At 41.6% G+C, this 1,128,870-nt stretch overlaps 13 protein-coding genes, 3 long non-coding RNA genes, 3 other non-coding genes and 5 pseudogenes across 143 annotated transcripts; 8 read left to right on the plus strand and 16 right to left on the minus strand.

Moving 5' to 3' along the window:
- Window positions 1–174,770: 174,770 nt before the first annotated feature.
- LOC108590272 (cytosolic phospholipase A2 zeta) lies at window positions 174,771–175,766 on the minus strand. Its single transcript, XM_017969269.5, has 2 exons — window positions 175,450–175,766; window positions 174,771–175,135 (listed from the first exon to the last, which is right to left on the minus strand). Exons 1-2 carry the CDS (start codon window positions 175,625–175,627, stop codon window positions 174,915–174,917), a joined length of 399 nt encoding a protein of 132 aa, XP_017824758.4. The 5' UTR covers window positions 175,628–175,766; the 3' UTR covers window positions 174,771–174,914.
- A 171-nt stretch (window positions 175,767–175,937) lies between these two features.
- On the minus strand, window positions 175,938–187,982 carry PLA2G4F (phospholipase A2 group IVF). The gene is given in 16 exon segments (XM_017969270.5): window positions 175,938–176,246; window positions 176,330–176,467; window positions 176,690–176,804; window positions 178,284–178,506; window positions 178,779–178,915; window positions 180,907–181,042; window positions 181,267–181,304; window positions 181,531–181,641; window positions 181,747–181,916; window positions 184,017–184,082; window positions 184,560–184,602; window positions 184,875–184,920; window positions 185,341–185,468; window positions 185,568–185,704; window positions 186,812–186,884; window positions 187,825–187,982. Coding segments are annotated over 16 exon segments (1,854 nt in total). The 5' UTR covers window positions 187,936–187,982; the 3' UTR covers window positions 175,938–176,064.
- A 2,433-nt stretch (window positions 187,983–190,415) lies between these two features.
- VPS39 (VPS39 subunit of HOPS complex) lies at window positions 190,416–257,768 on the minus strand. Of its 4 annotated transcripts, none has more exons than XM_002763946.6 (26): window positions 257,546–257,768; window positions 240,994–241,059; window positions 234,834–234,866; window positions 234,252–234,316; window positions 233,861–233,903; window positions 231,929–232,023; window positions 230,582–230,680; window positions 230,068–230,160; window positions 227,250–227,433; window positions 221,823–221,943; window positions 221,591–221,711; window positions 217,460–217,589; window positions 201,287–201,429; window positions 198,690–198,833; window positions 198,059–198,200; window positions 197,849–197,935; window positions 197,446–197,519; window positions 197,008–197,106; window positions 196,274–196,391; window positions 195,637–195,765; window positions 194,904–195,006; window positions 194,654–194,699; window positions 193,661–193,810; window positions 193,360–193,494; window positions 193,016–193,107; window positions 190,416–192,164 (listed from the first exon to the last, which is right to left on the minus strand). In XM_002763946.6, exons 1-26 carry the CDS (start codon window positions 257,616–257,618, stop codon window positions 192,089–192,091), a joined length of 2,661 nt encoding a protein of 886 aa, XP_002763992.1. In that variant the 5' UTR covers window positions 257,619–257,768; the 3' UTR covers window positions 190,416–192,088. The 4 variants fall into 4 exon arrangements, with proteins under 4 accessions (XP_002763992.1, XP_078190187.1, XP_002763993.1 ...); XM_078334061.1 differs by lacking the exon at window positions 234,834–234,866 and adding an exon at window positions 234,899–234,924; XM_002763947.6 differs by lacking the exon at window positions 234,834–234,866.
- On the minus strand, window positions 246,478–248,302 carry LOC144577328 (selenoprotein N pseudogene; annotated as a pseudogene).
- A 2,232-nt stretch (window positions 257,769–260,000) lies between the features above and the next one.
- TMEM87A (transmembrane protein 87A) lies at window positions 260,001–316,658 on the minus strand. 6 transcript variants are annotated; one of them, XR_013520893.1, is made up of 21 exons: window positions 316,480–316,658; window positions 315,287–315,347; window positions 310,697–310,782; window positions 305,820–305,933; window positions 303,311–303,364; window positions 303,078–303,122; window positions 292,525–292,642; window positions 289,197–289,258; window positions 286,390–286,573; window positions 285,293–285,392; window positions 281,911–282,004; window positions 280,827–280,902; window positions 277,399–277,503; window positions 276,409–276,467; window positions 275,518–275,621; window positions 269,763–269,836; window positions 269,278–269,339; window positions 268,064–268,237; window positions 267,692–267,744; window positions 267,171–267,201; window positions 260,001–261,206 (listed from the first exon to the last, which is right to left on the minus strand). XR_013520893.1 is itself a non-coding variant. In XM_054240567.2 (20 exons), the coding sequence occupies exons 1-20, from the start codon at window positions 316,621–316,623 to the stop codon at window positions 261,165–261,167; spliced, it is 1,668 nt and encodes a 555-aa protein (XP_054096542.1). In that variant the 5' UTR covers window positions 316,624–316,658; the 3' UTR covers window positions 260,001–261,164. The 6 variants fall into 6 exon arrangements, 4 of the variants coding, with proteins under 4 accessions (XP_054096542.1, XP_054096543.1, XP_054096541.1 ...); XR_013520892.1 differs by having other exon boundaries at window positions 267,692–267,747; XM_054240567.2 differs by lacking the exons at window positions 268,064–268,237; window positions 280,827–280,902 and adding an exon at window positions 280,160–280,232 and having other exon boundaries at window positions 267,692–267,747.
- On the plus strand, window positions 316,434–454,692 carry GANC (glucosidase alpha, neutral C). 23 transcript variants are annotated; one of them, XM_054240555.2, is made up of 27 exons: window positions 316,434–316,669; window positions 319,740–319,802; window positions 321,815–321,923; window positions 334,518–334,645; window positions 339,540–339,722; window positions 344,061–344,106; window positions 380,455–380,521; window positions 382,480–382,576; window positions 384,258–384,438; window positions 384,658–384,811; window positions 404,573–404,653; window positions 406,358–406,593; window positions 411,259–411,385; window positions 412,298–412,377; window positions 414,243–414,386; window positions 415,508–415,604; window positions 433,575–433,616; window positions 439,915–440,016; window positions 441,197–441,440; window positions 442,281–442,345; window positions 444,482–444,558; window positions 447,422–447,496; window positions 449,744–449,857; window positions 451,093–451,205; window positions 452,379–452,482; window positions 453,086–453,180; window positions 454,125–454,692. In XM_054240555.2, the coding sequence occupies exons 5-27, from the start codon at window positions 339,661–339,663 to the stop codon at window positions 454,299–454,301; spliced, it is 2,580 nt and encodes an 859-aa protein (XP_054096530.1). In that variant the 5' UTR covers window positions 316,434–316,669; window positions 319,740–319,802; window positions 321,815–321,923; window positions 334,518–334,645; window positions 339,540–339,660; the 3' UTR covers window positions 454,302–454,692. The 23 variants fall into 23 exon arrangements, 22 of the variants coding, with proteins under 22 accessions (XP_054096530.1, XP_054096520.1, XP_054096522.1 ...); XM_054240545.2 differs by lacking the exon at window positions 316,434–316,669 and adding an exon at window positions 316,826–317,818; XM_054240547.2 differs by lacking the exon at window positions 316,434–316,669 and adding an exon at window positions 316,826–317,818 and having other exon boundaries at window positions 412,298–412,332.
- A 5,477-nt stretch (window positions 454,693–460,169) lies between these two features.
- Window positions 460,170–481,027, plus strand: LOC100389797 (coatomer subunit zeta-1 pseudogene; annotated as a pseudogene). Its single transcript, XR_617162.5, has 2 exons — window positions 460,170–460,783; window positions 479,155–481,027. The product of XR_617162.5 is annotated as a coatomer subunit zeta-1 pseudogene (transcript).
- On the plus strand, window positions 460,170–529,028 carry CAPN3 (calpain 3). Of its 7 annotated transcripts, XM_035261973.3 has the most exons (24): window positions 460,170–460,783; window positions 502,508–502,577; window positions 504,148–504,266; window positions 505,804–505,937; window positions 506,997–507,165; window positions 508,017–508,160; window positions 509,991–510,074; window positions 511,227–511,312; window positions 513,663–513,740; window positions 516,929–517,089; window positions 518,996–519,165; window positions 519,476–519,487; window positions 520,145–520,353; window positions 521,151–521,187; window positions 522,976–522,993; window positions 524,937–525,047; window positions 525,969–526,046; window positions 526,458–526,515; window positions 526,600–526,664; window positions 527,102–527,170; window positions 527,262–527,340; window positions 527,557–527,673; window positions 527,980–528,038; window positions 528,438–529,028. In XM_035261973.3, the coding sequence occupies exons 1-24, from the start codon at window positions 460,475–460,477 to the stop codon at window positions 528,462–528,464; spliced, it is 2,463 nt and encodes an 820-aa protein (XP_035117864.1). In that variant the 5' UTR covers window positions 460,170–460,474; the 3' UTR covers window positions 528,465–529,028. The 7 variants fall into 7 exon arrangements, with proteins under 7 accessions (XP_035117864.1, XP_035117865.1, XP_054096538.1 ...); XM_035261974.3 differs by lacking the exon at window positions 522,976–522,993; XM_054240563.2 differs by lacking the exon at window positions 519,476–519,487.
- On the minus strand, window positions 460,678–461,441 carry LOC144577330 (uncharacterized). Its single transcript, XR_013520895.1, has 2 exons — window positions 461,357–461,441; window positions 460,678–461,029 (listed from the first exon to the last, which is right to left on the minus strand). It is a non-coding gene; the product is annotated as an uncharacterized LOC144577330 (long non-coding RNA).
- Window positions 510,628–518,138, minus strand: LOC144577329 (uncharacterized). Its single transcript, XR_013520894.1, has 3 exons — window positions 516,889–518,138; window positions 513,459–514,156; window positions 510,628–512,842 (listed from the first exon to the last, which is right to left on the minus strand). It is a non-coding gene; the product is annotated as an uncharacterized LOC144577329 (long non-coding RNA).
- Window positions 529,029–529,532: 504 nt separating the features above from the next.
- On the minus strand, window positions 529,533–612,526 carry ZNF106 (zinc finger protein 106). Of its 25 annotated transcripts, none has more exons than XM_078334040.1 (24): window positions 612,382–612,526; window positions 593,880–593,965; window positions 587,818–587,879; window positions 585,650–585,717; window positions 579,885–580,085; window positions 572,165–574,351; window positions 570,468–571,101; window positions 568,756–568,825; window positions 566,702–566,856; window positions 566,066–566,126; window positions 563,728–564,069; window positions 562,718–562,810; window positions 561,283–562,063; window positions 560,867–560,922; window positions 559,834–559,979; window positions 558,309–558,443; window positions 545,410–545,526; window positions 542,163–542,354; window positions 541,320–541,382; window positions 539,857–539,976; window positions 538,953–539,024; window positions 538,102–538,173; window positions 534,871–535,017; window positions 529,533–534,421 (listed from the first exon to the last, which is right to left on the minus strand). In XM_078334040.1, the coding sequence occupies exons 6-24, from the start codon at window positions 574,201–574,203 to the stop codon at window positions 534,365–534,367; spliced, it is 5,352 nt and encodes a 1,783-aa protein (XP_078190166.1). In that variant the 5' UTR covers window positions 574,204–574,351; window positions 579,885–580,085; window positions 585,650–585,717; window positions 587,818–587,879; window positions 593,880–593,965; window positions 612,382–612,526; the 3' UTR covers window positions 529,533–534,364. The 25 variants fall into 25 exon arrangements, with proteins under 25 accessions (XP_078190166.1, XP_078190165.1, XP_078190164.1 ...); XM_078334039.1 differs by having other exon boundaries at window positions 585,650–585,737; XM_078334038.1 differs by having other exon boundaries at window positions 585,650–585,741.
- LOC118145249 (U6 spliceosomal RNA) lies at window positions 544,982–545,088 on the minus strand. Its single transcript, XR_004730377.1, has one exon. It is a non-coding gene; the product is annotated as a U6 spliceosomal RNA (small nuclear RNA).
- Window positions 612,527–612,596: 70 nt separating the features above from the next.
- On the plus strand, window positions 612,597–662,386 carry SNAP23 (synaptosome associated protein 23). Of its 10 annotated transcripts, none has more exons than XM_078334071.1 (10): window positions 612,597–612,680; window positions 614,109–614,313; window positions 614,836–615,002; window positions 635,269–635,339; window positions 636,740–636,781; window positions 637,193–637,241; window positions 638,115–638,232; window positions 651,195–651,353; window positions 652,743–652,887; window positions 661,017–662,386. In XM_078334071.1, the coding sequence occupies exons 4-10, from the start codon at window positions 635,283–635,285 to the stop codon at window positions 661,080–661,082; spliced, it is 636 nt and encodes a 211-aa protein (XP_078190197.1). In that variant the 5' UTR covers window positions 612,597–612,680; window positions 614,109–614,313; window positions 614,836–615,002; window positions 635,269–635,282; the 3' UTR covers window positions 661,083–662,386. The 10 variants fall into 10 exon arrangements, with proteins under 10 accessions (XP_078190197.1, XP_035117879.1, XP_078190198.1 ...); XM_035261988.3 differs by having other exon boundaries at window positions 614,217–614,313; XM_078334072.1 differs by having other exon boundaries at window positions 614,217–614,313; window positions 614,962–615,002.
- On the minus strand, window positions 623,946–648,728 carry LOC144577331 (uncharacterized). Its single transcript, XR_013520896.1, has 3 exons — window positions 648,659–648,728; window positions 637,980–638,071; window positions 623,946–624,050 (listed from the first exon to the last, which is right to left on the minus strand). It is a non-coding gene; the product is annotated as an uncharacterized LOC144577331 (long non-coding RNA).
- Window positions 662,387–675,413: 13,027 nt separating the features above from the next.
- On the minus strand, window positions 675,414–681,971 carry LRRC57 (leucine rich repeat containing 57). The gene is made up of 6 exons (XM_002763950.7): window positions 681,871–681,971; window positions 681,536–681,641; window positions 681,291–681,429; window positions 680,455–680,723; window positions 677,972–678,157; window positions 675,414–677,019 (listed from the first exon to the last, which is right to left on the minus strand). The coding sequence occupies exons 2-6, from the start codon at window positions 681,617–681,619 to the stop codon at window positions 676,978–676,980; spliced, it is 720 nt and encodes a 239-aa protein (XP_002763996.4). The 5' UTR covers window positions 681,620–681,641; window positions 681,871–681,971; the 3' UTR covers window positions 675,414–676,977.
- Window positions 681,972–681,997: 26 nt separating this feature from the next.
- On the plus strand, window positions 681,998–705,542 carry HAUS2 (HAUS augmin like complex subunit 2). Of its 9 annotated transcripts, none has more exons than XM_035262005.3 (6): window positions 681,998–682,148; window positions 691,647–691,814; window positions 692,786–692,855; window positions 694,851–694,983; window positions 697,398–697,506; window positions 700,266–705,542. In XM_035262005.3, exons 2-6 carry the CDS (start codon window positions 691,725–691,727, stop codon window positions 700,473–700,475), a joined length of 612 nt encoding a protein of 203 aa, XP_035117896.1. In that variant the 5' UTR covers window positions 681,998–682,148; window positions 691,647–691,724; the 3' UTR covers window positions 700,476–705,542. The 9 variants fall into 9 exon arrangements, with proteins under 9 accessions (XP_035117896.1, XP_002763999.1, XP_078190192.1 ...); XM_002763953.6 differs by having other exon boundaries at window positions 691,722–691,814; XM_078334066.1 differs by lacking the exon at window positions 691,647–691,814 and adding an exon at window positions 694,362–694,449 and having other exon boundaries at window positions 700,266–703,665.
- Window positions 699,621–699,762, plus strand: LOC118145209 (U4 spliceosomal RNA). Its single transcript, XR_004730340.1, has one exon. It is a non-coding gene; the product is annotated as a U4 spliceosomal RNA (small nuclear RNA).
- Window positions 705,543–706,812: 1,270 nt separating the features above from the next.
- LOC100392799 (gem-associated protein 8 pseudogene) lies at window positions 706,813–707,641 on the plus strand (annotated as a pseudogene).
- A 1,179-nt stretch (window positions 707,642–708,820) lies between these two features.
- Window positions 708,821–915,648, plus strand: STARD9 (StAR related lipid transfer domain containing 9). Of its 28 annotated transcripts, none has more exons than XR_013520871.1 (34): window positions 709,168–709,335; window positions 717,217–717,286; window positions 719,421–719,537; window positions 802,818–802,934; window positions 811,606–811,638; window positions 811,725–811,786; window positions 812,403–812,515; window positions 826,662–826,731; window positions 828,385–828,457; window positions 835,519–835,586; window positions 837,427–837,524; window positions 837,909–838,118; window positions 838,307–838,404; window positions 839,939–840,016; window positions 840,466–840,537; window positions 843,838–844,017; window positions 849,656–849,707; window positions 850,037–850,174; window positions 851,389–851,471; window positions 851,592–851,695; window positions 857,347–857,537; window positions 858,029–858,500; window positions 868,558–878,859; window positions 879,042–879,239; window positions 879,690–879,873; window positions 880,278–880,415; window positions 911,488–911,605; window positions 911,768–911,889; window positions 912,573–912,637; window positions 912,815–913,017; window positions 913,276–913,370; window positions 913,563–913,750; window positions 914,299–914,849; window positions 914,991–915,648. XR_013520871.1 is itself a non-coding variant. In XM_078334028.1 (33 exons), exons 4-33 carry the CDS (start codon window positions 802,836–802,838, stop codon window positions 914,398–914,400), a joined length of 13,980 nt encoding a protein of 4,659 aa, XP_078190154.1. In that variant the 5' UTR covers window positions 708,821–708,988; window positions 717,217–717,286; window positions 719,421–719,537; window positions 802,818–802,835; the 3' UTR covers window positions 914,401–915,648. The 28 variants fall into 28 exon arrangements, 14 of the variants coding, with proteins under 14 accessions (XP_078190154.1, XP_078190150.1, XP_078190149.1 ...); XR_013520869.1 differs by having other exon boundaries at window positions 913,592–913,750; XR_013520872.1 differs by having other exon boundaries at window positions 913,276–913,355.
- On the minus strand, window positions 714,745–715,517 carry LOC100393170 (eukaryotic translation initiation factor 4E-binding protein 2 pseudogene; annotated as a pseudogene).
- Window positions 903,530–903,637, minus strand: LOC118145428 (small nucleolar RNA U13). Its single transcript, XR_004730543.1, has one exon. It is a non-coding gene; the product is annotated as a small nucleolar RNA U13 (small nucleolar RNA).
- Window positions 915,649–918,861: 3,213 nt separating the features above from the next.
- CDAN1 (codanin 1) lies at window positions 918,862–932,305 on the minus strand. 15 transcript variants are annotated; one of them, XR_013520887.1, is made up of 28 exons: window positions 932,194–932,305; window positions 931,485–931,963; window positions 931,049–931,255; window positions 930,684–930,853; window positions 930,434–930,547; window positions 930,279–930,357; window positions 929,429–929,549; window positions 929,140–929,249; window positions 928,308–928,397; window positions 927,578–927,653; window positions 926,886–927,091; window positions 926,488–926,608; window positions 926,220–926,366; window positions 925,893–926,059; window positions 925,435–925,522; window positions 925,131–925,220; window positions 924,901–924,950; window positions 924,557–924,696; window positions 924,365–924,468; window positions 923,995–924,153; window positions 923,569–923,632; window positions 923,309–923,387; window positions 923,022–923,123; window positions 921,679–921,786; window positions 921,474–921,537; window positions 920,857–921,038; window positions 920,503–920,610; window positions 918,862–919,915 (listed from the first exon to the last, which is right to left on the minus strand). XR_013520887.1 is itself a non-coding variant. In XM_002753367.6 (28 exons), the coding sequence occupies exons 1-28, from the start codon at window positions 932,281–932,283 to the stop codon at window positions 919,790–919,792; spliced, it is 3,690 nt and encodes a 1,229-aa protein (XP_002753413.1). In that variant the 5' UTR covers window positions 932,284–932,305; the 3' UTR covers window positions 918,862–919,789. The 15 variants fall into 15 exon arrangements, 7 of the variants coding, with proteins under 7 accessions (XP_002753413.1, XP_009003551.1, XP_017832274.2 ...); XR_013520886.1 differs by having other exon boundaries at window positions 922,975–923,123; XR_008474685.2 differs by having other exon boundaries at window positions 924,901–924,955.
- A 6,640-nt stretch (window positions 932,306–938,945) lies between these two features.
- TTBK2 (tau tubulin kinase 2) lies at window positions 938,946–1,107,977 on the minus strand. Of its 6 annotated transcripts, XM_017976786.4 has the most exons (15): window positions 1,107,656–1,107,977; window positions 1,074,988–1,075,123; window positions 1,068,718–1,068,865; window positions 1,024,197–1,024,270; window positions 1,007,909–1,008,049; window positions 1,005,978–1,006,082; window positions 994,709–994,774; window positions 989,910–990,002; window positions 988,834–988,959; window positions 974,729–974,886; window positions 971,034–971,250; window positions 966,078–966,289; window positions 964,198–964,786; window positions 948,458–949,728; window positions 939,309–941,210 (listed from the first exon to the last, which is right to left on the minus strand). In XM_017976786.4, exons 2-15 carry the CDS (start codon window positions 1,075,054–1,075,056, stop codon window positions 940,748–940,750), a joined length of 3,732 nt encoding a protein of 1,243 aa, XP_017832275.3. In that variant the 5' UTR covers window positions 1,075,057–1,075,123; window positions 1,107,656–1,107,977; the 3' UTR covers window positions 939,309–940,747. The 6 variants fall into 6 exon arrangements, with proteins under 6 accessions (XP_054096517.2, XP_078190177.1, XP_017832276.4 ...); XM_054240542.2 differs by lacking the exon at window positions 1,068,718–1,068,865 and having other exon boundaries at window positions 938,946–941,210; XM_078334051.1 differs by lacking the exon at window positions 994,709–994,774 and having other exon boundaries at window positions 938,946–941,210.
- A 15,620-nt stretch (window positions 1,107,978–1,123,597) lies between these two features.
- LOC100415139 (farnesyl pyrophosphate synthase pseudogene) lies at window positions 1,123,598–1,124,680 on the minus strand (annotated as a pseudogene).
- Window positions 1,124,681–1,128,870: the final 4,190 nt, after the last annotated feature.

Raw genomic sequence — 1,128,870 nt, forward strand, 5'->3', positions numbered from 1 at the left:
AGGATGTGGAGAAAAAGGAACACTTTTACACTGTTGGTGGGAGTGTAAATTAGTTCAACCACTGTAGAATACGGTGTGGCGATTTCTCAAGACCTTAGAAATAGAAATTCCATTTGACCCAGCAATCCCATTACTGGGTATATACCCAAAAGACTATAAGTCGTTCTACTATAAGGACACATGTACACGAATGTTCATTGCAGCACTGTTTACAATAGCAAAGACCTGGAATCAACCCAAATGCCCATTGATGGTAGACTGGATTGGAAATATGTGGCACATATACACCATGGAATATTATGCAGCAATCAGAAATGATGAGTTTGTGTCATTTGTAGGGACATGGATGAATCTGGAGAACATCATCCTCAGCAAACTGACACAAGAACAGAAAACAAAACACCGTATATTCTCACTCATACGTGGGTGATGAAAAATGAGAACGCATGGACACAGAGAGAAGAGTACTAAACACTGGGGTCTATAGGAAGGAAAAAGGGAGGGCCAGTGGGAGGGGGAAGTGGGGAGGGATAGCCTTGGGAGAAATGCCAAATGTGGGTGAAGGGGAGAAAGAAAGCAAAACACACTGCCATGTGTGTACCTATGCAACTGTCTTGCATGTTCTGCACATGTACCCCCAAACTTAAATGCAATAAAAAATTTAAAAAAAAAAAAAGAGACAAAGAAAGCCATTACACAATGGTAAAAGGATCGATAAAACAAGAAGAGCTAACGATTCTAAACATATATGGACCCAATGCAGGAGCACCCAGATACATAAGGCAAGTTCTTAATGACTTACAAAGAGACTTAGACTCCCACGCAATAATAGTGGGAGACTTTAACACTCCACTGTCAATATTAGACAGATCAACCAGACAGAAAATCAGCAAGGATATCCAGGGCTTGAACTCAGACCTGGAGCAAGCAAACCTGATAGCCATCTACAGAACTCTCCACCACAAATCCACAGATATACACTCTTCTCAGCACCACATCACACCTACTCTAAAATTGAACACATAATTGGAAGTAAAGCACTGCTCAGCAAATGCAAAACAACTGAAAATATAACAAACAGCCTCTCAGACCATAGTGCAATCAAGTTAGAACTCAGAATTCAGAAACCAACCCAGAAACGCACAGCTTCATGGAAACTGAACAACTGGCTCTTGAATGTTGACTGGGTAAACAATGAAATGAAGGCAGAAATAAAGAAGTTCTTCGAAACCAATGAGAACGAAGACACAACATGCCAGAATCTCTGGGACACATTTAAAGCAGTCTCTAGAAGAAATTATATAGCAATGAGTGCCCATATGAGGAGAATAGAGACATCCAAAATTGACACTTTATCGTCAATATTGAAAGAGCTAAAAGAGCAAAATCAAAAAAGCTCAAAACCCAGCAGAAGACAAGAAATGACTAAGATCAGAGCTGAACTGAAGGAGATTGAGACACGAAAAACCCTTCAAAAAATCAATAAATGCAAGAGCTAGCTTTTTGAAAAGATCAACAAAATAGACAGACCACTAGCCAGATTGATTAAAAAGAAAACAGAGAACAACCAAATAGATGTAATTAAAAATGATAAAGGAAAAATCACCACCGAATCCACAGAAATTCAAACCATCATCAGAGAATATTACAGACAACTCTATCCACATAAACTAGTAAACCTGGAGGAAATGGATAAATTCCTGGACTCCTATGTCCTTCCAAGCCTAAACCAGGAGAAAGCTGAAACTATGAATAGACCAATAACAAGGTCAGAAATCGAGGCAGCAATTAAGAGCCTACCACACAAAAAAAGCCCAGGTCCAGACGGGTTCACAGCCGAATTCTACCAGACACACAAAGAGGAGCTGGTACCATTCCTTCTGAAACTATTCCAAATGATCCAAAAAGAGGGAATCCTTCCCAAATCATTTTATGAGACCAACATCATCGTGATACCAAAACCCGGCAGAGACCCAACAAGAAAAGAAAACTTAAGGCCAATATCCATGATGAACATAGATGCAAAAATCTTCAATAAAGTATTGGTAAGCCGATTGCAACAGCAAATCAAAAAACTTATTCATCATGATCAAGTAGGATTCATCCCGGGGATGCAAGGCTGGTTCAACATACGCAAGTCTATCAACGTAATTCACCACATAAACAGAACCAAAAACAAAAACCACATGATCATCTCAATTGACGCAGAGAAGGTATTTGACAAAATTCAACAGCCCTTTATGCTAAAAACCCTCAATAAACTCGGTATCGATGGAACATATCTCAAAGTAATAAAAGCTATTTATGACAAACCAACAGCCAATATCATACTGAATGGGCAAAAACTGGAAGCATTCCCTTTGAAATCCGGCACTAGACAAGGATTCCCTCTTTCACCACTCCTATGCAATATAGTACTAGAAGTTCTAGCCACAGCAATCAGGCAAGAAAAAGAAATAAAGGGTATTCAAATAGGAAAGCAGGAAGCCAAATTGTCTCTATTTGCAGACGACATGATAGTATACCTAGAAGACCCCATCGCCTCAGCCCAAAAACTCCTGAAACTGATAAGCAACTTCAGCAAAGTCTCAGGATATAAAATCAATGTGCAAAAATCACAAGCATTCGTCTACACCAATAACAGACTTAAAGAAAGCCAAATCAAGAACGAACTGCCATTCACAATTGCTACAAAAAGAATAAAATACCTTGGAATACAACTCACAAGGAACATAAGGAACCTCTTTAAGGAGAACTACAAACCACTGCTCAACGAAATCAGAGAGGACACAAACAGATGGAGAAACATTCCATGTTCATGGTTAGGAAGAATTAATATCGTGAAAATGGCTATACTGCCCAAAGTAATTTACAGAATCAACGCTATCGCCATCAAGCTACCATTGACTTTCTTCACAGAACTGGAAAAAACCACCATGAACTTCATATGGAACCAAAAGAGAGCCCGCGTAGCCATGTCAATTCTAAGCAAAAAGAACACAGCGGGGGGCATCACACTATCGAATTTCAAACTATACTACAAGGCTACAGTAATCAAAACAGCATGGTACTGGTACCAAAACAGAGATATAGACCAATGGAACAGAACAGAGGCACCGGAGGCAACACAACGTACATACAACTATACAATCTTTGATAAACCTGACAAAAACAACCAATGGGGAAAGGATTCCCTGTTTCACAAATGGTGTTGGGAAAACTGGCTAGCCATGTGCAGAAAGCAGAAACTGGACCCCTTCCTGACACCTTACACTAAAATTAACTCCAGATGGATTAAAGACTTAAACATAAGACCTGGCACTATAAAAACCCTAGAAGGAAATCTAGGCAAAACTATCCAGGACATAGGAGTAGGCAAGAACTTCATAAACAGAACACCAAAAGCATTGGCAACAAAAGCCAAAATAGACAAATGGGACCTAATGAAACTCCACAGCTTCTGCACGGCAAAAGAAACAGTCAATAGAGTGAATTGGCAACCAACAGAATGGGAAAAAATTTTTGCAGTCTACCCATCTGACAAAGGGCTGATATCCAGAATTTACAAAGAACTCAAACAGATTTCCAGTAAAAAAACAAACAAGCCCATTCGAAAGTGCGCAAAGGATATGAACAGGTACTTTACAAAAGAAGACATATATGAGGCCAACAATCATATGAAAAAATGCTCATCGTCACTGGTCATCAGAGAGATGCAAATCAAAGCCACATTGAGATACCATCTCACGCCAGGTAGAATGGCGATCATTAAAAAATCTGGAGGCAACAGATGCTGGAGAGGCTGTGGAGAAAAAGGAACACTTTTACACTGTTGGTGGGAGTGTAAATTAGTTCAACCATTGTGGAAGACAGTGTGGCGATTCCTCAAGGACCTAGAAATAGAAAATCCATTTGACCCAGCAATCCCATTACTGGGTATATATCCAAAGGACTATAAATCGTTCTACTATAAGGACACATGCACACGAATGTTCATTGCAGCACTGTTTACAATAGCAAAGACCTGGAAACAACCCAAATGCCCATCGATGAGGGACTGGATGAGGAAAATGTGGCACATATACACCATGGAATATTATGCAGCAATCAGAAAAGATAAGTTCTTGTCATTTGTAGGAGCAGGATGAACCTGGAGACCATCATTCTCAGCCAACTGGCGCAAGAACAGAAAATAAAATTCTGCATGTTCTCACTCATAGGTGGTTGTTGAACAATGAGAACACATTGACACAGGGAGGGGAGCACTACACACTGGGGTCTGTTGGGGGGAATAGGGTAGGGACAGTGGGGGGTGGAGAGTTGGAAAGAGATAGCAGCAGGAGAAATGCCAGATATAGGTGAAGGGGAGGAAGGCAGCAAATCACACTGCCACATGTGTACCTATGCAACTATGTTCTTCACATGTACCCCAAAACCTAAAATGCAATTTAAAAAACCAGCATTATTAATTGAGGGTAGCACAGAGCCCTTCCTGTTTTAGGGAGAAAAATTTGTTACATTGTAACTTAGTTGAAGAGCCCTTATTACAGAAGGGTTTGTAAGTGTAATTGGTGAGGGTGTAATCAGGGGAGTGGTAACATTTACCCTTTCTCTCAAGATCTCCCAAAGTTAAGTGGAGTATTTTTCCAGAGTGTGGAGTGTTAGACAGGGTTAAAATAAGTTGTGCCACTAGATCGGTGTAAAATGGAGGTTGAGGATTTAAACATAACCAACAGTCTATACCCAAACCCGGGTTGGTTAGGTTAAGTAGGTGGTGGGTAGAAGACAATAAATCTAGGAGTTAAGGCTTTCCACAGTTAAACTTAGGGTCATTGGGGCTGAGTGGAGGAAGTAATAGTGTAGAAAAGGGGGCTTCCTCAGTTAAGGGGGTGATGGCAGCAAGGGAAGGAGATATCTGGGGAAGTACAATTCTTACATTTGGCCCTATAGGGTGGTTAGGTTGGGGCGGGATTTTAAGAGGGGTCGTCTATCTGGTTTGACAGTACAGATTAGAGAGGCAAAAGTGGTGACTGTGAAGAGCACATAAGTCTTAGCTTTAGCGAATCGAGGTAGGAGTAGTCGATGCTCCATTGTTTTTCCTGGAGCGTGGTCTTGGAGTGGGAGTGGTGAATCCAGGCTGTCTGTCCATTTTAAGTGCAGTGTAGGTGGTCAGGATGACTGTGTAGGGTCCCTTCCAATGAAGGGTGAGGCTGGGAATTGTGAATCTTTTAACAAAGACTGAGTCTCCAGGCTGGAAGGGGTGCAACAGCTGGGCAGTGAGGTCCACTGGAGTGGGATGGGTGTCTCTGATGAGCTTGTGCACCTCGGATTGAACAGACTGGAATCCTATAAGGACTTAAGGAGTGCATTGTTATGGACCTCAGCATGTATGGTATCTGCGAGTCTAGGGAGTAAGGGAGGGGGCCTTCCAAACAGAATTTAAAGAAAGAGAAGCCTTTTTGGTAGGGGTGGTGCATTGGACACGGAGGACAAAAGGGAGCAGGCTGACCCAGTTTTCACCAGTCTCTAGGATGAACTTTGTTAGGGTTTCTTTTATGGTCTCGTTCATCCTTTCAACTTGCCCTGAACCCTGGGGGTGATAGGCACAGTGTAGTTTCCAGGATATGCCCAGGGCCTTGGCCAGGCTCTGAGAAACTTGTGCTGTAAATGCAGAGCCTTTATCCAATTCCAGAGCCAGGGGCAAGCCGAATCGAGGAACCAGGTCCTGTAACAACTTTTTTGCTACTACCAGTGCAGTTTCAGATCTAATAGGGAATGCCTTGACCCATCCAAAGAAGGGGTCTACAAACACGAGGAGGTAACTATAGCTGCATGCTGGGGGCTTTATTTCAGTAAAGTCTATCTCCCACTGTTCTCCCAGGCTAGTACCCCTAAGCCTTATTCCTGCCTGACTAGACCTACTGCCTCCAGGATTTACCCTGGCACATACATCACATTGAGCTGTAGTTTCCCTGACAAATTTGTCTAGATATGGAATGTGGTATCAGGGTCTCAGCAGCTCAGTTAGTTTTGTCTGTCCTAAGTGTATGGCCTGGTGTGTGTTCTTAACTAAAGCCAGTCCTAGAGACTCGGGGACCACAATCCTTGTGTCTGGCAGAATCCACCATTCTGGGGAACATAATTGAGGCTGGCAGAGTTACAAGCCAGGGGGCCACCATATTATGTCACCCAGGTAGAAAGGTGGGCCGTGCGCAGTAGGGGGCTGGAGATTTCAACGGATTTTTAATAGAAGGATATTGTAAGTTTAATGTAATGGGAGCTGAAAGACTTGTGCTTTTTTCTTAAGATATTTATGGGAGGATTCTTTGAGATAGCACAGAAGCAAGATAAGACTGTGTACAGTCCCTATGACTGGTCACACCAAAGGGGTTCTTCTCCCTCGGTTACTTCCAGGATCTCAGGCCTGCCATACAGCGTATGTTCTTTCAGGCAGCGACGCCACCGACTGGGTCTTTGGTTCTTGTCATGGTCTGACTGTTTTCCCATGTACAGCTTCTGCTCTGTGACTGCTCTAGACATTCCTCCTATTACAAACTACTATATTGTTATATAGTAGGACTTTATAAATTAGCACTAAATGTGTCAGTATAGCTCTGACTGCATGCAGGATTATATAAAGGAAATAGCTGAGTAATATCACTATAAACTATTTTTCAGGCACTGATTGTGCCTGGGGTCTGGACAGTTCTTCCTTGGTGCCCATGGGGGTGTTACCCACATATCAGGATGGGCCCGGGTGTGGACCTCCTAGCTGCCCCCTTAACCTCTGCTAAAAGATACCAGTAAAAAGTGTCCAGAGCCTGGTGACCCCGAGGTGTTGGGGTCCCATTGGGGTCAGATAGAGGAAAAAAAGGTCTTTAATCCAATCCCAGTTCTTTTCTATTGTACCTTTCACCAGATCTATAATGGCCTTAAGGGTCTCCTGTCTAATTCTGCTTTTCTCTTCGGTGGTAAACAGAATGAGAAGTAACTGCTGACAGTCATCCCAAGTTGGGCAGTGAGTCTGCAGAATGCACTCCAGGAGTCCTGTGAGTGCCTGAAGCTTTTTAGAGAACAGAGGGTGCTTAGCCTTCCAGTTGTACAAGTCACTTGAGGAAAAGGGGATGTGGACAAAGAATGGGTGGCCCTGGCTACTGTCTTCCATGGGGTGCACGACTCAGAGGGGAAGAACCCCTGGTGGGTGTGGGGCTCCACTGCGGGTATGCAATGGGGACAAGGGCTGGCTACTAGTGTTGTCTGGAGAAGGGAGCTGGGACCCCTGTCCAGAGGGTCTAAAGTAAGGTGGAGGTAACTCTTGATCCTCTGCTGAGGCGGGGAGAATGGCTAGCAATGTAGGGACCTTTTTTGGGCCAGCTAACATAACCTAAAGTCTGGCCTGTTTTATGCAGCATTTCAGCCATGAAGAGGGTTGTTGGACTAAATCCAACCATTGGTCAATGTATGGAAACTGGTCAGGGTGTCCAGGAGTTTCTGCAACCATTTTCCATACAGCCTGGGTGATTTTTTGGTCGTAGGTCACAGTGTCAGGCTACCCCATTCCAAACGACAGCCACTCTAGTCCACACAATGTGAACACAATGTGCGAAGTTTTCCCAGTGTTAATTTTTCCCCATATTGTCCTGAAAACCCGGCTTTGAAATTGGCCATCATGCATTGGAGGAGGGTGCAGGGCCAGGAGCCAGATGACCCCATTTGGTTTCTCTTGGGACCCTAGAACCGGTTTTAACTATGTTTTGGTTGTTTGTGTTTGTTTGTTTTTAAGCCAATTAATATGGAAAAGTTCTGCTGTAGAGACAGCCAATTCTAAGTAAGAAAAAGTATACTAAACAAAGTCCTGTAGTCTTCAGCTTCTGAATTTTTCCAAGAGGCTTTTCTTTTTGTTAAACTGTCTCCACTGAGTATTTGAACCAGTAACCCTGCAGTTGCAGACTTTATACCTTAACTACTGTACTAACAGGCCACTTACAATAGAGACAGGCAGAACACTTTCTTAACTCATATTTTGGATACAAACATTGCACCCTGAGGTGATGTGGCCTGCCTGAAAGCTGGGTGTGGCTAGTGGCTGGCAAAGAAAGGAAAAAATGCCTTTTTGTGTTAGTTTTAAACTTAGCTCGCAGCCGTCTGGCCGGCTACAAGTTCCCCACCCCTGCTGTGGCTTTTGGTCACCTTAACAGAGGGACACTAAAAAGCATTAAAATCCTCTCTCTCTCTCCTCTCTGTCTCTCTCTTCTCTGTCTCCTCTCTTTCTCCTGTGTCCCCTGTCCTCTCTCTCTCCTGTCTCCTTTCTGTCTCCTCTCTCCTCTCTGTCTGCTCTCTCCTGTCTCCTTTCTCGCTCTCCTCTCTGTCTCCTATTTCCTCTCTGTTTTCTCTCTCATGTCTCCTGTCTCGCTCTCCTCTCTGTCTCCTCTCTCCTCTCTGTCTCCTCTCTGCTCTCTCCTCTCTGTCTCCTTTCTCCTCTCTTCTATACTTTTTCTCAATGGTTACTCAGGTCTTGTGGCTTTTGTGGTATTTTCAATTTTGGCAGGTGTTATACTTAAGTTCTGCTTTCTCCAGCACTGATTTTAAGAGTGCCTCTACAGCTAAATCTTGTTGGGAGAGTATAATCAAATTAATAGGTCTGTCTCTGGTACAGGCCAAGGGAACAGGTAGAAGGGGCCAAGGGTAAGGACCCTATCTCTACTAAAATAATAATAATAATAAATTTCCTGGACGTGGTGGTGTGTGCCTGTAATCTCAGCTACTTGGGAGTCTAGGCAGGAGAATTGCTTGAACCTGGTAGGCAGAGGTGGCAGTGAACCGAGATCATGCCACTGCACTCCAGCCTGGGCCACAGAGCAAGACTCTGTCTCAAAAAATAAAAAATAAAAATAAAGTTAGCCAGGCATAGTGGTGAATGCCTATAGTTACAGGTAATTGAGAGTCTGAGGCAGGAAGACTGCTCAAGCCCAAGAGTTTAAGATTAAGGTGAGCTATAATTATGCCATTGTACTTCAGGCTAAGTAAAAGAGTGAGACTTTGTCTTACAAAGTTAATAATAAAAGTTTCTAAATAATATTGTTTAAGAAAAGGGAAAAGAAAAATCTTTTCTTATTTTCAGGTAGGAGACTAGAGCCTCTCATTTGTAATTTGTATTTGCTTCTGCAAAAACTAGGTCTAGACTCATGGTCTTGAACTGGAACATCTAAATTCTAGCAGGTGCTGGATTCAGGCAATTGAAGGGTGGCCTTGGGCACACTGTGTGTGAAAAAAGGGTTTGTGGGGAACTGAAAGGCAAAAGAGGGGAAAGTGCCATTAAGAACCCACAAGTGGGAGACAGTACAGGGTTGGTGGAAAGAGTGATTCATGCTACAGATACTGACCCAGATGTGGCTTTGCTCTGACTTATTTCTGTGTCCATGCAGGAAAATGAGATAATCAGGTGACACAGAAGCCTGGGTTGATTAAAAAAAACATGTTGCCACTATAGATTCGGTGTCTGAGGTAGAGCGTATGCCAGGAGTCTTGTAGGCACATGTGTGGGTTTTTGATGGGAAAGTCTAGGGGGGAAGATAACTGTGGGCAAAAATCTTGATGGTGAAGCCTTGTCCTGGGAGGGGCTTGACCACCTCAACATTCAGTGGGTACATTCAGAGGGAGTGAAAACCATGTGGGGGCTGCAGGTTGGCAGGAGGGCAGAGGGCATCTGTTTTCAGAACTTCTTTCCTCAAAGTCTTCAGTCCTTCTCACCCTGGGAGGACACCTGGGTCACAGGTCAATGCATAACGTAGCAGCCTGTGTGCAGAGCAGAGCCCACCTTCCCTGAGACACTTGGAGTCTCTCTCCAGCCCAGGCCCCAGCAATGTCTTTCTTCTTACAACATTTTTGACACCAAATGTGTAAAGTTTTCTTAAAATCAACTGATTTTCCAACACCCACCTGTTGCCCCAAAATTCAATTCTGACACAACTTAGAGTTGGCACGGACCTCACAAATTCAGAGCTCAGTCCCATATTACCCCTCTCCATACAGAGGCGAGTCACATGTCCCAGAAGCCCATCGATACTTTTGAGCTATTACCTATAAATCTGAGGCTCCTACAAACCTCTCTTCAGGTTAAATAATTTGATAGGACTATTAAAAAACCCTCAACAAATAACTCTAATTGTATTTACCAGTTTATTATAAAAATACAACTTAGACAAATAGAAGAGATGTCTAGGGCAAAAAACAGTTGTGGGGGGAGGTAGTCCTGGAAATAGCTGCGATTAAAGAAATTCCCACATCCCTTTTGTTCTCCAAGAACAGCTTAATGAAGAGAAACATACTTCTCATTATGACTTAGAGGATGATCCCACTCCTTTCTCTTTTTTTTTTACCTATCACAAACATGGACACAAATTGTAAATTTTCACTTTTAACAATAAACAACCAGTTCAGTAATTTAGTCTCCAGTGGTCAAAACAGAGTACTTGTTAACCATACTTTGCTTGTTTCTCTTCTTCCCACCAGCCCCTGAGTTTTGACCCACCCACAGCCTGAGCCAGCTTACAACCCCTATTTGTACATACCTCTCCTGAGAACAGGCTGACTTCAAGGTGAAATATTCTCTTGTCTGGGATCTGATTTTGCTACGCTCCATCCTAAGCTTCCTTTTAAGCTTTTTTTGGAAACTCGTTTCCTCCTCCCTATGAAATGAAGCTCTTTCCCACCTAACATTTGAGCTCCTCAAAGATCTTATCATTTGTGCTTTTTTTGTTGTTGTTGTTGTAATACTTCTTAAGTAACTTCTTCTGTAAGTTCTAATTAGTTTTATTTGACAAAGTCTAGAAACAGTTTCAGAACAATAACAATTTTATTCTAGAAAGAACCTCACAGCATTTATTCTATCTCAACCCCAACTGCATCTGCCTATGAACTTCCAGATTACCAAGGCTCTGTATCTTCTGGCAGTAATAAAGGCTCCTTCCTTTGGTGAGGCAACACTGGCAGGCACTTCAGAGAGTATCGCAAACTATCAGGGCTTTGGGCAACCTATTACTCTCCCTGTAAGTAGGACTTAGCAGAAGTGCTACTGAGCCTCCATAGAAACTCCTCAACAACCTGGGCAACTGAGAACCTTAAAATAAATGGCAAACTTATTACTGCTGTTAGAAGGCAGGATTGGTTATACTTGTGGGGGGAAGGATGAGGAAGGCTTCAAGGAGGCTGGCAATTTTCAGTTTTTTTGATCTGTTGGTTGACAGTGTGCTCACTTTTGAGAAAATTAGTCAATCTAGACTAATGATTTGTGCATCATACTTCAATAAAAGCTCTCCACCCACAAGCCAAGCAAACAAAAAACAATGACCCACTGTTTTTCAGAAGGTGCAATAGGATACCCCACTATGCTAAAAATACTCAGTGGGAAGGTCCCATAATCTAGATCTCTTCATTACACCTAGAGGATGCTGAGCAAATTAACTAAATGAAAAAAGTAAAACCCACAGTTTGAGAGAGATAGCTCCTACCTAGAGTTAAATCAAGGGCTGGCCAATCTTCTACTTTCTCATACTGGTCTGCATTCACCTGTCACTTAGTGTTTAAAACGCATGTCCCTTTAGGGCATATCAACATTCACAAATGAGGGGGGAAAATTCCCAAACTGTATATAAGATGAATTGAACTAAATATAAAGCAGAGCAAAAATGTATCAACTAATTTCCGTTCATTTGCTATTAATATATGAGTTAATAATAAAAAATATAATCATTTCCACATTCTGAATATAATAACCATGTTAAATTGAGCCAGAAAAAAGTAGATACTTAAATATTCAAAGAGCTAAGCACTTCTAAACCATTGTAAGTCAGTATTCTCAAAGAGAGGGCTCTTCAGGATTTTGCAGGTGGTCTGAATCTTAGTCTGTTATAGTATTCATGCTTATTATATTGAAATGCCCACATGTCTGTTTTCTGGTATTATTAGTTCATTAGTTTCTTTTCTTTTTAAAGTGTCAGACACAAGTAGAATACCTTTCTTCCTTTACTCAGGGCTAATGGACTCTCAAGCTGGGGAATCATTGAGTTATCCCATAAATAGCTGTTACTCACTAGTTCTCTTGACTTAAGCCTATGTTACTTCCAGTATATACTTCAGCATATATGCCAAACCCTTGCCCAGTTTCTAGTCTCCTAGGGCAAGAGTGGACAAACTTCTTCTGCAAAAGGATAAGTAGTACTTTGGGCTTTATGGTCCAGGCTCTGTAGCAACTACTCAACTGTGCTGTTGTAGCTTGAAAGCAGGCATAGATAATATGTGAAAACAACAACAACAACAACAGGTGTGGTTGTACTTTAATAAAACATTAATTATGAACACTAAAATTTGAATTTCATATAATTTCCACATGGTCATAAAACATTCTTCTTGGGATTTTTTTCCCCTAAGGATTTAAAAATGTAAAAACCCTTCTTAGTTTATTTGGCACATAGGCCATAGTGTGCCAACCCCTGAGCCTAAGGTATTTAAGCTAAGCTTGATAAGTAAGCTACCCTTACTAAGCTCCAGTGTGAAAACATTGTTAAAAAGATAAAATGAGTGACACAATAAGTGTGCTGCCATCCCCTTTCCTCTTTATGTTCATTTGGAGAGCATACTTGGGGAAGAAATCTGTTTTGTAAAAGTCTCTCCCATCATAATCCCAACAGCCCAGTTATCCAAGAAATATAAAGGGTTGAGGAAAACATGAAAGAATAAAGACAAGGCCATCTGTCTTTTCTTCCATGTTAAAGAAATCTCTCTCTATTCATCGACTTGCATGGGGAGATGATATCAACTATCTTCCCTGCAGAATTTCAATATAATCAAACAATACTGACTGAGGAATTTTGATTTAGTAAAATATATGCAGTAATATACCCAAATATTGTCTCTTTCAACTTCAAAGATCATGCAACCTAACAAAGACAGTTGTTAGCACTGCTATTTTTTCTTTGGATGTTGTCAAAGGGAAAGATTTTATATACATCATAGGAAGTAATTGATGCTGCTATTTATATCCTTTCTTCCAAATGTACAACTGACAATGTTCTTCCTTTTTTGATTATTCAAAAATTTTAATAACAGTAAAAGGAAATGAAAAAATCATATTTCTGACAAAATCGGTGAGTAGAAGCTTACACTGTGAACCCAAACATCTGGTTCCAATCCAGACTGTTCACTTACTAGAAGATAAACTGATTTACCTCTGAGATGAAACCCCCATTACTCTATCTCAATTTTCTCATCAATGAAAAATAATAATCGTAACTCCTTTAAGGGGTTGTTGATACAGAAAAGTATTTTAAAAACTCTGCTGATTTATATCATTGTAAAATGCTATTTTAGCTTTTTTCCAAAGTTTCCAATTGGCAACATTTTATTTAATTATAAACATCTCTGCTTCAGAAAATCTTAGTAAATGTTTAGTCCTAAATTGTAACTTATTTAATCACAACTTTCTATCATTAAGTTAAGAATTTCTGGAAGACAATTAAAAGTTTAAATGTATGCTGCATTGTTCACTACCAAATATGCTTTTTATTATAAATCCAGACTTCCATAATGAAGGTGTGATTCAAAAGAAATTTAGCATTTAATATTAAGTCAAAACTCTGCCCTCAAACCTTATTAATCAGACTATGAAAGGAGTAAAACACAAAAATGGTGTTTGACATTCCTGTGAATGATTCTTTTTGTTTTCTCATCCAAGATTGATGAGAAAAGCCTTACTCAAGGTATCAGAAGTTTAATATTGATTCTGTTCTCTCTTCTAAAAATTGTTGTTGGAAAGTTATTTATATCCCTGTGAGACTAGGAAAAAGAGTTAGACCTTAGACCTTATCATTGTTCAGAAGGTAGAGTTCTGGAGAAAACAAAGAACTAAAATAAATTAACCTAGACAGAAGAGAAAGACTTGGGTGATTTAGTAGAAGCACTGCCTTCAATGATTCAATGTTTGCAATAAGGAATGCACAGTATCAGCTTTCCTGACATGTAAAATATCACTTGCATTATTTCCTTTTCAATGAAATATAAATTATTTTATATTTCACGAAGAAAAATAAATTATCCACATAAGTAACTTTCTGATAAACTCTTGGCTGTCCAGTCCTGCAGAAGGCCCAGATGGGAAGAAAGTACTGTGGGTTACAGCTTGGCTCCATCTCACACCAGCCCTCTCAACTTGGGGCTGGATCCTCTCTGGATGAGGGAGTTGTTCAGGTGATCGCTAAGGGCCTGCTCACCTTAAAGAATTTTCATATATAAGATGTTTTAATTCGGTCTTTAAACCTACTTGACACTTCCTGGGAAGCAACAGCTCCATTTCAGTGGTGACGAATATTATCTGTATATAGAGTCATAGGAACGATACTAGTCCAGTCTTACAACAAGCATAAATAAGAGCAGATAACCGGGTCGGCCCCAAAAGACCTTCGGTTTTGGCTCTTGCTCTTCTCTCTAAACCAATGTGACTCAACTTTGCTCCACAGGGGACATTCAGCAATAGCTAGAGACATTTTTGGCTGTCACAATTTGGGAAGCAGAAGGTAGTACACATTGTTATTACATGTTAATAGGTACCGTATTTTTTTGTAGTACATATTGTAATTACATGTTAATAGGTACCATATTCTTATGTAGTACATGCCATAGTTTGACACAGTACACATTATTACATATTAATACATGCCGTAGTTTGACACAGTACATGTTTGTATTACACATTAACACATGCTGTATTTTTACACAGTACACATTCTTATTACATATTAATATATGCTGCAGTTTTACATAGTACATATTGATACATACTGTAGTTTTACACAGTACAAATTATTACATCTTAATACATGCTGTAGTTTTACACAGTACACATTATCACACCTTGATACATGCCATAGTTTCACACAGTACACATTATTACACATTGAGACATGCTGTAGCTTTACACAGTACACATTGTTATTACACATTAATACATGCCATAGTTTTACACAGTACACATTGTTATTACATTTTAATATATGCCACAGTTTTACATAGTACACATTGATACATACTGTAGTTTTACACAGGACTCATTGTTATTACATCTTAATACATGCTGTAGTTTGATGCAGTACACACTGTTACTACACCTTAATATGTGCCATAGTTTGATGCAGTACACATTATTACACCTTAATACGTACTGTAGCTTGACGCAGTACACATTGTTATTACACCTTCATACGTGCTGTAATTTGATGCAGTACACATTGTTATTACACATTAATATGTGCCGTATTTTTACATCATACACATTGTTATTACGTTAGTATATGCCACAGTTTGACAGAGTACACATTAATACATGCTGTAGTTTGACACAGTACACATTGTTATTACACCTTAATATGTGCCATAGTTTGACGTGATACATATTGTTATTACACCTTCGTACATGATATAGTTTAACGCAGTACACATTACACATTAATATGTGCCATATTTTGATGCAGTATACATAGTTATTACATATTAATACGTGCCGTATTTTTACATCATATACATTGTTATTACATGTTAGTATATGCCGCAGTTTAACAGAGTACACATTGATACATGCCATAGTTTTATGCAGTATACATTGTTTTTACACCTTAGTACATGCCATAGTTTGACGCAGAACACATTATTACACATTAATACATGCCGCATTTTGATGCAGTACACATTGTTATTACACATTAATACACACCATATTTTTACATCATACACATTGTTATTACATACTAGTATATGCTGCAGTTTTACATAGTACACATTGATACATGCCATAGCTTTACGCAGTACACATTGTTTTTACACCTTAGTACGTGCCGTAGTTTGATGCAGGACACATTGTTATTACACATTAATATGTGCCATATTTTTACATTGTACACATTGTTATTATGTTAGTTTATGCTGCAGTTTAACAGAGTACACATTGATACATGCCATAGCTTTATGCAGTACACACTGTTTTTACACCTTAGTACGTGCCGTAGTTTGACGCAGGACACATTGTTATTACACCTTACTACGTGCCGTAGTTTGATGCAGTACACATTTTTATTACACATTAATACAAGCCGCATTTTGATGCAGTACACATTGTTTTTTGTTTTTTGGTTTTTTTTTTTTTTTTTTTTTTTTGCAGAGGAAACCCAACCCCAACTGTAGAAGAGCCTGCCCGGTTGCCATCTGCACCTAGGGGTGATGGATGGCTGCCAGTCCCTTCATCTACCAAGGACCAGGGGAGTGAGGATGGCAGAGCTGGAACACATTGACCTATACGTGCGCACACACCAGGGCAGGTGGAGGGGGAAGCCAGTGTCCTGCAGATTCAGTACATTTCTTGGGGAAGGGCATGGAGCATTTGAACTCGAGCCAGAGCACAGAAGCGATTTCATAATACAGCCCAACATTGCAGTCTGATGGTAAGTATGGAACTCCACGTTCAAAGGAGAAAAATTCTCCTCACAGGTATGGAATATCCATACACTAACCCTGAACTCGGCCACAAAGAAACCTCACACTCCAAAGGATCGTGCTGTTCAGAACTCACTCCCCAACTATGATGAAGTTAGAAAAACAACCAACAATCGCAAGCTAAATAATGCCACCTCTGCGCCACGGGGCTCAAGTGATCCTCCCACCTCAGCTTGCTGAGTAGCTGGAACCACAGGTGCATGCCGCCAAGCCCAGCTAAGTTTTTATATTTTAAAAATAGAGACAGGGTTTTGCCACATTGCCTAGGCTGGTCTTGAACTCCTGACCTCAAGCCATCCGCCCTCCTTGGACTCCCAAAGTGCTGGGATTACAGGTGTGAGCCACCATACCCACCTTAAACACAGGTTTTAAGAAAGATTCCAACTCAAAGAATTTTTTTTTTCTCAAGTGGTCTGCCCACCTTGGCCTCCCAAAGTGCTGGGATTATAGGCATAAGCCACTGTGCCCGGCCTGACCCATTTTTTTTTTTTTAATGGGAGAAAGAGAAAGAAAAAGAGGGAAAAAGAGGGGAAAAAAAGAGGAAAAAAGAAATATTACTTCATTCCTAAAATGGGTATCAATAATGGCCGATCAATATTTTGTGTGTTTAAAGTGGATAATGTATATTTTGTGTGTTTAAAATGGAGAGCTTTATTGAGTTTATTTGTTCTGGTTCTGAGTTCAAGTCCTGGATATCATTATCAATTTTCTGTCTTGTTGAATCTAAATCTCATTATGAGTCTTATGTATCTGGGTGTTAAAATTTCTTATTATTACATTAATCCTTTTACCCTTATATCCTTGTAGCTTTGAAATCTATTTTATTAATTGTGAGAATTGCAACTCCTGCTTTTTATTTATTTTTTTTCTCTCTATTTGGTTGGTAAGTTTTTTTCCAACCCTTTATTTTGAGTCTTTGTATATCTTTAGATATACCATTAGATTTTGTCTGTATCTTTTGATTGGGGGATTTAGTCGATTTAAATTTAGGGTTACTGCCATTTGATATTAACTGGCTATTTTATCCTTTCGTTGATGTAAATTCTTCTTTATGTTAATGCTCTTTACTTTTTGGTGTATTTTTAGAAAGGCTCATACTGATTGTTCCTTTCTATGTATAATACTTCTTTTAGAAGTTCTTGTAAAGCAGGCCTGGTGGTAGTAAAATCTCTAAGTACTTGCTTGTTCCTAAAATATTTTATTTTTCCTTCAATTGTAAAGCTTAAATTGGCAGGATATGAAATTCTGGGCTAAAAGTTCTGTTCTTTAAGTATATTGAATATTGGCCCCCACTCTCTTCTAGCTTGTAGGGTTTCCACTGAGAGATCTGCTATAAGCCTAATAGGCTTCCCTTTATGGGTAACCTGATCTTTCCCTCTGGCTGCTCTTAATATTTTCTCCTTTGTTTCGATCCTGGTGAATCTAACGATTATGTGCCTTGGGGTTGGTCTTCTTGAGGAATATCTTTGTGATGTTCTCTGTATTGCCTGGGGTTGAATAGTGTCCTGCTTTGCTAAATTGGGAAAATTTTCCTGGATAATGTCCTGAAAAGTATTTTCCAGCTTGAATTCGTTCTCTCCATCACATTCAGGTACACCGATCAAATGCATATTAGGTCTTTTCACATAGTCCCATATTTCTTGGAGACTTTGCTCATTCCTTTTTATCCTTTTTTCTCTATTCTTGTCTTGTCGTTTTATTTCATTAAGTTGGTCTTCGACCTCTGATATCCTTTCTTCTGCTTGATCCATTTGGCTATTTAAGCTTGTACATATTTCACTAAGTTCTCGTGTTGTATTTTTCAACTCCATAAGTTCATTTGTATTCCTCTCTATATTGTCTATTCTTTTCATCATTTCATCGAACCTTTTTTCAAAGTTCTTAGTTTCTTTACATTGGGTTAGAACAAGTTCCTTTAACTCCCAGAAGTTTCTTATCATCCACCTTTTAAAGCCTACTTCAGATAATGGAACACAGTCCTTTTCCATCAGGACTTGTTCTGTTGCTGATGAGTCCTTTTCCATCAGGGCTTGTTCCATTGCTGATGAGTCCTTTTCCATAAGGGCTTGTTCCGTTGCTGATGGGTTCTGATTTTGGGTATACTTGGCCTTCTTAGGCTGTTTTTTCCCCTTCATTGTAGATGAACCGTCTTTCTAATTAGGTTTCTGAGTCGACGTCCGATTTATTGATTCCCAGTGCTGGGATCTGAGCAACCCAATGTGGCGGCCTAAATAGCAGCGATAAGACTGATGGTGCTCTTCTGCCCGGGAATCTCTGGTCTGGCTTCACTCTTGAGTCCACAACAAGCGGCTCTGACTTCCCGGAGCTCCAAACTCTGGTCAGTAGGGGAAGCAGTCCCGTTTGCTCTTCATGAAGAGCTGCCACACCGAGACACCAGCAAAACCGCTGTGGCGGCCACAAGAGTCACGCTGGCGACCCGTGGGGCTCCTCCACTGGGAATCAGCTGATCCATGAGTGACAAAAATTTGTCTAAAAGTGTGGCGTCGTCTCGTTCTCCGAGCTTTCACTAGGAGCTACAATCCCGAGCTGTTAGTGATTGGCCATCTTGGATCAGTCTCCCACATTGTTATTACACATTAATACACGCTGTATGTTTACATAGTACACATTGTTATTACATACTAGTATATGCCGTTTTACATAGTACACATTGATACACACTGTAGCTTTATGCAGTACACATTGTTTTTACATTTTAGTATGTGCTGTAGTTTGATGAAGGACACATTGTTATTACACCTTACTACGTGCCATGGTTTGACACAGGACACATTGTTATTACACCTTATTATGTGCCATAGTTTGACACAATACACATTATTACACATTAATACACACCATATTTTTAGAGTACACATTGTTATTACATACTAGTATATGCTGCAGTTTTACATAGTACACATTGATACATGCCATAGCTTTACACAGTACACATTGTTTTTACACCTCAATAGGTGCCATAGTTTTACGCAGTACACATTGTTATTACACATTTATGCATATGTAGTACATGTTATTACATGTTAAGAGATAGCGTATTTTTATGTAGTACACATTGTTATTGCATGTTAATAGATACCATATTCTTATGTAGTACACATTGTTCTTACATGTTAATAGGTACTGTATTTTTATGTAGTATATATTCCACATTTTTATGTAGTACACATTGTTATTACGTTAATAGGTACAGTATTGTTATGCAGTACACATTTATATTACATGTTAATAGGTACCGTATTCTTATGTAGTACAGAATGTTATTACATGTTAATAGGTACTGTATTTAGTACACATTAATGTATATTTCACATTTTTATGTAGTACACATTATTACATCTTAATAGTACCATATTGTTATGTAGTACACATTATTTTTGCATGTTCATAGGTACCATATTCTTATGTAGTACACATTGTTATTGCATGTTAATAGTTATATTCTTATGTAGTACACATTGTTATGGCATGTTAATAGGTACCGTATTCTTATGTAGTACACATTGTTATTACATGTTAATAGGTACCATATTCTTATGTAGTACACATTGTTATTGCATTTTACTAGGTACTGTATTCTTATGTAGTACAAACTGTTATTACATGTTAATAGGTACCATATTTAGTACACATCATTACATGTCAATAGGTACCATATTCTTCTGTAGTACACATTGTTATTACGTGTTAATGGGTACCATATTCTTTTTTTTTTTTTAATTTTTTATTGGATTATAGGTTTTGGGGTACATGAGCAGAGCATGCAAGACAGTTGCGTAGGTACACACATGGCAGTGTGCTTTGCTTTCTTTTCGTCTCCACTTCACCCACATTTGGCATTTCTCCCCAGGCTATCCCTCCCTACCTCCCCCTCCCACTGGCCCTCCCCTTTTCCCCCCAATAGACCCCAGTGTTTAGTACTCCCCTTTCTGTGTCCATGTGTTCTCATTTTTCATCACCCGCCTGTGAGTGAGAATATGCGGTGTTTCATTTTCTGTTCTTGTGTCAGTTTGCTGAGGATGACGTTCTCCAGATTCATCCATGTCCCTACAAACGACACGAGCTCATCATTTCTGATTGCTGCATAATATTCCATGGTGTATATGTGCCACATTTTTCCAATCCAGTCTATTATCAATGGGCATTTGGGTTGATTCCAGGTCTTTGCTATTGTAAACAGTGCTGCAATGAACATTCGTGTACATGTGTCCTTATAGTAGAACGATTTATAGTCTTTTGGATATATACCCAGTAATGGGATTGCTGGGTCAAATGGAATTTCTATTTATAAGGCCTTGAGGTATAGCCACACTGTCTTCAACAATGGTTGAACTAATTTACACTCCCACAAACAGTGTAAAAGTGTTCCTTTTTCTCCACATCCTCTCCAGCATCTGTTGTCTCCAGATTTTTTAATGATCGCCATTCTAACTGGCGTTAGATGGTATCTCAATGTGGCTTTGATTTGCATCTCTCTGATGACCAGTGACGATGAGCATTTTTTCATATGATTGTTGGCCTCATATATGTCTTCTTTTGTAAAGTACCTGTTCATATCCTTTGCGCACTTTTGAATGGGCTTGTTTGTTTTTTTCCTGTAAATCTGTTTGAGTTCTTTGTAAATTCTGGATATCAGCCCTTTGTCAGATGGGTAAACTGCAAAAGTTTTTTCCCATTCTGTTGGTTGCCGATCCACTCTAGTGACTGTTTCTTTTGCCGTGCAGAAGCTGTGGAGTTTCATTAGGTCCCATTTGTCTATTTTGGCTTTTGTTGCCAATGATCTTGGTGTTTTGTTCATGAAGTCCTTGCCTACTCCTACGTCCTGGATAGTTTTGCCTAGATTTCCTTCTAGGGTTTTTATGGTGCCAGGTCTTATGTTTAAGTCTTTAATCCATCTGGAGTTAATTTTAGTGTAAGGTGTCAGGAAAGGGTCCAGTTTCTGCTTTCTGCACATGGCTAGCCAGTTTTCCCAACACCATTTGTTAAACATGGAATCCTTTCCCCATTCCTTGTTTTTGTCAGGTTTATCAAAGATTGTATAGTTGTATGTATGTTGTGTTGCCTCCGGTGCCTCTGTTCTGTTCCATTGGTCTATATCTCTGTTTTGGTACCAGTACCATGCTGTTTTGATTACTGTAGCCTTGTAGTATAGTTTGAAATCCGGTAGTGTGATGCCCCCCGCTGTGTTCTTTTTGCTTAGAATTGACTTGGCTATGCGGGCTCTCTTTTGGTTCCATATGAAGTTCATGGTGGTTTTTTCCAGTTCTGTGAAGAAAGTCAATGGTAGCTTGATGGGGATAGCGTTGATTCTGTAAATTACTTTGGGCAGTATAGCCATTTTCACGATATTAATTCTTCCTAACCATGAACATGGAATGTTTCTCCATCTGTTTGTGTCCTCTCTGATTTCGTTGAGCAGTGGTTTGTAGTTCTCCTTGAAGAGGTCTCTTACATTCCTTGTGAGTTGTATTCCAAGGTATTTTATTCTTTTTGTAGCAATTGCAAATGGCAGTTCGCTCTTGATTTGGCTTTCTTTAAGTCTGTTATTGGTGTAGACGAATGCTTGTGATTTTTGCACATTGATTTTATATCCTGAGACTTTGCTGAAGCTGCTTATCAGTTTCAGGAGTTTTTGGGCTGAGGCGATGGGGTCTTCTAGGTATACTATCATGTCGCCTGCAAATAGAGACAATTTGGCTTCCACCTTTCCTATTTGAATACCCTTTATTTCTTTTTCTTGCCTGATTGCTCTGGCTAGAACTTCCAGAACTATATTGAATAGGAGTGGTGAAAGAGGGCATCCTTGTCTAGTGCCAGATTTCAAAGGGAATGCTTCCAGTTTTTGCCCATTCAGTATGATATTGGCTGTTGGTTTGTCATAAATAGCTTTTATTACTTTGAGATACGTTCCATCGATACCAAGTTTATTGAGGGTTTTTAGCATAAAGGGCTGTTGAATTTTGTCAAATGCCTTCTCTGCATCAATTGAGATAATCATGTGGTTTTTGTTTTTGGTTCTGTTTATGTGGTGAATTTTGTTGATAGACTTGCGTATGTTGAACCAGCCTTGCATCCCCGGGATGAATCCTACTTGATCATGATGAATAAGTTTTTTGATTTGCTGTTGCAATCGGCTTGCCAATATTTTATTGAAGATTTTCGCATCTATGTTCATCATGGATATTGGCCTGAAGTTTTCTTTTCTTGTTGGGTCTCTGCCGGGTTTTGGTATCAGAATGATGTTGGTCTCATAAAATGATTTGGGAAGGATTCCTTCTTTTTGGATTGTTTGAAATAGTTTTAGAAGGAATGGTACCAGCTCTTCCTTGTGTGTCTGGTAGAATTTGGCTGTGAACCCGTCTGGACCTGGGCTTTTTTTGTGAGGTAGGCTCTTAATTGCTGCCTCGACTTCAGACCTTGTTATTGGTCTATTCATAGTTTCAGCTTCCTCCTGGTTTAGGCTTGGGAGGACACAGGAATCCAGGAATTTATCCATTTCTTCCAGGTTTACTAGTTTATGCGCATATAGTTGTTTGTAATATTCTCTGATGATGGTTTGAATTTCTGTGGAATCTGTGGTGATTTCCCCTTTATCATTTTTTATTGCATCTATTTGGTTGTTCTCTCTTTTATTTTTAATCAATCTGGCTAGTGGTCTGTCTATTTTGTTGATCTTTTCAAAAAACCAGCTCTTGGATTTATTGATTTTTTGAAGGGTTTTTCGTGTCTCAATCTCCTTCAGCTCAGCTCTGATCTTAGTAATTTCTTGTCTTCTGCTGGGTTTTGAGTTTTTTTTGATCTTGCTCCTCTAGCTCTTTCAATTTTGATGATAGGGTGTCAATTTTGGATCTCTCCATTCTCCTCATATGGGCACTTATTGCTATATACTTTCCTCTAGAGACTGCTTTAAATGTTTCCGAGAGGTTCTGGCACGTTGTGTCTTCGTTCTCATTGGTTTCAAAGAACTTCTTTATTTCTGCCTTCATTTCATTGTTTATCCAGTCAACATTCAAGAGCCAGTTGTTCAGTTTCCATGAAGCTGTGCGGTTCTGGGTCTGTTTCTGAATTCTGAGTTCTAACTTGATTGCACTATGGTCTGAGAGGCTGTTTGTTATGATTTCAGTTGTTTTGCATTTGTTGAGCAGTGCTTTACTTCCAATTATGTGTTCAATTTTAGAGTAGGTGTGATGTGGTGCTGAGAAGAATGTGTATTCTGTGGATTTGGGGTGGAGAGTTCTGTAAATGTCTATCAGGTTTGCTTGCTCCAGGTCTGAGTTCAAGCCCTGGATATCCTTGTTGATTTTTTGTCTGGTTGATCTGTCTAGTATTGACAGTGGAGTGTTAAAGTCTCCCACTATTATTGTGTGGGAGTCTAAGTCCTTTTGTAAGTCATTAAGAACTTGCCTTATGTATCTGGGTGCTCCTGCATTGGGTCCATATATGTTTAGGATCGTTAGCTCTTCTTGTTGTATCGATCCTTTTACCATTATGTAATGGCCTTCTTTGTCTCTTTTGATCTTTGTTGCTTTAAAGTCTATTTTATCAGAGATGAGAATTGCAACTCCTGCTTTTTTTTTGCTCTCCATTTGATTGGTAAATCTTCCTCCATCCCTTTATTTTGAGCCTTTGTGTATCCTTGCATGTGAGATGGGTTTCCTGGATACAGCACACTGAAGGGTTTTGGAATTTTATCCAATTTGCCAGTCTGTGTCTTTTGATTGGTGCATTTAGTCCATTTACATTTAGGGTTAATATTGTTATGTGTGAATTTGATACTGCCATTTTGATGCTAAGTGGCTGTTTTGCCTGTTAGTTGTTGTAGATTCTTCATTATGTTGATGCTCTTTAGCATTCAGTGTGATTTTGGAATGGCTGGTACTGGTTGATCCTTTCTATGTGTAGTGCCTCTTTGAGGAGCTCTTGTAAAGCAAGCCTGGTGGTTACAAAATCTCTGAGTACTTGCTTGTTCGCAAAGGATTTTATTTTTCCTTCACTTCTGAAGCTCAGTTTGACTGGATATGAAATTCTGTGTTGAAAGTTCTTTTCTTTAAGAATGTTGAATATTGGCCCCCACTCTCTTCTGGCTTGTAGTGTTTCTGCCGAGAGATCTGCTGTGAGTCTGATGGGCTTCCCTTTGTGGGTGACCCGACCTTTCTCTCTGGCTGCCCTTAGTATTCTCTCCTTTATTTCAACCCTATTGAATCTGACGATTATGTGCCTTGGGGTTGCTCTTCTTTCGGAATATCTTTGCGGTGTTCTCTGTATTTCCTGCAATTGAGTGTTGGCCTGCCTTGCTAGGTGGGGGAAATTTTCCTGGATGATGTCCTGAAGAGTATTTTCCAGCTTGGATTCATTCTCTTTGTCCCCTTCTGGTACACCTATCAAACGTAGGTTAGGTCTTTTCACATAGTCCCACATTTCTTGGAGACTTTGTTCATTCCTTTTTGCGTTTTTTTCTCTAATCTTGGTTTCTCGTTTTATTTCATTGAGTTGGTCTTCGACTTCAGATATTCTTTCTTCTGCTTGGTCAATTCGGCTATTGAAACTTGTGCATGCTTCGCGAAGTTCTCATATTGTGTTTTTCAGCTCCTTTAATTCATTCATATTCCTCTCTAAGTTATCCATTCTTGTTATCATTTCTTCGAATCTTTTTTCAAATCTTTTTTCAAGGTTCTTAGTTTCTTTGCATTGATTTAATACATGATATTTTAGCTCACAAAAGTTTCTCATTATCCATCTTCTGAAGTCGAATTCTGTCATTTCGTCGCAGTCATTCTCCGTCCAGCTTTGTTCCCTTGCTGGTGAGGAGTTTTGGTCCTTTCTAGGAGGCGAGGTGTTCTGGTTTTGGGTGTTTTCCTCCTTTTTGCGCTGGTTTCTTCCCATCTTTGTGGATTTGTCTGCTGGTCGTCTGCGTAGTTGCTGACTTTTCGATTGGGTCTCTGAGTGGACACCCTCTCCGCAGACACAAAGAGAACTCCAATCCTGGGTTGCTCTCACAGTGCCATCTTGAGTCCTCCTCCCTGGGTACCATATTCTTATGTAGTACACATTGTTATTGCATGTTAGTGGGTACTGTATTGTTATGTAGCACACATTGCTATTGCATGTTAGTGGGTACCATATTCTTATGTAGCACACATTGTTATTGCATGTTACTGGGTACCATATTGTTTGTTATGTAGAACACATTGTTATTCCATGTTAATAGGTACCATATTGTTATGTAGCACACATTGTTATTGCATGTTAATAGGTACTGTATTTTTATGTAGCACACAGTTATTGCATGTTAATAGGTACCTCATTCTTATGTAGCACACTTCATTATTGCATGATAATACGTACCATATTCATATGCATCACACATTGTTATTGCATGTTAATAGAAACCATGTTCTTATGCAGCACACATTGTTATTACATGTTAATAGGTACCATATTTTTATGTAGTACACATTATTATTACATGTTAATAGGTACCGTATTGTTATGTAATACACATGGTTATTACATGTTAATAGGTACTGTATTCTTATGTTGTACACTTTATTTCATGTTAATATGTACCATATTCTTTATGTCATACACATTGATGTATCTTCCCCATTTTTATGTAGTACACATTTTTATTACATGTTCAGAGGTACCATATTGTTATGTAGTCCACATTGTTATTACATGTTAATAGGTACCATATTGTTATTTGGTACACATTGTAATTACATGTTAATAGGTATGTATTGTTATGTAGTACACATTGTTATTACATGTTAATAGGTACTGTATTTTTTAATGTACACATTGATATATATTCTGCATTTTTATGTAGTACACATTGTTATTACATGTTAATATGTACCATATTGTTAGGTAGTACACATTGTTATTACATGTTAATAGGTACCATATTTTTATGTAGTATATGTTGTTATTACATGTTAATAGGTACCATATTCTTATGTAGTACAAATTGTTACTACTTGTTAATAGGTACTGTATTGTTATGTAGTACACATTGGCAGAAGGTACACAGATTCTAACAAAAGTCTGGGTCCCTCCCATTACAATTTTAAAACCATTTCATGTACAGAATTATCCAACTTGGGCTTCTTATGGCAGTATATTCATCCTTGATATACCACACAGCAATGGAAAAGATCAAATTACAGCTACGCAGAACAACATGGATGAATTTCACAGACAAAATGATGAGCTGAAGAAGCCAGATACAAAAAAAAAAGCACTGTATGACTCCATTTATATGGATCTTAAGAGCAGGAAAAAATAATCTATAGCATTAGAAACCAGAATACTGGTTATGCTTGGGAGTGTGAGGAAAGTGCTGATTGGGAGAAAGCATAGCGGAACTTTTAGGGTACTATGGACTGAATTCTATTCTCCAAGAATTCCTATGTTGAAGACCTAGCACACAGTGTGATGATATTTGGAGATGGGGTCTTTGGGAAGTAATTAGACTTAGATGAGGTGAAGTGGGTGGGGTCTTCAGGATGGGATAAGTGTCCTTATCCTAAACATATATGGACCCAATGCAGGAGCACCCAGATACATAAGGCAAGTCCTTAACGACTTACAAAAGGACTTAGACTCCCACACAATAATAGTGGGAGACTTTAACACTCCACTGTCAATACTAGACAGATCAACCAGACAGAAAATCAACAAGGATATCCAGGGCTTGAACTCAGACCTGGAGCAAGCAAACCTGATAGACATTTACAGAACTCTCCACCCCAAATCCACAGAATACACATTCTTCTCAGCACCACATCACACCTACTCTAAAATTGAACACATAATTGGAAGTAAAGCACTGCTCAACAAATGCAAAACAACTGAAATCATAACAAACAGCCTCTCAGACCATAGTGCAATCAAGTTAGAACTCAGAATTCAGAAACAGACCCAGAACCGCACAGCTTCATGGAAACTGAACAACTGGCTCTTGAATGTTGACTGGATAAACAATGAAATGAAGGCAGAAATAAAGAAGTTCTTTGAAACCAATGAGAACGAAGACACAACGTGCCAGAACCTCTCGGAAACATTTAAAGCAGTCTCTAGAGGAAAGTATATAGCAATAAGTGCCCATATGAGGAGAATGGAGAGATCCAAAATTGACACCCTATCATCAAAATTGAAAGAGCTAGAGGAGCAAGATCAAAAAAAACTCAAAACCCAGCAGAAGACAAGAAATTACTAAGATCAGAGCTGAGCTGAAGGAGATTGAGACACGAAAAACCCTTCAAAAAATCAATAAATCCAAGAGCTGGTTTTTTGAAAAGATCAACAAAATAGACAGACCACTAGCCAGATTGATTAAAAATAAAAGAGAGAACAACCAAATAGATGCAATAAAAAATGATAAAGGGGAAATCACCACAGATTCCACAGAAATTCAAACCATCATCAGAGAATATTACAAACAACTATATGCGCATAAACTAGTAAACCTGGAAGAAATGGATAAATTCCTGGATTCCTGTGTCCTCCCAAGCCTAAACCAGGAGGAAGCTGAAACTATGAATAGACCAATAACAAGGTCTGAAGTCGAGGCAGCAATTAAGAGCCTACCTCACAAAAAAAGCCCAGGTCCAGACGGGTTCACAGCCGAATTCTACCAGACACACAAAGAGGAGCTGGTACCATTCCTTCTAAAACTATTTCAAACAATCCAAAAAGAGGGAATCCTTCCGAAATCATTTTATGAGACCAACATCATCCTGATACCAAAACCCGGCAGAGACCCAACGAGAAAAGAAAACTTCAGGCCAATATCCATGATGAACATAGATGCAAAAATCTTCAATAAAATATTGGCAAGCCGATTGCAACAGCAAATCAAAAAACTTATTCATCATGATCAAGTAGGATTCATCCCGGGGATGCAAGGCTGGTTCAACATACGCAAGTCTATCAACGTAATTCACCACATAAACAGAACCAAAAACAAAAACCACATGATTATCTCAATTGACGCAGAGAAGGCATTTGACAAAATTCAACAGCCCTTTATGCTAAAAACCCTCTATAAACTCGGTATCGATGGAACATATCTCAAAGTAATAAAAGCTATTTATGACAAACCAACAGCCAATATCATACTGAATGGGCAAAAACTGGAAGCATTCCCTTTGAAATCTGGCACTAGACAAGGATGCCCTCTTTCACCACTCCTATTCAATATAGTTCTGGAAGTTCTAGCCAGAGCAATCAGGCAAGAAAAAGAAATAAAGTGTATTCAAATAGGAAAGGTGGAAGCCAAATTGTCTCTATTTGCAGACGACATGATAGTATGCCTAGAAGACCCCATGCCTCAGCCCAAAAACTCCTGAAACTGATAAACAACTTCAGCAAAGTCTCAGGATATAAAATCAATGTGCAAAAATCACAAGCATTCGTCTACACCAATAACAGACTTAAAGAAAGCCAAATCAAGAGCGAACTGCCATTCGCAATTGCTACAAAAAGAATAAAATACCTTGGAATACAACTCACAAGGAACGTAAGGGACCTCTTCAAGGAGAACTACAAACCACTGCTCAACGAAATCAGAGAGGACACAAACAGATGGAGAAACATTCCATGTTCATGGTTAGGGAGAATTAATATCGTGAAAATGGCTATACTGCCCAAAGTAATTTACAGAATCAACGCTATCCCCATCAAGCTACCATTGACTTTCTTCACAGAACTGGAAAAAAACACCATGAACTTCATATGGAACCAAAAGAGAGCCCGCATAGCCAAGTCAATTCTAAGCAAAAAGAACACAGCGGGGGGCATCACACTACCGGATTTCAAACTATACTACAAGGCTACAGTAATCAAAACAGCATGGTACTGGTACCAAAACAGAGATATAGACCAATGGAACAGAACAGAGGCACCGGAGGCAACACAACATACATACAACTATACAATCTTTGATAAACCTGACAAAAACAAGGAATGGGGAAAGGATTCCATGTTTAACAAATGGTGTTGGGAAAACTGGCTAGCCATGTGCAGAAAGCAGAAACTGGACCCCTTCCTGACACCTTACACTAAAATTAACTCCAGATGGATTAAAGACTTAAACATAAGACCTGGCACCATAAAAACCCTAGAAGGAAATCTAGACAAAACTATCCAGGACGTAGGAGTAGGCAAGGACTTCATGAACAAAACACCAAGAGCATTGGCAACAAAAGCCAAAATAGACAAATGGGACCTAATGAAACTCCACAGCTTCTGCACGGCAAAAGAAACAGTCACTAGAGTGGATCGGCAACCAACAGAATGGGAAAAAACTTTTGCAGTCTACCCATCTGACAAAGGGCTGATATCCAGAATTTACAAACAACTCAAGCAGATTTACAGGAAAAAAACAAACAAGCCCATTCAAAAGTGGGCAAAGGATATGAACAGATACTTTACGAAAGAAGACATATATGAGGCCAACAATCATATGAAAAAATGCTCATCGTCACTGGTCATCAGAGAGATGCAAATCAAAACCACATTGAGATACCATCTCACGCCAGTTAGAATGGCGATCATTAAAAAATCTGGAGACAACAGATGCTGGAGAGGATGTGGAGAAAAAGGAACACTTTTACACTGTTGGTGGGAGTGTAAATTAGTTCAACCATTGTGGAAGACAGTGTGGCGATTCCTCAAGGCCTTAGAAATAGAAATTCCATTTGACCCAGCAATCCCATTACTGGGTATATATCCAAAAGACTATAAATCGTTCTACTATAAGGACACATGTACACGAATGTTCATTGCAGCACTGTTTACAATAGCAAAGACCTGGAATCAACCCAAATGCCCATTGATAATAGACTGGATTGGAAAAATGTGGCACATATACACCATGGAATATTATGCAGCAATCAGAAATGATGAGTTCGTGTCGTTTGTAGGGACATGGATGAATCTGGAAAACATCATCCTCAGCAAACTGACACAAGAACAGAAAATGAAACACCGCATATTCTCACTCATAGGTGGGTGACGAAAAATGAGAACACATGGACACAGGGAGGGGAGTACTAAACACTGGGGTCTATTGGGGGGAAAAGGGGAGGGCCAGTGGGAGGGGGAGGTGGGGAGGGATAGCCTGGGGAGAAATGCCAAATGTGGGTGAAGGGGAGAAGAAAAGCAAAGCACACTGCCATGTGTGTACCTACGCAACTGTCTTGCATGCTCTGCTCATGTACCCCAAAACCTATAATCCAATAAAAAATTAAAAAAAAAATTTCTATCTCGTTGATCCGTCAAATATTAAGAATGTGGTGTCAAAATCTCCCTCTATTATTGTGTGGGAGTCCATGTCTCTTTAAAAGTCATTAAGAACTTGTCTTATGTATGTGGGTGCTCCTATATTGTGTGCATATGTATTTATGATCATTGACTCCTGTTGTTGCATTGATCCTTTTACCATTATGTAATGTCCTTCTTTATTTATTTTAGTCTTTGTTAATATTAAAGTCTCTTTTGTCGGAGACAAAACTTACAAGTCCTGGTTTTTTTTCCTCTCTATTTGATTGGTGAAACTTCCTCCATCCATTTGTTTTGAGTCTGTGTGTATCGTTGCTTGTGAGTTATATCTGGATACAGCATGCCGCTGGGTTTTGACTTTTTATTCAATTTGCCTGTCTGTGTCTTTAATTGGGGCATTTAATCCATTTAAATTTAGGATTAATATTAATATTAGTGAATTCAATATTGTGATTTAATGTTAGCTGGCTATTTTGCCCTTTAGTTGATGTATATTCTTCATTATGGAGATACTCTTTATGTTTTGGTAAGTTTTTGGGATGACTGGTACTGGTTGTTCCTTTCTGTTTATAGTGCTTCTTTCAGAAGCTCTTGCACAGCAGGACTGGTGGTGATGAAATCTCTGAGTGCTTGCTTGTTCATGAAAATTTTTACTTTTTCTTCACTTATGAAACTTAGTTTGGCTGGATATGAGATTCTGGGTTGAAAATCCTTTTCTTTGAGGATATTGAATATTGACCCCCACTCTCTTCTAATTTGTAGAGTTTCTGCTGAGAGGTCTGCTGTGGGTCTGATAGGCTTCCCTTTACGGGTAATCTGACCTTTTTCTCTAGCTACCCTTAGAATTTTCTCCTTTATTTCAACCCTAGTGAATCTAATAATTATGTGTCTTGGAGTTGTTCTACTTGAGGAATATCTTTGTGGTGTTCTCTGGATTACCTTGAATTGAGTATTGTCCTGACTTATTAAGTTAGAAAAGTTTTCCTGAATAGTATCCTGAAGAATATTTTCCAACTTGGATTCATTCTCTTCATGACATTCAGGTACACCTATCAGTCATAAATTAGGACTTTTCACATAGTCCCATATTTCTTGGAGACTTTGCTCATTCCTTTTTACTCTCTTCTCGAATCTTGTCTTCTCATTTCGTTTCATTAAGTTGGTCTTCAACCTCTGATAGCCTTTCTTCTGCTTGATCAATTCGACTGTTAAAACCTGTGCAAACTTCGTGAAGTTCTTGTATTGTGTTCTTCAGTTCCATTAATTCACTTATATTTCTCCCTAAATTGTCCATTCTCATTAGCATTTTGTCAAAGTTTTTTTCAAGGTACTTAGTTTCTCTACATTGGGCTAAAACATGTTCTTTTAGCTTGGAAAAGTTTCCTATTATCCACCATCTGAAACCTAATTCTGTTAGTGGAATGCACTCGTTCTCCATCAGGCCTTGTTCCCTTGTTGAAGAGGAACTGTGATCCTCTGTAGAAGGAGAGGCATTCTGATTTTGGGTATTCTCAGTTTTTTTACACTGGTTTCTCCCATCATTGTGAGTTTATCCACCTGTAGTCTTTGTGGTTGCCAACTTTCAAATTAGGTCTCTGAGTGGACGTCCAACTTGTTGATTCCTAGAGTCAAAATTCCCAGCAACCCACTACACCAGCTAAAACAGCAATGTTAAGATTCGTGGTGCTTTTCTGCCCTGGAACCTCTGGACTGACTTTCCTCTTGAATCCCCTTTTCCATCAGGTAAATGGACGACTCTGCCTTCCTGGAGCTCCAAACCTCGACCAAAAGAAGACCCGGTCCCATTTACTCTGCACCAAGAACCTCCACGCCGAGGTGCCGGCAAAACCACCATGCCAGCCAAAAGAGTCGTGATCCACTGGGACTCTTCTGGTTTGTGGGCAACAAAAATTTGTCAGAAAATGTGGTGTCCTCTCATTCCGTGTGATTTCTCTGGGAGCTACAATCCTGAGCTGCTAGTTATCAGCCATCTTGGATCTCTCTCTCCAAGATCTCTCAGGTTAGACCCAATGTTAAAATTTTAACTGAGCAAATTCTCATTAGAGACAAGGAGCCAAAGACTGTGCCGATGGAATCTAATGTTTTTAATGTTGACTTCAATCCAGTAAAGTCCTTGTTAAGCCATTTAACTGTAAAATTGGGACTTGGTTAGGCAGTGCACCTTCTGAAATTAGAGGTAAAGAGATTTGGATTTGATTTTGCACCCTCTGCTAGTCAGTCAGCCACTCACTTTCAAGTGACAAGCCTTAGGTAAGTCACTTTCTTTCTCTGTTTCTCCATTTTTGCACAGGGATTTATGTGGGTATTAAGGCCCAATGGGAAACAATCCTGTTTTCAGCTCAGTGCCTGGTTTGTTGAGTATACTTGTCAATCTGGACTTTAATACACCTATAATTTTGAATTGATTCTATTACCTCTGCTAGAAATTAACACAGAGAATTCACAGTTGATTGACAAGAATGAGAATCAGTTCTAAAGAATTAAAATATAACCGAATTCTTTATTATTAAAAGAATGCTCAACTCAAGTGGACACAGATAACACATTCTAACTTCATCAGCTCTAGCACTTAGAGACAACTTTTTCAAAATACACAGCTAAAACTGTCCCTGCTTTAAGTGCTATAGCACTTAAGCAAAATACACAGTGAAACTGTCCCTGATTTCGCTGTAACACTTAAAGCAGGGACAGCTTTCGCTGTGTATTTTGAAAAAGTTGTGTGTTCTACAAAGAAAAAGCTACTTTTGTTGTTACTTTTGGGCCCCAGGAGAAATGGGACTCATTTTGAGAGCATGGGAGACACATGAGTCCTTTGCAGCCTTCTTGTCTGCCTCTGAGATTGGAATGAGAGTGTGAAGCACTTTGGGAGGTGGCCAGGCACACAGCTAGGCTCGGTGCAGAGCAGAGCTGCTGTCCTCTTGCTGTAGCCCCAGTCATCTTGAGCCATGTCTGAAAAAATTAATGACATTTCATATGCAAGTGTGCTCTCTGTTTGACTGTGCTGTAATTTTTAATGACAGCATCCTTGACAATGCTTTAACCTGATAGCTCTGCCTAATTGTGTTCTATGTGATAATTCATGGGCTTGAGGAGGAGGCAGGGTTGGGGGGAGAAGGAGGGAGAATAGATGTGTGAATTAGGGAAAGATGTCTCTTCCTTTGGAGCATGAATGGGTTCAAAGCCCTTCTCATACTACTAAGTATTTTCCTGGACACTACCAGTTGTGTGTCTAGACTGGGAGTGTGTGGTGTGTGTTTGTGTGTGTGCCTGTCTGTCTCCAGGGTTGAGCAGCACCTCCTTCTTCCTGTGGTAGCATGTTACTCAGAACGTTGGATGACCCACAGCCCTCCTAAAAACACAGTACATGTATGTTATAAGAAATTTATCTTGATGATTGGTGAGACGATGGTGATTTAAATCATCTCATTTCCAATTTACCACTGAGGCAAGCTTATGTTTGATGAAGAGGGTTCTTGACTCCTACTTTGTAGAGGGAATTCCTAAGTTAATCAAGCCTTTTCAAGAGTTATAGGCTGAAAGTCGAGCTCTCTCAAGTTAGACCCAATGTTAAAATAGTAACTGGGCAAATTCTCATTAGAGACAAGGGGCCAAAGACTGTGCCGATGAAATCTAATGTCTTTTAATGTTGACTTCAATCCAGTAAAGCCCTTGTTAAGTTATTAAACTGTAAAATTGGGCCTTGGGGAGGCAGTGAAGCCTCCGAAATTAGAGGTCAGGAGATTTGGATTTGATTTCCTGCCCTTTGCCAGTCAGTCAGCCACTCACTTTCAAGTGACAAGCCTCAGGCAAGTCACTTTCTGTCTCTGTTTCTCGATTTTTGCACAGGGATTTATGCAGGCATTAAGGTCCACTGGGAAACGATCCCTTTTTCAGCTCAGTGCCTGGTTTGTTGAGTATAGTTGTCAATCTGGGCTTTAATACACTTATGATTTTTGATTAACCCTATTGCCTCTGCTAAAAATTAACACAGAAAATTCACAGTTGATTGACAAGAATGAGAATCAGTTCTAAAGAATTAAAGTATAACTGAATCCTTTATTGCTAAAAGAATGCTCAACTCAAGTGGACACAGATGACTCATTCTAACTTCATCAGCTCTAGCACTTAGAGACAACTTTTTCAAAATGCACAGCTAAAACTGTCCCTGCTTTAAGTGCTGTAGCTTAGAACAGTTATGTAACCTCTCTTTTTATTACAGCCATTAAATATTTTTTGAGCCCATTTATTATATTACCTAGTGTTACTATAACTAATACATAAGATTTAACAAAAAACTAAAAAGCCAGTATTTGTGTAACCACCCTGGGCAAAAGTAGAATAATTCCAGCCCACAAAAGTTCTCTGTCTGTCACTATTGTAACCTGTTCTCTGCTTTCATAGGCAATATTCTAGTGACTTCAATGGTAATCACTTTCATGTTCTTTATAATTGTATCAATGTTGTAGGTATTCCTAGACAAATTGTTCATTACTTGCTTCATGAAACTTCTGTGAATTAGATTTATATATTATAATGTATTCTTCTGAATTGATTCAATAGATGTATGGTTTCTTCTGCACAACATTATGTGTTGAATTTAGTTTATATTTTTCTAAGAAGTTATAGTTCTTTCACTTTCATTTTTCTGTGTAGTTTCTCATTGTGTGGATATACCACTATATATTTAGCCATTTTGCTGTTAATTTGTTTTCTTATTTGGCTATGATAAACAACATTGCGTTGAATATTCTTGTACATGTATCTCATACCCCATGTTAGACATGTGGTATTGGAGTGGTTGGTTATAGATAGGACTATTTTCAATCCTGTAAGAAAATACTGAGGTTTTCTCTAAAGTAGTGTTTGGTCATGTGTGAGGAATCTCATTGCTCTACATCATAGTCTGTCTTGGTATTGTGAGACTTAAAAATTTTGGCAATCTGGTGAGTGCATAATAATTTCTTATTTCTGTTTAATTTGTATTTTAAAGATTTCAAAAGTGGTTTTTTCCTTTGCCTTTGGGCCCTTCCATCTTTAGTCAAATTTGAGGTTGGTTTGTGGCCAAGAGCTTTGTTGAAGAGGACACTTGTTTCTAAACATAGCTACAGAGAGTTTTGCCTGGGAAATTTACAAAGAATCCAACTCCCATTTCAAACTTGGAGAATAAAAAGTTTTGGAGCTAGTATCCAATAATCTATTTCTAACTAGCTGTCTGAGTGATTATTACACAGCTAGACTTAGATAGACCTGAGCACAAGGTCCTTGAAACAGAAGGTTGTTCTGTCTGTCTATACTATTGTTTGTGTATTTAGCACTTAAAACACACCTATATTTGTAATAGTCACATACAAGTGCTCATGGCCTCGTATGGCTAGCAGATATTATATTGAACAATGCAGATCTGTTTAGATAGTTGCTCAATAATCAGAATATATAATATGGTATACATTTTGAAGTTTGATATGCAATTTGATCTTTGGCATCAGGTTCATGCCTCTTCACTCTCTTCCCATCAAAGCAGAGCCTCACAAAGACTGACCATTCACCATTCATCTTAGGAGGGGGTAGTTAAAAGTGTAAGTATGTTATCAAAAATCTATTTATATTATTAAAAAATAACATTAGAACATATTTTATATTATATCAGTAGAGATGTGAATACAACAATGAATATTTTTCTTGGCTGCTTTTATTGATTTGTTGAAGATTATTACTTTGAGCTATCTTGAAAGTTAAAGGTTTTTAGCTTAAATTACATTAATTTTTGGCTTCTTGTAGAATGCTTAATTCTGATGTAGAGATAATTTACAAGTTTTGTTGGGCATATGTGACAGTGGTTGGGCATGTGGCTACAGGTTATCATATTGAACAGTGATATGCTTTCAATGTGGTCAGAAAATTGCTCAATTATGTATAAGTGTATGGTTTGATAGGGATTTTGAACGTGCCAGAAACTCCCTTCTCATGTTCCTGTAAGAGAGATTAAACATAAAAAGGCAGAGAAAATATACAATTTGTTGTAGAGATAGCATGTGAATTTGTAACACTTTTACATTTTCTCAGCCACACTTTAAAGTGTAAGCATTCTTAGTAAAAATAAGAAAATGGTAAGATCAGGTTCAACTTTGGAGCTAAAAGGAAAACTCTGTAAGATGGAGAGTCCAGAGGTTGATCTCACATGAGCATTGAGGATAACTTAGATTTTGTGAAATGTTGTTTATTATAAATTTATACAGACATACACACACACACACACACACACACACACTCACACACACACATAAGCCATACTTTTGTGTTAGTCTTCAGGGCAAAAAACTTCCCTTTCAATTTTTTGAGGTACACTCCTGTGTTCTCTCTTACCGTTTCTCTCTCTCTTGCATGTATTTGCCTCCTCAAGCCTTCCCCACCCATAAAACGATGATTAAGATACTTTTGTTTGGGAAAGTTTCACGTTGAAGACCTTTCAGAACAGTTATTTGAATGTCTGGGTGTATATATCTTTCCATCTTTTCTGGTGATGTAACAGTTTTGACTTTCCCATCTGAATTACTTATAAAATTTTTTCCTGATATGATTGATGCTGCTTGCTCTTCCTAGAGCCTCTGCCGTGGTCTGACTTTTTTTATCCTTCATAGCTCAGTTATAAGGCCCACTGCCAGGTATGCCTTTGGAAGGACCCCTTCCTCCCTCCCCACCACCAACCACTTCCTGTCATGGAATTGGCTGCTTTTCCTCTGGGTTACTCCTAGGTCTTTGCCTTAGCTAGCATTTAATAAGATGTACTCCAGCTTTGTGTCTGTGACTTCCCCCCTTTGTTCTTTCAGAACGACATCTTCATATCTCCTGTACAGTTACCTGGCAGTTACTGGATAAATGTATGACTTAAGCTTCATGACTTTAGATAGGTCACCTAAGCAGTGAGACCTAGTCTCCTAATCTATAAAATGTGGCTTTATGCCTCTTGACTGTCACTAAAGTCATCAATAAAGTTGCAACTGCAAAATCAGATGACTGGCTTTGGACTTTCTGTTCTATGACATGAGACAGTGACCTCTGCTTCTTGACCTCCCACTTCCCAGTTCTGCTCATTGTTACACTTCTTAGAAGATTTATCCTCTGTTGCTCTTGGTACTTGGCCTTGGATGTGTCCTTTGCAGGTCTTTAGGATTCTGCCCTACATCTTGTCTTTCCATAGCTTTCCTTCAGCTGTGTTCATTACTTTCAGATTCACATCTGTCTTGATGACTCCAGGCCACTCTTCCCAAAATGCATGTGGAGTGTGCACATGTGTCCCTGGGTGCACTCAAACTAAGCATAACCAAGGTGGAATTCATTCCTCCCCTGAAACTACTCTCTCCCTGCATTTCCCAATCGTGATTAGTGTTGTCATTATCCATGAATATTGCCATTTCTTAATCCCCCTCATCTGGTGACCAGTCCTGACAGATCCAGTCCCAAGAGCTCTTTGAATTGGTCCTCTCTTCCATCCTCTAGCAGCTCCAGGCCTCCTCCTTTTTTAAAATATTTAATTGCACTTTACGTTCTGGGGTACATGTGCAAAGCATGCAGAATTTTTGCATAGGCATACACATGGTGATGTGGTTTGCTGCCTTCTTTTCTTAAGGGGACTGGAATGGCAGCCTCATGACCTGCTGCTTCTACACATTCAGTGTTCTGTTCCTTTGTGGAAGCAGAGGTCCAGTCACATCACTTTCTTATTTTAAAAATCTTCAATGGTTTTGTCATCATTACGGACTCATATGCCTTAGGGTGGCATACAAAGCACCTCACTTCTGAACCATCCACCCTCCAGCCTCATCTTTGAAGATCCCTTCCCACTGTGCTCATTTGCACTATCATGGCCAAGTGCTTCCTTCATTAGAATGCCCTTTCCGTTATTGTCCAACACAGTGGTTTTCACACGTTGAGGATTATGCGAATCTGTGTTTTATTTTTATTTTTTATTTTTTTCTGAATTCCATTCATTTGTTTCTCTTTTTTTAATTGCATTTTAGGTTTGGGGTACATGTGAAGAACATGCAAGATTGTTGCATAGGTACACATGGGGCACTGTGATTTGCTGCCTTCCTCCCCTTCACCTATATCTGGAATTTCTCCCCATGCTATCTCTCCCCAACTCCCCACATCCTGCTGTCCCTCCCCTATTTCCCCCCTACAGACCCCAGTGTGTAATGCTCTTCTCCCTGTGTCCATGTGTTCTCATTGTTCAACACCTGCCTATGAGTGAAAACATGCAGTGTTTGATTTTCTGTTCCTGTGTCAGTTTGCTGAGAATGATGGCTTCCAGGTTCATCCATGTCCCCACAAAGGACACGAACTCATGGTTTTTTTATGGCTGCATAATATCCCATGGTGTATATGTGCCACATTTTCCCTGTCCAGTCTATCATCATTGGGCATTTGGGTGGGTTCCAGGTCTTTGCTATTGTAAACAGTGCTGTAATGAACATTCAGGTGCATGTGTCCTTATAGTAGAAAGATTTATAATCCTTTGGATATACACCCAGTAATGGGATTGCTGGGTCAAATGGAATTTCTGTTTCTAGGTTTTTAAGGAATCGCCACACTGTCTTCCACAATGGTTGAACTAATTTACACTCCCACCAGCAGTGTAAAATATTCCTATTTCCCCACATTCTCTCCAGCATCTGTTGTCTCCTGATTTTTTAATGATTGCCATTCTAACTGGCATGAGATGGAATCTCAATGTAGTTATGATTTGCATTTCTCTAATGACCAGTGAAGATGAGCATTTTTTTGTTTTTTGGCCTCATGTATGTATGTTTTTTGTAAAGTGTCTGTTCATATCTTTTATCGACTTTTGAATAGGCTTATTTTTTCTTCTAAATCTGTTTTAGTTCTTTGTAGATTGTGGCTATCAGCCCTTTGTCAGATGGGTAGATTGCAAAAATATTTTCCCATTCTGTTGGTTGCCAGTTCACTCTAATGACTGTTTCTTTTGCTGTGCAGAAGACTGTATAGTTCCATCAGGTCCCATTTGTCTATTTTGGTTTTTGTTGCCAATGCTTTCAATGTTTTGGTCATGAAGTCCTTGCCTATGCCTATTTACTGGATGGTTTTTCCTAGATTTTCTTCTAGGGTTTTTATGGTGTTAGGTCTCATGTTTAAGACTTTAAAACCAATCTGGAGTTAATTTTAGTGTAAGGTGTCAGAAAGGGGTCTAGTTTCTGATTTCTGCACAGGGATAGCCAGTTTTCTTAACATCGTTCTTTAAACAGGGAATTCTTTTCCCACTTGCTTGTTTTTGTGACGTTTGTCAAAGATTATATGGTTGTAGATGTGTGGCATTGTCTCTGAGGCCTCTGTTCTGTTCCATTGGACTATATTTCTGGTTTGGTACCAGTACCATGCTGTTTTTATTACTGTATCCTTTCAGTATAAAGTCAGGTAATGTGATGCCTCCAGCTTTGTTATTTTTGCCTAGATTTGACTGCTATGGGGGCTCCCTTTTGGTTCCATATGAAGTTTAAGGCGGTTTTTTCCAGTTCCGTGGAGAAGACCATTAGTAGTTTGATGGGGATATTGTTTAATCTATAGATTACTTTGGACAGTATGGCCATTTTCACGATATTGATTCTTTCTAACAAAGAGCATGAAATGTTTCTCCATTTTTTTGTGTCCTCTCTTACTTCCTTGAGCAGTGGTTCATAGTTCCCCTGAAGAGGTCCTTTGCATTTTTTGTTAGTTCTATTTATAGTTATTTTATTCTCTTGGTAGCAATTGTGAATGGCAGTTCGTTCTTAATGTGGCTCTCTTTAAGTCTCTTATTGGTGTATAGGAATGCTTGTCATTTTTGCACATTAATTTTGTATTCTGAGACTTTGCTGAAGTTGCTTATGAGTTTCAGGAGATTTGGGGCTGAGATGATGGGGTGTTCTAAATATACAACATATCATCTGCAAATAGAGACAATTTGACTTCCTCCTTTTCTAATTGAATACCCTTTATTTCTTTTTATTGCCTGATTGCTCTGGCTAGAACTTCCAATAATATATTGAATAGGAGTGGTGAGAGAAGCCATCCTTGTCTAGTGCCAGATTTCAAAGAAATGCTTCCAGTTTTTGCCCATTTGGTATGATACTGGCTGTTGGTTTGTCATAAATAGCTTTTATTATTTTGAGATACATTCCATCAATACCTAGTTTATTGAGGGTTTTGTGTCCTCTGCATCTATTGAGATAATCATGTGGGTTTTGTGTTTGGTTCTGTTTATGTGGTGAATTACATTTATAGACTTGCATATGTTGAACCAGCCTTGCATCCCCGGGATGAATTTTTTTATTTGAGAGAGAGTCTCATTCCCTCTCCAAGACTCTAGCGATTCTTCTACTCAGTCTCACAAATAACTGGGATTACAAGCACCCAAAAATAGGCCTTGTTAATTTTTGTATTTTTAATAAAGAAGGGTTTCACCATGTTGGCCAGGCTGGTTTCAAACTCCTGACCTCAGGTGATCCACCCACTTCACCCTCCAAAAGTGCTTGGATTACAGGTGTGTGCCACTGCCCCCAGCCCATAACCCCAGTTTCTTTTTACTGGTTACAGAACTTAGCATGACACCGAGATTCCCATAATATAAATTGTCATCCCCAATTATAACTGCCAGTTTGTTTTCATCTAATAAAAACAAAAGAAGACAGAGAAAAATTGAAATGCTGGTCATTTCTGTGGACAAAAAGGTAAGTACGGCCAGGTGCGGTGGCTCATGCCTGCAATTTTAGCACTTTGAGAAGCTGAGGTGGGTAGATCGCATGAAGCCAGGAGTTCAAGACCAGCCTGACCAACATAGTGAATCCCTCTGTCTACTAAAAATACAAAAATGAGTGAGGCCAGGTGGCATGCATCTATAGTCCCATCTACTCAGGAGGCTGATGCTGGAGAATCGCCCAACCCAGCAGTCAGGGGTTGCAGTTTTCCATCTTAAAAAAAAATGTAATGTGACTGCCATTTTCTGGTCATAATCACAGAGTTCATGTGGAAAAGCTAAGCAATATGAAAAAGAAAAGTTAAAGTTTTTAAAAACTACCCCACATTGGACCAGCAAACCTTTTTTTTTTTTTTTCTCTTTGGACAGACTAGGTCTTGCTGTTGCCCAGCTGGTGTGCAGTGGCATGATCACAGATGATGGCAGCCTCAACCTTCTGGGCTCACTCTGTGCTCCTGCCTCCCAGGAAGCTGAAACTACAGGTGCACACACTTACACCCAGCTAATTTTTTCTTAATTGTTTTTGTATTGGTGAAGTCTCACTATGTTGCCCAGGCTTGTCTTGAACTCCTGGCCTCATGTGATCCTCCCACCTCAGCCTTCCACAGGGCTGGGGTGAAAGGCATGACCTTATTTGAAGACTGGGTCATTACAGAGCTCATCAAGTTAAAATGGGTCATGAAGATGGGGCCCTTATCCATATAACTGGTGTCCTTACTAAAAGGGAAAATTGTTGCCAGTAAAAGAAAAAGAAAGAATAAAATATTTTTTTCTTGAGACAGTCTTGTTCTGTTACCCAGGCTGGAGTGTAGTGGTGTGATCATATCTCAATGAAGCATCTATCTCCTGGGTTCAAGTGATCTTCCCACCTCAGCTTCCTGAGTAGCTGGGACTACAGGTGTGTTCCACCATGCCCAGCTAATTTTCTGTATTTTATGTAGAGACGGTATCTCACTATGTTTCCCAGGCTGGTCTTCAATTTCTGGCCTCAAGCAATCCTGCCTCAGCCTTTCAAAGTGCTGAGATTCTAGTCATGAGCCACTGTGCCTGACCAAAGGTAAATTTGCACACAAAGACAGACATATGTAGAAGGACAATGGCCACTATAAGTCAAGGGATGCCTGAGTCAGGAGAGAGGCTGGGACAGATTTTTCCCCAGAGCCTCCAGAGGGAGAGCGGCCTGCAGACACCTGACTTTACACTTCTGGCCTCCCAACTGGGAGACAATTTTTTATCTTATTTATTTATTTATCAAGGTAGGGTCTCACTCTGTCACCTAGGCTGGAGTGCAGTGGTGTGATCTCAGCTCACTGCAGCCTCATATTCCCTGGCTTAAGCAGTCCTCCCACATCATCCTCCTGAGTACTTTGGGAACACAGGCACATGTAACCATGCCTGGCTAATTTTCTCTTTTTCTGAGATGGATTCTTGCTCTGTCCTCCAATCTGGAGTAAAGTGGTGTGATCTCAGCTCACTGCAACCTCCACCTTCTGAGTTCAAGCAGTTCTCCTGCTTCAGCCCACTGAGTAGCTAAAATTACAGGCATGTGCCACCACACCCAGCTAATTTTTGTATTTTTAGTAGAGACAGGGTTTCACCATGTTGACCACTCTGGACTTGAATTCTTGACCTCATGATTTGCCTATCTCAGCCTCCCAAAGTGCTAGGATTACAGGTGTCAGCCACCGCTCCCAGCCTTTTTTTTTTTTTTCATTAGAGAAGGTGTTTCATCCTGTTGGCCTGGCTGGTCTCAAACTCCTGACCTCAAGAGATCCTCTCATGCTCCCAAAGTACAGGGATTACAGACATGAGCCACGGCATCTGTCCTGAGACAACAGATGTGTCTTGTTCTAAGCCACTTAGTTTGTGGCACTTTTTACAGCATCCCCAGCAAAGTTATACCCAAGGAATAATCCATTTCATTGTTAAAGAACACAGAAGCTCATGCCTTCGGTCATTCATGAATATGTAATTAGGTTTTGGCCAGGAACAGAGGCTCACGCCTATAATTCCAGCACTTTGGAAGGCTGAGATGGGAGGATCACTTGAAGCCCAGAGTTTGAGGCCAGCCTGGCCAACATGGTAAGACCCTATGTCCACACACACAGAAATATGTTGGGCATGGCAGCATGCATCTCTAATCCCAGCTACTCAGGAGGCTGAGGTGGGAGGATTGCTTGAGCCTGGAAGTAAGAGTCTGCAGTGAGCTGTGATTGTACCACTGCACTGTAGCCTGGACAACACAGGAAGTCCCTATCTATCTCTTAAAAAAATAAAAAAGGGCGAGAGTTTGATTTTGTGTTTTTGTTGTTGTTACTGTTGTTTTTTGAGATGGAGTCTTACACTCTGCCCAGGCTGGAGTGGAGTGGTTCAATCTCGGCTCACTGCAACCTCCACCTCCTGTGTTCAAGTGATTCTGCCAACTCAGCCTCAGAAGTAGCTGGGATTACAAGTGTGCACCACCACACCCGGCTCATTTTTATATATTTAGTAGAAATGGGGTTTCACCATGTTGGTCAGGCTGGTCTCAAACTCCTGATCTACACACCTTGGCCTCCCAAAGTCCTGGGGTTACAGATGTAGGTCACTGCACCCGGTCAATTTCATGTTTTGGCTGGGTTGGGTCTGGCAGGTGTATGGTTAATAAGCCAGGTCTAAATATTTCTAGGCTACCGGTGGGTCAGGCACACACTAACAGCAATATTGTGGATGGTGATATTGGTTTCGAACATGGATGAAAACAAGATCTCATCCCCTTTTTCCACCCAGATGCTGTCAACAAGCTGACCGAGGAGATAACAGGACAGGTACATGAGGCCCCATGTTCATCCTGGGAAAGGGGATGCCAACTGCTGGGACCCCAGCCCCGCCTACCACCACTCAGCCCACACAGTCCCTGGCTCTTTAATGTTCATTACAGCTTTTGAGAGGTTCACTATTCAACGGAGAATCAATCAAGGAAAGTACAGGACTGGGGCACAATTCTGTTAAGCTTCACAAAGACTATGCTTTTGTTCAAGAAAACCCATAGCCAGGCACCGTGGCTCATTCCTGTAATCCCAGCACTTTAGGAGGCTGAGGTGGGAGGATCACTGGAGATCAGGAGTTCGAGGCAATCATGGCCAACACAGTGAAACCCCATCTCTATTAAAAATACAAAAATTAGCCAGATGTGGTGGCACGTAACTGTAGTCCCAGCTACTTGAGAGGCTGAGGCTGGAGAATCCTGGGGAGGTGGAGGTTGCAGTGAGCCAAGACCACACCATTGTACTCCAGCCTGGGTGACAGAGTGAGACTCCGTCTAAAAAATAAAATGAGAAAACCTTATTCTTCTGCCAGGCATGGGGGTGCATGCCTGTAATCCCAGCACTTTGGGAGGCTGAGGTGGGCAGATCACTTGAGGTCAGGAGTTCAAGATCAGCCTGGCTAACATGGTGAAACCTTGTTCTCTACTGAAAATACAAAAATGAACCAATCATAGTTGTACGTGCCTGTAATCCCAGCTACTTGGGAGACAGAGGCAGGAGAATCTCTTGAACCCTGAAGGTGGAGGTAGCAGTGAGCTTAGATCACGCCACTGCACTTCAGCCTGGGGAATGGAGCCAGACTCCATCTTAAAAGAAAAAGGAAAAGACAACTCGTCCCCCACTAGTCTTCTTTATAAGCAGGCTCAGAGGGATGGCCAGCCATTGAGTTTTTGGTCAGCCAGGGGCTTGAACACAATGGAATGTCTTCTAATGGAATGACTACCATAAGCAATAAAACAGGTTGGGTTTGGTATCTCTCATCTGTAATCCCAGCACTTTGGGAGGCTGAGGCTGGAGGATCACTTGAGTCCAGCTGTTTGAGACCAGCCCGAGCAAGAGGGTGAAAGCCCATCTCTACAAAAAATAAGTTAGTCTTGCATGGTGGTGCACATGTGGTCCCAGCTACTGAGAGGCTGAAGCAGGAGGACTGCTTGAGCCTGAGAGGTGGAGGCTGCAGTAAGCCACAATCGCACCTGGATGCAGTGAGCCTGGATGACAGAGTGAGATCCTGTCTTCAAAAAAAATTCCATTGTAAGGATGAAACAGGCTGAGTACAGTAGCTCATAGCTGTAATATCCAGATTTGGGGAGGCTAAGGCAGGATGACTGCTTGAAGCCAGGAGTTTGATACCAGCATGCGTAACATAGGGGGACCCAGTCTCTACAAAAAACACCAAAAAAGCTAGACATGGTGGCACATTCCTGTAGCCAGCTACTCGGGAGGCTGAGGGGGGAGGATTGTTTGAATCCAAGGAAGGTGAAGGCTGCAGTGAGCCATGATGTCACCTCTTCGCTCCAGCTAGGGTGCAGTAATACAGTCAGAACTCAGCGCAGCCAGCACCTCCACAGAGTGAGATGCTGTCTCAAAAAAAAAAAGGCTTGGGGCTCATGCTTGTAATCTCAGCACTTTGGGAGGCTGAGGTGGGTAGATCATGAGGTCGGGAGATCGAGACTATCCTTGCCAACATGGTGAAACTCCATCTCTACCAAATATACAAAAAAATTAGGTGGGCATGGTGGTGCACACCTGTATTCTCAGCTACTCAGGAGTCTGAGGCAGATAATTGCTTGAACACAGGAGGCAGAGATTGCAGTGAGCCAAGATCATGCCACTACGCTGCCCGGGATTACAGGTGTGTGCCACCAGGCCTGGCTAATTTTTGTATTTTAGTAGAGGGTTTCACCATGTTAGCCAGGCTAGTCTCCAACTCCTGACCTCAGGTGATCTGCCCACCTTGGCCTCTCAAAGTGCTGGATTGCAGGTGTGAGCCACCGTGCCCAGCCTGATTTTTTTTCAAATATTTAAAAATATAAAACCAATAAACATTATTGTGCAGCTCATGGGCTGCACATTAAAAGAATGAGTGGGATCTCATTCTCCTGTGTAGATACTATATGCCATTGTTTCCAGAGCCCTGGCTAGATGCTTGTTTGTTTGTTTGAGACAGAGTCTCGGTTGGCCAAGCTGGTGGGGTGGGATGATCTCAGATCACTGCAACCTCCGCCTCCCAGGTTCAAGCAATTCTTGTACCTCAGATTCCCTAGTAGCTGGGATTACAGGCACTACAACACCCAGCTAATTTTTTGTAGTATTAGTAGCGATGAGGTTTCACTACATTGGCCAGGTGCTCTCAAGCTCCTGGCTTCAAGTGATCCACCTATCTAGGCTTCCCAAAGTGCTAGGATCACAGGCATGGGCCCTGGCTAGGTACATTTAAGGTATAATGGCATATGGAGGCTGGGGTGAGAGGATCACTTGAGGCCAGGAGACCAAGGCTAGCCTGGGCAACATACCAACCAGAGAAATCCTATCTATACCAAAAAAATTGTTTTAATTAACTGGGCATATTGGTAGTGCACACCTATAGTACTACCTACTTGGGAGGCTGAGGGAGGAGGATTGCTTGAGGCCAGGAGTTCAAGGTTACAATGAGCTGTGATCATGCCACTGAATTCTGGCTGTGAGAAAGAGCAAGACCCTTTTTGTAAAAATTGTAAAAAATGTTTTGTTTTATTGAGACAGAGTCTTGCTACATCACCCAGGCTGGAGTGCAGTGGTGCAATCTCAGTTCACTGCAACCTCTGCCTTCTGGGTTCAAACAGTTCTCCAGCCTCAACCTTCTGAGGAACTTAGATTACAGGCATGTGCCACCGGGTCTGGCCCATTTTTTAATTTTAATAGACACCATATTTCACCATGTTGGCCAGGCTGGTCTCCAAATCCTGACCTCAAACGATCCATCCATCTAGGCCTCCCAAAGTGCTGAGATTACAGGTGTGAGCCACTGTGTCTGGCCTTGTGAAAAATGTTAGTAGCATTTTGATTATAATCAAATACTTGAAAAAAATGAAATGTGCATGCATATGATTGTTTTTGTCAGGACTAGGGGCTAGGACATTTTCTAATGCCTTTACCTTGTACTGCAGGGCCTTGCAAAAAATAAGTGCCTAGCAAGTACAATAGAAGGCACTCAGACAGTACTTGATGTACAGCGCATACATATTATCATTAGGCAGAAAGAGACAAGAGAGGAAGAACATGGGAAAATTTGGGGCAATTGATCAGGTTGACACCGTGGTTGATAAAAATCAGAGACTAGGCCAAGTGCCGTGGCTCATGCCTGTAATTTCGGCACTTTAGGAGGCTAAGGCAGTTGGATCACATGAGGTCAGGAGTTTGAGACCAGCCAAGCCAACATGGAAAAACCTCATCTCTGCTGAAAATACAAAAATTAGCCAGGCATGGTGTGGCAGATGCCTGTAATGCTAGCTACTAAGGAGGCTGAGGCAGGAGAATCGCTTGAACCCGGGACGCGTAAGTTGCAGCCACACAGGATCACACCATTGCACTCCAGCCTGAGGGACAGAGAAAGACTTTCCCTCAAAAAAAAAATTCAGAGAAGATCAAGATACCCACAGATAATGCACCATGTCACTTTCCCTCTGCACTTTTCCTGCCTCTTGGTAGACAGCACCTAACATCGCCATGAGATCCTGGTGAAGGAGGGGTAGATACTGGGGTTGCTACAGTTTAATGAACCATCTTTCCCCCAGAGAGAGATGCTCATCTTCTGTCAGATTCCCTTGAGGGTTTTTCCAACCCCTGCTGTGGGCAGTTTACCCTCAGGGCACTTCTCCATGCAGCCACCAGGTGGCGCATAAATGAAACAAACTGACAGAAGATTAGAAAATAGTGTTCCCTTTTCTTTGAGCTTGGTGGGATGGGTCAAACCTGTAATCCCAGCACTTAGGGAGGCTGAGATGGGTAGACCACTTGAAGCCAGAAGTTCAAGACCAGCCTGGCAACATGGTGAAACCCTGTCTGTAATTCCAGCTACTTGAGAGGCTGAGACAGGAGAATTGGCTGGGAAGCAGAGTTTGCAGTGAGCCAAGATCGTGACACTGCACTACACCCTGGGTGTAGCGAGAATCCATCTCAAAAAAATAGTATTCCTGAGGACTGAGAGGGGAAACTAAGGCATGCAGACTGGAGTTGGGGTGGGGCTTGGTGAGAGAATGGGTTCAAGTAATCTGTGAAGGACCCTCAGAAAGTCACAGCAACTTAAAAATCATTTATTCTACCCCCCACTTCCACATTTTCAAGAAATAGAAATCAAAGCTGAGAGAGGGAATATAACTATCCCCAAAGCACCATGCTGGTGGGGAGTAGAGTTCCCAGAGAAAACACAAGACATCCAGTGAAGTGTGAATTTCAGACTCTCAGTGTATGTCCCAAATAATACATAAGACTTAAACTACAACCTTATTCACTCTTTGTCCTCAAAAGAACTGTGCATCTCTATGATGATTTGCTAAGTCTGACAACCCTCATGAGGGTAAAATGAATATTAGGAAAATACTTAAATGTAATAAGCAAACATGCAAAATGAGGACAACTCTGTTCGCATTTTGCAGACAGGGGAATTGCACATTAGGGAGGTGACCTGCCCCAAGGCCACCCTCACAATCATCAGAGTCAGCATTTGAACCCAGTCCTGATTCCAGCAGTCTCAACTTCACTGTTGTGGCCAGGAACACCCTGCAGTCCTACCCGTGTGTGTGCATATTCTGTCTTGAATATGACTCTCTCCCCATTGTGTAAGTGGGCCATTCCCCTCCCTGACACTGAAAGACCCCATCTTCAGCAGGCGCCTCCTGACACAGCAGACCCCCATGAGCCCAGATCCCTGGGACATGGCAGCTGCCCTTATCATCTTCCCCAACTCCCCATTTTAGGACCCAAGTCTGACCCCCTTCTGGATCTGCAGCTGTGTTACAGGAAAGGGGACCAATCCAGACCCCAAAAGAGGATTCTTGAATCTCGTGCAAGAAACAACTCCAGGTAAGTCCATAAAGTGAAAGCACATTTTTGTTGTTTGGTTGGGTGGGTTTTTTTTTTAATTGTTCGTTAGTTTTTTGTTTTTTTGAGATGGAATCTCACTCTGTTGCCCAGGCTAGATAGAGAGTAGTGGTGTAATATTGGCTCACTACAACCTATGCCTCCCAGGTTCAAGTGAATTTCCTGCTTCAGCCTTCTGAGTAGCTGGGATCACAGGTGCTTGTCACCACACCTGGCTAACTTTTATATTTCTAGTAGAGACTGGGTTTCACCATGTTGGCCAGGCTGATCTCAAACTCTTGACCTCAGGCGATTCTCCTAAAAGCAAGTTTTTTAGGAAAGTAAAGAGAGAATGGCTACTCCATACGGCAGCCCAGAGGGTGCTGGTGCCCATCTTTAGGGTTAGTTCTCCATAACATGCTAAACAAGGGGTAGATTATTCATGACTCCCCTTTTATAGATTATATAGGGAAACTTTCTGATGTTGCCATGGCATTTCCAAACTGTCATGGCACTGGTGGCAATGTAGCAGTGAGGATGACCAGTGGTCACTATGGTCTCCATCTTGGTTTTGGTGGGTTTTATACTGGCTTCTTTACTGCAGCCTGTTTTACTGGCAAGGTCTCTGTGACTTGTGTCCTATGCTGCCCTCCTGTATCATCCTGTGACTTAGAATGCCTTCACTGCCTGAAAATGCAGCTCAGTAGGTCTCAGCCTCCTTTTACCCACCTCCTATTCAAGATGAAGTTGCTCAGCAACTTAAAAAGCATTTATTCTACCCCCCACTTCCACATTTCCAAGAAATAGCTTCACATGCCTCTGGCAGCTGGGCTTCTCGGGATCTCCTGACATTCTCTCCTCTCTGTCCCCAGCTCCTGGGCTTCTCCATCATCGCTGTCTTCCTGAGCCTTCTCCCTCTAAATTTCTTGATCACCAAGAAGAGGAATCATGGTCAGGTTCAGCTTTTGGGAAAGGGATGGACCAGGCAGGAAGTAGGGAGGAAGACACAGGCTTTGGCGTGGGCGATGGGGAGGGGAGAGCTGAGTGGGAGCCTGCAGGTCTGGCTTTGTTCTTGTCTCTGTGAGTTGCCCATTGTGCAGACCTGCCCCGCTTCTTCCCCATTGCAGTGGATGGCGGCTCCTCCCTCCAGTATTCAGGCCCCAGACCCTTGGTCAGATCAATGCCTTTTTCTTCTGTACCCCATCAGTCAGCAGATTTGCTTGGCATCATCTTGAAAATGCATTCAGCAGCAAGGCCCTGGCTCACTCCTTACTTCTGCCCTAGCCTCTCTCCACTCCCAGCCACAGGAGACCTGTGTGGGCTGAATCCATTGCACGCTCCTCTGCTCACACCCACAGTGGCCCCATTTTCCTCAGTCTGAGCCAGAGGTCCCACAGTGGCCCACCAGGCCTGCCCTGAGCAGCCCCATTGCCTCCAGCCTCACCTTGCACCCATCTCCCTCCCTTTCTCACCTATCCCCCTTCCCCATTCTCACAACTGCCTGATGTTCACACATCTCTCCAGGCATCTGCTTTAGCTGTTCCCTCTGCCTGGACCACCCTCACTCCAGAAAACCCTTGTCCCCTCCAGCACCCCCTGCAGTCAGGGCCGCCTCCCTCACCACCATCCAGCAAAGACACAGCCCACCCATCCCTCTCCTCCCAGAAGCTCCCTTCCTTGGCCTGTCCTGGGTTCGTTTTTGCTTTTCCCCAGCACTTTCCACTTTCTAAAGGGCTCTGCAGGAAGAGCCTGGCAGGGGCCTATGGCCTTGCTCTCCTTAGACTGGAAGCTCCGCAGCAGCATGAGCTGCATGCAAAAGGTGCTGGATCAGTGTTTGAGAACTACAGAAGAAAGGAGGAGGGGAGAAGGGTAGGAGAGAGGAAGGAAGAATGGAGGGAGGGTAGAAAGGGGGAAGGGGAGCAGAAAAAAGGATGAAGGGAAGGAAAGACAGAAAAGGGGAGGACAGATGGGGAAAGGAAAGAGTTGAAAGAGAGAGAAGGAATTAGTGAGGGAAGGAAGAAAGGGAGGAGGAAGGGAAAAAGGAGAGAGGGAAGAATGAAAGGGCAGAAGAGCAGAAGAAAAGAGTAGTAAAGAAAGGAAAGAAAGGCGGGAGAGAGGGAGGGGATGGGGGATGGAGGAAAGAAACCTATTTCCTCTCTATGCCCACCTGTCCCAATGTCCATCTGTCACTTGGACTGTTTCTCCAGCTTCCTGCGTGGCCTCTTCCAGGCTCTGTGACTCACGCCTGTAATCCCAGCACTTTGAGAGGTCGAGGCAGGTGGATCACCTGAGTTCAGGAATTCCAAACCAGCCTGGCCAAAATGGCAAAATGCAATCTCTATTAAGAAATATAAAGATTACCTGAGCATCGTGGCAGGCACCTATAATCCCAGCTAGAATCTCAGGCAGGAGAACCACTTGAACACGGGAGATAGAGGTTACAGTGAGCCGAGATCATGCCACTGCACTCCAGCCTGGTAACAGAGCAAGACTCCATTTCAAAAAATAACAAAAAACCTTCTCCAAGCAGCTGCCTTCTGATGATGCCCCCCTCCCCGGTGAAGCCCGGGAGACCCCAAACTCCTGCCTGACCCTAAAGTTCCAAGTGACCCTGCCCACGCACTCCTCTGGCCACACTGAGTGTCCTCCAAGTCATGCTGCTCCCTGTGCCTGGGTTTTTGCTGCCCCCTGTCTCAAAGCCTCCCCTCCCTCTTCCCGGCTCTATACCCCTATCTTCTGCCTGCCCAGCACCTACCTCCTGGTCATTTAATGTGTAGCTCAGGCTGTAATCCCAGCACTTTAGGAGGCCAGGGGCAGAGGATCACTTGAGCCCAAAAGCTTGAGGCCAGCCTGGGCAACATAATGATACCCCCACAAATCCGCCAAAAAAGCAAAAGAAAGAAAAAATATGTAGCTCAAGCATTACCCACGTTTAGGTAGCCTTCCTGATGGTGCCATCCCCAGGTGGGCTCAGGGGCAGCCTCTGCTCTCCAGGCATCAGAAGCTGCCACCCCAGGGCAGTTGTCCCGGGTCAGCTCCTGCAGGAATCCAGGAACAGGATGACGGTGGATGGATCAGGACTGAGGGTCAGAGATGTGGAAAGGCAGTCAGCTTTAAGACGCACTTGGTGAGATCAGTGGGATTTCCTGCAGGGTGGCTGTAAGGGTGCAGGAAAGAATTCTGGACAAGCCGTGTCTTTATCTCTCTCTTCCCTAATCCCAGGAGAGCAAATGAGGCAGAAGGACTTGTAGGCCCAGCTCACCAGCTCCATCCTCAAAAACTCAAGGACCATCAACTTCCATGGCTGGGAGGGAGCTTTCTGGAAAGAGTCCTGGGCATCTAGGGCCAGGAGCTGGGCACCTCATGGACCTCTGGCATCTTATTCTCCATGTTGCTCGTGACCTTCCAAGCATCTACATTTCTGGTGATGTCACTCTAGTCTCTATGCCGAGCAGGACTGGGGAAGGAGTGTGAGGGTCAGGAAGTGAGGTAGGTGGAGCCTCCCAGATTCTACAACCCTGTCCATCAAAACCTACACATTTTGGATCCTGTTCTCTCAGTGTTCCTGCTGTCTTCTGCATGAACTAATTAATCACATCATTCTGGTGAAGGTGGCAGCAGCTGGTGAGGTCTGCTGTTCTGAGAGTTCCAGGCTTCTACTGACATGGGGAGGAGGGTTCAGGTGCAGGTGGGCTGCAGAGGTAGAATCCAGTGTCTGAGTGGCTTTCCTGCTGCTGGCCAGCAGATGTTCACAGCCACCCTGTCACTGACGTGATTCTTGTACTGCCATTCTGTCATTTATTTCTGATGGCTGTCAGAACACTCTTCCTAAAGCACAGCTTTCAGAAGAATTTAAAAATGTTGATGCATAGGCCAGGCACAGTGACTCACGCCTGCCATCCCAGCTCTTTGGGAGGCTGAGATGGCTCGAACCTGGGTGGTGGAGATTGCAGTGAGCCGAGATTGTGCCACTTCACTCCAGCCTGGGCATCAGAGCAATACTTTGTCTCAAAAACAAAGCAAAACTAAAAAGGACCACAAATGGGAAAAGCACTAAGAGCCCTCCCATGCTGCTCTCCCCAGGAGCCCCCAGGCTCAGCCCTCATGTCTATCACCTTCAGAGAGGCCTTTCCTGACCACCTTCACCACCACCACAGCACCCCTGCTCGTGCTAATGCACTGTACACCTGCACCTGATTTCTCTTTACTTTTTATTTTTGAAAACAGTCTTGCTTTGTTCCCCAGGCTGGAGTGCAGTGGTGCAACGTCAGCTCACTGCAATCTCCATCTTCCAAGTTCAAGCAATCCTCCCACCTCACCCTCCTGAGTAGCTAGGATTACAGGCAGGTGCCACCACACCTGGCTCTTTTTTTTTTTGTACTTTTAGTAGAGATGGCATTTTACCATGTTGGCCAGGCTGGTCTTGAACTCCTAAGCTCAGGGATCCATCCACCTCAGCCTCCCAAAGTGCTGGGATTACAGGTTTGAGCCACCACACCCAGTCATATCTGCTTTAGTATTTATTCTTCATAGTGCTCTCCACCTGATGTGCTGCCTGTGTTAATGGTTTGTTTATGGATAGCCTTGCTCTTTCCCCCTCATTAGAATGATGGATCCATTAAGAGAGCAGCAACTTTGTTTTGCTCATTGCTGTTTCCCCAGAGCCTGGAACCCTGCAGGGTATATGATAACCAAGCAGTAGTTATTTATAGAATGAATGAATGTAAGAATGAATAAATGGCCGGGTGCTCTGGCTAATGCCTGTAATCCCAGCACTTTGGGAGGCTGAGGTGGGCGGATTCCTTGAGGTCAGGAGTTCAAGACCTGCCTAAACAACATGGTGAAACCCCATCTCTACTGAAAATACAAAAGTTAGCTAAAAACGGTGATGCATGCCTGTAATTTCAGCTACTCAGAAGGCCAAGAGAGGAGAATTGCCTGCACCCAGGAGGTGGAGGTTGCAGTGAGTCGAGATCATGTCACTGCACTGTAACCTGACAGAAAGAGAGAGAGACTGTCTCAGAAATAAATAAAAATAATTTTAAAAAGGAATGGATGAAAGACAAGAAGGCCTAGAGAGAAGGAATAAGTTACAGTAACCAATAGTGCACAAGGGAAATTGCAGTGATCTGGCCACAAATCAGTACCAGTCTGTAGCCTGTTTTTGTTTTGCATTTTGTTTTCATTGAGACAGAGTACCACTTCTTGCAGTGGTGCAATCTCGGGTAAATGTAACCTCCACCTCCGAGGTTCAAGCAATTCTCCTGCCTCAGCCTCCTGAGTAGCTGGGATTACATTCATGTACCACCACACCTGGCTAATTTTTGTATTTTTAGTAGAGATAGCATTCCACCATGCTGGCCGTGCTGGTCCCAGAATCTTTGCTGCAGGTGATTCGCCCTCCTCATTCCCAACACTATTTATTAAAGAGGGAATCCTTTCCCCATTGCTTGTTATTGTCAGGTTTATCCAAGATTGTATGGTTGTAAATGTGTTGTGTTGCCTCCGATGCCTCTGTTCTGTTCCATTGGTCTATATCTCTGTTTTGGTACCAGTACCATGCTGTTTTAATTACTGTAGCCTTGTAGGACATTTTGAAGCCCGGTAGTGTGATGTCTCCCGCTGTGTTCTTTTTGCTTAGAATCGACTTGACTATGCGGGCTCCCTTTTGGTTCCATATGAAGTTCATGGTGGTTTTTTCCAGTTCTGTGAAGAAAGTCAATGGTAGCTTGATGGGGATAGCATTGAATCTGTAAATCACTTTGGGCAGTATTGCCATTTTGACGATATTGATTCTTCCTAACCATGAACATGGAATGTTCTCCATCTGTTTGTGTCCTCTCTTATTTCACTGAGCAGTGGTTTTTCTTGAAGAGGTCTCTTACATTCCATGTAAGTTCTATGCCTAGGTATTTTATTGTTTTTGTAGCAATTGTAAATGGCAGTTCGTTCTTGATTTGGCTCCCTTTAAGTCTGTCATTGGTGTATAAAAATTCTTGTGATTTTCACACATTGATTTCATATCCTGAGACTTTGCTGAAGTTGCTTATCAGTTTCAGGAGTTTTTGGGCTGAGGCGTTGGTGTCTTCTAGGTATACTATCATGTCGTCTGCAAATAGAGACAATTTGGCTTCCACCTTTCCTACTTGAATACCCTTTATTTTTTTCATGCCTGATTGCCCTGGCTAGAACTTCCAGTACTATATTGAATAGAAGTGGTAAGAGAGGGCATCCTTGTCTAGTGCCAGATTTCAAAGGGAATGCTTCCAGTTTTTGCCCATTCAATATGATATTGGCTATTGGTTTGTCGTAAATAGCTTTTATTGCAGCACAGTTTACAATAGTAAAGACCTGGAACCAACCCAAATGACCATCAATGATAGACTGGATTGGGAAAATGTGGCACATATACACCATGGAATATTATGCAGCAATAAAAAATGATAAGTTTGTGTCATTTGTAGGGAGATGGATGAATGTGAGGAACATCATTCTCAGCAAACTGACACAAGAACAGAAAATGAAATACCACATATTCTCACTCATAGCGGGTGATGAAAAATGAGAACACATGGACACAGGGAAGGGAGTACTACAAATTGGAGTCTATTGGGGGGAATAGAGGAGGGACAGTGGGGGGAAGAGCTGGGGAGGGATAGCCTGGGGAGAAATGCCAAATGTGGGTGAAGGGGAGGAAGGCAGCAAAACACACTGCCATGTGTGTACGTATGCAACTATCTTGCATGTTCTGCACATGTACCCCAAAACATAAAATGCAATAATAAAAAAAATTGCTTTTATTACTATGAGATATGTTCCATCAATACCGAGTTTATTGAGGGCTTTTAGCATAAAGGGCTGTTGAATTTTGTCAAATGCCTTCTCTGCATCAATAGATTTTTGTTTTGGGTTCTGTTTATGTGGTGAATTACGTTTATAGACTTGCATATGTGGAACCACCCCGGGATGAATCCTACTTGATCATGATGGATAAGTTTTTTGATGTGCTGTTGCAATCGGTTTGCCAGTATTTTATTGAAGATTTTTGCATCTATGTTCATCATGGATATTGGCCTGAAGTTTTCTTTTCTTGTTAAGTCTCTGCCGGGTTTTGGTATCAGGATGACGTTGGTCTCATAAAATGATTTGGGAAGGATTCCCTCTTTTTGGATTATTTGGAATAGTTTCAGAAGGAATGGTACCAGCTCCTCTTTGTGTGTCTGGCAGAAATCAGCTGTGAACCCGTCTGGACCTGGGCTTTTTTTGTGTGGTAGGCTCTTAATTGCTGCCTCGACTTCAGACCTTGTTATTGGTCTATTCATAGTTTCGGCTTCCTCCTGGTTTAGGCTTGGGAGGACACAGGTGTCCCGGAATTTTTCCATTTCTTCCAGGTTTACTAGTTTATGTGCATAGAGTTGTTTGTAATATTCTCTGATGATGGTTTGAATTTCTGTGGAGTCTGTGGTGATTTCCCCTTTATTGTTTTTAATTGCATCTATTTGGTAGATCTCTCTTTTCCATTTTATCAGTCTGGCTAGTGGTCTATTTTGTTGATCTTTTCAAAAAACCAGCTCTTGGATTTATTAATTTTTTGAAGAATTTTTCGTGTCTCTATCTCCTTCAGTTCTGTTCTGATATTAGTTATTCCTTGTCTTCTGCTAGGTTTTGAGTTTCTTTTATCTTGCTTCTCTAGCTCTTTCAATTTTGATGACAGGGTGTCAATTTTGGATCTCTCCACTCTTCTCATATGGGCACTTATTGCTATATATTTTTTTCTAGAGACTGCTTTAAATGTGTCCCAGAGATTCTGGTATGTTGTGTCTTCATTCTTGTTGGTTTCAAAGAACTTCTTTATTTCTGACTTCATTTCATTGTTTATCCAATCAACATTCAAGAGCCACTTGTTCAGTTTTCATGAAGCCATGTGGTTCGGTGTTAGTTTCTGAATTCTGAGTTCTAACTTGATTGCACTATGGTCTGAGAGACAGTTTCTTATGATTTCAGTTGTTTTCCATTTGCTGAGGTGTGCTTTACTTCCAATTATGTGGTCAATTTTCGAGTAGGTGTGATGTGGTGCTGAGAAGAATGTATACTCTGTGGATTTGGAGTGGAGAGTTCTGTAAATGTCTACCAGGTTTGCTTGTTCCAGGTCTGAGTTCAAGCCCTGGATATCCTTGTTAATTTTGTCTGGTTGATTTGTCTAATATTGACAGTGGAGCCTTAAAGTCTCCCACTATTATTGTGTGGGAGTCTAAGTCTCTTTGTAAGTCATTAAGAACTTGCCTTATATATCTGGGTGCTCCTGTATTGGGTCCGTATATATTTAGGATCGTTAGTTCTTCTTGTTGTATTAATCCTTTTACCATTATGTAATGTCCTTCTTGGTCTCTTTTGATCTTTGTTGCTTTAAAGTTTATTTTATCAAAGATGAGAATTGCAACTCCTGTTTGTTTGTTTGTTTGTTTTTGCTCTCCATTTGCTTGGTAGATCTTCCTCCATCCCTTTATTTTGAGCCTTTATGTATCCTCGCATGTGAGATGTGTTTTCTGGATACAGCACACCGATGGGTTTTGGCTTTTTATCCAATTTGGCAGTCTGTTTTTTTTTTATTGGTGCATTTAGTCCATTTACATTTAGGGTTAATATTGTTACGTGTGAATTTGATACTGCCATTTTGATGCTAGCTGGCTGTTTTGCCCATTAGTTGATGCAGATTCTTCATTTTGTTGATACTCTTTAGCATTTGGTATGTTTTTGGAATGGCTGGTACTGGTTGTTTCTTTGTATGTGTAGTGCCTCTTTCAGGAGCTCTTGCATAGCAGACCTGGTGGTGACAAAATATCTGAGTACTTGCTTGTTTGCAAAGGATTTACTTTTTCTTCACTTATGAAGCTCAGTTTTGCTGGATATGAAATTCTGGGTTGAAAGTTCTTTTCTTTAAAGGATGTTGAATATTGGCCCCCACTCTCTTCTGGCTTATAGAGTTTCTGCCAAAAGATCTGCTGTCAGTCTGACGGGCTTCCCTTTGTGGGTGACCTGACCTTTCTTTCTGGCTGCCCTTAGTATTTTCTCCTTCATTTCAACCCTGGTGAATATGACGATTATGTGCCTTGGGATTGCTCTTTTTGAGGAGTATCTTTGCGGTGTTCTCTGTATTTCCTGGACTTTAATATTGGCCTATCTTGCTAGGTTGGGGAAATTTTCCTGGATAATATCCTGAAGAGTATTTTCCAGCTTGGATTGATTCTCTTCGTCACATTCAGGTACACTTATCAAACGTAGGTTAGGTCTCTTCACATAGTCCCACATTTCTTGAAGACTTTGTTCATTTCTTTTGCGCTTTGTTTCTCTAATCTTGGTTTCTCATTTTATTTCATTGAGTTGATCTTCGACTGCTGATATGCTTTCTTCTGCTTGGTCAATTCGGCTGTTGAAACTTGTGCATACTTCACGAAGTTTTCTTGTTGTGTTTTTCAGCTCCTTCAATTCATCCATATTCCTCTCTAAGTTATCCATTTTTGTTATCATTTCCTCAAAATTTTTTTCAAATCTTTTTTCAAGGTTCTTAGTTTCTTTGCATTCATTTAGAACGTGTTCTTTTATCTCACGGAAGTTTCTCATCATCCACCTTCTGAAGTCTGATTCCATCATTTCATCACACTCATTCTCCATCCAGCTTTGTACCCTTGCTGGTGAGGAGTTTTGGTCCATTGTAAAAGGCAAGGTGTTCTGGTCTCAGGTGTTTTCCTTTTTTTTGCGCTGGTTTCTTTCCATCTTTGTGGATTTATCCTCCTTCATCTGAGTAGTTGCTGACTTTTCAATTGGGTCTCTGAGTGAATGCCCAGATGTTGATGATGAAGTATTTCTGTTACTTAGTTTTTTTTCTAACAGTTTAGCCCCTCTGCTGTACGGCTGCTGAGGTCCACTCCAGCCTGCTTTTCTGGGGTACACCTGTAGCAGCTGTGGAACAATGGGGGATGCTACCAATTTCTTCTTCTGCTATCTTTGTCCCAGAATGATGCCCTCCGAAGGTCAATCTGATCAGTCCTTTTTGAGGTGACTCTTTGGATATACAGGGGTCAGGGAGCTGCTTGAGGTGATGGTCTGTACTTTATAGGAGTTCAAGTGCTGAGCTGTGAGCTCCGTTGTTCATTCAGGGCTGTTAGGCTGGTGCGTTTAAGTCTGCTGCAGCAGAACTTATAAAATTCCTTTTTTTCCTCAGATGCTCTGTCTTAGGGAGTTACAGCTTTCTTTATGAGTATCTGCTTCACTGTCCTGCCCAACTAGGAGGCAGTCTAGTCACTATTTGTCTGCCGAGGATCTGCCCCGCTGGTGTGGGGTTTGCCCTTCTGCCATGGCGTCCACCCTGCTTCCATGGGCTCCGCCCTGCTGCCATGGGCTCCGCCCTTCTTCTGTGGGTTCTGCCCTGTTGCTGTGGGATCCGCCCTGTTGCCATGGGCTCTGCCCTCCTGTCATGGGCTCCGCCCTGTTGGCGGAGTCTCTCTGTTATGGCGGGTTTCCTCAGCAATGGCAGGCTGCATCAGCAATGCGAGTGTACCTCAGTATGGCCGGAATGCCTCGGTAATGGCGGATGCCCCTTCCCCACCGAGCTTCACCATTCTTGATTCAACTGTGCCCACAGTGAAACTCTAAACCCTGAGCCTTTCAAATCGCCATTTTGTTTGTCCCTGTGGGGGTGGGACCCTCCGAGCCTGATCACCTGGCTCCCTGCTTCAGAGCCCTTTTTTTTCTTTTTTTTTTCTTAAGTTGAACAGTTGACTCTCTCCCAGGTGTTTCAGTCGACAGCTGATAAAGCACCGGGATCTGTGTGATTTCCTGTGCAGTGACCCACTGCACCAGCTCAAATGTCACTTCCCAGGAATCTCCTTGTCTGGCTCACTGTCCAAGTCTCGTTAAATCAGATGGATATGCTAATCTGCCCTCCCAAATCTCAGATTGCTGGTTTAACAGGGCACCCAGACCAGTGTGTTTTTGTGCGGAGTGCCGCTGCACTACGGTGCTGGCCGAAACTGCCACGCCAGCCAAACGGGCTGTGCTGGTGTTCCGTGTCTCTTCTACACCTGGGAATTTCCCCATTCTGTGGGCAACAATGATCCGTCTGGAAATGTGGCTTGAACTCACCCTCTGCGCCTTCTGTCCTTTGTTCTTTTTACCCAAAAATACACCTTTGCAGCTGGGCTTGCTTGCTCATGCCTGTAATCCTCAGCACTCTGGGAGGCCAAGGCAGGTGGATCACTTGAGCTCAGGAGTTCAAGACCAGCCTAGCCAACATGGTTTAATGCCTTCTTTACTAAAAATGCAAAAATGAACTGGGTGTGATGGTGTGTGCCTGTAATCCCAGTGACTCGGGAAGCTGAGGCAGGAGAACCACTTGAGCCCTGGAGGTGGAGGTTGCAGTGAGTCAAGTTCATACTACTGCACTCCAGACTGGGTGGCAGAGCAAGACTCTGACTCAAAAAAAATGGAAATACACATACATATATATATACACACACACATAATACACACACACACACACACCCCTTGACAATCTTTTTATATATCAGCATTTTCTGGCACAATTCAAATTCTATGGTAGATTTCATTTAGATTAATACAATCTAAATACTATTCTCTTGGGTTCTACAACTAAAAAATAGGCAATGCATTTAAATGATTCAAAGTTCAAAAACTACAAAAAAGTATAGAAATGAGTCTCCTATATGGTAGTCAGTGGCATATATGTTTATTGAAATCTAAGTGAGGACGGATATGGTGGCTCATACCTATAATCCCAGCACTCTGGGAGGCAAGTCAGGTGGCTCACCTGAGGTCAGGAGTTTGAGAGCAACCTGACCAACATGGTGAAACCCCATCTGTACTAAAAACACAAAAAGTAGCCAGATGTTGTGGTGAGTCCCTGTAACCCCATCTATTTGGGAAGCTGAGGCAGGAAAATTGCTTGAACCTGGGAGACAGAGGTTGTGGTGAGCCAAGATCACACGACTCCAGCATGGGCAACAGAGTGAGATTCCATCTCAAAAAAGAAAAAAAAATCTAAATAAATTAACGTTAAAGAAAATGAAGGATTTGGTTCTTTGCCTGCGTGGGCCACATTTCAGGTGCTCCACAGCTGCAGATGGCCCAGAAACATGGTCCTCATTGCAAAAAGTTCTATTTGTTGGTGCTGGTGCAGCCTTAAAGCTGCTCTCCCACCCCTCCTGAAAGCCAGCCACTGTTAGGGTTTCTTTGGTGATTCCTTTCCGAGATGATCTATGCACACAATCAGCACGTGGAGTTAATATATCCACCTAAAATATCGGTGTCTCCTATGTAGTGCGAATGACCATGTAATAGTCCATGGAATGGAATGTATTGAACTAGGTTAATAATGAAGTGCTCTTAAGTTTTTTCCAGGTTTCCTCTCTTTTAATTATTCTGTGGTTAACAGATAATCTGCTTCTCTCCCTCCCTCTATTCCCTTCTTTTTCTTCTTCCTACCTCTTTCCTTCCCTTTTTCCCTCTCTTCCCCCACATTTTCTCTCTCCCCTGACCTTTTCTCTCTCCCCCACTTTTCTTTGTCTTTTACAAGGTCTTCTATGCAATGGCATGATTCTAAATCACTGCAGCCTTGAACCCCTGAGCCCAAGCGATCCTCTTGCTTTAGCCTCTCAGGTAGCTGGGACTAAGGCTTGTGCCACCATGCCCTTCCACTTTTTCTCTTTTTATTTTTTTTTTGTTTTTTGTAGAGATGGGTCTTACTATGTTGTTTAGGATCATTTTTATTTTAGTAGGTGCTTTTCAAGGGTTCTTACCCAAGCGTACCTGGATGGAACTTAGTCACTTGAAGCCCTTGTCATTGTGTTGAAGTTTTGTGTCTGTCTCCTCCATTCTGGGGAGAAGATTTATAACTTCTATCCCCTTTTCAAGCAGATTGGTGACTTCAAAAAGTGTATGAATGTTGGGAGGCGAGACAGGAGGGTCACACAAAGTCAGGAATTTGAGACCAGGCTGGCAAAGAAGGTGAAACCCTGTCTCTACTAAAAATACAAAACTTACCTGGGTGTGGTGGTATATGCCTGTAGGCCCAGCTTCTCAGGTGGCTAAAGCAAGCGAATTGCTTGAATCTGGAAGGTGGAGTTTTCAGTGAGTCAAGATCACATCACTGCACTCCAGCCAGGTACAAATAGCAGCTTTAGACTTGATCCCTCCAGGCATGACCACTGGGCACGTTCAGCAGTGGATCACCTGATTCTGCCTCCGTTTTTTGTGTCTTCTCAAAGGGCTGGAGTGGAGCATCTGAAGCCAGGGCTGGATGTCTTGCTGCATAAATACCCTCTCCACTTCCACCTGTGCCGTCAGCCTGGGTGGGAAGAAGACCCACGTCAGGGGAGAGCTGTCTTCTTCCTAACGCCCCACCTATTTGATGGCTGAGACTTCTGCCTCATTTCCGGAACTCCCAGGGGCCCTTGTACGTCTTGTTATTTGCTAAATGTGCAAGCACAGACTGCCTGTACCTCCCCTCGGACCTTCCTGCCACTCCCTATAGAGCTGTCTGAAGCCTGAAAATGTTTATTTGCCTTTGGAGAAATTCTAGTTCCATCCTCCCCAGACTCATCACAATTACAGTAACAGCCAGTGCTCTGTAACTTTCTGGAGCCTGTTCCAGCAGACAGGAGGTCCCTTCTTCAAGTCCTTGTTGTAACCCCATACAAGATGAGAAAACTGAGGCAGATGAGCTCATGAATACAAAGTGCCAGAACTTGGGTTCAATTTGTCTCATGAAATACAAAGTGCCAGAGTTTGGGTTAAACCTCAAATCTCTGAGCCCAGGGGTTTGAGGCTTGGGTTCAACCTTAATGTTTGTGGGATTTAAGGTTGGTGTGGGAAGTGTTCTGTTTGGCACTCCCTCCCTGTATGGGTGGAGTTTGGGTCCTGGGTTGCCTGGAGAGCACCAGTTTACGCCTGCTGACCTGATGCATTTGTGACTAGTGTTCTCTTTAACTGCAAAGTGTTGTGGTTTGGGAGAGAAATTCTGTGCTCATCCTGTTCACGTGCACCCTGAGAAAACTCTGACACCACTTCACAGCATCTGATACACACTGGAGAAAGCCGGCACTAGAATATGGCTGTCAGCAGGAAGAGCTGCGAGCATCTACATCCAGATGTAGACATATCTGTACACATATATTCACATACACACATCCACATATATACACATCTTTACACACATCCACACACATGTCTGTATACCCACACATTCATACACGTCTACATATAGACACATCAATGTACACATCACTGTACACACATATCCATATCCACACATTTATACACACATATCTGTGTATTTCCACATATGTGTATAGATAAACATCTACACACGTCCATGTACAGATACATCTATACACAGATGCATACATATTTGTACACACACATCTGTACACAAGTCGGTGAGGATCAGGGAAACACAGCATTAAATAGCCACGTTCTGGTAATAGCAAGTATTGTTTTGACATCTTTTGGGTGAACTGACTAGCTAGTGGCTATCAGAGGGGTGTGTGAGGTGTGTCTGCAGGTTGGTGGGGCCATCGAAGATGATATTTGTAGTTGCTCATGGCTCTTCTAGAGGATTTCCCATGTGGGGCCTTGGAGTGTAGTGAGCTGTCCATGTGGCCCGCCTGCCAGTGTCTGTACCAGTGACCAACAGAGTTCTGGCTTCACGAGCCTCAAGGACTTTGGATTGTACTGTAAGAAACGCTAGTGTGCCATCATTGGACATGTCTGGTCACCACGTGGAGATCAGTTGCCAGTGGCAGGATGGGAGCTGGGAGAGCCAGGAGGATGTTACAGTCAGACAGGCTTGATAACCAGAACTGGAGCTGGTGTCCAGCAGAGATGACAGATGGGATTGACTCTAGTCACATTCCATAGCGACAGTCGACTGAGTTCCTGTTGGATCCAACGAGGGGGTTGTCAAGGAGAAAAGACGAGTCCTTTGTGTTTATGTGTGAGTTTATAACACAGGTTTCTAATTTTGAGAAATCCGGAGTTAAAAAAATTGCGGAATGGCTGGGCATAGTGGTTCACACCTGTAATCTCAACACTTTCGGAGGCCAAGGCAGGTGGATCACTTGGGCGCAGGAGTTTGAGACCAGCCTCGCCAACATGGTAAAAACCTGTTTACTAAAGATACAAAACTTAGATGGGCACTGTGGTGTCCGTCTGTCATCCCAGCTACCTGGGAGGCTGAGGCAGGAGAATCATTTGAACCCTGGAGGCAAAGGTTGCAGTTAACCTGGATCCTGCCACTGCACTCCAGCCTGGGTGAGAGAGTGAGACTCTGTCTCAAGAAAAATAAAAAATTGGGGAAGGATCGGCATAGAAAGACATTAGCTGGGCTATCTCCTGCCCTCTCTCCAGTCCCAGCTTGTGTGATTATGGCTGGGCTTGCTGGCCAAGCCTGTCATTTTAGGTGACACCACGGTCTTTTCAAGGCTAGAGAGACCTGCAGCCACCCATGGTCGGCAAGGCTGAGTGGTTCCAGGCGCAGCTGGAGATGAAACTGGTGATGGGGCAGCACTGTCTTCTTTGCAGGAAACCTCACGTGGCAGGTGGACAGCAAGCTGGCCTCTCTGCATCGCTGAGCCATCTGCTGAGTGACCAGGCCCACGTGACAGGTAGGAGATGAAACCCCTTGTGCCCTGTCTTCTCTGTGGCCAGGCTACGGTGTGGGCCAAATGCCTCCTGATGGTCCTCATCACTCCAGCCTCTCAATATTAACGTCCCATTTAAGAACAGATGCAGACTCAGTGATGCAGGCCACCAGAACCTCCCCAAATCTCCAACTGCCCCCACAAACCTTAAAATAGCAGATTTGGGGCTGTTTTTATTCTCATCCATGCTAAGAAACACATGTAACATTTTGACCTAAAATACACAGGGCATTTAAAGCACACACAGGCTGAGCAGGTGCTGGCTCTTTGTCAGAGCCAGGGTGGTGAGGCCTGGGTGTTCCACCTATGTGTTCTGAAAGATTCCAAGGTACGGACAGGAGCTGGGGCTGGGGGCACTTGGAGCGGTGGCTGTTCCCACCTCGTGGGTATTTGGGAGTCATAACAGCTGGCCCATTTCCACCTGTGTGTTCTGGATGCCCTTCAGTGTTGAATAAGCAGAAGCTTCAGAAGGTGAAATTTACCCAACAACCCATTATGTGTGGTTAATTCTTCTGTCATCTGTCCTATTTGATTTTGTTTCATTCTACTTTTTTTTTCTTTTGAGACAGAGTCTCACAGTGTTGTTGGGACTGAATACAATGGTGCAATCTTGGCTCACCACAGCCTCTGCCTCCTGGGTTCAAGTGATTCCCCTGCCTCAGCCTCCCAAGTAGCTGGGATTACAGGTGCCCACCACTGCACCTGGTTATTTATTTATTTATTTATTTGTATTTTTGTACAGTCAGGGTTTCACTATGTTGGCCAGGCTGGTCTCAAACTCCTGACCTCAGAAAATCTGCCTGCTTTGGCCTCCCAAACTGCTGGGATAACAGGCATGAGCCACTTTGCCCAGCCTCATTCTACTTTATTCTTGGGCCAAGCACAGTGTCCCACGCCTATAATCCCAGAATTTTGGGAAGCCAAGGCGAGAGAATTGGTTGAGCCCAGGAGTTCAAGACCAGCCTGGACAACATAGTGACACCATTGTTTATACAAAGAAAAAAATATATACATATATATACACACACACATACTCACACACACACACACACACACACACACACAAATTAGCCAAGGTGGTGGCACATGTCTGTAGTACCAGCTACTTGGGAGGCTGAGATGAAAGAATCGATTTAGCCTGGGAGGTCAAGGCTGCAGTGAGCTGTGATCAGGCCTGTCTGTGGGCTGCTGTGCAGGGCACAGGTGTTGACTCTTCAAGGAGCCCCCCAACCCCAAGGCCACTGGGGTATCCCAAGTCCCCTCTTTGCCTGGGGCTGAGGGTGTTGGTCCCTGGGGGCTGACCCTTTCACCTGCCTGCTCTGTCCCTGCAGCACTGCTGGAAAGAAAGGAGGAGGATGGATGATGGGTGGCCACCCTGGATGCTGAGGTGTTCGTGCCAGGGCTAGTGGGGCTGCATGCCCTTGGCCTGCTGCAGCAATGAAACTAGCCCTGTACCAACTCCCTGAGGATCCAGTTCAGCCTCATGAGTAAGGCACTGCATGCCTTGCTGCAGGGCAAGTGGAAGTGGCAGGGCCTGCCCTGTTTCCTGCAGCTGTGGCTCTGTGAGCTAAGATATGCTGTCACCACAGGATTTTCCATTACTCATTCTGTGGGCTCTGAGTAGGACTTGGTACCTGCTCATTAAAAAGAAAAGATGTGTCTGTTGAGGGAACATTTATCCATCTCTTAAGACCTCCCCATGGACAGGTTCCAATGGAGTGACAGGTGAAACAGAGCACAGGGTCGGGGTACACAGCTGAGGCCAGGCTGGGCTGGGCCCTCCTCCTCTTGGAGTGCTGGTGGAGGGCTGCCTGGCAAAGGAGGGCAGAGGTTGCTTGATCAATTCTCACAGCTCAGGCAAAGCAGCCAGCGCACCAGTGCAGCACCGGCCAGAGGCTGCAGACAGAGAGTGGCTCAGACGGTGCCTACAGGCTGGAGCTTAGACACGAGCTCCACTGCACACAGATCCCAGCCTTCAGCCATAAGGTGAGTGCCCAGGCCAGATGGGGTGTCCAGAGAGAGCACCAGAGTCTGGCAAGTGGTGATCTGAGTACCCTGGGCTTATCCCCAAAGAGATGAACTGGCTCCCAATAGCATAGCCATGTAGGAATGGATACAGGGCTAGCACTTCAGCCTCAGTCTTATGTCTATTCATTCAGGGTTGTTTCAACCCAGGAGGCAGAGGTTGCAATGAGCCAAGATGGTGCCACTGTAATCCAGCCTGGGCAACAGAGTGAGATCTTATCCCTAAAATTAACAAATAATAAGTTTTTTTTTTTAAAAAAAAAAAAAAGGCCAGTCACAGTGGCTCACGCTTGTAATTCCAGAACTTTGGGAGGCTGAGGTGGGCCGATCATGAGGTCAGGGGTTCAAGACCATCCTGTCCAACCTGGTGAAACCCTATCTCTACTAAAAATACAAAAATTAGCCAGGGGTAGTGGCAGGTGTCTGTAATTCCAGCTTCTCCAGAGGCTGAGGCAGGAGAATCGCTTGAACTGGAGGCGATTGCACTGGGAAGCACTGGGATGAGAGCAGCAACAAGAGGCATCTCCGTGTCAGCCAGACCTTCAAGAATGACTCGGGTCCCACCCTGAGCAATCACTTCATGGAGGTAAGCCCAGCCACTGCAGCAGAACCGTGCCTTGTGAGTCCAGCATGAACAGCGGGAGCTAGGGAACCCCTCGTGGCCCTCTGGCCCTAGCTGCAAGGATGCAGGCAGCTGAAACTCAGCCTTGGTAACTTTCCCTTTTGCATCTCCAGTCCCACGTCCCCAGGGGTAAGAAACACTTGTCACAGTGCCAATAACTGGAAGGAGGGCTTGAGAAACACAGATTTTCAGTCGTAAAAAATGCATTTTGGAAACAGCAGTTTGCTTTTCATTTTCCCCAGAGTGGGGTTTCTTTTGCTGAGTTAGGAATGACGGTGTGCTCAGCAGCTGAACAGTTGGCAGTTCTTCTACAGCAGGCATTTAACCTTGTACATTTTTTTTTCCTTTTCACATCCACTCCTGCAAATGGTGGTGGTTTATTTTTTTTTTAGATGGAGTCTCGCCGTGTCACGAGGCTGGAGTGCAGTGGCATGATCTTGGCTCACTGCAACCTCTGCATCTCATATTCAAGGGATTCTCCTGCTTCAGCCTCCCAAGTGGCTGGGACTATAGGCATGCACCACAATGCCTGTCTCATTTTTGCGCTTTTAGTAGAGATAGGGTTTCACCATTTTGGCCAGGATGGTTTTGATCTCTTGACCTCGTGATCCACTGGCCTCAGCCTCCCAAAGTGCTGAGATTATAAGTGTGAGCCACCGTGCCTGACCCAACCTTTTTTTCATGGGCTTCTGTCTTATTCTTACAGGGGCTCCAAGCTAACATCCCTATGCCTGCTGCCTCAGTTTCTTCAGTCTTCTGCTTGCTTTCTTTTGAGTGTACAGCCTTGTTTCTGTGAAGCTCACTGCCACAGAGTCTCTTTCTGGTTCCACGATGAGCTCTTTGTGGCGGTGTGGTCATTAAATGCTCACAGCGGCTGCCCCGACTGCCCTCCTGGCAGGACTAGGAACTTCTGGCCTCTCCAACATCCAGGGCTAAGACCTTTCCCAATGCCAGGGTGGGTGTCCCTCTGACTGGCTCTTGAATGTCACCTCCATATCTCTCTGCTCTGCCAGAATTCCACGGCCACCCACAGGGCAGTGAATTTGGAAGAGTGCTCCAGGACTCAGCACACTGTGCTGTTCATGGCTGTCATTGACTACAGTGAAAGGAGGCAGAAATGTTGGCACAGGGTAGCGGGTGGGGCGGAGTACAGGGGGAACCAGGGCCAGCACCCAGTGTCCTCTCCCAGTCCTGCCTTCATGTGGAATGCACTTGGCTGTCCCAGCACTATGTCACCCAGGGTGTTTAGCAGGGCTGCCTAATTGGCAGGTGCTGCTTGGCTCAGAGCACACTGTCAGACTCCTAGGCAAGCAGGGGTCTGGCATAAACCACGTTTGTACAAACAGTTCAGGTGCAGAGACCCTTGTATCACTTCTAGGATTGGGGGGAACCCTCACCCAATCCAAGTTCCCAGACAACTTATGAGTGGGCCATGCAGAGGCGGCTCTGGTCTGCTGTAACAACTCACCTGCAATCTTCAGTGCCTTCTGCTCTATTCCTTTTCCCCCACTCCCCCCACCATCTTAACCCTAGGAACAGGCCCTATCTTCTCCAGGCCTGGGCTAAGACTCTGAGCTGCCCAGAGGCCCCATGGAGGGTGGTGGCTGCCCATTGCAGGGCCCCTGGCCACACTGAAGAATGCCTTCCTGGAAGTGATGCTGTGGCCTCTGAAAGAGGTGTGGCGGGAACAGGCAGAAAAGGCCACGTGGTGGCTACAGGCCTGAGTGCCCGGGATGCCAGGCAACTGGGGTCCCAGGCCCATCAGGATGGCCCTGGGGGCCGTGAAAGACACCCTGGAGAGCGAGAGAAAGGATGGGGTGTGGCTGGCAGTTGAGGATGACCGAGACAGCTTTCACTGTCCCCTCCCTCTCCAGATGGCCCACCAGATGCTGTCCTGGGTTGAGGCCACGTTCTCACGGGCACTGAAGAGGCTCTGCAAACCCCTGCTGGACTTGTATGATCTTGTAACCAGGTAACGCAGGGTTGGGAGTGGCACATCCGGCATTCCTGCCACATATCAAGTGCAAGGCTGAATGCTTCAACACTCTCTGACTCACTGACTACTCTGACAGCCCTACACAAAGGCTTCTTCATGCCCCATTTCACAGAAGAGGAAGCTGGCGTTTCTTCCTCACTCCACAGAGACCTCATGAGCATGGTCCCAGTGCAAGCAGAATTTTAGGAGCTGCTGCAGAGGACCACAGTGGGCGAGGCTGACTCCTGTCTTCAGGAAGCTCAGTTTTACTCAGAGACAGACATAAAGCACAAGAAATGTACAGCAGGGTGTGCACTGCTCCCTGCAGAGAGCCTCAGAGTCACCTCTTAAGCAGGCCATTCCTCTCGGTCACATTTCCTTGCTTTTGTTTTGTAATCATCTTTGTTTTTGAGATGAAGTCTCGCTCTGTCTCAGTGGTATGATCTCAGCTCATTGCAACATCTGCCTCCTATGTTCAAGTGATTCTCCTGCCACAGCCCTCCGAGTTGCTGGGACTACAGGGTTGTGCACTACTGCACCTGGCTAATTTTTTGCATTTTTATTAGACAGGGTTTTGCCACTCCAGGCTGGTCTCAAACTCCTGACCTTCAGTGATGCAACCCCTTTGGCCTTCCAAAGTGTTGGGATTACAGGCATGAGCCACCACTCCCGGCCTGTTTTGTAATCTTTTAAACACATAAAAGCCCTTCTTTCTTGCAGGCCATGTAGAAGCTGACCACAAGCTTGGTGTGGCCCACTGCCCATCATTTACCACCACTGATCCATACATTAGGTGGCAAATGCTAGAGAAGGAACATTGTTGAGATGGTGGCCTAGGGATCCTATGGTGTGGCCATGGCCAGCTTTGAGGAAAAGATACAGTTTCAGCAAGAGCCATGGGGCCAGTATCAGAACAGAGCTCCTGGTGTGGGCACCACTGCACAGAGGCATGGAAGAGGAATGTGCCTGGCCTGTTTTTGAGATGGAGTCTCGTGCTCTGTCACCCAGGCTGGAGTGCTGTGGTGTGATCTCAGCTCACTGCAACCTCTGCCTGTCAAATTCAAGTGATTCTCCTGCCTCAGCCTCCCAAGTAGCTGGGATTACAAGCATTCGCCACCATACCTGGCTAATTATTGTATGTTAGTAGAGATGGGGTTTCACTATATTAGCCAGGCTGGTCTCAGAATCCTGGGCTCCAGAGACCCGGTGCTGAAATTACGGGCATGAGCCACCTTGCCTGGCCTGTTTAAATAGCAAGGTGGTGGGGCTGATGCAACTGGGAGGTTCCAAGGCTGGGGGTGGTGAGGCAAGGACTCTGGCTTCTGCTCTGACCTAGGAAGGACGTGATCACCTTTCACTTCAAAAGGCCCCTTTGGTTCCTGTGTTGAGAACATGGGGGTGCTGGATAGAAGTGGGGAACCCAGTCTAGGGCAGAGGCCTGGAGACCCAATATTCTTTTTCCTCACAGCCATGAGGCCCAGGCAAGGAAACTCCAGGCAAGGGGGCTACCCCTTCTTCCATGCTGGTGGCCTTGCAGAGCATCTGTACTCTGGCTCTGCCTCTTACTGGGATTCCTCTGCATTGGCTCTGTGTGCCTCAGTTTCCCCAGCTGTAGAATAGGGACTAAACCCACATCATGGAAAAACAGCTCCATGTAACACAAGTTCCTGCTCCTGCCACCTTGTGGTCAGAATGTAGGCTGAGGAAGGGAAGAGCTCCCAGGGCGGTGCTTTGGCTCACCTGTCTGGTTATTCACCTACCTGGTGAGTGAGATCCGGTGGGGGTGCCAAAAAATGGATTCAACTGGCAGCGAGGGTGTTTAAGCTGCTTCCTGCCCCCAGCTGCCTGCAGGGCCTCTGGGTTCCCGAGAAGGTAAGTGAGGCTTCCTGCCCCTCCCCCTCACCAGCCTATCAACAACAGAGTGTGCAATGTTCCTCTTCCCACTCCACCCCCACGTTAGCCAAGATCTCCCTGATCATTTGGATCTCACAGGCTTGACCTTACTCTACGTATTAAGAAAGTTCCAGTCCTCACCTCAACTGTAGAAATTTCCTAGACCTATTGGTCAGGCATACTAGCTCATTCCTGTAATCTCGGCACTTTAGGCAAATCACTTGAGGTCAGGAGTTCGAGACCAGCCTGGCCAACATGGTGAAACCCTGACTCTACTGAAAATTCAAAAATGAGGCAGGCATGGCAGTGAGTGCTTGTAGTTCCAGCTACTTTAGAGGCTGAGACAGGAGAATCACTTAAAACCAGGAGGCAGAGGTCGCAGGGAGTCGAGATCATACCACCATACTCGAGCTTGGGAAACAGAATGAGATTCCGTCTGAAAAAACAAAATTTTCTACGCCTTCCAGCTTCTATCCTTAGCATCTGCACACACAAGCCCATGCTGCCCAAGACCCAGGGTGCAGATCAGACATGACATCAGACATCTGCTTCCTCAAAATAGGGCAGCTTGTTTCTGTCCCGGCCTCACCCCCCACCTCCGCTGTCATACCAGCCTCTGTCCTCCTCCACCTCATTATGGCATTTTTTAGAACCCCAATGCTCTCCATGGCAGAGCTCTTCCTGCAGACCTGTGAACTCCCTCTCTGCAGCCAAAAGCAGCAAGGCTTGGCTAGGCATAGTGACTTGTCCTTTGTGTTCCCTCTAGGAACTACTCAGTGGTGGTGATGTTGCCACTGCTGCCTAGGGGGATGAGGCCCTGGACATGGCTGGGTGACCAGCTACTGGGTGGAGTAGAAGCTGCCATGGCCACTCTGAGAGCTGTCCAGGGCCAGCTTAGATGTCACCTGCTGCAGGATCTCTGGGAGTGTGAGTCCTGCCCTGGGCTATGCCACCCTCCTCCCTTGGACCCCCCTGTGCCATAGGCACAGCAGCAGGGCCATACAGGGGCAGGTACTGTGGGGACACAGGGAAGCCTGCAGAGGCTCATGGCATAACAATGCCAGGCCCAGAGCTTATTGGACTTCCCAAGGTTTTATGGGACTAGGGCTGAGGCTGCACATTCTGTTTTTCTCCAGATTATAAGGCCTGGTCCAGCAGAGCAGCCAAGGGCGGTGCTGGGATGACTGGCTCTGGGCTCCTGGGGAGCTTGTGTGTGGCTCAGGTGAGTCTGCTAACCTCTGTGGACTCAGCTTCCTCCACTGTAAAATGCAGGTAACCACGTGTCTCACTCACATGGGTAAGGGGCATGTACGGTTCTTAATGCACGAGGGAGCCCCTCATGTCCATGGTAGAGCCACAGTACCCAGGCTTAGCAAGGTGCAGTTTATCTGTGTGGGACTCACATGGAGACCTATGGCTCCCTAGAAGCGTGGGTGTTAAAATTAACTCCAGATGGATTAAAGACTTAAACATAAGACCTGGCACCATAAAAACCCTAGAAGGAAATCTAGGCAAAACTATCCAGGACATAGGAGTAGGCAAGGACTTCATGAACAAAACACCAAAAGCATTGGCAACAAAAGCCAAAATAGACAAATGGGACCTAATGAAACTCCACAGCTTCTGCACAGCAAAAGAAACAGTCACTAGAGTGGATCGGCAACCAACAGAATGGGAAAAAATTTTTGCAGTTTACCCATCTGACAAAGGGCTGATATCCAGAATTTACAAAGAACGCAAACGGATTTACAGGAAAAAAACAAACAAGCCCATTCAAAAGTGGGCAAAGGATATGGACAGACACTTTACGAAAGAAGACATATATGAGGCCAACAATCATATGAAAAAATGCTCATCATCACTGGTCATCAGAGAGATGCAAATCAAAACCACATTGAGATACCATCTCACGCCAGTTAGAATGGCGATCATTAAAAAATCTGGAGACAACAGATGCTGGAGAGGATGTGGAGAAAAAGGAACACTTTTACACTGTTGGTGGGAGTGTAAATTAGTTCAACCATTGTGGAAGACAGTGTGGCGATTCCTCAAGGCCTTAGAAATAGAAATTCCATTTGACCCAGCAATCCCATTACTGGGTATATATCCAAAAGACTATAAATCGTTCTACTATAAGGACACATGTACACGAATGTTCATTGCAGCACTGTTTACAATAGCAAAGACCTGGAATCAACCCAAATGCCCATTGATAATAGACTGGATTGGGAAAATGTGGCACATATACACCATGGAATATTATGCAGCAATCAGAAATGATGAGTTTGTGTCGTTTGTAGGGACATGGATGAATCTGGAGAACGTCATCCTCAGCAAACTGACACAAGAACAGAAAATGAAACACCGCATATTCTCACTCACAGGCGGGTGATGAAAAATGAGAACACATGGACACAGAAAGGGGAGTACTAAACACTGGGGTCTATTGGGGGGAAAAGGGGAGGGCCAGTGGGAGGGGGAGGTGGGGAGGGATAGCCTGGAGAGAAATGCCAAATGTGGGTGAATGGGAGAAGGAAAGAAAAGGACACTGCCATGTTTGCTCCTACGCAACTGTCTTGCATGCTCTGCTCATGTACCCCAAAACCTAAAATCCAATAAAAAATTAAAAAAAAAAAAAAGAAGCGTGGGTGTAGTCAGATCTAAGCAGCATGCTGATCTTGTAGAAAAGAGCCTGGTCTTCAAGTTGTGTGTGTGTAACCATGGGCTTCTCTGTGCCACTCAGTTCTGACAGCTGACCACAGGGCTTGTAGTGCCTCCCTCAGGATGCTGGCCCTGGCCATCAGGTGTCTGGCTGTGCATGATTGATGGTGCTTTCTCACCACGGGCATGAGCACCCCCAAGGCACAGCTCAGGGGCAGCACTGGCTGGACTGGTCAGACCTGCTCCTTCACAGGCCATCTCTTCCCTACCTTGAACAGGGCAGGTCTGCAGGACACTGCTGTCATGTTTGAGGGAGCTGTTGGCCATCCGCTTAAACAGTCAGTGTTCCTCCCCATGAAGTAGCTTCCTTGAGATTAAATGGATGACTTGCATGATTTTTTTTGAGACTAGGTCTCACTCTGTTGTCATGGTTGGAGTGCAGTGGTGCCATCTCGGCTCCCTGCACCCTTGACCTCCTGGGTTCAAGTGATCCTCCTGCCTCAGCCCTGCAAGGTGCTGGGATGGCTTAGTGCCACTGTGCCTGGCCGATGTGTGAATTTTAAGTACACAATTCAGTGGCTTCTAGTTTATTCAGATTGTGCAGGCCTCTCCACAATCGATTTTAAAATATTTTTATCCTAAAATGAAACCCTGCAGCTACCAGTCTGCCTACTGTGTCCATGGCTGTGTCTGCTCTGGACATCTAATATAAACAGAAGTATGCCTATGTGGCCTCTGAGCCAGGCTTTGTTACTTAGCACAGCAATTTTGTAACGGGTCTGGGCACTCCACTTTTTGTTAGGGCTGAATTCGGCCATAGCCCTTCAGCTCATGTCAACCTGAAGCAGGTGAGAGATCGCTTGGCCTCTGGCTGCTGCACCAGGGGAGGGGGACTCCTGGCCTCAGGGCATGCTGAGCCTGGGCTCTAGGCATTAGGGGGGAGCCCAGCAGGCATTGGATTATCACTGCGGTGGGTAAAGCTGGCTCCAGTCACCCTGCCTTTGGGGCTGCTTCTCCCCAGACCATGTCCTGGTGGCTCAGGCCCAGCATGTGGTGACTTTTGACAGCTGGGTGTGGGACCTCAGCACCCAGTGTGGCAGCATCCTGCTGGCCCAAGACTGCTCACAACACATTCTCCCTGATGTTGAGTCAGACAGGCTCAGGGCTCACGGCCCTGATTGTGGAGTTGAACCACCTGACTTCATCTTCTACCCCAGCCTGCAGGTAAGGAGAAGAGGCCCAAGCTTCCCCCAGAGACCTGTGCCTGTGGCAGGTTGCCTGGGGCGATGGCCCTTTCAAGCTTGTCCACTGGCTGTGGGTCAGCGCTCCTGCCCACCCACTCTGGTCCACAGGCCTACAGGCTGTACAACTCCTCCCTACCAGGGGAGAGCCATCCAGACCTCCAGCTGGCCAGTGAGGATGGGGTCTCCATCTGCTGTGACATGCCCACAAGCCTCTGCAGCCTGACTCTGGGCCTCTTGCACCACGGTGAGTCTGGACCCAGCAGGATTGGCCCCACCACCAAGAGCGTCTTTGGGATGCACCATTCTCAGCTTCCAGTGCGACAGGTCCTGGGATTGTAGGTGGCCACTGTGGTTGAGATGATGGCAGCGAGGCCCAGGGCTTTCCGCCCACATTCCTGGGATCTGCGGCTCCAAGGTGGAATTGACTTTTCTGTGGTCTCTCTGCCAAGGAACACAAAGGGCAGGCCTGGATTCCTGCAACTCAAGCTGAGGATGTGGAGAGGGGATGGGGGAACACAGGCTCTCCGCAGTCCCTGTGCTTTCTCTCCCTCTTGTAATGAGGGTTTGGAGCCAGAGCCCTGGGCTCTGGGGGTCCGGGGTGGAGGGATTCTACCAATTCTCCATGTGCCTCATGCTCGTCTCGCATACAGGTACCCTGGGGGAGGATCACAGGCTCTCAGGACCTCCTCAGCTTCCCTCCTCCCCACAGGTATATCTGCTGGCCTTCTGGGCACCAATGAAAACCAAGCAGGAAATGATCTGATGTTGCTGGATGGCTCTGTGGCCCACAGCCTAGAGGAGCTCAGCCTGGCCTGGCAGGTGAGCAGGTGCACCTGCCCTTCCTCCCTCTGGCTGAGGCTCTTTGGGGCTACTCGATGTAGAGTCCCAGAAGAGGCAGGTGGCCTGCCAGCTCTGCAGAGGTCTTTGCAGGCCCAGGGTGGGGGAGTCTCCTGCTGAGATTGATGTATGTCAAAAGACATATGGTCCAGCGGGAGGCCTGAGTCTTGTGTCTGTCCTGCCAGGTGGATGGTGACTGTAGGGCCACTGAGAAGACTCAGCAGACCTTCCCAGGACAGAGGTTCATCTGCCCGGCCTTCTTCCAGGACCCGCACTCCAGCTTGGGAAACTGCTTCTGGGTGGTGAGTGTGAGCCTGGGCCCTGGGGCACAGAAAGCCCTTTCCCCAATCTACCCTGGGGAGTGGCATGGAGGAGAGGCCTAGGCTAGAGACAGTGACTGGGTGGCCCTGATTTCAGGTGAACCCTGCACCATTCCTCAGCCTGTGTGTGCAGGACCCTGGTGGCACCCGGGAGCTCCAGCCTGCCTGCACTCTGGTGGCTGCCTACATCCACCTGTGTGCCCACAGCTTCATGTCCCCAGCCCTTCCTTTACAGCGTGGTAAGCTGCCCCCGCCAGCTGGCACTCTGCCCCCTGTCTGACATCTGCCTTCCAGCCAGAGGGAAAACCCATCTCTCTCTTTCTTGCCAGGGAGGACAAATAATTGTCATTCAAGGAGCTAAGAGTCAAAACAAAATATTTACAGCCTGACACAGCTTGGATGTGTGTCTCCTCCAAAACTCACATTTGTTAGAGGGGGTACAACCCTCGGATGGCTTAGCATCTACCGTTTGGTGAAGCATGAGTTCTTGCTCTATTAGTTCACATGAGAGCAGTTTGTTTATAAAGAGCCTTGCACTTCCTCTCTCTCTTTGCACCCCCTCCTGTTTCTTCCCTGATTGTAAGCTTCCCAGGGCCTCACCAGAAGCCAAGCAGATGCTGAAGCTGTGCTTGTACAGCCTGTAGAACTGTGAGTCAATCATATCTCTTATTTATGAACTGTCCAGGCTGGAGTGTAGTGGAACAATTTTGCCTCATTTCAACTTCCACCTTGCAGGTTTAAGCAATACTCCTGCCTCAGCCTCCCAAATATACAGTCAGGTATTTTTGTAGACATGGTGTTTTGCTGTGTTGGCCAGGCTGGTTATGAATTCCTGACCTATGGTGATCCACCTGCCTCGGCCTCCCAAAGTGCTGGGATGACAGGCTTGAGCCACCATGTCCAGCCTCACTAGGGATTTGAATGTCCAGTTTCGTTTAGAGAAAATGCTCAGCCCCTGTTTTCCCTATGCTCTCATACCGCAAAAATCATTATCAACACAGAAGATGACTTCTGTGAGCAAATGTGTGGGGGGGTTGTCCCCACTACCAGGATGGACCTCTAATTCAGTTCTAACACTATCTACCTTGGGATTCTTTAGCCAGTGCTGCATATGATTGCTACAACCAAAGCCCCACTAAAAGAGTATCAACAAGAGGAGTGGACTTCCAAGAGCTACAGATGCCAGAATTAGTGGCTGCCATTCATAGAAATTTAAAACTTAATCAATTGGAAAATACGACAAAGGGAGGATGAAACTAGAGGATCCAACATGTCTCAAAGAAATTCCAGGCTGGGTATGGTGGCATATACCTGTAATTTCAGCACTTGAGAGGCCAAGATGAGTGAATCACCTAAGGTCAGGAGTTTGAGACAAACCTGGCCAACATGGTGAAAAACGCTCTCTACTAAAAATACAAAAATTAGCCAGGAGTGGTGGTGTGTGCCTTTAATCCCAGCTACTTGGGAGGCTGAGGCAGAAGAAATGCTTGAACCCAGAAGGTGGAGGTGGCAGTGAGCCACTGAACTTCAGCCTGGTGACAGAATGAGAGTGTGTCTCAAGAAAAATTCCAGAATGAAAACAGAGACAGGACCCAGGACCCTTTAGAGTCAGGAGGCACAATCCCCAATACAATAAATCCATCCATACCTAGACCCATCAAAAAAAAATTGCAGAAAAGACAAAGAACAGGTCCTAAAAGCTATTGAGGAGGGTGGAAAGAAGGAAGAACATATTGATAATTGCTTTCCCACCAGCAGCAACAGAAGACAGTGGAGTAAGAGAAAGTAAGCATAAGGCTAGAATTTATGTTCAGCTCAACTATTACTTAATGAAATAATCTCTCAGCACTGATCTGTCTAGAGATCTCTTTACCACAAATAAACACTCAAGGGACATATCCATATGTTCATTTACATACTGTCTGTGTCTGCTTTCCTGCTACAGGGGCAGAGTATCTGCAAGGGAGACCACATTTTTGCTTTCTGAAAGACTCAATTAGGAGGATGGAAAGATAAGCTACAGATTGGGAAAAACATTTACAAACCACTGATCAGACCAAGGACTCATCTCCAGAGACTCGTCTCTAGAATACATAAAGAACTCAAAGCTCAAAAGTAGGCCAGGTGCAGTGGCTCACACTTGTATTCCCAGCACTTTGGGAGGCTGAGGTGAAATGGCTTGAACCCGGGAGGTCAAGGTTGCAGTGAGCCATGATTACTCTCCTGGCTGCATGACAGAGTGAGACCTTGTCTCACAAAACAAAACTTTCAAAGTAAAAAATGGGAAATAAACGCATGAACAATGTTTTCACTCCCAGCCATAGGAAACAAGGTAGTGCTACACACCTGAGCTCCAGTGAGTTACAGCATGGGTTGGTGAGTTGCAGGGACTCCGCAGCATAAAGCATTAGTTGAACATCCAAATGGCCAGCTTGTGATTTCAGTATCTAATATAAAAAGCACTGTTCTAGTGCCAAAAACGTGGTGGATGATGAGAAAAAAGTGAGGCTTAGACGCAGGAATCAAGGTCACAGACTACCAACGAGATCCTCTCAGGAAGCAGCATTGGTCCCATGAAGTGCCAAGACAAGAGGTGATGTGGTTCCACGGGAAGCTTGGAGAATCTGGAATCAAGCAGAAGCACTCATTCTTCTGACCATGTAAATACAAAACTGTCAGCTACTACAGCGATTAACAGAACATCTGGGAGGACAAGCAACTCAGGAAATTTATTGCCACAGGGAAACAATGGAGTATTATGTGCAGTTAAGGTCCTCTGTCTTCCTCTTAGGATTTGTTTGTTTGTCTCTGAGATGGAGTGTTGCTCTGTCACCCAGGCTAAAGTGCAGTGGAGCAATCTCAGCTCACTGCAACCTTCTCCTCCTGGGTTCCAGCAATTCTCCTGCTTCAGCCTCCTTAGGAGCTGGGATTACAGGCATGTGCCACCCCGCCCCGCTAATTTTTTTGTGTTTTTAGTGGAGATGGGGTTGCACCATGTTGGCCAGAATGGTCCCAAATGTCAGACCTCATGATTCATCTACCTTAGCCTCCCAAAGTGCTGGGATTACAGGTGTGAGCCACTGTGTCTGGCCGGGTTTATTTATTTTAAATCAAGGGCTAAATTCTTCCCTTCTCTTGGACACCAGTGAAGTATTTAAGAAAAGCAGTCACCAATTACACTTAAATTTTGAAGGACAAATTTAAAGGTGGTTGTAAATTACAAAATAAAGGCACCTTATGAACTCTCATAAGAAAAAAAGAATATTAAGACACTTTTTATTATCTTTTTGAGATAGGGTCTTTCTCTGTCATCCAGGCTGGAGTACAGGGGTGCAGCCTCCCAAGTAGTTGGGATTACAGGCATCCACCATTATGTTTTTGTATTTTTAGTAGAGACGGGGTTTTACCATGTTGGTCAGGCTGGTCTCAAACTCCTGACCTCATGTGATTCTTCCACCTAGCCCCTGACCAGAGAAATTAAGACATTCTTGGACAAACAAAAGTTGAGATAGTTCATTACATTGGGACCTTTACTGCAAGAAATTCTAAAGGGAGTCTTTCAAGTCAAAACAAAAAGGTGCTAGGTGGACATTTGAAGCAACATATAAAGACCTGTATTATTGAAATTTTGATTCACATCTCTGATTTTAATTATTTTATTGGATTTAAAAGAGATGTGCAACCATAAGCCTATGTTAAATATGTAATTTATTTTAAAAATCTAGCCATGGTGGCATGCACCTGTAGTCTCAGCTATGGAGGATTGCTTCAGTCCAGGGGCTTAAGGCTACAATGAGCTATGAAAGTGACACTGAACTCCAGCCTGAGTGACAGAGTGAGACTCTATCTCTAAAATATATATATATACTTTGTAACATCAACAAAAAGCCTCAACGGGGCAGAGCTGTCAAAAAGTAGAGTATTTGTATGTGATTGAACTTACTAGTTTAAAATCAATTGCTATAACTTCAGGATATTTTATATAATCCTTAGGGCAATTACAAAGAAAATATCTACAGAATGTACACAAAAGGAAGTGAGAAGGCATTCTAAGTGTGTCACACAAAAATATCAAACACAAAGGAAGGCATAAGGAAGGAAATAAGAGAGAAAACAAACCATAAGCCAAGCAGAAAACAATCCAGAGTGGCATGGGGAGGCCCCATAAATGGTGTGCTGGAGCCCTCCCAGAACAACTGCTCACCTTAGTCCCTGGCTGTGGGCCTCATGGCACAGTCACCCACCAGGCTATCAAGTTTCATCAGATGATAATCTTTAAAAATGCAAATTATTTCCACAATCTAAAGACAGTAAGATACTTACATATAGAATGAAAAAAGATACTCCATGGAAACGGTGACTGGAAAAAGGAAGAGGAGCTGGATTAGTCTCAGACTAAATAGACTTAAGGTCAAAAGCTGTTGTAAGAGATAACAACAGTCCATTCACCAAAAAGATGCAACAGTTATAAAGGTACATGCAAAGTACCTCAGAGCTCCCAAATGTATGATGCAAAAACTGACGGAATGGAAGAAGAAACAGACAGTTCTATGAAAATTGTAAAAAAATTTCAGGGGAGGACTCAAAATGGCACTGTGAGAACAACCCAGGATTGAGGCTCTCACTGGATGCGCGGAGAAAGTGAGTCAGGGACGCATTTCCAGACGGACGTTTGTTGCCCACAGAACGGGGAAACTCCCAGATATAAAACAAATGCAGGACGCCAGCCAGAGATCTTGACTGGTGTAGCCAGCAGCCAGTGTGGCTGCAGCCCGCGCCGGAGTGCAGAGCACTCCACAGAGTTCCGCACAAAAGCGCACTGTTCCGGGTGCCCTGTTGAACTGGCAACCTGAGACGTGAGAGGACTGAACTTGAGACTGAACGGGACTTGAACAGTGAGCCAGACCAGGACAAAGCGTTAGGGGTAGCGCAGTGCGACAAACAAAACAGCGATTCCAAACGCTCGCTGTTAGGAGGTTCCCTTAAAGCTCAGCTACGTGCGGGAGGGGCGTCTGCCATCACCGAGGCAATCAGCCCCTAATGAGGTACACGCCCATTGCTGACGCAGCCTGCCATTGCCGAGGCAACCCGGTACAACAGAGAGACTCCGCCGCAGGGCAGAGCCCGCGGCTGCAGGGCGAAGACCTCAGCAGAAGGGCAGAGCCTGCAGAAACAGGGCGAACCTCACACCAGCAGGGCGGAGCCTCGGCAGGACAAGACTGCTTCCTAGCTGGGCAGGACAACCCGACGGACACTCAAAAATAAAGCCCCAACCCTTTCAGAAAGAGCAGCTGAGAAAAAAAGGGCTTTTTTATGAGTTCTGTTGCAGCAGAATTAAACATAGCAGCCTAACAGCCCTGAATAAACATCAGAGCTCACAGCTCAGTACTTGAGCTCCTATAAAGTACAGACTGTCTCCTCAAGCAGCTCCCTGACCCCTCTATATCCAAAAGACTGACATTTGGCAGGCATCATTCTGGGACAAAGATAGCAGAAAAACAAACTGGTAGCATCCCTACTGTTCCGCAGCTGCTACAGGTGCACCCCAGACAAGCAGGGCCTGGAGTGGACCTCTGCAGTCGTACAGTGAAGGGGCTAGACTGGAAGAAGGAAAACCAAGTAACAGGAATACTTCATCATCAACAAACTGGGTGTCCATCCAGAGACCCAATCGAAAAGTAGCAACTACACAGATGAAAGGTGGATAAATCCACAAAGATGGGAAGAAACCAGCGAAAAAAGGAGAAAAACACCCAAAACCAGAACACCTTGCCTCCTAGAAAGGACCAAAACTCCTCACCAGATAGGGAACAAATCTGGATGGAGAATGACAGTGACGAAATGACAAAATTAGACTTCAGAAGGTGGATAATGAGAAACTTTTGTGAGCTAAAAGAACATGTTTCAAATCAATGCAAAGAAACTAAGAACCTTGAAAAAAGATTTGAGGAAATGATAACAAGAATGGATAACTTAGAGAGGAATATGAATGAATTAAAGGAGATGAAAAACACAATACAAGAACTTCACAAAGCATGCACAAGTTTCAATAGCCGAATTCACCAAGCAGAAGAAAGAATTTCAGAAGTCGAAGATCAACTCAATGAAATAAAACGAGAAACCAAGATCAGACAAAAAAGTGCAAAATGGAATGAACAAAGTCTCCAAGAAATGTGGGACTATGTTAAGAGACCTAACCTATCTTTGATAGGCATACCAGAATGTGACGAAGAGACTAAATCCAAGCTGGAAAATACTCTTCAGGACATTATCCAGGAAAATTTCCCTCACCTAGCAAGACAGGCCAACACTCAATTGCAGGAAATACAGAGAACACCATAAAGATATTCCACAAGAAGAGCAACCCCAAGGCACATAAACGTCAGATTCAACAAGGTTGAAATACAGAAAAAAATACTAAGGGCAGCCAGAGAAAAAGGTCGGGTCACCCACAAAGGGAAGCCCATCAGACTCACAGCAGATCTCTCGGCAGAAACACTACAAGCCAGAAGAGAGTGGGGGCCAATATTCAACATTCTTAAAGAAAAGAACTTTCAACCCAGAATTTCATATCCAGCCAAACTGAGCTTCAGACGTGAAGGAAAAATAAAATCCTTTGCAAACAAGCAAGTACTCAGAGATTTTGTCACCACCAGGCCTGCTTTACAAGAGCTCCTAAAAGAGGCACTTCACAAAGAAAGGAACAACCAGTACCAGCCATTCCAAAATCACACTAAATGCTAAAGAGCATCAACATAATGAAGAATCTACAACAACTAACGGGCAAAACAGCCAGCTAGCATCAAAATGGCAGTATCAAATTCACACATAACAATATTAACCCTAAATGTAAATGGACTAAATGCACCAATCAAAAGACACAGACTGGCAAATTGGATAAAAATCCAAAACCCATCAGTGTGCTGTATCCAGGAAACCCATCTCATATGCAACAGTACACAAAGCTCAAAATAAAGGGATGGAGGAAGATTTACCAAGCAAATGGAGAGCAAAAAAAAGCAGGAGTTGCATTTCTCATCTCTGATATAATAGGCTTTAAAGCAACAAAGATCAAAAGAGACAAAGAAGGCCATTACATAATGCTAAAAGGATCGATACAACAAAAAGAGCTAACGATCCTAAACATATATGGACCCAACACAGGAGCACCCAGATACATAAGGCAAGTTCTTTTTTTTTTCTTCTATGTATTTTCAGCCAAATGATTTTTCTTTTTTTTGTTAATTTTTTATTGGATTTTAGGTTTTGGGGTACATGAGCAGAGCATGCAAGACATATGCGTAGGTACGCACACGGCAGTATGCTTTGCTTTGCTTCTTCCCTTCACCCACATTTGGCATTTCTACCCAGGCTATCCTTCCCCACCTCCCCCTCCCACTGGCCCTCCCCTTTTTCCCCCTATAGACCCCAGTGTTTACTACTCCCCTTTCTGTGTCCATGTGTTCTCATTTTATATCACCCGCCTATGAGTGAGAATATGCGGTGTTTCATTTTCTGTTCTTGTGTCAGTTTGCTGAGGATGATGTTCTCCAGATTCATCCATGTCCCTACAAACAACACAAATTCATCATTTCTGATTGCTGCATAATATTCCATGGTGTATATGTGCCACATTTTTCCAATCCAGTCTATTATCAATGGGCATTTGGGTTGATTCCAGGTCTTTGCTATTGTAAACAGTGCTGCAATGAACATTCGTGTACATGTGTCCTTATAGTACAACGATTTATAGTCCTTTGGATATATACCCAGTAATGGGATTGCTGGGACAAATGGAATTTCTATTTCTAAGGCCTTGAGGAATCGCCACACTGTCTTCCACAATGGTGGAACTAATTTAGACTCCCACCAACAGTGTAAAAGTGTTCCTTTTACTCCACATCCTATCCAGCATCTGTTGTCTCCAGATTTTTTAATGATCGCCATTTAAACTGGCATGAGATGGTATCGCAATGTGGTTTTGATTTGCAACTCTCTGATGACCAGTGACGATGAGCATTTTTTCATATGATTGTTGGCCTCATATATGTCTTCTTTCGTAAAGTGTCTGTTCACATCCTTTGCCCACTTTTGAATGGGCTTGTTTGTTTTTTTCCTGTAAATCTGTTTGATTTCTTTGTAAATTCTAGATATCAGCCCTTTGTCAGATGGGTAAACTGCAAAAATTTTTTCCCATTCTGTTGGTTGCCAATTCACTCTAGTAAGTGTTTCTTTTGCTGTGCAGAAGCTGTGGAGTTTCATTAGGTCCCATTTGTCTATTTTAGCTTTTGTTGCCAATGCTTTTGGTGTTTTGTTCATGAAGTCCTTGCCTACTCCTATGTCCTGGATAGTTTTGCCTAGATTTCCTTCTAGGGTTTTTATGGTGCCAGGTCTTATGTTTAAGTCTTTAATCCATCTGGAGTTAATTTTAGTGTAAGGTGTCAGGAAGGGGTCCAGTTTCTGCTTTCTGCACATGGCTAGCCAGTTATCCCAACACCATTTGTTAAACATGGAATCCTTGCCCCATTGCTTGTTTTTGTCAGGTTTATCAAAGATTGTACGGTTGTAAATAAGTTGTGTTGCCTCCGGTGTCTCTGTTCTGTTCCATTGATCTATATCTCTGTTTTGGTACCAGTACCATGCTGTTTTGATTACTGTAGCCTTGTAGTATAGTTTGAAATCCGGTAGTGTGGTGCCCCCCGCTGTGTTCTCTTTGCTTTGAATTGACTTGGCTATGCGGGCTCTCTTTTGGTTCCATATGAAGGTTATAGTGGTTTTTTCCAGTTCTGTGAAGAAAGTCAATGGTAGCTTGATGGGGATAGCATTGATTCTGTAAATTACTTTGGGCAGTATAGCCATTTTCACGATATTAATTCTTCCTAACCATGAACATGGAATGTTTCTCCATCTGTTTGTGTCCTCTCTGATTTCGTTCAGCACTGGCTTGTAGTTTTCCTTGAAGAGGTCCTTTACGTTCCTTGTGAGTTGTATTCCTAGGTATTTTATTCTTTTAGTAGCAATTGTGAATGGCAGTTTGTTCTTGATTTGGCTTTCTTTAAGTCTGTTATTGGTGTAGAAGAATGCTTGTAATTTTTGCACATTGATTTTATATCCTGAGACTTTGTTGAAGTTGCTTATCAGTTTCAGGAGTTTTTGGGCTGAGGCGATGGGGTCTCCTACGTATACTATCATGTCGTCTGCAAATAGAGACAATTTGGCTTCCACCTTTCCTATTTGAATACCCTTTATTTCTTTTTCTTGCCTGATTGCTCTGGCTAGAACTTCCAGTACTATATTGAATAGGAGTGGTGAAAGAGGGCATCCTTGTCTAGTGCCGGATTTCAAAGGGAATGCTTCCAATTTTTGCCCATTCGGTATTATATTGGTTGTTGGTTTGTCATAAATAGTTTTAATTACTTTGAGATACGTTCCATCTTTACCGAGTTTATAGAGGGTTTTTAGCATAAAGGGCTGTTGTATTTTGTCAAATGCCTTCTCTGCGTCAATTCAGATAATCATGTGGTTTTTGTTTTTGGTTCTGTTTATGTGGTGAATTACGTGGATAGTCTTGCGTATGTTGAACCAGCCTTGCATCCCCAGGATGAATCCTACTTGATCATGATGAATACGTTTTTTGATTTGCTGTTGCAATCGGCTTGCCAATATTTTATTGAAGATTTTTGCATCTATGTTCATCATGGATATTGGCCGGAAGTTTTCTTTTCTTGTTAAGTCTCTGCCGGGTTTTGGTATCAGAATGATGTTGGACTTGTAAAATGATTTGGGAAGGCTTCCCTCTTTTTGGATTCTTTGAAATAGGTTTAGAAGGAATGGTACAAGCTCCTCTTTGTGTGTCTGGTAGAATTAGGCTGTGAATCCGTCTGCACCTGGGCTTTTTTTTAGCACCTCAACTTCTGCCCTTGTTCTTGGTCTATTCATAGATTCAGCTTCCTCCTGGTTTAGGCTTGGGAGGACACAGGAGTCCAGAAATTTATCCATTTCTTCCAGGTTTAATAGTTTATGTGCATAGAGTTGTTTGTAATATTCTCTGATGATGGTTTGAATTTCTGTGGAGTCTGTGGTGATTTCCCCTTTATCATTTTTTATTGCATCTATTTGGTTGTTCTCTCTTTTCTTTTTAATCAATCTGGCTAGTGGTCTGTCTATTTTGTTAATCTTTCAAAAAAACCAGTGCTTGGTTTTATTGATTTTTTGAAGGGCTTCTCGTGTCTCAATCTCCTTTAGTTCAGCTCTGATCTTAGTTATTTCTTGTCTTCTGCTGGGTTTTGAGTTTTTTTGATCTTGCTCCTCTAGCTCTTTCAATTTTGACGATAGGGTGTCAATTTTGGATCTCTCCATTCTCCTCATATGGGCACTTATTGCTATATACTTTCCTCTAGAGACTGCTTTAAATGTGTCCCAAAGGTTCTGGCACGTTGTGTCTTTGTTCTCATTGGTTTCGAAGAACTTCTTTATTTCTGCCTTATGTATCTGGGTGCTCCTGCATTGGGTCCATATATGTTCAGGATCGTTAGCTCTTCTTGTTGTATTGATCCTTTTACCATTATGTAATGGCCTTCTTTGTCTCTTTTGATCTTTGTGGCTTTAAAGTCTATTTTATCAGAGATGAGAATTGCAACTCCTGCTTTCTTTTGCTCTCCATTTGCTTGGTAAAGCTTCCTCCATCCTTTTATTTTGAGCCTTTGGTGTTTGGCTGCCGAGGCTCCGCCCTGCTGTTGTGTGATTCGCCCTGTTCCTGTAGGCTCTGCTGTGGTCTCCACCACGCCCTGCGGCGGAGTCTCTTTGTTGTAGCGTGTTGCCTCAGCAACAGCAGGCTGTGTCAGCAGTGGGCGTGTATCTCAGTAGGGACGGGTTGCCTCGGCAATGGCTGGCTGCGTCAGCAGTGGGCGTGTATCTCAGTTGGGACGGGTTCCCTCAGCAACGGCTGGCTGCGTCAGCAGTGGGCGTGTATCTCAGTGGGGGCGGGTTGCCTGGGTAGTGGTGGACGCCCCTCCCCCACAGAGTGTCTCGGACCGTCTGCTCGGGATAGTTTGAAATCGCGGGTTTTTTCGTCCCACTGGGTATCCCAAACGATCTGTCCCTGAAATCCCCTGGGCTGGGCTACTGTCCAAGTCTCGTTCAGTCTCAAGTCCAGCCCTCTCATGTCTCAGGTTGCCGGTTCAACAGGGCACCCAAACAAGCACGCCCTGTGGGGATTGCTGGGTAGGGCTGTCCACCGCCGCCCCAGCTGCCGGCTTCGCCAGGTAGACCTACTGCCTGGCGTCCCGTGTCTTTTTATACTTGGGAGTTTCCCCGTTCTGTGGGCAACAAAGATCATTCTGTAAATGCAGCTCTGACTCACCGTTTGTGGATTCAATGCGAGCTCCAATCCTGGGTAGTTCTCACAGTGCCATCTTGAGTCTGAGTCCTCTGCCTTCATTTCGTTGTTTATCCAGTCAATATTCAAGAGCCAGTTGCTCAGTTTCCAGGAAGCTGTGCGGTTCTGGGTTTGTTTCTGAATTCTGAGTTCTAACTTGATTCCACTATGGTCTGAGAGGCTGTTTGTTATGATTTCAGTTGTTTTGCATTTGCTGAGCAGTGCTTTACTTCCAATTATGTGGTCAGTTTTCGAGTAGGTGTGATGTGGTGCTGAGAAGAATGCATATTCTGTGGATTTGGGGTGGAGAGTTCTGTAGATGGCTATCAGGTTTGCTTGCTGCAGGTCTGAGTTCAAGCCCTGGATATCCTTGTTGATTTTCTGTCTGTTTGATCTGTCTAATACTGACAGTGGGGTGTTAAAGTCTCCCACTATAATTGTGTGGGAGTCTAAGTCTCTTTGTAAGTCATTAAGAACTTGCCTTATGAAGATGGCACTGTGAGAACAACCCAGGATTGAAGCTCTCCCTGAATCCGTGGAGAGGTGAGTTGGAGCTGCATTTCCAGACTGATTCTTTTTTCCCACAGAACAAGAAAATTCCCAAGTATAAAGGAGATGTGGGATGCCTGGCAGTGCCTCTGCCTGAAAAAGCCAGCAGACAGGGTACAGACTGTCTCTTCAAGCAGCTCCCTGACCCCTTTATATCCAAAAGACTGACATTTGGCAGGCATCATCCTGGGACAAAGGTAGCAGAAAAAGAAACTGGTAGCATCCCTACTGTTCCACAGCTGCTACAGGTGCACCCCAGACAAGCAGGGCCTGGAGCGGACCTCAGCAGTCATACAGCGAAGGGGCTAGACTGGTTGAAGGAAAATCAAGTAACAGAAATACTTCATCATCAACTATCTGGGTGTCCACTCAGAGACCCAATCGAAAAGTCAGCACCTACGCCGACGACAAGTGGATAAATCCACAAAGATGGGAAGAAACCAGCGAAAAAGAAGGAAAACACCCGAAACCAGAACACCTCGCCTCCTAGAAAGGACCAAAACTTCTCAACAGCAAGGGAACAAAGCTGGACGGAGAATGACTGTGACGAAATGCCGAAATTAGACTTCAGAAGGTGGATCATGAGAAACTTTTGTGAGCTAAAAGATCATGTATTAAATCAATGCGAAGAAACTAAGGAACTTGAAAAAAGATATGAGGAAATGATAACAAGAATAAATAACATACAGAGGAACATGAATGAATTAAAGGAGCTGAAAAACACAATATGAGAACTTCACGAAGCAAGCACAAGTTCCAATAGCCAAATTGACCAAGCAGAAGAAAGAATATCTGAAGTCAAAGACCAACACAATGAAATAAAATGAGAAACCAAGATTAAAGAAAAAAGCGCAAAAAGGAATGAACAAAGTCTCCAAGAAATGTGGGACTATGTGAAAAGACCTAACCAACGTTTGATAGGTGTACCAGAAGGAGATGAAGAGAATGAATCCAAGCTGGAAAATACTCTTCAGGACATCATCCAGGAAAATTTCCCCCACCTAGCAAGACAGGCCAACCCTCAAATACAGGAAATACAGAGAACACCACAAAGATATTCTGCAAGAAGAGCAACTCCAAGGCACATAATCGTCAGATTCAACAGGGTTGAAATAAAGGAGAGATTACTAAGGGCAGCCAGAGAGAAAGGTTGGGTCACCCACAAAGGGAAGCCCATCAGACTCACAGCAGATCTCTCAGCAGAAACACTACAAGCCAGAAAAGAGTGGGGGCCAATATTCAACATTCCTAAAGAAAAGAACTTTCAACCCAGAATTTCATATCCAGCCAAACTGAGCTTCAGAAGTGAAGGAAAAATAAAATCCTTTGCAAACAAGCAAGTATTCAGAGATTTTGTCACCACCAGGCCTGCTTTACAAGCACTCTTAAAACAGGCACTACACATAGAAAGGATCAACAAGTACCAGCCATTCCAAAATCACACTGAATGCTAAAGAGCTTCAACATAATGAGGAATCTACAACAACTAACAGGCAAAACAGCCACATAGCATCAAAATGGCAGTATCAAATTCACACATAACAATATTAACCCTAAATGTAAATGGACTAAATGCACCAATCAAAAGACACAGACTGGAAAATTGGATAAAAATCCAAAACCCATCAGTGTGCTGTATCCAGGAAACCCATCTCACATGCAAGCATACACAAAGGCTCAAAATAAAGGGATGGAGGAAGATTTACCAAGCTAAAGGAAAGCAAAAAAAAGCAGGAGTTGCAATTCTCATCTCTGATAAAATAGACTTTAAAACAACAAAGATCAAAAGAGACAAATAAAGCCATTACATAATGGTAAAAGGATCAATACAACAAGAAGAGCTAACGATCCTGAACATATATGGACCCAAAGCAGGAGCACCCAGATACACAAGGCAAGTTCTTAATGACTTACAGAAGGACTTAGACTCCCACACAATAATAGTGGGAGACTTTAACACTCCACTGTCAATACTAGACAGATCAACCAGACAGCAAATCAACAAGGATATCCAGGGCTTGAACTCAGACCTGGAGCAAGCAAACCTGATAGACATTTACAGAACTCTCCACCCCAAATCCACAGAATACACATTCTTCTCAGCACCACATCACACCTACTCTAAAATTGACCACATAATTGGAAGTAAAGCACTGCTCAACAAATGCAAAACAACTGAAATCATAACAAACAGCCTCTCAGACCATAGTGCAATCAAGTTAGAACTCAGAATTCAGAAACCGACCCAGAACCACACAGCTTCATGGAAACTGAACAACTGGCTCTTGAATGTTGACTGGGTAAACAATGAAATGAAGGCAGAAATAAAGAAGTTCTTCGAAACCAATGAGAACAAAGACACAACGTGCCAGAACCTCTGGGACACATTTAAAGCAGTCTCTAGAGGAAAGTATATAGCAATAAGTGCCCATAAGAGGAGAATGGAGAGATCCAAAATTGACACCCTATCGTCAAAATTGAAAGAGCTAGAGGAGCAAGATCAAAAAAACTCAAAACCCAGCAGAAGACGAGAAATAACTAAGATCAGAGCTGAACTGAAGGAGATTGAGACACGAAAAACCCTTCAAAAAATCAATAAATCCAAGAGCTGGTTTTTTGAAAAGATCAACAAAATAGACAGACCACTAGCCAGATTGATTAAAAAGAAAAGAGAGAACAACCAAATAGATGCAATAAAAAATGATAAAGGGGAAATCACCACAGATTCCACAGAAATTCAAACCATCATCAGAGAATATTACAAACAACTCTATGCGCATAAACTAGTAAACCTGGAAGAAATGGATAAATTCCTGGACTCCTGTATTCTCCCAAGCCTCAACCAGGAGGAAGCTGAAACTATGAATAGACCAATAACGTCTGAAGTTGAGGCATCAATTAAGAGCCTACCACACAAAAAAAGCCCAGGTCCAGACGGGTTCACAGCCGACTTCTACCAGACACACAAGGAGGAGCTGGTACCATTCCTTCTAAAACTATTTCAAACAATCCAAAAAGAGGGAATCCTTCCCAAATCATTTTATGAGACCAACATCATCCTGATACCAAAACCTGGCAGAGACCCAACGAGAAAAGAAAACTTCAGGCCAATATCCATGATGAACATAGATGCAAAAATCTTCAATAAAATATTGGCAAGCCGATTGCAACAGCAAATCAAAAAACTTATTCATCATGATCAAGTAAGATTCATCCCGGGGATGCAAGTCTGGTTCAACATACACAAGTCTCTAAACGTAATTCACCACATAAACAGAACCAAAAACAAAAACCACATGATTATCTCAATTGACGCAGAGAAGGCATTTGACAAAATTCAACAGCCCTTTATGCTAAAAACCCTCAATAAACTCGGTATCGATGGAACGTATTTCAAAGCAATAAAAGTTATTCATGACAAACCAACAGCCAATATCATCCTGAATGGGCAAAAACTGGAAGCATTCCCTTTGAAATCTGGCACTAGACAAGGATTCCCTCTTTTACCACTCCTATTCAATATAGTACTGGAAGTTCTAGCCAGAGCAATCAGGCAAGAAAAAGAAATAAAGGGTATTCAAATAGGAAAGGTGGAAGCCAAATTGTCTCTATTTGCAGACGACATGATAGTATACCTAGAAGACCCCATCGCCTCAGCCCAAAAACTCCTGAAACTGATAAACAACTTCAGCAAAGTCTCAGGATATAAAATCAATGTGCAAAAATCACAAGCCTTCCTCTACACCAATAACAGACTTAAAGAAAGCCAAATCAAGAACGAACTGCCATTCACAATTGCTACAAAAAGAATAAAATACCTTGGAATACAACTCACAAGGAACATAAAGGACCTCTTCAAGGAAAACTACAAACCACTGCTCAACGAAATCAGAGAGGACACAAACAGATGGAGAAACATTCCATGTTCATGGTTAGGAAGAATTAATATCGTGAAAATAGCTATACTGCCCAAAGTAATTTACAGAATCAACGCTATCCCCATCAAGCTACCATTGACTTTCTTCACAGAACTGGAAAAAACCACCATGAACTTCATATGGAACCAAAAGAGAGCCCGCATAGCCAAGTCAATTCTAAGCAAAAAGAACACAGTGGGCGGCATCACAATACCGGATTTCAAACTATACTACAAGGCTACAGTAATCAAAACAGCATGGTACTGGTACCAAAACAGAGATATAGACCAATGGAACAGAACAGAGGCATCAGAGGCAACACAACATATCTACAACCATACAATCTTTGATAAACCCGACAAAAACAAGCAATGGGGAAAGGATTCCGCGTTCAACAAATGGTGCTGGGAAAACTGGCTAGTTATGTACAGAAAGCAGAAACCGGACCCATTCCTGACACCTTACACCAAAATTAACTCCAGATGAATTAAAGACTTAAAATAAGACCTGGCACAATAAGAACCCTAGTAGGAAATCTAGGCAAAACCATCCAGGACATAAGAGTAGGCAAGGACTTCATAAACGAAACACCCAAAGCATGGGCAACAAAAGCCAAAATAGACAAATGGGACCTAATGAAACTCCACAGCTTCTGCATGGCAAAAGAAACCATCAATAGAGTGAATCGGCAACCAACAGAATGGGAAAAAACTTTTGCAGTTTACCCATCTGACAAAGGGCTGATATCCAGAATTTACAAAGAACTCAAACAGATTTACAGGAAAAAAACAAACAAGCCCATTCAAAAGTGGGCAAAGGATATGGACAGACACTTTACGAAAGAAGACATATATGAGGCCAACAATCATATGAAAAAATGCTCATCGTCACTGGTCATCAGAGAGATGCAAATCAAAACCACATTGAGATACCATCTCACGCCAGTTAGAATGGCGATCATTAAAAAATCTGGAGACAACAGATGCTGGAGAGGATGTGGAGAAAAAGGAACACTTTTACACTGTTGGTGGGAGTGTAAATTATTTCAACCATTGTGGAAGACACTGTGGCGATTCCTCAAGGCCTTAGAAATAGAAATTCCATTTGACCCAGCAATCCCATTACTGGGTATATATCCAAAGTGTGTACCTATGCAACTGTATTGCATGCTCTGCACATGTACCCCAAAACCTAAAATGCAATAAAAAATAAAAATAAAAAAAGAAAAAGAGAAACTCCATCTCAAAAAAAAAAGAAAGGAAGAAAAAGAAAAAGCTTGTAGCAACTCTTACAGTTTGCAGCTGCTGCAGGTGATTCCCAGGCAAGCAGAGCCTGGAGTGGACCTCAGCAGTTCAGAGTAAATAGGCCAGACTGTTAGAAGAAAAACTAAGAAATAGAAATTACTTGATCATCAACAATCTGGACGTCCACTCAGAGACCCAATCTAAGAGTCTACAACTACAAAGATGACAGGTGAATAAATCCACAAAGTTGGAAAGAAACCAGCAAAAAAAAAATAAAATAAAAACACCTAAAATTAGAACACCTCTCCTTTTACAAGGAATCACAACTCCTCACCAGCAAGGGAAAAATACTGGATGGAGAATGAGTGTGATGAAATGACAGAATCAGACTTCAGAATGTGGGTAATGAGAAACTTCCATGAGCTAAAAGAACATGTTCGAACTTAATGCAAAGAAACTAAGAACCTTAAAAAGAGATTTGATGAAATGATAACAGGAATGAACAACTTAGAGAGAAATATAAGTCAATTGATGGAGCTGAAAAACAGTGCAAGAACTTCGTGAAGCATGCACAAGTTCAACAGCCAAATTGACCAAGCAGAAGAAAGGATATCAGAGGTCGAAGATCAACTCAATGAAATAAAATGAGAAACCAAGATTAGAAGAAAAAGCGAAAAAGGAATGAACAAAGTCTCCGAGAAATATAGGACTGTGTGAAAAGACCTAATCTATGTTTGATAGGTGTACTGAATGTCCTGAAGAGAATGAATCCAAGCAGGAAAACACTTCTCAGGATATTATCCAGGAAAACTTCCCCAACATAGCAAGGCAGGCCAATATTCAAGTCCAGGAAATACAGAAAACACCACAAAGGTATTCCTCAAGAAGAGCAACCCCAAGGCACATAATCATCAGATTCACCAGGGTTGAAAGAAAGGAGAAAATGCTAAGGGCAGCCAGAGAGAAATGTCGGATTACCCACAAAGGAAAGCCCATCAGACTCACAGAAGATCTCTCAGCAAAATCCCTACAAGCCAGAAGAGAGTGGGGGTCAATATTCAACATCCTTAAAGAAAAGAACTTTCAACTCAGAATTTCATATCCAGCCGAACTAAGCTTCATAAGTGAAGATAGAATAAAATCCTTTGCAAACAAGCAAGTTCTCAGAGATTTCATCACCACCAGGCCTGCTTTACAGAAGCTCCTAAAAGAGGCACTACACATACAAAGGAACAACCAGTACTAGTCACTCCAAAAACATACCAAATGGTAGACAGCATCAACAAAATGAAGAATCTGCATCAATTAATAAACAAAACAGCCAGGTAGAATCAAAATGGCAGTATCAAATTCGCACATAACAATATTAACCATAAATATAAATGGACTAAATGCACCAATCAAAAGACACAGACTGGCAAATTGGATAAAAAGCCAAAACCCATTGATGTGCTGTATCCAGAAAACCCATCTCACATGTAATGATACATTGAGGCTCAAAATAAAGAGATGGAGGAAGATTTATCAAGCAAATGGAAAGCAAAAAGAAGCTGAAGTTGCAATTCTCATCTCTGATAAAATAGACATTAAATCAACAAAGATCAAAAGAGACAAGAAGGACATTACATAATGGTAAAAGAATTGATGCAACAAAAAAAGCTAATGATCCTAAATATATACGCACCCAATACAGGAACACCCAGATACATAAGGCAAGTTCTAATTGACTTACCAAGAGACTTAGACTTCCACACAATAGTAGTGGAAAGCTTTAAGACCCCGTTGTCAATATTAGACAGATCAACTAGACAGAAATTTAAAAAAGAAATCCAGGACTTGAACTCAGACCTGGAAGAGGCAAACCTAATAGACATTTACAGAACTCTCCACCCCAATTCCACAGAATATACATTCTTCTCAGCACCACATCACACCTACTCGAAAATTGACCACATAATTGGAAGAAAATTACTCCTCAGCAAATGCAAAAGAACAGAAATCATTATAAACAGTCTCTCAGACCACAGTGCAATCAAGTTAGAACTCAGAGTTCAGAAACTAACTCAGAACTGCACAGCTTCAAGGAAACTGAACAACTGTCTCTTGAATGTTGATTGGATAAACAATAAAATGAAGGCAGAAATAAAGATGTTCTTTGAAACCAATGAGAATGAAGACACAACATACCAGAATCTCTGGGACAAATTTAAAACAGTGTCTAGAGAAAAATATATAGAAATAAGTGCTCACATGGGAAGCAAGGAGATCTAAAATTGACACCCTATTATCAAAATTGAAAGAGCTAGAAGAGCAAGATCAAAAAAACTCAAAACCTAGCAGAAGACAAGAAATAGCTAAGATCAAAGCAGAACTGAAGGAGATAAAGACAAGAAAAACCCTTCAAAAAATCAATAAATCCAGGAGCTGGTTTTTTGAAAAGATCAACAAAATAGACCACTAGCCAAATTAATAAAAAAGAAAAGAGAGCACAACCAAATAGATGTAATAAAAAACAATAAAAAGGAAATCACCACAGATTCCACAGAAATTCAAACCATCATTGGAGATTATTACAAACAACTCCATGCACATAAACTAGTAAACCTGGAAGAAATGGATAAATTTCTGAACACTTGCCTCCTCCCAAGCCTAAATGAGGAAGAAGTCAAAACCCTAAATAGACCAATAACAAGATCTGAAGTTGAGGCAGCAATTAAGAGCCTACCATCCAAAAAGCCCAGGTCCAGATGTGTTCACAGCCGAATTTTACCACATACAAAGAGAAGCTGGTACCATTCCTTCTGAAGCTATTCCAAATAATCCAAAAAGAGGGAATCCTTCCAAAGACATATTATGAGACCAACATCATCCTGATGTTAAAACTCGACAGAGACTCAACAAGAAAAGAAAACTTCGGGCCAACATTCATGATAAACATAGATGCAAAAATCTTCAATAAAATACTGGCAAGCTAATTGCAACAACACATTAAAAAGCTTATCCACCATGATCAAGTAGGATTCATCCCGCGGATGTAAGGCTGGTTTAACATACACAAGTCTAGAAACGTAATTCACCACATAGACAGAACCAAAGACAAAAACCACATGATTATCTCAATTGACACAGAGAAGACCTTTGAAAGAAATTCAACAGCCCTTTATGCTAAAAAAAAAAACCCTCAAAAACTCAGTATTGACAAAACGTATCTCAAAATAATAAACGCTATTTATGACAAACCAACAGCCAATATCATACTGAATGGGCAAAAACTGGAAACACTCCCTTTGAAATCTGGCACTAGACAAGGTTGCCCTCTCTCACCACTCCTATTCATTATAGTACTGGAAATTTTAGCCAAAGCAATCAAACAAGAAAAAGAAATAAAGAATATTCAAATAAAATAGGAGGAAGTCAAACAATCTCTATTTGCAGATGACATGATTGTATGTCTAGAAGACCCCATTGTCTCAGCCCAAAATCTCCTGAAACTGATAAGCAACTTCAGCAAAGTCTCAGCATACAAAATCAATGTGCACAAATCAGAACCATTCCTATCACCAAGAAAAGACCTAAAGAGAGCCAAATCAAGAATGAACTGCCATTCACAATTGCTACAAAGAGAATAAAATACCTAGGAATATGACTAACAAGGAACATAAAGGACCTCTTCAAGAAGAACTACAAACCACTGCTCAAAGAAATAAAAGCGGGCACAAACAGGTGGAGAAACATTCCATGTTCATGGTTAGGAAGACTCAATATTGTGAAAATGGCCATACTGCTGAAAGTAATTTACAGATTCAACGCTATCCCCATCAACCTACCAATGACCTTCTTCACAGAACTGGTAAAAAAACAACTTAAACTTCATATAGAACCAAAAGAGAGCCCGCACAGCCATGTCAATTCTAATTAAAAGAAACACAGTGAAAGGCATCACACTAGCATACTTCAAACTATACTACAAGGCTACAGTAATCAAAACAGCATGGTACTGGTACCAAAACAGAGATATAGTCCAATGGAACAGAACAGAGGCATCAGAGGCAACACAACATATCTACAACCATCAGATCTTTGACAAACCTGACTAAAACAAGCAATGGGAAATGGATTCCCTGTTTAATAAATAATGTTAGAAAAACTGGCTAGTCATGTGCAAAAAGCAGAAATTGGATCCTTTCCTGACACCTTACACTAAAATTAACTCCAGATGGATTAAAGACTTAAACATAAGACCTAACACTGTAAAAACCCTAGAAGAGAATCTAGGCAAAACCATTCGGAACATAGGCATAGGCAAGAACTTCATGACCAAAACACCAAAAGCATTGGCAACAAAAGACAAAATAGACAAATGGGACCTAATCAAACTCCACAGCTTCTGCATGGCAAAAGAAACAGTCATTAGAGTGAATCGGCAACCAACAGAATGGGAAAACATTTTACAGTTTACCCATCTGACAAAGGGCTGATATCCAGAATTTACAAAGAACTAAAACAGATTTACAAGAAAAAAACAAACAAACCCATTCAAAAATGGGGAAAGGGTATAAACAGACACTTTACAAAAGAAGACATACATGAGGCCAACAAACATGAAAAAATGCTCATGATCACTGGTCATTAGAGAAAGGCAAATTAAAACTACATTGAGATACCATCTCACACCAGTTATAATGGCAATCATTAAAAAGCTGGAGACAACAGATGCTGGAGAGGATGTAGAGAAATACGAACACTTTTACACTGCTGGTGGGAGTGTAAATTAGTTCAACCATTTACAACCACTGTGGAAGACAGTGTGGTGATTCTTCAAGGACCTAGAAATAGAAATTTTCTATTAAATCCAAAGGATTATAAATTTTTCTACTATAAGGACCCATGCACATGAATGTTCATTGCAGCACACTTTGCTATTGAAAAAGATAGCAAAGACCTGGAACCAACTGAAAGGCCCATCGATGATAGACTGGATAGGGAAACTGAGGCACACATACACCATGGAGTGTTATGCAACCATAAAAAACGATGAGTTTGTGTCCTTTATAGGGACATGGATGAACTTGGAAACCATCATTCTCAGCAAACTGACACAAGAACAGAAAATTAAACACCGCATGTTCTCACTCATAGGCGGATGTTAAACATTGAGAACACAAGGACACAGAAAGGTGAGCACTACACACTGGGGTCTGTGTGGGAAAATAGGGGTGGGACAGCGGGGGGTGAAGAGTTGGGGAGAGATAGCATAAGGAGAAATGCCAGATATAGGTGAAGGGGAGGAAGGCAGCAAATCACACTGCCACATGTGTACCTATGCACCTATGTTGCATACTCTTCACATGTACCTTAAAACCTAAAATGCAATAATAAAAATAGCAGGGTGCGCTGGCTCACACCTGTAATCCCAGCACATTGGGAGGCCAAGGCAGGTGGTTGGCTTGAGGTCAAGTGTTGGAGACCACCCAGGCCATACCCTGTCTCTAATGATAATAGAAAAATTAGCTAGATGTGGTGGCAGGCATCTGTAATCTCAGCTTCTCAGGAGACTGAGGCAGAATTGCTTGATCCTGGGAAGCAGAGGTTGCAGTGAGCCACTGTACTCCAACCTGCATTACAGAGCTAGACTCCATCTCAAAGAAGTTAAATAAAGCCCATCTTTTAAACAGTTCTCCTACCAGATGAGGGTTAGAAGAGCCCTTCCTTACCCTGGTAGCCCTGAGTATACAGTCTGTACCCCTGCCCACTGCACTTGATTGGGAAACAGTAGAGCAGTCTCCACTGCAAGCTGTACTGAAGATCCCACACACGCAATGAGAGTTCCCTTTAGCCTGCACTTTGGGTTGAATGCATCCCAAGCTCTCAATGCATCATGTGCCAAGGTTCCACCCACCCCTTGGCTGGGAAGTATGTCTTGATCTTCTGTCTAGAGGGTGCTGGTGGCAGAGCCTGATGTGGAGTGAGTGCTCCATAGATGCTTGTTCAGTTTCCTAGGAACTCAGCAGGCTGGGCCTACTACCACTGCCTGCAAAGGCCTGGCAGGTGGAGGGACTCATCGACCCGTGCCTGCTGCTCTTACAGAAAGAGGAGAGGAAGATGAGTGGGAGTGGATGGAGAGTTGTCCTTTTAATAAGGAGGGCCAGGAGCTGTAATAGGGGCCCCAACATAATTTATCTCAGGAAACAGCAAAAGCCCCTCTCCTATGGGCCCATAGCCTTGCCTTACTTCTCTTCTCTCTTCTTTTCATTTTGAGATTTCATCTAAGCCAGCAGTAGGCTGCCAAAGATTTCAAACTCCTTCACCTTCTACTCTAATTCCAGTTCCTTGACAGGGGCAAGATTCTTGGCTGGGACAAAATAACCAGCATGAAATGCCGGGAAACTCAGAACCACACATGCTTCAAATGCAGGGAATAAGAGCTGTTTGCCATTGCGTTCAAAATACTTCTGAGGACATAAAACTCTCCCACTGGTCTGGATAATTCTCCCCCTTTCTTCACACCTCCACTGTAAACCAAGATACAGCGTGGCCAGTGAGTCCAAGCCCTGCAGAAAGAGCTCTACTGGCTTCTGTTCATGCCCAAGTTGTTTATTAACTTATTCAACAGCCATGTGGGAAGCCACCGCTTCAGAATGCTGACTGTAGGCAGGAGAACACAAAGTCAGGTCCTCAGTTTCCTGGTCCTGGCTTTCCCTGCCTGAACCAGGAGTCTCCTGAGGCAGGAGCTTCTTTGAGAGGAACTGATAGCTCTTCAGGAGCCCAATAGAAAGCTGCTCTATGGGATAGACACACTGGGACTGAAGGCTTTCGAGGCCTCTGTTTTGGTAGGGTCACCTGTGAACTCAGGCTCCCAGGCTAGAGCATTCAAAGTTTTTTTACTTTCTTTTGGGACATAACCTTTTCCTTTGAGTTGTCAACTGAAGAATAAACCTGGCAGAATCCAAAAATGTGTCTCTGGATTGCTGGGGCTGACCATTAACTCAGCAGATGGGGAGACCTGGGAAGTTATGCAATCTTCTCACCGACAGGGGGAGCCCTCTTTGGGCTGAGCATTTGGTAGTAGATTGTAGGGTCCAGATTCGAGAGCAAAAGGCCAGGTTTCAACCACGGGGACTGAGGCAAGCTGAGGGCCAGATGCCAGACTTGGTTGTCCCTGGCCTCCCCACTTATAAAGCCCTGGTACACAGCAGGTGCTAGATGAGGTTCAGAAAAAAGAACTCCAGGGTAAATGGGAATGAGAAAGTTGGTCCTCCACATTTCCACACTGGAGGGAAGAGAAGGGAGGGTGGCTGGGGTCTGAGTATTTGCTATGGTTACAGCCTAAAGACCCCAGAGTCCAGGCACTGCTCCAAGTACCTTGAAAGATGTTTGATCTTAAGCCTTACAATCGTCCAATGAGGAATAGATTATCTCCTCAATGAGGGAAGAAAAAAAAGCTGAGAGAGTTGAGGGGATTCCCCCAAGGTCATACAAACTACAAATGCCCAGGATGGTACTGATGTGGGCCTGTCTGCCTCCCAATGCTGCCCAAGTTCAATCACCCCCCACCACTTCTGCTTTTGCAATAACAGCCTTATGCCACATATTCTACCAGTCACTTTATGAAAGAAAGTCAAGTAAACGTTAACCATATCCCAAGCTATAATAGGTAGCTCCTGTTCAAAATGCCCTGCAAATCAGGTCATGCAAGATCAGAAATGCACCCACAACAGTTACAGGTGCTGCGCTAGCCACTGTTTGGGGAACTCAGCCTAGGAATATGAGTGAAGAGACAACTCACAAAGCAAAGCAAACCACTGGCACACAGGGGGCCCTGAGCAATTCAGAGTCAGATGCAACTAGAGTGTGCAGCCCCCTGATTTGCTGGTTTTCCAATATGCTTAATGAATCCATGATGTTGTGTCCACAAAGGAAATGCAGAAGCCTTCCCTTCCTGCCTCCCACACTCTGTGGGTCAACTATTTACCAAAAACACAGCAGTGGACTGGATACCAGCAGAGATACTAGCAGGGAAAAACAGTTCTCCCTTTTCAAGGCAGGTTGGACAACATCAATATTTTGCAGTTAGGATGCACAGGTGGAGTGTGTTTGCATGCCCAGAATTTAAAGACAAACAGATGGGAGAGGGAATGATTCCAGCAGAAAGACCAGTAAATGTTCACATCTACAGTGTACACTGAACTGCCACCTAGACAATATAGCAAGGCTCTGCCTCTACAAAAGTTTAAAAATTAAGCCAGGTGTGGTGGCACATGCCTGTAATGTCAGCTACCCAGGAGGCTTAGGCAGGAGGATCACTTTAGCCCGGGAGTTTAAAATTACAGTAAACTGTGATCACATCACTGCACTCCAGCCTGGGCATCACAGCAAGGTCCTATCTCTAAAACAAAACAAGATAAGACATTTACATAAAAATCAATGTATGAAAATTCAAGAAAAATATTAGCAAATAAACCCCACTGGGGCTTAAAAAAACTCTTACCTAAACCAAGTGAGGCTTGTACAGTGTGAAAAGGATGGCTCAAAATTAGAACATCTTTTCATTTCATTTATATTAATATGTTAAAAATCATAATCATCATAGATGTTGAAAAGGCATTTGAGAAAACTTACTACAAAATTTATGAAAAAACTTACCAAAATAGAAAGAGGGATACTTCCTTAAATTACACACAATAAAGGAAATTACACCCAGACACACACCCATCAAGCCAAAGCCCAGCATCATTTGTAAGGGATGGAAGCAATAGAAGCTTCCATCAACCTTTGAAACAAAAGAATGCCCTCTGTTACCACTATTATTTTGGAGGCCCTAGCTGATGAAACTAGGCAAGGAGGAAAGTAAGACATTATAGAAAAAAGCAGAAGGTGAAATAGTTATATTGACTCTGAAAAATGAAGCAGACAGACTTTGCTAAGGAGTTAGGTACAAAAGTAACATACTAAACAGCCTTCCTTTTTCTTAATTTCTAAACTATAGAGATGGGGCTGGGCACAGCTCATGCCTGTAATCCAAGCACTTTGGGAGACCAAGGCAGGCAGATTGCTGGAGGCCAGGAATTTGATACCAGCCTTGTCAACATGGCAAAACCGTGACTCTACTAATACAAAAATTAGCCAGGATGTGGTGAAATACATCTCTCATACCAGGTACTTGGGAGGCTAAGGCATGAGAATTGCTTGACCCTGAGAGGTGGAGTTTGCAGTGAGCCGGAACTGCACTACTGCACTCCAGCCTGGGTGACAAAGCAAGACCCTGTCTCAAAAAAAGAAAAAAAATAGAGGCGGGTTATTACTATGCTGTCCAGGCTGGTCTCAAAATCCTGGACTTGAGCAATCATTCTGCCTCAGTCTCCCAAAGTGCTGGGGGTACAGGCCTGAGCCACCAAGCCTGGCCTCAGACAGTCTTCCTATGTACAAACAAGCAGTTAGAAAAGAGAAGAAAGCATCCCATTTGCAACAGCACACCCCAAAAACACAAAACTCTCAGAAATAAACATGTGAAAATATGCACACACAATTCATATGAAGAAATCTTTCAATGAAACACCTTGAATGCAAAGAAAGCCATTGTGCATATGCTATTGAGAAAGGTTCAACATTAAAAAGATGTGACGGCCAGATGTGGTGGCTTACGTCTGTAATCCCAGCAGTTTGGAAGGCCAAGGTGGGAGGATCACAAGCTCAGGAGTTCAAGACCAGCCTGAGCAGCATAGTGAAACCCTGCATCTACTAAAAATATGAAAAAAAAAATAGCTAGGAATGATGACCTGCAACTGTAGTTCCAGGTTAGTCAAGAGGCTGAGACAGGAGAATTGCTTAATCTGGCAGGCAGAGATTGCACTGAGCCGAGACTGCACCACTGCACTCCAGCCTGGGTGACAGAGTGAGACTCCATCCTCAAAAACAAACAAAAAGATGTCACTATCAATATCAAGTGGGGGGGTGTGAAAGTGGAGCCTTCACACATGCTGGGGGAACATAAGACAGCATGGCTACTCCAAAAGACAGTTTGGCAGTTTCTTAAAAGGTAAATATAAATTTACTTCATAGAGTCAGATGCAGTGGCTCAGGCCTGTAATTCCAGCATTTTGGGAGGCCAAGGCGGGTAGATCACCTGAAGTCAGGAGTTCAAGACCAACCTTGGCCAACATGGTGATACCCCATTTCTTCTAAAAATACAAAAAAGTAGCCCAATGTGGTGTCCAGCACCTGTAATCCCAGCTACACAAGAGGCTGAGGCAGGAGAATCACTTGAAACTGAAAGGCGAAGGTTGCAGTGAGCTGAGATCATGCCACTGCAGTCCAACCTCACTGACAGAGCCAGTCTCTGTCTCAAAAAAACAAAAAAAAATTGGTGTGGTGGCACATGCCTATAATCCCAGCTACTGAGGTGGCTGAGGCAGAAGAATTACTTGAACCCAGCAGGTGTAGGTTGCAGTGAGTCAAGATCATGCCACTGCACTCCAGCTTGGGCAACTGAGTGAGAATGTCTCCAAACAAATAAATAAATAAAAATAAAATATCAACATCAATGGTTCTTGTATACTCACAGAATGGTGCATCCATCACCACCAACGAGTTTAGAACATTTTTATTTCCCCAACAAGGAACCCTGTTATCCTTAGTCATCACTGCTCCCAATTCTTTCTTCTACCCCCAGCACTAGGTAACCAATAATCTGCTCCCTGTCTCTCTGTATTTTCCCATCTAGGCATTTTATATGAATTGGATCATACAATATGTGGCCCTTGGTGACTGGCTGCTTGGACTTAGCATACAGTGTCAGGCTCACCCACATGTGGCCCATGTCTGTTTCATTCCTTTTCACTGCCTTATTACCCAAGTGGTGTCATAAGCACTGCAGGTGAACTGTGAAAAGTAATAATGTGTGTTGTAATCCCTAGAACAATTGCTAAAGAAAGCACCTATAGCTAAAAACATAGAGCAAAAAGATACAGCCAAAAAGTCACTAGAGATGAAAGGATATGTGAAGAATCACTCCATTCATCCAAAAGGAGACAGGAAAGGAAGAGAAAAAAAAAAAAAAAAAAAAAAAAAACAAGAGAAATAGGCCAGGCACGCTGGCCCACTACTGAAAATACAAAAAAAAAATTAGCCAGGCACAGTGGCACACACCTGTAATCGCAGCTACTCAGGAGACCGAGGCAGGAGAATCACTTAAATCTGACAGGCGGAGACTGCAGTGAGCCAAGATCACATCATTTTGCTCCAGCCTGGGCGACAGAGCAAGACTGTTTCAAAAAGAAAAAAAAAACACAAATTGCATAAGTTAGAAATTTCATTAAACTGTAAGTAAACTTAACACTCCAAGTGAAAGTGAGATAGTGAGATTGAATTTTAAAAAACACACACAAAAAAACATGACCCACCTATATAATATGTAGAAAAGGCACTCTTTAAACACAAAAACACAGGTAAGATGAAAACAACAGGGTGAAAAAAGATATCTATGTAAACATAAGTTATAAGAAAGCTGTATTAACATTAGATAAATAGATAAGTAATACGTGAGCTTCTTACTTCTTTGATAGAACTATTAAAAACTGAGAATATGAGGTTTGTGCAGTGGCTCAAACCTGTAATCCCAGCACTTTGGGAGGCTAAGTTGGGCAGATCACCTGAGGTCAGGAGTTCAAGACCAGCCTGGCCAACATGGTGAAACCCTATCTGTACTAAAATTACAAAAATTAGCAAGGCATGTTGGCAGGTGCCTTTAACCCCAGCTACTCAAGGGCCTGACCTGGGAGAATGGCTTGAATCTGGGAGGCGCAGGTTGCAGTGAACTGAGATAACACCATATACTCCAGCTTGGGTGACAGAGTGAGATGCCATCTCAAAAACAAACAAACCAACAAATACCAGAGAATGGTACAGTTTAGATAGCTGCATTTTGTGGTATGTGAATTACATGTCAATTTCTTAAACTACTGGTAGGAGAAAAAAGGCACTACAAATGATATTTTGGTTTTGTAATTAAAGAAGAGATTTCTTCTTCTCTCCCCAAAAAAAGTCCTCTTTCAGTTTCTACAAACTTCCTCCTTCCCTCCCCTATCCATCCACCAAGAGGAACTTTTATCTGTTCCCACCCAACCAGATTAGAAGCCTTTGTCTTTTAATTTGAGGCCTGGTAGGTAAATTAGAGGTCCCAAGTCAAGAAAGAGAGGAGTCCCAGAGCCCTGTTCCATCTGAGCCTCCCACACTCCATGATTCACTTTACCCTGTAACATGCTTCCATTCTGGTTTACCGTCTGAAATAAAGAATAAATTTATTTTTCTTATTCGCCAATACTTTATATAAACAAAAAATTTCAAACAAGGGTGTCCTTAGAAATCTGATCTCATTCTCTTCAAATACCAGTTGCTCTCCAGTAAAGGGATTGTCTTTCAAGACAACATAAATTCACTTGGAAATCTCACTTAGGAAAGTTAAGGTCTTCAAAGGTTTGCTGTGGGCAAAGCATATGCAGGAATGCATGGGGCTGAAGGTCAAAGGCAAAGAAAACAAGGCATACATTCTTTTGCCCTCATTTCATTTGTCCTAGTATACCCATGGTTAGTGATTAGTAAGGTCACCTGGCAGTGACAAAAATCTGCTTTTGAAGGTTTTTTTTTTTTCTTTTTTTTTTTTTTGAGACAGAGTCTTGTTCTGTGGCCCAGGCAGGAGTGCTGTGGCACAATCTTAGCTCACTGCAATCTCCATTTCATGGGTTCAAGAGATTCTCCTGCTTCAGCCTCCTGAGTAGCTGGGATTACAGGCACCCATCACCATGCCTGACTAATTTTTGTGTTTTTAGTACAGGTGGGGTTTCACCTTCTTCTCCAAACTGGTCTCAAACCCTCACAGGGGAAACACCATGTGATCTGCCCACCTCAGTCTCCCAAAGTGCTGGGATTACAGGCATGAGCCACCTCGCCTGGCCAGGTCAATTTTCTCTAATGGAAGTAAAAAAAACAGGTATGATCCAAAATTCACAGATATATCAAAAGTTTCAAAACAGTGTTGAAGGCCAGGGGCAGTGGCTCCTGAGTCTAATGCCAACACCTTGGGAGGCCAAGGCAGGAGGATCACTTGAGACCAAGAGTTCCAGACCATCCTGGCCAACATAGAGAGACCTCATATCTATAAAACATTTTTTAATGATATTGGAAAATGCTAACTTGGGTAATGACAGTTTCAATGACTCATTGCTTGACCTTCTGGGTTTTGCTCTGAACCTTGTGACAGATGATTAAGTCATGTGTCCAAGCTCAGGAACTTGCTGTTGTACAGAGATGATGCTTCCTGGAGCACCCCACTCCAATCCCGCTCCCTTTAACTTGTCTCAGTGTATTATACTCAGCCCAGATCAGGACAAGCCCTGCTCATGTCATCAGCCCTGCCCAGGCCAACAGCCTAGAAGAGATCCCTGTCAAACCCCACAAAGGGCAGAGTGACTCAGTTGACCCACAGGCAGGCCAGCTGCCTGTCTTGCACTCTTTCCAGACCTGGGCCAATGTACAAACTATGCAGCCAGGGCCCAGTGCTCAGAAGTGTCCCTAATGCTTGCTGCAATGCTCTGCTGCTTGAATCATTTTTTTTTCTTTTCTTTTTTTTTTTTTGAGACATAGTCTTGCACTGTCACCCAGGCTGGAGTGCAATGGCGTGATCTTGGCTCACACCAACCTCCACCTCCTGGGTTCAAGTGATCCTCCTTCTCAGTAGCTGGAATTACAGGCACCCACCACCCTGCCCAGCTAAGTTTTGTATTTTTAGTACAGACCGGGTTTTACCATGTTGGCCAGGCTGCTGTTGAACTCCTGACCTCGTGATCCACCTGCCTCGGCCTCCCAAAATGCTGGAATTACAGGCGTGAGCCACTGCACCCAGCCCACTTGAATCTTGATTTCTGAAAATTATCGATTTTCATTTTGATTTGATCCCTGCAAATTAAGTAGCAGTTCCTACTTCAGAGGCACTTAATGAAGATTCTTGAGTGGCTGCTGTAGGCCGAGATTTAAAGTAAGGGGCTGGCCAAATACAGAGCCCCTCCAACAGGGACACATTTCCCTTGCTCTAAAGTAACCCTCTCGGCCATTTTCTAATGGAGCCTGAAATAGCCTGGTGACCTGCCCTCAACTATTTTAATCACTGGCTGTCCCCCTCTTCAAGAGTGGGTGCATTTCACATAGGTGCATAATTAATGCTAAAAAGAGGGGCTGTGCCCATGGGCTGGGGTCCTGTCAGGGGCATTCTGTGTTCAGGGTCCCTGAGAGGCACAGGATCCAGATCTGCCCTTAGAGTATGACAATAGATCACTCTACAGTGGCCTGTCCTGAGCAGGACAAAACCCAGCAACCCTTTCGGTCAATGTTGGAACGTCTCCCAGGCATGAGCAATGGTGGCATTTGCAGGATGGTTGGTAGCAATTGGCAGCAGGCCAGCTGTGCCTCAGTGGCTCTGGCTGTTCCAACCCACAACCCAGCCAACTCACCCTTGGCTCCAACTAGCCTGGCTAACTGGGAACAGCTATTCCCAGCTGCACTCAGGCATCCAAAAGAGCCTTCCTTTCCCATAAAGCCCTTTTTTTGTTTTTGATTCTTTTACTTTTTACTGAAATATTTTTTTAATTGCATTTTAGGTTTTGGGGTACATGTGCAGAACATGCAAGATAGTTGCATAGGTACACACGTGGCAGTGTGATTTTACTGCCTTCCTCCCCTTCACCCACATCTGGCATTTCTCCCCATGCTATCCCTCCCCAGCTCCCCACCACTGCTGTCCCTCCCCTATTCCCCCAATAGACCCCAGTGTGTAGTGCTCCCCTCCCTGTGTCCATGTGTTCTTATTGTTCATCACCCACCTATGAGTGAGAACATGCGGTATTTCATTTTCTGTTTTTGTGTCAGTTTGCTGAGAATGCTGTTCTCTGGATACATCCATGACCCTACAAAGGACACAAACTCATCATTTTTGATTGCTGCATACTATTCCATGGTGTATATCTGCCACATTTTCCCTGTTCAGTCTATCATCGATGGGAAACTGGGTTGGTTACTGGTCTTTGCTATTATAAACAGTGCTGCAATGAACATTTGTGTGCATGTGTTCTTGTAGTAGAACGATTTATAGTCCTTTGGATATATACCCAGTAATGGGATTGCTAGGTCAAATAGAATTTCTATTTCTAAGACCTTGAGGAATCGCCACACTATCTTCCACAATGGTTGATCTAATTTACACTCCCACCAGCAGTGTAAAAGTGTTCATATTTCTCCACATCCTCTCCAGCATCTGTTGTCTCCAGATTTTTTAATGATCGCCATTCTAACTGGTGTGAGATGGTATCTCAAAGTAGTTTTGATTTGCATTTCTCTAATGACCAGTGATGATGAGCATTTGTTCATGTTTGTTGGCCACATGTATATCTTCTTTTGTAAAGTGTCTGTTCATACCCTTTCCCCATTTTTGAATGGACTTGTTTGTTTTTCTCTTGTAAATCTGTTTTAGTTCTTTGTAAATTCTGGATATCAGCCCTTTGTCAGATGGGTAAACTGAAAAAACTTTTTCCCATTCTGTTGGTTGCCGATTCCCTCTAATGACTGTTTCTTTTGCCGTGCAGAAGCTGTGGAGTTTGATTAGGTCCCATTTGTCTATTTTGGCTTTTGTTGCCAATGCTTTTGGTGTTTTGGTCATGAAGTCCTTTCCTACTCCTATGTCCTGAATGGTTTTGCCTAGATTTTCTTCTAGGGTTTTTATGGTGCCAGGTCTTATGCTTAAGTCTTTAATCCATCTAGAGTTAATTTTGGTGTAAGGTGTCAGGAAGGGGTCCAGTTTCTGCTTTCTGCACATGACTAGCCAGTTTTCCCAACACCATTTATTAAACAGGGAATCCTTTCCCCATTGCTTGTTTTTGTGAGGTTTATCAAAGATTGTATGGTAGTACATATGTTGTGTTGCCTCTGATGCCTCTGTTCTGTTCCACTGGTCTATATCTCTGTTTTGGTTCCAGTACCATGCTTTTTTGATTACTGTAGCCTTGTAGTATACTTTGAAATTTGGTAGTGTAATGCCTCACGCTGTGTTCTTTTTACTTAGAATTGACTTGGCTATGTGGGCTCTCTTTTGGTTCCATATGAAGTTTAAGGTGGTTTTTTCCAGTTCTGAGAAGAAGGTCATTGGTAGCTTCATGGGGATAGCATTAAGTCTATGAATTACTTTCGGCAGTATGGCCATTTTCACGATATTGATTCTTCCTAACCATGAACATGGCACGTTTCTCCATCTGTTTGTGTCCTCTCTTATTTCGTTGAGCAGTGGTTTGTTGTTGTCCTTGAAGAGGTCCCTTACATTCTTTGTAAGTTGTATTCCTAGGTATTTTATTCTCTTTGTAGTAATTGTGAATGGCAGTTCGTTCTTGATTTGGCTCTCTTTAATTCTGTTATTGGTGTATAGGAATGCTTGTGGTTTTTGCACATTGATTTCATATCCTGAGACTTCGCTGAAGTTGTGTATCAGTTTCAGGAGTTTTTGGCTGAGACAGTGGGCTCTTTTATATAAACTACCATGTTGTCTGAAAATAGAGACAATTTGGCTTCCTCCTTTCCTATTTGAATACACTTTATTTCTTTTTCTTGCCTGATTGCTCTGGCTAGAACTTCTAGTACTATACTGAATAGGAGTGGTGAGAGAGGGCATTCTTGTCTAGTGCCAGATTTCAAAGGGAATGCTTCCAGTTTTTGTCCATTCAGTATATCGGCTGTTGGTTTGTCATAAATAGCTCTTATTATTTTGAGGTACATTCCATCAATACCGAGTTTATTGAGGGTTTTTAGCATAAAGGGCTGTTGAATTGTGTTAAAGGCCTTCTCTGCATCAATTGAGATAATCATATGGTTTTTGTCTTTGGTTCTGTTTATGTGGTGAATTACGTTTATAGACTTGTGTATATTGAACCAGCCTTGTATCCCCAGGATGAATCCTACTTGATCATGGTGGATAAGCTTTATGATGTGCTGTTGCAATTGGCTTGCCAATATTTTATTGAAGATTTTTGCATCTATGTTCATCATGAATATTGGCCTGAAGTTTTCTTTTCTCATTGAGTCTCTGCCGGGTTTTGGTATCAGGATGATATTGGTCTCATAAAATGATTTGGGAAGGATTCTTTTTGAATTATTTAAAATAGTTTCCAAAGGAATGGTAATAGTTCCTCTTTGTGTGTCTGGTAGAATTTGACTGTGAACCCATCTGGACCTGGACTTTTTTTGTGTAGTAGGCTCTTAATTGCTGCCTCAACTTCAGACCTTGTTATTGATCTATTCATAGCTTTGGCTTTTTCCTGGTTTAGGCTTGGGAGGACACAAGTGTCCAAAAATTTATCCATTTCTTCCAGGTTTACTAGTTTATGTGCATAGAGTTTTTGTAATATTCTCTGGTGATGGTTTAAATTTCTGTGGAATCTGTGGTGGTTTCCCCTTTATCGTTTTTTATTGCATTTATTTGGATGTTCTCTGTTTTCTTATTTATTAGTTTGGCTAGTGGTCTGTCTGTTTTGTTGTTCTTTTCAAAAAACCACCTCTTGGATATATTGATCTTTTGAAGGGTTTTTCATGTCTCTATCTCCTTCAGTTTTGCTCTGATCTTAGTTATTTCTTGTCTTCTGCTATGTTTTGAGTTTTTTTATCTTGCTCCTCTAGCTCTTTCAATTTTGACAATAGGGTGTCAAATTTGGATCTCTACACTCTTCTCATGTGGGCACTTGCTGCTATATATTTTTTCTAGAGACTGCTTTAAATGTGTCCCAGAGATTCTGATATGTCGTGTCTTCGTTCTTGTTGTTTTCAAAGAACTCCTTTATTCCTGCCTTCATTTTATTGTTTATCCAGTCAACATTCAAGAGCCAGTTGTTCAGTTTCCATGAAGCTGTGCAGTTCTGAGTTAGTTTCTGAATTCTGAGTTCTAACTTGATTGCACTGTGGCCTGAGAGACTGTTTGTTTCTATTTCCGTTTTTTTGCTTTTGCTGAGGAGTGATTTACTACCAATTATGTGGTCAATTTTCGAGTAGGTGTGATGTGGTGCTGAGAAGAATGTATATTCTGTGGATTTGGGGTGGAGAGCTCTGTAAATGTCTATCAGGTTTGCTTGTTCCAGGTCTGAGTTCAAGCCCTGGATATCCTTGTTGATTTTCTGTCTGGTTGATCTGTCTATTATTGACAGTGGAGTGTTAAAGTCTCCCATTAGTATTGTGTGGGAGTCTAACTTTCTTTTTAAGTCATTAATAACTTGCCTTATATATCTGGGTGCTACTGTATTGGGTCCATATATATTTAAGATCGTTAGCTCTTCTTGTTGTATCGATTTTTTTACCATTATGTAATGTCCTTGTTTGTCTCTTTTGATCTCTGTTCCTTTAAAGTCTATTTCATCAGAGACCAGAATTGCAACTCCTTCTTTTCTTTGCTCTTCATTTGCTTGGCAAATCTTCCTCCATCCATTTATTTTGAGTCTTTGTGTATCCTTGCATGTGAGATGGGTTTTCTGGATACAGCACAATGATGGGTTTTGGTATTTTATCTAATTTGCCAGTCTGTGTCTTTTGACTGGTGCATTTAGCCTATTTACATTTAGGGTTAATATTGTTATGTGTGAATTTGATACTGCCATTTTGATGCTAGCTGGCTGTCTTGTTTGTTAGTTGATGCAGATTCTTCATTTTGTTGATGCTCTTTAGCATTTGGTATGTTTTTGGAATGGCTGGTACTGGTTCTTCTTTTCTATGTGTAGTGCCTCTTTCAGGAGCTTTTGTAGAGTAGGTTGGTGGTGACAAAATCTCTGAATACTTGCTTGTTTGCAAAGGATTTTATTTTTCCTTCACTTCTGAAGCTCAGTTTGACTGGATATGAAATTCTGGGTTGAAAGTTCTTTTCTTTAGGGTTGTTGAATATTGGCCCCGACTCTCTTCTGGCTAGTAGGGTTTCTGCTGAGAGATCTGCTGTGAGTCTGATGGGCTTCTCTTTGTGGGTGACTCGACCTTTTTTTCTGGCTGCCCTTAGTATTTTATCCTTCATTTTAACCCTGGTGAATCTGACGATTATGTGCCTTGGGTTGCTCTTCTTGTGGAATATCTTTGTGGTGCCCTTTGTATTTTCTGGACTTGAATATTGGCCTGCCTTGCCAGGTTGGGGAAATTTTCCTGGATAATATCCTGAAGGGTATTTTCCAGCTTGGATTCATTCTCTTTGTGACATTCAGGTACACCTATAAAACTTAAATTAAGTCTCTTTACATAGTCCCACATTTCTTGGAGATTTTGTTCATTTTTTTGTGCTTTTTTTTTCTAATCTTGCCTTCTCATTTTATTTCATTGAGTTGATCTTTGACCTCTGATATCCTTTCTTCTGCTTGGTCAATTCAGCTGTTGAGACTAGTGCATGCTTTGCAAAGTTCTTGTCTTGTGTTTTTCAGCTCCATCAATTCACTCATATTCCTCTCTGAGTTGTCCATTCTTGTTATCATCTCATCAAATCTTTTTTCAAGGCTCTTAGTTTCTTTGCGTTGTGTTAGTACATGTTCTTTTAGCTCACGGAAGTTTCTCATTACCCACCTTCTGATATCTGATTCTGTCATATCATCACACTCATTCTCCATTCAGCTTTGTTCCCTTGCTGGTGAGGGGTTGTTGTCTCTTGTAGGAGGTGAGGTTTTCCGGTTTCGGGTGTTTTCCTGCGTTTTGTGCTGGTTTCTTCCCATCTTTGTGGATTTAGCAAACTGTCGTCTCAGTAGTTGCTGACTTTCCTATTGGGTCTCTGAGTGGATGTCCAGATTGTTGATTAGCAAGTATTTCTGTTTCTTAGTTTTCCTTCTGATAGTCTAGCCCCTCTGCTGTAGGACTGCTGAGGTCCTCTTCAGGCCCTGCTTGCCTGGAGAACATCTATAGCAACTGTGGAACAGTGAGGGTTGCTACCAGTTTCTTCTTCTGCTATCTCTGTCCCAGAATGATGCCCACCAAATATTCGTCTGATCAGTCCCTTGTGAGGTGAGTCTTTGGATATACGGGAGTCAGGGAGCTGCTTGAGGAGACAGTCTGTACTTTATATGAGCTCAAGTGCTGAGCTGTGAGCTCCATTGTTCATTCAGGGCTGCTAGGCATGTACCTTTAAGTCTGCTGCAGCAGAACTCATAAAACCTATTTTTTCTCTCAGGTGATCTGTCCCAGGGAGTTAGGGCTTTATTTATGAGTATCTGTTGCACTGTGCTGCCCAGCAAGGAGGCAGTCTAGTCACTGCCTGCTGCAGAGGCTATGCTGAGCTGCTCTGAGCTCCACCCTGCTTCCATGGGCTTTGCCCTGTTGCCATGGGGTTTGCCTTGCTGTTGTGGGCTCTTCCCTGCTGCCATGGGCTCCACCCTTCTGCCGTGGGCTCCACCCTGCTGCTGTGTGTAATTTCCTGTAGTCCTGTTTATATGGGTGTCGTTAGAACTGCCATGGCTCGCCTCTGTAATGGCGGACTTTCTCTGTTATGGCGAGTTGCCTCTGCAATGGCAGGTTGCCTCAGCAATGGCAGGCTGCATCAGCAATGGCAGAGTACCTCCACAGGGGTGGAGTGCCTCGGTAAAAGTGGACGCCTCTTTCCCACTGAGCTGCACCATCCTGGGTTCAGCTGTGCTTGGCATGAAACTCTCAACCCCAAGTATTTTCAATTGCTGTTTTGTTTGTTTTTGTGGGGGTGGGACCTACCAAGCCTGATCACCTGGCTCCCTGCCTCAGAGCCCTTTTTTTTAAGTTGAACAGTTGACTCTCTCCCAGGTGTTCCAGTCGCCTGCTGATAGGGTGCTTGGTTTGAGTGATTTCCCATGCAGCGACCCACTTCGCCAGCTGAAACAATGCTGCTGCTTGGGAATCTCCTGGCCTGTCTTACTGTTTAAGTTCCATTTAGTCAGATGAACGTGCTAATCTGCCTTCCCAAATCTCAAATTGCCAGTTTAACAGGGCAACCAGACCAGTGTATTTTGTATGTAGTGCCACTGCATTGCAGCGCCAGCTGAAACAGCCACACTGGCCAAAACAGCCACACTGGTGGCCCGTTGGGGCTCCTACACCTGGGAATCTCCTGGTCTGTGAGCAATAAAGATCCATCTGGAAATGCAGCATCCACTCATGCTTTGTGCTTTCACTGAAAGCTGCAATCCTGAGTTGCTCCTATAGCGCCATCTTCTCCTCCTTCCCCAGGAAGCCTCTTACAGGGTTTCAGGAAGGAAGTGGAAACAGTAAGGGGAAACCACAAACCCATATAACTCTGATAGCATCACCACTTGGGGGAGGGCACTTTCCATGTTGAATTTCATCCTTACACCACCCTAGTGAGGGTAGGAGCAATGCCATTTGCTCCATTTCATAAACACCATCACATCAGCCCTCCAAGAGATGAAGCCAGGGACTAACCCTGGCTAGCAAAGCCAGGACCGAAACTGACTGGGCCTCTCTGGCTTAGGAGCCTTAGGGCAGACTGTTGGTGTGTTCAGATCCTGGCCTAGTGTAGCCTGTCTGATCAGCCAGGGCTGAGCTTTTCTCTGATGACAGGGCTTTCCCTCTTAAGGACACTGTTGGGGCCATAGCCTCATCAGATCAACTGTCCCTAGGAACAGTCTTTTCCAGAGAACTCCAACGAGGAAGAGAAAGTGGGTTCACTGACTTCCGTGTCTCTGAAAATAACTTTGTAAAAGTACATAAGGACCAAACACTGTGCTTTTAATCAGACAGTTTGGGACCCTCTGCTCTGAGAGCATCAATATTGGCCATCTCCTCCTCCTGTTTGGGTCTCGAACTCTGCCTCTGGAACCTTGTTCCCAAGGCTATGTTTCCAGCCAGAACAAGTGCCCACACCCTGCTCTCCCAACCCCATGCCCCTACCATAGCCAGGAAGGCTGAGGACAGACAGCATCTTTACTCCCCTAGACAGAGGTGGCCATGACCAAAGGACCCTCAGATGCAGGCAGAGCCCTTTTTCCCTTTTTGTCACTGTGCTGATCACCTTGGGAGCTGACTATGCTCCTTAAACCTTCTGGGAACACTTAAGCCCCCCAGCACTGCAAAAAGGATTAAGTCAACTGAGATGAGATATGTTTTCCCAGTTAGTTATAAGCTGGTTGCTTTTTTATTACTGAAGATTCCTCTTTCTTTCTTTCTTCATAAATAATTTCACAAGGTTTTCAAGAAAATTTGGCTCTAAAGGCCCATGACCATGGAACAAAGAGGAAGCTCACAGTGAAATGCTAAAGCCAAAATATTCTCTTCCATGCACCATGCTATGAGAAAGGAGATGGAGAGTAACTTCCACCTACCAAACTTCCCTACCTCAGGCTTCTTAAGACACACACACATCAACAGGTGCAATATTCGTGTTGGGATGTGTATTTTACTATATATGTGCATCTTTAAAAAGACTTTTCCTGGCCGGGCACAGAGGCTAATGCCTATAATCCCAGCACTTTAAGAGGCTGAGGCAGGCAGATCACAAGTTCAAGAGATCAATACCATTCTGGCCAACATGATGAAACCCCACTTCTACTAAAAAATACAAAAATTAGCTGGGCATGGTGGTGCGTGCCTGTATTCCCATCTACTCGGGAAGCTGAAACAGGATAATCACTTGAACCTGTAAGGCAGAAGTTGCAGTGAGTAGAGATTGTGTCATTGCACTCCAGCCTGGCAACAGAGCAAAATATAGACAGACAGACAGACAGACAGACAGACAGACAGATAGATAGATAGATAGATAGATAGATAGATAGAGATATAGTTATATATAGATATATTATTTTTCCTTCACTGACATTTATTTCTCATGCTAAGTCCGGGCCTGCTGACAAACTGGGAATACCAAGATCTCAGAGCCAATGTGCTCATTCTCCTTAAAGGGCCGTGACACCAGCCAGAGAGGCAGAAAATGAGGTAAGGGCAGGGAAAACACTATCTCACACTTAGGAAGACAGAAGAGGTCTCACAATGGGCAGGGCAGCCCTGGGAGCGGGTGACTCATAATAGCAGGAATAAATATTACAGCAAATGCATCCACCCATGGGAGGAATTTAACAATGCTGTTCTTTTTTGTGTGTGATGGAATCTTGCTTCGTCACCCAGGCTGAAGGGCAGTGGTACGATATTGGCTCACTGCAACCTCTGCCTCCTAGGTTCAAGCGATTCTCCTTTCTCAGCCTTGTAAGTTGCTGGGATTACAGGCATGCACCACCATGCCCAGCTAATTTTTTGTATTTTTAGTAGAGACAGGATTTATCCATGTTGGTCAGGCTAGTGGAAATCCCGACCTTAGGTGATCTGCCTGCCTTGGTCTCCCAAAGTGCTGGGATTACAGGTGTGAGCCACTGCAGCCGGCCAATACATTTTTTTAAGCTCCTAAATTTGTGGTAATTCATTATGCAACATTATCAGCTCTGACCAGAGGTCTCAAGCACCAGCCCCAGCTGTCATACCTATGCAAAACTCCCAGTCCTCACGTGCTTCTCCAGGCTTCCAAGAGACCTCCTGTGGTCCCATCAGGCTCCTAAAAGCCCCTTAGGGCACTGTCACTACTCTCAACAGGAGCCAAGTGAGGGCAGTGAGAAGAAAAGTGTCTGTGGAATTTGAAGCTTCTAAGTCCTGGCCCCCCAAGGCTTCAGGTGTCTTACCCAGGTGTGCTATTAACGTGATATATCACTTGAAGTTAATTTTGGCTGGCTGGCTGGGGTAGTCTGTCAGGTTTTGCCACTGTAAAGTTACTCTTTTATCCCCCTTCCATTCTGGAAGGAAGTCACTGTGCACAGCCCACACTGATGGAGGAGGCATTCTAAAGTTTTATTTACTAAGTTTGGCTACTCTGCCTGTCACACCAGCACATTCCAAGTACTCCATAGATCTATGAGGCTGCTAATAATCACATCAGACAGGGAAGCTCTACTCTAGAACATCAAGGAAAAACAAGTACCCACACATCAGTCACTCAGGTACCACTGTACTATTATTTACTTAATACTTTTCTGTAAAAGGGCTCACTTTTTTTGTGTGAGAGGGAATCTTGCTCTGACACCCAGGATGGAGTTCAAAGGAGTGATCTCAGCTCACTGCAACCTATGCCTTCTGGGTCTAAGTGACTCTCTTGCCTTAGCCTTTTGAGTAACTGGGATTATAGGCACACACCACATCTGGCTAATTTTTATATTTTTAGTAGAGACAGAGTTTCACCATGTTGGCCAGACTAGTCTCGAACACCTGACCTCAGATTATCTTCCTGCTTTGGCCTCCCAAAGTGCTGACAGCCCAGTCAAAGGGATTTTTAAAAAGGGAACTGGATATCACTACCTTGCAATGGCCCAGTATCAAGGATGGCCCTGGAGGTAGAGCAGCTCTATTCCTCCACATGGGCTTTTCCAGCCTCCCTTTTTTTCCTCCTCAGAAGCCTGGGGCAGGCGGCGACCCCTTGTTCCTGGTCCCCTGGGCTCCAGGGTCTCCACTTGAGAGAGCTTTCACCAGTTCACAACCAGCGTCATGGGAATCTCTGACCCCTCCCGTGCCCCAGGTGCCTCTGGGCCAGGAAGCTGTAGATCCATACCTGCCAAACCTGATTGATGATGAGACTCACTGGAGAGCTTTCTAAAATCTTAGACTTTCTTGAGCCCCCAGCAAGTGGATCCTAATTGAAGATGTGGGTAGGGAACCAGGTAAAAACAGCCCAGGTGGAGCTGATAATTAGCTATCTACTGGAGTCCTACATGCAGGACAACCAGGTTTAGCTATGCTCTGGGAAAATTTTCACCTGCAAGTAATGCACGGCCGTCTGATGGAAGACCCCAGGGCAGACTCTGACTCTGACACTCTTTTTTTTTTTTTTCTTGAAACAGAATCTCACTCTGTGGCCTAAGCTGGAGTGCAGGGTCATGATCTTGGCTCACTGCAACCTCCACCTCCTGGGTTCAAGTGATTCTCCTGTTTCAGCCTCCTGAGTAGCTGGGACCACAGGCGTGTACCCCCATGCCTAGCTAATTTTTGTATTTTTAGTAGAGACACAGTTTTGCCATGTTGGGTAGGCTAGTCATGAACTCCTGACTTCAAAAGATCTGCCCACCTTGGCAACCCAAAGGGCTAGGAAGACAGGTGGGAGCCCCCATGCCCAGCCTAACTCATTTTCTGAAATGAGCAGTACCCGCTGAAGGAAAGTGTCTAGCTCAGCCTTCTCCCAAGCTCACAGGACATGGAATTAGGTGCTGGCAGACCCTTTGGAGAAACTACTTTCTCTGTCCTGTGTGACCAAGAGGAAAGGAGGCTTAGTGGTCTGGTATTTCTGGGTGTGAAGCCTCTTTTTTTATTCCTTATCTTTCTTGCCCATATTACACATCAGGTCCCTTGGATCAGGGACAGAACTAGATTGTACCCCTCTGGGTGGCCGCTCACTACACTTTAGGGCCAGGTAACTGGTTTAGTGAGTTCCAGATTCACAGAGGGAGAGGGACTGCTCAGGATGGGTCATCCCCAGAGTCTACCCCATGCCAGATTGAGGTTTTAGGTGATGAGATTTAGAGTAGATTTTGGACTCCAGAGTTGATGTTATAATGGGATGAGGCCTTGGGGCAGGGTGGATATATTTTGTATTTAGGATGAACACACATCTTCAGGGTCTAGAGGGCTGACTAGGTAAGCAGACTATCTATTCCCACACAATGATATCCATGCCCTAATCCCAAGAAACTCTGAATACATCACCTTATGTAGCAAAAGGGACTTTGCAGGTGGGATTAGCAAGGGGTTTGAGATGGGGAGATTGGCCTGGATACCGAGGTGAGCCCAATCTAACCACACACATTCTTAAAAGCACAGGACTTTCTCAGGCTTAAACAGGAACGATGTGAAGGAATGGAAAGTCCGAGAAGTCACACTGCACAGGGAGCAACCATGTGTCTCATTCACCTCATGTATCCCCAGAGTCTGGAACCCAGCTTGTATTTGGCCACAGTAAGGCCAATAAAGTGAACTTTTGTGGTTTCTTTTTGTTTTTGAGACAGAGTTTTGCTCTTGTTGCCCAAGCTGTAGTGCAATGGTGCAGTCTTGGCTCACTGCAACTTCTGCCTTCCAGGTTCAAGTGGTTCTCCTGTCAGCCTCTCGAGTAACACGTGCCACCCCACCTGGATTTTTCTGTATTTTTAGTAGAAACGGGGTTTCACCATGTTAGCCAGGCTGGTCTGGAACTGCTGACCTCAGCTGATCCACCTGCCTCAGCCTCCCAAAGTGCTGGGATTACAGACATGAGCCACTAAAGTGAACTTTTAAGCACTGAATTCCAGCTAGCAGCCATGTGGGTGAATTATTTAACCTCTCTGACCCCATGTCATCCCATTTCTATGGATATCAGAAGTAAGGGCAGTGAAATAAACCACCCAAGGTCATTCAATGAATGAACAGTGGGGCTGACCCCACTGCAAGCCCTTCAGAACCCATCTGGTTCCCAAATCCAACAGCCCCCCACCCCCACCTTGGCCTGGCCATAATGGGCAGAACTCCTGGGTAAACAGGAGTAAAGCTTCTCATGGCCCCATTTTGTTTCTTTGCTTTATTCTGTGCCTTTGTTATCTGGTGAGTGGTTGTCATCCCATTTCCGGAGTAGAGACCAGCAGAGAGTGCCCCTGCCCATGTGGAGACATTCAGCTCCCAGAGCTGCCCTGGGGAAGAGCTGCCATGGGGAAGGAATGGGTTCTAGCCACTCACAACAACAGAGTGTCGTTAATCATGAGGGGCACCCACTGGTTCATAACCTGGCTCTGTGGCTGAATAGAACTCCTGGACAAAGGACTTCATTTCCATGGCTGCAGTTTTCACAGCTGTGAAAGGGGACAGGGAAACGCACCTCCCAGGGGTACTGGGACAGTAAAATGAAGCAACTCATGAGATGGCTTCTAGCACAGTCCCTGGCACTTAATTATTTGTTGAACTTCCATTCTTTTTTTTTTTTTTTTTTTTTGCTTTGTTTTTTCGAGACAGAGCCTTGCTCTGTCGCACAGGCTGGAGTGCAGTGGCACAGTCTCAGCTCATTGCAAACTCTGTCTCTTGGGTTAAAGTGATTCTTCTGCATCAGCCTCCTGAGTAGCTGGGATTACAGGTGCCCCTCTGCCCATCACATCTGGCTAATTTTTGCATTTTTAGTAGAGAAGCAGTTTTGCGATGTTATTGGCCATGCTGGTCTTGAACTTCTGACCCCAGGTGATCTGCCCACCTCGGCCTTTCAAAGTGCTGGGGTTACAGGTGTAAGCCACTGAGCCCAGATGAATTTATATTCTTTATTGAAAGTCAATCTCGAAGGCCTTTCATTTCAGATTCTACCCAAACCACATAAATCATTTTTTGGACTCAACCGTCTAGCTCCTTTTCCTCCATGCTTTTATGTCTTTACCAAGTCTTCCCTCTGAACTTAAAGAGCACTCCCCAACAGTCTAGCCATCACCCTCAGATTCACTATAAACTATACAGGGGACCCAATTCAAAAGGCCCTCCTAAGCAAAGGGCTCCTTTCATTTGAAACCTGCTGCAGGCCAAGTGTAAATTTAAGACACTGTGCCTTTGCTTGTATATTTCCACAGTCTTCCAGCCTAAAACCCAACCAGTCCTAATATTGACTGACTGCCCATGTATGTTATGTAAGACCCCATGCTGAGCAGGGATATTCAGATAAGTAAGACACAAGCACACATCACTGGAAGCACCTCCAACAAAGACAGAGATAGCAACAGATGATTTCAGAACAGCTTATATGCCTATCTTACAGACACCCACTCTCAGGAAGGGAAATCCAATTTAGTTCCCAAGAACCTACCAGGTACTACCCTTTGAAGGAAGAATGGTTTCCACTTCACAGACTGACTTTCAAGGCCAAAGTCAGACAGGAACCAGCAAGACCAGGACCAAACCCCAGATTTGGCTGACATCACTATCTCACTCATCACAAGCATAAGCTTCAAAGAAGCTACTAAATGTAGGTCATTATGGCTGAAAATGCATTTTTACCCTTGTCCTTGCAGCTGCTCTGTAAGTTTGAGCTGTAGCTTAATGTTCATCTACCCCAGCCCTAGCCAACTGCTGACCAACAGACCACAAGGTTGTGACCCTTGGAATTGGAAGGCATTCTACACAGTGTCTCTTCTAGTGTGCTTTTTCTCATCAACCATTAAACCACAAACAGGCCAAGTGACAAAGCTCTCAGTTCCTTCGCCTGGTCATTCCTTCTCCCTCCTGCTTCACCTGATGCAGAAGAATTTGTCAGTCAAGCTTGAGCATTACAAGAATATGCAACAGAATTAGAAAACTCAGCAATCCAAAAGCTGCTAAATGAGGGTTTTCTGCATTTTTGGGGTTAAGGGAAAGCAGTTCCAAGAAAAGTGAAATCAGCCTCTGCAACTTATTTCCAGTTCTTAGAAAGAGCCAGTGTCAAAGGGGAAGCAGCTCTGCCCCAGCACACAGACCCCATTATTTTGTGGGGGACATTTGCTGATAAACCAGCTTGGATTTGGCACCAGAAACCAAAAACCTGTGACATATGTTTTCATTTGGTGATATCAAGGAGGAAACACAAGCCAAAACACTGAAAGTTATTAACATTCAGAGAAAACATACAGCTCAGCTAACACGCTGGGGTAACATCTTTCCAGCACCAAGCCACCAGCAGCTTTGAGGTGACTGTCAGAAGAAACACAGTGCCCCCTTTTCCTACCCCACCCCGCCCCCACATTACTGAGATGTGTTATCACTCAGACCACCATGTCAGCCCAACCAGCATTTTTCAATTGACATTATTTACCAGAATCTAGGGGAGGACAAACGTGGCAGGATATGGTACAGGTGGTTATCAGCAGCTTGGGTCTGCTTTCTGGCATACAAGCAGGTTTCACCACAGTAGGGAAGACTTCAGGTTAAGATCTAGAGAATCTACTACACATCCAGCTCAGGGGCTACTACCGGGAGCCCTATAATAATTTTGTGAATAAGTTTTGTCTTTTTTTTTTTTGGAGACAGAATCTGGCTTTATTGTCCAGGCTTGGGTACAGTCACGTGATCTCAGCTCACTGAAACCTCCGCTTCCTGGGTTCAATAAATTCTCATGCCTAAGCCTCCAGAGTAACTGAAATTACAGGTGTGTGACACCATTCCTGGCAAATTTTTTCTATTTTTAGTAGAGAAAGGGGTCTCACTATGTTGCCCAGGCTGGTCTCAAACTCCTGGCCTCCAGTGATCAGTCCGCCTTGACCTCCCAAAGTGTTGGTATTAGACATGAGCTACAGCACCCAGCCACTGTGACTAAATTTTAACCTGAGAATTCTGTAACAGAGATCTCATTGTCTGCACCAAAATTTAATTTCAATGTAATCAAAAGAAACTCATCAAGTGACCCAGCCAGGGAGAGCGCCTAAGGAGAAATGATGATAAAATGGAATGGGGTGTCCTGGATAGGACACTGGAACAGGAAAGGACATTAGGAATAACTCCAAGAAATCTGAATGAAGTACAGACTTGGGTTAATAAAAGCATCTCAATATTTGTTCATTCATTTTAACAAATGTACTGTACTAATAATATAAGATGTTAATAATAGGGGAATCTGCATACAGATACATGGGGACTCTTTGTACTATCTCTGCAATTTACCTCTGTCTCTCTGTCTCTGTGAGTGTGTGTGTCTGTGTGGGGGGGCTGTGGATGTGTGGGTGTGTGTGTGTGCATGTATAGACAAGAAAGAATGTACTGATCCTCCCAGCAATAATAATTTGGTGCCTACCAAATGTCACATACGATGTAAAAGTGATCTACACTTATCTTCATTTATTGCTCTCAGTAGTACTAAGAGCTGGGCATAATCTGCACTTTACAGATAAAGAAAATGAAGAAGAGAGAGGCTAAGTACCTTGCCCATAGTCACATGGCAAAGTTGGTGGCAGATAAAGGGCTCAAATTGAGGTTGACAGGACCGCTCAGCAATATTGCCTCAAAAAATCCCAAACTGTGAACATAAAACAGTTCAAAACAAGCTTCATGTAGGCCATGAAAACAAGGTACACTTTCCAATCTGCTCCACTTTAAAAAGAAAAGAGTTTAAAAGCAGAGCACAGGCTGGGCATAGTGGCTCATGCCTGTAATTTCAGCACTTTGGGAGGCCGAGGCAGTCGGATCACGAGGTCGAGAGATTGACACCATCCTGGCTAATGTGGTGAAACCCCATCTCTACCAAAAATATTCTTTTAAAAAATTAGCTGGTCATGGTGGCATAAGCCTGTAGTCCCAGCTACTTGGGAGGTTGAGGCAGGAGAATTGTTTGAACCCAGGAGGTGAGGTTGCAGTGAGCCAAAATCATGCCACTGCACTCCAGCCCGGCAACAGAGTGAGACTCTGTCTCAAAAAAACAAAAAAACAAAAAGCATAGCACACCCAAGACACAACACTCAGTGCTGGAGAAGATGTCCATAAGTCCACCAATATCACCAGACACTCTGTGCAATCAGGAAATTTACTTGGATGGGGGTGGGGTGGACTCCCATGTGTAATTCCAGCACTTTGGGAGGCCAATGCCAGTGGATTACCTTAGATCAAAAATCAGACCAGCCTGGTCAACATGGCAAAACCCTATTTCTATCAAAAATACAAAACTTCGCCTGGCATGGTGGCACACTCCTGTAATTCCAGCTACTTGAGAGGCTGAGCCAGAGAATCACTTGAACCTGGGAGGGGGAGGTTGAACTGAACTGAGAATTTGCAACTGCACGCCAGCCTGGGAGACACAGTGAGACTCCCTCTCGGGGAAAAAAAAGGGGGGGTCAGGTGCAGTGACTCACTTGTAATCTGCGTACTTTGGGAGGCCTAAGTGAGTGGATCACCTGAGGTCAGGAGTTCCAGACCAGCCTAGCCAACATGAAGAAACCTAATTTCTACTAAATATACAAATATATGCATATCTATATGTATTTTAGCCAGGCAGTGCCACTGGCATTTATCACGGTTTTTTGTGGATGTCCCTTCTTTTTTTTTTTCTTTTGAGATGGAGTCTTTCTCAGTGGAGACTCCCAGGCTGGATTGCAGTGGTGTGATCTTGGCTCACTGCAAGCTCCACCTCCTGGGTTTGAGCGATTCTTCTGCCTCAACCTCCCAAGTAGCTTGGACTATGAACATGCACCACCACGTCTGGCTAATTTCTGTGTTTTTAGTAGAAATGGGGTGTCACCATGTTGGCCAGGATGGTCTCGAACTCCTGACCTCCAGTGATTCACCTGCGTTGGGCTCCCAAAGTGCTAGGATTACAGGCATGAGCCACCATGCCCAGCTTTTTTTTTTTTTTTTTTGAGATGGGGTCTACCTATGTTTCCTAGGTAGGCCCTCAAGTGATCCTCCCACCTCAGCCTCCTGAGTTGCTGAGATTACAGGTGAGTGTTACCTTGCCTGGCGCTAAAAGCATGATTTTGTCACAGCAGACCCCTCTCACTCCCTTTCATAGAAAGTAACTGAGCATGAGATAAGCTTGAGTCAAGAACTGGGGAAACTGATATTTGAACACATTTCTGTTGGGTTTCATACTTCTCCATACCTCCTTATGTGAAAATTGGAGGTGGCAAGATGCAATGGCTCACACCTATAATCCCAGCACTTTGAGAGGCCTAGGTGGGTGAATCATCTGAGGCCATTGCACTCCAGCCTGGACAACAAGAGTGAAACTCTGTCTCTAACAACAAAAGAAAAGAAAAGAGAGAGAAAGAGAAAAGAAGGAAGGAAGGAAGGAAAGAGAAGGAAGGAAGGAAGGAAGGAAGGAAAAGAAAAAGAAAGAGAGAGAAAGAAAGAAAGGAAAAGAAAGAAGAAAGAAAAAGAAACAGAGAGAGAAAGAAATAGAAAGAGAAAATCAGAGTCTTGGGTTTTTTTGTCTGCCACACTCTGGAGTAATTCTGTCACTGCTTTAATGTGATCTCCTAGAGGCAAAGTCTGGGTCTCCTTCCTCTTGCGTGCCTGCCCTAGACTGTCTGTCCCACATTAGCTGCTCAATGAAGGCTCACTCATGTAGAGTATGGGTCTGAGGCATCCCAAGACTTGGAGTTGTAGAAGACAGGAGTGAGAAGCCTTGTATGCTCTGCCCATCTGGAAATGGGTTTATCCCAGAATTCAGCAGAGAAGCTGTGCTCCCTCTGACACCAGTGCTCAGAGCTTCCCTACCCAGAATGGAACCTTGGATGGCCAAGTACATTGAATAGTATTAAGCACTCATATTTGCCTTGAGTAGCTGGGTGTAGTGGCTCCAGCCACTGTTGGATCTGTAATCCCAGCACTTTGAGAGGCTGAGGCGGGAGAACAGTTTGAGGCCAGGAGTCCAAGACCAGCTGGGGCAAACATAGTGAGACCTCATCTCTCCAAAGTATTTAAAAAGTAGACAAGAAGCTGAGGTGGGAGGATGGCTTGAGTTCAGGAGTTTGAGGCTACAGTTAGCTGGTATCATGCCACTGCACTCCAGCCTGGGTGGCAGAGCAAGACCCTATCTCAAAAAAAAAAAAAAACCAACTTCAAAAATATTTGCCTAGAAACTGAAGCCTAAGGAGGAGAATGGTGTGCCCATTTTGACAAATGAGAAAACTGAACCCAGGGTAGAAACAGACCAAGAAATTGACTCGTGTGAAAAAGGCAAACCTATTCATGTAGCGTTTATTCACTCCTTCATTCATAACTTCGTCCCCAGCATGAACTGACTATGCCCTCAGGCCCAGCCCTGTGCTTGGGGAGCAGAAGGGAATCAGGCCCAGCTCCTGCCTCAGAGAACTCATGGCAAGCTGGAGGGACAGGTGTGAAAGCACCTAGGGACATGAGGATGTGCCTGGGGCAGTGGCACTGCGGTGTGGGCACCCAGAGTGGGTCCTCATGGCCTGAGCCTGGGTAACCTCTACCACCCTTAAAAGCAGGAGCTGGGGTCAGGACTTTTGAGCAGGGGGGTTCATTGAGGAAATGGATCCAGGGAGCTGACTGAGGGACTTGGAGTGTGAAGGAGGAGAGAGAAAAGCAAGAACAAGATGTGTCACAGAGATGACCACAGTAAGGGCAACCAACAGTTAACCAAAGGGATTGTAACTGCACAACGGGTTCACTTTGCCTGCTGCATAGACAGAGCCAACTTACCAAACATGGGACTTGCAATGGAGGAGTAATTCATGCAGAGCCGGTTATGAGGGAGACTGAAGTTTGTGTGTTTGTTTGTCTGTTTTGAGTTTAAGTTTTACTTTGTCCCCCAGGCTGGAGTGCAGGGTCATGATCTCTGCTCAGTGCAACCTCTGCCTCCTAGGTTCAAGAGACTCTCCTGCCTCAGCCTCCCAAGTAGCTGGGGTTGAATGTGGGCACCACCATGCCCAGCTAATTTTTGTATTTTTTTTTTCGAGATGGAGTTTCACTCTTGTTGCCCAGGCTGGAGTGCAATGATGCTATCTCCACTTACTGCAACATCTGCCTCCCGAGTTCAAGCGATTCTCCTGCTTCAGTCTCCTGAGTAGTTGGATTACAGGCATGTGCCTCCATCCCCAGCTAATTTTATATTTTTAGTAGAGGCAGGGTTTTTCCATGTTGGTCAGGATAGTCTTGAACTCCTAATAGCAGGTAATCCACCCTCCTCAGCCTCCCTAAGTTCTGGGATTATAGGTGTGAGCCACCGTGCCAGCCTGGAGTTTGATTATTACTCAAGTCAGTCTCCCAGAACAGAAGATTCAGGAATAAGAGTTGTTTTTTTTTTTAATTTTTGATTGCATTTTAGGTTTTGGGGTACATGAGCAGAAGATGCAAGGCAGTTGCGTAGGTACACACATGGCCGTGTGTTTTGCTTCCTTTCTCCCCTTCACCCACATTGGGCATTTCTCCCCAGGCCCTCCCCCTCCCACTGACCCTCCCCCTTTCCCCCAATAGACCCCAGTGTTTAGTACTCCCCTCCCTGTGTCCATGTGTTCTCACTTTTCATCACCCTCCTATGAGTGAGAATATGCGGTGTTTCATTTTCTGTTCTTGTGTCAGTTTGCTGAGAATGATGTTCTCCAGATTCATCCATGTCCCTACAAACGACACAAACTCATCATTTCTGATTGCTGCATAATATTCCATGGTGTATATGTGCCACATTTTTCCAATCCAGTCTATTATCAATGGGCATTTGGGTTGATTCCAGGTCTTTGCTATTGTAAACAGTGCTGCAATGAACATTCATGTGCATGTGTCCTTATAGTAGAACAATTTATAGTCCTTTGGATATATACCCAGTAATGGGATTGCTGGGTCAAATGGAATTTCTATTTCTAAGGCCTTGAGGAATCGCCACAGTGTCTTCCACAGTGGTTGAACTAATTTACACTCCCACCAACAGTGTAAAAGTGTTCCTTTTTCTCCACATCCTCTCCAGCATCTGTTGTCTCCAGACTTTTTAATGATCGCCATTCTAACTGGCGTGAGATGGTATCTCAATGTGGTTTTGATTTGCATCTCTCCGATGACCAGTGACGATGAGCATTTTTTCATATGACTGCTGGCCTCATATATGTCTTCTTTCATAAAGTGTCTATGCATATCCTTTGCCCACTTTTGAATGGGCTTGTTTGTTTTTTTCCTGTAAATCTGTTTGAGTTCCTTGTACATTCTGGATATCAGCCCTTTGTCAGATGGATAAACTGCAAAAATTTTTTCCCGTTCTGTTGGATGCCGATCCACTCAAGTGACTGTCTCTTTTGCCGTGCAGAAGCTGTGGAGTTTCATTAGGTCCCATTTGTCTATTTTGGCTTTTGTTGCCAATGCTTTTGGTGTTTTGTTCATGAAGTCCTTGCCTACTTCTATGTCCTGGATAGTTTTGCCTAGATTTCCTTCTAGGGTTTTTATGGTGCCAGGTCTTATGTTTAAGGCTTTAATCCATCTGGAGTTAATTTTAGTGTAAGGTGTCAGGAAGGGGTCCAGTTTCTGCTTTCTGCACATGGCTAGCCAGTTTTCCCAACACCATTTGTTAAACAGGGAATCCTTTCCCCATTGCTTGTTTTTGTCAGGTTTATCAAAGATTGTATAGTTGTAGATATGTTGTGTCACCTCCGGTGCCTCTGATTTGTTCCATTCGTCTATATCTCTGTTTTGGTACCAGTACCATGCTGTTTTGATTACTGTAGCCTTGTAGTATAGTTTGAAATCCGGTAGTGTGATGCCCCCCGCTGTGTTCTTTTTGCTTAGAATTGACTTGGCTATGCGGGCTCTCTTTTGGTTCCATATGAAGTTCATGGTGGTTTATTCCAGTTCTGTGAAGAAAGTCAATGGTAGCTTGTTGGGGATAGCGTTGATTCTGTAAATTACTTTGGGCAGTATAGCCATTTTCACGATATTAATTCTTCCTAACCATGATCATGGAATGTTTCTCCATCTGTTTGTGTCCTCTCTGATTTCGTTGAGCAGTGGTTTGTAGTTCTCCTTGAAGAGGTTCCTTACGTTCCTTGTGTGTTGTATTCCAAGGTATTTTATTCTTTTTGTAGCAATTGCGAATGGCAGTTCGCTCTTGATTTGGCTTTCTTTAAGTCTGTTATTGGTGTAGACGAATGTTTGTGATTTTTGCACATTGATTTTATATCCTGAGACTTTGCTGAAGTTGTTTATCAGTTTCAGGAGTTTTGGGGCTGAGGCAATGGGGTCTTCTAGGTATACTATCATGTCGTCTGCAAATAGAGACAATTTGGCTTCCACCTTTCCTATTTGAATACCCTTTATTTCTTTTTCTTGCCTGATTGCTCTGGCTAGAACTTCCAGTACTATATTGAATAGGAGTGGTGAGAGAGGGCATCCTTGTCTAGTGCCAGATTTCAAAGGGAATGCTTCCAGTTTTTGCCCATTCAGTATGATATTGGCTGTTGGTTGGTCATAAATAGCTTTTATTACTTTGAGATACATTCCATCGATACCGAGTTTATTGAGGGTTTTTAGCATAAAGGGCTGTTGAATTTTGTCAAATGCCTTCTCTGCGTCAGTTGAGATAATCATGTGGTTTTTGTTTTTGGTTCTGTTTATGTGGTGAATTACGTTGATAGACTTGCCTATGTTGAACCAGCCTTGCATCCCCGGGATGAATCCTACTTGATCATGATGAATAAGTTTTTTGATTTGCTGTTGCAATCGGCTTGCCAATATTTTATTGAAGATTTTTGCATCTATGTTCATCATGGATATTGGCCTGAAGTTTTCTTTTCTCGTTGGGTCTCTGTTGGGTTTTGCTATCAGGATGATGTTAGTCTCATAAAATGATTTGGGAAGGATTCCCTCTTTTTGGATTGTTTGAAATAGTTTTAGAAGGAATGGTACCAGCTCCTCCTTGTGTGTCTGGTAGAATTCGGCTGTGAACCCGTCTGGACCTGGGCTTTTTTTGTGAGGTAGGCTCTTAATTGCTGCCTCGACTTCAGACCTTGTTATTGGTCTATTCATAGTTTCAGCTTCCTCCTGGTTTAGGCTTGGGAGGACACAGGAGTCCAGGAATTTATCCATTTCTTCCAGGTTTACTAGTTTATGCGCATATAGATGCTTGTAATATTCTCTGATGATGGTTGGAATTTCTGTGGAATCTATGGTGATTTCCCCTTTATCATTTTTTATTTCATCTATTGGTCGTTCTCTCTTTTCTTTTTAATCAGTCTGGCTAGTGGTCTCTCTATTTTGTTGATCTTTTCAAAAAACCAGCTCTTGGATTTATTGATTTTTTGAAGGGTTTTTCGTGTCTCTATCTCCTTCAGTTCAGCTCTGATCTTAGTTATTTCTTGTCTTCTGCTGGGTTTTGAGTTTTTTTGATCTTGCTCCTCTAGCTCTTTCAATTTTGATGATAGGGTGTCGATTTTGGATCTCTTCATTCTCCTCATATGGGCACTTATTGCTATATACTTTCCTCTAGAGACTGCTTTAAATGTGTCCCAGAGATTTTGGCATGTTGTGTCTTCGTTCTCGTTGGTTTCGAAAAACTTTTTTATTTCTGCCTTCATTTCATCATTTATCCAGTCAACATTCAAGAGTCAGTTGTTCAGTTTCCATGAAGCTGTGCGGTTCTGGGTCAGTTTCTGAGTTCTGAGTTCTAACTTGATTGCACTATGGTCTGAGAGGCTGTTTGTTATGATTTCAGTTGTTTTGCATTTGTTGAGCAGTGCTTTACTTCCAATTATGTGGTCAATTTTAGAGTAGGTGTGATGTGGTGCTGAGAAGAATGTGTATTCTTTGGATTTGGGGTGGAGAGTTCTGTAAATGTCCACCAGGTTTGCTTGCTCCACGTCTGAGTTCAAGCCCTGGATATCCTTGTTGATTTTCTGTCTGGTTGATCTGTCTAGTATTGACAGTGGAGTGTTAAAGTCTCCCACTATTATTGTGTGGGATTCTAAGTCCTTTTGTAAGTCATTAAGAACTTGCCTTATGTATCTGGGTGCTCCTGTGTTGGGTCCATATATGTTTAGGATCGTTAGCTCTTCTTGTTGTATTGATCCTTTTACCATTATGTAATGGCCTTCTTTGTCTCTTTTGATCTTTGTTGCTTTAAAGTCTATTTTATCAGAGATGAGAATTGCAACTCCTGCTTTTTTTTGCTTTCCATTAGCTTGGTAAATCTTCCTCCATCCCTTTATTTTGAGCCTTTGTGTATCCTTGCATGTGAGATGGGTTTCCTGGATACAGCACACTGATGGGTTTTGGATTTTTATCCAATTTGCCAGTCTGTGTCTTTTGATTGCTGCATTTAGTCCATTTACATTTAGGGTTAATATTGTTATGTGTGAATTTGATACTGCCATTTTGATTCTAAGTGGCTGTTTTGCCTGTTAGTTGTTGTAGATTCTTCATTATGTTGAAGCTCTTTAGCATTCAGTGTGATTTTGGAATGGCTGGTACTGATTGATCCTTTCTATGTGTAGTGCCTCTTTTAGGAGCTCTTGTAAAGCAGGCCTGGTGGTGACAAAATCTCTGAGTACTTGCTTGTTCGCAAAGGATTTTATTCTTCCTTCACTTCTGAATCTCAGTTTGGCTGGATATGAAATTCTGGGTTGAAAGTTCTTTTCTTTAAGAATGTTGAATATTGGCCCCCACTCTCTTCTGGCTTGTAGTGTTTCTGCAGAGAGATCTGCTGTGAGTCTGATGGGCTTCCCTTTGTGGGTGACCCGACCTTTCTCTCTGGCTGCCCTTAGTATTCTCTCCTTTATTTCAACCCTGTTGAATCTGACGATTATGTGCCTTGGGGTTGCTCTTCTTGCGGAATATCTTTGTGGTGTTCTTTGTATTTCCTGCAATTGAGTGTTGGCTTGTCTTGCTAGGTGGGGGAAATTTTCCTGGATGATGTCCTGAAGAGTATTTTCCAGCTTGGATTCATTCTCTTCTTCCCCTTCTGGTACACCTATAAAACGTAGGTTAGGTCTTTTCACATAGTCCCACATTTCTTGGAGACTTTGTTCATTCTTTTTTGTGCTTTTTTCTCTGATCTTGGTTTCTCATTTAATTTCATTGAGTTGGTCTTCGACTTCAGATATTCTTTCTTCTGCTTGGTCAATTCGGCTATTGAAACTTGTGTTTGCTTCGCGAAGTTCTCGTATTGTGTTTTTCAGCTCCTTTAATTCATTCATATTCCTCTCTAAGGTATCCATTCTTGTTATCATTTCCTCGAATCTTTTTTCAAATCTTTTTTCAAGGTTCTTAGTTTCTTTGCATTGATTTAATACATGATCTTTTAGCTCACAAAAGTTTCTCATTATCCATCTTCTGAAGTCTAATTCCGTCATTTCGTCACAGTCATTCTCCGTCCAGCTTTGCTCCCTTGCTGGTGAGGAGTTTTGGTCCTTTCTAGGAGGCGAGGTGTTCTGGTTTCGGGTGTTTTCCTCCTTTTTGCGCTGGTTTCTTCCCATCTTTGTGGATTTGTCCACTGTTCGTCTGCGTAGTTGCTGACTTTTCGTTTGGGTCTCTGAATGGACACCCAGAATGTTGATGATGAAGTATTTCTGTTGCTTGGTTTTCCTTCTACCAGTCTAGCCCCTTCGCTGTACGACTGCTGAGGTCCGCTCCAGACCCTGCTTGTCTGGGGTGCACCTCTAGTAGCTGTGGCACAGCGAGGGATGCTACCAGTTTCTTTTTCTGCTCCCTTTGTCCCAGGATGATGCCTGCCTAATGTCAGTCTTTTGGATATAGAGGGGTCAGGGAGCTGCTTGAGGAGACAGTTTGTACTTTATAGGGGTTTAATTGCTGAGCTGTGCACTCTGTTGTTCATTCAGGGCTGTTAGACTGCTATGTTTTATTCTGCTGCAACAGAGCTCATTAAAAAACCCTTTTTTTTCCCCTCAAATGCTCTGTGTTGAGGGGTTTGGGCTTTATTTTTGGATGTTCGATGAGGTGTCCTGCCCAGCTAGAAGGCAGACTAGCCACTGTTTGGCTGCCAAGGCTCCGCCCTGCTATTGTGTGATTCGCGCTGTTCCTGCCAGCTCTGCTGTGGTCTCCGCCACGCCCTGCGGCGGAGTCTCTTCATTGTAGCGTGTTGCCTCAGCAACGGCAGGCTGCGTCAGCAGTGGGCGTGTATCTCAGTAGGGACGGGTTGCCTCGGCAATGGCTGGCTGCGTCAGCAATGGGCGTGTATCTCAGTTGGGGCGGGTTGCCTCGGTAGTGGTGGACGCCCCTCCCCCACAGAGCGTCTCAGACCGTCTGCTCGGGATAGTTTGAAATCGCGGTTTTGTTCATCCCACTGGGCATCCCAATCCCTGCAATCCCCTGGGCTGGCCTACTGTCCAAGTCTCGTTCAGTCTCAAGTCCAGCCCTCTCAAGTCTCAGGTTGCTGGTTCAACAGGGCACCCGGACAAGCACGCCCTGTGGGGATTGCTGGGTAGGGCCGGCTGCCGCCACCCCAGCTGCCGGCTTCGCCAGGCAGACCTACTGCCTGGCATCCCGTGTCTTTTTTATACTTGGGAGTTTCCCCGTTCTGTGAGCAACAAAGATCAGTCTGGAAATGCCGCTCTGACTCACCGTTTTTGGATTCAACGAGAAGAGCTCCAATCCTGGGTTGTTCTCACAGCGCCATCTTGAGTCCTCCCCCCAAGAACACTTTTTCTAAATGAATTTCATGTGGATCTATAACATAACAAATTAAAACAGTATTTTATTCTATCAGTGTATTTTAAAGCTCAAATGTGGCCGAGTACAGTGGCTCATGCCTGTAATCACAACACTTTGGGAGCCTGAGGTGAGCAGATCATTTGAGGTCAGGAGTTTGAGACCAGCCTGAACAACATGGTGAAACCATGTCTCTACTAAAACACACACACACACACATTAGCCGGTCATGGTGGCACATGCCTGTAGTCCCACCTACTCAGGAGGCTGAGGCAGGAGAATCGCTTTAAACTGAAAGGAGGTTGCAATGAGCTGACACTGCACCACTGCATTCCAGTCTGGGTGACAGAGTGAGACTCCATCTTAAAAAAACACTCTAACATAGAACATGTATAATGAGAACAATAAAATTCTTTTGATGAACAGAAACTTTAAATTATGGATGATTAAGCAGTCTTGCATTATATTTGTTTTGTTTTAATTGCATGGTATCAAGAAAAACCTGATTCACAAAGTTGAGTAGTTGATAAAGCACTTTGCAAACGATAAAGAATGTTTTCTGTTGTTTAAGTAGTACATTAATGCTATCTAAGGATTTAATAACACCTGTCCATAAGTTTTAAAAGTCTAATATTTCTAAATTAATTGTGTAATAATGTTAAGGAATGTGAATACTTGGTAGCTGTAAACTTTTTGGTAAATTAAAACTTTACAATATATACTAATGCTGATATATGCATACAGCAGTCATGTTGTTGCATAATGCAATTAGTTTTGATAGTACTGAATGTGCTTATATAATGTTACAGGAGCAAACAAGCACCACGTAAAATTTCAAAATATCAACCTAAAACTACAGTCTTACTAATCACCAAAATTTTTATCCTTTCTGAGGAGAAAAAGAAAAAAAACACTTTTAATTAAAAAAAAAAATGGCTTCCATCTCCCCACACCCACCCAGACAGAGTCTTGCTCTGTCACCCAGGCTGGAGTGCTGTGGCATGATCTTGGCTCACTGCAATTTTCATCTCTCAGGTTCAAGCATTTCTCCTGCCTCAGCCTCCCTAGTAGTAGCTGGTACTATATGTATGTGCCACCACACCCAGCTAATTTTTCGATTTTTAATAGAGAAGGGATTTCACCACATTGGTCAGGATAGTCTCAATCTCTTGACCTCGTGATCCACCCACCTTGCCTTCCAAACTGCTGGATTACAGGCATAAACCACTGCACCCAGCCTAAAAAATAAAATGACATTTAAAAAGTTTCAAGTCTATACACAAAGTGAGAAACTCTATCCCAAGGATTGTTGTCCTGGCTATGAACATTATAGATAAATTACATTGTCTTCCTTTTGCTTATTTTCCTTCAAATACTCTAAATGTATTGGTTTTTCTGTTTGTTTGTTTTTGGCTTTGCTTTTTTGCTTTTAATTTTGAGACAGAGTTTTGCTCTGTTGCCCAGGCTGGAATGCTGTGGTGCAATCTCAGCTCACTGCAACCTCTGCATCTTAGGTTCAAAGCAATTTTTATGCCTCAGCCTCCCAGGTGGCTTAGACTACAGGTGCACAGCCCACCATTCCCGCCTAATTTTTGCATTTTGTAGAGATGGGGTTTCACCAAGTTGGCCAGGCTGGTCTTGAACTCCTGACCTCATGTCATCCACCTGCCTCAGTTTCCCAAAGTGCTGGGATTGCACACGTGAGCCACCATGCCTGGCCAACTTTATATGTTAAAAGGGCTATAATTACAAAGGACAGGAATTTGCAAAAAAGTACACAGGGAGGTCCCAAGTACGCTTGCCCAAAGTCCTCTAATGTCACAACTTATGTGACCCAAGTACACTGTCACCATCAGTAAAGTGACCTTGGTACGATCCCAAATTTATTCAGGTTTCAACAGTTTTGTATGCAAAACGGGACTTGAGACTGCTAGGATTTGTATGCAGTATGTGTATGTGTGGTTGTATGAAATTTTATCACATTTGCAGCTTTGTATAATCACACCTGAGACAGAAAACTGTTCCATTCCTATACAGCTCCCTCATGCTACCATTTTACAACCAAACCACCTCTCACCTCCCATTCTGAACTCCTAGTAACAACTAAATCTGTTCTCCATCTCTGAAGCCTTATTTCAATAATGTTATATAAATGCAATCATACCGTATGTAACCTTTAACTCTTAATTTTTGTTCTGTTTTGTTTTGTTTTGTTTTGTTTTGAGACAAAGTCTCACTCTGTCACCCAGGCTGGGGTGCAGTGGAACACTCTAGGTTCACTTCAATCTCTACCTCCCAGGTTCAAGTGATTCTCCTGCCTCAGCCTCTCCAGTATCTGGGATTACAGGTGTGCACCACCACGCATGGCTAATTTTTGTATTTTTTGTAAAGACACGATTTTGCCATGTTGGTCAGGTTTGTCTTGAACTCCTACCCTCAGGTGATCAACCCACCTTGGCCTCACAAAGTGCTGAAATTACAGGTGTGAGCCACCATGCCCAGCCTTCACACAGTATAACTCTCTTGAAATAACCTGGCAATACAAATCAGTTGTCCTCATATATTAAAATTTAGCATGATATGCACTTGAGTGTATATAAACATTTATAACATTTTAAAGTTTAAAACATTAAAATGTGAATCAAACGTGTATGAAATCCCTGTTTCACTGACACAGAATAAAAATTCTGAAACACAAATTTTGAAAACTGGTAATCTAATACATATCTAGTACAATCCATTACAGGTTGAGTATTCCTTACCTGAATGCTTTGGAGCAGAAATACTTTGAATTTGAAATTTTTTCAGATTTAAGAATATGTGCATTATATACCAGTTGAGCATCCCAAATCTGAAAGTGCAAAATCCAAAATGTTCCAAAATCCCAAAACTGTGAGTGCCAATATGACACTCAGAGGAAATGCTCACCAGGAAATTTCAGAGTTTGAATTTTCCAATTAGGGATCCTCAGACTGTACAAGCACTTTATAGAAGAAAGGCCCAGGGCTCAGTGCTATGTCTTATCAGTGTTTACAAAAGTACATGGTTTACAAGGATGCCTGGTTTTTCACTTTTTGTGATCAACGTCTAGATTACAGTTCTTTTCCAACCCAGTTGAGTATGTTACATTCAACTATGCCCACTTGCTCTTTTTCTCAAATGACCATAGTTTACTACCCTTTCAAGTTCTTTGTAATGATCGAGAAAATGAACTCCTCTTAAATTTCCAGATCTGGGTGGTGCTTTAGATAGCACCACACCTCAGGTCCAATTCTCCCATCTCTATGTGCAGCAGGTTCACATGACAAGGCCTCACTCAGAAAGAGCTACCCCAACCTAGGACAGATTCAAACAAACTCTTCTCCCTCTCCCTTCTTCCAGGTACCTAGATTCCCTATCTCATTCCTCCATAGGCTAACTGGCCAAGTCTTTGGGTAGCTCACCCCACTGCCTATCTGTTAGCTAACTGGGTGTGACAAACCAAGTCCTCACACCTTCAGGTTTACAAGGCAAACACTCAAAAAACTTATTCCTTTTTCTTTTTTCTTTTTTTTTTTTGAGACGGAGTTTTGCTTTTCTTACCCAGGCTGTAGTGCAATGGCATGATCTCGGCTCACCGCAACCTCCGCCTCCTGGGTTCAGGCAATTCTGCTGCCTCAGCCTCCTGAGTAGCTGGGATTACAGGCGCGAGCCACCATGCCCAGCTAATTTTTTTTTGTATTTTTAGTAGAGACAGGGTTTCCTCATGTTGACCAGGATGGTCTCGATCTCTTGACCTCATGATCCACCCGCCTCAGCCTCCCAAAGTGCTGGGATTACAGGCTTGAGCCACCGCGCCCGGCGAAACTTATTTCTTGAATAAGAAGTGACTGTGAAGGTATTGACTTCACAGGGTAGTTACTGTGAAGGTATTGTAACTACCCTGCCTTTCCAAAAAGTGCTCTAAACAGGTAAAAGTTGTAATACAAAGTATAAATATTTTTGTCATAAAGATACCAAAAATGGTGGCTTATTTTCTTGCAATTAAAAAAACTGGATTGATATAGTTATTGCTCTAACAATATTAGATGTAAATGGAATTTGAAATAGTGGTAAAAGGCTGGTTGTAGTGGCTCACAACTGTATTCCCAGCACTTTGAAAGGCCAAAGTGGGAGGATCACTTGAGACCAGGAGTTTGAGACCAGCCCAGGCAACAAAGTGAGACCTTGTCACTACAAAAAATAGAAAAAATGAGCCAGGCATGGTGGGGTGTGCACCTGTAGACCCAGCTACTTGGGAAGGTGAAGCAGGGGGATTACTTGATGTAAGAAGTTTGAGGCTACAGTGAGCCATAAATGCACCACTGCACTCAGCCTAGGAAAACAGAGTGAGAAAATGTCTCAAAAAAATAAAGAAAGAAAAAAAGAAAAAAGGAAAGAAAGAGAAAGGAGTGAAGGAAGGGAAAGCAGGAAAAAGGAGAGGAGAGGAGGGGAGGAAAGAGAGGAAAAAGAAAGGGAAAAAGAGGGAAGCACAGAGAGAGGGAGGGAAAGGAAGAAAAGAAAAGAAGGGAAGACAGGAAGACAGGAAGACAGAAAGAAAGAGTAGTGGTAAACCGCTTGGATTCTTGAGCCAGACTCCCTGGGTTAGAATCAGGCCTCTGCCACTGTACTACCTGGATCAAGTTTTAGGTTGTGTGGCTCAGTTTGCTCATCTGTAAAATGGAAATAAAAGCTACCTGCCTCATGGGACTGTTGTGAGACTTTAATAATATATGTAAAGAATCAAGACCACTGCCTAGCACATAGTACTATCTGAAAGTATTAACATTTATCTCTACTACAGTCCAGATTCACTTCTTTGTGATATTTCTCTATTCCGCTTGGACTCTTTGTGTGTGTGTGTGTGTGTGTGTGTGTGTGTGTGTGTGTGTGTTTGTACAAAGTGATTTATTTAGAGAGAGAAACGAGAAGGAGAGAGAAAGAAACAGCTAACTCTCACACTGAGTGAGAGAATCCAGAAAGATGGAATCCAGGAGAGGAAAGCAGCTTCCACCCTGAGTGAAAGGGAACAGAGAAAGATGGATTTTAGGAGGGGAAGACAGGCTTCCACGAGAGAGCATGGAAGGGGATCCCAGAGGTGAAATCCAGGAGAGAGAAGGATGGCTTCCACAAAGGGAGTGTTCGTGGAAGGGGACCCCTCCGCTTGGACTCTTTTCAGTTCAATCTGCTTCTAAAATTTCCATAACAAGAAGCAATGACAATGTTAGAAATTTTATTTCTTAAATTCATCTTCGCTAGTCAAAACAAATTTTCTTTTATGTCCTAGCAGTTATTAACATTTCACTAAATATAAATGCAAACATTTAAAGTACAGGAGTAATGGATCAAATGCAAGCCAAAGCAAGCTACCTATCATAACATATACATGACACACTCCTGTTAAAAAAAAAGTGGGGGGGAGGGAAAAATATGGTAATGTGGATGTTTGTCTACGTGTCAAATGGCTCTAAAGAGTTTCAGGGCGGCCTACCGACAGGGAGAACTCTCTGTTTGGGGGAAGGGATGTGAAGTTTTCACTGTACATATCTTGTTATCTTTCTTTTTTTATCTCATTTTATTTTTTTATTGCATTTTAGGTTTTGGGGTACATGTGAAGAACATGCAAGATAGTTGCATAGGTACCAGATATAGATAAAGGAAACGAAGGCAGCAATTCACATAGGTACAGTGTGAATTGCTGCCTTCCTCCCCTTCACCTATATCTGGCATTTCTCCACATGCTATCTCTCCCCAACTCCCCCCCCATTGTCCCTCCCCTATTCCCCACAACAGACCCCAGTGTGTAGTACTCCCCTCCCTCTGTCCATGTGTTCTCATTGTTCAACACCCACCTATGAGTGAGAACATGCAGTATTTCATTTTCTGTTCTTGTGTCAGTTTGCTGAGAATTGTGTTCTCCAGGTTCATCCATGTCCCTACAAAATACAATAACCCATCGTTTTTGATTGATGCATAATATTCCATGGTGTATATGTGCTATATTTTCCCCATCCAGTCTATCATCGATGGGCAGTTGGGTTGATTCCCAGTCTTTGCTATTGTAAACAGTGCAGCAATGAACATTCATGTGCATGTGTCTTTAGAGTAGAATGATTTATAGTCCTTTGGATACATACCTAGTAATGGGCTTGCTGGATCAAATGGAATTTCTATTTCTAGGTCCTTGAGAAATCGCCACACTGACTTCCACAAAGTTTGAACTAATTTACACTCCCACCAGCAGTGTAAAAGTGTTCCTATTTCTCCACATCCCCTCCCACCAGCAGTATAAAAGTGTTCCTATTTCTCCACATCCCCTTCAGCATCTGTTGTCTCCAGAACTTTCAATGATCGCCATTCTAACTGGCATGAGATGGTATCTCAATGTAGTTTTGATTTGCATTTCTCTAATGACCAGTGATGATGAGCATTTTTTCAAATGTTTGTTGGCCTCATGTATATGTTCTTTTTTAAAGTGTCTGTTCATATCCTTTGCCCACTTTTGCATGGGCTTGTTTTTTATTTTTCTTGTAAATCTGTTTTAGTTATTTGTAGATTCTGGATATCAGCCCTTGGTCAGATGGGTAAACTGCAAAAAAAATTTTTCATTTTGTTGGATGCTGATTTACTCTAGTGACTGTTTCTTTTGCCATGCAGAAGCTGTAAAGTTTGATTAGGTCCCATTTGTCTTTTTTGGCTTTTGTTGCCAATGCTTTTAGTATTTTGGTCATGAAGTCCTTGCCTAGTCCTATGTCCTGGATGGTTTTGCCTAGATTTTCTTCTAAGGTTTTTAATGGTGCTAGTTCTTATGTTTAAGTCTTTAATCCATCTGGAGTTAACTTTAGTGTAACATGTCAGGAAAGGGTCCAGTTTCTGCTTTCTGCACATAGCTAGCCGGTTTTCTCAACACCCTTTATTAAACAGGAATCCTTTCCCCATTGCTTGTTTTTGTCAGGTATATCAAAGATTGTATGGTTGTAGATATGTTGTGTTGCCTCTGATGCCTCTGCTCTGTTCCATTGGTCTATATCTCTGTTTTGGTACCAGTACCATGCTGTTTCGATTACTGTAGCCTTGTGGTATAGTTTGAAGTCTGGTAGTGTGATGCCTCTCGCTGTGTTCTTTTTACTTAGAATTGACTTGGCTATGCAGGCTCTCTTTTGGTTTCATATGAAGTTTAAATTGGTTTTTTTCAGTTCTGTGAAGAAGGTCATTGGTAGGTTGATGGGGATAGCATTGAATTTGTAAATTACTTTGGGCAGTATGGCCATTTTCACGATACTGTTTCTTCCTAACCATGAACATGGAATGTTTCTCCATCTGTTTGTGTTCTCTCTTATTTTGTTCAACAGTGGTTTGTAGTTCTCCTTGAAGAGGTCCTTTATGTTCCTTGTTAGTTGTATTCATAGGTATTTTATTCTCTTTGTAGCAACTGTGAATGGCAGTTCGTTCTTGATTTGGCTCTCTCTTGGTCTGTTCTTGGTATATAGGAATGCTTCTGATTTGTAAACATTGATTTTGTATCTTGAGACTTTGCTGAAGTTGCTTATCAGTTTCAGGAGATTTTGGGCTGAGACGATGGGGTCTTGTAGATATGCTATTATGTCGTCTGCAAATAGAGACAATTTGGCTTCCTCCTTTCCTATTTGAATGCCCTTTATTTCTTTTTCTTGCCTCATTACTCAGGCTAGAACTTCCAGTACTATACTGAATAGGAGTGGTGAGAGAGGGCATCCTTGTCTAGTGCCAGATTTTAAAGGACATGCTTCCAGTTTGTGCCCATTCAGAATGATATTTGCTGTTGGTTTGTCGTAAATAGATTTTATTATTTTGAGAGATGTTCCATCAATACCGAGTTTATTGAGGACTTTTAGCATAAAGGGCTGTTGAATTTTGTCAAAGGCCTTCTCTGCATCAATTGAAATAATCATGTGGCTTTTGTTTTTGGTTCTGTTTATGTGGTGAATTACGTTTATAGACTTGCATATGTTGAACCATCCTGGGATGAATTCTACTTGAGCATGGTGGATAAGCTTTTTGATGCATTGTTGCAATCAGCTTGCCAGTATTTTATTGAAGATTTTTGCGTCTATGTTCATCATGGATATTTGTCTGAAGTTTTCTTTTCTTGTTGAGTTTTCTGCCAGCCTTTGGTATCAGGATGATGTTGGTCTCAGAAAATGATTTGGGAAGGATTCCCTCTTTTTGGATTATTTGGAATAGTTTCAGAAGGGATGGTAACAGTTCTTTTTTGCGTGTCTGGGAAAATTGGGCTGTGAACCCATATAAACCTGGGCTTTTTGTGTGTGCTAGGCTCTTAATTGCCACCTCAACTTCAGATCTTGTTATTGGTCTATTCATGGTTTTGACTTCTTTCTGGATTAGGATTGGGAGGATGCAAGTGTCCAGGAATTTATCCATTTCTTCCAGGTTAACTAGTTTATGTGCCTAGAGTTGTTTGTAATATTCTCTGATGATGGTTTGAATTTCTGTGGGATCTGTGGTGATTTCTCATTTATCGTTTTTTATTGCATCTATTTGGTTATTCTCTCTTTTCTTTTTTATTAATTTGGCTAGTGGTCTATTTTGTTGATCTTTTCAAAAAACCAGCTCCTGGATTTATTGATTTTTGAAGGGTTTTATTTGGTGTTTCAATCTCCTTCAGTTCTGCTCTTATCTTAGTTATTTTTAGTCTTCTGCTAGGTTTTGAGCTTTTTTGATCTTGCTCCTCAACTTTTTCGATTTTGATGATTCGGTGTCAATTTTAGATGTCCTTGCTTCTCATGTGGGCACTTATTCCTATATATTTTCCTCTAGACACTTTTTAAATTTTTCCCAGAGATTCTGGTATGTTGTTTCTTTATTCTCATTGGTTTTGAAGAACATCTTTATTTCTGCCTTCATTTTATTGTATATCCAGTCAACATTCAAGAGCCAGTTGTTCAGTTTTTGTGAAGCTGTGTGGTTCTGAGTTAGTTTCTGAATTCTGAGTTCTAACTTGATTACACAGTGGCCTGAGAGACTGTTTGTTATGATTTCCGTCTTCTTGCATTTGCTGAGGAGTGATTTACTTCCAAATATGTAGTCAATTTTAGAGTAGGTGTGATGTGGTGCTGAGAAAAATGTGTATTCTGTGGATTTGGGGTGGAGAGTCCTGTAAATGTCTATCGGGATTGCTTGTTCCAGGTCTGAGTGCAAGTCCTGGATATCCTTGTTAATTTTCTATCTGGTTGATTTGTCTAATATTGACAATGGGGTGTTAAAGTCTCCCACTATTATTGTGTGAGAGTCTAAGTCTCTTTGTAAGTCATTAAGAACTTGCCTTATGTATCTGGGTGCTCCTGTATTGGGTCCATATATATTTAGCATCATTAGCTCTTCTTGTTGCATCAATCCTATTACCATTATGTAATGTCTTTCTTGGCTCTTTTGATCTTTGTTGGTTTAAAGTCTATTTTATCAGAGGTGAGGATTGCATCTACTGCAATTTTTTTTTCTGCTTTCCATTTTCTTGGTAAATCTTCCTGCATCTCTTTATTTTGAACCTCTGTGAATCCTTGCATGTGAGATGGGTTTTCTGGATACAGCACACCAATGGGTTTTGGCTTTTTATTCAATTTGCCAGTCTGTGTCTTTTGATTGATGCATTTAGTCAATTTACATTTAGGGTTAATATTGTTATGTGTGAATTTGATACTGCCATTTTGATGCTAGCTGGCCATTTTGTCCATTAGTTCATGCAGATTCTTCATTGTGTTAATGCTCTTTACCATATGGTATGTTTTTGGAGTGGCTGGTACTGGTTGTTCCTTTCTATGTGTACTGCCTCTTTCAGAACCTCCTGTAAAGCAGGTCTGGTGGTCATGAAATCTATGAGTACTTGCTTGTTCACAAAGGATTTTGTTCTTCCTTCACTTCTGAAGCTTAGTTTGGCTGGATATGAATATTGGCCCCCACTCTCTTCTGGCTTGTAGGGTTTCTGCTGAGAGATCTGCTGTGAGTCTGATGGGCTTCCCTTTGTGGGTAACCCGACCTTTCTGTCTGGCTTCCCTTAGCATTTTCTCCTTTATTTCAACCCTGGTGAATCTGACCATTATGTGCCTTGGGGTTGCTCTTTTTGAGGAATATCTTGGTTGTGTTCTCTGTATTTCCTGGACTTGAATATTGGCCTGCCTTGCTATGTTGGCGAAGTTTTCCTGGATAATATCCTGAAGAGTATTTTCCAGCTTGGATTCATTCTCTTCATGACATTCAGGTACACCTATCAAACGTAGACTAGGTCTCTTCACACAGTCCCATATTTCTTGGAGACCTTGTTCATTCCTTTTTACCCTTTTGTCTCTAATCTTGCCTTCTCATTTTATTTCATTGAGTTGATCTTCGACCTCTGATATCCTTTCTTCTGCTTGGTCAATTTGGCTGTTGAACTTGTGCATGCTTCACGAAGTTCTCGTGTTTTTTTCAGCTACATCAATTCACTTATATTCCTCTCTAAGTTGTTCATTTTTGTTATCATTTTGTCAAATCTTTTTTCAAGGTTCTTAGTTTCTCTGCATTGAGTTAGAACATGTGTTTTTAGTTCATGGAAGTTTCTCATTACCCACCTTCTGAAGTCTGATTCTGTCATTTAATCACACTCATTCTCCATCCAGCTTTGTTTCCTTGCTGGTGAGGAGTTGTGATTTTTTGTAGGAGGAGAGGTGTTCTGGTTTTGGGTGTTTTCCTCCTTTTTGCACTGGTTTCTTCCCATCTTTGTGGATTTATCCACCTGTCGTCTTTGGAGTTGCTGATTTTTGGATTGGGTCTCTGAGTGGACGTCCAGATTGTTGATGATGAAGTTATTTCTGTTTCTTAGTTTTTCCTCTAACAGTCTGGCCCCTCTGCTGTAGAACTGCTGAGGTCCACTCCAGGCCCTGCTTGCCTGGGGATCACCTGCAGCAGCTGCAGAACAGTAAGAGTTGCTACAAGTTTTTTCTTATGCTATCTTTGTCCCAGCATGATGCCCGCCAAATGTCAGTCTGATCTCTCCTTTATGAGTGACTCTTTGTATATACGGGGTTCAGGTAGCTGCTTGAGGAGAGAGTCTGTTCTTCATAGGAGCTCAAGTGCTGAGCTGTGAACTCCATTGTTCATTCAGAGCTGCTGGGCAAGTACGTTTGAGTCTGCTGTGGCAGAACTCATAAACACCTTTTATTCCCCAGGTGTTCTGTCCCAGGGGGTTAGGGCTTTATTTATGAGTTTCGATTGTGCTGCTTTTTTTCAGGGCAGCCTTGCCCAGCAAGGAGGTAGCCTAGTCACTGTCTGCCTGCAGAGGCTTTGCTGAGCTGCTGTGGGCTCTGCCCAGCTGCCGTGTGAACTTCCCTGCAGTCTTGTTTATATGGGTGTGGTTAGAACTGCCTTGGCAATGGCAGACTCTCTTTGCAATGGCAGGTTGCCTCAGCAACGGCAGGCTACCTCAGCAACAGCAGGCTCCCTCTGCAATGGCATACTACATCTGTAGTGGTGTAGTGCCTCGGTAATGACAGACGCCCTTCCCTTACAGAGCTGGACTGTCCCAGGTTCAGCTGTGCTTGCTGTGAAACTCTCAACCCAGAGCATTTCCAATCTCTGTTCTTTTTGTGGGGCTGGGACCTGCCGAGCCTGATCACCTGGCTCCCTGCCTCAGAGCCTTTTTTAGTTGAGCAGTCGACTCTCTTCAAGGTGTTCCAGTCACCTGATGAAAAGGCACTGGGGTCTGTGTGAGTTTTCATGTGGTGACTCACTGCACCGACTGAAACAGCGGTGCTGAGATTCGTGGCGCTTTTTTGCCCAGGAATCTCCTGGTCTTGCTCCCTGTTTCAGTCCCGTTTTTAATCAGATAAATGGGCGACACTGCCTTCCCAGAGCTCCAATCGCCAGCTAAAAGGGGGCCCCGACCAGTGTATTTTTTACGGAGAACTGTTGCACCAGTGCACTGGCAAAGCAGGCACACTGGCCAAAGCAGCCGCGCTGGCAACCCGTGGGGCTCCTCTTCCTGGGAATCTCCTGGTCTGTGGGCAATAAATATCTATCTGGAAATGTGGCATCCACTCACCATCTGCGCTTTCACTGGGAGCTGCAATACTGAGCTTCTCCTAATTGGCCATCTTGGATCTTCCCCCCTGCTATGTGTTTTTTTGAGATAGAGTCTTGCTCTCTTGCCCAGGCTGGAGTGCAATGGCACAGTATCAGCTCACTGCACTCTCTGCCCACTGGGCTCAAATGAATCTGCTGCCTCAGCCTCCTGAGGAGCTGGGACTACAGACATGAGCCACCATGCCTGGCCAGAAAGTGTTCTTCTGTCCCTCATCTGCTAAGAGCAATGTGTACAAGATGGGCTTTAGGTGGCCTTTCTGCCATCTCTTCTACTACATTCTGGTTCTTTTTCAGTATGTAGTGTTCAGTAATTAGTAAATTAGCTGACTGGCTAAATTACTATTAGTGATTGGTACTTTTAATAATTTCTGGTTCTTTGCTGAAATCTATGATCTGTCTAATAAGCCTACTATCTGAGTCGTGTGTGTCTGTGCCTATTATTGTCTGTCTGTGCTAGTTTTTAGTTAGAATTTTACCTCCCTAAGAGTGTTTTGTATAACTACGGTGTTCATAATTGTATCATCATGCCCAGCACAGAGGTGCTGAATAAATACACATTTCCAATGTCGAAAATTTTAAATGTGATGAAGCACAAAAGATTTGCCACAACCATTTCAAGTACACACTTCAGTGTAAGTACATTCATATTTTTGTGCATTCAAATTCTGGAACACACTAAATCCTGCCAAACTGAAACTCTGTCCCTATTAAATAAGCCATTACTGCTCTCTCCCAGCTCCTGGCCGCCACCACTCTACTTTCTGTCTCTGTGAATCTTATTACTCTAGGTCCTTCCCATAAGTGGGCTCATATGGTATTTCTCTTTTTGTGACTGCCTTATTTCACATTGCATAACATCCTCAACGTTCATCCGTGTGATAGCATGTGTCGGAATTTCCTTCCTTTTTAAGGCTGAATAATGTTTGACTGTATGGAAAGACCACATTTGTTTATCTGTCTGTGGGCACTTGGGTTGCTGCTATCTTTTTGCTCCTATGAATAACGCTGTGCCGAGACCAGCTCAGCCTTGGAGACCCCAACTCGTGTGGCACTGAAGGAATTAATAAACAGACACAGAGATAGCAAAAGGTGGGTTCAGAGTGGAGCACCAGGGGTCTCACAGCATTTCCAGCTGAGAGTCCAGAGCAGACTCTGACCTATGTATTTATTTTTGACTTTCCAGTGACAAGTTTTACAAGTGGATGCTCTGTGTTCTTTCATTGGTTAAAGGTAAACTAACCAGGCAGCTAGTGTGTGTTTACTACAGGCTAAAGATAAACTAGAATGCGCTCTTTATGAGGGAACAAAGGAAAGGGTCACACATCCTGTGTTCAAAGGACTAATTCATCTGGTGTGAGACATAATTATATTGGATAGTGTTTTATAACGCTTTGAGCAGTTTGCTGCTTTGGTGGCAGTTTTCTGCTCTGGGGGGCCGACTAGGTTTCCCTTGCCGCTGCTCTCAATAGGATTTCTCAGCAAGCAATATTTCTCACACATGTCAGAATTTGCTCTCAACAACACTGCTATGAACATCAGTGTACAAATGTGTGAGGCTCTTTGAATTGTAGGGGGTGCATACACAGAAGGGAAAATGCTGGATTATATGGTAATCCTTTGTTTTGAGACAGAGTATCTCTCTGTCACCAGGGTGGAATGCAGTGGTGCAATCTTGGCTCCCTGCAACCTCTGCCTCCTGGGTTCAAGTGATTCTTAACACTCAGTCTCCCGAGTAGCTGGGATTACAGGCCTGCACCGCCATGCCTGGCTAGTTTTTGTGTTTTTAGCAGAGATGGATTTCACCACGTTGGCCAGACTGGTCTTGAACTCCTAGCCTCAAGTGATTCACCTGCCCCGGCCTCACAAAGTGCTGGGATTACAAGTGTGTGCCACCACTCCTGGCCTGTTTTTAACTTGTTGATGAAAAGCTTAAACACTGTTTTCCATAGCTACAGCTCCATTTTAAACTCCCAGTAAGAGTACACAAGGCTTCCAACCACTCAGCATCCTCGTTTACACTTTATTTTCTGTATGGATTACAGCCATCTTAATGAATCTGAGGAGGCCTCACCATGTAAGTATTCTTTTTTTTTCTTTTTTTGAGATGGAGTCTCACTCTATCACCCAGGCTACAGTGCAGTGGTGCAATCTTGACTCACTGCAACCTCCACCTCCCAGGTTCAAGCAATTCTCCTGCCTCGGCTTTCTGAGCATCTGGGACTTCGAGCACATGGCACCACACCCAGCTAATTTTTCTATTTTTAGTAGAGATGTGGTTTTACTACGTCTGCTAGGCTGGTCTCAAACTTCTGACCTCAAGTGATCTGCCCACCTTGGCCTTTAGGAGTGCTGGGATTACAGGTGTGAGCCACCATGCCCAGCCTCTCCACGTGGTTTTGGTTTGCCTCTCTAATAGTGATGGTGAGCATCGTTTTATGTGCTGATTGGCCATTTGCATCTCTTATTTGGAGGACTGTCTATTCACATCTTTTTGCACATTTTTGAACTGCCTTAGTTGGGTTTTGTTGTTGTATCGTGAGAGTGCTTTATCTATACTACATGGGAACTCTTTGACATGTCATTGGCACATCTGACATTCCGTAGGTTGCCTTTTTAGTCTGTTAATCGTATCCTTCGATGCAATCCAATCTTTCTACTTTTCCTTTTGTTGTTTGGACCTTTGTTGTCATATCCAAGAAATCATTTCCAAAGGAAGCTCTCCTTCTATGTTTTAAGAGTTGTCAGCTGGAAACAGTGGCTCCCGCCTGTAATCCCAGCACACAGGGAGGCGGAAGGGAATGAATCACGAGGTCAGGAGTTCAAGACCAGCCTGACCAAGATGCCCTGTCTCTACTAAAAATACAAAAATTAGCTAGACATGGTGATGGGCATCTGTAATCCCAGCTACTAGGCACACTGAGGCAGAGAATTGCTTGAACCCGGGAGCCAGAGGTTGTAGTGAGCCAAGATCACGCCACTGCACTCCAGCCTTTGTGTCAGAGTGAGACTCTGTCTCAAAAAAACAAGAGTTGCATAGCTTCAGATCTTATACTTGGGTCTTTGATTCATTATTAAAGTTTTCTTTTCTTTCTTTTTTTTTTTAAACATGATATAAGGTAAGGCTTTAACTTCATTCTTTTGCCTGTGGATATCTAGTTTTCCCACACCATTTGTTGAAAGACTGTCCCTTCACTAATTGAAAAATCTTGACATCCTTATTGAACTCATTTGACCATATGTGGAAGAGTTTCCTTCTGCACCCTGTATTCCACTCCACTGGTCTCTTTGTATGTCTTTACTGCCATACCACACCTTTGACCACTGTAGCTTTTTTTTTTTAAGACAGTCTTGCTCTGTCACCCAGGCTGCAGTGCAGTGGCAGAATTTTGGCTCATTGCAACCTCTGCATCCTGGGTTCTAGGGATTCTTCTGCCTCAGCCTCCCGAGTAGCTGGGACCACAGGTGTGTGCGCCCACAGCTGGCTAATTTTTGTATTTTTACTAGAGATGAGGTTTCATCATGTTGGCCAGGATGGTCTTGATCTCTTGACCTCGTGATCCGCCCACCTCAGCCTCCCAAAATGCTAGGATTACAGTCTTGGGCCACCATGCCCAGCCCACTGTAGCTTTGAAGAATATATTTTGAAACTGAGAGGTAAAAAACTTCCAACTTTATTACTTTTTCAAGATTGCTTTGGCCATTTGAGATCTCTTGAAATTGCGTGTAAACTTTACACAATTTATAAGGATAAATTTTTCTATAATTGAAGAAAAAATGTCACTGAGGTTTTGAGAGCAATTACGCTTAACCTGTAGATCACTTTGAGTAGTACTGACATCTTAAAGAAACTAAGCCTTTTAATACCTAAGTATGAGATGCCTTTACATTTGTTATACAAGCGGTCTCTGAAACTCAAAATCCTGCCAAAGTCTTTGCCTCCTGGTTGAGTTTATTCCTGTTTTATTCTTTTTGATGCTATTGTAAACTGACTTTTCTCTCTTTTTTTAAGATAGTGAATCACTATGATGCCCAGGCTAGGGTACAGTGGCTATTCACAGGCATAATCATTATAAAAACTGATAGCATTGACCTCCCAGGTTCAGGCGATTCTCCTACCTCAGCCTCCCAAGTAGCTGGAACTATAGGCATCCACAACCAAGCCAGCAGGAAATGTTTTCTGTCTTCTTCTTTTTTAATTTATCTATTGCATTTTAGGTTTTGGGGTACAGGTAAAGAATATGCAAGATAGTTGCATAGGTAAACATGTGGCAGTGTGATTTGCTGCCTTCCACCCCTTCACCTATATCTGGTATTTCTCCCCCTGCTATCTCTCCTCAACTCCCCACCCCCCGCTGTCCCTCCCCCATTCCCCCCAACACCCCAGTGTCAATGTGTTCTCATCGTTCAACACCCGCCTAAAAGTGAGAACATGTGGTATTTCATTTTCTGTTCTGTCAGTTTGCTGAGAATGATGTTCTCCAGCTTCATCCATGTCCCTACAAAGGACACGAACTCATCGTTTTTGATGGAAGCATAATATTCCATGGTGTATATGTGCCACATTTTCCCTGTCCAGTCTATCATCGAGGGCCATTTGCGTTGATCCCAGGTCTTTGCTATTGTAAACAGTGCTGCAGTAAACATTCATGTGCCTTTAGAGTAGAACAATTTATAGTCTTTTGGATATATACCCAGTAATGGGATTGCTGGGTCAAATGGAATTTCTATTTCTAGGTCCTTGAGGAATTGCCACACTGTCCTCCATGATGGGTGAAATAATTTACACTCCCACCAGCAGTGTAAAAGTGTTCCTATTTCTCCACATTCTCTCCAGCATCTGTTGTCTCCAGATTTTTTAATGATCACCATTCTAACTGGCATGAGATGGTATCTCAGTGCAGTTTTGATTTGCATTTCTCTAATGACCAGTGATGATGAGCATTTTTTCATGTTTGTTGGCCTCATGTATGTCTTCTTTTCTAAAGTGTCTGTTCACGTCTGTTGCCCACTTTTGAATGGGCTTGTTTTTTTCTTGTAAATCTGTTTTAGTTCTTTGTAGATTCTGAATATCAGGCCTTTGCCAGATGGGTAAACTGCAAAAAAATTTTTCCCATTCTGCTGGTTGCCGATTCACTCTAATGACTGTTTCTTTTGCCATGCAGAAGCTGTGGAGTTTGAAATAGTTTCAGAAGCGATGGTAACAATTCCTCTTTGTGTGTCTGGTAGAATTCGGTTGTGAATCCATCTAAACCTGGGCTTTTTGTGTGTGGTAGGCTCTTTGTCTATTTTGGCTTTTGTTGCCAATGCTTCTAGTGTTTTGGTCATGAAGTCTTTGCCCAGTCCTATGTCCTGAATGGTTTTGCCTAGATTTTCTTCTAGGGATTTTATGATGCTAGTTCTTATGTTTTAGTCTTTAATCCATCTGGAGTTAACTTTAGTGTAACGTGTCAGGAAAAGGTCCAATTTCTGCTTTCTGCACATAGCTAGCCAGTTTTTCCAAAACCATTTACTAAACAGTGAATTCTTTCCCCATTGCTTGTTTTTGCCAGATTTATCAAAGATTGTATGGTTGTAGATATGTTATGTTGCCTCTGATGCCTCTGCTCTGTTCCATTGGTCTATATCTCTGTTTTGATGACAGTACCATGCTGTTTTGATTACTGTAGCCTTGTGGTATAGTTTGAAGTTCAGTAGTGTGGGCGGGCGCGGTGGCTCAAGCCTGTAATCCCAGCACTTTGGGAGGCTGAGGCGGGTGGATCATCTTGGTCAACATGGTGAAACCCCATCTCTACTAAAATTACAAAAAAAATTAGCTGGGCACGGTGGTGCGTGCCAGTAATCCCAGCTGCTCAGGAGGCTGAGGCAGGAGAATTGGCTGAACCCAGGAGGCGGAGATTGCGGTGAGCCGAGATCACGCCATTGCACTCCAGCCTGGGTAACAAGAGCGAAACTCCGTCTCAAAAAAAAAAAGTTTGGTAGTGTGATGCCTCCCGCTGTGTTCTTTTTACTTAAATTGACTTGGCTATGTGGGCTCTCTTTTCGTTCCATATGAAGTTTAAGTTGGTTTTCTTTTTCAGTTCTGTGAAGAAGGTCATTGGTAGGTTGATGGGGATAGCGTTGAATCTGTAAATTACTTTGGGCAGTATGGCCATTTTCACAATATTGATTCTTCCTAACCATGAACATGGAATGTTTCTCCATCTGTTTGTGTCCTCTCTTATTTCATTGAGCAGTGGTTTGTAGTTCTCCTTGAAAAGGTCCTTTACGTTCCTTGTTAGTTGTATTCCTAGGTATTGTATTCTTTTTGTAGCAATAGTGAATGGCAGTTCATTCTTGATTTGGCTCTCTCTTGGTCTGTTCTTGGTGTATAGGAATGCTTGTGATTTTTGCACATTGATTTTGTATCCTGAGACTTTGCTGAAGTTGCTTATCAGTTTCAAGAGATTTTTGGGCTGAGACGATGGGGTCTTCTAGGCATACAATCATGTCATATGCAAATAGAAACAATTTGGCTTTTACCTTTCCTATTTGAATACCCTTTATTTCTTTTTCATGCCTCATTGCTCTGGCTAGAACTTCCAGTACTATACTGAATAGGAGTGGTGAGAGAGGGCATCCTTGTCTAGTGCCAGATTTCAAAGGACATGCTTCCAGTTTGTGCCCATTCAGTATGATTTTGGCTGTTGGTTTGCCATAAATAGCTTTTATTATTTTGAGATACGTTCCATCAATACCGAGTTTATTGAGGGTTTTTGGCATAAAGGGCTGCTGAGTTTTGTCAAAGGCCTTCTCTTCATCAATTGAGATAATCATGTGGTTTTTGGGCTTTTTTTGTTCTGTTTATGTGGTGAATTACGTTTATAGACTTGCATATGTGGAACCAGCCTTGCATCCCTGAGATGAATCCTACTTGATCATGATGGATAAGTTTTTTGATGTGCTGTTGCAATCGGTTTGCCAGTATTTTATTGAAGATTTTTGCGTCTATGTTCATCATGGATATTGGCCTGAAATTTTCTTTTCTTGTTGAGTCTCTTCCGGGTTTTTGTATCAGGATGATGTTGGTCTCATAAAATGATTTGGGAAGGATTTCCTCTTTTTGGATTATTTGGAATAGTTTCAGAAGGAATGGTAACAGTTCTTCTTTGTGTGTCTGGTAGAATTCAGTTGTGAATCCATCTAAACCTGGGCTTTTTGTGTGTGCTAGGCTCTTAATTGCTGGCTCAACTTTAGATCTTGTTATTGGTCTATTCATGGTTTCAACTTCTTCCTGGTTTAGGCTTGGGAGGACGCAAGTGTCCAGAAATTTTTCCATTTCTTTCAGGTTTACTAGTTTATGTGTGTAGAGTTGTTTGTAATATTCTCTGATGATGGTTCGAATCTCTGTGGGATCTGTAGTGATTTCCCATTTATCGTATTTTATTCCATCTATTTGATTATTCTCTCTTTTCTTTTTTGTTAATTTGGCTAGTGGTCTATTTTGTTGATCATTTCAAAAAACCAGCTCCTGCATTTATTGAATTTTTGAAGGGTTTGTTTGGTATCTTGATCTCCTTCAGTTCTGCTTTGATCTTAGTTATTTTTCATCTTCAACTAGGTTTTGAGTTTTTTTGATCTTGCTCCTCAATTTTTTCAATTTTGATGATATTGTGTCAATTTTAGATGTCCTTGCTTCTCATGTGGGCACTTATTTCTATATATTTTCCTCTAGACACTGTTTTAAATTTTTCCCAGAGATTCTGGTATGTTGTGTCTTTGTTCTTGTTGGTTTCAAAGAACTTATTTATTTCTGCTTTCATTTCATTGTTTATTCAGTCAACATTCAAGAGCCAGTTGTTCAATTTCCATGAAGCTGTGCAGTTCTGAGTTAGTTTCTGAATTCTGAGTTCTAACTTGATTGCACTGTGGTCTGTGAGACTGTTTGTTATAATTTCCTTTCTTTTGCATTTACTGAGGAGTGATTTACTTCCAATTATGTGGTCAATTTTAGAGTAGGTGTGATGCAGTGCTGAGAAGAATATATATTCTATGGATTTGGGGTGGAGAGTTCTGTAAATGTCTATCGAGATTGCTTGTTCCAGGTCTGAGTGCAAGTCCTGGATATCCTTGTTAATTTTCTGTCTGGTTGATCTGTTTAATATTGACAGTGGGGTGTTAAAGTCTCCCACTATTATTGTGTGGGAGTCTAAGTCTCTTTGTAAGTCATTAAGAACTTGCCTTATGTATCTGGGTGCTCCTGTATTGGGTCCTTATATATTTAGGATCGTTAGCTCTTCTTGCTATATCAATCCTATTATCATTATGTAATGTCCTTCTTGGCTCTTTTGATCTTTGTTGCTTTAAAGTCTATTTTATCAGAGACAAGAATGGCAACTCCTGCTTTTTTTTTTTTGCTCTCCATTTGCTTGATAAATCTTCCTCCATTTCTTTATTTTGAGCCTTTGTGTACCCTTGCATGTGAGATGGGTTTCCTGGATACAGCACACCGATGGGTTTTGGCTTTTTATTCAATTTTCCAGTCTGTGTCTTTTGATTGGTTCATTTAGCCCATTTACATTTAGGGTTAATATTGTTATGTGTGAATTTGATACTGCTATTTTGATGCTAGCTGGCCGTTATGCCCATTAGTTGATGCATATTCTTTATTTTGTTGAAGCTCTTTACCATTTGGTATGTTTTTGGAGTGGCTGGTACTGGTTGTTCCTTTCTATGTGTACTGCCTCTTTCAGAACCTCCTGTAAAGCAGGCCTGGTGGTGATGAGTTCTCTGAGTACTTGCTTGTTCGCAGCGGATTTTATTTTTCCTTCACTTATGAAGCTTAGTTTTGCTGGATATGAAATTCTGGATTGCAAGTTCTTTTCTTTAAGGCCCCCAGTCTCTTCTGGCTTGTAGGGTTTCTGCTGAGAGATCTGCTGTGAGTCTGATGGACTTCCCTTTGTGGGTAACCCGACCTTTCTGTCTGGCTGCCCTTAGCATTTTCTCCTTTATTTCAACCCTGGTGAATCTGACCATTATGTGCCTTGGGGTTGCTCTTTTTGAGGAATATCTTGGTTGTGTTCTCTGTATTTCCTGGACTTGAATATTGGCCTGCCTTGCTATGTTGGGGAAGTTTTCCTGGATAATATTTTGAAGAGTATTTTCCAGCTTGGATTCATTATCTTCATGACATTCAGGTGCACCTATCAAACCTAAATTAGGTCTCTTCACATAGTTCCATATTTCTTGGAGACTCTGTTCATTCCTTTTTGCACTTTTTTCTCTAATCCTGCCTTCTCGTTTTATTTCATTGAGTTGATCTTTGACCTCTGATATCCTTTCTTCTGCTTGGTCAATTTGGCTGTTGAAAACTTGTGCATGCTTCACAAAGTTCTCGTGTTGTGTTTTTCAGCTCCATCAATTCACTCATATTCCTACATTGTCCATTCTTGTTATCATTTCGTCAAATCTTTTTTCAAGGTTCTTAGTTTCTTTGCATTGAGTTAGAACGTGTTCTTTTAGTTCATGGAAGTTTCTCATTGCCCACCTCTGAAGTCTGATTCTGTCATTTAATCACACTCATTCTCCATCCAGCCTTGTTCCCTTGCTGGTGAGGAATTGCGATCCCTTGTAGGAGAAGTGGTGTTCTGGTTTTGGGTGTTTTTTTCCGTTTTGTGCTGGTTTCTTCCCATCTTTGTGGATTTATCCACCTGTCATCTGTGTAGTTGCTGATTTTTGGATTGGGTCTCTGAGTGGACATCCAGATTATTGATGATGAAGTTATTTCTGTTTCTTAGTTTTCCTTCTTACAGTCTGGCCCCTCAGCTGTAAGCCTGCTGAGGTCTACTCCAGGCCCTGCTTCCCTGGGGACCATTTGTAGGAGCTGCAGAACAGTAAGGGTTGTACCAGTTTCTTCTTTAGCTATCTTTGTCCCAGCATGATGCCCGCCAAATGTCAGTCTGTTCAGTCCTTTGCGAGGTGACTCTTCAGATATATGGGGGTCAGGTAGCTGCTTGAGGAGACAGTCTGTTCTTTATAGGAGCTCAGTTGCTGAGCTGTAAGCTCTGTTGTTCATTCAGGGCTGCCAGGCATGTACGTTTATGTCTGCTGCAGCAGAACTCATAAACCCCTTTTTTTCCCCAGGTGCTGTGTCCCAGGGAGTTAGGACTTTATTTTTCAGTATCCATTGTGCTGCTGCCATTTTTTTTTTCAGGGCTGTCCTGCTCAGCAAGGATGCAACCTAATCACTGTCTGCCTGTAGAGGGTTTGCTTAGCTGCTGTGGGCTCTACTCTGCTGCTGTGTGAACTTCCCTGCAGTCCTGTTTATATGGGTGTGGTTAGAACTGCCTCAGCAATGGTGGCCTACCTCTGTAATGGCAGAGTCTCTCTCTGTTATAGCAGGTTGCCTCAGCAATGGCAGGCTGCCTCAGCAATGGCAGACTACCCCCTTGGGGTAGAGTGCCTCAGTAATGGCAGACTCCCCTCCCCACAAAGCTGGACTGTCCTGGGTTCAGCTGTGATTGCCATGAAAGTCTCAACCTCGAGCGTTTCCAATTGCTGTTTTTTGTTTTTGTTTTTGTGGGAGTGGGACCCACTGAGCTCCCACCATGATAGCCTGGCTCCCTGCCATGGAGGCTTTTTTTTTTTTAAGTTGAATTGTTGACTCTCTCCCAGGTGTTCCAGTCACCTGCTGAAAGGGCGCTGGGATCTGTGTGATTTCCTGTGTGGCGACCCACTGCACCGGCCAAAACAAAGGCACTACCTGGAATCTCCTGGTCTGTCTTCCTATTTCAGACCCCTGTTTAATCAGATGATTAATCTGCCTTCTTGGAGCTTCAATTGCCAACTTAAAAGGGCAACCAGACCAGTGTATTTTGTATGGAGAGCCACCACGCTGGGGCACCAGCAAAATAGCTGTGCCAGCCAAAACAGTCACGCTGGTGACCCATGGGGCTCCTGGTTTGTGGGCAATTAAGATCCATCTGGAAATGCGGCGTCCACTCACCCTCTGTGCTTTCACTGGGAGCTGCAATCCTGAGCTGCTCCTGAAGGGCCATCTTGGATCTTCTTCATATTTTCTTTTTCTTCACCTTGTTACCTTTCAAACCTGAAGCAGCAAATGCATTACCTAGACTACATCTAATTTTTAAAATGAGGATGCAGAGGTGATTCTAAATAAGTACTCGGGAAACCAGGTGTCAAGTCTCAATTTGCTACTGCCTGTGTTATCTTGGGCAAGTGGCTTAACCTCTGAGTTTCAGACAAAGCAAGGAACAATAAATACTTCTAGGTTCTTTTTTTTATTGACAGAGTTTTGCTCTTGATGTTCTGGGTGGGGTGCAATGGTGCGATCTCAGCTCACTGCAGCCTTCACCTCCTGGGTTCAAGTGATTCTCCTGCCTCAGTCGTCTGAGTAGCTATTACAGGCACCCACCACCATGGCTGGTTTTTGTTTGTTTGTTTGTTTTGTTTTGTTTTTTGTTTTAGAGATGGAGTTTTGCTTGTTGCCCAGGCTGGAGAGCAGTGGCGTGAACTTTGCTCACTGCAACCTCTCCCTCCAGCATTCAAGTGATTCTCCTGCCTCAACCTCAGGAGTAGCTGGGATTACAGGTGCACACCACCACACCCAGGTGGTTTTTTATGTTTTTAGTAGAGATGGGGTTTCACCATGTTGGTCAGGCTGGTCTTAAACTCCTGGCCTCAGGTGATCTGCCCACCTCGGCCTCCCAAAGTGCTGGAACTACAGATGTGAACCACCATACCTGGCCCTAGGTTCTATTCTAAAAGTTGTATTATCTCAATGTGGTAGTAAATAGATGATACTTTTTTTAAAATATGAAAGAGGTAGTAATCCAACATTTTGTAAAATAAGGCAACTTTTTTGTGGACTTTATTTTCAAATACAGTGGACCCTTGAACAACATGGGTTTGAGCTGCATGGGCCCATTTATATGTGGATCTTTTATGACTAAATGCAGACCTCCATATATGGAGGCCCAACTTTTCACATACCCAGGATCTGCAGGGCCCCCAGCAGGGACTTGAGTATGCCAGGAATTTGGTAGAAAAAGGGGTCCTGGAACCAACCCCATATGGTATATGTTCCATGCATATACCATAGGACAACCAGACTACTTTTACAGTGTTAAGAAACATAAATTTGTCAAGCCTATTAACCTTTTCAGATCATTTGTACTGTTCTTACATAGAAACCCTACTTAGAGGGGGTCTAATATATGGGAATGTAGGTATTCTACATTCAATATTCTGCATATTAGGGCTGGGCACAGTGGCTTATGCTGGTTATCTCAGCACTTTGGGAGGCTGAGGTGGGTAGATCACCTGAGGTCAGGAGTTCAAGACCAGCCTGGCCAACATGGTGAGACCCTGTCTCTACTAAAAACACAAAAATTAGCTGGGCATGGTGGTGGGTGCCTGTAATCCCAGCTACTTAAAAGGCTGAGGCAGGAGAATTGCTTGAACCCAGGAGGCGGAGGTTCCAGTGAGCTGAGATCACACCACTGCACTCCAGCCTGGTTGACAGAGCAAGACTCCATCTGAAAATAAAAGAATATTCTGCATATTAGTTTCTCTTGCACAACTTCAAAAGTGTTTTAAATGAACACATCTTTATGCTATGCCATGATCAGCAATAAAATACATTAAAACAATTAACATTTAAACATATAAATGACTATATACAAGAAACTTATTATAGTTAAAGGCATTTATTGTCAAACACTGAAAAAAAAAAGTAACATCTCCAATCAATGGTAACAGCTATAACTGAAGACAGACTTTATTTCAGGAACATATATGTAATCACTTTTCATCCTAACATACATCTGAAAAAGTAGGTTTGTTTGTTTGTTGAGACAGGATCTCTCTCTACCACCCAGGCTGAAGTGCAGTGGCACCATCATGGCTCACTCCACAGTGACCTCAGCCTCCCAGGATCAAGTGATCCTCACACCTCGGCCTCCCAAGAAGCTGGAACTAAAGGCATGCACCACCATGTTCAGTTAATTTTTGTATTTTTTTTAGAGACAGGGTTTTGCCTGTTGCCCAGGCTGGTCTGAAACTCCTGAGCTCAAGAGATCTGCCAGTTTTCAGCCTCCCAAAATGCTGGGATTACAGGTGTGAACCAACCCTTAAGTAGGTGTAAAAATCCCGATTTAACATAAGAAATTGAGGCATCATGAACATAAGGCCACAAGTTTAAGAACTGGGAGAGCTGGAAGCCCCCACTCCATCCCTTAGATTTGAGCTCAGTATACCAAACCAAGGGGTCAGGGAGGACTAACTTAATGTTAGCTGGAAGGCTGATGTAAGTTGGCAGCAGAATTTTCATTGATTTATGAGAAAATGGGGAAAAGTAAGGACACAAAATAAACTTTATTTTTTTTTAGATGGAGTTTCATTCTTGTAGCCCAGCTGGAGTGCAATGGCACCATCTCTGCTTACTGCAACCTTTGCCTCCTGTGTTCAAGTGATTCTCCTGCCTCTGCCTTCAGAGTAGCTGGGATTACAGATGCACATCCATGCCCAGCTAATTTTATATTTTTTAAATTACCATGGCCAGCTAATTTTATATTTTTAGTAGAGACAGGGTTTCACAATGTTAGCCAGGCTGGACTGAAAGAAAACTTTTCAATATAACTAAATGATTAGACTGAGGACTCAAGATGGCACTGTGAGAAAAACCCAGGATTGAGGCTCTCGCTGGATGTGCGCAGAAGGTGAGTCGGGGACGCATTTCCAGACGGACCTTTGTTGCCCACAGAATGGGGAAATTCCCAGATATAAAACAAACGCGGGACGCCAGCCAGAGATCTTGACTGGTGTAGCCAGCAGCAGGTGCAGCTGCAGCCCGCGCCGGAGAGCAGAGGCACTCCACAGAGTTCCGCACAAAAGCGCACTGTTCGGGTGCCCTGTTGAAATGGCAACCTGAGACCTGAGAGGGCTGAACTTGAGACTGAATGGGACTTGAAGAGTGAGCAAGCCCAGGACAAAGCGTTAGGGGTAGTGCAGTGCAACAAACAAAATGGCGACTCCAAACATTCGCTATTAGGAGGTTCCCGTAAAGCACAGCTTCATGCGGGAGGGGCGTCCACCATTACCGAGGCAATCAGCCCCTACTAAGGTACATGCCCATTGCTGACGCAGCCTGCCGTTGCCGACGCAGCCTGCCGTTGCCGAGGCAACCCGGTACAACAGAGAGACTCCGCCGCAGGGCGGAGACCGTGGCTGCAGGGTGGAGCCCGCGGCTGCAGGGCAGAGACCGCAGCAGAAGGGCAGAGCCTGCAAAAACAGGGTGAACCTCACACCAGCAGGGCGGAGCCTCGGCAGGACAAGACTGCCTCCTAGCTGGGCAGGACAACCCGGCAGAAACTCAAAAATAAAACCCCAATGCCTTCAAAAAGAGCAGCTGAGAAAAAAAGGGCTTTTTTATGAGTTCTGTTGCAGCAGAATTAAACATAGCAGCCTAACAGCCCTGAAAGAACATCAGAGATCACAGCTCAGCACTTGAGCTCCTATAAAGCACAGACTGTCTCCTCAAGCAGCTCCCTGACCCCTCTATATCCAAAAGACTGACATTTAGCAGGCATCATTCTGGGAAAAAGATAGCAGAAAAAGAAACTGGTAGCATCCCTACTGTTCCACAGCTGCTACAGGTGCACCCCAGACAAGCAGGGCCTGGAGTGGACCTCTGCAGTCGTACAGTGAAGGGGCTAGACTGGTAGAAGGAAAACCAAGTAACGGAAATACTTCATCATCAACAATCTGGATGACCACCCAGAGACCCAATTAAAAAGTCAGCAACTACACAGATGACAGGTGGATAAATCCACAAAGATGGGAAGAAACCAGCGAAAAAAGGAGGAAAATACCTGAAACCAGAACACCTCACCTCCTAGAAAGGACCAAAACTCTTCACCAGCAAGGGAACAAAGCTGGATGGAGAATGACTGTGACAAAATGACGGAATTAGACTTCAGAAGGTGGATAATGAGAAACCTTTGTGAGCTAAAAGAACATGTTTCAAATCAATGCAAAGAAACTAAGAACCTTGAAAAAAGATTCGAGGAAATGATAACAAGAATGGATAACTTCAAGAGGAATATGAATGAATTAAAGGAGATGAAAAACACAGTACGAGAACTTCGTGAAGCATGCAAAAGTTTCAATAGCCGAAATGACCAAGCAGAAGAAAGAATTTCAGAAGTCGAAGATCAACTCAATAAAATAAAACGAGAAACCAAGATCAGAGAAAAAAAAGCAAAAAGGAATGAACGAAGTCTCCAAGAAATGTGGGACTATGTGAAGAGACCTAACCTACGTTTGATAGGTGTACCAGAATGTGATGAAGAGAATGAATCCAAATTGGAAAATGCTCTTCAAAACATTATCCAGGAAAATTTCCCCCACCTAGCAAGACAGGCCAACACACAAATGCAGGAAATACAGAGAACACCACAAAGATATTCCGCAAGAAGAGCAACCCCAAGGCACATAATCGTCAGATTCCACAAGGTTGAAATAAAGGAGAAAATACTAAGGGCAGCCAGAGAGAAAGGTCGGGTCACCCACAAAGGGAAGCCCATCAGACTCACAGCAGATCTCTCGGCAGAAACACTACAAGCTAGAAGAGAGTGGGGGCCAATATTCAACATCCTTAAAGAAAAGAACATTCAACCCAGAATTTCATATCAAGCCAAACTGAGCTTCAGAAGTGAAGGAAAAATAAAATCCTTTGTGAACAAGCAAGTACTCAGAGATTTTGTCACCACCAAGCCTGCTTTACAAGAGCTCCTGAAAGAGGCACTACACATAGAAAGGAACAACCAGTACCAGCCATTCCAAAATCACACTAATTGCTAAAGAGCATCAACATAATGAAGAATCTACAACAACTAATGGGCAAAACAGCCAGCTAGCATCAAAATGGCAGTATCAAATTCACACATAACAATATTAACCCTAAATGTAAATGGAATAAATGCACCAATCAAAAGACACAGACTGGCAAATTGGATAAAAATCCAAAACCCATCAGTGTGCTGTATCCAGGAAACCCATCTCACATGCAAGGATACACAAAGGCTCAAAATAAAGGGATGGAGGAAGATTTACCAAGCTAATGGAGAGCAAAAAAAAGCAGGAGTGGCAAATCTCATCTCTGACAAAATAGACTTCAAAGCAACAAAGATCAAAAGAGACAAAGAAGGCCATTACATAATGGTAAAAGGATCGATACAACAAGAAGAGCTAACAATTCTAAACATATATGTACCCAACACAGGAGCACCCTGATACAAAAGGCTAGTTCTTACTGACTTACAAAGAGACTTAGACTCCCACACAATAATAGTGGGAGACTTTAACACTCCACTGTCAATATTAGACAGATCAATCAGAAAGACAATCAACAAGGATATCCAGGGCTTGAACTCAGACCTTGAGCAAGCAAACCTGATAAACATCTACAGAACTCTCCACCCCAAATCCACAGAATATACATTCTTCTCAGCACCACATCACACCTACTCTAAAATTGACCACATTATTGGAAGTAAAGCAATGCTCAGCAAATGCAAAACAACTGAAATCATAACAAACAGCCTCTCAGACCATAGTGCAATCAAGTTAGAACTCAGAATTCAGAAACCAACCCAGAACTGCACAGCTTCATGGAAACTGAACAACTGGCTCTTGAATGTTGACTGGATAAATGATGAAATGAAGGCAGAAATAAAAAAGTTTTTTGAAACCAACGAGAATGAAGACACAACATGCCAAAATCTCTGGGACACATTTAAAGCAGTCTCTAGAGGAAAGTATATAGCAATAAGTGCCCATATGAGGAGAATGGAGAGATCCAAAATTGACACCCTATCGTCAAAATTGAAAGAGCTAGAGAAGCAAGATCAAAAAAACTGAAAACCCAGCAGAAGACAAGAAATAACTAAGATCAGAGCTGAACTGAAGGAGATTGAGACACGAAAAACCCTCGAAAAAATCAATAAATCCAAGAGCTGATTTTTTGAAAAGATCAACAAAATAGACAGACCACTAGCTAGATTGATTAAAAAGAAAAGAGAGAACAACCAAATAGATACAATAAAAAATAATAGAGGGGAAATCACCACAGATTCCACAGAAATTCAAAGCATCATAAGAGAATATTACAAACAACTCTACACACATAAGCTAGCAAACCTGGAAGAAATGGATAAATTCCTGGACTCCTGTGTCCTCCCAAGCCTAAACCAGGAGGAAGCTGAAACTATGAATAGACCAATAACAAGGTCAGAAGTCGAGGCAGCAATTAAGAGCCTACCACACAAAAAAAGCCCAGGTCCAGACGGGTTCACAGCCGAATTCTACCAGACACACAAAGAGGAGCTGGTACCATTCCTTCTGAAACTATTCCAAATAATCCAAAAAGAAGGAATCCTTCCCAAATCATTCTATGAGACCAATATCATCCTGATACCAAAACCCGGCAGAGACCCAACGAGAAAAGAAAACTTCAGGCCAATATCCATGATGAACATAGATGCAAAAATCTTCAATAAAATATTGGCAAGCTGATTGCAACAGCAAATCAAAAAACTTATTCATCATGATCAAGTAGGATTCATCCCGGGGATGCAAGGCTGGTTCAACATACACAAGACTATAAACGTAATTCACCACATAAACAGAACCAAAAACAAAAACCACATGATTATCTCAATTGACGCAGAGAAGGCATTTGACAAAATTCAACAGCCCTTTATGCTAAAAACCCTCAATAAACTCGGTATCGATGGAACGTATCTCAAAGTAATAAAAGCTATTTATGACAAACCAACAGCCAATGTCATACTGAATGGGCAAAAACTGGAAGCATTCCCTTTGAAATCTGGCACTAGACAAGGTTGCCCTCTTTCACCACTCCTATTCAATATAGTACTGGAAGTTCTAGCCAGAGCAATCAGGCAAGAAAAAGAAATAAAGGGTATTCAAATAGGAAAGGTGGAAGCCAAATTGTCTCTATTTGCAGACGACATGATAGTATACCTAGAAGACCCCATCGCCTCAGCCCAAAAACTCCTGAAACTGATAAGCAACTTCAGCAAAGTCTCAGGATATAAAATCAATGTGCAAAAATCACAAGCCTTCCTCTACACCAATAACAGACATAAAGAAAGCCAAATCAAGAACGAACTGCCATTCACAATTGCTACAAAATGAATAAAATACCTTGGAATACAACTCACAAGGAACGTAAAGGACCTCTTCAAGGAAAACTACAAACCACTGCTCAAAGAAGTCAGAGAGGACACAAACAGATGGAGAAACATTCCATGTTTATGGTTAGGAAGAATTAATATCGTGAAAAGGGCTATACTGCCCAAAGTAATTTACAGAATCAATGCTATACCCATCAAGCTACCATCAACTTTCTTCACAGAACTGGAGAAAACCACCATGAACTTCATATGGAACCAAAAGAGAGCCCGCATAGCCAAGTCAATTCTAAGCAAAAAGAACACAGCGGGGGGCATCACACTACCGGATTTCAAACTATACTACAAGGCTACAGTAATCAAAACAGCATGGTACTGGTACCAAAACAGAGATATAGACCAATGGAACAGAACAGAGGCATCGGAGGCAACACAACATATCTACAACCATACAATCTTTAATAAACTTGTCAAAAACAAGCAATGGGGAGAGGATTCCCTGTTCAACAAATGGTGTTGGGAAAACTGGCTAGCCATGTGCAGAAAGCAGACACTGGACCCCTTCCTGACACCTTACACTAAAATTAACTCCAGATGGATTAAAGACTTAAACGTAAGACCTGGCACCATAAAAACCCTAGAAGAAAATCTATGCAAAACTATCCAGGACATAGGAGTAGGCAAGGACTTCATGAACAAAACACCAAAAGCATTGGCAACAAAAGCCACAATAGACAAATGGGACCTAATGAAACTCCACAGCTTCTGCACGGCAAAAGAAACAGTCAATAGAGTGAATCGGCAACCAACAGAATGGGAAAAAATTTTTACAGTTTACCCATCTGACAAAGGCTGATATCCAGAATCTACAAAGAACTCAAACGGATTTACAGGAAAAAAACAAACAAGCCCATTCAAAAGTGGGCAAAGGATATGGACAGACACTTTACGAAAGAAGACATATATGAGGCCAACAATCATATGAAAAAATGCTCATCGTCACTGGTCATCAGAGAGATGCAAATCAAAACCACATTGAGATACCATCTCATGCCAGTTAGAATGGCGATCATTAAAAAATCTGGAGACAACAGATGCTGGAGAGGATGTGGAGTAAAAGGAACACTTTTACACTGTTGGTGGGAGTGTAAATTAGTTCAACCACTGTGGAAGACAGTGTGGCGATTCCTCAAGGCCTTAGAAATAGAAATTCCATTTGACCCAGCAATCCCATTACTGGGTATATACCCACAAGACTATAAGTCGTTCTACTATAAGGACACATGTACACGAATGTTCATTGCAGCACTGTTTACAATAGCAAAGACCTGGAATCAACCCAAATGCCCATTGATGGTAGACTGGATTGGAAAAATGTGGCACATATACACCATGGAATATTATGCAGGGATCAGAAATGATGAGTTTGTGTCATTTGTAGAGACATGGATGAATCTGGAGAACATCATCCTCAGCAAACTGACACAAGAACAGAAAACGAAACACCGCATATTCTCACTCATAGATGGGTGATGAAAAATGAGAACACATGGACACAGAGAGAGGAGTACTAAACACTGGGGTCTATTGGGGGGAAATGGGGAGGGCCAGTGGGAGGTGGAGGTGGGGAGGGATAGCCTGGGGAGAAATGCCAAATGTGGGTGAAGGGGAGAAAGGAAGCAAAACACACTGCCATGTGTGTACCTATGCAACTGTCTTGCATGTTCTGCACATGTACCCCCAAACCTAAAATGCAATAAAAAATTTAAAAAAAAAAAGCAATATATTTTAGCCAGGTTTGGTGGCTCATGCCTGTAATCCGACCATTTTGGGAGGCCAAAGCGGGCAGATCACCTGAGGTCAGGAGTTCAAGACCAGCTTGGCCAACATGGTAAAACCCTGTCTCTACTAAAAATACAAAAATTAGCCAGGAGTTGTGATGGCCGCCTGTAATTACAGCTACTCGGGAGACTGAGGCAGGAGAATTGCTTCAACCTAGGAGGCAGAGGTTACACTGAGCTGAGATTGAACCACTGCACTCCAGCCTGGGAGACAGAGTGAGACTCCATCTCAAAAAAGAAATAAAAGAAATATATTTCACAAAAGTGCATTTAATGCAGGCAAATTTTGAGCATCAGAGAAATTGGTCTGGAGTCCAGAGACACAGTGTCACATTGGTTACAAGAGTGGTTCGGGACCCCAGCTTTACTGCATTAATAGCTGCCCATGCCTAGCAAGGTACTTAACTCCCCTTTGCCTCAGTATCTTCTCCATAAAATGTGGTACAGTGGTCTATGCCTCAGAGGGTTTGACAAGGATCAAGTGGTGGGCACATAGTTAGTGCTCAATAAATGCTATAGCTATTATCTTTATTTTTGTCTCTATGAGTGAAAGAAAAATCCAACACTGGATCAGATTAAATTTTTCCAGAAGCAATGGCTTAAAATAAACTGCAATTCAAAACCTAAAATTATCATATTGGGTTAAAGCTATCCAAAATTTAACTGATCTATATTCCAGTAATTCCACAAAATAGATAAATGTGTGTAGTTACTTAGAAGAACATTTAACAACTGCATTTAAATGTAGATTCTTGGCCAGGTGTAGTGGCTCACACCTCTAATACCAGAACTTTGGGAGGCTGAGGGGGGGGATCACCTGAGGTCAGGAGTTCAAGACCAGTCTGGTCAACATGGTGAAACCGGTCTCTACTAAAAATACAAAAATTAGATGGGCATGGTGACGGGCACATCTGTAATCACAGCTACTCAGGAAGCTGAGGCCAGAGAATTGCTTGAATCCAAGAAGCGGAGGTTACAATGAGCCGAGATCATACCAATGCACTCCAGCCTGGGCAACAGAGTGAGACTCCATCTCAAAAAAAGCAGAAAAACCATAAAAATAAAATAAAATAAAGTAAATGTAGATTCTTGGGCTTTGTTTCATATATGATTCCCACCACCAGAGTGACCTAAGAATGCTTTTTTTTTTGAGACGGAGTCTTGCTCTGTCACCAGGCTATAGTGCAGTGGTGCAATCTCGGCTTACTGCAATCTCTGCCACCTGAGTTCAAGCAATTCTCCTACCTTAGCCTCCTGAGTAGCTGGGACCGCAGGCATGCACCACTATGCCCAGCTAATTTTTTTTGTATTTTTAGTAGAGACGGGATTTCACCATGTTGGCCAGGATGGTCTCGATCTCCTGACCTCATGATACACTTGCCTCGGCCTCCCAAAGTGCTAGGATTACAGGCATAAGCCACCAAGCCCAGCCAAGAGTGTGTATTTTTATCAAGCCCTCTAGTGACCTTTATGGTCAGGCAAACTCAGGTAATCACAGTTGAATTGTAACCCCTTCAATCACATTGATTGAACGGTTGGTGAGTATATATTTTCCAGGTTTAAATGATATTGGACATAGAACAGCTGTTCTCAATTTTTTTTTTTTTTTTGAGGTGGAGTCTCGCTCTGCAACCCAGGCTGGAGTGCAGTGATATGATCTCGGCTCACTGCAATCTTTCCTCCCAGGTCCCAGTTCAAGCAATTCTTCTACCTCAGCCTCCCAAGTAGCTGGGATTACAGGCACGAGCCACCATGCCCAGCTAATTTTTGTATTTTTTTTTTTTAGTAGAGATGGCGTTTCACCATGTTGGCCAGTCTGGTCTTGAACTCCTGACCTCGTGATCTGCCCACCTCAGCCTCCCAAAGTGCTGAGATTACAGATGTGAGCTACCACACCCAGCTTGTTCTCAAATTTTAATATGCTTAAGAATCACCAGGAAAGTTGTTAAAAATTAGATAACCAGAGTTTAGACATTTAGGGATTTAGATTCAGAGCACTGGGAAACACTCAAAAATCTGCAATTTAAACAAGTTTCTTCTCTCCAGTGTGAATCATTCAGAGGCACTTGTCTTCATCCATTCTGTGCTGCTGTAACAGGTAATTTATCATGAACAGAGATTTATCTGGCTCAGGGTTCTGGAAATTGGGAAGTCCAAGTACAGGGGCTACATCTGGTGAAGGCCTTCTTGCTCTGTTGAACAATGGCAGAAAGTATCACATGGTGACAGAAAGCAGGAAGGGGGCTAAACTCATCCTTCATAAGGAACTCACTTGTGTGATAATGAACCAACCCCACTCCCACAATAACTGCATATTGCATTAAGGCAGAGTCTTCGTGACCTAATCACTTCTTAAAGGTCCCACCTCTCCACATTGTTGTATTGGGGATTAGGTTTCCAACCCATGAGCTTTGGGGGATACATTCAGACCATAGCATTCTGCCCCTAACTACCCAAATTCATATCCTCACATGCAAAATACATTAATTCCATCCCAATCGCTTCAAAAGTCTTGTTTCAGGACCAACACAAAACTTTAAAGTTCAGAGTCTCATCTAAATCAGATATGAGTAAGACCCACAGCACAATTCATCCTGAGGCAAATTTTCCTCCAGCCATGAGCCTATGAAATAATAATAAAAATAAAGTGATGTGCTTCCAAAATACAATGGCAAGAGAGATATAGGGTAGATGCTTCCTTTCTCTTCTTTTGAAACAGTGTTTCACTCTTGTTGCCCAGGTTGGAGTACAATGACGCCATCTCGGTTCACTGCAACCTCTGCCTCCTGGGTTCAAGCGATTCTCCCACTTCAGGCTCCCAAGTAGCTGAGATTACAGGTGCCCACCAACACACCCAGCTAATTTTTTGTATTGTTAGTAGAGATGAGGTTTCACCATGTTGGCCAGGCTGGTCTCGAACTCCTGACCTCAGGGGATCCACCCACCTCAGCCTTCCAAATTGCTGGGGTTACAAGCATGAGCCACCATTCCCAGCAGACATTTTCATTTCAAAAAGGAGAAATAGGCCAAAATAAAGAAGTAACGGGTCCAAAGTAAGTCCAAAACCCAGCAAGGCAGACAAATTAAATCGTAAGACTTCAGAATAATCTTTTATTTCCTGCGCTGCTACCTGAACACATTGGGAGGGTTGAGTTCCCAAAACCTCTAGAGCTAGCAGTATAGGGTTACTATGCTGCTGTGCCTGCTGGGCTCAGTTCACGCAGAAGCTCTCATGGGTTGATGTATGGTGCCTTCAGCTATCCCAGGCTGGAATTGCACATTGTTAACTCTATAGTTCAGCCAGGCACAGTGGCTCATGCCTGTAATACCAGCACTTTGGGAGGCTGAGGTGGGTGGATCACCTGAGATCAGGAGTTTGAGACCAGCCTAGCCAACATGGTGAAACCCCGTCTCTACTAAAAATACAAAAATCAGCTAGGCCAGGTGGCACATGCCTATAATCTCAGCTACTTGGGAGGCTGAGGCTGGAGAATCGCTTGAACCTGGGAGGCAAAGATTGCAGTGCGCAGAGATTGCGTTACTGCACTCCAGCCTGGGTAACAGAGCGAGACTCTGTCTCAAAATAATAAATAAATAAATAAATGTTTAAGTAGTAAGACTTTAATGAGAGCTACATTTGGAAATAAACCAAATTTCCATCAGCAGGGGATTGGGTAAACAGTGTGGGATACCCACATAAATCCTAGTGAGTAATACTAAGGAATGAACTACAGACCCAGCAACAGAGATGACTCGCAAATGCAGAACAGATTAAGAAAAGCTGGACACAGTAAATAAAAAGTCAACAAATTGTAAGTCAAAAACATTTTAATTGGTTCAATGTAACAATTTCTTAATTATATAATTGCATTTGTATGCAATTCTGGAAAAGACAAATCCATTGGGGCCAGGAGTGAGGAAATTGCCTGGGACAGAACGCAAGTAACGTTTTGGGGTGATGAAAATGTTCCATATCGTGACTGTGGTGGTAGTTATGCATGTATATAAATTTATCAGAATTCATTTAACTGTACACTTACTCTCTTGTACACTTACTGTGCACTTAGAGTGAACATGTGCTATTGCATATAAATGGTATGTCAATGAAATTGACAAGAGGAACCATTAGCATGGTGGAAATAAGATGCATAACATTCAAACCAGCAGAAGGGGGGATAGTGGAAAAGAAAAAAATCAAAGCAGAAAGCAGGAAAGGTGAGGAGAAAGAAAAAGCATGGCAAACCAAAAGTAAGTGTGTCTCAAGACTCACAACTTGCTCTGAAACCCCTGAAGAGGACGATGTGTTTGAAATCCAGTCATGGTAAAAATAGATGGAGAGGTAGGGGATGGGGAGTGAAAGGAGACCTGGGCTCAGCATTTCCTGGTACCCAAGATGGAACTAAAAATCTACAGGCCCTTAGAGGCCTTGAGGTGCCTCAAGGAAATTCTGGCAGTTTTCAGGGAGCAGAGAAGGCGGGAGGGCAAGGATGGAAGAAGCGCTGAGGCCAGAGGGAGGCAGGAAAAGCAAGAAGGGTCTTCAGTGGTACCAACCCGAACTAGATGAAGCACAGGTAAGGGCCACCTGGACCCTCCTGTGGAAGTGTCGGCCACCATGGTCCAGAGGAGCCCAGTGGGGAAAGTGGGACCAGAAAGATACTCTGCAGTAGACCAAGCAGAGCCACGGTAGGCATCAGTCATTTTAAAGATCCCCAGGTGAATTCAATGTGCAGCTCAGGTGAGATCCATTACTCTGGAGCCAAAGGATAAGAGCCACAGAGGAATTGTGAACGCCAGCAAATCAGCCAGAGCCTCTCTCAAGAGCACCTTCCCCCCTCCCCCCAACCCAGGTGGCCCCTCTCTAGATAGCTCCCCATCGCTCCTCTTTCTTACTCATACCTTCCTCCCCTTGGTCTTTTCCTCTCTCCCCGACCTTGCCTCCTTTTTTCACTTACTTTGCCAAAGCTTCCCACCTAGAGTTGGTAGTTAGACTTTTAAAAAACGGCCTTTATTACATATTTATACAGATGATCTCCAACTCAATGATGGTCTGACTTACAATATTGACTTTCTGATGGGTTTATTAGGATGTAACCCCACTATAAGTAGAGAAGCATCTGTACATGTTTTTCAGAACCAAGACCTAAATCTTACTAAAGTAACTGGCTTTCTAACATAGTGAGTCAGTCCTTGACTGCTTAGTATTTCCTGTGCCTCAGCTTTCCTAATAGGAAAAACATTAGTCCCCAGCCCTGATCTCTAGTGGCAAACAGCCTCCCTGGCTCCCAGGACAGCTCCATACAGACTCCTGTATCCTGCATCGAGAAAATTCCTGGACTCCCTGCCATGTTTGTTGGGTGTCCCTGTGGATTTTTACAGAACAGAGGTGCTAGGGAAAAAGAGATTTCTGCAGGGTTATGCAGGGTGTCCTTCTTTTCTCCCCTGCAAGAATGGTTCCATCTGAAATGAAGGAAATTTCATTTAAACCCTCAGCTGATTACCACCACCAACTGAGCAATGTTAGCTGCATGGCCTGGGTTCGGAGAAGGTGGGGGTCATCCATTCCCACCAGCCACCTCCCAGTATCTGAGGCCTCTCTCCCGGTGCTGCACTATCCAAGGAATGGAAAGGATACTTGCTTTACAGTTTTTGTTTTCTGTGGGAGATTCTTGTGAATGCCCAGAGATGCACTGAAGCAGCCAGGGGGCCTGATACTACAACCAGCCTCTGTCCTCACCCTCAGATGCAGCTGTGGTCCCAGGACTGCTAGGTCACTTGACTCCAAGAGACAAATTCACATCATCAGTTCATGTGAACAGCATCACCTGATGTGCAGTGCACAACCTGTGCAGCCATGTGTCAGGCGTGTGGCCCCCTTTTTCTTCCCTTGCTTCATGAGGAGCTCTGACAAGTTGATGAATGATGTCCCCACTCCCATGTTCGTACCCAGCTTCAAGGGAAATCAAGCTTGTTCTTCTGGATAAATCTCTCCAACTCTGTCACCTTGAGGACGTTGGAGCTTATTTCCAGCCATCTTAGACAAGGGCTGGGAATAAGGTAAAGACTCAGATCCCTCCTCACTGAGGAGTAGGCATCAAACTGGCCAGGTTATCTTTGTTCCCTCCCCTGGCTCCTCATTCTACGAGGCTCCCAGATTCAGTCCTGATGGTGCCTCCCCATCCCCAGCTGAGGTCCTCCCTGCACCACTGGCCAATATCTGGGCCACAGCCTAGCCCAGCCTCCTGCTCCCTGCCATCCCATCTTGTCCCAGTGTCCTCCCAAGTCTGATCTGAGCACAAATGGCATTGCCCTATACTTGTGTGTGAGAGAAGGTCCCCAACTGCTCTGCACAAGCCCACGTTTGCCTCCTTTACAAGCCTTGCTGGCCTGCGGGGATAGACACTAGCCTCTACATTCCTGGGATTGGGGATCACATAGCTGAAGCAGAGACCCTGTTGTAAGCAACTTGTCATGTGTGTGTGTGTGTGTGTGTGTGTGCCTTTTTCTTGGAAGAGGATCTGTGGCTTACATCAGCTTTTCAAAATGTCCAAAAGGGTTAAGAATCATGAAAGCACTGCACTTTTTTGTGGTTGGTGAGTGATGATTCATCTCTTAGAACATAGGTTCCCACTGGGTGCGGTGGCTCATTCCTGTAATACCAGCACTTTGGGAGGCCATGGAAGGTGGATCATGAGGTTAGGAGTTCAAGTCCAGCCTGGCAAACATGGTGAAACCCCATCTCTACTAAAAATACAGAAAATTAGCCGGGCATGGTGATGTGCACCTGTAATCCCTGCTACTTGGGAGGCTAAGGCAGGAGAATCACTTGAACCCAGCGGGTGGAGGTTGTGATGAGCCAAGATTGAGCCATTGCACTCCAGCCTGGGTGGCAGAGCAAGACAACATCTCAAAAAAAAAAAAAGAATATAAGTTCCCATTCATTTATCAAATATTTACTGAGCAGCTACCATGTATCAGCCACTGCTTTGGGCACTGAGCATACAGCAATGAACAAAACAGATGAAAATCCTCACCGTCAGTAGATTGACTTTATAGAAGCCAGAGGCAGCCTGAAGCTCTATGAGGCACTGAAGAAACACTGCAAATTCTAAGTTGTGAAGGCTGTGCAGTTCTAAGCTGTGAACCCTATGAACTTCTAACAAGTTATTGATGGCGGCAGGCACAGCGGTGTTAATGACGATGGCCACAGCAGGAGCCAGATCAACTCCCAGATAAACCCCTCACTGCTGAGCCCAGAGGAGGGGCCGTGGCCTGTGACAGGCAGCCGTAGTGAGGAGGCGGCGGGTAGAACTGAGATGCCCCCACCCCATGCCAGCCCAAAGCACTGCTCCCCCATCCTCACAGCTCATGCCAGCTGGATGCCTGTGAGTCCCAGGCCAGGCCAGGCCAAGACAGAGGCTGGGCTCTGGTCACCCTTCTCCCACCCAGGATCCAGAACTAGTATCTTCTTCCCAGACTCAGGACAGGTGAGGCTTCCCAGCACTGGTGTCCCTGACTGAAGGGGGACTGTGGCTCTGGTCCCTAACAGCATGTTTGTGTGAGAGTGCAGAAAAGGTGGCACAGAGGGCAGAAGGAAAAAGGGCTCAAGTGCCACTGCAGGGTCCCAGGTGGCTTAGCACTGGGGCATATGCTGCAGAGGCCAAGGCCAGATGGAGAGGGCCTGGTTGGAAAGGGATCTCCTCTTTACAGATCTTAGTGCTGTCCACACTAGGGAGGTTCTAGATATTTGGAGAGTCCCTGGCAGGTCAGGGGAATGGGAAAGAGGGAGAGCAACAAACAAGACTTTCCCAGGCCAGTGGTGCATCTGGGAAAGAAGCAGGAGCCCAGGTGAGGCTCCCTCTGTCCCGCCCAGGCCTTGCCACCAACTCACCCCCCCGGAACTAGCACACCCCCTGCCCCACGTACAGGTACACATTCACTCTCCTCCGATGAACAGATGTCCCTTCTGGACACACCCATTTAGCTCCTAGGAATGGTGAGACTATATCTCCATAATGTGGCCACCATGCACATGACCAGAGACTGGCACACACTCAAAGGTTGAAGCATGGGTGATTAGCAGGGGGACATGTGCATGTCTCCCACCTGGAGCATCCCACAGGCTTTAGGTTGCTGAGAAGAAAAGGGTGATCTGGGAGGAGACATGAGGAAGCCAGAAAGCAGAAGGAGGGTTAGGGTGATGGAGTCAGCAATGCAGACTAGTCACCCACCCAGCCCCTTGTTGTTCTTGATTCTTGATAGCAGTGCATCCAGGAGCTTGAGGTGGGGTTGGGGCTTGGGCCATTCTGCAGGAAGTATGGGTGGATGCATCTCTGCTTTCCATCTTGGTGAGGAGGACAGCTGGCACCTGGGCAGCTGTCTGTGTGTGTCTGAAGACCTGGGTCCTCTGAAGTCCTTCTGTGCCTGGGGTGGGCCCTGTGGTGCACCTCATTCTCTCCACACCTGGCTGTGAAATGAGTGCTGCTGACTTCTGTCCTTGATTCCCCAAGACCCCCTGGAGAGCTCTACTGCCTCATCTTCTCCAAGAAACACACAAAGAGGCAGCTGCTGCAAGTCGAAGCTGCAATTCTGCAAGAGCTTTCCAGGGCCTAGGGAACCTGGAGGCAGGTCCTAGAGAGAAATGCAGCAGACCCCACACAGAGTCCCCAATGCTCCTCCCTCTACATGCCCTGGCCTTGAGCAGGGTGTCTCCTCTGGGTCACAGTCCTCCAGCTCCTGCCTTGGTCAGCCCCCAACCATCTCCCGAGCCTTCTGCTGGTCCAGAGCCAGTTGGAGGGCACACCTAAAGGTCTCCACGTTGTTCAGAACATTGTACCGGCTCAGGGCCACCAGCCGATCAAAGTCCTGAGGCTCATAGGTAAAGTTCATCATGCCATAGGGGGTGTCTGGCCTGTTGATGATAAAGTCCCCAAAGGCCTTCTCCTCAGCTGTTTGTCGCTCCACACCTGTGGATGGGGGAGGCAAAGGAGAGGCCAGGCTGGATCCCTCCATGGAACTGGCTGGTACAGCTGTCCTTGTGCAGGACACCTGGCTGGCTCCATGTGGGCCCTGCTTGGGCTGCATCTCAGCTCTCAGACCCACCAGGAGAGGCTGGCCCCATGTAAACACTGAGACCCAGGGAGCAGAGGGCTGTAGGGGCCAGCTTGGGCCTACCAGGAGGTATGCTTAGGGACATTCTTCAGGAACCCACCCTCAGAACAGCATCCTATCACCCTCCCAGGGCTCTGTGGATCATTCCCTGGCCTGGAGCTTCCCTTACCTGGGGCCAGGTGTGTACAGAAGGTGCTGTTAACAAGGGGGAAGTGCAGCACGATGGGTGAGCGGGGGTCCTCAGCCTTGGTAAACAGGTAGCACTCCCTGGCCTCCTCCATGTCCTCAGGGCCCACCTCGATGGTAGGAAAGGGGATTCCTCTTTCCAGGCAGTACTTCTCTGTCATCTTCAAGGCCTGGGCAGGAGCAAGCCTCTGACCCCCACCCTCTACCCTGTCCACCTCCTACTGCCCCAGACTCACACATACCCTTTTCTGTTTCTGACTAGCTGAGTGACTTCAGGCAGATGACACCTCCTTTCTGAGCTGGTTTCTCAGTTGCAAAATAAAATATTTTAAACTCCCCTATCCAGCGGGTTTATTGTAAAGATTAACAATAATTTAAGGACCAGGCTGTAGAGGAGCTACTGACGATTGGTAGACAGAGTATCCACCAAATACCCAGTAGTCCTGTGCTGAATGGACCTAACTGGATCCCAGAACAGAGAACTCACAGGTGTGGCTTGATCATACCTCTAGGCATCTAGAGACCCTAAGCTAGATGTCATTTCCTCTGGACCTCCCTGAGTCCAATAGGACAGCCAAGTCCTTCTCTTTCCCCTCCCTCATTCTTCACGTCTCTGCCAAAGCTCTATTGCTGCAAGGTGGTGTGGGAGGGGTTCAGAGTCGCTACCCTCACCTGTGATATTCACACTGCCTCTGTACCCCTCCAGGAAGCCGAGACCTGAGCCAGCAGTCTTTAGGAAGATCTCATCCAGGCTGGCAGCAAAGGCGCTATCCCACACACCTAAGGAGACAGGCAGGGCCCTACCCCACGTCAGGGCCTGGCCCTGGCACCTGCCTGTCCCCAGCCCTCCAGCCTTGACTCACCTTGCAGGTAGCAGATCCGGGGCTCGGGTTGGAGCTGCAGCAATCGTCTCATGAAGAACTCTGAGCCGAAGAGCTCGGTGGGAACATACGCCCCATACTTGGGGAAGCCGATCTCATAGTGGGTGAACTCATACCACTCTAGGGGCCCAAGTGAAGGGAAAGTCATCAGGGGCTGCCCCCATGGTGCTTGTGCCCAAGCAGGAATCTTAGCCCTGCCAGCGATAGGAAGCAGCAACCCCAAGGTGCTCCAAGGTGCCCGTGTGCAACCACCTCCTATGGGTACCCTGATTGCCCTGGCTTCTCACAACCTCCTACCCACCACCTCCTCTACCTCCTTCCTTTGTCTTTACACCCAGGCACCTGCAAAGTCTTCCCCACTGATGTTGGTGCAGACGTTGACATTGGAGTAAATGGGATAAGGGTTCTGACCCTGGTGGACCGCCTCCTGTTGGTCAGACAGCTTGGCAGGGTTCTCCTGGGCAGGAGAGAAGGGAGGCAGCTTAGCCTTTTGGGAGTTCCATTCCCCATCCCCGTGGCCTGGGGCTAGTACCCTGCAGGGTGCAGTGTGCCAGTAAGAGAGGCTTTGGGTCACCAAGGCCAGTGCTGTAAGGACAGCTCTCTGAGAGACGGGCTTCAGGCCATGGCTGAGGGGAGCCCACTGTGGGTCTGTACGATTCCAGGGACTATGGGAACACCCTCCCTCCTTCTTTACTATTCAAAACAGTACATCAGAACACCAGGGAGACAGGGTGACATTGTTAAGGGAATCCTTGAAAAGTCAGTCCAATTTCTTTAAAAAATAAATTACTGGAAAATGTGGATTATTTACTTAGAAATGAGAAATCACTTGTGATATGCACTCACAACTAATCACCACACATGGGTGCAAGGTTCTTTGAACTGGCTGCACCATAGGCCATACCATAAGTCCAGCCATGATGACCCCCGTGACCCACACGTACACCTTTGGGTGGCCTCCTGGAGCCAGAAAGTCTGAAGTAGGAAGAATGGCTACTCCTGCAAAACCGAATTAACCAGCCTGGTGACATTGTACCATTGTTCCTGCCTCAAATGTTCCTGCCTTAGCTGATAACCCAACCTTGTGACTCTGGACCTTATGACCACCCCCCCCAACCACCATCCCAGCAATACCCCCCGGCTTGCAAAAACCACCCTGAACTGTAACTATTATAACTTTCTTTTTTTTTTTTTTTTTTATAAAAAACAGGGTTTCACCATGTTGGTCAGGCTGGTCTTGAACTCCCTACCTCAGGTGATCCACCCGCCTTGGCCTCCAAAGTGCTTGGATTACAGGCATGAGCCACCATACCTGGTCAACTGTTATAACTTGCCACTGCCTACCCCAAACTCATAAAACCAACTCCTATCCCACCACTCTCCTCTGACTTTCTTTTCAGACTCAGCCCACTTTCACCCTGGTGAACAAACAGCCTTTTTGCTCACACAAAGCCTGTTTAAGTGGTCTCTTCATTCAGAGCAGCAGTGGTGGGGAGCAGCTCTGAATCTTATTGACTGTAACTGCAGCCAGGCTGAGTGAGTCACAGCTGGATTGGCCAAGAAGGAGTAGGCGTGGTGATAGACCTCACTTCCAGTTGTGGGCTGGAATTACTTTCAAATCATCCTGAGACCAACTAAAATCAGTATCTCTGGAAGGGGGGCCTAGGCATGGGAGTGTTTGAAAAGCTGTGCCAGTGATTCTAATGTGCAGACAGACTTCAGCACTGTGGGCTGGGCTCTCCCCCAGCAGGGGCAAGAAGCTAGGGAGGTGAAGTGGTACCAGCCCACTCTGGAGTTTCACTCCTGGCCCCAGGGGAGCTGAGACCTCAGGAACAGCTTTGCAAATCAGATCTAGCCAGAGGGATGACGCAGAAGCAAGGGGCAGGTGGAAGGAGAGGGGAGGAGCCTATATATTTCCTTCCGGCTCTTCTCTCACCTCCTGGTACAGGAAATACTCCACGAGAAGGTCCCAGAGGTCGATGAGAGACACACTGTGGCCACTGCATTCCTGGACCCCAAGTTCCCGAGTGTAGTACTGTAGCCACTCTGTGGACAAAGCTCCTATCTTACTGCTGCAGACGAGGACCTGGGCACACTCAATGGGGCCCTGCAAGGCCACCTGGGACCAGACTGGGTCCCTGTAGAATGTGGAGATGCACCTAGGGATGGGGGGTGTGCCTGAGTCAGGGGCAGGGGAGTGCAGCCACAGGAGGGAGGGGTGCAGAGTTTGTGAGTGGCCCTCCACCCCTATCACTTACACCTGCTGCCCTGCAAGCAACTCTACTCAGGGGGGCCCTTGGGACTCAGCCTCTTCCTGTCCCTCCTTATCCACATGACCCCAGCCCCTCAGAGACTCCTTTAGATCACCAGGTCACACCCCCACACTTTGTGGGAGTCTCCTTTACCCTGTGCCCTGCCCCCATTCACTTACCAGGTGGATCCAGAGACACCACTCAGGTAGGTCACAGTGTCTAGAAGGCCGAGCTCCTGCAACCCTGCCAGGCTGCCATACAGAGAAGAAATGGCTCGCGTTCCACCCCCGGAACCCAACACAGCCACTACAGGCACCTGGGTACAATAATAACGATGATAATGACTCCTGCTACCACTGTCAGTTACATGTTATTGCCTATACATGTCAGACATTATTCTAAGAGCCTTACATGTATTATCTCATTAAATCCTCACAGCAACCCATTGAGAACTCCATTTTCCAGATGAGGAAACCGAGGCATGAAAAAGTTAAGTAATGTGCCCAAGATCATACAGTTATTAAATGATGAGCTCTCACACCTAAGCAGTAGGGCTCCAGGGATAGCCCTTAAGCATTCTACCTGGAAGATATAGGCTGGGAAGGTACATTTGATTCCCCCAAAAACAGCTAAAGCAGGTTCTTCTCAACTGTGGCACTCTTGATATTCTTGACCAGATAGCTCTTTGCTGTGGGGACTGTCCTGGGTGTTGTAGGATGTTTAGCAGCATTTCTGGCCACCTCTATACGGTAGAAGCCAGCAGCCTCCCTCCACCTCCCTTCTCCCTAGCAGCAACAGTGAAGTAGATCTCTACGCATGGACAAATGTCCCCAGGGGTGTGGTGGGGAGGAACTAAATTGCTCCCCATTGAGCTTCACTGAGCTAAACTGACAAAGGCCAGCAAGCAGCCTGGACCTGCCCCCAGACACCAAAGGTGCCCAGAGGTTTTAAGGCCTCCTCGGGATAGGAGGTGCATGGGGGGGTCAGAGTCAAAGCTTTCGCCTGCTCAGCTTTTCCACAAAGATTTGACTCATTCCACCCTGGATTTTTGGCCCTTTTCTCTGTTCTCTATTTTTCTCCTGTCTTGAAAAAATGCTCCCTGGCCACTGCTCACTGAAGGAGCTGTCGCTTCAGAATGCTGGATGAGGCAGAACAGACACCTGGCACAGAGCGGGTGTATGTATTGACCAAATGAACGATCTAGGCTCATCAGCCCTGGGCCACAGTGACAGCGTCTCCTGAGGACACAGGCAGCCAGGAGGAAGACAGCAGCCTATTCCTGATCCCCAGTAAGTCCCTCTCTCAGCACTCCTTTCTTCCTGACTTCCAGACACAGGCTGGCTGTTGCTATACCCAGAGGGTCCCAGGGACCCCCCCACCTCCACATCCCTTTTATCACGTTACAGAACAAACTGTGTTCTCCCTCCAAATTCCTATGTTGAAGCCCTAACCTCCAATGTGACAGTATTTGGATATATGGCCTACAAGGAGGTAATAAAGGTGAAGTGGGCCAGGTGCGGTGGTTCACGCCTTGAATCCCAGCACTTTGAGAGGCCGAGGCAGGCCAATCACAAGGTAAGGAGTTTGAGACCAGTCTGACCAACATGATGAAATCCCATCTTTACTAAAAATACAAAAATTAGCTGGGCATGGTGGCACATGCCTGTAATCCCAGCTACACAGGAGACTGAGGTAGGAGAATTGCTTGAACCCCGGAGGTAGAGGGGGCAGTGAGCCGACATCATGCCAGTGCACTCCAGCCTGGGCAACAGAGCCAGACTGTATCTCAAAAAAAAAAAAAAAAGGTGAAGTGAGTCAGGGTGGGGCCTTCAACTGATAGAACTGGGGTCCTTAGAAGAGGAGGAGGAGCCACCAAGGGGCACGCTCTGCACACATGCACAGAGGAATGGCCACATGAGAACATGGCCAGATGGCCCCACCAGGAAGAGGAGAGGGGCCCCAGCAGAAACCAACCCTGATGATGGCACCTGCATCTTAGACTTCCAGCCTCCAAAACTGAGAGAAAAGTCATTTTTGTCATTTAAGCTACCTGGTCCATGGGATTTGGTTACAGCAGCCCACAGAGACCAAGACATCCAGCCCTGACAGGGGTGACTGGCCCTAGTCCCATATGGGGTCCTGGCTCTGCGGATGGCGCCCATCAGCTCAGGTGAACAGGCCAAACTCCTCTGCCCACAACCTTCCTCTGGCCTTCCCATCCCCTCTTAGCCATGATGGTCCTCTCAAGGGAAGAGGCTCAATTTGGTCCTAGTGACTCTGCGGTCCAGCTCCTTTTCCATTCCGTACCTGGCCACTGTCCGGAGCCTCACTCAATCGCAGCACCTGCTGCAGGGCCTTGGACACGACCTCCTTCCTCCTGTCCAGAAACTCCTGCTCCCCATCACAGAGGTCAAAGCCAAGGCATAGGTCCAGGTCCACGGAGCTGCATCAAGTGGGGCAGGGGTGGGGTCTGGGTGACTGTCCAGTGGACAAAAGCCTTGGGCCCAGCCCAGGTCTTTCACACAGCAGCAGCCCCAAGGGGAAGGGAAAGGTGTCATCCCAACCCCATGGCCTGAGCTTTGTGGGCAAGAGAGCGGAGCACGTTGCAGTATGTCCCCGCACTTCCAGCCCAGCCCTGAGAGGCCTTCTGCCTGGAGTTCCACTCACCTCATTTCCACCTTCACACTCAGAGCCACTTCCTGGCCCTGAAAGACACAGGGGCCCCACCCCTGAGCTCTCTGAGCAGGAATCTCCCAGGGAAATGGCTTCCCTACCTGCAGCCTCTGCAGCCCTGCTATCTCTGGCCTGATGTAGATATTGTGACTGAGCTCTGGGCTCATCTAGCCACCCTCTTGGGTCCCTCATCCAGACCTCTCTTGGTGGTCACAGAGAGCAGGCAGGGGTCCCTCTGGCACCCAGACAGAGTCTTACCTCCCCCAGGGCCACAGAATGCTGTTGCTCCCAGCCTAGGGGCAGAGAGGAGAGCAGGATGCCTCCCTCACCCAGCTTGCTGGTTTGAGTCTCCAGCTCTTTGGGGCCACTCTGTGGAGAAGAAAACACCCAAGGAGCATTCCAGCGGGGAAGAGAAGGTGTCCCCCAATATGGCCTTGGAGCTAAGGTCCTGCCCTTTGCCAGCAGCGCACTCACCTGCACAGCCGAGAGCTGCCCCGTCAGCTCCACGTGCAGCCTAGAGCTCAGCACTGGGTTCGCGTGGAAGGTGAAGATGGGTGGGAGGCCTGGCTCTGCAGGAGGCTTCAGAGGCAAGAGCTGTGGCTTCTCATAGACCCCAGGCACTGCCAGCTGGAGCTGCCTAGAGCCTGAGAGCAGAGGGCCCAGGTGAGCGCACAGGTGAGCAGTGGGTCTGTATCTGTGCGGCTTATGCTGGCAGTACCCCAGCAGCATCTCCTCCCTTCCCTTCCCCTAGGAAATGCCAACACCTATCACCCTGCTCTCTCTAGCACTCTGCTCATTAAGAAAGCCTCCAGAAGGACTCTTGGGTCCTCTAGCCTGCCCTGGTTCAGAATTGGGACTTGGGGAAGGATGGGAAGCACACAAAGGCCTGGAGGGGAAGGCAGGGAGTGGGGAGGAAGAAGGGCTCTGCCCATAGCCTGTGGGGCTGACAATTTTGAGATGATTCTACATTTATTATGAGAATAAGGAGCTTTCAGGCAGTGGTTTCCTCTTCTCTTGCTCCACTTCAGGCTTTTTGCTCACTGGGCTGGGGGAGGTTTGTGGTCTGAGAGAAAACCAATGGGCTGCAAGTTGTTCTGGTCTTTGTTTCCAAAAGTGTCAGATGTTGGGAGAGAAAGGTTTGCAGAGGTGGGAAAAGAATGGATGCATGGGTACAGAAAGATGCACGTCCTGGAGAAGCAGTGCAGGCTGGCCCAGGCTGGAAGCTGACGCCCAGGCTCGAGGCAACGCCCAGGCTGGGAGGCATGAGGGGGTGGGCTTGTGGGTTCCAGAGCTCCCTGCCCAGCTTCTCAGCAGCTTCCTGGGGAGGAGGCCAGACCCCAGAGAGAAATGGCTGCACAGGACATCCAGGCAAAGGGGGCCACAGACAGCCTCCCAGGAGTCCCAGCCCCTAACACAACATGGAGCAACAAAGCCCCAAAGGATTCAAGGACAGCGGACACTGAGGGGTCAGAGGTCTGGAGGGGTCCTCACCTTACAGCCCTCCTTGCACTAGATGAGGCCCAGACCTCATGACCCAACATGACCCAACTAGATGAGGCAACATGACCCAAGTGTGGGAGGGAATTCAAGAAAATAAGGAAAGTGATATTTTATTCACACCAAGGCCTATGGACTGAGATGGAGATGTGCTATTCATGAGAAGAAACTGTATAATCCATGGTTGAGAGAACCGGCATGTCACAGACCTGGGTTTGACTCTGGCTCTACTACTTACTGGCTGTGTGCCTGTGAGCAAGTGTCTTCTTTGGACCTCAGTCTCTTGAATTAAAGGATAATGATTGTGCCTGTTTTACAGGGTTGTTAGGAGGATTATGAGATAAGACGTATTAAAATGCTTAGCCTGCTTCAGAGGGAGTGCTCCATGTTCCCTGGGCGGGACTCATCCTGCAGGCTCAGACTGTCAGCACTGGAAGGGGCCTGTGCTGTTACACAACAGTTCTTCATTTCCCCTGTATTCTCACTCTGCCATGTGACTTCAGCTCCTCCCACTAAAGAGGCCAACTATAGGCCAGGCTCGGTGGCTCACGCCTGTAATCCCAGGACTTTGGGAGGCCAAGGCAGGCGGATCATGAGGTGGGGAGTTTGAGATCAGCCTGACCAACATGGTGAAACCCTGTCTCTACCTAAAACACAAAAATTAGTTAGATATGGTATCGCATGCCTGTAATCCCAGCTACTCAGGAGGCTGAGTCAGGAGAATCTCAAAAAAAAAAAAAAAAAAAAAAAAGAGGCCAACTATGTTCCCTGCCCTCCAGCTTTGAGTTCAATGCTGTTTTGGCCAATAACATGTTGGGCAGTGGCCAGGATGTGACCAGGCTTGACAAGCACTTGCTCAGCTGGGCTTGCTCTCTTGGGCCTCTGCTGATGCCTTGAGAACATGCCTAGGCTAATGGGCTTGTCACAGGAGGCAGAGGAGGGACACCCAGCACAGGGCTGGCCCACCCCTCCGCTGACCACCAGGTGTGTGAGCCGAATAAATGCTGCTTGTATGCCACTGAGATCATGTGGGTGTTCCTTCTATAGCAATAGTTGGGCTGATACAACCTCTTTGCTCAAATGCTTCCAGGGACAGGTCATTCACTGCCTCCAGGGGCAATCCATCCCATGGTTTGGCTTTGAGCAGCGAAAACTTTAAGAACTTCCTGCCCCGGACCCACCTCCTTGACATCAGTAGTCCCAACCCAGGAGAGAAGGTGAGACCCAAGGCAACTGAGCAGACTCACCGAACTCTTGATGTGGGGCTGTCCCATCTCGCTGGAGCATGCCCTGGATTTTCAGACGGGGTGAGCCTGAAGAAAGCAGAGCTCTGTGGGAGCTAGACAGCCCACGGGCCAGGATGGAAGGAGGGAGGAGGGCTTGGGCCAGGGTCTGGGAAACAGCCCTCCCAGGACCTGGGCCTCAAGGGTAGGAGTCTTCTACAGCAGCCCAAGGTCATACCCAGCTCCTCTCCCCAGACTCAGAAGAAGTGGGCACTGGTGGGAAAGGGGAAGGAGGTGAGAAGCCGTGAGAGTAGCTGCTCCAGTGGTCTCAGCAGCTGGACGCCCAAGTGAGTAATCTGCCACATGCGAGGTGGGAGGCTGGGGTTCTGGGCTGTCCACCAAGTGCCTGGGAGGTTCTCATCCTTCCCCTCTGGAGGTGCTTCCCTAGCATGTCTCCCCTCTGAGAAGGGCTTGGGTGTCCTTCAGAGGCAAGTCGACCTGATGGGCTCCTACACGGGCTCCTCACTGCCCCCCAGCCCAGGATAACACCAAGCTCGTCTTCCCCACTCACCACTAGAACCCCATTGGTGATGACTTCAGACACAGGTACCTGGATGCAAAGGATTAGGAATATGTGGGACATCTGGCCCCATCGTGATGGCTGCTACAATCAGAATGTGACTGAAGCAGTAGGCAGAGTCTGGGGAGCATGGCAGCATTTGGGGTGGGGTGAGGCTGTCATCCAACATGCAGTGGATGTCAAGACCAGACTGTCTCCTCCAGGCCAGGCCTGCAAGGCCAGTACAGGACATGGTGACTGGCCCCTAGGAGCTGCCATGACTCAAATCTTGGAGCCTCTGAGGGAGTGGGCTCTGCCAGAACTCACCCCTTCTCCAGAATGAATTCCACCTGCAGCTCTTGTAAATCCCACATAGAGGGGGAGGGAGCACCAATTGTTTAAAGGCTCCAAAAGCCCCCACAGCTGTTCTTGCCTGCCAGCCCTGCTCAGCTCCAGGGACCAGAAGGGAAAATGGACATTGTGGCTTGTGATGGACACAGAAGGGGCAGTGGTATCTCCGTGGAAGGCCTCATTCATTCCAAAATATGTGCTGTTCTAGACACTGAGGATTCAGCTGTGAGTAAGACAAGCCACACACTGCCTGGAAGGAGCTTGTGTTTGGTTCTATGCAAGGAGGATATGTGAAAGCTTTATCGGGTAGGGGCTGTAGGATGAAGGAAGGTCTGTCTTGGAGGCTTGGCCTGTGCTGGTCCGAGCCCCCTCTTTGGTAGCCTGTGCTGGTCCTCCCTTCCTCCAGCTGGGCTCTCCGCCAGCACTGGTGGTCTCACCTCGTCGTTGAGTGGGAAGATGTGTCTGTGGGGTTGACTGCACTTGAGGCTCCTCAGGTCAAACAGGAGCTGGGAGAGCTGGTCACTGCCCACGATGTCCTTGTCATAGAGGGTGAACTCCAGGACATTCTGGGGATGGGGCAGGGAGGAGGTCGGAGCCTGAGGCAAGACAGGAGGGCAGCCACCTGAGGAGTCCCCTCCTTCCACAGCCTGGCCCCTGGCCCTCACCTTCACAGCGCCATGGATCTGGTAGTGGAAGGTCTCATTCCACTTGGGGTCACTGCAGTTGGCCACTATCCTAGTCTGGGCAGGGCTGGGGGATGCCGTGGGCAGCCACAGTTGCATGTAGCAGTCGGCTTTGGACACTGCAGGTAGGATGGGAGGGGCTGGGGCTTTCATCGCTGAAGAGGTTTGCTGGGGGAGGCTGGGGCAGAAGGGAAAGGAGCTGAGTGGGGAAGGGAAGCTGCCCATGTGGCATGAAGGGGTGAGAAGGGGGAGGGAGAGCTTTGATGTCTTTTGTTCCATCTTGATTCCACACACCTCCCATTCACCTGAACAGAAATCCTGCAGCAGCCAGTTGGAAAGATCCCTTGGCAGTCATTCATTCCACATACTGCCTGACTCAGGCAGTCAAATCCCCTCCCAGTGCGGGCACTGGCATGGAAAGCTCCATGAGAGCACACACTGACTTGGAGCCACAGCAGGCCTCACACTCTCACCCACGGCGGGACTCACAGGCATGGGGAAGAGGCCAAGTGGGCACAGCTCTCCCCTCCAGCCCTACCTGCTGTCACCTCTGTGGTCAGCAGTCCCTCCACCTACACACACACTCTTGCACTCACACAGGCACACATGTACACACACACACACTCACACTGGGACTCACACATGCATACACACTCGAATTCACAAATTCACACACACTGGCATTCATGTATACATGCCCTCACACTTGCACACATATACACACAACACACCCACATGTATACACTCATTCACACCCACTCTCACACACTCGCACTCACATACTCGCACTCACTTGTACATGTGTATACACACACTGACACTTGCATCACACTCATACATGTGTATACACACACTGACACACTTGCATTGCACTCACATATTGCACTCATACGCACACACACTTGCATGCATGTATACACATTTGTGCTCCCACACTCGCACTCATGTATACATCTCACACATGTATGCACACATGCACTCACACATGTATATACATGCACTCACACTTGCACACATACTTGCACTTACACGTGCACACATGTATACACACAAGTATATTCACATACGTGTGTACACATATGCACACATGTATACACACATGCACTCTCACTTATAATCACACATGTACACACACACACACATGCACACTCTTTGCTGGCCTGAGCCAAGCTCTGAGGAGGCCACAGGGAAAGGACAGGGAGAAGGGTGGTGACAGGGTCACTCACGAAGGTCTGTGCCCCGGATGTTTGTGGCCCTCAGCACCTTCACCTGGAGGTCATAGTATGGATGGGTTTCCCGCTGCAACAACAGAACTCCAGGGACTCAGTTGCTGGTGGGAGCCTGGTCCGTCACCCCATTGTTCCCCTCCACCTATCATGGAGCAGCAGCCTGGCACAGGGTCACTGATGTCTCTGTGCCATGGAGCAGGGAGACCTTGGCAACACCCAGGCACTGGGAGTTCAGCACCTTGGTGACACGTCTGGTTCCTGGATCCCGTCAGGGCTGGGTTCAAATCTACATCCAGCATGGACTCACTCAACTAATGGCAGCTGTCACGCACCACACACCTGCAGCTCCCTGCAGACACCTGTGCCCCCACTCGAGCTTGGGAGCGGCTGGGAGGGCTGCACTAATGTGCTTGAGGAGCAATTTTAAATCAACATTAAATTTAAAATCAATATTAAAAGAGAAAATGGTGACACCCCCTCCCTCAATTTCTCCCTGACACAGGTCCAAAGACCACCTAGGAGGCAGCGAGCAGGTGAGTGGATGCCAAGAGTCACCAGCCCAGCCTGTACCGGTCTGATGAGTCACTGAGGAGATTGCAGCTGAGCTCAGGAGATAACATCAGCATGGCACCTGCTGGGAGGGAAGCTCTCCCTTCACAACCCGGCCAGTCCGAGGGCTGGTGGAGGGGGTGGTGGGCTGTACAGTCTCGAGCTTCCTTGGCAAAAGCAACCCACCAGAGACAGGTGTCAAGTGAACTAGCTCTCCATTTCCTAATTGGAGGGAGCTATTTTCCTCTTTTTTTTTTTTTTTTTTTTCACAGCCACATTTAAGCTAAGAGGAAGCTATTTTCAAAAGCCACAGTCTAATTTAAGCTCTGCCAGGTAATCTAGAATAAACAGGTTCCACCCCAACTCAAAACCCAGGGCTGGGGCTGGCCTGTGTCCACAGGGCACAGCAGCTCCCAGCACTGCCCCAGTCCGGGTTTCCCAGGTCTTCTCAGGTACATTACCCAACGGTGCCTCCAAGGAGGGCCCTTCTTCTTGCTATTCTGAACCAGCACTGCCCCCAGGAAGGGCAGCATCTTGCCTGCAAGCCACCTTGGCCAGAGTGCCCAGAGCATGGCTGGGCAGCCCGGGCCCCAGCATGGAGACCTGTCTGTGCTCCTCTGACTACACAAACTGCTGGCTCAGGTGTGATAGGTAGGGCTGAGCGGGGAGGGTGGAGCTGCCTGCTCTGCAGAGGACTCAGGCTGGATGTCCTGCTGGAGGTGGGGTTTGACATGCTCCAGGAAGTGACTGGAGCCTAATTTTCCCAGGCAGGAGGCAGCTTAGTCCCTCTCCCAAAGGCTCTCGGAGTCTCTGGTCAGCACTCTTGTTCGAGAATCTTCTGGTTATCACTGGGCTGTTTGTGAAAAATAGATACCGGAGCCATTTCCAACAAGAACTCTAGGTAAGGCTGGCACAGCGGGCCCAGAGATCAGCTGGCAAGTGCAAATCAGGGACTAGTCTCCTCCAGCTGTGGAAAAGGCCCAAAACTAGCTACCGTTCAAGTCCCACCTTCCCCGAGGATCTTGAGCAGAAGCCTAGAGATCTCTGGTTCAGTGTTTCATCAGAGCTCAAAGATGTTTCTAATCACTCCTGACCACCCTCATTAATTCTCCAAACATCAAGAGCCTGTGCAGTGTTCGCGCCAAGGGCTTGAGACAGTTAGCGTGACTCGCCCCATCTTGGCTGCTGGACCTATCTGCTCTCCCCCCGCTCTCGAGGGCTGCCAAGTCGAGGTAAAAATGGCTAAGCCACTGAGGCAAAAACAGAATGCAGAGTAAGGGCCTGCGGTTTATGAGGACATTGTGCTGACTGCTTTCATATCCCCATTAGTCTCTGTGTAAGCAATAGGCTTGCTGCAATTGAGATGCCTGAGAGGGGCAAAGACCCCTGCCCATATTTTCTCAGGAGCTGAGCCTCTGTTCTACCTCCTGATGGAAAACATGATTAACAAGCCACCTTAAGGGCACCATTGTTTGCTTGCACTGTGTATCTTTGAAAAACATATATTAACTCTTAAACTGCTTTGTAAGCTATTATCACAAGCCCCCTCAAAACTGCTTTGTGAGCTGTTATCACAGGCCCCTGATAACTATTTTTACATGGTTTCTGTTCTCTTTTCTGTTTACCCCTTTTTCTGCTGAGATAAAGTAAATGTAACAAGAAAAAAGGTATAAAAGCTGTAACCCACAAAAATAAAGCTACTTCTTGACTACAAGTCATTCAGACCTCCAGACTCCCCTTTACTTTCTTCTTTCACTTCCACACACTCTCTCCCTCAGGTTGAACGAGACATCTACGTTGGTGGTCTCGGGGACTCCCGCAGGTCAGTAGCCCCCCGGCAGACCTGCCAGACCCCAACAAGCCTGGTGGGTACCAGATCTGTGCTAGGCCCATCCACATCCTGGAGAAATTTAGTCTTGTGACTCCCTGTGGCTTCTGCCCAGGCCCACTTCCTTGGTCAGTGAACGGGGTCCAGGTACAGACCGGAATAGGGGTAGGAAGTATAAGTAAAGACAGGCAAAAAAAAAAAAAAAACTCTGCCTGTCCTTCAGCAACTAGAGATACAGGCTTCATTGTGCTCTCTGGCCATTGGAGGCCTTAGGCTGCAGATGGATATGATGTCGGCTCTCCTGTGCACCACAACCATCAGATGGCCAAGACAGGCACAGTCTCCAGGAAGAGTGAGGATCTCTGGGGCCATGAACTGTGGGAGGTGAGAAAATTTCTGTCCCTCAACTAAAATTCAGTCACCTCCACTCTTCCCAAGGCTCAGAGTCGCAGGCTGAAATATGCAACATCCAAAAAAGATGTGATTCAACTCCAAAATGAACCAAATGGGCAAGGTCAGACCAGAAACTCCCCCCGAAAAGGGATGTGACTGCCAGTGACCAGGCCACAAAGAAGGGCCTGTGTGCTTAATTTGGATTGTGAAGCCAAGACCTGGCCGGGGTCTAAGAAATGAGAATCTGGCACCCTTGGTGATCCTTGTGAATGTGTGCAGAGGACCCATGGATCCATACGAGAGGGCACAGAGCTAGCTTAGGATGGAAACAGGCTGGGGCCCTGGCTCCCAGCTGATGTGCTTTCTGGGCTGTCCCACCCTCTTCTGGAAGTCATTGTCCCTAGTGCCAGATGTGACAGAGACAAGGACTACATTTTCTCTTTGGACCTGGCCAAAAGGAACCAACACTTCTCCGCTTCCCAAACACCCCTGCATCCCTCCATCCCAATTCCTTCCAGTCATCATGGTCTGTAGGAAAAGGCCCTAGGCCCTACTATGTGAGGGGGGAAGACACTTGGATCTCCTGGAGCTCCAGTGTGTCCAGTAGAATTCTGTAATGACGGCAGTGTTCTTTATCTGTGCTGTCAACTCATCAGCCATGACCACCCTAGCTGTACCAGGTGGCATGGGGTGACATTTGTAATGCAAGCTTTATATTTTTTCTTAGTCACTAATTGGCTTATTCTTCTAGGTTCTTTGCTAAATTACTATCTTTTTATTATTATTTTCATCAAACTCCACAGGATGGGGAAATAAGAGACCCAGACAGGCTTTCTTGCTTTATTAGATTTATTATGAGGAGCAGTGATGAGATCTTTATCAGTCCTCACTACAAAGCTTTCATCTCCAGCCTTCTCCAGAACTCTGTGGAGGGCAGAGAGCTGAGAGAAGGAAGAATGGAGTTAGGGAGTATGGGATCGTCTATGTATACCAGGAAAGAAAACCCACATTCTTTATTCTATTGCTTTAAACACAGTTCATGAGAATGGAAGATATAAGCACAGCTGGCCAGGAAGGCAGGGCTCATGTGGTAGGACAAGTTCCTGCTCTCCAGGGAGGCAGCCTAATGCTTCCTTGCTGCTCCTAGAGGAAGCAGAGTCCAAGCTGACCGGGACGAGGCTCTGGGCAGCACTGCTTCTGTGTGGGTATGGCCAGTCGGGACATGGCACCACACACTGCTGGCAGGACCACTGTCCCTGTGTCCTCAGCCTGCAGTGCCTGAAACTCCAGCCCCTGCACATCCGTCAGGATCCGTGACACTGCTCCCCAGGTTTGGTGGTGAGCTATTTTTAAACCAGCGTGCTGCTGTTCCTGCCCCCACGTCCTGTGCCATGCCTGTAACCTCTCAAGAACACGTGGCATCACACCATTGTCAGTTCTCCCTCCACTCATCCCCTGCGTGTTGCTGTGACCCACCTTCCTGCACTATCCCAGCACAATCCTCCTACCATACCACTGCCAAACAAAGCTGGGGAGTGACGGCCAGGACAGGCTGTGAGGTAAGTGAATGGAAACTGGCTGGAAAAAGAGAAAGGGCCCAGAGCACAAAGTCGCCACTCACAAAGACTAAGCCAGCCTGCCTGAGTATCTGGTGAGCGAAGCTGGAGTAGGGACCACTGCGGGAACAAGTGTCTAAGGATCACATATACCCCAGATAGGGCAGGCCCATCCTCAGGAGCTGCCATCACACTCAGCCTGGCCTGAGGAGAGGGATGCAGGGCCTTTCCTAGGCAGAGAATGGCCGAAGAGGATCTATTTACAACATACTCGACAATCAACTCTCACTGTATTCCAAGGAACTGAGACTTCCCCTAGCTTCTCATCTTACCTTGCTTAAATATTATCCCAGAGTCAGGAAAGTGGGAGAGAAAGCCTACATAGGGCAGTGACGGGAGTGATACATGGTAAGAAAGAAAAGGAGACTGAAAACTAACAGGGCATGGCTACCCTGGGGACATAACGCGCTACACACAACACGAGCCGTCAGGTCCATGTGGCCAGAAGCTTTAGCACTGTTCTCTCACGGAACTCTCCAGTGAGCCACGCTGAGGGGTCCTTGTGAAATCGTGCACTTATCTCAATAGAAAAGCCACTGAAGAACAACATCATGGTTACAAACATTTTTGACAAGCTTCCTTTTGCAGGTGACTGGTATGCAAAGGCAAGACAGTGCACCTCCTCCTGTCCAGGCAGATAATGAATTCTCTGGAATTGCCCACAGCATATAGGTATAAGGTATAACTAATCTCTTTTCCCATTAAAAAGCTGGCAATGCCAGACCATGAGTCTAATGAATTCAGAGTTGTTCCAAGGCACAAGACAGCCAGTAGTGTCCAAATTGGGAGCCCTGTGGTGGTGGCAGCCAGGATTCCTAAGGCCAGGTGCTCCTTCACCTCACTGGGAGAGCCACGCTGTCCATCTGCTGGATCCTCAGGATGCTGGGCTCAAGTGTCAGCTGGGTTTACCTCTTTGGAACAGAAGTAGTGCACGACCACTCCATTAGGGTATCTTGCAAATGCACTGCAGTGAAGAAAATGGCTTAGGAGTGAGGACTGCCTCTAAGTGACCACTTCTCTGGCAGTGGCACCTCTTAAAGAAGAGGCATATTTCTGGAGGCCATCCCAGAAGCAGCCCACCCAGACCTCAAAGAACAGCCTGCCCTGAGTGGCTCCAGATTTCTGCAGCCACCATCTCTGTCAAATAACCCAACAGAGGATGAGGTGCACACAGTCAGAGTGCATTGGGTATTTTTTATTATGCAAAACACACAGCATAATAAAGATAGGCAGTGCACCAGCCCAAAGCTCAGCAATGGCTGACTGAGAGCCAATAATGTTCATTGGAACAGGTTTCAGGCTAATTCTAAAAAGGACAACGAGTTGTCTTTCTAAAGAAAAAGATTTTTCCAGCTACAAAAGAAAAGGGACAAATGACTCTCCTTTGAAGAAAAGGGGACTGATGAGAGTATATGTCTTAACACAGTATGAGGCTGGCTCAGGATCCTACTCAAGTCACAATGCAGTAGCTTGAAAGTCTTTTTCTTCCTTCACTGGCTCTTCTTTAAAATATAAGAACTTTCTGCTGACCTACATCTCTCTGGCACCCACTATATCAGTTTCTGGCTTCCAGAGGGGAAGAGCTTTTTGGACAAGAATCCAACAGCTCCATACCATACATTGCAGGTCTTTACATTCTCAAAGCCCACCCCCAATAGATAGCACAGGCTGCTCTCTGTAGGCTCAAGAACTAAAAGCTGTCAGGACAGCCAATGGCATGTTCTCCTTCCTGGTTAAAGGGCAGAAATCCAACCTGAGCATTGTCCACCCACTGGGGAACCCTCCACAGAGCCCACAGCTGTGGAGGAGGCTCACCTGTTCCCAATCTTCTTCTTACACACCATGCACACCTTCTCCTCTGTGATGATGCACTTCACCTGCTGGTGTAAAATCCGCTCTTCCTGGACCTGGAAGAACAGGGGGACAGAGGAAGAACTTCCATGGTGTGGCACCCAGAAACAGGAGGCAGAGGCCAGCACTGTTTCCTCTTTCAGTCTTCACAGATTCTTCTGCTTAGAACATTGGCAATTCAATATAAAGCTGGCTACGAGATCAACTTGAGCTGCACTGTACAGGCTCTGCCTTGGTTGGAAGGGAACATGTGGACACTGTCACGTACTAAAAATTAAAAGCCCACCCTAGAGTTTGGAAGCCCATACCCTCAGGAACTCTGCATGGAGAAGGTTCTTGAGCACTTGATTGAACCGTTTCTTTTGTGCATTTTCTTCCAAGACCTTTTCCAGGAAGATTCGTATGTCATTGATCTGAGTGTTTGCTGGCAGAAGGTTGAGAGCCTAGGGGCAGGAACAGAGATAGAGACTGCGTGAGGTGGAAGAGGAATGAGAATGAAGAAATGTCTGCAGCCATGGAGCTCTTGGACCCTAGTCCCTTTTCACATTTCCTCTTCTCATTTGGTGCTCCCTGTAAACACCCTCCACTTCCCTGGGAACAACTCCTGACCTTGGTGGTGTCCAGTTTGCTGTGGTGCAGCTCAAGGACCTGCAGGGCAGCCTGGAGGTTGGCCTTTGGCTCCAGCAGTTCCAGCTTGATTGGCCCCAGGCAGTGAATGCTGGGGGGTGACAGGTACATCCGAAGCAGGGACAGATATACCTGTCTCAGAGAGACATGAGCCACATCAGGCTGGCAGCAGCCCTCCCAGAACCCCCAGCCCTGAGCAACCCTAAAGATTCGAGGGGCTCGCCTATCACTGAGCATTTAAAACTTGTTATTTTCACCTTTTAAAATTGGTAAGGTCAAACAGGAAACTGAAGATGTTAATTAACGATTGCTTTTTCCCTGAGAGAAAAAAACAAATGCCTTCTATTTGTTTACCATTATACCATTTACAAAATGCTACCACTGTAAAATAATTCAAAAAGATTCCTCATTTCCTTTGGCTTTAAAAGCTGAGATCCTGTCCACATTTTTGCAGGTGGGGATAACCTCAGGTTTCCTACTGGCGCCAGTACCACAGGGTTTCTCAACCTCAATGCCCATTCGGGGCTGGATGATTCTTGGTTTGGGGGCGGTCCTGGGCATTGTTTAGCAGCATTTTTGGCCTCTACTCCCTGGATTCTGGTAGCACCCCTGCCCTCAGTCCCAACAATCAAAATTGTCTCTAGACATTGACAGGTCAATGTGTATTCGAGATATACTAAGTACATCAGAACCATGACAGGTTCCTGCTCAACAGGTGGACCTTATCATTTATTATACAAATCCAGACTCCTGAGAGTAGAGACAGAAGAGCCATTCATAATCACAGGGATGACAACAGATGTGTGCCGGAACTACCCCAAGCACACCAGCTTTCCCTCAATACATACATGCAGGATCAATCAGTGCCCTGACCCATGCCCTATCTTATTCTGCCACTCGTATTAGTGCCCCCTCTGATCAAACTGATAGGGTGAGGTATGCACACACATTTCCTGGGTCAGGGCCACTACTCACATCTTTGTTGCCATCTTTATTTTGGTCATAGTGTTTGTGGCAGTACCTGCAGGGGAGAAAGTGATGAGCAGGTGGTGAGGAGCACATCTAGATGAGAGGCTGTCTGTGCGTGCAGCCAAAACTGGGGGCTGGGACAGAGGAGACTCTTGCTCCTGCAGCAGAGGATGGGGAGATGGCCTTCTTAGCTCTCATCTCTCTGCAGGGCCTGCTTTTAGACTGGTTAGCAGGTGGGATGGCAGGGCAAACTTACTCCTCAGCCATCCTTGTATCCTTCAAGATGTGGACATAAATGAAAAGAGCTTGTTCATGTTTCCCCATGCGCCCCAACAGGAGAGCTCGTTCTTCTAAGAGGCCTAGGAGGAAAAGGAATATGAGGACCCACTGCTGCCATCAGGTAAGCACAAGGTGAGGGATATGCTATCAGAGGAATGGACACAGGGCAATATAAAAGGGATGAAGACAGGATTCTTATTGCTTGGGTTTTTCTTCAAGGAGAAAATGAAGTTTAAAAAAGGGGGAGGGAGCTATTTTAGGCAGTACTTTATCCCATCTTTTTGGCAATCACATATAAACTGGGTAAGAATATTTATTCAGCAGCCAAGTACTTAACCACCAACATGCCAGGTAGTTCAGGTAAGATGAGCAAACGCTTGCTCTCAGCTTTTACAGAGCTTATACATCAGACAAATAATGCCAGATTACAAAACCGCTGAATAACAAACGGCCAAGAACATGTTCTGAAGCAAAAAACAGGTTGCAACCTGGCTATCAATTAGCATGTGGTTCATATCCAGGAAGGAGACTTTTCTCAGTCATGGTACAAAAGTAAGTCTTCAGAGGGGAAGAAACAGGAGCACTGGCCTGAAACACCTGGTTTTTCCAGGCCCAACTTTTGCAGAGAGTTGAGGAACAATTAAAGGGGTGGATCAGTCTTTGTACAACCTTCAGCTAAAGTGGTTTCTGGCCCTAAGCCAGACACTCACCATCAAAGGGAAAATCACAGATGAGCCGGCCTGGATCATAGTAGCTGGAAATCTCCAAGAACATGAGGAGCTTTTGCCGGTATTCTCCCAGCTCACCCTCTTCCTCTCCAGCTGGGACTGGGATTTTGCCTTTAAGGGAAACCAAACTCAATATGAAAGGACGCTGCCAGGTGGCAATGTGGGGTCCTCAAGAAAAATGAAGGGAATGGGGTTCAAGGATGTCACCACATGACCAGAAAGGGCCTCCAGGGTGGCTTCCATACTAACTTCTTTTCATTCATAGTCTCTATGTGGCCCTAAAACATCAGCTTAAAGTTAAAAAAATAAGCTGAATAGAGATATACTCTGTGGGCAAACCTGTTTCTTATCAATACAACTGTCACCTTGCACACAGATCTGTTCCTTCCACTCTCCCCCAGGGATGACTCAGAGACACTCGGAGATGCCAGGACCCAGATGAGACCTCCTGAGTCTCATGTGCAAGGCCTGTGTCACTTAGCTCCCCTGACTCCTCTTCATAACTTCTGCCCACCTGGGCAGAGAACAGGGTGGCCTGCTTACCCCCACCACATGTGGCACCTGGGTCTGTGCTCTTCTCTAAGGCCTAGGGCCGCTGGCTTCCTAAGAGAACTGGTACCTGCAGGGAAGGACAGGAGATACTCCTTCATCAGAACTTGCACCTTCTCACAGTACAGCTGGATCAGGCAGTTGTGGAACCGAGAGCCTGTCTCCTCCCAAACGTGGATGATGTGTTCCTGAGGCAAGATGTAGTTCTTTGTCACTGGCATTCTCCAGGCTGTGACCTGGTCTCCCAGTCTCCCTCACATTTTTAAGGCCCAACAGATCCTTTCTAGATTATCCCCTAATCAGGCTTCAAAGATTACAAAGAGGCAGCTCATCTAAAACCACCAGGAAGTTTCACAATGCCACCCAGTAATGTCAGGAACTGTCTTCTCAATTTTTAGTCTAAACTCCTTTGTATTAATTTCATCCCATATTCCTCCAAACTCTCACATCGACCCATGTAATTATGGTTAAATATCTACATCCTGGTACTTAAGCCTATTTGACTGTCCTGTGGTCACTGTTGAGTTTGGTTGTACAAATGTGGCTTTGGAATTTTTTTTTTTCCTAAAACATCATCTAGGTAAAAAAATCTCTGTATTTTACCTAGATTTGGTAGGTAGCATCAAAAGTAACATTTCCAGCTTGGTCTACTGGGATCATTTTCTTCAGAGGAAGTTGAAATAACCCTCATCTTTCCAATCCCCAAGTGACATAAATCCCAGATCTGAACAGCCCAATAACTGAACCATGCAGTCCTGGATCCTGGGTTTAAGGCTTTTTAATGTAGACCAAAAAATACTTTACCAGATAAGGAATAGCCAGACCCTTAAAATTCTCTATTAAGAAGCCGAGGACTCGATCACGTGGCAGAGACTCCACCTCCGGGAGATCTTCAGTAAATATCTGTCAGAATGAACCTGAGTTCTAGCAGCAGAACCATCTGACTGCAGTCCCACCAAACACATGGGCATGTGAGCACAGGGATCAAACAGACTTTAGGAGGGGAAGGGGCACAAGAAGACATTTGCAGGCAGTCAGAAAGTCAGATGAGGCGCAGGCCTCCTTGTGTCTGTGCAAGGCTCCTTCTACCAACAACAGCACTGCCTCACGCTTCCTAGTGCACCCTTTCAAACACCAAAGAGGACAGATGCGTGAATCCACCCTCCTCTCCATCCACTGCTGTCCCAGGTGCAATCAGGACCAAGTGTGGTACCAGATCAATCTGAGACTCCCATGGCTCACCTTCAGGCCATCTTCTGGGAAGTCTCTCAGCACCCACACTGAGTAGGAGAAAATCAAATGCAGGTTTTCTGTGCCTAGAGGGAAAAGCAGGACTTGTCAACAGTTCAGGTCCACCCTGCCAGTGGCACTGGGAAGGCAGGTGGGCAGGCTGCCCCAGAATTCATTTTCCTGAAAAGATAGCTCAAGCATGAGCCACTCAGGGCTGCTGGCCCTACTGGGTTGGCTACATACCGGGGACTGTCATAGGTCAACCACCGAAGGATTTTTATGCCATCTGGAGGAATGAAATTGAGTGAACACAAACACAGGAGGGAGGGGAGCAACCAACCAGAATCAGAAATGGTGGGAGACCAGGTCAATTTAACAGGAGCACTTTCCCATACCTTTCAAAAGGTGGACTTACCCAGATGCTGCAGATACTGCACTGTCCTCTCGTGGCCTTTCAGAGGGGAGTTGGCTTTCTTGGACTGGTCCACAAGCACCTGCAGAGCTGGCCACCAAATCCAAGAACAAGGTCATGAGCCTTTTCCCCATAGATTTGTCTTATCCCAGCCAATTTCCCCTGCCATGTATAACAGCCCCTCCCAGATCCAAGGAACCACCTCCACCCCACCTTTCTCGTGGAGCCCCTTCTTCTCATACAGAATGATCAGCTCACTGTACTTGTGAGCTTTCTTCAGCACGTGCTCGCTCTCCTCGATGTGGCAGTGATTGTTCTCCAGGCGTAGCAAGGGGGCCACCAGGGCCACATTCGTCTGCAGAAAGAGCAGGACTTCAGTGGAAACTGCTTCCTAGGAAGCCCCAACCTTCCCTAGCATAGGCCTGCTCCACGCTGAAAGGCCAGGGATGTAGCACAAGCAAGAGAAAGCAGATAGCCCTCTTTCAGGACAGCAGGTGGTGGCTTTTAGCACATTGATGACCCTTTGTACGATATGTTTTAACATTCTGTGGGGGAGGAGAGGGACAGAACTTCTTGAAGGAAATACTGTCCCAGCTGACTTTGTAGCACTAACTGCAATCCGACCAGAGAAGATGAACCCAATATACAATTTTGCAACAATATCTCGCCTTATCCTCTTAATTCCAAGAGACTCATAGGCATCAGGAGAAGTCTATATGGTTTCCAGAATCGATGACTTCACTCTTACTGGTGGCAGATCCCCTAGGATCTAGCACTCCCTTTGACTTTCCCAGACTGTCAGAGTAGCTGGGAATTGTGACACCCGAGTGCTCAGGTAACTCACATGGAGATAGCACTTGAGCAGGGTGGTGTCGATGATTTGTAGCAGCTTCTTCTTGGATTTGATGGTGGGAGTGCCTTCCATGAGTGGGGAGGTGCTTGACTGGTGATCAGAGTCATTCAGCTTCTTTACCAGTTGACTTCGTTTCTGCAAAGGTCAGGGGTTAAGGCCAGGACTAAGTCTTCCTTTGTCACTTGAGCTACTGGGTAATTCTGAATACCTCCAAATCAGCTCATGCCTATTGGCATGATCTCGATTTGATTTTTAGCACTGCCAAACTGCCACAGAGACAACACTAATTATTTATTGAATATTTACTACAGACTAGGTACCATGCCAGGAACTTCATATATACCATCTTAAACCTAGAACAAGTGCAGATAATATTATCCTTATTTTATAGGTGAGGAACCCAAGGCACAGAGGTCAGCTGCTATATAAGGGGCAGGGCAGGATTGAAACTAGGGTCTGTCTCCAAATCCCATGTTCTTTAATTTTTTAAGAAGTCAATCTTGGCCAGGCACAGTGGCTCACACCTGTAATCCCAGCACTTTGGGAGGCTGAGGCAGGCAGATCATGAGGTCAGGAGTTCAATACCAGCCCGACCAACATGATGAAACCCTGTCACTACTAAAAATGCAAAAATTAGCTTGGCATGGTGGCATGCTTGGCATGCACCTGTAATTCCAGCTACTCAGAGGCTGAGGCAGGAGAATCGCTTGAACCCAGGAGGCGGAGCCTTTTATATAAAATATAAAAGGTTATATTTTATTGTAAATTACATCTCAAAAAAATCATCTTGAGGTGTTATTTACAATAAAATATAACCTTTTAAATTGTACCTTCAGATGCATTTTGACAGATGTGCACCTGCATGTAACCACCACCTCAGTGAAGGAAGGTAACATTTCTATCACTCCAGAAAGTTCCTCGTGCTGCTCTCAAACAATCCCATTCACTGATCTGCTTTTAATCCTTGGAAATGAGTTTCTGCCTACCCTAGAACTTCATCCAGTGTGTATTCTCTTGAGTGTGGCAAAGCCCATGGTCTTGCTATGCCATCTCTCTGGCACAAGACTAGTGTCAGTTACTTCATGCATTCCCAGTGTCAGTGAAGAAGGCCAGGAAAGAATGTGTGCTCACCTTCCTACAACAAAGACATTGGCAGTGGAGGGCCTTCCACAATGCTACAGGCTTTGGGAGATACTATTCCCAGGAATCGTTTGTACTTGGCACAGCGTTGTGCAGGATACAGGCAATGGCAAGTTTGTGTGCTCCTTGCAGGCTGCCAGCCCCAGAAGGGTACCCCTGGAGCCCAATGTCAAGGAAGGACCAAGGCCACCTGTGCCTGATCAGACCTGCAGGCATTCACTGACCCAGAGGCAGAAAGTGGAAAGCGGCATGACAATTTTTCCAGCAATACTTTTTTTTTCAGACAGAGTCTCACTCTGTCACCAAGGCTGCAGTGCAGTGGCACAATCTCGGCTCACTGCAACCTCTACCTTCTGGGTTCAAGTGATTCTCCTGCCTCAGCCTTCTGAGTAGCTGGGATTACAGGTGCCAGCTACCAGACCCAGCCAATTTTTGTATTTTTAGTAGAGTCTGATTTTGCCATGTTAGCCAGGATGGTCTCGAACTCCTGACCTCAGGTGATTTCCTATCTTGGCCTCCCACAGGGCTGGGATTACAGGCATGAGCCACCATGCCCAGCCCACATCAATATTTCTCAGTGCCTATGCTGGAGCATTCTGGAGACCCCTTAGAAAAATCTGCAGAACCCTTAAGAGGAAAAAATATCAGTCAGGCCTCTGATTCTGAATGGGTACACAAGAAATAAACAATAGCCTTCTATGACAGAAATCTGGGGTTAAGAGGCTTTAATGGAGATGCTGGTTTTAGTGCTGACTTAAAAAAAATTTGACTTATCTGTCTATAACAGTAAATCATAAAAAAAATTTAAATCTAAATACCTCCATAAAAAACATGTTATAGAAGAGTATGAATTGACAAGGAAGGACTTTCTCAGTATATGATTAAATTTTTTTAAGTAAGCTATAAAACAATATCTAATTTGATATCCATTTGCAATAAATAAACCAAGATGTAAAGACACAAAAGCTAATTGATAGATATAAAAGTCTAAAAGGACAACACTAAAATGTTAGTTTCTTACATTCTGGTAGTAGAGTTACAGGAAATTTGTATTTCTGCTTTGTCCTTTTTTGTGTGTTTTCCAAGTGGTTCCATATATAGGAGGCATTTTCCCTAAAACCATGTATGTTACAGAAAGTTTGTTTTAAAAAAAAACTTTTACTCCTCTATCAATTAAAATTTACCTTTTTTAGTTCCTATAACAGCTTACTGTGAATTTACTATGAATTGGGTGTGTTTATTATCAAGATTTAGCAGAAAAACCCCACCTCGATGGTACTGTTAAGTTAGAAGAAGTGGCAGAAAGAAACCTTACCCCAGGCAGACTTCCTGGAGCATTCATTTATGGAATGTCTTGGCATTAGAGAAGGTCCTCAATTCCTTGCTATTAAGAAACAAGTAGTGACACTCCCAGGCAAACTCTTTCACGCATTCTGTATTATACTTACCTGTGTCAGGTAGTCAATTAGAGCTAAGTGCGCCTTCTCCAGTTCAGCCCCCGAGAGCACAGGCAATGGGTTGGGATACTGCAACTGCTTCCTGTAGTCTGTGGGCAGCAGGTCAGGGTACAGGCCCATCACATGGGTGGGATCTATATGGAAGGTAAACATGATTCCCCTGGAAAGGAGCCCAACAATTTGCGGATAAAATAAAACAAGACTATTACTATACCAAAATAAGTTCCAGACTAATCAAAAAAAAAAAAAAAGACAGTTCATAAACATTCAATGAGACTTACGATTTGAGCACTTTTTATACATGTTAAAATTCACTAAAACAGCACAAAAATGGCATGACTCTATATTCAAATACACAGACACACAGAATTAGAATTGAATGTTTATCAAGTCTCTAAAAGTAGTAAATAAAATTTTGTTTTGTTTTGTTTTGTTTTGAGACAGAGTCTTCGTCTGTTGCCCAAGGTGAAGTGCAGTGGCATGATCTCAGCTCACTGCAACCTCTGCCTCCTGGGTTTAGGCAATTCTCCTGCCTCAGTCTCCCAAGTAGCTGGGACTACAGGTGATCACCACCATGCCTGGCTAATTTTTTGTATTTTTAGTAGAGATGGGGTTTCACCGTGTTATCCAGGATGGTCTCAATCTCCTGACCTCATGATCTGACGGCCTCAGCCTCCCAAAGTGCTAGGATTACAGGTGTGAGCCGCCATGCCTGGCTGAGAATAAAACATTTCTAAGGGAAAATGCTGACATTGAAGTAGAAGAGATCAAGAAACTTAATACAAAATTTATATTTAAAAAATTACTAAAAAAAAAAAAAAACCCAGACGACAGGCTAGAGAATATATTTGAAGTATATATGGCAAGAGGCAAATTTGTTGATTACAAAACTGGACAGCATAGTAAGACCCAGGTCTACAAAAATATTTTTTTAATTAGCTGGGCGTGGTGGCATGTGCCTGTATCCAGCCACTTGGGAGGGTGAGTGGGGAAGACTGCTTGAGCCCAAGAGGTCAAGGAGGCAGTGAGCTGTGATCGTGCCACTGTACTCCAACTGGGGAAGAGTGAGACCCTGTCTCAAAATAATTTTTAAAAACAGGGTAATATGTTGATTAGATAAAACAAATGCACACAAATTGATAATAAAATGTAAGACTTCATTTGATAAATGACCAAAAGACAAGACCAACTGACAAGAGAATACAAAAAAGTGGGAAAATGTTCTGCTACATTAAGAATCAAAATGGTACACATTAAAAATGTCAGAGGTGAGATTTTCCTTCTATCTTAGAATTTATTATATTCTCACTGATGCACACAGATTTTTTTTTTTTTTTTGAGACAGGGTTTTGCTCTGTCTCCCAGGCTGGATATGGAGTTCAGTGGCACGATCTTGGCTTCTTGTAGTCTTGATCTCCTGGCTCAAGCAATCCTCCTGCCTCAGCCTCCCAAGTAGCTGGGACTACAGGCATGCACCACCCTGCCAGCTAATTATTTTTAAATTTTTTGTAAAGACAAGGTTTCACTATGTTGCCCTAGGCTTGTCTCAAACTCCTGGACTCAAGTAATCCTTTCTCTTTGGTCTCCCCAAAATACTGGGATTATAGGCATGAGCCACCATACCTACCCACGCCCGGACTGTAACAGCAAAAAGCTCTAAGTAGCCAACATTCACTAGGGATTGGCTGATTATATAATTTATAGTATATCAATACCGTGGAACACTATTGTTTATGGTCAATTGTCATTTAGCATCCATTTCTACTCCTTTCTATTTTCTCTTCTGCCCACAGGGGATATAAAACTGAAAACTAGTTTTCTCAAACTCCCTAGCAGTCAGGTTTCTAAGTGAAAATCTGGTTCCACCCAGAAACAGAATATGAGATAGTGAGATGGAAGCCTCCCTCTTTCAACTCATGAGTGTGTATAGCCAGACTCAGGATTTCCAGTGTCTGGTTATCAGCTCTGCTGTTCTGTAGAGGCACCCCCCTGGATACAGCAGCCCACACCCAGTCACCAGCTCTGTGGGAACTGAGGTCACTGCAGGGCATAGGCAGTGGAAGCAGCAGCAACTTGGTGACCTCTGGATCACAGGGATATACCAAGAAAGTCAATGTCCAGTAGCGGACCCCTGTCTTCTGCTCCTTCAACTCATCCAACAATCCGTGTGTCTATGTATGGTAAAATATACATGTCGCAATATTTATCCTTTTAACCATTTGTAAGCATATGATTCAGTGGCATTAAATACATTCACACTATTGTGCAACCATCACTACCATCCATCTCCAGAATGTTTCTATCATCTCAAACTGAAACTTTGTATCCAATATTAAACAATTACTCCTTATTCTCCCTCCATTCCAGCCCCTGGAACCTCTACTTTACTTGCAGTCTCCATGAATCTGCCTATTCTAGGTGCTTCATATACAGAAGAGCAAGTTCTCTCTTCCAGACTATGTGGAGTCTTGGCAGGAGGATAGCTCTAGGGACCTACCTTTGCATTCAGAAGCAGAGAGGAACCAAACCCCTTTCTCCACTCCTGGTAGAGCCTGGGGGTCAGACCATGACCTAATCCTGGCTAATCAGATTCTCCTGATCTGGAGGAAATCATGCAAAGATGACAAGCAGTGTGGTACACACCAACATATATTATATATCTCATGCTATGTGCTTCTCTTAGGTAATATGACACACCTCCATCAAGAGGCGAAGTCTGGAGAGAAGATCCAAGATGGCCGATTAGACACAACTCCAGCGCACAACACCTAGAGAGAGAGACACAGAAATCCAGAGATCTCCTAGCTCCAACCGAGGTACCAGGTGCATTTCAATAGGTCTGGTCCCATGGCAAGCAAAGCCCACTCAGGGCAGACCGAGGCGGGGAGGGGTGCTACTTCACCCAGAAAGTGCATCTGACCAGTGAGTCAGAGGCTCCCCCTCTGACACTCTAATCCAGATATAGCGCTTCCCCCAAAACCTCAGCAATACACAGAACAGGGGATCTTTGCCAATCAAGCACCAGGAATTATAAGCATGGAGTTGAATAAGAGCCTGCAGACAGAGCTATCGCCCCCCTCCCCCTGCCCGGAGGAAGAGGGAGCCGTAAGCCAGGTAGATCCACAAAGATGGGAAAAAGACAGCACAAAAAAGATGAAACCATCAAAGACCAGAACACCTCTTCTCCTTCAAGGGATCACAACTCCTGAATAATACAGGATCACAACTTGGCCAAGGAGTGCGATGAATTGACAGAAACAGGCTTCAGAAGGTGGATAATAACAAACTTTTCACAGCTAAAGGAACACATTCTAACTCAATGCAAAGAAACCAAAACCTTTAAAAAAGCTTAGACGAAATGCTAACTAGAATAACCAGCTTAGAGAAGAACATAAATGACTTGATGGAGTTGAAAAACATAGCATGAGAACTATGCGAAGCAAACAAGTTTTAATAGCCGAATCAATCAAGCAGAAGAAAAAATATCAGAGATTTAAGATCAACTGAATGAAATAAAAAGAAAAGGCAAGACAAGAGTAAAAAGAGTGAAAAGAAATGAACAGAGCCTCCAAGAAATATGGGATTATGTGAAAAGACCTAATCTACGCTTGATCGGTGTACCTGAATATGATGGAAAGAATGAATCCAGGCTGGAAAACACGCTCCAGGATATTATCCAGGAGAACTTCCCAAGCCTAGCAAGGCAGTCCAAATTTCAAATTCAAGAAATACAGAGAACTCCACAAAAATATTCTGCAAGAAGAGCAACCCCAAGGCACATAATGGTCAGATTCACCAGGGTTGAAATGAACGAAAAAATGCTAAGGGCAGCCAGAGAGAAAGGTCAGGTCACCCACAGAGGGAAGCCAATCAGACTTACAGCAGATCTCTCGACAGAAACCCTACAGGCCAGAAGAGAGTGGGGCCAATATTCAACATCCTTAAAGAAAAGAACTTTTAACCCAGAATCTCATATCCAGCCAAACTAAGCTTTGTAAGTGAAGGAGAAATAAAATCCTTTACAGACAAGCAATTATTGAGAGATTTTGTCACCACCAGACCTGCCCTACAAGAGCTCCTGAAAGAATCACTAAGCATGGAAATGAGCAACTACCAGTCACTGCAAAAGCAAACCAGCTGGCAAAGACTAAAAATGCAATGAAGAAAATGAGTCAACTAATGGGAAAGAAAATCAACCAGTAACAAAATGGCAGGATCAAATCCACATATAACAATATTAACATTGAATGTAAATGGCTTAAACGCCCCAATCAAAAGACACAGACTGGCAAACTGAATAAAAAATCAGAACCCATCGGTGTGCTATATTCAGGAAACTCATCTCACATACAAAGACACACAGACTCAAAATAAAGGGATGGAAGAAGATTTACCAAGCAAATGAAGAGAAAAAAAAAAGCAGGGGTAGCAATCCTAGTTAGTCTCTGATAAAATGGACTTCGAACCCACAAAAATCAAAAGAGACAAAGGACACTACATAATGGTAAAAGGATCAATCCAACAGGAAGAGCTAACTATCGTAAATATATACGCCCCCAACACAGGAGCACCCAGATAGATAAAGCAAGTTCTTAACGACCTAAAACAAGATTTAGACTCCCATACAGTAACAGTGGGAGACTCCAACACTCCACTGTCAATATTAGACAGATCAAGATCAATGAGACAGAAAATTAACAAGGGTATCCAGGACTTGAATGCAGAGCTAGACCAAGTAGACCTAATAGACATATACAGAACACTCCATCCCAAATCCACAGAATATACATTTTTCTCAGCACCACATTGCACTTACTTCTAAAAATGACCACATCAATGGAAGCAAATCCTCCTCAGCAAATGCAAAAGAACAGAAATCATAACAGTCTACCAGACCACAGCGCAATCAGACTAGAACTCAGGATCAAGAAACACACTCAAACCCGCACAACCACTTGGAAACTGAACGACTTGCTTCTGAGTGTCAACCGGATAAACAATGAATGAAGACAGAAATAAAGATGTTCCTCAAAACCAACCAGAATGAAGACACAATTTACCAGAGTCTCTGGGACACCTCTAAAACAGTGTTGATAGGGAAATGTATAGCAATAAATGCCCACCAGAGAAGAGAGGAAAGATCTAAGATCAACACCCTATCTTCGAAATTGAAAGAGCTAGAGGAGCAAGATTTAAAAAAATTCAAAAGCACTCGGACTCAAGATGGCGCTGTGAGAACAACCCAGGATTGGTGCTCGCGTTGAATCCGCAAACGGTGAGTCTGAGCTGCATTTCCAGACTGATCTTTGTTGCCCACAGAACGGGGAAACTCCCAAGTATAAAAAAGACACGGGACGCCAGGCAGTAGGTCTGCCTGGCGAAGCCGGCAGCCGGGGCGGCGGCGGCCGGCCCTACCCAGCAATCCCCACAGGGCGCGCTTGTCCGGGTGCCTTGTTGAACCGGCAACCTGAGACTTGAGAGGGCTGGACTTGAGACTGAACGAGACTTGGACAGAAGCCCAGCCCAGGGGATTGTAGAAACAGATCGTTTGGGATACCCAGTGGGACGAACAAAACCGCGATTTCAAACTATCCCGAGCAGAAGGCCCGAGACGCTCTGTGGGGGAGGGGCGTCCACCACTACCTAGGCAACCCGCCCCAACTGAGATACACGCCCACTGCTGACGCAGCCAGCCGTTGCCGAGGCAACCCGTCCCTACTGAGATACACGCCCACTGCTGACACAGCCTGCCGTTGCTGAGGCAACACGCTACAACGAAGAGACTCCACCGCAGGGCGTGGCGGAGACCACAGCAGAGCCTGTAGGAACACGGCGAATCACACAACAGCAGGGCGGAACCTCGGCAGCCAAACAGTGGCTAGTCTGCCTTCTAGCTGGGCAGGACACCTCATCGAACATCCAAAAATAAAGCCCAAACCCCTCAACACAGAGCATTTGAGGGAAAAAAAAAAAGGGTTATTTAATGAGCTCTGTTGCAGCAGAATCAAACATAGCAGCCTAACAGCCCTGAAGGAACAACAGAGCGCACAGCTCAGCAATTAAATCCCTATAAAGTACAAACTGTCTCCTCAAGCAGCTCCCTGACCCCTCTATAGCCAAAAGACTGACATTAGGCAGGCATCATCCTGGGACAAAGATAGCAGAAAAAGAAACTGGTAGCATCCCTCGCTGTGCCACAACTGCTAGAGGTGCACCCCAGACAAGCAGGGTCTGGAGCGGACCTCAGCAGTCGTACAGCGAAGGGGCTAGACTGGTAGAAGGAAAACCAAGCAACAGAAATACTTCATCATTAACATTCTGGGTGTCCACTCAGAGACCCAATAGAAAAGTCAGCAACTACGCAGATGACCAGAAAAATCCACAAAGATGGGAAGAAACCAGCGCCAAAAGGAGGAAAACACCTGAAACCAGAACACCTCGCCTCCTAGAAAGGACCAAAACTCCTCACCAGCAAGGGAACAAAGCTGGACGGAGAATGACTGTGACGAAATGACGGAATTAGACTTCAGAAGATGGATAATGAGAAACTTTTGTGAGCTAAAAGATCATGTATTAAATCAATGCAAAGAAACTAAGAACCTTGAAAAAAGATTTGAAAAAAGATTCGAGGAAATGATAACAAGAATGGATAACTTAGAGAAGAATATGAATGAATTAAAGGAGCTGAAAAACACAATACGAGAACTTCGCGAAGCAAACACAAGTTTCAATAGCCGAATTGACCAAGCAGAGGAAAGAATATCTGAAGTCGAAGACCAACCTAATGAAATAAAACAAGAAACCAAGACCAGAGAAAAAAGCGCAAAAAGGAATGAACAAAGTCTCCAAGAAATGTGGGACTATGTGAAAAGACCTAACCTACGTTTGATAGGTGTACCAGAAGGGGACGAAGAGAATGAATCCAAGCTGGAAAATACTCTTCAGGACATCATCCAGGAAAATTTCCCCCACCTAGCAAGACAGACCAACACTCAATTGCAGGAAATACAGAGAACACCACAAAGATATTCCGCGAGAAGAGCAACCCCAAGGCACATAATCGTCAGATTCAACAGGGTTGAAATAAAGGAGAGAATACTAAGGGCAGCCAGAGAGAAAGGTCGGGTCACCCACAAAGGGAAGCCCATCAGACTCACAGCAGATATCTCCGCAGAAACACTACAAGCCAGAAGAGAGTGGGGGCCAATATTCAACATTCTTAAAGAAAAGAACTTTCAACCCAGAATTTCATATCCAGCCAAACTGAGCTTCAGAAGTGAAGGAAAAATAAAATCCTTTGCGAACAAGCAAGTACTCAGAGATTTTGTCACCACCAGGCCTGCTTTACAAGAGCTCCTAAAAGAGGCACTACACATAGAAAGGATAAACCAGTACCAGCCATTCCAGAATCACACTGAATGCTAAAGAGCTTCAACATAATGAAGAATCTACAACAACTAACAGGCAAAACAGCCACTTAGCATCAAAATGGCAGTATCAAATTCACACATAACAATATTAATCCTAAATGTAAATGGACAAAATGCAGCAATCAAAAGACACAGACTGGCAAATTGGATAAAAATCCAAAACCCATCAGTGTGCTGTATCCAGGAAACCCATCTCACATGCAAGGATACACAAAGGCTCAAAATAAAGGGATGGAGGAAGATTTACCAAGCTAATGGAAAGCAAAAAAAAGCAGGAGTTGCAATTCTCATCTCTGATAAAATAGACTTTAAAGCAACAAAGATCAAAAGAGACAAAGAAGGCCATTACATAATGGTAAAAGGATCAATACAACAAGAAGAGCTAACGATCCTAAACATATATGGACCCAATGCAGGAGCACCCAGATACATAAGGCAAGTTCTTAATGACTTACAAAAGGACTTAGACTCCCACACAATAATAGTGGGAGACTTTAACACTCCACTGTCAATATTAGACAGATCAACCAGACAGAAAATCAACAAGGATATCCAGGGCTTGAATTCAGACCTGGAGCAAGCAAACCTGGTGGACATTTACAGAACTCTCCACCCCAAATCCACAGAATACACATTCTTCTCAGCACCACATCACACCTACTCTAAAATTGACCACATAATTGGAAGTAAAGCACTGCTCAACAAATGCAAAACAACTGAAATCATAACAAACAGCCTCTCAGACCATAGTGCAATCAAGTTAGAACTCAGAATTCAGAAACCGACCCAGAACCGCACAGCTTCATGGAAACTGAACAACTGGCTCTTGAATGTTGACTGGGTAAACAACGAAATGAAGGCAGAAATAAAGAAGTTCTTCGAAACCAATGAGAACGAAGACACAACGTGCCAGAACCTCTGGGACACATTTAAAGCAGTCTCTAGAGGAAAGTATATAGCAATAAGTGCCCATATGAGGAGAATGGAGAGATCCAAAATTGACACCCTATCGTCAAAATTGAAAGAGCTAGAGGAGCAAGATCAAAAAAACTCAAAACCCAGCAGAAGACAAGAAATTACTAAGATCAGAGCTGAGCTGAAGGAGATTGAGACACGAAAAACCCTTCAAAAAATCAATAAATCCAAGAGCTGGTTTTTTGAAAAGATCAACAAAATAGACAGACCACTAGCCAGATTGATTAAAAATAAAAGAGAGAACAACCAAATAGATGCAATAAAAAATGATAAAGGGGAAATCACCACAGATTCCACAGAAATTCAAACCATCATCAGAGAATATTACAAACAACTCTATGCGCATAAACTAGTAAACCTGGAAGAAATGGATAAATTCCTGGACTCCTGTGTCCTCCCAAGCCTAAACCAGGAGGAAGCTGAAACTATGAATAAACCAATAACAAGGTCTGAAGTCGAGGCAGCAATTAAGAGCCTACCACACAAAAAAAGCCCAGGTCCAGACGGGTTCACAGCCGAATTCTACCAGACACACAAAGAGGAGCTGGTACCATTCCTTCTAAAACTATTTCAAACAATCCAAAAAGAGGGAATCCTTCCCAAATCATTTTATGAGACCAACATCATCCTGATAGCAAAACCCGGCAGAGACCCAACGAGAAAAGAAAACTTCCGGCCAATATCCATGATGAACATAGATGCAAAAATCTTCAATAAAATATTGGCAAGCCGATTGCAACAGCAAATCAAAAAACTTATTCATCATGATCAAGTAGGATTCATCCCAGGGATGCAAGGCTGGTTCAACATACGCAAGTCTATCAACGTAATTCACCACATAAACAGAACCAAAAACAAAAACCACATGATTATCTCAATTGACGCAGAGAAGGCATTTGACAAAATTCAACAGCCCTTTATGCTAAAAACCCTCAATAAACTCGGTATCGATGGAACGTATCTCAAAGTATTAAAAGCTATTTATGACAAACCAACAGCCAATATCATACTGAATGGGCAAAAACTGGAAGCATTCCCTTTAAAATCTGGCACTAGACAAGGATGCCCTCTCTCACCACTCCTATTCAATATAGTACTGGAAGTTCTAGCCAGAGCAATCAGGCAAGAAAAAGAAATAAAGGGTATTCAAATAGGAAAGGTGGAAGCCAAATTGTCTCTATTTGCAGACGACATGATAGTGTACCTAGAAGACCCCATCGCCTCAGCCCAAAAACTCCTGAAACTGATAAGCAACTTCAGAAAAGTCTCAGGATATAAAATCAATGTGCAAAAATCACAAGCATTCGTCTACACCAATAACAGACTTAAAGAAAGCCAAATCAAGAGCGAACTGCCATTCGCAATTGCTACAAAAAGAATAAAATACCTTGGAATATAACTCACAAGGAACGTAAGAGACCTCTTCAAGGAGAACTACAAACCACTGCTCAACGAAATCAGAGAGGACACAAACAGATGGAGAAACATTCCATGTTCATGGTTAGGAAGAATTAATATCGTGAAAATGGCTATACTGCCCAAAGTAATTTACAGAATCAACGCTATCCCCATCAAGCTACCATTGACTTTCTTCACAGAACTGGAAAAAACCACCATGAACTTCATATGGAACCAAAAGAGAGCCCGCATAGCCAAGTCAATTCTAAGCAAAAAGAACACAGCGGGGGGCATCACACTACCGGATTTCAAACTATACTACAAGGCTACAGTAATCAAAACAGCATGGTACTGGTACCAAAACAGAGATATAGACCAGTGGAACAAAACAGAGGCACCGGAGGCAACACAACATACATACAACTATACAATCTTTGATAAACCTGACAAAAACAAGCAATGGGGAAAGGATTCCATGTTTAACAAATGGTGTTGGGAAAACTGGCTAGCCATGTGCAGAAAGCAGAAACTGGACCCCTTCCTGACACCTTACACTAAAATCAACTCCAGATGGATTAAAGACTTAAACATAAGACCTGGCACCATAAAAACCCTAGAAGGAAATCTAGGCAAAACCATCCAGGACATAGGAGTAGGCAAGGACTTCATGAACAAAACACCAAAAGCATTGGCAACAAAAGCCAAAATAGACAAATGGGACCTAATGAAACTCCACAGCTTCTGCACGGCAAAAGAAACAGTCACTAGAGTGGATCGGCAACCAACAGAATGGGAAAAAATTTTCGCAGTCTACCCATCTGACAAAGGGCTGATATCCAGAATTTACAAAGAACTCAAACAGATTTATAGGAAAAAAACAAACAAGCCCATTCAAAAATGGGCAAAGGATATGAACAGATACTTTACGAAAGAAGACATATACGAGGCCAACAATCATATGAAAAAATGCTCATCGTCACTGGTCATCAGAGAGATGCAAATCAAAACCACATTGAGATACCATCTCACGCCAGTTAGAATGGCGATCATTAAAAAATCTGGAGACAACAGATGCTGGAGAGGATGTGGAGAAAAAGGAACACTTTTACACTGTTGGTGGGAGTGTAAATTAGTTCAACCATTGTGGAAGACAGTGTGGCGATTCCTCAAGGCCTTAGAAATAGAAATTCCATTTGACCCAGCAATCCCATTACTGGGTATATATCCAAAAGACTATAAATCGTTCTACTATAAGGACACATGTACACGAATGTTCATTGCAGCACTGTTTACAATAGCAAAGACCTGGAATCAACCCAAATGCCCATTGATAATAGACTGGATTGGAAAAATGTGGCACATATACACCATGGAATATTATGCAGCAATCAGAAATGATGAGCTCGTGTCGTTTGTAGGGACATGGATGAATCTGGAGAACGTCATCCTCAGCAAACTGACACAAGAACAGAAAATGAAACACCGCATATTCTCACTCATAGGTGGGTGATGAAAAATGAGAAGACATGGACACAGAAAGGGGAGTACTAAACACTGGGGTCTATTGGGGGGAAAAGGAGAGGGCCAGTGGGAGGGGGAGGTGGGGAGGGATAGCCTGGGGAGAAATGCCAAATGTGGGTGAAGGGGAGAAGAAAAGCAAAGCACACTGCCATGTGTGTACCTACACAACTGTCTTGCATGCTCTGCTCATGTACCCCAAAACCTAAAATCCAATAAAAAATTAAAAAAAAAAAAAATTCAAAAGCTAGCAGAAGACAAGAAATAACTAAGATCAGAGCAGAACTGAAAAAGACAGAGACATAAAAAAACCTTAAAAAAAAAAGCTTCAAATAAATCCAGAAGCTGGTTTTTTGAAAAGATCAGTAAAATAGACAGACTGCTAGCCAGATTAATAAAAAGGAAAAGGGACAAGAATCAAATAAATGCAATAAAAACGATAAAGGGGGTATCACCACTGATCCCATAGAAATACAAACTACCATCAGAGAGTACTACAAACAGCTCTACTCACGTAAACCAGTAAACCAAGAAGAAATGGATAAATTCCTAGACACTTGTACTCTACCAAGACTAAACCAGGAGGAAGCTGAAACCCTGAATAGACCAATAACAAGGGCTGAAATAGAAGCAGCAATCTATAGCTTACCAACCAAAAATAAGTCCAGGTCCAGACGGGTTCACAGCCGAATTCTATCAGACATACAAAGAGGAGCTGGTTCCATTCCTTCTGAAACTGTATCAAACAATACAAAAGGAGGGAATCCTCCGTAACTCATTTTATGAGACCAATATCATCCTGATACCAAAACCAGGCACAGATTCAACTGAAAAAGAAAACTTCAGGCTAATATCCATGATGAACATCAATGCGAAAATCTTCAATAAAATACTTGCAAACAGATTGCGACAGCACATCAAGAAGCTTATCCATCACGACCAAGTAGGCTTCATCCCAGGAATGCTAAAAACTCTCAATAAACTAGGTATTGACAGAACGTATCATAAAATGATAAAAGCTATATATGACAAACCTACAGCCAATATCATACTGAACGGGCAAAAACTGGAAGCATTCCCTTTGAAATCAGGCACTAGATAAGGATGCCCTCTCTCAACACTCCTATTCAACATAGTATTAGAAGTTCTAGCCAGAGCAATCAGGCAAGAAAAAGAAATAAAGGGTATTCAGTTAGGAAAGGAGAAAGTCAAACTGTCTCTATTTGCAGATGACATGATTGTATATCTAGAAGACCCCACTGTCTCAGCCCAAAATCTTCTCAAACTGATAAGCAACTTCAGCAAAGTCTCAGGATACAAAATCAATGTGCAGAAATCACAAGTATTCCTGTATGCCAATAACAAACAGAGAGCCAAATCAAGAGAGAACTGCCATTCATAATTGCTACAAAGAGAATAAACTAACTAGGAATACAACTAACAAAGAATGTAAAGAACCTCTTCAAGGAGAACTACAAACCACTGCTCAATGAAATAAGAGAGGACACAAACAGATGGAGAAACATTCCATGCTCATGGGTAGGAAGAATCAATATCGTGAAAATGGCCATACTGCCCAAAGTAATCGATAGATTCAACGCTATCCCCATCAAGCTATCGATGATCTTCTTCACAGAACTGGAAAAACCATTTTAAACTTCATAAGGAATCACAAAAGACCCCGCATAGCCAAGACAATCCTAAGCAAAAAGAACAAAGCAGGAGGCATCACACTGCCGGACTTCCAACTATACTACAAGGCTACAGTAATCTAAACACCATGATACTGGTACCAAAAGAGAGACATGGACGAATGGAACAGAACAGAGACCCCAGAAGAAACACCACACATCTACAACCATCTGCTCTTTGACAAACCCAGCAAAAACAAGCAATGGAGAAAGGACTCCATGTTTAATAAATGGTGTTGGGAAAACTGGCTAGCAATGTGCAGAAAGCAGAAACTGGACACCTACCTGTCACCTTACATTAAAATTAACTACAGCTGGATCACAGATTTAAACATAAAACCTAACACCATAAAAACACTAGAAGAAAATGTATGGAAAACCATCCAGGACATAGGCATAGGCAAGGACTTTATGACTAAAACACCAAAGTAATGGCAATAAAAGCCAAGATAGACAAATGGGATCTAATTAAACTCCAGAGCTTCTGTTCATCAAAAGAAACCATGATTAGACCGAATTGGCAACCAACAGAATGGGAAAAAATTTTTGCAATCTACCCATCAGACAAAGGGCTAATTTCCAGAATCTCCAAAGAACTAAAACAGATATACAAGAAAAAAACAACCCCATTCAAAAGTAGGTGAAGGATATGAACAGATACTTTTCAAAAGAAGACATATATGAGGCCAACAAACTTGAAAAAATGCTCATCATCACTGGTCATTAGAGAAATGCAAATCAAAACCACATTGATATATCATCTCACACCAGTTAGAATGGTGATCATTAATCTGGAGACAACAGATCCTGGAGAGGATGTGAAGAAATAGGAACACTCTTACACAGTTGGTGGGAGTATAAATTAGTTCATCCAATGTGGAAGACAATGTGGCAATTTCTCAAGGATCCAGAAATAGAAATTCCATTTGACCCAGCAATCCCATTACTGGGTATATACCCAAAGAACTATAAATCATTCTACTATAAAGACACATGCACATGTATGTTCATTGCAGCCCTGTGTACAATAGCGAAGACCTGGAACCAACCCAAATGCCCATCAATGATAGACTGGACAAAGAAAACGTGGTACATATACACCATGGAATACTACGCAGCAATAAAAAACGATGAGTTCGTGTCCTTTGTAGGGACTTGGATGAATCTGGAAACCATCATTCTCAGCAAACTGACGTAAGAACAGAAGGCCAAACACCATATGTTCTCACTCACAGGTGGGTGTTGAACAACGAGAACATGTGGACTCAAAGAGAGGAGCATCACATACTGGGGGCAGTTGGGGGGGAAGGGGAGAGACAGTTGGAGGTGAGGAGGGAGGAAGGGTGGGAAGGGATAACATGGGGAGAAATGCCAGATATAGTATCCACCTAAAGTAAAAAAATAAATAAATGAATAAGCCAGGTGTGGTGGTACGCACCTATAATCCCAGCTACTTGGGAGACTGAGGCAGGAGAATCTCGTGAACCCAAGAGGTGGAGGTTGCATTGAGCCAAGACTGTACCACTGCACTCCAGCCTGGGGTGACAGAGCAAGAGTCCGTGGGAAAAAAAGGAAAAAAAAAAGAGGCGAAGTCTGACCTTCCTTGCCTTGAACCTGGCAGGACCCTTGTAAACCAACAGAATACAGCAGGAGTGAGACTCACAAAAAGCACTGAGGCTTCTGCCTAGGTGGACACTCTTTCTAGAAAGAACCAGCTGTTATGCATGAAGACACTCAAGCAGCTCTGGAGACCCACTTGGACAAGAACTGAGGCCCCCAGCTCCAGCCAGCACCACCTTGTCAGCCATATGAGTGAGCCAGATTGGAAGTGGATCTTCTAGCCTGGTCCAGACTTCAAATGACAGTAGCCCAGTTGACATAAAACTGCAAATGCCTGAGAGACCTGAAGCAAGGACAGTGCAGCTGACCCCTTCCCAAATTCCTGACCAACAAGTATTAAGAGAGACAGGTGATTATTGTGACTTTAAGCCATACAGTTTTGGGGAGATTTCTTAGATAGCATTAGATAGCTAATACACTAGTAGGGGGCAATTTTTATCAAGGATACAATAACAGGGGAAGTGACAGGGGCAATGACTAAGGAGGTGGCTATGCCAGTGCAGGATGGCCCAGCCTGTCCTGCACTGGCTATAAACTGATCCCTGTCTGGCTTCCTCTTTCCAGCTGGGAGGGCCTCCAGAGCTCCCTTCATTTCCATCTGTTCTCCAGCCTAATCTCCCATCAATTTTATGGGTTCTTCTAACTGTCATTACCCTAATATTCCAATAAACCCTGCTTAATTTATCCAGATTCTACTTAAACAATCCAGAGTTGGTATCCATTGCTCACAACCAAGAATCTTAACTGATACAGGGAGTTACCACAGTTCATTACTGGCCAAGGTTGAGGAATGGTGGAAAAAAGGCAAAGCAATGAAAAGGACAAAAGAGGAGATACTAGTATGATAATAGAGTCAAACCAAGTATATATAGATTAGCAAAAATGGAATATACAGAAATGAAATTCAATACTAACAACATCAAACACTTACAGGACACTTGTTAAATGCCACACACTGTTTGAAGCACTTCATAGAATCCTTACAGCCACACTCTAAGGTAAGCAGTAATATGATCATTCTTTTTTGCAGAAAAGAAAGCAGAAACACAGAGAGTAACTCTGCCAGACCTCAGGCAGACTCCAGGCTACCTGCTCCTTGCCACTACACTCCTGTCTAGAAGTTTCAGGACACTAAGAAAAGGAAGGGCTTCATGGCACTGCCCTGTGTTGGCTCTCAAAAATAATCAACAGTTTTATCCAAAGACTTTGGTCTAGAACAGTGTTCAATAACCACTAGCTGATTAAATACCCATTTGTTGAACTGAATGACTTTCTGTTACCTTCCTCTAATGGCAAGGGCATATCATACTGGACAACTGGGAGTACACATTTATTGAGAAGACCAAATTCGTAGGATTGGGAGTACAGACACGTAACCACTGTGGCCACCCCATAGGATCTTGCTAGGTATAAGGATCAATTTAGCTGAGCCCAAACTTTCTCCATTCTCAGAAGTCTGGGATCATTTCTCCCCATACTTTTCAGGCTCCCCTCTTTCATAGTTCCTATACTAAGGCCTCACCACTTGTTACCTGTGCCAAGTTTAGCAAAGACCTGCATGGACTCATCAAAACGCTTCTGGCAGAAGAGGTTGAAGGCATACAAGTTCTTGATGTGATGAATTTGTTGCTGCTTTTCACTGTCGGAATCATCTTTCATTTCCTATTAATACAGTAGAATAGGTAAGAGGTCCCACAGTCAATAAATATTTGTTCAGTATGTTCTTGATGTTAGAGACGTAGCTAGGAGCTACAGACACCAAAGTGTACAGGACAGCCACATGGTATCCACCTTGCAGACTGCCTTTACAGTCTACCTGTAAGACTGCTAAGTAACTAAGCAATTAAAACACAACAGGGCTTCTATGAGATGCCTAACCGGTAATCCTGAAAATTGTCATGGTCATTAAAAACAAGAAAAGATAAAACGTCACAGACCAGAGGACACTTAGAACACATGACAATGAAATGCAACCTGATTTCCGGATTTGATTCTGGAACAGAAAAAAGGACAATAGAAAAACTGGCCAAATCTAAATAAAGTCTAGAGTTTAAAAACAGGAGGGGTCCCCAATCCAGTGTGAGTCCGGGAGTCCAGGATGGATTCCAAGAGGGACCTAAACTAAGACATAAAGGATGAGCTAGATCGGGCACGGTGGCTCACGCCTGTAATCCCAGCACTTTGGGAGACCAATGCGAGCAGATTGCATGAGGTCAGGAGATCAAGACCAGCCTGGCCAACACTGTGAAACCCTGTCTCTACTAAAAATACAACAATTAGCAAGGCATGGTGGCACAAGCCTGTATGTAATCCCAGCTACTTTAGAGGCCAAGGAAGGAGAATCGCTGGAACCTGGGAGGCGGACGTTGCAGTGAGCCGAGATCACACCACTCCATTCCAGCATGGGTGATAAAGACCGAAACTCCATTTCAAAAAAAAAAAAAGAATGAGTTGGAGTTAGCTAAGCGCAGCTGAGCAGAGGGAGGGGAAGAGGAGCATGTAGTCCCTGGCAAGGGAGACAGCACATGTGCAAAGCTGTAAGATGGTAGAGGGAGCACAGTGTACTCAAGGAATGAAAGACATCTGGCATAGCTGGCACAGTTGGGAAAGGTCTATTCTCAGTAAAAGCTAAATAAATTGAGCTTCTATCAGCTTTGTGTCTTCCTCATAACCTATTTTCCCCTTATACCTCTTTACCCAATCTTTACAAAACCTAGATTTTCTTTCAAAATGTCTCTCAATTTCCCTCCTTCTTTTCTTTTCCTATTGCTGCCACCCTAGTCCAAGCCATCAACACGTGGCTGTCCCTGGTCTCAGCTCTCCTGCTTGGTGCTTCAAAGGCTTCCAAAACCTGGTGCCAGCTTCCTCATCTAGCTGAGTCCCAAACACTTAGGCCACACCTTCTCCAATTAGGACAGGCTCCAAATGTGATAGACATTGGCCACAATTTTCACTTCCTTCACTTCCTCTCCATCTGTAATGCTCCATTTCCTGCTCTTGATCCTAATCTAGCATATTCTTAAAGGGTCAACTCAAGTGTCCAACCTTAGGCTGCCTTTTCCAGCCCACAGTGAACTGTCCCTCTCTGACACTTGACTCCAGGACTTACCAATGCTAAAGTTTAGTATGTAATTTCCCTCTGAAAGTTCCATGTATGTTTGCTTTTCTATTTAAATAAAAGGTTACGGCCAGGTGTGGTGGTTCACACCTGTAATTCCAGCACTTTGGGAAGCTGAGGCAGGCGGATGACCTGAGGTGAGGAGTTCAAGACCAGCCTGGCCAACATGGTTAACCCCATCTCTACTAAAAATAAAAAATTAGCTGAGTGTGATGGCATGCACCTGTAGTCCCAGCTACTCAGGAGGCTGAGGCAGGAAGATCACTTGAACCCGGGAGGTGGAAGTCACAGTGAGCCAAGATCACGCCACTGTACTCCAGCCTGAGGCTCTGTCTAAAAAAAAAAAAAAAAAAAGATAGCTTCCTCCTGGACTAAGATGATGTCAATCAACCTTTTTTGGTCATAAAAAGGGCAGAGCACAAAATAAGTATGAGCCTAGAAAAGAGAAGAAAAAATGGGAACCCACTTCCATTTTCTACGAAGATCACTGAAAAGACTCTGAGACCTTCCTGCTAAAAGAAATAGACTAAGGAGTTTCATATCACATAACCTTTTTATAAAGTTCAAAAACTAAATACATTACTTCTATATATTAAATACATGTAAAAAATTAAACATATGTTTAATCATTAAATATATATATTTTTCTTTTTTCCCCCTTGATCCTAGGACTTTATTACATATTTCAAATATATATTATATAATATACATATTAAACATATTTACATATTAAATATATATTTTAAATATATATGTAAGAGTAAGGTCATGATAAATACAAAATTTAGGATAATGATTACATCTAGAGGAGAGACAAAGGGATGGGATTGGAAGGATTATAACAAGTTATGAAAGATATGGTTCTTGGGTAGGATGGTAAGTACATGGGTATTCATGTGTTTTTTTTTTTTAATGAAAATAAAATAATACAGAACAATGCATGACTACAAAAAAAAAAAAACAGTAAGATGCTGAAATTCAGTGCTCCAAGAAAGCAATCATCTTTATTAAATATTAACTATGTCTATTAAGATAGGATTTTTAAGTCCAAAACATATATATCCAAAGTAAATGTTCTTCACGAGTAGCCACCATAGGTAACTAGAAGTACCTGCATTCTAAAAAATTGCTTTCCTTTCAGAAATAGTTTACAAGACACTCTAGAAATTCAGTTTCATTACTATTATCTTCATAAAAATCTCTACTTTAAAGTACCACTATCTGAGGCTGGGCATAGTGGCTCACATCTATAATCCCAGCACTTTGGGAGGCTGAGATGGGAGGATCACTTAGCTCAGGAGTTCAAGACTAGCCTGGGAAATGAAGTGAGACCCAATTTCTACAAAAAATAAAAAGAATCAACTGGGTGTGGTGGTATATGCTTGTGGTTCCAACAACACAGGAGACTGAGATGCTTGAGACCAGGAGGTTGAGGCTGCAGTGAGCCAAGACTGCATCACTGCACTCCAGCCTGGGTGACAGAGATCCTGTCTCAAAAAAAAAAAAAACCAAAAAACAAAAAAATACATATAGTAGCAATATCTGGCTTAACAACTAGGTTAGGCTCAGAATGACTTTTGGTTGTTTCCTAAAAGCAAATCCATCCCCTACAGATGACAATAATCATAACTGAGGATGTTTAAAAGAACAAGATACAGACTCTGACGTCAATCTTCAAAATGAGAGCATCTTTGGAACGAGAGGTGGTCACTGTTTTGCTGTGAACAAGATCCCTTGCATATATCAGAGTAAGCATCATAAATATAAGACTGCAGCCTGGCTGAATACAATAACTGGAAGTAGTTTCAAAATATCAAAAGAAAGCCTACTTATCCAAACATAGGAATGTACTGTTGAAAGGAATTTTTAGGGATCCTCTAGTTGTTGCATTCAACTTGACTGTAACAGCACATTTATGATGGTTACTTTACTTTAATGTCTGCATTATGTTTAATTTTTCAAGACCATGCAATATATATTAAATATTTTAGTCTCCTAGTCTTTTTTTTTTGAGATGGAGTCTCGCTATGTCACCCAGGTTGGAGTACAGTGGCATGATCTTAGCTCAATGTAACCTCTACCTTCCCAGGTTCAAGCAATTCTCCTGTCTCAGCTTCCCAAGTAGCTGGGATTACAGGTGCCTGACACTACACCCAGCTAATTTTTGTAGTTTCAGTAGAGACAGCATTTTGCCATGTTGGCCAAGCTGGTTTTGAACTCCTGACCTCAGGTGATCCGCCTGCGTTGACCTCCCAAAGTGCTGGGATTACAGGCACAAGCCACCACTCCTGGCCTCTCACATTAATTCTACAAAGTACTATTACTATAATTGACATTCATTCTACATTTGACAGATAAAGTGAAAAAGCAAAATCACTTAGAGTTACATAGATATTTTATGGTGGAGTCAGATCCAGTATCCAAGGCCCCTGACTTTCAGCTATGTCCTTATTCTACTAATCCAAAATAAATATGAAAACTGAAACCCAAATCACCTATTTTCAATAACAATAAAGAAGGCAGACTAGTCAGAAACAAGACTTACTGCAAGCTGCAGAGCCAATTCAAATTGCTTGTCCTGGAGAAGCTGTTGGATTTGGGTTGCCATGGGGACAGGGATGAGTCTCCAAACAAAATGATTGCTAGCCACATAGATAATGTTTGATCTGGAGGTAAGAGTAAAAATATTAGCAAAAGATCACAGGTTTTGTGATGACACAGGTGACTTTACAACTTTGGGAAAATATGCAGCCATGGTAAAGAAAGAAATTCCTTACCCTCCTGAGGTAATGAAACGAGGCCTTTGCAATTCAATGCTTTGGACCAGAAGCCTTGGTTCAAATGTTCGGATCTCCACATATCGAGGCAATACTGCGATGATGTAGGGAGGCTGGTGCTCTGTGAAGGAGAACATATAAAGCAGTTGTTCTGGTCTAAGGCTTTGGGTTTATGGAGTGTTTCAGCTGCTTATTTAAGATGTATTTAAATGGATAAACAAAAAGTCCACTAGTCAAATATCAAGCCGGGATCTTACACTGTGATTCAGAAAGAAAACAAAATTGGTCTGTAATCCCAGCAACCTGGGAGGTTGAGGTGGGAAGATCGCATAAACCTGGAGTTTGAGACCAGCCTAGGCAACTTAGTGAGACATTGCCTCAACAAAAACATTTTTAAAAAAAATTAGGTGCGGTGGCACACACCTGTAGTCTCAGCTACTCAGAGGCTGAGGTGGGAAGATTCTTTAAGCCCGGAGTTTGAGGCTGCAATGAGCCACAACTGCACCACTGCACTCTAGCACGGGTGACAGAGTGAGATCCTGATTCTAAAAAAAGAAAAAAAAATATTTTGCTTGACTTATGGTAAGAGAATCTCTTGCACAAAAGAGATGCATCAGCTTTGCTGACAGTCGCCTAATCACAATCCTGCCTTATTGCCCAAATAACTGGATAAAAGTTTCACTTGCTCTTTTTTCATCAGTCACAAAGCCACGCCAGACAAAAGACAGTTGCAGCTGCCCCTACAGTGCATCAGTGGGACAAACAGGCAACAGAACCTCTTCTTTCATTCTCTTAGAAAGAGGGGGAAAAAAAAGGTAAATTCTACTTTCCCTAAAATTACTCTAAGGGAAGAGGAGTTCCACATTTCTAGACAATGTTGTTTCTGCTAGAAATTTTCACGGAGAAAAGGTGTGATGTTCCACCTGATGGCTGCTATGGTTTGATTGTTTTTGTTCCCTCTCAAACTCATACGTTGGATACTTAATCATTCCCAGTGCAAAAGTATTGGAAGGTGGGGCCTAACGGGAGCTGTTTAGGTCCTGAGGCTCCACCCTCATCTATGGATTAATGCACTATAAAAAGGGCTTATGGGAGTGAGTTCTCTCTCATCTACCATGTGAGAACAAAGAGCTTATCTTTCTCTTACCCTTCTCCTTCCATTATGTGAAGGAGCATCAAGAAGGCCCTTACCAGACACCAGATGCTGGCACCCTGATCTGGGACTTCCAAGCCTCCAAATCTGTGGGGAAACAAATTCTAGTTTTTAAAAATTACCTAGTCTGTGGTATTCTGTTATAGCTGCACAAATGAACTTTCATACTTGCTGTCAAGTCTTAAAATGGTTTTCCTCTATTATACACATCTAAAAAAAAAACCTTTCATTCATCTATCCATGACCCAGAATTTACCCTTGCTGATCCAGTACAAATTATGTGTTATACTCCTTTTCTTCATTCTTTCTCTCTCTTTTGGAAATAACTTTAAATATATCCACTATATTTTTCTGTACTTATTGACAGGCATGTGACAATCCAAAGCTTAAAATGCTGGATGAAGCAGAACAATTCCACACAGTGCTAAAGAAGTCAGTATGTAAAAAGCAGAGCTGACAAAACCATAAAATCATCACAAATCAAGTCTTCCAACATTTGAGAAGCTGTATGGTGAAGGAGATTTAACATAAACGGAAGGAATTTAGAAAATAAGCAACACAAAACACATCTTTAAAAACACAAAATCTCAGAACAAGACTGAATAAGGATCTGCTTTACCTTACAATGAATTGTAAAATAGGTTGTATCCTACATTAAACATAATTTCACTAACTCAGAGACAACAGAAATATTTTCTATGACTATATTCCATACTATATCAAGAATTAGTAAAAAAACCACAGTGAGATATCACCTTATACCCCTTTAGGATGTATACTATTTAAAAAAAGGAAGAAAGAAAGAAAAGAACATGTGTTGATGAGAATATCGAAAAATTGGAACACTTGTGCACTGTTGGTGGGACTATAAAATGGTGCAGCCGCTATGGAACCAGTATGGTGGTTCCTCAGAAAATTAAAAATAGAATCACCATATGGTCCAGGAATCCCATTTCTGGGTATACATTCAAAACAATTGAAAATCAGGACTTCAAGGAGATATTTGCACATGCATGTTCATAAGCAGCATTACACACAGTAGCCAAAAGGTAAAAGCAACCCAAGCACCCATGGACAGATGAATGGATAAACCAAATGTGGTATATCAATACAGTGGAATATTATTCAGCTTTAAAAAGGAAGGCATGGACCTTAAGGGCATTATGCTAAAGTAAATAAGGCAGTCACAGAAAGACAAATACTGTATGACTTCCCTTATATGAAGTATCCAGAAGTCAAATTCATAGAAGCAGAAAGTAGAATGGCAGCTTCAGGGGCTGGAGGGAGAACTGAGGAGTTATAAGCGGGTATAGAGTTTCCATTTTGCAACATAAAAAGATTCTGAACGTCTATTGTACAACAATGTTAACATACTTAGTACCACTTTATACTTAAAAATGGTTCAGGTGGTAAATTGTATGTTATGTATTTTTTACTACATTTAAAAATAAAGATGTTTTTAAAAGTAAAAACACTAGTAAAAAGCAAACCACTGGATGCATAATTACCACACAGAAATTTAACTTCAAAGACCATAGTCATAAAATAATTTACTAATGTGGCTAATCTGCTATGAATTTATATTCCTAATTATCCTTTTTTTTTTTTTTTTTTGAGACAGGGTATCTCTATATAGGCCAGGCTGGAATGCAGTGAGTGGTATGATCACAGCTAACTGCTGCCTCCATCTCTCCCAGACTCAAGTAATTGTCCCACATCACCCACCCAGGTACCTGGGACTATATGCATACAACACAATGCCCAGCTAATTTCTTAAATTTATTTTTTGTAGAGATGAGGTCTCACTATGTTGCCCAGGCTGGTCTCAAACGCCTCAGCTTAAGCAATCCTCCTGCCTCAGCCTCCCAATGTGCTGGGATTACAGGTATGAGCCACTATACTGGTTTAATTATCCATTTTCTGAGACAAAGATTTTCCTATTATATTTGCAATTTATACTATCAATGAATAGGATGATAAAATTTCAAAGCTAAGAGGGAACTCAGAAATGAGTAACCTAAGAACTAAATCATATTTATATCATTTTAAATGCTACTATTATGCTGATATTTTTCATCTTAAAAAAATTAAAAGCATATTGTTTTATATTGAATTTTTTCTTTTCTTTTTATGCTTTCCTCATTTTGAAAAGTTAGTGCAATTTTCTTTCGTGCAAACTTGTATAAAATATGTAAAATTTCTTTCTCCTTTTAAAATCTGGACAACTCGAATACTTTCTCATTTAACTAAAAAGGTAATCTATAACAGAAACCCCTTTGGTTGTCATATCTTATGTTGACAATAGAGATGGTCTGGATCTTGTTGTGTCTCTAAAACTGGGAGACTGGTTGGTGTACAGCAGGCATATAAATAATGACTGACAAAGATAATGATGCAATTGTTCAGCAAGCACTTCCTAAGATGCTCTGATGTTTCAGGCAGTCTACTATGCAGTAAGGACTCAAAGTGGATCAAGGCATGTATCCAGGCTTCACGAATTTCCTACAGGAACAGAGGAGACAGACCAGTCACGTGTGACAAGCTGCCGTGACAGAGATACCTGAAAGGGTTATGGAAGCACCAAGAAGTCACTAATCCTGCCTGCAGGTCCGAGGAGACCACATAGGGCAAGTGCCTGAAAATGAACTTCAGCAGTAAGGCACAAACATGGTTTTGAAAAGCACCGATAAAGGTCCCAGCCACTACCAAAGGTGGGAAAACAGGAACTCTCATATTGGGAAATCAGAAACACACTTGACTATTACATGCCTCTTAAATTCATCCACCAGGGTTCCTCTTCTGAAGGGAAAACAAGGTCCCCTAGAATATCAGGAAGCCTCGTGTAAAGCCCTGTAAGTCTCTCAAACTTGTTACTATCCATAATCCTGGGCCTTCTAAAATACTGACCTTTTGATTTCTCTTCCTTCTGGTCTACTCATCTCTAACCACCACCAGAATAATCACCCTAGAACACGATGCTTTTATCAAGACATTCTACCATTTAGGAATCCACTGGCCTCCCAGACCAGAACACGGACATCTAACAAGCAGCCCTATTTCACTGCTCTGTAATTCAGACCACCTGTGTTATGTCAGGCTCTGTAACGCCCTCTCCCAAATCACCATGTATTTCTTTGGACTTCTACTCATTTATCAAACTGCTTTCTGCCTAGACTGAATGGGAATTTTTCTTCAAGCCAGATTCCAAACTCCCTGCCTGACCTAGTCCAATTTTATTTATGTAATGACACTTCTTCCGACTAATTAAACAGCAAACTTCCCTTTCTCTGAACTACTGAATTTTAACTCATCCAATTTCACACCATAAGCAGTGCCTTGTTTTGTCTCTTTATGCAAGACTGTAACCCTTGTCTCCAGAGATAGGGGTCTTTAAAGACAGAAAGCATGTCAGTATGCCCCACTTCACAGCAGCAACTATTTTAGTAATGCTCACTCTTCTGACCGAAAATAAAATGCTGCAAGGGTGGTTATATTCTTCCAGGCAATTCCACTGTGGAAAGCTGGGAACCTCAGGCAAGCACAGGAACACAAGCACCTAATGTGTGGAATAGAGACTGACACCCAAATGTTGTCTGTGCCTCTAAGCTACAAAAAATACAGCAACAATCAAAAAACCCTTCAACATGGAATTACTACAACATCAAAAACTCTTCAATATGGAGTCACTCATACTATAGGAATATACAAGGAATTTCCACTAATTTCCAAATATAATCTATTTGGCAGAGGACACAATTAAAACTCTTAAAAAGGAGGAAGAAAAAAACTAAGAAGTGAAAAATAGCAGGATATAATCACTTCCTAAAATAAACATTTCTGTTTATATGTTTTCCCCCCTGAAGTAAAATTCAGCTTTCTGCAATAACTAGACTTTTTTTTTTTCAAGCGATTCTCCTGCCTCAGCCTCCCGAGTAGCTGGAATTACAGGCATGCACCACCATGACCGGCTAATTTTGTATTTTTAGTAGAAACAGAGTTTCTCCATGTTGGTTAGGCTGGTCTCAAACTCCTGACCTCAGGTAATCTGCCCACCTCAGCCTCCTAAAGTGCTGGGATTACAGATGTGAGCCAAGTGCCTGGCTGACTATCCCATTTTTAATGACCCCAAAATGTCATCTATTAATAAGAAGGGGAACTGAAAGTGAATGGCACAATGTAAACGAGTCTGCTAAAGCTATGAACAGGACTCGGTTCTGCAGGAATGGCACAAAACCCCAGCCCAAAGTGGGAATAGCAGCTACTGTTGGTCTCACCCATGGCCACTGGTATGTCCGTCCAGTTCAGGGCACATTTCTGTGTGCAGATCCCTTCCTCATTGAGTACCACAGTGAGATCATCCTGGCCCACAGCCACTTTTCCATCAGCCAGAGGTGCAACTAAGGGCTCCAGCTGTTTCCCTGTTGGAAAGAGCTCTTTGATGGACCCCTTTCCATCCACCTATAGGAAGACAAAGAGTGAGTTACCTAGCATTTCCCAGCTAGAGGCACAAACACAGGCTGGAAAAATCCAGACAGAACCCAAAACCTAGAGAAGCCAATAATATTACTTATTTGACATAAGAAAATGTTACAGAGTTCATTATAATAAGCTTTGTTATTGTAGTGTAAAACCAGTTCACTTGTTCTCTAATGCATAGAAAAGCATCTAGCCTGGCAACTGACAATGCCAGGTGCTGGCAAGAATACAGAGCAACTAGAACTCGCAGTCACTGCTGGTGGGAATGCAAAATGTTGCAGTCATTTTGTTTGTTGGTTTCTTATAAATTTGAAGATATACTTACCATATGCCCCAGCAATCTCATTCCCAGGCATCTGCCCAGGAATGAAAACGTATATTTACACAAACACTTGTATGCAAAGGTCTATAGAAGCTTTATTCAAATTTGTTAAAAACTGAAAACAACTTTATCCTTCAACTGATGAATAGATAAACAAACATCCATGCCATAGACTACTACTGAGCCACAAAAAAGAATAAACTATTAACAAACATACAATGACACGGATGAATTTCAATGCATTCTGCTAAGTGAAAGAAGCCAGAATATAAAGTGGCTTGTTCTGAAATAAAAAATAAACAAAAAGAAAGTTAAAAAAAAAAAAAAAAGAAGCCAGACTCAAGAGGCTACATATTGTGTGATTCAATTTACATGACATTCTGGAAGAAGCAAAACTACAGGAGATGAAGAATAGATCAGTGGTTACCAGAGGTCTGAGAACAGAAGGAGAGGCTGACTTCAAAGGGGCAATATGAGGGAATTTTGGGGGATGATAGAAATGTTGTGTATCTTGATTGTGGCATTAGTCACATAAATCTAAGTATGTGTCAAAACACAGAACTGTACACCAAAAACAATCAATTTTAGTGTATGTAAGTGAGAAATTTTTGAAGAGCCTGGTCCTAAAGCAAGACTTCCCGCCCTCAAGGTGATGTCAGTATCCAAGGTAGTCAGAGAACTGAGAGTCTTAACTCCAGCTTTTGCTCAGTTCCCTTACTCCTTTCAGAGCTCTCTCACCAACTTTAGGCCTAGTTGCTATTTAGCCAGTTGCACAGCAGTGACTCCTCCAGGAGTCTGCAACTCTGATGCTGATAAAATTAGGATATTCAGATGATAAAATGATGGAACCAATATATTAATAAGATAATAATGGGGCTGGGCATGGTGGCTGTAATGCCAGCACTTTGGGAGGCTGAGGTGGGAGGGCTGCTTGAGCCCAGGAGTTCATAACCAGTCTATGCAATATATTGTGACCCCAACTCTACAAAAAATACAAATATTAGCTGGGCGTGGTGGAAGGCACCTGTGACCCCAGCTACTTGGGAGGCTGAGGTGGAAGGATTGCTTGAGCTCAGGAGGCGGAGGTTGCAGTGAGCCAAGATCCTGCCACTGCCCTCCAGCCTTGGTGACAGAGGGAGACCTGTCTCCAAAAAACAAAACAAAACAAAAAAAGATAATAATGAAGAGCTCATCCAATTGAAGCTAGAGAGAAAGACTTCTAGAATTGCCATGTCTAAATTATGAGAGGGGTGTAAAACTAAGAGATTTAGATTACTTAATGAATAGTGTATCAATCTTTTCTACATAAAGTATGCATATTGAAGAAAAAAACAATGTCATGGATATTTACAACTTACGATAAGAAAAAACACAGGTTATAAAGCAATTTTATAACATTTATTTTTACAAATAGGATGGAAGCTCATGTACCAAAAAGTTGGTATTGACTATTTCTGAGTGTGGGGGCTATGGTTGATTTGCACTTCCTTTATCTCCTTATCTATCTATATTTTCTGTAATAAACACATGTGGCTTTTGAAATTTAAAAAAATACTGAAAATCACTTTTAGAACAAATATATGAAAAGATTTGAGGGCAGGGGAGGAAACTCAAAGTCTTAAAAATACTTAAGCTTACACTAGAATTAGTTTATAATCCCTGAGCACCGAAGCCTTAAGGATAGCAGTCCATGATGATCCACTGGACAGAGGCAAGGCCTTCATTATGTGTCCCAAGAGTTAAATACCCACTGTGGATCATCATTATGTAGAGAACTGAGCATTGACTCTTGGACTGACAGGTTACAAAGACATCTTATTTGTGAAAAATTCTGAGCATGGGCAGGGTGCAGTGGCTCACGCCTGTAATCCCAGCACTTTGGGAGGCTGACGTGGGTGGATCACAAGGTCAAGAGATCAAGACCATCTTGGCTAACATAGTGAAACCCGTCTCTACTAAAAATACAAAAAATTAGCTGGGTGTGATGGCGTGCACCTGTAGTCCCAGCTACTCTGGAAGCTGAGGCAGGAGAATTGCTTGAAGCCGGGAGGCGGAGGTTGCAGTGAGCCGAGATCGCACCACTGCATTCCAGCCTGGCGCCTGTGAAAGAGGAAGATTCTGTCTCAAAAAAAAAAAAAAAAATGCTGAGCATGAAAGATAACTACACATATAAATAACAAATCCTGTTATGCCAAAAGCTCTACTTAAAGTGGCCTCTTGACCTGGAGTTGAGAAGTACAAAATCATCTTCCCCAAGATAAACTAGTGATATTTGTAAAATAATAATGTTTTACCCTTATTAGGTAGTAGTCTCTCTTGAAACCCACACATATAGAATTTTCACACCACGCCATGGACTTGGGCACATCTGGTACACTAAAGTCCCCCTGAAAAAAGACAGAAAGAGTCTGAATGAAATAAATATATTTTTTAAATCATGACTTTCCTGTTATTCTGCAACCTCCATTCTGCAAAACAACCCTCCCCTTCATCTGGCACAATTCTACAGGCACAAGGCTAGGAAAATTACCCTTCATGAAAATATAAGTCCTTGAATTGGACAAAGTACATTTGGAAAAGGTGAAAACTCACTTTGAAATAAACCAATCTATAGAAACACTGTAGAATCACACTACAAGTGGGCATCAATAAGCTCTCATGCACTTCATACCAGAGTATTCATCTGTTCAAAATGACAAGACTGGAGCCCGGAACTTCATTAAAACAGAACAAGAAGTCTTCCAAGCTGGCGGCCAACTACTGCAGCACCTCCTACCCAACCCATGGACCAAGGAACAGTGGACTTACCTGCAATTCATGAAATTCCCTGTCCTTCCAGAAATAGAGCTGCAGCTTCTTTTTCACTGCCACACACATCCGTAACACCTCCTCACCAGTCTCTGTATGCTGGGAGAAGACACGCAGAGCAAATGAAAATATGATGACTCTTCCTAACTGATTGATAACTAAATTAGAGATTGTCTACCTTGAAATGGCTACTAATCTGAAAATTCCCTGTTAACACAGTCATGCTGCCAGGAAAGCTGAGCAGAACACCATTCTCTAAGTTGCACTAAGAAACAAGTGACTGAGCAACACTTCCTCCCCAAGGGCTGCCAGCCAAAGACCACAGCACCAGCAAATCACATGGACATTCACAATTCAGAGGAGAAAATCCTGGGGCAGTCCTTCTTCTATATAGCTCCTCCCTCCTTTTAAACCTTAAATGTTTCTTGCTCGTGGCTGTCAATGCATGCTGGGTCCGGGGTAACCATGTGCCAGTGACATCAACCCCACCTTTATGTCTTTAAAGAGCAAGGAAAAGAATATTCCTAAGCATAAAATGATGCAGTGTCAATGTAGAATATAAATGCTAAAAGATGATGAGTTGAGTAGGGGGTGAGGCAGATTCTGAAGAATGCAAGAATGATAAATTAACAAAAATAAAGAGAGATGTCTTTTCTGAACAATGAAAAGTCCCTAATGACAAAGAGCACAATGATCTGTTTAGAACAAGTGTCCACTTAATGTCTTATCATTATATCTTCATGATACTGTTACAGTCTTGCATTCCCAATAACAGTTTGTCTAGGACAAGTGTTTTTGTCCGTGGTTAGCTGCATCTTGCCAATAGCAGTAGATTCTCATTAAACCACACACAGAGAATGCAAACACTTCAACTTCACACTATGCACCAACAGAGAAATTTCTCTAATACAATTAAATATTCCCTTTGGGCCAGGCGCCGTGGCTCACACCTGTAATCCTAACACTATGGGAGGCCAGGCAGGCGGATCACCTGAGGTGAGGAGTTTGAGACCAACCTGGCCAACATGATAAAACCCTGTCTCTAATTTAAAAAATACAACCAATAGTAGATGTAGTGGTATACGCCTGAAGTCCCAGCTACATGGGAGGCTGAGGCAAGAGAATCACTTCAACCCAAGAGGTAGAGGTTGCAGTGAGCCAAGATCGTGCCACTATACTCTAGCCTGGGTGACAGAACAAGACTCTATCTCAGAAAAAAAATTCTCTTTGGAGTCTCTGTTGGGTATGGATCATCAATGTCATTCTTCCCATCTAATGGTAGGAATGATGTAGGAAAGACTGTATTGATCAAAGCATAAAGCCAAATTTCATCTTGGGTAAACTTACCTGGAGGTCGCATGTAAACAGTGATGCTCCTTTTGCCTTTGAAACCGTAGTGATTTGTTGAAATGTCAATAGGTCATGGACATAAATGTTATTTTCTGTTTGGGAGGAGGTAAAACATCACTATCAGTGATCATAATTCTCTAGCCTAGCCACTATCGAGGCAAACAAAGTAACCGTGTTAACTTCTAGAAAAAGCAAATGGTAGATGTTGGTTGAAGATGTCCCTTCAGTTTCACTAAGATGATTAATTCTGAGCTATCACCAGTACAAAACATTTAAGAGGTCATTTGATCTTCTAAACTTGGATATTTTCTTCCTTAAAAATTTGAGCATGGTGGCTCACACCTGTCATCCCTGCACTTTGAGAGGCCGAGACGGGCAGATTACTTGAGGTAAGGAGTTCGAGGCCAGCCTGGGCATCATGGTGAAACCCAGTCTCTACTAAAAATACAAAAATTAGCTGGGCATGATGGTGGGTGCCTGTAATCCCAGCTACTCAGAAGGCTGAAGCAGGAGAATCCCTTGACCCCAGGGAGCAGAAGTTGCAGTGAGCCAAGACTGTACCACTGCACTCCAGCCTGGGAGACAGAGCGAGACTCTGTCTCGAAAAAAAAAAAGTAAAGGCGATCTTTCACTTCCAAAGCACTCTTTCTTTTTTGAGGCAGGGTCTCACTCTGTTGCCCAGGCTAGAGTACATCAACAAAAAGGACCTCCTTGAGATCCTCCTACTTCAGCCTCCTGAGTAGCTAGGACTACAGGCATGCACCACTACACCTGGCTAATTCTGTTTATTTTTTGTGGAAATGAAGTCTCCCTATGTTGCCCAGGCTAGCCTCAAACTTCTGGACTCAAGCGATCCTCCCACCTCAGCCTCTCAAAGTGGTGGGATTACTGGCGTGAGCCACTGCGCCCTGTCCAAAGCACTCTTATACTCTGTCCATCTCAAGTCTGAAATTTTATGATGCAGTATTTGTATAAGAAATGGCTTTCAAAGTTACTTACATTAGGAAGCTCCACTTAGAAAAGAGAAATCCCCTGTGGATTTCATACTAACTCATGGTAAGGATTTATTTCCTAGCAAAGCAATCAAAATAATCGGTTTACCCAGGCCTCATATCTAGTTTTAGTCACGAGGATTAAGTTACCTTGTGACTTAATTTATCTGTGGACCTAGGAACGACATTTAAAATGATTTTATCCTTTGGGCCCCAGGCTCAAAAGCACAGAGTGTGAGGTCAGCTTCTAGTCCCCTGCCTGTCAAGAAAAGGCCTCACTGGCTGCCTTCCATGAAACCACAATTTTTCACATGAGATCCTCAACAGTGTGGCCCTGTTCTGTCTCTTAGCTGATATCCTCCCACTCTCCACCGCATGTCCTTTGTCTGGCCACAATAAACTATTTGCTACAAACTGCCACATCGCAGGGCCTTTGTTCTAGTTATTCCCTATGTTTGTGATACGCTTCTGACCTCTCTTCCTACTGAAATTCTAGTTATCTACTAGACAATATAGACCCTCCCATTACCAATATTCCACAACGCTTTTTATAAATTTTCACTGTAACTTACCACATTTGTATCGTGATGACTTTCTGTCATTTAGTCTTCATAATCAGTATGTAAGTCTCAAAGATAGCAACCTTGTCTCACTGAATTTGGTATCCCCAATGTCTAGTCCAGATTTTGCATAGAATAGGCTCAATAAGTATTTGATCAATTAATGAATGAATGAATGAAGTGAGACTCCTTGGAGAGCAGAGTTCGAGTTTATGGGGGATGCGGCTGCCTTTATTACCCATGTACTCCATTATACCAGGTTTGGAACATGTTAGTTCGCTGTTAAGTAACCACTATCAAATTAACCATGAAAGGGTTAATTTGGTCAGATCTTTTCTTTTTAGACGCATGAATACAAATGAAACTCCTTTTCTTACCTAGCAAGCTGACCAGAATCTTAAACTGGGAAACCACATGGATCTGGAAAACAGCAAATCATTAGACACAATTAAACATTTCTGACAAGGTTTAGCAACTGTTCATTCAATAACAGTATTAAAAAGGGATCACAGAGCCTATCCAGTTACGGGGATCTGACTTATTTTTCTGTGCATTATAATTTCTGTGATTATAATTTCTTCTTGTGAGAGAGGATCTCAGGAACTTGATACATGGGCAGGTCAAAGATAAGAAGTTTCAGAGAGTTAATAAATGGAAGGTCAAAGAGAAGAGGATTCAAATAGTTAATAAATAACATTACCAAAATTCTGGTTTGACAGGATCTCATATAAGTCAAATATTCTTATAAGGACTGCCATCACTGCTTACCTGCTGAATCTTTTTGGAGAAGTTCTTATTGGATTTCTCTAGTGTCACTTCAAACCTGTTGCAACCTAAGGAAAAGAAATAAACACTGGTAGTTCCAAATACAGGGATACACATATAAAAACCACTACTAGAAAAATACGGCTCCATACTGTCTCCTACATAAATCTTTAGAAGTTACTAAAAGACTAAAAGTCAGAGATCTAAATAGCCAGCTGTCTTACAAGCACTGTAAGATGCTTTCAACTCCAATTTTAGAGCAGAGCATTTCATGCATCTTCACTCGGCATCAGCAGAAAGGATCACACAAAGTTTACTGAAGTTGCAAGGTACTTGTGAGTCTGAAGATCTTATCTTGCAAAATCAGGACCTTGGCAAAGCGTTCCACAAGGAAGGGTGTAAGAAGTAATAGTCAAATATTAGAGCCCAAGCCTGAAACCCAGCCCAAAGCATCCTTAGTGTGGAAAAGCTGTCACACTAGACCAACTGATTTCCAGCAACTACCCTAAGTTCTGTATCATGGAGACAGAGCAAACACTCGAAGCCATCTCCAGAGCTAAAGCAATTTAATGCATCTACACTTACTGCCACTTTCAGGTGACGCTACATCTGCTGGCACTGTTACAAAAAAGGGGAAGAAAGTTACATACCTTAAAAACATGTGAATTCAGCCTTGCTGGGGATGACAAAAATATTCAGCCTCAAAAGTCACCAAAGAGTCAAAAAGAGAATAATTCTCATCATCATCAGAGCAGCTATCATTAAGCAATAACTACATGCCAGGTTCTGGGTTTAAAACTTTATATTATTTTTTTCTGTAAACTCACAACTACTCCCAATAAGAAGGTATTATTATTCCAAGTTCCTATTTGAGGGGCCTCAGAGTTAGAGCAGTTAGGTAGTAGCCAGTGAGAGAGCCTCCAAGCAAACCCAGGCTGACTCTAAAGCCTGTGGTCTAAGCCCATGCTCTGCTACCTGCCTTCTATTTCATGGAAAGGATGCTCACATTCCTGACCTGGGTTGCTCCCCACAGCTAGCTCTGCCCTTGTCCTCTGGAAATCAGGGAGACTCTTGGAGGCAGCCATAAGAACGCATGCCACCAAAGCTGCTCTTACTTCTTCCATGCGTCCTTCAAACGTTTTTTCTCAAAATCTTGATAATCTTCAAAATTTCTGAGGACCCCAAAGAACTTTTATGTAGATTATATACATGAATATTTACATGTTAGAAATTTAAATACATACATATAAAAACATGTATGTATTTAAAAATAACAATAATAACTCTATAAGTAAGATGCCATATCTGCTTCTGCATTGAATCTGTTTTGATAATTTAATTTGTTTTGGCTGAAGTATATGACAAAAAAAATCTGTCCTCATATGGATATATAGCTGAAAAGAGAAAACATTTAATAGATTTTTTCAGATAATGTGGATCTTTTTTTTTCTTTGGAGACAGAGTCTCACTCTGTCACCCAGGCTGGAGTGCAGTGGCTTGATCTTGGCTTACTTCAACCTCCATCTCCCGGGTTCAAGAGATTCTTCTGCCTGAGCCTCCCAAACAGCTGGGACTACAGGTGCCTGCCACCACACCCAGCTAATTTTTGTATTTCTAGTAGAGACAGGGTTTCACCATTTTGGTCAGGCTGGTCTCGAACTACTGACCATGTGATCCGCCCGCCTTGGCCTCCCAAAGTGCTGGCATTACCAGTGTGAGCCACCAGGTCCAGCGTGGACCTTATTCTTTGATATTACACCAACACTTGACAAATAGAGTTTCTTGTAAAGTGAAATCACACACCTATCAGTGAACTTTTCATATTCTGTCATGTCAAAATCCATTGGTCTACCTTACACTTTGAATGTATCTTCTACTCATACATGATTTTAAAACTTCATGCATTGGTCATCTGGAAATACTGGTTCACTGAGTTATGCAGATCTTCGAAATGTTGTTACATTTCATTACAAGATAATGTAATGAATGTAATTTAAAAAATGACACTATTATCACCCCCAATCTCATCAGAAAAAATCTTTAATTATGGAAAAGCTGTCACACTTAGGGGAGTGAACACACATTTTCCACAATTCTAATTTTTTTCTTGAAAGCTCTCACTTTATCATTCACAACAAACAGTGCCAGTTGTTTACCTTAAAGTAACAGACTCCCTTTGTTCATTAAAAAAAAAAAATCTGCCAAATATCCAAATGGTCTGAAAAACCCACAACCTGTCAATGATTCTTTCAAGCAAAAACAATACTCCATGAAAAAAGTAGCCAGTTTAGCTCATAACTCAATCGCACAAGCACTTTTCCCTGGAGATAGCCATCTGACTTCACACCTTAACACACAGCAAAAGCGCTTTGTATGTACTTTCCATCATATCACAAGAGATTACTAAAAAGATGTGCTGCCCAAAGTCAAAATACAATAAAAATAATAACTTTTGCTGCCCAAGCAAAGACATTCTTAAGTGAAACTAGATTTAGAAAAACAAACACTGGCCAGGTGCGCAGGTACAGTAGTTTAAAGAAACAAAAACTGGCCAGGAGCAGAGGCTTGCACCTGTGATCCCAGCACTTTGGGAGGCCTAGAGGTGGGTGGATCACCTGAGGTCAGGAGTTCGAGACCAGCATGGCCAACATGGTAAAATTCTGTCTCTACTAAAAATACAAAAATTAGCTGGATGTGGTGGAGGGCACCTGTAACCCCAGTTACTCAGGAGGCTGAGGCATAAGAAGTGCTTGAACTCAGGATGTGGAGGTTGCAGTGAGTTGAAATCATGCCACTATACTCCATCTTAGATGAGAAGAGTGAAACTCCATCTCGAAAAAAAAAAAGAAAAAAAAAAAAACTAACACTTGAGGAAAGGAGTTTGAGACCACCCTGGGCAGTGAGAGATACTTCATCTTTACATGAAGCAAAAAAATTATCTGGGCATGCTGGTGTGTGCCTGTGGTCCTAGCTGCTTGATAGGCTGAGGCGGAAGGATCGCCTGTACCTAGGAGTTGTAGGTTGCAGTGAGCCACGACTGCACCACGGCACTATAGTCTGAGTGACGGAGTGAGACCACCTCAAAAAAAAAAAAAAAAAAGCCCACTGTAAGCACATGGTGAGAATAACACAATGACTATCAGTGCAGTTTGTTTGTTTGTTTTTTTCTTTTCTTTTTTTTTTAAACAAGTCTCTATTTGAAGTTAGGTACCACTGTTCTAATTTGGGTTCAGTGGCTAACCAGTTTTAATTACCATTCCTTTTGCACCATCATTGTAAATGTCAATACACTGGAAAAAAAACAAAATGTTTTAGTGTTTCTGCAAACTTGGTTTTGTCCTTGTAGGACCTCTGAAAGGGTCTTGGGGATCCCCAGGGGTCTAGAGACCACACTTTGAGGACACTGCTCTAGGGTGACAGCACAACTGAAATAAACCTACAGTGGTAAAGGCTTCATACATGAACTAATCTAACCACTCTCAGTTCAAGATAAGAGTAGACTGGGCTGGCCACAGTGGCTCACACCTGTAATCCCAGCACTTTGGGAGGCTGAGGCGGGCAGATCACTTGAGGTCAGGAGTTCCAGACCAGCCTGGCCAACACTGTGAAATCCTGTCTCCACTAAAAATATAAAAATTAGCTGGGCATGGTGGCATGCACCTATAGTCCCAGAACTTTGGGAGGCTGAGGTGGGCAGATCACTTGAGCCTAGGAATTCAAGTCCAGCCTGAGCGATCTGGCGAAACCCCATCTATATAAGATACAAAAATGGGTTGGGCATAGTGGTGTGTGCCTGTGGTCCCAGCTACTTGGGAGGCTGAGGTGAGAGAAGGCTGAGGCTGTAGTGAGCCAAGATAGTGCCACTGCACTCCATCCTACGTGACAGAGCAAGACCCTGTCTCAAAAAATAAAGGAGAAGAATGAAGCCTAGAGATGTCTTTTGAGCTCCAGGGAAATGACTCAAACCAGATCAGAGCCTATAATCCCTAGCCCTAATCTTTTCTTGACCCTATTATCCCCTCCCTTTCCTCAGAAAGATAGTCTATGTACAGACCAATTTAGGTTTCAAATATCTCAAATCTAGAAACCAAATTAACCCTAGAACTGATTCACACCGGGTCCAGGTCTATTTCTGGCCCCCACCAGGCCAGAGCTGGGCCAGAACTTACCTGTTCACCAAGAGTATAAGGAAAAATGACATTTCTTAAAGAGAAGTTTAAATCAGAGTTTGATTTCCTAACTGTCTATATTCAAGCTACCTATGGAGAAGTTGAGGCCCAGAAACATTAACTAATTTGTCAAAGTTGACATGATAAAATGATCACAGGGCAAGGAATAGTTGCCACCAGGGTTCCAAGCCAGATGAACACTAATATTATCAGTTTAGGTCTATACTGTGTTCAAAGAATTCATTTTTAAGTCTTATTGTCAATTTCTTTTCTTTTTTTGTTTTTTTTGAGATGAAGTTTCACTCTTGTCACCCAGGCTGGAGTGCAATGGAGTGATCCCGGCTCACTGTAACCTCCGCCTCCTGGGTTCAGGCAATTCTCCTGCCTCAGCCTCCCGAGTAGCTGGGATTACAGGCACACACCACCATGCCCAGCTAATTTTTTGTATTTTTAGTAGAGATGGGGGTTTCACCATGTTGACCAGGATGGTCTCAATCTCTTGACCTCGTGATCAACCCGCCTCAGCCTCCCAAAGTGCTGGGATTAGAGGCTTGAGCCACTGCGCCTGGCCCTTGTTGTCAATTTCAGATCACCACTTATATCTGAAACCAAAGTAGTCAAAAAACAGTTGTTGAATGCTGAATAACCATTTTTAATTTTAAAATTAAAATGAGCTTAATTTTAAAATTATAGACCAGGCAAATATCGCAGAATGCAAATATTCTGGCTCTGAGAACTAAAAAAAAATTTTTTTTTCAGACAAGGTCTGTTGCTGAGACTGGAGTGAGATGGTGTGATCATAGCTCACTGCAGCCTCAACCTCCTGGGCTCAAGCGATCCTCTCGCCTCAGCTTCCAAAGCAGCTGGAAATATAAGCATGTGCCATCACATTCAGCTAATTTTTTGAAGAGAGGGTGTTGCTATGTTGCCCAGGCTGGTCTTGAACTCTTGGCCTCAATCATTCCTCCTACTTCAGTCTCCCAAAGTGCTGGGATTATGGAAATGAGCTACTTGGACTGATCAAGAATTAAAAAGAATTAAAAATTTAAAACAAAGATCAACAATGTACTACCCGAGGCCAAACTGAGGCCTTTGCATGTTTTTGTAAATAAAGTTTTATTGGAATAAAGCCACACCCATTCTCATTACATATTGCCTACAACTGCTTTCATGTTACAATGGCAGAGTCAATTAATTACACTGCAAAGCCTAAAATATTTATTCTTTGGACATTTTCAGAACAAGTTTGCTGACCCCTGATTTAGAGGACAGTTGAAAACTCAGAAATGAAATAAATTCTCTATTTTGTTCTCTGGTTTCTTTTCTTACCCAGCTGCAGAAACTGACCAGGGAATCTTCCTCTTTCCCAAGTGCACTGGTAAGGTACTTTTCCCTGCAATGTTACCCTTGCTCCAGGTTCCAAAAGAGAGCTCTATTTATCTTAAGCAATCTCTTAAGCTATATACCAGAGAAATATATATGAAAGGGTATAAAGATAACTGCAGATTTCTGTAGAGTGGCTCCAGAGCATACCTAAACATATCTATTCTCCATAAAGATAGCACAGAAAAAAAACAGAGAAGGGCAGTGACGTACTTTTTGCCCTAATAAAAAACACTCTTGGGCTAGGTATGGTGGCTCATGCCTGTAATCCCAGCATTTTGGGAGATCGAGGTGGGCGGATCACAAGGTCAGAAGATCAAGACCATTCTGGCCAACATGGTGAAACCCCGTCTCTCCTAAAAATACAAAAACTAGCTGGGTGTGGTGGTGGGCACCTGTAATCCCAGCTACTGGGGTGGCTGGGGCCAGAGAATCACTTGAACCAGGGAGTCGGAGGTTGCAGTGAGCTGAGATTGCGCCACTGCACTCCAGCCTGGCAACAGAGCGAGACTGTCTCAAAAAAATCAAAAACAGAAAACCATTCAACAGAATAAATTTCAAATACTTTCATTATTACCCTAGATTACTGACAGTCACATTTGTTTAGAACTTGAGTTTTCACAGTTACTTCAAGCCTATTAGCCTACTACTGTATTCCCCTCAACAACTTTGTGAGACAGAGTTTATAAAAAAACTGAAGTTGGAAAGAACCTGCTTACAGTCACATAGCCGGGGGAAGTGCACCTGAATGCAAACCCTGGTCCTCTCTTCCTGGTCTACCCCTCATAACCTAACAAGATCTTTTAAATCAATGTTTCCTAATGTTTTTCCTACCATCACACCATATATACAGGAATCTTGCTCCTATTAGTAGTTATTTCTTATTACTGGTAGTGAGTCTCTAAGAAAAGAGGAGGAAAACAACTGCCTCCTCTTTTCTTAGAGACTCACTACCAGTAATAAGTAATTCAGTAATAAGTAAACCAGTAATTCAGCCTCACCTCCCAGATGTAGGTAGGGCAATTCAGTCTGGAGGGGGAAACCCTATGCATTCTCACGTCTTCTCCCCATTTTCTCATCATGCTCTCTATAACCTTTGATCTCTCTTTTAATGGTCTAGGAATCACTGATTTCACAGTTGTATGCTAGCTGACTATTAAAACCTATTTTTTGCATGAGCAACGTGCGCTTACCAACGTCCTTCCGAATCCTATAGAGAAGAAGATGTCCTTGTTTGGTTCCCACAAGAAGCCATTCCTCTGGAAAAGAAAACAGCTTTGAGAAAGGTCAATCGGCTTGAGTACAACCCTATTTCTTTAGTTCGGGCTTGTAATCAGAAATCAATGTGTCAAGAAAATGAGTTGCTTTTGATAGTAGGTGTTTTGTAAAGCTAAGGAATTGGTTTTTTTTCTTTTAGAAATGATTTTATTATTATACTTTAAGTTCTAGGGTACATGTGCAGATCATGTAGGATTGTTACATTAAGTATACACATCACACAGTGGTTTGCCACATCCAGCCCCGTGTCATCTACATTAGGTATTTCTCCTAATGTTATCCCTCCCCAATCCTCCCAGTCCCTGCTATCCTTCCACTACCTCTCACATCACCCAACAGGCCCCAGTATGTGATGCTCCCTTCCCTGTGTCCATGTGTTCTCATTGTTCAATACCCACTTATGAGTGAGAACATGCAGTGTTTGGTTTTCTGTTCTTGTGTCAGTTTACTGAGAATGATGGTTTCCAGCTTCATCCATGTCCCTGAAAAGAACATAAACTCATCCTTTTTATGGCTGCATAGTATTCCATGTTGTACATGTGCCACATTTTCTTTATCTGGTCTATAATTGATGGGAATTTGGGTTGGGTCCAAGTCTTTGCTATTGTAAACAGTGCTGCAGTGAACATATATGTGCAAGTGTCTTTATAATAGAATGATTTCTAATCCTTTGGGTATAAACCCAGTAATGGGATTGTTGGGTCACATGGTATTTCTATTTCTAGATCCTTGAGGAATCACCACATTGTCTTCCACAATGGTTAATTTATACTCCCACCAATAGTGTAAAATCATTCCTACTTCTCCACATCCTCTCCAGCATCTGTTGTCTCCAGATTTTGTAATGATCGCCACTCTAACTGGCATGAGATGCTATCTCAATGTGGTTTTGATTTGCATTTCTCTAATGACAGTGATAATGAGCTTTTTTCATATGTTTGTTGGCTGCATAAATGTCTTCTTTTGAAAACTGCCTGTTCATATCCTTCAACCCACTTTTAGATGGGTTTTTTTTTTCTTGTAAATTTGTTTAACTTCTTTGTAGATTCTGGATATTAGCCCTTTGTCTGATGGGTAGATTGCAAAAATTTTTTTCCCATTCTGTTGGTTGCTGGTTTACTCTCATGACAGTTTCTTTTGCTGTGCAGAAGCTCTTACATTTAATTAGATCCCATTTGTCTATGTTGGCTTTTGCTGTCATTGCTTTTGGTGTGTAGTCATGAAGTCCTTGTCTATGTCTATGTCCTGAATGGTATTGTCTAGTTTTTCTTCTAGGGTTTTTATGGTGTTTGGTCTTATGTTTAAATCGTAGTCCATCTGGAGTTAATTTTTGTATAAGGTGTAAGGAAGGGGTCTAGTTTCAGCTTTCTGCGCATGGCTAGCCAGTTTTCCCAACACCATTTATTAAACCAGGAATCCTTTCCCCATTGTTGGTTTTTGTCCAATTTGTCAAAGATCAGATGGTTGTACATGTGTGGTGTTACTTTCAAGGCCTCTGTTCTGTTCCATTGGTCTTTATCTCTGTTTTGGTACCAGTACCATGCTGTTTTGATTATTGTAAGCTTGTTTTTTTTTTTTTTTCAAAAGATGGGGTTTCACCATGTTGGTCAGGCTGGTCTTGAACTCCCGACCTCAGGTGATCTGCCCGCCTTGGCCTCCAAAGTGCTTGGATTACAGGTGTGAGCCACCATGCCCGGTCCCTTTTTTTATTTCTTTTTTTTTTTTCTTTTAGTCTTGTAATATAGTTTGAAGTCAGGTAGTGAAATGCTTCCAGCTTTGTTTTTTTTGCTTAGGATTGTCTTGGCTCTGCAGGCTCTTTCTTTGGTTCCCTATGAAGTTCAAGGTTTTTTTCCAGTTCTGTGAAGTAGGTCAATGGTAGTTTGATGGGGACAGCACTGAATCTATATATCATTTTGGGCAGTATGGTCATTTTCATAATATTGATTCTAACTAACCATGAGCATGGAATGTTTTTCCAGCAGTTTGTGTCCTCTCATTTCCTTGAGCAGTGGTTTGTAGTTCTCCTTGAAGAGGTCCTTCACATCCCTTGTTAGTTGTATTCCTAGGTATTTTATTTTCTTTGTAGCAATTGTGAATGGGATTTGCTCATGATTTGGCTGTTATTGGTATATAGGAATACTTTAATTTTTAATTTTTTTATACCACCTTCTCATCTGTCTGTGAGACTGTGATTTCTGCACATTGATTTTGTATCCTGAGACCTTGCTTATGGTGTTATCAGCTTAAAGAGACTTTGGGCTGAGATGATGGGGTCTTCTAAATATACAGTCATGTCATTTGCAAATAGAGACAATTTCACTTCCTCTTTTCCTAACTGTGGAAGAACTGCTTGAGCCCAGGAGTTCCAGGTTATAGTGAGCCAAGATCTGGCCAGAACTTGCTCTGGCCAGAACTTCCAATGCTATGTTGAATAGGAGTGGTGAGAGAGGGCACCCTTGTCTTGTACCAGTTTTCTAAGGGAATGCTTCCAGGTTTTGCCCACTCAGCATGATATTGGCTGTGGGTTTATCATAAATAGTTTTTATTAGTTTTTTAGATACATTCCACTGATACCTAGTTTATTGAGAGTTTTTAGCATAAAGGACTGTTGAATTTTGTCAAAGGCCTTCTCTGCATCTATTGAGATAATCATGTGGTTTTTGTCTTTGGTTCTGTTTATGTGATGGATTATGTTTGTAGATTTGTGTATGTTAAGCCAGCCTTGCATCCCAGGGATGAAGCTGACTTGTGATGGATAAGCTCTTTGATGTGCTGTTGGACTCGGTTTGCCAGTATTTTGTTGAAGATTTTCGCATCAATGTTCATCATGGATATTGGCCTGAAATTTTCTTTTATAGTTGTGTCTCTGCCAGGTTTTGGTATCAGGATGATGTTGGTCTCATAAAATGAGTTAGGGAGGATTCCCTCTATTTGTATTGTTTGGAATAGTTTCAGAAGGAATAATAACAGCTCCTCTTTATACCTCTGGTAGAATTTGGCTGTGAACCCATAAGCTAAGAAATGTTTATATTCATGTTTGAGAATCAACCAATTAAAAATACATTTATTGAATAATTACTAGGCTGCACATATCAGAGGATACAAATGTCCCTGGCTTAATTGTTTTTTTTTTTTTTTTTCAGTCTTCTCTGATTTTATTACAGGGCATGTTGGGGACAGGGGAGGGAAGTGGCAAAAGAGTGACAGGAGGGCAGCCTAGGCCCACTCTCACCCTGAGCCTTGAGGCCTGATGTGGGACAGGAACTGCAGAGGCATCAGATGAAGCCTTGGAAAGCCCAGGCCATCAGCTCCTTCCATGGGACCAGGCATGTGGAGCTGGCTCTCCAGGAACAGCAGGAGAAAGGTCTGCATGAGCTACCCCTGCCATCTACACCTGACAGGATAGGGGAGACACAGAGAGAGTATCCGGCGCCCTCCCGTCCCATTAAGAGGCACGGGTCATGGGAGCACTTCCTCTGAGGACACAGAGAGCCTGGCTGAGCTGGCTGGCTCACGCTCTTTCTGGTCTGGAGGTCAGAGGAGAGTGAGATACTCTGGTTTGAAAGGCCTTCCTTTCTACTTCAGGGAAAACAGGTAGGGAGGTGAGGGTGCAGTGCCAAAAAACACTCCCAAAACTCCACCTGGCTGAGTGACCCTGGGCAAGTCACTTCACTTCCTGGAGACTCAAGTTACAAGATGGGAACAATGAGCATCGCCTCACAGGTTTGTCGTGAGGATTAAGCGAGAAAGTGTGTGTAATATTAGTGATGACTGGATGATACAGAATTGAGAACAAGGCTGGACGCGGTGGCTCACGCCTGTAATCCCAACACTTTGGGAGGCTGAGGTGGGTGGATCATGGGGTCAGGAGTTTGAGACCAGCCTGACTAATATGGTGAAACCCTGTCTCTACTAAAAATATAAAAATTGGCCAGGCATGATGGTATGTGCCTGTAATCCCAGCTACTAGGGAGGCTGAGGCAGGAGAATCACTTGAACCCAGGAGGCGGAGGTTGCAGTGAGCTGAGATCGTGCCATTGCACTCCAGCCTGGGCAACAGAGCAAGACTCTGTCTCAAAACAAAACAAAACAAAATTGAGAAGACTGGCTGGGGAAGGCTCAGTGGAAACGCCCAAGGCAAGTGGGGGAAGTCAGTGGACAGAAGGCCTGGGAGTAACTGCAATGTAGCTTCCTTCTTCCTCTGCCAGGTTTAAGAGTGAGCCCCAGGTGGGGTGAGGGGGTGGGGAGAAAATTAGGGTCCCGGGAGGGGGCAGCCTGACGTCAAGGCCTGAATGAGAGTGCATGGGCGCCCATGGGCTGCGTGGAGGATGGGGGAGAGCGGGGAGAACAGGAATCCTCTGAAGGCTGCTTTTAAAAAGCTGAAGAGAAGGAAGAGATGACTATATCTTTCCATAGGTGCAGCTGCGAAGGCATCAAGCTGGACCCATTAAGGATTTCAGATCCAGCCATCATGGGATGGGGCTGCTGTTGGGGAAGCCAGTGTCCCTCCTTTCTCCTCAGCACCGGGGTTATAAAAAAATACCTATAAACCATGAGAAAGTTTGTGTAAAAACACTTTTCTGCATGTATTAAAAAAAGAGACTGGCCGTGGTCAGTGGCTCAGGACGTGGACCAAAGTCCCAAGAGTGGTCAAGGGGAGTCCATGGCACCTCAGTGCCTGGGGCACCCCTGTGGCAGGGACAGTGCTGGCTCTGGAGAAGGCTGTTCTTTGGCTGGGCTACACTTCTGTGGATGTGTGGTCTGAGGGGCAGGAGGGATGGCAGGAGCCTTGGCTCCAGTAGTCCCATGGAGACCCTGTGCTGGGGTGGGCGGTAGGGGAGCCTTGGCCCTGGGCCTCAGGAACCCCCTTAGTGAACCCCACTGCTAAAGGCAGAAGCCTCTTCCCAGTAAGCTTCCCCAGACAGCTGGGGGAGCTACAGGGGGTCCAGGCTGGTTTCCACTTCTGATGGAGGGTTCTGTCCAGAGGCTCCAGAAGGCTGTGTCCTGCTGAGACCGACCCCAGCTGGGGACATCAGGCACAGGAGGGCAACCCGGGGTATGGGCAGGAACCAAGGTGCTAGATGAACAGAAGAGCCACCTTCCCGGCCTGGCCCCTCCTGCCCGGGGCTTCTGAATATTTCCTTGGGGAAGGAAGCAAGTAGAGGATAGTGGCCCTGTCTTCCTAGCCTGCTCCTCCCTCCTCTTCTTCACCCCACAAGGGCCTAGACTGTGTTACTGGCTGGGAGAGGTCCAGGGAGTCCCCCCAGGCCCTGTTCTCAGCTTCCAGAGCCAAGTGGGTAGTGAGAGGGTGACAGTCAGAGCTAGAGGTTCCTCTACCCAGTCAGCCCAGGCACCCCTTGTTTACCAACCACCATGGAGCCAAGGCTGTAATGGGCACTCTCAGTGGATCTTGTACCCTCCAAGGCAGCCTAGGAGTGGGTGGATGTGGGTGGCATCTGCAGTCTGCAGTGGGCTGAGGACGACTCTGGCTCTGGGGAGTGGGGCCTGTGCATCAGATCCCATCCGTCCCACAGGCACTCTAGGGCTGCAGCAGGTGCAGGCCGTGCCAGAGCCCTTCCTTCAGGAACTGCATGTAGGTGGCCGTGGACGGGTCTTCAAAGGTGTGTGAGAAGCTGAAGAGATTGCTCTCGATTTTCTCGGGCTTCATGAAGGTGATGTCCAAGAAGCAGCTGGCGTTGATGTTGTGGACCACGGTGCCATTGGGCAGGCAGATCATCATCTCCACAGGGAAGCTGTACTTCTCCAGGTGCAGGCCAGCCAACTTCTGGTGGGCCGGGTTCTCCTGGTTGCTCTGCAGCTCCTCCAGCTCCTTCACCAGGAACCAGGTGCTGATGAAGCTCTTGTTGAGCAGGGTAAGGATGAGTGAACTTTCTAGGACCGTCTACCAGAGAGTCCACCCCAAATCTCAGCAGGACTGGTCATCCAGCGCCCCCCACAGCATGATCGACTGCACCAGCTTGTTCTCAGCCTTGGCTCGGTGGAAGGCCTCAGTGAATGGCAAGTAGGAGACCTTCTTGAAGGGGTACATGGCTACCTCCAGGTGCCAGGCGGCCTCCTCCCAGCTCAGCTCCTGCTGCCATTTGATCTCCTCAAACACAAACTGCAGGGGCTCCCCTGAGGGCAGGTGGCTATCGATCACACTGCCATCTTATCCAGGATCATGGAGGGCACTGAGGGGCCAGTGGCCTCCAGCTCCATCTGGGGTATGTAGCCGATGTCCACCTCCATGTGGCTGCTTTCACTGGCCACATAAAGCCACTCTATGTCCACATTCAGAGACCAGTGGTTGGGCACGAAGAGCCGGAAGTCGCGGACGTGGGTGGCATCTTTGGAGAGGATGATGTGGCCAGTGAACTGAGCAGGGGAGAACCAGACGGGGAAGTCGGGCGGCTCACTGAGCTGGAACTTGGCATGGATCCGGAACATCACGGTGTAGTAGAAGTTGCTGACAGCAGTCAGGCAGGCCATGGCCCCCTGAGGGGCAAAGCCGGTCTTCATGAAGGGCCGCAGGTGGAACATGCTCAGGGGCCAGTGAATGATGACCTCCTTGCCCTTGGGCGTTGGATAGAAGCGGTTGTTGGACAGGTAGCCAGTGAAGATGCTTAGCTCACTGGGGATGATACAGCAGGGCTTGCTCAGCTCCTGGCCTGGCAGGAAAAGGAAGGGCTGGAAGTGGCGGGTGGCAAACACTGCCCTCGGTGAGGCTGCACTCATCCAGTTTCGGAGGCCAGACAGGGTGAGGCAGGACACCCTAGGAAGCCATCTTTGCCCTTGGTCATGGTCTCCGGGAACAGGGGCTGGAATTGGGCTTCTATGGTGAGCCTCTCCTCGCTAGGGTCAGGGGGCAGCTCCTCCTCCTCCTCGCAGCTGGCGTCAGGAGTTGACCCTGTTAGCTTCTCAGCAATGGGCTTGAACTCCTCGGGGCTGATGTACATGTCCCCGTCAGTGTCCCAAAGGTCTTCAGCGCTGATTCCTGCCGCGCGGCCGCCTGGGCCTCGGCATGGCGGGCGCAGACCCGGACGGCTGCGGTGGTGGCTGTGGCCAGCAGGGCTCTGAGCAGCGCCAGGGCGCGGGTGTGGCGGCGGGGCGGCAGCTCGGGAGGCGGCGCAGTGGAGCCCGGGCCGGGCTTCAGCGCTGGCCCAGCCGGGTCTGGCCCATGGCCAGCTTGTTTTAACATTAAACTAATAAAAAAGATGGAAGGGCTTTATTTTTAAGAGTATTATTTTTGCCATATATATGTTATACTTTTATTAAGATATGTATCTTTAGATATATATATTTTTTAATTCAGCTAAAAAGAATATGATGAAAGTTTATGAAATCACAAAATGGAAGTACAAATGTGAAACCAGGTATCCAACTTCAAAAATAATAGCTACGAGTCATTGTAAGAGGAATCATTTAAATATTTTTACTTTCAGGAAAATAAATTACATAGCATAATAAGCTTACAAAATTCATTATTTCAAAAGATAGTCTAGCAGAAAGTATTTAATAACAAGTATTGATGAGAATATTAGGAAATTAGAGCCCTCCTACACTGCTGGCAGGAATGTAAAATGGGACAGCTACTTTGGAAAAGTCTGGCAGTTCCTGAAAATGCTAAACATAGCTACCCTGGGACCCAGTAATTCCACTCCTGCGTACACACCCAACAGAAATGAAAACATATTCTACGCCGGGCACGGTGGCTCAAGCCTGTAATCCCAGCACTTTGGGAGGTTGAGGCGGGTGGATCACGAGGTCAAGAGATCGAGACCATCCTGGTCAACATGGTGAAACCCCCGTCTCTACTAAAAACACAAAAAATTAGCTGGGCATGGTGGTGCGTGCCTGTAAATCCCAGCTACTCAGGAGGCTGAGGCAGGAGAACTGCCTGAACCCAGGAGGCAGAGGTTGCGGTGAGCCGAGATCGCACCATTGCACTCCAGCCTGGGTGACAAGAGTGAAACTCCATCAAAAAAAAAAAAAAAAGAAAACATATTCTACACAGAAACTTATACACAAATGTTCACAGCAGTGTTATTTGTAATAGCTGAAAGATGGAAACAAACCAATGTCCACCTACTGATGAATTGATAACAAAACGTGGCATGTCTATATAATGGAATATCAGCTAACAATTAAAAGAAGTATGGGTATATGCTAAAACACAGATGAACCTGAAAACATGATGTTAACTGAAGGAAGCCAGACCACAAAGGCCATATGATTCCATTTATATGAAATGTCCAGAATAGGGAAACCCCCAGGGGCAGAAAGGGGTTGCCCAGGGCTGGTGGACTCGGAGGAAAATGTGAAGTAAATACTAATGGGTACTGAGTTTCTTCTGAAAATGATGAATATGTTCTAAAATTGTGGTGATAGTTGCACAACTCTGTGAATGCACTAAAAACCATTTAACTGTACACCTTTTTTTAACTTTTATTTTTTTAAGACAGGGTCCCACTCTGTCGCCCAGACTAGAGAGCAGTGGTGTGATCATGGCTCACTGCAGCCTCTGCCTCCCTGGCTCAAGTGATCTTCCCATCTCAGACTCCTGAATATGATCATGACTCACTGCAGCCTCCACCTCCTGGGTTCAAGTGATACTCCCACCTCAGACTCCTGAGTGGTAAGAACTACAGGCATGCACTACTACGCTCAGCAATTTTTTAAAACTTTTTTTTGAGACAGAGTTTTGCTCTTGATACCCAGGCTGGAGTGCAATGGTGCGATCTCGGCTCACCGCAACCTTGGCCTCCTGGGTTCAGGCAATTCTCCTGCCTCAGCCTCCTGAGTAGCTGGGATTACAGGCACACCCCACCATGCCCAGCTAATTTTTTGTATTTTTAGTAGAGACGGGGTTTCACCATGTTGATCAGGATAGTCTCGATCTCTTGACCTCGTGATCCACCCGCCTCAGCCTCCCAAAGTGCTGGGATTACAGGCTTGAGCCACTGTGCCCGGCCCTTTAAAACTTTCTTATAGAGATGAGGGCTCACAATTCCAACCCTTGACCTCAAGCAATGCCCCTTCCTCGGCCTCCCAAAGTGTTGGGAATACAGGTATGAACCACTATGCCCAGCCAAACTGTACATTTTAAAAGATGATCTAGGTGAGTGGTTCTTAAACTTTGGTGTATCAGAGTTATTTGAGAGTTTGTTAAAATACAGAATGCTGGGCTCTACCCTGGAGTTTCCGATTCAGTGGTCTAAAAGTAGGCCCAGGAATTGTCATTTCTAACAACTTTCTGATGTGGTGGTTCAAGGACCACATTTGGGAGGCACTAGTATAGGTAAAAAGAAAGAAGCTCAGGAAAAGTTTAAATTATTACCCTGACAGACCCATATTACATCATTCAGGGAAGGTAAACATGTACAGATACTTCCTTAGCCTTTTGATAATATAAAGTTCACTCATTCTTTTCATAAACTCCCTTGATTCTTGATCCTTGTAAAATAAAATCTTGGATAATGGTACAAATAGGTAAATTTTATTGAACATGTATTGTGTTCCAATAAGTGCTAAGCACATCTGTTATTTCACTAATCCTCACAACTATCCCTTGAAGTAAGTCCTTTTTTCAAATCCCCATTTTATAGATGAGGAAGTTGAGGCCTAGGGGATATGTAACTTTTCCAGAGTCACACATGTGGTAAGTAGCAGAGTTGGCATCCCAACCCCAATTTGTGATCCCAACCCCAATTTGTCTGATTCCCAACCACATGCTGTGATGTACTTACTAAAGCACCCATGTCAAAAGAATGGGTGTCAGCCAAATGTTGTCTGAAAGGCAGTAGCTACATTTATAAAAACAGGTCAGCATCTACATTCCTTATCCAGAGGATCAAGAGTATTTCTCCAGGATGATGTTCTTAGTCATCCAGAAAAAAAGAGTGATTCAATTTTCTTTGATTTGGGGTCTTAAAGGAAAGTCAGGACACAAAAAGTAAGACACTGTGTGCTCTTAATAACGTAAGTTGAAATCAAAAAATAGCAGCTCTAATGACGATTGGAGATTTATGCTGGGGCAGAATATGAAGAAATAAAATAATTCATTTTGCAATGTTTGCTTTGTAAAAGACATTATATTTAGAACTTTATTTATAAATATCACAATGTCGAGCAATTTGGCAATACTAAAGTGGGTTTTTAGGCCACCCACTGTTATTTCAGATATAAGTAAAATAAAGTGGATTTTTAAAAAAATCCACTCATAACATACATAAAAATCTATAACCAAAAAGGCCAACATAATGTTCACCATCTTCCCCATCCTTCTCTCTCCACTCTGTCTCCCAAATCCCCACCAGTTCCTGTTTTTCTTTATCTCTTTTTATAGCCTCAGCTTCCTCCTGAGTTGGCCAAGGTCTATCAATTTTACCTCTAATGGTACCTCTTGACAACCTCCTCCTGTAGAGTCTCTCCAGGGACCCCTGTGACAGTTTCAACTGGTCTCATTCAGTCTGTGCACTCTCACATTTGCTGTCAGTTATCTTAGAGATCTCTGATGCTGTCACAATGGGGCTTAAAAAATCCTGTGAAGCTACACTATCAAAATAGGAAGTCAAATTCCTAAACATGACATTCAAGTCTATTTTCCATTTTTTATTGAAATGTTTGTCAATAGATTTTTTAAAAATTTATTTACATTTTTTTTTCTTGTGAACCCAAACTAAGACACACCAATACATTTTTAAAAATCAAATGTTTAGGGGCCAGGTGCAGTGGTTCATGCCTGTAATCCCAGTACTTTGGGAGGCTGAGGCGGGTAAATCACCAGAGGGTCAAGAGTTTGAGACCAACCTGCCCAACCTCATGAAACCCTGTCTCTACTAAAAAAACACAAAAATTAGGCCAGGCATGGTAGCTCACACCTGTAATCCCAGCACTTTGGGAGGCTGAGGTGGGCAGATCATGAGGTCAGGAGATCGAGACCCTACTGGCTAACACAGTGAAATCCTGTATCTACTAAAAATACAAAAAGTTAGCTGGGCATGGTGGCACATGCCTATAATTCCAGCTAATTGGGAGGCCAAGGCAGAGAATCGCTTGAACCCGGGAGGTGGAGACTGTAGTAAGCCAAGATCACACAACTGCACTCCAGCCTGGGTAACAGAGGCAACAGAGCGAGACTCCATCTCCAAAAAAAAAATATATATATTAGCCAAGTGTGGTGGCAGGCATCTGTAATCCCAGCTACTCAGGAGGCTGAGGCAGAAGAATTGCTTTAACCTGGGAGGCGGAGGTTGCAGTGAGCAGAGATTGCACCATTGCACTCCAGCCTGGGTGACAAGAGCAAAACTGTATCACAAAAAAGAAAAATCAAATGTCTATTCATCTGATAGATTAAATTCACTGAAAACTCTTTTTTTTTTGACAGTCTCACTCTGTCGCCAGGCACCAGGCTGGAGTGCAATGGCACGATCTTGGCTCACTGCAACCTCCACCTCCTGGGTTCAAGCAATTCTCCTGCCTCAGCCTCCTGAGAAGCTGAAACTACAAGCGCATGCCACCATGCCCAGCTAATTTTTGTTTTTTTTTTTTTTTTTTAGTAGAGACGAGGTTTCACCATGTTGGCCAGTATGGTCTTGATCTCTTGACCTCGTGATCCACCCGCACTGGCTGGGATTACAGGCGTGAGCCATGGCGCCCAGCCCACTGAAAACTTTTAAATCAATCTGATTGATTAAATGTGCCATTAGGGAGAGGACCTGTTCCATATTGGGTCGTCCACTCTCTAGGACACATTATTTAACACAGCTGTGCCCGCACGACACAGAGAACGAGAAGCCTACAGAGCAAGCGCAGCATAGGGTGGACAGTTCCTTCTGAGACTCAATACAGTAACATACAACAGAAAGCGGGACATACTATGCAAACACATAACGAACACATAAGCAAAGCAGCATCAGCGCTGGAAAACTCCTGATGGCCTACCCATGAGCCACAAGGTTGTACTTAATTCCTCTTGGGAAGGAGGGTTAGGCCCTATTGCTCATAATTACCCTAATGAAGCTCCTTCCAACAGTGCAATACGGTCCAACTTCATGTAATAAACTCCATTTCTGGCCCAATGCTGGCCATTGCAGGGAACACAGAGATGAATAAGATAGTAGTCACTTCCCTTCGTTGGGTAACATGGCAAATAACAGTGCTTCTCATTTGGGCATAAGCCCCCAGTTAGCTGCACTCAAATCACCTGGACCTATTAAAAATGCACATTCCTGGGCCCTGCACATGGAGATTCAGATTCAATGGCTTTGAGGTGGTACCCTGAAATCTACATTTTAAAATTTAATTTTGTTGGCTGGGTACGGTGGCTTATGCCTGTAATCCTAACCCTTTTGGAGGCCGAGGTGGACAGATCACTTGAGTTCAGGAGTTCGCGACCAGCCTGGCCAACTTGGTGAAACCCCATCTCTACTACACACGTATGTTCACTGCAGCACTGTTTACAATAGCAAAGACCTGGAACCAACCCAAATGCCCATCAATGATAGACTGGACAAAGAAAATGTGGCACATATACACCATGGAATACTATGCAGCCATAAAATACAATGAGTTCATGTCCTTTGTAGGAACATGGACGAATCTGGAAACCATCATTCTCAGCAAACTGACACAAGAACAGAAATTCAAACACTACATGTTCTCACTCTTAGGTGGGTGAACAATGAGAACATATGGATACAGGGAGGGGAGCATCACACACTGGGCTGTTGCGGGGGAATAGGAGAGAGACAGTGTGGGGTAGGAAGATTGGGGAGGGATAACATGGGGAGAAATGCCAGATATGGCTAATGGGGGGATGGAGGCAGCAAACCACATTGCCATGTATGTACCTTTGCAACAATTCTGCATGATCTGCACATGTACCCCAGAACCTAAAGTACAATAAAATATATATACATTTTAAAAAATATAAAAATTAGCTGGACATTGTGGCATGCGCCTGTATTCGCAGCTACTCAGGAGGCTGAGGCACGAGAATGGCTTGTACCAGGGAGGCGGAGGTTGCAGTGAGTAGAGATTATACCACTGCACTCCAGCCTGGGTGATAGAGCAAGACTCGGTCTCAAAAAATAAAAATAAATAAATAAAAAGTAACATAAAGTAAAATACAATTTTGTTATTTGTTTTTATGAAACATTTATGTAGTTCCAAAGCTAAAACAATGAAAAGTCTAGTTTCTATCATCGTCCATTTTATCTTTTCCTCTCCCTTCTGCCATGGGCATCATTTTAGTAATTTTTCATTTATCTTTCCATTGTTTCTCTGGAAAATATAATTCTGTATTATGTATATACATACAGATACACATATATACACATGAATTCTGCATTTCTTACAGGCTTTGAATATACATTCAAGTTTAGGAACCAGGCTCTAGAATTGGACATGAGTTACAGGACATGTAACCTTGGAAAAATTTCTTAAATTTTCTAAGCCTCAGATCCTTCTTCTGTAAAATGGAGTTTTTATTTTATAAAAGCCTAATACAGATTAGCATTCAACAATTGCAAGCTATTACTATATCAACATTATTCATTAAACATATATTTAATGAATACCCACTGAATTAGGAAACATTTTAGGTACTGCAGATACAGCAATGTAGAAAACAAAGTTCCTGCCCTCAGGGAACTTACATTCTAATGTGGATGAGAGAGGCAATAATAATACATAAAATAACAGGAGATGGTAATCCATGATTAGAAGATAAGGCTAAGAAAACAGCACATTGGTGGATGTGACAATCTCTTTTATATAGGATACGTAGGGAAGGTTTTGCTGATTTGGGTGACATTTCAGCAGAGACTTGAGTGAAATGAGGAATGAAACATATATGCTGAGGCAAGTGAGTGCCAGGCCAAGGAAACAGCAAGTGCAAAGGCCCTGAGGTGGGTATGTACTTTGTGCATTGATAGAACAAGGAAGGTTTTGTGTGACTAGTGCCAGAAAGGAGTGAGAAGTGTATAGGAGACAGGGAAATGACCAGGGCCTGATCATGTCAGATGTTTCCAGACAAGGTAAAGACTTTGGAACTTATTCTAGTTGTGATGTGATACCATGGGAGGGTTGTGAGCAGAGGATGGATAGAATCAGATTTAGGTTTTCAAAGTTTCACCCTAGCTCGTAGACAAAAAACTGAAAATGGCACAAAGGCAAACACAGGGTGATCAATGAGAAGACTACTACAGTAATTCAAGTGACAGATGATGATGCCTTCAAGAGTAGTAATCATCAAGATAGAAATGGCTGGATTTCAGATTTATTCTAGGGATAGGACACAGAAGATTTTCTAATAGATGGGATATAGTGTAAAATAGAATGAGGGAAGTCAAGAATGATTCCAAAGCTTTTGGCCTTAGTCAAAGAGGTAAGTAGAAATGCCACTTGCTGAGAGGTAAGATACAGGAGGACAGGCATGTTTGAGGGGAGAGGAATCAAGAACTGTTTAGGCTATGCTACTAGACATCCAAATGAAGATGCTGAAAAAGCAGCAGGATTACACAAGTTTGCAGTTTAGAAAGAAATCACCCTCATCATGTTCTCCTGATTTCTATTTCCTATAAAACAAAGTATATTGTCTTTAAGACATTTACACCTCAAATATTATTTGGCCCTGTGTGACCTGGCTCTGGAGGTTCCTGGATGAACTTTCCATCCAAAGATAAAAGGGATAATGACTAGAAAGAGCAATAATTACTGCTGCACAAATCTGGAAATAAAGCACTTTTGAAGCAGGAGGCAGTAAATGGCCTCTCTTAACCCAATATATACAAAAGGACCTTAGGAAGTACAGAGCATTTCTCCTGTTTGGTGGGTAATCACAGAAGGCCAAAAGCTACCTATCGTTTCAAAACTGTGTTCCTGAAAAACCACAGGTACAAGGAATCTTTACTGTGACAGTGGCATTGGTCAGAGTCTAGGAGAGCTATGTGCTAATGGTCCAAGAGGAGATCAGAGTCAAGGATTCTGATGAGCTAAGTCAAGTGTGGCAACAGCTGCATTAATCCCTTTCAGAAACATATGTCCTTAGCTGAGTTGGGTACCCCCCTCCACCCATGTTGCAATAATAGGCAACATCTTTCTCTAGTGTCATAATCTGTTCACATGTCTTTGTCCCCCAGTGTGTATCCTAGGGGCACAGGCATTGTCACTGTATTACTGTCCCTTGCAGAGAGAAAGGCCCATGTAGGTACCTAATACACATATCTGATGAAGCACTGGGGGAATGAATCCCTTGATGCAGCGTCAGGTCTTTCACTTAAAAACATTGTCTCCTCCTCTATTTAAACGTTTAATGAGAGCATTTAATGACAGAAATTGGTCTTCTTGAGATGTTTGGAGCAAGTAGGATTTTCCTCTTAACTGAAAGGACTAGAACAGCTTACTGTGGAGGTGTGATTTTAATGACAACCAGAGCTGGTGAAGGAGGAGGGGTGCACATTAACATGAAAACTCGTTGTGAAAGAACCGTACTGAAGAAGTCATGAAGAACCCTGCAAGGATGACTGGGTGACACTGTGAACCGCTGATGCACCTGATATCAGACACCACCAAGATTCGATGAGGCCCATCATGGGTACCCATCTAGATCAGTATAAGATCTGAGTAAGAGATGTGAGTCACATTTTTATGGTCCTTGATTTCTAGGACATAAACATTAAGAGGAAAGTTAGAAATGATTTCCTTGGTCTTTGGGGGCAGTTATCAGATCAGTCACTCGCAGATAAGAGCACAATGTTCATCCTTACCCCTGAAACCTTCATTTGTATTTCAGAGCACACAGAGATGTCTGTCCCTGCTTTCTGCACTAGTCAATCCCAAAAGGACATGCAAGTTTTTAATGGGTTAGGTTTCATGACAATCTGGAAACTCCTCTACCTACAGAATTAGGTAACTTGGACGCTTTGGATACAAGATAATCAACCACTCGGGTAGATTCAAAGGTTGGCGTAACTACATGAGTTTCCTACAGGAATGAGAAGTAAACGAGGGATTACTAAGGGGGAAAAAAACCCATATGGTGTTAACTTGTTCAATGCCCCCAAAACCAGGGTTAACTTTCATCTAGAAAACACCACAATCATTTGGACAACTACAAGCCCCTGGCAAGCTAAGAACTTCTTACTGCTTTGGCCCTCTAAAATGAACACTTCTTGGGAATTAAAATGGGCCAAAGCTGAGCACAATTAAAAAGGAAAGCTCGTCCTCCCACTCTGCACAGGGAGCAGGGGCAAGTGGAACTCCCCTAAATGACTGGATCACCCAGGCCGCCTCATAGACATCGATGTCTATAGACAGTGGTCATCTCTCTGCCCTCTCTCATCCCAAACCCCTCTCAGGTAGCATCCAACCGAAGCCCAAATAGATGGACGCCTGTCCACTTCCCCGGCCTCACAAAAGATCTGGGCCGCTCCTGTGCTGACCCCGCGCGGCCCCTTGGCTTACCCCAAGCAGCCAGACAGTCGATTTGCAGAGGCAGCTTTTCTAGGATCGGCACTGGCTCGAAAGCGTCGTGCATGGCGGCAAGGGGAGAGTCGCCGCCGCCGTCTTACCCAGTGTGTGCCGGACCGGTCTGGGGTCCGGAAGGAGGCTGGGCTTAAGGGTAAATGGGGATCCGGCCAGTACTCGCCGCTACAGGCCGGTCAACAACACAGCCATCGTCAACCCCGGACTTCCTGCAGGTTAGGCCCACCCCTTCCGCAGCCGAAGTCCCGCCTCTTCCTGCAGATGCACTCCAGGAATTGACTGGTTTCTGCGTCGCCGTCGTCACTCTGGATCGAGAACTACTTAATCTCGAGTGGCCATGGGCTTACCATAGAAGGAACAACCTTTTAATCTTAGAACTGTTTTAGGCAGTGGGCATGATGGTTAAAAATTCGGGCTTTGGCGTCAGACCTCAGACGGAGATCTACCAGTTAGCAAATTAGCTGTGATTTAGAAAATTTGGTACTTTGATGCCTTACTTTCCTAATCTGCAAAATCGTTTGTATTAAGTACCTGTGACCTAGTGTCGTGAGCGCTTAGCAACACCTGACACAATCTCAGCTCTCAATAAATGGCAGCTTTAGTATTACCATTCTATCCCAATTAGTACAAGCACCTTTATACCTTCATGGTTGTTCTAGGCCAGTGGCTCTGAAAGTAGTTCTAGAGGAGCAGCAATAGCTGTATCAGCATCACCTGTGAACTTGTTAGAAATGCCAAGTTTCAGGCCCATTCCTGTTCTACTGAATCTGAAACTCTGGAGGGGAATATCAATCTATGTTTTAATAAACGCATGCACTTACAAGCTTGAGAACCACCAAGAGTCCACGCACTTACAAGCTTGAAAACCACAGTTTCAGGCTAGGGTTTCTCAGCGGTAGCACTGCCCACAATTAGGGCAGGATAATTTCTTGTTGGGGGAGGGAGCGTACTCTGTACAATGTACGATGTTTAACAGCATCCTTAACCTCCCCCCACCAGATGCGAGTAGTAACTTCCCCACAGAGGTATAACCAAAAATATCTCTTGGCCATATGTCCTCTGGGAGGCAAAATCGCCGACTGAGAACCACCATTTGAGGCCAATGGTTTTCAAATTTAATGTGCATACAAATCACCTAGAGTAGGACCAGAGTAAGACTCTCAATTGAGCACCAAAAATCTCCCAGATGTTACTGGTCCCTGGACCACATTTTGAGTAGCAAGAGTTTAGGCAGCAAGAGATGATTCACTAACTCTTGGAAGTCAGTGAAATAAGCCTCCTTTTAATTTGATGATCATATTCCTACCAATTCAACTTTCCCAATCTCTGTCTTACATACTAATACTCATTTTAGGAAGGTGTTATGGCTCTTCCTCCTATAGGACTTGGGACCTGTACTGTCTGAGGTAACCCTAGTATCCACCTTGAAGACTTAAAAATCAAACCTTAGTTTGGGTTCCAAGAATGATCTATATATGGTAATTTCCTCCTAGGAAAACATCAGATAGGTCAAAAAACTAAGCATTTGGGTTTAAAGCAAAAATATAAAGAAAAAGGGTAAGTCTATGATACACAGTCAAAAAAACTGGACTTGGCCATTTTATTTTTACACAATGTCAGTTTCTTCATGTGTAAACTAGGAATACTTGTCCATCTTTACCAAATGCTCTTCTGATAATCAAGTGAAAGTACACTTTCAAGTAATCAGAAACACAAAAATTGCTAAACAAATCCTGTTATAGCTGATTTTCACCACAGAAGCTGATTACCTTCTTGAAAATTAAAAATTACCAGCTGTTGTGCTGGAAGAAGGTCTAGTACTTTTTGTTCAGGCCCCAAACCAAAATAAACAATATAAACCCTAATTTAACAGATCAATGTAAAACTATAAATTCCTTCTGAACCTGTCCTAAGAAATGATTATATCCATTCCCAGTAATACAGAAGGTGGTAAGTAGAATTATCAGGGCCCAGGCTATAGAATTTTTACTATACATTCCTGTTTAACACAATGGGTTTTTTTTTTCCTAGTCTCAAGTCAGTATCAAACCAGCCTCAAAAAATATTTGACCAACTATCCTGCTGCATTATAATTATTACTCATCTGCTAAGTGTTAATATGCAATAGCAGCATATAACAATAGCACCAACCTTTGCCTAATGAGTTAGCATGAGAATCTAGTCAGTTGTTAGACTGCTGCTGTTCCTCAGAGATACTTCCTAGAAATTTTTTAAATTACCATAGCAAAGAGCCGTAGAGAACTATTTAAGGGTTAACACTTTCACTGCAGTATAAGTTAGTGAAGATTGTGGTCATGTGGTCACTGGTTTTAACAGAAAATAAGACAATCCAGAATAAAAGCCATGGAAAAATTTTTTTCATGTGTTTGAGAAAAACAAAAAGTTTGGAAAAAAAATAAGAAACAGATATTAATTTTTGTTAAAATTTTTTATATTAAAAAGTGGCATGAACTTTTTATGTAGAACAAAAATCTTGGGAAGGCAAAATTGGATAAAACCATTAAAACAGAAATAGAGTGCTTCAAATGAATCCCATCACCTCGTGATGTCTGTTATAAACAGTCTCTAAACCAATACCAGCTACCAGAACAGTCCATCCTAAAGAACAAGCAGCAGTCCAGGGCCTCCAAGCTACTTCATGCAATAGCTGTTTAAGCCAGCAGGACCTGTTTCCTTTGTATAAGCTCCCACTTCCGAAGCATTACAGTTCCTCTAGCACAGTTCTCAATCACAGCACTTGGAGCACCTCTCTGCATAAAGGCAAACAAAACAATGCCGAGGACCCTGCAATGCCACCCTTGGAGGCTTACAAAACAGTAGTTAAAAGTTTCGGTCAGAGTGTGCACCACATTGCCAGCAATGGGATGTGTCACAATAGCAGATGTCAAAAGAGTTAAGCTAATATTTCTCTTTAAAGTACATCTGAAATAGAAAAATCTTTAATATACACCATTTGTAAACAAAATTGCACTTGATTTTGCTTTTTTAAATGATCTGAATCATACTGTAACAGTTTTTTTTCCCCTCTCTTTTGATCATTGATAGAACTATGGCTCCTTAACTCAGAAGGGCCCTTTTTTCTCAACAACCTCTGCAAGATGTAACCTTGACTTCCCAGGAAAATAAAAGGTAGTTAACAATTTCCCCCATCACCTATGTAACTCCCTAAATAAATAAAAATTACAGGCAGTTGCTCCTGGAGATTACATATTATGGTGTTGATGACAGTCCTTTAGAAGACGTTAAACTTTTTAGTTTGAAAGATTAAAAAAATGAATTACAGAAAGTTCAGGAACAACACACTTAAGTTGCATGAATATCCATGTCAGAGTCTACAAGGAAAGGGGGCATCAGTGTTGTAAATAAGAAGCTTGTAGATTTTTCTCATCCTATGAACTTGTTTTCAGTAAGATCTTCTCTTTGTTCTGACACCTCTTGCCAATTCCAATGCCCAAAGATCAAGGAACAGATCAGGATGTCATTGCCTCCTTTAATCCCAAGGAGCAGTACAGAAGACTGACAGAGGCTGATCTCTTCCCTGATAGTAGCCATCTTCAACTGTAAATCTTCCCATTCCTTACTCCATTTTGGACCTTTCAAAGTGTGTGATCATTCGTTCCTGCGGAAAAAAACGTTTAAGTATATTAGGTTAAAATGGTCTACATTCCAAATATCTTCTATACAGATTATCCAAGCAAACATTTTCCACAAGTAGTTGCTTATGTTAAATGTTCAGAGAAATAATTCCCAAACATTTATGAAGATTTTGAACATACAGATTTCCAGACCTTACCCAAGAACAACTAAATCAATAGCTCTAGGCTTCTGGACAGCAAATCACCACTCAGAAGGAAATGTACAGGGTCAGTTAAGATGACTAAACAAATATTTACATAAGATTAGGCTTTAATAAAAATGTATACCTCCTTTAATTCAGGTATGGCAAAGATCTAGTCTAACATTTAGCATTGTAACAAATATTAGAAAGAATCCAGTGTCCAAAAATATAAGGCTGTATAAACAAAGTATGATATATCCTTACAATTAAATATTATATACTCATTAAAATTATATTGAATTTAAAAGTTCTAGAGACCTGTTCTACAACATGTGGGCACAGTTAACATTTTGCACTTTAGAATGGTTAGGAGGGTAGATTTGTTATGTGTTTTTTACTACCATTTTAAAAAATAATGTAAAAAATAAAATTACTTTTAATTTAATAAAGTATTTATAGTATTCCATTTAAATTAAAATAATTAACGTACTCCCCTTAAACTTCCCTTCTTCGGCAATTTTCTACCTTAGAGTTAATTTTTTGTTTTTCTTTTGCTTCATCTGCTAAGTACCTCTCACTATTGTATCACAAACTGACAGAACTATAAATCATTTTTTAATATAATCAATCACATCAGAAAATCTATAGATGTTTCCCTTTTTCTTAGAAATATCCTTTCCGATGCTATTCTCCTACTCCATCCAAGCATGTTGCCGATTTGCCAACCTGAGAATTTCTTACATCATACTGGGAATTTTTCTTGTCTCTGTGGGTTGGACCCTTTATTTCCTAGATCTCAAGCCTTTTTCTTAGTTTCCTCATTTTTGTGGAGAACATTTTCCACTACTTTCCTCAGAAAGCGCATATAGGACATTGATTACTTTACTTCTTGTATGACTGAAAACATCTTTATTTTACCCTTATAATGATAGTTGAGTACAGAATTTTAGGCTGAAAATAATTTTCCTCAGAATTCAATGGCATTGTTCTGGCTTCCAAAGATGCTGCTGAAGAGCCTTATGCCATTTTGATTCCTGGTCCATCATGTAAATTGTTTCTCCTATCATTCATTTAAGTTCTTTTTCAGTTTTAAGTGAAAAAAAAAGCCTTGGAGAAAATGATGTCAGCAAGATGACAGAATAGGAAGCCCTGGGCCCTCCTTCCCACTAGACACACTGATTCAATAATACATGGAATAATTCCCTTTGTGAGAAATCCAGGAACCAGTTGAGGGTCTCCTGCACTATAGGAAAGCATGAAACCAGCTGTATCAAAGTCAGCAGAAAAATTTGAGGTATCCTCTTGCCATAATTCTCCCCTCCCATAGACCCAGTACAGCACCATATGATAAGAAACCCTCAGCTCCCAGCTTCTTTTTGGAGAGGAAAGGAAATGACTGGAATGTACATCCAACATTCTAACTTTTCTGGAACCTGCACAAGACACTGTTTCCTGTCTTGCCTGAGTTTGAGGTCTAACAACAAAGGGCCCAGATTGGAAGTTGCTGAAATCAAAAGTGGAAGTTCAGACTAGCAAGCATGAGCTCACAACAGCCCCTCCCCCAACACAGTACACATAAGCAGGTAGAATCCTCAACATCCCCAAACCCCAGCTTTTCCCTAGGGAGGATAGTTGAACTGTGAAAATGTTCCAACTTTGCAAGGTTTACCTGAGGGAATGGTTTCTGTAGGAAACAGTTTGAAGCACAGATGGGACTAGCATACTTTAGGTGCCTGGGGGCCAGTGTGAACAAAAAAAAAGAGCTGGGCTGTGCCACAGGCTCCAGAAGACTCATGATACAGCACATATACACAAAAGGGAGAAAGAGATTATAAATTCTTAGGGGAGGGGAGGGAACCCAGCAAATTGCCTGATTGGCAATGTATATGCAGAAGTTCAGAAAAGACACATACAAAGTGGGTTAGAGAGGCCCTCGGAATCTCCAAGCAGGATGATTGGTGAGGGTGTTCTCCTGTACAATCCCAGTCCATGAACACTGGAAAGGGTAACTGTCTTTTCTAATGCACTGAAACCAACACAAAAAATTAAGGAAAATGGAGAAGCAGACAAACATGGGCCAAACAAAGGAGTAAGATAAATCTCTGGAAACCAACGGCAATGAAACAGAGGTACAGGAATTATTTGAAAGAGAATGCTAAATAACTATCATGAAGATGTTCAACAAACTCAGGAAAACAATACATGAACAAAGTGAAAATTTCAACAAAAATATAAAAAAATCTTTCTAAAAATATTCCAACAAATTGGATAACCTAGAAAAAGCATATAATTCCTAGAAGCATACAACCTACCAAGACTGAATCATCAAAGAATAGAAAATCTCGAAAAAGGAAAAAAAAAAACAAAAAAACACACAACCTGATAAGACCCACAACAAGAAAGAAGATTCCATCAGTAATCAAAAACATCCCAACAAAAAAGCAGCCGAGGACCAGAAGGCTTCTTTGATTGAGGCCTACCAAAATTTTAAAGACAAAGTAACACGAATCCTTCTTAAACTTTTCCAAAAAATTTGAAGAGGAAAAATTTGGAAGGAACTTACCAACTTATTCTATGAGTCCAGTATTACCATTATGCCAAAGCCAAACAAAGACATGACAAGAAGAGAAAACAACAGGCGAATATCTCTGATGAGCACAGATGCAAAAATCTTCAAAAAAATACCGGAAAACAGAATTCAATGGCATATTAAAAGAATCATACACTATGACCAAGTGGAACAAAATAGAAAGCCCAGAAATAAAACTACACATATACGGTCAACTGGTCTTCAAAAAGACAGACAACACTACACAGTGGGGAAACTGACAGTTTCCTCAACAAATGGTGCTGAAAAAACTAGATATTCACATGAGAAAGAATGAAAGTAACTCATCTTCACTATATACAAAAATCAATTCAAAATAGATTAAAGACTTTAGACAACTCAAACAAATTAAAGAATTAGACATAAGATCTGAAACCACAAGAAATCATTGCCAAGGCCAATTTCAAGAAGCTCACTTGAAACTTACTAGAAGACAACATAAGCTTCTTGCAATTGGCCTTGGCAATGACTTCTTGGCTATGACACCAAAAACACAAAGCAACAAGAGCAAAACAGACCAATGGGACTACATCAAACTAAAAAGCTTCTGCAGAGCAAGGGAAGCACGCAACAGAATGAAAGGTAACCTATAAAATTGGAGAATATATTTGCATATCACATACAGTCATGTATCACTTAATGACAGGGATACACTCTGAGAAATGTATCATTAGGCAATTTCAGAGTTGTGTAAACTTCACAGAGTATACAAATCTAGATGTTATACACCCTACTATGTACCTCGGCCATATGGTATAAGCCTATTGCTCTAGGCAAAAAAACCTGTACAGCATGTTACTGTACTGAATACCAAAGGCAACTGGAACACAATGGTAAGTATTTGGGTATCTAAAGATATCTAAACACTAAAAAAGTACAGTAAAAATACAGTATTATTATATGTGGTCTGTTGCTGACTGAAATGTGGCATATGACTATATCTGATAAGGGTTAATACCCAAAATACGTAAGAAACCCCTACAATTCAACAGCAAAAATATCAACTAACCTGATTAAAAACTGCGCCAGGGACTGGAATAGACATTTCTCTTAAGAGGGCATCCAAATGGTTGACAGGTATATTAAAAAATGCTTATCATCACTAATCATCAGAGAAATGCAAACCAAAACCACAAGGTATCACCTCACACCTGTTAGGATAGCCATTATCAAAAATCAAAAATTAACAAATGTTGGCAAAGAAAGAAATTGGAACCCCTGTGCATTGCTGGTGGAAATGTAAAATAGTGCAATCACTACAGAAAAGAAGCACGAAAGCGCCTCAAAAAATTTAAAAAACAACTACCATATAATCCAGTAATCCCACTTCTACATATATATATAAAAGAAATGAAGCAGGATCTCAAAGCGAAATGTGTACTCCCTTGTTCACTGCAACATGACTCATAATAGCCTAGATACAGAAATAACACAAGTGTTCACTGATAGATAAATGGATGAAGACAACATTTACATATAAACAACGGAATACTAGTCAGCCTTAAAAAGGAAGGAAATTTTGACACATGCTACAACTTAGCTAAATTTTGAAGACATTATGCTAAGTGAAATAAGCCACAGGAGGACAAATACTGCATGATTCTACTGATAAACGTTGTCTAAAACAGAACTCACAAGCAGAAAGTAGAATGGTAAATACCAGGGGCTGGGGGAGAGGAAAAGGAAGAGCTGCTATCAACAGGTATAAAATTGCAGTTAAACAAGATGAAAATGTTCTAGAGATCTGCTGTATAACATTGTACTTATACATAATAATAATGTAATGCAAACTGAAGCAATTAAGAGGGTAGATTTCATTGTTACGTTTTCTTTTTTTCTTTTTATGTTTTCTTACACAAAAAAAGCCTTATGTATACTTACAAAATCTTGCACTTTTTTCAGAGGAATATATGAATAGATGGCTGAATTCAGTGTCACCAAACTACTATGGTAAACTTGCATTCCTATGAAGGGCACAATCAGGTTTCACTTAATCAGCCCTCTCTGGTTATAGCAGCTCATGGAGAGCTGAAGTCAAAGGGAAGCCCTAAAGGCAAATAATTAGCAGAGGAAGACCTCAAGAGGGAGATGTGGGAACAGCAGAATAATACCACAGAAAGCAAAGTGTTAGGTAGATAGGTTCAAATCTGAATGGTAGAGTTTTCAATTATTTCAATGCATAGAACAGCCAAGGAATTTTGATATGGTATATAATGTGTCAAATATGTCAGTGGGAAATGAACAAATCAATTTTAGCAGCCAATTGAACATAATGAATCAGAATCAGGCAAAAGGCTTCCTAAAATTAAAAAAAAAAAAAAAAAAATTCTAGAATGACCCAATATTCAGAACATGTCCAGAACTAGTTTCCATGAACTCAGGCCACAATATTTCACCCAGGCTGGAGTGGCATGACCTTGGCTCACTGCAACCTCTACCTCCAGGGCTCAAGCGATCCTCCTAAGTCAGCCTTCCAAGTAGCCAGGACTACAGGTGTGCACCACCACGTCTGGCTAATTTTAGTACGTTTTGTAGAGAAGGGGTTTCACCATGTTGCCCAGGTTGGTCTCAAAGTTCTGACCTCAAGTGTTCCTCCTGTCTCAGCCTCCTGAGGTGCTGGGATTATAGGCAGGAGCCACTGCACCTGGCCCACAATTCTAATGTAAGACTTCATGTGAAGTCTTCTAGATTAACTGTACGGAGGCAAAGTAAAAGATTAAAAACATAAATATTAGAGGTACTATTATAATCCTTACTATCTGAAGAAGGTAGTGACATAGATAATATTAAATAGCAGGTAACAATTTATATTTTATTTTGGTCCACTATATTCCTTTCTCAATATTTTTCCTTATTATTTTTGCTAACATCAGATTAGGGTTTAATTTGCATTTCTTACAGACAAAAGTACTAGATGGTGGAGAGTACTGTATTTACTACCCAATTTAAACAAAAACATTCTGAAGTCTGACCATGTAACTTAAAAAAGTGGAACATATATAGACAGATGCAAAAAAAGGAAAGATTCTTCAATGTTTGAAATCTATTAGTATTTTTATTCTTATCTTTTCAACTATATAAACTTCAGTTTTCAGGCCATTACTGAGTCAATAAGTAGAATATCTCTAAACAGACGATTCATGACTTTTTATTTAGTTACCAGATAAACAATTTATGCACATGATTTCAGTACTAACCTCGTCTGAATCGAGAAGGGCTGGAAGTGCTCTGTAGAGAGAGAAAAATGCTAAATTGAACAATGTAAAACAAAGCCATAAATGGTTCATAAAAAAAATTGGAATAATTAATGCAATTTAAAGCTTTTTTATAATTATCTAAGATTTGCATTTTATTAATGGCCCTTTTAGGGGAAAAAAAAAAGCAAATACAATAACAAACAGCTACAGAAATTGTGTTAAAAAAAGTTTTTCAATGCAACAGGACCAATATTTCATTAAAATTATGGCCCCAGAAAGGAACTAAAAAATTTCAAAAGGATTATCCCATTCATTTTAAGATCTACTACATAGCTAAGCAGACATATCATCTGAATGAATAAACCCAATTATTTTTGTTTGCAGATTATTCCTATTCTTTTAATTATTTTTCAGTATCTTGTATTCTCATGAGTATGCTCTTTAACTTGCTCATTTAAAAGAATAACAAAGTGGTACTAACTTTGAAATAGGATTCTTGTGGTAATCATTCAAAAACTTACACATCTGTCACAGAAGAAGGAACATTCTCTTCTACCCACTTCAAATCATCTTCCTGCTGGGAACATACAAATTTTAGCCACTCGTTACTAAAATGCACCATGTAACACATCTCAAGTAAGGACAGGACATAAAGGTCTTAAATCTTATCTTTTGTAATTCTGTAGTAGTACATTCACAAACGGAACTGCTGATAGAAAAGTCAAATATTTTAATTTTTAAAAACTTTAAAAAAATCCCTTTGACCAACATCTCCCCAATTCTCCCACAGCCCCTGGTAACCACCACTCAACCCTCTGGTTCTAGGATTTCAACTTTTTTAGATTCGACATAAGTGAGATCAGGTGGTATTTGTCTTTCTGTGCCTGGCTTACTTTGCTTAACACAGTATCTTCTAGGCTTCTTCGCACTGTCGTGAATGACAAGATTTCCTTCTCTTCTGTGTCTAAATAGTATTCCACTGTATATCTAAATACACATTTTCCTTATCCATTCATCTATTGATGGACATGCAGGTTGATTCTGTATCTTGGCTACTGTGAATAATGCTGCAATGAACATGAGAGTGGAGGGCAAGTTATCCGTGACATAGTGATTTCATTTCCTTTAGATATATACCCAATAATGTAAATGCTGAATCATTAGGTAGTTCTATTTTTAATTTTGAGGAACCTTCATACTATTTTCCATAATGGCTATACAAACTTACATTCCTATCAACAGTGTACAAGGGTTCCCTTTTTTACATATCCTTGCCAACACCTGTTATTTCTTCTTTTTGATAAATGCCATTCAGGGCCGGGCACAGTGACTCACGTCTGTAATCCCAGCACTTTGGGAGGCCGAGGAGGGAGGATCACGAGGTCAAGAGATCAAGACCATCCTGGCCAACATGGAGAAACCCCGTCTCTACTAAAAAAGTACAAAAATTAGCTGGGCGTGATGGCACATGCCTATAATCCCAGCTACTCAGGAGACTGAGTCAGGAGAATTGCTTGAACCTGGGAGGCATAGGTTGCAGTGAGCCAAGATTGTGCCACTGCACTCCAGCCTGGAGCCTGGCGACATCAAGACTCTGTCTCAAAAAAAAAAAAAAAATGCCATTCAAACAGGTGTGAGGTGTTATCTCACTGTGATTTTCATTTTCATTTCCCTGATGATTATCAATGACGAAAATTTTTTCATATACTTGTTGGCCATTTGTAGGTCATATGTTAAGAAATGTATATTCAGGTCCTTTGCCCCCATTTTTAAACTGAGCTATTTGTTTTCTTGCTATTGAGTTGAGTTCCTTATATAAATTGGATATTAACTCCTTAACAGACGCAAGGTTTGCAAATGTTTTCTCCCATTCTGTACGTTGTCTTTTCACTTTTAATTGTTTCCTTTGCTGTGCAGAAGCTTTATAGTTTGATGTACTCTCACTTCTCTATTTTTGCTTTGTTCCCTTTGCTTTTGGGGTCATATACAAAAAAAATCACTGCCAAGACCAATGTCATGGAGCTTTCCTCCTATTTTCTTCTAGTAGTTCTACTGAGGGCTGGAAGAAGAGGCAAAGAACAAAGAATAATGGAAAAGTCGTACTTACTGCTTTGCTAACTTTACTATTTCCATTGGGTTCTTGTTTGGTACTTCTCATTTTCATTCCTTCTGTAGTAGAAAATAAATGTACACTGGTTAACTTTGTGAACAGAGCAACAATGACTGCAAAATGGATTCAGAACTTTTTTTTTCTTTTTTTAAATTAAAAGCCCCGAGGTTACATCTTTATCATAGTTTTATTTTAGGCTTACTAACACTTGTGAAGTATGCAACAGATGTTTCTCCATCTTTACATGTATACTAGAAAGTTTAAAGCAAAATTTTTAGCTCACTTCTAGCAAGTAAAATAGATACTTAATATGCTATTACTTACTAAATTTACCATGGCTTCATCTTAAGATTTACACCCTTATATTCTTTACCCTAACTTCATCCCATACTAAATATGGGAACGATACAGTTATAAAATAAGCAATGTACTTATATAAAAAGATATTTAAAGTACTAATAAAAGGTGAATTTTATTACTACCAAAGCTTTCTTTCAGCATAGGTTCCTTTTGTTCATCCTCCTCCTCTTCCTCAGACAATGGTGAAAAGGCAAACCTAACAGAACCAAAGTAGAACAGAAGGAAAAAAATTAGTAAACTTCAAAAACTGCCATACTATTTGCATTTTACAAAACGAATTATTTACACTGCAATTATAGTAATTAATTAAATCAGTTTAATAATAAAATTTCTTCCCCTTCCGAAGCTCTTGTCTATATTAGCAAGAGAGAAGCAGGACAGTATCATTGTATTTATGAGTGCACACTAAGCTCGAACACTACCTTTGATATTAGACTAGTTACTTAATCTGTCTGAACCCAGTTCCCTAATCTGTAAATAAGGGGATAATAAAACATTACTCATAGGGGTGTTTTGTAAAAGTCAGTCATTATAAATAAGGTGCTCAGAACAATACCTGTTACATTTAGCAGGCATTCAACAAATGTTCATTCTTATATATCAAACAGAGTTAGGTATATTCTCACCTAATTTAAAATCACAGCCTTCAAACTGGGCCTTAAGAGAAGGGAGGCGTATTCCAGGTAATTAAAAATTTCAGTTTACAAGTGGGGAGCTCAGAAGATGAAGACCTGATCTGGTGTATCTCAGGTGCCTTTCCTTAACAACTTCCAAGAGATTCAGCAAAGCTGACAGGTAATTCCTAGAATGCGTTAGGTTTGACCTTACTCTGTACTTCCCATTTTCTTGTTACCTACTATTTTCATTCTACCTTATTTTTAAATTTCCCTTACATGATCAAAATTCTTAATAAACTAGGAATAGAAGGGAACATCTATCTATAAATTGTCAAAGGGTAACATATTCCATGGTAAATATCATAGTTGATGATATATAAGAAGCATTTGATGTCAGAGTAAAGATGAGAAGGCCCATTTGTCATTGACTCTATTCACTATTATACACGAGGGCTTAGCCAAACTAGTAACATATAAATCAATTTGACGCAGGAAGATTATATGGCAAGAAAGGAACAACATAATGATTACTTTAGACAAAAACCTATCTGAAGAGAAAATGTGGAAATTATCAGAACAATATAGCAACAGGAAGGTTGCCAGGTATGATATACATTTAAAAGGCTGGGGCTGGGCGCAGTGGCTCACGCCTGTAATCTCAGTATTTTGGGAGGCCGAGGCGGGTGGATCACAAGGTCAAGAGATTGAGACCATCCTGGCCAACATGGTGAAACCCTGTCTCTACTGAAAATAAGAAAAATTAGCTGGGCGTGGTAGCACATGCCTGTAATCCCAGCTACTTGGGAGGCTGAGACATGAGAATCGCTTAAACCCAGGAGGCAGAAGTTGTGGTGAGCCAAGAATGCGCCATTGCACTCCAGCCTGGGCAGTAAGAGCGAAACTCTGTCTCAATTAAAAAAAAAAAAAAAGGCTGGGCGTGGTAGCTCATGCCTATAACCCCAGCATTTGGAAGGCTGAGGAGGGCAGATCACTTGAGGTCAGGAGTTTGAAACCAGCCTGGCCAACATGGTGAAATCCTATCTCTACTAAAAATACAAAAAAATCAGCTAGGTGTGATGGCGGGCACATATAATCTCAGCTACTTGGGAAGCTGAGGCAGCAGAATCGCTTAAACCTCAGAAGTGGAAGGTGCAGTGAGCCAAGATCACACCACTGTACTCCAGCCTGAGCAACAGAGCAAGACTCCATCTCAAAAAAAAAAAAAACCAAACAGTGTAAAAAATCAAAAGACAATTAACTGGCAGGAAATATATGCAATATTTAGAAGAACAAACAAAATATTGGCATACAATAGAAATTCCTACAAATTGGGCCTGGCATGGTGGTTCATGCCTGTAATCCCAGCAACCTGGGAGGCTGAGAGAGGCAGATCGCTTGAACTCAGAAGTTCGAAACCAGCTTGGGCAACACGGTGAAACCCCGTCTCTACAAAAAAATACTAAGATTAGCCCAGTGTGGTGGTGCACACCTGTGATCCCAGCTACTCGGGAACCTGAAATGGGAGGATCATTTGAGCCCAGGAGGTGATGGGTGCAGGAAGCCAAGGTCGCACCATTACATTCTAGCTTTGGCTTCAGAGCAAGACCCCATCTCAAAATAAATAAATTCCTACAAATCAATACATAAGCGATCGTTATAGTCTGAATGTGTGTCCCCTCCAAAACTCATGTTGAAACCTAATTCCCAATGTGACAATGCTGGGAGTTGGGCCTAATGGAAGGCTTTTAGGTCATGAGGGCTCCATCCTCATGAATGAATTAATGCTGTTTTATAAAGGGTTTTCTGGAGTGGGTTCTCCCTCTTGCCCTTCCACCTTCTGTCATGTGGTGACCCAGTAAGAAAGCCCTCACCAGATGCTGACACTATGGGCCAACAAATTTCTGTTCATTATAAACAAGCTAGTCTGTGGTATTTTACATAGCAGCACAAAATGGATGAAGACAATGATCAAAAAGCCAATTAAAAAATAAGCTAAAGTTACAACTTTAAACGCAAAAAGTAACAACAGTAATTCTCATCCACCAAATCTGCCAAAATTAAATAAAATGATGGGAAATAAAATGAGGGAAGAAGAAAAAAATTCCTCCCATACCACTGTTGTTAAACATGCAATTTCTTTCAGGTTTCTTTTGGGAACATAATCTGGAAATACTTTAAAAATTACAAATACACATACCATTTAACCTAATAAATCCAAGCCCACTCATTAAATATTTCTTGAGCATGTACCAGTGTGTAGTGAGAAACTAACTTTCATTGACTAATGTAAGGTGATCTCTACGCCCATAAAACGTCCTGTCTTTATTTGCCTGGGGAGTTTGGCTGACAGTCTAACAGTATGGTTTAAGATAGGGACATTGGATGATGCTATTTTAGCTCTGACCTCCAAAAGAAATGGTATTAGCCTGACTGCCAGGAGGGGTTGGAAACTAAAACAGCAACAGAGACAGTATGTGATTGAGCCCCAGTAAAAATTTTGGACACTGAAGATGCAAATGGGTTTCCCTCATTGGCAATAGTCTGTGCATACTGTTACATATTAACATTGTCCAGCAAAAATCTTGAGTGCTGAGCATTAATTAGCCTTCCTGGACAGAAACAATGTGTTACTATATTTTTGGTGCTGGGGAAAAGAATGACTTTATGCACTTCTGCAGAAGAGGGATAGAACATAAGAAAGAAAATACAGATTTCTCCAGACTCTTATCTGGTATTACCATTTTGCTGTAATAAATCTTAACTATAACTATATGTTGCATCCCATGAGACCTTCTAGTAAATAACTGAACACTAGGGTGGTCTTGAGGACCTGACACACCTCAATTGGAAATATCCCAAATGCCCATTAATAAGAGAACATATTAATTTAACTGTACTATATATGTCCCGTGTTTATGCTATCCATGAAAATGAATGAGTTCAATTAAATCTGTTACACTGAATCTCCACAATGTACTGTTATAAGAGTAAAGGAAGATTCCATACATAAACAGGGAAAAGACACATTATAATACACAGTTAACACTGAAGCTCACGCCTGTAATCCCAGCACTTCGGGAGGCTGAGGCAGGTGGATCACGAGGTCAAGAGATCGAGACAATCCTGGTCAACACGGTGAACTCCGTCTCTACAAAAAATTAGCTTGTCATAGTGGCGCATGCCTGTAATCCCAGCTACTCAGGAGGCTAAGGCAGGAGAATTGCCTGAACCCAGCAGGCAGAGGTTGCAGTGAGCCAAGATCGTGCCATTGCACTCCAGCCTGGGTAAACAAGAGCAAAACTCCGTCTCAGGGAAAAAAAAAAAAAAAAAAAAGAAGAAGAAAAGGGAAAAAAAGGAAGAGGGAAGGTAATGCAGAAATTTTTTTAATGACTGAGGAAGGGAAAATATTTAAATACAAATATAGCTAGTAAGAAACCAGTAGATCAACAGGCTAATATAAAAGAAGGGTCTCCAGAACATAACGTTCTTTCTGAACAGGGTGATTTCAGATCTCATTTCTTTTCTTCTGTGACTTTTCTTTATTCTTTGACTTTTTTTTGATAAACCCATATAAAGTGCATAGTTTGAAATGACAACAAGGTCATTTTCATGGAGTAAAAGGATTTCACCTATTTTCTATCTTAATGTTTCACTGATAAGTCTGGTTATAAAATTAGCTATTTAGTTATACCATCTTACCCTTTGCCTTCATTGGTGGTATGGGTGTTTAATATAAGCTCTTAATCACTTAAATGCAAATGACGGGGGAAAAGGCAGGGGGAAGGCATAAATATTCACAAAATAAAGATAGGCAGTTCCTAAATGACTGAAATGTTCCTATAGTTGGACAAATCAAATTCACATGGATTTTTAATTTCAAAGTTAGTTATGTAGGTTTTAATTTTACACTTTCTATCATTACAAAGTGAGCTGGGCTACTGATTACAGAATTTTTCTTTCCTTCTAGACACTAGACAGGAGAAACTCACTATAAGTGACACAATTTTATCTTTTTGAGACAGAGTCTTGCTCTGTCACCCAGGCTGGAAGGCAGTGGCACTATCTTGGCTCACTGCAACCTCCACCTCCGGGATCAAGTGATTCTCATGCCTCAGCCTCCAGAGTGGCTGTGATTACAGGTATGCACCACTATGCTCAGCTAATTTTTGCATTTTTAGAAGAGACAAAGAGGTTTTGTCATGTTAGCCAGGCTGGTCTCAAACTCCTGGGCTCATGTGATCTGCCCACGTTGGCTTCCCAAATTGCTGGGACTACAGGTATGAGCCACTGTGCCTGGTTAACACAATATATTATATATCTATTTCCCTTGTTTATTATACAAATACTTACAGGTATACTTGGTTTTATAGTGCCTCATTCTATTGTGCTTCCCAGATTTTGTGGCAACTCTGTGTCAAGGAAGTCTATTGGTACCATTTTTCAACAGTAATGTGCTCGCTTTGTGTGTCAGCATTTTTTTTTCAGATGTATTTTAACTAGCCTGGGGTGCAGTGGCACGATCTGGGCTCACTGCAACCTCTGCCTTCCAGGTTCAAGCAATTCTGCCCCAGCCTCCCAAGTAGCTGGGATTACAGGAGTCTACCACCACGCCTGGCTAATTTTTGTATTTTTAGTATTTCACCATGGTGGTCAGGCTGGTCTCAAACTCCCCACCTCAGGTGATCCGACTGCCTCGGCCTCCCAAAGTGCTGGGATTATAGGCCTGAGCCACTGTGCCAGACCCCTATGTCAGCATTTTTTTTTTTTAGCAATAAATTGTTTTTAAATTAAGGTATGTACATTTTTTAGACATAATGCTATTCCACACATAGTAGACTACAGAATAGTGTAAACATAACTCTAATATGCAGTGGAAAAACCAAAGAAAGTACATGACTCATTTTATTGAATGAAGTATTTGCTTTACTGTGATGGTATGAAACCAAACTTACAATTTATCTCCACAGCATGCCTGTACATTTATCACAAAATGTCAGAGATGAAAGGAACCTCATGTCGCTTGGTTTAATTCCCCCTCATTATATAGAAAGGAAACTAAGGTCAGAAAGGTGGAGAGGCCACATGCCAAAAATCATGAAGTAAGTTAAGAGAGCTGAGACAGAAACCCAGTTTGTCTGATTCCGGGCCCAGTGTTCCTTCCACTATATGACACAGCTCTGACACTCTCCCCCAGTGTACCACCCCTAATTGATGACATGGTCATCTCACGTTAGCAGAATAAACAGAAGAGTCCAAGAACCTCTGGTTGTTTGCAGATGGTCGCCAGAGAACCATGATGACAAAGAGGATCATGGAAAACAGCAAGCGCCAGATGGCATCATCTACCCACAGCTCTCGCCAATCCTATAATATGGGGGAGAAGCACATTTATACACGTTATCTAAACCCTTTGTTCATAAAGCCTTTTGCATAGAACAAAAGTCACTTATTTGTCCACTCAAGTTATATTTAGTAAGAACCTGCTATGTGCTTAGTACTGTGGTAAGTGTGGGAAAACAAAGTGAACAAATGTAGTTTTTGTCCTTTTAGTTCTTACTGTTTAAAAAAAAAACAGGCATCAATGGAACAGAGTATTTTTCAAAGCTCTGTCATCAGCCTGAGAAGCTTTAAGAAAGGGTTTTATGCAGGGTTAGAGAAAATTACATTAGGTTGGTATATGTTATAATTTTCATTTTCAATTATTTATTTATTTATTTTTAACAAAATAGAGGCTTAGCTGCTTCTAAAGAAATCCTATTGGCCACAGTCTTTGAGCTCAGATCTTAAGGATATAGCTTCTATTCAGATTAGTATTACTTATACAATTATAAATATTAATTACTTAATATTTAGGACTGTACTTCTTAAAATTTTTAGTTAAGACTGGGTTACAGCATACTATAGTTATAACTTACAAAATTCTCTCTCAATATTGGGAGAATACAGTCAGATGAAACAAACAAAAAACTACGTAATACCAACCATCACGATTACAGAATACTTAGGAGTAGGGAAGTATTATTACTCTCAGAGATGAGACCTAGCCCTAATTTTTTTATAAGGTATATATAATTTAAAAGAACCTTACCACTGTCATCAACATCATCGTTTATAAGACAGTACATTATTCATAAATGTGCTTATAACTCACCGACTGACATGTCACTATTCTGAACTTCATGGTTGTCCAGATGATAAACACAATAGATGCTAACAGTAAATGAAAAACCAGGTCAGAGGATGAATGCTGGTTTACATCCCCAATCACACTCCCCCATTTCTGGTTAAGTGGAATCCCACACACCCCAAATCCCCAAATACATCACAATTCCATCAGTTATTTTAACAAATGTATTCAATACAAATTTACTGTATACCTACTATCAGCAAGGCTCATGATACATACTCTGGTCAATCCTTTCTGTATTTAAAGAATAATTTGGTAATAATTTTATTTGCCATCTGGCTACATCAGTAATCATCGTGGGTGGAAAATAAGGTATTGGAAATATAGCTCTTTCCAGCATTATCAATATAATTTTTTTCCTTTTATCCTTATATAATAATACTAATTTTTCTTTGGGTGGTCAGATGAAAAAAAAAATGGTTGCTAAAATGACTGTAATATAAACAGAAGAGCTAGTTCCAATCAGAGATCAGATCTCACTATTCCTGGTACTAGGGCCATGAGGTAGGCAAATTAGCCTAGTCCACCTAATGTCAATTTTTGACATATGCTTGCTGACATATACAATGCACTATAATAGCAATGTACTCTAATCTAAAATTCTACAACTACTTAATAAAACTAAACAAAACACGTAGTAATGTCTTCTAAAAGAAGCACTCTGCGGCACTTAAGCTAACTAACCTCAATAAAAAGAATGCCTCAAAAAAGAATGCGAATAGAAGAGGGATAAATGAAGAGCTAAAATATGAGGTTCAGGTATTATACACAAAATAAATGGTTCTTAACTTTTTAAAAACCATAGATCCTTCTGAGAATCTGACAAGAGCTAAGAACCCTTTTTGCAAGTGAAATATACAAAACTTTCTATGCCCAACCATGGTCTTTCAGGTTAAGAATCGCCATTCTGAACAGATCACATCTGAACTCCAAGAAGAAAAGTTGCAGACTTACCTGCCACTGCCAAGATAAGCGTGTTGGTGAAATGCCGATACAAAGAGAGTTTTACAATGTTCCTCCGAAGTTTTAACAGCTTCATTGTTTGAGTCAAGCTAATAAATATGTGTTTGCAGGTCAAGGAATTCAACATTCAGGAAAAAAACAGTAAGCTAGCCAATTAGTCTCCAGGTTTCTTTGAGGATCTGGGGTCAACCTGACAAACTTACAGATCTCTCAGAGGCCTTACAGCTCTCTTATCCTCACTTAATCTCACAAACACCTCAAGATTAATAAGAAAGTCATGATTTTCTTTACTTTTCCTTTTTTCTTTTTAAATTTTGTGTGAAACAGGTCTTGCTCTGTTGCCCAGACTGGAGTTCAGTGGCATAATCACAGCTCACTGCAGCCCTGACCATCAAGCCTGAAGTGATCCTCCTACTTCAGCCTCAAAGCAACTGGAACTACAGGCATGAGCCATCATGCCTGGCTAATTTTTTAATTTTTTTATAGAGATGGGGGTCTCACTATGTTGCTCAGGCTGGACTTGATCCTCCTGCCTTGGCCTCCCAAAGCACTGGCATTACAGTCATGAGCCACCATGCCTGGCCAAAAGTCATCATTTTCAGTAAGACATTAAAGAGAAGACAGAACCAGGATAAAGTAAGAATGTACAAAATCAGAAGATAAAAAAATTATATTAAAAAGAAAAAGGAAGGGGCTTTCTAGAGAAACAAAAAAGAAAATAAATAGAAAGGGAAATGGTAGAAGATTAAAGTAAACGTGAGTAATAGCCAAAGGACAAAGAGTTAGCATTATCTTCTCTCTCCCTTTAAGGTGGGTAGCTCTGTTCTCATCTAATCAGCGAATCCAGTTCAGGGTCATAATTAACACTTGTGCCTATAATCTCCCAGAGATCTATATTCAGTCCCCTCATGACATCTTAAGGAATCTGCCAGCAGTTGCCTGCACTATCCTGAATTAAGAGGACCTTACAACTGGTTGAGAAGCCCATATGGTTCGCTTCCAAAAGGAATGACTCTCCATTTCCAGAATATTATTCTCACACAGAAGTTGCTAGAGAAAAACAGGATGGGAATTGATGACTACAAAAATGATTATCTGCTCTCACATTCAATTTTCTTTTTTTCTATTTGAGACAGGGTCTCACCGTCACCCAGGCTGGAGTACAGAGGCACAATCTTGGGTCACTGCAACCTCTACTTCCAGGGCTCAAGTGATTCTCCTGCCTTAGCCTCCTGAGTAGCTGGGACCAAAAGCACGGGCCACCATACCTGACTAATTTTTGTATTTTTTGTAGAGATGGGGCTTTGCCTTGTTGCCCAAGCTCATCTCAAACTCCTGAGCTTGAAGCAGTCTGCCCACCTCAGCCTCCCAAAATGCTGGAATTATAGGCATGAGCCAGTGTGCCTGGCTCAATTTTCAGAATGAGGGGTACATATAAAAATAAGGGATTTGGCACTTGATCTGCCCTTATAGCTGTTACCTAGTCATTTCCACCTCTCTCTTTACTTCCCTCAATGCTTGTAGAGGTTCACAAAACACTTGGAAAGATACTAATCTAGAAAATCTTTGGCCATTTAGACCGAGGACACTTTATCTGAAAACTCTTATATGGCAACCCACTCAAATTCACAAAACAATTTTGTTCACATTCACAGTTTTTCAAGTCTTAATTTATCAAGTCAGTAATAACTAAAAACTGCAAATAGGATCAAATATATAAAAACCAAAACAAATTCAAAATAAGATAAAGTCCAAAAACTTGTATCCTTTAGCCATCAGGCCAAGTCCCTAATAAATACAGTTAATTTTAAAGAACAGGAAAAAAATATTACTCAAATAGAAGCTTGTTTGTTATCTGCTCGTTGACTCTGCCTGTAAATGAATCAATTATTTATTCTGAAGGGTAGAACTCTTCAAACACTTTCAGGTCAGCTTCTGAATGAGGAAACAAAACATTCACCCTATAAGGGTTAAAACCTGCTGAATCTGGGCCGGGTGCAGTGGCTCATGCCTATAATCCTAGCACTATGGGAGGCCCAGATAGGCAGATCATGAAGTCAGGAGATCAAGACCATTCTGGCTAACATAGTGAAAACTCATCTCTACTACAAATACAAAAAAATTAACCAGGCATGGCAGCATGCGCCTGTACTCCCAGCTACTTGGGAGGCTGAGGCAGGAGAATCGCTTGAATCCGGGAGGTGGAGGTTGCAGTAAGCTGAGACTGCATCACTGCACTCCAGCTTGGGTGAGAGTGAGACTCTGTCTCTTTAAAAAAAAAAAAAAAAAAAAAAAGAAAAAAATATCTGTTGAACCTACACAGAGTTTCAGAAGAATCAAAACACCTTATATAGTTCCTGAAATCAAATTTTAAGGACCAAAATCTTTTGGTAAGTTTCAAAGCATTTAATAACTGCTAGAGGCTAAAAGGAAGACCAGGACCAGCACAGCCAGTGATTCTAACACTAAATGATTAGGTACACAACCAAAATCAAGGTGAAATGCTCATTTAAAAGAAAAAAGCTAAAAGATTTTATCTTGAGTTCGGTCCACAGTCACCAATTTCCAATTTGGTTTTAAAATTTTAAAAAAACCTGCTTACCTGAACCCTCAGGTTGTTAAGACTTAGCATACACTATTCCCCACACTAAGGAGTAATCAACAAAACTGATAAAAACTCTGCAGAAAGATCAATGGAAACCCATCTCCAAGGGGAGAAAACGGATCATCATCAAACAAGCCAACGAGAAGGATATCCACCAGCACAAGGCAGTGTCTAGGAAAGCCAAGGGGATAAAGGCCAAGGAAGCAAGATCAGTCTGGGCCTGCAGGCAAAGAAAAAGAAGTGAAAAACAGATGTCTAGAGAGGCACAGAGAAGAAACCACCACATGATTTTGCCTTTACAGAATCACTGGAATGTTTTTACATTGAACTGAAAGAAAATAAAAAGAACACTTGGCACCTAATTATTCTTCCCTTCTTATAAACCATCACATAGAATATACAGCTATAAGCATTTCACATAAATTGCCAGTTACAATCTCAAAACAATGAAACATATTGCTAACTATCATAGAGCTTTTCATATATAAAGATCCATGTTAAGAAGTGACCATATTCTACAAAAGTTTTAATGTTTATAAGCCCCATCCTAATCTATCACTTCCTATTATTGTGGTTTTACCTACAAGTCTGAAAAGACTTTCCTCATATTTAAAAAAAATCACTGCATCATATACAAAGAATTATTAATTTCCAAACTGTAATATAATAAGAGTTTACAAATAAGAGCTCACCCCAAAATAAAATGTAAGGCAATTATCTGTCTCAAAAACTATGCGGCATGTTTCCAGAAGTTTATATAAAAGATGCTTTTTATATAACCATAATTACCCAATCAATAGGCATTATTGAAAGGATATCCATAAAATAACACAGGCATCAATTGCTGAGAGGGCCAGGTTTACTATCAGAATCAAGGAATCAGAAAAATTCTACAGCAGCAGCAGAAGAAAGAAAATGAAATTGACAGAAGGTTAAAGTTGCTAAAAGTCTAAGAAAATTACATACAGAGGACAGTGTGATTTGAAAAGCAAATTTGCATTCAAAAAGTGTTTTATTTAAGAGGCAATTTATTGCAAAACATGTTGAACCCAGTTTTCTTGTGGGCAAAGCCAAGTTTACAGCATTTACAATCTTGAATCTAATAGATTACTGTGGAGTCTGATTTATTTTTTTAAATAAGAAAATAATTGAAATGGCCTAGAGAAGCCTACTTCTTCTTATTACTAATCCAGTGCTAACAGAAATTTCTTTTCTTCTCTTTTTAAAGGAAGAGGTATCACTCTGTTGCCGGAGTGTAATGGCATAATCATGACTCTGAGCTCAGTCAATCCTTTCACTGCAGCCTGAGCTCAATCAATCCTTTCACCTTAGCCTCCCAAGTAGCTAGGACTACAGGTGCACACCACTGCTCCCAGACATAAATTTCTTTATCACTTAGATATCAGTGCTTTGGTTTCCTTCTGTGGCAAATAGAATAATTATACAATTCTCAAAAATGGTGTGAAACTTCACTAGCTGCCTTTTAAAGAAGTTTTGAAACTCAAATGTCAACTAAGAAAGTTACTTTAGATTAGATTAACTAGTAAGTGCATGACTCCACAGTCTGCCACTTATACAAGAATTCCAGTCTGTAATCCATCAATTAGAAAAAGAAGAAAAACAAAATGCAAGTCCACTGCTTAGGAGGAAGAACTAAAATGATTACCCATCTGGAGACAGGTGGAAAAGCATTCATTCTGGACACACATTAAATTTAAGAAGCTCGAATAGGAAGATTAAAAAGAAAACATGAACTATACATACGTTTTGAAAATCAGATCCCAAAAGTGACTTACAGCAAACAGTAAAGAAGCCCACAGACATTTCCGATTCACACTGTCAAGATGTAAACAATACAACTGAAGTGACCAGAGAAAATGAGATTAAGCAATACTAACCCCAGTAACTCTGAGGACCCCTTCCATGCCAGAGAACAAAAGATAGAGGGCTCCTGCTACTACAACCTTATGAAGCGTGACTCCAAGGCGTGGCCTAAAGAGGAAGCAAAGAGATACTTGAGTCCATATGGAACAAAGCCCAAAACAAGTTAAGTAACAGGAACTCGTGTTAGTTAATACAGGCCAACAATCTAAAGCTTAGATTTAAGCTTTAATTCTAAGCACCAATAAAGGTGCTTAGGTGCTATTGATGCACCTAAGAGAAAAAAACTCCTAAGACTATATGGTCTTTAAACAAGATAGGAAACACTATAACTTAAGACCTGGTGCCTGGTTACCACATTTAAAAAAAACTTTTCTTAGAGAATTTTGAAACATATTCACATATAATGTGCCCTTATAAACCTTTCACCGAGGCCCAGAAACTGTCGACTTGTGGCCAATTCTGTCCCATGCATATCTCTTCCACTTTCTTCCCTTTCATATTCTCTTGATGCAAATCCTAGATAGCATTATCTTTGACATATTTCAGTATGTGTTTTTAATAAATGAGGACTTTATTTTTCTTTGGTATTTCAATGGCTACAAAAGAAACTTTCTTTTTTTTCTCCCTAAAGAAACAGGGTCTCACTCTGTCACCCAGGCTAAGGGCAGTGGCCCAGTCACAGCTCACTGCAGCCTTGAACTCCTGGGCTCAAGCGACTCTCCCACTTTAGCCTCCCGAGTAGCTGGTGACTACAGGCATGTCCCACTATACCAGGCTATTTTTTTTTTTAAATGTTTTGTAGAGACAAGGTCTCAATATGTTGTCCAGGCTGGTCTAGAACTCCTAGGCTCAAGCGATCCTCATGCCTTGGCCTCCCCAAGGGCAGGGATTACAGCATGAGACACTGTGCCCAGCCCACAAATGAAACTTAAAAAACATACCCAAAATACCACTATCAAATCTAAACACTCTAACAATTCCTTAATATAATCAAATATCCTATTGTAGTTCATTAAGTAGTGTATTTGCAAGCTCAAAACCTAACATTTGAAAAGTCTCCTGAGCAACTTCTGTTTGAAGGAGAAAAAGCCTTAGATCCTTGAGATTCAAAATCCTACACAACCAGAATTCATATTTTAACAAAATCCTTAGGTGATTCATTAGTGTAGTTTAAGATGAGCTGCCTTAAATCATGTCTGCATGGGCCTTACCAATATTTGTTCTTATATTTTTTGTTATACACTGGGAAAAACTCCATAGGAGCAGGGAAGTTTTTCCCCATTCATCTTGGAAACCTAGAATATTTCCTGGCATATGGGAGGCACTCAAATAATTGTTAAATAAATATGTTTTAAGAATTAAAATTCCCACTGGGTGAGGTGGTTCACGCCTGTAATCCCAGCACTTTGGGAGGCCAAGGGAGGTGGATCACGTGAAACCTAGTCTCTACTAAAAATACAAAAATCAGCCGGGTCTGGTGGCCGGCACCTGTAATCACAGTAATCTCAGCTACTCGGGAGGCTGAGGCAGGAGAATCACTTGAACCCAGAAGGCAGAGGTTGTGGTGAGCCAAGACCACACCATTGCACTCCAGTGTGGACAACAGCAAGACTCTGTCTCAAAAAAAAAAAAAAAAGAATTAAAATTCCCCATACCTCTAATCCCATTTAAAGTAAAACTCCTTTAAATGAATAAACAAACTTAAAACAACCAAACTTAATCCTATTTAAAGCACTTAAAACACCACTTAATTCCACTTAAAGCAAAATTTCTTGAAATAACTCTCTATACAATTATTCTAATTCCTCTCCTCCTATTCTCTGTGGAACTCTCCTCAATTGGGCTTTTGTCCCTATCACTTCACCAAAACTATTCCTGTGACGGTCACTATGACCCTCCATGTAGTTAGACTCAATGGTCAATTCTCACTTGATCTATCAGGATCACCTGACACAATCATTTCCTCCTTGAAACACATTCTTCAGTTTTATACCCACCTCACTGGTCACTCCTTAATTTCCTGGGCTAACTCTACTTCATCTTACAGACTTCTAAATATTAAATATTCAAGGGCCTAGTCCTTGGACCTCTTCTCTATATATATTCACTTCCTTGGTGACCAAATCCAGTCTCATGACTTTATTTTATTTTTTTATTTACGTTTTGAAGACAGAGTCTCACTTTGTCACCCAGGCTAGGGTGCAGTAGGGTGATCTCGGCTCACTGCAACCTTCCACCTTACAGGTTCAAGCGATTCTCCTGCCTCAGCTTCCTGAGTAGCTGGGACTACAGGTGCACACCACCATACCTGGCTAATTTTTTGTATTTTAGTAGAGATGGGGTTTCACTGTGTTGTCCAGGCTGGTCCTAAACTCCTGACCTCAAGAAATCTGTCCACCTCAGCTTCCCAAAGTGCTAGGATTATAGGCATGAGCCACCGCGCCCAGCCCTCACCATTGTAAATAATATCTGCATCTTCATGACTCCCAAACTTTTATCTCTGTCTCAACATCTTCCCTTTGTTTTCCCTACTCAGTTATCTAACTGAATTACAATCTTGCCCCTGCTCCACATTTATTTCACCTAAGGTCTTCCTGAACTCAGTAAGTTTTGATTTCTAACCTGCCATTTGATCAGATCAAAACAGTTAGGATCATCCTTAATTCCTCTTGTCTTTTATATCACACATCTGATCCATCAGCAAATTCCACTGGTTTCACCTTCAAAATATACATAGGATCTGATCTTAACTCAGCACCTCTTTCCTTGGCTATACATAAGTTCCCTCACCTCCTTCAAGTCTCTGTTTAAATGTCATTCAGTGAAGACCTCCTTGATTACCCTATGTACAACTGCAAGCTCTAGCTCCTGCATTACCTACTCCACTGCACTTTTCACTGACATATTAAAATATTTTACTCACTTATTTTAATTTTGTCTTTGTCCCCTCCCTCCACAAATGTAAACTCAAAGTCTGCTGTTTACTTGCTATATCCTCAGGGCCTGGAACAATGCCTTGAAAAATGCCTACAGAAGACACTCAATAAAAATAAAATTTTTTGGATAGAAAGATATTTTCAGACAGTAACCGCAAGGATGTGTTTCCCATAAAAAACCTGATTTGCAAAAAATACTATGGAAGTATAAAGTCTCTAAGTTTACTATAAAAGTCTGGTGTTTCAATCCCATTTGCTGTAAGTTTTCCTACAGATGCTCCTCCTAGGAAGTGAAATGAAACACTAACAGTTTCCCAACATTTACAACACTACAAAATTTCAGAAAGCTTTCTTGTTTCAGAATTATTTATTTTATCAACTCTTTCAGAACCACTATGCTGGGAACATGCAATACTGTTTTAATTTAATCAGCTCTTGCATACAGGAAGTTAATACTTACTTGACAATGCCATATCCCAGACTGACTATGATGACCAGGGTTCGAGCCAGTGAGCGTTTCACTGCTGAAAGCAGCTCTGCAAGGATCAAAGCACCTTGGACTATGAAAAAAAGAAGAGAAATGGCACCATAATGTAGGTTTGGCAACAGGCAAGATGTCAATACCAGACTGCTGATTTCTACACTCTTCAGAATAAGCACTGGTATTAGTCCTAATAAAGTAGAATACCTCTTCTGCAGTTTTTACATACAGTATACAAGCTGATACCACTCACGATCTCACTCATGAGTGGTATCAGCTTGTATACTGTATTACAATCTGGGTGTGCTCAATTCAGCTCCCTCCCGGACTTGCCCCCGAATTCACTAAAACTTTAACAGAATACCTCATGCTTTATAAACAGTTTGTAGCATCAAAACAATTTCCTCCATTTTTAAAAACTGTGAAATACAGCTACACATAGAAAGGCAAAAACCACACTCACATACACACCTGATGACATGTATAGTTTAACTCATTTTCAAGACCTTTAGAAGACCAAGGAAAATCTAATCCGTTTATCTCACAATAATATTTATAACTAAATTAAATGGTCTGACAAGAAAAAACCTGAAGCAATCACAAAAAAACTACAGTATAAAACAACTTCTGTCAGTACCAGTTCACCTTACTAAACCATAAGCACTTTCCTATTTTCTTGATATGACAATACTTTATCAATTAGATGTACTTTCCCACCACATTTTGAGATCTTTGAAATCAAGGTGTGTCTTATAATCAATGACATCTTCCAATTAAATTGGCATGGTTTACTTTCTTTCTTAGATGTATAATAGTGCCTTAGAAATTGAGATTTGATGATGTTAATTAACAATCACTCCCAATAAGGCCACTACTTTTGTGAGCCTATTTCAGCAAAATTAGTCTTACATCACTGAACTCATAAGATTAAAAAAAAAGTCAGACTCATAGTGATTCTGCTTAAGTTACTGAAACAATTAAGTAACTGAAAAGTTAGACCTATTTAGTGACTGCTGACCTTAGGAATAATTTCACATATCTCACCTTCCAACCACAAACATTTTTTGGTTACTTACCAGATTCTCCTTTGTATCGGATATTCTGAAATTCTGCATAGAAGACAGCTTTCTCAAGCATTCCCAGAAAGATGACAGCACCAATCCAAAACTGAATTCTCAGGAGATCTCTCCAGTAGCAGGCAGACCATGCCAGCCACAGAACACCAAACAGGACATATACAATACACATCACCATGAAAAACTGTTATCAAATTGGGTGAAAGACAAAAAGGAGGATTAGGGTCAAGAGCCAAGTCTGTAGATTTAGAATCAATACATACTCTTTTTTTTTTTTTTTTTTTTTTTTTTTAAAGAGATGGGGTCTTGTTATGTTGCCCAGGATGGTCTTGAACTTCTGGGCTCAAGGAATCCTCCCACCTCTGTTCCCCAAAGTGTTGGGGTTACAGGTGTAAGCCACCATACCTGTCCTGAATCAATATACAGTCTTCTTAACAAGTCACAAAAATATATATTCCACCTTCTAGTTAAAAAATCATTATTCCGGTTGGGTGTGGTTGATCACGCCTGTAATCCCAGCACTGTGGGATGCTGAGGGAGGCGGACCACCTGAGGTCAAGATTTCAAGACTAGCCTAACCAACATGGAAATACCCCATTACTACTGAAAATACAACATTTGCCAGACGTGGTGGCCATGTCTGTAATCCCAGCTACTTGGGAGGCTGAGGCAGGAAACCTGCTTGAACCTGGGAGATGGAGGTAGTGGTGAGCAGAGATGGTGCCACTGCACTCCAGCCTGGGCAACAAGAGTGAAACTTCAGCTCAAAAAAATATATAAATAAAAATAATTATTCCTTTGGAGTTTAATGCAAATATGAAAGAACTATCTTGAGTAGAGGAAGACAACATGTGAACTTGTCCTCAAGAGCGAATGTTCTCATATATACATGTATAACATAGGCATACCATATAAAAGGTGCTCTCTATAATACATACACACACATATATATGGTATATATATGGAGCACCCAGCCTGCTCCCTTATATTAAAAGAGCTTTTTCTGGTCAGGCATGGTAATTCATGCCTGTAATAGTGCTTTGGGAAGCTGAGGTCAGGAGTTCAAGGCCAGTCTGGGCAACGTAGCATGACCCTGACCCTACAAAAATTAAAAATTAGGCCAGGTGTGATGGCTCACACCTATAATCCCAGCACGTGGGGAGGCAGAGGTGGGCAGATTATTTGAGGTCAGGAGTTTATGACCAGCCTGGCCAACATGGTGAAACGCCATCTCTACTAAAAATACAAAAACTGGCTGGGTGTGGTGGCGTGCACCTGTATGTAGTCCCAGCTACTCGGGAGGCTGAGACAGGAGAATTGCTTGAACCCCAGAAGTGAAGGATGCAGTGAACCAAGATCTCACCATTACACTCCAGCCTAAGTGACACAGTGAGACTCTTGTCTCAAAAAATAAAAAAATAATAATAATAAAATAAAATAAAAATTAACCACGCATAGTGGCACATGCCTGTTGTCTTACCTGCTCAAGAGGCTGAGATGGAGGACAGCTTAAGCCTGGAGTTTAAGGCCACAGTGAGCCATTATCATGTCAATGCACTCTGGCCTGGGAGACAGAGTGAGACTCTCTCTCTCTCTTTTTTTTTTTTTGAGATGGAATCTTGCTCTGTTGCCCAGGCTGGAGAGCAACAGCGACCTCTGCCTAGGCTCACTGCAACCTCTGCCTCCCAGGTTCAAGCGATTCTCTTGGTTTAGCCTCCCGATTGGCTGGGATTACAGGTGCGTGCCACCATGCCCAGCTAATTTTTGTATTTTAAGTAGAGGCGGGATTTCACCATGTTGGCCAGGATGGTCTTGATGTCCTGACCTCATGATCCACCCACCTCAGCCTCCCAAAGTGCTGGGAATACAAGTGTGAGTCACTGCGCCGAGCCACTTTTTTTTTTTTTTTTAAAGAAGGAGCTATTTCAGCTCACAATCTAAAATTATATAGATGAAGACAACACTGAAGAAGAAAAATGGCATGATCATTAGGATACATCTACAGGCAAGGAAACACAACAAAATAGCAAAACTATTAAAAGGGAAAGGAAGAAGAGAATAATCATGAACAAAGGAAATCGAAAATATATTAAGATATTATTCTCAGACACAGATATATGCACACATACAGGTGCACGCACGCGCGCACACACGCACAAAGAGAAGGGAGCTTCACCATTTAGTTAAGTTTTTGTTGTTGAGACAGTTTCACTCTATTGCCCAGGCTAAAGTGCAGTGGCATGATCTCAGCTCATTGCAACCTCCACCTTCCAAATTAAAGCAATTCTCCTGCTTCAGCCTCCCGAATAGCTGGGGCTACAGGTGTTTGCCACCACACCCAGCTAATTTTTGTATCTTTAGTAGAGACAGGGTTTCACCATGTTGGCTAGGCTGGTCTAGAACTCCTGACCTCAAGTGATCTGCTGGCCTCAGCTTCCCAAAGTGCTGGGATTAAAGGCGTGAACCACGGCATCCAGCCTCATTTAGTTAATGAAAGTGGGATCAGAAATGATAGAATTGTAGTAAAAAGTACCCTGTTATGGGTCCTAGAGAGAATGTCAGATGATCTTTGAGGTACTTCCAGGTCACTGACCCCTTCATTACACAGATAAGAAAATGAGGCATATAAAGGTATACTGACTCTCTCAAAGTCCCAGTCTAAAAAGAAAGAAGTCCACAACCACAAGCAACATTTTCTGAATTGCATAGGAACAATTTGTTAACAAAGAATACTACCACAAAACATGGGACAACCTTTCAAGTTAAAATCATTCAATACTGAGGTTAAAGAACATAAAGTCACTTACAATCATCAAGGGATAGTCTTCAAGCGTGAGGTATTCATAGGGACCTTTCACTTCAACAGTCACTGCCAAACACAGTCCTCAGAATTAATTTATATGATGCAGAAATTAAACAAAAACATTGCCTAATATTTGTATAATGAAATTATTAAGAATTTCCTTGTGTAATTTCAATACTCATCAATATTACATTATTTTGTACAGCATTTGGAAAGTCATTAAGTGTTCTCATAGTTCATGCTGTTTCCTGCACAGGTTTCTATGCCTCCACTCTAGTCTGAAGTAGGAAGGCTCTTTTGTTTCCACACTCACATCCTTTAAAGACTAGATTGAATATTTCCTCCACACAGCCGTCTCTGGCTGCCCATCTGGAACAACTCCACACATGCTCTAAATTCTAAACATATTTCATATATACTTTTCCTTACAACACATCACTAAAATATGCTTTATAGGACTTTCTTTTTACATACTGCCATCTTTGTTTTCTATCCTTCCTCATCCATATTTTCCTATTGCTTTACTATTTTTTCATGGACTTCAATTTTATGTAATCTTGCTACATTCGTGTATCACTTTCAGAATGAAGGCATTGGAAAAAAACTTAAAAATTTAAATTAACTCACATAGAAAAAGATGCCATCCCTGATAAAGTAAGGTTGAAACACAGTTTCACAATCATGTACCCTAGTTCCTCATTCCAAAATAAAAATTACTCAGAAGTTCAGATGGAAGCAAAGCAACATCCAATAAACATAGAATTGAACTTCCCCAAAACCTGCTAGTTAAGGTTTTTCAAATAATTTGTTAATAACAAGGTGTTAATAAGGCAGAAAAAGTAACAGTAATAACATAAATCTGAAAGACATATTTTCCTTACTATTGACTAATTGTAAGATTATCTGTAATTTAAAAAACTATTTTAAAAAGATGGACTATTTTATTATTGTATTGATTAAATGATTTAGATAAATTCTAGGTATGATTAATAAATTAAACTCTGACTCATTTGAGCAGGGATCATCCCTAGAGGCAGACTAATAACTGCTGCCTCTGCACCACCATCGCAGAGTTGCATAGTTACAATAGAGAAAATGTTTACTATCTGACTCTTTAAGAAAAAAATCTGCTAGCCCCTGCTCTATGTTAAAATATACATTTACTAAGCACTTACTATTTGACAGGCCTATGGAAAACATAGCAGATAGATATATGAGTAAGATGTTTTCTGCCATCGAATGGGTAACCATCTTGCAGGGGAGAGGGAGTTGAAAAGCTACATAGAAAACTATTCCTCTCAGCCAGAATCAGAAGGATAAGTATGTATTTTCCAGAACAAAGCAAAAGCCTTCTACATAGAGGAAATAACATGAACAAATAGCTGTGAAAATGTGGTATATTTAAAGAACAAATATAGTCTCAGACTATTTATCTGAGACTTAACATAATACCACATTTATAGACTATATTTACAGACTATTTATCGGAGACTTTACATAATACCATATGGTAGTAGTGTTTTGACATAAGACAGCAAAATATAAACTGGGACATGTTGTAAAGAGTTTTTTAAACCTTGCTGCAAAATGTAGACATTTTATAGGCAATGGGAGCCAATAAACGTTTCAATGAAGGGAAGAAAAATGATAAAACTGTATTAGAGATAATGTACCTTCTCCATTCCAAACAAAAGTTGGATAAGATATTTTTAAAATGAGAAAACAAGGTCAGGTGTGGTGACTCGTGCCTATAATCCCAGCACTTTGGGAGACCAAGGCGGGCAGATCACTTTAAGTCAGGAGTTCAAGACCAGCCTGGCCAACATGGTAAAACTAAAAATACAACCTACTAAATAAAAATTTAGTAGATTTAATAATTTAGTAGATAAATAAAAATTCAGTAGATTATAAAAATGCAATCTACTAAAAATACAAAATTAGCTGGGCGCGATGGTGCAGGCCTGTAATACCAGCTACTTGGGAGGCTGAAGCAGGAGAAATCACTTGAACCCAGGAGGCAGAGGTTACAGTGAGTCGAGATCATACCACTGCACTGCAGCCTTGGTGACAGAGTGAAACTCTATCTCAAAAAAAAGAAAAAAAACAAAGAAAACAAAAAAAAAGATACAAGCTCAAAAACAAGACAGGCATTTCCAAGAATCAAAACAGAAACTAAGAACAGTGCATGAGGCTGACTCTATGATCAATGTTGGGCTCCTGCGCCAGAAACAGGCTATGTTAGTTGGATATGCAGTTCCTATGGGATCACTGAAGCTAGTAGATTTCAAAGAAAAATAAGAGGGACCAGAGCCAGGTTGGATGCTTGAAGAAGCTGAAGTAGGATGGAATAAAGCTTCTTCTCTAACCTTTTCAAAGAAAGAAGGTTGAAAATGAACACTGGTAACTGTGCCTTGAGACTATAATCCATTAGAAAGTAATGGGCCTAAAGAGACAGGAGGATACACGTGTATGAGTAAGGGGGAGAGGGGTGGGGAGGGAGGGGTAGGAAGGAAGGGAGAGAGAGAGAGGTATGTGTATGCATGTGTGTGTAAACCAAGTAGTGGTATCCCAGAAGTTCAACAATGATTTAATGTTAAACAACCAATTAATTTAAAAGTACGATATAAACTTATTAAATGAGAAAGCCCTTATGATCATTTAAATCAGCATAAACTATTTAAATCAGTTTAATTAAACTATTTGATAAAGCTGAGTATTCATTCTTAACTCTTTTTTTAAAAAAAGGGAAACTACTCTCATTAAACTAGGAATAGAAAAGAACATCCTTAACCAAATAAAGAATATTTCCTAAGTTCTACAGTAAACATAGTACTTAATGGTGAAATATACCAATACGGCCAGTAAAGTTAGGAGTGAGGTAACTATGGCTGCCATCATTGTTTCTGTTCCATATTGTGCTTAAGAAAGCAGGGTAGGAAAGGAAATTGCAAAGTACAAAAAAGAAACAAAGGAGAAACCACAGGAAATAAGACTAGTTAGAAAGTTCCTGCAAATTCGAGTTAAGAGAATCTGAACTCTATGAACTAGGCAGCAACCTTGGAAAGGAGAACACTTAAATTCTTGTGACATTAAAAACTACCAATGTTAATTAATTTAAAATTTCCTGATCTTTGGCTTGCTGACCAAGTTTTGACAATTCTAGTTCAGAATACTAAAAACATGACACAAATTAAAAATTTTAAAAGCAGGAGTATCAAATGAAGGAAAATGAAATCTGATACTGTAATAATTAATAAAAAAAATCTGTAAAGTGCAAGAATGACATAACCAGAGAATAACATAACCGTTACAAAAAACTAAACTGAACTTACTGGTAAAAAGATTATGCAGTGAATTTTCTTTTGATGATTCCTTTGAAGATGAAATGCCAATATGTACAATAAAAATGTATGGTGCATCTTGCCAAGTTTGCAATGGTTCATGCATTGCCTAGAGAGGGAAAAGGATATCACATCTGCAAATCTTATGAATTAAGAACACAAATCAATAGTAAAATATGCAGATTTTGCTCCATAATGTGCCCAGAAACATAGTAAAGTTCTTCTCTTTCATTCATTCAAACAATAGGCACAACAAACCAAACAAGCCTAGCACATAAAGTAGGTTAGATTATGAATTACTAAAAGACAAGATACCACATCTTATACACAAAAATAACATTTAACATATTTTAATGAGGAAAACCCCAACTAAAATTACTAAATTTAATCTCTGTTTAAGCCACACTAGGATACTAGTTTGTGTTTTATGTAGACATCACAAAGGAATTTAAACAAAGAATTATTTAAATCACCTTACACAAAAATTAATGATGGTACCAATAAAATAAATGAAAATCACCAATTCCTGAATCTAATTCCCTTTGTTCAACGTGCTTCCCGAGAATATCAGAATTTCTGCTAACATGGTGTCACATTTATATCAAAAATTTCACCCGGGGCTAGTCTATGTGGAAACCAAGAGTCACTGCCTTCAAAGTCAAGGAAGACAAATTAACAGTCTCCAAGTCCTTGACTTTAAGGGGTAGTGACTCTTCCTTTCCACATAGACTACAGTCTTCACAAACACAAGACTAAGATACAATGATAAACATTAACACAGAAAATAACTGGTTTCTTCTTCCTTGGAATTACAACTTCTTATCATCTGGTCTTACAAGGAGAAATGTTTATCCAGAGATCTCTGGGTAAGCTTCTATGATCTTTGAACCTCTCAAAATGAATAATTGATTTTGTATATTTATGCATTCGCCTGTGGAGCACAGTTCTTCTCAAATGGTTAAAATGTCCTACAATCAAGAAAAGGCTAACATAGTTCAAAAATTATATTCCATAATAAAAATCCATGTCAAACAAAGCAGATTAAACAATTCCCCAGGTATCCATTTACTAGGTTATCTTAGTAACTTAAGAACATAAATTCCTTCTTAATCATACATTGATTTATCTCTGCCAATACTCTCTGATGAGACTCAGGGGCAATTTGTGAGAAAACTTTACAGCTTCAAAGTTATGGGTATCCACGTCCAATGAGTCTCAATGAACTTACTTACTCATCAACCTATAAAATTCTGGTGTAATTAGCTGCTCTATTATATATGTCTTAAAACCACCTCTTACAAATTCCAAAATAAACCGATCAATTCTCATATTCCAGGATTTGAGAAAGTTTCTATTTAACTCTGGAATGCAGAGATTCTGACCCTGTAAAAATAACATTTATATGCCAGATACTCTGTTAAGCGTATGACATTTATTATTTTTGTTTGTTTTTTTGGAGACAGTGTCTCACTGCATCGCCTAAGCTGGAGTGCAGCTGCACCATCTCCACTCACTGCAACCTCTGCCTCCCAGGTTCAGGCACTTCTCCTGCCTCAGCCTCCTAAGTAGCTGGGATTGCAGGTGCATGCCACCATACCCAGCTAATATTTTTTTTTTTGTATGTTTAGCCGAGACAGGGTTTTGCCACATTGGCCAGTCTGGTCTCGAAGTCCTGATCCACCCACCTTGGCATCCCAAAGGGCTGGGATTACAGGCATGTAGGTATTATTAACTCCTTTGTAAACTAAGGTAAATTTCACAGAATATAAAATTCACAATTTTAATGCATATAAATCAATGGTATGTGGTACAAGCACAATGATGTGCAAATCACCTCTATGTAGTTCTAAAACATTTTCATCAACCTAAGAAGACCCTGTACTCATTAAGCAGCAGCTCCCCATTTCTCCTTCCTCTCACCACTTGCAACTAATTTACTTCCTGTCTCCATGGAGTTGTCTATTATGGTCATTTCATATAAATGGACCTGGCTTCTCTCACTTAACATAATGTTTTCAGAGTTCATCTATATTGCTGTATGTATAAGTATTTCATTTTGACAGATGAATGATATTCCATTTTATGGACATACAACATTTTACTTTTTCATTCCTGCTTGTAATTTGAGATTTGTGAGCTTCTCAAGCTTTCTGAAATTCATGCTTCCAACAAATATGGGAAGTTTCTGGGCATTATTCCTTCAAATCAAATATTCTTTTCTTACCTTTCTCTCTCTATTCTCCCTCTGATGAATTCCTATTATGTGGATGTTGATATACTTGAGGGTGTCCCATAGGTCTCTTCAGGCTCATCTTAATTCTTTTTATCATTCTATGTCTGTGTTCTCCTGGTTTCCTTTAGGTTCTTCGCCCATGTTTTTTTCTTTTTTTTAATTTTTAGCTCTTTGAATATATTTAAGACAGTTCATTTAATATCTCTGGTCTGGTAAGTCTAATGCTGAGGCTTCCTCAGAAGCATTTTTTTTTAATCCTGTAAATATGCCATACTTTCTTGTTTCTGTGCATGCCTCATAATTTTTCACTGAAAACTGAACGTTATAAAGTGGCAATTCTGGCAACCAGAATCTGCCCCCTCTTTGGGGTTTGTTAGCTGCCAATAATATTATGGATTACGGCTCTTTTGCTTAGCAACTTTTGTAAACCATTTTTGAAAAGTCTGTATTCTTTGACCTGTGTGGCTACTGGAATCTATCTTCCTTTAGTGGTCAGCTAGTGTTTTGACAAAGATTTCTTGAACACCAGGAGCCAAAGTCAAAAAAGAACAGAGTACTCTCCTAGTCTTTGCACCCTGAGGCAATCCTTCAATACTTAACTGGTCCAATTAAAGCCCTTCCTTAGTCTTCACTTTCTGCTTGTACAGAGCCCAAGGTCAGCCAGAATGAAAGCTTAGGGTCATCTCTGATCACATGTCCAGTCCTGAGAATGTATATGGCTTTCTTCATACTACAATATACACAGAAGCTTTAAAAAGCCTGTTCTCTCACAAATCTCCTTTCTGGACCTTTTCCTTCTCATGCTTGACAATCTCTCTACTGCTTATCCCCAGTTATCCCCTTCCCTATGCAGACAATACTTTTGCCTTCAAATGCTTTTGGGAAACACAACCCAGCAAGCCACTCCAGCCCCTGGAACACTAAGTTGGGCAAAATGAAGGTAGAGGAACTTGCACAGGTCCTTCAGGCAGTCTCCAGACAGATGAAAACACACAACAGCAACTCTTTAAGAAAAAGATCTGTATTAGTTCCCCTGGCACTAGCAACATACATCATGACCGCAGGTTGCCATCTTCCTACTTCTGAACTGGGAAGGGTGGAATGGTAAACAAGTTAAAACATCACAGCACTTTCTTAATGTAATATACTGCTTCCTCCTGTGTTGAACTTTTTTCCTTGTTAAGTTTTGCCTAGATTTCAAAGTTCTGTGAAAGTTGAACGTGAGTTTTTGTCAGCTTACTAGTTGCTTTTGTGGAGGTATGGAGACCTGGACTTCACTACTCCACAATTCCTAGTAATATCATTCCTATTACCTCCATTTTATTACGTAAGAAACAGACACAATAATATTTCCCTGAGACGAGGGAAATATTAAGTTGTGAAGTTGAAATTTCAAAATCTAGAACATCTGACCCCAGAGCCTGGGCTCTTAACGACCATCTCAACTATTAATTATTTCCTTCCCCATAACAGAACTATTTTTTTCCTTTTTCCCCCCTTTTCATGGTCTACCGTTAGCCTGTGAACAGAATTATTTTTAAAGCACTGTCTTCATGGTATCATCTCAAAATTGTAAGTCCCCTTCAACAGACATTTTTAACCCCATGAGTAAGATAGCTACAAGTCACAATCCATTTACTGATGCTCTCAGAGAGAGACTACAAAAGTAGTTTTGTTCCCAATACATTCTGTTTTTGTTTAAGCACTGCATTGTCAAAATTGCAATGGTTACAAAATTAAACATACTCTTACCATACAATCTAGCAATAATGCTCCTTGACAGTTACCCAAAGGAGTTGAAAACTTATGTCCACATAGAAGCCTGGACATAAATGTTTACAACAGCTTTATTTATAATTGTTATAACCTGAAAGCAATCAAGATGTTCTTCAACAGATGAATGGATAAACTGCAATATATCCAAACAATGGAATAAGATTCAGCACTAAAAAGAAATGAACTATTAAGCTACCAGAAGACATGGAGGAACCTTAAATGCATACTACTAAGTGAAAGAAGCCAATCTGAACAGGCGACATTGTTTTTACATTTTTTTCATTTTTCTTTTCTTTTTCCTTTTCTTTTTACTTCTAGTAACACGACTGTGATTATATAGGCCACGTCTTTTTACAATTCTAAATTAGATGACATTCTGGAAAAGACAAAACTATGGAGACAGTAAAAAGATCGGTGATTGCCAGGAGTTTGGGGGAAGCAAGAGATGAAAAGGCAGAGCCCAGAGGTCTTTTAGGCACTAAAACTATTCTGTATGACACTATAAAGGTGAAGATGTCTTTATACATTTATCAAAATTCATATAATGCACAACACAGAGTGAACCTTAATGAAAACTACAGACTGGCTGATAATGCCATGTCAATGTGGTTCATCAGCTGTAATACTATACCACAGTGGTGCAGTATGTTAATAACTAGTGGGGCTAAGTGTACAGGCATAGACAGGGCATGTTGAAACAGAGTCTTGCTCTATTACTTAGGCTGGAGTACAGTGTACTGGATGGAGTACAAGGCTCACTGCAGCCTTGATCTCCTGGGCTCAAGTGATCCTCCCAATTCAGCCTCCCCTGTAACTATGACCATAGGAATGCACAACCACTCTGGGTAACTTGGGTAACTTTTGTTTTTTGCTTTTTTTTTGAAAGAAGTTTCACTCTTGTTGCCCAGGCTGGAGTGCAATGGCACGATCTCAGCTCACCACAACTTCCACCGCCTGGGTTCAAGCCATTCTCCTGCCTCAGCCTCCCGAGTAGCTGGGATTTACAGGCATGCGCCACCACACCAAGGTAATTTTGTATTTTTGGTAGAGACGGGGTTTCTCCATGTTGGTCAGGCTAGTCTCAAACTCTCAACTTTGGGTGATCTGCCCACCTTGGCCTCCCAATGTGCTGGGATTACAGGCATGAGCTACCGCGCCCACCCAACTTTTGGTTTTTATAGACATAGGGTCTCAATATGTATTCCAAGCTGCTCTTGAACTCCTGGGTTGAAGCGATCCTAACAAACTGGCCTCCCAAAGTGCTGGAATTATACGTACAAGCCACTGCACTGGCCAGCCTCTCACTTTTTACTCAATTTTGTTGTGAATATAAAACTGCTCTTAAAAATAAAGTCTATTAAGTTTTTAAAATTATAAATGTATCACATTACTGCTTAAATCCAAAAAACTGAGTCAATCAAAATATTATTCTCTTTTATCAATCTTTCCTTCAGAGAGGGACATGGAGAGGTCCTTTCTTCCATAAATATATGTTTTTGTTTTGAGTCTTGCCCAGGCTGGAGTGCAGTGGCACAATCTTGGCTCAATGTAATCTCTGCCTCAATTCTCCCGCCTCAGCCTCCTGAGTAGCTGGGATTACACACATGCGCCACCATGCCGGGCTGAGAGAGAGAGAGAGAGAGAGAGAGACTGTGTGTGTGTGCATGTGTCTGTATTTTTAGTAGTGCTAGGATCACATGTATGAGCCATCACACCCAGCCCATAAAATGTTTAATCAGAGCTTTAAGGAAATAGGATGGAGGCACTGAGTTTGTGAGTATCCTTTTTTTTTTAATTTTGAGACAGAGTCTCGCTTTGTCACCCAGGCTGGAGTGCAGTGGTGCAATCATGACTCACTGCAACCTCTGCCTTTTGGACTCAAGCAATTCTCGGGCCTCAGGCAATCAAGCAGACGGGATTACATATGTACACCACCACACCAAGCTAGTTTTTGTACTTTTTACAAAGTAAGGGTTTTGCCATATTGACCAGGCTGGTCTCAAACCATGGCCTCAAGTGATCCAGCCACCTTGGGCCTGAAAAAGTGCCAAGATTACTGCTGCACCTAGTCTGTGAATATCTTTAAATGAGATTATAAGATATTTGCCCCAGACCCAGTATTCAGGAAGAAATATCAAAAGATAGATAATTATTTTATTTCTTTTAACTGTATTTTGACTAAGTATTCCTAAATATTACTTGTGGTATTCAACAGGATCACCTTTCAGCCAGGTTTAATCACTGGAACAAGACTTAGCCCTTGAGTAGAACTCAAAGAATGCTGTGCACAGAAGACAACTGAAGAAAGCACAACAGCCAATATGCAAATAAATCAATGTTCACGTTCAAAATTTTTTTATTGTTGTTTTTTGAGACATGATATGGCTCTATCACCCAGGCTGGAGTGAAGCAGTGTGATTGTGGCTCACTGCAACCTCTGCCTCCCAGGCTCAGGCCATCCTCCCACCTCAGTCTCCCAAGTAGCTGGGACTACAGACGTGCACCACTGTCTGGATAATTTTTCTATTTTTTGTAGTGATGAGGTTTCACCATATTACCCAGGCTGGTCTCAAACTCATGAGCTCAAGCGGTCTACCTGCTATGGCCTCCCAAAGTGCTGGAGTTACAGCATGAGCCACAGAGCCTAGGTTAACAATAATTTTTTAAATACAATTTACAACAACAAATTATTGCGTAACTAGACAAACTGCATAAAATCTATTTTAAATGATGACAGCCATTGTTTTTGTGAGGAAAGATGGAAACTCACTGCTATGGCTTGGATATTTGTCCTCTTAGATTTCATGCTGAAATTTGTTAGAGGTGGGGTCTAAAGAGAGGTGTTTGGGTCATGGGAGCCAATCCCTAATGAATGGCTTGGTGCCACTGCCCTTTAGGTAAAGAGTGAGTTCTTCCTCTACTGGTTCCTGTGATTATTAAAAAAGAGCCTGCTACCTCCCCTCCTCCTCCTCCTTCTCTCCTTCCTCTCGTCATGTGATCTGCGCACACAGGCTCCCCTTCTCCTTCCACCATGAGTGGAACTAGCCTGAAGTCCTCACGAGAAGCAGATGCTGGCACTATGCTTCTTGTATAGCCAACAGAACAGTGAGCCAAATAAACCTTTTCTTTATAAATTACCCAGCTCTAGGTATCCTTCCGTAGCAACACAAATGAACTAAGACACTTACTCTCACTTTCTTGCGGCCATAAATTGCTACAAAAAAGAACTTTGAAACTGTGCATAAATATGGATCTAGCAATTCTATCTCCAGGAAGTTAGCCTAAAGATTATAAATGTATACAGAGATATAATTAGACATTATGAACATGACTTTATCCATAATAGTGAAAATCTGGGAACAACACAACATTCATCAATTGGGAGTTAATTATTAAAATCATAATAAAATGGAACACTAAGCAGCCATGAAAAATTGCAGTAGTGTTCAATGTATCAATTAGGTAGTAAAAAGAAAATATTATACAGTGGTATATAATATGATCTTATTTTGGTTACTATGAATGTGCTCTGTGTAATCACAACAAACTGCTAAAACTATTAGAAAATAAAATCATAAAGAATTTTTAAGTTACAGAATTAAAAACTTATCCCAATATGCAATTATTCTGAGATCAGAAAATAAAAATTTAAAAGCAATGTAGCTACAAGAATATTAATCACAACATTGCATTAAATTCCAAGATAATGAAATTCATAAATGTCCAAGAATAGAGAATTGAACAAATTGCAATGTATTCATACAATAAGATACTCTACAAGCATTTAAGTAACGATGCAATACAACATTTACCAAACTGAAGAGACGTCCATGTTATATTGCTAAGCTACAAAAAATGTTATATAATACATACTGTAAGATTCCCTTTTAAAAATGAGTATCAACATGCCAATATACAAAAGACTAGGAAGATAAACATACCACTGCATGGTATCACAGATTACTATTTTCTTCTTTTTATTTATGCGTATCTTCTCTATTTTGACAGTGAATATATACCTATTAGTAAAAGAAAAGAATATCGCTTTTCTTTTTTTTTTTTTTTTTGAGATACAGTCTCACTGGTTGCAAAGGCTGGAGTGCAGTGGCGCAATCTCAGCTCACTGCAACCTCCGCCTCCCAGGTTCAAGTGATTGTACTGCCTCAGCCTCCCAAGCAGCTGGGATTACAGGTGTCCACCACCGCAACCAACTGATTTTTGTATTTTTTAGTAGAGACAGTGTTTCACCACATTGGCCAGGCTGGTCTCAAACTCCCAACCTCAAGTCTGCCTATCTTGACCCCTCAAAGTGCTTGCATCATAGGCATGAGCCACTACACCCAGTCCTAATGACTATTTTTGTTTAAAAAAATTCACAAAGACTGTCATGCCTAACTTACTTTTAGTTAAAATTCTATACATATAAAACTGGTGTTTGGGTAGTGGGAACACTTTCAGAATGGCAGAATAAGAAACTCTGAAAATCTACTCATCCATAAAAGCAACAAAATCACTGGCAAAAACTATAAAAATCAACTTTTGGAACTTTGAAAATTAACTAAATTCTTTCAACAATCCAAGAAGTGTTTCTTCAAGAAAGGCAAACTAATCTAGAAAAAAAAAAGCAAGCTTGAGATGTCTGTGTTCACCCTAATCCCATCCCTCTCTCCCAAGTTCCTTAAAACCAAAGTCCCTGAAGCTATTAACAGCTATAAAAAAAACAACAGCTTAGTAGCCACTGAGCAAGAGGGTGGGTCCAGACTGCAGTACAGTAGTGTGATCTTGGTTCATTGCAGCCTCCACCTTCTAGGTCAAGTGATTCTCTGCTTCAGCCTCCCAAGTAACTGGAATTACAGGCGTGCACCACTATGACTGGCTAAGTTTTGTATTTTTAGTAGAGACGTGGTTTCACCATGTTGGCCAGGCTGATCTCAAACTCCTGGCCTCAAGTGATCTGCCCGCCTAGGTCTCCCAAAGGACAAAATATATTTGGAGGTCCGTAAAAAACTGATCACCTGAGCTGTCTGGCAAATTGCTGAAAAGCTCTATTCTCAGGGCTTGTCTTTATCTGACCTGACTCAGAGATCACCCAGTGTCAACAAACCTGTATTCAAAGCATTTCTCAAAAACATTGAACAGCAGTCCTTCAAGATCACAGCTACCTGAGGTGACATTACCAACTAGGGCTATTAAGAGGCTGATTGGCAACTTAAAAAAGCCGGAGAATGAGATGTCCATAGGGACTCTGGAAAACTCCAAAATATTCCTGGAAATCTAGAAAGCCATATGCACAGGACTAGCCTGCACAAGTCCAGGAGAAATCTGAGAAGGCTCTACTTGTTGGCTGATTTTAAGGCTCTGCAGAAGCAGGAAGCGATAGTCAAGACAGACTGTAAACTGTGAAAGATGCCAGAAACAAGGCAATGGGCCATGTATTATATAATTCCACTTATATAAAATGTCCAGAAAAGGCAAATACAGAGAGACAGAAAATAGATTACTGAATGTTAGAGGCTGGCGGCAGGAGAAATGGGGAGTGACTGATAATGAGTATGGGGTTACATTTGGGGATGATTAAGAATTCTGGAATTAGATAGCAACTGGTAGTTGCACAACTTAAGAATATTAAAACACACTAAATTACATGCTTTAAAAAAGTAACTTTTAGGCTGGGGACAGTGGCTTATGCCTATAATCCTAGGACTTTGGGAGGCTGAAGTGAGATGATTGCTTGACCCCAGGAGTTCTACACCAGCCTGGGCAACATGGTGAGACCCAATCTCTACAAAAAGTTTTTAAAAATTAGGCAGGCATGGTGGTATGTGTCTGTGGTCCCAGCTACTTGGGAGTCTTGAGCCCAGGAAGTCAAGCCCGCAGAGAGCTATGTTCACACCACTGTTCTCCAGCATAGGTAAGAGTGAGACCTGGCCTTAAAAAACAAAACGAAATAACTTTTGTAATATGTATATTATACCTAAATAAAGTCATAAGATTAAAATCTTTAATCTGCTTTGTAAAAACCATAACCCAGCATGGATGGATAACTATCATCTTTCCTCTAAATTTTTTACTGGCAATGTTTTGAGGAATTAGTCATTATGAATTTGAAAATGAAAAAAGTATCCATACAATGTATATTTATGAAAACATAAGGAATATTTAATAGCTTTAGATCGTATTTCAATTTTCTAAGCTCTCTTTCAATTACATTTTATCACAGATAATTTTAGATGAAGTTTAAAGGTTATCTGTAGTAAGTTTCTTCCTGTTTACAAATATTTATGGGCAGACAATTATAAAAGCAATACAGGTATACAGCAGAAGATACAGAAACAGAGAAAACACAAAGAAAAAACTAAAAATCACTCATATCACCATCCAGAGACCCAACCATTTTTAACATTTTGGTCTACAGCTTCCAGACTTAACTTTCTTTTCAAATGTTAGCATAGTATGGAAGAACAATTTAAAAATACATGAATATAAGAAAACTAAAATAGGTGTTCAATGCCTCAAATCCCCAAATGTTACTTACAGTTTTGTCTCCAATAAAGGTAAGGTTTGTTCCATTCTCCTTAGCCTTTAAACAATAAAAAAAAAAAAATTAATTCAGAACTTCTAGTTTTTAGCTGCCCAAGTTTCTGTAGCGGCTGCCTGAGCCTGCTCTCCAGGTGCAGCACTCCCTCCCTGGAGATGCAGCAAGCAAGGGCGCTCCTGTACCACCAAAGTTTTATTGTACTCTCAGAAATATATAATGAAAACAATTACCTCCTGTTTTTCTCCTAAAAGAGGCAGTCGATGCATAAAATCTCCAGAAAAGCTCTATAAAAGAAACACAAAACTAAAAAAATTAAAGGTGTGCAAATACTAGAAGAAAAGTGTAGCTCAAAATACAAAGAAAAGGTTTAAGCAAAACACAATACCCTAAGTAGTAAATATATTAACATAGTATCAATAGACAAAACATTTCCAATTAACCACAAACAAGTGAATAAAACCCTGCTAGGAACTAGAAAATAGTATCAAACCAAAATGGCCATTCAGTTTTTCTATGAAAATAATAAACATTTAAGAATGACAAAGCCTTAGATATAGGATGTATGCTTAGGATAGAAGGATCTTAGATCATTTCCCCTCATTCTACAGATGAGTAAAATGTGGCTCGAAACTACAAAGTTTTATACAAAGAAATAGGATTTAAACCTAAGACTCTTGACACTTAGGTCTACTGTCCCTTCTACCACACTATATTTCATGTCTGTAATAAACTACACTAATTATTTTTCTTACCAGTTATCGATAGATGAGGCATTCTCCTTTCTAATAAGACTGTGGAATTCTACCCTGTTACATTAGACTGGAGGAGAGAAAATCTTACCAACAAGCCAGACCCTGGAAAAATTATAGCACTTCTCAAAGTAGTGAGCCTCAGGCAACTAGATTTAACAGGTAGCTTTCCATAATCAAATCCAACAAAGACCAATCAATCTTACTAGTCTAAGGTATAAATTTGGAAAACAGAAAACATACATACCACAGAACATGACATTGGTTCTAGCTTTCTCTTTCTACCATTCTGTCACCATTTTAAAGCTATTTTCTTTTCCCTCCAAGACCATAAAACCTAAGTTATATTAAGAGCTGAACTCTTCCCTCAATTACTGATTACTTCATCTGCTTATCAATTACCAATTTTTTTCTTTGAGACTGAGTTTCACTCTTGTCTCCCAGGCTGGAATGAAGTGGCACGATCTCAGCTCACTACAACCTCCACCTCCTGGGTTCAAGTAATTCTCACACCTCAGCCTCCTTAGTAGATGGGGTTATAGGTACCCGCCACCATACTTGGCTAAATTTTTTGTATTTTTAGTAGAGACGCGGTTTCACCATGTTGACCAGGCTGGTCTCGAACTCCTGACCTCAGGTGATCCACCCACCTTGGCCTCCCAAAGTGCTGGGAGGCAGAGGTTGTAGTGAGGCAAAATCGTTCCATTGCACTCCAGCCTGGGCAACGAGAGCGAAACTCCATCTCAAAAAAAAAAGGAATACTACTATAACTATAAAAAAAGGATAACTACTATAACTGTTTTCAACACATATAAAATGTTTCTATCAAAAAATTGGTGTTATATTACTATTTCTAAGACAACAGAATTTCATATCAGAATCTCCACTTACCTGAGGTAAGCATGAAAAATATAATTATTCACATCTTCCTCTTTCCAAAAAATTAAGGTGTGAAACTGAACCCTAAGACAGTGATGATACATACCCTTCTGATTTCAGATCTATGGCAGTAAAATGTAAAAATCCTGATTTTTCTGGGAAAATATTAATTAGACGAGGTGACCAGAGAATTAAAAATGTGAGGTTTTAAATGTCCATCAACAGATAAATGGAAACACAATATGTGGAAATACATACAACAGAACATCATTCAGCCTTAAAAAGGAATGAAATTCTGATAATGCTACAACATGGATGAACCTTAAAAACATTATGCTAAGACAAAGAAGTCACACAAAAAAGAACAAAAGTTGTATGATTCTACTTATATGAGGTATTAGAATTGTCAAATTCATAGAAAGTAAAAGAGTGGCTCCTATGGACTTGGGGTTGGAGAATAGGGAATTATTATTTAATAGATATGAAGTCTGAGTTTGGGATGATAAAAGTACTAGAGATGGGGCTCACGCCTGTAACCCCAGCACTTTGGGAGGCCAAAGTGGGTGGATTACTCGAGGTCAGGAGTTCAAGACCAGCCTGATCAACGTGGTGAAAACACAAAAAGAATTAGTCAGGCATAATGGTGTGCACCTGTAGCCCCAGCCACTTGGGAGGCTGAGGCAGGAGAATTACTTGGACCCAGGAGGTGGAGGTTACAGTGAGCTTCGATAAAGCCACTGCACTCCAGCCTGAAGAACAGAGCAAGACTCCACCTCAGAGGGGAAAAAAAAACATACTGGAGATGGGTTGATGGCTGCACAGCAATGTGAATACACTTAATGCCATGGTATTACCCACTTTAAAATGGTAAATCTTATGCAGCATATATTTTACCACAAGAAAAAAAATTGGTAGTTTGCTTTTTACACACAACAGAAAGTACAACCTCTCTTTGATGAGATGAATATGTACGTGGCTGACTATGTACCTATCAGAAGATGCTTCTAATTACTTCTACCTAAAGAAATACTTGAGGAGTGTAAAGAGCCAAAAATATAGACATTCCATTTTTCACTTACTCTATTTTCCTCCAACCACTTTTAAAGATTACCTGTGTTTTAAACAGTTCACTGCAGTTCTGGAACAATTTTGATGATGTTTGATATTTCCCAGACAAACCTCTTTTTTCCTTAAGTTTTTCCAAATATGACTCTACTTCTTCTGCCTGGAAAAAGAGATAACACAGAGCACTTAATTCACCTTTCAAAAATAAGATACTAAGAGCACAACAAATAGATCACCTGTAGTACAAATACAATTTTGAGTCTGCTATTTCAAAAATGAGCAGCATCAGATAAAGGCTCTACATAAAAGTATGTAAGAATCTAACATTATTAGACTCGTGTGTAATTCTAGTCTTTGGCTCACAAGACATAGTTCTACCAAAAATTTTGAGAAGACTGGAAAACTGCCAGCGTCTAGTGGATTTTGTCACATTAAACGTATTTAAGAGTTTACATGACTAAATTACCAACATCAACAAAAAGATATTCATGCTCATAAGCTAAGATAGAACACAAAACTGTTGTAAGAATAGGACAATCTTTTAAAATAATACAAACAGGGCCAGGTGTGGTGGTTCATGCCTATAATCCCAGCACTTTGGGAGGGAGAGGAGGGAAGATCACGAGGTCAAGAGATCGAGACCATCCTGGCCAACATGGTGAAGCTCCATCTCTACTAAAAAATACAAATATTAGCTGGGTGTGGTGGTGCACGCCTATAGTCCCAGCTACTCAGTAGACTGAGGCAGGAGAACTGCTTGAACCCAGGAGGCGGAGATTGCAGTAAACTGAGATTGCGCCACTGCACTCCAACCTGGCGCATGGTGACAGAGCAAGACTGTGTCTCAAAAAAAAAAAAAAAAATGCAAATAGGGGTACAGAAATAGAATGGGAAAGGTCTGAAAAATTCAACTCGGAACTGTATTTTTTTTTAACTTTTATTTTAGGTTCAGGTATACAGCTGCAACTTTTGTTATATAGGTAAACTCAACTTACAGGGGATTGTTGTACAGATTATTTCACCACCCAGGTACTGCCTACTATCCGACAGTTATTTTTTCTGATCGTCTTCCTCCTCCCACCCTCCACCCTCAAGTAGGCCTAGTATCTGTGGTTCTCCTCTTTGTGACCATGTGTTCTCAACATGTGAAGTATCGCTTTCTGTTCCTGTGTTAGTTTGCTAAGGATAAAGGCTTCCAGCTCCTTCTATGTTCTTGCAAAGGAAATCTCATTCTTTTCTATGACTGCATAGTCCAGCTGCATATGTACCACATTCTTTTTTATGGCTGCATATATACCACTTTTCATTTATCCAGTTAACCACTGATGGGCATTTAGGTAGATTCCATGTCTTTGCTATTGTGAATAGTGCTGCAGTTAACATATGTGTGCATGTGTCTTTATGGTAGAATAATTTATATTATTTTGGATACATATCCAGTAATGGGATTGCTGGGTCAAATGGTAATTCTATTTTTAGCTCTTAGAGGAATTGCCACATTACTTTCCACAGTGGTTGAAATAATTTACACCCCCTCTAACAATGTATAAGAATTCCCTTTTCTCTACAACCTTGCCAGCATTTCTTATTCTTCGACTTTTTAATAATAGCCATTCTGACTGATGTGGGACGGTATCTCACTGTGATTTTGATTTGCATTTTTCTAGTAATCAGTGATACCAAGCTTTTTTTCACATGCTTGTTGGCTGCATCTATGTCTCCTTTTGAAAAGTGTCCATTCATGTCCTTTGCCCATTTTTAATGGGGTCCTTTTTTGCATATAAATTTAAGTTCCTTATAGAAGTTGGATATTAGACCTCCGTTGGAAGCATAGTTTCCAAATTTTTCTCCCATTCTGTAGATTGTATGTTTACTCTGTTGATAGTTTCTTTTGTTATGCAGAAGCTCTTAAGTTTAATTAGATCCCATTCGTCAATTTTTGCTTTTGGTGCGATTGCTTTTGGAATCTTCATCATGAAATCTTTGCCACTTCCCATATCCAGAATGGTACTGCCTAGGAGGTCTTCCAGGGTTTTTATAGTTTTTGGGTTTTACATTTAAGTCTTTAATCTATCTTGAGTTGATTTTTTTAATATGGTGTGAGGAAGGGGTCCAGTTTCAATCTTCTCCATATGGCCAGCATGCTATCCCACCACTATTTACTGAATAGGGAGTCCTTTCCCATTGCTAGCTTTTGTCAGCTTTGTTAAATATCAGATGGTTATAGGTGTTCAGCCTTATTTCTGGGCTCTCTACTCTGTTCCATTGGTCTTTGTGTATGTATTGGTACCAGTATGACAATGTTTTGGTTACTGTAGCCCTATAACATAGTTTGAAGTCAGGTAATATTATGCCTCCACCTTTGTTCTTTGAGCAATATATTTTCAATGCTCAAGTATTGTGGACTATGGCAATTCTCAAGTATGGTCGTTGAAGCCTTTCACAAGGTCTAGGTGGTCAAAACTATTTTCATGGCTGAGGGCAGTGGCTCACACCTGTAATCCCAGCAATCTGGGAGGCTAAGGTGCGTGGATACCTGTGGTCAGGAGTTTGAGACCAGCCTGGCCAACACGGCAAAACCCCGTCTCTACTAAAAATACAAAAATTAGCCAAGTGTGGTGGTGGATACCTGTAATCCCAGCTACTGGGGAGGCTGAGGAAGGAACCCGGGAGGCAGAGGTTGTGGTGAGTCGAGATCGTGCCATTGCACTCCAGCCTGGGTGACACAGTGAGACTCCATCTCAAACAAAACAAAACAAAAACTATTTTCATAGGCCGGGCACGGTGGTTCATGTTTATAATCCCATCACTTTGGGAGGCTAAGGCGGGTGGATCACGAGGTCAGGAGTTCAAAAGCAGACTGACCAACATGGTAAAACCCCGTCTCTACTAAAAAATATAAAAATTAGTTGGGCATGGTGGCCCATACCTGTAATCCCAGCTACTTGGGAGACTGAGGTAGGAGAATTACTTGAACTGGGACCAGGGAGGCAGACGTTGCAGTGAGCTAAGATCGTGCCAATGCATTCCAGCCTGGGCTACACAGCAAGACTCTATCTCAAAAAAAAAACTATTTAATAATAATAATAGTATGCTATTTGACTTGCAATGATATTATGAAAGCAATGGTGGGTAAAATTGCTGCCTCTTATGAACTAAGACAGTGGCACTTAATTGTACTAGCAGTCATATTCTTCATAGACATAAACTGGCAATTTTTTAAAATGCCAGTTACTACATTAACTATAAACTACCATTATATTACTATATTACTATAAACTACTATTACTCAGGCTTGGTTATTTTAGAGGTATTTCTCTGGAAACAGGCAATGGAGGGTGTCACCTCCAGGAAGATAACTGACATTACTCATTGCCAAAATAAAATTTGAGATTTCTAGCAAAAACTGGAATTTTGAATAACTTGTATCTGCTATATTAAATTTAATGGGTTCCAAAACTTAAGAACCTAATGGTGAGATGAAGAGGGCAGGGGATAGTTATGAACAATGTAATTTTTAGCTAAATGTAAAATGAGTTAATATTTAGAAAATGTATATAATTCAGTCAACCACTATTTTCTAAATAACCAATAAATGATGCTACAAGATCACGCATGGGTAAAAGACACATTCATGGCCAGGCACAGTGGCCCACACTTGTAATCCCAGCCCTTTGGGAGGCCGAGGTGAGTGGATCATGAGGTCAGGAGTTTGAGACTAGCCTGGCCAAGATGGTGAAACCCCGGGTCTACTAAAAACACAAAAATCAGCCAGGCATGGTGGCATACGCCTGCAATCCCAGCTACTCAGGAGGCTGAGGCAGAAGACTCACGTGGACCTAGGAGGTGGAGATTGCAGTGAGCCGAAATTGTGCCACTGCACTCCAGCCTGGGTGACAAAGCAACTCTGTCTTTAAAAAAAAAAAAAAAAAAAGACACGATCGTACCAGTGGATTTTTTTATTAGCGTTCATCAGTATTTCAGATTCCACACTGCAACTAACCTTTACAAACTCCCACTTGTTACATTTTGGTATAGAATCAAAAAAGAATACTCTCAGTTATCTGAAAAGGCCATTAAAATACCATTCTTTTTCCCAACCATGTATCTGTATTAGGTTACATTTTTTACATGTACTTCAACCAAATTATTGCAGCAGACAGAGTGAAGGAGGAGATATAAGAATCCAGTGATCTTCTGTTAGATAGTAAACCAATTTATAAAAATGCAAAACAATGCTACTCTATGTGGTTTTTTTTTGAAAACTATATTAACATGTAAATTTATTGCTACTTTAAAATAAATTAATAAATATTTTTATATTTTCTCGGTTGTAATTTCTAATAGCATAACCCACATGCTCAAAGGCTTTCCTTTTTTTTTTTGAGACAGAGTCTTACTCTGTCGCCAGGCTCCAGGCTGGAGTGCAGTGGGGCGATCTCGGCTCACTGTAACCTCCACCTCCCAGGTTCAAGCAATTCTCCTGCCTCAGTCTCCCGAGTAGCTGGGACTACAGGCGCATGCCACCATGCTCAGCTAATTTTTTTATTTTTAGTAGGGATGGGGTTTCACCATGTTAGCCAGGATGGTCTCGATCTCTTGACCCCATGATCCGCCCGCCTCGGCCTCCCAAAGTGCTGGGATTACAGGCATGAGCCACCAAGCCCAGCCAAGGCTGGGATTACAGGCATGAGCCACCAAGCCCAGCCAAGGCTTTCTGGAGTCTGCAATAATTTTTGCAAATACAAGAGTTCTGAAATCAAAAAGTTGGAGAATTGATGGTGTGAAAATTGGAAAGCATGCATTCTAGTTTTAGCTCTCCTCCTCTACAGCTACACGATACTCTTTCCTCTAGGAAATTAAAAGACTGGCATTAGATAACCACTAAGGTCCAAGAAAAGTCTGTAATTTTATGTTCCTTACCTTGAAGTTATAGATTTCATTGTAACAATCAGCACTTTTCAGATACCAGGTTACATTCAAAGACAGTTCACAAGGTTCTCCATCAACTATAAAAGAAGAAATCTTTGTGAACAAAAGATAATTCCCCAACAAAACAGTTTTCCTAAACTGTTAACCTGCATCCTATTTATTTCCTACCCTAAACTGAGATACTCAAAGACCATCCTTTCTCCAAACATAAGGTATTGAAATCACACATGCAAAAAGAACTGGATATTCAGATAAAAGTATTGCTGTTCATAGAAAAACAGCAGGTAAGCAGTTTTTCATTTCTTGAAACTATGGATCTATTTTTATGCCATAAAGTCATAACTTTTGGATCTCTACTAGGAAAAACCTTGGCTTGATAAAGCAGTCCTAAATTAAAGCCAGTATACTAGCATTTAAGTTTTTATTGAGCAGGCTGGGTACGATAGCTCACAACTATAACCCCAAAACTTTGGGAGGCCAAGGCAAGGTGATTGCTTGAGCCCAGGAGTTCAAGACCACCCTAGGCAACATAGTGAGAACTCATCTTTACAAAAAATGCTTAAAAAGCTAGGCGTGGTGGCACATGCTTGTAGTCCCAGCTACTCAGGGGAGGGAAACAGGAAGATCACTTGAGCCCAGGAGGTCAAGTCTGCAGTGAGCTGTATAGTCCCACTGTACTCTAGCCTGGGCGACAAAGCAAGACCCTGTCTCAAAAAATATAAATAAATAAATATTGAGTAGAGCACAAGTATCCAAAGGTATAATGGCACAGTGTTAGGCCAAAGAAAGAGAGAAACGAGTAGAAACAAGTTATTAAAAACCAAAATGCTGGGCGCTGTGGCTCACACCTGTAATCCCAGCACTTTGGGAGGCTGAGGCAGGCGGATAACAAGGTCAGGAGTTCAAGACCAGCCTGAGCAACATGGTGAAACCCCATCTCTACTAAAAATACAAAAATTGGCCAGGCGTGGTGGTACATGCTTGTAATCCCATCTACTCAGGAGGCTGAGGCAGTAGAGTCACTTCAGCCCAGGAGGCAGAGGTTGCAGTGAGCCAGGATTGTGCCACTTGCACTCCAGACTGGGCAACAGAGCGAGACTCCATCTCAAAAAAAAAAAAATCCCTTCAAAAGGCTAGTTGGAGAGATAAAGAATAACATTAGAAATGCATGTCACAGGGTAATATTCATAAATGTTGAATGGTGTTAAATGATGATATACATAATAGTTCCATTGACAGCAAAATTCATATCTGGGACCTTGAAAGATATCAAGATAGAACAGAAAGAGCAATGAAAGAAAAGTAAACATGGCTGCAGAAGGTAGAAACAGCAAAAGCAAAGGTAAAAGTATCAGAATTTTTTTTCAAAGCCTACCTTAAAAGAGGCTTCAAGGAACCTCATGTTATCATGGAAGGGTCATAAAATTCAATAAACACAGTTTGGAACACAGCAGTCTAATGGATCAAGACATTATTCTGAAGACTTGGGAAGGTAAATCTGACTATATGACTGATTAGCTGGAGGAGTCAGTATTTGCTTTTATCTCTGATTCTAGCTATGGAAGGAAAAACATACTAAAGACTCCCTACTTTATACAAATGTAACAAAAATAAACATGACTGCATTTAGGAATCTACTTTTGGTTCACAACAAAAGAAACAACCTAATTATAAACTTCCTTTTTTCTTTCTTTTAAACTCAAACTAATTTTCTCAAACTAATTTTTAAATGACCAACAAATTTTCAAAGGACTCTATTAGAATGTTAAAAAATCTGACCCGGCCGGGCGTGGTGGCTCATGCCTGTAATCCCAGCACTTTGGGAGGCCGAGGCAGGTAGATCACGAGGTCAAGAGATCGAGACCATCCTGGTCAACATGGTGAAACCCCATCTTTACTAAAAATACAAAAAAAATTAGCTAGGCATGGTGGCGGCATGCCTGTAATCCCAGCTACTTGGGAGGCTGAGGCAGGAGAATTGCCTGAACCCAGGAGGCGGAGGTTGCCGTGAGCCAAGATTGCGCCATTGCACTCCAGCCTGGGTAACAAGAGCGAAACTCCATCTCAAAAAAAAAAAAAAAAAAAATCTGACCCATCATCAGGGTAATGCAAAGAAAAAAAAAATCTCACCTGCTGGATAGAATTTATAGAAATGATAAAAAGGATATGGAAATTGGGCTATGAACTATTCAGAAGAATCCATACCGAGATAAGATTAACTAATTAAAAGCCAGTAAGAACACAACCCCCAAACAGGAGACTGTCAGGAAATTTGGCTGCAAAAATACTGCTGTTTATGTTAAAAGACAACATTTAGAACTTTAAATGAAAGGCTCTAAGAGACAATAAAAATGGTCCCAGCTATTCCATGGGAAGCTATATACCATCACCAAAAAAGTACAAAATCGAAGACAACTGCTAAATATGAGAAAGCACAGAAGTAACAAAGAAAAAGATAACGTAAATTTTAAAGTGCCTCAGGCTGGGCACAGTGACTCACACCTGTAATCCCAGAAATTTGGGAGGCCAAGGCAGGTAGATAAATTGAGGTCAGAAATTCAAGACCAGCCTGACCAATAAGGTGAAACCCCACCTCTACTAAAAATACAAATATTAGCCAGGTATGGTGGCACACACCTATAGTCCCAGACACTCTGGAGGCTGATGCAGGAGAATTGCTTGAACCTGGGAAGCGAAGGTTGCAGTGACCCAAGATCACGCCACTGTACTCTAGCCTGGGCATTGCAGCAAGACTCCCCCAAAAAACAACAACAACAAAAATGAACTGCCTCAAATCCTCCAAAAACAATGAAATACAAACACTTCAAAATAGGCAGGGGCTGCGGATGGTGGCTCACACCTGCAGTCCCAGCTACTCAGGAGGCTGAGGCAGTAGAATCACTGGAACCTGGGAGGCGAAGACTGCATTGAGCCAAGATGGTACCACTGCATTCCAGCCTGGGTGACAGAGAGAGACTCCCATCTCAAAAAACATAAATAAACAAAATAAAATGCAGTTCGTTTAATTTGACAAAACACTGTTAGATGAAACTACAAGTGAAAAAAAAGACCGGACCTAATAAAAGAATACAGCAGCAAACAGGCTGTCATGCTATTTCAAAAGATAACGGTTAGGAGGTTACCTAGGTTACCTACTAAACCAATCTCACAAGGCCACTGTCAGAGTAGATTTGATCTAAATCAAATGTAAGTCATTGGTCAGGAGATTATATATTCATGGACATAGTATATTCTTCAGAGAAATTCTACCTGCTGCTTTCACTCCCACTAGAATGTAAACTCAATGAGGAAAGAACATTTTTCTATCACTTTCTTGCTGTCTATGTAATAAGTAATTAATAATCACTTACTTGAAACAACTGAAAGAATAAAATCATCCAACTGTGACTTATTATTTAGCAATTTCGTGAAGAGAGTATGCATAGAATCACACATTGAACATCAAGATTTTTATCCCTCACCTAGAAATAAAGCTGTCCACGATTGATCATTCTCTAAATTAAAGCCAGTTTCAGAACTAAAAGGAGACTAAAAGGAAGCTTTCATTTAACAGATGATGGGATACTTTAGATTCAGACAGTCATTTTTCCACTAGACAAACTAGTTTTGTTCTACACAATCCCTGTTTCCTGATAATATCTGAGGTTCTTCCTCTGAGGCAGTAAAATACTCCTTTTGTAAATATAAAATCTACTAAATAAATCACTTCACAGCCAATGGCCTGACAAAGCTAGGTCATGTTTTCAGTTAACATTTAACAAGCACACAACAGTAAAACCTCTTTAGTCTACACAGGACAGAGTAAAACAACCATACAGGGAATCACCCAACATAATCACAGTCACACACTGTGTAACATTTTGGTACATGAAAGACTACATATACAATGGTAGTCCTATAGAACTGTAACATCGTATGTGTACTCTACTTTTCTATATCTACAAATATGTATATCTACCTTTTAGATACACAAAACTTACCATTGTTTTACAACCGCCTCCAGTATTCAGTAGAGTAACATGTTATACAGGTCTGTAGCCTAGGAACAACAGGCTGTACCATATAGACTAGGTGTGTAGTACCATCCAGTTTTTACTCTATGATGTTTGCACAATGACAAAATCACCTAAGGATGCTTTTCTCAGAATTTATCAACTGTAAATGTAATTCAACTGAGATGTAATTGAATATATTCAATGTAATATATACAGCATATTTGCTAATATATACATTATATATGCTTTCATTTACTGAACATATTATATATTATATATAACATATATATGCTAATATATGATGTATACATAGCGTATATGTATGCAGTGTAAACACCAGAAAAACAAGAGAAGAAAATAAAGTTCACACGGGTATTTTGAAGATGATTCGGTGAAAGGAATTTAGTTATACTAAAAATATTTATACCTAGATAATGCTATACTATTAGATTTCAGAACTAAGGAAATTAAAAAATTTAGGTAATTTAAAACTTTTGGTAATTTTAAAATTTGCCTATAAATTTTTAAAATTCAAATTAAAACTTCATGAAATTCAAAAACTCACATTTCAGGAAGATAGTGGTATTTCTGAAGAGGATCTTTCCAAAACTAAAATAATTTTTCCCCTGCAAAGATACAGGAAAGATAATTAGCCTCAGATGGCTTCAATTCCCAAGGCATAGTGTGACTACCTAAGGCTGCTAGAAATCCCAACTTAACTTAAATGTTTACATGATGTAGCCCTTAATCAGTTCATTCCCTTTACTCACCAATCACTGCCCAGAATAACCAACCATTTTTTCAAATGAACTATTCTATGTGCAGATAACCACAGTTCTATTTTCAAATCTAAAAAGACTTATTAACCATTTTAGTGACAAGTAAAAACCTAATAGAAAATCTGAAAAATCTTCACCAATGAACAAAAGGTATGTTTGCCATATATAAAAGCCCAAATAAGATTTGGACATTACAATCACTGAGCACAGCAGAATGAAACAACAAGGCCAATGTAGGTTTAATGGGAGTAACGCTTTTCAGCATTTCCTCCCTGCATTTGGTTTTTGCCTGCTCACAGGACTATACCTGTTACTGAAATAAGATTTAAAATGGGTACGGAGCAGAAAGGTTCAACCCATATAGCTAATTGTCCGAATAAAAGAGTAGCCTTACCACATTAAATTTTAAGTGCCATTTCTCGCGTTTTAACTATTCCCATGTTAAAACACATTTTTTAAATCTCTACGGTTTCTAGTCACACAGTAAAGCTTAGAATAGCCATTTCAAAGTTGAAGCGAAGTCGAACCATCTCATAAGTAGAATTACTCAGGGACAAAAGAAGTGCAGAGAGAAAAAAAAAAAAAAAAAGAAATGAATATTCCTATTTACATATCTCTCTTATCCAACCCGGGATTACAGGATTCAGTGAAACATAATCCGAAAGATAAACCAGTCTCCGTCTGTACATCGAGTTTACATGTCAAGGCAGGCACTCAAAGTTCTGCTTTCATGAGAAGAAGCCACTCCACCACTCCTTTCCGTTACTGAAGTGGCCCTGATATTCCCTCAAGCCTAACCACAGAAGTGCGCGGCTTTCCGCTCCAGGTAGGTGGGTCCCAGTGGGACAACGACACAGACCTTCCCAGCCAGCCCACCCCTTTTGAAAAGACTTTTGCGGAACCTTCATGGACCCCTTGGGCCGCCGTAGCCCCACCCCTTGCTCCTCTAGGTTCAGACGCTAGAGAAGTGAATACTCACCGACGGTAACGGAATGTGCCATTTGGACCGGTCGGCAGCAGCCACCGGTGCCGGTCCCGCACTGAAAAGCGACAGTGGGGACGGCTGAGCTCCCAGAAGCAGAAGAATGACAGGCAACACCTGAAGCCACGCAGCCGCCGCCATCTTCACAGCCGTTGAGTGCCTACCGAAAGCATTTCACCTTCTTCCGGTTCGTCCCGCCTTCTTCCGGCTCTGTTCTCAGGGCGGGATTATCCGGGTCCTGGAAACCTCGCGGTTTTTGTTTGCTGTGTGAACTAGCGACCTCTCCGTCACACAGTCGTCTCTGCGCCGTGAGACTTTGGACCTACAGCGCAGGCGTCGTCCCGTTGAAACCTGGTCAGCTGGGTTAAGGAGATCACCAGATGCCATCCTGTCCTGGGTCTTTTCTCTCTGCCGACCCTTAAAGGGTTGGGGGACCAGGCAGGCACCCCGTGTGGGAGTTGTCGCTCTACTTCTCCCGCTCGCCCCAGCCCCTCATCCCTTCTAAGTCTGTCAGACTTTGGGGCCAGAAAGTCTAGAAAAGCCCTATGCCTGGCTACCCAATTGGCATCCAGTAGTGAGTTCTCCGGTTTGGGCGGTATTTGAGCAAAGGCTGGAATTCGGCAGTGGTGGAGGACACGCGATTCCTAGAGTGGGTAGTGTACCTTCGAAGACACCTTCTAGTCCGGAGGAGTACGATGCTGCAGTAGAATCTGGCTGGTGACCTAAACTCCACCAAAGACTGGGCCGACACTTCCCACTCTTCACCGAAAACTGGGAGACGGAGGGTCAGTTTTCAAAATCCGTGGCGTGACCCCGCTACTGAGATAGACCTGCAGATGCTTCGTCCCAGTTAGGGAGGCCGTCTCGGCATTTCTGTTACTGAAGTGGCCCTGATATTCCCTCTAGCCTAAAAAGAAGGTACAAAAATTGGACTCACAAACCCTGTGTAAACAAACCCGGTTCTCACCCTCTTGATTTTTACCCTCTGCAGTTTATTGCGTACCCGCTCTCACCACCGCACTGACAGTTTCGGTTCCTAACAAAAGCACTTTCCTCCTCAGCCACCCATAATCAAGACAGATTTGCCAAATAAATCATTGTAGAAACGCTAGTTTGGGACTGAAAAATTCCAGGAGCAAGACTTAAGATCTGTCACTCCATGAGGATCTGGAGGGGGACTCCCTTCCCAGAAACTTGACGCCGAAGTGCTGGTTGTAATTTTAGAAAGACAGCTAATTGGCTTTTTTAAAAGATCGCCCAGGGCCTTGGCCTAAGAGCTGGGAGCTGTTCGGAGTGATAGAGAAGTCATGGAAGCAGCTGAGAAGGAGGAAATCAGGTAAAGGCTAAGTGCTCCTGCAGTGACTGACCCCAGGGTCCCAAGAAACGGGGTAGTACCTGAAAACATTTTGGCTTTGAAGATTTCATTGTTTTTTTTTTTATTGCACTTCTTATTTGCATGTTTGGTATTTGCTCACCTTTATCTTTTCTCTCAATTTGCAGGGAGTTAGTTGATATTAATAGCCTCTCGTAAAATACTTTCAGGATGGTTAAAAGGCCAGGTGCAGTGGCTTACGCTGGTAATCCCACAGGCCAGGAGAATCACTTGAGTCCCGGAGTTCGAGACCAACCTGGGCAATCTAGGGAGACCCCCCCCCCCCCGCCGCCGGCCCTCCCCTCCAACCCCTGTCTCTACAAAAAAAAAAAAAAATGCTGGGACTGGTGGCACACACCTGTAGTCCCGGCTACTTAGGAGACCAGTGGAGGATCCCTTGAGACCAGGAGTGAGCTGTGATCTTGCCACTGCACTCCAGCTTGGGCAATAAAGTGAGACCCTGTCTCCAAAAAAAAGGATGGTTAAATAACATTAACAATGGAAAAGTTGCAGTGTGAACTCTACCTGAATTTCTGGCATGTTGCTTTCCAAGTTCAACTATAACCACCTCTTTCTATATCATCCCAGAGTTAACTCTTCAAAGCTGGAAAGAGGAAACACAAGATTCTCCAGTCTTTGTGCACTTGATTAAAATAAACTGGGCCGAGTTGCTTATACCTGTAATCCCAGCACTTTGGGAGACCTAGGTTGGCAGATTGCTTGAGCCCGGGAGTTCAAGACCAGCCTGGGCAACATGGTGAATCCCTGTCTCTACAAAAAAAAAAAAAAAAGGTTTTTAATTAGCCAGATGTGGTGATGTGGCCCTGTAGTCCCAGCTACTTAGGAGGCTAAGGGGGTAGGATAGCTTGAGCCCAAGTGGTGGAAGTTGCAGTGAGCTGAGATGATACCACTTTACTTCAACCTAGGCGGCAAAGCAAGATCCTGTCTCAAAAATACTTTTAAAATAAACTGACAAAGACTGAGTTCAATGAAAGATAAACAGTTTTTTAGTATCGCCAAGTGTATCTACCTAGGCTTGTTTTTTTCGTCTGTTGTGTTCAGTCATAGCTTTCTACATATTCATGAACATGCTGACTACGGATACGGTCACAGCAGTGCCTGAAAACCAGTGTTATTTTTTTCTGCTTATAATCTGTAGTTGTTTTAATCAGTTGGAAGGTAGTTTAAATACGTGTACTCAAACTATAATATACATACATCTTGTTCATGTTTTATTCCAGAAACAGCTCTTCTGGAAACTTGATTTTAAAAACCTTTGGACCCTGGATTGTCACCTTATCCTAAAAAGCAAGAGATTTCCCCTCTGCATCTGTTCTGTTCTTATTCTAGAACCTTGCACCTCTATTAAAGCATTTGTCAGCTTGTATTGTTATTGCTGGTAAAACTCTTACAGACAGCTTGAACACTGTCCGTATCTTCCCCAGAGCCTGCAACCCAGGAAGAATAGTCTGAAAAAAATTTTTTAAATAAATCAGTCCGTGGGTTGTGGTTATTAGTTTGTCTTGTTGGTTGTTTTTGGTTTGTTTGGTTTGGTTTTGCTCCTTCAGGTTTTACTTTTGCAGTCATAGTCTTCAGTACTATTTCCAAAAAATATGTCCTCATAAGTGACAGTGCTCGTTTCCCATTACTTTCACAGTAATCCCAGAACTTGATGTTTTGTTGTTTACCTCAGAGGATTTACAAAAGGTTATTATTCTAAAGCATAATGTGCTTTATGTTATACTATGGCCATGACACAGTTTTGCTTTGCAGAATAGACTCCAAAGGTTTATTTCGCATGTTCATACCGTAGTTAGAGAAGGTACAAAAATTGGACTCACAAACCCTGTGTAAAATAAATTTCTCAAAATGTCATTTTATTTAGTGTCAAAGATGAAGCTGTGGATAAAAACATTTTCAGAGACTGCAACAGGATCGCATTTTACAGGTAAGGAAAACAAATGTACCTACATGAAAATATTACTGACAATATTTCAAAATTGATGCTTAGTAAATTTTTGAGAACTGATAGACTTTCCAAAGAAAGGATAATTAAATAAGGAAATCATCAGGAGACTCACTTTTAACCTTATAAATTTACTCCTGAAGTATTTAAATTTTTCAGTAAACAGCTATTTTATTTTAAAAGCCAAAATAGTTTTAAATTAGTTTTTAAATGTTGACACTTTGAATAGATAACACTTTTACATGGTTCAAAAATAATATAAAGATGTATACATTGAAAAATGTTACTTCCACTCAGTCCTCATCTTGTGCCAAGTAACCAAATTTCTTCATTTTTTATTTATGCTTCTAGTATTTCTTTTTGTGAATACATGTATTTTTATATTATTCCCTCTTTTTTTAATCACCCTTTCTTATACCAAATAGGTTTTTTTTTTCCTGCTGTATAGTTTGTTCTGAGGAGCAATTCATATGAGTACATGGAGATTGTTTCCTCTTTTTACAGCTGCATAATATTCCATTGGGTAGATCTACTATTAATATAATTTATTCAGTCTGTCTCTTATTGCTAGGCGCTTGGGTTGTTTTAATCTATTGTTAAAATAACACTACTGCAATGAAGAGCTATACATAGGTCATTTTCTACACATGGAGGTGTATTTATAGGATGCATTTCTAGAAGTGGGATTACTGGGTCAAAGAGTAAATGCATTTGAAATGTGTTAACTATTACCAGATTTCCCTCCATAGGAATTATACCATTTGTACTCCTATCACCATTATATAAGATTGCCTGGCCAGGTACAGTGGCTCAGCCTGTAATCCCAGCACTTTGGGAGGCTGAGACAGGCGGATCATCTGAGGTCGGAAGTTTGAGAGCAGCCCCACCGACATGGAGAAATTGCGTCTCTACTAAAAATACAAAATTAACCAGGTCTGGTGGCCCATGCCTATAATCCCAGCTACTCAGGACACTGAGGCAGGAGAATTGCTTGAACCCGGGAGGTGGAGGTTGCGGTGAGCTGAGATCACACCATTTCACTCCAGCCTGGGTGGCAAGAGTGAAACTCCATCTCAAAAAAAGAAAAAATTGCTTGTTTCTCCAGGGCTGCAAAAAATACATCTTTTAAATCTTCATTTTAAAAAAAAGTCTTCCTTTATGTGATCTTGAAACTGAAATCATCAAAAATTATCTAGTGTAGCTTTCTTTTTTTCTTTTTTTCTTTTTTGAGATGGAGTTTCACTCTTGTTGCCCAGGCTGGAGTGCAATGGCACAATCTTAACTCACTGCAACCTCCACCTCCCGGGTCCAAGTGATTCTCCTGCCTCAGGCTCCCAAGTAGCTGGTATTACAGGCATGCACCACCACACCTGGCTAATTTTGTATTTTTAGTAGAGTTTCTTCATGTTGGTCCAGATAGTTTCAAACTCCAGACCTCAGGTGATCTGCCCACCTCAGCCTCCCAAAGTGCTGGTCTTATAGGAGTGAGCCACTGCACCCAGCTAGTATAGCTTTCTGATGTATTCACTGTCTGTTCTATAGGAAGAAAAGCATATTATTTTAATTCTGAACAGATATCTAAAGAGAAGTCTGTAGTGAATGCCTGGTAACCTTGTTAAACCACTAGATTATATTGAATTCCCACTACAAATTGTTGAGTTACTATTAAAGTCCATTTTATGGAAAGAGGGAAGGAAATTAATAAGCTCACAAATGTCATCTATGAAAATTGCCCCACCATCTCAATAAAGGAGACAAGATGTCATCCTTTGAGCAATGTTATATTAATCACTTTTATTAGTTTTCTTACTAATACTCATTAACACTCTAATAATAAAGTTTCTGATTAGTACTTTATTATAGTACTAGTACTGTTTGTGCCCTGAAATTCACTGAATATCATAGTGAATTTTAATGACTTGCACATAATACAGTCTGTTAGATATTGACAATCACAAATAATTATCAAACATCTGTATACTTTGTATCTATAGGCGTCAGAAACAGTGGCTTTCCAAGAAGTCCACCTATCAGGTATTACTAGACTCAGTCACAACAGTTGAAGACAGCACCAGGTTCCAAATCATCAATGAAGCAAGTAAGGTGAGATGGAAGTATTTTCTACAGAGAATAATTTGTGTCAGTATTTATTGGGGCTGACTGAAGTAAATTTCCACAAAAGCCAATTAAAGCTATGTGTGCTTGAAAAATAAACCTCATTAGAAAAGGAATTTTGGCCTTTTAGTGATTAGTGGCTCACACCTGTAGTCCCAACACTCTGGGAGGCAGTGTTGAGCAGATTGCTTGAGCCCAGGAGTTTGAGAACAGCCTGGGCAACATGGCAAAACCCATCTCTACAAAAAGTACAAAAAATTAGCCAGGCACAGTGGTGCATGCCTGTAATCCCAGCTACTCGGGAGGCTGAGGTGGGTGAATCTCTTGAGCCCAGGAAGTCAAGCCTGCAGTGAACCGTGATAGTGCCACTGCATTTCAGCCTGGGTAACACTGTGAGACCCTCTCTCGAAAAAGGAAAAAGAAAATAAATGTCATCTTTTTACATCTACACTAATAATACTATAATAGATATATGAGTATCAGTTTAGATTGCCTGTGTATCACATGTTTTCCTAAACGTTTTACAAATGTTATTTCCTTTAAATTAGTCTTCATAACACATCTAAGATGTATATTATGTTATCTCCAATTTTCAGATAAGGAAAATGAAGTTTAGAAAGCCACTTGCCCAAAATCTCATATTTAGTAACCAAAATTTTCTCCTGCATCTGTCAGACACTTACCACCCACATGCTTTCTAACACTATTACACAATGTGTGTGCAGCCTGAGCAAGGTACAAATTCGGGGTATGTCCAAATCTCAAAACGCAGGTGAGCTGGGGGAATAGGACAGGCAAAGGTACTATGCAATTGAAAGCCTAAGTAAGAAGTGTTCCATCACCTGAGCTGCTTAGCTGCTTGGATAATAACTGCACCAACTCACTAACAAGTCCTGGGTCTGGGAAGCTGACATTTATGGCAAAGCTGTGTGACTACCGTAGTTTCTGCCCTGCAGCTCTGTACTGAGGAAACACATCAAAGAATACAGAACAAGAACTGCCCTACATTAGTGGGTTCTCCATAATATTTGTAAGCCCTTTAATGTAGAAATGGGTCTCAACTTTATTCCCAGACAGAAAAAGCAACTGTGCAGTGAAGAAAACTACCTTCATTATGGAGTTATAGAGATTTTAGTCATATGGAGTCCTCTTCCATAACTTTCTTGCCCAAATTTAAAATATGAGCTAGAATCATATCAACAGTTCTGTGTTCTCTATCCCCATCCTCTGTCCTCAACTTCTGCAACATAGCTATTGTGACAGTGCACTTAGTTCAGCTCTCTTAGCTGCACAGGTGAGGCAGTTAGCCTTTCTCCAAAACCTAGTGCTGATTCTTACACCACCCATTTTTCTGGAGGTATTTGCCCCCTTGCCTAATATCTTTGTTACATTTGAGTTCTCAGCTCATGGTACCCACAAAGCCATAGGTTCTCTAATCTCTAATGCTGATTCGGGTCTCCCTTTATATCCATATATATATATATATGGATATCTCACTTTATATCCAAATTATTATATATATATATATATTTGTTACATAGTTATACACATGCCATGGTGGTCTGCTGCATCCATCACCCCATCGTCTACATTAGGTATTTCTCCTAATGCTTTCCCTCCCCTAGCCTTGCACCCCCTGACAGGCCCTGTGTGTGATATTCCCCTCCCTGTGTCCATGTATTCTTATTGTTCATCTCCCACTTAAGAGTGAGAACATGTGGCATTTGATTTTCTGTTCTTGGGTTGGTTTGCTGAGAATGATGGTTTCTAGCTTCATCCATGTCCCTGCAAAGGATATGAATTCATGCTTTTTTATGTCTGCATAGTATTCCATGGTATGTATGTGCCACATTGTCTTTATCCAGTCTATCACTGATGGTCATTTGGGTTGGTTCCAAGTTTATAATGTTTTTAATATACCCTTTTGTAGCCTAGTTTTATAGCTGTTCATGGAAAAAACGGGGTAGCACTAATTTCCTTCTGGAGAGCCAACCACTGTTTGCATGTGGTCTCATAGCCTGACATCCAGTCAAACCCCTGTTTTCAGAGTCATCAGAAACAGCTGGCTCCAGGAAATGCATTAAGTCCACCAGAGGCCTTCTAGAAGTCTTTAGGCCTTGACCAGATGTCAAGAATCTTCCTGTCTCATTTTTCTTGTCATTCTCTCATTTTCCTTCTTGTTTCCATGGTGTCTAGCCTGAGAGACTTGTAGTTGTCCATGGTGAGGGCAAGAATCCCTACCCATCCTTGAGTATGCCTAGTAGGTTGAGCACCTCGTCATGAAGACATGTGCTGAGGCAAAGTAAATGAGGCAGAATCACCCTGAATATCAGTGGTGAGTGAAAATGAAAATTCTCAACACAGTGTGATACCAGATTGTGGTGGACACCCACATATGCCATTTTACATTACTGTAGATCAGTTTCTCTTTTTGGATCATGAAAATGAAAGAGACAGTACTGTTCAGGTCAGGTGCCAGGACCAGAGCCCAGAAACTGGATGCCTTCAAAGGCAAAGAAGCCACAGTCTAGGAGGAGTCACAGGATCTTAGCACAAGACAGCCCCTGACTCAGAGGGAAGCTGAGGAACCTGATAAACAAGGACAAATTATCTGGAATGTCAGCAACATAGCTCCCAAGAGTGAGAACTTTCAGGACCTCTTGGAAAAGACTTCATGCTCAGGTATTAGAAGTATTGGAACCGCATAGGGTATCTGCATGCATCTCAGGCAAATGTATGCAAATATATATTTCGGGAGATCATTCTGAAATTCTGGACTGAACTCCATTTTAATGTCCTCCTTGTCATGTGGTGTTGAGATGACTAGTAGGTACATAAGGTTTCATACCCTCTGTCAGTCTGATAGGGACAACAGAGATGATGGTGATTGCTAACTTTGCCTGTGTTTTTGTATGCAGCTCATTGCATAGTGAAAGAGCCTCTATTAGGCTGGCCGTGGTGGCTCACACCTATAATTCCAGCACTTTAGGAGGCCAAAGAAGGCAGATCACTTGAAGCCAGGAGTTCGAGACCAACCATGGCCAACATGGCAAAACCCTGTCTCTACTAAAAAATCTAAAAATTACCTGGGCATGCCTGTAATCCCAGCTGCTCCAAAGGCTGAGATATGAGAATCGCTTGACCCTGGGAGGCAGAGGTTGCAATGAGCCGAGATTGTGCCACTGAACTGCAGCCTGGGCAACACAGTAAGACATTGTCCAAAAAAAATTTGACTTAAAATATGGCAAAGACAGCATGGAAAAAGAAAATTACAGAATAACTTATGAACATAAATGTAAAAATCATGAAGGCTGTACTAATAAAATAAAGTGAATCCTTCAGGGTAGTAGGCTATTGTAGCCAAGAGGTTATACATATGCATTGATTTAATTGCCAGACTGCAAAAGTCTTGAGAAACAGTTTCTTTTAAATTCCTGTTTAGGCAGGTACAGTGGCTCATGCCTGCAGTCCCAGCATTTTGGGAGGCCAAGGCAGATGGATCACCTGAGGTCAGGGGCTTGAGACCAGCTTGGTCAACATGGCGAAACCCCGTCTCTACTAAAATACAAAAATTAGGCCAATTGCAGTGGCTCACACCTGTAATTCCAGCACTTTGGGAGGCTGAGGTGGGCGGATCACAAGCTCAGGAGTTCAAGACCAGCCTGACCAACATAGTATAACCCCATCTCTACTAAAAATAAAATTAGCCACGCATGGTAGCGTGTACCTGTAGTCCCAACTACTGTGGAGGCTAAGGCAGGAGAATCTCTTGAACCCAAGAGGCAGAGGTTGCAGTGAGCTGAGATTGTGCCACTGCATTCCAGCCTGGGTGACAGAGCCAGACTCCATCTCAAAAAAAAAAAAAAATTAGCTGGGCGTGGTGGTACATGCCTGTAGTCCCAGCTACTCAGGAGGCTGAGGCAAGAGAATTGCTTGAACTTGGAAATCAGAGGTTGCAGTGAGCCAAGATTGTGCCACTGAACTGAAGCCTGGGCAACTCAGTGAGACTCTGTCTCAAAATTCTTTTTTTTTTAAATAACAAAGAACCTCTATTAAAAATGGTTTCTGGGATGAGATGGGTATTTCAAGGAGATTGCACATTAAGATATGATTTGAGTGTGATCTGAAGTTTTAAAATAAACTGCATACATATGCTTATTCAGAATGATAGCTTTTTATTTCAGGTTGAGAAGGACAGCCCACAGTCTAGGAGGATCATGTTCAGCTCACAGCTGCAGTTCTCAAATTGCACTGATCATGCAGATTCTGACAAATCCAGTGCTCTTGATGCCTGCCTGCCTCTACATCTTTACAGCCCTTAAATCAGTAATTCAGAGTTGTCAAGATTTATTAATTTTTAAATTTCTTCCTCCCAATTTATTTCCCCAATCTGCTCCTTAATAAACAACCTGGAAGCAGAACCAAGCTTCATTTTACATTGTGTTAGGCTGCCATAACCAAATACCATTGGCTGGGAAGCTTAAACAACAGATATTTATTTCTTGCAGTTCCAAAGGCTGCAGATTCCAAGATCAAGGTACCAGCAGCTTCACTGACTCATGAGGGCACTCTTCCTGGTTTATAGATGGTTGCCTTCTTGTGACCTCACGTAGTAGAGAGTGTGCGCAAGCTCTCTCATCGTTTTTTTTTTTTTTTTTTTTTTTTGAGATGGAGTTCCGCTCTTGTCACCCAGGCTGGAGTGCAATGGCAAGACTAGTCTCACTTGCAACCTACACTTCCCAGGTTCAAGCAGTTCTCCTGACTCATCCTCTTGAGTAGCTGGGATTACAGGCGTGCACCACCACACCCAGCTAATTTTTGTGTTATTAGTAGAGATGGAGTTTCACCATGTTGGCCAGGCTGAACTGGAACTCCTGACTTCAAGTGATCTGCCCACTTCGGCCTCCCAAAGTGCTGGGATAAGAGGCGTGAGCCACTGTACCCTGGCCTTCCTTCTGGTCCTTTTTTTTTGAGATTGAGTCTTGCTCTGTCACCCAGGTTGGAGTACAGTGGTGGGATCTCAGCTCACTGCAACCTCTGCCTCCTGGGCTCATGTGATTCTCTTCTCTAAGCCTCCTGAGTAGCTGGATTTACAGGCATGTGCCACCATGCCCTGCTAATTTTTTTGTATTTTTAGTGGAGACATGGGTTTCACCATATTGGTTGGGCTGGTATCGAACTCCTGACCTTGTGATCTGCCTGCCTTGGCCTCCCAAAGTGCTGGGATTGCAGGCGTGAACCACTGCAACTGGCCTGGTCTTTTCTTATAAGGGCATTAATCCATTCCTGAGGACTTGCTCAACCTAGTGACCTCATCTAAACCTAATTACCTCCCAAGGGCTTCATCTCTGAATACCATCATATAGTGGGTTAGAGCTTTCATAGCAAATTTTGGGAAGACACCATTCAGTCCATAGTAAACATGATGTTCCTAGGACGTAGATCTGTTACAAAACAAGCTGGTGTGTTGACCTGTGTGTTGTTGCCAGGTCAGAACATCCAGGCTTTGGAGGAAAGCCAGTTGCAGGTTCAGATGCTTAAGTTTTCTCATGTAGAGTCCTAATATAGTGTCCTGCTTGTTTTGATGACAGAATAATCAGGTAGATATTTAGTAAAGCGGCTTCCAGAAGGAAATCTAAAAAGAAAGTGATCAGGAAAGTGTTGACTGCTTTTTTAGAACTCAGTAGTTGTTCTGTTTTTTTTCCTACTACTATCAGTTTCTTATCTTCAGTGAAAGTTTGATCTGGATTGAGGAATAGAGATCTAGTCTTGTTATTTAGGCAAAGAAAAACGTATGCTGTCTTCTGAGTCTAGCTTAAATAGCCCTGCTAGTGAAGATGTCTGAAGCAATCTACTTTATATTGCTAATTATGATGCTTTCTCATTATGTAGGTGACCATTTGGCAACATGCTTATTTTCTTTTGAAGCCTGTTTGTAAGGTTTCACCAGAGACAACACTTCCAGCAGCATCTCCAAGGATGCAGGAATATCTCTGTACACCTCTATGAAGTTACCTCTTGCTTCTTCATCTAAGCCTAATGAAAATGTGGCTTTGCCCAACCAGCCACCTTCTCAGCAGAGTAGGCACAACTACCATTTGTTAGCCAGTACTGTGTTTGCAGAAATGGCCAGAAACAGGCAGCTAATTTGGGAATTGGCCAAAAATTCAGAAGGACTAATTGTCCTTGGGGAACAGGCCAATGCCCAGCCAAAGGTTGCTAATATTCTTTTTTTTTTTTTTTTTTTGTCAACCAGGCTGGAGTGCAGTGGCATGGTCTTGGCTCACTGCAATCTCCACCTCCCGAGTTCAAGCAGTTCTCCCACCTCAGCCTCCAGAGTGCCTGCCACCACACCCAGCTAATTTTTGTATTTTTAGTAGAGGCAGGGTTTCACTGTGTTGGCCAGGCTGATCACAAACTCCTGACCTCATGATCTGCCCACCTCAGCTTCCCAAAGTGCTGGGATTACAAGTGGGAGCCACTGCACCCACCCGAGGTTGCCAGTATTTGTTGTAGAAAATCAGTGCTTGCAATAAACCAACTGGCTACAAATGTGGAAGGGATAATTAGTACCCTACAGCAATTTAATGAACTATTCATTCCCTGGATCCTGGGAGGTCTTGCTCACAGCTGAGAAGTGGTCACTCATGTTCTAGGCCCTTTAGGTTACAGTTCTTTATGTAATAGTGAAAAGTCCTCGTGCTTCAGGAAAAGCAAGATCAACCTATCAAGGAGGTGTTGACAGAGTCATAATTTTCCTACTTAACACCCACTGCAAATTTAAATATGTCTTCTAGGGCTGTTCTGTTAAGTCTGTTATGGTCTTTATGAGCAGTGATTCCAAGTTCTGATGAATAAAAAGTTTTTGTTTTAATGTGTTTATGAACAGCCCTATGCTTGAAGACATAGACAAAGCTATTTGTAACACCCTGATGTTTACAAAATATCTGATATTTTTGCCTATGTGACCATAAAAAAAACTAGATTGTGAATAACAAACCACAAAGTTTTAATTGCTTTTATTTAGCAGGGGAGAAATAAGACAGGAAAAGAGAATTAATGCTCTTTTTCCCAGCCTGTGAGAGGTGGGCTTCTGAGTAAAGGTATGTGAAAAACTGAGTAGAGGCTTGTAGTACTAAAATGAACCTCCAAAATGCATTATTTTCTTTGAGGATTTATGTCAGCTTCTCCGTGTAAATGGACATTAACAAACCTTATTTTTCAGAGATGGGGTCTCACTTTATTGCTCAGGCTGGAGGGCAGTGGTTACTCATGGGTGCAGTCATGGTACTCTGTAACCTTAAACTACTAGGCTCAAGCAATTCTCTTGCCTCAGCCCCACTGAGTAGCTGGGGCTCTATGCATGCATCACCCATTGGCACATCTTAAATATTTCTAAGAGCAAAAGCCATGCTCTCTTACCTCATTTGACCTATCCATTTAAAGTTATTAGATGTATGTTCATTTATTTTACATAAATTGATCTGGCTGCAATTTGAGTGTGACTACTTATATTATCTAAGAATTAATATTAAATTTAAGGAGTCCAACATCTGTAACTTCTTAGTGTATTTTTTCATTGTCATATCCAATCATCACTAATAGGAGGAAGAGATTTGGTAGTTTATTTGTATATTATTTTATTTATAAGTATCAGCAGGTCCCAGCAAATGAAAAAGGAATATCTATAAATTCTTACTATTTTAGGTAGAAGGATATAACAGTCATGTCCAGACTTTTTGAAAGAGCAAGGATGTGGTAGAAGGATTGGGAAAGAACTGGCAGTTAAGCCCCAGGGAGGTGGCTTTTAAACTGTCATCACTGAGCCCTGAGGTTTCCACAGAGGTGCCTCAGGACTCAATATAGGAAAGGCAGGGGACTCTAAAGTGGGACACTGAGCAATTCCCCACTGTCTTTAACCCAAGTTACTTACTAGATTTCTGGGAGTCTGCTGATATTAAAAAAAAAAAAGGCCAATAAGAAAAAAAAATATGTGAGCCCAGATCATAGGAGCAAATGCACAGTAAAGTCTAAGGAAAGTAGTGCCTGGACCAAGAAAGCTATGTTGGTAATAATAAGAGATAAGAATGAATCTGTCCATTGATTAAAGGATTAAAAAAAAAAAAAGAAGTCTTGGCATGGGCTCACACCTCTAATCCCAGCACTTTGGGAGACTGAACCAGGAGGATCACTTGAGGTCAGGAGTTTGACACCAGCCTGGTTAACATGGTAAAACCCCACCTCTATTAAAAATGTGAAAATTAGCTTGGCATGGTGGTGCACACCTGTAATTCCAGCAACTCAGGAGGTTGAGGCACAAGAATAACTTGAACCCAGGAGTCAGAGGTTACAGTGAATTGAGATTGTGCCTTTGCACTCCAGCCTGGTTACAGAGCAAGACTCCATTTCAAAATAAGACTCCTTTTGACGGAGCAAGACTCCATTTCAGAATAAATATATAAATAGATAGATAAATTTAAAGAAAGAATGACTCTGAATATTGCTAAATTTCAGAGCAATTTTTGCTAACATAAGTTTGCTAAATTGAATTAAAATTGAAATGGGATTTAGCTCGGATCTATACATGAAGTCATTATGGTGAAAGCAGCATTATTGCTCCCTCTTTTTTCCACCTGGGCTGCAGCCTGGAGAACAGAATATACAGGTCACTCTTTGGTTTAAACAAAAATTGGTTGTTGTTTTTTTCCAGAGAAAGCTATTTTACTGAAAATGGAACAATCTGAGTGAATAACTAGATGGAATTTGTTAATCATATATAGGCAGACAACCTATGTGCCCCCTGCTTAGAACGTTCTTGCCCATTTTTGCCTACTCAAAGTCCTACTAATTCCTGTGGCCCTTTACTCCTACAGGGAACATCCAGAACTCTTCACCCTACAGTCATCATTAATAACTCCCTTCCTTAATCTCTTGCCTTTCTACTTTAGCACTTATCACAGAATGCTCTGTGTTAGCTTTGCATCTCTTTTATCTCTAAATTGTAGCATCCCCAAAAGTTTAGTCTTTGCAATAATAGATGCCAAATAAATGTTAATTGAATTGAATTTGAGAGAGCAATGGAAATATATGTTTAGTGAGAGAATACATAAACAGAATTTGAGCTTCATTTTGACTTGAACATATTTCCAAATGTTAAAATTCTAATAGTATACTAAAAGTAGTTTAAATATGTAAAAGAACATTAAACATGTAAGCAGTAATTACAGTATGATAACATTGCATCATATCCCTGTCTTAGAATATCTAGAAAAGGATCCACAACCATAGCACTGTTTACTTGGTCACTGTTCAGTATCATATTGCAGTTTAACTGCCCTGATTGCTTCCCTGTATTCACAAGAGGCAAAGTTCCACTAATATCACTTTTCTGGTGCTGACTTGACAGTCTCCATACTTCTCATCTTTTACTTGCACCACATTGTACCCATTCTATGCTATATCACACAACTTACCCAGCTTAGCTGTCATTTATCAGACATAATGGTAACAACACAGGCATCCAGTAGTAACCAAAACTTGGCATCATACTTCATGAAGAATTTGCAATTGGCTAGTGTGGCATGGCCCACCAGTTGAAAACCATGGTCTTAAAATATTTTTCTGATCTAGATGCCTCATTTTGTAGCCTGAATCCAGTCATTTCTATTATCCTGGCACTTGTTCTGTGTCTCATTTTTCAAATTCTGTATTATCTTCATGGTTCTTACATTGTTTCCATGTCCCATCATAGGCAGAATTTTACCTACATTCCCCAGTCTCTTGTAAAAGTTCCCCAGGCCTATTACCAGATGTAAATGAATCAATTTCAGTTTGATTTTAGTCATTCACTGTAATTATTAATAGAGACTCCTTTCACTCTAAAGATCCTGGTTTGGACAATTATATGTTCACCTAGCCACAGAACACATATAGATATATTTCTTGTTGCTACCACAGCTATAGCCAAGCAAGTACCTACATAGACTGGGGAGCTTTTTTTTAAAAAAAAAAAAAATTGCCAGTGTTTTCCAATTTGCTTGGCCTATCATAATTTAAACAAATACTTTTCTAAGTATTGTAATTTGTTCTTTTGTTCTTTTTTTTTTTTGAAAGAAAAGGAGAAAGGGGGAGAGAGAACGGAAGTCTCGCTCTATTGCCCAGGCTGAAATGCAGTCTATAAATAGGTATTAAAAACCTCTTTTATGCCAATAATTGTGCTTAACAGTGGAGACAGGAAGGAATAAGGGAAGAAAATAACAAACAGTCAACCAATATTTCATTTAAGTCTGTGAAATGCTATGCAAATGCTGAAGAGTGATTTACTTTCAATTATGTGGTCACTTTCAAAATAGGTGTAATGTGATACTGAGAAAAATGTATGTTCTGTAGACCTGGGGTGAAGAATTCTATAAATATTCGCAGAGTTTACTTGTTCCAGGTCTGAGTTCAAATCATAGATGTTCCTGTTAATTTTCTATCTTGTTGATCCATTGAATATTAACAATGTGGTGTCAAAAATCTCCCACTGTTACTGTGCAGGAGTCCAAGTCTCTTTATAAGTCATTAAGAACTTGTCTTATGTATCTGAGTGTTTCTATATTGGGTACATATACATTTATGATCATTGACTCCTGTTGTTACATTGATCCTTTTACCATCATGTAATGTCCTTTGTTTCTTTTAATCTTTGTTACTATTAAAGTCTGTTTTGTCAGAGACGAAAGTTACAACTCCTGTTTTTTTTGTTTTGCTTTTTGTTTTTTTTTGCTCTCCATTTGATTGATAAGTCTTCCACCAACTCTTTGAGTCTTTGTGTGTCCTTGCTTATAAGATGGATCTGGATACAGCATAGCGATAGGTTTTCACTTTTTATTCATTTTGCCTGTCTGTGTCTTTGGGGCATTTCATCCATTTAAATTTAGGATTAATATTGATATTTGTGAGTTTAATATTGCCGTTTAATGCTAGCTGGCTATTTTGCCCATTAGTTGATATAGATTCTTCATTATGGAGATACTCTTTACCTTTTGATAAGTTTTTGAGATGACTGATACTGGTTGTTCCTTTCTGTGTATAGTGCTTCTTCCAGAAACTCTTGTAAAGCAGGACTGGTGGTGATGAAATCTCTGAGTGCTTGCTTGTTCGCAAAAAATTTTATTTTTCCTTCATTTATGAAGCTTCGTTTGGCTGGATATGAGATTTTGGGTTGAAAATTCTTTTCTTTGAGGATTTCGGATACTGAGCCCCACTCTCTTCTAGTTTGTAGGGTTTCTGCTGTGAGAGATCTGCTGTGAGTCTGATAGGCTTCCCTTAATGGGTAACCTAACCTTTCTCTCTAGCTGCCCTTAGAATTTTCTCCTTTATTTCAACCCTGGTGAATCTAATGATTACGTGTCTTGGGGTTGCTCTACTTGAGGAATATCTTTGTGGTGTTCTCTGTGTTACCTGGAGTTGAGTATTGTCCTGCGTTACTAGGTTAGGAAAGTTTTCCTGAATAATATCCTGAAGAATATTTTTGGCTTGGATTCATTCTCTTCATGACATTCAGGTGCACCTATCAAACCTAAATTAGGTCTTTTCACATAGTCCCATATTTCTTGGAGACTTTGCTCATTCCTTTTTACTCTTTCTTCTCTAATCTTGTCTTCTTGTTTCATTTCATTAAGTTGGTCTTCGACCTCTGATATCCTTTCTTCTGCTTGATCAATTCAACTATTAAAACCTGTGCATACATCGCAGAGTTCTCATATTGTATTCTTCAGTTCCATTAATTCACTTATATTCCTCTCTAAATTATCTAGTCTCCTTAGGATTTCATCAAACCTTTTTTCAAGGTTCTTAGTTTCTTTACATTGGGCTAGAACATGTTCTTTTAATTTACAGAAGTTTCTTATTATCCACCTTCTGAAGCTTAATTCTGTTAATGGAATGCACTCCTTCTCCATCAGGCCTTGTTCCCTTGTTGATGAGGAACTATGATCCCTTGTAGAGGGAGAGGCATTCTGATTTTGGGTATTCTCAGCCTTTTTACGCTGGTTTCTTCCTGTCATTGTAAATTTATCCACCTGTCATCTTTGTAATTACCAGCTTTCAAATTAGGTCTCTGAGCAGACGTCCAACTTGTTGATTCTCAGCACTGGAATCTGAGCAACCCACTGCGCCGGCTAAAACAGCGGCGTTAAGATTCGTGGTGCTTTTCTGCCCAGGAATCTCCGGTCTGGCTTCCTTCTTGAGTCCCTCATTCAATCAGCTGAATAGGCGACTCTGCCTTCCCGGAGCTCCAAACGTCCACCGAAAGGGAACCCAGTCCTGTTTACTCTGCACCAAGAACCGCCACGCTGGCCACAAGAGTCACACTGGCGACCCACGGGGCTCCTCCGCTGGGAATCTCCTGGTCCGTGATCTACAAAAATTTGTCTGAAAGTGTGGCGTCCTCTCGTTCTTTGCGTTTTCACTGCGAGCTACAATCCTGAGCTGCTAGTAATCAGCCATCTTGGATCAATCCCCCTAAGTACTGTAATTTGTACAAAATTGGCCATCAGTTGGATAACTTGTTCAAGCTAATGTCTTGCCTGTTTCCAGGTTCCTCTCCTGGCTGAAATTTATGGTATAGAAGGAAATATTTTCAGACTTAAAATTAATGAAGAGAGTCCCCTAAAACCCAGATATGAAGTTCCTGATGTCCTCACAAGCAAGCCAAGCACTGTAAGGTAAGCCAAGGAGCGAGGTATCTTAGAGACACACCTGCTTTGTTCTTTTTTTGTATCTTGAGTAGTAAATTTTCTTATGTGCACCTCCTGTTTTGGCTGTTCAAAACTACAGTCATTTGCAGAGTTACAGGTTGATGCAAAAGTAATTGTGGTTTTTACTATTGCTTTTAAAAACCACAGTTATTTGGGGATCAGTTTATCCATTTTCCTTATTATCTATTCTGTTTATTCCTCATCCACCATTTGATTTGTCAGGACTTATTTAAAGGGGAGAAGCAGAAAGTTGATCCCTGCTCTCCTTCTCACAAAGAAAGTGATTTTATTAGCCAGACTATTAGAGCAAGTAGAGGGAAAGCTACTTACTTTACTCACTCAGATTAGCAGCAGGGCTCCAGAGATCTAATATGCAAGCCAAACTCCCATGCTTACAGTAATTTACACAGTTAGACAGACTCACTTTTAATTAAAAGTCTCAGAAGTCTGACATGTAATTTTACTTAGAGTCAAGGTAAATTAATAATCAATGTCTAGGTGAAAAACAATCTTTGGGGACTAAAGCATTTTCAAATACTTTCAAAACCTTCATCTGTTCTCATAACACTTTCCAGTGATATTTGAACTCAGTTTTGCTGGTTGGTTTTCATTATGTTTTCATATTATTTCACTAAAGGAATATAAGATTATACCAGATGCTTTAATTTTCACTGTATCATTACCAGTTTTATGTAGTTTATTTTTTCCATGAAAATCTTATAAAAGGTCAATAGATTATAAGGAAAAATTAATTCAGTTATTATAGAATCATCAGAAGTTTAAAATATATCTATTCACTGAGCCACACTATATGCCAATAAATTAGTAAACATAAGTTTTTAATTTTATTTTATTCTTTTAATAGAGACAGAGTCTTGCTGTTGTCCAGGCTGGTTTAAAATTCCTGGCCTCAAATAATTCTCCCTCCTGTTCCTCCCAAAGTGTTGGGATTATAGGCATGAGCCCACCATGCCTGCCCTAAATAAGAATTTAAAAGAGACTGTTTCTCAAGACTTTTGTACTTTGGCAATTGAATCAATGCATACATATAACCTCTTGGCCACAATATATTATTTTCTACTTTCCTGAAGGATTTACTTTATTAGTACAGCCTTCACAATTTTTACACTGTGTTCATAGGTAAGTTAATCTGTAATTTTCTTTTTCCAGGCTGTCTTTGCCATGTTTTAGGGTCCAGGTGATAATTGACTTGGTATGGTAAATATGATATTATACTTCTGTTCTGACTTCTTTCTAGAGGGCTACTGTAGTAACTGGAAAGCTAAAAACTACATTTTTTCATTTCCCAGACTCCTTTGTAGCTACAGTTTCTGATGTAATTAGTTTCTACCGATAAGATGCACTTAAAAAAACTTTGATTTCAGCACTGAGTTCCACATTTTGCTTATGTGGATTTGGCACCTCTAGAGTGAGTATAAAGCCATTAGGTAGGGCCATGATTTATTTACCTCTGAATTATAGTTAAGGTGGCATGACCCTAGAGTCCAGCAGTTGTCATAGTGACTTCTGATAAATCAGCTTCCTGATTCTAGCTAAGCTAGAAGGTCACTTGGCCATACAGTTATGCAGTATTGTACTAGGGGTCATTCCTGGACATGTAGCCTGGAACCTACTACCTCAACCCTTCCTGTGAGGTTGTAAGCAACAAATTATTCATATGAAGTCATTTATTTTCTGCTTAAAATAGCCATAGTTGTTTTTGTTTTCTTCAATTGAGCCTTGGTCGATAGAGTAGTTAATATTAGAAATGAGTATAAGCAACAGTCCCTCAAGGAAGGGAATATGAGATTGGCTGGCTGACCTAGCTGGATTTGGAGGCAGTGAGGATTTATTTACTAATAGAGGATGGGTTACTACTGTTACAGGCTGAATTGTGTCCCCTCAAAATTCAGGTGTGGAGCCCTAACCTCTGGTACCTCAGAATGTGACTATATTTTGAGATAGGGCCTTTCAAACAGTAAATAAGTTAAAATTGGGTCATTAGGGTAGGCTCTAATCCCTATACCTAGTGCCCTTGTAAGAAGAGGAGATTAGGACACAGACATAGGCACAGAGGGACAACCATGTGAAGACACAGTGAGAAGGCAGCCATCTGCAAGCCCAGGAAATAGACCTCACAAGAAACCCAACTTTCTGACACCTTGATCTAGGACCTCTAGCCTCCAGAATTATCAGAAAATAAATTTCTGTTGTTCAAGCTACCCAGTTCATAATATTTACTTATGGCAGCCCTGCCAAACTAATACAACTAATAATAGACTACAAAATCCTGTGGCAGTGCTTACTTAAATGACTACTGGTGGACAACTCAAATAAAGTGGCCCACTGAAAGCCAGCCAAGAGGTAGGGCCATACTGCATTATTATTATCATGCAGAATTCAGAACTCTGAGGTGGCTTGGCTGCTTCAACTTCACTGAAGAGTTTAAAGAAAGAAAACAATGGTCTCCGGGTTTTAGATTCTTAGCTCAAGGTATTGTCAGAAGATTGGTAGTTTTCTGTGACAATCCTAAAAGTCCTCCTATCTCCTGTAGCTGCAGTTACATGTAACTGAAAATCAGATGCAGAGTTTGATATTGCAGGTTACCGAATCAGGCCATAATTTGAATTCACAGCCTCATCAGGTCTGTGAATTTCAGGCCTTAACTGGGAAAATATAGGACTTCTCAAAATTGAACAGTTGGCTGAGTGCAGTGGCTCACACCTGTAATCCCAGTACTTTAGGAGGCCAAAGCAGGAGGATTGCTTGAAGTCAAGGGTTATAGACCAGAATGGACAACAAAGTGAGACTTTGTCTCTACAAAAAAATTAACTGGGTATGGTAGCATACACCTGTAGTCTTAGCTAGTCAGGAGACTGACGTGGAAGAATTGCTTGAGCCCAGTAGTTCAAGGCTGCGGTGAACTAGTCACACCACTGCACTCCAGCCAGGGTGACAGAGCAAGACCCTGTCTCTAACAAAATTAACAATTTTTTAAAAATTGAATAACAACATTTGGGAAGAGTTGGATAATTCTAAACAGTCAAACCTCAGAACTCTACTGGCCCTGCCATTTCAGCGAAAGCAACTCCTCCTTTAAGGGCAGGTGAAAGTTGATCCTGCCTTGCTTGGGTACCCTGTATTGACCTCACCTAAAATATACAGGCACGGGGATTCCAATGCTCCTTGTGCCCAACCTCTACCATCCTTCACTGCCTCCAAACCCATCATCAGAGTCAGATCTCAACATGCCCAGAGAGCCAATTACAGTCAAACCAAGGAGGAGAAGGCTTGCATTCCTGAAGAACTATAAGACTATATAATGGCAAAAAACTGGGAAATATGCATGGAAATGGTTTCTAAGGAATTCCTAGACCAGAAAGAAGGGACTTAATTCTAGATCAGGCTAAATTTATTGACACAGGTACATGTACCAGATAATGTAGATTTGATATGCCAGTTTGGGCAGCTGAGAATGGCTCTAATTGATGGCTTAGTTGTTTGATTATACTCTGAACTCAGCTATGGATTCTGTTGAATGAAGCTGAGATATCAGGAATTCCTTGGCACAGTATAGAGGAAATGATCTATAGACTTAGAGAGAAAGAGATGTTGAAGTGGATTCATCTCATGTAACCAGCTCATCTAGGCCCTCTGGATTCTGTTCCTCATGAGAATCCAGAACATACCCCGTTCACTGAGAAACTGATGAGAGAGCACTTGGAAAGCATTGTAGTGAAGATCTTCCTCTTATGGGCTGGAGATAATGGTGGAAAATGATGCCATTAAAATGGTCTCCCTGATTTCAGTGGAGATGATAGGACTCCAGGTAGCAGAGGCAGAGTAGAAACATTTAGTTGTCAGAGGCAGGATGAACATAATTCCATTATATGTGGTAGGGCCCATGTAGTACTCAAATGCTTAATACTTGGGGCAGTAAGCAATTTATGGTAGGGTGCAGTAGACTGAAATATATGGACTGAAGTCCTACTTAATGGAATAATCAAAAGAACTCTGTCTAGGGTCAGTGAAGAGTGAGAGACAGCCTCTCAGCCATCTCCAGAGTTAGTATCTTGCTTGAAGAGGAGGCCTACGATCCATGGAGAAGGACTGAAACGACATAATAAGAACATAAACTGTCTCTTTTTACCTTCCTTAAAGAGTCCTGGAAACATTTACTAGGGACACTGTGCTCTGGAGAAAGGGAAATATCTAGCTTTGAGGGGATTTTAAGTGCTGTGTCTGAGCTTACATAATTCTTGTAGATCTAAAACATCCTAACAGTGTACGTGGGAAGTTAGAGGCTAGTGAGAATCAGGGAATAAATGAGTAAATTTGACCTGGTTCCATCTCACTGTGGATTCAATCTGTGTTATTTCCTCAGTTTCTGAGTATGTGGTTGGAATGAGAAAGAAAAACAATATTTATTTTATGCCCCAAAATCTAGAGAGTTACTAGACTTTCCAGACCAAGATGATGACAATGATGATAGCTAACATTATTGAGTGTTTTTTTTAAATGTGTCTGACACTGTGTCAAGAACTTTACACATGTGATCTCATTTAATTCTTTCTAAAAACTTTGTTGTTGCTTTTGTTATTTTCACTTTACAGATAAGGAAACCAAGACCTAGAAAGGTTGGATAACTGTGTTATACAAAGTTATGAAGTATATGGTAGTTATGCTCAATTTAAGCTCTTTGACATCAAAGCCAATGCTCTCGTTTACATGTCTTTATTGCCTTATATATGGCTATGTCACATGAATATTGATTTACTAATTAATTATTTGAAAGTACAAATCACATAGGGTCATGTAAACCTGTAGCAGCTTATTTTTCTCTTCCTGCTTTGTTTTCTAGACTGATTCCATGCTCAGGGGACACAGGCAGTCTGATATTGGCAGATGAAAAAGGAGACCTCAAGTGTCATATCACAGCAAACCCATTCAAGGTGGACTTGGTGTCTGAAGAAGAGGTTGTGATGAGCATAAATTCCCTGGGCCAATTATACTTTGAGCATCTACAGATTCTTCACAAACAAAGGTATTTTTATACATTACTTGACGCATAAAGACCTTAAGATAACCTGATTATGAATATCAGTTGCCTATATAGATAACCTATCACCATAGAAAATTGGTTTGCCTTATTTGCTATAGTATTGTTCTGAGAAATTTTATCTTTTCACCTGGGAAGGTGAGTACAGGTCTTATGACAATAATAAATCCCAAACTTTTATAAACGTTACACTCTTAACATGTCCTGTGTGTGACTGACAGTATTCTCTACCCTGTATACTCTTCCATTAAAGCCCTCTGTTGACCCAACAAATGTTAATGGGAACTAGCATACCTTCATAATTTCACTTCACTGCCTTATAATAACACAAATTACCCTAGACTTGAATACAGGAATTTTCTGGGACCATCTGCTTGATCAAAGCTGTTTGTGTGAGCTGCTCATATGAGTTAGGAAGTGTTGGTAAGGAGATTCTTTTCCATTCTTACCAATACTGTTTTAAAATCTTTTAGTCTATAGTTCTATTTTTATCACAATAATGAACATATTATATATGATCTGCAGTAATCATTCAACTTTCATTATTTAAGCATAGTTTTTTTTTTCTGGGTTTCAACTCATTTCCATTTTAAAATTTTGATATTAAAAATATCTCATTTTCTCATCTTAGAACTAATACTTGTTCATCATAGGCAAATTAGAACACATTGAAAAGAAGAAAATTTAAACTCCTTATAATCTCTCCACCTACTGTGTTAGTGCCTTATCAATATTAAGTACTTGTTTAACTGAAAAATACTGATAATAGCATAACAAATATCTGTGTACCCACTCCCCATGTTCTTATATTAAAAACCTTTTTTCTAGCCAGTCATAGTGGCTCACTCCTGTAATCATAGCACTTTGGGAGGTTGGGGTGGGCAAATTAATTGAACCCTGGAATTTGAGGCCAGCCTGGGCAACATGGTGAAACCCTGTCTCTACAAAAAATACAAAAAAATTAGCCAAGTGTAATGGCACTTGCCTATGGTCCCAGCTACTTGGGAGGCTGAGGTGGGAGGATCACTTGAGCCCAGGAGGTCAAGACTGCAGTGAGCTGTGATCATGCCTCTGTATTCCAGCCTGAGGAACAGAGCAAGATTCTGTCTCAAAACACCGCCCCCCCCCACAAAAAACACGTTTTTTTCTTTTGTAAACTCTCATTATTTTGTTTTCTGTTAAAGGTTGTTTTCTTTCCTAAGTTGATTTTTTTTATTATATAGAAGAGGCACATGGTACAAAGAAGTATATATTAATTTACATTTCTATATGGTAAAGAGTCTCCTTTACCCTTTAGCTTCTCACTTCCCATCCTTGAAAGTACTATGTTCCAGCCAGACGCTGTGGCTCATGCCTGTAATCCCAGCACTTTGGGAGGCCCAGGCGGGTGGATCACCTGAGGTCAGGAGTTCAAGACCAGCCTGGCTAACATGCTGAAACCCTGTCTCTACTAAAAATATAAAAATTAGCCAGGTGTAGTGGCACATGGCTTTAGTCCCAGTTACTCAAGAGGCTGAGGCAGGAGAATCACCTGAACCCATGAGGAAGTTGCAGTGAGCTAAGATCAGGCCACTGCACTCCAGCCTGGGTGAAAGAGCAAGACTTGTCTTAAAAAAAAAAAAAAGATAATGTGTTTCCAGTGTTTTGTGTATTCTTTCAGAAACAATTTATGTATGTACATTTTATATATATTCTTTGATTTTTCCTTTCCTGACACAATGGCACTGCCTTTACACATTATTTTACACCTTGCTTTCTTTCTCTTCACAATGTGATAATTCTTAATTTCTTTAAAGCAGCTACATAATTTCTGTTTAATGGCTGTCCCATGATTCACTGAGTAAATTCTCTATTGAGGGATTTAAAGTTGTTTCTAATTTTGTTTTACAACTAATTTGTTTACTAATAACCTTGAATATGTATCATTGTGCATATATATATAGGTATATTTATAGTATAGAGTCATAAAAGTATAGTTGTTGATCAGATGGTTTGTGCATTTGTAGTTTTGATAGGTATTGCCAAATTGCCTTTCATAGAGGTTGTACTGCTGTATATTTCCATTATTTACATTTATATTTATAATTATATTTGTTTTAGGAAAATTAGATGATCTAACTGGAAAATTTTTTATGTTAGATTCTAACCTCACAACATTAACAAAAATAAATTGCCGACAAATAAAAATTAAACATAACAAGTCATAAAAATAGAGGAAAGTATAGAACAATATTTTTGTAATTGTGGTAGTGTGACATAAACTGAAGAGCATAAGGAAAGATTGATACATTTGGTTACTTACACCTTTTAAGCTTTGATTCTACTCAGCAACAAAAGAAAAAAATAAGCTTTAATATAGATACACACATACACATACACACACACACACACACACACACACCCTGAACAAAATTAAAGTCCAGGACTTCTAGTTTCCCATCTGGCATGTAAGGAGCTTAGAAGTCACTACTCCATCCTAACAATGACTAAAAAGCTTAACAAATTAATTTTTGCTTTATATAGTTTGATGCTCTGTTAGGCACATAAACACAATAAGGATTGCTATGTTGGGCTGGGTGCAGTGGCTCATGGCTGTAATCCCAGCACTTTGGGAGACCAAGGCAGGTCAATCATCTGAGGTCAAGAGTTCGAGACCAGCCTGTCCAACATGGTGAAACCCTGTCTCTACTAAAAATATAAAAATCTAGCTGGGCATGGTGGCATGCGCCTGTAGTTCCAGCTACTTGGGAGGCTGAGGCAAGAGAATCACTTGAACCCAGAATGCAGAGGTTGCATTGAGACAAGATTACACCATTGCACTTCAGCCTGGGCAACAAGAGTGAAACTCCATCTCAAAAAAAAAAAAAAGGATTGTTAAGTCTGCTTGGAGTATTGATCCTTTATCATTTTGTAATATCCCTCTTTATCCCCCCAGATTTTCCTTGCTCTGAAATCTGTTCTGTCTGAAATTGGTATAGTTCGTCCCATTTTTTTTTGATTGGTGTTAGCGTAGTATAACTTACCTTCAGAGGTAATCAGTTTAGTGAATTTTGCATTAATCGCTTCTTTGGGTTTTGGGGTTTGTTTTGTTTTAAGACAGAGTTTTGTTCTTGTTACCCAGGCTGGAGTGTAGTGGTATAATCTCAGGTCACTGCAACCTCTGCCTCCCATGTTCCAGCAATTCTCCTGCCTCAGCCTCCCAAGTAGCTGGGGATTATGGGCGCCTGCCACTACATCCAGCTAATTTTTGTCTTTTTAATAGGGACAGGGTTTTACCATGTTGACCAGACTGGTCTGGAACTCCTTATCTCAGGTGATCCACTTGCATCAGCCTCCCAAAGTGCTGGGATAACAGGTGTGAGCCCCCACACCTGGCCTTCTTGGGGTTTTTAATAGCATTCCCACATATTATCAATTCCTAAACAACATATTATTTGGGTTTGTCTTTTCTAAAACAACTTTTATGTAATAAAAGTATACTGTATACATTCTTTTGTAATGTATTTTTCACTCAATCTTTTTCTTTTTCCTTTTTTTTTTTTTTTTTTGGAGAGACAGGATCTCACTGTGCTGCCCATTAAATGTATAAAAGTTAGCCTACGTCATTCATGCTCATAGAAATACAAATTAAATTACATTTATTTTTCTACAATTTTAGATTGGCAAAGACTGAAAGATTGATAAGATCCAGCATTGTTAGGAATGTGGGGAAATGAGCACTCAAATACAACTGTGGGCGGCAGAATAATTTGTCACAATCATTCCAAAAGACTGTACATTATGGTGCTGTGTTCCTCTGTACATTATGGTGCTGTGTTCCATGAGTGAGGAGAGTCACACCAAGTGAGGGGAGCTATGTTCTATTTTGCTTACGGGTTTGTTGAAATATTATAAGCATCTATAACCTTCATAATAAAAAATGGTAAAAGTATTTTTAACAGGGTTAACAAGAAAATTCAAATACTTCTACATTTTTTAAGAAATCAAGCTATTAGATTAATGTTCATCATTACTGTGCAATTTTATAAACTCATTAAAAATTTTTTTTTTCTTTTTAAAAATGAGATCTCACCATGTAACCCAGGCTGTCATTGAACTCCTGGGAGCAAGTGACCCTTTAGTCTCAGCTTCCCAAGTAGCTGGGATTGCAGGCAGGCACCACTGTGCCTGGCTTCATTTTTATTTTTATAATTATGTTATATTTAATATGTTAAGGGATACAATTTATGTGGTCTCCAAAGTTGGAAATGAAAATCTTTATCATTGAACAAAATTCTTTCAGTCTTGCCATTGAGTGAAACAGCTTTATTTATGTTAAAATAGAACTGCTAAAGAAAACGAGGAGGAGACATCAGTGGACACCTCTCAGGTAATCTAGATTGATCCATTTATTGTTATTTTTTTGACCATCATCATAATGATAGGGCATATATGGAATTCTCTTTCCTTCCTAGAAGAAGGAAAGTAAAGGGGAGGGTGGTATATAATGAGGCTAGAGAGATAGGCAGGGCAGTTGTGTGGAGAGATTTGTTATAATTTTTTTATCCAAAATTATTTGTTAAGTACCTCCTATATCCCAGGCATTGTTCATGGAATTGGTGAGACATCATTGAAAAATCTAAGTCCCCCATTTATCATGGAACTTATTTTCTTCCAAGCCATGTTAACCTTTCTAAGTTTGTCCTAAGAGCAAAGGAAAACTTTGGAAAGATTCTAAGTAGCAAAGATACATGTTCTTATTTCTATTTTTAAAATATTATTTTGCTGAATTGTGAAGAATTGACACTCCAGAAATCTTCTCTGTCTTCATCCACAGTCACATGTATCTTCAAAAGAGCACTTTTCATGATATTGATTCTTCCTATCTATGAGGATGGAATGTTTTTCTATTTGTGTCCTGTCTTATTTCCTTGAGCAGTGGTTTGTAGTTCTCCTTGAAGAGGTCCTTCACATCCCTTGCTAGTTGTATTCCTAGGTATTATATCCCTTTGTAGCAAATTCATTATTTGACGCTCTGTGTATTATGGATGTAAAGGAATGCTTGTGATTTTTACACATTGATTTTGTATCCTGGGACTTTGCTGACATTGCTTATCAGTTTTAAGGATTTCCTGGGCTGAGATGATGGGGTTTTCTAAATATAGAATCATGTTATCTGCAAACAGAGACAATTTGACTTCCTCTCTTCCTTTTTGAGTATGCTTTATGTCTTCCTCTTGCCTGATTGCCCTGACCAGAACTTCCAATACTATGTTAAGTAGGACTGGTGAGAAAGGGCATCCTTGTCTTGTAACAGTTTTCAAAGGTAATGTTTCCATCTTTTCCCCATTCAGTATGATACTGGCTGTGGGTCTGTCATAAATAGCTCTTATTATTGTGAGATATGTTCTATCAATATGTTGTTTATTGAGAGTTTTTAACATGAAGGAATGTAGAATTTTATCAAAGGCCTTTTCTGCATCTATTGAGATAGTCATGTGGTTTTTGCCTTTGGTTCTGTTTATGTGACAGATTATGTTTATTGATTTGCATATGTTGAACCAGCCTTGCCCCAAGGATGAATCTGACTTGATCATGGTGGATAAATTTTTTGATGTGCTGCTGGATTCACTTTGCCAGTATTTTATTGAGGATTTTTGTACTGATGTTTATCAGGGATACCGGCTTAAAGTTTTCTTACTGCCCAAAGTAATTTAGAGATTCAATGCTATTCCCATCAAACTACCATTGACATTCTTCACAGAATTAGAAAAAACTACTTTAAATTTCATATGGAATCAAAGAAGACCTTGTATAGCCAAGACAGTCCTAAACAAAAAGAACAAATCTGGAGGCATCATACTACCTGACTTTATACTACAAGTCTGCAGTAACCAAAACAACATGGTACTGGTACCAAAACAGACATATAGACCAGTAGAACAAAGCAGAGACCTCAGAAATAACACCACACATCTACAACCATGTGGTCTTCAAGAAAGCTGACACAAGCAATGGGGAAAGGATTCCCTGTTTAATAAATGGTATTGGGATAACACCATATGCAGGAAACAAACTGGACCCCTTCCTTACACCTTATACAAAAATTAACTCAAGATGAATTAAAGACTTAAATGTAAGACCTAAAATCATAAAAACCCTAGAAGAAAACCTAGGCAACACCATTTAGGACATAGGCATGGACAAAGAGTTCATGACTAAAACACCAAAAGTAATGGCAACAAAAGCCAAAATTGACAGATGGGATCTAACTAAATTAAAGAGCTTCTGTGCAGCAAAAGAAGCTATTGATTTGAAATATTGGCCAAGATGGCCAAATAGGAAGCACTCCAGAGTGCAGTTCCCAGCAAAAGCAATGCAGAGGGAGAGTGATTGTCACATTTCCAACCGAGGTATCAGGTGCATCTCAGTGGGACTGGTTGGACCGTCGGTGTATCCCAAGGAGGGTGAGCCAAGGCAGGGTGGGGCACTGCCTCACCCAGGAACTGCAGCAGAACGGAGGACCCCCCCCCCGCCACCACCTACCCAACGGAGGCCATCAGGGGCTTTTCTGGCCACTCCAGCACTCCAGTTTAGATACTGCACTTCTCCCACCATCTTTATGGCCCACAGACTAGGAGATTCCTACCAGCCAACAAACACTGTGGGTTTCCAGCACAAAAACCCACACAAATCTGGACAGCCGTTTTAACTGGTGCCTGGAACACCTGCAAGATAGAATTTCAATAGCTGAATTGATCAAGAAGAAGAAAGGATGTTAGAGATTGAAGACCAACTCAATGAAAGAAAATGAGAAGTCAAGATTAGAGGAAAAAGAGTCAAAAGAAAAGAACAAAGCCTCTAAGAAATATGGGATTATGTGGAAAGACCTAATCTACGTTTGATCGGTGTGCCTGAATGTGACAGGGAGAATGAATCCAAGCTGGAAAACATTCTTAAGGATATCCAGGAGAACTTCCCCAACCTAGCAAGGCAGTTTTAACATTCAAATCCAGAAAATACAGAGAACACAACAAAGATATTCCTCAACAAGAGCAACCCCAAGGCACATAATCTTCATATTTACAAGCATTGAAACGAAGGAAAATATGCTAAGGGCAGCCAGAAAAGTCAGGTTACTCACAAAGGGGAGGCCATAGTACTCACAGCAGATCTCTCTGCAGAAGCCCTACAAACCAGAAGAGAGTGGGGGCCAATATTGAACATCCTTAAAGAAAAGAACTTTGAACCCAGAATTTCATATTCAGCCAAACTAAGCTTCATAAGTAAAGGAGAAATAAAATTCTTTACAGATGAGCAATGGCTGAGAGATTTTATCACCACCACAACTCCTGAAGGAGCAACTAAACATGGAAAGGAACAACCAGTACCACCCCCGGCAAAAACATTTCAAATGATAAAGACCATTGACACAATGAAGAAACTACATCAACTAATGGGCAAAATAACCAGCTAGCATCAAAACAGTGGGAACAAATTCACACATAGCAATATTAACCTTAAATGTAAATGGGCTAAAGGTCCCAATCAAAAGACACAGACTGGCAAATTGGATAAGAAGTCAAAACCCATCAGTGTGCTGTATTCTGGAGACCCATCTCACATGGAAAAACACACATAGACTCAAAATAAAGGGACTGAAGAAGATTTGCCAAGCAAATGGAGAGCAAAAAAAAGCAGGAGTTGCAATCCTAGTCTCTCATAAAACAGATGTTAAACCAACAAAGATCAAAAGAGACTAAGAAGGGCATTACATAATGGTAAAAGGATCAATGCAACAAGAAAAGCTAACTATCGAAGGATGGCACGGTAGGAGCAACTCAGGATTGCAGCTGTCAGTGAAGGCGCAGAGGGTGAGTCCAAGCCGCATTTCCAGATGGATCTTCGTTGTTCACAAAATGGGGAAATTCCCAGGTGTAGGAGAGACACAGGACGCCAGCACAGCCCTTTGGCTGACGCGACCGTTTCAGCCGGCGCCACAATGCAGCGGCACTCTGCACAAAATACACTGGTCTGGGTGCCCTGTTAAACCAGCAGTCTGAGATTTGGGAGAGCAGATTAGCATATCCATCTAATTAAACAGGACATGGACAATGAGCCAGACCAGGAGATTCCTGGGAAGCAACATTTGAGCTAGCACAGTGGATCGTTGCATGGGAAATCACACAGATCCCGGTGCCCTATCAGCAGGAGACTGAAACACCTGGGAGAGGGTCAACCGTTCAACTTAAAAAAAAAGGAAAAAGGGCACTGAGGCAGGAAGCCAGGTGATCACGCTCGACAGGTTCCACCACCACAGGGAAAACAAAACAGCGATTCGAAACGCTCGAGGTTGAGAGTTTCACTGCAGGCACAGCTGAATCCAGGATGGTGCTGCTCAGTGGGGGAGGGGTGTCCACCATTACTGAGGCATTCTGCCCCTACACTCCCAGTGCTGATGCACCCTGCCATTACTGAGGCAACCTGCCATAACAGAAAGACTCCGCCAAGAGGGCAGAGCGCATGATAGAGTGAAGCCCACAGGAGCAGGGCAGAGCCCATGGCAACAGGGTGGACCCCGCGGTAGCAGGGCGGAGCCTCAGCAGGCAAATACTGATGAGACTACCTCCTAGCTGGGCAGGACAGTGCAACGGATACTCATAAAGTCTGTCTCTAATTCCCCGAGACAGAGCACCTGAGGAAAAAAAGGGGTTTTATACGTTCTGCTGCAGCAGACTTAAACGCACCTGCCTTACAGCCCTGAAAGAACAACAGAGCTCACAGCTCACCACTTGAGCACCTATAAAGTACAGACCATCTCCTCAAGCAGCTCCCTGACCCCTGTATATCCAAAGAGTCACCTCAAAAAGGACTGATCAAACTGACGTTTGGCAGGCATCATTCTGGGACAAAGATACCAGAAGAAGAAACTGGTAGCATCCCTCACTATTCCGCAGCAGCTACAGGTGTAACCCAGACAAGCAGGGCCTGGAGTGGACCGCAGCAGTCATAGAGCAGAAAAGCTAGACTGTTAGAAGGAAAACTAAGTAACAGAAATACTTCATCATCAATAATCTGGGTGACCACTCAGAGACCCAATCGAAAAGTCAGCAACTACTCAGATGACAGGTGGATAAACCCACAAAGATGGGAAGAAACCAGCGCAAAAAGGAGGAAAACACCCAAAACCAGAACACCTCGCCTCCTACAAAGGACCAAAACTCCTCACCAGCAAGGGATCAAAGCTGGACAGAGAATGAGTGTGACAAAATACTGGAATCAGACTTTAGAAGGTGGATAATGAGAAACTTCCGTGAGATAATAGAACATGTTCTAAATCAATGCAAAGAAATTAAGAACCTTGAAAAAGATTCGAGGAAATGATAACAAGAACGGACAACTTAGAGAGGAATATGAATGAATTGAAGGAGGTGAAAAACACAACACGAGAAATTCGTGAAGCATGCACAAGTTTCAACAGCCGAATTGGCCAAGCAGAAGAAAGAATATCAGAAGTCAAAGATCAATTCAATGAAATAAAATGAGAAACCAAGATTAGGGAAAAAAGTGCAAAGAGGAATGAAAAAAGTCTCGAAGAAATGTGGGACTATGTGAAGAGACGTAACCTACATTTGATAGGTGTACCAGAATGTGATGAAGAGAATGAATCCAACCTGTAAAACACTCTTGAGGATATTATCCAGGAAAATATTTCCAACCTAGCAAGGCAGGCCAATATTCAAGTCCAGGAAATACAGAGAACACCACAAAGATATTCTGCAAGAAGAGCAACCCCAAGGCACAAAATCCTCAGATTCACCAGGGTTGAAAAGAAGGAGAAAATACCAAGGGCAGCCAGGGAGAAAAGTTGGGTCACCCACAACTAAAGCCCATCAGACTCACAGCAGATCTCTTGGCAGAGAGTGGCGGCCAATATTCAACATCCTTAAAGAAAAGAACTTTCAACCCAGAATTTCATATCCAGCCAAACTGAGATTCATCAGTGAAGGAAAAATAAAATCCTTTGCGAACAAGCAAGTACTCAGAGATTTTGTCACCACCAGGCCTGCTTTACAAGAGCTCCTAAGAGAGGCACTACACATAGAAAGGAACAACCAGTACCAGCCATTCCAAAATCACACTAAATGCTAAAGAGCATCAACATAATGAAGAATCGACAACAACTAACAGGCAAAACAGCCACTTAGCATCAAAATGGCAGTATCAAATGCACACATAATATTAACCCTAAATGTAAATGGGCTAAATCCACCAATCAAAAGACACAGACTGGCATATTGGATAAACGAAAACCCATCAGTGTACTGTATCCAGGAAACCCATGCCAAGATCACATGCAAGGATAAACAAAGACTCAAAACAAAAGGGATTGACGAAGATTTACCAAGCAAATGGAGAGCAAAAAAAAGCAGGAGTTGCAATTCTCATCTCTCATAAAATAGACTTTAAAGCAACAAAGATCAAAAGAGACAAGGTTATTACATAATGGTAAAAGGATCAATACAACAAGAAGAGCTAACGACCCAATACAGGAGCACCCAGATATATAAGGCAAGGTCTTAATGACTTACAAAGAGACTTAGACTCCTACACAATGATAGTGGGAGACATTAACACTCCACTGTCAATATTAGACAGATCAACCAGACAGTAAACTAACTAGGATATCCAGGGCGTCAACTCAGACCTGGAACAAGCAAACCTGATATTTACGGAACTCTCCACCTCAAATCCACAGAATATACATTCTTCTCACCTCCACATCACACCTACTCTAAAATTGACCACAAAATTAGAAGTAAAGCACTCCTCAGCAAATGCAAAACAACTGACATAACTAACAGTCTCTCAGACCATAGTGCAATCAAGTTAGAACTCAGAATTCAGAAACTAATGCAGAACCGCAGAGCTTCATGGAAACTGAACAACTGGCTCTTGAATGTTGATTGGATAAACAATGAAATGAAGGCAGAAATAAAGAACTTCTTCAAAACCAATGAGAACGAAGACACAACATACCAGTTTCTCTGGGAAACATTTAAAGCAGTCTCTAGAGGAAAATATATAGCAATAAATGCCCACATGAGAAGGGTGGAGAGATGCAAAATTGACACCCTATCATCAAAATTGAAAGAGCTAGAGGAGCAAGATCAACTCAAAACCGGGAGGGACTCAAGATGGCGCTGTGAGAACAACCCAGGATTGAAGCTCTCGCTGGAAGCGCGGAGAGGGTGAGTCGGGGAAGCATTTCCAGATGGATCTTAGTTGCCAACAGAACGGGGAAATTCCCAGGTATAAAAGAGATGCGGGACGCCAGGCAGAGGTCTTGGTAGGTGCAGCCGGCAGCCAGTGCAGCTCCGGCCCGTGCCGGAGCGCAGAGGTGCACCACAGCACTCCATGCAAAAGCGCACTGTTATGGGTGCCCTGTTGAACCGGCAAACTGAGAGCCGAGAGGGCTGAACTTGAGACTGAACGGGTCTTGAACTGTGACCCAGACCAGGAAATCCCAGGGACTCAACGTTTGGGGGAGCATAGTGCGACAAACAAAATGGCGATCCCAAATGCTCCCGGTGAAAAGGGTTTTTTTAAAGGGCAGTTCCACGGGGGAGGGGCGTCAGCCATTACCGAGGCAATCAGCCCCTACTGAGGTACACGCCCATTGCTGACGCAGCCTGCCATTGCCAAGACAACCCGGAACAACAGAGAGACTTCGCCGCAGGACATAGCCCGTGGCAACAGGGCGGAGACCACAGTAGAAGGGCAGAGCCTGCAGCAAAAGGGCGAACTTCACACCAGCAGGGCGGAGCCTCGGCAGGCAAAAAGTGACTAGACTGCCTCCTTGCTGGGCAGGACAGCGAGGCGGACACTCACAAGGAAAGCCCAAACCCGCCCGCAGACAGAGCATCTGAGAAAAAAAGGGGGTTTCTTACGAGTTAGGTTGCAGCAGAACTAAACATACCAGCCTAGCAGCCCTGAATAAACAACCGAGCTCACAGCTCAGCAATTGAGCTCCTACAAAGTACAGACTGTCTCCTCAAGCAACTCCCTGACCCCTCTATATCCATAAGACTGACATTTGGCAGACATCATCCTGGGACAAAGACAGCAGAAAAACTGGTAGCATCCCTCGCTGTTCCGCAGCCGCTACAGGTGCACCCCAGACAAGCAGGGCCTGGAGTGGACCTCAGCAGTCGTACAGCCACGGGGCTAGACTGGTAGAAGGAAAACCAAGTAACAAATACTCCATCATCAACAATCTGGCTGTCCACTCAGAGATCCAATCGAAAAGTCAGCAACTACACAGATGACAGGTGGATAAATCCACAAAGATGGGAAGAAACCAGCGCAAAAAGGAGAAAAACACCCGAAACCAAAACACCTCGCCACCTAGAAAGGACAAAACTCCTCACCAGCAAGGGAACAAAGCGGGACAGAGAATAACTGTGACGAAATGACGGAATTCGACTTCAGAAGGTGGATAATGAGAAACTTTTGTGAGCTAAAAGAACATGTTTTAAATCAACGCAAAGAAACTAAGAACCTTGAAAAAAGATTTGAAAAAATATTCGAGGAAATGATAACAAGAATAGATACCTTAGAGAGGAATATGAATGAAGTAAAGGAGCTGAAAAACACAATATGAGAACGTCGCGAAACATGCACAAGTTTCAATAGCCGAATTGACCAAGAAGAAGAAAGAATATCAGAAGTCGAGGATCAACTCAATGAAATAAAATGAGAAACCAAGATCAGAGAAAAAAGTGCAAAAAGGAATGAACAAAGTCTCTAAGAAATGTGGGACTATGTGAAGAGACCTAACCTACGTTTGATAGGCGTACCAGAATGTGATGAAGAGAATGAATCCAAGCTGGAAAATACTCTTCAGGACATTATCCAGGAAAATTTCCCCCACCTAGCAAGACAGGCCAACACTCTATTGAAGGAAATACAGAAAAAACCACAGAGATATTTCGCAAGAAGAGCAACCCCAAGGCACATAATCATCAGATTCAACAAGGTTGAAATAAGGGAGAAAATACTAAGGGCAGCCAGAGAGAAAGGTCGGGTCACCCACAAAGGGAAGCCCATCAGACTCACAGCGGATCTCTCGGCAGAAACTCTACAAGCCAGAAGAGAGTGGGGGCCAATATTCAAAATCCTTAAAGAAAAGAACTTTCAACCCAGAATTTCATATCCAGCCAAACTGAGCTTCAGAAGTGAAGGAAAATAAAATCCTTTGTGAACAAGCAAGTACTCAGAGATTTTGTCACCACCAGCCCTGCTTTACAAGAGCTCCTAAAAGAGGCACTACACATAGAAAGGAACAACCAGTACCAGCCATTCATAAAATACACTAAATGTTAAAGAGCATCAACATAGTGAAGAATCTACAACAACTAATGGGCAAAACAGCCAGCTAGCATCAAAATGGCAGTATCAAATTCACACATAACAATATTAACCCTAATGTAATTGACTAAATGCACCAGTCAAAAGACACAGACTGGCAAATTGGATAAAAACCCAAAACCCAGCAGTGTGCTGTATCCAGGAAACCCATCTCACATGCAAGGATACACAAAGGCTCAAAATAAAGGGATAGAGGAAGATTTACCAAGCAAATGGAGAGCAAAAGAAAGCAGGAGTTGCAATCCTCATCTCTGATAAAATAGACTTTAAAGCAACAAAGATCAAAAGAGACAAAGAAGGCCATTACATAATGGTAAAAGGATTGATACAACAAGAAGAGCTAATGATCCTAAACATCTATGGACCCAATAAAGGAGCACCCAGATACATAAGGCAAGTTCTTAACGACTTACAAAGAGACTTAGACTCCCACACAATATTAGTGGGTTACTTTAACACTCCACTGTCAATATTAGATCAACCGGACAGAAAATCAACAAGGATATCCAGGGCTTGAACTCAGACCTGGAGCAAGGAAACCTGATAGACATTTACAGAACTCTCCATCCCAAACCCACAGAATATACATTCTTCTCAGCACCACATCATACCTACTCTAAAATTGACCACATAATTGGAAGTAAAGCACTGCTCAGCAAATGCAAAACAACTGAAATCATAACAAACAGCCTCTCAAACCATAGTGCAATCAAGTTAGAACTCAGATTTCAAAAACAAACCCAGGACCGCACAGATTCATAGAAACTGAACAACTGGCTCCTGAATGTTGACTGGATAAACAATGAAATGAAGGCAGAAATAAAGAAGTTATTCGAAACCAATGAGAACGAAGACACAACATGCCAAAATCTCTGGGACACATTTAAAACAGTCTCTAGAGGAAAGTATATAGCAATAAGTGCCCATATGAGAAGAATGGAGAGATCCAAAATTGACACCCTATCGTCAAAATTGAAAGAGCTAGAGGAGCAAGATCAAAAAAACTCAAAACCCAGCAGAAGACAAGAAATAACTAAGATCAGAGCTGAACTGAAGGAGATTGAGACACGAAAAACCCTTCAAAAAATCAATAAATCCAAGAGCTGGTTTTTTGAAAAGATCAACAAAATACACAGACCACTAGCCAGATTGATTAAAAAGAAAAGAGAGAACAACAAAATAGATGCAATAAATGGTGTGGCGATTCCTCAAGCCTTAGAAATAGAAATCCCATTTGACCCAGCAATCCCATTACTGGGTATATATCCAAAGGACTATAAATCGTTCTACTACAAGCACACATTCACACGAATGTTTTTGCAGCACTGTTCACAATAGCAAAGACCTGGAATCAACCCAAATGCCCATCGATGATAGACTGGATTGGGAAAATGTGGCACATATACACCATGGAATATCATGCAGCAATCAGAAATGATTAGTTCGTGTCGTTTGTAGGGACATGGATGAATCTGGAGAACATCATCCTCAGCAAACTGACACAAGAACAGAAAATGAAACACCGCATATTCTCACTCATAGGCGGGTGATGAAAAATGAGAACACATGGACACAGAGAGGGGAGTACTAAACACTGGGGCCTATAGGGGGAAAGGGGATGGTCAGTGGGAGGGGGAGGTGGGGAGGGATAGCCTGGGGAGAAATGCCAAATGTGGGTGAAGGGGACTAAGCAAACAAAACACACTGCCATGTGTGTACCTATGCAACTGTATTGCATGCTCTGCACATGTACCCCAAAACCCAAAATGCAATAAAAAAAAAACTCAAGACCTAGCAGAGGACAAGAAATAACTAAGAACAGAGCAGAATGATGGAGATACAGACACGAAAAACCCTTCAAAAAATAAATAAATCCAAGAGCTGGTTTTTTGAAAAGATCAACAAAATAGATCACTAGCCAGACTGATAAAAAAAAAAAAGAGAAGAACCAAATAGATGCAATAAAAATCAATAAAGGGGAAATCACCACAGATTCCACAGAAATTCACACCATCATCAGAGAAGGTTACAAACAACTCTAGGCACATAAACAAGTAAACCTGGAAGAAATGGATTAATTCCTGGACTCTGTGTCCTCCCAAGTGTAATCCAGAAGGAAGCCGAAACTATGAATAGACCAACAACAAAGTCTGAAGTTGAGGCAGGAATTAAGAGTCTACCACACAAAAAAAGCCCAGGTCTAGATGGGTTATCAAAAGAGTTCTACCAGACACACAAAGAGAAGCTGGTACCATTCCTTCTGAAACTATTCCAAATAATCCAAATAGAGGGAATCCTTCCCAAATCATTTTATGAGACCAACATCATCCTGATACCAAAACCCAGCAGAGACCCAACAAGAAAAGAAAACTTGAGGTCAATATCCATGATGAACATAGATGCAAAAATCTTCAATAAAATACTGGCAAGCCGATTGCAACCGCAAATTAAAAAAACTTATACATTATGATCAAATAGGATTCACTCGGGGATGCAAAGCTGGTTCAACATACGCAAGTCTATAAATATAATTCACCACATAAACAGAACCATAAACAAAAACCACGATTATCTCAATTGACGCAGAGAAGGCATTCGACAAAATTCAACAGCTTTTTGTGCTAAAAACCCTCAATAAACTCGGTATCGATGGAACATATCTCAAAGTAATAAAAGCTATTTGCGACAAACCAACAGCCAATATTCTGAATGGGCAAAAACTGTAAGCATTCCTTTTGAAATCTGGCACTAGACAAGGATGCCCTCTCTCACCACTCCTATTCACTATACTAGTGGAAGTTCTAGCCAGAGCAATCAGGCAAGAAAAAGAAAGGGTATTCAAATAGGAAAGGTGGAAGCCAAATTGTCTCTATTTGCAGACGACATGATAGTATACATAGAAGACCCCATCGCCTCAGCCCAAAAACTCCTGAAACTGATAAGCAACTTGAGCAAAGTCTCCGGATATAAAGCCAATGTGCAAAAGTCACAAGCATTCCTATAAACCAATAACAGACTGAAAGAGAGCCAAATCAAGAATGAACTGCCATTCACAATTGCTACAAAATAAATAAAATACCTAGGAATACAACTTACAAGGAATGTAAGGGATCTCTTCAAGGAAAACTACAAACCACTGCTCAACGAAATAAGAGAGGACACAAACAGATGGAGAAACATTCCATGTTCATGGTTAGGAAGAATCAATATCATGAAAATGGCTATACTGCCCAAAGTAATTTACAGATCAATGCTATCCCCGTCAAGCTACCATTGACTTTCTTCACAGAACTGGAAACAACCACCTTAAACTTCTTATGGAACCAAAAGAGAGCTCGCATAGCTAAGTCAATTCTAAGCAAAAAGAACACAGTGGGAGGCATCACACTACCGGACTTCAAACTATACTACAAGGCTACAGTAATCAAAACAGCATGGCACTGGTACCAAAACAGAGAGATAGACCAATGGACCAGAACAGAGGCATCGGAGGCAACACAACGTATCTACAACCATACAATCTTGGATAAACCTGACAAAAACAAGCAATGGGGAAAGGACTCCCTGTTTCATAAATGGTGTCGGGAAAACTAGCTACCATGTGCAGAAACCAGAAACTGGACTTCTTCCTGACACCTTACAGTAAACTTAACTCCAGATGGATTAAAGACTTAAGCGTAAGACCTGGCACCATAAAAACCCGAGAAGAAAATCTAGGCAAAACCATTCAGGACATAGGAGTAGGCAAGAACTTCATGAACGAAACACCAAAAGCATTGGCAACAAAAGCCAAAATAGATAAATGGGACCTAATCAAACTCCACAGCTTCTGCACAGCAAAAGAAACAGTCACTAGAGTGAATTGGCAACCAACAGAATGGGAAAAATTTTTTTGCAGTTTACCCATTTAACAAAGGGCTGATATTCATAATTTACAAAGAACTCAACCAGATTTACAGGAAAAAAACAAGCCCATTCAAAACTGGGCAAAGGATATGAACAGACACTTTACAGAAGAAGACATACATGAGGTCAACAAACATATGAAAAAATGCTCATCATCACTGGTCATTAGAGAGATGCAAATCAAAACCACATTGAGATACCATCTCACGCCAGTTAGAATGGCGATCATTAAAAAATCTGGAGACAACAGATGCTGGAGAGGATGTGGAGAAATAGGAACACTTTACACTTTTGGTGGGAGCGTAAACTATTTCAACCATTGTGGAAGACAGTGTGGCCATTCCTCAAGGCCTTAGAAATAGAAATTCCATTTGACCCAGCAATCCCATTACTGGGTATATATCCAAAGGACTATAAATCGTTCTACTATAAGGACACATGCACACGAATGTTCATTGCAGCACTGTTTACAATAGCAAAGACCTGGAATCAACCCAAATGCCCATCAATGATAGACTGGTCTGGAAAAATGTGGCACATATACACCATGGAATATTATGCAGCAATCAAAAATGATGAGTTCATGTTCTTATTAGGGACATGGGTGAATCTGAAGACCATCATTCTCAGCAAACTGACATAAGAACAGAAAATGAAATACATATTCTCACTCATAGGTGGGTCAGGAAAAATGAGAACACATGGACACAGGCAAGGGAGTACTACACACTGGGGTTTATTGGGGGTAATAGGGGAGGGACGGCGGGGGGGGAGTTGGAGACAGCCTGGAAAGAAATGCCAAATGTGGGTGAAGGGGAGGAAAGCAGCAAAACACACTGCAATATGTGTACCTATGCAACTATCTTGCATGTTCTGCACATGTACCCCAAAACCCAAATTCCAATGAAATAAAAAAAAGAAAAGCTAACTATTCTAAATATATATGCACCCAGTAGAGGAGCACTCAGATGCATAAAGCAAGTTCTCAACGACCTCCAAAGAGACTTAGACTCCTGCACAATAATCGTGGGAGACTTTAACACTCCACTCTCAATGTTAGATCAATGAGACAGAAAATTAACATGGATATTTAGGACTTGAACACGGATCTGGGCCAAGCAGACCTGTAGACATCTACAGAACCATCCACCGCAAATCTACAGAATATACATTTTACTCAGCAGCACATCACACTTACTATAAAATTGACCACATAATTAGTAGTAAATAATTCCTCAGCAAATGCAAAAGAACAGAAATCATAACAACCACTTTCTCAGACGATAGTGCAATCAAATTAGAACTCAGGATTAAGAAAATCACTCAAAACTGCACAACTACATTGGAAGCTGAACAACCTGCTTCTGAATGACCACTGGATAAATAATGAAATGAAGGCAGAAATAAAGATGTTCTTCAAAACCCATGAGAACGAAATCACAATGTACCAGAATCTGTGGGACACATTTAAAGCTGTGCCTAGAGGGAAATAAATAGCACTCAATGCCTATATGAGAAGTGAGGAAAGATCTAAAATTGACAACCTATCATCAAAATTAAAAGAGCAAGAGGAGCAAGTTCAAACAAATTCAAAAGCTAGCAGAAGATAAGAAATAACTGAGCTCAGAGCAGAACTGAAGGAGATAGAGACACAAAAAAGCCTTCAAAAGAAGTTGATTAATTTAGGAGCTGGTTTTTTGAAAAGATCAACAAAATAGATAGACTGCTAGCCAGACTAATAAAAAAGAGAAGAGGCCAGGCGCAGTGGCTCACGCCTATAATCCCAGCACTTTGGGAGGCCAAGGTGGGTGGATCACGAGGTTAAGAGAAGGAGATTATCTTGGTCAACATGGTGAAACCCCGTCTCTACTCAAAATACAAAAAAAAAAAATGAGAGGACTCAAGATGGCGCTGTGAGAACAACCCAGGATTGGAGCTCGCGTTGAATCTGCAAACGGTGAGTCTGAGCTGCATTTCCAGACTGATCTTTGTTGCCCACAGAACGGGGAAACTCCCAAGTATAAAAAAGACACAGGATGCCAGGCAGTAAGTCTGCCTGGCGAAGCCGGCAGCCGGGGCGGCGGCGGCCGGCCCTACCCAGCAATCCCCACAGGGCGCGCTTGTCCGGGTGCCTTGTTGAACCGGCAACCTGAGACTTGAGAGGGCTGGACTTGAGACTGAACGAGACTTGGACAGTATCCCAGCCGAGGGGATTGTAGGGACAGAGCGTTCGGGGTGCCCAGTGGGACGAACAAAACCGCGATTTGAAACTATCCCGAGCAGACTGCCCGAGACACTCTGTGGGGGAGGGGCGTCCACCACTACCGAGGCAACCCGCTCCAACTGAGATACACGCCCACTGCTGACGCAGCCAGCCGTTGCCGAGGCAACCCGCCCCAACTGAGATACACGCCCACTGCTTACGCAGCCAGCCGTTGCTGAGGCAACACACTACAATGAAGAGACTCCACCGCAGGGCATGGCGGAGACCACAGCAGAGCCTGCAGGAACACGGCAAATCACACAACAGCAGGGCCGAGCCTCGGCATCCAAACAGTTGCTAGTCTGCCTTCTAGCTGGGCAGGACACCTCATGGAACATCCAAAAATAAAGCCCAAACCCCTCAACACAGAGCATTTGAGGGAAAAAAAAAAGGGTTTTTTAATGAGCTCTGTTGCAGCAGAATCAAACATAGCAGCCTAACAGCCCTGAAGGAACAACAGAGCGCACAGCTCAGCAATTAAACCCCTATAAAGTACAAACTGTCTCCTCAAGCAGCTCCCTGACCCCTCTATATCCAAAAGACTGACATTAGGCAGGCATCATCCTGGGACAAAGGTAGCAAAAAAAGAAACTGGTAGCATCCCTCGCTGTGCCACAGCTGCTAGAGGTGCACCCCAGACAAGCAGGGTCTGGAGTGGATTTCAGCAGTCGTACAGCGAAGGGGCTAGACTGGTAGAAGGAAAATCAAGCAACAGAAATACTTCATCATCAACATTCTGGGTGTCCACTCAGAGACCCAATCGAAAAGTCAGCAACTACGCAGACGACCAGCGGACAAACCCACAAAGATGGGAAGAAACCAGCGCAAAAAGGAGGAAAACACCCGAAACCAGAACACCTCGCCTCCTAGAAAGGACCAAAACTCCTCACCAGCAAGGGAACAAAGCTGGACGGAGAATGACTGTGACGAAATGACGGAATTAGACTTCAGAAGATGGATAATGAGAAACTTTTGTGAGCTAAAAGATCATGTATTAAATCAATGTAAAGAAACTAAGAACCTTGAAAAAAGATTTGAAAAAATATTCGAGGAAATGATAACAAGAATGGATAACTTAGAGAAGAATATGAATGAATTAAAGGAGCTGAAAAACACAATACGAGAACTTCACGAAGCAAACACAAGTTTCAATAGCCGAATTGACCAAGCAGAGGAAAGAATATCCGAAGTCGAAGACCAACTCAATGAAATAAAACGAGAAACCAAGATCAGAGAAAAAAAGCGCAAAAAGGAATGAACAAAGTCTCCAAGAAATGTGGGACTATGTGAAAAGACCTAACCTACGTTTGATAGGTGTACCAGAAGGGGACGAAGAGAATGAATCCAACCTGGAAAATACTCTTTAGGACATCATCCAGGAAAATTTCCCCCATCTAGCAAGACAGGCCAACACTCAATTCCAGGAAATACAGAAAACACCACAAAGATATTCCGCAAGAAGAGCAACCCCAAGGCACATAATCGTCAGATTCAACAGGGTTGAAATAAAGGAGAGAATACTAAGGGCAGCGAGAAAGGTCGGGTCACCCACAAAGGGAAGCCCATCAGACTCACAGCAGACCTCTCAGCAGAAACACTACAAGCCAGAAGAGAGTGGGGGCCAATATTTAACATTCTTAAAGAAATAACTTTCAACCCAGAATTTCATATCCAGCCAAACGGAGCTTCAGAAGTGAAGGAAAAATAAAATCCTTTGCGAACAAGCAAGTACTCAGAGATTTTGTCACCACCAGGCCTGCTTTACAAGAGCTCCTAAAAGAGGCACTACACATAGAAAGGATCAACCAGTACCAGCCATTCCAAAATCACACTGAATGCTAAAGAGCTTCAACATAATGAAGAATCTACAACAACTAACGGGCAAAACAGCCACTTAGCATCAAAATGGCAGTATCAAATTCACACATAACAATATTAACCCTAAATGTAAATGGACTAAATGCACCAATCAAAAGACACAGACTGGCAAATTGGATAAAAATCCAAAACCCATCAGTGTGCTGTATCCAGGAAACCCATCTCACATGCAAGGATACACAAAGGCTCAAAATAAAGGGATGGAGGAAGATTTACCAAGCTAATGGAAAGCAAAAAAAAGCAGGAGTTGCAATTCTCATCTCTGATAAAATAGACTTTAAAGCAACAAAGATCAAAAGAGACAAAGAAGGCCATTACATAATGGTAAAAGGATCAATACAACAAGAAGAGCTAACGATCCTAAACATATATGGACCCAATGCAGGAGCACCCAGATACATAAGGCAAGTTCTTAATGACTTACAAAGAGACTTAGACTCCCACACAATAATAGTGGGAGACTTTAACACTCCACTGTCAATACTAGACAGATCAACCAGACAGAAAATCAACAAGGATATCCAGGGCTTGAACTCAGACCTGGAGCAAGCAAACCTGACAGACATTTACAGAACTCTCCACCCCAAATCCACAAAATACACATTCTTCTCAGCACCACATCACACCTACTTTAAAATTGACCACATAATTGGAAGTAAAGCACTTCTCAGCAAATGCAAAACAACTGAAATCATAACAAACAGCCTCTCAGACCATAGTGCAATCAAGTTAGAACTCAGAATTCAGAAACCGACCCAGAACCGCACAGCTTCATGGAAACTGAAGAACTGGCTCTTGAATGTTGACTGGGTAAACAACGAAATGAAGGCAGAAATAAAGAAGTTCTTCGAAACCAATGAGAACGAAGACACAACGTGCCAGAACCTCTGGGACACATTTAAAGCAGTCTCTAGAGGAAAGTATATAGCAATAAGTGCCCATATGAGGAGAATGTAGAGATCCAAAATTGACACCCTATCGTCAAAATTGAAAGAGCTAGAGGAGCAAGATCAAGAAAACTCAAAACCCAGCAGAAGACAAGAAATAACTAAGATCAGAGCTGAGCTGAAGGAGATTCAGACACGCAAACCCCTTCAAAAAATCAATAAATCCAAGAGCTGTTTTTTTGAAAAGATCAACAAAATAGACAGACCACTAGCCAGATTGATTAAAAAGAAAAGAGAGAACAACCAAATAGATGCAATAAAAAATGATAAAGGGGAAATCACCACAGATTCCACAGAAATTCAAACCATCATCAGAGAATATTACAAACAAGTCTATGCGCATAAACTAGTAAACCTGGAAGAAATGGATAAATTCCTGGACTCCTGTGTCCTCCCAAGCCTAAACCAGGAGGAAGCCGAAACTATGAATAGACCAACAACAAGGTCTGAAGTCGAGGCAGCAATTAAGAGCCTACCACACAAAAAAAGCATAGGTCCAGACAGGTTCAAAGCCGAATTCTACCAGACACACAAGGAGGAGCTGGTACCATTCCTTCTAAAACTATTTCAAACAATCCAAAAAGAGGGAATCCTTCCCAAATCATTTTATGAGACCAACATCATCGTGATACCAAAACCTGGCAGAGACCCAAAAAGAAAAGAAAACTTCAGGACGTTATCCATGATGAACATAGATGCAAAAATCTTCAATAAAATATTGGCAAGCCGATTGCAACAGCAAATCAAAAAACTTATTCATCATGATCAAGTAGGATTCATCCCAGGGATGCAAGGCTGGTTCAACATACGCAAGTCTATCAACGTAATTCACCACATAAACAGAACCAAAAACAAAAACCACATGATTATCTCAATTGACGCAGAGAAGGCATTTGACAAAATTCAACAGCCCTTTATGCTAAAAACCCTCAATAAACTCGGTATCGATGGAACGTATCTCAAAGTAATAAAAGCTGTTTATGACAAACCAACAGCCAATATCATACGGAATGGGCAAAACTGGAAGCATTCCCTTTAAAATCTGGCACTAGACAAGAATGCCCTCTCTCACCACTCCTATTCAATATAGTACTGGAAGTTCTAGCCAGAGCAATCAGGCAAGAAAAAGAAATAAAGGGTATTCAAATAGGAAAGGTGGAAGCCAAATTGTCTCTATTTGCAGACGACATGATAGTATACCTAGAAGACCCCATCGCCTCAGCCCAAAAACTCCTGAAACTGATAAGCAACTTCAGCAAAGTCTCAGGATATAAAATCAATGTGCAAAAATCACAAGCATTCCTCTACACCAATAACAGACTTAAAGAAAGCCAAATCAAGAGCGAACTGCCATTTGCAATTGCTACAAAAAGAATAAAATACCTTGGAATACAACTCACAAGGAACGTAAGAGACCTCTTCAAGGAGAACTACAAACCACTGCTCAACGAAATCAGAGAGGACACAAACAGATGGAGAAACATTCCATGTTCATGGTTAGGAAGAATTAATATCGTGAAAATGGCTATACTGCCCAAAGTAATTTACAGAATCAACGCTATCCCCATCAAGCTACCATTGACTTTCTTCACAGAACTGGAAAAAACCATCATGAACTTCATATGGAACCAAAAGAATAGCCAAGTCAATTCTAAGCAAAAAGAACACAGCGGGGGGCATCACACTACCGGATTTCAAACTATACTACTAGGCTACAGTAATCAAAACAGCATGGTACTGGTACCAAAACAGAGATATAGACCAATGGAACAGAACAGAGGCACCGGAGGCAACACAACATACATACAACTATACAATCTTTGATAAACCTGACAAAAACAAGCAATGTGGAAAGGATTCCCTGTTTAACAAATGGTGTTGGGAAAACTGGCTAGCCATGTGCAGAAAGCAGAAACTGGACCCCTTCCTGACACCTTACACTAAAATTAGCTCCAGATGGATTAAAGACTTAAACATAAGACCTGGCACCATAAAAACCCTAGAAGGAAATCTAGGCAAAACCATCCAGGACATAGGAGTAGGCAAGGACTTCATGAACAAAACACCAAAAGCATTGGCAACAAAAGCCAAAACAGACAAATGGGACCTAATCAAACTCCACAGCTTCTTCACGGCAAAAGAAACAGTAACTAGAATGGATCGGCAACCAACAGAATGGGAAAAAATTTTCGCAGTCTACCCATCTGACATAGGGCTGATATCCAGAATTTACAAAGAACTCAAACAGATTTATAGGAAAAAAACAAACAAGCCCATTCAAAATTTGGCAAAGGATATGAACAGGTACTTTACAAAAGAAGACATATATGAGGCCAACAATCATATGAAAAAATGCTCATGGTCACTGGTCATCAGAGAGATGCAAATCAAAACCACATTGAGATACCATCTCACGCCAGTTAGAATGGCGATCATTAAAAAATCTGGAGACAACAGATGCTGGAGAGGATGTGGAGAAAAAGGAACACTTTTACACTGTTGGTGGGAGTGTAAATTAGTTCAACCATTGTGGAAGACAGTGTGGCGATTCCTCAAGGCCTTAGAAACAGAAATTCCATTTGACCCAGCAATCCCATTACTGGGTATATATCCAAAAGACTATAAATCGTTCTACTATAAGGACACATGTACACGAATTTTCAATGCAGCACTGTTTACAATAGCAAAGACCTGGAATCAACCCAAATGCCCATTGATAATAGACTGGATTTGAAAAATGTGGCACATGTACACCATGGAATATTATGCAGCAATCAGAAATGATGAGTTTGTGTCATTTGTAGGAACATGGATGAATCTGGAGAACATCATCCTCAGCAAACTGACACAAGAACAGAAAATGAAACACCGCATATTCTCACTCATAGGCGGGTGATGAAAAATGAGAACACATGGACACAGAAAGGGGAGTACTAAACAGTGGGGTCTATTGGGGGGAAAAGGGGAGGGCCAGTGGGAGGGGGAGGTGGGGAGGGATAGCCTGGGGAGAAATGCCAAATGTGGGTGAAGGGGAGAAGAAAAGCAAAGCACACTGCCATGTGTGTACCTACGCAACTGTCTTGCATGTTCTGCTCATGTACCCCAAAACCTAAAATCCAATAAAAAAAAAATGAGCTGGGCATGGTGGTGCATGCCTGTAATCCCAGCTACTTGGGAGGCTGAGACAGGAGAATTGCCTGAACCCAGGAGGCAGAGGTTTCCGTGAGCCGAGATTGCACTATTGCACTCCAGCCTCGGTAACAAGAGCGAAACTCCATCTCAAAAAAAAAGAAAAAATCCAACAGATGCAATTAAAAATGATAAAGGGGATATCAGCACCTATTCGAGAAAAAGAGAAACTACTATCAGAGATTACTACAAACAACTCTGTACATAAACTAGTAAATCTAAAAGAAATGGATAAATTCCTGGACAATTACATGCTCCCAAGACTAATCCAGGAAGAAGTTGAATTTCCAAAAAGACCAATAACAAGGTCTGAAGTAGAAGCAGCAATTAATATCCTACCAACCAAAAACAGTCTGTGTCCAGATGGATTCAAAGCTGAATTCTACCAGATGTACAAAGAGGAACTGGTACCATTCCTTCTGAAATTGTTTCAAACAATACAAAAAAGATTCCTCCCTAACTCATTTTATGAGACCAACATCATTCTGATACCAAAACCTAGCAGAGATAGAGGTGAAAAAGAAAATTTCAGGTCAACATCTATGAACAACATTGATGCAAAAATCTTCAATAAAATACTGGCAAACCAAATGCAACGGCACATCAAAAAGCTTATCTATCATCATCAAGTAGACTTCACCCCTGGGATACAAGTCTGGTTCAACATATTCAAATCTATAAATGTAATCCATCACATAAACAGAACCAAAGATAAAAACCACGATTATTTCAATAGATGCAGAGAAGACCTCTAACAAAATTCCGCAGTGCTTTATGCTAAAAACTCTTAATAAAGTAGGTATTGATGGAATGTGTCTCAAAGTAATAAAAGCTATTTATGACGAACCCACAGATAATATACTGAATGGGCAAAAACTGGAAGCATTTTCTTTGAAAACTGTCACTAGACAAGGATGCTCTCTCTATATGCTGCTCTTCATATTGAACATAGTATTGCTAGTTCTGGCCAGAACAATCAGGCAAGAAAAAGAAATAAAGGGTATTCATTTAGGAAAAGAGGAAGTCAAATTGTCTCTATTTACAGAGGACATGATTGTGTTTTTAGAAGACCTTATCTTCTCAGCTTAAAATCTCCTTAAGATGATAAGCAACTTAAGCAAAGTCCCAGGATACAAAATCGATGTGCAAAAGTGACAAGCATTCGTATACACCAATCTCAGACATAGAGCCAAATCATGAGTGAACTCACATTCAAAATTGCTACAAAGAGAATAAAATACTTAGGAATACAACTCACAAAAGACATGAAGGACCTCTTCAAGGAGAACTATAAATCACTGCTCAAGGAATTAAAATCGGACACAAACAGATGGAAAAATGTTTCATGCTCATGTTTAGGAAGAACCAAAATTGTGAAAATGCCATACTGCCCAAAGTGATTTATAGATTCAATGCTGTCTCCATCAAATTACCGTTGACCTTCTTCACAGAACTGGAAAAAAAAATCTTAAACTTTATATGGAACCAGAAGAGAGCCCCCATAGCCAAGACAGTACTCAGAAAAAAGAACAAAGCTGGAGGCATTAGGTTACCTTACTTCAAACTATACTACAAGGCTATAGTAATCAGAACAGCATGGTACTGATACCAAAACAGAGATATAGACCAATGGAACAGAACAGAGGCCTTGGAAATAATACCTCACATCTACAACCATCTGATCTTTGACAAACCAGACAAAAACAAGCAATAGGGAAAGGATTGCTTGTTTAATAAATGGTGTTGGGAAAACTGGCTACCCATATACAGAAAGATGAAACTGGATTCCTATTTTACACCTTATACAAAAATTAACTCCAGATGGATTAAAGATTTAAACACAAGACCAAACACCATAAAAACCCTATAAGGAAACCTAGGCAGTACCATTTAGGACATAGTTATAGTCAAGGACATAAGGACTAAAACACCAAAAGCAATGGCAACAAAAGCCAAAATAGACAAATGGGATCTAATTAAACATAAAAGCTTCTGCACAGCAAAAGAAACCATCATTAGCGTGAACTGGCAACAAACAGAATGGGAAAAAACTTTTTGCAATCTACCCATCTGACGAAGGGCTAATATCCAGAATCTATAAAGCAGTGTAACAAATATACAAGAGAAAAACAACACCATCAAAAAGTGGGTGAAAGATACGAACTTTTCAAAAGAAGACATTTATGTGGCCAACAAACATATGAAAAAATGCTCTCATCATCACTGGTCATTAGAGAAATTCAAATCAAAACCACATTAAGATACCATCTCATGCCAGGTAGAATGGTGTTCATTAAAAAAATCTGAAGACAACAGATACTGGAGAGGATTTGGAGAAATACGAATGCTTTTACACTGTAGGTGGAAGTGTAAATTGTTTAGCCATTGTTGAATACAGTGTGGCAATTCCTCGAGGATCTAGAAATAGAGATTTCATTTGACCCAGCAATCCCATTACTGGGTATATACCCAAAGGATTATAAATCAATCCTATATAAAGGCACATGTACATGTATGTTCATTGCATCACTGTTTACAATAGCAAAGACATGGAGTCAATTCAAATGGCCATCAAAGGTAGACTGAATATAGAAAATGTGGCACATATACACCATGGAATACTATGTAGCCACAAAAAAGAAAAGTTCATGTTCTTTGCAGGGACGTAGATGTAGCTGGAAACCATCATTTTCAGCAAAGCAATCCAGGAACGGAAAACCAAACACTGCATGTTCTCACACATAAGTGGGAGTTGAGCAATGATAACACATAGACACAGAGAGGGGAATATCACACACCAGGGCCTCTTGTTGGGTGGGGGATTAGCAGAGGGATAGCATTAGGAGGATTACCTAATGTAGATGACAAGTTGATGGGTGCAGCAATCCACCATGGCATATGTATACCTATGTAACAAACCTGCACATTCTGCACATGTATCCCAAAACTTAAAATATAATGAAATAATAAAAATCAACATAAGATTAATAAAACCCACTGTTCGGAGATTAAAGAAAATATGGTACATATACATTATGGAATACTATGCAGCCATAAAAAGGAATAAGATCATGTCCTTTGCAGGGACATGGATGAAGCTGGAAAACATCCTCAGCAAACTAACACAGGAACAGAAAACTAAATACCACATGTTCTCACTTATAAGTGGGAGTTGAGTAAGGAGAACCTATGGACACAGGGAGGGGAGCAACACACACCAGAGCCTGTTTGGGGGTGGAGGGTGAGGGGAGGGAACTTAGAGGATGAGTCATTGGTTGCAGCAAACCACCATGGCACATGTGTATTTGTGTAACAAACCTGAATGTTCTATATTTGTATCTTGTTTTTCTTTTTTTTTTTTTTACTTTGTTTCTGTTTTTGTTTTCTTAAGAAAAAATTAAAGCAAAGAGCCCTGACAGTACATAGATTAGGTAGTGGTTTTGAGTCACAGACCATTTTGCAAGAATCTGATGGAAACTATGAATTATCTATGTCAAAAAACTAAAATTGTTCATATTGTATAAGGGAGTTAATAGACTCTAAAGCCTATCCAGGGACCCCAGAATAATAGTCCCTACATTTTGCATTCAGGTGTTTTGTTGTTGTTGTTTTAATAACATAAGCTGGCTGAGTATGGTGGCTCATGCCTGTATTCCCAACAGTTAGGGAGGCCAAGGAGGGAGGTTGCTTGAGCTCAGGAGTTCAAGACCAGACAAGGGAACATAGTGAGATTTGTCTCTATAAAAAAGAAAAAGAAAAAAAAAATTAACCAGGCCTGGTGACATGCGCCAGTAGTCTCAGCTACTTGGAAGGCTGAGGTGGAATAATTACTTAAGTCCAGGAGGTCAAATCTGCAGTGATCATGCCACTGCACTCTAGCTTGGGTGACAAAGCAAGAACTTGTCTGAAAAAAAAAGCACACGTTTCCTTTACAGAAGCTTTAATTATGAAGATACAACCTAGAAATGGGCAAAGAGCCATTTAAAGAAATACACATTGCACACATACACAATTTTTTTAAATTTTTTAAGAAGACTTTTATAAAGGTAAGAAAGTTTGAGGCAGAATTTTGAAGGTGGCACTGTAGGAGCAACTTGGGATTGCAGCTCCCAGTGAAAGCGCAGAGGGTGAGTGGACGCCGCATTTCCAGATGCATCTTTATTGCCCACAGACCAGGAGAATCCCAGGTATAGGAGCCCCACGGGTCACCAACACGACTGTTTTGGCCGGCGTGGCTGTTTTGGCTCGTGCTGCAGCACAGCGGCACTCCATACAAAATACACTGGTCTGGTTGTCCTGTTAAACTGGCAATTGAAGATCTGGGAAGGCAGATTAGCAAATTCATCTTATTAAATGGGACTTAAACATAAAGCCAGGCCAGGAGATTCCCGGGCAGTGACTTTGTTTCAGCTGGTGCAGTGAGTTGCTGCACAGGACATCACACAGATCCCAGTGCCCTTTCAGGAGGCGAATGGAACACCTGGGAGAGAATCAACTGCTCAACTAAAAAAAAAAGGGGGGGGCTCGGAGGCAGGGAGCCAGGTGATCAGGCTCAGCAGGTCCCACCCCTACCAAAAAAAAACCCTGCAATTGGAAATGCTCAGGGTTGAGAGTTTCACAGCAAGCACATCTGAACCCAGGACAATGCAGCTTGGTGGGGGAGGGGAATCCGCCATTACCGAGGCACTCCACCCCTACAGAGGTACTCTGCCATTGCTGACGCAGCCTGCCATTGCTGAGGCAACCTGCCAAAACATAGTCCGCCATTACAGAGGCGGGCCACCATCACCATGGCAGTTCAAACCACACCTATGTAAACAGGACTGCAGGGAATTACACACAGCAGCAGGGGGGAGCCCACAGCAGCAGGTGGACCCCAGAGCAGTTCAATATAGCCTCTGCAGGCAGGCAGTGACTAGACAGCCTCCTTGCTGGGCAGGTCAGTGAAACGATACTCATAAATAAAGCCCTAACTTCCCAGGACAGAGCACCTGAGGAAAAAAAGTGGTTTTATGAGTTCTGCTGCAGCAGACTTAAACGTACCTGCCTAGCCGCTCTGAATGAACAATGGAACTCACAGCTCAGCACGTGAGCTACTGTAAGTACAGACTGTCTCCTGAAGCAGCTCCCTGACCCCCGTATATCCAAAGAGTCACCTCACAAAGGACTCATCAGACTGACATTTGGCGGGCATCATTCTGGGACAAAGATAGCATAAGAAACTGGTAGCAATCCTTACTGTTTTGCACCTGCTACAGGTGTTCTCCAGGCAAGCAGGGCCTGGAGTGGACCTCAGTAGTTCTACAGCACAGGTGCCAGACTGTTAAAAGGAAAACTAAGTAACAGAAATACTTCATCGTCAATAATCCAGACGTCCACTCAGAGACCCAATTGGAAAATCAGCAACTATTCAGGCATCAGAGGCAACACAACATATCTACAACTATACAATCTTGGATAAACCTAACAAAAACAAGCAATAGGGAAAGGATTCCCTGTTTAATAAATTGTATTGGGAACACTAGCTCATCATGTGCAGAAGGCAGAAACTGGACCCCTTCCCAACACCTTACACTAAAATTAACTCCAGATGGATTAAAGACCTAAACATAAGACCTGGCACCATAAAAACCCTAGAAGAAAATCTAGGCAAAACCATTCAGGACATAGGAGAGAGCAAGGACTTCATGACCAAAACACCAAAAGCATTGGCAACAAAAGCCAAAGTAGACAAATGGGACCTAATGAAACTCCACAGCTTCTGCACGGCAAAAGAAACAGTCATTAGAGTGAATCAGCAACCAACAGAATGGGAAAAAATTTTTGCAGTCTACCCATCAGACAAACGGCTGATATCCAGAATTTACAAAGAACTAAAACAAATTTACAAGGAAAAAACGAACAAGCCCATTCAAAAATGGGCAAAGGATATGAACAGACACTTTACAAAAGAAGACATACATGAGGCCAACAAACATGAAAAAATGCTCATCGTCACTGGTAATCAGAGAGATTCAAATCAAAACTACACTGAGATACCATCTCATGCCAGTTAGAATGGTGATCATTAAAAAATCTGGAGACAGCAGATGCTTGAGAAGATGTGGAGAAATAGGAACACTTTTACACTGCTGGTGGGAGAGTAAATTACTTCAACCATTGTGGAAGACAATGTGGCGATTCCTCAAGGCCTTAGAAATAGAAATTCCATTTGACCCAGCAATCCCATTACTGGGTATATATCCAAAAAACTATAAATCATTCTACTATAAGGACACATGCACAGGAATGTTCATTGCAGCACTGTTTACAATAGCAAAGACCTGGAACCAACCCAAATGCCCATCGATGATAGACTGAACAGGGAAAATGTGGCACATATACACCATGGAATATTATGCAGCAATCAAAAATGATGAGTTCATGTCCTTTGTGAGGACATGGATGAATCTGGAGAACATCATTCTCAGCAAACTGACACAAGAACAGAAAAAGAAATACCAAATGTTCTCACTTATAGTCAGGTGATGAACAATGAGAACACATGGACACAGGGAGGGGAGCACTACACACTGGGGTCTATTGGGGGAATAGGGGAGGGACAGTGAGGGGGGAGTTGGGGAGGGATAGCATGGGGAGAAATGCCAGATGTGGGTGAAGGGGAGGAAGGCAGCAAATCACACTGCCACGTGTGTACCTATGCAACTATCTTGCATGTTCTGCACATGTACCCCAAAATCTAAAATGCAATTAAAAAAAAAAAAGCTTATACCTTTGCTTCAAAAGATTATGGACCTGAGCAGTCATTGCCATCCCCGTTGACCTGACTTCTCAAACTAGCAAAAGAATGGATCCAGTAGTTTGGCTGATTGAAGCAGAGCGGTAAAGTGCTGATGGGCAAAAGCAAATCTTTGCGTAGGATCTCTCAAAACAGAACTAAGCTACCTGGTTCTAAATGTTTTTGCTTGACATATTTACAAGAAAAAAGTTTTTAAATTATTACATATATAAACACTGCATTTTTCTTTTTATTTTTTTTATTGCAATTTAGGTTTTGGGGTACATGAGCAGAACATGCAAGACTGTTGCGTAGGTACACACATAGCAGTGTGTTTTGCTTTCTTTCTCCCCTTCACCCACATTTGGCATTTCTCCCCAGGCTATCTCTCCCCACCTCCCCCTCCCACTGGCCCTCCCCTTTTGCCCCCTATAGACCCCAGCATTTAGTACTCCCCTCCCTTTGTCCATGTGTTCTTATTTTTCATCACCCGCCTATGAGTGAGAATATGCGGTGTTTCATTTTCTGTTCTTGTGTCAGTTTGCTGAGGATGATGTTCTCCAGATTCATCCATGTTCCTACAAACGACACAAACTCATCATTTCTGATTGCTGCATAATATTCCATGGTGTATATGTGACACATTTTTCCTATCCAGTCTATTATCAATGGGCATTTGGGTTGATTCCAGGTCTTTGCTATTGTAAACAGTGCTGCAATGAACATTCGTGTACATGTGTCCTTAAAGTAGAACGATTTATAGTCCTTTGGATGTATACCCAGTAATGGGATTGCTGGGTCAAATGGAATTTCTATTTCTAAGGCCTTGAGGAATCGCCACACTGTCTTCCACAATGGCTGAACTAATTTACACTCCCACCAACAATGTAAAAGTGTTCCTTTTTCTCCACATCCTCTCCAGCATCTGTTGTCTCCAGATTTTTTAATGATCGCCATTCTAACTGGTGTGAGATGGTATCTCAATGTGGTTTTGATTTGCATCTCTCTGATGACCAGTGACGATGAGCATTTTTTCATATGACTGTTGGCCTCATATATGTCTTCTTTCATAAAGTGTCTATTCATATCCTTTGCCCAATTTTGAATGGGCTTGTTTGTTTTTTTCCTGTAAATCTGTTTGAGTTCTTTGTAAATTCTGGATATCAGCCCTTTGTCAGATGGGTAAACTGCAAAATTTTTTCCCATTCTGTTGGTTGCCGATCCACTCTGGTGACTGTTTCTTTTGCCGTGCAGAAGTTGTGGACTTTTATTAGGTCCCATTTGTCTACTTTGGCTTTTGTTGCCCATGCTTTTGGTGTTTTGTTCATGAAGTCCTTGCCTACTCCTATGTCCTGGATAGTTTTGCCTATATTTCCTTCTAGGGTTTTTATGGTGCCAGGTCTTATGTTTAAGTCTTTAATTCATCTAGAGTTAATTTTAGTGTAAGGTGTCAGGAAGGGGTCCAGTTTCTGATTTCTGCACATGGCTAGCCAGTTTTCCCAACACCATTTGTTAAACAGGGAATCCTTTCCCTATTGCTTGTTTTTGTCAGGTTTATTAAAGGTTGTATAGTTGTAGATATGTTGTTTTGCCTCCAGTGCCTCTGTTTTGTTCCATTGGTCTATCTCTCTGTTTTGGTACCAGTACCATGCTGTTTTGATTACTGTAGGCTTGTAGGATAGTTTGGAATTCGGTAGGGTGATGCGCCTTGCTGTGTTCTTTTTGCTTAGAATTGATTTGGGTATGCGGGCTCTCTTTTGGTTCCATATGAAGTTCATGGTGGTTTTTTCCAGTTCTGTGAAGAAAGTCAATGGTAGCTTGATGGGGATAGCATCGATTCTGTAAATTACTTTGGGCAATATAGCCATTTTCACGATATTAATTCTTCCTAACCATGAACATGGAATGTTTCTTAATCTGTTTGTGTCCTCTCTGATTTCGTTGAGTAGTGGTTTGTAGTTCTCCTTGAAGAGGTCCCTTATGTTCCTTGTGCGTTTTATTCCAAGGTATTTTATTCTTTTTGTAGCAATTGTGAATGGCAGTTCGCTCTTGATTTGGCTTTCTTTAAGTCTGTTATTGGTGTAGACGAATGCTTGTGATTTTTGCACATTGATTTTATATCCTGAGACTTTGCTGAAGTTGCTTATCAGTTTCAGGAGTTTTTGGGCTGAGGCAATGGGTCTTCTAGGTATACTATCATGTCATCTGCAAATAGAGACAATTTGGCTTCCACCTTTCCTATTTGAATACCCTTTATTTCTTTTTCTTGCCTGATTGCTGTGGCTAGAACTTCCAGTACTATATTGAATAGGAGTGGTGAAAGAGGGCATCCTTGTCTAGTGCCGGATTTCAAAGGAAATGCTTCCAGTTTTTGCCCATTCAGTATGATATTGGCTGTTGGTTTGTCATAAATAGCTTTTACTACTTTGAGATACGTTCCATCGATACCGAGTTTGTTGAGGCTTTTTAGCATAAAGGGCTGTTGAATTTTGTCAAATGCCTTCTCTGCGTCAATTGAGATAATCATGTGGTTTTTTTTTCCGGTTCTGTTTATGTGGTGAATTATGTTGATAGACTTGCGTATGTTGAAGCAGCCTTGCATCCCCAGGATGAATCCTACTTGATCATGATGAATAAGTTTTTTGATTTGCTGTTGCATTCGACCTGCCAATATTTTATTGAAGATTTTTGCATCTATGTTCATCATGGATATTGGCCTGAAGTTTTCTTTTCTTGTTGGGTCTCTGCCGGGTTTTGGTATCAGGATGATGTTGGTCTCATAAAATTATTTGGGAAGGATTCCCTTTTTTTGGATTATTTGGAATAGTTTTAGAAGGAATGGTACCAGCTCCACCTCGTGTGTCTGGTAGAATTCGGCTGTGAATCCGTCTGGACCTGGCCTTTTTTTGTGTTGTAGGCTCTTAATTGCTGCCTCGACTTCAGACCTTGTTATTGGTCTATTCATAGTTTCAGTTTCCTCCTGGTTTAGGCTTGGGAGGACACAGGAGTCCAGGAATTTATCCATTTTTTCCAGGATTACTAGTTTATGTGCATAGAGTTGTTTGTAATATTCTCTGATGATGGTTTGAATTTCTGTGGAATCTGTGGTGATTTCCCCTTTATCGTTTTTTATTGCCTCTAATTGGTTGCTCTCTCTTTTATTTTTAATCAATCTGGCTAGTGGTCTGTCTATTTTGTTAATCTTTTCAAAAAAACAGCTCTTGGATTTATTGATTTTTTGAAGTGTTTTTCGTGTCTCAATATCCTTCAGTTCAGCTCTGATCTTAGTTATTTCTTGTCTTCTGCTGGGTTTTGAGTTTTTTTGATCCTGTTCCTTTACCTCTTTCAATTTTGACAATAGGGTGTCAATTTTGGATCTCTCCATTCTCCTTATGTTGGCACTTATTGCTATATGCATTCCTCTAGAGACTGCTTTAAATGTGTCCCAGAGATTCTGGCATGTTGTGTCTTCGTTCTCATTGGTTTCGAAGAACTTCTTTATTTCTGCCTTCATTTCATTGTTTATTCAGTCAACATTCAAGAGCCAGTTGTTCAGTTTCCATGAAGCTGTGTGGTTTTGGGTTCGTTTCTGAATTCTGAGTTCTAACTTGATTGCACTATGGTCTGAGAGGCTGTTTGTTATGATTTCAGTTGTTTTGCATTTGCTGAGCAGTGCTTTATTTCCATTTATGTGGTCAATTTTAGAGTATGTGTGATATGGTGCTAAGAAGAATGTATATTCTGTGGATTTGGGGTGAAGAGTTCTGTAAATGTCTATCAGGTTTGCTTGCTCCAGGTCTGAGTTCAAGCCCTGGATAGCCTTGTTGATTTTCTGTCTGGTTGATCTGTCTAATATTGACAGTGGAGTGTTAAAGTCTCCCACTATTATTGTGTGGGAGTCTAAGTCTCTTTGTAAGTCATTAAGAACTTGCCTTATGTATCTGGGTGCTCCTGCATTGGGTCCATATATGTTTAGGATCGTTAGCTCTTCTTGTATCGATCCTTTTACCATTATTTAATGACCTTTGTTGTCTCTTTTGATCTTCGTTGCTTTAAAGTCTATTTTATCAGAGATTAGAATGGCAACTCCTGCTTTTTTTTTGCTCTCCATTTGCTTGGTAAATCTTCCTCCATCCCTTTATTTTGAGCCTTTGTGTATCCTTGCATGTGAGATGGGTTTCCTGGATAAAGCACACTGATGGGTTTTGGATTTTTATCCAATTTGCCAGTCTGTGTCTTTTGATTGGTGCATTTAGTCCATTTACATTTGGGGTTAATATTGTTTTGTGTGAATTTGATACTGCCATTTTGATGCTAGCTGGCTGTTTTGCCCGTTAGTTGTTGTAGATTCTTCATTATGTTGATGCTCTTTAGCATTTAGTGTAATTTTGGAATGGCTGGTACTGGTTGTTCCTTTCTATGTGTAGTGCCTTTTTTGGGAGCTCTTGTAATGCAGGCCTGGTGGTGACAAAATTTGTGAGTACTTGCTTGTTCGCAAAGGATTTTATTTTTCCTTTACTTCTGAAGCTCAGTTTGGCTGGATATGAAATTCTGGGTTGAAAGTTCTTTTCTTTAAGGATGTTGAATATTGGCCCCCACTCTCTTCTGGCTTGTAGTGTTTCTGCCGAGAGATCTGCTGTGAGTCTGATGGGTTTTTCTTTGTGGGTGACCCGACCTTTCTCTCTGGCTGCCCTTAGTATTTTCTCCTTCATTTCAACCTTGTTGAATCTGACGATTATGTGCCTTGGGGTTGCTCTTCTTGCGGAATATCTTTGTGGTGTTCTCTGTATTTCCTGCATTTGAGTGTTGGCCTGTCTTGCTAGGTGGGGGAAATTTTCCTGGATGATGTCCTAAAGAGTATTTTCCAGCTTGGATTCATTCTTTTTGTCACATTCTGGTATGCCTATCAAACGTAGGTTAGGTCTCTTCACATAGTCCTACATTTCTTGGAGACTTTGTTCATTCCTTTTTGTGCTTTTTTCTCTGATCTTGGTTTCTCATTTTATTTCATTGAGTTGATCTTAGACTTCAGATATTCTTTCTTCTTCTTGGTCAATTCGGCTATTGAAACTTGTGCATGCTTCGCGAAGTTCTCGTATTGTGTTTTTCAGCTCCTTTAATTCATTCATATTCCTCTCTAAGTTATCCATTCTTTTTATCATTTCCTGAAATCTTTTTTTATATCTTTTTTCAAGCTTCTTAGTTTCTTTGCATTGGTTTAATACATGTTCTTTTAGCTCACAAAAGTTTCTCATTATCCACCTTCTGAAGTCTAATTTTGTCATTTTGTCACAGTCATTCTCCGTCCAGCTTTGTTCCCTTGCTTGTGAGGAGTTTTGTTTTTTTCTAGGAGATGAGGTGTTCCGGTTTCGGTGTTTTCCTCTTTCTTGCGCTGGTTTTTTTTTATCTTTGTGGATTTATCCATTTGTCATCTGCGTAGTTGCTGACTTTTCGATTGGATCTCTGAGTGGACACCCAGATTGTTGGTGATGAAGTATTTCTGTTACTTGGTTTTCCTTCTACCAGTCTAGCCCCTTTGCTGTACGACTGCTGAGGTCCACTTCAGGCCCTGCTTGTCTGGGGTGCACCTACAGCAGCTGCGGAACAGTGAGGGATGCTACCAGTTTCTTTTTCTGCTATCTTTTTCCCAGGATGATGCCTGCCAAATGTCAGTCTTTTGGACATGGAGGCATCATGGAGCTTCTTGAAGAGACAGTCTGTTCTTTATAGGAGCTCAGTTGCTGAGCTGTGAGCTCTGTTGTTCATTCAGGGCTGTTGGGCTGCTATGTTTGATTCTGCTGCAACAGAGCTTATTAAAAAACCCCTTGTTTTCTCAAATGCTCTGTCTTGGGGGTTTGAGGCTTTGTTTTTGGATGTCCGTTGAGGTGTCCTGCCCAGCTAGGAGGCAGTCTAGACGCTATTTGCTTGCCGAGGATTTGTTCTGCTGTTGTGAGGTTCGCCCTGTTGCTGCAGGCTCTGCTTTGCTGCTGCGGTCTCCGCCACAGGCTATGCTCTGCGGCAGAGTCTCTCTGTTAGCAGGTTGCCTCGGCAACAGCAGGCTGCGTCAGCAGTGGGCGTGTATTTCAGTACGGGCGGGTTGCCTCGACAACTGCAGGCTGCGTCAGCAGTGGGCATTTATGTCAGTCGGGGCGGGTTGCCTCGGTAATGGTGGACGCCCCTCCCCCACGGAGCGCCTCAGGGACCGTCTCCACAGCAAGCATTTGGAATCGCCATTTTTTCTGTCCCACTGCACTACCCCAAATGCTGTGTTTCTGCAATCCCCTGGGCTGGCTCACTGTCCAAGTCTCCTTCAGTCTCAAGTTCAGCCCTCTCAAGTCTCAGGTTGCCGGTTCAACAGGGCACCCGGACAAGGACACCCTGTGGGGAGCTCTGGGTCGTGCCGGCCGCTGCCACCCCAGCTGCCGGCTTCTCCAGGCAGAGCCTCTGCTTGGTGTCCCGCGTCTCCTTTATACTTGGGAATTTCCCCGTTCTGTGGGCAACAAAGATCAGTCTGAAAATGCAGCTTTTACTCACGTATTTGCAGATTCACCGAACGCTTCAATCCTGGGTTGTTCTCACTGTGCCATCTTCTCAAGACTGCATTTTTCAAAGTTCATTCACATTTTGGTTCCTGTAAAAATATTCATGTAAGACTTATGGCAGTTCCTAAAAAAATTAAACAGAATCACAATATGATCCAGCAATTCCACTTCTGGGTCTATACCCAGAAGTGAAGACAGGAACTCAAACAGATATTGGTATGCCCGTGTTCATAGTAGCCTTATTCACAATACCCAAAAGGTGGAGGTAACCCGAGTCTCCATTGATGTACCAAAGTGTGGTAAATACATACAATGGAATATTATTTAGTCTTAAAAAGAAAGGAAATTCTGATACATGCTGAAACATGGGTGAAACTTGAAGATGTTATTCTAAGTGAAGTAAGCCAGTTACAAAAATAGAAATTATACATCATTCTACTTGTAGGAGATACCTAGAGTAGTCAAATTCATGGAGAGAAAGTAGAATAGTGGCTGCCAGGGACTGGTATCGGGAAATGGGGAGTTGTTGTTTAATGGGCAAGGAGATTCAGTTTGGGATGATGAAAAAGTTCTGCAGATGGGCAGTGCTCAGGGGCCTCCACAGAGACCCCACCTACCCACCCCACCCTTGGGCACTTCTCAGAAAATAAAAACAAATTTTAAAAAAGTTCTGGAGGCCAACTGTGGTGGCTCATGCGTGTAATCCCAGCTCTTTGGGAGACTGAGGTGGGTGGATTATGAAGTCAAGAGATCAAGACCATCCTGGCCAATATGGTGAAACCCCATCTCTTCTAAAAATACAAAAATTAGCTGGGCATGGTGGTGTGCATCTGTAATCCCAGCTACTCAAGTAGCTGAGGCAAGAGAATTTCTTGAACCCAGGAGTTGGCGGTGGCAGGGAGCTGAGATCACACCACTGCACTCGAGCCTGGTGATAGAGCAAGATTCTGTCTCAAAAAAAAAGTTCTGGAGATGGATGGTGATAATGTTATTGAGCAAAAGGGCTTGCTCCCTGATGCACTAGAAACCAATACTAAGACACCCGGTTTTTGAGAACAGAAAAGGTTTTCATTGCAGGTTGACCAACAAGGAGATGGGAATCCAGCTCAAATCTGTCTCTGTGCTGACTTTAAGGCAGTAATTTTATTAGAAAGCTTTAGAGAGTAGATTCTGGGATTATATTATAGCGAGTGGTTGGTGGAAGGAAAGGGAGGTCAGAAAAGTCCTCAGGTGTGTGCAGTTATATCTTTATGTTTTCTCATGGGTCACATGTGCAAATTCAGATGGAATTATGAACTATGTGGTGGCAATTCAGGCTGTTTTGCCAGCAAGATTTTTCTAGTTGGCCGTATTGGTTCCAACTGATTTCAGCCAGTTTTTTAATCTCACAAGCAGAGGGTTTTAGCATTTCAGCAACTCATTTATTTTCTTTTCTGCTATCCTACAAGCTCAAGAATTTCTTTTAATCACTGGCTTATTTAGCTGCTTAAGGTAAAATCAATAGTTGCGCAGCAGTGTGAATGTACTTAATGCCACTGAACCTTATCTTTATATTTGAAAATAATTAAAATGATAAATTTTATGTTGTCTATATTTTACCACAATAAAAAATGTGGTGATTTTTGACATGTATATAGAACACAGATTTGATTTGTTCAATATACGGATATCATATATTGGTCTTCTAAAAGATGAACTCACTTTCTCATTCTTTTTTAAAAAAATCCAAATAAAGTATGCTATCGTGGTAAACATATTTGTTGCAACTTGTAAACTCAGTTTGCTCCCTTATTTGTATCAACAGGAAAATCAAGAGGATCTGGGCCTTTGGGAAGAGAAATTTGGAAAATTTGTGGATATCAAAGCTAATGGTAAAGTTGAAACTGGTATAGTATTAAAACAGATGAGTCCAAAAAAGGCTACATAGTTTGATCTAAAAGCCCCTTGATCTTTGGCAACTACAACAGGTGACTTTAACAAAAGAACAGAAGTCCCTGATTGGATTCACTATCTTTCAATAAGGCATTGCAACAGAGAAATAGCAATTATATGCCTTTTGTGGGAAGCGTAAAACAAATATAAGCCACATGGAGGGGCCTAGATCAGCACACTGCTTGCACTGTCCATTAGGTAAGGCAGCTACAAATTCCACATTCACCTTTTTTTTTTTTTTTTTTTTTTTTTGAGACGGAGTTTCGCTCTTGTTACCCAGGCTGGAGTGCAATGGTACAATCTCGGCTCACTGCAACCTCCGCCTCCTGGGTTGAGGCAATTCTCCTGCCTCAGCCTCCTGAGTAGCTGAGATTACAGGCACGTGCCAGCACGCCCAGCTAATTTTTTGTATTTTTAGTTGAGACGGGGTTTCACCACGTTGACCAGGATGGTCTTGATCTCTTGACCTCGTACTCCACCCGCCTCGGCCTCCCAAAGTGCTGGGATTACAGGCTTGAGCCACCGTGCCCGGCCTTCCACATTCAACTTTTATGAGAGTGAAGAAATGAGAAACCCACATTGTAGAGCTCCTCATTTGCAACATTTCAAGCCAGTGGTTCTCAACCTTCTCTGGGCCTCCCCATCATTCTCATGGGTCTCACATGCCCATCTGTCACATTTCTCACCAGAGTTATTGATGGAATTTGGGTGGGGGTGAGTTTGTCTCTTTAGGAGATACCTTTCAGACACTTGGAGCTTATGCAGTTAGAAAAATATTCACTTTCCTCTTTCCTCCTCCCTGCCTTGTAGAATAACAAACCCTCTCTAATTTCCATCCTAGCCATCATTATCTACAGCATTGTATAATGATCAGGGCTGACAGAATGCCCCAAATTAAAAGCAGAGGTGTAGGTTTTTAGGCTCTCCTTTCTGTAACACCATAATTTTTTTATCTTTTATTTTTTTTATTACTTTTTTTTTTGAGCCAAGGTTTTGCTCTGTCACCCAGGCTGGAGTGCAGTGCTTACTGGATCGTGGCTTACTGCACCCTTGAACTCCTGGCCTCAAGTGATGCACCTGCCTCGGCCTTCCAAAGGGCTGGGTTTATAGGTGTGAGCCACCATATCTGGCCATGTCATCTTTTTTACTTTCTCGGTAGCATCTCTTTTCTGTCACAAGCTCGTACAAATAAGGACCATTTGATGTCAAATACTTGAGCCTAAGCATAAATTAAAACCCACTTTATACCTCCTAGTCATTTGCATTTTCCCATATCTCTAAAATAATCGTAAAAGGAATTTGCCTTTGGTTAAAGGAAATCTGTATATCTACAATCACAGAGGAGGTTAAAGGAAATTTATATAACTACAATCACAGAGGAGGAGTATTTGTGAGCAACCAGTTATGGCCCTCCTGGTGCCGTTGACATTTGCATTACTGGTAGGCAGTCATAGATGAGGCTGACAGTAAGAGTAAGTGATCAGGTGGAAGACATTCATTCAGTCATTTCATCTAGTGAAGACTGAAGCAATATTCTTAGCTTCCTAAAGCAAAGAAATATGTGATAAGGAAAATTTTGATTAGGAAAAAATCTAAAACTTATATTTTACAGAGAGAAAAGAGATTTACTGTAAAGAGGACACAGAGAGCTTCCTCACACAGCTAAGGCAATAGGACTAATATGTAACCAGAACTTTGCCTTATACATTTTTGTATCCCCACAACACCTGAATACATTATCTTACCGATGGTCAGTACACAGCATTTGCGGATTGATTTAGGTGAGCTCAGGTCTCTCAGCCTCTAGTTTGGTTATCTCTCTGCACTCAGAATTAACTGAATCTCCTTAAGTAAGTGTCCTTTTGAGAAGCAAAACTCAGTATCCTGTTCTCTACAGGCCCTTCTTCCATTGGTTTGGATTTCTCCTTGCATGAATTTGAGCATCTGTATGGGATCCCACAACATGCAGAATCACACCAACTTAAAAATACTGAGTAAGTGAAAACAAGAATTCTTATGGGAGGCTCACCAGGCTCAATCATCTCTGTATTGAGATGATTTGAAAGGAATATCTGTGAGCTGTCTGAGCCAGTGCTAATATGTGCCAGGCCTTTTCCTCCTTGATATTGCTTGTGAATCTTTAAGAACCTTCCTTGAATGATCACCCAAAGCAGTGGTTTTTTGTTTTTTGGTTTTTTTTTTTTGTGATGGAGTCTTGCTCTGTCACCAGGCTGGAATGCAGTGTTGCAATCTTGGCTCACTGCAACCTCTGCCTCCCGGGTTCAAGGGATTCTTCTGCCTCATCCTCCCAAGTAGCTGGGACTATAGGTGCATCCCATTATGCTGGGCTAATTTTTTTTTTTTTGTATTTATAGCAGAGACAGGGTTTCATCATATTGGCCAGGCTGGTCTTGAACTCCTGGCCTTGTGATCCACCCACCTCCACCTCCCAAAGTGCTGAGATTTCAGGCATGAGCCACCATGCCTAGCCAGTTTTCCATTTTTATTCTTAATGGTCAAATTAGATAACTGTAAAAACTATAATACTGAACCTATAGATATAGAGGAAGTAAAATTATGGAGCTGCTGTGATCAGTATAAAGGGAAGATCTTCATTCCTGGGTTTCACTTTTACCTCTCAAGGCCTTTTACGGAACCCTGGGAGAATATATCATGAAAAAATCACTGACCCAGAAAAAGGCTTTACCAAAATGGGACAGTGAGCTAGAGAATGGAATAATGTGGCATCTCATATCACCTTTAATTCCCTCAGGATTATCATGTCGGGCTAACACTATTAACAAAGACACCAGAGGCATCCAGACTAAGAGGAAATTAAACCAAAGAGAAACAGTCTAATAAAGTTGCCAGGTTCAGGTGCTGTTTACTTTCAGGTAGGCATTCTGATAAGTCCAGCAGAAACTGTGCTGCTGTCACACTGATTTGAGCTCTGTGCTCCCACCCCCAATTCAGTTCCCTGTCTTCCCCTGCTAAGAACTGTGGAAGCCTCTTGGACACAATTATTTTAACTGCAGAGGAGTGCTCACAGAATTCATCAGTGGATGCTTACTGTGTGCTTCCCTTTGTGGAGGATTCACAGGAGAGAGTCCTCCGCTCAAAGGATATTTAGGCCAGGTACAGTGGCTCACACCTGTAATCCCAGCACTTTGGGAGGCCAAGGTGGATACATCACTCCTGAGGTCAGAAGTTTGAGACCAGCCTGGTCAACATGGTGAAACCTCGTCTCTACCAAAAGATACAAAAATTAGCTGGGCATAGTGGTGCACACCTGCAGTCCCAGCTACTCAGGAGGCTGACTTGGGAGAATTGCTGAACCCGGGATGTGGAGGTTGCAGTGAGCCAAAATCGCACCATTGCACTCCAGTCTGGGTGACAGAGTAAGACCCTGTCTGGATAAAAAAAAAAAAGGAGATATTTAGAAAAGATGTCTAAGATGTGATTGGGTTAATGTCACAGGAAGTGGTGCCAAAGGAGTCAAAGGAAGAGGACCACATTCACCCAAATTGTGTCAGGAAATCTTTAGGGAAGTGGCAAGAGTTGAGCCTTCAAAGATGCTTGGAACCTAAATGTTTTTAGAGAAGAATGGAGCTATTCTATTTATTAATATTAATATTATATTTGTGATGGTAATTAGCGTTAATCTTTGTGTTTCAGGGATGGAGATGCTTACCGTCTTTATAACCTGGATGTCTATGGATACCAAATATATGATAAAATGGGCATTTATGGTTCAGTACCTTATCTCCTGGCTCACAAACTGGGCAGAACTATAGGTATTTTCTGGCTGAATGCCTCAGAAACACTGGTGGAGATCAATACAGAGCCTGCAGTAGAGGTGAGCATAGCTACATGTCATACTTAAAGAAGAAACAAAACCACTGCAGTGGAGTAAAAGTTCTTACCTTTGTAGACACTTCTCTGCCACCAAAAGCTTTACAGTGTAATCCATGAGTATCAGTAGTATCTACTAAAGAAACAGACTGTTACTTATATATGGCTGGATGTTGCAGGTTGAAGGGAAATTTCTCAAATTTTTATTCCATTCTTTTTCCAGTACACACTGACCCAGATAGGCCCAGTTGCTGCGAAACAAAAGGCCAGATCTCGAACTCATGTCCACTGGATGTCAGAAAGTGGAATCATTGATTTTTTTATGCTGACAGGACCTACACCTTCTGATGTCTTCAGACAGTACTCACGCCTTACAGGTATTTGCATGGAGAAGTGCCAGTTTCTTGTTCTGTTATGTATTCTATGTCCCATGTATCATCGTTGTAAGTTAATATTTGTTGCACACTTATGTGGAATTTATAAACATCTTACCCAAGTATTTTAATTAGCAGGTATTCCTGTTCCCACCCTCATCCCGTTCAGTTTAGTAAAATATTGCACTGGATCTAGAATGTTCTACTGTCTAATTCCTAATACTTGCCATCTGCTTTCCTAGGAGCTTTTAGCCCCTGGGCTAGCTCTACCATTATCTCAGATGACCAGTATCCCCACTTCAACTTTTCTATGTTTTTTTTCCATTAAAATATGCAACTGTCAGGCTGGGCTCAGTTGATGGTAAAATGGCCCAGACTTGATAGCCTCCCCCATTCACACACACACACACACACCATATATATACATATATATAGTGGCTTTAGCATCAGAACATTTTATCTTTAAAAGAATGCAAGCTTTTCTCTAAGATTAGAAACAAGGCAAGGCATTGCATTTTCCCTACTGTATTGGAATTTCTAGCCATAGAAATTAGGTAAGAAAAAGAAATAAAAGACATCCAAATTGGAAAATAATCCATAAGATTATAGGAGATGATATGATCCTATATATAGAAAATCCCAAAGAATCCACACTAGAGGCAGTAAATTCAGCAAAATTACAGGGTACAAGATTAATATATTAATCTGTTCTCACATTGCTATGAAGAAATACTGGAAACTGGGTAATTTATAAAGAAAATAAGTTTAATTGACTCATGGTTCTGCAGGCTGTACAGGAAGCATGGCTGGGGAGGCCTCAGGAAACTTAACAATTATGGTGGAAGGTGAAAGGGAAGCAAGCACATCTTACCTGGCTGGAGCAGGAGGAAGAGAGAGAGGGAGGAGGTGCCACACACTTTTAGACAACCAGATCTTGTGAGAAATCACTATTCCAAGAACAGCTAGGGAGGAAATCTACCCCCATGATCCAATCGCCCCCCGCCCCACCAGGCCTGTCTTCCAACATTGCGGATTAGAATTTGACATGAGATTTGGGTAGGAAAAAAATCCAAACCGTATCAACAATAACAAAAAAAAAAAAAAAGTTAGTTTTGTTTCTATATACCCACAATGAACAATCCAAAAAAATTAAGAAAACAATTCCATTTATAATATCCAAAAAATAAAATACCTAGGAACACACTTAACAAAGGAGATGAAAGACCCGGACACTGAAAACTATAAAACATTCCTGAAAGAAATTAAAGAAAGCCTAAATAAATGGAAAGACATCCCATGTTCATACGTTGGAAGGCAATGTTAAGATGGCAATGAAACAGAAAGTGACTTACAGATTCACTACAATCCCTATCAAAATTTCAATGGCTTCTTTTGCAGAAATGGAAAAGCTGATCTTTCATAGAATTGCAGAGGGACCTGAATAGCCAAAACAATCTTAAAAAAGAGAAACAAGTTGGGAAATTTATACTTCTGATAGGGTTTGGTTGTATCCCCATCCAAATCTCATCATGAATTCCCACGTGTTGTGGGAGAGACCTGGTGGGAGGTCATTGAATCATGGGGCAGGTTTTTCTCATACTGTTCTCATGATAGTGAATAAGTCTCATGAGATCTGATGGTTTTAAAAAGGGGAGTTTCCCTGTACAAGCACTCCTGTCTTTGCCTGCTGCCATTCACATAAGATGTAACTTGCTCCTCCTTGCCTTCAGCCATGATGATGAGGCCTTCCCAACCACATGGAACTGTAAGTCCAATTAAACTTCTTTTTCTTGTAAATTGCACAGTCTCAGGTATGTCTTAAGCAGTGTGAAAATGGACTAATACAACTTTTCAATTTCAAACTTACAAAGATATGGCAATCAAAAGAACATGCTACTGGCCAAGCACGGTGGGTTCATGCCTATAATCCCAGCACTTTGGGAGGCTGAGGTGGGCAGATCATGAGGTCAGGAGTTTGATACCAGCCTGGCCAACATAGTGAAAACCCATCTCTACTAAAAATTAGCTGGGCAGGGTGGCACGCTCCTGTAGTCTCAGCTACTCAGGAGGCTGGGGCTGGAGAATTGCTTGATCGCAGGAGGCGGAGGTTGCAGTGAGCAGAGATCACACCAGTGCACTTCAGCCTGGGCAACAAGAGTGAAACACCATCTCAAAAAAAAAACAAAAAACAGAATTGGGAATCTAGAAATAAACCCATACATTTATGGCCACCCAAAACACTGGGATTACAGGCACAAGCCACAGTGCTGTGTCCATGTCACCATTATAATTTCAATAAAGGTTCATGACCATTCCATGAAGAAGAAATAGTCTCTTGAGCATATGGTGTGAGATAGTTGGATATCTAGTTTCAAAAGAATGAAGTTGGACTCCCGTATTCAAAAATATGTTATATGTATTTCATATACAAAAAATAACTCAGAATGGATCTACTATGTAAGAGCTAAAACCATAAAGCTCTTAGATGAAAATGGGGGTAAATATTCATGAACTTGGATTTGGCAATGGATTCTTAGATATCACAACAAAATCATGAGCAACAACAATAACAAATACACTTAAGAATTCAATAACATTGAAAACTTTTGTGCATCGGAAGAAAGTGAAAAAGCAGCCTACAAAATGGGAAGAAATGTTTGTAGTTTCTGTATCTGATATGGGTCTCTTATCCAGAATATAGGAAGAACGTTCTACAACTCAAAAACAAAAAGAAATACTGAGCTCTTGGCCCATATTCCTAATGCTCACCTGCTAGACTGTCCACCACTGAGGGCATATACAGCCCCTATACCACAGCCAAGCAGTGACCCAGACTGCCATAGCCACCCTCTGGCACCATATTACAGAGCAAGATCCCCAGGCTGCAGAGAGACAACTTACAGGGCTCCTGGGTAGAAGGGCACTTTAGCAATGATAGAATCCATTTCTGTTTATAATGGTGACATGGACTGGCCACAGTGACTCACGCCTATAATCCCAATGCTTTGGGAAGCCACCAAAGTGCTTCCTTGAATTCAAGTAATCCTCTGCCTTGCTTCTCAAAGAGAGGCTGCAGTGAGCAATGTTCATGCTACTGCTTTCCAGCCCAGGCAACAGCATGAGACCCTGTCTCTAAAAAAAATTATTTTAATATCATATAATAGTGACATGGAAAAAATACAGCTGGATATTTAACATGAATTTGGATAGAGTAGCGCCAAAAGTTCTGTGACAGCCTACCTCTGTCACAGACATTGGAGAAAAACAGCTCTCAGTCTGAGGGAGATACGAGAGAAGGAAAGAAGATGAAAGCATCTTTAAGAAGAACTCAGATCGGATATGGGATTAAGTTGGCGAGAAAATATATACCCCAAGGGGTTCCTCTTTAAAGAATCTGAAGCACATAGCTACCCAGCATGGAATTTAAAACCTGATGAGGAAAGGGGGCATTTTCTCAGCAAAATTTCTAAAGGGTTTTGCTGCTGTCCCTTTTGGTGGCCGTGGGATTGCAGATTTATATTGGAAGGTGTCTGACAACTTCTGCCATCACCTTTTTTTTTTTTTTTTTTTTTCTAATTTTTTATTGCATTTTCGGTTTTGGGGTACATGTGCAGAACATGCAAGACAGTTGCATAGGTACACACATGGCAGTGTGTTTTGCTTCATTTCTCCCCTTCACCCACATTTGGCATTTATCCCCAGGCTATCCCTCCCCAGCTCCCCCCACCGCTGGCCCTCCCCTTTTCCCCCCAATAGACCCCAGGGTTTAGTACTCCCCTCCCTGTGTCCATGTGTTCTCATTTTTCATCACACGCCTATGAGTGAGAATATGCGGTATTTCATTTTGTTCTTGTGTCAGTTTGCTGAGAAAGATGTTCTCCAGATTCATCCATGTCCCTACAAACGACACAAACTCATCATTTCTGATTGCTGCATAATATTCCATGGTGTATATGTGACACATTTTCCCAATCCAGTCTATCATCAATGGGCATTTGAGTTGATTCCAGGTCTTTACTATTGCAAACAGTGCTGCAATGAACATTCGTGTACATGTGTCCTTATAGTAGAACGATTTATAGTCCTTTGGATATATACCCAGTAATGGGATTGCTGGGTCAAATGGAATTTCTGTTTCTAAGGCCTTGAGGAATAGCCACACTGTCTTCCACAATGGTTGAACTAATTTACACTCCCACCAACAGTGTAAAAGTGTTCCTATTTCTCCACATCCTCTCCAGCATCTGTTGTCTCCAGATTCTTTAATGATCGCCATTCTAACTGGCGTGAGATGGTATCTCAATGTGGTTTTGATTTGCATCTCTCTGATGACCAGTGATGATGAGCATTTTTTAATATGATTGTTTGCCTCATATATGTCTTCTTTCATAAAGTGTCTGTTCATATTTTTTGCCTAATTTTGAATGGGCTTGTTTGTTTTTTTCCTATAAATCTGTTTGAGTTCTTTGTAAATTCTGGACATCAGCCCTTTGTCAGATGGGTAAACTGCAAAAATTTTTTTCCGTTCTATTGGTTGCCGATTCACTCTAGTGACTGTTTCTTCTGCCATGCAGAAGCTGTGGAGTTTGATTAGGTCCCATATATCTATTTTGGCTTTTGTTGCCCATGCTTTCGGTGTTTTGTTCATGAAGTTTTTGCCTACTCCTATGTCCTGGATGGTTTTGCCTAGAAATTTTCATCTAGGGTTTTTATGGTGCCAGGTCTTATGTTTAAGTCTTTAATCCATCTGGAGTTAATTTTAGTATAAGGTGTGAGGAAGGGGTCCAGTTTCTGCTTTCTGCACACGGCTAGGAAGTTTTCCCAACACCATTTATTAAACAGGGAATCCTTTCCCCATTGCTTGTTTTTGTCAGGTTTATCAAAGATTGTATTGTTGTAGATATGTTGTGTTGCCTCCGATGACTCTGTTCTGTTCCATTGGTCTATATCTCTGTTTTGGTACCAGTACCATGCTGTTTTGATTACTGTAGCCTTGTAGTATAGTTTGAAATCCTGTAGTGTGATGCCCCCCACTGTGTTCTTTTTGCTTAAAATTAACTTGGCTATGCGGGCTCTCTTTGGGTTCCATATGAAGTTCATGGTGGTTTTTTCCAGTTCTGTGAAGAAAGTCAATGGTAGCTTCATGGGGATAGAGTTGAGTCTGTAAATTACTTTGGGCAGTATAGCCATTGTCACACTATTGATTCTTCCTAACCATGAACATGGAATGTTTCTCCACCTGTTTGTGTCCTCTCTTATTTTGTTGAGCAGTGGTTTGTAGTTTTCCTTGAAGAGTTCCCTTATGTTCCTTGTGAGTTGTATTCCTAGGTATTTTATTCTTTTTGTAGCAATTGCAAATGGCAGTTCGTTCTTGATTTGGCTTTCTTTAAGTCTGTTATTGGTGTAGACGAATGCTTGTGATTTTTGCACATTGATTTCATATCCTGAGACTTTGCTGAAGCTGCTTATCAGTCTCAGGAATTTTTGGGCTGAGGCGATGGAGTCTTCTAGGTATACTATCATGTCGTCTGCAAATAGAGACAATTTGGCTTCCACCTTTCCTATTTGAATATCCTTTATTTCTTTTTCTTGCCTGATTGCTCTGGCTAGAACTTCCAGTACTATATTGAATAGGAGTGGTGCAAGAGGGCATCCTTGTCTAGTGCCGGATTTCAAAGGGAATGCTTCCAGTTTTTGCCCATTCAGTATGATATTGGCTGTTGGTTTGTCATAAATAGCTTTTATTACTTTGAGATACGTTCCATCGATACCGAGTTTATTGAGGGTTTTTAGCATAAAGGGCTGTTGAATTTTGTCAAATGCCTTCTCTGCGTCAATTGAGATAATCATGTGGTTTTTTTTTTTTCGGTTCTGTTTATGTGGTGAATTACGTTTATAGACTTGCGTATGTTGAACCAGCCTTGCATCCCCACGATGAATCCTACTTGATCGTGATGAATAAGTTTTTTGATTTGCTGTTGCAATCGGCTTGCCAATATTTTATTAAAGATTTTTGCATCTATGTTGATCATGGATATTGGCCTGAAGTTTTGTTTTCTTGTTGGGTCTCTGCCAGGTTTTGGTATCAGGATGATATTAGTCTCATAAAATGACTTGAGAAAAATTCCCTTTTTTTAGATTATTTGGAATAGTTTCAGAAGGAATGGTACCAGCTCCTCTTTGTGTGTCTGTTAGAATTTAGCTGTGAACCCATCTGGACCTGGGATTTTTTGTGTGGTAGGCTCTTAATTGCTGCCTCGACTTCTGACCTTGTTATTGGTCGATTCATAGTTTCAGTTTCCTTCTGGTATAGGCTTAGGAGGACACAGGCGTCCAGGAATTTATCCATTTCTTTCAGGTTTACTTGTTTATATGCATAGAGTTGTCTGTAATATTCTCTGATGATGGTTTGAATTTCTGTGGAATCTGTGGTGATTTCCCCTTTATCGATTTTTATTGCATCTATTTGGTTCTCTTTTTTTTTTATCAATCTGGCTAGTGGTCTGTCTATTTTGTTGATCTTTTCAAAAAATCAGCTCTTGGATTTATTGATTTTCTGAAGGGTTTTTTGTTTCTCTATCTCCTTCAGTTCAGCTGTGATCTTAGTTATTCTTGTCTTCTGCTAGGTTTTGAGTGTTTTTATCTTGCTCCTCTAGCTCTTTCAATTTTGACAATAGGGTGTCAATTTTGGATCTCTTCATTCTCCTCACATGGGCACTTATTGCTATATATTTTCCTCTAGAGACTGCTTTAAATGTGTCCCAGAGATTCTGGCATGTTGTGTCTTCATTCTCGTTGGTTTCGAATAACTTCTTTATTTCTGCCTTCATTTCATTGTTTATCCAGTCAACATTCAACAGTCAGTTGTTCAGTTTCCATGAAGCTGTGCGGTTCTGGGTTGGTTTCTTAATTCTGAGTTCTAACTTGATTGCACTATGGTCTGAGAGACTGTTTGTTATGATTTCAGTTGTTTTGCATTTGCTGAAAAGTGCTTTACTTCCAATTATGTGGTCAATTATCTAATAGGTGTGATGTGGTGCTGAGAAGAATGTATATTCTGTGAATTTGGGGTGGAGAGTTCTGTAAATGTCTATCAGGTTTGCTTGCTCCAGGTGTGAGTTCAAGCCCTGGATATCCTTGTTGATTTTCTGTCCGGTTGATCTGTCTAATATTGACAGTGGGGTGTTAAAGTCTCCCACTATAATTGTGTGGGAGTGTAAGTCTCTTTGTAAGTCTTTAAGAACTTGCCTTATATATCTGGGTGCTCCTGTGTTGGGTTCATATATGTTTAGGATTGTTAGCCCTTTTTGTTGTATCGATCCTTTTACCATTATGTAATGGCCTTCTTTGTCTCTTTTGTTCTTTGTTGCTTTAAAGTCTATTTTATGAGAGATGAGAATTGCAACTTCTGCTTTTTTTTGCTCTCCATTTGCTTGGTAAATCTTCCTCCATTCCTTTATTTTGAGCCTTTGTGTATCCTTGCATGTGAGATGGGTTTCCTGGATACAGCACACTGACGGGTTTTGGATTTTTATTCAATTTGCCAGTCTGTGTCTTTTGATTGGTGCATTTAGTCCATTTACATTTAGGGTTAATATTGTTATGTGTGAATTTGGTACTGCCATTTTGATGCTAGCTGGCTGTTTTGCCCATTAGTTGTTGTAGATTCTTCATTATGTTGATGCTCTTTAGCATTTAGTGTAATTTTGGAATGGCTGGTACTGGTTGTTTTTTTCTATGTGTAGTGCCTCTTTCAGGAGCTCTTGTAAAGCAGGGCTGGTGGTGACAAAATCTCTGAGTACTTGCTTGTTCGCAAAGGATTTTATTTTATTTTTTCCTTATGAAGCTCAGTTTGGCTGGATATGAAATTCTGGACTGAAAATTCTTTTCTTTAAGAATGTTGAATATTGGCCCCCACTCTCTTCTGGCTTCTAGTGTTTCTGCCAAGAGATCTGCTGTGAGTCTGATGGGCTTCCCTTTGTGGGTGACCCGACCTTTCTCTCTGGCTGCCCTTAGTATTTTCTCCTTTATTTCAACCTTGTTGAATCTGATGATTATGTGCCTTGGGGTTGCTCTTCTTGCAGAATATCTCTGTGGTGTTCTCTGTATTTCCTGCATTTGAGTGTTGGCCTGTCTTGCTAGGTGGGGGAAATTTTCCTGGATGATGTCCTGAAGAGTATTTTCCAGCTTGGATTCATTCTCTTCGTCACATTCTGGTATACCTATGAAACATAGGTTAGGTCTCTTCACATAGTCCCACATTTCTTGGAGACTTTGTTCATTTCTCTTTGCGCTTTTTTCTTTGATCTTGGTTTCTCGTTTTATTTCATTGAGTTAATCCTCGACTTCTGATATTCTTTCTTCTGTTTGGTCAGTTCGGCTGGTGAAACTTGTGCATGTTTTGCGAAGTTCTCGTATTGTGTTTTTCACCTCCTTCAATTCATTCATATTCCTCTCTAAGTTATCTATTCTTGTTATCATTTTCTCGAATCTTTTTTCAAATCTTTTTTCAAGGTTCTTAGTTTGTTTGCATTGATTTAAAACATGTTCTTTTAGCTCACAAAAGTTTCTCATTATCCACCTTCTGAAGTCTAATTCCGTCATTTCGTCACAATCATTCATTGTCCAGCTTTGTTTTCTTGCTGGTGAGGATTTTGGTCCTTTCTAGGAAGCGAGGTGTTCTAGTTTCGGGTTTTTTTCTCCTTTTTGCATTGGTTTCTTCCCATATTTGTGGATTTATCCACCTGTCGTCTGTGTAGTAGCTGACTTTTCGATTTGGTCTCTGAGTGGACACCCAGATTGTTGATGATGAAGTATTTTTGTTACTTGGTTTTTTTTTCTACCACTCTAGCTTTTCCACTATACAACTGCTGAGGTCCACTTTAGGCCCTGCTTTTCTGGGGTGCACCTATAGCAGCTGCATTACAGTCATGAATGCTACCAGTTTCTTTTTCTGCTATCTTTGTCCCAGAATGATGCCTGCCAAATGTCAGTCTTCTGGGTATAGAGGGGTCAGGGAGCTGCTTGAGGAAACAGTCTGTACTTTATAGGAGCTCAAGTGCTGAGCTGTGAGCTTTGTTCATTCAGGGCTGTTAGGGTGCTACGTTTAATTCTGCTGCAGCAGAACTCATTTAAAAAAAATTTTTTTTTTGCTCAGATTCTCTGTCTCGGGGAGGGGGGGTTGGGCCTTTCTTTCTGAATCTCCGTTTTGCTGTCCTGCCCAGCTAGGAGGCAATCTAGTCAGTATTTGCCTGCTGAGGCTCAGCCTTGTTGGTGTGAAGTTTGCCCTGTTACTGCAGGGTCTGCCCCGCTGCTGCAGTCTCCGCCATGCTGCCATGGGCTACGCCCTGTGGCAGAGTCTCTCTGTTTTAGCAGGTTGCCTCTGCAATGGCCGGCTGCATTAGCAATGGGCGTGTACCTCAGTAGGGGCAGATTGCCTCGGTAATGGCGGACGCCCCCTTTCATGGTGCTGCACCGTCCTGGGTTCAACTGTGTCCGCAGGGAACCTCTTCATCCGGAGCCTTTGGAATCGCCGTTTTGTTTGTCCCACTGCGCTACTCCAAACGCTGTTTCCCTGGAATCTCCTGGCCTGGCTCACTGTCCAAGTTCCGTTCAGTCTCAAGTTCAGCCCTCTCAAGTCTCAGATAGCTGGTTCAACAGAGCACCTGGACCAGTGCGCTTTCTGTGGAGCGCTGTGTAGCATCACTGCGCGACAGCGCTGGCTCCCAGCTTCACTGGCTTCCCGCTGCACCAGCCAAAACCTCTGCCTGGCATTCTGTGTCTTTTTTATACCTGGGAATTTCCACGTTCTGTGGGCAACAAAGATCCGTCTGGAAATGCAGCCCTGAGTCACCCTCTCTGCGCGTTCACCAAGAGCTTCAATCCTGGGTTGTTCTCACCACGCCATCTTGAGAGAAGAGAGCCTGCCATCACCTTTTGATGAAGAATTTGAATCCAGCTTTGTGCATATAGTGGGGATTTTTATTTGAGCTTATGACACAGCTAACTCAGCAGGTGTTATGGTCCTAGGGTGGCTGCTTCACTTGTTTTTATTGGTTCTGTAAATGCTTCTTTACTAATTTTGTAAGATGAAAGAATAGACACTAAAATCATACTGACCTGTACTTGTACCTTTAGAATCAGTTAATAAGGATGTCAGACTGATTAATATCTACTGTAACAATTTGGCAGTGAATTTCTTTGGATATTATATATAAATATCTCAGTATAAATAGTTTTAATATATTAGTCATAATACAGTATTTTTAAAATTATCTGTAGCCTTAATTCTAGTAAAACACTTCATATTCCAAAAGAATGAGTAACAGTGCTATTAAAATCACTACATTAAAGGATTTTCCTAAAATAAATACTGTGGCCTTATATTTACACTACTGTGGAAAATATTATGTTATAATTTAAATGGTTTCAGGTTGTCAGATTATCTTCTAAAGACTACACTTAACTATGCTAATTGTTATTAAGTAATAAATAGAGACCAAGTTGCTGCAAATGTCACCGTGTACTTTATATACCAGAGTGTTCTCACTTTTGCAGCATATAAGGGCTTCAATTTCCAACTATTAGGTAATCAACTTGGGTAATGTTTTCTGTCGAAGGCACCTACTCAGTATCTTTTTCTCTCTATCACTCTGGATTGCTGAATTTAATTCTATCCTTTGTGCTCAACTTTTTTGTGCTCTTAAAATCAGTTTTATACTACAGGCCTACATTAATCGAAATAGCATGGTACTGGTACCAAAACAGAGATATACACCAGTGGAACAGAAGAGAGACCTTGGAAGTAACACTACACATCTACAACCATCTGATATTTGACAAACCAGACAAAAACAAACAGTGGAGAAAGGATTCCCTGTTTAATAAATAGTATTGGGATAACTGACTAGCCATGTGCAGAAAACAGAAACTGGACCCCTTCCTGACACCTTACACTAAAATTAACTCCAGATGGATTAAAGACTTAAACATAAAACTTAACATTATAAAAACCCTAGAAGAAAACCTAGGCAAAACCATTCAGGACATAGGCATAGGCAAAGGACTTTATGACTAAAACAGCAAAAGCATTGGCAACAAACACCAAAATAGACAAATGGGATCTACTTAAACATAAGAGCTTCTGCGCAACAAGAGAAACAATCATCTGTTGGTTGCTGTTAGAGTGAACCAGCAACCAACAGAATGGAAAAAATTTTTTGCAATCTACCCATCCAACAAAGGGCTAATATCCAGAATCTACAAAGAACTAAAACAGATTTACAAGAAGAAAACAAACCCATTCCAAAGTGGATGAAGGACATGAAGAGACACCTTTCCAAAGAAGACTTATATGAGGCCAACAAACATATGAAAAAATACTCATCATCACTGGTCATTAGAGAAATCCAAATCAAAACCACAGTGAGGTACTATCTCACATTAGTTAGAATGGCGATCATTAAAAAATCTGGAGACAGCAGATGCTGGAGAGGATGTGGAGAAATAGGAACACTTTTACACTGTTGGTGGGAGTGTAAATTAGTTCAACTATTGTGGAAGACAGTGTGGTGATTCCTCAAGGACCTAGAAATAGAGATTCCATTTGACCCAGAAATCCCATTACCGGGTATATATCCAAAGGATTATAAATCATTCTGTTATAAAGACACATGCACATGTATATTCATTGGGGCATTGTTTACAATAGCAAAGACCTGGAACCAACCCAAATGCCCATCAATGATAGACTGGACAAAGAAAATGTGGCACATATACACCAAGGAATACTATGCAGCCATAAAAGACAATGAATTCATGTCCTTTGTAGGGACATGGATGAATCTGGAAACTCATTTTCAGCAAACTGACACCAGAACAGAAAATCAAACACCATATATTCACACTCATAGGTGTTGAACAATGAGAACACATGAACACAGGGATGGGAGCATCACACACTGGGGTCTGTTGCAGGGGACTAGGGGAGGGACAGCGGGGGTTAGGGAGGTTGGGGAAGGATAACATGGGGAGAAATGCCAGATACTGGTGATGGGGATGGAGGCAGCAAACCGCATTGCCATGTATGTACCTATGCAACAGTCCTGCATTATCCGCACATGTACCCCAGAAACTAAAGTACAATAAAAAATATTTTTTTAAAAATTAGCTTTATCTTTTTTTTTTTTAATTTTTTATTGCATTTTATGTTTTGGGGTACATGAGCAGAACATGCAAGGCAGTTGCGTAGGTACACACATGGCAGTGTGTTTTGCTTCCTTTCTCCCCTTCACCCACATTTGGCATTTCTCCCCAGGCTATCCCTCCCCATCTCCCCCTCCCACTGGCCCTCCCCTTTTCCCCCCAATAGACCCCAATGTTTAGTACTCTTCTCTCTGCGTCCATGCATTCTCATTTTTCATCACCCACCTATGAGTGAGAATATGCGGTGTTTCGTTTTCTGTTCTTGTGTCAGTTTGCTGAGGATGATGTTCTCCAGATTCATCCATGTCCCTACAAATGACACAAACTCATCATTTCTGATTGCTGCATAATATTCCATGGTGTATATGTGCCACATTTTCCCAATCCAGTCTATTAGCAGTGGGCATTTGGGTTGATTCCAAGTCGTTGGTATTGTAAACAGTGCTGCAATGAACATTCGTGTACATGTGTCCTAATAGTAGAACGACTTATAGCCTTTTGGATATATACCCAGTAATGGGATTGCTGGGTCAAATGGAATTTCTATTTCTAAGGCCTTGAGGAATCGCCACACTGACTTCCACAGTGGTTGAACTAATTTACACTCCCACCAACAGTGTAAAAGTGTTCCTTTTTCTCCACATCCTCTCCAGCATCTGTTGTCTCCAGATTTTTTAATGATCGCCATTCTAACTGGCGTGAGATGGTATCTCAATGTGGTTTTGATTTGCATCTCTCTGATGACCAGTGACCATAAGCATTTTTTCATATGATTGTTGGCCTCATATATGTCTTCTTTCGTAAAGTGTCTGTTCATATCCTTTGCCCACTTTTGAATGGGCTTGTTTGTTTTTTTCCTGTATATCTGTTTGAGTTCTTTGTAAATTCTGGATATCAGCCCTTTGTCAGATGGGTAAACTGCAAAAATTTTTTCCCATTGTTTTGGTTGCCGATTCACTCTATTGACTGTTTCTTTTGCCGTGCAGAAACTGTGGAGTTTCATTAGGTCCCATTTGTCTATTTTGGCTTTTGTTGCCAATGCTTTCGGTGTTTTGTTCATGAAGTCCTTACCTACTCCTATGTCCTGGATAGTTTTGCCTAGATTTCCTTCTAGGGTTTTTATTGTGCCGGGTCTTATGTTTAAGTCTTTAATCCATCTGGAGTTAATTTTAGTGTAAGGTGTCAGGAAGGGGACCAGTTTTTGCTTTCTTCACATGGCTAGCCAGTTTTTCCAACACCATTTGTTAAACAGGGAATCCTTTCCCCATTGCTTGTTTTTGACAGGTTTATCAAAGATTGTGTGGTTGTAGATATGTTGTGTTGCCTCTGTTGCCTCTGTTCTCTTCCATTGGTCTATATCTCTGTTTTGGTACCAGTACCATGCTGTTTTGATTACTGTGGCCTTGTAGTATAGTTTGAAATCCGGTAGTGTGATGCCCCCCGCTGTGTTCTTTTTGCTTAGAATTGACTTGGCTATGTGGGCTCTCTTTTGGTTCCATATGAAGTTTGTGGTGGTTTTCTCCAGTTCTGTGAAGAAAGTCGATGGTAGCTTGATGGGGATAGAGTTGAGTCTGTAAATTACTTTGGGCAGTATAGTTCTTTTCACGATATTAATTCTTTTTAGCCATGAACATGAAATGTTTCTCCATCTGTTTGTGTCCTCTCTGACTTCGTTGAGCAGTGGTTTGTAGTTTTCCTTGAAGAGGTCCTTTACGTTCCTTGTGAGTTGTATTCCAAGGTATTTTATTCTTTTTGTAGCAATTGTGAATGGCAGTTCATTCTTGATTTGGCTTTCTTTAAGTCTGTTATTTGTGTAGAGGAAGGCTTGTGATTTTTGCACATTGATTTCATATCCTGAGACTTTGCTGAAGTTGCTTATCAGTTTCAGGAGTTTTTGGGCTGAGGCAATAGGGTCTTCTAGGTATACTATCATGTCGTCTGCAAATAGAGACAATTTGGCTTCCACCTTTCCTATTTGAATACCCTTTATTTCTTTTTCTTGCCTGATTGCTCTGGCTAGAACTTCCAGTACTATATTGAATAGGAGTGGTGAAAGAGGGCATCCTTGTCTAGTGCCGGATTTCAAAGGGAATGCTTCCAGTTTTTGCCCATTCAGTATGATATTGGCTGTTGGTTTGTCATAAATAGCTTTTATTACTTTAAGATATGTTCCATCAATACCGAGTTTATTGAGGGTTTTTAGCATAAAGGGCTGTTGAATTTTGTCAAATGCCTTCTCTGCGTCAATTGAGATAATCATGTGGTTTTTGTTTATGGTTCTGTTTATGTGGTGAATTACGTTTATAGACTTGTGTATGTTGAACCAGCCTTGCATCCCCGGGATTAATCTTCCTTGATCATGATGGATAAGTGTTTTGATTTGCTGTTGCAATCGGCTTGCCAATATTTTATTGAAGATTTTTGCATCTATGTTCATCATGGATATTGGCCTGAAGCTTTCTTTTCTTGTTGGGTCTCTGCCGGGTTTTGGTATCAGGATGATATTGGTCTCATAAATAATTTGGGAAGGATTCCTTTTTTTCTGATTATTTGGAATAGTTTCAGAAGGAATGGTACCATCTCCTCTTTTTGTGTCTTGTAGAATTCGGCTATGAACCCATCTGGACCTGGGCTTTTTTTGTGTGGTAGGCTCTTAATAGCTGCCTTGACTTCTGCCCTTGTTATTGGTCTATTCATAGTTTCAGCTTCCTTCTGGTTTAGGCTTGGGAGGACACAGGACTCCAGAAATTTATCTATTTCTTCCAGGTTTGCTAGCTTATGTGCATAGAATTGTTTGTAATATTCTCTTATGATGGTTTGAATTTCTGTGGAATCTGTGGTGATTTCCCCTTTATCATTTTTTATTGCATCTATTTGGTTGTTCTCTCTTTTCTTTTTAATCAATCTAGCTAGTGGTCTGAATATTTTGTTGATCCTTTCAAAAAACTAGCTCTTGGATTTATTGATTTTTTGGAGGGTTTTTCGTGTCTCAATCTCCTTCAGTTCAGCTCTCATCTTAGTTATTTCTTGTCTTCTGCTGGGTTTTGAGTTTTTTTGATCTTGCTCTTCTAGCTCTTTCAATTTTGACGATAGGGTGTCAATTTTGGATCTCTCCATTCTTCTCATATGGGCACTTATTGCTATATACTTTCTTCTAGAGACTGCTTTAAATGTGTCCCAGAGATTCTGGCATGTTGTGTCTTCATTCTCGTTGGTTTCGAAGAACTTCTTTATTTCTGCCTTTATTTCGTTGTTTATCCAGTCAACATTGAAGAGCCAGTGTTTCAGTTTTCATGAAGCTGTGCGGTTCTGCAGCCGCAGTCCCCGCCCTTAGGCGGAGTCTCTCTGTTGTACCGGGTTGCCTCGGCAATGGCAGGCTGCGTCAGCAATGGGCGTGTATCTCAGTAGGGGCTCATTGCTTCGGTAATGGCAGACGCCCCTCCTGCACGGAGCTGTGCCTTAAGGTAACCTCCTAACAGCGAGCTTTCGGAATCCCGTTTTGCTTGTCACACTGCGCTACTTCTAACGCTTTGTCCTGGGCTGGCTCACTGTTCAAGTCCCGTTCAGTCTCAAGTTCAGCCCTGTCAGGTCTCAGGTTGCCAGTTCAACAGGGCACCCGGAACGGTGCGCTTTTGTGCGGACCTCTGTGGAGGGCCTCTGCGCTCCGGCGTGGGCCGCAGCCCCACCGGCTGCTGGCTACACCAGTCAAGATCTCTGGCTGGCGTCCCGCATTTGTTTTATATCTGGGAATTTCCCCGTTCTGTGGGCAACAAAGGTCCGTCTGGAAATGCGTCCCTGACTCACCTGCTCCGCGCATCCAGCGAGAGCCTCAATCCTGGGTTGTTCTCACAGTGCCATCTCTTCTAGTACCCGATCAATTAGCTTTATCTTAAGCATGTCTGTGTCTACTGTTAAAGGCTGGAAATCGGGAAATAATAAATATTTGTTATATCCTTTAAAAAAGAAAAGAAGCCATACTTTAAAAGACTTTAAATAGAAAAAAAAATGAATCTTTACCAAATCCTTTAAAAAAAAAAACAAAAAGACAACCAAATTCTAAAATGGGCAAAGGATTAAAGAGATATTTCTGCAAAGAAGATATATAAATGAACAAGCAGCCCATGAAAATCTACTCAAGATCATTATTCATTAGGAAAATGCAAACCAAAACCACAGTAAAATATCACTTAACACCCACTAGGATGGCTAAATCCAAAAAATGGAAAAACATAAATGTTTATGAGGACGAAGAGAAATTGGAACATTGCTGGTGGAAATGTTTTATATGACAAGTATTATATGATCCACTCATACAAAGTAGTTACAATATGCAAATTTGTCAAGACAGAGATTAGAGGGGACTGAGAGATGTGATTGATGGGGAGTTACTGCTTAGTGATTAAGAGTTTCTGCTTGGGGTGATGTAAAGGTTTTAGAAATAGTGGTAATGCTTGTACTTCATGGTGAATGTAATTAGTATCACTGGATTGGACTTGGAAATGGTTAAAATGGCAAATTTTGTTATACATATTTTGCCACAATTTTTAAAAATTAATAATGTAATATGCCATAAAAACCCACATTGAATTGTGTTTTAGATGGGTAAATTGCATGGCATGTGAATTCAATAAAGCTGTTAAAAACAAATGTAATGCAGCATCATTTCTGCTGTGTTCTGTTGCTAAAAGCAAGCTCAGTGTAGCCCATGTTCAAGGGTGTTCAACTCCAGTTGTGACAGGAGGAATGACAGTTTGTGGATATGGACACCCATGCAGGAATAAGTGCTGTCAAAGCCCACTGCAGCTACATTCAACATTATTATTAGGGAGAATGCTGGTTTACTGTAAAGCACTTCAAAAATACTGGATCTCCCGCCATGTTCAAAAACATTAAAGATTATTTATTGATTCCTGCTGAGGGTTTAGCGCAATCATACACCATACACTCCTGTGTCTTTTGCCCAATCTAGTTATATCACAATTTTTGGTTAAATCAATATTAAGTGTTTACATTTTTCACATACTCAAGGATGATATTTTATCCAGTCTACTTCTTTCCATGGAGACTTTCTTCCCTGCCAGAGCTCTTTATCCTCCTCTTCCCATCTGGACCATTGCTCTCTAGGTTCCCTACACAACTTTCATCTCAGAACTTACCTTTGCTGTTTTCTGGTGTTGTATCCCTCCTTTCTTGGGTCCCTGTTTTTCTCTTTTCTGGTTTATTCCCTTGTTGTATTTGTTTATTTATAGCATCTTCTGGTAATTTTCTAAGAAAGTTTGCATTGGAGGTACTCTTTTTGCCTCCTTGCAAGTGTGAAACCATCTTTTTTCCTACTTTTATCTTGATTGATAATTTGCCTGGTAAGACTGAATATTCTTTCTCTCAGAATTTAAAGGCATTTATTTTATTATCTTCTACCTTCTTACTCCAAAACCATTCTTAATTCCATTTCTTTGTTCCTCTGTATGTAATCTGTCTTTTCTCTCTGAAATACCTTCTTTTTGTCACTAACATTCCATATTTCCAGTATTCTGAAATTTTATAATAAAACCTCTTGATGGAGATCTTTTGTTTGTTTGTTTGTTTGTTTGTTTGTTTGAATCAGGGTTTCCCTCTGTGCCCAGGTTGGAGTGTAGCAGTGTGATCATGGTTTACTGCAGCCTCGAATTCCTGGGTTCAAGCGATCATCAGACCTCAGAATCCTGAGTTGGTGGGACTTAGAGGCACGTGCCACCATGCCAAGCTAATTGTTTCATTGTTTGTATAGGCAGGGTATCACTAGGTTACTCAGGCTGGTCTTGAAATCCTGGGCTCAAGGGATCCTCCCACCTCAGCCTCCCAAAGTGCTAGGATTACAGATGTGAGCCACCACACCTGGCTGTAGGTCTTGAAATAATTATTGTTCTGGTATTAGATATGGACCCCTTCAATTGTGTCCTTCATTTTTGAGAAACTGTCTTGTATTATTTTTTAGATTAATTTTTTCCTTTCTTTTCTTCTTTCTGCTCTACGGATTTTATAATCTTCTATTCCTTTTTTGTCTGCTTTTTGAGCAGTTTTCTCAATTGTATTTTTTTTCTTTCCTTTTTTTTTTTTTTTTTTTTGACAGAGTTTCGCTCTTGTTACCCAGGCTGGAGTGCAATGGCGCTATCTCGGCTCACCCGCAACCTCTGCCTTTTGGGTTCAGGCAATTCTCCTGCCTCAGCACCCTGAGTAGCTGGGATTACAGGCATGCACCACCATGCCCAGCTAATTTTTTGTATTTTTAGTAGAGACAGGGTTTCACCATATTGACTGTGATGGTCGTGATCTCTTGACCTCGTGATCCACCCACCTCGGCCTCCCAAAGTTCTGGGATTACAGGCTTGAGCCACTGTGCCTGGCCCTCAATCGTATTTTCTAGGCCTTTCATCTATGGCTATCGTGTTTCTGCTTTCTAAGAGCTCTTTTCTATCCTCTGATGGTTCCTTGGTTTTTGTTTTCATTTTATGCAAAGCAGTGACAAAACATTTATTATCATGAAATGTGTACATTCTATTTTTTTCAAGTAACAAATTTGCTGGTAACATTGTTTATTTTACCTGCTTCACTCAGACAGACTCATGATCAATAATGCTCTGTATAATTTCAAGTCTGATGAGCCTCTAAGTTTTTTGTTTTTAAGAGACAGGGTCTCACTCTGTTGCCCAGCCCGGACTACAATGGCATAATCATGGCTCAGTGCAGCCTGTAACTCTGGGCTCAAACTATCCTTCCTCTTCAGCATCCTGAGTGGCTGGGACTGTGGTCATGTGCCACATGCTCAGCTAATTATCTTTATCTGTTTATTTTAAATATTTTGTTGAGATGTGGTCTTGCTATGTTGCCCAGGTTAGTCTTGAACTCCTAGTCTCAAATAATACTCCTGCTTCCGTTTTCCAAAGCACTGAGATCTTCTAAGTATTTTTACCCCACTTATAAAACTTGCTGAGGAATTCAAAATAGCACACTGCATTAAATAGCATGTATTGTTTTATAAATTGTATACATACAGATTGAGTATTCTATGCTTGAGACTCTAGAGTGTTTCAGATTTTGAGTTATTTTGATTTTTTAATATTTTCATTAAACTTACTGGTTGAGTATCCCTAATCAGGAAATCCAAAACCCGAAATGCTTCAATCAGCATTTCCTTTGAGTGTCATGCTGGTATTCAAAAAGTTCCAGATTTTAGAGGCCAGGTGTGGTGGCTCACACCTGTAATCTCAGCATTTTGGGAGGTAGATCACTTAAGGTCATGAGTTCCAGACCAGCCTGGCCAACATGGTGAAACCCCATCTTTACTGAAAATACAAAAATTAGCTGTGCATAGTGGCATACACCTGTAGTCCCAGCTACTCGGGAGGCTAAGGCAGGAAAATTACTTGAACCTGTAGGTGGAGTTTGCAGTGACCCAAGATTGTGCCACTGCACTCCTGCCTGGGTGACAGAGTGAGACTCCATTTAAAAAAAAAGTTTCAGATTTTAGAGCATTTCAGATTAGGTATACTCAACCTATACTTGTTTTTTGTTTTTTTTGAGACGGAGTTTCGCTCTTGTTACCCAGGCTGGAGTGCAATGGCACGATCTCGGCTCACCGCAACTTCCGCCTCCTGGATTCAGGTGATTCTCCTGCCTCAGCCTTCTGAGTAGCTGGGATTACAGGCACATGCCACCATGCCCAGCTAATTTTTTGTATTTTTAGTAGAGACGGGGTTTCACCATGTTGACCAGGATGGTCTCGATCTCTTGACCTCGTGATCCACCCGCCTCAGCCTTTCAAAGTGCTGGGATCACAGGCTTGAGCCACTGCGCCCAGCCCCTACACTTGTTTTATGCTATCCTAGTATTAAGTACAATATCTTTTTTCATCTCCCTAGAGATAAATGATGATAATGTTTTGATATTTACTTTGGTTCTTTGCATTTCCCCTGTTTTCTCAGAGATCATTTTATTCTGTTTCTTTATTTGGGTCACTGTCTGAGTTTGGAGACTTTGCTCAAATGTGGGTTTTGAGATGGAGTCTCACTTTATTGCCTAGGCTGGAGTACAGTGGTGCTATCTCAGCTCACTGCAACCTCTGCCTTCTGGATTCAAGAGATTCTTCTGCCTCAGCCTCCCAAATAGCTGGGATTACAGTTGCCCACCACCACACTTTCATAAATTTTGTATTTTTAGTAGAGACAGGGTTTCACCATGTTGACCAGGCTGGTCTCGAACTCCTGACTTCAAGTGATCGACCCTCCCCAGCCTCCCAAATTGCTAGGATTACAGGCATGAGCCACCACACCTGGACTCCATTCATATTTCATGGTGAGGCCTGTGTTCCTGGAGGAGTCTTTTACTCTAGTTTTGAGGGTGGGCATGTCTGCTAGTGTTTGGGAGTGGAGTGAGCTCTTCATCAGTATCTTCCTCAATAGCACTCTGGAGAGAGCTTCCCTGACTGTGTTCAACAGTTACCACCCCTCCCCTGCCTGCCATCTGCCAAATTTTTGGTGAGATTATTCCATTATCATTTTCTTTGTTTTTATGGCTTTCTTCATTTATTTCTTTTCTTTACTCAGATTTTAGTTTGAATTTAGGAGGGGAAGGAGACACATGCAAGTGGTTAACCAGAAGTCCTTCACGTTATCAGTAAACGTTTTGATAATAATTTACTGAAACTTTTTCCCAAGTTCAGTCTTTTTCCCTTCAGCTGAGTCCTAATGCTGCACCCTCACTTAATTTTTCTAAAATATAGGTGTGCTAAGATTAAATCTTGCCAAACTTTTGATGACTTCTTATAAGATAAGATTCAGAATTTCTAACCTCAATTACAGGGCCCTTGACAATCTAACCCTATTCATTGTTATCTTCTACTGGTCTCTCTCACACTGTGATACCCTGGAATATTGTTTTTCTCTAAGCCTGTCATGTACTTCTCTGCCTGTGTTTTTTCTATTCCCTGTGTCCAGAATGCTCTATCTATTCTCCCTGTCTGGTATATTCCTACTTAGTGTACAAGGTCCAAACCAGGTGTTATCTCTTCTTTGAAGCCTTTCAAGATTTCATACTTCATCGCAGGCAGAATTTATTAACCTCTCTGTGTTCTGGTAGCACTAGACTGATAAGTTAACCTGGAAGTTATACCTCAGGACAGGACAGTTTATTTACACTCCTGCCTCATTAGCCAGATTGTCACTTCCTTGAAGGCAAGGACTATACTCTTCTTTTTGATATTCTAAGCATGAACTCAGTACTGAATACTCTGTAGACATTCAGGAAATGTTTATCAAATGAATAATGGTCATTGTGGTGGCAGTTGACTCAATTGTCATCTTTTTTTAGGCACACAAGCCATGCCCCCTCTTTTCTCTTTGGGTTACCACCAGTGCCGCTGGAATTATGAAGATGAGCAGGATGTAAAAGCAGTGGATGCAGGGTTTGATGAGCATGACATTCCTTATGATGCCATGTGGCTGGACATAGAGCACACTGAGGGCAAGAGGTACTTCACCTGGGACAAAAAAAGATTCCCAAACCCCAAGAAGATGCAAGAGCTGCTCAGGAGCAAAAAGCGTAAGGTAAAATAAGCCAATATTTCTGAACCTTTTAATTACAGAGCTTTAAAAAATGTTTTAAACTTGCCTTGGCATATCAATGGTGGAGAAACATCTGATTTTTTTTAAAAAATAGCTATGAAAATAGTAGATTCAAATGTAATTGTCACTGTGATAAGAGAGAAAATGAGTGAAAAGGCGGTGACTCCATCTATTCCTGGCTTAGTTATCTAGGTCCCCATAATGAGGAAGGGGTCTAGCATTTTCAGTTCCATTTGTTGTGGCCACCCGGTAGTAATATGATCCCCCTCACTCAAAATTTGGTTTCTGTGTCTTGATGACACCACACATGCACCAAGAGTACATTAAAAAGTTTATTATTCATATAATGAGGCTTTCTGGGGAGAGCAGGGCTGGCTCATAAGCTGGTTTGAAAATGGCTTGAGAGAACTGGGAAAGTAGATTAGCTCAGTTTTTATGGTGTTTAGCAGGTGGGGAGAGGGCAAGGGCTCTTGCACACAGGCTGAGGCTTAGATAGTTTGAACCCCTGGCTGGCACCAAAGGAGGGAGCACTAAAGTTTTTTTTGTCAGCTTGTCCAGATATGGCCAGAAAGGTAAGTGGGGAGTGAAAGGGCTTGAAACCCCTTAACAGTCAAATATCAAATATGGTATCAAATTCATTATTACACTATTTTTCCTGCATACTTCCCTGATGGACTCCACCTGTCAATCTGGCCAAGAAAAGGACAGAAATACAAAATGGGGAGGCAGAGAAGCCACTAGGACATGCATAATGCTGCTTTCCAGTTCCAGGAGTGATGGTGGTGGTAATAGCAATAATGAAAAGATGTGGTCTTACAGTGACTGAGGAAAAGATAAGTATCCAACCACAATTACAGGGAAGTAACATGAGAGCCAAAGAAAGGTCAGGGTAGGGGACACGCCAAGAAGGAGAAGATTGTATCCTCAAGACTTAATCAGGGCTTGTTCAAGGTGCATTTTATTTTACTTATTTGTTTGTTTTTTCCAAGATGGAATCTCACTCTGTCGCCCAGGCTGGAGTGCTGTAGCACAGTCTTGGCTCACTGCATCCTCTGCCTCATGGGTTCATACAGTTCTCCTGCTTCAGCCTCTTGAGTAGCTAGAATTACAAGTGTGCATCACCATACCCAGCTAATTTTTATATTTTTTGTAGAGATAGGGTTCCACCATGTTGGCTGGGCTGGTCTTGAACTTCTGACCTCAAGTGATCCATCCAACTCAGCCCTCCAAAGTGCTGGGGTTACCTCCAGCCATGAGCCTCCATGCCTGGCCTAGAAATGCATTTTATATGAGCCCTAAAGGATATTCCTAACTAATGGGTAAGCTGGGAGAGAGAAGAGGGCAATGCAGCCAGAGGAAGGAGCATTAAGGGGTGTTTGGAAAACAGTATACAGGCAAGTTTGACAGGAGAGCAAAGCATATGCAGGTTCCAGTAGTGGAGGATCTGACCAGAAAGATTGGAACCTTTTTGTAATCTGCTTTGTATACATTTGAAGACATTACAAGTTTTTGAATTAGGGATTAATAATCCAGAATACATAATGAACTCCTACAACTTAGCAACAAAAAAACAGAGAATGGGCAAAGAACTTGAATACATATCTCTCCAAATAAGATACACAAATAGCCAAGGAGCACAAGAAAAGATGCTCAATGCCACTAATCGTTAGGGAAATGTAAACGAAGACCACAATGAAATACCGTTTTACATCATTAAGATGATGGCTATTAAAAAAAACATAGGGGTTGGCAAGGATGTAGAGAAATTGCAATCCTTGTATACTGTTGGTAGGAAGGCAAAATGGTGCAGCTGTTATGGAAAACAATATGACAGTTCCTCAAAAATTTAAAAATGGAATTATTATATGATCCAGCAGTTTCACTTAATATACCGAAAGGAATTGGAAACAAGAACATGAACAGATATTTATCCACCCATGTTGATAGCAACATTAGTCACAGGAGCCAAAAGGTCAGAGCAACCCGAGTTGCTTAGGTTGCAACTCTGTTAAAAGATGAATATGTAAACAAAATGTGGTATATACATTCAACAGAATGTTATTCAGCCTTTAAAAGGAAGGAAATTCTAATAGAATTTCTATTTCTAAGGCCTTGAGGAATCGCCACACTGTCTTCCACAATGGTTGAACTAATTTACACTCCCACCAACAGTGTAAAAGTGTTCCTTTTTCTCCACATCCTCTCCAGCATCTGTTGTCTCCAGATTTTTTAATGATCGCCATTCTAACTGGCGTGAGATGGTATCTCAATGTGGTTTTGATTTGCATCTCTCTGATGACCAGTGACGATGAGCATTTTTTCATATGATTGTTGGTCTCATATATGTCTTCTTTCATAAAGTGTCTGTTCATATCCTTTGCCCACTTTTGAATGGGCTTGTTTGTTTTTTTCCTGTAAATCTGTTTGAGTTCTTTGTAAATTTTGGATATCAGCCCTTTGTCAGATGGGTAAACTGCAAAAATGTTTTCCCATTCTGTTGGTTGCCGATCCACTCTAGTGACTCTTTCTTTTGCCGTGCAGAAGCTGTGGAGTTTCATTAGGTCCCATTTGTCTATTTTGGCTTTTGTTGCCAATGCTTTTGGTGTTTTGTTCATGAAGTCCTTGCCTACTCCTATGTCCTGGATAGTTTTGCCTAGATTTCCTTCTAGGGTTTTTATCGTGCCAGGCATATTCTCACTCATAGGCGGGTGATGAAAAATGAGAACACATGGACACAGAAAGGGTCTAAACACTGGGGTCTATTGGGGGGAAAAGGGGAGGGCCAGTGGGAGGGGGAGGTAGTGAGGGATAGCCTGGGGAGAAATGCCAAATGTGGGTGAAGGGGAGAAGGAAAGAAAAGCACACTGCCATGTGTGTTCCTACGCAACTGTCTTGCATGCTCTGCTCATGTACCCCAAAACCTAAAATCCAATAAAAAAATTTAAAAATAAATAAAAATAAATAAATAAAAGGAAGGAAATTTTAATAGATACTACAGCACGGATTAACCTTGATGATATATGCTAAGTGAAATAAGCCAGTTAGAAAAAGACAAACACTGTATGATTCCACTAATTTAAAGTAATTAGAGTAGTCAGATTCATAAAGACAGAACGTATTATAGAATAGTGTTTGCTGGGGCTAGGAGGAGGGAATGAGAAATTATTTAATGAGGATAGAGGTTTGGTTTTAGTTTTGCAACATGGGAGTTCTGGAGATTGAGTACAACATTGTGAATGTACATATTTAACAGTACTAAACTGCACACTTAAAAATGGTTAGGATGGTAAATTTTTTGTTATGTGTATTTTACTACTTTAAAAATTTAGTCTGGGCATGGTGGCTCATGCCTGTAATCCCAGCACTTTGGGAGGCCAGGGTGGGGGAATCACCTGAGGTCAGGTGTTTGAACTCAGCCTGGCCAACATCGTGAAACCCCATGTCCACTAAAAAAAAATTAGCTGGGCATGGTGGTGGGCACCTATAATCCCTGCTATTCAGGAGGCTGAGGCAGGAGAAACACTTGAACCTGGGAGGCAGAGGTTGCAGTGATCCAAGATTGCACCACTGCACTCCAGCCTGGGCAACAGAGTGAGACTGTCTCAAAAAACAAACAAACAAAAATTTAAGAAAATTTTTGAGCAATGAAGAATTAAACTTTAGTATTGAGGACAGATCAGAATAGTGATGAGGAAGGATGATTAGATGGTGCTCTAGCCAAATAAAGTGTTTTTGAGGGCCTAGACTGGTGGAAGTATGAATATGTATGTATGTATGGTATTAGAAAGGCAGGGAGAGATGCTAGAGTTACAACACTATGACTTATAGCTTTTCTCAAATCTCCTTCCTAATATGCCTCCACCACTGAACTTGGGGACTTTCTTTGTTTTTAATGTGTTATTCTCTTGCTTTCTTTAATTTTATTTATATCAATATTATCTGAGCATCTAAATGTCTAGGGAGCAGGTGCCCTGCCAACTTAGTTCTCTATGTATAATATCCAGCACCCAGCATCATGGATGGATAGAGACTTAATCAATGCTATTTAAAGAACATGTATTAGTTAGGCAGCAATAATTATAAAAGAGCATTGGCCTGTTTTGTTTTTGTTTTTGTTTTTTTTCTTTTTTAGAGATGGGATCTTGCTGTCACCCAGGTTAGATTGCAGTGACATGATCACTGCTCACCGCAGCAGTGACCACCCTGGCTCAAGCAATCCTCCCACCTTAGCCTCCTGAGTAGCTGGATCCACAGGTGGATACCACCACACCCAGCTAATTTTTAAATTTTTTTATAGAGGTGGGTTTCCACTATGTTGCCCAGGCTGGCCTCAAACTCCTGGCCTTAAGCAGTCCTCCCACCTTGGCCTCCCAATGTGCTGGGATTACAGATGTGAGCTCCTGCACCTAGCCAACATTGGCTTGGTTTTGATATTAATTGAACCTCTCATAAGCACATGAAGGGTCATAGGGTTTTACTGGTATCTGAAATATTTCTCTTTTTTGTTTTTATTTTTGTGTCTGAAATATTTCAATACTAGTTATAGTTGTTTGTAAAAATTGAACCCCCAAACTATGGTGAAACATATAATTGAACACTTGTCTTACATAAAACTGATGAGACCTTTAAACCTTTATGTCCTGACAGCTTGTGGTCATCAGTGATCCCCACATCAAGATTGATCCTGACTACTCAGTATATGTGAAGGCCAAAGAGCAGGGCTTCTTTGTGAGGAATCAGGAAGGGGAAGACTTTGAAGGAGTGTGCTGGCCTGGTATGAAATCACTTTATACACTTGTTATTTACACTTGTTTAATCCTGATTAAGAAGGGTACATGATTACCTATCTGCTCCCATGTAGATGTCTCTTAATCCTCTAACTACATTCTAAGCATCTAATTTAAGTAAGAGATAGTATTGCCTTCTTTTGCATCTTTCATAACATCTGGTACTGTAATTTTGTGTATTTATCAGTAATTGAATGAGTGAATGGAAATAAACAATCAAACCTCAGTGGCATGCTTTTTTTGTAACCAAATAGAGATAAAAATTTGGGGAATGAGGAAAGAGGAGGAGAAAGGAGAAAGAAAAAAAGGGGATCCTGCAAGCTCTCTCCTTGTGATTGCTTTTCACCCTTTTAACCCATAGTTTTGACTTCCCAGCCTTACATGAGTGACCTCAGCCACCCTGGTGACTATGGATTCTTCATTTCAAAAATTATTAAAAATTATTCATTTAAAGCCTCGGTAGAAAGTCCTCAAGGACAAAAGGAAAATCACCACATATCATACCACTCTATTATAAGTCCATGTACTGTAGAGAAACTCTGTGCCTTTCTTTTTTCCCCTTACACCACTTGAACACACTTCTCTGTTCTCTTTAAGAATCGAGATCACTGCAGAATATTTACCATCCTTACTTGGGCTATCTTAGGCCATCAGGGACAGGCTCCATCATGATGCTTGTACATTCCCCTGTGCCTCTGGTGTTGAAAGGTCTAGTCATTGTTACTGGAGCCCAGCATTGCCTTTATGCACTTCTCAACAGACCACTCCTCTGTCAGCCAACTTTTATGTTCATGTAAGGTGCCTATTTCCCAGCTCTCACATCTGATATCTACTTTACAACGCATCTAGCTGTGAGGTCCACTGTTCCTAACAGGCTGCCTATTGTTCTGCCTCCACAGGTCTCTCCTCTTACCTGGATTTCACCAATCCCAAGGTTAGAGAGTGGTATTCAAGTCTTTTTTCTTTCCCTGTGTATCAGGTTGGTTTTTATTCCTTTTCTCTTTTCTAATTACTTAAAGAGTGAAAGAAGCAGAAAAAATGATTGAATAGAACCATTTATTTTCGTTCAGTAGCTTTGATATATAATGCTCATATTAAAAGGAAAGTATGGCCGCCATATTGCAGACTCTGGGGGTGCTGGGAGAGGTGCCATATGCATTACCAAATGCACAAAAGCTGTGATTTGACCTCTATTATAATAGACTGTATGATATATCAAAGTATTTTATAGCAGAGGTTTATTATATTTTCAAATTGCTATATATATTTTTATATAAAATTGTATTCCATAACTGTTAATTAAATATGATGATACATGTGAAAATATCTAACAACATATTTGTCATTAAAAGTGAAGTACAATTTTTAAACAAGCTGATAAGAATCACAGGGAAAACTGGAGAGGCCGTATCTGGAGAACTGTTTTCAACCAATTATGATGATATTGATGATGGCAGTGATGACGATGATGATATCTAATGCAAGTTGAATACTTGATACATTCCAAGCACTGTGCTAAGGACTTTATGTGCATCAAACCATTTGTCTTTATAATAACCCTCTGAAATTGGAACTATAAATACAAATCTAACCTCATAGATTAAGAAATTGAGACAGAAAAGTTTAAAAACTTGCCAAGGTCACGCATCTAGTTAATGATGGAACCAAAATTTGAACTCAGATCTGTTTGTCTCCCAAGACCAGCTTTTAAACACTAAACTTTAGTGTCTGGGCATCAAGTATTAGGGCACTAGTAAACAACTTAGTACAGGGCCTTGGGCCAAATCTGGCCATGCCTATTCATTTCCCTGTTATTTGTGACTGCTTTCGTATTACTATGGCAGAGTTGAAGAATTGAAAAAGAGACCTCATGGCCTGCAAAGTTGAAAATATTTAGTATCTGGACCTTTACCAAAAATGTTTCCCAATCCCTGCCTTAGATGGTACAAACGGAAAGATAAGGTAGTTAAATATTTGGAAATAATAAACCCTTGTTCATAGAAATGTACATTTTAGAAATCGAGAAAAAAGAGTCAAAAGAAGACAAGTAAGCCACCTCCAGGCATTTGAAAAACTTTCATGTGGGCGAGGTGACAGATGTATTCCATGGAGTCCCAGAAGGCAAGCTAGGTAGGCTCTGTGAGGGGAGTTTTACAAGGAGCAAGACTTCTGGAAAATAGTGGAATGAGCTACCTGAGGCACTCCCTATCTTTTTAGCTATTCAGTGAAATGCTGAAAGATCAGGGATTCTAGAAAAGACCAGGGATTCTGCAATGCCGTTTTAACTAGATGACTCACCTGTCCCTTCCTACTCTTAAATTGAACAATTCTGTGTAGAATACAAACTATAGATCATGTTAACAAACAGGTATATTGGCTGTCAGGTCTTTCAAAGTATTAGAGGGAAAAATAGAATTTTGTCATGTTCAGCTATAGTTGCCCTTAGTTAAGAGTCCTGGCATATGATACATGAGAAAGAGCCTAAGTGTGAACATTCACAACCTTTTTCCTCAGGGTCCTGTTGGGAGGTCTTGGAAGGAACTTGCCAGGCAATATATATTTCACAGACAACCCAGGGAAGCATTCTTTATTCATCAGCAAATATTTATTGAAATCTTTCTGTGGGCCAGGTGCTAGTTCATTCTAGATGTTTGGGATTTATTAATGAACAAAACAGACAAAATGTCATGCCTTGTGGAACTTATACTCTAGCAGTGAAGCAGAGGATAGAGCATAGATAATAAACATAGTTTTTAAAATGAGGTAGGAAAGTAGAATGGTGACAGCTATTATATAGATATCATCAATGTAGGAGTGTCATTATGACCAAGGTTTACTTCCTAGGGATCTACGGACATCCTCTTCCTTTGGAATGACATGAATGAGCCCTCTGTCTTTAGAGGGCCAGAACAAACCATGCAGAAGGATGCCATTCATCATGGCAATTGGGAGCACAGAGAACTCCACAACATCTATGGTTTTTATCACGTAAGACATCCAGAAAGAACTGGGCTCATGTGACCTGCCTTTTGGCTGAAAGTCATTTGCTTTGTAAAATCATAGCTGTGCTCTACTGTTTATTTGTCTTTGTGTGTCTTTTCTGACAGCTGCAATGAGTCTTAGGTAGTAGCCAATACAAGACTTTTTATTATTTCTCCCTTTGCTTTTTCTTTTCATGATGAACTGGATGAACTTTTAAATATTATGAAATTAATTATAACATAAAAACCTCTGCCTTGATAGTAGCCTTGATAACTGGCACTCACTAGCTCAAACTTTTATTGATGCAAGCAGTGTATAAATATGTGAATGAAGGTAATTAAAACAATTGTTTTAAGATTTCACAAATATCTAAATACAGCAAGTCTTATAGTCACACTGGAGGAGCAAGATTTAGAACACAGACATATAATTTAAATAAGTATGCTTTAAAAATGTAAAGCCTTCCTTAAGTACTTAGTTTTCTTAATAAAGGTGATAAAATTACCTTTCATTTACCAACTGCATCCTAAAGACTTGGCAGACACTTGTTATCATATATACCCATGGTTCTTTGTTATTTTCAAATTGGGAACATATTCCTATGGCCCTCTTGCCCATTGGTATTTTCTGATGGGAGCTGCTGGCTAAATATAAGCACAGTTTTTAGATAGTAATGTGTTTGCATCTTTAACAGCCTGTTGCAATAACTATAGACTGCTTTAGTTAGTGAGCTTTCTTATTTAGGTTAGGACCAGTCATTTAACCTCTCAGCTAAAATGAATCTCAGTTTTTCCTACCAATCAAAACCATCTGTCTCAGAGGTTTTTATGTAGACTATCTGAGAAAATTATATCAAGTGCCTAGCAATAGTAAGCACCAAAGAAATGCTAGCTGATTGTTTATTATTGTTTCATTGCTATTGTTAACCAAAGAAAATTTTCCATTCTTTTAATGGGAGAATTTGGAGTAGTCTTATTATGCCACAAAAATTATTTTATGGATTCATTTTAATATTTTCCATTTCACACTCTTGCCTGCTATTTGCTTTTTGTATTTTAGATAGCTTATTGGGGATGTCTGTACAAATCCAATCATCTCTTTGAAATTTGTCTTGTTTGGTATTACAGCAAATGGCTACTGCAGAAGGACTGATACAACGATCTAAAGGAAAGGAGAGACCCTTTGTTCTTACACGTTCTTTCTTTGCTGGATCACAAAAGTATGGTAAGGAATGGCTCATATTAGACTTAAAAACATGTTAACAACTTGGGGTTTTTTTTAACCTTTTATAGAATGTAATGTTACTGTGTTGATCCTTTGTTTTCATTCTTTTTTTCTTTTTCATTTGTTTGTCTGAGACAGAGTCTCACTTTGTTGCCCAGGCTGGAGTGCAGTGGTACAGTTATGGCTCACTGCAGCATCAACCACCTAGGCTCAAGCACTCCTCCCACCTGTGCCTCACGAGTAGCTGGGATTACAGGTGCACATCACCATGCCCAGCTAATTTATATATGTATATGTATTTTTTGGTAGAGACAGGGTTTCACCATGTTGCCGAGGCTGGTCTCAAACTCTTGCAATCAAGCAATCTGCCTGCCTCAGCCTCCCAAAGTGTTGGGATTACAGGTGTGAGCCACCACACTCAGCTGATGCCTTCCTTTTCAATAGCCATTGGCCAGACCTTTGATTGTAGACCATGGTGTTCCTTGAAGTACGCATTTTGTCCTATAAGACAGAATAAACAAATTTTGGTCATTTGATACTTGTTTCCCACTAAAGAAATGGCCACCTAGTTGTTGGGAGAGTGACTTCAAAGTATTCAGTTTGCTGGAATAGTCATCTTTGATCCTGTCTATTTGATTTATCAAATCCAAGGAGATAACACCGCTAACACATTCCATTAACCACCTGTTCCACTTAGCAATATGGCTTAAAATAGACCTGGCTGTTGTGTATGGTCAGGGTCATCTATAACTGGATGCACTTTACCAGCTAATGCAGATCTGGTTCAGTTTCACCACCCTGTGGCAGGAAAGCTATTTTAAGTCCCCCGGCCTTGCATAAACAACTGAGAGCCCTTAACATACTGTGGACATTATTAAGCCTCCCACTCCAACTCTGAAAACCAGGCCCTGTGGCATTATGGAAAAGGCCAGAACCTTACAATCTCAGGCAAAGATTCATGTACAGAGGTATTCAACACAGCAGTAGTCCTTGAAACAAAAATAAGAAAGAAAATCTAAATATATAACAGTAAGGGTATAGTTATAAAAGTATGGTATAATAATATGATAGATTATTGTGAGGCTATTTATGTTTTTAAATTTTTTTTCTTTTTTCTTTTCATGAGGCTATTTTAAGGGTAGTTTTAATTGCATGAGAAAATGTTCGTTATATCATGATAAAAAAGGAATGCCTGTTTATAATATTATCCTATTTTTTATTGATATGTATTAGAGGCACATATTTTCAGGGTATGTGTGATAATTTGATATATTCATATAATCAGAGTAATTGGGATATTGGTCACCTTAAATATGTATATTTTCTTTATGGTAGAAACATTTAAATTAATTCTCTTAGTTTTTTTTGAAGTGCACAATTAAGGCTAACTGTAGTCACCTTACTGATCTGTCAGACATCAAGTCTTATTTCTTATTATCTCAGTTGTATAAAAAATAAATGTAGGGTAGTAATTTAAATCAGTACATAGGTAGATAGGAAGTTAAATATAAGAAAATATAATAGCTTGGTGATTATTTTCATTTTATTCTTTTACCTATCTTTATTTTACAAATTGTCTACAAGTATCATTTTTAATCACAAAAAAAGTATTTTTAATTAAAACATTTACCATCAACAGTTAAAAAAAATAACAGAAATTTGAACATTAGGTTATTGTTGATCTCTTATGTTGGTCCACTGCTTAACCTGTAGTACTCCGTGTAAAACTATCAGCTTTGCTTCACTGTTTAGTAAAACATCATAGGAAACACTACTTTGTTAAGTCATATGCTATGACCAATAGCCAAAGAGAGCTTCTGACCAAACAGTAGTATGAGATATGAAAATATCTGCATGTTAATGTGAGCTTTGTTTCTTGATGAGAATGTCTTCATAAGGGTTTCAAAATTATGTAGATATGTATATATCTCCCTTGAATTCAAAGAAAAATTAGAATACTTTTTTAAAAGAACAATCCCTCAAAAATATTTTTTTTGGGGACAGGCTCACACCTATAATCCCAGCACTTTGGAAGGCCGAGACAGGTGGATTACCTAAGGTCAGGAGTTCAAGACCACCCTGATCAACATGGTGAAACCCCATCTCTACTAAAAATACAAAAAAAAAAAAAAAAAAAAGCCAGGCATGGTAGCAAGCACCTGTAATCCCAGCTACTAGGGAGACTGAGGCCAGAAATTGCTTGAACCTGTGAGTCAGAGGTTGCAGTGAGCCAAGATTGTGCCATTGCTCTTCAGCCTGGGCAAAAAGAGTGAAACTCCATATCAAAAAAAAAAAAAGAAACAAAGAAAAAATATATATATATATGGTTTTTTTTGGTGGCCAGGAGCAGTGGCTCATGCCTGTAATCCCAGCACTTTGGGAAGCTGAGGCAGGTGGGCAGTTCACTCAAGGTTAGGAGTTCAAGACCAGCCTGGGCAACATGGTAAAGTCTCCACTCTGCTAAAAATACAAAAACAAGCCAGGCATAGTGGCATGTTCCTGTAGTTCCAGCTACTCAGGAGGCTTAGGCAGGATAATTTCTGGAACCTGGGAGATGGAAATTGCAGTGAGCCAAGATTGTACTACTGCACTCCAGCCTGGCCATAGAGTGAAAGAACATCTCAAAAAAAAAAGGAGAGAGATCCAAGATGGCCGATTGGCAGCAGCTCAGGATTGTAGCTCCCAGTGAAGGCGCAGAGAGTGAGTGGATGCCACACTTCCAGATTTGTTGCCCACAGACTGGCGGATTCCCAGTGGAGGAGCCCCATGGGTCACCAGCGTGACTCTTTTGGCCATCGTGGCTGTTTTGCAGGCGCCCCAGTGCAGCGGTTCTTGGTGCGGAGTGTGTGGAATTGGGTGCCCTTTTGGTTGGCATTTGGAGCTCTGGGAATGCAGAGTGGCCCATTCAGCTGACTGAAGTGGGGAGCCAGACCAGGAGATTCCCAGGCAGAAAAGTGCCACGAATCTCAATGCCGCTGTTTCAGCCGGCGCAGTGCCCCCACAAAAAAACAGCCATTGGAAGTGCTGAAGATTGAGTTTCACAGCAAGGACAGTTCAGCTCTGTGGGGGAGGGGTGTCCACCAAAGGAAAACTAAGAAATAAAAAAAACTTCATCACCAACAAGCTGGATGTCCACTCAGAGACCCAATCTGAGAGTCAGCAATTACAAAGACGACAGGTGGGTAAATCCACAAAGATGGGAAGAAACCAAAAGGCTGAAAATACCCGAAATCAGAATGTCTCTCCTCCTACAGGGGATCGCAGCTCCTCAGCAGCAGCAGAACAAGGCCTGATGGAGAATGAGTGTGATGAATTGACAGAGTCAGGCTTCAGAAGGTGGATAATAAGAAACTTCTGTGGGCTAAAAGAACATGTTCTAACCTAATGCAAAGAAACTAAGAATCTTGAAAAAAGATTTGACGAAATGCTAATGAGAATAGACAATTTAGAGAGGAATATAAGTGAATTAATAGAGCTTAAAAACACAATACGAGAACTTCACGAAGTATGCACAAGTTTTAACAGTTGAATTGATCACGCAGAAGTAAGGATATCAGAGGTTGAAGACTAACTTAATGAAATAAAACAAGAAGGCAAGGTTAGAGAAAAAAGGCTAAAACGGAAGGAGCAAAGTTTCCAAGAAATATGGGACTATGTGAAAAGACCTATTCTACGTTTGATAGGTGTACCTGAATGTGATGAAGAGAATGACTCCAAGCTGGAAAATATTCTTCAGGATATTATCCAGGAAAACTTTCCCAACCTAGCAAGGCAGGACAATACTCAATTCCAGGTAATACAGAGAATACCACAAAGATATTCCTCAAGAAGAGCAACCACAAGGCACATAATCATTAGATTCACCAGGGTTGAAATGAAGGAGAAAATACTAAGGGCAGCCAGAGAGAAAGGTCGGGTCACCCACAAAGGGAAGCCTATCAGACTCACAGCAGATCTCCCAGCAGAAACCCTACAAGCCAGAAGAGAGTGGGGGCCAATATTCATCATCCTTAAGGAAAAGAACTTTCAACCCAGAATTTCATATCCAGCCAAACTAAGCTTCATAAGTGAAAGAAAATAAAATTTTTTGCAACCAAGCAAGTACTCAGAGATTTCATCACCACCAGGCCTGCTTTACAAGAGCTTCTGAAAGAAGCATTACACATAGAAAGGAACAACTAGTATCAGTTATTCCAAAAACATACCAAAAGGTAAAGAGCACCACCATAATGAAGAATTTACATCAACTAGTGAGCAAAACAGCCAGCCAGCATTAAATGGCAGTATTAAGCTCATATATATCAATATCAATCCCAAATTTAAGTGGACTAAGTACCCCAATCAAAAGACACAGACAGGCAAATTGAGTAAAAAGCCAAAACCCATCAGTATGCTGCATCCAGACCCATCTCATATGCAAGGATACACAAAGACTCAAAACAAAGGGATGGAGGAAGATTTATCAACCAAATGGAGAGGGAAAAAAAAGTAGGAGTTGGAATTCTTGTCTCCTACTAAAAAATAGACTTTAGAGCAACAAAGACCAAAAGAGACAAAGAAGGACATTACATAATGGTAAAAGGATCAATGCAACAAGAAGAGCTAATGATCCTAAATATATACATACTCAATACAGGAGCAACCAGATACATAAGGCAAGTTCTTAATGACTTACAAAGAGACTTAGACTCCCACATAATAATAGTGGGGGATTTTAGCACTACATTGTCAATATTAGCCAGATCAATGAGACAGAAAATTAACAAGGATATCCAGGACTTGAACTCAGACCTGAAATAAGTAAACTTAATAAACATTTATAGAACTCTCCACCCCAAATCCACAAAACATACATTTCTCTCAGTATCACATCACACCTATTCTAAAAGTGACCACAAAATTGGAAGTAAATCACTCCTAAGCAGTTACATAGCATTCTACAGATTTAAATGAAATATTGGTTGGCTGCTTGTTTGTTATTTTCCTCCCTTTTTCCTTCCTGTCTCCATTGTTAAGCACATTTATTGGCATAAAAGAGGTTTCTAATACCCATTTTTAGACTGCATTCTAGCCTGGGCAATAGAGCAAGATTCCCATTCTCTTTCCCTCTTTTCCTTCCTCTTTCTTTCTCTTTTGTTCTTTTTCTTTCTTTCTTTCTTTCTTTCTTTCTTTCTTCCTTTCTTTCTCTCTTTTTTTTCTTCCTTTCTTTCTTTTTTCTCTTAAAAAAAAAGAATTTTTTTTCCTTGGCCATAGTGCATCCTAAAATTTCTATGAAAGATTAAAGCAAAAATAGCTACCAAAATTATTTTGCTAGAAGATAGACAAAAATGCTTCAGGAATAGTATGTGTGTGTGTGTGTGTGTGTGTGTGTATACACACACACACACACATATATATACACACATGCACACACATATATATATATTTTTTTGTTGTTCTTGTTGAAACGGAGTCTCACACTGTTACCCAGGCTGTAGTGCAGTGGAGTGATCTCAGCTTACTGCAATCTCTGTCTCCTGGGTTCAAGCAATTCTCCTGCCTCAGCCTCCTGAGTAGCTGGGACTACAGTCATGCACCACCATACACAGCTAATTTTTTTGTATTTTTATTAGAGACGGGGTTTCACCATGTGGCCAGGATGGTCTTGATCTCCTGACCTCATGATCCACTCCCCTCAGCCTCCCAAAGTGCTAGGATTGAGCCACTGCATCTGGCCAGGAGTGGTATATATTTAGTAAAATATGATTTTTCCCTTTTATGGCTCTCTTTGGTGGGATATATTCTCTCATGACAAACCCTCAGCAACTATTCAGTAAACAAGAACAAGAACACTGTCTTCGTCTGAGGGCCTGGGCCCAAATTTTGACTCTACCACTTAATAACTGTGTAACTCTGGGTAGATTATGTATTCACTTCTTGCTATACTTTCATCATCTGTAAAATGGAGTTTATAATAGTGTTCATCTGATAGGATTGTTGTGATTAAGTAGGATAATACCAGCAAACTATTCAGCATAACACCTGGTTCAGTACAGGTTCAATAAATGTTAATTAATGTTATTGCTACTGTTTTTATGTCTCCCCTATATGGGCTGTAACTCTTCTCTCAAATTATACAGGGTTTTCTTTGGGGAGCAGGAGATGGTGGAGGTAGGAGGAAATAAGTATATAGATCAATGGAATAGAGTAGAAAATCCAGTGTATCTAACACATATGTGATTAACTGCTTTGCAACAAAGTTTCTAAGGCAATTTAATGGAGAAATCATAATTTTTTTCAGTAAATTGTTGTGAAATAACTGGATATCTGTGTAGGGAAAAAAATGAAACTACACCTCTACCTTATACCATATTCAAAATTAAACTCAAAAATTAATTTTAAAAGCTAAAAATACAAGCAATTAAATGTCTGGAAAAATACAACAGAATAAAATCTTTTTTTCTTCTTGAGATGGAGTCTTGCTCTGTTATCCAGGCTGGAATGCAGTGGCACCATCTTGGCTCACTGCAACCTCCACCTCCCAGGTTGAAGCAATTCTCCTGCCTCAGCCTCCTGAGTAGCTGGGATTACAGGTGCCCACCACCATGCCAGGCTAACATTTGTATTTTTAGTATAGGTTTTCACCACATTGCTCAGGCTGGTCTTGAACTCCTAACCTCAGGTGATCCACCCACCTAGGCCTCCAAAGTGCTTGGATTACAGTCGTCAGCTACCACGCCCAACCCCCAGGCTGCTCTTGAACTCTTGATCTCGTGATCCACCCGCCTTGGCTTCCCAAAGTGCTGGGATTACAGGTGTGAGCCACTGTACCTGGCCAGGAGAAAATCTTTATCGCTTTGAAATATACAAAGATTTGAAGATGGCGCAATGAGAACAACCCAGGATTGAAGCTCTCAGTGAATGCGCAGAAAGGGTGAGTCAGGGCCGCATTTCCTGAGGGATCTTTCTTGCCCACAGAACGGGGAAATTCCCAGGTATAAAAGAGACGCGGGACACCAGGCAGAGGTTTTGGCCAGTGCTGTAGCGCAGCGGCGCTACACAGTGCTCCGCACAAAGAGCACTGGTGCGAGTGCCCTGTAAAACCGGCAACCTGAGACTTGAGAGGGCTGAACTTGAGACTGAACAGGACGTGGACAGTGAACCAGCTCAGGAGATTCCAGGGAAGCAGCATTTGGGGTAGCGCAGTGGGACAAACAAAACGGCGATTCCAAACGCTCCAGGCGCAGGCACAGCTGAACACAGGACGGTGCATCTCTGTGGGGGAGGGGCGTCTGCCATTACTGAGGCAATTCGCTTCTACTGAAGTACACGCCCATTGCTGATGCAGCCTGCCATTGCCGAGGAAACCTGCTACAACAGAGAGACTCCGCCACAGGGCGTAGCCCGTGGCAGCACGGCGGAGACCACAGCAGAAGGGCAGAGCCTGCAGGAACAGGGCAAACCTCACACCAGCAGGGCGGAGCCTTGGCAGGCAAATAGTGACTAGACTGCCTCCTAGCTGGGCAGGACAGCACAACGGGCACTAACAAAGAAATCCCCAATCCCCCTGAGACAGAGCATCTGAGAAAAAAAGGTTTTTTTATGAGTTCTGTTGCAGCAGAATTAAACGTAGCAGCCTAACAACCCTGAATGAACAACAGAGCTCACAGCTCAGCACTTGAGCTCCTATAACGTACAGACTGTCTCCTCAAGCAGCTCACTGACCCCTCTATATCCAAAGACTGACATTTAGCAGGCATCATTCTGGGACAAAGATAGCAGAAAAAGAAACTGGTAGCATCCCTCACTGTTCCGCAGCTGCTATAGGTGCACCCCAGACGAGCAGGGCCTGGAATAGACCTCAACAATCGTACAGTGGAGAGGCTAGAATGGTAGAAGGAAAACCAAGTAACAGAAATACTTCATCACCAACAATCTGGGTGTCCACTCAGAGACCCAACTTAAAAGTCAGCAACTACACAGACGACAGGTGGATAATTCCACAAAGATGGGAAGAAACCAGTGCAAAAAGAGGAAAACGCCCAAAACAAGAACACCTCACCTCCTAGAAAGTACCAAAACTCCTCACCAGCAAGGGAAAAAAGCTAGATGGAGAATGACTGTGATGAAATGATGGAATTAGACTTCAGAAGGTGGATAAAGAGAAACTTTTGTGAGCTAAAAAAACATGTTTTAAATCAATGCAAACAACCTTGAAAAAAGATGTGAGGAAATGATAACAAGAATGGATAACTTAGGAATATGAATGAATTAAATGAGCTGAAAAACACAATACGAGAACTTCGCAAAGCATGCACAAGTTTCAATAGCTGAATTGACCAAGCAGAAGAAAGAATATCAGAAGCCGAAGATCAACTCAGTGAAATAAAATGAGAAGCCAAGATCAGAGAAAAAAGCACAAAAAGGAATGAACAAAGTCTCCAAGAAATGTGGGATTATGTGAAGAGATCTAACCTACGTTTGATAGGTGTACCAGAATGTGACGAAGAGAATGAATCCAACCTGGAAAATACTCTTCAGGACATTATCCAGGAAAATATCCCCCACCTAGCAAGACAGGCCAACACTCAAATGCAGAAAATACAGAGAACACAACAAAGATATTCCACAAGAAGAGCAACCCCAAGGCACATACTCATCAGATTCAACAAGGTTGAAATGAAGGAGAAACTACTAAGCGGAGCCAGAGAGAAAGGTCAGGTCACCCACAAAGGGAAACCCATCAGACTCACAGCAGATCTCTCAGCAGAAACACTACAAGCCAAAAGAGAGTGGGGACCAATATTCAACATCCATAAAGAAAAGAACTTTCAACCCAGAATTTCATTTCCAGCCAAACTGAGCTTCATAAGTGAAGGAAAAATAAAATCCTTTGCAAACAAGCAAGTACTCAGAGATTTTGTCACCACCAGGCCTGCTTTACAAGACCTCTTAAAAGAGGCACTACACATAGAAAGGAATAACCAGTACCAGCCATTCCAAAATCACACTAAATGCTAAAGAGCATCAACATAATGAAGAATCTACAACAACTAACGGGCAAAACAGCCAGCTAGCATCAAAATGGCAGTATCAAATTCACACATAACAATATTAACCCTAAATGTAAATGGACTAAATGCGCCAATCAAAAGACACAGACTGGCAAATTGGATAAAAATCCAAAACCCATCAGTGTGCTGTATCCAGGAAACCCATCTCACATGCAAGGATACACAAAGCCTCAAAATAAAGGGATGGAGGAAGATTTACCAAGCAAATGGAGAGCAAAAAAAGAGCAGGAGTTGCAATTCTCATCTCTGATAAAATAGACATTAAAGCAACAAAGATCAAAAGAGATAAGGCCATTACATAATGGTAAAAGGATCGATACAACAAGAAGAGCTAATGATCCTAAACATATATGGACCCAATGCAGGAGCACCCAGATACATAAGGCAAGTTCTTAATGACTTACAAAGAGACTTAGACTCCCACACAATAATAGTGGGAGACTTTAACACTCCACTGTCAATATTAGACAGATCAATCAGACAGAAAATCAACAAGGATATCCAGGGCTTGAACTCAGACCTGGAGCAAGCAAACCTGATAGACATTTACAGAACTCTCCACCCCAAAGCTACAGAATATACATTCTTCTCAGCACCACATCACACCTACTCTAAAATTGACCACATAATTTGAAGTAAAGCACTCCGCAGCAAATGCAAAACAACAGAAATTCTAACAAACAGTCTCTCAGACCATAGTGCAATCAAGTTAGAACTCAGAATTCAGAAACTAACCTAGAACCACACAGCTTCATGGAAACTGAACTGGCTCTTGAATTTTGACTGGATAAACAATGAAATGAAGGCAGAAATAAAGAAGTTCTTCGAAACCAATGAGAATGAAGACACAACATGCCAGAATCTCTGGGACACATTTAAAGCAGTCTCTTGAGGAAAATATATAGCAATAAGTGCCCATATGAGGAGAATAGAGAGATCCAAAATTGACACCCTATTGGCAAAATTGAAAGAGCTAGAGGAGCAAGATCAAAAACCTCAAAACCCAGCAGAAGACAAGAAATAACTAAGATCAGAGCTGAATTGAAGGAGATAGAGACACGAGAAACCCTTCAGAAAATCAATAAATCCAAGAGCTGGTTTTTTGAAAAGATCAACAAAATAGACAGACCACTAGCCAGATTGATTAAAAAGAAAAGAGAGAACAACCAAATAGATGCAATAAAAAATGATAAAGGGGAAATCACCACAGATTCCACAGAAATTCAAACCATCATCAGAGAATATTACAAACAACTCTATGCACATAAACTAGTAAACCTGGAAGAAATGGATAAATTCCTGGACTCCTGTGTCCTCCCAAGCCTAACCCAGGAGGAAGCTGAAACTATGAATAGACCAATAAGAAGGTCAGAAGTCGAGGCAGCAATTAAGAGCCTACCACACAAAAAAGCCCAGGTCCAGATGGGTTCACAGCCGAATTCTACTAGACACACAAAGAGGAGCTGGTACCATTCCTTCTAAAACTATTCCAAATAATCCAAAAAGAGGGAATCCTTCCCAAATCATTTTATGAGACCAATATCATCCTGATACCAAAACCCGGCAGAGACCCAACAAGAAAAGAAAACTTCCGGCCAATATCCATGATCAACATAGATGCAAAAATCCTTAATAAAATATTGGCAAGCCGATTGCAAGAACAAATCAAAAAACTTATTCATCACAATCAAGTAGGATTCATCCCGTGGATGCAAGGCTGGTTCAACATACGCAAGTCTATCAACGTAATTCACCACATAAACAAAACCGGGAAAAAAAACCACATGATTATCTCAATTGACGCAGAGAAGGCATTTGACAAAATACAACAGCCCTTTATGCTAAAAACCCTCAATAAACTCGGTATCGATGGAACGTATCTCAAAGTAATAAAAGCTATTTATGACAAACCAACAGCCAATATCATACTTAATAAGCAAAAACTGGAAGCATTCCCTATGAAATCTGGCACTAGACAAGGATGCCCTCTTTCACCACTCCTTTTCAATATAGTACTGCAAGTTCTAGCCAGAGCAATCAGGCAAGAAAAAGAAATAAAGGGTATTCAAATAGGAAAGGTGGAAGCCAAATTGTCTCTATTTGCAGACGACATGATAGTATACCTAGAAGACCCATTGCCTCAGCCCAAAAACTCCTGAAACTGATAAGCAACTTCAGCAAAGTCTCAGAATATAAAATCAATGTGCAAAAATCACAAGCATTCCTCTACACCAATACCAGACTTAAAGAAAGCCAAATCAAGAAAGAACTGCCATTCACAATTGCTACAAAAAGAATAAAATACCTTGGAATACAACTCACAAATAACCTAAGGGACCTCTTCAAGGAGAACTACAAACCACTGCTCAACGAAATAAGAGAGGACACAAACAGATGGAGAAACATTCCATGTTGATGGTCAGGAAGAATTAATATCGTGAAAATGGCTATACTGCCCAAAGTAATTTACAGACTCAACGCTATCACCATCAAGCTACCATTGACTTTCTTCACAGAACTGGAAAAAACCACCATGAACTTCATATGGAACCAAAAGAGAGCCCGCATAGCCAAGTCAATTCTAAGCAAAAAGAACACAGCGGGGGGCATCACACTACTGGATTTCAAACTATACTACAAGGCTACAGTAATCAAAACAGCATTGTACTGGTACCAAAACAGAGATATAGACCAATGGAACAAAACAGAGGCACCGGAGGCAACACAACATATCTACAACTATACAATCTTTGATAAACCTGACAAAAACAAGCAATGGGGAAAGTATTCCCTGTTTAACAAATGGTGTTGGGAAAACTGGCTAGCCATGTGCAGAAAGCAGAAACTGGACCCCTTTCTGACACCTTACACTAAAATTAACTTCAGATGGATTAAAGACTTAAACATAAGACCTGGCACGATAAAAACCCTAGAAGGAAATCTAGGCAAAACTATCCAGGACATAGGAGTAGGCAAGGACTTCATGAACAAAACACCAAAAGCATTGGCAACAAAAGACAAAATAGACAACTGAAACTCCACAGCTTCTGCACAGCAAAAGAAGCAGTCACAGAGTGAATCAGCAACCAACAGAATGGCAAAAAAATTTTGCAGCTTACCCATCTGACAAAGAGCTGATATCCAGAATGTACAAAGAACCCAAACAGATTTACAGGAAAAAAACAAGCCCATTCAAAAGTGGGCAAAGGATATGAACAGATACTTTACGAAAGAAGACATATATGAGGCCAACAGTCATATGAAAAAATGCTCATCGTCACTGGTCATCAGAGAGATGCAAATCAAAACCACATTGAGATACCATCTCACGCCAGTTAGAATGGCGATCATTAAAAAATCTGGAGACAACAGATGCTGGAGAGGATGTGGAGAAAAAGGAACACTTTTACACTGTTGGTGGGTGTGTAAATTAGTTCAGCCATTGTGGAAGACAGTGTGTCGATTCCTCAAGGCCTTAGAAATAGAAATTCCATTTAACCAAGCAATCCCATTACTGGGTATACATCCAAAGGACTATAAATTGTTCTACTATAAGGACACATGTACACGAATGTTCATTGCAGCACTGTTTACAATAGCAAAGACCTGGAATCAACCCAAATGCCCATTGATAATAGACTGGATAGGAAAAATGTGTCACATATACACCATGGAATATTATGCAGCAATCAGAAATGATGAGTTCATGTCATTTGTAGGGACATTGATGAATCTGGAGAACATCATCCTCAGCAAACTGACACAAGAATAGTAAATGAAACACCGCATATTCTCACTCATAGGCGGGTGATGAAAAATGAGAACACATGGACACAGGGAGGGGAGTACAAAACACTGGGGTCTATTGGGGGTAAAAGTGGAGGGCCAGTGGGAGGGGGAGGTGGGGAGGGATAGCCTGGGGAGAAATGCAAAATGTGGGTAAAGGGGAGAAAGGAAGCAAAACACCCTGCCATGTGTGTACCTACACAACTGTCTTAAATGTTCTGCTTATGTACCTCAAAATCTAAAATGCAATAAAAAATTTTTTAAAAATAAAAAATAAAAATCTGGAGACAACAGATGCTGGATTGGATGTGGAGAAAAGGGAACACTCTTACACTGTTGATGGTAGTGTAAATTAGTTCAACCATTGTGGAAGACAGTGTGGCGGATCCTCAAGGTCTTAGAAATAGAAATTCCATTTGACCCAGCAATCCCATTACTGCGTATATATTCAAAGGACTATAAATCGTTCTACTACAAGGACACATGCACACGAATGTTCATTGCAGCACTGTTTCCACTAGCAAAGTCCTGGAATCAACCCAAATGCCCATTGATGATAGACTGGATTGGGAAAATGTGGCACATATACACCATGGAATATTATGCAGCAATCAATAATGAGTTTGTATCGTTTGTAGGGACATGGATGAATCTGGAGAACATCATCCTCAGCAAACTGACACAAGAACAGAAAATGAAACACCGCATATTCTCACTCATAGGCGGGTGATGAAAAATGAGAACACATGGACACAGGGAGGGGAGTACTAAACCCTGGGGTCTATTGGGGGGAAAAGGGGAGGGCCAGTGGGAGGGGGAGGTGGGGAGGGATAGCCTGGGGAGAAATGCCAAATGTGGGTGAAGGGGTGAAAGCAAACAGAACACACTGCCATGTGTGTACCTATGCAACTGTATTGCATGCTCTGCACATGTACCCCGAAAGCTAAAATGCAATAAAAAAAAATAAGGAAAAATAAATAAATTAATTAATTAATTAACCTTAGCTTACAAAAAAAAAAAAGAAGAAGAGAGGCAACCTACTTTATAAAACAACCTATTTTAAGAGTTGGTTTTCTGAAAAAAAAAATTAAAGTAGACTTCTAGCTAGATAATAAAGAAGAAAAGAGAGGAGATGCAAATAAACACAATTAGAAATTACAAAGGAAATAATCTAAGAGAAATGGATAAATTCCTGGACATATACATCCTCCTAAGAATGAACTAAGAAGAAATTGAATTTCTGAAAAGACAGATAACAAGCTCCAAAATTGAATCAGTCATAAATAGCCTACCACCTAAAAAGACCCCAGACAGATTCACAGCCAGATTCTATCAGATGTACAAAGGATAGTTGATAGCATTTCTACAGACACTATTTCAAAAAACTGAGGAGGAAGGACTTCTCCAAACTCACTCTATGATGCCAGTATCATCCTGATGCCAAAACCTGACAGTGACACAAAAAAAGAAAATTTCAAGCCAATATCCTGAATGAATATTGATGCAAAAATTCTCAACAAAATACTGGCAGACTGAATTCAGCAGCAAAATCTTATCCACCATAATCAAGAAGGCTTTATCCCTGGAATGCAAGGTTGGTTTAACATACCCAAGTCAATAAATATGATCCATCACCTAAACAGAACTAAAGACAAAAACCACATGATCATCTCAATAGATGCAGAAAAAGCTTTCAGTAAAATTCATCTCATCCCTTCATGTTAAAAACTCTCAACAAAATAGGTATTGAAGGAATATACCTCAAAATAATAAGAGCCATATTTGAAAAACTTACAACCCACATCATATTAAATGGGCAGTAACTGAAAGCATTCCCCTTGAAAACCAGCACAATACAAGGATGCTCTCTTTTACCACTCCTATTCAACATGGTATTGGAAGTCCTGGCCAAGAGCAATCAAGGCAAGAGAAAGAAATAAAGGGCATCCATATAGGAAGAGAGGAAATCGAACTATTTCTATTTGTAGATGACATGACTCTGTATCTAGAGAACACCATAGTCTCAGCCCAAAAGCTCCTTAAGCTAATAACTTCAGCAAAGTTTCAGGATACAAAATCAATGCATAAAAATTATTAACATTTCTATACACAAACAACAGTGAAGCCTAGATCCAAATCAGGAACATAGTCCCATTCACAATTGCCACAAAAAGAATAAAATACCTCAGAACACAGCTAACCAGAGAGGTAAAAGATCTCTACAATGAGAACTACAAAATACTGCTCAAAGAAATTAGAAATGACACGAACAAATGGAAAAACATTCCATGCTCATGGATAGGAAAAATCAATATTTGTTAAAATAGCCATACTGCTTAAAGCAATTTATAGATTCAGTGCTATTCTTGTCAAACTACCAATGACATTCTTCACAGAACTAGAACAAAACTATTTTAAAATTCATATAGAACTGAAAAACAAAAAACAAAAAAAAAAAAACAAAGCCTGAATAGCCAAGGCAATCCTAAGCAAAAAGAACAAAGCAGGAGGCTGCAGTAACCAAAACAGTGTGGTACTGGCACAAAAAGAGGCATGTAGACAGACCAATGGAACAGAATAGAGAGCCCAGAAATAAGGTTGCACACCTACAACTATCTGATCTTTGACACAGCTGACAAAAACAAGCAATGGGGAAAGGACTACCTATTCAATAAATGGTGCTGGTACAACTGGCAAGCCATATGTAGAAGATTAAAACTGGTCTCACTTTGTATGTGGTATACAAAATTAACTCAAGATGGATTAAAGACTTAAATATAAAACCCAAAACTTCACAAAAAAACCCTGGAAGACAACCTAGGCAGTCCCATTCTGGACATGAGACTAGGCAAAGATTTCATGACAAGGACACCAAAAACAATTGTAACAAAAGCAAAAATTGACAAATGGGATTTAATTAAAGAGCTTCTGCACAGCAAAAGAAATTATCAATAGAGTAAACAGACTTCCTACAGAATGGGAAAAAATATTTGCAAACTATGCATCTGCCCAAGGTCTAATATCCAGCATCTATAAAGAACTTAAGCAAATTTATGAGAAAAAAACAAATAGCCCCATTAAAAAGTGGGCAAAGAACATGAAAAGATACTTTTCAAAAGAAGGCATGCATGTGGCCAACAACCATATGAAAAAAAGCTCAATATCACTGATCAATAGAGAAAAGCATATCAAAACCACAATGAAATACTCTCTGACACCAGTCAGAATGGCTATTATTAAAAAGTCAAAAGATAACAGATGCTGGCAAGGTTGCAGAGAAAGGAGAATGCTTATACACTGCTGGTAGAAGTGTAAATTAGTTCAACCATTTGGAAAGCAGTGTGGTGATTCCCCAAAGAACTAAAAACAGAACTACCATTTGACCCAGCTATCCCATTTCTAGATATATACCCAAAGGAATATAAATTGTGCTGTCATAAAGACATAAGCATGTTTGTTCACTGTAGCACTATTCACAATAGCAAAGACATGGAATCAACTTAAATGCCTATCAGTGGTAAACTGGATAAAGAAAATGTAGTACATATACACCACGGAATACTTTTATCTGGCCATAAAAAAGAACGAGATATTTTTCCTGCAATCTGATCTTTGATCTTTTTTATTAAAAGTATATATATAGGCCAGGCGCGGTGGCTCAAGCCTGTAATTCCAGCACTTTGGGAGGCCGAGGCAGTGGATCACGAGGTCAAGAGATCGAGACCATCCTGGTCAACATGGTGAAACCCAATCTCTACTAAAAATACAGAAAATTAGCTGGGCATGATGGCGCATGCCTGTAATCTCAGCTACTCAGGAGCTGAGGCAGAAGAATTGCCTGAACCCAGGAGGCGGAGGTTGCAGTGAGCCGAGATCACGCCATTGCACTCCAGCCTGGGTAACGAGCGAAACTCCGCCTCAAAAAAAGAAAAAGTGTGTATATATATACATGGATGAGATTATGCCCTTTGTGGGAGCATGGTTGGAGCTGGAGGCCATTATCCTTAGCAAACTAATGCAAAAGAAGCAGAAAACCAAATACCACATCTCTCACTTATAAGTGGGAGCTAAATGATGAGAACATGTGGACACATAGAGGGAACAACAGACACTGGGGCCTACCTGAGAATAGAGGGTAAGAAGAGGAAGAGGATCAGGAAAAATAACTACTAGGTATTAGGCTTAACATCAGGGTGACAAAATGACACAATAATCTATACAACAAACTCTTGTGACACATAAGTTTATCTGCATAACAAACCTGTGCATGTACCCCTGAACTTAAATACTTTTTTTTAATGAGCAAAAGATTTCTATAGACACTTTACAAAAGAAGGCACATGAAGAGGCTGGGCATGGTGGTTCATGCCTATTGTTCCAGTATTTTGGTCAGTCGAGGCAAGTGGATGACTTAAGGCGAGGAATTCGAGACCACCCTGGCCAACATGGTGAAACCCCAACTCTATAAAAATACAAAAATTGGCCAGGTGCAGTGGCTCACGCCTGTAATCCTAGCATTTTGGGAGGCCAAGGTGGATGGATCACCTAAGGTCAAGAGTTCAAGACCAGCCTGACCATCATGGTGAAATCCCATCTTTAAAAAATAAATAAATAAATTGGAAAAAAAAAAGTGCAGAAATTAGCCAAGCATGATGCACACTTGTAATACTAGCTACTCAGGAGGCTGAGGCAGGAGAATCACTTGAACCCTGGGTGGCAGAAGTTGCAGTGAGCTGAGATTGAAGCACTGTACTCCAGCCTAGGCGAGTGAGAACAAGACTGTCTTTTAAAAAAAAAACAGCACATGTATTATATGCAAATTATATCTAAAAGTTGATTTTTCAAAGGGTTCCTCTATCAGACCTAAACTGTACTTCAAAAATAAGTGCAATTTTAGAATATTTTCCTAGAATGCTTGTTTTCTAGATTTTAATAACTTTTCACATTAAAAAATTAATACTTTTCATTGTAGAAAATTTTTATTTATTTTAAGGCAAGAAATCTGTTTTCCTTTTCATTAAGTTGTCTTTTACAAATAAGGAATCTACATAGGAAATTGAAGGCAATGGTTGATTTGTGATTTTATTTTATTTTATTCTTTTTATTTATTTATTTTTTAATTGCATTTTAGGTTTTGGGGTACATGTGCTGAGCATGCAATACAGTTGCAAAGGTACACACATGGCAGTGTGTTTTGTTTGCTTTCTCCCCTTCACCCACATTTGGCATTTATCCCCAGGCAATCCCTCCCCACCTCCCCCTCCCACTAGCCCTCCCCTTTTCCCCCCTATACACCCCAGTGTTTGGTACTCCCCTCACTGTGTCCATCTGTTCTCATTTTTCATCACCCGCATATGAGTGAGAATATGCGGTGTTTCATTTTCTGTTCTTGTGTCAGTTTGCTGAGGATGATGTTCTCCAGATTCATCCATGTCCCTACAAATGACACGAACTCATCATTTCTGATTGCTGCATAATATTCCATGGTGTATATGTGCCACATTTTCCCAATCCAGTCTATCATCGATGGGCATTTGGGTTGATTCCAGGTCTTTGCTATTGTAAACAGTGCTGCAATGAACATTCGTGTGCATGTGTCCTTGTAGTAGAATGATTTATAGTCCTTTGGATATATACGCAGTAATGGGATCACTGGGTCAAATGGAATTTCTATTTCTAAGGCCTTGAGGAATCGACACACTGTCTTCCACAATGGTTGAACTAATTTACACTCCCACCAACAGTGTAAAAGTGTTCCTTTTTCTCCACATCCTCTCCAGCATCTGTTGTCTCCAGATTTTTTAATGATCGCCATTCTAACTGGCGTGAGATGGTATCTCAATGTGGTTTTGATTTGCATCTCTCTGATGACCAGTGACGATGAGCATTTTTTCATATGACTGTTGGCCTCATATATGTCTTCTTTCATAAAGTGTCTATTCATATCCTTTGCCCACTTTTGAATGGGCTTGTTTGTTTTTTTCCTGTAAATCTGTTTGAGTTCTTTGTGAATTCTGGATATCAGCCCTTTGTCAGATGGGTAAACTGCAAAAATTTTTTCCCATTCTGTTGGTTGCCGATTCACACTAGAGACTGTTTCTTTTGCTGTGCAGAAGCTGTGGAGTTTGATTAGGTCTCATTTGTCTATTTTGTCTTTTGTTGCCAATGCTTTTGGTGTTTTGTTCATGAAGTCCTTGCCTACTCCTATGTCCTGGGCGGTTTTGCCTAGATTTCCTTCTAGGGTTTTTATGGTGCCAGGTCTTATGTTTAAGTCTTTAATCCATCTGGAGTTAATTTTGGTGTAAGGTGTCAGGAAGGGGTCCAGTTTCTGCTTTCTGCACATGGCTAGCCAGTTTTCCCAGCACCATTTGTTGAACAGGGAATTTTTTCCCCATTGCTTCTTTTTGTCAGGTTTATCAAAGATTGTATGGTTGTATGTATGTTGTGTTGCCTCTGATGCCTCTGTTCTCTTCCATTGATCTATATCTCTGTTTTGGTACCAGTACCATGCTGTTCTGATTACTGTAGCCTTGTAGTATAGTTTGAAATCCGGTAGTGTGATGCCCTCCGCTGTGTTCTTTTTGCTTAGAATTGACTTGGCTATGTGGGCTCTCTTTTGGTTCCATATAAAGTTCATGGTGGTTTTTTCCAGTTCTGTGAAGAAAGTCAATGGTAGCTTGATGGGGATAGCGTTGATTCTGTAAATTACTTTGGGCAGTATAGCCATTTTCACGATATTAATTCTTCCTAACCATGAACATGGAATGTTTCTCCATCTGTTTGTGTCCTCTCTGATTTCGTTGAGCAGTGGTTTGTAGTTTTCCCTGAAGAGGTCCCTTATGTTCCTTGTGAGTTGTATTCCAAGGTATTTTATTCATTTTGTAGCAATTGTGAATGGCAGTTTGTTCCTAATTTGGCTCTCTTTTAGTCTGTTATTGGTGTAGAGGAAAGCTTGTGATTTTTGCACATTGATTTTATATCCTGAGACTTTGCTGACGTTGCTTATCAGTTTCAGGAGTTTTTGGGCTGAGGCAATGGGGTCTTCTAGGTATACTATCATGTCGTCTACAAATAGAGACAATTTGGCTTCCACCTTTCCTGTTTGAATACCCTTTATTTTTTTTTCTTGCCTGATTGCTGTGGCTAGAACTTCCAGTACTATATTGAATAGGAGTGGTGAAAGAGGGCATCCTTGTCTAGTGCCGGATTTCAAAGGGAATGCTTCCAGTTTTTGCTTATTAAGTATGATATTGGCTGTTGGTTTGTCATAAATAGCTTTTATTACTTTGAGATACGTTCCATCGATACCGAGTTTATTGAGGGTTTTTAGCATAAAGGGCTGTTGAATTTTGTCAAATGCCTTCTCTGCATCAATTGAGATAATCATGTGGTTTTTGTTCTTGGTTCTGTTTATGTGGTGAATTACGTTTATAGACTTGCATATGTTGAACCAGCCTTGCATTCCCAGGATGAATTCTACTTCATCATGATGAATAAGTTTTTTGATTTGCTGTTGCAATCGGCATGCCAATATTTTATTGAAGATTTTCGCATCTATGTTCATCATGGATATTGGCCGGAAGTTTTCTTTTCTTGTTGGGTCTCTGCCGGGTTTTGATATCAGGATGATGTTGGTCTCATAGAATGATTTGGGTAGGATTCCTTCTTTTTGGATTATTTGGAATAGTTTTAGAAGAAATGGTACCAGCTCCTCTTTATGTGTCTGGTAGAATTCGGCTGTGAACCCGTCTGGACCTGGGCTTTTTTTGTGTGGTAGGCTCTTAATTGCTGCGTCTGCTTCTGACCTTCTTATTGGTCTATTCATAGTTTCACCTTCCTCCTTGTTTAGGCTTGGGAGGACACAGGAGTCCAGGAATTTATCCATTTCTTCCAGGTTTAATAATTTATGTGCATAGAGTTGTTTGTTATATTCTCTGATGATGGTTTGAATTTCTGTGGAATCTGTGATGATTTCCCCTTTATTATTTTTTATTGCATCTATTTGGTTGTTCTCTCTTTTCTTTTTAATCAATCTGGCTAGTGGTCTGTCTATTTTGTTGATCTTTTCAAAAAACCAGCTCTTGGATTTATTGATTTTCTTAAGGGTTTTTCGTGTCTCTATCTCCTTCAATTCAGCTCTGATCTTAGTTATTTCTTGTGTTCTGCTGGGTTTTGAGTTTTTTTGATCTTGCTCCTCTAGCTCTTTCAATTTTGAAGATAGGGTGTCAATTTTGGATCTCTCCATTCTTCTCATATGGGCACTTATTGCTATATACTGTCCTCTAGAGACTGCTTTAAATGTGTCCCAGAGATTCTGGCATTTCGTGTTTTCGTTCTCATTGGTTTCAAAAAACTTCTTTATTTCTGCCTTCATTTCGTTGTTTATCCAGTCAACATTCAGGAGCCAGTTTTTCAGTTTCCATGATGCTGTGTGGTTCTGGGTTGGTTTCTGAATTCTGAGTTCTAACTTGATTGCACTATGGTCTGAGATGCTGTTGGTTATGATTTTAGTTGTTTTGCATTTGCTGAGCAGTGCTTTACTTCCAATTATGTGGTCAGTTTTAGAGTAGGTATGATGTGGTGCTGAGAAGAATGTATATTCTGTGGATTTGGGGTGGAGAGTTCTGTAAATGTCTATCAGGTTTGCTTGCTCCAGGTCTAGAGTTCAAGCCCTGGATATCCTTGTTGATTTTCTGTCCGGTTGAGCTGTCTAATATTGACAGTGGAGTGTTAAAGTCTCCCACTATTATTGTGTGGGAGTCTGTCTCTTTGTAAGTCATTAAGAACTTGCCTTATGTATCTGGGTGCTCCTTTATTGGGTCCATATATGTTTAGGATCGTTAGCTCTTCTTGTTGTATCGATCCTTTTACCATTATGTAATGGCCTTCTTTGTCTCTTTTGATCTTTGTTGCTTTAAAGTCTATTTTATCAGAGATGAGGATTGCAACTCCTGCTTTCTTTTGCTCTCCATTTGCTTGGTAAATCTTCCTCTATCCCTTTATTTTGAGCCTTTGTGTATCCTTGCATGTGAGATGGGTTTTCTGGATACAGCACACTGCTGGGTTTTGTTTTTTTATCCAATTTGCCAGTCTGTGTCTTTTGATTGGTGCATTTAGTCCATTTACATTTAGGGTTAATATTGTTATGTGTGAATTTGATACTGCCATTTTGATGCTAGCTGGCTGTTTTGCTTGTTAGTTGTTGTAGATTCTTCATTATGTTGATGCTCTTTAGCATTTAGTGTGATTTTGGAATGGCTAGTACTGGTTGTTCCTTTCTATGTGTAGCGCCTCTTTCAGGAGCTCTTGTAAAGCAGGGCTAGTGGTGACAAAATCTCTGAGTACTTGCTTGTTCACAAAGGATTTTATTTTTTTTTTTCACTTCTGAAGCTCAGTTTGGCTGGATATGAAATTCTGGGTTGAAAGTTCTTTTTTCTTTAAGAATGTTGAATATTGGCCCCCACTCTCTTCTGGCTTTGAGAGTTTCTGCCGAGAGATCTGCTGTGAGTCTGATGGGCTTCCCTTTGTGAGTGACCCGATTTTTTTCTCTGGCTGCCCTTAATATTTTCTCCTTTATTTCAACCTTGTTGAATCTGACGATTATGTGCCTTGGGGTTGCTCTTTATGCGGAATATCTTTGTGGTGTTCTCTGTATTTCCTTCAATAGAGTGTTGGCCTGTCTTGCTAGGTGGGGGAAATTTTCCTGGATAATGTCCTGAAGAGTATTTTCCAGCTTGGATTCATTCTCTTCATCACATTCTGGTACGCCTATCAAACGTAGGTTAGGTCTCTTCACATAGTCCCACATTTCTTGGAGACTTTGTTCAATCCTTTTTGCGCTTTTTTCTCTGATCTTTGTTTCTCATTTTATTTCATTGAGTTGATCCTCGACTTCTGATATTCTTTCTTCTACTTTGTCAATTCGGCTATTGAAACTTGTGCATGTTTTGCGAAGTTTTCGTATTGTGTTTTTCAGCTCCTTTAATTCATTCATATTCCTGTCTAAGTTATCCATTCTTGTTATCATTTCCTCAAATCTTTTTTCAAGGTTCTTAGTTTCTTTGTGTTGATTTAAAACATGTTCTTTTAGCTCACCAAAGTTTCTTATTGTCCACCTTCTGAAGTCTAACTCTCTCATTTCGTCACAGTCATTCTCCATCCAGCTTTGTTCCCTTGCTGGTGAGGAGTTTTGTTTTTTTTCTAGGCGGCAAGGTGTTCTGGTTTCGGGTGTTTTCTTCTTTTTGCACTGGTTTCTTCCCATCTTTGTGGATTTATCCACCTGTCGTCTGTGTAGTTGCTGACTTTTCGATTGGGTCTCTGAGTGGACACCCAGATTGTTGATGATGGAGTATTTCTGTTACTTGGTTTTTTTTCTACCAGTCCAGCCCCTTCGCTGTATGACTGCTGAGGTCCACTCCAGGCCCTGCTTGTCTGGGGTGCACCTGTAGCGGCTGCGGAACAGCGAAGGATGCTACCAGTTTCTTTTTCTGCTGTCTTTGTCCCAGGATGATGCCTGCCAAATGTCAGTCTTATGGATATAGAGGGGTCAGGGAGTTACTTCAGGAGACAGTCTGTACTTTGTAGGAGCTCAAGTGCTGAGCTGTGAGCTCTTGTTGTTCATTCAGGGCTGCTAGGCTGTTATGTTTAGTTCTGCTGCAACCTAACTCATAAGAAAGTTTTTTCTTTTCTCAGATGCTCTGTCTGGGGGCGGGTTTGGGCTTTCCTTGTGAGTGACCACCTCGCTGTTTTTCCCAGCTAGGAGGCAGTCTAGTCACTTTTTGCCTGCTGAGGCTCCGCCCTGCTGGTGTGAGGTTCACCCTTTTGCTGCAGGCTCTGCCCCTCTGCTGTGGTCTCCGCCCTGTTGCCACGGGCTACGCCCTGTGGCGGAGTCTCTCTGTTGTACCGGGTTGCCTCGGCAATGGCCAGCTGCGCCAGCAATGGGCATGTACCTCAGTAGGGGCTGATTGCCTCAGTAATGGCTGACGCCCCTCCCTCGCAGAGCTGCGCTTTAAGAAAACCTTTTCACCGGGAGAGTTTGGAATCGCTGTTTTGTTTGTCGCACTGCACTCCCCTAAACGCTGGGTCCCTGGCATTCCCTGGGCTGGGTCACAGTTCAAGACCCGTTCAGTGTCAAGTTCAGCCCTCTCGGGTCTCAGTTTGCCGGTTCAACAGGGCACCCATAATAGTTCGCTTTTGTATGGAGCGCTGTGGAGCGCCTCTGCGCCCTGGCGCAGGTCGAAGCCTCACCGGCTTCTGGCTGCACCAGCCGAGACCTCTGCCTGGCGTCCCACGTCTCTTTTATACCTGGGAATTTCCCTGTTCTGTGGGCAACTAAGATCCGTCTGGAAATGCTTCCCTTACTCACCCTCTCTGCGCATCCAGCGAGAGCTTCAATCCTGGGTTGTTCTCACAGTGCCATCTTGACTCCTCTCCGATTTGTGATTTTAATATATTGTTACTTGTGACCAAAGGTGCCGTGTGGACAGGTGACAACACAGCAGAATGGAGCTACCTGAAAATTTCTATCCCAATGTTACTCACTCTCAGCATTACTGGTATCTCTTTTTGTGGAGGTAAGATGAGTCCTTACCCAAGGCTTGAAGTGCAAGAAAATTAAAAATGAGGGTGTTTTCATCAAAACTGGTTACAAATTTCTTCTCATTAGCTGTTGCGGGCAGACATAAATGTGGGAAAGAGAAAATGTGAGAAAGTGAAGAGAAGCAGATTAGAAAGCTCAGTAAAAGGCATGCTTCAGAGCTGTTTCTGTCTGGTCTGTGTTGAGGACATGAAATCAAGTTGTCAGAAAGGGATCCAGAGTGCTTCGAGGCCTCATCCTCTTATCTCTTCCTTCCTAGATTCTCTTGATAACAAGTTTCTCTTTCTGACAACTGTCTTTTCTTCTTGAAAGTAAGAAACTAAAACTACAAGGAATTTCACAAATTGGAAAGTCAGTCTTACAAAAATTTTTTCTATTCAGCAAATTTAAAATTCTGTGGCATATTTTAACTGTGCTAAAACAAAGTGTATGCTCTTGAGAAAGATAAATTTAGTTAAACTAAGATTTGCCAATGGGCTATCTTCCCTCCCTCCATCCTAAGAATTCTTTGGAGATGAGAGATCTCAATATGGAAGGTGCTCAGGTTGGCTGCAGTTCCTGCTGCTCCTTGTTTCTGGTAGGAGTAGAGGCAAATTAAGATCATTCTTCAGATGCATGTGGTTTTATGGCATTGGTCCATGTACAATACAAGGAATATGTATTGTATCCCACTCAGTGGCTCAACATGGAATTCTATTCCGCAGAACATCTAATTCTGATTATCTGCTTCTCTTCAGTTCTGTTTTTATCTTAGCTCAGCTGTTGCTTCCAAAGGAAATCAGTTGCCAACTGCCCCCCTCCAACACACACACACACACACACACACACACACACACACATACACACACAGTTATTTAATCAGGCATACATTTTTCAGTGTTTGAGTTATCTGGTTTTGGGAACATACAGGAATTTTGATATTGAAAGAAAGCCTCTGACCTTTTAACAAGAAAGTAATATTCTAAAAGCCTATTGTCAGATCCCCAAACATGCTGAGTTATATAGTAAACAGTCACCCGTTTGAGGCCACAGCTTTATCCTGTCATTTGGAGTGCGTATATCATGCTTTTCTCCTGTTACTCTTCAAACCTTAATTTCCATGTGTGCCTCATTTATTCAAAGCTTGGTTGCCTCACTTGGCCTTCCTTTGCTTTCAGCTGACATAGGTGGGTTCATTGGAAATCCAGAGACAGAGCTGCTAGTGCGTTGGTACCAGGCTGGAGCCTACCAGCCCTTCTTCCGTGGCCATGCTACCATGAACACCAAGCGGCGGGAGCCCTGGCTCTTCGGGGAGGAACACACCCGGCTTATCCGAGAAGCCATCAGAGAGCGCTATGGCCTCCTGCCATATTGGTATTCTCTGTTCTACCATGCACACGTGGCTTCCCAACCTGTTATGAGGTAAAAAAAATAAAAAGCTTTATCCATTCAGGGACCCCAGCAACCAATCTGTAATAGAAGGTCTCAGTGATTAAAGAATGCAGTAATTACAGTGATTTCAAGAGAAAGATGAAGAAAATCTACATGTTTAATCAAGTTTCAGTCAGCTTATTGAGCAGCCGTAGTGAACAGGGTGCTGTCTGTTGGGGACACAGAAGACAAAAACTAGATCCGCTACTGCTTTATGACTAAAGTGTGAATATTTGATAGGAGACAGAATAGAGATATTTCAAAGAAAAAGGAAGTGGCTTTGTAACAAAATTCATTCAGTATTTAACCGATAAATATCTTCTCATGAAGAATAACTTATTTTGCCAGGCTTAGGCTTGAATCATATAAAAAAGAATCTTGGCTCTTTGGCACTATCCCGTTTCCTTTGAACAGTTATAAAACTAAAAATAGGCTAGGCATGGTGGCTCACACCTGTAATCCCAGCACTTTGGGAGGCCAAGGTGGGCAGGTCACCTGAGGTCAGGAGTTCGAGACTAGCCTGTTCAGCATGGTGAAACCCTGTCTCTAAAAATACAAAAATTTGCCAGGTATGTGGTGTGTGCCTGTAATCCCAGCTACTTGGAATTAGAAGATCTATAATAGAAGATCTCTAATCCCTTGGGAGGCTGAAGCAGGAGAATCGGTTGAACCCAGGAGGTGGAGGCTACAGTGAGCCCACATCGCACCACTGCACTCTAGCTTGAGTGACAGAGCGAGATCCATCTCAAAACAAAACACCCTTAAAGTATAAGTGATTGATTGCAGTAAGACATCTGTAATGTTAAAACAAGAATTGTTTTATTTCCCAAGGCCTCTGTGGGTAGAGTTCCCCAATGAACTAAAGACTTTTGATGTGGAAGATGAATACATGCTGGGTGAGCATTTTTTTATTAATTATAGTCATGATGAAAACTGTAAATTTGTTTTTATTATATTTTCTAATAAAGGAACACTCAAAAAATCCCTAGAAAGCCAAAAAACAAAAATAAAGGAAACACCTTCACCAAGATTTCTAATGCATTAGTAGGATCATACCTCCATTCTGTTATGATGCAGCATTTATAATATTGTTATTGCTAATGTCAAGTAAATGTATCCTATTTGTGGATGTCATTTAGGATTCTTGTTCTGGATTCAGTCCTCTAAGCCTGAGATTACTATGGGGAAGGGAAGTAGATAAAACAGCCCAGGTGGTGATAGTAAAGAACCAGATGTAATAATAGAGTTTTGATTTGGTTGACCTCTTCTTTAATGAAGATTAACTATCAAATCCAGAACATGGAAGTTTATCAATTTAGTAATGGGGCTCAAGAAGCCAGGCTAAATATACTGTTCCCCAAATGGTGAATCTCGTTTCTGAATATTTTTAGTAGAGATGGGATTTCACCTTGCTGCCCAGGCTGATCTCAAACTCCTGAGCTCAGGCGATCCACCGACCTCGTCCTCCCAAACTGCTGGGATTACAGGATTGAGCTACTGTGCCCAGCCCCATTTCTGAGTTCTTTAAGTCTCCATTCATCATTAGGTCTCAGTTTAATAGTCACTGCCTTGGAGATACTTCCCTGACCACTCCTTGTTTCCTTATACCTAATTCTTCCTAATCAATGTTAGTCCCTCTTATGTAACTCATTCCATTTTGTGATTTTGCCTCTTTTGGTATTTGTCTTAATTCTAATTAATTTGCAGTTATTTTTTAATATATGTTTTCACTAACTGTAAACTCCATAAGGTCAGGAACCATGCTTATCTTATTGGCTACTATATCCCCAGAGCCTACCAAGGTGCCTGGTATGCAGTAGGCACTCAAAATAAGTATTTATTGAGGGCCAGGCACGGTGGCTCATGCCTGTAGTCCCAGCACTTTGGGAGGCCGAGGCGGTGGATCACGAGGACAAGAGATCGAGACCATCCTGGTCAAAATGGTGAAACCCCATCTCTACTAAAAAAAAAAAAAAAAAAAATACAAAAAGTAGCTGGGCATAGTGGCATGTGCCTGTAATCCCAGCTACTCAGGAGGCTGAGGCAGGAGAATTGCCTGAACCCAGGAGGCAGAGGTTGTGGTGAGCCGAGATTATACCATTGTACTCCAGCCTGGATAAACAAGAGGGAAACTCCGACTCAAAAAAAAAAGTATTTATTGAATAAAAGAGCAAATTAGTAAATGGGTGAATTTTACCTACGTGTTGCTCTGAGGTCAAATCAAAGTTAATAATCCAGATTGCCTTTAAGAAAACTAGAGGCCAGGCATGGTGGCTGATGCCTGTAATCCCAACACTGCAGGAGGCCGAGTACAAGAAGATTGCTTAAAGTTAGGAGTTTGAGGCTAGCTTGTGCAATATAGCAAGACCCTGTCTTGACAAAAAAATTAAAAATTATCATGGTGGGCATGTACCTATAGTCCTACTACTCAGATGCTGAGGCTGGAGGATTACTTGAGCCCAGGAATTAGAGGCTGCAGTAAGCTATGATTGTACTGCTGCACTCCTGCCTGGGCAACAGAGTAAGACCCTGTCTCCTGTCTCTTAAAAAAAAAAAGAAAAAAAAAAAAGAAAACTACAGCCTCTCTGATGATACCTGTCTAAGCAAGAGATTCTGAGCAACCATACTGACCACACTTCTGGATAATTGTTGTGGGCTCCCCATCATCAGTGTCACTCACAGCAAACAATAAAGCACTTGGAAAGGAGCAATGATACTTTGACTGCTGACACACTAGCAGATAGATACAAAATGAGGCCAATGGACTGTGTCCGAGTCCCTTCTTATAATCTCAGTATACCCAAAGTACAGTAATGATGGGTGATGACCTTTTTGAGCTCACCTCTTTGAGTGCCTGCCCTCTTCTGTCATTGCATCTCTGACGAATCATTGGTTCAACTCAGTCTCCGCCTCTCTGAAGTTCACAGTCGGGTGGTCCATAACACCATGATAGCTAGCACTCAACTAAAGGGAAAGGAAATTTTTAGACCTGTAATAATGATACTCAACTTTATTTCCTCTCCATTGCTTAGGGAGTGCATTGTTGGTTCATCCAGTTACAGAACCAAAAGCCACCACAGTTGATGTGTTTCTGCCAGGATCGAATGAGGTAAGAGTAATAACAAACAGCCACATATCTGATATGTCTTGTATCTCTCATCGCTTCCTTTCTCTTAGGAAAGAGATTTCTTCATCATGTGTTTGTGAACACACCCCAAATAACTGTAGCAAGTAATGATTATAATAAGTCATGACCACTGTTCTCTGAGGTCAAGAAACTTAACAGAGGAGAAGAGAGATAAAAATGAATTGGTAAGGATTCCAAGGAGAATCAGAATGATTTTTAATCTTCACACTTTGACTAGTAAAAGTGAGTCCTGATAAACACACCAAGGCTTAGGGTAGGAAGAAATCTTCAGTATGCTATGAGGTATCAAACTCTGGGGGAAAACAGGTATGAAGAGACTTTGCTATTTTGTATGGGTCTATCTGAAGCCTGAATTTTTGATACCAAAAGCTGGTCTCAGTACACTCACCAAAGTGGGTAGAAAGTAACAATAGTGACTCCCCTCCCAGATTCCTCTGCTCTGTTATTATTGTCACTAATTACTATCCCAGGCATAAAATATCATTTTGGACCTGCTGGATCCCAGTGCATTGAACCCAGGCAGGGCACAAGGAAAAGGAGGGAATACTGGTGGTCTACAGGTAGAGAGCCATGGGTAATATGAGCATCCTCCAAAGACAGGCCACAGGTAGATCCAGAGGGGCCAGAAGAAGAGCTGGAGCAAAACTGAGGGCACAAGACTAAGAGAAGAGGGTGTGGAAGGGAGAGCAGGAAGGAGACAAAACCCTAGAGAGCATCTTTGAGCACTGTAGCATGCCACAGGCTCCAGCAATCAGGGAAAGAGACATGCAGGTATGGAGCTGGCGTGAGACTGCCACACCACATAGTCATGGGGTGTCAAGGCAAGTGACAAGGTAGCTAAGCCAGGCCGCACTCACTGCTCAGTACTGTCACACACTGGGCTGGCAACCCCACAAAACCACACCCAGCGCCATGCTCTCCCTCAACCTAGCTTTGGTTGTTCTTTAGTTTCTTGAGGCTTCTATAACAAATTACTACCACAAACCTAATGGCTTAAGACAACAAACTTTATTCTCTCACAATTCTGGAGATTTGAAGTCCAAAATCAAGGTGTTGTCAGGGTTGGTTTCTTTTAGAGGCTCTGAGGGAGAATCTGTTCATGCCTCCCTCCCAGCTTCCAGAGGGGATTCCTGGATTTGTAGCCACATCACTGCAGTCTCGCCTGTCTTCACATTGCCTTTTCCTCTGTGTGTCTCTGTCTGTCTCTTAAGGACACTTATGGTCACATTGAAGGCCCACCTGGATAATCTGGGATAACCTCCTTGTCTCAGGATCTTTAACTTAATCAAGCATGTGACCATAGAAGGTAATATTCATTCCTTACATGGATTGTGATGTGAATACATCTTTTTGAAGGGCCACATTTCCACCTACTATGCTTGTCATTATTGACAGAACAGTACCCAGGCTTCTCTCCAGAATGTTCGTGAAGTATTATCTATCCTCTTGGCTTCTCCAGTTATTTGGAGTTCTGAAGTTGAGGGCACTTTACTAAGGTTCCCTTGCCAAGTAGAAACTTGAGGAAAAGGTTAAATCCAAAAACTGCTAAATAAATGCCCTGCCAGATATTTCTGCTGAGAATTTCTCAAGTTGATTTCCAGCAAAGTGGTGGGTTCCCATTAAGAGAAACCAGTTGCTTTCCAACTTACTCACAGATTTTTACTCATAATCTATCATCATTCCAAACACTTCATTGTGAGTGTGTATTATGTTCCTTCAGTGCTATTTCCTAGACTGTTTTCTGATTGTTTATCTTGCTTCACATAACTGCCATCTAAAGGATGTGGTAATCCCAGGAGGTGAACTTGCAAAATAGACTCCAGGGCTGCCAGAAAGTGTCTCAGGTAAAAGAAAGAAAAAGGTGTTTGTTTTAATGCTGCTTCTGATATTTTAAGAATTTATCCCATCAAATTACTTTATGAGATCTTATTGGTACTTCAGCAACTAAACCCCCTTGAAGAACCTTATCCTTCAATTGTACTTTAAAAAAAAATGGTATTGTAGTAGTAATTCAAGTTTCCATTTGTTTTCCTCCCAGGTATGTTTCCTTCTCTGGTGCTTCCTTTTCTCCTGCCTCTTTTGTAATTTATTTGCCTGCAATATGCTTGTCTTGTTGTTTTTTTTTTTTCGTCTTCTCCATCACCTCTTTCATACTAGAAGCATTAAGTTTTTATAACCAAGTGGACTTTAAAATTCATGAGGATAGCTGGGTGCAGTGGTTCACGCCTGTAATTCCAGCACTTTGGGAGGCCAAGGTGGGCGGATCACTTGAGGTCAGGAGTTTGAAACCGGCCTGGCCAATGTGGCGAAACCTCATCTCTACTAAAAATACAAAAATTAGCAGGGCATGGTGGTGGGCACCTGTAATCCCAGCTACTTGGAAAGCTGAGGCAGGGAGAATCGCTTGAACCCAGGATGTGGAGGTTGCAGTGAGCTGAGATCACGCCAGCCTGGGCAATAGAGAGAGAGACTATGTCTCAAAAATAAAATAAAAATCCATGAGGACAGGAACCATGTCATTTCTCTTTAGTCATGTATACTCAGCACCTGGCACAGTGCTGGGCACATAGTAGATTTTTCAATAAGTAGCTTTTGGATGAATAGACAAACAAATGGCCTTTTAGTTAAATTAATCAGCCACAGTCCTTTGAGATCTTCTTAAAAGCACATGTTCTTCCTAACTTCTACCTAATATATTTTCTAAGTTACACTTATTTCAGCTTTCTGGTTATTTGAAATTCAGGTAAGTGATGCTTCGCTGAGTAATGAATGGTAAACAGAGTTGCTGATGTAATCCTTTTTACTGGGCCCCCTTACTTTCTAGGTCTGGTACGACTGTAAGACATTTGCTTATTGGGAAGGAGGGTGTACTGTAAAGATTCCAGTAGCCTTGGACACTGTAAGTTATTTTCAGACTACTGTTTTTACCTATTGTGCTCTATTGGTCAGCTAGGGCTGCCATGACAAAATACCACAGAATGGGTGATTTTATACAACAGGAGCTGCTTTTCTCAAAGTTTTGGAGGGTGGAAGTTCCAGATCAAGGTGCCAGCTGAATCTTTTCCTGGTGAGGGACCTTTTCCTGGCCTATAGACTGCTACCTTCTTGCTGTGCCCCCACATGGCAGAGAGAGATAAAGAGAGGGCACTATCTCAGTTCTCTTCTTACAAGGACACTGTTCCTGTCATTTCAGGAACCCACCCTTATGACCATATTTTTCACCTTAGTTAACATCATAAAGGCCCAATCTACAAATATCTGGGGCTTGGGGATAGCATATGAATTTGGAGAGATACAAACATTAAGTCTATAATGTGTTCCTCTATAGAAAAAAACAAGGATGCTAGCATTCTGTACAATAGCACATATAGAAACAGAAGGTAGGTCCAGGGATACCTAGTGCTGGGGCAGGGGGTTAGGGAGACATGGGAATGACTGTTAAGTGGTCCAGGGTTTCTTTTTGAGGTGATGAAAATACTTTAAAAATTGTTGTGGTGATGGTTGCATGACTCTGAATGTGCTGAAAATTGTTTAACTGTACACTTTAAGTTGGTGATTTATATAGTATATGAATTCTGTCAAAGCTGTAAAATGCGAGGAAAAAAAGTTAAAAATCACATCTACTCTGATTTCACAGAGTGAGACATCAGGGACAAACACAGCTCTTCCCTGTATGTTTACATTTGTGTGTCTAAAAAGAACAAACACACTAAAAACATAGAAAACATGGTAGTCACAACATGTGCCATCTGGTCTACAGGGCTAAGGCAAAAAACAGGAGTTTTCAGTTGTAACCCTGGGCCCAAGGAAATGCATCAGTTATGGAGTTAAAATCAAAGTGGTCCATCCAGGCTGTCTTGAGTTTCTGAAGGGAACTTTCTTCCTACATCTGAATGACAACCACTGCCACATTACCACAGTACAAGGATTAATAAGTAGATACTGATATTATTTTGTAAACCATCAGCAGTAATATGAACCCCATTATTTAAAAAAATAATTTCAGCTATCAACTTTAAGATCTAGAAGAGAACTTTAACAATCATCTACTATAATCCCTCACATAGATAAAGAATAAACCTGAGATTCAGAGAAGTTAATTATTTGTCCAGGGGACACAGCAAACTTGTGGCAGAACTGAGACAAGCCCCCAAGAGCATTTCCTTGGGCTGGACTCCCATTCTAGAACTCATTTCACTCTAACTTATGGCCTTGTTCTTTGGGAATAAAAAGAAAAAAGAAAGGAGAGATTGGCCAGTGAAGGAGAGGCATGTGTGGGGAGATGGAAGTGCTTTACTTCTCGCTGCCTAGGCGAGTTAAGCAGAGGTTGGACATCTGAACTACTCTGTCCTCAATCTCAACTTCAAGTGTGTTCTTGTACTCTCCTGTATGCTCATTCTTGAATCAAAGCAAAGTAGAAGCCCTCCTGTGACACAGGCAGCTTCCTTACAGGAGGTGGGAAACCTACCCAGGCATTGCTGCCTAGAGTGCCATTTCAGAAGACCCATAGTTATGGGCCTGTTGTTAGGGTCTCTTAAAGTACCCTTGGTGATCTCTAATATAACAGAAGCAGTTTCACAGATTTACCCTCAGAATGGAGTCAGTCATCCAGGTGAGCCATAGAAACAGGGAGCATGAAGGGGACAGGCTGCAGTGAGTGAGGACAAAAGTCATCTGCCCAAACCAAAAATCCACTATCAGTTACACATGTACACATACAAACATACTTCTGGGCCCACTTGCAAAGACAGGAAACTTCATTCTTTAGCGGGGCTCTAGAAATAAGCATGTATAGTATACTGATAGAAAATTTAAAATACAAAATAGGAAAGGCCATTTATAGGATAGGTAGAAAAGAATTCATCACTTAAGAGGAAAAAACAGCAAAGACAGACATAGATAACAAACCAATGAAGGATGGGAAGTTTCCCTAACAATTAAAAAATGGACCATTCTTCAGTGTTAGTGCTCTTTCCTTTTAATACCAGGACCCCCATATTTGCCATCTCTGTGCCCCAAAATTTATTTTACCTATGAATCTGTACTTGTAAAGAGTATGAAACTTATAAAATGAAATATTTTTAAATTCTACCTTGAAATTTTCTTATATGAATACTGCTTCCCTGAGCATGCTGCTGTGTTATAGATACCAGTGTTTCAGCGAGGTGGAAGTGTGGTACCAATAAAGACAACTGTAGGAAAATCCACAGGCTGGATGACTGAATCTTCCTATGGACTCCGGGTTGCTCTAAGCACTAAGGTATTTGGAAAATCTGTTACCGTTTTTGTTTCTACTCTCTCTTTCCAGTGGTAGCCTTTTGAGTGTGGGACACCACATAAAAGTGGTGAGCTCCATCTATGAGATAGGTGCTCCTGACATTTATCTAGAAATCAAGGTTTTGAATCATTTCTGTTCTGAATCATTGTTCAGCTTGTCTGCTTTTCCTGGAATTGTTCTTAAGGGAACTCTGAGATCTGGGAATGACAGAATGTTCCTCTTGGGCACTTGACTGTTGGTGCTCTTTAGCTTAATACTGATTACTAATAGAATGAATGCTTTTTGGGCCATAGGCAGCCTTCCCACATAAATTAGCGTCAAAACCCAGTCTCCATTAAATGGTACCCATATCTATGCACCATTTCAGAGACCTCAGTCCCACCCAGTGATTTCTCATCAGTTAGCTCCAACAACTAAAACCAAAGCCTGGGAGGATCTAGAAATCATGTGTCATTTTGAGAAGATTTTTGAGCCTAGTGAGGCCTGTAGCAGATTCTTCTGTCCATTTGTTCAAATATAATATGGGGCCAAACACACACCAAACCTTACTCTTAACTATATTAATACTTATTTGCGTTGATATCAGTATTATAAAATAATTCACTTATACATTTTTTCTTCCTTTTTACTTAGGCATGTCTTCTTGGGCCAAACTATGGGCCCCAGACCCATGTGAGGCTCTAGAATAAATACAAAAGACTAGAGATCCATAGCATATCGAGTATTGTCAATAATAATAAATTGCCACATGGAGTGCTGTGACATTGTTTGACATGTAATAGGGGTCCTCCTACTAAAAAAAAAAAAAGAACCAGATACCATTCTCTAAGTGGAGGGTCTTCTAAAGACAGTTGATCTCATCTATTAAATATTGATTTTTTTAATGTCAGTATCATTCTATGAATTTTCTTGGCCTTGTCATCACTTTTTGGTAGAGTATTTTTCAGGGATTGACTTATACCACTGAACATACGTTATAGTTTTAATTCTTTCAACAAAGCCTAACTCTTTGTGCTCCTCTTATGTGACTTTCCTATTGTTTTACTATCTACTTAGGAATGATTGGCTATTGAATATATTAGATATTTGTACAACTGCCTCATATAGCTTGAATTCTTCACAAACTTTTTACTCTATTGTAACCCTTTAGGAGCTGACCTTCTTTTCCTGTAAAGCTATCCTATAAGAACATTCTGTCTCTGTGATTCATTCTCCAGGGTTCTTCAGTGGGTGAGTTATATCTTGATGATGGCCATTCATTCCAGTACCTCCACCAGCAACAATTTTTGCACAGGAAGTTTTCATTCTGTTCCAGTGTTTTGATCAATAGGTAATGGCAGCTAAAGAAACTGTTTGTTTTCTTAAATAAATCACACTATCTGTTTGACATCCTCAAATCCACAGGTGTTGTTTTAAGGTACCATTTCTGGAGTTTTTTTGTTTGTTTTTTTTTTTGTTTTTCTTTCATATAGAGTCTTGCTATGTCGCCCAGGCTGGAGTGCAGTGGCAGGATCTTGGCTCACTTCAACCTCCGTCTCCCAGGTTGAAGCAATTCTCCTGTCTCAGCCTTCTGAGTGGCAGAGACTACAGGCATGTGCCACCACACCCGGCTAATTTTTGTATTTTTAATAGAGATGGGGTTTCACCATATCGGCCAGGCTAATCTTGAACTACTGACCTTAGGTGATCCACCCACCTCAGCCTCCCAAAATGCTGGGATTATGGGTGTGAGCCACTGCTCTTGGCCCATTTCTGGAGTGTTTTTCAACCACTCTACCATAAACCATCCTCCCTTATACTCTCTACCTTCCTTTCCCCTGCTTTCTAAAAAATAAAAAAGGACTTAATTTAAGCTCCCACTAATTCCATTCATTCATCCATTCACCAATTCACTAAATATCTGATTTATTACAATTTAATTCTAACATTCCAGATACATTTGTAACTTTTGTGTTCTTCAGTGATTTTTCTTCAAATAACTTGTTAAAGAGAGCCTAATTTGGCACCAGTTAGCTGTTCCTTGGTACATAGAGTGGTCTTTTTTTTTTTATTTTTCTGGGATGGAGTCTAATTCTGTCACCCAGGCTGGCAGGTAGTGGTGTGATCTCAGCTTACTGCAACCTCTGCCTCCCAAGTTCAGGGGATTCTCATATCTCAGCCTCCCAAGTAGCTGGGACTACAGGCATGCACTACCACTCCTGGCTAATTTTTATATTTTTGGTAGAGACAGGAGTTTGCCATGTTGCTCAGGCTGGTCTTGAACTCCTGACCTCAAGTGATCTGCCTACCTCAGCCTCCCAAAGTGCAGGGATTACAGGCATCAGCCACCATGCCTGGCCAAGTCATCTTTTATTATCTCTTCATCCTAGTAAATATGACTCCTATATGGATCATGCCTCCAGGGGACAGATGGGAGAGGAAATCACAAGGCTGGAGATGTTGAGCTGGCAGCCACTTCAAACCCCTGTCACTGTCCTTTTAATACTGTTTGTATCTATTCCAGTTCTGCCGACCAGAGGGGACATTATCCCAGCAAGTGTGTGGTGGAGCAAATCTTGGTCTTAGGCCTCAGGAAGGAGCCATCTTCTGTGATTACCCACTCATCCGGTGAGAAAGCAGTCCATTCTGACCTTACCATTTGTTTTTATAATCAGAATTATCTGGAGTGAAGAGATGATTAGTCCCCAAACCAACATAATATGCTTAGTCTGAGTGGACTGTGTGCTTCAGGGTAGAGGTGAAATATACTAGTCTCTAGAATAAATGATGCCATCTTGCTTCTCTTCATTAGTTGATCTTTCTGCTCACTTTTAATGTTTTTCTAAGGAAACTTATTTGGGGCTTGAAATAGTATTATACCTTCTCTGAATATTTGTTTAAACTATAGCTATCTGAAGACCTGGAGAATCCTACCCATGTGTTTGGAGTTTATGAAAGGGCAGGATGGGACTTACATCCTTCCTTGCTTCCTGAAGTTCTTAGACAAATTTATTTGTCCCTTATGGTTTCTTTTCAACCAATCTTGTGCTCAAAACAAAGAAGTTTTCCATGTTTCTAAAACTTCATGGTAGTTCATGAGTAAATGCTATTAATTCGGAGTGGGGTATAAGGTTTTATACTCGAGTGAGAAAAAATTTCAGATTTGAAGAAAATATTTTTCCCCTCTAGAGGTTCATCAAAATTTCCCTCTTTTATTGTCTTGCTGTTTAGATGGTAAAGATCAGCCTGTGGCTTTTATGTATTGTGCCAAAACATCTACCCTGAGCCTGAAGAAGCTCTCACTCAACATTGCCACTGACTGGGAGGTCCGCATCATATGACAAAGAACTGCCCTTGGTGATGTGAGCAAGGACCTCCCTGCCCTTTTCAACCTTTCCCCTTGCCTTTTTTGAGATTTGTGCTGCAATCTGCTTGTCTTCCCTGAGTCAAAATAATCTTTCATTCATCACCATTATACTAATGAACAATAGATTTCATGTTTTAAAATTTCCGATTTTACATGTTAAGATGTAGTAGCAATATTCCTTGTGTCAAACATCGTCTTTTCTCCTGGACACATACCCCTGAGACATTTCTAGTGTTCAGGAGTCTTCTATTGCTTCCATTCCTTGAGCAGGACTGCATGGGTCTGTTTTAATGTGGGCCAAGCCTACCATTTGCCAGGGCTTGCCATGTGACATTGGCACTTTGGCTGCAGCAGCTGAGTTGCTCAAGGCCAGTCTCCAAGTGGACAGCAGCCTCTGGTACTCCCCCCAGTTATCTTTCATCTACATGGACTGGACAAAGCAGCCCTCTTGGGTTTGTACAGCATGCTCTGCAGCAGTGGGAGTTATTCTCCCCTAGAGATCAACTTGGCAGCACAAAGGATTTTTTTCCTTTTGTGCTTCTCAGGCTAATCTTAAAATCCATGTCTTTTAAGCTGTTTTTTAAGTAAGTGCTATCTACTAACCAAAGAATAGTTGTAATGTGAGTAAGCTATAATTAATAACAATGAAATAACTACCCATGTCTACTTCTACTGAACTTCAGAAGTAGAACTCATGGCTGGGACTGGGATGAGGCAAGTGAGGCCCTGGCCTTGGGTGCAAAATTTAAGGGATGCCAAAAAATACAGTAATCAAAATAAGTAATATTTCAGTGTACTATTTTTAAAAATCAGAATTAATGCAAAAAATACCCATGATGAACAAAATATCAAAATTTAAAATAAAGACAGGATTAGTATTGCTGAGTTTTCCTTTTGTTCCAGGCTTTAATATGGCTTGGCATGAGGCAAAACATTACAACATACCAGTCACATCATGATGCCCATGGATCTACAGACCCCAGTGGCTCCCTGCTGCCTGCTGTATCATCTGTTTTGGCAGCCTCAACTCTTCAGCCCTCCTTAGCACACACCTCTTCTCATCAGGCTTCCTCCACCTAGCAGCTTGCCAACGGCCCCCTCTGCACCTTCTGATCCCTGGGCAGTAATATCCCCCCCAATCCTTACCATCCTTCTAGGCCCAACTCAAATCCCACTTTCCCATGAAGCCTAACTACCCCAACACTCCTATCCCCACACCCATTAGCAGTGATTTTGCCCTTCCTTGAAATGCTGTCCCACTTATAACTGTGCTCTACTTAGCATTCTCAGGGATCATGCCTTAATGTTTCCAGTATGTCTCTGTTTTCCTACTAGATTGTTTGTTCCTCAAGAGCATGTTCTATTTCTCTTCTGTCTGACAGAGCACCATTATACCTGACTTTCAGTAACTGTTCAGCTGTGATTGCTTAGCTGGTGGATTTAATTGATTAAAAAATTATAATTGAATGTATTTCCATGTGATTTACTTTTCTGACACAAGACTCTTCCCAAAGGTAATCAATATTGTGCATTTCCTCATGGACACATTTCATTGTATGGGTTGAGATTTGAGCTCTGCACCATATGTAAGCTCACAGAGATCCACACAGATTCTTCGCTCATATTTCTGTAAGTTTTGCCATTGGGAAGAAAGGAGCAACCTTATATTAGCTGGAACCATAGTTCCTGTCTTCAGATGTCTCTTGCCAACCTAAAATAAAACTTGCCAGAAGACTGGCTGCTCCTCCCTAATATAAATGATAGTTTTTAATATCATTTAAAGTTCAGTAAGAACTATCTTTAGGTCAACATTTATAACATGTCTATTCGTCCATTTAAAATCTTGTTTGGGGAATGGAACAGTAACTAGTAGAGTAAATTAATGAGGAACTGCCCTGTTTTGACCCAACATTTGGCTACAGACAAATGGAGAGAAAGAAAGTCTGGGTGTTTTTAATGGTTTTCTGCTCTTACTGCTTCTCACACTTTACCTACCTCCCATTGCTGAATTTGTGTACTAGAGAGCAATATAGGGCTGAGTTGTCCTACAAGCATTAAATTACTTTGTTGTGGCTAATTCTTAATATGATTTCACAGGAAACCGGATTTTATATAAGGAGTTTTATTCATTTCAACATAGTTCCTAAAAAAGCTCTAAAATGAATACATAATATGTCTTTCCTTCAAGACGTAAATGTCAAGGAATGAGTTGACAAATCAGTTTAAAAACAGAAACTACCCAACAGAAAAATGTAAGTATAATCTGGCAACAATATCAAAAATCTTTTAGCCTGTTTGGGCCCAGGCTAGTCTCGAACTCCCGGGCCCAAACAATCCTCCTACCTTGGCCTCCTAAAGTGCTGGAGTTATAGGCATGAGCCACTGCTCCCAGCCTTACCTTCTCTCTTGGGACAGTTGGCAACATTGGAATAGGATCTTTTGATTACATGGTAATTTTTTACTTTTAAGCATTGTGTTAGGATCATATAGAAGAATTTTCTTTGTTTTAAGGAAAATACAATTCTGGAGTTTGGTCTGTGTGCAGAATTCCTTCACTTTGTCACATACCTTTCACTGTCAAGGCATCATAATGATAAGCAGCAGAAACACAGTCAAAGCACAAAAACATTGGGAGCTGAATGGTTTTCAGCTAATTAACCACTCTGCCTAATAAGCCTGAGTAATGAGATTCCTCTGACAATATCAAGCATTCCACTCTGCTTTTAGGATTTCCACCTGCCAAACCCTCAGAGAGCTACTCTAGACTAAAAAAACTTCTCAGGCCAGGAGATAGAAAGCCATCAGCAGCTCCACTGGAAACGGGCTATCATATTAGCCACTGACCACAGAGGCCATATAGCTAGCATTCTAGGAGAAATAACAGAGACATTGGCATCTGATATCAGATCTGCTTGTCTCATGACCAGCCTTGCTAAAGGCTCTAGTGCCACAGCAAGACTTGCCAGAATTAGACAGCTGCTGCTTTATTTTTTTCAAGACAGAGTCTCACTCTGTCACCCAGGCTGGAATGCAGTGGCATGATCTCAGCTCACTACAACTACAACCTGTACCTCCCAGGTTCAAGCGATTCTCCTGCCTCAGCCTCCCAAGTTACTGGGATTACAGGTGTGTACCACCAGGCCTGGCTCATTTGTATTTTTAGTAGAGATGGAGTTTCACCATGTTGGCCAGGCTGGTCTCAAACTGCTGACCTCATGTGATCCACCCACCTTGGCCACCCAAAGTGCAGCAGCTGCTTCTTGACAGTTGTTTCCAGCCAGGCTAGTGGTATTCGATTGCTCTCTAGTCAGAGCCAGGAGAAGGGGAGCCCAATTACTTATATGCTACGGTGATCTCATGCCTAATTCACATCAGTTGAATCTTATTCATACATTTACTTCGATGGAAATGAAGAGACCTTGAGTCTAGTTTGGTTCTACAGTGAACTAGCCAAGTGATCTTGGCCATGGAATTTAACCTCTCTGCGCTTTGTTAAAGAGATCTCCAGGCCTAGTTCAGTGGCTCACACCTGTAATCCCAAAACTTTGGGAGGCCGAGGCAGGTGGTTCACTTGAGGTCAGGAGTTTGAGACCAGCCTGGCCAAACTTTTTAGTAGAGATGACAAAACCCCATCTCTACTAAAAATACAAAATTAGCCAGGCCTGGTTGTGCCCACCTGTAATCCCAGCTACTCGGGAGGCTGAGGCAGGAGAATCACTTGAACCTGGGAGGCGGAGGTTGTAGTTGTAGTGAGCTGAGATCATACCACTGCACTTCAGCTGGCAACTGAGTGAGACTCTTGTCTAAAAAAAAGAAAAAAGAGTTGATCTCTAAAATTCTGTGAGTTTTCCAATACTTAACTGTAAAAATACAGCAGATATTTCAAGTTTCCTCAGTTGTAAAATGGAATTAGTCAAACTTGCGGAGTTGTTCTACATATTTAAAATATTTTATGTGTACAAAAAGGGAAAAACAGTAACATTACCAGGGATAAACATCACTTTAGGCAAGTAATCAAAGTTGACATACCTGTAATAAAACCTATCAATTACCTGTACCCACAAATACAGTTTGAGGAGATGGCCATGTCACATCTGTGATAGTCTTCCCTCAAATCCATAACCTCAGTCTAATCGTATGAAAAATATCAGAGAAATCCAAATTTAGGGTCATTCTACAAAACACCTGACAAGTACTCTTCAAAAGTGTCAAAGTCATGAGAGACAAAAACTATGGAATTATCAGAGACTGGAGGACACTGAGGAGTTCTATCTTTGCAATTCTTTTGTAAGTCTAAAATTATTTTAAAATAAAAAGTTTTTTGAGGGTCTCTGTGAAGTGGCTAGCTCCCAGTAGGCACTTAATTAATGAGAGGTATTATAATTATAAGCAAAGACATTGCTTCCAATGGTGTTAGAAATCCAAGAAATGCTTCTTGGTGGCAAAGACAGAGCCATTAGTTGGCAATGCTGTGCAACGGAAACCATTCTAGCCACAGAGATTACATGACCATGGGTGAAGTATGTTATAAAAACTAATTATCCTTGAAGGGGCTTCTGGGAAGTGAAATGTGCCGCTGTTTATATACTCTTTATCTGCCCTTTGTTCATGGGCTCGAGTTGGATTTCTTCCTGATAGCATTGGTTTCCACAGCTGTGCCATTGAATAAACTTTGAGTTTGGACCTGTTCATCTGAGAGAATGTTTTATCCACAACAACTGATGGAGCAAAACGAATGGCACCTTGCCCTTTCTGTGTTTGATATACCTGCCTACTCTGACAAGAGGCTCACCACTGTCACACACTGCTGTTAGTTATTCACAGACTGTTCTGGCTGAGACAGCTGAGGAAAGAAAGCTCAGTGGGTGTGTGGCCCAGAACAGCTCCTCCGCCTGGAGCAGATCAGCCAAGATTCTTTGATTGCACTGACAAAGCCAAAAGTGTAAGAAATTTCTCTTTGTGTAGGAAAATTTTATTTACCAGATATATAACACATATTTATTAAGGGCATTCTATATGCCTAAACCTGAGAGGGAAATGGGAACCCAGTTCCCAGCTTGACGGTCTTACGAGCAAACAGGAAGTTAAATAAACAGAAACAATAAAATGTGGATCGGTGCTGTGAATTTCAGGGTGGGATAGAATGCTGGTTTGGGACCCAAACTTACAACAGTCGGGGAAGGAAACCCCACCTTTGCTGTCTGTGCCATTGGTGACTTTGAAGGTGGAGGTCCATCTTTTTAGTGCAGCAAGATAGGCCAGCCTCTGATTGGAGATGCTGTATACTACATGAGCCTGGGCAGATTATACCGATTTCTGTGCTGTCCACAGAGCAGATACTCAGTTAATGCCCATTGAGTGAATGCTGATTTGTGTCAGCAAATGAATGTATCATTTAACCTGATCTAACTCCAAAGTAATATTAAATTCAGGTTTTCTCTAAAAACACCATTGATTGAGTGCCTAAGACAATCCTGGCACTATGTTAAATGCATGACATAAATTATTTAATCATTACAGAAACCTAATAACAGAATGACTGTAATTGTACCAATTTTATAGGTGAGAAATCTGAGACAGAATGGAAGAAATAACTCAGCTAAAGTTACACAGGCACAGCCAGTAAGGGGCCAACCTAGACTTTGAACCAAAGTGGTCAGCCTCCAGAGACCACTGTCCTCTATTCTGCCTCCCCAGTTAAAGAGTCCTGGGCATTTTCTTGGAGGCACAGAAGGCTAGGCTGATGGTCCTGTAAGCCCAGACATAGAGTTCTTCAGAACTGTAACCCCAGGGATCAGGAGGCTGATAGTACTCACTATTTTACCTGTCACTTCCTACTTTCTTCCATAGCCACTAACCTGGGATCATTGAGACAGGTTGCATGGGAACAGGCATGACTGCAGTCTAGGACATGCCTCCACTCTGCCATACTTTAAATGTGGTCATTTCCTTTTTGGAGCAGGTATTGTGGGTAGAAGACAAGGTGGAGGTCAGGCGGGCACTTCCCTTCCCCAGAGCCACTTATGCTTTCATCTAAGAGCTCTGAAACCAGCTTGTTAGGTGTGGCATCCCAGGACTTGACAGGCAGTCTGGTTCAGTATCCAATTCCAACTTTTGTCTCAGATACCTAATGTGGTGTGGCTGAACGAGTCAACATATAACCTGTACCTAAGTTCTCACTTAACATCGTTAATAGGTTCTTGTAAACTGTGACTTTAAGCAAAACATATTGTGTGCTATAGGGACTTAACTCTTGTTTATATCAGTTAGCTTGGTTTTGCTACACAGTACATCATTTTTGCTTAAAGCCACAGTTTACAAGAACCTATTAATGATGGTAAATGAGGATTTACTATGCCCAGGTGCACTTTTTGTAGCAGATTCAGTCCCAGTGTTTCTTTTGGGGGTGGGGAGAGACAAGAGGTGGCAAGGTCAAGTACACAGGTAGTGACAGGGAGTTTCTCAACCAGAGACTCTGATGAGTACAATTTTCCATGCAGACATTTCCAATGAACACTGACCCAAGAACATTCTAGAAAAGATGCCAAATCTAACATTGAATAATGTCCTGATATCCTAAAATTTTAGGAATGAAAATCATGTTCTCTAAAATTCACAGAATATTTTCCTAGAATTCAGTACCTCCCGTTCACCCTAACTAGCTTTTTTGTAATACTGTTTTCCATTCATTTGGTGGCCAGTAGTTGAGTGGTCTATATAACTGCCTACTCAGTAACATGTCAGCAGTTCTCAGCTAACTTCCAGGGTTCACCTTACTCAGATATTCCCTGTTCATTTTCTGACAACACTAGCAACAGAGATGTCCCTAGCCAGGTTCTGCTTTCTCTACCATACAGTCTCTCTTGCCCTCATACTAACAGTGTTTCTTCACATCTATTTTTAGTTTTCCTGGCTCAAGCTTCTTCAGGCCACTGAAACACAACCCTCACTCTCTTTCTCTCTCCCTCTGGCATGCATGCTGCTGGTAGGAGCCCCCAGGTAAACATTGCTTCAGAAATCCTTTAGCACTCCTTTCTCAGGAAAACTTATGTCTTCAGGATTACAGCTCAATTTTTAAGATGGACATAACCCTGTATGACCTTCTGATGGGCTTTCAACTTTGAATTGGATATGGACACTTTTCTCTCAGATGACAGAATTACTCCAACTTCCCCTTTGCAGTTGCTTCCTTTCCTTGAAGCTAGCTGTATCTCGTTTTCTTTAAAAAGTTTTTTCTTCCAGAGTCACTTGCCATGCCAACCGTTATTAGCCCATCTGTGGCTCCAAGGACAGCAGCTGAACCCAGGTCCCCAGGGCCAGTTCCTCACCCAGCCCAGAGCAAGGCTACTGAGGCTGGGGGTGGAAACCCAAGTGGCATCTATTCAGCCATCATCAGCCGCAATTTTCCTATTATTGGAGTGAAAGAGAAGACATTTGAGCAGCTTCACAAGAAATGTCTAGAAAAGAAAGTTCTTTATGTGGACCCTGAATTCCCACCGGATGAGACCTCTCTCTTTTATAGCCAGAAGTTCCCCATCCAGTTCATCTGGAAGAGACCTCCGGTGAGTAGCTTTCTGCTTGGTGGGTGGGTTTTCCCCACACACAGGAGTCCTCCCACTCAGCACCTCCAGCAGCTCTGCTGTGCACATGGGCACTGGGGAAAGGATCCTAGCAGCAGCTCTGCTGGGCTCTGTCCTTAAGTGTGAAGCAGGGAGTAGAGGAACAGGTCTTAGATATTTCACCAACTCTCAGCAAAATCCAAATGGAAAGCAGGGGAGGCAGAGCTGATTCTCATGCTCTGGCTCTTTCTGGAAAAAAAAAAAATCTTGCTTTTTATAAAAGTGATTGGAACTCAACTTAATTCATCCTGTAAAAATAAATATTCCATTCTCAGAACAAATTCCAGACAGCCCAGATCTACTCATTCATTTTAAATATCTTTCATCTTTGTAAAATTACTTCAGTTTCTCTAGATAAAATCATGATGTTATTCTTCTTTAATTTACCAGTGGCTATATCTTTCTGAAACACAAAAACTCTAGAAAGAGGAGAATCACAGGCAAGGAATATTTTTTCATGCATAAAATGTTAGGGTTAGAGAGAGAGAGACCTAGCAATCACTTTTGTCCACCTACCTCACCTCATAAATGAGGAGCACACCAGAGTGAAATACATCCAGTGGGCACATGACAGAGCCCGGATTAAAACTCCTTCTCTTTTGGGAAACTCTCCCAGCCTCTGGGTTTCATTTATAGTGATCACCAGGAGGGAAATCACATTCCCCTGGCTCACCTCTGTGATCATGCCTCCAGCATGACTCTTGTTCTTAATTCAAGGAATATTTATTGAGCATCTACTAGTGCCAGCACTAGACAAGCAACTGGGGGGACAGTGGTTAGAAAGAAAGACCAATATTCCAGCTGTCTTGGAACCTAGGGTCCTAAAGGGAAGAGTGGCATTGAACAAGAGTGACACTGTCAGGAGATGATATTCTGGGTGTCATAGGATTATGCGGCAAGAAGAGCTAACCTGGTCCAGGGAGCATAACCTTCCCTGAGGAAATGATGGCAAGCTGAGACCCAGTGCTATTTATCAGCGATGTTTTTATTAACCTAAGATGGGCCAGGCGCAGTGGCTCAGACCTGTAATCCCAGCACTTTGGGAGGCCCAGGCTGGAGGATTGCTTGAGCCCAGGAGTTCGCAACCAGCCTGGACAACATGGCAAAACCCCATCTCTTTTGTACTAAAAATTCAAAAAAGTATCTAGGCATGGTGGCACATGCTGTGGTCCTACCTACTTGGGAGGCTGAGGTGGAAAGATCACCTGAACTCAGAAAGTTGAGGCAGCAGTGAGCCAAGATCACGCCACTGCACTCCAGGCTGGGTGACAGGAGTGAGACCCAGTCTCAAAAATCAACAAGAACAACAAAAGAAACCTGAAGGGAAATATTCCACAATACTGTGTGTTCCACGGGGGCTTTTCTGGGTTCTTTGCTAAGGCCCATGACTGTCCTGAAGGCCCTCAGTTTAGGAGATAACACTGCTCTGCTATCAGAGTATTTGGGCATGTCACACCCCTCTGCTGAAATAGCTTCTGTGACATCCCTCTCTCAGGCCCCACTGCCTTCAGGACAAGTCCAAACTCCTTAGCCAAGCCATAGGCCCTTTCAGCTGGTCCCTGCCTACCTGTCCAGGCCCATCTCTGCCCTCTTTCCTCAGATCCTGACACACCAGCAGTGCTTAGACATTGAGCTGTTCCAAGTCTTCTCACACCAGAGGCCTTTGCTCATGCTGTCTGTCTGTCTGGCATGCTCTTTTTGTTCTTATCTGAAACCTCTCGGGTACCACTTCCTTCAACCTTTCTCATGACTATTTCCTTCTCTCTGAAAGCAGAGACCCTTCCTGTTCATCTCTGATGCCCCTTCATCCAGCACAGGCTAGTCCCATAGTGGGTACTCAGCCAATGCTGGTGAATGAAAACCCATGCCTGAGAGCCTTGACCAGTGAGATAAGATGGTCTTGCATTCCTAGGTAGGGAGTTTCTAAAAGCCCTTTCTTAGGCCAGGCATGGTGGCTCATGCCTGTAATCCCAGCAGTTTGGGAGGCAGAGGTAGGAGCATCGCTTGAGCTAAGAAGTTGGAGACCAGCCTGGGCAACATAGTGAGACACCATCTCTATTTTAAAAGTTTTTTAAAAAAGCTCTTTCTTAGAATAGGGAGAAAACAACCTACAAATACTGTTTTTAGTGAAATCATTGGTGGACTTGAGTCTTAAAGCTATACTTACAAATTAATAAAAATGCTTTCAGGGCCTGTTATGTCCTAGGCACTAGATTGGTCTGGAAACTTATACTGTCAGTGTCTGCGTGTGAAATGAGGGGTGCAGAAGACCTGTCTATTCTGAATTGTGCCTCCACCACCACCATCACCAACAACAAAGATCCTGGATTTCTACTGTTTGAGTCACTAAAGGATCAGATAGCAAAGGCCACTCTTGAATGAAATGCCCACACGTTTCCCTGGGGTTAAGATCACAGGAACACTGTCCAGTGGGTTCACTACCATAAATGAGAAATAAAGAATTAGAGATTATCAGAGTTGGAATGAATCTTGGAGAGGCAGTCCAGTGCCCTTGCTTTACAGGTGAAGTGATTAAGGCCCAGAAAGGGCAAATGACTTATCTAAAGCCACACATGTTGACTTGAAACTGAAAAACTGAAATGACTCCGGAACTTTCTGACTGTAAAGCACTTCTTGGAGACATCAGTTCTCCAGGAATTTCCTCAGTTGTAGTGACCTTTGCCAACGCTGAGCAGTCTGAAAAGACTATGACCTGTCAGGAAGAGCACCAGATAGGTGAGTAAAGGCCTTCCTGCTTTTACTGTCTAAGGCATAGAAACTTTGGAAACCAATCTGAATTTTTTTTAACCATAACTATTATTTATTATGATTATAGTAATTATAATAATGATACAGGAAGAATCATTCCTGGATAACTATAATTCTGGTTCAAATAGCATGTTGCACTTTCAGCCTTTCCCTCTTAACAAAAAAGAGGCTCTGGCCAACTGTTCCCAGCCCTGTAATCTCTTCTCTCACTTACCACTGCTACCTCACAGCCTTTCTTCCTCTATTTGGGAGCATCATGCATTGAGTTTCCAGTTCAAACAATGTGATTCCTCTAGCCTTTCCTTATGTGATCTATTTCTAGAGTCAGAAAGCAAACAAATTATTCAATTTTTTTTCTCTCTCCCCCTTCCCTTCTATTCAATACTTCCCAACTGTTAAGGCAAGTTTCTTTGATGACAGATCCCAGGGCAGAAGAGAATGGCTTCTAGAACAGAGCTTCTGGGATGCTGGTGCCCAATACACTAAGGATAGGTTGGGGATAGGACGGCAGGTCATGTTTCAATCCGTGGGGTGGAAGGCTCAGTTGCACCACACTCCAGGCCTCTCTCCTTCCCTTGGTAGGTTTGTAAAGAGAACTTGACCTGTAAACTCCAGTTCTTGGCTTCCATCTTTGGGAAGCAAGCTACCTGCAAGAAGCATGGCCTCTGCTCTCTGCTCCTCCTTTCAGCAAGTTTTCATGAGTCAGGTCCCCATGGGGAGTCATGCAGGAGTCCCTGGGCCACCTGGGAATACGTGGTTAATAGTAAAGATAGTCGATAATCTTGAGTGAGAACTCACCGCATGCCAGTAACTAGTCTAAGTGTTTCCCATGTGTTAATTCATTTAATCTTCACAACAATCCTGGGAGGAAGTACAATTATTGTCCTACTTTACAAAGGAGGGAACTGAGTCTCAGAAAGATTAAATAACTCGCTCCAGATCTCCCAGTCGGTGAAGGTTGGAGCTGGGATTTAAACCCACACAGCCTGGATCTAGAGCCCCAAATCTATGTGATTCTGAGATTTAGATGTTAATATCTGTTTTTATTAATAAATATGGCATTTTGAACTCCCACCTGCCCTGCACTTTGGTAGTATTCCTTTACTGGCTCAAAACTCAGGCATGGAAATGAGGTGTCATTTGAGACTCCTCAAGACACAACAGGTATTGAGTGACACCCCAGGGTATGCCCCTGAAAGCAGCAGCCTCTGTAAGTTGGAGATGGAATGGCACAGTAGCTGAGAGCCCAGGCTCTGAGGTCAGGCAACCCATGATCAAGTCTTAGCCTGCTACCTAACACTTACGTAATCTTGGTCACATACTTACCCTCATTTTGCCACAGGTTCTCCATGTGAAAATTGGAGAACAACGATAATAGAAGAACCCATCTCATAATTAATTGAGGATTAAATGAGTTAATGCAGGCTAAAAGCTTAAGACCAGCACATGGGTGAGTGCTCAGTCAACACAGACTACTCTTATTACTGCCTATAAGCAGCTGTGCAGTCTCTTTAAAGCAGCAGTATCATAAACATTTTTCCAGCTCAATTTGTACTTATGACCAGTCAATATATTTACCATGGTAATGATTTGGGTACCTCATTCCTGGTCTAAATGCATCTGTCCATCTCAGCATGAGGACATATGTGCGAATGCTCCCCTCATGGGCAGGGGACTGCTTGTCCTTTAGGGCAATTCCAGTTATTTACATCAAATATAAAATGTATGTTTGGTTGTGAAAATGTGGGTGTATCATAGACCCAGGAAAGTGACTACAAAAGAGGGATCACACTTGGCTGGGAAACTTGGCAACTTGCTCAATGACTGGCTATAAAGACCAGGGCTTCCTCTTTCCCATCTCCATGTGCCTCAGTCATGCCAGGTGGAGAGTTCTTAAGCTATTTATCTCTGCTCTCCTGCAATCCCAAAATCAGGGGAAACCTAGATCCCTGCTGCTTTTGGAGGGATGAGAAGTGAAAAGCTAGTATCAGGACCTTGTGATGAAAAGGTGTCTGGTCCCCTCCTCACCCTTGGTAATGTGGGAACCCAGAATTGCTCCACAGTGCCCTGCCCTGCACAATCAACTCAGCTGGCCAGGGCCTCCAGCAGTGGACACTGACAACAATGAGGTTCCTGGGCCTCCCCCTGTCTCTGGTGCTAGCTAGGTGGTGCCACCTTTCTGTAAATTCCATATTATTCCAGACCCATCCTAACCGAGAGCTTAGAGAAGGAAGAGCCCACCCTATTTAGGAGCTGTATTAACCCAGGCTTCAGGTTAAATTTCACTCCATCAGCATAGGCTCAGTGTTTCTTGGCTCTGCAAGGAGAAGTTATTTCTGGTTCGGTCTTCAGTTCACAACCCTGAATTGGAGTCAAAACTGCATTATTGATATATAGCCACCTCCAGCTTAACCTCTAGCTTTTTCCCTAGGAAATCCATTCTCCCTTCCTCCACTGCCCTCCAAGCTCCTGGGACTGATAGCTGGGACTCTGCAGTTTCTTACCACAACCTTCTGCTTAGCTCTCTTTTCTATTAGCTGTTGGGAGTTGGGGGAGCTCGCCACCTTCCCACTTATCTCCAAATCCAGTGCCTTCTCATTTGCTGGTGGTGGCTGGAGCTCCAGCTATGGGTTGCCTAACTCACCTCATTCCCTCACCTCCTGTCCCCACCTGCCTATCATTACAGGGCCCCACACATTACCGGCTCACAGCTGGATCTCCACTTCACCCACATTTCTCTGGTGTTTGCCTTTCCTCCTGCAAGGTATTATTATCATACCCATATCCAGCCATGCTCTGCCCAGTAGTCCAACCTCACCCTTAGCCACACTCCTCCTCATTTCTGGGGCCAGCTAGTTCCTTCCACCAACATCTGGACCTGTGGAAGCAAGCCTCTTTCCCAGTCAGACAGCAGCAGCCCCATAATTCTCCGAACAGATGACTTTATTCCTTGTATTCTGGGACACAGAAATATCTTGAATTAGGCTTATTTTTTTTTTAATTTTTTATTGCATTTTAGGTTTTGGGGTACATGTGCAGAATGTGCAAGACAGTTGCATAGGTACACACATGGCAGTGTGTTTTGCTTCCTTTCTCCCCTTCACCCACATTTGTCATTTCTCCCCAGGCTATCCCTCCCCAGCTCTCCCCCTGCTGGCCCTCCCCTTTTACCCCCAATAGACCCCAGTGTTTAGTACTCCCCTCCATGTGTCCATGTGTTCTCATTTTTCATCACCCGCCTATGAGTGAGAATATGCGGTATTTCATTTTCTGTTCTTGTGTCAGTTTGCTGAGAATGATGTTCTCCAGATTCATCCATGTCCCTACAAATGACACGAACTCATCATTTCTGATTGCTGCATAATATTCCACGGTGTATATGTGCCACATTTTCCCAATCCAGTCTATCATTAATGGGCATTTGGGTTGGTTCCAGGTCTTTGCTATTGTAAACAGTGCTGCAATGAACATTTGTGTGCATGTGTCCTTATAGTAGAACAATGTGTCCTTATAGTAGTCCTTTGGATATATACCCAGCAATGGGATTGCTGGGTCAAATGGAGTTTCTATTTCTAAGGCCTTGAGGAATCACCACACTGTCTTCCACAATGGTGGAACTAATTTACACTCCCACCAACAGTGCAAAAGTGTTCCTATTTCTCCACATCCTCTCCAGCATCTGTTGTCTCCAGATTTTTTAATGATTGCCATTCTAATTGGCATGAGATGGTATCTCAATGTGGTTTTGATTTGCATCTCTCTGATGACCAGTGATGATGAGCATTTTTTCATATGATTGTTGGCCTCATATATGTCTTCTTTCATAAAGTGTCTGTTCATATCCTTTGCCCATTTTTGAATGGGCTTGTTTGTTTTTTCCTGTAAATCCGTTTGAGTTCTTTGTAAATTCTGGATATCAGCCCTTTGTCAGATGGGTAAACTGCAAAATTTTTTCCCATTCTGTTGGTTGCCAGTTCACTCTAGTGACTGTTTCTTTTGCCATGCAGAAGCTGTGGAGTTTGATTAGGTTCCATTTGTCTATTTTGGCTTTTTTTGCCCATGCCTTTGGTGTTTTCTTCATGAAGTCCTTGCCTACTCCTATGTCCTGGATGGGTTTGCCTAGATTTTCTTCTAGGGTTTTTATGGTGCCAGGTCTTATGTTTAAGTCTTTAATCCATCTGGAGTTAATTTTAGTGTAAGGTGTCAGGAAGGGGTCCAGTTTCTGCTTTCTGCACATGGCTAGCCAGTTTTCCCAACACCATTTATTAAACAGGGAATCCTTTCCCCATTGCTTGTTTTTGTCAGGTTTATCAAAGATTGTATGGTTGTAGATATGTTGTGTTGCGTCCAATGCCTCTGTTCTGTTCCATTGGTCTATATCTCTGTTTTGGTACCAGTACCATGCTGTTTTGATTACTGTAGCTTTGTAGTATAGTTTGAAATCCGGTAGTGTGATGCCCCCCGCTGTGCTCTCTTTGCTTAGAATTGACTTGGCTATGCAGGCTCTCTTTTGGTTCCATATGAAGTTCATGGTGGTTTTTTCCAGTTCTGTGAAGAAAGTCAATGGTGGCTTGATGGGGATAGCGTTGATTCTGTAAATTACTTTGGGCAGTATAGCCATTTTCACCATATTAATTCTTCCTAACCATGAACATGGAATGTTTCTCCATCTTTTTGTGTCCTCTCTGATTTCGTTGAGCAGTGGTTTGTAGTTCTCCTTGAAGAGGTCCCTTATGTTCCTTCTGAGTTGTATTCCAAGGTATTTTATTCTTTTTGTAGCAATTGTGAATGGCAGTTTGTTCTTGATTTGGCTTTCTTTAAGTCTGTTATTGGTGTAGAGGAAGGGTGATTTTTGCACATTGATTTTATATCCTGAGACTTTGCTGAAGTTGCTTATCAGTTTCAGGAGTTTTGGGGCTGAGGCGATGGGGTCTTCTAGGTATACTATCATGTCGTCTGCAAATAGAGACAATTCGGCTTCCATCTTTCCTATTTGAATACCCTTTATTTCTTTTTCTTGCCTGATTGCTCTGGCTAGAACTTCCAGTACTATATTGAATAGGAGTGGTGAAAGAGGGCATCCTTGTCTAGTGCCGGATTTCAAAGGGAATGCTTCCAGTTTTTGCCCATTCAGTATGATATTGGCTGTTGGTTTGCCGTAAATAGCTTTTATTACTTTGAGATATGATCCATCAATACCCAGTTTATTGAGGGTTTTTAGCATAAAGGGCTGTGGAATTTTATCGAATGCCTTCTCTGTGTCAATTGAGATAATCATGTGGTTTTTTGTTTTGGTTCTGTTTATGTGGTGAATTATGTTTATAGACTTGAGTATGTTGAACCAGCCTTGCATCCCTGGGATAAATCCTACTTGATCATGATGGATAAGTTTTTTGATTTGCTGTTGCAATCTGCTTGCCAATATTTTATTGAAGATTTTTGCATCTATGTTCATCATGGATATTGGCCTGAAGTTTTCTTTTCTTGTTGGGTCTCTGCCGGGTTTTGGTATCAGGATGATGTTGGTCTCATAAAATGATTTGGGAAGGATTCCCTCTTTTTGGATTATTTGGAATAGTTTCAGAAGGAATGGTACCAGCTCCTCTTTGTGTGTCTGGTAGAATTTGGCTGTGAACCCATCTGGACCTGGGCTTTTTTTGTGTGGTAGGCTCTTAATTGCTGCCTCGACTTCTGACCTTGTTATTGGTCTATTCATAGTTTCAGCTTCCTCCTGGTTTAGGCTTGGGAGGACACAGGACTCCAGGAATTTATCCATTTCTTCCAGGTTTACTAGTTTATGTGCATAGAGTTGTTTGTAATAATCTCTGATGATGGTTTGAATTTCTGTGGAATCTGTGGTGATTTCCCTTTTATCATTTTTTATTGCACTATTTGGTTGTTCTCTCTTTTCTTTTTTATCAAACTGGCTACTGGTCTATTTTGTTGATCTTTTCAAAAAACAGCTCTTGGATTTATCGATTTTTTGAAGGGTTTTTCATGTCTCTATCTCCTTCAGTCAGCTCTGATCTTAGTTATTTCTTGTCTTCTGCTAGGTTTTGGGTTTTTTTGTTCTTGCTCCTCTAGCTCTTTCAATTTTGATGATAGGCTGTCAATTTTGGATATCTCCATTCTCCTCATATGGGCACTTATTGCTATATATTTTCCTCTAGAGACTGCTTTAAATGTGTCCCAGAGATTCTGGCATGTTGTGTCTTCGTTCTCATTGGTTTCGGAGAACTTCTTTATTTCTGTCTTCATTTCATTGTTTATCCATTCAACATTCAAGAGCCAGTTGTTCAGTTTTCATGAAGCTGTGTGGTTCTGAGTTGGATTCTGAATTCTGAGTTCTAACTTGATTGCACTATGGTCTGAGAGACTGTTTGTTATGATTTCAGTTGTTTTGCATTTGCTGAGGAGTTCTTTACTTCCAATTATGTGGTCAATTTTCGAGTAGGTGTGATGTGGTGCTGAGAAGAATGTATATTCTGTGGATTTGGGGTGGAGAGTTCTGTAAATGTCTATCAGGTTTGCTTGCTCCAGGTCTGAGTTCAAGCCCTGGATATCCTGGTTGATTTTCTGTCTCGTTGATCTGTCTAATATTGGCAGTGGAGTGTTAAAGTCTCCCACTATTATTGTGTGGGAGTCTAAGTCTCTTTGTAAGTCATTAAGAACTTGCCTTATGTATCTGGGTGCTCCTGTATGGGTCCATAATATTTAGGATCGTTAGCTCTTCTTCTTGTATTGATCCTTTTACCGTTATGTAATGACCTTCTTTGTCTTTTTTGATCTTTGGTGCTTTAAAGTCTGTTTTATCAGAGATGAGAATTGCACCTTCTCCTTTTTTTTGCTCTCCATTTGCTTGGTAAATCTTCCTCCATCCCTTTATTTTGAGCCTTTGTGTATCCTTGCATGTGAGATCGGTTTCCTGGATACAGCACACTGATGGGTTTTGTTTTTTTATCCAGTTTGCCAGTCTGTGTCTTTTGATTGGTGCATTTAGTTTATTTATATTTAGGGTTAATATTGTTATGTGTGAATTTGATACTGCCATTTTGATGCTAGCTGGCTGTTTTGCCCGTTAGTTGATGTAGATTCTTCGTTATGTTGATGCTCTTTAGCATTTAGTGTGATTTTGGAATGGCTGGTACTGGTTGTTCCTTTCTATGTGTAGTGCCTCTTTCAGGAGCTCTTGTAAAGCAGGCCTGCTGGTGACAAAACCTCTGAGTACTTGCTTGTTCGCAAAGGATTTTATTGTTCCTTCACTTCTGAAGCTCAGTTTGGCTGGAAATGAAATTCTGGGTTGAAAGTTCTTTTCTTTATGGATGTTGAATATTGGTCCCCACTCTCTTCTGGCTTGTAGAATTTCTGCCGAGAGATCTGCTGTGAGTCTGATGGGCTTCCCTTTGTGGGTGACCCGACCTTTCTCTCTGGCTGCCTTAGTATTTTCTCCTTTATTACAACCCTGTTGAATCTGACGATTATGTGCCTTGGGGTTGCTCTTTTTGCAGAATATCTTTGTGGTGTTTTCTGTATTTCCTGAATTTGAGAGTTGGCCTGCCTTGCTAGGTTGGGGAAATTTTCCTGGATAATATCCTGAAGAGTATTTTCCAGCTTGGATTCATTCTCTTCGTCCCCTCTGGTACACCTATCAAACGTAGGTTAGGTCTCTTCACATAGTCCCACATTTCTTGGAGACTTTGTTCATTCCTTTTTGCGCTTTTTTCTCTGATCTTGGTTTCTCATGTTATTTCATTGAGTTGATCTTCAACTTCTGATATTCTTTCTTCTGCTTGGTCAATTCGGCTGTTGAAACTTGTGCATGCTTCGTGAAGTTCTCGTATTGTGTTCTTCAGCTTCTTTAATTCATTCATATTCCTCTCTAAGTTATCCATTCTTGTTATCATTTCCTCGAATCTTTTTTCAAGGTTCTTAGTTTCTTTGCATTGATTTAGAACATGTTCTTTTAGCTCACAGAAGTTCCTCATTACCCACCTTCTGAAGTCTAATTCCATCATTTCGTCATAGTCATTCTCCGTCCAGCTTTGTTCCTTTGCTGGTGAGGAGTTTTGGTTCTTTGTAGGAGGCGAGATGGTCTGGTTTCGGGTGTTCACCTCCTTTGTGCGCTGGTTTCTTCCCATCTTTGTGGATTTATCCACCTGTCGTCTGAGTAGTTGCTGACTTTTCAATTGGGTCTCTGAGTGGACGCCCAGATTGTTGATGATGAGGTCTTTCTGTTACTTGGTTTTCCTTCTACCAGTCTAGCCCCTCTGCTGTATGACTGTTGAGGTCCACTCCAGGCCCTGCTTGTCTGGGTTACACCTGTAGCAGCTGCAGAATAGTGAGGGATGCTACCAGTTTCTTCTTCTGCTATCTCTGTCCTAGAATGGTGCCTGCCTAATGTCAGTCTGTTCAGTCCTTTTTGAGGTGACTCTGGATATACAGGGGTCAGGGAGCTGTTTGAGGAGACAGTCTGTACTTTATAGGAGCTCAAGTGCTGAGCTGTGAGCTCCGTTGTTTATTCAGGGCTGTTAGGCAGGTGCGTTTAATTCTGCTGCAGCACAACTCTTAGAACCCCTTTTTTTTCTAAGATGCTCTGTCTCGGGGCGGTTGGAGCTTTCTTTATGAGTGTTCGTGGCACTATCCTGCCCAGCTAGGAGGCAGTCTAGTCACTATTATCCTGCCGAGGCTCCGCCCTGCTGATGTGGTGTGGGCCCTGTGGCTGCGGGCTCTGCCCTGCAGCCACGGGCTCCGCCCTGCAGAGGAGTCTCTCTGTTATGACATGTTGCCTCGGCAATGGCAGGCTGCATCAGCAATGGGAGTGTACCTCCGTAGGGGCGGATATCCTCGGTAATGGTGTACGCCCCTCCCCTACCGCGCTGCACCGTCCTGGGTTCAGCTGTACTAGCAGTGAAACTCCCCACCCAGAGCGTTTCGTGTTGTCATTTTGTTTGTCCCTGTGTGGGTAAAACCCACCGGGCCCGCTCACCTGGCTCCCTGCCTCAGAGTGCCTTTCTTTTTTTTTTTTTTTTTTAATTGACCAGATGGCTCTCTCCCAGGTGTTTCAGTCACCCACTGTTAGAGCACCAGGATCTGTGTGATTTCCCGTGCAGCTAGCCACTGCACTGGCTCAAACGCCACTTCCCAGGAATCTCCTGGTCTGGCTCACTGTCCAAGTCTCGTTTAATCAGATGGATATGCTAATCTGCCCTCCCAAATCTCAGATTGTCAGTTTAGCAGGGCACCTGGGCCTGAGTGTTTTTTGTGGATTGTTGGGGAGTGCCTGTGCTGCTGCACTGGCCTAAGCGGCCACAACAGCCAAACCAGCTGCACTTGCATCCTGTGTCTTTCCTACACCTGGGACTTTCCTTGTTCTGTGGGCAACAAAGATCCGTCTGGAAATGCGGCTTTGACTCACCCTCTGAGCATTCACTGAGAGCTGCGATCCCGAGTAGTTCTTACTGTGCCATCTTGAAACCCACCCCCCCTTTCAAATTGGGCTTATTTTAAGGATAAAGTTTAGGTAAGTTTCCCAAGCTATAATTCATCATGAGCCTTTATCCCCAAGTCTAGAAGATTCTCAATATTAGTACTTTTTTGATCTTATCAGAGAGTGTCCACAGAAAGTCATGACCACCACCCAGCTGAATGCAGTTTAAGGAAGCTTTCTAACATAAGTTGCATCACAGTTTCAGAAATGTGAGAGAAATTCAGAAATGTGAGGGAAATTGTGAAATGTAAAATGTGAGGGAGAAAAGTATCTCAGAATGGAAAAATAAGACAAAGGGTTCCTTCCCACCTAAGTCGCAGTCCTGGCTTCCCCAACCTATTCCTTTTTCCAAGCTCTTTCTTCCATGCTGTCTATCGACATGGACCCACCACACTGGCTTGTTTTGCTGCTTTCTGTATGTCCTGGCCTCTTGCCCCTTCCTAAGGCAGAACCAACTGCTTTCTTGTGCCGGGGCTGTTACAACAGGAGGAAAAAAAAGCATGACGTTCTTTAGGGTAGATCTTCTTACTGCTGTGGAATTATTCTCAAGTCTTTACACTTGTTTCATCAAATGTGCACTTTCTGAACCCTTAACATGGCGGAAACATCTGGCTTCAAAGGAAAACCTGTAAGAAAAAATTAGAAAGATTATTGTAATTACAGAATTACAGTAATCTCTGGGGTGGGTGAAGAAGAATTAAATATGACCATTTTCTAGGAAGAAAAGAAAGAAAAACACCTGCCTATTTACTTACAAGAGGGAGGAGAGCTGAAACTGAAAGGAAAATGGAGTAGAGGAAGCAACAGGGCCCTTGACAGCCACCCACCGATGTTCTTCCTCTACACAACCCAACCCTCATAGAATTCTTTTTTTTTTTTTTTTTTTTTTTTTGAGACAGGGTCTCACTCTGTTGCCCAGACTGGAGTTCAACGGCTCAAAATCTTGGCTCACGGCAACCTCCACGTCTCAGGTTCAAGCGATCCTCCCTGTCTCAGCCTCCCTAGTAGCTGAGATTACAGGCATGCACCACCACACCTGGCTAATTTTTGTATTTTTAGTAGAGACAAGTTTCACCATGTTGGCCAGGCTGGCCTTGAATTTCTGACCTCAGGCAATCCACCTGCCTCAGCCTCCCAAAGTGCTGGGATTATAGGCATGAGCCACCATGCCCAGCCTCCCTCACAGAAATCTTTCTGAGTGCTTGTGGAACTTTTGAGGCAAGTGACTTGGTAGAGGATGGAGGTTTCTATTTTGGTTTATACAGGCAGGGCTGAGCTAACACTCAGAAGTCAGAGTTTGGAAAGCACTAGAGTGTGGGGAGAAAGAAGCACACAGTAGGGAGCTGCTGGATGTGGTGTTCAAGACTAATTTACAAGGAAGCCTGGCTCCTCAGCTAACACTGGGTAGCATTCTGCTGAAGAACAGCTGATACATACTTTTCCATTTTCATTCAAACTTCAAGTTTAAACAAGCACCATCAGAACCTTCAGAAGTATATTACATACTCTAAAACACCAGGAATATACTACAAAAACTGCTATTTTTAAAATTCCCCAGAGATCATAGGACCAAAAATGGGAACTACTTTTAGCCTTTCCAGATAGATGGCTTTTTTTCCTGATAGAAATGTTTTAAAGGGAAAAGGATGGCTCCATCTCCTTCAATAACCTACAGCTTATAACTTTTACAATGTGAACAATTCATCCTTATTTTTAAGATGTTTCCAGGTGCAAATATAGCATCGTTTCTCTGGCTCTGACCCAAAAGACAGTGAAAAAGAGTCAGCTGATTTTCCCTACATGGTAAGCCTCCCTATTCTTTTTTTAATTAGAGATAGGGGATCTCACTATGTTGTCCACACTGGACTTGAACTCCTGGGTTTAAGTGATCCTCCTGCCTCAGACTCTGAGTAGCTGGGACTGCAGGCATTTCCTATTCTTGAATCATGTTGACGCTCTTTCAGTTACTTCAGATCAGTCACAAAATTGTTCCAAAAGCATGGCTTTTCCAACACGGAGCATGTCAGTGCTATTAACCATACACAGCCAATCCTTGTTATTTGCAGATGCCATATTTGCAAATTCACCTATTCACTAAAGTTTGTCTCCCCAAAATTAGTACTTGAGGTGTTTTTGCAGTCATTTGTGGGCGTATAGAGAGCTGTAAAAAATCTGAGTCACCCCACACACATGTTTTCACCTCAGGTCAAACAAGGCAACACTCTTGTTTTAGCTTTCATACTGTAAAGAGTGTCCTTTCCTGATGTCTTTAGTGCCATGTTTTTCTCATATCTGTGCTTTTGATTGGTGACCTCCAAGCACAGTGCTGAAATGCGGTCTAGTGTTCTAAAAGGCTGTGGTATGCCTCATGGAGAAAATACATGTGTCAGATAAGCTTTGTTCACACACAAGTTATAATCAGTTGGCTATGAGTTCGATGTTATAAAATCATCAATCAATAAACAAAAATTTAATGAATCAATATTAAATAAGGTATCTTTAAGCAGAAACCTACTGATTGGTTGATGAAAATGTGACCAGAGACTCACATGACCCTAATTCTGTATTTCCCCTAGGAGCAATGGTTCAGTATTTATTAATACAGTGTTCTCAGCAATACTATAAAATGTAACTACCAAGAATAATGAGTATTGACTGTACTTCATTTTCTCTGTATTCTTAAGTATTGCAGATTGAAATAATACTCTATCAAGAACGTGGCCAGGTGTAGAGGCTCATGCCTGCAATACCAGCACTTTGGGAGGCCAAGGTGGGTGGATCACTTGAGCCCAGGAGTTGAAGACCAGCCTGCACAACATGGCAAAACACTATCTCTATTAAAATTACAAAAATTAGCGAGGCATGGTGGTGTGTGCCTGTAGTCCTACTGTAAGATTTAAATGAAAGAGGAAAGAAACACGAACAGTGGCTCAACAGTCAAAGACAGGTTTATTTTGCAGAATAAACCTAAGAGGGGCTTCTGGGCAATTTCAGTCAGGAGCACTCTCTCTTACATATTAAAGAGTATTTAAGGGTTCAGGGCAAGAGAGCTTATTTCAGGCTTGGAATGTTTCTGCATGGAGGAGAAGTTCGTTGTGGGTCTGGAATGTCTCTGGTCAGAAGGGAGGTTATCTTGGGGCTAAGATCTCTCCCACTGGAGGGGAGGTTATCTTGGGGCTGGCATGTCTCTGGTCAGGAAGGGGTTTATCTTAGGGTAGGAATGTTTCTGGTCGGAGATGTCATTTGTGGTTTATGATCATGCTGACATTAGCCATTAGGCTGATGCCCTTTGGGTTGGATTTAGGTGGTTTTTGATCAAGGGAAATTTTTAATTGGTGGTGCTTGTCCAAGATGGCAATGCCCCTGTTCTGTCACTAGCTACTTGGGAGGCTAAAGTGGGAGGATCACTTGAGCTAAGGAAGTTGAGGCTGCAGTGAGCCAAAATTGTGCCACTGCACTCCAGCCTGGGTGACAGAGTGAGACCCTGGCTCAAAAGGAAGAAAAAAAAAGAATGTGATCAGTATGGAGTATTGCATCATGTCTTAATCCATTGCAGTCATTCTTCTTTTTCTTGTTCAAATTGTCCCATCTTTGACAGTAGGAGCCCCTGTATGTTGCCTGTAGCATTTAACATTACTCCATTAATCTTTTATTCCTTCCTTGTTTTCTGGCCAAAACAAAATGTGCCATGCCCATCTTGTACATTTCTTGCCCCACACCTGGAATGAATCATTTCTTCAAGAAACCTGTATCCTTTTGGTCTGAAATGGAGTTAAAAGGCATTGAGAGGACAGATGGCCACCAACTTCCTAAGACCCAGCACTTGACCATCACATCAGCACTTTCTTTCTGTTTTTTGCTTGTTTGTTTTAGTTTTTGTTTTTGTTTTTTGAGACAGAGTTTCACTCTTGTTGCCCAGGCTGGAGTGTAATGGCACCATCTTGGTTCACTGCAACATTTACCTCAAAGGTTCAATAGATTTTCCAGCCACAGCCTCCCAAGTAGCTGGAATTACAGCATGCACCACCACATCCAGCTAATTTTTGTAGTTTTAGTAAAGAAGGGGTTTCACCATGTTGGTCAGGATGGTCTCAAACTCCTGACCTCAGGTGATCCACTGACCTCAGCCTCCCAAAGTGCTAGGATTACAGACATGAGGCACTGAGCCCAGCCTCGCATCAGCACTTCAAGTTGGAAGCTTTCTGTCCACGCCAGATGGTCTCTTGCTCTAACGACCTCTTCCATTTGCCCCACTGCCTCTAAAATTAATACTGACTTCTGTGTATCTTCCCAGACAGGGGTCACTTGACCCGTGTTACTCGGTTCTGAAAAGAAGAAATCCTAGGTTGGCACAAAATAAAAGTTACTCCATGCCAGCATGAGATGAGAGGGAGGGGGCTGAACCACAGAAAAACCTAGGCTGTGGCAGGAAGCTCTCTGTTCCTAGGGCCCAGGACCCAGTTGTTTCTTCTCCCAGGAAAAGTATTTATCTTTCCAATGAAGCCGACTCAGCAAGTGGTCTGCTTGTGATCTGCTTTAACAGTGTTACCTTCTGTCAGACAGAAAAGTGAGGTCACTGTCCTAGCCACAGAGAGGAAGAACTGAGGACATTGTGCAGTGGGGTTAAGACAGCTAGATTTAGAACCAAACAGAGCCTGTCTGAACACTGACTCAACCACTAGTAAGTCACATAAGTAAGTCATCAGAAAGTCCTAGTAGGTGTGCAAGGTAAGGTAGCAATTACTATCAGCATAGGCAGCAAAGGGCAGGAGCATAACACAATGATGAAGAGCACAGGCTCTGAAATCAGGCAAACTTCATTCAAATCCCAGCTCCATTGATTAACAATGTGACCTCAGGCAAATTATTGACCATCCTGAGGTCTCAGTTTCTGCATCCTTCCTATGTTCATAGAGTTGTTGTAAGGAATAAATGAGATTCTGTATATAACATGGTTAATACAGTGAGTCAATAAATAGTGATGATAGTAACTGAAAGGCAAAATGAAATACCCAATTGAGAGCCAGCCTTCTGTCTGCTCAGCAGAGAATTATGATAATGTCTTCAGGGGGTAGGGGGGATGAGAAAGGTGCATATGTTTCAGTGAAAATGACAATTCTATAACTAACTTTTAGGAGCTCCTTCTATTATATTCTATAAGACAGCAGCTCCTCATGGGGGTCATGATGGGGACAGAGCTCTGGACATGATGGTGAATAAATTGAAGTGACTCAGCAGTATAATGCTGACAGTGAGAGGGGCTGGGACAGAAATGGCCAAGAAATACAAGATAGGTGCATTTTCCTAATTATAAATAAGGCAAAGCATCTTTTTTGTACACTTGTCTATTTCTTGATCATTTGTATTTCACTGAACATGAAACACCTGCTAATGTATTTTGTTCATTTTTCTCTTGAGTTGTATTTTTCAATTTGAATTGTAGGCATTCTTTATATATCCTGAATACTAATCCATTCTTGGTTAGATGTGTTACAGATATCTTCTCCCAACTTGTGACTTTCCTCTTCACCCTCTTAAGAAGACATTTTTAGGGTGGGTGCAGTGGCTCATGCCTGTAATTCCAGCACTTTAGGAGACCGAGGTGGGCAGATCACCTGAGGTCAGGAGTTTGAAACTAGCCTGGCCAACATGGCAAAAACCCATTTCTACTAAAAATACAAAAATTAGCCAGACATAGTGGTGGGAGGCTGTAATCCCAGATAATCAGGAAGCTGAGGCAGGAGAATCACTTGAACCCAGGAGACAGAGGTTGAAGTAAGCCAAAATCCTGCCACTGCACTCCAGCCTGGGCAACAGAGCAAGACTCCATGTTAAAGAAAATTTTAAAAATTTAAAAAGCTTGTTCGGATTTTCATTGCAGTTTCATTGAATCAACATGAATTCTTGTTATTCAATATTATCAATATTACATCTTGATATTATTGAGTCTTCTTATCCATGAAGCAGGGATGTTTTTCCATTTAAATAAGTCTCTTTTAATAAATGTTTTAGAATGTTCTCAATGACACCTTGAACATCTTTTTTTTTTTTTTTTTAGATGGAGTTTCTCTCTTGTTGCCTAGGCTGGAGTACAATGGCACAATCTCAGCTCACTGCAATCTTCACCTCCCAGGTTCAAGGAATTCTCCTACCTCAGCCTCCCAAGTAACTGGGATTGCAGGCATGCACGATCATGCCCAGCTAATTTTGTATTTTTAGTAGAGATTGGGTTTCACATGTTGGTCAGGCTAGTCTCAACCTCTTGACCTCAGGTGACCTGCCCAACTCGGCCTCCCAAAGTGCTGGGATTACAGGTGTGAGCCACAGTGCCTTGCCTGCCTTGAACATCTTTGGTCAGATTTATTCCTAGGCATCTTTTAACAACAACAAAAAAAGTTAAAACAAAAGTGATTTTTGTTAGTGGCATCTTTCTTAAACCTGTACTCAATTTCTCAGGCATAAACATGCATTTGACTCTTTTATGCAACAAATTTGCTAAACTAATAGTAATTCTAGTAATTTCTTTTCTTTTTTCTTTTTTTGAGAGGGAGTCTTGCTCTGTCACCAGGCTGGAGTGCTCACTGTAACCCCCACCTCCCAGGTTCAAGCAATACTCCTGCCTCAACCTCCTGAGTAGCTGAGATTACAGATGCCTGGCACCATACCTAGCTAAGTTTTGTATTTTCAGTAGAGCTAGGATTTCACCATGTTGTCCAGGCTGGTCTCAAAGTCCTGACCTCAAGTGATCTGCCCACCTCAGCCTCCTAAAGTGCTGGTATTACAGGCATGAGCCACCAAGACCAGCTGTAATTCTAGTAATTTGATTGTAGATCTGAAGTTCTTTATCTGTATGTCGATTCTATATTGTTAGAGAGAGAGAGACAGAGAGAGAGAGAGAGAGAGAGAGAGAGAATTTACAAATAATGACAAGGCTGCCAAGTACCTTATGCAGTAGCCTCATTCTTGTTCTATTGTACTGGCTAAACCCTTCAGCATATTGTTACATAAGAAAATAGCCATGTCTGCACTAGCTCCGGGGCAAGATGGAGGCGCTGATTTTGGAACCTTCCCTGTATACTGCCAAAGCCATCCTGATTCTGGACAATGATGGAGATCGACTTTTTGCGAAGTACTATGACGACACCTACCCCAGTGTCAAGGAGCAAAAGACCTTTGAGAAGAACATCTTCAACAAGACCCATCAGACTGACAGTGAAATTGCACTCTTGGAAGGCCTGACAGTGGTATACAAAAGCAGTATAGATCTCTATTTCTATGTGATTGGCAGCTCCTATGAAAATGAGCTGATGCTTATGGCTGTTCTAAACTGCCTCTTTGACTCATTGAGCCAGATGCGGAGGAAAAATGTAGAAAAGTGAGCACTACTGGAGAACATGGAGGGGCTGTTCTTGGCTATGGATGAAATTGTAGATGGAGGGGTGATCCTAGAGAGTGATCCCCAGCAGGTGGTACACCGGGTGGCATTAAGGGGTGAAGATGTCCCCCTTACGGAGCAGACCATGTCTCAGGTGCTGCAGTCAGCCAAAGAACAGATCAAGTGGTTGCTCCTTCGGTGAAGACCCCACTGTTCCTGGTTCTTCATCCTCTTCGAAAAATTCACATGTCTACTGTGAATTTTCATCTAGTTCCCCAACTGATGCTCTCAGGGTCATCTTGGGGATCATAGAGATTCTTAAATCTCCATCCTGTTTGTGGTTGCCCCCTCCACCCTCCCCTACACCCTTCCTTTTCCTTCTCATTATTTTTGCAGTTCTGGGAGTAAAGTTCCCAGCATATTTAGATACAGGGCAGGGGAGGCACCCTCTTCCTATTTAGACTCAATTATGCTCACATGCTCCCCTGCCCCGACATTTTTGTAAATTCTGTGCCCTTTGCTGTAGCTACACTTCAGATTAAAGTAGGAGAAAGAATGTGCTGAGTGTTTTCCTCCCTTTGCCTTTACCTGGTCCTCATTCTGACAACCCAGAAAGGGGAGGGAGAAGGAATTCCTTTCTATAGAATGTGTTGGGGTGGGGATGGGTAGAGATGTATCCAATGCAAGCCCTAGCCCCACTTACTGACCTCAGTGTTTTCTTTTATTCCTTCTTACTGCCCTGTCCTCTGCCTTGGAAATGGCCTTAGGAATAGCTCATAGGGAAGGGACAACATGGAAGAAACAGTGATTTAAATTGTATTGAATAGGTCATATAAAATGTATTCTCTACTCTGATCCTGGCATATAGCTTCAAAACTGCTATGGTGAGTGTCCATCTCTTGGATAGCTACCATAACTCTCCACCCTTACTACATGTGGGATCGCCTGGTTTGTCTTCTCTGTGTCCTGGAGCAAAGCCACTTCCTAAAACTAAAACTCCATTGTAGTCTTGGGAAGAAGAGTTTCTGCTCAGAACTGGGGAAGGAGTGGAGCTTATGACTTGGTCCTCTAGGCTATCTCTGTCCCCTCAGCTCCCCTATGTGTGTTTACTCCTCTGCCTTGGGTTTGCAGTCGCTGCTTAACCCTATCATCTCTCTGTCTCAGCCTTACACTGAAGCAATAGCTCTGTGCTCTCCCTATCTCTAGGTCACTGAGAGGGGTACTCTCATAAAACTTTTGGCATTTGGATTTCCCCAGGAAGATGGAGAGTGGAATACTCACTCTTGGGTCTAATCTTTCCTCTTGACCCAGAACTTCCTCCCCACAAAAATGTCTTTAAAAACCTTCCTGAGAGTTAAGCATTCTGCCCCACCAGTTCTCCAACACTGACGTGGGGCAGATAGCTGGGCATATTTGAGGGAGCATTTTTGTGTAAAAGATGCATGGAGCCAGGAGATAGCCACCTTCATAAACTGCTCTGTGCAAAGAGGAATAAAACATTTTTTCCAAACTGAAAAAAAAAAAGAAAATAGACATCCTCATCTGCTTCCCAGTTTTCAAGAGACTATTCTTAATTTTTCACTGTTGAATAGATCATAGACACGACTTATCATTAAGAAAGTCCCCCTCTAGACTTGCTTTGCTAAAAGTTTCTTTTAAAATCATAAATGGTTGTTGAACTTGATAAAATATTTGTTCTGCATCTGTTGAGAAAATCATGTAATTATCCTCCTTTAAATCATTAATATGCAAAATTACATTAATAGAGTTTTCTAATGTTGACAACTGGCATTCTTAGAAAAGCACATTTAGACCTTATTAGCTTTCTTACACATCACTGAATTTTGGTTTGCTAATCTTTTATTTAGATTTTTAAATATCTGCTCACAGATAGATCATAGCTTTATGAGATTGGCATATTATTTATCTTTCTTGTGCTGTCCAATTTTGATAATATAAAATGAATGCAGAAGCGGCATGCAGTGGCTCATGCTTGTAATCCCAGCATTTTGGGAGGCCAAGGTGGGCAGTTCACTTGAGGTCAGGAGTTCAAGACCAGCCTGCCTGACATGACAAACCCGTCTCTACTAAAAATATGAAAATTAGCTAGACATGGTGGCACATGCTTGTAATCCCAGCTACTTAGGAGGCTGATGCACGAGAAACACTTGAACCCAGCAGACAGAGCTTGGCTCAAGCATTGTAGTGAGCCAAGCTTGCACCACTGTGCTCCAGCCTGGGCGACAAAACAAGACTCTGTCTCAAAAAGAAAAAATGAGTACAGGAGGTGCCTTCTTCTGAAAGAGACTGTGTAAGATGAAAACTAAATATTCTTTAAATATTTGGTAGCATTTTGCTGATGTTTTCTTTAAAGAAAAAGTTTTATCTACAACCTCTTTAATAATCATGGATCATTTGAAATTGTTTTTCTTCTTGAATCAGTGGTAATATTTATTTTTCTAGGGATTTTTAGTGATCCTATCACAAAGTTTGTTGTTTTTGGCTTTAAAGTCAATTTTGCTGAATATTAGTGTAGGTAAACAAGCTTTTGGGGAAAGGTTTTGTGTTATATATTTTTTTATCTTTTACTTTCAACAGTTCTATGTTCTAATATCATGAATGTATTTCTTATAAAGTGCTTATGGATTTTTAAACAAACATATTCTAAAAACCTTTGTTTTTTAGCTGGAAATGTTAACCTATTTACATTGATGATGAGTATTAATATATTTTGGGTTCATTTCTATTTTCTTAACCATATACTTTGCATTGCTTTTTAAATGTTATTTGTTTCTTCTATCTACCCTTTTAAATTTATTATAAGTGGTATTTTTTCTTTTTTTCTTTCTACTAATTTGAAAGATATAGATGATTTCTGTTTTTCCAGTGATTCCCCTAAAAATGTCAACATACATACTAATCTTACCAAAGTTGAAATGAATCAATAACTTTATCTTTCTCTTAAACAATAGAACCATAGAACACTTTAGTCCTAAGTCCTCCTCTCCTAACTAATATGTCTTGGTGTTCAGAATTTTAGTTCTATCTTTATTTTTCTTTTATTTATTTATTTATTTATTTGCAATGGGTCTTGCTTCATTGCCCAGGCTAGAGTGCAGTGACCCAATCTCAGCTCACTGCAACCTCCTTCTCCCAAGTTCAAGTGATTCTCCCACCTCCACCTTCCAAGTAGCTGGGATTATAGGTGCCCACCATCACGCCTGGCTAATTTTTGCATATTTAGTAGAAACAGGGTTTTGCCGGGTTGGCCAGGCTGATATCAATCTCCCGACCTCAGGTGATCCACCCACCTTGGCCTGTGGGATTACAGGGATGAGCCACTACACCTGGCCCAATCTTTATTTTCTAATCTTAAAAATGAGAAATTAAAAATTTTAATCCAGTCAATATTTACTTAGATTTACACGTTTATTTGCTTACTGTTCCATCCTGTTTCTCAGGCTTTTCCTTCTATAATAATTTTACTTTTTCTTAATTTTGTTTAGAAATTCCCAAAGTAAGGGTCAATTCATAGTAAATAAGAACGCTGCATTTTTATTTGTATGAAATTTGCTCTCACTCTTGAAAAGTTTTGCTGTCTAATCAGTCCTAGGTTGATGCTAGTACTATCTTCTGGCTTACATTGCTGTTGAGAAGCAGCAGTCTTTCTCTTTTTTTTTTTTTTTTTTTTTCCTGAGACAGAGGCTCATTCTGTCACCCAGACTGGAATGCAGTGGCGTGATCTTGGCTCACTGCAGCCTCTGCCTCCTGGGTTCAAGCTGTTCTGCTGCCTCAGCCTCCCGAGTAGCTGGGATTACAGGTGCCCATCACCATATCCAGATAATTTTTTTTTTTCTTAGTAGAGATGGGTTTTCAACATATTGGCCAGGGTCTTGAACTCCTGACCTCATGATTCACCCACCTCAACCTCTCAAAGTGCTGGGATTACAAGCATGAACCACCATGCCTGGCCAAGAAGCAGCAGTCTTTCTCATCAGTGTACCTTCATAGGCCATCTGTCTTTTTCTCTGATTCTAGAGATCTTCTCTGACTCTAGAGATCTTCTCTTTATCTATGGTATTCTGCAATATCACTATGTTGTGTCTGATGAGCTCAATATTTGGAAGATCTGTCACTGGCAAAATGCTTGATAGGTACATAGAAAAATAAGAGAATTATCAGTAACAGGAAGAAAGGAACAGTTATACAGAAAGGAAATGTAATTATAACATACCACTTAGCTTCAAAATGAACAATATATAATAACACTAAAGTAAATAATGAATTTTGATTTTGCCAAAAATTTTTTGTTTTGTCATGAGACGGAGTCTCACTCTGTTGCTCAGGCCGGAGTGCAGTGGTGCAATCTCAGCTCTCTGCAATCTCCACCTCCCAGGTTCAAGAGATTTTCCTGCCTCGGCCTCCCAAGTAGCTGAGGTTACAGGCATGTACCACCACGCCCTGCTAATTTTTGTATTTTTAGTAGTGACAGGGTTTGTAATCCCAGATATTTGGAAGGCTGAGGCAGAGCATCACTTTAACCTGGGAGGCAGAGGTTTCAGTGAGCCAAGATCATACCACTGCACTCTAGCCTAGACAACAGAGCAAGACCCTACCTCATGAATAAATAAATAAAGTCATGGCTTCAAACTTCAGTGGACCTAAGACTCTCCTGGTGAGCCTATTCAAAATGCAGAGTCCCAGACCCCTACCAAAAGTGTCTGAGTCCTCAGATCTGGGACAGGGCCTGGGAATATGTATTTTCAACTGACAGCCCAGATGATTCTGATACATGAAGTTCAATGATCACACTTTGAGAAGCACAGAGTAGACAAAGGCCATCAGGTGTTCATGAGCAGACAGGGAGACTGGGCATCCTCCTATTGGGCAAGCTGCCAGGCCTGAGTTTCCTCCCATTTCCGCTCCCTGCTCTCACATTAGAGCTGCCTATTTAAGCACAGTGAAATGTTGAAAAAGCTGGGCTTTCTTATGACTATATTAACACATGACACACATTCATCCACTTTCCCCACCCACCACATTCTTCACCCTAAAAGTCCTGAATTTGCAACAACGGATGTCTGCTCACTGCCACTGGGACCTACTGTAACAGGAACTTCCATTTGCGGTCAAGTTATTTACCCTCTGCTTCCTTTTCACAGATGAGAGTCCCTAAATGAGTGGTCAAGGTCTTTGAGGGGTGGGCCAGGACATCAGGAGTGTGAAGGCTTCATTACGCCCAGGCAATGGCATGGGGCAGATTCCTCCTATGCATTCAGTAGTCTGTATAGGATTAGCATATCACAAGGCCCTATGCTATAGCCCATTGCTCACCAGTGTCAAAGGCATGAATGCCTTTTGCTGAGATAAAATAAGCCTCTCTGTAACTATATTTTCTTTTTAGAGGAAGAATCCCAGCAAGGCTGATGAAGGTGCCCTGAAGGCTTTCAGGCCATTATGGTCTGTCCCAAGGCTATCCCTGGGGCTATCTCTCCCCTCCCTGGCTCCCTCTCATGGTGTTGCCCCTAGACCATGGACTCAGGGCCTCCAGTCAAAGCTACTGACTCTGACCATGACTTTTCTCTAGGCTGTGTTCATTTGCATGGCACTGCTGAGAGTAGAGGAGCTATATAGGCTCCAGGCTATTCATAAGAGGATTAGGCCTGGGCTGAGGGTGCAGTGGGAAAGAGACCACAGGGAAGGCCCAGCTCCACTCCCTGAGCACTCGCCATGCCCTACCTGCTGTCAGGATTCTTCTGTGACTATGTGATCTGAGAGAGGGACAGGGGAAACAGAGAGGGCACCATTGCACAGCCCCTCAAGTTTGAGGGGCAGGATTTTGTTGTTCTCAAACAAAGGTGTCTGGCCCAGAAGTGCCTCTTTGAAGATCCTGTGTTCCCAGCAGGTGTTCAGGCCCTGGGCTCCCATGAGCTGATCCACAAAACCAAGATGAAGGCCATCACATGGAAAGGCCTAAGGTGGGGATGGAGGAGATGGGACTTCAGGAGCCAGCTCTTGGAGAACAAGAAGCAAAGTGGTCCAGAGCCTGAGGCCTTGGATCCCTCCTCTGAGCAATTGACTTATCAAGGGTCTCTTTATCTCTTTATACCTTTTGGCTTCCTCCTGAAACTGGAGATGTTATTTTCTATTTCTGAAGAGAAATCATAAATATTTTTAGGGAGCTAGTGCATTATAATTGAATATCATGTCTCTTTTTTTGTTTTTTTGAGAGAGAGAGAGACTTGCTCTGTTGCCCAGGCTGGAGTGCAGTGGCATGATTATAGTTCACTGCAGCCTCAAGCCTCCGGGCCCAAAAATGATCCCACTTCACACCTCAGCCTTCCAAGTAGCTGGGAGCCCAGGCATGTGCCACCATATTTTCATTTATTTTAACTTATTTATAGAGATGGGGTCTCACAGTGTTGCCCAGGCTAATCTCAAACCCCTGGGCTCAAGCAATCCTCCTGCCCCACATGCTGGGATTACAAGCAAGATCCATTTCATCTGGCCTCAGGTCTATTATTGAGAACAGGTGTTTTGGGGGGGTGAGTGAGTAGAGTGCCTAAGAGCACTAAGGCTCACAGTTTCAGGGAGAGTTCTGTGAAAGGTGGTGAACAGTAAAGAAATGGAAGGATGGAGACCTGCCTTCTTAATCTTTCACCTAAGGCTTGTTCATTTGTGTGTTATCACTTCTATTTAAGTGGAAAGGTTTGTGCTAAGCAGCCAGACTCCTTATAGGATGAAGCAGTTTTTTCCAGGCTACCTTAAGAGGCAAGTGAAAAGCCGCTTGTGTCAACTTGAGTACATAAAAGTGCTTGGGAATGTGTAGCACAAGGCCCTTCTTTCTGCATGGAGAGGCTTATAGCTCCAAAAAGGGTTCACTGCATTTAGAGCAGGCAAGAAACTCTCTAGACCAGCAGGCTCTGAGGAGGGCGTATACAACCCAGTAGAGCTACAAGATGGTCCACTGCAGTGACTGAAAAAAATATTAAAAGTATTTATACCTATTTTTTAAATAAACTGTAAGTTTCAGAATGGTTTTAGATTACAGGAAAAAATTGTGAAGATAGTACAGAGTTCTCATATACCTTGCCGCCAGTTCCCATTACCAACAAATTGCATTAGTATGGCACATTTGCTACAATTAATTAGCCAGTTTTAATATATTATTATTAGCTGAAGTCCATACATTTCCTTAGTTTTTGTCTGATGTCCTTTTTCTGTTCCAAGATCCTACCCAAGATATGACATTACATTTAGTAGTAACGTTTCCTTAGCCTTCTCTTGGCTGCAACAGGATCTCTGACTTACTGGGTGTTTCATGACCCTCACACTTTTAAAGGGTACTGGTCAAGTATTCAGTAAAATAATGTCCCTCAGTTGATATTTGTCTGCTGTTTTTCTCCTTATGGGCTTAGGGGTTTGGGGGAGGGAGACTACGGGATGAAGTGCTGTTTTTGTCACATTATATATCAAGGGTGCAGACAATACACATGCCTTCTCATTGTTGATGTTGACCTTAGTAATGTGGCTGAAGTAGTGCTTGTCAGATTTCTCTACCGTGAAGTTATTTCTTCCCCTCTTTCCATACTATACTCTGGAAGCAAGACACTAAGCAAAAGCCCATACTTGAGCGAGGGGGAATTGTGCTCCACCCTCTTGAGGGCAGAGGATCTACATGAATTATTGGACTCATTCTGCATGGGAGCTTTGTCTATTCTCCTCATTTATTTATTCAATCACTTGTTTATATCCATGTGGATTCATGGATCTTGGTTTTTATTTTAAGTTGTAATCCAATCAATGCTGCTTTATTTTGTAGCTTGGGTTGTCCCAGCTTTCTTCATTAGGAGCTCTCAGTTGGCTCCTGTGTCTATTTAACATACCTTAATTGTTTGTGGGTTTGTGTGGTTTTTTTTTTCTTTCCTTGAGCACTTTCTTACTTTCTGGCACTACAACATGCTCCAGGCTTATAATATGTATCTCCTGCCCCAATCCTAGAATCAGTCATTTCTCCAAAGAGCACTGGTTTATTTTATTGGAAAAGGTATTTGATACCAAGATCTGGTTGCTAAGTCTGCTCATTGCTACTAGAGTGTGATTGCTTCTCTTCCTCTCAGCTGATAGAGAAAGGAGATATATGTGTGTACTAAGCCAGCTATATACATATATGTATAATATTTCTATGTATAACATGTTTTTAAATATTTCTGTATACAGCCATCTGTATCTATACTAAGCTAAACATGAGTTCATACTGACTTATACCTAAATATATCTTGGCTTTGTGTGTGTTAATGTAAAAGATATTTTAAAAAATTTTGAAAGCACACTGCCATGTGTGTACCTACGCAACTGTCTTGCATGCTCTGCTCATGTACCCCAAAACCTATAATCCAATAAAAAATAAAAAAATAATAAAAAATAAAAATAAAATAAAATAAAATAAAAACAAAACTTGGGCTGTGCTCAGCAACTCAAAAAAAAAAATTTTGATTTCCAGTTGTTCTTCCTGGTATATAGAAATGTAATTGATGTTTACATACTAACTTGGAATCTTGCAGCTGAGTTATACTCAATTACTAGTTCCCAGTGGATTTTTTTGGCCTTGTTTGGAATTTTCTGCATAGACAATTGTGTCATCTGTAAATACAGATAGTTTTTTTTGTTTCCAGTATTTATATGTTTCATTTCTTTTTCTTATCTTGTTGCATTAGCTAGGACTTCCAGTATGACGTTGAATAGGAATGGTGCAAGAGGACTTCTTGCTGTGTAATCTTAAGGGGAAAGCATCTAGTTTCTCATCGTTAAATATGCAGTTAGCTGTTACTATTTTTGAAAGGGGATGATCTTTACCAAGTTGAGGAAGTTCTCCTCTCTTCCTAGTTAGCCAAGAGGTTTTTTTTTAACCTTGAGTGGATGTCACGTTTTGTCAAGGGCTTTTTCTCCATCAATTAATAGGATTATGCGATTGCTCTTCTTAGCCTATTGATGTGATAGATTACATTAATCAATTTTTGAATGTTGAACAAACCTTGTACCTCAAATAAATCCCACTTGGTCATGGTGTATTATTCTGTTTATACATTGTTATATTTGAGTTGCTCATATTTTGTTGAGGATTTTGCTTCTATGTTCATAACAGATATTGGTCTATAGTTTTCCTTTATTACAGTGGCTTTTTCTGGCTTGGGTATTAGGGTGATGCTGCCCTGATAGAATGGGTTAGAAGGTGTTGCTTCTATTTTATGGAAGATATTGTGGAAAATTGATACTATTTCTTCCTTGAATATTTTCTAGAATCCACTAGTGAAACCATGTGATTCTGGTGCCTTCTTTTTTGGAGGGTTATTAATTATTGACTCAATGTTCTTGATAGATATAGCGCTATTCAGATTATCTAATCTTCCTTGTATGAATGTTGGTAGTTTGTATCATTCAAGAAATTTCTCAGCTTCACCTGTTATCAAATTTGTGGGCATGGAGCTGTCCATATATTCCTTTATTATCCCCTTAATGTCTGTTCAGTATTGATAACCTCTCCTTCATTTTTGATATTAGTAATTTGTGTTTTCTATTTTTCTTGTTTACCATGGCTAGAGGTTTATCAATTCTATTGATCTTCCCAAAGAATCATTTTTGTTTTCATTGGCATTCTATCATTTTCTTGTCTTTTATTTATTTCTGCTCTGATTTTTTTTTTTTTTTTTGAGATGGAGTTTCACTCTTGTTACCCAGACTGGAGTGCAATGGCATGATCTCGGCTCACCACAACCTCCGCCTCCTGGGTTCAGGCAATTCTCCTGCCTCAGTCTCCTGAGTAGCTGGGATTACAGGCACGCGCCACCATGCCCAGCTAATTTTTTGTATTTTTAGTAGAGACGGGGTTTCACCTTGTTGACCAGGATGGTCTCGATCTCTTAACCTCATGATCCACCCGCCTCGGCCTCGCAAAGTGCTGGGATTACGGGCGTGAGCCACCGTGCCCGGCCTGCTCTGATTTTTTTTTATTATTTCTTTTCTTCTGCTTGCTTTGGGCTTAAATGTCTTTTCTCTAGTGTCCTAAGGTGGAATATTGCTTATTGATTTTTCTTTTCTTTATTTTCTAACATATGCATTTAATGCTGTAACTTTCCCTATAAGCACTGCTTTTATTGCACCCCACAAATTTTGATGTTATATTTTTATTTTCACTTAGTTAAAAATACTTTGTAAATTCTTTTGATATTTCTTCTTTGGCCCCATGTGTTATTTAGAACTGTGTTGTTAGGTTTCCAAATAATTTGGGATTTTTCAACTATCTTTTTGTTATTTATTTCAAGTATCATACCATTGTGGTCTGTGAAGATACTTTGTATGCTTTCTATTCTTTTAAATTGGTTGTCAGTCACGGTGGCTCACACCTGTAATTCCAGCACTTTGGGATGCCGAGACAGGTGGAACACAAGGTCAGGAGTTTGAGACCAGCCTGACAAACATGGTGAAACCCTCTCTCTACTAAAAATACAAAATTAGCCAGGAGTGGTGATGCACACCTGTAATCCCAGCTACTCAGAGAGCTGAGGCAGGAGAATCACTTGAACCTGGGAGGCAGAGGTTGCAGTGAGCTGAGATCATGCCTCTGCACTATAGCCTGTGTGACAGAGTGAGACTCCATCTCAAAAAAAAAAAAAAATTAGTTAAGGTGTGTTTTATGGTGCCCAGAATGTGGTCTTACTGACTTGTTACATATGAGTTTGAGAAAATGGTTTATTCTGCTATTGTTGGATGCTGTATTCTATTCATGTCAATTGAATCCAGTTGGTTGATAGTGTTGCTCAGTCAACAATATCCTTATTGCTTTTCTGCCTGCCTGGTTGATCTATAATTACTGAAAGAAGGTGTTGACATCACAAACTATAACAGCAGATTTGTCTTTTTCTCTTTTCAGTTCTCTCTTTGCTTCATGTATTTTGACACTGTTATTAGATGTACACACATTTAAGATTGTATGTCTTCTTGGAAAATTGACCAGTTGACCTTTTCATCTATATGTAACGCCTCTCCTTATGTCTGATAACTGTCTTTGTTCTGAAGTCTGCTGTTTCTGAAATTAATACAACTACTCCAACTTTCTTTTGATTTTGTTAGCATGATATATCCTTCTCTATCTATGAGTTTTTATATTTAAAGTGGGTTTCTTGTCAGTGGCTCACATCCCAGCACTTTGGGAGGCCAAGGTGGGTGGATCACCTAAGGTCAGGAGTTTGAGACCAGCCTAGCCAACATGGTGAAATCTCATCTTTACTAAAAATACAAAATTACCCGAGTGTGGTGGTGCACTCCTGTAATCCCAGCTACTCAGGAAGCTGAGGCAGGAGAATTGCTTGAAACTGAGAGGTGGAGGTGGCAGTAAGCTGAGATCATGCCATTGCACTCCAGCGTAGACGATAAGAGTGAAACGCCATCTCAAAACAATAAAAAGATAAAGTGAGTTTCTTGCAGACAACATATAGCTGAGTCTTGTTTTTACCCATTTTCAGTCTTTCTCTTTTAATTGGCATGTGTTGATCAGTCATATGTAAGTAATTATAATATAGATTACTACCTGCCATGTTTATAACTGATTTCTATTTATTGCATTTGTTCTTGTCTCTGCCCCCTTTTCTGGGTGATTTAACTGAAAGTTTTATATTTTATTCATTTACCTCCTTTTTTGTTTGACAGGGTCTGGCTCTGTCATCCAGGCTGGAGTGCAGTGGCATGATCTTGGCTCACTGCAACCTCCACCTCCTAGGCTCAAGTTAGTCTCCTATCTCAGACTCCCAAGTAGTTGGGACTACAGGTGCATGCCACAATGCCCAACGTGTGTGTGTGTGTGTGTGTGTGTGTGTGTGTGTGTGTATTTTTTTCCCCTTTGGTAAAAGCGGGGTTTTCTCATGTTGCCCAGGCTAATTTCAAACTCCTGAGCTCAATCTGCCTGCCTTGGCCTCCCAAAGTGCTGGGATTCCAGGTGTGAACCATAGCCCCTGGCCTTATTTCCTCTCTTGGTGTATTAATGATACTTCTTTTTTCAATTCTAGCAGTCATGCTAGAGTGTCCAATATATGTTTTCAACTAAGTCCACCCTCAAATAACACTATACCATTTAGTTTGTAGTCTATGTATTATTTTATAACAGAGAACAGAACATCTCCTTCCTTCCTTTGCTTATGACATTACTGTCATTCATTTCACTTATCTGTATGCTATCATTGCCCAGTACATTATTTTTATTGTAATTTTAACTAAGTGACCCTTTAGACTAAGAATTTGAAATCAAGATTTTATTTTATCTTCATTTATTTCTTCTCCAATGCTCTTCCTTTCTCTGTATGGGTCCAAGTTTCTTACCTGTATCATTTTTTTTTCCTCTCTAAAGAACTTCGTTTAACATTTCTTGCATGGCAAGTCTGCTGGCAATGAATTTCCTCTACTTTTGTTTGTTTGATTAAGCTGCAGAATAACAATATTAATAATATCACTACCAAAATAATTCCTGAAGACAGTTTACAGTTTTTCCATAGGCTTTCTTCTTTCTCTTTTCATTTAAAATGGTTTTAAATAGTTGTTCATTGCCCGAACACTACAGGCAATACATTACATACTTACATCCTCCCTTTAATAATCATGCACTTTGGGGTTTTTTATGTTGTTTTTTGTTTTGTTTTGAGACAGAGTCTCACTCTGTCACCCAGGCTGGAGTACAGTGGTGCAATCTTAACTCACTGCAACCTCTGCCTCTCAGGCTCAAGAAATTCTTCTGCCTCAACCTCCTGAGTAGCTGGGACTACAGGTATGAGCCACCGCACCCGGCTAATTTTTGTATTTTTTGGTAGAGACAGGGTTTCATCATGTTGGCCAGGCTGGTTTCAAACTCCTGGCCTCGTGATCCACCCACCTTGGCCTCCCAAAATGCTGGGATAACAGGCATGAATCGTCATGCCTAGCCATCATGTACTTTTATTTCTACAAATGGCAATATACTGTTTATTCCCAGTCCTTATGTTAATGTCCTTCTATACCTTCTGGTTGTCTGAAGGTTATTCTCTAGTATATTCCTCAGGAAGAGCACATGGGAACAATATTCCCTGAATTCTTATGTATTAGAGACAGCCCACATCCTTTATTCATTTCAAGAATAAAGGAAGTCATGTTGTATATAAATCCTTGGTTCACATTTTCTTTTCTTGAGCATCTTATATATACTGCTCCAATTTCTTCTGGCATAAAAAAGCCTTGCTACTGGAAAGTCTGGTAATAATCTAATGTTTTCCCCTTAAAAGTCACTTGTTCATTCTCCCTAGATTCTCAATGTTTTTCATTTTCTTTGCATCCCAGTAATTTTCTAGAATGTATATTCATGTTGGTCATTCTGGGTTGATATTCAGTTTGCCCTTTCAATCAATATGTAGTATTAAATACATGTTTTTATTTCCGGAAAGATCTTTCAAATTATGGTGGGTTTTTTGTTTGTTTGTTTTTTGACAGAGCCTCACTCTGTTGTCCAGGCTGGAATGCAGGAGATTGATCTTGGCTCACAGCAACCTCTGCCTCCCGGGTTGAAGTGATTCTTCCACCTCAGTCTGCCAAGTAGCTGGGACTATAGACATGTGCCACCATGTCCAACTAATCCTTTTATTTTTTGTAGAAATGGGATCTCACTATGTTGCCCAGACTGGTCTCAAATGCCTGGCCTCAAGTGATTCTCTCACCTTGGCCTCCCAAAGTGCTGGGAATACAGGTATAAGCCACCACACCTGGCCAATATTATTACTTCTTATAGTTCATATTTCCTTTATTTTATTATCTTCATAACATTCAGGGTTCATATTTCTTTATGGTTTTCTTTTTTGTCTTTAGGATGTATTCCAAAAGTGATACACAGCCAAAATATATTTTAAGTGACTTGAAATAATCATTTTTCTGTGCGTGGTTATGCCACAAACTTCATATGCAGTTAGGTCCCTTTGCTTCAGTTTGCTTTCAGCTTTTTTTTTTTTTTTTTTTTAAGATGGGGTTTCACCATGATGGCCAGGCTGGTCTTGAACTCCTGACCTCAGGTGATCCACCCACGTCGGCCTCCCAAAGTGCTAGGATTACAGGCCTGAGCCACCATACCCGGCTGGCTTTCAGCTTTTACAGAAGCCTTTTTTTTTTTTTTTACATTTTAGGTTTGGGGGTACATGTGAAGAACATGTAAGATTGTTGCATAGGTACATACATGGCAGTGTGGGTGCTGCCTTCCTCCCCATCACCTATATCTGGCATTTCTCCCCATGTTATCCCTCCACAACTCCCCACCCTCCACTGTCCCTCCCCTAGATCCCCCAACAGACCCCAGTGTGTAATGCTCCCCTCCCTGTGTCCATGTGTTCTCATTGTTCATCACCTGCCTATCAGTGAGAACATGTGGTGTTTGATTTTCTGTTCTTGTGTCAGTTTGCTGAAAATGATGATTTCTAGGTTCATCCATGTCCCTACAAAGGACACAAACTCATTGTATGTTATGGCTGCATAGTATTCCATGGTGTATATGTGCCACATTTTCCCTGTCCAGTCTATCATTGATGGGCATTTAGGTTGGTTCCAAGTCTTTGCTATTGTAAACAGTGCTACAAAGAACATTTGTGTGCATGTGTCCTTATAATAGAATGATTTATAATCCCTTGGCTATATACCCAGTAATGGGATTGCTGAGTCAAATGGAATTTCTACTTCTAGGTCCTTGAGAAATCACCACACTGTCTTCCACAGTGGTTGAACTAATTTACACTCCCACGAACAGTGTAAAAATGTTCCTATTTCTCCACATCCTCTCCAGCAACTGCTGTCTCCAGATTTTTTTAATGATCGCCATTCCAACTGGCATGAGATAGTATCTCAATGTGGTTTTGATTTGCATTTCTCTAATGACCAGTGCAATGAGCCTTTTTTCATGTTTGTAGGCCTCATATATGTCTTCTTTTAAAAAGTGTCTGTTCATATCTTTCACCCACTTTTGAATGGATTTGTTTGTTTCTTGTAAATCTGTTTTAGTTCTTTGTAGATTCTGGATAATAGCCCTTTGTCGGATGGGTAGCTTGCAAAATTTTTTTCCCGTTCTGTTGGTTGTCAGTTCACTCTGATGACTGTTTCTTTTGCTATACAGAAGCTGTGGAGTTTGATTAGGTCCCATTTGTCTATTTTGGCTTGTGTTGCCAATGCTTTTGATATTTTAGTCATGAAGTTCTTGCCTATGCCTATGTCCTGAATGGTTTTGCCTGGATTTTCAACTAGGATTTTTATGGTGTTAGGTCTTATGTTTAAGTCTTTAATCCATCTGGAGTTAATTTTGGTGTAAGGTGTCAGGAAGAGGTCCTGTTTCTGCTTTCTGCACATGGCTAGCCAGTTTCCCAACACAGTTTATTAAACAGGGAATCCTTTCCCCATTGCTTGTTTTTGTGAGGTTTGTCAAAGATCAGATGGTTGTGGATGTGTGGCATTGCCTCCGAGGCCTCTGCTCTGTTCCATTGGTCTGTATCTCTGATTGGTATCAGTACCATGCTGTTTTGATTACTGTAGCCTTGTAGTATAGTTTGAAGTCAGGTAGTGTGATGCCTCCGGCTTTGTTCTTTTTGCCTAGAATTGACTTGGCTATGTGGGCTGTCTTTTGGTTCCATATGAAGTTTAAGGTGTTTTTTTCCAGTTCTGTGAAGAAGGTCATTGGTAGCTCAATGGGGATAGTGTTCAATCTATAGATTACTTTGGGCAGTATGGCCATTTTCATGATATTGATTCTTCCTAACCATGAGCATGGAATATCTCTCCAACTGTGTGTGTCCTCTCTTACTTCGTTGAGCAGTGGTTTGTAGTTCTCCTTGAAGAGGTCCTTTACATCCTTTGTTAGTTGTATTCCTAGGTATTTATTCTCTTTGTAGCAATTGTGAATGGCAGTTTGTTCTTGATTTGGCTCTCTTTAAGTCTGTTACAGGTGTATAGGAATGCTTATGATTTCTGCACATTGATTTTGTATCCTGAGACTTTGCTGAAGTTGCTTATCAGTTTGAGAAGATTTTGGGCTGAGACAATGGGGTCTTCTAAATATACAATCATGTCGTCTGCAAATAGAGACAATTTGACTTCCTCCTTTCCTATCTGAATACCCTTTATTTCTTTTTCTTGCCTGATTGCTCTGGCTAGAACCTCCAATACTATATTAAATAGGAGTGGTGAGAGAGGGCATCCTTGTCTAGTGGCAGATTTCAAAGGGAATGCTTCCAGTTTTTGTCCATTCAGTATAATATTGGCTGTGGGTTTGTCATAAATAGCTTTTATTATTTTGAGATATGTTCCATCAATACCTAGTTTATTGAGAGTTTTTAGCATAAAGGGCTGTTGAATTTTGGCAAAGGCCTTCTCTGCATCTATTGAGATAATCATGTGGTTTTTGTCTTTGGTTCTGTTTATGTGGTGAATTACGTTTATACACTTGCATATGTTGAACCAGCCTTGCATCCCTGGGATGAATCCTACTTGATCATTATGGATAAGCTTCTTGATGTGCTGTTGCAGTCGGTTTGCCAGTATTTTATTCAAGATTTTTGCATCTATGTTCATCATGGATATTGGCCTGAAGTTTTCTCTTCTTCTTGAGTCTCTGCCAGGATTTGGTATCAGGATGATACTCATAAAATGATTTGGGAAGGATTCCCTCTTTTTGGATTGTTTGGAATAGTTTCAGAAGGAATGGTACCAGCCCCTCTTTGTATGTCTGGTAGAATTCAGCTGTGAACCCATCTGGACCTGGGCTTTTTTTGAGTGGTAGGCTGTTAATTGCTGCCTCAACTTCAGCCTTTGTTATTGGTCTATTCAGGGTTTCATCTTCCTGGTTTAGGCTTGGGTGGATGCAAATGTCCAGGAATTTATCCATTTCTTCCAGGTTTATAATTTATGTGCATAGAGTTGTTTGTAATAATCTCTGATTATGGTTTGTATTTCTGTGGAATCAGTGGTGATATCTCCTTTATCATTTTTTATTGCATCTATTTGATTATTCTCTCTTTTATTAATCTGACTAGTGGTCTATTTGTTGATCTTTTCAAAAAAACAGCTCCTGGATTTATTGATTTTTTTGAAGGGTTTTTTTGTGTCTCTATCTCTTTCAGTTGTGCTCTGATCTTAGTTATTTCTTGTCTTCTGCTTGGTTTTGAGTTTTTTGTTTTTTTTTATCTTGCTCCTCCACCTCTTTCAATTTTGATTATAGGGTGTCAATTTTAGATCTTTCCTTACTTCTCATGTGGGCATTTATTGCTATATATTTTCCTCTAGAGACTGCTTTAAATATGTCCCAGAGATTCTTGTATGTTTTGTCTTCATTCTCATTGGTTTTGAAGAATATCTTTATTTCTGCCTTCATTTCATTGTGTATCAGGTCAACATTTGAGAGCCAGTTGTTCAGTTTCCATGAAGCTGTGCAGTTCTGAGTTAGTTTCTGAATTTTCCGTTCTAACTTGATTGCCCTGTGGTCTGAGAGACTGTTTGTTATGATTTCCATTCTGTTGCATTTGCTCAGGAGTGATTTACTTCTGAATACATGGTCAATTTTAGAGTAGGTGTGATGTGGTGCTGTGAAGAATGTATATTCTGTGGATTTGGGGTAGAGTTCTGTAAATGTCTATTAGGTTTGCTTGGTCCAAGTCTGAGTTCAAGTCCTGGATATCCTTGTTAATTTTCTGTCTTGTTGATGTCTAATATTGACAGTGGAGTGGTAAAGTCTCCCACTATTATTATGTGGGAGTCTAAGTCTCTTTGTAAGTCATTAAGAACTTGCTTTATGTATCTGTATTGGGTGCATATATATTTAGGATAGTTAGCTCTTCCTGTTGGATTGATCCTTTTACCATTATGTAATGTTCTTCTTTGTCTCTTTTGATCTTTGTTGGTTTGAAATCCATTTTATCAGAAACTAGGATTGCAATGCCTGCTTTTTTTTGTTCTCCGTTTGCTTAGTAAATCTTCCTCCATCCCTTTATTTTGAGTCTATGTGTGTCTTTGTGAGATGAGTTTCCTGAATACAGCTTACCGATGGGTTCTGAATTTTTATCCAGTTTGCCAGTCTGTGTCTTTTGATTGGGGCGTTTAGGCCATTTACATTCAACGTTAATATTGTTAGGTGTGAATTTGATGCTGCCATTTTGTTACTGGCTGGTTTTCTTTCCCATTAGTTGATTCATTTTCTTCATTGCATTTTTGGTCTTTGCCAACTGGTTTCCTCTTGCAGTGTCTGGTACTTCTTCCTTTCCATGCGTAGTGTTTCTTTCAGGAGCTCTTGTAGGGCAGGTCTAGTGGTGACAAAATCTCTCAATAATTGCTTGTCCACAAAGGGTTTTATTTCTCCTTCACTTACGAAGCTTAGTTTGGATGGATATGAGATTCTGGGTTGAAAGTTCTTTTCTTTAAGGATGTTGAATATTGGCCCCCACTTCCTTCTGGCTTGTAGGGTTTCTGCCAAGAGATCTGCTTTGAGTCTGATTGGCTTCCCTTTGTGAGTGACCTGACCTTTCTCTCTGGCTGCCCTTAGCATTTTTTCCTTCATTTTAACCCTGGTCAATCTGACCATTATGTGCCTTGGGGTTGCTCTTCTTGAGGAATATTTTTGTGGAGTTCTCTGTATTTCTTGAATTTGAAATTTGGACTACCTTGCTAGGCTTGGGAAGTTCTCCTGGATAATATCCTGGAGCGTGTTTTCCAGCCTGGATTCATTCTCCCCATCATATTTAGGTACACTGATCAAGCATAGATTAGGTCTTTTCCCATAATTCCATGTTTCTTGGAGGCTTTGTTCATTTTTTTTCAATCTTTTTTCTCTTGTCTTGCCTTCTCTTTTTATTTCATTGAGTTGATCTTCAATCTCTGATATCCTTTCTTCTGCTTGATCTATTTGGCTATTAAAACTTGTGCTTGCTTCACGGAGTTCTAATGCTGTTTTTCAACTCCATCAAGTTGTTTATGTTCTTCTCTAAGCTGGTTATTCTAGTTAGCATTTCGTCTAACCTTTTTTCAAGGTTTTTGGTTTCTTTGCATTGAGTTAGAACGTGTTCCTTTAGCTCTGAAATGTTTGTTATTATCCACCTTCTGAAGCCTGTTTCTGTCAATTTGTTGCACTCCTTCTCAGTCATGATGTGATCCTGTGTTGTTCAGGAGTTGTGATCCCTTGAAGGAGAAGGGGTATTCTGGTATTTGATGGTTTCATCTTTTTTGTGCTTTTTTTCCCCATCTTTGTGGATTCATCTGGCTGTGATGTCAAGGAGCTGCTTGTTGAGGTCACTTGTCTGCCTGTGGAGGTGCTACTGGGTTTCTAGGGACTCCTTCAGGTTACTAGGGAAGCTTCCTTTGTCTTTTTTGTTTATACTGGGAGATTAGGCCCGCCTCTTCTGCTGACCAGTAGGCTCTGCTGGGTTGTCAGGAATGACATTCCATTGCTAGGTAGGCTTCCTGTGTTTTTTGTTAAAACATGTAGCCCAGTCCCACCCCTCTAGTGCTGGATTGTGCCCTTCCACTGGGCTGGATCATTCAGGGTTCAGCTCAGAATGTGGCACTGGCTTTGTAACCCACTAGAGTCAGAGCTTCAGCCCTCTGGAGTTTGTGGGGGAGGGTAGGGACCCACCCAGCCACAACAGGCCATCTCCCCCTTTCAGCTTTCTCTCTCTCTTGTGTCATGGGGTAGGGGCCCGCCCAGCTGCTCATGCTTACAGCTCCCTCTCTCTCTGGGCAGAGGGAGGGGACAATAGCTCAGTCTGCAGGCTCTTATTCAACTCCACACTTGTAATTCCCAGCACTTGACTAGCAAAGATCCCCTGTTCTGTGTATTGCTGAGGCTTTGGGGGAAGCGCTGTATCTGGACCAGAGTGCCAGAGGGGAGCCTCTGACTTGTCAGTCAGATGCACTTTCTGGGTGAAGCAGCACCCCTCCCCGCCTCAGTCTGCCCTGAGTGGGCTTTGCTCACCATGGGACCAGACCCATTTAAATGCACCTGTACCTCGGCTGGAACTAGGAGATCTTTGGATTTCTGTGTCTCTCTTGCTGGGTGTTGTGAGCTGAAGTTGTGTCTAATTGGCCATCTTGGATCTCCCTCATCTCAGGTGCAAACTCTTAAGCAAGAAAGAGACTGTGCAGAAAGGAGATGGTGCCCCACCCACCCTGCCTCCCACTAATCCCCCTCCAGCTTCCCCTCCCAGCCATTCAAAACCCTGGCCACATGGCCCTGTGGTGACCATGCCTGTGTGCTCAGTCCAGGAGACTCTTCCTCTGGGGATCCATAGGCCCCCAAGGAGGGCACTGATGAGAAAAGGTGTGAAGACAGTCCATTACTCTGGAAGGTCCAAATCTGGAGGGTAGAAGTCAGTGATCTGGGCCTGCTTTCTGGTTGCAGAGGCTGGCTCCTCACTGAGTCCTCATAAGGTAGATAGAGCCAGAAGCCTTTTTAAAATTATTTTTTCTTTAATTTTGGCTCTTAATTATTTAAAACTTTATATGATTCCTAAGTCAAAACTATTTTTAAACAGTTATATTCAGAGTTGCAATTCCATCTGTATTTCTGCCGCCTCATTCCTTCCCTCCCCATATAGGTAAACCTTTTTAAAAATGATGTTATGGTTTATCCTTCCATTGCACTCAGAGTTGCAGATGGGATGCATGCTGTGGGGTATAATATAAGCAAGAGTTTCCATCTACTAGGGTGACACACACTGAGTGCAGGAGCTTCACAGCTCACTTAGGTATATTGGGTTGTTGTGATGGTCATGGGGGAAGGTGGGGAGAGAGAGCCCATTTTAACTGTCACAGGAATGCCAAGACTCCAGGAAGCTGAGAAGAATGGAGTTAAAACCAAAACGATGGCCTAAAACCAAAAATCAAGCCTGTAATCCCAGCACTTTGGGAGGCCAAGGCGGGCAGATCACTTGAGGTCAGGGATTGGAGACCAGCCTGGCCAACATGGTGAAACCCCAACTCTCTACTAAAAATACAAAAATCAGCCAGGCATGGCAGTACACATCTGTAGTCCCAGCTCTCCAGAGGCTGAGGCAGGAGAATTGCTTGAATCCAGAAGGCGGAGTTTGCAGTGAGCTGAGATGACACCACTGCACTCCAGCCTGGGCAATAAAAACAAAACAAAACACTGGATCTATAATTATTTTATTGATTTTAATTAATTATTATTATTTTGGTTCTCCTGTCTCAGCCTTCCAAGTAGCTTAGATGACAGGTGTCTGCCACCATGCCTGGCTAATTTTTGTATTTTTAGTAGAGACAGGGTTTCACCATGTTGGCCAGGCTGGTCTCAAACTCCTAACCTCAAGTGATCCAACTGCCTTGGCCTCCCAAAGTGCTGGGATTACAGGTATGAGCCACCATGCCTGCCTGATACTGCCCTAACTCTCAGGTTGCATCCTTACTCGGATGGTATGACAGTGTGGGAAGCAGCATGGGACAATGTAAAAAGGAGGCATGCTTCTGGCTTCTACCATTTACTAGCTGTGTCTCTGCATGTGATTCTTAACCTCTCTGGGCCTCAGTTTCCTTATCTGAAAAATAAGAATGATAGTATTCCCTTCACAAGGCCAAAGGGAATACTATCAGGCCCACTACATAATGAAACTGAATAAATAATAGCTACTGGGGCTGGGCACAGTGGCTCACACGTGTAATCCCAGCACTTTGGGAGGCCAAGGCAGGCAGATCATGAAGTCAAGAGATTGAGACCATCCTGGCTAACATGGTGAAACCCCATCTCTACTAAAAATACAAAAATTAGCCAGGTGTGGTGGCATACACCTGTAGTCCCAGCTACTCAGGAGACTGAAGCAGGAGAATGGCTTGAACCTGGGAGGCAGAGGTTGTAGTGAGCCGAGATCACACCACTGCACTCCAGCCTGGTGACAGAGTGAGACTCTGTCTCAAAAAATAATAATAATGAAAACCAAGATAATAATAGCTACTGTTATTATTACCTGGTCATTTCCTTGTTGTTTCACAGGAAATTTGCGAGAATCCCCGATTTATCATTGGTGGAGCCAACAGAACTGACATCTGTCAAGGAGATCTAGGTAGGTAGGAAAGTGCCTCAGGTCAGATCCTGCTAGATGATCAAGGGATGATTACAAGGTGTGATCCCTTCCCAGGAGGTAAAGGGACAGTCTATTCTTGCTCCTAGTAACTTTTTGAAAGATTTTTATAACAGTTACTTTATGGTCATTTATCTATGTGCTGGTGATTGCTTTGTTTCCTCCTACATTCCTCCTTAGCACTCAGCCATGTGTCACAGGGGTATTTGCATCCTGTGCCCCCTCTCCAGCATCTCAGGGACTTACACACCCCACTCAGCATGACAAAAGTCCTGTTTTTCACTGTACCCGTCTTTTTAGAAGACAGCTCTGTGACTGTGCACCAGGCATGCCCCTTGGACATGTAGACTCTAGATACACACACAAAAGGCATTGCCAAGGAAAGCACTTGTAACTGGAACCCTTGTTTAAATTGCCCCAGCATAGCTCCGTATTAAAGGAGTCTTTCAACAAAGATGGTATCTGCCATGTGGATGAGCACCCAATTTTCTCTTTAATTGGTTAGCTTGGCTGCTCCATGTGATCTTCCTCTCTTAACCTCTTGTTCAGAAAGTATTGCCTTTGGTGTGGACTATAAGCAAGCTCTGTGAAGTAAATTTAAAGAGAGCATCAACAAAAACAATTTAAATTTCAGGAAAAGGGGCATCCAAGACCAAATGAGGAAAATTTGTCTTATTTTGTTCCAGAAGGGGAGGCTGAAATCAAATGGATATCTGGGTTCCAGCACCTGGGGGAAGGCTTCCTGCAGAGCCCTGGAATTAATAATCTGAGACCTTCAGACCAATATACTCTTTCCAAGGAAAGACTGGCTGCTTCCAAGGAGGGGAGGGGAGGGTGACTGCAGGCAGCGCTCAGTCTCTCCTGCACACTCTCAGTTGCATTTCACTTAACCTATCCTCCTTAGAAGGCAGCTCTATGACCAGGTACACCCACTATTACACACACACACACACACACACACACACACACACACACACACACACACAGATGGGGGGGAGAGAAAGAGAGAGAGAGAGAAAATATCCCAATCTAATTCAATTGCCAGCAATGTCTTACTGCCCCCTATAGACCGGTTCCAGGGCAGCTGCCTACCTGGTCTTCCAATTCAAATCATCCTGGTGGATGGTTCTCTGATGTTCAGTCTTCACTGACGTCAGAAGGGGAATTGGACTCACATTGCAAAGGCACAGGGCAGGGTGGCTTTCCTAAAGCTGTTAGGAAGAACACCCTAGTTATGATCAACTACTGCTCTGTCTCCATTGAGGCCTAAAAAGGAAGTGAGTTTATACTGCAGATGGAGGAACTGCCTGCAGCCCTGAGCAAAATGTCTAGTCACAGGGGAGTAAGTTACCTGTTGATCATATTGTCAAGGAATTCCTGTCCAAATCTCCTTCCCTGGGTTGACACCTCTGTGAGGTCAGATCTGGAAGTAGGACAGTGGGCACCAAGGGAGTCCCCGTTCAGGAAAGTGGAGGAGCTGGCTTGGATTGGGGCTTTTTCTTCCCAGGAGGAGGAGGACTGTTCACAATCTATGCCCTGTGTCTGCCTGCAGGTGACTGCTGGTTTCTTGCAGCCATTGCCTGCCTGACCCTGAACCAGCGCCTTCTTTTTCGAGTCATACCCCATGATCAAAGTTTCATCGAAAATTACGCAGGGATCTTCCACTTTCAGGTGAGGTAATGAGAGCGTAGTTAAGAGGGTCAGCTGCAAGCCACCCACTGCTGGTTTCCTGGCCTTGACTTCCCAGAAGCTTGAGGAAACTTTCCACCCATCTACCCCCAGCGGCAACAGTGGGCATGGACCCCCTTAAGGATTCAAGTCTGGGAGGAAGCAGTTGCTTTTTTATCTCTGGCCCCTAATCCCTCCCCTCAACCTTCTGCTATGTCCCAGAAAGGCAGGAAGACATCCTGTTTACTGGCCTGTGGGTCTATTTTTGTCTCTGCAGCTGTCTGGATGCTGTTATTGCCTGTAGCCCTTCTCAAGTAGGTCCCTAAGATATTAGCACTGGGATGCCACAGGACCCTTCAGATTGTACAGGAACCCCTGGTACATGGCTCCTGTGTACTTCCTCTCTAAGACATGGTGTACCAAGGCTATCACACCTCTCTTCCAACCCCTGGAAGAAGAGTCTGCTTAACCTGGGGATCAGCCTTCATGTTTGCCCCAGAACTGAGTCTCATGGTTCTAGAATCCATCGAGCCACTGGAAATGTTCTGGGTTCTAGTCATCTTGGCATAGAGCTGGTGCTAGAGCAGAACCAAACTAAATTCTACCTGTGAGGGTCTCGAAGTTTCAGGATGCTGAGGAGTCAGCCTGTCTCCAGCTTTGAAGGCTCCCTCATGTCCTAGGATGACCCAGATCATCAGTTCTTGCTCCTCTGGTCTTGCATCTCAGCACAGAAGGCCTCAGGAAAGGTTTATCTTATCCAGGCTAAGACTCCACCTCCTGCTGCCTTGGGAACATGGCATGGCAGCCAGTCCCTGCATGTCATTTCTTCCCTGTGCCATCAAACTATTAGATTCCCTCTGATAGTTAAAGGGCCCTCTGATAGTTAAAGGGTCTCAGCTCTAAAAGGGTCTTAAATACAAGTATCAGCTATCTGTTCTCTTTTCAATGAGGGAGAAAGTGCCATTGAAAAGGAGACCAAACTGCATTTGGGCCTTTTCAATTCAAACTTCAAAAAAGAGCAACATCCAAATTTGAAATGATTAGACAATGTTCCTGCTACAGCTAGAGTAGATTCTGGGTCACTTTCTTCCTTCATTTCAATCCTTGTTCTTCAGTTTGGTATCAAGAAATACCTAAATCAGTACAGTGCCTTCACTGCATAGTTCCCAGTCCTGGCCACATTGAATCATCTGGGATACCTGAGAGTATTGACACCCAGGCCCTGCCCTAGACCTGCTGAGCAGGAGAATGAAAATTTTACATCCTAAGACACTCAAGGAGCACCTACTCTACCTGGTACTGGCCTGGACTCCGTGGAAGAGGTGAGGTGTATGTAACTCACTTCCTGCCCTCAAAAATCACAGTCCAGTTAGAGACAGATTCACACACTCCAAACCCAGAATAGGATAAACAGGTACCCAGATGTGAGTACAGGAAATGATGCTGCTTTGGTATCCAAGAACCCCCTGAGGACTGTGGAGGAAAGACAATTTCCTAACAGTAATCTGAGGATGTGACTCTGCGTGATGCTTCTGTGCAGTTCTGGCGCTATGGAGAGTGGGTAGACGTGGTTATTGATGACTGCCTGCCAACATACAACAATCAACTGGTTTTCACTAAGTCCAACCACCGCAATGAGTTCTGGAGCGCTCTGCTGGAGAAAGCTTATGCTAAGTAAGCAACGCTTTAGAATGTGAGGCGGGGCTAGAGGTGAGAAAGTGGGTTGCAGAATCCAGCCAAGGCCTCACTCACAGGAAGATGCATGTGCCTCTGTACATGCATATGTGTGGGCATGGATGTTCAACTGTGACCCAAAGTTACAGACCAGTTTCAGGCAACAACAGCTCTAACTAAAAACATTAAATTTAAGAGTAGAAATTAAGATTTACATAGAAGACCTTGAGCTTTAGCTTCCCATGGTGAGTTCTTTCATTGCGCCTCCATGGTGGTATTGCAAGTCTGGGATCAGAGCATTGTATCCCTGGAGCTCAGATCCCAGAGTCTTGCTTGGCTCAACCTCACATGCTTGTAGCAGATTTATAAAGCCATGTTGTCTCTCAAGTTAAAAGCTCCACCCTAGATGCTAATAATGGGGTTTTTTTTTTATCTTTTTTTGAAACAAGGTCTCACTCTGTCACCCAGGCTGGAGTGCAGTGGTGCAATCACAGCTCACTGCAGCATTGACTCCTGGGCTCAAGGTGATCCTCCTGCCTCAGCCTGCCAAGTAGCTGGGACTATATGCGGGCATCAACATGTCCGGCTAATTTTTGTATTTTTTGTAGAGACAGGGTTTTGCTATGTTGCTAAGGCTGATCTCAAACTCTTGGGCTCATATGATCCACTAGCCTCAGCCTCCCAAAGTGTTGGGATTGCAGGTGTGAGCCACCACACTGGCAGCTGCTAATGGCTTTAATGAAGCCCTTCCTCAAGGCTCAGGATGTAGTGGAAAGAGAGCTCTCAGGAAGTAGGAATAGCTGGGTTTCAATCCCAGTGCTTCTGGCTCTCTGTGGCCTTGGGTAGGTCACTTAGCCTCCTGAGCTCAGTTTCTTCATTATGAAGAAAGGGAATCATCGTTTCCATCCCCTTAGCTTACAGGGTTAATGTGGAATTGATGAAAGAATATCACATCACCCAAGAGGTAAAGTTCTGGTGGTAGTGATACCTAGGTTTTGTTTCCTGGAACTCTGTGACCGCCCTCCCACCCCCACATTTGGTCTCCATCCTCTCTCTAAGGCTCCATGGTTCCTATGAAGCTCTGAAAGGTGGGAACACCACAGAGGCCATGGAGGACTTCACAGGAGGGGTGACGGAGTTTTTTGAGATCACGGATGCTCCCAGTGACATGTACAAAATCATGAAGAAAGCCATTGAGAGAGGATCCCTCATGGGCTGCTCCATTGATGTAAGTCTGGGGTGTCAGGAACAGGGCAGGGAGCTCCAAGTGTCAGGAAACCTTTTACCCAATGAAAGGCAGCATAGAGCTTTTGTGTGGGACAGAGCAAATGTTTTGTTTGAGAAAGCAGAAACTGGCTCTCAACTTTGAAGACTGGGAATTTCTCAAGGGAGAATAGTTCTTGGGGATTTTCAATAAAGACACTGGTCAAGGACATTCCAAGTTCTGGAATGTCAGTGGAAATTGGTCCAGAGGTCTGTGTCAGTGGAGGCCTCCCTTGCTGGTGCTCCTCAATCTCAGCACACTCCCTATTAAGCTGGCCAAATACTTGGCTGTGGACCTAAGTCCACCACTTCCCTAAGAAAGCCTCCCAGTCACTGGCGTTTCACTGTACCCCCTCACTCAGGACGTAGGCTTTGTGTTGTTACCTGGAAGAAGCTAAGCCTGCAGCCCCTTTCAGTGCAAAGAAATGCTGTGAACTGAGACAGGAGCCAAGGGTACAGAGATGGCCACCCATGGCCCGGCCTCCTTCAAGCATACCTTCCCTGAGGCTGCTCGGTATAGTAATATGATAGTGTTAGTGGTTTCTACTGGTGAGAAAGGGATCCAAGCTGAATTCCTGGCCTTTCCTCTCCCAACATGCCCAGTGGATAGATTGGAATATCAGTTAGCATACAACACCACAGATGAACTTTTTCTGTATCACTTTTCTGCATCTTTCCTCCATTCGTGCTCTATTGATCTCTCCTTTTCCCCTTTGTCTGTCCCATCTCTTCCGCCTCTCTCCTTCCCTTTCCACCCTTCTGTGTTTGTTCTCTCCCTTGCCTGGGTTGTTCCCTACTCTCTCTGTCTGGCCTCAGGATGGCACAAACATGACCTATGGAACGTCTCCTTCTGGTCTGAACATGGGGGAATTGATTGCACGGATGGTGAGGAATATGGATAACTCGCTGCTCAGGGACTCAGACCTCAACCTCAAAGACTCAGATGAAAGGCCGACCCGGGTGCGTATGCCTCCAAATATCAGACTTGACCATCCCTCCAACCCACACGACCCCACCTGTTGATGTCAGACTCCCTTCAGCAGCGAGGCCCTTAGCCACAGACCCCCACCTGCTACCTCCCAAGAGTCTGGATTGAAATAATTTGCTCAGCCAAGACTCCTGAGGAAGTGCAAGAATCAGGGTTTTGGAGGGAGTCTCTGCTGCAGTTTCTGCATATTCCATGGTCCAGGCAGTTCTTCTCATTAACGAACTATCAGACAGAAATAGCAGAGAGACTTATTTTAAAACATTTTTCCTCTTCTAATGTATTTGTTTATTCATTCTACACTTATTTTTGAGCTCCTACTATGCTCTAGGCACTCCTCTAGCAAGCTAAGCAAAGTCTCTCCTCCTTTAGTATTTGTGGAAAAAGCTAGGTCTACGCCTTGTAGAGTTTGTATTCTAGTACTATCATAAGTTATACCTGCTCACTGGAGAATACTGAGCCATACAGAAAAACACAAAGGAAAATTTCACTTACATTTTCCCCATATAAAGATAATCACTCTTAACATCTGACATATGTCCTTCCAGGATTTTTCTCTGCACACACTGAATCTATCTTTTTATTTAAAAAAAAAAATTTTTTTTCTGAGACGGAGTTTCGCTCGTTACCCAGGCTGGAGTGCAATGGCACGATCTCGGCTCACCGCAACCTCCACCTCCTGGGTTCAGGCAATCCTCCTGCCTCAGCTTCCTGAGTAGCTGGGATTACAGGAACGCGCCACCATGCCCAGCTAATTTTTTGTATTTTTAGTAGAGACGGAGTTTCACCATGTTGACCAAGATGCTGTCGATCTCTTGACCTCATGATCCACCCACCTCAGCCTCCCAAAGTGCTGGGATTACAGGCGTGAGCCACTGCGCCCAGCCAATCTTTTTATTTTTTAAATGTTGTCATACTGTATGTACCTTTTTGCAGCCTGCTCTTTTCAGTTATTTTAATCTCTTTTTTTTTTTGAGACCAAATCTCACTCCGTTGCCCAGGCTGAAGCACAGTGGTGCTATCTTGGCTCACTGCAACCTCTGCCTTCAGTTTAAAGCAGTTCTCCTGCCTCAGCCTCCTAACAAAGCTGGTATTACAGGCGCCCGCCACCACACCTGGCTAATTTTTGTATTTTTAGTAGAGATGGGTTTTACCATGTTGGCCGGGCTGGTCTCAAACTCCTGACCTCAAGTGAGCCACTGTGCCCAGCCTAGTTTGATATTCTTAATGTGCCAAAAGTATTCTCCTATAACATTTTTTAGTAGCTGCACAATATTCAAACACACAGATATGTTATATTTACCCAATACACTATACTAGAAAGTTGAGGGTTTTTCTTTGTTTTGTTTTGTTACTATTCTAAAATGCTAGAATGAACATCCCAATAGATACATTTTTGTGTATATCCATGGTGACTTCCGTAGGACAGATTCCCAGCAGTAGAATTGCTGGATTGAATGATATGCTTAGGTAATGACAGAGAGTCATTTCAAGCAGCTTCCCAGGTCTAGAACTAAGGATTAGTGCATTTCCCAACCCATCTTGGTCTATTCAGCATGATCTGGACCATGAGGACTGAGATCTGGGAGAGGCTGAGACGCCAAAAGCCCTGGTCCACCCATACCCCTCACCCTGAAAAAGGCTGTAGGAATTCTGCAGCCTAGCAAGGCTTCAGGAAGCTCCTTTTAAAAGCTGTTAGTAGGCACATGGAAGCCACAGAGCCTATCTAAGGCTTGTGTGACTTTAGTGACCTTACCCTTCTGCCAAGGATCCCCCATGGCTGCAACCTGGTTATTGCTTTACAGACCATCGTTCCATTTCAGTATGAGACAAGAATGGCCTGTGGGCTGGTCAGAGGTCACGCCTACTCTGTCACCGGCCTGGAGGAGGTGAGCCTGTAGTGGAGCTGGGTGGGGCATAGGTACCCTCCTGGCTTAACCTCCTGAGTCAGGACTTAGTTGTTGGGGCCTCTTCCCTGTCTGCAGAGCTTGCCTCCAATCAGGACATTCAGTTCAAGGTCCAAGCCACATACCTGGGAGCAGAGGGGCCTGGGACACTTGTAGTGGGGTCAGCAGTTTATCATTGCTTTTCATGCTAAAGATGGCAATTTTGCAACATTCCCAAGGAACCAATTGAAATGTCATTTCACTTTGCTTTCACAAAGCTAGTTTCATGTGTTCTTGAGATTCCTGTTCTCTCATGTTCAGATAGCTACAGTTGTCTCTGGGTAGCCACAGGGATTGGTTCCAGAACCCCCAACAGTAAAAAAAATCTGCAGATGCTCAAGTTCCTTCTGGAAAATGGAGTAGTATTTGCATATAACCTACACACATCCTCCTGTATACTTTAAGTCATCCCTGGATTACTTATGATACCTAACACAATGGAAATGCTATGTGAATAGTTGTTACACAGCATTGGAGTTTTTTGGTATTACTATTATTTTATTATTTTTTGTTTTTCAAATATTTTTGATCCATGATTGGTTATATGCTGAAGCCATGCATACGAGAGACTGACTCTTCTGTTTTGCTCCTTTTGGGACTTCTGGGCTTTCCTGAAAGCCCAGAGATAGGAACATTGTCAGGCCCATTGCACACAGTTCGGCAGGTTGTGCCCTGTACAGAGGGATGGGCTGAGATGGGCAGTTGTCTGCATGTTTGTAGTTCCTCAGTCAGCAGGGGCCTTTTTTCTAATTTATACAAAGACACCTAATGTGCTAGCGACCCTACTGTATATGCTCCTCCCTCCCCACCCCCCCCAACCCCCACAAGTTCATAATGGCTAGGATGTTCTCTGAGAAAATTGCCTCTTAGAGTGGAGACAGCCAAGCTCTAATTCAGGCAGACTCAGGAGGAAAGGTATGACCTCACCCCCTGCCATTCCCAGCACACTTCTGATTCATCTCTTTGGCCAGAACCTGGCAGAACATCCTCCCATAAGGGATTCGGCCCCCAGCCCCATCCCATCTTTCAAGCAAGACAGAAGATTCCCTTTCCAGACAGGCTGCAGGGCATGACAGCGCTTTCTCTGTGCTTAAGGTCCTGTTCAAAGGTGAGAAAGTGAAGCTGGTGCGACTGCGGAACCCCTGGGGCCAGGTGGAGTGGAACGGCGCTTGGAGTGATGGGTAGGTGAGGGGACTCCATGGGATTGGCAATAGCAGGGAACAGGGCCCAGGACAAGGCTATGTTGGGAACTGAGCCATGAGAGTATTGAAGATGCTTGGTATAAAATCGCCCTCAAAACCAATGATCTGCAGAGAAGAGGGGTACAGGTGTTGGCACGAGTGGAAGTGGGGTCTGGGGACCCAGAGAGCTTGCTGACAGCCATTGGCTGGAAAGGAAGGATTCCAGAAAGGACGAAGAAGGTCCCCACAGGAGGAGAGTATGAATGCAGGGGTCTGGGCTGGACAAGTGACTTCCCTTCTTGCAGTCTTTGCTGCCTTACCTGTGAAATGGGAATGGTATTATTAGCACTTACCTTGTGAGTTCATAAGTATAGTAAATGGGACTGTTTTTGGAAAGTGCTGAGCCATTACCAAGATTTCCTTATCCGTGCTGACCCCATATAAAGGCGCAAGGGCTGTATGAAAGAATTTTACTGCTTGTCACTGAAAGGAACAGACTGGGGGCAACAAAAATAATAAACATGGGAAGTTATTATGAAGGCTCCAGCACATTTGCAAAACTTCCATAGTCCTACTGGTTCCTAATTACCTCTACTGAATGAGAGGCAGTTCATTACTGAATGAGTCCATGAGCTCCTGTTTTATTTCCAGAGGGGACAGCAGGACTCAGTAGTAGAGAATGACTGCAAACAGGCAGCCTGGGCCCTTCAGCTCCTGTGCTCATGTACCACTGCATACCTCTTAGCTCAGCATGTAATTACTGGTTCATTCAGTCATTCATTTAGAAAATGTTTCTTGGGCACCTACTACATAGGAGGCACACATCAAGGTACTGGGGATATCCTGTGAACCCACAGTCTCCCTCAATACACTGTGATAAGAGTCTGATCCTCATGCCCTGACTGCCTCCTACAGTCATCCACTTATCCACACTACAAATGCTTACTCCTTTCACTTACCCATGCTGCAAATGCTTACTTCCTCAATGCTGATTTCTGCCAGGCCCTAGACTACTGACTGGGAATGTAGAAATGAAAGGACACATTGGGCATCTGTGGGTTTAAGGCCCAGGCAAGGACAGGCAAGCACACACTAATAATTGAGATCAATGTCACAATAAGGATCACAAAGAGGGGGCCTCTGCACGTAGTTCGGGTGGGAGAGGAAGCATAGAGAAATGTTGCCTGGAGGGAGTGACAATGGAACTGTGCTCTCTGCTCTGGGAAGGCCCTTGGTGACTCCTCAGTTGTCCACTCTGTTGGCCCAAGTCACCCGCAGGGAACCTTGCTGTGTTCTCCAGCCTCAGAGCTTGGTGGGCAGCCCTGTCCTGCTTACCATGATGCTTCCCTCACAGGGGCTGCTGACAAGTGGACCCAACCCTGTTCACTCACGGAGATTTCCTCTGATGTGTCCCTTCTCCTGGTCTTGGGAATGTCCGTGTTCCCTGTGGTGCTCTCTGACTCCAAGCACTTCCTCAGCCCCTTACCTTTCCAGGGACCATCCAGTTTAGTTGAATTCTCCTCAGTGAGCCTGAAACACAGATGCACATTATTGCCTCCATCATGAGGAAAGTGTGTGTGTAAAAACTGCCTAGTGTTTAGAAACACAATGCTGGGCTATTTCCCGGAACAGGGAAGGAGATGTTTACAGGCTTGGCTTTTTTTCTTAGTAACTCAGTTTCTTATTATATGACAGGCACTATGCTAACAGCTTTGCATGCATTATTTCATCTGCCCATTCCAGACCTGTGAACAGGTGACATAATCACTTCCCTTTTGCAGTTGAGGAAACAGAGTCTGACAGAGGTTAAGTGACCTGCCCAAGGTTGCACAGCTAGAACTATTATTAAACAGATACCCCAGTTCATCTATGTCCAGAAACAAATCTTTTTCTTTTTCTTTTTTTTTTTTTTTTGAGACGGAATCTTACTCTGCCACCCAGGCTGGAGTGCAGTGGTGTGATCTTGGCTCACTGCAATCTCTGCCTCCCAGGTTCAAGTCGTACTTCTGCCTCAGCCTCCCAAGTAGCTGGGACTACAGGTGCATGCAACCACACCCAGCTAATTTTTGTATTTTTAATACAAATTTGTATTTTTTAATATAAATTCTTAACCTTTAAAGTGCGATGAGAAGGGTCAAGCCCTCACCAGCCCATTTAAGGAGTTTATGTTCAGTCTTGAGGATGTGAGAAGTCACTGCTGTTGGGTTTCATGCTGAGGGTAACAGATCAGATCAGCATTTTGGTGGTTCACAGTGGCTGTAACTCTTCGTATTTCTCTGATACCTCCTGTCCCAACCTACATCAGGCCTTCCCTTCTTCCCCTTCCTTATTTCCTCCATTTTCTCCCCAGTTGGAAGGACTGGAGCTTTGTGGACAAAGATGAGAAGGCCCATCTGCAGCACCAGGTCACTGAGGATGGAGAGTTCTGGTGAGTCCGGAAAGCATGAAGACCCAGAAGGGTAAGGGATGGGGATGAGAGGGAAAATCTCAGACCTCAATCCCCAGATGAAGTTATCAGATTCCAGCCCTTGGGAGATCTGGGCCCTGTTCTCCTCCCCCAGTCCAAGGCTCAGCTAGGATGAGGTTCTGAGAGGAGCCCTCCAGGCCACAGGGACAACTGAGCCCAGGACCAGGTCAACATGACATGTATCTTGCCTCCCCTGTACTCCTCCCCCACACACTCTATTCCAGCCACATGCACCACAGACTTACCACAATTTTTTCTGAGCCTAGGAAGCTCTACTTACCCTGATCTCCCAGTGCCCACCTCACCCTCACTCAGGTTGTTTCTACTCAGGCTTCAAGTCTCAGCTTGAGGAGAATCTTCAGCTTAAAGAGAACCCCCTGTATTAACACAGGACTGGGATTAATTTATGATGCTCATCACCCTTAAAATTGTTTGCTTAATTGTCTGTTGTTTCCCAAACAATATCTCTTTTCCATGTGCCTAGCAGAGCTCCTGGTGCACGGTGGTGGGACACACAGTAACCTTTTGGAGAACTGAATTTCTTTTGAGCCCTCCCATCAAGATAATGAGTTTGAGTCATTTTTTAAAGATGTCTGCACTTTAATGTTCATAAGTTATACTATAGTTTTTAAAAAGGAAAAGTATGTAAATGAAGAATGAATGGATAGGAACAAAAAATGAAAATGGGTTTTATTGGTTTCTTATTTTTTAGAGCCATGTTATTTTTATTCCAATTACAATAGATAAGAGGTACAGAAAGCTTATAGGTGTATTTGTTAAGAGAGTTGTGTTAGATTTGTAAATCACATTCCTCATGCAATGTGAAAGCAAAGCCTCATGAAAGTTTGAGTCTTTTAGTTTCCTTGTCTTCAGATTCCTTCATGTTTTTCAGCTTGAGACGTATATGTAGAATATAAGTTTGGACATAAACCAACAGGTAAATTTGTAGCAGAGCTTTTCTCATTACAAGCAAATGTGAGTTTTCCAAATCAATGATGATAATAAAGCTTAAGCAGTAGAGACACCAAGGGCAGTCACTTAGAAAATAAAATGCAAATTGGGAGTGGTGACACATGCCATAGTCCCAGCTGCTTGGGAGGCTGAGGTGGGAGGATCGCTTGAGCCCACCCCAGGAGTTCAAGTCTAACCTGAGTAACATCATGAGACCCCTATATCTAAAAAATAAAAGTAAAGAAAATGAGAACCATGGTTTGTGGCCAATATGTTAGAAAAAAAATTGTTCTCTTTTTCTTAGTTCCTTTTGGGAAAATAAGGATTTTTCTGTCAACAGAAACTGACACTGTGGCAGACATTAAGTATGTTGTCTTAAACTTTGGGAAGCCATGGCAGCCGGATCACTTGAGGTCAGGAGTTTGAGACCCGGGAAGCAGAGGTTGCAGTAAGCCCAGATTGCGCCGCTGCACCCTAGCCTGGACGACAGAGCGATAATCTGTCTTAGGGAAAAAAAAATGTTGTCTTGGTATAATGTCAAGGAAAAGGTTTTTTGTGTTTTTATTGCCTTTTAAATTTATTTAAAAATAAAATAGAGACAGGCCTTGCATATTGCACAGGCTGATCTCAAACTCCTGGGCTCAAGCATTCCTCCTACCTTGGCCTCCCAAAATGCAGATATGTGGGCCTGGGCAACATAGGGGACCCCAACTCTACAAAAATTTAAAACTTAGCCAGGTGTGGTGGTGTGTGCCTTTAGTCCCAGCTACTTGGGAGGCTGAATCAGGGGGTCACTTGAGCTCAGGAGGTTGAGGCCACAGTGAATTATGACTGCACCACTGCAGTCCATCCTGGGCAACGGAATAAGACCCTGTCTTTAAAAAAAAGTGCTGGGATTACAGGTGTAAGCCACCACAACTGGCCTTCTATTTTTTATGGATATATCATAGCTATATATATTTTGGGGGTGCATGTGGTATTTTGATACACATATACAATGTGTAATGATTAAATCAGAGTAATTGGGACACCATCATCTCAAATATATATCTTTTCTTTGTGTTGGAAACATTACAATTCTCCTCCTCTAGCTATTTTGAAAGCTACTATAGACTGGGCATGGTAGCTCATGCCTGTAATCTCAACACTTTGGGAGGCTGAGGCAGGTGGATCACTTGAGGTCAGAATTCGAGACCAGCCTGGTCAATATGGTGAAACTCCATCTCTACAAAAATATGAAAATTAGCTAGATGCAGTGGCATACATTTGTAATCCCAGCTACTCAGGTGGCTGAGGCAGGAGAATCCCTTGACCTCAGGAGGCAGAGGTTGCAGTGAGCCAAGATCGTGCCACTGCACTCCAGCCTGGGCAACAGTGAGACTCCATCTCAAAAGAAAAGAAATGTGTGTGTGTATGTATATATATATATACATATATATACATACACACACACTATACTATAAATTCTTGTTTAGCTATGTTTGCCTTACTGTGCTATTGAGCACTAGAGCTTTTTTTTTTTTGAGATGGAGTCTCACTCTGTCACCTAGGCTGGCATGCAGTGGCGCAATATGGGCTCACGGCAATCTCTGCCTCCTGGGTTCAAGCAATTCTCCTGCCTCAGGCTCCTGAGTAACTGCGATTACAGGCGCCTGCCATAACACCCAGCTAATTTTTGTATTTTTAGTAGAGAAGGGGTTTCACCATGTTGGCCAGGCTGGTCTTGAATTCCTAGCTTCAGGTGATCTGCCTGCTTTGGCCTCCCAAAGTGTTGGGATTACAGGCATGAGCCACAGCACCCTGCAGAGCACTAGAGCTTATTTCTTCTATCTAACTGTACTTTTTTACCCATTAGCCACCCTCTTATCATCTTCCCCCTCCTTCCCTTCCCAACCTCTGGTAACCACCATCTCCCTACTTCCATGACATCCATTTTTTTTAGCACTTTCATATGAGTGAGAACATGTCTTTGTGGGACTAGCTCATTTTTGAATCATTGTTAGAAAAGATGATGGTTTGTAGTAGATAAATCAGAAGTGCCAGCGTTTGCCCTAAAAAGGAAAGACAAGCTCCTCTGGGACCCTGACCAAGTTCCTGTGAATTATTTTGTTACTGTGCTGTGTTAGCCCTGGGGTCTTCCATTCCCAGCCCTCCTCACCTGCTCCCGTATGGGTCTCTCTCTTCTTCCAACTTCTCAGGATGTCCTATGAGGATTTCGTCTACCATTTCACAAAGCTGGAGATCTGCAACCTCACGGCCGACGCTCTGGAGTCTGATAAGCTTCAGACCTGGACAGTGTCTGTGAACGAGGGTCGCTGGGTACGGGGCTGCTCCGCCGGAGGCTGCCGCAACTTCCCAGGTGGGAGATGCTGCTGATGCGGGGAGGGTCAAGCAAAACAAGTTCTAGGTAGAAGCAGCCTAACTAGCACTTATTGAGACTCTGTTCCAGATGCCCACTATCTTATTAAACTCTCCCTATTTTACCAAGAAGGAAACCACTATGTTGAGAAGTTTACAACAGGGAGCTGGTAGTGACTTTGAAGCAGGAAACTGTGGGAACAATGTAGATGCTGCTTGACTTACAACGAGGTTTTGTCCAGGCAGGCCATCAGCAGTTGAAAATACCATAAGTCAAAAGTGCATTTAATATGCCTAACCCACCAAATGTCATAGCTTAGCCTGGCCCACCTTAAACATGCTTGGAACACTGGCCTTAGCCTGAAGTTGGGCAAAATCATCTAACACAAAGCCTATTTTATAATAAAGTGTTGAATATCTCATGTAACTTATTTAATACTATACTAAAAGTGAAAAACAGAATAGTTGTCCGGGTACTTGAAATCCAGTTTCTACTGAATGTGCAACACTTTCACATCATAAAGTTAAAAAACTGTAGCCAAACATCCTAAGTTGGGGACTGTGTGTACTGTGTCAGTAACAGTGAGGGTAGTAGTGGAAAACCAGGTTAGCAGCTGATGCAATAGTTCAAGTCAGAGATGATGAAAGCCTGGACCAAGTCAGCAGCAGCAGAGATGGAGGGGACAGAGTAGACAGGGAGAGCATGTTGGGTGATGTAGGGAAGAAAGAATAAAGAATGATGTCAAGATTCCCAGTTTGAGGACCTGACAATATTGCAACATAAGAACACAAGAAGGCCAAGCGGGCAGCTCACACCTATAATCCCAGCACTTTGGGAGACAGAAGCAGGAGGATCTCCTGAGCCCAGGAGTTCAAGGCCAGCATAGGCAATATAGTGAGACCTCATCTTTACAAATAAATTAAAAATTAGGCTGGAGGATTGCTAGAGTTTGGGATACTGAGGCTGCAATGAGCCCTCATCACACCACTGCACTCCTGCCTGGGTGACAGAGCAAGACCCTGTCTCAGAAGAAAAAAAAAAAAAAAAAACACGAGGAAAAGATCAGCGTGTTATTTTGGGGGGAGTTCATTGTGGGGTTATAGGGAAAGGAATTTTGCTTGGGACATGAAAGTTTGAGGTTCCTGTGAAGATATGTAACAGAGATCTGAATATGCATATTAGATGGCACATATTAGAACTAAAAATATTTGAGGACTAAAAGAAAGAAGAGGCCAGGCATGGTGGCTCACGCCTGTAATCCCAGCACTCCTGACCAGGAGTTCAAGGCCAGCTTGGCTAACACGGTGAAACCCCAGCTCTACTAAAAATAAAAAAATACATGGTGACGAGCGCTGTAATCCCAACTACTTGGGAGGCTGAAGAGAATCGCTTGAACCCAGGAGGCAGAGGTTGCAGTGAGCCAAGATCACCCCACTGCACTCTAGCCTGGGCGACAGAGCCAGGCTCACTCAAAAAAAAAAAAAAAAAGTGAGACAGATTGAGCCTGGAATATAATAGCTCAGGCATCATGAGCATGTTGGGGGCAGAAGAAAGAAAGATTGCCTAGGGAGGTAAGAAGGGCACGGTGAGAGGAGAAGAGGCCCAGGACCAGATTTCAGATACCAACAGCATTTAAGGGGCAGGTAAGGAAAACAAAATCATCAGCAAAGACTGAATGAAAGTTCAGAGGAAGGAAGAGCCACACATCCAATCAGTACAGCTCCATCTGTAGAGAGGTAGCCCCCCGCCCTGCCAAATAATTAGACAAATGCCTGAATCATGTTGTCTGTTGATGTGTTCTAAACACCTACTAGATGAAGGGGATAGCAATAAATAGGTTCCCTCTGTCTCATGCCCTTTCTTTGAGAGGCAGCTCTGACTGTGTGTTTCCTTTCTGGGGGTGCAGATACTTTCTGGACCAACCCTCAGTACCGTCTGAAGCTCCTGGAGGAGGACGATGACCCTGATGACTCAGAGGTGATCTGCAGCTTCCTGGTGGCCCTGATGCAGAAGAACCGGCGGAAGGACCGAAAGCTGGGGGCTAATCTCTTCACCATCGGCTTCGCCATCTATGAGGTGTGCAGTCCTGATCAGCTCCATCCCAGTAAATACACTTTCCCAGCAAGGACATTTCCAGGGGCTTCTAGAGGGGTCCTCTGGCTTCCTTAATACTCAGTGACCCCCAGAGCTGCTGGTATCAGGCCACTTGTGTTTTAGCAAGCAGAAAATACCAGGTGGGCATTGGAGTGGCAGTGAAGTGGGATTGGCAGGACGGGTATCTGGGGGTCAGGCTTCCGCATGTGTGCTGCAGTTGCTGGCATTCCCTTTTGCAAGCTCCTCATTCTCATTCAGATCTGAAGCATCTTCTTTTCTCTTTCTCCTCAAGGTTCCCAAAGAGGTATAGCAGCAGCAGCAGCCAGCAGTTGTGTGCAGCACTACCCAGGGGGGCCCGAGTCTGTGTGTGGCTCATCGAGAAGCTTCCTGGTGGGGTTAGTGGGCAGGACTGTGATAAGAGAGGGCCTTGCCCACGTTATTTCCACTGCAGAGCAGGTGACTCAGGGCATTGCATGACCTGTGACTACCACCCCCAGGATGTGTACTTTCTCCCTCATACCAGACACTCTGCGCATCTCACATACGCCTTCGCACACTCATCCTCCATGCTCACAGCCACACACATAGTCCCACAGACGTGTTCTGAGAGTAGCTGCCCGCTTGGGATGGAGGAATCACTTCCCTCAGAACCCAGCCAAGTCCTCTAGGCCTCCTTGGGGGTCCTTCCAGCCTGAGGGGCTTTGGAGCTGAGGAGCAGCTGTTCTGGTAAGTGTCCCTGAATGTGGGGATGACACAATTGCCATTCCCTCTGAATCGTAATGGAAAAGGAAGAGGAAGTGAGGTAGGGAGGCTATTTGAGGCCTTGGGAGTCAGAAGTAGGGAGGTTTAGACTGTGACATGGGTGACCAAGGAGTTGAGAAGGGACCCATCGCGGCAGCTGTGGGAGGACGGGGCATCCCTCCTGAGGCACTCAGGTCCCATGGGCTCTTCCATCTCTCAGATGCATGGGAACAAGCAGCACCTGCAGAAGGACTTCTTCCTGTACAATGCCTCCAAGGCCAGGAGCAAAACCTACATCAACATGCGGGAAGTGTCCCAGCGCTTCCGCCTCCCTCCCAGCGAGTACGTCATCGTGCCCTCCACCTACGAGCCCCACCAGGAGGGGGAATTCATCCTCCGGGTCTTCTCTGAAAAGAGGAACCTCTCTGAGTGAGTGCCAGCCCAGCTTTCCCACCTGTTTCTAAAACCTCGTATGGCCCACTCCAGAGGTTGAAGGCGTGAGGCAGATAGACACATCTCCTCCAGGGGTCCTGGGATACACTGACGAGCTGAACCTCTTTTGCTAATCCTGAGCCACTGCCACATTGCCCCATTAATTAGTTCATTCATCCATCCATCCATCCATTCATCCATCCATTCTGCAGATATTTTTTGAGCACCTACTATGTTCCAGGCACTCTCCTAGGCACCAGAGATAGAGTAGTGAAGTAAACAGAAAGAAATCCCTGCTTTCATGGAGCTTAATATTCTATCATGAGAAAATAATGGATAGGAAAAAATGTATGTAGCATGATATATCTGGAGAGGTGACATGGAGCAAAAATAAAGGGAAGAGGGATAGGAGGTGTTGGGGATGCTTGAAATTTTAGGTTAGCATGGCCAGGAAAGCCACATCCTGTCCCTCGCCACCATAGATGAGCTCATAGCCCCTGTCACTCTGATCTCTGTCCTTGGATCAGTCTCATCACCAGGTCCATGGGTAGGTGGCTGGGTCATGCATTTGCGGGGCTCTGAGCAACACAAGAACCTGCGTGCCTGGACTTGGCTGTTGGAGATAGTGCTGACATGGGGCTGGTTTCTGGGGTTGAAAGTGTTAAGTTTTGGGGGTTCTTTAGAGGCTGATCCTGACTTGGCCGCCCGGAAACCATGCACCAGAGCAAACCTTCCACAGGCTTCCTACTTGCTTCTGGTGACACTGAGACCCCATATGTCTGTGTTCCTCACAGGGAAGTTGAAAATACAATCTCCGTGGATCGGCCATTGGTGAGTGGTTCAGATCTTATATGTGAAAAGTCCAGAGGGTCCCCTTCCCTGACCATGCAGGGGACAGATGGTGCAGGGGAGACTGGGCACTGGCAGAGGGAATGGGAGTCTCGGCTATGCTGAGGAGTCCCTCCCTGGGATACAAATCCTGCTTGGCATGGCCGGAAGTAATGGGCCTTATGATCCAGGGGCCATTGAGTCAGTTCTGGGGCTGGGAAATATAGAAGAGGGTCCTGGGAGGGAGAAGCAATTTGAGCAGTCGGAGGGAACAAGGCCACAGGAAGGGATGACAAGAGCTGCAGCAAACACTGGATTCTGAGACTGGCTAACACTGGATTTCACCCATAAAAAAAGATAGTAAGCTGGCTCCGGACCTGGTGTCGACACCTGGATCCTCCACCAAACAGCGGGGTGACCCAGACAATTTCAATAGTCCCTCTCAGTTTCCTCCTCTGGAAAATAGGATAAAAATGTGCCTTGCAAGGCTTTTTTGAGGTTTAATCAATGAGATGATGTACGTGAAGTGTCTAGCACAGCATGAGCACTCAAACAGAGGTGCTTTTTCACATTTGACACCTTACAAGGTACTTTTTCCACGTGTTATCGCAATACTTGCAAGATTTCTGAGAGGTAGATGGGGTTATAATCCCTGGTTTTCAAGAAAGGAAGCAGAGGCTCAATGGGGTTGAATGAATTCTCCGAGTTCACACGGCTAGTTAAGTGGCAGGGGTGGAACTCACATCCAGACTCTCTGATTCGACAGGTTTTTCCTCACCTCCACACTGAGGCCAGCTCGGGCAATGAGAAGCCCAAAGTTCAAAGCACAGAGCAGTGTGTGTCGGGCTCTGTGTGTTGAGCAGTCTTGTGACTGCCATGGGACTTTGGGCTGTAATCAGTAAACAGTCCCTCATGCTCTGTGGGGATGACGTAGGCCAATGGGAGGACACATGCCCTTCTGAACTGCCTTCTGGGTAGTGACAGTCATGGTCATAATCCCGACCCTGTGCCAGTGCCAGGTCTCCAAGTGCCTTCTGAATGACCACAGGCAGTTGGTTTTAGTGGTAGGTGCGTGTGGGTCTGTTCTGGTCATCTGGATGCTAGTCATCGGTGTACAGTGTTGATCAGGACCTGCAAACTCAAAAGCTATGGGAGCTGGCACGTCACCTAACTGAGCAGAGCAGGCAGGTGCAGGGGTTTTGATGTCCCTGCACCAAAACAGTTGCCTGCAGTTCTCAACCAACATTTGGCTCCTGTTGAGAGTCAACAGGAATGGCAGGGCCTGGGGCAATCTGGAAGATGCAGGGAGCAGGACCTGGGCTCAGCTAATAGTAGCCATGGGGATTATAGGCCCAGGGCAGACTGGTACAGCTGCTGATTTTGCCAAAGAAAACCCCCCTATGTTAAATGTTTGCTCAAAGATTTTTTTAAAATATTCTGTAAGTCAAAAATTCAGTCAGGTCAGTTTGAGTGAGCCATGCTTTTGGTGTTTTAGTAACCAATTTCATTTTCTAAAAAAGGAAGAAAGGAAACCCTAGTCAGAAGATCCTTTTCCTTGCCATATGCAGTAACAGTAGATTATAAAAACAAAACCATAGCATTCACTGGTGTCTGGGCATGGAGAAGAAAGAATTCTCTTCTTCCTTCACCTTTGATGTCATTCAGATTTCTGGACCCCCAGAGCCTCACCCCAAGCTAAAGACCAGGATACAGGGAAGCCAAAAGCCACTGGCTGTTTTGGGAACTTGCTTTTCATTTACTCTGCATTTACTGTTTCCTTTTTTTATGCAGAAAAAGAAGAAAACCAAGGTGTGTGTGGGGGTAGAGAGCACAGTGTGTGTATGCATGTGTGTGTGTGTGTGTGTTTGTGCTTGTGTGTGATATGTACATGTGTTTGTGCTCATATGCATGCATGCACCAGACTTGCCTCTTCCTTCCCCCTCCTTCCCTGAGCTCCTGCTGGGGCCGAGCATGCAGTAATGGCAGCTAAGATTTGTTGGGGGAAGGCTACATGGCAAGCACTCTTCTAGGGGCTTTCCATGACTAATTCCATCCTCACAACAGCTCTATGAGATGAGTACTGTTAACTATCCCCATTTTCAGAAGGAGAAAAGGTACAGACAGATTGACTAACTTGCCCAAGACCACACAGCCAGGGAGTGGCAGAGCCAGTACTTAGAGCCAGGCAGTCTGGGTCCAGTCTGTGCCCTGAACCACAAGAGGCCATCATACACCATCAGATTTGGTGCTAGCATTTACAGTGGTGCCTGGTGGTGATGGGTCCATCACAGGTGTCCTCCAGTTACTGGCACTGGCCCAGACCAGAGCTGACTGCCACATTTCAGGCACTGCGCTTGGGGTAAAACTCTCTTTTGTCCCCACTTATAAAAGTATCTACAAACAAGGTGCTCCATTTTTCCCTTTCACGGGTGAGACAGAATCAAAAAAATGCCCAAGGACACAGAACTAATGAGTGGGGAAAATGGAAGTGGATATGATGTCTGTTTGCTCCAAAGCCTGTATTTCCTGCCCTCTCTCTCTGGTGCCAGCCTCCTACACTTCAAGGCCTGTGTTGCCCAGACCCACACTCAGGCCTGCCAGTGTGTACCTGGGAGGGATGCTCCATGGCCATACCGTGTCCCTCCCACACATCCCCCTCAGACTGACCTCCATTTGCTCTGGGATCCCCACAAGCGTCAGCCGCTTGAGCAAGACACTTTGCTTAGAAGGTAGAGCAAGCCAGGGCCTCCGAGGCCTGCTGGGGAGCCATTTCAATGGGTCTGTCTGCTTGAGCTGTAATAGATGAGCAGCCTGGAAAGGCAGTGGCGCCTGAGCCTGGGTGGGCTGCTTCTCTGCCCTGAGAGGCTCTGCCTGCCTTGTTGCTCTCTGCACTGCAGCATCAACCCCCATCGCCTTGCCTTCCCCTGGCTTTCCCTATAGCTGCACTGCACCCACCAGTGTCCGTGCTACACGGCAGCCACTCCCTGCTCTTTTCATATCCTCGTCACTTGCATGAGCATGTCTTGAAAATATCCCGTTTGTGTCGCATCTTAAATGTTTTTGCAGTATGATTTTGCATTCAGTATCTCATTTGATCCCCACAAAAGCCCTATGAGGAAGGAGAGCTGGTTTTACTGTTACAGGGTGAGTAAACTGAGGCCAAAGAGGATATTTCTTATATGAGGGGCAGGGCTGGGATTCCGGCCTAGTGTTCTGACAGTTACCCACTGACCATGCCACTAATCTGTGTCTTTTTCCAATCTATACTTTGTAGAGTCCTAGAGGTTCCTTGGAGGTGCCTCAGTAGCTGCCATGGTGATGTGGGGTGCTGAGGGCAAACAGCTCTGTTATTAATCAGAGAAGCTCTGTTTTTAATGGCTTTATATACATGGTGTTTCTGCAGGAAATTTAATTTGAAAAATGTTTCCATCTGGAAAAAAAAGTCTACAAAATATTTGACAATCACTGCACTAGATCATGCTGCTTTTAGCATTCTTAACATTTCACATCTGAGCTATCATAACTCTACCATAAGGAGGGATGGAGTGGGTATGGGAAGATAAAAAACTGAAGTCACATGGCTTGTCAGTGGCAGAGATAGCGCTTGAACAGAGGTTGAAGAGCTCCCACCAGTTCTTTTTCTCTTCTCACTGGACAAAGCTGCTCCAAGAGAAAGGCTGCCCCAGTGTGCCTGTTCAGACTGTAATCCTTGCTTCCTTCCTGCCCTCTCCCTACTTCCCTCCTCTCTCCAGCCCATCATCTTCGTTTCGGACAGAGCAAACAGCAACAAGGAGCTGGGTGTGGACCAGGAGTCAGAGGGCAAAGGCAAAACAAGCCCTGATAAGCAAGAGCAGTCCGCGCAGGTGTCTGAGCACGTGGCATGAATGGGAATGGCCAGCACACTATGGGGGCTTCCTAAGGGCTTGGGAAACATGGCGGCTGCAGACTTCCCCAGGGGTTGTCAAACATCTAGAGGTTTGAATTTGTCCCACTCACCTTTTCTCTCAGCAAGTTTCCCTGAAATTTGGGATGCTGCTTGGGTGAATGTCCCAGGACGGGGGTTCCATCCTAGGAGTGGATGGCAGTCTGAGACTCCCATGAAGCCGATTCAGCCAGGACAGAGAGAAGGGGAGGCAAAGGCTGAGACAGAACCAGCTTGAGAGTGGAGGCACAACTCCTGTCTCCTGGTGTCGAGCTTTTCACAATAGAGGGATAAAGAATAGGAGCAGAAAAGCGAGGCTAACATCAGAACTGGGGTCCCCTTGAGCTCACAGGAGGGGAGAGCTTAGTAGAGGTTAGCCTTAGGGGCAAAAGTCTCCAGATGAATCCAGGGCCTTCCTTTTATCTGGGGCACTTGTGCAGTGGGGCCTAGGGGAGGTTCTCTGAGGACTTGGCCTTGATGACAGAGGTGGCCAGAGGAATCAGAACAGTCAGACCTTCTTTGACCTGAGGGCATCTTTTGTTGGAATGGTCAGGCCTGGGACAGTGGAGAGGGCTCTAGCAGGTGGGGACTGGGGTCGGGGTGAGGAGGCTGTCTATGTCTGCATGGCTGCCACAGCTCCTTTGGCTAGGGGAGTCAGGGCTGGAGAGGTGTGGAGTGCAGAGTCACTGAAGCTTCGATGCCTCTCACTCTGGCTCCCAGGTCTGCATTGGCCCCTGTCCCCAGCTCTTACTGCCACCTCCAGTCATTTTAGGTACTTGGCTCCCTTGGCCCAGAGGATCTTGCTTCATAGGCCTGTCCACCTCTGACCCCTGTGAACCAGCTTTTCTTTGTGCCTCCACAGCCACAGCCTGGCAGCTCTGACCAGGAAAGTGAGGAACAGCAACAATTCCGGAACATTTTCAAGCAGATAGCAGGAGATGTGAGTACCTCCAAGCCCAGGATGCCCACAGGTGCTTCCTTCTCTCCTGGATTAACTGCTCAGATTGCCAGTTATTTTGTTACTGTTTGGTAGAAGTCATTTTGGACTTTGGTGGAGCAAGGGGATGTGTGTGTAGCACACAAATCCACAAGCCCTTAAGTTTTGGACTGCCACATTCACTGGGGGGCTCAGAGGCCTTTTTGCTCTGATCTGCCCATGGCAGTCTTGATAGCTGAGGTGCAGTATCTGGCCCCTCCCCCATCTTCCTCAGAAAAGCCCCAGCTTCCTAAGACATAATAGCACTGACAGGGATTTTACAAACGCAGCCTGCTGGAATTTTGTTTAGCAAAGCGTCTGTGCCAGCAGCTGCTGTACTGGTGAACTATGGCCCTCCTCTCCTTTCCTCCCCAGGACATGGAGATCTGTGCAGATGAGCTCAAGAAGGTCCTTAACACAGTCGTGAACAAACGTGAGTGGCTCAAACCAAATGTAGGGGGTGGGTAAGGAGTCCAGTTGTCTCAAAGCAGCTCCTCACTCTTCTCCATTCCCTCAGACAAGGATCTGAAGACACATGGGTTCACACTGGAGTCCTGCCGTAGCATGATCGCGCTCATGGATGTATCCTTCCTGCCACCCCTTCCCCACCTTCTGCCATCAGCCCATGGACACCAAGGAAACATAGAGGGTGCCCAGTCAGGCAAAGGACACTAATTTGTGCCCAGAGTAACACTTAAGAAGCCCCTGATTCAGAACATCTTGGCTCCTCTTCTGAAAGGGCTTGTTAGAGGCAGAAGAGGAAGACATTGGGTTGTAACTGCCCTAACGACTGTGTTTCTCTCAAGCCTGGATCTGCCCAATCAAAAGTGGTCCTTAGGAGTCAGGCTCCCTGGGTTACAGAGTAGGCAGAGTCTCTGACTGATGGAGGAGTGGAGGGGAGGGTTAAATACCACGACAGGGAAGAGGGTAGGACAGCCCAGGTGGAGTCTCTTAGACACCCACTCCCAATCCAGGAGGATTTTGCTATGTGCCTTGTAGCCCTGACCTCCCTCCTCCAGACAGATGGCTCTGGGAAGCTCAACCTGCAAGAATTCCACCACCTCTGGAACAAGATTAAGGCCTGGCAGGTGGGAAGAGAAAATGAAGTATGGGAGTGAATAATGGGGTTGATCTGGAGATTCAGTGTATGACTGCCATCCTCAAATTTTCTATTGCCAGAAAATTTTCAAACACTATGACACAGACCAGTCCGGCACCATTAACAGCTACGAGATGCGAAATGCAGTCAACGACGCAGGTGCGGTGAAGGAAGTAGTGACAGGGATGTGGACCCGAGGCAGTGGGATCAGCAATGGGAGGGGCCTAGGCTACTAGGGCCTCACAAGAAAAAGGAGAGGGAAGGGCTTCTCATTTTCCCTTCCCAGGCCACAGGGTGGCCGAGGGGCAAGGAAAATAGAAGGCAGACTCAAGGCCTCCAGCTCCACCTCCACCTCTCACATGGTCCCCTTCACAGGATTCCACCTCAACAACCAGCTGTATGACATCATTACCATGCGGTACGCAGACAAACACATGAACATCGACTTCGACAGTTTCATCTGCTGCTTCGTCAGGCTGGAGGGCATGTTCAGTAAGTGGGGGAGGGGGGCTGCTCTCTGGTCTCTTGATCCCTTCAGCCCCCACCCACAGAGACAGTTGTCACAACAAGCATCTCACCTGATAATCTCTAGTCTGCTCCATACAGGCTGAACAAGGGCCAAGGCCCTCTTTAGGGCCAGAATGGGATGGCAAAGGGAGGGTGACTGGCAAGTCTCCGCCTGCAAATCTTTGTGCTGATGAGGGCCAGCACTGGGCACATCGTCTTCTTCAGGAAAGTTACAGTAGTAGAGGCGGAGTGTGCCTAGAACTGGCCTCTGCCCTGTGCATTCTTTCACAGGAGCTTTTCATGCATTTGACAAGGATGGAGACGGTATCATCAAACTCAACGTTCTGGAGGTAAAGCACAGACACAGCACATTCCCCCTACACATTAAAACTCAAGGTGGAGGAATCAGCAAGGCAGACTGGACCCACATTGCATTCCTCATTTCCACACCGTGGTGGAGGGAAGGGATAAGAACAGAACATGGAGGGAGAATCAGCGAGAAATGTGGCTTACAGGACACATGCACTCGAGGCCCAAAGGGACCTCAGCTCCCCTAACTTTATGATGGAAAACATGTACCTTCTTAGGGAAGATCTAGGAGAAAGGAAACAATAAGCCACTGTTTCTTGAAAAATCTTCCAAGGGTCTGACCTGCGGGACTGTTCCCTTTCCCCTTGCCCCGTAAGATTCCTAGGGCTGGGGGTCACTCTTGTTGATCTAAATTCTGATCTTAGGACTTCCTCTTTCAGTGGCTGCAGCTCACCATGTATGCCTGAACCAGGCTGGCCTCACCCAAAGCCATGCAGGATCATTCAGGATTTCCATTTCACCCTCTATTTCCAAAGCCACTTATCTCAAAGGACCCAGCAGCTGCATCCCTGGAGGCCTCCAACCACCTCATCAGTCCTGTTCCTCCTCCATTTTACCCCCCTACCCATCCTTGATCGGCCGTGCCTAGCCTGTCCAAAGCTTTAGTAAAGCAATGAGGTAGGAAGAACAAACCGTTGTCCCTTTGCCAGGTGTAGGAAAGTGCCAGCTCTGGTCCAAGCTGCCTTGGCTCTGAAGCAAGTGCTGCTTATCTTGCTTTAGGCTGTCTGCAGAAGCACCTGCCACTGGCACTCAGCACCTCCTTGTGCTGGAGCCTCCATCACCTTCATGCTCTCCCACCACGGGCCAGGAACCAAACCAGCACTGGGTTCTTCTGCCTAGTTATTTTAGGAGAGGCCTGCTGTGGCGTAAACTCACTCATTGGAATAGGGCTGGTTACTTTGGGCTGTCTGACTCGTAAGTTTGGCTGCATTCTGAAAAAAGCTGATCTAAATAAAGGCATGTGTATGGCCCCTTGTGTTTTGTTCTCTCACATTTAGATATCAGCCATAGCATGACTGAACAGCTTCCAATCATACACTTACCCATTACCTAGAAGAGAACAATGAAAAACACACACAAAAACAAAATCCTGAACCCCTGCTTTAATCATGCCTATTGCTATCTCTTGAGCATAGGAATTGCTCAGATACTTTCCAAGACATAAAAGGAAGGCAGAGGAATAGCTGTTGCTGTAAAAGACAAGAATAAATGGATCATGTACAAGGGGAGGGGCCAGTTACCTGAATGTAACAGAGTAGAGATTGAGCTGTCCTAGCTCCTCTGCTCACTAACTGACCTGTCACATGACTGTGGACAAAACTCTGAACGAAGCTGTTTGCCAAACTTATCTGAACCATGGCCTGTGGCACATCTATAGGCGTCTTATGTTTTCCACCCAATTTCCTTCTTCCTTGCTAAGCCAATGTGGAAAGGGTTGACTGTGAATATGCAGAGAAGGTAACAAAAGTAAACAGTCAATTAGTAAAAGTACTTTATTTTCCTCTTGTATTTGCTTTATATCTTGCTTTACAAAGTTATGAAGTTCACAGCTTTATATCAAAATGTAAGAAGGCTATTTGCTTATAAACATTTTTGCAGTCAGGTGTCATCTGATTTCATTCTTCTAATCCATATTCAATATTTAAAAAGTCAGAAACCAAGGGTGCTGGAGCAGCTCTAGGGCATATATTTCTCTTAGATAGGAGAAAGATTTTCAACAGCTTTTCCTCCTTGACCCCCTCCTCTCCCAATTTATTTGGGCCACTACCTTGAATTTAGAGTGAATCTGGGAAATTTAGTCACCATGTAATCCAACAGGGCCATATACTTTGGCTTGAAGGTGAGGTTAGAGGTTACTGTCTAATAATCAGTAGGTTTGGTTTATATGAGGATTTTACATCCACTTGCATAAGGAACTCAGTCTATCCCAAATCACCTCTACAACAAACCCGAGGAACCTGATGATTTGGGGCAGGGATAAAACCATTATTTTATAAATGTGGCAGGTATGGTCTTCATAATTCTAGAAGCTCCCATTTAGGTAACAGAAACAAAATTTATATGTAAGCATAAACTGCAGTTATTTGAGCAAACCAGAGCGTATTTGCTCTTCAAATCCCACTTCACAATATACTTCAATATCCCCTCCAGTGAATTCTCTTCCATAAAATATACCATTCCACTAAGTATATAACCTACTCCTACCAAATCATCCACATGCCTCATCACTAAAGTTGTCTGCTGTATAATCTACCAGAAAAAAAGACAAAATAAAACCTTTGTTAGGCAAATAATCACTTAAACAGTAATAATATTGCCTATAAATTATGGGTAAGTCAGGAGCTGAACAATCCACTGTTATCTCTTCTGGGGAAGAAAAAATTTTACCCACAAAAGCAGAAGGGCAGTAGTAAGTAATGACTTTCTCTCAAATTCAAGTAACATCAAGTCAACATAACCTTTGCTCTTAAGAGTTTTGTTTGCATTGTGTTGAATTGCTTTATAACTGAGTAGAGAGGTATGCCAAAATTATTTTTAACCTAATTAAAAACTTTCACATAAAACTTAAGTGACTGATCCTTTATCAGAACAAACTGCCACTTAAACACTAGCATAAGTACACAAAGTGTTTATGCTATGGTTTTCTTGACTTTGAACCATTAGAAATAGGCAAAAGCAATTGAAAATAACATTCTAAAAGTGGCTTCAACTACTTGAAAGACATGAGTCAGTTTCTGTCAGGTCATTTAATGGTTTCCTTACTTCACAAAGCTACTAAATACCAGAGTCAACACAGATCCCTGAGCCCTAGCTCTTCTCTGAAGGGAAAGACAGCTACAATCAGTCACAACATTGTGGAAGAGATTAAAAAAAAGAAGCCAAAGTCCTGCATAATTTTCAAGACACTTGTAAGTTAATAACACACAACCATAAGCAGCCAAAATGCTTATGGTCCCTTTATTTCTTAACAGAGGGCTAGAACGGTTCATTTTGGCTAATACACTAATCTGGTATTAAAAGAATTTCACATGTTCTTGAAACAAAGGCATTACTGCCACTGCTTCAAAAAAAAGCCTTTATAAAATGAAGAAAAATGACAAGTACAGGTTCCCACGCATATACATACATACAAAGGAACCTGCACACTTGCACACACACAGGCAGATATAGGCACACAGTCCCACCAAAGCGAAATCCAAATCAGAGTTCTTACTGACTCTACCAGTCTGGAATACTCTCAAAAGTTCCCCACAACTGCCCAACACCTCGCCTATCCCTTTCCTGCTGCACAAAGCCATGCTCATCTTTTCAGAAATACCCTCAGGCAGGGTAGAAGGGCACTATGCCACAGAACATTCAAGGCTTTCTTAGCACGCTGCCAGGCAATGAGAAAATGCAGCTTCACTACAGCACAGAGAAAAAGGCCAGGTTTAGTCATTAATCCAAATGCATTTTCCCAGGAAATGACCATTCCCAAACCCACAGAACAGCCTGGCTTCTCTGGTTATCCTTATAGGAAATGAGGGTGAGAGGTGGGAAAAGCTTCTTAATTTCATACAGAAATAGCACAAATATTTAATACACCTTTTGCAGCAAGATCTTCTTTGTTCTCCATTAAGCATCACGTAAAACTCACTAATGTAGTTAACAAAATGGCTTTCCCCAAGGACAGAAGTCAAGAGCTTTTGGGGCCATTTATTATATAGTAGTAGGCCATTCATTATCTCCTAGATTAACTCTTTTTTTTTTTCTTCTTGAGGTAGAGTTTCGCTCTGTCACGAGGCTGGAGTGCAGTGGTACAATCTCGGCTCACTGCAACCTCTGCCTCCCAGGTTCAAGCGATTCTCCTGCCTCAGCCTCCCGAGTAGCTGAGATTACAGGTGCCCACCATTTCACCCGACTAATTTTGGTATTTTTAGTAGAGACAGGGTTTCACCATGTTGGCCAGGCTGGTCTAGAATGCCTGACCTCGAGTGTTCCTCCCGCCTTGGCCTCCCAAAGTGCTGGGATTATAGGCGTGGGCCACTGTGCCTGGCCTCGTATATTAATTCATAACATTTTCTGAATCAAGTAGGATTATAGGCGTGAGCCACTGTGCCTGGCCTCGTATATTAATTCATAACATTTTCTGAATCAAGTAAGACCCACTGGAGATTTTCCTGGAAAAAAGAACACATACTTAGTCTCATACACAATTTCTGGGGGCTTGCAGACCCTCTTGAAGCCTCTCGATGAATCCCGGGTGAAGTCCCCTTGCCTGAGAGCCTGAGGGAAGACATGTGAGTGAATGTGTGTGCACTAACCGGGGTGAAGACAGACCTGGATGCTCTGCAATCCCAGACAGCAGAAAGGACCATGTACCAAAGCTTGGGATGTGGCCTTGGGTACCTCCCCCTTATTTTCTCTCTCTGAAGAAGGTTTCTAAGTTGTCTGGTTGTTTGAGACAGAGTATTGCTCTGTCATCCAGACTGGAGTGCAGTGGCTCCATCTAGCTCACTTGCAACCTCGGCCTCCCTGGTTTAAGTGATTTTCCTGCCTTAGCATCCTGAGTAGCTGGGATTACAGGTGCCTGCCATCAAGCCCAGCTCAATTTTGAATTTTTAGTAGAGACAGGGTTTTGCCATGTTGGCCAGGCTAGTCTTGAACTCCTAGCCTTAGGTGATCTGCCTGACTCAGCCTCCCAAAGTGCAGGGATTACAGGCATGAGCCATCACACCCAGCCACTTTCTGAATTTTGAGGATCCAGAAACAAAAGATTGGAAAGCAACACTTCTACAAGTTTAGTGATGAGTCCAGAGAAAATCCAAAAACAAAGGCCCCCTGACGGTTTGTGAATTTGGCTGTTCTCAGTGGCCAGGCAGAGATTCTGCTCCACTTTCTTTCCCAGTTAGCAGGGAAGTGACGGCAAAGAAATGGTCTCAGAAACAAGTCTCTAAGAAGTCTGCTTGAGGTCCTAAAAACTGTATTCAGATGCCTTATTCTTTTTTTTGAGACGGAGTTTCGCTCTTGTTACCCTGGTTGGAGTGCAATGGCGTGATCTCGACTCATTGCAACCTCCGCCTCCTGGGTTCAGGCAATTCTCCTGCCTCAGCTTCCTGAGTAGCTGGGATTAACAGGCATGCGCCACCATGTCCAGCTAATTTTTTTGTATTTTTAGTAGAGACAGGGTTTCACCATGTTGACCAGGATGATCTCGATCTTTTGACCTCGTGATCCACCCGCCTCGGCCTCCCAAAGTGCTGGGATTACAGGCTTGAGCCACTGTGCCCGGCCTCAGATGCCTTATTCTAACCCCTCTCCCTCACCATTTTGGGTGCTGCAGGGGGGTGGAAAAACACCCTGTGAGTCCAGAGGAAAACTTGATGGTTGCCATCAGTCTAGGCACAGCCACACAGCAGGAGAGATGGAGGTTAGCAACTGAACAAACCAAAAGGGTTGAAGCCAACATGAGGCTTGCAGGGTCAGACACTAGAAAGGAAGATAAAGGTAACACCTCCAGTTCCAACAGCCTGATAGGATCTGTAGCAGGGAGTGCCAGGTTCAACAGCAAACGTAAAGGTAGACATTAGGTCTATGCACTGCCTCACACTGAGCTTTCTATCCACATTTATAGACGTTTACTAGGAAGTGGTATCTATAAGGACTTGTCACTATGTGATTTGCTTTCTGAATTCCTAAAATATAGTCAGCAGAGCAGCCACTGTTTGTCAAAAATCTACCGTGTCCTTTAGCACTTAAAGCCAGCTCTGTCCATCTATAAAGCAAAAAAACAGTGACATGCACTGCACATAATTGTTAAGAAAGAAAACTATTTGCTTCCAATTTAAATACCCAGCTATTACAAATGGAGAAATTAAAACTGATCCTGAAAGTCTAGCACTTTAACAAACTTGTACTTAAAAGCCTGACTACAGGTTTAAACCATCATAAGAACATAAACTAAAAATTGCAAACTGAAATCAATAAAATATACATTTGATTAGGGTCAAACTGGGTAACCAATTAGGTTCTGTATCTTTAATAAACATCTGGAGAACGCTAGTAGCATAAATCACTATATGCCATACTGTCCCAGAGGAGTATGGTTCCTTAACATCTGTCTAAATCTGTTTAAAATCTCCAGCAAGAACTTAAAAGGGTCATCTATTATCCCATAGAGCTGCCCAGACTTATGCTAGGGGTAAGCCTGACTAATAACCACTTTCTCCTTCCTTGTTTCACTGGGGAAGGGAAGAGAGTGGCCTGTGTGTGGGGCCGATGTGAAAATAGTTCAACTAATGACTTCCCAACATGGGAGGCAAAAACTTCATGAATCAATTTTGCTGTCATCTTCAGCATGTCGTTCAATATGTCCTGCAGCATCCTAGGAATGAAGGGAAAAGGGCCCATGAGAGAAGCTGGTAGGAAGACAGGAGAAAGTCAAAGCCAAGGAAAGTCACATAAGTCCATTCCATCTAGGATCCAGGCAGGAAAGGCAGTTAGGAGCCAACACTTTGCTCACTTATAGGAAACCATGTCCTTACAGGTGAACTGTTGTCCCAGCACAACAGCACACTAATCAATCTCCAGGTTCAGTTACTGGATTTGAAACATCCGAAAACATTCTCTTTAGGCCCTTTCTCAACAAAAACAACCTAATTCTTCATTTTGAAGTTCATTTAGCTACCCCTCAAATCTTTGAATCAAAAAAAGAAAAAACTCTAGGCTCTCTCTATGTATTGCAATTCTCAATAATAAAACAAAAAAGGTTTCCTAGTCCATACCCTGAGCAGGCTACTGAATCCCAGGCGAACCTCAATCCCACTAATGTACCTGTTTGGATCCTTTCCTAGCAGTGAAAAAAGCATCGCAGTTCTTCCAGCGACATTTCAGAGTCTGGAAGTTCGGATTAGTATGGTCGGTCAGTAAGTGCTGTTTTAAATGTTCAACAACGCCAAATATCAGAGAGCAACCATGCCACTGGAGAAAAAGAAGATGAGGGGACTCAGTGAAAAAGGGTACAGTGAATGTGAATCAAATCAGCCCTCACCTGGATCCCATAAATACTATGAAAGCAAAACCAGCCCCTTGCTTTAAATGAATTCTTGGCTAGAAAATACAACAAAGCTAAGGCAACCTTGAAAAGACTGGAAAAGTCTTTTAATACTTTGGTATTTTCAGAAGATAAAGCACTAACATAGCAATGGCAACTTGTTAAATCCAGCAAATATTTATGAATAAATTACCTTAAAATTCCCTTTAAACAATATTCTTTATGTTGCCATCATAAAATGGAGTTTCTATCTTAGTTTATTCAATACAAAAGGCAAATACCTTTCCCATAATACTAGAAGGATTTTTGTTTTGAGATGGAGTTTCACGCTTGTTGCCCAGGCTGGAATGCGTGGCACAATTGCAGCTCACTGCAACCTCCACCCCCCAGGTTCAAGCAATTCTCCTGCCTCAGTTTCCCAACTAGCTGGGATTATAGGCATGCACCACCAACCCCAGCTAATTTTGTAATTTTTTTTTTTTTTGGTAGAGATGGGGTTTGACCCATCTCTTTTTTGGTAGAGATGGGGTTTGAGATCTCAGCTGGTCTCAAACTCGTGACCTCAAGTGATTCGCCCACCTCAGCCTCTCAAAGTGCTGCGACTACAGGTGTGAGCCAGACCAAAAGTGCTGTTTTTAACAATTCTAAGAGCTGTTGAATGTAAACTTGAAAATAAAAATGTCTGATAAAGAAAACCACATTTGTGGAAACATTTATTGTAGAATACTGTTTGCCATGGAAGCCTGACTTTACTCATAGCCTTTATCACTTGAATCGCAATCTTATGATTACCTACTTATTTTTTAAGCTGTGATTTTACTTATAAATGTGGCTTAATTTCATGTATTAGAAAACATAAGCTAGGGTCATGCTTTCTAAGTGGTGGTTAGTGGGATTACACAGCTGTAATCCCAGCACTTTCGGAGGCCGAGGTGAGTCGATCACTTCAACCCAGGAGTTCAAGACCAGCCTGGGCAACATAGTGAGACCCTGTCTCTCCAAAATAAAAAAAATACAAAACTTAGCTGGGCATAGTGGCACATGCCTGGAGTCCCAGCTGCTAGGGAGGCTGAGGTGGGAGGATTGCTTGAGCCCAGGAGGTTGAGGCTGCAGTGACTATTGTGATCACACTACTGCACTCCCGCCTGAGTAACAGAGCAAGACCCTGACTTAAAAAAAAAAAAAAAAAGAAAAGAAATGAAAAACAAGAAAGCATAAAGACTCCCTCTGTCTTGGCTTTTCCCTACAGGTTTGTTGGTAAAGCCTTGTGATTCTAATTCTAACACATTTATTTTTTCAAAGTAATGCAAAGTTAACTTTTTCCTCTGTCAGTACTACTCCATCCCTCTGTCTATAGAGCCAGAAGTATCTTCCCCATTTCTCTGTATAGATTAACTCTATTTGTGTACTCTGGATCCTGTCTTTCAGTAATGCCTCTTTATCCATGGTTTCACTTTCTGAGGTCTTAGTTACATATGGTTAACCATCTTCAAAAACAATATTGGAAAACTCCCAAAATAAACAATTCTTGAGTTTTAAATTGCACATTATTCTGAGCAGTATGATGAAATCGCATGCCATCCCACTCCACCTCGCCCAGATGTGAATTGTACCACTGTCCAACATATCTATGCTATATTCACTACTACCTATTAGTCACTTAGCCTTTTTGATTATCATATCAAAAAAACAGACTATATCCCCCTCGGATAAGGAGGAACTGTACTAGATTTTCCTTACCTTCACTGAGAAAATTAAAAAGCAATGATAGGCCAGGTGCGGTGGCTCACGCCTATAATCCCAGCACTTTGGGAGGCCGAGGCGGGTGGATCACGAGATCAAGAGATCGAGACCATCCTGGTCAACAAGGTGAAACCCCGTCTCTACTAAAAATACAAAAATTAGCTGGGCATTGTGGCGCACGCCTGTAGTCCCAGCTACTCAGGAGGCTGAGGCAGGAGAATTGCTTGAACCCAGAAGGCGGAGGTTGCAGTGAGCCAAGATTGCACCATTGCACTCCAGCCTGGGTAACAAGAGCGAAACTCTGTCTCAAAAAAATAAAAATAAATAAAAAGCAATGATAGTAATGTGTAAACAGCTGAAAAGTCAATAGGCTGTGGACAAGTGTAAAGTCAAATTATAAAATGGAGAGTGTCAAGTTCATGCCCTCAGTGCTGAAAAGGATGTTAGAGTTTGGAGGAAACGCTACCATTATTAGAACTGATGAAAAAAAATTAAGGCTTAATTAAGAAACAGTGTAAAAGTTGTTTTTTTGTTTGTTTGTTTTGTTTTGCTCTTGTTGCCCAGGCTGGAGTGCAATGGCATGATCTCGGCTCACTGCAACCTCTGCTTCCCAGGTTCAAGCGATTCTCCTGCCTCAGCCTCCCAAGTAGCTGAGATTAGAGGCATGTACCACCAAGCTCGGCTAATTTTGTATTTTTAGTGGGAGAAGGGGTTTCTCCATGTTGGTCAGGCTGGTCTTGAACTTCCAACCTCAGGTGATCTGTCCACCTCAGCCTCCCAAAATGCTGGGATTATAGGCATCAGCCACCGCACCAGGCCTTAGTGTGAAAGTTTTAAGGGTTAATCATCAGTTCTTACCCCAAAATAAAAGTCACACAATTCAGCCAGATAAACTGAAGTTTAGAACTTATACAAGATCATAAATTTTTTTATTTGCCTATTCCTCAAAAACTAATGAGGACACAAACCAAACCATTAACACTAGTAATCTCTGATGAGTGGGAGCAGTAGAGGTGGCAGTGCCATTACTGAAATCAGCACTCCCACTTTTTATTTCATGTATTTCTGTATTGTTGTTTTCTAAGCATGTATTGATTTTATATTAAAACAAAACAACCATGTAGGAGACAACCTGTGATCTACATTGTAAGGCATAAAGTAGATGCTAAAATATAAAAACGCTACATTGATGATAATGAAGACCTATCAATTAGCCTAGGGTGAAGCAACCTCTAAAAGTTCAGTGCAAGAAGAGTTTCACTCCTTACCCAACAGCGGAAATTCTGCATCAGATTAAGCCTCACAGCCTGAATACTGCCATCATAACAGCCAGTGTAAATCTGGAGAAAGAGAGGTTTATAATATCAGTCCAAAATACACACAAACTACAAAACACTCTCAAAGCACGAGTCATAAGCTCCTTGCAGCAGCTACAAGAAAACAAAAACCTAAATCAAAACCAGCTCCAGACTACTAGAATGGGAAAGTATTTTCCAGATTTAGTCTTGGCATTTTTCAGCTGTGTTTCTTAGAAAGCCAGTCAGGATCAGGGCAGAGAGGAGTGGCAGTGCTCAGAAGCACCTGCTTATACTTTATACTTTAACTGGGGAAGCCCTAGTTTCTATCAGGTACTCTATGTTAAGCACCTGTAATTCACTGGAAAAGAAAGCGTTCCACTCAGAGTTTGAAAAACATCCATTCTGGTTCAACTCCATAACTTTAAAATAAAATAAACAAGGCTTAGCAAGGTTATGTGAGTTAGTTTCTACTTTTAGATCTGCTATAACTATGCCACACTGACCAAATCTCCTGACGCCATCCCAGTGTTCTATTCAGATCATGTCTCTGGAAAATGCACCACTCAATTTTTTTGAAGCATTTTAAATTTACCTTCTATTTAACTATAGTTGACATTACCATTTTTATTGTAATAATTTTGGCTATTAATAGAAAATGGAATATTCAACACTGTCCCCTGGTTACTTCCCTATTATGCCAATAGATGATAAGGTACTTAATACTGAGGCATATCAGAAGCAGATGTCACTTTTAGAAGTGGCAAGAGTTTTTTAGTAAATACATTCAAAAGCAAATATCTGACATGGCAAATAATACTCACCATGCTTTTATGGATGGTCATACACATAATCATGTCTTTGTGTCCTCCATAAACTTGTAGCCGATCATGAGACTTAGGCAGAAAAAAGAGAAAGAGAATACAAGTTATATATACCTTGCATTTGATAAGCACAGTCCCTAAAGGCCTTTGGCAGGTTTAAAAACCATACCTGAGGTGCTAAGTTGAAGTCCTTGTAGCATTCTAACAGAAATAGAATCTAATGGCAAATTTTCTTTTATGTCCTACTACTCAAGGAAGGAGCTGGTTATCAGAAGTAATAAAATCAATTTTGTTAGAATCAGAGTTTTAAACTTGAAATTGTACACAAGGAGAACTAGACAGGTTTGTTTATTTATTTATTTATTTTGAGATGGAGTCTCACTCTGTCACTAGGCTTGAGTGCACTGGCGGGATCTCGGCTCACTGCAATGTTCACCTCCTAGGTTCAAGTGATTCTCCTGCCTCAGCCTACAGAGTAGCTGAGACTACAGGTGCGCACCACCGCATCTAGCTAATTTTGTTGTTTTTTTTTTTTTTTTTTTAGTAGAGACAGGGTTTCACCATGTTGGCCAGGATGGTCTCGATCTCTTGACCTCATGATCTGCCCATCTAGGCCTCCCAAAGTGCTGGGATTACAGGCGTGAGCCACCATGCTCGACCAGTGGACAGGTTTTAAAAGACTGGAGCTGCTCTCCAGAAATTAAGTTTTGACACCCATGACTCAGATCAAGTATCTTAGAGCAGTTTCTGAAAGTCGGGCCAGCTATTTCATAATTATCTAGAATGCTTGTGAAAAGGCAGATTCCTGGGTTCCATCCCACCTGACTGTATCAAAAATCAACACTAAACCCAAATAGACAATCTCCCCAAATCATTCAAGCAAAATACTGAATCTAAACTCTACCTGTAATTCATAGACACGAACAAATTTGTCCAGGCAAGCAGTCACCATCACTTTTCCTAGGATATTCACCACAGTCACTGCATGATTGTGACCTTTATAGATCCGCACAAGCTCACCAGTCTATGTCAGAAGAGAAGTAAGGGTCACTAGATTCACTTTCCAGATTCCTTCCTAGTTATAATTCTATAATTCTAAGAGGCATAATTCTGAGTATATTGTACACATACATCATTGTGTTAACTTTAATAGAAGTATCCCACAAGCATTGTTACATATGCAAAATATATGAATTGTATCTTAATGGAGAGACTCTAATGTCACGCAAAGAAAATGGCCAATATTCTATCTGTATGTATTTTATAGCCTTCAAAGTACTTTTACTTTTTTCATTTCACTGGATCTAGACAAGTTCATCAGTTGGGAATATTCTAAAATTTACAGACCAGGAACTGAGCTTTAAAAAGCTGCTGCTATGAGCTAAGAATAGTCTCTCAGCTGTTTCCGTTGTTCAGTTTTTTTAAGAGATGGGGTCTCACAGGCCAGGCACAGTGGCTCATGCCTGTAATCCCAGCACTTTGGGAGGCTGAGGTGGGCAGATCACTTGAGCTCAAGAGTTCAAGACCAGCCTGGGCAACATGGTGAGGCTCCCCCAAAATACAAAATACTACAAAAAAAATTAGCCAGGCATTGTGGCAATGCCATTAGTCCCAGCCACTTGTGGGGCTGAGGTGGGAGGATCCCTTGAGCCTAGGAGGTTAGGCTGCAATGAGCCAAGATCATACCACTGCACTCCAGCCTGGGTGACAAAGTGAGAACTCCATCTCAAAAAAAAAAAAAAAAGAAAAAGAAAAAAAAGAAAGAAATAGGGTCCCACTTGGTCACCCAGACCAGAGTGCAATGGTGTGATCATAGCTCACTGCAGCCTTGACCTCCTGGGCCAAACAATCCTCCCACCTCAGTGTGCTGAGTAGCTAGGATTACAGAACACACTGCCATGCCCAGCTAATTAAAAAAAATTTTTTTTTGAAAAGACGGGGCCACTATTTTGCCTAGGCTGGTCTCAAACTCCTGGCTCAAGTAATCCTCCTGCCTCAGCCTTCTGAGTAGCTGGCATTACAGGTGACAGCCACTGCAACCTGCTCTCAGCTGTTTTTACTAGTTCTATTTTAACTAGGTATCACATCCACTTTCTAAAAGCCTTAGCTGCTCAGTTTATTTCACGTTTAAATGAGGCATTCAAACTAAACCTTACATAAACTTTGAGTCTGTCCACCATTAAAAACTTTGATGAAGTAGAATTTCTAGGTTGCTCAATATTACATAAGAGCATATGCATAGGGATGATCATGAATCCCTTCAGTGGATAAAGGGCTTAATTTAAATTGCAAGAGGTTTAAGAAAACCTTCCAGCTTTAACCATCATTTTATTCAAGGTTTCTTTACACAACACCAACATAACTTACGTGAATGTTGTGGGCATGGACTGACTGATCACTGGAGCCACTGAACACAAGATCATTGACCACCTGAAAGAAAAAAAATCAGTAAGTCAGATTCCTTATAAGGTTCTCAATTTCCTGTATAACTTGTAATACACGTGGCAAATTCTAATTTCCATCCTATTTTGAGATGAGCATGATGAATGAGGTACAAAATAAGTTTCTCAGACAAATTTTCTCAGCTGAAACTTACACCCTCCCACCAGGCACGCTAATGAACTGACGACATATTCTTACGTCTCTTACCTTTCCAGAATTATTATGAAGTAGCCTAGAAGGGCGTTTGAGTATACCCACACTGTAACAAAATACACTCTTACTGTTTCTCAAATGAAAGTATATTACTTGGTGTTGCAGGTGTAAAGAAAAGGTTAGCAATCTCCTTGCTCTTTTCAAGGTGGTGTTTCTATATTACGCATGAAACAACAAGGGAAATGCCATTCAAAACCCTTCTTTGTTTTGTTTTGTTTGTTTGAGTCAGGGTCTCACTCTGTTGCCCACACTGGAGTACAATGGTACAATCATGGCTCACTGCAGCCTCAATCTCCTGTGCTCAAGTGGTCCTTCCACCTCAGCCTTCTGAATAGTACAGGTGCGCACCACAACAGCCCAGCCCGCTAACCTTTGTATTTTTTGTAGAGATGAAATTTTGCCATATTGCCCTGGCTCATCTCAAACCTCTGAGCTCAAACGGTCCTCCTGCCTTGGCCTCCCAAAGTGCTGGGACTACAGACATGAGCCATCCTGCTCGGCCTCAAAATTGTTCTCTTGTGCCGGACAACTCCTATTCTATTGCACTGTACTTGCCTTCATGCAAAGAATGGTTTTGCTGTGGCCCTCCAGAGTTCTGAGAAGCAGCCCATTCCGTGCATCACGTACACTGATGGTACAGTCATAAGATCCCACCACCAGCAGCTTTCGGGCACCTTCCTGAGCTGTGGCAAGACAGCTGACTGCACGAGGGCCATGGCACTCGAAGATCTCAAGTCGTTTGTTGTTCTGGGAAATAAAGCCAAGATTACAGCTAAAAACAACTTAGCTGGAAAACTTCAAAACCAACTCACCAAAATCATTACAACTTGGTACAAACTCTCAATTCTGTCACCAGTACTCAAAATTTTCATACCCACTCTGCATCCTTAATTTCTCCACCTCTGCTATTTCCCACTCCAACCCTCTTTGCTGAATCTCCCCAATCTCCTGATCTGAGGAGGCCAAACTCTTACATTATTAACTCATTTATAACCTTCAACCTATACCACCCCAATCCCAATGAGAAACTGGTTCTCTTTTTAAGCTCTCTTTCACAACCTGGAAGTTAATGATAATGAAGAGCAAATCTTTTCTTTTTTTCCTTCAAATTCTGGTGCATTTTCCAGACCCAGGAACTATTTTTGTCATCCAAAATCAGGCAATCTATGTGTCATGCTGTTTCCAAAAATCTCTATTTAGAATTACTTCCCTAGGCAATTTCAATAAGTCTAAAATTTTCCACTTTTTTTTTTTTTTTTTTGAGACAGAGTCTTGCTCTGTCAGCCAGGCTGGAGTGCAACGGTGCGACCTCGGCTCACTGTACCCTCCACCTCCTGGGTTCAAGTAATTCTCCTGCCTCAGGCTCTCTAATAGCTGGGATTACAGGCACCTGCCACCACACCTGGCTAATTTTTGCGTTTTTGTAGAGACAGGGTTTCACCATGTTGGCCAGGATGGTCTTGAACTTCTAATCTCAAGTGATCTACCTGCCTCAGCCTCCCAAAGTGCTGGGATTACAGGCATGAGCTACCACGCCTGGCCTAAATTCTCCACCTTCTTATTATGGTGTTCTTCTGGTACCTGGTTCTATGTTATCTCTCACGACATCATTTAGTAGACTATAGAAGTCTAATTATACCAGAGTGCCAGGGTCACATCCTGAATCCCAAAATATGTTTTTATCTCAGATTTTAGACTTCTTTCCTTCATCTCCCAACCAACCCTGTTAATTAAGCCTCCCACTTCCACAAAAGGTACTTTAGATACATGTCTGGAGTAAGGTTACTAGAAACTAAGCAGAAAGCTACAGCTGGGAGCCTACATTACTGGTAGGCTTCAATCATTTTGAAATGCTAGGGAGACAAACTGAATGGAAGTCAGGACCCAAAGGTGGACTGGCCTTGGTAAACAGTCCTGGCTTTCTGTTGCAACTCCAGAAGCTCTACGTTCTAAGAGTATGAGCAAACTAGGAAAAAGCCTAGCCCTGATCTTCAAAATTCACATCTATGCAGAGATTCTCAAATGTCTGTCTCTAGGACTATCTTCTCCGGCGCTTTTCAATCATTTAAAGAACTTTTCCAATGAATTTCTTGCCATCATCTCATCATTTGGCCTCTAGAGTCTTGCTCCTTACTTCTGTCTACTAATTTTTTTTTTAATTAAAAAAAGAGACAGGGTCTCACTCTGTCACTCATGCTTGAGTATAGTGGCGTGATTATAGCTCACTGAAGCCTTGAAGCCCTGACCCCAAGCAATCCTCCCACCTCAGCTTCTTCGGTAGCTGGAACTACAAGTATGTGCCACCACACTTGGCTAAATTTTTTTTTTTTTAATTAAAAACCCTTTTTTTTTTTTAGAAACAGGAATCTTGCTTTGTTGCCCAGGCTGGTTTTGAACTCCCGAGCTCAAGCAATCCTCCTACCTCAGCCTCCTAAGGTACTGGGATTATATGTACATGAGCCACCATAACCAGCCACTTCTGTCTACTTCTGATAATTCATCTCACAAAAGAGAAGATAATTAGGTAATTATCAAGTTTTAGCCTTTAAAATATTTTAAATTTACTTTCCTCTCCATTTCTCTTGCCCTAATCCAATTTAATCAGATTTAGAACCTGTCTGCATCTAGAATGCAAAAATCATCACTAATTACCCTTCTGTGATATATCATATCAAATAGACCAAATCACTTGACACTTGATTATACGCACGCTAGATTCTTCTAACTTGATTTTTAAGTTTCCTGTAGGCAGAAACCATAACATATTTTAATGCATACCTTATGTTCATTCCATCTAGTATGTAACCTATGAATGACACCATAATAGTATACATTCTAACATACGGTTAAGAGATAACCAGGGGATATGGTGCTACAACTAATTAGCAGTCAAACCTATCAATTCTACCTCTTAGGTTATATCTTTCCTCCATTCCGTTCTCTTTATCCTGTTTAACCTTTCATGTCAGCTTCCACTACAAAGCCTCCTAAATGGTCTCCCTGCCTTTGCTAATATCAGTATTTCCCAGTCTTATCAACTCCAGTGACTTTTTCTAAAATACAATGGATCATGTCTCTCTTACTTTAAAGCTAAAGTCTACAACTACCTTAGCAAAGCACAGAGGGCTATTAAAAACTAAATCTTATCCTGGGGCCTAGCATGTAACAGATTGACGTGCCTTGACATCCATAAAGGCTAGGTCAACAAATGAATTTATCTCTGGGTTAGGAAAGAATGAAGCCATAAGAACATTAAAGCAAACCTCTTAGTTCACCTCACAGAATGGGCCGCCCTCACAAAACCCTAAATCAGTTCCAAACTACATCAGTGTCATACTCAAATGAATTAAGTTCATTTTTCTTACTCTCTTTTTGTTAATATAGAATGCTTCATGAATTTGTCTGTCATCCTTGTGCAGGGACCATGCTAATCTTCTCTGTATCGTTCCAATTTTAGTGTATGTGCTGCTGAAGAGAGCACTTAAGTTCATTTTTCATGGTGTCATTCTTAAATTGAGACAGACTAGTTTAATCCATGACTCATTATTTGGCCCCAAATCTTCAGGCTTGGTTTAATTTAGTGGAGTTACATTTGGTCTTGGCAAATTTGAGTCAAAGCAGAGAGAACGGAGGATCATGTTTCACTTACATCAGAAGAGAAGAACTGTGTTTGAGTAGCGGCTAATTCTGCTGCTTCCTCACAGAAGAAAACAGGAAGATCCCTGCCTACTACTTCTTCCCACAAACTCACACTACTTTCAAGTAACTTGGGAAGTAAGCCTTTTCTCCCCCAAACACTAACCTTTATGTTGAAGGTGACCACAGTGCCATTTGCCAGTCCCGCATAGAGGATTCGCCATCTACTGTGGAGGCAGAGGACCCGGTCTTCCAGTTGTAACTGCTCAGCACACTCTCGGTTCTGATAAAAGCACACAACATTTGATCAGCAGAGGGTACTGGCCAATGAGATGTCAAAAACAATTCCTCCATAAAGCAGACTTTAAAATGATTCTTGGACGGAAGAAAATGTGGCATCCTCTACTTTGTAGGGGACTAGCTTAGATCTGTTTCTCCTTTGAAATATGGCGCCAAAGACTTCCAAGCTGTCAGTAATAAGAAAATAAACATAAATTCTAGTAATATTACCCATGTTTCTAACTTAGAATATACAAATTCTTCAAAGGGCACTATAGTTGGGTCTTAGTCCCTTAAGAAGCTAAATATAAAAGACAAAGCTGTGTTTTGACATCTAAAAAGGAAAATCAGGATTATAGTCACATATTTGATAAGTGCATTAATCAAATATGTAGTTTTCTGTAACTGATTCTATATTTCAATAGCTCTCAAATGCCTCCTTCAAACTGGTGCCTGGTTAGCTGGGTTAATTACTCAAGAAGCTGTTAAAATATACAGAACCTAAGCTCCAACCCCATCCCTGAGACTTATTCAGTAGGCTCTAGAATCTGTGTTTTAAAAAATTTCCCTAGTAATTCAGATGTACAGGCAGGTTTAATACCCACTGTTGGATCTGACCTTCAAGAAATGATTTCTACCAATTTCCTCCAATTAGATTATATTAGCAAATAAATCTCTTTACCTAGAACCAAGAATTGGGCAAGGACATAGTAAATTCAAAAAGTGTTGTTGAATGCTACTAAAGACCCAAGTGTAGCTTTTTAAGTGGGCTAGGGCAGATGTTAAAATCAAGATGGTTATAATTAAGTAGGATAGGACAAGCTATGGGAAGTATGAGAGAAGCTGTGGGTTGTGAAATCCTTTGATCTCCTCTCCCAACCTTCTTTCATACCTAAGAGTCAGTCACTTATTCAATTTCTCCCCCAAAAAAATTACGAACATAAATGCCATATATAAAATTGTAAAATACAGCAAAAGACAGTAAATATGTCTAACTATTATGATTCATGTTGCTTCTCGTTAATCCACATGAGCTCTCTTGTAACTATATAGGGGAAAATGAACATTACATAGTAATAAAAAAAGAACAAACTACTGGCACATGTACCAATATAGATGAGTTTTCAAACATTATGGTAAGCTAACGCTAGACATGAAAAAATACATGTGGCATAGTTACACTGATACAACAGCCAAGCACAGACAAAAGTAATCTATGAGGGTAGTAAAAATGGGGATTAGCTTTAGAAAAAGGTATGCCTAGGGAGGCATTTAAGGGAAGCTTCGGGGGTATGAAATGGTCTATTTTTTTTATCCTGGTGGTAGTTATACAAAATTTATCTATAGAAAAATTCATCAAGCTGTATACTTAAAATCTGTGTGCTTTACTGTATGAAGTTATGTCTCATTGTCAAAAAATGATTACAAAATCTTTTTCACTAGTGTACAGTCCTGCTATGCCAAACGCTACACATTAGAACCCTAAATACTGAAAAGGCTTTCAAAAATGTTTTTGCTAATATCATGAGTAAAAATGGTATTCCTTGTACTTCGGTTTTGATTTGCATTTATTTGCAAGATTCTATTATTTTCAGTTATTTGTATTTCATCTTTTTAAGAGACTTGTTTGTTTTTTGCCAATGTAGGTTTAGGGATTTATTTGTTTGTTTTTTGAAAGACAAGGTCTAGCTCTGTCTCCTGGCTGGACTGCAGTGATGTTATTACTGCCCACTGTAGCCTTGACCTCAAGGTTCACGGAATCCTCCCACCTCAGCCTCCCGAATATCTGGGACTACAGGTGTGGGCCACCACACATGCCTAGTTAAGTTTTAGGGGTTTTTTTGAGAGATGAGATCTCGCCATGTTGCCTAAGCTGATCTTAAACTCCTTGGCTCAAGCAATCCTTCCACTTCAGCCTCCTAAGGTGTTAGGATTACAGGTATGAACCATTGCACCTGGCTATAGAAATTTAAAGGTGTAAGCCTCTTCAACATATACCAAACCTGTGTTTGTCCTATCTTAAGTTACAGCTTTTTCCCGTTTTTATATGACCATTTCTTGCCAAAATATGCTTACAATTTTTTTTTAAAGTCTGTATAATTTTTTTACAGGTTTTTAAGAATTGCCCGGGCTAGTCTTGAACTCCTGGGCTCAAATGATTCTCCTACCTCAACCTCCCAAAGCACTGGGATTACAGGCATGAGCCACGATACCCAGCCTCTTTTTCTAGTTTCTTGGATTTTAAAGCTTTCTTCTTTTCTAACAGAAGCATTAACTACAAATTTCCCTTTCAGCAATAATAGGATGCATTTTCTTTTTCCTTTTTTCTTTCTGAGACAAGAGTCTTGTTCGCCCAAGCTGAAAGTGTAGTGGTGTGATCTTTGCTCACTGCAACTTCTGCCTTCCGGGTTCAAGCGATTCTTCTGCCTCACCCTCCCAAGCAGCTAGGAATACAGGCAAATGCCACTATGCCAAGCTAATTTTTGCATTTTTAGTAGAGATGGGGTTTCACCATGTTGGCCAGGATGGTCTCAATCTCTTGACCTTGTGACCCACCCGCCTCAGCCTCCCAAACAGCTGAGATTACAGGTATGACCCACCATGCCTGGCATATGCTACATTTTCATTTAGTTAGATATTTTCTAACTTCCCATGTGATTCCTTCTTTGAACCACAATAATTTAGAAGTATGCTATTTCATCTCCCTATATTTGGGGATTTCCTAGATTTCTGTTACTGCTTTCTAATAAATGTCACTGTGATTAGAGAACACACTTCGTATAATTTTGGTCATTTTAAATGGATTGAGACTTATTTAATAGCCCAGCATGTAGTCCTGGTGAATGTTCTATATGCACATTCTTGAAAAAACTGTGTATTCTGCCATTTTGAGAGGAATGTTCTATAAATGTTAGTTTAATTAGATTGTGTTCACTAATGGTGTTGTACAGTTCTTTTTTTTTTTTTTTTTTAATTTTTTATTAGATTTTAGGTTTTGGGGTACATGAGCAGAGCATGCAAGACAGTTGCGTAGGAACACACATGGCAGTGTGCTTTTCTTTCCTTCTCCCGTTCACCCACATTTGGCATTTCTCCCCAGGCTATCCCTCCCCACCTCCCCCTCCCACTGGCCCTCCCCTTTTCCCCCCAATAGACCCCAGTGTTTAGTACTCCCCTTTCTGTGTCCATGTGTTCTCATTTTTCATCACCCGCCTATGAGTGAGAATATGCGGTGTTTCATTTTCTGTTCTTGTGTCAGTTTGCTGAGGATGACGTTCTCCAGATTCATCCATGTCCCTACAAACGACACGAACTCATCATTTCTGATTGCTGCATAATATTCCATGGTGTATATGTGCCATATTTTCCCAATCCAGTCTATTATCAATGGGCATTTGGGTTGATTCCAGGTCTTTGCTATTGTAAACAGTGCTGCAATGAACATTCGTGTACATGTGTCCTTACAGTAGAACGATTTATAGTCTTTCGGATATATACCCAGTAATGGGATTGCTGGGTCAAATGGAATTTCTATTTCTAAGGCCTTGAGGAATCGCCACACTGTCTTCCACAGGGGTTGAACTAATTTACACTCCCACCAACAGTGTAAAAGTGTTCCTTTTTCTCCACATCCTCTCCAGCATCTGTTGTCTCCAAATTTTTTAATGATCGCCATTCTAACTGGCGTGAGATGGTATCTCAATGTGGTTTTGATTTGCATCTCTCTGATGACCAGTGACAATGAGCATTTTTTCATATGATTGTTGGCCTCATATATGTCTTCTTTCGTAAAGTGTCTGTTCATATCCTTTGCCCACTTTTGAATGGGCTTGTTTTTTTCCTGTAAATCTGTTTGAGTTCTTTGTAAATTCTGGATATCAGCCCTTTGTCAGATGGGTAAACTGCAAAAATGTTTTCCCATTCTGTTGGTTGCCGATCCACTCTAGTGACTGTTTCTTTTGCCGTGCAGAAGCTGTGGAGTTTGATTAGGTCCCATTTGTCTATTTTGGCTTTTGTTGCCAATGCCTTTGGTGTTTTGTTCATGAAGTCCTTGCCTACTCCTATGTCCTGGATAGTTTTGCCTAGATTTCCTTCTAGGGTTTTTATGGTGCCAGGTCTTATGTTTAAGTCTTTAATCCATCTGGAGTTAATTTTAGTGTAAGGTGTCAGGAAGGGGTCCAGTTTCTGCTTTCTGCACATGGCTAGCCAGTTTTCCCAACACCCTTTGTTAAACAGGGAATCCTTTCCCCCTTGCTTGTTTTTGTCAGGTTTATCAAAGATTGTATAGTTGTATGTATGTTGTGTTGCCTCCGGTGCCTCTGTTTTATCCCATTGGTCTATATCTCTGTTTTGGTACCAGTACAATGCTGTTTTGATTACTGTAGCCTTGTAGTATAGTTTGAAATCTGGTAGTGTGATGCCCCCCGCTGTGTTCTTTTTGCTTAGAATTGACTTGGCTATGCGGGCTCTCTTTTGGTTCCATATGAAGTTCATGGTGGTTTTTTCCAGTTCTGTGAAGAAAGTCAATGGTAGCTTGATGGGGATAGCATTGATTCTGTAAATTACTTTGGGCAGTATAGCCATTTTCACGATGTTAATTCTTCCTGACCATCAACATGGAATGTTTCTCCATCTGTTTGTGTCCTCTCTGATTTCGTTGAGCAGTGGTTTGTAGTTCTCCTTGAAGAGGTCCTTTACGTTCCTTGTGAGTTGTATTCCAAGGTATTTTATTCTTTTTGTAGCAATTGTGAATGGCAGTTCGTTCTTGATTTGGCTTTCTTTAAGTCTGTTATTGGTGTAGACGAATGCTTGTGATTTTTGCACATTGATTTTATATCCTGAGACTTTGCTGAAGTTGCTTATCAGTTTCAGGAGTTTTGGGGCTGAGGTGATCGGGTCTTCTAGATATACTATCATGTCGTCTGCAAATAGAGACAATTTGGCTTCCACCTTTCCTATTTGAATACCCTTTATTTCTTTTTCTTGCCTGATTGCTCTAGCTAGAACTTCCAGAATTATATTGAATAGGAGTGGTGAAAGAGGGCATCCTTGTCTAGTGCCAGATTTCAAAGGGAATGCTTCCAGTTTTTGCCCATTCAGTATGATATTGGCTGTTGGTTTGTCATAAATAGCTTTTATTACTTTGAGATACGTTCCATCGATACCGAGTTTATTGAGGGTTTTTAGCATAAAGGGCTGTTGAATTTTGTCAAATGCCTTCTCTGCGTCAATTGGGATAATCATGTGGTTTTTGTTTTTGGTTCTGTTTATGTGGTGAATTACGTTGACAGACTTGCGTATGTTGAACCAGCCTTGCATCCCCGGGATGAATCCTACTTGATCATGGTGAATAAGTTTTTTGATTTGCTGTTGCATTCGGCTTGCCAATATTTTATTGAAGATTTTTGCATCTATGTTCATCATGGATATTGGCCTGAAGTTTTCTTTTCTTGTTGGGTCTCTGCCGGGTTTTGGTATCAGGATGATGTTGGTCTCGTAAAATGATCTGGGAAGTATTCCCTCTTTTTGGATTGTTTGAAATAGTTTTAGAAGGAATGGTACCAGCTCCTCTTTGTGTGTCTGGTAGAATTCGGCTGTGAACCCGTCTGGACCTGGGCTTTTTTTGTGTGGTAGGCTCTTAATTGCTGCCTCGACTTCTGACCTTGTTATTGGTCTATTCATAGTTTCAGCTTCCTCCTGGTTTAGGCTTGGGAGGATGCAGGAGTCCAGGAATTTATCCATTTCTTCCAGGTTTACTAGTTTATGTGCATAGAGTTGTTTGTAATATTCTCTGATGATGGTTTGAATTTCTGTGGAATCTGTGGTGATTTCCCCTTTATCATTTTTTATTGCATCTATTTGGTTGTTCTCTCTTTTCTTTTTAATCAATCTGGCTAGTGGTCTGTCTATTTTGTTGATCTTTTCAAAAAACCAGCTCTTGGATTTATTGATTTTTTGAAGGGTTTTTCGTGTCTCAGTCTCCTTCAGTTCAGCTCTGATCTTAGTTATTTCTTGTCTTCTGCTGGGTTTTGAGTTTTTTTGATCTTGCTCCTCTAGCTCTTTCAATTTTGACGATAGGGTGTCAATTTTGGATCTCTACATTCTCCTCATATGGGCACTTATTGCTATATACTTTCCTCTAGAGACTGCTTTAAATGTGTCCCAGAGGTTCTGGCATGTTGTATCTTCGTTCTCATTGGTTTCGAAGAACTTCTTTATTTCTGACTTCATTTCATTGTTTACCCAGTCAACATTCAAGAGCCAGTTGTTCAGTTTCCATGAAGCTGTGTGGTTCTGGGTTGGTTTCTGTATTCTGAGTTCTAACTTGATTGCACTATGGTCTGAGAGGCTGTTTGTTATGATTTCAGTTGTTTTGCATTTGTTGAGCAGTGCTTTACTTCCAATTATGTGGTCAATTTTTGAGTAGGTGTGATGTGGTGCTGAGAAGAATGTATATTCTGTGGATTTGGGGTGGAGAGTTCTGTAAATGTCTATCAGGTTTGCTTGCTCCAGGTCTGAGTTCAAGCCCTGGATATCCTTGTTGACTTTCTGTCTGGTTGATCTGTCTAATATTGACAGTGGAGTGTTAAAGTCTCCCACTATTATTGTGTGGGAGTCTAAGTCTCTTTGTAAGTCATTAAGAACTTGCCTTATGTATCTGGGTGCTCCTGCATTGGGTCCATATATGTTTAGGATCGTTAGCTCTTCTTGTTTTATCGATCCTTTTACCATTATGTAATGGCCTTCTTTGTCTCTTTTGATCTTTGTTGCTTTAAAGTCTATTTTATCAGAGATGAGAATTGCAACTCCTGCTTTTTTTTGCTCTCCATTTGCTTGGTAAATCTTCCTCCATCCCTTTATTTTGAGCCTTCGTGTATACTTGCATGTGAGATGGGTTTCCTGGATACAGCACACTGATGGGTTTTGGATTTTTATCCAATTTGCCAGTCTGTGTCTTTTGAATGGTGCATTTAGTCCATTTACATTTAGGGTTAATATTGTTATGTGTGAATTTGATACTGCCATTTTGATGCTAAGTGGCTGTTTTGCCTGTTAGGTGTTGTAGATTCTTCATTATGTTGATGCTCTTTAGCATTTAGTGTGATTTTGGAATGGCTGGTACTGGTTGTTCCTTTCTATGTGTAGTGCCTCTTTTAGGAGCTCTTGTAAAGGAGGCCTGGTGGTGACAAAATCTCTGAGTACTTGCTTGTTCGCAAAGGATTTTATTTTTCCTTCACTTCTGAAGCTCAGTTTGGCTGGATATGAAATTCTGGGTTGAAAGTTCTTTTCTTTAAGAATGTTGAATATTGGCCCCCACTCTCTTCTGGCTTGTAGTGTTTCTGCCGAGAGATCTGCTGTGAGTCTGATGGGCTTCCCTTTGTGGGTAACTCGACCTTTCTCTCTGGCTGCCCTTAGTATTTTCTCCTTTATTTCAACCTTGTTGAATCTGACGATTATGTGCCTTGGGGTTGCTCTTCTTGTGGAATATCTTTGTGGTGTTCTCTTTATTTCCTGCATTTGAGTGTTGGCCTGTCTTGCTAGGTGGGGGAAGTTTTCCTGGATGATGTCCTGAAGAGTATTTTCCAGCTTGGATTCATTCTCTTCGTCCCCTTCTGGTACACCTATCAAACGTAAGTTAGGTCTTTTCACATAGTCCCACATTTCTTGGAGATTTTGTTCATTCCTTTTTGCGCTTTTTCTCTAATCTTGGTTTCTCGTTTAATTTCATTGAGTTGGTCTTCGACTTCAGATATTCTTTCTTCTGCTTGGTCAATTCGGCTATTGAAACTTGTGCATGCTTCGCGAAGTTCTCGTATTGTGTTTTTCAGCTCCTTTAATTCATTCATATTCCTCTCTAAGTTATCCATTCTTGTTATCATTTCCTCATATCTTTTTTTAAGTTCCTTAGTTTCTTTGCATTGATTTACTACATGTTCTTTTAGCTCACAAAAGTTTCTCATTATCCACCTTCTGAAGTCTAATTCCGTCATTTCGTCACAGTCATTCTCCATCCAGCTTTGTTCCCTTGCTGGTGAGGAGTTTTGGTCCTTTCTAGGAGGCGAGGTGTTCTGGTTTCGGGTGTTTTCCTCCTTTTTTCGCTGGTTTCTTCCCATCTTTGTGGGTTTATCTGCTTGTCGTCTGCGTAGTTGCTGACTTTTCGATTGGGTCTCTGAGTGGACACCCAGATTTTCGATGATGAAGTATTTCTGTTACTTGGTTTTCCTTCTACCAGCCTAGCCCCTTCGCTGTACAACTGCTGAGGTCCACTCTAGGCCCTGCTTGTCTGGGGTGCACCTCTAGCAGCTGTGGCACAGCGAGGGATGCTAACCGTTTCTTTTTCTGCTATCTTTGTCCCAGGATGATGCCTGCCAAATGTCAGTCTTTCGGATATAGAGGGGTCAGGGAGCTGCTTGAGGAGACAGTCTGTACTTTTTAGGAGCTCAATTTCTGAGCTGTGAGCTCTGTTGTTCATTCAGGGCTGTTAGGCTGCTACGTTTGATTCTGCTGCAACAGAGCTCATTAAAAAAATCCTTTTTTTCTCAAATGCTCTGTGTTGGGGGGTTCGGGCTTTACTTTTCGATGTCCATTGAGGTGTCCTGCCCAGCTAGGAGGCAGACTAGCCACTGTTTGCCTGCTGAGTCTCCGCCCTGATGTTGTGTGATTTGCCCTGTTCCTGCAGGCTCTACTGTGGTCTCCGCCACGCCCTGCGGCGGAGTCTCTTCGTTGTAGCGTGTTGCCTCGGCAACGGCAGGCTGCGTCAGCAGTGGGCCTTTATCTCAGTAGGGACAGGTTGCCTCGGCAATGGGAGGCTGCGTCAGCAGTGGGCGTGTATCTCAGTTGGTGCGGGTTGCCTCGGTAGTGGTGGACGCCCCTCCCCCACAGAGCGTCTCGGACCGTCTGCTCGGGATAGTTTGAAATCGCGGTTTTGTTCGTCCCACTGGGCACCCCGAACGCTCTGTCCCTGCAATCCCCTGGGCTGGCCTACTGTCCAAGTCTCGTTCAGTCTCAAGTCCAGCCCTCTCAAGTCTCAGGTTGCCGGTTCAACAGGGCACCCGGACAAGCGCGCCCTGTGGGGATTGCTGGGTAGGGCCGGCCGCCGCCGCCCCGGCTGCCGGCTTCGCCAGGCAGACTTACTGCCTGGCGTCCCGTGTCTCCCTTACACTTCGGAGTTTCCCCGTTCTGTGGGCAACAAAGATCAGTCTGGAAATGCAACTCCGACTCACCTCTTTGCGGATTCAACGAGAGCTCCAATCCTGGGTTGTTCTCACAGTGCCATCTTGAGTCCTCCATCCTCTTTTTTTTTTTTTTTTAAATGAAGTCTTTCTCTGTTGCCTAGGCTGGTGTACAGTGGTACAACCTCGGCTCACTGCGACCTATACCTCCCAGGTTCAAGCAATTCTCTTGCCTCAGCCTCCTGAGTAGTTGGGATTACAGGTACACACCACCAGGCCCTGCTAATTTTTTTGTATTTTTATTTTTATTTATGTATTTACTTATTTTTTGAGATGGAGTTTTGCTTTGTTGCCCAGGCTGAAGTGAAGTGGTGCAATCTCAGCTCACTCAACTTCCACTTCCTGGGTTCAAGCAATTCTCCTGCCTCAGCCTCCCAAGTAGCTGGGACTACAAGCACACGTACCACGCCCAGGTAATTTTCTGTATTTCTAGTAAAGACGGGTATCACCATGTTGGCTAGTCTGGTCTCAAACTACTGACCTCAGGTAATACACCTGTCTTGGTCTCCCAAAGTGCTGGGATTACAGACATAAGCCACTGCACCCAGCCTAATTTTTGTGTATTTTTAACATAGACGGCTTTTCCCCATATTGGCCATGCTAGTCTCAAACTCCTGACCTCAAGTGATCCACCTGCCTCAGCCTTCCAAAGCGCTGGGATAACAGGCATGAGCCACTGCACCTGGCCAATGTTGTACAGTTCTTGTGTATCTTTAATGGTTTCCTATTTAGTAGTCTATCAACTATTGAGAGAGGGTATTGATGTCCCTGACTATAATTGTGAATTTGTCTATTTCTCCTTTCAGTTCTATCAGTTTTTGTTTCATGTATTTTAAAGCTCTGTTATTAGGTACCTGTATTTATAATTATGGTATCTTTCTGCTGTACTGACTCTTTCATCATTATGAAAGTTCCTCCTTTCTCCAGTAGTATTCCTTGTCTTTTTTTCATTTTTTAAAGAGATAATGTCTCACTCTGTCACCCAGGCTGGAATGCAGTGGCATTGTCATAGCTCACTGTAACCTCAAATTCTTCAGCTTAAATGATTCTCCCACCTCACCCTCCCAAGTAGCTAAGACTACAGCTACACACCACTATGCTTGCCTCATTTTTTAATTTTTTGTGGAGACAGTGTCTCACTATGTTACCCAGGCTGGTCTGGAACTTCTGGTCTCAAGTGATCCTCCCACCTCAGCCTCCCACAGTGGGATACAGGCATAAGCCACAGTGCCTGGTCATTTGTCTTAAAGTCTATTTGCCTAATATTAACATAACCACTCCAGCTCTGTTGCTGTTTGCATAGTATATCTTCTTCTATTCTTACTCTTTTACTTTCAACCTATTGTGTCTTTACATTTAATGTGTATCTCAGCCAGGCGCAGTGGCTCAGGCCTGGTAATCCTAGCACTTTGGAAGGTTGAGGCGGGTAGACTTCCTGAGCTCAGGAGTTCAAGACCAGCCTTAGCAACACGGTAAAACCTTTGTCTCTATTAAAATACAAAAAATTAGCCAGGTGTGGCAGCATGAGCCTATATTCCCAGCTATTCGGGAGGCTGGGGCAGGAGAACTGCTAGGATCTGGGAGGCAGAGATTACAATGAGCTGAGATCATGCCACTGCACTCCAGCCTGCGTAACAGAGTGAGACTCCATCTCTAAAAAAAAAAAGTAAAGTGTATCTTTTTGGCTGGGCATGTGGTGCATGCCTATAATCCCAGCACTGTGGGAGACCAAAGCAGAAGAACTGCTTGTGTCCAGGAGCTTGAGACCAGCCTAGGCAACATAGTGAGATCCTGTTTCTAAAAAAAAAATTTTTTTAATTAGCAAAGCATACTGACATGTACCTGTAATCACAATTACTCAGGAGGCTGAGGCGGAAGGATCACTTGGGCCCACACACGAGCTTGAAGCTGCGAGTTATGATCAATCACTACACTCTAGCCAGGGTGTCAGGCCAAGATCATGTCTCAAAAATAAAAGTATGTCTCTTATAGATAACAAAGATTTTGATGTTACTTCTATATCCAACCAATTTCTGCCTTTTGATTTTAGTGTCAGTTCATTCACATTTAATATAATTATTAAATGTGGTTAAATTTAGGTCTCCAATTTGCTATTTGCTTTCTATTCATCTCATTTTTATTCCTCTATTTCTCCTTCTACTTCTCTTGTATTAAAGTATATTTTTAGCATGTCATTTTAATTCCTCAATTGACTTTCCAAGCTCAATTTCTTTGCATTGTTCTTTCAGTAATTACTCCAGTGCACTATTTTCTCAAAGTGTGGTCTCCAAACCATCTATATCAGTATCACATAATAACTTATTAGAAATGTAAACTCTTTTTTTTTTTTTTTTTGCTTTTTTGAGGCAGGGTCTGGTTCTCTCACCCAGGCTGTAGTAAAATGACACAATCATAGCTCACTATCACCTTGAACTCCTGGGCTCAAGCGATCCTCCTACCTCAGCCTCCCAAACAGCTGAGACTACAGGTATACACCACCACACCCAGCTAATTTTTATTTTTCATAGAGACAGGATCTTGCTATGTTGCCCAGGTTGGCCTTGAGCTCCCGGCCTCAAGATATCCTCCTGCTCTAAGCCTCCCTAAGTGCTGGGATTACAGGCATAAACCATGGCACCTGGCCTAGAAATGTAAATTCATGAGCTGGATCCCAAGCCTACTGGATCAGAAACTCTGAGAAGGGCGGTGTGTGGTGGCTCAACCCTATAATCTCAGCACTTAGGGAGGTTGAGGTAGGAGAATCGCCTGAGCCCAGGAGTTCAGAACCAGCCTGAGCAACATGGTGAGACCCTGTCTCTTAAAAAACAAAAAACAAACAAAAACCACACCTCTGGGAGTGGGGACCAGTAATATGTGCTGTAACAAGCTGCCCAGGTCAATGTGATGCACACTAAAGTTGTGAGCCAGTGACTCTAGGGATTTCATTTTTTAAATTATAACAATCTAGTTCAAATTAATACTGACTTATTTCCAGTAAAATATAAGATGCTTGTACTAGCACAGCTCCATATCCTCCCCTTCTTTATACTCCTGTTATCACACATATTCCATCCATATGTTATAAACTTAATGACAGTGTTATAAATTTTGCTTCACATATCTCCACCTTTTAAAGAAGAACATATATATAATTTTAAATATAATTTTCTCATTTCTTTCAGTACATTTAAGTTTAAAAAACTCTCAGAGATGTCCATTTCTAATTCTGCAGATTTAAAAAAATTATACATTTTATTCTTTATTCTATCCAGGATTAATTTTGACATATGATATGAATAACATTTGTGGCAAAGACCAAGGAAGGTATATTATTAATGTAGGAAGTGAAAAAGTACTGGTGGAGACAGACAGATAATATGGTTTATGTCTGTCTCGTATCTACCTAAGGCGACACAAGTGTGCTAGACATTGTTCAGAAGCAAAAAGGAGATGGCGGGTACAATGAAGCACCTGCCACAGTGTCTCCACTCCACACAGTAAATACAAAGGTGGCTCAATATGAACCACTTTTAATTTTTCTGGACCCACCTACCTTAACATTATAGCAGCGGATGGTATGGTCACTGGAACCAGTATAAAGGGCAGCATTCTTCCCAGAGGTCTGAGTAACCAGGAGGCAATTAACTTTGGAGGTATGACCCTCAAAGACACCAATACATTTCCGACTCTAAAGTTTAAGCACAGAACAGATTATTACTTATGAGATATGGAGGATTAGATAATGCATTTCCTCAACAAAAAGATGCTAAAACATTCAGTTCACTGCTGTATTCTCAGTGTCTAAAATAGTACCTGGTACACAAAAGATGTTCACTACATATATGTTCACCAAATGCCCAGCAAACAGTCACATGCAATGAAGTGTATGAAAGTATATGTTAGTTAAGCCATACCAAAAAATACTTATGGCAATTCACTGTAAGATAGCCAGAATTTTAACTAATGTTTAGGGCAAAGCTTTCTGACATATGGACCAAGGACCTAGCAAATCCAACCTGTAGCTAATTACCCACAAAAGATGTGCATTTATTTGGATAAGCAGCTTGTGATAATGCACCACGGTATTCAAAAACATGTCAGGTGCTATTACAGGTCCAGTAGTTGTGGTGTTGCTTCTTTTGGGTACATTCCAAATGTTATCTCAGGGCACATACGGAGATCTATTTAGAATGTACATATATACATACAAATACATGTTTTGATATCCTGTTCCCCTAGATGTAGCATTGCTTCCTTCTTTCAGTCATTTGTATTAATCATCCTATCACTAAGCTAAAGGAATCTACAAAATCTGTTACCTATAGCAAACACATTTTCCTGGTCCACCACGTAACTTTTTAATTTTCACTGACTCCAGCAATTTTAAATACTTTCATGGTGTTCATTCACATAACATAATGGTCCTCAAATTTCTTAGCTGCCATTGTTCATAAACATAATTAGTTTATTAACAAATTTGAATAAAAAAATCAAAAGTTCATTGTTTTAAGAGTAACAAGCACCAGATAATACTAAGTGTGAGGTAGTGGAAAAGTGTTGCTCTCCTTAATAACTTGGATTCTGTAATCAATCAGTGGTCAGGAAAAACACCTCCTCCAATACTTTCCCAATACTCACTTCATCTCTCCTTTATTATGTAGCCGCTATGCAAGTGACCTCATTACCAACTCCAGGGTTCAGACCTAAACAGTCCAAGACCACTGGTGTAATCCCAACCCCCTTTGCCATAGGTGATGGTTCAGGGAATAAAACACAGGACCCTTTTGTGCTGGCAGGAGCGAAAAGAAACCCCAGCGGTTCCTGACATTTACCTTGTGAACAGGAGGGGAACTAGCTTTTAGAAAAAGGTGATACCAGAGAAGACACAGTAGAGAAACAGAAAGAAATTAAGTCCCCAATGACCTTGCTGAGCTGCTGGATTAAATGCATCTAAAGTCAATCTAAGGTCCACCCCTACCTCCAGACAGCCAATAAATTCCCTTTATTGTTTACAAGAGTATAAACTGGATTTTCCAAAACCTGCAACCAAAAACATTCTACATATTATATCAACTTACCACCAGATTATAAACCCGGACAGTTTTATCTGCTGAACAGGTATATAGTAAGTTCCCAAATATCTGAATTGCATTTACGGCAGCTTGGTGCCCCTCAAAGCTTCCTTCTGTGGGTTCGTCATCATCTCCTGGCTCTGAAGATATTTCTGGAAAACAAGAAGAATAGGTTTCAGAGACATGTCTGCTACAGTCTGAAAAGATACTCAAAAATCAGAACTATCATACAATACAGTGGTCCCTAGATTAAACCAAAAGTAGATCCCCTTAAAGCTTAGTTCCCCTATCAGACTACCATAATTTTCATTAAACATCTTCACTAAGAAGATGGCATAATAAGCAAAAAAAGGGAAGGCCTCTCACTCAGGAAAAAGATAATTATAATATATAATGAGCTTTTGAATGATACTTGGAAGGTACCCAATCTCTCCCACACTTCCAAAAAGTTATTTCTTTGAGTAAGGTAGTATTCCTTAAGCAGTTCCTTCTCAAAGCAAAAATCCTTAGAGCCAATAAAACATTAATACTAATTAGTTGAACACCTAAGGGAGCCAGATAAAACAGATGAGAAGGGCCAGGTGTGATGGCTCACACCTGTAATTCGAGCACTTTGGGAGGCTGAGGCAGGAGGATCATTTGAGGTCAGGAGTTTGAGACCTGTCTGGACAACATGGTAAAACCCCTGTCTCTACTAAAAATACAAAAGAAAAATAAAAATTGCTAGGTGTGATGGCACACACCTGTGGTCCCAGCTATTTGGGAAGCTGAGGCAGGATAACTGAGATCACGCTGCACTCCAGCCTGGATGACAGAGCAAGACTCTGTCTCAATCAGTCAATCAATCAATTGAATCTGAAAGACCAGGATTTGAGGTTTTAGGAACATCAGAACTGTTAATCAAGGTAATCCTCTTGGTGATACACCCCTCCCATTCTCCTATTCCATAAATATATTTAAGTAGGTTTAAATCCTGGCTTTAATATTTACAAGTGTTTTCATTCTGTGGTTAATTTAAATAAAACTGAACAGCAAATACCTGAAGAATTCTTTGATCCTTTTATGGCGGAGATCACAGTTTGAGTTTCTGCCACACTACAAAATAATAGCAAAAGTGTTCTCAGCATCTGTGTGAATAGGGGGGTAGTAAAAGTAAAAATTTCCTGACTCAAATGATTTTTCTAAACAATGGGCAAAGTAGCAATAATACATTAGTTTTTCCATCTGAAATTTCTAAGTGAAGGGAAGTAAAAGCAGAGTGAGTATTTATAACACAGTCAAAAGAGAAAGCAGAAAATCTCCACTGCCAACCTCTAATTTTTCCATATCCACAATTCTTACTGCATTCACATAAATTTTGATTTTTAAAGAAATTGTGATTCATAATTTAAAATTCTATTTTAAAAAATAATGTTGCTGAAAGCTTTTCTTACTGGACCAATACAATATTCCTACCTTACAGGGATGCCATCTTTATAGCGAGTGCCAATTTCACTAGTAGAGCTAACTTCATCACACCCAGAACGAGAAGTTTCTAGCTGGTTTTGCTCTGTAGAGTTCCAAATATCCTTTTTAGATGGGCTGTCTGGTTTCTCTTCTCCCGATTCTGAAGAATCGATGGCTACTACTTCTAACTGAGGATTAGGAATTTCTAGGACTTCCAGAGACGAGTCACTATCTGGCTCATCTCTGACACTCTCCTGCTCCTGACCAGTCCGGCTGTCTTCCCAAGTGGAGGTTGTTACTTTCCCCCCTTTAATTAACTTTCCACCTTTTACTTTCCTTACAGGTTTAACAGTCAAAATATCCTGTTCAGTGTCACTATTCTCAGGAACATGGGCAGCCCGTAGAGTTTTTTTCTTCCGAAGTTTCTTCTTTTTCTTGCTTCCCCTAATTTCAGCTGATGTCAAAGTGGATTCTGCCTGCTGTTCAGGCTGGTCAGCTGGAGAGTGGGATTCCTTCTCCAAAGGGGTTTCTGAAGCAAAAGACAATCTTAGAAAAGAACTAGTACAGGCTTCAGACCCACTATTGCTTTTGGTTGGCTCTTCCCCTTCTTTATTTATGCTAGAAAGACCAGCTGATTGGGAAGAGGGAGAGTTTTCTCTGTTTCTGGTATGTCTTTGCTCCACAGAAGACTTCAGTTCTTGGCTAGGCTCACAGAAACTTTCTGTTGACTCTGATAAGGACAATCTAGCAGTGATGACTGGATAAACTGGAAAACTGTCACTGATCTCTCCTGAATTAAGAAGAAAAAAATTATTGCATCCTTTTTTGTGTTTGCCACAATTTATCACTGATTGAAACTCTACCTAATATTTCAATGATATGTTCACACAACCATGACTGTTTCAGCTGGTATCCCACCCCATAGTTTCCCATCACCGATATACACTCCTATTATTGCACTTACTACCCTCTGTCTTGCGTTAATCTCACAAACACTGTGTGTCTTATTCCCTACAAAAGCTCCTTGTGGGTAGACATTGTTTCTGTCTGTCTTTTTCCTTGTTTTAAATATCCACATATTTAACATTGTGTTTTATTCTTAGTAGACACTTAAATATCTACTTGGGTGAAGTGCTTCTACTTTTATTTCTCTGACGTTTTTATTATCCATACCCATCCACTTTAGCTACACTTCAGTAGTTAAAAATTTGTTGACTTAGAAACATTAATTTCCAGCAAGGTGCAGTGGCTCATGCTAGGCATGGTGGTGGGTGCCTGTAATCCCAGCTACTCAGGAGGCTGAGGCAGGAGAATCGCTTGAACCTGGGAGGCAGAGGTTGCACTGAGCTGAGATTGTGCCACTGCACTCCAGCCTGGGCAACAAAAAGCGAAACTCCATCTCAAAAAAAAAAAAATATGCTAGGCCAGGGTCAGTGGCTCACACCTGTAATCCAAGCACTTTGGGAGGCCAATGCAGGCAAATCACTTGAGCCTAGGAGATCAAGACCAGTCTGAACAACACGGCAAATCCCCATCTCTACAAAAAAACATACAAAAATTAGCCGAGCATGGTGGAAGGCGCTTGTAGTCCTAGCTACTCCGGAGGTTGAGGTGGGAGCATCACCTGAGCCCAGGAGGTCAAGCCTGCTGTGGGCTGTGATTGTGTCACTGCACTTCAGCCTGGGTGACAGAGTGAGCCTGTGTCTTAATAAATAAATAAGCAAGCTATGCATTTGATACTAACATCCGTATCATATTGCAACACAGTACTGGTAGTAAAATCTAGAGCAATTTTTTAGACTTTTTGCTTCACTCAAGAAACCACACAATGCCAGTTTGTTTGACTTAATTTTCAAATACAGCACCACTGTGGTAACACAAACTTCTAACAGGATTTAAAATAGCTTAGAAGTTATTCTTAAATGATAACCAGCTGAGTTATCATTTGATGAGTGCTATTTTTTGAAAAGAGTGAAACCCTGGCTATTTCTCAAAATCAAGTTTCTATTAGATGTTTCCAAACCCCAAAAGCCCTCTACCTTCCATCATGGCCACCTGCCTCTCAAGCTTCCATTAATCCTGGTTTGTATTAGAGATTATGTAGACAGTAAGTGCAAAGAAATTCAGAGGATATACCTTATTTAGAAAATTGGCTGAATTAACTTCAACCCCGTTTATTTCGAACAAAACAAATTTTGTACCTTTCCTAATAAATGGAACTTTGTGAGTCAACTCAGTAACCCTAGATTAGAGGAAATAAAAGGAAATTACAGATATTTAAATAATATTCTCTAAAATATTTTAAATACTTCTGTATATATAAAGAGAATTTCAGTGAAAAATTAGCTGTAATAACTTAAGTTTTAATGGGCAAGTATGGCTTTCTATCACTCATATAAAAATGCCCCAGTCCCACTACTAGGATGTCCTTAACCCAGAGAAAAGCTTACATACTATTAGCTTCCAGTAATTCCTTGGACACATTGCAGGCAGAGCCTTGTGGCACAGCATTCACATTCTCATCTTGTTCAGGAGACGTGGGTTCTTGTTTAATATGAACTGATGAGTCTGGAGCAGGGACACTGCCATGGGCTTGGAAAGTAGGAGACATGGTTACTTGAAGAGAGGCTCCAGTGGATGATGGAGACACATGGGAAGACGGAGGCTCCAGAAAAAGTGGGAAAAAGGGAGTGGGCAGCAGTGCAGCATCAACGGATGTTTGAGATCTACTGTTCCTTCGTACTCGTGTGAGACTACAGGGAATCTGGTCTAGGTGCTCAGAAGGTTCATATGTTTCTAGAATGGGAAACATACATACATAGAAATGTAAAAATGTCATCTGAAAAGTTACTTGCTTCTGAGCTAATTTGTATTTTTAAACAGAAAAGAATTTTAAATTATTAAGTATATTAGTATAGTCCCTCATAATTCTCTGAAATATGGAGAATACAATCTCTATAACCACCAAGAATACAGAGAGAATAAGCATCAACATTCCATTTTTTGTTTTTGAGACAGGGTCTTGCTTTGTTTTTGAGATAGGGTCTTGCTTCACCAGGCTGAAGTGCAGTGGTGCAAACTCTGCTCACTACAGCCTTGACCTCCTAGACTCAAGCAATTCTCCTGCCTCAGCCTCCCAAGCAGCTGGGATTATAGGCACATGCCACCATACCCAGTTATTAATTTTTTTTTTTTTTTGAGACAGAGTCTCACTCTGTCACCCAGGCTGGAGTACGATGGTGCAATTTCAGCTCACCGCAACCTTTGACTCCCAGGTTCAAGCAATTCTCCTGCCTCAGCCTCCTGAGTAGCTGGGATTACAGGCATGTGCCACCATGCCTGGCTAATTTTTGTATTTTTAGTAGGGACAGGGTTTCGCCATGTTGGTCAGACTGGAATTATCATTATTATCATTAATTGTTAATAATTATTAACAATTTTTGGTGGGTTTTTTTTTTTTGAGATGGAGTTTCGCTGTTGTTACCCAGACTGCAGTGCAATGGCACGATCTCGGCTCACCGAAACCTCCGCCTCCTGGGTTCAAGCAATTCTCCTGCCTCAGCCTCCCGAGTAGCTGGGACTACAGGCATGCACCACCATGCCCAGCTAATTTTTGTATTTTTAGTAGAGATGGGGTTTCACCTTGTTGACCAGGATGGTCTCCATCTCTTGACCTCGTAATCCATCCACCTCAGCCTCCCAAAGTGCTGGGATTATAGGCGTGAGCCACCGCGCCCAGCCTCAATTTTTGTATTTCTTTGTAGAAACAGGGTTTCACCATGTTGTTCAGGCTGGTCTCAAACTCCTGAGCTCAAGCAATCCACCTGCCTCAGCCTTCCAAAGGGCTGGGATTACAAGCATGAGCCACTGCACCTGGCTACCTTCCTATTTTTCAAATTTTAAGTGAGTTATCCAAAGTTATACAGGTTACTAATGAAGAGCAAAGATTTGATTCCAGGCCTTTTGATTCCTAATCCAAAACTCTTTCCATAACATACTGCTAAACATTTTTGGAATGCACAGTCTACAGACCTTTCTATAGAAGGATGAAACTGGCCAGTTGTGGTGGCTCAGGCCTGTAATCCCAACCATGTGGGAGGCCAAGGTAGGAGGACAGCTCAAGCCCAAGTCAAGGAGTTTAAGACTACCTTGGGAAACATCAAGAGATCCTATCTCTAAAAAAAAATTTTTTTTTAATTAACCAGGCATGGTGACACACGTCTGTAGTCCCAGCTACTGAGGGGAGTGAGGTGGGAAGATTGCTTGAGTCCAGGAGGTCGAGGCTGCAGTGAGCTGTGATCATGCCACTGCACTCCAGCCTGAGTGACAGAGCAAGACCCTGTCTCCAAAAAAAAAAAGGATGAAACCAAGGAGACAGGAGAGAAATAACATGACCTTTTCATGAATACTTTTCATTCCCCTGAAAGAGAACAAAAAGGCCTAGCACAGTGGCTCACACCTGTAAATCCAGCACTTTGGGAGGCTGAGGTAGGCAGATCAACTGAGGTCAGGAGTTCGAGACCTGCCTGGCCAACATGGCAAAACCCTGTCTCTACTAAAAATACAAAAATTAGCTGGGGATGGGGTGGGCACCTGTAATTCCAGCTACTCAAAGGCTGAAACACAAGAATCACTTCAACCTGGGAGGCACAGGCTGTAGTGAGCAGATATTGTGCCACTTCACTCCAGCCTGGGGGACAGAGTGAGAATCTGTCTCCAGAAAAAAAAAGAAAACAGAACAAAAAAGTAACAATCTATAGAGGGCCCAATCCATCAGATGCCCTCCGAATACCTTGTAATCCCTGTAGAATCTGTATTCTATGGGTCCTCAGTGCACTCATCTCCACAGTTATCTAAAAATAAAAAATTTTATTAAGCATTTTGAAATCCAACTTGTAGGATCCTCTAGATCTCCCCACTCTTCTTCTATGTCCTGACCAAAAATCAGTGTCCTGACTGCTCTGTAACCCAGCCAGCTGCAGGTTTTCCCCAGCACTCTTGAACTCTACCTGGGGCTTTGAAGATTCGCAGGTACTAATTAAAGTTTCCAGGTTGTTGCCCAAAACACTAAAATAAATTGGCCCTGGTCCTGAGTCAAATTCCTTAAACCTCATATAATTCCACATCCCACCCACTGGCTGGGGATGTACTGAGGGAGAATACCCCTTTCTTGCTGTCCCTTGTGGGAACTGCCGCAGCCTACTCTGTGAGTAAGCTCTCCTAATAAATGCTTTGGTCTCATCACCCTGGCATTTTGTGCTTCTTTCTTTGGAATCCTAACTGTCCCCCATTAGGTACAGTCTGGGGCACTTCCCTTGTGGGAACTCCCCTGCCACTGCTTTTGGGGTGACTACAGCCATGGGTTTGGCAGGATGAAACATGATTTCACAGATGATCCATTTTCATTAAATCTTCCACATACTCTTACCTGCTGCTTAAGCATAAGCAGCCTCTGAACTTCCACATAAGCTGTCTGAAGGGCTGCACGGGCTTGCAGAAGATTGTTATCCATGCACTGCAATGACTTACTAAGTTCTTCCTCCCTTAAAGAAATGTTCAGCAGCTGGTCAACCTGAGAACGTTCTGCCAAAAGAAACCATAAGGTTTAGGTTAATATCAGAGATTTCCCTTTCATCACACAGCTCCTTAGAAGATTGAACTATACCCATTATTTAGGATAAGCCTTTATGTTCTCTTCAATAGGTCATTGTAAATTCACAAAACATTTAGTCAAGCACAATATCAAAGCTAGGAACCAAAAAGTGAGAACTGCTAAGATGGTGATGTCTCATAACTGCTAGTGTACCATGACATCATACTGTCTCATCTAATCACTGCCTTCCACCGTCACCTTTCCAGGTGAAATCTCTGTCCCATGCAAACCACCTGTTCTAGGTCTCATTTCCCATTCTTCCTTTATCTATCACTGTCTTTACATAGGACTTTTGCTAAGATTAGACTCTGGACCTCGACTGCTTGCACTCTCATACTAATCCACATTTAGTCTGTTAGTTGACTTAAAAATGTTTTTTCTTAGAGAAGACTTCCTGAAGAAAACATAGCTTTGAAATAGTACATTTAACTTACTTTAAATAAAATGTTCTGTGTATGTATTTATCATCACTGTGTTTGTCTCTTTCCTATCCAATATGCCAAGACCTCTCCCTTAAGCTCCAGACCCACATATCCAACTAATAACTATGATATTTCTAGCTAGCTATCTCAAAGGTCCTTTAAGGCAAAGAATCCCTGAAGAAATTCATCATCTTTCTCTGTTCTCAATCTACTACTCTGATGGAGTTTTCTAGCTCTACATAGGTACCATCTGGTTGCCCCAGCCAGAAATGTGGGTTGTCCTTGACTCCTCCCTTATCCATCACATCTACTCACTCAAGCCTCATCTAATCACTTCTGGGACTAGCTCTTATACTAGAACTGGGTTAGAGTTAATCAAAACAAGAGTCACAGAAGTATATCAATGAGGGAGCAATGTTAATAACTTCTTTCTATAATTCACTTTAGAAAAGCAACCAAGAAACAGAGTATTGAGGTGGGGTGCAGGGGAAGCAACCAAGATGCCTCAAAAACAGAAAGTGAGGCCGGGCACGGTGGCTCAAGCCTATAATCCCAGCACTTTGGGAGGCCGAGGCGGGTGGATCACGAGGTCAAGAGATGGAGACCATCCTGGTCAATAAGGTGAAACCCCCTCTCTACTAAAAATACAAAAATTAGCTGGGCATGGTGGTGCGTGCCTGTAGCCTCAGCTACTCGGAAGGCTGAGGCAGAATTGCTTGAACCCAGGAGGCGGAGGTTGTGGTGAGCCGAGATTGTGCCATTGCACTCCAGTCTGGGTAACAACAGCGAAACTCCGTCTCAAAAAAAAAAAAGAGAACAGAAAGTGAGAGAAATGGCTATACGTAACCAAGAGGGCCAACATTTTTCATCCCACTGAAAGGTCTCAAGGAAACTTCCTGGCTTTATATTGTCCAAGAGATACACTAACCTTGGCTTACAAGTCTTTGTGGCATCATATATTTATTTTACAGTTGTAACTGGATGTATTAGGAAATCAAACTTTTCTTTCCCCTTAAGCAAGGCAACAATAATGTCAAAAAAAAAAGTAAATGAACAATCAGTGTTTGATAAATACAAGCTATGCTCTGTGTCAAGTTGTAAAAATGCTGAACTGCTACCAGAACCTCTTAGGGCTGGGCATGGTGGCTCACACCTGTAATCCCAACACTTTGGGAGGCAAAGGTGGGACGATCACTGAAGCCCAGGAGTTTGAATCCAGCCTGGGCAATATAGCTAGACCCTGTCTCTATGAAAAAACAAAAAGAATTAGAGTGGTGTCATACACCAGTAGTCCTAGCTACTCAGGAGGCTGAGGGAAGAGGATCCCTTGAGCCCAAGAGTTCAAGGTTACCAAAAAAACAAACAAAAAATATCAACTTCTTTCTCCCAAAATATTCTGCACCATACCTTTTTTTCCTTTAATTTTCCTTCTTTTAGTTTTTCTCTCAAGGCTTGGGAGTTCAGGAGAAGATCCATCCTGGAGGGATTAAAAAAAACAAAATAATATTCAATGTGCAAAAGCCATTATCCAAGAGAAGAAAAAGGAATCAATTCTAAGACAGTCATACACTAGTCTTCACTACTGCTATCATCTCTAAAAAGATTGCAGGAGTCTCACGCACATGATACAAACTCAAATTTTAGTTGAATAAATGTATCTGATTTAAAAAAAGAAGAAGAAAAAATAATCCAGGGTGAAATGCCTTCCTAGCATTTTAGAGGTAGTAAAGCCCATGGAGGTTAGGCAACTCATCCCACCTTGGTATAGTAAGGCAGAAGTAGAACTATGGACAAAGTTGGTAATGTGTATTTATCTGATTTATATCTTGGCTTAGTTTCTATTTTAAATTTTAGCAAAACATTTACAACAAAAAGCTTAACAGTCCATGAGACAAGCTTTTTGTCAGAGGACAATACCTCAGTTTAAAGTGTATTTTAAGTTATCCAAAAACATCCACTACATATAGCATCTAGCTCAAAGGAGCAGAATTCCAATTTGAAGCAAGTCTAAAATTCATTACCTTAACTACTCTGTTTATCACCTCAGTATTCAAAGAGAGAAGCCCAGCACAGTGACACATGCTTGTAGTTCCTGCTACTTGGGAGGCTGAGGCAGTAGGATTGCTTGAATCCAGGAGTTCCAGAGCAGTCTGAACAACATTGTGAGACCTAGACTCTAACATAAATTTTAAAATATTATAAATGAATAAATAATGAAGAGAAGAGCCCATTTTTTTCACAGTGCCAGATCCTAGACTATATCACCACAAGCAACTCTTTCTTTTCAGAAAGGGATACTGAGAGGGTTAAGCAATATTAAATTAGAAAAGATGCCTTTTTTTTTTCCCCTGGAGACAGAGTTTCGCTCTTGTTGCCCAGGCTGGATTGCAATGGTGCAATCTTGGCTCACTACAACCTCTGCCTCCCAGGTTCAAATGATTCTCCTGCCTCAGCATGTGCCACCATGTCCAGCTAATTTTGTATTTTTAGTAGAGACAGGGTTTCTACATGTTGGTCAGGCTGGCATCAAACTTCTGACCTCAGGTGATCCACCTGCCTCGGCCTCCCAAAGTGCTGGGTTTACAGGCGTGAGCCACCGCGCCCAGCCAAGAAAAGATTCTTAAAGGCCAAGCTGGGTAACTGAAGGATGAAAGACAGACTAAAATATATTTCTATACTATGCTCATATATATGCACTCTAATACTATTATAAACCATCTTGAGGTTAAGCCTAGCACTCCCGAAGCCAGCAATCATCCATGTCCTACAAGTACAATAGAATGCCTTTCTTCAGCAGCAGTGCAGAATGCATCTATGAAAAACAGATTGAGTTACAGCTGAAGATGTGACTTACCCTTGGTCAGATGATACAAAGAATCATTGGCTTGAACACTGGTTTTAGATATGACTTCATATTTTCCTGGTACTGTACATTCATATTAAATTACATTTAATTTAGCAGAATTACTCAGTGCAAGAAACCAGTAGGATGAAAGTAAGAACCTCACAGTTCTTCTGAAAGTTGAGAGTTACCCAAAAAAAACAGTTGAAACTTTTTAAATAAATAACAAACTTGCCACATGTAATGTTCTACAAAAAGCAGAGGGAATCATACTTACTCCAGTGGCTCTTCGTTTCTTTCTAATACCGTGGCCATCATTTTGTTCAGTACCAGAGGTACAGCTACTATCTGTGGCTGCATCAACTAAACTGGAGATTGCAAGGGCTGAGGATGCATTTGATGATAGAGAGTTTCCTTCTCCATTACTCTCCTGGGAATTCTGATTCTCTGAAGGTGGTACAGATCTCCCCTGGCTGTTCAAGTCTTTTGCCGAGTGCATCAAGGGTATTATGTGGTCAGAGGGTAATTGTGCACTATGTCCCCTTCGGGTAGCAACATTTTCAGCCCTTTCACCTGTTTGGAAAGAGGCAGCCAGAGGTGTCACTTCTTGTTTGAGGTGCATGGTTGCTTTCTGACTCTGTGCAGCCCTCAATGAGTTACTAGGTGAAACCATCTGCTGGGGCTCATTTTCTTTGCCTGTATCTTCCTCACTGAAGAAGCTATACACAGAAGGAGCTCTGTCCATGATCACGCTGCTCTCAGAAAGGCTTCGCTTTCTTGCCAAGCCAGGGGAGGAGGAAATGGAAACACTTTCCCACTGGAATCCTTCTAGACTGGACAGATCAGGTTCTCCATCCAAATCCAAGCCTTCTTGTTCATTTTGAACAAGGGGTACCATTTCTATGCCAAACCTCAAGGAAGAAAGAAAAAATGAAAACATAAATTGGATATGGTTGTTAAGAGGGGCACTATTTTAATGTGCCAGGCTCTCTAAAGCACTGAAGTTATAAAAATGAAGGTGATTCTTGTCCTCAAAGAGCTCACAGTCTAGTAACTGATACAGATCTAAAGTAAATATATTATGTTGTGACAAGTACCAGATTACAGATTTGTATATAGCTATAAGAATATATTTGAGGAAGTAAAAATAGTTTTATTTCATAAGGAGCTCTATATTGATAATAATTCATACAGCATATAATTTTTAAAAGCAAACAAACCAAAACAAAAACAACCCTTTTATTGTTTTATGGAGCATTTACAAGTGTCAGACATTATGCTAAAAGCTTTATACTTATAATTCCAAGTACTATTCACAGGGTGTGGAGAAGCAAAGTGGGAGGAAATAAATCCATTATTTCAATAAGGACAAAAATGCCCCTGAAGCCTGGAGACTGTATTATTGTGCAGCAGAGTTATGACTCTCACGTAGCAAACCTATGTTGAACCCTATTTTACCATTCAGAAAACTCTAGTACCTCCATATAAGATGAAGAGCCAAAATATTACACAAGTGCTTGAGAGAGCACGTTGTAGTCATAAAAAACTTAACTATTCATAGGTTCTATGTAAAAGGTAATGAGAACAGTTATCATCCAGTTATAGCATACATTCTAAAATTAAGATCTAGAAAAAGACACAGATTTGTAGATATACATTTTTCGGCTGTCATTTGCTACCCCTATAAAGTGATGGATTTTACCCCTATAAAGTGCTTATTTTTCTTCTTCATCACCATCTTGTTTTTCAAGTAGGTGTGCTTCCATTTTAACCTGCACCTTCTGCTATAAAATACTTAGTATTCCATCTGTCATAGGGTATCAGTCATCATTTGATATTAAATCAAGACATCTACAACAGATACTGTTGGCAAATATTTAATTAAATGAAACAAGTAAAATTCTCTTTATCAGGGTCAAAGGGTTACTTTAAAAGAAAGTGAGAAAAAAAAAGGCACGGAAAAGCAGCACACACCTGGGTAAGCCTTTGCCCAGCTCTTGCTTTTTCTTGGTTACTTGCTGAATGACCTGTTCCCAGTTGACATTTCTCCGAGAAGCGTTTAGAATCTGCCGTAGGGTTGGCTTGAGCCCAGACTCCTTCTCTGTCTCACTCTTACGGTGACCACTAATATTGCGAATGCGGCGGGCACTATTGAGGTTTGGCTCAGGAAGGTGTACTCCAGTTTTGCTCTTCAAACTAATGTGCCGGGTGAGATCCCTCTGGAGTGAGGCAGGAAAGCCAAGCTTACTTAGTTCAGGCAGGAGAGGGCCTGAGGCATGACTGATATCACTTTTCTGAAGCTCTGCTTCCAAGCTAGTACTCTCAAAGCCTTCTGTTTCATAAGATACATGAGATTTCACAGAGCCATCAACCTGTGCATCTTCTAGAGAGGTTTTTAAGTCTAGCAATAAGCCAGGGTGTGAACTGGCTGCAGATGTCATTTGTAACTCAGATTCTTTCTGGTGAACTGTGGAATTACATGGGGAAGTGGATAGTTCCCTAGAAGTCTTCAGGATTTGGTCATCCTCCTCTTTCTCATCAGCAGTATGAGTGCTACAGGATAATAATTCTGTAGTTGCAGAACCTAGGGTTCCAATTTTTGTTCCATGCTTTTCTGTGTCAGATGTCTCCCCATCACTTTCATCTTCTAATGCATGTACTTGAAACTCAATTTTCAAAGACCCTTTTTCAGATTCTTCTACATTTCGACTTGCTTTTGCATAGTTCCTGGTCCTTTTAGAAGTGCTAAGAAGTGGATTTTGCAATGACTGATGACACTGTAGCACCTCTTTGGCCTTTTGTAATGTATCATTTAAATCATCACCAGATTCCTTTTGAGAGCCAAATGTACTTTTATTCCCTTTTAAAACACGAGGACAAGAACTTCGCAGTTTGGATATGTAAGAAGAACCATGGTCATCTTCTGCATGGTTCTTGTTTGAGGGATTTGAGTGTTCTCCAGGAGAAAAAAAATTCATTTTGGTGTTTTTTGAGGTATTCTTTGGATCTTGCTTTTGAGGAAATGATTTAGTGGCTGGACATGGAAGGAGTGGGGATTTCAATGATGGCATTTTATTTGGGGTATGCTCTTGTTCAGGTTTTTCTGTAATGGGGTACTGTCTCACTACCTCGAAGGAAGCAGCAGAGTCAGAAGAGGCTTTACGATTAAGAGATCCAGTATGTATTTCTTTTTGTGTTTTCTGTGTTGGGGTATCATGTGGTTCATCAGTTTGGGGCCCTTGTATTCCCGCAGTTATCAAGCTAAAATCAAAGAGAGGTTTCTCTATAATTTCTGACTTGTTACCAGTGACATCTTTCAATCCTGACTGTAAATCCAGAGTCTTCTGAGAAGGGTAAGGTGTCCAGCGACGAGGCTTTTCCCTTGCCGCACTGCCATTCTTTCCACTAACTTTGGAAGTTGCACTGTCTGTTTGTTTAGTGGTTTGGCTTTCCGGCTGCTCAAAATTGAAGTCGAGTAAGCCTTCTGAAGGAAATGTATCACTTGTAAATCCTTCAGAAGGACCTCTATATGTGGCAACTGTACCAAGTTTGTCATTTTCTTGCTGCTGCCAATTATATCTGTCGTGATTGTATTTGCTTGACTTACTAGAGTTCTTGTTCCACAGCATATTCACGTCTTCCATTTGACAGTTAGAATTTCTGTTTCTGCCTGGTTGAAATTTGTCTCCAGGGCCGCTGTAATTCCAATTATTTGTACTACGTACACTGGATTTCCAGTTTCCGTTACTGTTGTTCATATGCCAACTGGAAAAGCCACCTGTTCCTTCAGAATGCCAACTGGAATTCCTTCCTGGACCATTATGATTCCAATCAACTGCTCCACTATTTGAATGCCAACCACCTCCAGAATTACTATAGTTGTGAAACCAAGTCAAGGAGCCTCCCACAACACCCTTATGCCACCCAGAACGTCCTCTTGGTCCACCACCATTCCTCAAAGAATGTGGAAAGCTGTTTTGCCTAGTATTATTAAAGCCATCTTTTTCCCACATCCAATCCCGTTGTGGAGGTCCACGATGATGCCATGCAGGCTGACTATAACTCTCTCTGTCTTGGTAAGGAATTCGGTCTTCTCGTCTCCATTGGGGTCGTCTGTCATCAGAGTTTACTTCTTGGTTGCTTTTGGAAGGTCCATCTTGTCTGGAAGAAAAAGTTTTTCATTAGTGATTTAAAGGAACTCCTATACTTCCTTGAAAAGCATAAACCACCATATTTCCCTTGCACTTTCCTCCCCTGTTACTTAGAATATATAACCGAGTCTACTTTTATATCTAATAGTGGTTGTTTTCATATCTTTAAATGATAAACTTATATTCCTAAATTTATTAACTTAAAAATTAAACATTTTAAATTATTTAAATTTCAAATAATTACAACTATTTCTCTAATCACCCAGAAATATTAAAAATCTGGCACATTTGGCTAGGCGTGGTAGCTCACACCTGTAATTCCAGCACTAGGGAGACTGAGGTGGACAGATCACTTGAGGTCAGGAGTTCAAGACCAACCAGGCCAACATAGAGAAACCTCATCTCTACTAAAAATACAAAAATTAGGGCATGGGGTGCACACCTGCAACCCCAGCTACTCAGGAGGCTGAGACACGAGAACCACTTGAACCCAGGAGGCGGATGTTGCAGTGAGCTAATATCACGCCACTGCACTCCAGCCTGGGTGACAGAGCGAGATTGTCTAAAAAAATAAACAAACAAAAATTTGGCACTGTATATTCTCCTCCCTTTCTTGGTCCTGTTTTTCCTAGCATGTTCTCAGATTTTGTCCCTATCATCCAATTATTATTTTCACATTATACAGCTCTTGTAGAATAAGAACAATTATATTTTATTGCTACAGTTATCTCCCCCCCCCCCCGCTTTTTTTTTTTTTGAGACAGAGTCTCACTCTGTAGGCCAGTGGCACTACCTTGGCTCACTGCAATCTCCATCTCTTGGGCTCAGGTGCTTCTCCTGCCTTAGCCTCCCAAGTAGCTGAGATTATAGGTGTGTGCCATCATGCCCAGCTAATTTTTGTATTTTCAGTAGAGACAGGGTTTCACCATGTTGGCCAGGCTGGTGTCAAACTCCTGACCTCAGGTAACCCACCTACCCACCTCAGCCTCCCAAACTGCTGGGATTACAAGCACGACCCACCTCCTCCAGCCTAGTTATCATATTTAATACAATTTTGTTCAGCTGCTCTTAATACCATTATTTTTCCAGTTAAAGGTTCATTCTGGAAAAACTAAATTTCTTAACCTATTTTAAATAAGATTAGGCCAGGCATGGTGGCTCACGCCTGTAATCCCAGCACTTTGGGAGGCCGAGGCGGGTGGATCAAGAGATCAAGACCATCCTGGTCAACATGGTGAAACCCCGTCTCTACTAAAAATACAAAAATTAGCTGGGCATGGTGGCGTATGCCTGTAATCCCATCTACTCAGGAAGCTGAGGCAGGAGAATTGCCTGAACCCAGGAGGCTGAGGTTGTGGTGAGCCGAGATCGCACCATTGCACTCCAGCCTGGGTAACAAGAGCGAAACTCCATCTCAAAAAAATATAATAATAAATAAATAAATAAGATTATACATTACATGTTCATTTTTATTAATAAATGCTTTGTCTAGTACGCATTCAATAACTTAGTGGCATAAGAAAACTTTTATGTATAGTCCCAGTTTGTGAAGGGCTTAGAACCTAGCTGAGATAACAAGGTCACAAACAAGAGTAACATAACATATGCCATAGAAGTACTACCCACAATATGTGCTATAAGGAGCTTCATGAGCTAGAGGTTTTTAAAAAGAAACAGCTGTTTCAACTATTTATGTTAGATGAGGAGTCCACAGAAACATGAATAAACTTATATAAACATCACAGCAATAGGTGTAAACACCATTTTCTTCTACAAACTGCCTATGGTGTGCATGGGCATGGTGCTTAGCATGTGGTCGGTGCTCAAAATAATGAGAACTGCTAGTTAAAATTTACTGAGTACCGGCTGGGTGCAGTGGCTCATGCCTGTAATCCCAGCACTTTGGGAAGCTGAGGCAAGCAAACCACAAGGTCAAGAGATTGAGACCATCCTGGCCAACATGGTGAAACCCTGTCTCTACTAAAAATACAAAAATTAGCTGGGGGTGGTATCACATGCCTGTAGTCCCAGCTATTTGGGAGGCTGAGGCAGGGGAATCACTTGAACCTGGGAGGCGGAGGATGCAGTGAGATGAGATCGTGCCACTACGCTCCAGCCTGGTGACAGAGTGAGACTTGGTCTCAAAAAAATAATTTACTGAGTACCTAAGTATCATACATTTAATGTAAAGTACCTTATATAGATGATCTCATTTAGTTTTTATAATCCTGAAGCAACTATTCTTATTATTCCTACTTTTTAGAAGAGGAAATTAAGCAGTAGAGCGATTACAGAACTTGCTTAGATAAGACAGCCAGAAAGTAGTAGAGCAGAGATTTAAACCTTGGCAGTGTGACTCCAGAGTCTATACTCCTAACCACTAGGTCTTCAGAGAATGAACAACACAGAACAAAGTTTCCACATTTGAGCTCCTCTCTCTGAATTGACTTAAAAATCTTAAATTCAGGCCAGGCACGGTGGCTCACACCTATAATCCCAGCACATTGGGAGGCCAAGGCAGAGGGATCAAGAGATCAGGTGTTCAAGACCAGCATGACCAAAATGATGAAACCCCATCCCTACTAAAAATACAAAAATACAAAAAAAATACAAAAATTAACCACCAGGCATGGTGGTACACACCTGTACTCCCAGTTACTCAGGAGGCTGAGGCAGGAGAATTGCTTGAACCTAGGAGGCAGAGGTTGCAGTGAGCCAAGACTGTGCCACTGTACTCCAGACTCCATCTCAAAAAAAAAAAAATCTTAAACTCAGTACTAACTTTATGACATTTTGGACACAAATGGGAATTTCTTCCTTTTTCACAAGATGGAATTTAAAAGTCTACCTAAAAGTTCAAACATCCACTCATATTATATAAATTACAATCATTTCTAAACAGGAGGCCCTGTTTAGAAAGTAACAAGTATTATTATACACACTAGCAGAATTTTTTATAACCATTAACCAAATTACTTTTATCTTTTGATGCCATGCAATATGTATCTTTTGACTTCCAAGGAGACCACTGACTCAGCTATACTGATATGATCAGAAATGGGAGAACTGGGGGATAAGTAACTCATGAAGTAGAATTCCTAGATCATCACGAATTGACTAGATTTAGAAGATAAGACCATTCCATTAAACCCATAGACCAGAAAGAACAATCTAACTTAAAAATTCATGAAGAAAAAAAGACAAAAACCTCATGAAGAAGTAGATGATTTTGACCAGGTGTGGTGGCTCATGACTATAATCTTAGCACTTTGGGAGACCAAGGGCAGGTGGATCACTTGAGCTCAGAAGTCCAAGGCTGGCCTGGGCAACATGGCTAAACCCCATCTCTACCAAAAATACCAAAAAAAAAAAAAAAGAATTAGCCAGGCATGGTGGTGATGCATGCCTGTATTCCCAGCTTCTTGGGAGACTAAGATGGGAGGATTGCTGGAGCCTGGGAAGTTGAGGCTGCAGTGAGGTGTCATCGTGCTACTGCACTCCAGCCTGGGTGACAGAACTGTCTCAAAAAAAAAAAAGTAGATGATTTTATAAATAGGTCACCGAGGAGACATATCAAAAGACTCAAAAAATAGTAACTATGATACGAATGTCTAATCTACTCTGACTTAATGTTTAATCATTTACACAGATAAAACTAATAATGGCACTAGTATCTAAGAACAAAATAGAAGTTAGTCTCCCAGAGGCTCCAGTTGCCTAAAACAGGAGAAAGTAAACTGCAACTATATTAAAAGTAATGAAAATGTCATTTGAAGGACTAAGCTTCTAAATGATTTAAGAACTATGTTGTTATAGGTTGAATGTCCCCTATCGGAAATGCTTGGGACCAGAAATGTTTTGCATTACAAATTGCTTTGAATTTTGGACATTTTTGCATATACCTAACGAGATATTGTGGGAATGGGACCCAAGTCTAAACATAAAATGCATTTATGTTTCACATACACTTTTATACACAGTCTGAAGATAATTTTAGGTAATATTTTAAATACTTTTGTAAAATAAAATGAGGTATGGAATTTTCCACTGGTGGCCTCATGTTGGCACTCAATTTGGATTTTGGAGCATTTTCAGATTTTGGATTAGGGATGCTCACCCTTTATTGATAATTTAAGACTAAGAAAGTCTCCTTCAAGGACATATTTTTAAAACATTTTTAAAAATTTTAATTTGTTGTTGTTGTTGTTACACAGATGAGGGCTTCCTATGTCGCCCAGGCTGGTCTCGAACACCTGGCCTCATCTCTTTATGCACCAGCAGGACAACAGGCCTGAGCCACCGCACTTCTGACAAAAAACACTTTTAACACATAGAGTAAAAATGACTTCCTTTTTATAGTCAAGCCTCTAACTAAAAAGGAGGTACAGACCAGTTATAACTAGTATCCAACAAGAATCTTTAAATTTTTATTTTAGAATCTGAAATGATTATCTATATGTTCTGGGACTTAAAAAATTATCCCACCTCATAAGTGCTTCTCTTTCTCCCTCCCTCACATCTGAAAATTTCCACTTCAATAATTAAATACTTTTTAACAAATTTTATAATTAAACTCTTTAAACTACAAAGCAGTAAGGTAAAAAACATAAATGCCTAATACCTGAATGTATAAATGTAGGTATAAAATTATGGAGTACAAGTTAGAAAAATTATATTGTCCAAACAATCTTGATACTAACAAATATAAAATATAAATGTATTCAGTAAAGCACTGTGGTAGTCACTGGGGATTCAAAGACAAACAGATAAATCAAATTTGGCAGAAACACCACATTAATTCATACCAGTCAAAATATATTTTCCTAAGAAATGTTACTTTGGCAATAAGAGATACTATATTATTTATTCAATGAAGCTTATATTCTAACACCTTTCCACTAGAAAAGTTAGACGCCAAATAAAAACTTATTGATATTCAAAAGATTTGGATACTGGCCAGGTACGGTGGCTCATGCCTGTAACCCTAGCACTTTGGGAGGCTGAGGGTAGACTGCTTGAGGTCAGGAGTTCGAGACCAGCCTGGCCAATGGGATGAAACCCCGTCTCTAAAAAAATACAACAAAAATTAGCCGGGCATGGTGGCAGGCTCCTGTAATCCCAGCTACTCTACTCAGGAGGCTAAGGCAGGAGAATCACTTTAACCAGGAAGGCAGAGGTTACAGTGAGCCAAGTTCACACCACTGCACTCCAGCCAGGGTGACAGAGTTAGAGTCCGTCTCCAACAACAACAAAAAAAGATTTGGATACCAATAAAACCAACATAGTTACCAACATGGCAAAACTTTCAGATATGTAATTTCACATTATAGCTTATGTAGGAACAATACTGAGTTTGCTCTTTTAAGGAGATATTACAGTAGTTCAACAAAGCATGTCATTGTCTTTAGATTAATAAGACAACAACCTCAAGCTAAGCTTTATACCTTAGTTTAAAGGCTATAGGCTGAACAGTACGAAGTTATAAAATGTATTCTCTACTATGTTCTGTTATTGATAGCCTTTTAAAAAAATCAGTTACTTACCGACTTTGTTCTTTCCTTTGTTTTATTAACTGAACGAGTTCCTTGTCAAAATAATCTTCTTCCTCTTCCTCTCCTTTTCCATCATCTTCTCTTTCCTGGGCATCAATGTTATCTTTGTGCAACTGGCCAGAAATGTGCTTTGCATATGCAGAAAGACCCACTTCTGTGACCCCGCACACTCGGCACTCATGACTAATGTCCCTAGGGAAAGAGGGAGATGAGGGACATTCAATCCTCCCCACTGGCATGGCACACTCACCAGATCTGTTATAGTTTCCTCTGAAGGGCACTGTACACTTTGGCACAGTGAAAAATTAGTGCTAATCAATTTCAATGCTCCTTTCATCACTTTTAATAAGTTTATAAGTTACTTTTGAAATGAGTTTAAGATTCCTTTCCAGCAATCAAGAGGCAATACACTTCAGATAAACGTCATTCAGGAGGAGAAATCTTCTTGAATTGCTGTACTTAAAATCTTGCCAGAGGAAACATGGTGAAAGGGGAGGCAGGGCAGGGGGCTCAGAGCAAGCAGAAGTTGCTCTGGAGCACACCCATGGTGCCAGCTGCACTCAGAAAGCCTGGTGACAGCGCTTACATTTAATCTTCAGTCTAGAGCTTTCTTCCAGTGAAAGTTAAGGGGTGGAGAAAAAAGTAGGCGGCGCAGCCAATCCCAACTGGGTAACTAAATCGGAACAGCTGGAGCTCTGCCTGGAATGTGAGGATTCCGGACCCCAGGAGTAGTCCAGGCAAACTTTTTTGGTCTGGATGATACATGTGATCTACATTCTGCTTCAGAAGGGCTTATTTTAAAGGGAATGGAAAGCATTTCAGTTGTAGGAAGTTAACAGCTGAGCCAGGCAAATGTGTTTTCTCAAGTTTCAGAAAATGCTATAGTTCAGGATGCAAAACCAAATTTTTAGTTAAATTAGGCAGATTTTTTTTTTTTACTTTACACACTTCATGGCAAATCTCAGCCAGTATTCAGAAGCCAAAGTGGAATCAGTGTTCAGAGCTGTAGTAGATCAATAATTTAACTGCTTTTTAGCTTCTGGAAATCCCTTGACTGGGTCAGCTGTTTATGCAGTCATTTATGAGAAAGATCTGAACACCATAGCTACAAGACAGCAGTATCCATTCAACAATCCAAATTGGCTTAACTCTGTATCAGGTGTCTTGGGTTTAAACCAGTTATATTTGTGTACTTCCTATGCCAATCTATTTTTTTAAAAAATCAAAAAGACATGCCATCTTTGCCCAGACAGAAACACATACACACACGTGCACCTCTGTTCCACCTTTCCCTCACAAATAGCTAACTAGACATGGGCAGAATTTATTTCAATTTACCAGAAGAGACCCTCAAAACTGGGCACTTCATTTACTAGAAGACAGTATCTGTTACAGATCACCTGAATATTCATTCAAGAAAAAAAAAAGGCTGAGCACAGTGGCTCACTTCTGTAATCCTAGCACTTTGAGAGGCAGAGGTGGGCAGATCACGAGGTCAGGAGTTCGAGACCAGCCTGATCAACACGGTGAAATCCCATCTCTACTAAAAATTAGCTGAGCATGGTAGCACACACCTGTAATCCCAACTACTCAGGAGGCTGAGGCAAGAGAATCACTTGAACGCCAGAGGTGGAGGTTGCAGTGAACTGAGATCATGCCACTGCACTACAGCCTGGGAGACAGAGCAATACTCCATCTCAAAGAAACAAAACATAACAAAAAAGACCTTACAAAAAACAGATGAATCCCAAGCATATTGTGTTTTGGTAAGGTGTTGTTTTTTTTTTCCTTGAATGAATACTCAGGTGACTTGTAACAGAAACTGTCTTCTAGTAAATACTTAGCATAGTCACTCCTGTCAAGGGTGACAAAGCATAAACATTCAAACAATGCCCAGTAACTTTAAAAAACAACACAGTTCCTTATTTTGTATAAATCATGGACAAGAGCTCAGAAAAACTGAGAAAATTTTCAAGTTTTCACTGGTTTTTGACTTTGTAATCTCAAATACTGACTCCCCACCGCCCCCTGGAGGTGGAGGTTGCAGTGAGCCGAGATTGCACCACTGGACTCCAACCTGGGCGACAGAGCAAGACTCCATTCCAAGAAAAAAAAAAAAATGAATAATCCCCAACTTTCTCCAGTTTACCAGGGATACTTATACTTTTCTCTCAAGCAATTAAATTGATGGTAGCCCATTCCAACTGAATGCTAATAACAAGCTGTTTACAAAGCAACACACAAAGAAGTGAACAATATATAACCTATCAGAATGGGCAGCATCAGAACAGTCTGAAGACTGTAACAAATCTACAATATCTCATTTACACTATGAACATTCTAATCAACTCATTTTCCAGTTAAAAAATCTTTTTGTCTTAAAACTCTCTAAAACTGTGGAAAATGTTTTAGCCTACTTTTTAAATAAAAACTCATAGAATGCTAAACTGTATATTGCAGTACCAGGGACATCTTTCAACTGGGGACTTCAATATAATCCCTTAAAGGTATTTTAAAGTAAAATCCCTGATTTTATCCTTATTTCTGGAATGCAGAGAATTTTTCTCATGATCAAACCATCAAAACCACTCTCTCTTAAAAGATACAACTAGAAAGCCATTCTGAGTTTCCAAACTATTGAGGAAATGTTGTATAAAGTAGGCAGAACTTAACTGTTAAAAATAAACTCCATAATCATAAACCACATATCCTGCAACCCCCAAAGCACAAACGTATGTTGGATACAGTCAAACACTTTCAAACCATTTTGCAATCCTACTGAGAAAGAATATAACCATAGTTCCAAAATTATTCGATAGAGAACACATCAAATAATTGTGTGCCCCAGAAGGGCATAGGCAATAACTGCAGTATAAAAGTTAACACTAAAAATGATTTTGCAAAAAACCAAATCCCTAACATTTTTCATATAAATAAAATCCAGTTTAAATAGAAACTTTACAAGAAACTTCCAAAAGTGTGTAGAGGTAATATGGTTACCTCCACACATATCTGCATTTTCAGGAGATGTGGTTACACTACCCTCTTCCTTCTCTATGTAACCACAACTTCTGAAAATTCAAATGTGTATGGAGTAAGCATATTGCCTCTGTTCTCTACACAACAGGCATTCATGCTTCCATATATAGTGGAGGTTTGGAAAACCATGTTTTAAAAACCGAATAGCAAATTAAATAATGTTTTAATGATGCTACTTAACAATTCTTTATTAATAATCAGTTAAAATATGTGCTACTTTGTATAAATAAATAAAATAATTATGGGGGAAACATACAGTTTTTCTTCTTGGCTAGCAAAGGCAATAATTTTCCTTAGGGCATTTAAAGGAGGGCCTAAATTAGCTTCATCCTGTTACCACACAATTTCCTCTCATGTGTGAAACGCAAAGTCTTAAGATATTCTCTCCATAAGCTTTTCTTTATTAAGCTTGCTCTAACTACCCGACAACAGCTGCTGAACAAATAAAGGTTTGTGCCTTTTTAATAGTCTCTATCGGAGATGCTACTTACAGCCCACACATCTGAAGAAGTATATTAGGAAAAAGTAGGGAAATGTTTCACATGTCTACAGCTGTAAACCAAATAGAACCAGTTACTTACTGCTCATTGAAGCTTTCATGCAAAGCCTAAACAACATACTTTGCAATTCTTAGCCAGATCACAATCAAAAACTGTAGACACAACCATAAACAGGAACTGAAAGTATCAATGTCAGAAACCCAGTCGTTAAAAATGAAATCCAGAGGAAACAATCACAAACTGAGGATAACAGGGTAAAGGAATGATGACTGATAATTATTTGTCCCTATGGCACAAACTGGTGAAGACCATCCTTACAGTAAATGCTCCAAGTCAATAAACGATTGTTGAGATTTTATGGGGTTTTCTATAATTTCGTAAGCTGTTTTTTCTTGCTACCTGTTTGTCTTCTTTCTCACATGTAACATAATTTGTTACAGGTCAGGAACATTATATCCAGTATGTGAGTAAATAAGTACTGCAGTGCTATCCTCTAAAGAAAATGAGTTAGGGTGTTAAACCTGACATTCAGAGAGGCTTTTAGTGTCTTTTTCCTAATTATTTGACTGTGATCCAAATAATTGAAAATGGTAGATAAAATCTCCATGGCACAGTGTAGTTGTACAGGCAAAAAAGAAACACATTATAGAACAAAACATAAATGATAATGTGGTTCCATTATGTTAATATCACAAAACAAAATGTGAATCTATAAATACAAATGTATGGGCAGGGTGTGGTGGCTCACACCTGTAATCCCAGTATTTTGGGAGGCCGAGGCAGGCAGATCACCTGAGGCCAGGAGTTAGAGACTAGCCTGGCCAACATGGTGAAACCCCATTTCTATTAAAAATACAAAAAATTAGCAGGGCATGGTAGTGTGTGCCTGTAATTCCAGCAACTAGGGAGTCTGAGGCATACAAATCGCTTGAACCCAGGAGGCAGAGGTTGCAATGACCTGAGATACCACTATTGCATTCCAGTTTGGGCAACAAGAGCAAAACTCCGTCTCAATCAATCGATCAATCATGTATGTATATAAAAACATAGAAAGAGGTCTGGCCGGCGTGTGGCTCACGCCTGTAATCCCAGCAGTTTGGGAGGCCAAACCGGGTGGATCATGAGGTCAGGAGTTCGAGACCAGCCTGGCCAACATAGTAAAACCCTGTCTCTACTAAAAATACAAAAATTAGCTGGGCATGGTGGTGCACACCTGTAGTCCCAGCTACTCAGGAGGCTGAGGCAGGAGAATTGCTTGAACCCGGGAGGCGAATGCAGTGAGATGAGATGGTACCACTGCACTCCAGCCTGGGCAACCGAGCAAGACTCCATCTCCAAAAAAAAAAAAAAAAAAAAAAAGGCCTGGATAGGATATACACCAAACCACTAAGTCTCCTCTAAGAGGGAAATAATAGGATTTAGAGGGGAATGAAGGAATGATGGGTGGGGTGGGAAGAAGACTTCTGCTTTTCAAAAAACTTTTTATGATTCTGTATTGATTATAAACGTGAGCCTTATGTGACCAAACCTGGTTTTGAGACAGGGTCTCACTGTCACCCAGGCTGGAATGCAGTGGCACGATCACAACTCACTGCAACCTCAAACTCCTAGGCTCAAGGGATTCTCCTGCTTTAGCTACTTTAGTAGCTGGACTACAGGTGCAAGCCACCACATCTGGCTATTTTTTTTTTGGTCGAGACAGGAGTCCCACCATGTTGCCCAGGTTGGTCTCGAACTCCTGGGCTCAAGTAATCCTCCTGCCTTGGCCTCCCAAAGTGCTGGGATTATAGGTATGAGCCACCACATCCAACCCAAACTGAGTTTTTTGTTTTTGTTTTTTTGCTGTTTCCGTCTTCAATATTTCTAGCTGACCAAACTGAGTTTTTAAAAATGTTTTAAATGGCTGTTTAGTGATGTCTGAAATAAATTAGGCACTAATCTTTGAATGCAGTGGGCTTCTCTCCAATAGACTAGATTTACTGACCTCATTTGTTTTAACAATATAGGACATAAGGGTTGGATGGCAGGTAAGTAACACATAATAAAATGAACTCTAGAAGGAAGTCTGTTGAAAATGAGATTTTTAAATAAGTAAAACATGCCACAGACAATCAAAAGTTGACTGCATTTCATAGATTTTGGATGTTAATGAGGTAGTGATCATATATATTCAAGGTATTATGACAAGGGCTTCTGGCCATGCAGAGTGGTTCATACCTGTAGTCCCAGCACTTCAGAAGGCTGAGGCAGGAGAATCAGCTAGAGCCCAGGAATTCAAGACTACCCTGGGAAACAGAGTGGAAACCTGTCTTTACAAAAAATAAAAACCAAATTAGCTGGGGGTGTGGTGGCACACACCTGTAGTCCCAGATACTGAGTAAGCTGAGGTGGGAGGACTGTTTGAGCCCAGGAGTTGAAAGTTGCAGTGAGCTGTGATCGTGCCATGGCACTCCAGCCTGGGTGACACAGTGAGTGAGACCCTGTCTCAAAAAAGTACATATTAAAAATAACAAGGGCTCCCCATACTAAATTTGAGTGACAGTCTCCTTTATATTGCTGCCAAGACCTAACCTTCATACAGTAAGAGACTGGGGGCAGGAAAAAATTCCACTAATAGGCTAAAGAGATGCAGAGATGCTGAAACTTCAATAACACATTAATTTGCCCACAGAATCTTAAACTGTAGGTCATAAAAAAAAATTCAAATGACCTAGGTTGACATCCTGATCAAAACTTGTAACTATTATTCATGGGATAAGATACATTTTCTATTTCCTAAGTTCCCCATGTTTCTCATCTATCCAAACTTCAAATTGACACAAGTCAAATATACCAAAAAAGAAATCACAAATAGACAAAAAGACATGAAATATACACACATGCTTTTTTTTAAAGACCAGTGTCTGGCCCTGAAACCAGGCTGGAGTGTGGTGGCATGACCTTAGCTCACTGCAACCTCCACCTCTCAGGCTCAAGCATCCTCCTACCTCAGGCTGACCAACAGTTGCAGCTACAGGCACATACCACACCACACCCAGCTAATTTTGGGGACTTTTTGGGGAGCAGGGGATAGAGATGGGTGATATAGTTTGGCTGTGTCCCCACCAAAATCTCACAATGAACTGCAATAATCCTCTTATGTCAAGGGTAGGGCCAGGTGGAGATCACTGAATCATTGGGGTAGTTTCCCCCAAACTGTTCTCAAGGCAGTGAACAAGTCTCACGAGATCTGATGGTTTTATAAATGGGAATTCCCCTGCACAACAAGCTCCCTTGCCTGCTGCCATGTAAGATGTAACTCTGCTCCTCATTCGCCTTCTGCCATAATTGTGAGGCCTCCCGAGCCATATGAAACTGTGAGTCAATTAAACCTCTCTCCTTTATAAATTACCCAGTCTCGGGTATGTCTTTATTAGCAGCGTGAAAATAGACTAATACAATGGGGTTTCCCCATGTTGCCCAGGTTGGTCTTGAACTCCTGGGCACAAGCAATCTACCTGGCTCGGCCTTCCAAATTGCTGGGATTACAGGCATGAGCCACCGCATGCAGCCTACATTTCATTTCTTAAGGGTGTCCACTTATTAGATTTCCTTTCCTTTCCTTAAATATCTCAAGCTTTAAATCACAGAATAGCATTCTTACTCTTTTATTTTTTGAGATAGTATCTCACTCTGTCACCCAGTATGGAGGGCAGTGGCGTGATCATGGCTCACCGTAGCCTGGACCTACCTAGGCTCAAGTGATCCTCCCAACTCCAGCCTCCAAATAGCTGTGACCACAAGCTATTACCTGCCACACCCACCTAATTTCTTTATTTGTAAAGTCAAGGTCTTGCTATGTTGCCCAGGCTGGTCTCAAACTCCTGGGTTCAAGTAATCCTTCCACCTTGGGCTCCCAAAGTACTGGGATTACAGGGGTGAGCCACTGCACCTGGATAGCATTCCTAAATACATTTAAGGTTTACATTTCAATTTTGTTTATGCCAATGAGATTCAGTGCAATCTAGCAGCCTTTGGACCTCTCAGATAATTCCAGCAATACTAATGTTTATCGCATGCAATAACATGTAACACTGCTAAAATAAAAATAATAAAATGTCCTAGTTGCAAGGCTGGCATGTAGGAATAAGAAAGCTTACACCTTTGTTGTAATTTACTTGATAGGGTTGCTGTGAATTCACACATTTGAGATGCCAAAAGGTATCAGAGTTTATCCCTTTCGAATGCCAAAAATCGACTATACTTGGTATTAATTCTAAAAGGTTGTTTTATGCCATAAGACAACATTCACTTATGATGAATTACTACAAAACAAACTGACAGGCACCATCATCACTCAGATCCACTCACATTCACAAACTTATGGAAGAGAGCCGTTCTCATACCTGCCCTTCAGGTTCTCAAGTTCCCTGTGATGCAACATGCTCCGCATGTGTTCGTCCATCTCCTTCAAAATTAAAGAAAGTAGATTAAACTAAGCGGGATTTCTTTGAAAAAAATTCCTCTGTTCCTATTTAATAAAAAATTGGGGCTCAAACTCCTCATGTCAAAAATGTGTTTGTGGTTGTTTTCAATTTAATACTGAAATCAGATCCTTAATAATTACTTGATGGTGTTTTAAAACATATTTGATGTTTAAATAAAAAGAATTCTTAAAAAGACACATTTAAGTGGCTTTCCAAAAATATTAGAAAGCATTGTCTTTAGGAAGCAAAAGACTTAAAGGGAAACTAAGTAATTAAATTCTATCCCATTATAAAGAATTTACTACAGTTCACTGAAAAAAAAAAAAAACTCCCAAATCATTCATCTTTTCAACTATTTGGCAACTTTTATCCATAGTTTCTCAAGAGTAAGCTAGAACTCTTACTTATGCCTTGGACAGGGACTAGCATATAGTCATAAATAAGCATTTGTTGAATTAATATAGACGGATACATCAATTCTGATAGGAGTTACAAACATAACAGAGCCTCTTTATGGTACATAAGAAAGTTTTTAAAAAATACTTTGAACACAGCAGCTTAATCATTACTATATCTTCACTCCTCACTCCCTCACTTCCCCAATGGATTTGTTTGATTCCAACAAAAACTGAACATTTGGTAAGTTCCCTCCTTCCCATCCTTAGAGGGAAGAAAATATGTGGAAAAGCTGCCACTTAAAAACATGCACACCTGTGCACACACACACACACACACACACAACTCAAAAAGCTCTAAAATTGTCTATCCATTTATCACTCTACAGTATATACAGCCAATATGCCATAATTAGAGAATGGCTGTTCATATATATAACAATTTATATGTTCATATATAATAATATATATTTATAACATATATATGTTCATACATATAATAATAAAGGGCTACACTTATTTTTTTATTGTGTTGTTGTTACTGCATCCTGTGTGAAGTGCCTCAAACATTTTCTCACCTGAACTGCAAAATACTGCCGAGGGAGTATTCATTTATTCATCAAATATTTATAAAATTCTTATTATATGCCAAGAATAGAGCTAGGCACTGAAGGTTAAGTAGGAAAATATTCAGCCTTGCCCTCTCAGAGTCACAAATAATCAAGTGGTCAAAGTGGGATTCAAACCCAGGCAGATCTAACACCAAAGCTAATGTTTCAAACACCATGTCACACTGTTAGCATTCGGTGCATCAAGATTTTTCATTATATACAGTTCATTTGTCAAAAACAATACAATACAACCCACTATTACTTAAAATTATCTACTATAACGTGATAAACAGGGTTGTGATTCAAAACACTTCTTTTAAATGGCAATTTTACTGAAGATGATCAAAGTTTCCTTCCTATCTCTACAAATGCTTTATAAGGAAAGAGGAACTTTACACATAACCTCTTCTAGTCACAACTGACTGGTCACTACCTAAAACTAACACTTGCAGACCTGAAAACTAAGACAAGTTAATGACAGAACAGAATGAAAAAAATTCATTAATATGTACATCTTCAGCCAGGAGTGGTGGCTCAACCTTTAATCATAGCACTTTGGGAGGCCAAGGCTGGTGGATCACCTGAGGTCAGAAGTTTCCAACCAGCCTGACCGGGGTTTAGTAGAAACCATTCTCTACAAAAAATACAAAATTATCCAGGCATGGTGGCAGACGCTTGCAATCCCAGCTACTTGGGACACTGAGACAGGAGAATCGCTTAAACCCAGGAGGTGGAGGTTGCCGTGAGCCAAGGTCATGCCATTGCACTGCAACCTGGGCATGAGCGAAACGCTATCACACAGAAAAAAGTATATATATATATATATACACACACACACATATATATACACGTGTACATATACACGTATACATACACACGTATATACACATATATGTACACGTGTATATATATACACGTATACATACACACACACACACACACACACCCCTTCTCAAGTATTTATGCTTGCTGTTATTCAATTCTTACCTGATTTAGATGCTTACCAATATGCTTAATTCCCTTTACTTGAGCTAAATTCAAGTGAGTTCTGTTCCTTACAACAAAAGCATTCCTGACCAAAACTGCATTCATTGAAATGGGTTTGTCTGATATAAAAACTGATTCTTCTTACTATAAAAATGTTATCATCTGATAATACTTCTAATATGACTTTTGATTTTTTAAAAAACTTCACTAATCTTGTCCTAAATTTATATACTAAACCTTCTCCCATCCTGCTCCAATGAAGGAATGCAAACAGGAGACAACCGAGCTTTCCAAATCATTAGAAAAAATTCAGCCAGACATGGTGGCTCACACCTGTAAGCCTAGCATTTTGGGAGGTTGTGCCTAGGAGTTCAAGAGCTTTCCAAATCATTAGAAAAAATTCAGCCAGGCATGGTGGCTCACACCTGTAAGCCTAGCATTTTGGATCACTTGAGCCTAGGAGTTCAAGATCAGTGTGGGCAACCTAGTAAGACCTTGTCCCTACAAAAAAATTTTAAAAATTAAAAAAATAGCTGAACATAGTGGCACACACCTGTAGTCCCAGCTACGCAGGAGGCTGAGATGGGGGCAACACCTGAGCCTCAGACACAGAGGTTGAGGTGAGCTGAGATGGCTCCACTGCACTCCAGCCTAGGCGGCAGAGTTAAGACGAAACAACAAAATGAAACAACCACCACCAAAAACGAAAAAAGAAAGAAAAGATCGACAAGCACAGGATTAAGGTAATAGCCCCAAATACACTCCTCCTCATATATCAGGCTTCTATTTACGTCCTTGTATATTAATCAGTACCATGTTTTTAAAGGCTGGGTTGGTTGGAGAGGAGGGGGGACTCATGGTTAAACATACGTGGAAAATAATGAATACAAAAAATAGGGCTGGGTGTAGTGGCTCACACTTGAGGCCAAGGAGTTCAAGACCAGTTGGGCAACATAGTGGGACTCCATCTCTATTATACACATATATTTAACTTCAGGGCTTCTCAGTCTTTTATATGTTAATGGACCTCAGAATACACAGGAATGTCTTACACAGCTTTTCCCCCATACTCAAATCACTTAGAACCTTTTCTCCTCCACAGTGTATTTGGAGAAACCAGGGTTACACTAGTTTGGGAAACTGGAGAAAAGCATGGTTTCAATACCAAATGTTCATAGTTCTATCTAAATAATTAACAATTATCCCTTCCAACTAACCCATTTTGTTATTTTCTTTTTTTTTTTTTTTTTTTTTTTTGAGACGGTGTTTCGCTCTTGTTACCTAGGCTGGAGTGCAATGGCGCAATCTCGGCTCACCGCAACCTCCGCCTCCTGGGTTCAGGCAATTCTCCTGCCTCAGCCTCCTGAGTAGCTGGGATTACAGGCACGCACCACCATGCCCAGCTAATTTTTTGTATCTTTAGTAGAGACGGGGTTTCACCATGTTGACCAGGATGGTCTCGATCTCCGGACCTCGTGATCCACCGGCCTCAGCCTCCCAAAGTGCTGGGATTACAGGCTTGAGCCACCGCGCCCGGCCCCCCATTTTGTTATTTTCTTAAATCATATTGCTCACTTAAAGCAGACTATTCCCTTGCTTTAAAAAAAAAAAAAGCAAAAAAATAAAAACTACAATCAGCTTTCCTTAAAAAAAATATAAATAAAGCAAAAAAAAAAAAAAAAAAAACTACAATCAGCTTTTCCTAAGACAAGAGTAGATAATTCTAGCCCTTCATTTAACTTCATTATGATCGCGGAAAAGTATGAAGAAATGAAAGTATGTTTGAAACCAGAGAAGAAGAGCCAAAAAGATTTTAAATGGCAAAATCATGGTTTCAAGATAGGGCTGCTATTCCATGAAACTCTGTTACCATATTGCTGAGCATTAGCCTATCTATCTCACATCTTCTCCCTACCTCTGTCCAACCTGAAAAGAGTCATAAGGAATTTGGACCTACTGACAATTTGCATAAACCTTGGTCTAAATTTTTTTTTTTTTTTTGAGACTGAGCTTTGCTCCTGTTATCCAGGCTGGAGTGCAATGGCAAGATCTCGGCTCACCGCAACCTCCGCCTCCTGGGGTCAGGCAATTCTCCTGCCTCCGCCTCCTGAGTAGCTGGGATTACAGGCACACACCACCATGCCCAACTAATTTTTTGTATTTTTAGTAGAGACGGGGTTTCACCATGTTGACCAGGATGGTCTCGATCTCTTGACCTTGTGATCCACCCGCCTTGGCCTCCCAAAGTGCTGGGATTACAGGGTTGAGCCACCGTGCCCGGCCCTGGTCTAAATTTTTAAAACTAGAAGTGCATTCTTTTATATTTGTAAACAGTAGCAGGTATATTATTAAATATGATTTTTTAAATCTCCACTGATTTTTCCATCACTAACAGAAATCCTAGATAGAAAAAAAATTATCCCCCCAAGTCTACTTAGTGGATCATAATCAACCCGTCAGTCTGTCATCCAACACTGTGATCAACTGTCTTCACTTAAATTACAAATTACTGTCCTGCTATTCACAAGGCAAAAGTGTTTTAATCAGATAAGTCTTCTTGCCAACTCCCAGAACTGTCATACTCCATTCCATTTGTTGTTCTCCTACCTAACAACAGTATCTCTTCCTCATTTTTTTGAAACCATCACACTCTAGACACCTTTACCACTTCCACTCGGAACCCCCTGGCTAACCTAGCCCATGATCCTCCCAGTTCTCTGAATTTCCAGTGAAAATCAAGAGCATCTTAAAAGCAAAGAGAATAAATTCCTCAGTATTTAAACTAGCAGCACTACTCTGAAAGCAAATGATAAAGGCAGGTAAAGGCAAAAAGTTAGACAAATTGCAGTCAATTTTAGGTCCTAAAAAGATGTTTTGGCCAGATACAGTGGCTCACATCTGTAATTCTAGAACTCTGGGAGGCCAAGGAGGGTGGATCACCTGAGGTCAGAAATTCAAGACCTGCCTGAGCAACACGGTAAAACTCTGTGTATATTAAAAATACAAAAATCAGCCAGGCCTGACAGCAGGTGCCTGTAGTTCCAGTTACTTGGGAGGCTGAGGCGGGAGAATCACTTGAACCAGGGAGGCAGAGGTTGCAGTGAGTGGAGATTGCACCATTGCACTCCAACCTGGCCAACAGAGTAAGACTCCATTTCAAAAAAAAAAAAAAAAAAGTTTTACTTTGAGCAACATCCCCACCTAGTGGACTTCTAGGATATTGTTAATACCATTTCTGCTGTATTGCACTTTGTACAAGCATAGGCACAAACACAATGTAGGTACATATACTACATGCTACATCCTTAGCTAATCAAAAAGTACGTAATTTTAAAATTGGAGAAAGTAATATAACTTGAAATAACCTTGGAATTTTAAGGTATCCTCTCTATAACTGGTTATTAAATTTCCCTATACCATCTAGTTGGAATACCTTCAAATTCTGGATAGAAGTTTAATACAAGTAGTGGCTTTATATAATAATACAGGTAGAGGCAGCAATGAGAAAGAAACCAGTGGAATGAGACAATGGTTTAGGAAAGAAGCATAAATAAGACATTGTTAAAGCTTTACCCACCTATTCGTAACACACACACACACACACACACACACACACACACACACACATATATATATTTTTTTGAGACGGAGTTTCACTGTTGTTACCCAGACTGGAATGCAATGGCACTATCTCGGCTCACCGCAACCTCTGCCTTCTGGGTTCAAGCAATTCTCCTGCCTCAGCCTCCCGAGTAGCTGGGACTACAGGTGCGCACCACCATGTCCAGCTAATTTTTGTATTTTTAGTAGAGACGGGGTTTTACCTTGTTGACCAGGATGGTCTCGATCTCTTGACCTCGTGATCCACCCGCCTCGGCCTCCCAAAGTGCTGGGATTATAGGCATGAGCCACCGCGCCCGGCCAGTAACATTTATCTCTTTTAAAAAAATAGTCGTAAAGCCTCAGATTCTCCCTTTTCCATTATTACCTTTTTTGAGCTGTACACAATGTGGCACAATATGCATTTTCGTTCTCGTACCATAGTGACCAGATCTGAAGCACACAACGTAACACCTGCAATGAGAAGGTAATATTTAGTAATCTTTTCTCCTCAGACACCTTCTGATATTCATCTTCAAAATTACAAGTCTTGTGTCTTCCTCACCTCCATGTTGCTCCTCCCCCAGTCTTCCCAAGCTTCCGGGTACATAGGGTAAACATTTTGGGAGCCATCCTTGATCCTTCTTTTTCACCCCATATCCACCCTCATTAGCAAACTACCAGTCTTACCTTGAAATACAGCCAAACTCCAACCACCTCTCACCACCCAGAACATCTATTATCTCACATGGCATTACCCTACTACTGACGCTACTCCTTCCTTCTGCTGTTATCCTCTCACAGCTGTACCCAAAGACTCTGAGAAAAGGATTCTTTTTTTTTTTTTGGAGACGAAATTTCACTCTTGTTACCCAGGCTGGAGTGCAGTGGCGCAATCTCGGCTCACGCAATCTCCACCTCCTGGGTTCAAGCAATTCTCCTGTCTCAGTCTCCTGAGTAGCTGGGACTACAGGCATGAACCACCATGCCCAGCTAATTTTTGTATTTTTAGTACAGACAGGGTTTTGATGTTGACCAGGATGGTCTCGATCTCTTGACGTCGTGATCCACCCACTTTGGCCTCCCAAAGTGCTGGGATGACAGGCGTGAGCCACTGCGCCCGGCCAGAAAATGATTCTTTTAAAGTTTAAGTTAGAAAGGCCGGGAGGCTGAAGCAGAATTGCTTGAACCCGGGAGGTGGAGGTTGCAGTGAGCCGAGATTGTGCCACTGCACTCCAGCCTGGCAACAGAGTAAGACACAGTCTCAAATAAAAAAAAGTTTAAGTTAGAACATATACAGGTTGAACATTCCAAATCTAAAAATCTGAAATCTGAAATAATCCCAAATCAGAAACTTTTTTAATGTCAAAGTGATGCTCAAAGGAAATGCTCACTGAAGCATTTTGGATTTTTAATGTTCAGATATGGGATGCTCAGCCAGTAAGTATGCAAATATTCCAAGATCCAAAAAAATCTGAAATCCACAACACTTTTGGTCCCAAGCATTTCAGATAAAGGAATTCAACTTGTATGTAATTCCTCTGTGTTCAGAACTTTCCAGTGGCATCCATCTCACTCACAGAAAACCTAGTCTTTGCCATGGCTACAAAATCTTTTTCTCAGCCACACATGGTGCCTGACATCTGTAAACCTAGCACCTTGGGAGGCTGAGGTAGGGGATCACCTGAGGTCAGGAGTTTGAGACCATCCTGGCCAACATGGTGAAACCCCATCTCTACTAAAAATACAAAAAACTAGCCAGGCATGGTGGCATGTGCCTGTAATCCCAGCTACTTGGGAGGCTGAGGCAGGAGAATCACTTAAAACCAGGAGGTAGAGGTTGCAGTGAGCTGAGATCATGCCACTGCACTCCAGCTTGGGCGACTGAGTAAAATTCCATCTCAGAAAAGAAAAAAAATATATTTTTCCCTCTTCCTCTCTGACTGCATGCTCTACCGTTCTTCCTCTAACATTCTAGTGCATGCGCATTGCCCTCATTGCTATTCCTTGATCACATCACAGATCCTCACACCTTACCGCCTCTACATTTCCTGTTCTGTCTGAAATATTCTTCCTTAAAAAGTCCTTATGGTTCCTGTGGCTCATTCATTTCCATTAAGTATCTAAAATATAGCCTTATAGGAGAGGCACTGCCTGACCCTCTATATAATATTGGACTTTCTGACACCCCACCTTTCCATGCTGTTCTAATTTCTCTATTCCCCTGTTAATCGGCTTAATTTTTTTTTATAGCATGTGGTAGATCATGTTTCCCTAAAAGGTCTCAACAATATCTGCTACCCCGTGTACTCTTGTGCAATGTGATCTTGCAGAAAAAGGTAGATAAAGTCTGTTTTCCTTCCCTATGAACTATTTTGATCAATAAAATGTGGTAGATGTGATGCTGTATAGTTTATGAGGCTGGGCTTTCAGAAATCTGTACCTTCTGCCTCTGTTCACTTGTTATGCTCCCTCTCGAAAGCCAGCCACTATGCCGTGAGAAGCCAAAGCCACAGGGAAAGGTCTGGTAGAAAAGAACTGTGGCCCCTACTAAGCACCCCAACAACAACGAGGACCAACTGACAGTCAGAAGCAAGAGCCATCTTGGGGGTTCCAGGTCCAGGCACCAATGACAGACTTGGGGAAGTGAGACCCATACATAGACCATCCAAAGAAGTACTTTTTAACCCAGAGAATTCTGAGCCACAATAGTTGGTTTCAGGCAGTAAATTTTGGAATAGTTCATGAACAAGCGATATCTGACATGTATCTTTTACTACATGACCTTGCATGTATTTGTTCTCATCTGTCTCTGCCAATCACAATTTAAATTCCCTAAGAAAAAGGACTTTGTACATTTTGTTCACGAGTACAGTTCTGTCTATGACATATCGTTAAGCAATTCAAAAGTATTTGCTGATTATTCCAAATGGAACTATCCATCTTGGGTTACTAAATGTGAGAACAAGCTGAGTCAATACTGAGGTTTGAGGCCAGGCACAGTGGCTCGCTCACACCTGTAATACCAGCACTTTGGGAGGCTGAGAAGGATGGATCACAAGGTCAGGAGTTCAAGACCAGCCTGGTCAAGATGGTAAAATTCCGTCTCTAATAAAAATACAAAAAAAAATTAGCTGGGCATGGTGGTGGGGTATAAATCCAGCTACTCCAGAGGTGGAGGCAGAGAACTGCTTGAACCCAGGAGGCAGAGGTTGCAGTGAGTCAAGATCATGCCACTGCACTCCAGCTGGGGTGACAGAGTGAGACTTCATCTCAAAAAAAAAAAAAAAAAAAAAAGTAACTGCCAACAAAGTAAAGTATTAAATCAATAAGGAAAACTTAGTATTTAAACCCTGAGGTGACATGATTCCAGACAAAGTAACTTTAGTTTGTATATTCTTAAATTGGGGAAATAGATAAATTCCATTAAGCTTTCCAAAATACTGTAATTAGCCTAGACTTCTAGATGGGAACCACTGATCTCTTTAAAGGCCTTGACAAAGACTAGAAGCCAAGAAAATACAAACCATCCAACTCTGTGATCTCAACAAGGTAACTGAGAAGTCACAAAATAAAAGTAAATAAGCAATTCAAACCTACTGCTATCCTCACTTTAGCCACCTTACTTTTCCCCTATGTCAATATACCCTTCATGAAATTTTCAACTCTTCTCTAAATAACTATGAGAAAGACCTGTGATGTTTATTAGATCTAATATCCTAAAAACCCTGTCCTAGGTATTTTTTTCTCAATATCCTAATTACTATTCTGTCAATAAAATTACCATTCTCCCTAGGCAAAACCATACCACGTCTGGTTTTCTTTCAGACTCTCATACTTAGTCACCAAATCACTCACCCCCAGACAAGGAAAGACAGGGCAGATCAGTCTGATTCTTTAACTCAGAATGATAACTAGTGTCAGTTTCCAATTCCTTACTTAATTCTGGAACTTAGCAAGCATTCTGCCCTAGAGGAAAAACTAATCCAGAAATAGGTTAGGATAACACAGACCCTAACAAGGGAATACTACCACTAGCAAAAGTTATCATCTAACAGAGTAAGCTATAAGCCCAAGACAGCTTGTACAAAGACTGTTATAAAACTGTAACCAGATAGCTTGTTGCATTTATTTAATAGTTCAAAGTTTGTATTTTTGTATTTAACAGCATCATTTATATACATATTTTTTCCCCAAAGGTTCACATCGTAATTGAAAACTGTGACATCAATCAAAAGCACTGCAAACTAATGAATGAGCCTATATGATCACTATTCTCAAAGAATTTTGTTGTTATCCACTCATCTCACTGTTCGTTTTTGAAACAGTCTCACTCTTGTCGCCCAAGCTGGAGTGCTGCACGATCTTGGCTCACTGCAACCTCTACCTCCCGGGTTCAAGCGATTCTCCTGCCTCAGCCTCCCAAATAGCTGGGATTGCAGGCTCCCACCACCACACCCAGCTAATTTTTATATTTTTAGTAGAGACAAGGTTTCACCATGTTGACCAGGCTGGTCTCGAACTTCTGACCTGAGGTGATCCACCAGCCTCGGCCTCCCAAAGTGCTGAGATTACAGGCATGAGCGGGTTAACAGTACCTTTAATAATCTTTATTTTGTTCATGTACAAAAGAAAATTTATTTACATAAAGCAGAACTGGATCATCATAAAGGTCTTCCTCCTCAGTTTTCACACTGAGTACACTGAGGAGGAAGCAGGGGAGTGGTTGGTTTTGTTGTCTCCAGGGTGGCAGAGACAGAGAAAAATCTGTTTATAAGTGGACCTGTGAACTGCAAGTCTGTGCGGTTCAAGGATCAACCGTATATTTTCTCTTCCTTAAGTTTTCCTTAATATTCTCTTTTCTCTAGCTTACTTTATTGTAAGGATACAGTATATAACATCTGTAACCTACAAAATATGTGTTAATTAACTGCTTATGTCATCAATAAGGCTGCTGGACAACAATAAACTATGAGTAGTTAAGTTTGGGGGGAGTCAAAAGCTATACACGGACTATTAACTTCACAGCGTATTGGTGCCCCCAACCCTTGAGCTGTTCAAGGGTCAACTGTATTTTTCTTTATCAGTCTATCTATGGGTTTGTTAATATTATTATTTTCAAAGAACCAATTTTGTAATTTTGTCTATTGTCTTTTCCTTTTTTTTTTTTTTTTTGAGATGGAGTCTTGCTCTGTCGCCAGGCTGGAGTGCAGTGGTGTGATCTCGGCTCATTGAAACCTCTGCCTCCCAGGTTCAAGCAATCTCCTGCCTCAGACTCTTGAGTAGCTGTGACTACAGCCGCGTGCCACCACACCTGGCTAATTTTTCTGTTTTTAGTTAGTCAGGATAGTCTCAATCTCCTGAACTCATGATCCACCTGCCTTGGCCTTCCAAAGTGCTGGGATTACAGGCATGCGCCACACGCCCAGCTGTCTTTTACTATTTCTTTAATTTCTGCTGTTGTCATTAATACCTTTCCTTTTATATACTTTGGGTTTATTTTGTTCTTCATTTACTGGCTTCTTAAGGTAGAACTTTAAGGCACTGTCTTTAGGACTTTTTTCTTTTCCAATAAATGTGTTTAAAGCCATAAACTTATCTGCAAGTACTGCTTTAGTGGCATCCCACATTTGTTAGTACTATTTAATAAATGTTTTGGCCAGGCATGGTGGCTCACGCCTGTAATCCCAGCACTTTAGGAGGCCAAGGCAGGTGGATCACGAAGTCAAGAGATCGAGACCATCCTGGCCAACATGGTGAAACCCCATCTCTACTAAAAATACAAAAAATTAGCCAGGCATGGTGGCACATGCCTGTAATCCCAGCTACTTGGGTGGCTGAGGCAGGAGAATCGCTTGAACCCAGGAGGCGGAGGTTGCAGTGAGCCAAGATTGCGCCATTGCACTCCAGCCTGGGCAACAAGAGCAAAACTCCACTCAAAAATAAATAAATGTTTTATTTTAGAATAGTTTTAGATTTATATAAAAGTTGCAAAGATAGTATAGTTTCCATATACCCCATGTCTAATTTCCCATATTAACATCTTTCATTTGGCCAGGTGCAGTGGCTCACATCTGTAATCCCAGCACTTTGGGAGGATGGCTTGAAACCAAGAATTTAAGACCAGCTTGGCCGACACAGCAAGATTCATGTATCCACAAAAAATTTAAAAATTATCCAAGTTAGCTGGGTATGGTGGCTCACCCCTGTAATCCAAGCACTTCGGGAAGCCAAAGTGGGCGGATTGTCTGAGGTCAGGAGTTTGAGACCAGCCTGGCCAACATGGTGAAACCCTGTCTCTACTAAAAATACAAAAATTAGCCAGGCGTGATGGTGTGCCTTTTTTTTTTTGCTACAAAAAAAGCCTGTAGCAAAAGCACTTGAACCCAAGAGGCGGAGATTGCAGTGGGCTGAGATCAGGCCACTGTACACCAGACTGGGCAACAAGAGTGAAACTCTGTCTCAAAAAAAAATTTACATTAGTATGTTACATTTGTCACAATTAACAAACCAGTTATATTTGTCACAATTAACAAACCAATATTGATACACTATTATTATGGAAGCCATATTTTATACAGATGGCCTCAGTGTATTTTTTTGTTTGTATGTTTTTGACACAAAGTTTTGCTCTTGTTGCCCCGTCTGGAGTGCAATGGTGCTATCTCAGCTCACCATAACCTCCCTCTCCCAGGTTCAAGTGATTCTCCTGCCTCAGCCTCCCAAGTAGCTGGGATTAGAGGCATGTGCCACCAAGCCGAGGTAATTTTGTATTGTTAGTAAAGATAGGGTTTCTCCATGTTGGTCAGGCTGGTCTCGAACTCCCAACCTCAGGTGATCCACCTGCCTCTGCCTCCCAAAGTACTGGGATTATAGGTGTGACCCACACCATGCCCGGGCTTTAAAAAAAATACTTATTTATTTATTTATTTATTTTTGAGGTGGAGTTTTGCTCTGTCTCCCAGGCAGGAGTGCAATGGTATGACCTCAGCTCACTGCAACCCCCACCTCCTGGGTTCAGGCAATTCTCTTGCCTCAACCTCCACAGTAGCTGGGATTACAGGCACCCACCACCACACTGGCTAATTTTTGTATTTTTAGTAGAGACAGGGTTTTGCCATGTTGGCCAGGCTGGTCTAGAACTCCTGACCTCAGGCGATCCGCCGGCCTCAGCCTGGTGAAGTGCTGGGATTACAGGTGTCAGCCACCGTGCCCAGCCCAGATGTCCTTATTCTTTACCTCTTACCGTTTTTCTCTTCCAGCATGTCATCGAGGATACCACATTACATTTAGACATCATTTCTCCTTTGGCTCCTCTTGGCCATGACAGTTATCCCACAAATCTTGATGCCGTATTTTCATTATCATTCAGTTCAAAATACTTTCTAATTTTTCTTGTGACGACTTCTTTGATTCACAGATTTAGAAGATTCAGTGAATTTCCAAATACTCTGGCCTTTTATATACCTTGGTTTCTAATTTAAACTTATGAAGAGGCAGGGAGCAGTGGCTCACATCTGTAATCCCAGTACTCTGGGAGACCAAGGTAGGTGGATCACCTAAGGTTAAGTGTTTAAGACCAGCCTGCCCAACATGGTGAAACCCGGTCCCTACTAAAAATACAGTATTAGCCTGGTGTGGTGGTGGGCACCATGCTGGGCTAATGGTTTTATTTTGTAGAGATGGGATCTCTTCATGTTGGCCAGGCTAGTCTTGAACTCCTGGGCTCAAGCAATCCTCCCACTTCGGCCTTCCAAAATCTATACTAATTTTTGTTGTTGTTATCATTGAGAGAAGTTTCAAATCTCTAAGATAGTGAATTGTCTAGTTCTTCCTTTAACTGTATCCATTTTTGCTTCATGTATTTTGAAGCTCTGATATTAGGCACAAGCATGGTTATAACTGTTACATCTTTCTCAAGAACTGACCTTCTGTTGTTATGAAATGATCCCTTTAACTCTGGTGATACTTTTTATACTGAAGTCTATTTTACCTGATCTGACTATAACAACTATAGGCTTCTCATGCTACTTTGTATGATCTTTTCCCATGCATTTGCTTTTAGCCATTCTGACTTTATAGACTGAATCAGTGTCTTTTCCACTAAATTCAATGAAATTATTAATATAGTTGAATTAGATCTACCATTTTATTATTTTTAGCTCTTCCATTTTTGTTCAGTTATACCTGTTTCGGTCTTATTATATTGACTTTAATTTTTCTACTAGTTTTTTTTTTTTTTTTTTGAGACGGAGTTTCGCTCTTGTTACCCAGGCTGGAGTGCAATGGCGTGATCTCGGCTCACCGCAACCTCCGCCTCCTGGGATCAGGCAATTCTCCTGCCTCAGCCTCCCAAGTATCTGGAATTACAGGCACATGCCACCATGCCCAGCTAATTTTTTGTATTTTTAGTAGAGACAGGGTTTCACCATGTTGACCAGGATGGTCTCGATCTCTTGACCTCGTGATCCACCCACCTCAGCCTCCCAAAGTGCTGGGATTACAGGCTTGAGCCACAGTGCCCAGCCTTTCTACTAGTTTTATTTAGCAACACATCTTTACATTATTACATATTCCCCCCAGTGGTTGCTTTAGGAATTCCAATACATATCTTTATACTCTTTATGTTAAAAAGTACCACTACAGGTAATATGTAAAAACCTTGCAACCTTATAGGCCCATTTACGCTCACTCAAAATCCCATGTTTTATGGTATATGTTTTATATCTACCATATGTAATGAATGATTATACCAATAAGATGATGCTTTTTTGTGCTATAGTCATTTTTAGGAAATAAAAAAGAAACTCTTAAACTATTGATCCTGACATTTACAAGTTCTAACCCTCATTCTTTTCTGAAGATTCAACTTTTCGACTGTTATCATTTCCCTACAGCCTGAAGAACTAAGTTTAGCATTTCTTATGATGCAGATCTGCTAGCAATGAATTGTCTGACAATATCTATATTCTTTCTCTCTCTCTTTCTGGTTTTTTTTTTTTTTTTTTTTTTTGAGACAGAGTCTTGCTCTGTTGCCCAGGCTGGAGTGGAGTGGTGCCATCTCAGCTCACTGCAACCTCTGCCTCCCAGGTTCAACCGATTCTTCTGCCTCAGACTCCAAAGTAGCTTGGGATTACAGGCACCTGCCATCACGCCTGGCTATTTTTTTTGTATTTTTAGTAGAGATGAGGTATTGATTTTTGTTCTTTTACTTTTGTTTCGGTAATATCTAACTTGGTTGACTTAAACTACAAACTCTGTCTCTTAGGCAGCAGATGAAATCTCAATTCATCCTTAGCTGGGCTTCTTGGGAGTCTGCTCCACATATGCATAATTCAACAGTCTGACAAGACTTGGGCAGAGTTTATTCACAGAGCTTGATGCTTCTCTCTCTGCTTTCCAGGATTCTTCTCTTACTTTCCAATGGCTGTAGTTGCCTTGAGCTTTATCTTCTGGTTCTTCAGGCCACAAAGACTAAAGTTTACTACTATTGGAATTTTAAGCACCAAACAGGACATAGATCAGGGCCTGCCCTAAAGTTAGAAGCCATGAAAATGGGAAATTACTCTAAGTAGTCCCATTCTTGTGTTAATTTCCCTCTAGAATCTGCTTGGTTTCTTGTAACTTTCCAGTAGATTTTGCTGGTATTATGTATTTCTATCCAGATGTAATGGTTGTTATCTATGGGAGAGTTGGCCAGGAGAAGTTTACTCAGCTGATGACCAGAACAGGACTCCCAGGTATGCACTTTTGAGAGCCACCAGCCTGTTTGAATGGCTCCAGACAATGCTCAAGCAGGTCAGACTGATTAAAGAAGATATATCCTCAATCATAGGAGGCCCTAGGTTTAGTGACAAAGTCTGCTGGGATCTGGGTGACTTTTGAATAGCAATTGTTCTCCATAAGGTGGCGCAGCCATTCTAGCCTACTTCAATTTTACAATGCCTCCATCCAAATATACATACTCAGCCAGACACAGAAAAAGCCATTCTCATACATGCTTATGTTTTATGCCTTTGTCTCTCACTATTAAAAGCCCTTCAAAGGCATCTAATTATGAAAGATATAAATCAACATATTTAAAAGGTCTTACAGGCTGGGCGCAGTGGCTCACACCTGAAATCCCAGCACTTTGGGAGGCCAAGGCGGGTGGATCACAAGGTCAGGAGATCAAGATCATCCTGGCTAACGTGGTGAAACCCTGTCTTTAAAAAAAAAAAAAGGTCTTACAAGACTCACTTGACACACCCTTGCTAAGGTATATTACGTAGGTTTGAGCTACTTTCTCATAGATCTCTGTGATCCAGACAAAATGGCATTTTCAGTACTTCCCACCTACCACTCTCCTCCCACCTAAGGGCTTTTTCATATGCTGGCGCCTCTCCTTGGAAGGCTCTTACTCCTTTTCGTCTAGTTAACGACTCATCCTTCAAATCTCAGTCCAAATGTCAGTTGCCTAGGAAAGCACTCCCTCATCTCCCAGACTACAGCATACCCCTCACTGTGCACTACTCTTCTGAAACCCTGTGCCTAAAACTCTGTCCCTTCTTTATAACACTTATCCCAATTGTAGCTATTTCTGGGGAACACTGTAAAGCAGCAATTCTCAATCACATCAGACCCAACTGTTTTTTCCTAAAACATTTCACTGTGGAAATTTTCATCCATACATTAAAATAGGAAGATTATTGTAACAATCCCCAGTGTTCTTATCAACCAGCTTCCCCAGTTGTCACCACACAATTTTTTCTTTTTCTTTTCTTTTTCTTTTTTTGTTTATGGAGACAGAATCTCGCTCTGTCACCCAGGCTGGAGTGCAGTGGCATGATCTGAGCTCACTGCAACCGCTGCCTCCTGGGTTCAAGTGATTCTCCTGCCTCAGCCTTCTGAGTAGCTGGAACTACAAGTGCATACCACCATGCCCAGCTAATTTTTCATATTTTTAGTAGAGTCAGGGTTTAACCATGTTAGCCAGGATGGTCTTGATCTCGTGACCTCGTGATCTGCCGGCCCCAGCCTCCCAAAGTGCTAGGATTACAGGCATAAGCCACTGCACCAGCACAATTTTTTCTTTAAAGATATTTTATACCCAACGAGAACACATGGACTCAGGGAGAGGAGCATCACACAAGGGACAGTTGAGGGAGGGACAGGGGAGAGACAATGGGGGGTGGGGAGGGAGGAGAGGGATAACATCGGGAGAAACGTCAGATATAGTATGCACCTAAAGTAAAATAAATTAAGAAGAAGATTAAAAAAAAAAAAAAGACTTGGAACCAAGCCAAATGCTCATCGATGATAGGCTGGCCAGGGAAAATGTGGCACATATACAGCATGGAATACTATACAGCCATGAAAATGATGGGTTCATGTCCTTTGTAGGGACATGGATGAACCTGGAAATCATCATTCTCAGCAAACTGACACAAGAACAGAAAATCAAATGCCACATGTTCTCACTCATAGGTGGGTGTTGAACAATGAGAACACATGGACACAGGGAGGGGAGCATCACACACTGGGGTCCGTGGGGGGGGAAATAGGGGAGGGACAGTAGGGGGTGGGGAGTTAGGGCAGGATAACATGGTAAGAAATGCCAGATATAGGTGATGTGGAGGAAGGCAGCAAACCACATTGCCATGTATGTACCTATGCAACAATCTTGCATGTTCTTCACATGTACCCCAAAACCTAAAACGCAATAAAAAATATATTTTAAAAAAAGATATTTTATACTCTTTTTATTATAAATCTTTTGTAATAACCTTATCTCTTCCTAAAATAAAATGCAGAGCTACTGTAACTTACACTTGTAAAATTTTAAATATCAATATAATGTGCTAACTATAACAATGAAAAATTAAAGTGAATTATAAAATAACATGTATATCAACATATAAATGCTTAGACATGACTATATTAGAAGAAACTATAAATGTGACTACTACAAAATCAGACTTATATAGACAAGTATGTGATACTGTTGATAAAAAATACCATAAATAGGCCAGGCACTTTTTTTTTTTTTTTGAGATGGAGTTTTGCTGTTGCTACCCAGGCTGGAGTGCAATGGCATGATCTTGGCTCACCGCAACCTCCGCCTTCTGGGTTCAAGCAATTCTCCTGCCTCAGCCTCCCAAGTAGCTGAGACTACAGGCACACACCACCATGCCCAGCTAATTTTTATATTTTTAGTAGAGACGGGGTTTCACCCTACTGACCAGGAAGGTCTCGATCTCTTGACCTCATGATTCACCCGCCTTGGCCTCCCAAAGTGCTGGGACCACAGGCGTGAGCCACCGTGCCCATAGACCAGGCACTTTTGAGTCATTGAAAGTCTGGTTAAACAGAGATGTTATAATCTCAATTACATAAGAGTAACACTTCACATAATGATCAACCTTAATGTCATTTCCTTTATCGGACTAGTCTCAGTCACTAAAATTACGGCTCTGAGAGAATGGATATGAGCTAAGTTTAATAATAAATATAGGTGGCCAGGCACGGTGGCTCATATCTGTAATCCCAGGACTTTGGGAGGCCAGGGTGGGCAGATCACTTGAGGTCAGGAGTTTGAGACCAGCCTGGCCAACACGGCAAAACCCCATCTCTACTAAAAATACAAAAAAAATTAGCCAGGCATGGTGGTGGGTGCATGTAATTCCAGTTACTCAGACGGCTGAGGCAGGAAAATCACTTGAACCCAGAAGGCAGAGGTTGCAGTGAGTCAAGGTTGTACCATTGCACTCCAGCCCGGGCAACAAGAGAGAAACACTGTCTCAAAAAAAAAAAATTAGCCGGGTGTGGTGGCACGCCCCTATAATCCCAGCTGCTTGGGAGGCTGAAGCAGGAGAATCGCTTGAACCTGGGAGGTGGAGGTTGTAGTGTGCACTCCAGCCTGAATGACAGTGATTTTTTTTTTCCTGTTTAAAAAAAAAAAAAAAGATGAAACCCAGCTCTATTAATCACTAGCTGTGTGGTCTTCAGTAATTTAATCTTTCTGTGCCTCAGTGTCTATATCTAGTATCAATGTCATAAGGCTATTGTGAGGAATAAATTAGTAAATCTATTCAATCATGCCTATGTAATGAAATAAATTAGTAAACCCACATGAAGCATTTTACACAAAATATGTTATTCACCAAATCTTTGCTATATTATTAGTATAATTATTCACTTAATGACTGCCTCTGCCAACAGACTGCAAGCTCCATGATGGCTAGCAAGCATGCCTTCTTGTTCATTGTTTTATTCCCATTACCTAGATGACATCATCTAGGCATATATTAGGTATTCAGTATTTGTTGTATAAATGAATACAAATTAACAAAGATGTTTGTATCAGAAATAAAAATAAAAACTGGAGTATAACCTTCAACAGTATTATTTTAGGTTATACTGCTAAGGTGTTTATATATATGGATGTCAGAATTTATCCTCATGATATACACTCATGTAGAATATCTCTAGAGGGTTTCCAGTGAAACTGCTAACAGACATGGTCTCTGGCAAAAGAAATGAGGGCATGAGGGTCAGGGATGGATTTACTTTTCACCGAAAATCCTTCCATACTTTTCAAAAATTTAAGCAATACACATCAGTGTTTTTGAAATTAAACCAGCAAGCCATTGTGGCACATTTCTGTAATCCCAGCTACAAGGGAGACTAAGGCAGAAGGAACGTTCGAGCCCAAGAATTTGAGAGTAGCCTAGGCAATATAGCAAGACCTCCATCTCTGTTTTCATTTAACAATGGGAAAAAAAATAAACGACCCCCCAAAAAAAACCCACACTCATATTTTTAACTAGTAATTCTTTTTTTAAACCTAAAAGACTTTAGGCCTACCAATCAAGACTGCTATGATTAGTTCCAGGTATGGTACTTTTTGAAACTCTAGAAATCAAGAGATACGATTTTCATGTATTTTTTAATTTTCAGAATGGCTAATTATAGACTATTACACTACATAGCTCTAACCTGGTTTACTGATATTCCAGAATTATCTTATTAGACACTGATTATCTGTCTAAAAAGCTACAAAGAAGATACAAGTAATGTAACTACTAGAGTAGTAATATTTTACATTTATATACTAGCTCATAAAGTAGGGTGAAAAAGCATGGACCTTGGAATTAGACAAAAATACTTCATAGGACTACTACCTTGAGTAAATCTTAACCTCTCCAAACTTCAAATTCACCCTTTATAAAAAGGGAATAGTTAACACGGATTCAGTTAAAAAAAAAATTCTTGCAGTGAGCTTTGTTTTAAACTAATCACTTCTAGGCCGGGTGCGGTGGCTCACGCCTATAATCCCAGCACTTAGGGAGGCTGAGACAGGTGGATCACAAGGTCAAGAGATTGAGACCATCCTGGTCAACATGGTGAAACCCTGTCTCTACTAAAAATACAAAAATTAGCTGGGCATGGTAGCGCACACCTGTAGTCCCAGATACTCGGGAGGCTGAGGCAGGTGACTTGCTTGAACCCAGGAGACGGAGGTTGCGGTGAGCCGAGATCGCGCCATTGCACTCCAGCCTGGGTAACAAGAGTGAAACTCCGTCTTAAAAAAAAAAAAAAGTAATCACTTCTATTTTGAATATAACTAATGCTAGTCGTTTCAAAATGTAAAAGGTAAAAAAGGGCTTACAGCTGGTTTCAAACAGAGACATTAATTTAACAATGGAGAACTCAGATTCAGCATCTGACCTCACTAATCAATCTCAGCACTAATAATAGTTGGAAAGCTAAAGCACACAACATGGTCTATGATATAGTCCCTAAGTGTTTCACCTGAATCATATCAAGTGGTCCGCTCTAACTTCCAGTTTGTGGTAACAAGTGAAATTACATCACCAGAAACCAATCAGAGACAAATCTAGATAACTGACCAGATCCTTTTAATAAGTCATGTGGAGGGGGTATTGAGGGAAAGAGATGGAAAAAGGTAACTTTACTAGATTAAGAGAGACTTGGAGGGATATAAAAATCAAATTAAATCTGTGGCCGATGATTAGAAACTGGATTTTAAAAGTTTTAAAAAATGATCAATCTGGAGAAATTTTAGTAAGGATTGAGTATTAGACAGTAAGAATTGAGTATTAGACAATATAGAGAAATTACTTATTATTCACTGTAATTATATTAGAATGTGTGGGAAAATGTTCTTTTTTTAGAGACATTAAAATATTTAGGGGTTAAATGTCAAGAATAGGCCAAATACAAAAATACAAAACATACAAATACAATACTAAAATGCAAAAAATTAGCCAGGTTTAGTGGTACACACCTGTAGTCCCAGGAGTCTCTGTTGCCCAGGCTGGAGTGCAGTGGCATAATCTGGGCTCACTGCAACCTCTGCTTCCCGGGTTCAAGCAATTCTCCTGCCTCAGCCTCCTGAGTAGCTGGAATTACAGGCATGGGCTAATTTTTGTATTTTTAGTGGAGACCAGGTTTCACCATGTTGTTCTTGCTTGTCTCGAACTCCTGACCTCATGACGTGCTTCGCCCCGGCCTCCCAAAGTGCTGGGATTACAGGCTTGAGCCACCATGTCCAGCCAAAAAAAAAAAAATTTTTTTTTCTTAATTAGCTGGGCATGGTGGAACACACCTATAGTCCCAGCTACTAAGAAGACTGAGGTAGGAAGAGGATTGCTGGGGCCCAGGAGTTTCAGGGTGCAGTGAGCCATGATCATGCCACTGCACTTCAGCCTAGATGACTGAGCAAGACCCTGTCTCAAAAAAAAAAAAAAAAAAAAAAAAGCTTTTAGGGAACGTGATTACCAGTCCCTTCTGTTTCCTAGCCACTACCAATTCTAGCCACTCTTAGAAGTTTATTTTCTGGAGATACTTTTCAATATTTTGCGTTAAAATATATAATATAAAATTTACCATCTTAAACATTTAAGTGTAGTTTAGTGGTATTAAATACATTCATAATGTACATCAGTACCAACCATCTCCATAACTATTTTCATCTTGCGTAACTGAAACTTTATATCCGTTAAACAATAACTCCTCATTTCCCCCTTCCCCAACCCCTAGCAACCACTCTACTTTCTGCCTCTATGATTTTGACTGTACTCCACAGAGGATATTCTATGCACATACAGTTGTCCCTCGCTATCCATGGCAAATTGGTTCCAGGATCCCCCTCAATACCAAAATCTGAGAATGCTAAAGACCCTTATGTGAAATGGCATAGTATATGCATGTAACCTACACATACCTTCTGTATACTTTAAATCATCTCTACGTTACATACAAGACCTACTACAATGCCTACACATAACTTCATTTCTGTGGATGCAATGTAGTACGTACTCAGCAGGTAGCAAATTCAAGTTTTCTTTTTCAGAGCTTCATGAAAATTTTTTCCCCAAATATTATCCATCCAAAGTTGGTTGAATCCATGGATGCAGATCCCATGGACGGATATGGAGGACCAACTGTATATGCAATACATATATTTTTATAAAACCACAGTGGTTGCAAAATGCATACCTTCTTTTGCACCTTTTCTTTCTCACTATATCTGAGGTCACTCAATATTAGCACATATAGAGCTGACTCATTCTTTCCAGCACATGGATACATTTATTTTACCAATCCTTTACTGATGAACACCTGGGAACTTCTTGATAGTTTCTTTCAGATTAATAGATGCATGCACACACACTGGACTGTAGGGCTTCACTAGTGATTTCACATGCTAGAGGTCCAAGTAGAGTATTCATATGTAACTTGTCTGCCTCGATGCTCTTATTCATTGGGTACACAATTAATCCTGAACTCTCCAAGATTCTCCAATTACAAAACACAATGCATAGGCTTCTCACTGACCCATTCCTGGTCCCAAAACCAAATCATCTAGCATCTACCATTATTCCTTTCTACTCTTGTCGAGCAGCCTTCAAACTACATGTGTTCTAATCTAGATGTACAATAATCGCTATTCAGTTTCACCTGAATCATATCAAGTGATCTGCTCTAACTTCCAGTTTGTAGTAGCAAGTGAAATGCTATCACCAGAAACCAATCAGGGACAAATCTAGATAACTGACCAGGTCCTTTCAACAACTCACGTGGAGGGGGTATCGAGGGAAAGAGAGGGGAAAAGGTAACTGTTCTAGATTAAAAGAGAATTCCAGAGATAAAAATCAGATGAAATCTATGGTCTTTTTAGTATCTTCCTTTTACTCAAAACGATCCAGGTTAGGCGAGGTGGCTCAAGCCTGTAATTTCAGCACTTTCGGAAGCTGAGGTGGGCGCATCACCTGAGGTCAGGAGTTCGAGACCAGCCTGGCCAACATGATGAAACAGTGTCTCTACTAAAAATACAAAAATTTGCCGGGGGTGGTGGTGGATGCCTGTAATCCCAGCTACTGGGGAGGCTAAGGCAGGAGAATTGCTTGAATCAGCGAGGCAAACATTGCAGTGAGCAGGGTTTGCCCCACTGCACTCTGTCCTGGACGACAGAGCAAGACTCGTCTCCGGGAAAAAAAAAAAGTTAACTCTAGAAACTGTAACTGTAATGCAGTTTGCTTGGGAAAAGACGTGCTTTTGGAATCGTATTAAGTGAATTTCACCACCTACTCTAGCTAGTTTAGCTTGAGCAAATTACTAGCAAAATCCCAGCGATCTCATTTGAAATGCTGCAGAAACCTACTTTCCATTACAATATCTCATTAATATTTTTATGACACACGTAAATGTAATTGGCAACTGTGTAGTAGATACTAAATAAATTCTAGTTGCATCTGAATACTGTCGTCCCTTATTTCATTCACGACCAAACTTGAGAACGGGCCTTAAAGCAAAAAAAAAAAAAATTTTTTTTTGAGATTGAGCCTCTCTCTCGCCCAGGAGGGAGTACAGTGGCGCGGTCTCGGCTCACTGCAACCTCCGCTTCCTGGGGCTCAACCGATTCTCTGCCTCAGCCTCCAGAGTCCTGGGATTACAGGCGCCCACCACCAAGCCCGGCTAATTTTTTGTATTTTTAGTACAGACGGGGTTTCACCGTCTTGGTCAGGCTGGTCTTGAACTCCTTGACCTCGTGATCCACCCGCCTAGGCCTCCCAAAGATCGCAGGCATGAGTCACCGCGCCCGGCCCTTAAAGCAAATTTTAAGGTTTCCCATGGGATTTACAACAGTACTAAACTCTTAGTAAGTACTCAAAAGTTATTTGTGGTTTGAATAGGCTGGATATAAACCATTACGGTGGATACAGCACTTGTTTGCTAAGCAAGAGAACTTCCCTGACCTAGAATGGCAGTCTCAAGTTGCTAAAAGCGAATCTCGAACTTCTCAACAAATCTTACTCTCAAAGATGATTAAACAACAAACTGAAATGGGAGGAGGGTGTAAAGCGTTTCCTCTCCATAACTATAAACCGAGATTCTGACTAAATATTAAATGAACACAGTAACCGCTCCATAATTAGTTGCCATTATTAAGATACATCACACACGGAGAGAAAGGAAAGGAGAAAAAGGAACGAAGGTTGTCAGTCGCGAGAGGTTGAAATGTGTCGCGGGACCTGAGACTACCGGCTTTAAGCACCAGGGTCTTTTGGACTCCCTGCCCAACTGAGGACCGAAGGTCAGCGGCTTCCCCTAAAGGTCAAGGCTTTGGAGCCACATTTCCTTCTGGGGCTGGGAGCAGAGCTGGAACGCCCCCACGAAAATCCGTACCCCGAAGCCAGCAGCACCGCCTGCCTGTAATCCCGCGCCGGCTCTGGGAGAGTGGACCGCTGGGTTACCCCTGCGCCGCAGCCTGCCGGAGCAGAAAGCGGGCCGCGTCTTGCAGCCACACAATCTCCCTAAGGGACAGACCACCAGGACCCTTGGGCTCCAATACGCTCAACGCAGGCCGGCCCATCGATACTCACATTCACAGCCAACCCCTCTTACTCCATCAGGCCGCCGAGAGACAGGCGAGGGAGCTCCCTGACGCCCCAGACTCCCCCCTTCAGTTTTGGGTCCGGGAGCCTGCTCCGGACCCGCTCCCCGCCGGGCCCTGCCACAGCCGCCGCCAGCGCGCAGGCGCACAGCGAGGCCGTCACGCTCTTTTTTTTCCTTTGCCTGCAGCCGTTCTCAATAATCTAGCTTTATTTGAACACAAGAGAGTGAACAACGGACACACAGGAAGAGGTTTTTCTCAAAAAGAATGGAGGAAGAACAAAGGCAGGTCAGCTTGCGGGAGAGTCGGTCCGCAGCATTGGACGCTATGAACAGTCTCCCTGGTCCCTTTTTCATTTTCTTTATTTCTCCTTGTTCTTTCCCGGCCTCCCTCTAGCTCCTTCCTTGGTGTCCCGCCATTTCCTTTAGTCAGTGGCAACTGTTCAGGCTAAAATTTGAAATAACTCCTTCCTTGTAAAATTTACTAAAATTTAATGGGAGGTGCAAGAGCTTTTAGGACAGACCTGCCCGAGTTTCAGATCTCGGACTAGCTACTAATAATTTACGACTTTGGGTAAATTAAAATTTTTCTTGGAACCTCAAGATCTTGAGTTAAAATTAGGATAATGTTGGGCCAGTCACGGTGGCTCATGCCTGTAATCTCAACACTTTGGGAGGCCGAGGTGGGTGGGTCAGGAGATGGAGACCATCTTGGCCAACATGGTGAAACCCCTTCTCTACTTAAAAAAAAAAAAAAAAAAATAGCCTGGTATGGTAGCGGGCGCCTGTAGTCCCAGCTACTCAGGAGGCTGAGGCAGAAGAATCGCTTGAACCCGGGAGGCAGAGGTTGCAGTGAGCCGAAATGACGTCACTGCACTCTAGCCTGGCAACAGATCATGACTCGGTCTCAAAAAAAAAAAAACAAACAAAAAACCCTAAAATTAAGACAATGTTATCTCACAGGGTGTTGCTAAAATTAAATAACATAGGTCAAGTGTTTTATCCATGAATGCTGCCTATCACAGAGCAGACATTCCATTATAACTGGTTTTATTCTTACTCATGCCTAAGGTATTTATAATTTTTTTTTTTTTAGGTAGAAACGGGTTTCACCATCTTGCCCAGGCTAGTCTCAAACTCCTGGGCTCAAGTGAACAGCCTTCCAAAGTGCTGGATTACAGGTGTCACCCACTGCGCCCAGCCTACATTTATTATTATTACTGAGACGAAGTCTCACTCTGTCATCCAGGCTGGAGTGCAGTGGCACTATCTTGGTTCTCTGCAACCTCTGCCTTCCGGGTTCAAGCAGTTCTCCTGCCTCAGCCTCTCAAGTAGCTGGAATTACAGACATACACCACCATGTCCAGATAATTTTTGTATTTTTAGTAGAGATGGGGTTTCGCCATGTTGGCCAGGCTGGTCTCAAATTCCTGACCTCAAGTGATCTGCCCGCCCCGGCCTCCCAAAGTCCTGGGATTACAGATGTGAGCCACTGTGCCCAGCCGCCTATATTTATTATTAAACTTAGCTCATACCCATTCCCTCAGAGCCGTAATTTTAGTGACTGAGACTAATCAGATAAAGGAAATGACATTAAGGTTGATCATTATGTGAAGTGTTCCTCTTATATTATTGAGATTATAACATCTCTGTTTAACCAGACCGTCAATGCCTCAAATAAAAGTGAGCAGTTACATTCATCTCTATGTATATCCAGATTTGCTTCTAGAGGTTCAGGAAACTTCCAGTTCTGTGTTTGTGACATCACAAGTCCTTGAAACACTCAAGGGCTATGGTATGCTGCTCATTTTACTCTCCTTCAAAGGCATGCAATGGAAGAACTATTTTGCCCTGTAAACTCTGGCCCATCGTTCAAGGAAAAGCCTTTAGAAGACCACAGTCAGATATTGGTGATTATTAAGGTAAGCTACTTTAGTGTTTGTCAACTTTGGGATTACTGACATTTTTGGAACATATACTTTTTTGTTGTCAAGGGTATTATGTGCATTATAAGATGTTTAGCAGCAGATCGGGAGCACTAGCTCACATATGTAATCCTAGAACTTTGGGAGGTCAAGGCAGACAGATCGCTTGAGTCCAGGAGTTTGAGACCAGCATAAGTGACATGGTGAAACCTCATCTCTACAAAAAATATGAAAGTTAGCCGGGTGTGGTAGTACACACCTGTACTCCCAGCTACTTGGGAGGCTGAGGTGGGAGGATCTGAGCTGCAGAGGTAGAGGTTGCAGTGAGCCAACATCACACCACTGCCCTCCAGTCTGAGCAAGACCCTGTCTCTCTTTCTCTCTCTGTCTGTCTCTCTCTCTCTCTCTCTCTCTCTCTCTGTGTGTGTGTGTGTGTATGTGTGTGTGTGTGTGTATGTTTAGCAGCATCACTGGACAAGATGCCAGTAGTATCCACCCCCCATTTCCCTGTTATCACAGACATTGCTAAATATCCTCTGGAGGACAAAAGTGTCCCTGGTTGAGAACCATGGAATTATTATCAATGACCATCCCAACCCTAAATGAACTCAACTGTGCATTTTCTCCACCTCTGCCCTTGAAAAGTGACTACTGCTTGAGAAAGCTACACAGGAAGGGAGAAAATGGTGAGTTCATTTTTGCCCATATTAAAAAGGCCCTCAGTACTGCTTACCAGTCCTACAATGTTTTTCTATCCATTTCTTGTATTACTTTCTACAATATTCCAAATCTTCTCAACTTTCCTTTAAACTCCCAATACTATCTCCTTTTCTGTCAGATGATCCTATCTCCAACCTCACAGAGAAAACAGGTCATCAAATGAGAACTTTAACTTCCTTTTACTAAACATACAAACAGACACATTCTTCCTCTCATAATTGGGGAAGGAAGTATCTTCACTCTCTCTCTTTCTCCCTCCCTCACTTCTTCCAAAACCACTCCTCTCACCAGTGCTTTGAACTGCCTCGAAACTGCTGCTATTCTTACCCTTTCAAGAACTTTCCCTACTGACTATCCCTTCTCTTCCTTTATTCGAACATTATTTCTCAGTTGAATCTTCCCTACAGTGCTCAAATTTCTCCTGTCTTAATTTTAACAAAAACCCAAAAAAACACCTGGGCTCGGTGGCTCACGCCTTTAATCCCAGCACTTTGGGAGGTGGGCAGATCACGAGATCAAGAGATCAAGACCATCCTGGCCAACATGGTGAAACCCCATCTCTACTAGAAATACAAAAATTAGCTGGGCATGGTGGCGTGTGCCTGTAGTCCCAACTACTTGGGAGGCTGAGGCAGGAGAAGTGCTTGAACGCAGGAGGCGGAGGTTGCAGTGAGCCGAGATCCCGCCACTGCACTCCAGCCTGGCACCTGTCGACAGAGCAAGACTCTGTCTCAAAAAAAAAAAAAAAAAAAAAATTAGGCCGGGCGCGGTGGCTCAAGCCTGTAATCCCAGCACTTTGGGAGGCCGAGGTGGGTGAATCACGAGGTCAAGAGATCGAGACCATCATGGTCAACATGGTGAAACCCCGTCTCTACTAAAAATACAAAAAATTAGCTGGGCACGGTGGCGCGTGCCTGTAATTCCAGCTACTCAGGAGGCTGAGGCAGGAGAATTGCCTGAACCCAGGAGGCGAGAGGTTGCGGTGAGCCGAGATCGCGCCATTGCACTCCAGCCTGGGTAACAAGAGCGAAACTCCGTCTCAAAAAAAAAAAAAATCCAATAAACAAAAACAAAAAATCTTGATCCTTCATCATCCTCCCTCCTTCCTCCCTGTCAAGGCCAACCTTTCCAAAAGCATTCTACAACCTGTCCCTATCTCTACATCTCCCCCATCTCCAAACTATTGTTTCTTTCAACCCCAGCATTTCACCAAACAGCTTTCACTGAGATAATCAGTGACCACTGTGTTACTAAATTTAAACATTTCTCAGGCTTCGTCCTCCTTGATACCTTAGGAATAGACTACTTCCTTTTGAAGCACTTTCTTTTCTTGATTTCCAGCACTTTGTTTTATTCTTAGAGGTGCGTGGAAAGGTTCCTGCAGCAAATGGTTTACAATAATCACCCATCTGCTTAAAACCCTTCAATAGCTTTCAGTGCGCATAGTACAAATTAGTCCAAAATTCCAAGACCTTCCAAAATCTAGCCATTGTTGACCTTTTAAAGCTTTCTTCCTCTACACTCGGGGATGTACGATTAGCACTAAGCCTTTAGCGAGGATACACTGCTAGAAATTTCCAAAATGCGTTATGTTGTTCTTGACACAAGTTGTTCCCCAGAACCTGGGAAACTCTAGCTCCTTCTCTGCCGGATTTCCGGGGTAACTCCTACTTATCCTTCATGACTCAAGTCACTTCCTCCGGGAACACTTCCAGAGACCCCTAAGAATGAAACGCTTTGTTTATTATCAGCCAAAGACGCCTCGGATTTTCAATGTACTATGCACTGTATTCCATCCACTATAATTTGTTTACATATCTATATCTTAGTCTAGACAGATTGAAAGGCGCTGAAGGGCAGAGAAAGCTTTCTGTTCGCTTTCTTTTCCTTAGCGTTCATCTGGCACAGTGCCTGGTACACGGTTTGCCCTCAGTAAATGTTTATTGAATGAACACCTCCCAGACTCGGGCAGGACTGAAATCTATCCGGTTAACTGATGAATTCCCAGGCTCTCCGCCAGCGTGGCAGGGAGATTTAAACCCCCAGCACCGTGATTGGCTCCAGCTGCAGGGGTGTGTTCGCGTCCGCGGCGCACGGGAAGTGCGCAGGCGCGCGGCCTGGGCGCGCGCAGGCGCTACTAGGGCACTGCGCCAGGTCTGGTGTTGGGGTGTCGCAGCTACAGCGGCCGGAGAGGAGTGGCTTCACCCGCTTGGTGAGTCTCCAAGAGTGGGATGGAGGGAGCTGACCGGTATGAAGTCTGAGAGTATATGGTATTGGTTGAAAAGTTGGTTGGGTCAGGCTTAAGCGGACGAGGGGGCGCCCTGGCCCTTACTCGGCAGATGGGCCCGAAGCTAGGAGGGGAGGCGCCGGGAGAACCTCGAGGAGGTGGAGGAAGGGTGGCTGGATGGTGGTTCCCTGGACCCTTCCTCGAAATTAAACAGAGATCTCCTCCCGCCCCTCACTCCCACTGTGCTGCTGGGGTTGACATTAGTAGACTGCATATATGGTGACCACGGTGATCAGATAGCTCTGAGATAATGGTTTGAGGAAGGACTCTGAGGTTCCTGGTATTGGATAGTCCTTGCTGTCTGTAAAAGCTCACCTTTACTTCGCGGCTTTACTGCACAAATAAGAGGATCAGTTAAATAATGAATTTCACAATTCGGGATTGGAGTGGTCGGGGGGAAAAGTACTGTAAAGTGTTTTTTTCACCTCGTCCTTTTTTTCTTCTTTAATCATTAGCCATCACGGTGTTAGGAAGGGCAGTTGACGGGAGGAAACGTAAAGACATAAAAATTGGGGAGAAAAAAGGCAAGAAGGGAGTATCCTTTTGCCTTTTGCTATTTGTCATCTCCTGGAATGGAGTCTGTATTAGTCCATTCTCACAGGGCTGCAAAGAAGTACCCGAGGCCGGGCGTGGTGGCTCACGCCTCTAATCCCAGCACTTTGGGAGATGAGGTGGTAGGATCACTTGAGGTTAGGAGTTCGAGACCAGCCTGGCCAACATGATGAAACCCCATCTCTACTGAAAATACAAAAATTAGCCTGGCATGGTGGCCGGCGCTTGTAATCCCAGCTATTCAGGAGGCTGAGGCAGGATAATCACTTGAACCTGGGAGGCAGAAATTGCAGTGAAGGGAGATGATACCACTGCACTCCAGCCTGGGAGACAGACTCAGAATCGAAAAAAAAAAAAATACCCAAACTGGGTAATTTATAAAGGAAAGAGGTTTAATCGACTCACAGTTCTGCCTGGCTGAGGAGGCTTCAGGAAACTTATCATCATGGTGGAAGGCAAAGGAGAAGCAAGTACCTTCTTCACAAGATGTGAAGGGGGAAGAGACCCTTATGAAACCATCATATTTCACTATCTTGAGAACAGCATGTGAGAAACCACCCCATAATCCAATCATCTCCCACCAGATTTGAGATGAGATTATAGATAGCCAAACTATATCATTCTGCCCCTGCTTGCTTGCTTGTGTGCACTCTCGTTTTCTTTCTTTCTTTCTATTTGATGGAGTTGCACTCTGTCGCCCAGGCTGGAGTGCAGTGGTGTGATCTCGGCAACCTCTTCCTCCTGGGTTCAAGCCATTCTCCTGCCTCAGCCTCCTGACTGGCTGGGACTACAGGCCTGAACCACCATGCCTGGCTAATTTTTGTATTTTTTAGTAGAGACAGGGTTTCACCATATTGGCCAGGCTGGTTGAGAACTCCTGACCTCATAATCTACCCGCCTCGGCTGGGCCACTGTACCCATCTTCCCTGGCCCCTTTCAAATCTCATGTCCTCATAGTTGGAAAAAGAATCATGCCTTCCTAGCAGGCCTCCAAAGCCTTAACTCATTCCAGTATTAACCCAAAAGACCAAGTCCAAAGTCTCATCTGAGACAAGACAAGTCCCTTTTGCCTAGGAGCCTGTAAAATTAAAGCAAGTTAATTACTTCTAAGATGTTATGGGGGAACAGGCATTGATAAATGCTCCCATTCCAAATGGATGAAATTGGCCAAAACAAAGAGGCCGCTGACCCTATGCAAGTCAGAAATCCAGTGGGGCAGTCATTGCATGTTAAAGCTTATTTTAATCTCCTTTGACTCCATGTCTCACATCCAGGGCATGCTGATGCAAAGGGTGGACTCCCAAGGCCTTAGGCAGCTCTGCCTCTGTGGCTTTGTAGGGTTCAGGCCCAGAGGCTGCTCTCCTGGTCTGGTGTTGAGTGCCTGCAGCTTTTCCAGGTGCATGGTGCAAGCTGTTTGTAGACCTGCCGTTCTGGAGTCTGGAGGATGGTGGCCCTCCAGCTCTACTTGGCAGTGCCCCAGTGGGGACTCTATGGGGGAGCCAACCCCACATTTTGCAGCTCCCGAGCAGTGGTTCTCCCTGAAGCCTTCTGCAGCTCCGGAGCAGTGGTTCTCCCTGAAGTCTCTTCCCCTGCAGCAGACTTCAGCTTGGACATCCAAGCATTTCCACACATCCTTTGAAATCTAGACAGAGGTTCCCAAACCTCACTTCTTGACTTCTGTGCATCTGCAGGCCCAGCACCATGTGGAAGCTGCCAAGGCTTGAGGCTTGCACCTCTGAAGCAACAGCCCAAGCTGTACCTTGGCCGCTTGTAGCCACCACTGGAGCTAGAGCAGTTGAGACTCAGGGCCCCAAGTCATGAGGCTGCCCAGGAAACCATTTTTTCTTCCTAGGCCTCAGGTCCTGTGATGGGAGGGGCTACCTTGAAGATCTCTGACATGCATTGGAGACATTTTTCCCATTGTTTTGGTGATTAACATTCAGCTCCTTGTTACTTATGCAAATTTATGCAGCTGGCTTTCCAGACTTTTTTGCTGTCACCTCTTGAACACTTTCTTAGAAATGTCTTCTACCGGATATCCTAAATCATCTCTCTCAAGTTCATAGTTCCACAGATCTCTAGGGCGGGGCAAAATGCCGCCAGTCTCTTTGTTAAAGCATAGCAAGAGTGACCTTTACTTCAGTTCCCAATAAGTTCTTCATCTCCATCTGAGACTACCTCAGCCTGGACCTCATTGTCTATATCACTATCAGCATTTTGGTCAAAGCCATTCAACAAGTCTCTAGGAATTTCCAAATTTTCACGTATCTTCCCATTTTCTTCTGAGCCTTCTAAACTGTTCCAGCCTCTGCCCATTACGTAGTTCCAAAGTTACTTACACATTTTCAGGTTGTCTTTATAGCAGTGCCCCAATCCTAGTACCAATTTATGGTATTAGTCTGTTGCCATACTGCTATAAAGAAATACCTGGGACTGGGTAATTTATAAAGGAAAGAAGTTTAATCCACTCACAGTTCCGCATGTCTGGGGAGGCCTCAAGAAACTTAAAATCGTGGTGGAAGGCAAAGGAGAAACAAGTACCTTCTTCACAAGGCGGCAGGAAAGAGATAGTGAAGGGGGAAGAGCGCCTTATAAGGCCATTCACATCTCTTGAGAACTCACTCACTATCATGAGAATAGCATGGGGAAACTGCCCCTTAATCTAGTCACCTACCAGGTCCCTCCACATACCGCTGGGGATTACAATTAAAGATGAGATTTGGGTGAGGACATAGCCAAACCATATCAAGGCCAAGGGACTGTGACTGGGAGAGGGGAGTTTGGATACTGGCAGCTTTCTGATAGTGTTCCCTCAGCTGTGTGAAGATAGTATAGCTTCTTGGTAGTAGATGTTTGAAGAATTGAGAATGGTATTACTCCATCTGCCCTGCTGCTATTAAGACTGGTTCTGGATGTCCCAGTAAAATAATAATAGTGCATATATGGCCAGGTGCAGTGGTTCACGCCTGTAATCCCAGCACTTTGGGAGGCTAAGGTGGGTAGATCACCATAGGTCAGGAGTTTGAGACCAGCCTGGCCAACATTAGCGAAACCCTGTCTCTACTAAAAAATAGAAAAATTAGCTGGGTGTGGTGGCACATGCCTGTAATCCCAACTACTTGGGAGGCTGAGGCTGGAGGATCACTTAAACCTGGGAGGCGGAGGTTGCAGCAAGCAGATATTGCGCCACTTTACTCCATCCTGGGTGACAGAGCGAGACTTTGTCTCAAAGAATAAAAGGAAAAAAATAGTGCATATATGGCCAGATACAAGTGGTTTGCCCATGTTCTTGCCTATCCTGGAAAATACAACACTTGAAATTCATGAGACATCATTAGCTAGAATACTTTGAAATCTAATCTTAAAATGTTTTATAGTAAAATAAGAAAAATTAATATTTCTGCCACCAGCAAAGTTGATGCCTAAGGCATCCAAATGATCATTTGTCATTTGTTCTTTTGGCAAGCTGTAATGAGAAGGAATGCACTTGTAGAAATACTAGCTCCAAGTGCAGTGGCTCATGCCTGTAATCCAGCACTTCGGGAGGCCAAGATGGGCAGACCACAAGGTCGGGAGTTCAAAACCAGCCTGGCCAACATAGTGAAACATGGTCTCTACTAAAAATAGAAAAATTCGCCAGACATGGTGGTACATTCCTGTAATCCCAAGCTACTTGGGAGGCTGAGGCAGGAGAATTGCTTGAACCTGGGAAGTAGAGGTTGCAGTAAGCAGAGATTGTGCCACTGAACACCAGCCTGAGAGACAGAGCGAGACTGTCTCAAAGAAAGAAAGAAAGAAAGAAATATCAGCAAATAAGAGAAACACCTTATGTTGCCATACTCCTGTGACAGGTCATGTGAAATAATTTAAGTGATTGTATTACTTAGCCTGCAGCTTAAATATTTGTCTTGCTAGGTTTTCTTTTTTTTTTTTTAGGTGCTTGTAGTATGTGTTTATGCACTAGAAAGTTGGTGTTATCATAGTTCCAGCATAAGGATGACTTACTGTGCCATTATTTTCCTAACAGTATTACACTGTTTCATATAAACAGTGGAATTTCTGTATGCATCTTGGTGTTTGTTTCTTGTACTCTGAATGAACTTAGGTATAGTACACAAGCTCTCTTAACTAAAGGTCACATCTCTTCTAATCATTCAGAACACAACCTAGAACCAGAAAGAAAGTAAACAAAAACAGGCCTGTACTTATGGGACAGCTATTGAGTCTTCACTTATGAGTCATACCACATCATAATTTTTGCCGTTTAGAGTATTGTTATTATTCTACTTCATGTTTAATGGGCTTTTTAAAAAAACATTGCCCACTTCCAAAGTGATAATCTGTGAAATCACGGTTTTTATGTATTATATACCTTTTTTAGTATCCATTGTAATAAATACATAACTGTTAAATATGCAGCTCTTCTGTATGTAACAGCTAAAATCATATTCTTGCTCCATACTTTGGAAAATACTGCTTTGGGCCTAATCAGCTCATTTTTATTTTTTGTTTGTAGAGAGTGATTTATTTAAAGAGAGAGAGACACAGGAGAAGGAGAGAGAAAGAAACAGCTAACTCTCACACTGAGTGAGACAATCCAGAAAGATGGAATCCAAGAGAGGAAAGCAGCTTCCACACTGAGTGGAAGGGAATAGAGAGAGATGGAGTTTAGGAGGGGAAGACAGGCTTCCCTGAGAGAGTGTGGAAGGGGACTCCGGAAGAGAAATCCAGGAGAGAGAAAAACAGCTTCCATGAAGGGAGTGTTCGTGGAAGGGGACCCAAACATGGAGTCCCAATCAGCTCATTTTTAAAATAAAATGAAGATTGAACCAAAGCTAATGGTCTTGAAAATTCTGTAATCTCTATGATGGTGGTCATTATCTTGACACAATTCTAGCAAATTTAACTTGTTCCACCAGATGAAAGTAGATTAGGGCCGGGCAATGGCTCATGCCTGTAATCCCAGCATTTTGGGAGGCTGAGGGGAAAGGATAGCTTGAGCCCAAGAATTTTAGACCAGCCTGAGCAACATGGCAAGACTGTCTCTACACATTTTTTTTTAAAAAAAACTAGCTAGGCCTGGTGCTTGGTGCCTGTGATCCCAGCTACTCAGAAGGCTGAGGTGGAGGATCACTTAAGCCTGGGAGGTCAAGGCTGGGGTAGATTAGAATAGCAAAAAGGAAAAAGAGAAAGTTTGCTCTTTGATATTTTTGTGAAATCAGCTGCCTTTTTTTTTTTTTTTTTTCCTGAATTTAGACTTTTTTTCTCCCTCATTTGGTTCATTTATCGCCAACATTCTGAACATCTGTTTTTGAGCTGTTTGTACTCCACATTATATATATGATAGCATGTATGATATATAATATTGCTTATCTCCAAGGGTGCTGAACTTTTTATTCTATTATTATATTTTGTTTCCAGATCTATAGGTTGATAGAGGGGCAGATGACAAGGACTGCTCTTTTTTTTGAAATGGAGTTCACTCTTACTGCCCAAGCCAGAGTGTAATGGCGCGTGATCTTGGCTCACCAAACCCTCCGCCTCCCAGGTTCAAACGATGCTACTGCCTCAGTCTGGGAGTAGCTGGGATTACAGGCATGTGCCACCATGCTCAGCTAATTTTTTGTATTTTTAGCAGAAACGTCATTATGTTAGCCAGGCTGGTCTCAAACTACTGACCTCAGATGATCCACCCACCTCTACCTCTCAAAGTGCTGGGATTACAGGCATAAACCACCATGCCCAGCCAGGACCCAGAAACTTGAAACAGATGTATCGAGTGCCTCCAACAATTGGAGGAAGTAGATAATGAGACAGGAAACAGCATGTACTGTATATTTTTAAACATTAGGAGTAGAAGAAGCCCATTTGTACTCATTTAGATTCACATTTTGGTTTGGGTTTCAATTTAGGTTGTGTTGCTACCAAAGTATTTAAATCAGCGATTCCTATGTTTTTCCAGAATTCTCTCCCTTGTTACTTTCAGTGAGTTCCATAACTTAGATGTAAAGTTTGTTTAAATTTGTTTTGACAGTGTTTTGGAAATTGAAATTACTTTAGATGGCCTTTCAATACTTACCAAAACTCAAGCCAAGTGTGATGGTATGTCTGTAGTCCCAGCAACTTGGGAGGCTGAAGTGGGAGCATCACTTGAGGCCAGGAGTTCAAGATCAACCTAGGCAGCATAGCAAAATAAATTTCAAATTTCTTGGTAAAGTATATAAAGCCCGTCACAATATGTGTTCTGTCTGCCTTTTAAAGCCATCCTCTGCCTTCCATGCATGCATGCACACACACCTTATATTCAAGCTGCTGAGCTCAAATGATCCTCTTGCTTCAGCCTCCTGAGTAGCTGGGACTACAGGTGCATGCCACCAGGCCTGGTTTGTTTGTTTTTTTTAATTTTGTGTAGCAATGGGGGACTTGCCTTATTACTCAGGCTGGTCTCAAACTCCTGGCTTCAAGCAATCCTTTTGCCTAAGCCTCCTAATGTGCTGAGATTATACGCATAATCCACCATATTTGGCCAAAATCATGAGAGATGTTTAATAATTATTATGAAAAGTTATAATAATTTTATTGAGCACTGTGTACGAGGCACTGCTCTAAATAGTGTGTATGAATTAGCTCAATCCATGTAACAACACTTAAAGTAAGCATTATTATTCTCATTTAATAAGGATACAAGCACAGAAAAGTTATGTAAACAGTAGTTAGGATTTGAAACTACTATGCCTTCAGATATTGGGCACATAACCACTATACTATATAGTCTTTTGTATAAGCAAGAATGCCACTCTTTGAGTGTTCTGTGGGGATATCCTTTTCTGGAAAAATGAGTGCTTATGTGCTCTGTATGTAGCTTCTGACTCCTAATAGCAAAATATTTGAAAAACTAACCAGAAGGCATCTAAGTGGCTGGGTGTGATAGCTCATGCCTTCTGGTACTCTGGGAATCTAAGGCAGAAGAATCTTGAGGCCAGGAGTTCAAGACCAGTCTGGGCAACATAATGAGACACCCTATCTCTACCTAAATAAATATGGCATGTAAGTGAACTTAATAAGAGTTAAACTGCCAGGCGCGGTGGTTCTCAAAGTGGTTCCAGCACTTTGGGAGGCCGAGGCAGGTGGATCACGAGGTCAAGAGATCAAGACCATCCTGGTCAACAAGGTGAAAATGTAATTTTGGTTTTCTTTTTGGTTCCTGATTTTCAGTGGTACTTTCCAACTCATTAATATGATTTCTGTCTTGAATCATATGCTTCAGTGTACTTTGAAACCAAGCTTTTTCTTTTTTCTTTTTTTCTTTGAGATGGAGTCTCACTCTGTCCTGAGGCTGCAGTGCAGTGGCGCAATGTTGGCTCATTGCAACCTCTGCCTCCCGGGTTCAACTGATTCTCTTGCCTCAACCTCCTGAGTAGCTGGTATTACAGGCACCCACCACCATACCCAGCTAATTTTTTGTTATGTTTTAATAGAGATAAGGTTTCACTATGTTGGCTGGGCTGGTCTTGAACTCCTGACCTCAGGTGATTTCCCTGCCTTGGCCTCTCAGAGTGCTGCAGTTACAGACGTGAACCACTATGACTTTACCCAGCCTGAAACCAATCTGTTTAATAGATACGATTCTTATGTACTTATTATATTTGCATTTGAGTTATAGACTTTGTATGGTAAAAAGAAAAGAATTTTTAAAAAGAGAAAAATACATATATTTGCATAGTTTTGGGGCCTATAAATAAAAATGATTAAAGTTGTTTGTATAGAAGGAGATAGAAAGGAAACCTGAGAGAGGAAGTAGGAGGAAGCTATCCTTGACATGAATGAGACCCTTGCCAGGCAAAGTGACTCATACCTGTAATCCTAGCACTTTGGGAGCCCAAGCCAGGAGGAAGACCAAGCCAGGAGCATTGCTTTAGCCTAGGAGTTTGAGACCAGCCTGGGCCACATAGTGAGACCCTGCCTCTACAAAAAATTAAATAAAAGAAAAAAACAGGTGTGTTGGCACACACCTGTAGTTTTTGTGCTCTGTAAACTTATAAATCCGTTTTCTTGATTTATAAATCTGTCATATTTTATGATGAAAATAAATTTATGAAATTTAAAATATAATTGCATTGCAAACTATTTGGAAAATTGGGAAAAGAAGAAAAATCTTAATTTTACTAATACCACACAGCTATTAGCAGTATTTTGTTGATTCCCTACCAAACTTTTTTCTACCTATATGTTTTTTCTGCATAATTTTAACACATATTTGATTTATTCACTGTATATACTAATCTTCTTCATAACCTAGTCCCCTTTTTGTTGTTTGTGCCACCTAGTTTACCCAGCCTTAGCCAGAAAAGAAAGAACTATTTAAGGAAAACTTTTATTTTTTTAAAATATATATATATTTAAATATATACAAATCTATGTATATATTTATCTACAGAGTTGCCTGCGAATGGAAACTTGGTTTAATGTAAGCCTGTTTGGTAACTGTCTTGATGTGTGCGGACTCATGACTGACATGAAAATAGTTAAGGTCTATATAGCTGGCTTGGTGGTGGCTTACACCTGTAATCCCAGCACTGAGGTGGATGGATGGCTTGAGCCCAGAAATTCCAGAGCAGCCTGGGCAACATGGCAAAACCCCGTCTCTACCAAAAAAACACAAAAATCAGCTGGGCATGGTGGTGCACTCCTGTAGTCCCAGCTCCTTGGGGGCCTGAGGCAGGAGGATCACTCAAGCCTGGTAAGTTGCACCACTGTACTCCAGCTTGGGCAACAAAGTGAGATCCTGGCTGGGTGCTGTGGCTCACACCTGTAATTCCATCACTTTGGGAGGCCGAGGCAGGTGGATCAGTTGAGGTCAAGAGTTCATGTAATCCCAGCTACTCAGGAGGCTGAGGCAGGAGAATCACTTGAACCCGGGAGGCACAGGTTGCAGTGAGCTGAGATCGTGCCACTGAACTCTAGCCTGGGCAGCAGAGTGAGCCTCAGTCTCAAAAAAAGAAAGAAAGAAAGAAAAAATACGTCTGGGCACGGTGGCTCACGCGTGTAATCCCAGCACTTTGGGAGGCCGAGATGTGTGGATCACCTGAGGTCAGGAGTTTTGAGACCAGCCTGGCCAACGCAGTCAAACCCCATCTCTGCTAAAAATATGAAAATTAACCACACGTCGTGGTGGGTGCCTGTAATCTCAGCTACTTGGGAGGCTGAGGCAGGAGAATTGCTGGAACCCAGGAGGCAGAGGTTGCAGTGAACCAAGATTTGCACCGTTGCTCTCCAACCGGGAGGGATAACATCAAGACTCTGTCTCAAAAAAAAAAAAAAAAAGCTAGATATGGTGGCGGGCACCTGAAATCCCAGCTACTAGGGAGGTTGAGGCAGGAGAATCGCTTGAACCTGTGAGGCAGAGCTGGCAGTTAGATAAGATTGCACCACTGCATTCTATCCTGGGCTACAGAACAAGACTAGTCTCAGAAAAATAAAATAAACCAAGTGAGACTCGATCTTAGAAATAAAGTTGTATATAGACTATACAGTATCATCAACTTTAATATTCAAATTTAGCCAGGCGCAGTGGCTCACGCCTATAATCCCAGCACTTTGGGAGGCCGAGGCGGGTGGATCACGAGGTCAAGAGATCGAGACCATCATAGTCAACATGGTGAAACCCCGTCTCTACTAAAAATACAAAAAATTAGCTGGGCATGGTGACGCGTGCCTGTAATCCCAGCTACTCAGGAGGCTGAGGCAGGAGAATTGCCTGAACCCAGGAGGTGGAGTTTGCGGTGAGCCAAGATCGCGCCATTGCACTCCAGCCTGGGTAACAAAAAGCGAAACTCCGTTTTTTTAAAAAAAAAAAAAAAAAAATTCAAATTTAGCCTTGCAGATGGAACTATTAATATTTAGTAGCTGTTACTTTCAGCTGCATTTACATAAATGTCACTCATATTAAACCTTGTTACTTTCCTTTTGTTTGCCTACTATTTATTTCCACTTCAGTAAAAATATTAAAATAATGGCTAACATTGGATACCAGCCATGTGCAAGGCATTGTACCAAATACTTTGCGCAGATAATCTCTTTTTAATCTTCACACACACACACAAACAATGAAATAGAATGTTATCTCTGTTTTACAAATACAGAAACTGAGTTTTAGTGGGGTTAGGTAATTTCCTGAAGGTCACACAACAAATACACTGTGAGACCGGAATTTGAATGCTGGAGCTCCCTCTCTCACCCACTGTGTTATCCTGCTATCACAGAAGTTTCCACTTGTTGCAGATGCATTGGTTACCATGGAAATAGCCTTCTATCAAAATAAGCTGGAGAGAATGCTGAACTTAAAAGTATGGTAATAAAAACTGTTTTCAGTGTAACTTATTGAGGAACTTTGTGATTAATTTTCAGAGAAGGAATAAGGTAGGAAACTAATTTGGTAGAATATTTTAGCTGCAAAATCCTTGTTTACCAGTATAAAAAGAATTATTTTATAAAATCATTCTTGGCTGGAAATTGATCGTAATTTTTTTTTTTTGAGACAGAGTCTTGCTCTGTCGCCCAGGCTGGAGTGGAGTGCAGTGTGTCTCGGCTCACTTCAGCCTACATCTTCCAAGCTCAAGACACAAACGTGCACTAATGCACTCGCCTAATTTTTGTATTTTTCTTTTAGTACAGATGGGGTTTTACCATATTGGCCAGGCTGGTCTCGAACTACTGGCCTCAAGTGATCTCCCCACCTCTACCTCCCACAGTGCTGGGATAATAAGCAGGAGCTGCTGCACCCAGCCTGATGGTGACTTAATATACTCTTTATTCATTACTTCATTACTAGCTCTCCAGTTTTACAAATGAAGCCACATGGATCTTCCAAGGCCTTATTTAAATTCCAGGGCTTTTTTTCTGTGTATTTCTTTCCAAGATGCATATTTACTTTTCCTTTCTTCCTTTCTTCTCTTTCTTTTCTTTTACTTCCTTTCCACTTACTTTTTTTTTTTTTTTTTTTTTTTTTTTTGAGGTGGAATCTTGCTATTGCCCAGGCTGGAGTACAGGTACGTGATCTTGGCTCACTGTAACCTCTACCTCTTGGCTTCCAGCAACTCCCCTGCCTCAGCCTCCTAAATAGCTGGGATTACATCACCACACTCGGCTAATTTTTGTATTTTCAGTAGAGTCAAGGTTTTACTATATTGGCCAGGCTAGTCTCAAACTCCTGACCTTAGGTGATCCACCTGCCTTGGCCTCCCAGAGTGCTGGGATTACAGGCATTAGCCTCCACAACTGGCCTCTTTGTTGCTTGCTTGGTTTCTCTTGCCTCTTTCCTTCCCTCCTTCTCTTTCCCTCCCTCCCTGCCTTCCTTCCTTCCTATTTATTTTCTTTCTTTGGGATCTTGCTCTGTTAGGCAGGCTGGAGTATAGTGGGGATCATGGCTCACTGCAGCCCCGAACTCCCAGGCTAAAGTGAACCTCCGAACTCAGCCTTCCAAGTAGCCGGGACTACAGGCACTGATCACCACACCTGGCTATTTTTGTTGTTGTTTTTTATGGAGACAGGGTCTTGCTGTGTAGCCTAGGATGGTCTCAAACTGACCTCAAGCATTTTTCCTGCCTCAGCCTCCAAAGGTGCTGGGGTCACAGGCGTGAGCCACTATACCTGGCTTCTTCTCATTTTCTAAATTAATGTAGATTATTATCAGTTTCTAAAATACTAGAAGACAGTTGAAAACCATTATTACTCTGGTCTTTCTATTTCTCCTTCAATTTAATTGTCTTATTTGAGTCTGTAAAAGAGATAAAATTTCATGGTCTTATTACAGAAAGCATCTGAAATTTTGAAATGAGCCATCATATAGGGTTGCTTGGCCTATTTTCCAACATTCAGCAGCTCTCATGTGATTTGTTATTTGTTAAGGGGGCAGTGGATACAGTCAACAGAAAGATTCTCTCTCTCTTTTTTTTTTTTTTTTTTTTGCAACAGGGTCTTAATCTGTCACCCAGGCTAGAGGACAGTGGCACCATCTCGGCTCACTGCACCCTCTGCCTCCTGAGTTCAAGTAATTGTTGTGCCTCAGCCTTCTGAGTACCTGGGACTTCAGGCATGTGCCCCCATGCCCAGCTAATTTTTTGATTATTTGCAGAGGTCTCACTGTGTTGCCCAGACTGGTTTTGAACTCCTGGCCTTAGGCAATCTCCTGCCTTCACTTCCCAAAGTACTGGGATTAGAAATGTGCCACCACTGCCAGCTCCAGAAAGACTCTTTACCAGACCATGAACTATACTTAGTTTGCGGGTAGATTCTGGCTTAAATAATCAGTCTGCTCTGACTCAGTCGCCTTGGGCAAGTTACTTAAACTGAGCCTTAGTTTCTCCATCTGTAAAATAGTATAATGGAGACAATAATGCAGATAAATAGTAGGGTATTTAATATCTAAGAGGTACTCAGTGAACTTTTCTCTCCTGCCTAGTTTAAAATTAGAAAAGAAAAAGGTCAAATTAGGAGTCTTACTAAGCCCAAGTGAACCATAGCATGAGAAATAGAGTGTAAAAGCACTGAGAAAATCTTGCATTTTCCTCTCAAAGGCATACAATCAGCATAGTATAAATTCCCAGGAGCACTGGAAAAATGACACAAGTATTTAATAGATTAGATTAAATCTGAGAAAAGTACATTTAATGGCATCTTTGTGTTAATTGATGTTCCTCCCCTCCCCTCCCCTCCCCTCCCCTCCCCTCTCCTCTCCTCCCCTCCCCTCCCTGCCCCTCCCCTCCCCTCCCAATTTTTGTATTTTTTAGTAGGGATGGGGTTTCACCATGTTGGCCAGTCTGATCTTGAACTCCTGACCTCATGGTCCACCTGCCTCGGCCTCCCAAAGTGCTGGGATTATAGGCATGAGCCACCGGGCCTGGCCTATGTTTTATTTTTCATCCCACCCCACCAGTTATCTTTTCTCTAATATTCTGGGTAACCTTTTCCTGATTCCATAAAGAATATGTCTGCAGATAATAATAAATATGAGTAAAACTATGTAGCTAATTCTAGGTTACATTCTCTCTGGCCCTTTGCAAACTTGCAAAGGCCAATTAAGAACTTGGGGAGTATTATTTTTTGTATCTCTCTGTCCTCCCCCTTACAATTCTGTTTTGACTCTCTTACTTTCATATTACAGTTGATCCTTGAACAACAGGGGCTTCAACTGCTGGATCCACTTATACGTAAAGTTTTTTTCAGTAAATACAGTTAGCCCTCCATATCAGCAGGTTCCACATCTACAACCAAATGCAGATAGAAAATATGGTATTCAGTAGGGTGCAGCAGCTTGTTCCTATAATTCCAGGACTTTGGGAGGCCAAGGTGGGAGGATTGCTTGAGCCCAAGAGTTTGAGATCAGCCTAGATAACATAGTGAGACCTGTCTCTAAAAAACAACTTAAAAATTAGCTGGGCATGTTGTATGCACCTTTAGTCCAAGCTATTCAAGGGACTAGGGAGGATTGCTTGAGCCCGGGAGGTCAGGGCTGCAATGAACCTAATTGTACCACTGCTCTTCAACCTGGGTGACAGAGTGAGATCTTGCCTCGAAAAAAGAAAAGAAAATATGGTATTCTTGTATGTAAAAGTCCCATCTACGGAGGGCCAACTTTTATATCCACAGGCAGTCCGGAATCCATTCCTCTGAGGGACAACTGCACTGTAATCTTGCGCTCAAAATCCTCAAGAATCCAGAGTAATCTTAGGCACGTGCATCCTGATGTCAGCATGCGAAATTTGGGAGATCTTTACAGACACCTATTCCTTGTCTTGTGTATTGTCTGGTTAGGGAAGAGAAAAAAATATTAAGCAGAACTCAAAGTTCACTGAAAGGGTGTGTCCTTCAGAATAATCTCATTGCAATGTCAGGAGTGATTTTGCACATATCCCTCTCCCGGTTACATTTGCTTTCTCTTTTCTTTTAAAGAAGGCAGGACAGAGGTCAGTTGTGCATTCAAACGTTGTAACTCTGGAGTTTTGCTTGCAAAGACTGACTTATAACTGGCAAGAATCACCTCTAGGAATAGAATTACAGAATTACGTAATTTGAGATATTTGGGCTTTCTTACCCTAGAATGTCTCCAACCCACAGAATACTATATCTGAAAACCTAACTAAGGGTGCCTTTTCCAGGCACTAATTGATTAGTGTGTATTATTATTATTATTATTATTATTACTATTTTTGAGATGGAGTTTCGCTGTTGTTACCCAGATTGGAGTACAATGGCACGATCTCGGCTCACCGCAACCTCCACCTCCTGGGTTCAAGCAATTCTCCTGCCTCAGCCTTCTGAGTAGCTGGGACTACAGGCGCACACCACCATGCCCAGCTAATTTTTGTATTTTTAGTAGAGACAGGGTTTCACCTTGTTGACCAGGATGGTCTCGATCTCTTGACCTCGTGATCCACCCGCCTCGGCCTCCCAAAGTGCTGGGATTATAGGTGTGAGTCATCGCGCCCGGCCGGAGTGTGTATTATTTTTCATATTTTCTTCTCTTTCTGGCATTGAGGTGTTATACAAGACAGGAATAGACAACTTCAGAGCATTACTGTCTGGGAAGGGCAGGCTTTGAAGAGGTATCTCAGTTGGGGCTTTAGAAAGTGATGGAGAAGCATGAGGCTACTGGGGCAGACGTGGGGTATTATAGAAAGGAAAGGTGTGCAAAAATGTGGAGGTGAGAGGGTGCATAAAATAATCTCCATTTTATTTTTGTAATTGTAAATAGGAAAGAGGAATATTAGCATGGACATAGGGATGTATGATAAAGCTAAAGACTCAAACAATTAGCGAATTAATAAAATACATGGTTCCTTTTATGCTAAAATCTAATGAATGATATCTTTGTATCTTCACTATATCTTAATGTGAGAACTTTTGCCTGAACCACAGTCTATGGCAAGCAAGATAGAAACTTCAATTTGGAACTTAAAATACTTTTTTTCATGAGCACTCATAGCTTTAATCAAGGCTCAAAATCTTAAACCGTAAAACAGTTAGCTATGATAGTAAAATTATAAACAGGGCTGGACGTGGTGGTTCAGGCTGGGCTCAGGGGCTCATGCCTGTAATCTCAGCACTTTGGGAGGCTGAGGTGAATGAATCACCTGAGGTCTGGAGTTTGACACCAGCCTGGCCAACATGATAAAACCCCATTTGTAGTAAAAATACAAAAATTAGCAGGGCGTCGTGGTACATGCCTGTAATTCCAGCTTCTCGGGAGGCTGAGGCAGGAGAATTGCTTGTACCTGGGAGGCAGAGGTTACAGCGAGCCAAGATTGTGCCACTGCACTTTAGCCTGGGCAACAGAGCAAGACTCCATTTTGAAAATATAAAAAATAAAAATGACAGAGTAATGGTTCAATTACAAATGACTGAAAAGATTTAACTTTTCTTCTTTTTTTTTGGAGATAGGATCTTGCTCTGTCATCCAGACTGGAGTGCAGTGGCATGATTTTGACTCACTGCAACCTCAACTTCCAGGACTCAAGTGATCCGCCCACCTCAGCCTCTCCAGTAGCTGGGATTATAGGAGTATGCTACCATGCCCAGCTAATTTTTGTATTTTTGGTAGAGAAGGGGTTTTGCCAGGTTGCCGTGGCTTAACTCCAATTCCTGAGCTCAGGCAATCCGCTGACTTCAGCCTCCCAAAGTGCTAGGATTCCAGTCATGAGCTACCACACCTGGCCAAAAGTGACAGAAAAGACTTATATGTGATTCTATCATACACTTGCAATGGCAGTTTTTGGCTGGTGGCTCTAGTGATTATTTGCAGGCTTTGTGCTGCTGTTTATTTATTTTTTATTTTACTGAGACGGAGTCTCACTCTTGTTGCCCAGGCTGGAGTGCAGTGGTGTGATCTTGGATCACTGCAACCTTTGCCTCCCATGTTCAAGCAATTCTCCTGCCTGAGCCTCCTGAGTAGTTGGAATTACAGGTACACGAACCACCATGCCCATCTAATTTTTGTATTTTTAGTAGAGACGGGGTTTCATCATGTGGTCAGGCTGGTCTCAAACTCCTGACCTAGTAATCCGCCTGCCTCGGCCTCCCAAATTGCTGGAATTACAGGCATGAGCCACCGCACCTAGCCTGTGCTACTGTTACATGCCACTTTGTTTCTAAGAGCCACATAAATACTTTGAGAGTATACCCTGTTTTTCTACTTATTTGTTCTTTCAGCTATTTTTGGAGTACCAACCGTCAGATCCTGTTAGGTGTTAGAGATAAAATCTCTGCCTCCCAAGAATTCAGTCCAGTACATTCTTGGGGAATTAGGTTTCCTGCTTATCAGTGAGTATATTCTTGGCGAGGTTTCTTTGACATTTTAAGTCAGATTATTCTTTGCTGGAGGGCTTTCTTGAAGAGTGTTGTAGGATGTTTAGCAGCTTCTCTGCCTCTATGTAGTAGATGCCAGCAATCACCCCCACCACTTGGCCCAAGTTGTGACAATGAAGTGTCTCCAGACATTGTCAGATTCCTGGGAGCAAATCTGTACTATGAACCAGAGTTTATCTGTTTCATTGACAGTGAGCTTTGATAAATGAGTTTTGAGAAAATTCATACAAAGCTAGCAAACATAACAAAGAAAAAACTGGATACGTTGCACAATGCTTATTACTCCACATGACTTCTCAAAGAGGAATTAGATAACAGTCATGCCGAATAACACCTACAAAATGTTTTATTTTGTAGCTTGGATGTCTATGAGATCTCTTTTTGTGTTACTGTGTATAGGAGAATAATTGTTTGGTTTCTTAGGGACTCCACTAAAACAACAAAACAGTGTAAGTTTTTGGAGGAGAAGAATCTAATGCATAATAAGAACCTGAGTCTTTTCTGAGCTGTTTGTACCAGCATTTCCCTTCTCTTGTTAAAAGTGAAAGTATTTTCTCCAATGAGTAGCCTGGACAACTGGCATATTTAGAAATGTTTCCTGTGTTCTTCCGGCACATAACTTCAAATTTTGTTACTTTACTAAATTGGACTTTTCTTCACTTACTGCTTTTCCATGTTCAGACAACACATGAAGAACAATGAGCAACCAAAAATTCATTTTAATAGTCTTTTAAAGCTTGTCTTCCAATAATGCCTTGCTTCTCAAGGTAGAGGGTCGACTTTCCTGTTTTAAAGAGTACTTCCCTAGAAGTCCTAAAACCTATATTTTAGGTTCACCCTTGTTAAACATTCATTTAGTCTCTCTCAGTCTTAATTTCTTTACTTGTGGTAGACTAGTAGATATAGAGATTCTTTTATTCTGTTTTCCTGATATGTTCCTAAATTCCATAAATCTACACTTGTTGCTCACATAAATTTTTATATATCGTTATTCTTATAGAATATCAACATTTTATTTCTGTGCTTAATAGAGTTTTGATGCATCATGGATAATCTGTCACCAGAAGAAATTCAACTGAGAGCTCACCAGATTACTGATGAGGTAAATGTTTTACCTAAAATAAGTAAATAATTCTGTTTCAGTTTTCATACTGGAGGGCTGAGAGAGCCTTCTTAGGGACCATTTTGGCCTATTCCTAGTCTGTCAATATCAAAGAACACATTAGCCCCATAGTGCCATTGCTAGTTTTTATTTTCTTTTTAACTCACCAGGAAACGAAACTGAAAACAATTTGTATGATTTATCTTTTTTAGGTAATTATTAATACTACTTAACAGTTAATGTGCAACAAAGATACTCTAGTATGAATGTGAGAAATGCTAGACTTCTTTTTTTTTTTTTTTCTTTTAAAGATGGGGTTTCACCATGATGTCCAGGCTGGTCTTGAACTCCTGACCTCAGGTGATCCACCCACCTCAGCCTCCCAAAGTGCTAGGATTACAGGCATGAGCCACCGCACCTGGCTAAATGCTAGACTTCTGTTTAACATATCCTAATATCTGTAATTTACTTAGATTTCTTTTCTTTTTTTTTTTTTTTTTTGAGACAGAGTCTTGCTCCGTCGCCGGGAGCCAGGCTGGAATGCAGTGGCGAGACCTCGGCTCACTGCAGCCTCCGCCTCCCCGGTTTAAGCAGTTCTCCTGCCTCAGCCTCCCAAGTAGCTGGGACTACAGGCGTGTGCCACCACACCCAGCTAATTTTTGTATTTTTTTTTTTTTAAGTAGAGATGGGGGTTTCACCATGTTGGCCAGGATGGTCTCGATCTCTTGACCTCTTGATCCGCCCGCCTCGGCCTCCCAAAGTGCTGGGATTACAGGCGTCAGCCACCGTGCCTGGCAATTTACTTAGATATCTACCTACATTAATTTTTTTTTTGAGATGCAGTTTTGCTCTTGTTACCCAGACTGGAGTGCAATGGTGTGATCTTGGCTCACTGCAGGCTCCACCTCCCAGGTTCACATGGTTCTCCTGCCTCAGCCTCCTGAGTAGCTGGGATTACAGGCATGTGCTACCATGCTCGGCTAATTTTTGTGTTTGTAGTAGAGATGGGTGTTTCACTATGTTGGTCAGGCTGGTCTTGATCGAACTCCTGACCTCGTTATCTGCCCACCTCAGCCTCCCAAAGTGCTGGGATTACAGGTGTGAGCCACGGCACCCAGCCATTGCTATGTTTTAAAGGGAGGGATGGCCTAGCATTTCTTTTTGTTTTTTCCTTTAAAGGAGACAGAGTCTCACTATGTTGCCTGGCTGGTCTTGAGCTTCAGTATTCAAGCAGTCCTCCTGCCTTGGCCTCCAAAAGTGCTGGGATTGTAGGTGTGAGTGACTGTGCCCGGCCTGAGCCGGCGATTTTAAAAAATGGAATAGCATCATGAATGTGGCCTGTGATCAGATTTTTTTTTCCTACTTGTTTTGGCATGCTAAAACTCTCTGTTTTTTCCTAGTCTCTGGAAAGTACAAGGAGAATCCTGGGTTTAGCCAGTGAGGTAAGAAAGTGTTAGTCATCAACTTAAGTATAGAAATTTCTAGGGGAGATCCTAAACCTCTGGCTGGAATTAGTGTTAAAGGGTAATGTATCAATATGCTTTATTATTTGAAATCAACAGTTGCTGAAATTGTCAAACCATGCAGTAATAGGCCTTTTCTATTTTTCCCTTTGACAGTATTGGAATATGACAGGGAAGATGAATTCACTATGAGTTTGTGACTTTTTGAGGGGCAAATATGTTAAAGTATGTTAGTTTAAGAATACTAGTTCTGTCTGTAGCTCTAATCCTCTGAGAACTTAGGTTTCTAAATGATCCTGTCTTGCTATTTGTCAGCTGTTGTAGGTTTTGTTTCTGTTTTTTTTTTGGTTTGTTTTGTTGTACTATCAGCCTTTTCCCCCCTTCTTTTAGTCTCAGGATGTAGGAATCAAGACCATCACTATGCTGGATGAACAAGGGGGTGAGTTAAATTATTAGCAGAAATTCTTAATTTGATTGTGATGCCAAAAAGCTGTATCAAATTAGCCACATATACATTTCAGCCTTTGGGTGGGCCTTCCCTCTGTAAAATAAGAATGCTATGTTTACTTATTGTCTTCTGATTTGAATTGTATCATGTTCATTGTCTATTTGGGATGGCAGGCAACAATGCACAACTGTATATACCAAGTATGTGTTAGGCCAGCATGGCTTTTTGTGTGCATTGGTTATATGTGCCTTAGACATTTGATATTCTTTATTTCTCTCCCTCGAGCTCTCTCTGTCTCTTTCTCTCTTTCTTCTTTTCTCCTTTCTCTCTTTCTTTCTTCTCTTTTTCTGGAGTTTCACTCCTGTTGCCCAGGCTGGAGTGCAATGGCACAATCTTGGCTAACTGCAACCTCTGCCTCCTGGGTTCAAGCTAATTCTCCTGCCTCAGCTTCCCAGGTATCTGGGATTATAGGCACCTGCCATCATCCTGGGCTAATTTTTTGTATTTTTATTAGAGACTGGGTTTCACCATGTTGGCCAGGCTGGTCTCAAACTCCTGACCTCAAGTGATCCACCTACCTTGGCCTACCAAAGTGCTGGGATCACAGGTGTGAGCCATCACACCCAGCCATATACAAATTTCTTAGAACAAATTTTTCCACGGCAAGAGACTAGGTGCCTCATGATCAGTACATGAAAGATTGTTTTCATGTTGAATAGCTTCTAATACCTTTTGACACTGACATATTCACTGTGAGGGGTTATTGGTAGACTCAAGGTTGAAGTTTGCTGCTCCATAATAATGGCATTTTCTGGTTGACACTGTGAATAGAACACAAAATGTAACTTCACAACTTGTTCTTAGAACAACTAAACCGCATAGAAGAAGGCTTGGACCAAATAAATAAAGACATGAGAGAAGCAGAGAAGACTTTAACAGAACTCAACAAATGCTGTGGCCTTTGTGTCTGCCCATGTAATAGGTGAGTTGATGAATTAAGATGGTTTCAGGCCGGGCGTGGTGGCTCAAGCCTGTAATCCCAGCACTTTGGGAGGCCGAGGCGGGTGGATCACAAGGTCAAGAGATGGAGACCATTCTGGTCAACATGGTGAAACCCATCTCTACTAAAAATACAAAAAATTAGCTGGGCATGGTGGTGCGTGCCGGTAATCCCAGCTACTCAGGAGGCTGAGGCAGGAGAATTGCCTGAACCCAGGAGGCGGAGGTTGTGGTGAGCCGAGATCGCGCCATTGCACTCCAGCCTCGGTGAAAAGAGCGAAACTCCGTCTCAAAAAAAAAAAAAAAAAAGATGGTTTCAAAATAAATAAATGAGAGTCTCCCACTTTCTCCTGCTAGCTAAAGTCGGAAGTGTGTGTGCCTATATGAGGAACTCTCAGATAAATCTAAGATGCCTCTCCTTTAGGAACATCAACTTTTTGTGTAAATAGTGTGTGTTCATTGAAAAGTGTGACTTACATTTGACCAATCCTGGGATCAAGTTCCAATTATAATTGGTAGTAATACATGAAAAGATTGGGAAATATAGGCAAGTGTATATCTGAATGACGGAGAGAAGGATGGAATTATTTTCTTTTCTTTCAAAGTAGGAATATTAACAAAATATATATTTTGTGGTAGGCACATGAGGGATGGCCAAAAAAGTAGAGTTGGAAAAGAATGCAAAAACATAAAAAATATATAAATCTTAAATGTTAGGCCGGGCACGGTGGCTCACGCCTGTAATCCTAGCACTTTGGGAGGCCAAGGTGGGTGGATTACCTGAGGTCAGGAGTTCAAGGCCAGCCTGGCCATCATGGTGAAACCCCATCTTTAAAAAAATAAATAAATAAAATTAAAAAAAATAATAAATCTAATGTTAGATTATGTGATGGTGACTGAGGCTAGGTATACAGAACTGATAAAGATTGGGCTGGAGAGCATCTTATAGAAGAGGTAGGACTTGGTTTGGGCTTTGAGTGATTAGAAGGATTTGATGAACTGGGAGGAACAGTGAAAGCATTTCCTATGGAAGGTTCAAAATAAGGATTAAAAGAAGCTTGACTTAACTGAGTCATGTGATTCATGTAGATGAGAATTGGAAAGTAAGATATAAGTGGGTAGTAGAGGAACTTGAATGCCAAACTAAGGAGTTGATAGATTGAAGTGGAGTATATGATTGCACATCAGGACACTAGTTAAAAACCCTTGTAATCTAGGCCTGTGAAGTAAGACTTCACAGTGAGATTGGAGAGGAAGGTATAAACCAAAGAATGTATTTAGAATCAACTGATATAGTACATGAAACATGAAGAAGGAAGAATCAAAGAAGACTGAACATTTGGAGTCTATAGTAGACTAGGACATGAGGGGGTCTTCAGACCATTTGTGTATAGTGTATGAATTTATGCTTAATATAAATTCACTCTTTTTGGTGACTCCACTGTGAATAGTTAAATTCTCTGCTTATCCTTGGATCAACCAAACTCCATGGTGTTAACGAATACTATATGTATTCAGACCAAGATGAGATTTGGACTAAGATAGTTAACCATTATCTTTCCTTCTGTTATAAGAAACTCATCTTTGGTTTTTTTTGTTTTGAGACAGAGTTTTGCTGCTGTTACCCAGACTGGAGTGCAATGGCACGATCTCGGCTCACTTCAACCTCTGCCTTCTGGGTTCAAGCAATTCTCCTGCGTCAGCCTCCTGAGTAACTGGGACTACAGGCGCACACCACCATACCCAGCTAATTTTTGTATTTTTAGTAGAGATGGGGTTTCACCTTGTTGACCAGGATGGTCTCCATCTCTTGACCTCGTGATCCACCCGCCTCAGCCTCCCAAAGTGCTGGGATTATAGGCATGAGCCACCGTGCAGGCCTCATCTTTGTTTTTTGAAAGTAATTAACTGGGCCGGGCACAGTGGCTCACGCCTGTAATCCTAGCACTTTGGGAGGCTGAGACAGGTGGATCATGAAGTCAGGAGGTCAGGACCAGCCTGGCTAATGTGGAGAAACCCCATCTCTACTAAAAATACCAAAAAATAAAAATAGCCGGATGTGGTGGCATACACCTGTAGTCCCAGCTACTTGGGAGGTTGAGGCAGAAGAATCGCATGAACCCAGGAGGCAGAGATTGCAGTGAGTGGAGATTGTGCTCCTGCACTCTGGCCTGGGTGACAGAGTGAGACTCCATCTCAAAAAAATAAATAAATAAAGAATGACAGTGTCTGGAGATTGAATGACTAATACTCTGCTGAAAGTTTTGTTTTGTCTTTTTTGTGAGACAGGGTCTCTGTTAGTTAGGCTGGAATGAAGTGGCATGATCGTGGCTCACTGCAGTGCCTTTTTCCTGGGCACAAGAGCTCCTTCTGCCTTGGCCTCCTAAAGTGCTGGGATTACAAGCATGAGCCACTGCACCCCACCAAAGTATTCGTTTTCATTTTTAAAGAGCTTCTTAGACATTAGTATTTCCTCTGGTTCTCAGCTGTTCTAGTAAACCAAGAGTGGTTATATTTTGAATTTTCAGATATGTGTTTTTATGTAACAGCATTTTCTGTGCCATTTCTACTAGAGAAAATAGGGATTAATTGCTTGTCAGTCAGCTTCAGTGTTTGTTTTGGCTATAAGGAGTTAAGATTTGACATTGTACTTTCTAGTCTTATCCATTGGCTTCCTATTCTAACACAGGTTGACCTGTTTACACCTTGGTTGACTAACTGAAAGTTTTTATTTTCGTTTGTTTGTTTGTTTTGAGACAGAGTCTTACTCTGTCACCCAGGCTGGAGTGCAGTGGTGTGATCTTGGCTCACTGCAACTGCCACCTCCCGGTTCAAGCAATTTTCCTGCCTCACCCTCCCAAGTAGCTGGGATTAAAAGTCTGTTTCACCATACCCAGCTAATTTTTATATTTTTAGTAGAGACAGCGTTTCACCATGTTGGCCAGGCTGGTCTCAAACTCCTGAACTCAAAAGTGATCAACCCCTTCTGCCTCCCAAAGTGTTGAGATTACAGGTGTGAGACACTGTGCCCAGCCAAAAGTTCATATTTTAATAATTATGACTTGTCAATTAGAGTTTAGCAGATTACTTTAAGCAAACAAGTTAAAATGTACAGATTATTTGATACAAACTCTTAGCTATGTTTTACAAACATAATTGTACCTTTCTCTTGTATTCCACTCAACTTCCTGAAAGAGTACAGAAGAGAGGAAGTCGATGAATTTTCTTGAGAGCAGATGTTAGGAGAACAAGGAGAAAGAAGTCCTCCCTAAAATCTTAGAGTAAGATCGAAGTATTAATTTTATGTCTCTTTGTGTATCCCAGCCAAGCATAGGCAAGCTTTTCTTGAAGACTGATGAGAAAGAGGTAGAGTATGATCCTAAATCAGCATTCTTCAGTCTCTCACCTCAGCAGAACCCTTTCTCAGTGGGTAAAGAGAAGGCATTACTTTTTTATACATGGGGTCTCCCTCTGTCTCCTGGGCTGGAGTGCAATGGTGCCATGATAGCTCACTGTAGCCTCAAATGTCCAGGTTCAAGTAGTCCACCCACTTTAGCCTCCCAGGTTGCTAGGATTGCAGGTGTGTGCCACCATGCCCAGCTAATTTTTAAAATTTTTTCTAGAGACGGGTTCTTGCTTTGTTGCCCAGGCTTCTATCAAATACCTGGCCTCAAGGAATTCTCCCACATCAGTCTCCCAAGGCACTGGAATTACAGACTTGAGCCACTGTGCCCAGCCAGCACTTCTTTTTTTTTTTTTTTTCTAAAACTTCTTGAGAGATGAGATCAAGGGGCTGCTGTAACAAAACAGTTCCCTGAAGAGAAGAAAGTACTATCTCAGTTGAAGATGCCTGATTGTAATTGCTTTTCTTCCACCTCTTTCTTTTTTTTTTCCCCACCAATTTCTTTCTTATACCATTGAGACCTTGGCCAGTATAATACCTCTTATCCTTAGCTGTCTCCTATCATTCTTGCCAGTGTCTTGATATTTCTAATCTACTAGTCTGTGTTTCAGTAAGGCTTATCATATGAATAACCATTCTTAAAGGTAGACACGGGATCTTAGTCCTTTGTATGAGGCCTAGTATTAATACTGGCAGTAATAGTAACAACTGAGGCCAGGTCCCCAGTTCTTTATTTGCCATTTAGAAATCCTTTTTCTTTTCTTTTCTTTCTTTTTTTTTTTTTCGAGACAGGTTCTTGCTCTGTTACTTAGGCTGGAGTGCAGTGGCACAGTCATGCCTCACTGCAGCCTCAACTGAGCCTCCAGTGTCAGTCTCCCAACTAGCTGGGATTATTACAGGCACATGCCACCATGCCCAGCTAATTTTTGAACTTTTTGTATAGACACCATTTCCCCATGTTGGCCAGGATGGTCTTGAACCCCTGGGCTCAGGCAGTCCAGCACCTTGGCCTTCACAAGTGCCAGGATTACAGGCATGAGCCATTAAGCCCTGCATGCCATTCAGAAATCTAAAAAACTCTGAAAGCTGAAGTTTTGTTTTCTTTTGCAGTAATTGTGCCACAACTCCTTAGGGTATAAAATGTAACTGGACTGAAGCTATGTTTAGTCTTCATTACTTGTTGTAAATAATTGATATCACAATAGAAATATTCTTTTTGAGTCAGGGTCTCAGTCTGTCACCCAGGTTGGAGTACAGTGGTACAATCATGGCTCACTGCAGCCTCGACCTCCCAGGTTTAAGTGATTCCCCCCACCTCACCCTGTGAGTAGCTGGGACTACAGGTGTGCGTCACCATGCCTGGCTTATTTTTAAAAACTTTTGTTTTGGCCAGGTGTGGTGGCTCACACCTGTAATCCTGACACTTTGGGAGGCTGAGGCGGGTGGATCATGAGGTCAGGAGCTTGAGACCAGTGTGACCAACATGGTGAAACCCCGTCTCTACTAAAAATACAAAAAAACACATGCTGGGCATGGTGGCAACCATCTAAATCCCAGCTACCTGTGGGAGGCTGAGGCTGGAGAATTACTTGAACCTGAGAGGCGGAGGTTGCAATGAGCCGAGATTGTGCCACTGCACTCCAGCCTGGGCAACAAAGCAAGACTTCGTCTCAAAAAAATATAAAACAAAACCAAACCTTTTTTTTTTTTTTTACGTCTAACAAGAGCAACAACATAAAGTTCCATTCTTTTCTGAGAGTCAAATGAGAGGCAATCCTTCCACTTTGGCCTCCCAAAGTGGTGGTATTACAGACGTGAGGCACCACGCCCAGCATCACTACAGAAATATTAATGTATTTAATTATGCGGTACTGCCCAAAACATCTTGCACCCAAGAATTAGGATAACGGTTGTGGGCCTGTGTGTTAATTTATGCTACTATTCTGAGCATGTTAATTTAATCCTTAAACAGTAGCCTTAATATGAGATAGATGCTCTTTATTATCATTTTACATCCAGGGAAACAGAGGCCCAAAGAAGCTACACTATCAAGTAGAAGAGCTGGGATTCAAAACCAGGCAGAACCCTTGCTTTTAACTATATGCTACTTCATTTGACTCTAGGAAAATGATGGACCTTTATGTACTTGCTCTTTTTAGATATAATGCTAGATAGAAAATGTCTTTAGTAGATTTGTTTTTTAAAGTTTGTTTTTTATTTTTTATTTTTTCCTTTTTTTTTTTTTGAGACAGGGTTTTGCTCTGTTGCCCAGACTGGAGTGCAGTGGCAGGAACACAGCTCACTGCAGCCTGAATCTCATGGGCTCAAGCACTCCTCTTACCTCAGTCCCCAACCTCTGAGTAGTAGGGGACTACAGGCATGTACCACCACTACACCTGGCTAATATTGCCTATGCTGGTCTCTTAACTCCTGGGTTAAGCATTCCTCCCCACTCAGCCTTCCAGAGTGCTGGGATTAGAGGTGTGAGCTAGCATGCCTGGCCAGCAAATCCTTTTTTACTTTTTTGAGACAGGGTCTTGCTTCACCCAGGCTGGAATGCAGTGACACAAACTTGGATCACTGCAGCCTCAATCTTCCAGGCCCAAGCCATCTCCCACCTCAGTCTCCTGAGTAGCTGGGACTACAGGCATGCATCACCATGCCCAGCTAATTTTTGTATTTTTTGTATAGACAGAGTTTTGCCTTATTGTCCAGACTGGCACATCTTTTTTTTAATAAGACATTGAAATAGCTTTACTTAAAAAAAAAAAAAAAAAAAACCTCTGTATTAGAAGGGTATTTTAACTGTAGCTAATTCTTTCTAAAGGACTAGCAGAATTTAATAACAGAGTACCAGGATTAAACTTTAAGATTGCGAATAAATGCCATTCTATTGGTTTGCACAGTTTCAATTCTAAAAGCATAATGACACAAATCCTTTTTTAAAATCACGTCTTAGTAGTTGATAAATTGTTATTCTAATTAACAAGAATTTGAAAAGAGACAAATTTTAAATAGGAAGTCTCAGAATAGTAAACTGCTTGATGTCACTGTTTAAACATTCTTAGATAAGGTATTCTTCTGCCTTAACTTTCTTGTTTTATAAAGTCTAACAGTAGCACATAGTTTGAAGGCAAATTGGCATTTCTGGACCACTAACTAGAGAAATTCCAAATTGTCACTACAGGCTTTCTGCTGTTCCGATCTTAAGTCATACTGAGGTGTAAAAATTCAGCTCCAAATAATTATATACTGAATTATGTTTTATTCAGTAGTTTAGTGCTTCCTCAATCCTGGTCACTGGAGATACAAATATGAGTAAGGCATACCTCTGGCCCTGCCTGTTTTATTTATCATGACTGTATTTTTTATACCTCACATGGTATTGGATACACAGTAGTTACTCAATAAATACTTGTTGATTTGAGTGTCCTTGAGAAACTTGTTGGCTGATGGGAGAGTGTGACGTGTAAAAAAGATTTTTTAAACTTACAATGAAAATAAAATACATAATAGAAGCAATTAAGAGAAATCTTGGCTGGGGCGTGGTGGCTCACGCCTGTAATCCCAGCTACTCAGGAGGCTGAGGCAGGAGAATTGCTTGAACCTGGGAGGCGGAGGTTGCAGTGAGCCAATATTCCATCTCAAAAAAAGAGAAATCTTATAAGAGGAAGGAATTTCATAGCAGCTTTGTTGGTTTTTGCTTTCTCTCATATTTTCATAATTTTAGGAAAGAATGTCATCCAAAATTCTGAGGAAAAATGAAATGTGCTCCTGTTTAAATTGTTTTCTTATTTTTCTTTTTATCTAGATGCTCAGATGTTGGTTGTTTCTATGAAATGAGGCAGGAAGTTGAATGCATTATGTTTTTAAAACTTTAAACTTGCTTCTGTTCTGTTTGACTGGCATTTACTATTTTCTGCATTTCATTCTCTCACCTAATCTCTTCCTTTCTAATCTGCTTACTAAAAATGAAGATTTAACATCAGAAGCCGGGCTCAGTAACTGATCAAAGGGAACTTTAAGATGCAGTCTTGTGGCGCAGTTTGGGCTGCTAACCTGCTATCTAAAGGTGATGCTTCAAATGGCTTTTCTGTGCATGTGCATGGATTTTGTGAATGGTGAAGATTGTCTCAAAACCTGTGTGGTGGTGTGTAGTGTAAAGTGAATTTGTTTTTGATGGGTGCTGTCTGACAAAAGATGGACTTGACAAAAGGACCTTAATTTATAATACTGTCCTTTGACAAATGGCTCTGGTAACTAAGTTTTTGCTAAATAACATTTAAGATTACCAAAATAACAATGCTCCTGGAGTTTCTTAAGAAATTTAAAATAGGTTGATCTTTGAGACAGCTGCTGCAGTCTAGTTCTGATAAAAGATAAGGGAAGTCATGCTAAATGCATCTCTGTCTTCATAGGACTTTGATTTTAGCATCCTGTCTTCCATCAAGTTTCCCTACTTTTTTCTGGTTCTTGAGTCAAGATTTTCTCTATTAAAGTATTGCTTCTAATGATTTGGATTACCCATGATTTAGGCCACTACCAAATCAAGGAATCAGTTGCCAGTCTAGCCATCTCAAATTCAATTTGGAACAAGGTGGAATATAAAATTTTAAATGCTACCATATCTGGTATCTTCTTTCCTTAAATAAGGGTTTCCCCTCTACGTATGTTATAAACTATTCCATAATTCCTGTTACATCATGTGTTAACTTGCTGTGGTTTCATGTTGAAATAATACAGAGCTAATTTAAATTTTTCATGGGAGATAAGTTTTATCAGCTTACTGTTTATTATTGTGTCTGACTCTTTCTTTATTTTAGATCTTTATGAGAATTATGAAGACCATGATTAAATGTTAAAAAATTAAGTATTTGATTTCTACCCTTTGTTTCCTGCCCTCCTTTTTTCTTCTTTTCTTAGTTTGACCATCCAAAGCACATAAACACTCATATTTACTCTTTATTATGGTTGGTATTTACTTGGTCCCTTTTCTCCTCGATGTGAAATAGCTAATATTTCGTTTTATTTTGTTATTTTTATTCAGTTTAAACTAATATTGATGACAACCAAAACTAAAAAAAAGAAATTACTGTTTTTGTTCTCATATCTTGATATTTACAGTTTTATGCTTAATAGCAGCTTCTTGCATTGACTAAGAGGCATTTCACATTATTACTTAAAATTTCCTTTTTTTTTTCTTTTTTTTCTTTTTTTTTGAGACAGAGTCTTGTTCTGTTCCCCAGGCTGGAGTGCAGTGGCTCAGCCTCAGCTCACTGCAACCTCTGCCTCCCAGGTTCAAGTGATTCTTCTGCCTCAGCCTCCCCAGTAGCTGGGATTACAAAGCATGTGCTACCATACCTGGCTAATTTTTTTGTATTTTTAGTACAGAAGGTATTTCACCAATTTTGGCTAGGCTGGTCATCAACTCCTGACCTCAAGTAATTCACCCACCTTGGCCTTCCAAAGTGCTGGGATTACAGGCAGGTGTAAGCCACCACGCCTGAAAACTTGCCATTTTTGAATGAGACATTTAAGTGGAAAAAAAAGGTTCCAGTTAAAGACTGTTAGACTACTCAAAACTAACAGTGAGTTGTAATTCTTTCTAGATGGAGTCCTCAACCTCATTAAAATTTATCACAAATTTGCTTAGGCATTTTATCATGAAGACTAATTTCTTCCCAGAGCGGCTGTCTGTACATTTGATTTTCAAGAGTCCTCTCATAGATTAGAACTTTCTTACTGTAGACTAAAACAACCTGGTCCTAGTGATCTTTTATGTCACCGTATTCCAACTACATTCAACTGCCTGTAGATCTCAAAGCTAAAAAATGGCAATGGAGCAAAAAGTAAAGATGCCAGTTAGTAATCCATGCACTTATAGGCATGAACTGTTGACTAAGGGTCAGGTTGAGGTTGAAGCAAATGAATAAAAATATTTATCCAGTGATTTACAAAGCAGTTTTATGTCTATTATCAATAGAACATTTTCATAGCCTTGCTAAATATTAAGTATTGCTATTATCCTAGTTTTACGTAGAAGGAAAGTGTTACTCAGAATTGAAGTTTGTTTGAGATTCTGTAGCTTCTGAATGACAGGCCTAGGAATGGGATTTAAGTTATTTTACTCTGTTCCTTTTTTTTAAATCCTTACATGTCCCTTTGTTTCCTCTAGATTAATTCTTTAGTGCTCCAATATACAGACTACTGGAGTCTCTAGATAGACTATGAGAGTAATCTAAAGTATTCCTCCCGGATTGCTAACTGTCCCACTGAACCTTATATACAACAACAACAAACAATTCCCAGATTCTACCCAATATGTATTGGAGTAGAATCTTCAGAGAGTAACCTATGTATCTATGTGTTCTACAGCAGGGGCCCTCAGTCCCCTGGCCACAGACCACTACTGGTCCAGGGCCTGTTAACAGGAACCGGTCCTCACAGCAGGAGGTGAGCTTTACTGCCTGAGCTCCGCATCCTCTCAGATCAGCAGTGGCATTACATTTTCATAGGAGCAAGAACCCTACTGTGAACTGCACACATGAGTGATCTAGTTGTGTGCTCCTTATGAGAATCCAACTAATGCCTGATGATCTGAGGTAGATCAGTTTCATCCGAAAAGCATTCCCCCCATCCCTGTTCATGGAAAAACAGTCTTTCATGAAACTGGTCCCTGGTGCCAAAAAGATTGGGGACCACTGAGGTCGCTCTGATACTCAGTCAAGTTTGGAAGGTATTACCTTTAAATCATCTAAGACCCTTTGGAAGAAAAGTGATTCATTTAAAAACATTACTATATTTGTGAACACTTTTTGCTTTATAAACTCAGGTAGGTAGCTACCTGACAATGACTTAAAAACAGGTTCCAACTTGGTGGAAGAAACTCCGGGGTGATGGCAAGTGACAGGGTCTTGAGCAACAAAAAGGCATTACCTAGAGTAGATATGCTGAATGAGACACACTGAACTAACACACCACCTCTTCATAAACAAGCGGAACATACCAGAACTGCAAGAAAAAAGTAGCTTTTTCCCATCTCATTTGAAGGTAAACAAGCCGACACAATGGAAACCTGTAAAAAAATTCAAAGTCAGCTTTTTTTATCTTTTCCCCTTGATACTGAAAGAACATCTTCAAAGATTTAGTCATTTTATTTTATTTTATTTTTGCCAATTAATGAGAGCTTGTAAGGTTGCTCAGGTTGGCCTTGAACTCATGGCCTCGCCTTCGCAAGCGCCACGACATCCTGCCGGAGCCACTTTGGACCCCAGATCTAGTCATTTTAAAGATAGCAGAGTTTGATAACCAATCTGATTCATTGTTTACAGATTATACTTCAATTAAAAATCATTCACATGACCATTTTAAACAGTTCATTTGCATCTTATACCCTTATTATTTAATTGTGGAAAGAAGAATTCTCATAAGTTTAAAGAATTTCAAATATTGCCTCTTAATGTTGGGAAGGTGGTTGGAGCATATGTATATCCCTTAAAAGACCACAACTCACAGGCCATGTCCCAGTCTACTCTTTTCGTACTGTCAGAAACATAATATCTCATTAGTTACTTTGTAATTTTAACCCTCTCTCTTCCACCTCTTCCACAATCCAAAATTCTAATAAAAGCCTCACTTCTATTACTTCTGTTAATATTTGTGGTTATTAAACTTTCTTATAAACTAATACATTGCTTTTGTTTTATTTACTAGCTCTTACTCTGCTCTATGATTTTGCTTGGGACCTTTCTTATTATTAATAAAGAATACACATGTATATTTATTTTTAAAATGTATATCCTACCTTGTTCCAGGAAAAATTTAACATAGCTTCTTAATAAATAAATAGGTTAATTAATAAAATAGGATATATAGAAATATGAGAACTTAAGTGGTACTATGAAACACACTTTGAGAACTAGCTCTTCAGTGTTCATAAATTTACCTTTGCAGTGCCTCTCACAAAAAAAAGTAGTATACTTTCTGTAACATTATGGTTAAGGTCTAAGATTCAATTCTAGGTTTGCCAGAAATGAATCCTCACATGCCTGTAAGGAAGAAGTCACTTTTTTCATAAAATTTCTTCTCTACCTTTTTAATTTTTGCAATTTTAAAACTTTCTCATTAATGTAAAATATAGAATAAATCAGAGACCAGTATTTAAGCAACATACTATTTTGTTTTTGTTTATAGAAAAGTAAAACTAAAATTGAGTGAAAGACTGATGTTAGTCAAATAAAAATTTTGTGTCACTTTTCTGTAATAGCCTTTTTTTTTTTTTTTTTGTCTAATAGCCACTTTTTCTTTTTCTTTTTGTTGAGATGAAGTCTTGCTCTCTTGCTGAGGCTGGAGTGCAGTGGCACAATCTTGGCTTACTACAACCTCTGCCTCCCAGGTTCAAGTGATTTTCCTGCCTCACCCTCCCGAGTACCTGGGATTACAGGCACATGCCATCACACCTGGCTAATTTTTCTATTTTTACTGGAGACGGGTTTTGCCATTTTGGCTAGGCTGGTCTTGAACTTCCAGCCTCAAGTGATCTGCCCACATGGGCTTCCCAAAGTGCTAGGGTTACAGGCATGAGCCACTGCACCCAGCCTGTAATAGCCATTTAAAAGCCACTTTCCCAGGCTTTTTTTTCTTGTCATTTGGATCTCTTTGAGTAACAAATTCCATGGTAAAGTTCTGGCTCTGACTGAGTTTTGGCTATGTCAGCTATACCTAAAGCATATGCTTTTATTTTTAAGAGGCCTAGACTTATGATTTATTTTTTTGAGATGGAGTCCTGCTTTGTTGCCCAGTCTAGATAGAGTGCAGTGGCACGATCTGAGCTCACTGCAACCTCTACCTCCCGGGTTCAAGCAATTCTCCTGCTTTGGCCTCCCAAGTAGCTGGGACTACAGGAGCACACTGCCACACCTGGCTAATTTTTTTTACAGGTGTGCACCACTATGTCTGGCTAATTTTTTATTTTTGGTAGAGACGGGATTTCACCATGTTGGTCAAGCTGACCTACCTCGGCCTCCTAAAGTGCTGGGATTACAGGCGTGAGCCACCATGCCAGGTGCCTTCTTATTCTGTTGTCCCTTGTCAACCTCTGAGATGCCTTCAAGGAACCTCTTAAGATATCCCAGAATACCTTTTCTATGGGACCTTTTTAAAAGTAGTGTGTATTAACCCCCTTTCGAGATAGTGCTTCATACACTAGAAAGAGAAAAGCATAAAGATAGTGCCAGAGACTAAGGGAACCTGAAAAATCACATAGTTGCCTTTTGCGACTTGCTAACAGCCCAGTGAAGATTTGGTAGAAGTAGTATTTAGACCTTTGTAAAATGTTTTAGTGTCAATGGGTTTACATAATAATTCATCTATTTCCTATCCCATATTGCTATGGAACATAGTATATAGATCATCTAGATTCAGCTGTATGCAGCTTTTCCATTAGAGTTACTAGTGTCATCCTCAAGGTAACAGACACTAATAATTAGAACTCTCCCTCTTTGGTTTTTTGGTATCTCTCTATACTCTTGACTCTTAAATAGAACAAAGAACTTTGAGTCTGGCAAGGCTTATAAGACAACATGGGGAGACTGCGGAGAAAACTCACCTAGCAATGTAATATCGAAACAGCCAAGCCGGGTGACAAATGGTCAGCCTCAGCAACCAACGACAGGAGCAGCCAGTGGTGGATACATTAAACGGTATGCCAACTCCTCCCAATATTCTTGTACCTTTCTTAATGAATGGTTCATTTAGGAGATGAGTTTAGCAGTACATGACCCCTAACTAATAAGAAATAGAAATTGTATTTATTCCATTTTTATAAAATGCACTTAAAAATCTGCCTACTTTAGCTGGGCGTGGTGGCTCACGCCTGTAATCCCAGCACTTTGGGAGGCTGAGGCAGGTGGATCAGCTGAGGTCAGGAGTTCAAGACCATTCTGGCCAACATGGTGAAACCCCGTCTATAAAAAAAAAACAATAAAAGTAAAAAACAATAATTTAAAAAAATCTGCCTACCAACAAAATGCGTTTTTGTGGTTTTTGCTTTTTGTTTGTTTGTTGTTTTGTTTTGAGACAGTCTTGCTGTGTTGTTCAGGGTGGAGTGCAGTGGCGCAGTCTCAGCTCACTGTAACCTTCACCTCCTAGGTTCAAACGATTCTCCTGCCTCAGCCTCCCGAGTAGCTGGGACGACAGGTGGGTGCCACCATGCCACGCTAATTTTTGTATTTTTAGTAGAGATGGGGTTACACCATTTGACCAGGCTGGTCTTGGACACCTGACCTAGGGTGATCTGCCTACCTTGGCCTCCCAAAGTGCTGGAATCATGAGCATGAGTCACCATGCCCGTCCAGACAAAATATTAACTGTGGTGGTTGCCCTTGGGTGGCAGGATTAACTTTTCTATATATTTTTCAAATTATTGAAGTAGGCATATTTTACTTCTGTACATAGAAAAAAATATGTTTTAAAATGTCATCTAGAGCAAGGGTCAGCTAGATTCCTATAAGAATATCTGTAACGAGCCAGAGAATCAATATTTCAGACTTTTCAGGCCATACAGTCTCTTGCAATTACTCAACTCTGTTGTAGGGTGAAAGCAGGCATAAACAATATATAAACAAATGAGCATAGCTGTGTTTGAATAAACCCTTATTTATAAAACCAGATGGTGGCCAGATTTTGTCCTTGGGCCATAGTTTTCCAACCTCTGTTTTAGAGCAGTGGTTCTTTAGAACTACCTGAGGGGCTTATTAAACCATAGGTTTCTGGGATGCATTTACAGTTCCTGATTTATTAGGTCTGGAGTGGAGTATGAGAATTAGCATGTTCCCATGTCTAACAGCTTCCCAGGTGATGCTGGGAGTTACCTTTGAGAAACACTATTTTAGAGTTGTTTCTTAATCTTTTCTTACATGGCTTTAAGACACTGTGTTCTCCTTGATGAGTCTTTCAGTTTTTATTATAGAATGTTTTCCAAGAATGGTAACCTATATTCCTTTGGTTACTTACTTTTGTGAAAATTAAATCCAGACTTACTCCATTTAAATTAAACAAAATCTATGGAATTAACTATCTTTTTGTGATAGCATAACTAATGATGCCAGAGAAGATGAAATGGAAGAGAACCTGACTCAAGTGGGCAGTATCCTGGGAAATCTAAAAGACATGGCCCTGAACATAGGCAATGAGATTGATGCTCAAAATCCACGAATAAAACGAATCACAGACAAGGTAAGAAGCTTTTTATTGCTACAAGAAAAGAGACATCTGGTTCAGTGTTTCAGTAATAGACATGTGTGCTAGATAATGTGGGGGACACAGTAGGATAAGCTCCGATCCTCATAGGTCTTAGTTCTCATGAGATGGTGGTTCTAATGCATAAAACAAGAGCCAAGTCCTCCCTCTCATGGCAGTTGGTGCATTTTGAAACTACAGTTTTGGACTGCAGTAGTTCCCGTAAACCTTCACACATGAAGCTTAGTATCTACTTTAGCCTTTGAGTGTGCTTTTTTCTCTTCCAAATGAGTAAGTTTTATTTTTAAATTATTTTTTTAATGGAGAATGGGTTCTTGCTCTGTCGCCTAGGCTGTAGTGCAGTGGTACAGTCACAGCTCACTGCAGCCTACCTCCCAGGCCAAAGCAATCCTTCCACATCAGCCTATTTTGTTAACTAAAAATAAAATTCCTGAATCCTCATCTTATGAAAGAGTCCGTAGGTGAAAATCAGTTCTGCAGAATAGTTTTTATAGAGTGGACACACAAAATAGACTCATCTGAGTGAAGGAAAGTTGTGATTCTTTATTTTTCCTCTTAACTTTACATGATAAAGATACTGAAAGTGAAATTGTTACAGTAGTTTTTTTTTCTTTTTTTTTAATTGCATTTTAGCTTTTCAGGTACATGTGCAGAACATGCAAGACAGTTGCATAGGTACACACATGGCAGTGTGTTTTGCTACCTTTCTCCCCTTCACCCACATTTGGCATTTCTCCCCAGGCTTTCCCTCCTCAGCTCTGCCCCCCCACCCGGTGTCCCTCCCCTTTTCCCCCCAAGACACCCCAGTGTTTAGTACTCCCCTCCCTGTGTCCATGTGTTCTCATTTTTCATCACCCGCCTATGAGTGGGAATATGTGGTATTTCATTTTCTGTTCTTGTGTCAGTTTGCTGAGAATGATGTTCTCCAGATTCATCCATGTCCCTACAAACAACATGAATTCATCATTTTTGATTGCTGCATAATATTTTATGGTGTATATGTGCCACATTTTCCCAGTCCAGTCTATCATCAATGGACATTTGGGTTGATTCCAGGTCTTTGCTATTGTAAACAGTGCTGCAATGAACATTCGTGTGCATGTGTCCTTATAGCAGAACGATTTATAGTCCTTTGGATATATACCCAGTAATAGGATTGCTGGGTCAAATGGAATTTCTATTTCTAAGGCCTTGAGGAATCGCCACACTGTCTTCCACAATGGTTGAACTAATTTACACTCCCAACAGTGCAAAAGTGTTCCTTTTTCTCCACATCCTCTCCAGCATCTGTTTTCTCCAGATTTTTTTATGATTACCATTCTAACTGGCGAGAGATGGTATCTCAATGAGGTTTTGATTTGCATCTCTCTAGTGACCAGTGATGATGAGCATTTTTTCATATGATTGTTGGCCTCATATATGTCTTCTTTTGTAAAGTGTCTGTTCATATCCTTTGCCCATTTTTCAATGGGCTTGTTTGTTTTTTTCCTATAAATCTGTTTGAGTTCTTTGTACATTTTGGATATCAGCCCTTTGTCAGATGGGTAAACTGCAAAAATTTTTTCCCATTCTGTTGGTTGCCAGTTCACTCTAGTAACTGTTTCTTTTGCTGTGCAGAAGCTGTGGAGTTTGATTAGGTCCCATTTGTCTATTTTGTCTTTTGTTGCCAATGCTTTTGGTGTTTTGGTCATGAAGTCCTTGCCTACTCCTATGTGCTGAATGGTTTTGCCTGGATTTTATTCTAGGGTTTTTATGGTGCCAGGTCTTGTGCTTAAGTCTTTAATCCATCTGGAGTTAATTTTGGTGTAAGGTGTCAGGAAGGGGTCCAGTGTCTGCTTTCTGCACATGGCTAGCCAGTTTTCCCAACACCATTTATTAAACAGGGAATCCTTTCCCCATTGCTTGTTTTTGTCAGGTTTATCCAAGATTGTATGGTTGTAGATATATTGTGTTGCCTCCGAAGCCTCTGTTTTGTTCCATTGGTCTATATCTCTGTTTTGGTACGAGTACCATGCTGTTTTGATTACTGTAGCCTTGTAGTATAGTTTGAAATCCGGTAGTGTGATGCCCCCCGCTGTGTTCTTTTTGCTTAGAATTGACTTGGCTATGCGGGCTCTCTTTTGGTTCCATATGAAGTTCATGGTGGTTTTTTCCAGTTCTGTGAAGAGAGTCAATGGTAGCTTGATGGGGATAGCGTTGATTCTGTAAATTACTTTGGGTAGTATAGCCATTTTCACGATATTAATTCTTCCTAACCATGAACATGGAATGTTTCTCCATCTGTTTGTGTCCTCTCTGATTTCGTTGAGCAGTGGTTTGTAGTTTTCCTTGAAGAGGTCCCTTACGTTCCTTGTGAGTTGTATTCCAAGGTATTTTATTCTTTTTGTAGCAATTGTGAATGGCAGTTTGTTCTTGATTTGGCTGTCTTTAAGTCTGTTATTGGTGTAGAGGAATGCTTGTGATTTTTGCACATTGATTTTATATCCTGAGACTTTGCTGAAGTTGCTTATCAGTTTCAGGAGTTTTTGGGCTGAGGCGATGGGGTCTTCTAGGCATACTATCATGCCGTCTGCAAATAGAGACAATTTGGCTTCCACCTTTCCTATTTGAATACCCTTTATTTCTTTTTCTTGCCTGATTGTTCTGGCTAGAACTTCCAGTACTATATTGAATAGGAGTGGTGAAAGAGGGTATCCTTGTCTAGTGCTAGATTTCAAAGGGAATGCTTCCAGTTTTTGCCCATTCAGTATGATATTGGCTGTGGGTTTGTTGTAAATAGCTTTTATTACTTTGAGATACGTTCTATCGATACCGAGTTTATTGAGGGTTTTTAGCATAAAGGGCTGTTGAATTTTGTCAAATGCCTTCTCTGCGTCAATTGAGATAATCATGTGGTTTTTGTTTTTGGTTCCGTTTATGTGGTGAATTACGTTTATAGACTTGCGTATGTTGAACCAGCCTTGCATCCCTGGGATGAATCCTACTTGATCATGATGGATAAGTTTTTTGATATGCTGTTGCAATCGGCTTGCCAGTATTTTATTGAAGACTTTTGCATCTATGTTCATCATGGATATTGGCCTGAAGTTTCCTTTTCTTCTTGGGTCTCTGCCAGGTTTTGGTATCAGGATGATGTTGGTCTCATAAAATGATTTGGGAAGGATTCCCTCTTTTTGGATTATTTGGAATAGTTTCAGAAGGAATGGTACCAGCTCCTCTTTGTGTGTCTGGTAGAATTCGTCTGTGAACCCATCTGGACCTGGGCTTTTTTTGTGTGGTAGGCTCTTAGTTTCTGCCTCGACTTCTGACCTTGTTATTGGTCTATTCATAGTTTCAGCTTTCTCCTGGTTTAGACTTGGGAGGACACAGGAGTCCAGGAATTTATCCATTTCTTCCAGGTTTACTAGTTTATATGCATAGAGTTGTTTGTAATATTCTCTGATGATGGTTTGAATTTCTGTGGAATCTGTGGTGATTTCCCCTTTATCATTTTTTATTGCATCTATTTGGTTGTTCTCTCTTTTATTTTTAATCAATCTGGCTAGTGGTGTGTCTATTTTGTTGATCTTTTCAAAAAACCAGCTCTTGGATTTTATTGATTTTTTTGAAGGGTTTTTCGTGTCTCTATCTCCTTCAGTCAGCTCTGATCTTAGTTATTTCTTGTCTTCTGCTAGGTTTTGAGTTTTTTTGATCTTGCTCCTCTAGCTCTTTCAGTTTTGACGATAGGGTGCCAATTTTGGATCTCTCCATTCTCCTCATATGGGCACTTATTGCTATATATTTTCCTCTAGAGACTGCTGTAAATGTGTCCCAGAGATTCTGGCATGTTGTGTCTTCATTCTCGTTGGTTTCGAAGAACTTCTTTATTTCTGCCTTCATTTCATTGTTTATCCAGTCAACATTAAAGAGCCAGTTGTTCAGTTTCCATGAAGCCGTGCACTTCTGAGTTAGTTTCTGAATTCTGAGTTCTAACTTGGTTGCACTATGGTCTGAGAGACTGTTTGTTATGATTTCAGTTGTTTTAGAGTAGGTGTGATGTGGTGCTGAGAAGAATGTATATTCTGTGGATTTGGGGTGGAGAGTTCTGTAAATGTCTATTAGGTTTGCTTGTTCCAGGTCAGATCTGGTTGATCTGTCTATTACTGACAGTGGAGTGTTAAAGTCTCCCACTATTATTGTGTGGGAGTCTAAGTCTCTTTGTATGTCATTAAGAACTTGCCTTATGTATCTGGGTGCTCCTGTATTGGGTCCATATATGTTTAGGATCATTAGCTCTTCTTGTTGTATCGATCCTTTTACCATTATGTAATGTCCTTCTTTGTCTCTTTTGATCTTTGTTGCTTTAAAGTCTATTTTATCAGAGATGAGAATTGCAACTCCTGCTTGTTTTTGCTCTCCATTTGCTTGGTAAATCTTCCTCCATCCCTTTATTTTGAGCCTTTGTGTATCCTTGCATGTGAGATCGGTTTCCTGGATTCAGCACACTGATGGGTTTTGCTTTTTATCCAATTTGCCAGTCTGTGTCTTTTGATTGTTGTATTTAGTCCATTTACATTTAGAGTTAATATTGTTACGTGTGAATTTGATACTGCCGTTTTGATGCTAGCTGGCTGTTTTCCCCATTAGTTGATGTAGATTCTTCATTATGTTGATGCTCTTTAGCATTTAGTGTGATTTTGGAATGGCTGGTACTGGTTGTTCCTTTCTAGGTATAGTGCCTCTTTCAGGAGCTCTTGTAAAGCAGGCCTGGTGGTGACAAAATCTCTGAGTACTTGCTTGTTCGCAAAGGATTTTATTTTTCCTTCACTTATGAAGCTCAGTTTGACTGGATATGAAATTCTGGGTTGAAAGTTCTTTTCTTTAAGGATGTTGAATATTGGCCCCCACTCTCTTTTGGCTTGTAGTGTTTCTGCCGAGAGATCTGCTGTGAGTCTGATGGGCTTCCCTTTGTGGGTGACCTGACCTTTCTCTCTGGCTGCCCTTAGTATTTTCTCCTTTATTTCAACTCTGGTGAATCTGACGATTATGTGCCTTGGGGTTGCTCTTCTTGCGGAATATCTTTGTGGTGTTCTCTGTATTTCCTGCATTTGAGTGTTGGCCTGCCTTGCTAGGTGGGGGAAATTTTCCTGGATAATATCCTGAAGAGTATTTTCCAGCTTGGATTCATTCTCTTCGTCACATTCTGGTACGCCTATCAAACGTAGATTAGGTCTCTTTATGTAGTCTCACATTTCTTGAAGACTTTGTTCATTCCTTTTTGTGCTTTTTTCTCTAATCTTGGTTTCTCGTTTTATTTCATTGAGTTGATCTTCGACTTCTGATACTCTCTTCTGCTTGGTTGATTCAGCTGTTGAAACTTGTGCATGCTTTGCGAAGTTCTCGTTTGTGTTATTCAGCTCCTTCAATTCATTCATATTTCTCTCTAAGTTATCCATTCTTGTTATCATTTCCTTAAATCTTTTTTCAAATCTTTTTTCAAGGTTCTTAGTTTTTTTGCATTGATTTAAAACATGTTCTTTTAGCTCACAAAAGTTTTTCATTATCCACCCTCTGAAGTCTAATTCCATCATTTTGTCACAGTCATTCTTCGTCCAGCTTTGTTTCCTTGCTGGTGAGGAGTTTTGGTCCTCTTTAGGAGTCGAGGTGTTCTGGTTTCGGGTGTTCTCCTCCTTTTTGTGCTGGTTTCTTCCCCTTTTTGTGGATTTTTCCACCTGTTGTCTGAGTAGTTGCTAACTTTTCGATTGGGTCTCTGAGTGGACGCCCAGATTGTTGATGATGAAGTATTTCTGTTACTTGGTTTTCCTTCTACCAGTCTAGCCCCTCTTCTGTACGATTGCTGAGGTCCACTCCAGGTCATGCTTGTCTGGGGTGCACCTATAGCAGCTGTGGAACAGTGAGGGATGCTACCCGTTTCTTTTTCTGCTATCTTTGTCCCAGAATGATGCCTGCCAAATGTCAGTTTTCTGGATATAGAGGGGTCAGGGAGCTGCTTTAGGAGACAGTCTCTACTTTATAAGAGCTCAAGTGCTGATCTGTGAGCTCTGTTGTTCATTCAGGGCTGTTAGGCTGCTACATTTAATTCTGCTGCAGCAGAACTTATAAAAAAAACGCTTTTTTTTCTCAGATGCTCTGTCTCCGGGGGTTGGGGTTTTCTTTATGAGTGTCTGTTGTGCTGTCCTGCCCAGCTAGGAGGCCGTCTAGTCACTATTTGTCTGCCGAGGCTCTGCCCTGCTGGTGTGAGGTCTGCCTTGTTGCTGCAGGCTCTGCCCTGCTGCTGCAGTCTCCGCCCTGCGTTGGAGTCTCTCTGTTGTGGCGGGTTGCCTCGGCAACGACAGGCTGCGTCAGCAATAGGAGTGTACCTTAGTAGGGGCGGGTTGCCTCGGTAATGGCAAACGCCCCTCCCCCACCGAGCTGCACTGTCCTGGGTTCAGCTGTTCCCGCAGTGAAATTCTCCACCCGGAGCATTTGGAATCGCCAATTTGTTTGTCCCACTGCCCTGGCCCAAACATCGTTTCCCTGGAATCTCCTGGCCTGGCTCACTGTCCAAGTCCCATTCAATCAGATGGATATGCCAATCTGCCCTCTCAAGTTTCAGATTGCCGGTTCAACAGGGCACCCAGACCAGTGCGCTTTGTGCGGAGTGCTGTGGAGCACCATTGCACTGCAGCACCAGCCGCCGGCTGCACCTGCCAAAACTGCTGTGCTGGCGTCCCGTGTCTCTTTTATACCTGGGAATTTCCCTGTTCTGTGGGCAACAAAGATCCGTCTGGAAATGCGGCCCTGACTCACCCTCCACACGTTCACCGAGAGCTTCAATCCTTGGTTGTTCTCACTGCGCCATCTTGAGTCGGTCTCCTGAGCTCATTATTCTTTTTTGAAAGTTATAGCAATTAAAAGCAGGAAACTGCAAATGGACCTAGGTCTCAGTTTAATAAAAAAAAATCATGACAGTAGTACCAGCTTACTGAGAATATTTTTGTTTGTTTGTTTAGAGACAGCATCTTGCTTTTTCGCCCTGGCCAGAGTGCAGTGGCATATTATAGTTCACTGTGAGACAGCCAAGAATAAAGGGGTCCACGGAGAACATTTGACCAGCCTGTGCACTGCTGTTTACAGTGTTTTCATATGTCACATCTAAAAGTCATACCTTGGCCACCCATGGTGGTTCATACCTATAATCTCAACACTTTGAGAAGCTCAGGCAGGAGGATTGCTTGAGCTTAGGAGTTTGAGACCAGACCAAGACATTGACTCTACTAAAAAAGTTTAAAAATTGACCAGGCATGGTGGTGTGTGCCTGTTGTCCTAGTTACTCAGGAGGCTAAGGTGGAAGGATTGCTTGAACATAGGAGTTGAAGGCTGCAATGAGCTGTGATTGCACCATTGCATTCCAGCCTAGGCAACAGAGTGAGACCCTGTTTCAAAAAAAAAAAAAAAACTCTCATATCTCATTAAAATCTCAGTGAACTTTAAAGTTTAGGGTGAGTTTTTAAGTTTGGCTCTCTGTTAAATCACTTATCATGGGTTTCATAAAAACAGTGGTTCACAGAATCCTTTAAATGCTGCAATCTGGATTTCAGCTACAACTGTCATTTTAAGGTTTAGGCTACACACCACAGATGTTGATGTCGATGGTAATAGATTTATTTTAAAGATCTTTGGAAAGGTTATTTTAGTCTCTCCAGGTTAGACTTGGGGCAGCTTCAGATGAGATTCTATGATTCAGTTTAGAGAACTCCCACAAGGTCCAGATCTCTAACAGAGAAAAGCACTTTTTAATATTGCATTGCATCAAATAAGAATGCCATTGATTACAGGATGCATCCTAGTTTTAGGCATGTTAAACTATGAAAAAATGTATTACAGAATTGATGATATATTGGCAAGTTCTTACATGTTATACCTTTGTCATGTTTATATACCAGGGTTTTTCCAAATGAATTTCATATTCTATTGTTTCTCCCCCAACATGAGTTTTATAATGTAACTTCACATGGTTTCTTGGATTTTCTCAGTGTGTCAGTTACTCCAAGTGTAAAATGTTTCATTTTTATTAGAGGTACTTACCTTGTGAAGTAATGCTGGTTATCTTTCTTGTTTTTCAGGTTGACACCAACAAAGATCGTATTGACATTGCCAATGCCAGAGCAAAGAAACTCATTGACAGCTAAAGCTACTGCTGTACTTTTTTATCATTTATTCACTTCCGTTGCTCCTCCTCAAAAGTTGTTACCTTTTCAGAGTTTAAATTTTCGGTTCCACACACTTCTAATTGGGAGATAATGGGCCAGAGCAGTAACAGCCCTCCTGCTTTTTTTGTTTTCTGTTGGGGGCCGACTGCTGCTTGGCCTTCCTTCTAGTATTTTCTTCCTTAGTTCATACTCTTAGGTTGATTTTCATACATCATATATAGTGTTTTCATCCTCCTCATATACTTCATCAGGTCCTTTTGCTTTCAAGATTTGGAAGCATTGCCAAAGACAGCCATGAAGAAGGAAGCTGTAGAGGTGTTTTTTTGTTTGTTTGTTTTTGTTCCTTTTTTTTTTTTTTTTTGCTTTTGTGGTAGAGGGAGGGGCAAGAGATAAGGGGTTGTCACCTCAGTAAAAACCTTCAGGCCACTAAGCAAAAAGTTGCATAGCCACAGTGAAGATCCACTTGGATATAGTTTTTAAGTTGCAGTTATTGCCAGTTTAGGCTAATGCTTGGTTTTGGAGCTCTTATATACAATTTTTTTGTTAGGAATCACAGTTTTGCAACCTCTACTCCAAAGAGAAAAATAGAATGAGTTTTCTTAAAGTGAGCTTAATTTCTGAACTCTTAGTGATTCACATATGTACATAAATCTGTGATCCCATTTCTTATTGTACCACTCAGGAACACTTTGTATAAATGAGTGGCTTTTTATGTCACGTTATTAGTAGTATTATGGTACCATTATAGGCCTATTAACTTCATACATTGTCATTAGCCTTTGAAGAAAAAATATGTAAATATATGTGTAACATAAGAATTTCTCTCTAAAACAGTGCTTAAAAGTTTTTGGAAAAGTTTGACAAAGTATACCACATGAATTCAGATTTACCCCAATGGGAAGAATTATGTTTTGTTAGGAAAAATGAAACTCATTTTTATCTCAGATAGAAAAATAGATTGCATTGAGTTTTATGTAGCTGTAGACTTTAAAAAGTTAGAATGTATTCTGTGTTACTAAAAGTGATTTGAAAAAATGATGCCTCTGGTGTAATAATTATAGATTACACACTGTCTTTCTCTTACCCTTGTGTATTGAACTATGTCCATAATCAAGTTGATGTGAATCCTGAACAGTGTTATGAAAATCTGATTGCTATTTGTCACATTTATTTTAAAATCAGCATCTGAACACTTCAAAGCTGTCAGTGTGGACTGGTTTGACCAATATTCACTGCTTAATCCTTACAATAAATTTTGTAACTAATGATATTGCTCTTTCAAATAGGCAACATGTTTCTATGACTGTTACTTTGGGGACAATATTTTCATCAGCTCTCCTTTAAAAAATTAGAAGTCCATAAATCAGGAAGCATTCCAACAGAAGCTGCTTTCACCATCTTTCTTGTATTTATTGAAAATACTTAAACTTACCTTGCTAAAATTTGTTGTGAGGTTCTTTTTTTTTTGAGACAGAGTCTTGCTCTGTTGCCAGGTTGCTGGAGTGCAATGGTGGCATCTTGCTCACTGCATCCTCTGACTCCCTGGTTCAAGCAATTCTCCTGCCTCATCCTCCTGAGTAGCTGGGATTACAAACAGACACACACCACCATGCCCAGCTAATTTTTGTATTTTAGTAGAGATGGTTTCACCATGTTGGTTAGGCCAGGCTGGTCTCAAACTCCTGACCTCATTATCTGCCTACCTCGGCCTCCCAAAGTGCTAAGATTACAGGCATGAGCCACTGTGACTGGCCATGAGGTTGATTTTAATCGTTACTAGTCTTACTCCCTTGAGCTTAAGTACACTAGTGACTGGAAGGGTAATGTTTCTGTGTGAGAACGACAAGTCATTCACTGGATAAGAAACAATTAACGTGGGAGCTTTCAAAGTCTGAAGAGGAAAATACTTAAAGTGAGATGCAGAGGAACGATCCAAGATGGCCGATCGCTAACGTCTTGGGATTACAGCTCTCAGTGAAAGCGCAGAAAACTAGAGGATGCCACACTTTCAGACAAATTCTGGTCGCTCATGGAGCAGGAGATCCCCAGTGGAGGAGCCACATAGGTCCCCAGCACGACTCTTGTGGCCGTCGCAGCAGTTTTGCCGGCACCTCGGCACGGCAGCTCTCGGAGCAGAGTAAACAGGGCTGGCTCCCCTTCCGACCGAGGTTTGGAGGACCCACACGGGTCCCCAGCACGACTCCTGAGGCCGGCGCAGCGGCTGTGACGGCACCTCGGCGTGGCAGCTCTCGGAGCAGAGTAAACAGGGCTGGCTCCCCTTCCGACCGAGGTTTGGAGGACCCACACGGGTCCCCAGCACGACTCCTGAGGCCGGCGCAGCGGCTGTGACGGCACCTCGGCGCGGCAGCTCTCGGCGCAGAGTAAACGAGACTGGTTCCCCTTCTGACTGAGGTTTGGAGCCCCGGGAAGGCAGAGTTGCCTATTATGGACACAAGAAGGAAGCCAGACAAGAGAATCCTGGGCAGAAAAGAACCATCAGTCTTAACGCCGCTGTTCTGGCCCTGGGAACTAACAACTTGGACGTCCACTCAAGAGACCTAATCTGAAAGTTGGTAATTTCAAAGACGACAGGAGGATAAATTTACAATGATGGGAAGAAACCAGTATAAAAAGGCTGAGAATACTCAAAATCAGAACGCCTCTCCCTCTAAAGATGATCACAGTTCCATATCAACAATGGAACAAGGCTTGATGGAGAATGAGCGCATCCCAATAACAGAATCATGCTTCAGGGAATGGATAATAAGAAACTTCTGTGAGTTAAAAGAACATGTTGTAGCCCAACATAAAGAAACTAAGAACTTTGAAAAAAGGTTTGATGAAATCTTATTGAGAATAGAAAACTTAGGAATATAAGTGAATTAATGGAACTGAAGAATACAGGAACTCTGAGAAGTATGCACAGGTTTAAACACTCGAATTGTTCAAGCAGAAGAAAGGATATCAGAGGTCAAAGTCCAACTTAATGAAATAAAACAAGAAGACAAGATTAGAGAAAAAAGGATAAAAAGGAATGAGCAAAGTCTACAAGAAATGTGGGACTATGTGAAAAGACCAAATTTACGCTTGATGGGTGTACCTGAATGTGACGGAGAGAATGAATCCAAGCTGGAAAATACCCTTCAGGATATTATTCAGGAATATTTTCCTAAACTAGCAAAGTAGGTCAATATTCAACTCCAGGTAATACAGAGAACACCACAAAGATATTCCTCAAGAAAGGCAACCCCAAGGCACATAATCGTTAGATTCACCAGGGTTGAAATGAAGGAGAAAATACTAAGGGCAGCCAGAGAGAAAGGTCAGGTTACCCACAAAGGCAAGCCTATCAGACTTACAGCAGATCTCTCAGCAGAAACTCTACAAGCCAAAAGAGAGTGGGGGCCAATATTCAACATCCTTAAAGAACAGAACCTTCAGCCCAGAATTTCATATCCAGCCAAACTAAGCTTCACAACTGAAGGAAAAATAAAATCTTTTATGAACAAGCAAGTACTCAGAGATTTTGTCACCACCAGCCCTGCTTTACAAGAGCTTCTGAAAGAAGCATTACACACAGAAAGAAACAACCAGTATTAGCCTTTCTAAAAATATACCAAAAAGTAAAGAGCACCAACATAAAGAAGAATTTACATCAACGAATGGATAAAACAGCCAGTTAACATCAAATGGCAGTAACCCTAAATTTAAATCTACTAAATCCCCCAATCAAAAGACACAGCCAAAACCCAACGGCATGTTACATCCAGACCTGTTTCACATGCAAGGATACACAAAGACTCAAAGGGATGGAGAAAGATTTACCAACCAAATGGAGAACATAAACAAACAAATAAATAAAAAGCAGGAGTTGCAATTCTCGTATCGGATAAAATAGATATTAAAGCAACAAAGATATAGTGGTAAAAGGATCAATGCAACAAGAGCTAACGATCCTAACATCCAGATACATAGAGACTTAGATTCAATGAGACAAAATTAATAAGGATATCAAGGACTCGAACTCAGATCCAGAACAAGTAAACTTAATAAATATTTATAGAGCTCTCCACTACAAATACACAAAATAAACATTCTAGTCAATACCACATCACACCTACTCATAGGTTTAAATGAAACATTGATTGGCCATTATTAATACCCTTTTTTTTCAGAATAAAGCAATATTTCCATTCACCCTCTTTCTCTTCCTCTTTCTTCCTCTCCTTTACTCATTTTTTTCTTTCCTTCTCTCAAAAAAAAGAAATCAACTTGTAAAGCTCTAGGTCCAGGTCGGCAATGTCTCTCTCATTGCTTGATATCCTTCCTTCCTTCCCTCCCTCCCTCCCCCCTTCCTCCCTTCCTTCCTTCCTTCCTTCCTCCTTCCCTTCTTCCTTCCCTCCCTTCCTGCCTTCCTCCTTCCCTCCCTTCCTGCCTTCTTCCTTCCCTCGCTTCCTGCCTTCCTCCCTTCCTCCCAAAATAAATAAATAAAGTGAGATGCAGCTATACCCTCTGTAATAGAAATGCTTCATGTCAAAATGAGTGGCTTGGCAGGTGATGGTAAATGTGTAAAGTAAGGTGTAAAACAAGGAGGATTGTCCTTTACCTAAATGCCTTTCTGAAAACTATCACCAAAAAAAAAAAAAAAAAAAAAAAATCTTAACATTGTTCTGGATAAAGGAAATAGTTCTGAGAATACCAGCATGCTACACTCACAGTATAATTGGTTAGAAGCATGGGCTGAGGCATTATCTGAATTTTCACTCTAGCCAAAGTGACATGACAGTAAGGTAATTTCTCTGCCTTAATTTGTCTGTAAATGCAGATTAATACAAGGGATACCTCAAATACTGTGGGTTCAGTTTTAGACCACCACCATAAAAAGTTAGTATTGCAATAAAGTGAGTCACATGAATTTTTTGGTTTCCCAATGAATATAAAAGTTCTGTTTGCACTATTCTGTAGTCTATTAAGTGTGAAATAGCATTATGTATTTAAAAAGCAATGTATATACCTTAATTTAATATACTTTATTGTGGCCAGGCCTGATGGCTCATGCCTGTAATCTTAGCACTTTGGGAGGCTGAGGTGGTTGGATCACTTGAGGTCAGGAGTTCGAGACCAGTCTGGCCAACATGGTGAAACCCTAACTCTATTAAAAATACAAAAATTAGCTGGGCCTGGTATCACACACCTGTAATTCCTCCACTGAAGTCTTGAAATGCTCATTCATCCATGAGGTTTGGAATAAACTTCCAAACCCCTGTTATTGTTGATATTTTGACCTCTTCTCATGAATCATGAACGTCCTTAATGGCATCCTTTCCAGAAGGTTTTCAGTTTACTCTGCCCAGATCCATCAGAGGAATCACTATGGCAGCTATATGTTTATGAAATTTCTTTCTTAAGCAATAGGACTTGAAAGTTGAAACGCCTCCTTGGTTCAAGTGCTGTAGTATGGATATGTTAGCAAGAATGAAAACAACACAACATTAATCTTGTACTTCTTCATCAGAGCTTGTGGGTGACCAGATGCTCTGATGCTCATTATCAATGAGCAATAACATTTAGAAAATATGTTTTTTTCTGAGCAGTTCTCATCAGTAGGTTTAAAATATTCAGCAAATCTTGCTGTAAACAGATGTGTTATCCAGGTTTCATTGTTTCATTTATGGAGCACAGGTAGACTTAGCATGATTCTTGAGGTCCCTATATTTTCAAAATGGTAAATGACAATGGCTTCAGCTTGACGTCACCAGGATGTATTAGCCTCTAACAAGAGAGTCAGCCTGTCTTTTGAAACAAGCTAGGCATTGACTTTTCTCTAGCTATGGGGATCCTAAATGGTGTCATTTTCCAATAGAAGGCTGTTTAATCTACATTGAACAACTATTGATTACTGTAGCCACCTTCATCAATTATCTTGATAACTTCCTGCAGCTTTTCTATCAGCACTTGCTGCTTCACCTTCCACTTTTATGTTAACAGATACAGCTTCTTTCCTTAAACCTCATGAACCAACCTCTGCTAACTTCCAACTTTTCTTTTGCAGCTTCCTCACCTCTCAGCCTTTATAGCATTGAAGGGAGTTAGGGGCTTTTTCTGGATTAGGCTTAGGCTTCAAGGAATGTTGTGGCCGCTAAGACCAGTGGCCTTTATCCAGACCACTAAGCCTTTATCCATATCAGCAAGAAGGGTTTTTCTCTTTCTAATTGTTCATGTATTTACTGAAGTAACACTTTTAACTTCCTTCAAGAACTTTTTCTTTGCATTCACCACTTGGTTAATTGGTGCAAGAGGCCTAGCCTTTCGCCTGTCTTGGGTGTTTTTTTTTTTTTTTTTTTTTTTTTTTTGAGACACAGTGCTCTGTTACGCAGTGGTGCAATCTTAGCTCACTGCAATCCCTGCCTTCTGGGTTCAAGCAATTCTTCTGCCTCAGCCTCCCAAGTAGCTGGGAGTACAGGTGTGTACCACCATGTCTGGCTAATTTTTGGATTTTTAGTAGAGATGGGGTTTTGCCATGTTGGCCAGGCTGGTCTTGAACTGCTGACCTCAGGTGAGCCATCTGCCTTGGCCTCTGAAAATACTGGGATTACAGGCCATTGTGCCCAGCTGTGACTTTTGTTTTCACTTGAACTTTGTGGCCATTGCAGGGGTGTATATTGGCCTGATTTATATATTCTGCCTCAGAGATTAGGGAGGCCCAAGAGAGGAGAGTGATAAGAAATGGCTAGTTGTTGGAGGAGTCAAAATACACATTTATCAATTAAGTTTGCCATCTATGGCTTGGGCAATAAAATGAGACTGTTTCTACAAAAAAAATTTTAAGTTAGCCAGGTGTGGTGGTGCATACCTGTAGTCCCAGCTACTCAGGAGGCTGAGATGTGATGATCCCATGAGTCTAGGGGGTTGAGGCTGTGGTGAGCCATTATTGCACCACTGCACTACAACATGGGTGACAGAGCAAGACCCTGTCGAAAAAGTTTGCCATCTTATATTGGCAAAACAGTTAAAATAGTACCATCAATCACAGATCACCATAACAGATGTCATAATAATGAAAAAGTTTGAAATATAGTGAGAATTATCAAAATTTAACGCATGAAGTGAGAACATGTTGGAAAGATGGCACTGATAGACTTACCGGATGTAGGGCTGCCACAAACTATTTGTGAAAAAACTTAATGTGTCTCAGTCAAATGAGGTATGCCTGTAATTCCTATTGCATAGCATTGTATTGCATAGAGTGGGTAACACAGGTAAAGCACTTAGAACAGTTTCTGGCAAATGTAAGAGCTTAACAAGTGATAGGTGCTATCCTCTCTACAGTGGAGCTCTTTCTGGTCAAGTATCTCTCTGAATTTGATGAAAGACAACATAGCCTCTCTCCCCAGAAAAAGGCACACCAATGCGAATCCTACATAAATGAGGACCATAAATGGAAAATGGGCTTGGAAGCCCACCCATGGAGCCCAGGTTAAAAACTTTCCCATAGCATCTGTTACTGAGAAAGAAGAGAAGTGAGGCCATAGAAATTAGACCTCATCGCCAGGTGCAGTGGCTCATGCCTGTAATCCCAGCGCTTTGGGAGGCTGAGGCGGGTGGATCACGAGGTCAAGAGATCAAGACCATCCTGGTCAACATGGTGAAACCCCGTCTCTACTAAAAATACAAAAAATTAGCTGGGAATGGTGGCTCGTGGCTGTAATACCACCTACTAAGCAGGCTGAGGTAGGAGAATTGCCTGAACCCAGGAGGCGGAGGTTGCAATGAGCCAAGATTGTGCCATTGCACTCCAGCCTGAGAAACAAGAGCGAAACTCCGTCTTAAAAAAAAAAAAAAAACAGAAATAGAAATTAGACCTCATCATGCATTAGAAATAGCTGTTCAATTAAAGCCCTTTCTGATTTTCTCCCATAATATTATCTGGAAATTTGTTTCAGTTTTGAAAGGTAGTAAATGGTTAACACAAGTTGTGGAGTCTGACCATTCGGGATCAAATTTTTGTTCATTCATTTAGTTGTGGGGCCTTGAGCATAATACTGACCAATAAGGAAGGAGGTAAAAAATTGTATCCCCCACTGAGCTTGTTTAACACTAAGCTCTCTCTTCAAGTTTCCAGTCTTAGAACCATAATGATCTGTATCCCCTATAGCCGTGCCTTTTTCTTTCCCTCAGTTTTAATTAATCTATTTCTTTGCTTCAGTTTTAATTAATCTTTTGTTTCTATACTTCAGCTCTAAGTCTTTCCATTTCATGTGTGGATTATGAGTCCTTAACTTAAACATCTATGGTCCAGACATCATATACTCAGTTGCACTTAGAATTAGCTTTTTAAAGACATACACTGCAATCTCAGCTACTTGGGAGGCTGAGGCAGGAAGATCACTTAGGCTCAGGTGTTCAGTACCAGCCTAAGCAACATAATAAGATCCCATTACACACACACACACACACACACACACACACACAGCCAAGAGGTATGTGAAAAAATTCTCAACATCACTAATCATGGAAATGCAAATCAAAACTACAATGAGATTATCTCATCCCAGTTATAACTATTATTAAAAGGGAAAAAATGAGAAAAGGGAACTCATTCCCACTTGGTGGGAATGTGAATGAGCACAACCACTATGGAAAACAATATGGCCACCTCTCAGAAAACTAAAAATAGAACCACCATACTATCTAGGATTCATACTACTGGGTATTAATTGAAAGGAAATCAGTATATCAAAGGGATACCTGCACTCCCATGGTTACTGCAGTACTACTTGACAGCAAAGCTAATGGAGTCAACGTAAGTGTCCATCAACAGATGAATGGATAAAGAAAATGTGGTATGTATATACACACTAGAATACTATTCAGCCACAAAAAAAGAATGAAATCCTATTGTTTGCAGTGACATGGATACACTGGAGGTGTATCCATGGAACTGGAGGTCACTGTGTTAAGTGAAATAATCCAGGCACAGAAAAAAAATTTTGCATGTTCTTATGTGTGAGCTAAAAAAATTTATTTCATGGAGGTAAAGAGTAGAATGATTGTTACTAGAGGCTAGGAAGGGGGTATACAGGGTAGGGGAATTAAGGAAGGTAGTTTAATGGGTGGATACAAACATACAGTTAGAAGGAATAAGTTTTAATGCTTTATAGCATAGTAGGGTGACTATACTTAACAACAATGTAAGTTTCAAAATGGCTAGAAGATTTGAAATGTTCTTAACACAAACAAATGATAAATGAGATAATGAATAATGTAAATATCCTGACTTGATTACACATTCTATGCATGTCTCAATATATCACATGTATTCCATAAATACAAATAAATATATATTACAAAAATAGGAAAGTGAAAAAGGAAAAAGAAGTGGCTTATCTAAGTACTATTTTCTTTAGTCACTCTTACCAAAAGTTTAGGTTATCCCAATTACATTCCTTTTTTATTTGAAACAGAGTTTTGCTCTTGTTACCCAGGCTGGAGTGCAATGGCGCGATCTCAGCTCACCGCAACCTCCGCCTCCTGGGTTCAGGCAATTCTCCTGCCTCAGCCTCCTGAGTAGCTGGGATTACAGGCACACGCCACCGTGCCCAGATAATTTTTTTTATTAGTAGTAGAGACGGGGTTTCGCCATGTTGACCAGGATGGTCTCGATCTCTTGACCTCGTGATCCACCCGCCTCAGCCTCCCAAAGTGCTGGGATTACAGGCGTGAGCCACCACGCCCGGCCCAATTACATTCCTAATCAGATTTTCTCAGATACTCAAGTTTGTCATCTAGTCATTTAAAATTTATTATTTTTTTATAAAGTAAAAGCAAGTTTATTTAAAAAGTAAAGAAATAAAAGAATGGCTACTCCATAGGCAGAGCAGCCTATAATTATTATTATTATTTTGGAGCCATAATCTCACTATGTTGCCCAGGCTGCCCTCAAACTCCTAGGCTCAAGGCATCCTCCAGCCTCTGGCCTCCTGAATAGCTGGGACTATAGATGCCTGCCTTGGCCTGGCTCCATTTTTTATCCTTTTAATGTAGTGTCCACTCCAAGCCTTCTATTTCAATACAACTTGTAAAATTCTACTTTCATGCCTTACAGATAAGATAAATGGCATGATTTACTGAGTGCTTACTCTGTCATGGCCACTATGCTAAGTGCTTCTATATAGTTTTTTGCAATGTACCTGAGAGGTAGGAGCTATTCCCTGTATTTACAAGTGAGACGAAATTGTACAAATTCATAAAACTAATAAATGACAGACTCTGGATTCAAACCTGGATCTTTCTGACTCCGGGACTCATGACCATAATATATGACACTGTCGTCCAAACCAAGCTATAAAAAATTTAGGTGACTTGGGCTGCATGTGGTGGCTCACACCTGTAATCTCAGCACTTTTGAAGGTGAGGCAGGAGGACTGCTTGAGCCCAAGAGTTTGAGGCCAGCCTGGGGAAAAGAACAAGACCCCATCTCTTGAAAAAATTAAAAATTAGCTGAGTGTGGTGGCACATACCTGTAGTCCCAGCTACACAAGAGGCTGAGGTGGGAGGAGACAGCTTGAGCCCAGGAGTTCAAGGCTTCAGTGAGCTGTGATCACACCACTGCACTTTAGCCTGGGCAATAGAGCAAGCGCATGTCTCAAAAAATATATGTAGGCTGGGTGCGGTGGCTCATGCCTGTAATCCCAGCACTATGGGAGGCCAAGGCGGGCAGATCACCCGAGGCTGAGAGATGGAGACCAGGCTGGTCAACATGGTGAAACCCCGTCTCTACTATAAATACAAAAATTAGCCAAGCATGGTGGTGGGCACCTGTAATCTCAGCTATTCAGGAGGCTGAGGCAGGAGAATCACTTGAACCCAGGAGGTGAAGGTTGCAGAGAGCTGAGATTGCACTAACTGCACTCCAGCCTGGGTGACACAGAGACTCCATCTCAAAAAAAAAAAAAAAAAAATTAGATGACTTAAAGCCAGGCAGTGGCTCATGCCTGTAATCTCAACACTTTGGGAGGCCAAAATGGGAGGATGACTTGAGCCCAGGAGTTCAAGGCTAGCCCAAACTAACCCACTAGGCCAAACTAGAATCCGAGTCTCTAGACCACAAGCTGGTCTACTTGATTATCTCATATTTACATCTAAATCTTGTTTGCTATAACTTTGGGCATATTACTGTATACAGCCCTTGCTCTCAAATAGTTCAGACTATCACGAAAGATAAATATAGAATGTGAGAAGTGCTGTAGTAATAGATGGGTGAACAGTTAATTTGGCTTAGACTCAGTAAAGAGGCTTAGAGGTAGAGAATGAGGATGTTAATTAAGAGAGGGCAGGCTGGGCTTGTTGGCTCATGCCTATAGTCCCAGCATTTTGGGAGGCTGTGGCAGTGGATCATCTGAGGTCAGGAGTTTGAGACCAGCCTGACCAACTTGGTGAAACCCTGTCTCTGCTAAAAATACAAAAAATTAGCCAGGTATGGTGGTGGGTGCCTGTAATCCAAACTACTGGGGAGGCTGAGGCAGGAGAATCGCATAAACCTGGGAGGCAGAGGTTGCAGTGAGCCGAGATTGAGCCATTGCACTCTGGCCTGGGTGAAAGAATGAGATTTCGTCTCAAAAAAAAAAAAAGGGGTGGCATTCCAAATTGAGTGAACAATACAGTTGGCCCTATGTATCCATGGATTCCACATCTGTGGATGCAACTGCAGATAAGAAATATTTGAGAGGGAAAATGCCTCAAAATGCCAAAAAACAAAACTTGAATTTGACATGCATCAAATATTGTGTCGAATCTATGCAAATGAAGTGACGTGTAGGCATCATATTAGGTATTATAAGTAAACGAGATGATTTAGAGTATCAGGAAGATACCATGTCATTTTGTATAAGGGACTTGAGCATCATGGATTTGGTATCCATGAATGTCCTGAAACCAGTCCTCCATGGACACTGAGGGACAAGCTGTATAAAGGGAGTTAGAGGATAGAGACTCCAACGTAGGTTTAGACAGTAAGGGAACTAAGTCTGGGTCCAAGTTGTGAAGGCTGGTAGTTGCTGATTCTGATAAGAGGGTGAATTAAACTCCAATTAGTAATTAAATGGAAACATTTACATTGTTAAATGTGTAAATTCTGGCCAGGTGAGGTGGCTTATGCCTGTAATCCCAGCACTTAGGGAGGCCAAAGCTAGTGGATCACCTGAGATCAGGAGTCCAGCCTGGCCAACATGATGAAACCCCTTCTCCGCTAAAAATACAAAAACTGAGCAGGGCATGGTGGTGCACACCTGTAGTAGCAGCTACTTAAGAGGCTGAAGTACAAGAATAGCTTGAACCTGGGAGGCAGAGATTGCACTGAGCCGAGACTGCACCACTGTATTCCAGCCTGGGTGACAGAGTGAGACTCTGTCTCAAAAAAATATATATATATATGTGTAAGTTCTGATTTATTGATAAAATACTTAGAGAAATGTTAATTGTTCAGTAGATCATAAGATTAGGCACTTTGGGAGGCCGAGGTGGGTGGATACAAGGTCAGGAGTTTGAGACCAGCCTGGCTAATGTGGCGAAACCCCATCTCTACTAAAAAAAAAAAAAAAAAAAAAAAAAAAAAAAAATGCAAAAACTAGCTGGGCATGGTGACAGATGCCTGTAGTTTCAGCTACTCAGGAGGCTGAGGCAGGAGAATCGCTTGAATCTGGGAGGTGGAGTTTGCAGTGAGTCAAAATCGTGCCACTGCACTCCAGCCTGCGCAACAAAGCGAGACTCCATCTCAAAAAAAAATATTAATAGCCGGGCACAGTGGCTCAAGCCTGTAATCCCAGCACTTTGGGAGGCCGAGGCAGGTGGATCACGAGGTCGAGATCGAGACCATCCTGGTCAACATGGTGAAACCCCGTCTCTACTAAAAATACAAAAAAATTAGCTGGGCACAGTACCATGTACCTGTAATCCCAGCTACTCAGGAGGCTGAGGCAGGAGAATCGCTTGAATCTGGGAGGTGGAGGTTGCAGTGAGTCAAAATCGTGCCACTGCACTCCAGCCTGCGCAACAAAGTGAGACTCCATCTCAAAAAAAAATATTAATAGCCGGGCACAGTGGCTCAAGCCTGTAATCCCAGCACTTTGGGAGGCCGAACCGGGTGGATCACGAGGTCGAGATCGAGACCATCCTGGTCAACATGGTGAAACCCTGTCTCTACTAAAAATACAAAAAAATTAGCTGGGCACGGTACCGTGTACCTGTAATCCCAGCTACTCAGGAGGCTGAGGCAGGAGAATTGCCTGAACCCAAAAGGCGGAGGTGAGCCAAGATCGCGCCATTGCACTCCAGCCTGAGTAACAAGAGCAAAACTCCGTCTCGAAAAAAAAAAAAAAATTAATAATCTAAACATTAAAATTTAGAAAAAACAAAACTCCTCAATTGATAGTGATAAACTAGTACCCCTGTAGCTCTTCCAAAGTGAGAAACAGAAAACAACACATGGGAGGCTGGGTGTGGTGGTTCCCACCTCGAATCCCAGCACTTTGGGAAGCCAAGGTGGGTGGAGTGCCTGAGGCCAGAAATTTGAGACCAGTCTGTCTCTACCAAAAACACAAAAATGGGCCAGGCTTGGTGACTCACACCTGTAATCCCAGCACTTTGGGATGCTGAGGCGGGCAGATCATGATCAGGAGTTTGAGACAAGCCTGGCCAACATAGTGAAACCCTGTCTCTACTAAAAATACAAAAAATTTGCCAGGCATGGTGGTAGGCACCTGTAATCCCAGATACTCAGGAGGCTGAGGCAAGAGAGTAGCTTGAACCCAGGAGGCGGAGGTTGCAGTAAACTGAGATTGTGCCACCGTGCTCCTGCCTGGGTGACAGAGTGAGATTCTGTCTCAAAAAAGAAAGTGTAAGTAACATATGGGAAAAAGAGAATACCTAGACCAGATTTATGTCAGAAAGATTTTGTCATAGAGATTAAATAGCAGGTTTGTGTGATTTCTTGACTTAATGGATAAGCTAGGTTTAATCATTATTGAGAACTGTTGATATATAGTAATAGCTTTGTAGCTAAGATAAAACCATTCAATGACCAAAATAGCTTTCTAAATGTTCAAGGTAATGACAATCTGAAATCCTCTACCTTTGTACCTTCAGTTTCTTAATAAGCATAGTTCTAGTACCATAAAATGTTTATGTCACATGAAGATATTTCACAACTTACACAATGAACATGAGCATGAAACATGTCTTCCTAATCCATTTATAGGTTAAAGTTCTCCTGTCCTCCTTCTTTAAAGGATTAACCTTGCTTCCAGCCAAAGATCATTAAAAATTAAAAATTCTTTATTTAGTATATTCTCTCAGAGAGTAAGCTTGATAAACATAGGTTGTTTTAAAATATTATAGTAATGGTTTATTGGTAGGTAATTTGGTTAGCAGAGTTATAAATACAAAAAGGGAAAGGTTACCAGAATAAGACATTATTTCTAACCAATCTTCAGCAAAACCTTGATTATTAAAATATCTTTTATCTTACAAGTGTTGCATATACAGTTTTAGCTCATCAGAGTCCTCTACCAATAAGGCACCTGCAATAGTAAAGAATTTGCTACTGCAGCCTTGGAGAACATTTTTTGGAGGTCTGTTGGTGCTTCTCTTGACAAAGCACACATTTTTTTTTTTCTTTTCTGGAGATAGAGTCTTGCTCTGTTGCCCAGAGCTGGAGTGCAATGGCACAATGTTAGCTTACTGCAACCACTGGCTCCTGGGTTCAAGCAATTCTCCTGCCTCAGCCTCCTGAGTAACTGGGATTACGAGCGCATGCTACCATGCCAGGATAATTTTTGTATTTTTCATAGACATGGGGTTTCAAACTCCATGGCCAGTTTGGCCAGTCTGGTCTCAAACTCCTAACTTCATGATCCACTCGCCTTGGTCTCCCAAAGTGCTGGGATCACAGGCGTGAGCCACCATACCCAGCCAACAAAGCACACTTAAAAAAAATTATTTTTTAATTTTATAAATTTGAGACGGAGTATCATTCTGTCCCCCACACTGGAGTGCAGTGGCAAAGTCTCATCTCACTGCAACCTCTGCCTCCTGGGTTCAAGCGATTCTCCTGTCTCAGCCTCCCAAGTAGGTGGGATTACAAGCACGCACCACCACACTTGGCTAACTTTTGTATTTTTAGTAGAGATGGGGTTCCATCATGTTGCCCACACTAGTCTTGAACTCCTGGCCTCAAGTGAGCCACCTGCCTTGGCCTCCCAAACTGCTGGGATTACAGGCATGAGCCATCATGCCCGACCCAAAGTGTACTTTTAATCAAGACAAACAGTCACATATTTATGTCCATCCTAAAGTCCTAGTATAAAAACTGTGACTGAACTGATGGATTAGAATAAAAATAACAAATCCTGAGATCCATGCCAGCCTCTCACAAATTATCTGAATTTCATAAAAATATGAAGTGTTAACACAGAGATGGAATGGTAACTGACTTTATGAAAGCTCACACATTGAAACTAAACAAAATCTCAAGCTGTGGTGTGGAGCTATTCTGTTACCAGGCAGCACCCCCTCACCATATAAATAGCAGCTAGCTACTGATTTCTTAAAGCCAAACTAATGATGGTTTTGAAGATCAACTTTGTCTATTGCCCCATTTGTGGCTTAAAATGGAAGACTTTTCCTGTCTCCTGATCCTTTTTCTTTTAGCTTATCTGAGAAGAACCCTGAAAGAAAAAAGATCATTGAGTGAAATATAATCTCCTGGAGTATCATCTCCTTACTGTAGATACCCCTGACAGGAGGCTCTGATTCAGCCACATTCCAACAGAGCTTCTAAATCAGTATCCTGTAAAGGTTTCCATAGTCCTGGAGAACTTCATGCAAACTTCTTCTTGGTGGCTGTGAACCTCTCCATGTACTAAAAAACATGAAAGAATACATAAGGGATATTTTGGCATGAGCAAATAAATGTAAGTCTAACTATTTGTTATTTATTTATTTCTTCATTTTGGTTTTTACTGTAAATGGTCTTTCACTTCCTACAAAATATAACTGCTGAAAATGCACATTTAAGTACATAGTTTTGGCCAGACACAGTGGCTCACACTTGTAATCCCAACACTTTGGGAGGCCAAGGTAGGTAGATGGCTTGAGCCTAGGAGTTTGAGACCAGCCTGGGCAATATGGTGAAACCCTGTCTCTACCAAAAATAGAAAAATTAGTCAGGCATGGTGGTGCCTGTAGTCTCAGCTAATCAGGGGGTTGAGGTGGGAGGATCACTTGAGCTGAGATTGTGCCACTGCACTCCAGTCTGGTGACAGAGTGATACTTTGTCTCCAAAAAAAATAAAAATAGGCTGAGCGCTGTGATTCATGCCTGTAATCCTAGGACTTTGGAAGGCTGAGGTGCTCAGATCATGAGGTCAGGAGATGGAGACCATCCTGGCTAACATGGTGAAGCCCTGTCTCTACTAAAAATACAAAAAATTAGCTGGGTATGGTGGTACCTGCCTATAGTACCAGCTACTCAGGAAGCTGACGCAGGAGAATCACTTGAATCTGGGAGGCGGAGGTTGCAGTGAGCTGAAATTGTGCCACTGCACTCCAGCCTGGCGACAGACTGAGACTCCATCTCAAAAAAAAAAAAAAAAAATCAAAAGACAAAGATGAAGATAAAGATGGTTTACAATAAGCTGTCTATAGAGAAAAAGTCATCTTGGTGCAATACCATTAAACCGATTCTTTGAATCTACTTCCAAAATGGGGAAGAACAAATCCTGTTGACATTAGCTATAAACATTTATGTGGATTACTTCACCACTGTCTTCTCTGAGGTAGTGACTAGAAATTCAGAAGTATATTAATTCATACCTTATCATAGCCTTCCAGTTCTCGAAGTTTCTTTATTTCAAAAAGATTGCCTTCCACAGCAAGCAGACAGATCTGGGAATCACTGAGGATGCTCTGTGGAAGCATACTGAGCTCAAGACAATTCTCTTCCAGGCGAAGAATTTTAAGGCGAGGACAACAAGATATCTTTACTGAGATCTGAGATATCTATTGAATAACCACAAAAGAATAACAGGAAAAAACATAAGCACTATATTGGTTACTTTTAGTACATTAAAACAAAACAAAAAATCTTTGACTATTTGTTCTAGTTTTCCCTTCTTTTACCACCTCCATTTTCTCACTGCCTACTCACTCCAGAAGCTTCTGTTATCTAACTTCTGCTACTACACCCCCACTTAAAAAAAAAAATGCTTTTATGAAGGTCACCAGTGGCTTTTTGGGAACAAAATTTTCTGATGACAAAAGCATTATATGTTCATTATAGAAAAGTTGAGAATCACACATTTAAAGAAAAAAGTTTACCTTGAAGCCACCACCCAGAAATAACCGCCATAAACACTGTGGTACGTTTACTGCCAATGTTTTATGTGTACATAGATACTGACTAATTTGCTACCAAATTCAAGGATCCATCATCCTTAGTCCCTATTGCATTTAACTGTACTATCTATCCCTTCCTTCAAACCCCTTCTTTTTGTCCTTTTTGGTTTTTCTATCTTTTGGATTATTTCTTACTTTTTGGCTTCTCTTGTTTTTACAGGCATTTTTCAAGTAGCTGTCCCTAATACTTCATATGTCATCTTCTCTCTAAACTTTGCCTAGAAAGCTCATTCTTTTTTTTTTTTTTTTTTTTTTTGAGACAGAGTTTCGCTCTTGTTACCCAGGCTGGAGTGCAATGGTGTGATCTCGGCTCACCGCAACCTCCGCCTTTTGGGTTCAGGCAATTCTCCTGCCTCAGCCTCCTGAGTAGCTGGGATTACAGGCACGCGCCACCATGCCCAGCTAATTTTTTGTATTTTTAGTAGAGATGGGGTTTCACCATGTTGACCAGGATGGTCTCGATCTCTTGACCTCGTGATCCACCCGACTTGGCCTCCCAAAGTGCTGGGATTATAGGCGTGAGCCACCGCGCCCAGCCCAGAAAGCTCATTCATTAAAGTCCATCACTTTTGTTACAACCTCAAGATCTGTATCTACACTCTTATCTCTACTCTGCTCCCATGTCTCCAACTTTCAGGAAGACATTTCCATTTACAAGATTCAACACAGACAATTCAGCATGTCCATTCTCAATAGCACCACTGTTCCTTTAGGCCCTCAAGCTCAATACCAAGCAATTGTCTTTCATTCACTCTTTTGCCCTTTAAATACTAAAAGTCACCCAATTCTTTGATTCTGCCTAGTATCATCTCAGATCATCACTTATTAGAAATTACAATAACTTACTAGCAATGCAAGTTCTCAGACTTCATCCCAGATGTACTGGATCAGAAACACTGAGATTAGGAGCTAGTGATCTCTTTAAACAAGCTTTTGTGGTTATTCTGATGCACACTAAAGTCACAGAACCACTGCATAAAGGCAGTGGCAGAGGTTAATGTGGAGCAAATCCTCAACTAATACTTGCTGCTTAACTGATTCAGTTTTTTCCCCCAAAAAAGCTCTATAACATACAAGAATATCCACTTACGGTAAAAAACATGAGTCCAGTCCCTCAAAGACAGACTGAATTTCATCATGATGTAAAATCACTACAATCTAGAAAAGTAATAACCACATGTATCTAGTGCCTACTTTAATGGACCATGAAGATCCAGAAGTACAGACACTAGAAAACTAAAGGCCATTCAGTCTCACAGTGTCTAATGTTTCATCACTTGTGCGTTTATGCCTAGACAAGAATCTTTGGATTGGTTTTTCGGACAAATACTAATTGAAAGCTTCCAAATTAATGGAAACAATTTTCAAATATTTTAATTAAAGCTGTTGAACAGTGAAATGAGCTATCTCCAGAAAGCCTATCAATTAATGTTCTTCAGCAAAAGCAGGAGACACACTTAACAAAGATGTCAAAATGCCCTACAAAATGAAAAACAAAACTGAATTATCTCTGACCCCCACACTCTGAGAACCTCAATTTATGCCTCATTTCCACACTATATCCCTAACATAGTTCCTGGCTAGTTGGTTAGGGGCATATTTGAGAAGGATTTGAAGAATTCTTCAAGATTTGTGATACAGTAGTTTAACTATTGAAATGATCTCTCCCTGTTACCTACTTTACCCTTCCCAAAACACCTGTAAAACAAAAACATCCAGCATCTCAACTAACTCCATGGCACTTTGCGCTTTTAAATTAGTTCAGCCTATAGAAGAAACCTCTCATCTAGCCTCTGACACTTAGTTCTATGATGGCAGTTTAGGAAACAAGAGGTTAAGAGGTTATCAGGAGACCATAAACCCACACAAATGCTGTAGGAAAAAAACCTTAAGCTCTAGACCTGATTCTGGTTGAGGTTGAGTTCGATGACCTGCAGCTGTCCCACTGTGTCAGGTATACTTCGAATCTGGTTCTTAGAGAGATCCACCACATCCAGATGCCGTAGGGTACAAAGTTGGGGAGGCAGTGCTCCCAGTTGGTTCCCAGAGAGGCTCAGGGTCTTGAGGGCAGAGAGTTGCCCAAAGGTAGACGGCAGTTCTCTCAGGTGATTGTTGTTTAGGCTTAGTGTCTCTAGTTTTTTCAGACTGCATATCTCATCAGGCAGAACAGCTGGCAAAGAAAAAGTTTTTTTAAAACTTAAATCTGATAGAGCTGAAAATACCTTTGATGAAGTTTATTTATAGACTTTATGGCAGCCTGCCTCACCTCTTGTTAATATATGTAGAATTCCCACATGTGCCATTGTTAGGTATTGCATTTTACCAACATAGTCTTTAGAAGGTGAGGGTGCCATCAAAATGCAGGAGAACATTTGTGTATAACGGACTTCTTTGTAAAGAGGCTCAGGCACAATCCTACAGCAATTCTGTGAGATTTGGAAGATCCTCCCCTTCCCATTTCATCCCCAATTCCAAGTTAGGTAGCTTTGTTTACATTACATCCCCAAAATATTCTTCCCTTTCAAGTCCAAATTAACCCAGTAACAATTATTATAACACCCAAGGAGGCTCACAGAGGTAATCACAAGAAGTAGAAAGAAAGCTTCAAGGACTCCAGCATTCTGCAACTTGAGCCCTCCTGCACGGTTCATAACAAAAACAAAAATCAGCTTGTAAGAGAAAACCACCCCTGGTAACAGCTGATCACTAGCAAAAGCTTCCCAGGCAAGAGCCATACTCAGTTTGTTGTTGTTCAGGGAGAGGCTCTTCAGCAGAGTGAACTTTCCTATCAGCAAAGGCGGTAGGCTCTCGATCTTGTTGTTGGACAAGTCGATGGTTCTGAGATTGCTCGTCAGCTTCTGCAAGTCTGCGGGGAACTGGAGAAAAGAGTTCACAGCGTAGAGAATCCCACACCGATAAAGTTCGCCACCCCCGCCGTCCCTCATCCTTTAAGTTCCCAGGTCGTGTCCCTCCCAGTCTCACCTCGGTCAGCCCTCGGTCCTTAAGCTGAAAGACACCAGTTTTCTGCGCCGTTTCCACATGAGCGCGAAGGGCACTGTTTCCCATCCTAGCGCCGCGGCTGAGGTCCCTGGGGGAAAGAAGCGCAGATGTCACTGCCCTATCCACCCCGTCCGACTACCGGAAGGGTCTCCTGCCCCATCTGTCATCTCCCGCCTATCCCTGGCTCCTGGGGGCCAACCCAGGAGCGACAAGGAAGAAGAGGAAGAACAGACATCCCGACCACCAAGCCCTGCCGCCTTTGCAGCTGTGCGGAGGCCAGGCGCCTCTGGGAGCCTATCAGGGAGCCCCGGACTCGCCTCCCACCGCTCAGCTGCCAGACTGCTCCGCAGGGGAAGACCCAGGACCCGCCGTAGCCGGGACGCACTCCCCTGCTTAGTCCGGGGCGGGAACGCTCTATGACGTCATCGAGCCGCGCCGCGCCGCGCGTTCGCTCTGCGTTCCCGCTCACTCCGGATGTCTTCTCTGGAGGTGCGTCCGAGCCATGGCCACTGCCAATCCCTGGGACCCGGCATCTGCGCCTAACGGCGCTGGGCTAGTGCTTGGCCACTTCGTAGCTTCGGGGATGGTCACTCAGGTGCGTGGAGGCGGCGGTGGCGTCATCAAGGGGTTGCCCACGGTAGCGACAGATTACCGCTGTGAGGTGGCGCTTCTGGCTGCGGGAGTGGTGAGGGTGCTGGTTGGGGACTGTACTAGAGTAATAGAGCCCCTTCCAGGCAACAGCCACGACCGTTCTGCCGTGGGTTCTTGGAAAGCGGGGATTCTGACAGGGTGTTTAGGGTAGACTGTGTTTTGAGTGTCTGGAGGGTAAATTTGTCCCAAGCCGGTTTGTGGGAGATTAGACTGCTGTTACTGACCTTTCTTACCCCTAGACTGTAGTGTAAGGCGAGGTTGGAAAATGCGGGTAGTTCTGCCCCTTGCGGAAAAAGCATTCCCAACAACGCTCGTTTGTGGAAAGTGTTGAATCGTATTTGGGGAGGGAGGTGCTAGGTAGAGAAGAGGGCCAGAAGCTCTTTTTTGGCTTCTTTAAAGGCAAAAAAGAAAAAAAAAGTATTGGCAAAAAAGACCTTGGAATGTGAATAAAGGAAGAGATTAATTTTGAGGAGAGAAAAGAGACATTGACCTTACGAGTCATAGAGTGGCAGTTTTAGGTTGAGCAAGAAGAGCATGTCCAGGGGAAAGGAGCCAACGGAGGGAGAAATTGAACATGTGAAGAAATAATGGAAATGCAAGTAACAGAAGGGCATAGGGAAAGTGGGATCAAGGGCATTGAGAAAAATGGGGTAATAAATTTTGATATAATAGAGGAAGCTGAGTAATTTCACTAAAAACAAAACAGAAAAGTTAAACTGATCTGTGAAAATTAGCACTATATTTGCCGGCGTGGTGGCATGCACCTGTGGTCCCCGCTACTCTGGAGGCTGACATAGGAGGATGGCTTGAGCTCAGGAGATCCAGGTTGCAGTATGACGCAGTCGGGCCACTGTCCTCAGCCTGAGCAACAAAGTGAGACCCTGTCTTTAAAAAAAAAATAGTAAGGCCGGCGCGGTGGCTCACGCCTGTAATCCTAGCACTTTGGGAGGCCGAGGCCGGCGGATCACAAAGTCAAGAGATCGAGACCATCCTGGCCAACATGGTGAAACCCCGTCTCTACTAAAAAATACAAAAATTAGCTGGGCGTGGTGGCACGTGCCTGTAGTCCCAGCTACTCGGGAGGCTGAGGCAGGAGAATTGCTTGAATCCGGAGGCGGAGGTTGCAGTGAGCCGAGATTGTGCCACTGCACTCCAGCCTGGCGCCTGGCGTCAGAGTGAGACTCTGTTTCAAAAAAAAAAAATAGTTCTACAAACATGATGGAAGATATATGGAAAATATGTAACTTTTTATAGTTAGAAGAACATTAGAGACTCTAATACTTTACAGTCTTTTTTAATTTAAGAAACTAAGGCTTAAACAACCAAGAAACTTGCTCATGGTCACTAGACTGTTGAAGGAGAATTAATCTTGACACATTGTATCCCCTCTCAAGATGAACTGTTACAAGAGGCTGTGATACTGTCTTGAAAGATTTTAAGCTTCTGTTAAATACCCAATAGCTGAGTGATGGGGGAGATTCAAGTGGTCCCAGCTGACCAATTTTCCCAGGGGTGACCACAGCACTCCACAGTTTAATCCTTCCTCCTTTCTCTCCTGTGGGTTTTTTTGTTTTTGTTTATGTTTTGTTTTTTTCTTTTGAGATGGAATCTTGCTCCAGGCTGGAGTGCAATGGTGCAATCTTTGCTTACTGCACCTTCTGCCTCCCAGGTTCAAGCGATTCTCGTGTCTCAGCCTCCCGAGAAGCTGGACTACAGGCGCCTGCCACCACACCCGCTAATTTTCATATTTTTAATAGAGATAGGGTTTTGCCATGTTGGCCAGGCTAGTCTCGAATTCCTGAGTGCAGGTGATCCACCCATGTAGGCCTCCCAAAGTATTGGGATTACAGGTGTGAGCCACTGCACCTGTCCTTTGTCTTCTCATCAGGTTACCTAGTACTCTCACTCATATTGTCCAGTTCTCCTATCACTAAAGAGTTTGGCAAACTCATACTAGGAAACATTTTTGAAGGCTCATGCCTGTAATCCCAGCACTTTGGGAGGCCGAGGCAAATGGATCATCTGAGGTCAGGAGTTCAAGATCAGCCTGGACAACATGTCAAAACCCAGTCTCTACTAAAGATATAAAAATTATCCTGGTGTAGTGGTAGGCACCTGTAATCCCAGCTACTTGGGAAGCTGAGGCAGGAGAATTGCTTGAGTCCTGGAGGTGGAGGCTGCAGTGAGCAAAGATCGTGCCACTGTACTCCAGCCTGAGTGACACAGTGAGACCATGTCTCAAACGAAAACAAACCCAACTTATGGTACTTAGTATCCTTCTAAAGAGCATTGGTAGGAAATATAAATGCCTAAACCAAAGGAGTGAGGCACTGGTGAGAGAATTTTAGGCATTGATGGGCGTGAACTGTTTTTTGGGGGTGGTGGTTGTTTTGGGGAGTATCTACTATCTCAACATTAGACAGTTACTGGTTTTACATACAGTTAAGACATGCCGCTCTATAGCTCCTTTATATGGTCTGACAGCATTACTACACAGCTAGTCCCAGTGAGGGAGCTACTTAAAGACTTGTAGGTTGGTTTTACTTCAAGCAAACTTTGTACATAAAAACCTTTATCTTTTTTTGTTTGTTTGTTTTGTTTTCTGAGACAGAGTCTTGCTCTGTCGCCCAGACTGGAGTACAGTGGTGTGATCTTGGCTCACTGCAACCTCAACCTCCTGGGTTTAAGCTATTCTCCTACCCTCAGCTTCCTGATAGGGGGCACCACTATGCCCGGCTAATTTTTTTTGTATTGTTAGTAGAGATGGGGTTTCACCATATTGGTCAGGCTGGTCTCAAACTCTGACCTCAAATGATCCACTCTGCCTCTGCCTCCCAAAGTGCTAGGATTGCAGGCGTGAGCCATCACGCCCCAGCCAAAAACCTTTTCCTATTAGGATTTAGCATTGATTCTTTCAAAATGATTTGTCACATCTTCCCTTTAAACAGCCCATCCCTTTAGTGCACTTTATTTTTTGTGCATTAAAAATTAAGACTGTTGACTTTCTGCTGGCAAGGATTTTTTAAAAATTGAGTGACTCCTAAAATTGTGATTTGATACAGTTTCTAGAAATCATAGCTTGTTTGAACTTCGTTTTTTTTCAGTCCATTAAAGAGTGATTTGGCGAAAGAAAGGTAGGGCTCTCTATGGGATAATGGGGTATTGCTTTAGTTTATTCCCCTAGGGACTGCTTTTGTGGCCTTACATTCTAGATATGTATCTGGCAAATGTGAGTGAGTCTTGGAGTCTTGACCAAAGCTTCATCATTGCTTATTGGCAATTAATAAGATAAGGATCTGGACCTACCAAAAAAATCCACAGCATCTACTAATTCTATTTTCTTAACCTGTGTTCTACCCTCCTCTGCACTTCCCCTTCCATTTGAGAGCCTCTGCTCTTAACTTCTCTGCTATACTGCCTCCCTTTTAATGTCCCTCAGCTAGAATTCAGTATAAAAAGGAAGGGATAGGAAAAAGAAGAAAGGGTGCCCACAGATGACAAATTTATATGTAAATATGGTATACAGTGTTATCAGGATTTTGTTTGTTTTGAGACGGAGTTCCCCTCTTGTTGCCCAGCCTGGAGTGCAATGGCGTTATCTTGGCTCACTGCAACTTCCACCTCTCAGGTTCAAGCCATTCTTCTGTAGCAGCCTCTTGAGTAGCTGGGATTACAGGCACACACCACCACACCTGGGTAATTTTTTATTTTTCATTTTTAGTTGAGACATGGTTTCACCATGTTGGCCAGAATGGTCTCAAACTCCTGACCTCAGGTGATCTGCCTACCTTGGCCTCCCAAAGTGCTGGGATTATAGGTGTGAGCCACCACGCCTGGCTGTTACCAGGATTTTTATATTAAGTGTAAAGGTTCTGGATTTCAGCTGCTTCTTGTGCCTAGCAACAGAAGAAACAGAAATACCATGAATTTCTTGGGATCCTTTCATTTTCAGGTTTCTTTTGCCCTCTGTGGCATGTAATAGCAATACATAATAACAGTAGCTAAAGGAAAAGACTTTTCTGTATTTCCCAATGCCTGATGCTTTTTTCTTTTCTTTTTTTTAAAAATGTGTTAGTAAGTCTCAATCCTCAAATAGTTATAATTTCTATTTATTATAGAAAATAAGCAGGGCCGGGCGTGGTGGCTCAAGCCTGTAATCCCAGCACTTTGGGAGGCCAAGGCGGATGGATCACGAGGTCAAGAGATCGAGACCATCCTGGTCAACATGGTGAAACCCCGTCTCTACTAAAAATACAAAAAAAAATTAGCTGGGCATGGTGGCATGTGCCTGTAATCCCAGCTACTCGGGAGGCTGAGGCAGGAGAATTGCCTGAACCTGGGAGGTGGAGGTTGCAGTGAGCCGAGATCGCGCCATTGCACTCCAGCCTGGGTAATGAGCGAAACTCCGTCTCAAAAAAAAAAAAAGAAAAGAAGCCTTAGCCTCCTAAAGTACAGGGATTACGGTTGTGAGCCACTGCACCTGACCCTCTTTCTTTCTTTTCTCCTTTCTGGCTATCTGCTTCTTAATCATTCTTATTTTTCTTCTGGTTTCTCTTGCATGTTCTTAGCCAAGCACCCTTACTCTATTGTTGAACCTGTTTATTAGTTAGCGAAATATACAACCAAGATTAGTGTATAAGCATGGAGAGGGGAAGATATACTAGGGAACAAATTGATTACAATGTGATAAATTGTAGAAAGTGTTTTATTTTCATTGACCTTCTAACTGAGAGGTGACAGAAAGAAAAAAGGGCCAGGCCGATATGATGGAAAGGCAGTGGATTAGATGTGTTCTCATTTCCACCCTGGCACACATTGGCAGTGTGAAGTTGGAGTAATACTTTCTCGATTCTCAGTTTTGCCATCAGTAAAATATCTTGTGTTATCTACGTCAGTGAATGGCATAACTCTGTCCACTCACCTGAGGCAGAATCCTTGGAGTATTAACTCGATTTTATCTCTTACTCCCCATCAACTGAGATTTCTCAATTTCATCTTTTCAACAACTCCTGTCTTTTCTTCCTTTCCTTTTTAACTGCTGCTGACCTAGTCTACATACTTATCCTCACCTAGAATACTGTAGCAGCCACCTGTTTAAATATCGAATCTCTCCAGTCCATTTCTCCACTAGTGATTTTTTGTTTGTTTACGTTGGCTAGTTACCAGGGTTTTCTTTCTTTTTTTATTATGGTAAAATACATATAACATAAAATTTACCATTTTAACTATCTTAAAATGTACAATTCAATGGCATTTACTATACTCAATATTGTGCAACTATTTTCAAAAACATTTTTATCACTCCAAATGGAACACCTGCACTATTCCCAATTCTCTCTTCCCTCTTCATTAGTGTTTTATTTTGTTTCTTTTGTGGGTACATATATGTATATTTGAGACAGAGTCTTGCTCTGTCACCCAGGCTGGAGTGCAGTAGTGGGCTTTCGGCTCACTGCAGCCTCAGCCTTCTGGGCTCAAATGATCATCCCACCTCAGCCTCCCTGGTGGCTGGTACCACAGGCATATGTCATCATGCTTGGCTAATTTTTATGTTTTTAGTAGAGATAAGGTTTTGCCATGTTGGCAAGGCCAGTCTCCAACTCCTGATCTCAGGTGATCGACCTCCCTTAGTCTCCCAAAGTGTTGGGGTTACAGATGTGAGCCATCATGCCCAACCAGTTTTATTTTTCATACTATGCCAGTTAAATATCCCCTGCTTTCCTGCCACCGCTGAGACAGAGTCTTGCTTTGTCACCCAGGCTGGTGTTGCAATAGCATGATCACAGCTTTCTGCAGCCTCAACCTCCCAGTCTCAAGCAATCTTCCCACCCCAGCCTCCCAAGTATCTAGAACTACAGGCACACATCACCATGCCTGGCTAGCTTTTGGATTTTTTGTAGGGATAGGGTTTCACCGTGTTGCCCAGGCTGGTCTTGAACTCCTGGACTCAAGTAATCTGCCTGCCTTGGCCTCCCAAAGTGCTGAGATTACAGGTGTGAGCCACCATGCCCAGCCAGTTTTATTTTTCATACTACCCTAGTTAATGGCTTCCATTAGTTTTCTTTTTTTTGAGACAGAATCTCACTCTGTCACCCCTTTTACTCTCAGCAAACTTTATATCTTTTTTAAAAAAGATTAAAAACCTTTATTTTTCTTTTCTGAGACAGAGTCTTGCTCTATCACCCAGGCTGGAGTGCAAAGGCACGATTTTGGCTCACTGCAACCTCTGCCTCCTGGGTTCAAGCGATTCTCCTGCCTCAGCCTCCCAACTAACTGGGACTACAGGTGTGTGCCACCACACCCGGCTGATTTTTGTATTTTTAGTAGAGATGGGGTTTCACCATGTTGTCCAGGCCAGTCTCCAACTCCTGATCTCAGGTGATCCGCCCATCTTAGCCTCCCAGAGTGCCAGGATTATAGGCGTGAGCCACTGCACCCAGCCAGTTTTATTTTTCTTTTGTATTTTTTTATTTTTTAACACGGAGTTTCGCTCTTGTTACCAAGGCTGGAGTGCAATGGCGCGATCTCTGCTCACTGCAACCTCCGCCTCCTGGGTTCAGGCAATTCTCCTGCCTCAGCCTCCTGAGTAGCTGGGATTACAGGCACGCGCCACCATGCCCAGCTAATTTTTTGTATTTTTAGTTGAGACAGGGTTTCACCATGTTGACCAGGATGGTCTCGATCTGTTGACCTCGTGATCCACCCGCCTTGGCCTCCCAAAGTGCTGGGATTACAGGCTTGAGCCACCGCGCCCGGCCACCAGTTTTATTTTTCATACTGCCCCAGTTAAATCTCCTTCAATCTCCACACCTGCTGAGACATGGTCTTGCTCTATCACCCAGGCTGGTGTTGCAGTGGCATGATCGTAGCTCACTGCAGCCTCAACCTCCCAGGCTCAAGCGATCTTCCCACTCCAGCCTCCTGAGTAGCTGGTACTACAGGCACACGTCATCACGCCTGGCTAATTTTGAAATTTTTGTAGAGACAGGGTCTCCCTATGTTGTGCAAGCTGGTCCCAAACTCCTGGGCTTAAGCAGTTCTGCTTCGGTGTCCCAGAGTGCTGGGATTACAGGCGTGAGCCATCATACCAGCCTGTATTTCTAAATAAGTATTATGATTGTGTTACTTCTCCACCAGAAAATTTTCACTTGCTCCCATTTTCTGCAGTTTTATTGTTCAGCATAGCACTCAGGATCATCTATGATTATGTGGAGACTATGTTTTCAGCTATATCTGACCCCTCTTTTCACATATATGCTAATACTGGTGGTTATTGAACATTTATGATGTTTTTCATCTTTCTACCTAGAATGCCTTTTTCTTCCCATCCATTATGAGCCTTGTGAGGGTATAGAACTTGTTTCACTCATATTTGAATATTTCATTGCCTAACTCAGTAAGTGTTTATAAAATTGATTATTTTTGGACAGTAAACTTTTGCTATGAAGAGTCAGATAGTAAATATGGATTTGTGGGCTATATGGTTGCAGCTACACAACTAGGTGGTTGTATAAAAGCAGCCAGAGATAGTATGCAAATGAATGAGAAAAGTTTTATGTTCCAATAAAACTTTATTTCTGGACCATGAAATTTGAATTTCATATCATTTTCTTTTCTTTCTTTCTTTTTTTTTTTTTTGAGATGGAGTTTCTTGCTCTGTCACCAGGCTGGGGTATAATGGCACAATCTTGGCCCACTGCACCCTGTAAATTCTGGGTTCAAGCAATTCTCCTGCCTCAGCCTTTCGAGTAGCTGGGATTACAGGTGGCCGCCACCATGCCTGACTAATTTTTTATGTTTTCAGTAGAGACAGAGTTTCACCATGTTGGCCAGGCAGGTCTTGAACTCCTGACCTCAGGTAATCCACCCTCCTTGGCCTCCCAAAGTTGGGATTACAGGCGTGAGCCACTGTGCCCAGCTTTTTTTTTTTTTTTTTGTGAGACAGGGTCTTACTCTGTCACCCAGACTGGAGTACAGTGGTGATCTCAACTCACCACAAACTTTGCCTCCCAGGCTCCAGCAATTCTCCTGCCGCAGCCTCCTGAGTAGCTGGGATTATAGGTGTGCACCACTACTGCCTGGCTAATTTTTATATTTTTAGTAGAGACAAGGTTTCACTGTATTGACCAGGCTGGTCTTGAACTCCTGATCTCAAATGATCCATCCATCTCAGCCTCCCAAAGTTCAGCCTGTTACAAAATATTCTTTGTCTTTGATTTTCTTTTTCCCAACAATTTGAAAATATAAAAACCATGCGTGGCTCACAGGCTGTACAAAAACAGGTAATGAACTACATTTATTTCATGGACTATAGTTTTCCAATCCTTGGCCTATCTGATGTCTAAACTTCTTTGGGCTGGCTGTAGTGGCCAACATGGTAAAACCCCATCCCTACCAAAAATACAAAAAAAATTAGCTGGGAGTTGTGGTGGGTACCTGTCATCCCACTTACTTGGGAAGCTGAGGCAGAAGAATCAGTTGAACACAGGAGCTGGAGGTTGCAGTAAGCCGAGATCATGCCATTGCACTCTAGTCTGGGCGACAAGAGCAAAACTCAGTCTCAAAGAAAAAAAGAGTTCTTTACTGTGCTAGCATTTTAGAAAACAAGATGATACAGGAAATTATAGATGAAGTCTAGGGATGCACAAAATAATACTCACTTCTGAGATAATATGCAACGTAACCTGCAGTATAACAGAGACTCATGGAATGAAGGGATAAAAAAGAAGGGGTAACCTTTTTAGAAGAATAATTATACCTGGACACAAACATTCCTTTATCTGAAAGATGAGAATGTTAACATACACAACTGTGAATGACTTGTAGCCAGTTGGGGTCATTTAACAAATCAGATAAATGATTGAATGAAGGGAAAAACTGTTTGATTTCAGAGAGACTGGGCCTGAGTGATTTGGAAAGATGGAGGTGATTCTTCAACAACTGTAGCCTTAGAATCCTCTGATAAACTATCAGTAATGCAAATCTGTTTTGTATGGCACCTTAGGAAATAATACAAAGTGAGTGTGTTGTTTGTTTCTCTCTCACAGCAGGAGTGCTGTGGCGTGATCCCAGCTCACTGCAACCTCCACCTCTTGGGTTCAAGTGATTCTCCTGCCTCCTACTCCAGCCTCCTGAGTAGCTGGGACTATGGGTGTGTGCCAGTACGCCTGGCTAATTTTTTGTATTTTTAATAGAGATGGAGTTCACCATGTTAGCCAGGATGGTCTCCATCTCCTGACCTCATGATCCACCCACTTTGGCCTCCCAAAGTGCTGGATTGCAGGCATGAGCCACCGTGCCCAGCCTTTCTTACTTTTAAAAAATGTGAGCAAGTGGTTTGTGATAGTGAAGGTTCTCAAACAGGAATTACACATTGCTACTGTTTTACTTTGTACTTCATGTTCAGAGGCAGTGTTGAACATAATATATTCTTGTATTTCAGACTATGGGCCTGCTATTCCTATGTACCAAAACTCTTTGTGACATACTGCTACTTTCCTTTTTCATTTACCAATAGGAGATGTTAAACACATCTAAGAAAACAGCTTCTTGTTTTGTGAACTTCTCCAGATTACAGCAGATCACAAATATTCAAGCTGAAATCTACCAGGTAAATCATGTTGAACTTTTCACTTTCTATGTCTAGTATAGGAAAACAAAAGCAAAAACTGGCCATGTGTAGAGGCTTACATCTGTAATCCTCGCACTTTTGGTGGCCAAGCTGGGATGATTGCTTGAACCCAGGAATTTGATACCAGTGTGGGCAAAATAGGGAGATCTCATCTGAAAAAATTTAAAAAGTAAGCAGACATGGTGGCACAAACCTGTAGTCCCAGCTACTTGGGAGGCTGAGTTGTGAGGATCACTTGAGCCTGAGATGTTGAGGCTGCATTTAGCCATGTTTGCACCACTGCACTCCAGCCTGGGTGACAGAGGGAGACCCTATATCAGAAATAAAAAAAACTTTATTGGTTCTAACAGCAATTCCTTTGAACTTAGAACAGTGTCTAGCACATAACTAGGTAGCTACATGTTTACTTAATAATAGTAGTAACAGTAGTAGTAGTAATAACAGTAGCGGTAGCAGGGCAAGAACAGCAAAATAAAAACTTCAGTAAGTCCCCTGGACTATTTTTTTTTTTTTTTTTTTTTTGATACAGTCTTGCTCTCACCCAGACTGGAGTAAGGTGGTGTGATTTCAGCTCACTATAATCTCTACATCCCAGGTTCAAGGGATCCTCATGCTTCAGCTACCCAAGTAGCTGGGATTGCAGGGCCCAGCTAATTTTTGTATTTTTAGTAGAGATGGGGTTTTGCCATGTTGGTCAGGCTGGTCTCAAATTCCTGGTCTCAGGTGATCCACCCACCTTGGCCTCTCAGAGTGGTGGAATTACATGTGTGAGCCACTGTACCCATCCGTCCCTGGGCCCTTATAACAAATTATACTTCCATCCTACTTAAGGAATATACTTAAAGCATAGTCCTAGGTTAAACTATCCATTTTTGCCAAAGTTTAAGGCTGAAGTTTAACTTCAGGATACTTTCTGAGTGAGCTAAATGTTACTTTTGTTCCTTATGTAGAAAAACCTGGAAATTGAACTCCTGAAACTAGAAAAAGATACAGCAGATGTTGTTCATCCTTTCTTTTTGGGTAAGTGGTCTGGTTAGGTGGATAATCACTTGAATTTCAACTTTTTCTTGGATTACTGTAAATAAGTACCAGTCAAATTATGATACACCATCATTCTTCCAGGTGTTGTCCCAAAGCTAACAAAGTCTTCTGTTTCTGTGCTGAAATAGAAGTTCTGTTGACTTGAGTAGTACAGATAGCATAAAAAGTGACCAAACTGGCTTCTCAAAGTCAGGAGAACTTGAAAGACAAAGTCTGAGGAACGGAAAGCAAAGCACACTGCCATGTGTGTACCTACGCAACTGTCTTGCATGCTCTGCTCATGTACCCCAAAACCTAAAATCCAATAAAAAATTAAAAAAAAAAAAAAAGTCTGAGGAACTTTTCAGATTAAAGGAGACTAAAGGGGCATGACCTAAAGCACTATATGATCATGGATTCAATTTTTTTTTTTAATGTGTTGGGGTCTTCTTACATTGCCTGGGATGGTCTTGAATGGCTCAAGCAATCCTCCCAACTCAGCCTCCCAAGTAGCTGGGATCACAGGTGCATACCACCACAGCTGGGAATGTATTGAATATTTGATGAGAAAATTTTCTTGTGTCCAGGTGTGGAGATTCATGCCTGTAAACCCAGGACTTTGGGAGGCCAAGGTGGGTGGATTACTTGAGCTTGGGAGTTCAAGACCAGTCTGGGCCACATGGTGAAAACCCATCTCTACAAAAAAGTACAAAAATTAGCCAGGCATTGTAGCTTGTGCCTATAGTACCAGTTACATGAAAGGCTGAGGCAGGAGGATTGCTTGAGCCTGGGAGGTTGAGGCTGCAGTGAGCTGTGATTGTAGCACAGCATTCCAGCTTGGGTGACAGAGTGAGATCCTGTCTCAAAAAAAATCAAGAAATTTTTTTTTTGCCATAAAGGACATTATTGGGATACTTAGAGATTTTTAAATATGGGCTGTATTAAGTGTTGGTAGTATTGTATCAATGTTAAATTTTTTGAATTTGATAATGTGCTGTAGTTACATAGCAGAATATTCCTGTTCTTGGGAAATACATGCAAACATTTTACAGGTAAAAAATATCATGCTGTATGCAGCCTACTCTCAAATGGGTCAGCAAAAATTAAGAGAAAGAGAAAGAGTGTATGTGTGTATATATATATAGAGAGAAAGATAGAAATAAAATGTAGCCAAATGTTAACAGTCGATGAATATAGGTAAAATGTATATGGGAGTTTTTGAAAGTTTTCTGCAAATCTGAATTTTTTTTTAAGTAAAAATTTTAAAGAAAGATCAATTGGCAGCCATTAACTGAATGGGGAAAATAATGAGATAATCAGAAATAGCTTGTAAGATGACTTTTTTTTTTTTTTTTTAAAGAGTATTGCTCTGTTACCCATGCGGGAATACAGGTCACTAACTTCCACACCTGGATTCAACTGATTCTCTCAAGTAGCTAGTACTACTGGCATATGCCACCATGCCCAGCTAAAAAAAAAAAAAATTTTTTTTCCATTTTTTTGTAGAGATGAGGTCTTGCTATGTTGCCCAGGCTGGTCCAAACTCCTGGCCTCAATCCTCCTGCTTCAGTCTCCCAAAGCACTGCAAATACAGGTATGAGCTAGCGCACCAGCTAAGGTGACTTTTTTTCTATGGTCTGTTATAGACTACCAGAGTCAGGGATAGGAAAAAATATGTTGTGTGAAGAATGTAGCTCTGGCTATAAGAACTGAATAAGAGGTAGAGATGAGAAACACAGAAAGAATTTAGCATTAGATATAGTTACCACTAGGAAAAGAGGTAGTAGAAATATATTAGACGAACAAAAACCAACTAAGAGGAAGTTGTTGAAAATGAAATTGGTATTAAAGTTAGCAAAGAGGAAACATTTAGGAGGGTAATGATGGGATAAATTTTTGACATTGGTAGTGTCAAACCAAGGCAAAGAAGAAATTATTGGTGATTCTGTTATCTGTCCTATTGCTAACTGTAATTACTATTTTTAATTTGTATAGCTCAGAAGTGTCATACTCTGCAAAGCATGAATAATCATTTGGAAGCAGTGCTGAAAGAGAAGAGATCCCTTAGGCAAAGACTGTTGAAACCCATGTGCCAGGAGAACTTACCTATTGAAGCTGTTTATCACAGGTTAGACTGAAAAGTAGACATTAACAGTTACACCTGTTTTCTGAGTTTAGTTTTTGTTTAGCACTTACTTTGTAGCAGAATTCATAAGACAATTAGTGATTGTATTTGGCTTTTTTTGTTTGTTTTTTTGAGACAGAATATCTTGCTCTGTCACCCAGGCTGGAGTGCAGTGGCACAATCTCGGCTCACTTCAACCTCTGCCTCCCAGGTTCAAGCACCCCCCCTGCTCCAGCCTCCTGCATAGCTGGGACTACAGTTGCACACCACACCCGGCTAATTTTTAGTAGAGATGGGCTTTTACCATGTTGGCCAGTCTGGTCTCGAACTCTTGACCTCGTGATCCACCCACCTCTGCCTCCCAGAGTGCTAGGATTACAGGCATGAGCCACTGCACCCAGCATGATTGTATTTGTTAACATTAGTGTTGATATATTATACCAGAAAGAAAATCTTTGCTTTTAAACAATTATACCTATGGCAAAAACAAAGAACTTCCTTTTCACCATTGGAAATTATAAATTATGACTTTAATGAAAGAAATTAGATCCATAACATGTAACAATAAAAATTGTTTGTATGTGAAGTAAATTCATTGTTGAGTTAATGTTGCCCATATGTAAAAATTCTGTTGAGGGTGTTTAACTCGGGCAGATGAAAACACGTCAACTAAGGGAGGAAAAAAAGCTGAATTCTTTTCTCGTCTCTACTGTTGATAGGCCTCAAAGCCTTGAGCAAATTATTTAAATTTTTGCCTTCGTTTCCCAGTAAATAGAATGGAGATGACTTCTATTGACCTCTTCCTCACAGAGTGTTACAAGTATCAAATTGAAGATATAGGTTATTTCTAATGATAAATACCAGCCTGGGCACCATGGCGAGACTCCATTTCTACAAAAAAAAAAAAAAAAAAAATCATCTGCTCATGATGGCTCACACCTGTATTCTTAGCTACCTGAGAGGCTGAGCTGGGAGGATGACCTGAGCCCAGGAGGTCAAGTCTGCAGTGAGCTGTGATCGCACCAGCCTGGATGACAGAGCGAGACCCTATCTCAAATAAATAAATAAGCAAGCATTTGGGAATCTGATTGTTAACTTTCTCAACCAGTGCCTCACTAGCTTAAACAAACCAGTATCTTCTCTTAAGTGTCAGATTTTTTATTTTGTAGGAAAATAATAGATATACAAAAACTTAGTCTTCAAAACAAAAAACAAACACGGCTGGGCACAGTGGCTCACGCCTGTAATCCCAACACTTTGGGAGACTTGAGGCGGGCAGATCACTTGAGGCCAGGAGTTCAAGACCAGCCTGGCCAACATGGCGAAACTCCATCTCTACCAAAAAAATACATAATATGCTGGGCATGGTGGCACATGCCTGTAATCCCAGCTACTGGGGAGGCAGAGGCAGAAGAATCACTTGAACCTGGGAGGTGGAGGTTGCTGTGAGCTGAAATCACGCCACTGCACTCCAGCTTGAGAGACAAGGTGAAAAAACCCTCTCTTGTGACTATATTCAGTATCTATTCAGTACATTATCATTACCCTTGATGTATATATTGTACTACATCTCAGAACTGGGCAATGATTTGAAAGCATTTTGCAAATGCAGAGATTCAAAGTAGCTATATGTAGGTTTTTTCAATGAAATACATTTATCCTTACTGTCTTCATTCTTCACAGAAAATGAGTAGGTTGAAATGGAATGAGGCTGGGTGCCATGGCTCATGGCTGTAATTCCAGTAGTTTGGGAGGCCAAGGTGGGTGAATCACTTGAGACTAGGAGTTCAAGACCAGCCTGGCCAAGATGACGAAACCCTGTTTCTTCTAAAAATATAAAAATTAGCTGGGCATCGTGATGCATGCCTGTAATCTCAGTTACTCAGGAGGCTGAGGCACAAGAATCTCTTGAACCCAGGAGACGGAGGTTACAGTGAGCCCAGACTGTGGCACTGCACTCCAGCCTGGGTGACAGAGTGAGACTCTGTCTGAAAAACAAAAACAGAAAACAAGAAATGGAATGAGGAATGGGGTTTTATCTAGGGAAATTTCTTATATGAGAAAATGATTAAGATTAATATTGAGGTTTTTCCAACATTAAGTTGGGTTCCAGATATGGTTACTGTTGTCTCTTTCCATTTTTTTATTTGACAAGTTATATGACAAGTTAAGTTGCTTAAAGTGAAAGAGAAGGACCTTTTTTTAATCACTACTATTTCCATGAATACAGGAAGGTTGTTATTGGCTCATTAGGTTGATTGTAAATCTTTACTTTCTTTTTTTTTTCTTCTTTATACTCATCAAGCACAGACCTACATTCTAAATTGTAATTCTCATCTCAAATTAAAAGTCCTGATGAAAAGAAAAGGAATACAAAACAAACTTTAAAAATGTTAACTTTTTTCTCTCTCTTTCAGATATATGGTACATTTACTGGAGTTTGCTGTGACTTTCATTGAGAGATTAGAAACCCACCTTGAAACAATTAGAAATATTCCTCATTTAGCTGCAAATCTAAAGAAAATGGTGAGTATTAATATAGCTGTCTTTAGTTATTTTATGCTAGAATCTCAGAGCGTGCTCTTTTAGTTTAGCTTTTTGATAGCTAATATTATGAGCTAGTTTTTTTGTTTGTTTGTTTGTTTTTGTTTTTTGAGACAGAGTCTTGCTCTATTGCCTAGGCTGGAGTGCAGTGGCACGATGGGCTCACTGCCATCTCCACCTCCTGGGTTTAAGTAATTAGGGAAAAGTAGCTGGGATTACAGGTGCCTGCCACCATGCCCAGCTAATTTTTTAGTAGAGATGGGGTTTCAGCATCTTGGCCAGGCTGATCTTGAACTCCTGGCCTCATGATCCATTTGCTTCGGCCTCCCAGATTGCTGGGATTAAAGTTGTGAGCCACTGGAGCTAGTTATTTTTTAAACCAAGGAGTGTTTTCTTGGCTGGAGTGGTGGCTCACATCTGTAATCCCAGCACTTTGGGAGGCCGAGGCAGGTGGATCACCTAAGGTCAGAAGTTTGAGGCTAGCCTGGCCAACATGGCAAAACTCTGTCTCTACTGAAAATACAAAAATTAGCCAGGTATGGTGATGCATGCCTGTAATCTCAGCTACTTGGGAGGCTGAAGAAGGAGAATTGCTGGAACTTGGGAGGCAGAGGTTGCAATGGGCCAAGATCCTGCTACTGCAGTCCATCCTGGGCAAGATTCTGTCTCAAAAAAAAGAAGAAGAAAAAAAAAGGAAGTGTTTTCTTATTTATTTATTTAGAGCTTGGATTTAACATATTCTTTTTTACAAAATTTTTCCCATTTTCAATTCTTTTATTCCAACATTTAATAAATATGTGTTACCTTCACTGTGCCATGGCTATGTTATATGTATTGTGAAAGAGATATGACCAATCCCTGCCTTGAAATTGTCAATGTTTGGTGAGACAGCTATAAAATATATATTTTCTACTCTATAGGATTGTATTTGCATAATAAATACAGCAAAGAATTATAAAGAAATGCTATTTAGGGGTCCAAAGTGGCTCCCGCCGGAGGTCATGGCACTCGCAAAGGTGAGGTCATCAGTTCAAGGCTAACCTCATAAGCTCAAACTGATTGGCAAAAAAAAAAAAAAAAAAAAGAAATGCTATTTATCCAGCATAGAAGAGGGAGGTATTACTTCTGATTTAGGAGGATTGGGAGTAGGATAGGGGTAGGAAGACTTAAATAAAGATTTTTTGTTTTGTTTTTCTCATTATTTCCAGGTCTCTTGGCATTTTGATTGGTTTTGTTTTTTTAAATAGAGATGAGTTCTATGTTGCCAATGCTGATTTCTAACTCCTAAGTTCAAGTGAGGCACCCCCCTCAGCCTCTAAAAGTGCTGAGATCACAGGCATAAGCCACCACGTACGGATTCAATAAAGTTTTATTTAGGTGTTAGCAGTAAGCCAATTTTTTTTCCCTGAGCTACAGTTTTATTCTTGTTGCCCAGGCTGGAGTGCAGTGGCACAATCTCAGCTCACTGCAACCTCCGCCACTTGGGTTCAAGCGATTCTCCTGCGTCAGTCTCTCAAGTAGCTGGGATTACAGGTGCCTGCAACCACACCTGGCTAATATTTTGTATTTTTAGTGGAGACAGAGGGTTTATCACTTTGGCCAGGCTGGTCTCGAACTCCTGACTTCAGGTGATCAACCTACCTCAGCCTCCCAAAGTGCTGGGTTTACAGGTGTGAGCCACCATGCCTGGCCAACGTAAGCTGACTCTTAAAGAATAGGTGAAAATCAGACATGAGTCAGAAAGAATAGTTTGGCCAAAAGGAACAATTGGGGAAAGACATATAAGTCAAAGAACCCAGGTAGTATGGTGCCTTAATCATGGAGAAAATATTGGGAAGAGTAGTCTGAGCCTTGCTACTCTTAAGTATGGGCAGAAAGTATCTGCATCACCTGCAAACTTCTTAGAAATACAGAACTGCAGACATCATTCACACTAGGGCTTCAGAATCAGAATCTACGGTTTAACAAGTTCCTCAGGTGATTCCTGTGCACATTAAAGGTTAATCAGCTCTGGGTTAGAAGACTAGGCAGAGAAACCTGGAGACTAATTACAGTGATTCAGTTAAAAGATTTAAAGTATAAAAATACGGAAGATAAGCTTTGCACAGTGGCAGTATCATAAGCCAATGAGGTTTATCCAAGGCGCGATTATTGCTAATTGAAAACTTTTCCCAATACCCCGCCATGACAACTTGCAATACAGTCAACACTGGCAATTTTATACAAATTGTTTAGATTTTGGAGGTCAAATTTTTAGAACTTGGCTATGAATTGGACAAGGGACACATTAAAGGTAATGAAGTTTCTAGTTGGGTGACTTGAAGGTGAGTAGGATTAGTGTGGGTTAAAGAAGTTAGTAAGTTTATTTTTTGACACATCTAGCATATGTAGTAAATGGTCAATTATTGTTGAACTGTAGTTAAATTGTGTTTGAGATGTTGAAGGTACAACCAGATGGAGATTACCAGTAGTCTTAAACGTGGGCCTGAATTTTAGGAAGGATGTTGCATTTAGCCATGTAAATTGAGAGTCATCTGCATTGAGTGATTATTGATGACAGAAGAGGTGAACTCACAAAGAGTAGGTTTGTACTGTAAGAAGTGGGAAAACACAATTTTAAGGAGCTTTTGAAGTAAGGGGCTGGAAAAAGATCAGGTGTTAACCTTTGGTATCAATTATTCATGATATAATGAATTAATAACAGACATAATTTCTCCTATTTCCCTTTTCAAATGTTACAGAGCAAGGCTTTAGCAAAGATGGATATTTTGGTGACTGAGACAGAAGAATTGGCAGAGAATATACTCAAGTGGCGTAAACAACAAAAGGAAGTTTGCTCTTATATCCCCAAAATATTAGCTGAAGAAAATTATCTTTATACACATGATATTATAATGCCTCCTTTTCCTTTTACTTCTAATGTTCATGTCCAAACTGTTAATGCCAAGTAATCATCAACTTCATTTTTGCTTAATTATGAGTAGTCATATGAAGTCTATTTTGAATTGACTATATAACATGGTTATTAATAGTCTTTGCTGCTAGTAATACTGAAAGAACCTGCTTTATATTAGAGTATCAAGATCTCAGGTTCATTAAGACCAAACTGACTTTTCTTTTGTTTTTCATATATTTTCATTCTACTTTTCAGTACAACTAGAGAAGATTAAAAAATAGCCATGACAATTTATTAACATAAGTGAATTAACCATTTCTCAGGCAGAAAATTCTCTATTATGTCTGTTTTAAAAAATGTGTGTTTATAGCAGGGTGTGATGGCTCACACCTGCAATCCTAATAAGTTGGGAGACTGAGGTGGACAGATGGCTTGAACCCTGGAGTTCAAGTCCAACCGGGGTAACGTGATGAAATCCCATATCTACAAAATATACAAAAAATTAGCCGAGCATGGTGGTGCATGCCAGTAGTCCCAGCTATTCGGGAGGCTGAGGTAGGAGGATCACCTAAGCCTGGGAGTGCATGGTTGCAATGAGAATGATCACACCACTACAGTATAGCCTAGGTAACACAGAAAGACCCCCATTTCAAAAAAAAAAAAAAATGTGTTTCTGGCCAGGGTCATTGGCTTACACCTGTAATCCCAGCACTTAGGGAGGCCAAGGTGGGTGGATCACCTGAGGTCAGGAGTTTGAGATCAGCCTAGCCAACGTGGTGAAACACCATCTCTACTAAAGATACAAAATTTAGGCCAGGCGTGGTGGCTCATGCCTGTAATCCCAGCACATTGGGAGGCCAGCCCAGGTGGGTGGATCACCTGAGGTCAGGAGTTCGAGACCAACCTGGACAACATGGTGAAACCCTGTCTACTAAAAATACAAAAAAATCAGCCGGGCATGGTGGTGGATGCCTGTAATCCCAGCTACTTGGGAGGCTGAGGCAGAAGAATTGCTAGAATCTGGGAGGCAGAGGTTGCAGTGAGCTGAGATGGCACCACTGCACTCCAGCCTGGGCAGCAGAGCAAGACTCAGTCTTCAAAAAAATAAAAAATTAATACAAAGCACAAGAATTACCTGGGCGTGGTGGCATGCAACTGCAATCTCAGCTACTCAGAAAGCTGAGGCAGGAAAATCACTTGAACCTGGGTGATGAAGATTTCAGTGAGCCCAGATTGCACCACTGCACTCCAGCGTGGGCAACAAAGTGAGACTCTGTCTCAAAAAACAAACAAAAAACAGGTGTTTCTGAATTAGAATGGTCTTCTTGAATCTAAAAATGTCTATGGTGATTGTTCCTGTGGGAGTGTCACTAAGTATGCAGAAAAGAGTAACAGCCAGCCTGACTTATCCTTTGAAAGGCCTTATTGATTATAAGGTTCATCCTTGGCTGTTGCATCTGGGAACTTAGATATCAAAAGATGTCTTAGTCTTTTCTGCTCTCATAACACAATTACACAGACTAGGTAGTTTATAATGAACAGAAGTTTATTAGGTTCACAGGTGTGCACACTAGGCAGTCCAAGAACATGGTACCAGCATCTAGCGTGGGTCTTGCCATGACAAAAGGCATCACATGGCAAGTGAGCACGAGAAAGATATATGGGGCTAAATTTAGCCTTTTATCCTGAGCCCACTCCTGAGATAGCAACACTAATTCATTAATGACGGCCAAGCCCTCCTTACCTAATCACCTTTTAAAGGTCTCTTAACACTTTTACAATGTCAATTTAATTTACAGCACTTTAGTTCGGGTGACATATTTAAACCTTAGCAGGAGGGCTTCACTCACTAAAAAGAGTGGCTCATGGTAACTAAGCTGTTTGTACAATGTGGTTTGTGCTGAACACCTGCTTTCCTCCTGGGAGTCTACAGTTTTGGTACATGGTAGGTAGAAGGTACCTAAGTGACCAGCCCCCAATAAAAACCCTGGGCACTCTCTCTCTAACAAGCTTCCCTGGTAAACAACATTTCTTACGTGTTGTTACAATTCAGTTGCTGGTGAAATGAAACAACACATATGTGTGACTCCACGGTTAGAGGACTCTGGGAGCTTGTGCCTGGTGTCCCCCAGACTTTGCCTCTGTACCTTTCTCTTTCCTGTTTCGCTTCATATGCTTTTGCTGTAATAAATCATAGATGCATGATGCTATGCTGAGTCCTGTGAATTCTACCTGGAAATCATGAGATCTGGAGGTAGTCTTGGAGATCCTGGCACACTAAGCAGAGTTCCTGACTGTTTACTGGCAGCTGCAGGAATAGGCAAAGAAGAAACTGCAAAGAAAAAGGCACATTGTGGTAACTTTGGAGGTTTATCTTTCAGATATTTTACCTATCTGAGGTTACTGTGTATATAATAGAGTGTGATATACTAACAACTGCCTCAGGATATACTCATTTTTTATCAGTATTGTAACTATCCCTGGCTTATTTTACTTTTAGAGTTGGGGTTTTGTTTTGCTTTAAAATGAGTACATCAGTTTTGTTTTTATCTTTTTTTCTTTTTTCTAAGACAGGATCTCACCTGTCACCCAGACTGCTGGAGTGTGGTATGGCCTAATCTCGGCTCACAGCAGGCTTGACCTCTCAGGCTCAAGTGATCCTTCTACCGCAGCCTCCCAAGTAGCTGGGACTATAGGCACACGCCACCATGCCTGGCTGATTTTTGAATTTTCTGTAGAGACGGGATTTCGCTGTGTTGTCAAGGCTGGTCTCGAACTCCTAGTTTGAAACAATCCTCCCACCTCAGCCTCCCAAAGTGCTGGGAGTACAGGTGTGAGCCACCATGCCTGGTCTCATCACACCCCTTGACACAAGAAGACTTCAACAATGATGAGTAAAGTGGTTGTTTATAAGGAAGCAGGCGGATTACCAAAATAAATCCTGCTAAAACACCAGGTATCATGTTTTAAAGCCTACTTTGCTAATTTTACCTGATAGGGTAAGAGTGGTCGTAATATCATGAACATTACATAGACACTTCCGTAAAGCCTTTGGTTATATTTCATCAAAAACCTGTTCATACCCCACTTTGGTTTTAAAACATCTTACTGTGCTTCTTCTTCATGTTATTTCCTATATTCATTTGTATGTGTGTATATCACAAATACTGATATGCCTGGTTATTTTTGTTTTCCATTATATCTTTTTCAAAATGTAAAAATAAACCTGTAATTTCTAACTAAAATTCTGTAGCCCCAGTCTGAATCTAAAGTGATAGAATGATCTGATGCACTCTGTAGCTTATACAGTATAGGCATGCAGGCAATCTGAATCAAAAGAGCTTGAGGTAAGTTAAGCCTGAGGTCTACTTCAAAGGAAAAAGTTAATTTAATACCCTTCCAGAGTCAATCAGTGCTGATTAATTTTTCTTTAATTATTTTTCTTTAACTTTTATATAGGTAGATACTAAAAACAAAAAATTAGCTTTGTGTGTCTTTTTTTTTTTTTTTTGAGATGGTCTTGCTCTTACCCAAGCTGGAGTGCAGTGGCACAATCACAGCTCACTGCATTCTCAACCTCCTGGGCTCAGTAGATCCCTACATCTCAGCCTCCCAAGTAGCTGGGAATACAACTGTGCCCCACCACACCCAGCTAATTAAACATTTTTTTTTGTAGAGATGGGGTCTTGCCATGTTGCCCAGGCTGTTCTTGAACTCCTGGGTTCAAGTGATCTTAGCCTCCCAAAGTGCTGGGATTATGGGTGTGAGCCCCTTGCATCCAGCCTACCTACTTACACTAGGAGAGGTGTGTGAAATTTGAAAATTTACTGCCAGCATAATAGAGATGCCAGTTTGTGAAGACCATTCTGAAGGAATTGAGATGCTGCTAGTTTTCCTAGCATTTCTCTTATTTTATTTCTTTCTCTGTGTAACTACCAGTCTGACCCCTATTATATCCTCTGAAACCTTCAATGAAGTCAGGAAGATAGTCTGAGGAATAGCAGAACCTAAAAGATTTCTTGACATGCAAAATCTATAATAGAGTTGAGATTTTAATAAGACTGTCATTAGTGTATTGTGGGATTTCTTCACATATCAGTAAAACACATGAATTTACATGAAAGATTTATCCCACAGTCTGGGGAATCCTCTAATTGAGTTTACTGAAAAAATTATACGTTTGACTCCTGAGCAACTTTTCTCCAATAACTATGCTACAGATAGCCATAAGCAAACAGTAGCAACAGACTCTCCTGAAGGACTTACAGAAAATAAAGAGCAAGATTCTGTAGATGAGAAAATTACTTTCCCTTCTGACATTAATCCTCAAGTTTTCTATGAACTACCAGAAGTAGTACAAAAGGAACTGCTGGCAAAGTGGAAGAGAACAGGATCAGATTTCCACATTGGACATAAATAAGCATATTCAGCAAAAAGTTCTGAAAAGCAAGGGAATACCATTATTTTTGGATTAGTGGTTTATTAAGCTCTTCTATATTAAACACTAATAAATATTCAATAATGGAGTAAACTGTTCCAGATAAAGCAGGAATAGTTACAGGAAGTAAATTCTGGCACAAAGCATAAAAATATTTATAACAAAAAATGTAAAATGCTATCTTCTATGTCTAAAGCCATTTTATGTTGCTTTTCAATAAAAAGAATATCATGGTCGTCAACAACAACAAAAAACTTTGAAGCACACAGGAATATGCAATTTTTAAAAATAAATATATTGGAAATTTGGAACTTCGTGAGTTGAAAAATTCACAGATGAACTGTGGCCTACAGATAACAAAAAAATTAAAGGGTATGAATGCATAAAATATATGTAAATACTAGTCTTTTATCATTTACTACCACAAAATACACAAATCTATTAAAAGTTAAACTTTATGAAAACATACAGACTACATGTAAACAAATTTAAAATGCAGTATTAAAGCATAACTATAAAGTTAACTAATACATACTGTACTACTGTAATAATTTTGTAATTGCCTCCTGTTGCTGTTTTAGTGAGTGAAGTGTTGCCAGTATCTGCTTAAAACCCTGTGATGCTAATCATCCAAGTAGTTCCTCTCTTCAGTAGACTGTATCACAATAAAAAGTGATCTCTTGAGGTTCTCAAGTGTTTTTTACCATATTCAGTGCAATACCATGAGCCTTGAATAATATCAGGGGACCAGTATAAAGTGCCAGTAGTGATGCTGCACATGCTCCCAAGAAGTAGAGAAAGTCATGACATTACAAGAAGAAGTTGAATTGCTTGATTTGTACTGTAGATTGAAGTCTGCAGCTGTGGTTGCATACATTACAAGATAAATGAATTCATTGTAAAATTAAAAAAAATTGTGCAGCCATTACCACAGCTAAACCGGCAAGCACAAAAACTGTGCACTTTTTGTGAAATATGTTGTTAATAGTTTAATTTTCGTAGAGACAAGGTCCCACCATTTTGTCCAGGCTGGTCTCAAACTACTGAGCTCAAGCAATCCTCCTACCCCGGCCTCCCAAAGTGCTGGGATTACAGGTGTGAGCCACTGTGCCCGGCCCTGAAATATCTTTTTATCTTGTATTGAAAATGCAGCTTTTGGCCAGGCATGGTGGCTCACGCCTGTAATCCCAAAACTTTGGGAGGCCAAGGTGGGTGGATCACCTAAGGTCAGGAGTTCAAGACCAGCCTAGCCAACATGGTGAAACCCCATCTCTACTAAAAATATAAAAATTAGCTGGGCATCATGGTGCACACCTGTAATCTGAGCTACTCGGGAGGCTCCAAGCAGAAGAATTGCTTGAACCCAGGAGGCAGAGGTTGCAGTGAGTCGAGATCATGCCACTGCACTTCAGCCTGGGCAACAGAGCAAAACTCCATCTGAAAAAAAAAAAGGGAAAGAAAGAAAATGCAGCTTTTACGTGGGTACAGGATTGCTGTAAGAAAAACATACCTTGCCAGGTGCAGTCTGAAGCCTGTAATCCCAGCACTTTGGCAGGCTGAGGCAGACAGATGACCTGAGGTCAGGAGTTTGAGACCAGTCTGGCCAACATGGTGAAACCCTATTTCTACTAAAAGTATAAAAAATTCGCTGGGCGTGGTAGTGTGCACCTGTAATCCCAGCTACTTGAGAGCCTGAGGCAGGGCAATTGCTTGAACCAGGAAGGTGGAGGTTGTAGTGAGCCAAGGTGGTGCAACTGTACTCCAGTCTGGGTGACAGAGTGAGATTCCATCTCAAAAAAAAAAAAGAAAAGAAAACCATACCTATATACTCTGTATACCTACATACTCTAATATGATTTGAGAAAAAGCAAAGTTATTATATGACAGCTTAAAGCAAAAGGAAGGTGAAGGATCTAAAGCTAAAGAATTTTGCCCCCTGTCTCTCCAAGGAAAACTAGGCCCCTGCTTGGCCACTGCCCAGGATCTGCAAGCTGCATGACCATGAGTTTCAGCACCCATTTGTACTTTCACAATCAGAGATGGCAGCAATGACAGCATCAACATTGAAAGCTCCCAGGCCTTGGTATTCTCATCTGGTATATGCAAGATATTGGCAACATTGTCATCAAACAATGGCTTGGATGCAAAGCCACCAGAATGCCTACAGGAAGGCTGTGGTGTTTCAGTCTTCCATGGTACTTCCCTCCTGCACTTCTTCCCCAAAGCTCTTACAGTAACAAGGCTGTGTATCCTCAGTCTTTCTATGACCATCATGTGGCCTGGCAGGACTCCACCTGCAGTTCACATTTCAGACAGTCTGGGCACCATCCACATGACAGTAGTAGGATCGAGGCATCCACAAGAGAAGACCAAGCTTTGTCCAAAGAGGAAGAGATGGAGACTGAGTCAGATACAGAGGTAGAATGTGACTTGAGCAATATGGAAATCACCGAAGAGCTCCACCAGTACTTTGCAGAGACCGGAAGGCACAGAGAATGACAGAGGCAGCAGCAACTGGATGCGGAGTGCCTGGATGGCTACGTGAACGCTGACCATGACCTGAACTGCAATACCTGCCGGTCAGTAGAGGGCCCAAATGAGAGGCCTGGTGAGTGGCGCCAGGCCAAGATGAAGCATTTGTACAGGGACAGTGCCGCCAAGATCTAGGCCATGAAGGCTACGGTGCAGCTGACTTTTGAAAGCAGCCCAAGTACTGGCCGGTCATCCCTCTGAAGTTTTGAGCTTGGGGCTCAGGGCCCCAAGCCCTGACATGTTCTGTTGCCAACATGGTAAGTTTCCTCCTGACATAAAGAATTTTGTACATATTATACTGGTTTTTTATGTTGTCAGTAACAGTTCAGTTCATTAAAGTTCTTGCCTGGGAAAAAAAAAATTTTTATGCCAGCAAAGGATGGTTTGATAAATTTGGAAAGGATTGTTTTAAAATATGTCAGGATAACAGGAGAAGCAGCTTCTGCTGACCAAGAGGGAGCAGATAAGTTCCTAGAGATCATTAAAGAAATCATGAGAAGAAAGGATATCTGCCTGAACAGGTTTTTGGTGCATACGCAAGTGCCCTATTCTGGAAAAATAAACGCCACAAAGGACATTATTAGTAAGGAACAGAAGCAAGCACCAGGATTTAAGGCAGGATGAGATAGGCTAACTCTAATACCTTGTACAAATGCAGCTGGCTTTATGATTAGCACTGCCCTTATCTATATAGCTGCTAACCCCCAAGCCTTGAAGGGAAAAGATAAACACCAGCTACCTGTCTTTTGGTTGTACAAGAAGACCTGGACAAGAACTCTTTTTCTGGATTGGTTCCATCTATGCTTTGTCCCTGATGTCAGAAAGTACCTTGCCAGTAAGGGACTGCCTTTTATTTTGTTTTAATTTTATTTTTAGATGGGATCTGTCCTCCAGGCTTTAGTACAGTGGCGCAATCTGGGCTCCGTCTCCTGGGTTCAAGTGATTCTCCTCCCTCAGCCTCCGAGTAGCTGGAATTACAAGCGCATGCCGCCACGTCCGGCTAATTTTTGTATTTTCAGTAGAGTCAAGGTTTCACCATGTTGGTCAGGCTGGCAGACTGGTCTCGAACTTCCGACTTCAGGTGATCTGCCCGTCTCAGCCTCCCAAAGTGCTGAGGGATTACAGGCGTGAGCCACCGCGCCTGGCCTGCCTCGAAAATTTAACCATAGAACTGACAGTTCAAGCGAACGCGGCGAATAAAAATATTTAACAAATTACTTGGCAAACTTTCGGACCTTAACCAAAACTTAACTGATTTACTTGACTCTACATAGCACGGACACCGAGTCGAAGAACAAAAACTATTTCTGGGTAAGTGGGGCTGGAACAACAGATTTGGTACTGCGTCTTCCCTGCCCCATCCGTCTCAGGATTGGCTGACGCTGTGCGGGCACCGGAGGCTAAGGGGCGGAGCGAGGCGGGGCAAGCCCGGGCGTCCTCCCGCCCACCGACTGGCAGAGGCTGGGCTGGCACCACCCGGCTCGGGCTGCAGCCCGTGCTTCGGGCGGGGGCGATCCGGGAGACTTCGGGTGGAGCGAGGCGGGGCGGGCACAGGCGTCCTCCCGCCCACCAGGCTAAGAACTGGCTGAGACTCAAGGGTAACCGCCCCGCCCGGGCTGCGGCGCGTGCTTGGGAGAAGGCCAGTCGGCAGGCTTTAAGGAAGATTGAGGGGAGGCGGGGCCGGGAGTTCTCCCGCCCACTGGGCTCAGGATTGGTCGAGGCTCGACAGGCACCGCCCCGCTCGGGCGGCAGCTAGTTTCTGGGCGGGGGCGTCCCCAGAGGCGCGTGGGGCCGGCAGGCGGGCGGGGTCGGCCGGCGGGCGGGCGGAGCCGGGTTGGGGCTGTGGCTGGGGATGCAGCCGCTGAGCTGAGCTGCCAGACTTGGGTTGTGGCAGACAGATGGCGAATGTACGGGTCGCCGTGAGGGTCCGGCCCCTCAGCAAGAGGTAAGTTTGGGCGGGATGGTGCGCCTGAGGCTTCACAGGAGCTGAGACTAGCGCGAAATCCGCGCCTCCGGCTCCAGAGATTGTGGCGCGGAGAAATCGGTCACAAAGTGACCCGGGGGTAGGGGTCCGGAACCCTCGGATGCCTAGCTGGACGGCGCCTCCGTCGAGCTTTCGCGTCGTGCCCTGGGGATAGCGGTTTCCGGACGGCCGCGGGAGGGCTGCCCCGGGTGAGCCTCGCTGGCGTTCTGCCAGCGGGAGTTTCGAGGGACTGTGGTTCTAGGCTTGCTGCATCGTGTTGGGCCTTCTAGAAAAGCTGGGAGAGGGATGGGCATTATCTTCTCTCTTCTTGGGGAGGGGGGTCGGGAGTACCCCTAAGGACTGAGGCAGAATGGTGTGTGTTCCTGGGTGCACATGGGTTTCTCTGCGAAGATGTGGAGAAAGCAGAAAGTGCGGGCATAAGGGGAAATTGAGGCCCACAGAGGTCGCAGTTTTATTCCATGCTGGACAGCTGACGATCCAGGACGGAACTGTGAGGTAGAGGAAGTTGTTCCAAGCCCTAGAGTCCCCAGTGCCCGTTTCCTCGTGGCTTATTCTGATCCCACACCTCTCATCTCAGCCCTTGAGACATCCAATGTCTGGCCACGAACTTTTTGTCACCAGATGAAGTGTTTTTAAAAGATCAGTTAGAGTTTGTTGACAGGTGGAGAAAGTGTAAAGAGCCCTATATGTAGTAAGACCACCAAGAGCAAAGAACTTAGACTGTTAGGGGCTAGAGGTTAAGTTTTAGTGGAGAGGGGGGGTGGTTGGTGTGGAGGGAAGTGAGTGGTGGGAGGTAAATCTGGCAGAATGTGCTTTGGGACCAGAAGGCACATGTTGGAATTATTTGGGAAGTTTAAAAATCTTCAGGACATAAGATGGCTTGATAATTGGGCAGAAGGATCAAGAAAGGCACTGTCTCCCATAATAAAATTTGTCATTAGGGAGGATTACGTTGGTCCTTATATAGAAATGATTGGCTTTGCAAAGTCTTGTAATTGACAGACTAAGGAGGACAATGAGATGGAAAGAAAAAAAGTTAAAGAGAATAGGAAAAAGGCAAAAGAGGTACACTGAAGAAAGAGGAAAAGCAGATGCCTGAACTGCTGTGTTTTGATTGGTAAATGGCTTGTGACACCTGGCTTCTTCATAACCAGATGTGGTAGCTCAGGGCTGGGGGGTTTTTCATATGTGCAGATGCTACCCTGGAGGTAGCCTCTGGTATATTCTGTTTTTGCAAAACTGTTCCTTTAGGGTTCTCAGGATGACAACACTGACCACTCCTAACAGTAACTTCTCAGTTCCTTGGACACTAGGAATTTATAATAGCATGAATTAGATTAATAAAGTGATGTTGAAATTGGTTTACTTGCAGCTGCAGTAGAGAGTAACATATCAGACAAAAATGAAGGGAAAAGAAAAGCACAACAATTTACTTTTAGCTCAGGTTAAGAGTCTTGAACAGCAAGTGGTAGGATGTCAAGACTGTAGATATGCAGGTGTGAACAGATTGTAGCAGGCTGAAGATTCAGGAGCAGATAAAGATAAACCCAGTGCGGCCCCCACCAAGAGGTCCCAATCACTTCTCTCTTCTCACGGAATCCTGCAGAGATGGCAGCTATTCTTCAGGATGTGTTATACAGTCTTCATTGAGACTTATCTGAATGTGGGGAATCTGCTAATTATATGGTTTGTTTCAACCTTCAAATAAGTAATTGGCACAGATTCAGTTGACAAAGTCATTGGCTCTGATGTTGTACTTAGGAATAAATCTTACAGACCATCTGGCCCAAACTTTAATTTTTTGTTTTTCCAGATGACAGAATGGTCTGGCTTAAGTTCTAAAAGTAGGTAGAGCCAATATTTGATTCATTAGACCTACTGCTTTTTCTGAGATTACTGAAAAGTTGCACTTGTATCTCAAGTGCCCATTTATTCAGTAGGACTAGAGTTGACCCTCTTTTTTTTTTTTTTTTTTTTTTTTTTGGAGGTGGAGTCTTGCTCTGTCACCCAGGCTGGAGTGCAGTGGCACCATCTCAGCTCACTGGAATCTCCACCTCCTAGGTTCAAGCGATTCTCCTGCCTTAGCCTCCTGAGTAACTGGGATTTCAGGTGCCCACCACCATGCCCAGCTAATTTGTGTATTTTTAGTAGATACAGGATTTCACCATGTTGGCCAGGCTGGTCTTGAACTCCTGACCTCAGGTGATCCACCCGCCTTGGTCTCCTAAAGTGCTGGGATTATAGTTGTGAGCCACCATGCCCAACCGGATCCTCAATAAAATGATACTGCTGTATAGGAAATGGTTTTGATGTCCTCCCCTGTACCTACAGTTTCCCATAATCCAAAATTCCATATCTCATTATGAAATTGCTGTACCATGGGTGGGCACAGTGGCTTACGCCTGTAATCCCAGCACTTTGTGAGGCTGAGGTGGGCTAATCACGAGGTCAGGAATTCAAGACCAGCTTGACCAACATGGCGAAATTTCATCTCTACTAAAAAGTACAAAAATTAGCCAGGTGTGGTGGTGCAAGCCTATAATTCCAGCTACTTGGGAGGCTGAGGCAGGAGAATCGCTTGAACCCAGGGGGTGAAGGTTGCAGTGAGCCAAGATTGCACCACTGCACTCTAGCTTGGGCGAGAGTGAGACTCAGTCTGGAAAAAAAAATGCTGTGTGGTCGCTCACACCTGTAATCACAGCACCAAGGTGGGTGGATCATGAGGTCAGGAGTTCAAGACCAGCTTGTCCAAAATGGTGAAATCCCATCTCTACTAAAAATACAAAAATCAGCCGGTTGTGGTGGCAGGCACCTGTAATGGCTACTCGGGAGACTGAGGCAGGAGAATCACTTGAACCTAGGAGGCAGAGGTTTCGATGAGCCAAGACCTTGCCATTGCACTCCAGACTGGGTGACAGAGCAAGACTGTCTCAAAAGAAAGAAAGAGAGAGAGAGAGAGAGAGAGAGAGAGGAAGCAAGGAAGGAAGGAAGGAAGGGAGAGAAAGAAAGAAAGAGAAAGAAAAGACATTGCTGCCCCTTGTCTACCCCAGTTAACCACTGTGAGAACACATCTGTTCTGCCAAACTGTAGGCTCTAGAAAATTATTTGCCCTGTCAAAACTTACTCTTAACCCACTATATAGCTTTTTTGTTGTTTTTTTGAAGTTTTTCCGAGAATATGTAAAACAAAATTTGGAGAGGTAGGTGGGAACAGGAATATATTAAACAAAATATCCTTTTTTGATTATCAATTTTTGCAATTCAGTGCATCCCCAAAACATTGGAGATCCAGCTTATTCCTGAGAGACATCAACCATTACAAAACATTTTCACTTTGAACTATTCACATTTTGGTAGCAGAAAACAGAGCAAATTTCTGCAGACATCCATTTTCTCTTTTTTCCAAAATGTATCACAAACAGGGTCTTTTCATAGTTTAACAGAAAAACAAACAGGTTTCTTTCTTGGCCAAATGGCCTGTTACTCTCACCCTGGGATCTAATTTCTTAATTAGAAAGTTCAGGGCACCAAATCCAACCAGAAATTCCCAGGACACCAGTGACTACTTAACTATGAGGGGATGGATGCTTTAGTCTTTCTATGAGGGGAGTCATTCTCCCGGAATTATGCTGGTACATAGCCCCAGGAGAGGTAGGTGGTAAGAAGGGTGAATGCAAAAGCTAAAGGGTCAGAGAAAAGAATAAGGCTTTCATGAACAACCCATAGCAAGGCAGAATGTTCCAGCTTTACAAACGTCCCACTACAGACTCCAAACATGCACACCCAACACTAGAGGGGAAAGGAAAGCTCCTGGGGGACTAGGGGAGACAAAAGATGGTGACATAGAACAGACTCACCTATGAACATTTCTCACGTTCCAAACACTGGAGTATGTTTAATTTAAAAAGTTGCCGTTCAAAGCTGTACTGAAAACATAACTAAAAATAGGTCTGTATGTAGTCATTTTAAAAATAAAATATAACTTCTCAGATAAGAGGAGTGACAGATACTCTCAGATACCAACACTTGAGGTATCTTTGATGTAAATTTGTTAAATGGCCTGGTAGAGAAAAGGAAGGAAAGGAAGGAGAGACGAAGACAGTAAGGGAGGTAGGGAGGGAGATTCAGAGTAGAATAGGAAAGGCAAGAAAACTGGGAGGAACACATATTTAAGCCCATGCTTATCTATTCCAGCAGCCAAACAAAGCAAATCCACAAAGGAAAAAAATGCTGTTCTTTTCTAAGAACATTCTGAAAATTATCTTCAAACTTAAAACATAAGAAACTGCAATCTCAGAACAACTATCACAATGCTCACTGGACTTATTTAAAAATAACTACTGAGATTGGGTACTCAAATGGGTCAACATTCTTCAAAGGTTAATCTTTGGCAATATCTGACAGGCGTTACCCACCAAGTGTAAGCTAAAGTGTGTCTATTACTTGGTATGGACCTGCTCTAGGACCAGACAAAATCACTTTGCTTTCCTGAAGTACAAGAGGACTCTGCCAGCAACAAGATGCAAGCAGGGAGGAATGGCAGAAGAAGAGCAAAACTGGTTACCAAGGGTTCTCTTCTGATGTACAGAGTTAAAAATATCTGCACAAATGTGTTAAGCAAAAGAATGGGAAGATGGACTGTAATACCAAAGACACAAAACATTCCTCCAGAGGAAAGAGGGAAAGTGGACCTCAAAACAGTGTCACAGGGTAATGCTACCAGAGTCACACAGACTGTGCTCTGTTCCAAGGGACAAATACCTCAAGGTAAAAGGGAAAGCAGCTTTTTTTAAAAATTATTATTATTTTTTATTTTTATCATTTCCCCTTGCTGGTTTTAAAGACCTCAAGCCCAGACTCTTGCAACACTGAACCATAGGTGGGATACAGGGAGGAGAGACAGAGGGTAAGGAACATGAATAGTGTTAGGCCCAGGAAGCCTATGTATCCCTTCCCCAGACTTCCCAACCAGGCAGTTGTTGGTAGGTTGATACTTGATTTGGGACAAAATTGTGGGATGTGAGGATAGCTCCCAATAAAAGAACAACTAGGAGGCCGGGCGCGGTGGCTAAAGCCTGTAATCCCAGCACTTTGGGAGGTCGAGGCGGGTGGATCACGAGGTCAATAGATCGAGACTATCTTGGTCAACGTGGTGAAACCCCGTCTCTACTAAAAGTACAAAAAAATTAGCTGGGCATGGTGGCGCGTGCCTGTAATCCCAGCTACTCAGGAGGCTGAGGCAGGAGAATTGCCTGAACCCAGGAGGCGGAGGTTGCGGTGAGCCAAGATCGCGCCATTGCACTCCAGCCTGGGTAACAAGAGCGACACTCCGTCTCAAAAAAAAAAAAAAAAACAACTAGGAAAGCTGGAGTTTAATCGTTTTCCTCTAAGGGCTGCTTAGCTCTACAGAAATACACGATCTAACCTGTTTAACTGGGAAGGGGAACAGGAGATAGGGCAAGTGGTCAGATGAAGCTCATCTTCTGGTCATTTAGTACCCAGAGGAAGAGCGGGAGGTGGAGACTGTAATGGGGACTGCTGGTATTGCCTCTTCTGTCTTTTCACTGTTGATCCTATTGGCCAAATCAGGTGCATATGGTATCAGTGTTGCTGCTTTTCTTCTAATCCTTGCAGAGAGTCTGGTGTCAATCTCCAGCTGAGCATCATCCCCATCTGCATGTTTCCTGTCATGATTGTTCAAGTTCAAATTGTTTACTTCTACTTTGGAGTCTTCAATTAAGGTGCCAGGGCCAGTGACTCCAGGGATATTGGGCAGATGTCAGGGTGGGGTCTGAGCCACGCGAGAATTGCGACGATCCAACAGAAACTTTGTCATAACTGATTCTAGAGGGTCGCCCCTGGCGTGGTGCAATAGTCATAAGGTAGCTGCGCGGCGTCGCTGATGGCCACGGTGCAGGATGGGGATGGCCCGGCTGTGACTGGTGGCCACTGCCGGCGGACGAGGACATAGTGGTGGGCGCGGACTCTCGGCTTTGTCCCGCGGGAAGGCAGCGGCTGCGGGGTCGGCTGCTCAGGCTCCTCAGGCAGGCGGAAAAGCGCGCTTCTCGCTGGCTTCCTCTGGTTCCCTTTTTCCGCTCCGCTCTCTCTGCTGCCTTCTCAGCGCCGTCGCTTCCCCCCACCCCCAACCCCCATCCTCTGGCCTCGGCCAGAATCCTCGGAAGCGGCAGCAGCGGCCAGGATGACGAACGGAAGCTTTTTGTTGTTGTTTTTTAACTCTGTGAAATAGGGACAACTACTTCAATGGTTTTTTATGAACATTCGATAAAAGAATATATTACAACAATTTTTAATTATCAGAACCCTGTGCTTGGCTGCCTGGTTTTTAAAAGGTTTATGAGAGGCCAGGCACCGTGGCTTATGCTTGTAATCCCAGTACTTTAGGAGACTGAGGTAAGGAGAATCACATGAACCCAGGAGTTCAATATCAACCTGTCTCAACAAAAAATAAAAAATAAAAATTAGCTGGGCATGGTGGCACGTGCTTGTAATCCTGGCTACTTGGGAGGTTGAGGTGAAAGAATTGTTTAAGCCCAGGAGATTGAGGCTGCAGTGGGCTGTGATTGCACCACTGCATTCTAGCCTGGGCAACAGAGTGAGATCCTATCTCTGAATAAATCAATAAACAAAATTAAATCTAAAGACACCTGTCTCAATGTGCTTCTCCTACCCCCAGTTGTAGGTCACAGCCTGAGAAGCCTAAGGAAACATAAAAAAAAAAAAATAAGACTGAAGGTACTGTCTAAACTTACAGGTTCTAGGTTGGGAGTAATTTAATTGATAACTTTCATTGTAGTGGAGGATATGCTAATTAATTCTCATCTGTTAACATTTTGATCATGAATACTGTGGTTGTGTGGTTGCTTATGTTATGAAAAAAGATCAGGTGCTGGGTCATCTGGATTAAGCCCATTAAAGTGAGTGTAGAGATTATTTAGTGGTTAGCAGTATTACTACATGCCTGCAACACAGGAAGATTCTTGAGGATCTTGGCTCTCCTTCTGATTTAAGAAGATGGAAGGAAAGGACTTGAGAAATATATTCTCAGGGTCTCAGCAGAGAGGACTCCAATCTTTGTTTTTTTTTTTTTTTGTCAATATCCATGCTCAAAATGCTAGAGAAAATGAGAGATGATGCCGTGTTATATGCTGGGCCAAGGATGCTCTCTAGAGTTTTGTTTCTTTTGAGAGGTGAGATCTTGCTCTCTCAGGCTGGGGGGTGCAGTGGCGTGATCATAGCTTGCTGCAGCCTTGAACTCCTGAGCTCAAGCAGTCCTTCTGCCTCTCAGTCTTGCAAGTAGTTGGGATTATATGTGTAAGCCACTGCTCCTAGCACTCTCTAGGGTTTCTAAGCCTGAATTCTAAGGCATTATTCAGGGCCTAGGCTTCGTGTTTAGACAAATATTAGTTTAAATCCTAGCTGTACCACTGATAGCTCTGTGACCTTGGACAAGTTACATAATTTCCCTCAGCTTTAGTTCTCCATCTGTAAAAATGGTATGTTAGGAATCTATGTCAGGAGGGTATGTAGGGGGATATCATAAGATGAACAATATGTAGTGCACCTATTACAGTGCCTTACACATAGAGGGTACTAAATAAATAGTGAATATGAGCTGTTCCAGAGACAAATTATAAAGATCCAGGGAAGTATGCCAGCTGACTGCTTGACATGATGCTTATAGTCGTTTATGAAGACAGACACGCCTCTTAAGGGTACAGAGGTAGGGAAATATTTTGTCCCACTAGCACTGGTTTCAGCTTCTTTTTTCTTGATTTTTTTTTAAAAAAGCAACATTTCTTCTGAGTTTGGGTCTTGTTTCTAGGGAGACCAAAGAAGGGGGAAGAATTATTGTGGAAGTCGATGGCAAAGTGGCAAAAATCAGGAATTTAAAGGTAAGCCTGAAATTGTTTTTCATTTTCTTTCCACTTAGAAACTAATATTGTTACGGGGCTTCCAGGCTGAAGGTGTTTATGTGAATGTATTTAGAACTGGGGAGGAAAGGGCACATAAGGGGAATAATAGGAAGAGCTTACCCCAGTCATAAACCAAATTAAGAAATGAACCAAGAAAGAAGTGTAGGGCATTTGGCTGCTTCAGCCTAAGTTTTATCAAATAGAATGCAACTGGTTTGGAAATTAGTTGGTAGATGTTTTGAAAGTAAACTCGGGGGATGTTTTGGGGGCAACAGTTAACTGAAATCCTACTGCAAATGATTAAGAATAACTTAAATTCTATTTAACTCACCTGACCACCAGTCAAGCTTTGTCCTAACCCTTTCAGTTGATATCACTTTATCTAAAGGTATTATTAGGGATTTTAGTTTGCACCTGATAATACAGGGTTTATTTTAGCTATACGGAGATTCAAGTAACATCTTTCAGATCCCAGAAGGGAGTTGGTCACTAGCCTGGATTTTGTTACAAATTCTCTTTCACAGATTTGACTGAACTTTGAGTCATAATTGGACAGACACTGGAAACTTCCTTTCATACCCCTCACTCTCCCTTAGGCCTAATTTTCTCCATCCTGTTCCTCTACTTACTAGGCAAGCAGAAGATGGAAGGGTTTCTTCCTTTCTGGGCCTTCGGGAGTGGAGAGAGAAACGGGAAGCTGACCATATGACTACGGCTATAGTCAGCTTGCAGGTGGTACTTAGCATTCCTGAGAGCTGAGGAAACTGGCAAAAGTGAGAATTACTTGGACCCCAGTCTTCACAGCCGTGCCTGCTCTGTTGTTACTCCTGTGATGTGATCTGTTTCCTCTTGTCAGTAGTTCCTCTGCTGAAAAAGAATGGGACCTACCAGAAGTTCAACAGGGCTTCCCCAGGGACAAAGGACCTTTTATTCTCTGCTGTCCCTTATTTATATCTCTGTTGCCTAATCACTTCAGCTGCTTTGTTCTAAGATCTCATGTTTTTGGTTCTTAAGAATAAGTCTCAGCCAAAATCAAACTGTAATCTGCCTTCTGCACACCTCCCTGGGTGCTTGCTTCCCTGAGGTCAGTTATTCACAAAGAATCTCTTAATAATTCTGGCAGCCTCATTCTTCTGTAGTTTATGATGGCTAGTGGCAGGATTGTCTTTCTTTCCCTGTCCAGAGTGTATAAGATAAGGCATTTCTGTGAACAATGCCATCCTCCCCCGTACCTGGAGATCAGTGCAAGACCAAGCTCTGACTCTATTCTCATCTACCTTGAGCAGATAGATTGCTTCTGTCTCTTCTGTCAGACTTGATATCTAATTAGGGGTTGAATATTCCAGGAACCTCAGTGAAAGCCCCATGTTGATGGAGCCTGTCAGGCACCGTAGCCAAACTACTCATCCGTTCCCAGTATCCTCTACAGAAATACTTAGAAAAGAAATAATGTAGGTTGAGCATCCTAATTTGAAAATTTGAAATCTGAAGTTCTTCAAAATCTGAAGCTTTTTGAATGCTGACATGACACCATGGGCGGAAAGTTTCACAGCTGGCTTCATATGATGGGTTGCCGCCAAAACTATTTCATGCACAAAATTGTTAAAAATATTGTATAAAATTACCTTCAAGCTATGTGTATAAAGTATATATGAAACACAAAAGAATTTCATGTTTAGATTTGGATGCATCCCCAAGATATCTCATTATGTATATGCAAATATTCCAAAATCTAAAAAATCTGAAATCCGAAAAAATCCTAAACACTTCTGATTCCAAGCATTTCAAAGAAAGGATATTCAACCTGTAATGATAAGAAGATACCCAGAGAGGAGAGGCTTTCTCTCCCAAGATTTATTATGTGTCATACAGTTGGTTCATATATAGGCAGATGTATGATAGTATGATGGACAAATTTAGTTCTTTGTGCTTTATTTGTACCTATAAGATGGGGACAATGGTTACCTTTTTTTTTTTCTTTTTCAGAAAGATATCGTAAACAGTTTCATGACCAGTCCAAGTTTCTCTGGCTATAGTAGAAGGTGATTGAGTGCCACTAGCCAGATTCTAATATTATGATAGAAAAGACACTGGATCCTATGTTTGATTTTAGGTGGATAGTCGACCAGATGGCTTTGGGGACTCCCGGGAGAAGGTTGTATCATTTGGCTTCGATTACTGCTACTGGTCAGTCAACCCAGAGGATCCCCAGTATGCATCTCAAGATGTGGTAATGTCATTTATCATTTTTCTTTCACTCTCCTCAGTCCTTTTTTTATGTATAACATTTAAGATGTTTATTATAAAGATACTTTTCAAGGTTATTATAGCACAATTGTACAGATTGGAAGTCCTCTAATTGGTAACTTAAGAAAATTTCAATACAACTAACAGATTTTCAAAAGGAAGAAGCTTCAATACATCAAGAAATCCTTGGCCTTTTCAAATAATCATTTTCATGGTAGCATTAACAAAAGAAGCTTATTTCAAATGCAGTAATCTTATTGAGTATTTCCTCGGTTCTTCATAACTGAATAATCATTGGGAAATTAACATGAAATCTGAGCTCTGGCTATTTCTTAATAATACTTTCAGTCTGAAACTAATTGTGCGCATATATATATATATATATATATATATATATATATATATATATATGTTTGTTTGTTTTTTGAGATGGAATTTCATACTTGTTGCCCAGGCTGGAGTGCAATGGCTTGATCTCGGCTCACCTCTACCTCTACCTCCCAGGTTCAAGTGATTATCCTGCCTCAGCCTCCCAATAGCTGGGATTACAGGCGTGCGCCACCAGGCCCGGCTAATTTTTTTGTGTTTTTTAGTAGACAGGGGGTTTCTCCATGTTGGTCATGCTGGTCTCAAACTCCCAGCCTCAGGTGATCCACCTGCCTCAGCCTCCCAAAGTGCTGGTATTACAGGTGTGAGCCACCACACCTGGCAATGACTGAATATTTCTTTTCTTTTCTTTTCTTTTTTTGAGACAGAGTCTTGCTCTGTTGCCAGGCTGCAGTGCAGTGGTACAATTTTGGTTTACTAACACCTCCACCTCCTGGGTTCAAGCGATTCTTCTGCCTCAGCCTCCTGAGTAGCTGGGACTACAGGTACGTCCCAGCACGCCCAGCTAATTTTTGTATTTTTGTTAGAGACGGGGTTGGTCTCAATCTCTTGACCTTGTGATCCGCCTGCCTCGGCCTCCCAAAGTGCTGGGATTACAGGCGTGAGCCACTGCACCATGCATGATTGAATATTTCTAAATCACAGAAGTATTCTTCTCTTTTGAAAGGAACACATGGAAATAAAACCCTACACCACTGTGGGATTTGCTGACACAGTGGGCATCTTCTGTTATATAAGTACCTCAACTTTGTAGTACTAATGTGTTTGCTATAAATGCTCAGTACAGAAGGGCAGTGTGAATATTATCTGGCCTCTGCTGAGTCTTCTGTCATTTCGAATATGAGAACAGGGGCCGATTGAGGCTTGTCTTGTGGCCCTTGATTTTTTTTTTTTCCAACGAGTTCAGTGATATTTTTTTACTAATGGCCCTTGATTTTTTTATCCCAGCACTCAAGTGTGTATGAGGCATCTGGTTACTAGTGTTTGTAACCATTCCATTGACTTACTCCAAGATCAGCAAAGTAACTTACTTTCAGTTAGAAAGATGGGACTCCTATAACAGTCCACGGTTGTGACTATATTTGTAGCATAGAAGACAGTGGCCTTCCCATTAGAAAATATGAGCATTCTGAACGCTGTTTCAGACTTCTGTGGCCATGGCTTATGTGTGACTGTTCTGTTCATAATAAGAATGAATTATTTTGTATAACATTTGATCAATCAGTCATCTTGGAGGGGGTATGTATATGTATTAAAACTTTTATATATGTCTGTGTGTGTGTATGTGTGTGTATGTATTAGTATCAATAAGCTTGAGTATGAGTCTGGTTGTGAGGACCGTATTTTACATTTATGTGGCTTAACTGTATAAACATCTGATGAAAGGCTGGGCATGGTGGCTCATGCCTATAATCCCAGTACTTTGGGAGGCTGAGATGGTCTGGCCAAGACGGTTAAAACCCCATCTGTACTAAAAATACAAAAATTAGTTGGGTGTGGTGGTGGGCACCTGTAATCCCAGCTACTCTGGAGGCTGAGGCAGAGAATTGCTTGAACCCAGGAGGCGGAGGTTGCAGTGAACTGAGATCATGCCATTATACCCCAGCCTGGGTGACAGAGCAAGACTCTGTCTCAAAAAAAAAAAAAAAAAAAAAATCTAATGAAAGCCCAAAAGGCCATAGAGGAAGGAAATTCATAAATATGATTCTTCTTTTGCCTGATTTGAAATTTAATGGAAACATCAAATGAGATCCAGGCAGGAAGTCTGTGCAAAGAGATAAAACCAGTGACTCCTGAGGTTTCTTCTGGCTTGTTAATTAATTGTCTAGTCCGTCATCAGTCCCAGGAGGAGTCAGGAAAGAGAAGGGAGGGAACCTCTATCACAAGCTGGAGTAGAGCCAGATGTCCCAGAATGGTGACAGCACTCATAGCTACATGATACACTCAGACGACCTCATTACTTTAACACAGAAATAGGAGCCCAGATTTAACCCTAATCTCTATGATCACTATGGCTCTGAGGCCACCACAGGTAGGAAAGGTAGAATCCATACAATCTCAGGACTTGGGGTGGGAAAGAATTTGGATATAATCCAGTTTATCCTCTCCACAGCATTTTTTTTTTTTTTTTTTGAGACAGAGTCTTGCCCAGTCACCCAGGCTGGAGTGCAGTGGTACCATCTTGGCTGACTTCAACCTCTGCCTCCGGGTTCAGGTGATTCTTGTGCCTCAGACTCCCGAGTAGCTGAGACTACAGGTGTGCGCCACCATGCCCAACCAATTTTTGTAATTTTAGTAGAGATGGGGTTTCACTATGTTGGTCAGGCTGGCCTTGAACTCCTGACCTCAAGTGATCCACCCATGTCAACCTCCCAAAGTGCTAGGATTACAGATGTGAGCCACCTCGCCCAGCCCTCCACAGCATTTTTGATCACATTTTCAAGGGAGAGGTCTATTGAAGTATAATTTAGATATAGTAAAAGATTTGCCTTTTATTCTTTTTTAACAATTATTTATTATTATTTTTTAATAGAGACAGGGTCTTGCTATATTGTCCAGGCTGGTCTTGAACTCCTGGGCTCAAGCAATCCTCCCACCTTGGCTTCTCAAAGTGTTGGGATTATAGGCATGAGTCACCACACTTGGCCAGATTCACCTTTTTAGTGTGCAGTAACACATTCAGATGTGTAACTGACACTACAATCAGTATACAAAATAGTCTATCATCCCAAAAATTGCTTCATGCTCCTTTATAGTCTGTTTCCCAAGCCCCTAGAAATTACTGGTCTGTCTTCTATCCCTACAGTTGCATCAGTTTCAGAATGTCATATAAATGGAATCAGACTATGTAGCTGTTTTAGTCTGGCTTTTTTCATTTTGCATGATGTATTTGAGATTCATCTTTTTTTTTTTTTTGAGACGGAGTTTCACTCTTGTTGCCAAGGCTGGAGCGCAATAATGCAATCTCAGCTCACTGCAACCTCCATCCTACGATTTCAAGCAATTCTCCTGCATCAGCCTCCTGAGTAGCTGGGATTACAGATGCCCACACCACTCCCAGTTAATTTTTGTATTTTTAGTGCAAACTGGATTTCACTGTGCTGGCCAGGTTGGTCTCAAACTCCTGACCTTGTGATCCACCTGCCTTGGCCTCCCAAAATGCTGGAATTACAGACATGAGCCACCGCGTCCAGCCAAGATTCATCTTTACTGTTGTTTGTGTCACATCTTCTAACCTTGATTTTTTTTTTTTTTTTTTTTGAGATCGGGTCTCACTCTGTCACCCAGGATGCAGTAGGCTGGCACAATCATAGCTTACTATAGCCTCAACTTCCTGAGCTCGAGTGATCTTCCCACTTCAGCCTTCTGAGTAGCTGGGACTACAGGCATGGTGCCACCATGCCTGGTTAAGTTTTGTATTTTTGGTAGCGATGAGGTCTCACTGCATTGCTCAGGCTGGTCTCAAACTCCTGGGCTCAAGGCCTGTATCAGCCTCCCAGAATTCTGATATTACAGGTGTGAGCCACCACACCTGACCACCTTGATTCACATTTATTTATTGAGATGGAGTCTCACTCTGTTGCCAGGCTGGAGTGCAGTGGTGCGATCTTAGCTCACTGCAGCCTCCACCTCCCAGGTTCAAGCAGTTCTCCTGCCTCAGCCTCCCGAGTAGCTAGGACTACAGGTGTGCACTACCATGCCTCACTGACTTGTATTTTTAGTATAGATGTGGTTTCACTGTGTTGCCCAGGATGGTCTTGATCTCCTGACCTCATGATCTGCCTGCCATTGGCCTCCCCAAGTGCTAAGATTACAGTCGTTGAGCCATTGTGCCCAGCTGCCACACTTTTAAACAGTCAGCTCCAGTGTGAACTAATAGAGTGAGAATGCACTCATTATTGTAGGGAGGGGACCAAGCCATTCATGAGGGATCTGTCCCCATGACCCAAACACTTCTCACCAGGCCCCACCTCCAGCATTGAGGGTCACATTTCAACATGAGACTTGGAGGGGACACATAGACAAACTGTATCAGTGCTGCCTCGTCATGGCCTCTTAGTATGTTAGAGTTTGAAGAGAACTTGTTAGTCATCTAGGCCAGAGTTTCTTGACCTCAGCACTGTTGACATTTTGACCATGTAATTCTTTGTTGCGGGCTCTGTACTGTGGATTGCAGAATATTTAACAGCATTCCTGGCCTCTACCCACTTGATTCCAGTAGCAGTCACCCAATTTTGACAGTAAAAAATGTGTCCAGGCCGGACATGGTGGCTCACGCCTATAATTCTAGCACTTTGGGAGGCTGAGGGGGGTGGATTACCTGAGGTCAGGGGTTTGAGATAAGCCTGGCCAACATGGTGAAACCCCATCTTTACTAAAGATACAAAAAATAGCCAGGCATGGTTGTACACACCTGTAATCCCAGCTACTTGGGAGGCTGAGGCAGGAGAACTGCTTTAACCCAGGAAGTAGAGGTTACAGTAAGCTGAGATCACACCACTGCACTCCAGCCAAGGACGACAGACTGTGAGACTCTGTCTCGGAACAAAAACAAACAAAAGAAGTGTCCAGACACTACCCACTAATCTAGGCCAACCCTCATATGTTACAGATCCAGCCACATAACTTACAGCATTATACAGTTACAATAATATAGTGCTTAAGCTGGAATGGGCACAGGCTTCCTTATTGTGGTGTTTTCATTGCATTGTATCATTCTCTGTCTTTTTATATTTACTTTACAGTCTCAAAAGATAGGTTCAAAGTTAAAATTCCTTGGTGCTGTGGAACTTCCTGGTCCTTAGTGGTGATAGGCCTGAGTAAATTGATCAGGTATCACCAACTAGGGACTACTACTACTGCAAGTCAGCTACTGCAAGTTCTACAGAGAGGCAGCTTTATTTGTAAAATGCCTATTGATAGCCAGATATAATTGTAAATGTTTATCATGTCATTCGAGTTTTATTAGGTCTATATTATTTACTCCATTTTATAGATTAGGAAACTATCTATAGGCACAGAAAGTTTCTAAGACTTGGCAGTAAGTGGTGGAGCAAGAATTCAAATTCAAGACTGTTAAACTTTAAATTTTATGTCATTCCCACTAAACCTCACTGACTCTCAAAAAAAAAAAGCCATTAGCCTACTAGTGATCTGGTTATCTCTATATGTATATTGATATCATTTCTTCAACTGCCTAAAAGGTAGAGAATTTTATCCCCCTTTTACAGTGGAGAAAATTTAGGCTTACAGAAGTTCTATGATCTGCCAAAGTTACACAGTAAGACATGAGTTCTAGATTTCAACACAGGATCATCCAACTACAAAGTTTATATTCAACAGTATGCTACAGTACAAAAAGAAAACAAAGGATATGGGAAAAGGAAGAGATAGAAAACTGGGGAAGGGGAAAGAGAGAGAAAAGATTATAATGAATGGGATGTGGTAGGGGATGGTAGCACCTGTCTTCTCCATTACCCTGGTGTCACCAGCTTCCCTTTTTTTTTTGAGACAGAGTCTCACTCTGTCACGCAGGCTGGAGTGCAGTGGTATGATCTTGGCTCCCTGCAACCTCCACTTCCTGGGTTCTAGCAATTCTCCTGCCTCTGCCTCCCAAGTAGCTGGGATTACAGGTTTGTGCCACCACACCCGGCTAATTTTTGTATTTTTAGTAGAGATGGGGTTTCGCCATGTTGGCCAGGCTGGTCTCGAACTCCTGACCTCAAGTGATCCACCTACCGTGGCATCCCAAAGTGCTGGGGTTACAAGCATGAGCCACCTCCCCGACCAGCTTCCCATTCTTAAGGGAAGTCATGATTGGTCTAAATGCTGTTTTCCATATTTGTTAATAATTGAACTTGCAGTGGAAGCTTTTCTTCAAAATTGGCCAGTAATTTCTCTGGCTTGCATCTGTATTAAAGTCAACCTGCATCTCTGAAATTAAACCTGGATTTGAATTCAGGCACAGTCAGTTATTGACTAGCTTACTTTAGACAAGTTGCCTAACCTCTTTGCATTCTTGTTTCTTCAAGTCTAAAACAGAGATCATACATGCCTCAAATAATTATTGTAAGGAGGAAATGAAATAATTATATGAAGTGAACAGCTCAGTACTTGGCACCTACATGTTAAATGAGTTTATGAGTGCTTTGCCTTGGGTCCCTGCTGTGATTACGGTTACCATACATAGTACAAGAGAAGCAAGGCTCATGTTATTTTTCTGAGTTGAACTAGATTTGGAAATCTCTTTTCTGAATCTGATTATGATCCTTCTGGGACCATCCTGCGCCATTTGGAAAACTAACTTCCCTCCCTTCCTTTTGGTGAGGAACATCTGTTGGAGCAGGAGTCCTCTGCTCAAGCGTATTGTGTTTGGGTGACTTTGTGTTTGTAAAACTTCCCATGAGGAGCATTAGCTCAGCTTTACCCACCAGGGCCTGAAAGTGGCTGTTTAAAACAAATGCATACTGAGTCAACAAAACACACGTTCATGAACAAAAAGATAACCACCGTGGCACCCTTCATGGAAAGCAGTTGCTCCTATTCTTCTGGAAATCTTTATTTTAAAATGGTCTGTTATTTAGCTAAAACACTTGTAACATTTCCAGACCCCCCCCCCCGCAAAAAACACAATCATGGGCGTGAGCAGGAGATTTTTGTCTGAATTAAAAATAACCACTGAATCCAAAATTGAAAGTATTTTAGTAGTAATATGGTTGCCCTTGTTGTTTTAATATTTGTTTGGTCTCCACAATATACTGAACACTGAACAACATACAGAATACATCATTACCTACTGTCAAAGAGCCCTGAGAGAGAGTGAGCAAGAGTGGGAGACAAATGGAGAAAAGAGAGTGCTATAGATTCTTTGGTGAATATCTTTTCCAGTTCTGGACTTTAGTATGAGGATGTCAGGAACCTGGAGAGACTTCAGAGGGAAACCACACATACTCCCCCAAATGATTACAGGGCCGGACTGCAGGAACCAAGAGGGGCCACTATTAGTGTAGTATGCCTCATGGGCGTTCTCCAAGTGATTATTCAATGAGGGAATGTTGATCCTGAGATGGGAAGGCCGAGATGATAATGCTCCGTAAGTACTGAACTGAGGAGTTTTACAGTTTCTGGAACACGAGAACCAGCTGGTCTTTGTTTTCATTAGGATAAGAGAGAAGACTTCAGCTAAATCGCAGAAATTTGTACATAATTAGGACAGGAAGAGTAAGTGGTACAGAGTTTTTGAATCTTGATTGTAGTAGCTAAATAGCTTGACTTTAGAATTCCAGAATGTTAATATTGAAAGAAACGTTAGAGATGATTCAAGATACTTATTTTCAAATTGAAGGTGTAGAGAGAGAAAATATTTTCATTTCTTTTCTTTTTGGCCAGTCCAGAATTGTTCTCGATGTTGTTGGGAAATCCTGTTGTTTATTATAATGGTAGGGGCCATGAACTGCAACACAGTGGTCCTAGCATAACAGGTAATTGCCACTAGCAGAATCTCAAGGAAAGATCTTGTTCTTTAGATCTGACCTGTCCCTGGCTCTGTAGTCAACTGGGATGAGGAAATTGCACTATTGCTATCCAGTAGTATGGGGAAGTATTGCATAACTGTTGTTATGAGTTCTCTAATGTGACCAGGCGTGATTAGATACTGGTGCCATAAAAGCAACATTTCTGTTTGGGAAACCTCAACCTTATTACAAAAGGAAAACAAGTCATCTATCATCTGCTGCCTCAGAAAGTAAGCAGGATGAGGTGGAGAGATGGAGTGTGACCCTCACTGCTTTTATTATGTCTGCTGAACTTGGAGTGTGAATGATGAAAGCTTTGGGGAAAGGGGAAAGAAGTTAGAAGAATTACTGAAACTGAGGAGGGAACTTTGAGGAGCTAAAGGAGAGGGAAACATGAAGAACAAACTAAGGTGAGGAGGAATTTGAGAGCTCACGGAGGGGTGGGTACTGTTAGGATTGTATCACTTTTTACAGTACATATCTCTATTTTAGGGGCAGGAACAGGCTCAGATTTGTTGTTTTCTTGCTTAAGGCCATACATTACTGATGGAACCAGCAATCAAACCTTGACTGTGTGACTCCATGGTCTAAGCACTCACATACTATACCACATAAAACTCTATTCCTGTATTTCCAGTGCAGCACATCTTCAATTATCAATCAATGGCTATTAGATTAATTATTCAATTAGCGATTCAATGGGTGAATGACAATACAGGACTCTGCCTTCTTGAATCTCACTGCCTGTTTTGGGAAGGCCTCATAGTTTGCCTAAGTTAGAGAACCACATATGCCTATCAGTTTCTTTGTGTATCCCCTTTTTCTTATGCATGTACATGCTAGGGGAGCCAGGGAGCATGTGGATTCAAAGCATTTTCTTGTGAATATTTGCAGAGCTTTGTACATTCCATCACTAGTGCTCTTTTTTTGTTTTTCCAACCAAGATGGAGACAGAAGTAGAAGGGATAGAAGTTTATAAGAAAAAGGCTTTTTGTGCAGTAATTGGATGGGGCTCTGCAGAGCTGAGTGGGAGAAAGGAGGGGTTACTATGAGTGTTTCATTTCAGTATGTCCCTCTGCCAGCAGCACAGCTGTTTGGTTCCATAAACATGTCTGTGAGCTGGATTTTAAAGGAGTAGGTCATTCTTTTGGCTTAATCTAACTTGTTTTTTCCCTCTTTAGAAACTTGACTGTGAATCTTAAAGAGTAGTTTTCAGGTTCATAGAAACATATGAAAGACGGAGATTCTTGACAATGCTTGCTCCTGGTGCCACATGCCTATACAAAAACGAACAGTGGAAACTAGAGAAATCTCTTAAAAATGCCAAAGCTTATGTGGATTTTTCCGTTTGTGAGACAAGGGAAATGAAAATTCCTTGTGGTAGCTAGAGCCTTTGAGATCTAGGCTGGAGAAAGGGGTTATCTATGGGGGAGACATGTCCAAAGCTTGATAGTCATTTGCAGATGACCAAGGGCAGCCTAAGCATAAGTATAGAGTTCTTAAGACAATTGTCCTTGATGGTTACCCAGTTTTTCTCTTGCTTGCATCTGCAATGCTGAAAATTCCTTATACTCCCCCTCTGCACCTTACACTTGGGTTTGCCCTGGGTTTAAAGCAATTGTCAGTTAACTGCTTAAAGAAGAGAAGTATGATGATGGTGATGATTACTTTGAGAGTATTTGGACAAAGGGATTTGCAAAATCATCTAAGTGAGGGGATATAAAATGAACAGCAGCCCTTTGAGCAAAAGATCTATATGTCCACCACAGTAGACAGGCATGCACAGGCAGACTGCTAATAGGTGCTCAATTTTCTTCCCGCATACTTGTACAGTAAGCCTGTGTCCAAGTACCCTCTTAACGTCATTTCTGTAGTCCTATGTTTGGGGGAGCCAATGTAGCTCACCAACAAAAGGTTCCTTCTAAATGCAACATTCAGAAAAGGGTTCAGAGAAAGTATGGGGAAAGAAATGTTTTCTCTCTAGTTCTGTGCTCAGCAGAAAGCAGGTAACAGTATAAATCAAAATGTGAGCTAATTGATTAGCTTATTAAAATATTTTGCTTTAGGCTGGGCATGATGACTCATGCTGGTAATCCCAGCACTTTGGGACGCCCAGGCAGGCAGATCACAAGGACAGGAGATGGAGACCATCCTGGCTAACACAGTGAAACCCTGTCTCTACTAAAAATACAAAAAATAAAAATAAAAAAATAGCTGGACATGGTGGCACGCTCCTGCAGTCCCAACTACTCAGGAGGCTGAGGCAGAAGAATTGCTTGAATCCAGAAGGCAGAGGTTGCAGTCAGCCGAGATCCCACCACTGCACTCCAGCCTGGGCAACAGAGTAAGACTCTGTCTCAAAAGAAAAAAAAATATTTTCCTTTAAGGCAATATCAGATAATTGTAAAATATTCAAACAGTATAGAAGCTTATAATGTTAAATGTAGAAAAGTCTTCTCTTTCTATACCTCCAACTCATCTTTTCTCTAAAGGTAACCATTGTTTACAATTTTTTTTTGGTATTCTTCTAGATAACATATATTTCTTATTTTTCAAATGAGTTAGCATATCAAGGAATTTGATTCATCTATCATAAATATTGCAAATATTTTCCCCGTTTGTACTTTCGATTCTGTTTATGATTGTGTGTGTGTATGTTTGTTTGTTTGTGACAAGGTCTCATTCTGTTGTTGTTGCTCAGGCTAGAGTGTAGTGTCATTATCATGGCTCACTGAAGCCTTTACTTCCCAGGCCTGAGCAATCCTCTAACTTCAGCCTCCCAAGTAGCTGGGACCTTAAGTGTGTTGCTACCACTCTTGGGTAATTTTGTAATGCCCAAGCTGGTCTTGAACTATTGGGCTCCACCTCAGCCTCCTAATGTGTTGGAATTATAGGCATGAACCTCTGCACTGGGCATATGCATTTACAGACACACACACACACACATACACACACCCCATACACATTGAGATGGAGTCTTGCTCTGTCATGCAGCCTGGAGCGCAGTGGTACAGTCTCAGCTCACTGCAACCTCTGCCTCCCAGATTCAAGCGATTCTCCTACCTCAGCCTCCCAAATAGCTGGAATTACAGGGTGCCTGCCCCCATACCCTGCTAATTTTTGTATTATTATTACTATTTTTTTTTGAGACAGAGTCTTACTCTGTTGCCTAGGCTGGGGTGCAGTGGCACAATCTTGGCTCACTGCAACCTCTGCATCCTGAGTTCCAGTGATTCTCTACCTCAGCCTCCCAAGTAGCTGGGACTATAGGCATCTGCTACTATATCCAGCTAATTTCTGTATTTTTTAGTAGAGACTGGGTTTCACATGTTGGCCAGGCTGGTCTGGAACTCCAGACCTCAGGCAATCCGCCTGCCTTGGCCTCCCAAAATGCTGGGATTACGGACATGAGCCACAGTGTCCAGCCAATTTTTGTATTTTTAGTAGAGATAGGTTTCACCACGTTGGCCAGCTAGTCTTGAACTCCTGACCTCAGCTGATCCCCCTGCCTCAGCCTCCCAAAGTGCTGGGATTACAGGTGTGAGCCACTGCGCCTGGCCTGTATTTAGGGTCTCTTTTAAAACTCTGTTGTATTTCCTCAGTCTGTTTGTATTTTTGTGCCTGAACCATACTGTTTTAGAAATTTTCAAATATACACGAAAATACCCTCTTGTTAAACTACTTTTTAATATTGATGAGGGCTTGTTCTTTCTTATTTCTTTCTCACACTATCCTAGTTACTCTGATTATTGCCCTTCCCCGAAATGCCACATACTTCCCTTCTTTTGCTTATACTGGCTCTTCTTCCTAGTGTATATTAATACATCTTATCTCACCTCTCCAGTTTCTATCATACAAAATACTGCTTGTTCTTTAAGATCTAGTTAAAATGATGCTTCCTTCTCTAAGTCACCATCTCTTGGATTCTTACAGTACCTTGTTACTCCCTTGTGTTACATCCTGTTTATTAACTGAAATTAATGCTGTTTGGGTACATGGCTTATCTATTTTATTAGACTGAGTGATCCTTGAAGGCTGATGAGGTCTCATCTGTCTTTGAACATGCCACATTTTCTAGCACAGTGACCATTCATTCAGTAAGCATTTAGGAAGCAACACATGGAGTTTAATGCTGTAAGGAATATGGAGTAGTAGATGTAATTCCTGCCATTAAAAAAGCTTACAGTCATTTTTTTTTTTTTTTTTTTGAGACAGAGTCTTGCTCTGTTGCCAGGCGCCAGGCTGGAGTGCAGTGGCGTGATCTCAGCTCACTGCAACTTCTGCCTCCTGGGTTCAAGTAATTCTCCTGCCTCAGCCTCCTGAGTAGCTGGGACTAAAGGTACACGCCACCACACCCAGCTAATTTTTGTATTTTTTAGTAGAGACAGGGTTTCACCATGTTGGCCAGGATGGTCTCAATCTCTTGACCTCATAATCCACCTGCCTCAGCCTCCCAAAGTGCTGGAATTACAGGTGTGAGCCACTGTGCCCAGCCAAGCTTACAGTCTTATTGAGATTACAAGTCTTTAGGTACATAAGCATCATCAAGTATAACAAGCATTTAAGTGTTAAATGAATGGTACTCAGAGTATGTACTTAAGGAATACAGAGGAATAACATATCCAAAGTTTGTTTTGAATGAGTTCAGGTAAGGTCATATTGGTTGGAGGGAACAGCTTACTCAACAATTCTAAGGCAAGAATGTACAAGATGTGTTTGAGGGGATCAGGTGGCACTAGTCTGGTGAAACTAAAAGGATATAGTCACAGTGCCCATCTGTTCCAAGTGTTTTAGGAGGCCAGACTCCTGGAGGAAATGAAGACCAACCAGTTTCTCTGGTACAATGACAAAGTGGCCTCAGGAGCATACTGGCTACTTAGCTGAGTCTGGCATATATAGGACATGTCATCACTCCCATTCCAAGAAACAAGAAAGGGAGGATGGGTGCTTTCCCTTTAGATAATTTGGAGGAGCCATGAGGGCTTTTAACCTGAGGAGAGGAAGCAGTGTATCCCGGATACAAGGTTATAGGTCACAGAAACAGCATTCCTCACTCAACAAACATTTATCTATTATATGCTAGGCATAGCTAGGTGTGTGTTGCAGGGGAGAGGGGGAATTTGCTTCATTTATTTATCTTACTTGATATCTCTATTTTTCTACAGGGAGGTTTTCTAAGCAAAACCCTCCATTGTCAGTCTGTTAATGTATTATTTATTTCACCTGTCAGTGTAAAGATGGAGAGTGTGTTTGATTTATATCCCATTAACCCTAGAGCATTAAGTGTAGTGCCAGCAGATGATCTGCAAAAGGTTTGCAGTTTTGCTGTATGGACTCTAGAGCCAATTTTATTTTATTTTACTTCGTTTTCTTTTATTTTATGTATTTTGAGATAGAGTTTTGCTCTGTCACCTGGACTGGAGTGTAGTGGTACCATCTCAGCACACTGCAACCTCTGCCTCCTGGGTTCAAGTGATTCTCTTGCTTCAGCCTCCTGAGTGGCTGGGACTACAGACATGTGTCACCACACCCAGCTCATTTTTATATTTTTACAAGACATGGCATTTCACCATGTTGGGCAGGCTGGACTTGAACTCCTGACCTCAAGTGATCCACCCACCTTGGCCTCCCAAAGTGCTAGGATTACAGACATGAGCTACTGTGCCTGGCCTAGAGCAAATTTTAATTTAGTATTTGTTTCCTACACCAAAGGCAGTCAGAGTCTTTGTTAGGCATAGTGATAATATGCAGTGGCTTCTAGAACATGGCTGGGTAACTTTTCTTTCTTTCTTTTCTTTTTTTTTTGAGATGGAGTTTCGCTCTTGTTATCCAGGCTGGAGTGCAATGGCGCGATCTCGGCTCACCGCAACCTCCACCTCCTGGGTTCAGGCAATTCTCCTGCCTCAGCCTCCTGAGTGGCTGGGATTACGGGCACATGCCACCATGCCCAGCTAATTTTTTTTGTATTTTTAGTAGAGACGGGGTTTCACCATGTTGACCAGGATGGTCTCAATCTCTTGACCTAGTGATCCACCCGCCTCGGCCTCCCAAAGTGCTGGGATTACAGGCTTGAGCCACCGTGCCTGGCTACTTTTCTTTATTTCTTAAAGCCAAACAAAATTGGAAATGGATAATTTTACTAAGAAATATTTTGGGGCATATCCAGTTGCAGGTCTTGATATACCTGTCTAAGGTATAAGGTAGAGGGTCGTGACTGCAAGTTGTCCAGGTTCTTGGAGTTTTGAACAAAGGGTTGGACAAAACGCCCAGTAAAGTAAAGAAAGGATGAAGCAACAAAAGAACAAAAGCAGGGGTTTATTGAAAATGCAAGTACACTCCACAGTGTGGGAGCAGACTGAGCACTGGCTCAAATGACTAGACATAGAATCTTCTTGGGTTGAAATACCCCCTAGAAGTTTTCCCATTGGCCTCTGCATGCTCACTTCATATAAATGAAGTAGTAGCTTGCAGTGGATCTGATGGTTGCAGAAAGCAGCCAACCAGAGCCTCAGGTGAAGTTACAAATGTCCCACTCCAGTGCAGACAGAGACTAGGTTGAAGTTACAAAGTTATACTTCCATGCAAACAAAGAAGACTTGGCCAGCAGTCAGTCTGATTGGTTGTAGACAGCAACCATTCAGAGCTGTGGAATGAAGTTACAAAGTTGCAAATGAAGCCAAGACTCCCCCCACCCCACCCACTTTGTTACTTTTGTTTCTTAGGTGTGGAAAGTCTAGAGTTTTCCTTTCAGTTAAGTTCTAGGAAGTCAGCATGAGACAGCCTTAGGTTCCCTGCCTCTATACCCTGTTCTCCTGCCTCATATCTGGTATGAATTGTTGCTGCTTCTTGCTGCTCTTTCAGAACTGCATTTTTTGGGACTGGAGTTTGGCCTCATATATTATTTTCCTCAATCCAAAGTCAGAGGTGGTTGTTACAGTATGTTTGCTCTAATTATTCTGTGATTTACATATATTTACATAAGCTCACTTTCCAGCAAAAATAGATTTTTTATTTATTTTTCGAGATAGAGTCTTGCTATCTTTTGCCCAGGCTAGACTGCAGCCTGCCTCAGCCTCATGAGTAGCTGGGACTACAGGCATGTGCCACCATGCCTGGCTAATTTTTGTATTTTTAGTAAAACCAGGGTTTCACCATGTTGGTCAGGCTTGTCTGGAACTCCTGACCTTGTGATCCTTCTGCCTTGGCCTTCCAAAGTGCTGAGATTACAGGAGTGAGCCACCATGACCCACCAAAAATAGACTTTTTGGAATTGTGAGGAAGTGTGGAGGTGAAGAGGAAACAATTTGTTTCTTTGTGTTCTTGTAATCACCGGACAGGTTCTCGCCTGCTGTTCCGCAGAGCCAATTTACCTGGACAGTCGAATCAAAACAAAAAGTTGAATAAACACGGAGCCAGCTAAGCAGAAGACCAGAGTTTATTACTCAAATAAGTCTTCCTGAATATTTGGAGACTAGGATTTTTAAAGAATCATTTGGCAGGCATGGGGCTAGGGAATGGGGAGTATTGATTGGTTGGGTCTGGGATGAAATCACAGGCTGGGATCAAAGCTTGTCTTCTTGTGCTGAATCAGTTTTTGGGTGGGAGGGCCACAGGACCAGATGAACCAGTTTACTGGTCTGGGTGGCACCAGCTGGTCCATCAGAATACAGGGTCTGTCAGGCTTTGAGTCTGACTTAAAAAAAAGAAAAGAGAAATACAGGGTCTGAAAAATACCTCAATTCCAATGTTTGGTTTTGTAGTAATGACGTTATCTATAGGAGAAATTGAGGAGGTTAAGAATTTTGTGGTCCCTGACTGCATGACTCCTGCACCATAATTTCTAATCTTGTGGCTAATTTGTTAGTTTTACAAAGGTGGTCTGGTCACCATGCAAAGAGGGGGTTGGTTTGGGGAAGGAGCTTTACCTGTTTCAAAGTTAAACTATAAATTCCTCCCTTAGTTACCTTGACCTGTGTCCAGGAGTGAACAAGTTAGCTTGGAAGTTAGAAGCAAGATGGAGGTGGTTAGGTCAGATTTATTTCACTGCCATAACTTTCCATGTCAGATTTTTCTCTGTCTTAATTTTTACAAAGGTGATTTCAGTCTGTTTGCTTCTGCTTGTTTGATCCCTGCTTCTCTTACCTTTCCCTTAAATCAACATCAAATTTGATGTTTTTATTTGTGGAAGCTCATAAGGTCATATTATATGTAATTATTCTACCTTGTTCATTCAACATGCATTTACTTAAAAATATGCCAAGAATTGTGCTAGGCACTGGAAATAACCAATAAGAACTAACATTGTATTTGCCCTTTAAAAACTAATAGTTCTTAGATGGCCGAATAGGAACAGCTCTGGAGTGCAGTTCCAGTGAGAATGCAGAGGGTGAGTAATCACCACATTTCTAAATGAATTTTTACTGCCCACAGACCAGGAGATTCCCAGGTGGAAAAGTGCCATGAGTCTCCAGCATGGCTGTTTCAGCTGGCACAGCAGGTCTCTGCACAAAAAGTCACATAAATCTGGGTGCCTTTTCAACTGGCTCCTGGAACACCTGGGAGACAGAGTCACCCATGCAACTGAAAAAAATGGGGCTGAAACAGAGAGCCAGGTGATCTGGCTCAGCGGGTCCCACCCCCACAAAGACCAGCAATCTGAAACACTCTGGATTGAGAGTCTCACAACAAGCGCAGCTAGACCTGGGACACTCCAGCTCTGTGGGGGGAAAGGGCGTCCGCCATTACTGAAGCAGTCCACCACTACCAAGGCATTCCGCCACTACCGAGGCAGTCCACCATTACCGAGACAATCCATCATTACCAAGGCAGCCCACCATTACAGAGACAGTCTGCCATTACTGAGGCAGACTGCCATTACCAAGGTAGTTCTAACTATACCTCTATAAACGAAATCACAAGGAAGTTCACACAGCAGCTGGGGAAAGCCCATGGCAGCTCAGCAATGCCTCTGCTGGCAGACTGTGACTAGGCTACCTCCTCACTGGGAAGGGCATCTCTGAAAAAAGGCAGCAGGACCTCAGGAACTTATAAATCCCACCTTCCCAGGACAGAGCACCTGGGGAAAAAAAGGCAGTTATGAGTTCTGTTGCAGCAGACTTATACGGACCTGACCAGCAGCTCTGAATGGGACAACGGAGCTCTCAGCTCAACACTTGAGCTCCTATAAGGGACTGTCTGTCTGCTCAAGCAGCTCCCCGACCCCCATATATCCAAAGAGACACCTCATAAAGGAGAGCTCAGGCTGACATCTGGTGGTATCCTTCTGGGGCAAAGATAGCAGAAGAAACTGGGAACAACCCTTACTGTTCTGCAGCCACTGCAGGTGATCCCCAGGTAAGCAGGGTCTGGAGTGGACCTCCAGCAGTCCTAAAGCAGACGGGCCTGAAGGTTAGAAGGAAAACTAAAAAGTAGAAAGAACAACTTCATCATCAACAAAAAGGACATTCACTCAGAGACCCCATCCAAAAGTCACCAACTACAAAGACCACAGATAGATAAATCCACAAAGATGGGAAGAAACCAGCATAAAAAGGATGAAAACACCCCAAATCAGAATGCCTCTCCTCTTCCAAGGGATCACAACTCATCACCAGCAAGGGAACAAGGTTGGATGGAGAATGAATCTGATGAATTGACAGAGGCTTCAGAAAGTGGGTAATAACAAACTTCTCTGAGCTAAAAGAACATGTTCTAACCCAATGGATAGAAACTAAGAACGTTGAAAAAAGGTTTGACAAAATGCTAATGAGAATAAACAGCTTAGAAAAGAGTATAAATGAATTGACGAAGTTGGAAAACACAAGAACGTCGCAAAGCATACACAGGTTTCAATAGCTGAATCTACCAAGAAGAAGAAGGGATATCAGAGATTGAAGATCAAATCAATGAAATAAAATAAGAAGGTAAGATTAGAGAAAAAACTAAAAAGAAATGAACAAAGAAACATGAGATTATGTGAAAAGACCTAATTTACGTTTGACAGGTGTACCTGAATGTGACAGAGAGAATGAATCCAAGCTGGAAAACACTCTTCAGGATATTATCCGGGAGAGCTTCCCCAACCTAGCAAGCCAGGCCACCATTCAAATTTAGGAAATAAAGAAAACCCCACAAAAATATTACTCAAGGAGAGCAACCCCAAGGCATGTAATTGTCAGATTCACCAGAATTGAAATGAAGGAAAAAATGCCGAGGGCAGCCAGAGAGAAAGGTCGGGTCACCCACAAAGGGAAGCCCATCAGACTCACAGTTGATCTTCTGGCAGAAATCCTACAAGCCAGAAGAGATGGGGGCCAATATCAACATCCTTAAAGAAAAGAACTTTCAACCCAGAATTTCATATCCAGCCAAATTAAGCTTCATAAGCGAAGGAGAAATAACATTCTTTACGAATAAGCAATTGCTGAGAGATTTCATCACCACCAGGCCTGCCTTACAAGAGCTCCTGAAAGAAGCACTAAACATAGAAAGGAACAACCAGTACTAGCCACTCCAAAAGCATACCAAATGATAAAGAGCATCGACACAATGAAGAAACTGTGTCAACTAATGGGCAAAACAACCAGCTAGCATCAAAATGGCAGGATTAAATTAACACATAACAATATTACTTAAATGTAAATGGGCTAAATGCCCCAATCAAAAGACATAGACTGGCAAATTGGATAAAAACTCGAAAGCCATTGGTGTGCTGTATCCAGGAACCCCCATCTCACATGTAAGGATACACAAAGGCTCAAAATAAAGGAATGGAGGAAGATTTACCAAGCAAATGGAGAGAGAGAGAGAAAAAAAGAGAGTTGCAATCCTAGTCTCTGATAAAATAGACTTTAAACCAACAAGGATCAAAAGAGACAAAGAAAGGCATTATATAACGGTAAAAGGATCAATGCAACAAGAAGAGGTAATGATCCTAAATATATATGCACCCAATACACGAGCACCCAGATACATGAAGCAAGTTTTTAACAACCTACAAAGAGACTTAGACTCCCACATAATAATAGTGGGAGACTTTAACGCTCTACTGTCAATATTAGACAGAAAATTAACAAGGATATTCAAGACTTGAATTCAGATCTGGACCAAGCAAACCTAATAGATATTTACAGAACTCTCCACCCCAAATGAACAGAATATACATTCTTCTCAGCACCATATCATACCTACTCTAAAATTGACCACATAATTGGAAGTAAATCACTCCTCGGCAAGTGTAAAAGAATTGAAATCATAACAAATATCTCTCAGACCACAGTGCAATCATATTAGAACTCAGGATTAAGAAACTAATTCAGAACCACACAACTTCATGGAAACTGAATAACTGGTTCTTGAATGTTGACAGAGTAAACACTGAAATGAAGGCAGAAATAAAGATGTTCTTCAAAACCAACGAGAACAAAGAAACAACGTACCAGAATCTTTGGGACACATTTAAAGCAGTGTCTAGAGGAGAATTTATAGCAATAAATGCCCACATTAGAAGCAAAGAAAGATCTAAAATTGACACTCAGTCATCAAAATTGAAAGAGCTAGAGGAGCAAGATAAAAAAAACTAAAAAGCTAGCAGAAGGCAAGAAATAACTAAGATCAGAGCCAAACTGAAGGAGATAGAAGCACAAGAAACCCTTCAAAAAATCAATAAATCCAGGAGCTGGATTTTTGAAAAGATCAACAAAATAGACCACTAGCCAGATTAATAGAAAAGAGAGAATAATCAAATAGATGCGATAAAAAACAATAAAGGGGATATCAAACTACCATCAGAGATTATTACAAACAACTCTATGCACATAAACCAATAAACCTGGAAGAAATGATTAAATTCCTGGACACTTGCACCCTCCCAAGCCTAAACCAGGAAGAAGTCAAAACCCTGAATAGACCAATAACAAGAGCTGAAGTGGAGGCAGCAGTTAATAGCCTACCAACCAGGTCCACACGGGTTCACAGCCAAATTCTACCAGACATACAAAGAGGAGCTGGTACCACTCCTTCTGAAACTATTCCAAACAATCCAAAAAGAGGGAATCCTTCCCAATTCATTTTATGAGATCAGCGTCATCCTGATACCAAAACCTGGCAGAAACTCAACAAGAATAGAAAACTTCAGGCCAATATACATGATGAACATAGATGCAAAAATCTTCAATAAAATATTGGTAAACCAATTGCAACAGCACATCAAAAAGCTTATCCATCACTACCAAGTAGGCTTCATCCTGGGGATACAAGGCTGGTTCAGCATACACAAGTCTATAAACTTAATTCACCACATAAACAGAACCAAAGACAAAAACCACATGATTATCTCAATAGATGCAGAGAAGGCTTTCTACAAAATTCAAAGCCCTTTATGCTAAAAACTCTACGTAAATTAGGTATCGATGGAATGCATCTCAAAATAATAAAAGCTGTTTACAGCAAACCCACAGCCAATATCATACTGAATGTGCAAAAACTGGAAGCATTCCCTTTGAAATCTGGCATTAGACAAATGCCCTCTCTCACCACTCCTAATCAATATAGTATTGGAAGTTCTAGCCAGAGCAATCAGGCAAGAAAAAGAAATAAAGGATATTCAATTAGGAAAGGAGGAAGTCAAATTGTCTCTATTTGCAGATGACATGATTGTATATTTAGAAGACCCCATTGTCTCAGCCCAAAATCTTCTGAAACTGATAAGCAACTTCAGCAAAGTCTCAGGATAAAAAATCAATGTACAGAAATCTCAAGCATTCCTATATTACCAATAACAGGCTTAAAGAGAGCCAAATCAAGAATGAACTGCCATTCACAATTGCTACAGAGGGAATAAATTACCTAGGAATACAACTAACAAGGAACGTAAAGGACCTCTTCAAGGAGAACTACAAACCACTGCTCAAGGAAATAAGAGAGGACACAAACAGATGGAGAAACATTCCATGCTCATGGTTAGGAAGAATCAATATTGTGAAAATAGCTTTGGTGCCCAAAGTAATTTATGGATTCAACGCTATCCTCATCAAGCTACCAATGACCTTCTTCACAGAACTGGAAAAAACGACCTTAAACTTCATATGGAACCAAAAGAGAGCTTGCATAGCCAAGTCAATTCTAAGCAAAAAGAACAAAGCTGGAGGCATCACACTACCTGACTTTAAACTGTACTACAAGGCTACAGTAATCAAAACAGCATGGTACTGGTACCAAAACAGAGATATAGACCAATGGAACAGAACACAGGCCTTCGAGGCAACAGCACACATCTACAACCATCTGATCCTTGACAAACATGACGAAAGCAATGGGGAAAGGATTCCCTGTTTAATAAATGGTGTTGGGAAAACTGGCTAGCCATGTGCAGAAAGCAGAAACTGGACCCCTTCCTGACACCTTACACTAAAATTAACTCCAGATGGATTAAAGACTTAAACTTAAGACCTAACACCATAAAAACCCTAGAAGAAAACCTAGGCAATACTATTCAGGACATAGGCATAGGCAAGGACTTCATGAGTAAAACACCAAAAGCATTGGTAGCAAAAGCCAAAATAGACAAATGGGATCTAATTAAACTCCACAGCTTCTGCACAGCAAACGAAACAATCATTAGGGTGAACCAGCAACCAACAGAATGGGAGAAAATTTTTGCAATGTATCCATCTGACAAACGGCTAATATCCAGAATCTACAAAGAACTGAAAAAGGTTTACAAGAAAAAACAAACCCATTCAAAAGTGGGTGAAGGATATGAACAAACACTTTTCCAAAGACATATATGAGGCCAACACACATACGAAAAAATGCTCATCATTCCTCGTCATTAGAGAAATGCAAATCAAAACCACATTGAGATACCATCTCACACCAGTTAGAATGGCGATCATTTAAAAATCTGGAGACAACAGATGCTGGAGATGATGTGGAGAAATAGGAACACTTTTACACTGTTGGTGGGAGTGTAAATTCGTTCAATCATTGTGGAAGACAGTGTGGCGATTCTTCAAGGATCTAGAAATAGAAATTCTGTTTGACCCAGCAATCCCATTACTGGGTATATATCGAAAGGGTTATAAATCGTTCTACTATAAAGACACATGCACATGTATGTTCATTGCAGCACTGTTTGCAATAGCAAAGACCTAGAACCAACCCCAATGACCATCAATAACAAAAAAAAAATTTTTTTTTCCCAGATCAGTGGTGGGGGTGGTGCGGCTGTGGAGTAAAGGCTCATAGGGCAGAGACTAGGAGGTCCTGTGAGATTTCTACAGAAGCCACCCTGCTCCAAGGGGCCTGAGCTGAGTGTGGTCTGTGAGCACCTGCTGCTCTTGCTGCTCCTCTCTTGAGAGGGAGATCCCGCTTCTCTGCCAGACTGTCTTGTTCAAAGAGCCTAACAATGTAGCTGTTGGGCACTTCACAGACATAAAGTCAGTCCATTTTGTTAAGATGAGGGGATTAGGACAGGGGGTTCTTGGAAATGGGGATGTTAAGAGTGGGCTGTCTGTCTGTCCATTGGCTTAGCAAACACAAGGCCAACACCATGAGAACAGTAGGGGAAGCAGGGGTGAGGGCTCAGCCCTCAACCCGTGACTGGCAGTGATGGCCCATGCTCAGGGAGTGGGATTCTCTGATCTCCTCTGGGTCCCTCACCTTCCCAAGTTTAAGAGATGGGCCAAGCTGTTGAGTGAAACGACTGAAGGCAGAGTTTCTATGTTCTCCCCATGTTGCCCCATCCATGGAGGAGTTGAAGATTAGAGGAGGGGAGAATGGTGTTCCCTGTCATCGCCTGGACAGGGCAAGTGTGGCACATACACACTATGGAATACTATGCCGCCATAAAAATGCTGAGTTCGTGTCCTTTGTAGGGACATGGATGAACCTGAAAACCATAATTCTCAGCAAACTGACACAAGAACAGAAAATCAAACACTGCATGATCTCACTCATAGGTGGGAGTTGAACAATGAGAACACATGGACACAGGGTGGGGAGCATCACACACTGGGATCTCTTGAGGGGTCTAGGGGAGGGACAGTGAAGAGTAGGGAGTTGGGGAGGGATAACAGGGAGAAATGCCAGATATAGGTGATGGGGATGGAGGCAGCAAACCACATTGCATGTATGTACCTATGCAACAATTCTGCATGTTCTCTGCATGTATCCCAGAACCTAAAGTGCAATTATATATATATAATATATATAAATTATATTATATATAATATTTCTATATTTTATATATATATAAAACAAAAAACTAATAGTTCTTGAGAGAGGAAGATACTAAAGAGAGAATTACTCCACAGTGTGGTAAATGTTATATTTTAACCAAGGATTTGAGAAAACTTGAAGAGGGAGGAAGATTGTTTTTGTCTGGAGTGGAAATCTAGTTCATAGTATGATTGCTGCATTCAGGATCAAATAGGCTTTGAGACAGTGTCTCACTCTGTCACCCAGGCTGCAGTGAAGTGCAGTGGTGTGATCTTAGCTCACTGCAGCCTGGACCTCCTGGGCTCAAGCAATCCTCCCACCTCAACCTGCTAGGTAGCTAAGGCTACAGACATGCACCATCACACCTGGCTAATTTTGTATTTTTTGTAGAAACAAGGTTTTACTGTGTTGCTCAGGCTGGTCTTTAGGCTCAAGTGATTCATGCATCTTAGCCTCCTAAAGTGCTGGGATGACAGATGTGAGACCTTGTGCCTGACCTAGATCAAATAGAATTTAAATCTGTAGATTCTGTTCCAAAGATGGGAAGGACATTTCTTCTTAAAACTTGAGGGTGCCATTTCATTTACATAGATTTAACCTCACAGCTTGGTGAGTTTCCAGAAAGATCAAAGACTTCTCAAAGTATCATATGAATTATTCACTAGTGCTAACATGGAACTCTCTCCTGGGTTTCATTCTAGATGCCGTTTAATCTTATGATAGGTATATGAATCATTTGGTTGAGGCTGGCTACTTAGCATATTAACATCATGATGTATGGTCATTATGGAGGGGCTGGGTTCAGATGTTTGAACTTCAGCAAAATCCTCTTCTTTCTGCAGGAAAGGCAGAATTGACAGCTTATTTTTTTAAGTATGAGGCAAAGGAACATAGTTTCACTTCCCCCAACAGACTGAACACAATAGAAGCCTGAAATCAAATGGTGACCAGATGTGCCCAGGCATATCCCCAGTCTGGATGTTGAAATTGTAAAAGACAGAGTCCCTGGGGAATTGGTCTCAGGGCAGAAGCAGTGCACTCAAGCCTGTAAGATCACCATCTGTATACAAATAGTCCCTTAGATGGCTGGTCCTCTGGAGTGGAAGAGGTAAACAAGTGTATTCAAACTCGCTTTTCTTGCTTCTCTTCCTAGAATTGGGGAATAATCCCTTTATCAATAATTTTATAGCTTAATTCTTGTCTCTTTAGTTGGGCAGATAGGAAAGATACAACTGTGTTCTGGCGATATGCACTGAATTGATGACGGAGGAAGATTAATGTAGCTTCCATGCAGTTGGTAGAGATTGTGGTTCTGCTGAGATGAGAAGACATCTAACAGGAATGGAAACCCGTAATTACTTTTCTTTCTTTACTGTTCCTCCTCTGTTGTAAACTAATTTCATCTTGTTTGTGGTGGTGATGTGGCAATGTTTAAATCACAGACATGTAGCGGTCTCTGGCTGGTATTGCTTTTCCTTTTCTCCCACATCAGAGATTTTAAGAAAATAGAAACAACTTCCTCTTTCCATAAGCATCTGAAAACATTCCCATGCAGTTTTAAAGATTCAGTTTCAGGGTTGGAAAAGTTATACTTAATTTTGGAAAATGTTGTAACCAGCTTGCTTCAATGGGAAGGGAGAAAAGAAAATAGCACCTTTTGAGAACCTACAGTCTTCCAGGTACTGTACCGAGTGTTTATCTCATGCACTCTTTACAACAACCCTGGAAAGTGGGTTAGTATTCTAACAGATGTACATACTGAGGTTCAGAGATGAAGACCAGTTTTAGCCCATTCTACTGTCTCACCACATTCTACTACCTTTGCATTCCTTCTCTGTTCTTACCTCTGTTATTTGAAGCATGATATGAATTAGCTGACAATTAGAAAATATTAAACTGTTAAATCTTGCATTTACTGTAGTAAAGGACCAAGAGTCATGAATATAGAACATGTGTTTTCAAGCATCTCTATTGGTCCCTCTGAGATGTGGAGAACACCACCTATTTTTAGTTTTGTTTTTTGAGACTGGGTTTGACCCTGTTACCCAGGCTAGAGTGTAGTGGTGTGATCTCAGCCCACTGCAACCTTTGCCTCCTACCACTTCAGCCTCCCAAGTACGTGGGACCACAGGTGCGTGTCACCACACCTGGCTAATTTTTGTATTATTACTATTTTTGTAGAGACAGGTTTTTTCCAAGTTGACCAGGCTGGTCTTGAACTCCTGGGCTCAGGCAAACCACTTGAGCCTCCCAAAGTGCTAGGATTACAGATGTAAGCCACCACACCTAGCCTATTTTTAGTTTTGTATCCAGATTAAGTGCTTGTATACTGTACAGTCAGGATGCTTTGTTCTGAATCCCCTGAATAGCCCTAAGTGACCTAGCTCCTCTCTAAGGCACAAAAAATAGTGCACACATTATAGCAAATGGATGCTTCATTTTACCCATTCTGACCCAGGGACTGGGTTTTGAAATGTACTTGATTGATTGAGGATTAGTTAACAGGGTTGCCCTCTGTCTCCCAGGCTGGAGTCCAATGGTGTGATCATAGCTCACCACAGTCTCTACCTCCAGGCTCAAGTGATGATTCCACCTCAGCTTCCTGAGTAGCTGGGACTACAGGGGTGTGCACCACAAAGTGTGGCTAATTTGTATATTTTTTGTAGAGATGGGGTTTTGCCACATTGCCCAGGCTGGTTTCAAACTTCTGAGCACAAGAGATCTTCCTGCTGCAGCCTCCCAAAGTGCTGGGATTACAGGCATGAGCCACTGTGTCTGACTTGAAGTGTACTTTAAAAGTGGTGAAATATAACCAGAGGTGCCCAAGGAGGAGTCTAAAGTGTGTGCACAACCCTGTAACCATTGTGCTCTTTTTCCTTCCCAGCACAACCCTGCATTTCCTGGTCCCTCTTTTTTTTTTTTTCTTTGAAGACAGAGTCTCGCTCTGATGCCCAGGCTGGAGTGCAGTGGTGAGATCTCAGCTCACTGCAACCTTTGCCTCCTGGGTTCAAGGTATTCTCCTGCCTCAGCCTCCTGAGTAGCTGGGACTACAGGCATGCACTACCATGCCTGGCTAATTTTTGTATCTTTGGTAGAGACAGGGTCTCACCATGTTGGCCAGGCTGGTCTGGTACTCCTGACCTCAAGTGATTTGCTGCATTGCCCTCCCAAAGTGCTGGGATTACAGGTGTGAGCCACTGTGCCCATCCTTCTGATGCCTCTTTTTTGAGTAGATTCTTTCTAATCTGCGAAGTCCCTTAGGAAGTCCAGTTTCATATTAGAGAGGGAAAGAGTAAATACAGGACCTCCAGACTGAATCTAGGAGAACCTTAATATATTAAACACACACACATATTTTACACACACGTATATATTTGAGTAGAATTAAATCCTATATCGTTTTCTAGGTTTATCCTAAATCCCACTGGCTTCCAAGTATTTATTTCCTAGCAAGGATTTATCCCCTCTGATCAGTATTTTCCACATAGAAGTACTTTCACAGTAGGGAGGATGAATCTCTTAGGCTTTTGTCAGCTTCATTAGGATTTTTAGAAGTTTACTATTTTTCATTGAAAATCAGCCTCGTTTCTGATTGACTGTCCAGGGTTGTGTCAGTATATTTCATAGTTGTCACTAACAAGTAATTGTGAAGCTGTGTGCTCACCTCCACCGCCCACAGTTCTCTTTTCCATCGTCTTATTTTTTGTCTTTTGCATAAACCTTGGTAAGTTGCTCAGACAACGTTGAGAAACACCTTTTTCCAGGGATATGGGCTAAGGCTGGAGTCAGGCTGTTTGCTTGGTTGAAGTGACTTGATATGAAGGGCTGAGGTGTAAGAAGTGCTACAGACCAATATGGTTAGAGATCTTGTGACTCTAACATGCAGCACTTCCCTCCTGCAAGCTAGTCTTTAGGATTGGAGGAGGGAAGTGTGGCTTGAGGAAAGTCAGTACCCTGCCAGTTGGATGTATGAGGTGGACGCTGTTCAGATCAACACATAACTAATCTCTTCAGCCAGACCCTGGATTGCCGAGAATGATATGGACTTGAGCTGGGCTGGCTGAACCCAACAATGAAGCCGGAATTGTCTCAGAGGCTCAGCTCCCTTGCTTCTCTTACACTGAGATTGGTCTCAAGAGACCCATTCAGACTAAACAGTATCAAAAACAGGAAATTTGCTTCTAGCAGCTTGGCTGCAGAAAAAGTTTTTCCACATAGGCAGGAATGGCTGCTAAAAAGAAAAACTCCGGCCGCGCATGGTGGCTCATACCCATAATATCAGCACTTTGGGAGGCTGAGGGAGGCAGATCACGAGGTCAAGAGATCACGACCATCTTAGCTAACATGGTGAAACCCCATCTCTACTAAAAATACAAAATTATCTGGGCGTGGTGGTACACGCCGGTAGTCCCAGCTACTGAGGAGGCTGAGGCAGGAGAATCACTTGAACCTGGGAGGCGGAGGTTGCAGTGAGCTGAGATTGCGCCTCTGCCCCTGCACTCCAGCCTAGGCGACAGAGAAAGACTGTTTGAAAATAAAGAAAACTTCATCCTTATTGGACTACCTCTCAGAGTGCTACCTGACAGGACCCAATATCAAAAGGTGATAAAGAGCTTTGTAAACACATTCAAAAATATGAAAACAGTGCTTTATGGAAGACACTGACCTGGTAATGTTTATCTTGCCTGAAGATCAGATATGTAGAAATTAATGCAGAATGGATTGGGGGAAACCTAAAAAACAGCTATAATTTAATTTTAGTCAGCACATATTTATTGTGACCATTCCAGATTCAGTCAATAGATTATGTATTCATTTATTCAATGTTAACTGAGCGTGCACTATGCATTGTGCATGGGTGCCATGTTCCAGCTTCAGCTTTAGAGGTGTGCTATCTTCTTTCCTCTTTAGTAGCTCAGGGGCTTGCTATGGTTTTCTTACAACCCTGGATCTAGAGATCCAACTCCTGGGACTACTGCTCTTTTGCATGATTTTGCTGTTGAGGATAGTGGAGGGTGAGAAGGGAGATATATTGGAAGAAGGGAGAGGGGACAAAGAGAAAACTAAAATCTAGAAAGGAAATGCTTTTTTTCTTCCTCCCCTTCTTTGACATCATTCTGCCCAGATAAGCCTTGTGTTGAGGAAGGCTTGTAAGCCCTCAGAATATGACCCAAACCCTCTAACCCTGGCTTCTATTCACAACCCTAATATGGCTCAGTCCCTGTGTCATGAACACATTTCTGCAGAAGATACTGTGTAGTCAAAAGATTCTTTAGTCATTTCTCTGTGAGAAAACTGAGCTATTGTTAAAAAGTTTTTTGTTTTTGAGATGGAGTCTTGCCGTGTTGCCAGGCTCTAGTGCAGTGGCACGATCTCAGCACACTGCAACCCCTGCTTCCCAGGTTCAAGTGATTCTCCTGCCTCAGCCTCCAGAAGAGCTGGGACTACAGATGTGTGCCACTATACCCAGATACTTTTTGTATTTTTAGCAGTGATGAGTTTTACCATGTTGGCCAGGATGGTCTCGATCTCTTGACCTCATGGTCTGCCCACCTCAGCCTCCCAAAGTGCAGGGTGCTGGGATTACTGGCATGAGCCACCATAACTGGCCTAAAAATTTTTATTGAAATAAACATACAGAAAAATGCACATGTCATAAGTGTACATCATAATGAGTTTTCTTTTTTTGGAAGGGTGGGCAGTCTCACTCTGTTGACCAGGCTAAGTGTAGTGGTGTGATCATGGCTCACTGCAGCCTCGACCTCCTGGGCTCAAGCCATTCTCCCACCTCAGCATCCTAGGACTGCAGGCATGCACCAACATACCTGGATTTTTTTTTTTTTTTTGAGGCAGAGTCTTGCTCTTGTCACCCAGACTGGAGTGCAATGGTGTGATCTCGGCTCACTACAACCTCCGCCTCCCAGGCTCAAGCAATTCTCCTGCCTCAGTCTCCCAGGTAGCTGGGATTACAGGTGCCCACCACTACACCTGGCTAATTTTTGTATTTTTAGTAGGGATGAGGTTTCACCATTTCGGCCAGACTGGTCTCAACCTCCTGACCTCAGGTGATCTGCCCACCTTGGCATCCCAAAGTGCTGGGATTATAGTCATGAGCCTCTGTGCCTTGCCTTTTTATTTTTTGTAGAAACAGCATCTCACCATGTTGCCCAAGCTGGCCTTAATCTCCTGGGCTCAAGCAGTCCTGCTACTTCAGCCTCCTAAAGTGCTGGCATTACAGGTGTGAGCCACCATGCCCAGGCCACAGTGAATTTTCACAAGCTAAGGATATCCATGTAACCAGTATCCAAATTAAGAAATAAAACATCATAAGCACCTTAGAAGTCCTCCTTGTATTCTGTTAAAACATGTTTTAAAGCTCTTTTCTGGGACATTTTTCAGTGAATTCTGTGAAATGTTGAAAGGTGAGCTGCTTGATAATGGGTTTTTTCACCTCAGTTCAAGAGTGAGTTTCATCATGCTGCTTCCTAGCAGACCCTCTCCTGGGTCTACTAGTATTAAGTGCTAGAACCAGATGACCCATTAAATTCTCCAGTGCATCAAGGTGATAGGGTTTGTTTACAGAGGCTACTCTTTCATGCATTCTTAAAGTGTGCTGAGTGAAAGAGGGGCTGAAACACCAGCAGTGGAGACCCTGTGCAAAATAGACTCGGGAAAAATCAGATGGTCTTCTAAAAGTGCCTAAGGTTACAAGTGGTCAGAAAGTTTGGACTCAGGTATAAGTCGTCCTTCTACCACTAACTTCCTCTGTAACCTTCAGCAAATTACTTCTCTCTGGACATCAGTAATGCCCCTACCTTACCTGTTAATCTGAATGTAAGAGAGGGCAGACATAGGCCAAAGATGGCCCTGTCAGGCTTTCCATTCAAGCTTCCCTTCTTTTTTCACTTCAAGGACTATGTGGACTCGTTGAACAACCTTCTGAGACAGAAGGCCCAAGACAATGCTCTGTTTTGTTTGTGTTTATATTGTGCTTAGTTTATTTAGGATCTTAATGGGATTCAGTTGAGAGCTGTCAGTATCCCATTTAACCTTCTTATGTCCAGTCCTGTTCTTGCTTCTGTCTATGGAGATGGATTTAAATTTGTTATTACTTTGTATTATAATTATAAAATATACTGAAAGTTTAAAAGTATGTTTTTAAAATAAATCTGTATAGTATGAAGAATATCTTTAAAATAGATTAAATCAGTGAGGCTTTGGTATATATATCATCTGCTCAGTTTTGGCACTATTCATGTTGAATACATGCTATATTTAATAGTTGCATGTAGGATTACAACCAGCATTATTAGCTATTATTCACATCCAGGGCAAGTCACCAGCAAGCTTCCTAGGGAGCTATGCTTGGGTTTTGGGGCAGCTCTAAGCTTGATTGTATGGCCCACATAAGAATGGAAGATATATATGTAAAGAAGAGACAATAAGAAGACTGTGGAGTTAGAATTTTGCAAACTAGGCAGAGTTTTAAAGGATCATCCATCATGCAGTGTAGTTTTTAGTTAAGACTGTCGACTGTAGAGCCACAACAAGGCAGCTTGGGTTTGAATCCCACCTCTGCCATTTATTGGATGTATGTCTGGGCAACTTTCTTGACCTCTCTTTGGTTCAGTTCTCCCATCTGTAATATGAAGATGATAATAATAAGTACCTACTTCATGGGTTATTGTGAGAAGTAAGTGACATAACACATGTAAAGGACTCTAACCATTATCTGTTACATCAAATTGTTTTTAATGCTTTCACATCTATCATGACACTATCTGAACGTTTGTTTTTTCTTTTTTTTAAGTTTTATAATTCTTCTTTTTTTCTATTTTTCTAATTGCATTTTAGGTTTTGGGGTTCATGTGCAGAACATGCAAGACATTTGCATAGGTACACACATGGCAGTGTGCTTTGCTGCCTTCCTCCCCTTCACCCACATTTGGCATTTCTCCCCTGGCTATCCCTCCCCAGCTCCCCCGACCACTGTCCATCCCCTCTTCCCCCCAGTTGTCTCCCTTCCCTGTGTCCATGTGTTCTCATTTTTCATCACCCACCTATGAGTGAGAATATGTGGTATTTCATTTTCTGTTCTTGTGTCAATTTGCTGAGAATGATGTTCTCCAGATTCATCCATGTCCCTACAAACAACACTAACTCATCATTTTTGATTGCTGCATAATATTCCATCGTGTATATGAGCTACATTTTCCCAATCCAGTCTATCATCAATGGGCATTTGGGTTGGTTCCAGGTCTTTGCTATTGGAAACAGTGCTGCAATGAACATTCGTGTGCATGTGTCCTTATAGTAGAACAATTTATAGTCCTTTGGATATATACCCAGTAATGGGATTGCTGGGGCAATTGGAATTTCTATTTCTAAGGCCTTGAGGAATCGCCACACTATCTTCCACAATGGCTGAACTAGTTTACACTCCCACCAACAGTGTAAAAGTGTTCCTATTTCTCCACATCCTCTCCAGCATCTGTTGTCTCCAGATTTTTTAATGATCGCCATTCTAACTGGCGTGAGATGGTATCTCAATGTGGTTTTGATTTGCATCTCTCTGATGACCAGTGATGATGAGCATTTTTTCATATGTTTGTTGGCCTCCTGTATGTCTTCTTTTGTAAAGTGTCTGTGCATATCCTTTGCCCATTTTTGAATGGGCTTGTTTGTTTTTTTCCTGTAAATCTGTTTGAGTTCTTTGTGAATTCTGGATATCAGCCCTTTGTCAGATGGGTAGACGGCAAAAATTTTTTCCCATTCTGTTGGTTGCCGATTCACTCTAGTGACTGCTTCTTTTGCCGTGCAGAAGCTGTGGAGTTTCATTAGGTCCCATTTGTCTATTTTGTCTTTTGTTGCCAATGCTTTTGGTGTTTTGTTCATGAAGTCCTTGCCTACTCCTATGTCCTGAATGGTTTTGCGTAGATTTTCTTCTAGGGTACTTATGGTTCCAGGTCTTATGTTTAAGTCTTTAATTCATCTGGAGTTAATTTTAGTGTAAGGTGTGTCAGGAAGGGGTCCAGTTTCTGCTTTCTGCACATGGCTAGCCAGTTTTCCCAACACCATTTATTAAACAGGGAATCCTTTCCCCATAGCTTGTTTTTGTCAGGTTTATCAAAGATTATATGATTGTAGATATGTTGTGTTGCCTCCGATGCCTCTGTTTTGTTCCATTGGTCTATATCTCTGTTTTGGTACCAGTACCATGCTGTTTTGATTACTGTAGCCTTGTAGTATAGTTTGAAATCCGGTAGTGTGATGCCCCCCGCTGTGTTCTTTTTACTTAGAATTGACTTGGCTATGTGGGCTCTCTTTTGGTTCCATATGAAGTTCATGGTGGTTTTTTCCAGTTCTGTGAAGAAAGTCAATGGTAGCTTGATGGGGATAGCGTTGATTCTGTATGGGCAGTATAGCCATTTTCACGATATTAATTCTTCCTAACCATGAACATGGAATGTTTCTCCATCTGTTTGTGTCCTCTCTTATTTCATTGAGCAGTGGTTTGTAGATTTCCTTGAAGAGGTCCCTTACACTCCTTGTGAGTTGTATTCCTAGGTATTAATCTTTTTGTAGCAATTGTGAATGGCAGTTCATTCTTGATTTGGCTCTCTTTAAGCTTGTTATTGGTGTATAGGAATGCTTGTGACTTTTGCACATTGATTTTATATCCTGAGACTTTGCTGAAGTTGCTTATCAGTTTCAGGAGTTTTTGGGCTGAGGCGATGGGGTCTTCTAGGTATACTATCATGTTGTCTGCAAATAGTGACAATTTGGCTTTTACCTTTCCTATTTGAATACCCTTTATTTCTTTCCCTTGCCTGATTGCTGTGGCTAGAACTTCCAGTACTATATTGAATAGGAGTGGTGAAAGAGGGCATCCTTGTCTAGTGCCGGATTTCAAAGGGAATGCTTCCAGTTTTTGCCCATTCAGTATGATATTGGCTGTTGGTTTGTCGTAAATAGCTTTTATTACTTTGAGATACATTCCACCGATGACAAGTTTATTGAGGGTTTTTAGCATAAAGGGCTGTTGTATTTTGTCAAATGCCTTCTCTGTGTCAATTGAGATAATCACGTGGTTTTTGTTTTTGGTTCTGTTTATGTGGTGAATTACGTTTGTAGACTTGCGTATGTTGAACCAGCCTTGCATCCCCGGGATGAATCCTACTTGATCATGATGGATAAGTTTTTTGATTTGCTGTTGCAATCGGCTTGCCAGTATTTTATTGAAGATTTTTGCATCTATGTTCATCATGGATATTGACCTGAAGTTTTCTTTTTTGTTGGGTCTCTGCCGGGTTTTGGTAACAGGATGATGTTGGTCTCATAAAATGATTTGGGAAGGATTCCCTCTTTTTGGATTATTTGCAATAGTTTCAGAAGGAATGGTAGCAGCTCCTCTTTGTGTTTCTGGTAGAATTCGGCTGTGAACCCATCTGGACCTGGATTTTTTTGGTGTGGTAGGCTCTTAATTGCTGCCTCAACATCAGCCCCTGTTATTGGTCTATTAATAGTTTCAGCTTCCTCCTGGTTTAGGCTTTGGAGGACACAGGTGTCCAGGAATTTATCCATTTCTTCCAGGTTTACTAGTTTATGTGCATAGAGTTCTTTGTAATATTCTCTGATGATGGTTTGAATTTCTGTGGAATCTGTGGTGATTTCCCCTTTATCATTTTTTTATTGCATCTATTTGGTTGTTCTCTCTTTTTAATCAATCTGGCTAGTGGTGTGTCTATTTTGTTGATCTTTAAAAAAAAAACAGCTCTTGGATTTATTGATTTTTTTAAGGGTTTTTCGTGTCTCTCTCTCCTTCAGTTCTGCTCTCATCTTAGTTATTTCTTGTCTTCTGCTAGGTTTTGAGTTTTTTTTATCTTGCTCCTCTAGCTCTTTCAATTTTGACAATAGGGTGTCAATTTTAGATGTCTCCACTCTTCTCATATGGGCACTTATTGCTATATATTTTCCTCTAGAGACTGCTTTAAATATGTCCCATAGATTCTGGTATGTTGTGTCTTCGTTCTCGTTGGTTTCAAAGAACTTCTTTATTTCTGCCTTCATTTTATTGTTTTTCCAGTCAACATTCGAGAGCCAGTTGTTCAGTTTCCATGAAGCTGTGCAATTCTGGGTTAGTTTCTGAATTCTGAGTTCTAACTTGATTGCACTATGGTCTGAGAGATTGTTTGTTATGATTTCCGTTGTTTTGCATTTGCTGAGGAATGCTTTACTTCCAATTATGTGGTCAGTTTTCAAGTAGGTGTGATGTGGTGCTGAGAAGAATGTATATTCTGTGGATTTGGGGTGGAGAGTTCTGTAAATGTCTATCAGGTTTGCTTGTTCCAGGTCTGAGTTCAGGCCCTGGATATCCTTGTTAATTTTCTGTCTGGTTGATCTGTCTAATATTGACAGTGGAGTATTAAAGTCTCCCATTATTATTGTGTGGGAGTCTAAGTCTCTTTGTAAGGCATTAAGAACTTGTCTTATGTATCTGGGTGCTCCTGTATTGGGTCCATATATGTTTAGGATCGTTAGCTCTTCTTGTTGTATTGATCCTTTTACCATTATGTAATGACCTTCTTTGTCTCTTTTGATCTTTGTTGCTTTAAAGTCTATTTTATCAGAGATGAGAATTGCGACTCCTGCTTTTTTTTGCTCTCCACTTGCTTGGTAAATCTTCCTCCATCCCTTTATTTTGAACCTTTGTGTATCCTTGCATGTCAGATGGGTTTCCTGGATACAGCACACTGATGGGTTTTGGCTTTTTATCCAATTTGCCAGTCTGTGTCTTTTGATTGGTGCATTTAGCCCATTTACATTTAGGGTTAATATTGTTATGTGTGAATTTGATACTGCCATTTTGATGCTAGCTGGTTGTTTTGCCTGTTAGTTGATGAAGATTCTTCATTTTGTTGATGCTCTTTAGCATTTAGTGTGATTGTGGAATGGCTGGTACTGGTTGTTCCTTTCTATGTGTAGTGCCTCTTTCAGGAGCTCTTGTAAAGCAGGCCTGGTGGTGACAAAATCTCTGAGTACTTGCTTGTTCGCAAAGGATTTTTATTTTTCCTACACTTACGAAGCTCAGTTTGGCTGGATATGTAATTCTGGGTTGAAAGTTCTTTTCTTTAAAGATGTTGAATATTGGCCCCACTCTCTTCTGGCTTGTAGAGTTTCTGCCGACCGATCTGCTGTGAGTCTGATAGGCTTCCCTTTGTGGGTTACCCGACCTTTCTCTCTGGCTGCCCTTAGTATTTTCTGCTTCATTTCAACCCTGGTGAATCTGACGATTATGTGTCTTGGGGTTGCTCTTCTTGTGGAATATCTTTGTCGTATTCTCTGTATTTCCTGTATTTGAGTGTCAGCCTCCGGCACTAGGTTGGGGAAATTTTCCTGGATAATATCCTGATGAGTATTTTCCAGTTCGAATTCGTTCTCTTCGTCCCCTTCTGGTACACCTATCAAACGTAGATAGGTCTCTTCACATAGTCCCACATTTCTTGGAGACTTTGTTCATTCCTTTTTGGATTTTTTTCTCTAATCTTGGTTTCTCGTTTTATTTCATTGAGTTGATCTTCGACTTCTGATATTCTTTTTTCTGCTTCGTCAATTCGGCTGTTGAAACTTGTGCATGCTTCACAAAGTTCTCGTGTTGTGTTTTTCGGCTCCTTCAATTCATTCATATTTCTCTCTAACTTATCCATTCTTGTTATCATTTCCTCAAATCTTTTTTCAAGGTTCTTAGTTTCTTTGCATTTATTTGGAACATGTTCTTTTAGCTCACAGAAGTTTCTCATTATCCACCTTCTGAAGTCTAATTCCATCATTTCATCACAGTCATTCTTCGTCCAGCTTTGTTCCCTTGCTGGTGAGGAGTTTTGGTCCTTTGTAGGAGGTGAGGTGTTCTGGTTTCGGGTGTTTTCCTCCTTTTTGTGCTGGTTTCTTCCCATCGTTGTAGATTTATCCACCTGTCATCTGAGTAGTTGCTGGCTTTTGATTGGGTCTCTGAGTGGACGCCCAAATTGTTGATGATGAGGTATTTCTGTTACTTGGTTTTCCTTCTGCCAGTCTAGCCCCTCTGCTGTACGACTGCTGAGGTGCACTCCAGGCCCTGCTTGTCTGGGGTACACCTGTAGCAGCTGCTGAACGGTGAGGGATGCTACCAGTTTCTTATTCTGCTATCTTTGTCCCAGAATGACGCCCACCTAATGTCAGTGTGATCAGTCCTTTTTGAGGTGACTCTGGATATACAGGGGTCAGGGAGCTGCTTGAGGAGATGGTCTGTATTTTATAGGAGCTCAAGTGCTCATCTGTGAGCTCCGTTGTTCATTCAGGGCTGTTAGGCAGGTGCGTTTAAGTCTGCTGCAGCAGAACTCTTAAAACCCCTTTTTTTCCTCAGATGCTCTTTCTTGGGGCATTGGGGCTTTATGAGTGTTCGTTGCACTATCCTTCCCAGCTAGGAAGCAGTCTAGTCACTATTTGCCTGCCGAGGCTCCGCCCTGCTGATGTGGGGTCTGCCCTGTTGCTGCAGGCTCTGCCACAGGCTCCGCCCTGCTGCCACCAGCTCCGCCCTGCAGTGGAGTCTCTCTGTTATGGCGGGTTTTCTTGGCAATGGCAGGCTGCGTCAGCAATGGGAGTGTACCTCAGTAGGGGCCGATTGCCTCGGTAATGGCGAACGCCCCTCCCCCACCGAGCTGCACCGTCATGGGTTCAGCTGTGCCTGCAGTGAAACTCTCCACCCAGAGCGTTTCGAATTGCTGTTTTGTTTGTCCCTGTGGGGGTGAAACCCACCGAGCCCGCTCGCCTGGCTCCCTGCCTCAGAGCACCTTTCTTTTTTTTTTTTTTTTTTTTTTTTTAAGTTGAAGGGATGGCTCTCTCCCAGGTGTTTCGGTCGCCTGCTGTTGGAGCACCAGGATCTGTGTGATTTCCCGAGCAGCTAGCCACTGCGCTGGCTCAAACGCCGCTTCTCAGGAATCTCTTGGACTGGCTCACTGTCCAAGTCCTGTTTAATCAGATGGATATGCTAATCTGCCCTCCCAAATCTCAGATTGCCAGGTTTGCAGGGCACCCCGGCCAGTGTGTTTTGTGCAGATTGTTGCGGAGTGCCGCTGTGCTGCTGCGCCGGCTGAAGTGGCTGCAGCAGCCCAAACGGCTGCGCTTGCGTCCTGTGTCTTTCCTACACCCGGGAATTTCCCCGTTCTATGGGCAACAAAGATCTGTCTGGAAATGCGGCTTTGACTCACCCTCTGAGCGTTCACTGAGAGCTACGATCCTGAGTTGTTCTTACCACGCCATCTTGAATCACCTCTACTGTTTTTTTTTTAACTATAAGCTGCTTAATCTCTCGTGAGGGAATTATTTTCTGATGGAAGAAACTGTTTATTTTTTTTTTTTTAGAAACTGTTCATTTTTAAATGCAAGGCAATTTGGGATTAAGATGCAATATAAAGTTTCCTCTACAGAATTTTTTTTTTTACAGCCAACTGTGCTTGCATATATCTATTTTCTAAGATGAGGACATCCATAGCATGGGAAGAAAAGCTCAGTAATTTTATAATGCCAAGTCTTTGTTTTCTAGATATTCTCTCTGTAGTGTGGTATAACCACTGTAAGCTTCTTAATTCCACTTGCAGAAGTGGCTGAAGGTTTCCTTACAACCGTAGTTCTCAGAGTGTGATCTGTAGAACAGCATCATCAGTATTACCTGAGAACTTGTTAGAAATGCAAATTCTTGGGCTCTACCTCAGACCTACTGAATAAAAACTTTATGACAGGGGCTTCAGTTTACAAGTCCTCCAGGTGATTGTGATGCATGTTAAAAATCAGAACTAGTGCTCTACAAATTTTCTGCTATTTGTAGACAAGTGGGAGCATAATTAGAATTATGGGCAGGGAGAGAGATCACTCAAACTTGGAAAATAGCTGTCCTAAATGAGTGGATGTCTTCATTGTAGAGAATTCTTTAGTTTACAAAATGCTTTCATATATGTTGTCACATGCATATGTATTTGATTGTGAGAAAATTATTGTATTTACCATTATTTCTACATTTTAGAAGGGCTGATAGAATCTGCCTTTAGTAAGTTGTAGAGCTAGAACTATCATTTGGAGTCTTCTACGTCCAAATCCTGGGCTCTTGTATAGAACCACATAACCATTCTATTCTAAAGCTGTGAGTGAGCAGTTTTTCAGGTTGGCTTTTACTTTAACAGGCGTTGAGATGAGAAATGGTGTGAAAGTAATTTTTTAGGACATATTACCAGGGGAGAATGGGGCAGGTGGGTGGGAAATTGGAACTAGCAACCGTTGAAAGTCAAACAAGCGTTCATTGGAAGTTAACTTTGACTCATCTTCACAGGGTTGCCTTGAAGACAGAGTATATAATTTTTCTGATCAAGAATTTCTTCATCAGATTTTTCTTGCATCCATCAGTCATTGGTTAAGGCTGTCCCCCATAAGATACCTGGCTCTCAAAAGGAGTTCCTGCACAAAGAAAAAAAAATCAGTTTTCATAATGATGACATCAGGTCCTGCAATTTCAAAGTCTGTAGATACTGAAGAAAAATAGACCAAACAAATAATTTTTTTTTTTTGAGCCAGGATCTGGTTCTGTTGCCCAGGTTGGAGTGCAGTGGCAGGATCTCAGCTCACTGCTGCCTCAACCTCATAGGCTCAAGCGATCCTCCCACTACAGCCTCCCAGGTAGCTAGGACTACAGGTGCATGCTACTATGCTCAGCTAATTTTTGTATTCTTTGTAGAGATAGGGTTTCACCATGTTGCCCAGGCTCGTTTTGAACTCCTGGGCTCAGGCCATCCACTTGCCTCAGCCTCCCAAAATATTGGGATTATAAGCATCAGCCACCACGTTTAGCCCAATTTGAATTTTTATTTTTTGTTTTTGAGACAGAGTCTTGCTCTGTTGCCCAGGCTGGAATGCAGTGGCCCAATTTCAGCTCACTGCAACCTCCCTTCTGGGTTCAAGAAATTCTTGTGCCTCAGCCTCCTGAGTAGCAGTGCCGGCCTGAAATTTTAATGTAAATGAAGGTGACAGTGGTTTCTGGCTAACTAGTTAATCAGAAATGTATTTGAATAATGGCTGGGTGTGGTGGCTCATGCCTGCAATCCCAACACTTTGAGAGGTGAGGCTGACAGATCACTTGAGGTCAGGAGTTGGAGACCAGCCTGGCCAACATGGCAAATCCCCACCTCTACTAAAAATTCAAAAATTAGCCAGGTGTGGTAGTGGGCTCCTGTAATCCCAGGTAGTCAGGAGGCTGAGGCAGGAGAATCACTTGAACCCGGGAGGTGGGGGTTGCAGTAAGATGAGATTGCGCCACTGCACACTAGCCTGGGTGACAGAATGAGACTCTATCTCCAAAAAATAAAAAATAAAGAAATGTATTTCAATAAGGGTCTCATTTTGTGATCATTTAGGAAAAAGTGTCTTAACCATTGCTTTATAACAGTCATTTTTGCTGCTCACTGAATATTCATGGCCCTTCATCTCTTGCTACTAGGATTTCACTTTCCATTCCCACTTCAGGATTTCACTTTCCAGGCTCCAGTCACATGGTGGGGCCATGTGATTGGTTCTAGCCAGTGGGTTATTAGCAGAAATAATGTCTGAGCCTTTAATTGCTGGGATATGACCCTCCAAATCCCACTTTCCTTCCCTGCAGCATGATCAGCAGTATTAGAGATGGGTAGTTCTGTCACTTGGGTCCTAGAGAAGCTACAACAATCAGAGTCCTTACTGACTCCCATGTTGCATGAGCCAGAAATAAACTTCATTGTTTTAAGCCACTGTGCTTTTGGGGTTTGCTGCAATATCCAAACTTTCTCTTTCTTAACTGATAAATTATTCAGTGTTGAGTTTATTGAATGGCTTTAACTTTGATACAGTATCAGTCACAGTAAGAAAATGGGTCAAAGTGATCTGTACTTGTACTTTCATTTCATTTTCAATGATAAATTATTATAATGAATTTCCAAGGATTGAAAGTATGCAGGACTCTCTTTAGTCTTGCTTTTTTCCCTTTTCCTATGGAAACCCACAAATCTGTTATAGTTTTTGAAGCTGGCTCTAAAATTGACTTTTTCCCTGAAGTAGGGCTTGGCAAACTATGTTCTGTGGGCCAAATCTTGCCACTACCTGTTTTAGTAAGTAAAGATTTTTTGAAACACATCCATGGCCATTCATTTATGTAATATTTGTGGGCGATTTTGTATACTACAGAGATAGAATTGAGTAGTTGTGACAGAAACATGGCCCACAAAGCTGAAAATATTTGATATCTGGCTCTTGATAGAAAAAGTTTGCTAGTGTCTGACCTTACTACTTAGTACAGAAATCCTGTCTCTACTACAAATACAAAAATTGGCCAGGCACAGTGGCGCATGCCTGCAATCCCAGCTCCTCGGGAGGCTGAGACAGGAGAATCGCTTGAGCCCAGGAGGCAGAAGTTGCAGTGAGCCAAGATTGTGCCACTGCATTCCAGCCTGGGCAACAGAGTGAGACTATCCCAGATAAAAAGTGGCCGTGATCCTTAATTATTAGGAATGGAAATGTTCCCAGATGATTTGCCTCAGTTGTTGGAGACAGTCTCGGTCTTGGTTCCTCCAATAGAAGGAAACCATTCTCCTGGATCTCTAGTCCAATGTTGCCTTTTTAATATACTATCCTTTAGGCAGAGATATGGCTTACCCTTCTTGGGTTCTGCCTATTACTAAAGACTCCTTCAACCCTGATGATCATGCCATCTTTTACATTGCCACCCTCCTTGTCCTTATCCAGGCCAGCTGCTGAGTAGACTGCTAACATGTCTACTTCTCATATAATTGCTGTTCAGTGTCTGCTTTGTGCTTGTTGCTGTTGGCTGTTAAACTTGCCATTGTGTTAGGGCTTTTTCAGGTTACAAGGATGAGGGGTGATTTGGCTATCACACACTGTGGGTCATTAATATAAGGCTATGAGGGGAAATCAACTGGAAACTGTCAGCAGTCACACAGCCAAGCCACTTGACCACTAGATTATTTATTACTGCTCAGAATTGAACAGTACATCTAATTTCTAGATTTCCTTTCTAGAAATCTCCAAGAGAGTCGATCAGTTAATCTTTGGCATACCCTTATTGACATTATTATCATTATTATTAGAGACAGGGTCTCACTCTGTTGTCTAGGCTGGAGTGCAGTGGCGCAGTCATGGCTCACTGCAGCCTCAATCTCTTGGGCTCAAGTGATCATCCTGCCTCAGTGCCTTAGCCTCCTGAAGTAGCTAGAACTACAAGCATGTGCCACCACACCTGGCTATTCTTTATATTTTTTGTAGAGACAGGGTCTCACCATATTGCCCAAACTGGTTTCAAGCTCCTGGCCTCAAGTGATCCTCCCACCTTGGCCTCTCAAAATGGTAGCATTGCAGGGAGGAGCCACCTGGCCTGTCCCCTTACTAGTATTCTTATTTGGATCACTTACAAGCTGACAGTAAACATGAGCTGACAGTGAGCATGTAAGAGCATGAGTGTTAGGTTTGTGCTAAATATGCTTACCTTTGCTTGGGAGTTGAGTAGTGAAGCCCTGGAAAGAAGTGGTTACATAAAACATGTAAATTATGATGAAGGAATCATTTGTGGTTGTCTTTTCAGAACAGGCTGTAGGAATGGCAAGAATTTAGAGTCTATTTCAGTAAAGTTATCTGTCATCATTTCTCACAGGATTCTAATGAATCCATCTTTTTTTAGGGAGGAGGGAAGTGTTAGAGGTAGATGTCCATCTGTCTGTCAGGATAGCCACATAAGGAATCTGTCAGATCTCACATGCCACTCAGACAGTTGTCCATGGGAACATTCTTTAGCGAAAAAAGCACTGATAGAAATAGCAAAATACAGCTGGGTGCAGCGGCATATGCCTGTAATCCTAGAAATTTGGGAGGCCAAGGTGGTCATATCACCTGAAGTCAGGAGTTCGAGATCAGCCTGGCCAATATGGTGAAACCCCCTCTCTACTAAAAATACAAAAATTGGCCAGGCATGGTTATGCATGACTGTAATCCCAGCTACTTGGGAGGCTGAGGCAGGAGAATCATTTGAACCCAGGAAGTGGAGATGGAGTGAGCCGTGATTGTGCCACTGTATTCCAGCCTGGGCAATAGAGCAAGACTGTCTCAGAGGGGAAAAAAAAAAGAGAAATAGCAACATTCTGTATAAAAAAATTTTTTTTCAGTGATCTCAAAGCTCAGTTTTTCTGTTTCCTTTGGGAACTAGGGTCTTATGTTGGGAATATGGAATTATGTTTCTGTGTGCATTTATGTGTATATGTATCTATTACCTCTATATAAGCTCTTCCTATTTTATTTTTCTCTTCTTCTTCTTCTTCTTTTTTTTTTTTTTTTTTTGAGACAGTCTCTCTGTATCACCCAGGCTGGAGTGCGGTGGTGTGATCTCGGCTTACTGCAAACTCTGCCTCCCAGGTTCAAGCAATTTTCCTGCCTTAGCCTCCTGAGTAGCTGGGATTATAGGCACCCATCACCACACCAGGCTAATTTTTATATGTTTAGTAGAGACGGGCTTTCATCATCTTGGCCAGGCTGGTCTTGAACTCCTGACCTTGTGATCCACCTGCCTTGGCCTCCCAAAGTGCTGGGATTACAGGTGTAAGCCACTGCACCCAGCCTCTTTCCTTTTTTTACTAGACAGGGATGTAGGGGATTGGCTTAGGGACAGAGAGAGATTTCCATTTTTACATTTTTACCTTCTGATAAAGGTAATAAAAGAGTAGAATTTAGCAAAGGGGTTATTTTAGGATCTGATACCAGAGAGATCCTAAACTTTCAACCTTGGTACACCAACCCCTTCTAGGTGAAAGGTGGTGAAACATAAAATGTATGGTTTATTTCCCCATTCATAATTTACTGGCAGTAATCCTGGGCAAGTCCATTTATGTTTCCATGCCTCAGTTTTCTATAAAATGAGGATAATAATGATATCTGAGAGTCGTTGTGAGGACTATAGTAGTAAATAAATGTAAAACACAAAATAGTGCTTAGCAGATAAGTGCTGTATAAGTGTTGAGGGTTATTATTGACTTCTCTGATATATCATAATCAATAACTTATCGGCCAGGCATGGTGGCTCACAACTGTAATTACAACTGTAATCCCAGCACTTTGGGAGGCCAAGGCAGGTGGATCACCTGAGGTCAGGAGTTCAAGACCAGCCTAGCTATCATGAGGAAACCTGGTCTCTACTAAAAATACACAAGTTACCCGGGTGTGGTGGCTCACATAGGTAATCCCAGCTACTTGGAAGACTGAAAGAAGATGATCAGTTGAACCCAGGAGGCGGAGGCTGCAGTGAGCTGAGATCACACCATTGCACTCCAACCTGAGTGACAGAGTGAGACTCAATCTCCAAATAAAAAAAAAAAAAAAGAACTTATCCAGCAGACTAGACTTTCTTTCTAGTCACTTTTCCATTACATAATGTTTGTCTCCAACCTGGATTCTGTAGTAATGGTTTTTTGTTTGTTTGTTTGTTTTTTGAGACAGGGTCTTGCTCTGTTGCCTGGGCCAGAGTGCAGTGGCACAATCAGCTCACTGCAGCCTTGAAGTCCTGAGCTCAAGTGATTCTCCTGCCTCATCCATCTGAGTAGCTAGGACTATAAAAGTACATGCCTCCATGTGCAGCAGATGTTTTCATTTTTGTAGAAATGGGGTCTTGCTATGTTGCTTAGGCTGGTCTTGAGCTCCTGGGCTCAAGCAATCTTCCCACTTTAGCCTTCCAAAGTATTGGGATTGCAGGTGTGAGACCCTACACCATACCATATGTATTTTTTTTTTTTTTTTGAGACAGGGTCTTGCTTGTTGCCCAGGCTGGAGTGCAGTGGCACAATCACAGCTTACTGCAACCTTGACCTCCTGGGCTCAAGTGATCTCCTACCTCAGCCTCCTGAGTAGCTGGGACTACAGGTGCACACCACCAAACCTGGCTAATGTTTTCCATTTTTGATAGAGACCAGGTTTCACCATGTTGCCCAGGCTGGTCTCAAACTCCTGAGCTTAAGTGATCCGCCCACCTCAGCCTCCCAAAGTGTTGGGATTACAGGCATGAGTAATTGCATGCGGCCTACATGTGCATTTTAATAGGGACCCTTTTAAGTTACAGCTAACCCAAATCGATTTTACTTAAGAGAGAGGATTTCAGGCCGAGTGTGGTGGCTCATGCCTGTAATCCCAGCACTAGGGGAGGGTCAGGCAGGCGGATCACTTGAGGTCGGGAGTTAAAGACCAGCCTGACCAACATGGAGAAACCCCATCTCTATTAAAAAGACAAAATTAGCTGAGTGGTGGCATGCACCTGTAGTTCCAGCTACTCGAGAGGCGGAAACAGGAGAATTGCTTGAACTCGGGAGGTGGAGGTTGTGGTGAGCCGAGATTGTGCCACTGCATTCCATCCTGGGCAGCAAGAGTGAAACTCTTGTCTCAAAAAAAAAAAAAAAAAAAAAAAAAGGATTGCTAATACTCTACAGGATGGTAAGGAAAATCATTTGGGGCAGATGTGCTAAGGAGTTTGAATCAGGGAAAATTAAATGCTTAGGGGATAACTGGAAAGATCAAGGCTTGAATGTGTCTCAGCTGCCATCCATTCCTGGCCTTTACTTTTCCAAAGCCAAGAAACTACTAGGGTCAGCTGGCAGTGAAAGCATGGAGAGTTCAGGGGAGGCTTCAGGCTTTATTGCAGTTCTAATTGGGGAAGTTGGTACTGGATTTTGTGCCAATGTAGGGACTGTTTGGGAGTGCCCAGAGGTAAGGATTGGAATGCATGGATTCTCAGGAGATTTTAGTGTGAGATGAGGGGAAACTTGACGTTGGTTAATGAGTTAAAAATTTGTGTCCCCACAAAAACCTGTGCATGGATGTTTATAGCAGTTTTATTCGTAACTGCCAAAATTTAGAAATGACTGAGCTGGCTGGGTACAATGGCTCACACCTGTAATCCCAGCACTTTGGGAGGCCAAGGTGAGTGGATCACCTGAGGTCAGGAGTTCAAGACCAGCCTTACCAAATCAGAGAAACCCCATCTCTACTAAAAATAAAGTAAAAAATAAAAATAAATAAACAAGCTATTCTTCAGTAGGTGAATGAATAAACAAACTGTGGTATATACAAAAAGTGGATTAATATTCAGTGATAAAATAAGCTATCAAGCCATGAAAAGACATGGAGAAACCTTAAATGCATATTGTGAAGTGAAAAAAGCCAATCTGTAAAGGCTACATACTATATGATTCCAACTATATGGCACTCCTGAAAAGGCAAAACCATGGGACGATAAAAATGATCAGTGGTTGCCAGAGGTTCTGGGAAAGGGAGGGAGGGATGGTTAGAGGAATAGGGGATTTTTAGGGAAGTGAAACTATTCTATATACTATAACAATGGATACATGTCATTATATGTTGTGCATTTACTTGTCAAAACAAAGGGTGAACCCTAATGTGAGCTGTGGAATTGAGTTAATAATAATGTGTCAATATTGCTTCATCATTTGTAACAAATGTAACACACTAGCAAGATGTTAATGGAGGGAACTTGGGGTTGGGAGTGCTGAACAGGTATATAGGGACTCTGTGCTTTCTGCTCAGTTTCTCTGTAAACTTAAAACTAGTAAAAACAAAAGAGGGGGTCTATTAAAAATAACAGATTTGGAAAAACATTTGCAATGCATATGGCAGATAAAGGACTACTGTTTATATTATAAGAAGGCTTCTGGCTAGAAGCTGTGGCTCACACCTGTAATCCCAATACTTTGGGAGCCTGAGGCAGGCAGATCACCTGAGGTCAGGAGTTCGAAAGCAACCTGATCAATACAGTGAAACCCCGTCTCTACTAAAAATACAAAAATTAGCCAGGTGTGGTGGTGAGCACCTGTAATCCCACCTACTCTGGAGGCCAAGGCAGGAGAATCACTTGAACCCAGGAGGCGGAGGTTGCAGTGAGCTGAGATTATGTCATTGCACTCCAGCCTGGGTGACAGAGTGAGACTCTATCTCCAAAATAATAACAATAATATTATAAGAAGGGTTTCAAGTGGACAGGATAAAGAAAAGCAGTTCAGCAGAAAAACAGTCGAAGGATATAAATAGGCACTTCATAGGAGAGCAAAACCAAATGGCCCAAACAATGAATGATGAACTCAAACTCATTGTTACTGTAGTAACAAGATATGAGTTTGTTTCTTTTAAACTAGGAACAGTGAAAAAGAATAGTGATGCTGATTGCTGGTGGGAATGTGCAAAAAATGACCCATAATTTTCAATAGAAAATGTAAAACTATTACAGCTTTTGGGAAAACCATCTGGCAATATTTATTAAAATAAACATTTTACTCTTTGAGTAGGGGTCCCGTACCTGAAACTTATTCTATAAAAATAATACCATTCCATAAGGATATATAGTCAATGATTTTTCTTTTTTGAGGTAGAGTCTTGCCCTGTCTCCAGGTGCCAGGCTGGACTGCAGTGGCGCTATCTTGGCTCGCTGCAACCTCTGCCTCCTGGGTTCAAGCAATTCTCCTGCCTCAGCCCCCCGAGTAGCTGGGACTACAAACATGAGCCACCACACCCAGCTAATTTTTGTATTTTAGTAGAGATGGGGTTTCACTATGTTGGCCGAGATGGTCTTGATCTCTTGACCTCATGATCCACCCACCTCAGCCTCCCAAAGTGCTGGGATTACAGGTGGGAGCCACCATGCCTGGCCTTTTTTTTTTTATAAGACAGAGTCTCACTCTGTAGCCCAAGCTGGATTGTAGTGATGCCATCTTGACTCACTGCAATCCCTGTTTCCTGTGATCAAGTGATTCTCCTGCTCAACCTCCTGAGTAGCTGAGAGTATAGGTGCCTGCCTCCATGCCCAGCTAAGATTTTTGTAATTTTAGTACAGACAGGGTTTCATGTAGGCCAGGCTGGTCTCAAACACCTGACAAGTGATCTGCCTGCCTCTGCCTCCCGAAGTGCTGGGATTACAGGCATGAGCCACCATGCCCCACCACGGTCAAGGATGTTTACTGAAACACCTTTAGTAAAGATAAGATAGTAGAAACGAAGTCATTGCCCATAATGGCTGAATCAGTTTTGGTGTATTCATAGGGTGAAATTTATTGCAGCTTCCTTGGAAGAATTTTCATGAGATGATATTGATTGAGAAAAACAAAAGAATATGATACATCTAATTTTTTAAGTTAAATTATTTAATATTTCACTTCTAAAGGAAGTAACTAAAACCCATATACAGGTAAATGTGTGTGTTTATGATTATGACTATGGGAGGAACAAAAAAGAAAGCCTGATGTTAACATGTTACCTGGGAGTAAAGATTAACCTAGGAGGAAGAGAAGGGAGATGAAAAGGAAATACAGCATTCCCATCTCAGCATGAATGCTGTCTCAGTTATTTTAAATTGTATTTTGTGTAACTGTGGCTGTATATGTACACATGAGAAAGAGTTACATGTATAGTTAATAGATACAATCTTTATGTCCATGATATATTATGCAATAAAAGGTAAGTTCCAGGTTGATGTGTATTGTATTTCAGTAAAAATAAAACAAAAAACAAAGACCACATAGATCTTTGTATATGTGGAGAAAGGTACAGAAGGAAACACATCAGGCCACTATTTGAGTGCTTCAGTAGGATTGGGGTGAGCTTTTTATCATACATTGTATTTTTTTTTTTGGTAAAAGTAGTGAACATTCTTTGTAATTTGAAAAACAGCAAAGAAAAAATGTAATTGTGTTCTTCTCATTTAATAATGACCGTGTGGGTGAAACTTGGGGATTATAATTCTCTTTATGTGCAAATGAAAAGGTTAATAATGGAGCAAAAAGACTCCAAAATGATTAACAAATGGCAGTGGGATCAGATTTTATTACTTTTGGCCAAAGGCCATTACAAAATGTTAGACTGTTACTTAGAAATACTGAAAGGGAGGCATGGTAAAGTTTCCTCCACTGTAAAGTGAAACAATGGGAAGGAAACTTGAAGAACAATTTTAAATTGTAGAGTAATAGCTCAGTGTTCAACAGATAAGATTTGTCTTTCCTGATAACTCTGCAAACAGTTATTTTGTTAGCAGCAGAATATCACAATGGGTGAGAGTGAGAGCTTTGTATAGAAGTACCTACTGCTAGCTGTGTGCCTTCAGTTTTCTTATACGAAAATTAGAGAATGATAACAGTAACCACTTCATAGAGGTATTATAAGGATTAAATGAATTGATGCTAAGGAAAAACCTAATACTAAATAATTCCTTAGTTAAATGTTATTAGCCATATGGATCTAAAATGCTGGTTTTGAATAGAACACTTCTAATGAAGTATTCATTGTGTAAAAGAATTGTAGAAATTCACCTTAAACATTAAGAGCAGTGCCCAGCACAGTATTTTGCTTTAGTAGATGCTTTACAAATACCAGTGGAATAAATAATTTTAATTCCTTTCACATAATTCTATTAGAGTCTCTGATTAGATTAACATTGTTTCACAGATTTTGATTAGTATAGGACTTCAGAAATTAAAGTCAGTCAAATTAATGTTTGACTTCAGAAAATTAGGAGAAAAAGAACATTTATAGGGTGATAACTATCACTTATCTTTTTATTTCTTTTGAGACAGAGTTTGATCTCAACCTCAAACTCTTGGCTCACTGCAACCTCCGCCTTCCAGGTTCAAGGGATTCTCTTGACTTAGCCTCCTGAGTAGCTGGAACTAGGTGATAATAGTTATCACCCTAGTTGGGATGGATTCAACAATAAAAGAGACTCTTGTGTACATAAATATACACAGCTTTCAATGGGGAAATGTGAGGTTACTAAATTTGTATTTTTAACAGTTATTACACATTATCACAACTTTATATAGAAAAGGAATCTAAACAATTTTATTGTATTACCATTTGATTATTAAGTTCACTTTCACTGTTGTTTTCATTCCTTCATTTTTGTTTGAATTTTTATTTTGTCCTTTTTTTTTTTTTTCTTTTTGAGACAGGGGGTCTTTCTCTTTTGCTCAGGCTGGAGTGCAGTGGCACAATCATAGCTCACTGCAGCCTCAACCTCCCAGAGTAGCTGGGACTACTGGCATGCACCATCGCACTCCAACTTTTTTATTTTTTGTGTATATGGGTCCCACTATCTTGCTGAGGTTAGTCGCAAACTCCTGGGCTCAAGTGATCCTCCAGCCTGGCCTCTCAAAGCGCTGGGATTACAGGCATAAACCACCTTGCCTAGCCCATTTCTTCATTTAGTACACATTTGATATATTTAGTAATATACTTTCAATGTGTATTTATTTAGTATACACTGTTATTTACTATTTGTTTATGATTTACAGTGTCTTGCTGTGTCTCCCAGGCTGGAGTTCACTGCATTCTTGATCTCCTGAGCTCAACTGATCCTCTTGCCTCAGCCTCCTGAGTAGCGGGACTACAGGTGTGCACCACCACACCTGGCTAATTTTTGTATTTTTTGTAGAGATGGGGTCTCCCTATGTTGCCCAGGCTGGTTTTGAACTCCTGTGCTCAAGTGATCCTCTCACTTTGGCCTTACAAACAGCTAGTATTATAGGCATGAGCTGTCATGCCTGCTCACTGTCCACTTGTATTTGAGTTGATTTTGGTAGTTTATATTAGGCCAGATAATCATCCATTTCATTTGGATTTCCAAATCTATGATGCTAGAGTATATTCACTATGCATGAATGTCCTCTTCTAATTTAAAAAATACTTTGCAAAAAAAATAGTTTTCTTTTATATACGGTTCTTTCTTCTTGTTCCCAGATATTTTTTTTAATCTTTCTCCATCTTAGTCTGACATTATCTATTTGTTTTTCCCCAAAGAAATCGCTTTTGTAAATATTTATTCTTTATAACATATTTGGTTTTCTAATTTCAGTTTTCATATTAATTCACTCTTCCTGATTTTATTGAATTTTTAAAAATTTAAATTTACATATAGTAAAGTTTACTTTTTTGGTGTACATTTCTATGAGTAGTTATACATGCATAGATTCTTATAATCACCACCACAGATAGGACACAGAATAATTTGAACAACTCCAGGAATTCCCAAGTGCTGCCCCTTTGTATTCACACTCTTTCCACCCTAATCCCTGCCAACCACTGATTTGCTTTTTGTTCCTATAGTTTTGTTTTTTCCATAATCTCATACATGGACTTACTATAATATGTAACTTTTTAAGACTGGGTTTTCACCATGGGCAACAAAATGAGATGTCACTAAAAGAAAAAAAAAAAACAATTAGCCAGTGGGGGTGCACATCTCAAGTCCCAGCTACTTGAGAGGCTGAAGTGGAAGGGGTAGAGTTTGAAGCCACAATGAGCCATGATTGTGCCACTGCATTCCAGCCTGGGTGACAGAGTGAGACCCTGCCTGAAACAAAACAAAATAAAATAAAAGACTGGGATTTTTTTTTCCACTTACAATAATGCATTTGATATCCATCCACGTTGTTGCATGTATTAAGGAGTTTCTTTTTTATTTCTAAATAGTATTCCATTGTGTGGATATACCACAGTTGGTTTATCTGTTCACTCAAGCCAGCAGTCCCCAATCTTTCTGGAACCAGGGATGGATTTTATAGAAGACAGTTTTTCCACAGACGGGTGGGATGGGGGAATGGTTTCAGGATGACTCAAGCACGTTACATTTCTTGTGTACTTTATTTCTATTATTACATTGTAATATATAATGAAATAATTATGCAGTTCACCATAATGTAGAATCAGTGGGAGCCCTGAGTTTGTTTTCCTGCAAGTAGATGGTCCCATCTGGGGGTGATGGGGATGGTGACAGATCATCGGACATTAGATTCCCATAAGGAGGCCGTGTGAGGTAGCTCACGCCTATAATCACAGCACTTTGGGAGGCTGATTGGAGGGCAGATCACCTGAGGTTGAGAGTTTAAGACCAGCCTGGCCAACATGGTCAAACCCCCTCTCTACTAATAAATACAAAAATTAGCCCAGCATGCTGGCGAGCACCTGTAATCCCAGCTACTTGGGAAGCTGAGGCAGGAGAATCCCTTGAACCTGGGAGGGGGAGGTTGCAGTGAGACAAGATCATGCCACTGCACTTCAGCCTGGGTGACAGAATGAGACTATGTCTCAAATTTTAAAAATTATCATAAGGAGCACGTAACCCAAGACCCTCGCAGATGCCTGTGAAGTTCAGTAGGGTTCACACTCTTGTGAGAAATCTAATGCCTCTGCTTATCTGACAGAAGGCAGAACTCAGCCAGGCTGCAGTGCAGTGGTGTGATCTCGGCTCACTGCAACCTCTGCCTCCCAGGTTCAAGCGATTCTCCTGCCTCAGCCTACATAGTAGCTGGACTACAGGTGCATGCCACCACACCCTGCTAATTTTTGTATTTTTAGTAGAGACAGGGATTCACCATGTTGTCCAGGATGGTCTCAATCTCTTGACCTTGTGATCTGCCCGCCTTGGTCTTCCAAAGTGCTGGGATTACAGGCATAAGACACCGCACCCAGCCTCTTTTATTTTAGAGACGGAGTTTTGCTGTGTTGCCCAGACCAGAGTGCTGTGGTACGATCTTGGCTTACTGCAACCTCTACCTCCAAGGTTTCAGCAGTTCTCCTGCCTCAGCCTCCTGTGTAGTTTGGATTATAGGTCCCTGGCACCATACTGGGCTAAATTTGTATTTTTAGCAGAAATGGGGTTTTACCATGTTGGCCAACCTGGTCTCAAACTCCTGACCTGAAGTGATCTGCCTGCCTTGGCCTCCCAAAGTGCTGGGATTATAGGCATGAGCCCCTGCTCTTGACCAAAACATTCCTTAATTTGGATTGTCTGATGTCTCTCGTGATTAGATTCAGATTATGTATCCTTGATAGCATTATCACTGAGTTTACTTTGACTGCTTAAGGTGGTATCTGCCAGAATTTTTTTTCACTGTTAAGTTACTCTTTCTCCTCTTTGTAATTAATAAGTATTTTGTAGGAAGTACTTTGAAACTATGTAGCTATTCCAGCTCTCATCAGATTTTGATATTATTTATTTATTTATTTTTAATTTTTATTGCATTTTAGGTTTGGGGTACATGTGCAGAACATGCAAGATAGTTGTGTAGGTACACATGTGGCAGTGTGATTTGCTGCCTTCCTCCCCTTCACCCACATCTGGCATTTCTCCCCATGCTATCCCTTCCCAGCTCCCCCACCCCCACTGTCCATCCCCTATTTCCCCCAATAGACCCCACTGTGTAGTGCTCCCCTCCCTGTGTCCATGTGTTCTCATTGTTCATCACCCGCCTATGAGTGAGAACATGTGGTATTTCATTTTCTGTTCTTGTGTCAGTTTGCTGAGAATGATGTTCTCCAGATTCATCCATGTCCCTACAAAGGACACGAACTCATCATTTTTGATTGCTGCATAATATTCCATGGTGTATATGTGCCACATTTTCCTTGTCCAGTCTATCATCGATGGGCATTTGGGTTGATTCCAGGTCTTTGTTATTGTAAACAGTGCTGCAACGAACATTTGTGTGCATGTGTCCTTATAGTAGAACAATTTATAGTCCTTTGGATATATACCCAGTAATGGGATTGCTGGGTCAAATGGAATTTCTATTTCTAAGGCCTTGAGGAATCGCCACACTGTCTTCCACAATGGTTGAACTAATTCACACTCCCACCAGCAGTGTAAAAGTGTTCCTGTTTCTCCACATCCTCTCCAGCATCTGTTGTCTCCAGATTTTTTAATGATTGCCATTCTAACTGGTGTGAGGTGGTATCTCAATGTGGTTTTGATTTGCATTTCTCTGATGACCAGTGATGATCAGCATTTTTTCATATGATTGTTGGCCTCATGTATGTCTTCTTTTGTAAAGTGTCTGTTCATATCCTTTGCCCATTTTTGAATGGGCTTGTTTGTTTTTTTCTTGTACATCTGTTTTAGTTCTTTGTAAATTCTAGATATCAGCCCTTTGTCAGATGGGTAGACTGCAAAAATTTTTTCCCATTCTGTTGGTTGCCGATTCACTCTAGTGACTGCTTCTTTTGCCGTGCAGAAGCTGTGGAGTTTGATTAGGTCCCATTTGTCTATTTTGTCTTTTGTTGCCAATGCTTTTGGCGTTTTGTTTATGAAGTCCTTGCCTACTCCTAAGTCCTGAATGGTTTTACCTAGATTTTCTTCTAGGGTTTTTATGGTGCCAGGTCTTATGTTTAAGTCTTTAATCCACCTGGAGTTAATTTTAGTGTAAGGTGTCAGGAAGGGGTCCAGTGTCTGCTTTCTGCACATGGCTAGCCAGTTTTCCCAACACCATTTATTAAACAGGGAATCCTTTCCTCATTGCTTGTTTTTGTCAGGTTTATCAAAGATTGTATGATTGTAGATATGTTGTGTTGCCTCCAATGCCTCTGTTTTGTTCCATTGGTGTATATCTCTGTTTTGGTACCAGTACCATGCTGTTTTGATTACTGTAGCCTTGTAGTATAGTTTAAAGTCTGGTAGTGTGATGCCTCCTGCTGTGTTCTTTTTGCTTGGAATTAACTTGGCTATGTGGGCTCTCTTTTGGTTCTATATGAAGTTTGAGGTGGTTTTTTTTTCAGTTCTGTGAAGAAGGTCATTGGTAGCTTGATAGTAGTGTTGAATCTGTAAATTACTTTGGGCAGTATGGCCGTTTTCAGGATATTGATTTTTCCTAACCATGAACATGGAATGTTTCTCCATCTGTTTGTGTCCTCTCTTATTTCGTTGAGCAGTGGTTTGTAGTTCTCCTTGAAGAGGTCCTTTATGTTCCTTGTTAGTTGTATTCCTAGGTATTTTATTCTCTTTGTAGCAATGGTGATTGGCAGTTCATTCTTGATTTGGATCTCTTTCAGTCTGTTATTGGTGTATAGGAATGCTTGTGATTTTTGCACATTGATTTTATATCCTGAGACTTTGCTAAAGTTGTTTATCAGTTTCAGGACATTTTGGGCTGAGACGATGGGGTCTTCTAGATATATAATCTCGTCATCTGCAAATAGAGACAATTTGACTTCCTCCTTTCCTAATTGAATACCCTTTATTTCTTTTTCTTGCCTGAGTGCTCTGGCTAGAACTTCTTCCAGTACTATATTGAATAGGAGTGGTGAGAGAGGGCATCCTTGTCTAGTGCCAGATTTCAAAGGGAATGCTTCCAGTTTTTTCCAATTCAGTATGATATTGGCTGTTGGTTTGTCATAAATAGCTTTTATTATTTTGAGATACGTTCCGTCAATACTGAGTTTATTGAGGGTTTTTAGTATAAAGGGCTGTTGAATTTTGTCAAAGGCCTTCTCTGAGTCAATTGAGATAATCGTGGTTTTGTTTTTGGTTTTGTTTATGTGGAGAATTATGGTTTTAGACTTGCGTATGTTGAACCAGCCTTGCATCCCTGGGATGACTCCTACTTGATCATGGTGGATAAGCTTTTTGATGTGCTGTTGCAATCGGCTTGCCAGTATTTTACTGAAGATTTTTGCATTTGTGTTCATCATGGATATTGGCCTGAAGTCTTCTTTTCTTGTGGAGTCTCTACCGGGTTTTGGTATCAGGATGATGTTGGTCTCATAAAATGACTTGGGAAGGATTCCCTCTTTTTGAATTATTTGGAATAGTTTCAGAAGGAATGGTAAGAGTTCTTCTTTGTATGTCTGGTAGAATTTGGCTATGAACCTGAATCTGGACCTGGGTTGGTTTTTTTTTTTTTTTTTTTTTTTTTTGGTAGGCTCTTAATTGCTGCCTCGACTCAGACCTTGTTATTGGTCTATTCATAGTTTTGTCTTCCTCCTGGTTTAGGCTTGGGAGGACACAAGTGTCCAGGAATTTATCAGTTTTTTCCAGGTTTACTAGTTTATGTGCATAGAGTTGTTTGTAATATTCTCTGATGATGGTTTTTATTTCTGTGGAATCTGTGGTGATTTCCCCTTTATCGTTTTTTATTGCATCTATTTGGTTGTTTTCTCTCTTTTTTTTTTAATCAATCTGGCTAGTGGTCTGTCTATTTTGTTGATCTTTTCAAAAAACAAGCTCTTGGATTTATTGATTTTTTTGAAGGGTTTTTCTGGTCTCTATCTCCTTCAGTTCCACTCTGATCTCAGTTATTTCTTGTCTTCTGCTAGGTTTTGAGTTTTTTTGATCTTGCTCCTCTAGCTCGTTCAATTTTGACAATAGACTGTCAATTTTGGATCTCTCCACTCTTCTCATGTGGGCACTTATTGCTATATATTTTCCTCTAGAGACTGCTTTAAATGTGTCCCAGAGATTCTGGCATGTTGTGCCTTCGTTTTCATTGGTTTCAAAGAACTTCTTTATTTCTGCCTTCATTTCATTGTTTATCCAGTGAACATTCAAGAGCCAGTTGTTCAGTTTCCATGAAGCTGTGCGGTTCTGAGTTAGTTTCTGAATTCTGAGTTCTAACTTAATTGCACTATGGTCTGAGAGACTGTTTGTTACGATTTCCATTGTTTTGCATTTGCTGAGGAGTGCTTTACTTCCAGTTATGTTGTCAATTTTAGAGTAGGTGTGATGTGCTGAGAAGAATGTATATTCTGTGGATATGGGGTGGAGATTTCTGTACATGTCTATCAGGTTTGCTTGTTCCAGGTCTGAGTTCAAGCCCTGGATATCCTTGTTAATTTTCTGTCTTGTTGATCTGTCTAATATTGACAGTGGAGTATTAAAGTCTCCCATTATTATTGTATGGGAGTCTAAGTCTCTTTGTAAGGCATTAAGAACTTGTCTTATATATCTGGGTGTGCCTGTACTGGGTCCATATATATTTAGGATCATTAGCTCTTCTTGTATCAATCCTTTTACCATTATGTAATGTCCTCCTTTGTCTCTTTTGATCTTTGTTGCTTCAAGGTCTATTTTATCAGAGACGAGAATTGCAACTCCTGCTTTTTTTTTGCTCTCCATTTGCTTGGTGCATCTTCCTCCTTCCCTTTATTTTGAGCCTTTGTGTATCCTTGCATGTGAGATGGGTTTCCTGGATACAGCACACTGATGGGTTTTGGTTTTTTATCCAATTTGCCAGTCTGTGTCTTTTGATGGGTGCATTTAGCCCATTTACATTTAGGGTTAATATTGTTATGTGTGAATTTGATACTGCCATTTTGATGCTAGCTCGCTGTTTTGCCCATTAGTTGATGCAGTTTCTTCATTTTGTTGATGCTCTTTAGCATTTGGTGTGTTTTTGGATTGGCTGGTACTGGTTGTTTTTTTCTATGTGTAGTGCCTCTTTCAGGAGCTCTTGAAAAGCAGGCCTGGTGGTAACAAAATCTCTGAGTACTTGCTTGTTCGCAAAGGATTTTATTTTTCCTTCGCTGATGAATCTCAGTTTGGCTGGATATGAAATTCTGGGTTGAAAGTTCTTTTCTTTAAGGATGTTGAATATTGGCCCCCACTGTCTTCTGGCTTGTAGTGTTTCTGCCAAGAGATCTGCTGTGAGTCTGATGTGCTTCCCTTTTTGGGTTACCCGACTTTCTTTCTGGCTGCCCTAAGCGTTTTCTTCTTCATTTTAACCCTGGTGAATCTGACAATTATGTGCCTTGGCATTACTCTTCTGAGGAATATCTTTGTGGTGTTCTCTGTATTTCCTGGACTTGAATATTGGCCTGCCTTACTATGTTGGGGAAGTTTTTTTGAATAATATCCTGAAGAGTATTTTCCAGCTTGGATTCATTCTCTTCGTCACATTCAGGTACACCTATCAAACGTAGATTAGGTGTCTTTATGTAGTCTCACATTTCTTGGAGACTTTGTTCATTCCTTTTTGGATTTTTTTCTCTAATCTTGCCTTCTTGTTTTATTTCATTGAGTTGATCGTCGACCTCTGATATCCTTTCTTCTGCTTGGTCAATTCCTCTATTGAGACTTATGCATGCTTTGCGAAGTTCTCGTGTTGTGTTTTTCAGCTCTGTCAATTCACTTATATTCCTCTCTAAGTTGTCCATTCTTGTTATCATTTCATCAAATCTTTTTTCAAGGTTCTTAGTTTCTTTGCATTGAGTTAGAACATGTTCTTTTAGCTCACGGAAGTTTCTCATTACCCACCTTCTGAAGTCTGATTCCATCATTTCATCACACTTATTCTCTGTCCAGCTTTGTTCCCTTGCTGGTGAGGAGTTGTGGTCCCTTGTAGGAGGCAAGGTGTTCTGGTTTCAGGTGTTTTCCTTCTTTTTGCGCTGATTTCTTCCCATCTTTATGGATTTATTCACCTGTCTTCTGAGTAGTTGCTGATTTTCCAATTGGGTGTCTGAGTGGATGTTCAGATTGTTGATGATGAAGTTATTTCTGTTTCTTAATTTTCCTTCTAACAGTCTGGCCGCTCTGCTTTATGACTGCTGATGTCCACTCCAGGCCCTGCTTGCCTGGGGGTCACCTGAAGCAGCTGCAGAACAGTAAGGTTGCTACCAGTTTCTTCTGCTATCTTTGTCCCTGAATTATGCCCACCAAGTGTCAGTCTGATCAGTCCTTTGTGAGGTGACTCTTTGAATATACGGGGGTCAGGGAGCTGCTTGAGGAGACAGTCTGTTCTTTATAGTAGCTCAGCTGTCGAGCTGCGAGTTCCATTGTTCATTCAGAGGTGCTAGGCAGGTATGTTTAAGTCTGCTGCAGCAGAACTTATAACCCCCTTTTTTTTTTCCCATGTGCTGTGTCCCAGGGAGTTATGGCTTTATGAGTATCCGTTGTGCTACTTTTTTTGTTTTGTTTTGTTTTTAGTTTCATGGCTTTGCTACCCAGCAAGGAGGCAGCCTAGTCACTGTCTGCCTGCAGGGGCCTTGCTGAGCTGTTGTCGTCTCTGCCCTGCTGCTGTGTGACCTTCCCTGCCATCCTGTTTATATGGGTGTGGATAGAACTGCCTCAGCAATGGTGGCCCGCCTCTGTAATGGCGGACTCTCTCTGTTATGGTGCGTTGCCTCAGCAATGGCAGACTGCCTCAGCAATGGTGGACTACCTCCGTAGGGGTGGAGTCCTCGGTAATGGCAGACGCCCTTCCCCCACCGAGCTGCACCATCCTGGGTTTATCTGTGCTTGCCGTGAAATTCTCATCCCCGAGCATTTCCAATTGCTGTTTTTTTGTTTGTTTGTTTTTGTGGTGGTGGGACCCGCCAAGCCTGATCACCTGGCTCCCTGCCTCTGAGCCTTTTTTTTTTTTAAGTTGAACAGTTGACTCTCTCCCAGGTGTTCCAGTTGCCTGCTGAAAGGGCGCCGGGATCTGTGTGATTTCTCTTGTGGCGACCCACTGCACCAGCTGAAACAACGGCACTGCCCGAGAATCTCCTGGCCTGTCTCTCTGTTTCAGACACGTTTAATCAAATGAATGGGCGAATCTGCCTTCCCGGAGCTCCAGTTGCCTGCTTCAATGGGCAACCAGACCCGTGTATTTTATACGGAGAGCTGCCGTGCTGGGGTGCCTGTAAAACAGCCGCGCCAGCTGAAACAGCTGCACTGGCGACCCGTGGGTCTCCTCCACCTGGGAATCTCCTGGTCTGTGGGCAATAAAGATTTGTCTGGAAATGCGGTATCCACTCACCCTCTGCGCTTTCACTGGGAGCTGCAATCCTGAGCTGCTCCTAAAGGGCCATCTTGGATCTTCCTCCCTCTTTTTTAATATTATATGTATTGGTATTAATCTGTTTACTGACTCTTTGGTCTTTCTCTTGAATTATATGATAGTTTGTTATGGACTGAGACAGTGTTTGAAAGGTCTTTCAAACCTCTCTAGTGTCCTATGTGGTGCTGGGTTCCTTTTAGGAACTCAGTAAATTCTTTCTTCCAAGGTTAAGAGAATTCCAGTTCTGGGACTTGCCCTTTTCAAGACTCATTCCTTTCAAAAGAATAACTTTTCTTTCTTTCCACTGGGTATGACATAGATTTTATTTGGCTTTGTTTTTGTTTATCTGCATTTCAAAATTTCCATTTTAGTCACCCTCCTCTTATTCTTGGAGAATTGTTTATCAATTTCCATGGAATGCATCGCATGGATAAATGTAGAATGTGGATGAACATGGGAAATAAATCTTTCTCTAATTCACAGCCTAAAATGGAGAAGGCAAATAGGAAATCTGGACTCATTTGTCAAAGTTACATGCAGGCTGTTGCCTGGAAAAATATGCTGCAATTTATCAGGAATAGTTTCTGGTCCACACCTGGGCCAGGGCCCAAATTATGTTAACTTCTACCTAGGCTTACTATGGGAATAGATATGCCTATAAACATTTATATTGGGTAGAGACCCAGAGATGAATGGCCTGTAGTGGGATTAAAGGAGAAGCCCAGAATTTACCTGATATTTATGAAGAGTGGACAGTATTTCCTGAAACTGTGGGGTTAGGTTTGCAAAGCTGGCACAAGCTGGCACAAATGACACTTTGCCTTGTCAGATCATTCACACTTTGTGTAAGCTACTGCCTAAGTGGACAGTGGCTTATGTAAGGCTTGGATGCTTTGTGGGTGGAGCTATAGCATGCTTTCTTACTTGGGAAATTAAATAGAAAATTTTAATTGTTAATTAAAATGAAAAATATTAAGTTGTATAAACATAAACAGAAAAACACTATGTAATAATAATAACAAAATGAGGTTCAGGTTAGTATCCTCATTATATTCAAATATTCTTAATTACTGTATTTACATCAGAATTTAAGATCTTGAAGGAACATTAGATATATTATCTTGAAATAGAACAAAAGTCTGAAAGAGTAATTTCAACACTAAAATGTTAACAATATATTATCTCTGAATGGTGTGATCATTTTTGTTTATCACTATTTTTTGAGACAGAGTTTTACTCTGTCGCCCAGGCTGGAGTGCATTGATGCAATCTTGGCCCACTGCAACCTCTGCCTCCTGGGTTCAAGCAATTCTTCTATCCCAGCCTCCCAAGTAGCTGGGACTAAAGGCATGTGCTACCACACCTGGCTAATTTTTGTATTTTTAGTAGAGATGGGGTTTCTCTATGTTGACCAGACTGGTCTCGATCTCCTGACCTCAGGTGATTCACCTGCCCCAGCCTCCCTAAATTCTGGGTTTACAGGCATGAGCCACCACTCCTGGCCTTTTTTCTTTTTTTTTTCACGTTGAACATATTATTTGAATAATAAAACATAAGAATAATTCTCGTAGTGAACACACAAGTACTGACCCTTGTCAATAAAGATGTTATCTGTTACTGTATTTAGTAGCAATTTTTCTAAAAGAGAATAAAGTTTTCTGATATAATTTTTTATTTTAACAAAGGAGTTAGAGACCCATAGAGATAAGTAATATTTAAAATTCATTTAAACGGAATACATCATAGACATTTAAAACTATTTTCTCTTTCTTTCTTTTCTTTTTCTTTTTTATTGAGACAGAGTCTCATTCTGTCATTCAGGCTGGAGTGCAGTGGTGCAGTCTTGGCCCACTGCAACCTCTGCCTCCCAGGCTCAGGTAACTCTCCTGCGTCAGCCTCCTAAGTAGCTAGGACTATAGGAATGCACCACCACACCCAGCTGATTTTTATATTTTTAGTAGGGATGGGATTTCACCATGTTTGCCAGGATGATCTCGTATTTCTGACTTCAGGTGTTCTGCCCACCTCAGCCAACCAAAGTGTTGGGATTGTAGGTGTGAGCCACCACTCCCTGCTTTAAAACCTTAAAGCTATTTTCTTTTTGGAGACGGAGTCTCATTCTTTCACTAAGGCTAGAGTGCAGTGGCGCGATCTCGGCTCACTGAGACCTCCACCTCTTGGGCTCAAGCAATTCTCTTGTCTCAGCCTCCTGAGTAGCTGGGATTACAGGCACACATTGTCACTCCCAGCTAATTTTTGTATTTTAGTAGAGATGGGATTTCACCAAGTTGGCCAAGCTGTGAACTCCTGACCTCAGGTGATCCATCCACCTCCCAAAGTGCTCGGTGTATAGGCATGAGCCATCATGCCCAGCTGCTATTTTCTTATAAATTATTTTTGGGTAGATTAACAAAAACTGATAAAGAATTTCTTTTCTGTTTGAAAATTTTAGTTTATAATAGCAGTTTCAGTTTATAATAGGCATGCATGAAACTCTTCTGTGGGAAGGTATTAAGGACCAAGGACTACATGTATTATGTTAAGTAACCTCCCTCTCAGTGGAACGATTTTCATATTTATAAAAGAGAAAGAACCCCTAAGCCCTAACAAAACGCTCATGATATTAAGAAAGAGTTTTAATTATTAGTATTATTATTTTGAGACAGAGTCTAGTTCTATCATCCAGGCTCAAGTGCAGTGGCTCAATCTTGGCTCGCTGCAGCCTCTGCCTCCCAAGTTTAAGCAGTTCTCCTGCCTCAGCCTCCTGAGTGACTGGAATTATAGGTCCTCACTGCCATGCCTGGCTGATTGTTGTATTTTTAGTAGAGACAGGGTTTCACCATGTTGGCCAGGCTGGTTTCGAACTCCTGACCTCAAGTGATCCGCCCACCTCAGCCTCCCAAAGTGCTGGGATTACAGGCATGAACCACTGCACCCAGCAAAAGAGTTTTAGTTTTTTCTTTTCTTTTTTTTTTTCTTTTTGGTGAGGGGGAAGGAATTTCGCTCTTGTTGCCCAGGCTGGAGTACAATGGAGCAACTTTGGCTCACTGCAGCTTCTGCCTCCAGGGTTCAAATGATTCTCCTTTCTCAGCCTCCTCAGTAGCTGGGATTACAGGTATGTGCCACCACACCCAGCTAATTTTATATATTTTTAAGTAGAAACAGTGTTTTCCCATGTTGGTCAGGCTGGTCTCAAACTCCTGACCTCAGATGATCTGCCTACCTCAGCCTCCCAAAATGCTGGGATTACAGGCGTGAGCCACTGCATCTGGCCATCTTTAATTTAATGGTTTCTGAGGGGATTTTTGATACCATTTTTTTTTCGAGACACGGTCTCACTCTGTAACCCCAGCTGGAGCACAGAGGTGTGATGTTGGCTTACTGGAACCTCTACCTCTGATGTTCCAGTGAACCTCCCAAGAGCTGAGGCCTCTCAGTCTCCCAAAGTGCTGGTATTACAGGTGTGCACCACCATGCCTGACCAGTTGTTTTCTGGGAGGCCGAGGCAGGCGGATTGCTTTGCATCCAGGAGTTTGAGACCAGCCTGGCAACATGTCGAAACCCTATCTCTACATTAAAATACAAAAATTAGCCAAGCATGGGGGCACATGCCTGTAGTCCCAGCTACTTGGGAGGCTAAGGTGGAAAGATTGCTTGAGTCTGGGCAGTTGAGGCTGCAGTAAGCTGTGATTGTGCCACTGCACAATTTAGCCTGGGCAATAGAGTGAAACCTTGTCTCAGGAAAAGAAAAAGGGTTACATAGTAGGTAGATATATTTATGAAGTACATAAGATACTTTGATACAGGCATACAATGCATAGTAATCACATCAGGGTAAATGGGATATCCATACCTCAAGCATTTATTCTTCATGTTACAAACTTTCCAGTTATGCTCTCAAAGTTATTTTGAAATGTACAGTAAATTTTTGTTGGCTGTGGTTGCCATGTTGTGCTATGAAATACTAGATCCTCATTTTATCTATTTTTTTGTACCCATCCTTTACCCCCACTGCTCTGATAATCATCATGCCACTTTCTGTCTTCATGAGTTCAAGTGTTTTAATTTTTAGCTCCCACAAATGAATGAAAACATGGGAAGTTTGTCTTTCTGTGCCTGGCTTATTTCACTTAACATAATGTATTCATTCCAGCTCTATCCATGTTTTTGTAAATGACAGGGTTTTACTCTTTTTATGGCTGAATACACATTTTGTATGTGTATCACATTTTCTTTATGTTTGTTTCTTGATGGACATTTAGGTTGCTTCCAACTCCTGGCTACTGTGAATAGTACTGCAATAAATATGGGAGTGCAGATACCTTTTTGACATACTGATTTCATTTTCTTTGGATAAATACCCAGTAGTAGGATTGCTGGATCATATGGTAGTTTTATCTTTAGTTTTTGAGAGGAACTGCCATACTATTCTCCATAGTGGCTGTACTAATTTACATTCCTGCCAACAGTGTATAAGGGTTCCCTTTTTTCCACATTCTTGCCAGCTTTCATTATTGCCTGTCTTTTGCGTAAAAGCCATTTCTCCTGGGGTGAGATGATATTTCATTGTAGTTTTGATTTGGAGTTCTCTGATGATCAGTGATGTTTAATACCTTTTTATATGTCTGTCATTTGTATGTCTTCTTTTGAGAATTGTCTATTCATATCTTTTGCCTATTTTAAAATTGAATTATTAGATTTTTTAATTGAATTGTTCACATTCCTTATACATTCTGGTTATTAATCCCTTGTCACATGGATAGTTTGAAGATATATTTTCCTGTTCTGTGTATTGTCACTTCACTTGATTCATTGTTTCCTTTGTTGTGCAGAAGCTTTTTAACTTGATGCGATTCCATTCATCTATTTTTGCTTGAGTTGCCTGTGTTTCTGGGGTATTACTCAAGAAATCTATGCCCAGACCATTGTCCTGGAAAGTATTCTCAATGTTAATGTTTAGTAATTTCATAGTTTGAGGCCTTTCATTTAAGTCCATAATCCATTTTGACTTGATTTTTTTTATAATGTGAGAGATAGGGATCAAGTTTCATTCTTCTGCATGTGGATATCCAGTTTCCCCAGCATCATTTATTGAAGAGACTTTTTCCCAGTGTATATTTTGATGCCTTTGTCAAAAATGAGTTCAGTGTGCTGTGTGGATGTCTTTCTGGGTTCACTATTGTGTTCCATTGGTCTGCGTGTCTGTTTTTATGCCAGTACCATGCTGTTGTGGTTACTATAACTCTATAGTATAATTTGAAGTAAGGTAATGTGATTCCTCCAGTTTTGTTTTTTTTCTCTGGATGGCTTTGATTATTCTGGGTCTTCTGTGGTTCCATAAAAATTTTAGGAATATTTTTCTATTTTCATGAAGAATGCCATTGGTATTTTGATAGCGATTGCAAGTATTTTTCATACTATCCCAGTTAAATTTCTTTTTTTTCCCCAAGACAGTCTCTTGCTTCATTGTCCAGGCTGGAGAGCAGTCTTATGATCATAGCTCACTGTAGTCTCAACCTCCTGATGCAAGCAATCCTCCCACCTCAGTCTCCCAAGTAGCTGGGACTGCAGCTGCACACTACCACACCCAGCTAATTTTGTTTATTTTTTGTAGAGACAGGGTCTTACCATGTTGCCCAGGCTGGTCATAAACTCGTGGATTCAAAGGTCCTCTTCCTTAGCCTCCTAAAGTCCTGGGATTACAGGTTTGAACCACCGTGCCTGGCCTATAGTTTTCATTGTTGAGATATCTTTCACTTTGGTTAAGACTAGTCCTAGGTATCTTATTTAATTTTGTAGCTATTGTAAATGGGATTGCATTCTTGATTTTTTTTTTTCAGATTGTTCTCTTTTGGCATATAGAAATGCTACTGATTTTTATATGTTGATTTTGTATCTTGCAACTTTACTGAATTTTTTTTTATGAGTTCTAACAGGTTTTTGGTGGAGTCTTAAGGTTTTTCCAAATATAAGATCATACCATCTGCAAACAGGGATAATTCGACTTCTTCCTTTCCAATTTGGATGCCTTTTCTTTCTTTCTCTTATCTGATTGCTCTAGCTAGGACTTCTCCATTGTATACCAGTGGTGAAAATGGGCATTGTTGTCTTCTTCCAGATCCTAGAGGGAAAGGCTTTCATTTTTTTTCTGTTCAGTGTGATGCTAGCTGTGGATCTCTTCTTGTATATGGCTTTTATTGTGTTGAGGTATGTTCCCTCTGTACCCAGTTTTTCAAGGGTTTTTATTATAAAAGGGATGTTTAATTTTATCAAATGCTTTTTCACCATTAGTTGAAATGATCATATGGTTTTGTTCTTCATTCTGTTGACATGATGTATCATATTCATTGATTTTTATATATTGAACCATCTTTGTGTCCAGGAATAAATTCCACTTGGTAACAATGAATGATCCTTTTTTTTTTTCTTTTTTTGTGAGATGGAGTCTCTGTTGCCCAGGTTGGAGTGTAGTGGTGTCATCTCGGCTCACTGTAACCTCTGCCTGCCGAGTTCAAGTGATTCTCCTGCCTCAGCCTCCTGAGTAGCTGGGACTGCAGGTGTGTGCCATCATGCCCAGCTAATGTTTTGTATTTTTAGTAGAGACAGTTTCACCGTGTTAGCCAGGATAGTCTTTTTTTTCCCCAAAAATATTTATTTAAATGCAAATTATAATAGTAAATTGAAACATTTAAAACATGAACTTGTCCTGGTGATTGCCATTCTAGATAATTTAATCAAACTCCGCCATCCTGATTTCTTTCTCACTTTGTCTTTTCCAAGCAGTTAAGAACCTAAATCTTAAAAATCAACATGTGCCAAACTTGAAAGGCCTACTCCATCTTTTGGCTTTATTTTTTATTTATCTTTTAATGTATTTAAATTTAAATTCTTATATCAGTAGTTTTGGGGGTACAGGTGGTTTTTGGGTAACATGGATAAGTTCTTTTTAAAAAAAAATTTATTTTACTTTTGGTTCTGGGATACATGTGCAGGTCAGGAAGGGTTGTTGCATAGGTGCATACTATACCTGGCATTTCTCTCCATGTTATCCCTCCCCACCCTTCCCACCCCCTGTTGTCCCTCCCCAGCCTGCCCCCCCAACTGCCCCCAGTGTGTGATGCTCCTCTCCCTGAGTCCACGTGTTCTCATTGTTCAACAACCGCCATGAGTGAGAACATGCAGTGTTTGGTTTTCTGTTCTTGTGTCAGTTTGCTGAGAATGATGGTTTCCAGATTCATCCAAGTCCCTACAAAGGACACAAACTCATAGTATTTTATGGCTGCATAGTATTCCATGGTGTATATGTGCCACATTTTCTTTGTCCAGTCTATCATTGATGGGCATTTGGTTTGGTTCCAAGTCTTTCCTATTGTAAACAGGGCTGCAATGAATATATGTGTGTATGTGTCTTTATAGTAGACTGATTTATAGTTCTTTGGCTATAGATACCTAGTAATGGGATTGCTTGGTCAAATGGAATTTCTGTTTCTAGATCCTTGAGAAATTGCCACACTGTGTTCGACAATGGTTGAACTAATTTACATTCCCACCAACTGTGTAAGTGTGTTCCTATTTCTCCACATCCTCTCCAGCATCTGTTGTCTCCAGATTTTTTAATGATCGCCATTCTAACTGGCGTGAAATGGTATCTCAATGTCGTTTTGATTTGCATTTCTCTAATGACCAGTGATGATGAACGTTTTTTCATATATTTGTTGGCCTCATATATGTCTTCTTTTGAAAAGTGTCTGTTCATATTCTTCATCCACTTTTGAAAGGGGTTGTTTTTTTTCTTATATATCTGTTTTAGTTCGTTGTAGATTTTGGATATTAGCCCTTTGTTAGATGGGTAGACTGCAATTTTTTTTTTCCATTCTCTTAGTTGCTGGTTTGCTCTAATGATGGTTTCTTTTGCTGTACAAAAGCTCTGAATTTTAATTAGATCTCATTTGTCTATCTTGGTTTTTATTGCCATTGCTTTTGGTGTTTTAGTCATGAAGTCCTTGCCTATGCCTATGTCTGGGATGGTTTTGCCTACGTTTTCTTCTAGTGTTTTTATGGTGTTATGTTTTATGTTTACATCTGTAATCCATTTGGAGTTAATTTTAGTGTAAGGTGACAGGACAGGGTCCAGTTTCTGCTTTCTGCACGTTGCTAGCCAGTTTTCTCAACACCATTTATTAAACATGGAGTCCTTTCCCCATTGCTTATTTTCGTCAGGTTTGTCAAAGATGAGATGGTTGTAGATGTTTGGTATTGCTTCTGAGTCCTCTGTTCTGTTCCATTGATCTACATCTTTGTTTAGGTACCAGTACCATGCTGTTTTGATTACTGTAGACTTGTAGTATAGTTGGAAGTCTGGTAGTGTGATGTCTCTGGCTTTGTTCTTTTTGCTTAGGATTGTCTTGGCTATGCAGGCTCTCTTGTGATTCCATATGAAGTTTAAAGTTTTTTTCCAGTTCTGTGAAGAAAGTCATTGGTAGCTTGATGGGGATACCATTGAATATATAAATTACTTTGGGCAGTAAGGCTATTTTCACAATATCGGTTCTTCCTAACCATGGGCATGGAATGTTTTTCCATCTGTTTGTGTCCTCTATTATTTCATTGAGCAGTGGTTTGTAGTTCTCCTCAAAGAGGTCCTTTACATCTTTGTTAGTTTTATTCGTAGGTATTTTATTCACTTTGTAGCAGTTGTGAATGGGAGTTCGCTCTTGATTTGGTTTTCTGTTTGTCTGTTATTGGTATATAGGAATGCTTGTGATTTCTGCACATTGATATCCTGAGACTTTGCTGAAGTTGCTTATCAGTTTGAGAAGATTTTGGGCTGAGACGATGGGGTCTTCTAAATATACAATCATGTAATCTGCAAATGGAGACAGTTTTACTTCCTCCTTTCCTAATTGAATACCTCTTATTTCTTTTTCTTGCCTGATTGCTCTGGCTAGAACTTCCAATACTGTATTGAATAGGAGTGGTGAGAGAGGGCATCCTTGTCTAGTGCCTGATTTCAAAGAGAATTCTTCCAGCTTTTGCCCTTTTAGTATGATATTGGCTGTAGGTTTGTCACATATAACTTTTATCATTTATGATACGTTCCATTGATACCTAGTTTATTGAGAGTTTTTGGCATGAAGGGCTGTTCAATTTTGTCAAAGGCCTTCTCTGCATCAATTGAGATAATCATATGTTTTTTTTCTTTGGTTCCATTTATGTGGTTGATACGTTTATGGACTTCTGTATGTTGAACCAGCCTTGCATCCCTGAGATAACACCTACTTGATTGTGATGAATAAGCTTTTTGATGTGCTGTTGCATTTGGTTTGCCAGTATTTTATTGGAGATTTTTGCGTCAATGTTTATCATGGATATTGGCCTGAAGTTTTCTTTTTTAGTTGAGTCTCTGCCTGGTTTTGGTATCAGGATGATGTTGATCTCATAAAATTAATTAGGGAGGATTTCCCCTTTTTGTATTGTTTGATATAGTTTCAGAAAGAATTGGAACCAGCTCCTCTTTGTACATCTGGTAGAATTCGGCTGTGAACCCATCTGGACCTGGACTTTTTTTGGCTGGTAGGCTATTGATTGCTGCCTCAACTTCAGCCCTTGTTATTGGTCTATTCACGGTTTCAACTTCCTCCTGGTTTAGTCTTGGTAGAGTACAAGTGTCCAGGAATTTATCCATTTCATCCTGGTTTACTGGTTTATGTGCATAGAGCTGTTTGTAGTAATCTCTGATGGTAGTTTGTATTTCTGTGGGATCAGTGGTGATATTCCCTTTATCGTTTTTTATTGCATCTATTTGATTCTTCTCTCTTTTCTTTTTTGTTAGTCTGGCTAGCAGTCTGTCTGTTTTGTTGATCTTTTTTATAAAAAATTAGCTCCTGGATTTATTGATTTTTTTGAAGGGTTTTTTGTGTGTCTGTCTCCTTTAGTTCGACTCTGACCTTAGTTGTTTCTTGTCTCCTGCTAGCTTTTGAGTTTTTTTGATCTTCCTCTTCTAGCTCTTTCAATTTTTATGACAGGGTGTCAATTTTAGATCTTTCCTTGTTTCTCATGAGGGCATTTATTGCTATAAATTTTCCTCCTGACACTGCTTTAAAGGTGTCCCAGAGATTCTGGTAGGTTGTGTCTTCATTCAGATTGTTTTTTAAGAACATCTGTATTTCTGCCTTCATTTCATTGTTTATCCTGTCGACACTCAGAAGCAAGGTGTTCAGTTTCCAAGTGGTTGTGTGGATTTCAGAGTGTTTCTTAATCCTGAGTTCTAATCTCATTGCTCTGTGGTCTAATAGACTGTTTGTTATGATTTCTGTTGTTTTGCATTTGCTGAGGAGTGATTTGCTTGAAGTGATGTGGTCAATTTTGGATTAAGTGTGATGTGGTACTGAGAAAAATGTATATTCTGTGGATTTGGGGTGGAGTGTTCTGGATATGTCTGTTAGGTCTACTTGGTCCAGCTCTGCATTCAAGTACTGGATGTCCTTGTTAATTTTCTTCTTGTTGATCTGTCTAATATTGACAATGGAGTGTTGAAGTCTCTCACTATTATGTGTGGGAGTATAAATCTCATTTTAGGTCATTAAGAACTTGCTTTATGTATCTGAGTGCACCTGTATTGGGTGCGTATATATTTAGGATCGTTAGCTCTTCTTGTTGCACTGATCCTTTTACCATTATGTAATGCCCTTCTTTGTGTCTTTTGATCTTTGTTGAAATCCATTTTATCAGAGACTAGGATTGCAACCTCTGCTATTTTGTGTTCTCCATTTGCTTGGTAAACCTTCCTCCATTTCTTTATTTTGAGTCTGTGTATATCCTTGTATGTGAGATGGGTTTCCTGAATATAGCATACCAATGGATTCTGACTTTTTATCCAGTTTGCCAGTCTGTGTCTTTTGATTGGGGCATTTAGGCTGTTTACATTCAATGTTAATATTGTTATGTGAATTTGATCCTGCCATTTTGTTACTGGCTGGTTTTCTTGCCCATTAGCTGACTCATTTTCTTCATTGGGTTTTTGGTCTTTGCCTTTTGGTGTGCTTTTGCGGTGGCTGGAACTTGTTCCTTTCTGTGCTTAGTGTTTCTTTCAGGAGCTCTTGTAGGTCAGGTCTGGTGGTGACAAAATCTCTCAGTAATTTCTTGTCTGTAAAGGATTTTATTTCTCCTTTGCTTATGAAGCTTAGTTTGGCTGGATATGAGATTCTTGGTTAAAAGTTCTTTTCTTTAAGCATGTTGAATATTGGCCCCCACTCTCTTCTGGCTTGTAGGGTTTCTGCTGAGAGATCCTCTGTGAGCCTGATTGGCTTCCCTCTGTGGATGACCTGACCTTTTTCTCTGGCTGCCCTTAGCATTTTTTTGTTCATTTCAACCCTGGTGAATTTGATGATTATGTGCCTTGGAGTTGCTCTCCTTGAGAAATATCTTTGTGGAGTTCTCTGTATTTCCTGGGTTTGAATGTTGAACTGCCTTGCTATGCTTGAGAAGTTCTCCTGAATAATATCCTGGAGCATGTTTTCCAGCTTGGATTCATTCTGCCCATCATATTCAGGTACACTGATCAAGCGTAGATTAGGTCTTTTCACATAATCCCATATTTCTTGGAGGCTTTGTTTGTTTCTTTTCACTCTTTTCTTTTTTTGTCTTGCCTTCTCTTTTTACTTCATTGAGTTGAACTTCAATCTCTGATATCTTTTCTTCTGCTTGATCAATTCAGCTATTAAAACTTGTGTTTGCTTCACGTAGTTCTCATGCTGTGTTTTTCAACTCCATCAAGTCATTTATTTTCTTGTCTCAGCTGCATTTCTTCTAACCTTTTTTCAGGGTTTTTGGTTTCTTTGCATTGAGTTAGAATGTGTTCCTTTAGCTCAGAAAACTTTGTTGTATCCACCTTCTGAAGTCTGTCAGTTCGTTGCACTCTTTCTTCGATCATATTGTGTTCTCGTGTTGTTGAGGAGTTGTGATCTCTTGAAGGAGAAGAAGTGTTCTGGTCTTTGATGGTTTCATCTTTTTTGCACTGTTTTTTCCCCATCTTCATGGATTTTCCTGGCTGTGGGCTCAGGGAGCTGCTTGATGTGATCGCTTGTCGGCCTGTCAAGGTGCTACTTGGTTTCTATGGACTCCTTCAGGTTGATAGGTAAGCTTCCTGTGTCTTTTTTTGTTTACACTTGGAGTTTAGGCCTGCCTCTTCCACTGACCTGGAGGCGCTGCTGGGTGGTCAAGGACACCACGCTGTTGCTATGTAGGCTTCCGGTGTTTTTTGTTAAAATCTGAGGCCTAGTCCACACCTTTAATGGTGGGCTATGTCCTTCCTCCACAGGGCTGGATCATTCAGGGTTCAGCTCAGACTGTGGCACTGGCTGGGCAACCTGCTAGAATTAGTGCTTCAGCCCTCTGGGATTTGTGGGGGAGGGTAGGGACCTGCCTAGCACTGCCTCTCTTCCTGTTTTCAGCTCTCTCTCTCCAGTCATGGGAGAGAGGCCTGCCCAGCTGCTCAGGCTGGCTTATGGGCTTATCGTTTGCCTAGATCTGTGCGCCAGTCCAGCACACTGTCCTGTATTATTATTCAACTCTGTGCTTGTAATTCCTGGTTCTTGACTGGCAAAGATCCCCTGTTTTGTTTATTGCTGAGGCTTTGGGAGAAGTGCTGTATCTGGACCCGAGTGCGAGAGGGGGAGCCTCCAACTCACTGGTCAGATGCACTTTCTGGGTGAAGTGGCACCCCTCCCCACCTTGGTCTGCCCTGCCTGGGCTTTGCTCACCGTCATATTAGACCCATTGAAATGCACCTGGTAACTCGGTTGGAGCTAGCAGATCTCTGGATTTCTGTGTCTCTCTTGCTGGGTGTTGTGCACTGGAGTTGCGTCTATTCGGCCATCTTAACTCCCTCCCTTTTTAGCCAGGATAGTCTTGATCTCCTGGCCTTGTGATCTGCCTGCCTTGGCCTTCCAAAGTGCCAGGATTACAGTTGTGAGCCACCAAGCCAGCCTAAATGATGTTTTAAACATACTGTTGAATTCAGTTTGCTGGATTTTGTTGAAGATTTTTGCATCAGTGTTCATCAGGGATATTAGCCTGTAGTTTGTTTTTTTTTTTTTTCATGTATCTTTGTGTCATTTTGACATCAGGGTCATACTGGCCTTAAAAGATTAATTTGCAAGTACTCCCTTTTTTTTTTTTTTTTTTTTGGAGTAGCTTTAGTAGGATTGGTGTTGTTCTTTAATTGTTTGGTAAAATTCAGCAGTGACACCATCAATTTCTGGGCTTTTCTTTGCTTGGAGATTTCTATTACAGCTTCATTACTTGTTATTGGTCTATTCAGGTTTTGGATTTCTTCATGGTTCAATTTTGGTAGATTGTATGTGTCTAGGAGTTTTTTTTCCTAGGTTTTCCAATTTATTGGCATAAGTCATAGTATTCTGTAATGGGCCTTCGCATTTCTGTGGTGTCAGTTGTAATGCCTCTTTTTTCATCTCTGATTGCATTTATGTGGGTCTTCTCTCTTTTTCTTAGTCTGCCTAAAGGCTTATTGATTTTATCTTTTCAAAAAAAACAACAACTTTTCATTTTATTGATCTTTGGTATTGCTTTTTCATTTTAATTTCATTTATTTATGCTCTAATCTTTTTTTCTTCTACTAATTTTGTCTTTAATTCACTCTTGCTTTTCTAGTTCTTTTTTTTTTTTAATTGAAAATATAGAGAGGGTGTCTTGTTATACTTCAAGAACTTATGGAGTTTGAGCCCAGGCTGATCTTGAACTCCTGGGCTTATGCGATCTTCTTGCCTTGGCCTCCTAAAGTGCTGGAATTACAGGCATGAGCCACCATACCTGGTCACTTTTCTAGTTTTTAAAATGCATTATTAGGTTATTTGAAGCTTTTCTACTTTTTTGATATAGATGCTTATTGCTATAAACCTATCTCTTAGTAGTACTTTTGCTGTATCTGATTTGTTTTGGTATGTTATGTTTCCAATCCATTTGTTTAAAGAAATTTAGGCTGGGCATGGTGGCTCACACCTGTAATCCTAGTACTTTGTGATGCCAAGGTGGGCAGACTGCTTGAGCTCAGAAGTTCAGAACCAGCCTGGGTAATGTGGTGAAACCCTTTTTCTACTAAAATACAAAAAAATTAGCCAGGCGTGGTGGTACACACCTGTAGTATCAGCTTCTTGGGAGACTGAGGCATGAGAATTGCTTGAAACCAGGAGGTGGAGGTTGCAGTGAGCCAAGATCACACCATTGCACTCTAGCCTGGGTGACAGAGTGAGGTTCTGTCTCCAAAAAAAAAAAAAAGAAAGAAAGAAATTTTAAAATTTTCTTCTTATTTTGTTTATTGACCTACTGGTCATTTAGGAGCATATTGTTTAATTTCCATGTGTATATATAGTTTCCAAAGTTCTTTCTGTTATTGATTTCTAATTTTATTCCATTGTGGTCAGAGAAGATACTTGATATGATTTCAGCTTTTTTGAATTACTTTGTTATTTATTTTTAATTCTTTCCATAGCCTACCTTTCAGGAAGACTTTTTTTTTAATTCTTTAAGACTTGTTTTGTGGCCTAATTTATGCTCTATTCTTGAGAATGATCCGTGTGCTGATGAGAAGAATGTGTATTCTGCAGCCATTGGATGAAATGTTCTGTAAATATCTATTAGGTCCATTTGCTTTACAGTCCTACATTACTTTGTTTATTTTCTGTCTGAATGATCTGTCCAATGCTGAAAGTGAGATGTTGAAGTCTCCAGCTATTACTGTATTGAGGTCTCTCTCTCTCTCTCTCTCTCTCTCTCTCTCTCTTTCTCTCTCTCCCCCACCCCGTCTCTCTCTTTCGCTCTAATATTTGCTTTCTACATCTGGGTGATCCAGTATTGGGTGAATATATGTTTATAATTGTTACATCCTCTTGCTGAATTGACCCCTTTATCATTGCATAATGACGTCTTTCGCTTAAGTTTTTTTCTTGAAATCTATTTTGTCTGATATACATACAGCTACTTCTGCTCTTTTTTGGTTTTTGTTTGCACAGAATATCCTTTTCTCTCCCTTTCTTTTCAGTGTATGTGTGTCTTTATAGGTGAAGTGTGTTTCCTATAGGCAACAGATTGTTGGGTCTTGTTTCTAAAATCCATTTAACTGTCTTTTTTTAAAAAATTTTTTATTGCATTTTAGGTTTTGGGGTACATGTGCAGAACATACAAGACAGTTGCATAGGTACACACATGGCAGTGTGTTTTGCTTCCTTTCTCCCTTCACCCACATTTGGCATTTCTCCCCAAGCTATCCCTCCCCACCTCCCCCTCCCACTGGCCCTCCCCTTTTCCCCCCAATAGACCCCAGTGTTTAGTACTCCCCTCCCTGTGTCCATGTGTTCTCATTTTTCATCACCCGCCTATGAGTGAGAATATGCGGTGTTTCATTTTCTGTTCTTGTGTCAGTTTGCTGAGGATGATGTTCTCCAGATTCATCCATGTCCCTACAAACGACACAAACTCATCATTTCTGATTGCTGCATAATATTCCATGGTGTACATGTGCCACATTTTCCCAATCCAGTCTATCATCAATGAGCATTTGGGTTGGTTCCAGGTCTTTGCTATTGTAAACAGTGCTGCAATGAACATTCGTGTACATGTGTCCTTATAGTAGAACGATTTATAGTCCTTTAGATATATACCCAGCAATGGGATTGCAGGGTCAAATGGAATTTCTATTTCTTTTTTTTTTTTCTTGCATTTTAGGTTTTGGGGTACATGAGCAGAGCATGCAAGACAGTTGCGTAGGTACACACATGGCAGTGTGTTTTGCTTCCTTTCTCCCCCTCACCCACATTTGGCATTTCTCCCCAGGTTATCCCTCCCCACCTCCCCCTCCCACCGGCCCTCCCCTTTTCCCCCCAATAGACCCCAGTATTTACTACTCCCCTCCCTGTGTCCATGTGTTCTCATTTTTCATCACCCGCCTATGAGTGAGAATATGCGGTGTTTCATTTTCTGTTCTTGTGTCAGTTTGCTGAGGATGATGTTCTCCAGATTCATCCATGTCCCTACAAACGACACAAACTCATCATTTCTGATTGCTGCATAATATTCCATGGTGTATATGTGCCACATTTTTCCAATCCAGTCTATCATCGATGGGCATTTGGGTTGTTCCAGGTCTTTGCTATTGTAAACAGTGCTGCAATGAACATTCGTGTACATGTGTCCTTATAGTAGAATGATTTATAGTCTTTTGGATATATACCCAGTAATGGGATTGCTGGGTCAAATGGAATTTCTATTTCTAAGGCCTTGAGGAATCGCCACACTGTCTTCCACAATGGTTGAACTAATTTACACTCCCACCAACAGTGTAAAAGTGTTCCTTTTTCTCCACATCCTCTCCAGCATCTGTTGTCTCCAGTTTTTTTAATGATCGCCATTCTAACTGGCGTGAGATGGTATCTCAATGTGGTTTTGATTTGCATCTCTCTGATGACCAGTGACGATGAGCATTTTTTCATATGATTGTTGGCCTCATATATGTCTTCTTTTGTAAAGTGTCTGTTCATATCCTTTGCCCACTTTTGAATGGGCTTGTTTGTTTTTTTCCTGTAAATCTGTTTGAGTTCTTTGTAAATTCTGGATATCATCTCTTTGTCAGATGGGTAAACTGCCAAAATTTTTTCCCATTCTCCTGGTTGCCGATTCACTCTAGTGACTGTTTCTTTTGCCGTGCAGAAGCTGTGGAGTTTGATTAGGTCCCATTTGTCTATTTTGGCTTTTGTTGCCAATGCTTTTGGTGTTCTGGTCATGAAGTCCTTGCCTACTCCTATGTCCTGGATGGTTTTGCCTAGATTTCCTTCTAGGGTTTTTATGGTGCCAGGTCTTATGTTTAAGTCTTTAATTCATCTGGAGTTAATTTTAGTGTGAGGTGTGTCAGGAAGGGGTCCAGTTTCTGCTTTCTGCACATGGCTAGCCAGTTTTCCCAACACCATTTGTTAAACAGGGAATCCTTTCCCCATTGCTTGTTTTTGTCAGGTTTATCAAAGATTGTATGGTTGTAGATATGTTGTGTTGCCTCCGATGCCTCTGTTTTGTTCCCTTTGTCTATATCTCTGTTTTGGTACCAGTACCATGCTGTTTTGATTACTGTCGCCTTGTAGTATAGTTTGAAATTCGGTAGTGTGATGCCCCCCGCTGTGTTCTTTTTACTTAGAATTGACTTGGCTATGTGGGCTCTCTTTTGGTTCCATATGAAGTTCATGGTGGTTGTTTCCAGTTCTGTGAAGAAGGTCAATGGTAGCTTGATGGGGATAGCATTGATTCTGTAAATTACGTTGGGCAGTATAGCCATTTTCACGATATTAATTCTTCCTAACCATGAACATGGAATGTTTCTCCATCTGTTTGTGTCCTCTCTGATTTCATTGAGCAGTGGTTTGTAGTTCTCCTTGAAGAGGTCCCTTACGTTCCTTGTGAGTTGTATTCCAAGGTATTTTATTCTTTTTGTAGCAATTGTGAATGGCAGTTCGTTCTTGATTTGGCTTTCTTTAAGTCTGTTATTGGTGTAGAGGAATGCTTGTGATTTTTGCACATTGATTTTATATCCTGAGACTTTGCTGAAGTTGCTCATCAGTTTCAGGAGTTTTTGGGCTGAGGTGATTGGGTCTTCTAGGTATACTATCATGTCGTCTGCAAATAGAGACAATTTGGCTTCTACCTTTCCTATTTGAATACCCTTTATTTCTTTTTCTTGCCTGATTGCTATGGCTAGAACTACAAGTACTATATTGAATAGGAGTGGTGAAAGAGGGCATCCTTGTCTAGTGCCAGATTTCAAAGGGAATGCTTCCAGTTTTTGCCCATTCAGTATGATATTGGCTGTTGGTTTGTCATAAATAGCTTTTATTACTTTGAGATACGTTCCATCGATACCGAGTTTATTGAGGGTTTTTAGCATAAAGGGCTGTTGAATTTTGTCAAATGCCTTCTCTGCATCAATTGAGATACTTATGTGGTTTTTGTTTTTGGTTCTGTTTATGTGGTGAATTACGTTTATAGACTTGCGTATGTTGAACCAGCCTTGCATCCCCGGGATGAATCCTACTTGATCATGATGGATAAGTTTTTTGATGTGCTGTTGCAATAGGCTTGCCAATATTTTATTGAAGATTTTTGCATCTATGTTCATCATGGATATTGACCTGAAGTTATCTTTTCTTGTTGGGTCTCTGCCGGATTTTGGTATCAGGATGATATTGGTCTCATAAAATGATTTGGGAAGGATTTCTTTTTTTTGGATTATTTGGAATAGTTTCAGAAGGAATGGTACCAGCTCCTCTTTGTGTGTCTGGTAGAATTTGGCTGTGAACCCGTCTGGACCTGGGGTTTTTTTGTGTGGTAGGCTCTTAATTGCTGCCTCGATTTCTGCCCTTGTTATTGGTCTATTCATAGTTTCAGGTTCCTCCTGGTTTAGGCTTGGGAGGACACAGGAGTCGAGGAATTTATCCATTTCTTCCAGGTTTACTAGTTTTTGTGCATAGAGTTGTTTGTAATATTCTCTGATGATGGTTTGAATTTCTGTGGAATCTGTGGTGATTTCCCCTTTATCATTTTTTATTGCATCTCTTTGGTTGTTCTGTCTTTTCTTTTTAATCAATCTGGCTAGTGGTCTGTCTATTTTGTTGATGTTTTCAAAAAACCAGCTCTTGGATTTATTGATTTTTTGAAGGGTTTTTCGTGTCTCAATCTCCTTCAGTTCAGCTCTGATCTTAGTTATTTCTTGTCTTCTGCTAGGTTTTGAGTTTTTTTGATCGTGCACCTCTAGCTCTTTCAATTTTGACGATAGGGTGTCAATCTTGGATCTCTCCATTCTTCTCATATGGGCACTTATTGCTATATACTTTCCTCTAGAGACTGCTTTAAATGTGTCCCAGAGATTCTGGCATGGTGTGTCTTCGTTCTCATTGGTTTTGAAGAACTTCTTTATTTCTGCCTTCATTTCATTGTTTATTCAGTCAACATTCAAGAGCCAGTTGTTCAGTTTCCATGAAGCTGTGTGGTTTTTGGTTGGTTTCTGAATTCTGAGTTCTATCTTGATTGCACTATGGTCTGAGACGCTGTTTGTTATGATTTCAGTTGTTTTGCCTTTGCTGAGCAGTGCTTTACTTCCAATTATGTGGTCAATTTTAGAGTAGGTGTGATGTGGTGCTGAGAAGAATGTATATTCTCTGGATTTGGGGTGGAGATTTCTGTAAATGTCTATCAGGTTTGCTTGCTCCAGGTCTGAGTTCAAGCCCTGGATATCCTTGTTAATTTTCTGTCTGGTTGATCTATCTAATATTGACAGTGGGGTGTTAAAGTCTCTCACTGTTAGTGTGTGGGAGTCTAAGTCTCTGTAAGTCATTAAGAACTTGCCGTATGTATCTGGATGCTCCTGCATTGGGTCCATATATGTTTAGGATCGTTAGCTCTTCTTGTTGTATCGATCCTTTACCATTATGTAATGACCTTCTTTCTCTCTTTTGATCTTTGTTGCTTTAAAGTCTATTTTATCAGAGATGAGAATTGCGACTCCTGCTTTTTTTTTGCTCTCCGTTTGCTTGGTAAATCTTCCTCCATCCCTTTATTTTGAGCCTTTGTGTATCCTTGCATGTGAGATGGGTTTCCTGGATACAGCACACTGATGGGTTTTGGCTTTTTATCCAATTTGCCAGTCTGTGTCTTTTGATTGGTGCATTTAGTTCATTTACATTTAGGGTTAATGTTGTTATGTGTGAATTTGATACTGCCATTTTGATGCTAGCTTGCTGTTTTGCCCGTTAGTTGTTGTAGATTCTTCATTATGTTGATGCTCTTTAGCATTTAGTGTGATTTTGGAATGGCTGGTACTGGTTGTTCCTTTCTATGTGTAGTTCCTCTCTCAGGAGCTCTTGTAAAGCAGGCCTGGTGGTGACAAAATCTCTGAGTACTTGCTTGTTCGCAAAGGATTTTATTTTTCCTTCACTGATGAATCTCAGTTTGGCTGGATATGAAATTCTGGGTTGAAAATTCTTTTCTTTAAGGATATTGAATATTGGCCCCCATTCTCTTCTGGCTTGTAGTGTTTCTGCCGAGAGATCTGCTGTGAGTCTGATGGGCTTCCCTTTGTGCGTGACCTCACCTTTCTCTCTGGCTGCCCTTAGTATTTTCTCCTTTATTTCAACCTTGTTGAATCTGGCGATTATGTGTCTTGGGGTTGCTCTTTTTGCGGATTATCTTTGTGGTGTTCTGTGTATTTCCTGCATTTGAGTGTTGGCCTGCCTTGCTAGGTGGGGGAAATTTTCATGGATATTGCCCTGGAGAATATTTTCCAGCTTGGATTCATTCTCTTCGTCACATTCTGGTATGCCTATCAAACGTAGGTTAGGTCTCTTCACATAGTCCCACATTTCTTGGAGACTTTGTTCATTTCTTTTTGCGGTTTTTTCTCTGATCTTGGTTTCTCGTTTTATTTCATTGAGTTGATCTTCGACTTCTGATATTCTTTCTTCTGCTTGGTCAATTCGGCTGTTGAAACTTGTGCATGCTTCGCGAAGTTCTCGTATTGTGTTTTTCAGCTCCTTTAATTCATTCGTATTCCTCTCTAAGGTATCCATTCTTGTTATCATTTCCTTGAATCTTTTTTCATATTTTTTTTCAAGGTTCTTAGTTTCTTTGCATTGATTTAAGACATGTTCTTTTAGCTCACAAAAGTTTCTCATTATCCACCTTCTGAATTCTAATTTTGTCATTTCGTCACAGTCATTCTCTGTCCAGCTTTGTTCCCTTGCTGGTGAGGGGTTTTGGTCCTTTCTAGGAGGCAAGGTGTTCTGGTTTCGGGTGTTTTCCTCCTTTTTGCACTGGTTTCTTTCCATCTTTGTGGATTTATCCACCTGTTGTCTGTGTAGTTGCTGACTTTTCGATTGGGTCTCTGAGTGGACACCCAGACTGTTGATGATGAAGTGTTTCTGTTACTTGGTTTTCCTTCTATCAGTCTAGCGCCTTCGCTGTACGACTGCTGAAGTCCACTCCAGGCCCTGCTTGTCTGGGGTGCAGCTGTAGTAGCTGCGGGACAGTGAGGGATGCTACCAGTTTCTTTTTCTGCTATCTTTGTCCCAGAATGATGTCTGCCAAATGTCAGTCTTTTGGATATAGAGGGGTTAGAGAGCTGCTTGAGGAGACAGTCTGTACTTTATAGCCTGCTCAATTGCTGAGCTGTGAGCTCTGTTGTTCATTCAGGGCTGTTAGGCTGCTATGTTTAATTCTGCTGCAACAGAACTCATTAGAAAACCCTTTTTTTTTTTCAGATGTTCTGTCTGGGGGGGTTGGGCCTTTATTTTTGAGTGTCCGTTGCGCTGTCCTGCCCAGCTAGGAGGCAGTCTAGTCACTATTTGCCTGCTGAGGCTCCGCCCTGCTGGTGTGAGGTTCACCCAGTTGCTGCAGACTCTGCCCTTCTGCTGCGGTCTCCGCCCTGCTGCCACGGGCTACGCCCTGCGTTGGAGTCTCTCTGTTGTAACAGGTTGCCTCGGCAATGGCAGGCTGCATCAGCAATGGGCATGTACCTCAGTAGGGGCGGTTTGCCTCGCTAGTGGCGGACGCCCCTCCCTCACGGAGCTGCGCCCTCAGGGACCCTCTCCACAAGGAGCATTTGGAATCGCCTTTTTGTTTGTCCCACTGTGCTACCTCAAACGCTGTGTCCCTGGAATCTCCTGGGCTGGCTCACTGTTGAAGTCCTGTTGAGTCTCAAGTTCAGCCCTCTTAATTCTCAGGTTGTCGGTTCAACAGGGCTCCCGGACCAGTGCGCTTTGTGCAAAGCACTGTGTAGTGCCCCTACAGCACGGGCCCCCTGCCGCACCGGCTGCCGGCTGCACCAGCCAAAATCTCTGCCTGGCGTCCCGCGTCTCTTTTATACCTGGGAATTTCCTTGTTCTGTGGGCAACAAAGATCCGTCTGGAAATGCGGCCCTGACTCACCCTCTGCGCGCATTGACCGTGAGCTTCAATCCTGGGTTGTTTTTACAGCGCCATCTTGATTCCTCCCCCTAACTATCTTTTAATTGGACAGTTTAGTCTCCTTACATTCAACGTTATTGATTAGTAAGGACTTCTGCCATTTTGTTATTTTTTTCTGGTTGTTTTGTGGTCTTTTCTTTCCTCCTTTTCATACTCTCTTCCTGTTTTGTGAAGGTGATTTTCTCTGGTGACATCTTTTGATTTCTCTTTATTTTTTCTGTCTCTTTTGTATGTGTTTTGATTTGAGGTTAGCATGAGGCTTACAAATAACCCATTCATTTAAACTGATGGCAGCTTAACACTGATTATTAAAACTAACATAGAGAAAACTGATAAAAATGCACGTAATCCTAGCTACTCAGGAGGCTGATGTGGGATGATCCCTTAAGCCCAGGAGTTTGAAGCTGCAGTAAGCTATGATTGTGCCACTGCACTTCAGCCTAGCTGACAGGATAAAACCGTGTCTCTTAAAAAAAAGGGGCCAGTCACAGTGGCTCACACCTGTAATTCCAGCATTTTGGGAGGCCGAAGTATGTGGATTGCTCAAGCCCAGGAGTTCAAGACCAGCCTGGACAACATAGGGAGACCTGCCTCTACAAAAATACGAAAAAATTAGCTGGGCATGGTGGAGCACACCTGTAGTTCCAGCTACTTGGGAGGCCAAGGTAGGGAGATAATTTGAGCCCAGGAGGTGAAGGCTGCGGTGAACCAAGGTAGTGCCACTGCACTTCAGCCTAGGGGAAAGAGCAAGACCCTGTCTCAGTTAAAAAAAAAAAAAAAGTAAAAAAAAAACAGGGAGTATGGTCTTGGATTAGTAACTCCTGTCTTTGTCCCTAATTAAGTATATTATTTTGTTTAATCTTCACAACAAACCTGTATAACAGATAGAAAAATAATCATTTTATACCTAAAGAAAGTGAGGTTTATGAAGTTTAAATAATTTGCCCAAGATGACACAGCTTTGAAGTGTAAGAACACACTACACCTTGGAATCATATCAGAGGAGTCACAGAATTTAAGGGAAAGTTGAAAAATGGGCAGAAAGGCATAGGATGTTAAGCTGCAGGGACCCCATGCAGAACCATATCACACTTGTCTGATTTGCACTACAGTGGGCACTTCTACCACTGTATGCTTAGTAGGCTATTGGATCCTTGATGCCAGCATGGGCAGTTATTAACTATTGTTTATTGTTTATTAACTGTTGTTTATTTTTATGTTTCTCAAGTGATAATCTAGTTGTCAAGTGACATCTAGTTGTCTGGCCTAATTTTTTTTCTCTTTTTTTTTTCGAGATAGAGTCTCACTCTGTCACCCAGGCTAGAGTGCAATGGTGCAATCTCAGTTCACTGCAACCTCTGCTCCCTGAGTTCTAGCAAGTCTTCTGCCTCTGCCCCCTGAGTAGCTGGGATTACAGGTGCCCACCACCACGCCTGGCTAATTTTTTGTATTATTAGTAGAGACAAAATATTTGTATTTTGCCATGTTGGCCAGGCTGATCTCCAACTCCTGACTTCAGGTGATCCACCTGCCTCATCCTCCAAAAGTGCTGGAGTTACAGATATGAGCCACCGCCCCTAGCCCTGTCTGGCCTCATTTCATGTGCTAGTGTTGTCTTAGGCGGAGAGTAGTATCTGGCCTTCTTGGCTTCTATAGTAGAGCATTGAGCCATGCTTCCCACCAAGACTGAGACAACCAAAGATTCAAAGGAAGAATATTTTGATGCTGGGCAACAATAATACAAAGGGTAAATTTCCACCTTAACAGTGTGGGTATGCAGATGCCCACACGGCATTCTGCCAAAGACTGGCTGAACTGAGAAGCTGTGCCTTCCCCGTAAGGCTGGCTATTTTTTCCTGAGACCAGACTCTGCCGAACAGATCTCAGTAGGACTTCCAAGCAGTATACCAAGTACAGGAGTTTTCACATGAGGACCTCTGCCTATTTCTGATTCACTAAAATAGGGGTAAATGACCAGCAAAACCAGCCAGCTCTTAGGGTCAATCTGAGGAGGGAGTGTGTAGAAAATAGATGCACATGGAAAATACATTTCCCTGACTTCTGGTCTTACTGGATGTTCAGTGTGGTATCCTAAGACCCTGAATTTCTATGTTATTGGGCAATATTTCACTGCAGCTTTACCTGATTAACCATATTAAACATTTTTTTGCAAGAGATACAAAATTATTTTGCTTGCATTTCTTTGCTCTTCTACATTCTCTTTGCCTTAAGGTTAGAGACCATATTACTTTTGTATCTTCAAGTCTAGTATTGCGTCTAGATACAGTAGGGACTTGAAAAACTATTTGATGGGCTGAATGAGTGGATTTTCCTTAGCTATCTTATTATGAAGCTGAATTGATTCTTATGAAATGGTAAGGAATTAATAGTCATGGATGTTTGAAATATTTTATAATTTTTTAGATTAGAAAATAATTGTAAATCTGCTATGAGAATCAGGACCATAGTGATATTTCCTCTGCTTTTATTGTTACAGGTGTTCCAGGATGTAGGGATGGAAGTACTGTCTGGAGTTGCCAGAGGCTATAACATATGCGTTTTCGCTTATGGACAGACAGGCTCTGGGAAGACATACACCATGCTGGGGACCCCAGTGAGTATTATAATTAGATATATTCCTAATGCCACAGCAAGCCTTAACCTTTTGTTGTCCTTACTACTGTGAGATAGAATATCATTTCTGTAGTAGGTCAACTTTAAAGGAGATTTAAGGAGTCTTCTGTTTTAAGAATGAGTTTTTCAGCATGTAATTAGAAGGTAAACTGAATAATTAACCCCTCCTTATTAAACCCTGAAGACCCTTAGAATTTTACATCTCCCTTCAACAAAGCAGTTCTTCTCAGTCCTACTGATTTTCTTTTGTTACCTCCAGGTTCCTTACTTGAAGCTGTTTTGCACCTTTGTTGTGGACAAGACTTGGACTAAATCTTAAGTGCAGGCTAGAGCTGTGCAGAGATTCCATTATTGTGGCCAAGCTCCAAGCCTATGTGTGTTAGATCTCTGTGTTAGAAGAAAGTGGGACAGCTAGCTCCTGAGCTAGGGGCTTTCAAAAGTATGTAGGGTTTAATGAGAGCCTTCCTTTATCACAGAAAATTAGGAGGGCAGAGTTCCTTGATAAGAATACCTTGTTGTGTTAGGTTTAGAAGTATCCCTGTGGGGTGCCAGGTGCAGTGGCTCACACCTATAATCTCAACACTTTGGTGTGGCTGAGACAGAAAGATCCCTTAAGCCCAGGAGTTTGAGACCAGTCTGGGCAACATAGGGAATCCCCATCTCTACAAAAAATACAAAAACCAGCTGGGCATAGGGGCACATGCCTGTGTTCCCAGCTAGTTAGGAGGCTGGGAGCTTGAGGCTGCAATAATCAGCCATGATCTTGCCACTGTATTCAGCCAGGACAACAGAGTAAGAGACCCTGTCTCAGCCGGGCACGTTGGCTCACTCCTGTAATCCCAGCACTTTGGGAGGCTGAGGTGAGCAGATTACAAGGTCAAGAGTTCAAGACGAGCCTGGCCAACATGGTGAATCCCCTTCTCTACTAAAAATACAAACATTAGCTGGACATGGTGTGTGCCTGTAATCCCAGCTACTTGGGAGACTCAGACAGCAGAATCACTTGAACCCAGGAGGCAGAGGTTGCAGTGAGCTGAGATTGCACCATTGCACTCCAGCCTGGGCAATAGAGTGAGACTCTGTCTCAAAAACAAAAACAAAAAAAACCTAAGAAACAAAACAAACAAAAAAACACTACACAGGGACATTCTATGGGATATGTTACCTTCTAGGTGATTATCCCTGATGCCTTGGGCCTAGCTCATTGCTCACTTTGTCCTGTGTTTAGTGTAATTTTACAGTATTTGACTTTAAAAAAAGAAATTGGAGCCCCAGTGGCTCACACATCTAATGCCAGCACTTTGAGAGGCTGAGATGGGCACATCACCCGAGCTCAGGAATTTGAGAGTAGCCTGGCAACATGATGAAACCGCGTCTCTACTAAAAATATGAAAATTAGCCGAGCATGATGGTGCCCACCTGTACTCCCAGCTACTCAGGAAGCTGAGGCAGAAGAATTGCTTGAACTTGGGAGGTAGAGGTTGCAGTGAGCCGAGATTGCACTATTGCACTCCAGCCTGGGCAACAAGAGTGAAACTCCTTTTCAAAAAAATAATAATAATAATAATAATAGTAATAATAAGAAAGAAATGTTTTTTTAAATTTTTTATTGGATTTTAGGTTTTGGGGTACATGAGCAGAGCATGCAAGACAGTTGCGTAGGTACACACATGGCACTGTGCTTTGCTTTCCTTTTTCCCTTCACCCACGTTTGGCATTTCTCCCCAGGCTATCCCTCCCCACCTCCCCCTCCCACTGGCCCTCCCCTTTTCCCCCCAATAGACCCCAGTGTTTAGTACTCCCCTTTCTGTGTCCATGTGTTCTCATTTTTCATCACCCGCCTATGAGTGAGAATATGCGTTGTTTCATTTTCTGTTCTTGTGTCAGTTTGCTGAGGATGAAGTTCTCCAGATTCATCCATGTCCCTACAAATGACACAAACTCATCATTTCTGATTGCTGCATAATATTCCATGGTGTATATGTGCCACATTTTTCCAATCCAGTCTATTATCAATGGGCACTTGGGTTGATTCCAGGTCTTTGCTATTGTAAACAGTGCTGCAATGAACATTCGTGTACATGTGTCCTTATAGTAGAACGATTTATAGTCTTTTGGATATATACCCAGTAATGGGATTGCTGGGTCAAATGGACTTTCTATTTCTAAGGCCTTGAGGAATCGCCACACTGTCTTCCACAATGGTTGAACTAATTTACACTCCCACCAACAGTGTAAAAGTGTTCCTTTTTCTCCACATCCTCTCCAGCATCTGTTGTCTCCAGATTTTTTAATGATCGCCATTCTAACTGGCGTGAGATGGTATCTCAATGTGGTTTTGATTTGCATCTCTCTGATGACCAGTGAGGATGAGCATTTTTTCATATGATTGTTGGCCTCATATATGTCTTCTTTCGTAAAGTGTCTGTTCATGTCCTTTGCCCACTTTTGAATGGGCTTGTTTGTTTTTTTCCTGTAAATCCGTTTGAGTTCTTTGTAAATTCTGGATATCAGCCCTTTGTCAGATGGGTAAACTGCAAAAATGTTTTCCCATTCTGTTGGTTGCCGATTCACTCTAGTGACTGTTTCTTTTGCCATGCAGAAGCTGTGGAGTTTCATTTGTCTATTTTGGCTTTTGTTGCCAATGCTTTTGGTGTTTTGTTCATGAAGTCCTTGCCTACTCCTATGTCCTGGATAGTTTTGCCTAGATTTCCTTCTAGGGTTTTTATGGTGCCAGGTTTTATGTTTAAGTCTTTAATCCATCTGGAGTTAATTTTAGTGTAAGGTGTGTCAGGAAGGGGTCCAGTTTCTGCTTTCTGCACATGGCTAGCCAGTTTTCCCAACACCATTTGTTAAACAGGGAATCCTTTCCCCATTGCTTGTTTTTGTCAGGTTTATCAAAGATTATATAGTTGTAGATATGTTATATTGCCTCCGGTGCCTCTGTTTTGTTCCATTGGTCTATATCTCTGTTTTGGTACCAGTACCATGCTGTTTTGATTACTGTCGCCTTGTAGTATAGTTTGAAATCTGGTAGTGTGATGCCCCCCGCTGTGTTCTTTTTGCTTAGAATTGACTTGGCTATGCGGGCTCTCTTTTGGTTCCATATGAAGTTCATGGTGGTTGTTTCCAGTTCTGTGAAGAAAGTCCATGGTAGCTTGATGGGGATAGCGTTGATTCTGTAAATTACTTTGGGCAGTATAGCCATTTTCACGATATTAATTCTTCCTAACCATGAACATGGAATGTTTCTCCATCTGTTTGTGTCCTCTCTGATTTCGTTGAGCAGTGGTTTGTAGTTCTCCTTGAAGAGGTCCCTTACATTTCTTGTGAGTTGTATTCCAAGGTATTTTATTCTTTTTGTAGCAATTGTGAATGGCAGTTCGTTCTTGATTTGGCTTTCTTTAAGTCTGTTATTGGTGTAGATGAATGCTTGTGATTTTTGCACATTGATATCATATCGTGAGACTTTGCTGAAGTTGCTTATCAGTTTCAGGAGTTTTTGGGCTGAGGCGATGGGGTCTTCTAGGTATACTATCATGTCGTCTGCAAATAGAGACAGTTTGGCTTCCACCTTTTCAATTTGAATACCCTTTATTTCTTTCCCTTGCCTGTTTGCTCTGACTAGGACTTCTAATACTGTATTGAATAGGAGTGGTGAAAGAGGGCATCCTTGTCTAGTGCCAGATTTCAAAGGGAATGCTTCCAGTTTTTGCCCATTCAGTATGATATTGGCTGTTGGTTTGTCATAAATAGCTTTTATTACTTTGAGATACGTTCCATCGATACCGAGTTTATTGAGGGTTTTTAGCATAAAGGGCTGTTGAATTTTGTCAGATTCCTTCTCTGCGTCAATTGAGATAATCGTGGTTTTTGTTTTTGGTTCTGTTTATGTGGTGAATTACGTTGATAGACTTCCGTATGTTGAACCAGCCTTGCATCCTCGGGATGAATTCTACTTCATCATGATGAATAAGTTTTTTGATGTGCTGTTGCAATTGGCTTGCCAATATTTTATTGAAGATTTTTGCATCTATGTTCATCATGGATATTGGCCTGAAGTTATCTTTTCTTGTTGGGTCTCTGCCGGGTTTTGGTATCAGAATGATGTTCGTCTCGTAAAATGATTTGGGAAGGATTCCCTCTTTTTGGCTTGTTTAAAATAGTTTTAGAAGGAATGGTACCAGCTCCGCTTTGTGTGTCTGGTAGAATTCGGCTGTGAACCCGTCTGGACCTGGGCTTTTTTTGTGTGGTAGGCTCTTAATTGCTGCCTCGACTTCTGACCTTGTTATTAGTCTATTCATATTTTCAGCTTCCTCCTGGTTTAGGCTTGGGAGGACACAGGGTTCCAGGAATTTATCCATTTCTTCCAGGTTTACTAGTTTATGTGCATAGAGTTGTTTGTAATATTCTCTGATGATGGTTTGAATTTCTGTGGAATCTGTGGTGATTTCCCCTTTATCATTTTTTATTGCATCTATTTGGTTGTTCTCTCTTTTCTTTTTAATCAATCTGGCTAGTGGTCTATTTTGTTGATCTTTTCAAAAAATCAGCTCTTGGATTTATCGATTTTCTGAAGTGTTTTTCGTGTCTCAATCTCCTTCAGTTCAGCTCTGATCTTAGTTATTTCTTGTCTTCTGCTGGGTTTTGAGGTTTTTTTATCTTGCTCCTCTAGCTCTTTCAATTTTGACAATAGGGTGTCAATTTTGGATCTCTCCATTCTCCTCAAATGGGCACTTATTGCTATATACTTTTTTCTAGAGACTGCTTTAAATGTGTCCCAGAGGTTCTCGCATGTTGTGTCTTCGTTCTCATTGGTTTCGAAGAACTTCTTTATTTCTGTCTTCATTTCATTGTTTACCCAGTCAACATTCAAGAGCCAGTTGTTCAGTTTCCATGAAGCTGTGCAGTTCTGGGTTGGTTTCTGTATTCTGAGTTCTAACTTGATTGCACTATGGTCTGAGAGGCTGTTTGTTATGATTTCAGTTGTTTTGCATTTGTTGAGCAGTGCTTTACTTCCAATTATGTGGTCAATTTTTGAGTAGGTATGATGTGGTGCTGAGAAGAATGTGTATTCTGTGGATTTGGGGTGGAGAGTTCTGTAAATGTCTATCAGGTTTGCTTGCTCCAGATCTGAGTTCAAGCCCTGGATATCCTTGTTAATTTTCTGTCTGGTTGATCTGTCTAAAATTGACAGTGGAGTGTTAAAGTCTCCCACTATTATTGTGTGGGAGTCTAAGTCTCTTTGTAAGTCATTAAGAACTTGCCTTATGTATCTGGGTGCTCCTGCATCGGGTCCATATATGTTCAGCATCGTTAGCTCTTCTTGTTGTATCGATCTTTTTACCATTATGTAATGTCCTTCTTTGTCTCTTTTGATCTTTGTTGCTTTAAAGTCTATTTTATCAGAGATGAGAATTGCAACTCCTGCTTTTTTTTGCTCTCCATTTGCTTGGTAAATCTTCCTCCATCCCTTTATTTTGAGCCTTTGTGTATCCTTGCATGTGAGATGGGTTTCCTGGATACAGCACACTGAAGGGTTTTGGATTTTTATCCAATTTGCCAGTCTGTGTCTTTTGATTGGTGCATTTAGTCCATTTACATTTAGGGTTAATATTGTTATGTGTGAATTTGATACTGCCATTTTCATACTATGTGGCTTTTTTGCCCGTTAGTTGTTGTAGATTCTTCATTATGTTGATGTTTTTTAGCATTTAGTGTGATTTTGGAATGGCTGGTACTGGTTGTTCCTTTCTATGTGTAGTGCCTCTTTTAGGAGCTCTTGTAAAGCAGGCCTGGTGGTGACAAAATCTCTGAGTACTTGCTTGTTCGCAAAGGATTTTATTTTTCCTTCACTTCTGAAGCTTAGTTTGGCTGGATATGAAATTCTGGGTTGAAAGTTCTTTTCTTTAAGCATGTTGAATATTGGCCCCCACTCTCTTCTGGCTTGTAGTGTTTCTGCCGAGAGATCTGCTGTGAGTCTGATGGGCTTCCCTTTGTGGGTGACCCGACCTTTCTCTCTGGCTGCCCTTAATATTTTCTCCTTTATTTCAACCTTGTTGAATCTGGCGATTATGTGTCTTGGGGTTGCTCTTCTTGCGGAATATCTTTGTGGTGTTCTGTGTATTTCCTGCATTTGAGTGTTGGCCTGTCTTGCTAGGTGGGGGAAATTTTCCTGGATGATGTCCTGAAGAGTATTTTCCAGCTTGGATTCATTCTCTTCATCCCCTTCTGGTACACCTATCAAACGTAGGTTAGGTCTTTTCACATAGTCCCACATTTCTTGGAGACTTTGTTCATTCCTTTTTGCGCTTTTTTCTCTAATCTTGGTTTCTCGTTTTATTTCATTGAGTTGGTCTTCGACTTCAGGTATTCTTTCTTCTGCTTGGTCAATTCCGCTATTGAAACTTGTGCATGCTTCACGAAGTTCTCGTATTGTGTTTTTCAGCTCCTTTAATTCATTCATATTCCTCTCTAAGTTATCCATTCTTGTTATCCTTTCCTCAAATCTTTTTTCGTTTCTTTTTTCAAGTTCCTTAGTTTCTTTGCATTGATTTAATACATGTTCTTTTAGCTCACAAAAGTTTCTCATCATCCACCTTCTGAAGTCTAATTCCGTCATGTTGTCACAGTCTTTCTCCGTCCAGCTTTGTTCCCTTGCTGGTGAGGGGTTTTGGTCCTTTCTAGGAGGCGAGGTGTTCTGGTTTCGGGTGTTTTCCTCCTTTTTTCGCTGGTTTCTTCCCATCTTTGTGGATTTATCCACTTGTCGTCTGCGTAGTTGCTGACTTTTCGATTGGGTCTCTGAGTGGACACCCAGATTGTTGATGATGAAGTATTTCTGTCACTTGGTTTTTCTTCTACCAGTCTAGCTCCTTCACTGTACGACTGCTGAGGTCCACTCCAGGCCCTGCTTGTCGGGGGTGCACCTCTAGCAGCTGTGGCACAGCGAGGGATACTACCAGTTTCTTTTTCTGCTATATTTGTCCCAGGATGGTGCCTGCCAAATGTCAGTCTTCTGGATATAGAGGGGTCAGGGAGCTGCTTGAGGAGACAGTCTGTACTTTATAGGAGCTCAATTGCTGAGCTGTGAGCTCTGTTTTTCATTCAGGGCTGTTAGGCTGCTATGTTTGATTTTGCTGCAACATAGCTCATTAAAAAAGCTTCTTTTTTCTCAAATGCTCTGTGTTGGGGGGTTCAGGCTTTATATTTGGATGTCCGTTGAGGTGTTCTGCCCAGCTAGGAGGCAGACTAGCCACTGTTTGCCTGCCGAGGCTCCGCCCTTCTGTTCTGAGGTTCGCGGTATTGCTGCAGGCTCTGCTGTTCTGCTGTGGTCTCCACCACGCCCTGCGGCGGAGTCTCTCTGTTGTAGCGGGTTGCCTCAGCAACGGCAGGCTGCGTCAGCAGTGGGCGTGTATCTCAGTTGGGGCGGGTTGCCTCGGTGATGGTGGACGCCCCTTCCCCACAGTGTCTCGGACCATCTGCTTGGGATCGTTTGAAATCGCGGTTTTGTTCATCCCACTGGGCTATCCCAAACGCTCTGTCCCTGCAATCCCCTGGGCTGGCCCACTGTCCAAGTCTCGTTCAGTCTCAAGTCCAGCCCTCTCACGTCTCAGGTTGCCGGTTCAGCAGGGCACCCGGACATGCGCGCCCTGTGGAGAGTGCTGGGTAGGGCCGGCCGCCGCCACCTTGGCTGCCGGCTTCGCCAGGCAGAAATACTGCCTGGCATCCCGCGTCTTCTTTATACTTGGGAATTTCCCCGTTCTGTGGGCAACAAAGATCAGTCTGGAAATGCAGCTCCGACTCACCTGTTTGCGTATTCAACGAGAGCTCCAATCCTGGATTGTTCTCACAGCGCCATCTTGAGTCCTCCCCCCAGAAATTGTTTACTAAACAAAAAGTATAAAGCCCTTTTCCTGAGTACAAGTTAGCACTGAGTATAAGATGGGAAAAGAAACCACCTTTTTCTAAATGTGTGTTTTTGTTGTTGTTTTTTGTGATGGAGTCTCATGCTGGAGTGCAGTGGCATGGTTTCAGCTCACTGCAGCCTCTGCCTCCCAGGCTCAAGTGATCCTCCCACCTTAGCCTCCCAAGTACCTGAGACCATAGGCACATGCCAGCATGTCTGGCTAATTTTTTTTTTGTATTTTTAGTAGAGACGGAGTCTCCCCATGTTGCCAAGGCTTGTCTTTAACTCCTGAGCTCAAGTGATCCACCTGCATTGGCCTCCCAAAGTACTGGGATTACAGGGGTGAGCCACTGCATCTGATCTAAATATGTATTTTGAATACTCTTGTACTCAAACCCTGCCCCCCCGTAGGGATTGGAGGTATAGGGAATCAAGGGGGAACATTGGTAAAGTGTTTTTATCTAAGAATAATGTAACCTTCATTCTGTAAAAGCAGGTATCTGGGTTTACTTTCTTTTATGGTGATAATCTGCCTCTCATCTGGTACATTTCTCCTATGAATGTCTTTTGGAGCACTGGCACATAAAAGTCTTCTATATTCCCCAGTGAAATTGCCTGAAGTGAAGAGGCTAGAACAAGGAGTCCAGGCACCTATCTCCCATCCTGAGGATGGTTCCTGGGTATTCTCTGGAGGAGACCATTACCTTGAGTAAACAAGAATGCTTTCCTCTTTTCTGTTTTCCAGGCCTCTGTTGGGCTGACACCGCGGATATGTGAGGTATAGACTATCTTTTGACTGGATCCTCTCAAAGTAAGTCTTTGTATAGTTCCTACAGTGAAACCCCAACCCTCTGGTTTGTGCAGGGTCTCTTTGTCAGGGAGAAAGACTGTGCTTCACTACCTTCCTCCTGTAGGATAAAAGTAAGGTAAGAACCTGACATCCTCTGGGACCTACAGTAGTTCTTTTTCCATTCCAAATTCTACCGTGTTCAGCTGTCCTCTCTTTGCTTTTAGAGTTACCACAGGGATGGAGAAACCCACAGAAGAAGTATCTTGCAGTACAGGAGCTGAGAAACATACTTAGGCCCTTGGTTGTAGAAAACATAATTTCCTACCCATAGACTTAACAAGCAGGTCTTTCTTTCTGTGGTCAGCTTACCCTGGCTTTCTAGCCCTTGAGATGCCTTCACGGAACAATAGAGCTTAAGGGTCATGTTTGAAACTCACTCAAGAAACAACCTCTGTGGCCAGATGCAATGAATCTGGGAGGCAGAGGTTGCAGTTAGCCAAGATTGTACCACTGCACTTCAGCCTGTGAGACAGAGCAAGACTCTGTCTCAAAAGTAATAAAGAAATACAATTTTTAAAAACTCTATTGTATATATATGGAAAGAGACTCAAGAGGTAACCTTGGTTTTATCAGTGCCTTAGAGTGTCAGAGGTGGACCTGGGACAGGAACTAAGACCTCCTGATTTTGAGCTTAGTGTTTTTTCTACGTTTTTTCAAAATAGAATTATGTTGCCTTTTCTACTTCTCTCTAGTTTTCTAGAAATCTATAATGAACGAGTGCGGGATCTGTTGAAGCAATCTAGTAAAAAAAAATCCTATGCCCTGCGGGTCAGGGAGCATCCAGAGATGGGGCCATATGTACAAGGTGAGCAACTCTGGTCCTGGAGATTTGAAACCAAACTGAAGCCTGGGAAGCTTCACTAATTCATTGAACATATGCGTAATGAACACTTAATGTGTGCCAACTATTGTACTAGACACTGAATAAGTGTTGATAAATAGAAAAGACATGGTACTACCCTCACAGGCAAGCTTACAATCTGGTGGGTATGAATCAGAAGACGAACAATTACAAGTAGTGATAAAGGCTAATAAAAAAATAGATGTAGCAGTGGCAAAGAGCAGTGGAAGATATTGGTGACTCACCTGTATGGGGTGATCAGAGCTTCTCTGAGGAGGAAACATTTAAGCTGAGACCTGAAAGGAGTACAGTCACGTGAAGAATGGTGTAGCAAGGTGAGAAGTGTTTCAGGAAGTGGGAGTGGAATGAAATAGAGCCTTGGGAGGTTTGGTGTTTTCAACAGGCCAGTTTGGCTGAAGCATGGTGAATGACAGGGGAAACTGGGGGGAATAAAGTGAGGTCTACAGGCACCGGATCTGGCAGGGCCTCTAGTGATTCCCTGGTAAACCAGTCCCCTTTCCATGGTACTTTTTCTATCGGTGGTGGTAGTCAGTAGGGTAGGAAAGATAGGATGATGTCAGATATCAGACATGCGGTAGGATTTGATGTGTTTTTTAACCAAGTAGTGATGTTTGATGTTTGGTACCATCTGTCTTATGTCATTAAGCTAGGTCCTGCTATTAAGTAGCAACAGTTGGGTTCTTTTATGGATGAAGTTTTTACCCTTCCAGGTCTCTTATAACAAGTAATATATGGTTGGGCATGGTGCCTCATGCCTATAATCCCAACATTTTGGGAGGCTGAGGTGGGTGAATTGCTGGAGGTCAGGAGTTCGAGACCAGCCTGGCTAATATGGTGAAACCTTCTCTCTACTGAAAAGACAAAAAATTAACTGGGCGTGGTGACATGTACCGGTAAATCCAGCTACTCGGTTGCAGTGAGCTGAGATTGCGCAACTGCACTCCAGCCTGTGTGACAGTGAGACTCCATCTCAAAAAAAAAAAAAAAAGGAATATATGCATTTTATGTTCCTATAGCAATATACCAGTTTATTTTTTATTTATTTTTTTTAGCCACAAGGTCTTATTCTGTCGCCCAAGCTGGAATGCAGTGATGCTGTCATAGTTCACTGCAACCTGAACTCCTGGGCTCAAGTGATCCTCCCACCTCCGTCTTCCAGGTAGCTATGGCTACACGCATGCACCTAGGCAGCTGATTTTTAAATCTACTGTAGAGATGGGATCTCACTATGTTGCGCAGGCTGGTCTTGAACTTCTGGCCTCAGGCTATCCTCCCACCTCAGCTTTCTAAAGTGCTAAAATTATAGGGGCAAGCCAGTGCACCCAGCTGAAGTATGCTAATTTAGATCCTGATAAGGAGTGGGACATGAAAGATCAAGAGCCGGTTTTCTCTGGTCAGGACATGGCAAATGGATGATAAAATAGGTATGCCAGTGACTGATTCTGCTACCTTTGTCTTTTCCCAAATGTTTCATCATAAATGACAGCATAGAAACAACAACAAAAATACCATTTTCTTTGCTAGGAACCTGTTTAAGTTTGCTCTGTAAAACTCTGTATTTGTGTATGTATCTGTGTAAATCAATACTTTTGTGGCAGACCATGAGTTGATGCAGTGATGTCAGACTTCTTAAAAGTCTGTGTGTGTATATGTGGGAGGAGTAATAAGAGGAGACCTCAGACATATTTCAAATATCTGCTTTATATAGAAAATAATGAAATCTGGAAAATGTTAAGGGTCCCAAAGTCACACAGCTTGAGTTGGGACAGAATTGAAACTGGGAAACTTGCATTGGATTGGAAGAGAGGAATGGAACAGAATTCTATGTATCAAGAGCCTGGATGGAGACCTGGGGTCATAGATTCTTTGATTGGTGTAGTACCTGCAATCCAGAGAAAATATGACTCTTGCAAGGTCATACAGCTTGGGTCATACATCCAATGTCAGTGACAGGATCAGGACTAAAAGTTTCATGGAACAAAGATCCAGGGTAGTTTTGGATACCTTTATGGAATGAACCCTTGAGGGGAGGGAGGTAGAAAATACAAAATTCTAAGCCAGTGAAAAATCTCTTAGATTCTGTTACAAGTTTCTTGAAGCTGCTCTGGACTTTCTCAAACCATTAAAAATACAGGTAGACATTTTTCAGTGAAGGAGTCATGAGCTGAAATAGTATAGAACCAGCCTTGGAAGTTAGGATCCCAAACAGTCACACTGAGCTATTTTATTCCCTTCACTACCCTGTGATAACATTTTAATAAATTTTTCATTTTTTTAATATTTTCTTTCTTTATTGATATATTTATCTTATCTGTCTGCCTGCCCATCTGTCTTAAGGCTCATCCATTCTGTGAGTATGACTTTAAAGTGGAAAGTTGTTTCTGGCTTGAAACCAATTATTACAGAAATTTATGGAGTACCTACAAAATGCCTATGCTATTCTGGGTGCCATGGGAACTATGAAAATATAGGGCCCTTAAGGAACTTGCAGTTTCAATTCAGAATTGTGAGTTGGACCTTTATAGCTACCTAAATCCAAAGAAAGGAAAGGAGTAGCCTTTCCATTAAAAAGTTTGTTAACGGGGACTGAAGGAAGAAGGCGCTGTAGGAGCAGCTCAGGATTGCAGCTACCAGTGAAAGTGCAGAGGGTAAGTGGACGCCACATTTCCAGACAGATCTTTATTGCCCACAGACCAGGAGATCCCAGGTGGAGGAGAACCACAGGTCGCCAGCACAGCTGTTTTGGCTGGCGTGCCTGTTTTGGCCAGCGCTGCAACACAGGGGCTCTGTGTACAAAATACACTGGTCTGGTTGCCCTGTTAAACTGGCAGTTGGAGATCCGGGAAGGCAGGTTAGCCCATTCACCTGATTAAACGGGACTGAAACATAAAGCCAGGCCAGGAGATTCCCGGGCAGTGACATTGTTTCAGCCAGTGCAGTGGGTTGCCGCACGGGAAATCAAACAGATCCTGGCGCCCTTTCAGCAGGTGACTGGAACACCTGAGAGTCAACCATTCAACTCAAAAAACAGGGGGCTCTGAGGCAGGGAGCCAGGTGATCAGGCTCAGTGGGTCCCACACCCACAAAAACAAACAAACAAAAAAACAGCAATTGGAAATGCTCAAGGTTGAGAGTTTCACAGCAAGCACAGCTAAAACTGGGACGGCCCAGCTCTGTTGGGGAGGGGCATCCGCCATTACCGAGGCACTCCACCCCTACGGAGGTAGTCTGCTATTGCTGACGCAGCCTGCCGTTGCCAAGGCAACCTGCCATAACAGAGAGAGTCTGCCATTACAGAGGTGGGCCAACATTGCCGAGGCAGTTCTAACCACACCCATATAAACAGGACTACAGGGAAATACACACAGAAGCATGGTGGAGCCAGCAGCAGGGCGGAACCCAAAGCAGCTCAGTAAAGTATGTGCAGGCAGTGACTAGGCTGCCCCTGGCTGGGCAGGACAGCCCTGGGGAAAAAAAAAAAAAAGGCAGCAGCACAATGGACCCTCATAAATAAGGCCCTAAATCCCCGGGACAGAGCACCTGAAAAAAAAAAAGGCGGTTTATCAGTTCTGCTGCAGCAGACTTAAACATATCTTCCTAGCAGCTCTGAATGAACAATGGAGCTCACAGCTCCACACTTGAGCTCCTATAAAGAACTGACTCTCTCCTCAAGCAGCTCCCTGACCCCCGTATATCCAAAGAGTCACCTCACAAAGAACTGATCAGACTGACACTTGGTGAGCATCATTCAGGGACAAAGATAGCAGAAGAAGAAACTGGTAGCAACCCTTACTGTTCTGCAGCTGCTTCAGGTGACCCTCAGGCAAGCAGGGCCTGGAGTGGACCTCAGTAGTTATAAAGCAGAGGGGCCAGACTGTTAGAAAAAAGACTAAGAAACAGAAATAACTTCATCATCAACAATCTGGACATCCACTCAGAGACCCAATCAGAAAATCAGCAACTGAACAGATGACAGGTGGATAAATTCACAAAGATGGGAAGAAACCACCGCAAAAAGGAGGAAAACAGCCAAAACCAGACCACGTCACCTCCTACAAGAGAACACAACTCCTCACCAGCAAAGGAACAAAGCTGGATGGAGAACGAGTGTGATGAAATGACAGAATCAGACTTCAGAAGGTGGGTAATGAGAAACTTCTGTGAGCTAAAAGAACATGTTCTAACTTAATGCAAAGAAACTAAGAACCTTGAAAAAAGATTTGATGAAATGATAACAAGAATGGACAACTTAGAGAAGAATATGAGTCAATTGATGGAGCTGAAAAACACAACACGAGAACTTCACAAAGCATGCACAAATCTCAATAGAGGAATTGAACAAGCAGAAGAAAGGATATCAGAGGTCGAGGATCAACTCAATGAAATAAGACGAGAAGGTAAGATTAGAGGAAAAAAGTGCAAAAAGGAATGAACAAAGTCTTCAAAAAATGTGGGACTACATGAAGAGACCCAATCTACGTTTGATAGGTGTACCTGAATGTGACGAACAGAATGAATCCAAGCTGGAAAGTACTCTTCAGGATATTATCCAGGAAAACTTCCCCAACCTAGCAAGGCAGGCCAATATTCAAGTCCAGGAAATACAGAGAACACCATAAAGATATTCCACAAGAAGAGCAACCCCAAGGCACAAAATCGTCAGATTCACCAGGGTTGAAATGAAGGAGAAAATGCTACAGGCAGCCAGAGAGAAAGGTCGGATTACCCACAAAGGGAAGCCCATCAGACTCACAGCAGATCTCTCGGCAGGAACCCTACAAGCCAGAAGAGAGTGGGGGCTAATATTCAACATCCTTAAAGAAAAGAACTTTCAACCCAGAATTTCATATCCAGCCAAACTGAGATTCATAAGTGAAGGAAAAATAAAATCCTTCACGATCAAGAAAGTACTCAGAGATTTTGTCACCACCAGGCCTGCTTTATAAGAGCTCCTGAAAGAGGCACTACACATAGAAAGGAACAACCAGTACCAGCCACTCCAAAAACATACCAAATGCTAAAGAGCATCAACAAAATGAAGAATCTGCATCAACTAACGGGCAAAACAGCCAGATAGCATCAAAATGGCAGTATAAAATTCACACATAACTGAAAGATTTATAGCCAAGGTAAAATACGGAAACTGAGACAGGTATAAAAAAAGTGAGAAGCCAATTTATTCAGCTCCTGGGCAACCTCAGTGGTCCAAGAGGGGCCAGAGAAGTCACACCCGGCTGTTCAGGACATGGGGTTTTATGGGGAGTGCAGGCAATTGATTGGTTACTGGGGAAACAAAGAGAAGGCGTTTCTATTGGCTGTTGAGGAGTAGGAAGTACATGGAGTTAAAGTAGGAAGTACATGAAACTAGCTGCCATTGGTAGGTGGGTGGGACTTTGGGTAAGTGGGCCTTGATTGACTACTGGGGAAACAAAGAGAAGGCATGTTTATTGGCTGTTGAAGAGTAGGAAGTACATGGAGTTAAAGTAGCAAGTACATGAAACTAGCTGCCATTGGTAGGTGGGCAGGACTTTGGGTAAGTGGGCCTTGAGTAACTACTGGGGAAACAAAGAGAAGGCATTTCTATTGGCTATTGAGGAGCAGGAAGTACATGGAGTTAAAGTAGGAAGTACATGAGACTAGCTGCCATTGGTAGGCGAGTAGGACCTTGGGTACGTGGGCCTGCTGGGGGCGTACGGGGCAGGCTGTTGCTGGGCAGGGAATCGTGGGACTTCTTTAAAAAATTTCTCTGCAGGGTTTTTTGACAGTGGGCTGGAGGTTGGATGCATAATTTACTGCTGAGTGTGGGCTTGGGCATGGTATGCAGAGGCGGGTGCGGGGAAGCTTTGTGGGGAAGCCAGATAATGAGCTCGGGTGATGACGCAGTTATCAGGCGCAGAGAGTGATGAATCTGTCCGTTTGACTTCTGGCAAGGCATCCGGCCTTACAATAACAATATCAACCCTAAATGTAAATGGACTAAATGCACCAATCAAAAGACACAGACTGGCAAATTGGATAAAAAGCCAAAACTCATCAGTGTGCTGTATCCAGGAAACCCATCTCACATGCAAGGATACACAAAGGCTCAAAATAAAGGGATGGAGGAAGATTTACCAAGCAAATAGAGAGCAAAAAAAAAGCAGGAGTTGCAATTCTCATCTCTGATAAAATAGACTTTAAAGCAACAAATATCAAAAGAGACAAAGAAGGACATTACATAATGATAAAGGATCGATATATCAAGAAAAGATAACGATTCTAAATATATATGAACCCAATATAGGAGCACCCAGATACATAAGGCAAGTTCTTAATGACTTACAAAGAGATTTAGACTCCCACACAATAATAATGGGAGACTTTAACACTCCACTGTCAATATTAGACAGATCAACCAGACAGAAAATCAACAAGGATATCCAGGATCTGAACTCAGACTTGGAACAAGCAAACCTGATAGACATTTACAGAACTCTCCACCCCAAATCCACAGAATATACATTCTTCTCAGCACCACATCACACCTACTCTCAAATTGACCACATAATTGGAAGTAAATCACTCCTCAGCAAATGCAAAAGAACTGAAATCATAACAAACAGTCTTTCAGACCATAGTGCAATCAAGTTAGAACTCAGAATCCAGAAACTAACTCAGAACCTCACAGCTTCATGGAAACTGAACAACTCGCTCTTGAATGTTGATTGGATAAACAATGAAATGAAGGCAGAAATAAAGAAGTCATTCAAAACCAATGAGAACGAAGACACAACATGGCAGAGTCTCTGGGACACATTTAAAGCAGTTTCTAGAGGAAAATACATAGCAATAAGTGCCCACATGAGAAGATGGAGAGATCCAAAATTGACACCCTATCGTCAGAATTGAAAGAGCTAGAGGAGCAAGACCAAAAAAACTCAAAACCTAGGAGAAGACAAGAAATAACTAAGATCAGAGCAGAATGGAAGGAGATAGACACACAAAAAACCCTTCAAAAAATCAATAAATCTAACAGCTGGTTTTTTGAAAAGATCAAAGAAATAGACACACCACTAGCCAGACTGATAAAAAATAAAAGAGATTAACCAAATAGATGCAATTAAAAAACGATAAAGGGGAAATCACCAGATTCCACAGAAATTCAAACCATCATCAGAGAATATTACAAACAACTCTATGCACATAAACTAGTAAACCTGGAAGAAATGGATAAATTCCTGGACACTTGTATCCTCCCAAGCCTAAACCAGGAGGAAGCCAAAACTATGAATAGACCAATAACAAGGTCAGAAGTCGAGGCAGCAATTAAGAGCCTACCACACAAAAAAAGCCCAGGTCCAGATGGGTTCACAGCCGAATTCTGCCAGACACAGAAAGAAGAGATGATACCATTCCTTCTGAAACTATTCCAAATAATCCAAAAAGAGGGAATCCTTCCCAAATCATTTAATGAGCCCAACATCATCCTGATACCAAAACCCAGCAGAGACTCAACAAGAAAAGAAAACATCAGGCCAATATTTATGATGAACATAGATGCAAAAATATTCAATAAAATACTGGCAAGCTGATTGCAACAGCACATCAAAAAGCTTATCCACCATGATCAAGTAGGATTCATCCCTGGGATGCAAGGCTGGTTCAGCATACGCAAGTCTATAAACGTAATTCACCACATAAACAGAACCAAAACCAAAACCACATGATTATCTCAATTGACTCAGAGAAGGCCTTTAACAAAATTCAACAGCCCTTTATGCTAAAAACCCTCAATAAACTCAGTATCGATGGAACGTATCTCAAAATAATAAAAGCTATTTACGACAAACCAACAGCCAATATCATACTGAATGGGCAAAAACTGGAAGCATTCCTTTTGAAATCTGGCACTAGACAAGGATGCCCTCTCTTACCACTCCTATTCAATATAGTACTGGAAGTTCTAGCCAGAGCATTCAGGCAAGAAAAAGAAATAAAGGATATTCAAATATGAAAGGAGGAAGCCAAATTGTCTCTATTTGCAGACGACATGATAGCATATCTAGAAGACCCCATCGCCTCAGCCCAAAAACTCCTGAAACTGATGAGCAACTTCAGCAAAGTCTCAGGATAATGTGCAAAAATCACAAGCATTTCTATACACCAGTAACAGACTGAAAGAGAGCCAAATCAAGAACGAACTGCCATTCACAATTGCTACAAAGAAAATAAAATACCTAGGAATACAACTTACAAGGAACGTAAGGGACCTCTTCAAGGAAATCTACAAACCAGAGCTCAATGAAATAAGAGAGGACACAAACAGATGGTGAAACGTTCCATGTTCATGGTTAGGAAGAATTAATATCATGAAAATGGCTATACTGCCCAAAGTAATTTACAGAATCAACGCTATCCCCATCAAGCTACCATTGACTTTCTTCACAGAACTGGAAAAATCCACCATGAACTTCATATGGAACCAAAAGAGAGCCCGCATAGCCAAGTCAATTCTAAGCAAAAAGAACACAGCAGGGGGCATCACACTACCGGATTTCAAACTATACTACAAGGCTACAGTAATCAAAACAGCATGGTACTGGTACCAAAACAGAGATATAGACCAATGGAACAAAACAGAGGCACCGGAGGCAACACAACATATCTACAACTATATAATCTTTGATAAACCTGACAAAAACAAGCAAGGGGGAAAGGATTCCCTGTTTAACAAATGGTGTTGGGAAAACTGGCTAGCCATGTGCAGAAAGCAGAAACTGGACCCCTTCCTGACACACCTTACACTAAAATTAACTCCAGATGAATTAAAGACTTAAACATAAGACCTGGCACCATAAGAACCCTAGAAGGAAATTTAGGCAAAACTATCCAGGACATAGGAGTAGGCAAGGACTTCATGAACAAAACACCAAAAGCATTGGCAACAAAAGCCAAAATAGACAAATGGGACCTAATGAAACTCCACAGCTTCTGCACGGCAAAAGAAACAGTCACTAGAGTGAATCGGCAACCAACAGAATGGGAAAACATTTTTGCAGTTTACCCATCTGACAAAGGGCTGATATCCAGAATTTACAAAGAACTCAAACAGATTTACAGGAAAAAAACAAGCCCATTCAAAAGTGGGCAAAGGATGTGAACAGACACTTTACAAAAGAAGACATATATGATACCAACAATCATATGAAAAGATGCTCATCGTCACTGGTCATCAGAGAGATGCAAATCAAAACCACATTGAGATACCATCTCACGCCAGTTAGAATGGCGATCATTAAAAAATCTGGAGACAACAGATGCTGGAGAGGATGTGGAGAAAAAGGAACACTTTTACACTGTTGGTGGGAGTGTAAATTAGTTCAACCATTGTGGAAGACAGTGTGGCGATTCCTCAAGGCCTTAGAAATAGAAATTCCATTTAACCCAGCAATCCCATTACTGGGTATATATCCAAAAGACTATAAATCATTCTACTATAAGGACACATGTACACGAATGTTCATTGCAGCACTGTTTACAATAGCAAAGACCTGGAACCAACCCAAATGCCCATTGATAATAGACTGGATTGGAAAAATGTGGCACATATACACCATGGAATATTATGCAGGAACCAGAAATGATGAGTTCGTGTCGTTTGTAGGGACATGGATGAATCTGGAGAACATCATCCTCAGCAAACTGACACAAGAACAGAAAATGAAACACCGCATATTCTCACTCATAGGCAGGTGATGAAAAATGAGAACACATGGACACAGAAAAGGGAGTACTAAACACTGGGGTCTATTGGGGGGAAAAGGGGAGGGCTAGTGGGAGGGGGAGGTGGGGAGGGATAGCCTGGGGAGAAATGCCAAATGTGGGTGAAGGGGAGAAAGGAAGCAAAGCACACTGCCATGTGTGTACCTACGCAACTGTCTTGCATGCTCTGCTCATGTACCCCAAAGCCTAAAATGCAATAAAAATTTTTAAAAAAAATGAGAGACTCTTTCTTTTACTTGGACACTTAAAGGTCATTGTAGGGTAATTAATTGGCCTGATTTCAATACTGTTATGTCTCAGGCAATAGGGAGGCCTGAGTAGAAGGAGACAGGTGGGGGAAAGGCTGATTGGTGGAGCAGTCAGAACACACACATTTATTAATTAAGTTCACTTTCATATATGGGCACAGTTCTTGGTGCACCAACACAGTTATAATAGTAACATTAAAGATTACTGATCACAGGTCATCATAATGTACAATAATAATGAAAAAGTTTGAAATATACATAGTACAGTTGGATTTGTAGCCTAGCATATTAGCCAGTTTTTGTAAATTTTTCATGTGTGCTTGTAGAAAATGTGTATTATACAGTTGTTGGGCTTGGTATTTATATATTACCATTTATCAGGTTTGATACTAGTTCAAATCTTCTGTATCCCTATTAATTTTGTTTTTCCATTTGTTTTAACATGTACTAAGAAAGGCAAGTTAAACTTTCTTGCTGCTTCTTTTAATTCTGCCAATTTTTATTTTATATATTTTGAGGTTTTATTATTACATGCATACAAAATTAGAATTGTTAAAGCTTTCTGGTTCATTGAAACCTTTTTTCATTGTGAAGGATTTATCTTTATCTCTATTAATGCTTTTACTTTAAAGTCTACTTTGTCAGGTGTTAACTAACCTAGCTTTTTTTTGGTTAGTGTTTGTATTTTTATCTTCTTTTCTACTTTTACTTTCAGTTTTTGTATATATTTCACGTGTTTTTTATAAAAAATATTTGCCTTTTGCTTTGTTTTACCTTTGTTTCATCACAATTTTGGTCTTTAATTTGATCTTGTAGTCTGCTTATATTTAATGTAATCACTAATTTTATTTGGGTTTAAATCTACTATTTTGTGTTTTCTCTTTACCTTTCCTGTTTTATGTTCCTTTTTCTATATTTTTTGGTCTGATAACTTTAAAAAATTATTCCATATATATTCTCCACTAGCTTATTATTCACACATTGTTTTACTATTTTGATGGTTACTCCAGAGATTACAACATAGACCATTGACTTAACAAAGTCTAATATTTATTGATTGTTCTGCTTCCCAGACAATAAAAGAACCTTATAAGACTTCAACTCAGTTTGTCCATTCTTGACTTAAATGCCATTTTTATATTTCTTAATTTTTAAAGAATATCCTGCCTTGTATTGCACAGTTCCTTCTACTTCAAGAATAATCTTGTTTTCCCTCTAGTGTAGATCTGCTATTAACAAATTCTCTTGGCTTTCTTTTTCTTTTTTTTTTTAGTTGGAGATTTGCTCTCTCACCCAAGCTATAGTACAGTGGCGTAATCTCAGCTCACTGCAACCTCCGCCTTCTGGGTTTAAGTAACTCTTCTGCCTCAGCCTCCCAAGTAGCTGGGATTGCAGGTGCCTGCCACTAATTTCTCTACTTTTAGTAGAGACAGGTTTCACCATGTTGGCCAGGCTGATATTGAACTCCTGACCTAAAGTAATCCACCTGCCTTGGCCTCCCAAAGTGCTGGGTTACAGGTGTGAGCCACTGTGCCCAGCATGCTTTTCTTACTCTTGAAGGTAAAGTTCACTGAGTATAGAATTTTTTTTTTTTTTTGAGACGGGGTTTTGCTCTTGTTACCCAGGCTGGAGTGCAATGGCTCACCGCAACCTCTGCCTCCTGGGTTCAAGCAATTCTCCCACCTCAGCTTCCTGAGTAGCTGGGATTACAGGCACGCGCCACCATGCCCAGCTAATTTTTTGTATTTTTAGTAGAGACAGGGTTTCACCATGTTGACCAGGATGGTCTCGATCTCTTGACCTCGTGATCCACCCACCTGGGCCTCCCAAAGTGCTGGGATTACAGGCTTGAGCCACCGCACCCAGCCTGAGTACAGAATTTTTAACTGATGCTAGGAATTATACCTTTGTCTTTTCCTTTCCACTGTTTTTGCTGAGAACTCATCTCTTAGTCTAAATTTTTCAATATTTTTCTTTTTGTCTTTGAACAGTTTATCTACTTAGGGGTAGATTTAGGTTTTAAAAAAAATGCTGGGATTTTTAATTCTGTGATTTTGTATCTTTTTACCAGTTTTGGAAAGTTCTTAGCCATTACCTTCCCTTTTTTTACCCCCTTCCCTCCACTACCATTACCTTTTCTAGTATTCCTTCTATCCCATTCTTTCCTCTTCTTTTGGGACCATAATTATAGGTATGTTAGGCCTATTCCTTGTGTACTCTGTAAGTCTTACGGTTTCTTTTATATTTAATTGATTAATTAGACATGGAGTCTTACTAATGTTGCTGAGACTGGTTTTGGACTTCTGGTCTCAAGGGATCCTGCTGCCTTAGCATCCCAAGTACCTGGGATTACAGAGGTGCGCTACCACACCTAGCCTCCATATTTTGAATCTTTTGTCTCTCTGCTGAATTTTGAGTATGTTTCTGATCTATCTTCCTGCTCATTCATTCTTTCTCCAGCTAAAGTTTAACCTGCTGTTACACTTTACACTGAGTTCTTATTTTCTCAGATATCCATTTTATCCTTTCATTATAGTTCCCAAGTTTACAGTCTTGTCTTTCAGCTCCTTGAAAATAGTAAGAAGAGTTACTTTTTTTTGATAAGAAATTTTGCTCTTAGCACCCAGGCTGGAGTGCAATGGCACAATCTCAGCTCACTGCAACCTCCACCTTCTGGGTCCAAGCAATTCTCCTGACTCAGCCTCCCAAATAGCTGGGGTTATAGGCACCCACCACCACGTCTGGCTAATTTTTTGTATTTTTAGTAGAGATGGGGTTTTACCATGTTGGCCAAACTAGTCTTCAACGCCTAACCTCAGGTGATCTGCCTGCCTCGGCCTTCCAAAGTGCTAGAATTACAGCTATAAGCCACAGTGCCTGGCCTTCAGAGTTACTTTTAAGTCTGCCTAGTACCTCTAGTATCTGGGTCTTTCTTGGATTGCTTTCTATTGACTATTATTTTTGCTGCTTTCATTTATGTTACTTTGTTATTTTGGGTGTACCTGTATTAATAAGCCCATGAAGTTACTTTGTTTTTGAATCTCCAATACAGACATTCTCTAGAACAGTTATGAGGCATTTGGGACTTGGTCAGTAACCAGCCATGAAGATTTACTTTCATTCCAGTAGGCTCCTTTTCACCTATCTAAAGCCTCCCCATTCTTTTTTATTTTTTGAGACAGAGTCTCACTCTGTTGCCCAGGCTGTAGTGTTATGGCGCAATCTTGGTTCACTGCAACCTCTGCCTCCCGGGTTCAAGCATTTCTCCTGTCTCAGCCTCCTGAGCACCTGGGATTACAGGCACATGCCACCACTCCTGGCTAATTTTTTGTGTTTTTAGTAGAGACAGGGTTTTGCTGTGTTCCCCAGGCTGGTCTTGAATTCCTGAGCTCAGGCAATCCACCTGCCTCGGCCTCCCTAAATGCTGGGATTACAAAAGTAAGCCACCACGTCTGGCCTAAGCCTTCCCATTCTATAGTGTCTAGATTTAAGTCCCACTTCTTCTATGGAACCTGCCCTGACCACGCCTCTGATTCCTCATCATGTATCATCTCTCTGACTCCTGTGGCAGTTGACCATATTGTCTTGTATAGTGTAACTTACTATGATTATAAATTGCGGGAGGACAGAGAAGAGTGTACTGTGTCTTTTGATGGCTAAATCAAGTCTGTCACCTTGTGGGGAAAACAACACTGGCCTACCTCAGGAACTTTGTGAGGGCCAAATGAGGTAATGTATGAGAACAGTTCTTATAATCCATATAGCAGAATTGTAAGGAATTATAGTTGTTGTTAGCATAGTCAATGTATGAATCATAGACCATAATCTCTGTGAGGGCAGGGACCTATACAAGAGGTTTCCAGTAAATATTTCTTGGTTTAATTTATTATCTGAATGAATTTGACCAGATTCCCTCATTTTTGTCTATTAAATGATATGAAATAGGAATGATATTCTCATAGTCAGGGAGGAAAAAAAAAAAAGAAATAACAATGAGAAAGTTAAAGACCTGTAGGAAAAAGTTAAACTTTACCAAAAATTTCATTTAATTTCTTTTTTCTCCTTTGCAAATCCAATAGGTTTATCTCAACATGTAGTTACCAACTATAAGCAAGTAATTCAACTCTTGGAGGAGGGAATTGCAAACAGGTTTGTTTCTATCATTCTTTTATCTTCACACTCCGTTCCTGTGTTCCCATTTCCCTTTGAGAAGTGGATAATGACACTTAAAATTGTCTCTGTGGGTAGAGATGTTCACAGCCAGGAGGCTTTTCCCAGAACACTACTGTACCCAGGGTAAGGGGCAGTGACTTAGTCTCTTGTTGTGGTGGTGGCTCACGCCTGTAGTTCCAGCACTTTGGGAGGCTGAGTAGGGTGGATCACGAGGTCAGGAGTTCAAGACCAGCCTGGCCAAGATGGTGAAACCCTGTCTCTACTAAAAATACAAAAATTAGCTGGATGCAGTGGTGGGCACCTGTAATTCCAGCTACCTGGGAGGCAGAGGTTGCAGTGAGCTGAGATTGTGCCACTGCACTCTAGCCTGGGTGACAAAGCAACACTCCATCTCAAAAAAAAAAAAAAAGATTTAGTCTCTTCTCACTAGTAATGAAGCTGGAATCTATTCTGGATATAATAATATTAGGCAGTAAGCCTAGGCAAGTTACTCTGTACTTTACTTAGAGCTTCTCGTATTTGGAAGAAAAGATTCTTACCCTCATTGTCCTCTCCTCATGTTTGATAGATATAAGGAAGAATACAGTGTAAACATTTCAGAAAACCATTTTTCTCTAGTTTTGCATACTTACAAGGTAGCCCCCCAAAAGACTGTTTTTAATCTGCTATGAATAACTAGGTACTGTAGACTCCCCTAAAAGCTATTGTAAAATGTAATAACATTCCATGTTGTTAGTTACCATGAATTACCTAGAATATTACTAGTAAATGTCCCTAAAAATTGCTTTTTTTTCTGGGTTAAAAAAAATCTGTAGAGCCTTGGCAGGACCAAGTTAATTGAACATAATGGAAGAAATTTAAATTTAACGCCTTCCTGAGCTTCATGGAACTCCCCTGGAGACACTTGTTTCTGGTCTTCAGGATACCCTGAGTGCCTTGATTTTTAAGTGTCAGTCATGAATCATGAGACCAGCCTCTAGATTTTGGCTCTTTTCTTCAATTCTCCAGATCCTCTGAGAAGAGAACTCAGTGAGATGATCTTAGATAAAGGAAAAACTCTCCTGACTTTAAGTGTTAACACTGTAATGGATTTCTAAGGGAGATTATGAATTCCACCTGGCTTAACATGATACTGATGTGATTTCAGTTCTCATTTCCAAGATCTTTCTGATACTGTAGAATTAATATTCTCTGTTTAATCAAAACTTACTTTCTCTGTGTTTGAGTTATCTTCTCTAGCAAGCTCTCTACATCTACTTGTCTTATTAAAATTGGTCTAAGAAAAAGAATAAAATAAAATGAGTGTATCTTGGGCATGTTCTTCCAGGTTGATGATGCTCTAGTGTTCATTTCCCTTTTCACTCAAATTTTTTGCTCCTTTTGCTTTAAAAAAAAGTTTTAGTGTAGTTTAGTATGAAACTGCACTCCATTTTATGCTCAGATAGCACCTGGAATGCTGCTTCTGCCCTCTTTGGACTATTCTCTTTACTATACTTGACTACATATGTATGTTTTATGATTCTCATCTGTGAACCTCAGCACTAATGTTTCTTATATTCCCTATGGATCCTTAAGAATCCATCATGTGTGAACAATCCTCATCCTAACAATTTTTCCTTGTATACACAGAATCACAGCAGCCACCCATGTTCATGAGGCCAGCAGCCGATCCCATGCCATTTTTACTATCCACTATTCGCAGGTTAGTAACCCTTATGTTTGGTGGGATTTCTTCCTCTCCTTGTACCTTTAAACTACTTGCTTGTCTTCATTCCTATTTTTCTCCTTTCCTCCTCCTCTCATGTTTATAGGTCCTCTGATAGAACCTAATATTATAAACATGACTTATAATCTGTTAAGCTATACACTTAGAATGAGTGGAAGCATTTCATAAAGACTAATCAAAATATATCCTGCTTGTATGTATGTATGTATTTTTTGAGACAGAGTCTTGCTCTATTGCCAGGCACCAGGCTAGAGTGCAGTGGTGTGATCTCGGCTCACTGCAACCTCAGCCTCCTGAGTAGCTGGGACTACAGGTGTGTGCCACCACACCCAGCTAATTTTTGTATTTTAGTAGAGATGGGGTTTTGCTATGTTGGCCAAGATGGTCTTGATCTCTTGACCTCATGATCTGCATGCTTCAGCCTCCCAAAGTGCTGGGATTACAGGCATGAGCCACTGAGCCTGGACGCTTGTATTTATTTTTAACATTTTAAAACACTTTTGCATCTGTGTGATCAGTATGGACAGTTAAAACAAAAGGTTGAAAAGAAAATAAGCATTAAAATGAAATATTAGAAGATTCACTTCTAATGCTGGAATAAGGAGGTCAAATCATATCCCCAAAAAGCAACTATAAAGCTGGACAAAATCCTTTCTGTGGTCTGAAAATAGATTAAATGAGTATTGCAAAGTGAGAAGCACCACACCACCACCGCCAAAATAGAATAATAACAAAAAATTTCCTAAATTTGTTGAAAATCATTTATTGATCTAAGAAGCACAAAGAACTCCAAATAAAATAAACACAAAGAGATCGACACCTAGACACATCATCAACTGTTGAAAGACAAAGAGAAAATCTTAAAAACAGCTGGGAAAAGTGACTCATAGATGAGAACAATTACATGATGAACGGCCAGATTCTCATCAGAAACATTAAACCTTAGAAGCTGGGTGCTGAGAGAGTTTATGTCAACCAAGAATTTTATATGAAACAAAACTAGCTTTCAAAAAATGAAGATGAAATAAGAACATTCCCAGACTGGGGAAAAAAAGAGAAAAAGTAGAATTTATTGCTAGCAGATTACCTGACAAGAAAACTAAATGAAATCTAGGCTGAAAGAAAGTGATTCTAGAAAGTATGTTAAATCTGTAGGAGAAAATTTAATATCCTGGGAATGGTAAATATGTAAGTAAATATAAAAAGACTACATAAATATATTATTTCTCATTTATTCTCCTAATGTCAATAAAAGAATAAGATTGTGGAAAACAATAGTGCATTTTTGTACTTTGTTGTATATGAAAAGAACAGCACAAGGGAAGTGAAAGATATATTTAAGTAGAGTTTCTATATTTTACATTAAGTTAGTATTATTTTGAAGTAGATCATAAAGATGCATATTGTAATCTGTAGAGCACATACAAAGAAAATAGCTCAAAACTATAATTTTAAAAATCAACATTTCTTCTGCCTTCTCTGGGCAGAAAAACCCAGAAATTAAAATGGTACATACTAATATAAATACTTAACAGTTAAAGGCAATGGAGGAAGAATAGAGGAACAAAGGAGACATGAGATTTATAGAAAAAAGAAAAATCAGACATGGATGGTTCTGAGCACATCAATAATTATGAAATACAATAAATACATTATGTGTGAATTGCCTACAGTAAAAGTTTTCAGACTGCATAAAAGCAAAACCCAACTATATCCTGTCTATAAAAAACACACATTAGAATCACAGACACAGGTTGGAAGTAAAAGGTTGAAAAAAGATATACCATAAAAATAGTAACCGTAAGTCCTAGCCAGAGTAATGAGACAAGAGAAAGAAATAAAGGGCTTCCAGATCAGTAAAGAGGAAGTCAAACTGTTGCTGTTTGCTGATGACATGATTGTATACTGAGAAAACCCTAAAGACTCATCCAGGCCGGGCATGGTGGCTCACACCTGTAATCCCAGCACTTTGGGAGGCCAAGGAGGGTGGATCACTTGAGGTCAGGAGTTTGAGACCAGCCTGACCAACATGGTGAAATCCCATCTTTACTAAAAGTATGAAAAACAAGCTGGGCATGGTGGCAGGCGCCTGTAATCCTAGTTACTGGGGAGGCTGAAGCAGGAGAATCACTTGAACCTGGGAGGCAGAGGTCACAGTGAGCCGAGATCATGCCACTGCACTCCAGTCTGGTTAATGGAGTGAAACTCAAAAATAACAATAGCAAAACTAAATCTGGATGCATTACATTACTTGGCTTATCTCTCACCTTATACAAGAATCAAGTAAAGGTGGATCAAAGACTTAAATCTAAGATCCAAAACCATAAAAATTCTAGAAGATAACCTTGGAAAAATCCTTCTAGATAATGGCTTAGGCAAAGACTACATGACCAAGAACCCAAAAGCAAATGCAACAAAAACAAAGATAAATAGATGGAACTTAATTAAACCAAAAATCTTGTGCACAGCAAAAGAAATAATCAGCAGAGTAAACAGCCCACAGAATGGGAGAAAATCTTTTCAGTCTGTGCTTTCAACAAAGAACTAATATCCAGAATCAACAAGGAACTCAAATTAGCAAGAAAAAAACAGTCCCATCAAAAAGTGGGCTAAGGATATGAATAGACAATTCTCAAAGGAAGATATACAAATGACAACAAACGAAATAAATGCTGAGCATCACTGATTATCAGGGAAATGCAAATCAAAACCACACTGCGGTACCACCTTACTCCTGCAAGAATGGCCATAATCAAAAAATCAAAGAAGAGGTTGGGTCAGTGGCTCATACCTATAATCCCAGCACTTTGGGAGACTGAGGCAGGTGGATCACCTGAGGTCAGGCGTTTGAGACCAGCTTGGCCAACATGGTGAAATGCTGTCACACCATTGCATTCCAGCCTGGGCAACAAGAGTGAGACTCCATCTCAAAATAAATGAGATAGGTTTTAAGACAAATATGAGAGACAGGGATATTTCATAATGATAAAGGGTCAGTCAGTACCTTGAAAAGATAACTTATAAATGTATGCACTCTCAACCAAACCTCAAAATAACATGAAAAAATGGATCGAGTTGAAAGGAAAAATACTTCAACATTAGTTGGATATTTTAATACCCCATTTCCAGTAATATGTAGATAACCAGACAAAAATCAATGAGGAAATAGAAGATTTAAGCAACATTATTGAACTATGTGACCCACTGACATTTTTAGAACACTTCATTTAACATCACAGAATACACATATTTTCAAGTGCACATGGAGTATTCTCTGAGATAAACCATATGCTGCTTAAAGCTACAGTAACCAAGATAGTGTGGTGTTAGTGTTAAGATAGACAAATAGATTACTGGAACAGAATAGAGTCCAAAATAGACACACACATGTATAGGCAACTGATTTTTAATAAAGTTGCAAAGGCAATTCAGTGAAGAAAATATAACCTTTTCAGCAAATGATGGGAGAACAATTGGATGTCTATATATAAAAAAAAGAACTTTGATCTATATTTTGCACTTTATCCAGAAGTTAACTAATATTGAATCACAGATCTAAATGGGAAATCTGAAACTATTAAACTTTAAAAGATAACTTGGGAAAACCTTTGTGATTTTTTTATTAGGCAAAGGTTTTATACATAGGGCACTAAAGACACAAATCGAACAAAAGTACAAATTGAAATTTGGAGTTACTCAAAATTTCGAACTTTTGCACTTTGATTTTTTTTTTTTTTTTTTTTTTTAGCTAGGATGTCACTCTCACCAAGGCTAGATAGAGTGCAGTGGCACAATCATGCCTCACTGCAGCCTCAGCCTCCTGGGATCAAGTGATCCTTCCACCTTTGCCTCCCAAGTAGCTGGGACTTACAGGTGTGTGTGTGTGTGTGTGTGTGTGTGCGCGTGTGTGTGTGTATGTGTACACTTACATTGTATAAAATAACCTTTGTATTTTTTTTTGTGGAGACAGTATCTTGTTGTGTTGCCCAGGCTGGTCTTGAATCCCTGGGCTCAAGTGATCCTCCTGCCTCAGCATCCCAAAATGCTGGGATTACAGGCATGACCCACTATGCCAGCCTTTTGCACTTTTTTTTTTTAATGAGTCTGAATCTTGCTCTGTCACCCAGGCTGGAGTGCAGTGGAATGATCTGATTCACTGTAACATCCACCTCCCAAATTCATGTGATTCTCCTGCCTCAGCAACCCAAGTAGCTGCAATTGCAGGCACACATTACCATGCCTGGCTAATTTTTGTATTTTTAATAGAGACGGGGTTTCACCATCTTGGCCAGGCTGTTCTTGTACTCCTGACCTCAAGTGATCAGCCTGCCTTGGCCTCCCGAAATGCTAAGATTGCAGGCACCAGCCACTATGCCTGGCCTCTTTTGCACTTTTAAAGACACTGTTAGGAGAATAAAAAGAAAAGCAGGTCAGGTACGGTGGCTCATGCCTGTAATTCCAGCACTTTGGGAGGCCAAGACAGGCTGATCATTTGAGGTCAGGAGTTCAAGAACAGCCTGGCCAAGATGGTGAAACCCCGTCTTTACTAAAAATACAAAAATTAGCCTGGTGTGGTGGTGTGCAGTTATAATCCCAGCTACTTGGGAGGCTGAGGCAGGAGAATTGCTTGAACCCAGGAGGTGGAGTTTGCTGTGAGCCGAGATCGTGCCACTGCACTCCAGCCTGGGCAACAGAGTAAGACTCCCTATCAAAAAAAAAAAAAAGAAAAGCAACAGATAGGTAGAACTTACTTGATAAACATCTGATGAAGGAATTATATCCAGAATATATCTGTAAACACCATAATAAGAAAACAAAACAATGGCAAAAAGTTTGAGCTGACATATCACTAAACAAAATATGCCAGTGACAGTTAAATACTTGAAAAAATTCTCAACATCCTTATTCATTTGGGAAATACAAATTAGAACCAAATGAAATACCACTACCCACCTTTTAACTTGGGTAAAATTATACTAATTATCAACAAGTGTGTAGAAGGAGTTTTCATACCCTGTACTACTAGTGGGAATGTAAAATGGTATAACAACTTTGGAAAAGAGTTTTGCAGTTTATTAAAAAGTTAAATATATGGCTGGGCGTGGTGGCTCATGCCTGTAATCCTGACACTTTGGGAGGCAGAGGTGGGCAGATCACAGGGTCAGGAGATGGAGACCATCCTGGCTAACACTGAAATCCCATCTCTACTAAAACTACAAAAGTTAGCTGGGTGTAATGGTGGGCACCTGTAGTCTCATCAACTTTGGAGGCTGAGGCAGGAGAATCCTCTGAACCTGGGAGGCAGAGGTTGCAGGTAGCCGAGATTGCACCACAGCACTCCAGCCTGGGCAACAGAGTGAGACTCCGTCTTGAAAAAAAAAAAAAAAGTTAAATACACACCTAGCATATGACCAAGAGAAATAGTCATAGAAAGAGGTACATAAATATTCATGACAGTGTTATGTTGCTTTGGACGTCAATTAAAAATGAAAACATAAAAATAAAATTGAAAAAAATAAAAAAATTTAAAAAGAGAGTGTTATTTGTAATTACCCCAAAATTGAAAAAAACCCACATATCCATCAAAAGGCAAATGGATATCTGTGTTATGTCCACAGAATTGAATACTACTCAGCAGTAAAAGTGAATGAACTATTGCATGCCTTAACATGGACGAATCTTAATTATGTACAGTGAAAAGAGCCAAACATTGTATGATTCTCTTTATATGAAATATTCTGAAAAGCAGACTAATAGACATAGAAAGTTAAATGCTTCAAACTGGGGATGAGAACAGAGATTAACTGCAAAGATCTGAGGGATTTGGGGATTATTTGAAATGTTCTAAAACTACATTTGATTAATGATGTATAACATTGACAATTTCTGGCCAGTGCAGGGGCTCACGCCTATAATCTCAACATTTTGGGAGGGCGAGGCAGGCAGATCACCTGAGGTCAGGAGTTCAAGACCAGCCTGGCCAACATGGTAGAACCCTGTCTCTACTAAAAATACAAAATTAGCTGGGCCTGGTGGTGGATGCCTGTAATCTCAGCTACTTGGGAGGCTGAGGCAGGAGAATCACATGAACCTGGGAGGCAGAGGTGGTAGTGAGCCAAGATTGTGCCATTGTACTCCAGCCTGGGGAACAAGAGTAAAATTCCATCTCAAAAAAAAAATAAAACCCAAAAAACATTAACAATTTTTTAAACAAAATAACAGAACCCACATTGAATTGGGGTAGGGGCAGAGTAGTTTTTTCTTGGGAGCTGGATGCCACTAAACAGAACTTACAGGGCAGACTTTCTGACTTGGAAAGTTAAGGTGCTGTGACTGAGGTTAGCAAGAGGCCATCAGAGGCCATCCCACTTGCTGTGGCTCTCTGCTAATAAGAGTCAGAAGCCCCTGAGAGGGTGAGCATTTGCATGGTAAATTGTACTGAAATTCCTGATGCCACTGAAAGTTGTGTTCAGTGAACTTCATGGAAGTTTGTCTCTTTTCTTTTTAAGTCCTGCTGGTGGGTTTTTTTTGTTGTTGTTCTTTGTTTTGATAGGGAGTCTCACTCTGTCACCCAGGCTGGAGTGCAGTAGCACAATCTTGTCTCACTGCAATTTCTTCCGCTCAGGTTCAAGCAATGCTCCTGCCTCAGCCTCCTGAGTAGCTGGGATTACAGGCACCTGCCACTGTACCCAGCTAATTTTTGTATTTTTAGTGGCGACAGGGTTTCACCAGCTTAGCCAGGCTGGTCTTGAACTTCTGACCTCGTGATCCACCCACCTCGGCCTCCCAAAGTGCTGGGATTTCAGGCGTGAGCCGCCATGACGGGCCTTTTTTTTTTTTTTTTTCAAGTGATGATCCAGGGCTCTATTGATTTTATCTGTCAGAGAGTGAGAGCTCATCTTGTTTGCATCTCATTGGAATACAGATTTGTTTGAGTGAATTGGATAAAAATCCAAAATATCACCTTCGTTAGAAGACTGTCTAACGGGAAAACAGTACAGATCGTTCCAAGTGACAGGCTGTGTTTTCTCCCCTAGGCAATCCTGGAGAACAACCTCCCTTCTGAAATGGCTAGCAAGATCAACCTTGTGGATCTAGCAGGCAGGTAATTAGGATTTCAAAGCTAAGGGGAATTACTTTTGTTCTTGCCTGTTTTACAGGGAATAAGCTGTTTCAATCTTTTTCACATTTCAGTCATCCTGAGAATATTACAAAAGAAACAAACTCTTTGAATGCTCGGTTAAGAAGTTATTTTCTAGGGGCTGAAAAGTTCCTCCACATCAGGGATTCTCAGTCTTGGTTGCACATTATATCACCTGAGGACCTTTTCTTTTTTGAAACAGTCTCCCTCTGTTGCCCAGGCTCCAGGCTGCAGTGCATGGCTCATTGTAACCCTGAACTACTTGGCTCAAGTGACCCTCCTGCCTCAGCCTCTCGAGTAACTGGGACTACAGGCACGTGCCACCACATCCAGCTTTTTTTTTTTTTTTTTTGGTAGAGGCAACATCTCATTAAGTTGCCCAGACTGGCCTCAAACTCCTGGCCTTGGGCTGTTCTTCTGCCTCAGCCTCCCAAAGTGGTGAGATTACCAGCAGGAGCCACTGCACCTGGCCACCTGAGGCCTTTTTAAAACTCCCCATACCTATACCTTAAATTAGATAAATCAGATTATTAGTGAGGTTGGTGGGAGTGCAGGCATCAGGGCTGCACTGTTAAAACTGCCCAGGTGATTCTAATGTATAGGAAACATTAAAAGAAAAAAATCACTGAATTAGTATGCCTTTTTTTCTTTGATTTAATATTAATTTTATGGTTTCTTTAATATAGATTTTTATGCAGTTCTTTAAAAAAAGTTTTACTTGGTGGTGTACATCTATTGTGCCAGCTATTCAGGAGACTGAGGTGGGAAGATCACTTGAGCCCAGGAGTTTGAGGCTAGCCTGGGCAAAATTACAACATAGCTCAACCCTATCTCTAAAAAAAACAAGTTTAAAAAGTCTGGAGAGGTTAAGAAGATACTGCCTTGTAGGAATTACAAGGAATCATGAATCATAATTGCATATGTATTTAGAAAGAAGTAGTATTGAGGGGGATAATGTGATCACAGGAAAGTGTAAGATGAAATAAGATAAATTTTCTTATTTTAAAACTGTTAGATAATTAATACGGTACAGTATTCCCTTACGGACTAAGTGCTATTTGAAGGAAAGTATGTCAGCCAATTGGAAGTGTGAATTTTTAATATTTCCCATTTACTTGAAAAAGGAATTCAAGACTGGGTATGGTGGCTCACGCCTGTTAATCCCAGCACTTTGGGAGGCCAAGGTGGGTGGATCATGAGGCCAGGAGTTTGAGAACAGCCTGGTCAACATGGTGAAACCCCGTTTCTATTAAACATACAAAAAATTAGCTGGGCCTGGTGGCCTGCACCTGTAGTTCAGCTGCTTGGGAGCCTGAGGCAGGAGAATTGCTTGAACTTTGGAGGTGGAGGTTGCAGTGAGCCGAGTTCATGCCACTGCACTTCAGCCTGGGTGACTAGAGACTGCCTCTCAAAAAAATAAAAGGAATTCAAAACTGTTGTCAGTTAATGACACAAATACTGTAGACCTATGAATACATGAGTTTAAGACAGTAAAGATAGAGGAGACATGAATATACCCAAAAGCCATGCTAATATTACTGTAAATGAGCATTACATTTAGCATAAAGTGTTCTGACAGTCAAAATAAAAATAGAAACCTAATGAATTATTTGATTTTTATTGCCTGAGAAACAAAAAAAGTCCAGTTCATTTTAACATTTTTTTCTGAAACTGAATTCTAAAAGGAATTTATTATGTGAGTCTTTTACAGCATGATGTACAGCATAATGGATAGTATTTTTCAGCAGCATTATAAAGATAGTGTCCTGTTTGCTTTTGTTTCTGTTTTTATTGACTGTTTTAGTGAAAGAGCAGATCCCAGTTACTGTAAGGACCGGATTACTGAAGGAGCCAATATCAACAAGTCCCTTGTGACTCTGGGAATTGTCATCTCCACCTTAGGTATTTTGCTGATAGATGATGGCAGTGGGAGGGAGACTTTGGAAAATAACTCATGTTTTCATTTTGTCACAATAAAGTAGATGCAAGTTTCCTTTTGATAAAGTTACCTTCTGGTATGAGAAAATGATACTTGTCCTTGGTTTTAGAGTATAATACTATCCTACTACCATCATTTCCAAAAGAGGGGAGTCTAAAAAATTATGTGGCTCAATCATTGCATATTATGAGTCTAAAGTCTTTAGGAATATCTAAAATATTCTATTGTATTCAGAAATGGATTAGGAAATATGATACTTAAGTCTGTGTTATCCAGCCATTGTTTTGTTTTAGTGTATTTGCTCCATAATTCCTTCTTTGTTCCATTTTCTTTTTTTGTGTTTTAAGCCCAGAACGCCCAAGCTTTCAGCAGCTGCCAGAGCCTCAACAGCTCAGTCAGCAATGGTGGTGACAGTGGGATCCTTAGCTCTCCTTCTGGGACCAGCAGTGGAGGGGCACCCTCCCGAAGGCAGTTTTTTATCCCATACCGAGACTCTGTGTTGACCTGGCTGCTGAAGGACAGCCTTGGAGGGAACTCTAAAACGATCATGATTGCCAGTGAGTGGGATGCCAGAGCTGCATCTGTGTTGAGACTAGTACTCTGTCTTAGAGAAAGGCCCATGGCCACCCAGGTTTCTCATTTCATCAGGGGTCTCATATAGTGTGGGCAGTAGTAGCAAGGCAAATGATTAAAGTCTGGGATGGTTGGGACTGGCATGTTTTTAAACTTTCTCCTTCTACCTCAGCGGTGTCTCCTGCACACACTAGCTACAGTGAGACCATGAGCACACTGAGATATGCATCCAGTGCCAAAAACATTATCAACAAGCCACGAGTAAATGAGGTGAGACTTTTTCAGAAGTCCTGGTCTGGTATAGTTTACACAAAGCCCTCTGTATTTTTTTTCTTTCATTGATCTTTCTCTTTATACTCAGCTCAACTTGCCAGACTTGTTCTCCAAATGATGAGGGAGTAGAATTCTTTCTTCTGTCATCTCCTTCTCTCCTATCTCTACTGCCTTTATTCAATAACCTTTTATGAATAACTTATTGTAGATACTTCTCTAATGCCATTTCACTCAAAATTCCCTAGTTTAGCATTACCACTCTAAGAAAGGTCATTTATTTTTTATTATTTCATTTTTAGAGACAGGATCTTGCTCTGTCACCCAGGTTGGAGTGCAGTGGTGCAGTAATGATTCACTGTAAGAATGTTCATTTAAAAAGTTTGTCTTTACTGCTTTAATTTTGCATTTACATTGATTTGATTTATGCCTGAGTTTTTGTGTTTATTTGTTTTGAGAAGGGGTCTTGCTCTGTTGCCCAGGCTGAAGTGCAGTAACACTATCATGGCTCACTGCAACTTCGGCCTCCAGGGCCTCAAGCAGTAATCCCACCCAGCCTCCTGAGGAGCTGGGGCCACAGGTGGGTGCCACCACATTAGGCTAATTTAAATAGTTTTGTTTGTTTTTTTTTTTTGGAGAGACAAGTTTCCACAATATTGCCCAGGCTGGTCTCAAAGTCCTGGACTCTAATGATCCTTCAACCTCAGCCTCCCTAAGTGCTGGGTTTGCAGGTGTGAGCCAAGGTACCCTGTCTTATGCCTGTGTTTTTTTTTTTATGTCAGTTGTCTGTGTTTTTTTTTGTATGCAAATTGTTGTGACTTTGCTATTTAAAAGGAAAGTGTAGGAATTCATTGGTTTTTGTTTTATCCTTTAATGTTCTTTCACTTGCTTTTCTTCTCTGCCCACACAGAACTATTCATTGGTTTTTGAAAGCTAAATGAGAATTTTCCAAATATTCCTTCACAAGTTCAATGAAAAGTTCCAGAGCAGGGATCATACCTGGTCACCAGACATACTACGTGTATATGTGTGTGTATACATGTATACATACATATATGTGTGTGTACATGTATGCATACATATATGTGTGTATATATATGTACATATACACACACATAATTCATATGTAGACTTTTAAAAAGGCAATATTAGGCTTAGTCACAATACAGGAAAGTTAGCACCTACTACCTATACACACTCTGGCTTTTGTGTTACCAGCTTGACCTTCCCTAGGGAAATGATTCTCAAAGTTTATTGTGTATCAGAATCACTTGGAGGGTTTGTTAGATCACTGCTGGGCTCCCGTCCTTCAGAGTTTCTGATTTAATAGGTCTGGGAGGGCCAGTGTCCATTTCTAACAAGTTCTTAGGTGAAGTTGTTGCTGCAGGTCCTGGGATCACACTTGAGAATGATTGGCCACTGTAGAGCTTACTCCAAAAGAGTAATCCACTTCTTCCAAGCCAATTGCAAATAGCATTTCACAGCTGAGTGGGACTTGGTATCAATCAGTAGTGATTGAGTCTCTGTGTTTCAGGATGCAAATGTAAAGCTGATTAGAGAACTCAGAGAAGAGATTGAAAGACTGAAAGCCCTGCTGCTGAGCTTTGAACTGGTATGCAGACAATAAGAACCTCTCCATGCTTAAGTGAAATTCTCCTTCTGAGCCTCCTTTCTTCTCGATAGAGTCTGGGCTCTGCTCCATTCCATGTTCTCAATGGACTTTCATGAAGCAGAGACAGGAGCAAACACAAAACAGATTTCTCTGTAGCTTCAGATGGTGTGGGCATTTTTTCACTTTATTATCTCTTGTCTTGTGCCTGAATGGTCCTTGCCCTGTGTGGGCAGATACGGAGAAAAGGGCCCTCTCAGGAAAATTTCTTTGAATTTTCCTTCTTTGTACCAATGCGAGCCCAAATACTTCGGTTCCTGATTTATTTCTCATTTTAGTGATAAAATCTTTCCTTTATTTGCATCTTTTCTTTCTTCACAAGTGTAAGGGTGGGACATGCCTTAAGTTCAGACCAGGAGAATATCAAAGCACGTCTCTCTGTCTTTGTGCAGAGAAACTTCACTTCATTGAATGATGAAAAGGATGAAAACCTGAAGAAGCTGGTTCTCCAAAATGAATTGAAGGTGGGTGTGTTGGGTGGACTTAGTTGTGCTTTACATCACCTTGGGAGCTCCCTGTATTATTTCTGGGCTAGATAGGATTGCTCCCTTGGCAGGGCAGAGAAGAGCTGTCTAGTTTAAATACAATGTTTCTTTTAAGCCTTAACTAGGGGATGTATTCGCCTAGGGAGCTGTTAATGGCTTTCAGACTTTCAGTATTGTTCTCTGAGGGATTCATAAGTCCTTTGGATAGTGAGAGTAGCCTGGGGCGGGGGAGACTATTTTCTTGTCTGTAAATCAGTCAACCAAGATGCATTCATTGTTTGAGGATGAAATAGGTGCTCAGCTTGATGCTGCAAGAGGTACAGAGAAGTCCCTGCCCTCACATGGTTTGCAGTCTAATTGGAAACAAATTTAGAGAATGATGTGTTTCATGAACCATGTGATTTAGATGAAAAGAGTCTAGGAAAGGAAGAAATCATTATGGCTTGGGATTTTCAGAGCAGACATCATGTGTTGGTGTTGGAAGGCAGAGAACTGACCTTGAGCCAGCCCTTGAAGTGTTGTTAGATAGGGAGAAGGGGGTAAGACACTGGGTGAGGGAGGGATAACATAAGCTAAGCCTTGAACCTGGGAGAAAAGGAAGGGATGTGAGAGGCCATGTGGAAGCACACACTGTGAGGAAGACTAAGCTGGTTAGAATAGATGTTCATGGTAGAGGCTAGTGAAGGTAAGGTTAGGGCAAGTTTAGAAGATTTGAACTTTGTGTAAACAGGATTAATAGCTTCGTGAATCAGGTGACATAATAAAGGAGTATCTTTGGGAAATTAATATGATAGTTGTTTGCAGGACAAATTGAAATGTGGGAAGACTGGAAGCAGGGGACCAACCAGGAAAGAGACTTCTGTAACCCAGTGAGGGCAAGGAGAAGACATTTTTAAAAGTAGAATAAAGGTGATTCCCAGAGACATTTCTTTTCTTTTCTTTTTTTTTTTTTTTTAATTTAAAAAAAGGGATTATCACTGTCCCTCAGGCTGGAGTGCAGTGGCGTGATCTAGGCTCACTGCAACCTCCGCCTTCCAGGTTCAAGCGATTCTCCTGCCTATGCCTCCCAAGTAGCTGGGACTACAGGTGTCTGCCACCACCACACCTGCCTAATTTTTGTATTTTTAGTAGAGATGTGGTTTCACCACATTGTCCAGGCTGTTCTTGAACTCCTGGCCTCAGGTGATCTGCCCGCTTTGGCCTCCCAAAGTGCTGGGATTATAGGTGTGAACCACTGCACCCGGACCCCAGAGACATTTAAAAGGAAGAAATGGTGGGCAGTTTTTTGTTGTTGATGGGTTAGATTTATTTATTATTATTATTTTTTTGAAATGGAGTTTTGCTCTTGTTGTCCAGGCTGGAGTGTAGTAGTGTGATTTAAGCTCACTGTAACCTCTGCCTCCCAGGTTTAAGCAATTTTCCAGCCTCAACCACCTGAGTTGCTGGGATTAGAGGAGCCCAATGCCACACCCAGCTAATTCTTTTGTATTTTTAGTAGAGACAGGATTCTACGTTGGCCAGGCTGGTCTTGAACTCCTGACCTCAGGTAATCCACCTGCCTTGGCCTCCCAAAGTGCTGGGATTATAGGCACGAGGTACCACACCCAGCCAATGGGTTAGATTTAAATCCTACAACCAAATGTTTCCATTTCCAACATTCTGTTGCATCATCCTTATATGTTATTAAAGTATCTTGGCCATGTTAACATTTTGTTACCCTAACTAAACCTCAGGGCTAAATCACACATCTAGAAGTTTCTCTAAAAAATTCCTTCTTCAGGCAGGGCGTGGTGGCTCACGCCTATAATCCCAGCACTTTGGGAGGCTTAGGCGGGTGGATCATGAGATCAAAAGTTCAAGACCAGCATGGCCAAGATGGTGATATCCTGTCTCTACTAAAAATACAAAAATTAGCCAGGCACAGTGGCAGGCACATGTAATCCCAGCTACTCGGGAGTCTGAGGCAGAATTGCTTGAACCCAGGCAGCAGAGGCTGTGGTGAGCCGAGATCACGCCACTGTACTCTAGCCTGGGTGATAGAGTGAGACTCTTCTCAAAAAGAAAAAAAAAAATTCCTCCTTCAGTCATGTATTTTGATTTTTGGCTCAGAAAATATCATCCCTCTATATTAAGAGATGAAGTAGAAGAGCCAAAATCATTCCAAGCTCATTAGCATTCTTGCATTATGTAGGCCAGCTGAGCTGGACTCAAACCTGCCCCTTCTTTGCTGTATGATCTTAGGCAGTGTAGGAGCAGCTAATTTTAAGCAGTATAGGAGTAGGCAGAGGGGCAGCTGTGCCAGGTTGGCTAAACTGTAAGCCATAGTGCCATGCCGCTCACCAATCCCAGGGGTCCGTATACAACCCAGCCCTTTACAGGTGCCCTTTAGTTTCCTGGTTTCCAAACTTCAACTCAATGATTATTAAAATAATGTTTCTAGGGTACATAAAGTTCTTGTACCTAAACCTGGAATGGTTTTTTTTTTTTTAAAGTGTTCCCTTTATGAGAGAAGTACTTACCTAAATCTAATTTTTTTTCTGAGCTTCTTCAGTTCTTCCACTCCTAGGATAAGGTCATTGTTTAGGCATCAGTTTCCAGCAAAAGAAGAAAAAGGAGCCTACATTTAACACTGTGCATGTCCCTAAGGTGGTCTTAGCTTAGGGCCTCTAAGCCTGAGCATATTTACTTTTAAAACCCTGTACCTAATACACAGTAAACAGTCAGTATTTTCCTGTTATTATTGTTTTTATTGTATATAATCTTCCAGACAGGTTCCATATAGTCTTAGTTCCACCTGGGGAGTTTCCTCTCAGTGCTTTGTGGTTCTGTGAGTCATGTGCAAGCTTATATGATAATTTACGGTACTGTACGTTGGGAAAGAAGTGTTAGGTCATAAAAGGATTTCCAAGTATGCGTCATATAGAAGTGGGATGGGGAAAGAGAAATTGTAAATATATTTAACATCCCAATTGATTTTTTAAAAATAACATGTTTTTTCTAATTATAAAAACAATACATGCTCGTTGCAGAAAACTGTAAAGATAACATTTATTGAGAGGGCTTCTGTTTATAAAAGTAACACTTGCTTATTGAGGAAACGTTGGAAAACACAGCTTGCAGTTTAAGGAGGTACAAGGGCCTCTGTGGGGCTTTGAATACTATCTGTGAGGATCATAAGAAAGTAGTACCCGGGGGAAATACAAATAGGTCATAATGACTTCTGACCTTTAGTCTGTTCCCCATGCTGAGTGTCTCAGATCACCTCCTATGCCTCCACAGATAGACCAGCTGACTAAAGAATGGACCCAGAAGTGGAATGATTGGCAGGCCCTCATGGAGCATTACAGTGTGGATATCAACAGGAGGAGGGCTGGGGTGGTCATCGACTCCAGCCTGCCACACTTGATGGCCTTGGAGGATGATGTGCTCAGCACAGGTGTTGTGCTGTATCATCTCAAGGTGAGGAGGCTGGTGTATCCTTTTATTCCTAAGCCACTGGCCCCAGAAGTCAAGAAGGGAAAAGCTAGGAGCAGCAGCCAGGTTTCTATGAATTGGAAATCAAGACAGATGCCACAGAGCTGCCTTCAGTTTTGTTCTCAGGAAATGTCTACCTAACAAATTGTGATCTGTTTTGCATTTGTATGTATAGAGCAGAAGACTGGAAATCAGAACATTTGTTTTTCAACTGCTGCTACTGTTGTTCTTATATAACTTACTTTTGTTCTCCGTGCTTTGATTTCCTCGTTTTAAAGTAAGAATGATGCTTACTGGCTGGGTGTGGTGGCTTACACCTGTAATCCCAGACTTTTGGGAGGCCGAGGTGGGCGGATCACCTGAAGTCAGGAGTTCAAGACCAACCTGGCCAACATGGTAAAACCCTGTCTCTACTAAATATGCAAAGAATTAGCTGGGTATGGTGGCAGGTCTCAGCTCCTTAGGAGGTTGAAGCTGGAGAATTGCTTGAACCTGGGAGGCAGAGGTTACGGTAGGCCGAGATCATAATACTGCATGCACTCCAGCCTGAGCGACAGAGGGAGACTCTGTCTAAAACCAAAAAAAAGAATGATGCTTATCATATTTCTTTTCTGAATTCCTGAAGCAGAGGGGTACAGTCATGGAGAGTAAAACCCTAACCTCAGGATATTATTAGTGCTCCTAAGCTTTACAAATACAGACTGCTCAAAGATGGCTTTCAGGCTGGTCACGGTTGCTCTCACCTGCAATCCCAGCACTTTGGGAGGCTGAGGCGGGCAGATAACATGAGTTCAGGAGTTCAAGACCAGTCTGGCCAACATGGCAAAACCCCACCTCTACTAAAGATACAAAAATTAGCTGGGTGCAGTGGTGGGTGCCTGTAATCTCAGCTACTCAGGATGCTGAGGCAAGAGAATCACTTGAATCCAGGAGAGGCAGAGGTTGCAGTGAGCTGAGATTGTGCCACTGCACTCCAGCCTTGGTAAAGTAAGACTCTGTCTCAAAAATAAACAAATAAAATAAATAAAAATAATGTTTAAAAAGGTGGCTTTCAGAGACTAAAGGGGGAATTCAGAAGATTTGAAAGTTTTCTTCTGATACTTCCCCACTTCATTCAACCCCAAATTAACAAACAGTATGCCTCCCACTTCTCCATCACTACCTGGAAAAGGAGAGAGAGAAAGTAGGTAAAGGAAGCTTAAAACATAGGGAGAGCCCAAAGTGGTGTGATGGTGGGTGAAGAGGGGATGACAGGCATCCATTTAGAAAAAGATTGAAGTTAAGGCTTCCAAACAGGACCTGCCCACCTGGCTCTGTGTCACCTGGAGGCCAGTCCTCATTTCTGATTGAAGTGATTTTGAGAGTTGGTGACCTATGGTAGATAGAGTCTTTTTTCTTGTTCTCATCAATGTGTTCTACTGTGGGAGGACAGTTCCTGTGAATGGCAGAACGTACTTCACATGCTCAAAATCCCTGTGCTCACTGAAAATCTCATTTTGATTCTCATAATTATCCCCAGCAGACAGTTAAAAAGGACAAAGAGTTTCTGTGGAATATGTAATGCTGCTATCCCTGGAGAAATTGGGCTCCTTCCTAGTGCTGCAGAGCATATGGAAGTGAGATGTTAGCAAAGTTCATCAGTGTTCTTAGGATAAGCTCTTTGGGAAGTTGTCAGAGACTGAACTCCTCTGACAGAAGATTTAAAGTAGCTTATTTTCTGGTACATGGAGCATAAGTTTTCTTAGTGAAAGTGCCTGAGGCAGAAGTGGCTTACAACTTTTACCTTAGCAATAGAACTAAACACCAAATGGCTGTATAGATCCTCCCATTAGTCAGAACCACAGAGAGAGGCTGGAGGTCAGGAAGAGATCAGATTGATTAAAATGGTCAGTATTTAAGTAGAACTAATCTGATATATGAATTGGATGTGGAGTCAATAGTCGAAGCTAGAAATCAAGTAGCAGAGCTTAGGGTAGCAGCAGAGGGTTAAAGGACAAGACTGTTAGATTGAATCATAGACATGGAGATGAACGATGACCTCATCTGAAGATTGCTGATTTTTTTTTTTTTTTTGAAATGGAGTCTCACACTGTTGCCCAGGCTGTAGTGCAGTGGTGCAATCTCAGCCCACTGCAATCTCTGCCTCCTGGGTTCAAGAAATGCTCCTGCCTCACCCTCTCAAGTAGCTGGGACTACAGGTATGCGCCACCATGCCCAGCTATTTTTTTTTTTTTTTTTGTATTTTTAGTAGAGATGGGGTTTCTCCATGTTGGCCAGGATGGTCAATCTCCTGACCTTGTGATCCACCTGCCTCGGTCTCCTAAAGTGCTGGGATTACAAGCATGAGCCACTGAGCCTGGACTGCTGATTTATTTTTATTTTTTGAGATGGATGGAGTCTTGCTCTGTTGCCCAAGCTAGAGTGCTATAGCACAATCTTGGCTCACTGCAACCTCTGCCTGCTGGACTCAAGTGATTCTCCTGCCTTAGCCTGCTGCATGGTTGGGATTATACCACCATGCCTGGCTAATTTTTGTGTTTCTAGTAGAGACAGGGATTCACCATGTTGGCCAGGCTGGTCTTGAACTCCTGACCTCAAGTGATCCACCCTCCTTGGTCTCCCAAAGTGCTGGGACTGCAGGTGTGAGCTCCTATGCCCCACTGGATTGCTGATTTTCATTGCTTAGTCAGTGCATAGTTAGGATTTTACTCCCTTCCTGGTGTATTTCCAGTGGACCTGGGTGATGAGATTTTAGTCTAGTTCTAATCCTAGCATTTCTGCATTTTATGTACTCTCTCCTTGCCTTTCATTTGTTTGTTTAGCTATTGACTTAGGTAATAGTATTAACAGTAATGGCCCAAGATTCTATTTGTTGTTGTTGATTGTTTGTTTGTTTTCTTGCCAAGTTGGATGCCACTGTTGGGATTACTACCTGTGAGGGTTTGTCTTGCAGACCTCGGCTCAGTGATGGATGAATAAGTACATTGACACACAGATATTATGCTTTACCAGTTTGGTTGAGGGTTTGTGGCCACTTACAGACTCCTTGGAGAATGCTGTAAAGAGATAGCCTGTGGCTTTCACCAGCCAGTGAGGCTTGCATTTATTTAGTAAAGTTTAATTTACAAAGGCTTGAAGTAACACCGCTAGAGTGAAAGATTAAAGGACGGGTTTTGATGCCTAAAGCAAACACCATTACTGAATGATATCCCTGGTTAGCTGGGTGTGGCGGCTCACACCTATAATCCCAACACTTTCAGAGGCCAAGGCAGGTGGATCACCTGAGGTCAGGAGTTTGAGACCAACCTGATGTACATGGAGAAAGCCTGTCTCTACTAAAAATAAAAAATGAGCCGGGCATGGTGGCACATGCCTGTAATTCCAGCTACTCAGGAGGCTGAGGCAGGAGACCCACTTGAACCTGGGAGGCAGAGGTTGTGGTGAACTGAGATCGTTCGCCATTGCACTCCAGCCTGGGCAAAAAGAGCAAAACTCTGTCTCAAAAAAAAAAAAAGAGAAAAATCCCGGGCCAACCTCCCCCTGAGAGGGCCATCTGGCTCAAAGGTTAGTTTTAAGACCACATGAGTAAACAAGTTAGGTAAACTTCCCCACATACCCTAATTGCTTTACTTATTAGCTAAATGTAAGGGGTATTTAGGTTACCTTTATCCAAAACTTTTACTGAAACTATGAAAGAAAACCCCTTAGACCTAAAGGGTTTGAGACTATGTTTTATAAACTTTCTGTATTATCTTCCCTTAATATTTTTGCTACCACTGTGAGTGAATTCTCACAACTGATATGCTGGACTGCATCCTCATAATTGCCTTTGTGCCACTAACTCTCCCTCCATAAAGAGGCAGAGTGGGCAGCAAGCACAGATGCCAGCCAGCGCAGTCCTTGTTATCTGAGATGTCATCACCTTCTTTTGGTAATTTCTACCCTGCAAATCTAGAAGTTATGATGTACTTTATCTTTTTAGAAGGGCTGTCCCTGAACTCACATGAAAAGTTTTGACCTTTTTTCCTTGAACTGCCCTCTGATTCTGTTTGACAGTGTTTGTGGAGGCTAGCATCTATTGACTGCTGTGGTTGTCAGTGGCTGAGCAGAAAAGGCTGGCTCTGGCTGTTTGTGTGGATGCAGAGAGGAGGGATAGGGGGATGCAGTGAGGACAGAGCCTCATTCATTACTGCTAGGATTCTTCCTTCTCACAAGCTATTTTGGAGGAGTGTCAGGGACCTCCCTGCTCTGGCTCTTGATGGTGAAACCTAGTGGGGAATCATCTGGTCTCCTTAAAAACATTACTGATCGGCCGCAGTGGCTCATGCTTATAATTGAAGCACTTTGGAAGTCTGAAGCCTGTGGATCACCTGAGGTCAAAAGTTCAAGACCAGCCTGGCTAACATGGCAAAATCCTGTCTCTACTAAAAATACACAAATTAGCTGGGCATGGTATTGGGTGCCTGTAGTCCTAGCTACTTGGGAGGTTGAGGCAAAGGAATTGCTTGAACCTGGGAGGCGGAGATTACAGTGAGCCCAGATTGCACCACTGCCCTCCAGCTTGAGCATCAAAGTGAGACCCCATCTCAAAAAATATATATATTCCTTACTGGGGAGGTGTTATGATGAAGGTGGAAAAACCTGCAGGGGCATAGGATCCAAAGAGACCTGATTCTAATCATAGCTCTCCTATTTGGTATGTGGGTTGCTCAGTCAGTTTATCTCCTGTGAGCTTCAGATTCCTCATCAATAAAAACATTATGGTTATAGCTATATTTTGAGTTGTTAAAGGATAAAATATGATTTCCATAAAGTACTCAGCATAATGCCTAGGACATATTGAATGGTTAGTCAATAAATGATAAAGATGTATCTAAAAATATATCTAAAATTTAGCATCGTGATTGCCATGTTGCTGCCTTTTCCTAGCAGAGCTATGTGGGTCTTAAGCAAATTTGCCATAATCCAAGGTCTAAAAGGCCTTGTCTTCAACTAATCAGCTGATTCATTTATACTAACTCCAGATTCCCCCTCCTCTCTTAAACTCTCTTACAGTTCTTTTTTATTCTAGAGGTGCTTTTCTCCTATTTATGCTTTTACGCTTCTTAGAATCTGGTGTCTGTTAAACTTCATCTGCGGACCAAGAAGGTAAAAATGCTGTGTTTCCATAAATCTTCGCAAAATGCTTGTTTCTTTGAGACTTACTGGATCAAACTTGGACCACACTAACCTTTACCCCTTAGGGAAAAGCCATGCTTTTGCATGTACTTTCTCAGACTAGAGAATTTTTCTGACCAGTGGCTGTAACTATTTCCTAACTTTAGGCTATGGGACAGAAAACAGTTTGCCAACTCTTGTAGGACTTTGCAAATACCTTGTGCTGTTTTGTGGTATATTTTTTAGCTTTACCATTTCAGGGACTTCTGGGCCGTAGAGTGAGTTGGCAGAGGGTCAAAACAACTTGGACTGAAGTTGAGAACTGGTACAGACAAGGCAGGGATGGGATGAGAAGTGGAACAGACAAGGCTGGGAAGACAGTGAGAACATTCTAATATGGACTTTCTTGTAGGGCAAGGCTCTGTCCCTTTTATTTCTCATTAAAATGGCTTTTTTCAACCTTTAGGAAGGGACAACAAAAATAGGAAGGATTGACTCAGAGCAGGAACAGGACATTGGTAAGTGACAGAGCATATGAGTCCAACATTTTGGGGCAAATACTTGTGCCTGAAAGGTTTCTTCAGAGGACTCTGATGATGCCCTGAGAAGAAGAGAATCATTGAAGGTTTTAGGGCCTGCTTCTCTTTCTGGGTTAGGTTTCAGGTCTGGGACCTGATGGGGGAGGCCCACACAGTGGGAGGATTTCAGGTCTGGGTGGTTTCAGGTCAGCCCTTCCTCTCTTGTTATGGTATGAGGTCTTCCACATGTTGGATTCTGATCTCACAGAAATGGAGAGGGTATTTCCCTGGATTGTCCCCCTACCCACTGACCACCACCTCTTTTATAGTCCTGCAGGGTCAGTGGATCGAGAGAGACCACTGCACTATCACCAGTGCCTGTGGGGTAGTTGTTCTCCGGCCTGCCCATGGGGCCCGCTGTACAGTCAATGGCCGGGAGGTCACTACCTCCTGCCGTCTGACACAAGGTAGGACCATCTACAACCCTGTTTATACCAAGAGGAGTGATGAAACAGCTCCAGTCTCATGGGCCCAGAGAACTCAGTGAAGCAGGCTCTAAGAATGGTTCACTCTGGCTGGGCACGGTGGCTCACAACTGTAATCCCAGCACTTTGGGAGGCCAAGGCGGGTGGATCACCTGAGGTCAAGAGTTCGAGATGAGCCTGACCAACACGGCGAAACCCCATCTCTACTAAAAATACAAAAATTAACAGGTTGCAGTGAGCCGAGATCACACCATTGCACTCCAGCTTGGGTGAAAAGAGCAAAACTCCATCTCAAAAAAAAAAAAAAAAGAATCACTCTTGGCCGAGCATGGTGGCTTACACCTATAATCCCAGAACTTTGGGAAGCTGAGGCAGTTGGATCACCTGAGGTTGGAAGTTCAAGACTAGCCTGACCAACATGGAGAAATGCCATCTCTGCTAAAAATACAAATTAGTCGGGCTTGGCAGCACATGCCTGTAATCCCAGCTACTCAGGAGGCTGAGGCAGGAGAATCACTTAAACCCAGGAAGCAGAGGTTGCAGTGAGCTGAGATTGCAACATTGCACCCCAGCCTGGGCAACAAGAGCGAAACTCCATCTCAAAAAAAAAAAAAAAAAGGATCACCCAGCCTTTGCACCCTGAAGTCTGAAGATTTTCTATTCCCATAAGTAAGCCTTAATTCCAAAGTCTTGGAGTGCAGAATAAGTCTATGAAATTTTTACCTGTGTTATTAGCTCTGTTGCCTTAGGAAAGTCTCTGAGTTTAACTTACCTCATCTGGAAAATGGGGATAATAATAGGACCATTGTGAGGATTGAATGAACGTTATAGTTCTTAATAGTGTGCTTGTCACTCAGTAAACATTCATTATTACTATCATTACCACTACTATTATTAATCTATGCAAATTCTGTCTGTCCTTTGAGACTGAACTTAGATTCCTCCTCTTCCAACAAGTGTTTCCTGACTACTCCACCTGGAACTCAACTTCCTTTCCCTTGGAGTACTAGAGTTCTTCCTGTCTGATTTATTAATTCAAGACATGTGCTGTGAGATACAGAATTAATACTTACCAACTCAGCAAAATTATCAGTTATTGAGGGCATGACTTTGTCTCACAGTACAGTGCCCTACACATAGTATGTACTCCAAAATATGAGCTGTTGATTGAATTCTCATTTGTCCCTGTGCTGCAGGAGCTGTCATAACCCTGGGGAAGGCACAGAAGTTCCGGTTCAACCACCCAGCAGAGGCTGCTGTCCTGCGGCAGCGAAGGCAGGTTAGCAGGGCTGTGTTTTCTGAGTTATTGCTAGCCTCCCTGTTTGTGATTTTTACAGGAAAAGCAAAGGAGAGGGTGGGTGATGATAGCAGCCTCACTGTGCTTTCTTCTTTGTTCAAGGTTGGAGAGGCTGCTGCTGCTGGTGGCTCCTTGGAATGGCTGGACTTGGATGGAGATCTCACTGCCTCCCGACTGGGTCTCTCCCCTTTGCTTTGGAAGGAAAGGTAAGAAATAGCTGATCATACTGATGTGGAGCCTATTGTATTCGCTTCTTAATCTGCTACAGCATGAATCAGAGTGGGGGTGGGGTGTGATTAATGTTGCAGCCAAGGTCTGAATGAGCCCTTGTCTGAATCAACTTGGGCAAATCATTTGATGATGCTGAACTAGCTGCTAAGTTTGTACTTGGCAGGGAAGTGGTCTTGGCCCTCATTTATTTCCTCTTTGGTATTTCAACTTTTTTCATCATTGCAAGAGGTATATTATTTGATGTTCCTATGGCTGCTTTCCTCTCTCCCCAAAATGTAGCTGTGATGTGTTTGTGGATATCTTTGATACGGATTCTGACCTTACCTCCCTGTATATGCCTTTAAGTTCTGGCCTGCTTATGTGGGAGCTCATAGTATATGTCACATAGTGTATGTGAGCTCATAGCTTCCAGAACTTATGGCTTTTTCTGAGTTTTTAAAGATAGTGTGTGACTGAGAATCCTTTCTTTCTCATAACTGAGAATCCAGAACTCTGCATGAGGGGCAGGAACTATAGAAAGAATATGAAAATATCTTTGGGTTTTACCCTCTCATACCCACTTTGCCTGCATTGTAACCATGAGACATTGAGTCAGAGTTGGTTTTCCTTGAGATGGAGTCTTGCTCTGTCACCTAGGCTAGAGTGCAGTGGGACGATCTCAGCTCACTGCAGCCTCTGCCTCCTGGGTTTAAGCGATTCTCCTGCCTCAGCCTCATGAGTATCTGGGATTACAGGTGCCTGCCAGCATGCCGGGCTAATTTTTGTATTTTTAGTAGAGATGGGGTTTTATCATGTTGGTCAGGCTGGTCTCAAACTCCTGACCTCGTGATCTGTCTGCCTCAGCCTCCCAAAATGCTGTGATTACATGCCTGGACAAGTCAGAATTTTATGTGATTGATGGCAACTACTTTTCTACTTCATACTTCATCCATTTCTACATAAAACACCCTTCCCATATCTAGATGCCTTGCAGGTTTGCTACCGGGAGTCCTTCTATTCCTGTATGTCAAAGTGACCTCTGCCTTAGAGATTTCCTTTAGAAAACTTCAGAGGGGAGTTGGTGCCTGTGACATCACTGAGGCTTGAGCACAGGGTCTCAGTAGAGTTATGATGGTCCATGGTTTCTTCAGAAGGATCTACCTGTTCTTTCCTTAGGCCAGCAGTATTCGATGGCAGATGAAGATAGTTTTATGTCTGACCTGGGCAGTGAGGAGTGTTGGATATAGGAGCAAAAGTGCTCTGATTCAGGAAGCATGAACAGCAGGCAAGTCCTCATAGGACAGTTGCTCAGTGAAGGATGTTATAAAAGAAATTTAATGAAGGATGATTCTAGTTTTGAGTAACTGAGAGTTCTATGGGATGGAGAGTAAGGTAGAAGAGGTAACACAAGGTGGACTCAGGACTGAGGCTGGAGCTTTTGCTTTGTCAGAGCGATTTTACTTTTTTGTAGTGAAGTCATGAAAGTAGCTCCTATTTTAGGTAAGGTTTGTTTGGGAAGAATCATTGAAGAGCTGTTCTTCCCAGAGTTAACAGATTTACAGAAAACAACACTGCAACTTAAATAGGTGAGAATGGAGGAGATGCATTGCAGCAGACAAAACTGGTTCACATCCTGGCTATATTACAGAAAAGCTATGTGACCTTAGGCAAGTCACTGAACCTCTGAGCCTATTTTCCTACCTCTAAAAAGATGATACTGTCTTCTCTTTCCCAAGGATTCTTGTGATAAACATCGAAAGAGGGAGTATATATGCATGGTGCTGACACACCCCACAACCCCTATTGCTGCCAGCAAGTCTGCCTCCCTTCCTCTTTCCTGTCCCCCTGTCTCAACCCAGCTGACCTATTCACTCCAGGGTATATTGTGGTGTTGTGCTCTTCTCTTGCCTTTTAGAAGTGTTCTATAGCTCTCTAGCCCCACAGGCACCGACGTGACCTTTCAGACACGCAAGAATGTGTCCTTTCATTTACAGAAGAAGGAATTTCAGAATCAAGGCCTCTCCCACCCACTGCCTCCACTCTTGAGCACCAGCTGTAGGAGTCTGTAGGCTGGGCTGGTCCTGCCCAGCTACCGTAGCCAGCATCTGTGCCAATCCCTGGTGGAGGTGGTGTGGTGTGGTACTCAAGCCTGTGATTGGGCAAAGGGACCAGGGAGAGGAACTTGTATGAATAGAGAAAAATATAAATTGTCAGCTGGGCTCCCAGTCTGGATTTGTGGTTGTGTGTCCATGAGAGTCTCTCCCTCTGCTCTTGGATGTGGTTGGCTCCAAAGCCTCCCTTCGTCCTAGGCTTCCTTTCCTCATTTATCTCTGGAGCAGCATTCATGAGGACCCTGCAAAGCTGGAGCTAGCTCTAGAGCCAGGGGAAATTGCCAGTCTGCCTTCCTTTTCTCCTTGCAGTAGTAATCTGGACTAGAGAGGAATTTGTCTTTGAATACCATTGCCTGTGTTCTTGGCATTTTCCCATTTGGAGTTTTAGGGGGTTAACCTTAAGTGCCTAGAGCCTGGGACACACTTGCTGCCACTGCCGCCACTGCTGCCACTGCTGCTTTAGTAAGTAGACACTGCCGCAGTTTGCTGCAGAAGCTGCCAGACCCCAAGACTGGGGGAGGGCTGTGAGAGAAGAATGGGGAGGATGCAGTGGAATCCTCAAAAACAGGTGACTAGGCAGCAGGTGGAGGATACTGGCGCTACCAGAGTTGAAGGGCAGTCACCTGATAAAGACAGGTCCCTTGGCTGGCAGATAAATGAAGACTTGCCTTTTGTAATCTACCCAGACATGTAGCATAAGGTTGCTGTTTTCTTTTTTCATCAGCTTTCTGGGAACTTGACAAAACGTGCTTAGCAGAGGGTCTGTTCTGTCTGATTGTGTAGCCTCTTCGGTGAATGTGTTGCATCTACTGAGATTACAACAGACATTCTCTCTTTGCAGGTCCTATTGCTATGCAGGAAACAGTATAATAGCTGCCACTTTCTTAGGTGAAGAGTAGAGAGTGCCCCTTCTAGGGAGAAACAAATTATAAATCTGAAGGTTGAGGAGGAAGCCAGCCAAGGAAACTGAGTAATCTCAGGGAATTCACATAAAGTTCGTCTCTCAGCCTCTTGCATCTGGTGGTCTATGGATCTTAGCTGGGTTTGTCTAGGACCCTTTGATTGGCTCATGTTTGTAATTCAGCCATTTCTATAGCAGACAGAAATAGGAACAGTAATATAAGCATGATACATAGATGTATGTTTCCTGTTAACTGCTTTTTCTGTTTGGCATTAACTGGTTTTCTATTCCAGTTGCTATCCTGAGCCTCTGTGTAACAGAGTACTCTTCTTCTTTCAGTATGCTCCCCTGTGTATATTTGGCCTTTTGCCCACAGTAATCAATGCCAGTCTTCTCCTGAGTGCACCCCACTCAGGTGTCTGCACCTGTCCTACTCCTTGGACCAGTTGCAGGTTGAATGACCTCATAGCCTCCTTCCCTGGGAAGAGACTATGGTTGTGTCAGCTCCTACTTGCATTCCCCCAGGGTATTCTACCTATCCATCTTTCACTGTCCTCCAAAGGCTGTGTTATGAAACCTTAATTTTTTCCAAGGCAGGGGCAGCAAACTTTTTTTGTAAAAGGCCAGATAGTATTTTAGGCTTTGTGGGCCATATGGTCTGTGCTGCAACTACTCAATTTTGCCAGGGTGGTGCAAAATCAGTACTAGAGAGTACATAAATAAATGGATATGGTTGCATTCTAATAAAACTTTATTAATAAAAACAGGCAGCAGACCAAATTTGGACTCACAGGCTTTCATTTGTGGACCTCTTCTGTGATACCCATGTGATTTCATTTTGCTCTACAAAGTGGTAGATCTCTTTTTTTTTTTTTTTCCCCGAGATGGAGTTTCGCTCCTGTTACCCAGGCTGGAGTGCAATGGCGCGATATCGGCTCACTGCAACCTCCGCCTCCTGGGTTCAGGCAATTCTCCTGCCTCAGCCTCCTGAGTAGCTGGGATTACAGGCATGCGCCACCATGCCCAGCTAATTTTTTGTATTTTTAGTAGAGACGGGGTTTCACCATGTTGACCAGGATGGTCTCAACTCTTGACCTCGTGATCCACCCGCCTCGGCCTCCCAAAGTGCTGGGATTACAGGCGTGAGCCACCGCGCCCGGCCTAGATCTCTTAAAAAGAGTGGTTCCCTTACAGCATACTGGTCATACTGCCTGAGATATGGTTCCACCATAACCAATAAGCCAGCTTCTCCGAGCTTTGAAGTCATGACATCCTGGGGTTGTAGGGAAGGCTTGATAAAGCAGGCTTGATTCTGACATTTTTAGCCTCTGGCAGAATCTGACTCTTCCCAGCCAGTCCCATCCTGTGCCCATCCTAGGGTGCCAATATGACAGGGATGAGGATACCCTGCAGAAAAAAGCATTTGAGGTCTTTACATAACCACAGGGAAAGGTCAGCAAGTAGGTAGAAGCTGTCAGTTTTCAGAATAAGCTTCTGAGTCATCTATGGTTGTATAGATGGAACTTGGTTCCAGAGGCATGACTAAAATCTAGAATTTTTTAGGCCAGGCACGGTGGACCATGCCTGTAGTGCCAGGACTTTGGGAGGCTGAGGTGGGCAGATTACTTGAGGTCAGCAGTTTGAGATCAGCCTGACGAACATGGTGAAACCCCTGTCTCTACTAAAAATACAAGAATTAGCCAAGCCTGGTGGCACATATCTGCAGTCCCAGCTACTTGGGAGGCTGAGGCAGGAGAATTGCTTGAACCTGGGAGGCAAAGGTTGCAGTGAGCTGAGATCATGCCACTGCACTCCAGCCTGGGTGGTAGAGTGAGACCTGGACTCAAAAAAAAAAAAATCTAGAATTTTCTGTAAGCTGTTTGTTATGGAAAATTTCAAATACAACACAGATTTTCAGCTCATGGCTAATCTTAGTTCATTTATATCCCTCATTTCCTCTCACTGGATCTAGACAAATTAGTGACATATTTCACCAATAAATGCTCAGTGTATATCTCTGAAAGGTGTGGTAGAGTCTAAAACTCTTGAATCCGATTCCAGGGCTTATTCACTGAAAACAGCTCTTGAGTGGAGACCAGCTCTCTTTTGGGTCACACACACAGGTGTGGTTTGTGTATAAATTATCAGCTGCCTTTTGCTACCAGATCACAGAGGACTTCTGTTTCAGGGAATGGAGGTGCTGAATATATAGGAGAGAGTTTTATGCCCACAGTGTTTCTGAAGCTTCTGCTTTACTATTTCCAACATATTTTTACCAGACACTTTTTTATTCTTTTTTAAAGGACAAAACTTCTGAGTTTAGCTAAAATGTTTCTGTGTCTTTTTAAAAAGAACAACTTTCCTGGTGATTTTCCTTAACTAAAATGAATGTGTGTTTCTGCTAAAGGCACAACTCTAAGAATATGCCAGTTTAATGACCATTCTCCTCTCCTGCACTGTGACATCATGAGCTGCCTGTGACACCATCCCTGTTTGTCCAAGGTTGCTAGGAGTCCAAAGTCCTCTCTACCCTGTTGAATTCAGGGGCTTTCTCAGAAGGCCTTACACTCCCATCAGTTTGTCCTAAGCTTGATTTGCATTTCCCCTTGGGTAACCTCAGCTGCTTCTGTGACAGGACAGTACTTGAAGAACAGTGTGACGAGGACCATCAGACACCAAGGGATGGAGAGACATCCCACAGTGCCCAGATTCAGCAGCAGCAGAGCTATGTGGAGGATTTGAGGAAACAAATCCTAGCAGAAGAGATTAAAGCTGAGAGGGAACTGGAACTTGACCAAGCTTGCATTAGCCAGCAGATTAAAGAAAGTAGGTGTCCACCACTTAAGGTGTCTGCCTCACCTCCTTATTCTTTCATTTTCATGCTTCCTCGTCCTTTTGTATTCTTTCTTTTGTTTTCTTTGTGATATGACGGAATCTTTGGTATTAGGTGTTCTCTTTTCTTTTAGACACCAGAGGCTCTTATAAGAAAAGGGCTGGAAGCAAGAATTAGGAAGCTAATTTCCTTATTGTCCTCAGAATTATGGGCCTTCTACTTATCACTCCTCATTTGCTCATGTGTCCATACCCTACTGCCTTCCCTAGCATGTGCCCACTGTTGTGCTGAGGCCTGAGGGTCTTCATTATTTTGCTTTGTGATAAGGGGGTCCTGTAGCTGTGCAGCCCTCATCCCGCCACATCACCTTGGCCAGCTCCTTCACTCCACACAGGTCCAGCCATGGCTGGAGGTGTCTGAGTCAAGGGAGCCACGAGCAGGGATGGAGATGCTGAACTTCTCTCTGGATGTTTTTGGTTCCTAGACCAGCAGTGTCTGCTCAGAGAAGAGACCTGGCTGGCCAGCCTGCAGCAGCAGCAGCAAGAAGACCATGTAGCAGAGAAAGAACTTGAGGGATCTGTGGCGCTTGATGCTTGGCTTCAGACAGATCATGAGATTCAGCCATCCCCATTTGCCCAAAGTCAGAAAAGGGTGGTGCAACTGCAGCTCCTGCGGAGACACACTCTTCGGGCAGCAGAGCAGAATGTCTGGCGAAAAAAGGTCTCATTCCAGCTAGAGAGAATCATCAAAAAGCAGAGGCTGTTGGAGGCCCAGAAGAGACTGGAGCAGCTCACAACATTGTGCCAGCTCCAGGATGACAGCACCCAGGAGCACCCCTACTGGGTTCCCAGCCCTGATGCCATAGTCCCACAGCCTCGATGTAGAAGAAGATCATCAAGTTGCAGTTCTCTGAGCCCCCAAAGGCTCTGCAGCAAGCACATGCCCCAGCTACAGAGGTACAGCCAGTAGTTGTCACCTGGAAACACTTGGTTAAAGTTTACAGCCTTGTTGTCTAGGTAGTGTTCTTTTCTTCCCAGTGCCTCATTTCCTCAGTCTGTGAAATGGAAGGATGTATATAGTCCTGTCTTCCTCTTGACTTTTTCTCCCTTCTGGCCACTCTTCTTCTTTCTGTAGACATCGTTTTAAATCGAGGCCTTTCCCATCTTCCTTACCTCCTGAGTAGCAATTCTTGCTTCTTTGGTAATATCTTGGGAATAAGGCTCTCAGCCTCATTTTTCATCTGTTCCTTAGACCTGGACTATCCATATACATTTCCTTGTATGTCCCACCTAAATCTTGTCATGCCTCTAACCAGACTTCTTGACTCCTATACCACCCCCCTCTGTCTCCCTCCCCGACCCACCTGGCACATCAAATGAGCTTTCTGATCCCACCTCCCACCTGGTGAGTAAGCTATGTTTTCTTTTTTTGTTTAATTGCATTTTAGGTTTTGGGGTACATGTGCAGAACATGCAAGACAGTTGCATAGGTACACACATGGCAGTGTGTTTTGCTTCCTTTCTCCCCTTCACCCACATTTGGCATTTCTCCCCAGGCTATCCCTCCCCAGCTCCCCCGACTGCTGGCCCTCCCCTTTTCCCCCCACTAGACCCCAGTGTTTAGTACTCCCCTCCCTGTGTCCATGTGTTCTCATTTTTCATCACCCGCCTATGAGTGAGAATATGCGGTATTTCATTTTCTGTTCTTGTGTCAGTTTGCTGAGAATGATGTTCTCCAGATTCATCCATGTCCCTACAAATGACACAAACTCATCATTTCTGATTGCTGCATAATATTCCGTGGTGTATATGTGCCACATTTTCCAAATCCAGTCTATCATCAATGGGCATTTGGGTTGATTCCAGGTCTTTGCTATTGTAAACAGTGCTGCAATGAACATTCGTGTGCATGTGTCCTTATAGTAGAACGATTTATAGTCCTTTGGATATATACCCAGTAATGGGATTGCTGGGTCAAATGGAATTTCTATTTCTAAGGCCTTGAGGAATCGCCACACTGTCTTCCACAATGGTTGAACTAGTTTACACTCCCACCAACAGTGTAAAAGTGTTCCTTTTTTTCCACATCCTCTCCAGCATCTGTTGTCTCCAGATTTTTTAATGATCGCCATTCTAACTGGTGTGAGATGGTATCTCAATGTGGTTTTGATTTGCATCTCTCTGATGACCAGTGACGATGAGCATTTTTTCATATGATTATTGGCCTCATATATGTCTTCTTTCGTAAAGTGTCTGTTCATATCCTTTGCCCAATTTTGAATGGGCTTGTTTTTTTTCCTATAAATCTGTTTGAGTTCTTTTTTTTTTTTTTTTATTGGATTTTAGGTTTTGGGGTACATGAGCAGAGCATGCAAGACAGTTGCGTAGGTACACACATGGCAGTGTGCTTTGCTTTTCTTCTCCCCTTCACCCACATTTGGCATTTCTCCCCAGGCTATCCCTCCCCACCTTCCCCTCCCACTGGCCCTCCTCTTTCCCCCCAATAGACCCCAGTGTTTAGTACTCCCCTCCCTGTGTCCATGTGTTCTCATTTTTCATCACCCACCTATGAGTGAGAATATGCGGTGTTTCATTTTCTGTTCTTGTGTCAGTTTGCTGAGGATGACATTCTCCAGATTCATCCATGTCCCTACAAATGACACAAACTCATCATTTCTGATTGCTGCATAATATTCCATGGTGTATATGTGCCACATTTTTCCAATCCAGTCTATTATCAATGGGCATTTGGGTTGATTCCAGGTCTTTGCTATTGTAAACAGTGCTGCAATGAACATTCGTGTACATGTGTCCTTATAGTAGAACGATTTATAGTCTTTTGGATATATACCCAGTAATGGGATTGCTGGGTCAAATGGAATTTCTATTTCTAAGGCCTTGAAGAATCGCCACACTGTCTTCCACAATGGTTGAACTAATTTACACTCCCACCAACAGTGTAAAAGTGTTCCTTTTTCTCCACATCCTCTCCAGCATCTGTTGTCTCCAGATTTTTTAATGATCGCCATTCTAACTGGCGTGAGATGGTATCTCAATGTGGTTTTGATTTGCATCTCTCTGATGACCAGTGACGATGAGCATTTTTTCATATAATTGTTGGCCTCATATATGTCTTCTTTCGTAAAGTATCTGTTCATATCCTTTGCCCACTTTTGAATGGGCTTGTTTGTTTTTTTCCTGTAAATCTGTTTGAGTTCTTTGTAAATTCTGGATATCAGCCCTTTGTCAGATGGGTAGACTGCGAAAATTTTTTCCCATTCTGTTGGTTGCCGATCCACTCTAGTGACTGTTTCTTTTGCCGTGCAGAAGCTGTGGAGTTTCATTAAGTCCCATTTGTCTATTTTGGCTTTTGTTGCCAATGCTTTTGGTGTTTTGTTCATGAAGTCCTTGCCTACTCCTATGTCCTGGATAATTTTGCCTAGATTTTCTTCTAGGGTTTTTATGGTGCCAGGTCTTATGTTTAAGTCTTTAATCCATCCGGAGTTAATTTTAGTGTAAGGTGTCAGGAAGGGGTCCAGTGTCTGCTTTCTGCACATGGCTAGCCAGTTTTCCCAACACCATTTGTTAAACATGGAATCCTTTCCCCCTTGCTTGTTTTTGTCAGGTTTATCAAAGATTGTATAGTTGTATGTATGTTGTGTTGCCTCCAGTGCCTCTGTTCTGTTCCATTGGTCTATCTCTCTGTTTTGGTACCAGTACCATGCTGTTTTGATTACTGTAGCCTTGTAGTATAGTTTGAAATCCGGTAGTGTGATGCCCCCCGCTGTGTTCTTTTTGCTTAGAATTGACTTGGCTATGCGGGCTCTCTTTTGGTTTCATATGAAGTTCATGGTGGTTGTTTCCAGTTCTGTGAAGAAAGTCCATGGTAGCTTGATGGGGATAGCGTTGATTCTGTAAATTACTTTGGGCAGTATAGCCATTTTCACAATATTAATTCTTCCTAACCATGAACATGGAATGTTTCTCCATCTGTTTGTGTCCTCTCTGATTTCGTTGAGCAGTGGTTTGTAGTTCTCCTTGAAGAGGTCTCTTACGTTCCTTGTGAGTTGTATTCCAAGGTATTTTATTCTTTTTGTAGCAATTGCGAATGGCAGTTCACTCTTGATTTGGCTTTAAGTCTGTTATTGGTGTAGACGAATGCTTGTGATTTTTGCACATTGATTTTATATCCTGAGACTTTGCTGAAGTTGCTTATCAGTTTCAGGAGTTTTTGGGCTGAGGCAATGGGGTCTTCTATGTATACTATCATGTCGTCTGCAAATAGAGACAATTTGGCTTCCACCTTTCCTATTTGAATACCCTTTATTTCTTTTTCTTGCCTGATTGCTCTGGCTAGAACTTCCAGTACTATATTGAATAGGAGTGGTGAAAGAGGGCACTGTTTGAGTTCTTTGTACATTCTGGATATCAGCCCTTTGTCCGATGGGTAAACTGCAAAAATTTTTTCCCATTCTGTTGGTTGCCGATTCACTCTAGTGACTGTTTCTTTTGCTGTGCAGAAGCTGTGGAGTTTCATTAGGTCCCATTTGTCTATTTTGGCTTTTGTTGCCAATGCTTTTGGTGTTTTGGTTATGAAGTCCTTGCCTACTCCTATGTCCTGGATGGTTTTGCCTAGATTTCCTTCTAGGGTTTTTATGGTGCCAGGTCTTATGTTTAAGTCTTTAATCCATCTGGAGTTAATTTTAGTGTAAGGTGTGTCAGGAAGGGGTCCAGTTTCTGCTTTCTGCACATGGCTAGCCAGTTTTCCCAACACCATTTGTGAAACAGGGAATCCTTTCCTCATTGCTTGCTTTTGTCAGGTTTATCAAAGATTGTATGGTTGTAGATATGTTGTGTTGCCTCCGGTGCCTCTGTTCTGTTCCATTGGTCTATGTCTCTGTTTTGGTACCAGTACCATGCTGTTTTGATTACTGTAGCCTTGTAGTATAGTTTGAAATTCGGTAGTGTGATGCCCCCCGCTGTGTTCTTTTTGCTTAGAATTGACTTGGCTCTGTGGGCTCTCTTTTGGTTCCATATGAAGTCCATGGTGGTTTTTTCCAGTTCCGTGAAGAAAGTCAGTGGTAGCTTGATGGGGATAGCGTTGATTCTGTAAATTACTTTGGGCAGTATAGCAATTTTCACGATATTAATTCTTCCTAATCATGAACATGGAATGTTTCTCCATCTGTTTGTGTCCTCTCTTATTTCGTTGAGCAGTGGTTTGTAGTTTTCCTTGAAGAGGTCCCTTACGTTCCTTGTGAGTTGTATTCCAAGGTATTTTATTCTTTTTGTAGCATTTGTGAATGGCAGTTCGTTCTTGATTTGGCTTTCTTTAAGTCTGTTATTGGTGTAGAGGAATGCTTGTGATTTTTGCACATTGATTTTATATCCTGAGACTTTGCTGAAGTTGCTTATCAGTTTCAGGAGTTTTGGGGCTGAGGCGATGGGGTCTTCTATGTATACTATCATGTCGTCTGCAAATAGAGACAATTTGGCGCTCACCTTTCCTATTTGAATATCCTTTATTTCTTTTTCTTGCCTGATTGCTATGGCTAGAGCTTCGAGTACTATATTGAATAGGAGTGGTGAAAGAGGTTATCCTTGTCTACTGCCGGATTTCAAAGGGAATGCTTCCAGTTTTTGCCCATTCAGTATGATATTGGCTGTTGGTTTGTCATAAATAGCTTTTATTACTTTGAGATACATTCCATCGATACCGAGTTTATTGAGGGTTTTTAGCATAAAGGGCTGTTGAATTTTGTCGAATGCCTTCTCTGCATCAATTGAGATAATCATGTGGTTTTTATTTTTGGTTCTGTTTATGTGGTGAATTACGTTTATAGACTTGCATATGTTGAACCAGCCTTGCATCCCCGGGATGAATCCTACTTGATTGTGGTGAATAAGTTTTTTGATTTGCTATTGCAATCGGCTTGCCAATATTTTATTGAAGATTTTTGCAATATTTTATTGAAGATTTTTGCATCTATGTTCATCATGGATATTGGTCTGAAGTTATCTTTCCTTGTTGGGTCTCTGCTGGGTTTTGGTATCAGGATGATATTGGTCTCATAATATGATTTGGGAAGGATTCCCTCTTTTCGGATTATTTGCAATAGTTTCAGAAGGAATGGTACCAGCTCCTCTTTGTGTGTCTGGTAGAATTCGGCTGTGAATTTGGCTGTGAACCTGTCTGGACCTGGGCTTTTTTTGTGTGGTAGGCTCTTAATTGCTTCCTTGACTTCTGTCCTTGTTATTGGTCTATTCGTAGTTTCAGCTTCCTCTTGGTTTAGGCTTGGGAGGACACAGGAGTCCAGGAATTTATCCATTTCTTCCAGGTTTACTAGTTTATGTGCATAGAGTTGTTTGTAATATTCTTTTATGATGGTTTGAATTTCTGTGGAATCTGTGGTGATTTCCCCTTTATCATTTTTTTATTGCATCTATTTGGTTGTTCTCTCTTTTCTTTTTAATCAATCTGGCTAGTGGTCTGTCTATTTTGTTGATCTTTTCAAAAACCACCTCTTGGATTTATTGATTTTATGAAGGGTTTTTCGTGTCTCTATCTCCTTCAGTTTAGCTCTGATCTTAGTTATTTCTTGTCTTCTGCTAGGTTTTGAGTTTTTTTGATCTTGCTTCTCTAGCTCTTTGAATTTTGACAATAGGGTGTCAATTTTGGATCTCTCCATTCTCCTCATATGGGCACTTATTGCTATATATTTTCCTTTAGAGACTGCTTTAAATGTGTCCCAGAGATTCTGGCATGTTGTGTCTTCGTTCTCATTGGTTTCGAAGAACTTCTTTATTTCTGCCTTCATTTCATTGTTTATCCAGTCAACATTCAAGAGCCAGTTGTTCAGTTTCCATGAAGCTGTGCGGTTCTGGGTTGGTTTCTGTATTCTGAATTCTAACTTGATTGCACTATGGTCTGAGAGACTGTTTGTTATGATTTCAGTTGTTTTGCATTTGCTGAGGAGTGCTTTACTTCCAATTAAGTGGTCAGTTTGAGAGTAGGTGTGATGTGGTGCTGAGAAGAATGTATATTCTGTGGATTTGAGGTGGAGAGTTCTGTAAATGTCTATCAGGTTTGCTTGCTCCAGATCTGAGTTGAAGCCCTGGATATCCTTGTTAATTTTCTGTCTGGTTGATCTGTCTAATATTGACAGTGGAGTGTTAACATCTCCCACTATTATTGTGTGGGAGTCTGCGTCTCTTTGTAAGTCATTAAGAACTTGTCTTCTGTATCTGGGTGCTCCTGTATTGGGTCCATATATGTTTAGGATTGTTAGCTCTTCTTGTTGTATCGTTCCTTTTACCATTATGTAATGACCTTCTTTGTCTCTTTTGATCTTTGTTGCTTTAAAGTCTATTTTATCAGAGATGAGAATTGCAACTCCTGCTTTTTTTTTGCTCTCCATTTGCTTGGTAAATCTTCCTCCATCCCTTTATTTTGATCCTTTGTGCATCCTTGCATGTGAGATGTGTTTCCTGGATACCGCACACTGACTGGTTTTGTTTTTTTATCCAATTTGCCAGTCTGTGTCTTTTGATTGGTGCATTTAGTCCATTTACATTTAGGGTTAATATTGTAATGTGTGAATTTGATACTGCCATTTTGATGCTAGCTGGCTGTTTTGCCCGTTAGTTGTTGTAGATTCTTCATTATGTTGATGCTCTTTAGCATTTAGTGTGATTTTGGAATGGCTGGTACTGGTTGTTCCTTTCCATATGTAGTGGCTCTCTCAGGAGCTCTTGTAAAGCAGGCCTGGTGGTGACAAAATCTCTGAGTATTTGCTTGTTTGCAAAGGATTTTATTTTTCCTTCACTTATGAAGCTCAGTTTGGCTGGATATGAAATTCTGGGTTGAAAGTTCTTTTCTTTAAGGATGTTGAATATTAGCCCCCACTCTCTTCTGGCTTGTAGAGTTTCTGCCGAGAGATCTGCTGTGAGTCTGATGGGCTTCCCTTTGTGGGTGACCCGACCTTTCTCTCTGGCTGCCCTTAGTATTTTCTGCTTCATTTCAACCTTGTGGAATCTGACGATTATGTGCCTTGACGTTGCTCTTCTTGCGGAATGTATTTGTGGTTTTCTCTGTATTTCCTGCATTTGAGTGTTGGCCTGTCTTGCTAGGTTGGGGAAGTTTTCCTGGATAATGTCCTGCAGAGTATTTTCCAGCTTGGATTCATTTTCTTCGTCACATTCTGGTACACCTATCAAACGTAGGTTAGGTCTCTTCACATAGTCCCACATTTCTTGGAGACTTTGTTCATTCCTTTTTGCTCTTTTTTTTCTGATTTTGGTTTCTCGTTTTATTTCATTGAGTTGATCTTCGACTTCAGATATTCTTTCTTGTGCTTGGTCAATTCGGCTGTTGAAACTTGTGCATGCTTCGCGAAATTGTCATATTGTGTTTTTCAGCTCATTTAATTCATTCATATTCCTCTCCAAGTTATCCATTCTTGTTATCATTTCCTCGAATCTTTTTTCAAATCTTTTATCAAGGTTTTTAGTTTCTTTGCATTGATTTAAAACATGTTCTTTTAGCTCACAAAAGTTTCTCATTATCCACCTTCTGAAGTCTAATTCCGTCATTTCGTCACAGTCATTCTCCGTCCAGCTTTGCTCCCTTGCTGGTAAGGAGTTTTGGTCCTTTCTAGGAGGTGAGGTGTTCTGGTTTCAGGTGTTTTCCTTTTTTTTTGCGCTGGTTTCTTCCCATCTTTGTGGATTTATCCACCTGTCGTCTGAGTAGTTGCTGACTTTTTCATTGGGTCTCTTAGTGGACGCCCAGATTGTTGATGATGAAGTATTTCTGTTACTTGGTTTTCCTTCTACCAGTCTAGCCCCTCTACTGTACGACTGCTGAGGTCCACTCCAGGCCCTGCTTGTCTGGGGTGCACCTATAGCAGCTGCAGAACAGTGAGGGATGCTACCAGTTTCTTTTTCTGCTATCTTTGTCCCAGAATGATGCCTGCCAAATGTCAGTCTTCTGGATATAGAGGGGTCAGGGAGCTGCTTGAAGAGACAGTCTGTACTTTATAGAAGCTCAAGTGCTGAGCTGTGAGCTCTGTTTTTCATTCAGGGCTGTTAGGCTGCTACGTTTAATTCTGCTGCAACAGAACTCATAAAATAACCCTTTTTTTCTCAGATGCTCTGTCTTGGGGGTGGGGGGGTGGGGCTTTCTTTGTGAGTGTCCGTTGTGCTGTCCTGCCCAGCTAGGAGGCAGTCTAGACACTATTTGCCTGGCGGGGCTTTGCCCTGCTGGTGTGAGGTTCGCCCTGTTGCTGCAGACTCTGCCCTTCTGCTGCAGTCTCCGCCCTGCTGCCACAGGCTACGCCCTGCGGCGGAGTCTCTCTGTTGTGGTGGGTTGCCTCGGCAACTGCAGGCTGCGTCAACAATGGGTGTGTACCTCAGTAGGGGTGGATTGCCTCGGTAATGGCGGACGCCCCTCCACCACGGAGCTGCACCGTACTGGGTTCAGCTGTGCCCTAAGGAAACCTCTCCACTGGGTGCGTTTGGAATCACCATTTTGTTTGTCCCACTGCGCTACCCCAAACACTGTTTCCTGGAATCTCCTGGGCTGGCTCACTGTCCAAGTCCCATTCAGTCTCAAGTTCAGCCTTCTCAAGTCTCAGGTTGCCGGTTCAACAGGGCACTTAGACCAGTGCGCTTTGTGTGGAGCGCTGTGTAGCACCACTGCATTACAGTGCCGGCTGCCAGCCGCACCAGCCAAAACCTCTGCCTGGCGTCCCGTATCTTTTTTATACCTGGGAATTTCCCCGTTCTGTGGGCAACAAAGATCCGTCTGGAAATGCGGCCCTGACTCACCCTCTCCACGCATTCACCGAGAGCTTCAATCCTGAGTTGTTCTCACTGCGCCATCTTGAGTCCTCCCCTAAGCTATGTTTTTAACTCCCGGGTTCAAGTTGAGATCTTCCTTGTTTCTTTTCTCCATTACTCCTTATATCAAGGCAGGGCTCTATTATCTCCCAGACTCCTTGGAGCAAGGGTTTATATATCTTATACCTCTTTAAATCGTCAGGACCTAGCATAGGTTCTTGTCCATAGGAGGTTCACAATTAACGTCTCTTGGTGTGATGTTTGCCCACCTCTCTGGTCTTCAAAGTACCAGGTGGGCTTTTTAAAAAATTTTATTATGAAAAAAAATTTAAACATATGCCAAGTTGGAAGAGTAGTATATGTATCACTGATAGTATTCAGCAGTTATTAAGCTTTACGCACTTGCCTACATTCCCATTTTCTGAAGTATTTTAAGGCAACTTCTATACACCTTCTATACAACTTCTAGACACCATGTCATTTTAGTTCTACATTTCTAAGTATACACTTCTAAAAAAATGGACTTTTCTTGTAACCACAATGTTATTGTGACAGCTGCCAAAATTAAGATTAATTATTTGCTGTATTCTAAAACTTAGGCCATATTCAAATTTCTCTGCTTGTCTAAAACTATTTACAGTTGGTTTTTCTTTTTTCTCTTTTTTTCTCTAACATGGTTCAGCATTGAAACAGTTTGTTTTTCAAATCAAGATCCAAGTAGATCCTAAAAAACAACAAAATGCATGTGTTTGTTGTTTTTTAGGTTTCTTTTAATAATTATTTTTGTTTCATTTTTAATCATTATTTTTATTTCTTTATATTATTGATAATTACAGTTCTGTAGAATGTATATCACTTTATAGATGTATCTTTTGGTTCCGCATAATACCATTTAAATTGTTTCTCTACTCCTCATACTGCCTGTTAATAGGAAGTTTTCCCTAAAAGTGTGATTAGCTTCAGTTCAGTTTTTTAATAAGATGAAGAAATTGAGGAACAGAGTGGGCCTGGAGCCTCTTGGAGAGCTAGTCCACAGTTTCCTTTTATACCTAGAGAACTTTTCTCTGGCTGTGAAGTCTGTAGGAGACAGTGACATTGGCATGGTTTTTAACTTCCTTCTGTCCACAGGAAGTAGTACCTCTTAGGTCTTCTGAGACAGCTTTCCTTGCCTTCACAGCATTTTCCTGAGTTGGAATCCCTCCACCACTTTACCACCTATGCCTGACCCTACTCACCAAACATCAGAGAAAACATCATCAGAAGAGCATTTGCCGCAGGCTGCTTCCTACCCTCCAAGGGCAGGGCATCTCTGCAAGAACGGCCTGCATTCCTTAGGCCATGGGCAGCACTACACAGCTAGAGCAGCCAAGACCAGGAAGGGAGCCTCAGCTCCAGACACTTGCCTCACCATGAGTCCCAAGTCTGTTGGCATCCAGGAAATGCAGAGAGTTGGTAAGCAGCCTTGTCATATGATGAGCCAGGGCTTAGTATCTCTGAGGCAATCAGCTAACAAGCTAAAGCCAAGGGATGAACCAAAGATTCTCACCTCTACCACCCAGACCAGAAGGACAAAGGAACTAGCAGACCCTAACTACACACAAGCTGGGTGGCAAGAAGAAGGGAACCTTGGGACCCGCAAGTCTGCTATGGGAGCTGGTTGCAGTTCCCCATGTCCTCATGGACCCAAGACAACTGCTGGCTGTGGAAAGGCAGTTAAGACTTTTTGGATACAATACAAACCACCTTCTCCTAGCAGGGCATCAAAAAGGCATCAGAGGGTTCTAGCAGCTAGGGTCAGAGATATTACCAAAAAGTCCTCTCACTTGCCTCTTGGCAGTCCTTTGAAGAGACAACAAAATGCAAGGGACCCAGACACCATGGCCCCACTCACAGATTTCAGCCCAGTAGAGGATCATTCAAGAGAAAAAGACAATGATTTATCTGACACAGATAGCAGCTATTCAGTAGATTCTCTCTCGTGTATCTTCGCCAAAGCCCTCATAGAGCCACTAAAGCCAGAGGACCCTCAGGGGAGGAAGTGGGATTTTGCAGAGTCAGAGAACTCTGAAAATGATGACAGCCAAATATCTGAGGACTCACTGGCTGAGAAGAGTACCAAAAGCTCAAAAGACAGGCTATGGGGCAATCATCTCACCAATAACCATGGCCACCCTAGGATCAGAACTAGAGCTTTTGTGAGGGACTTCACTGTGCCGTCAGACAGTGACCTATTTGCTCAAACTCACAGGAGCTTTTCCTTGGATAGCCTGATTGATGCTGAGGAAGAACTGGGGGAAGATCAAGAAGAAGCTTTCTCTGGTTCAGCTGATGAGATACCCACAGAGACTTTTTGGCACCTGGAGAACTCCAATCTGCCTCTAATGGACCAAAAGGCAATATGCAGTCTTGGTCCTATAAACTACAGAACAGGAGCTAGGCTGGATGCTGTCCTGCCAATGAGCAGTTCGTTTTACCTTGATCCTCAGTTCCAACCCCGTCATGAGCAGGCTGAGTCACAGGTAGAGCCAAGCTACTCTGAACAAGCCGACTATCTCCAAGGCATGCAGCTTTCAAGAGAGAGCCCACTGATGTCCATGGATTCCTGGTTTTCCTGTGACTCTAAGATCAACCCCAGCACCCCCCGAGGAATAGTGGGTTCTTTATGTCCAAGTCCTGATGTGCAGGAATTTCAGCCCTGCGACGGAGAGAGGCCTGGATACTGGCTAAATACTGAGGAACTACAGCTATCAGGTGCAGAAACAGTTCCACCAGATAGCTCCAAACTACATCAAGGCAGTACTGAGCTGCTCTGCAGTGTAAGAGATGAGCATACAACCTCTGCTTCTGACAAATCCAGGCTATCTCTCTGGGGAATTCAAAGGCTTGTTCAACCAGGAGCTGATGGCACCTTTCAGGGCAGAGGTATCCCTGACATGACACAGCAGGGCAACTCTGAAGCATCCCACAATTCTAGTGTATCAGATGTGCTGGCTGCCTCTGTCACCACATTGACTCATGTAGGCAGCACCCATGAAAGGGATTGGTCTGCCCTTCAGCAAAAGTACCTCCTTGAACTCTCTCATCCTGTTTTGGAGGCCATAGGAGAGCCCAGGCCAGCTTTCCCCTACCTTGAAGAAAACTCTGGTTCCCTGGCCCAAGCTTCTAGCAAAGGAGGAGATACTCTATTCCCAGTTGGCCCTAGGGTATCTAGCAATCTGGATCTCAACAACTTTCCACTCCATCTGTCCAGAATCAGGCGTTTGAGAGCAGAGAAAGAACAGGACAGTTTAAATGCCAAATTAGAAGATGTTTCAGATTTCTTTAACACTAGTGAGAAAGTGGTGAGTTATGATGAAACTTATTCGGCAGACTTGGAATCATTGGCTACTTGTGGATCTACAGATGCACAAGTCTTTGCAGCAGAGAACATGATACCAAATTCCATGGCAGAAGCGTGTGAAGTCAAGCAGAACAACTCGGAAGAATGCCTTCAGAGTTGCAGGAAACCTGGACTGACGACTTCCTCTGATGAGTATTTTTTCCAGAAGAATGCTTGTCACAGTTATGTCACTACAGCCACCAAAGCAGACCATTGGCCTCAAGGCTGGGCTCCTCTCAGGAAAAATAGTGCAGTCCAGCCAAGGCAATTAAGTTCCAACAGCCACTACCCGCTAGAGGAAGAGAAGATAGATTGCCAGGAGAGCTCTAAGGAAGTAGTTAGAAGACACACAAATGTTTCCTTTGCCTTTTCTTCAGGTCCAGAGCTATACCTTCATTCTGCTCCCTGGAATCCATTCTCACCTTCCCTGCAGCTCCCTCCCTTGGAAACGATCTATGTGACCAAAAGCAGGGATGCCCTGACAGAAACTGCCTTAGAGATTCCAACTTGCAGAGAAGTAAGGGTACCTTCCCCACCTCCCAGGGAAGCCTGGGGCTTTGGTCACAACCACCAGGTTCTCCAAAATACTTATTTGAAGAATAATTTCCCAGGGCTCTTACAAAACCAGAATTCTAAAATTGCCTCATCTCAGCAGGTCACAGCTGAGATACCAGTTGATCTGAATACCAGGGAAGTCATCAGAGAATCAGGTAAATGTCCTGGAAATATTATAGAAGAAAGCCATAATTCAGTTTATTCTTCTGTTACTCAGAACAGACATTTTTTCCCTTCTACCAGCACAAAAGTATGTGAATTTGAAAATCAAGTTGGAATTTTAAGTAAAAAACACAGTTTTCCAGCACTTGAGGAAGAAGAGGCCACTGCTCAGTCCTGTTGCAGTGCTTCCTCAGACAGCACTGTGTCTGGGAAGCCTCTGGCCCTGTTTTGTGAATCTGAGACAGGCAAGGAAGAAGAGCTGGATCCAAATACAGTTCTGAGACAGACCATCAGTGTAGGCCTTGAGAAAGACCTGCCAGGGGAAAGTGCTGTTTCTTTGAAGTCCAGATCAGTATATCATAGAGTAAGCAGCCCAGTGATGGTGGCCCAAGATGAGAGTCCAACCCCTAAGTGGGAAGGGAAAAATGAAACTAGGGTTTTTGGAAAAGTTCTTCATCCCAAAGAGAGCTCAGAAGAGGTTAAGCTTCCAGGTACAAAGCCTGCATATGAAAGGTTCCAGTTAGTTACATGCCCTCAGGAAAGAAACCCCAGTGAATGCAGGGGCCCTGGAAAGTCACAAGAAATGTTAAATCCCAAAGGAGAACCTTCTGGAAAGAAACAGAATAAAAGAGTTAATAATACTGATGCAATGGCTAGGCTAATTAGAAGTATAAATCAGTTGGAAAATGGCATCTTAGAAATTGAATCCAAGCAGAGTAAGCAGGTTTATGCTTCCCACCCACCAGGTGTCAATAAGGAGTTTGTGTTCCAGGACCAGAAGGAGCAGGAGAAGATTGACCATGTCCTTAAGCCAGACAGCTCTAGAAATGCTTTGCCCTCTAAGGATCAGCTGTCGTCTCCAAGACAGACAGATGATACTATCATTAGGGATAGTGAAGCTGGAGAGATGGAGGTTAACAATGCTGGGAACCATCCCCAGGTCCAGAAAACCATTGTAAACCCCCTCAGGTCAAGGGAAGGTGTACAAGAGAATGAACCTGTGAGAGAGCACACCCACCCAGATGGATCAGACAGATCATCCAGGGACATTTGTGCTTCTTTAGGGACACATGCAACTTTCAGAGAGTCCACCAACACTTTTCTTCACCCACAGAGAATGAAAGCATTGGCTAGAGCTCTGCCATTGCAGCCCAGGCTGGAAAGGTCCTCTGAAAATGATGGGCAATTGGTAACAGCAAGTCTCAAAGGGCAGCCTTGGGGCTTAGGAAGTCTTGAGGAATTGGAGACTGTGAAAGGTTTTCAGGAAAGCCAAATTGCTGAACACATAAGAAGTTCCAATCAAGATTGGGCCCCAAGAGACCCTGGAAACTGCTCTGTAGCCGGTGGACATGCTCAATCAGAGTGGGTACTTAGCAGCGCCTCGCTGGAGGAAGCCAGTCCTCAAGTGCTTGGGTGCCAACCCGTAGGCAGCCAAGAGAAACCAAAAGCTCAAAGTATAGTTGAAGAAATGCCTATGCAAAAGGGAGGCAGCCTACAGGAAGAAAATAAAGTGACTCAGAAACTTCCTAGTCTCAGCCAGCTTTGTAGGGATACATTTTTCAGCCACGAAACTGTCAGCCCATTATTAAGCCAGGCAGGATTCTCTACAGCTCCTTCTCACCAAGACCTGAGTAATACCTTGCCCTTAAATTTTCCAAGGCTGCCAAGAAGCTGTCTTCATGCACCTGATGCTCTAGGCATCTCTTCACTTGACTGTGTGCTGGATCTCACAATGTCGAAAACTCACAATAGTCCCTTGGTAACTAGAGTAGAGCATCAAGACCAGAGTGCAGAGACCAAAAGCCACAGCCCTGAGGAAAGTGTTAGAGGGGATTCCTGTGAGGCACACACTGTCTGGTGTGGGTCTGTGAGATCCATGGCTGTGGTTTCTCATAGTCAATCTGGTGTACCAGAGAGCATTTCTCTGGGGACGGAGGACAAGATCTCAGCAAGCAGCAGCCCCCAAGACCAAGGAAGAGACCGCAGAATTACCTTGATGGGTTTCAGTACCAGTGAAGATTTTGCTTCTGAAGCCAAGGTGGCTACACAAAAAGAAATAGGAGTCAGTTCACTGAACAAGCTCTCCAGACAGCCTGAAAAGAGGGTCAACTTCCCTTTGGAAGAGGATAATGACCAAGCCAGGGAGCCAAGGCAGAAGGCAGAGAAGAAGACTGAAGACCTCAGACTAACCAGCGGTGTTTTCTTAGCATCTGTTTCCCTGCCGAGGATGCCCAATCCTGAGCTTAGGCTGTTGGAGCCCTTTGATCATGCATCCATGTGCCTGGCCATCTTGGAGGAGATCAGACAGGCAAAGGCCCAGAGAAAGCAGCTTGATGACTCTGTAGCCAGGGGCACAGTCCTTTCTTACTGTGAAACTTTACTAGAGCCTGAATGTTCTTCAAGCGTTGCTGGCAGGCCTCAGTGTAAACAAATAGACCAGTCATCATCAGACTGGACCAGGAATGAGGGTGAAGCACCAGGATTTCATGTAGCATCTCTGTCTGCTGAACAAGGGCATCTGTCAACTGATGAGAGGAAAGCCCAGGGCACATCTCTGTTTGCAGACAGCTTTCAACCTCTGCCCGATACTGGAACTGACAGAGAGCCATGGCATCCTGTGCAGGCTTTCTCCCATGCTGCCCCTACTCTAGACAAAAAACATTGTACCGGAGAACTGAGGCAGTTCGTGGGAGCTGATGAACAGTTTTTACATCCCTCTGGTTCTTCTGAAATCATAGAGAAAAAGAAAAATGCAACCAGAACACTTCCCTCTGCTGATCCTTTGGCCCCAGACTGTCTTTATTTAGCACCTGTGGAGGGGGTCAGGAGGGTAGTATCAAAGATGATAGTGGCTGCCTTATCTTCTCAGGCCCCTTGTGATGATCCTAGAGTAACTCTGCATGAGCTAAGTCAGTCAGTTCCACAGGAGACTGCAGAGGGCCCTGGAAGTCAGGACAGCAGCCCAGAGCATCAGGAACCCAGAACTGTAGACACCACATATGGAGAAGTTTCAAATAATTTGTTAGTGACTACACAGGGAGAAAAAACAGCCCATTTTGAAAGTCAGTCTGTGATCTGTGATGTTCAGAAGTCTACAAGTCCCTCAGGGCCTAAGCAAGACCATCTCCAATGCCCTGAAGCTTCCACTGGCTTTGAAGAAGGGAGGGCAAGTCCCAAACAAGATACTCTTCTGCCTGGAGCTCTGACAAGGCTTGAACTGGAAGCTCCCACACAGCAGTGTGTGAAGTCGAAGGAGAGTGTTGGGTCTGGGTTGACAGAAGTCTGCAGGACTGGCAGCAAACATTCCAGGCTGACTCCACTGCCAGATCAAAGATCTAGCCCAAGTCTTGAGGGAAATGGGGAGGGAGCCCCATGCAGATACCCAAGAGAAGCTTTAGATTGCCCAGTCTTCTCAAGGAACACTGAAGGCAGCAGGACTCTCAGCCCATCTAGAGGAGAAGAGAGCAGAACTCTTCCTTGCCAACAGCCATCCAGTTCTCAGCCAGTTACTACTCAGGCTGATTCTTCCCATTTTTCTACTTTACTGTGTTATAGAGGTGGAGACCTTGGGAAGGAGCTTTTCAAGGTTGCCCCACATTCTATCCACCTACCCTGTGTAGCACATTCCAGGGCCTTTGAAATGGATGAGAAAGGAGAGATCTCTTATAGGGGACCTGATGTGCACTTGACACATGGCCTTGAGCCCAAAGATGTTAACAGGGAATTTAGGCCAACAGAGAGCAACACTTATGAGCCTTCTACTGTGGCTGCTGTCCTATCTCAAGCTCAAGGCTGCAGCTCCCCTTCTGCCCCTGACGTGAGAACTAGTTCCTTCAGTTACTCAGCTACTGATAGAAGCTTAGAGTTAATAGGGGTTCCTGAGACAAATGTTGCTGAGAAGCAAGCAAGCACAGAACTGGAGACTGCCTCTTTCACTGCTGGCATGCACTCTGAGCCACTGAGGCAGTTTAGGGACAGCTCTCTAGATGGCCAGAATGCACAGGTGTTTCAAACCAATCCAGAACCACCTGCAACACCTCAGGGACCACACGCCCTGGATTTAAGTGAAGAGTCTGCTGAGAGTGAGTTGGTGGCAGAGCCACAGCATAAATGTTTAGAAAATACCACCAGATGTCTTTTAGAAAAGCCACAATTTCCCACTGAGTCAAGGGATAACAACTGCTTGGATTTCCAAACCAAGTTTGTAGCAAAGTTAGAACATACCTGCAGCCCCCAGGATAACAGTCCCTGGGAGAAAGAAGAGCAGCAGAGAGACCAGGCTTCAGGTAGTGGTGAAGGCTTTGCCCAGGGTGTGAATCCCCCTCCTTCTGATACAGGTGGCTCAGCCGGCTGTCAGATTTTAGATGCTGGGAGAGAGGAGGTGGCTGTGGCCAAGCCCCTTATGTCCAAGATTTTATCAGAGGATTTCAAAGACCCAGCCACTGTGCTTTTGAGGCAAACTGAAACACTACAGCCCGTTGCTCAGAGGCCTGGTCACTTCTGTACTGGCAGGGAGCAGCTAGCCCCCAACTACAGGTGCTCACTTCCTGTGATTGCAGTCTTCTCTGGACACAAACACTCCAAGTCCTCCCCCACACCACAGTTCTCAGTTGTCAGCTCTTCTCGTTCTCTTCAGGAGTTAAACTTGAGTGTGGAGCCTCCTTCCCCTACAGACGAGGATACACAGGGGCCTAACAGGTTGTGGAACTCACATCTCAGGGGCTATTCCTCAGGAAAGTCAGTGGCAAGAACATCTCTGCAGGCTGAAGACTGCAATCAGAAAGACTCATCTTACTTGGATGATGGCACTGCTGATCACAGGTGCCCGAAGCCTGCCACCCCTCCTTATCCAATGCCTTCCAGTCTCTCATGCATGCCAACCCCTGATTTTGTGACCGGCCGGATGTCTGGTACTTTGGAACAGGCCCAACAGGGAAAGCCAGAAAAACTGGGTGTACAGGTTAGGCCCGAAAATTGGTGCTCTCAGATGGACAAAGGAAAGTTGCACTTTGGCTCCAGTGACATCAATCCCAATGCCCTGTCCCAGTGTCCACAAGAGCCTGCGCTTATCAGCTGGAAGCCATGTGTGTTTGGCAGTGCAGTCCATGTTTCCTGCAGCCAGAAGCCCCAGGGCCTGACACCATCAAATGTGGTCCGGTGTTCCAGCATGGACAATGGCCTAGAAGACCAGAACTCCCCCTTCCACTCTCACCTCAGCACTTACGCCAATACTCAGGACCTGTCAAGCACACACAGCAGCACTGAGAATGCCCAAGGTTCAAATGAGGCCTGGGAAATATTCTCAAGGAGTTTTTCAGCTGCCTTAGGAAACCCCCACATCCTGACTAGCCCTGAAGGAAGAGCCCCCACTTCGGGTCATGACAGAAGACCCCAGTTCAGGGGCCCTTCTAGTGAAGTAGACTGTCTGAGGAGTAAGCCCCCTGTGACTGAAGGAGGTCCTGCAGGTCCAGTGGATGAGATTAAGCTGCTGTATCCATCAGAGGCAGGCTGCCCTGGGGGACAGACCAGGACAAACACATTCAAACAGGGCACACAGACCCTCAGCAGCAGGCGTCACTGGAGCAGCACTGACGTCTCCTTTGCTCAGCCTGAAGCCAGTGCAGTGTCAACCTCTGATCTGGCCTCATGGGCCAGCATGCACAATCTGTCTCTCCACCTCTCACAGCTCCTGCACAATACCTCGGAGCTGCTAGGGAGTCTCTCCCAGCCAGGTGTGGCCAGAAGGGTGCAGAACACCAAGAGGGACATCCTAGACGAAGCCCCAAAGGCCCTTATGATGGATGGCTCTACTCAGACCACCGTGGATGAGGGCAGCCAGACTGACCTCACCTCACCCTCCCTGTACCTCCAGGCTTCAGTGGCCAAACCTCAGGAAGTCAATGTGATCCTTGAAGGGCTGGGCTCAGATATCTCAACCATGTCTCAAGAAAGGGGAGATGTGCCCGGGGTATCTCAGAAGAGAGAGGCAGAGGAAACAGCATGGAAAATGGCACAGCCCCCATATCGTCAGGAAGAAAGCACTCCCTGCAAGCCCCAGAGCCCTCCAATACCCTCATCCCACTTGAGGTTTCAGAAAGCCTCCTTTGGACAGCATCTTCCTTCTGTGAGCCCCTCCGTTTCTGATGCTTTCCTGCCTCACAGCTCCCAGCCAGAGGAATCTCCTTGCATAGTTGTCAGCAGTCCTAGTCCCAGCTCCTCTCACTCCCCAGGGCTCTTTCCCAGTACTTCCAAATTCCCTGGGCACCTTAGGGTCCAGAAGAAGTTGGTCCCCCCAAGTGCTTTGTTGGTGGACAGGGCCTCCTCCCCAATCCTCACTCTTAGTGCCAGCACCCAAGACCTGGGTCTTCCCCCAGGCTTTTTGACTCTTTCAGCCCCCTCAGCTCACCCTGTTAAAGACCACCAGAAGCTTGACTCCAGTTCAGACCCTGTTGGTGCCCCAAGGACTTCAGTGGATAATTATTCCCAAACCACTAATGAATCAGGTGGCTCCCAGAGAGGTAGAAGTTCATTACAAAGGAATGACAGGAGGATCTTCCCTGAGTTGGGCTCCCCCCACAGCCCACAACAGAGTCCAAAATTCCAAGTTAGTTTCTTAGGGCAGCCCCCTCAGCAGCTTCAGTCCAGGACCACTGTTGGGGTCCAAAGCAGACTGCTGCCACCACCACTGAGGCAGAGGAGCCAGATGCTGGCCGATAGGTTTGTGCCTGAGGAGGTGGCTTCCCCAGAGCATGGCCCACTGAGCAGTAGGGAGCCAATTCAGTGGTGGAGCATGACAGAAAATGGAGGTGAGGGTTCAGCATCTCCAGTGAAACTGCAGTGCACTCTGGACCTTTCATCTTCATGGAGAGGCCTCCAGCACCTCAGTCCCTGCCCTGTCTCTGAGTTGACTGCAGGGCTCCAAGGTTCTGCCTTGGGTCTGCCTCAGGCCTGCCAACCTGAGGGGCTGCTGTGCCCCAGTTGCCAGATGTGCATGGCCCCTGAGCCCCAGCACCACAGGCTGAGGGACCTTCCAGTGCATAACAAATTTAGTAACTGGTGTGGGGTTCAGAAGGGATCTCCTGGGAGGTTGGACTTGACTGAAGAGCTGGGGGCCAACTGTGATCTCAGCTCCGAAAAGCAGGAACAGAGCCTCCCACAACCTCCTAATGACCACAGCCAGGATCCTGAGTGGTCCCAAAGGGAGCAGATCCCCCTGCAAGTTGGGGCCCAGAACATCTCACTCAGTGTGGAACTCACAGAAGCAAAACTGCACCACGGCTTCGGGGAAGCAGATGCCCTGCTCCAGGTACTGCAGAGTGGAACAGGGGAGGTGCTTGCTACTGATGAACCTGTGATATCCACCTGGAAGGATCTCTATGTGCGGTAAGGGCCCCAGCCTGGGGTTGGGAGGAAAAGGGGTAGGCTGAGAGGAAGGAACCCAAGGAAGCTAATAACTTGCTGTTCCCTCTGCCTTTGTACATCGCTGGGATCTTCCAGGGGTCATAGATAAATCTTAAAGCAAAGGGCATTCAGGGTCAGCTTCAGTGAATCATATTTTGCCTCAGGCAAAAAGAAGCCTTTGAGACCCTCAGGAGAGAGAAGGCTAAGCAACTTCGGAACTTCAGCCAGACTCGAAGCCTTAGCCCCCGGAAACAACTGAGCCTCCTGCCCAACAAAGATCGCCTCATCCGGGATCTTGACTTGCCCAGCAGACGCCGAGAATACTTGCAACAACTGAGGAAGGATGTTGTGGAGACCACCAGGTAGGGTGGACCCAGAACCCTGATGGAAGCAGGGTCTGTTGGGGGAGGGGAGTGTGGGAGCAGGAGCTGAAGTTTTAGTATCCTGGAGGGTTCTCTATACCTGTGGACAAGTGGAGGTGGCTGTGAGAGACAGGGTAAATGGAAAGAGGACATAGGAGAAAATGGAGTGAGGGAGGGGTGGGCAGAGATAAGGCACAGGAAAGGATGGACAGAAGGTTTCTGGCAGGGTGTACATGTTTGCATGTCTGGGTCTCAAAGTGGCTTGGTTCTCTCTGTCCAGCAACCTCTCCTGAGGAAAAAAAAAATCAAACTTTAAAACCCTGTGGGCAAATGGAGGATAGGCCTTTTAAGAAGGTGGTATCACCCAAACTAGCCCTCGGGTGGGCAGACCAGGGCTGTCACCCACCCACCATGTTAGAGTGTATCTTTCCACCCTGTGATCTTCCTCAGGAGCCCAGAGTCAGTGTCAAGGTCTGCTCACCCAGCATTTGACATAGAGCTGATGCTGCGAGACTACCAGCAGGCCCATGAGGAGGCCAAGTTGGAGATTGCCCGTGCTCAAGACCGACTGCGGGAGCGAACTAAACAAGAGAAGCTGAGAATCCACCAGCAGATCATTTCCCAGCTATTGAGGGTGTGGAGTGGGGCGAGCCTCTGATTTTAGGATAAGCCTGGACCTCAGACTTGTCCACTCTCACTGTGGCTGCCTCTGAGTCTTGGGACATACATAACATTTGGAGGAGGCTGTGGGACCCCTGATGTCAAGTCAAAACTGGGCTCACTCTTTTTACATAATGAGACCAGCTCCTGTCCGCAGGCCAAAGCCTGGGAGGAAGAGGCTTTGGTGTGAAGTGCGGGGTGTGGGGAAATAAGAGCAGCAGTGGCTTTAAGGAAGCTGGGTCATGTGAGGCTAAGTCAGGGGGGCCCTGGGAGGTGGTTGAAGGAATAGTAGAGGTGAGCAGGGAAGGGGTGGGCAGGAGAGGGCACAGCCAGTGGGGGTGCATCAGAAGCTGGTTGATGGTGATGTATCCTTCCTAGGAAGAGGAAAAACTACATACCTTGGCCAACTCCAGTTCCCTGTGCACCAGCTCTAGTGGAAGCCTCTCATCTGGCATGACCTCTGGCTATAATAGCAGCCCAGCCTTGTCAGGCCAGCTCCAGTCCCCAGAGAATGTGGTGAGTAGGCAGTTGTTGGGAACTAGCCAGGGGCCTGGACTGCTGAGGCAAGAGTTTGGGCAGGACGCTGTGCTTCCTGGAGGCCACTGCTGGCATGAGCCCTTCTCATGTGCAGGCCTTTGGTTTTCCCTTTAGTTTTGCCTCCCACTCCTTCTGTTTATTCATTCATTCAACAAATGTTTTGTGGGCATTGTTTTAGGATACAGCGGTGAGCAAAACCGTTCTTGTCCTTAGACTGAGGGGTAAATATTAACAACTGATTTATTATTGAGTTATTGTTGCAGTATATTGTTTGAAGGAGGGTTGCTAAATCAGCATAAAACCAGGGGTCTGATGTAGTCTGAAAGGTCATGGAGATGCTCCGAAGAGAATGTGTTTAAACTGAGACTAAAAGGATAAGAGGTAGTTAATGCGGTAAAAGCTTAGTGCTGCTGTCATAAGGTGAGATGTGGGCCTAGCAAGTCAATCTTGGAGGATGAAGAGTTTGAGGAACTAAGTGAAGGTTAGTGTGGTTGGAATGTAAAGAGTGAGTTGGGAAAATGACATGAGAAGGGACTAGAAAATCATGTGGACTATAATGAGAGTTCTAGCCCCTTTCTAATCTATCTCATTGTATTACTTCCCAAAAGTGAAAAGGCTGCTGAAAGTAATCGAAACCTTTTAAGTAGGGGAGTAGAATGACTGGATTATAAGAAAAGGAGGCAGGAGCAGCTGTGGGAGACTACTATATGACCATGGCAGGGTTGAGAGAGATGATTGCTTGGTTTAGGGCACTGCCAGTGAAGATGAACAGAGGTGGATGGAGTGGCGAGAGAGCATATACAGGACTTGGTGACATGGGTGTTAGAGTAAGGAAGAGAGGGGAGTTGAGAACAGCACACACTTTTGACTTGAGCAGCTGAAGGGTGGTGATGTGAACAATGACAAGGAACACTGGAGGGAGAACCAGGTTTTGTGTGAAAGATGATGAGTTTGGAGTTTTACTCACTGAGTTGAAGGTGCCTGTGAGAAATCCAGGTAGAGCACTTGGAAATACAGAGCTCATAGGTGAGATCTGGCTGGGGATAAGCATTTGAAATTTCTTTTACAAATAAAACTTCATCTAATAAAATAATATTTAAAAAGTAGCAAAGAACATCCAATGCCAGGTGTGTGTTTGAGTCTCCTATTTGCCTTCCCCAGAAGCAGTCATTTATCCCAGTTTGGTATGTATTTCCAGGGATGATGTATATACATCATTTTGTAAAGTGCATGAATGGAAGTATACTGTACTCACTTTCTCAGTTTGCTTTTTCTCTTAAAAACATCTTTTGGATATCATTGCATCGTAAATCTAGTGCTGACTTCTTTTTTGTTGTTTTTAAGAGGCAGGTTTTTCTCATTCTAAAGATCTCAATAGGTTCAGAAAAAAATATAAAAATTAAAAAAAAATTTTTTTAAAAGAGACAGGTTTTTGCCATATTGCCCAGATTGGTTTCAAACTTCTGGACTCAAGCTCTCTGCCCACCTAGGTCTCCTAAAATGCTGGGATTACAGGTGTGAATCACCATGCCTGGCCTTTTTAACAGCTGAATAGTGTTTCTTTTTTTCTCTTTTATTGCGTGTTTTTAAATTTGATGTTTTATATAGATAATATATTCATATAGCAGAAAGAACACAAATATGCACATACAGGTTAGCATCCCTAATCCAAATATCAAAAATTCAAAATACTCCAAAATCTAAAACTTTTTGAGCACTGTGACACCACAAGTGGAAAATTCTGCACCTGACTTTATGTAACAGGTTGAGTTGAAACACAGTCAAAACTTGGTTTCATGAACAAAATTATTTAAAACATTATATTAAATTACCATCAGGCTGTGTGTATAAGGTATATTTGTAACATAAATTATATGTTTTGACATGGATCCTATCCCCACACATCTTCTTATGCATATGCAAATATTCCAAAATCCAAAAGAATTCAAAATCCAAAACACTTCTGGTCTCAAGAATTTTGGTTAAGGGGTACTCAGCCTGCAAAAGGGATACAGGGAGATACCCGTCCCTGCCCTCAGTCTACCTAGTTCTTCTCCCTCATCCCACTCAAGGAAAGCAGTGTTGTTTCTTGGACGGTATCCTCCTAGGGGTCTGTATGCATAGAAAATAAAGCATATTATTCTGCTGTCCTATTCCTTATTTTTTTTTCACTCAGTATAATTTGGAATTCTTTCTATTTGAATATGCAGAGAACTTTCTCATTTTTTTCATTGCTGCATAGCATTCCATTGTAGAGTTGCACTATAATTTATTTAACCAGTATTCTAACTTGGGTTGTTTTCAGACTTTTGCTGTTATCAGCAATACTGCAGTGAATAACTTTATGCATATATCATTTTATACATAGGTAAATATATCTGTGGGATAAATTCCCAGAAGGACACTTGTACAATGAGTTTATACATTTAAAATTTTGACAGATACTATTTTCTCTCACAAATGAGCTAATTTATACTCCCATCAGTAATAGCTGAGAGTTTACCTTTTTCCACACTCTCACCAGCATGTTATCAAATGTTTGGATTTTTTGCTGAAAAATTATATCTCATTTTTCTCATATGCTTAAATATTTTTATTTCCTTTTTCATGAGCCATCTGTTCATATATCCTTTGCTCATTTCTCTTTTTCTCTTACCAATTCAAGAGTTCTTTATATTTTAGCAAGAATAGTCCTCTGACTGATAAGAATTAGAAATATTTTTTCCCAGTGCTTTATTCTCTTTTGACTTTGCTTGTTTTGTTTGGGGCCATGCAGACAGATATATCTGTCAGTTTTCCTTGTATGGTATCTAGGTTATAAATAATAATTAGAAACAGATTCTTCAATTCAAAATTATGAAGAATTTTCTCCATGGTTTCTTCTAGAACTTCTGTCATTTATTTGTCATATTTAAATCTTTGTTCCTTTTGGAGTCATTTTCATATGAGGTATAGATCCGATTGTGTTCTTTCCAGATGGCTACCCCATTGTCCCCTTAATGCTTGTTAGACAGTTTATCTTTGTGTGATCAGTTTAAGGTGTCCCCTTTCCTTATACCAAGGCTTAGAATAGATTCTACCCTGTGGTAGTGTTAGTCCACCACTACCCTCATTGCTTTTCTCTTTCTGAGCTTTACCAGAGTATTGTTTCTTGTTGATGTAAAAATTGTCTTATTTTATTATAATTGACACATAATATTGTAAATATTTGTGAAGTACAGTGTAATGTTTCAATACACGTATACATTGCATAATCAAATCAGGCAATTAGCATATCCATCACTGTAAACATTTATCATTTCTTTGTGGTGATAACATAAAATCCTATCTTCTAACCATCTTGATATATACATTACGTTATTATTATCTATAGTCACCTGATTGTGTAATAGAAAACCAGAATTTATTCTTCCTTTCTAACTTTGTACCAGTTGACCACTCTCCATCCCCCTCTCCCTGATCCCCTCCCCAGCTTCTGGTAACCACTATTCTACTCTCTCCTTCTATCAGATCAACTTTTTAATTTTTATTATTTACGGACTTATTTTTGAGACAGAGTCTCACTCTGTTGCCCAAGCTGGAGCGCAGTGGCGTGATCTGGGCTCACTGCAACCTCCACCTCCCGGTTCAAGCGATTCTCATGCCTTCCAAGTAGCTGGAATTACAAGCCCCCACCACCACACCCAGCTAACTTTTGAATTTTCAGTAAAGATGGGGTTTCATCATGTTGGCTAGGCTGGTCTTGAACTCCTGACCTCAGGTGATCTATCCATCTCGGCCTCTCAAAGCACTGGGATTACAAGCATGAGAGATCAACTTTTTTAGATTCTGCATATGAGTAAGATCATGTGGTGGTTGTCTGTCTGTGCCTGGTGTCTTTCACTTGGCATACTGTCCCTGGATTCATCCATGTTGCTACAAATGACAGAATTTTATTCTGTTTTATGGCTGAATAGTATTCAAATGTGTATATATACACAGCAAACATTAATAGATTTCTTTGCCCATTTATTTGTAAGCGTTTAGGTTGATTTCATCTCTTGGTTATTGTGAGTTGCTGCAATGAATATGAGAGTGTAGATATCTATTTGATATACTTGTTTCATTTTCACTAGCTATATACCCAGTGGTGGAATTGCTGGATCATATGATAGTTGTGCTTTAGTTTTTTGAGAAACTATCACACTGTTTGCCATAATGGCTCTATTGATTTACATTCCTACCAACAGTGTATAAGAGTTCCCCTTTCTCCACATCCTTAACAGCATTTATTGTTTTTTGTTTATTTATTTTTTTACTGTTAATTTTTTTTTTTAATTGTACTTGAAGTTCTCGGGTACATGTGCAGATCTTGCAGGATTGTTGCTTAGGTACACCCATGCCATGGTGGTTTGCTGTCTCCATCCCCCTGTTATCTACATGGGCATTTTTCCCAGTGTTATCCCTCCCCAAACTCCCCGACCCTGCTGTCCCTCCTGTAGCCCCCCACCCCCCAATAGATGCCAGTGTGTGATGTTCCCCTCCTGTGCCCATGTGTTCTCATTGTTCAACACCCGCCTATGAGTGAGAACATGTGGTGTTTGGTTATCTGTTGTTGTGTCAGTTTGCTGAGAGTGATGGCGTCCAGCTTTATCCATGTCCCTACAAAGGACACAAACTCATGTTTTTTATGGCTGCATAGTATTTCATGGTATATATGTGCCACATTCTCTTTGTCCAGTCTATCATTAATGGGCATTTGGGTTGGTTCTAGGTCTTTGCTATTGTAAACAGTGCTGCATTGAACATAAGTGTGCAAGTGTCTTTATAATAGAACGATTTACAATCCTTTGGGTTTATACTCAGTAATGGGATTTGCTGGGTCAAATAGAATTTCTATTTCTAGATTCTTGAGGAATTGCCACATTGTCTTCCACAATGGTTGAACGAATTTACACTCCCACCAACAGTGTAAAAGTGCTCCTGTTTCTCCACATCCTCTCCAGCATCTGTTGTCTCCAGATTTTTTAATGATTGCCATTCTAACTGGCGTGAGATGGTATCTCAATGTGGTTTTGGTTTGCATTTGTCTAATGACCAGTGATGTTGAGCATTTTTTCATATGTTTGTCAACCTCTTAAATGTCTTATTTCGAAAAGTGTCTGTTTGTATCCTTCACCCACTTTTGAATGGGTTTATTTTTTTTCCTGTAAATCTGCTTTAGTTTTTTGTAAATTCTGGATATTAGCCCTGTGTCAGATGAGTAGAGTTATTATAGCCATTTAGATGGAGTGAAGTGATATTTCATTGTAGTTTTAATTTGCATTTCCCTAAAGACTAGATGTTGAGCTCTTTCTTCGTACACCTGTTGGCCATTTGAATGTCTTTTTTTAAGAAATATCGATTCAAGTTTTTGCCCATTTTAAAGTTGGATTACTTGGGATTTTTTGCTGTTATTTGAATTCCTTATATATTCTGGATATTAACCCTTTGTCAAATGCATAGTTTACAGATACATTCTCCCATTCTGTGGGATGTCTCTTCACTCTTTTCCTGAGCTGTATAGAATCTTTTTAGTTTGATATAACCTCATTTGTCTATTTTTGCTGTTGTCTGTGCTCTTGAGGTCTTATCCAAAAACTTTTTGCTCAATCCAATGTCATAAAGTGTTTCTATGTTTTCTTCTTATAGTTTCATATTTTCTGGTCTAAGACTGAAGTTTTTGATCCTTTTTGTATGTGGTAAGAGACAGGTATCTAGTTTCATGCTTCTGTATATCCAGTTTTCTCAGCGTCATTTATCATATAGACTGTCCTTTCTCCATTGTGTGTTCTTAGTGTCTTTGTCAAAAATCACTTGGCTGTAAATATGTGGACTGATTTCTGTGTTCTCTGTTTTGTTCCTTTGCTCTCTGGGTCAGCTTTTAAGCCAGCACCATGCTGTTTTGGTTACTATAGCTTGGTAATATTTTTTTGAAGTTAGGTACTGTGATGCCTCCAGCTTTGTTTTGCTCAAAATTTCTTTGGCTGTTTGGGGTTTTTTGTGGATCCATATGAATTTGAGGATTTTTTTAAATGAAGAATGTTATTAGTATTTTGATAGAGATTGCATTAGAATATTGCAATAGAATATTGTTAAAATGTTCACATTTTAACAATATTCTTCTAACCCATGAACATGGGATATCTTTACATTTATTCATGTCCTCTTTAATTTCTTTTGCCAGTGTTTTATAGCATTCATTGTAGACATCTTTCACCACCTTTGTTAAGTTTATTCCTAGGGTACTTAATTTTTTTGTAGCTATTACAAATGGGATTGTGTTTCTGCTTTCCTTTTCAGATAGTTTGCTTTTGGTATATAGAAACACTGTTGATTTTTGTATGTTGATTGAGAAATAAAAGTAAAATTCTAAGCCTCCAACTGACTGAACAGACATCCTCTCAGCCAAGGGGACCTTAGAGAAACCTTAAAAGCTGAGTGCATGACCATGACCTGATGGGAGGTTGGACATGCCTCATTATATCTCCTTCCTTGCTAACAGATAGTAGGCTTTCTTCCTTAAGGGCTAAAGGGAAACCAGCCCTTTCAACAGACTCCACAATGAAAATGTCATTTACTAGCTTATTTTCCCAGGTATAGAACAAAGAAGAGATTAACTTTTCTTAACACACTCCTGCCTTGCCCTGCCCTAAGATGTCATCTTCCTCTGCTCCCTTTCTCTTCAGATGTTTACCCTGTGTAAATTGTAGATTACTGGGCACTAATTGAAATCTCACAGGTAGGTAACCATTCATCTTACTGCCCCATCTCCCTTTTTAAGAAAAATGCATGAAACTCCTGAGGACCTCTTTGGGAAAAAGAGCCACAGATGTGTCTGTGATGCATGTTTTTCTTGGGCATGCCCTTGTTCTGGCTCAGTAAGCCTCAATTGGGGCACCTGCCTCACTCACTCATTAGGGTTGTCATCATTTTGTGTCCTGCAACTTCACTAAATGCATTTATTAATTATAAGTTTTGTAATGGAGTCTTTAAGGTTTCTTACACACAAATACACATATACACATACACGATTATGTCATCCTGTCAACAAGACTAATGTGACTAATTCCTTTCCAATTTGGATGCTCTTTCTTTCTTTTCTTTCCCAATTGCTCTAGTTAAACTTCTGGTAGTTCTACCTTGAATAAAAGTGGTGGAAGTGGGCATCCTTGTCTTGTTCGAGATTTTCGAAAAAAAGCTTTTAACTTACCATGTTTGGCATAATGTTAGCTGTGGATTTGTCATACACGGACTTCATTGTATTGAGATGTGTTCTTTCCATACCAAGTTTGTTAAGAGTTTTATTGTGAAGGGGTGTTGAATTTTATTGAGTGATTTTTCAGCATCTATTGAAATGATCATATGGTTTTTGTCCTAGATTCTATTAATATGATTTATATTGATTTGCATTATGTTGAATTATCATTGCATCTCTGAAATGAATCCCACTTGATCATGGTGAATGATCTTTCTTAATGTGTGGTTGAATTCAGTTTGTTAGTATTTTGTTGAGGATTTTTTTTTTTTGAGACGGAGTTTTGCTCTTGTTGCCCAGGCTGGAGTGCAATGGTGCGATCTCCGCTCACTGCAACTTACACCTCGGTTCAAGTGATTCTCCTGTCTCAGCTGTCCAAGTAGCTGGGATTACAGGCATGCACCACCACAGCCAGCTAATTTTGTGTTTTTAGTAGAGATGGGGTTTCACCATGTTGGTCAGGCTGGTCTCAAACTCCTGACCTCAGGTGATCCACCTGCCTTGGCCTCCCAAAGTTCTGGGATTACATGTGTGAGCCACTGCACCTGGCCTTGTTGAAGATTTTCTTTTCTTTTTTCTTTTTTCTTTTTTTTTTTTTTTTCAGACAGAGTCTTGCACTGTTGCTTGGGCTGGAGTGCAATAGCATGATCTCAGCTGACTGCAACTTCCACCTCCTGGGTTCACACAATTCTCCTGCCTCAGCCTCCCGAGTAGCTGGGATTACAGGAGCGTGCCACCGCGCCTGGCTAATTTTTTGTACTTTTTGTACGGGGTTTCACTATGTTGGCCAGACAGGTCTCGAATTCCTGACTTCATGATCCACCCGCCTTGGCCTCCCAAAGTTCTGGGATTACAGGCATGAGCCACCATGCCCAGCCAAGGCTTTTTAAAATCTGTGTTCATCGGGGATATTGGCATGTCATTTTACTTTTTGTTGTGTCCTTGTCTGATTTTGATTTCAGGGCAATGCTTGTCTTGTAGAATGAGTTAGGAAGTATTCCCTACCTTCATTGTTTTGGAATCGTTTGAGCAGAATTTGTACTACTTTTTTAAATGTTTGGTAGACTTCAGCAGTGAAGCCTTCAGGTCCTGGGCTGCTTTTTGATGGGAGACTTAATATTGCTTTAGTCTCATTATTTTTTGTTGGGTCTGTTCAGGTTTTCTGTTTCTTCATGATTCAATCTTGGCAAGTTGTATGCATTCAGGAATTTATCTATTTTTTTCTAGGTTTTAAAATTTATTAGCATCTAGTTGTTCATAAAATAGTCTCTTACGATCTTTTATATTTTTGTGGTACCAGTTTTGTTGTTTTGTTTTATTTTGTTTGAGACAAGATCTCACTCCGTTGCCCAGGCTGGAGTGCAGTGGCATGATCTCAGCTCATTGCAACCTCCACTTTCTGGGCTCAAGCAATTCTGCAGCCTGAGTCTCCTGAGTACCTGGACTATAGGCACTAGCCAACAACGCCTGGCTTAATTTTGTATTTTTTTGTAGAGACCACGTTTCGCCTTGTTTCCCGTACTAGTCTCAAATGCCTGACCTCAAAGTGATTCTCCCACCTCCCAAAGTGCTAGGATTACAGGCATGAACCACCATGCCTGGCTGTGGTATCAGTTGTAACGTCTCTTTTTTTGTCTCTGATTTTGTTTATTTAATCTTCTCTTTTTACCTTAGTCTAGCTAAATATTTCTCTATTTTGTTTATCTTTTCAAAAAACAACTTTAATTAATATGTGTATTTTTTAGTTTCCAGTTTTTTTGTTTCGTTTTTTGAGATGGAGTCTCACTCTGTTGTCCAGGCTGGAGTGTAGTAGCATCATCTTGGCTCACTGCAACCTCTGCTTTCTGTGTTAAAGCAATTCTCTTGCCTCAGCTGGGATTACAGGCATGCATTAGCATGCCCAGCTAATTTTTGTATTTTAAGTACAGGGTTTTGCCATGTTGGCCAGGCTGGTCTCAAACTCCTGACCTCAGATGATCCCCCATGTTATTTAATGGTCACCTTTGCCTTTCTTTTTCCTTTTTTTTTTTTTTTTTTGGTGACGTGGGGGTAGACAAAGTCTCACTCTATTGCCCAGCCTGGATTGCAGTGGCAGGATCTTGGCTCACTGCAACCTTCACCTCTCTGGTTCAAGTGATTTTCCCACCTCAGGCACCCAAGTAGCTGAGACTACAGGTGTGTGCCACCATGCTTGGCTAATTTTTTTTAGTATTTTTAGTAGAGACAGGGTGTCGCCATGTTGGCCAGGCTGGTCTCAAACTCCTGGCCTCACATGATCTGCCCATCTCAGCCTCCAAAAATGCTGGTTTACAGGTGTGAGCCACTGTGCCTGGCTTTTTTTTTTTCTGGTTTTGTTTTGGTTTTTTTTGACTGCTTTTGACTTAATGTCTGTTGTATCTGATGTAAATATAGCTACTCTTGTTCTTTTTTGGTTTCAATTTGCATGGAATTTCTTTTTTCATTCCTTCACTTATGGTCTGTGTGTTTATAGGTGAAATGAGTTTCTTGCCGGCAGCACATGGTTGAATCTTACGGGATTTGTTTTGTTTTGCGTGATCACTGACTGCAGCTTCATCCTCCCAGGCTTAAGCAATCCTGCTCCCACCTTGACCCCTCAAGTAGCTGGGATTACAGGCATGTGCCATCACACGCAGCTAATTTTTTTTATTTTTCATAAAGATGAGGTCTTTTCTTGAACTCCTGGGCTCAAGCGATCCTTCCACTTCAGTCTCCCAGAGTCCTGGGATTATAGCCATAAGTCACCATGCCTTGCCTGAATCTTCTTTTTTTTTAATTGATTCTGCCACTTAAGTCTTCTAATTGGAGAATTTAGTTCATTTACATTCAAGCTTATTGGTAAGTAAGGACTTAACTATTGGCATTTTGTTACTTGCTTTTTGTTTTTTTCTAAGTCCTTTTTTCCTTTCTTTCTCTCATAATGATTAGCTTTAATAGTAAGTTTGGTTCCTTGCTTTTTTAGTGTATCTACTCTAGGTTTTTAATTTGCAGCTATCATGAGGCTTACAAAAAAATAAAACCAGTTATTTTTAATTGATGACTTAATTTTCATTTCAAAGAAAAGAAACTGGCTGGGCATGGTGGCTCATGCCTGTAATCCCAACACTTTAGGAGGCCGAAGCAGGCAGATTACTTGAAGTCAGTAGTTCAACATCAGTCTGGTCAATATGGTGAAACCCCGTCTCCACTAAAAATACAAAAAATTAGCCAGGTATGGTGGTGCATGCTGTAATCTCACTACTTGGGAGGCTGAGGTGGGAGGATCAGTTGAATCCAGGAGGCAAAGGTTGCAGTTGAATCCAGGAGCCAAGATTGCACCACTGCACTCCAGCCTTGGAAACAGAGTGAGACTTCATCTCAAAAAAGGCAAGAAAGAAAGCAAAAGAGAGAGAGAAAGAGAAGAGGAAAGAAGAGAAAGAAAGAGAAAGAGAGAAAGAAATAGAGAAAAGACAAGACTGGAGTCTGTACTTTAACTCCAGTTTCCCAACACCTGTCAAATTTTGACTTTCAGATGTCACAATTTACATTGTATTATGTTGCCCCATCCCTCCCTCCCTCCCTCCCTCCCTCCCTCCCTCTCTCTCTCTCTCTCTCTCTCTCTCTCTCTCTCTCTCTCTCTCTCTCCTTTTGGGAGATGGAGTCTCCCTCTGTTTCCCAGGCTGGAGTGCAGTGGTGTAATCTCATCCCACTGCAACCTCCGCCTCCCAGGTTCAAGCGATTCACCTTCCTCAGCCTGAGTAGCTGGGATTACGGGGCCCACCACCACAACTGGCTAGTTTTTGTATTTTTAGTAGATACAGGGTTTTGCAATGTTGGTCAGGCTGGTCTTGAACTCCTGACCTCAAGTGATTCACTCTTTCAACCTCTCAAAGTGCTGAGATTACAGGCGTGAGCCACTGTAACCAGACTATGTTGCCTATCTCTTTTTTTTTGAGACAGAGTCTTGCTCTGTAGCCCAGACTGAGTGAAGTGTCACCATCTCAGCTCACTGCAACCTCTGCCTCCTGGGTTCAAGTGATTCTCCTGCCTCAGCCTCCCGAGTAGCTGGGACTATCAGCACGTACCACCCTGCCCTGCTAATTTTTTGTATTTTTAGTAGGGACAGGGTTTCACTGTGTTAGCCAGGATGGTCTTGATCTCCTGATTTCATGATCCTCCTGCCTTGGTCTCCCAAAGTGTTGGGTTTACAGGTGTGAGCCACTGCACCCAGCCCTATGTTGCTATTTCTTAACAAACTGTTGTTGTTAACATTTATAGTAGCTTCATCTTATTCTTCATAATAAACATGTGAATGCTTTATGTACTATGGTTATAATATGAGAGTATTCTAAATTTGTCTATGTATGTACTTTTACCAGTGAATTTTGTTTTTGTTTTGTTTCATTTTGCTTTTTTTTAAATTGCATTTTAAGTTTTTGGGGTACATGTGAAGAATATGCAAGATTGTCGTGTAGGTACACACATGGCAGTGTGATTTGCTGCCTTTCTCCCCATCACCTATATCTGGCATTTCTCCCCTTGCTCTCTCTCCCCAACTCCCCCCCCATTGTCCCTTCCCTATTCCCCCCCCCACAGACCCCAGTGTGTGATGCTCCCCTCCCTGTGTCCATGTGTTCTCATTGTTCAACACCCACCTATGAGTGAGAACATGTGGTGTTTTATTTTCTGTTCTTGTGCCAGTTTGCTGAGAATGGTGGTTTCCAGGTTAATTCATGTCCCTACAAAGGACACAAACTCATCGTTTTTGATGACTGAACAATATTCCATGGTGTATATGTGCCACATTTTCACTGTCCAGTCTATCATTGATGGGCATTTGAGTTGGTTCCAGGTCTTTGCTATTGTAAACAGTACCACAGCGAACATTCGTGTGCATATGCCCTTATAGTAGAACAATTTATAATCCTTTGGATATATACCCAGTAATGGGATTCCTGGGTCAAATGGAATTTCTATTTCTAGGTCCTTGAGAAAATGCCACACTGTCTTCCACAATGGTTGAACGAATTTACACTCCCCCCAACAGTGTAAAAGTGCTCCTGTTTCTCCACATCCTCTCCAGCATCTGTTGTCTCCAGATTTTTTAACGATTGCCATTCTAACTGGCATGAGATAGTATCCCAATGTAGTTTCGATTTGCATTTCTCTAATGACCAGTGACGATGAGCATTTTTTCTTATGTTTGTTGGCCTCATGTATGTCTTCTTTTGTAAAGTGTCTGTTCATATCCTTTGCCCACTTTTGTATGGGCTTGTTTGTTTTTTTCTTGTAAATCTGTTTTAATTCTTTGTAAATTCTGGATATCAGTCCTTTGTCAGATGGGTAGACTGCAAAAAATTTCCCCATTCTGTTGGTTGCTGATTTACTCTTATGACTGTTTTTTTTTTTTTTTTTTTTTTTTTTTGCCGTGCAGAAGCTATGGAGTTTGATTAGGTCCAATTTGTCTATTTTGGCTTTTGTTGCCAATGCTTTTGGTGTTTTGGTCATGAAGTCCTTGCCTACCTCTATGTCTTGAATGGTTTTGCTTAGATTTTCTTCTAGGGTTTTTATGGTGTTAGGTCTTATGTTTAAGTCTTGACTCCATCTGGAGTTACTTTTAGTGTAAGGTGTCAGGAAGGGGTCCAGTTTCTGCTTTCTGCACATGGCTAGCCAGTTTTCCCAACACCATTTATTAAACAGGGAATCCTTTCCCCATTACTTGTTTTTGTCAGGTTTGTCAAAGATCGGATGGTTGTAGATGTGTTGTGTTGCCTCCAAGGCCTCTGTTCTGTTCCATTGGTCTATATCTCTGTTTTGATACCAGTACCATGCTGTTTTGATTACTGTAGCCTTGTAGTATAGTTTGAAGTCCAGTAGTGTCATGCCTCCCACTTTGTTTTTTTTGCTTAGAGTTGACTTGGCTGTGTGAGCTCTCTTTTGGTTCCATATGAAGTTTAAGGTGTTTTTTCCAGTTCTCTGAAGAAGGTCATTGTTAGCTTGATAGGGATAGCATTGAATCTGTAAATTACTTTGGGCAGTATGGCCATTTTTACGATATTGATTCTTCCTAACCATGAACATGGAATGTTTCTCCATCTGTTTGTGTCCTCTCTTATTTCCTTGAGCAGTGGTTTGTTCTTCTTGAAAAGGTCCTTTACATTCCTTGTTAGTTGTATTCCTAGATATTTTATTCTCTTTGTAGCAATGGTGAATGGCAGTTCATTCTTGATTTGGCTCTCTTTAAGTCTGTTATTGGTGTATAGGAATGCTTGAGATTTCTGCATATTGATTTTGTATCCTGAGACTTTGCAGAAGTTGCTTATCAGTTTCAGGAGATTTTGGGCTGAGATGATGGGATCTTCTAGATATATAATCATGTCATCTGCAAATAGAGACAATTTGACTTCTTCCTTTCCTGTTTGAATACGCTTTATTTCTTTTTCTTGCCTGATTGCTCTGGCTAGAGCTTCCAATACTGTATTGAATAGGAGTGGTGAGAGAGGGCATCCTTGTCTAATGCCAGATTTCAAAGGGAATGCTTCCATTTTGTGCCCATTCAGTATGATATTGGCTGTGGGTTTGTCGTAAATAGCTTTTATTATTTTGAGATACATCCCATCAATACCTAGTTTATTGAGGGTTTTTAGCATAAAGGTCTGTTGAATTTTGTCAAAGGCATTCTCTGCATCAATTGAGATAACCATGTGGTTTTTGTCTTTGGTTCTGTTTATGTGGTGAATTATGTTTATAGACTTGCATATGTTGAACTAGCCTTGCATTCCCAGGATGAAGCCTACCTGATCATGGTGGATAAGCTTTTTGTTGTGCTCTTGCAATTGGTTTGCCAGTATTTTATTGAAGATTTTTGCATCTATGTTCATCATGGATATAGGCCTGAAGTTTTCTTTTCTTGCTGAGTCTCTGTCGGGTTTTGGTATCAGGATGACGTTTGTCTCATGAAGTGATTTGGGAAGGATTCCCTCTTTTTGGATTGTTTGGAATAGTTTCAGAAGGAATGGTACCAGCTCCTCTTTGTATGTCTGGTAGAATTCAGCTGTGAACCCATCTGGACCTGGGCTTTTTTTAGGTGGTAGGCTCTTAATTGCTGCCTCAACTTCAGCCCTTGTTATTGGTCTGTTCAGGGTTTTGACTTCTTCCTGGTTTAGGCTTGGGAAGATGCAAGTGTCCAGGAATGTATCCATTTCTTCCAGGTTTGCTAGTTTATGTGCATAGAGTTGTTTGTAATAATCTCTGATGATGGTTTGTATTTCTGTGGAATCTGTGGTGATTTCCCCTTTATCGTTTTTTATTGCATCTGTTTGATTATTCTCTCTTTTCTTGTTTATTAATCTGATTAGTGGTCTATTTTGTTGATCTTTTTGAAAAACCAGCTCCTGGATTTATTGAGTTTTTTTTTAAGGGTTTTTTGTGTCTCTGTCTCCTTCGGTTTTGCTTTGATCTTAGTTATTTCTTGTCTTCTGCTAGGTTTTGAGTTTTTTTGATCTTGCTCCTCTAGCTCTTTCAATTTTGACGATAGGATGTCGATTTTAGATCTCTCCTAGTTTCTCATGTGGGCAATTATTGCTATATATTTTCCCCTAGAGACTGCTTTAAAACATACCAGAGATTCTGATATGTTGTGTCTTCGTTCTCATTGGTTTCAAAGAACATCTTTATTTTGCCTTCATTTCATTGTTTATCCAGTCAACCTTCAAGAGTCAGTTCAGTTTCCATGAAGCTATGTGGTTCTGAGTTAGTTTCTGAATTCTGAATTTTAACTTGATTGCACTGTGGTCTGAGAGACTGTTTGTTATGATTTCCATTCTTTTGCATTTGCTGAGGAGTGATTTACTTCCAATTTTGTGGTCAGTTTTAGAGTAGGTATGATGTGGTGCTGAGAAGAATGTATATTCTGTGGATTTGAGGTGGAGAGTTCTGTAAATGTCTATTAGGTTTACTTGTTCCTGGGGTGAGTTCAAGTCCTGGATATCCTTGTTAATTTTCTGTCTGGTTGATCTGTCTAATATTGACAGTGGGGTGTTAAAGTCTCCACTGTTACTGTGTGGGAGTCTAAATCTCTTTGTAAGTCATTAAGAACTTGCTTTATGTATCTGGGTGCTCCTGTATTGGATGCATATATATCTAGGATCATTAGCTTTTTTTGTTGCATTAATCCTTTTACCATTATGTAATGTCCTTCTTTGTCTCTTTTGATCTTTGTTGCTTTACAGTCTATTATATCAGAGATGAGAATTGCAACTCCTGCTTTTTTTTTGCTCTCTGTTGCTCCCTTTATTTTAAGCCTTTTCTTATCCTTGCATGTGAAATTGGTTTCCTGGATACAGCATACTGATGGGTTTTGGATTTTTATCCGATTTGCCAGTCTGCATCTTTTGATTGGTGCATTTAGCCCATTTACATTTAGGGTTAATATTGTTATGTGTGAATTTGATACTGCCATTTTGATGCTAGCTGGCTGTTTTGCCCGTTAGTTGATGCAGTTTCTTCATTGTGTTGATGCTCTTTACCATTTGGTATGTTTTTGGAGTGGCTGGTACTGGTTGTTCCTTTCTATGTTTAGTGCCTCTTTCAGGAGCTCTTGTAAAGCAGGCCTGGTGGTGATGAAATCTCTGAGTACTTGCTTGTTCGCAAAGGATTTTATTTTTCCTTCACTGATGAATCTCAGTTTGGCTGGATATGAAATTCTGGGTTGAAAGTTCTTTTCTTTAAGGATGTTGAATATTGGCCCCACTCTCTTCTGGCTTGTAGTGTTTCTGCCAAGAGATCTGTTGTGAGTCTGATGGGCTTCCCTTTGTGGGCAATCCAACCTTTCTCTCTGGCTGCCCTTAGCATTTTCTCCTTCATTTCAACTCACGTGAATCTGACGATTATGTGTCTTGGGGTTGCTCTTCTTGCGGAATATCTTTGTGGCATTCTCTGTATTTCCTGAACTTGAATATTGGCCTGCCTTGCTAGGGTGGGGAAATTTTCCTGGATAATATCCTGAAGAGTATTTTCCAGCTTGGATTCATTCTCTCTGTCACATTCAGGTACTCCTATCAAACGTAGAATAGGTCTTTTCACATAGTCCCATATTTCTTGGAGACTTTCTTCATTCCTTTTAACCCTTTTTTCTCTAATCTTGCCTTCTCATTTGATTTCATTCAGTTGATCTTTGACCTCTAATATCCTTTCTTGCTTGGTCAATTTGGCTGTTGAAACTTGTGTATGCTGTGCGAAGTTCTTGTGTTGTGTATTTCCTTGAGTTGATCTTTCTGTCTGGAAACATGGTGTCCACTCACCCTCTGCACTTTCTCTGGGAGCTGCAATCCTGATCTACTCCTAATCAGCCATCTTAGATCCCTGGTCTGTTTTCTTTTGTTTTTTTGAGACGGGGTGTCACTCTCATTGCCCAGGCTGGAGTGCAATGGCATGATCTTGGCTCACAGATCAAGCTATTCTCCCAGATTCAAGCTATTCTCCTATTTCAGCCTCTCAAGTAGCTGGGATTACAGGCATGCCTCACCACCCCTGGCTAATTTGGTATTTTTAGTAGAGACAAGGTTTCTCCATGTTGGACAGGCTGGTCTCGAACTCCCAACCTCAGCTGATCTGCCTTCCTTGACCTCTCAAAGTGCTGGGCTTACAGGCATGAGCCACCATTTCCGGCCAACCAGTGAGTTTTATACCTTCAGATGTTTTCTTGTTACACATTTCTGTCAATTTGAAGAACTGCCTTTAGCATTTTTTATGAGACAGGTCTGGTGGTGTTGAATTTTCCCAGCTTTCGTTTGGCTGGGAAAGTCTTTGTTGCTTCTTCATGTCTGAAGGATAGTTTTACTGGATAAAGTATTCTTGGTTGACATTTTTTTCCTTTAGCACTTTGTTATCCTACTCCCTCCTAGCCTGTAAGGTTTCTGTTGGGAAGTCTGCTGCCAGACCTATTGGAGCTCCTTTACTTGTTATTTGCTTTTTTTCCCTAAATTACAATTTAATTTAAGTTTTGTTTTTTTGGTTTTTTTTTTTTTTTTTTTTTTTGGTAAAAATGGGAGTCTCACTATGGTGCCCAGGCTGGTCTTGAACTTCTGGCCTCAAGCAGTCCTCCTACCATAGTCTCCCAAAGTGTTGGGATTACAAGCGTAAGCTACCATACCTAGCCTATTTGCTGCTTTTCTCTTGCTGGTTTTATGACTTTTTCTTTGTCCTTGACCTTTGAGAATCTAATTATTATATGCCTTGGAGTAATCTTATTTGGTTGAATTTAATTGGTGATTTTTTTTTACCTTTCTGTACCTGAGTATTTATATCTTTCTCTACGTTTGGAAAATTCTCTGTTACTATTGCTTGGAATAAACTTTCTACTCCTCTCCATGGTCATTCTCCACTACCTCTTGAATGCCAGTTACTCATACATTTGTTATTTTGATGCTATCCCACAGATTCTGTAAGATTTCTTTTGTTCTTTTTCATTCTTTTTCTTTCCTCTTCTGTATTTTTAAATAGCCTTTCTTTGAGCTCACAGATTTTTATTCTGCTTTTAATTTCTGCTGTTGAGACAGTGTAATGCATTTTTGTTTGTTCAGAATATTTCAGCTGCAGGATTTCTGTTTGATTTTTTAAAGATTATTTTAATCTCTTTGTAAAGTGTCTCTCATAAATTTTTGAATTATTTCTCTGTTTTCTTGAAGTTTGTTGGGCTACCTCAAAGCAACTGCTTTCAATTTCCTGTCTTAGATCATACCTCTCCATCTTTTCAGGATGGGCTACTGGTACCTTATTTAGTTGGTTTGGTGAGATTATAGTTCTCTCAATGTTCTTGATGCTTTTCAATGTATCAATGTTTGGACATTGAAAAAACAGATTTTTATTCCAGTTTTTGCAATCTGGAATTGCAAAATACCTTGCTTATACCTGTTTTTCAGAGGGCCTTCCAGGAATTCAAAGGAGACTGACTGTTGGGTTCCCTAAGCTTGTGATCACTGTAGCCATCTTAGCACTTAGAGGGCACCCTAAGCCTGTGTTGCTGGGACTTTGTTGTCGACTGCATTGTCCCTGGCCCAGATGGACCTGGGTAAGACCCAGGAATGGTTCCCCACCTCATGTTGTAATGCTCGCCAGGGCCCTGAGCCCAGCACTCGTTTAGTTGCTGTGAGCTTAGTACTGGGTTCCAAGGAAAAGTCCCATGCACAATTCTGTTTCCTTCCCCCAAGCAGATGGTGTATTTCTCTGCATCATGCTGCCCAAAGTTAGGGGGAAAGGTGATAGGGGCAATTCTGTGGCTGCCACAGCTCATGCTCTGCAGGATTTCACCTGAAGCCTATGGCCTCTTGGACCAGGGTGGAAATGGGTTATGCCCAAGGCCCGTGGCTGCTACCATGCTGAAATTTATTTGGGGCCCAAAACCGCTTGAGTTGGCCAGTGATGTGAGAATCACATTTATCCTGATAGGGTGGTGAATTCTTTTCTGGTGCTTAGTGTGGGTCTAGAGTCTTTGTCCATGGGCACAGGCCTTGAATTAGGCTGTGGGGTTTTGCCTGGTGCTGTGTATTACTGTGGCAGACTTGGCACTGGGCTCTAAGGCAAAGTCCCACGTCCAGTAACCAGAAGGAGTTCTGCCATGTGGACAGTGTCTCTCATCCTGCCTAGAATTGGGGGATAGTTGGTGTAGACAGTATGAGACCATCCCTCCTGTTCTCTTCAATGCATCTTCTTCTTGTAAAATATAGTACTTGTATCTATCAACTCGTTTTCCTGGCTCTAGTGAAAATATTTTTTGTGTGGATAGTTGTTCAAATTGATGTTTCTGTGGGGAATTATCTTTGAAGGGTCCTATTCTGCCATCTTGCTGTGCCTCTGTGTCACTGATCTGTTGTTTATTTTTTTTTGAGATGGAGTCTTGCTCTGTTGCTAAGGCTGGAGTGCAGTAGCACCATTTTGACTCACTGCAACCTCTCCCTCCAGGTTCAAGTGTTTCTTCTTGGCTTAGCACCCCTGAGTACCTGGGACTACAGGCATGCATCAGCCACCAGGCCTGCCTAATTTTTTTTCTTTCTATTTTTAGTAGAGACTGGGTTTTGCCATATTAGCCAGGCTGGTCTTGAACTTCTGACTTCAGGTGATTTGCCCACCTCAGCTGAACAAAGTGCTGGGATTACAGGTGTGACCCACTGCACCCCACCTCTTGTTTATTTTATTTTTTATTTTATTTATTTTTTTTTAAGAAAGAGCAAGAGAAAAGAGGGAGAGAGAACAGGAGTCTTGCTCTATTGCCCAGGCTGGAATGCAATCTAAAAGTAGGTATTAAAAACCTCTTTTATGCCAATAATTGTGCTTAACAGTGGAGACAGGAAGGAATAAGGAAAGAAAATAACAAACAAACAGCCAGCCAATATTTCGTTTAAATCTGTGAAATGCTGTGCAAGTGCTGAAGAGTGATTTGCTTCCATTTATGTGGTCACTTTCAAAATAGGTGTAATGTGATACTGAGAAAAATGTATGTTCTGTGGACCTGGGGTGAAGAATTCTATAAATATTCACTGAGTTTACTTGTTCCAGGTCTGAGTTCAAATCATAGATGTCCCTGTTAATTTTCTATCTCATTGATCCGTCGAATATTAACAATGTGGTGTCAAAGTCTCCTGCTATTATTGTGCGGGAGTCCAAGTCTCTTTATAAGTCATTGAAAACCTGTCTTATGTGTCTGGGTGTTCCTATATTGGATGCATATATGTTTATGATCATTGACTCCTATTGTTGCATTGATCCATTTATTATCATGTAATGTCCTTCTTTGTTTCCTTTAGTCTCCTAGTTACTCTTAAAGTCTATTCTGTCGGAGACAAAAGTTACAACTCCTGGGATTTTTTTTTTTCCTCTCCATTTGATTGGTGAGTCTTCCTCCAACCTTTTGTTTCAAGTCTTTGTGTGTCCTTGCTTATGAGATGGATCTGGATAGAGCATGCCGATGTGTTTTGACTTTTTATTCAGTTTGTGTGTCTGTGTCTTTGATTGGGGCATTTAATCCATTTAAATTTAGGAATAATATTGATATTTGTGAGTTTAATATTGCTGTTTAATGCTAGCTGACTATTTGGCCCATTAGTTGATATAGATTCTTCATTATGGAGATACTCTTTACCTTTTGGTAAGTTTTTGGGATGACTGATACTGGTTGTTCCTTTCTGTGTGTAGTGCTTCTTTCAGAAGCTCTTATAAAGCAGGCCTGGTGGCGATGAAATCTCTGAGTGCTTGCTTGTTCGCAAAAAAATTTATTTTTCCTTCATTTATAAAGCTTAGTTTGGCTGGATATGAGATTCTGGGTTGAAAATTCTTTTCTTTGAGGATATTGAATATTGACCCCCACTCTCTTCTAGTTTGTAGGGTTTCTGCTGAGATATCTGCTGTAAGTCTGATAGGCTTCCCTTTATGGGTAACCTGACCTTTCTCTCTAGCTGCCCTTAGAATTTTCTCCTTTATTTCAACTCTGGTGAATCTAATGATTATGTGTCTTGGAGTTGCTCTACTTGAGGAGTATCTTTGTGGTGTTCTCTGTATTGCCTGGAGTTGAGTATTATCCTGTGTTACTAGGTTAGGAAAGTTTTCCTGAATAATATCCTGAAGAATATTTTCCAGCTTGGATTCATTCTCTTCATGACATTCAGGTGCACCTATCAAATGTAAATTAGATTTTTTCACATAGTCCCATATTTCTTGGAGACTTTGCTCATTCCTTTTTACTTTTTCTTCTCTAATCTTGTCTTCTCATTTTATTTCATTAAGTTGGTCTTCGACCTCTGATATCCTTTCTTCTGCTTGATTGATTCAAATGTTAAAACCTGTGCATACTTCACGGAGTTCTCATATTGTATTCTTCAGTTCCATTAATTCATTTATATTCCTCTCTAAATTGTCTATTCTCATTAGGACTTCGTCAAACCTTTTTTCAAGGTTCTTAGTTTCTTTACATTGGACTAGAACATGTTCTTTTAACTCACAGAAGTTTCTTATTATCCACCTTCTGAAGCTTAATTCTGTTAATGGAATGCACTCGTTCTCCATCAGACCTTGTTCCCTTGTTAATGAGGAACTGTGATCCTCTGTAGAGGGAGAGGCATTCTGATTTTGGGTTTTCTCAGCCTTTTTATGCTGGTTTCTTCCCATCATTGTAAATTTATCTACCTGTCATCTTTGTAATTACCGACTTTCTAATTAGGTCTCTGAGTGGACGTCCAATTTATTAATTCCCAGTGCCGGAATCTAAGCAACCCACTGTGCCAGCCAAAACAGTGGCATTAAGACTGATGGTGGTCTTCTGCCCGGGAATCTCCTGTCTGGCTTCCTTTTTGAGTCCGTAATAGGCGACTCTGCCTTCCCGGAGCTCCAAACGTCGGTCAGAAGGGGAACCAGTCCCATTTACTCTGCACCAAGAGCTGCTGCACGGAGGCACCAGCAAAACTGCCACACCAGCCACAAGAGTCGCACTGGCGACCCATGGGGCTCCTCCGCTGGGAATCTTCTGGTCCATGAGCGACAAAAATTCATCTGAAAGTGTGGTGTCCTCTCATTCTCTGTGCTTTCACTGGGAGCTACAATCCCGAGCTGTTAGTGATCAGCCATCTTAGATCTCTCTCCTCTATTTTTTATTTTTTTGAGATGGAGTCTCTGTCACCCAGGCTGGATGACATCTCAGCTTACTGCAACCCCCGCCTCCTGGATTCACATGATTTTCCTGCCTCAGCCTCCCGAGTAGCTGGGATTAGAGGCGGCCGCCACCACACTTGGCTAATTTTTATATTTGTATTTTTAATAGAGTTGGGGCTTTACCATATTGGCCAAGTTGGTCTCGAACTCTTGACCTGAAGTGATGTACCTGCCTCAGCCTCCCAAAGTGCTGGGATTACAGGCATGAGCCAGTGTGCCTGGCTAAAACAATCACTTTTTGCAAGAACACATGCAAACAAAAAGATATACTCTAAGTACATCAGAATGATTTAGGTGGAGGAGGGAAATAGGGATGAAAAGTAAAAAACTTTGGGAGCCAGACATGGTGGCTCACATCTGTAATCTCAGCACTTTGGAAGGCTAAGGCAGGAGGATTGCTTGAGCCCAGGAGTTTTAGTCCAGCCAGTGCAACATAGTGAGACACACCTCTACCAAAAAATGTGTTGTGGTACTGCACACCTGTAGTCCAGGAGTACTCAGGAGGCTATGGTGGGAGTATTGCTTGAGCCTGGGAAGTTAAGGCTGCAGTGAACTGGGTGCACTCCAACCTGGGTGACAGAGCAAGACCCTAATTTTAAAAAAAATTCTTTTTGAATTGTCTTTTAAAGTTTGATATAATAATCCTTTTAAACTGACAAGCCTTGGTGTTTCAGAAGGGAATTCATTCTTTGAAAAACTTCTTCCTTGGAAAGTGGTCTGTTAAGATCAGGTTTAGCAAACTATGGCCCTTTGGCCAGTTGTGCCTGCTTCCTGTTTTTGTAAATAAAGTTTTACCAGAATACAGTCATGCCCATTCATGTACATGTTGGCTTTGGTTGTATTCCCACTACAGTGTCTGAGCTGAGTAGCTGCAACTACTCAAATGGCCCACAAAGCCTTAAATATTCAGTATTTAGCTTCCTACAGAAAAAGTTTGCCAACCCTCAGTTTAGACTTTCTGTCTCTTTTGGAGCCAGTTTTGATTCTAACTTGTTAATTTCTGTGTATATTGTTATCAGTTTCTTTGTCATGTGATAGTTTGTCAGTCTTTTCTTGCTTTGTGGTCAGTAATTTTTTGAAATGTGTTTATCTGCTGTTTTTTTTTCTTTTTCTTTTTGTATGTAAGACAAGTAATGTGCTGGCTGATGTTGTAACATGGTTTGAGAGAGGCACTTCTCAGACATGTATGTGAAAACCCAATCATCATGCTTACAAACTACAAAAGGATCGTGTGGTGTCTGCAGTTTTCTCATGGTTGGATTGAAATTACATGTTTTCTGGCAAAAAATACCATATAAGTGATTTGCACTTCTCAGGGTTGACAGATTAGGCAAAGAAAAATACAGAATCCAGCTGGGCATGGTGGCTCATGCCTGTAATCCCAGCATTTTTGGAGGCCGAGGTGGGCAGATCACAAGGTCAGGGGATCAAGACCATCCTGGCCAACATGGTGAAACCCCATCTCTGCTAAAAATACAGAAGTATTTGCTGGGTGTGGTGGCATGTGCCTGTAGTCCTAGCTACTTGGGAGGCTGAGGCAGGAGAATCACTTGAACCCCAGAGGCGGAGATTGCAATGAGCCAAGATCGTGATGCCACTGCGCTCCAGCCTGGCGACAGAGCGAGACTCCATCCCAAAAATTAAGGAAAGAAAAGAAAAATACAGGATGCTAATTAAATTCAAATGTTAGAGAGGCAACAAATAGTTTTATAGTATGAATATGCCCTATGTAATACCTTATTCTCAGTGCATTGTATCACAGTTTACCTGATACTGGTATTTCTGGGGATGTAAACTTTGATGTTAAGGTGGTGTTTGGGGTTCTCTCTACTGAACGTTGCCATTTATTCCTTTTTGATTAATAAACATGGCTGTATGTGGTGGCTCATGCCTGTAATACTGGTGCTTTGGGAAGCTGAGGCAAGAGGATCACTTGAGTCCAGTAGTTTGAGACCAGCCTGGGCAACATAGTGATACCCCATCTCTATGCACACATGCACACAAAAGCTATGTTGGTGTTGTATGTCTGTGGTCCCAGCTACTTGGGAGGCTGAGGTGGGAGGATCACTTGAGCCTGGAGGGGAATGGAGGCTGCAGTGAGCCATAATTGCACCATTGGCCTTGGACAGAGGGAGACCCTGTCTCAGAAGGTCTTAGAGACTATGGAAAATCCTGTTTGTCCTCAAACTTTCATCCACTAATTTTAATATCTACTAGTGTATCTTATCTGTAGAAATTATTACTGTGATATTTTAGTGGCAGTTTTGTATTTCCCTCATTTCTTCTGTGTTTATTAATTGGAACTTTAAGAAAGTGCAGTCCCTTCTTCCACCACTTAATTTATTCAGTTATTTAATATTTTTCAGTTTGGAATAATATTCTTTGGGTTATAACTCAATATGGTACTGTCATTATTAATTTCATTGTTCAACTTGTTCCAGCTTTCATTATTTGGAGATCTTTCAGCTTGGGTCCTGTGTCCTTTTGACATGCCATATCCTTTTTTTTTTTTTTCTTTTGGAGACAGGGTCTCGCTCTTTTGTGCAGACTGGAGTGCGGTGACATGATCATGGCTCACTGCAGCCTCGACCTCCCTGGGCTCTGGTGATCCTCACACCTCAGCCTTCTCAGTAGCTACAGGTGTGTGCCACCACACTAGGCTACTTTTTGTATATTTTTTTTTTTCTAGAGATGGGGTTTTACCATGTTGACCAGGCTGGTGTTGAACTCCTGGGCTCAAGTGATCTGCCCATTTCAGCTTCCCAAGGTCTTGGGATTATAGACGTGAGCCACTGTGCCTGGCCCTTGAGCACTTCTTTAAGTCATTTTTTATTGCGATTGTTATAACCTATTGCTTTAGCATATTCATAGAATTGTATATCCATCACCCGTTTTAGGACATTTTCATTCCTCCCCCCCCAAAAAAAATCACATGCCAAGTTATCATTCCCAAAATTCACCATTCCTCAGCCCTTGGCAACCACTAATCTACTTTCTGTCCCTATGGATTTGCCTATTCTGGACATTTCATATAAATAGAATTATATATGATCCTTTTTGATTGCTTCTTTCTCTTAGCATAATGTTGTCAGGATTGTGTTAGTTTCCTAGAATTGCTACAACAGAAATGTATGCTTTCATAGTTCCGTAGGCTAGAAGTCCAAAATATTGGTGTTAGCAACACCATACTCCCTCAGAAAGCTCCTGGGAGAAGGATCTGTTCCATGGCTCTTTCCAGGCTTCTGGTGGCTGCCAGCAATCCTTGGCATTCACTCTCACCTCTGTCTCTGTCTTCACATGACATTCTCTCTCTCAGTTGCTCTCTCTCTTTCTGTGTCTGCCTGCCTGTTTGTCCCTGTGTTTTCACATGGCCTTCTTTTTTAAAAAAATTTAATCTTAAGAGACAGGGTCTCTGTCACCTGGACTGGACTGCAGTGGTGCAGTCACAGCTCACTCCAACACCTGGCCTCACGTGATCCTCCCACCTTAGCCTCTCCAAGTGCTGGAATTACCATTGTAAGCCACCACACAGCCGCCACCGCTGCCTTTTTTTTTTTTTTTTTTTTTTTTTGAGACAGAGTCTCACTCTGTCACTCAGGCTAGAGTGCAGTGGCACGATCTCAGCTCACTGCAACCTCTGTCTCCTGGGTTCAAGAGATTCTCCTGCCTCAGCCTTTCAAGTAGCTGGGATTACAGGTGTCTGACACCACGCCTGGCTAATTTTTTGTATTTTTAGTAGAGACAGGATTTCACCATGTTGGCCAGGCTGGTCTCCAACTCCTGACCTCAAGTGATCCACCCAGCTCAGCCTCCCAAAGTACTGGGATTACAGGTGTGAGCCACCGCGCCTGGCCCCACATAGTCTTCTTACAAGGATATTAGTCATTGGATTTAGGGACCACTCTAATCCAGTACTATCTTATATTAACTTGATTACCTCTGCAAAGATCCTGTTTTCAAATTAGGTCAAATTCACAGATACTAGGGGTTTGGACAGCATATCTTCAATGGAGACAGTGATTTAACCCACAATAAGGGATCCTTTATGTTGTAAAACATATGAGAGCTTCATTCCTTTTTGTGGCCAAATTACACTCTGTTGTATGAATAAACCACATTTTATTTATCCATTCTTCAGTTGATGGACATTTAGGTGGTTTTCCACTTTTTCCCTATTAATGAATATTGCTGCTATGAGCATTCTTGTAAAGTTTTTGCATGGATATGTTTTCATTTCTCTTGGGTATGTATCTAGAGTTGAGTTGTAGGATCATAGAGGAACTGCCAGGCTATTTTTCAAAGTGGCTGTCCTATTTTACCTTCCCACAAGCAGGATATGAGCAGTGTATTTCTCTCCATCCTCACCGACCTACAGTTGCTTTGATCTATTTTTGATTATAGCTGTCTCACTGGATGTGAAGTGGTACCTTATTGTGATTTTGATTCCATTGCCCTGATGGCTAATGGTGTTGAGCATCTTTTCATGTGCTTTTGCTCATTTATATATCTTCTTTGGAGAAATATCTAGTCAGATATTTTGCCTGTTTTAAGATTTGGTTATTTGTCTTTTAAGAGTCCCTTAGCTAATATATAATTCACAGAAAATGTTCTCCCATTCTTTGTGTCTTTTCACTGTCTTAGTGTAGTGTCCTTTGAAGCCAAAAGTTTAATTTTAATGATATCTAGTTTATTTTTGTTGTTCCTTGTGCTTTTGGTTTCATATGTAAGAAACAAGTGCTAGGCCAGGTGCGGTGGCTCACACCTGTAATCTTAGCACTTTGGGAGGCCGAGGTGGGTGGATCACCTGAGGTCAGGAGTTCAATTTCAAGAAACAAGTGCTTACTCCAAGATCATAAAGATTATGCCTATGTTTTCTTCTAACAATTTTATGCTTTTACCTTCCACAATTTGTTCTTTGACCCATTTTGAGTTAATTTTTATATATGGTGAGAGGTAGGGGTTGAAATTTATTCTTTTGCTTGTGGATATCCAGTTCTCCCAATTAAAAAGATTATTCTTTCCCCCATGGAATTGTTTTGGCACCCTTGTCAAAGATCTGTTGTCTATAGACATATGACTTTATTTCTGGACTTCTAATTCTATTCCATTGATCTAAATATCTATCCTTATGCCAGTACCACACTTTTTGTGTATGTGTGACAGAGTCTTGCTGTATTGTCCAGGCTATTCTCAAACTCCTGGCCTCAAGTGATCGATCCTCCCACCTCAGCCTTCCAAAGTGCTAGGATTACAGGTGGGAGCTTTTGCACCCAGCCTCACACCATCTTGATTACATAGTTTTGTAGTACATTTAGAAGTCAGGGTCCAGGCATGGTGGCTTACACCTGTAATCCCAGCACTTCGGGAGGCTAAGGCAGGCAAGATCACCAGGTCAGGAAATCAAGACCATCATAGCCATCATAGTGAAACCCCATCTCTACTTTAAAATACAAAAATTAGCTGGGGATGGTGGTGCATGTCTATAATGCCAGCTACTTGGGAGGCTGAGGTAGGAGAATCACTTGAACTTGGGAGGTGGAGATTGCAGTGAGCTGAGATTGCACCACTGCACTCCAGACTGGCAACAGACCAAGACTCTGTCTCAAAAAAAAGAGAAAGTATGCATCTTCTGACTTTGTTCTTTTTCAGGATTACTTACTATTCTGGGTTCTTCAGATTTCCATATAAATTTTAGGATCAGTTTCTCAGTTTTTGCAAAGAAGTTAGCTAGGTTTTTGATTGGGTTTACTTTGATCAATAGATCAGCTGGGGAGCATTGTTAACAATATTAAGTCTTTAGATCTGTAAATATGGGATGTCATTATATTTATTTAGGTTTAATTTCAATAATGTTTTGAAGTTTTCAGAGTATAATGTAAATTTTATGCTTATTAAATTTATTCCTAGATATTTTATTCCTGTTGATGGTATTATAAATGGAATTATTTTGACTTCATTTTCAGTTTCTTTATTGCTACTATGCAGAAATAAAATTGATTTTTATATATTGTTCTTGTCTCCTGTACTCTTGCTGAATTCATTTATTAGTTCTGTTGTTGTTTTTTTTAAATGGATTCCTTAAGATATTCTATATGCAAGATCATGTCATCTGCCTTTTTTGTTATCTTGCTAGTTGTGCTGAGTAGAATCTTCAGTACAAAGTTTATTAGAAGCAGTGAAAGCAGATGTCCTTGTCTTAATCCTCATTGGAGGAGGAAAGTATCCATCTTTCACCATTAAGCATGATGTTAGCTGTGGGTGTTTTATAGCTGACCTTTATCAAGTTGAGGAAATACCCTTATATTTCTATTTTTTTTTATATATTTTTATCATGAAAAGGTATTGGATTTAGTCAGATATCTTTTCAGGTATCTACTGAGATAATCTTACAGGTTTTTTTTCTTTTATTAATCTAGTACATTGCATTGATTTGTGTATGTTGAGCCAGCTCTTTGTTTCTGTGATAAATCCTATTTGCTCATAGTATATAGTCTTTTTTATATGTTGCTAGATTTCAGTTTACTAGCTTTTTTTTTTTTTTGAGGATGTGTGTGTGTGTGTTCATAAGGGATACTGGCCTATAGTTTACTTGTGATGTCTTTGCCCAGTTTTTGTATCAGCATAATTCCGGCCCTGTAGAAGGAGTAGGCAAGTGCTCCCTCCTGGTTTTTAGAAAAATCTAGGAAGGATTGGTATTAATTCCTTAAACATTTGGTAGATTTTGCTAATGAAACTATCTTGAAATTTTATTTGATCACTAATTTAATATCTTAAATATGTACTAAGGTGTTTTATTTCTACTTGAGTTAGTTTAACTTTTGAGTCAGTAATTTACATTATTTTATTTGTTGGCATATAGTTGTTCATAGTATACATTTATTTTTATTTTCACGGATTTTTTTTCTTTTATTTTTTATCTATCATGGTCGTGAGTTGTGATCAAGGATGTTTTTAAAGCTAAACATTTCCCTCTGAGCATTTCCTTCAGCCCTTTCCCATAGCTTGTGATATGTATTTTTATTTTTAATATAATTTTGCGATTTCTGTATTTCTTCCTTGATTCAATTGTTGTTAAGAATTTCTTAAAATGTTTTTGAAGCCAGGTGCAGTGACTCATGGTTCAAACTCCTGGGCTCAAGGGATTCTCCCCCCAGGCAACTGTACTACAGGCACAGTTATCTTTTAAATTATATTTTCTTGTAATATTGTTATACCCCTCCATCTCCCAGTATATCTTTTATCTATAAAACATAAAAGATCCATTTTGGTGTGTCTGTGAAATGGGTCTCTGATGCAATCTTGTTTTCAAATGGCTGCCCATTTGTCTCAGCAATATTTATTGATAATCAGTATCCATAAATTATATGGATATTTATTTTTGGAAGTTAGTATAGTGCTGGGAACAGCTTAGGTCACCTAGGAATATGTTATGGAGTGAGAAAATAGGGCCTAGGCCTGAATTTTGAAAGGATCCCAAAATGTCAGCAGTTGAAGAGGAGGAATCAACAAAAGCCAGGGCCCTCAGGAAATGATTCTCTCAGTAAAAGAGAGAGACTTACCAAGTCGAAGCTTGCTGAGAGATTGAGGAAGTGGAAGGCAAGAAGTTGTTCACAAGATCTAGCCACATGGACACCATGGACCTTAGTGACTGCTGTTTGGAGTGGCAAAGGCAAATGTTAGATTAGGTTGGGTTCAGCAGTCAGTGAGAAGTGGGAGATGGCAAACAGTGACACTAGTTGCAAGATGCTTATCTGTGAAGGGCAGTAGAGTGAAGAGGAAGGTTTTTTTTTTATTTTTATTTTTGAGACGAAGTCTCACTCTGTCTCCCAGACCGGAGTGCAGTGGCGTCATCTCGGCTCACTGCAACCTCCACCTGCCATTTTCAAGCAGTTATCCTGCCTCAGCTTCACAAATAGCTGGGATTACAGGCACCTGCCACCATGCCCAGCTAATTTTTATTTTTTTTTGGTAGAGATGGGGTTTCATCATCTTGGCCAGGCTGGTTTTGAACCCACATCAGACTCCCAAAGTGCTGGGATTACAGGCGTGAGCTGCGTACCCGGCCTAGAGGAAGGTTTTAAAGATGAAAGAAGCTGGGCACAGCGACTCAAGCCTATAATCCCAACACTTTGGGAGGCTGCAGAGGAAGGACCACTTGAGCCCAGGAGTTCAAGACCAACATGGGCAACAGGGTAAGACCCTGTCTCTACAAAAATTTTGTAAAAATTAGTCAAGTGGTGTGGCTAATAGGAAGGATTCAGTGAAGAGGAAGAGGTGGAAGCAACAAGTGAAGAGACTGGTGATAAGTAATGAAAGGCTTCTGACAGGGCAGTGAGAGAGCTAAGCCTGAGGCAGAAGGGCCTGGTTTCTGTTGCAGCAGGTGAGAAGGGGATGAGGATAGAGACAGAACTGTCTTTGTTTCCTCCTTTATTGTCATCAGAGTAGCAATAGGTTACAGGTGGTGATGAAGGTAGGATGGTGGGTACTTGTGAGTTCCAGCAGAGGCCAAGGGTCATGTTGTTGAGGAGCTTGCTGAGGTAGGGGTTTGATAACCACATTGCAGATCCACAGGGTCACCCCATCTAGTCCCCAGTTAGGACCTTTAACTTGGCTGCTGCACCTGGGGTGGGGGCCAAGGGTTCAGCTTTTCATAGCCCATTTCTTTCCTCCCATCCGATCTTCCACATTTATTACCCCCACTAAACTCCCCCAGCCATGGCCTCATTCCTGTTGTCCAGGTGGTGCAGAAGGCCTCCCATGCACTGACCCCCAGTACTCCCCAGATTGGAAGGCTGGCAGAGCACCCCATACTCTGAGGCCTGAGTTGTTCCAATCCCTGTTGGAACTCTCCTGTAAGCAGCCTCTGCCTGTGGCTTAGATGGGGAGCAGAGATCGTCTCAGTACTCATTTCTGTTGCTGTGGTCTCCTTGAGGGGACATCCAGCCTCTTGGATTCCCATAAGGGAAGACCTTTCCAGTTGAGTCATCCCATTGGAAGCTGTTAGATGCAGTTCAGAGGCAGAGAAGATAATTCTGTGCTTGCCTTCTGGCTCTCTCCTGAGTATCCTCTCTTCTGCAGGGGTGTACAAACTTGCCTGATTCCAGGGATTCATGGATAGGGGATCAGCGAGGCCGTTCTGCAGTGAGGAACAATCACCTATATCTGGCCAGGTCTACCTGGAAGAACTCTGCCTACAGTGAGTTGTGGGCAATGTTGGGGATAGCCACCTGCCTGGTTTGGGGACTTAGGGGCTGATGGCTGCTAGATCTTAGTGAGTCACTGGTCCGAGGGAGAGCTGTTGCTGTCTTGAGGCACTGATGTTCAGTGCCATCACAGGGCCTTCACCTATTTATTGTAGGCCGCAGAGCCTCCCTGGGCAGTTGCTGCTGCTCACCATGCAGTCCATCCAGCTTGGGGACCTGCTTTTCCTCCTCTTATCAGGATTTGGCCAAGCACATCGTGGACACTTCTATGGCTGATGTGAGTATCTGCTCTCACCCATCCCCACCATACCTTTACCCAGACCTCTGCTGGGTATGCAGAAAGAGAAAGTAGGAAAAAAGCTGGGCAGATTAGGGAGCCCAAGACTTTTGGGCATCTTCAGTGGTTCTTCATCTTGAGTAAAGGGGAATTTGGGCCAGGCACAGTAGCTCATGCCTATAATCCCAACATTTTGGGAGGCTGAAGTGGGAGGATCATTTGAGGTCAGGAGTTCGAGACCAGCCTGGGAAGCACAGCAAGATCTTGTCTCTACAAAAAAATTAAAATATTAAACCATTCATGGTAGCTCACACTTGTAATCCCAGCACTTTGGGAGGCAGAGGTGGGCAGATGCTTGAGTCCAGGAGTTCAAGACCAGCCTGGGCAACATGGCGAAACCTTGTCTCTACAAAAAATACAAAAAGTTAGCCGGGTCTGGTGGTATGTACTGTAGTCCTAGCAACTGGGAGGCTGAGGTGGAAGGATTGCTTAAGTCTAGGATGTTAAGGCTGCAGTGAGCCATGATCACGCCACTGAACTCCAGCCTGGGTGACAGAGCTAGACCTTGTCTCAGAAAAAAAAAAAAGAAAAGGGGAATTTATCAGATGCAAGCCAGACTGACTAACACAGGGGCTTAGTTTTTACGGTGTCTCCTAATTTGGATGTGGCCATTGTGTCCCCAGGTAATGGCTGCTTGTTCGGATAATCTGCACAACCTCTTCAGCTGCCAGGCAACAGCTGGCTGGAAGTAAGTTTGTGCAGGGTCCTTGGTATACTGTCCCTCTTGTTCCTAAGCTTGTCACCCTGCTTAGCTTCTCTCCTCCTTACCTTTACCTGGATTCCTCGAGTCTTCACTGTGACCCCCACCTTTGTGATCCTTGGAACTCATTTTTGATCCCCTCTTCTCTATGCTTGATCCCCTCAGCTATCAGGGTGAGGAACAGGCAGTGCAGCTTTACTACAAGGTGTTTTCTTCCACTCGGCATGGCTTCCTGGGGGCAGGTGTGGTGTCCCAGCCACTGTCTCACGTGTGGGCAGCTGTCAGTGACCCCACTCTGTGGCCGCTGTATTACAAGCCTCTTCAGACAGCAAGGCTGCATCAGCGAGTGACCAACAGCATCAACCTGGGTGAGCCCAGGGAAGGAAGGCTTCCATGGGGCCTAGCTTCTGGTGTGCCCAATGGGGTCTTGCTGGGGGATAGAGATGGAAGGTTGGAGGCAGCCTTCTTGGGAGGCCAGGTACTTAGGTTACCTTGATTGCTCATCCTGGGTTGAGCTATGTGTCAGGTTATAGGGTGATGGCAGGAGGGCTGCTCCCTGACCAGGAAGGCTTTAAGACTAGGTTTGTCCATGGGCCTCCTGACCTTCCTTATCCCTGTCCCTCCAGTGTATTTGGTGTGTGACACCACCCTGTGTGCACTGAAGCAGCCACGGGATTTCTGTTGTGTCTGCGTGGAAGCCAAAGAGGTGCCTGCCTTGGTGGTAAAGACATTGTGGGAAGAACTTGGGCTGAAGTGTTGTGAGAAATAATCTATGTGGGCATTAGGTCCTCTGGGGGAAGGAGCATAAATTGAGGCTGGAGCCAGGGTAGGGGTGGCTTGAAGGCTGGCCAGTGTTGCCTTTCACCATACTGTCTACTCAGGAGTCTGTTCCTGTTTTGTCCATACTACACAGGTAGGACTCTCATTTCCCCCTGTCCCCAGGGTCACCTGTCAGTCATGGCAGCCCAGTCTGTGTATGATACATCCATGCCAAGACCCAGCAGAAAAATGGTTCGCGGGGAGATCCTGCCCAGTGCCTGGATCTTGCAGCCTGTCACCGTGGAAGGGAGGGAAGTCACCAGAGTCATCTACTTAGCCCAGGTGATAAACCCCTTGCAGCCAGCCTCACAGCACAGCCTGACTTGGTCCTACAGCCCCCTAGGTTTTTTGTGTCTCACTGTTGAACATCCTCCAGTGCCCATGCTCTCTGGCCTGAGACCAGGAGACTGGGGTTTCCTGGGCTTGCAGTAAGGGGAGTCAGGGGATAATTGGAGAGGAGGGAATGAGACAGGAGTTTATTAACCTTTTCTGAAGCTCCTGTCACCAAAGACCTAGTGACCTGCATCCTGTGGCTGATCCCAGGGTCCTTAGGAGATAGATGAGTCATTGTGAAGCCTCAGCAGAGCAGAGTGATGACCTGTTTCGTTCACCTCTCCCCTCCCAGTCTGTTGACTTGGACTTTGTCACTAGGAGGTGAACACCAATACTTAGATATGAATAGCAGAGGCCAAGGGCCTGTAAACACCAAGCCACAATCTGAGGTGCTTCTCCCATCGCCACAGGCTTGGGGGACTCCTTGGGGCTAGAGTGCAGCTGGTGCACACTCTCAAGTCTATTTGCACCTTAAATTCTTCTCTCTCTGCTTTCAGGTGGAACTTGGGGCTCCAGCCTTCCCGCCTCAGCTCCTGAACTCTTTCATCAAACAGCAGCCACTAGTTATAGCCAGACTGGCTTCTTTCCTCGGTAGCTAGCATCTCACCATCAAGATGGTGCTGGCTGGGATTCCAGTCCCAGGCTGCTTAAAAGAGACACTGTAGCAGCTCCTTGTTACTTTCCATACCCTGGTGCAGGAAAAGCTACTGTGGCTGATTGGGGCAGACAGCACTGGCCCAGGGATGCCAGCAAAGCTCAGTTAGTACTTGATCACAGCTGGCACCAGTGCAGAGCAAATGGTTTGAGCTCCTGGCCCTGGCTGTCCAGAGTGAATGCAGCTCAGCTCACCTTTTGGATTTCTGACCTTTCCTGTTGCTGGGACTGCAGCAGACAGGCTACTACTTAAGGACCAGAATTGGGCACAGCCAGCAGAGCCGGAGGACTGCAGTGCTTTGGCAAGATGATTCCACAAGCTGGTAGGGAAGCAGGCAGCCAATGGCCAAGACTCTGCTCTGAATCTACCTCCAGCATTCAGCTCCACTGTGTGGTAGGACATTAAAAATACCAAAACAGGATTTTAAAAAAAGCTGTACAAACCAGAACACTGATTCAGAATATTTTCTCCCTCTTGAATTTTTGCAAAATACTTTATTATTGATTTTTTCTTTTTTCTCCCTTTTCCTCCCAGGAGAAGACATTTGGGTCTTGACACGAGTCAGGGGTGCTGAGTGATGCTCTTATATGGAGCTGTCACTCTAGAGCTGTCAGATGGAAGACACCGTAGAACCACGTTGGAGAGATATGGGGTCAGGGTGAGGGGCCAAGGTCTTTGAGGACTGGTTGGAGTGGCAACTAGATGCTGGTTGCTGACAAGGCAAGAGGAATTTCAGAGCTTAAACATTGTCCTTTGAGGAGGGGAGAGGAGATGAATGAACTCCCAGGGGAGGTGAGTGGCTTGTTGGGAGGATGCTCAGTTTCAGAACTTACCTCAGTCAGTTGGGAGGTGTGGAGTCCTGAGTATTCCATGATTTCTCTCTGGCCTTACCTATCCTAGGATGGGATGGGATGGAGAGTGGGTTCAGTTTTCTTGTACTTTAGCCTGGCTGGATGTGAACCGTGAATATTCTGTGTGTTTACTTGCAAGTGGTAGGGTTAGGGAAGATTCCCATCTTTAGTTCTGGTGCGCAAAATCTTTTGAGGATTCAGAAGATGTGGTAAAAGGTGTGTTTCTGTATAGCATGGCAGAGATTTATTTTTCTAAAGTGTTTGCAGGGCATTTTCCCTCTTACCTCAGATTATTTATATATTGTTGATTGAAGGTTTTTAAAAATTACTTTTTAAACTTCTATTTCTCCGGTAAATTTTTTTGGTGACATATTTAACACTCTATTTACGTACTCCTACCTCTTGTCATATAAATCTCTGACTACTGACCAAAAGTCAGATCACTTTTAAATTAAAAGTCCTCTGCATACTTTATCTAGTAAAGAGTAGATGAAATACTGCACTGCAATAGTCTAAGTGTGTCATTCAAGCTTGGCAGTTAGCTGAAGATCACACTGGCAATACCCACTCATAGCCAATTCAAAGATTCAGTTTACATGTATGTACAGTTTCCCATGAACTTGGCATTTCTTTGCAGGATAAACAGCAACCAGGTAAGTTGCTCAACTATTGCCCAAGTAAGAACTGAAGTGGAGGATCCAGAACAGTCACTGCCACATCTAACAGTGACCACAGTGCTCTGAGGCTTCTGAGGCAGTCACCTATGGGAATCTGAGTACGGAGTTAACCAGGAGGTAACCCTGTCTGCCTTAATAGAGAAGTCATCCGGGCGTGGTGGCTCATGCCTGTAATTCCATCATTTTGGGAGTCTGAGGCAGGTGGATCACCTGAGGTCAGGAGTTTGAGACCAGCCTGGCCAACATGGTGAAACCTTGTCTCTACTAAAAATACAAAAAATGAGCCAGGCATGGTGGCACACTCCTGTAGTCTCAGCTACTAGGGAGGCTGAGGCACAAGAACTGCTTGAACCTGGGAGGCGGAGGTTGCAGTGAGCCAAGATCTTGCCACTGCACTATAGCCTGGGTGACAGAGTGAGACTCCATCTCAAAAAAAAACAAACAAAAAAACCCACACACCAGAGCAGACTTAATCAGCAACTGAAAGATTGAGAGGGACCTTGTAGCAAAAAACAAAAGTGGAGTAAGATTTTGGTTTCACTGGGTGGTTCTCATACTTTTGCCTACATCAGAATCACCTGAAAGCTTTTCTTATGTTCCAGGCTGGGCCCTACCCCACGTTACTGGTTTGGTAGCCTCAGGGAGGGACCAGATATTTGTATTAACAAGAAGTCTTGCTGGGTGTGGTGGCTCACACTGGTAATCCCAGCATTTTGGGAGGCCAACGTGGGCGTTATCACTGGTTCAGGAGATCGAGACCATCCTGGCCAACATGGTAAAACCCCATCTCTACTAAAAATACAAAATATTAGCTGGGTGTGGGGCATGCACCTGTAGTCCCAGCTTCTTGGGAGGCTGAGGCAGGAGAATTGCTTGAACCTGGGGGCTAAAGGTTGCAGTAAGCCAAGATTGTGCCACTGCACTCCAGCCTGGGCAACAGAGTGACTCCATTTCAAAAAATAAAAAGTCCCAGAGGGCCCTTAAGTTTGCTGGTTTGGGGACCACACTATCAACAGCTGGATTTGACAATTAAAAAGAAAAGAATCTTATTAGTTCACTGGCCCACTAGCTGCCTGTCTCCACAATCCTTAGAGTAGCCTTTAAGGCTCACACAGGCCAGCAGGAAGTTTCCCTCATCGGGAACATGTTAAATTTCCATTCAGAATGCCAAGAACTTGATTTTAACTAAGTGGGCCTTAAGCCAGGCCTGGGTTATGGCCCAGCCCTTCAATCTCAGCATCCTTTGGTGTTTCAGGTTTTCCTCTCCTGCCCATCCCATGTCACACACCTCAGCTGGGTGATCTGGAAAAAGTCAAGAAGTAGCCATGAGCCTGACGCTTACCTGAAGCTTCCTGGGGCAGTGCTGGTCCTTGGGCATAGAAACAAAATTTATTTATTTTTGTTTTTGAGACGGAGTTTCACTCTTGTTACCCAGGCTGGAGTGCAATGGTGCAATCTCGGCTCACCGCAACCTCCGCCTCCTGGGTTCAGGCAATTCTCCTGCCTCAGCCTCCTAAGTAGCTGGGATTACAGGCACGCACCACCATGCCCAGCTAATTTTTTGTATTTTTAGTAGAGACGGGGTTTCACCATGGTGACCAGGATGGTCCCAATCTCTTGACCTTGTGATCCACTCACCTCAGCCTCCCAAAGTGCTGGGATTACAGACGTGAGCCACCATGCCCAGCCCTGAAAAAAAATTTTTTTTAAAGACAGGTGTCACTCTGCAGCCAATGCTGGAGTGCAGTGGCTTGATCATGGCTCACTGTAGCCTTGATTTCCTGGGCTCAAGTGATCCTCTGACCTCAGCCTCCCAAGTAGCTGGGACCATAGGCATGGACCACTACTCCTGACCAATTTTCTTTTGTATTTTTATGAAGATGGGGTTTCCCCATGTTGCCCAGGCTGGTTTCAAACTCCTGAGCACAAGTGATCCTCCCTCCTTGACCTCCCAAAGTGCTGGGATTACAGGTGTGAGCAACCAGATCCAGTTGAGAAAGCATTCCTTAAAACTTTTTTGGTTCCCAGGCATTCAGAACAAATTGGATTTAAAGGATAAACATAAAAAGGCCTTTGAAAAGTGATCAGGGAAAAAGGTTCAGATGAAAAACTTGTTAAAGGAGTAGCTGAGAGGGGAAAGGCATGGTATTTGGGAAAAGCATGATCACAAGGTGGTGACTGAGAACCTCCTGTTTTTCACTTCCTAGGTTGATGGGATTTCCAGGTTTTACCATGGTCTGATAAGTGGATCCATTTACGTCCTCCTGAGGATATTACCAGTCCAACTCCTGGTGGTAATGCACACGATCATAGTAGTGCTTTTTTTTTTTTCCTCAAAGAGATGGGGGTCTCTCTTGCTCAGGCTGGTGTGCAGGGGCATAATCATAGTTGACTGTAACCTTGAACTCCTGAACTCAAGTAGTCCTCCCTGTTGGTCTCCTGAAGCGCTGGGATTACAGGTGTGAACCTGTCAAAATCAGTGGCTCATTTATAGAGCTCGATACAGCTCTAATCGAGAAGCAATCCTTTTTTACTCTGAGATACTCCAAGTTAAATCAAGCATCCCAGGCTTAACAGGACAGCATAACAAGAACTGCGCCACCATGTGGTTCAGTAGGGAACATCTTGTGTGTGGAAACTACGTTATCCTAACCCTTTCTCCCACAAATACACAGAAGTCAGTACCACTGACAATAAATTTATAGGTAACTGCCACCAGAGATTAGCTCTCTAGAGTGGACTATATAGGCATTTTTAAGAGGCAAGGCAGTTCACTTTGCAATGCACACAATTATAGCTCAACCTAAAACCCATCTGAGACTCTGCAGCCTTCTAAAGGGAAAAGACAGGTAAAAATGACTAGACATCAAGCCCTTGTTAAAGAAAACGAGTTTATTTTAAAAAGCTCTAAATGCCCTGTGCTTGGTCCCTGGTCAGAGAGAGAGGTCTCAAGAGTTACTACCTGCACAGGGGCTGAAGGTACAGGGGGAAAGCCAGGTTTCAGTTGGTTGAGGAGTCATACCTTAATCCGTTAGGCTTTTTTGGATAGTCTTGCCGTGACCCAGGCTGGAGTCGCACCACTGCAACCACCTCCTCCCAGGTTCAAGTAAGTCTCCTGCCTCAGTCTCCCGAGAAGCTGGGATCACAGGCATACTGCACCATGCCCAGTTAACTTTTGTATTTTTAGTAGAGATGCAGTTTCGCCATGTTGGCCAGGCTGGTCTCGAACTCCTGACCTCAAATGATCCGCCTACCTTGGCCTCTCAAAGTGCTGGAATTACAGGCATGAGCTACCACACCCGACCTGTGTTAGGCATTTTTAAGGAGATGGCAATCTACCTCCTGATGGTAAGAAAATGTAGACTCCCAAGACTCATGTTTTAACTTTTTAAGTTAAGTGGAAGTCACTTGCCTCTGTCATGCATTCCAAGACCACAAAGTTTTAAGAGCTACTGGGATAGCAAATGAGGCTTGAATTCTGTGTTGACAAGCCCACACACCTCATTTCATTTAGTATCCAAGAAAAAAAAAAACACCTCTTCCACTCCAGGACTGGTATCTCTTGGCTTTTCTGCCATAATCTGAATCAGGCCAGCTCTCCTTCCTCTAGGATTCACATGGTGATCCTGTAGTTGCTGGGATGCAAGGCAGCAACACCCTTCTTTCACAGAGCAGGAAGTCTGATTATAGACCAGCTACTCCCACACCAGTGAGAGTCCATGGTGGGCACTTGGGCCGCCTCCTGAGGGACAGTGAGGCGGGGGTCCAGGGTTCTGGATGCCCAAGGCAGGGCCAGGTCTCAGCCCTAGCTCTGGGCCAGCACAGTGCCCCGGTTTGACTGCACCAACTCACAAGCTCTGAGCTGGGGTTCTGGCAGGTGGGGCTCAGCTAGAAGCAGGTTAGACAGTGTTGCTAATTCTTCAGCAAAGTCCTGCAATAAGCAGAAAGATAAGGGAAAAGGCAGCATGTAATTCTCAACAGCTCATCTTTTTTGGATAGTCTCTTTTTCACTGAAGACCAGCCCAAACGCTAAACCTTAGCTAACCACTCAATAGACAACAAGCTGGCTACATTATTTTGTCTCACCTGCCTTCCACACTGAAATGGACATGAAACCTAGTCTGTTAGTTAGTACTTTGGGAGGCTAAAGTTATGGCAGGGAGTGAACTCTGATGGGGGAGGCACAGGCTTTACCACTTTTTGAGTATTATTGAGTGCATCTATTTCATCTTGAAATTATTAGTACTATTAGATTAATTAATTGCCCCAAATCATAAAAAAAAATTTACCAAGATTAAAATCTACATTACTCGGATTTTAAAAACCCACACACTCTGCTGTGCTGCTTTCCAATTAACTGCCTTCCTTTCCTCTTCCCACTAACACAGTCCCTCATATAATAACTACTCAAATCGGGATGATTTCAGGGTGGCCCTGAAGACTCTTGACAAAAATCCACTTAGTTTTGTCCCATCACTTGCTTCCTTTCAAGACTAATGGGAGACAGAGACTCCTTACCCTTGGCCACTGGGCCTGGTGGAGGCTGCCCAGGCAGGCCTCTATCTCCATCCGTCCCATTAGACCCTTCTCCACCAGCTCCCGGAGCAAGAATAGCAGTAAGTCCCACTGCAAAACATGAGAAGGTCAGGGTTGCTAGGAGGATGGCCAAGTGACCCTGATGACACAGATTGAGATCTCAAAGGACAGAGCTACTGGGAAGAGACTTTAGATAAGTGGAGTCCATTTCTGTGTGGGACAGGAAGGGGAAATAAAGGAAGCAGAGCAGCTCAGACAGTTTGGGACAAGGGTGGTGGATGTTCTGAGCTTGACTGCAGAGAGGGCTGAGATGCTTTCCTGTTCCTTCTGACTCACCTCCCTCGGTCTTGTATCTGCCAGAAGCCCCACATTTCTTGGGCTCAGCAGCAGCTGCAATGGAACCGGCCCCTGAAAGTGTTCCTTCCACAAGGAAAGCAGCATGTGCAGAAGCCTTCGAGCCTGCCCTCTCTCCAGCCTGTGCTGTGCTGGGGGCCCTAGGATGGGAATCTGATCTGCAACTGTGGAAAGAGAGGAAAGCCAAGCTTTAAGAGATGGGGGCAGGCTGGATGTGGTGCCTCACACCTGTAATCCCAACACTTTGGGAGGCCAAGGCGGACAGATCATGAGGTCAGGAGTTCGAGACCCAGCTGGCCAACATAGTGAAACCCTGTCTCTACTAAAAATGCAAAAATTAGCTGGGTGTGGTGGCACGCACTTGTAGTCCCAGCTACTTGGGAAGCTGAGGCAGGAGAATCGCTTAAACCCAGGAGGCAGAGATTGCAGTAAGCTGAGATCACACCACCACATTCCACCTGGGCAACAATAGCGAGATTCCATCTCAAAAAAAAAAAAAAAGAGAAGGAGCAGAAGAGGGCTGGTTTTTAATCTTGCTTGTACCCAACCCTGAGATTTGGGGCATCAGGCAAGAGGGTTATGATGGAAAAGAACCATACCAAGGAAGGAAGCTAACTCCACAGAGCACTTTGCCAGATGCTGTTCAGCAGGTGGGCACAGGAACTGCGGGGGGAAAATGGAGACCATAGGCATCACCATAATTACTGCTGCGAGAATTGGACCTGAGCCAGCGTGGCTCTGGTTATCAGGTCTCACACAAGGACAGAGAAAGGCGGCCCTCAGGTGGCAAATGCCACCTCTCACCTGGCGGCACTGCAGCGTCTGGCCCAGCTGGCATACGAGCTGTTCCAGATGCTCTGGGGAGACTCCCTCGTCAGAGTCCCTTGGTCCCACAGCCAAGGAGAGCACGTCCTGTAGAGAGCAGAGGGAGACATCACCCTGTGCTGGAGAGTAAGATGCCACAGAGAATTGGCCTTGGGACAGGGATCAGCCAGTGGAGAGAGGCAGAATAGGGTCCTGAGGTATGGTAAGTGAAGCCAAGTTGCCCCTAGACCTGGGACTTGGATAGGATGCCATAGCAAGGGGGAGCAACCACATGGACAACAAAAGACAGAACAGATGGAGCAGGTCAGCTGAGGGACCACAGGCTGCCAGAGCATGGGAAATGTCACTCAACTTGGGACCAAACTGTAGCAAACCAACTCCCATAGGGCATCTTATTTTTGAAGCATGTACGGAAACTGGTCTATCAGATACTTCCTTAGGATCTCTCTCTAATGCCTCTCTGTTCATCTCTGGAGAGCTGAGCTTTCAATGCAGAAGTCCTCTGCATATTGGCAACCAGTATCAAATGGCCACTAAGCCTCTTCCCCCTATACAATCTCCATTTTAAGTTACTGCACCTTACTGCCTATTATCAATCTCCATTCCTAGATTATTATCCTAGACCAGAACTAGACAGTAAATATTTTAGGCTTTGCATGTCATAAGGTCTCTGTCTTAACTATGCATCTCTGCTGTTATTGAGTAGTTGCCCAAAAGCAGCCACACACAACTGGTACACAAATGAATATGGCTGCATGCCAATAAAACTACTCACAAAACAAGGGGCAGGCTCACTTCAGTCCATGGGCTATTTGTTGACTCCGCTCTAGACAATCTTTGAATTTTTAAAATCAGGTTAGGAGAACTGATGGGTTTATTCTTACTGCCTATAAGTAAGCATCACCTCCCACACAGAACATTTCTGAAGTTGTCTCCAAATACTCGGGTGAGTGCCTCTTAGAGACTCAATGACTAGGAAGTCATTCACGAGCCCCCTCATCACTATGTGCATAAGCATATCATCAATCAAAAATGTCCTATCTGCCCATTTCCCCTTTTGGATGATTAAAAAGTCTAGAGTGACAATTGGGAAAACCATTCAATCCAGCTCTGCCCTACCTAACCTCCATCAGTAATCAATAGAACAGGGACTAGCTGGACAGCACAGACAGCTTCTACATAAAAATCCTGGAGCTGATGTGAGAAAGGAAAGAAACCAGGCACAGAGCAGGGAGAGGGAGCAGGTAAGCCAAAGGGAGTAGGGTAGCCGTGTACTTTTATCTCGGAGATGAGGTGGGAGGGGAGGGGAGCATGGTGCTCACAGGCGCGGGAGCAGCCCCTCCGCTCCCCCCGGGCAGCAGGTTCAGGACCCTGGGCTCGAAGTGTGCGACTCACTGCTGCTTTCACCTCCCTCCTGATCAGTGCTGTGGGGCAGAGGGAGAATGGGAAAGGGGTCACTGGAGGGCCCTGCACAGGCTCACCATGCTGACCCATGCCTCTCACCGTTTACTATGGGCTCTCAGTCTCATCTCCCCCAAAATGCCTCCGACTCTCTATCAGTCCACTCTTTAAACACTTGATTCAGCCACTACCCTCTCCTGGACCTTACCTGTGATGTTGGCTGACAGCCAAGCACAAGCTTTCTCTGTTGCAAGCCCCACAGCAATGTTCTCTGCACTGCTCAGAACCTGGAAACCACAACTACAGAGTCAGGGGCTGAGGGAGGGCTGGGTGCAACAAGGGATGCCAGAGTCAAGCATCAACCTCCCCAACCCTGAGCATCACACAGAGTGTGTGTGCATATGACTAGTCCATGCATCTCTCCCACAACCACCTGGCCTGCTAGTGGCAGGCTTCCCTCCCACGTACTGCTGCTGGAGTCTCCTCTGGAAGCAGCGCCCGCACAGCCCCAGGGCTCTTCCTTTGACAGAACCTAAAAGGAGACAGACAGGGTAAGTGGTCTCTGTGTATTTCTGCCTGGCTCTAGAAGTAAATGCCCTGAGTATACCAAGCACCTGACCTGGGAGGCTGTACCTTGGAAGGAGGCACCATTTGCTCTCCCACACCCACCCCAGGTGCCAAAAAAACGAAAGCCCAACTGCCAGTCCCACAGCATCACACGCTCCCAAATGTAGGTTTGGATTTTGCGCCACAAAAAGCCTACAGCCAATGCTGAGCCTTCAGAGAATGGGCATGGGAAGAAGAAAAAAGGTGTGAAGGAAAAAGTAAGTGTGGAAGAGGAAAGAAAGGATGGAGGAAAAACAAGACAGGATCAAATGAAACAGCACTTCTTACTCCCGTCCTAGGGCCAATGCCTGGGCCCCGTGGGGACACAGCCGGGAATACAAGATCTCCAACAGCTGGGCTGGGTCTCCCCCTTCCTCTCCCTGTGTCACCAGCTGCTCTTGGAGAAGTGACTCTACCTGGCGCACCAGATCTGCCACCAGTGTAGCCCTGCAGCAGAGACAGCAAGGTTGGGGGTGGTTGGAGGGTGAATCGGAAAGGGGCTGCAAATTTAAGGAAATTTGGTCAGAATTTCCTTCAAAATGTGTCAGCCATTTCAGCCCCACACCCACCCTCTGGCTGACCACCTCAGTTTAGCAAATGAGGAAAAAGGGGAAAAACTGGTAGCAGGATGAGCCCAGGATCCTTAACCCACTCTTACTTGATATGTTTGACACAGTTCGATCCAATTCTCTCTGCCACAAACTCTACAGTCCGGCGCAGGGAGGGTGGCTGGTTGTGGAAAAAGGCCTGGGCGAGCTGTGCCTGTGGGGAGGAGGGAGAGGCAGTGAGGCTTCCTCCAGCCTTCCCCCTCTACACCTTCCACCTGGGGCTGCCTCAGCCTTGCCCTTACCTGCAGCCCCTGGCTGGTCTGGGGAGGCTGGGCTCCCAGGCTGCTGGTGGTGGTGGTGGTGGGGGTGATTTTCCTCACGAAGCCCCCACTCCGTCCACTGCTGCCTGACACCCACAAAGCAAGCAGTTTCCGGAGCTCTCCTGTATTCATTGAAGTCCAAGTTCTCAGTTCCAGAACCCTCTCCCCTCCCTAAGCATCATGGACTTTATTTGTAGAGTCAAGAGGCTCAGACAGCCAGGAATGATCTGAACGGAGCAACATGTGAGGGAGTTGGGCCAAGGGGGTGCTTTCTGGGTACTCAAGGAGGGACAGACCAAGGACCATCCAGGGAAACGGGTGCTTACCGATGTAGGGGCAGCAGGTATAGAGCAGCTGCTGGTCCACCACAGGCATGCTGTCCTGGGGAGAACAGGCCAGTGTCAGCAGGCTGCCCCTCCCCCAGCACGTGCCCAGGAAGCAGGCAGTTGGCAGGGCATTTACAAGGGTTACATCTTCCCCTGGCTGGGCCTCCCCAGGCAGCCCACTTCCTTTATTCTTGGGATTCCCATGAGTCTGACTGGACCCCGACACTCACCAAGCCATGCTCTGGGGCTACTATGTCCATCTCAAAGGCATCTGAGGGACCCTCTTCTAGAAAGAACAAGTCCTCGGGGACTGTGGGAATCTGGCAGGACAGGAGGACAGTCACAGCTCTAGTCGACTTCAGAGACCCCCCTGGTGTAGGTGCCAGCTTCACAGCAGCCTCTGAGACAATGGGAATCCCCAGGCCTTTCCTGAACCTTCATCTTCTGGCCCCTGCCTCATTCACCCTCAGACATTTGCCCTTTCCCCATCTTCAGCTGCAGAATCTCCCCAGTTTGGACCCTCACTCTGCCCACCTGGAAAAGCCAGCCCAGGACAGCAAGCAGCAGCAGCTTGTTCAGAAAACACATCTTCCTCTCATTCTCCTGCGACAACACCAAGCTCCTGAAACGTCGATGGACAGTATATTGGTTTGAGAACAGAGGCGGCAAAAGCTGTCACTGGAGGCTGGCTCACAAAAACAGACCTAAAAGGGACTGGGGCCATGTCGGCAAGCAGGATCTCCCCAGCCTCCCCTCCTGCATCTGGACCGTCTCTCAGCAAGGCCACCTCAGGAACAGCACGAGGCCAATCAAAGTGCAGATGATTTCCCACTGTCTGCCTCTGGGGAGCCAATTCTGCCTCTCCCACGGCTCAGTTATGGCCAGGGCACCACGCAATGCAGACTCCTCAACCCTCTTTATCAATAACAGGCTTGACCAGTGTCCCCCTACTCTGGAATCCTTTCGTCAAACCTTAGCCTGGCTCCACTCACCGGTGCAGGCGCAGCAGGAGAGTGAAGATGCCCTGATAATAGTCCAGCAAGGGAACAACATGGTCAGCAAAGGACAGGAACTCCACCAGCCAGGGCACAGTGAGCACCGCCCGGCGGGCCTGCAGCCCTCGCTGCAGCAGAGTCCGTACATCCAGGACCGGAGGGACCTGGGAGGGCCAGAGCTCAGTTAGAGGGCAGGTCCCTGGGAAGGGCTGGGAGATGCTCTCTAACCTGCCTGGTTCCCGGAATAGCCAAGGAAACCAGTGAGCCTCAGTGCCTGGCTGGTCCTCCCTGCTCCCTCCTCACCAGAATCCCCCGCCCATTCACCTGGCTCCTGAGGGCCAGAATGGAGTCCTGAAGCTCACCAGTCGGGGGAGGTTCAGGCCCCCGGTATGGCAGGAAAGCTACAAAGCCCAGGAATTTGGCCAAAAGCCTCAGGCTAAGAAGCACCACAGCAAATTGCCTCCGTTCACCCTGCATGGAATCAAGGGAAGTAAAAAGTCCAAGCATGAGGCTTCCAGAACAATTTTTTCTTGAACATATTCCCTTCCCTCCAGGGTCAGACCCCATTATTTCCCTTGTTCTGTTTTCAGACCTGCCAGTCTACATCTGACTCCCCATCTTCATCACTGGGCTCATGCTGGGGCAGGGTGAGGCCATTGAGCTCCCGGATCTTCAAGCTCAGACTGTCCATGAGATGCTGGTTAAACTGGAAGCTGAGAAGGGGTGGGTGGGGCATAAGCACTGGAAGAGGTGCAGGAAGAGGCAGATTCAAGAAGGAGCACTCCAGAGGGAAGGGAGCAGGACAGAAAGGGAAGCTGAGGAGCAACAAAATCACCCATGTGGGTGACAGAAGTGCAATGAAGCCAGCAAGTACAAGCTGGAAGAAGCCTATTCTGTTATATTCCAGGCAAAGGAGACTGTTTACCCTTTTGGGAAGTTACACCTTTCCTGGCCTCTGCCCCATTCCTTGTAAGACACAGGGGAGCCTACCTGCTGGCACTAAGAATGAAGTCCCTGAAGAAGCCTTGACAGCCTGGGAAGGTCGGGGGTGGGCAGGGCCCCCCACTGCTCTGAGGGGTCACAAGCCGTTCCTGTAGGCGCCACAACCGCCCCAGCTTGTCAGCTCCCAGCATACTCAAGACATCTGGGGCCTCGCCCAAGACAGTGCCCCCAGCACCGCCAGGGCTCTGACACATCTCGGGTGAGAGAGAAAGGAGAGAAATTAAATAATCAGTAAGTGGGAGGGAAGGACTGAACAAAATAAGGAGAAAGTAATCAACATTTAAGGAATGCACTTTAGATAGCTTTTCTGAGGTGTGAATTACAGGATTGTTTCACAGGTGAAACTAAAACTGCAAGGTTAAGCATGCGCCTAGGGTCACTAGCTAGGATCTGAAACTAAGCTTGACTACTTACTAAGCCTGGGCTCCTTACCACAGCACAAATCAGAGGGAAAGCAGCAGCAGGCTGGGGGAGATACAGGGTCCAGGGCATGTCAGAGAGTGCCCTGGCTTTTCTTTGTCCATGCAAGTTTCAGCCACCCCACCAAGGAGTAGAACTCTTGTTCAAATTCCAGCCCAGGACATGCCTGGCTGTCTGCCCTATCCCAAAGTGCAGTCATTACGTGGCTGCCTCTGATATCTGCTGTTTAATGTGGATTAATCTCTTGCTGGGGCTGTTACCTGGAGTAGTTGTTTTTGGAAAAGTCGAACAAAGTGGCTGTGACTGCAGGCTGCAGAGAGCTGACCCATCATGGCTCTGAGGAACAGAAGGCAGGAATGAAGGGTGTGGAGGGGAGAGAGAGGAAGAAAGATGAGAGAAGCAGCCAACCCTTGGGCTTCCCAGCCCTTTAGCAGGAACTTGAGCCAGCCTACACAGGGACATTGAAGGTAAGGGACACTCCCTCAGCACCAAGTTCCCCAAAGTTAGAGGTGCACTTAACCAGAATATCACACCATCCCTCCTGTCTTCAGCCGCACTGACAGGTGGCGAGTTTCATGACCGATGTGAAGGGAGATGACTGGACTGAAGTAGGCATTCTGAGCCCAGGCATCTACCTACAGTGACCAGACTTGCCCAAACTAGAGAATGGAGAAAATGGAGGCTAGATGCGTCTAACCAGTGGCTTGGGCCAAAAAAACTCCAGCAGCCTGGGTTAAGAGCTTTGGACTTTTTCCAAGCATTTGCCACTACAGAATAAGAATAAGGCACTTTTGAGTGAAAAGAGCTTAAGAGACACATCCCTTTCAAGTAGAGGCAGAGTTATCAGTAACTAAAGATATTTCAGACAATAGAACAGAACAGCTAAGGGCTTGAAGGAGATGGGGAAAGCCTTCCCTCCTCCATCAGTTCCCTGAGCGGCACTGAGCTACTCACTGCCAGGCACAAGAAAGACAAGGTCTGAGCACCCACCTGATTCTGCTGCCCAAGCCCTTCTCAAAATCCCAGCCAGCCTCCTCATGGTGATCTTCCCACTCTCGCAGCACCTCATAAAACACATCCCTAACGCATAAGAATGCCTGATCAGCTGATATACTCACTCCCACCAGTGTCTTCCCACCCCTGGAAGAACTGAGGACAGGACTATCCACAGCCCCATTTTTTTTGTTTTGTTTTTGGAGATGGAGTCTTGCTCCTGTCACTCAGGCTGGAGTGCAATGACGAAATCTCGGCTCACTGCAACCTCTGCCCCTTCCCCACCAAGCGACTCTCCTGCCTCAGCCTCGGTGTCCCTCACCACACCCAGGTAATTTTTGTATTTTTAGTACATATGGGGTTTCACCATGTTGGCCAGGCTGGTCTTGAACTCCTAACCTCAGAGTTCAAGTACTTTGGACCTCCCAAAGTACTGGGATCACAGGCATAAGCCACTGGGCCTGGCCAGCAGCCCCATTTTTTAATCTCTCAAGAATTCTCTACATAACGGCACTATAGACCAGCAGCAGCATACTACAGGCTTCATGTGCTTCTGTGGGCAGTTCACCCTGACACACTCTTGCCTGAGAACCCTGAGACTAAAGCCATACACCTGTGACATGGCTGGGTAAGCGCTAGGGTTTAGGTCCACAGGTGCACAACAGAAGGAAGCCAAGTGGCCCCTATGATGGCCGGCAGTAAAGACCTGGGAGGACTAACCCACCACCTAGTTAGTGCTAAACTCATAATTTTTATGAAACCAAAACAGCTGCCTAGTCCAGAAAAATGTCATCTCATTCCCTCCCCCAAAAGTCCCTTTTCTTATCACCTCTGTTTTTTAAAAGTATGAAAGGCTCGGTCACTGGAGAAGTTGGCACGATTGTCAGTCTCTGGCTGAAAGGAGACAGCCTGAGCAGAGGGTGGCATCACCAGAGAGACCTAAAATACAGCAGGAACATTAGGAACTGCAGGGTCATGCTGAGAAAACTTCTCCCTCTTATTCTCGCCCAAAGTTAGCTCACATTACACTTAAGTGTCGTCAGCAGGGTTGCAGGACTTTATGTAAGCTAAGCAAGGATCAGGTCCAGGCCAGTGGGCATCTAAGCTGGAGTTACTACCTTGGCAACACTGCCCTCATAGGCAGCTCGAAGGCGGCCTTGCAGAGCTGGTGAGAAGCACAACAGCCGCTCATTCTCAGCCAGCAGCTTCAATGTCCCTTTGTCCAGATTGGAAAGAACCCTGCAGGGACAAGAGCACCTATGACTGAGACGGGAACACAGACTGCAAGTAGCAAGCAAGCACCTGCACACCACACAGAGCATCTCTAAAGCATGGTGCAGGTATGCAAGCCCAGTTAAGTACTGCAAGATCACAGGCCAAGGATCAAAGATAATGAAAGTAAAGGGGAGGATATGAGGCTACAGAACAGGGACCAAGACAACAGGACAGGAACATTACTAGAAACCCAAAAAGCTCAGCTGCCAACACCAAAGGGGTCCATATATATATATTTTTTTGAGATGGGGCCTCTGTCACCCAGGCTGGGCTGCAGTGGCATGATCTCACTACAGCCTGGACCTCCTAGGCTCAGGTGATCCTCCCACCTCAGCCTCTTGAGTAGCTGGGATTCTAGGCGCACTCCACCACACCTGGTTTTTTTTTTTTTTTTTTTGGGTAGAGATAGGATTTTGTCATGTTGCCCAGGCTCGTCTCAAACTCCTTGGCTTAAGCCACCATCCTGCCTCAGCCTCCCAAAGTGGTGGGAATGCAGGCCTGATCCACCACACCTGGCCCTGTTTTATTCTTTTAGGGACTGCATTCAGAGCCTTAACACAAAGTTAAAGGTTACAGGTCGGAGTAGGTCCAGGGCCACTGTCCTGTGTTAAGCATGACCATACATCCCAGGCAGCCAGAGAACTAAGCAGATGATGAGAATGAGGCCCAAATGCCTTAGCCAGGGAAACTCACTGAAAGTGACACTCCAAAACCTGCACTGCAAAGAAGACACAATCATGGATGCTTTGGAACAGCGGACTTTCCAGGGAATCTAGAAGGACAGTACCAAGCTGTCAGTTAAAAAGGGTCCCATTTCTAGACCCCCCCCTCAAAAGTCGCTCACTAACCTAGGGCACCAGGACTTAGTTCAAAGTCATTGTCCTTGGCAGTCACCATCCTCCGGGCAGTGAGGAGCTGAAAGACGAAGAAAAGCTCCAAGAAGAGGTTTGGTACGAGGTTCTCTAGATAGATACAAAAAGAAATCCCATGGTATGGGGCACCATTCACAGCCAAGGCTCAGTTCCACGTGCCTTATCAATTCTCTTACCCAGCAATTCTACAAGTATCTCCACTCCATCTCCCTATGCTCTCACTCACCCGCAATGCACGAGGAGTAAACAAGGGCTACCAGCTCCAGGCGCTGGCGGGAAGACACTCTGGCAGGGTCCGCAAGTTCATCTGTGAGGCCTCCTGTCCAGTTGAGGAGGGGCGACCCCAATTCTGGGGTAGGACAGGTTGGGGTAGGTGACTGCTGCAGCTGCTTAGAGCTATAAGGATAAAGAAATTTCATCAGCAGTCAGCTTGGCTTCCCTGCCGCAGCCACACTCAGGTCCCTCCAGAGAAGATACCAACAGCCCAAGAGACAAACCCAGAGTCCCCAAGAGGGAAATCATTTTCAGGGAAAAGCCCTGAAGATCCCCACATGGAGGAAACCGACATCCCCAGGAGCGGCCAGGCCATACCGCTCCTTCCTGAGCATCTCCCGCTCCTCTTGCAGACTTCTGCACCCTGGGGGAAGGCCAAGGCCCCAAGGGCGAGTGTCCAGGGCTGAGGGTTGGGAACTGGGGACACAGCTGATTGGGGGTGAGGTGAAGCAGGTCTTGGGCTTGGAGAGTGACCGCTCTTCGCTCACCGGAGTTGGGTTGATCCTGCGAGAAGGCTTCGTCCTGCTGAGTAGCCACAGGTTTTTCTCAAATTCCTATCTTCAAACATCTCCCCTCCACCACCGCAACAGCTAGATCTCTTGCAAAAAAAAAAAAAAAAAAAACCCCACAAAAACCCTCACCATCACCCCCAACCTTCTAACCATCCTCGCGCTATACACTGCGGAGCGCCGAGCCCTGAATGACTGACTCCCCAGAGCCTTCGTATGAGAGCTGTATGAGAGCTGAGTCTCACCCTGTAGGGCCAGGGGGAACGGAGCCTACTGGAGGGAACTCCTCCAGGTTGCTGAGGTTTGGTGGATCAGAGAGCGTGAGGCTGGGGCGGCTGGGGCTGCCAGAGCCTCTAAGCCTCCGGCTCCCGGCTCCGGGCAGGCTCTCCACGCTGACCCCCTCCTCCAGGCTGCGGCCTCCACGCTCCCGGGCCGGCCCCGGGACCCGCCTCCTGCCCCCGCGGCGGGCCACAGGGGACTCGGCGGCGGTGCTCAAGGCCTCGGTCGGAGGGAAAAGCTGGCTGCGCGCCCCGCGGCTGCCCCGCGGCGGGCCTCCCGGCCTCCCTGGCAAGGCTGCCGAGGCGCCCGAGGCCTTGGCGGGGGTCGGAGGCCCCTGCGGGAGGACGCGGCTGCTCTGCTCCCTCAGGAAATTCAACAGGAACGGTACGAATTCTTTCCGCAGGGGCCGGAGTGAGCTCAGTGCGGCCGCCTCCCCGGGGTTATCCTAGGGCAGAAGCACAGGTCAAGGGGCGAGAGGGTCAGCCGCCGGCCAGGGGCCGTCAGCTGCCTGGGTCGCTGGGCGCGCCTCCGGTGGGCGGCCCAGGCAGCGGCGCCCAGTTGGAGTGCACTGGCCCGGCTGGTAGTCAGGCGTCCTAGAGGAAGGGAACTGGAGGGCTGGACTCCACCGCGGGAACCGGCTTCGGGTCAGGCTTGGGGGCGTGTCAGCGCTGTTACCTTCGAACCCTGGGTGCTGCGTGCGATCCACCGCACGACGGCTGCGACCGACACCTCTTCTCGCAGCAGCGACTCCAAAACCGCCGCCATCCCGGTCTGGGCGCTGTAGGGCGACTGCGCAGGCGCAGGCGCGCCAAGGGCGGCCAGGGATGGGCGGGGCCAGCGGCGGGGAACGACAGTTGGTTTCGCGGGGCAGGGAGGGGCAGGGCCAGCGGGGCGGGACGGAGCCGGCTATTGCCCAGCTCCGGTCAAGGCCTCGTTGGGTCCTCAGCCCCCGCCAACAGGCCGATTGTTGGGAGGTGAAGTGCAGCTCACAACCGGTGGTGAGGCCCGCCTTGGCTCCCTGTTCTGGCCCGATGAGCGATCTGAGGAAGGGATTCGAGCTGGGAGTGGGATTGCCGCGGAACAGACGCCCCTCTGAGGAGACGCAGAATCCGGGAGAGAGATAGGTGGAGGAGAACAGAGCCAGCCACCAGCCTATCTTCTGCTCTAAGCACATTCTTCCAAGAGTTTAAGTTTTCCAGGTCCAACTGGCACCACCCCAGAGAAATTATAAAGTTAATCTAATCTTTCATTTTGACGTTTTTCTCAAAAGCCAATTTTAAAATCCCTTGGCCGAGCAGTACTCATCGGCTTTTCAGCGCTCACCATCAGCTAATTGACCATTGAAGACAATTAATTACTTCTAGGAGGTTTTTAATAATCCCCAGGCCACAACCCTTAAAGTGCCTCCAGCCACCGTGCACACATAATTGCTTGTTTGTAGCTTTATTTACTTAAATGGATTTATATGAGGTTAATATTTCAACTACTTTGCAGTTTAGATGTCAGTAAGCATATGATTAGCTTCTGGGAGCTCAAGGTTTTGTTTTGCTTTTTTTTTTTTTTTTTTGAGACAGGGTCTTGCTCTGTTGCCCAGGCTGGAATGCAATGGCGTCAGCGAGGCTCACTGCAGCCTCCGCCTCCTGGGCTCAAGCCATCCTCCTGCCTCAGCCCCCGTAGGGGGCTATTTCCAGCTAATGTTTTGGCGGGGAGCGGGCGGCAGATCCAAAGTACTGGGATTACAGGCATAAGCCACCATGCCCAGCCTGAGTAATTCCTTAATCTCCTTTATTTAAAGAAACACGAGAGAGCATTTTAGATGTTGCTGCTCAGTGAGAAATCAAGTAAGGGAATCCAGGCAGACAAAAACAGATGGCACTATCATTCCAGGTGAAACCAAACCAAGGGCGGTGAGGCAGTGCCCTTGTGAATGCCTCCTGAGAGTTCCTCTGATTCAAAGGAAGGTTACAGGCAAAAAGATGAGGGTGGGGTGCAGGAATTTCTCTAGTGGTAGAAGGGTTGTTTCCTACGGAGAAGGAAAAAGTACCTCCAGCCAGAATAATGGACTAAAAGGGGGCTTTTTAGTATTTTAATTTTATTACAGGGAAACATCTCCTAATATCCTCAAACCCCGGTTTTCACCTGCAGGGACAATGAACACTTAGTTTCTATTCAGTACTGGGCTGCTTTTTTTTGGGAACCTCTGGATGTGGTACTGCATTTACAGTAACACTGTCTGCTCCCAGTTGATCTTGTAACCTCTGGTGTATTCAATAACTTTATTAAATTAGAAAAATAATAGTTCCACTTTTGAAATCCAAACCATCACACACATAGAACTAGATTTTGCATGCGGAATGAATATTTTATTACTAGGTTATAAAAATAAAATACAAAATAATTTTAAAACAGAACTTAAAACACTGTACAAAGCTTTAATATGATACAAATGGGAAAATTAAATAAATAATTACACTTTTATGTACAGGTGGCCTATACAAAAGCACTCCATGTTTCTGCCAATACTCTATGTCCTTGGTTGCCTGAGCAAAATTGTATAAAGGAGCTGCTCGTAGGGGAAAGGGACACAATAAAACACCTCTGGAGTTATTTCAAAGAGTAGTTTCTCATCTCTCTGATTTCAGAAAGAGGAGAAGAGAGGGAGAGAAAAGTAGAATTATTAAAGTTATCTATTCTAACTCAGTGGTCTTGTTCAACAAGAAAGAATTGTGGTTTGCGGCTGAATCTGATTTAACAGCTGCCAATATCTCATTATTTTCAAGATGTTTATCTAATTCAAAACTAACTGCTCCCCACTCCCTCTTTTTCTCCTAAAAGCTGGGAACTTGTAAGTAAATAGCCCAGTGAAATAGACACTGGCTATTTAAGAAAAAGGGTCAGAAGGGGGACAAGGAACTACGTATCAGGGAGAAGTAAGCGGGGCTCAAGCCCAGTTCGTCTAGGCTTCATTTATTCAGTCTACCCAATCTAATTTCAAAGCCCCAAGTGGGCCAGTGTTATATTTCCTTTATCTTCCTTTTTTTTTTTTTTTAATTTGAGACAGCGTCTCACTCTGTCACCAGGTGCCAGGCTGGAGTGCAGTGGTGCAATCTCGGCTCACTGCAATGTCTGCCTCTTGGGTTCAAGCATTTCTCCTGCCTCAGCCTCCCAAGTAGCTGGGACTACAGGTGCGCACCACCATGCCCAGCTAATTTTTGTATTTTTAGTAGAGACGGGGGTTTCACCATGTTGGTCAGGATGGTCTCAATCTCTTGACCTCATGATCCGCCCACCTCGGCCTCCCAAAGTGCTGGGATAACAGGCATTATCTTTGTATTTTTGAAAGCTTTTCACCTTAGTGGACTACTTTATCTGGTGAATAGAGCAAAGAGATTGTTTTGGAAAAAGTCCCAAGGGCTTTCTCCTCCCTGGGTAGCTCCCTAAAATAAGTCAAATTCAAGTTCTAGTAGCCTTATTTAGTCCTTGTAGGTGAGTGAGGAATACCCACAGAGTCCAGCTGTGGTGAAATGCTGGGCATGAATTTCTCAGGATTTAAACTGCATATTATAAGAGAATAAGAGCATCATATGGCAAGCGTAGTTTATATAAAAACTTGGTTTGTTTACTCAATGTTTTTAATTAGGTGAGTGAACACTTAAGTACATAATATGAAATATTACACTACTAAAAAGAGAGGTAAAATTCCTATCCATTGTTACTGTAAAATTATCTCATCAGCAAATTCTGTAGTCACATGGGCTCAAAGATATGTCTCATCCAAATTTGTTCCCTAGGTCAAGGAACCCAGAGCCAGGGTACCTGGGAGACATGGTCAGCATCACCAGTGGACAGACACTCTGCGCCCATGCTATCACTAACACTTCCAGCCAAAAAGGAGGGAGAAACTGTTAAGTTGCACAGGGCTATGAGAGGAAAGTCTTCACTACTTTTACCTATTAAGACCAAAGATCCAGCAAAATCAGAAAATATGCAAATCATTACTGCTTTTTTTTTTTTCTATTCAATGTCTTGAGATTGTATGGAAATTCAAGGTGACCTGATCTTGTCACATACTTTAATTTTCTGATCCAAATTTGCTGAAAGGGAATAAACATCAAGCTTACATATATTTTTAAGAAGGAGCAGATAATCACAACTGACTTAGAAGACGTCTTAATGGGCATGCACTTTATTTTTGTTTTACTTTTTAAAATTTCTGTGAGCTGTTCTAGCAAACTAAAGGGCCAAAAACTTTACTGTCATAATTCCATTTCAGATTTTTCAGAGTGAGGTGTGCAGCGTCCAGATTCCCCTTTATGTGGATAGGGATCCTTGTCCCATGTCTTGAACATACCTAAGAACTATAGGAATTCCCCATGTGCCTCCTACAGTTGTTCTGGTAGTGTTGGGCAATGGATTCTGAAGGTTTCTCGAACTTTGCTAAATTCCTCTTAATTCCATAGGGAAGGCCAAAATACTGAGAATATACTCAATGATATGATGAGTTTCCACTCTACTTACTTATCCTCAAGACACACACCAGAGTTCTCCTGGGTGAAGACAGGGAAGTACGATGTCCCGACACACCCTCTTAGGGTTTTCATGCATTAATCCCCCCATATGAGCTGATGCTTGGAACTGCCTTTAGTTCTCTAAGGTCTAAAAATGCACCTGTGGTTTCTGAACTTGGTTATATACTGATACATAAGGACTACCATAGAAGTTACATGCCTTAATCCTGTAATACTTTCATGTGGTATCATCGAGAAGTAGTTATTCTGCTAATATATTGTCTATAGAACGAAACCCCAAGTTATACAGTGCAATAGTACTCGTCAAGCACTCCATCTCCTCAGTGACAAAGGTGCTAAAGTACCTCTCCCCTTAGGCAAAGTCTCGACACATCTGTGGCAAGTGCACATAAACAGAAATGGGCAGATTTTGAAAGTGAATGTAAACAACTTAATTCCAAAATACTAAACATGACAGAAAAAATGGTTCTCTAATGCAGGCCGTATTTTTATCAATATAAAGGAATGAAAGAAGTTTTTAAAATACAAAAAACTTTGATCTTCAAGACTAAATCTAGACTTACCTACAAATAAATAAATGTTCCAACAACCAGGGGGAAATGCGTTTTTTTCCTAAGTCTCACTAAATCATTCTGCATTCTGGATCCAGCTTCTCCTATCACCAATTCCTAATGTTATGTTAGGAATGTAGAATTGTCTGCTCTTGGGGAAAAAAAGCATCTGTTTTTAATTCAAAGCTTTTGAGTATAGAAAAACTATGGTTTTAGCTAGCTGTGTATCTGGGTTTATAAAACATGCACCAATGTACTCTTTTTCCTTATAGATTGAATGCAACTATGGAAATATTAGTATAAAATATGTGGCCTGGAAGGAAATCTCTGATGACATTGAAGAACCTCAAGTTCCCAACATGGCTAGGAGCTAAGAGAAGGAGATACTGCACATCTTGAAAGCTGAATTAGCAGCTGAGATTTTAGTATTTGAAAGCAAATAATATAAAGCGAGTAATGACTACAGTGGGTCTCAGATACCATTTTGCTACTTATTTAGTACTCAATTAACTTGGCAACTTTTACAAAAAACATTCACATCACAACATGCAACTTAAAAAACAGTAAATGTAACGATGCCATTGTCAGCAAGGCCAGCTTGCATACCAGAGTTAAGAATGGCAGTGCCTGTCTGCCTAGGGTTTAACATTCAAAGATATGTATAATCTGTGTTTTAAGGTTAAATTTTATATGACCCAGTTTTCCTTCTCTGTTCACTAGACACTAAAATTAAATGCCTCTATGCTGTGCAAGAAATCACTATGTATGATTTTACTGTTTCAACCAATCCACAGACCCTGGGGACTTGGTAGAGGAATTCAGGAGAAGTGCTACCTAAAATGATTGAGCTGTTGCTATTTCTACCTTCTGTTCCACTCAAGTACTTCCAGGGATTAGACAAGGGAGGGCGAGGGCAACTGTGACTGACTCTAGGTAACCAGCTATTCTGCTGTGACAGAAGAAACCAGGTAATACCTGATTTTCAAAAGGTAATTTTAACTCTGCCCTGTACTACTTTTAGTATAGTTTGGCTTGACCTTAATAGCCATATCCCTCATCTTAGGTAGAAAAACCAAATTGGTTTAAAATTACTTAATCTATGTCACTGAAACCTGAAATATGCCATCACTAAGAGAGCCCCCAAATAAAAAATAAAGAACTAAAAAACAAAACCAAATCAAATCGACCCCAAAACCCCATTCTCTGTATCATACTTTAAAACAAAAATAGAAATTCCTGTGTCACAAATGCTTGGCTCAGGGCTGTCAACTTCTGTTTTTTGCCTGAGAGACATCTAACATCTAAAAGCACAAACTATGCTGTAAAAACCAAAAAGTGAATCTCTACATAGGACAGTACTTATAAGCAGACCTATGATACCACCTATGATATAATTAGTCTGTTTTCTTTTGAAAGTATCAGAGCAGAAACATCTTTGGTTAACTCTTTCCTCTACATGCAGTATAAAATATTCTTACATGATGAGACTGTTTATCTCTGGATCCTGATGAGTTTGTCAATACCATTTAGAAAAGGGGGCAACACACTGGAGAGGTTGGGAAAAAAATGGAAGGAACCAAGAAAGAAAGAAAACATTCAGTTGTCACATTCTCACAGGTTCAACTGCCAGCAGAGAAATGCCAATAAGAAATAAAATCACATAAACATACCACGGTTGTAGCCTCATCAGCTTTTCCAATGATTATTACTAGCATATTTCCGACTAAAGGGGTTGGGATTTAAAGCTAGCTACTTTTAGCACAATTTCGCTAATGCAACAGAAGTATAATTTCTTCATTATCCCACAACCCTCCTGCCAAAAAAGTGAGATGAAAAGAGCAAAGTAGAATGGCAATTTTTTTTTTTTTTTTTACTATCTCCAGTAATGGGTATAAGCAAAGAATGGCAATGTTTAAGAGATGTTTTAAAAATCTGTCAGACTCATCATTGTTTAAGAGATGTTTTAAAAATCTGTCAGACTCATCATTATCATCCAGTTTATCCATCTTACTATAGTAAGATTTTTCTCCTTATAAGGAGAAAAATATGTGATTAACATGACAAATCTTTGAACCAGTACACAAGCATGTCCCATAATTTTTTCCCTATTATAAAATCTTTTTAAAATGAAAATTAAATAACCTATCTTGGCTTGTTAAAGACTTCTAACCCTTGGATTGTACATAGGGAAGGCAAGAAGACTCTGAGATGTCACATGCCAAGAACATATTTTCAGAAAATGAAGATAGGCAAGGCCCAAGTGTACATGAGGCACACAATAGAAAAGGAATTTCACCATCTGCGATCTTTAAATTACAAATGGAGAATGAGAAAGAATGAGTCTATATAAGCATATGTCTCTCTATATATTTATAAATATTTATATAATTTATCATGAAAACATGCAAGTAGTGTTATAGCAACTATTATACAATATAATACAGAAGGATTGGTCTTCCAATATTACAGTTGCTTCAGATAAACTGCAAATATGTCTTATCTATTGCATCCCTCTGTAGTGTTTGAAACTGGAGAGAAATTAAGATTCCACACTATGCTACATTTCTTGTAAGAGACGTTATATGCCTCAATAGTGTTTTGAATTTGTTTTTTTAAAAAGCTCAACACAGATAAAGAGAACAAGAGAAGTTCAGTGCAGCTTCAGGGCAGCTTTGATGCAGCATTAGAAGATGTTCACTTGGGGAGGAAATTTATTTCTTTTTTGTTTGTTTGTTTCCCAATTCAACCGTTATCGGGTTTGGCAGCAAATACAAGGTCTAGATGTTTGCTAGAAGGCAAATTTCAACAGCAAGCAGACCAATTTACCTGACCTCTTACAACACAAAACACCTAGAGAGTATAAAAGAGCCCATTTAAAATGTCTGGTATACTTTCATTTTGCTGGATTCCTGTTATAAGAGTGGGATTAGAACAAGTATCTTCCTCTTTGCAGCTTCATAAATTGAGATTATATGAAAATCAGGCCAAGAAGCCCAAATACTGAACTAAAACACAGGAGAAGCAGGTAATAAAACATTAAAAGAGAAATATTTAGCCTAAATTTATTTCCCCAGATATTAATTCCTTATTGGCTAAATGTATAAAATACAAAGTTTGAGGATTCTAAGCCTCAGTAATACATCTAATTTATTTCTAAATCTCAAGTCACATTCCAAAGCATTGTGCTTCCCTAGTATCATCTTGGAGGCTGATATTAGAAAGAGCTGGAACTCAGAAGACTTAAGGAAGCAGTCTACTCTGGTCAGTTTTCCTTCTACTCAAGTTTCTAAAGGAGGACACTTAACAGGGAGGAAGGGGGTTCTTCTATCTTGAAGGCTATTCCCCTACATTTTCTTTTTCTCCCTAAACACTAAATCCTGCAAAGTAGCTCTAGAGTTTTCTTTCCTTTACCTAAGTTTCTTATTTTTCATAATAAAAATATAGTAGGTTAAGAACTGTTGCTCTAAAAAAAAAAAAAAAATCAGGGAACTAAAAAAAAGGTAATTGGATTTGAAAGTACAATTAGGACCATAAAATAAAAGCAGAGAGACGGAATCAAATAAGACATACTAAACTTAAAAAAAATCTGAAGTCCAGGGAGGGTACTAGAAATGAGGCAAAGTAAAAGTGTTCATTCTCAATACACAAAATAAACACACAAGCCAAATATATAGTACTGGCTCCCTGGCAACAGACTTCTTACATAATATAGTATTTGATGAATGACTCTCCAGGGTGGGAAAGTTTTGAATGAAAATATCAAACAAGAAGTTTCACTTTTGCTATTTAATCTTTTGAGTTGAGGCTTAAAAAAATTAGGCAAACTCCCTAAAATTCCATTCTGTCTCCTATCCTCAACTCTTTTGTTTCAAAGACAGCTTAAAAATGAGAGCTCATTTTAATGAGTTTCTCCCCCTTGGATTTTTGCTTTATTTTTCCTTGTATAAAGATCGATTCCTGATCTGCTTGCTGCCTGCCTCAGGTAATTCCTTATCATGTATTTATGTCTTCTTATAAATAATGAATCATGTTACTTTCTTTTGCAAGAGAAGATCAACACTGATTTTTTTAAACAGACAGTACAGGGACACACATGCGTCAGGGTTAGGAAGAAGGCCTCACACCTTTCAAAGAGATGCAGCCTGGCTCCTATCTGCTGAGTTTACTGGCTGGCTTACTCTTCACTGGGGGGGGTTTAGCGTTGGCTGAGTGGTGGTGGAGGCTGCCAGATCCTTTCAGGCCATTCTTGCTGGGTTTGCAATGCTCCTGTTGGCAGGACCTCCTGGAGGACGAAGATCCTGAGTGGCTGGGAGGTGACTTGCTTCTCCCCAGATGTGGGGATGAACTCCTCTGGTCATGGTGGGGCCGTCCAGCCCTAGATGGTGAGGAACTAGATGTGCGAGGCAAGGATGAGCTTCGAGGAGAGGCACTGGGACTCCTGCGAGGGACAACTGGACTCTTGGGTGGTGTTTTGGGGTTGTGAGGAGATCCTGGACTCTTGCACTGAGTAGTGCTCCGGGGTTTCTGAGATCCATTTTGAAGAATTTGGGCCAGGCGGGAGAAAAGGTCTGAGTCAGAGTTACTACTCCCTAGGACTTTATATCTGCGTAACCTTAAAAGAACAGAGAAAATGTATTTTAATTTTAATTCATTTTGAGTGTGCCTAAAAAGTCATAATGTCCCAAATCATAATGTGAATGATGTGTATAGAAATCAGAAAATAGACTAACAGGATAATGGGTTACTCTTTCATATGCTAGTTGTATGAGCCTGGAAAAATTCTTTAACCCCTCCCAGCTTTCAGTGGGAATACTGTCTATCTCACAGGGTCACTGACCAGACCAAGTGCAGTAACTCAAGTACTTAGAAGAGCATCTGCCATGAAGAAGCCCTTAAATGATATTAGTTCCCTTCCTCCTACGTCATGTTTACTCTGCTAATTTTCAGATGAATTTAAGTGTTTCTAGGATGTTAGCACATAAGACAGAGAGTAAACCATATTGTATAAGGATACTAGGACAGGGATCCTGCAAACACGAAATCCCACAATGTAAGTCTTTTTTTTTAATTTTCTTTTTTCTGCCAAGGACCCACAAGCCTTCAACATGAACTACACTCAGCAAGATTAGGAACTACAGATAAATGTATATTCTACTCATTTAATAATTTCCAAGAGAAAAGAGTAGTTACTGGTTTCTATGGACCACAGTTTCTATTCCTGTCAATGGCCTGGGATTAAGGGGAGTGGATGCAGGAACTGACTGCCCAACCCAACCCCCCATACCAGCAACTAAGCTTGGCCTCAGATTTTTTTTTTAAACAGGGTCTTGCTCTGTCACCCAGGCTGAAGTACCATGGCGTGATCACAGATCACTGCAGTCTAGACCTCCTGGGCTCATGCAATCCTCCCACCTCAGCCTCCTGAGTAGCTGGGACTACAGCTGTGCACCTATAGTGCACACACCTTGACAATTTTTGTATATTTGTCGAGACAATTTTGCCACATTGCCCAGGCTGGTCTCAAACTCCTGGGCTCCAGCAATCCTCCTACCTCAGCCTCCCAAAGTGCTGGGATTACAAGCATGAACCATAGTGCATGGCCCTTGGGCCTCAGAATTCTAAGAGTATTCATATGAATAGCAAATATCTTCTTTGTCCTAAATGTCTTTCCAGTTTGGCCTAAGAATCAAAGAAAATGGAACATTAAAAAGTGTTTTTATAGACTATAAAGCAATGGTCCCCAACCTTTTTAGCACCAGGGACCGGTTTTGTGGAAGACAATTTTTCCACGACAGGGAAAGGAGGGGCAAGGATGGTTTTGGGATGAAACTATCCCACCTCAGATCATCAGGCATTAGATTCTCATAAGGAGCATGCAACCCAGATCATCAGGCATTAGTTAGGTTCTCAAAAGGCGTAAGCAACTTAGATCCCGCCCATGTGCAGTTCACATTCCTATGGGAATCTGATCCCACTGCTGATCTGATAGGAGGCAGAGCTCAGGTGGTAATGCCTCCTGCTGTGGTGCCCTGGGGGTGGGGAGCAGGGAGCCTGCTATAAAACAGTCTACAATGTATTTTAGTGGCAATGCCAACTTATATAGTGAGAACGACCCTAGGGCAAAGGAACAGACAAATGAATAGAACGGAGCATTGAATCCAAAAAGATCCCCATGTTTCTACAGGAAATTTGTACTTAGATTCATTAACTACTTGGAAAAAAACTTTGCATCATATGTAATAATAAACTTTAGTCAGACAATAAATTTATACAGAAAGCACAAAACTATAAAGGCACTAGAAATTACTACCTCTAAAAAAAATATTAGGGTTGAAGTACCTTCCTATGTATGATATAAAACACAATTAATTAAAAATTCAGTTCCATGAACACTAAACAAAAGGCACTACAACCCAAGTTAAAATTCAGAATAGGATAAAATATCTTCAATATAATTTGCAGAGAAGGGAGTTAATTAGAGAAAGTAACCCAGGCTGGGTGCGGTGGCTCCCACCTGTAATCCCAGCACTTTGCGAGGCCGTGGCAGGTGGATCGCTTGAGGTCAGGGGTTCGAAATCAGCCTGGCCAACATGGCAAAACCGTGTCTCTACTAAAATACAAAAAGTTAGCTGGGCACTGTGGTGGGTGGCTGTAATCCCAGCTATTTGGGAGGCAGAGGCAGCAGAATTGCTTGAACTTGGGAGGCAGAGGTTGAAGTGAGCCAGGATCACACCACTGTATCACAGCCTGGATGACAAAGCAGGGCTCTGTCTCAAAAGGAAGAAAAAATAAAAAGTAACCCAATAGAATGTTTTGACATGAACACAGCCAACAACTCATAAAAGGATCCTCCTAACTCAGCCTCCTAATAGGGACTACAGCTGTGTACCACCTGTGCCAGGCTAATTCTTATAGCAATGAGGTTTCACCATGGTGCCCAGGCTGGTCTCAGACTCCTGGGCTCAAGCAATCTGCCTGCCTCAGCCTCCCAAAGTGCTGGGATTAAAGGTGTGAGCCACCGCATCTGGCCCTGAAAAGCACTCTTCACTGGTTTACCACCTCCCAATATTTTCCCCTCTTCCTCAAAATATAAACATCCTGTGGTCAAATATATCAAGAGAATATTTAAATAAAAAGCATAGCATGTAGTAGATACTAAAGCAGTCTCTTTAGTATGTATGGTTGTATATAGTAAAGGCACAGGGAAATCTTCTATAGGATTTTTTTGGTTTAATTCATTATAATGAAGATAAACAGCATTGTTACCAGGGTCCATTTATCAAATCATGGACAATGTATTCTTCACTAGCATTTGACATCATAATGGCATTATGGGACATAATGGGATTCTGACTGAACAAAGCTAGAAAATTACTGATTATCCAAATGCAGTTGGAGACAGACATAATCTTTACTGCATGCTACGCAATGTACTAAGTCCTAGATGTATGTGGCTTTATTTCACCCTCCCAAAACTCTTAAGCAAGTATTTTACCCATTTCATAGATGAGGAAATGGAGGTTCTTACTGCTAGAAAGTAGGACAGCCAAAAATTAACATGGATCAGAGAAAATTCTGGGAAGACAGTAGAGTAGGAAACACCAGGAATCTGTTTCCCCACCTAGGCAACTGCACTGGCAGACTCTGATGTAATTATCTTCGAAATCTGGAGTCTACCAAAGGCTTGCAACTTCCAGGAAAAGGCTTGTACTGTCAATTACGTTAATTTTAGTCTGTTTCAGATCTTAGCACAGTAACAGCTACCCACTCCCCATTCTCATAAGGAGTGCGCAACCTAGATCCTGGGCGACTGAGGAAGACTCTGTTTTCGAAAAAAAAAAAAAAATCCCTGGAAACTACCCGAAAGTCATAAAAGACATGAATATACAACATCCCAGAAGCTCATCCCCAGCCCTGTGACAGGCAACTGTGCACTTACTTCTGGAACAGTTTGCACACAGTTTACAAGAACCAGGTGGGCAAAAAGAACCCTGTCCTCCAAATACTGGGGATCTGTGCTCCAATTACTCATTGCTGCCTCTTAGTACAGAAGGGCAGAGGAAGATGTGGGTAGTCAGTCTTAAACTTTTCCCCACTGTTAGAAACTGGTTCTCCTCTGGCTGAAGTGACTGCTAGGGGTTTAAAAGGGCCAGTGCTCTTTTTCTCCCTTCCATCATTTTTCTTTTTTCCCTTCTTGGGAGCCAGATATTAAAGACCTGTATATTCAAAAGCAACCACAGATACTGGGGAAATGAGAAAGCTACTATGCTTATTCGGGAAAAAGTACAGACTCAGAAAAGGTCCAAGACCTTAGGTTTATATCTCAGGCTGGTCCTCATCACAAAGACAGTCTACATCCATCAAAAAACAAACAAAAAAATTAGCAAGGTGTGCTGGCATGCACCTGTAGGTCCAGCTACTGGGGAGCCTGAGGCAGGAGGATCACCTGAGCCCAGGAGTTAGAGGCTGAAATGAGTCATGACTATGCCACTGTACTCCAACCTGGGTGACAATGAGACTGTCTCAAAACAAAAAGAGGCCAGGCGCCATGGCTCATGCCTGTAATCCTAGCACTTTGGGAGGCCGAGGCGGGCAGATCATGAGGTCAGAAGATTGAGCCCATCCTGGCTAACACAGTGAAACCATCTCTACTAAAAATACAAAAAAGTAGCTGGGTGTGGTGGCACACGCCTGTAGTCCCAGCTACTTGGGAGGCTGAGGCAGGAGAATCATTTGAACCTGGGAGGTAAGGGTTGCAGTGAGCCAAGATCGTGCCACTGCACTCCAGCCTAGATGACAGAGTGAGACTCTGTCCAAAAAACAAAAATTAATAACCCCCAGCAATTCCCAAGGAAAGGGGAAAATCTGATTTTCAGAGTTACTACATTATTAGATTCAAATATCCAATTTTTAATTAAAAAATCAAAAAGCATACAGAGAAACAGGAAGGTATGGTCCACTCAAAGGAAAAAAAAATAGATCAACAGAAACTATACCTGAAAAAGACCTGATGGCATATATCTACGAGACAAAGACTCTGAAACAACTATCTTAAAGATGCTTGAAGAACTAAAGACATAGAGAAAGTCAAGAACACAATGTATGAACAAAATGGAAATATCAATAAGAGCTAGAAAACCTAAAAAGAACCAAAAAAAAATTGGAACTGAAAAGTACAACCACAAAAATTAAAAATTCACTAGAGAGATTCAAAAGCAGATTTGGGCAAAATCAGCGAACTTGAAGACAGGACAATGGAAAGTATTGAGTCTGAGGTACAGAAAAAAAAAAAGAGTAAAGAAAAGTAAACAAAGAGTAAAGGGCCTGTGGGACCATCAAACAGACCAGCATGCACATTATGGGAGTTCCTGAAGGAGAAAAGAGAAAGAGGCAGAGAGAATATTAAAAATAAATAAATAAATAATGGTTGGCCAGGTGCAGTGACTCACGCCTGTAATCCCAGCACTGTAGGAGGCCTAGGCAGACAGATCATAAGGTCCCGAGAAAAGACAAAGAGAATCTTGAGATTCTTAAAAAAATTATCAGAACATTTCTCACCAGAAACACTGGAGGCTGAAAGTACATTAGTACTTTAAAGTACTCCTTTTAAAATACTAAAATAACTGTCAACTAAGAATCCTGTATCTGGCAAAACTGTCCTTCAGAAATGAGGGAAAAATTAAGATGTTCTCAGATAAAACCTAAAGGAGTTTGTAACCACCAGAACTGCCTTGCAAGAAATGCTAAAGGGAGTCCCGTAGGTTGAAAAGAAGGGACACCAGACAGGAACCTGAAGGCATATGAATAAAAATCTTAATAAAGGCAAATACATGGACAATTATAAAAGCTAGTATTCTTGTAAGAAATCTATAACTCTACTTTTTGTTTTCTGCATTATTTAAGAAACCAATACTTTCTTTTTCTAACACTGGTTTGTAACTTTACATTTTGTTTTTTATATTAAAAGATTAATGCATTTTAAAAAATTATTAGTTTATGTGTTTGAACACAATGTATAAAGATGTAATTTTGTAACATCAACAGGTGAAAGGAGTGGAGCTGGAGATTGAAAAGAGCAGAGCTATTGCATGATATTGAAGTTAAGCTGATATAAATCCAAATGAAAATGTTATAACTTAAGAATATTAAATGTAACACCCATGGCAACCACTTAAAAGAAAATAGCTGCAGAATATATACAAAAGGAAATGAGAATTTAAATGGTTTGCTACAAAAAGTCAGCTAAATACAAAAGAAGATAATAATGCAAGAAATGAAGGGCAAATAGCTGTAAGGCTTATAGAAAACAAATGGCAAAAGTAACTCCCTCGTCATTCGGCCTTAAAAAAGGAAATTCTGACACATGCTATAACACAGATGAACCTTGAAGATACTATGCTAAGTAAAATAAGCCAGTCATAAAAAGACAAATACTGTGTGACTGTACTTCATAGGAAGTATTTAGAGCAGTCAAAATCATAGAGACAGAAAGTAGATTAGTGGTCACCATAGTCTGGAAGGAAGAAGGAAATGGGGATTTATTGTTTAATGCAGTAGTCTCCAACATTTGGCACCTGGAACAGTTTCATGGAAGACAACTTTTCTGTAGACTAGGATGGGCAATGATTTTGGATGAAACTGTTCCACCTCAAGATCATCAGGCATCAGAGTCTCATAAGGAGCAGGTAACCCAGATCCCTCACATGCACAGTTCACAACAGGGTTCACACACCTATGAGAATCTAATGCCATGGCTGATCTGACAGCAGGCAGAAATGCTCACTCACTGGCCACTCATCTCCTGCTATGTGGCCTGGTTCCTAACAGGCCAGAAACTGTGGCCTGCAAGCTGGGGACCCCTGGTTTAACAGGTATAGAGTTTCAGTTTTATAAGCTATAAGATGTAAGAGTTTTGGAGAGAGCTGGTGGCAATGGTTGCATAACAATGTGAATGTACTTCATACCACTGAACTGTACACTTAAAAATGATTAAGGGGCCGAGCACAGTGGCTCACACCTATAATCCCTGCACTTTGGGAGGCCCAGGTGGGTGGATCACGAGGTCACAAGAGACTGAGACCATCCTGGTTAACATGGTGAAACACCATCTCTACTAAAAATACAAAAATTAGCTGGGCATGGTGGCGTACACCTGTAGTCCCAGCTACTTGGGAGGCTGAGGCAGAAGAATTGCTTGAACCCAGCAGGCAGAGACTGCGGTGAGCCAAGATGGGGCCATTGCACTCCAGCTTGGGTAACAAGAGCGAAACTCTGTCTCAAAAAAAAAAAATGATTAAGATACAGCCGGGCATGGTGGCTCAAGCCTGTAATCCCAGCACTTTGGGAAGCTGAGGCAGGTGGATCACTTGGGGCCAGGAGTTTGAGACCAGCCTGGCCAACATGGCAAAACCCCATCTCTACTAAAAACAAACAAACAAATATAAAAATTAGCCTGGTGTGGTGGCAGACGCCTGTAGTCCTAGCCACTCAGGTGGCTGAGGAACGAGAATCTCTTGAAGGCAAGAGGCAGAGTTTGCAGTGGACTGATATGGAGCCACTGCACTCCAGCTTGTACGAGAGTGAGACTGTGTCTCAAAATAAAAAAACAAACAAACAAAAAATTTTAAGATGCTAAATTTCATGTTATGTGTATTTTACCACAATAAACTGGAAGAAAAAAAAAGAATTAACCTGGATCGATCTTATTACTTCCACTGCACTAGGCTGTAAAGGCCTGGGAAAGGAAGGAAAGAAAGATACCAAGAAGCAGGCAACACAGAAATGATACCATTGATGGAGTACATAAAGCAGATATAGAAATGGTGTTACACTTAACACAGGGAGAGCACACAGCATTACCTGGCTTCTACTCCAGGCCTCGTGGGTGGCTTTCCTGGGGGTGGCCGAGGAAAGAACGGAGATGAAGTTGAGCTATTGACTTGATCTGTGTTGACCCATGATACTGGCCTTGGAATTTTGCTCTTTCTAGACTGGGAGATGATGGGTGACAGAAAGCTATCTTCAGCTGACCTGCTCATGTGAGAATCTACTGTCAGTCTTGAAAAGGGAGTGAGGACTTCCTCCTCACAAAAGGAAGCAGGAACAGTAGCTAGTTTCTCTTCTAGTAATTTATCAGAGGCACTTGAGAGGTCGCCAAGGAAGGACTTGAATTGTCTTTTTTCCACCAGAAGCTTGACTAGGTCTGGCTGATAAGCTTTCTTTTGGAGGAGCTTTTCTTTTGCAGAGACTGGAAAGGATAATTCCAAAGTTGAGTCAATCTCTTGTGCTAAAACAGGGATTCGGCTGTGTCTAGTTACAAAGGATGACCTAACCATATCCTTCCGGGTTGGGGCACCATGTTCATTCTCTGAGACACAATGAAACAGTTCTCCATTTCTAGGGGCAATTTTCTCTCTCTTACCCTCTTGGTGCAAAAAAGTAGAGAGGTCCCCTTGATGACCCGGCAAGTCTTCACTCATGATGTCATCATCCTTAGATATCTTACTTTTTTGCATTTCTGCCACCTGGCCTATCTGACCTTCAACATGTGGGTCAATGTCTCTGGGAGACATTTCTGAAGTTCCAACTGTCAGAAGCTTCATTACCTCCTTATTTTTGTCTTGATTTGGCACCACACTAAAAGTCTGTGTTTTTGTCACATCAAGAGGTTCAGTAGTAGCTGAGTGATCCTTTTCCACCATTAACAAATCTGGGAGAGAGGAGAGCTCAACACAATGCTGCCCTCTACTTAACTTCTCATCTTCTTTATCTGACTCTAAAAGGATGCTTTTCTCTTCACTTTCCCCAGGGAGATTTTCAAATTCTCCCACAACCAGTCTGTTATGATCAGGAAGTTCTTTTGGTCCCAGATCTTGAGATTGGTTACTTTCTCTAAAGTTGGGTAACATGTCATGACCAATGTGATCTAACTGAAGCCCCAAATCTGTTCTGCTTCCTCCACTAGGAGGTTCACCCTCTGTCACAACCAAGCCAGAGAAGTTTTCCCTTGGAGAGTAAAGTTCCACAGTGGGCTCCATGGGCTGAAGATCTTTCTTCTCTGGCTGCTGACCATAGTGAAAGCTTCCTGAAGTTGACTGCGTAGATGCCACAGAAGGTCTAGGAATTGTAATCTGGAGAAAGGGGAGAAAAAATTAAAATGTAATTATGTAAAATATCAATAAAGATATTGAGGTTTAACATCTCAAATTCTAATTTATAGGAAGAACACAGATGTTGACCAGGTCTGCCCAACTTACATGAAAAATGGAACAATTCTGAATAACAATGAATGACACCCAAGCTACCCTACTCAGAAACTGTGCAGAACAGTCTCTCCCTGTAGGTTAATCCCTGCCCCTTCTTTGGTGCGCTTTAGGCCCTGGAAGACTAATTTCTAAAGACTGCACCATCTGTGCTTCCTTGCTTTCTGATTTGTGGTTAGATCTGCTCAATGGATGGTACCAACAGAGAATCAGAGGGTTACAGGAAAGAGAAGGCTGGGTAATGATTTTCCTTGCTTCCCCACTGAGGACTGTGGTGTTGGTGATGGCTACATTCCACTATCCTGGCCACAGCTCCCTTCTTGTGGCCTCTCTCTCAGCTACCACTCTTGCCAGGTTCTGCTAACACCTACTTCTACTCCCCTTTCAGGACTCATGGTAGGAATAGCTCTCTCTGTTGCTGGTCCCATTGGCTCTCTTAACTCTGCTCATACATCTGTAAAAAATTCCTTACATTAAATTATCTCCAAGTCCTTTTGAGTATGCCATCTATTTCCTGCCAGAAGCCAGATATAGGATTATAGGAAAAAACTTATTGGCAAATAATTGTTCATTGAAAAACTCCAAATTTTCATGCATTTTGTTGTTTTCCATAAATTCTATTAAATACTAGATTATGTCTTCCTGTAAGTAAAGACATACAAAAGTATTTACAAATATTTCGTGATTTCTCAATTTTTCTTTTTCTTTTTTTGAGACAGGGTCACTCTGTCACCCAAGCTGGAGTGTAGTGGTACAATCTTGGTTTACTGCACCCTCTGCTTTCCAACCTCAAGTAATCCTCCCACCTTAGCCTCCTGAATAACTGGGACTACAGACATGCATCATCACACCTGGCTAATTTTTTTTGGAGAGATGGGGTTTCACCATGTTGACCAGGCTAGTTTCAAACTCCTGAGCTCAAGTGATCCATCTGCCTCAGTCTCCCAAAGTGCTGGATTACAAGTGTAAGTCACCACACCTGGCCAATTTGTGTGCGCATGTGTGTGTGCGTGCGCGTGCGTGTGTGTGTGTGTGTGTGTGTGTGTGTGTGTGTGAGAGAGAGAGAGAGAGAGAGAGAGAGAGAGAGAGAGAGAGAGATGGAGTCTCACTCTGTTGCCCAGGCTAGAGTGCAATGGCATGATCTCAGCTCACTTCAACCTCTGCCTCCTGGGTTCAAGCAATTCTCCCTGCCTCAGCCTCCCACGTAGCTGGGATTACAGGTGACCACCACCATGCCCAGCTAATTTTTGTATATTTAGTAGAGATGGGATTTCACCATGTTGGTCAGGCTGGTCTTGAAGTCCTGACCTCAGGTGATCCACCCGCCTCAGCTTCCCAAAGTGCTGGGATTACAGGCATGAGCCACCACTGTGCCCGGCCCACACCTGGCCAATTTTTAAAGGTCAAGCCTATGAGAAGTGAAAATCTACTCCCCTTTCACTGAAGTAGTTTTAATTCTATATGAAATAAGATTCATTAGCTAATAAGAATGTCCTTCCTTAAGATACCTAAAGTTTTTATATTTTCATATCACCTAAAGTGACATGTAAATAGGCTGAAAATAACTATATAAACAGGTAAAGAAAAAAGTCTTTTTGAGAAAACAAGTAAGTTCAAATCACTTAATGAAACCCATTAAGTTCTAGGAAAACTATAGAAATTGATCTGAATACAATGCAGAATGAATTTGGAGTAGTCATGGGAGATTTAGTTTAGATTCAGTCTCTAGTCCAAAGACACCAAGAAACCATGTGGTTCCAGGGTCAGCTAAGATGTATAGATCTATTTCACTCTGGGTCAGGAATACTATTAGTTGCACATGAATATGTAAAACTCATGGATATGTAAAGTTTGTCCTAAGGCCAGCCCAGGAAAAAAACACCTAATTAATGTCCTGGAATAGTTCCTAAAAGGAAGCAGGGTCCTGAGGATCTTTCAGGCTAATCCAAGACAGGCTATTTGGGCTTAGATCTAAACTCTTAGAATAAACGCAAATCTAAAATGATCTTGGGAAAAAGCATTAGGTTCTCTTGGTGCTGTTTTCCTTCAGGAAGTTATCTCATACTTCTGTTTTATTTTAATTATTCTAAAATATATTTAGGCAGACGGCAATTTTCTAGTATGTTTTTTAAGTGACGTTGAAATCTAAAATTTATAGTAATTCACTTTTCAAAATTTACTTCTTAGTAAATGGACCCGAAAGTGACCATAATAAGAAAAGCAAGTGTGAAATTATATTAAATGTCAAATAACAAGGGAGATGATAACCTATAATCAAAATTGGGCTGGGTATGGTGGCTTCATACCTATAATCCCAGCACTGTGGGAGGCCAAGACAGGCAGATCACCTGAGGTCAGGAGTTCGAGACCAGCCTGGCCAACATGGTGAAACCCCATCTCTACTAAAAATACAAAAAATTAGCCAGGTGTGGTGGTCGGCACTTGTAATCCCAGCTTTTTGGGAGACTGAGGTGGGAAAACTGCTTGATCCCAGGAGGCGGAGGATGCAGTGAGCTGAGATTATGCCACTGCCCTTCAGCCTGGGTGACAGAGCCAGACTCTGTCTCCAAAACAAACAAATAAACAAAACCCAAAAACCCAGTCACCTCATTATTATATGTAATTTTAAGTACATCAGCCAAAATGAACATAGCAGTGCTATAAAAATAATACCCCGGGCCAGGAGTTCCAGACCAGCCTAGCCAACACAGTAAAAACGCATCTCTACTAAAAATACGAAAATTGGACTGGGCATGGTGGCTCACGCCTATAATCCCAGCACTTTGGGAGGCCCAGGCGGGTGGATCACGAGGTCAAGAAATTGAGACCATCCTGGCCAACATGGTGAAACCCCATCTCTGCCAAAAATACAAAAATTAGCTGGGGGTAGTGGCATGCATCTGTAGTCCCAGCTACTTGGGAGGCTAAGGCAGATGAATCACCTGAACCTAGGAAGCGGAGGCTGCAGTGAGCAGAGATCATGCCACTGCACTCCAGCCTGGTGATAGACCAGTGCTACTTCTTAAAACAAAACAAAACAAACAAACAAATCCAGGCCAGGCACAATGGCTCAGGCCTGTAATTCCAGCACTTTGGGAGGCCAAGGTGGGTGGATCACTTGAGGTTGGGAGTTCAAGACCAGCCTGAACAACATGGAAAAACCTTATCTCTACTAAAAATACAACATTAGCCAGGAATGGTGGCACATGCCTGTAATCCCAGCTACTGGGAGGCTGAGACAGGAGAATCCTGGAGGCAGAGGTTAAAGTAAGCCTAGATCGCCTCATTGCACTCCAGCCTGGGAAACAAGAGCGAAACTCTGTCTCAAAAAAAAAAAAAAGAAACACGCCAAAAATTAGCTGGACAGGTTGGTGGGCACCTGTAATCCCAGCTACTTGGGAGGCAGAGGTTGCAGTAAGCCGAGATCAGGCCACTGCACTACAGCTTGGGCAAGAGAGCAACATTCTTTCTCAAAAAAAACAAAAAACTCCATTGGTCTTCTGAGATTGAAGCTAGGGTTAATTTCTACAATTCTGAGATTAACTCATTTTAGATTCAAGATATAAATGTGTATGTATATGTAGTATAAAAAAAAGAATGACAATTTTATACATAGAAAATATATATGAGCCAAGCATGGTGGCCTGTGTCTATAATTCCAGCTACTCAAGAGCCTGAGGCAGGAAGATTGCTTGAGCCCAGGAGTTTTAGACCAGCCTGGGCAACATAGCAAGACCCTGCCTCAAAAAAAAAAAAACAAACCCAACAACAATAATAAACATATATATGAATCACCAGACAGGAGAATTTTTCTTAAAAAGATTCTGAGCAATTACGATGAACTGTGCATAAACTACTCTAACATAATATTTCCATAGGACTTTAAATTTCATAAGATATTCTTCAAATCATTTTATACAAACCTCATTTCATAGCTTCTTTATATTTTAATAGGGTACTATTATCATTTTATTATTATTATTATTATTTTAGAGACAGAGTCTTGCTGTCACCCTGGCTAGAGTGCAGTGGTGCAATTGCAGCTCACTGCAGCCTGCAACTCCTGGGCTCAAGCAATCCATCCGCCTCAGTTTCCCAAGCAGCTGAGACTACTTGGAACGCAGCACCATATCCAGCTAATTTAAAACAATTTTTTTACAGATAGGGTCTCACTATGTTGCCCAGGCTGGTCTTGAATTCCTGCACTTAAGACATGCTCCTGACTTAAGGCTTCCAAAGTGCTGGGATTACAGGTATGAGCCACTGTGCCTATTCAGAATACTATTACTAACACAGATTCACAAATGAAGAAAAACAAAGCCAAGAAGTTACAGATAGGACTTCAGGATTTTGAAAGTTGGCACAATACAGTACAGCCTACTGACAAGCACTACACACTCAAATAAAGTCTAGGAAACTAAGTCTGCAATAACATCTGACAAAATAAAAGGAGAAAACCAAGGATCAACAGTTGAGTATGGAGAAGAGAAAGCTAATTCCAAGTGTAGCTGCAAATGGCTTCTTTAAACTATGAAGACATAAAAGCAGTTCTCATACTTGGAACACTCTACAAATGAACCAAATAAATAATCTGCCAGTAAGCCATATGCATCTTTTATATCTTTAATTTCCATAATTTACAAACATTTCATTCTAGCATTAATTCAATCATTTCCTTTCTTCTGTTCTATAATTGTATTATGTACATCTTTCTAAAGAATTAGAAAAGGATCTCAATATTTTCCATTTCTTTCATAGTTTCTTAGTTCTATTAATGCCTAGTACTAAGTTTGACTAAAATTAGTGTCAGAGTTAATAGTTCAGGTAAAGCAACCTCACTATTTTCAGTCACCCCATGTTTCAAACTAGCCACTAGTGAGAAACAATGAACTGCATACCAACTACCATTTGCATTTTTTCTTACAAATTATCCTTTTACTTTTCTCTCATTCAAGGATTGTAATGTTACTAAGATAATAAAAACTTTGTGAAATGCAACATTCATTCCAAATAGCCTATCTTCCAAATGAAAATAAAGTTGTATATGAAGTTTCTATGTCTCATTTTTATTTGTTGACAAAGACAAATAATTTAGCAGAGATATACATAGTAGAATAATTTATTGGTACCTCATACAGCCTCAGCTATTAAAAAGTTAAATTTTAGCCATTCAAATTCCACCACAGATCGCTTTTGTTTAAAGCAGCTTTATATAATACTTTATAGAAATGTTGAAAATTATAAATAAAACTAAAACAATTATAGAACCATGATTTTATCTATCAAATTTTAATTTCAATTAAGAAATAGTATACAGCAGTGATAAGAGGCCATATGAAAATAAATCAGGAACGGTATGGCTGACTAGAAGCACCTGGTACTCTCCTCCCCACAAGAAAGGACCAAGTCAACAAAGAAACAGCTAATATTTGACTGGAGGGTGAAAGGGAGGGCCCTGGAGTCCAGTGGGAGAGTGGAGAGGTGGTGATATTCAGAAGCCCAGAAACAGCTGGGTGCAGTGGCTCATGCCTGTAATCCTAGCACTTTGGGAGGCCGAGGTGAGTGGATCACCTGAGATCAAGAGTTCGAGACCAGCCTGGCCAAAATGGTGAAACCCTGTCTCTACTAAAAACAACAACAACAAAACCCCAAAATTAGCCAGGAGTGGTGGTACGCACCTGTAATCCCAGCTACTTGGGAGGCTGAGGCAGGACAATCGCTTAAACCAGAAAGGTGGAGTTGCAGTGAGCCGAGATCGCACCACTGCATTCCAGCCTGGGCAACAGAGCAAGACTCCATCTCAAAAAAAAAAAAAAAAGCCCAGGAAGGCAGCATGGAGGCACCCAGCCTCTGCTCCCCCATTTCTTAATAAGCCCAGATTGAGCTAGAATCAGGAGGGACTTTCTGGTGTGGGAAAAAGGTAAGCAGAAGACCCTCATCAGCCCTCACTGCCACTGCAAACACCTAATCCTTACTACCAGAGAATCCCACAGTCTTTGCAGGCCTGGAGTCCCATTTGGAGAACTGCCAAAAATTCACACGGCTGCTTTCCTCAAGATTAGGAAAACAAGGTGAGCATTCCCACCCACCCCTGTGAGCCAATCTGCCACAGTGTAGTGCCATCATTACACCAGAGCCACTTCTGGAGTGCACCCTGTTCTGGGGGCCAGAAGCCACTGCACCTCTCCAGCCATTGGGCTCCATCTTCATTCCACCAACCTCACACAGGCGGCTGGTGGCTAAAATGTCATGACCCTGACTGCCTGGAACCTGGGCTCAGGATCAGCTGTGATTTGAGTCCTGCACAGCAGGAAAACTAACCCCTGACATTCACACTTCTAGGCAGAAAAACAATCTGGTAGTCCTGCACAGGGCAGACCGACCCTCAGGTCAGTGTATTTGCCATCACTCAGGGCCAGCTGGCTCAGGCCAGCTCCTGGCAGATACACGCCCAGGCCAGTTGAGCAGCTGCACACCTGTGCCTTGGACCTAAGAAACAGCCTGCGGAGCCTGCCCCTGGCAGGTATGCCTCCCAGAGGAGCCAAGCAGCCATGAGCTCATGTCCCTGGCCAGACTAACAGCACTGTGGCCCCAACCCCAGTGAGCCAGACTCCAAACTGGCTGACCCACTTGTGTGCACATGCATACGCTGACCTAAGAAGCAGCCTGTTGAGACCACACCCAGAAAAACCATGCCAACACTGCCAAAAACTCTCACCTTAGGCCACAGGGACACTTGCAAACATCACTAGCATGGGTTACAGCTGAAGAAATTGCATAAGACTACACTATTGCATCCACCTAACATCAAAGCCAAGGTACCCCACAGCTGATACCCCAAGACCCATGTCTTTCCCTATGAAACCTACTCCATAAAATTAGAAGTCAACTGTTCCACCAGATGGATAGAAATTAACATAGGGACACATCAAACATGAAAAAGCAAGGAAACAGGACACCTCCCAAGGAACAATAATTCTCGAGTAACAGACCCCAATCATAAGGAAATATATAAAATCCTAGAAAAAAAAGATTTTAAAGAAACTCAGTGAGATACAGATAATAAAGATAATTCAATAAAATAAGAAAAACAATTCATGATTTCAATGAGAAATTCAATAGAAATAGGTATCATAAAAAAGAAGCAAACAGATCTTAGCACTAAAGTTATTAAATGGGCCAGGTGTGATGGCTCAGGCCTGTAATCCCAGCACTCTGGGAGGCTGAGGAGGGCAGATCACTTGAGGTTAGGAGTTCCAGAGTAGCCTGGCCAACATGGTGAAACCCCATTTCTATTTAAAATAAAAAAATTAGCCAGGTGTGATAGCTTGTGCCTGTAATCCCAGCTTCTCAGGAGGCTGAGGCAGGAGAATCGCTTGAACCAGGAGACAGAGATTGCAATCAATGAGCTGAGATCACGCCACTGCAATCCAGCCTGGGCCACAGAGCCAGACTCTGTCTCAAAAAAAAATAATTGAATGTGAATTAAAAAAAAATACAATTGACAGCTTCAACAACAGACTAGACCAGGCAGAACTTCTGAACTTGAAGACAAGTCTTTTGAATAACTCAGGCAGACAAAAATAAAAAATTTTAATTAAGTAGATCCTGCAGGATCTACTAGATTTGCTGTATTTTATTTGCTAAGCAAGCAAATAACTAGGAATAAATTTAACCAAAGAAGTGAAAGATCTCTACAAGTAAAACTATAAAACACTGATGAAAGAAATTGAAGACACATAACAAAATGGAAAGATATCCCATGCTCATGTATTGGAATGATTAATATTGCTAAATTAATAGTGTTTAAATGTCTATAGTATCTGAAGTGCTAGAGATTCACTGCAATCCCTATCGAAATACCAATGACATTCTTTGCAGAAATAGAAAAAATAATCTGACCCCAAATAGCTAAAGAAATCCTGAGCTAAAATACAAAACAAAAGCTGGAGGTATAACACTAACTAATTTCAAATTATACTGCAAAGCTATAGTAACCAAAACAGCATGGTACTGGCATAAAAATAGACACAGAGACCAATAGAAAAGAACAGAGAATCCAGAAATAAATCCATTTATCTACAGATTTTTGACAAAAGCATCACAGCATTCATTGGCGAAAGAACAGTCTCTTCAATTAATGATGCTGGAAAAACTAGATATCCACATGCAGAACAATGAAACTAGATCCCATCTCTCACCCTATATAAAAATCAGCTCAAAACAGACTGAAGACCTAAATGCAAGGCCCAAAACTATAAAACTACTAAAGAAAACATAGCATAAATGTTTCAGAACATTGGTCTAGGAAAATACTTTATGAATGATACCTCAAAAGCACAGACAACAAAAGCAAAAATAAATGGGATTATATCAAGCTAAAAACCTGCTTCACAGTAAATAGTCAATAGAGTGAAAAGATAACCTACAGAAAGGAAGACATCTGCAAACTACTCATCTGACAGGGGATTAATATCCAGAATATATAAGGAACTCAAACATCTCAACAGCCAAAAAAAGAAAAAAGAAAAAAAAATGTCATTAGCAAATAGGCAAATGGTCGAAGCAGACATTTCTCAAAAGAAGATATATAAATGGCCAACAAATACATGAAAAAAATGCTCAATATCATTAGTCATCAGGGAAATGCAAATCAAAACCACAATGATATTATATCACCCCAGTAAAAATAACTATCATCAAAAAGACAATAAATAACAAATGCTGGCAAGGACGCAGAGAAAAGGGAACTCTCAAATACAGCGTTGGTGGGTGATATGGTTTGGCTATGTCCCTACCCAAATCTCATCTTGAATTCTCACATACTGTGGGAGGGACCCAGTGGGAGGTAAATGAATCATAGGGGCAGGTGTTTCTCATGCTGTTCTCTTGATAGTAAGTCTCACAGATCTGATGGGTAAAATAAGGGGGAGTTTTCCTGCACAAGCTCTCTTTACCTGCCATCATCCACATTAAGATGTGACTTGCTCCTCCTTGCCTTTCCACCATGATTGTGAGGCCTCCCCAGGCATGTGGAACTGTAAGTCCAATTAAACCTCTTTCTTTCGTACATTGCCCAGTCTCATGTATGTCTTTATCAGCAGCGTAAAAACAGATTAATACAGTGGGAATCTATGGCTACTATGGAGAACAGTATGTAGGTTCCTCAAAAAATTACAAATAGAACTACCATACAATTCAGCAGTCCCAATACTGGGAAAATCAGTATATCGAAGAGATATCTGCACACCCATGTTTACTGCAGCACTGTTCACAATAGGCAAAATATGTAGTCAACCCAAGTGTACAACAACAGATAAGTGGATAAAGAAAATGTGGTATATCGGCCAGGCCTGGGGGCTCATGCTTGTAATCCCAGCACTTTCAAAGGCCAAGGCAAGTGGATCACCTGACATCAGGAGTTAGAAACAAGCCTGGCCAACATGGCAAAATCCTATCTCTACTAAAAATACAAAAATCATCCAGGCATGGTGGTGTGTGCCTGTAGTCCCAGCTCCTCAAGGGTGAGGCAGGAGACCTGCTTGAACCCGGGAGGTGATGGTTGCAGTGTGCCAAGATTGCTGCCACTGCACTCCACTCTGGGTGACAGAGTGAGACTCTGTCTCAAAAAAAAAAGAAAAAGAAAGAGAAAAGAAAAGAAAATGTGGTATATATAAACAATGGAATCCTATTCAGCCATAAAAAAACAAAATCCGTCATTCATGGCAACATGGATGGAACTGGAGGCTGTTATGTTAAATAAGTCAGGCAAAGGAAGACAAATACCACATTCTAATATGAGGAAGCTAAAAAAATTTAGTTTACTTAAGTAAAAAGTAGAAGAAAGTTTATTAGAGGCTAGGATGAGTAGAGGGAATGGGGAGATAGGGAAAGATTTGTTAAATAAAAAAATTACAGCTAGACAGGACAAATAACTTCTAGTGTTCCATAGTACTATATGATGATTACTGCTAACAATTATATATAACAATTATATACTGTCTCACCCTGTCACCCAGGCTGGAGTGCAGTGGAGTGATCTCTGCTAACTGCAACCTCTGCCTCCCAGGTTCAAGCAATCCTCCTGACTCACCCTCCTGAGTAGCTGGGATTACAGGTGTGCCCCACCACACCCAGCTAATTTTTGTATTTTTAGTGACGCATGCCAGGGAAAAGCCACATGGAACTGCTATTTCAAATAAAGTTTACCACTGCAATGTCTCTCAAATCTTCACTGAGATTTTCACAGTTTAGGTCCTCATCATATCCGTCCGGACTAGCAGCAAACCCTCCTCACAGCCCATTCTCCCCTATCTTGCTGCCAAAGAGCGCATTACTCCCCTGCCTCTTGTCCCATGGCCCACATATCTCAGCATGGCAAGCAAAGCCCTTTATAACTTTACCTTTTAAAGCTTGTCTTCAGCCTCTTTCTTTTGTCTAACATTTCTGGATCATTTATTTAAATACATTGATGTCTGGTGCTTCAAGGCCTCTGGGCCTTTGCACATTCTCTTCTTTGACACTCTCACAACACCCTCCCACAAACTTAATCCTTATTTAAACTCCACTTATTTTTGAAGCATTCCTTAACCTTGCCAGAAAGATTTTTAATTTTTCTTCCTCCATAATTATGAAGATAATGCATCTTTACCATGGTAAAAAAAATTAGAAAATAAAGAAAAATTGAAAAAATAAAGATATCCAAAATTCTACTCCTCAGTCCTAGGCAGATATGTCTGTGTCCTCATTTCTGTAAAGAACCCATTACAATCACTTGAGGTTAAGGTAATGGTTTAGATGTAAGTTTTCATTGCCAACCTGAGAGGTTGGTGCCAACTTGTTAACCCTGAACTATAACATAAAGCATGGAACTTAGTAGACACTTCACTGGTAGGAAGAAATGAACATAATTAAGGCAATGCAAGTAACTGCTAATTTAAATGTTATTACTGCTGGTATTGGTAGTCCTGTAAACACTGTCAGAGGAATTCTCTCAATAGATGTTGGCTAACAGATTATTAAAAATTCTGCTACTCTTTTTCTTTTGGTCCTGCTCCTTCTTTGTGCATTATTTTAAACCCCCTTTCCTCTTCTTCATCTCTAAGAAACAAGTCAATTAGGAAAGTCCTTCAGTATATTCAGCATTGGCAATGCCCTGGTGTGAAGGACAGAAGACCGGCATAAGGTGCAATCTCCTGGCATGAGGGACGTACACCAAGTCTAGTCTACCAGCACCAGACTCTTCATGGATTGTCTCCCGAGGGTTAGTGCTCTCAGTACAAAAAGAGATAATAATATTCCCTCTGCTTGTTCCAGAGTTGCTGTTAAGATCAAAGAGGGAAATATTCTGTAAAATATAAATGTAAGGTAATATGGTAGACAGCTTCTAAAATGGTTCCCAATGACCCAGAGGTGTCTCCTGGTAGTCACACCATTGTATAGAGCCTTATCCACGTACAGAGTTGGTCTGTGTGAGCAGTAGAACATGGCAGAAGTGAGGGTATGCTCCTCTGAGACAGATTAGAAAAGATGTGGTTTCCATCTTGGTGGGGATGCATTGTCTTCACCTCTCTTCCCCCATCTCTCTTTCTCACCTCACTCACTGGGAAAGCTAGATGTCATGTCAACTATAGAGAGGCCCAAATAGCAAGGAACTAGAGCCTCTGGCCAGCAGCCAGTAAGGAACTGAGGCCTGCCAACAATCATGTGGGTGAGGTTGGAAGTGGACCTTCCCTTTCCAGACAAACTTTTAAGTTGATTTTAACCCTGGCTAAGAGCTTGACAACCTCCTCATGAGAGACCAGGCATAAGCTAGAACCACTGAACTAAAGCCACTCCTGCATTTCTAGCTCTAAGAAATTGTGCAAAATAATGACTGTTGTTTAAAGATACTAAATTTGGGCTACTTTGTTACACAGCAATAGCACTGGATAACATATGGGTGATGTCACTAGTGCCCAGCCACATTTATACCATTTCTAAAGGTAATATTAAAGTGAAGCACTGGCTGGGCATGGTGGCTCATGTCTGTAATCCCAGGACTTTGGGAGGCTGAAGCAGGAGAATTACTTGACCCCAGAAGTTTGATACCAGTCTGGGCAACACAGTGGGATCCCATCTTACAAAAGATTAAAATATTAGTCAGGTGCAGTAGCTCACACCTGTAATCCCAGGACTTTGGGAGGCCAATATGGGAGGACCACTTGAACACAGGAATTTGAAACCACCCTGGGCAACATGGCAAAACCCTGTCTCTACAAAATAACAAGAACAACAAAATTAACTGGGTGTGGTGACTCATGCCTGTAGTCCTAGCTACTTGGGAGGCTGGCATGGGAGGGTCACTTGAGCCCAGGAGCTTGAAGTTACAGTGAGGTATGATAGTTCCACTGTGCTACAGCCCGGGTGACTGAGCAAGACCCTACCTCTAAAATAGAGACAAAAAAGTTAGAAGTAAGTACACAATTGATGCAGCTGACATTTCATTAGAGACTTTCAGTTAATACAAAAAAATTAGCAGGCGTGGTGGCAGGTGCCTGTAATCCCAGCTATGTGGGAAGCTGAGGCAAGAGAATCACTTGAACCTAGAAGGCGGAGGTTGTAGTGAGCCACGATCGTGCCACTGCAGTCCAACCTGGGTAACAGAGTAAGACTCCATCTCAAAAATAAATAAATAAATAAAAGAAAAATAGTTCGCAATATCTAAAAATAAGGTCAAACATCACATACGTGAATACAAGCCTATCAACAACTTGTCAGAGAAAACACTGCTGTAGTGTAGGAGAACCATGAGCACAATCTTTGTGAATAGGATAGCATCGAGACAGGGCAAAAAAATACTAGGAGAAATAGAGCAAAGGCTTTAAAAAGCCTCCATGAGGGAAGGCACACCAGAATGCTGTTGGAAAGATGCCAGAGCAAAAGTTAGTACACAACATAATAGTTAAAGAAGAAGGTGAACCTGGGAAGAAAGGGGATGGATGGAAAGAGGAAAGGTGGGGTGGGAAAAAGGATGCAGCAGGGAGGGAAGGACTTAATAGTTACCTACCTCTAGCCCACATGATACCTTTGTACAATTTGGAAAAGAATGCCTTTCCAAAAGGAAACAGCCCTGTGCCGAGATGCATAGTCTGCAAAGCAGAGTCTGGGCTAGACTTCAGGCCCAGTTTGTCTCCTGGCTAAATCCCTTTATGCTGCAAACAACGTGCCTAACTATACAAAGCAGTCCCAGGAAAGAGGAAAAGACCTACTAACTAACTCTGATTGGTGAAGAGGCAGGCAGGCCTTTATTTCCCTATTTTGGAGCACTGGCAAATTTCTCAGAATGGTACACAAAATAAATTTTCATTGGTATCTTTTCCCACTGTTTTGCGCCTGATGTGAAATTGTGTTCCAATAGAAAACATTTCAGTTTGGAGAACAATGCTGTTTCTGGTGAGTTGGCAGGGACTGCTAGATGATTATGGAATTTAAGAAAACCTGGTAGCTCTCATCACATAAGGAGAGATGTACTTGTGGGTGCCTAAGATTTGTGTTCACGGTTCCTTATTTAGCCTGGGGCTTTTCAGGGCTTTGCTTGACCATCTGTGGCTTTTCTGGGGCTCCCCCTCACACAGTCACTGGGGGCATCACTGCTTACTGGTAACAGGGTAACAGGCTTCTCCAGCTGAATGCCTAAAACTGAAAATAAACAATAACTCAAAAGTTTCCTTTGCATAAGACCTGCCTGCCGCCTCTACCTGCTTGTTAAAATGAGGATTCCTGAGCAGGCTCTTCCCCAGACCTACTAAAATAAAAGTTCTAGAAGTGAGCCTGGGACTCTGCACTTTGAACAGTGGCCATCAATGTTAGAAAATGACTGTTTAACAGGAAAACAAAATATGAGAAATTTCTGGGTGGATGCTATAAAAGAGAAAGGGAATTAAAGTCTCAGGACTAGCAACAGTGTACCATGTAAAGAACAAACCATGAATGATTAAATATACGCATTCCTCCATAAATGTATAGTAAAAATTACTAGAAACTTTAAAAAATTATATGATATATATACACACATACACAGCTACTGCTTGTAATCTAATTAAAAATGTTATTCAAAAATAGGTTATAATGATGTTTCATGTATTGAGTTTGATATAATAAAAGAAGGTCTCACTTTTTGAAAAATTTCATGTTGGAGAGTTGACTGTACAAAATCACTTAGTACAAAATCACTCCCTATAACCATTTGCAAAATTTAGGCTTCTACTGAAGAATCTCAGTTGATCAACTGTTAGTCCTTTCTCCATAGCACCTTAAGTGGATAACAGAGAATCATAACAAGAACAAATTTCTTACCGCTGTAAGGGGTCCTTCTGCCTGCGCCTCCATTAGACTTGTGGGTGTTGCTGCAATAAACTGACTAGCAGCTCCAGGCTGGAGTTCCAGTCCATCTGTATATTGTTCTGAAGCGGCAGTGGGAGGACCCTCTGCACAAAATGCTAAGACCACACCTGAGGTTTCCTTCTTTAAATGATCATTTTCTGCCCAAGGACCTAATCGGAGCTTTTCATCTTGAGGTGATACCTCCAGGACTTGAAGCACTTCAGGTTCCTCATCAGAAGGACTTCCAGTTGTTTTATGTCCTACAACCTCATTTGTCCTAAAATCTTCAAGGTCCTGCTCCTTGTCCACAATCACCCATTCTTTGGAATCAATCTCTTGCTTGCAAGAGCTCAGGTTAACAGCTATAAATCCATTGCTGCCACCACCATCTCCCTGCTCAGGGGTGTTGGCAGAAGCTGGCTTGGAGGCATCTGGAAGATATTCATCATCATAGTGCCAGATATGGTCAGTACGGGACACAGCAGGAACACAAGGCTTATGAAGCAGAGCAGGGAGAATAGATTCTTTTCCTGCACTGGTATCTTTCTGCATTTTCTCCAGGCTTAAGGAAACAGAAAGAAGTTACTCAATTGTCCTAAGGAAACATTCATTATATAATACATAAGCTCTATAGGGAACTATATTGACACAAAGATGAGAGAAAAAAAGATGGATAAAGCTTAAGAAAAGTTTCACAGCATTGATAATGTTCTTCTCCACCTGCCATATCCTGCTTCGGAAGATGGAGCTCAGTTCTTACCTCACCAAGGCCCTTTTTAGTTCCCTTCTTTCGTCAGACCAACTTTTTATTGAACAAAGCTTTTATCCCTACTGTACTTTGATATTTATTCTCTGAGCCACAATTCAAAATGTTTAAACCAATGCCCCTATTCATCCTTTTGATCATGTCATCATGTAGATAGATATGTGCTTACATAACATAGCTATGAATGACTACCATGTGAGGAAGAACACACATATGTGAAGGATTGTTTAAAATGGAAGCTAGATTGGAGTAGGCCAGAAGTGGCTGAATTGTCTTGGTCCATAGTAATTATCAAGTTAGTCAAATTCATGGTCCCTCTAACCTAGTATTTCCCTACCAATAGTAACCACCAGAGATGTACCATTGAAGGGTGTGACTACTACTAAAGGAAATCAGGTCTTAATACTGTGAATACTGATGAAACCTTCTATAATTCATAGATATGTCCCAAACTTTTTTCATTTCTGTCTTCTGTTACCAAAATTTGTCATAGGGGTAATGTGCCTCAGAGTCATGCACTACAGTCTTTACCTATGTATAGATCTCTAAAGTTTCACCTTCCTTTCTGTCTAGGTAGATTGTGAACTCTTGAAGGCAAGCATGATATACTTATTGGTATCTATTTTCCTACAGTATCTTACTCCTAGAAGGTTTCCACTAAAGTGAATTGAATTGCCTGTCCCTTGTGTATAAATTACTTTTTCCCCTCCTTCATGTATTCCCCTCATCTCTGCCTAATGCCATCTTTATCATGCCCTCTCCAATGCTACACTATTGTTTGGAAGACATTACTTTCCAAACAATGATACTGTAAAAATGTTTATTTAACTTGTATCTAGTGTTAGGAAGTTATCAGCTCCTACTGGTCAGCTCCCAAAGCCAAAGATTATGCTATGGAATTTATAATAATTAAGAATCAGAATAATATTTAAAAACATGGGTTAAAATTAGAGCTTAATAGAATCAGTGTTACAAAAATACAAGAATTTCTTATTTGAAATACTTTATATAACAGAAATATACCATTACAACAACAATAATAATGGTACCTCAGAAGCTTTAAAAAGAAAGAAAAACTATTTTATACCAGGTCTCAAGGAACTTGTCAGTGTCTGGCTTTGACTCCAGGGTCATACGTTTTTCCAGCTCAAAGCTGTGGATGGAACGTAACTTTCGCACCAATGGAATATCTCTGTCTGGCTGAGTAATCTCTGAGCGGACACGAATTGGTGACCCAAGGCTCGGAGCATTGAGAAGACCATTTGCTTGGCCATGGCTGTTCTCCTCTTCAGTAGCAGCCTATCCAAAATAGAAAATAAAATCATGAAAAACATTCTAGGCAATACACATGAGAGGAGTCACAGAAGCCTTTCAAAATAATATAAATAAATGATTAGATGCGTTTTCAGATGATTAGGACATTTTGACTAGTTTACTTCATTACATTCTTATCTTTTAACTCTTCATTAAATGTGTTTTCTTAATTTATACTCAGTTTTAGTATTATTTTAGTCTTTAAAAATATTTTTGGCACAAAGATAAACAGTCTATAAATGTTTAACAGACTTGGCTTTTTGAATTATGTCTGACTTGATGCTTGTGGGACCCCATTCCACTAACCTAAAACTGAAACCTGGAAAGGATGTTCTCTTTGAGATGTAAGTGGTCTTACAAGTTAGGAGAGGCCACCAAGCCTGAGTCGGTATACCCCTTTTCTCATTCCCCCTCTAAAAAACAAAACAACGAAAAGCCTGGGGCCAGATTACTAGGAGCTAAGGCAGCCCAGGGAGTGAGACTGTTTAAAGACAGGTGCCTATGGAACACAATTATCAGGGCAATTAAGCTTTATAGCAGAAGTATGGTGACAGAGGGAAGTCTGAGACATCTATTCTGATTAGAGACCCTTAAGAGGATCCCCAGTTGGGTCAAATAGGTGATACACTCCAGTTAGCAGCAGAAACATGAGCCAGTCTTCTTTAAAGGAAGGTTTCCCCAAATCCCAGTTTAAGTCTACAGAAATCTCATCAATGATTTCAATTATTAATTAACTTAAAAAAAAAGAGAGAATCAACACATGAGAAAGCATGCTACTATGACTGACACAACAGAAATAATCAAAACGAAGAAAAACATTTAAAACTCCCAAAAATTTCAGACATTGAACTGGTTTCAATACAAAATATAGACCAGCTATGCATAAATGTTTAAATAAATAAAGGCCATTATAACAAAGATCAACAAAGGGTTATTTGGATGATTAACTTAATATTAAATATTCAATTAACAAGTTAAACAGCAAGTTAGCAAAAAAAAAAGTTGAAATCAGTGAAGTGGAAGACATAGCCAAAGAAATTACTTAGAATAAAAAATAAGAAGAAAATTATGAAAAAAGATATTAAGAGATATGATGGATACAATAAAAAGGCATAATATATCTAGAGTCCTAGAAAGAGATAATAGAAAGAATGAAGAGGTAGTAACATTTAGATAGAGAATGGCTGTTATTTCCCAGAACTTATACAAAAATATGAATTAAAATGTTCAAGGAACATGAGATATCCCAAGCCAAGATAAACAAAAAGAAATATTGCCTAAACAAGAACTAAAAAGTAGCTGGGAAGGTAAGATGAAGGTGGGGGAACTGATCACTTTAAAAGAAACAAAATAATTAGAATGACAGTTTCTGAACACCAATGACTGAAGCCAGAGGAAAAATAACTATCAATCAAAAACTTTATATTTGGACCAGACTTGGTGGTTCTCCCTGGTAATCCCAGCACTTTGGGAGGCCAAGGTGGGTGAATCACTTGAGGGCAGGAGTTCAAAACCAGCCTGGCCAACATGGTGAAACTCTGTCTCTACTAAGAAAAAAAAAAAATAGCCAGGCACGGTGGCATATGCCTGTGGGCCCAGCTACTCAGGAGGTTGAGGCAGGAGAATCACTTGAACCCAAGAGGTGGAGGTTGAAGTGAGTTGAGACCACACCACTGCAACAGAGCAAAACCCTGTCTCAAAAAACAAACAAACAAACAAACATCAACAACAAAAAAAACCTTTATATTCGGCATAAACTATATTGAAAGAATAAAACTAAAATAAATACATTTACAGATAAGTAAATACATTTATAGAAAGAATCCTCTACCAAAAGACCTGAAGTAAAGGAACTTCTAAAGGAAATATTTCAGGAAGAAAGATGAGCCAAGGACTTTCAGAAATGAAATAAAATAGTAAACATCTTTGAAAGTCATATAAACATTACTGATATAAAAGAACAACATTAATAATGTAATCCAAGGCTGGGCCCCATGGCACATGCCTGTAACCCCAGTACTTTGGGAGACCAAGGCAAGCAGATCACCTCAGGTCAGAGGTTTGAGATCATCCTGGCCAGTGTGGCAAAAGCCCATCTTTACTAAAAATACAAAAATTAGCCAGGTGTGGTGGTAGGCGCCTGTAATTTCAGCTACTTGGGAGCCTAGAGCACAAGAATCACTTGATCCCAGGAGGGGGAGGTTGCAGTGAGACAAGATTGCACCACTGCACTCCAGTCTTGGTGACAGGGTGAGACTCTGACTAAATAAATAATATGATAATAATAATAATTCTAAATTTAATCAAATTAAGCTGAGCAATTAAAACATAAAGATGTACGACTGTCCACTTATATTCCACTTAACAAAAGTCACAACAGAAGAATACAGGTAAGAAAAAATGGAAAGATAAAGGAGGAAAAAAGATATACCAAAGGAAGAAAAAAGATACCCAAAAGAAAGCTGGCATAATTGTATTAACGAAATAGGCTTTAATACTAGAAAAATATAGTGGGAATAGAATAGAAATAATCACCATATAAAGAAAAACAAAACTTTTAATCACCTGGTAGATGTAAAAATTCTAAACTTGTATGCACTTAATAACTCATGGATGAAAAAAACCATTATGGCAAAAGTTTTAAAACAGAATGAGAATGAAAATATAACACACCAAAACTTTACAATACAGTAACTGAGATATTTATTACCTTCTTTCTGCTTGTCTCAGGCTCATTCTGCTGCTTGCTTTTCTAGGTTCCTGAGGTAGGATTTAGACCATTGAAGTAAAAGCTTATCTTTCCTAATGTAAGCATTTAGTGCTATACATTTCCCTCTCAGCACTGCTTTAGCTGGCTCACAAACATTTTGATATGTTGTAGTTTCAATTTCATTCAATTCTATGTAAGTTTAAAAACTTTTCCTTTAAGGCTTTCTCTCTGACCCATGGATTATATAGAAATATGCCATATAATTTCCAAGTGTTTAGAAATTTTCCTGTTGTCTTTATGTCACTGATGACTAGATTAATTCCATTATGGTCAGAGAACATACTATGTGTGATTTCAGTTATTTAAATTTATTAAGGTTTGTTTTGTGGCTCTGCTTTTATGGAATCTAACCTAAGACAGTGGTTACCTCAGTGGGAATAGGGTAGAAGCATAAATATAGAAGGAATATGTTAAAATATTCTTGTTCTTGGGGCAGATGGTGGATTCACATGCTTACATTACTATGCTTTGAAATGATATATAAACTCTTTTATATATAGTATAAGTAGATTTTAAAAGATATAGTTGTTTTTGAATTTCTCTCCTAGATGACCAATAAATTCCTAAAGTTACAAGCTCTATCCATGCACTTTCTCATATACATACATACAATATTATATATATATATATATTTTTTAAATTTTTTTTAATTAAAAAAATTTTTTTTTTTTGAGATGGAGTTTCACTCTGTCACCCAGGCTGGAGTGCAGTGGCACTATCTTGGCTCACTGCAACCTCTGCCTCTCAGGTTCAAGTGATTCTCCTTCCTCAGCCTCCCAAGTAGCTGGGATTATAGGCACCTGCCACCACACCCAGCTAATTTTTATATTTTTAGTAGATACAGGGTTTCACCATGTTGGCCAGGCTGGTCTTGAACTCCTGACTTCCAAAGTGATGGGATTTCAGATGTGAGCCATGATGCTCAGCCCTCATGCACATATTTTTACTTATACTTCTACTTAAACCACTTTTTCCATAAGGCATGTCCCCAACTCCCACCCCATCTGCATGCATTTTAATTCCTTTTAATGTTTTGCACAACGTTCTGTCCTGTATTATATTTGCTTGTGCAGATACATATCTACCTGAAGAGACTGTAAGCTCCTTAAAGGTAAAAGATGTATCTTAAACTGCACAGCACCTATCTTAGTAAATTGTCTTCAATATTTAGCTTAATGCTTTATCCCGATGTTGTAAATGAGAGCTTGTAATGTATAGCACTATACATTATAAATTCAATAAACTTCACATCACCATTATAACAAATAATGGACTTAGGGTCAAAACTATCATTCAAATTTCACTGAGATTAAATAGTAAAAAATGGAAACTAAAATAACTAAGATCTTCTATGTCAAGTGCCATTTCATTCTCTCACATACACAGATATCCATATGGGCTGACAACTGAGAATGTCACTAGTGATTTTTTTTTGCTATGAGAACAGTTTGTTCCTGGTGCCATAAAGCCAGCCGCAGCTGATACTACAAAAATCTGACACTAACTCCCTGTCTACTTTTCACTACTCATTCCTGATTACTATTGGTCCAGACTGTGCTTTGTCAGCAGCCAGATCACACAGTGGCACATCACATCTATGCAGAGAACGTTTTGCAAATGACTCCCATGACTGAAGATATACACCTACTATGATCTGAATGTTTGTGTCCCTCAAAAATTGACATCCTGAAATCCTAACTCCCAATGTGAGGGTATTAGGAGGTAGGCCCCTTGGGAGGTAATTAGGTCAAAAAGGCAGAGCCCTCATGAATGAGAGTAGTGTCCTTACAAAAGAGGCCCAACAGAGACCCCTTTCCCTATCTACCACATGAGGACTCAGCAAGGAGGAGCTACAAACCAGCCCTCAGCAGACACCAAATCTGCCTAGCCTTCCTTCTTGGACTTCCCAGCGTTCTGAATTGTAAGAAACATATTTCTGTTGTTTATAAGGTATCATACCTTACAAATTCCAAGCTTTATCTTGTTTTTGTTGGCATCCATCTCTTCCCAAACATCCTTCTCCTGGGGACGAGGCTGTCCCAGAGATCCAGGCAATTTATCTGGTGACACACCAACAGGGATGCCATTTTCTCCATCACTAAGCTGTTCGTCTGGAAATACCTCATCTGTATTTTCTCGAAGCAAGTCTCCTGGTATGGGAGTGGCATTGGCAATTCTAAATATAAAGGGAGGGGGAAAAAAGGGCAGACTTTAAAAGATCAGAATCAAAAATTACTATGAGACTATCTTACATCATTTTGTTTCTTCACTGAAATAAAGTCCATACATAATTAAGAAAGTTTAAAAAAAAAAAAACCCTTAAAAACTTCAGTTGGCTGGGCACGGTGGCTCATGCCTGTAATCTCAACACTTGGGAGGCAGAGGTGGGTGGATCATCTGATGTCAGCAGTTCAAAACCAGCCTAGCCAATGTGGCAAAATTCCATCTCCACTAAAAATATAAAAATTAGCCAGGCGTGGTGGTGGGTGCCTGTAATCCCAGCTACTTGGGAGGCTGAGGCAGAAGAATAGCTTGAACCCAGGAGGCAGAGGTTGCAGTGAGCTGAGATCACACCACTGCACTCCAGCCTAGGCAACAGAGCGAGACTCCGGCTCAAGGAAAAAAAAAAAAAAATGAAAGAAAAGAAAATTTAGGTCACGTCAATCCCACAAAATAAAACTTCAAAATTTTAATCAATTAGAATTTCTAAGCTGATTTAAAAATACAAATTCTAAAACAATAACACTAATTTGACAATCATTTTATAAGAAACATTTCATCAATTTCCCAGAAGTTTTTGCCAATGATAATAACATTTTCTAATCTTTACCCATTTTTGTTAAAGAATTTGTTTTCTTTTTGAGTCGGTGTTTTACTCCTGTCACCCAGGCTGGAGTGCAGTGGCATGATCTAGACTCACTGAATGTCTGCCTCCCGGGTTCAAGCAATTCTCCTGCCTCAGTCTCCTGAGTAGCTGGGATTACAGGTACCTGCCACCATACCTAGATTTTTTTTCGTATTTTGTGTAGAGACAGGTTTTTGACATGTTGGGCAGGCTGGTCTCGAACTCCTGACCTCAGATGATCTGCCGGCCTTGGCCCCCCAAAGTGCTGGGAGTATAAGTGTAAGCTACTATGCCCATTCTGTTATAGAACAGGAAAATGTTAAGTGCTGTTGAACTCAAAATAAAATATACAGATGAATCTCCAAATGTAACATTTCATTTGGGAAGTAAGAATTACAATTTGGGGCACACACAGACTGGGGGGGTCTCCGGTATGCCTGAAGACTAAAGAAGAGGCTGCAGGTTTTATTAGAGAAATGTTACGTACTGTTTTGAAAGAAAGCTCATTGGCACTAGAGAAGCTTCTGGGAGCTGGCAGGCTCTGACTGGTGAGTGACAGAGGTATGTAAATTTAGTCTTAGAGTCATAGCAGGCCATTTCAGCAGCTGGGCTTGTAAGAAATTAAATTCTTGGAGCAGGTGCTATGTGCCCCAAGTGCTTCCCCACTCCCCCAACCTCTTGATTGACTTAGTTGAGTATGACAAGAATGATCTAATTTGTATAATCAACTTTCACAGTGCCATAATGAAATAAACAGGTGTCAGATAGATCAGCTGTTTTTTTAAGTGTGAAAGGTGTATTACTTTTTCATTTGCAGACTTTTTTTTTTTGAGACTGAGTCGTGCTCTGTCTCCCAGTCTGGAGTGCAGTGATGCAATCTCAGCTCACTGCAACCTCTGCCTCCCAAGTTCAAGTGATTCTACTGCCTCAGCCTCCCAAGTAGTTGCAATTACAGGCATACACCACCATGCCCAGCTAATTTTTTTGTATTTTTAGTAGAGATGGGGTTTTGCCACATTGGCCAGGCTGGTCTTGAACTCCTGGCCTCAAGTGATCCACCTGCCTGGGCCTCCCAAAGTGCTGAGATTACAGATGTGAGCTACCATGTCCATCCACCTGCAGACTTTTTACTAAGCACCTACTACAGACAAGGCCTTAGCAACACAAAATTAATTTACAAATAATTTTGGAGATTATTTCAGAAGGTTCACCTTTTTGTTCTAATACCTATCTTTGGACATAAACCTTTTTAAATGCTCTAGTTCTGTGGTTTTTTTGTTTTCTGCTGTTTTTTGTTTTTTTTTCTTTAGATTTCGAATTTTCAATTTTCAGATTTGGGATGTTCAACCTGTATATCATTTTTGCCTGTTAATTACCTTCTTCAAGTTCTCCCTTCACTTTCCCTCCTCTTCTACACAACTTCCCCTTCACCTGTAATCCCAGGACTTTGGGAGGCCAAGGTAAGCAGATTACTTGAGGTCAGGAGTTTGAGACCAGCACAGTGAAACCCAGTCTCTACTAAAAATACAAAATTAGCCTAGTATGGTGGCAAAGGCCTGTAATACCAGCTACTTGGGAGGCTAAGGCAGGAGAATCACTTGAACCCAGGAGGTGGAGGTTGCAATGAGCTGACATTATGCCACTGCACTCCAGCCTGGGCAACAAGAGCAAAACTCTGTGTTAAAAATGAGTAAAAAATCAAAGCAGCCGGGTGTGGTGGCTCACGCCTATAATCCCAGCACTTTGGGAGGCTGAGGCGGGTGGATCACGAGGTCAAGATATTGAGACCATCCTAGTCAACATGGTGAAACCCCGCCTCTACTAAAAATACAAAAAATTAGCTGGGCATGGTGGCGCATGCCTATAATCCCAGCTACTCAGGAGGCTGAGGCAGGAGAATTGCTTGAACCCAGGAGGCGGAGGTTGCGGTGAGCCGAGATCATGCCATTGCACTCCAGCCTGGGCAACAAGAGCAAAACTCTGTCTCAAAAAAAATAAAATAAAATAAAAGCAATGGATTAGTGGTAAAAATGTCCCAATTAACTTAAACTGTATGATAGTGTTTCCCTATTCACTATTTGCTTTCTTTTCCTCAGAGACAGGTCCCACTCTTTTGCATAGGTTAGAGTGTAGTGGCACAATCATAGCTCACTACAGCCTCTAACTCCTGGGCTAAAGTGATCCTTCTGCCTCAGCATTCTGGGTATTTACTTTTTTTTTTTCTTTTTGACCAAAAAGTTATAAACAACCAAAGCAGGTAAAAAAAATAGAAAAATAAAAAAGACAAATCAAAAAACAAAATAAAATAAAGGACAAAAGGAACTATATATAATACATGTAGAGGAAAAAACATTAACAATAAAAAACTAAGATCACAGAAATAGACCATAACCTTTCCTTAATACATTATGAAAGTTAAATCTTTAAGAGGAATATGCTACATGCTTTGTTCCCAGTAAACTTTACCACAGTATAGTTAGATATGATTGTGGCACATTCTTTTCAGGGTCTTATGTATTATTTGGAAACACAACTAATGCAGCTTCTCATTTTGAAGAAAACCCATGATAAATTTGACATCAACAAGTCACATAAGCTGTAAGCTCCCATTTCACAGTGTAATCGATTAGTACTATCTAAAGCAAGTAATTCCAAAGGTGTACATAAGAGCAATGTTAATTCAAGGACATCCATAGGCTCTCTCAGATGTCTTAGCATTCGGTCATCCGAGGGAATCTGGATAAAATAAATTTTTGCAAAGATAATGCATCCAGAAAAGACGCCACCAAATGATCTGTTTAGGACATACCCAATTGCAGCAGGGGTCAAGCGAGTGTGCAACTGAGGGGTGGTAGAAGTAGTGGTGGTTGTTAGGGAGCCATCAGTTCCAGTCTTCTCCCAGTCAAAAGGGTCACTCTCAATTACTCCAAAAGTCTTGATGCTATTGTCAAACACGGATGTAAGAAGCTAAACCACAAAGAAAAAAGCTAGAGTAAGTGAACAGTAAACACAGTCACTTTATTCTGTAAGAGAAAGCCCACCAGACGCACAAAATGATTTTGTAATGTGATTTTCTTTAAAAACTGATGGTTCAAACAGAGAAATCTAAATAAGAAGTATAAGTGGGTGATGATATGAATTAATGTTGATTTTTCTCAGTTGTGTAGAATGTTTCTGTTTTTGAGAGATGCATAATGGAGCCTCATATCTATAACCTACTCTCAGATGGTTTGTTGGATGGTTTGTTTAAAGGATGTGCATCATGTATAAGTGTATATATTAGTGTGCATTCAGTTGAACCATCCATTTTATCATTTATTTGTCAAAACAAAACAAGGACATTTTTATATGTTTTAACCTAAGAAAGTAGCCAGCATTAACAGTCTAGGTAAGGGGAATATAGAAGTTAACTGTGCTTTTCTCCATTTTTTTTACAAGATTAAAAAATTCTTAAAACATGCATGTGCATGTTTGTGTGTCTCCATAAACAAATTATCAAAAAGTTTCTCTATTAGTTTGATTCATAAATTCTGTATAATTTCATTTTTGTCTTTAAATTCCTAAAGTTTGATGTGATCTTGAGAAGTATCTCCTAAGAGACCTTTATTGTTTCTGTCAGTAGGCACCATTTCCAATTCTATGATTATAGCTTCATTCTTTCATCCTTTCTGTAACTCTTTTAATATCCTATCCTCTGAGATTCATCTTGTACATTTCCTGCGCCATACCTGAAATCAGCACTTCACTGGAGGATTTTGCACAGGTCTGTTTTAGGCCTTAAAAAGATTACTTTACCAGCCTGGCCAACATGGTGAAACCCTGTCTCCACTAAAAATACAAAAATTAGCCTGGTGTAGTGGCACATGCCTATAATCCCAGCTACTAAAGGGGGCTAAGGCATGAGAATCACTTGACCCCAAGAGGCTGTAGTGAGCTGAGATCATGCCACTGTTCTCCAGCCTGGATGACAGAGTGAGATCCTTTCTCCAGAAAAAAAGAAAAAAAAAAGGTTACTTCGGTTATTTAGTGGTTAATAGATGCCATAATCAAGTATGGGAATGAGGGTACTTGGAACAAATGACCAGTTAAGAAACTACTGTCAGCTGAACCAACATAGTAACAGTAAAGGTGATAAGAATTGGACATACTTTGGAGGTATAGCCAGCAGACTTTGCTGAGAGAACAGCAAAGTCTGTGAAAGTAAAGAAAGAATGAAAGGTACCTTAGATTTCTGTCCTGAGCCACTGGGTCAATGCAGTAAAATAGAAAGCAGTGAGTTTAGGGAGGAATACAAAATGCAGATATAAACTTGGGTGTCATCAGCATAGAGATATCAAGAGATACTGGCCACGCACAATGGCTCATGCCTGTAATCCCAACACTTTGGGAGGCTGAGGCGGGCAGCTCACTTGAGGTCAGGGGTTCAAGACCAGCCTGGCCAATATGGTGAAACCCTATCTCTACAAAAAATACAAAAATTAGCAAGGCATGGTGGCAGGTGCCTGTAGTCCTAGCTACACAGGAGGCTGAGGCACAAGAATTGCTTGAGCCTGGCAGAGATTGCAGTGAGCCGAGATCGTGCCATTGAACTCCAGTCTAGGTGACAGAGTGAGACTACGGTCTCAAAAAAAAAAAAAAAAAGAGAGAGAGAGAGAGAGAGAGATGCTATTTAAAGTCATTGAACCAGCTGGTATTATTGAAAGAGAACAGAGAACAAAAACATCCAAGGGCTATGGCCTAGAGTACTCTGGTATTTAGGTGAAAGAAGAAAGGGACTCAGAAAAGGAAACAAAAAAGGAGTGACCAGTGAGGCAGGAAAACCAAGAGTATGGTAATCTAGACTAAAAGAAGAAACCATTTCAATAAGGAGGATGATCAAATGTTATCAGTTATACATGTATAGTTATTTCTGGTTAATTAATTTCTCTCTCTTTCAAAGCAGATTATATTAGCTCCAAGATGCTGATATTTGTCTGATCTCATCATTGAGTCTCCAAGGTCTCATATATTACCTTATTAATAATATTTACTCTAAAAACATTCCAAGAATACATCTTTATTTGTAATAATATTTACTGACTCACATGACTTGATCTTCCATTTAAGTCTCAAAAGGAAGAATTATCAATATAGAAAAAGAAATGAAAAAGATAAAGGGAACTGGAAAAGGCATGGTTATAAAATCTAAGAAATTTTATTTGGGACCTATTTTTGTTTCTGTAAGTTACCTATGTTACAGCTTAGAATTCTCCAAATGTCAGAGGTAGAGGGCTGTAGAAAACACAAAGGAGGAAACAAAGATGGACTGGAATCTAGAATACGGGAATTGAAGTGCCAGACCTTTGACCCTCTCTCCTAACTCTGAAATCAAGGTTTTCATAGGTTCTCATAGAGTGAGATGCATGCTTCCTGAAAGGTGGAATCCCTATTGAGGAGGCAGCACCTGCCTTGCTATGTGAGCACTTAGACAGCCACTGCTAAATTCTCTGTCTGTTCTGTGCTGCAACAGGAATGATCCTAAATGGTTTTTATGTCAGATGTCCTTTTAACACGGAACTATTTTCTTACATTTATCAGAGTATTGTATGTCTTAGAAAATGTACTGGACCTCAAATTAGAAACATTTTGTTACTATGATGGTAATATTAGACACCAGCAACAGGAGGCAGAAAGACAGAGGTCACAGAACAAAAGAAACAGGAAAGCTAAAAGCACTGAGGCACTTAAAGGCACCCTAGTGGGAACAAATGGTCAGACTGGTAAGAGCTCTGCAGATATTTTGGAGAAAAACATTTCTAATCTAACAAAATAATTTTCTAATTCGGGAGCAGGGTAGCGCTAAATCCTAACCTTCATCAGACAGGAATAGTAGAAACAGGACAAGTCAAGGACTCACTTTTTTTGGTAACTGAATACATTACATCACATTTGGCTATGATAAATAATAAAACCAGAAAACTCTAATTCAGTTAGTCAAATAGACTTTAGAATAATAAAAATTACCTTGTAATTCATTTGAATAGTATACGTAGTGTGTGTGTGTGTGTGTGTGTGTGTGTGTGTGTTAAATTTAAATAGTCCTCACTCTTTTTTATTTTTTATTATTTTTATTTTTTTCTTGAAATGGAGTCTCACTTTCTTGCCCAGTCTGGAGTGCAATGGCGTAACCTCAGATCACTGCAACCTTTGCCTCCCAGGTTCAAGTGATTCTCCTGCCTCAGCCTCCTGAGTAGCAGGGACTACAGGCATGTGCCACCACACCCAGCTAATTTTTGTATCTTTAGTACAGGCAGGTTTCACCATGTTGGCCAAGCTTTGTCTAGAACTCCTGACCTCAGGTGATCCGCCTGCCTCAGCCTCCCAAAGTGCTGGGATTATAGGTGTGAGACATCGTGCCTGGCCTGTCATTCTTTTTTATACCCCAATATTATTGGGGAAGAAAGCACTTTTCCATCAGAACAGGACTAGCTGTAGCAGTAATTCTCAAACTGGAAAGGGAGAAGGGAAAAATCCAAAAAAAAAATCTTCCAAATGATTCCAACACTTCCCTCTCAAAGGAATGTCCCATATCTCTCCACTGATCATCTCTGAAAATCTAGTATACATCTGACTCCTTCTTTTACTTAATAATATATTCTTAGAAAATACAAATTCATCTATATTTAGAGTCTAAGTTTCTCAAACTAGAGTCACATGTACCCCCAGGGGATGCAGCTATATGCCAGAGAGAATTTAAAGTCACTTGACAAATGTGGCACAGCTTCCTGGAGTATTTTACACAGAGGTATGACATTTATTATAATATTTTATAATACAGTGAGCACAAAGAGGTTAGAAAGCAAAAGGTATATGAACCTTTATGATAAATCAGGAGAATGCAAAGAAATTTTGGCCTTGTGGTTGACACTGTAAGACTATTCTCAGACTTCTTGAGAAATATGCTTATACTTTGCTGCCAGAGGAGTAACTGATGAAATACTGTGAGAAACACCAGAAGCACTTTCTTTGGGAAAGTGAATCTTCTGTAAATGGATGTAGGGAAGGGGGGCAGTTAAGGGAGGGGGAAGCCGTGTGAAAGAGGAGGGAGAACTTGAAGAAGGTAATGAACAGGCAAAAATGCTATACAGGTTGAGCATTCCAAATCTGAAAATCGAAAATCTGAAATACTCCAAAACACTATTTTGAGTGCTGACATGATGCTCAAATGAAATGCTCACTTTGGATTTCGGTTGCTTGACCAACATAATGCAAAATATTACAAAATCCTAAAAAGTCTGTAGTCCAAAACACCTTAAATAAGGGATATTGAACCTGTATTACATTTGTTTGTCTGTTTTTGATACAGAGTTTCACTTTGTTGCCCACGCTGGAGTGCAGTGGCACGATTTTTGCTTGCCGCAACCTCTGCCTCCTGGGTTCAAGTGATTCTCCTGCCTCACTTCCCGAGTAGGTGGGACTACAGACGCGCGCCACCACACCCAGCTAACTTTTTTTGTATTTTTACAAAATAGTAGAGAGCCAAGGTTTCGCCATGTTGGGCTGGTCTTGAATTCCTGATCTCAAGTAATCCACCCATCTCAGCCTCCAAAAGTGCTGGGATTATAGGCGTGAGCCAATGCACCTGGCCCTGCATTGTTTTTTTATTTGGCCACTGTGTGGATTATTTGTGTTAATCCCTCTTCTACTTCCATTTATGAATGAGCAGCAATCCATTTTTCTTAAACTAAAACTGGATGGGATATCCGATACAATGACTTTTCAAAAGCAAATTATTCAAGATACAAAGTAACAAAAGTCAATTACAGCCTGGGCAACATGGTAAAATCTTGTCTCTACCAAAAATATAAAAAATTAGCCAGGTGTGGTGGTGTACACTTCTGGTCTTAGCTACCTGGAAGGCTGAGGTGGAAGACTGCTTGAGCCCGGAGGCAGAGTTTGCAGGGAGCCAAGACTGCACCACTGCATTCCAGCCTGGATTACAGAGTAAGACACTGTCTCAAAATAAATAAATAAATAAATAATAAAAGTCAATTACTATGTCAGGATAATGAGATTGAGTAATCTGGATTTTCTATTTCTCTATAATTCTAAAACTTTTATAATGACCACATATTTTAAGAACTAGAAAAAATTAACAAAACTATGTTACTCTAAATCAACTATATACCTACATGCAGCCTACAAAGATGCTTGGTGCCAGCTCCTGCTACCTGAAATACCTTATTCTTTATGGCAATCAGTTATCTGACATACACACAATGGCTCAGGGAAGCACTCCTTTAATCCTTACCACAAAATGCAATCAATAGCTGTATCATATTTACCTCCATATGAAATCCCAGTTTGCCCTTTCAAAGAGAATGTATTCCAAGTCCAGCTTTTGCAAAACCAAGAATTATTTGTAAGCTGATATTAAGAACTCACTGAGAATCCTGATTCCTGAATTCTCAGTTAATAAATGATAAATTAGTGGATCAATAAAGCTCTTAAGCAGGAGAGCACAATGGCAATGTTGGCTTGGCTGATTCAAAGGCAGATTATTTACTGCAAAACAAACTGCCTCACTTCCGTGAAAGGGAGACGCAATAGAGGTAAAGAAATGCTCACATTCTTTACTTTTCTGCTCTTCCTGGGGATTTTAGCAACATTGGCAAAGAAAAAAATTTAATTGCACTCATCCTCTAGCAAACTAAACCAGCAAAAAATAAAGACCAAATAAAGAGAATGGGTTGAAGAAGCTGCACCCTTTACGTGTTTTCACCATTAAGTCGGGTGTCATATAACAATGGGGATACATTCTGGGAAATGTGTCGTTAGGCATTTCGTTGTGCAAACATCATAGAGTGTACTGTGGTAGTTAATACTGAGTGCTGAGTTGAATGGATTGAAGGATACAAAGTATTGACCCTGGGTATGTCTGTGAGGGTGTTGCCAAAGGAGATTAACATTTGAGTCAGTGGGCTGGGGAGGATAGACCCACCCTTAATCTGGTGGGCACCATCTAATCAGCTGCCAGTGAATAAAGCAGGCAGAAAAACGTGAAAAGGTGAGATTGGCCTAAGCCTCCCAGCCTACATCTTTCTCCTATACTGGATGCTTCCTGCCCTTGAACATCAGACTCCAAGTTCTTCAGTTTTGGAACTTGGACTGGCTCTCCCTGCTCCTCGGCCTGCAGATGGCCTATTGTAGGACCTTGTGATTGTGTGAGTTAATAGTTAATAAACTCCCCTTTATATATATATAGATATATCTGTATCTATTCCATTAGTTCTGTCCCTCTAGAGAACCCTGACTAATACATGTACTCACACAAAGCTAGATGGTATAGCCTATTACACACCTAGCTATATGGTACAGCCTTTTGCTACTAGGCTACCTACCTGTGCAGCATGTTATTGTACTGAATATTGGAGGCAACTGTTTCACAATGGTATTTGTGTATCTAAACATATTTAAATATAGAAAAGTATAGTAAAAATACAGTATTATAAGCTTATGAGACCACTGTTGTATATGCAGTCCATCATTAACATTATGTGGGAACATGACTATATATCAAGATAGTGGAGATTCAGAAGTGCCCCCTGTGGTTGGCTGCCCCAGGACCTGAGGCAGGGTAAGGCAGGATGGTCACTCACTCAGCAGAAAGTGCTGGCTGATATCAGTCTTCCCTTTCATGGGCTCAGTCAGTCCAAATGGTAAACTGCCTGGAAATATAGTACACTAAGGCTTTTCAGTACCTCTTTGCAAGGCCAATAAAAAAAGGAAACAGCGTTTTCTTATTGCGGTGACAGGACAAAGCAGCAAAAAGGAAATAGAAGAAGTTCTATGAACATAGAAGGTAACACTGAGTTAAGAAAGATGAGATGATTATAGGCTGGGCACGGTGGCTCACACCTCCCAAAGTTAATTCCAGCACTTTGGGAGGCCAAGGCCGGTGGATCACCTGAGGTCAGGAGTTCAAGACCAGCCTGGCCAACATGGTAAAACCCCATGTCTTTTAAAAATATAAAAATTAGCCAGATGTGATGGTGCATGCCTGTGGTCCTAACTATGTGGGAGGCTGAGACAGAGGATTGCCTTAACCCGGGAGGTGGAGGTTGCAGTGAGCTGAGATTGCACCACTGCAATCCAGGAGTGAAAAAAAAAAAGAAGAGAGATTATAAGCAAATACAGCATCACTGAGGTACATGTAAAACCACTTATTACATATACATAATCCTTTAAAATTTACAAATTTCTCTCATAATTATCTCATTAAAAATCTTATCAACAGCCAGGTGCAGTGGCTCATGCCTGTAATCCCAGCACTTTGGGAGGCCAAGGTGAGCGAATCACCTGAGGTCAGGAGTTCAATACCAGCCTGACCAACATGATGAAACCCCATCTCTACTAAAAATAAAAATTTAGCTGGATGTGGTAGCACATGCCTGTAATCCCAGCTACTTGGGAGGCTGAGGCAGGTGAATTGTTTGAATCCAGGAGGCAGAAGTTGCAATGAGCCAAGATCGCGCCACTGCACTCCACCCTGGGCAACAAGAGTAAAACTCTGTCTCAAAAAAAAAAAAAAATTAATAATGGTGTGAAGTCTGTAATTCCACCATTTCACAAACTACAAAACTGAGATCTAGAAAGGTTATCCAAATGGTGTGTGGCAAAGCACTAATTCAAACAGGTCTTTTAAGTGCAGTGCTTTTCTACTATAGAAGAGTTACTGGCTAGTCAGCAGGCAAGGTAAAAACAGCATATAATTGAAATCATCCTTGAAAGCTCCTTAAAATGCCCATAAAATACAGAATACTACCATTTCTCAGTAGGTGCAACAGAGCTAGTTCTTCCTCCACCTCTAGAATAAATGTCTTTTCCTCAGATCAATGTGGGTAAAGTAAGCTGGTTGCAAACAGCAACCACATCTGTACCAAAAAAGCACTCTGCTTTCAACAATTGGACTCAACTTGGTGCAGCCTGATTTGGGGTCACTGGACTGCTGTCAATGAGAGACTGAGAACAGTAGATGCATGAGGGCACGAATTATTATCTAACCGTAAGGCATGAGTAATTAAGCCAAAGGGCAGGCAGAAATGCAGATGTTAAAATTTTTCTAGCTCCTGAACACACAGCTGAGTTTAAGTGAGTCACATAAACATAGTATGACTCTATTGTATTCTATAGTTACATCAAATATCAACTCTTTGTTTCAGACATACATTGACTGTCTACTTTCCTGGGTGCTAGGAATAAAAATGTTAATAAAACATAGTCCTATCTTTGGGTGGTTTACATACAACAGAAGCAATAATAAAGCAGATTTATTTAAATTTGTCACTTTTATTAAATGCTTATCATTGTGCTATGTTCTTGAGAAAACAGAGATAAATGTGCAAGGCCCTGGCTCTCAAGGAACTTATATAATAAAGAGACAAAACAAAGTACTGCTGCTCTAAGAGCTGAACAGAAATTACTCCAGTATGGAAGGAATCAGAGGAGACTGGAGAAACTGACATCTGATTTGGGCTTTAACTTTCACAAGACAAGCGGTGTTATGAAACAGAGGCATATTTTAGGCAGGGAACATTGGGAGAAGAGCTGGTAGTCTCATCTGACTACGTTGAGCAGTCTAATTTAACTAGATCACATAAGTACAATGGAGAATGAAAGGAGATAAGGCTAACAGGGCAGAGGCAAGGATTCACTCATTTCCCTCCATCTCTACTACTTCTCTCGAGTCAGGCCCATCATCTCTTACCTCCTTGCCACAAGGGAACACTGTATCTCCTAGTCCCCCCTGCAGTTAGAATTGGGAGAATGTGATTGAGTTCTGACTACTGGGCATTCACAGGCATAGTAGATCACTTCCAGGCATGGTCATAAAACCCCTAAGTCATCATCCACACTATTCCCTTTCCTGATAATAATAGCAAAAGGCCATGTATTAAAGACAGCAGTGTCAAAATATGGGCAGAGCCTGGATTTTCAAGTTATTCTTGAGAGTTGCCTAAAAGAGCTATACAACCTTATTATTTGATCAAAAATTAAACCTTTATGGTGTTAAAACACTGATTTTAGGCCAGGCATGGTGGCTCGTGCCTGTAATCCCAACACTTTAGAAGGCCAAGATGGGTAGGTCACTTGAAGCTATGAGTTTGAGACCAGCCTGGCCAACATGGTGAAATCCTCTACAAAAAATATAAAAATTAGCTGGGTGTGGTGGCACATTCCTGTGGTCCCAGCTACTTGGGAGGCTGAGGCAGAGAATCACTTGAACCCAGGAGGTGGATGCTGCAGTGAGCTGAGATCATGCCACTGCACTCTAGCCTGGGCAACAGAGCAAGACTCTATCTCAAAAAAAAAAATGTGGTGGGGCACTGGTTTAAAAAATATTATTTCTTTCCAAGGCACAGCTTAGATTATCTCAGCACCTTCCCAACTAGTCTCTGATTCTCCTTTGTTTCATCTGAATGCAAACAACTGCAAAAGTAATCCTCTTATGGCACAAATTGGATGACCATGCTCCTGTTTATAACACTTCCAAGGCTTTGTGTTGTACTTAGAATAAAAATCCAAACTCCTTAAAAAGGCCTACAAGGCCCTGCATAATCTGTTCTCTGACTCTTTCCAATCTCACCTCAACCTGTTCTGTCTCCTTATTTACTATGTCTGACCATACTCGTCTTCTTTCAGTCCTTTCTCCCATTAAGGCCCATGCAGTTACTTGTTATTCTATCAGCTTGTAACATTCTACCTCTTATTTTTGCTCTTCACATGGCCAACACAATCCCATCTTTTGGGGGCTGGGTTACAATCAAGCTTCTTTAACCTGATCCCAGGATGGCTTTGAATGTGGTCCAACACAAATTTGTAAACTTTCTTAAAATATGAGTTTTGTTTGTTTGTTTGTTTGTTTTTTGTTTTTTGGCTCATCAGCAATCATTAGTGCTAAAGTATTTTATGTGTAGCACAAGACAATTCTTCCAATGTGGCCCAGGGAAAACAAAATATTGGATATCCCTGGGCCTTACATAGTAGCTTTAGAGAGACCTTCCTTGACCACACTATTTGATAGATTCCCCCTTGTTTTCAGCTCAACTCTTTCTTATTTGCCTCACAAGTAGCATCTATGCCCTCTGAAAATTTTAATTCAGATGTTATCAGAATCAGAGGATCCTACAATTGTTCTATGTCCCCAAAAGCAAGAGGCAAATTTACTGCATTTTGATGTAATCTACATTTAAATAGTCCCACTGGAAAGTGTATTAAGAAGATTAATGAAGCTTGCTCAGCTTTGCATTTCCTTCCTATCCTATTCTCTAATATCAGCAACGCTGTTGCAGTGCGTGAACTAGTTGATACACATTTTTCAGTTTCAGGCTCACCATCGGTGTGTATATTTATGGATTTCATAAGTCTTCTCAACTTGATAAGTGATGCCTAACATAATTTGAACACTCTAATAAGATATTTGTGTTCTTATCACAATCATGTGATCCTATTATTATTATTATTATTACCATCGAGATGGAGTCTCTCTGTCACTCAGGCTGGAGTACAGCGGCACAATTATGGCTCACTGCAGCCTTGATTCACTCAAGCAACTCTCCCATCTCAGCCTCCCAAGTAGCCAGGAATACAGGTGTGTGCCACCACACCTGGGTAATTTTTTTGTTTGTTGTTGTTGTTTTGTGTTTTTGTAGAGACTGGGTCTTACTAAGTTGCCCAGGCTGATCTCAAACTCCTGGCCTCAAGTGATACTCCTGCCTCAATCTCCCAAAGTGCTAAAATTACAAGCATAAACCACTGTGTTTGGCCCACTCTGTCCCTTATAGTTGTTACAATATTCAGAATCTGATAGAAACAATATTTATAGAAACATATCTGCTTTAATCTTGTTTATAATTGTGGTATCTTCAACTTTTACAGACAGAATACAGTATTTATGCACTTACAGAGTTGAGTTTTCTTGCATTCTCTGTGTAGGAGACTGTTGGTCCAAAGTAAGACTCAATTAAATTTACCTAAGATTTGTTGAAAATTTAGGTGCCAGGTGCCAGGCACAGTCCCAGTTATAATATGGGGTTAAAAAAAATAAGACATGGTTGTTTCTCCCAGATTTAAAAGTTAGTTAGGAAAACAGACTCATATATAAAAACTAAGTACAGATAAAGCTGATGTAATTTCCCAAAACAATATAATACTTCTCAAAAGCAAATTTCAGCCTTTATTGTGAGAGACACATTAAAAAAAATTACTGGTAGAAAACAAAATAGCTATTCTCTCTAGGTCCACACCTGATGTCAGAGTGAACAGTAGCAGATTACTGGATGAAATGTTGGCCATGTGCAATGTGTTAAAGCAATAATGTCCTACGGCAAGATATTCTAATTTTATTTTATGTTTTTGAGACAGAGTCTGGGACTACAGGCACGTGCTACCATGACCAGCTAATATTTGTATTTTTAGTAGAGACAGGGTTTCACCACGTTGGCCAGGATGGTCTCAATCTCTTGACCTCGTGATCAGCCTGCCTCAGCTTCCCAAAGGGCTGGGATTACAGTTGTAAGCCACCGCGCCCAGCTGAAGATATTCTAATTTTTAAAGATTTGTAAAATATACACAAAGTGAAAGTGGCTCTGTAAAAACTGGATCATTTAACACTTTAACAAAAAATTTACTTTGGACTTAGCTCAGAATAGACAAAGTTGGAAACGTATCACTGCTATTTGACCTCTGATGTAGCTAGGGAAGCAGTCATAGTAAATATAGATATGCTTTTTGCTTATTGCTGGAGGAGGTTTATTGTTGTTTTTGACTTTACTGGTTGTCCCATGGAAATCTAAAATTTTGAAAGAAAAGATCAGGCAGGGTGGCTTCATGCCTGTTATCTCAGCACGTTGGGAGGCCAAGGCAGAAGGACTTCCTGGAAGCCAGGAGTTCCAGATCCACTTGGGCAACATAAGGAGACCTCATCTCTGCTAAAAATAAAAATAAAAATAAAGCCAGGCATGGTGCACACTTGTAGCCAAGCTATGCAGGAGGCTAAAGTGGGAAAATTATTTGAGTCTTGAAGGTTGAGGCTGCAGTGAGCCATGATTGCACCAACTGCACTCCAGCCTTGCTGACAGAGTAAGACCCTGTCTCAAAGTTTTTTTAAATAAAGAAAATGAATCTTTATAGAACAGTAAGTAAGATCAAATTCAGGAATGAATCTCAAACTGTAAAATTAATCACAGGGACAGCATTAGTTCACAAGAATATTCAGATTAAAAGTAGAGTAATTTTTCTCAAGATGACAACTAAGCAGAGAAACAAGAGGAAGAAGCTGCAAAGCTCAGACCTTTTTGAAACCTGACATCACATTGATACTAGTCATTAGAACACACCCATCACTTACATCAATATCTTTTTTCAATTATCCTTCTCCTGTCCACCTGCCCTCTGTTCCCACTCACTGCTTATGAAAGATCAGAGCAGGAAAGAGCTGGATTATTTACAGAATCTGTGAAACAAAGTAAATGTTATGCCTGTTTTCTTTCTTCCAAAAATGGAAAATTACCATACTTCGTTTTGTTATTAAGTGATAGAAAAGCCCCTAAGAGAATGATCAAATGAAAAACTTGAGAAAAATAACTTGTTAATTTAAAATAATTCATAGATCTAAGTTTCAAACTTTAGCTGGTAAATATGATAGTCTTCTTCAGATATAGGTTTAACTAAGAAGAGAATGTGATCCAAGTTTTTTACTGTCCTAAATCCTCCTAAGCAAATTTTGTCAATAAAAAATTATTAGCACTCAATATGGGAAAGTTAGAACATTTTTCACCTCCTTTTGAATCTGGTCTTACAGGTGTAATTTCATTGTTTTAAGTAATGTAAACTCTATACATTTCAGAAAATACATACAAAAGGTAAATGTAAACACATTCCAAAACAACTCACACACAGTGTATTTTCTCAATTTGTTAGACAGTCCCTATTGTTTACAATACAAATTGGCATATGCATGGAGAAGACAAGCTCACCCATTTCAGGTCTCTAAGGACTCTAAGTTTGTATATTACCTGTTTGTTTTATATCCTACTTATATCTTATATAAAAGCAGCAATTTCAGAAATAATTACAATATGCAAATACATTCACCGTGCTATAGATACTTCTTAGTCTTTTGACTGGATAACACTGACAACACTTTAAAATTTAACTTCCATTAACATGCAGTGAAGTCTATCTGTTGTCCTTTGTAAATAAGAATGATATACTAATACATATTATTATTAATCTATGTGTGGCTGCATTTATGTTTTCAGTGATAACAATTATTTTGTATTAAGTCCTGACCAAGTTCTCCCTGAGAGCAACAGAATCTTCTGAAATACTGCTGGCTGGGGTTATGGATGCAATTTGTAGTAAACCTAGTAGACCCTACTAAGGCGTCATTAACTGATGCTCTAAGGAAATGACTCAGTGACCACAGACAAAACGGAGCCAGTTTTCACTGACCACTGTCCCATAGCACATTAACATATGATATGCTGCCCTAAAGCCCCTGACAGATACATTACCTAGTTGGACATTTCCATCTGGTCAACAAATTAGCTATAGAATTTATATAATTTCAACTGTCAGCAGTTCTATACACCAAATGAATCACACAGGAATAGTTACAAGATGACCATCTGTTACAAGATGAACAAACCTAAAACTCTAATGAAGTGAAGTCCATCCAGAGGGATGAAACACATAATGAACACACTGATACTCTTATTATAAGTTAATTTCACCATGTTTCTCAGAATGTATTAAAACAGTCTTATTCTAAGGACCTCCCCCACTCACTTATAACACCTTCTAAGCTACAGTAAGTGAAAGCAGAGACTAAGAGAGAAAATCACTAACCCACAAAACTCACAAAGGTGTTACCTGGTAGTCTGGTTTTGTAAAATAATCCAAAGAGGAAATATGGTCTAGAAAGATGCTGAATTCTGGAGGGAGATGTTTCAACATGAGCCTGTGGTCATATCTCTCCTTAATAGAGCCTACTTGCTCCTGGGAAGTAAAGAGAAAAAGAACCCCAGTCAATTTCTCCTGGCAGTTAGGCATTAAGAGCTCCCCAGTAACAGTCTCAAGTGTATGTACTAGGGAATGAGATAGTGGGTAATTAAGCATAAAGCAAGAACTGAGCTCTTACTAACGACTTAATGTACAGTGTTTTAAAGGAGAAGAAAACTATAATGCAGAATAAAACAAGTAGCACAGAGTTCTGCATCAGTGTATTCATAGTCCCCAAAAGAAATAATTTATTTATTTAGTTTTTCAGACAGGGTCTCATTCTGTTGCCCAGGCTGAAGTGCAGTGGCACGATCACAACTCACTGCAGCCTCCACCTTTGAGACTCAAGTGATCCGCCTGCCTCAGCTTCCCAAGTAGCTGGGACTAGAGGCACATGCCACCATATCCAGGTAATTTTTAAAAATCTTTTGTAAAGATGGGGGTCTTGCTATGTTATCCAGCCTGGACTCAAATTTTTGGACTCAATTGATCCTCTTGCCTCAGCCTCCCAAGGTGCTGGGATTATAGATGTAAGCCATTGCACCCACCTCAAAATAATTTATCTTAAATCTGATCTGATCTATTTTTCTTTATCAACACATGTGTTTACAGCTTTCTAAATCAAACAATATAATGTGACAACCAAAAACTAAAAGCTTACTTGACTTATAAAAACAAAGGAGAGAACTAATGAAATTTAAAGTTAAGATGGAGGGCTTTAAATTAGTCAGAAGCAATTAGTATCCATTCTCTATGTACACAGAAAATGTCATAACATTAATTTGATCTCTAATGTCAGCTCGGAGATAAAAATATACATACTGGGATATAGCAAAAGTCCTTGTAGATTTTAAGTCTTATATATGAGTATATTTTCAACAAAATGTTTATTCAGGAGAAATTTTTATTTCTTCCAACAAAATTGACATCCCCATTCCCAAAATTACCTTGTCCTTTATTTTTCTCCAAGGCAGCTGACCAACCACAAATTCCACCAACATGTAGAATAAGGACCAAAGGTCATCATGTCTTCCCATTTCCTTCATAAAGAAAACAGAAGTCAGTCACATTACATTACTATCATTTGTGAGTACATTACATTGGTCAAGACCTAACCATTTTGCTTACCTTATTAGGTGAAAAATGTAAACTTATTTCTCAAAAAAATTATATGGTAAATATATCTATAAATTTACATAGCTACATAGCAATCTATTTGGCAGAATATATGAACTGAAAAACCTTTTGAAGTAAAGAACACCTCAAAACATAGAAATGCTAGCAATGACATAACAGTCCATTAGTTAATGTATTCATTTAGAAGAAAGAGAACTCTTAAAAGCTATTTTTTTAAAAGGTGGAAATAAGGGAAGCAAGATGATGCTGAAGTTTTGGCTGCTCTGGAGGAATCTGTCATGAGTTTATCAACCAGGAAGGGGACAGGAGTAAAGGCATTGTGCCTATATAGGACAGGAGTTGTAACCGAGATATACCCCACCTCCACCATAAAGCTAGGACCCTAAAAGGGTTACATCCTTGGTGTAGTATTTGGTATATACTGTAATAATTGTTTTCTGTAAAAGTTAACTGCTATCAAAGAAAAAAAAATGGGTTTTTAAAAAATTGCCCTGAGAGTCTGTTACCATAGGCCTGCCCCTCATTTAGAGTTGGGGGTTAAATATGTACTTGCGTGGCGTGAAAAACCAAGCCCAGAAATTAACTTGAAATTGGCTTCTGAGTAATCATGCCCTGCTGGAATGACAGAATTAAATTTATCCTCTCAGGATAAATACATCCCTAAATTCAGACCTCATAGAAGTACTATAGTAAAAGCCTCACCAAACATATGTTCATTATTCAAATTTATAAAACATGTTAATAAATTAATGTCAAAAGAAGCTACAAAGAGCAGAAAAAAGTATCCAAGGATTTCAGAAATAGAATTATAAGATACGAAGTAAGAATATTTAAAATGTTAAAAAAATGGAGTCAAAGTCAGTGAAAAATAACTATATTCAATAAAAATGAACCAAAACCCAACCAGATTTGAAAAATGACTAAAAAGAACATCTAGAAATAAAAAGCACAATCATAGAAATTAAAAGCTCATGAAACACTGCAGACAAAAATCAACTTGGAAAACAGATCTGAAGAAATTATCTAGAATGCAGCACAGAGACACAAATAATTAGAAAATCTGGTAAATAAGAAAATGAGAAATAAGAAAATCTAAGAAAGTCTAATACATCAATTTGGCCCTCTGGGAAAAAGGATATAAAGAGAAAGGGAAAAGGGGAATATAAGAATCTTCCAGAATCGAGGAAAGACATGAACATTTCAATTAGGAAATACATCAAATCCCAAACAGATAAATATTTAAAAATCCACACCTAGGCATATTTGAACATAGGACTCCAAAACAGAGAAGACACCAAAAGTATTAAAATAAAAAGGACAAATTGGCTAGGCACGGTGGCTCATGCCTGTAATCCCAGCATTTTGGGAAGCTGAGACAGGTGAATTGCTTTAGCTCAGGAGTTCAAGACTAGCCTGGGTAACATTGTAAAGCCCTATCTCTACAAAAAAAATACAAAAATTATCCAGGTGTGGTGGCGCATGCCCGTGGTCCCAGTTACTCAGGAGGCTGAGGTGGGAGGATTGCTTGAGCCAGGAGGTTGAGGCTGCAGTGAACTGAGATAATGCCAGTATACTCCAGCCTCGGCAACTGAGCAAGACTCTCTCAAAAAATAAAATAAAATTTTAGGCCGGGCGCGGTGGCTCACGCCTATAATCCCAGCACTTTGGGAGGCTGAGGCGGGCGGATCACAAGGTCAAGAGATCGAGACCATCCTCGCCATGATGAAACCCCGTTTTTACTAAAAATACAAAAATTAGCCGGGTGTGGTGGCTCGCGCCTGTAGTCCCAGCTACTCGGGAGGCTGAGGCGGAAGAATCGCTTGAACCCAGGAGGCGGAGGTAGCAGTAAGCCGAGATTGCACCACTGCACTCTAGCCTGGCAACAAAGCAAGACTCCATCTCAAAAAAAAAAAATTTTTTTTTTAAAGACAAATTAAATACAAAGTAACACAAATAAAGGAACAAAGATTTTCTCAACAGTGACCCAAGGAGCAGAAGAAAGCAATTTTTTCAAAGTACTGACGTAAATATTAATAAGATTAAAATATAAAACAGCAATAAGGCAGCATGACAGGGTTCAAGTGTTTTTAAAATTCTTTGTATTAAGAATTATTTATGTTAAAAGTTTAAGATTTAGCAAGGCATGGAGGCTCACACCTGTAATCCTTGCACTTTGCGGGGCTAGAAGACTCCTTGAGGCCAGGAGTTCAAGACTAGTCTGGGCAATGTAGCAAGCCTGTCAATACAGAAAATTAAAAAAATAGCCAGGTATGGTGGTATGCACCTGTGGTCCTAGCTACTCAGAAGGCTGAAGCAGGAAGATCACTTGAGCCCAGGAGTTCAAGGTAAGATCCTATAGTAAGCTAAGATCCTGCCTCTTTACTCCAGCCTGGGCAACAGAACAAGAACCTGCTCTCTAAAAAATAAAGTTTAAGAAGCCAGAAAAAGAGAAATGGAGTGTGTTATTTTTAGATATTATCAAATCAGGGTTGCAGAATATGGAAAAAAAGAAGCATGTTAGAATTATCTGGGAATCCTTTTAAGATTAGACAAGCAATGAGGTTCCAAGAGTTGCACTCCTGCATCACCTCATAACCTAACAATCACTGTGAACTATGTTGCTGTGTAAAAGCATTCTACCCATCAGGTGTGCTGGGAGCAGAAAAGAGGATTAAGAACCACTTCTATATACTATAAAATTCCTCCAAAAGGTTAGATGAGTAACAAATAACCAAGTTATAAAAGTAACTGTTAGAGCACTCTACACTGGAAAGGCTTTTAGAAGAAATCTCCGCTTTGTAAATTAAAACAATAAAAGCATATACTCTCTTTCTGTTCGCTATATTGAAAATGCTTATATAGCTATTATGATCTCTGAAAATACTTATGCTCATCTTAAAAATAATACATTTTCACAGATTCCAATGTTGACATAATTCTTTAATAAAATTATTTGAAAAACCTAGTATTTCTAAACTTTTATAAGACTCTATCAGGAAAAGAAGAAAACTTCTTTTCAAGGCAAAGAAAATAACCAGGTATCATAAAGGAAAGCAACACTGAATCAAACCAAATAGGTTTAAATGCTTGCCAGGGTGCTACACACTGAGAAAAACAACTTTACTATTTTCAATTTATAATCATGCCATAAGAAACCAGATTAATTGGAGCATACTATGTAAGACCACAGTATACTTACTCTTCCTATTATATATTGGTCAAGTTCTCATTAAAGCAATTTTGGCTTATCAGAACAGGAACAAGGAAAGAAAAGTATCAAGAAAAAATATTTTTACCCGGGCCGGGCACGGTGGCTCAAGCCTATAATCCCAGCACTTTGGGAGGCCAAGGCGGGTGGATCACGGGGTCAACAGATAGAGACCATCCTGGTCAACATGGTGAAACCCCGTCTCTACTAAAAATATACAAAAAATTAGCTGGGCATGGTGGCGTGTGCCTGTAATCCCAGCTACTCAGGAGGCTGAGGCAGGGGAATTGCCTGAACCCAGGAGGCGGAGGTTGCGGTGAGCCAAGATCGCGTCATTGCACCCCAGCCTGGGTAACAAGAGCGAAACTCCGTCTCAAAAAAAAAAAATACTTTTACCCTATTCTATCAAGGAATCACTTGTTAAATTTCTGAACTCCATGCAAACAGGTTAAAGGATTGATTATCCATAAAAATGCCCATTTTTTTCTGCTCATAATTAAAGTTCAGGATGAGGGAGAGAAAGTTGGCACAGAACAAAAGGACCAAAGTAAGGGGTGAGGGGAGAGATTTTTAAAATTTAACTGAAGAGGAAAAGGATAATTTATTAAAATGAAAACTGTAAAACTGTACTTGAACTCTTCATGAAAACAAAAGATTTGGTGGGAAGAGGGATATCAAAGATTAGATACATATTACAGATAAAACGTTGAGTCCCACATTTCATTAGGTATTGATAGTATTATATTCCCAAATAATTTCTGGAAATAGTACACAGATGTTCAATGTCATATATATATATTTTATTTTATTTTTTTAGAGGGAGTCTCGGTCTGTTACCCAGGCTGGAGTGCAGTGGCGTAATCTCAGCTCACCACAACTTCCACTTCCTGGGTTCAAGCGATTTTCCTGCCCCAGCCTCCTGAGCAGCTGGGACTATAGGCACGCGCCACCACGCCCAGCTAATTTTTGTATTTTTAGTAGAGGCAGGGTTTCACCATGTTGGTCAGGCTGGTCTTGAACTCCTGACCTCATGATCCGCCCACCTCAGCCTCCCAAAGTTCTAAATTAAATTTGTTAATACTTGTATCTCATTAAGGACACAGATTCCCCACAGAAATATACTCAGCTACTGTCTTTTCTGACAAATCTAATTTTATTTTCCAAGCAGCTGCATGTATCTGTTATCCACTATACACTTTACTGTACATTCATATTACCAACTCCTTTACCACCGATGCCACACAAGAATGAATTAGAACAAACATTCCAAGTAACTTTGTAGCTATTAAAGAGATCCTCAACTCTCAAGCACTTTCCACATCTTTTTACTTTATAAAGAAGTCAATCTGATTTAAGGTACTGGCATACTTATACATATATGACTCTAGTTCAGATACCTACCCTGTTCCGATGAGCGTTGACTGATGCATAACGAACTGTCCCTCGAAACCCTGCCACAGCTCGAGGCTACAACACAGCCATGCAAAGAATAATAAATGAGCTTCAAATAGTAATACATTCAGCACACTTGAACCGATGAAGTAAATGGAAGAAACATGTCCTTTATTGTCACAATAAAACACTATATAATTTCTAACTTTTAACTATGAAATTACTTTTAACTATGAAGAAACTAGAGAGAATATCTCTAAATCACACCTTAAAAAAAAACTGATAAATTTTAATTTTCAGCCTAGTTTTTTCCTACCTATATTTTAAAATACAGAGGCATTTATGACATCTATACAACTCTGTATATTAGAAAACATTAAATGCTTTCAAATACCCATAATCATGAAAAGCATCTTAGTATATACATTAATATTCAGGTTCTGTATTCAAATAAAACATATAGTTGGTAAGGAATCACTAAGCAAACTAAGATACCAAGCTCTTCATATCTTGGCTATTTCATTCGAACTCAATTTAAAGGTGGTGGCAACTTGTACCCTACCTTCATATATAATTCATGTATTAAAAATTCAAGTTATTGGGAAATTAGTACGTGCCACATACTAGAAATAACACCAACATGAAAATATATGATCCTTGTCCAATACGAGTCCTCGAAGAACTCAACTTAGAATAAAATCCAAGCTCTTTACTTAGCCTATGAGACTTTTCATAATCTGGCATTTGTCTTCTTCCACAGTGGATTTACCATGATTTCTTTTATGACTAATTTTTGTTTAGCTCAACACAGTGAACACTATTTTCTCTAGTTGGAATGCCAGCTCCTTGAATCCCTCCAGTGGCTGGCTCTTCTACTCCATTTTAAGGCTTCTGCTCAAATGTCATTTCCTCAAAAAAACTTTCCTTAATCACTGTAATCTAAAATACTACTCCCCCCATCTGTAGTTCCACTCTACTCTTTTACTCTGCTTTATTTCTTTCTTATAACACCTTTCTTTACTACACCTAAATCAATTTTATTTATATTCTTTTTTTCTTTTTTTGAGATGGGGTCTTGCTCCGTTGCCCAGGCTGGAGTGCAGTCATGCAATCTCAGCTCACTGCAACTCCACCTCCCGGGTTCAAGCTATTCTTCTGCCTCAGCCTCCTGAGTAGCTGGGATTACAAGCATGCATCACTACACCACTAATTTTTGTATTATTAGTAGAGACAGGACCATACTGTCCAGGCTGGTTTTGAACTCCTGGCCTCGTGATCCGCCCCCCTCAGCCTCCCAAAGTGCTGAGATTACAGGTGTAAGCCACTGTGCCCAGCCAATTTTATTTATATTCTTATTCTGTTTATTGCCCATTTGTTTAGACTTTTTTTTTTTTTTTTAGGAGATGAGGTCGCTCTGTGGCCCGGGCTGGAATGCAGTGGTATAATCATAGTTCACAGTAGCCTCAAGTTCCTGGGCTAAAGTGATCCTCCTGCCTCAGCCTCCCAAGTAGCTGGTACTACTGGAGTACGCCACCACATAGGGTTAATCTATTTTAATTTGTTTATTACCTGTCTTCTTTTAGTCCATGGAATTTAACCCCTTGTGGGCAAGGTCTTTGTCTTGTTCATTTTACAAACATAGATACAGGCTCTGAGAGGTATGTAACTTGTCTAAAGATACAAAAATCAGTAAATAATAAAACCAGACATCAACTAAGGTCTGTCGACATTGTCTCTGTTCTACTGCTCCACAAGAATCAAGTCTGTATCCTGATGATTCGTGGGTGGCACTGTAGCTCAATATGAAAACTGACAAACTTGAAAATGATCATAGCCAAACTTTCCATTAGTATAACTTTTATTTTTTTTTCTTAAGTAATTTCAAACTTTCCTCAATTAACATGTATTACTTTTGTAGTCAGAAAAGATGGCATTAAGTCTTATTTTTTAAAATCCTTACCAGAATCATTTAGTCATATGTTATTGCATAACATAAACAATCTATGTGTTCTTCCTCCATTGGCTCATTTGGGTGATCTGTGTTTAATCAAGTTAGCCATTTCACTTCTTCCTTTACTAAATACTTTTTCCCTTTACTTTTGTTTTATATTTAAGACAACTATTCTAAAATAGTCTCTATTTAATGGCAAGTCTCAATAATCAAAAGTTCCTGCAATCTTTAAAAACTCCCCGTTATTTTCATTGACAATTACAGTCAGTGGATGGATCTCAATATTTTCCTAAGACATCATGATTAACAGGAATACCTAATATTCTCAATTTGGTTGATGGAACTAAGCTTAGAGTTCTCTTTTTAGAAGACAATGTCTAAGAAAATATATGAAAGTCTACTCTGAATCTTTTTTGGTAAATGACATTTCAGAGGTTATACTTTTATTCATTAACTGACAAGAGCCTTCAGCTAACATAAATTTTTTTTGTGTTATGTAATTTTGCCCAATTATTTTCATTCTAGTAACTGTCAGAATGAAAATCTCCAGACTTATTATCACATTCTGCAACCTAGTCCACGGTTGATTGGGCATCTAGGCTTCTCCCTGATGGATTCTAGCCAAGACAAGCCCAAGAGACTCTTTCTACTTAAGAGTTTCCATGGCCTGGCTCTGACCTTACTTCTGCCACGGAAAGGCTGAAATAGAGGTAAAGAGAAATCCACTGTTTAGAGAAATCTTGACATAAGTAGTCAAATAAATAATATGTTTGCATATCTAATTCTAATAATAAAAAAAGGAAATAATATCAGATCAAGGAAATTCAATTACCTTATTAAATGTAGTAAAGACAACTCAAACCCAACAGAGGAAAAACTACCACATATGCAAATTATTCCAATTTAAAGCAGATAATGATGAATACCATTAGTGAAGCACAATGAGATATAAACACTCAGGAGTGGTAAGGATTAGTTCCATGTAGTAGGAGGGAAGAAGGACAAGTCTTAAGAATAGGCAGCACTTTACAGGGTCTTGAAACAAATAATCTCTTGAAACTTCCTCAATTGATGGCACTTTGGCAATATTTATCAAAATTGTAAATACATATATTCACTTTGTCCCACAATTTCACTTCTGGAAATTTATCTCACAGATATACTTGTATTTGTACAAAAATAGTGGATGTACAAAGTCATTCACTACCATCAGTGTTTGTGATAGCAAAAGATTAGTGCAACCTAAATATCTGCCAATAGGAGACATTGATTAAATAAACTATAGAATGCCCAAATAATGGAATACGCTTTGAAGCTGCCAAAAAAAAAAAAAAAAAAAAAGAGGGACCAGGCATAGTAGTTCATGCCTATAATTCCAGAACTTTGGGAGGCTAAGGCAGGAGGATCACTTGAGGTTAGGAGATCAAGACCAGCCTGGGCAACATAGTGAGACCCTATCTCTTAAAAAAAAAAAACAATTAGCTGGGCATGGTGGCACACATCTATAGCCCCAGCTACTTGGGAGGATGCAGTAGGAGGACCACTGAGCCATGGGTGTAGTGAGCTTCAATTGTGCCACTCCACTCCAGCTTGGGTGACAAAGCAAGATCCTATCTAAAAGAAAAAAATAAAGAGGAAGTTCTATACACCAACATGGAAAGATCATCTGGATACACTGTCAAGGGAAAAAAATAACAGTATAAAATGTATATCATGCTAGATTTTGAATCAAAAAGGGAAAAATAAGAATGTTCATTTGTATTTATTGTGTGTGAATAAAGAAATTCTGGAAGAACACATTAAGAAGCTAATAACAGTATAGCCACCTAAAGATGAATGTAGGGAGTAGGGGTAAGAATCAGAGACAGTACAAGAATTGAGTAAATTTGGAATAGGCAGAGGTGAAATGGAGATTTCACTGTTTACTTTTTAATTTCTTTTCAAGTCAGGTTTAATTTACTTAACTTTTAATTAGTGAGGTATAATTTACTTACTGTAAAATTCACACTTTACGTATACACTCTCAAAACTCTAAGTTTTGACTAAGATATAAAGTCATGTAACTACCACCACAATTAAGATATCAAATATTTCCATCACTCCAAGAAGTTTCCTTAATGCTCCTTTGAGTCAATCCCTCCCACCCCTAGTCTCTGACAACCAATGATTTCGGTCCCTGATCAGCACTTAGTATTGTATGGTTTTTGTTTTAACCATTCTAATTGATACGTAGTGGTATCTTGCCAGGGTTTTAATTTGCATTTCCCTAATAACTAATGACATTTACCATCTCTTAATATGCTTATTTGCCATTTGTATCTCTTCTTTGATAAAATGTCTATTCAAATCTTTAGCCCATTTTATTGTGTTGTTTTCTTTTTATTGAGTTGTATGAATTATTTACAGATCCTGGATATAAATGTTTTATTAGATGTGCATTCTGCAAATATTTTTCCTCATCTGTGTCTTGTCTTTTCATTTGCTTAACAGTGTCTTTCAAAGAGCAGAAGTGTTTAGTTTTGATTCATTTTTAATTGTTTAATTTTTGCATCACATGAATATATTATCTATTCAAAATTTATATTTAAAGTATTTTGAAAAAAAATAAAGTAAAAAGTGAGAGTATTTAACAATCTATGAGCATTTTAACAATCTATGAGCATATTTTATTTGATACCTAAATATTCAAATGAAAACAAAAGAGAAAAAATAAACTGAAAGACTAACAGAATTACAATAGGAAAAATGAGATGCATTTTAGGTAAAAAGAAAATGGTGAACAATGCAAAGAGGTAGGAAAGTACTGTTGGTGTTAGAGAAAAATAACTGGTATACTGTAGCAGACTGTGAGAGAAAATAACAGAAAAGCAGGTTGAAGTCAGATTAAGGAAGGACTTAAATGTAAAATTTAGGCCGGGCGCGGTAGCTCACGCCTGTAATCCCAGCACTATGGGAGGTCAAGATAGGCGGATCACGAGGTCAAGAGATCGAGACCATCCTGGCCAACATGGTAAAACCCCGTCTCTACTAAAAATAAAAATAAAAATAAAAAAACAGAATAACAACAACAAAAAAGGTCAAATTAAGGTCTTCTTTAATTTGGTTTATAACATGTAAATAATTGGAATTCATCAAATATTTTTAGGTTGGAAAGTAACATGATTGAGAAAATGCTCTGGATAGATGCTGACTCTGGTGGAAGTGTTAACAGACTAAAAGGAGAAGACAGAGGAAACTATTTTAACAATTAAAACAAGAAACAACAAAACTAGTACAAGGGCAGAAAGAGTGTGAATGTAAAGGAGGGAATGTATGTTACAGACAGGATGAACTCCTAGGAGAATAAATCAAGAAAGAAGAGAATGACTCTAGGAATGAGCCCTGGCCTATTGCTAACAAAAGGGAAAGGATCAGGGAAAAAAATGCAAGGAGAACTATGTAATAGAACTCCCAACGGAATTAAGAAAATATCTTAATTCAGCTGAAATTCTGAAATACTGAGAATAAAGACTTTGACATTTTTTCTTATGTAGGTTATTACAGTCCTAGGCACCGGAAGTTTCAGGTGAATGGTTAGGAAGTAAGCAACAGGAGAAAACATGTCACTCCAAGAGTTTCGACACAAAGAGCCAGTGTGAGACGCCAGACGAGAAACTGAGAAATGCCTTAAATGCAGGACACATACAAAAAATGAACGGGCAGATTCAAATCATCAGGTAAATAGAAGTTCAACTCTGAAATTATGAATCAAAGTATTGTAATATATTTAGTTTAGGACTTCTTTGTTCCTCACAACCCAACTTAATGTAACTAATACATCTTAAAGGTGATAAAGAATAGAGGCTCTCAAAACCAGCTTCATAAACAACACACTGGAGTAACAGATACACTCCATCATTCCCTCTGTAATGCCTCTGACTGATGGTCCTACACCACAAGATTGGTAAATAAATATACATTTATGTTTTGAGGAAGTTCCTTCATGGGGATAGAATAGTTTTGTATCTAGATTATGTTGTTGATGTCTTAGTCCATTTGTGCTGCTATAAAACAAGCTTGCTCAATATGTGGCCCAGGATGGCTTTGAATACAACAACCCAATACGATTTCGTAAACTTTCCAAAAACATTCTTTTTTGTGATTTTTTTTTTTTAAGCTCATCAGCTATTGTTAGTATATTTTACGTGTGGCCCAAGACAATTCTTCTTCCAATGTGGCCCAGGGAAGCCAAAAGATTGGACATCCCTGCTATAAAGGAATATCTGAGGCTGAAAATTTATAAAGAAAAGAGGTCTATTTGGTTCACAGTTCTGCATGCAGGGGGTACAAGAAACATGGTTCAGCATCTGCTTCTAGCGAGGGCTTCAGGCTACTTCCACTCATGGTAGAAGGCAAATCAGAGAAGGCATGTGCAGAGGACATGTGGTAAGAAAGGAAGCAAGAAGGTGAGCGAAGGGGCAGGCTCTTTTTAACAACCAGCTCTCATAAAAATGAAAAAACTTATAACTCGTGACCCCCCAACTCCCAAGGGAGAGGAGTGATTCATTCACGAGTGATCTATACCATGACCCAAACACTGGCCATTAGGCCTCACTTCCAGCATTGAGAATCAAATTTATTTTTCTTTTCTTTCTTTTTTTTGAGACAAAGTCTTATTCTGCTGCTCAGGCTGGAGTGCAGTGGCGTGATCTCAGCTCACTGCAACCTCCACCTCCCAGGATCAAGCAATCAGCCTCCTGAGTAGCTGGGATTAAAGGTGCATGCTACCAGGCCTGGCAAATTTTTGTATTTTTAGTAGAGACAGGGTTTCACCAGATTGGTCAGGCTGGTCTCGAACTCCTGACCTTGTGATCTGCCTGCCTCAGCCTCCCAAAATGCTGGCATTACAGACGTGAGCCACCACACCCAGCCGGGAATCAAATTTCAACATGAGATTTGGTTAGGACAAATATTCAAACTACAGAAGTTGGTTATATGAATTTATCACATGAATCTATACATGTAATAATATTTCATATACCACTCCACCCCCACAAAAACATGCAGGTTGAACCTAGTAAAATCAAACTCTGTACTTGAGTTAATAATATCATACCAACATCTATTTCCCAGTTTTGACAATGTACTATGATTATGTAAGGTATATTATTGTGGGAAGCTGGATGAAGGTACATTGTAACTGTACCATTTTTGTAACTTCTTATGAGTCTTAACTATTTGAAAACGACAAGACATACAAAACAAAGAAAAATATTAAAAAATGCTTAAAGTAATATGTCATGATTGCTTATCTTTAACGAATCTTTTCAATTAACAGACCAACTACTATTACATATTGATCAGCCAATACAGTAATTACTGTGATAATAAAACAGTATTTGTTATGATGAGAACTCACAGACACAAAGGCAACAATGGACACCAGAGCCCACTTGAGGGTGGAGGGTGGGAGGAAGGAAAGGGGCAGAAAAGATAACTATTGGGTACTAGACTTAGTACCTGAGTGACGAAATAATCTATATAACCAACCCCCATAGCACAAGTTTATCTATATGACAAACTTGCACATGTACCCCCAAACCCAAAACAGAAGTTAAATATAATAAAAGGACAATATACACCAAATCAGGGCGGAAAACAAAAAAACAAGCAAACAAAAAAACCAGTATTGGTTATCTGTAGACATTTTAAGGAAAATGATAAGCGTTAAAGGTGTAGTGCATATAAATAAAATTGTCTTTTAAAAAAAAAGTAGAGGGAGGAAAGGCCTGGTGGCTCACACCTGTAATCCCAGCACCCTGGGAGGCTGAGGAGGGCAGATCACCTGCGGTCAGGAGTTTGAGACCAGCCTGGCCAAGATGGTGAAACCCCATCTCTACTAACAATACAAAAATTAGCCAGGCATGGTGGCACATGCCTGTAGTCCTGGCTACTCAGGAGGCTGAGGCAGGAGAATCACTTGAACCTGGAAGGCGAAGGTTGCAGTGAAACGAGATTGCACCATTGCACTCCAGCCTGGGTGACAGGGCAAGACTCCATCTCAAAAAAATAAAAATAAAATAATTTAAAAAGCAGAGGAGGCCAGGTGTGGCAGCTCACACCTGTAATTCCAGAACTCTGGGAAACTGAGGCAGGAAGATCACCTGAGCCCAGGTGTTTGAGGCTACAATGAGTTTTGATTGCACCATTGCACTCCCACCTGTAAAACAGAGCAAGATCCTGTCTCTTTAAATAATAAGCATAATAAATTTAAAAAGCAGAGGGAAATATGAGAGGAATAGAGGGAGAGAGGGACTCGATAAAAATTAAAAATAGATTGGGTTACATTTATAAACTAAACATGAAGGCCTGTCATGGTAGCTATCTGCATCTGCTCCCTAACTCCCAAACAAGTACCCTCAAGATCTGCAGAAAAGAGAAGAAAGAAAAGAAAGAAACCAGTTAAAGCAAAATATAGAACGAAGGTTATGTCACGGACTGTACTGGCTAATATGATAGCCACTTAAAATTAAATGAAATTTATAAATCAGTTCCTGGGCCAGGTGCGATGGCTCATGCCTATAATCCCAGCACTTCAGGAGGCCAAAGAAGGTGGATCCCTTGAGATCAGGAGTTCAAGACCAGTCTGGCTAACATTGTGAAACCCTGTCTCTACGAAAAACACAAAAAGAAATTAGCCAGGTATGGTGGCAGGCGCCTGTATTCCCAGCTACTTGGGAGGCTGAGGCAGGAGAATTGCTTGAACCTGGGAGGCAAAGGTTGCAGTGAGTCAAGATGGCGCTACTGCACTCCAGCTGGGGTGACAGAGTGAGACTCCATCTCAAAACATAAAATAAAATTCAGTTCCTTATTTGCTCTGGCAACAATCCAAGTGCTCTATAGCTACATGTAGCTAGTGGTTACCATATAAAACAGTACGGATACAAAACACTGCTATCATCAGTGCTGCTTGAAGAAGAAAAAGGGCTATGATCAGGAAAGGACGCACAGCATGTTTCTAAGGTAGAAATATGCCATTTCTTAACCTAGATGGAGGCCAGCGATGTTTGATTATTCTTCCCTGATTTCTTAATATGTTTTTATAGTCTTCTGGAATATACATATAGCAAGACAAAATAAACAAAATCAAAATATAGATTTCTGTAGATAACATGATGGTATACCCAGACAATCCAAACAACCAATTCAAGTTTCCTGGCAATAAATAAAAAATTGTGCATATGAAACAAATCTACAAAGCCAACTTTTGATTTTACATTAGAACAATATGAGAAAATTATTTCAATCATAATCCAAAAGGTATGAAATTAATTTCATACTTTTATTTTTACATTTTTTAATTTATTTTTTATTTTCTATTTATTATTTATTTCATCAAACCAAACTTTAAAGAAGCAGACAGACCCCAAAACAGACAGAAGCTGAGACTAAATAAGACTTGTGAATCCCAGACCAAATCAGTCCATTTACAAAACTGACAGAGTGACATCAATGTCTTATTTTATTGTTAAATGAAGTTTGGTCTAAAACTGCCTCTGTACATGTTTTACAACTGGCCTAGAGGTTTCTCCATACATAATGATGGTAACCTAATTTTATGTGTAGACTGTAAACTACTCTCGTAACAAATAGCCAAGTTGCAACCAACCACAGGCAACCAACTGTCCAAAACAGATTCAAATAAGGCAAATGCCCAGCTGTAACCAATCCAGCTGTTTCTGTACTTCACTACATTTTCTGTACTCATTTTACTTTTTTTTTTTTTTTTTTTTTTTGAGACAGAGTTTCACTCTTGGTACCCAAGCTGGAGTGCAATGGCGCGATCTCAGCTCACTGCAACCTCTGCCTCCTGGGTTCAGGCAATTCTCCTGCCTCAGCCTCCTGAGTAGCTGGGATTACAGGCACGCGCCACCGTGCCCAGCTAATTTTTTGTATTTTTAGTAGAGATGGGGTTTCACCACGTTGACCAGGATGGTCTCGATCTCTTGACCTCATGATCCACCCGCTTTGGCCTCCCAAAGTGCTGGGATTACAGGCTTGAGCCACCACGCCTGGCTTCATTTTACTTTTTACGTTCATACATGTTATCCAACCATGTGGTAGTGCCAGAGTCACTCTGACATATTTTCATTCTGGGGGGCCACATGATTCATGAATCATTCTTTGCTCAACTCATCTCTGTTAAATTGTTTGCCTAATGTTTTCTTTTTAACAAACGTAAAAGCCCTATCACAAATAGAGGCTGTGGTAAAGGGAACTGGGAGGAAATTCACTGAAGATACAGCCTAGAGAATAGCTGGGCAGGAGAGAACTAGGGGGAAAAGCTACCTGAAAGACCTGACATCAGAATAATGATCAATCACTGACTTCAGAAACGATTCCATTTTAGAAGCCACAATTTGATTAAATTTGTTAGTCCAGATATTTATGCCCCAATGATATTGTTATAAAAATAAAGTAACTGGCCTGCAATTAGTGAAGTTCAACAGCTAGAAGTGGCCAAGGAAAGGGCAGAAGTGAGCCTTACTGGTACCACTATCACCACAGAGTAATTGTGGTCATACCCAAAGATGCATCTCCATGAAGAGCAACAACAGAGTCTTAACACCGTGTCTATGGTTGTCAGGGGTGGATAAGAATGGAATAGATTTCACTACAATGATCCTGTCAGCCACTAAACAAAAAATAACAAGCACTCGAAGGGGGAGACCAATTCCCAGAGTTGCTGTAAGGTATTACCTAAAATGCCCAGTTTCCAACAAAAAAATCATGAGGCATGCAAAGAAACAGGAAAGTATGACCCATACATAGGGGGTAAAACATAGGCAACAGAAACTGCCTGTGAGAGTGACCAGATATTGGATCTAACAGAAAAAGATTTCAAAGTAGACATTATAGATATGTTTTCAGAACTAAAGGAGAGCTTGATTAAACAAGTAAAAGAAAATGTGATGACAGTGTTGCATCAAATAGAGAATATCAATGAAGAGAACTAAGTGGAAAATTGGGAGTTGAAAAGTACAATAACTGAAACAGAATTATAGTATGTAGAAAGGGTCTCATACTGCAAAAATGACCCCTAATCTCAAAGGGTCAGCTTGTGTTCTTACTATAAAACCAATCTAAATCTCCCTCTAATGTACATTTTTTAAAGCCACAAATTTCAACAATAAAATTTATTGTCATTCTATAATCTAATCATTAAATATATATGGCACTTCTTAGATAATATCCATTAGGATACATAATTAGCATTATTTTAAAAGTGTGATACTATAAATACCAGGGTAATTATCAACTATTTGATAATAATACAAAAAATCTTACTGGTCTGACGTCACCACAGGAATTGGTAAATTGTCGAGCCAAGCCAAAATCAAGCATGTAACATTTCCTACATGTACTAGGAAAGCGACCCATAGCGAAGTTCGACTAGAAAAATAAGGAAGGAAAATATACACATTCTTATAATACTTAGTCTTTACATTTTACTATTCCTACATTTTAAGTCTTCTTCTAGTTAAGCTCTATATAACACACATGTTCCAAATATACTATTATCGTCAATGACATTTAGTAGGTATTAAAATATGATTTGGTTTTGGGTTCTATTAATGCCTAATATCAGGTAAACTGTGAGCAAAAAAAAAATGTAAGTGACTAAGGTTACACACACGACAACATTAACTAGACTTGGAACTCTAAGTTCTTGAAATTCTAGTCTAAGTTAATGCCCAACCCCTACTTAAAAAAAAAATAGAAATTTTAAAGAATTTCCTGTAAGCATCATAAAGCTGAATTTCACTAAGTCCAAAATTAAAATACAATTTATAAAAACATTTCAAAACAGACTTAAGAAAAATATACTTTGTATTCTTTCCCTAATGAAAATCAATGTAATATTAAATGACCACAAATGCAAACATGAGTATGTAAGTAAGAGGACTTGTCGAGGTAAAAGCAAAATTGTTACCAAAATTGTCATTTAAAAAAAATATATTATTCGGCCGGGCGTGGTGGCTCAAGCCTGTAATCCCAGCACTTGGGAGGCCGAGGCGGGTGGATCACGAGGTCAACAGATCGAGACCATCTTGGTCAACATGGTGAAACCCCGTCTCTACTAAAATTACAAAAAATTAGCTGGGCACGGTGGTGCGTGCCTGTAATCCCAGCTGCTCGGGAGGCTGAGGCAGGAGAATTGCCTGAACCCAGGAGGCGGAGGTTGCGGTGAGCCAAGATTGCGCCATTGCACTCCAGCCTGGGTAACAAGAGCGAAACTCCGTCTCAAAAAAAAAAAAAAAAAAATATATATATATATATATATTATTCTACTTAGAGAGCTTTCTGATAAAAAACAGAAACTCTTCCAATCACCATGGTTCTCAAATAATGATGCATTTTCATGTAAACTAATTTTAGAAGTCATGTAACAACAGATGGTTATACTTTTCAACTGTACCAACATATGATAAGTTTATAGTAAATACAGTATGTCGGAAATGGGTCATTTCACCTAATGAATGTTTCAGTGTTTGATTAAACACTGAAAAGGACAGAAAACCCTATTTCACAGTTATGGAAATGGCTATTTCTAAGAAAAACAGATTAGCAAATAAAAACCCAACTATATTTCCATAGCAGCACTCAGGAGAAAAATAAGGTCCTTCACAGCTGATGATTTCTTATAAATAGAACTTTTGACTTAACAAATACTTCAAGAACACAGTATGAACAACTGAAAGCAACATATATAATTTTTTAACTAATATATAATAAAAGAAACCAGGGAATAATGCCAATTTAGGCAAAAGGCTAAGTAACTTGCAATGTTAACACACATAAAGTCAAACATAAAGCTAAGAGACAGGGTCTCACTATGCTGCCCAGGCTGGAGTGCAGTGGCTATACACAGGAGGGATCATAGCTTACTCTAGCCTCCATCTCCTGCACTCGAGAAATCATCCTGTTTTAGCCGCCTGAGTAGCTGGGATTATGGGCATGTATTACTGACCCAGTCTCATTTTTTATTTTCATTGTATGAGAAAAATTCCTGAAAACAAGTTGTAGTTTGCAATTATCACTTAAAAAATTAAGAAGTAAGTTGTACTTTTGCTTCCAGGTCTTACTATAGAAATGAAAATATTACCTTGTGTCTAACCACCGCAAATACACAAAGCTACATTTGTAATTTATTGTGTCCCATCATAACATTAAGAGTATCAAACTCATTCTGTGCTCTGGATAGAAAAGGCCCCTACCGGTTTGATGTCTCGGTGCAAGAATCCCACAGAATGAATGCTTTCTATAGACTCCAATATCTGTCTACCCAGCCGGAGAGTAGTACTGATGGTGAATGTGCCTCGGGACTGGCTACGGCGAAGATCTGCCAGATTACGACCCTGTGGAAATCAAACAAACACTTTCAAATACAGTACTAAAACTACGTTATAAGAGAAGCCGGAGAAATCACTCACTTGCCATTGAAAAAGGTTTTTAGTAAAACAGCAATAATTTTTGTTTCTTTTTTTGAGATGGAGTTTTACTCCTGTTGTCTAAGCTGAAATGCAATGGCGAAATCTCAGCTCACTACAACCTCTGCCTCCTAGGTTCAAGTGATACTCCTGCCTCAGCCTCCTGAGTAGCTGGGATTACAGGTGTGTGCCACCATGCCCAGCAACTTTTTGTATTTTTAGTAGAGATGGAGTTTCACCACGTTGGTCAGGCTGGTCTTGAACTGCTGACTTCAGGTGATCCATCCACCTCAGCCTCCCAAAATACTGGGATTACAGATGTGAACTACCACACCCAGCCAACAGCAATAATTTTACTCAAATTGTGATCCTCTCACTCAACAGATGTCTTAACCATATGAATGTTTCAGACAAGTTTTAGAATAACCAGTTTTTTAGCATGTTTCTGATTCATGTTTCCCTTTATCTCTGATGTCATAAGAAAAAAGTCTTGATTATTCAAAATGTAATCAAATGTGTAATTAATATACATAAATTTCTATTTATTTAAAATATGTGATCAAATATATATAATGTACACACACACACACACACACAAATTCCTCATTACTGCCTAATATATATTCTCATACAAGCTACTTAACTTTCCTGAATCAGTTTCCTCATAAAAACAAGCTAATAATATCTACCTCACAGAGCTCTATAAAGCTTTTTTTTTGTGTTTTTAATTTTTTAAAATAGAGATGGAGTCTCACTATGTTGACCAGGCTGGTCTCAAACTCCTTGCCTCAAGTGATTCTCCCATCTCGGCCTCCTGACATGGTGAAATTGCAGGTGTGAGCCAAGGTGCCTGGGCCATATAAAGTTTTTAGAATACTCTGGTACACAATAGGTACTCAACAAATGCTAACTATTGTTATTATGACCAAACATTATATGACAAACATTTAATTTACTTGTAGAAGTATAAAAAAGGAATGAATACATCCAGCCTCTGCCATTAATGACTGCATTGATGCCTCACAGTACCCCAAATAGAAGCTGTTCCTGTGCCTGTTTTACAGATAAGAAAACTGAGACTCAAAGAGGTTATATAATGTTAAACTGTTAATGTAAAGCTGTTTTTCAAATCTAACTCTGTCTGACTTTAAAGTGTTCTTTTACAGTCTTCTTTCACAGAACTTTTTACAGGCTTTTTTGTGGTGCTGCTCCACCAAAGTTCCCTGTTGCTTAGGAAACAAACCAGTAGTCTGAAAAGGAGAGCAGAAAAGAGCAAGACCATGCAGTACTACCTCCCAAAGAAAAGACTGGCTCTCCGATCACAAGGGGATTTAAATATCCCCATCTCTCTATTCCCAAATTTTATAATATATGTTTAGGGGTACCATGGCACTAATACCATCACTTCATTTAAAGATAACAGATTCACTTTTGAAAAGTAATAAATTCTTAGATTAATATCATTCAAAATAAAATACAAAGTACTCCTCAAGCAACCTAACAGTTTAAAAATTGCAGTAAAGTCAGGATCCTTTCATATTTTATACCTTCTTTTTTAAATGTAGCTTTCTCATAATATAAATTAGTTGGGATTTATCTTAGTTATTATTTTTAATGGTGAGGAATTTGTTGTTTCCCACACTCCTAGAAAATGTAAAATAAGTGGCCATCTACAACAGTAAATTGTATAAACATGTGAGAGTACCTAATAACTTTTATTAGTATTCCAATAGTTCTTTTCTTCAAAAACCCAAATTTTGATTGCTGAAAATATGCCTAAGATAATATTGAAACTTTATTTGTAAACAGCTTTCACCACAAAAACTTTCAAAAGGAAATCAATTAAATTTGATTTATGACATTAGTAATACTTTAAAAGATTTAAATATTTTAAAATATAAGCCTAACATATCAACTCACAAAATCAGAGGAGGTAAATACAAGACTGATAAGAGTATGGGGTAAAGTGTTATTAACATGGTAAAAACATGCAAGTACCCACTAAATTATACTTTAAAGTAAATACTACCAATGAATTATTATTTGTTACACAGAAAAATTGTGAACAATCTATGGTTATACATGGTTTTACTTTATCCATGGTTTTACTTCACTGGTTCCAGTTACCCACAATGAACCATGGTCTGAAAATATTAAATGGAAAATGCCAGAAATAAACAGTTAATAAGATTTACATTACAGGCCATTCTGAGTAGTGTGATGAAATCTCACACCATCCTGCTCCATCAGGCCCAGGACGTGAATCATCCCTTCAGTCCAGTATATCCACATGTTGTTACCTGCCCATTAATCACTTAGTGGCCCAATCAGTTACCAGATGTCCAGGGTTCAGTATGATCTGTGGTTTTAGGCATCCACTTGGAGCCTTAAAAAGTATCTCCTCAGATTAGGGGATACTATCATAAGGACATCAACAAATGAATAGTCACATAAATAATGGTACAGTCATCCTACTGTCAATCAAAAAATGAAGAATCAAGAACTTAGGAACACAAAGAAGAAACATCAAATACTAGTGTCTACTGGAGGGGGAGGATGGAAGGAGGGAGGAGAGCAGAAAAGATAACTATTGGTTACTGAGCTTAATTCCTGAGTAACATAATATTATGTACAAAAAAAACCCATGACACATTTATCTAGATAACAAACCTTCAAATATATCTTCAAACCAACAATAAAAAATTTTTGAATAAAATATATCACAAGCCACCACAGTTTGCTTAAAAAAGGAAAAAGAAATATATAGTAATGTGGAATGAATAAAAGAAGTTCATTTCTCTATAAATTTATAAGATCTCAATAAAAATGCAAATGAGTTTCTAAATTGAAGATATGAAACACACCCAAAAGGAGACAAAATAATATAATGAACCTTCATGTATCTACTAGTCACTCAGAATTAAAAATTATCAATTCATGACCAATCTTGTTTCATCTACTATTCACCTCCCCATCCATATCCTCTCCCCTCCCACCCACACATACTGAATTATTTTCATGTAAATTCTAATCATACAATTTCATCTATATACATTAAAAAGTGTAGGTCCGGTGTGGTGGCTCACATCTATAATCCCAACACTTTGGGAATCCAAGGCAGGAGGATCACTTGACCCTAGGAGTTCAAGACCAGCCTGGGCAACATTCTGAGACCTCATCTATACAAAGTGTTAAAAAAAATTAGCTGGGTATGGTGGCACACACTTGTAGTCCCAGCTACTCAGGAAGGTGAGGTGAGGGTCACTTGATTCCAGGAGGTAGAGGCCACCACTGTGCTCCAGCCAGGACAAGACCTCGTCTCACCAAAAAAAAAAAAAAAAAAAAAAGTGTATAAAAGGAGAGAGATAAAAATATAAGAAGTTATTAGCAATTATATCATTGTAGATTTGAATTAGAAACGTCAGTATGAACCATGGCATAATTTCTCATTCTTTTTTAATGTATTTCTTAAATCCACCCACTTGAAAAGAATTAAAAATGACCAACCCAATTTCAACAGACACCCATATCATCTAGACTTTGGTCTCTAAACATCATTTCCTGTTACAAGAAACCAAGGTTTAATGGAGCAATGAATGAATGGGTGATTTCAGATCTGGAGTATAAAACATACAGAATAAGCCTGGTACATAGAGTTGCACCAAAAAATAAGAATGCTATCAAAGACTGTTGCAGCCTAGTCCTTACAAAATGAATCCAGATCCAACTTGAAGGAGGCCTTTGTAGCAAAAGATGAGACAATTTTAATATTTAAAAATCTGTAGGCCACGCACAGTGGCTAACGCCTGTAGTCCCAGCACTTTGGGAGGCCAAGGCAGGTGGATCACTTGAGGCTAAAAGTTCAAGACTAGCCTGGCCAACATAGAGAAACCTCATCTCTACCAAAAATACAAAAATTAGCCAGGTATGGTGGTGTATGCCTATAATCCCAGCTACTCAGGAGGCTGAGGTAGGAGAATTGCTTGAACCCACCACGTGGAAGTTGCAGTGAGCCAAGATCATACCACTGCACTCCAGCCTGGGCTACAGAGTAAGATTCTGTCTCAAAAAAAAAAAAAAAAACTGCTATAATTGAAAGACATCAAACATGTTAAATCCATGAATTTATAGATTTATTATATAGTTATTTATTTATTATATGTTTATATTAGGGAAACAATTCATTATTCTAAAAGCTGATAAAATATTCAAGTTGTAGTCCTAGCTTCCTATATAAAATATACTTGACAACAACCTAATAGTGAATGCAGGGCTTTTAAAGAATTCTAGCTAATAAAAGAAGGAAAAAAATGATAGAACACTGTATTTGCAACCCCCATTAAAATAATGGATGATCACTACATATGGATTGATTAAACCATTAGGAGAAAAACCACTGGTAACTTTAGAATGGATGGACTAGGTTGACAATGCCTGCACCGACTGACCAATCTTAACATCACTAAAAGGGAGACAACCAGATACTGCCTCCTGATGTGATGCAACAGGAAGCATACAACCCACCTCTAAAGTATCCTGGCAAAGTAAAAGAAAACTGGAATCTTATATCATCATCAATTTATAGAAAATACAGGTGACAGAAATACATATTAAAGACGAAAGGGAAAAAAACCAGCAAAATCCAGAATATGGTAACTTGTACATATCAAATTCCTCTATTTTTATCAATAACAATAAACACAACAAAAAGAAAATTGCAAGAAAATAAAACACAGAGAGAGAGCCAATAGATTAAAAGAGGCTTAAGAGATAAGCAATGTGTGAACCCTATTTGGAACCCAATTCAAATAAACCGAATGTAAAAAAAGAAAAAGTTACTAAAGAGATGGACAATCAAGGAAATCTGAAGACTGGTTTAATATTTATGCTATTACTAAGGAATTATTATTAGGTATTGTGGTTAACTTAAGAGAAAAAAGGAGTTTTGGTCTCCTAAAAATGTATATATAAATAAAATATGCCTTGGATTAGCTACAATTTTGGGAGGGATAAGAGAAAGAGAAAATACCTCAAACAGTTGTTGAAGCTGGGTAATGAGTAGATGGGTGCAAATTATACTATTTTTCTCTACTTTGTGCATGCTTAATTTTTCCCATAATAGAAAGTTTTTAAAAGGTACTAGGTATTAGGCAATCTAGATCTGCAGCTGTACTGGTTATAGAACTTGAAAACATGTTCTGTACCTCTGTAGTTGATGTACTTATCATAATATATCACCCTTTGGCTATACTAAAGATGCTCATATAAAGCTTCAATGGTGACAAAATATTAGATGAGACCTGGCCAAGGTCTTGCAAGGGGAATTGAGGAAAAAAAAAAAAAAAAAACATGTACAACTGCTTGAGCTCTGCAAGATTTTAAAAATCATTTTAATGGCAAATAGAATTTCTACTATAGAGATAAGTTTGTTCCTTAAAAATTTTTAAGGCAGATATTATGTAATTAAATCAGCAGGAGAAAAAGAACAAGCTTAAATTACGAATAATGAATTTATAGTTTTTAGAATAAATTAGGACTATCTGTGGGAAGCTGAATACATGGAGGAGACCCAGTAGTTATCTTCCATATGTCAAATAAGAGAAAATATGCTCTAGCGATTATACCAGCTTTAGACTAGTCCCAAATCAAGTCAACCAGAAACTGTACAGATGGGAGTTTAAATGGGTTAACTTTCTTATGAAAGGAAAAAAATAGAGCATGCAATTCAAATGGAAAGGTTCTTAGACAAGTCCATAAGAACTTGCCAAAGGCCACAAAGGCCATCATTGCCTAATATACGCCAGTCTCTTAGGTTCCCAGTACTAGGAGCTTTCCCATTTAAAGAAAGTCAGATTTAGGTAAGTACAAGAATGAAAATGAGTATATGCTAAGGCTGAGAGAGACTCTGCAGACTAAAGGAAAAAAACGCTGCTTTCTATAATTCTCCAGTCAGTAGTGACCTGAGACAAAATGAACAGTTTTCTCCTATTACTGCCTAAAGATTTAATACCCATCTAGTAACTTAGTACCAGACAAATCACAAACCTCCTTGAGACTCAACCTCTCCACATGCAAACAAGAATAAAACTTGTTCTCTCCTCCTCATGGGGATATAGTGAGGATCAAAAGAGATGTATGATAAATCCAGATGAAAACTATAAAATGTCACACAAAAAGTTATATTACTACTAGCCAAAATGAGAGAACGCAGGATCCAAATTAATTACCTAAAAAGGTTCAGAGGCTGGTTGTGGTGGCTCACATCTGTAATTCCAGGACTTTTGGCCAAGGTGGCCACTGGATCACCTGAGGTCAAGATTTTGAGACCAGCCTGGCCAGCATGGTGAAACCCCATCTCTACTAAAAATACAAAAATTAGCTGGAAATGGTGAGGTGCACCTCCAGCCTGGGTGACAGAGCAAGACTCTGTCTCAAAAAAAAAAAAAAAAAGAAAAGAAAGAAACAGACACCCAAAACAAAGTTTGCTTAAGATGAAAAGAAATACTGAGAATTCTAGATCTAGGCAGCAAGATCAAGATGAAATATGCCTTCTAAGCTCTGAGGGTGACTACAGTTCAGGGTGTGTGTGTGTGTGTGTGTGTGTGTGTGTGAGTGTGTGTTCAGGGGCAGAGGTAATGTCAGAGAAAACAAAATGGTTTCCCTCTTCTCCCCACTGTAGCCATATTCCAATATTCTTGTTCTGAATTTCTTTCCTCTGCTCTCTCGACCTAACTCCACCGCCATCTAAAGAACAGGAAACAGGCTGCAGTGGCTCACGCCTATAGTCCCAACACTTTGGGAGGCCAAGGCAAGCAGAATGCCTGAGATCAAGAGTTTGAGACCAGCCTGAACAACATGATCAAACCCCATCTACTAAAAATACAAAAATTAGCCAGGCATGGTGGGGTAAACCTGTAATCCCAGCTACTCAGGAGGCTGAGGCAGAGAATCACTTGAACCTGGGAGGGGGAGGTTACAGTGAGCCAAGATTGCACAACTACACTCCAGCCTGGGTGACAGAACAAGACTACATCTCAAAAAAAAAAAAGAATAGGAAACAGAATTATGTTACTGATGAAAAAAATAAAAAAGAATGGCATTTCTCCTCTATCTCAACTACTGCTTAAAGTTTCAAGTAGTCAAGACTGGTACTTGCTATAGTTTTCCTTTTTCAATATTTATTGTAGGTTAGTGGGCACACGTGCAGGTTTGATACACAGGCAAACTGTGTGTCACTGGGGTTTGGTGTGCAAATGATTCTGTTACATGGGTAGTGAACCTAGTATTCAATAGGTAGTTTTTCTTTCTTTTTTTTTCTTTTTTTTTTATTATTTTATTTTTTTTAATTTTTTATTGGATTTTAGGTTTTGGGGTACATGAGCAGAGCATGTAAGACAGTTGCGTAGGAACACACATGGCAGTGTGTTTTGCTTCCTTTCTCCCCTTCACCCACATTTGGCATTTCTCCCCAGGTTATCCCTTCCCCACCTCCCCCTCCCACTGGCCCTCCCCTTTTCCCCCCAACAGACCCCAGTGTTTAGTACTCCCCTTTCTGTGTCCATGTGTTCTCATTTTTCATCACCCACCTATGAGTGAGAATATGTGGTATTTCATTTTCTGTTCGTGTGTCAGTTTGCTGAGGATGACGTTCTCCAGATTCATCCATGTCCCTACAAACGACACAAACTCATCATTTCTGATTGCTGCATAATATTCCATGGTGTATATGTGCCACATTTTTCCAATCCAGTCTATTATCAGTGGGCATTTGGGTTGATTCCAGGTCTTTGCTATTGTAAACAGTGCTGCAATGAACATTCGTGTACATGTGTCCTTATAGTAGAACGATTTATAGTCTTTTGGATATATTCCCAGTAATGGGATTGCTGGGTCAAATGGAATTTCTATTTCTAAGGCCTTGAGGAATCGCCACACTGTCTTCCACAATGGTAGAACTAATTTACACTCCCACCAACAGTGTAAAAGTGTTCCTTTTTCTCCACATCCTCTCCAGCATCTGTTGTCTCCAGATTTTTTAATGATCGCCATTCTAACTGGCGTGAGATGGTATCTCAATGTGGTTTTGATTTGCATCTCTCTGATGACCAGTGACGATGAGCATTTTTTCATATGATTGTTGGCCTCATATATGACTTCTTTCGTAAAGTGTCTGTTCATATCCTTTGCCCACTTTTGAATGGGCTTGTTTGTTTTTTTCCTGTAAATCCATTTGAGTTCTTTGTAAATTCTGGATATCAGCCCTTTGTCACATGGGTAAACTGCAAAAATTTTTTCCCATTCTGTTGGTTGCCGATCCACTCTAGTGACTGTTTCTTTTGCCGTGCAGAAGCTGTGGAGTTTCATTAGGTCCCATTTGTCTATTTTGGCTTTTGTTGCCAATGCTTTTGGTGTTTTGTTCATAAAGTCCTTGCCTACTCCTATGTCCTGGATAGTTTTGCCTAGATTTCCTTCTAGGGTTTTTATGGTGCCAGGTCTTATGTTTAAGTCTTTAATCCATCTGGAGTTAATTTTAGTGTAAGGTGTCAGGAAGGAGTCCAGTTTCTGCTTTCTGCACATGGCTAGCCAGTTTTCCCAACACCATTTGTTAAACAGGGAATCCTTTCCCCCTTGCTTGTTTTTGTCAGGTTTTTCAAAGATTGTATAGTTGTAGATATGTTGTGTTGCCTCCGGTGCCTCTGTTTTGTTCCATTGGTCAATATCTCTGTTTTGGTACCAATACCATGCTGTTTTGATTACTGTAGCCTTGTAGTATAGTTTGAAATCCGGTAGTGTGATGCCCCCCGCTGTGTTCTTTTTGCTTAGAATCGACTTGGCTATGCGGGCTCTCTTTTGGTTCCATATGAAGTTCATGGTGGTTTTTTCCAGTTCTGTGAAGAAAGTCAATGGTAGCTTGATGGGGATAGCGTTGATTCTGTAAATTACTTTGGGCAGTATAGCCATTTTCACGATATTAATTCTTCCTAACCATGAACATGGAATGCTTCTCCATCTGTTTGTGTCCTCTCTGATTTCGTTGAGCAGTGGTTTGTAGTTCTCCTTGAAGAGGTCCCTTACGTTCCTTGTGAGTTGTATTCCAAGGTATTTTATTCTTTTTGTAGCAATTGTGAATGGCAGTTCGTTCTTGATTTGGCTTTCTTTAAGTCTGTTATTGGTGTAGATGAATGCTTGTGATTTTTGCACATTGATTTTATATCCTGAGACTTTGCTGAAGTTGCTTATCAGTTTCAGGAGTTTTTGGGCTGAGGTGATGGGGTCTTCTAGGTATACTATCATGTCGTCTGCAAATAGAGACAATTTGGCTTCCTCCTTTCCTATTTGAATACCCTTTATTTCTTTTTCTTGCCTGATTGCTCTGGCTAGAACTTCCAGAACAATATTGAATAGGAGTGGTGAAAGAGGGCATCCTTGTCTAGTTCCAGATTTCAAAGGGAATGCTTCCAGTTTTTGCCCATTCAGTATGATATTGGCTGTTGCTTTGTCATAAATAGCTTTCATTACTTTGAGATACGTTCCATCGATACCAAGTTTATTGAGGGTTTTTAGCATAAAGGGCTGTTGAATTTTGTCAAATGCCTTCTCTGCATCAATTGAGATAATCATGTGGTTTTTGGTTCTGGTTCTGTTTATGTGGTGAATTACGTTTATAGACTTGCATATGTTGAACCAGCCTTGCATCCCCGGGATGAATCCTACTTGATTGTGGTGAATAAGTTTTTTGATTTGCTGTTGCATTCGGCTTGCCAATATTTTATTGAATATTTTTGCATCTATGTTCATCATGGATATTGGCCTGAAGTTTTCTTTTCTTGTTGGGTCTCTGCCGGGTTTTGGTATCAGGATGATGTTGGTCTCGTAAAATGATTTGGGAAGTATTCCCTCTTTTTGGATTGTTTGAAATAGTTTTAGAAGGAATGGTACCAGCTCCTCTTTGTGTGTCTGGTAGAATTCGGCTGTGAACCCGTCTGGACCTGGGCTTTTTTTGTGTGGTAGGCTCTTAATTGCTGCCTCGACTTCTGACCTTGTTATTGGTCTATTCATAGTTTCAGCTTCCTCCTGGTTTAGGCTTGGGAGGACACAGGAGTCCAGGAATTTATCCATTTCTTCCAGGTTTACTAGTTTATGTGCATAGAGTTGTTTGTAATATTCTCTGATGATGGTTTGAATTTCTGTGGAATCTGTGGTGATTTCCCCTTTATCATTTTTTATTGCATCTATTTGGTTGTTCTCTCTTTTCTTTTTAATCAATCTGGCTAGTGGTCTGTCTATTTTGTTGATCTTTTCAAAAAGCCAGCTCTTGAATTTATTGATTTTTTGAAGGGTTTTTCGTGTCTCAATCTCCTTCAGTTCAGCTCTGATCTTAGTTATTTCTTGTCTTCTGCTAGGTTTTGAGTTTTTTTGATCTTGCTCCTCTAGCTCTTTCAATTTTGACGATAGGGTGTCAATTTTGGATCTCTCCATTCTCCTCATATGGGCACTTGTTGCTATATACTTTCCTCTAGAGACTGCTTTAAATATATCCCAGAGGTTCTGGCATGTTGTGTCTTCGTTCTCATTGGTTTCAAAGAACTTCTTTATTTCTGCCTTCATTTCATTGTTTACCCAGTCAACATTCAAGAGCCAGTTGTTCAGTTTCCATGAAGCTGTGTGGTTCTGGGTTGGTTTCTGTATTCTGAGTTCTAACTTGATTGCACTATGGTCTGAGAGGCTGTTTGTTATGATTTCAGTTGTTTTGCATTTGTTGAGCAGTGCTTTACTTCCAATTATGTGGTCAAGTTTAGAGTAGGTGTGATGTGGTGCTGAGAAGAATGTATGTTCTGTGGATTTGGGGTGGAGAGTTCTGTAAATGTCTATCAGGTTTGCTTGCTCCAGGTCTGAGTTCAAGCCCTGGATATCCTTGTTGATTTTCTGTCTGCTTGATCTGTCTAATATTGACAGTGGAGTATTAAAGTCTCCCACTATTATTGTGTGGGAGTCTAAGTCTCTTTGTAAGTCATTAAGAACTTGCCTTATGTATCTGGGTGCTCCTGCATTGGGTCCATATATGTTTAGGATCGTTAGCTCTTCTTGTTTTATCGATCCTTTTACCATTATGTAATGGCCTTCTTTGTCTCTTTTGATCTTTGTTGCTTTAAAGTCTATTTTATCAGAGATGAGAATTGGAACTCCTGCTTTTTTTTGCTCTCCATTTGCTTGGTAAATCTTCCTCCATCCCTTTATTTTGAGCCTTTGTGTATCCTTGCATGTGAGATGTGTTTCCTGGATACAGCACACTGATGGGTTTTGGATTTTTATCCAATTTGCCAGTCTGTGTCTTTTGAATGGTGCATTTAGTCCATTTACATTTAGGGTTAATATAGTTATGTGTGAATTTGATACTGCCATTTTGATGCTAAGTGGTTGTTTTGCCTGTTGGTTGTTGTAGATTCTTCATTATGTTGATGCTCTTTAACTTTTAGTGTGATTTTGGAATGGCTGGTACTGGTTGTTCCTTTCTATGTGTAGTGCCTCTTTTAGGAGCTCTTGTAAAGCAGGCCTGGTGGTGACAAAATCTCTGAGTACTTGCTTGTTCGCAAAGGATTTTATTTTTCCTTCACTTATGAAGCTCAGTTTGGCTGGATATGAAATTCTGGGTTGAAAGTTCTTTTCTTTAAGAATGTTGAATATTGGCCCCCACTCTCTTCTGGCTTGTAGTGTTTCTGCCGAGAGATCTGCTGTGAGTCTGATGGGCTTCCCTTTGTGGGTAACTCGACCTTTCTCTCTGGCTGCCCTTAGTATTTTCTCCTTTATTTCAACCCTGTTGAATCTGACGATTATGTGCCTTGGGGTTGCTCTTCTTGCAGAATATCTTTGTGGTGTTCTCTGTATTTCCTGCATTTGAGTGTTGGCCTGTCTTGCTAGGTGGGGGAAGTTTTCCTGGATGATGTCCTGAAGAGTATTTTCCAGCTTGGATTCATTCTCTTCGTCCCCTTCTGGTACGCCTATCAAATGTAGGTTAGGTCTTTTCACATAGTCCCACATTTCTTGGAGACTTTGTTCATTCCTTTTTGCACTTTTTTCTCTGATCTTGGTTTCTTGTTTTATTTCATTGAGTTGATCTTCGACTTCAGATATTCTTTCTTCTGCTTGGTCAATTCGGCTATTGAAACTTGTGCATGCTTCGCGAAGTTCTCGTATTGTGTTTTTCAGCTCCTTTAATTCATTCATATTCCTCTCTAAGTTATCCATTCTTGTTATCATTTCCTCATATCTTTTTTTAAGTTCCTTAGTTTCTTTGCATTGATTTAATATATGTTCTTTTAGCTCACAAAAGTTTCTCATTATCCACCTTCTGAAGTCTAATTCCGTCATTTCGTCACCGTCATTCTCCGTCCAGCTTTGCTCCCTTGCTGGTGAGGAGTTTTGGTCCTTTCTAGGAGACGAGGTGTTCTGGTTTCGGGTGTTTTCCTCCTTTTTTCGCTGGTTTCTTCCCATCTTCGTGGGTTTATCCGCTTGTCGTCTGCGTAGTTGCTGACTTTTCGATTGGGTCTCTGAGTGGACACCCAGATTGTTGATGATGAAGTATTTCTGTTACTTGGTTTTCCTTCTACCAGCCTAGCCCCTTCACTGTACGACTGCTGAGGTCCACTCCAGGCCCTGCTTGTCTGGGGTGCACCTCTAGCAGCTGTGGCACAATGAGGGATGCTAACCATTTCTTTTTCTGCTATCTTTGTCCCAGGATGATGCCTGCCAAATGTCAGTCTTTTGGATATAGAGGGGTCAGGGAGCTGCTTGAGGAGACAGTCTGTACTTTTTTGGAGCTCAATTGCTGAGCTGTGAGCTCTGTTGTTCATTCAGGGCTGTTAGGCTGCTATGTTTGATTCTGCTGCAACAGAGCTCATTAAAAAAAACCCTTTTTTTCTCAAATGCTCTGTGTTGGGGGGGTTCGGGCTTTATTTTTCCATGTCTGATGAGGTGTCCTGCCCAGCTAGAAGGCAGACTAGCCACTGTTTGGCTGCCAAGGCTCCGCCCTGCTGTTGTGTGATTCGCCGTTCCTGCAGGCTCTGCTGTGGTCTCCGCCATCCCCTGCGGTGGAGTCTCTTTGTTGTAGCGTGTTGCCTTGGCAACGGCAGACTGCGTCAGCAGTGGGTGTGTATCTCAGTAGGGACGGGTTGCCTTGGCAACGGAAGGCTGCGTCAGCAGTGGGCGTGTATCTCAGTAGGGACGGGTTGCCTCGGCAACGGCTGGCTGCGTCAGCAGTGGGCGTGTATCTCAGTTGGGGCGGGTTGCCTCGGTAGTGGTGGACGCCCCTCCCCCACAGAGCGTCTCGGACCGTCTGCTCGGGATAGTTTGAAATCACGGTTTTGTTCATCCCACTGGGTATCCCAAACGATCTGTCCCTGCAATCCCCTGGGCTGGCCTACTGTCCAAGTCTCGTTCAGTCTCAAGTCCAGCCCTCTCAAGTCTCAAGTTGCCAGTTCAACAGGGCACCCGGACAAGTGCGCCCTGTGGGGATTGCTGGGTAGGGCCGGCAGCTGCCGCCCCGGCTGCCGGCTTCGCCAGGCAGACCTACTGCCTGACGTCCCGTGTCTTTTTTGTACTTGGGAGTTTCCCCGTTCTGTGGGCAACAACGATCAGTATGGAAATGCAGCTCCGACTCACCTGTTTGTGGATTCAACGAGAGCTCCAATCCTGGGTTGTTCTCACAGTGCCATCTTGAGTCCTCCCCCCTCAATAGGTAGTTTTTCAACCTTCATCCTCCATCTTTGCTCCACCCACAATGTAGGCTATTGTTCCCCTCTTTGTGTCGATGTGTACTCAGTGTTTAGCTCCCACTTATAAGTAAGAACATGCAGTATTCGATTTTTCTATTCCTGCATTAATTTGCTTAGGATAATGGCCTCCAGATGCATCCATGTTGTTGCAAAGGACATGATGTTGTTCATTTTTATAGTTGTGTAGTATTCCATGGTATACATGTACCACATTTTCTTTTTCTTCCGTTTTTTTTTTGAGACAGAATCTTGCTTGTTGCCCAGGCTGGAGTGCAATGCCATGATCTTGGCTCACTGCAACCTCTGCCTCCTGGGTTTAAGCAATTCTCCTGCCTCAGCCACCAGAGTAGCTTGGATTATAAGCAAACACCACCATGCCCGGCTAATTTTTGTATTTTTAGTAGACATGGGGTTTCACCATGTTGGTCAGGCTGGTCTCGAACTCCTGACCTCATCATCTGCCCACCTCGGCCTCCCAAAGTGCTAGGATTACAGGCGTGAGCGACTGCACACAACCATTTTTTTTATCCAGTTCATCATTGATGGGCATGTAAGGTTAATTCCAGCTGCTTGCTATTGTGAATAGTGCTGTGATGAACACATGAATGTATGTGTCTTTTTGGTAAAATGATTTTATTCCTTTGGGTATGTACCCTGTAATGGGATTGCTAGGTTGAATGGCAGTTCTGTTTTACGTCCTCTGGAAGAGAAATTTCCAGACTGCTTTCCATAGTAGTGGAACTAATTAATATTCCCACCAGAAGTTGTATGTGTTTCCTTGTCACCACAATCTCATCACCATCTGTTATTTTCTTACTTTTTAATAACAGGCATTCTGACTGGTGTGAGCTGGTATCTCACTGGGCTTTTGACTTGCATTTCTCTAATGGTTAGTGGTATTGAACATTCTTTCATATGCTTTTTGACCACATATATGTCTTCTTTTGAGAAGTCTAATTTCAAACTATACTACAAGGCTACAGTAACCAACACAGCATGGCACTGGTACAAAAGCAGACACAGAGACCATTGGAAGAGGTTACAGAACCCAGAAATAAAGCTGCACACCTACAACCATCTGATCTTCAACAAAGTCAACAGTAACAAGCAATGGGGAAAGAACTCTGTATTCAATAAAAGCCACTGGGATAACTGGCTAGCCAAATGGAGAAGACTGAAACTAGACTCTTTCCTTCTTTTATACATAAAAATCAACTTAAGATAGATTAAAGACTTAAATGTAAGACTTACAAGTATAAAAAAAACCCTAGAAGAAAACTTGGGAAATACCATTCTGAACACAGGCCCTGGCAAAATTTTATGATGAAGTCTCCAAAATCAATCGCAGCAAAAACAAAAATGACAATTGAGACCTAATTAAACTAAAGAGTTTCTGCACAGCAAAAGAAACTGTCAACAGAGTAAACAATCTAAAGAATGGGAGAAAATATTTGCAAACTATGCATCTTAACAAAAGTCTAACATCTAGAGTCTATAAGGAAATTAAACACATCAACAAGCAAAAAACAATGCAATTTAAAAATGAGCAAAGGAAATGAACAGACACTTCTTCTATGGTTTGAATGTGTTCCCCAAAGTTCATGTGTTGGAAACTTAATCCCTAATGCAACAGTGTTACGAGGTGGGACATTTAGGAGGTGATCAGGTCATGAGGGTTCTTAACTCATTAATGGATTAATGTCATTGGTATCAAAGTGGGGTAGTTATCTTGGAAGTAGGTTCCTGATAAAAAGGATGAGCTGGGCCCCCTTCTTCACCTTCCTTACTCATGTGCATACTTTTTTGCACTTTCAACTTCTGCCATGAAATGATACAGCACGAAGGCCCTTGCATGATGTGGGTCCTTAGATCTTGGATATTCCAACCTCCAGAATGGTAAGAAATAAATCTCTGTTCTTTATGCATTACTCAGTCTCGGGTATTCTGTAGCAGCACAAAACAGACTAAGACGATACTTGAGAATACAAATGGAAAACAGGAATCCCTAAGGTAATGAAGGGTGGAAGGGACAAGATTCACATAATATCCCTTCATCCATGCAGGAATCAAAAACTGCAAAGATTACCATCAGTAAAGATACAGTCGACTCAAACAGCTGACAAAGACAGTTATTTCATTTTTGGAAAATCTGTATCAAGTCTGTTTAAATAAAGTTCCATCTGCATAGTATAAAACATTCTTGCATGGTAGTAAGAATGCTGTTACTTTTATTCGCATTCACTATAATTCTTTACTTTGATCAAAACCGAAGGATTTAAAGATAGGTTTTCAAGGTAACCTACCTGCAACTGCATAACCACATAGTTGAATCGATCATTCCTCCCACAGCCAATAAATCTACAAACATGGTCTTTCCCTGGATAAGAAAAAAAAGAAAACAGTGGAAAAGAATATACTATGATTTCTCTTAAAAAAATAATTTGCTTTTCTGTATAGTATTTTATTATTGAATATAAAATATATCTTGAGAATCTTAAGGATAGAAAACTTATATTATTCAAATTTTCTACCTACCTCGTCTCCTCCCAGGCATTGTACTATTACTTCTTGTGGTCAAATAGATGAATATTTGAATAAATCAATAAACAAATTAATATATGAATGAGGAAACAAATGTATGGTAATTTATTTAGGGAGGAAAAGATTAAGCGGTCATTTCAGATTAAGCTGCCTGGATACAATGCATATAAAGCCACAGGAGAGCAATAAGCAAGAAGTATGTTAGGAATATAAACCCTGAATTTTAAATAAGTTATGGTACTCACTGTTATGACTTTAGCAAGACAGACAATCTTTCTGGGCCTCACTGATGCGGATTAGCCCAGTGATTTTCAATCTGAGTTCCGGCTGAGAAACCCAAAATAGGGCTGGCTGAGGCATAGCGGGGAGCAGAGGTACAGCAAAAACCTGATTAAAGAAAAGCATGCAAAGACCCCCAAAAAGAACGGAGCCACATGTATAGGTTAGTGCTTTTCAGCCCTGGCTACTTATCAAAACCATCTGGAAAACTTTATTTTTGTTTTATGACACCACTGACCCAAAGGCAGTGGAAAGCTTTTTAAAGATTCCTAAGTTCTATAGATTCAGAATTTGTGGAGAAAGAGACAGAATATGAGCTTTTCAAAAGTTGGTTGTTATTTTTTATTTTTTTGAGACAGTCTCACTTTGTTGCCCAGGCTGAAGTGCAGTGGCATGATCTTGGCTCACTGCAACCTCTGACTCCTGGAGGGCTCAAATGATTCTCCCACCTCAACCTCCTGAGTAGCTGGGACTACAGGTGTGTGCCACCACACCTGGCTGATTTTTGTATTTTTTGTAGAGACGGGGTTTTACCATGTTGCCCAGGCTGGTCTCAAACTCGGAGGCTCAAGTGATCTGCCCACCTCAACCTCCCAAAGTGCTGAGATTACAGGCATAAGCCACTGTACCTGGCCTCAAAAGTTCTTGGCCTACGGGTGCAGTGGCTCATGCCTGTAATCCCAGCACTTTGGGAAGGCTGAGGTGGGCATATCAAGAGGTCAGGAGTTTGAGACCAGACTGGCCAAGATGGTGAAACACAGTTTCTACTAAAAATATAAAAATTAGCTGGGCATGGTGGCTGGTGCCTATAATCCCAGCTACTTGGGAGGCTGAGGCAGGAGAATCACTTGAACCTGGGAGGCTGAGGTTGCAGTGAGCTGAGATCACACCATTGCACCCTAGCTTGGGCAACAGAGCAAGACTCCATCCCAAAAAAAAAGGCTCTTTAAATGATCCTAAAGCAGGTAAGGCACGGATAGATATTTGAAAACTACTGCAGGGTAATGAGAAGTAACAAAAAGATTTTAAGATAAAGAATAACATACTTAACACTGTGGTGGCAATGAGGAGAGCAGGCTACAAAGGTGAGTCTAGTGGAGAAGTTCACTCTGGGGATAGTTACAATAGCCAGGAAAAAGAATAAGGGGATTAGAGAAAGATAAAATAAGATAAATCTGAACTATATTAAAGATGGAGTTTTTTTACTAGAATTGGTAAAATTAAATGAAAAGTTGTACCAAAGTAAGAGAATACAGTAGGTTGTATAGATTTTAAGGGATATTAAAATGCTGACTTTGAGGACAATCTATTGAATTCAGTAGACATTGTGTCAGTTCAGACCTGGTGCTGAGACCAAAAGGCAGAGCTCCAGATGCATTAGTGAGGAACCATTAGTTCATGGACAATAGGTGGAAGATTGACAAGGAAAGAATAAAATAGAAGAAGAAACTTAAGCACATAATTTGGAAAATGTAACATTATTATTATTTTTAAGACAGGGTCTCACTATCTTATGGAGGCTGGTGTCAAACTCTGGGCTCAAGCAATCCTCCCACCTCAACCTCCCAAAGTGCTGGGATTATAGGCGTGATCCAACATGCCCACCCTAGAAAATCCAACATTCAAAGCATGAGCAAAAACAAAAGTCCCTCAAGGAAATAGAGTAATAGCCTGAAAGATAGGAGGAAACTGAGAGAGGGTATCACAGAAAGCAAGGGAGAAGAACATTTCATGAAGATGGAAGTGGACACTGACAAGTATACAGAAAGGCTGAGAAGAACTAATATAAACAGGAAGTCATTAGTGAGTCAAGGGGCAGAAGCCATTTTATAATGGGTTAAAGAGTAAATGGAATACGAAATATGAGGGTAGACAGCCTCTGAAGGAGCTTGCTTGAAAGTAAGGAAGAGTAACAGGCCAAAGCTTGAAGATGAAGGTTTGGTAGACTAATGAAACACTCAGAAAAAAATTTGCCTCCTAACTGACTTCAAATATAAATATGACTAAGACTCAACAAAGCCAGGTGCAGTGGCTTCACCTATAATCCCAGCTACTTGGGAAGCTAAGGTGGGAGGATTGCATGAGACCAGGAGTTTGAGACCAGCCTGGGCAACATAGCAAGACCCCTTCCCTTAAAAAAAAAAAAAAAAAAAAAAGACTCATTTTTTCACACCTATCAGTTACAACATTGCTCTTTCATTCTCTATGTTTTTGTTTAAAAAGGGGGTTATAAGCTAGCAAGAATGGGTACAGTGTTATCTATCAGTTACAACATTGCTCTTTCATTCTCTATGTTTTTGTTTAAAAAGGGGGTTATAAGCTAGCAAGAATGGGTACAATGGAGAACACAATTTAAAAAAATTGTTCTTGGCCAGGCGCGGTGTATACAGTACATGTTGACCACTTGAAATATTTTACATATATTTGCAAAACTGTGATCTATTAAATTGTCATAAGAATGAAAGGATAAAATGATGGTCAATTAGCAACTTACTCTTGTCCTCAGCTTCAAAGAAACAATAAAAAATAAGTTACATATTGTTTTCCTTGTATTACTCATTCCCTAAGACTCTCCTTTTCTATCATGTAACAGTTAAATACAGTATCTAGAGTAACATATCTCAATTATCTAAAAGTTAAACACCATGTGGAGGCTAAAACAACTCATGGATACTAATCTGCCATGTTGACTTCCAATTAACCCCAGTTCCAGGAAAGCCTGTAAGCAGTCCAGTTTATCTGCTGTTCCTTGTGTAAGAGCACATACTTACCACAAATCCTGCCCTTACGACCAAAAAAAAAACCTTGACATAATTATATTTCAATTGTCCTACACATCCCCCTTGAAGCATGTATACCTCAAGGGTATATATATGGTATTTAAGCCCTGGGTGTAGGTGACAATAGAGTGGGAATCCACCATCTTGTCTTGCTACTGCCTGAGCCATAGACATGGCTGCTGCTTCTAAGAACCTATTAAATATTTCTTTCTGAGGAACTGGATATTTCAGCCACTGTCTTTGGCCTCTCAGCTTCCTTGGATTTGAGGCAAGTTTGCACTGACCTACCCATTGTGGAAGAGACCATATTAAATCTAACTCCTGTTAGAGTGCTTCTTTTAAAATTGAACTCCAAAGTTATACCAAAACACAATTTATCTTCATACTAAAACCACCTGACTTTTAAAAAGAAAAAAATGTAGAAATTAAATAAACTGTAGATCCATTTACTGAATAATCAAAACACAAACCCAGCAGCAAATATTCTAGGATTCATAAGTACATCTTCATTCCTTTTATGAGTTCCATTCCTTTTATGAGTTCTTATCTCATACTTCATGGCATAGTGTGTTGCTGCTCTTCCATTTTACATATATATGCAAATAATGAAACTACTAAATAAAGTTAGTTCAATAAAAATATACAAATTTTTGGAAGCACAAAGGAACTGCAATTAAATTGGAGAAGTAATTCTTCACTACCACTTATAGCAAGTGTTAAAACTTTTATAATAACTACACAGTGAAGTATCACTCCATGAGTACAGGGACCTTATCTATCTTGTTCTGGTACTGAAAACACTTTTGCAAAAACTGTAACAGTGAGAGACATCTAACATAGCTGACTCCATCTTGCTTTTACTCTGACAAGCTAACTGCTTTTACTCATCCCAACACACAGGCCAAGCTGACTATGGAAGGAACTTAGTTTATAGGTCCAACTTTAAAGCAAGGATGATAATAGCCCTTTCTCAAAACTAACTCTTTGTTTGGGGACAGAAACTGCCATTGTAAAACTAATGAAAGACCACAAACAGAATTATGGTAGGGATCTAAATTCTGTTAAGGTTTAGGTACAGTTAATAATAACTAGTCATTGTTTCCTAACTTGCCTTTTTTGTAACTGCCTACTACTCAGGAGTCACCAGCTGGTGGTTATAAGATTTGCAACTTTTCAATTGTTGCTACTGATAACATTGCTATTGTAAAACCTAAGACTGGTGTTTGAGATATTTTTCAGACTTTGCAGTGGACCAACTGACACCACCCAGGTGTCCTTCACCCAGGAAATGACTCAGCAAATGAAGACAGTTTAAATATTCCTATGATTTCATCCCCAACTCAACCAATCAGCAGTCCCCATTCCCTATCCCCCTGACCACCAAACTATCCTTAAAAACTATTCCTCCAAATTCTTGGGGAGGAAGATTTGAGAAATATCACACATCATCCTCACTGAGCCACACTGCAATTATTAAACTCTCTGCTGCAATAACCATCTCACAGCTTGGCCTATGTGTAGGGATATGCCTTTTCTGTGCAGCAGGTAAGAAGAACCTGCTAAGCTGTTAACAGTACCTGGCAAAATACCCAGTAAAGACTGGGTTTTGTGATTAAATGCTCAATCAATATGTATAAATAAATGAATAGAAGTAATAACAGCTAATAAAATGTGCATAATATGGGTCAGGCGCAGTGGCTCATGCCTATAATCCCAACACTTTGGAATGCTGAGGTGGAGGACTGCTTGAGTCCAGAAGTTACCATCCTGGACAACATGGCAAGGCCACATCCCTACAAAAAACACAAAAATTAGCCAGGTGTGGGGACACATGCCTATAGTTCAACTATTCAGGAAGCTGCGGTAGAAGGCTCAGCTGAGCCTGGGAGGTCAAAGCTGCAGTGAGCAGTGATCATGCCACTGACTTCAGCCTGGGTGACAGAGTGAGACTCTGTCTCAAAATAATTAAATAAATAAGCAAGCATAATATGCACACACAATATGCAAGCATCTTATGCCACACTCTATATTAAGCATGCTATATGCATTTAATCCTGCCAATAATACAAGTATTATTATATTTTCCATTTTTCAAATATGGAAATAGAGGCTTAGGGAGGTTACTTTGTCCAAAATTAACAGCCCGAACATGATGAAGCAGTTTAATTCCAGAGCCTTTGCTCTTAACCAGTATGCCTGGAAATAACAGAAACAGATTTTAAACTCCAGTAACACCTTGTCAATAATTATTTAAAAGGGAAAAAGGCCAGGCGCGGTGGCTCAAGCCTGTAATCCCAGCACTTTGGGAGGCCAAGGTGGGTGGATCACGAGGTCAACAGATCAAGGCCATCCTGGTCAAACCCCATCTCTACTAAAAATACAAAAAAAATTAGCTGGGCATTGTGGCACATGCCTGTAATCCCAGCTACTCAGGAAGCTGAGGCAGGAGAATTGCCTGAACCCAGGAGGCGGAGGTTGCCGTGAGCCGAGATTGCGCCATTGCACTCCAGCCTGGGTAACAAGAGCGAAACTCCGTCTCAAAAAAAAAAAAAAAAAAAGGTAAAGAAGACTGTGAAAGAACAAAAAAAGGACGACCTATTATATGCCAAGTACTAAACTAGGCACTAGAAATACAAGATAAATTAAGTAAGACCCATGTCCTCAAAGAGTTCACAGCCAAGATATGTAAACAAAAAAATGTAATACAGTATGAGTTCTATATTATAAACAGCTATGGATATAAAGAAGATTCAAAAATTGGGCTTATGAGACTTCACATGCACATTAAATCACTAGATTTTACATATTTATGAGAAGAGTATTCTAAAAGAAGGGTCACCCACAAAATCATAAAGGATTTAAGTACATGTGATAGATAATTAATAGAGTTAACAGGCTAGAGGGCTTGATAAGAGTGAAGGTGGGCTGAGGTGGGGAGTATGAGGAGACAAGAAAAGTGAACTAAAACTTTTTATGCCACTGCAACATACAATTGTCCCTTGGTATCAATGGAGGACTGGTTCCAAGACCTTCCTTGGATACCAAAGTCAATCAATGCTCAAATCTCTGATATAAAAAGGGGTACTTGGAGAGTGCAGTGGCTCACGCCTGTAATCCCAGCACTTTGAGAGGCTGAGGGGGGTGGATCACCTGAGGTCAGGAGTTCGAGACCAGCCTGGCCAACCCTGTGAAACCCTGTCTCTACTACAAATACAACAATTAGTTGGACGTGGTGGCAGGTGCCTGTAATTCCAGCTACCTGGGAGGCTAAGGCAAAAGAATCACTTGAACCCGAGGCGGAGGTTGCAGTGAGCTGAGATTGCGCCATTGCACTCCAGTCTGGGCAACAGAGGGAGACTCCATCTCAAAAAAAAAAAGAGAAAAAAATTGGGTACTATTTCCATATAATCTATGCATACCCTCCCATATACAGTCAGGCTTCATTTAACAATAAGAACATGTTCTGAGAAATGCATCCTTAGGTGATTCAGTCACTGTGCAAACATCATAGGGTGTGCTTACAAAAACCTAGATGGTATAGCCTACTACATGCCTAGGTTATATGGTATAGCCTATTGCTCCTAGGATAGAAACCTGTATGACATGTCACTGTACTGGATACTGTAGACAGTTATAATACAATGGTAAGTATTTATGTACTGTACACTAAAAACACAGTATTACAATCTCATGGGACCACTGTCACTGAAGAAAATGCTGTTGTGTGATGCATGACTATATTTTAAATAATCTCCAGATTACTTATGATACCTAATACATAATGCTCTGTAAATAGTTGCCATATTGATTGTTTAGTAATAAATAATAGAAAAAAAAGTCTATACATATTTAGTACAGATGCAATTTTTTTTCTCTTTTTTTTTTTTGAGAAGTCTTGTTCTGTCACCCAGACTGGAATGCAGTGGTGCAATCTCATCTCACTGCAACCTCTGCCTCCTAGGTTCAAAAAATTCTCATGCCTCAGCCCCCCAAGAAGCTGGGATTACAGGCATGTACCACCATGCCTGGCTAATTTTTGTATTTTTAGTAGAGACAGGGTTTCACCATTAGGGCAGGCTGGTCTCGAACTCCTGACCTCAAATAATCCACCCACCTCAGCCTCCCAAAGTGCTGAGATTACAGGCGTGAGCCACTATGCCCAGCCATTTTCCTAATATTTTCAATCCGTGGTTGACTGCATCCACAGATGTGGAATGCATGGATGTAGAACTCACTGACAGGAACAGCCAACTATAATATGAAATAAATTTAGTCTCTGTCCCTCCTACTTGTTACCTAGTTTCTAAAATCTGTAGAATTTTCTGAATGATAGAAATATCTTTTGTTATTTATGACTCTTTTGATAACATCTGAGTTTATGTTAGTCACATAACTGGGAAGCCCCTGTATAATCAGATGGGGCGAGTCACCAGAAAGACTAAGTGCTTAGAGGAGAGGGTTGGAAATATCAGTCTCACCCGTCAACTTCAAGGAAAGGTGAGTGGAAGGGGTAGAGATTAACCTCTATAAAGACTTTTGAACAATGAGATTTGTGAGCTTCCGGTTTGCTGAATAAGTGGAAGCGCTGGGTGGGTGGCCTACCCAGAGAGGGCACAGAAGCTCCCCCCTCCTCAATACCTTACCCTTATCCATCTCTTCATCCAGCTGTTCATCTGTATCCTTTGCAATATGCTTTTTAATAAACTGGTAAACATGTTTCCCTGAGTTCTGTGAGCCATTCTAGCACGTTAATCAAACCCAAGGCGGGGAGGATCAAGGGAGTCCCAATTAGCAGCCAGTCAGTCAGAAGCATAGTTTAAGCCATTCTAATGGTGTGCAGTGGTATCTCACTGTGCATTCTCCTAATGTTTAGTTATGTTAAACATCTTCTCATGAACTCATTTAACACTCTATTTCTTCTTTTAAGTACCTGTAAAAGCTTATTAAGTATTTTTAATTAAACTGCATTCTTATTGTTGAGTTTTCAGAGTGCTTTATGTATTCTGAAAGTAAGTCCTTTACAGGTGATTTGCAAATATTTTTCTTCCACCCTGTAACTTGTCTTTCATTTTCTTCATGTCTTTTGCAAGCAAAGTTTTTAACCTAATGAAATCCAAATTATCAATTTTTTTATTTTATGAATCCTGCTTTTGTTGTCATCTGACAAGCTTCTTGCCTAAACTCAAGTTACAAAGATCTTCTCCATGTTTTCTTCTAAAAGTTTTACAGCTTTATATCTCACGTTCAGATGAGTGATACACCTTAAGTAAATTTTTGTTACGTGTGTGGTTTAGGCAGAGGTTCTTATTTTTGTATAAGGATGCCCAATAGTTCCAACACCAAGACTATTCTAACTGCCTTTGTAACTTTGTAGATTATTATTGGCCTTCTTTGTGTGGGTTAGCCTATGTCCAAAAACTATTTTATTTCACTTGATCTATACGTCTATGCCTTTGCCAATACCACTCTCTTGATTATCCTAGTTCTGTACTAAGTTTTAAAATCATATAGTTTGATTTTTCTTTTTTTGCTTATATTTTATATTTTTAGACAGGATCTCACTCTGTCACCTAGGCTGTAGTACTGTGGCACAATCATAGTGCACTCAAACTCCTGGACTCTGGCAATCCTCCCATTTTAGCCTCCCAAGCAGCAGAGGACTACAGGCATGTACCACCATGTTGAGCCTTTTTTCTCTTAGTTTGTAGAGATGGTGATCTCACTATGCATTTTTTAATTGACTGAAATTATATATATTTATTGTATAAACATGATGCTTTGAAGACGTGTACGCTGTGGAATGACTCAATCAAACTAACAGCATGCCTCACAAACACAACATTTCTAATGAGAAGAACATTTAAAGTCTATTCTCTATGTAGTTTAATTTTTTTCCAACATTATTCTTCTTTTCCAACATTGTTTTGGCTACTCTAGGTCCTTTGCCTTTCAATATTAACTTCAGAACCAGCTTCTCTATAACTACAAAAAGTACTACTGGGATTTTTATTATATTTCATTAAATCTGTAAATCAATTTGGGGAGAATGAACATCTTTACTATAGTGAACCTTCCAATTCATGAATATGGTATGCCTCTCCATTTATTTAAATCTTCTTTTATTTCTTTAATCAGGGGTCTATAGTTTTCAGCATAAAAATCCTGCATATACTTCATTACATTTATACCCTACATATTTCATTTCTTCAGAGCTATTGAAATTTTTAAAAATTCAGTTCTCAATTCATTCCTAGTACATAGAAATATGGTTGCTTTTTGTGGCCTGATCTTGTATTGCTTGCTAAACTCATTTATTTTAGGAAGTTTTTATAGATTCTTGGGATTTTTTATATTGACAAATCATGTCATCTACAAACAGGAACAGTTTTATTTCCTCCTTTTAAGTCTGTATGTCATTATTTCTTTCTATATCTTTGCTGCATCAAACTCAGTCTCTTCTTATTCTGGGTTGCTGATGACACAAACATTAGATGTTTTGGTATTACTTATAGGTCACTGAGGCTCTATTTATTCTTTTACATGTTTTTCCTTTGTTGTTCAGATTAGACCATTTCTATTGATCTGTTTTCAAGTTCAGTGACTCTTTCATCTATCATGTCCATTCTGCTATTGAACACATTTGGTGAGCTTTTTACATCTGTTATTGTACATCTTGGGTCTAAATGTTCCATTTCATTGTTCTTAATATCTTCTATTCCCTTGCTAAGACTGTCTTCCTGCTCATTCTTGGAGCGAAGTCTTAATCTGATTTAAAGTCTCTTTGATATAATTTTAACATCTCTATGATCCTGGCATTGGCATCTATATTCTATCTTTTTCTATGTGAGTTCAGATGTGTCTGATTCTTTTTTTTTTTTTTTTTTTTTTCCTTTTTGAGACGGAGTTTCGCGCTTGTTACCCAGGCTGGAGTGCAATGGCGCGATCTCGGCTCACGGCAACCTCCGTCTCCTGGGTTCAGGCAATTCTCCTGCCTCAGCCTCCTGAGTAGCTGGGATTACAGGCATGTGCCACCATGCCCCGCTAATTTTTTGTATATTTTTTTTTAGTAGAGACGGGGTTTCACCATGTTGACCAGGATCGTCTCGATTTCTTGACCTTGCGATCCACCCGCCTCGGCCTCCCAAAGTGCTGGGATTACAGGCTTGAGCCACCGTGCCCGGCCGTGTCTGATTCTTTTTAAGCTGAGTGATTCTAGGTTGTATTCTGGACATTTTGAATATTATATCATGAGACTCTAGGTCTTATTTAAGTCCCACCATGAATATTGGTATTTTTGCTTTAGCCAGTAATTGGCCCAGTTGAGTTGATGCTTCAAGTTCTGACCAGCCTTCTGTAGGTTGTATTTCTAATGACAGTTCAGTTTGCAAAACCTTTGCAGCTATATTTAATGTGTTCCATAAGTAACCCCACATAATTTCCAGTTTGGGATGTGGGCAGTGGTCTATTCCATAATTCAATTCTCAAAGTCCATATATGCTGTTTAGGATCAGACCTATGCATACACAGCTTGGAGGTCAGCTCAAGAGTCCATAAGCAACTTTAGGTGGTCAGTTTCCCAAGTTTCTCCCTCTTCTACACTCTTTAATTTCACCGGGCCTCCCCTTTTCCAGTCTTCCAGCAGAACTCTGGGGTTTTATTAACACCACTCTGCAGAGTACTTTCCATGACTGTGCTCACATCAGGCAGGGGCAAGCAACAGAACAGCAGAGGGAGAAAAAAAACAGTGCAGATTTGCCCAACTCTTTTCAGACCACAGCTTCTCCAATCTGAGAGGAAGAATTCTCTCTCTCTATTTTAGGCTCTTGCCTGCCCCCATTAAGGCCACTGCAGCCACTATCAAGAACTGTTTTGAGGCCTGGGTATAAGAGAATAAAGAAAAGAAAAAAAGAGAGAAACATATAGGATTTCCATGCTTTCTCAGGACATTAGGAGACCCCTTTCCTCCTCCTTGAGTCAGAACTAGAAGACTTCTCTTGATGCATTTTCTGTCTGTGTCAATGCTCACTTCCAAGTTCCAGGATACATTAAATTCAGGCTGGGGCATACTGGAAGAAAATAATGGTAAACTCACTGCTGGTTCAATGGCACTTTCAATTCTGGTCTTCTTCCCCAGTCTGTCCCTACATTTACTTTTCAGAATCCTCAAATAGCCACTTTAAGAATTTTGCCCAGGTTTTTAGCTGCATTCAAGTAGGAGAGACATGAAGTGTGCTTACTCCATCTTATCTGGAACCAGAACCTGGACTACAGTTTTTGGTAACAAACTTTGTAGAACTGATTATTTTAAACTACTTGTATGATGTTGATTTTTAAAAATTAAAAATAAATCCTATAATAATCTTATTGAGGCAGAGGGAAAAAGCAAGTTAGCAGAATCACATTTTTTTAAAAGCATATATACCTTTGGACATTATATGTATGCAGAAAAAAGTGAAGTTCTTAATTGTACTTTGCTTCATATCTTTGAATCTTGTTTTACCTGTGGATTGTTATAAATATTAGGACTACTGTATGTTTTTTAAAAAAAGGGAAAAAAAAGCAGGTATTATCCAAAGTGTGAGAAAAAGGAAGCAGTTTTCAGGTGAGAGCCTGTAAGCCTAAAGAAACTGAAAACACTTCAGGATGACCAGTACTCTGGGTATAAGCTCAACATTTTCTATAGAAGAAGCAGAAGAAGCAGGCAAGGGTCAGTTCCATGTTTTGTATGCCATGTTAAGGTGTGTGGACTTCACATGAGAAAAAGAAGACTATGAACAGTTTTTAGCAAAGGCTGGGGAGTGAAATAACTGTTCAGTATGTCTGAAGGATCATTCTTGCTGCGAAACATTAAGGCGAATAGAAAATTAACCTTAGTGACTGAACTGAAGGGACACACTGAGTTGTAGAACAGCATATATAGTCTGATTCCATATGTTGTTGGTGAAGGGGAATAAGGGAGATTTTATATATGCATATATATATATATAAACATATAGATTATATATATTATGTTAGACATATGATTTTATATGTGTGCATATATGTATCTATGCACTGATTATATAGAGCTGATTATAATATGCATAGAACATTTCCGGAAAATACACAGGAAACTGATAACAGGTGGTTAACCGTGGAGAAGAAAGTGAGGGGCTTAAAGGAAACTTACTTCTCACTATTCTGTTGTGCTGATTTTTAAGTTTCTTATTGTGACCATTTACACTCTTAAAAAGGTTTATTAGTGAAATGGAAGGAGGCTTTATGCATGAACTGGATATTAGTTATCTATGAATTATATTAAAACAAGATAAAGTATGAATGAGTCTAACATTCAGTAGCACTGTTCTACGATAGCATTAGCATTCAAACACTACTATAGATCTCCCCACACAAAAGATACTACCAACTTTTTTAATTAAATGAAGTTTTACTCTGTCACCCAGGCTGGAGTACGCGATCTTGGCTCACTGCAACATTCACATCCTGGGTTCAAGCAATTCTCCTAGCTCAGCCTCCGAAGTATCTGGACTACAGGTGTGCACCAGCACATCCAGCTAATTTTTGTATTGTTAGTAGATACAGTGTTTCATCACGTTGGCCAGACTGGTCTCGAACTCCTGACATCAAGTGGTCCTACCTCAGCATCCCAAAGTGCTGGGATTATAGGCGTAGCCACCACGCCCGGCCATTACCAGCTATGTATACATTAAGTTCACAACATAAAATAGCTTTTAATTACATTACAATACAATGGGTACAAAGTGATAAAGTAAAATATCTTCTCCTTCCCTAAACCCTCTGATTCTAATCACCTCAGGGGCTTCCTGAGTTATATGTGATTCTAAACGTCCTTTATATTTATAATATAAAGATTGCATATTTTAATATACTTTATATATTTATATATCAATTTATATAGATACATAAATATGTACATATATTTTTAGGCAAATATACATATATTCTATTCCATTTCAAGGAAATAGACCTCTCCTCCTTAAAATAATCTAGACCTATTCTATTCTCTATGTGTCATTTTTCTAAACAAAAGCAGAGTTAATGAATAAATGAATCCCCAAGCCTACAGATAATGTTACATCTTCCAAGGAGAAAAATGTTAAAATGAGCATACTCAACAGGTGAAGTTCTCAGAGACCTCCATACACCCTTGATGGAACAATGAACATCAACAAGGACAAGCAAAAATGCACAGGATAAAATAAACAAAAGAGTAAATTATATGTTAGAAAGCTATAATAAAGGGTAAGGATGTATCTCTAATTTTTCAGGTCCCAGTATGTAACTATTTTGCTCTCCCACAAAAGGTCCCTGTGGAGCAATTTTCAGTCTTCTATGCTGGATAAACCAGCAGTCTAATCCAGAAATTACGTATTTCTTCTATTCTTATGACTGGGAAAAAGGAGTAGTCATACTTTGCAGCAGTAGCTGGAGACTTCGAGCAGGGAAGGCATAACAGGTGCAGTTGCTCTCCTGTAATAGTAACCCTTCTTCCCAACTCTCAGCTTGTGCTCTGCAGCCTAAAAGGCAAAAATAAAATCCAGGACCAACATTTCAGGGTAAAAAAAAAAAAAATCCCTAAAAATCAAAACAAAATAATTTCCTCTTCATGACCTATAAGGAAAAATGTAGTTTTTCCTGCATTTATATGAGGCAAGACAAATGAATTCCCAAATATCTCAAATGAGAACAAGCTTGTTTTGTTATCAAACAATGACATTTATTCTATTATTTGTTTGCTATTAGTTGCACCTCCACTCACTTCAGAGGACATAAAGGAGAAAAATTTTAAATAATTAAATAATCCTTCAATGAATTACCTTTTCATCCAAGGGAATAAACAGAAAAACATCAGTTCTACTCAGGTTGGTGCACTGAAAAATGAAAAAGTACAAGAGATAATGCTGATCACTCACAGCATAAAGTAAGGAGCTAAAAGGGGACAGAAGAGCCAAACAATTTTCTAATCAATCACTGACTTAAGTAGTGATTTTTAAATATATCAACTTCATCAGATTGAACATACTATGAAGAGAATACACATAAGAATAAATGAGCGTGCCTGTAATCCCAGCTATTCAGGAGGCTGAGGCTGAAGAATCACATGAACCCAGGAGGTAGAGGTTGCAGGGAGCTGAGATGGCACCACTGTACTCCAGCCTGGGCAACAGTTTGAGACTCCATTCCCTCTCAAAAAAATAAAAAGAACAAATGACAAATCAGATCTACAGAATATTTTTATTTATTTATTTACTTAGACGCAGGGTCTCACTCTGTCACCCAGATTAGAATGCTGTGGCATAATTATGACTCACTGGAGCCTTGACCTCCTGGGCTCAAGTGATCCTCCCACCTTGGCCTCCCAAGTAACTGGGTCCACAGGCACACACCATGAAACTTGGCTTTTTTGTTGTTGTTGTTGTTGTAGAGACAGGGTTTCTCACTATGTTGCTCAGGCTGATCTCATACTCCTGGCCTCAAGTGATCCTCCTGCCTTGGCTTCCCAAAGTGCTAGGATTATAGGCATGAGCCACTGCACCTGGCCTACGAATACTTTAAAAAGAAAAAGATTTTGTTGTGTTCAAGTAAATATTTACATATCAATTAGAAGCCAGTAAACAATGTATAAACTTTTAAAGATCCCAAGAAGACTTCCTTTGATAAAACAATATATTAAGTATAATTACAGCAAGTCCTAATTTAATGTCATTGAGAGGTGCTTTCAGTAAAACAACATGCAACATAGTTTGGTCCTCAAAAACCCTTATTGAGTTCAAAGTCATTTTGTCATAACATTGGTGAGGAAAAAGAATTGGTTTTGTATTCATTGTTTCACTTAAAGTTGCAGTTTCCAACTACCTACTGAGACTTAATTGAGGACTTACTGTAATAGGAATTTTACAATATTCTGAATTCTTAAAACATTAGACCGAACTATATGCAAGAGTAATAAATAAATAAATAAATAAATAAATAAATAAATAAATAAAACACCTCAATTCCTTAAACCAAATGAAAATTTTCTGGAAGATCCAGGGGACTGTCCTCCATTATAACAAAGAATTGAATCTTTATTATAATGACACGGTCTTGGGACTCTGAGCCCTAGTCATCCAAAGATGAGTAAGAAGTATTTATAGCACTTTTTGGCAAATTATTCCAGAACCTTAAAATTTATTTTTCTTATTCATAAAAAAATCAACAATAAAATTTATGAAGTAAATAACCAGAAATGGAAGAGGTATGTTATCTTATCTTCCCACATCAATTTACAAATATATGCTATCACTGAAATGAAGATACTCTGTGCTTTTTTTATTTTGCCAGTAAGCATAATACAAAAGTCAAGTTTAAATATACATAATATCTGCCTTTTAAGAGGCCTGCAATTTAAAAGAGAATACGAATTTATTTATTTATTTTTGATACAGACTCTCACTCTTGTCACCCAGGCTGGAGAGCAATGGCACAATCTCCATTCACTGCAACCTCCGGCCTCTTGGGTTCAAGTGATCTCCTGCCTCAGCCTCCTGAAATTTTAAAATTTCTTAAGTACCACACCACAAGTTGAAAAGTACACAAGATAATAAACAAGGCAAAATACAGTCCTTATTAAAACATATTGAGAGAAGTGTGTTTGCCCAATAGCAATTAGTACCCTAGTGGTCATATTGTAGTCTCAATTGTTTCCCAATATAAGGAAACACATTTACTAGGAGAAACAGGGTTCCTGATTCTGAATATGGCACAGAAAAAATTTACCAAAAATCTGAAATACTCTGCTGTGCCAGAAAACAAGGATGACATCAAAGAATATTGAAGTTATAGAAGAAGAACACAGAAACCAATCTGAAAGGGCTTCCACTAGTCAAAGATAGGAAATTTAAGTTTCAAAAGGATAATGACTTCAATGGTTTAAAATAAAATATAGAAAAAAAATGTTAAGTTCATAATCATACTCAAAACAAAAAAACAAATCACCGGTCATATAAGAGCACAACTTATTTTTCTGAATATTGATCAATAAAAGAGAAGAAAACTCCTATACTAACTATATTTCAGGGGAAACAAATAATAGAATAACATTCACTCAGTAGAATAATTTCAGTTAAGGAATTTATTTATTTTTTTTTTCCCAAGATGGAGTCTTGTTGTGTCACCAGGCCTGGAGTGCAGTGGCACAATATTGGCTCACTACAACATACACCTCCTGGGTTCAAGCAATTCTCCTGCCTCAGCCTTCCGAGTAGCTGGGATTACAGGCATGCACCACCACGGCTGGCTAATTTTTGTATGTTTAGTAGAGATGGGGTTTCACCATGTTGGCCAGGCCGGTCTCAAACTCCTGACCTTGTGATCTGCCTGCCTTGGCCTCCCAAAATACCAGGATTACAGGTGTGAGCCACTGCATCAGGACAGTTAAGGAATTTAGAAGGAATCAGAGAATTAGGAAAACCACCATTTTGCAACCCCTAATGAAAACAATGAATCTAGGTGATGTGTTCTTGCCAACAATAACAGCTTGAATCTCATTAAGCCTCTAGATCTAATTAGGAGTTCGCAAGAAATAAGGATGGAAGAACATGTTAAAAGACATACAAGAACGCAATCAGAGGGAATGATCCAAGATGGCCAATCGCTAACATCCCGGGATTGCAGCTCTCAGGGAAGGCGCGGAGAACTAGAGGACGCCACACTTTCAGACAAAGTCTGGTCGCTAACGGAGCAGAAGATCCCCCAGTGGTGGAAACACACGAGTCGCCAGCGCGACTCTCCTGGTCGGCGCTGCAGTGGTCGGCGCTGCAGCGCTCGGAGCAGAGTAAACGGGACCGGTTCCCCTTCTGACCGAGGTTTGGAGCCCTGGGAAGGCAGAGTCGCCTACTACCGACACAAGAAGGAAGCCTGACAGGAGAATCCTGGGCAGAAAAGCACCATCAGTTTTAACGCTGCTGCTCTGGCCCTGGGAACTAACAACCTGGACGTCCACTCAAGAGACCTAATCTGAAAGTTGCTAATTTCAAAGACGACAGGAGGATAAATTTACAATGACGGGAAGAAACCAGCGTAAAAACGCTGAGAATACTCAAAGTCAGAACGCCTCTCCCTCTAAAGATGATCACAGTTCCACATCAACAATGGAACAAGGCTTGATGGAGAACGAGCACCTCCTGATGACAGAATCACTCTTCAAGGAATGGACAATAACAAACCGGTGAGTTAAAAGAACATGTTGTAGCCCAACGTAAAGAAACTAGGAACTTTGAAAAAAGGTTTGATGAAACCCTATTGAGAACAGACAACTTAGAGAGGAGTATGAGTGAATTAATGGAACTGAAGAATACAATACAGGAACTCCGAGAAGTATGCACAGGTTTAAACACTCGAATTGTTCAAGCAGAAGAAGGGATATCAGAGGTCAAAGTCCAACTTAATGAAATAAAACGTGAAGAAAAGATTAGAGAAAAAAGGATAAAAAGGAATGAGCAAAGTCTCCAAGAAATGTGGGACTATGTGAAAAGACCAAATTTACGTTTGATAGGTGTACCTGAATGCGACGGAGAGAAGGAATCCAAGCTGGAAAATACCCTTCAGGATATTATTCAGGAAAATTTTCCTAAACTAGCAAAGCAGGTCAACATTCAACCCCAGGTAATACAGAGACCACCACAAAGATATTCCTCAAGAAGAGCAACCCCAAGGCACATAATCGTTAGATTCACCAGGGTTGAAACGAAGGAGAGGATACTAAGGGCAGCCAGAGAGAAAGGTCAGATTACCCACAAAGGCAAGCTTATCAGACTTACAGCAGATCTCTCAGCAGAAACTCTACAAGCCAGAGGAGAGTGGGGGCCAATATTCAACATCCTCAAAGAACAGAACCTTCAGCCCAGAATTTCATATCCAGCCAAACTAAGCTTCACAACTGAAGGAAAAATAAAATCTTTTATGAACAAGCAAGAACTCAGAGATTTTATTACCACCAGGCCTGCTTTACAAGAGCTTCTGAAAGAAGCATTACACACAGAAAGAAACAACCAGTATTAGCCTTTCTAAAAATACACCAAAAAGTAAAGAGCACCAACATAAAGAAGAATTTACACTAACAAATGGATAAAACATCAAATGGCAGGAACCCTAAATTTAAACTGACTAAATCTCCCAATCAAAAGACACAGCCAAAACCCAATGGCATGTTACATCCAGACCTGTTTCACATGCAAGGATACACAAAGACTCAAAACAAAGGGATGGAGAAAGATTTACCAACCAAATGGAGAGCAAAAATAAATAATAAATAAATAAAAAGCAGGAGTTGCAATTCTTGTATCGGATAAAATAGATTTTAAAGCAACAAAGATATAGTGGTAAAAGGATCAATGCAACAACAAGAGCTAACGATCCTAACACCCAGATAGAAGACTTAGATTCAATGAGACAGAAAATTAATAAGGATATCAAGGACTCGAACTCAGATCCAGAACAAGTAAACTTAATAAATATTTATAGAGCTCTCCACTTCAAATACACAAAATATACATTCTTGTCAATACCACATCACACCTACCCATAAGTTTAAATGAAACATTGATTAGCCATTATTAATACCCAATTTTTTTCAAAATAAAGCAAAATTTCCATTTACTCTCCCTCTTTCTCTTCCTCTTTCTTCCTATCCTTTACTTATTTTTTTTCTTTCTCTAGAAAAAAAAAAAAAAAGAATGCAATCAGCCATATCCAGATTTTAGACTATTTTATCAAACTAAGAACTTCATTCCTTCAACAAAAAAATGGAAAGGCAAAGGAAAAAAAAAGTAGGGGAGAACAAACTCTGTTACATGACAACAAAATATACGGCAATATGCCTGCCTTGTATATTAATCCTAATTTGAACAAAGCCAACTGCAAAATGATATTTTTGAAATAATGAGATAAATTAAATACTGGATAGATATGAGATGGTACTGTAAAGTAATGGTTAATTTTGTTAGGTTTTTAATACTATTGTGTTCACATTATTAAGAAAGGTATTATTTTAGGAGGCCAAGGCAAAGAGATCATCTGAGACCAGGAGTTCAAGTTCTCAACATAGTGAGACCTTGTCTCTACTTTAAAAAATATATTTTTATGAAAAAAGAAAAAGAAAGAAAAGAATCCCCTAGTGTAAATGGCAGACTTCAGTTAATAAAAATCTAAGACCAGGTGCGGTGGCTCTCACCTGTAATCCCAACACTTTGGAAGGCCCAGGCAGGTGGATCACCTGAGGTCAGGAGTTCAAGACAAGCCTGACCAACATGTCAAAACACTGTCTCTACTAAAAATACAAAAATTAGCAGGATGTGGTGGCACACACCTGTAATCTCAGGTATTCAAGAGGCTGAAGGAGGAGAATTGCTTGAACCTGGGAGACAGAGGTTGCAGTGAGCCAAGATCATGCCACTGCAATTCAGCCTAAGCAACAGAGTGAAACTCTGTCTCAGAAAAAAAAACAAACTATCAATATTGGTTCATCAATTGTAACACTGTATCACAAGAATGCAAAGTGTTAATAATAGTAAACACTGGATGGGGAGTCTGTACACAGGAACTTTACATTTTCTACTCAATTTTGTGTAAACCTAAAACTGTTCTAAAAAGTTAAGTCCAGGTCCAGATACAGTGCCTCATGCCTATAATTTCAGCACTTTTGGAGGCCAAGGCAAGAAGACTGTGTGAGGCCCAGAGTTCAAGACCAGCCTGGGCAAAATAGCAAAACTCCATCTCTACAAATTAAAAAAAAAAAAAAAATTAGTTGGGCATAGTGCCATGCACCTGAAGTCCCAGCTTCTCAAGAGGCTGAGACAGAAGTATTGCCTGAGCCCAAGAGTTCAAGATTGCAGTTAGCCATAATTGTGCCACTATACTCCAGCCTAAGAAAGAGAATATGTCTAAAAAAAGAAAAAAAAAGTCCATTAATTAAAAAAAGAAAATCTGAGAACATGGGTTTCCTCTCCAATGAGTCTCCAATCCATTCTTACAACTGGTCACCTAAGGAAATTCTACAGCCTGTTATTTCACTTTTCAAAAATACAAATCCCATACATTACCCTAATGCTTAACACATGTACTTCTAATACGTTCTTACATAAAAACTTTCATAACTTTTTTTTTTTTTTTTGCAATGGATAAATGGCAAAAACTTTCTATGCTTTAGTAAGTACAACTTAATGGGGCCAGGCTCAGTGGCTCACAACTGTAATCCCAGTACTCTGGGAGGCCAAGGCAGGTGGATCACCTGAGGTCACAAGTTCAAGACAAGCCTGTCCAACATGGTAAAATCCTGTCCCTACTAAAAATACAAAAATTAGCCAGGCATGGTGGCACAAGCCTGTAGTCCCAGCTACTAGGGAGGCTGAGGCAGGAGGATCACTTGAACCCAGGAGGCAGAGGTTGCAGTGAGCCGAGATTGCACTCCAGCCTGGCTGACAAAGCAAGACCCTGTCTCAAAACTGAAACAATAACAAACCAAAAAAAACAAGTTAATGGATTCACAAAATCATCAATCAACTAAGCTCTCACAGGCAAAGTAATGTCAGCCAAATTTTGATACATCAAACACCCCATATCCCAACTCCACACATTCTCTTACTGGGAACTAGGAATACAAATCTATAAAACAAAGTAGACTTATATATAAAGAATATTTCCATTACAAAAACAAAGGAGCCCCATTTATTAGACAGAAATAGATACTCAAAAAATTATATGATGTCTATAAATTCTTTTAAAGTACTCCAGAAATGTGGGAAAAAATGTATTAGGAATGGTATATATTTACAACAATATTGGCCAAAATGCTGATACTTATTAAGACTGAGTTTTGGATACATGAATGTTTCATTATATAATTCTATTTTGGTACTTAAATTTTTAATAATAAAAAATTAGGGGAATGGACTTTATTTCCAGTTCCACAAGTGAGGCACATGGAAGCTGCCACACCATTCTATCAACAAGTACAAAGCTGAACAAGTGAAAAAAATCAACTCTTCTTACAGCAAACTGTTGCCACCAAAATTGGAAAGAGAGATGAGCAGACACAGAGAGTCACGACATACAAGAGCAGAAACATCCACAGGAGCCAGTGCCAGAGTAGAAAAACCTGAATTGCAACTGACAGATTGCTGGAGGCTAGGTGTCAACAGGCCCAAGACTAAAATTTCAGGGGTACCTAGGCATAGGTATGCTTTCTGAAATTTACAGAACTATTAGACAGAAATCATGCTTTTGTGAGTTTTACCTTTAGGAGTTGAACCAGTTTTTCACAGTATATACAGGAGAAAAATTCCCTCATGCTTCCAGCAGGGGGAAGAGAAAAGGAACCATTTTAAAATATGCCACAACATTCTGTTCTTCCTAACAAGGTCTGCCCTCAGGAGAAACAAGTTATCTACACCTAACCTGCTGGAGTTTGTTTTATTTATTTATTTTTATTTAATTTTAATTTTTTTATTTTTTCAAGCAGGGTGTCATTCTGTTGCCCAGGCTGGAGTGCAGTGGCACAATCATAGCTCACTGCAGCCTTGACCTTCTGGGCCCAAGTGATCTTCCCACCTCCCAGCCTCCTGAGTAGCTGGGACTACAGATGCATACCACCACGCACAGATAATTTTTTGTATTTTTTGTAGAAGTGGGATTTTACCACATTGCCCAGGCTGATCTCAATCTCCTGTGCTCAAGCAATCTGTCCACCTCAGCCTCCCAAAGTGCTGGAATTACAGGCGTGAGCCACCATGCCTGGCCTGGGTTTTTATTGAAGCTTAATTAATCTGAAGGAGAGAGGAAATACCCAAATGCAACCCATTCTAACCATCCTGTCCCACCTAATGGGGTGTGGGAAGACTAGAAGCCCTTATAAAGTTCACAGTCCAGAGGTAAAGGCACACTAAAATACTGAGAACAAATCATAGAACTATGGAATACTTCCCCTCTCCACCTCTCTTACCATGTCACTAAGAGTCTATTTTTAGCAGTTGCTTTTATGCAGTACATTATGTATAGCCATCAAGAAAAATATGCAAGGAACACTAGAAGGCAAAAAAACACAATTTGAACAGAAAAAGCAAATATCAGAACCAAACATGGCAGAGATATTGAAATAATCAGATCAGGAATTTAAAACAACATTGATTAATATGCTGAGGGCTCTAACGGATAAAGTTGACACCATGCAAGAAGAGGTAGGTAATGTAAGCAGAGATAAAAATCCTAAGAAAAAACCAAAGGGAAACACAAGAACACTGTAACAGAAACGATGAAAGCCTTTTATGGGCTTATGAGTAGACTGGACACAGCTGAGAAAAAAAAAAGTATCTGAGCTTGAAGGTATATCTACAGAAATCTCCAAATGAGAAAATCACAGAGGACAAAGACAGACACAGAAAGAAAACAAACAACAAAACAGAAGAGAGGATTAAGGGACAACTATAAAAGATGTAACAAATACATATACAATGGGAACACCAGAAGGGAAAGAGAGAAAGGAACAGATAACTATATGAATCAATGACTAAGAATTTCCCCAAGTTAATGTGAAACACCAAACCAGAGATCCAGGAAATTCAGAAAATGCCAGGTGGGATAAATGAAAAAAAAAAAAAAAAAAAAAAGCCAAAAACCTACATCTACACATATTATTTTAAACCATCAAAGGTAAAGAAACACCTTTGACTCCAAAGGAGCAGTTTGGAAAGAAAGAAAAATTTCTGAATGAAGCTAGAGAGGAAAGAAAAACAAGTCTTAGCTATGGAGGAACAACAAAAAAATTAGCCAGGCACAGTAGCTCATCCCTGTATCCCAACACTTTGTGAAGTCAAGGTGGGAGGATAGCTTAAGTCCAGGAGTTCAAGACCAGCCTAGGCAATAGTGAGACCCAGCCTCTACAAAGATTAAACATTAGCTTTGTATTCTTTCTTTCTTCCTTTTTTTTTTTCCCAGAGACAATTTCACTCTTGTTGCCCAGGCTGGAGTACAATGGCGGATCTCAGCTCACTGCAACCTCCGCCTCCCAGGTTCAAGCAATTCTCCTGCCTCAGCTTCCTGAATGGCTTGGATTACAGTTGCCTGCCACTACGCCTGGCTAATTTTTTGTACCTTTTGTAGAAACGGGTTTCACCATATTGGCCAGGCTGGTCTTGAACTCCTGACCTCAGGTAATCCACCCACCTCGGCCTCCAAAGTGCTGGGATTACAGGCCTGAGCCACTGCACCTGACCTAAAGCTGGGTTTTCTTATATCAGATAAAACAATTTAATACAGAAATAATCAAGAAGGGCAAAGAAGGGTATTACGTAATGATAACGGATTCAATGCAGTAACACTTAACTATCCTAAATATATATGCACCCAACAATGGAGCATCCAAATTCATAAAACAAGCTCTTCTTGACCTATGAAAAGACTTAGCCCCACAATAATAGTGGAGACTTCAACACCCCATTGACAGCATTAGACAAATCATCAAGGCAGAAAACTAACAAAGAAATTTGGGACTTAAACTCAACATTCAACTGAGTTGATCTAATAGACATCTGCAGAATACTCCACCTAATAACCACAAAATATACATTCTTCTTATCTGCACATGGAACATATTCTAGGACTGACCACAAGCTAGGTCATAAAGCAAGTCTCAATAAATTCAAAAAATCAAAACCTAGCACTCTGAGACCACAGTGCAATAAAAATAGAAATCAATTCCAAAAAGATCTATCAAAACTATAAAAATACATGAAAATTAACCTATTCCTGAATAACTCATGTATGAAATATGAAATTAAGGCAGAAATAAAAAAATTCATTGAAATTAATGAAAATAGGTACACAACTTACCAAAATATTTGGGATGCAGTTAAAGCAATGTCAAGAGGAAAGTTTACAACACTAAATGCCTCATTCAAGAAGTCTGAAAGATCTTTTTTTTTTTTTTTTTTTTTGAGACAGAGTTTCGCTCTTGTTACCCAGACTGGAGTGCAATGGCACGATCTCGGCTCACCGCAACCTCCGCCTTCTGGGTTCAGGCAATTCTCCTGCCTCAGCCTCCCGAGTAGGTGGGACTACAGGCGCGCACCACCATGCCCAGCTAATTTTTTTATTTTTAGTAGAGACAGGATTTCACCTTATTGACCAGGATGGTCTCGATCTCTTGACCTCGTGATCCACCCGCCTCAGCCTCCCCAGAAAGATCTTAAATTAACAATCTAACATCTTGCCTAGAATAAATAGGAAAAAAAAAGGACAAACTAATCCCAAAGCTAGCAAAATAAAAAACTAAAATCAGAGAAGATTCGAACAAATTTGAGACACAAAAATACATACAAATGATCAGTGAAATAAAGAGTTAATTTGTTGAAAGAATAAACAAGATTGAGAGACTACTAGCTAGATTACCAAAAGGGGGAAAAAAGAGTAGACCCAAATAAGCACAATCAGAAATGACAAGGATGACAACTCATCCCATAGAAATACAAAAGATCCTCAGAGATTATTATGAACACCTCTAAGCACACACATTAGAAAATCTAGAGGAAATGAATACATTCCTGGAAACACACAAACTCTTAAGATTAAACCAGGAAGAAAGGGAAAACCTAAACAGACCAAAACAAGATTCAAAATTTAATCAGTAATAAAAAACCTGGGCCGGGCGCGGTGGCTCAAGCCGGTAATCCCAGCACTTTGGGAGGCCGAGGTGGGTGGATCACGAGGTCAAGAGATCGAGACCATCCTGGTCAACATGGTGAAACCCCATCTCTACTCAAAATATAAAAAATTAGCTGGGCATGGTGGCGCACGCCTGTAATCCCAGCTACTCAGGAGGCTAAGGCAGGAGAATTGCCTGAACCCAGGAGGCGGAGGTTGCGGTGAGCCGAGATCGTGCCATTGCACTCCAGCCTGGGTAACAAGAGCGAAACTCTGCCTCAAAAAAAAAAAAAAAAAAAAAAACCTATCAACGAAAAAAACCTCTGCACCAGACCGATTCACAGCCCAATTCTACCAGCTGCACAAATAACTGGTATCAATCCTACTGAAACTATTTTTTAATAAATGAGGATGAGTGGCTCCTCCCTAACTGATTCTATGAAGCCTGCACTAGCCTGATACCAAAATTTTAGAGAAACACAACAAAAAGAGAAAACTTCAGGCCAATATCTCTGATGAACACAGACACAAAAATCCTCAACACAATAGTAGCAAACCAAATCCAGCAGCGCATCCAAAAGTTAATTCACAGAGATCAAGTAGGCTTTATTCCTGGGATGCACAGTAGGTTCAATACATGCAAATCAATAATTGTGATTCACCACATAGATGAAATTAAAAACAAAAACCATATAGTCATCTCAATAGATGCAGAAAACTTTTTTCAATAAAATCCAACATCCCTTCATGATAAAAACCTTCAACAGACTAGGGATCAAAAGAACATACCTCAAAATAATAGCCATCTATGGCAGAGCACGGTGGCTCATTCCTGTAATCTCAGCACTTTGAGAGGCCAAGGCAGGCAGATCACCTGAGGTAGGGAGTTTGAGACCAGCCTGACCAACATGAAGAAACCCTGTCTCCACTAAAAATACAAAATTAGCTGAGCATGGTGGCACATGCCTGTAATCCCAGCTACTCAGGAGGCTGAGACAGGAGAATTGCTTAAACCCGGAAGGTGGAGGCTGCAGTGAGCTGAGAATGCACCACTGCACCTCCGCCTGGGCAACAAGTGTGAAACTCCATCTCAAAAATAAAAATAAAAATAACAGCCATCTATGACAAACACACAGCCAACATCATACTGAATGAGCAAAAGCTAGAATCATTTCCCATGAGAACTAGAATAAGACAAGGATGCCCACTCTTACCACTTCTATTCAACATAGTATTGGAAATCCTAGCAAGAGGAATCAGGGAACAGAAAGAAATAAAAAGCATCCAAATAGGAAAAGAAGTCGAACTATCTCTCTTTGCTAACAACATGATTCCATACCTAGAAAGCCCTAAAGATTCCACCAAAAGGCTCCTAGAACTGATCAACAACTTCATTGAAGTTTCAGGATACAAAACCAATGTACAAAAATCAATAGTATTTCTATATACTAAAAATATTCTAGCTGAGAGTCAAATCAAGAACACAAGCCCATATAAAATAGCCACCAAAAAAGAACAAAAAATAGTGAAACACCTAGAAATACAGCTAACCAAGGAGGTAAAAGATCTCTACAAGGAGAACTATAAAACATTGCTGAAAGATATCAGAGATGACATAATGTTAAAACATTCTATGCTCATGGATTGGAAGAATCAGTATTGTTAAAATGGCCATACTACCCAAAGCAATTTACAGATTCAACACTATTCTTATCAAACTATCAATGTCATTTTCCACAGAATTAGAAAAAACAATTCTAAAATTCATATGGAACCAAAAAAAACCCCCAAACGTCCAAAGTAGTTGTAAGCAAAAAAGAACAAAGTATCACATTACCCAACTTCAAACTATACTATAAAGCAACTATAACAAAAAACAGCATGGCACTGGCACAAAAAAAGACACTGGACCAATGGAACAGGTTAGAGAACCCAGAAATAAAACTGCACACCTATAACCATCTGATCTTTGAGAAAAGTCAACAAAAGTAAGAAATGGGGAAAGGTTCCCCTATTCAATAAATGGTGCTGGGATAACTTGCTAGCCATATGCAAAAGATTGAAACTAGACTCCTATCTTTCAGCACATACAAAAATTAACTCAAGATGAACTGAAGACTTAAATGTAAGAACTCAAAGTAAAAAATGCTAGAAGAAAACCTAGGAAATACTTTTCTTGACATTGGCCTTGGCAAAGGCTTTTTGGCTAAGTCCCCAGAAGTAACTGCAACAATAACAAAACTTGACAGGTAGGATCCATTTGAACTAAAGAAACCACCATCAGAGATTACTACGAACAACGCTATGCACATAAATCAGTAAACCTGGAAGAAATGGATAAATTCCTGGACACTTGCATCCTCCCAAGCCTAACCAGGAAGAAGTAAAAAACCTGAATAGACCAATAACAAGGGCTGAAGTTGAGGGAGCAATTAACAGCCTACCAACCAAAAAAAGCCCAGGACCAGAAGGGTAAACAGCCAAAATATACCAGACATACAAAGAGGAGCTGGTAGCACTCCTTCTGAAACTATTCCAAACAATCCAAAAAGATGGAATCCTTCCCAAATCATTTTATGAGATCAGCGTCATCCTGATACCAAAACCCAGCAGAGACTCAACAAGAAAATTCAGGCCAATATCCATGATGAACACAGACGCAAAAATCTTCAATAAAATACTGGCAAACCAATTGCAACAGCATATCAAAAAGCTTATCCATCACCATCAAGTAGGCTTCATTACTGGGATGCAAGGCTGGTTCAACATACCCAAGTCTATGAACGTAATTCACCACATAAACAGAACCAAAGACAAAAACCACATGATTATCTCGATGCAGAGAAGGCCTTTGACAAAATTCAACAGCCTTTTATGCTAAAAACTCTCAATAAACTAGGTATTGATGGAACATATCTCAAAATAGTAAAAGCTATTTACAACAAACCCATAGCCAATATCATACAGAATGGGCAAAAACTAGAAGCATTCCCTTTGAAATCTGGCATTAGACAAGGATGCCCTCTCTCATCACCCCTATTCAATATAATATTGGAAGTTCTAACTAGAGCAATCAGGCAAGAAAAAGAAATAAAGTTTATTCAATTAGGAAAGGGGGAAGCCAAATTGTCTCTATTGGCAGATGACATGATTGCATATTTAGAAGACCCCATCGTCTCAGACCAAATTCTCCTGAAACTGATAGGCAACTTCAGCAAAGTCTCAGGATACAAAATCAATGTGCAGAAATCACAAGCATTCCTATACACCAATAACAGACTTAAAGAGAACCATATCAAGAACGAACTGCCATTCACAATTGCTACAAAGAGAATAAAATACCTAGGAATGCAACTAACAAAGAATGTAAAGGACCTCTTCAAGGAGAACTACAAACCACTGATCAAGGAAGTAAAAGAGGACATAAACAGATGGAGAAACATTCCATGTTCATGGTTAGGAAGAATCAATATTGTGAAAATGGCCATACTGCCCAAAGTAATTTATAGATTCAATGCTATCCCCATCAAGCTATCAATAACCTTCTTCACAGAACTGGAAAAAACCACCTTAAACTTCATATGGAACCAAAAGAGAGCCCGCATAGCCAAGTCAATTCTATGTGAAAAGAACAAAGCTGGAGGCATCACATTACCTGATTTCAAATTATACTACAAAAATACAGTAATCAAAACAGCGTGGTACTGGTATCAAAACAGAGATACAGACCAATGGAACAAAACAGAGGCATTGGAGGCAACACCACACATCTGCAACTATCTGATCTTTGACACACCTCACAAAAACAAGCAATGGGGAAAGCACTCCATGTTTAATAAATGGTGTTGGGAAAACTGGCTAGCCATGTGCAGAAAGCAGAAACTGGACCACTTCCTGACAGCTTATACTAAAAGTAACTCCAGATTACTGGAGTAAAGACTTAAACATAAGACCTTACAGCATAAAAAACTTGAAGAAAATCTAGACAAAATCATTCAAGACATAGGCATAGGCAAGGACTTCATGACTAAAACACCAAAAGCGTTGGCAACAAAAGCCAAAATAGACCAATGGGACCTAATTAAACTCCAGAGCTTCTGCACAGCAAAAGAAACAACAATTAGAGTGAATCAGCAACCAACGGAATGAGAAAAAAGTTTTGCATTCTACCCATCTGACAAAGGGCTAATATCCAGAATTTACAAAGAACTAAAACAGATTTGCAAGAAAAAAACAAGCCCATTCAAAAGTGGGTGAAGGATATGAACAGACATTTTTCTAAAGAAGACATACATGAGGCCAAGAAACATAAGAAAAAATGCTCATCATCACTGGTCATTAGAGAAATGCAAATCAAAACTACACTGAGATACCATCTCATGTCAATTAGAACGGTTATCATTAAAAAATCTGGAGACAACAGATGCTGGAGAAGATGTGGAGAAATAGGAACACTTTTACACTGTTGGTGGGAGTGTAAATTAGTTCAACCATTGGGGAAGACAGTGTGGTGATTCTTCAAGAACCTAGAAATAGAAATTCCATTTGACCCAGCAATCTCATTACTGGGTATATAGCCAAAGGATTATAAATCGTTCTATTATAAGGACATATGCACACGAATGTTCATTGCGGCACTGTTTACAATAGCAAAGATTTGGAACCAACCCAAATGCCCATGAATGATACACTGGACAGGGAAAATGTGGCACATATACACCATGGAATACTATGCAGCCATAAAAAACTATGAGTTCATGTCCTTTGTAGGGACATGGATGAATCTGGAAACCATCATTCTCAGCAAACTGACACAAGAACAGAAAATCAAAGACCACATGTTCTCACTCAGAGGCAGGTGTTGAACAATGAGAACACATGGACACAGGGAGGGGAGCATCACACACTGGGGTCTGTGGTGGGGAAATACGGCAGGGATAGAGGGATAGTCTGTGGGGAGTTGGGGAGGGATAACATGGGGAGAAATGCCAGATATAGGTGATGGGGAGGAAGGCAGCAAACCACACTGCCATGTGTGTACCTATGCAACAATCCTGCATGTTCTTCACATGTACCCCAAAACCTAAAACACAATAAAACATATAATATATATATAAAAGAACACGGCTGGATGTGCAGAGAGGGTGAGTTGGGGACGCATTTCCAGACGGATCTTAGTTGCCCACAGAACGGGGAAATTCCCAGGCATAAAAGAGACGCGGGACGCCAGGCAGAGGTCTCGGCTGGTGTAGCCGGCAGCCGGTGCGGCTCCAGCCCGCGCCGGAGCACAGAGGCACTCCACAGCGCTCCATACAAAAGTGCACTGTTACGGGTGCCCTGTTGAACCGGCAAACTGAGACCTGGGAGGGCTAAACTTGAGACTGAACAGGAATTGGGCAGTGAGCCAGCCCAGGAAATCCCAGGGACAAAGCGTTTGGGCTAGTGCAGTGTGACAAACAAAACGGCAACTCCAAACCCTCCCGGTGAGGAGGTTTTCTTAAAGCACAGCTCCGCAGGGGAGGGGCGTCCGCCATTAGCGAGGCAATCAGCCCCCACTGAGGTACACGCCCATTGCTGACATAGCCTGCCATTGCTGAAGCAACCCGGTACAACAGAGAGACTCCACTGCAGGGCGTAGCCCATGGCAACAGGGCGGAGACCACAGCAGAAGGGCAGAGCCTGCAGCAACAGGGCGAACCTCACGCCAGCAGGGCGGAGCCTCGGCAGGCAAATAGTGATTTGACTGCCTCCTAGATGGTCAGGACAGCGAGGCGGACACTCACAAGGAAAGCCTCAACCACCCCCCACAGACAGAGCATCTGAGAAAAAAAAGGTTTTTTTCAGCCTATCAGCCCTAAATGAACAGAGCTCACAGCTCAGCAATTGAGCTCCTACAAAGTACAGACTGTCTCCTCAAGCAGCTCCCTAACCCCTCTATATCCAAAAGACTGACATTTGGCAGGCATCATTCTGGGACAAAGATAGCAGAAAAAGAAACTGATAGCATCCCTCGCTTTTCCGCAGCTGCTATAGGTGCACCCCAGACAAGCAGGGCCTGGAGTGGACCTCAGCAGTCATACAGCGAAGGGGCTAGACTGGTAGAAGGAAAACCAAGTAACAGAAATACTTCATCACCAACAATCTGGGTGTCCATTCAGAGACCCAATCGAAAAGTCAGCAACTACGCAGACGACAAGTGGATAAATCCACAAAGATGGGAAGAAACCAGCGAAAAAAGGAGGAAAACACCCGAAACCAGAACACCTCACCTCCTAGAAAGGACCAAAACTCCTCACCAGCAAGGGAACAAAGCTGGACGGAGAATGACTGTAATGAAATGGCGAAATTAGATTTCAGAAGGTGGATAATGAGAAACTTTTGTGAGCTAAAAGAACATGTACTAAATCAATGCAAAAAAACTAAGAACCTTGAAAAAAGATATGAAAAAAGATTTGAGAAAATGATAACAAGAATGGATAACTTAGAGAGGAATATGAATGAATTAAAGGAGCTGAAAAACACAATACGAGAACTTCGCGAAGCATGCACAAGTTTCAATAGCCGAATAGACCAAGCAGAAGAAAGAATATCTGAAGTCGAAGATCAACTCAATGAAATAAAACAAGAAACCAAGATCAGAGAAAAAAGCATAAAAAGGAATGAACAAAGTCTCCAAGCAATGTGGGACTATGTGAAAAGACCTAACCTACGTTTGACAGGTGTACCAAAAAGGGACGAAGAGAATGAATCCAAGATGGAAAATACTCTTCAGGACATCATCCAGGAAAATTTCCCCCACCTAGCAAGACAGGCCAACACTCAAATGCAGGAAATACAGAGAACACCACAAAGATATTCCGCAAGAAGAGCAACCCCAAGGCACATAATCGTCAGATTCAACAAGGTTGAAATAAAGGAGAAAATACTAAGGGCAGTCAGAGAGAAAGGTCGGGTCACCCACAAAGGGAAGCCCATCAGACTCACAGCAGATCTCTCGGCAGAAACACTACAAGCCAGAAGAGAGTGGGGGCCAATATTCAACATGCTTAAAGAAAAGAACTTTCAACCCAGAATTTCATATCCAGCCAAACTGAGATTCAGAAGTAAAGGAAAAATAAAATCCTTTGAGAACAAGCAAGTACTCAGAGATTTTGTCACCACCAGGCCTGCTTTACAAGAGCTCCTAAAAGAGGCACTACACATAGAAAGGAACAACCAGCACCAGCCATTCCAAAATCACACTAAATGCTAAAGAGCATCAACATAATGAAGAATCTACAACAACTAAAGGGCAAAACAGCCACTTAGCATCAAAATGGCAGTATCAAATTCACACGTAACAATATTAACCCTAAATGTGAATGGACTAAATGCACCAATCAAAAGACACAGACTGGCAAATTGGATAAAAATCCAAAACCCATCAGTGTGCTGTATGGAGGAAGATTTACCAAGCAAATGGAGAGCAAAAAAAAGCAGGAGTTCCAATTCTCATCTCTGATAAAATAGACTTTAACACAACAAAGATCAAAAGAGACAAAGAAGGCCATTACATAATGCTAAAAGGATCGATAAAACAAGAAGAGCTAAAGATCCTAAACATATATGGGCCCAATGCAGGAGCACCCAGATACATAAGGCAAGTTCTTAATGACTTACAAAGAGACTTAGACTCCCACACAATAATAGTGGGAGACTTTAACACTCCACTGTCAATATTAGACAGATCAACCAGACAGAAAATCAACAAGGATATCCAGGGCTTGAACTCAGACCTGGAACAAGCAAACCTGATAGACATTTACAGAACTCTCCACCCCAAATCCACAGAACATACATTCTTCTCAGCACCACATCACACCTACTCTAAAACTGACCACATAATTGGAAGTAAAGCACTCCTCAGCAAATGCAAAACAACTGAAATCATAACAAACAGCCTCTCAGACCACAGTGCAATCAAGTTAGAACTCAGAATTCAGAAACCGACCCAGAACCGCACAGCTTCATGGAAACTGAACAACTGGCTCTTGAATGTTGACTGGGTAAACAATGAAATGAAGGCAGAAATAAAGAAGTTCTTCGAAACCAATGAGAACAAAGACAAAACATGCCAGAATCTCTGGGACACATTTAAAGCAGTCTCTAGAGGAAAGTATATAGCAATAAGTGCCCATATGAGGAGAATGGAGAGATCCAAAATTAACACCCTATCGTCAAAATTGAAAGAGCTGGAGGAGCAAGATCAAAAAAACTCAAAACCCAGCAGAAGACAAGAAATAACTAAGATCAGAGCTGAACTGAAGGAGATTGAGACACGAAAAACCCTTCAAAAAATCCATAAATCCAAGAGCTGGCTTTTTGAAAAGATCAACAAAATAGACAGACCACTAGCCAGAATGATTAAAAAGAAAAGAGAGAACAACCAAATAGATGCAATAAAAAATGATAAAGGGGAAATCACCACAGATTCCACAGAAATTCAAACCATCATCAGAGAATATTACAAACTACTCTATGCACATAAACTAGTAAACCTGGAAGAAATGGATAAATTCCTGGACTCCTGTGTCCTCCCAAGCCTAAACCAGGAGGAAGCTGAAACTATAAATAGACCAATAACAAGGGCAGAAGTCGAGGCAGCAATTAAGAGCCTACCACACAAAAAAAGCCCAGGTCCAGACGGGTTCACAGCCGAATTCTATCAGACACACAAAGAGGAGCTGGTACCATTCCTTCTAAAACTATTCCAAATAATCCAAAAAGAGGGAATCCTTCCCAAATCATTTTATGAGACCAACATCATCCTGATACCAAAACCCGGCAGAGACCCAACAAGAAAGGAAAACTTCAGGCCAATATCCATGATGAACATAGATGCGAAAATCTTCAATAAAATATTGGCAAGCCGATTGCAACAGCAAATCAAAAAACTTATTCATCATGATCAAGTAGGATTCATCCTGGGTATGCAAAGCTGGTTCAACATACGCAAGTCTATAAACGTAATTCACCACATAAACAGAACCAAAAACAAAAACCACATGATTATCTCAATTGACGCAGAGAAGGCATTTGACAAAATTCAACAGCCCTTTATGCTAAAATCCCTCAATAAACTCAGTATCAATGGAACGTATCTCAAAGTAATAAAAGCTATTTATGACAAAGCAACAGCCAATATCATACTGAATGGGCAAAAACTGGAAGAATTCCCTTTGAAATCTGGCACTAGACAATGATGCCCTCTTTCACCACTCCTATTCAATATAGTACTGGAAGTTCTAGCCAGAGCAATCAGGCAAGAAAAAGAAATAAAGGGTATTCAAATAGGAAAGGTGGAAGCCAAATTGTCTCTATTTGCAGACAACATGATAGCATGCCTAGAAGACCCCATCGCCTCAGCCCAAAAACTCCTGAAACTGATAAGCAACTTCAGCAAAGTCTCAGGATATAAAATCAATGTGCAAAAATCACAAGCATTCGACTACACCAATAACAGACTTAAAGAAAGCCAAATCAAGAATGAACTGCCATTCACAATTGCTACAAAAAGAATAAAATACCTTGGAATACAACTCACCAGGAACGTAAGAGACCTCTTCAAGGAGAACTACAAACCACTGCTCAACGAAATCAAAGAGGACACAAACAGATGGAGAAACATTCCATGTTCATGGTTAGGAAGAATTAATATCGTGAAAATGGCTATATTGCCCAAAGTAATTTACCGAATCAACACTATCCCCATCAAGCTACCATTGACTTTCTTCACAGAACTGGAAAAAACCACCATGAACTTCATATGGAACCAAAAGAGAGTCCGCATAGCCAAGTCAATTCTAAGCAAAAAGAACACAGCGGGGGGCATAACACTACCGGATTTCAAACTATACTACAAGGCTACAGTAATCAAAACAGCATGGTACTGGTACCAAAACAGAGATATAGACCAATGGAACAGAACAGAGGCACTGGAGGCAACACAACATATCTACAACTATATAATCTTTGATAAACCTGACAAAAACAAGCAATGAGGAAAGGATTCCCTGTTTCACAAATGGTGTTGGGAAAACTGGCTAGCCATGTGCAGAAAGCAGAAACTGGACCCCTTCCTGACACCTTACACTAAAATTAACTCCAGATGGATTAAAGACTTAAACATAAGACCTGGCACCATAAAAACCCTAGAAGGAAATCTAGGCAAAACTATCCAGGACATAGGAGTAGGCAAGGACTTCATGAACAAAACACCAAAAGCATTGGCAACAAAAGCCAAAATAGACAAATGGGACCTAATGAAACTCCACAGCTTCTGCACAGCAAAAGAAACAGTCACTAGAGTGAATCGGCAACCAACAGAATGGGAAAAAATTTTTGCAGTTTACCCATCTGACAAAGGGCTGATATCCAGAATTTACAAAGAACTCAAACAGATTTACAGGAAAAAAACAAACAAGCCCATTCAAAAGTGGGCAAAGGATATGAACAGACACTTTACGAAAGAAGACATATATGAGGCCAACAATCATATGAAAAAATGCTCATCGTCACTGGTCATCAGAGAGATGCAAATCAAAACCACATTGAGATACCATCTCACGCCAGTTAGAATGGCGATCATTAAAAAATCTGGAGACAACAGATGCTGGAGAGGATGTGGAGAAAAAGGAACACTTTTACACTGTTGGTGGGAGTGTAAATTAGTTCAACCATTGTGGAAGACAGTGTGGCGATTCCCTAAGGCCTTCGAAATAGAAATTCCAATTGACCCAGCAATCCCATTACTGGGTATATATCCAAAGGACTATAAATCGTTCTACTATAAGGACACATGTACACGAATGTTCATTGCAGCACTGTTTACAATAGCAAAGACCTGGAATCAACCCAAATGCCCACTGACAATAGACTGGATTGGAAAAATGTGGCACATATACACCATGGAATATTATGCAGCAATCAGAAATGATGAGTTTGTGTCGTTTGTAGGGACATGGATGAATCTGGAGAATGTCATCCTCAGCAAACTGACACAAGAACAGAAAATGAAACACCGCATATTCTCACTCATAGGCGGGTGATGAAAAATGAGAACACATGGACACAGGGAGGGGAGTACTAAACACTGGGGTCTATTGGGGGGAAAAGGGGAGGGCCAGTGGGAGGGGGAGGTGGGGAGGGATAGCCTGGGGAGAGATGCCAAATGTGGGTGAAGGGGAGAAAGGAAGCAAAACACAATGCTATGTGTGTACCTACGCAACTGTCTTGCATGTTCTGCTCATGTACCCCAAAATCTAAAATGCAATAAAAAATTTAAAAAAAAAAAAAAAAAAAAAGAACTCACAAAGCAAAAGAAACTACCAACAGAGGAAATAGACAACCTACAGAATGGGAGAAATTATTTGTAAACTATGTATTCTACAAAGATCTAATATTCAGAATTTATAAGAAACTTAAACAAATGAACAAATACAAAAACAAATCACCCGATTTTAAAACAGGCAAAGTGAAATATTAAGGTGTTCAAAGGAAAAACCCACCAGCCTAGATTCTGCACCCCACAAAATTATCCTTCGAAAGTGAAGGGGAAATATACTTTCTCAGACAAAAACTGAGGTAATTTTTTGGCAGTAAACTTCTCTTGCAAAACATGTTAAAAGTTCTTTGGAGAGAAAGAAAATAATACAGGGCAGAAACCCAGATCTGCACTGAAGATGAAAAAAGTGAAGGCAACATAACAAATTATTCTTTTTATGCTTAATTGATCTAATAGATAATAGTTTGCTCAAAACAATAGCAACAATATATTGAATTATGTATGCTTATGTATATATTTTGAGCATATAAATATATATATATATGTGCTTATGTATGCTAAATATATATGACTGACTACAATGATAAGGAGGACAGGAAGGAGACATTAGGATCATTTTGTTACAATAAAATACCTTTACATTACCTTTGAAGTGGTGTAGTGTTATTTGAAAGTGGACTTGGATTAGTTATAAATTTGTATTGTAAAATCTAGGGCAACAACTAAAAAGAGTAAAAACAGAAGTAAAATGGATATGTTAAGAAAGGAGAGAAGGCTGGGCATGGTGGCTCATGCCTGTAATCCCAGCACTTCGGGAGGCTGAAGCAGATGAATTGCTGGAGGTCAGGAGTTTGAGACTAGCCTGGCCAACATGGTGATACCTCATCTGTACTAAAAATACAAATAATTAGTTGGGCGTGGCACGCACCTGTAATCCCCACTACTTGGGAGTCTAAGGCAGGAGAATCGCTTGAACCAAGGAGGCAGAGGTTGCAATGAGCTGAGACTGCACCACCAAGCTCCAGCCTGGGTGACAGAGCAAGACTCCATCTCAAAAAAGAAAAAAAAAAGGAGAGAAAATGGAATCATATAGAATGCTCAATTAAAATTACAAAAGACAGGTCAGGCACAGTGGTTCACACCTGTAATCCCAGCACTTTGGGTGGCCAAGGCAGGTGGATCACCTGAGGTCAGGAGTTCGAGACTGGCCTGGCCAAGATAGTGAAACTCTGTTTCTACTACAAATACAAAAGTTAGCTGGGCATGGTGGCATACTCCTGTAGTCTCAGCTACTTAGGAGAGGTGTGAGATCACTTGAGCCCAGGAGGCAGAGATCACAGTGAGCCAAGATTGCATCACTGGCACTCCAGCCTAAGCAACAGAGCAAGATTCTATCTCAAAAAAAAAAAAAAAAATCAAAAGCTAGAACTACAAAAGATAGAAAAAGAGTGGAAGACAAAAATAATAATAAAAGACAACAACAACAGACTGGACACAGTGGTGCACTCCCTTGTAATCCCAGCACCTTGTGAGGCTGAGGCAGGAGGATCACTTGAGGCCAGGAGTTGGAGACCAGCCTGGGCAACATAGTGAGACTCTGTATCCACAAAATATTAAAAAATTAGCTAGGCATGGCAGCACATACTTGTAGTCCCAATTACACAGGAGGCTAAAGCAAGAGGATCACTTGAGTTCAGGAGTTCAAAGCTGCAGTGAGCTATGATTATACCACTGCACTCTAGCCTGGGTGACAGAGTGAGACCCATCTCAAAAAAAGAATAAGACAACAAATAGAAAACAATAACAAAAATGGTAGATATTAATCTACCTATGCCAGCAATCACTTCAAACATCAATGGTCTAAATGTACCAAATAGATTGGATAGATTAAATCAAAAAACAAAACCCAATTGCATGTTGTCTACAAGAAACCCACTTTAAGTATGTAAACACAAATAAGCTTAAAGTAAATGAATGTAGAAACACATACAATACTAATACTCAAAAGAAAGTAAATATTGTTAGGCTGGGCACGGTGGCTCATGCCTGTAATCCCAGCACTTTGGGAGGCCGAGACGGGCAGATCACGAGGTCAAGAGATCAAGAAAGTAAATATTGCTACATTAACTTGACAGAGCAGGCTCAATGTTAAGAAAAATTGACAAGTATAAAGAAGGGCATCATAATCAAGCACAGCAGCTTGCACCTGTAATCCCAGCTATTCAGGAGGCCGAGGCAGGAGTTCAACACCAGCCTGAATAACCTAGTGAATACAACTCCAAGAAAATTAATAATAACAATAAAAGATCATTACATAATGACAAAGGGGTCAATTCTCTAAGAAGACATGTACTGTGTGCCTAATAATACCTAGAAGCATGCATGCACCTAACAACAGAGCTTCAAACTACATGAGGTAGAAAACAAAAGAAGTGTAAAAAGAAAGACGAATACACTATTATAGCTGGAGACTTCAAAACTCTTCTATCAAAAATAAACAGATCCAGCAGCAAGAAAATCAGTAAAGACATAGCTGAACTAAACAATACCATCAATTAACTGGATATAATCGACATCTATAGATTACTTAAGCCAACAACAGCAGAATACACATTATTCTCATGCTCACATAGAATATTCACCAAAACAGATCACATTCTGAGTGCTACAAAACATACCCTAACGAACTTAAAAGAACAGAAATCATACAGTGTCTTCTGTCACAACAGAATTAAACTGGAGATCAATATCAGAAAGACAACTGAAAAATTTCTGAAACATATGGAGATTAACACAATGCACTTCTAAATAACACATGGTCAAAGAAGACCTTTCATAAGAAATTATAAAATATTTCACACTAAATAAAAATAAAAACATAACATCAAAATTTCTGGGAGGCACTGAAAACAGTGCTTGAAGGGAAATTTATAGCACTGAGTACATGTATTAGAAAAGACAGATCTAAAAATCAATAACCAAAGTTTTTACTTTAGGAAACTAGAAAACAGCAAATTAAAGCAGAAGAGAAGAAATAATAAAAATTAGAGCAGAAATCAATCAAATTAAACATAGAAAATCAAGAGAGAAAATTCAAACTAAAAGCTGGTTCTTTGTAGAGATCAATAAAATCAATAAGCTTCCACCCAGGATAAGAAAAAAGGGAAAGGGCACAAATTACTAATATCATAAATTAAAGAGGGGGCATCACTACAGATCAAATGGACATTAACAGGGTAACAGGCCAGGCACAGTGGCTCATGCCTGTAATCCTAGCACTTTTGGAGGTTGAGGCAGGAGAATCGCTTGAGCCCAGGAATTCAAGACCAGCAACATAATGAGATTCTGTCTCTATAAAAAAAATATTTATTTTTTAAAATTATCCAGGTATGGTAGCACAGGCCAGTAGTCCCAGCTATTCAGGAAGCTGAGGCAGGAGGATCACTTGAGCCTGTGAGGTCAAGGCTACAGTAATCAGCCACTGCACTCCAACTTGGGTGAAAGAGCAAGACTGTATCTCAAAAAAAAAATGAAATAAAAAAACAAAGAAATAGCAACAACAATTAATAACTTCCCAGAACACAAAATACCAGGTGCATATTGTTTCACTAGTGACTTCTATTAAATATTTAAGGAGGAAATCATGCCAGTTCTTTATAATCTCTTACAGAGGACAGAAACAAAGGATATGCTTCTAAACTCATTCTTTGAGGCTGGTATTATCCTAATACCAAAACCATACAAAAGACATCACAGAAAACTACAGAGCAGTATTTCTCATGAATACAGATGCAAACGGCCTTTAAAAATGTACAGATCACACCTGTAATCCCAGCACTTTGGAAGGCCAAGGTGGGTGGACTGCTTGAGCTCAGGAGTTAGAGACTAGCCTAGGCAAATAATGGTGAAACCCTATCTTTACAAAAAAAAAGTTTCAAAAATTAGGCCAGAGACGGTTGCTCATGCCTGTGATACCAGCACTTTGGGAGGGCGAGGCAGGCGGATCATGAGGTCAGGAGTTCAAGACTACCCTGACCAACATGGTGAAACCCCGTCTCTACTAAAAATACAAAGGCACGGTGGAGCATGCCTGTAATCCCAGCTACTTAGGAGGCTGAGGCAGGAGAATCATTTGAACCCAGGAGGTGGAGGTTGCAGTGAGCTGAGATCACACCACTGCACTCCAGCCTGGGTGACAGAGTGGGACTCCATATCAAAAAACAAAACAAAAATACAAAAATGAACTGGACATGGTGGCTCACAGCTGTAGTTCCAGTTACTTGGGAGGCTGAAGTGGAAGGATTACCTGTGCCTGGGGAGGTTAAGGCTGCAGTAAACTGTGACTGCACAGCTACACTTCAGCCAAGGTGACAGAGTGAGATCTTGTCTCAAAAAAAAAAAAAATTAAATTTAACAATGTATAAAAGAATTATACACCAAAACCAAGTAGGATTTATCCCTGGTATGCAAGGCTGGTGCAAAATTCAAATATCAATTAATGTATCCATTGACACCAACAATCTAAAAAAGAAAAATCACAAGTTCGTAGCAATAAACACAGAAAAAGCATTTGACTGATTCCAACGCCCATTCATGATAAAACTCTCAGAGAATTAGGACTAGAGGGTAATCTCAATTTGATAAAGCATATCTACAAAATATATCTGCAGGTCTACAGATAACATCATATTTAATGGTGAAAAACTAGAAGTTTTCCTTCTAAGATCAGGAGTAAGGCAAAGATGTCCCCTCTTTGCCTTATTCTCTTACACTCTCTCCGAACATCATACTAGAAGTACTAGCTAATGCAATAAAATAAGAAAAGGAAATAAAAGGCATACTGATTGGGGCTAGGCACAGTGGCTTATATCTGTAATCCCAGCACTTTGGGAGGCCCAGGTAGGCAGATTGCTTGAGTTCAGGAGTTGAAGACTAGCTTGGGCAACATGGCAAAACCTCATCTCTACCAGAAATACAAAAGCTAGCTGAGCATGGTAGCACATGTCTATAGTTCTGGGCACTGAGGTGGGAGAATTGCTTGAGCGCAAGAGGCTGAGACGGGAGAATTGCTTGAGCGCAAGAGGCTGAGACGGGAGAATTGCTTGAGTCTGGGGGCTGAGGTTGCAATCACGCCACTGCAGCCCAGCTTGGACAACAGAGTGAGAAACTGTTAAAAAAAAAAGTATGCTGAATGGGAGGGAAAACAAAAATAAAACCATCTTTGTTTGAGATGTCTATGTAGAAAATCATGATTGTCCATGTAAAATCTAAAAGAATCAACAATAAAACTCCTGGAACTAATAAGAGATTGTGGCAAGGTTGCAGAAGACAAAGTTAATATATAAAACACTACAGTAATCAAGACAGTGTCATGCTGGTGAAGGGCCAAACACACAGGTCAATGGAACAGACTAGAGAGCCTGGAAATAGAACTGCTGTGCTGAGATACAGCACAAGAGATTGTGAAAACTGAGAAAAAAAAAAAAAACAAAAAAAAATTTTTTTTATTAAAAAAAGAATAGAGAAGTGAAGATAAGTAGGATATCATTATAAAACACTCATTTGCACTGGAAGAAAAAAGAATCTAACAGATTAGAATGGCAATTACCACCTATGCACAGTTTCAAAGCAAATAAACTGAAAAACAAAGGATGAAGATAGTACAGCTGCAAATGGAGAGGGGACACATAAATGTTTATACAGAGATGTATCTCTGAACAATGCTGTGAATAAAAGGATAGGCTTAATAAGTTTTATGGCTCTACTTATTAGAAACACTTTTAGATTACAATAATAATAATAATAGGTATAGAAATACTACCTAATAGGCTTATAAATAATTTAGTTTATAAGTAGCTAAAACATTCAAATACATTTGTAAAAAACAAGTAAAACTCAAGAGTCTTGGCCAGGCATGGTGGCTCATGCGTATAATCCCAGTACTTTAGGAAGCCAAGACAGGCAGATTATCTGAGGTCTGGAGTTACCAGCCTGGCTAACATGGTGAAACCCCATCTCTACTAAAAATATTAAAATATCATCTGGGCGTGGTGGCACCCACCTGTAGTTCCAGCTACTTAGGAGACTGAGGCAGGAGAATCTCTTGAACCCAGGTGGCAGAGGATGCCATGAGCCAAGATCATGCCACTGCCCTACAGCCTGGGCGACAGAGCAAGACTCCTTCTCAAAAAAAAAATTAAATATCAATTTAAAAATCAACTAATCCTAGCAGGGCGAGGTGGCTCACGTCTGTAATTCCAGCACTTTGGGAGGTGAAGGTGGGTGGATCACAAGGTCAAGAGATAGAGACCATCCTGGCCAACATAGTGAAACCCCATCTCCACTAAAACACAAAAATTAGCTGGGTGTGGTGGTGCACGCCTGTAGTCCCAGCTACTCGGGAGGCTGAGGCAGGAGAATTGCTTGAACCCAGGAGGCAGAGGTTGCAGTGAGCCAAAATCACAACAGTGCACTCCAGCCTGGCACCTGACGACAGAGTGAGACTCTGTCTCAAAAAAAAAAAAAAAAAATCAACTAATCCTATAAAGGGTTAGCCTCTGGTTAAATACCTTTTCCTTACATGCACAGCGTTTTCACTGGGATCATTCAGTAAAAAGTCACTATGCCAACATGACGGCAAGAGCAGCTCAGCCCCATAAAAATGTTATCAGAATGGTACAGATTACAAAGTACCCTCAACAAAATGAAGCCATGAGGAATAAGTAAGCAGAATGCATAAGAAGCCAAGAGAAGGGAGTCAAGGACTGACTCACTGAAATAGAGACCAGAAGATTAAAAATCAATTTATTTTCGAAAAGTAAAGGGTTCTTAAGAATGAGATGTCATATAATTATAAGCAAATAGGAAAAATATTTTAGTTAATAACATGAAAAATAAAATACAAGAAAAGGAGAAAGCTAGCATCCAAGGGTCTCTAATTCATTCATAAAAGGTACCAAACTGATCTTCAAGCTTTATCACATAGAAGGTTGAGTAAACCACGGTCAAAATAAGCAGGAGAACCTCCTGAAGGGGTGGCAAAGCTGTATCCTGCCACACCTGGAAGCATCTCCTTGGGGCCAAGTAGGAGAAAAGTGAAGTGGCACTATCCACACCAAGCTGATGCTGACATACCCTTCATGGGCTTGGCTTAGAGTAAAACAGGTATCCTGGGATCTGTGCAACCCAGGAAGATGTAGCTCTGGCTGTACCTGTTTGTAGCCTCTACACCACTAAGTTGAAAACAACAACTCAAGAGAAATGGGGAGAAAATAGAAAAGGTAAGAAAAAGAGAGTTGTCCTTTTACCTATTCTTTCCTCTCCAATTATTTATTTTTCTAGTATTGACAATGATTGCTAATCCATCCACTGTTTTCCTGACTTAGTCTTAGCTAAAAATGACCATAAAACAGATCTATAATTTTACTAGCATCATTCTCTAATCAAATGAGCCAACTGGTAGAGAAACTTGGATAACTGGAATGCTTAGGGCAAAGGAAAATGATCAACCATATTTAATTGTGTTTCAGATCAAACATTTAAATATCAGTAATATCAGAGAGTATGTCATTAAGCTGAGAATACAAAAAATGAACACAAACTAACAATATATTCAGGGTTTTATACTACTTGGATTCACGTCAGAAAAAAATTATTCATTCTTGTAATAAAAAAAAAAATGGGGCCTGAGCAGTAAAATGGACTTCAAAAATGATGACAGGGCTGGAGTTATTCTCTAAAACGGAAGTTAATATGAATCAACACATAATCAACAGTATTATTTTTAAACCATCCTGCAATGTGGTTTGAAAGCAGCTTTCTTTACTGTGATTAAAGCGTTTTTAACGTCGAGAGACCTGAATAGAGACAACTCAGAGGTATTTGTGATTGGTTGTTTAAAATATAAAGGCAAATAGCAGCCTTATGGCAATACTTTCTAAAGCAGTAAAAATTCTACTAATTCACTCTCATCCTCACTCCATGAAAAGGAACTCCCAAGGCCCAATTATTCTAAGTAATCACACATTTCTACTCCTACTAACTAGTTATAAAATTTACAAGAGAAAAATGCTCAGCATATTTAAACCTGGCTGACACCAGTACACTTAATTAGTACTTAAAGAATGTAATTAAGGTTCAGAAAGATACAAATAAATTACGAATTATCATACAAATCATAAATTGTATATTCTACAAAGAGCTTACCTTGCAGCTTTTTCAAAACAGCAACTTCCATTTTCAGAACTTGTTTTGGTTGTTGAGCTGATTCCACCTTCAGTGCAACATTTTCCCTGGTGAGCATGTCCAAGGCATCGTAAATTTCTCCAAAGCCCCCACCCCCAATCTTTCTCAACTGCACAGAAAATAAGAACAAACACACTAAAAATTACTAGAAGATTCTAACTTGAATGCAATTCATCTCATATTTAGAAAATACTGTATAATTTTACAATGTTTTATGATAAAATATTTCAATATTGTTAAATTAACTATGTATATGCCAAGAAGAAAACATATGCCTGAAAATAACATCAAAACCTTTCCGTACAGGTTTATCCACAAGAAAAGTAATGAAATTATTTCATCCACAATTTTAAAATTTGGTTGATAGCCATCATCAGAAATGTCACCAAAAATACAATATTTGAAAGAATCACTTTAAATTAAAATAACAAATCTGGTTGTTGAGTGGCATTCCTACAAATGCCATTCAACAATCAGATTTGTTATTTTAATTTTAAAGAACACTTTTTAAACTATGAAATCCTGGCTGAGTGCAGGGGCTCACGCCTATAATCCCAGCACTTTGGGAGGCCGAGGCAGGCGGCTCGCTTGAGGTCAGGAGTTCGAGTCCAGCCTGGCCAACACAGTGAAACCCTATCTCTACTAAAAAATACAAAAATTAGCCAGGCGTGGTGGCACATGCCTGTAATTGCAGCTACTCAGGAGGCTGAGGCAGGAGAATCGCTTGAACCCAGGAGGCAGAGGCTGTAGTGAGCTGAGATCCAGCCACTGCATTCTACCCTGGGTGACAGAGACCCTCTCAAAACAAACAAGCAACAACAAAAACACTACAAAATCCTTTTGCCAATTGAAGTCTTATCTAAAACCAATCTGGTAGATGTATATGCGGGGTGGAGGGGGGAGGAAGCCACCACCCAGGTTTCTTACCACCACTTACCCTTCTCTCTGAGGTACCTAACAGTGTCCACAGAGCAGGTTGAAAACTCTAGTACTAAACTATCCCAGAGTTCACTAGTCATCTATTTATTCAAATATGGATTAAAGAAATCAATTTAAGCAAGTTCAGTAAGCACTATTCTCTCTGACAAAATATGTTAGCTTAACTGGGGAATATTAGGATGCTGATCTGAGTATCATAAGCAAGTTCTGAAGAGTCAGTGGCAACTGCACCTGTAGGGCTCTGAAAGCTGGGTTGTGGGGGTAGACACTTCAACCTAGAGACACAATTGTTTTCCATTTCCTGAAACTAGGTTGTCTCCTCCTCACAATATCAAACACCAGGATGTGATTTAATGTGGGAAGTCATCAAAGGCACAGGGTCCTAAATCGTAACCAGCTCAAAAAGCCCCAGCTCCATGTTCTACCTCTTTCTCCACTTGATCGTCACTGAATACTACATCTAGGTTAATTTCTTTATCTTCTGAACTTCTACAGTAATTATTTGTTTAATTATTCAATTAATCATTTTACCAGGCCATACCTCAGATATCACTTGTATTATTACCTTGTATTTTTTAAATTAAAGACCTGTCCATGAAATACCTTGTTTTAAATGTGTCATGTTGCTTAACTTTCCATTGTCAATATCCTATCCTGCTACAGAGAAACTGAGTTTCTTCAAAGAGATGGCCACTTGTTCTATTTCTTTGTGTCCCCCATAGCATTTGGCAAAGTGCTAACTATATAAATATAATCCTATATTTATTTTTGCACATGTGAGCCATAATCCTTCTTTATATTCTTTCTTTTTCTTTTTTAATTTTTTGAATTGGTAGTCTCACACTGTTGACAGGACTGGAGTGCAATGGCACAATCTTGGCTCACTGCAGCCTGCACCTCCAGGGTTCAAGTGATTCTCCTGCCTCAGCCTTCCCAGTAGCTGGGATTACAGGTGTGCACCACCACACCCAGCTAATTTTTGTATTTTTAGTAGACTAGCCAGGCTAGTCTCAAACTTCTGATCTCAGGTGATTCACCCACCTCGACCTTCCAAAGCACTGGGATTCCAGGCATGAGCCATCACACCCGGCCTATCTTTCTTTATTCATCTGGTGATGGGAAAGGAATACTACTATGAAAGTACAGGGTGAGTTCAAGATTTTTAAAAAGATCCAGAAGCGGGCTGGGCACAGTGGCTCATGCCTGTAATCCCAGCCCTTTGGGAGGCCAAGGCAGGCGGATCACAGGGTCAGTAGTTTGAGCCCAGCCTGAACAACATGGTGAAATCCCGTCTCTACTAAAAGCAGAAATATTAGCCAGGAGTGGTGGCGCGCACCTGTAATCCCAGCTACTCAGGAGGCTGAGGCAGGAGAATAACTTGAACCCGCAACGTGGAGGTTGCAGTGAACTGAGATTGTGCCATTGCTCTCCAGCCTGGGCAACAGAGCGAGACTCTGCCTCAAAAAACAAAAGTTCCAGGGAGCTGCGGTGGCTCCGGCCAGTTGTCCTGGCACTTGAGGAGGCGAGGCTATGAGTTCAAGGCCAACCTGAGCAATATAACAAGCTCTCATTGATTAACAACAACAAAAGTTCTGGAAGCATTCAGTTAATTAAGTTGTTCCTTCATGGGCCCTGATTGATACTTATGATTTTTCATATTTTGTCCATTACACGAAGGCTAATGTAGCTTTAAAAACTCATATACAGTACCAAAGAGATTCATTTCTAACTATGAATTGGTAGAGGTAGCTTCATGTTTTACCTCACAAAAAACCTTACCAAATGACAAAATAATCTAGGCTGAAGTAAATGTTTTTGCTCCTTAGTCTATTTCTTTTCCTATAATGCCATTTAAACATTAATAGAGCATTTTTTTAATGGCCTGACAAAGCCCTAAGAAATTATCAAGGTTTATGAGGCAAAGAGACAGAGGCAGTTTAGTATGAGGGGGGTACATAGATTTGAGGAAGACTAGAAATAAGGCCTATGGCAGATTGTCTTTTCCGAAGATAGGCACAACAATATCATCCATCCTTGCTCTTCTTCAATGTGAAGAAAACCTTTCCCACTGATGAAGACAATGTGACCTTGCTACTCCCCCATCAAGAGGTAGAGTCCATTTTCCCCTTTATTGTTTGAATTAACAGAATAGGGCAAAATGATACTGTGCCAGCTCTGAGAATAGCCTTTACCCAGCCTGGTAGATTCCATTTCCTGTCTCTTAAAAGCTAGCCACCATGTAAGAAATGAGACCATCCGGCAGGGCACAATGGCTTACAAGCTGAAATCCTAGCACTTTGGGAGACTGAGGTGGGTGGATCACCTGAGGTCTGGAGTTTGAGACCAGCCTGGCCAACATGGCGAAACCCCATCTTCTACTATAAATACAAAAATTAGCCAGTATGATGGTGCATGCCTGTAATCCCAGCTACTTGGAAGGCTGAGGCAGGAAAGTCACTTGAACCTGGGAGGCGGAGGCTGCATTGAGCTGAGATCGTGCCACTGCATTCCAGCCTGGGTGGCAGAGCGAGACACCGTCTCAAAAAAAGAAAGAAGGAAAGAATGGAACCATCCTGAGAAGCCAGAGCCACGTGGAGATACCGGAGAAAACGAGCTACCAGGTCAGGGGTTGGGGGTTGGAGGTGAACAGCTAAGGAACCCCAAGGTACCAGACAAGTGAGTGAAGAACCCATTTATAAATGGATCCTCTAACCGAAACAATCCTGTTAGTGCCACATGGCTATGAGAGAAATCATCCAGGCAAACTCTTCCCAAATTTCTAATGCACAAAATTGTGAGCAAAATAAAAGGATTCTTTTAAACCTCCAAATTTTGATGTAGTTTGTTACATAACAATAAATAACTAAAACACTATCCGTAACAATGAGCTTATAATTTTTTTTTTTTTTTTTTGAGACGGAGTTTCGCTCTTGTTACCCAGGCTGGAGTGCAATGGCGCGATCTCGGCTCACTGCAACCTCCGGCTCCTGGATTCAGGCAATTCTCTTGCCTCAGCCTCCCGAGCAGCTGGGATTACAGGCACACACCACCATGCCCAGCTAATTTTTTGTATTTTTAGTAGAGACGGGGTTTCACCATGTTGACCAGGATGGTCTCGATCTCTTGACCTCGTGATCCACCCGCCTCGGCCTCCCAAAGTGCTGGGATTACAGGTGTGAGCCACCGCGCCCGGCCCGCTTATAATTTTTTTTAACTAAAAATGCTACTATGCCCTCCCAAATTTTGGAGATAAGTTCCACAGAAATATTAGTTCTGATTACCAGGACAAGGGAACCATGCCAATTAAGAATTTCACTTGTCACCTTTTGATATGTCCACTGGAGAACAAAACACTCTAACAAAGTGTTAGTGCTCGCACCAAAGCAACACTCATGTCTGACTTACATAAAAGATTAGCAGCTGCTGGATTCTCCCTGCACCAGTCCGTGATGATGACATAGTTTTCTTACATTTTCAAAGCCTACTGACTTACCTAATTAGTAAAACACATTGTACTGTACAAATAAAAAATAAAAATTCTATTTCTAAAGGGTTTTCTTTTTCCAATCTGTTCACAGACTAAGGGAACCCCTAAAATAGCTTTGTGAAACCTACTAATGGAAAAAAAAATGTGAACTGCATGGCAATCAAAAAATATTTAAATACATCTAAAACAAAAATAGTTCCTTTAAGAAACAAGTAGTATTAGAGAGATGACAGATTCTAGGTCTAGGGAAAGAAAGCCATTGAAAGAGTATTAGGATCCTGTGAAAAGAACTCAGAAGACAACATGAAGTGTATCTCCTTAGTCAAATAAGGCAATTTAAACATTTATAAGGATAACTACCATAGACTGAAACACATCATGCTTGTTTAAATCCATGAATTCTTAATTATACTGTAAAACAAATCTAATTGATCACTTTTGGAGAATAGCAGGAAACCAATTCATTGTTTTGAAAACTGGTAAATTAAGAAAAGAAGTACCTATCTTGTTTTCCTAATCAAATTGTACCTCAAGATAAGCAAAGAAGTGATGATAAAAAAAAAAACTTGTCCTTATCGATACATTTCAACTTTATTCATGAATTACAGAACATCACCAATTTCCAATCCCTAATTAATAAACCCAGGCAATGATCATCAATAATGTTAACACCACAAAATAGACAGACAGATGGACAATAAGGTATTATATGCCTCCTAGTGAAGGCTCACAATATCATTTGTGAAAAAAAGATGTCTCCATCTCAAAAACAAACCTAAAGTCAGATATAATCAAGTCTCTAGATATAATTACCAATTTACATGAAATACACAAGACAGAGAAACGTGTTAACACCAAATGGAAGTAAATAGCAAAATCCAAACCATGGGAAATTCTACAAATTGACTAATTTCTTCAGCAAATAAATTGTAAGGAAAAAAAAAGCAATAAAGAGGAAAGAACCTAGAAATGAAAAGAAACTTAAGTGTCAGCAACTAATTACAATATCCAGATTTTATTTGGATCTTGATTGAGGGTGTTCAAAATACTTTACAATCAGAATATGAAAACTAAAACTATATTTGGTGATATTAAGAAATGATTACTTTTTTTTTAAGTACTACTCCAGTATTTTACAACAGTAGAAAGTAGCTAAAGATACTACATGCTAACACAGACAAAATGAAATACAACCTTGGGGAGGAGTCAGCAGGGAAAAAATTATTACTTTTAAGGTATGATAACGGTATTATGATTATGCTTTTAAAAGTAAGTCCTTATTTTTTAGAGATACATACTGAGGTATACACAGAAGAAATGCTAAGGTTAAAGATCAATTCAAAACATTCTGGGAGAGAAATGAAACAAGATTAACCATACACTGATGACTATTTTAAGTTGGGTCATAAGTACACAGAGGTTCATTATATAAGTCTCTATTCTTTATGTATACTTACAATTTTCCTTAATTAAAAAAAAAACACAGCAGTTCACTGTACTTTCAAACACTGTATTTTTTTAATCTGTCCTTTTCCTCAGTATGCTTTTATGTATCTTAATATTAGCTATTGGAAGTTAAAAACATTTAGTACCATATGAAGCAAAAGTAAGACTTAGGGTATAATCAATTTAATCATAGAAAAATAACTGTAAATAACTGCTTTAGGCATATAAGTAATATATATATAATATTTTCTAATAAAATGCTATATCAGGAAACCAAAAATTACTTCCCCAGTATGTACACGTGCGCGCGCGCGCGCACACACACACACACACACACACACTCTGAGATACATACTCACCACTTTCCATCTTTCTTTCACTAGGATTCCAACACTCAGGATATCCGGCTGCTCTCCTCCCCCGCTCATTGCAATACACTGATATGGTAGAATAGCTACACAGACATCCAGTTCCCCGAAGTGGTTTCCATTTAACCTAAAACAAAAAAAATAGTAGCAGTATATTAGGGTTAACTAATCAACACAAATAACATTCCAACATGAGGAAGCACTACAAATATTATACACTAATTAGGCTACTTTGTTGGGAAGAAGGGGAAAAAATGTTTTTGAACATTTTAATGCATATTTTTAAATGTTTAATGCATATTTTTAAAACCATGTATCTTTCCATTACACATGCCAAGCGAACTAGCTAGGCATTATAAAGACATTGTTAAAACACAGATATTATTTATAATAACTGAGATTGTTAGACTATAGGGCAAGCATGATGGCAATGGCACTTGAACTAGACAGACCAATATCCTGAGTACAATATACTGCTGAAGAAAAGGACATAGTACCTAATTTACAACAGCTTATAGTTTGTAACTTAGAGCTTAAATCATTAGAGCTAATAATATTTTAATATTACAAAATGCACTTAAAATCCATAGGAAATAAATATTAACAAAGGGATGCTGACCAAACCTGATTCAATGGCATTGTAAGAAAAAGAGGATACTAATAAGATGAACAGCATACCTGTAGAAAATGAAAGTATAGCAGAAAAATATGGCCTAAAGGAGATGAAAACTGTAACCTGTCCAGGAATGAGAAAGATATTGATACAGAGTGATTTTCAAGATATATTGTTTAGTGAAAACAAGCGAGACAGGGTTTACAGTATACTATACTTTGTATAGAAAGGAGATAAATGTTGAGTATATTTAAGTGTCTGCTTTTGTTTTTAAAAAGGAAAAAAAGTATAGATAAGCTAAAACTGAATAAAAATGATTCTTCATAGCAGGATTCAGAAAACTTTTTCAATACAGGTCTGGAGAGTAAATAGTTTCTAGTCCACATACTGTATACTCTGTCATAGCTACTCTATTCTGCCACTGCAGCACAAAAGCCATACATAATTATATAAATGAATGAGTATGGCTGTGCTCCAACAAAATCTTATTACCCAAAAAAAAAAAAAAAAAAAAAAAAAAGTGGGCCAAATTTGGCCTCCAGACTGTTTACCAACCTTTACTCAACAGAAAGCAAAAAAAGGCCAGGCATGGTAGCTCACACCTATAATCCTAGCATCTTAGGAGGCTGAGGTGAGAGGATTGCTTGAGCACAGGAGTTTGAGAACAGCCTCGTCAACATAGGGAGATCTTGTCTCTACAACAAATTTAAAAATTAGCCAGATGTGGCTGCACATACTTGTAGTCCCAGCTACTACAGAGTCTGAGCAGGGAGGATCACTTGAGCATGGAAGGTTGAGGTTGCAGTGAGCTGTGAAGGTGCCACTGCACTCCAGCCTGGGTGACAGAACAAGATCCTGTCTCAAAGAAAAAAAGGATGGAAGGGATAAGGAAGAAAGCCAGACTTCTGTGAATGCATCTTGTGATATGGTTTTGATTCTGGAACCACATAAATGTTTTACATATGATAAAAAAATGTTCTAAACTCCAAATTCCAGAAGGGACTGTAACAACAAGTAATCATCAGAAGTGGTGTTAAAACCATCAAAGGTAGCTTCGAATGAGTGATATCACTTCAGAAAGTCAACAAGTCAGTAACAGCCACAATTCATAACCACATTTACATAATAAAAGGTCAGTCAATTCCTAAATACTTCTACTTCACCAATCCCTGAACTCCATAATTCCTCAAATCCTACTTAAAACCACCAGTTTATTTTCCTTTTTCTTTCAAAACAAAGTCTCATTCTGTCACCCAGGTTGGAGTGAGGTGGTGCAATCACAGCTCACTATATCCTTGAACTCCTGGGCTCAAGCAATCTTCCCATCTCAGCCTCCCAAGGAGCTGGTACTACTGGCATGCACTACCACACCTGGATAACTCTGTTTTCAACAGACAGGGTCTCACTATGTTGCCCAGGCTGGTCTCAGACTCCTGGCCTCGACTGATCCTCCCACCTCAGCATCCCAAAGTAATGGGATGATAAGCATGAACCACTGTACCTGGTCCAGTACTTTGTTTTTATTTAGAGAAATTACATCCCACAATTACAGCTGTCCTGTATATGTTATACAATAAATTGAGCATTTTCTTCAGAAAATGAATGACAAAAGACAAAATTAAAGTTTTCAAAAAACACTAAAAATGAAGAAAAGACAATCTCTAAAAATTCAGAGCAAACGGAAACCAATAACCCACTGCAATCTGTTCCCCAAAAACCTTTTAAAATAAAAAAAAAACTTAAAAAAATAACGTACTGAACATTGAGTTTGTGCCATAGTCACAAAGAAAATAATTACTTCAGCTGGGCATGGTGGCTTACACCTATAATCCCAGAAATTTGGGAGGCAGAGACAGGAGGATCTCTTGAGGTCAGAAGTTCGAGACCAGCCTAGGCAAAATGGCAAGACCCTGTTTCTACTAAAAATATAAAAATTAGGCCAAGTGCAGTGGCTCACACCCATAATCCCAACACTTTGGGAGGCCAAGGTGAGCGGATCACCTGAGGTAAGGAGTTCAAGACCAGCTTGGCCACCATGGTGAAACCCTGTCTCTACCAAAAATATAAAAATTAGCCAGGCGTGGTGGTGCAAGCCTGTAATCACAGCTACTGAAGAGGCTGAGGCATGAGAATAGCTTGAACCTGGGAGGCAGAAATTGCCGTGAGTTGAGATAGCGGCACTGCACTCCAGCCTGGGTGACAGAGTGAGACCTTGTCTCAAAAAAAAAAAAGGAAAGAAATAGAAAATAATTACTTCAAGTGACTTTAAAATATAGTATTTTGATTGTCCATCATTAGTTAGATCTTAAGGAACAAAAGAACCACAAAGAAATCTTAAAACTGCATTCAGTAGGCTTACTGTTGGAAGTAATATCAATACTGATATTTCAAAACTATTATAGGTATACTGCAGGACACAGCAAATAAGTAATATATTAAGTCATTAGTAATCAAAATGTCAACATAAAGATATATAAATATGAAAGAAGTCAAGTAAAAATCATGAAATCTTACAATTAAGAAAACATCATATTTATTTAAATACATATTTCATAACTCTGACCACTGAAAAGTCCTAGAAGCAGTGCAAACCAGCAGCATTAAGCACCCCTAGTTTCAAGGTTGAGGATTCAAAATGCCATTTACCTCTGAAAAAGAACCATTTGGAGAAATTGCTAAGACTGAGAGAGGTACTGTAAACAATGAGCCTAGAATCTTGCAGTTGCTCAAAAGCAGGACTATACCAAAGACTGGGGGCAGATACAGGTTTTGTGGGACCTGAAGCTTTTATTAAGTTACCACCTGTTTACCCTCTTAAAAATCTTACTCTTGGAAATTTTACAAAATCATATGACCAACTGCCCATGCAAATAGAGAACCTTAAGTTTAAGCTTCATTATCTTCACAGTAGGTGAATCCACCTCTCTAAGTCAAAAGAACACAGAAGCCAACTGGAAGGGGCTAACACGGGCTTAAGGTGGGAAAATCTGAGCACTAAAAAGAATGATCGATCACCACATGTGTGGCTCACGCCTGTAATTCCAGTGCTTTGGGAGGGTCAAGGTAGGTGGATCACCTGAGAACAGGAGTTCGAGAGCAGTCTGGCCAACATGGCAAAATTCCGTCTCTACAAAAAATACAAAAATTAGTCAGGTGTGGTGACACGTGCTTGTAGTCCCAGCTACTTGGGAGGCTGAAGCAGGGGAATTGCTTAACCCAGGAGGCCGAGTTTGCAGCAGTGAGCTGAGATCGTTCCACTGTACTCCAGCCTGGGTGACACAGTGAGACTTTATCTCAAAAACAAATAAATAAAGACTGAAATGAATTGAAACATATCAAATATATAAAAATCCATAAATTACTTAAAGAAGCCTCATTAGACATTATAAAAGATTGCGAGGGTACCAGTTCTTTACTCTGGATGTAAGTAAAAGGAAAATAAGGACAGGCGCAGTGGCTCACGTCTGTAATCCCAACACTTTGGGAGGCTAAGGCAGGCAGATCACCTGAGGTCAGGAGTTGGAGACCAGCCTGACCAACATGGACAAACCACATCTCTACTGAAAATACAAAATTAGCCGAGCGAAGTGGCTCATGCCTGTAATCCCAGCTACTTGGAAGGCTGAGGCAGGAGAATCACTTGATCCTGGGAGGCAGAGGTTGCAGTGAGCTGAGATTGCGCCACTGCACTCCAGCCTGGAGAGCAAGAGCAAAACTTGGTCTTAAAAAAAAAAAAAAAAAAAAAGGAAAATAAGCATTTATTCTACCTTTCCTATAGTAACTATATTTCTCTTTCTTTCTTTCTTTTCTTTCTTTCTTTTTTTCTGAGACAGAGTTTCACTCTTGCTGCCCAGGCTGGATTGCAATGGTGCGATCTCAGCTTACCACAACCTCTGCCTCCCAGATACAAACGATTCTCCTGCCTCAGCTTCCCGAGTAGCTGGATTACAGGCATGTGCCACACATCTGGCTAATTTTGTATTTTTAATAGAGATGGGGTTTCTCCATGTTGGTCAGGCTGGTCTCGAACCACCAACCTCAGGAGATCTGCCTGCCTCGGCCTCCCAAAGTCCTGGGATTACAGGCATGAGCCACCGCACCCACCTATTAACTGTATTTCAAGGAAACCAAATAGTTAAATTAAATTAAAAATTCACCATCTTGCTGCATCTAATGAAATAATCAAGGCAATGAATATCAATGGCTGCTAAAACTCTTAGATGAAAAAGTGATTGATAAAGAACTTTATAATGAATAGATGGGACTGATACCACCTAGACTCACTGATCAATCATAACATCACTAAAAGATCTGACAATGAACAGCATACCACTGACTCTGGGTACTGAATTAAGGTTTAGACCCAAAATCCAGGTCTGACTAGCCAGTTAGTGATAGACACCTGGGACAGATGTCAATATTGCAAAGACTTTGATAACTGGACTAACATAAAAACCAAAAAACATGAAAGGCTAGCCAGAACCTCCAACCTAAACACAACTGTGTGGTTAAAACAAAAGATATTAGTCGAGTGCAGTGGCTCACACCTGTAATCCTAGCACTTTGGGAGGCTGAGGCAGGTGGATCACAAGGTCAGGAGATCGAGACCATCTTGGCTAAGACGGTGAAAGCCTATCACTACTAAAAACACTAAAATTACTAAAAATTATCTGGGCGTGGTGGTGGGCACCTGTAATTCCAGCTACTTGGGAGGTTGAGGCAGGAGAATCACTCGAACCCGGGAGGTGGAGGTTGTAGTGAGCCAAGATTGCACCACTGCACTCCAGCCTGGGTGGCAGAGCAAGACTCTGCCTAAAAAAAAAAAAAAAAAAAAAAAAAATCAACATTCTCCACAGAATTTAAATAAGACACAAATTTTTTTAAAAAATACTTTTAATGTGAGCATATAATCCAAAATTACCAAGCGTAGAAAGAACCAAAAATATCTCAATTTACATATGAAAGCACAATCAACAGATAGATCCAAGTGCCATGATGACACAGATTTAAGACTTCTTGGGCAAAAATGCTCCAAGAAATAAAGGTGAACACCCTAGAAATGAATAAAAAGATTTAAAGTCTCAGTAAAGAAATATGAGACATAAAGAAAGAAATTAAAATTTTAGGCTGGGCACTGCGACTCACGTCTGTAATCCCAGCACTTTCAGAGGTCAAGGTGGGCAGATCACAAGGTCAGGAGTTTAAGGCCAGCCTGGCCAATATGGTGAAACCCTGTCTCTACTAAAAGTACAAAAATTAGCCGGGCATGGTGGCAGGGACCAGTAGTCCCAGCTACTCAGGAGGCTGAGGCAGCAGAATTGCTTGAACCCGGGAGGTGGACATTGCAGTGAGTCGAGATTGTGCCACCGCACTCCAGCCTATTTAAAAAAAAAAAAATTTAGAATTGAGAAAAATAGTAACTGAAATTTTAAAATTTCACTGGATAGAGTCAATAGAAAAATGGCAGTGTCAGAGTAAAGAGTCAGTAAACTGGAAGATAAATGTATAGAAACTACCTAATCTGAAGATAAAAGATTTTTATAAATGAATATAGACCCCAGGGACTAGTGGGACAATACCAAAAAATCTAATATTTTTGTCATTAGAGTCATAAAAGAAAAGGTAACAGTTTAGGACAGAAAAAAATGGCTAAAATTTCACAGATTTTATGAAGGAAATAAAACAACAAATTGATAACGCTGACTGACTACAATAAGCACACATGCACACAAAGAAACTTAACCCTTAAACATATCATAACGAAACTGCTGAAAATTAAACAGAAAGAAAAATGTTTAAAAATAACTAGAAAACAGCTTGGCATGCTGGCTCATGCCTATAACCCCAGCACTTTGGGAGGCCAAGGCAGGTGGATCACCTGGCTGAGGTCAGGAGTTTGAGACCAGCCTGGTCAATATGGTGAAACCCCGTCTCTACTTAAAACAAACAAATACACACAAAAAAATTAGCCAGGCATGGTGGTAGTGCATGTCTATAATCCCAGCTACTCGGAAAGCAGAGGAAGGAGAATTACTTGGACCCAGGAGGTACAGGTTGCAGTGAGCCAATATCACACCACTGCACTCCAGCCTGGACAACAGAGTGAGATGACTCCATCTAAAAAAATAACAATAATAATAACTAGAAAAAAATAACACATTACTTATAGGATAACAATGATTTAACTGACTGTGGATTTCTCATCAGAAACCATAAAGACCAGCAAGAAACAGAAACATATATTTAAAATACTGAAAGTATGGAGCTATCAACCCAGAATTCTATATCCAGAGAAAATATATTTCAGAGATAAGGACATTCTCAGATAAAGGAGAGTTAAGACTATGTGCTATCAGCAGATCTGCTCTTAAAGAATTGTCAAAGAAAGCTTTTCTGAGAAAAGGAAACTATAACAGAGGAAAATCTAGAATAATAGTAACGGAGGAAGGGCAATAGAAATCCAGGTAAGTCTAAGAGCTTGATTTTCTCCCCTTGAGTTCTCAAAAATATGTTTGCACGTTAAAAGTTAAAGGAGTTAAAACTATCTGAAGGGATTTCCAATGTAAACAGATAAAACTCATAAGACTACTCCAAAAAACATAGAATAGTAAAGGGTCTCTTATAATGGCAGTTAGGTTTCTGCATTATTTCAGATAATGTAATATTCATATATATAATATTTATATAACATATTTAATATTTAATGTAATAATTCTAAGTAGACTATAAAAAGCAAATATACATAAAATCCTATAGCAATCACTTTAAGAACTATACAAAGAGATATCAGGAAAAGCAAAAAAAATTAAATAAAGTGGAATACCAAAACATGTTAAGATAATCCAAAAGTGGGCAAAAGAAACAGATGAACAAAACTAAAGAGATAAACATAAAACAATAATAGAATGGTGGACCTGAATCCAAACTTACCTATAATTACCTTAAGTATAAATGGCCTAAACATGCCACTGAAAAGACAGAGATTAGCAGGATAAATATGATTCTATAAGAAACTCACTTCAAAAATAATATGTAGGTAAATGTGAATATACTAATATCACTGAAAATAATAATAATAATACTATTACTCTGTAGGTTAAAATGGATGGGAAAAGAGTATACCATGCAAATACTAACAAAAGGAAAGCTGGAATATTTATTATAATATCTGACAATGTCAACATCAAGGCAAAGAAAATCACTGGAAACAAAAAGAGATACAGAACCATGGAAGAACCAATGTATTAAAAAATTATAAATGTGGGGGGAGGACTCAAGATGGCGCTGTGAGAACAACCCAGGATTGGAGCTCTCGCTGTGTCCACGGAGAGGTGAGTCTGAGCTGCATTTCGAGACTGATCTTTGTTGCCCACGGAAAGGGGAAATTCCCAAGTGAAGAGGAGACGCGGTACGCCAGGCAGAAACTCCGCCTGGCGAAGCCGGCAGCCGGGGTGGTGGCGGCCGGCCCTACCCAGCGCTCCCCACAGAGCACGCTCATCCGGGTGCCCCGTTGAACCGGCAACCGGAGACGTGAGAGGGCTGGACTTGAGACTGAGCTAGACTTGGACAGTGAGCCAGCCCAGGGGACTGCAGGGACAGAGCGTTAGGGGTGGCCCAGTGGGACAAACAAAACCGCGATTTCAAACAAGCCCCGTGCAGACGGCCCGAGACGCTCTGAGGGGATGGGCGTCCACCATTACCGAGGCAACCCGCCCCAACTGAGATACACGCCCATTGCTGACGCAGCCAGCCGTTGCTGAGGCAACCCGTCCCTACTGAGATACACGCCCACTGCTGATGCAGCCTGCCGTTGCCGAGGCAACCCGCTACAACAGAGAGACTCCGCCGCAGGGCGTGGCGGAGAACAGCAGAATAGCAGAGCCAGGGCGAGCGTCACAACAGCAGGGCGGAGCCTCGGCAGCCAAACAGTGGCTAGTCTGCGTCCTAGCTGGGCAGGACCTCAACGGACATCCAAAAATAAAGCCCAAACCCCTCAACACAGAGCATTTGAGAAAAAAAAAAGGGTTTTTTTTAATGAGCTCTGTTGTAGCAGAATCAAACATAGCAGCCTAACAGCCCTGAATGAACAACAGAGCTCACAGCTCATCAGTCAACTCCTATAAAGTACAAACTGTCTCCTCAAGCAGCTCCCTGACCCCTCTATATCCAAAAGACTGACATTAGGCAGGCATTATCCTGGGACAAAGATAGCAGAAAAAGAAACTGGTAGCATCCCTCGCTGTGCCACAACTGCTAGAGGTGCACCCCAGACAAGCAGGGTCTGGAGCGGACCTCAGCAGTCGTACAGCGAAGGGGCTAGACTGGTAGAAGGAAAACCAAGCAACAGAAATACTTCATCATCAACAATCTGGGTGTCCACTCAGAGACCCAATCGAAAAGTCAGCAACTACGCAGACGACCAGCAGACAAATCCACAAAAATGGGAAGAAACCAGCGCAAAAAGGAGGAAAACACCCGAAACCAGAACATCTCGCCTCCTAGAAAGGACCAAAACTCCTCACCAGCAAGGGAACAAAGCTGGACGGAGAATGACTGTGACGAAATGACGGAATTAGACTTCAGAAGATGGATAATGAGAAACTTTTGTGAGCTAAAAGATCATGTATTAAATCAATGAAAAGAAACTAAGAACCTTGGAAAAAAATTTGAAAAAAGATTCGAGGAAATGATAACAAGAATGGATAACTTAGAGAGAAATATGAATGAATTAAAGGAGCTGAAAAACACAATACGAGAACTTCGCGAAGCATGAACAAGTTTCAATAGCGGAATTCACCAAGCAGAAGAAAGAATATCTGATGTCAAAGACCAACTCAATGAAATAAAACGAGAAACCGTGATTAGAGAAAAAAGCGCAAAAAGGAATGAACAAAGTCTCCAAGAAATGTGGGACTATGTGAAAAGACCTAACCTACGTTTGATAGGTGTACCAGAAGGAGACGAAGAGAATGAATCCAAGCTGGAAAATACTCTTCAGGACATCATCCAGGAAAATTTCCCCCACCTAGCAAGACAGGCCAACACTCAATTGCAGGAAATACAGAGAACACCACAAAGATATTCTGCAAGAAGAGCAACCCCAAGGCACATAATCGTCAGATTCAACAGGGTTGAAATAAAGGAGAGAATACTAAGGGCAGCCAGAGAGAAAGGTCGGGTCACCCACAAAGGGAAGCCCATCAGACTCACAGCAGATCTCTCGGCAGAAACACTACAAGCCAGAAGAGAGTGGGGGCCAATATTCAACATTCTTAAAGAAAAGAACTTTCAACCCAGAATTTCATATCCAGCCAAACTGAGCTTCAGAAGTAAAGGAAAAATAAAATCCTTTGCGAACAAGCAAGTACTCAGAGATTTTGTCACCACCAGGCCTGCTTTACAAGAGCTCCTAAAAGAGGCACTACACAAAGAAAGGATCAACCAGTACCAGCCATTCCAAAATCACACTGAATGCTAAAGGCATCAACATAATGAAGAATCTACAACAACCAACAGGCAAAACAGCCACTTAGCATCAAAATGGCAGTATCAAATTCACACATAACTATATTAACCCTAAATGTAAATGGACTAAATGCACCATTCAAAAGACACAGACTGGCAAATTGGATAAAAATCCAAAACCCATCAGTGTGCTGTATCCAGGAAACCCATCTCACATGCAAGGATACACAAAGGCTCAAAATAAAGGGATGGAGGAAGATTTACCAAGCAAATGGAAAGCAAAAAAAAGCAGGAGTTGCAATTCTCATCTCTGATAAAATAGACTTTAAAGCAACAAAGATCAAAAGAGACAAAGAAGGCCATTACATAATGGCAAAAGGATTGATACAACAAGAAGAGCTAACAATCCTAAACATATATGGATCCAATGCAGGAGCACCCAGATACATAAGGCAAGTTCTTAATGACTTACAAAAGGACTTAGACTCCCACACAATAATAGTGGGAGACTTTAACACTCCACTGTCAATACTAGACAGATCAACCAGACAGAAAATCAACAAGGATATCCAGGGCTTGAACTCAGACCTGGAGCAAGCAAACCTGATAGACATTTACAGAACTCTCCACCCCAAATCCACAGAATACACATTCTTCTCAGCACCACATCACACCTACTCTAAAATTGACCACATAATTGGAAGTAAAGCACTGCTCAACAAATGCAAAACAACTGAAATCATAACAAACAGCCTCTCAGACCATAGTGCAATCAAGTTAGAACTCAGAATTCAGAAACCGACCCAGAACCGCACAGCTTCATGGAAACTGAACAACTGGCTCTTGAATGTTGACTGGGTAAACAATGAAATGAAGGCAGAAATAAAGAAGTTCTTCGAAACCAATGAGAACAAAGACACAACGTGCCAGAACCTCTGGGAAACATTTAAAGCAGTCTCTAGAGGAAAGTAGATAGCAATAAGTGCCCATATGAGGAGAATGGAGAGATCCAAAATTGACACCCTATCGTCTAAATTGAAAGAGCTAGAGGAGCAAGATCAAAAAAACTCAAAACCCAGCAGAAGACAAGAAATAACTAAGATCAGAGCTGAACTGAAGGAGATTGAGACACGAAAAACCCTTCAAAAAATCAATAAATCCAAGAGCTGGCTTTTTGAAAAGATCAACAAAATAGACAGACCACTAGCCAGATTGATTAAAAAGAAAAGAGAGAAAAACCAAATAGATGCAATAAAAAATGATAAAGGGGAAATCACCACAGATTCCACAGAAATTCAAACCATCATCAGAGAATATTACAAACAACTCTATGCACATAAACTAGTAAACCTGGAAGAAATGGATAAATTCCTGGACTCCTGTGTCCTCCCAAGCCTAAACCAGGAGGAAGCCGAAACTATAAATACACCAATAACAAGGTCTGAAGTTGAGGCAGCAATTAAGAGCCTACCACACAAAAAAAGCCCAGGTCCAGACGGGTTCACACCCGAATTCTCCCAGACACACAAGGAGGAGCTGGTACCATTCCTTCTAAAACTATTTCAAACAATCCAAAAAGAGGGAATCCTTCCCAAATCATTTTATGAGACCAACATCATTTTGATACCAAAACCCGGCAGAGACCCAACGAGAAAAGAAAACTTCAGGCCAATATCCATGATGAACATAGATGCAAAAATCTTCAATAAAATATTGGCAAGCCGATTGCAACAGCAAATCAAAAACTTATTCATCATGATCAAGTAGGATTCATCCCAGGGATGCAAGGCTGGTTCAACATATGCAAGTCTATCAACGTAATTCACCACATAAACAGAACCAAAAACAAAAACCACATGATTATCTCAATTGACACAGAGAAGGCATTCGACAAAATTCAACAGCCCTTTATGCTAAAAACCCTCAATAAACTCGGTATCGATGGAACGTATCTCAAAGTAATAAAAGCTATTTATGACAAACCAACAGCCAATATCATACTGAATGGGCAAAAACTGGAAGCATTCCCTTTGAAATCTGGAACTAGACAAGGATGCCCTCTTTCACCACTCCTATTCAATATAGTACTGGAAGTTCTAGCCAGAGCAATCAGGCAAGAAAAAGAAATAAAGGGTATTCAAATAGGAAAGGTGGAAGCCAAATTGTCTCTATTTGCAGACAACATGATAGTATACCTAGAAGACCCCATCGCCTCAGCCCAAAAACTCCTGAAACTGATAAGCAACTTCAGCAAAGTCTCAGGATATAAAATCAATGTGCAAAAATCACAAGCATTCGTCTACACCAATAACAGACTTAAAGAAAGCCAAATCAAGAACGAACTGCCATTCGCAATTGCTACAAAAAGAATAAAATACCTAGGAATACAACTCACAAGGAACGTAAGAGACCTCTTCCAGGAGAACTACAAACCACTGCTCAACGAAATCAGAGAGGACACAAACAGATGGAGAAGCATTCCATGTTCATGGTTAGGAAGAATTAATATTGTGAAAATGGCTATACTGCCCAAAGTAATTTACAGAATCAACGCTATCCCCATCAAGCTACCATTGACTTTCTTCACAGAACTGGAAAAAACCACCATGAACTTCATATGGAACCAAAAGAGAGCCCGCATAGCCAAGTCAATTCTAAGCAAAAAGAACACAGCGGGGGGCATCACACTACCGGATTTCAAACTATACTACAAGGCTACAGTAATCAAAACAGCATGGTACTGGTACCAAAACAGAGATATAGACCAATGGAACAAAACAGAGGCACCAGAGGCAACACAACATACATACAACTATGCAATCTTTGATAAACCTGAAAAAAACAAGCAATGGGGAAAGGACTCCATGTTTAACAAATGGTGTTGGGAAAACTGGCTAGCCATGTGCAGAAAGCAGAAACTGGACCCCTTCCTGACACCTTACATTAAATTAACTTCAGATGGATTAAAGACTTAAACATAAGACCTGGCACCATAAAAACCCTAGAAGGAAATCTAGGCAAAACTATCCAGGACATAGGCGTAGGCAAGGACTTCATGAACAAAACACCAAAAGCATTGGCAACAAAAGCCAAAATAGACAAATGGGACCTAATGAAACTCCACAGCTTCTGCACGGCAAAAGAAACAGTCACTAGAGTGGATCGGCAACCAACAGAATGGGAAAAAATTTTCGCAGGCTACCCATCTGACAAAGGGCTGATATCCAGAATTTACAAAGAACTCAAGCAGATTTACAGGAAAAAAACAAACAAGCCCATTCAAAAGTGGGCAAAGGATATGAACAGATACTTTACGAAAGAAGACATATATGAGGCCAACAATCATATGAAAAAATGCTCATCGTCACTGGTCATCAGAGAGATGCAAATCAAAACCACATTGAGATACCATCTCACGCCAGTTAGAATGGCGATCATTAAAAAATCTGGAGACAACAGATGCTGGAGAGGCTGTGGAGAAATAGGAACACTTTTACACTGTTGATAGGAGTGTAAACTAGTTCCACCATTGTGGAAGACGGTGTGGCGATTCCTCAAGGCCTTAGAAATAGAAATTCCAATTGACCCAGCAATCCCATTACTGGGTATATATCCAAAAGACTATAAATCGTTCTACTATAAGGACACATGTACACGAATGTTCATTGCAGCACTGTTTACAATAGCAAAGACCTGGAATCAACCCAAATGCCCATTGATAATAGACTGGATTGGAAAAATGTGGCACATATACACCATGGAATATTATGCAGCAATCAGAAATGATGAGTTCGTGTCGTTTGTAGGGACATGGATGAATCTGGAAAACATCATCCTCAGCAAACTGACACAAGAACAGAAAATGAAACACCGCATATTCTCACTCATAGGTGGGTGATGAAAAATGAGAACACATGGACACAGAAAGGGGAGTACTAAACACTGGGGTCTATTGGGGGGAAAAGGGGAGGGCCAGTGGGAGGGGGAGGTGGGGAGGGATAGCCTGGGGAGAAATGCCAAATGTGGGTGAAGGGGAGAAGAAAAGCAAAGCACACTGCCATGTGTGTACCTACGCAACTGTCTTGCATGCTCTGCTCATGTACCCCAAAACCTAAAATCCAATAAAAAATTTAAAAAAAAAATTATAAATGTGTATACACCTTAAAAAGAACATCAAAATACGTGAAATAAAAATTAACAAACTGAAAAGAGAAACAGACAAATCCATGGTTATAACTGGAGTAAACAAATCCATAGTTGTAACTGAAGACTTCACTCCCATCCCAAAGAAATAACTAGAGAGGCCAGGCGCAGTGGCTCATGCCTACAATCCCAGCGCTTTGGGAGGCCGAGACGGGCAGATCACCTGAGGTCAGGAGTTCAAGATCAGCCTACCTAATATGGTAAAAACTCATTTCTACAAAAAATACAAAAATTAGCTGGGCATAGTGGCAGGTGCCTGTAATCCTAGCTACTCAGGAGGCTGAGGTAAGAGAATCACCTGAACCCAGGAGGTGGAGGTTGCAGTGAGCTGAGATTGGACCATTGCACTCCAGCCTAGGAGACAGAAAGAGACTCCATCTCATTAAAAGAGAGAAAGAACTAGATAGAAAATTGGCAAGAATACAGAAGCAAAAACAGTACCATTATGGTATAATTCAAAAATATATTTGGTTGTGATATTGTGACATATATTAGTAATAAGAAATATAAATATTTGGTCTTTGTCCCTGGTTCTAGTTCAGAGCTCATAAAGTCCTTGTAATTTCTGGTGATTAGGGTGATAGGAACATCTTTTGGTATAATATTTGGTTTTTGTCCTTGGTTCCTGAAATAGCTCCAGATAGATAAAAGATGATAGGAGTAGATTGCGTTATTCATAACAAGCCCCTTTCAATCACATCTGGGTTTTTGTTAATGAGGTAACTTTAGGAAATCTTTAAAGATAGAGGGTTGGTTGCCAAGGGAACCATCCCTGTGATTAGAGGGCTGGAATTTTCAGCCCCACTTACAAGCTCTGGGGAGGAGAGAAATGCTGAAGGTTGAGTAGATCACCAGTGGCTAACGGTTTAATCAATCATGCCTTAATGAAGCCTCCATTAAAAACACAAAAGGACAAGTTTTGGAGACTAATAAACATATCCATATGTTGTGAGGGTAGTGTATCCTAACTTCATGAGGAAAGAAACTCCTCATGTTTCCTCATGAGGAAAGAAGGATCCTCTGAGGATCCTTCCAGACCTTGCCCTATGTATCTCTTCAACTGGTTGTTCATCTGTATCCTCTATTATATCCTTATTATGTAAAAATGAGTAAGCATAATTAAACTGTTTTCCTGAGTTCTGAGAGCCATTCTAGCAAATTACACTTCTCTGTCATTTCCCAGAAGTACTGAATATAGTAGTAAGAAGAGTTTATTTCTCCTATCTTACATTCTGGTATCAGAAAATTGATATTCATCTCCAAATTCCTGGCAGTGCTTGGAATTCCTGAGTTACATAAATGCCTGTTATGCTAATGAAGTGAATCCAAGCTTCAGGATAGGAGCTGTCACCTGACAACATATGACTACTTGACTAGAACTTTAATCTCCACCTCTCAACTTCCAGAAAGAGAGGGACTAGTGATTGAGTTCAATCACATGGCCAATGTTTTAATCGATCATGCCTATGTACTAAGTTTTGTTTTTATTTTAAGAGATGGGGTGTCACTGTTGCCCAGGCTGGAGTACAGTGGTGCAGTCATAGCTCATTGCAGCCTCAAACTCTCGGCTCAAGCAGTCTTCCCATCTCAGCTTCCCAAGTAGCTAGACAATATGCATGTGCCACCATACCCAGCTCATTTCACTTTTTGTAGAGACAGGGTCTGGGAAAGATGCCCAAGGCTGGTATCAAACTCCTAGACTCAAGCAATCCTCCCACCTCAGTCTCCCAAAGTGCTGGGATTATAGGTGTAAGCCACTGTGCCCAGCCCTCAACTCTGGATATTAAAAACTCTGTAAATCTTAAATTCAGCTGGATAAAAAGAAGTTTTAAAAAAAAATTTAAGAAAAACTCTCTGAACAACAAGGCTCAGGGAGCTTCCTGGTTGGTGAACATACTGATGTATGAAGAGGGTAGTGCACCCTGGCTCCACTAGAATAGAAGCTCCTGTGCTTGGGATCTTTACAGATTTGCCAAATAGTCCTCTTCAACAGACTGTTCATTTGTATCCTTTATAATAAAACAGTAATTTTAAGAACAGAACTTTCGTGAACTCTGTGAGTCATTCTAAGCACATTATTGAACCAAGGGAGACTGCAGGAAGGCCCAACACTCAACCAGGAAAAATCTGAGTGGCTTGCGACTACAGTCTAAAGTGAAGGCAGATTTGTGGGACTGAGCCCTGTAATCTGGGGAATCTGCATAACTTGAAGCAATTAGTGACAGAATTAAAGTTAATTATAAGACACCCAGGTGATGTCAGTAAATTTAAACACAACCATCAAACAACTGGAACTGACCTTTATAGAACACTCCACCCAACAAAAACAGAATACACACTCAACTCACATGGAACATACACCAAGAAACCATATAATATCCCAGGTCACAAAACAAATTTTAACAAATTTAAAAGAACTGAAATCATACATACTATGTTCTCTGATAACAAGCTAGTATGTTCTAGCTTAATGGTATTAAGCTAGAAATTAGTAACAGTAAGATAACCAGAAACTCTACAAACACTTGGAAATTAAACAATAAGAACAGGGCAAGCTGCCTGATTTTATGTAAATAACACTTTATTGGAACTAAGACATGGCTCATTCATTTATATGTTGTGTATGGCTGATTTTACACTGCCAAGTTAAATAACTGCAACTCAGATGGCATTGCATTTAGGCCTAACATATTTATTATTTAAACCTTTAATAAAATATTTGGCTGGGTATGGGGGCTCACACCTATAATCCCAGCACCTTGGGAGGCTGAGGCAGCTGGTTCGCTTGAGCTCAGGAGTTCGAGACCAGCCTGCGCAACATGGCAAGACCCTGTCTCTACAAAAATTATAAAAATTAGCCACGTATGTGACACACCTATGGTCGAAGTTACTCAGAAGACTGAGGTGGGAGAATCACTTGAGCCAGGAAGTTAAGGCTGCAGTTAGCTGTAATTGCAAGACTGCACGCTAGCCTGGATGACAGAGTAAGACCCTGTCCCAAGAAAAAAAAAAAAAAAAAAGAGGCTGGGCACAGTGGCTCACACCTGTAATTCCAACACTTTGGGAAGCTGAGGCGGGCAGATCACCTAAGGTCAGGAGTTCAAGACCAGCTTAGCCAAGATAGTGAAACCCTGTCTCTACTAAAAATACAAAAATTAGCCAGGCGTGGCTGTAATCCCAGCTACCCAGGAGGTTGAGGCAGGAGATCTCTGGAACACAAAGAGAAAAAGGAAAGAAAGAAAAAAGAATGTTTGCCAATGCCTATTCTAAATAAGCTATGGTGAAAGACAAAGACCCCAGGCAAATTAGAAAATCTTTGAACTGAACAAAAAGTAAAAATAGGACATATGGTATGCAGCTAAAGCAATGATTAGAGGAAAAACTATAGCACTAAAAGCTTATATTAAAAATGAGGCCACGTGCAGTGGCTTAGGCCTGTAATCCCAACACTTTGGGAGGCCAATGCAGGAGAACTTGAGGCCAGGAGTTCAAGGCCAGCCTGGGCAACCTATCAAGACCCTATTACTACAAATGTTTTTTTATATAAAACTTAACTGTGTGTGATGGGTGCCTATAGTCCTAGCTACTAAAGAGGCTGGGGCAGGAAGATCATTTAAGCACAGAAGGTTGAGGCTGCAATGAGCTATGCTCACTCCATTGCACTCCAGCCTGGATGACAGAGACCTTGTTCTTAAAATATATATGTAATACTAAAATAATTTTTAAATTGAAAATAAGCGAGAAAGTTTCTAATTAAAAATATAAGTTTCCACATAGGGAAAAAAACTAAAAACAAACTAAACTCAAAACAAGCAGAAGAAAGAACCAAAAGGTAAAATAATAATAATGAAATTAAAACCAGAAAAGCCACGGGGGACAAAAAAAAAAACCAATGAAACCAAAAGCAAACTCTTTATAAAGATCAATATAATTTATAAGCTTTTAGGAAAACTGGGAAAAAAGAATATACAAATAATCAATATTATGAATGAAAAAGGAGTTATCATTATAGACTCCACAGACATAAATATATAATAAGGAAATATAATGAACAACATTATACACAGAAAGTGAACAGCTGAAAAAAAAAAAAAAAAAAAGAAAGTGAACAGCTGATAACCATCAAAAACCACAAACTACCACAATTCACCCAAGATGAAAGGGACCTCCTTAATAGACCTACTAAAAAATATGAGCATGATATGATTTGACTGTGTCCCGACCCAAATATCATCTTGAATTGTAGTCCCCATAATTCCCACATGTCATGGGAGGAACCTAGTGCTAGGTAACTGAATCATGGGGGTGGTTTCCTCCATGATGCTGTTCTTGTCATAGTGAGTGAGTCTCACAAGATCTGATGGTTTTATAAAAGGCAGTTCCCCTGCACACGCTCTCTCACCTGCTGCCATGTAAGACATGCCTTTGTTCCTCCTTTGCCTTTCACTATGATTGTGAGGCCTCCCCAGCTAAGTGGAACTGTGAGTCCATTAAACCTCTTTTCCTTCATAAATTACTCAGTCTCAGGTAAGTCTTTATTAGCAGTATGAGAATGGACTCATTCAGGCCTAGATTTTACTCCCAATGGCAAATTCTACTAAACATTTTTTTTTATTGCATTTTAGGTTTTGGGGTACATGTGCAGAACATGTAAGACATTTGCATAGGTACACACATGGCAGTGTGTTTTGCTGTCTACCTCCCCTTCACCCACATTTGGCATTTCTCCCCAGGCTATCCCTCCCCAGCTTTCCCCGCCGCTGTCCCTCCCCTCTTCCCCCCAGTAGACCCCAGTTTGGTACTCCCTTCCCTGTGTCCATGTGTTCTCATTTTTCATCACCTACCTATGAGTGAGAATATGCGGTATTTCATTTTCTGTTCTTGTGTCAGTTTGCTGAGAATGATGTTCTCCAGATTCATCCATGTCCCTACAAAGGACATGAACTCATCATTTTTGATTGCTGCATAATATTCCATCGTGTATATGTGCCACATTTTCCCAATCCAGTCTATCATCAATGGGCATTTGGGTTGGTTCCAAGTCTTTGCTAATGTAAACAGTGCTGCAATGAACATTCGTGTGCATGTGTCCTTATGGTAGAACAATATATAGTCCTTTGGATATATACCCAGTGATGGGATTACTGGGTCAATTGGAATTTCTATTTCTAAGGCCTTGAGGAATCGCCACACCGTCTTCCACAATGGTGGAACTAGTTTACACTCCTATCAACAGTGTAAAAGTGTTCCTATTTCTCCACAGCCTCTCCAGCATCTGTTGTCTCCAGAATTTTTAATGATCGCCATTCTAACTGGCGTGAGATGGTATCTCAATGTGGTTTTGATTTGCATCTCTCTAATGACCAGTGATGATGAGCATTTTCTCATATGTTTGTTGGCCTCTTGTATGTCTTCTTTTGTAAAGTGTCTGTTCATATCCTTTGCCCATTTTTGAATGGGCTTGTTTTTTTCCTGTAAATCTGTTTGAGTTCTTTGTAAATTCTGGATATCAGCCCTTTGTCAGATGGGTAAACTGCAAAAATTTTTTCCCATTCTGTTGGTTGCCGATTCACTCTAGTGACTGTTTCTTTTGCTGTGCAGAAGCTGTGGAGTTTCATTAGGACCCATTTGTCTATTTTGGCTTTTGTTGCCAATGCTTTTGGTGTTCTGGTCATGAAGTCCTTGCCTACTCCTATGTCCTGGATGGTTTTGCCTAGATTTTCTTCTAGGGTTTTTATGGTGCCAGGTCTTATGTTTAAGTCTTTAATCCATCTGGAGTTAATTTTAGTGTAAGGTGTCAGGAAGGGGTCCAGTTTCTGCTTTCTGCACATGGCTAGCCAGTTTTCCCAACACCATTTATTAAACAGGGAATCCTTTCCTCATTGCTTGTTTTTGTCAGGTTTATCCAAGATTGTATAGTTGTAGATATGTTGTGTTGCCTCCGATGCCTCTGTTCTGTTCAATTGGTCTATATCTCTGTTTTGGTACCAGTACCATGCTGTTTTGATTACTGTAGCCTTGTAGCATAGTTTGAAATCCAGTAGTGTGATGCCCCCCGCTGTGTTCTTTTTGCTTAGAATTGACTTGGCTATGCGGGCTCTCTTTTGGTTCCATATGAAGTCCATGGTGGTTTTTAACAGCTCTGTGAAAAAAGTCAGTGGTAGCTTGATGGGGATAGCATTGATTCTGTAAATTACTTTGGGCAGTATAGCCATTTTCACGATATTAGTTCTTCCTAACCATGAACATGGAATGTTTCTCCATCTGTTTGTGTCCTCTCTGATTTCGTTGAGCAGTGGTTTGTAGTTTTCCTTGAAGAGGTCCCTTATATTCCTTGTGAGTTGTATTCCTAGGTATTTTATTCTTTTTGTAGCAATTGTGAATGGCAGTTCGTTCTTGATTTGGCTTTCTTTAAGTCTGTTATTGGTGTAGAGGAATGCTTGTGATTTTTCCACATTGATTTTATATCCTGAGACTTTGCTGAAGTTGCTTATCAGTTTCAGGAGTTTTTGGGCTGAGGCGATGGGGTCTTCTAGGTATACTATCATGTCGTCTGCAAATAGAGACAATTTGGCTTCCACCTTTCCTTTTTGAATACCCTTTATTTCTTTTTCTTCCCTGATTGCTCTGGCTAGAACTTCCAGTACTATATTGAATAGGAGTGGTGAAAGAGGGCATCCTTGTCTAGTGCCAGATTTCAAAGGGAATGCTTCCAGTTTTTGCCCATTCAGTATGATATTGGCTGTTGGTTTGTCATAAATAGCTTTTATTACTTTAAAGGGCTGTTGTATTTTGTCAAAGGCCTTCTCTGCGTCTATTGAGATAATCATGTGGTTTTTGTTTTTGGTTCTGTTTATGTGGTGAATTACGTTTATAGACTTGTGTATGTTGAACCAGCTTTGCAACCCTGGGATGAATCCTACTTGATCATGATGGATAAGTTTTTTGATATGCTGTTGCAATCGGCTTGCCAGTATTTTATTGAAGATTTTTGCATCTATGTTCATCATGGATATTGGTCTGAAGTTTTTTTTTCTTGTTGGGTCTCAGCCAGGTTTTGGTAACAGGATGATGTTGGTCTCATAAAATGATTTGGGAAGGATTCCCTCTTTTTGGATTATTTGGAATAGTTTTAGAAGGAATGGTACCAGCTCCTCTTTGTGTGTCTGGTAGAATTTGGCTGTGAACCCATCTGGACCTGGGCTTTTTTTGTGTGGCAGGCTCTTAATTGCTGCCTCGACTTCAGACCTTGTTATTGGTCTATTCATAGTTTCGTCTTCCTCCTGGTTTAGGCTTGGGAGGACACAGGTGTCCAGGAATTTATCCATTTCTTCCAGGTTTACTAGTTTATGTGCATAGAGTTGTTTGTAATATTCTCTGATGATGGTTTGAATTTCTGTGGAATCTGTGGTGATTTCCCCTTTATCATTTTTTATTGCATCTATTTGGTTGTTCTCTCTTTTCTTTTTAATCAATCTGGCTAGTGGTCTGTCTATTTTGTTGATCTTTTCAAAAAACAGAATATACATTCTTCTCAGCACCACATCACACCTACTCTAAAATTGACCACATAATTGGAAGTAAAGCACTCCTCAGCAAATGCAAAACAACTGAAATCATAACAAACAGTCTCTCAGACCATAGTGCAATCAAGTTAGAACTCAGAATTCAGAAACTAACCCAGAATCGCACAGCTTTATGGAAACTGAACAACTGGCTCTTGAATGTTGACTGGATAAACAATGAAATGAAGGCAGAAATAAAGAAGTTCTTTGAAACCAACGAGAATGAAAACACAACATACCAGAATCTCTGGGACACATTTAAAGCAGTCTCCAGAGGAAAATATATAGCAATAAGTGCCCATATGAGAAGAGTGGAGAAATCCAAAATTGACACCCTATCGTCAAAATTCAAAGAGCTAGAGGAGCAAGATCAAAAAAACTCAAAACCTAGCAGAAGACAAGAAATAACTAAGATCAGAGCAGAACTGAAGGAGATAGATACACGAAAAACTCTTCAAAAAGCTTTTAAAATAAAGTTAATAGAATTAGCTGATCAAAAAGGGAATAAAAATAAATCAATGCCACCTACTATTTCTAGACTGGCAAAAGTACAGATTAGGCCAGGTGAGGTGGCTCAGACCTGCAATCCCAGCACTTTGGGACGCTGAGATGGGAAGACTGCCTGAGACCACGAGTTCAAGACCAGCCCAGGCAACATAGCAAGATGCCATCTCTACAAAATTTTAAAAATTAACTCAGGTGTGGTGGCATGTGTCTATAATCCTAGCTATTCAGAAGGTTGAAGCAAGAGGATCACTGGAGCCTAGGAGTTCAAAGCTGCAGTGAGCCATGATTGTACCACTGCATTCCAGCCTGAGTGATAGAACAAGACCCTGTCTCAAAAAAAAAAGTATAAATTAGTTCTCAAATGTGTTTAACTTGCAGCAAATTTGGAGTACTCACCCATATGAAGGCAGCATTGTGACAGTTAATATCAAAGAAGAAAATTCTTAAATTAAAAAGTGAGGACTTCTGTACAACTCTAGTAGGAATATACTTTGTTGTTGTTGTTTGCTAATCATCCAGTGTGCATGCTAAGGGAATGTACTTTGAAAACAGTATTGTATTGTATTATAAAAGAAAGCTGAAGATATGCATACTCTGTGACTCAGCAACTCCTTAACTAGGTACATATCCTAGAAATAATTTTTCCCCATGCACACCAGCAAACAGGTGCAAGAATGTTCACAGTCACATTGTCCACAGATGCTAAAAACTGCAAACAACCCAAATGTCCAGCAAGAGAAGAATGGATAAATTACAGTATATTCATCCAGTAAATATATTCATACAGCAGCTTCCTACTGCTGCCAAACAAATATGACAAATTTAGTAGCAAAAATAACACAAATGTATAATCTAAGAGTTCAAGAGGTCACAAGTCTGAGCTTCTACTGGGCTAAAGTTCTAATAATTTATTTTCTTGCCTTTTCTAGCTTCTAGAAGCCACTTGAATTATCTTTTTTGTTTTTTTAGAGTCAGAGTCTCACTATGTTCTCCAGGCTGGAGTGCAGTAGCTAGCTTATCACAGGCTCAACTGCTATACACTACAGTCTCTAAGTCCTGCACCCAAGTGATCCTCCTGCCTCACCTTCCAAATAGCTGGGAATTAAGTGCACCACCAGGCCTAGCTTGCCTGAATTATTTGGTTTATGGTCTCATCTCCCACCTTCAAAGTCAGTAGTATAGCATCTTCAGATCTCTCTCTGACCCTTGCTTCCACTGTCACATCTCTCTCTGACGAAGTATATGCCTCCCTCTTATAAGCACCCCCTTGGGATTTCATTGGACCCACCCAGATAATCAAGAACAATCTTCCTCTCTCAAGAGCCTTAATTTAATCTTATCTGCAAAGTATCTTCTGCCACTTAAGTTAACATATTCATGTGTTGGGGATTAGGACATGAACATTTTGTGGGGCCATTATTCCACTTACCACAAAAACTACACTAAAAAGAAAATATTGCTACACTGAACTACATGAATGAATCCCTCAAACAACACTGAAAAAAATTAAGAAAGACAAAATAACATATACAATATGAGCCCTTTTACATAAAGTCCAAAAATATGCAAAACTAAAATATGTTAAATGGAGATGCAAATATAGATAGCAAGTATATAAGGAAAAGAAAAACATTATAATCACAAGTCTTATAAGAATGGATATCTCTGAGGTAAAGAAGGCAGGTGAAAGCCAGGCAGCTTATACCTGTAGTAATCACAGCTAGTATTAGGGAGGCTGAGGATCACTTGAGCCCAGATGTTTGAGATCAGCCTAACCAACACAGGGAGATCCCATCTCAAACAAAACAAAACAAAACAAAAAGGCAGGTGAGATCAGAAACAAGATTCTGAGATGCTGGCAATGTTTTATTTCTTGAACACAGGCTTTATAATTATTCCTTAAACTACACATATATGTTTTATATACTCCATGATTAATGCATCTTATAAAAAGAACAGTAACAGATAATAGTTATATAAACCAGAAACAGAGAAAGCTAGACACAGATTAGGCAACAATAATCTAGCAGGGTGAGACAGCAGAAGAGTATCCTACCTATGCAATTAAAAAAAAAAAGTCAAGTTGAGCATGAAGCAGAAATATAGGTTTGGAGTAAAGAAACAACCTTAGAAGTATACACACAATTTACGTCTTCCTAAATTTCTTGAGGTCAAGGTCATCTACTCAGCCAGGTGTGGTGGCTCCACCTGTAATTCCAGCACCTTGGGAGGCAGAGCTGATGAGTAAACACACACACACACACACACCCCACACAAAATCTCATAATGTCTTTTAAAAGATTACGAATTTGTTTTGGGCCACATTCAAAACTGTCCTGGGCCGCATGCGGCCCATGGTTGCAGGTTGGACAAGCTTGGTCTATGTGAAAAGGATGCTTATAAGGACAAAGAATACATAGGCCTGAAAGGTAAACTGAGTTCAAACTGCAAAAACCTTGTAAGGAGAAAGAATACACAGGCTTGAAAGGTAAACTGAGTTCAAACTACTAGGAAAAGGATGGACTTCATTCGAGTCGGCATGGTGGCGCGGGGTGGGCCTGAATGCACCCCTTCAGGAGCAGGAGGATGATATAATATAAGAGGAAAAAAAGCATCCATTTATAAAACTATTACTATCACTCAGGCGAAAGTAACAAACTTCTCCTACATTTGGAAGGGAAACTAGATAACTCACCAAATAGCACAGTTCTACAAGTGTCATATAGTTTATATAAGATTCTACTCTTTGGCCAGGCCCAGTGGCTCACACCTGTAACCCCAGAACTTTGGGAGGCAAAGGTGGGTGGATCACCTGAGGTCAGGAGTTCAAGACCATCCCTGCCAACATGATGAAACTCCATCTCTACTAAAAATGCAAAAAATTAGCTGGGCATGGTAGCACACACACCTATAGTTCAAGCTACTTAAGAGGCTGAGGCAGGAGAATTGCTTTAACCCAGGAGGTGGAGGTTGTAGTGAGCCAAGACTGCGCCATTGCACTCTGGCCTGAGTGACAAGAGCAAAACTCCATCTCAAAAAAAAAAGTGTCTAAATTGTTACATATTAAAAACAAAACAAGATCATGTGTATTTGTTTCTACATGTTTACAAAGAGTAAACACCAGATAAATTTTTCAAGGCATTTAATATACTAACAAGCAACAGAAATAAGGAGCAAGGATCCGATGAACCCAATGGGATTTTGGTTTTGTTTTTATCCCATAGATCTTAGCAAGAGCTCCTCTGAAGAGTAGTAAAAAGAAATGAAGATTTGTAAATAACCCAATTTGCTGATGGCAAAAGAAGAGAAAGAAAGTTTATTCAGCACTCACACTTCAATTGTTCCTTATAAACTTTCAGAGGAGGTAAATTATACTTCTGGCAAAGTAAAATCTCTCTGAGTTCAATAAATCTAAGTAAAATACCTATCAAAAGTTAAGAGAAGCTTTACAGGTCAGTATGGTTACAATTACTGACAACAGAATAAAAGCGTAAACAACCTAGTTTTCTTCTCCCTGGCTACCATACTAACAACACATGAACAAATTCTTCCCTTATAGGAAGGACAGTGTAACTTACATGGTCAGATTGTTAAGGAAAACACTAAACATTCCTTGGGTAAACAAAATCATTCCTGGGGTAAAATCTACTGTAACCAAATCGGCCAAGCATTATATCTATTATCTTCCCACTAAGAGAAAGAAAAATCAAAACAGAACCTTTTCAGAAAGTATCTTCACTGCAATAACATTTTAAGTATATTAACTTCCTTTTTTTTTTTTTTTTTTTTTTTTTTTTTTTGAGATAGAGTCTATCTACCTCTGTTGCCCAGGCTGGAGTACAGTGGCACGATCTCAGCTCACTGCAACCTCTGCCCTTGGGTTCCGGCAATTCTCCTGCCTCAGCCTCCCCAGTAGCTGGGATTACAGGCATGCACCACCATGCCTGGCTAAGTTTTGAATTTTTTAGTAGAGACAGGGATTCACTATATTCACCAGGCTGGTCTCGAACTCCTGACCTCATTATCTGCCCACCTCAGCCTTCCAAAGTGCTGGAATTATAGGTGTCAGTCACCACACCCGACCTTAACTTCCTTTTTTAAAAATATTAAAACTGGCCAGGCACAGTTGCTCATGCCTGTCATCCCTGCACTTTAGGAGGCCGAGGTGGGTGAATCACTTGAGGACAGGAGTTCGAGACCAGTCTGGCTAATATGATGAAACCCCATCTCTATAAAAACACAAAAATTTAGCCAGGCATGATGGTGGGTGCCTGTAATTCCAGATACTCAGGAGGCTGAGACGGGAGAATCGCTTGAACCCAGGAGTCAGTGGTTGCAGTGAGCTGAGATCGCGCCACTGCACTGCAGGCCTAGGCAGCTGAGTAAGACTCCATCTCAAAAATAAGACAAAACAAAACAAAAAACCAGTTTATATTCCTTTTTAAAAACTATTAGGGGTTAATTATATTTATTTGTTTAGTGAGAATATGTTATTTTAACAGGTAATGGTTATACTAATCTTATTTTCTAAACCCAAAACTGAGTGCCAGCATATCATATGTGTATTTTTTCCTGATTTATAAATGTATTTTTTAAAACTTATAAAGAAATTCTAATTACTTGTATATTTAATGAATTATATCCTAACATATTATACCCTAATCATCTGTACATTGAATGAATCACCTATAAGCTACTGGACGCTAGCTACAGAGACACTCTAACGATCTACTTGGAACACCTCCTTCTTACAACCATGGCTTGTACTCTGGCTTCTGGTAGTACAGTCCTAACTTCTCATGGTTCAAACAAAGAGTGTAAAACATAACATAAGAACTCTGTCAGTATTCAAGCAATTGAGGCTTGGTACAACCCAAAGTAGAAACCCATACTGGAGGGAAGGGGGCTCTTTAGGACAAAACTCTTCCAAGTGTTCTTGTGTTCTGAAAGAACTTGTCTAAAGCTGTTTCAGGGGTTGTGTGGATATTTAATTTCAAATAGCCTTTTAAATTTAATAACATTTATTTTTTTCCATTATTTATTTAATTATTTAACTAATTACAGGGATAATATATCTACTAGCCTCTGAATCTGGTGAATTATGTAGAATGAACTGTGATTGATGAAACAGAAACTTCTTCCCAGAACCTACATCTTGACTGTTAGGTCTGTTAAATGCTCATGTCTGCATCTTCCCTTCATAATACTTGGAACACTTATAATTCCTTCTTCTGCAAATGCCTGCTTCCACTATTTGTAAGCTCCAAAAGTGAGTATTTGTCTTGTTCACTGTTAAATCTCTAACCCATGCACAGTAACATGGTACATGCTTGACAAGTGTTTAATGAATGAATGAAGCTACTGTAATACAGTAATCCCCCTTATCCACGGTTTCACTTTCTGCAGTTTCAGTTACCCATGGTCAACCACAGTCCAAAAATTTTTAATGGAGAATTCCAGAAATAAACAATTCATAAGTTTTAAATTGTATATTGTTTTGAGTATGGTGATGAAATCTCAACTTGTTCAGCTCTGTTGCACCTAGGTTGTGAACCATCCCTTTGTCCAGCATGTATCTGCACTGTCTATGCTGCCCTACTGTTTGTCACTTAGTAGCCATCTGGGTTGTTAGATCACTGTCTCAGTATGACAGTGCTTGTGTTCAAGTAACTAACTCTTATTTTACTTAATAATGGCCCTAAAACACAAGAGTAGTGATACTGGCATATTATAACTATTCTATTTTATTATTAGCTATTGTTGTTACTCCCTTCCTATGCTTAATTTACAAACTTTATCATAGCTGTGTGTGTATAGAAAAAACATAGTTATCTACAGCGGTAAGTACTATCATAGGTTTTAGGCATCCAGTGGGGGGGTCTTGGAATATATGCCTCTCAGATGGGGATGATTATAGTAGTTCAAAGTTTCAGAGAGACTAAGCTAAGGTGGTAGCAGTGGAAATAAAAGGCAGAGAGCTAGGCATTGTGGCTCATGCCTGTAATTCCAGCACTTTGGGAGGCTGAGGTGGGAGGATCGCTTGAACTCACGAGTTCAAGACTAGCCTGGGCAACACAGTGGGACCCTCTCCTATACAAACATTTTAAAAATTAGCCAGGTGTAGTGGCACATGTCTATAGTCACAGCTACCCAAGAGGCTAAGGTGGGAGGATTGTCTGAGCCCAGGAGGTCAAGGCTGCAGTGACTATGATCATGGCACTCCAGCATGGGCAACACAGCAAGACCCTGTCTAAAAAAAAAAAAAGAAAGAAAGCAGAGGTTTTGTGTGAGTAGAACCATGGGAAATAGGGAGCAAAAATAAAAAATAAAAAACAAAAGACAGAGAGAGTGTCTGTGTGTGTTTTGATCCTGTATGACTGAATGATAATGCCTTTATTTATAGAATTAAGGAAGTTAAAAAGAGAACTGACTTTTGTCCTGGATATGTTGAATATTTTAAATGCTAGGGAAGTCCAGCAGAAATGAAGTCCCAATCTAGTTTATTATCTACCATATAATTTAGCTTCCAGATGATTTTCTTAAATCAAATTTCATGAAAGGCAAGGCTCATATTTTTTTCTTTGGTTATTCATTTGTTTCCTATTTCTGCCCCCCACATCTTTGCTTTATTGGTCATCAAAAACTGTTTTTTTGTTTTTGTTTTTGAGACACAGTTTTGCTCTGTCACCCAGGCTGGAGGGCAGTGAGGTTGGCTCACTGCAACCTCCGTCTCCTAGGTTCAAGCAATTTGCCTGCCTCAGCCTCCAGAGGACCTGGGACTACAGGCGTGCGCCACCACAGCTGGCCAATTGTGTTTTTAGTAGAGAAGGGGTTTCACCATATTGGCCGGGCTAGTCTCCAACTCCTGACCTTGTGATCCTGCCTCGGCTTCCCAAAGTGCTGTGATTACAGGCATGAGCCACCGCACCCAGCCCTAACTTCCACTCTTTAGGAGACACTATTACATCCCAGATTCTTTTCAAAGGACATTTAGTTTTTTACATTGGGAAGCTTTACTCTAACTGAAGTGAAAGCAAATTCCTATAATATAATAAAAAACAGCTATAAACATTCTAAATCACCAAGGATTATATATACAAAATTTTTTAAAAATCCAAAATGTTAACAAAAGTTTATAAGTACTATTTGTTCACTTAAGTATCAATAGTCATATGACATTAATGAAATTATACTAAGAAGTCTACTTAAAAATCACCTGCTAAAAAGATGAAATTTTCTAGCAAAACTGACATTCATATTATGTAATAATATAATTTCAATCTGTATTGTAAACCTATAATCAAGGATCGCCAGATTTTAAAGAGGCAGAAACTGTTTTGAGTAGTAATGTGTTGTCCTTAGGCTCCAAATTTAGTTCCAAACACTGAATTTTTTCATAAGAACTTAAAGGCTCTTTTACCAAATATAGAATTACAATATTTAACTTGAAAGCATTCAGTATTTTCAGCATAAAAGGTTCTATCCACTGAAGCCTGGGGGAAAAAAATTCCACTACCACACATTGTTTACAATGTGCTTGATGACAGAAAAAAAAAAAGACTAGGAAATAAAACTGAATAAAATGTATTTAATTTTAAAAATCCATAAATGTTGAAGGTATGTTGCAATATTACTAATCAAATAAACAGAAATAGCTCCAGCTATATTTTCGGTGTCTCTCAAAAGTCTCAATAAGAGCAAAAAAAATGAATACATGACTACAGTAATTTTGAGTAGCATAACCTCAAATTGAAAAGACTGTTTGCTATATATTTCCTATAGGAGCTTTTTTAAGTGGGGAAAGAAGTAAGCTATATTTTCCATAATTCTTTGAGAATTATTTTGCTGATCAACACAGTCTCCACTAGTTCAATAATGATCATAAACACTTTTCTTTATCAGAGATTTATATATATATAAATATATGTATTTTATATATATTTATTAAAAAAATACATATATATATACTTTTTTTCTAAGATGGGGTCTTGCTCTATCACCCAGGCTGTAGTGCAGTGGAGTGATTACAGCTCATAGCAGCTTCAACCTCAGCCTCCCTAGTAGCTAGAACCATAGTGTGAGCCACCATGCCCAGCCAAATTTTGGTTTGTTTGTTTGTAGAGACAGAACCTCCCTATGTTGCCTAGACTGGTCTCAAACTCCTGGGCTCAAGTGATCCTCCTGCCTTGGCCTCCCAAAGTGCTGAGATTACAGGCATAAGCTTTTTTTTTTTTTTTTTTAAGCAACAAACATTTTTTATCTCACACAGTTTCTGAGAATTAGAACCTGAAAATTTCTTAGGTAGGTGGTTCTGGCTCAGAGTCTCTTATGAGTTGTAATCAAGCAGTCATCTGTATGTATGTTACTTTTTAAAGTTATAAAGCATATAAAAAACTGGCTGCCCCCGCCACCAAAGTGAAATTTAAATTCCATGATCACAGCTAACTCCGATTTGTAATATTTATTTACTTTAAAAAACCAGTAACTTATCGCTGCCATCTTTTTAGTGCACTTTTTAGATGTAAAAGGCCCTCAAAATTGTCTAAATTATACAAACTTCCCTTCTAGTATTACATTTAAAGATATTTGAAGCCACACATAATTGAGTTCAATTTGCTAAAGCAAATGAGGTCTAACCTCATGAAGATTTCCTGAAGTATTAAAATAATCAGTAAAGTCAAAAGAAGACACAAAAAAGCTGAAGTCATATATAATGCAATAATTTACTATATTATGTATTAACCATAGTACAAGATAATGAGCAAGATACATTATTCTCAGTCAGCCCCCTACCAATGTGCAAATTTGCATCAACTTGATATTATATATTAAATTAATGAAGTTATGGACTTTAATTTCTTGTATATCTAAAACTGGAAGAGGGAAAAAACATTTCCTAACATTCTATAATAAAAGAAAAATGTTAGAGAAATTTTCCTTTATAATCATGTTTCAAATGTCCCTTTCGGTGTCATGATAAAATCTTACCATATAGGAAAACATAAGCTTCTAAATCAAAGATTTCCTTCAATATGTCTTCAATTTGCATAGATCACAATATACCACACACATATTATTTGAAACAGTTTTTGACTTCAGATAAATGCCTCCATTAGTCCTATTAAGCTGTATTTGTCATCGTTACTGCTTCTTTATTTAAAAAAAAAAAAGGAAAAAAGCAGCAATAATTAGCATTCAATTCCCTCGATAAGTTAAAATCACTTCCCCCTTCTACCCCCAAATGAACGTTATTCTATTCCATTTAGCCAAAAATACAGTCAACATATCTTTGTGGTATATTGTGGCAAATCAGAATTTAGATACCAATGCAACTGTTATCAATGGCTCAGAACCAAACATTGTAACAAAACACACTGAGTGGATCCTCCCTCTGTGTGTGTGTATGTGTGTCTACATGTGCCCATTCATGACCCTCCCCCCCCACAAACTCAGTTTCTACTGAATAACAAAACATCTTCACATTGTTAAAAGCGTATAATAAAACTGTCCTCTCTAATGTTCAAACAAAGAACAATTTCTAAAGCGATGGGAGAGAAGAGTTAATACCAGAATTGCTGCTACCCATCAACTTTAATTCAAAGCAAAGTACAACTCAATGTCATTTTTACCTCTACCGTAGCCCCGACGGAAACAAAATTAACTTCACTGTAGGATAAAGTATCCTGGCATTCCAATGGATTATTTACTTCTCTGACTTGACAGAACATATACGCGGGTCTTTTGTCCCTCCCACAGCATCCCAGGGTGTCAACATCATCTCTGTCAAAGCAAATGACAAGTAAATCCCTCAGGTCATTACTTCAGCACCCTAAAGTACAAGAAAGTCGCGGCCTTCACTGTCGTTACAACACAGCAAACAGATTCTACAGTTCCATGTTCCTTTCCATTATAGTTGGGGAGGCGGGGTGGGAAACAAGCGCTCAGATTTCCTAGGAATCCGTGTTCGGTGCTCGTACCAGAAGTGGCATGAATACAAGTGATATGTGGGTCACCCACAGAGACAGACGCAGAACGAAGCTCCATGACCCTCCAAGTTCAGTGAAGACACCCAAAGCCTCGGGCAAAGCTGGGCAACAGCCTCCGGGGAAATGGGACAGAACCAGAACGATCTCCGGGGTGAAGAGTGACGGGGTCTGGCAGAAGCCCGGAACTTGCAGCGACCTGAGAGTCGCCGGTACCCTTCCCCTCCTCAGCAGGCTCGGTCATTCGGCGAGGGGTGCGGCCAGAGGAGGGGGTCTGTACTAGGGGAGGGCGGCGCCCTGGGGGGTCGGGGGGTGTGTCCTACCTGGGCCGTGGCGGACGCGGGGGTTCTGGCGGAGGACTCTGGTCCAGCTTAGGACCGGGACCGGAGGGGATTAACCCTCGGCGGACGGGACCGCCACTGCCTGCCCATCCCCCGCCGCCGACTGCGGCGGGACCCGAGCGCGGCTTCCAGGGCCAGCCGGCTGGGTAGTCCCTTAGGGTACGGTCCGCGTTTACTGGCGGCGGCGGCTGCTACTGCCGGCTCCCCCCAGCCTCTGCTCTTGTGCCAGCACCTGTTCCCCCTCCTGCCGCCGCCGCCGCCGCCTGGTCCCCACCGCTCCCATCGCCGCTGCGGCGACTACTGCAGCGCCCGCTGACCCGACCCGACGTTATTCTCCCCCCTCGTAACCCGACACAGCCTAGCCCACCTGCCCTGCCAGCGCGCACGCCCACCTCTCCGCTACAGGTGCTGATTGGAGAGTGCTTTCCGAACTCGCAGCGTCGGTTGGCTAGCCCCATTGCCTATCAAAAAGGGGGCGGAGAATCGGGTAGAAACCGTCTCCGCCCCCCACCGGAGTATTGCCGCTATCTTCAGGTTTGCCTGAGAGGGCGAGTTACCGGGAAAGGAGCAGCATAATGGCAGTGCGCATGCGCATAGGAATTCTGGGCCTCGTAGTTCCAGCCATAGCCTCAACTCCCCGCCTGTCCCGAGGGGAGAAGTAGGGCTTCCTAGACAAGTAGTTGGCGCACAGAGGTGTTCTAGCTCGACAGTTAAATTGGTTATAGAGGCATGGTTGTGACCCCAGGGTTGGGCTTTTCGGAATAAAATCGGAAATGCTTTGTCACGATACGAAATTACATACTGAGGCAGTCGCGATGAAGGGCCCAAATGGTGAGGCCCTGCAAGCCTTAAGGATCCATCCTCTTCCTCAGCACCAGCGCTGCCAGGATCCTGCAAATTGGCGCAGTCCCCAGAACCGCCTAACATGAAGCGAATCATCTTTGTGGGACCCGGGAAGGGCCTTAGGTGTGACGAGGAAAGGAAATGGGCACTTCTATAAACGAATGTCAGCCTGGAGACCGTCGTGTCCTTACGACTTCACAACCCAAGAACAAGATTTCATTCCCTTTGTGAAACACCGCTAGCTAAAGATTCAATGAGTAGCCCCGATGCAGACTAGTAAGAAATGCTTAGCAAGAGTATACGGGAGGTCCATAAAGACTTTCAAAGAAAAGCGAGGAGGGAGGAGCAAGGACGCTGTGCAAAATATGTTTCTATTTAGTGTTGATTGTGTCAGCCGCTTTGGTGAAGGAAAACCTTAAGATTAAGCGCCTCTCCCATCTTTGCCCACCAATGTACAGTAGAATAAACCCATTAAAACGGCTAAACAGCTTTCCTAAGGTTATAAAACTAGTGACAAAACCAAAACTCAGATCTCTCATACACCCCCCACATCTTATGTCCTTTCTACTTAAGAATCACAGTGACCCCCAGGAGTTTGCCATGGATGGAAAGAATGCAATGAATTATGAACTTCGTTTTACTTTAAATCCTTTTCTTCACTCAAGTGGCATTGTCATTAAAGCTGATTAAGAATATAGAAAGGTAAATGATTAATCCTATATTCAGTCTTGGAACTGTTCCTGTAGAATCTGTTTCTTCTTGTTCAGGAAGTACCATAGCCTCTTGACATTCTTTGAAAAACAGCAGGTGTCTCTATTGTCTGTCATGTCCAGACCCTTAGAACAAAAGCAGGACAAAATGTACATTAAAGGCAAGCGATGATGCAGGTCATCTTGTCCTGTGCAAACATAAAGATGTTGCCAAATCGTTTTTTATTTCTACTGATTAAAACCACAAGTTTCTTTTTCCACTACTATGTCTAATAGAATATTTCACTCATTTCAGAGTATTGGACAATCATGTAATTTGAATAAGAAAATATAAGGGTTTCTTTAAATATTTTTCTTTAAAGAAGTTTATAGGGACCAGGCACAGTGGCTAATATCTATAATCCCAGCACTTTGAGAGGCTGAGGTGGGAGGATCACTTGAGTCCAGGAGTTCAAGACCAGACTGAGCAACATAAGGAGACATAAGGAGATTCCTTCTCTACCAAAAAAAAAAAAATTATCATGGAAACATGGATTTAATTCTTTTTTTTAATTAGCTGGGCATTGTGGCATGCCTCTGTAGTCTTAGCTATTTGGGAGGCTGAGGTAGGAGGATCAGTCGAACCAAGGAGAGTTGAAGACCAGCCTAGGCAACATAGCAAGACCTTGTCTCTACTCAGGAATAAAAAATTTTTTTTTGACACAGAGTTTTGCTCTTGTTGCCCAGGGCAGAATGCAATGGTGTGATCTTGGCTCACTGCAACCTCTGCCTCCTGGGTTCAAGTGATTCTCCTGCCTCAGCCTCTCAAGTAGCTGGAATTACAGGTGCCTGCCACCATGCCCAGCTAATTTTTGTATTTTTAGTAAAGGTGGGTTTCACATGTTGCCTAGGATGGTTTGGAGCTCCCCAAATGATACACCAGCCTCAGCCTCCCAAAGTACTGGGATTACAGGTGTGAGCCACAGCACCTAGCCACAAAAATTTTTTAATTAGTCCAGGCATAGTAGTATACCCCTGTAGTCTCAGTTACTTAGGAGGCTGAGGCAGGAAGATTACTTGAGCCCTGGAGGTCAAGGCTGCAGTGAGCTATTATCACACCACTGCACTCCAGTCTGGGCAACAGCGATACCCTGTCTTTAAAAAAAAAAGTTTTTAGGGAAAAAATGAAAAAATGTTCAGATTCATGGAAATTAGGCTTAGCAATAAAAGCCTCCCTTTTTCTCTAGTCTTTTCCATTTAAGCACTATCGAGCTATCCCCAGAGATACTCTTTCAGTCAGGCTAAATTTCAATGTAATATGTTATTCAAGAGCTGGTTCCTGGTTGAGGAATCCCCTTTCAGATATAGATATAGATAGCTCTCAGGTATATATGTAACTCAAATATATATGTATATATCTCTTTTAAGAAATAAGGGGAGCATAGTGGCTCACACCTGTAATCCCAGCACTTTGGGAGTCCAAGGCAGGAGGATCCCTTAGCCCTGGAGTTGGAGACGAGCCCTAGCAACATAGTGAGACTCTGTCTCTACGAGAAATATGTTTTTAATTAGCTGGCCCTTGTAGTCCCAGCTACCCAGGAGGCTGAGATGGGAGGATTGCTTGAGCCCAAGAGGTTGAGGCTGCAGTGAGCTGATTGCACCGCTGCACTCCAGCCTGGGAGACAGAGCAAGACTGTGTCTCTAATAAATAAATAAATGTGGTAGTCAGCCTTCCAGATGGCCCTCAGTGATCCCTTCCTCACTTACTCTCATTCTTATTTATTCCTTTCCATACTGAATTTGACTGATTTTTGTAACCAATAGAATTTTTCAGAAATTAGTGTGAGAATATCAAGGCCAGGTTATAACAGTCATTGCAACTTCTGCCTTATGCCTTCCTGAATCACTTATTTAGAGAGAAGCCAGTTGTCCTCTCTTGTAGGTATTCTAGCAGTCCCATACAGGGGTCCCCTGGCAAGAAACTAAAGCATCACATCAACAATCAGCACCGGTTTGCCATCAATGTTAATAAGTCATTCTTGGAAATGAATCCTCCAGCCCCAGTCAAGCCTTCAGATGACCAAAGGCCCAGCTGGCTTCTTAACCACCACCTTGTGGGACACTCCAAGCCAGAACCACCCAGCTAAGCCACTTCTGAAATGGAGACCCACAGACACTATGTGATGTAGTACATGTTTACTATTGCTTTAAGCACTAATTTTTGGGATAATTGGTCATGCAGCAATAGATAACCACCAAGTAAGATTTGGGAAAATAAGAGAGCAGAATAACTCAAGTCTAAGAATGTGTCCCCGGATAAGTCTAAAGGAATGAGACAGATTCTAGGATCTGTCTTACAGCATATTCAAAGACATAATGTCCAAAGTTCAGATTTACATTAAAAAGTCCCCACAGCTTCTTTTCTCCTAGCATGAAATAAATAACATATTGAAGAATCTTTTTCTTCTTTTCCTTTCCTTCCATTTATGTCCTCTTCTACCTATCTTTAGGTATCACTTTGTAAACTTCTTCCCATAATCCAAACAGAAAGGATCTAGATGGGTCATTTACATCATATTGTTATCAGCACAGCACCCCAGTGTGAATATGTGTACAACTCAAGGAAAAGAGACCTCTGCCCTTTCCTTTTTCTCTCTCTCTCTTTAGAAACAAATCTCAGAGTTGCATACGAGAAGTGGGCAAATTGTATGATATGTTAATTATATATCAATAAATCTCTTTTTAAAAACTGTGTACACAGTGCTTTGAAACTTGAAACTCAATAGTGAACTCGTGGTCAAGCATTTCTACAAACCAGCAAACAGCCTTGTTTTTCAATTTTTCATCGAATAGATTTCTATTTAAGTATTACTTAATCTACAAACAAAATCCCCATAAACAAGTTTTTATAGATGCTACTAATGCCATCTACTCTGATAGGTACTGGGAAAACAGATTTGAATACATTCAGTCCTGTCCCTCAGGGTTTCACAATGCAATGATTAGCAAACATGCAAATCTTATTACAATACATTGTAATAACTGCTATAAGAGAGGTATAACAGCATATAAGGATACTCAAAGGCCAAATCCCTGGGGTTCTCCGAGAGCTTCATTTCTTTAAACCAGTGTCAGCTGCATTCTGATTTTGACATTCACATCAAAAGTATTCACTGCCTCAAATGTCTGTGTTTTTGAAACTTCATTCTTTACTTTTTAGTGAAAAGCTTATTTTTAAGTAAAAGCCTTGATTTTTTTTTTTTTTTTTTTGCGATGGAGTCTCACCCTGTAGCCCAGGATGGAGTGCAATGGCAGGATCTTGGCTCACTGCAACCTCCACCTCCCTGGTTCAAGCAGCTCTCCTGCCTCAGCCTTCCGAGTAGCTGGGATTACAGTAGCCTGCCAGCACACTAGGATAATTTTTGTATTTTTTTTTTGAGACGGAGTTTCGCTCTTGTTACCCAGGCTGGAGTGCAATGGCGCGATCTCGGCTCACTGCAGCCTCCGCCTCCTGGGATCAGGCAATTCTCCGACCTCAGCCTTCCAAGTAGCTGGGATTACAGGCACGCGCCACCATGCCCAGCTAATTTTTTGTATATTTTTAGTAGAGACGGGGTTTCACTGTGTTTACCAGGATGGTCTCGATCTCTTGACCTCTTGATCCACCCGCCTCGGCCTCCCAAAGTGCTGGGATTATAGGCTTGAGCCACCGCGCCCGGCCAATTTTTGTATTTTTAGTAAAGATGCGTTTTCACCATGTTGGCCAGATTGGTCTCAAACTCCCGACCTCAAGTGATCCATGTGCCTTAGCCTCCCAAAATTCTGGGATTCCAGGCATGAGCCACCGTGCCCGGCCTTAATTTCTTTTCTTTTTTGTGAAACAGAGTTTCACTCTTGTTGCCTGGGCTGGAGTGCATTGGTGTATTCTTGGCTCACTGCAACCTCTGCCTCCTGGGTTCAAGCGATTCTCCTGCCTCAGCCTCCCGAGTAGCTGAGACTACAGGTGCTGCCACCACACCCGGCTAATTTTTTTTTTTTTTTTTTTGCATTTTTAGTAGAGACAGGGTTTCACCATGTCAGCCAGGGTGGTCTCAAACTCTTGACCTTGTGATCCACCAGCCTTTGCCTCCCAAAGTGCTGGGATTACAGGCGTGAGCCACCTTACCTGGACTAAATTTCTAATTAAAGAAATTTTAAGCAAAAAGTATTAGGTAAGAGAAAATGGCATTGAGGGGGCAAGATTTAAAACTCTCAATTTGGGAGATAGAGTTTATTGTCTTTTAACCTATTGATTATCAGTTTGTGTTTGATGATAATGATTAAAATAGACCATAATATCAGAGAAGATTGACATTGACTAGATCTAGTAAAGTGAGAAAAGAAACTAAGAGTTTGCATTCACAGCGTAATTCTAATTGTTATTTCTTGATCTGTTTCCTATTTATGCCTTTTATGAAATAGAATATAATTATACCATTAAATGTTAACAGTTACCTTTTTGCAAGTTTTGTTAGAAGAGTGAATTATAGCTATACAAGTTTGCTCATATTTTTGTTGCAAGATCATCCATTTATCTATATTATATATATGTTATTAATATATTACATGTATAAATATATATTACATATACTTTTTTTTTGAGAGGGAGTTTCTCTCTTGTTGTCCAAGCTGGAGTGGAATGGCCTGATCTCGGCTCACTGCAACCTCCGCCTCCTGGGGTTCAAGCAATCCTCTGGCTTCAGCCTCCCGAGTACCTGGGATTACAGGCGCATGCCACCACTTCCGGCTAATTTTTTGTATTCTTAGTAGAAACGGGGTTTCACCACGCTGGGTCAGGATGGTCTCGAACTCCTGACCTCAAGTGATCCGCTCTCCTCGGCCTCCCAAAGTGCTGGAATTACAGGCGTGAGCCACCGCGCCCAGCCCCACATTATTGTTGTATACTTATAGTTTTAAAATGAGAAAGTAGTGGGGTGATGTCATAATTGTGCCTGTGGTAATCTGGAAAAAGTTTGGTGACTTTCAATGTAGTTTAGTAACCAGCTACTCCTCTCCAAACCCTGGACAACTTTCTGCGATTTTCTGGCTCTTCTGGCAGATCATTAACTGGCTGACAATGCTAATAGCGCACCCTACTGATAATAGTGTTCCACTGCAAGGTGTATTGAAACAACTGGTCTTATATTTTTGACATTAATCAAAGCCGACTAGCCAGGGCTAGGGATTTTAATCATTTTTAAATATCTGGTTATGCTGATGATAAAGATGATCCTTTTTTTGAGATGAAGTCTTGCTCTATTTCCCAAGCTAGAGCGTGTGGCACGATCTCGATTCACTGCAACCTCTGCCTCCTGTGTTCAAGTGATTCTCCTGCCTCAGCCTCCAGAGTAGCTGGGATTACAGGGGAGCACCACCACACGTGGCTAATTTTTGTATTTTTAGTAAAGGCGGGTTTCCACCATGTTGGTCAGGCTCATCTCGAAAACCTGACCTCAGGTGATTTGCCCACCTCGACCTCCCAAAGTGCTAGGATTACAGACATGAGCCACTGCACCCAGACAAAGGTGATCTTAAAATATTTTTCTAGTGTTGTTATTTGAGCATTGTATGTCCTATAAAATAAAATATATTCATAAATGACAGATAAAAATTTCCAGAAATGTATTGAGTACCCACATCAAAGTTACCATACAATAGTCTATGGAGGATTAAAAATATATAAGGTGTGGTTGCTATGCCCTATTTTGAATTATAGTTTTTGTACATCTTATTCATTTTTATAGAATGTAGAGGGATAATTTCTTATACTGTGTATTCCTTATACCTTCTTCACACTGTAAATATTAAGTACACTCTATATTTTTAAATCATTAATGCAAAAACATAATACTAAGCACAAAAATACAAGTGCTGTCACACATTGTGTTAACTTTCAAACAAGTGCTATCAACACCTCTCGGTTTGCTTTTTTCTGCATCTTTCTATATTAAGATGCTTTCAAAGAAATGATACGTAATCATTCTGTTGCTCAGGCTGGAGTACAATTGTGTTAGTATAGCTCACTATAACCTCGAACTCCTGAGCTCAAGCAATTCTCCCACCTCAGCCTCCTCAGTAGCTAGAACTACAGCAGCATACCATCTTGTCCTTTTATTATTATTATTTTGTAGGACAAGGGCTAGCACTATGTTGCCCAGTCTGGCATTGAACTGCTGGCCTCATGGGATCTTCTCATCTTAGCCTCCCAAAGCACTAGGACTTCAGGCTTGAAGCACTGTTCCCAGCAAGATGTTTTTTGTTGTACTTGACTCTTACCCAGAAACACAACGAAATTGATTGTTAAAACAACAAAGAAAATCCGTCAGTACGGAAACCTCAGAAGAGAGGGGAAAGAGAACAATCCTAGGAAATTTACCTTAGGAGTGGTAACAGCAGTGTAAAACTAGAAACTGGGCTTTTTGCATTCCTGGGTCAGTCTGTCTGATACACAGCATTCAAATAGAGTCCCTGCTTATTCTTAGCACAGCATCTCACTGTATGCTTGTATGTTAAGCTTGCTCTAAAGAAGTCAGCGTTGCAAGCCGTCTATAGGAGAATATCTACATCCAGTTGGAGATGAGTTCTAGCCTTGCAGAAGGACAGTATCCTTTTTCCTTTTTTTTTTTTTTTTGACACTGAGTTTTGCTCTTGTCACCCAGGCTGGAGTGCAACGGCGTGATCTCTGCTCACTGCAACCTCTGCCTCCTGGATTCAAGTGATTCTCCTGCCTCAGCCTCCCGAGTAGCTGGGATTACTGGCACCTGCCACCACACCCAGATGATTTTTTGTATTTTTAGTAGAGATGGGGGTTTCATCATGTTGGCCAGGTTGGTCTTGAACTCCAGACCTCAGGTGATCCACCCGCCTTGGCCTCCAAAAATGTTGGGATTACAGGTATGAGCCACCAAGCCTGGCCTCCTCTTTTCTTAGTAAACTGAAACTTTGTTTTTCTTGCTCACACAGATTTTCAATATATTTGTTGCTGGGAAAATAAAAACAACTAGCAAAAATAAAAATGTTAAACCTTGAATTCTAGTTGAATGTAATAGGAAGTTGAGAATAAACTCAAGTACATTTTATATATGATAAAGGTGACATCTCAGATAGCTGGGACAAAGATGGCCCCTCCTAGAAATAGTGTGAATGTACACTTAAGATTTTGCATTTCACTGAATTTAAATTTTATATCAAAAGAAAAAACTGGCCGGTAACTGTGCCTTACATGCCATACACATAACACTGTGAATGTACACTTAAGATTTGTACATTTCATTGAATGTAAATTTTATATCAAAAGAAAAAAATGGCCAGGCACTGTGGCTTACATGCCTTTCCCAGCACTTTGGGAGGTCAAGGCAGGAGCATTGTTTGGCCCAAGAGTTCAAGACCAGCCTGGGCAACATAGTGAGACACTTTCTTTATAAAAATAAAAGTAAATTAGCTGGTAAAGTCCCAGCCACTTGGGAGGTGGGAGGATTGCTTGTGCCCATATGGTTGGGGCTGCAGTGAGCTGTTACTGCACCACTGCACTCCAGCCTGGACAACAGAGTGAGACCCTGACTAAAAAAAGAAAAAACCTGCCAAAAAAAATATTGTGCTCTAGTTAATTATATGCATGCAAAATACATTGGGGGGATATGTATTAATTACTGCAATTGACTTTGAATTTCATCAAAAAAATAAGAGGGATTGATGAATGAACAGAGAGATGGATAGGTAGGTAGATATACAATAAAGCAAGTATAGCAAATTATTATTGGTAGAATCTTGGCGGTGGTATATGGATGGTATGTTCTTTCAACTTTGCTCTATGTTTAAAAATATTCGTAATAGGCCAGTCTTGATGGCTTATGCCTGTAATCTCAGCACTTTGGGAGGCCATGATGGGAGGATCTCTTGAACCCAGGAGTTCAAGACCAGCCTGGGCCACACAATAAGACCCCATATCTACCAAAAAATTAGAAATAATATAAAATTAGCCAGTCATAGTGGGGCATGCCTGTGGTCCTAACTACTTGGGAAGCTGAGATGGGAGAATCACTTGAGCCCAGGCGTTCAAGATTACAGTGAGCTGTGATTTCACCACTGCACTCGAGCCTGGGCAACAGAGTAAGACCCTGTCTACAAAAAAAAGAAAAGAAAATATTCATATTAAAATATTGTAAAAAAATATTTCACAATCATGGTAGGGAGCCATCTTGGAAATGGTTCCTCTGATTGACATCTACTTAAGATCCAGCAGGGCTGCAAATGCACTGAGTGTTCAGTTCTACCCTGGGCTAGGGGCAGTGCACACCAGCTTCTCTATGCTGATGTAACAAATAAACACCAACCCAGTGGCTTAAACAACACAAATTTTTTATCTTACAGCCTTGTCAGTCAGAAGTCCAACATGGGTCTCACTGGGCTTGAATGAAGGACTTGGTAGGGCTGCCTTCCTTTTCAGAGGCACAAGGAGAGAATTTGATCTCTTGCCTTGTCCAGCTTCTAGAGGCTGACCACATTCCCCGGCTTATGGCCTTTTTCCTTCATCTTCAAAATCAGCAGCGAGAGTGGGCCAAGTCCTCATGGTTCATCTCTCTGACCCAGGCTTCTGCAGCCTCTTTTACTTTTTTTATTTTTGAGACAGAGTCTCAGTCTGTCACCAGGCTGGAGCGCAGTGGTGTGATCTCAGCTCACTGCAACCTCTGCCTCCCGGGTTCAAGTGATTCCCCTGCCTCAGCCTCCTCAAGTAGCTGGGACTACAGGCATGTGCCATCATGCCCGGCTAACTTTGTATTTTATTAGAGACAGGGTTTCCCCATTGGTCTTGATCTCCTGACCTTGTGATCTGCCTGTGTTGGGCTCCCAAACTGCTGGGATTACAGGCGTGAGCCACGGCACCTGGCCTGCATGCCTCTTCTACTTTTAAGAATCCATGTGATTAATTTGGGCCCACCTGGATAATCCAGAAAACTCTCCATCTCAAGGTTTGCACATATAATCATATATATAAGGTCCCTTTTGCCATGTAAGGTAAACATGTTCACAGGTTCCAGGGTAGAACATGGAAATCTTTTGGAGGCACATGGACATTGTTGTATGCCTACCACAGGGAGCTTTAAAAAACACTTCCTACAAGAAGTAAAGCTTGAGTTCACTCTTAATTTTGTTGCATCTTTTAACTTGCATTCATAATATTCTTCATTTATATATCCTTGCTTTTGTTGTTTCTGCATTGATTATTTATTTCTGTGTTAGAACTTGCGGATTCCTTCAAGGAATGACTGTAAATCTCCTATGGTTTGTGTCATCTTTACTAAGATTTATAACAAACTTTTGAAAAATTCATATCAGACTTTGATATGGTTCGGCTTTGTGTCTTCACCCAAATCTCACCTCAGACTGTAATCCCGTAATCCCCATGTGTCAAGGGTGAGACCAGGTGGAAGGGACTGGATCATGAGGGTGGTTTCCCCCATGCAGTTCTCATGATAGTGAGTGAGTTCTCACAAGATTGGATGGTCTTATATGCATCTGGCATTTCCCCTGCGTGCACTCACTCTGTCCTGCAACCTTGTGAACAAGATGCCTCCTGCTTCTCCTTTGTCTTCTGCCATATTGTAAGTTTCCTGAGGCTTCCCAAGCAATGTGGAACTATGAGTCAATTAAACCTCTTTCCCTTATATATTACCCAGTCTCAGGTATTTCTTCAGAGCAGTGTGAGAACAGCCTAATACAGTTTTATTTTGATGCTCTTTTAATTGTTGGTTTGACCTTGTGCCATTTCATACACAGGACACTAATTGTGTTTGTCTTTTGCAAATTATAAATTCCACTCTGCAGGAGCAAATTTATTAACTTTTACATATCACCTAGCCTAGAGTCACACACAGACAATAATGAGGAGAAAATAAAAATAAAAAGCAAGCCGAGTGTGGTGGTTCATGCCTGCAATCCTAGCACTTTGGGAGGCTGCACTGGAGCTTAGAGTTTGAGATCAGCTTGGGCAACATGGCAGAACTCTAACTCTACAAAAAATACTCTTGCCCAGATGTGACTGGATAAATTAATGCAGCAACTTAAAGCTTTTGTGCTCCCAAATCTGTCTCAGTACCTGCTTTCTGTGGGACCCAACTAACACACTGGCTATGTTGTTTAGGTCTACTATACACTTTCTAATTTTTGTCCACTTTATCTGATTTGGGAGGTGTTTGTTAAAATCTCCTTAATTAATAATGTGTCTATTTGGAGGGGCGCAGTGGCTCACTTCCGTAATTCCAGCACTTTGGAAGGCCGAGTCTTATGGATCATGAGGTCAGGAATTCAAGACCAGCTTGATCAACATGGTAAAACCCCATCTCCACTAAAAATACAAAAGTTAGCCAGGCATGGTGGCATGCACCTGTAATCCCAGCTACGCAGGAGGTTAAAGCAGGAGAATTGCTTGAACACAGGAGGCAGAGGTTGCAGTGAGCCGAGATTGTGCCACTACACTCCAGCCTAGGCGACAGAGGGAGACTCTGTCTCCAAAAAAAAAAAAAAAAGCATCTATTTGTCCTTGATATTCTGTAGTTTTTCGTTATGAAAGTTACTGCTCTATTACAAGCAGTCTTCAGTTTGCATGGTTCCAACATGCAAGACTTTTACTTAGCATGATTTAACGAAATTAACAGTAACCCCTTAACAAGCCAGTTTAATTTTCACTGATATTTTAACTATAACTGCATAAAGTTCAAACTATGCCACTAGTTTTCAGTTCACAAATCATCAAGTAAGAGATGCATATCATGATCAGTAACGAATTATGTCACTCCTTTCAAATCTGTCAGTGATTGGACATTGCACATCTGCTATTTACTTCAGGGACAGAGAAATGCATATCGTTGGATTGTCTCCTTGTCTCCCAGCAATAAAACCATGTGACACTTTACAAATTTGCGTAATCAAATGAGGAGGAAAATGACTAAGAAAGATAAAGGTGTAGTAAAGAAACAAAAGATTGATAATGCTGGAAGTTCAGATCAAAGGTAAATGAAGTTATAGAAGAAAGAATTAACTGTGGAATTGTTGACGTTGCTACTGTTTAAGAGATTAGAAATGCAGTCAATGGAACTTGGTGAAGGCAAGTTTACCGATAAAAAATAAGTGATTATGATGAATGTCCCAGAAGAAATGACACTGGCCAAAAACTTCACATTAAAGGAACTCTCCGAAGTATTTCACAACATTGAAAACGCAGAGGAAGCCAGGTGCGGTGGCTCATGCCTGTAATCCCAGCACTTTGGGAGGCTGAGGAGGTCAGGAGTTTGAGACCAGCCTGGCTGACATGGCGAAACCCTGTTTCTACTAAAAATACAAAAATTAGCCAGGCATGGTGGTGCATGCCTATAGTCCCAGCTACTTGGGAGGCTGAGGCAGGAGACTTGCTTGAACCCAGGAGGCAGAGGTTGCCATGAGCTGAGGTGGCAACACTGCACTCCAGCCTGGGTGACAGAATGAGACTCCATCACAAAAAAAAAAAAAAAAAAATGCCAAAGGATAAAAAGGAGCTCCAAACTTAGAAAGGAGTGTGACAGTTCCCTAAGGCATAAATAACACACTCACTCATGAGCTATACAAAAGGAAGACAGGTAATATCTTCGTTGTGAGTAGTAACCTTTAGTATTTAAAGGTGTCATTTCTTGGGTAATTTCATGCTTTCTTGACATGAATTCTATTCACATTTATCTGTTATATCGTTGGCCATCTCATTATTACAATTTTTCAAGGTATACAGTGTTTTATAAATTTTTTTCAAGTACCATATTTATTATGGTATTTATCCATTTCTTAATTTCTTTTTCTTGGTAATTGTAAAAAGAAAAACACAGCCAGGCATGGTGGCTCACGCCTGTAATCCTAGCACTTTGAGAGGCCAAGGCAGGCAGATTACCTGAGGTCAGGAGTTCCAGATTAGCCTGGCCAACATGGTGAAACCCTGTCTCTACTAAAAATACAAAAGAATTAGCTGGGTGTGGTGGTGGGTGCCTGTAATCACAGCTACTCAGGAGGCTGAGGCAGAAGAATCCCCTGAACCTGGGAGGTGGAGATTACAGTGAGCCAAGATTGCACCATTGCACTCCAGCCTGGGCAACAAGAGCGAAACTCCATCTAAAAGAAAAACACACACACACACTTTAATTTTCAATGTTTATAATGTTTTAAATTATAATGCACTATGGAAATATTAGTATTATTTTTCATTTCCCTAGGCATTCATAATCAACAGTATCTGTTTTGACTAAAAAATTTGAAGACTGGGCCAGGCATGGTGGCTCACGCCTGTAATCCCAGCACTTTGAGAGGTTGCGGCGGGAGATCACGAGGTCAAGAGATGGAGACTGTCCTGGCCAACATGGTGAAACCCTGTCTCTACTGAAACTACAAAAATTAATCGTGTGGTGTACACACCTGTAGTCCCAGCTACTTGGAAGGCTGAGGCAGGAGAATCCTTTGAACCCAGGAGGCAAAGTTTGCAGTGAGCCGAGATCGTGCCACGGCACTCCAGCCTGGTGACAGAGCGAGACTCCATCTCAAAAAAAAAAAAGAATGTAAAGGCCATGAAACAATTATAATTTTTCCTATTGAGTAAGATTGCTTTGTGTGGTTTCAGTTTGCCTGGCCACATTTGAAGCCTCACATTGCTAGAGGACATCCTATATTTGGTGCCTAGACAGTAGTATCTTCATTGCAAGTAGTAACCTGTAGCATTTAAAGGTGTCATTTCTTGGGTAATTCCATGCTTTCTTGACATGAATTCTATTCACATTTATCTGTTATATCGTTGGCCATCTCACTATTACAATTTTTCAAGGTATACAGTGTTTTATAAATTTTTTTCAAGTGCCATATTTATTATGGTATTTATCCATTTCTTAATAGTTTAACATATGTAAAACAGTGTTACCATTTTATTACTTTCTTATCTTTTTTATTGTGTCTCTGACAAGGTTTTTAGATGTTGTTCCCTGTTGTGGGTTAGATCATGGTGCCCCAAAAGCTATGTCCATGTCCTAACTCCTGGAACCTGAGAATGTGACCTTTTTATTTTATTTTTTTCAGATGGAGTCTCACTCTGTTGGCCAGGCTGGAGTGCAGTAGCATATCTCGGCTCACTGCAACCTCTGTCTCCCTGGTTCAAGCAATGCTTGTGCCTCAGCTATTCGAGTAGCTGGGATGACAGGCACACACCACCATGCCCAGCTAATATTTTCCGTTTTCAGTAGAGATGGGATTTCAGCATATTGGCTAGGCTGGTCTTGAACTCCTGACCTCAAGTGTTCCACCCACCTCAACCTCCTAAAGTGCTGGGATTACAAGCATGAGCCACTGTGACCTTTTTCAGGTGAACACATCTTTGCAGATTTAATTAAAGAGCTCAAGATGAGGTCATCTTGGAACACTTGGTGGGGCCTAGACCAATGCCAGGTGTCCTTGAGAACCAGGAAGAAAAAGAATAAAGAGACACAAGAGGAAGACACACAAGGGAAGAAAGCTATGAGAAGTTGGGGGTAGAAGTTGGAGTGATGTAGTTACAAACCAAAGAATGCTGAGGACTCCTAGGAGCCACCAGAGGCCAGCAGCGAGGCATGGAACAGATTCTGCGCTCCCCATCCCCTAGAAGGAACCAATCCTACTGATACCTTGATTTCAGACTCTGGTTTCCAGAACGGCAAATTTCCACTATTTTAAGCTGCCTTGCTTTTGATAATTTATTATGGTAGCCCTAGGAAGCTAATACCATATATCCACACTCATTTGTGTCTGTGTAACTCTGCAATTTTGTCACATGGGTAATTATGCCATCACAAGACACCTTGTTTTACCCCTCTCCCTGTCTCTAACCCCTGCAACCACAAATCTATTAATCTACTTACTAATCTATATATATGTGTTTCATGGCTGTTTTGTAAGTGGAAGAAAAAGAAAAAGAAAAAAGCATATACCTGTCTAAGGCCTTTATTTTTAATTTTTTTTGGAAACAGAGTTTTGCTCTTGTTGCCCAGGCTGGAGTACAATGACTCGGTCTCAGCTCACCACAACCTCTACCTCCTGGGTTCAAGCAATTCTCCTGTCTCAGCCTGCTGAGTAGTGGGGATTGCAGGTATGTGCCACCTCACCTGGCTAATTTTTGTATTTTAGTAGAGATGGGGTTTCTCCATGTTGGTCAGACTGGTCTCAAACTCCTGACCTCAAGATCTACCTGCCTCAGCCTCCCAAAGTGCTGGGATTACAGGAGTGAGTCACCATGCCTGGCCCTATTTTTAATTTCTTTTAGGATTACACAATAATTTATTGAGAGCCTCCTCTCCCCACCCTTGCAGTCTCTGGGTCACATTTTATGCATGTAAAATTTGCACACCAGCCCCAGAAAGATGGCTGGGGTCAGAAGTGCTGTGTACTGTTCATTGAGACCCATAATGGGGTTGTAACTGTCTTTCTCATACTCCAAGAACACAGCCGGCAGATCCAGCTCCTCATATAATGCTTTCACCTGGGCCACCTTCTTGGCTTCCTTCCTCCTTCAGGATCTGGTACTATTCTGGGAGTGGCCCATTGCAGACACTGAACCACCAGCCAGCTGCATTTGTTGTCCTGGATGTCAGTGCCAACTTTGCCAGTCACACAAGCGTCTCCAAAGAGGTCAAGATAATCATCCTGAATCTGAAAGAACTCTCCCATCTCCAGCAAGATCTTCTTGGCATTGAGGTGCTCCTTCTCACCATCAATTCCTGCCATGTACATGGCTGCAGCTATAGAAAGGTAGGAGTAGAAAGCTGTCTTGTACTTGACAATAGATTTGTATCTCTTTTCAGTGAATCTGCTAAGATCTGCATTGCCCTGGAGGGCTGTGATGAGGTCTAGGGTCTGCCCAATCTCAGTCTGATAGGAACTCTGCAGAAAGAGCTCAGTCAGAATCAGGTAATAGGGCTGCTCCTGGCAATAAAGCTTCAGCAGGTGGTAGATACATGCTTGCAGAAGCATAGCATCATTGATGGCATCCAAACCCACGCCCGGCTTCTGATGCCAGCAGATCTGTACCCAGTGGGTGAGGGATGAATCCATGATGTCATCTGCCACCAGGAATAAAGCTTACAGCAGTTCCACACACCAGCCACAGTCAGGGCCGTTGGAGACTGTCAGCATCCTGTTTCCTCAGCTCCACCAGCTCCCAGAATGCTACTAGCACCGTCAAAGCCTGGTGATACTTCCCTCCAATGGCACTGTACTCCAGGACCTCCTTGAGCCGGGCGATAGCATCTCCTTTCTCTGGGTGCCCTATCTCATCCTCAGTCAGCACCGTAACAATCTGGGAGAAGTGCTGTACGAAATTCTGTTTTTCTTGGGCATAAACATCTGATTTCTGGTGTCCATTCATTCTGAGGGAGGAGCAAAAAGCTTTGTTCCAGAATGCGGGTTCCTGCTTGATACCTCTTTACTTCTGGCTAAAACCACTGTTGTAATCAGTGATCTTGTTTAACTTTCCACCCACTTGCTCTTTTTCTCCTATTTTTATTTTCTTTTGTTGTTGTTAGCTGTAATAATTCTACATCATTGGAGAATCCAATTTTTTTTTTTAAGACGGGGTTTCACCATGTTGGTCAGGCGGGTCTTGAACTTCCGACCTCAGGTGATCCGCCTGCCTTGACCTCCAAAGTGCTTGGATTACAGGCGTGAGCCACCACGCCCGGCCAAAGCATCCGATTTTTGTCTCTCGTCCCCCAATCTGTACAATTAAACATGTGCAACACTCACTCCCAGACCTTACGCCAAGACTTCTATAATCATTTATGATTGTTTGAAGCTTGCTCGCTGGTAAATATCTTAGGAAAGGCTCATGGGAAAAAATAATTCTCTGAATGTTTGCATGCTCTTAACTATCTGTGTGGACTTTATACTTGGACAGTTTGTCTGGATGTGAAAATCCTTTCATCGTAAAAATGTTGCTGCCAAGAAGTCTAATGACAATCTTTAAAAGTGACCCTGGATTTTTTTGCTTGAATGTTCAAATGATTTTGTCCGTTTTATTTTAAAAATCCAATAGCTTTACTAGAATATGCCCTAGTGTTGACTTCTCCGGGTTTTTACAATGTTCTCTTTCAAAATGTATTCAAGTTTTTTTTTTTCCAAGAAAGATTTATCTAATTATAGTTTTCCATTTGTGTTCTGTTCCATTGCTTTTTCTTTCTTCAGGGACTCCAATTATTATTATTATTATTATTTGAGATGGATTTTCACTGTTGTTACCCAGACTGGAGTGCAATGGCACGATCTCAGCTCACCGCAACCTCCGCCTTCTGGGTTCAAGCAATTCTCCTGCCTCAGCCTCCCGAGTAGCTGGGACTACAGGCATGCACCACCATGCCCAGCTAATTTTTGTATTTTTAGTAGAGACAGGGTTTCACCTTGTTGACCAGGATTGACTCGATTTCTTGACCTTGTGATCCACCTGCCTTGGCCTCCCAAAGTGCTGGGATTATAGGTGTGAGCCACCACACCCCGCCTCCAATTAATATATATCAAATCTTCTTTACTTATCTTTCACTTTATCTTAAATCCTTTTTTCTCCTTCCCCACTCCCTGCCTTTTTTTTTTTTTTTTGAGACACGGTGTCACTCTCTCACCCAGGCTGGAGGGCAGTGGAGTGATGTCATCTCACTGCAACCTTGACTTCCTTCTCAAGAGATCTTCCCATCTCAGCTTCCCGAGTAGCTGGGACTGTAGGTGCCCACAACAATGCCTAGGTCTTTCCATCTTTTCCTTACTGTGCTTTCCATTGCTAACTTTTCATTTTTGTATTCCTTCTTAGTCTTAATTTCTATTTTTTCCTCAAATCTCACTTGAGTTTCCCATCCTCCTATTTTCTTGCCGTATCATTTTAGAGATCTGTTACACTTCTGAGTTGTGTTCTTCTGTCAAAGCTTTGATTGTATGTCCTCATCTTTTTCTAATTAATTGTGTAATATTAGGTTACAGGTTTTGTCTATCTTGAGGTCACGGTTTTCTACTGTATTCTCATCAGTTGTTGCAACTTTATTCATTTTTCTCTAATTTTAGTAACTTTGAGGCTAGGTTATATTTCTTTTTTGTTCTTCTCATTTAAATGAGATGAATTTTCTGGGGCATTAGGAGGAGGTGCCCATCAAATGGGCAGGGATGGGACAAGAAAGCTTGCTTTGTGTCACAGCTCCAGGCTTCCTACCTCTGTTGTTAATGTCAAGTACTCATACTAATTAATCTCTTGTACTTGCATCTTTAAGTGCTGCATTTTGCCAATATAGTACTTAGCACCCATGCACACAATCTAAACTTTATAACCCTCAGTATTCCTATTATTTTCAATTTGGTTTGTTCGTAGCAGTTTTCCACAGGATGAGGCTCTTAATGAAGGCAGTTTTTTGTTTGTTTGAGACAGGGTCTCACTCTGTTGCCCAGGCTGGAGTGCAGTAGTGAGATCTTGGCTAATGACAGTCTTCACCTCCCAGGCTCAAGCGATCCACCCACTTCAGCCTCCTGAGTAGCTGGGAATACAGGCACACTCCATCACAAAAGACTAGTTTTTTAAATTTTAAGTAGAGACAAGGTTTCCCCACTTTGCCCAAGCTGGTCTCAAACTCCTGAGCTCCAAGCAATCTTCCTACCTCAGCCTCCCAAAGTGCTGAAACTACAGGCGTGAGCCACTGCACCCGGCCAAAGGCAGTATTTATTTATTTATTTATTTTTGATTTATTTATTTTTTTTTTGAGACAGAGTTTCGCTCCTGTTACCCAGGCTGGAGTGCAATGGCACGATCTCGGCTCACCGCAACCTCCGCCTCCTGGGTTCAGGCAATTCTCCTGCCTCAGCCTCCTGAGTAGCTGGGACTACAGGCACGCACCACCATGTCCAGCTAATTTTTTGTATTTTTAGTAGAGATGGGGTTTCACCATGTTGTCCAGGATGGTCTCGATGACTTGACCTCGTGATCCACCCGCCTCAGCCTCCCAAAGAGCTGGGATTACAGGCGTGAGACACCACGCCCAGCCCCCAAAGGCAGTATTTAATGGTTATAAGGATTTAGATTTAGTTGGCCACCATACTGTCTGATTCCCTTAATATTGCAGCTTTTTTCAACCACTCTAAATTTAAAGCATGTGAGGACGTCTCTTACTTTTGCTGGTAATTATTCTCAGATTTGACGGTCCCTATTTCCTCCTGAGTGGGGTCCCCTCCATTTGGTGGTTGGTAGCAACTTTCCAGTTCTGTAACTTCTATTTAGTATCCCCTTTCACTTTCTACCACTGCCACTGCACAGTCCTGCTATTAATGGGTTTTTGGGTACAAAAGACTCTGTTACCTAGTTTTGTTGACTATACCAGCTTTTGGTTTCTTGTTACCCCGGCTGCTGTGTTTTTCTGGAAGAGTTTTGAGGAGATCCAGAAACTATGCTGTTGATGTGATGCTGATACCTAACTCTGAATATCTTTTAATGTTATTAATGGTGCCCTTTGTTGTACACGAATTTTAAAGCAAACTGTGAACAATCTGCCGGATTGTATGATCTGCTTTTCCTAGTGGTGCCCTGTTACCATGCTATAATAAGCATGAAGAAGACCCTTTAGTGACCTCTCCCTGCCAGTTACAAGTGTTTTATATTTTTTATCTCCCCACCTCAAAAAAGCCCTTCATTGGCCAGGCATGGTGGCTCATGCCTGTAATTCCAGCACTTTGGGAGGCCGAGAAGGGTGGATAAAGGGGTGAAGAGTTGGAGACCATCCTGGCCAACATGGTGAAACCCCATCTCTACTAAAAATACAAAAATTAGCTGGGCGTGGTGTCATGCACCTGTAGTCCCAGCTACTCAAGAGGCTGAGGCAGGAGGATCACTTGGACCTGAGATACAGAGGTTGCAGTGAGCTGAGATCACACCACTGCACTCCAGCCTGGCAACAGAGCGAGACTGTCTCAAAAGACAAAAACAAAAAACAAACAGAAACCCTTCATTGTCTTCAGTGTTGCCCCTCATAGATTCCTTTTTTTTTTTTTTTTTTTTTTTTTTTTGAGATGGAGTCTTGCCCTGTTGCCAGGCTGGAATGCAATGGCGTGATCTTGGCTCACTGCAACTTCTGTCTCCCAGGTTCAAGAGATGCTCCTGCCTCAGCCTTCCAAGTAGCTGGGTGATAGGTGTGCATCACCACAGCCAGCTAATTTTTGTGTTCTTAGTAGGGATGGGTTTTCACCATGTTGCCCAGGATGGTCTCGATCTCTTGACCCTGTGATCCACCCACCTCAGCCTCCCAAAGTGCTGGGATTATAGGCGTGAGCCACCATGCCTGGCCCCCTCATAGAATATTTTAAAGTTTAAAACTAAAGCAATTGCTTTTAATATTTTAATTCCAGGTAAGCTTTTCTCAAAATGAAAGCTTACACAGAAACTCAAAATGAAAAATCACAACTATCCAGCTTTGGCACTCTTTCCCCTCTCGGGCCTACGTTTCTCCCAGAATCTTTGGCACTTAGTTTGAAAATCACCAAGCTATAAAGAAAGCAACCTATGCATTTTAAGTGAAGAATTATGGCTCAGAAACGGAAGAAAACCACACTGCTTATTTTAAGGCTCAATCC

The sequence above is a fragment of the Callithrix jacchus genome, chromosome 8 (genome assembly GCF_049354715.1).
Source record: "Callithrix jacchus isolate 240 chromosome 8, calJac240_pri, whole genome shotgun sequence".
Taxonomy (NCBI): Eukaryota; Metazoa; Chordata; class Mammalia; order Primates; family Cebidae; genus Callithrix; species Callithrix jacchus.

What these genes read in the sequence shown, in the direction of transcription:
- SNAP23 (XM_078334071.1), top strand. Translation starts at nt 635,283, where the DNA reads ATGGATAATCTGTCACCAGAAGAAATTCAACTGAGAGCTCACCAGATT. An exon ending in CTCACCAGATTACTGATGAG is followed by an intron (nt 635,340 to 636,739) that starts GTAAATGTTTTA and finishes GTTTTTTCCTAG; the next exon opens with TCTCTGGAAAGTACAAGGAG. An exon ending in TCCTGGGTTTAGCCAGTGAG is followed by an intron (nt 636,782 to 637,192) that starts GTAAGAAAGTGT and finishes CCCTTCTTTTAG; the next exon opens with TCTCAGGATGTAGGAATCAA.
- TMEM87A (XM_054240566.2), bottom strand. Translation starts at nt 316,623, where the DNA reads ATGGCGGCGGCTGCGTGGCTTCAGGTGTTGCCTGTCATTCTTCTGCTT. An exon ending in AAGACTATCCCTTGATGATT is followed by an intron (nt 286,574 to 289,196) that starts GTAAGTGACTTT and finishes ATTTGATAACAG; the next exon opens with TTTTTCATGGTGATGTGTAT. An exon ending in CTGGGATATGGCATTGTCAA is followed by an intron (nt 282,005 to 285,292) that starts GTAAGTATTAAC and finishes CTTCCTCTTTAG; the next exon opens with GCCACGCCTTGGAGTCACGC.
- STARD9 (XM_078334023.1), top strand. Translation starts at nt 709,289, where the DNA reads ATGGCGAATGTACGGGTCGCCGTGAGGGTCCGGCCCCTCAGCAAGAG. An exon ending in CCTTTGCTTTGGAAGGAAAG is followed by an intron (nt 851,696 to 857,346) that starts GTAAGAAATAGC and finishes CTTCTGTGACAG; the next exon opens with GACAGTACTTGAAGAACAGT. An exon ending in GATGTTGTGGAGACCACCAG is followed by an intron (nt 879,240 to 879,689) that starts GTAGGGTGGACC and finishes GATCTTCCTCAG; the next exon opens with GAGCCCAGAGTCAGTGTCAA.
- VPS39 (XM_002763946.6), bottom strand. Translation starts at nt 257,618, where the DNA reads ATGCACGACGCTTTCGAGCCAGTGCCGATCCTAGAAAAGCTGCCTCTG. An exon ending in AGCGTCACCTGAAAGTGGCA is followed by an intron (nt 234,317 to 234,833) that starts GTAAGTGTAGAT and finishes TCTTTTCCTTAG; the next exon opens with GTTGCAACAGGTTTGAAGTG. An exon ending in AATTGGCTCTGCAGCTTGCA is followed by an intron (nt 217,590 to 221,590) that starts GTAAGTCTTGTT and finishes CTGTATTAATAG; the next exon opens with GAAATGAAAGATGATTCCGA.
- TTBK2 (XM_017976787.4), bottom strand. Translation starts at nt 1,107,077, where the DNA reads ATGTTCTGTCAAGTCAGAGAAGTAAATAATCCATTGGAATGCCAGGAT. An exon ending in ATGTGGTTATGCAGTTGCAG is followed by an intron (nt 1,008,050 to 1,024,196) that starts GTAGGTTACCTT and finishes TGATTTCCACAG; the next exon opens with GGTCGTAATCTGGCAGATCT. An exon ending in CCTGTGGTGACGTCAGACCA is followed by an intron (nt 994,775 to 1,005,977) that starts GTAAGATTTTTT and finishes GCTGTGTTGTAG; the next exon opens with CCTCGAGCTGTGGCAGGGTT.
- CAPN3 (XM_035261973.3), top strand. Translation starts at nt 460,475, where the DNA reads ATGCCAACCGTTATTAGCCCATCTGTGGCTCCAAGGACAGCAGCTGAA. An exon ending in CATCTGTCAAGGAGATCTAG is followed by an intron (nt 502,578 to 504,147) that starts GTAGGTAGGAAA and finishes GTCTGCCTGCAG; the next exon opens with GTGACTGCTGGTTTCTTGCA. An exon ending in CAGATGAAAGGCCGACCCGG is followed by an intron (nt 508,161 to 509,990) that starts GTGCGTATGCCT and finishes ATTGCTTTACAG; the next exon opens with ACCATCGTTCCATTTCAGTA.
- CDAN1 (XM_035261994.3), bottom strand. Translation starts at nt 932,283, where the DNA reads ATGGCGGCGGTTTTGGAGTCGCTGCTGCGAGAAGAGGTGTCGGTCGCA. An exon ending in CTCCTGCTGCGCCTGCACCG is followed by an intron (nt 925,523 to 925,892) that starts GTGAGTGGAGCC and finishes TCGACGTTTCAG; the next exon opens with GAGCTTGGTGTTGTCGCAGG. An exon ending in GCATTGGCCCTAGGACGGGA is followed by an intron (nt 923,633 to 923,994) that starts GTAAGAAGTGCT and finishes GTCTCCTTTTAG; the next exon opens with GTTCTGTCAAAGGAAGAGCC.
- LOC108590272 (XM_017969269.5), bottom strand. Translation starts at nt 175,627, where the DNA reads ATGACAGAGAAGTACTGCCTGGAAAGAGGAATCCCCTTTCCTACCATC. An exon ending in CTGTACACACCTGGCCCCAG is followed by an intron (nt 175,136 to 175,449) that starts GTAAGGGAAGCT and finishes CCCCATCCACAG; the next exon opens with GTGTGGAGCGACAAACAGCT.
- HAUS2 (XM_002763953.6), top strand. Translation starts at nt 682,056, where the DNA reads ATGGCCACTGCCAATCCCTGGGACCCGGCATCTGCGCCTAACGGCGCT. An exon ending in CTTCGGGGATGGTCACTCAG is followed by an intron (nt 682,149 to 691,721) that starts GTGCGTGGAGGC and finishes ATTTACCAATAG; the next exon opens with GAGATGTTAAACACATCTAA. An exon ending in CTGCAAATCTAAAGAAAATG is followed by an intron (nt 697,507 to 700,265) that starts GTGAGTATTAAT and finishes CAAATGTTACAG; the next exon opens with AGCAAGGCTTTAGCAAAGAT.
- ZNF106 (XM_054240532.2), bottom strand. Translation starts at nt 608,018, where the DNA reads ATGGCGCGATCTCGGCTCACCGCAACCTCCGTCTCCTGGGTTCAAGCA. An exon ending in TTGTGTACAGCTCAAAAAAG is followed by an intron (nt 580,086 to 593,879) that starts GTAATAATGGAA and finishes CTCTTTCCCTAG; the next exon opens with GGACATTAGTCATGAGTGCC. An exon ending in AGAAACGAAGAGCCACTGGA is followed by an intron (nt 568,826 to 570,467) that starts GTAAGTATGATT and finishes TAATCCCTCCAG; the next exon opens with GATGGATCTTCTCCTGAACT.
- LRRC57 (XM_002763950.7), bottom strand. Translation starts at nt 681,619, where the DNA reads ATGGGAAACAGTGCCCTTCGCGCTCATGTGGAAACGGCGCAGAAAACT. An exon ending in AGGACCGAGGGCTGACCGAG is followed by an intron (nt 681,430 to 681,535) that starts GTGAGACTGGGA and finishes TCTTTTCTCCAG; the next exon opens with TTCCCCGCAGACTTGCAGAA. An exon ending in AACTGGAAGGCTATGATAAG is followed by an intron (nt 677,020 to 677,971) that starts GTATGAATTAAT and finishes CATGTTTTTTAG; the next exon opens with TACATGGAGAGGTTCACAGC.
- GANC (XM_054240545.2), top strand. Translation starts at nt 317,790, where the DNA reads ATGGAAGCAGCTGAGAAGGAGGAAATCAG. An exon ending in TTCTGCCAGGATCGAATGAG is followed by an intron (nt 444,559 to 447,421) that starts GTAAGAGTAATA and finishes CTTACTTTCTAG; the next exon opens with GTCTGGTACGACTGTAAGAC. An exon ending in GGGTTGCTCTAAGCACTAAG is followed by an intron (nt 449,858 to 451,092) that starts GTATTTGGAAAA and finishes TTCATTCTCCAG; the next exon opens with GGTTCTTCAGTGGGTGAGTT.